Below are 1011194 nucleotides of genomic sequence, written 5' to 3'. Positions count from 1 at the left end.
GGTGTGCACTGGAGCAGTGACATGGAGGGAGACAAGGAGCAGTGCAGTGGAGGGAGCACTGGAGAAGTGCATTGGAGGGAGGCAAGGAGCAGTAGATTGGAGCGAGCACTGGAGCAGTGCAGTGAAGGTGGGAATTTAGTAGTGCAATCGTGGGTGGTCTGGAGCAGTGCACTGGAGGGAGCAATGGAGAAGCGCGCTGGATGTATGCCTCGAGATGTGCAGTGGAGGAACCCTGAAGCAGTGTAGTGGAGGGTGGACTAGAGCAGTGCAGTGAAGGGTGCATGGAAGCATTGACCCGAGGGGTGGACTGGAGCTGTGGTATAGAGAGAGCACTGGCGCCGTGCAGTGGAGGCATGACTGGAGCAGTGCCATGGAGGTAGGATTGTAGCAGGACCCTGGTTGGAGGATGGAGCACAGTTGTGGAGGCAGGATTGGAGCAGGACACTGGTTTGAGGACTGGAGCAGTGCAGTGGAGGGTGCACTGGAGCTGTTCGGTGGACGGAGCTCTGGAGCAGTGCACAGGGTGAAGTACTGGGGCAGTGTAGTGGAGGGAACACTGGGGCAGTGACATGGAGGGAGACAAGTAGCAGTGCACTCACCCTCACATCACAGCCGGACCCTAACTCTAACCACAAATCTATCCACCGCCCCGTACACCTTCCAGAACACCTAACCATAACCCTAGCCCTGACTGTGGAACCAGACCCCTACCATCACCATTGACATCACCCATGCCTCACTGTAACACTGTAGCTCAATCTCACTGTTGCCCTCACATCAGAGCCAGATTCTAAATATAATAACTCTATCCTGCCCGTACATCTTACCAAACACCTAACCCTAACTCTAACCCTGGACACTCAATCTGACCCCTCACTGTCACCATCAACACCCATGCTTCCCTCCAACCATGAAGTTCATACCCGCTCTCACCCTCATATCAGAGAAGGACCTTTAATGTAACTGAAACTCTATCCTCCACAAACACCTTCTGGATCACCTAAACCTAACCCTAGCCCTGGCCCATGGACTTGACCTCTCACCCTCAACATCAACATTACCCACACCTCACCGTACACCTGTAGCTCAATCTTGCCCTCATCCTCACATCAGAGCCAAATCCTCACTGTAATCATAACCCTATCTTGCCTGCACACATAACCGAACACTTAACCCTAACCAAAGCCCAGGGCCCCTGGACCTGACACCTGACCGACACCATCAACATCCCCCACACCTCACCATAAACCTGAACCTCACTCTTGCCCTCGTTCTCACACCAGAGCCAGATCCTAACTCTAACCACAACCCTATTCACCCTGTACACCTTACCGAACACTTAACCCTAACACGAGCCCTGCCCTTGCACCTTATTCTTAATGGCCAACATCGATGTCCACCACACCTCCCCGTAATCCTGAACCTCAATCTTGCCCTCACCCTCACATTACAGCCAATCTCTAACTGTAACCATAAAACAATCCTGACCATACGCCTTACCGAACTCCTAACCCTAAACCTACCCCTGGACCTTAGACCTCATCCCTCATGGTCACCATGGACATCATCAAGACCTCACAGTAACACTGAAGCTCTATCTCATCCTTGCCCTCTCATCAGAGCCGGATCCTAACTATAACCATAAACATATCCTCCCCATAAACCTTTCTGAGAGACTAACCATAACCCTTGCCCTGGCTCATGGTCCAGACTGCTACTGTCACCACTGACATGACCCACGCTTCACTGTAGGAATGAAGTTAAATTTTTCCTTCGCCCTCACATCAGAGCCTGGCCCTAAATGTAACCAAAACCCTTTCCTCCCAGTACACCTTACCAAACACCTAAACCTAACCGTAGCCTAGCCTTTGCACCTGAATCCTCATGGTCACCTTAGACCTTCCACAATGCTTCCCCATAAACCTGAACCTCAATCCTACCCTTTACCTCACATCAGATCTGGATCTTAACTCTAACCGTAATCCTATCTATCATGTACAACTTACCGAACTTCTTACCCTAAACCTAGCCCTGGCCCATGGACCTCACCCCTCACCATCAGTTTCAATGTCAACCCCGCCAAATCGTAAACCTGAAACACAATCTTGCACTCACCCTCACATCACACCCAGACCCTAACTCTAACTGAAAACTTACACCACTATACACCTTTCCGAACACCAAACCCTAATCCTAGCCATGGCCTTTGGACCAGACCCCTACAATCATCATTGATGTCTAGCATGCCTCACTGTAACACTGTAGCTCAAAGTCGCTGTTGCCCTCATATCAGAGCCGGATCCTGACTGTAATCATAACCCTATCCAGCCCGTACATCTTACCAAAAACCTAACCATAACCCTAGCCCTGGCCATATGACTGGACCCCTCATTGTCACCATCAACAACACCCACGCTTCACTGTAACACTGAAATTCAGACCTGCACTCTTCCTCACATCAGAGCTGGACCCTTAATCTAACTGTTAACTCTCTACCCCCAGGCACATTCCTGAACACCTGACCCTAACCCTAGCCTTGGCTCTTGGACCAGACCACTACCACCACAATCGATGTCACCCATGCCTCACTGTAACACTGTAGCTCAATCTCGCTGTCTCCCCCACATCAGAGCTGGATCCTAAATGTAACCATAACCCTATCCTGCCCATACCCCTTACCAAACACTTAACCCTGACCCCAGCCCTGGCCCATGGACCTGACCACTCACCATCAGTTTCAATGTCACCTCTGCCAAATCATAAACCTGACACACAATCTCGTACTCACCCTCACATCACAGCCAGACCCTAACTCTAACCTCAACCCAATCCACCTTACCAAACACCTAACACTAACCCTAGCCCTGCCCTTTCACCTTATCCCTAATAGTCAACATCGATGTCCACCATGCCTCCCCATAACCCTGTACCTCAATATTGCCCTCACCCTAACATCAGAGTCAGTTCTTAACTGTAAACATACACAATCCTTCCAGCACACCTTACTGAACACCTAACCCTTACCCTAGCCCTGGCCCCATGACCTGACCCCTCACCATCAGTTTCAATGTCACCACCATCTAAACGTAAACCTGAAACACAATCTCCCACTCACTGTCACATCACAGCCAGACCCTAACTCTAACCAACAACCTATCACCCTGTACACCTTCCTGAACACCTAACCCTAACCCTAGCCCTGGACATTGGACCAGACCCCTACCATCACCATCGATGTCACCCATGCCTCACTGTAACACTGTAGTTCAATCTCGCTGTCAACCACAAATAAGAGCCAGATCCTAACTCTAACTGTAATGCTATCATCCCCATACACCTTCCAGAACACCTAACCCTAACCCTAGCCCTGCCCTTGGACATGAAGCCTCACGGTTAACATCAACATCACCCACACCTCAGCGTACACATGCAGCTCAGTCTTTACATCGGCTTCACATTAGAGGTGGATCCTCAGTGTAACCATAGCCCTATCCTGCCTGTACACATTACTGCACAATAAACCTAACCCTAACATATGGCCCCTGGATCTGACACCTGACCAACATCATCGACGTTCCCCACACCTCACCATAAACCTGAACCTCAATCTCGCCCCCGTCCTCACATCAGAGCTGGAACCTAACTCTAACTGCAACCCTATCCACCCTGTACACCTAACAGAACACCTAACCCTGACCCTAGCGCTGCCCTTGCACCTTATCCCAAATGCTCAACATTGATGTCCACCATGCCTCCCTGTAATCCTGAACCTCAATCTTGCCCTCACCCTCACATTAGAGCCGTTTCCTAACTGTAATCATAACACTATCCTGACCATACACCTTATCGAACTCCTAACCCTAAGCACAGCCCTGACCTTTGGACCTGACTCCCCAAGGTCAACATAAACATCAACCACAACTCACAGTATTCCTGTAGCTCAATCTTGCCCTCATCCTCACATCAGAGCCATATCCTCACTGCAACCATAACCCTATCCTGCCCATATGCATTACAGAACACTTAATCCTAACCCTAGCCCTGGTACCTGGACACGACCCCTGACCATCAGTTTTAGTGTCACCCCGCCAAATCACAATCCTGAAACACCATCTCGCACTCACCCTCACATCACAGCCAGACCCTAACTCTAACCGAAACCCTATTCCACCCATACACCTTCAAGAACACCTAACCCTAATCCTAGACCTAGCTCTTGGACTAGACTGCTACCATCATCATCGATGTCACCCATGCCTAACTGTAACACTGTAGCTCAATCTCAGGGTCACCCTCACATCAGAGCCAGATCCTAAATGTAACCATAACCCTATTCTGCCCATAAAACTTACCGAACACATAACCCTAACCCTAGTCCTAGCCCCTCAACCTGACCCCTCACCGTCACCATCGACAACACTCACGCTTCACTGTAACACTGAAGTTCATACCCACACTTTCCCTCACATCAGAGCCGGTCACTAAATCTAACCATAATGTTATCCTCCGTGTACACCTTCCAAGACACCTAACCCTAACCCTAGCCCTGCCCTTGGAACTGACCCCTCACAGTCAACATCAACATCACCCACACCTCACCATAAACCTGCAGCTCAATCTCGCCATCACCCTCACATCACAGACGGACCCTCAGTTAACCGTAACCCTATCCTGTCATTCACATTACCGAACACTAAACCTAACCCTAGCACAAGGCACATGACCTGACACCTGACCGACACCATTGTCCCCTATTCCTCACCATAACTTTAACTTCAGTCTTATCCTCGGCCTCACATCAGAGCCAGATCCAAACTCTAACCACAACCCTACCTACCCTGTACACTTTACTGAACACCTAATCCTAACTCCAGCCCTGCCCATGCACCTTATCCCAAATGGTAAACATCGATATCGATCATGCCTCCCTCTAATCCCGAGTCTCAATCTTGCCCTCACCCTCACATTAGAGCCGGTTCCTAACTGTAACCATTACACTATCCTGACCATACACCTTATCAAACCTCTAACACTAACCCTAGCCTTGACTATTCAAACTGACCCCTCACCATCACCACTGACAACACCCACGCTTCACTGTAACCCTGAAGTTCATACCCACATTCACCCTCACATCAGAGACCCTTACTCTCACTGTAACTCTATCCTCCCATAGAACTTACGGAACACCTAACCCTAACCCTAGCCCTGGCCCTTTGACTTGACCCCTCATGGTGAACATCGACGTCAACCACAAGTCACCATAAACCTGTAGCTCAATCTCGCCCTCATCCTCACATCAGAGCCATATCCTCACTGTAACCATAACCCTATCCTGCCTGTACACACTACCAAACACTTAACTCTAATCCTAGACCTGGCCACTGGACCTGAACCCTTACCATCAGGTGTATTTTATTTTATTTTTTAAATTTTTTATTAAGGTGTGATTAATATACACTCTTATGAAGGTTTCACATGAAAAAACAATGTGGCTACTACATTTACCCATATTATCAAGTCCCCACCCATACCCCAAAGCAGTCACTGTCCATCAGTGCAGCAAGTTGCCAGAGATACATGATGCCCCTTCTCTGTGATACACTGTTCTCCCCATGATCCCCCACACCATGTGTACTAAGCATAATACCCCTCAGTTCCCTTCTCCCTCCCTCCCCACCCACCCTCCCACACCCCTCCCCTTTGGTAACCACTAGTTCATTCTTGGAGTCTCTGAGTCTGCTGCCATTTTATTCCTTCAGTTTTGCTTCATTGTTATACTTCACAAATGAGGGAAATCATTTGGCATTTGTCTTTCTCTGCCTGGCTTATTTCACTGAGCATAATGTCCTCCAGCTCCATCCATGTTGTTGCAAATGGTAGGATTTGTTTCTTTCTTATGGCTGAATAGTATTCCATTGTATATATGTAAGACATCTTTTTTATCCATTCATCTACTGATGAACACTTGGGTTACTTCAATATCTTGGCTATTGTAAAAAGTGCTGTGATGAACATAGGGGTGCATATGTATTTTTGAATCTGAGAAGTTGTATTCTTTGGGTATATTCCAAGAAGAGGGATTCTGGGGTCAAATGGTATTTCTATTTTTAGTTTTTTGAGGAACCTCCATATTGCTTTTCACAATGATTGAACTAGCTTACATTCCCACCAGTAGTGTAGGAGGGTTCCCCTTTCTCTGCATTCTCGCCAATATTTGTTGTTCTTAGTCTTTTAGAGGCTGGGCATTCTTACTGGTGTCAGGTGATATCTCATTGTGGTTTTAATTTGCATTTCCCTGATGATTAGTGATGTGGAGCATCTTTCCATGTGTCTGTTGGCCATCTGAATTTCTTCTTTGGAGAACCATCTCTTCATATCCTCTGCCCATTTTCTATTTGGGTTATTTGCTTTTGGGGTATTGAGGTGTGTAAGTTCTTTATATATTTTGGATGTTAACCCCTTGTCAGATATGTCATTTACAAATATATTCTCCCATACTGTAGGATGCCTTTTTGTTTTGTTGATGATGTCCTTTGACATACAAAAACTTTTTAGTTTGATGTAGTCCCATGAGTTCATTTTTGCTTTTGTTTCCCTTTCTCAAGGAGATGGGTTCAGGAAGGAGTTGCTCGTGCTTATATTCAGGAGATGTTTGCCTATGTTGTCTTCTAAGAGTTTTATGGTTTCATGACTTACATTCAAGTCTTTAATCCACGTTGAGTTTACTTTTGTGTATGGGGTTAAACAATAATCCAGTTTCATTCTCTTGCATGTAGCTGTCCAGTTTTGCCAACACCAGCTGTTGAAGGGGCTGTCATTTCCCCATTGTATGTCCATGGCTCCTTCATCATACATTAATTGACCATATATGGTTGGGTTTATATCAGGGCTCTCTAGTCTGTTCCATTGGTCTATGGGTCTGTTCTTGTGACAGTACCAAATTGTCTTGATTGCTGTGGCTTTGTAGTAGAGCTTGAAGTTGGGGAGCATAATTCCCCCTGCTTTACTCTTCCTTCTCAGGATTGCTTTAGCTCTTCTAGGTCTTTTGTGGTTCCATGTGAATTTTAGGATGATTTCCTCTAGTTCGTTGAAGAATGCTGTTGGTATTTTGATAGGAATTGCATTGAATCTATAGATTGCTTTAGGCAGGATGGCCATTTTGACAATATTAATTCTTCCTATCCATGAGCATGGGATGTGTTTCCATTTATTGGTATCTTCTTTAATTTCTCTCATGAGTGTCTTGTAGTTTTCAGGGCACAGGTCTTTCACTTCCTTGGTTAGGTTTATTCCTAGGTATTTTATTATTTTTGATGCAATTGTGAATGGAATTGTTTTCCTGATTTCTCTCTCTGCTAGTTCATTGTTAGTGTATAGGAATGCCACAGATTTCTGTATATTAATTTTGTATCCTGCAACTTTGCTGAATTCAGATATTAGATTTAGTAGTTTTGGAGTGGAGTCTTTGGAGTTTTTAGGTACAATATCATGTCATGTGAAAACAGGGACAGATTGGCTTCTTCCTTGCCAATTTGGATGCCTTTTATTTCTTTGTGTGGTCTGATTGCCGTGGCTAGGACCTCCAGAACTATGTTGAATAAAAGTGGGGAGAGAGAGCATCCTTGCCTTGTTCCCGATCTCAGTGGAGAAACTTTCAGCTTCTCACTGTTAAGTATGATGTTGGCCGTGGGTTTGTCATTTATGGACTTTATTATGTTGAGGTACTTGCCCTCTATACCCATTTTGCTCAGAGTTTTTATCATGAATGAATGTTGATTTTGTCGAATGCTGTTTCAGTATCTATGGAGATGATCATGTGGTTTTCCTCCTTCTTTTTGTTGATGTAGTGGATGATGTTGATGGATATTCAAATGTTGTACCATCCTTGCATCCCTGGTATGAATCCCACTTGATCATGATCATTATCTTTTTGATGTATTTTTGAATTTGGTTTGCTCATATTTTGTTGAGTATTTTTGCATCTTCGTTCATCAGGGATATTGGTCTGCAATTTTCCTTTTTTGTGGTGTCTTTGCCTGGTTTTGGTGTTAGAGTGATGTTGGACTCATAGAATGATTTTGGGAGTATTCCCTCCTCTTCTACCTTTTGGAAAACTTTAAGGAGGATGGGTATTAGGTCTTCACCAAATGTTTGATAAAATTCAGCAGTGAAACCATCTGTTCCAAGGATTTTGTTCTAAGGTACTTTTTTGATTACCAGTTCAATTACTTTGCTGGTAATTGGTCTGTCCAGATTTTCTGTTTCTTCCTTGGTCAGCCTTGGAAGGTTGTGTTTTTCTGGAAAGTTATCCATTTCCTCTAGGTTATCCAGTTTGTTACCATATAATTTTTCATAGTATTCTCTCATAATATTTTGTATTTATGTGGTGTCCATAGTGATTTTTCCTTTCTCATTTCTGATTCTGTTTGTGTGTAGACTCTCTTTTTTCCTTGATAAGTCTGTCTAGGGGTTTATCTATTTTGTTTATTTTCTCAAAGAACCAGCTCCTGCTTTCATTGATTCTATTGTTTTATTCTTCTCAATTTTTTTAATTTCTGCTTTAATCTTTATTATGTCACTCCTTGTACTGTCTTTGGGCCTCATTTGTCCTTCATTTTCTAGTTTCATTAATTGTGAGTTTAGACTGTTCATTTGGGTTTTTCTTCTTTCCTGATCTTTGTGTGTATTCTGATGTATTTCCCTCTTAGCATCATCTTCGCTGTGTCTCAGAGATTTTATGCTTTTGAATAATTTTGTCATTTGTCTCCATATATTGTTTGATCTGTTTTTGTTTGGTCAGTGATCCATTTATTATGTAGGAGAATGTTATGAAGCCTCCATGTGTTTGTGGGCTTTTTCATTTTCTTTGTGTAATTTATTTCTAGTTTCATACCTTTGTGGTCAGAGAAACTGGTTGATACAATTTCAATCTTATTTACTGAGGCTCTTTTTGTGGCCTAGTATATGATCTATTCTTGAAAATGTTCCATGCGAACTTGAGAAGAATGTCTACTCTGCTTCTTTTGGGTGTAGGGTTCTGTAGATGTCTGTTAGGTCCATCTGTTCTAATGTGTTGTTCAGTGCCTCTCTGTCCTTACTTATTTTTTGCCTTGTTGGTGTGTCCTTAGAGTGAATGGAGTGTTGATGTCTCCTACAATGAATGCATTGCATTCTATTTCCCCTTTTGATTCAGTGAGTATTTTTTTCACATATGTAGTTGCTCCTGTGTTGGGAACATAGATATTTATAATGGTTATATCTTCTTGTTGGATTAACCCCTTTATCATTATGTAATGTCCTCCTTTGTCTCTTGTGACTTTCTTTGTTTTGAAGTCTATTTTGTCTGATACAAGTACTGCAACTTCTGATTTTTTTCTCCCTATTAGTTTCATGAAATATCTTTTTCCATCCCTTCAGTTTTAGTCTGTGTATGTCTTTGGGTTTGAAGTGAGTCTCTTGTTGGCAGCATATAGATGGGTCTTGTTTTTTTTATACATTCAGTGACTCTATGTATTTTGATTGGTGCTTTCAGACCATTTACATTTAGGGTGATTATTGATAGGTATGCACTTATTGCCATCGCTGGTTTTAGATGCATGGTTACCAAAGGTTCAAGGGTAATTCCTTTATTATCTAACAGTCTAATTTAACTCACTTCATATGCTATTACAAACACAACCTAAAGGTTCTTCTTTCCCCTCCTCTGCTTTTGTCATCCATCCTTTGTATGTTATGTATCATATACTGTACTCTTTGTCTATTCCTTGGGTGACATTTAGCCTTAGGAATACTTCCATCTATAGGAGTCCCTCCAAAATGCACTGTAGAGGTGGTTTGTGGGTGGGAGGTAAGTTCTCTCAGTTTTTGCTTATCTGAAAATTGCTTAATCCCTCTTTAAATTTAAATGATAACCTTGCCGAGTAGAGTGTTCTTGGTTCAAGGCCATCCTGCTTCATTGCATTAAATATATCATGCCACTTCCTTCTGGCCTGTAAGATTTCTGTTGAAAAATCTGATGATAGCCTGATGGGTTTTCCTTTGTATGTGATCTTTTTCTATCTCTAGCTGCTTTTATCCTTGATCTTTGCCATTTTAATTATTATATGTCTTGATGTTGTTTTCCTTGGTTCCCTTGTGTTGGGAAATCTGTGCACCTCCGTGGCTTGCGAGACTATCTTCTTCCACAGATTGGGGAAGTTTTCAGCAATTACCTCCTTGATGACACTTTCTATACCTTTTTTTCTCTTCTTCTTCTTCTTCTTCTGGTACCCCTATAATGCGAATATTGTTCCATTTGGATTGGTCACACAGTTCTCTCAATATTCTTTATTCTCTCTGTGCCTCAGCTTCTTTGTATTCCTCTTCTCTAATTTCTATTCCATTTACCATCTCTTCCACTACAGCTAATCTGCTTTTAAATCCCTCCATTGTATGTTTCACTTAAGATATGGAATTTTGTAATGATTCAATCTCTGTCTTAAATTCATTCCTGAGTTCTTGAATATTTTTCTGTACCTCCATAAACATGTTTATGATTTTCATTTTGAACTCTCTTTCAGGAAAATTGGTGAGTTTAGCTTCATTTAGCCCTTTTCCTGGCGTTTGTGAGGTTTTGGTCGGAACCATGTTCTTCTGACATTACATATTTCTATGTGGTGCCCTGTTGTGCCCAGAAGCTCCTGTCTCTGGAGCTGCTCATCCCCTAGACTGAGGTTGTGGTCATAGGAGATCAGAGCTGGTGCCTGGGGGGAGGAAAGATCTGTTTCCTGATTCCCTTCTGTGGTCCCTGTCTCCAGTATCAGAGCCAGCAGGCTGAGCACACAGGTGTAAGCCTCTGTGCTTGGTGTCTCTAGCTGATTTAAGTGGGGCCTCCCTCTGGCTGGCCTGATGCCAGTGCAGTGACTGCCAGTTTGTGAGCCAATTCCAGCAGGCCAAGGGGAAGGTGCAGCAGGCTGCCTGTCACAGTGGGGGCCCTCAGAGCTGACTAGGCAGCCAGGGTAAGGGAGCCCGTGAAGGTACTCAAAGTTCCCAACCTGCTGGGCAGATCATGCCAGGACAACCTTGTCCACCTATCCCTTCTCCGTGCTGCAAGCTGCATGCAAACCCCACCCCTTCAGCAGGCCTCTCACTGCTAGGAAGCCTCTCAGACTGTCTGTCTTTCCTCTGTCCAAGAGTGGCCAGATGTGGATTCCTGTCCTCTACAAACTGCCAGAATCTCAGTCTCTCCAGCACTCCACCAGTCCCTACTCCCCAACCTCCAGAGTACCACACAATGTAGATTTCTGCTTGCTAAGCAGATTTCCAGGGCTAAGTGTTCTGCAGTCCAAGGCTTCCACCCTCTCCCCACTCCATTTCTCTACCTCGCACTGGTGAGCTGGGGTGAAGGAAGGGCTTGGGTCCCACCAGATCAAGGCTTTGGTATGTTACCCTGTTTCATGAGATCTGCTCTGTTCGTGAGGTCTGTATGCAGTCTGGTTCAGCCTTCTTTCCCGTTTCTGTTTTAGGTGTAGTTATATTAACTACAATTTTCATGCTATTGGTGGTTTGGGGAGGAGTTCTCTGTCTCTTCTCTCATGCTGCCATCTTGAATGTCTCATCATTAATGTACTTTTATAGCAAAAAAATGAAAATTTCTGGTCTAGGATCCAATCCAGGGTCAAACATTGTATTTGGTTATCATGTCTAATTTGTCTCTTAAGGTGAAATAGTTCCTTTATCTTTTTTGTCTTGCATGATCTTGATTTTTTTAAGGAGATGAGCCAGTTATTTCACAGCAAGTCCGATATTTCCTTGTGATTATTAGGTTAGGCTTTTTTGCCAGGATACCAAAGAGTGATGCTGTGTCCTGCTCAATGCATCATACCAAGAAGCATTTGTGGTGACGCTGGCTCTACACTTTTTAGCAAGGTGGTGCCTGCAAGTTGTCTCTGCCATTAATTACTGTTTTTATCTGTGTAATTAATTATCGTCTTGCAGAATGAGGTTATAGTTAAGGCTAAACAAAAGAGGGAGCAAGTTTCCTAAGTGATCTAATAGGAAATTGTTTAGCTGTTATTTGACTTCCTGGAGATTACATATAAAGATCAGAACAGTGTTTAAAAGGCAGTCTCCTGGCACTTTCAGTGCTTTAGCTGCAAATTATTTACAAAAGCAATATATAGATCTGAATTCTGTTCAGCTGAATATTAAAGCCTTAAGTAAATGCCAATTTTTTCATTCAGCAGCTCTTCAGGGGGATGGAGCTTGAAGAGAAGCAGAACTGTTATTTCTATGATGCTATATACATTTGGCTTTTCAAAAGCCCTCTGACGGGAAGATAATGTCGTATGCTATTAGTCATACTTTACAATCAAAAGAACAGGCTTATGTTGATATTAAAGCAATGAATTGTGACTTCCAGTCTCTTTGTTCACCATCATGTTCCTAAAGAGAGAACTTTGCTGAAACTGTACAAGTTACTTAATGCATATTTATTTATTTTTCTGGAGTTATACGCCAGCACAATAAATGAGATTTTTAAAAAACTACTCTTTCAAATGCTTCTATGTCATAGTAAAGGAATCATACACTTCTTTTTTATGCTTGTTGATTTTTTCTTTATTGAGGTATAATTGACAAATAAAATAGCATATGTATAAGGTACACAACGTGATGTTTTGATATGAATACATTGTGAAATGTTTACCACAATCAAGCTAGTTAACACATCCATCAATTCACATGGTTACCATTTTTGTGTCTGAATAGAGAGAACATTGAAGTCTTTCTCTTAACAGATTTCAAGTACACAACAAAGTGTTATTAACCATATTCATCATGCTATACTTTGATTTACAAAATTTATTCATCTGGAATAACTGAAACTTTGTAACCTTTGACCAACATCTTCCTTTTTCCAGTCCCTGGAAACTAGCATTCTACTCTCTGCTTCTGAATTCTACTTTTTATATTCAGCATATAGATGAGACCATGTAGTATTTTTCTGTTTCTGGCTTATTTCACTCAACATGATGTCCCCTAAGTTCATCCATGTTTTCACAAACGACAGGATTTCCTTAAAGGTTGAATAGTATTCTATGGTGTGTGTGTGTGTGTGTGTGTGTGTGTGTGTGTGTGTGTGTGTGTGTGTGGATGTGGGTGTGTGCATGCTTGCATATACATATATATCACATCCTTTTTATCCATTTACCTGTTGATGAACACCTAGGTTGATTTCATATCTTGGCTATTGTGAATAATGCATGGGAGTATCTACATCAGTATCTCTTTTGAGATACTGATTTCATTTCCTTTGGATATATACCCAGAAATGGGATTGCTGGATGATATAGTGCTTCTATTTTTAAGTTTTTGAGGAACCTCCATACTGTGTTCCATAATGCCTATGCCAATTTACATTACTGCCAAAGATGTACAAGTGTTCTCTTTTCTGCACATCCTCATCAACACTTGTTATGTTATCTTTTGTTTATTTGATAATAGCCATTTTAACATATGTTAAGTGTTATCTCCTGGCTTTGATTTGTATTTTCCTGATGATTAGTAATGATAAGCATTTTTCATATATCTACTGGCCATTTGTATGTTGTCTTTTGAGAAATATTAATTCACATCCTGTGCCCATTTTTAAATCCATTTATTTGTTTTCTTGCTGTTGAGTTTTTGGATTCCTTCTATATTTGGATGTTAACCCCTTATCAGATGTAAAGTTTGCAAATGTTTTCTCTCATTCCATAGGTTGTCTTCACTTTATTGTTTCCTTTGCTGACAAGTAGCTTTTTGTTTGGTGTGATCCTTTTGTGTATTTTTGTTTTTGTTGCCTAAGCTTTTGGGATCATACCCAAAAATCATTGTTCAGACTACTGTCAAGAAATATTTTCCCTACGTTTTCTTCTATTTTATAGTTTTAGGTCTTACACTTGAGTATTTAATCCATTTTGAGTCTATTTTTCTGTATTTTGTAAGATAGGATCCGATTTAATTTTTCTGCATGTGGATAACCAGCTTTCCCAACTATGTTTATTAAAGAGACTATTATTTTGCCATTTTGTGTTCTTGGCACCCTTGTGGAAAATCAATTGACCATAAAGGTCAGTTTATTTCTGGACTCTTTATTCTGTTTCATTGGTCTGTATGCCCATAATTACAGAAGTACATACTGTACTCATTACTATAGCTTTGTAATATAGTTTGAAATCCATACATGATGCCTTAAGCTTTGTTCTTCTTGCTCAAGATTGCTTAGGCTGTTTGGGTTCTTTTGTGGTTCCATATGAATTTGAACACTGCTCTTCCAGTTCCTTTGTCTTGGTACAAAAAGTTCTTGGTTATTCTACCAAAACTGCAGGATTTACAGGAAGGTATAAAATATCCTACAGTCCCTTAATAGGCTTTTTAATGCATATTTAAATTTGTTTGACTTTTTAAAGAAATTTACATTTGTTAGAGAATTATCAATGATTAGAGAATTATGTATGAGACACATTCATTTTTAAAGTAATGATGGCTCCAAGGAAAATTTTCTCTTTTTGTATGCTTGAAGATAACTTGACTATGAATTTCTTTTAAAGTCTGAACAACAAAAAAATTTTCAGGAAAAATTCTGAACAAAACCCAATGTAAAATTCTCCTAATGTAAAGATGTAATAATTCAAGTGCTCTTCATAATGTCATTCCTCCTTAGCAGTGGTATAAATGTGAATAATGAGCAAACATTTTAGAAGGGATTTCCTTGCCCTTTGGGAAAGAATCAATTAGGATAGGCTAGATTATAACACAGTGAAAATAACCTCCAAATCTCAATGGCTTAAAATAATGAGTCTATTTTGTCTTTATGTTTCTAGGTTAAATCACATGATATAAACAGTATGTAATCATTTTTGAACTAGAGAACTGGAGATATTGCAAATTTGTATGGATAATCCTGATCCATATTAGTCGCAGATCAAGTGAGGGCTCTAATCTTTATCCTTTGTGAGGGTAAAATCTTATAGAGGTTTCACCAGCTAGGATGTTGCTAGATAGTTTGGCAGAAGGAAAGAAACAAAAGAGGTGCACATATTCCACTAACAATATTATTGGTCCAAAAAGGTCATAAGACTGTGTCTAACTTTAATAGGGTTGAGGGAGTGCTGTCTATATGCCAGGAAAAAGGATAACTTGAAATATTAATGACTACCAAATCTGGTAATATTTTTGTCAGTGACAGTCTAATAACGTTTCTTTTATATACTTTTCCAGTATACAACCTGGTTTAAAAAAATCACATGGTTCATTTATGCAGATGTTTGTGTTTGTTTGTGTACACTGTAAAAATTGAAACACCTGGGATTGTTAATCCCCAATGAATCTATTATTTAAGTAGGCTTTATCACAGAGTTTCAGAAATAGTTTTTGGAACTTGCTATTGTTAAAATAGTAGGCTCCCAGTAATTCTTCAATAATATATCATGTTCCTCTCTGACATGTAATGTAATTACTAGGCTGGGGCTATATTTCCAAACATTTTCTGGGTCTAGAATTGGAATTTCACAACAGACAATGAGTAAATCATGTTTCTTCACTTTTTCTCCTTTGTTTTATCTTAAACTTGTCATATACTGCAATAATATAATATTTCAGGTAATATCTATGTTTAATAATGAAATAGCTGACACACATCTTTATTAAACTGGCTGGTCTTATTAACCAAATAATAAGTTGCCAATCTAGTGAAATTCCAGTTCTAGTTTTGTGTTCTTTGTAAAATAGTGGTGTAAGAATTGCTTTATAATTTTTTGTGAGAAATATAACAACTACCTAGTTACTGGATTAGGTTAACTAATATCAAAGGAATGTATATTGGTTTTATTAACAGCTGTACTGAAATAGATTCACATATATATAATTTACCCATTTAAACTATGTAATTTAATGTTTTTTTTGTATATTCACCAAGAATTGTACATCCATCACCAAGATCAATTTTAAAACATGTTCATCATTCCAAGAAGTAACCCCATACCTATTAGCAGTTACTCTCCATTTCTCCAGACACCTCTCACCCACCAGTCCTACGCAACCACTCATTAACTTTCTTCTCTGCAGATTTGCCTATGATGTGTTTTCCCTATAAATACAATCATATAATCTGTACTTTTGTGACTGTTTTCTTTCATTTATCATAATATTTTCAAGGTTAATCCATGTTGTAGGAGGTATCAGTACTTCATTCCTTTTTGTTCCCAAGTAATATTCAATTGTATGGCTATCCCATATTTATTTATCCATACACCAGTTAATCAACATTTGGGTTGTTTCCAAGTTTTGGCTATAATGAATAAGGTTATGAACATTTGTGTTAGAATGATTGAATACATGTACATATATTTTTACTTTGCTTGGATATATACCTAGGAGCAGAATTGGTAGGTCATATGGCAACTCTAAGTTTAACCTTTTCAGATTGTTTCCAAAGCAGCTGTACTATTTTACATCCCTACTAGCAAGGTATAAAGGGTCCAATTTTCCACAGCCTTGCCAGTAAATACTGTCTCTTTGATTATAGTCATCTTAGTGGGTGTAGTATGGTATTTCCATGTGGTATTAATTATTTGCATTTCCTTGATAGCATGTGGTGTGAGCATCTTTTTCACGTGTTTATTGGCCATTTAAGTATCTTAGTTGGATAAATATCTCTTCAGTTCCTTTGAACATTTTTCAGTTGGGTTCTTTATCTTTTCATTATTGAGCTGCAAGGGTGCTATATATATTCTGGATTTAAGTACCCTATCAGATATTGATTTGAAAATATTTTGTCTCATTGTCTTTTCACTTTTGATGATGTCCTTTTAGGCACAAAGGTTCTTCTATTTGTCTCTTTGGTTGCTCATGCTTTTGTTGTCATATCTAAGAAACTACTGCCTAATTCAAGTTAACAATAATTTAAACCTGTTTTCTTCTACAAGTTTCATAGTTTTATCTCTTACATTTGGAATTATTTTTTAGTGAACTTTTTTATTTGGTGTGAGGTAGAAGTCCAACTTCATTCTTTTGCAAGTGAATATATAGTTTTCCCAGTGCCATTTGTTGAAAAGAGTATTCTTTGCCCCCATTGAATTGTCTTGTGACCCTAGTTGAAAATTAATTGACTGTAAATGTGAGAGTTGGTCCATTGAGCTATATGTATATACATTTGCCAGTACCACACTGTTTTGATTACTATAGCTTTGTGTTAGTTTTGAAATTGGGAAGTGTGAGTCCTCCAACTTTGTTCTTCATTTCCAAGACACTGTTTTGGCTATTTTGGGTCCCTTAACATTCCATATGAATTTTAGGATCATCTTGTCAATTTCTGCAAAGAAGTCATCTGGACTTTTGGTAGGGAGTTTTGCCATATTTGTACTATAAAGTCTTCTAATCCATGAACATAGGAGGTCTTTCCACTTATTTAGGCTTTTAAAAATTTCTTTAACAATGACATAGTTCTTAGGGTATGAGTTTTATATTTCTTTTGTTAAATGTTTTCCTATTTCTTTTTCATGCTGTTACAAATGAAATATTTTCCTTTTTTCATTTCGTTTGTTCTGAAACTGTATTGCTACTGTATAGAAATATAAGTAATTTTATTTCTAATAAAAATTTTTATTCATAATTTTCATTTCATTTCTTTGCTTTATTTAAAAGATCAAAATTTCCTTCCTTTTTCTTGCTAGAAATGTATTTCAGTATTAGCCCTTTTTAATCCAGTTCACCCTTTAACCACATCCACAAAATAAATACTTATCAGTTACTGAGAAATTGGAATATAAGCTCAATTATGTTAAAAACTAATGGTAACACTAACACATAGTAACAGCTTCTATTGCAATATTTATTTTCTTTGTGGTAAAAGAAAACAAACCAGTAGCCCACTGCTACAGAAAGAATTTAGCTACAAGTTGATCAATTTGAGCAGGACAACTGCACAAATAAATGTATGCAAAACTTAACAAATCCCTTGGGGAAGCTGACTGTAAGAATTTTCTAGTCTGTGTCAAGTACCAATTGATTTTAATCATATATGGAGTATAAGAACAAAGAAAAACTGAAGGAACAAAACAGCAGCAGAATCACAGAAACCAAGAATGGACTAACAATTATAAGTACTTTTTATATGAATCTTGTATCCTGCAATCTTGCATAACTTGTTTACTAGTTTTAATTGTTTTTTCTACAGTCCTTGGGATTTTCTATATATAATATCATAACTTTGAAATATGGTGGTGTGAGAGGAGAGACAGAGGCTGTATCTAAAACTGGATACAATTAGAAAATATAGTTGACATAACTAATCCTGAGAGAGCAACAGGAAAGAGGATGGTGCCAGACTGCATACACCTGGAGAAAAGAGCAGACCTCACCGAAGAGGGTAAGATACCAGAGCTGTGGCTTGGCGAGACACGAGACCTTTCCCCACCCCAGCCCACTGGTGGGAGGAAGAGAAACTCAGCAGGGAGGGAGTGGAAGGCTTGGGACTGCTGAATACCTAGCTCCAGAGACATGTGCTGGGAGCACAAACCTATATTTCATGGTGCTTTCATCATGCTCTTCTGATTACAGGGTTGGGAAGCTGGGACAGGCAGAATTCCTGGGGAGAATGGGATTCCGGCCGCTTGTGGAAAGCAGGGATCCATATTTGGCTACTCTGGAAAAAAAGATTATATCTGTGTGCTCAGCCCACTGGTTCAGGTAGTGGAGACAGGCACAGCAGCCGGGAAGCGGGAAACAACACCTTCCTCCCCCCAGGCACAAATATTGCTCCCCTGCAACCCTTGACATTGTTTCAGGGGCAGAGCAGCTCCAGAATAGAGCTGTTGGACACTAGAGGGCGCCATATACAAATATGAAATGCCAAAGAAACCTGGTCCAGAGTAAAATTTTTAATGCAACTCCCGAGAAAGATTTATATGATATGGACCCATGACTCTTCCTGAAACGGAATTCAAAATAAAAATCATCAACATGCTAATGGAGGTATAGAAAGACATCCAAGAACTCAGGAATGAATTCAGGCTGGAGATTTAATCATTGAAGAACACGATGGAGGGTATTAAAAGCAGGTTGGGTATGGTGGAGAGACAATAAATGAAATAGAAACCAGAGAAGAGGAATACAAAGAAGCTGAGGCACAGAGAGAATAAAGGATCTCTAAGAATGAAAGAATATTGAGAGAACTGTGTGACCGATCCAAATGGAACAATATTTGCATTATAGGGATACCAGAAGAAGAAGAAGAAGAAGAGCGAGAAAGGGATAGAAAGTGTCTTTGAGGAGGTAATTGCTGAAAACTTCCCCAGTTTCAGGAAGGAGGTAGTCTCTCAGGCCATGGATATCCACAGATCTCACAACATAAGGGACACAAGGAAGACAACACCAAGACACATAGTAATTAAAATGGAAAATATCAAGGATAAGGACAGACTGCTAAAATCATCCAGAGAGAGAAATAAGATCACATACAAGGAAAGCCCATCAGGCTAACATCAGACTTCTCAGCAGAAACCTTACAGGCCAGAAGGGAGTGGCATGATGTATTTAATGCCATGAAGCAGAAGGGCCTGGAACCAAGATTACTTTATCCAGCAAGATTATCATTTAAATTTGAAGGAGGAATTAAACAATTTCCAGATAAGCAAAAGCTGAGAGAGTTTACCTCCCATAAAACATCTCTACAGTCTATTTTGGAGGGACTGCTATAGATGGAAGTGTTCCTAAGGTTGAATAGCTGTCACCAGAGGTAATAAAACCAGAGTAAAGAAAGTAGAATAGCTAATTACTAAACAAATGCAAAATTAAATGAACTATCCCCAAAATCAATCAAGGGATAGACAAAAAATACAGAATATGATAACAAATATACAAAGAATGGAGGAGGAAGAAAAAGGAGGAGAAAAAGAAAAGAATCTTTAGATTGTGTTTGTAACAGCATACTAAGTGAGTTGTTAGATTCTTAGATAGTAAGGAAAGTAACCTGGAACCTTTGGTAACCATGAATCTAAAGCCAGAAATGGCAATAAATACATATCTATTGATAATCACCCAAATGTAAATGGACTGCATGCACCCACCAAAAGACATAGAGTCACTGAATGGATAAAAAAAAAACAAGACCCACCTATATGCTGCTTACAAGAGACTCACCTCAAATCCAAAGATATGAACAGACTAAAAGTCAAGGGATGGGAAAGGATATTTCATGCAGACAACAGGGAGAAAAAGCAGGTGTTGCAGTACTAGTATCAGACAAAATAGACTTCAAAACAAAGAAAGTAACAAGAGATAAAGAAGGACATTACATAATAATAAAGGGCTCAGTCCAACAAGAGGATATAACCATTATAAATATATATGCACCCAACACAGGAGCACCAGCATATGTGAAACAAATACTAACAGAACTATAGGAGGAAATAGACTGCAATGCATTCATTTTAGGAGACTTCAACACACTATTCACTCCAAAGGACAGATCCACCAGACAGAAAATAAGTAAGGACACAGAGGCACTGAACAACACACTAGAACAGATGGACCTAATAGACATCTATAGAACTCTCCATCCAAAAGCAACAGGATAGACATTCTTCTCCAGTGCATATGGAACATTCTCCAGAATAGACCACATACCAGGCCACAAAAATAGCCTCAGTAAATTAAAAAAGATTGAAATTCTACCAACCAACTTTTCAGACGACAAAGGCATAAAACTAGAAATAAACTGTACAAAGAAAGCAAAAAGGCTCACAAACACATGGAGGCTTAACAACACGCTTCTAAACAGTCAATGGAACAATGACCAAAGTCAAATGGAGATCCAGCAATATATGGAAATAAATGACAACAATACAAAGCCCCAACTTCTGTGGGATGCAGCAATAGCAGTCTTAAGAGGAAAGTATATAGCAATCCAGGCATATTTAAAGAAGGAAGAACAAACTCAAATGAATAGTCTAATGTCACAATTATCAAAATTGGAAAAAGAATAACAAATGAGGACTAAATTTAGCAGAAGCAGGGACATAATACAGATCAGAAGAAATGAACAAAATTGAGAAGAAATAAACAATAGAAAAAGTCAATGAAACCAAGAGCTGGTTCTTTGAGAAAATAAACAAAATAGACAAGCCTCTAGCCAACTTATTAAGAGAAAAAGATAATCAACACACATCAACAGAATCAGAAACTAGAAAGGAAACATCACGACGGACCCAACAGAAATACAAAGAATTATTAAAGAATACTATGAAAACCTATATGCTAAAAAGCCGGAAAACCTAGAAGAAATGGACAACTTCCTAGAAAAATACCTTTCGAGACTGACCAATGAAAAAACACAAAATCTAAACAAACCAATTACCAGCAAAGAAATTGAAGTGGTAACCAAAAAACTACCCAAGAAAAAAAAACCCGGGCCACATGGATTTACCTCAGATTTTATCAGACATACAGAGAAGATATAATATCCATTCTCCTTAAAGTTTTCCAAGAAAATAGAAGAGGAGGGAATACTCCTAAACTCATTCTATGAAGCCAACATCACCCTAATACCAAAACCAGGCAAAGACCCCACCAAAAAAGAAAATTACAGACCAATACCCCTGATGAACGTAGATGCAAAAATACTCAATAAAATAGTAGTAAATCGAATTCAAAAATATATCAAAAGGATCATATACCATGACCAAGTGGGACTCATCCCAGGGATGCAAGGACGGTACAGCATTTGAAAATCCATCAACATCATCCACCACATAAACAAAAAGAAAGACAAAAACCACATGATCATCTCCATAGATGCTGAAAAAGCATTCGACAAAATTCAACATCCATTCATGATAAAAACTCTCAGCAAAATGAGAATAGAGGGCAAGTATCTCAACATAATAAAGGCCATATATGATAAACCCACAGCCAACATCATACTGAACAGCGAGAAGCTGAAAGCTTTTCCTCTGAGATCAGGAGCAAGACAGGGACGCCCACTCTCCTCACTGTTATTCAACATAGTACTGGAGGTCCTAGCCATGACAATTAGACAAAACAAAGAAATACAAGGAATCCAGATTGGTAAAGTAGAACTTAAACTGTCACTATTTGCAGATGACATGATATTGTACATAAAAAACCCTAAAGACTCCACTCCAAAACTACTAGAACTGATATCAGAATACAGCAAAGTTGCAGGATACAAAATTAACACACAGAAGTCTGTGGCTTTCCCATACACTAACAATGAACCAATAGAAAGAGAAATAAGGAAAACAATTCCATTCACAATTGCATCAAAAAGAATAAAATACCTTGGAATAAACCTAACCAAAGAAGTGAAAGACCTATACCCTGAAAACTATAAGACACTCTTAAGAGAAATTAAAGAGGGCACTAACAAATGGAAACTCATCCCATGCTCTTGGCTAGGAAGAATTAATATAATCAAAATGGCCATCCTGCCCGAAGCAATATACAGATTTGATGCAATCCCTATCAAATTACCAACAACATTCTTCAATGAACTGGAGCAAATAGTTCAAAAGTTCATATGGAGACAACAAAGACCCCGAATAGCCAAAGCAATCCTGAGAAAGAATAAAGTTGGGGGGGGAGGCGGATCTCACTCCTCAACTACAAGCTCTACTACAAAACCATAGTAATCAAGACAATTTTGGTACTGGCACAAGAACAGAGCCACAGACCAGTGGAACAGATTAGAGACTCCAGGCATTAACCCAAACATATATGGTCAATTAATATTCAATAAAGGAACCATGGACATACAATGGGGAAATGACAGTCTCTTCAACAGATGGTGCTGGAAAAACTGGACAGCTACATGTAAGAGAATGAAACTGGATCACTGTCTTAACCCCATACACAAAAGTATATTCAAAATGGATCAAAGTCCTGAATGTAAGTCATAAAACCATAAAACTCTTAGAAAAAAACATAGGCAAAAATCTCTTGGACATAAACATTAGCGACTTCTTCATGAACATATCTCCCCAGGCAAGGCAAACAAAAGCAAAAATGAACAAGTGGGACTATATCAAGCTGAAAAGCTTATGTATAGCAAAGGACACCATCAATAGAACAAAAAGGTACCCTACAGTATGGGAGAATATATTCGTAAATGACAGATCCGATAAAGGCTTGGCATCCAAAATATATAAAGAGCTCATGCACCTCAACAAGAAAAGCAAATAATCCAATTAAAAAATGGGCAGAGGAGCTGAACAGACAATTCTCCAAAGAAAAAATTCAGATAGCCAACAGACACATGAAAAGATATTCCACATTGCTAGTTATCAGAGAAATGCAAATTAAAACCACAATGAGATATCACCTCACACCAGTAAGGATGGCTACCATCCAAAAGACAAACAGCAACAAATGTTGGCGAGGCTGTGGAGAAAGGAGAACCCTCCTACACTGTTGGTGGGAATGTAAATTAGTTCAACCATTGTGGAAAGCAGTATGGAGGTTCCTCAAAATGCTCAAAATAGACTTACCTTTTGACCAAGGGATTCCACTTCTAGGAATTTACCCTAAGAATGCAGCACTCCAGTTTGAGAAAGACAGATGCACCCCTATTTTATCGCAGCACTATTTACAATAGCCAAGAAATGGGAGCAACCTAAGTGTACATCAGTAGATGAATGGATAAAGAAGATGTGGTACATATACACAATGGAATATTATGCAGCCATAAGAAGAAAACAAATCCTACCATTTGCAACAACATGGATGGAGCTAGAGGGTATTATGCTCAGTGAAATAAGCCAAGCAAAGAAAGACAAATACCAAATGATTTCACTCATCTGTGGAGTATAAGAACAAAGGAAAAACTGAAGGAACAAAACAGCAGCAGAATCACAGAACCCAAGAATGGACTAACAGTTACCAAAGGGAAAGAGACAAGGGAGAATGTGAGGGTAGGGAGGGATAAGGGTGGGGAAGAAGAAAGGTGGTATTATGATTAGCATGTATAGTATGGGGGTGGGGAAAGGGGAGGGCTGTGCAACACAGAGAAGACAAGTAGTGATTCTACAACATCTTACTATGCTGATGGACAGTGACTGTAACGGGGTTTGTGGGGTGGACTTGGAGTTGGGGAGAGCCTAGTAAAGATAATGTTCTTCATGTAATTGTAGATTAATGATAACAAAATAAATAAATAAATGAATGAATGAATGAATGAAAAACCCATGACTTGTCTGAGGTGGAGGAAGTTTGTTTACAAGTGGCAAGAGATTTTATTAAACTCTTGGAATTATGGTGTATGTTTCTATATAACTAACTATTTTTAATTGTGATAGAGTTTGACAAAATGCTCTTGCAAATGATATTTAATATACTTATTGAAAATGATATTGCCATATTCTATAAAAAGATTTCAAGTGAATATGAAGAGTTTTTTTATTTAACTTGAAATAAATTAAAATCTATGTACAATTTTGGTGTGATTGTGGATGCTTAAGTAAGGATGTAGATAAATCCTATCATTAGAGATTGAGCAGGTATTTTACATTCTTCAGTTTAGTTTGATATGATGAGAATAAGGAGAGAGAATGAGAATAAATGTTACTCTGAGGGAATTCAGTAGTCTGTTAAGCTCCATTGAGAAGCTTCTTAGTTTGGTAAGTCTACCTAGATGAGAGAGGAGAGTAGGCTGACAAATTAGATAGAGTGAATATTAATAGAAGCCTCCATTTTTTATTTATAATTGGATAGGATTTGAGGAAGTGGGTCAGTACAAGAGTTGGAAATCAGGCTCACATGGGGCTAGGAGCTTTGAAACTGATGATACTGTAAGCAGTAAAAGTCTAAAAATAGAACCATAATTATTCTTTCGTTGTTGATGCTAGCTTTCTGTACAACAGTACCCTGGCAAAACACATAAACTCTTTCTAGCCTTATCAAATGTCTTGCCATTCTCCAAAATTCTTTAATGAAAAATGAAGCAATCTGGTAGCAGTAATTGTGTTACATAGTTGCTACACTGGGACTTCTAAGCCAGAAGTGTCACTGGGAAAACCAGTGATTTTGGATATTAACGCTCTTTAGCTGTCCAAAAGCTTTGTGCAAACATTTGTGATAATGGATTAAAATATGAATAAATGGTAGTAAACCCCTAATAGCTCTAAAAGCACACTTCTTTTTCGCAGCATTAAGTGAACCGAATACTCCTGTTTTGAAGAATTAATTAGCTGAGACAACCCCTTTTAAAAGAAATAAGCATTCTATCAACATTTACGAGTGCCTATCATGTGAAAATAATCACTGTGGTAAGAGCTGTAGAACCAACTCTCTTCAACTTCTTCCTTTTCTAAAACTTCCCTATCAAATCAGGCACAAGTCCTATAATTTCTGCCACTTTTCCTGGTTCCAACCTCACTACTGCTCTTGCTCGCTCATCCTTCTGCAGTCCCTCCTCCATCCTGCTACCACAGCTATCTTTACAAAACAGTAACAAGGGATTGTCTGCTTTCCTTAATTTCTTCAGCGGTGCCTTGCAGCCTTCAGAACTAACTTCAAATTCCTCTGCATGGCACAAGCCCTTATTCTCATCTTGGTCTCTTCAGCCTTATTTGTCACCACATATTTTCATGTCTCTTATGCTCACACAGAGAAGTTTTGCAAAATAACCTTATATCCCTCCCTTCCTTCTGTGTATCCTTCCCAGGTTCATTCATCTGAGAGGCACCCACCTTTTCTTTACCCTCTTCTCCTTACCCTTCTGCTTCTTTCTCTTTCTTTCCCCAATCTAAGTTAATCACATCTTCTCTGGGCAACCATAGCTCCTGCTCATACCTCTGTGGTAATGTTTTCCATATTGACTTATAGTTGGTTTAACTGTTTGCATCCATCAGCTGACTAGAAATTACTTAAAGACAAGAGCTATTTCTCTCCTTTCTATTTACTTAGTAGTTGGCACAGGACCTGGCTTATAACATGGACATAGTAAGTGGTCCCACGTATAGTCAAACCAATCTCCTTAATATCTTTCAGATAGGTCCCTTCTTCTCCATATCTGCTGCTATTGTCTTACTTCAGGTCTTTGCTGCTCACTTGAATTCTTAAAACAACCTCTCTTACCACTGTTTTTAGTTCTTTTCAGCAACAATTCATTCTTCATAGTGTCATAAATATTTTTTAAACACATAGATTAGATAATTTCATTGGATGACTTAAAATCACCTATGCCTCCTCATATATTAAGAACAAAGTCTAAAAAAGCTGACTCACAGAAACAGAGTAAATCAGGGGTGGGGATGTGGGGGAAATGGGGAGATGTTGATCAGAGTACAAACTACCAGTTGGAAGATGAATAAGTTCTGGGGATATAATGTATGGTACTGTTACCTATAATTGTGATAACATACTTGAAAGTTGCTAAGAGTGAAACTTGAATGTTCTTACCACAAAAAAGAAATGGTAATTATGTTCCTTGATGAGGGTGTTAGCTAATGCTCTGATGGTAGCTATTTTGCAATATACATAAATGTTTCAGATAACACATTTACACCTAAAGTTATGTAATGTTATACATCAGTCATATCTCAATGAATTTGGGAAAAAAGAGAATAAGGTCCAAATCTTTAGCAAAGGATCCATAGGCTTTAAAGATAGAGGTCTTGCCACTCTTTCAAGGCTCATCATCCACCATGATTCATACTCAGTGCAGCCACATGTGGCACTCTCAGAGTGCCTTATTCTCTAGCCTCCTTTCCTTTTCATACTTGGTTAGCTCTGTTAGTGCTCTCTCCTCCCATCGCACCACTAAATCCTAATCATCCTTTAAGAGACACATCCTCTCAGAAGCATTTGCTGCCACACCCAACCCACTGTTGTCCCCACAATCACATTATAATGGTTGTCTCTCTAGTCTAATACAATTATTTAGTGATGGGGATTTTTGTCCTGTAGTTTTTTCTACAAATAAAATATTTGAGTGATTACACCCTCATGGAGAAATAATTTCTAATAGTAATTGATTGAAACAAGTTATTTTCTTTCCATAAAATATCTTAATATCAGGACAAAATGAAAGTTAAGCTAAATAAGCACAAATTATAAAAGTCTATGAAAGTCCAAAATGGGCAATATGTGCTAATGCACAGTGGTCAAAGCACCTGTCTTTTAGCAAAATGTGCTGGTATGACTTCTAGAATTCTGAGTGGGCATAAAATTTCTGAGGTATTTGCACTGTCATTAACAAGGAACTTAATGAAAACTACCACATATAATATAACACTATTTGTTCATATTTGCTCAACGTTCTTAATTGGCAATAAAGACCTAAGAAGATATGAATTTCTGTTCAACTAAAATAAAACTTCCATCTAATTAAATACTACGAGCAACTATCTATACTTTCATTATATTTCTAGTTGTTTTCCTTATTCATTAATGTGAGATCTACATTTTGGATATGGATATACAAGCAGTTTATCAAACTTCCTAATTGCTTTATGGCTGTATAAAATATTTATATAGTAATAAGTATAGTATACCCAACTCAGGAATACCATAGAAATAAATGGATTGTTGACTGCTTGTTTTAGTTTCCTAGGGCTGCTATAACAAGGTACCAAAGACTGGGTGGCTTAAACAACGGAAATTTATGTCTCCCAGTTCCAGAGGCTAGAAGTTTGGGATCAAGGTGTTGGCATGAATGGTTCCTTCTGAGGACTGTGAAGGAGATTCTGTTCCATGCAACCCCCCACTCCATAGTTTGCAGTAGCTGTAAGCATTCTCTGGCTTGCAGATAGTGTTCTCCCTGAGTCTTCATGTCTTCTTGCCTCTGTGCCTATCACTGGGTCCAAATTTCCCCTTTTTGTAAGGACACAGTCATATTCAATTAGGGCCCACCCTAATGACTTCATCTTAACTTGATCATCTGCAAAGACCATATTTCTGAATAAGGACACATTCACAGGTACTGGGAGGCTAGTGCATCAACATAAAACACACAAAGGAGGGATTTTAAAATAGATTAGAGCAGGTAGAGGAGACAGTTTTTAGAATACATTCTAAAGACTATTGTTATATAAACATAGAAGTAGCATAGAGGATAGCTCTTCTTTTACATTTCTTAAGTTTTATGAATCCCAATCACTACAGCCAGGAAGACAAGAAACAGCTCTTTCCTCTTAGTAGGTGCTCATTCTGCTCCTCTGCGACTACCTCAATTGTTACAGGTGCTCAGCAACTCCAGAGAGTAGAGCTTCTGGGCACTAGAGCTTGCTGCCTACACAAACTTACTATTCCATAGGAATCACTAAAAAAAAAAAAAAAAAAAAAAAAAATGAAACAGCAGAATAATTTTGTCCAAACAAAACTACAGGAAATGTCACCAGAATGAGGACTAAGTGAAACTGAAAGCGCCAATCTTGATAAAAACTTCAAAATAAAATCCATAAACATGCTAATGGAGCTTCAAAAATAATATTCAAAATCTCAGGGAGGACATTAAGAGAGAGAAATTTTGAAAAATACAGTATGCTAAATAAAACACACAAAGGAGGGATTTTAAAATAGATTAGAGCAGGTAGAGGAGATAGTAAATGAAACGGAAATTAGAGAACAGGAAAACAAGCTGAGGCACAGAGATAAAAGAAGAATCTCAAGGAATGAAAGAATAAGAGAGCTGTGCAAGCAATACAAATGGAACGATATTCTCATAATAGGGGTACCAGAAGAAGAAGAGAGAGAAAAAAGGATAGAAAGTCTTTTTGAGGAAATAATTTCTGAAAACTCCCCCAATCTCGGGTAGGATATTATCTCTCAGGTCATGGAAGTGCAGAGATCTCCCAACACAAGGAACCATAGGAAGACGACATGAAGACATATAATAATTAAAATAGCAAAGCTCAAGGACAAGGAGAGAGTATTAAAAGCAGCCAGAGACAGAAAAACGATCACATACACTGGAGAGCCCATCAGGCTATCATCAGACTTCTCAGCAGAAACCTTACAGGCCAGAGGGAGAGGCATGATATATTTAATGCAATGAAACAAAAAGGGCCTCCAAGCAAGAATATTCTACTGGCTAGATTATCATTTAAACTTGAAGCAGAGATTAAACAATTTCCAGATAAGTAAAAGTTGAGGGAATTTTCCACCAACAAACCATCTCTATAGTGTATCTTAATGGCACTGCACTAGATTGAAATATCCTAAGGCTAAATAGCTGTCAACAGAGAAAATAAAACTGCAGTAAAGGAACTAGACCTATAAATCACTAAGAAAATGAAAAATTAAGTCAACTACTCAGAAAGTTAGTCAAGGGATACCCAAAGAGTACAGAATATGACAACAAATATATAAAGAGAAGAGGACGAGGAGGAGGAGGAGGAGGAGGAGGAGGAGGAGGAGGAAGAGGAGGAAGAAGAAGAAGAAGAAGAAGAAGAAGAAGAAGAAGAAGAAGAAGAAGAAGAGAAAAAAGAACCTTTAGATTGTGCTTGAAATAGCATAATAAGCAGGTTAAGACAGAGTGTTAGATAGTAAAGAAGCTACCCTTGAAACTTTGGTAACCATGAATCTAAAACCTGCAATGGCAATAATTAAATATCTATTGATAATCTCTCTAAATGTAAATTAATTGAATGCATTAATCAAAGGACGTAGAGTCACTGAATGGATAAAAAACAAGACCCATCTATATGCTGTCTACAAGAGACTCACTTCAAATCCAAAGACATACACAGACTAAAAGTGAAGGGGTGGAAAATATATTTCATGCAAATAATAGGGAGAAAAAAACAGTAGTAGCAGTCTTATATCAGACAAAATAGACTTCAAAACAAAGAAACCAACAAGGGACAAAGAAGGACATGATATAATGATAAAGGGGTCAGTCCAACAAGAGGATATAACCATTATAAATATCTATGCACCCAATATAAGAGCACCTAGATATGTAAGACAAATAAATAACAGAATTAAAAGAGGAAATAGAATTCAACCCATTCATTTTAGGAGACTTCAACACAACCCTCACAGAAAAAGACAGATCAACCAACAGAACGTAAGTAAGGAGACAGAGGCACTGAACAACACATTAAAACAGATGGACCAAACGGATATCTACAGAACACTCCTCCCAAAAGAAGCAGGACACACATTCTTCTCAAGTGTACATGGGACATTTTCCAGACTAGATCACACACTAGGCCACAAAAAGAGCTGCAGTAAGTTGAAAAATACTGAAATTGTGCCAACCAGCTTCTCAGACCACAAAGGTATGAAACTAGAAATAAATTATGCAAAGAAAACAAAAACACCCACAAACATATGGAGGCTTAACAATGTGTTCTTAATAATCAATGGATTAATGACCAAATTAAAACAGATATCAAGCAACATACAGAGACAAATGAGAACAGCTCAGCACCCCCGAAAATCTGTGGGATACAGAGAAGGCAGTTCTAAGAGGAAAGTATATAGCATACAGGCTTACCTGTAGAAAGATGAACAATTCCAAATGAACAGTCTAAACTCACAATTAAAGGAAATAGAAAAAGAAGAACAAATGAGCCAAAAGTCAGTAGAAGGAGGGACATAATAAAGATCAGAGCATAAATAAATAAAATTGAGAAGAAGAAAACAATAGAAAGAATCAATGAAACCAGGAGCTGGTTCTTTGAGAAAATAAACAAAATAGATAAACCCCTAGCCAGACTTATCAAGAAAAAAAGGGAGTGTACACACATAAACAGAATCAGAAATGAGAAACGAAAATCACTGCAGACACTACAGAAATACAAATAGTTATTAGAGTAGACTATGATAAATTATATGCCAAGAAATTGGATAATCTAGAATAAATGGACAACTTTCTAGAAAAATAAAACCTTCCAAGACTGACCCAGGAAGAAACAGAAAATCTTAACAGACCAATCACCAGCAATGGAATTGAATTGGTAATCAAAAACTACCTAGGAACAAAACCCCTGGACCAGATGGCTTCACCACTGAATTTTATCAAATATTTAGAGAATACCTAATACCAATCCTCTTCAAAGTTTTCCAACAAGAAGAGGAGGGAATACTTCCATACTCATTCCAGGAGGCCAGCACCACTCTAATACCAAAACAGGACAAACACACCACAAAATAAGAAAATTACAGACCAATATTCCTGATGAACATACATGCAGAAGTACTCAACAAAATATTGGCAAACCGAATTCAAAAATACATCAAAAAGATCATCCATCATGACCAAGTGTTATCTATTCCAAGGATACAAGGATGGTACAATACTTGAAAATCCATCAACATCATATACCACATCACCAAAAAGGACAAAAACCACATGATCATCTCAATTGATGCTGAAAAAGCACTTGAAAACATTCAACACCCATTCATGATAAAAACTCAACAAAGTGGGTATAGAGGGTGAGTACCTCAGCATAATAAAGGCCATATATGACAAACCCACAGCCAACGTAATACTTAACAACAAAAAGCTGAAAGCTTTTAATTTAAGATCAGGAAAAAGACAAGGATGCCCATTCTCACCACTTTTCTTCAACATAGTACAGGAAGTCCTAGCCATGGACCTAGCAATCAGACAACACAAAGAAATAAAGGGCTTCCAGATCGGTAAGGAAAAAGTTAAACTGTAACTGTTTACAGATGACATGATATTGTACATAGAAAACCCTTTAAAAGTCCACCAAAAAACTACTAGAATTAATAACTGAATTCAGCAAAGTTTTAGGATGCAAAATTAATATGCAGAAATCTGTTGCATTCATATACTAACAATGAATGAACAGAAAGAGAAATCAGGGAACAACTCCATTTACAATTGTATCAAAAAGAATCAAATACCTAAGAATAAAGCTAACCAGGGAGATAAAAGACCCATACCCTGAAAACTACAAGACACTTATGAGATACATTAAAGAAGGCACAATAAATGGAAATGCACTATGTTCAAGTTTGTTGAAGAATGCTCTCGGTATTTTGATAGGGATTGCACTGAATCTGTAGATTGCTTTAGGCAGGATGGCCATTTTGAGAATATTAATTCTTATCCATGAGCATGGGATATGTTTCCATTTAATGGTATCTTCTTTAATTTCTCTTAAGAATGTCTTGTAGTTTTCAGAGTATAGGTCTTTCACTTCCTTGGTTAGGTTTATTCCTAGGTATTTTATTCTTTTTGATGCAATTGTGAATGGGATTGTTTTCCTGATTTCTCTTTCTGCTAGTACATTGTTAGTGTATAGGAATGCCACAGATTTCTGTGCATTAATTTTGTATCCTGCAATTTTGCTGAATTCAGATATTAGATCTAGTAGTTTTGGAGTGGAGTCTTTAGGGTTTTTTATGTACAATATCATGTCATCTGCAAACAGGGACAGTTTGACTTCTTCCTTGCAAATCTGGATGTCTTTTATTTCTTTGTATTGTCTGATTGCCATGGCTTGGACCTCCAGTATTACGTTGAATAGAAGTGGGGAAAGTGGGCATCTTTGTCTTGTTCCAGTTCTTAAAGAAAAAGCTTTCAGCTTCTCGCTGTTAAGTATAATGTTGGCTGTGGGTTTGTCATATATGGCCTTTATTATGTTGAGGTACTTGCCCTCTATACCCATTTTGTTGAGAGTTTTTATCATGAATGGGTGTTGAATTTTGTCAAATACTCTTTTAGCACCTATGGAGATGATTATATGGTTTTTGTCCTTCTTTTTGTTGATGTGGTGGATGATGTTAGTGGATTTTCGAATGTTGTACCATCCTTGCATCCCTGGCGTAAATCCTGCTTGACCATGATGGATGATCTTTTTGATGTGTTTTTGAATTTGGTTTGCTAATACTTTGTTGAGTATTTTCGCATCTATGTTCATCAGGGATATTGGTCTGTAATTTTCTTTTTTTGTGTTGTCTTTGCCTGCTTTTGGTATTAGAGTGATGCTGGCCTCATAGAATGAGTTTGGAAATACTCCCTCCTTTTCTATTTATTGGAAAAGTTTAAGAAGAAGGGGTATTAGGTCTTCACTAAATGTTTGATAAGATTCAGTGGTGAAGCCATCTGGTCCAGGAGTTTTTGTTCTTAGGTAGATTTTTGATTGCCAGTTGAATTTTGTTGCTGGTAATTGGTCTGTTCAGATTTTCTGTTTCTTCCTTGGTCAGCATTGGAAGGTTGTATTTTTCTAGGAAGTTGTCCATTTCTTCTAGGTTATCCAGTTAGTTAGCATATAATTTTTCATACTATTCTCTAATAACTCTTTGTATGTCTGTGGTGTCTGTAGAGATTTTTCATTTCTCATTCCTGATTCTGTTTATGTGAGTAGCCTCTCTTTTTTTCTTGATAAGTCTGGCTAGGGGGTTTATCTATTTTGTTTATTTTTTCAAAGAACCATCTCTTGCTTTCATTGATTCTTTCTATTGTTTTATTCTTCTCAGTTTTATTTATTTCTGCTCTAATCTTTATTATGTCCCTCCTTCTACTGACTTTGGGCCTCATTTGTTGTTCTTTTCCTAGTTTCATTAATTGAGAGTTTAGAGTGCATATATGGGATTGTTCTTCTTTCTTGAGGTAGGCCTGTATTGCAATATACTTTCTTCTTAGCACAACCTTCACTGCGTCCCACAGATTTTGCAGTGTTGAATTATTGTTGTCATTTGTCCCCATACATAGCTTGATCTCTGTTTTTATTTGGTCATTGACACATTGGTTATTTAGGAGCATGTTGGGATGCCTCCATGTGTTTGTGGGATTTTTCATTTTCTTTGTGTAATGTATTTCTAGTTTCATACCTTTGTGGTCTGAGAAATTGGCTGGTACAATTTCAATCTTTTTAAATTTACTGTGGCTCTTTTTGTGACATAGTATATGATCTTTTCTTGAAAATGTTCCATGTACACCTGAGAATGTGTACCCTGTTGCTTTTGGGTGTAGAGTTCTGCAGATGTCTGTTAGGTCCATCTGTTCTATTGTGTTGTTCAGTGCCTCTGTGTCCTTAGTTATCTTCTGTCTGGTTGATCTGTCCTTCAGAGTGAGAGGAGTGTTGAAGTCTCCTAAAATGAATGCATTGCATTCTATTTCCTCTTTTAATTCTGTTAGTATTTGTTTCAGATATGTGGGTGCTCCTGTGTTGGGTGCATAGATATTTATAATAGTTATATCTTCTTGTTGGATTGACCCCTTTATCATTATGTAATGCCCTTCTTTGTCTCTTGTGACTTTCTTTGTTTTGAAGTCTATTTTGTCTGATACAAGTACTGCAACTTTTGCTTTCTTCTCTCTGTTGTTTGCATGAAATATCTTTCTTTATCCCTTCACTTTTAGTCTGTGTATGTCTTTGAGTTTAAAGTGAGCCTCTTGTAGGCAGCATATAGATGGGTCTTTTGCTTTTTATCCATTCAGTGACTCTATGTCTTTTGATTGGTGCATTCAGTCCATTTACATTTAGGGTGATTATCAATAGGTATGTACTTATTGCCATTCCAGGCTTTAGATTTGTGGTTACCAAAGCCTCAAGGTTAAATTCCTTACTATCTAAGATTCTAACTTAACTCACTTAATATTCTGGTACAAACAGAATCTAAAGGTTCTTTTCTTTTTCTCCCCCTTTCTTTTCATCCTCCATTCTTTATATATTAGGCATCATATTCTGTACTCTTTGTCTATCCCTTGATTGACTTTGGGGATAGTTAATTTAATTCTGCATTTGTTTAGTAATTAGCTGTTCTACTTTCTTTACTGTGGTTTTATTACCTCTGGTGACAGCTATTCAACCTTAGGAACACTTCCATCTATAGCATCCCTCCAAAATAGACTGTAGAGATGGTCTGTGGGAGGTAAATTCTATCAGCTTTTGCTTATCTGGAAATTGCTTAATCCCTCCTTCAAATTTAAATGATAATCTTGCTGGATAAAGTAATCTTGGTTCCAGGCCCTTCTGCTTCATGGCATTAAATACATCATGCCACTCCCTTCTGGCCTGTAAGGTTTCTGCTGAGAAGTCTGATGTTAACCTGATGGGCTTTTCTTTGTATGTGATCTTATTTCTCTCTCTGGCTGCTTTTAACAGACTGTCCTTATCCTTGATCTTTTCCATTTTAATTACTATGTGCCTTGGTGTTGTCTTCCTTGGATCCCTTGTGTTGTGAGATCTGTGGATATCCATGGCCTGAGAGACTACCTCCTTCCTGAAACTGGGGAAGTTTTCAGCAATTACCTCCTCAAAGACACTTTCTATCCCTTTCTCCCTCTCTTCTTCTTCTGGTATCTCTATAATGTGAATATTGTTCTGTTTGGATTGGTCACACAGTTCCCTCAATATTCTTTCATTCTTAGAGATCCTTTTTTATTTCTGTGCCTCAGCTTCTTTGTATTCCTCTTCTCTAGTTTCTATTTCATTTATCCTCTCCTCCACCATATCCAACCTGCTTTTAATACCCTCCATTGTGCTCTTCAATGATTGGATCTCTGACTGGAATTTATTCCTGAGTTCTTGGATATCCTTCTGTACCTCCATTAGCATGTTGATGATTTTTATTTTGAACTCCCTTTCAGGAAGAGTCATAAGGTCCATATCATTTAAATCTTTCTCTGGAGTTATATTAATTTTACTCTGGACCAGGTTCCTTTGGCATTTCATATTTGTATATGGCACCCTTTAGTGTCCAGAAGCTGTAGTCTCTGGAGCTGCTCAGCCCCCGAAGCAATGTCAGGGGTTGTAGGGGAGCAGTACTGGTGCCTAGGGGTGTGGGGGAGAGCTGTTTCCTACCTTCCCGGCTGCTATGCCTGTCTCCACTGCTTGAAACAGTGGGCCAAGCACACAGGTATAAGCTTTTGTCCCAGAGCAGCTGGATATGGATCCCTGCTTTCCACAAGCAACTGGAATCTCAGTCTCTCCAGGAATTCTGCCTGTGTTAGCTTTCCAACCCCATAATCATGTGAGTATCATGAAAGCACCATGAAATGTAGGTTTGTGCTCCCAGAGCAGATCCCCGGAGCTAGGTATTCAGCAGTTGCAGGCCTTCCACTCCCTCCCTGCTCCATTTCTCTTCCTCCCGCCGGTGAGCTGGGGTGGGGGAAGGGCTTGGGTCCCATCAGGCCACAGCTTTGGTACATAACCCTGTTCTGTGAGGTCTGCTTTTCTCCAGGTGTATGCACTCTGGCACCATCCTCTTTCCTGTTGCTCTCTCAGGATTTGTTGCACCAAGTGTATTTTTGAATTATATGCAGTTTTAGGAGGAAGCCACTTTCTTACCTCTTGTGACACCATCTTTAATCCTGTTAACATTTTCTTTTATTCTCAATGATACCTTAATTTAAAAAATATAGCAAGTTATTCCATATTATATTTGTCTTACTGAATGACAGTGTGGCTAAGTCATGAACAGAACACTTTCTTTTCAATGAATTTAACTGTGAATCATCATCTATTACTTTCATTTTTTTATACCTTTCTCTATCATCTGAATGAAATTGCATAGTGACAGTGTTCAAGTTCCCTCAGTTCAGATTTTTTGAAACTTTTAATTATTTCCTGAACTTTGCCAGCATATGTTATTATTTCTAACTTATCAGTGGGTGCTATGTGTTCTTTTCCTACATATATATACAACAACAGTAATAATATTGTACACAGCAGCAAGAGTAGTGTAACTATGTTTGGGTTCCTGAATCTGATTCCAGTGTGTGTAGTATGTGGGAGGGGGTCTTCCCACACATACTTACACCAAGCATTTTTTGAACACCAGTAGGGTGTTGGAGAACTCAAGTCAATTCTGATGCTATCTGTCCAGAGACAGCACCAGATTCCCAGGTTAAGGGTTCCATCCTACAACACTGCCCTCCACCCCGAACTTCAGATGCTGGTTGCAAGCCCCAGGCAGTTACCCCATGCTTCTGCTCTACCTGCTACAGATTGGAGGTTCCAATGATCCTCACCTTGGGTTTGATTTATTTGCTACAGTGACTCACAAAACTCAGGAAAATGCTTACCTTTACCAATTTAATAAAGGATAGTGTGAAGGATACAGGTTAACAGCCAGATTAAGAGATACACAGGGCAATGTCCTAAATAAGGAGCTTCTATCCTTGTGGAATTTCAGGCCTATCTCAGTGGCACATGGAGGTGTTCTGGTTCCCTGAGCATAGAAGATCTCTCCAACTGAGAATCAGGATCCAAGAGAGTAGAGAGTGATAAGCTCTCATGAGTTTTTCAGAGGGCTTCATTGCATAGCCATCATTGACTAAATTATTGGCTATGGGATGATTCAAACTCCAGCCCCTGCCTTTAGGATTGGGAAGGGGGAGGGGCACCCAAAGTCTCTCATTAACATGACAAAACACCCATTTCACCTTTAAGACTCTACAGTGTTTTCAGGAACTGTGGATGAAGACCAGATATACCTGGGAAATATATACTTGGTCATATGAATGACCAAATATGTATTTATTATGACTCATTATATTACAGTGGGGAATCTGAGTCTCAAAGAAATTAAATATGTCCAAGGTCACACATGACAGATGTGACCTCAAGCCTGTTTGTTTCTCTAGACCATTCTCTTTCCACTTTGCTTTGTAGCCTATAAATTATATAGTGGATTGGGAGAGACCATGTTTTAAAACTTGAGTTAAGCTTTTGAAATTGAAAGTCTCTGTCAAAAGTTTCCTCTTTTCTATCCTCTTTCCATTCTGGTAACGTATGACTCCCATCTCCCATCTACATCACTGCCTTTGAAAAACTCATGTCTATGGAAGCAAAGTAGAGATTCCTAAAGCTGAAAATTGCTTGGTTTACCTTTCTAATATTTGAAAATATACATGTTGCTCCAGGAGGAGGGGATTCCCCACTCTAGGCAACTTCATTATGAATTTGCTCAGCCTGAATACAGACAAGGGAAAATTGGGGCTTAAAAGGGGCTCACATCACATTCATTCTCACAGCAGAAGGTCAAGCACTAGAGTCCCATCTGCCCAGCTGTGTAGAAGTGGCAAAAAAATCTCAGTCTCTCCTGGATCCAGTGCTGCTCCCTCCTCCTTCCTCTCTCTGCCCCCTAAGCTTTCTGCTTCTCAGCTCTCCTTCCTTCCAGGTCCCTAGGACCAGGGGATATGCTGTGGGTGGGTCTCTTGGTGACTGGCAGATACTCCACCAATTATGTCCAGACACTTGTGTGTCTCCTCTCCACCCCTCCCCTGGGTGGGTATCCCCCATGAGGAATGGTTCACTCCCAGAGGCTGTCATCAGGTAGCATCCTGCCCCCATAGGTATGGGAATAGGCTCTTTTATGTAAACAATGAGCAATATTAAAATCAGGCAAGAGTCCTGGCACAAATTTCCATTTTCTCTACAGTACACCATTAGGAAATTTGTTCCTTTAAATAACTCATTCCTTTATGCTTCAATTTAAATAAAATGTCTCATTTATGTAGTCAAACTGCAGGGGAAGAACGTTCTCAACATAAGGTGTAGGATAGATATTAAAATTTGAATTTAACAGCTAGGGAAATGTTGGCACAGCTGCCTTAGCCACAGAGCTGGATTTGGAGTTCTCATGTGTGGGTATCCAAAGTCCATAATTTTTCTGCTATACTATGCTGATCATTTATTAATTTATTTCAAATTTTTCATTGAGAGATTCTATGTGATGCCACTAATATTAAGATGAAAACTGGGATCATGGGAAGAAGGCAGCGTGAGTAGTTCAGAGGAAATCTCCTCCCCAAAACATATATATTTATGAAAATACAATAAATACAACTATTCCTAAAAGAGACACCAGTGGATGCAGTACAATAGCCAGGATACATCTACATATGTGAGAACTCAGCATCACACGAAGGGGGTAAGATACAAGCCATGGCCAGGTGGGACCCAAATGCTCCCCCACCCCAAAACCCAGTGGGAAGAAAGGAGTTGGAATGGGGAGGGAGTGAAAGCCCAGGACTGCTAAACAACCAGTTCTAGATATCCGCACCCAGAACGCAGACACAAGGTGCATGGGGTGCTGGATATTAGAGAAACGGAAAAGCAAAACCTGTGGGCAGTTCCCCACAACCAGTGCCCCTGAGACAAAAGAAAAGCGAGTGCTTTCTGCAAGTCTTAAAGAGACAGGGACCCCATAGCTGGATGAAGTTGTCCTGGCACAATTAGCCAGAAGCTGGGAATCCCGGGGAAACTTAGGTACCCTAAACCCCAGGGAGGCAGTGCAGCTCTGAAGCCCCTCACAGCACTAAGCAGCCTGTGAGTCATTCCTCAAACTGGCATGGACTGCGACACACCATCCCAGTAGCGGGAGAGTGGCAGCGTGTGCCAGGGACGGCGGTGCCGGAAGGGCCCGAGAGCAGATCCATGTGCCAACTTCACCAGAGGAGACCAGTAGAGGCTTGTACGAGCCTGCAGTGGCAGGACTGAACAGCCCAGGTGTGGCTTGCACACACTGGTGGCAGGGGAGCCAGAGGAGCCTGGTAGAGGCACACATGCATCTGCAGTGGAGCCAGAGGGAGCAGGCGCGCTCCCAACAGCTGACCAGAATCCCAGCCCAAGGCACAGCTGCCTGGGCCAGACCCAAAGGCTGCTGCTGGCACACAGCTGCCCAGCAGGGGTGGCGCTAGCATGAAGGAGCATACCTGGCATGCCTGCCACTCCCCGCAGGAATCCACACTGCTCTGACAGACATCCCTCCCACAGCAGCTTAGGGGACTAACCCAGTGGCTGCTCCAGGAGTGCAGGTAACCGTCACAGGCAGTGGAGAAGGGCAAGGCATCCAGCAAGCAGGAAAGGACTTTATTCTCCTAGCTGACACACCTGCAGCCTGCCTACAGCTAGTGCAATCATCATGAAAAGGCAAAAAAATTTGGTCCAGTCCAAGACAGTTCAAACAACACCTGAGAAAGGATCTGCAGAGGCAGACCTAACCAGTCTCCCTGAAAAATAATTCAATATAAAAATCATAAACAAGCTGACAGAGCTGCAGAGAAATATTCAAGAGCTAAGGAATGAAGTCTGGAGGAAGATTACAAATGTCTGGAGGGAGATTACAGATGTCTGGAGGGAGATTACAGAAGTGAAACAAACTCTGGAAGGATTAATAAGTAGAATGGATAAGATGCAAGAGGCCATTGATGGAATAGAAACCAGAGAACAGGAACCCAAGAACTCCTGAGAGATGGGACCCAAGGAGGACAATACCAAGACACATAATAATCAAAATGGCAAAGATCAAGGACAAGGACAGAGTATTAAAGGCAGCCAGAGAGAGAAAAAAAGGACACCTACAAAGGAAAACCCATCAATCTATCATCAGACTTCTCAACAGAAACTTTACAGGCCAGAAGAGAATGGCATAATATATTTAATGCAATGAAACAGAAGGGCCTTGAACCAAGGATACTGTATCCAGCATGATTATCATTTAAATATGAAGGAGGGATTAAACAATTCCCAGATAAGCAAAAGTTGAGGGAATTTGCCTCCGACAAACCACCTCTACAGGGTATTTTAGAGGAACTGCTCTAGATAGGAGCACTCCTAAAAAGAGCACAGAACAAAATACCCAACATATGAAGAATGGAGGAGGAGGAAAAAGAAGGGAAAGAAATAATCATCAGACTGTGTTTATAACAGCTCAATAAGTGAGTGAGGTCAGACAGTAAGGTAGTAAACATGCTAACTTTGAACTTTGGTAACCACAAATCTAAGCCTGCAATGGCAATAAGTACATATCTTTCAATAATCACCCTAAATGTAAATGGACTGAATGCACCAGTCAAAAGACACAGAGTAATAGAATGGATAAAAAAGCAATACCCATCTATATGCTGCTTACAAGAGACTCACTTCAAACCCAAAGACATGCACAGATTAAAAGTCAAGAGATGGAGAAAGATATTTCATGCAAACAACAGAGAGAAAAAAGCAGGTGTTGCAATACTAGTATCAGACAAAATAGACTTCAAAACAAAGAAAGTAACAAGAGTCAAAAAGAAGGACATTATATAATGATAAAGGGCTCAGTCAAACAAGAGGATATAACCATTATAAACATATATGCACCCAATACAGGAACACCAATATATGTGAAACAAATACTAACAGAATTAAAGGAGGAAATAGAATGCAATGCATTCATTTTGGAAGACTTTAACACACCACTCACTCCAAAGGACAGATCCACCAGACAGAAAATAAGTAAGTTCACAGAGGCACTGAACAACACACTAGAACAGATAGACCTAATAGACATCTATAGAACTCTACATCCAAAAGCAAAAGGATACACATTCTTCTCAAGTGAACATGGAACATTCTCCAGAATAGACTGCATACTAGGCCACAAAAAGAACCTCAGTAAATTCCAAAAGATTGAAATCCTACCAACCAACTTTTCAGACCATAAAGGTATAAAACTAGAAATAAATTGTACAAAGAAAGCAAAAAGGCTCACAAACACATGGAGGCTTAACAACATGCTCCTAAATAATCAATGGATCAATGACCAAATCAAAATGGAGATCCAGCAATATATGGAAACAAACAACAACAACAACACTAAGCCCCAACTACTGTGGGACACAGCAAAAGCAGTCTTAAGAGGAAAGAATATAGCAATCCAGGCATATTTAAAAAAGGAGGAACAATCCCAAATAAATGGTCTAATGTCACAATTATCAAAATTGGAAAAAGAAGAACACATGAGGCCTAATGTCAGCAGAAGGAGGGACATAATAAAGATCACAGAAGAAATAAATAAAATTGAGAAGAATAAAACAATAGAAAAATCAATGAAACCAAGAGCTGGTTCTTCAAGAAAATAAACAAAACAGATAATCCTCTAGCCAGACTTATTAAGAGAAAAAGAGTCAACACACATCAACAGAATCAGAAACGAGAAAGGAAAAATCATGATGGACCCCACAGAAATACAAAGAATTGTTAGAGAATACTATGAAAGCCTACATGCTAACAAGCTGGGAAACCTAGAAGAAATGGACAACTTCCTAGAAAAATACAACCTTCCAAGACTGACCCAGAAAGAAACAGAAAATCTAAACAGACCAATTACCAGCAACGAAATTGAATCGGTAATCAAAAAACTACCCAAGAACAAAACTCCTGGGTCAGATGGATTTACCTCAGAATTTTATCAGACATACAGAGAAGACATAACACCCATTCTCCTTCAGTTTTCCAAAAAATAGAAGAGGAGGGAATACTCCCAAACTCATTCTATGAAGCCAACATCACCCTAATACCAAAACCAGGCAAAGACCCCACCAAAAAAGAAAACTACAGACCAATATCCCTGATGAACGTAGATGCAAAAATACTCAACAACATATTAGCAAACCAAATTCAAAAATACATCAGGAGGATCATACACCATGACCAACTGGGATTCATCCCAGGGATGCAAGGATGGTACAGCATTCGAAAATTCATCAACATCATTCATCACATCAACAAAAAGAAAGACAAAAACCACATGATCATCTCCATAGATGCTGAAAAAGCATTCGACAAAATGCAACATCCATTCATGATAAAAAACTCTCAATAAAATGGGCATAGAGGGCAAGTACCTCAACATAATAAAGGCCATATATGATAAACTCACAGCTAACATCATACTGAACAGCGAGAAGCTGAAACCTTTTCCTATGAAATCGGGAACAAGATAGGGCTGCCCACTCTCCCCACTGTTGTTCAACATGGTACTGGAGATCCTAGCCATGGCAATTAGACAAAACAAAGAAATACAAGGAATCCAGATTGGTAAAGAAGTTAAACTGTCACTATTTGCAGATGACATGATATTGTACATAAAAAACCCTAAAGACTCCATTCCAAAACTACTAGAGATAATATTGGAATTCAGCAAAGTTGCAGGGTACAAAATTAACACACAGAAATCTGTGGCTTTCCTATACAGTAACAATAAACTAATAGAAAGAGAAATCAGGAAGACAATTCCATTCACAATAGCATCAAAAAGAATAAAATACCTAGGAATAAACCTAACCAAGAAGTGAACGACCTATACCCTGAAAACTGTAAGACACTCAAGAGAAATTAAAGAGGTCACTAACAAATGGAAACTCATCGCATGCTCCTGGCTGGGAAGAATCAATATCGTCAAAATGGCCATCCTGCCCAAAGCAATATACATATTCGATGTAATCCCTATCAAATTACCAACAGCATTCTTCAATGAACTGGAACAAATAGTTCAAAAATTCATATGGAACCGCCAAAGACCCTGAATAGCCAAAGCAATCCTGAGAAGGAAGAATAAAATGGGGGGATCTCACTCCCCAACTTCAAGCACTATTACAAAGCCACAGTAATCAAGACAATTTGGTACTGGCACAAGAACAGAACCACAGACCAGTGGAACAGAATAGAGACTCCAGACATTAACCCAAACATATATGGCCAATTAATACATGATAAAGGAGCCATGGACATACAATGGGGAAATGACATTCTCTTCAACAGATGGTGCTGGCAAAACTGGACAGCTACATGTAAGAGAATGAAACTGGATCACTGTCTAACCCCATACACAAAAGTAAACTCCAAATGGATCAAAGACTTGAATGTAAGTCATGAAACCATAAAACTCTTAGAAAAAAACATAGGCAAAAATCTCATGGACATACACATGAGTGACTTCTTCATGAACATATCTCTCTGGGCAAGGGAAACAAAGGCAAAAATGAACAAGCAGAACTACATCAAGCTAAAAAGCTTCTGTACAGCAAAGGACACCATCAATAGAACAAAAAGGTATCCTAAAGTATGGGAGAACATATTCATAAATGACAGACCTGATAAAGGATTGACATCCAATATATATAAAGAGCTCACATGCCTCACCAAATAAAAATCAAATAATCCAATTAAAAAATGGGCAGAGGAGCTGAATAGACAGTTCTCTAAAGAAGAAATTCAGAAGGCCAACAGACACATGAAAAGATGCTCCACATTGCTAGTTATCAGAGAAATGCAAATTAAAACCACAATGAGATATCACCTCACACCAGTACGGATTGCCATCATCGAAAAGACAAACAACAACAAATGTTGGCGAGGTTGTGGAGAAAGGGGAACCCTCCTACACTGCTGGTGGAAATGTAAATTAGTTCAACCATTGTAGAAAGCAGTATGGATGTTCCTCAGAATGCTCAAAATAGAAATAGCATTTGACCCAGTCTAGGAATTTACCCTAAGAATGTAGCACTCCAGTTTGAAAAAGACAGATGCACCCCTATGTTTATCACTGCACTATTTACAATAGCCAAGTTATGGAAGCAACCTAAATGTCCATCAGTAGATGAGTGGATAAAGAAGAGGTGGTACATATACATAATGGAATATTACTCAGTCATAAGAAAAAAATAGATCCTACCATTAGCAACAACACGGATGGAGCTAGAGGGTATTATCCTCAGTGAAATAAGCCAGGTGGAGAAAGACAAGTACCAAATGATTTCACTCATATGTGGAGTATAAGAACAAAGGAAAACTGAAGGAACAAAACAGCAGCAGAATCACAGAACCCAAGAATGGACTACCAGTTACCAAAGGGAAAGGGACTGGGGAGGATGGGAGGGAAGGGAGTGTTAAGGGTGGCGAAAAAGAAAGAGGGCATTTTGATTAGCATGTATAGTGCATGGGGGGCACAGGAAGGGCCGTGCAACAGAGAAGACAAGTAGTGATTTTACAGCATCTTATTAGGCAGATGAACAGTGACTGTGAAGGGGTATGTGGGGGGACTTGGTGAAGGGGGGTGCCTAGTAAACATAATGTTCTTCATGTAATTGTAGATTAATGATACCAAAAAAAAGATGAAAACTGAACTCAGTATTTTAACAAGACCTTTTTCTTCTAATGGGCAACATATTGCTGATTGGTAATTTGTGGCATTAGTGCCTGGCATATAATAGGAACCTGAATATGTGATACATCACATGCTTATTTAATTGTCACTCTGGAATTTGATCACTTGTCACAGTGTATATATGACATTCATGTCATTGAACTTTCAACTTATTCTCATTATTATTTTGCCCCCATTGAATGCAGTCTTATGTCCATGTTCCCTTGGAAGTGTGAGAGTGTGTGCCCAGAGGCTCTTGTGTATGGGCCTGCTGGTACTGCCTGGCCTCCTGGCTGCTTGACTTTGGGGACTGGAGAGGTCCTGCTCATGTAGGACTGTTCAAGCATCCAAGACTGAGGTGAGATGAATTTCAGTTCTCTTTGGCTCCTCTCTTGGGTCATCATGCTACTCACCTAATTTAATTCTGAGGAGGAGGAACATGCCCATGTCCACTACAGTGCTCACTTCCCCCTACTTTTTTTTTTTGACATTCCCATCTCCACACACCTTTCCAGGATGGTGTGCAAACTGGAGGGATGTGATATAATGAGTTAGAAGAAACATATATTTGGTCATTCAGATGGCCAAAAAAATTTTTTTTCAGGTATATATGGTTTCCATCCAGTTCCTGAAAATGATTGAGAGCCATACAAAGCAGATAGGTATCTTGTTATGTTAATGGGAGTCTTTTGGGCCCCACCCAAGGGTGGGGGCTGGTATCTAGGGGGACAGACCATGTTATTAAAAGGTTGGAACATAAGCCCCCAACATCCAATTCCTGGGAGGGGAGAGGGCAGAGGGGCTGGAGGTTGAACCAGCCAGTTGCCAATGACTTGGTCGACCATGACTATGAAATGAAGCCCTCACAAAAACACATGAGAAGAACATTTTGCTCTCTCTCTTTTGCATGTTGCTTCCCTATTGGAGAGAGATTCTGTGCTTGAGAAACCAGAAGGATTCCATGTACCACCAAGCCAGGCTCCAAGCTCCAGGAGGACAGAGCTCCTTTATTTGGAAACTCATCCTATGTATTTCTTCAACTGTCTATTAACTTGTGTCCTTTACACTATCCTTTACTCAAATGACAAATGTTAAGTGTTTTCCTGAATTCTATGAGCCATTCTAGAAAAATTAATCATATCTAAGAGGGAATTACTTGAAACCTCCAATCTGTATCTGGTTGGTCAGAAGCACAGGTGACAGACTTGGACTTGAGACTGGCATCTGAAGAGGAGGTGGAGCAGAGCCCGTAACCTGGGGAATCTAGCACTGTCTCTGGGCAGATAGTGTCAGAATTGAGTTAAATCATCAGACATTGATCAAGAACTTAGTGGTGTTACATATGGCGAAACCTCTTCCACCCCACCACACATACATGCATTGGAGTTGGGTCTGGGAAATCAAACAGAAGGACTCAGGTATAAAAGTTCAGGTATATCTAACCAAAGCTTCACATATGTTAAGTGTTTATAATTTCCATTAAATCTAAGACCCCATTATCCTTGATAGGACTTTGAAATCCTCAGAGTTGTGAGATTTATTGGTCCAAATATTTGCCATCCTTAAAGATAAGCATCTGGGTGTCCCCAAACAGCCTTTGCCTGTGCTGTGATCTGACTCCATGTCCTGCCAATGGGTTTCAGCCCTGGGCAAGTTTGCTATGGATTCAATGTGACCAAAGAAATTGACAGCAGAATGTTCTTTGGGGTGACAGGGTTTATTACCCAGCTTGTTCTCTGGTGGTAGGTTAAACACCAGGATCTCTGCCTCCACCCAGAGCACTGGGCCGAGCTCTCTATATAACACAATAATGGCTAATTGCCTAAAGGTGTGGAAGCAGCAGCCTAGCAACAGGCCAGTTACATCATCAGGTGGTTTAAGGACAGTGAGGATCCTGACCATAGGAACCCCAACTTCCCCACACTCCACCCCTCCAGGATTCTTGCCTTACAATCTACATGCTTTCAATCTTCTGCAATGGTCCCTGTGAAAGAAAGCTGGAGCACTGTAACCGGATTCCATAATAGCAAGAGAAGATAACAACAACCTAGAGATAATAACAGAAATTATAATAATCATCAAGCCAGAGGAGATTCCTAATAACAAAAATTATAATAATCCTCAAGCCAGAGGAAGTTCCCAATCCACAAAGACTTTAGGGGTGATAAGACCCATGTTTTAATGCAACCAACATAGGCAAATCTTGTCCATCAGGTGGGATGCATGCAAGAGAGTGGTCCTGTGATAGGACTGTAGCAGGAAGGAGGTCCCTCCCAGGTCTAGTATACCGTACTTTTACTCCTTTCCCCATGGGGGTTACTGAAGGGTCTATATATAGTGCTTCTGGAGGTGCATGCACTGGCCATAATGATAAAACATAACCCCAGTAAGATGCTCCTACCTTCTGGCTGTTCAGGATATACTACTGTGACCTTTGGAAGCCACTCTGCTGTTATTCCAGGAATACACAGGAGGCCAGCTTCCAGGCCTTATCCCCAAGGTGCCAGGAGAGCCAGCCATCACTGGTCCATTTGTCAAAAGGTCCAAGACCACCTCCACTCAATGGAGTCTCTGGGTTCAGTACAGTTGGTGCTGGCAGCAAGATGTTATTCTGGTGGCTGAACCTTGGCTTCAGTGATTCTTCCTCGGTTTGTACTTGCAGTTGTATAGGGGACACAGCCATATGTGTAAACATGTCTATGGGGCTCAGGGCTCCCTTCCAAACACTGTAGCATGGTCCATAAGTGCACTGACCATCCCCCCCCGCAGACTATTAGTATCTTACATTAGTCCAGATTTTAACAAGCCACTGTGCCTCTCTATCATGCCTGTTGTGATAGGATTGTATGGCACATGAAACTTCCATTTGATTCCCAGCTGTCACACCCATTCTTGCCATGTATGTCCAGTAAAATGGGGGCCCTGATCACTCTCAATTATCTGTGGTCAGCCATGGGCAGCAAAGAGATGCTCCAGGCCTCTTTTGGTCACCTACTGGTCTGTACAATGGGTAGGAAAAGCAACCAGAAGTCCAGTAGCTGTGTCCACACAAGTCATTGCATACCAATATCCTCTGACACAGGTAGAGGTTCAATATAGTCTATCTGCCACCTGATGAGGGGTATAGGCCCCTCAGTTATTGTCCCATGTTGTTGTGGAACTTGGTATAAGTCCCTTTTGGAGGTCACGACACACTCCTGCCAGGCTCTACTAACTTCTTCGAAGGTCAAAGGCAAGCCCCACTGACGGCTACAGCCCACATTGTCTTTTGCCCCACATGCAACAAACGCTGATGTAGCCATTGGTCTATATCAGAGGCAGGCTTTTCTTCTAACCAACACATCTGGGCCAATTTATCTGCCTCATCATTTCCTGGGGATGACAGTGGCAAATGACCTGTCACATGGTATACTGTAATTATTTTAGTCTGACCACAGGCCCATAAGTCTTGCCACAATTCTTGCCACCAAAGGGGTCGGTAACCCACCAGCCAGCTGGCATGGTACCAGGTTGGCAGCCACAGGGTCAAGCCCTGATAGACAGCCCCCTATTAGTGCAGACAACTATAGGGAAGGGCTCCTGGCTGATCACAAGCCACACAGCTCACAACTCTGCCCATTGGCTGTTCTTCCCCTCACCATCTTCCATCCATATTGTCTCAGTCTTAGGATGGAAAGCCATGGCCCTCCATTTTTGGGGCTGCCCATGGCTGGAGCCATATATGTACCATGCTTCTTCGGGTATAGGGGCTCTTCCCTCCCAATAGGGACTCTCTGTTACTAACGGTTCAAAAGCAAGTTCTTCCCGCTTTTCACTAGTATATGTCACCAGCCCCAACATGCATTGGAGTTCTTCACTCAAGGGGCTACTAGAGAGGGCACTACACTGATGTAGGTAAGCACCCCACTTGGCTAGTATGGGTGTTTGTGCAACACCACTCTTTGGTTTTTGGGTCCAGTCTTGTACCCACTCCAAGATGGGATAGGTGGTTATTACCTTTATTGGGGCCATTCCAGTGATGGGTTCTGTATCCAGCAAGGCATGATACATGGCAGCTAGTTGTTTTTCTATCAAAGTGTATTGTACTTCTGCCCCTTTCCAGAGTTGTGACCAGAATCCAACAGGTTGGCGAGTTTATTCAAGCCACTGCCAGAGAACCCAGCCATAACCATCTTTAGTAACATGAACGTCCAGCTCACAGGGCCTTGATGGGTCTATCACACTCAAGGCCTGCATGGCCTTGACTTCCTGTTTTATTGTAGTAAAGACACATGAACATGTCTCATCCTAGTCCCACCTGACGCCCTTTTGTATCAACCAGTATAAGGGCTTCAGAATTTGTGCCATGTGTGGGATAAACACTCTCCAGTAGCCTAGAAGACCCCAAAACTCCTGTAGCAATGCTACGATTGTGGGGGTAGGGAGAGGCCTGGACTTTATATATAACTGCTTCTGGTATCACTTTGGTCTTACCCGACCAGATGACCCCCAAGAATTTGACCGGCAGAGCAGGTCCCTGAACCTTGCTGCTGTTCACAGCCCATTCTTTCTCCTGTAAATGTTGCAGCAGTCTAGGTGCTGTACCTTCTAGATCTGAAAGAGAATCAGATGTGAGCATGACATCATCAGTATAATGGCACAGTCACACCATTGGCAGTTTCTCCCATGTAACCAAATCCTGGGCTACAAGTCCATGACAGATGGTGGGGCTATGGAGGTATTCCTATGGGAGGATGGTGGAAGTCCATTGCCGTCCTTCCCACATGAAGGCAAATTGTTCCTGAACTTTTGTCAATGGAAAAGAAGGCATTAGCAAGATCTACCACATAATGGTATGTTCCTAGTTCATGGCTGAGGGTATCCATCAAGCCTGCAATAGAGGGGACAGCAGTGTGCATAGGGGGTATGACCTTATTCAGTTCTCTGTAATCCACAGTCATATTCCAGGAGCAATCTGGCTTCTTTTACTGGCCAGCCACACTAGGGAATTGAAAGGACTATGGGTGGGCTTTATAACACCCACCTTTTTCAGCTCCTGGAGAGTTTCTCCAATCTCTTTATGCCCTTCAGGCAGTTTGTAGTGTTTGGTATTAGTCATCCACCGAGGCACAGGCAAACTTATGGGTGGGTGCCTAGCATGTCCCCTCAGAACTGCCTTCACCACACGTACTCTCAGTCTGAACTCACCTGCAGTAGTCTGCAACCATAGACCCTGCAGGATATCAATCCCCCAAATATACTCAGGAATAGGAGATATATACACAGTATACTCCTTTGGGGGTAGATGCCCTATTCCCAAAGGGATTCGGGCTTTTTCCACTCTGATTGGCTTACTTTCCAGCAGGAATTCTTACAAACACACAGGCTGGACTTGTGACCTCTGCCTCTTTGGTCTTAATGGCTGGAACTGCTGCTCTGAATTCAGCTGTTGCCATAGCACTAATAAGATGCTATTTGACTTCCAATCTAATTTCCTTCCATCTGCTCCTGCCCATATTAAATCAACCCACATCTGGGTCCTTGTAACCTTCATAGGGCCCTGTAAATTCTTCTTGTGAGTAACAGGACTTATTTCTTTCCAGACTCTCATTGCTTCAGCCTCTCCTAAGTCTGCTACTGTATGTGTCACCTCGCTTATGGGACACCCTAAGTGAGCAGAAAGAATGGCCACTGGAGACACAAAGAGGGATGTAGGAGCCATTTGCAGTACAATATTTCTCATCCCAGTAGTGAAAATCTCTTCATCTGGGTCATAATTGTCTGGACTATAGATGGCATTTCTTTTTTTTTAAATTCATTTTATTATCATTAATCTACAATTACATGAAGAACATTATGGTTACTAGACTCCCCTTTCACCAAGTCTCTCCCGACACACCCCATTACAGTCACTGTCCATCAGTATAGTAAAATGGTGTAGACTCACTACTTGTCTTCTGTGTTGCACATCCCTCCCTATGACCCCCCCACACACATTATACATGCTAATCGTAAGGCCCCCTTTCTTTTTCCCTGCCCTTATCCCTCCCTTCCTACATCTCCTGCCCAGTCCCTTTCCCTTTGGTAACCGTTAGTCCATTCTTGGGTTCTATGAGTCTGCTGCCGTTTTGTTCCTTCAGTTTTTCTTTGTTCTTATACTCCACATATGAGTGAAATCATTTGGTACTTGTTTTTCTCTGCCTGGCTTATTTCACTGAGCATAATACCCTCTAGCTCCATCCATGTTGTTTCAAATGGTAGGATTTGTTTTCTTCTTATGGCTGAATAATATTCCATTGTGTTTATGTACCACATCTTCTTTATCCATTCATCTGTTGATGGACACTTAGGTTGCTTTCATTTCTTGGCTATTGTAAATAGTGCAGTGATAAACATAGGGGTGCATCTGTCTTTTTCAAACTGGAGTGCTACATTCTTAGGGTAAATTCCTAGAAGTGGAATTCCTGGGTCAAATAGTATTTCTATTTTGAGCATTCTGAGGAACCTAGATACTGCTTTCTACAATGGTTGAACTAATTTACATTCCCACCAGCAGTGTAGGAGGGTTCCCCTTTCTCCACAACCTCGCCAATATTTGTTGCTGTTTGTCTTTTGGATGGTGGCAATCCTTACTGGTGTGAGGTGATATCTCATTGGAGTTTTAATTTGCATTTCTCTGATGACAAGCATTGTGGAGCATCTTTTCATGTGTCTGTTGGCCATCTTAATTTCTTCTTTGGAGAACTGTCTCTTCAGCTCCTCTGCCCATTTTTTAATTGTATTATTCACTTTTTGTTTGTTGAGGTACATGAGCTTTTTATATATTTTGGATGTGAACCCTTTATCGGATCTGTCATTTATGAATATAATCTCCCATACTGTAGGGTACCTTTTTGTTTTGTTGATGGTGTCCTTTGCTGTACAGAAGCTTTTCAGCTTGATATAGTCCCACTTGTTTATTTTTGCTTTTGTTTCCCTTGCCGGGGAGATATGTTCATGAAGAAGTCGCTCGTGTTTATGTCCAAGAGATTTTTGGAGATGGCATTTCTTATGCCTAGCTCTTGTAGCACCTGTTGGAGTTCAGCATATGTCTGCCATCTAACAGGAGAGGATGGCAGATCATCCTGATTGGGCCACACAGCATGAAGTGCAGCCATAAGCCTATCGAGCAGGGAGTGACTCTCTGGGGTCTGATGTGCATTTTGTAATCGCTGCTTCAAGGCAGGCTGCACTGTCAGGGAAGCCAGCTTTCCCATCTCTGATCCTGACAGAACAATTCCATCCACCCCTACGTCCCACAGATGCAGGAGCCAAGCTGATATTGACTCTGAGGGCTTCTGTCTAAAGCAGGAGCCCAAATCCACCAGCTCAGCCTGAGTAAAGGAGCAGACCATAGAGTGCGCCACGACCTGGTGAGGGGGCTGCTCCTCTCCTTGGGGAACTTTCAGCTGCTGGGTCTTTATTTTCTTTACAACCACTGGGTGTGCTTTCAATACAGGAGGTGCCAGTGCCTCCTGCACCACCCCTTCATCCCTCTCCAGCTCCTCCATTTCTGGAGCTGATGGCACCTTTCTCTCCCCTCCCCCAAGTACCTCCTCTGCTACAACCTTTACCATTTCTACTGTGCCTCACAGCAATGCTACCTCAGTCTTCAGAAGCTCTCTTACCTTCACCTCAATGCTGCGCAGCTGACGTTCATACCTCCTATGCCTGTGCTTCCCTCAGGAGTTTGTCTTTTTCCTTGATGGCCTCTTCCTCCTTGAGAACACCTGGCAGCGCTGCCGTCTCATCTCCAATGGCACCTTGCTGCTGGTGCTCTCGTATTAATGCCATCTCTTTCTTCAGGGAATCCACAGAATTTTGCAGCTTGCATTCTCATGTTGCCATTTCTTGGGTCTCCTCTGTAGACTTTCTTAATACTGTGAGAAGCAGCCATCCCACAGTCCCCGCTGCCTCACAGGCACTCTGCTTCTCAATGGATCTGCTTACTATACCAAGGGCCACCCTTACTGCCTCAGGTGTCATCTCCACTTGCCTCCAGTCCTGGGGTGGGGCCCAGTCCTCTAGGAGGCAAGCCACCTCAGACCACATACCCATTGGGGGATTATCCACTGTTTCCCATTCACAGGGGCAGCCCACTGAAGCACCCCTCCCATAAAGGCAGCTTGTCTTATTCCTTGGTCAACAATGAATCCCGCTGACTACGCCAATTGCCTTGCCAATGGATTTCAGTCCGGGGCAAGTTTGCTATGGATTCAATGTGACCAAAGAAATTGACAGCAGAATGTTCTTTGGGGTGAAAGGGTTTATTACCTGGCTTGTTCTCTGGTGGTAGATCGAACACTAACGTCTCTGCCTCCACCCAGAGCACTGGGCCAAGCTCTCTATATAGCACAATAATGGCTTATTTCCTGAAGCTGTGGAAGCAGTAGCCTAGCAACAGGCCAGTTACATCATCAGGTGGTTTAATTTCAGTGAGGATCCTGGTCTTAGGGACCCCAACTTCCCCACACTCCAGTCTGAATATAATTCAGATATAATCTTTCTGTGTAGAAACAATTATCTGGGACTGCTTTGTTTCACCTGACTCAAATGAAAAATGTTGGAAATCTGTGAATTAGTGTTGTTAAATTAAGTACAAACCGAAGACCAGGAAATTCCCTGGCAGACAAAGCCAGTTAAGCCACATAGCAAAACTAAATTCAGCTTATTTCATAAACATAAGTAAAAGTTAATTCAGGTTATTTCTTGTAAATGCCTTCTATTATCACAAAAGAAACTTGCCATTTTCCTAAAAAGGGTATAAGATAATCACTTTTATTGCCTGCTATGTGGAAACCCCCATTGTAATGACCAGATATTAAAGTTTAGATAGCTTCCTCATTTTCACTTTTTACACCATCTGTAACATCATACCTCTGAGCTTCATCTCAGTTTTAAAATATTAAAGTTCCCACTTTTAGAATTTTTCTTATATGTGCAATAAACTCTTACTAAATATGATTTATTGATCTGGTGGCTCTAATTTTGCTATTTCTGTATTTTTTTATAGTGTTAATAGGCCTAAGAGTTGTGTTCCTCCAAAATTCATATGTTGAAGTCCTCACCCCTAGTGCTTTAGACTGTGACTATTTGGAGATACGATCTTATAGAAGCAGTTAAGTTAAAGTAAGGTCATTAGAATGGGCCCAAATTCAGTACGACTGGTATTCTTCTAAGGAGAGGAAATTGAACAGACACACACAGAGGGAAGACCACTTACAGACACAGGGAGAAGACAGACATCTACAAGCCAAGGAGAGAAGCCTCAAAAGAGACCAGTCCTGCCAACACTTTGATCTCTGGAGACTTCTTATCTCCAGAATTGTAAGAAAATAAATTTTTGTTTTTAAAGCTGCTTGGTCTGTGGGACTTTGTTATGGTAGCCCTAGTAAACTAATACAATTGGCTTCCAAATGGGTGCTGAGAGGGTTGTAAATTTCCAATTAGATACATTCAATTTAGATAATAAAGTACAGTATCAAAGAAGAAATCCTCCCAAATAATCAATTTTGACAATGTAACTTTCCTGATAATGTCATTCATACTTAGAAATAAGCACTTCAGGTTTATGGCCCTTGCTCAGTTGGTGGCAGTTAGTGAAGTGCATGTGGCTCTAAGCAATCTTCTAATTGAAAATCTGTTTTTTTCAATATGTAAGATAGATATTTGCAGTTTTTTTTCTTCATGAAACCTATAATTAAAGTTACATAAGTTAAGAAATTTTAATCATGAACCCTCCATTCAAAATAAAGGAATTTGATTTTCGTATCTGAAAAATTATATTTTGGGTGATATTTACTGGGTATCAGCTGCAAAAGTAGGGACAAGACTATATATAGAGAGAAAGAACAGGAAAAGCATTCACTGGATTTTAATTCAAGTGTTATTTGTTGAGTGTTGCACTTCAGTGGAGTGAAAGAAATGTATATGCTTCTTAAAACTAAGGCTTGTTTTTGCTTACAAAGAAAAACAGCTGGATTTTAGCATTTGCGTGTATTCAATATCAGCGTTCTCTAACAAAAAGAAAATTCATGGCCATTTGGAGAAGAAAATGAAAATTTAGCTTACTCACCATGGTGTAATTAAAAACCATTCTTTATGGGCACATGGATCATAAAGCTCATCAGGTTTATTATTCAGCCACTTCAGTTCTTACAAAGCTTAATCTCCTGATTGGATGCAATTTTTAGATGAAAAAAATTTTTTTTAGAGGCTTAAGAGAACACAAGTTAATTATCTTATAGTTTTGGAGGTCAGACTTCCAAAATGGGTTTCACTGGCTAAGTTAAGGTGTCAACAGGATTGTGTTCCTTTCGGAAGCTCTACAGCAGAATCAGCTTCCTCACCTTCTCTAGCTTTCAGCAGGTGCCTGCATTCCCTGACTGGGAATCTTCCCTCTTCAGAGCGAGCAACTGCCTTGCTCCAACCTGATTCTGTTGCCACTCCTTCTCTGACTCTGACCCTCCTGTCCTCCTTTTTTAAAATTAAAGTATCATTGATATACAATCTTGTGAAAGTTTCCCATGAACAACATTGTGGTTTCAACATTCACCCATATTATCAAGTCCTCACCCCCCCCCATTGCTATCACTGTCCATCAGTGTAGTAAGATGCTAGAGTCATTACTTGTCTTCTCAGTGCTGTACTGCCTTCCCTGTGACCGACCTATATTGTGACAGCGAATTATAGTGCCCCCTAATCCCCTTCTCCCTCCCTCCCCAACCACCCTCCCCAACCCCCTTCCCTTGGGTAACCGCTAGTCCCTTCTTGGAGTCTGTGAGTCTGCTGCTGTTTTGTTCCTTCAGTTTTGCTTTGTTGTTATGCCCACAAATGAGGGAAATCATTTGGTACTTGTCTTTCTCCGCCTGACTTATTTCACTGAACATAATACCCTCTACCTCCATCCATTGTAGCTGAGTATTTTAAACGTGAAATTAGAAATTTGTACAATATAACCATGTATTCACTCTGCTACCGGGCAGGATTACTGGGGACCCATGAGCTATGGACTGTGTGCGCACTCTGACTTCTGTGATTGCAGGATAGGATGACAGGATTGTAGCCCAAAGAGTTCAGTGTTTCCCTTCACCTCTACACTTTTGCATTGATATATGGAATCCAATTCTAACAAGTCTGAGTAATTTGAGAAAAGAAAAATCCCACTACAGATTCACTGATAGTCCCAATAGAGATTCTGTGCCTAAATCTGTCTTTTCCAAAACAAATCAGCAGAAGTAAAGAGAAAATGATGAGATTTTAAAGGACATCTGACTTACAACCCAAAGAGTCTTTCCTAGCTGTCAGTGAAAAGACCTGTGATGTTTCAGAAAAGATGAAACCTCAATTCCCCCTCCCCAAATGGTAGGATTTCTGAGTCTATTGGTGGAAAGGAATTCCATCTGTGGAGGGAAACAAACCTCAATTGAAAAATGAAAATAGTTGGTAGACCACCTACATTATGCTGCCAGAAATGGAATGATCATTTCTAATTGAAAGTAAATGTCTTTCAAGAAAGAAAAGTCCTTGTCTTCCCTGTCTACCATGCCTCAAAGGGGCAGGCACTACTTTATGAGGCAGCTAGATTGCAGACTTCCCTATCCCCACCCCTCAAAACAGTAAATATCCATTTGAGAATTGCAGCTTCCTGAAAGCAACTGGGCAGGATCTTCTAGGAAGGAATCGAAATGGCCCACTGCATTCTGGGCTGCATAAATCCTGCCATGCCTCCAACTCCAAAGCACTGTAAGAAGGGACAAGGATAAGAAGAGTCCTTTTGGTCCTGCCCACTGGGGTTGCAGCTTTAGGTACATTCCATCTTTTCAGGGTTTTGGGGCCCTGGAAAGTGAAGGAAAGAGAATATATCATCTTATGCCTTTAGAGTTGTAGTAGATGATGGTTACTAAAAGTGAGTCCAGGTCAGGATTTCTCAACCTCAGCACTATTGACATTTGGGGTGATAATTCTTTGTTGTGGGTGCTAGCAGGTGTATGTGTAGTAGCATCTCTGGATCTCTGAGATCTCTGTATCTCAGGATTTAATATTAGCATCTCTGGTCTCTATTTTTTAAATGCAAGTAGGACCCCTTTCCTCCAAGTTCTGACAACCAACAATGTCTCTGGACAATGCCAGATGTTCCTCAGGGCAAAATTATTCCTCGTTGAGACCATTGGAAGAAGACAATCAAAGACATAATTGAATATTGTATATTGATTATATATTTTTTAAATGTCATAATTGAAGAAAAGATTGTTAAACAGAAAAAAAATTACCTAGTTATGTAAATCAGAATGGATCATTGAGCTCTAGGTAAAATCTATAATTACACATTTTTACTGAGATCTCATTATATGCCAGATACTGTTCTAAATACTTCACTGTATTATCTCCTCTGATCTAAGACTACACTATGAGCAGGGATTATTGTCATCTCCATTTTATAACTGAAGAAACAGAGACACAGAAGAGTAAGACAAGGGCCCACTATTAAGACAAATTGAACCAAATTTGATTCAATCTCCGACAATCTGACTCTGCAGGCAACTTTCTAATCACTAAGTTAGAAACATGCATACCTGTAGAACCCTTTATAAATTTCAGGGCACTTGCTCAGTTTAGTCCTATCTCTCCACCTGATTCATCTCTATTCCATGATGGTTTCTTCCTACAGAATTAACCTCAGGCAGGTGGAGAGTCTATTTTGGCCAAGGCAGGCAGTATAGTTGTAGCACCAGACCATCACGTGGGACCTGCCATTCATTTTAATGCTTTAACGCTTGAATCTGAAATATGCAGCTTGAGCCACAGTCTTCTACTTCCTTCCATGTTGGCCTATACTGTGGCTTCTGCTTCATTTTCTTCCTATGTGTTTTAGTTCACCTGAATCTCATCCACCTGGCTGAGACCTTGATAAATCTAGAAACACCTCCTGGAGGGGTTGTTTTTTGTTCCCTGTTCGCCTCACCAGCACTATGTGAGAGTGTATTCTTGAGGCATTGTTTCCCCATGGGACTGACCCTCACATAGGACTCAAATCTTCACCAAGCCTGAAATTGTTATGCCCCTCGGTACACATTGTCTGGGGTTACTACAGCCTTACCTCAGGGACTAGCAAGTTGCTCTGGCACTGGTCCCTCTAGCCCATTCCACCCACCTCCCCCAGGGCTTGCTCTCAAAGTTCCTGCATGACTTCTTGCCAGTTAAGATGGGAATGCAATTAGCCTTCTTGTTTTGTTTCTGTTGTTTTTGTTTATTTTTAAATGTTGTTTTGATCCTCCAAAGAATTTATGTAGCAAATAAGGAATATGTTATAAACCCATCTGAGCAAAGTGGCTAAGTGACTTTACCTGATGCAACTATGGTACTAAAATGGCAAAGCCAGGACTTAAACTGAGGTCATGAAACCATAGCTCTTCAGGGTTTGAAAGGCCATGAAAAGTCATCTAATCCAACCAAGTAAATGAAACTTGTATCTCTTCTATTTACCATTTAACATCTCTGCCAAGCAGTTAACTAGCCCATGTTTGAATGTCTTCCCTTAGGGACAGCTGTTTCATCTGTGGCTAGTTCTGACAGCCATTTGCTTAAACATTCTTTCACTCTTTAATTCACTCAACAAGTATTTCAGGGCATAATATTTGCACCAGCAGGTGCTATGTGGATATTGAGGTAATTTCTGGAAGTAATTTAGCTAAAGATAGAAAGTAGAAAGTTCTACAAGAGGGATACTGATAAAGTGCCATTGAAATTGTCAGAAAGTTCTTCCTTCTACTGATCCAAAACTGTCTTACTGTGTAGCTTCTGAAATTTAGTCTTAATGCTATTTTTCCCAGCCATAAAGAAACAAATTACTCCTTTTCATTGTAGCTAGTGTGCCATTCCTCAGACGCTTTTTTCCTCCTGATAATTCCTCCCTGAACCCATTTAAGTTTGTCTATGTTTCTCTAAAAGCATTTCCCTATAGATGAACAGAACTTGACATATATCAGTCAGAATAGAAGAAAGGTGGACTACCCTTTTTTCATTCCATGTGAAATAATTCTACAGAGCACATCAAAACTACATTTGCTTTAAGGTGACCACATTCATCACAGAATTGTCTCAGATTGACCTTACCATTAACTAAAACCCACTATGCCAGACATTTAGAAGATATTTTTGTGACTAGGATCCCATTCCTAAATAAATGTCTTATCCTGATTATTATATTGTTCATATGACAGTACACTCACTTCTTAAAGTTAATTGATTATTATTGTTAATTGTGGCAAAATAAACATAAAATAAAATTTACCATTTTAACCATCTTTAAATGTAAAATTCAGTAGCATTAAATCTATTTACATTGGTAGGCAACCATTACCACCATGCATTTTCAGAAGTTTTTCATCTCCCAAACTAAACTCTGTACCCACTAAACACTAACTTTTCACTTCTCCTTCCCCAGTCCCTGGCAATGACCATTTTACTTTCTGTCTCCAGGAGTTCAACTAATGTGGATACCTTGTGTAAGTGGAATCATAACAGTATTTTACTTTTCTTGTGTGTGAATGGCCTATTTTATTTAGTGAAATGTATTCAAAGTTCATCCATGTCATAGCATATGTCAGAATTTCCTTAATTTTTAATGAATAATATTCTACTGTGTGTATATACTACATGTTGTTTATTTGTTCTTCGGACAGATGGTTGGTGTACTTCTACCTTTTGGCTTTTGTAACTAGTGCTGCTATGAACATGGGTGTACAAGTGTCTTTTTGAGACTATGCTTTCAATTCTTTTGGGAATATACCCAAAAGTGGACTTGCTGGATTATATGGAATTAGTAACTCTTTTTTAATACTTACGGAGTATTAAGAACAATTTTTCTTGGCTATCCAAGAGAGTTTCTGTTTGTTTTTGTTTTAGGTCTCAGACAAGATAAAAAACTTTAGATCTGGATAAATTTAATTGAGGTTGAAGTCTCTGATCAAATTTGATTTCAATGATAACTAGTGGCTATATTTGAAAAGTCCTTATATGAATAGTAAGGACATTTACCAATTACCAATAGATGCAAATTACCTATAGAAAAGTTTTGAAGTCTAGATACCTCTTGGTGGAACATCAATGAAGATATTATTTTCTATATTTAGTAGGATTTCTCCTTTTCACACAAGGAATAATCCATATTCTAGTAGAGTTGGGACAAGCAAGTGTGATTAGGCTGAACACCACGTTGCCTTCAGAGTTTAAAAGTGGAATAATGATTTGCCCTCAATGTCATTTGAAGGCCCTTTAGCCTGTCGAATCTGACAAACATCAACAGCTGACAGAAAGACGACATCACTTGCTTTCATTTGCCCTCCAGTCTTCTAAAGGCCAGTAGTGAAATGGCTGCAGAGCCATTAAGAGGCAATTCTTTAAAACAATAGAATTTAAGAGCTTCAAGCAATAATAGAGAGCTCTCATCTACATCTTCACTTCTTATGACTTTTTTTTTCTGGAAGTACTAATTTACAGCATCACACATTCTATGAAAAAGCCCCCTGCTTTATATAAGACTCATATATGTAGAAGACATTAACTTAGCATTGTCACTTCATGCATAAAGTTAAAATATGAACCTCTTAAGTATATCCTGTGTCCATTTAATATTTCATTTAAATTTACTGAATCCTGTTTTATAAGCAGTGAGTCATCAGGACCTTACAAGATCGTCACTAAACCCAGTTCAATTAGTATTCATTGAGTCAGGCAGTGTGCTAGGTGCTGGGTATACACAGATATGCAGAGTTTAAATTGCCTTTGGGTGCAGCCTCAAGGATCTTATACTTTTAGAAGACGCTCTTGATTTACATTTTAAATCCTCTCTCAGTCTTCTTCACCTCAATAAAGGGCATTGCCATCTAACCAGCTACTCAATCCAGAAATCTAGGACTTTGATTTTCCTCTCCCAACCCCCCACTCCCACACCTTTCTCTTCTTCCACCAAAATAGATCTTGGCTACATCTGCTTCTTTTCATCTCTACTGCCATTGTCTGAACCCAAGCCACCACCATTTCTAGCCTGGATAACCTTCTAATCGATCTTTCTAATCCTGTTATTGCTCCCCCTCCATCCCTTGCCATCTCTCCAGGAATCAGTGATCTGCTTAAAACCACTCAGTGGCTTTTCCTTGCACATATAATAAAGTCAAGATCCCTATTAGGCTCTGCATAAAATGCCCCTGCCTTTTTTTCAATATTTATCTCCTGCCACTCCCCCTCTCTGCCCACTCTACTCTAGCCACACGGGCTATCTGGCAATGCTCTCAGTGCCTTGACAATGACAAGCTCTTCTCAGCCTCAGAACTTTCACACATGCTGTTCTCTGTGCTAACGATGCTCTTCCTCTGCCTGGTGTCACCTTACATCCTTAAGATTTAAACTTATGAACTAGCAGAAAAATAGATCAGGAAAACAATTCCATTTACAACTGCATCAAAAAGAATAAAATACCTAGGAAAAAACCTAACCAAGGAGGTGAAAGACCTGTACTCTGAAAACTATAAGACACTCATGAGAGAAAGTAAAGAAAACACAAATAAGTAGAAATCTGTTCCATGCTCTTGGATAGGAAGAATTAATATTGTCAAAATGGCCATCCAGCCCAAAGCAATTTACAGATTCAGTGTAATCCCTATCAAAATTCCAACACCATTTTTCAATGAACTAGAACAAATAGTTCTAAAATTCATAAGGAACCACAAAAAGACCCTGGATAGCCAAAGCAATCCTGAGAAAGAAGAACAAAGCTGGAGGGATTATGCTCCCTGACTTCAAGCTATGCTACAAAGCCCCAGTAATAAAAACAATATGGTACTGGCACAAGAACAGACCCATAGACCAATGAAACAGAATAGAGAGCCCAGATATAAACCCATGCATTTATAATCAATTAATATACAATAAAGCAGATATGAATTTTCAACGGGGAAAAGACAATCTCTTAACTGGTGTTGGGAAGACTGGACAGCTACATGCAAGAGAATGAAACTGGATTACTGCCTAACTCCATACACAAAAGTAAGTTCAAAATGGATCATAGACCTGAATATAAGACATGAAACCATAAAATTCATAGAAGAAAACATAGGCAAAAATCTCTTGAACATAAATATTCACATTTTTTTCCTGGACACATCTCCTCAGTCAAGGGAAACAAAATAAAAAATGAATAAGTGGGATTATATCAAACTAAAAAGTTTCTGTACAGCAAAGGACACCATCAGCAGAACAAAAGGCAACCTACAATATGGGAGAATATATTTGTAAATGATTTATCTGATAAAGGTTTAACATCCAAAATATATAAAGAGCTCATATGTCTCAACACCAAAAAAAAAATTTACCCAATTAAAAAATGGGTGGAGGACTTGAACAGACATTTCTCCAAAGAAGGAATATAGATGGCTAACAGGCACACGAAAAGACTCTCCACATCGCTAATCATCAGGGAAATGCAAAGCAAAACCACAGTGAACTATCACCTCACACCAGTTAGAATGACCACTACCCAAAAGATAAGAAATAACAAGTTGGTGAGGATGTGAAGAAAAGAGAACCATCCTATACTGTCAGTGGAAATGCAAATTGATGCAGCCACTTGGAAAGCAGTATGGAGGTTTCTCAAAAAACTATAAATAGAAATACCACTCAACCCAGCAATTGTACTTCCAGGAACTTACCAGAAGAAAACAAAATCTCTGATCCAAAAAGATATATGCACCCCTATGTTTATTGCTGCATTATTTACAATAGCCAAGTTATGACAGCAAACTTAGTGTCCATCAATAGATGAATGGATAAAGAAGAGGTGGTACATATACACACTGGACTATAAGTCAGCCACAAATAGAAAATAAATCCTGCCATTTGCAACAGCATGGATGGATCTAGAGGGTATTCTGCTCCATTAAATAAGCCAGGCAGAGAAAGACAAATACCATATGGTTTCACTTATTTGTGGAATATAAATGCAAAACAAAACAGCAGCAGACTCATTAGACACTGAGAAGGTGTTTGTGGTTACCATGGAGGAGGATTTGGGGTAGGTGGGTGGGGAAGGTGAGGGGGAAAAAGGCACACAAAAATTCTCAATCATAACATAGGTTGGTCATGGGGATACTAGTACAGCATGTAGAATGTAGTCACTGATTCTGTAACATATTCCTATGTTGACAGATAGTAGCTGTACTACTGGAGGTGAGGATGTAATAATATGGGAACCACTGTGTTGTATACTTGAAACTGATATAAGACTATTAATTTTTTATTTTATTTTGCTATCATTAATGTACAATTACATGAACAACATTTTGGTTACTAGACTCCCCTATTATCAAGTCCCCACCACATACCCCATTACACTCACTGTCCATCAGCCTAGTAAAGACTATGTTAATTTAAAAATAATTAAAGCTTAAATTTTTCTCTTTAGGGAGGATACCTTGGAAATGCTGGACTGGTTTCTCCATTAATGTATGTGCATGCATGTGTGTTTTATTTAATCAAGACTTTGCTATTTTTTTGAGTTTTTTTTCTTATTGAAAAAGTGCTTGTCATATAGTAGAGATGTTTTTCCAATAAGATGTTGCCTTTTAACTTTTTTGAAGTTTAATTTTATGGTTAAAGTTCCAGGTATTAAAGCCCACCAATATTTTCCATTTTGTGTCATGGTACTAGGCTAGAGAGTCCTCCAATGCAGAATTTCATAAGTAATCCATTTTTTTCTGAAAGTTTGTTGTTATTTCTTAAACTTACCTGGAATTAATTTGCAATATGGTGTAAGGGAGGAATTTATCTTTTTTCCTCAAATGGGATTTCTTCTCTCATGCAAGGAGGAGGAGCTGCTATGGATTGGTAAAGTTAAAGGACACTAACTGGGTCATGCTTTCTCAGAGCAGAGTCTGGTGGTAGAGGAATAAATACGGTTGTAGTGGACATTAAAATAGCAAGATCTGAGACTCTGATTTGGATGTTGGGGCAGAAATAGAGGAAATAGGCTACTGTTTTGCTAGGCTAATGAGGTTAGGCAAAGGTACTTTTTTACCAAGTTCCAGATCAGCTCCCTAATCTGCCTTGAGGTCTGTCATTAAAGCCTTAGTTACTAACAAGTGATTTTCTTTTGTTTTTTTTTAGCAAGTTTTTATTTTTACTGGCATCTTTCTTTGTGCATTTATTTCCATTGTGGACCCCAAGGGAAGAGGTTGCTGACCTGGACTAGGATTTGGATATTTCTGGTCAAAGACCATATTAATTTCATCTTCCCATTTTCCACTTTAATTTACATTTGTTTCTGAGAGTATATTTCATTACCTTTAATCAAATGGACATTTATATAGGTGCTCCATTTATATTTTGATTTGATTTTTTTCATTAAAACAAAAGATATTTATGCTTATGTTTATGTAAAATGGGATTATAATAACACAAGTACTTTCAAGTAATAGCTGTGGTTGAATTATATCTAGCAATTACTGGGGAAAACTTTTCTGTCTCCATAAACAGACTTATGTTATCATAAATGGGCACCATAGAATGGTGATAACAAAGTGAGAGCAGTGTTTGAATAAACAATTTAAAAGGTAAGAAAGAGTTACTTGTTGGTCAAATTCATGTTTCACCCTATTCACAGAATTATAGGAATAGAAAATTCTAGGGCTTCAAAGGATTTTAGAGATCATCAAACACAATCTCTTCATTTTTCGGATGATAAATTAGGATTAAAGGAGGCAATGTGACAGGCAGGTTCTTGAACACTAGAAGATTCATTCCTTGTGCCAATCCTTGATGAAGTGCAGTTACTTGCCAACAATTGTCCTTGGGTGTTTCCACAGTAAGTCAAGCATAAATCTTCTCTAAACAGTTAAAGAAATGTAAACAGTTTAATAGAAAAGAAAACATCCACTTGTATAACCAGAATGATGAACAAAAAGTAGCAAGGATAAGACTGGTGTTCTGAAAGCATTGGAATGTCCCTTTATGTTATCATAATTATCATAATCAACAATAGTGATAAAAGATGGACTTACTGAGCTTTCAATGTATATGCTATGTGTATAAGAAACAGTCTTCTCCCTGAAGGAATTTTCAAGATAGCTAAGGACATAGGTCATATACTAAAGAATATAAATAGAAGAAAAAGGAGGAAGAGATAACACTTATTGAAAGTTACATGCTGAGTGTCTTCAGGGCATTGTTATTACTTTGGGTCCTTGTAAGAACCCTATGATTAGGGTATGAGCATTACCAGTTTTATAGACAAGGATATAGAGGCAGGAGAAGGGAAAATGACTTCTCTGAGATCATATAGTGGGAAAGTGGTGAGAACATACCCAAAATAGCATGTAGTAAGTGCTAGCAGCATCATCTCAACAAAAGTGCTGTAGGAACTAAGTTGGACCTGTCGAAATGATGTCACGGAAGAGGTGTGACTTATGTCAGACTTGAGTACAATGGGAGAATTTTGGAGGTGAGTGGAGGGGTGATCTGAACAAATACATGAATATCCTTGGTTTATGTAGTTAGGGGGACAGTTTGGAGATTAGTCTGATAGGAGTGAACAATGCTGGGCCAAAGTAAGCTAGGGTGAGGGTCTTAGAATAGCTGTGGAGAACAGGATGAAGAGCTAAATTGTGATGAATATCTATCATATCTACAGTGGGCAGGGGAATTGGGAGAAAGGCTAGGATCAGGTAAGCCAGTAAGGGAAATGTTGAAGTAGTCCAGAGGTACAGATAAGGACCAAAATTAGGGTTGAGGAAAAGGTGATGTAAAGTGTGGTAGGCTGAATAATGGTCCCCCAAAGATGTCCATGTGCTAGTCCCTGGAACCTATGAATATGTTCTCTTCCATGGTAAAAGGGACTTTACAGATGTGACTAAGGATTTTGAGATGGGTGGATTAGCCTGGATTATCGAGGTGTGCCCTATTCAATCACAAGAGTCTTTAAAAGAGGGAGACAAGAGGACAAAAATTAGAAGGTGAAATTACTTTTGAATTAGAGATTTAAGTGATGTGGCCATGAGCTAAGGAATGTGGGCAGTTTCTAGAACTTGGAAGGGGTAAGAAACAGATTCTCCTCTGGAGTTTCCAGAAGCAATCAGCCTTGCCAATGCTTTGATTTTATCCCTGTGGAACTCTTTAAGCCCCCTGGCTTCCAGAAGTGTCAGATAATAACTTGTGTTGTTTTCAGCTGTTAAATTTGTGGTAATTTGTTACTACTGCAGCAATAGGAAACTAATACAGAGAGGAAGAGGTGGACATGAGGGAGAATTGAGGATCAAAGTAATTCCAAGATTCTGAGTTTAGATTATGAAGGCAATTGAAGGGGAATTAATTTCTGGGGAAAAGATGAGTTCAATTTTATATGTTTTGCTTGGGTTCCAAGGGAGGGCATCCAAAATTGAGTTTACCTTGTATAAGGGCTTGATTTTGAGGCTTCTAAAAGGGGTCCCTAGGAAGCAAAATGCAGCTCACACACTGTATAATGCTTATACCTTTTTGATCAATTATATCAACTAGAGATAAAGTCACCTCACTTAAAACTCCCCTAGGAGAGAATGGCCAAATATTAAGCCTTATTGTGTTTTTGTATGAATGAACTTATAAGGTTCTTAGATTTGGTAAGTTTTTGAGGAAAAGATTCATAATGAAGAGGAAGAGGAGTACATTGGTCCATCCCCAGATGCAAAGTGTCCATGAATACTTTTAGGATGGTGGTATTCAAGTTATGCAAATATATGTGCCATATTTGTGGAGACAATGTATAACTTTTGTCAGATTACCAAAAGAAGATCAAAAAAGAATATTAAGAATCATGTTCTAATGGCATGGAGTACTAGGGGGCAGAGGAGTAAGGTCAAAGGGGAAGAGGAAGCAGAAAGGACAACACACAGAAACACCAGTCTTTTCTTTTGCTGCAGCTCAGCACTGCTAATTCCTGCTCTTCTTTTCCCTTGCAAGACCCATTTCAGGGTGTTTGGTGTTTCTAGAACCCGTTTGCAAAGAGGTTGTAGTTGGTTCTTTTGAAAGTTACTTTCTTTGCTGACAATGTGTTCTTTTAAAGATACTGTTTTGTTTTTTTACATAATATTTCATCTATGTTTCTTGAAGAAGTTTTCTAAATACTAAAAATACTAATATCTCCACAAAATGGATGTTAAAATAACTCAGTAAATATTTATCATTGGCAATCTTTTTTCAAATAATAGACGAGGCATAGAATGCTTAGGTTACTTCCAATTAGCAGCAACTAATTTGTTTTTCAGTGAAATAAATAATCAAGAGTTCCTATTTGATCTCTAAGTAAACTGTTCCTGTAGGTAAATTTGGTATCACTCCTAAATATTGAAAATGTCCTTCTCAATGTAGTTTAGATTCAGCATAACAAAGTCCACTGAATGCTTCAGAAGCTGACTTTTGGAGACAGAATCTTTTCCCTAAGTAATTTATTTAGGTAACTGTTTCTGTATAGATCAAAACAAACAGTTTTCATTTTGTTTTGCAATTAAATGTTGACTTTTTAAAAAGTAAGATTATTAGTGTCAAGATTTCCTTTTAATTGTGTAAGGGAGTGGATGGAGTTTCCTATGCATATGATTGATTTTTCTGAGTCCTCTTCATAGACATGAAGTATTACTTTAACTTTCAGAGTCTTGCTTTATGGGATAAATATTAATTCAATAATAAAGTAAAATAAATTAAAATATTTTCAGTTTCTATTATTATAGTCATATCGAAAGGATACCTGCTCTGTTGAAATATCAAAAAAATACAATGATTTGTCTTTGAAATGACTAGAATTTCATCAAAGTCAAGGCAAGGCTTGTACAAGTTCTGTCTTATATAATTTATACGCTTTATGAGTGAAACTGATATGGAACTATGATTTGACTGCTAGTATAATGAAATATCAGGTGGAGAGAGACACTTTATGAAACAGATTTGGCTAACCTACATTTGCTTGCAAAGGCATGTGAATGCTTGTTGGAAAGATCTAGCTGGGCAGTACAGTTCCTCATACACCTTGACTAAGAACAGACTTTGTCAGTTTGGAATGTCATTCTTTTTTTGAGTTGACACTTTAAGAAGAATATAGATGAAGCTCTCAGAGGAAGAGAACTCTAAAGTAATACATCAGTCACTCAGTCATTCCTGGCAATCAACCTGGTGACAGATGCCACAGCTAGACTACATTGAAAGCCTATTTTCGATGCTTTAAGTAGCAACATACCTCTGTCCCATAAATTGGGTGGCTTAAAACAGCAGAAATTGATTATGTCACAATTCTGGAGGCTGAAGTCCAAAATCAAGGTGTTGGCAGTTTGGTTTCTCCTGTAGGCTCTGAGAGAGAATCTGTTCTCTTTGCCTCTCTCCTTGCTTCTGGTGGTTGTTTGGCATTTCTTGGCTTATCAACACATCATTCCAATCTCTGTCTACATCATCACATGGCATTTTTCCTGTGTGTCTGTGTGTTCACACGGTTTCTTATAAGGATAAGGACACCAGTTACTGGATTTAGGAACCTCCTAATCCAGTATGACCTCATCTTAATGAAATGAATTACATCTAGAAAGACCCTATTCCAAATAAGTTCACATTCTGAAGTTTCATGTAGATACAATTTACCGATGGTTCATCAACAAATTCATTTTCTTTGGTAAAGCCTGGGACATACTGGTACACATAACAAGGTGATTATGGCAAAGGTGATTGGACCACAATGGATATGGTAAGTCATGACACTGTTTTCTCTTTGAAAAATGGGTAAAAAAAGGCCTTCTCTGACTACCATTCTATTGTTGGATGACACAAATTCTGACACTTTGTATTTTATTTTTCTGTGGAATTCAGTGAACTATCAACTCATTGTTATTGGCTTGTGCATGTGTCCTGATGATGGAAATGATTAACAACAGTTTGTGTTTGTACAAAACTTCCTTTTTGGTACCTTTTATTTTTGGCAGGTGTGTGGGAGGACTGGGGGAATCACATGACATCAAACAGAATTCAACAAAGGACCAACAACTGCATTTTTATGCATTTAGGTAATTTTTGATATGAATATTGGGAAACAACTTACCTAAGGTAATTTTTAGATATGTGCCACACAGCTTTTAATTCTACTGGAAAAATTGTTTTTGTTCTATTTTTATTTGATTATGTCCTATGTGTTCTAGTTGAGACTTAAAGTGGCTTACAAAATTAATACAATAAGAAAGATAAAATGAAAACTAAAACAAAAAAAACCCCATTACTGGAAGAAAGTACAACATAGGGAATACAGTCAATATAGTGTAATATCTTTATATGTTAACAGATGGGAACTACACTATCAGGGTGAGCATTTTGTAGTATATATAATTGTTGAATCACTATATTGTACAACTGCAACCAATATAATACTGTATATTAATTTTATTTCAATAACAAAACAAAAACAAAAAGAGACAAAAGAGAAAAAAAATTAAGCAAAAAAACAAAAACAAAAAAACAACCGCATTCCTGGTAAGGGGGTTGGACAAAGGCCACTTAGCTTTTTTTGTGTATATATTTAACTGGTGCCACCTTTTGATAGGGAAAGTTGGGAGTACATTACAAAGCCTTAAAAGTCTATATTCTGCCTGACCTAGCTATTCTACTTCTAGGAGTTTGTATTGTGGAAACAATGAAGGGTGAAGGAAAATATTTAGCTATATACACTATATACTGCTATGTTGTTTCATTATTGAAAATAAACATGCAACAAGGGTTAAATTATAGTATATCCATTTTGTGAATATGTGCAATGTTTAAATTGATTTTGTAGAACAGTATTTAATTCTATTGAAAATGTTCAATATATTATTAAATTCAGAAAATACTGTGTAAAATATTATATATAAAATGAGTCACATTTAGAAGTGCATATACATGAATGGGGAAATGCCAAAGTATTAGGAACTAAAAACGGGTGGTGAAAGAAGAGACCATTTTAATTTTTTTCTTTTACGTATTTTACATATTTTATATAGTGATTATTTACTACACTTACAAAGAGAAAAGCAAGTTTTTTTTTAAGTAGGTAAGAAAATAAGTACAATGGGAAAATGACAGGAAAGTTAAAATGAACCTTGAAATGAGGTTACTGCTCAAAACGAAGTAAGATTTTATACAGATGGGACATACATTTTGCTCTAGGCTTTCCAAAGCAAATGGAGAGAGGGAAATGGAACCAGCTATAGTATCTGTAAGATACTATTGTATCTTAAGTAGCTATAAGGTAAGGACAATTTTCTTTTTTAATTTTGGTATCCTTAATCTACAATTACATGAGCAACATTGTGGTCACTAGGCTCCCCCTATTATCAAGTCCCCACCACATACCCCATTTACAGTAACTGTCCATGAGCATAGTAAGATGCTATAGAACCACTAGTCTTCTCTGTGTTGTACTGCCTTCCCCGTGACCCCCTACATTATGTGTGCTAATCGTAATGCCCCTTTTTCCCCCCTTGTCCCTCCCTTCCCAACCATCCTCCCCCGTCCCTTTCCCTTTGGTAACTGTTAGTCCATTCTTGGGTTCTGTGAGTCTGCTGCTGTTATATTTCTTCACTTTTTTTCTTTGTTCTTATACTCCACATATAAGTGAAATCATTTGATACTTGTCTTTCTCCACCTGGCTTATTTCACTGAGCAAAATACCCTCCAGCTCCATCCATGTTGTTGCGAATGGTAGGATTTGTTTTCTTCTTATGGCTGAGTAATATTCCATTGTGTATATGTACCACATCTTCTTTATCCATTCATCTACTGATGGACACTTAGGTTGCTTCCATTTCTTGGCTATTGTAAATAGTGCTCTGATAAACATAGGGGTGCATATGTCTTTTTCAAACTGGGCTGCTGCATTCTTAGGGGATGTTCCTAGGAGTGAAATTCCTGGGTCAAATAGAATTTCTATTTTTAGTTTTTGAGGAACCTCCATACTGCTTTCCACAATGGTTGAACTAATTTACATTCACACCAGCAGCACAGGAGGGTTCTTCTTTCTCCACACCCTCACCAACATTTGTTGTTCTTTGTCTTTTGGATGGTGGCCATCCTTACTGGTGTGAGGTGATATCTTATTGTGGTTTTAATTTACATTTCTCTGATGATTAGCGATGTGGAGCATCTTTTCATATGCCTGTTGGCCATCTGAATTTCTTCTTTGGAGAAGTGTCTGTTCAGATCCTCTGCCCATTTTTTAATTGAATTATTTGCTTTTTGTTTGTTGAGGTGCGTGAGCTCTTTATATATTTTGGATGTCAACCTTTTATCAGATATGTCATTTATGAATATATTCTCCCATAATGTAGGATGTCTTTTGTTCTAGTGATGGTGTCCTTTGTTGTACAGAAGCTTCTCAGCTTGACATCGTCCCACTTGTTCATTTTTACTTTTGTTTCCCTTGCCCAGGGAGCCATGTTCATAAAGAAGTAGCTCATGTTTATGTCCAAGAGATTTTTGCCTATGTTTTTTCCTAAGAGTTTTGTGGTTTCATGACTTATATTCAGGTCTTTGATCCATTTCGAATTTACTTTTGTGTATGAGGTTAGACAATGATCCAGTTTCATTCTCTTACATGTAGCTGTCCAGTTTTGCCAACACCAGCTGTTGAAGAGGCTTTAATTGTCCCATTGCATATCCATGGCTCCTTTATGGTATATTAATTGAGCATATGTTTGGGTTAATATCTGGACTCTCTATTCTGTTCCACTGATCTGTTGGTCTGTTCTTGTGCCAGTATCAAATTGTCTTGATTAGTGTGGCTTTGCAGTAGAGCTTGAATTTGGGAAGGAGGATACCCCCTGCTTTATTCTTCCTTCTCAGGATTACTTTAGCTATTCGGGGACTCTTGTGGTTCCATATGAATTTTAGAACTATTTGTTGCAGTTTGTTGAAGAATGCTGTTGGTATTTTGATAGGAATTGCATTGAATCTGTAGATTGCTTTAGGCAGGATGACCATTTTAACAATATTAATTCTTCCTAGCCAAGACCATGGGATGAGTTTCCATTTGTTAGTGTTCTCTTTAATTTCTCTTAAGAGTGTCTTATAGTTTTCAGGGTATAGGTCTTTCACTTCCTTGGTTAGGTTTATTCCTAGGTATTTTATTCTTTTTGATGCATTTGTGAATGGAATTGTTTTCCTGATTTCTTTTCCTGTTAATTCATCATTAGTATGTAGGAAAGTGACAGATTTCTGTGTATTAATCTTGTATCCTGCAACTGCTGAATTCAGATATTAGATCTAGTAGTTTTGGTGTGCATTCTTTAGGGTTTTTTTATGTACAATATCATGTCATCTGCAAATAGTGACAGTTTGACTTCTTTACCAATCTGGATGCCTTGTATTTCTTTGTTTTGTCTGATTGCCATGGCTAGGACCTCCAGTACTATGTTGAATAGAAGTGGGGAGAGTGGGTATGCCTGCCTTGTTCCTGATCTTAGGTGAAAACCTTTCAGCTTCTCGCTGTTAAGTATAATGTTGGCTGTGGGTTTGTCATATATGGCCTTTATCATGTTGAGGTACTTGCCCACTATACCCATTTTGTTGAGAGTTTTTATCATGAATGGATGTTGAATTTTGTCGAATGCTTTTTCAGCATCTATGGAGATGATCATGTGGCTTTTGTCCTTCTTTTTGTTTATGTGGTGGATGATGTTGATGGATTTTTGAGTGTTGTACCATCCTTACATCCCTGGGATGAATCCCACTTGATCATGGTGTATGATCCTCTTGATGTCTTTTTGAATTTGGTTTGCTAATATTTTGTTGAGTATTTTTGCATCTATGTTAATCCGGGATATTGGTCTGTAATTTTCTTTTTTTGTGGTGTCTTTGCCTGGTTTTGATATTAGGGTGATGCTGGCTTTATAGAATGAGTTTGGAAGTATTCCCTCTTCTATTTTTTGGAAAACTTTAAGGAGAATGGGTATTATGTCTTCTTTATATGTGTGATAAAATTCAGCGGAGAATGCAGCTGGCCTAGGAGTTTTGTTTTTGGGTAGTTTTTTGATTACCGATTCAATTTCACTGCTGTTATTGGTCTGTTTAGATTTTCTGTTTCTTCCTGGGTCAGTTTTGGAAGACTGTATTTTTCAAGGAAGTTGTCCATATCTTCTAGGTTATCCCGATTGTTAGCATATAGATTTTCATAGTATTCTCTAATAATCCTTTGTATTTCTGTGGGGTCCATTGTGATTTTTCCTTTCTCATTTCTGATTCTGTTTATGTGTGTAGATTCTAGGTAAGGACAATTTGTTGGTCAACGATGTCAAAGTAAATATAATGGCTGATTTCACTAGGCTTTTAACTACATGCAAGAAGAAAAAATGCTAAAGGCCAACAGAAAATTAAATACCAGTTATTGGTTCTCTTTTATATAAAGGGTAGCCCTACAGTTTGGAAATATAAACAATACAATTTTTTTTTAAAGATTTGCGTTAAGTAAATTATCATATGCTGTATTATGGGTCAGCTTTACAGATAGATCCTTTTTGCTTACTTCTGAACTGTGCCAAAGTTATAGGTTTATTTAGTAAAAATGAGAGGGATAAATCAGCTGAAGCAACATATTACAGATGCTTCTGCTAGGATTAAGGAAAATGTAGTACACTCATTGCAATCTGAACTGTGCTTGCTACAGGAATAATACATTTATCATGTCATGGGATGTCAGTGAATATATCATGTATTTTTAATATTAAAATAACAAATCATTTATTATACAGATTTGCCTGTGTTTCCAGCATTTATGGCCAATTGATATAACCAACTAATATTGATTATATGTATGCACTTTTGAAATTCCATAGGTTCACTTTAGCCTATTTTCTAGAATAATATTCCTTAAATTTCATTTGAACCAAATTTACTGAAACTTCAGAGAAAGGGGTTTTTGCATTTTGATGACTTTATTTTGATTTGACATAAGTAAACTGCTGAAGAATTTGTTTTTTTGCATCAGAAAGGTAAAACAGCTGCATGATTTTGGGGAGTTAAAATATATGCATGCTATGCAGCTACACAGTGCCAGACATCCTGTTAGCTGGCATTCCTCCAAATACTCATTTTGTCAGTGTGCTCAGAGTGGGAGGCTGGATGCTCCTTCCAAGAATACAGGTTTTGGGGCCTTGTGAAGAGAGAAAGCTTTCATGAAATCTGTAACTTCCTAAAGGCTTTATTGCATGCAATCTTTAGGGTCAAGCTAACACTCACCCTAAAGGCTTTCATAGGAAATGTTCAACCATTCCATCATGTTAACATTAATTAATTTTAACCTGTATGATAGTGAGTTCCTTACATGTAAAATAAGGTGTTTGTGCTTTATCCACATGGCTTGACAAGAAAAAAAGCAAACTTAAACTATGAATAGTTTCAAGAAAAACAAAGGAATAGTCATAATGGTTATTAGCTCTTTGTGGTAAGGAACGATGCTTCTTGTCCAGTAACACAACTACAGATGACATTCAATAAATACTTAATGGTTATTTGATTGATGGCAATATTAATTTACTGTGATATCTTTCTTCCAAGTCATTCTTCACATTAATAAATTAATGCTGTTGGTTATAGAATAATTTTCAGTGAATTTATATAATTTAGCCTGGGTACATATAAGCCTCTTGGATAAAGTGTGTTAACCAAAAACAGTGAAAAATGTTTTACAATCAATTTTTCCCTTGAGTTTCAACTAGACTGACAAAATGTGTATGTTTTTAGGGGTAAGGTGAGAATCACTTTTGTAATTACGTAGCTTTACAGGGTACACACAAAGTACTTGTCAAATAATCTGTGCTTTCCCTTCCTAGAGGTGAAGACTCTTACTTTTTAAAACTATGCCTGAAAGACAGAATGTTGTGGCTGACCTGTTTTTCCTCCCACAAGTTTGATTCAAGATATCAGAAGTCTAAGTTTACCAAGTGAACGTTTGTCTGCTGGACAAGTAAGTCAAACATAGAAAACAATCATCATTAAATAGTATTCCTACTGTACTGAAAAATTTACTTCAATTAAAATAGGCATTTGCATTTCAAGGAGGGAGCTGGGAAGAAGGTAAATTGGCTTCTGTTAGAAGGGCAGTAGCTCTGGGAATAATTCCCTTTGTCACTGGGGATTCCACATCTGCACAGTGCTGGAGGACCACATGACCCCTTCTGCCTGTCAAAGGTTATAGTTAGAATTTATTACACCTTTTCTTATTTCTTTATTTTTCATTTTCCAACTTTTTAAATGTAAACTTTTCAACCATACAGAGAAACTGGATGTACAATGAACATCCTTTTTTCTACCATGTAGAGTCTATAATTAGTATTTTGCTACACTGAATTTGTCAACATATGTATCCATCTATCCATGTCTCCATCCATTCTTCAATCCATCTTTTATAATATACATTTCAAAATAAATTGCAGACAACAGCACATTTCCTGCCAAATACTTAAGCATGCATGGCATTAACTGGAGCTCAGTTTTGTTTACAGTTCCTTCTTGGGTTAAATCTTTCATTTTTAACATGAATATTTTTATTTCATAAAATGTATCATGGTTAACAACTATATAGCCTTTGGAATGATTATAATTGGTTAATGTTTGCCTCCCTCTCCTCTACAAGGCAACAGGGACTGTGTCACCAACATATCCACAGGGCCTGGTATTATAGTAGATGGTCAATATACAGTAAGCTTGTGAGGGAACAGATGGGAAGTCAGAAAGAAATGGGTGGAAGAGGGAGCTATAAAAATGGAAAGAGAAAGTAAACTATGGCTTCTTCAAACCAGTTTAAGTGTCTGCTGTGATGACTATTGGTGCTGGGCCATTTAAAGCCATTTTGGTACATGGAGCAGGCCCTTGCTGAGGAAATTGCCAGTTTGTGTTGGTTCAATTAAGAAAACAAAATGAAGTACTATGGGTATCTTCACTGATTGTTCTGCATATTAAGTAAGTTCCCAAGGTTCGGACTGTTTATTTGCTAAGGAAGCTTAAAGTATCTCAATTTGTAGTTTAGATATTTGCTAAGGAAGCTTAAAGTATCTCAATTTGTAGTTTAGACATCATTCCTATTCCACCTCCATGTCTGAGTTTTTGATGACCAACTTTTTCCTTAAGAGGAAATTTCATATGAAAAACACTTGAGCCATGGGCCAGATATATTGACCTAAGCGCTGATTGATTACAAACCTTATGTTTGACACAAGAAAATAGACTCTCACTTTTCAACCATGGGGAACTTCCTACCACGACTCCTCTTTGGCCATTACCCCAGTTCTTTTTGGCAATACCATCTCTAAATTGGGAATAAGTCTTTGTGAAAGAACTGGACTTCTGTGAAACTGCCACACCTCTGGAGCATGAGGGAGTTGTCTTAATTTTGTCCCCAGTGTTTGTAAAGGTGTCCAGTGTGATTCAAACTTCAAAGGTTGGAATCATTTTTAGATGACCTTAGTTACCTGATAACAGATTTTGCTCTTATCTTTCTTGACTCAGGTGCATTTGACAACTTGCCTTACATCACTCAGAGTTCATATGCCAGCCAACAGTGCCCCATACCCAGGATACACCACACCTCAAAACTTTTATTCTGCTTGTCAATCTATGAGATTCTGAGAACTAACCTGAGTTGAACGTCGTTGGAAGGAACCTGGCCTTAAAAATCCTCCCGGTTCAAATGTCAGATTATAAAAATTCTTCCATTAGGTAAGTCATTCCTTGGATTAAAGTAGTACCTTCCCGGTATTTTGTTACTGTGTTTCAAATTCTAAGGAGTTGGAGGGACAGCAAAACATGAAGTCACATTTGTGAGAATGTTTTCTTCAAAATATTATCTGTGGATCGTACAAGGATCAGGGGAACTCTGAAAACACTGTGACCTTGGAGAGGAGGAGGAAGCTCTGAGTGCCAGGGAAAGTAAGGCAGGAAAAAAGTTCTTTATGCACTACCGGATTTTAGGCCACATACGTCTTTTCCCTGCTCAGTTACTTCTTTCCATGCCCTCCCAGCCACCACCTTCCAATCTTCTCCACGCCCTCCTTGCATCCGCAACACAGCTGTCCTCTTTCACCCCAACTTCCCAGGCGCCTGGCAGCACCGGCCTCAGCACCCGGCTTCCTTCCCGCCTCTCCCACGGCGCAGCCCCGCGTTTCGGCGCTGCGCTTCTTCCAGTCTTCCGAAGGCGAGTGAAACAGAAGACTCCTCCTTCGTGGAAAAAAATGCTTAATAACTCACCTTCAGTTGTCACCCTGTAGCGTTTCCCCTATGCCGAGGAGTTTTTGGTCACCTTTTCATAAATAAGAGTCCAGAATCTGAAAAACCAACTGCTGGTCAGTCCCGCTCGCTTCCCTGCCAATGAAAATCAATCCTACTCCGGCGCGGACGAACTCTTGAAGCCGGGGCTGGGGCGACAGACAACCGTGCTGCTGTCCCCTCGCCGGGCGCGCAGGTCCTGTCACCTCGGGCCGCCCCCGCCTCCCGCCGGGGCCAGGACCTCTCCCCGCCTACCGCCCCCGGGCCTCGCCGTCCCTCCTCTCGCTCCGCCGCCGCCGCCATTGGTGTGGGCCTCTCCAGAAGGGCGCTCATTGGCCGCGGGGGCAGTCATTTACCCAGTGCATTCCGCCGCTCGCAGGCTTGTGGGGAAACTTCCTTATTATTGTGACGCCGAAAACGGAGAAACCCCGGCCGGACCTGAGGGGCTGTCGCAGTCGGAAATCCCAGCGGCAGTTCGGCGGGCACGGAGGTGCGCGGGGCGGGGGCTGGGGTTCCAGGGAGGAGGGGACCGCGGAGCTGCAGCCCGGCGGCTGTCGGGGCCGGTGGGGCACCGCTGTGAGCGCGCGGCTCCCGGAGGGGCGGCTGCGGCTGCGGCTGCGGCGCGCTCTCCACCACAACCTGGGACCCGGCGCGCGCGGAGGTCGGGCGCGGCGCCTGCAGTGCCTGCGGGTCGCGGGTGGCGGGGTTGCGCCGGGGCGGGCGCGCGGGTCGCGGGGCACCCGTGGGTTTCGCGTCCGCCTCCCTGGCCTTCTGCCGGCTCGCCCTCTCACCAGAAGAACCCCCGCGCCTGGAAAGGCCGGAAGCGGCTTCAAAAAACGGGAGCGCCCTCCACCCGGACGCAGCTGTCTGCAGACCAGGAGGAATTGCGACGCCGAAAGTCAAAAAACAGGACCCTCCCCTTTCTCCTCGTCTGCCCTATTTCAGTTCTGGGGCTCCAGTGACACCCTCGCAGCGAGGGGGCGCGGACGCCTCCTCGCGGGATGGGAGCCAGCGAGGCCTCAGCGTTTTGGGGAACACCCGCGGCCGCGAGGAGTTTGCGCTGAGGACGCGGGGCTCGGTGTCCGCGGTGACAGCGCCGGTGGGGCCGGGGCGCCCGGCACCACCCACCTCCTGGAGGCCGGGCCGCCTGGCCTCGCCCGTGTCCGCCTGCTGGGCGGAGCCGGGGCGAGGGTGTATTACCGCACATTTGTGCGCAGCCGGGCGCGGGGGTGTCAGGCTCGTGGACGTTCGGGGGCAGGTGGCACTTTGAGTCATTTGTAAATGACTGGAGTAGGCAAAGTGGGACAAGTGACAGAGAAGGACGTGTGTAACCTGAAGCAGATGAGCCGGGGATGCTGCGGAGTCAGCACCTAAAGCAGCTCTGCATTGCTGCTGGGTATGCACTGTGGGCTCCGGGGATTATGTATTTGAACTTTGCTTTGGTCTATCACTGGTTCTGGCTGTTTTCTGATTACATTTTGCTTTAGCTTTTAAATCAACTCCTTACATTAAATTCATAGCTAAGCAAGCCTTCGAGGATTTTGCTTACATTGGTAACACACGGAATGTTTTAGGAAAGACGATTCAAGAGCTCTCTTCCATTTTTTTTGTGTGTTTTGGCTCTTTCCACAAATAGGAAGCTATTTCTAGAGCCTTTCATCTGAGGATTTGATAACATCAAGTGAGCTAATTTTAATTTTATATTGAGGAGAAAGAAAAGTGAAATAAAATGAGAATTAACAGCTTTTTAAAAGGCAGTGATTCTAGAAAAGAGATGTCTTAGTAGGCAGATGACTGTGAAGCTCTTTTTGTACTTTACGCTGGGGTGGGGAGTGGGAAATGGCATTATAAGTGAGAAAAGGTAATAATATATTTAACCCCCTTTTAAAGCAAGGTAGATGAATTCCACATCATTGTCTGACTACAACAGGCTAGGAACCTTCTGGAGAAAGTATGCAGGACTCAAGGAGAAAGGCTTGAAACCTCTTTGGTAAAACTCCTTTGGTATGAAAAAAAACCCAGTTGATTAGCATGCAGTTTTACTTGTTCATGGTGGAGCTTTTATTTTTGCAAAAAGAAAGGGAGTTTCTTATATGTTCCAAGTGGTGTAGTCGAAGCCATTGATTATACCATTTCATTCTGAGTAATAATTTCTTAAAATGTGAAGAATAGTCAAAACATTTTTTAAATATGTAAGAGTTGTACCCCTACTAGAGCTACAACATAGTTTTCCTGCAGTTTCAGAAGTAAAATAATATTCTCCAAATTGGATGGGATTTTCTACATAATAAGAAAGAAATAAAGTTATGACAGTATCTTAAAATTATGGAGGACTTTTTCTTTTGAGAGACTTAAGGTACCTCTCAGATAGTCTCATTTTATTTTGCATTAAAGAGGATGTGGTGATGAGAAAGAAGGCAAGATAAAAGAAAGCCTTCATAGCAGTTGCGGCAAAATATGCTCTACTGTGTATAGTATATGGAAAAATGGAAGAAAATGGACAAAATTGAATTGGTTTTCAAAAATTTCTCTTTAACCTAAATAGGAGATTTGAAATTTTCATTTTTCCTTTATATCTACTACAAATGCCAGGTATTTTTTAAGGTGCTCTTTAAGTCTCTAGTTCATTTTTAGAGGTGACATTTTCGTAATTGGTTAGAAGTTATCTTATTGGTGTTTAAACTTGGTGTTACTAGTCTTGAGGTACAGTGTTTGGGGAATATTCAAGCTTGTCGAATTTTAAGACACTCTTATTTTCAGAAGTTTACTTCTCATTTTTTTTTTTCAGTGACATGAAAACACTTTGCAGAGTTCTGTGGTTATTTCTGTAACTTGCAGATCTTCTGGGTGAGGTGGAACCATTCTAGCTTCTAGTCCAAATGCCAAGTGGTGAGTTACTTAATTTCTCTGAGGATTAAACACAATTATCTGTGTAAAAGGTTCCGGTTATTGTAGATGCCTAGAGAGGGACCTAAACAAATCCTTAATGACTTCCTTCTGCTGGGATGTAGTGAGGAGAGCAGGGTGCACCCAAGAGGGGGAAACCTAGTTTCTGGTCTCTGCCTCAGTAGCTTATTTCTCAGAGGGCCAAAGTTACTTGGCCACGGAAGGCCTCAGCTGTCTTTAAAATAAGGTTGGAAACATAAGTCTCTTGCCTAGAGTTTAGATCACATGGATTTGTCTTTTTAATAAGATGATCCCTTTGGTGATATGACTCTACCCTCTTTAGGCATTTATTACCTTTAGAAATAGTGCTTGCTGATGTCAGGGCCTGTGTTTCTGTTTGTGAACCAGTAAGGGAACTATTTCATTGTAACTCAGGGTGGACATAGAGGGAAGTCTGGCTAAATGTGTTGAGGTGGCTTCACTCATCCCTCATGTCTCTGGCTAACATAGGCTCCAGTTGCATGTATATATCAGCAGTAATTCAGCTAATAGGAGCTCCCTTACTGTGTGCAACATCTTTAAACGTTTATTTCCAAAACTGGAGAAATGGGTGTAGCTTGGCTTCAATTTGTTTGAGAGGCTGTGTAGCATCCCTGTTTAAGAGCATGGACTTTGGAGTCTAGTAGATGACGTTTGAATTCTGCCTTTGTCGCTTACTAAGTTTCCATTTCAGCCACTTGTTCACATGTTCTTGGGGAAGTGGTATAACCTTGGGATCATTCTAACGGGCAAATTAAATAATCTATGTAAACTATTTAGCAAGACTCAGACACACAATAGGCTTATAATATTGGTAATTATTACATTTTCTTTACTTAATAACTATTTATTGAACCCCTGCTGTGTGCCAGACACTTGTCTAGGGATAGAGAAATGAACAAAAGAGGCTCAGTCCTTCCTTCATGGAGCTTACATTGTTCAATTCTAGCATGCTGGTGACATTGAGAAACACCACTATTTAATGACAACTTAAAATGTAAAACACCTTTCTACTTTCAGATCTGCTGACGTGTGGTGAGGGGAGAGTGCATTTTAGAAGGGACGATATATGTTATTATTTTTTGTAACTGCATAAGGAATGCTTATCTATCACTACCTGGAAAACAGAACTATTAAAGAACCTAGATTGTGGGAGTTCTGGTTTTCCTCATATTTGGATTCAGCTCACTAAACAGTTTTCAAGCATCTGCTCTGTCCTGAGAACTGGAGATACAAAGAGGAGTAAAACCAGGTCCTCTCCATGGAGAAGCTCCCAGTGTGCATGGGTGGGGAATTGGTAGATGAGACACAAGAAGCAGTGACACTACCTCAATAGTACTTTTCATTTTCTTTTATTGTGAAGGATTTGTAAGCATCAAGTAATATATGTGCTGTATATGCTGGACAACAATAAAAGGACAAAGGCAGAACATTAGCCATGCTATTGAGGCTCCCTTTTGCCCCTTCCAGATTCTACTCTCCACCTCTGCTGTGCCCATAATCATTAACCTGTATTTATCATTTTCTTGCTTTTCTTCTTAGCTTTACCACCACTCATATTTTTATCATCAATTACTTGTTATACTTGCATTTGGACTTTGTAAAAATGCATCATCCTCTGAATTCTTCTGTGACTTCCTCCCTCTAACCCCAATACTGTTTTTAAGATATAGCTATTCTGATATTTGGAGGTGGAGTTCATTTGTTTTTCACCACTTACGGTATTCTATTTTATGCATGTGCTACAGTTTATCTGTTTTCTTATTGATAGACATTTGTGTTATTTTTGTCTTATCTGTTTCAAATAATGCTGAAATGAACATTCTAGCGCATAGGTCTTGAGGCATATGTTTCTTGTTGAATTGAACAGTAAGACAGCCACTAGCCATATGTGCCTATTTTATTAAAACTTCAGCTCTTCAATTGCATTAGCCACATTGCAAGTGTTCAGTAGCCACACATGGCTACCATCCTGGGAAGTGCAGGTATGTAATAGTTCCACTGTCACAAAAGTTCACAGTTTTCCAGGTTTCACTCTTCTTTGTATTTCTAGTTCTCCATGTAGTGCAAGAGCACCATAGATGCTTGGTAAGTTACACGGTGCTTGTTAAAGGCATGAGTGAAATTGCTGTGCTCTGGGGTGTTCCTATCTTCCTCTTCACTAGATAATGCCGACTTGTTTTCCAAAGTGATTATGCCAGTTTGCGCTCCCACCAGCTGTGTCAAAAGTCTCGGTTGCTCTATATCCTTGACTTGGCACTGTCGAACTTCAACTTTTGCCAGCCTGGTCAAGTGTCTTTTGAAGGCAGTGCGCAGCTTACACAGACAGTGGAGAGAGAATTCTACTAGCTTCACAAAACTCAGCACCGGCTTGTGAAGAAGGCACCACCCATGAGGGGACCAGCAGGGGAAGGGAAGGGATGTTTCCTATGTTGGTTGAAAGCATCAGGGGACCACAGTGAAGAGGAGAGAAAACAGCAAGGAGCGGATTCACATTGTTGAAACTGTCTTTGCCTTCTGTGCCATTTTTGCCTATGGTAGTAAAATTTAACAATAAAGCATATCATCAGATGAATCTTCTTTGTTACTGGACTGGATTTGAGTTTTGGTTCTAAACTGACTTAAAACTTGGATTTGGGGATGGCCTGCAGAGCACTGAAGCCTTGGACATTGCCTTTTCCTACCACCTACCCCCCATTTCCCACGAATCATTCAGATAATGGCTTCTACTCTTATTTGAAAGGAGGCTTCTTCCTGTCGTGAGATTAGAAGTACTGCCTGTGGGTTGTTCAGGTTTCAGCATGACTTTCAAACAAAGGAATGAGAATCAGCTGTTAGGTTGCTGTAGTCTGATGAATAAGACAAAGATGAGAAATTTCAGCTTGTCTTTTAGCATTCAACTCACTAGGACTGATAGAGATTCATCTTGCCCCCCTGCCCTCCCCAGAATTTAAAAGGAAATAGACTAGAAAACTTTCTCTTAGCAACCTTGAATCCACTTTCTGAAAGTTACAGCAGACGGTGGTACTGCTGCTTTGCTGTAGTGCAGATTTGGCGGGCACGGTTAATGCTAACTGCAGGCAGGGAGAAAGGAGTCACAGCCCCAGCCTGTTTGCTGGGGTCTCAGAGAAGAGCCCTGGGAGCAGGATTAACAGTGAGGACAGCAGCTGATACTTACTGGTCACTTGCTACTGTTTACCAGGCACCAGGCTAAGCACTGTTTACATGGATTTTCACATTAGGCCTCACAACCGTCCTGTCGCTCTCTTCTCCCCACTTTAAAGACAGGAAAACACACTTAAGTGTTAAATATCTTCCCCAGAGTTTCACAGCTAGCTTGTCGTTAATTCAGGACTTGAACTTTAGGCCTTTTGACCCTGAAACCCTGCTAAGATTATCCTGGATCGTTTTACCAAAATAGATGAGAAGTGCTGGGAAAAATACCAGGTGTGACATCAAGGGAACGAAATATCTTGTTATGGTGGGGAAATAAGGGGCAGGCATAAATGGAGAGACTGGGAGGGAGGTGGCATGGAACAGCCAAGGTGGCCGGGATAGATGCTGAACCATAGTGCAGTCTTTGCATATTCTTCTGCAGCACTTATGCATAATTGTGTGTTTTGAAGGAAAATAAAAGATTCTATTTCTCTAGGAGTAAGGGAGACAGTGAGTGAGAAAAAATGGGTAGGAGGACCTGGGAGATCAAAGTCCCAAGTGATGAAGAATATTGCTGAAGCTAGACTTTTAAATTCATGGATACTAGTAGCTACTAGATTTGGGGTCCACCTTGATGTACTTTTAAGCAAAAGTTGTATTGATGGCTGGCTTCTCTTCAATGCACTGTACTTCTCCCCTGAAAGCTAGATGATTTTAGTGCCTCCTATGTAGTTTTGGCAGAGCATCATGATGACTGAGACCGTATTTCCAATTATGGTTAATAATTCACTCATAGAAATATATCTTATTTGTGGTTGTGATTTAGTTACTTTGCTTAGTAGTTTTTATTTGACTTCTCGACAATTCCATTTCTACAACTCAGTTGGGAAGGATTTTTGAAGCTTTCTTAAACAGTAGTCCTATTTGTCTCTTTTCATAAATGGTTCCTACTAGCCAGTTATGGGCGATGCCATGCATCAGGCTGATTACCCAGGCTTGCATTTGGTCAAGACACCCAGAGTTCAGCTGACTGAAGGACTGACTCATGCTAAATGAACTTATAAGAAGCTCATAGATCCAGGATGCCAAATTAATAATGAGAAGTAGAAAGGCCAAGAAAGCCGGGATGCTTTGGTCAGCAGGTCACTGTGTTCTTTCCCCATAGTAGGATCTTGTTGGAAACCAAGTTATTTCAGGTTGCTTGTTAATCATGGAATCTAGGCAAGGCAAGTGACTCAGAATTTAATGACCAGTGTCATGGAGTCTGATCTACTTATGTCTGCTATTGGGCAGTGATTACTTAGCAGATCAACTAAGTTGAATGATCATGATGCCTTTCTCTCTGAGATAGGGCTAGAGACATTGGGAAGTTCTTACCCTGTCTATTTTCTAGACTCCTCATTATAAAGCATAATGGTCAAGAGCACTGGCTCTGGGCTTAAACTCTCTCTCTGCCACTACCTAGTTGTGTAATTGGATCAAGTCACTTCACTGTCTTGCTTTCTTTTTTCTATCCTTTATTTTTATTTTTTGGTTTCACTTTCTTCATCTATAAATTACAGATGGTAATAGTATACCTACCTCATAGAAGATTAAATGAGTTTATATCTGTGAAACACAGAAAAGAACCAGACTCAGAGTAAGCTCAAATTAATGTCTTGCCTGCTGTTGTTATTAAAGTCATTATTAATATCATCAGTCAGGAGTTTTTCTTTTTTCTTTAAGTGCCAGAAATCCAATTCAAATAATCTTAAGTAAACAAAAAAGACACTTAGACTATGTATAGTTGATTTTCATTGTTTATGGTAGTTATGTTTCATAAAGTTGCTGCAAACACAGAATTAGTGAATCCTAGCCATTGCTTGTGGGGTAAAAGAGGGTCAGTCAGGTTCCTGTGGGGAGCCTCTGGTCAAGCTGATCAACACATAACCTTGTTTTGTGTGTGTTCATGTGTGGTTTTGTTTAGACACCTTATTTAATATGTATTTCTTACAAATGGTTAATTGTACTCAATATTTCTTTCTAATAAAACACTAGTCAAGAAAGATTTTTAACATTTTCCTGAACCTGAGTAATGTGACAGGAAATTTCTTTGACTTTCAGCCTCACCGCAGGGCTGCCCACTACATGCTGTCATCAGTCATCATCTCATGAATCCACAGAGTCAGCTGTTTTCCATCTTTTCTGTAGCTTCCTTATGCACTATGGATGCTAGTTTAGGACTTCCCATAGCAGCTACATGTACAGATATATTGGTGAATTTCTTCTGCCTTTTTTAAAAGATATACCCTATTGTTGAATTAACATTGAACTCAGAGCCAACAGAACTATAACTCATATATGAATGAGGCTCATCTAACACATGTATTTTCTCTGTGAGGCACATTACAGCCTTCTTGCTGTGGAACACTTAGGAACCCTAGACGGTAGTACTTTATCTCCACACTTGGGCGCCATTTTAAACAGCAACATCACCACCAAAAAAATACAAAAAGGTGAAAAACATGACACTTAATAGACTGCCAAAAGGCCACTCATTTATAGTCTGAAAGCTGGAACAAGAAAGCAGACCATCATCTTGTTCAGCTTCAGCTGGAAGTGTGTGTATAGGATGACTTAGATGTTTCACCTCTGCACATGTCTAGGATTGGCTACAGAAATGTTCCAAGTATTGATTTTGGGGTTACAAATTAATTTTAGAGGATAGGAAAGTTCACAAATCTGGAATCCACAGTGAAGAACAGCTTTACTTAGGAAGAGTAAAGGTGGGGGTGCTGGCACCAGACAAGAGGGGGATCCGAGGCTCACTCAGCATCGCTGGGACTCTGTCTCTTGTCTTAGCACGTCTGCGACTGGAGGTTTGTAAAGTTTTCTAGGTGTCCTCCGTCTGGCAGGGAGGGTAGCTTCCAGCCGCCTCAGTTATCCTTCAGGGGCAAAAGGCAGCCTTCCCTTGAGCTCCGTGGAACTCAGGGGGGAAGGACTCTGACCGGTTGGGAGCACGAGCCTATTCGGGGGTGGCCTCGGGTGGCTTGTCCTGGGTCATGCCCGTCCTTCTGCACAGCAGGTAGCTTGTTACCAGATAAAGGGGACTTGAGATGTTAGACAAAAAAGCAGTCGATAATTCCCTTGAGGAATTTTTTTGTAAACTAATCTTCATTCATAGAAAGCTTGCACCACACCGAGTCGCAGCTTTCTTTCACAGTGAGTGCATTTCAGTCATGGCCAGTTTCACCTGCACACCCTTGTTATGGATGAGAAGTGTTCCATTGTGTGAATATACTGAATCTGTTTATCCAGCTTTTGTCAATGGGCTTTTAGGTTGTGTCATTTTTGTTTAGTACGAATAAAGCTGCCATGAGCATTGTTCATTCTTCATGTAGACATACAGTCCTGTTTCTTGATACCATATTTTTAGACACATAGTACTTGGCGGGTTAAGGGGATGGCTTAATGCTACAGCTGCCTAATCTTATCCATTAGCTCTTAATTCTGACTATTTCACTCTCAGAGGGGAAATTTATTTACAAGTTTACATCCTGTATTGTGTACTGACTACAGTTGAGTCATTCTGTGATGTTTTGTGTTCTTGCTCTTGTAGGTGACATATTAATCTACTGGGTGGCATGGTAGTCCAGTGGATAAGAGTGTGAACATTGGCATCAGACTTAGGCATAGTTTGGTTCTGGCTTTTTCTGGCTGAGTGACCTTGGACATGCTTCTTAATCTCTCTGAGCCTTGCTTTATTTGAAAATAAGACTGAAAATAGTCCTATGGCACAGGGTTGTTGTGATGAAAAATGCTTATTGGCATAGACTGATGTCTGATAAGCATGATGTTGCTTATATAGTTATTGGTAGCTGAGATAAGAACAATGTGAAACATTAAAAATGAAGAAGTGTGGATACAGCAATTTAGCACATTTGGAAAATGAAATCATAAAAAGATTATGATGATGCCTTGCCAATAGGTTTCAGCCTGGAAAAGTTCACTATGGATTCAGTGTGACCAAAGAAATGCCAGTAAACGTTCTTGGGGTGAAAGGGTTATACCCAACTTTATTTCTACAGCAGCAGGTCAATCACTAGAATCCTGTCCACTCAGAGCGAGTCTGCATGCAGCAAGCTGGTCTTTGCCTCTGGGCCTCTCTGCCCATGCTGCCACCACTCCAGTCTCATCTCTGCTGCCCTGCAGCATTGCTGCCATACCACTATATCATGCAGAGCACTGGGCGAAACTCTTTATATAGAGTCAATAGCAATGTATTGCCCACACGTATGTAGTGAGCTAGCCAACCAGGGCCACGTGAGAATCCTGGCCATAGGAACCTTCACTTTATCCACAGATGATCTTAATGATCTCTTAAAATGTATACATTCCTACTCTCACCTCCCCACCCTACCCTCACTTTGCATTTTATTTCTCCTCCCTTTTTGCAGTTAACTCAAAGAATAACATTTAAGCTTAATATTGTGTTAATTCTAGACAAGTCTAGACAAGAAATAAAGATCTTGGGAAGAAGCAAAACTTTCTGGTTAAGACAGTAAATTGAGATTCAGTTTTATATAGCATTTTGGGCTTTATCATGCCTGTCCTGAAAACCTCAAAAGGTCAAGAGTAAGTTAGGTAGCATTACTGTAGATAGCCAGATAATAGACCAGTGTGTAGAAATACCATCTTTTATTTATCTGTTCATCAACTGATGGATATTTGAGTTTACTTTCATCTTTTGGTATTATGAATGGTGCTGCTGTGAATGTGTACAAGTTTTTGTGTGGTTGTATGTTTGCAGTTCTCTTGTGTATATATCTAGGAGTGGAATTGCTGGATCATATGCTAACTCTGTGTTTAGCCTTTTGATAAACTGTTTCCCAAAGCACCAGTGTCATTTTACATTCCTACCAGGAATTTAGGAGGGCTCCAGTTTCTCCACATCCTTACCAACACTTGTTATTATTTGTCCTGTTTGGTTATAGCCATCATAGTGTGAATTGGTGGAGAGAGTTGAGCTTTTTGTTTTCATTCATAAGAAACGGAAGCATGAATTTTTAAAAGGTAGTGAAACTTTGGGCTAGGTCAGCAGTAATCAATCAGCCAAAATTTGCTTACCTGATAAATTGAAGAGGTATGTGTTACACTGTGGTCTCTGTTTAAGGCAATTAAAATCTGGCTGAGGAGTTAAGTTACATCAAGAAAGTCACCAATCAAGGCAGTATATTAGATGTGTCAGAAGGATGCAGGCTGTGGCTGGACTGGTCTCAGAAGCTTTCAGGTAGGACATGAAGCTTGACTCAGACACAGAAGGATGGGTAAGAGGGAATGGCAGAGAAAATTGTATTTTTTTTTCCATTTCTCATTCTGTTTCAAGTGGTGAATTACTACTACTACCCCAGATAATAGTAGGCTACCTAAAATAGTTAATTAGTTTAAGAAATTTTAAAAAATTAAATGAGCAGAAAAAGGAAAGGTGTTGTGAGAAAGAACAAGGTGAAATCATGAGGGTAATTCGAAAACTGTTATTGCCACAATGGTTTGGAAAGATTGGTTCAGCAAGTCTCCTGTACGCAGAGTTCCTCTTCAGTGTGCTGAAAATCACACCCTGACTGTGTTCACTATTAATTTACACAAAATTTGTTTAGAAATGTTATTTTAAACTCATACAGCATGATGGTAGTGTCATATCATGACTATTTTCAACGAGAGTATTATGTGCTACTTTGTGATGCAAGGTAGCTGAAGAATGTTAAGAGGGGGGGTATTTTTTAAACTGATTACATTTATTAAAGTGATTTTCTTTTACCTATTTTTTTGTTTGTAACTTATTTAACAAAACTCTCTCCTAGACTACGTGACTTCCTGAAGGATAAGAACAATGTTATGTTGGGGATCTTGGTCTCTGGGCCAGCCTGGGATCAGCACCAACCTGCAAGGGATTGTGGCCGAGCCACAGGTGTGTGGATTCGTATCGGATAGCAGCGTCAAGGAAGTGGCCTGTGGGGGAAACCACTCCATGTTCCTGCTGGAGGATGGGGAAGTTTACACTTGCGGGCTGAACACCAAGGGGCAGCTGGGCCACGAAAGGGAAGGAAACAGGCCAGGTGAGTGCAATGCCTCTGCCTTCATGGCCGTTGGGAAGGCTGAGGAACGGGCATTGCTGGTCCAGGATCGCCTCACGAGGTGTTTATCTTTCCCGGAATCTCTGAACTGTGCAGGTTTCCTGGACGGTTTGGAACTTTGAAGTCTAATTCACGCCTTTTGATGGAAAAACAGACTTTTCCTTTTCTGTCTTGTTAGATAACATATGTAATATCAGTTCCTGGGGAGGGAGGTTGACAAGTTAGCTCAGAGTTAGAGAACTAGATTTTCCCTGGTAACTGAATGCTAAGACATGATGATCGTTTTGTAATTCTTGTCCAGTCACTGTCAGAAGCATTTCCCCCTTGTTTTCCTTCTAATTACCTGTTTGTTCATTTATTTCTGTAACACGCTTTTGTTAAGTGTTGTGGGCTGAGCCCTGAGCTTGGTGTTGTGAGTAAAAAGATGAGAGAGATTGTGGTGGTATGGCTCTTGGAGCCGCTTGTGGAAGGGTGTGCGGGGTAAGTTGAAGAATATGCTGGGGGAATGGGGAAGGAGGAGTTCTTTCTCCCTTTGGGGATTGAGTAGGAAGCATGGGTAGGACTTGAGTGTGTGTGTGTGTGTGTGAGTGAGAGAGGGAGTGAGAATGTGGCAGGAACACCAAGCTTCTTGCACATATGTGAGTACCTAGTGATTAAAAAAGGCCTGGGTATCACGGTGCAGTCATTCAGGAAATGTTAAGTTGTGTGCAAGACAGTTGATGGAGGGCAATGAGAGGATAAGCTGGAAAAGTAGGTGGCTAATGAGATCGCTTAGGTTTTGGTGTCTCTCCTTTATTTAGAAAAGTTGCCGGGCATATTCAAAGTCCATTGGTTTGAATTTCATTTTCTTTGCACTTTTTCTGAGTTTGACCTTGAGTATATATGTAGTGTGGCTCTGTGAGGTACTTCCCCAGTCTCAGATTTCAGCTGCATTTGGAATAGTTGTGCTGATGCTTAAATGAGTCTCCTTTTGGTGAGAAGTGATAAGGTATAGGGTCTTAAAATTTAACATGTTGTGTTTGTCATACTAACATGGGCGTATGCCATTTTCTTTGTATCATTTTTATTCAGTCCAAATCAAATTGAGTTACTGAAGCTTCATTAAAGAACAGTCTTGCTGTTTTTTCCCAGATGAGTTTACTCTTTTGTGTTCATTTAGAAAAGTCAGTTTGTCATCAGGATGAGCTAACTTTTTTCCATGACACTATCTCCCACTTTTCTCATATTTATTTCCTCTGATGGCTTGTGGCTGTGTTCCATAGTTCCCAGCCCAAATGTCAGTATTAATTTATAATTGTTAACTTTCATGATAAAGGGCTGCAGGCTGATCTTAAGCAGAATTATGTAAGTATGTGAAGGATGGTTTGTGGGCTCCTTGCCCATTCTTTGCCTCCAGGTTCTCTCCCTGGCATCCTCTCAGACCCCATACCACCAAGCCTGCTCACCTGGAGCCATACCCAGTGTTCTAGCCACGGGTTCCTCACCTGTGGACCCTGGACTCTTGAGATTTCAAAAAGAGGATTTGTAGTGTAGTTCCTATGTATGTACACCTTTATATGTACGATGTACTTGATACCATAGGTTTTCAAATGTAGATCTGTTCATTAAGATAAAAATTCAGTTAACAGTATGCACCCACCTCAAACACTAAGTTAGCAAATTCTACTCATTGTGTGTTTTACCAATTAATATAATGCAAAAGTATAAGAAGCAACTGTTACAGAGGTGGGAGGATAGCTTTTGCCTTTTAAAAATGTTTTTCATATTGTAAAGATTAAGAACCACGGTTTTCTTTCCCCTCTTCCTGTTAAAACTCACTTGTGTCTTCTGTGGAGTTCTGATTCTTGCTGTTTGTCCAGGTGAGAGCCAGAATCTAGCAATTCATGCCTACAGAGGGATTAATGCAAGTAACAGCCCAGCAGAGGGTCCTTCCTGTGAGAATGTCTGCATTTGGCCAGGCCTTAAAGACACTTAATGCCCACTTCCCATCAGTGATCCCTGAAGATTGTAGTCACCCTGGCCTGCCCTTGAAGGGTGTATTTTAGGAGCCAGGAGATCTTTCCTGTATCCTCCAGAGTTAGCGTGAGGGAGAACTCTGGAGCAAGACAAGCCTTGTGGAGGCATCGTTTCTCTGATGGGTATTTCTTTGCCGCAGTGCCCTCTCCTGTCAAAGGAGACTTCCTGTGGTAGTGCAGCTCATGATGAAGTGGATTCAAATGTGGAAGGAGACTCTGCCAAGCTACCTGTGACCTGTGAAGGCCACCCTCTCCACACCCTTCCCCTCTGTCTCCTTTGTGACTCTGCCTTCTGGCAGGTAGTCCCCCAGCAGGGCCTGTCGCTCAGGCTTGCCTCACTGTACACCTTTATCTTAGGACCTGGCTGGGAGGGTTCAGCCTGAGGTGGCAGGTGAGAAAGGAAATGAAAACCTTGCTTGCACTCCAGCAGCAGCAAAGATCTGTGGCAGGCACCATGGTGAACGCATCTGAGTGCAATCTCACAGGCTTCTGGTGGAGCCTCCTGACAGCAACATGGAGCTAGCAGTGGGTGGTTGCTGGGCCCCTGGGAGTGAGTGGAAGTGTTGGAGCAGTCCCTCTGCTTCTGCCTGTGTGGGGGTCAGGTCAGCACCTTACGCAGCCTGCAGCCCACTCCCCCATAGGCAATGCGGAGTGATTGCAAGAGACTTGAGCTAGAAGTGTGTCAAGAAGGCTTTGATATTCAACCACTGAATCTAGCTCATGCTTGTAACCTAAATTTGGAATAAGCAAGCCTCTAGTGTAATTTATAGTAGGTTCCAGAAATTTCTGTTGTTGGTTAAGCTTGTCTGTTAATTATAAACTCCATAGCAGCTGTGGAATAGTGCCTCTTTGAATGGGAAGATTATATACATGGGTAGGTGCCTCTCTCTTTTCCAACTTTTTCATTAGTAGGTGTTTTCTAAATTGGGTACCATGGGTTTATTTTTAATGAGCAGGAAATGGAGAATGAGCTTGCTTTCTGTATGTGCTCATTGAGAACTGTGACCTGGAGAGCTACTAGGCATGGAGGGGAAGTCAGTGACAGACCCTGTTTCAATAGCTCTGCTGGCCCTGCCCACAGGAAGGCTACCCCCACATAACCCCTGTGGTGTTTGGCGGGGGCGGAGAGTGGGTGGGTTGGGAGCTTGATAGAAGGCCATTTTGCCAGAGAGGATGTTTGTCGGGGCAGAGGACAAGTCTGTGATTTTAAGTTGGCATCATTGCCCAGACTGAATGACTTTGCAGTGTGAAGGATTAAAAGACTAAGGGGAAGGAAAGGTGGAAGAAGGCGGTAGTGTAGGAGGTGTACAGGATGAAACTCTTCTATTTGAACATTTGCCCTGAGCTGCCCTGCCAATCATTGAATATGACTTTATATACTTTGTGTCTAACTATGCAGTTGCAAGGTACAGGAATCTTTTATTTTTGGCAGAAATCCTGTACTGGGACAGAGCACTGTTTTAAAGCACTCCACATGATTTTAAATGGTTTCTTCTTTTTTTCCTCCTTGAGAACATTTAAGTTTTCTATTGCTTTTGCTGCTCCCCAGGCTACTGTGCTCTCCATGTACTCTTCTCTGCTTAGTACTGCCCTTATGTGACTAACTTGGTGTATGTCTCTCTGTATGGTGGGGAGGTGTTTCAAGGACTCACCAAATACTGAAACTCCTGGTTATGAAGGCCCAGGTATTTTCCCAGTGTGTCAGGTAGTCTAGGATTCTCATTTAGGTTTGTCCATGATTCATTCATTTGTGCTTTTGGCCAAGAACAAGAGGCTTGTGATTCCCAGAAACATTTTTCATGGGCAGAATATTAAAGTCCCATCTAAACTCAATGTCTAGCTTTTTGAAGTGAGCATTGGATTATAACTGTTTTTGCATATTCCTTGACTGTATGCGTTCTGTCCTTCACTTTCTCCCTGTGATTCCAACCTTATCTTCCCCACACATTCTCAGAGAGAGTTTTGGCGATTCTGGCATTGTAGGATCATTACTGACCAATTTCCTCATGTTTCTACCCATGAATTCATCTCATAATTTCCTAAGACATGTTACACAGCTGTATTATAGGAACACTTGTATGCCTTGTCCCCTTTTTTACATAGAGCAAGCAAACAAAGCATGAATTTTTCTAAATTATGATTTTTAAAAAAGTAAGTACAGTGAGTAATCTATAACTGAGCATAAAGCAAATCTTGAAATATTTTATTAAGCTAAAATAGAAACTGGTTGCCTATGGAAAGAAATTCAAAAAATTTAGCTCAGTTTACCATGCCTCCCTTATTGCCACCCAGCTATATTGTCAACAGTGCTCTTCAGCTAAACTGACAGGTTTCCCTTCCGTATACATACTTTGATTTTCCATATTGGGACTTTTAGCATAAGCTAATGGTTGTATTAGTTATTAGGAATGTCTGAATTAATGTAAACCTCCTCTAGTTTTTCTTATCTTGAGTAGGCAAGAGCTGTGGTGCTGTGGTAGGTGCAATTATTCAGTTGAATTTAACTTTGTTAAATTTTTAAAATTATACGTAGTCATCCAAGGAAACTTTTTAATAGCAACCCCCCAGTGTAACAATTTTTAAGCAGACTCTAACATTCTATTCAAGCCTGTTGGATTTGTATCTGTGATTGGTTCCTTTTACTTCCCTCCTGAGTTACTCTTTTTCTTGCAGGTAATTTAATCCAATTCACATTCATATTTTGTATTCAATCTAAGCATTTCCATAATGTCCTTCACCATATGTAATGGATCCCCTGCTGTTTGGTAAATGAGGTTTATAAAGCAGAGCATCTCAAAAGCGTTAATTCCCAGAGCTGTGGTTGCTGCTAACCCTGGTAGAAGTAATACATGGAACTAGCTTATCAGGTTGCTTTGGGCATCTGAAGGATGCAGTTACTGCCGTGTTAATTAGCTTTTGCCACAAAAGCAAACTAGCTGAGCTGAACGGAAATAGAGGAAGTCCTATAATGACTTCCTGTTATTGAGGTACATGCTTCCAAGGGCATAACTCTGATATAAAAGCCAGAAGGTGCCATAGGAAATGTTCAGATCTCAACATTGCACTTGTTTGGGGCCCTGTGCTTTCCTCTTTAGGAATGGCAGGTGGTCTGGGAGGCTGCACAACCCTTTCTGATGTTGATAACAGTGGTAATCAAACCCAGTGGGATGTGTTGACCTCTTTGATAGCTGAGTGGACAGTTTTCTGGTCCAGAGGCCTACAGATCCAGAGCAAATATCATTTAACAATTTTGTTTTCTGGTGTGGTTAATCAAAAATTACTTTTTCTGTCTATGGTACATTTTTTCTGTCTGTGGCATTCAGCCTACTTTCCTTAAAGATATTTGAATGTTTTAGAAAATATGTACTTATTAATGAGTATATTCTTTAATGTGAAGTGTTAATTTGTGACTTAAAAATTTGCAGTGTTAATAAGTAATTAACAGTGGTTTGTGTCATGGTACAAGAGACTCAGTTCATTTAGTTGTGAACTATATATATTATAAGCTCCCTTCATCTTGATGTCCTTAACATTTTTAAGCTGATTAATGCTTATGATAGTCCTGTAAATTAGGTCAGTATTATCCTATGTATATGTAAAGGAGAACAGGAAGGGAGTTAAGTCTTGCTTGGATACTGACAGTTTGGTGTTAATAATCCTTGAATTTTGTACGTGGATATCTTTTTAACCTCAGGATGATTGGGAAGGCCCAGTAGAATTTTACTCTCAAACTGTTTCTCTTCCATTTAATTTGTACTCAGTCCTTATAAAGGAAACAAAAGGGATATAAACTTGGCCATCAGGAAGCTTGTACTCTTTAATTTACTGGTTAAATACCAAATATGATTAACCAGATGACTGTCTGCCCTTTTATGCTCTTTCAAGAGCCAGGTAATCTGGAGAAAAAGTGCACGTGACAGTTCATTTCTCAAGCTCATGTATTTTGCCTTACAATTTGCCCTCTTGTTCTGTGTTCCTTTATTTCCTTGACTAATTTACTTCTTGTCATTGAATCAGTGATTCAGCAGATACTTGCAGAGTGACTAGACTGCTAGGTTCCTCATTTGTTCTTGATACTCTCAGAACAGAATACAGTTAGTGCAGAGCCTACCCTTGGGAGTTTATGGGCTTCATGGGAATATAAGGTGTATTTCTGTACAGGTTATGTAATGCAGTCCACCATGTACAGAGCAAGTGATAAAGATCCTCTGTGTGAAAGTAAGAGTTGTAGTGAAGAGTTAGGTCTAAGCCAGGTCACCTACAGTGCTGAATTCTGATTTCTAACAAAAGCTGTCTTTTACACCCACCCACATGCACAAAGCTCATCTCAGTTTGTGAGTGCCTGGGAGGAGAGAGCTCTAGCAACTCAGAGAAGGGGCCAATTTGGTGATGGTGTCAGTGCTCCAGGGCTATTTCATGATTTTAGTGAGTAAGTCCACCCTTTAATTCTGAATTTTTGTGTTGTAATAATGATTTCATTGGTGACTTTGATGATCACTTGTCTAGCTTGGTGCTCCGTGATCTTGAGATATGGTGTCTCATATCCTTGCAGACTTTGAATCATGTTTTTACTCATTAAGACATGTATTGCAGTTTATAATTATTAAATGAATCATAGCAGTTGAAATTGTTATTATGAATTATCTTAGAGTTAGGTAATTATGGAGATGTTACAGGTTGAGTTTGGTCTTCTCCATCCTTGTCCCCACCACAACAAAGAATTGAAGAAGCCAGACACACAATAGCAAAGCAGAGAAGTTTTATTGGAATACGCTCCTGGGCCAGAGTCAAGGTAGACAAAGGCCCCAAGCCATTAGAGGAGGGTCTGTTTATCACAACCTATCAAGGAGGCACTTCTTTGATTGACAGGGTGAGGTCCTTTGATTGACAGTTTTAGTTATATACCCATTGCTCTTGGTGCCCATGTCTCTTTCCAGAACACATGCAGAAAAAAGTCCATGGCGGGCAGGGGAGGGAAACTGCAATTTTATTTTAATGAGATTATGAGGAGGTGTGGTTTGAGTGGTTCTTAGTTTTGTTTGATTGTGCCCACTTTGGGATCTGGTTGCGACCGGTTTTGCCTGGTTCCATAGGCAAGGAAGTAATCTCCCTAGAAAGCCTTTGTTGTCTTCATGTGGGACCCCCTACCTGAGCAGAGTTTGGGCAGGTTTTTTTTTCTCCTTGAACCGTATCTTTCCCTTCCCTGGCTGCTCATGCTTATCTTTCTACCTAACAGAGGCAGTAAAATGAATAAGAAAGAGCATGAATCTTGGCTCTGCCACTCATTGGGTGTGTGACTCTGGGAAAGTTGCTTAACCTCTGTATGTCTCAGTTTTTGTAGCTGTAAAATGTGGGTAATAATACCATCTGCCTATTAGGGTTGTTGTGAGGATTTAATAAGTTGTGTGTCAGTTGTCTGGCATAGTTCCTGGCCCAAAATAAGTCCTCAATTAGTGCTAGCAAGTAGTAGTAGTAATTTATATTAATACCTTCCATTATGATTTTTTTGATTCTACTATTCCAGCATATTAATAAATTCATTACAAAAATACATATATTTATGTAAATAGGTATATAGGTAATTGTGTTGGTCATTTTTATTCCCTTAATGCTAAGGAGTTCATGCATTATACATTCAGGACAGGGAGATGAGATAAACTAGGGTCATTAAAAAAGACTTCGTACATCATGCTCATTTGTTTATTTTGAGTTTTAAAGGACAGTCTGTTTACTTCAGTTTTTTTGGGTCCTTTATCTTATTGGTCCCAAGAAAAGTCCCTTGGATATATTGGGCACTCTGTAAAAACTGGTATTCACATAAGGACATGCATACAGATGATTATGCATGATTAACATTGCCTCCAGCATTCTACTCCAAAATTGCAACAATAGGTGAAGCAAATTTGGCCATTGTGGACATTATGGTGTATCAAAGGCTGCTTTGTGATGCTCCTGGAGGACTTGGTTTGGCAATACTTAGCCAGGTGATTTGATCTTGTCACAGCTTCAGAAAGTACAGTGCCATCCACTGATGCTGAGCCCAGCTGAATTCTGTGGGCAATTACTTTAGGTTTCCAGTTAGCTTTGATGGCGGTGAATCTCTGGACTCGAATATAAAGGACCTGATGGAATGTAAGTGCTTTTCCTTTCTGTTTTCTACAGTTGCCTAAGAAGAGATTGCTCTGCAGCCTGAACTTATCTGATCCCTGCTTTTTAGGGGACTGTATCAGTCAGGATGTTTTCAGCTAAGCTGAATGTGGCATGAACAGTGAGTAAAACTCATGATCTCACAATGGCAGTCTGTAGACAGATATTTCTAGGGTTGCTTAAATTGAGCACAATGCCACCATCAAGCACCCAGGTGATTCCCATGTTCATGTTCTGCCATCTTCATTTGTTGATTTTCTTCCTTGGGCTTGTCCCCTCCTAGTCACCAGGTGACTGCCACAGTTCCAAGCATCACACCCTCACACAGCTGTATCCAAATGCAGACAGGGGGGAAGTTTGTTCTCTTGTGTCACCTTTCAAACTGTGCAACATCTTTCCAAGGAAACCCCACTGTACATCATTTTATGTCTCATTGGCCAGGCCTGGGTTACAGTTACGTGATGAGTCACTGGCGTGCCTGCCTAAGTGAAAGAAGTGTCACCTGATTGGTACAGTCGTGGCTCATCTCCTAGGCCTGAGGAGAGGCCCAGCAGCCCTTACGGTTTGGGTGCAAAGAAGGAAGTGGGCCATGCATGATGGGTAAGGAGCACATAATGTCTTCCACAAGGCCGATTTCATATTGTGTGCACACCTGGATCTTTGACACCTTAAAGTGGAATATGGAGTCTTATTTTTGCTCCATATTGTGATCTGTAGTCCCATGTATGAATTCAACACCTTCACATCTGCTTTTAGAATGAAACTAATGGCTGTTATGGGTAACAACTTTACAGTGTTTATTATATAATATGTGGGATTATGTATTTTTTAAGAGTTAGTTTCTTTGCATCTTAGTGCTAAGCACAATGTGGTAGGCACTTAGCATAGGAAGTATGTTAAATGAATAAAATGTCCCTTAGGTTCAGCTTTTTTGTTACTTTGCCATCTTCTCTACGGGTTCGTGGATGTTGGGGTTAGGTCAACAAATGCCAGAGTGATCTGTGTTTAAAGCAAACACAACATTTTAAGATACTGAATTTTAAGGATAGTGGATAAAAGAGTGAACTATAAAGATTTCTATTTATGAGGCTTCATAGAACTAAGTGGATTTTGTATCACAAACCAGTAAAACTTCTCCAAAGGATGCTATAGTAGGGTTCAACAACTTCAGTTCAGTAAACTTTATCATCAGTTTTACCCATGAATCAGGCATTAACTTATTAGTGGTTCTCCACTCCACTTAACTGTCAAACTAGTTAAAATAATGAAACAAAGCAGACTCTAAAGTACACCCTTTATGATACCTGCCATCCCTTACTACCACCTTTCCCCAGCAATAAGTAAATTTCCAGGTGAGGATAAATATCCATTTGATAATATGATTGATACAAATACCTTCTCATGGCAGGAGACCTGTTGCAGAGCATGTGGGCATGAGTTTGTGTACCAGGCAGTGGTGGGTAGGTGGAGTGGAATTTTGCAAGGGGCAGAGATTTCGTCTTTTTGCCAGTTCCCTAAGCAGCCTGCCGACGTGGTTGTAAGATTTGCTGGGTCCCATTTAAAGCATGCATTTATTCCCCAAGTGCTTTACCAACAAGGGTTAGGTCCACCACTAGGCTGTTTTTTTTTATGCCAGAATTGGCCTGTTATATTGAAAGTTTCATTTTCTCTACTGTGATATTTTTCTCTTGTTACTCTGTCAGCTATTGATATGAAAATATTTGCAGTGGACTCACAGACTTTCAAAAGGAGTTTGATTTATGTCAGAATTTGAGCGTGTCTAAGAACTTCCCCACAAGGTCTAGTCACAGTACCATCTCAGCCTCTCAGCTTTTTTTTTTTCTACAAGGTATTCATAAACAAAGTCAAAAGATAAGTCATAGACTGGGAAAAATAATTGCTATGATTTACCAGATAAAGATTCATTTCTCTAGTATACTAGAACATCTTGAAACTGTTAAGAAAAAGAAAGCAATGCTGTAATAAAATGGATATTTTATGGAGGAACACTTACAAATGGCCAATGAATATAGGCAAATATGTTCAGGAAAATGAAGACTAAAATGAGATACCATTTTTCCTTCAACTGGCAAAAAATTTCAGATTGTAAGATCCACTGCTCACTGGTATTGGAAAATGGGCACTGTGATGTGCTTATTGAGAAAGTGTGAATTGTTAAAATCTTTTTGTAAGTCAACTGGCTGTATTTAGTAAAATTTAAAATGGTCATACATATTGAATCTGCAGTTCTATTTTTAGGAATCTTCCTTACACAAATAATAGTGTTAATATATAGCATAAGGAAATATTTCTAAGGATTCTTATTATGACAGTGTTTTCAGTGGCAAAGGAATGGAAACAGCTTACTCATCCTATAGGGACTAGGTTGAATCAATATTAACAGCTAGTCACAAGATAAAATTCTAAGTACCATCTTTATCCTGTCCACTCACAAATTACTTCCAGCCTTGACATCGCCAAATTCCAGACTAATGCCCACTTAAAATCTCCACTTGGACGTTTTGACATCTTAAATTTAACATACCCCAAGCAAACTGATTTTTTTCTCCCTTACACCTGTCTCCCTGCATTTTCTCTATTTTTGTAAATACTAGCTCCAATCTTCAAGTCAGAAACCTTGAGGCAATCCCTGAATCTTCCCCTCTTCACTACCCTTCACTACTCTCCTCACCCCCATTTCCTAGCACTTCTTTATTGCCCTTCATTTTTCTTCATAGCAAACAGCAGTCTCTCTCTGTCTCTTTCATTTTTAAGCTCCATGAGGATCAGAGCTTTGTATCTCCAACATCTAGAATAGTACTTGGCACATATACGTGCAGCTTTCAGCAATTATTTTTTGAATAAATGAATGGTTATATTGTAAAAAGAAACAAAGTTGCTATATAAGGAGTATAGAATCCCCTTTTGTACAAATAAAATCAAGCCAAATAAGTCAGACATTGAAAGACAATACCATAGGATCTTTCTCCCATGTGGAATCTTAAAAAAATCAAAACCCTCCAAGCTCATAGATACAGAGAAAAGATTGGTGGCTGCCAGAGGTGAGGGGCAGGGAGGTGGGTAGGCAAAATAGGGGAAGGAAGTCAAAAGGTACACACTTCCATCTGTAAGTCATGGAGATGTATTGTACAGTTAATACTGTACTCCTATTTGAAAATTGAAAGAGTAAATCTTAAAACTTCTCATCACAAGGACAAAATTCTGTAATTGTGTATGGTGGTGATTATAATTAGACTTACTGTGATCATTTTGCAATATATACAAATACTGAATCATTATGTTGTATATAATGTTGTTCATGGTATAATGTCATTCATACCTCAATTAAAAAAACATTAGTTGTGGCTCCCTGAAAACAAAAACAAAATAAAAAACCAAAACTTTATTTTAAAAAGTATGTGCCTTTGATTTTTCCTTCCCATGGCTGTTCTGAGGAATTCATTTTTAGACAGGCTCACACAGCTTCAGCTGTCAGGCATTTGCTTGATGGCCTGTTGTTACCTGCATGTGGGCAGGTGTGAAGCTGCTGAGAAAGGAAGGTCATTCCTAGAAATACTACCTGCCCTCCTGCAGCGATTTGCCTGATTTGCTTTGGAGGAAGCACATATAAAATCAGTTGGAAATACATTGTTATGTGAGTGACCCAAATATATTGAGTATTGACATCTTAGAATGTGTTTGTTCCCTTCCCCAAGTATGCCTGAAGCCTCTTTTGTAATCCCAAACTCTAAATGTTCAGAATGAGAAGCCATGTGATTACATCTGGGATAGTTAACTGTGCTTGCACTGCTATGACTACCTGCTGACTCACGTTTGTACCTGTCCTCTACTCTGAGACAGGCTTGTTTTTTAGTAATAGCTTTATTGAGATAAAATCTATATATCATACAATTTAAGGTATGCACTTCAATAGTTTTTAGTGTTATTCACAGAGTTGTACAGCTATCACCACAATTGATTTTAGAATATTTTCATCATCTAAAGAAGGAACTTCATGCCCATTGAGTCACTCACTCTTCCCCCCACGCCCCAAACATTAGCCCTTGTCTACCATTAATTTACTTTCTGACTCTGTGGGTTTGCCTATCCTGAATGCTTCATGTAAATGGAATCATACAGTGGCCTTCTGTGACTGGCTTCTTTAACTCGGCAGAATGTTTTTACCTGTTATCCAGGTTGTAGCATTTATTAGTACTTCATTCCTTTTTGTTGCCAAATATTCCATTGTATAGATATGCATTTTATTTACATTTCATTAGTTGATGGACATTTGGGTTGTTCTCACTTTTAGGATATTATGAATAATGCTGCTATGGACATTTGTTTATGTGTTTTTGTGTAGATACATGTCTTTATTTCGCTTAGGTATATACCTAGGAGTAGGATTGCTGGGTCAAACATAAAATTATGTTTAACCTTCCGAGGAACTGCCACCTATTTTCTGAAGTGGTTGCACCATTTTACATTTTTGCCAGCAGAGTATGAAGGCTGGAGAGATTTTTTAAAAAATCCAAATCTGTTCATAAGAGTGCCTACCTCGTAGGGTTATGGTGGGGATTAAATGAGATAAAACAAATCAAGCATTTATATGGAAAGCAGTAAATAAGTGCTGGAAATTTTGTTATTGATATAGTAGGTGTTCCATGTGTATAACAAGTTCAGAATCAATGATTATGTTATGGTTAATGCATAAATAAAATTTCTCATCCTAACCATCTTTTAAGTGTATAGTTCAGTGGTAGTAAATATGTTTATCATGTTGTATCTATCTGGAAATTCTTTTCATCTTGTAAAACTGAAACAAAACTCATTATGCCTCTCCCATTCTGCTATGATTTTGACTATTTTAACTACTTATATAAGTTGGATCATACAATACTTGTCTTTTTGTGATTGTCTTATTTCAATTAGTATAATGGCCTCAGGTTGCATCCATTTTGTAGCATGTGTCAGAAGTTCATTCCTTTTTAAGGCTGAATGATACTCCGTTCTATGATATACTCAATTTTGTATATGCATTCATTTGTCAATGGACAGTTTAGTTGCTTTCATATTTTAGCTCTTGTCAGTAATACTTCTAAGAACATGGGTGTACAAATTCCTTTTTGAGACATTACTTTCAATTTTTGGGGTATATACTCAGTATTGTAATTGCTGGATCATATGGTAATTCTGTTTTTAATTTTTTGAGAAACTGCTGTACTGTTTTCCAAGGGAACTATTCCATTTTACATTCTTGCTAATAGTGCCCAAAGGTTCCAGTTTCTCCCCATCCTCACCAACACTTATTATTTTTTATAGTGAGAGGTAGTATCCTGATATGTGAGAGGTAGTATCTCATTGTAGTTTTGATTTGCATTACCCAATGACTAGTGATGTTGAGAATCTTTTCATATGCTTTTTGTCCATTTAAATATCTTCTTTGGAGAAATGTATTTTCAAGTCCTTTTTCATTTTTAATTAGGTTGTTTTTTTTTTGGTAGTTTTTTTTTTATCCCTGTTGATAGTGTCTTTTGATGCACAAAATCAAATATATGGGGGTTTTAATAATGTTTTCCAGTTAATGATTTCTAGTTTAATACTCTCTGGTCACAGTAAATATTTTGTATGATATCCGGCTTCGAAATTTGTTCAGATTTGTTTCATGGCCCAGAATGTGGTCTATTTTGGTGAATGCTCTTTGTGCAATTGAAAAGAATGTGTATTTTGCTGTTGATGGTGGAGTATTTCATCAATGTCAGTTAGATCAAGTTGGTTGATAATGGTGTGAGTCTTCCACATGCTGAACTCATTTTGTGTCTACTTGTTCTAGCAATTACTGAGAGAGTAGTGTTCCAATTTGTTGACTGTCATTGATTTGCTTATTTCTTTTTACTAAGTTTTGCTACATGTATTTTTAATCTTTATTATTAGATATATAAACACTTAAGATTGTTAGGTCTTCTTGATCATTCCTTTTAACATCATGAAGTGTCATTCTTTATCTCTGATAATAGTCATTGTTTTAAAATCTACCTTGCCTGTTATAAATATAGCAACTTGAGCTTTCTTTTGATTACTGTTAGCATTGTATCTTCTTCCATCCATTTACTTTTCATTTTTCTGTGTCTTTATGTTTAAAGCAGGCTTTTTAAAGGCAGCATTTACTTGGGTCTTGCACATCAGTATAATCTTTTTCTGTCTTCTGAATGAAGTTTTGTATACAAATATATAAGAGAAAATGGGCAGAGGACTGCAATTCTAAAGAGAAAGTAGATGGTTTGCCTACTGTGATAAAAAATATCATCCAAATATTTATAAATCAGGTGGGATTAACTATCTTCAGGAAGCCTCTTCAGCAACATTTGATCTTGTATTATGATGATACATCTTTACATACATTTTTAAATAAGATAGCATACAATCTAAAATAGTGAAAAACAATCTACAGGTTTGGAAGTAGTCTCCTGTTGTTAAATGACATTGAATGAAAAGGATTTGAGTAATTAAAAAAATGTGAATAGGAGAGGGAAGTGATAAGTCCTTCCTAAAATATGTAAAAAAAAATTCCATATTACAAAAGTAATGCATGTGTATTGCTCACAACTTAACTACCCATAAACAAAAAGTAGCAAATAAAAAATACTTTGTAATTTTGCCACCGTGATCAAAAAACTTATTACTTTAAAATATATCCTTCTAGCATTTTTAAACAACCAGTCTAATTTTGAAAATGAAATCATACTTCTTTGTAAGCCTTCTTTTCACTTAATAGCTCATGAATATTTTTCTATGATCATTTTCATACTGATCTATATCAATCTTTTTAATGATAGTGTATTGCAATGTATAGTATACAGTCCCAGTTTATTTCTGTTTTTTTTTTTTCTGTTAATAGCAATGCAGTGTACAGTACTCCCTTAGGATGCATTTATAGAAATACATTTTATGGATAAAAAAACCATGCAGAATTCTGAGATTATGGAATATTATCAAAATGTCTGCCTTAAAGTTCCTGCTGATGGATCATATACTAACGTTGGTGTCTACTATTTATTTTTGGGGGAGATACAGAGTAGATTTGTACTGTAACTTCAAATGACATTTTCTAGTCCTTCCTTCAAAATTTTCTGTAAGGTCATAAACTTCACTTTATATGTTCTGATTGGATCAAATGTAATTTTTGCCTTTACTACAGCTTAAATGAGTCAAAAATAGAGACTTATTTCACAATCTTTTTGAAATGAAGTGGAGTGGCAAGTGTTTTGTTGTGATTGCACAATTCGAACACGTCAGCTTCTCAATGTGTATTTTGTGACTTAGTATAGTGGCCTTTTTCTTCCCTTTTGGGTTAGTTCATGGGTTTGGCTGCCTTCCAAGGAGGCCAGAGTTAAAATATTTGAGCTCTGAGGAGACAGAATAGTGCTAGTGGTAAAAGGTAGTATGTGCTGAAAATTGGGAGGGGTAGGTATTTATTCTGGATGAAAATAAATGTTTATGAGATTATAAAATGTATGTATAGATATTGGTCCCTGCCCCCTGTTCCTTGGCACAGGGCTTTTAACACCCTTGTAATTTTCTAAGTGATAGGAGCATTATAGAAACACTTATTCTAATATGTAAACACTTGTTCTTATATTTGGTCTTTGGCCATTCCTGACGCAGGGCTCCTAAAACCCTTACACATTTCTAAGTGATAAGAACCCTAGGAACATCGTTTGTTCTAATGAGGAGTCTCTGGGTGTGCTTTTGGATGGGAGCTGGTGAGAACAAGCCAGGATTAGAACCCTGGAATTTTCAGTGCACCCTGTCTTGCCAATGGGTTTCAGCCCTGGGCAAGTTTACTATGGATTCAGGGTGACTAAAAAAATGACAGTAGACCATTCTTGGGTTGAAAGGGTTATACTCAACTTTATTCCCATGGTGGCAGGTCAATCACTAGAATCCCATCCACTCAGAGTGAGTCTGCATGCAGCAAGCCAGTTCTGCCTCTGGGCCTCTCTACCCGCACAGCCATCTCAGTCTCTGTTCTGGGCGCTGCCACCACTCCAGTCTTTGCTCTCCTGCAGCCTTGCAGCTCTGCCACCATGTCACCCAGAGCACTGGGCAGAGCTCTTTGTATAGAGTCAATAACGTATTGCCCACACATGTATAGTGAGCTAGCTGACCAGGGCCAGGTGAGACACCTGGCCATAGGAACCTTTACTTTATCCACACACCCTCACCTCCAAAACACTCCAGAGAGAGGAGAAGGGCTGGAGATGGAGGGTGATAATTGGTCATGTCTGCATGAGGAATCTTCATGTAGCAAAGGAGACATACATGAGGGGGGAAAACTGGGTTTTCTTAAAATGTTCTATGTATATTAGTGGATCTAGCACAGATTTTTTTCTAAATGGACCTGGTGTGGTACTGTCTCTTCTTTGATTCATGTATCTCTTGAAAATATTCTAGTTTCTGCATTCTCCCTATGAAGAATGACAATGATTTGCAATATCCATGAACTCCCCCAAAGATATTGAAATGATCAGTTTATTTTCCCCTTCTTTAATATGAATTATAACTGTGATTTGTTTGTGACTTATTTGGCAATCATTTGGGACTTAAGCCTGACCTTTGCATTTTGATATTAAAGACTATATATTCAATAGCTATTTCCTAGCATTTCTTTAATGTGAGACAGTCTTCTGGAGCTTACACTCCAGGTCTTGCAGTTAAATACCCAAGCAGGCACTCTGGTGTTTGTTCATAGAAGGAAGACTCTGTGAAGGATAAAACATCTGTGGTAACATGTGAGCTGACTTTTGAGGGACTGTTAGTATATTGTGTGCTTGAAGATGAAGACTTCAGTCTTCTTGGAGGGGTCTTGAATTATCCATTGGAAGACTTAGGCATTTAACCATACAAAGTTCTGTATACTGTATGGTATCAACACTGCAGAAATCCTTTCTGCTGTTAGGATTCCCTCTCCCAGAGCTGCCAGGTAGTTCTGTGATTTGCAGCCTTTCTCTATTAAAATCCTCTTAAAACATCAGATTATGCGATGGTTGGCAATTCTGAGTTTCTGAAAATAACTGAGTCACTGCAGCTGAGCCTATTCTGACTAGTGAAATTCTAATGATTCAAAAACACAAAGTCTTCTCCCCTGCTTTTGCCTATGACAGGCCTCCATATGTTCTGACTGCATGTCTGCCTTATTACATCTGAAAGCATGCATGGCAAATTTAGATTTATTGCTTTAAAAAGAAAATATTCTCAGAAACATTTTTCATAGTATCTTTGGGTTTTGCGTGTGAACGTTATGGTCCAAGATTAAAATCACCTGTCCTTGAACTGCAACCTATACTACTCTGAAGACTATCATAACTGATGTTTCTCTCTGATTCTTTAGTTGAAAAATACATGGTTTAATCATTATTTAAACTTGGGCAGTCATACATAGTATTAAGCAAATAAGTGTTTGATTTGCTCAGGTAACTTAAGTGAGGCATCAGGTGTTCAGAGATGCTGCCTGCCTGTGGGAATCCAGCTGTTCAGTATGTAGGAAGGCTAAACATAATTTTAGTTGGAGCATTTGGGGGAGAACTGTGCCTTTCATTTTTAAGTTTTTAAAAATTTATTTATTTTAGTTAAGTTGAACAAAGATAGTTGTGGACTTTATTTGATTTTTTAAAAAAATATACAGAAAAAAAGTTACTTTAAAATTCAGGCTCTGGGTTTTCAGTTTCAGGCACGATGGAGTAAGCATATTTCTTCCTATCTGTCCTATTGAATGCAGCTATAAAACCTGGACAGAATTCATGGAATGGCTATTTGAGGACTGTGAAAAATAAGCAATAGCAGCTAGATAGGGAAAGAAGACCAGAATTTAAAGTACCACTGAACTGGCATTAAGTTTGTCATTTTCCCCCTCTGCCTCATCCTGCCAGGAAGTCCCAGAGGCAGACACAGCGGTGGAAGTACACTGTGTAGGCTGGAGAGCTAAAAAGGAGACAGGAATCCTGAAAGTATTGGGAAGATCTCAGAGGAGGAGCTCAGGAAAGCAGTGTCATATAGATACCTATGAATTGGACTCACCCCTGAGCTTTATATATGTGGATCTGATCCTACTTAGCATATAAATGAGTCTGAGAACTGAATTAACAAATAGATCACCATCCAGGTTCCAGACTGGCCACTGTGTGGTGCATGCAGGGTACGAATCTGAATAGCATTGCAAAGCCTTTGAAAATTGAAACAAAATTGTTCACATTCTCCAGAAGATTTAAGTAAGACCCAGAATATTATAATATTAAAAATGTCCGTGGTACAATACAAAGTTACTCAGCTAATGAAAACCCGGGGAAATAATCTGTGCTAGCACAGGAATGGATAAGCAACAGATGCCAGTGCTGGAATGACATAGATGTTGGGATTATCTGATGAAGAATTTAAAGTAGCTGTTGCACAAATGTTCCAACAAGCTGGCTCAAACTCTTGTGAAACAAATGGAAAAATGAAATTCTCTGCACAGAAAAAGATAATATAAAGAAGAACCACTTCAGTAGCCAAACTGAAAAACTTGCTTGATGGCCTTAATAGTAGAATGGAGATGACAGTAAAAAAGATGGTGAAGTTGAAGAGAGGTCAGTGGAAATTATGCAATCTGAATGACAGAGATGAAGAAGATTGAGGAAGAAAGTAAAAAGGATTTCAGGGACTTGGACAAGAACAACAAGGTCTAATACTCATGTCATTGGAGTCTCAGCAGAGAGGAGAAAGAACGTAGTGATGAAACAATAATGGCCGAAAAATTTCTAAATTTGGCAAGAGACAAAGACTCAACATGTCCAGTAAACCCAAGCAAGATAAACCCAAAGAAATCTATGCCCAGACAGATCACAATCAAACTTCTGAAAACTAAAGACAAAATACTTAAAATAACCAGAGAAAAAGAACATATTATTTATAGTCAGATAACGATTCATAGGATTGTGGATTTTAGCCTGGAAACTATGGAGGCCATAAGTGGCACAGCTGAAAGTGTTGAAATAAAAGTCAACCCGGAATTCTGTATCCAGCAAAAAATAGACTTCGTAAATTAGGGTGAAACAAAGAAAGGCATTCTCAGGTGAAAGAATATCATAAAGTTCATAGCCAGTGGACCTGTACCAAACAATAGCTAAAGGAAGTTCTTTGGATAAAAGAGAAATGATACCAGAAGGAATATTGGAACATTAGGAATGAAGGAAGAACAACACAAATTGAAGGAACCTGGATAAATATAATAGACTGTCTTGCCAATGGGTTTCAGCTCTGGACAAGTTCACTATGGATTCAGTGTGACCAAAAAAAATGACAGTAGAACATTCTTGGGGTGAAAGGGTTATACTCAACTGTATTTCCATGGTAGCAGGTTAATAATCACTAGAATCCTGTCCACTCAGAGCAAGTCTGCACACAGCAAGCCAGTCTCTGCCTCTGGGCCTGTCGGCCTGCACAGCCATCCTCTGAGCCTCTGTCCTTGGCACTGCCACCACTCCAGGCTCTGCTCTCCTACAGCCTTGCAACCGTGCCACCTTGTTGCCCAGAGCGCTGGGCAGAGCTCTTTATTTAGAGTCAGTAGCAGCATATTGCCCACATACGTGTAGTGAGCTAACCAACCACGGCCAGGTGAGAATCCTGGCCACAGGAACTTGCATTTTATCCACATAGACTACTCTTTCTTGAGTTCCTAAGAATACATTTGATGATTGAAAGCAAAAATGCTAACACTGTGATGGAGCTTTCAATGTATGTAGATGTAGTATTTAGGGCTATTGTAACTTAAAGGGGAGGGAGAAGGGTCCTATATGGTGGTAAGTTTCCTACATTCTACTTCATATGGTGAATTATTGATTCTAAGTAGACTCTGAAAAGATATTTATATTGTAATCTGTACAGCAATCACTTAAGTAACTATATAAAAAGATATAGTAAAAAACACAGTAAGTTAAAATGGAATACTAGAAAATATTTAAATAGTGGAAAAGAAAACAGAAATGAGAAAAAAGAGTAATGAAAAACAAAGGGAACAACAGGAAACAATAAAAAATAGGTAAAATCCAAACATATCAATAATTTTATTGCATATAAATAAAACAATCCAAATATAGATATTATAAGATTAGAAAAAAACTGTAACTCTATGCTGTGAATAAGAGACTAATTTCAAGAATTATAATACAGGCAGGTTAAACTACCTACTCCTGGGTATTTACTCCAGAGAAATAATAATTATTCACACACAATAATCTGCACACAAATGTTTATTGCAACTCTATTATCATAAAAACTGGGTACGTGCTTTGTGGTTCATTTGTAATACAGTGGAATACAACTGACTAATAAAAAGGAACAAACTGTTGGTACATGGAACCACTTGGATGAATCCTAGAGGCATTACATTGAGCGAAAGAATGCAGTCTCCAAAGGTTAGCTAGTCTGTGGTTCCATTTACATGATAGTATTGAAAAAACAGAATTATAGTGATAGAAAACAGATCAGTAGTCACCAGGAGTTAGGGATCAGGGGAGAGTATGTGCCCTGCAGGCTGAATGTTCCCAGCTGGGGCATGAGGGAATTCAGCAAAGATGTGAATGAAGCATTCGTTGGCACATTGGCCTGACCTAGGGAGTAGATTCTAGAAGAGGGATTATAATTTCACTGTAACAGATTCCCAGTCTCAATCAGATGAACTCAGTTTTCTGGCTAAGAAGAAATCAAGTTAAGTTGGACTTGGTACAACCAGTGGTTTAATTCTTCACAAATCTTTGCATTTGTGAAGAGTACCTCTGCCTTTGGGGCTTTTGTTGTGGTGATGATGGTTTGATGTCTGTTTTGGTGGCTGATATATAATGGGACAGGAATTGGTTTGCCTACAGCTTGACAAAACTGGGAGTAAATGGCTCTTGGAATCTAAACATGCCCTTTGGAGGCTACTTAGCTGTGGTAAACGAGATCAAGACGGATGCTGTTGGCAGATTTTCAGGCAAGAGAACAGGTGGCAGATCAGATAGTGTCCTTTCAGACAGTGGAGAAACATTAGTGTTATGTTAGGCTGTATGCTAACATTCAGACAGGAGAGGCTAATGGTTGGAATAGGAGGTCAGACACTGGGGGGGCAGGGCGTCCTCAGTCATGGCTGGGGGTATCAGGCCAGGTGCCCAGGCCCAGGAGAACATAAAAATTGATGAAGTCCTCGAACTGTGGTACAAGGTGCAAAGTTGATCAGAGGAGTAAAGCCAAAATCACCTGAAATACCTCACTGGTGTTTCTTACATTTTTCCAAAGTAAAAACAGGACTGTTTTTAATGTGTGGGACAAGGCTGAAGTGGGAGGTAGGGCCTAATAATGAGCAGAGGTTAAAGAAGATGAGCATGGGAACAGGAGTTACAGCATTTTACAGATTTATCTGACATAAACATATTTTCAGCTGTTCATTTACTAATTTTTTAAAATTTATTATTTATTAATTATTTTGGTATCATTAATATACACTTACATGAACAACATTGTGCTTACTAGATTCACCCAACTATCAAGTTCCCACCCCATACCCCATTACAGTCACTGTCTATCAGTGTAGTAAGATGCTATAGGATCACTACTTGTCTTCTCTGTGCTATACTGCCTTCCCCGTACTGCCCCCCCCCTTACATTATACCTGTTAATTGTAATGCCCCGTTTTCCCTTTCTCCCTCCTTTCCTACCCACCCTCCCCAGTCCCTTTCCCTTTGGTAACTGTTAGTCCATTCTTGGGTTCTGTGAGTCTGCTGCTGTTTTCTTCCTTCAGTTTTTGCTTTGTTGTTATACTCCATAGATAAATGAAATCATTTGATACTTGTCTTTCTGTGCCCAGCTTATTTCACTAAGCATAATACCCTCTAGCTCCATCCATGTTGTTGCAAATGATTGGATTTGTTTTCTTCTTATGGCTGAATAATATTCCCTTGTGTATATGTACCACATCTTCTTTCTCCATTCATCTACTGATGGACACTCAGGTTGCCTCCATTTCTTGGCTATTGTAAATAGCGCTGCGATAAACATAGGAGTTCATATATCTTTTTCAAACTGGGCTGCTATATACTTAGGGTAAATTCCTAGGAGTGGAATTCCTGGGTCAAATGGTATTTCAATTTTGAGTGTTTTGAGGAACCTCCATACTGTTTTCCACAATGGCTGAAGTAGTTTACATTCCCACCAGCAGTGTAGGGGGGTTCCCCTTTCTCCATATCTTTGCCAACATTTGTTGTTGTTTGTCGTTTGGATCTTGGTCATCCTAACTGTGTGAGGTGATATCTCATTGTGGTTTTCATTTGCATTTCTCTGATGATTCGTGATGTGAAGCATCTTTTCAGCTCCTCTGCCCATTTTTTAAATTGGATTATGTGCTTTTGTTTGTTGAGGTGCATGAGTTCTTTATATAATTTGGATGTCAACCTCTTATCAGATATGCCATTTATGAATATATTCTCCCATACTGTCGGATGTCTTTTTGTTCTAGTGATGGTGTGCTTTGCTGTACAGAAGCTTTTTAATTTGATATAGTCCCATTTGTTCATTTTTGCTTTTGTTTCCCTTGCCCAGGGAGATATGTTCATGAAGAAGTTGCTCATGTTTATGTCCAAGAGATTTTTGCCTATATATATTTTTTAAGAGTTTTATGGTTTCATGACTTACATTCAGGTCTTTGATCCATTTTGAGTTTACTTTTGTGTATGGGGTTAGACAATAATCCAGTCCATTCTTTTACATGTAGCTGTCCAGTTTTGCCAACACCAGCTGTTGAAGAGGCTGTTATTTTGCCATTGTATATCCATGGCTCCTTTATTGTATATTAATTGACCATATATGGTTGGGTTTATATCTGGGTTCTATTCTATTCCACTGGTCTGTGGGTCTGTTCTTGTGCCAGTACCAAATTGTCTTGATTACTGTGGCTTTGTAGTAGAGCTTGAAGTCAGGGAGCTTATTCTTCCTTCTCTGGATTGCTTTGGCTATTTGGCGTCTTTTGTCATTCCATATGAATTTTAGAAGTATTTGCTCTAGTTCATTGAAGAATGCTATAGGTATTTTGGTAGAGATTGCATTGAATCTGTAAATTGCTTTAGGGAGGATGGCCATTTTGACAATATTCTTTCTACCCAGGAGCATGGGATGAATTTCCATTTATTACTGTCTTCTTTAATTTCTCTTTAGAGTGTCTTGTAATTCAGGGTATAGGTCTTTCACTTACTTGGTTAGGTTTATTCCTAGGTATTTTATTCTTTTTGATGCAATTGTGAATGGAATTGTTTTCCTGATTTCTCTTCCTGCTAGTTCATCATTAGTGTATAGTAATGCAACAGATTTCTGTGTATTAATTTCGTATCCTGCAACTTTGCTGAATTCAGGTATTAGATCTAGTAGTCTTGAGTGGATTCTTTAGGGTTTTTTATGTACAATATCATGTCATCTGCAAACAGTGACAGGTTGACTTTTTCCTTACTAATCTGGGTGCTTTTATTTCTTTGTGTTGTCTGTTTGCCATTGCTAGGACCTCCAGAACTATGTTGAATAAAAGTGCGGAGAGTGGGCATCCTTGTCTTGTTCCCAATCTTAAAGGAAAGGTTTGACTTCCTTGCTGTTGTATAATGTTGGCTGTGGGTTTGTCTTATATGGCCTTTATTATGTTGAGGTACTTGCCCTCTATACCCATTTTGTTGAGAGTTTTTATCATGAATGGATGTTGAATTTTGTCAAATGCTTTTTCAGCATCTATGGAGATGATCATGTGGTTTTTGTCCTTCTTTTTGTTGATGTAGTAGATGATGTTGATGGATTTTCGAATGTTGTGCCATCCTTGCATCCCTGGTATGAATCCCACTTGATCATGATGGATCATTTTTTGATATATTTTGAATTTGGTTTGCTAATATTTTATTGAGTATTTTTGCATCTATGTTCATCAGGGATATTGGTCTGTCATTTTCTTTTTTTGTGGTGTCTTTGCCTGGTTTTGGTATTAGAGTGATGTTGGCCTCATAGAAGGAGTTTGGGAGTATTCCCTCCTCTTCTACTTTTTGGAAAACTTTAAGGAGGATGAGTATTAGATCTTCACTAAATGTTTGATAAAATTCAGCAGTGAAGCCATCTGTTTCAGGGTTTTGTTCTTAGGTTGTTTTTTGATTACCAGTTCAATTACTTTGATGATAATTGGTCTATTCAAATTTTCTGTGTCTTCCTGGGTCAGCCTTGGAAGGTTGTATTTTTCTAGAAAGTTGTCCATTTCTTCTAGGTTATCTAATTTGTTACCATATAATTTTTCATAGTGTTCTCTCATAATTCTTAGTATCTCTCTTGTGTCTATAGTGGTTTTTCCTTTCTCATTTCTGATTCTGTTTGTGTGTGTAGACTCTTTTTTTTCTTGATAAGTCTGGCTAGGGGCTTATCTATTTTGTATATTTTCTCAAAGAACCAGCTGCTTTCATTGATTCTTTCTATTGTTTTATTCTTCTTGATTTTATTTATTTCTGCTCTAGTCTTTATTATGTCCCTCCTTCTACTGATTTTGGGCCTCATTGGTTTTCCTTTTCTAGTTTCATTAATTGTGAGTTTAGACTGTTCATTTGAGATTATTCTTCTGTCCTGAGGTAGGCCTGTATTGCAATGTATTTCCCTCTTATCACAGCCTTCACTGCATCCCACAGATTTTGTGTTGTTGAATTATTATTGTCATTTGTGTTCATATATTCGTTGATCTGTTTTTATTTGGTCATTGATCCATTGATTATTGAGGAGCATGTTATTAAGCCTACATGTGCTTGTGGGCTTTTTCATTTTTTGCATGTAATTTATTTCTAGTTTCATACCGTTGCCATCTGAGAAGCTGGTTGGTACAATTTCAATCTTTTTGAATTCTCTACAGTTCTTTTTGTGGCCTAGTATATGTTCTATTCTTGAAAATGTTCCATGTGCACTTGAGAAGAATGTGTATCCTGTTGTTTTTGGATGGAGTGTTCTATAGATGTCCATTAGGTCCATCTGTTCTAATATGTTGTTCAGTGCCTCTGTCTCTACTTATTTTCGGTCTGGTTGATCTGTCCTTTGGAGTGAGTGGTGTGTTGAAGTCTCCTTAAATAAATGCATTGCATTCTAGTTCCACCTTTAATTCTGTTAGTATTTGTTTCACATAGTAGGTGATCCTGTGTTGAGTGCATAGATAATTATAATAGTTATAGCCTATTGTTGGACTGACCCTGTTATCATTATGTAATGTCATTCTTTGTCTCTTGTTACTTTCTTTGTTTTGAGGTGTATTTTTTCTGATACAAGTAGTGCAACTCCTGCTTTTTTCTAACTATTAGTTTCATGAAATACCTTTTTCCAGCCCTTACTTTCAGTCTGTGTATGTCTTTGGGTTTGAAGTGAGTCTCTTGCAGGCAGCATATAGATGGGTCTTGTATTTTTATCCATTCAGTGACTCTATGTCTTTTGATTGGTGCATTCAATCCATTTATATTTAGGGTGATTATTGATAGGTATGAACGTATTGCCATTGCAGGCTTTAGATTTGTGGTTATCAAAGGTTCAAGGGTCATTCCCTTACTGTCTAACAGTGTAATTTAACTCAGTGCTATTAAAAACACAACCTAAAGGTTCTTTTTTTCCCCCCTCCTTTTTCTTCCTCCTCCATTCTTTGTATGTAATGAATTATATTCTGTACTCTCTGTCAATCTCTTGGGTGACATCTGTTTAGCCTTAGGAATAGTTCTGTCTATGGAAGTCCCTCCAAATGCACAGTAGAGGTGTTTTGTGGGAGGTAAAGTCTCTCAGCTTTTGCTTATCCGAAAATTGTTTAATCCCTCATTCAAATTTAAATGATAACCTTGTATAGTAGAGTACTCTTGGTTCAAGGTTCTTCTGCTTCATTGCATTAAATACATTATGCCACTCCCTTCTGGCCTGTAAGGTTTGTGATGTGAAATCTGATGATAGCCTGATGGGTTTTTCTTTATATGTGATCTTTTTTCTGTCTCTGGTGGCTTTAAAAGTCTGTCTTTATCCTTGATCTTTGCCATTTTTATTATTATATGCCTTGATGTTGTCTTCTTTGGATCCCTTGTGTTGGGAGATCTGTGCACCTCCATGGCTTGAGAGACTATCTCCTTCCCCAGATTGGGGAAGTTTTCAGCAATTACCTCCTCAATGACACTTTCAATCCCTTTTTCTCTCTCTTCTTCTTTTGGTACCCCTATAATGTGAATATTCTTCCATTCGGCTTGGTCACACATTTCTCTCAATATTCTTTCATTTTTAGAGATTCTTTTTTCTCTCTGTGCCTCTGCTTCTTTGTGTTTTTCTTTTCTAATTTCTGTTCCATTTACCATCTCTTCTACTACATCGAATCTGCTTTTAAATCCCTCCATTGTATGTTTCATTGCAGATATGGAATTTCTTAATGATTGAATCTCTGACTTAAATTCATTCCTGAGTTCTTGAATGTTTTTCTACCTCCATAAGATGTTTATAATTTTTATTTTGAACTCTCTTTCAGGACGATTGGTGAGTTCAGTTTCATTTGGCCCTTTTTCTGGGGTTTGTGAGATTTTGGTGTGAACTATGTTCTTTTGATGTTTCATATTTCTGTGTGGTGCCCACTAGTGCCCAGAAGCTCCAGTTTCTGGAGCTACTCATCCTCTAGAGTGAGGTTGAGGGTCATTGGTGACCAGAGCTGGTGCCTGGGAGGAGGAAAGATCTGTTTCCTGATTCCCGTCTGGAGTACCTGTCTCCAGTGTCAGAGGCAGTGGGCCAAACACATGGGTGTAAGGCTCTGTGCTTTGCGTCTCTTGCTGTTGTAGGCGGGGCCTCCCTGTGGGTGCCCCGAAGCCAGCACAGTGACTGCCGGTTTGCAAACCGGTGCCGGCTGGCGAGGAGGGAGGCACAGCATGCTGTGTGTCACAGAGAGGGACCTCAGAGCTGTGTAGGCAGCCAGGGGAATGAAGTGCCTGAAGCTTCTCAAATTTCCCAACCAGCTGGGCTGAGCACACCCAGACAATGTTGTCCTGCTCTCCCCTCCCCCATGCAGGAAGCACTGTGCAAACCCTGCCCCTTCAGCAGCCTTCTCACTGCATGGAAGCCTCTCAGACTGCCTGCCTTTCCTCTGACACAAAGCGGCCAGGTGTGGATCCCCTTCTGCACAAAGGGCTGAAATCTCAGTCTCTCAAGCATCCTGCCTGTCCGAGCTCCGCAATGTCTACAGCACCACATAGTGTAGGTTTCTGCTCACAAAGCAGACCTCCAGGGCCAGGTGTTCAGCAGTCCCAAGCTTCCACCCCTCCCTTCGCTCCGCTTCTCTTCCTCCTGCTGGTGAGCTGGGTTTGGGGTAGGTCCTGCATCCTGCCAGATTAAGGCTTTCATACATTACCCTGTTTCATGAGGTCTCTCTGTTCATGAGGTTTGTATGCAGTCTGGTTCAGCCTTCTTTCTTGTTGTTTTAAGGTTAGTTGTATTAATTAACTATATTTTTCTACTGTTTGTGGTTTTGGGAGGAGTTCTCTGTCTCGCCTCTCATGCTGCCATCTTGAATCCTCTTTGCCCATTTTTTAATTGGGTTATTTGCCTTTTGTTTATTGAGGTGCATGAGCTCTGTATATTTTGGATATCAACCCCTTATCGGATATGTCATTTATGAATATATTCTCCCATACTGTTTATGTGTGTAGGATGTCTTTTTGTTCTACTGATGGTATACTTTGATGTACAGAAGCTTTTTAGGTTGATACAGTCCCAGTTGTTCACTTTTGCTTTTGTTCCCTTGCCCAGGGAGATATGTTCATGAAGAAGTTGCTCATGTTTATATTCAAGAGAGTTTTGCTATATTTTTTTCTAAGAGTTTTATGGTTTCATGACTTATATTCAGGTCTTTGATCCAATTCAAGTTTACTTTTGTGTACGGAGTTAGACAGTAACCTAGTTTCATTCTCTTACATGTAGCTGTCCAGTTTTGTCAACACCAGGTGTTGAAGAGGCTGTCATTTCACCATTGTATATCTTTGGCTCCTTTCTCATATATTAATTGACCATATATGCTTGGGTTAATATCTAGGCTCTCTATTCTGTTCCACTGGTCTGTGGTTCTGTTCTTGTGCCAGTACCAAATTGTCTTGATTACTGTGGCTTTGTAGTAGAGCTTGATGTTGGGAAGTAAGACACTTCCTGCTTTATTATTCCTACCGAGGATTGTTTTGACCATTTGTTGTCCTTTGTGGTTCCATATGAATTTTAGAACTGTTTGTTCCAGTTCATTGAAGAAGGCTGTTGGTATTTTGATAGGGATAGCATTGAATCTGTAGATTGCTTTAGGATAGCATTGAATCTGTAGATTGCTTTAGGCAGGATGGCCATTTTAGCAATATTAATTCTTCCTACCCAAGAACACAGGATGAATTTCCATTTATTAGTATCCTCTTTAATTTTTCTTAAGAGTGTCCTGTAGTTTTCAGGGTATAGATCTATCACTTCCTTGCTTATGTTTATTCCTAGGTATTTTATTCTTTTTGATGCAATTGTGAATGGAATTGTTTTCCTGATGTCTCTTTCTTCTAGTTCATCGTCAGTGTATAGGAATGCAACAGATTTGTGTGTATTAATTTTGTATCCTGCAACTGCTGAATTCAGGTATTATTTCTAGGAGTTTTGGAGTGGATTCTTTAGGGTTTGTGATATACAATATCATGTCATCTGCAAATAGTGACAGTTTGACTTCTTCCTTACTAATCTGGATGCCTTTTATTTCTTTGTGTTGTCTGATTGCCATGGCTAGGACCTCCAATAATATCTTGAATAAAAGTGGGGAGAGTGGGCATCCCTGTCTTGTTCCCTATCTTAGGTGAAAAGCTTTCAGCTTCTTGCTGTTAAGTATGATGTTGACTGTGGGTTTGTCATATATGGCCTTTATTATGTTGAAGTAATTGTCCTCTATACCCATTTAGTTGAGAGTTTTTATCATTAATGGATGTTGAATTTTGTCAAATGCTTTTCCAGCATCTCTGGAAATGATCGTGTGATTTTTCTCCTTCTTTTTGTTGATGTAATGGATGATGTTAATGGATTTTCTAATGTTGTACCATCCTTGCATCCTGGGGATGAATCCCCTAGATCATGCTGTATGATCCTTTTGATGTATTTTTTAATTCGGTGTGCTAGTATTTTGTTAAGCATTTTTGCATCTATGTTCATCAGGGATATTGGTCTGTAATTTTCTTTTTTTGTGGTGTCTTTGCCTGGTTTTGGTATGGGAGTGACACTGGCTTCATTGAATGAGTTTTGGAGTTTTCCCATCTCTTCTACTTTTTGGAAAACTTTAAGGGAATGGGTATTATGTTTTCTCTAAATGTGTAATAAAATTCAGTGGTGAATCCATCTTGTCCGGAGTTTTTGTTCATGGGTAGTTTTTTGATTACCTATTCAATTTCATTGCTGGTTTGTTGTCCGTTTAGATTTTCTGTTTCTTTCTGGGTTAGTCTTGGATGGTTGTATTTTTCTAGAAAGTTGTCCATTTCTTCTAGGTTACCCAGTTTGTTAGCATATAGATTTTCATAGTATTCCTAATAATTGTTTGTATTTCTGTGGTGTCTGTCATGAGTTTTCCTTTCTCATTTCTAATTCTGTTTATGTGTGTAGATTCTCTTTCTTTCTTAATAAGTCTGTCTAGGGGTTTATCTATTTTGTTTATTTTCTCAACGTACCATCTCTTGGTTTCATTAATTTTTTCTGTTGTTTTATTCTTCTCATTTTTATTTATTTCTTCTTTGATCTTTATTATGTCCCTTGTTCCTCTAACTTTGAGCATCATTTGTTCTTCTTTTTCCAGTTTCAGTAATTGTGAATTTAGCCTAATCATTTTGGATTGTTCTTCCTTCTTTAAATAGGCCTGGATTGCTTTATACTTCCCTCTTAGAACTGCCTTCACTGTGTCCTGCCAAAGTTGGGGGATTGTGCTGTTGTTTTCATTTGTCTCCGTATATTGCTTTATCTCTGTTTTAATTTGGTCACTGATCGATTGATTATTTAGGAGCATGTCGTTAAGTCTCCATGTGTTTGTGAACCTTTTTGTTTTCTTTGTACAATTTATTTCTAGTTTTATACCCTTGTGATCTGAGAAGTTGGTCCAATTTCAATCTTTTTGAATTTACTAAGGCTCTTTTTGTTGCCTAGTTTGTGGTCTATTCTGGAAAATGTTCCGTGTGCCCTTGAAAAGAATGTGTATCCTGTTGCTTTTGGGTGTAGAGTTCTGTAGATGTGTGTTAGGTCCATCTGTCCTAATGTATTGTTCAATGCCTCTGTGTCGATACTTATTTTCTGTCTGGTGGATCTGTCCTTTGGAGTGAGTGGAGTGTTGAAGTCTCCTAGAAGGAATCCATTACCTTCCATTTCCCCTTTTAATTCTGGTAGTATTTGTTTCACATATATAGGTGATCCCGTGTTGGGTGCATAGATATTTATAATAGTTATATCCTCTTGTGGGACTGACCCCTTTATCATTATGTAATAATGTCCTTCTTTGTCTCTTGTGACTTTCTTTGTTTTATCTGATACAAGTACTGCAACACCTACTTTTTTCTCCCTATTAGGTGCATGAAATAACTTTTTCCATCCCTTCACTTTTAGTCTGTGTATGCCTTTGGGTTTGAAGTGAGTCTCTCGTAGGCAGCATGTAGATGGGTCTTGTTTTTTTATCCATTCAGTGAATTTATGTCTTTTGATTGGTGCATTCAGACCATTTACATTGAGAGTGATTATCAATAGGTAAGCACTTTTTGCCATTGCAGGCTTTAGATTCGCGGTTACCAAAGGTTCAAAGGTAACTTCCTTACTGCTAACTTAACTCAGTATGCTATTACAAACACAACCTAAAGGTTCTTTTTTTTTTCCCTCCTTTTTCTTCCTCCTCCACTCTTTGTGTGTTATGAATCATATTCTGTACTCCTTGTCTATCCCTTGGGTGACATCTATTTAGCCTTAGGAATACTTCTGTCTGTAGTAGTTCCTCCAAAATGTACTGTAGAGGTGGTTTATGGGAGGTAAATTCTCTCAGCTTTGCTAATCTGAAAATTGTTCAATCCCTCCTTCAAATTTAAATGATAACCTTGCCTGATAGAGTATTCTTGATTCAAGGCCCTTATGCTTCATTGCATTAAATATATCATGCCACTGCCTTCTGGACTGTAAGGTTTCTGTTAAGAAGTCTGATGATAGCCTGATGGCTTTTCCTTTGTATGTGATCTTTTTTCTCTGGCTGCTTTTAATAGTCTGTCCTTTTCCTTGAACTTTGCCATTTTAATTATTATATGTCTTGGTGTTGTCTTCCTTGGATCCCTTGTGTTGGGAGATCTGTGCACCTCCACGGCCTGAGAGACTACCTCCTTCCCCAGATTGGGGAAGTTTTCAGTAATTACTTCCTCAAAGTCACTTTCTATCTCTTTTCTGTCTCTTCTTCTTGTACCCCTGTAAGATGATTATTGTTCCATTTGGATTGGTCACACAGTTCTCTCAGTGTTCTTTCATTCTTAGAGATCCTTTTTTTTCTCTGTGCCTCAGGTTTTTGTATTTCTCTTCCCTAATTTCTATTTTATTTATCTTCTTCACCATGTCTAATCTGCTTTTAAAACCTTCCATTGCATTTTTCAATAATTTGATCTCAGTCCTAAATTCCTTCCTGAGATCTTGAATATTTTCTGTACCTCCATGAGTGTGTTAATGATTTTCATTTTGACGTATCTTTCAGGTAGATTCATGAGGTTGATTTCATTTGAATCTTCCTAAGGTGTATTCATAATTTTGCTTTGAACCAGGTACCTTTGACATTTCATATTTGTCTGTGGTGCCCTCTAGTGCTCAGAAGCTCTACTCTCTGGAGCTGCTCATCCCATGGAACAATGTTGGGAGTAGCAAGGGAGCGGTGTTGGTGCTTGGGTGGAGGAGAGAGCTGTTTTCTGCTTCCTGGCTGCTATGCCTGTCTCCACTGCTAGTACCAGCAGGCTGAACACCCAGGTGTAAGCCTTTATGCTTTGTGTTTGTATCTGCTGTTGGCAGGGCTTCCCTCTAGCTGGCCTGATGCCAGAAAAGGGTTTGTTGGTTTACGAGCCTGAGCCAGGTGCAGGCTAGCCTAGAGGAAGATACAGCAGGCTGTGTATCATGGTGGGGGCCTTGGAGCTGCATAGCCAGCCAGGGGGATTGAGTGCCTGAACATCGTTTAAGCTCCTAACCTGCTGGGCAGAGTGCACCCGGAAAATTTTGCTTACCTGTCCTTTCTCTTGAGCAGTAAGCTCTGTGCAATCCTTGCCCCTTTAGCAGCCATCTCACTTTTAGGAAGTCTCTCAGACTGCCCACCCAGATCAGCCAGACATGAATCCCTGTTTCTCACAAGCAGCTGGAATCTCCATCTCTCCAGGTATTCCACCTGTTTTAGCTTTCCAACCCCACTAAATCACCACAGGACCATGCAATGTAGGTTCATGCTCCCAGCGCAGATCTCCAGGGCTTGGTGTTCCACAGTCCCAGACCTCTACTCCCTCCCCACTCTGTTTCTCTTCCTCCTGCCTGTGAGCTGAGGTGGGGGAAGGGCTTGGGTCCTGCGGGGGTCACAGCTTTGGTACATTACCCTGTGTGGTGAGGTCTGCTCTTTTCTCCAGGTGTATGCAGTCTGGTACAGCCTTCTTTCCTGTTGCTCCTCCAGAATTAGTTGTATTAATTCTATTTTCATATTATATGTGATTTTAGGAGGAGGTCTCTGTCTCACCTCTCACATCACCATCTTTAATTCTTTCAGCTGCTTATTAAAAAAGATTTTTTTGTTTTCAAGTAACATTTATACAAATTAGGTTTAGGTCAAATAGCAGCTACCTGTCTCACCTGTCCCCACTCACTTTCGGAGGCCATCACTTTCAACTCTTTCAGCTCTTTTGTTTAGTATTTAGTTTTGTTTCTAAATTACATGCTTATAATGTTATTTCTTAGTTTTTTTTTTCAGTATTGGATAATCTGGAGGCTTCATGCCCAAGAAGATAATCATTCTTTTATATTCTCCACTAACCTTTCCTCTTCTTCACACTTAGATGCTCCCTCTTTCCCAAATAGTTGACATTTTTAAATTAATTGACAATTTTTTAACTATGTAAATTATATGGATTTGGTTATTGTGGATTTGTGTATCATGATTTGTTTTATTTCCTGTAAAACATTTAGTGTTTCCTGTAGTTATAATTAATTTTTTTTTGGTGAACCTTTATATTCTCTGACAGAACTGTAAAACTCAAAATAATAGAAAACCCATCAGACTGTATTTCACTTTTCACCTTGGTGACATCTCTCTAACTCTGTTGGAAATCCTCTGTAAAATTCCTGCTTCTGGGATCCTGAATCTTCCTTTGTTTTAGAGGCATGACCTTATGGTATCTTTCTGAGAAAGGCAGCATGGAAAGTAAAATATATTGAAAGTCTTACATGCTTGAAAATTGTTCTTTTTTCCCCCCTCTTCACATTTAATTCATGAATGGCTAGGCATAGAATTCTCAGTTGGAAATCATTTTCCTTCAGAGTTATGAAGGTATTGCTACATTGTCTTGTCGTTTTCAACATTGCTTCTGAGAAATATGCCATTCTGCTCCCTGTTCTATTATATATAAACTGCTTTCCTTTCTGCAAACTTTTAGAATCTTTTGGTGTTCTGAAATGTCAAGATGAAGATGAAATACATCTTTTATCAGTCATTATTCTGAGCCCTTAATAGTTCTTTTCAGTGCGAAACTCATGTTCTTCAGTTGTGAGAAATTTTCTTGTTTTTTCTTTGAAATTTTCTACCTTGTGTTTTTTCCATTGTCACTTTGGAGTTCTTGTTTTTCTGTTGTTGAGTCTCTTGGAATAATCTTCTCATTTCTTCCCTCCCTCCCCTCACTGTTTTGTTCTTTGCCCTTTTTTTTTTTTTGTCTTTGCAAGATTGTATCAATGTACCTAACAGCTTTATTGAAGTATGATTTACAAGCATGGCATGCACCCATTTTAAGAGCATGGTGATTTTAGTAAACTTACAGTTATATTCCTATCATCCCAAAAGATCTATCCTGCCCATCTGCATGCTCTTTGCCTTTTTCTGTTTCTTAGAAAATTTCTTCAATTCTAATTTCTCATTCTGTTTTTGAAGGGTTTTTTTTTCCTTTAAATTTACACTGCCATGTATTTGTTTTCCAAGCTAATTTTGTTTTCCGACTATTTGTTCCTTAACTTCTTTTATTTTTTTAAGGATTTAAAAAACTTTTGCTTCCTGCCTGGTCTTTTTCTTCAGAGTTCACTTTCTTCTGCTTCTTTTGCTCTTTATCTTTCATGTTGAAGTTTTTCTCACACATACGATCTTTGGCTAGCCTTTTATATTTAGGAGTGAGGTATCAAAACATGAGTGGAGCTGTGCATTAATTATTGGGAAACTGGATATTTCTTTGGGAGACCCACAAATGTCAGTATCTATGGGTCCTTTGGGCTAGTTTCCTCAGAGAAATTCTCTCTTGGCTAGATATACATGATACTGTGTTCTAGAATTGAGGGGAGAAACTGTTTTTATGAATAAATGAAGGTTCTGTGTGTGGGGGTCTCCTTGTTCCCAGGCAGAATTTTGCTCAGTCCTTTGAGTAATATGTCTCGTTGCTATTGCCATTTGGGCCTCTCTGGTTCACTATCTCCAAACAGTAAACCTCCAGGCTTCTTCTTGGAGAGAAGCACCAGGCCCATGAGGAAACATCTGGGCTGTGTGCTGCTGTGAGCACATGTCCCACCCAGTGTAGCTGGGATGGAAATTGGTAGCTTGTAGACACATAAAACTTATAATCTTTATAAATACAGATTTAGCAGTTCTCTTTGAAAAACAAAACTGCTGGGAAGATAATTCTGTGTAAGATAATTTTGTGTGATTCCTGTTTCTGGGCTGTACATTTTTCCCCTTTGGTTTGGACTCTTTCAGAACAAATTGGAGCTTTGGCCGATCAGCACATTGTCCATGTGGCATGTGGCGAGTCCCACAGTCTGGCCCTCAGTGACCGGGGCCAGCTGTTTTCTTGGGGTGCAGGAAGTGATGGTCAGCTAGGACTCATGACTACTGAGGATTCGGTGGCTGTGCCCAGGTAAGAATGTCACAGAAAGGAGTCTGAGTTTTCAAATGTCAATTTTGTAAATATTTTTTCCTGCTGTTGCTTTGTTAGACACTGTTTTTAGTTCTGTTTTCTTTACTTAGTTGCTGTTTCCTTTGCCACTGCTGTGTATTACACTTCATAACACTTGTCACAAAAATTGTAATTATTTGTAGGAGCGTCTACCTCCAGTTTAAAATAATGTTGAGTGGTTTGGGAACTGTGTTTATTCTAGTAGCTTAGTTGCTAGCAGAGTGCATGAGCCTCAACAAGTGTTTGAGTAAAAATGGCATCTTTACACATGCTGGACTTACTAACATTTAACTTAAAATTGCAAGCCTATGTCAATTAGTCAACTAAGCACTATAAACTAGTTGAGTCACAAGGCTGACATTTTCTAATAATTCTAATAATAGGCCAAATTACTTAAGCATTATGAGCAGCTAAAATACCAAATATACTTAAGTTCTTTAATACAAAAATACAGTGGTTTTGAGTCTCTTAAATATTTACTTAATTCTAAACCTTAGATGATTTAGCTAAATATCTTACCACTAAGAAAACATCCAAAATACTAAAGTTGCTTTCAGGTGGACTTCTTCAGGGTGGTGTCTTCAATTTGTTAAAGGTTCTTAATGATCAAAGAGGCCACCAGTTTTTTTCCTTCATTTAATTACTGGTCCTTTGCACTACAGATGTGCAGCACATTGCTGTTGTAATAATTGTCACATTTTCTGTAATTATTTATTTAATTACTGTTTTTAGTAAAAAGCTGGGAGCTCTTGAGGGCGTGAGACCTGGATTATGCATTTTAGCATTACCATTGCTGAGGGTGCTGAGCACATACATTGCTCAGTACTATTCCCTTTCATAAATGGCCTCTTTTCCGCTCCCCAATTACTGTCCCCTTTAAAGGACAATATATTCTTCTTCCTCTTCCTTTTTGCCCTTCTTAGATTTTTGTCTCTTTAATCAAAAGCTGTTTTAAGGAAAAGAGGAACATGGAGGTAAGAGTGATTTGATTCACTTCCTGGTTTAGAACAGGTAATGTCTTGGATTCATTTCTTCCAAAAATTAATTTAATTTTCGGGGAAGAGGGAGAGTGGGCACTAAGAAAAGAGGGGTGCTATATCTCAATGGTATTGTGCATAATGTTAGAGAAAAGAGTTAGAACATTAATGATGAAAGGCTTTCATTTGTTGATGACCAAAGACTACAATAAAGATTTTCAGTGGCATTTCATTTAGTCTATGTCATAGTAGTGATTTAATTTTCATTAGTCATGTCTAAATTATAGATGATTTCTGAGGCTTTGGTTTCTGTATAATTTTATATTGTAACCAAATTGAAATAAATTTATTCTTATGTTAGTATTGTGGAAGGTAACAGCTTTGAAGTCACACAGCCTCAAACACTTCTGATATTGGCTCTGTTACATACTAGGTGAGTGACCGTGGACAAATTGCTTGACTCTTCTAAGCCTCAGTTTCCTAACTTAAAAATGGAGTTAGGTGTGGTGTACCTTTATGAAGTTATTAGGAGGGTAGAATGAAGTGATTAGGTAAAACATAGTATATGCTTGTCCTACATATGTTCCCTTCTCTCCACTGAAGTATATAATTTCTCTATTATCTTTGTCCTTTTGACCCACTTTCTTTCTGTAACTGTGGTTGTGAAGGTTGTGACACAGGTAATAGTGACCTGTAATGGGAGAACTTTGGGAACTTGAGTAGAAATGGGCCAGGAAAAAGGATTGTTGCTGGGTAAAACTTCTGCAACATTGCTCCCCTAGGCAGTAATGCAATTTCCAATTTTAAAAAATACTGGTGTTCTGTTGATACATGAAACAACTTGGGTGAATGTCCAGAGAACTATTTTGAATGGGAAAAAAAGCTAATCCCTAAAGGTTACCTACTGTACAGTTCCATTTATATAACTTTATTGAAATGACAAAATTTTAGAATTGGGGATAGATTAGTGTTGGCTAGGGGTTGGGGAGGGGAGGAGTCATTATGAAAGTACAACATGAGAAACCCTTTGGTTTGGAAACTGTTAGTATCTTGCCTTGGTGGTGGGTGCGTGAACGTACACAGGTAATAAAATTAGTACAGTCACAGAAATGAGTACAAATAAAACTGGGAAATATGAGTAAATTGGTAATGCTATTGAGTCAATATCCTGGTTATGATATTATGCTATAGTTTGCAAAATGTCACTGTTGGGGGAAACCAGATAAAGCATGCAAGGAATCGCTCCCTTATTTCTTGAAACTGCATCTGAATCTACAATTAGGTCAATAAAAAGTAGTTGGGTTCTATTTGGTACTAAATGCATATGTGAACTCTATTTTATAAATGCTTTTATATATGAGAAAATATTAACCAAAGCAGTATCCACTTTTCATTCTAAATAATCCCCTTCTTTCCCACTGGATATGTATCTTCTGAGAAGCCCTTCTCCTGAGAGCATATCCATCTGACTCCTTTGTTCCCATGGTACACACTTAATGAAGAGGAACGTAGCAACTTGTGAACTGTTAAAATAGAAAGCAGGAGAGATTTCCAGGTAGTCCACCTCTGTGGGACAGTACCAAGCACATTACATGGATATGTTCATTTAATTCTCACCACAAGCTTATGAAATAGGTACTGTTCTTATCTCTGTCCTTCATGTGAGCAGAGGAGTAGGAATTGAGAAGTAATTATATGGTCTTCCTCTTTACCATCCTAGGGAATCAGGGTTTTGGAGGCATTGTCCTTATTTTTTTTTGTAATTGTGGTAAAATACACATAACATGAAATTTACAATCTTAACCATTTTAAGTGTATAGTTAAGTAGTGTTAAGTATATTCATGTTGTTGTGTATCTCCAAACTTTTTTATCATGCGAAAATTAAACTCTATACCCATTAAACAACTCCCCATTTCTCCTCTCCTGGATGCTGGCAAGCACCGTTAGATTGTCAATTTGTGTGAATTTGACTGCTCTGGATATCTCATGTAAGTGGAATCATAGAGTATTTGTCTTTTTGTGACTAGCTTATTTCAATTAACATAATGCCCTCAAATTTCATCCATGTGTAGCATGTGTCAACATTTCTGCTCTTTTAAAGGCTGATTAATATTATGTTGGGTGTATATACCACATTTTGTTTTTCTGTTCGATTGTTGAGGGACACTTGGGTTGCTTCTACCTTTTGGCCATTGTGATTAATGCTGCTATGAATGTGGGTGTACAGATATCTCTCTGGGTCCTTGCTTTCAATTCTTTTAGATGTGTACCTGGAAGTGGGATTGCTGGATCATGGCGTTGCCCTCATTTTGAAAGCCATTTATACTCCAGCTATGCTCCTAGGAACCTCTCTTCTGTAACTTACTCCATTTGTCCCTGAATTGGAGATGACAAGGTGGGAATTAACAGAGGGTTGTGGTAATGGGTTTAAGTGCACAGGTGTTTTGTTTTGTTTGTTTGTTTAAGCAGTAACTACCTAAGAAGCAGGAGGTTAGTGAAAGACCTAACAGAATTGTATCATGTAAGATTATATATTTGATTTAAAGTCTTTAAGAAAAATGTTTTTATTACAGCTGTTTTAGTTAATTGGGAATATTTCTTATCACCGCAAGTGCCCTTTTTAAGAAGAAAGCCTTTTCTGTTTTAGGTTAATACAAAAGCTGAACCAGCAGACAATATTACAAGTTTCCTGTGGCAACTGGCATTGCTTGGCTCTTGCAGCTGGTAATGTAACTTAAAATATATGCTAATGTTATGTTAATTTGGGGCACATTTCTCTTTGCATTTTTCTGTGATGTTATCTTACTGGACACCTTTAACTTATCGGTTAGGGTCTGAGCATTTCTGTTGGCCAGTGGCAGTTCTCAGACAGCCTTTGTGTAGCTCATACTTCCCGCAGGGTGTGGACGCTGAAGAACGTGGTCCTCACTGCTGCTCCAGCTCTCTCACAGGGGAAGATGAACAAGAGGCAGGACTGTACCTGGAGTATAGTCACTGTTCTGGAGCATAGAGAAGATTGTTTTTTCTTAGCTACAGTCTGCTATGCAGCTCCCAAATAAAAGAAAAAGGAGTTAGAAAAACCTAAGGCAGCAAGTAATTTCGTGTACTGTGTCTGAGTACATCTGAGGGGAAATCCGCACTAGGATGTCCTGTTTGAGGCTCTCTGAGAAGGTCTAGGTCATAGCTGGACCTCGTGAAGTCTGGGGTCTCATGATCTTGCTGTGGTCAGAACTAGTTCAGCTTGCTTACTGGATCCAAGCCTGGTAGTTGGCCTAGTTAACACGGAGCTGACTTAACACAATTAAGTTTTTCTTTGCATAAATGTTAATAGCCTTTGAAGGTAGAAAGACTCTGTTTATTCTGTTGTCATGACAAGTGGGAGTTTTGGTTTTGGCACCTTACAGAATGAAGTGTCTGTTCCCTTGCTCATGGGTGGGTCTGGTGGGTTGGTGGGGGGAACAGCTAACAAATGACCCTACTGGGCAACTGTATTGCTCTAATGAGGTTATTTTTGTGGATGGGACTTGTATCATTTCTGGTAATACCATTTACCCTGTTCTTATTTCAGATGGTCAGTTCTTCACATGGGGAAAGAACAGCCATGGGCAGCTGGGCCTGGGGAAGGAGTTCCCCTGCCAAGCCAGCCCACAGCGGGTGAGGTCGCTGGAGGGGATCCCCCTGGCGCAGGTGACTGCAGGAGGGGCCCACAGCTTCGCCCTGTCTCTCTCAGGAGCTGTGTTTGGCTGGGGGATGAATAATGCAGGGCAGCTAGGGCTCAGTGATGAAGAAGGTAGGTAAACTCTTTGGATGTGTCTCTTTAGTTGAAAACACATTCATTTGTTTAACACAAGCTTCTTGAGTATCTTCTAAGTGTTGGCCCTGTGTTAGGAACTAAGGGTACAGCAATGAGCACAGCAGCTAATGCCCTTGGCTTAGTGGAGATTGCATACTTGTGGGCAGAAACAAACAGTAAGCCAGTAACAACTGAGTGTGTCAGAGGGTTCAAAAGGAAACTTTCCTGTTTTACAGAAGGTGGCCAGGGAGGGCCTCTCTGATAAGATGTTTGACCAGAGCTCTGTAGGAAGTTACGTAAGAAAGGAGACAAGTAGATACCTGGGGAAAGTGTGCTCCTGTGAAAGGATCAGGACACACAGAGGCTGATGTGGGAAGATACATGGTGTGCTCAGGAGTGGAATGAGCAGGGGGGAGAGCAGCATAGCTGGAGGTCAGAGAGAGATGCAGGCCTGGTTATGTAGGGCACGGCAGGGCAGGGAAAGGATTTTGGCTTCTCTCACTGAGAGAGGGAGATACGGATGGTTTTGAGAAGAATGATCTGCTTTGAGTTTGTAGTGCATCTGGGGGAAGCTGGAAGACCAGTTTGGAGGCAGTGGGAATAAAGTCATATTTTCAAGGTGGGACCAACTGGTTTTGCTCATTGTTGGATGTGTGGATTGAGATAGAGGAAAAGCTGGAAGGATAAGGTTGCTGTTTCTGAAATGAGAAAAACTGTGTGGGGTGTGTGTGTGTGTGGGGGGAGATTCAGCAGAGTGAGGAAACCATGGTTTTAGATATATTAAAACTGAGATGTCTGTTAGACATCCAAGTAGAGGTTAGGTAGGAGTCTGAATGTGTGGGTCAGGAATCTGGGGGGACCCAAAATTACTGCTAGGATAGCTGTGTATATTTCATCTCAAAGGCACATGGGAGTGACATTCTATTTCTTTTATTCTAGATCGAGAGTCTCCTTGCCATGTGAAACTCTTAAGAATGCAGAAAGTTGTCTATATTAGTTGTGGAGAAGAACACACAGCAGTCCTCACAAAAGTAAGGGACTCAGTATTCTGGTTCATTCTGTAATGCTTTGATGCTGAGTATGGCATGGATGATTAGCATTACTTGATAATTTTTAATACTGTCTTAGAGAGTGGTGATGTGTTTAAAATGGTTCAATATACATAAACTTAAAATATAGTATGTATAGCAACATTCTGTGTTCTTTTAAAACAAGCCATTTAAATATGTAAAAAAGGAATAGCAATGTAATTAGTTTTAAAATTGTCAACCTATTTGTTTACCTTCTAAAACAGTCACATCTAGAGAGAATGAAAATGTATTTTCATGTTGAAGAAATACTATTACAGACTCACTACTAAAATGCCTTAGCATCTGTTCAAGTTACAGCTGTTAAAAAAAGTAGTTACCCAGGAGTTTTGGGAGCCTTTAATTTCTTATTATGTGAATGATCACACCAAAATCATCTTATTTCACCTATCTCTGTGTTTCTTTTTTGTTTTGCTTCCTAACTCATCACTCTACTTTTCAACAACTTTCAAAATTTACAGATGATACACATTCCCTTCAGCAGTTCTTTGTTCCACAAAAATGTAGCCTTAAATTCCTATTTAAATTATTTTTTTATTTAACTGGCTTTACAAAAAAGTGATTTTGGCTAAGCATCCAGTATGCATGGTGTTCTCGTACAGACTGTGGTGGCGTACAGAAGGCTTTGGGAGAGCGTGCTGAACTCAGAGCTATGCGCAGTCACGTGCTGTTTGTTCCTTGTTAGAGTGGAGGTGTGTTTACCTTTGGTGCTGGTTCTTGTGGGCAACTTGGACATGATTCCATGAATGATGAGGTCAATCCAAGAAGAGTTCTGGAGCTGATGGGCAGTGAAGTGACTCAGATTGCTTGTGGCAGGTGAGTGCTCTTAAGAGCTTCCTAGTATCTGTTAAGACTCAGAAATGGATCTTGTCTTTGTTGTCGTGGAGAATGTGGTTAGACCTAACCACCATCATTTTAAGAAATCTTAACTGCATGCACACCTATGGTGAGAGTTTGCAGAGAGTCAGATCTGAGCAAGGTGGGTGTGGCAAGGAAAGGTTTAGAAAAGCAGAGCAATTTAGGGACATTAGGCTTCTTTTGGGATAAAGAGTAGCAGGATGTGAGGAAGAAAGGGAAAAAGGAAAGTGAGAGAATCTCAGAGAATTTGAAAATTTTGCCTGGTCCACCCACCTTTTCTCCTCTTATCCCACAGGCCAAAGGCTGTAGGCCGCTCAGCTCTTTCCAAGTCTTGCCATTATCCCCATAACCTAGAGTGTTAGAGAAGGCTAGTATTGTGGAGAGCCAGCCACTGCAAAAAGATTCACATGTAAACATGGGGGAAGATTTCTAGGGACCCCTAGGAATTGCTGTATTCACAGATGGAAGTTAAACGAGTCTGAGTATGTATCCATATCAGTAGAAACTATGTTGATAAGTTAATTTAAATTATTTTTCCCCAGACAACACACCCTAGCCTTTGTGTCTTCTTCTGGACTCATCTATGCATTTGGTTGTGGAGCAAGAGGTCAATTAGGAACTGGGCACACTTGTAACGTTAAGTGCCCGTCTCCTGTGAGAGGGTACTGGGCCGCCCATAGTGGCCAGCTTTCAGCCAGAGCTGGTAAGACTGATTTGTCATTGGTATTTAATGGTATTTTAAATAATCAAGACAGTTGTTTATAGAACATGAATCTTTGTTTTACCCTGAAGTCTTCTGGAGGGGATGAATATGAGATATTTTCTTTTAACACCAGTCAACAAATATTTGAGTACTTACTATGCACGAGGCTCTGTAGTTGAGATTCTAGACAATAGAGCAAAAGTGTAATTTTGGCCCTAAGGACCACAAATGGTGTATAAATTGTATTTATTATTGCTGCTAATAATGAAAATTAGCCTTTCAGTTCACCGAGTTCCGTTACTATGCTTCAGGTGGGAAACAGCCTAAGACCTTGTGGTTGTCATCCCCACGTGGGGCTGAGGAAGCTGAGTCTTCAGGAGGTTAAGTAACTTGCCCAAGACCACATAGATCCTGGGGGCAGGATTTAAACCCAGTCTGTCTCATTCTAAAACCTGCACTCGCAGTGCTTGTCCTGTGGTACCTTCCTTTGCTATTGCTGTTTTGGTTACAACATGACGTAATTTCTTTCATGTCATTTTTTTCTTCTCTTAAAAAGTAGCTAAATAGCAGTGTCCATTTCATTGGGAATTAAAAAAGCAGTCACTAAATATGAGTGTCTTGAAATAATAAATCCAGAGGCTGAAATGGAGCTGAAGAATCATTAAGAAGTGTGACTTAATAATTTTGATTTTGAAGACTATACAGTGACCCCCTTATGGCTTAATCAGGAATTTTTTTTAAACACTAACAATCATAAGTTGCCTGCTGGACTATAAGAAACTTAAGTACAGACTGAGTCTTTTCTTTTTTTTGTAAATCTAGCATACAGCACAGGGCCTGGTACAGACTTCTCAAACTCAGTGCTTATGGAATGAGTATATGAGCATCTAAAAATGTAGTGGAACTTAAAATATAAAATCAACAAGATTTTGTTTTGGGTATGTACCCAAAAATGAAAGAAGAGCTTGGTGTCCTCTTCTCTGTCGTTTGCAAACTTCTTTCTCTCCAAGGCTTTGTACACATGCTCAGAATACGTGTATTTAACAAATATACCAATTTAAAACAACTCAAGTGTTTTTATAGGTTGATTTGAAACCACAAATTTTTGAAGTTTAATTACAACTTAACCTATGTGATCATCAATTTTTGCCTGGATGTTTGCCAGAATGATTTTAAACATACATAGGTAAATTTCAATTTATTATAGAAATGTGGTTTTAGGAACCTTCCTAGTATTGGGGAGCACAGAGGAGGGCATCAGGAGTGTTCTGGCCAGAGGAAGTCTGAGCTGTGTCTGAAAGGATGATTTAGAGTTAGCCAGGTAGAGGACTCAGGGGAGTGGGCCCTAGTAGGTGCCCCGGAATCACACAACTCCAGGAGCACAACTTCTAGTTATGCTCTAGGAGGCGCCATCTGTGAAGGACACAGTGTGCCCTGGGGATGGTATATGGAAAGGCAAGGAGATGTGACATAGTGTGGTGTATCAGGCATATAAGCTGTTTGGTGGTGGTAGCGTGTCACTGTGGACATGGTGTCATGGGAAGTAAAGCAGGGAGTAGGAAATGGAGGTCCTATGTCAGGCTTCATTTTGAAGGGGCAAGGGACCACTGCACTAGCCACTGAATTATTTCTTAGGCATATGCATATATTACCATTCCTTATAGTGACCATTTTAAATTTCAGGTCAATGCAGTGACAGAATAAAAGGTAGAAACATGGGCAGGATTAGCTGGCAGTAGGGGAGGGGGTGGAGGTAGGGTTAGAGTGGAGGCTACCATCTTATATATTTATTTTTAATTGAAGCAGAAACAGTCTTGGGCAGAGAACCAGGAAAGAAGCTTTCTTACTTCTCTGACATAATTAAAATGGGTGGAAAACATATTTTGGAATGTTAGAAAAGGGAATCAAGGAAAAATTTTATTGAAAAATATGCTGTTGAAAATTTTTTTGACAGATCACTTTGAATATCATATTGTTAAGCAGATCTTCTCTGGAGGAGACCAAACGTTTGTACTTTGCTCCAAATATGAGGTAAAATTTTCTTTTGACTATTATTTTGGGGGTCGACTAATGATGAACCATTTATTTTAAAAGCTAATTAACATGAGAGCAAGGTTACTCTTTGGTTCTACCTTTTATCTCATTAAAATTAGTTCATTAAACTTATCTGCATTTTCCTCCCTTGAATGCCAACAATTTTTCTGGTATTTCATTCAGAGAGTTCTAATTTATAATTTAAAATTGTTTAGATTCATATTTGTTCCCAAAGAGATTTAGGGATTCCTAGAGTATTTCTAATTACTTTGGTATTATTTGACTTTCCATTTCTTCCCTTCACTGTTGTATCAATACATAGTAAGTATTGGAGGACTTAGTGAGTTTGTTTTGATGTAGTTGAGGGTATACTAAATCTAAAAGAGATGCCACAATATTCAGATATCCTTTATTATTTATCATCCTCTCATAGCACCCCACTATAACTTCCCTCAGATGGTCTCCTGCAGCACCGTAGTGGGTAGGTCAGGAAGAAGGACGTCCCGGTGTTTTTCCGGGTTGAAGGTAGAAGAGGATGCAGTCCAGGTTTCTGTGACAGAGCTTAGTTCATTCCTGTCTTCCTGGACAAGGGCAGCAGTGAGTCCCAACTCGGCGCCACACATCTGTCTTCTGCCCTTCAACCCCTCCCCTGCTCTTGTGCTTTCTCTTCTCTCCTCTTCTTGCCCACCCTGCTTTTCCTCAGAAGGCATTTAGGGAGGACCACTCATATGTAGCGCATGCTGCTTATTCCCTCCTGGAAGAGTCGGGAAGGGCCGGAGTGGTGATGAAGGAATCAGAATTGTTGGGGAAGAAAATGAGTGTGGGGAGAAGGGTCCCTTTCAGGCCCAGAATCTCTCCCCGTTGGTCTGATGCTTTGCCATCTTTAAAGGCGTGCTGTTCTTGCCTTCTGGGCAGCATAATTCTATGATTTTGGCAGAAGAGGTTGGGGTGGAGCCTGAGGCTTCAGCTGAAAGTGCCAATTAAGTGTTTTCCAGGTCAGGAGCCTGGAGAAGGTTCTGTCCAGCTCCACCTCCTGCGGTGATTTGGGACTGTTCCTTTAGACATATTTCGGGCCCTGCTTCAGTGCTTCACAGAGGAATCTTGAGGAAGGCTGACATTATTCTTTGTTTCTCCAAAATGCCAATAAAACAAAATATGAAAAGCATTGAATCTCTGCAGGATAATAACTTTTTATTCACAAATAAGAGTTTGAAGTATTCATGTCCCTAAGAAATGGACTTGAATAATATACAACTTTAATTTTCCTGTGAAATTCAACATGAAACTTAGTTTCACTCCTTTTATAAATAGGGTGTCTGATATATGATGTTGGATTTTAAACACAGTTGATTTGGCAAACAGAACTGGTGAAAAGGAAGTGAAGTAGTGTAGTGTTAGAGGAACAGAGCAGGTTAAAGTTTAAACTGCTAAGAGTGTTGTGTATTAAAAATGTAAGATAACCAAACAAAAAAAATCCCTAAAAATAGAGCATTACTTATGAAGGTATTGCTCTTTCTTTTTAAAACTGAACCTGTATACTTCGACATAAAGGTCTTGAGCATAGATGTTTGTTTAGATACACAGACTGATCAAATCACGTGTTTACCCTGTTACCATAACACTAGAAGAATCCCTCAAAGACCCACAGAAAAGCATCTGTGTAGTGACAGGCTGCATTTTTATAAATGCTGACTCACTCATTAATGCCGGGTTGAGGTGAAAGAAGGGAGGGGCAGAGTTCTCTTCAGATAATCCTTTGCTACATTTGATTCTAGGTCATGGGTCATTTTAGTGAGTGCAGATCATAGTGTCTCCTTTTTCTTTCACCATGTTCCCTGGAAGTGGGAATGTGGTAGGGATTGTTTGGGGGGAGGGGTGGTGGTGTGTGTGTGTGAAGTGGGAATGTGGTAGGGATTGTTGTGTGTGTGTGTGTGTGTGTGTGTGTGAAGTGGGAATGTGGTAGGGATTGTTGTGTGTGTGTGTGTGTGTGAAGTGGGAATGTGGTAGGGATTGTTGGGTGTGTGTGTGTGCGCGCACGCGCGCGCCTGCCTGCCTCAAAGTGTGCTACATGACATCTCTTTTTCCTAGAAAACTTATTGTCAACCTTGTTTGCCTGTTAAAAAATTTTCTAGAGATTCTGATTTAACTGGTCTAGAATGTGACCTGGCTGTCTGGAGTTTTGAGAGCCAAGTGCAGCCAAAGTAGAGAAACACTAACCTAGACCAATTTTTTCTTTCTGGCCTGCATGTAATTAGGCACAGGAAATTGGTTCTTTTTCTTGGGTCTTTAAGTGATTTTGAGATTGTGCCTCATCCGAGGCATCTGTGGTTTATTGGACATGCAATGAAGAATGAGAAAATAGTTCCATGCTTATATTTTATGGTAAGCGTGTGTTAGAGTCTGTGTTCAGCTACCCGTTTGAATGGGGGAAGTAATTAAAATGTATGCACCACTGGTTTTAAGACCATGATAGAAAGACAGTCGTCTTTGTGTGGACTCAAGTGTCCATTTTATCTTACGATTTTTCTCTGTGTAATTAAAGATTTCTTTTGTTCTCTCATAGATGTCTGGCCATTTTAGTAAAATAATTATCCAAAACTTTAGCAAGCATCTCTTTATTTGTTACATATCCTCCTCTTTTCCCTTTATAATGGTATCTTAACTCATAATTATGGGAAAGTAATAAAAAAAATTTACTTTGAAAGTTGTGTTTTTATGTGTAAGGACAAAGGGGAAAAAAGACCATCTTATGAATTGAGGGATGAATGCTTTACTATTACTTTTTTCCTCTTTTCTACTGTCAACTATAGGAGGTATAAAGCACTTCCAACTTCTTCTTACTTCTAGATCAAGAACAGGATTTGGGGTAAATCAGTTGGAAAAGAGAAATTTTAGTAAAACATCGTTACATTTTAAAAAATCTCATTGAAAAGAGTATGTACAGTGCTGTGCAGCATTTGGAATTTTCAAGGCCATTATTGACAGGTCCTTTTTGCCACCTTTCTTACAAATTTACAGCTGTATACTTGGAGCAAGAAATTAAGAGGCATTAAGTTTTCATAACTTAATTGCAATATATATTATAACTGAACTTTTTAGTAACACATCTTGTTGGAGGTCAGTGAGCAGTTATGGCAAATGATTAATACCTTAAAAGCCTTGATGTTACAGTGATTCAGAGCACAGAGGAAAGGGGTCTGGAAAAATACTTTTTGGGTGGGTTTCTCTGGGAAACAGACTCAAGTTTATGCTCGGAAAATTTTTTGTGGGAGTGAGCTCTAGAGCAGCATCTACTTAGGGAGAGGAAGCAGGATAGGGCAGAGGGATAAGTTAACTGCAGTGCAGTGTAACAGAGGCCTTAGCTGGTTCTCTAAGCTCTGAAGTAGGTGGCCCTTCAACCAGGCCTGAGCTGAGGCGAGGGAGCCTGCCCTTTGTACCACACGCTTACCTGCCGCTGGAGACGAAAGGAGTGGAGCAGTAACCAGGGGCAGTTCCTGGGGCCCAGGCCAGGGGGGAGCTGTCAAGAGCTTATACTCAGTGGCCGGGGGAGTGGGTGCCTGCATCCCCCAGGGTGGGGGATGCCAGGCAGTGCATCCGGGCTCCTATGTGTAAGTGGAACACAAAATGGAGAATATATTGAGAGGAGAGGAGAAAAGATGCATCCTATGTAATTTCTCTTTTTTATTGTTTATATTTAATCCTTCAGAATTGTTCTCCTGCGGTTGACTTCCGGACTGTGAACCAAGCACATTATACCAGTTTAATAAATGATGAAACAATAGCAGTTTGGAGACAAAAACTCTCAGAACACAACAACGCAAATACAATCAAGTATGTGGCTGCTTGTTTTCATTCTCTTTTTTCCAAAGTACATTGGACCCTTCCAGCATAGAGATTTCCCCTCCCTCCACATGGAGGTTGTGAATAGAAATGGAGTTTTACATTTTAGGGAATCTTTTTTTTTTTTTGCACATACTCATTCAGGATTTGGTGCCCTTAGTCCCAAATAACATGTAGGTTGTTCCTCTATTCTCTCAAAGAGAGTTATTCTTTACCTGCCTTTTTCAGATCTTAAAAATCCTGACAGATGAGGCCTTAGGTCAGTCTTTCTGCTTGGAAGCTTCAGTGTTATTGTTGTTTAAGCCCAAGAGTTTCTTCATGGGCCGTGTTTCAGAGCATCCCAAATCTTGGACAGCTGTTGTCTTACCTACTCCAAATAGTTTCTAACATTTTCACATTCAGAGTGATTAGTTGAAATGGTAATTCAGTGTCAAGTAGGGAAAAAACATTCAGTAAAAAAGGTGGAGGCCCTCAATCAAATTTACTTTTTTCTCAAAGGAGAATTATTTTCTGCATATTTTACACATTTTCACTGGTTTTCCTTAGGACTTCGATATTTCTGCAAAGAATCTAATTCTTGGAAATGAGTGAATCATGCTCTGTATCCTAAGCAGTGGTCATTCCTAGTATGGTGTATACTACATCTTTATGACATAGATTTTAGTGAGGTAAATGTGCAGGGTCCTAAACTTTGGGGCACACTGGGGGTTTATTGGGGGTATCATAGAGCAGCTTATGGCTGTCCTCAGAATTCCTCTAACTTTACTTGGCTCTGCCAAGGAGTTCAGGCTGGAAGGAGACAGGGATAAGGCGAAAGGAACTAAACTGTAATGGGAGGAGTGGGGTAACTATAGACTCACTTTGCTGGGACCTTGACACTTTACTGGTTCTCAGTTTTCTTATTATAAAATTAAGGGTGGAAGAAATGAAAGACCTTTCCTGATCCATGTTCTATGACAAATACAAATTACTGCAACTTTCTCCCCAACCGTGTATTTGTTTTATTCCTTCCCTTTTCCTTATATTAAATAAGAGGGTCCAGGGCTTCTGATGCAGTTTTACTCTGAGTCCTTGGAAAAAATAGCTGTTTTCCCAGAACCTGTGTAGGCTCCATTATAGGAATAAACACTCATTTCACTTATGTTCGGTTTCTTTCTCAGGTGGGAAACAGAATAGAAGGAAGGGGTTATTCAGGTATTAAACTGCAGAGATAATTTCTGTGTTTGAAAGATAGCAGCACACCTCTTTCCTGATTGTATTTGTGTTTGGAGGTGAAGTGGAGAATGTCTTAGTTGGTTGGTTGGTAGAATGTTCAAGATCAAAGGTGCTAGGGTTTTTTTTCTATAGCTTTGATACTTTTTTAATTCTAATATGACTTATGGAAAACTTGAAGTTCTTGTTCATTTTGAGATGTGACACAACCTTTCTTTAAAGTAAGTGCACATTTTCCCAGGCTTCACCTGGGTAAAAAAGAGCTGCTATTAATGAAACCCTGGAAGAGATGACTAATGTATTGTTGATGCTTAAATAACCCTTTATGTGTAATTATTAAAAAGCTTCCCTCCCTTTTTCTTTCTGAGCAGTGGTGTTGTTCAGATATTATCTTCTGCAGCCTGTTGGAATGGAAGTTTTCTTGAAAAAAAGTAAGTGACTTGGAATCTTACAGAATTACCCACATTTGATGTGGTTATAATACTCAGCAAAGGCTGTGAAAGACTTCTGTTCTCTTTATGGTAGTTGGCCTTAATTCAGTGCATAAGCTGATGAATTCTACAAAAATTGGAATACCTAATAATGGTGAATGAGAGGACATCAGGAAGGGCAGTGCTGATTCATGCCCAGTTGGCAGAGAAGCAGATTAGCAAAGAGAGAGAGACAGTATCTCAGAAAGAATTTCTGTAATCAAAAATGAGATTTTTGAAGGTATTCTAAAATGTTACTGCCACCACATGTACTGTATTGGTTCTTAAATTCTTAATTCTTTAATCCCCTTGCTTTGGTTTGGTTTCTCATAGGTCTCCCTCCCTCCCTCGCCCCCCGCCGAAAAAAAAGAGGCAGCTTAGGGGGAAGTTCCAGGGAGGCTTCAGGGCTCCTTGGACTCAGGTCCAACCCAGCTCACCAGGAAGTCACATTTGGGCTGAACTCCCAGGTAGTAAATAGAGTGTTTGGACTTATCCCTTCTGCAAGTATCCCCCTGAGGAACATGGTGCAGCAGAAGGGTCTTCTCATGGGTTCTGATCTTCAGTGATCCCAAGTCCTGACCATCTCTCAGTACTTTCTGCCAGAGACCAGGCTAAAAATATCTCAGGAAGACTTAGATTTCATGTCTGTATGTGACTCCTATTGCTCCCCAAAATGATGTCCCTAACTGGGTTGCAGAGATTCTTCAGTTACAGTTAGAGATTAGGGCAGCTGGATTGAGCTTGTCCAATTCATTTCAGATTCAGTACTCAGCCTTCTGCTCCAGGGAAAAGTATTCTGGGTTGTGCTGACCTTGGTCTCTTAGAACTGTGGTTTCCAAAAGGGTGATCGTGCTTCCCAGGGGACATTTGGTAATGGCTGGTGACAGTTTTGGTTGTTACAGTGGGGCATCCAGTGGGAAAATGCCTAGGATGCTGCCAGGCACTTTACGATCCCACCACTCAGCAATTATCTGGCCCCAAACGTCAGAATGTCCTAAAAGGAGAACGCTAGTTCTAGCTTTTATGAAGGTTGGGAATGGCTGTTGGCCAGATGTATTGGTTATTCATCCTTAGGATTATGGATTTGTAGAGTTGTGGGTAAAGCCTTTTTTTTTTTTTAACTGATAAGTGCAATTTTAGGAGTCCTGATGCAGAATCCATTGTGGGAAACCAATTAAATTGAGTAGTAGATTCACAAAACATAAATACATGTAGATAAAGCATTTTGTTTTTACTTAACAGCAGAGCAGAAAGTACATCTAAGCAAATGGACTGTTATATATGGTATACCAGAATTAATTTCTATTTGGGGCAGATTTATTTTTAGAACAAAAACAACAACAAGCAGAGCCCAAGCATCTCCTCTTGAGTTGACCATTCAGCTTCCAATACATATAATTATGACTTAAAAAAAAAAGTTAAAAACTCTACTTGTTTTTATATATTATAACATTGCTGTCAGACAGTGTTCAGACTGTCTGAATGTGTTCATTAGTCATAAACAGAAGCCTGGTTTGCAAGTAAATAGTTCTTTTGTAATTAATAGATGCAGTATGTTCAAAAGCAGAAATTTAAGAGACATTATCTAAGTCTATAAAAGACTAAGACTGTATTTAAGGTCAGAAAAATGATTAGTTGTTAGTAAGTTAGAAAGAATAGCAGTTACATTAGTTCTTGGGTGAATGTAATTGTTATCCCTTGGTTAAGTAAGAGAGACATAAACTTTACATTTGTTGTAGATCTGGTATTTAAAAAAAAAGAAATGCTTTAAGCATGGAGGTTCTACTTGCCATCTGTTGGTGAGTGGCCCACTTTGCACGGGGCACATCTTTTTTGCACCTAGGCATGGCATGTAGATCTATACTTGATGTACCACAATTACAGGAGAAAAGCAAAATGCAAGAGTAAATCAGGGATATAACGCTGCTTAGAAACTTCATCAGCCTCAAATTAAAAGAATGATCCTTGTACTTTGAATGAAAAAGATTTGAACATTTAAAAATGATCTTGAAGAAGGAATTCCAGAGAATTTTATTCTATCGGGTTTCTCTAAAGTGTTGTATTTTTGAGCAGCTCATCTGCCAGGTCAAATTTAAATCAGATCAGTATGGACCGACGGTTACTTCTTTGTGTTTGTTTGTTTAGAATTGATGAACATTTTAAAACAAGCCCCAAAATCCCTGGCATTGACCTGAACTCAACTAGAGTGTTATTTGAGAAGTTAATGAGCTCTCAGCACTCCATGATTCTAGAACAGGTATGTTCTTTACATTTACAAAGTGTATTTTTAATAATGCATTTTTGCATTGAAGTAATTCAGCTTTAAAGAGAAACAAAAGAGTAAGATGAAAAGGCAAAAGTCTTACCTAAATCTTAACTCTTTGAAATATTCACTTTGAGAATTTGGCCTTTCACTTTCTTTACGGCTTGAATCTTTGTAAGGAAATGCCCCTGCAGAGGAAGGTCTGTGTGGGCAGCCATTGTGGGCTTTCCTTTCCTGTCACTCATGTCCCCTGAGTGCCTAGGCCAGTGCCTGGCTCATGTTGGTAGGTCCTCAGCACATGTGGAGTGAATGGAAGTTGAGGGTCTATCAAATAGCTTACGAGTTTAGAAGTAAGATAACTAGATCTCAGGTATGGTTGAATTTCTCAGTACTCTTTTCTCTCATACAGATCTTAAACAGCTTTGAAAGTTGCCTGATTCCTCAGCTGTCGAGTTCACCACCAGATGTTGAAGCAATGAGAATCTATCTAATACTGCCTGAGTTTCCCCTGCTCCAGGATTCCAAGTATTACACAACATTGACTATTCCGCTGGCTATGGCCATTCTGCGGCTGGATACAAACCCCAGCAAAGTCTTAGGTGAATTTCCTAAATTCAATGCCTGTCATTTTCTGCTTTTTATTTCACTTGTGTGACTGACCAGTGGCTCTCAGAGGATTGAGATCCATGAATCTGTTTTCATTTACTATCCGTAACATTCAAACCTTTCTTTCTTTGAATTACTTGCTAACTAGCCATATTTGCAGTTTGAGCAAATTGAGCCATTACTTACGTTATTTGAAATGATTCACACCAGACTAATCTAGATTTTTAAATATTCCCAATTAGATTTTCTAACTTTAAACTATTTTTTCTTCTCCTACACTTGTTGGTAGTTAATAGTGTCTCAAATTAGTGTCCATCTGTTGCTTTTTGTCCTATACCTAATTTAGGGGGTGGGACTGGAATGAACAGTTTTGGTGATACATGGGTCTCCAAAAAAGGAGAGGAAAAAAATGACCTAGTGGAGACTTACCAAATGTTTGTTTTGTTTTTCTTTTTTAGGGCAGTTGAGTCCACACTGATTTTTGCAGGCTACGGACACTTTGCTGAGCTAAGAACCTTCCGTTCCTCAGTGAATTGGAGAGTGTCTCTCCTGGGAATAGCTCCTGAGATGTTTTTATTAATCAAGTGCAGAAAGTGTGTCACCTGGCTTTTTCCCTTTTTTTTTTTCCTGGTAAATTTTTAGGTGTTCATTGCAACTCAGTAACTTCTGTGTTCCATATGGACTGGGATGTTACTTGAGTGTGTTCTCCCCATGAGACCTGTGTTCCTGAGGATGGAATATGAGCTTTTTCATGTTGCTTCCACCTTTGCAGAAGATATAAAAGCAGAAATAATAATGAGAGCACAAATAGTAATATGTTAGTCCTTAATTTTGTTTTTTTTAAATGAAGATCTCTTTGGGGCATATTTTCTTAGGTGTTCTAATAACTTGAGGTAGGGAGATGGCAACATCTGAAAGAATATTACCTAATGTTTATGCTTTGGGATTTTTTATTTTAATTTTTCTGGGTAGGATAGCACAAAGAGATCAAAACTGTTCATTTTTATACTTGTTCTTAACTTCTAATTATAGAAATTTAAAAGAATACCCAAAGTAGAGAGATCACTACAGGTATGCATCACACAAATTGGTGATTATCAGTATGTTGCCCTTTTGTTTTATCTATTCCCCCTACCACTACCTTCTTAGTTTTGTTGGCAGGTTTTATAAAAGTCTCAGACATCATATTATTTCATCTTTCAAATATTTCAGTATGGATGAATTTATTTCTAACAAAGTAGAAGCCAGTGGTACAGTCTTGTCTGGTTATGAGAAGGCATTGTTTGGTGAGAAATAGGCAATGTAGTTTTTCAACTAATTACATCCCTTGAAGGGAAGGAATGGTTGTTGTATTGGTGCTGCTTCTGGCGCATGTGGTCCTTTCCATTCCTGGTGACTGAGAAGAGGGCTGTAGGGACTAGAATGTAAGAATCCTCCTGCCAAAAATAAGTGCCTTAGCATCTTGCCCACATGTACCCTTGGAATTGAACTTCTGGGTTAGACTTCTAAAGGAGTCTTTGAGGAAAAAATCAGAACTAGTTTTACAAAAAAAGCTTCAGGGATTCTTGTTTAGCTGCTGCTCTCCAGAAGTGCTCTAATGGATTCTTCTTAAAGTCAGTTTTTGGGAAACTGTGTTTTAGACTAATGTTCATCTTCTAGCTGGAGTGCTTTTTAAATAGTGAGCAAGACAATTTCCTAATCAAGATTACATGTTGAAATGTATCTTCTCTTTCTTTCTAAAGATAACTGGTGGTCTCAGGTATCCCCAATATATTTCATGAAGCTGATAAACCTCTATAAAGGTGCAGTCGTTTATCTACTGAGAGGAAGAAAGACATTCTTAATTCCTGTCCTCTTTAACAGTTATGTTACAGCAGCTCTCAAGCTCTTGGAGAAGTTATATAAGGTGAGCATAGAGAGGAGTCAGTGGGGAGAGGGGTGAATAGGTGGTAGGTCAAATGTCCTACTGAGGTAGTTTGTGGGAAGCTGTTTTCCAGTTGTGGTTTTAGTTGTCTTTTTTTGTTTTTCATCAGGTTAATCTTAAAGTGAAGCATGTGGAATATAATACATTTTACATTCCTGAGATTTCCAGTCTTGTGGACATTCAGGAAGACTACCTCATGTGGTTCTTGCATCAAGCAGGCATGGTAAGAGTTCATGCAAAGCAGATCTTAAAGCTTTAGTGTTCTCAGAGTACAGATTAGGACAAGAAAAATGCATCTGAAACCTATAATGTGTCCTTGACTTTGGAATTAATGTCATAACTGTTAGTTATCTGCTGGCTTTGCATTCTTGAAACTGAAGTGCTTTGAGAAACTATAAATGGTCATAAGGAGTCATAAACAGGTAGTCACCTAGAATGGCACACATTTTAATTAGTTGCTGACATTTTGAAAGTGAAGGAATCTCAAGTAGTCACAGTCATAGAACCAGAAAGCAGCACGGTGGTTGCCAGGACTGGAGAGGTAAGTGGGGAATTGTGCAGTGGGTACAGAGTTTCAGCTTTGCAAGATGAAGAAGTCCTGGAGATCTGTTGCACAATAATGTGAATATAGTTAACACACCCAAACTGTACTCTAAAAATGGTAAAGATGGTCAACTTGATGGAAAGTCAAGACACATACAATGAATTTCTAGCTTTTCCTGAAACTTGGACTATCTGACAACATGACCTGTTGTCCTGGAGGCCTGCAGTTGGTTGGCATTCAGTAGTGGCCCTTAAATGAGGCTTCTGTGTGCTGCAGTCCGCACAGCAGCTTGACTTCAACACTGAGGAGAGGATCGTTCGCTAATTATCATCTTCTAACAGCTAACTTATTTCAGTTGTCTTCTGTCAACCTCCTGAACCCTGTAGGCCACCTCTGATTTAGGATTCTGTGTGTGAGAACATGTATTAGAGACCTCACTCTCACTGTGTTAGACATACCACCCTTTAAAAACTGACTTTAAAAAGGGGACTGGTTCCTTCCTTCCACCCTTGACTTGACAAGAACTGCTCTGTTTGACTGCAGACTGGCTTGGGATATATGCAAGGCTTTTTAGGATCCCCCTTCTGTGAAGGATGTGTTCATCTGAGTTGTGTCAGAATGATAATTTGGTTTTTGCATTTAATGAAGCCATACGCAGGAGATACATTTGTAGTGAGTCCTTGCCAGTTGAACAGATTCTTCACCAACATTTAGGCATAATTTTCCCTGTGGTATTTTGGGAGGTCATCAGTGGTCTCCAAAAAAGCAAGGCACATAAGTAAGTTTAAGTGAGATTGGGTTTTTTGGGGTCAAATAATAGACATCAGTGCTAGACACTGTACTGTATTTTTAATAAGATTTATGATTACCTTGAAAGAACAAAATGCATTTCAATAAAAATGGATCTAGAGACTTTTTAAGTGGGTTTATAGGAAATTTAACGTGGACGCTAGTAATGAACTTTGCTTTCTCCTGCTAATTTAGAAATTATAAAAAGAAGCTTTTCTGTTTTATTCTGTCAATAATTACTCATGGAATAATAAAATGTGAAAAGCTGAAATATGCCTTATGAATTATTTAGGTCAACTGCTTTATTTCCAGCTGAAGAAATAGAGGCCCAGAGGACTTAAAGAATTTTTCCACCAATTCAGTTAGCTATAAAAGCCAAAAGTTCTTCTGAATTCTCATCTACCCACTCTGTAACCTGATGCTGAATAAAATAATTCCAATGAACCCTAATTCTTTTTGATATTGAAAAAGAAGTTCCTGGTGTTAAAATCTAGACTCTCATGACCGTAGTCTATGAATGGGTGTACTTAAATGAGCAATTTGTAGAATTTTTTTTATAGTTCCTTTCTCTTAGCCTTTGATAAGCAAACATAGGTCTTGAATACCAGATGCTCATCTCTTCTTCAGTAATTAAGGTAGTTATAGAAAGAAAATTAGGTGAAATTACTGTGTGACCTTTTGTGATATCTTTGGTATTCTTTCTATTATGTAAGGTATAATACTCTTAGAAATTGAAGTTTAAATTTTTTGATCTATTGAATTTCAGCCTAAAATGCTAAAGCCATTTTGTATATAAATTTATGTATTTTTATCCAGTTTTAAATGACAGTTGTGAACAATAAGTAGATTTTCCCTCAGTTTCATTGTGACTTTTGAAGTGTACAATGTGATGATTTGATACATATACATTATGAAATAATTAACAAGATCAAGTTAATTAACATATCCATCACCTCACATAGTTAACTCATTTTATGTGTTTTTATGATGAGAACACTTAAGATCTACTCTCAGCAGATTGCAAGTACACAATCCCATGTTATTAACTGTAGTCACCATGCTGTACATTAGCTCTTCAGAACTTACTGTCTTACAACTGAAAGTTTGTTGTACCCTTTGACATCTCCCCCTCTTTCTCACCTGCCCCAGTCCCTGGCAATCACTATTTCTTTGTTTCTAAGGTTGGCTTTTTAAAAAAATTTTAGATTCCACATGTAAGTGATACCATACAGTATTTGTCTTTCTCTGTTTGGCTTATTTCACTCAGTGTAATACCCTTGAGATTCACCTGTACTGTTGCAAGTGGCAGGAATTCCTTCTTTGTTATGGATTAATAATGATCCATTATATACATATAATAGAATATTGTGTGTGTGTGTGTATATGTATATATATATATATATATATATATATATATATATATATAATTTAACACACATATATGTATATGTATACACTACAATAAATAGATTTTTGTGTGTTAGATTTTTTAGCTTGGTAGTAGTTGAGGCATATAGTTCAGAGCACTATAGCATATAGTTCAGAGCACATGATGTAGTCAAAAAGATCTTCATTCAAGTACCAACTCCGGCCTGCTACCCATGTGACTTTAGGCAAGTTGATTTTATAGGCCTAGTGTTCCCATTTGTAAATGAGAATTGTAATAGTATTGTGAGAGTTAAATGGGAGGAAGCATGGAAAAGTTTTACTTGGCAGAGTACCTAGTGCCTGGCATATAATAAGCCTTCAATAACTATTTTTCAGTAAGCAGTTCTTGGCGACCTATAGTAAATCAAAGCCTACTAGTCGCTGGGGATGGAGACCTGTGGGGAACATGGTGGCTGCCTCTGTGGGGTGTTCAGTACAGAGGCTACTGTGAAAAAGGAATTGCACAGGGATATAACGTGCAAAGGGCTCTGGAACACAAAAAGAACATTCTAAAGTGGCTGATTTTTGCTCATTTTAAAGAGGGGGTGGGACTGGTTTATTTCGATTACCTGCCATCATCTGTCTTGAAAACCAAATAGCGCATTGAATGAGGGATGGTGTGGGCTCCCATACAAGGCCACACAAGTGAGAAAGTCAGTCACACAAAGTAAATGAGAATGAGAGCCAACTTGGTATCTAGCTGTATGTGTCACCGGGGGATGATATTTCAGCCCCAGGTGCCAGTTTTGTGCATGGATGAGATAAAGCAGCTGCTTTTGCCTCAGCCTTCAGTGCTGCTGGTAACCAGACCTGCCTGCAGTGGGCATGGGAGTGCCCGGTGGCAGGCAGGCCCCCGGCAGCTGCAGCCACGCTTCCTCCTTACACAGCTGATGTTTGTGCGGTGCCTCCTGTCTTCCAGGGCACAGCCACATTTAAAAAACATTTACTTGAAATTAAAAAAAAAATATATATATATATATATATATTTGAGGTTTTCCAGTTCTGTACCATGTACTTATTCATTGCTTTTATTTCATATACTTAAAAAAATGAACTAAGGTCACAGTCAACCCTATTCAAGCAGGAACACCTGAAATGTGGTCCAGCAGTACTTTCCTAGTTTTACATTGGTTAGAACTCATTTTGGGGGAATGGATGGCCTAGAACAAGTGGCCTCTCGGGAGGGGAATCACTTACCAGTTCATAGGCATCCTTCTAGCTTAAGGAGAGCAACTGTGGAGCAAAATCATCACATAATATGAAAATGCCAGTACTCATACCATTTCTAATTATTCATTCACAAAATAAAAATCAGTGAAGTTAAATCATAGTTCAAATACACAAACTCCTATAGACTTATAAAAAAATCTGTAGATGTATAAATAGACCTTCATGAAGAAACAGGTTGGCTGCTGCTTTGACTGACTGCCCTTCCCTCCTTTGTGTTGGGAGCAAACCTGTGGGCCTTTAGGCAGACTCGTTCACAAAAGCCTTAAGACAACAGCAACATTTGAGTAAAGTCTTTCCTGTAAAGTCAGCAACAATGAATCCATCCACGTGTTAGAAACAAGTTTTCCCCTATTACCAAGAAACGCATTTAGTGAACTCCTAGGTTAGAGCTAGTGGTTAGGCTACCTCGCAACATGTGCTTTTTCTGTCCTTTGTTAATCAAGAAACACCCTCTGCCCCAGGGGGAAGCCCCTCCCTTAAAACCTCCCTCCCAAGGGCCCCCACCCCCAAAATGGCGAACTCCCCGCTTCTCTTCCGGGTCCTCCGTTCCCGCCGGCGCCAACCAAGACCCAATCACCCCTCTACACCTCCCCGCCGGTGCCACCTAAGGTCCAATTATCTCCTGACCCACCCCTTACTTGCTAACCTGTATAAATGGAGCCTGCAAACAATAAACTGTGCCAGCTTGATCAGACATCCTGTCTTGCTGGTCGTTCTTTGTGTCCGTTGCCTCTCTCTCTTTTTTTTCAATTCTCTCCTCCAGGTCATCGACCCCCGTTGATAGTCCTGCAGGTCGGGACACTTTGCTTTTCCATTATTGAGATTTACTCACATATTGGTGGAGTATCTTCTGTATGCAAAGCACTGGCCTAATGCTGAGTCAGGGAAAGCTTTCTAAATACTTGTTTCTTTCTAAGGGTAACCAGCCTTTATGTGTGTGTGTGTGTGTGTGTGTGTGTAAAAATGGCAGTGTGGTCCTCACCTTGTGTGTGTGGGTTCTTCGGGACCACTAACTCTCTGGCCTTGGCACTGGTTCCTAACTGAGGCGGTTTTGGATTTCTTTCCAGTCAACTCACCCAACTGATACCCTGTCCTTTAAACTTCTCTCCTTCCGTAGAACGGAGATCAGCCTACTTCCAAAACTGGGCTGGCTCAGGGGATGGGGAACAGCCAGGCAAAAGGGTGATGGGAGGGACGAGGGCTGCAGAAGGTGGCTGTTAAAGGGGGGCTGGGAGGGCTGTGGTAGGGCTTTCAGAGAAAGGGTGGTAGGAGAGAGGCAGAGAACTGGAGTGAGACTGAAGAAAGCTAAGAAATAAGAGCCAAAGATGCTGATTGATGTCTGAAAGCTATATTGCACCAACAGAAATACCAGTTATTTCAAAATACCAGAAATTAAAAATACTAGGTATAGTTGGATGCTGTAATGGCCACTGTTTTATGTCACTGTTGTTACTTGTCCCATAGTCACTTTTACATGTGAAGTGTTCAAAATTTTATCCTGCTTTATAGACCAACACACATTAAAGGTCTTTCTTTTCCCTTGAGAACGAGCAAATAATGCTTAGAATAAACTGGTCTCTTCTGAGAGGAAGATTAGAAAATTCTGAACATTGGCAACAGTTTTAAACCCACTTCCTGGGATGGTCATACTTTTGTGTAGGTACCTAGGTTAGAAGATAATTTTGTGGAGTACTCTTTTATGGTGTGTGTTTTTATTTTGTGCTTTCAATTCCCATTAGATAAGTAAGCAGGAGAGTGAGTCAAAATAGCCTGGATTATAAATGCACAATTCCATACCTTGTCTCAGTGGACTGCTATTGTCTCTCCAATTAGTGTTTCAGTCTAGGGAAATGTTCCAAGATCCCTAAAAGAACCTAGTTCTGAAGTATTAGTAAGATGGATCTTATTTAAAATTGCTATTAAATGACTTAATTGAAATATACACAAACACAAAAGGAGGTATCTATACACTTCTCATTTATAGAGCATTTGAACATGTATAAAGCAAATCAAATTTACAGATTAAACACAAGCAAAACTCTAAAAACAATAAAATGCAGATTAGCCTGTGATTTAATGTGATGAGCAAGAACGTTTTACTGGAACCAGACCCCTTTTGTATTGTGGACTGGGACTGCTTTCCACATGGCCTGGGTGCTTGGGTACTTGAGTTCCTCAGCCTCTCTGTGCTGGGATGAGTCAGCTTGCTTTTCTCCTTTCTGCTGTGGTTAAACCTTTGTTCATATAGCGAGCCAGGACTGTTCTGGCCTCTACCGGGAGCAAGTGCATCTCTTACAAAGGAAGACTGCTTTTCCTCCTTTCTTACTAGCCTTGGACAAAACACCAATATATGATCATTCAGAAGTTTTCATTACTTTTGTTTAGGGTATCATTTTAAAAACCACAAAATTAAAATTCATAGAGCATTTTCAGGTCTCTGAGAAATATTACTGTAGATCAACATGATCTATATTGTAGATTTTTTTGGTTTGTTTCTGTTAAATTAATAAATTAAGTTACATAACCTAAGGAAAACTTTCAGAAGAAATTTCCTTTTTTTCCCTGATAAATGAAACTGTAACATATGTCTTAGGTATGTTTTATTGTGTTTTTTTTGTATTTTACTGTTATTCCCCTCCTCAAAAGTTTATTGAGATTTACTCACATATTGGTGGAGTATCTTCTGTATGCAAAGCACTGGCCTAATGCTGAGTCAGGGAAAGCTTTCTAAATACTTGTTTCTTTCTAAGGGTAACCAACCTGTATATGTGTGTGTGTGTGTGTGTGTGTAAAAAAAAGAGATGTAACATGCTAATAAAATGCTGTTTGCATTATCCACTACACCAATAAAATAAATATCTGAAGTCAAGTGTGTGAAGTTCCTGTTTTGGAATTAGATTTCTTATACAGGGAGAGTTCTGTTAATGCTGTGAATTATGGAGCTATTGAAATGGCCTTTAAAGGTCCTTTAAAATTATTTTAAAATTGTTTTTATATATTTTTTCTCTGCATCTGTCAATACATCTGGTCTATTCCATCCAAAGTGCAGTCAGTCATTCAAGTGATATTAGTTCCAAGGTCAAATGGTCAGATAGGTTATATATTTTGTTATTTGTATTTTACATTTGCAAAGTTCAGGTTTTGCAATCCAAGTAAGAGACTTCTTATTTTTCTTTACACAGAAGGCTAGACCATCTATAATTCAGGTAAACTGTTCTTTTTAAATTTACTTGTGTATTTTTCCAGCAGTGTTCTCTCTGGAATACTGTAATATTGCCAGTAATGTGTTTTATTCTAGGATGCTGTAACACTTTGTTCCTACCCTTTCATCTTTGATGCCCAAGCCAAGACGAAGATGTTACAGACTGATGCGGAGCTACAGATGCAGGTAGCATAGCCATAAAAATCATTTTCTCTTCTTACTCTATTTCTTTCATCCTACACATACATTCAGTTGTTATTTTCCCTAATAAGAGAAAATACATTTGGGTGAAGGTCCATAACTTTTAGAACTGTTATAAATTTTTTCAGCAATTTTATGTTGAATATAACACAAATTATATGAATGTTGAAAAAATTCCTATTTACAAAAATCAGGGGTTACCATGCATTTTCATTAAGGACCACACTGAATATTTTCGGGTTTTTGGGCTATACAGTCTACCTCAGCTATTCAACTCTGTCGTAGCACAAAAAGTGGTGATAGGCAACATATAAAGTGAACAGGCATGGTGGTATTTTCTAGTAAAACCTCACACTGAAATTCGAATTTTATATAGTTCTCATGTGCGGTAAAATATTCTTTTGATATTTTTCTCCCAACCATTTACAAATGTTAAGAACCGGTTTTAACTCAAGAGCTGTGTAAGAACAGGCAGGTTGGGTTTGGCCTGTGGGCCATTGTTTGCTGACTCCTGATAAAGAGATAAGAAAAATGGGGCTTGGTAATTCTTTACTGAATAAAAACTTTATAAGTTATAGAGATTTGTTTATTTTAAATACACATTTTTATTATAAAATATTGGTTTTGATAAGCACACAAAGACGTGTGAGTTAGCAATCTAAATCTGTCAGTTCCCACTTGATAATAACTTCATCTGTCTCTCTCTAGCTGTCTATGTATAACTATACATAGGTATGTATTCGCAGTGATATATCCATGATATTAACAATTTAAAGATTTTCCAGAGAAAATGGACATTTTTGAAAGAATAAAAACTATTTAACAAGTGGTTATTAGGTTTATTTTCCTGCCATTTGGGAAGTCATGGTTTTTACCCACTTTCCATATGTTTCTTCTACTGTGATATCATTTCAGTCTTAATTAGCTGGCTTAAGTCATTTTCCTGGAACTGGTTGTGGATCAGGTGGTTCATAAACTTTCAGTTAATCTCTGAGTTCAGGTTAGAAAGATTTGAGTCTTTTGTAAACATGAGTAACTTAGAAAATCTACTAGAAAAGTGAAGAGGGAAATAAAAAAGACCAAAATGGAGATGCAGTCAGGCCGTTCCCCACCCAACCCAGCTCCAAAGGCACAGCAGGCTGCTGTCCCCCCTCATGGCGCGCTCTGAGTGATGCTTTTGGGTGTACCCTTCAGGTGGCGGTCAATGGAGCCAGCCTGCAGAACGTCTTCATGCTTCTCACCTTGGAGCCTCTGCTGGCCAGAAGCCCCTTCCTGGTCCTTCACGTTCGCAGGAACAACCTTGTTGGGGATGCCCTGAGAGAGCTGAGCATTCATTCTGATACTGATTTGAAAAAGCCTCTCAAAGTGAGCTCTTCAGTTTATTCCTCTAAATACCTTCCTCAGGTTTCTTTAAACAGTGTTGAAGCAGCAAAGATCTTATTAAAATTGTGGAGTGCAGCCACTTTCTTTCTTTCATTCATTTTACAAGAATTGAATCATCTCCTGTCAAATCATGAGACACCATCTCAACGTGGTAGATAAAAACACCTCTGGATTGCTTGAGGGAATCTAGGGCTTTCTTTGTCTGCTATTGTTGGTATACCTGCTCCAGCTTCGCCCAAAATAAGCAAACAACAGCAAAACTAAAGCTCCAGCTGGGTAAAACTATCAAGCCTCTAGGAAGTCTTGGATGACAAAGATTTAAGACACAAAGTGTGGAAAAGAAGAATGGAAAGGTAGTGAAATCATCTGGAAAGCTGTTGGCCTATTAGATGGGCACTCTTAGAGCCCTGAAATTATTAAATTAAGAAATCGTCTTTACTCATAGACAGTGTATGTTTGTGTTACTACTTACTGTATTCTCAGAGCTTAACACAATGCTTGGTACATAGTAGGTGTGTTCAAATAAATATTAATGAATTATTTGAAGTTGTTTTAAGTCATCTATATTTCCCTTCAGATGATTTCCATGTCTCTCTTTCCAATCTTGTTGTAAACTCCAGTGTCCAAAATTTGGCAGGCAAGAAGCTGATGGTCTCTATGCTACTATCACCCTTCCCAGAATGTCCAATAAGTAACATCAACCTCATCAATCTTTTTGGGAGTTCTTAGCACTTCTGGGTTATATTTTTGATTTTGCAAAGAGACAGAGCTCTCTTTGCCCTGTTTTCAACCTGTAATTCAGATGAGACAGTTTTTAATTTGTGGCATATCCAGGTTAACAGGTATCTGAATAATCAAAGTCCAAGTGTCTGTCCCCACCCTTTCTCATACTGTTTTAGGTAACCTTGAAAACAACTTTCTGTTTTCAGTGCTGTTTTTAGCTCTGAGCCTGAACCTTTACCTCTAAAATGGGGATGATGATAGTAATCCCTATGTATAAAGCTGTTCTGAGGATTAAAGAGTTTAAGTGCTGGCATGAAGCAAACTCTTAATAAACCTCTTGTTAGTTTGCTGTAGTTGTTACTGTGATGATGATCATGGGTCTAGGGCATCCCCTGTGTGTCTATTCCTAGCCCCCCATGGAGCCCATGTCTATGTCTGCTTAGAATCCCTCCTATCTTCCACATACATCAGTTACTTAAGAACCCCACTGAGAGAGCTTTCTTCCAGAAAGTGTTCTTTCACTCAAGTTAATCATTTCTTTTCTCTGTGTGCCAGAACATTTACCTCTCAGTGTATTTGACTGTTTGAAGATAAAGTATATTCTCTAATTGGTTCTTTTATGTTTACCTTAGTGCCCCAAATAGATGGTAAACTTTCTGTGGACATGTGGTAAACTGACTTCCTTTGTATCCCTTGACGTGCCTAGAAAATTTTGTCTGTCTCTAAATGCCTTGCTCATACTCAACAGATACATCTTGCAGTTTTAATTGCATCAGTGTATTCTCTGTTACATCTTCCTTCCTTTATCCTGACTTTGGAAAGAATTTGCTAAAAAAGATTAAATGCTAAAGATTTCCCTGAAGTGTTAATTCTACTTTCATTATTTTCAGGTAATCTTTGATGGTGAAGAAGCAGTGGATGCTGGTGGGGTCACAAAGGAATTCTTTCTTTTACTGTTAAAAGAACTTTTGAATCCCATCTATGGAATGTTTACCTACTATCAGGATTCAAATCTTTTGTGGTTTTCTGATACGGTAAGTTAATGATGTTGCAATTAAACATGGATTGGATTAAACTTTTGTCAGATGGATCTGATCCATTAACTTCTGACTTTGCAGAGGGGAGCATAATAAAGATAATTTAAAATGTCTGAATAATGTATCTGGTCTTCATTTTTATCTGCTGCCAAGACCTCATAGTCTATTTTATCATATCATCAGCCCCTATTTCCCTTTCCAGTAGATAAGGTCCAAGTTTTGTTATCCTTGAAGGGGAGAAAGAACACAGTGTAATAAAGAAATTGGTTCTATGACATGTGGAAAATAGTTGTTAAATATGTCTTATTTTAATAACAAGTGATTTGTGTATTAATACTCATACAAATATACATAAACATTTTTAGTTTTGAAAATTCAGTAGTAGAGCTAGGTTTTAGATGGCATTCTAATTTCAACCAGACTAGAATTTAATTATTTTTCTACCAGAGTTTTCTCCCTCTATCTGCAGTGTCCTAAAAAGGTAGCCAATATTAGCCACAAGTGGCTATTGGAATTTAAATTTTATATAACTAAAATTGATATTAAAGACCCATTTCCTCAGTTATACCAGCACATTTCAAGTGCTCAGTAGGTGTGTTAGATGGCTACAGTACAGGACAGCACAGAATAGAATGTTTCCATCACCACAGGAAGTTCTTTCGGACAGTGCTGCTATAGGTGATCGTATGCTGATCTGTGTATCACTAGACAACCCAAAGATACTCCACTTTGTCTACATTACATCTTTAGGGAGTAAATGAACATTTGTCAGGGTTTCTCTGCTTTAAGAAAGCAACTAAATATTACTGAGGTCTTTATTCTTTTATACTGAAAATATTTTGAGATAAATGGTAGAGTGTTTTGGGGGCTGCAGCTACCGACTTTATTTTAACACGTTTGCATACCTACTGAAAAGTGCTTTGTAGAACACAACTGGTTTCACCTGATTGGCATAACCTGTGGATTGGCTATCTACAACTCCACCGTGGTTGATATCCATTTCCCGTTGGCTCTCTACAAGAAGTTACTGAATGTAAAGCCTGGATTGGAAGACTTACAGGAGCTGTCACCCACTGAAGGAAGGTACAAAGCTCAGGGATAGGCAGATGGGTGTGAGACACTGCTCTGGCTGCCTCTGGCGTAAGGATTAAAGGTTGAAAATGCCACATGTGCAAGTTTGAGTTTATTGAGCCATATGATTAGACTGTCTTGTTTATGCTTTGTCTTAAGATGTGGATACATAGCTACTTGCTTGAAGCATTGCTGACTACTCTAAGGGTAAAGGGAAAAAAGAAAAGAGAGGTCATAGCTGCCCAGGAATATAAATAATCTCTGCTTTCTGTATCCTGAATAAAAAGTAAAGACTTGGTGACTTGTCATTGTCCAGAAATACAGAGGGAGGAAGTATTGAAAAGTGAGTCTTTTTTGAAACAGCTTGAGATGAATTCATAATCCTTATAATGCACCTACTTAAAATATACAATTCAGTGACTTCTGGTATATTCAGAGTTAGGCAGCCTTTACCATAATTTTAGAGTATTTTCATCACCTGAAAAAGAAACCTGTACATCCTTTGTCATCATCCTCAAAGCCATAGGCAACCACTAATCTTTCTGTCTGTACAGACTTGCCTATTCTGGATATTTTATAAAAGTGGAGGCATACAATATATGGTCTTTTGTATCTGGCTCTTTTCACATAGCATGTTTTCATGGTTCATCTGTGTTGTAACATGTTTCAGCATCTAATTTATTTTTATTGCCAAATAATGTTCCATTGTATGGATATAACACATTTTGTTTATCCATTTATTAGTTGATGGACATTTGGGTTGTTTCTACTTTTTGGCTATTATGGTGTTTCTACTATTTGGCTTATCAGTGCTGCTGTGGACAATATTATACAGGTGTCTGTGTGGACATAGTTGCCATTCTTCTTGGATATATACGTAGGAGTATAATTGGTGGGTTATGTGGTAGTTCTATGTTTAGCCTTTTGAGGAACTGTAAGACTGTTTTCCAAAGTAGTGGAGCCATGTTTTTATGTTATCCTCTTTCTGACTCTTAAAACTCCTTCTATTTTGAGTTACTCTGCATTGATTTTAGGTAGCATAAGATCAGGTTATAAAAAGATACCATATCACTGGCTTTGTGTAAACAGTATAATCCTTTCTATGGAGAAAGAGTACCAGTTTGAAGGTGGAGAAAAAGGAAGGGCAGTTTCTAGAGAAAAGACTGCCACATGGCCAGCCTGGATCCCAATACTGAGAAACCATATAGAATGGGAGGGGTGGGGATACAGAGAGAGGAAGAGAAAATTTAGAAAGAGTATTAAAAAATAGCAGAAGAAACCCTGGTAGGGTAAATTTTTTGTAAGTGTAAGTGAAGACTGGAGAGTGACAGAAGTTTGTACTGTTTACCTTGCTAGACTGGCTGAGAATGATTTATTTCAAGTAATGACTTTGCCTAGTTAACTTGTAGTGGATTTAAATTCCACATTAGGAATTTTCATTATGGGCAACTCTTGATGGAACTGACAGAGTTGGTAGAAGTCACTACAGAAGAAAGTGTGAATGAAGTCTACTTAGAAGAATGTGTTCTCTTGAGAGCTAGGTTATGACCATTATTGTCATAAACATATTCTTTTTTAAGAGTACATATTTCAGTGTTACTTAGTATGATAAATATAGAGCCCCTTGGATCAACTAGTAAGCCAGTAAGATTCCTATGTGGATGAGATGACTATGTGGCTTTTCTTTGGTGGAAGGATTATTCTAATTCATATGGATAAAGACAGTCTGTAGGGCCACTGCAGTACCTTCTTCTCATATATCTACTTCCAAGTAATACTGATCTTAAAAAAACACAAGTGTGACAGATACAAATCCATCTGAATTTCTTCATTAATCTAGCAAGTAAATCTATAAATCCTATGGACTGATTTGTCAGTAGGAAAAGAAAACAATATCTTATAGGTCTGCCATTATTTCATTTCAAGGTATAGGTAACGTAATTTTCTGTCCACCTGGATTTATGTTCATTCTAAAATATTCTTTTATAGTTTTTCTGTATGAACAATCTGGAGATGTGATTAAGGTAGAAACACTATTGCAATGTCTGATTGCCTCTTGTCTTTTCTCCATCATTCTATGATTAGGAGTCTTCAAGAACTTTTAGATTACCCTGGGGAAGATATTGAGGAGACTTTCTGCCTCAATTTCACGGTAAGGATTTCCACAGTTTGCTTATGACTATGACTGCCTTTTTCATTATGCTTACAAGCCATAATTAACATTAAGCTTTTCTCCAAACCAAGGAACAAATTCAGGGACATCTCTAAACCAAATTATTTTAGTTACAGTGTCTTGAGTATTACAGGAGTTCAGTAAATATGTTGAATAAATGAATGATCTAGTACTTAGAAAATTACTATGTACTAAGAAAATTACTGAAGCATTAATCTTTTTCACTCTTTTTTTATTGAAATATAGTTGATAGACAATCTTATATTGGTTGCAAATATACAGCACAGTGGTTCAACAGTTATTCATATTATTAAATCCTCACCCCTACCAGTGAGGTTACTATCTGTCACATAGGAAGAAGTTACGGAATCATTGGCTATATTCTCCATGATGTACTGCCATCCTTGTGACCAGCTTATATTATGATTGATATAACATCAATCCTCTCTTTATCCCCTCCATCCTTCCCACCCACCCCACCCCTTCTTAGCCCCTCTTTCATGGTAACCAGCAGCCACTTCTTAGTGTCTGTGAGTCTACTGTTTTTTTGTTTATTTTTTCTTGTTTTTCACAAATCAGTGAAATCGCATGGTATTTGTCTTTCTCCACTTGGCTTATTTCACTTAGCTTAATACCCTCTGGGTCCATCCATGTTGTCACAAACAGCAGAGTTTCTTTCTTTTTATGGCTGAATAATACTCCACTGTGTATATGTACCACATCTTCATCCATTCATCTGTTGGCGGACATTTAGGTTGCTTCCATATCTTGGCTATTGTAAATAATGCGGTGATAAACAGGGGTGTAATTTATCTTTTCACATCAGGAATTTTGTTTTCTTTGGGTAAATTCTAGAAGTGGAATTACTGGGCTGAATGGTATTTCTATTTTTAGTTTTTTGAGGAACCTCCATCTGCTTTGCACAGTGGCTGCACCAACTGACATTCTCACGAACAGTGTAGGAGGAGGGTTCCCCTTTCTCCACATCCTCGCCAACACTTGTCATTTCTTGTCTTTTGGAAAGTGTTCATTCTAACTGGTGTTAGGTGATATCTCACTGTGGTTTTGATTTGTATTTCCCTGATGATTAGTGATGTGGAACACCTTTCCATGTACCTGTTGGCCATCTGTATATCTTCTTTGGAGAAATGTCTGTTCAGGTCCTCTGCCCATTTTTTAATTGGGTTATTTGGTTTTTTTTTTTTGGTGTTGAGATATGTAAGTTCTTTATATATTTTGAATGTTAATCCCTTATTGGATAAATAATTTACAAATATATACTCCCATTCTGTAGGATGACTTTTTGTTCTGCTGATGGTGTCCTTTGCTGAACAGAAGCTTTTTAGTTTGATGTAGTCCCACTTGTTCATTTTGTACTTCCTTTGCCTGAGGGGATGTGTCCAGGAAAAAGTTGCTCATGCTTATGTTCAGGAGATTTTTGCCTATGTTTTCTTATAAGAGTTTTTATGGTTTTATGTTGAACATTTAGGCCTTTAATCCATTTTGAGTTTGCTTTTGTGTGTGGAGTTAGACAATAATCCAGTTTCATTCTCTTACATGTAGTTGTCCAGTTTTCCCAATATGAGTTATTGAAAAGGCTGTCATTTCCCCATTGTCTATCCATGGCTCCTTTTTCATATCTTAATTGACCATATATATGTGGGTTTATATCTGTGCTCTCTATTGTGTTCCATTGATCTATGGGTCTGTTTTTGTGCCAGTGCCATACTGTTTTGATATCCATAGCTTTGTAGTTAGCTTAAAGTCAGAGAGCATAATCCCCCAGCTTTGTTATTCTTTCTCAGGATTGCTTTGGCTATTCAGGGTCTTTTGTGGTTCCATATGAATTTCAGGATTATTTGCTGTAGTTCATTGAAAAATGTCACTGGTATTTTGATAGCAGTTGTATTGAATCCGTAAATTGCTTTGAGCAGGATGACCATTTTGACAATATTGATTTTTCTTATCCTAATATTTGACTATTAACTTTTCCATGGGATAGATTTCCATTTATCTGTGTCTTCTTTAATTTCTCTCATGAGTGTCTCATAGTTTTCAAGAGTATAGGTCTTTCACCTCCTTGGTTAGGTTTATTCCTAGGTATTTTATTTTTTTTGATGCAGTTGTAAATGGAATTGTTCCCATGATTTCTCTTTCTGCTATTTTGTTGTTAGTATATAGGAATGCAACAGATTTCTGTGTGTTAATTTTGTATCCTGCAACTTTGCTGATCCAGTTATTAGTTCTAATAGTTTTTTTTTAGAGGAGTCTTTAGGGTTTTCTATGTATAAAATGTCATCTGTGAATAGTGATAGTTTAACTTCTTCCTTACCAGTTTGGATGCCTTTTATTTCTTTGTGTTGTCTGATTGCTGTGGCTAGGACCACCAGTGCTATGTTGAATAAAAGTGGGGAGAGTGGGCATCCTTGTCTTGTTCCTGATGTTAGAGGAAAACTTTTCAGCTTTTTGCCATTGAGTATGATATTAGCTGTTAGTAGTCTTCTTTACCCCTGATACATGTATTTATTTTCCAGAGATCATAACATTTTTCTCTTTGATTGCATTTGTTGACAACTCAGTGTCTTAAAAGATATCTTTAAAAAAAGGTTCTGGTGTTTTCAGGTTCTCTTTCTTCTCCTGGAAATTTTCTGTGGTAATAAGTAGTCATTAAGCTACATTTATTCGTAAAGCTTCTCGCAGTCATTTGGGCTCTAGAAAGATAAGTGGTAAACAAAATTGGAATGTCTCTTTTTTCTTCCTTGAATACAGATTTGTCGAGAAAGCTATGGGGTGATTGAACAGAAGAAGCTGATACCTGGGGGAGACAAAGTGACTGTGTGCAAGGAAAACAGGTTAGTCCTGTCCTCAGACTGTTGCAGATATTGCTGCCTTAGTTCTCTACACTTTTACTTTTAAGATCAAGCTTGAAGTTAAATTTTAGTCCCTCCCAAGAAGATGTAAGGATGATACAGCAAGAATTTATAGGTTTTAACAGATTTTTCATACTCGAAGAAGTACCAGACCTAGATTCAGGAGATAACTGTTTTAGTCCTAGATCTCCATTGTAATGGCCTTTTTTCCCTTGTCTCTTTTTTTAATTGGAATAAAGTTGATATACAATATTGGTTTCAGGTGTACAAAATAGTGACTTGATAGCTATGTACATTACTAGATGTTTGCCATGATAAGTATAGTTCCCCTCTTACCATACCAAGATGTTACAATATTATTGGTTATATCCTCTATATTGTTCTCCCATTCCTATTACTAACTTGTTGTACATTTTGTAGTTTGTACCTCTTTATTCCCTTCACCTATTTTAACCATCCTACCATGCCCTCCCTATGGTAACCAACAGTCTGTTGTCTATATTTATGAATCTATTTCTCTTTATTTGTTTGTTTTTTAGTTTCCACATATAAGTGAAATCATATGGTATTTGTTTTTCTCTGCCTGGATTATTTCACTCAGCATAATACCCTCGAGGTCCATCCATGTTGTCACAAATGGCAAGATTTCCTTTTTATGACTGAATAATATTCCATTGTATATATGTACCACCTCTTTATCCATTCATCTATTGATGGGCACTTGGGTTGCTTCTATATCCTTTCTATTGTGAATAATGCTGCAGTGAACATAGGGGTGCATCTGTCTTTTGGAATTAGTGATTTTGTTTTCTTCAGGTAAATTCCCAGAAGTGGAATTGCTGGGTCATACAGTATTTTCTATTTTTAGTTTTTTGAGGAATTTCTGTATTGTTTTCCACTGTGGCTCGACCGATTTACATTCCCACCAACAGTGTGGGAGGGTTCCCTTTTCTCCACATCCTTGTCAACACTTGCTGTTTCTTATCTTATTGATCCTAGCCATTTTGACTGATGTGAGGTGATATCTTACTGCGGTTTTCATTTTCATTTCCCTGATGATTTTGACATTGTGTATTGTTTCATGTGTTGCTGGGCACGTCTTTTTTTTGGAAAGATGTCTATTCAGGTCCTCTACCCATTTTTTAATTAGATTTTTTGTTTTGTTTTGAATTGTAAGAGTTCTTTATATATTTTGGATATTAGGCCCTTATTGAATATATCATTTACAAATATATTCTTCCATATGGTAGGTTGCCTTTATGTTCTTTTGAGGGTTTCCTTCACTGTGCAGAAGCTTTTTAGTTTAATGTAGTCCCACTTTTTATTTTTCATTTTGTTTCCCTTGCCCATAGAGATGTAGCCATAAAAAAATTTCTCAAACGTTGATGTTCATGAGATTCTTGCCTATGTTTTCTTCTTAGAGTTGTATGGTTTCATGTCTTACATGTCTCTTCAGTCTGTACAGAGTTTACTTTTGTATGTGGTATAAGATTCCATATTACTTCTTTGATCTTGAGCAAATCACGTAATCTGTTTGATCTCAGTTTCTCATCTGTCAAATGAGGGTTTTGAGAACTGCCCTGCCTACCTGATGTGAGGGATATGAGAATAACGTGAGATATTTATAGGAAAACATTTTGGAATGAATGAATTCCCAGCATGTCCCACAGGGTTTTTAGTATCCATCAGAGTTCCTTACACAGAAATGCTCAGAAAATGTGTGTTGAATAAATGAACATTATAAAGATGCTTACTATTACTGTTGTTTTACTGCTGAAGAATTTGTAATATCGGTTTTAGATTAAGTTATTCCCTCTGCCTCATGAAAATTCAAGTACATTGTTTTCTCAGGGTGATTCACAATCTGTGTTATCTCTTTAGAAGAGATAAAAAGTTAAATTTTGTTCACTTTGGTATTAAATTATGAGTGAGGTTACCAGCCATCTGCATATTCAGTTTGCAAACAGTGAGTGTCTACTCTGTGCAAGACTTGTTGCTGGGTATAGGAAATAAATAACTCCTTGAGAAGCTTAAGCTTAGCTGGGAAGGGTCGGTATAAGTAAATGATTGCAGTAGATTATGGGGTGTGTGATAGTAGAGTTATAGGCTGAATGTCATGGAACAGGGGTGGGGGAGAGCTACACTTTTACCAGATACTGAAGAATGCAGGCAGGGAGAACACATTTTAGGCACCAAGGGATAATGTGAGTCAGGACTTTCAAATCTGATGCATGGCAGAGAATGATGAGGATGTGTGTGGTAGGGGATAGGTGCTATTACATCGGGTGGAAGTTGTCAAGGCTTTGGATCAGGACATAGTTGATCTGTGTTTTAGAAAGAGAATTCTTTTGACCACATGGAAATAGACCACTTGTGGTGGGATTCACTAGGAGGCTGTTGACAGAGCTCAGGTAGGGGGTGATGAGGGCCAGAATGAAGTAGGTGGACTTACCACACTGGCTGTGCATTGTTATACCACAGGAGCTACTGTCTGGTTATATACAGATGGTGTGAGAGAGGTGTATGTATTGGTAAAACACTGTGGTTTCTAATTTGGACACCTGACTAACAAGAAACAGAATCTGTAGAGTTGTGGAGGACAAAGGAGAATTCCATTTGGATATGTTTATTTTGACATGACTCTGTGAAATCCAAGAGATTATGTTTAGAGCTGGAAAGTTTCCGTGTTTATCTAAAGAGAGGAGTCTTACATGAATATTTTGTTTAGTTACTTAAGCCAGCCTTAGTCACCAGTGAATTTAAGATGGCCTGCAAAAAAGAAAGAAGTGGTGAAATAAGAAACACAGGATGGAATAATGCACATTATCAGAGAAGCTGTATAAATTAGAATACAAGGCAGACTCACGAGATGAGGTTTAGAGATCATTACACATCAGCTAGAGTTAAAGCTTCTTGCGGTAAAGACGAGGAGAGGGTGGGGAAAGATGAGAGACTGTGGTCTCTATTTGGGAAGGTTTGGGGGGAGGAAAGCCAGGTTTCACTTCAGCTAGAGAAAAGTTACAGATGTAGAGAAGTTGGATGCTGTTTGTAAGCCTGATGGGAAGTTAAAACTATTCACCTTGGGCTTTAGTTGGCTTTTTACTACAAATAGTTGCGAGGTTGCAAGCAGAGGTCCTATGAAATTCATTTTAAGTGACGTGATCTTGGCTTCTTCCCAGAAATCTTCCCTTTTGAAAATAGGAACAATGGCAAAACTGACAGACCTCATCTCCCATCCTTTTACATTTTAAAGACACCTAGGAGCCAAATGTGGTCTAATGTAACATTCAGTAACCATTGTTGTCACATAAACCTTCCAGGCTATCCAGGGAGCCCCAGCTTTAGGGAAAGTGTGAGCTGTAATACCAAAGTTTAGTGAAATGATAGAGAAGTCTTCAAGTACCCAACAAAAATGGCTTCACATGATTAAATTATCTTGGCTCTAGGAACGTGATACAGAGTCTAGTCTTTTGTCAAGTAGGTGTTTCAGTCAAAACCTCTTGGGGCTTAAAGTACTGTCCTTTTTTAATATGGGTACTTTTATTAATAGCAAATTATTAATGCAAACAGGTGTGTTTTTCTGTATAGTCTGATGTTTTTAGAGTTGGGAAATTTATGGCCAATTATAAAGGGGACTTTTTGGCCCAGATGATTTCCCTTTTAGTTTTGATGATCAGTTTATAACATATATGTGTGTGGGCACATATGTGTAGATACATATACAACCTTTTGTTTCTCAAAGGATGTCTGAGCTTTTGTATCAGGTTTCAGATGAGGTAGTGTGTGCATCATTGGTTAGAAGCTAACAGTGGGCTAAGCATGTGGCTTGAGGAAGAGAACATTCAGGATGAGTCTTAGAAACACTGTGTGTGTTTGATACACTGGGTTGGGGCAAGAGTGATCTAATGCAGACACAAGCATTTGTGATGCAGTCTGCTGGCCAGCAGTTGTTGGCACTTGTAACTCTTTCTTATCTTTATAAAATTATTTCTCTGAGTATTTTTTATCTGCCTTTCTATGTTTCCTATCTCTGGGTTTGAGTTTCTGTCTCTCTACTTCTTTATTTTTTTGCATGAATAAAGGTCTTTTTTTAAAAATTAAGGTATTATTGATATACTCTCTTACAAATATTTCACATGAAAAATAATGTGGTTACTACATTCACCCATATTATTAAGTCCCAACCCACACCCCATTACAGTCACTGTCCATCAGTGTAGTAAGATGCCACAGAGTCCCTATTTGCCTTCTCTGTGCTACACTGTCTTCCCTGTGACCCCCACACCATGTGTATAAACATAAAACCCTTCAATCCCTTTCTCCCTCCCTCCCACCTGCCCTCCCACACTCCTCCCTTTGGTAACTGGTAGTTCCTTCTTGGAGGATGTGAGTCTGCTGCTATTTTGTTCCTTCAGTTTTGCTTCGTTGTTATACTCTAGAAATGAGGGAAATCATTTGGCACTTGTCTTTCTCTGACTGACTTATTTCACTGAGCATAATATCCTCCAGCTCCATTCATGTTGTTGCAAATGGTAGGGTTTGTTTATTTATTATGGCTGAATAATATTCCATTGTGTATATGTACCACATCTTCTTTATCCATTTATTTACTGATGGACACTTAGGTTGCTTTCATATCTTGGCAATTGTAAATAGCACTGCAATAAACATAGGGGTGCATATGTCTTTTTGAATCTGAGAACTTGTATTCTTAGGGTAAATTCCTAGGAGTGGGATTTCCAGGTCAAATGGTATTTCTATTTTTAGTTTTTTAAGGAATCTCCATATTGCTTTCCACAATGGTTGAACTAGCTTACATTCCCACCAGCAGTATAGGAGGGTTCCCCTTTCTCTGTATCCTCACCAGTATTTGTTGTTCTTAGTCTTTTTGATGCCATCCTTACTGGTGTGAGGTGATACCTCATTGTGGTTTTAATTTGCATTTCCCTGATGATTAGTGATGTGGAGCATCTTTTCATGTGTCTGTTGGCCATCTGAATTTCTCTGGAGAATTGTCTCTTCATATCCTCCACCCATTTTTTAATCGGGTTATTTGCTTTTTGGGTGTTGAGGTGTGTGAGTTCTCGGTATATTTTGTATGTTAACCCCTTGTCAGATATGTCACTTACAAATATATTCACCCATGCTGACGATGCCTTTTTGTTCTGTTGATGGTGTCTTTTGCCATACAGAAAATTTTTAGTTTGACGTAGTCCCATGTGTTCATTTTTGCTTTTGTTTCCCTTTCTCAAGGAGATACATTCAGGAAGAAATTACTCATGTTTATATTCAGGAGATTTTTGCCTATGTTGTCTTCTAAGAGTTTTATGGTTTCATGAGTTACATTCAGGTCTTTGATCCATTTTGAGTTTACTTTTGTGTATGGGGTTAAACAATAATCCAATTTCATTCTCTTGCATGTAGCTGTCCAGTTTTGCCAACACCAGCTGTTGAAGAGGCTGTCATTCCCCCATTGTATGTCCATAGCTCCTTTATCATATATTAATTGACCATATATGGTTGGGTTTATATCTGGGCTCTCTAGTCTGTTCCATTGGTCTATGGGTCTGTTCTTGTGCCAGTACCAAATTGTCTTGATTACTGTGGTTTTGTAGTAGAGCTTGAAGTCAGGGAGTGTAATTCCCCCTGTTTTATTCTTCCTTCTTAGGATTGCTTTGGCTATTCGGGGTCTTTTGTGGTTCCATATGAATTTTAGCACTATTTGCTCTAATTCATTGAAGAATGCTGTTGGTATTTTGATAGGAATTGCATTGAATCTGTAGATTGCTTTAGGCAGGATGGCCATTTTGACAGTATTAATTCTTCCTATCCATGAGCATGGGATGTGTTTCCATTTATTGGTATCTTCTTTTATTTCTCTCATGAGTGTCTTGTAGTTTTCAGAGTACAGGTCTTTCACTTCCATGGCAAGGTTTATTCCTAGGTATTTTATTTTTTTTGATGCAATTGTGAATGGAATTATTTTTCTGATTTCTCTTTCTGCTAGTTCATTGTATGTGTATAGGAATGCAACAGATTTCTGTGTATTAATTTTGTATCCCACAACTTTGCTGAATTCAGATATTAGATCTAGTAGTTTTGGAGTGGATTCTTTAGGGATTTTTATGTACAATATCATGTCATCTGCAAACAGGGACAGTTTAACTTCTTCCTTACCAATCTGGATGCCCTTTATTTCTTTGTGTTGTCTAATTGCTATGGCGAGTATCTCCAGAACTATGTTAAATAAAAGTGGCGAGTCTTGTTCCCAATCTTAAAGGAGAGACTTTCAGCTTCTCGCTGTTAAGTATGATGATGGCTGTGGGTTTATCATATATGGCCTTTATTATGTTGAGGTACTTGCCCTCTATACCCATTTTGTTGGGAGCTTTTATCATGAATGGAGGTTGAATTTTGTCAAATGCTTTTTCAGCATCTATGGAAATGATTGTGTGGTTTCTTACCTTTTTTTTTTATGTGATGGCTGATGTTGATGGATTTTCTAATATTGTACCATCCTTGCATCCCTGGAATAAATCCTACTTGATCATGGTGGATGATTTTTTTAATATATTTTTGAATTCCATTTGCTAATGTTTTGTTGAGTAGTTTTGCATCTATGTTCATCAAGGATATTGGTTGGTAATTTTCTTTTTTGTGTTGTCTTTGCCTGTTTTGGTATTAAGGTGATGCTGACCTTGTAGAATAAGTTTGGAAGTATTCCCTCTTTTACTTTTTGGAAGACTTTAACGAGGTTGGGTATTAGGTCTTCACTAAATGTTTGATAAAGTTCAGTGGTGAAGCCATCTGGTCCAGGCATTTTGTTGTTAGATAGTTTTTTGATTACCAATTTAATTTCATTGCTGGTAATTGGTCTATTCAGATTTTCTGTTTCTTTCTGGGTTAGCCTTGGAAGGTTGTATTTTTCTTGAAAGTTGCCCATTTCTTCTAGGTTATCCAGTTTGTTACCATATAATTTTTCAAAGTATTCTCTAGTAATTCTTTGTATTTCTGTGGAGTCCATAGTGATTTTTTCCTTTCTCATTTTTGATTCTCGTTATGTGTGTAGACTCTCTTTTTTTCTTGATTAGTCTGGATAGAGGTTTATATATTTTGTTTATTTTCTTGAAGAACTAGCTTTTGCTTTCATTGATTCTTTCTATTGTTTATTCTTCTCAATTTTATTTATTTCTTCTCTAATCTTTATTGTGACCCTCTTTCTACTGACTTTGGGCCTAATTTGTTCTTCTTTTTCTAGTTTTGTTAATTGTGAGTTTAGACTGTTCATATGGGATTGTTCTTCTTTCCCGAGGTAGGCCTGTATTACAATATACTTTCCTCTTAGCACAGCCTTCACTGTGTCCTAGATGTTGCGGTGTTCAATTATTGTTGTCATTTGTCTCCATATATTGCTTGATCTCTGTTTTAATTTTGTCATTGATACACTGGTTGTTTAGGAGCATGTTGTGAAGCCTCCATGTGTTTGTCAGATTTTTCATTTTCTTTGCATAATATATTTCTAGTTTCATACCTTTGTGATCTAATGAACTGGTTGGTACAATTTCAGTCTTTTTGAATTTACTGAGGCTCTTTTTGTGGCCTAGTATATGATCTATTCTTGAAAATGTTTCATGTGCACTCAAGAATGTGTATTCTGCTGCTTTTGGGTGTGGAGTTCTGTAGATATCTGTTAGGTCCATCTATTCTAATATGTTATTCAGTGCCTCTGTCTCCTTACTTATTTTCTCTCTGGTTGATCTGTCCTTCGGAGGGAGAGGGGTGTTGAAATCTCCTAGAATGAATGCATTGCATTCTATTTCCCCTTTTAATTCTGTTACTATTTGTTTCACATATGTAGGTGCTCCTGTGTTGGGTGCATAGATATTTATATTTATAATGGTTATATCTTCATGTTGGATTGACCCCTTTATCATTATGTAATGTCCTTCTTTATCTCTTGTGACTTTGTTTTGAAGTCTATTTTGTCTGATACAAGTACTGCAGCTCCTGATTTTTTCTCCCTATTAGTTGCATGAAATATCTTTTTCCATCCCTTCACTTTTAGTCTGTGTGTGTCTTTGGGTTTAAAGTGAGCCTCTTGTAGGCAGCATATAGATGGGTCTTGCTTTTTTTTATCCATTCAGTGACTCTATGCCTTTTTATTGGTGCATTCAGACCATTTACATTTAGGGTGAGTATCAGTAGGTATTAACTTGCCATTGCAGGCTTTAGGTTTGTGGTTACTAAAAGTTCAAGGTTAACTTCCTTACTATATAAGCATCTAACTTAACTCACTTAGTGTGCTGTTATAAACACAATCTAAAGGTTCTTGTTTTCTCCTCCTTTTTCTTCCTCCTCCATTCTTTATACATTAGATATCATATTCTGTACTCTTTGTCTATCTCTTGACTGACTTTGGGGATAGTTGATTTAATTTTGCATTTGCTTCATAATTAGCTGTTCTACTTTCTTTACTATTGTTTCATTACCTCTGCTGACAGTTATTAAACCTTAGGAACACTTCCATCTGTAGCAGCTCCTCCAAAATACACTGTAGAGACTGTTTGTGGGAGGTAAATTCTCTCAGCTTTTGCTTATCTGGAAATTGTTTAATCCCTCCTTCAAATTTAAATGATAGTGTCCCCGGGTAGAGTATTCTTGGTTCAAGGCCCTTCTGCTTCATTGCATTAAATATATCATGCCACTCCCTTCTGGCCTGTAAGGTTTCTGCTGAGAAGTCTGATGATAGCCTGATGGGCTTTCCTTTCTATGTGATCTTATTTCTCTCTCTGGCTGCTTTTATTAGTCTGTCCTTATTCTTGATATTTGCCATTTTAATTATTATATGTCCTGGTGTTGTCTTCCTTGGGATCCTTGTGTTGGGAGATCTGTGCACCTCTATGGCCTGAGAGGCTATCTCCTTCCCCAGATTGGGGAAGTTTTCAGCAATTACCTCCTTAAAGACACTTTCTATCCTGTTTTTTCTCTCTTCCTCTTCTGGTACCCCTATAATACGAATATTGTTGTGTTTGTATTGGTCACACAGTTCTCTCAGTATTCCTTCATTCTTAGAGATCCTTTTTTCTCTCTGTCCCTCAGTTTCTTTGTATTCCTCTTCTCTAATTTCTATTTCATTTATTGTTGCCTCCACTGTATCTAATCTGCTTTTAAAACCTTCCATTGAATGTTTCATTTCTGATACTGCATTCCATAATGATTGGGTCTCCAACTGAAATTAATTCCTGAGTTCTTGAATATTTTTCTGTACTTCCATGAGCATGTTTATGATTTTTTTTTTGAAATCTCTTTTAGGAAGATTTCATGAGACTGGTTTCATTTGACTCTTTGTCTGGTGTATATATGATTTTGCTTTGAATCAGGTTCCTTTAGTGCTTCATATTTGTTTGTGGCACCCTCTGGTGTCCAGAAGCTCTACTCTCTGGAGCTGTTCAGCCCCTGGAGCAATGTTGGGGTTTGCAGGCAAGTGGTGTTTGTGCCTGGGGGGAGGAAAGAGCTGTTTCCTGATTGCTGAATCCTCTACCTGTTTCCACTGCCAGAACCGGTGGGCTGAGCCTATAGGTATAAGCCTTTATGTTTTGTATTTGTAGCTGCTGTAGGTGGGCCTTCCCTCTGTCTGGCCTAATGCCAGGTTAGGGTTTGCTGGTTTGCAAGCCAGGTGCGGGCTGGCCAGGAGGAAGGCACAGTAGTCTGCATATCATGGTGGGGGTCCTTGTAGCTGCATAGCCAGCCATGGGGCTGGAGTGCCTGAAAATCCTGAAAATTTCCAACCTGCTGGGCAGAGTGTACCCAGACAATTTTGCCTACCTGTCCTTTCTCCTGAGCAGTAAGCTCTGTGCAGTCCTTGTCCATTTAGCAGCCCTCTCACTGTTAGGAAGTCTCTCAGACTGCCAGCCTTTCTTTTTTCCCAGAGCAGATGGATATGGATCCCTGTTTTCCACAAGCAGCTGGACTCAGTCTCTCCAGGTATTCTGTCTGTCTTAGCTTTCCAACACCCCTCATCACCAGAGCACCATGCAATGTAGGTTTGTGCTCTCAGAGCAGATTTCCAGGGCTAGGTGTTCAGCAGTCCCAGGCCTCCACTCCCTCCCTGCTCTGTTTTTCTTTCTCCCACCAGTGAGCTGGGGTGGGGAAATGGCTTGTGTCCCGCTGGGTCACTACTTTGGTACATTACCCTGTTCCGTGAAGTCTATTCTTTTCTCCAGGTTTATGCAGTCTGGCATAGCCTTCTTTCCTGTTGCTCTTTCAGGATTAGTTGTATTAATTATATTTTAGTATTATATGTGGTTTTCAGAGGAGGCCTCTGTCTCACTTCTCATGCTGCTATCTTTAATCCTCCCTCTACTTCTTTCTATCACTCTTATTTTCTCTCCTTATTCAATAGACATTTGTTTGAGTGAACAGTTGAGTTGACTGAATAGTTGAAAGACAAACTGTTCAGGAATGCTGAAATATAACACTGTTTATTTAGGTGATAAGCTGTTCTCATGCAATCATGTAAATAAGGAAATATGAAGACTGGTGTGGTTGAATCTGGAGGAGTTGAGAGACATCAACTTGAAAAGATTTATCTGGGAGGACAGATCTGGTTATAGAACTAGATTAGGAAGCCTACTAATATTTGGGTAATAGAAAGTGAAAATGAAAACATAATAAAAAGTTACAATGCTCTGTGAAGTGGTGGCTAAACCTTAATTGGTTCATTCAGAATGGTAAGTGGGGTGGTAAAGCTGGATAGGGGCATTGCTGGCAGAAGCTTCACTTGGGTGACCCACACTGGCTTAGTGGGGGATTAGGTTTTGGAGCCTTTGATGGTTAAGGAAGTACTGGAAGGCTTCGTGCAGCAGGCAATAAGAAGCTGCTGTTGGTTTGTGAGCAGAGCTGAGGCCCTGCATGATAGAAGTGGGTCCATAACACGTTGTCTTTCTTCCATCTGTTATATCTGTTGCTGACTCTTATGCCCTCACAATGTGCCCACAGACATGGTTCAGCCCTGCAAGTGGTGCTTCAGAGTCAGTGAGGAGAGTGTGCTTTTGTTTAAAAGGCACATAGGTTCGTGTTCTCCTATTTTGCAGTTGTTTGCCCCTAATTGATGAGTAAGAAACTGGATCTCATTTGTTTAAATTTTGTATTTTTCCACACATAGGCTATTTCACATGTTGTGCACAGCATTGGTTCATTTTATTGCTGTTGACCTCTAAAATAGTTTGTTTAAAACAAAAAGCAAATTAGAAGTGGTCACACAATATTGCAGATATGCTAAATGCTACTGAATTGTTCATTTAAATGGTTAATTTTATGTTATGTAAATTTCACCTCAATAAAAAGTATGTACATGTGCACACTCATGCAAACATGTCTTTGTGTATGGATTGAGTGTAAACTCTCAGGCAGGGAGAGCTGCTGAGCCATGCTTGGGTGGTGAGCATCAGCATACTACAGGATGCTTTCTTTCTACCAGTTATTTTGTGTTGCTAATTTGGGCCTATTAGGGATTAAAAATGGTTTTTGAGTGATAGTGTTTGACCCACTTTGAAGGGAGGTTATCCTACTAGGTGTTAACATGCAAGGTTTATGACTGTCTGAGGAACTATCAGATAGGTAGTACAAGAAACAGGGGGTAGAGATCAACCCAGATAGGAAATGGTGGAAATTGCTTGACATTATGAGAGGCATCATAAATATCCCTGTATCCTGGGGAAAGTGGCCAGCAGTGATGTGAATGGTAGGTAAAACTCTATGGAAAAAGTCCGACCATAAGTGAAAGAAAAAGGTTGCTGGCCAGAGCACGCGGATGGGAGTGTGTATGCTCAGATCTTACTGGGGCCCAGGCCCACTTAGCGCTGCCCTCTCAGGGCATATCTCTGTCCCAAACAGGGTGGCAGTATTTCTTTTTGGTAAAGTAGTCTGCTTCTGTCCCTTACACATTTCTCTGTTGGAACTAAATGATTTTCATGTGATTTGTATGAAATTTTTATTAACACTACTAACCCTTTGCTATCCTTACTTACTGCATTTTATTCCCAGCTTGTTTGCTTTTAGAAACGGTGAACTTCAAACTTTATAATTTATTAATTTTTGTGTTGTCATTTTTGTTGATTATTTCTTTTGGTCTTATATCACTAATCTTGTCTTTCCCTGTCAATTTATATATTGATAAATACTTAATATTATTTCTTCAATTTAAAAAAATCTTTTTTGAGCCTGCAGTCTAAGGTAAAAATCTGAATTGTTTCCAGATTGCTGGTTTCTTTAGATATTCTTACAGGTGAACTTAGAGTAATTAAATTCCAAATCCAGTTTTGGTTTCGATTTGAATTATGGTAAACTAAAAGTTAATTTGGGAAGAACCGATACTTTTATGATATTCAGTCACCATCCAAAGGCCTATTTTACATTTCTTTCTGATATTCAATTTTTTCTTTTCACATAGGCTACACATACTTTTTATTAGTGGTTTTTATAAATATTTTGATTTCTTATCTCTACTCGGAGAGCCTTTTCCATGTATTTTGTTATTAATTAGTATACCTAGAAGTAATTACTGATTTTTGTATATTTATCTGGTAACTGGTCAGTTCCTCAAACTTGTTAAATGTAATAGTTCTCAGCTGATTTTCTTGGGTCTTCAGTATATAATTACATGCCTGCAGAAAAAATTTTCTCCAATAATTATGCCCTGTAGCTCCAGGGAAAACTTTTTCCTGGCCTGGGGTGAATAAACTAGTAGAACCGAAATGAGTCAAGGAGGCGGCTTGATTGGGAGAAACCCTTTTTATTGCTCACACGGAGGCCTGGCTCCCTCTGTTCTGGTAGGGGCACACTCTCTCCTTTCTCCTCGGTCTCCTCTAGCAGAGCCCACCTGGTGGTCCCCGTCTCTGCAGACACAGTGCACCCACTTTCTCACCCGCCCCTTCCCGGAGGACCTCCATGGCGCTTCCTGGTAACTGACAGGCACCAGACCAGTTGTACCAGAAGGGAGGCAGAAGAGAGCAGCCATCCTCTCTCCTCCCCTTCCCCCGGAGTCTGTGGACAGAAACACCAATTGATACATAAATGGACTAAGGCCAAGCGGAGGATTCTGGGAATACTATAATTTACCCGACATGCTCCATCTGTCATTTAGTTTTGCTTTTTTGCTGGACTGAGAAAAATACTAAATCACAGCTCTTATTCCTAGACATAAGAAATTAATACTGAATTTTATTATTATGTTTTTGCTTAGATGATCATTGACTTCTTCTATAGCATGTTGTTTTGATTTTGTCTTTGGTTAGCCTGGCCCTAAAGAAGATTAATAACCACCTTAAGATTTACTCAGCTATTGCCATTAGCAACAGGTCAGAGCTGCCTTCTTTTCCCTAAGGTAAGGAAGTGTAATTTTTGCTTCTGTGTAATTTTAACCTTTAAAGGAAATGTAAGAAAATGTATCTGACTCTTTAAATTTTGGAGGACTCTAATTTTTAAGTTATTTTTACTTCATTCAGAATACCCAGATGTGAAGTTGAAATAGCCTTTTTTGTATATTCATAATGTCATATGGCAATATAATGAGCTATAAGAAATATATATATTTGGTCATTCAGATGACCAAAAATACATTTCTCAGATACATTTGGCCTTCATCCACAGTCCCTGAAAACATTTTAGAGCCAAAAGGCTGTCTTTTTATGTAAATGGAGAGTCCTTTTGGACCTCACCCAAGGGTTGGGGCTGGTCTCTCAGCAGACCAGCCTTGTGAATAAAGGGTGGGAACTCTTAGCCCACAGTGCCTGGGAGGGGAGAGAGAAGGGCCTGGAGGTTGAATCAGCCAGTGGCCAGTGATTTAATTAATCATGACTATGCAGTGAAACCCTCACAAAAACTCATGAGAAGAGCATTTTGCTCTCCATCTTTTTTGCATGCTGCTTTCTTGTTGGAGAGAGTGACCATGCTTAGGGAACCAAAACGCCTCCACATGCCACTGAGCCAGGCCCAGGATAGAAACTCCTTTACTGGGACCTTGCCCAGTGTATGTGTTCACTTGGCTATTAGTTCATTCCCTTTACAGTATCCTTCTTTAAACTGGTAAATCTAAGTGTTCTCCTGAGTTCTGCGAGCAACTCTAGCAAATTAATTGAACCTAAGGGGGAGGTCGTTGGAACTCCAATCTGTAGCCAGTTGGTCAGCAGCGCAGTAACCTCCTGGGACCTGTGACTGGCCTCTGGAGTGGAGGATGGAGCAGAGCCCCTAACCCAGAGAATTTGGTGTGGTCTCTGGGCAGACAGTATCAGAATTGCATTGAATTCTCAAGACACCCAGCTGGTGTTTGAGAATTGCGTGGTGCCTGGATGGAAACTGTACCACCACCATCACCCCCAACACACACACACATTGGAATTGGGTTAAAAAAAAAACAGAAGGAATTGGTATGAAATGCACATATTAAAGTTTTTTATCCCTTCTGGAAGGAAATCAAAACCTCAGTTTTTAAGATGAAACCAAAACAAGATAGTTAATTGAATTTCCTGTTCTGCATTAAAGGCCACATTATTTTCTGACAATAAAGAATCATAAACTTAGTATAATGGTATTCATTTTCTCCCCTTTTGCAATGGGGGAGAGGAGGAGGATTGAATTTCTTATAGTATCTTTTTCTCTTATGTAGTAATAATAATAGCTGATATTTCTAAAGCATTTAATATATGTCAGACACTATTCTGTGGGTTTTATGTGTATTAACTCATTTTCCACAATAACCTGTGAGGCACTGTTATTACCTTTTACAGATGAGGAAAAATTGAACACAGTTGACTGAATTGCCCAAGGTTCATTGCTTATTGGAGGCTGTGATTTGATTCCACACAGAGTATACCGAGTCCTTTTGTTTTTGAAAATACTGTTTTATTAACACTACAGTGGTAAACAACTTTATGCTATGTTTCTTTATAGATCAGTGGGTCACATACAATTCAAAACCCACAAAGAAGCTAAGCGTCTTTACATTAAATGTGTCCTTCCTAAAAATCCCTAACTGTATGCCAGTCTATCCTGAAGCAGTAAAATTTGATTATGCAACATTTTATATTTAATGTCACATTTATGTAGCAAAATAATGAAGGCACAACTAAGCAAACATAAATCCCTTCTACTTCTGATCTGGGGATGTGGGAGACACACTTGGACTGGTTCTTCAAATATATATTTTTTCCAAACATTAGCTTCAGTGAAGAGTTCTGATAATTGTCACAGCTACATTCTAAAAGCTACATGACAGGACTTCACAAAGATCAAACTACGTAACACTGGATACACATGCTTTACAGAATTTGCTGTATTCTATATCTCTTCAAGTAAATTAATATTTCTAAAATGCTAGATAAAGGGACTTAATACTTAAACATTTGGGGTTTAAAAAAATTTTTTTACACCTTTGTAAATAGACACTACCAAGAAAACACATAAACATGAGACTGTAAATAATGAACACATATGTTACAATATTATACAGGTTATACACTTTCCTTCTTGGAACTGTATTGTTTCTGTACATATAAATATTCAGAAGGTTCTTTAGAATTTGAAGTGGCACTTTTCCAGGCCTCATTAACAGTACTCTTATGATCTCCATCACAGGATTCCTCCATTCCCTCACTCTTCTCTGAAGTGTAAAACCGACGTCTGGGTTACGAAAGCAAAGTTTCAAAGATGAGATTTTCCTTGGGTTCTTTTTCTGCACTGGAGAATTTCAGAACTAAAGAAGCTGAAGTGTTAAGCGTTGAGAACGTGTTCAGTCTCGGCTTAGCTGTTCCGTGCGTAGTGTGATGATAGTGTTATGAATGGGTTTCAGGGACATTTCTTACTTCGCATCTACTTGACACCCTTAATAAGCCTCAGTTCCAGTCCTCACAGAAGAGATCATGAAAAAGTCATTTTAAACTTAACTCAGTTTTTTCAACACCTTATGTACAAAATGGAAACCAAATTTGAAACGGGCTAGCCAGTATCTGACTGCTTCAATTTAACATCTTTTTAGAAATGTCAGAATTGATTTGTCTTGTATTTTGGTCCAAAACCTGAGCCCTTTTAAGTCCACTGATATTCAGGGGAAAGAAGTGTTTTTTTCGTCGTCATTCTTTTTAATCGCTGCCCTCCCCACCTTCCAGCTTATTTCTTGGCGTCATCAGGCACCGCAGAGTGGGGACCCTCAGCAGCCACCTGCCGCACGGCCTCTGCGGCGGTCTCGTCCCCCTCATCCTCCTCGTCCTCCTCCCCCTCCTCGTCCCCCTCGTCCCCCTCGTCCTCCTCATCGTCCTCCTCCCCCTCCTCCCCCTCTAAGGTCCATGCACATCCCTCCATCTCACCAGTAAGTGCTTGGATTTTGGCAAGTAAGGGCTTATAGATGTCATTATACTTTTTCTCCAGAGCCTGGAATTCCTTATCAAATTTGGCTTCTATCTTATCACACCGCTTCTGCAGCTTTTTGAGGGCCAGCACTCGGCACTTCACTGAGTTGGGAAGGCTCTCGATAAAGTCATTTTTAGGCCTTGATGCATTCTCTGTCGGCGTCTGGGGCTCCTCGGCCGTGCGGCCGGCCGCGCTGTCGGAGCCGCCCCGCTGCACACCGCCTTCCGCTATTACCTCCTCCGTCTCGGCCGCAGCCGCTGCCGCCTGGCTCGGCTCTGCAGGCCCCTGGTTCTCCGAGTCGGCCATATTCTGGGAGAAGCTGCGGAGGTCGGGTGGCTCCCGCAGAGACCCACACCCGAGCTGCACCGGCGCGGTCCTGGGGATGCGGCAAGTGGCCGTGACGTTGGCCGCGGCCCCGCCCTCTCGGCTTGGGACCGGGACTGGCTGTCCCCCGTCAGCTGACGGTCGGGCCCTCGTACTGCGCAGAGCCTCGGTTGCTACCCTGTCGTCTCCCTGGCATTGCAACCAACGTCAGAACCCATTTCTTAGATACCCTGCCCGCTTCCGTCCGCAGACGTGCGCCTGTAAAGCGGAGCTGGGAATGGCTATGTGTGCCAGAGGCACACACTTGTTCGGAAACTGCTTGGATGGCTGCGGCCTTTTTCAGTTTGCTCCTATGCGCCCCCACCCCGACTCCTGACCCCCTTTTATATGATTGCTCACTGTGTCTGGTAGCTCCCCATTTGTCTACCTCGTGCCACAGCTGGCTTTGCTCTGCCTTGGTGGAGTGTCTCTTTTGGAGTTGCCTTTGATCACCTACTAGGTTCCTCCGAATTCCTTTCCAGAAACAACTGAAGGCACGGGAGAGCTGACTCCATTGCACCCACCTGGGTACCTGGTGCATGTGTGTGGACAGGGCAGCTTGCACGTCCGTCTGCCCACCCAGCAGTCCGCTTTGGCCGCTTCTCAGCCCAGCGGCATATATACTGATGGCAAGGTCTTTTCTCAGTGAGGTAGATCCTAGAAGCAGTTTGGGAGCCGTGTGGATAGGGAATCTCAGGACCCCGGGTATCCTGGAATGTGTTCTAAATGGTTTCTGAGAATCCGTGGCCTTTGGAGAGAAATAAAGCTGGAGGAGAGCCAAATAAAAGCAATGCCCTCTAACACCTGATGTGTCCAGGGCAAGGGACCCCCGTTTCTGTCCCAGTTGAAGTGTGTGTTTATTTAGTATGCTGTTCATGGGGGTGGGGGGAGACATATGTACACATTGTCCCCCACATACTTGACACAGTTCAGCCTCTGGGCTGTGATTCTTGATGGTGATTTGTATCTGAGAACATTAAAAAAAAAAAAGTCTTAAATACCAAACTTTTTTTCTCTTGACAGCAGAGTGAGTAGACATTAGTTTCTTGTTTATTAAACCAAACTGAAAGCACTTGAATAAGGCTGAGGGTGCATATTTTAGGTATGGAAGGCAAATGATCCAGGGATTCCTCAGGAATGACTTCAGATTCAGCATTACTACTTTAAGTAATTTTCTTTCACTATATTGGGCCTTGCTAAAGCTTTACCATGAAGCATATGAATGTGTTAGGAATTGGTGCCATCTTTTGGTTCTTGTGAATATTAAATTAGTTAATAATATGTAAGGCACTTAGTGCTGACACATAGCAAGCAGTCCATGCTTTTTTAAAATAAAATAATGGTATTCACTAATACTGCAAAGACAAACTGCAGTAATATTCTTTCTTAGAAAAGGACATCTTTGTGCTCTTCCCCAAAGTAACTAATATACTCCTATTAGCTAACAACCTAGTTTTTAAAAATGTATTTGTGATTCCTATTGTCTATTTTACTTTCTAAATTCTCCAGATAATTTAACTTTTCCCCATCACTGTTACCATTTGTAATGACTGAGTTTTACTGTTAAGGCTGAAATTTCAACCTTAGTCCTGACTGAATCTGACTACATTTAGTTGTTGAAACTATACATATCCTATATACCATACAGTCCATCCATGTACCATCTCTTGATGGCTACAGCTACCTTAAGGTTACAAATGCTTATTCTCTCTTTAAAGATAAGGAACTTAGAAACAGAAAAATTAAATGAAATAAATAGTATATTACCATATGTATTGCTTGATTGGCACAATTAAAGGCAGAAAACAGGCCTTCTAACTCCTGTAGTATAGAAGTTGTGACAGACTTAAAAAAAAAAGCCCAAATTTTAATAAAATCCATTTGTCTAACTTAATTTGTTTGAGACAAACAGATGTCATCATCTTTCAGAATTTTTATATTCTTGTCTTAAAACAGTGTTCAATTTCTAATAAATAACATGTTCCTTATTTCCGTCTGAGAGTTAACTAGAAGCACTTTAATGCTCATATTTCTAGCAATATTCTGTTTGATGTATATTTATTTATTCGTTTGTTTATTTCTAAGATAATAATCGCTGTCTGTCCAGCTCTTCTCTTTCCTTTGAGCCGTCATCAGAACCTCCTCTAATGTCCAGACTGGTCAACAGTCTTTGCAAGGCAATCCAGGCTTCTATTCAGTGCCTCAAAACTTTCTCAGCCTCTACCCATTATCTAATTCCAAAATCATTTTTATATTTTTAGATATTTGCTATTGTAGTACACTGCTTCCTGGTATCAAATCTGTATTAGTCAGGGTTCTCCAGAGAAACAGAACCAAGAGGAGATGTGTGTGTGTGTGTGTGTGTGTGTGTGCGTGTGCGTATGAATCAGAGGAGGAGAGAGTGATTTTATGGAATCTTCTTGAGTGTGGGGGTGACAAGTCAGAAACCTTCAGGGCAGGACAGTAGACTGAAAATTCTGGCAGGAGTGATGATATAGTCTGGAGGCCTTCCTTTTTGGAGGATCTCAGTCTTTTAAGACCTTCATCTGCTTGGATGAGGTCCACCTGCATTATGAAGACTAATCTGCTTTACTCAAAGTTTACTGATTTAAATGTTAGTCACATCTAAAAATACCTTCACAGCAACATATTGACTGGTGTTTGACCCAACAGTTGTGTGCCACAGCCAAGGCAAGTTGATTCATAAAATAAACCATTGAAGCCATAATAAAACATCATGCTGAAGGTGCTTCTCTTCAGCAGCTCTACCAGAAAGATGTTATGATTCTTGTCTGATGGGTTTCGGGAGAGCAGTGCACCGTGTGCCCTGTAAGAAGATGTAAGGCATCTATGGTTGAGGTGTACAGTAATCTTACTACATTAGTGGCTTTTATTTTTTTATTTTTTATTTTGCTCTCATTAATGTACAATTACATGAACAACATTGTGGTTACTAGACTCCCCCTATTATCAAGTCCCCACAACATACCCCTTTACAGTCACTGTCCATCAGTGTAGTAGATGGTATAGAATCACTTCTTGTCTTCTCTGTGTTATACTGCCTTCCCTGTTACTCCCTGCCCCACATTATACATGCTAATCATAATGCCCCTTTTTCCCCCTTATCCCTCCCTTCCCACCGATCCTCCCCAGTCCCTTCCCTTTGGTAACTGTTAGTCCATTCTTGGGTTCTGTGAGTCTGCTGCTGTTTTGATCCTTCACTTTTTGCTTTGTTCTTATACTCCACAAATGAGTGAAATCATTTGATATTTGTCCTTCTCAGCCTGGCTTATTTCACTGAGCATAATACCCTCTAGCTTCATCCATGTTGTTGCAAATGATAGGATTTGTTTTCTTCTTATGGATGAATAATATTCCACAGTGTATATGTACCACATCTTCTTTATCCATTCATCTACTGACGGACATTTAGGTTGCTTCCATTTCTTGGCTATTGTAAATAGTGCTGTGATAAACATAGGGGTGCATATGTCTTTTTCAAACTGGGCTGCTGCATTTTTAGGGTAAATTCCTAGGAGTGGAATTCCTGGGTCAAATGGTATTTCTATTTTTAGTTTTTTGAGAAACCTTCATCCTGCTTTCCACAATGGTTGAACTAGTTTACATTCCCACCAGCAGTGTAGGGGGGTTCCCCTTTCTCCATATCCTCAATAACATTTGTTGTTGTTTGTCTTTTGGATGGTGGCCATCCTAACTGGTGTGAGGTAGTATCTCATTGTGGTTTCAATTTGCATTTCTCTGATGATTACGGATGTGGAGCATCTTTTCATGTGCCTATTCGCCATCTGAGTTTCTTCTTTGGAGAAATATCTGTTCAGCTCCTCTGCCCATTTTTTAATTGGCTTATTTGCTTTTTTTTTGTTGAGGTGTGTGAGCTCTTTATGTAATTTGGATGTCAGCGCCTTATCAGATATGTCACTTATAAATATATTCTCCCATACTGTAGGATGTCTTTTTGTTCTAGTGATGGTGTCCTTTGCTGTACAGAAGCTTTTTAGTTTGATATAGTCCCACTTGTTCATTTTTGCTTTTGTTTCCCTTGCCCAGGGAGATATGTTCATGAAGAAGTTGCTCATGTTTATATTCAAGAGATTTTTGCCTGTATTTTTTTTCTAAGAGTTTTATGGTTTTATGACTTACATTCAAGTCTTTGATCCATTTTGAGTTTACTTTTGTGTATGGGGTTAGACAGTAATCCAGTATCCTTCTCTTACATGTAGCTGCCCAGTTTTGCCAACACCAGTTGTTGAAGAGGCTGTCATTCCCCCATGGCATATCCGTGGCTCTTTTTTATATATTAATTGGCCATATACGCTTGGTCTTATATCTGGGCTCTCTAGTTTGTTCCATTGGTCTATGGGTCTGTTCTTGTGCCAGTACCAAATTGTCTTGATTACTGTGGCTTTGTAGTAGAGCTTGAAGTCAGGGAGCATAATTCACCCTGCTTTATTCTTCCTTCTCAGGATTGCTTTGGCTATCCAGGGTCTTTTGTGGTTCCATATGAATTTTAAAACTATTTGCTCTAGTTCATTGAAGAATGCTGTTGGTATTTTGGTAGGGATTGCACTAAATCTGTATATTGCTTTAGGCAGGATGGCGATTTTGACGATATTAATTCTTCTACCCATGAGCACGGGATGTGTTTCCATTTATTGGTATCTTCTTTAATTTCTCTCATGAGTATCTTGTAGTTTTCAGAGTATAGGTCTTTCACTTCCTTAGTTAGGTTTATTCCTAAGTATTTATTCTTTTTGATGCAATTGTGAATGGAATTGTTTTCCTGATTTCTCTTTCTGCTAGTTCATTGTAAGTGTATAGGAATGCAACAGATCTCTGTGTATTAATTTTGTATCCTGCAACTTTGCCGAATTCAGATATTAGGTCTAGTAGTTTTGGAGTGGATTCTTTAGGGTTTTTTATATACAATATCATGTCATCTGCAAACAGGGACAGTTTAACTTCTTCCTTACCAATCTGGATGCCTTTTTTTTCTTTGTGTTGTCTGATTGCCATTGTGAGGATCTCCAGAACTATGTTGAATAGAAGTAGGGAAAGTGGGCATCTTTGTCTTGTTCCCAATCTTAAAGGAAAAGCTTTCAGCTTCTTGCTGTTAAGTATAATGTTGGCTGTAAGTTTGTCATATATGGCCTTTATTATGTTGAGGTGCTTGCCCTCTATACCCATTTTGTTGAGAGTTTTTATCATGAATGGGTGTTGAATTTTGTCGAATGCTTTTTCAGCATCTGTGGAGATGATCATGTGGTTTTTGTCCTTTTTGTTGAAGAGGTGGATGATGTTGATAGATTTTCAAATGTTGTACCATCCTTGCATCCCTGAGATGTATCCCACTTGATCATGATGGATGATCTTTTTGATGTATTTTTTAAATTCGGTTTGCTAATACTTTGTTGGGTATTTTTGCATCTGTGTACATCAGGGATATTCATCTGTAATTTTCTTTTTTTGTGGTGTTTTTGCCTGGCCTTGTAGAATGAGTTTGGGAGTATTCCTTCCTCTTCTACTTTTTGGAAAACTTTAGGGAGATTTGGTATCAGGTCTTCTTTAAATGTTTTATAAAATTCAGCACTGAAACCATCTGGACCTGGAGTTTTGTTCTTAGGTGATTTTTTGATTACCAATTCAATTTCCTTGCTGGTAATTGGTATATTCAGATTTTCTGTTTCTTCCTGGGTCAGCCTTGGAAGGTTGTATTTATCTAAAAAGTTGTCCATTTCTTCTAGGTTATCCAGTTTGTTACCATATAAATTTTCATAGTATTCTCTCATTTTTACATATAATGAGTATTTTCTCATTATATACAAATAATTGTACATACATTCTCATTATATACAAATAACTTGTATATACAAATATTGTATATAATGAGTATTCTCTCATTATATACAAATAATTCTTTGTATTTCTGTGGTTTCTGTAGTGATTTTTCCTTTTTCATTTCTGATTCTGTTTATGTGTGTAGACTCTCTTTTTTTCTTGATAAGTCTAGCTAGGGATTTATCTATTTTGTTTATTTTCTCAAAGAACCAGCTCCTGCTTTCATTGATTCTTTCTATTGTTTTATTCTTCTCGATTTTATTTCTGCTCCAATCTTTGTTATATCCTTCCTTCTACTGACTTTTGGCCTCATTTGTTCTTCCTTTCCTAGTTTTGTTAATTGTGAGTTTAGACTGTTCATTTGGGATTGTTCTTTCCTGAGGTAGGCCCGTATTGCAGTATACTTCCCTCTTAGCACGGCCTTTGCTGCATCCCACAGATTTTGCATTAATTATTGTTTAATTTGTTTAATTTTCATTGTCATTTGTCTCCATATATTGTTTGATCTCTTGTTTTTATTTGGTCATTGATCCATTGTTTGTTTATAAGCATGTTATTAAGCCTCCATGTTTTTGTGGGATTTTTCATTTTCTTTGTGTAATTTATTTCTAGTTTCATACTTCTGTGATCTGAGAAGCTGGTTGGTACAATTTCAATCTTTGTGAATTTACTGAGGCTCTTTTTGTGGCCTAGTATAACATCTATTCTTGAAAATGTTCCATGTGTACTTGAGAAGAATGTCCTGCTGCTTTTGGGTGTGGATGGAGTGTTCTGTAGATGTCTGTTATGTCCATCTGTTTTAATACATTGTTCAGTGCCTCTGTCTCTTTACTTATTTTCTGTCTGGTTGATCTGTCCTTTGGAGTGAGTGGTGTGTTGAAGTCTCCTTAAATAAATGCATTGCATTCTAGTTCCACCTTTAATTCTGTTAGTATTTGTTTCACATAGTAGGTGATCCTGTGTTGAGTGCATAGATATTTATAATAGTTATATCCTCTTGTTGGACTGAGCCTTTTATCATTATGTAATGTCCTTCTTTGTCTCTTGTTACTTTCTTTGTTTTGAAGTCTATTTTGTCTGATACAAGTACTGCAACTCCTGCTTTTCTCTCCCTATTAGTTTCATGAAATATCTTTTTCCATCCCTTCACTTTTAGTCTGTGTATGTCTTTGGGTTTTAGTGAGTCTCTTGTAGGCAGCATATAGACTGGTCTTGTATTTTTATACATTCAGTGACTCTATGTCTTTTTATTGGTGCATTCATACCATTTACATCCAGGGTGATTATCGATAGGTATGTACTTATTGCCATTGAAAGCTTTAGATTCGTGGTTACCATAGGTTCGAGGGTAATTCCCTTACTATCTAACAGTCTAATTTAACTCACTTTGTATGCTATTATAAACATAACCTAAAGGTTCTTTATTTTTTCCTTTTTCTTCCTCCTCCAGTCTTTATGTTAAGTATCATATTCTGTACTCTTTGTCTATCCCTTGGGTGACATCTATTTAGCCTTACAAATGCTTCCATCTATATAAGTCCCTCCAAAATGCACTGTAGAGGTGGTTTGTGGGAGGTAAATTCTCTTAGCTTTTGCTTATCTGAAAATTGTTTAATCCCTCCTTCAAATTTAAATGATAACCTTGCCTGGTAGAGTATTCTTGGTTCAAGGCCCTTCTGCTTCATTGCATTAAATATATCATGCCACTCCCTTCTGGCCTATAAGGTTTCTGTTGAGAAATATGATGATATCCTGATGGGTTTTCCTTTGTATGTGATCTTTTTTCTCTCTCTAGCTGCTTTTAAAAGTCTGTCTTTATCCTTAATTTTTGCCATTTTAGTTATCATATGTCTTGATGTTTTCCTTGGGTCTCTTGTATTGGGAGATCTGTGCACTTGCGTGGCTTGAGAGACTATTTTCTTCCCCAGATTGAGGATGTTTTCAGCAGTTACCTCCTCAATGACACTTTCTATTCCTTTTTCACTCTCTTTTTCTTCTGGTACCCCTATAATATGAATAATGTTCCATTTGGATTGGTCACACAGTTCTCTCAATATATTTCATTCTGAGATTCTTTTTTCTCTCTGTGCTCAGCTTCTTTGTATTCCTCTTCTCTAATTTCTATTCAATTTACCATCTCTTCTGCTACATATAATCTTTTAAATCCCTCCATTGTATGTTTCATTTCAGATATCTTAATGATTGAATCTCCGTCTTAAATTCATCCGAGTTCTTGAATATTTTTCTCTTCCTCCATGAGCATGTTTATGATTTTTATTTTAAACTCTCTTTCAGGAAGATTGGTGAGTTCAGTTTCATTTGGTCCTTTTTCCGGTGTTTGTGAGTTTTGATCTGAACCATGATCTTCTGACGTTTCATAATTCTATGTGGTGCCCTTTAGTGCCCAGAAGCTCTAGTCTCTGGAGCTGCTCAGCCCCTAGTGTGAGGTTGGTGGTTGTAGGGAAGCAGTGCTGGTGCCTGGCTGGAGGAAAGATCTGTTTCCTGATTCCTGTCTGCAGTGCCTGTCTCCAGTGTCAGAGCCAGTGGTCCAAGCACACAGGTATAAGCTTCTGTGCTTGGTGTCTCTAGCTGTTGTAGGCAGGGCCTCCCTCTGGCTGGCCTGATGCCAGTGCAGTGACTGCCAGTTTGTGAGCAGGTGCCAGTAGGCCAGGAGGAAGGCGCATTAGGCTGCGTGTCACAGTCGGGGGAACTTGGAGCTGAGTATGCAGCCATGGGGAATGAGCACCTGAAGCTCCTCAAAGTTCCCAACCCTGCTGGGCAGAGTGCGCCCAGACAACCTTGTCCACCTATTCCTTCTCCCGTGCAGCAAGCTCCATGTAAACTCTGCCCCTTCAGCAGCCCTCTTGCCACTAGGAAGCCTCTCAGACTTCCTGTCTTTCCTTTATCCCAGAGTGGCTGGATATGGATCCCTGTCCTCCACAGATGACCAGAATCTTAGTCTGTCAAGCACTCCGCCTGTCCCAGCTCCCCAACCCCATCAACCTTCAGAGCACCACACAATGTAGGTTTGTGCTCCAAAGCTGACCTCCAGGGCTGGATGTTCAGCAGTCTTAGGCTTCCACCCCCTCCCTGCTCCGTTTCTCTTCCTCCTGCCGGTGAGCGGAGGTAGGGGAAGGGCTTGGGTCCCGCCAGATCAAGGCTTTCGTATGTTACCCTGTTTTGTGAGGTCTGCTCTGTTCATGAGGTCTGTATGCAGTCCGGTTCAGCCTTCTTTCCTGTTGCTGTTTTAGGGCTATTTGTATTAACCATATTTTCACACTATATGTGGTTTTGGGAGGAATTCTCTGTCTCACCTCTCATGCTGCCATCTTGAATCTCTAGTGGCTTTTATTTTTAAAAAATTTACCCCATTGTCAAGATGAGAAAGCACAGGCTGAGTAGTTAGCATACAGGACGTGGCAGAGCCTGCATTTGAACCCGTCTGCCCAACTTGTCCACTGCATTGCATTGCCTGTTGGTTTGCTGTTGGGATAGATAGTGACTGCCTAAGAAGTGTCTGCTTGGGAGGAAACAGAAAATGTTCAAATGGGGTTTGATAAAGTAGTGTGTTATGTTGAAGGAGTGGAAAGTATCTGTCTTTATAATGTCACATTTTTGAAAATTGAAAAAAAGTACAAAATAGTGCAAAGACTAAATGAGAAGAAACATCTTTGTATCTATGATTCAGAATAAACAGTTTTTGCTTCAGATTTTTTAATGAAGGAAGAAAATTAATGGTACCATTGAAACTCTTCCTGTAAACCTCCTTAATCCTGTTCCTCTCTTCTACCCTTTCTTAAACAGACAAAACACTGAAGAATTTTAGGCATATTCTGTCATGTTTTTATACTTCCATAATGTGCATTAAGACAAGAGCTTTGTGGTTTCTGGCATGACTATACCGCCTTTTTTCTGTATGTTCTCATATGATTGGATGTTTTTGTCTCTCCTAATTCTCTGTAAGAAAACACTGCCGTGCACATCCCTGTACTCTCTTCTTGTGCACTCAAGTGAGACTCTCTCTGGGTCACCCACCTAGTAGTAGAGTAGCCGGATCAAAGGGTACTTACATTTTCAACTTTTCTAGATACTGGCAATTTTTCATCCCAGTTGTTTCTCAGTTCACATTCCCACTAGTAAAGACTGAATATGCATACAGACAATGGCAGACCATATGTAAAAATAGAACTCTGACCTGCAACTGGCAGAAACCTGCCTCAGTAATCTGCTTGTTACCTGTTAGACCTGCAGGAAGCTATTGTCTTAATTTGCATATGACTGATTATTAGTGGGATTGAGCCACTGTATAAGACAGTTCTTTCCAGAGCAGGTTAAGGGATTTACAGAAAGAAGTAAAGAAATTACCTTTTAAAACAGGTGAAGATAAATATCAGATGATTTAACTTTCTGATAGGGTGGGGAACAGAGCCTAGAACCACTATTTTAGACTTTTAAGCACAAACATTTTTTCCTAAATTTTAAGGAGGGCCATGAGTAAGATGAAAACTGACCTACCCGGCTTCCTCCCCTTCCTACCTGCCTCCCCTGCCTCCAGATCCACCTGAGACACCGTGGTGGAGTCCTTGGACTAGGCCCCAACCTGCACAATGCCTTAGAATGCCCATGGCTTGAGAATTTGGTGAAATTCCATTTTCTTTTTAATGGCTCTGAAACTCAGTGTAGAAGGGGAACTTGAGAAACTCTGTAAGACTGGGCTAAATGTGTCCTCTATTTCTTTGGTCTTTTGGCAGGCAGGAATTTGTGGATGCCTATGTGAACTATATCTTCCAAACCTCAGTTCATGAATGGTACACAGCCTTCTCCGATGGCTTCCTAAAAGTGTGTGGTGGCAAAGTGCTCGAGCTCTTCCAGCCTTCAGAGCTGAGGGCCATGATGGTGGGCAACAGTGACTACGACTGGGGGAAGCTAGAGGAGGTAAGCCTTGGAGGCGCTGTCTTTGGCCTCTTGAGGAAGCACGGTGACCTGGCCGGGCGTGCCTGGAGCCCAGTCTCTTCCTTGCATGCTATGGTCCACGGCATCGCAGGCCTCCTGCATCCCAGTGCCATGTCTTACTTACTCTCAGATGCAAATGGTATGCAAATGGCCGCCACAATGTTCTTCTATAAGGTACATTTTTTTCTTTTTTGAGCAGACTGCGATCTACAAGGGTGATTACTCAGCCACACATCCCACTGTGAAACTGTTTTGGGAAACATTTCATGAATTTCCATTGGAAAAGAAGAAGAAGTTTCTCTGTGAGTATCAGTAGTGTCGGTGTGGCATTTGTCCAGTTTTGTCTCTCACATGGTGTAGGATGATATACTCCACAGGTAATGTTTAACTCTTTTAAATGGTAAAGAATAAGGAAGGAAATAGGTTTACACTTTTTGTCTTAATGTTATCGCAGGCACAACATAGGTTGTTGCCTAACAGGACAGGCTGCATGAAAGAAAGAAAAGAAACATTTCACTGTTTTTCAATTGTTCCAAAAATACTAGTTATTTTATATATAAGGGATTCCTTTTAAGTGTTATGTTGATGAAATCTGTTTGGATTAACCTCCCTTATCACTCTAGCCTTTTGAATATATTACAGGGTATCACCTGCAAATGTAACTGGGGAGACGTGATTTTACTGAGTATAATTCACATGACACACAATTCACCCATTTGAAGTGTATGAGTCAGTGGTTTTTAGTATATTGAGACTTGTGAAACTATCAATTTTAGTACATGTTCATAACCTCAAGAAGAAAAACCCCACATCCATTAGCAGTTGCTCCCCCATTTCTTCCCAGCCCTCTTATCCTTCTTACCAATCTGCCTTCTGTCTCTATGTATTTGCCTCTTTTGGACATTTCATATGAATGGAATCATACAAAATATGGTTCTTTGTGAATGGCTGGATGACATTTGAGAAAGGTAATTGATTTGGAAAGGAGAAGGAAGTCTATGTGAACAAATACAGCCTTTAAAAATATAAATTTTTGTGTCAGTATATAAATTAGGGTCAGAAATTAGCCAGTGTGCAGTATAAAATTTTTATTCATATAAAATAGTATTTGAAAGGCCCTCTGTTCTCTTACACTTAAGAATGAGCATATATTAATTTACTCCCAGATTCTACTTCTCACAGGGAGTAAAGGACGAGAGGAAGTAGAGCGCTTACACAAGAATTCTGAAAAAGAGCCCCTTCTTTCCTCTGCCCAGTTGTATTGGCCATTGAGAAGCAGTGACAGGAGTCAAATGACAGGTTAAGATTTGTCAAGGGAGCTTGGAGAACTGTGACAATCGAGAGGCTGCTTTTTGTCCAGAGGATTTCCTTAGAAGAAGACATTTTTCTCAGAAACCATTAGACTTAACAGTAAGTTGTTATTAACTAGCTCTACAGATTTTGGCAAGAGTGTTTATATATATCAACCCAAGGTAATGGCAGGTTATTTGGAAGTGTTCCTTAACTAATGATTTCGTTGTAGTAATTTCCAGCAATTCAACTATGGGAAAGTTATCCAACACTAGAAAACAGGGAAACACAGCTGGGCTGGTCTTTTATTTTTTTCCAACTCACAGTGTGTCACAACAGTGAAAGTTCTAATATAATGTCAGTATCAGTTCTCTGGCTTAAGAAAAATGGAGAGAGGGAAAGGAAAGCAAACAGACTCCACATGGAAATTCCCTAGCCAAGGGGGCACACGCACTAGACATAGGTGAGAGGAGACCTTGAGGTCACATGGACTGCATTCTTGTTCCTGGTCCCCAAGGCCAGCTCCTCTTTTTCTATGTCAGTAAGTGCTCTCTGATATTGTGAAGGCTCATAATTTGAGCATCTTTCAGTTGGGTGGATTATTTGTGTCACTATAAAATTAGCCAGTGAAAATTACAGAATTTTTATTCTTGTAAAGTCAAAAACCAGGATTTGAAAGGTAGTCTCTTTTGCTTTCTAAGAATGGACGTGTATTAGAGCAATATGTGTCAGCACATAAAGTGTGCTTCTCACGTGGGCCACAAGGTGTCTCACTTCATCTCCTTCCCTTGCAGGGCTCCTGAGCCCAGCTCGCCTTTCGGTCGGTAGCCAGTAATGCTGTTTCCCTTTCTCCCCAGTGTTCCTAACCGGCAGCGATCGGATTCCCATATATGGCATGGCGAGCCTGCAGATCATCATCCAGTCCACAGCCAGTGGGGAGGAGTACTTGCCTGTGGCCCACACTTGCTACAACCTTCTTGATCTCCCTAAATACAGCAGCAAAGAGATCCTGAGTGCACGGCTGACGCAGGCCCTCGACAACTACGAAGGGTTTAGTTTGGCCTGAGGCTCCTTAGCTTGGTCTTTGTGCCTCAGTGTCCACATACAGGCCTATACAGAAAAATCACGGGGAGTGAGTTCTATTTTTTTATTGCATAAGTGGGTTGGGAATTTTGAATCCTGAACCTGGGCAATGTGTTTCTAGGGTTGTTAACAGTAAGCAACCTTTTTGAAAAATCGGGAGTTGGGGATGGGATAAAAAATCGGCTCTTGTATGCGAGGTGTTCTATTTTTAAACCAAATTACCGATTGTTTGTCCCTTGTTGCACTGTATGTTGCACTCTGCTGGATAAAATGGCAGTGGACTTTCATACTTAAATTTCCTAAATGTCTCTCTTAGCCCCAGTCTTCCCTCACAATGCTTCCTTGTCCTTCTCTTCTCATTACTCTGCACGAATGATTTTGACCTCGCTGACCTTTCTTACCTGCACATGTAGAACAACATCTCCTTTCTCTGCATCCTAGAAAATGCTCCTAGCTTTTTGCAGCCCTACTCTGAGGACAAAGGAGGAAAGGACTACTTCTGAAATTACCAATTTGAACAAGCTGAATCTGGGTCCATTACTTTGGCTGAATTCTTAAGAATTTATGGGAGCCTTTATGAACACATCCTGGTTTAAAAGAAAACTTATTGAGGGACTAGCAATCTCCCATGGCTTTGCCTATTCCTGGACCTCTTTGTAGATGTGCAGAGCAGCCTATTTACAGCAGCTGAGCCTAGTTGTGTCTTGTTGCTCAGCTAAGTTCCTTTGACAATAAGGTGAGGTGATAGGCCCCCCCACCCCTTCATTATCTCGCTTTTGGAGCAAGTTGCATTAAAAGTATCTTCAAGAGAAGCAGAAATAAATTTCTTGTTCCTTCCGCTATCACAGTATGTCCTCTACCACTTTGTCGTCTTCCCTTTCTCTCTTCATCCCATTCTTTGCTACTGGACTTAATGCTCCCTTCCTCTCCTCCGAGTGGCTGCATGTAGTCTTTTTTTCCCTTTCACTCTTCCCTAATTGTTAAGACTTAAGGACATTCTTCATCATGGAACTTTATTTCATTTGAAATGTTTACAGTGGGATTTCAGGGGGGATTGTGTTTAAAGCAAATATATGTATCTAAAAAATGACAAGCTCGACCTTCATCATGGGATAAAAAAAATTCTACGTGATCAAAGATCGTGTCAGCCTAATTTTAAAGTCCTAGTCACTAGAGAAAATACTTATTTATATAAGATAAAGTATTTATGAACCATGATACAACATTAAATTTCAATGGATTGTAGATTTTTGCTTTTTCTTTCTAAAACTTATTCCAATTGCTAAATTGGTAGTTTTTCAGTCTTTATAATACAAGATTAAAAAAAAGATATACAGTTATATGAAATGTTTATTTTCTATTTGTGTGCATATAGTTCAATATTCTGCAATAAATTTGGTGTTTTAACTTAAACCTATCTCCTTTGGACTTGCAGAATGGGTAGCTTGCTTTCAGTGGTAGAATTAAGTCATCTACCCAAGTAATCTAAGAGGAGGTCAAATATGATTCCCTCCACAAGAAAGTAGAACCAAGTGCTGGAGAAATGGAGAGAAAGACAGAGGCAGGACCCAGGGTAGGGAGAGCAGACATCCTTACGGATGGATGAGATTTCTGAAGGTTGTGATAGGTGAAAAGGCAATTCCCATGGAGGTGTATTTAGGGACCAGCCAGGAACAATTTGAAGGGAGGATCAGAGGAAATAGAATAATATAAATAAGACTGGGGAGAAAGATGGTAGGTTTGGGGCTGAGGAACCAAGCTAAGCATTGGGGCTTGAATTGGTAGCCACAGAGGATTTGTTAAAATGTTTAGAACCTTGGGGAGAGGGTGGGAAGCAGTGATATATAACTTGAGCCTGGTTTTAAGAAGAAAATGTGAATGGGGTACCTTTGGAGAAATCGGAGTTGGAAGGCCTGAGCGGAAAGACAGCAACTGAGAGCCGTGAGGATGGTGGCAGTGGAAACAGAAAAGATTTCTGCACAGGAGAAATTGAAGGTGAATCTGTAATGTATTAACCTAATTAACATCAAGCATATAAAATGGAGCAAAAATAAAAAAGGAAAATTGGGCTAAACCAATTATAATGTATTGTTTCACCAGACTTAATAGATGGTTTAAAGGTGGTATGGAGAGCAGTAGCTTTCCATTAATAAATTCCATTCAATAAACATTTAATAGATAGCACACTTACTTGCTAAGTCTGAGGGACAAAAAAGCCACATTTAATTTCTAAAAGAAGGAGCCAGCTTATTTTAAATTTCTGGCCCTAAGAATCCTCATCTATGAAATAAGGAAATTGGACCAGATAATTTCTGAGATACTTTGGAGCTCAGTCACCAAGAACAGTGCATGCATGTAAAGACACTTAGTATTCTAAATATTTGTTGCATGAAAGATTCTGTGGTGCTTCCAAAACACTATGATTTTTCTATAATTTCCTCTTTTACTTTCATACTTATTGATTTGGAAGACTTTCTTTGGATTAGGCATTTCTGGACTTACCTCCCTGCCCTGCAAACCTCTGGAAGTTTCTTCACTGTTATCTACCAATTTAATTAAATTATTTGGCAACTTTTGGTGGTTGGGATTTAATGAAAGGGTAACAGGAAATTTAGCAAGTTCTGATAGCTCCATCTATTCCATGTGAAAGCCTTTCAATGCCTTTAATGGTTCTCTGTTAATAATCCTGGAGAACGGGTTGGCAAACTATAACCCATGAGGTAGAAAGTAAAACCTATTTTTAAAAGGGTTGAAAATTTTAAGATGTGTATGTGACAGAGATTGTATGGCCTACAAAGTCTGACATTTTCATATCTAGCCCTTTTGAGACCAGACTTGCAGAGTGGGTAACCTTAGTCTTAGGAGGAACTGGGTTACAGTTTGATGTTGAACTACAGAGAACAAGTATTTGGGCCTGTCACAGAACTAAGAAAATCAGGCTTTATCTAAAATTAACTCATAGAAAAGGATACTAAGGTTTTGGCCATAACACTATGTTATGATTGTGTGCTGTGTGGCCTTGGACAGGTTTCTTAACCTCTCTATACTTCATTTTATTCCTATTAAAAATAGGGGTAGAAATAGTGCCTACCTATGGAGTTATGAGAATTAAATGAATAAATTCACGGAAAGCACATACAACAGTACTTAGCACATAACAAGCTCTGTAGTTAGTACTGTTACACCAGTTTTTCACATGGAGAAACTGCCATGTACATACCTAGGGGAGACTGCACAGAAAATATCCAGGGTGGCTACATCTGCTTGGGGCCCAGATCAGGCCCTGACTTCTGTCACTTGCCTGCATCAGTGTGCTTACCTGCAGCTAGTTCCTCCTGTTGTGCACCTGCTTGCCTGTGGCCCAACCCCATCACTGGTCTTTACTGCCATGTGTACTTGGCGAGACCGAGCAGCTCTGGTACTACACACCAACAGCCAGGCCCCACATAGCTGCCAGGGTGCCAAAAGGTTGACTCCAGCCCTTGCTGTCCACCCTGGTGCCCACCTCTATGTATGTGTTAGTAACTGGCCCCTGCCACTACATAGGCATCTGTAGCTGGTCTCTGCAGCTGTGTGTGTGCAGACTACCAGCTCGGGCCTCTACTGCTGCCTCTGCTAGTCCCTAGGTGCTATATCTGGAGGTGCCACTGAGGAGCCCCAACAGCCACTGCAGCCTCTGTGGACTCTCCTCAGTGCTTGTCAAGGACAGTGCAGCTGTAGATGCTCTGGATCCCAGCAACCTAAGCCAAAGAGATACCACGCTGCGCCCTTCCCCAGACTCATTGCCATTACATACTTCTGCACTTGGTGTCCTGCACCACTTGACCCAGGGTCACAGAATGCTGCAGGTGGCAGGTGAGCCCTCACTTACCAAAGTCAGGCCATAAAGTCCAGGGGAGGAGACTTCTTCAAGTGTAGACATGCAAGGTTACAGGGATCACAAAAAATCAAGGAAATGTTTCCACCAAAAGAATACAGTAATCTCCAATAACTGGCCCCAAATAAATGGAGATCCATGGATTGATTGATAAAGAATTCAAAATAATTGTTTTAAGAGTCTTGGGTAGCTACAAGAAAGACAATTTAATGATATCTGGAAAATAATACAAGAACAAAATGAGGTGTACAACAAAGATAAATTTTGGAGTTGAAGAACATGATGACTGAACTGAAGAAGTCGAACAACAGATTCAATATATGACTTGTTTAAGCAGAGGAAAGAAACAGTTCAAAGACAGATCAACTAAAATTATCCAGAAGAGTAAAAAGAAAATAGAAAAGCAATAAACACTTATAGTACTTAAAGGACACTATTAAGAGAAATAATGTAAACATCACTGGAGAGTTACTGACAGAAGAGAGAATGAGAAAGGGGTATAAAGCTTATTTGAAGAAATAATGGCTGAGACCTTCTCAAGCCTGGGAGAGATTTGGACATTCAAGTTCATGAAACTAAGTCACCCCAAAATTTCAATCTAAAATGATCTTTTCCAAGATACAGAATACAATTTTGTAAAAAAAAAATCAACAACAGGGTTTGAAGCAGAGAAAAAAATCTCATGTAAGGGAATCCCCAGAAGGCTATCAGTAGATTTCCCAGAAGAGACTTTGCAGGCCAGGAGAGTGGGATGATACATGCAAAGTACTGAAAGAAAAAAAACCCTGCCAACCGAAGATGCTTTACCTGGTAAAACTGTCTTTCAGAAATGAGATGACTTTCCCTAACAAAGGCTGAAGGAGTTTATCACCATTAGACCTGATTTATTTAAAAAAATGCTTGAAGGAGTTCTTAAAGCTGAAATGAAAGTTTACTAATTAGTAACATGAAAATATACAATACACTGATTAATGTAAGTACATAGTAAGATTCAGAATCCTTAATACTATAAATTGGTGTGTTAATCACTTAAATCTAGTATAAAGGTTATAGGACAAAAATAATAGCTATAGCTAAAATAATTTGTTGATGGGTACATAACAAAATGATAAATTTTGGCATCAAAACATCAAAGGGGGAATTAAAAGGGTAGAATTTTTGCAATTGAATTAAAATTGTTACTAGCATAAAATAGACTTACACTATAAGAAGTTTTATGTAAGCCTCCTGGTAACCATAAAGCAAAAACCTACAGTAGAGTCACATAAGATAAAAAGAAGGGAATCAAAGCATACTACTATGGAAAATCATCATTTCACTAGGGAAGGCAGCAATAGAGGAGAAAGGAACAACAGAATGATAAAACAGCTGTAAGGTGGCACCTTATTTTGTGTACCTACCTAAATATGTACTATCAATAAATATTCTAAATGTAAATTGAATTTTCAAGACACAGAGCAGCTGCATGTATTTAAAAAGAAGGTCCAACTATATGCTACCTACAAGAGACTCAATTCATCTATAAAGGCACATATAGGCACAGAGAAAAGGGATGGAAAAAGGTACTCATGCAAGAAAACCAGAAGAGCAGGGTCAGCTATAATTATATCAGACAAAATAGACTTTAAGCCAAAAATGGTAACAAAAGACGAAGTTCACTACCTAATGAGAAAAGGGTCAATTTATTAAGATTTAACAACTGCAAATATCTATCACCTGACAGAGCATCTAAATACATAAGAAAGGAGAAATAGAAGGGAGAAATAGACAATACAACAGTAGAGGACTTGAATATTATACTTTTAGCAATAGATAATCCAGATAGAAAGTCAACAAAGAAACATTGGATTTGAACAGATTTTAGACCAAATGGACCAGATTCATACAGAACATGTGATCTACCAGCAAAAGAATACACATCTTTTTAAAATACAGAACATTATCCAAAATAGATTATATATGTGAGGTCACAGAACAAGTTTTAGCAAATTTAGGAAGACTGAAGTCACCATGTATCTATACCAACCACAATGGTATGAAACTAGAAACCAGTAACAGGAAGAAAGCTGGAAAATATGCAAATTTATGGAAATCAGATAACATTCCTCAACAAAAAATAGGTCAAAGACGAAATCAAAAGGGAAAAATATCTTGAATCAACAAAAAGGAAACCACATACCAAAAATCTATGGCATACAGCAAAAGCAATTTTAAAGGAAGCTTATAGTGCTGAATGTCTACATTAAAAAAAAATTCAATAAAACTTTAAGCCTCGAGGAATTAGAAAAAGAACTGCTAACCAAGTTAGCAGAAGGAAGGAAATAACAAAGATCAGAGCAGAAATAGAGACCAGAAAAACTATAGAAAAGATCAACAAAATAGCTGACTTTTTCAAAGATGTCAACATTAACAAACCTTTAGCTAGATTAAGAAAAAAAATGACATAACATTGTAAATGAAAGGAGGAACATTACAACTGACACCACAAAAATACAAAGGATCATAAGAGACTGTTATGAACAATTTTATGCTAACAAATTGGATAGCCCAAAAGAAACTGGTAAATGTTTAGAAAAACAACTTACCAAGGTTGAGTCATGAAGAAATAGAAAATCTGTACAGGTCAGTAATGAAGGAGATTGAATCAGTAATCAAAAACCCTCCCAATATAAAAAGCTCAAGACCAGGTGGTTTCACTGGTAAGTTTTACCAAAAATTTGAACTCAAACTCTTCCAAAAAAAATCAAGATGAAGGAACATTCTCAAACTCATTTTATAAAGTCAGCATTATCCTGATATCAGAGCCAGATTAGGACACTACAAAGAGAAAACTAAAGATCAGTATCTCTGATGAATATTGATGTAAAAATTCCCAACAAAATATTAGCAAATTGAATTCAACTGGATATTATACAATGATTCAGCAGGATTTATCCCTGGAATCCAGGGATGGTTCAGTTAATGAAAACTAATAAATAAATGTAACATACCACATTAATAAACTAAAGATAAAAACCATATAATCATCTTAATAGATGCAGAAAAAGCACTGGACAAAATTCAACATCCTTTCATGATAAAAACTCTCAACAGATCGGGAAAAGAAGGAACATACCTCAACATAATAAAAGCCGTATATGATAAGCTCACAGCTAACAATATACTAAATGGGGAAAGTCTGAAAGCTTTTCTTGTAAAATCAGGAACATGTCAAGGGTGCCCACTCTCACCCCTCACAGTACTGGAACATAGTACTAGAAGTCCTTGCCAGAGTAATAGGCAAGAAAAAGAAGAAAAGGCATCTAAATCAGGAAGGAAGTAGTCTTTGCAGATGATAATACTATATATAGAAAATCCTAATGACTCCCCCAAAAATATTAGAACTAATCAGTGAATTTGATGAAGTTATAGTATACAAAATCAACATACAGAGATGAATTGTTTCTATATCCCATATGCACCATTGGTGGGGATGTAAATTGGTAGAGCATTATAGCAAACAGTATGTAGGCTTCTCAACAAATTAAAAACAGAACTACCATGTGATCTAGCAATCCCACTTCTGGGCATAGATCCAAGGGAAATAAAAACAGTATTTTCAAGAGATACCTGCACTCTTATATTCATTGCACAATTATTTACAATAACCAAGATATGGAAACAACATAAGTGTGTCAATGGGTGAATGCATAAAGTTGTGTGGTATATATGTACACACACATATGTATGTACAATAGAATATTATTCAATCATGAGAAGGAAATTCTGCCATTTGAAATAACATGGATGGACCTTGACAGTATTATGCTATGTGAAATAAGTCAGACAGAGAAAGATAAATATTGTATGATGTCTGTCACTCATATGTGGAATCTACAAAGCCAAGTTCATAGAAACAGAGAGCAGAATGTTGGTTACCAGGGTCTGGGTGGAGGCAAGAGGGAATGGGCAGATGTTGGTCAAAGGGTCCAATTTCATTTATAAGATGAATTAATACTGGGGATCCATGAACATAGTAATTTGTTAATACTTTAATATGTATTTGGTAATCATGTTATACTATATAAGTATCAAATCAACATGCCTTAAACTTACACAACATTATATGTCAATCATCTGTCAATACTATTGAGAAAAACGAAAGGTCAAAAATAGTCAAATCATAGTTAAGCACATGATAGAGGTAAAGGTAGAATGAAGGGAAGGCATATGACAGAATACCAATGTAGATTTGAGGTGAAACCCAATGAAGAGAATATTCTGTGTTGGGATGAAACATGAGAAAAAGTAAAAAACATGAGAATTTTGTCATATCCTCTTAAAAAGAAACAAATTTGTTTGTCTCCAGTTTTCTTTGGTGCTTAAAAAAATGGAACCATGCAGATGTTAAAAGTCATGAAGTCTTTAAAATATTTAAGAACATGTTGCCTTTGACAACTTTAACTTTGCTGGTAGGCAAGGTTGCTTGAGTTAAAAGTCTTCCAGTTTGTAAATGTCTTCATTTTTAAGAGATGCCTTTAAGAAATCAGGAAAGCAATCCTAATTACAATTGCATAAAAAAGAATAAAATACCTAGGAATAACTTAACCAAGGAAGAGAGAGACCTATACTTTGAAAACTACAAGACACTCATGAGAGAAATGACAGAAGACACCAATAAATGGAAATACATCCCATGCTCATGGATAGGAAGAATTAATATTGTCAAAATGGCCATCCTGCCTAAAGCAATCTACAGATTCAATGCAATCCCTATAAAAATACCAACAGCATTCTTCAATGAACTAGAATAAATAGTTCTAAAATTCATATGGAACCACCAAAGACCCCAAACAGCCAAAGTAATCCTGAGAAGGAAGAATAAAGCTGGGGGGATTACGCTCCCCAACTTCAAGCTCTACTACAAAGTTACAATAATGAAGACAATTTGGTACTGGCACAAGAACAGACCCATAGACCAGTGGAACAGACTAGAGAGCCTTGATATAAACCTACACATATATGACCAATTAATATACTGTAAAGGAGGCATGAATATACAATGGAGAAATGACAGCCTTTTCAATAACTGGTGTTGGTAAAACTGGACAACTACATGCAAGAGAATAAAACTGGATTATTGTCTGACTCCATACACAAAAGTAATCTCAAAATGGATCAAAGACCTGAATGTAAGTCATGAAACCATAAAAATCTTAGAAGAAAACACAGGCAAAAATCTCTTGAATAAATTCTGAGAAGGAAGAATAAAGCAGGGGAATTACGCTCCCTGATTTCAAGTTCTACTACAAAGCCACAGTTATCAAGACAATTTGGTACTGGCACAAGAACAGACCCATAGACCAGTGGAACAGAATAGAGAGCCCAGATATAAATCCAAGCATATATGGTCAATTAATATAACATAAAGGAGCCATGGATACACAATGGGGAAATGACAGCCTCTTAACAGCTGGTGTTGGCAAAACTGGACAGCTACATGTAGAAGGAAACTGGATTATTGTCTAACTCCATACACAAAAGTAAACTCAAAATGGATCAAAGATCTGAATGTAAGTCATGAAACCATAAAACTCTTAGAAAACAAAATAGGCAAAAATCTCTTGGACATAAACATGAGCAACTTCTTTATGAACATATATCCCTGGGCAAGGGAAACAAAAGCAAAAATGAACAAACGGGACTATATCAAACTAAAAAGCTTCTGTACAGCAAAGGATACCATCAGTAGAACAAAAAGGCATCCTACAGTATGGGAGAATATATTCATAAATGACATATCCAATAAGGGGTTGACATCCAAATTATATAAAGAGCTGATGCACCTCAACAAACAAAAAGCAAATAAGCCAATTAAAAAATGGGCAGAGGACCTGAACAGACATTTCTCCAAAGAAGAAATTCAGATGGCCAACAGCCACATGAAAAGATGCTCCACATTGCTAATCATCAGAGAAATGCAAATTAAAATCACAATGAGATATCACCTCACACCAGTTAGGATGGCCAACATCCTAAAGACAAACAACAAATGTTGGCGAGGATGTGGAGAAAGGGGAACCCTCCTACACTGCTGGTGGGAATGTAAACTAGTTCAACCATTATGGAAAGCAGTATGGAGGTTCCTCAAAAAACTAAAAATAGAAATACCATTTGACCCAGGAATTCCACTCCTAGGAATTTACCCTAAGAATGCAGCAGCCCAGTTTGAAAAAGACATATGCACCCCTATGTTAATCGCAGCACTATTTAAAATAGCCAAGAAATGGAAGCAACCTAAGTGTCCATCAGTAGATGAATGGATAAAGAAGATGTGGTACATATACAGAGTGGAATATTATTCATCCATAAGAAGAAAACAAATCCTATCATTTGCAACAACATGGATGGAGCTAGAGGGTATTATGCTCAGTGAAATAAGCCAGGCTGAGAAAGACAAGTATTAAATGATTTCACTCATTTGTGTAGTATATAAACAAATCACAAGGAACAAAACAGCAGCAGACTCACAGAACCGAAGAATGGACTAACAGTTACAAAAGGGAAAGGGACTGGGGAGGATAGGTGCGAAGGGAGTGATAAGGGGGAAAAAGGGGCATTACGATTAGCACACATAATGTAGTTGGGGGGGGGGACATGGGAAAGGCATTATATACAGAAAAGACAAGTAATGATTATATAGCATCTTACTACACTGATGAACAGTGACTGTAAGGGAGTATGGGGTGGGGATTTGATAATAGGGGGAGTCTAGTAACCATAATGTTGTTTAAGTAATCGTACATTAATGATACCAAAAATATCTCTTGAATATAAACATGAGCAAGTTTCTCCTGAACACATCTCCTTGGACAAGGAAAATAAAATATAAAATGAACAAGTGAGACTACATCAAACTAAAAAGCTTCTGTACAGCAAGGGACACCATCAGTAGAATAAATAGGCATCCTACAGTATGGGAGAATATATTCATAAATGACTGATGAGGCGTTAACACCCAAAATATATAAAGAACTCATGTCTCAACAGCTAAAAAAACAACTAACCTGATTAAAAAATGGGTGGAGAACCTGAACTGACATTTCTTCAAATACAAATGGCCAACAAGCACCTGAAAAGTTGCTGCACATCATTAATCATCAGGGAAATGCATATCAAAACCACAATGAGATATTACCTCACTAGTTAGAATGGCCACTATTCAAAAGACAAGAAATAACAAATGTTGGCGAGGATGCAGAGAAATGGGAATCCTCTTACACTGTTGGGGGGAATGTGAAGTGGTGCAAACACTGGAAAGCATGGAGGTTCCTCAGAAAACTAAAATGTAGAAAATTTTCACATTGGAGGACTCCATTTGATCCAGTAATCCCACTTCTAGGATTTACCCAAAGAAAACAAAATCCCTGATTAGAAAGATGCTCCCCTGTTTATTGCTGCACTATTTGCAATAACCAAGATATGGAAGCAACCTAAGTGTTCATCAATAGATGAATGGATAAAGAAGATGTGGTACACTTGCACAATGAAATATTATTCAGCCATAAAAAGAAATATTGCCATTTGCAACAACATGGATGAATCTACAGTGTAACAAGCCAGGTGGAGAAAAAAAAATACCATATGATTTCACTTATTTGTTGCATATAAAAACAAAGCAAAACGGAACAAAATAGCATTAGACTCATGAACACTGAGAAGGGACTAGTGGTTATTAATAGGAAGGGCTTGGGGTTGGGGGGGACAATGAAGGGGATAAAGGGGCACAGTAATTCGCAATCACAATATAAGCTGGTCACGGGGACAGTAGTATAGCATGGAAAATACAGTCAGTGATCTGTAACATCTTTCTATGTTGATAGATAGTAACTGCCTAGAGGGTGTGAGGATTTGCTAATGTGGGTACTGTTGAACCACTGTGTTGTACATTTGAAACCAACATAAGATTGTATATCAATGATACTTCAATAAAAAGAAAAAAGAGAGATGCTTTTAGCATTGATAGGAGCCATTGGCAAGCTCCACCTGCTGCCTTATTTCAGGGAGTAGGGTCTCCCTAAGATGAGGAGGAGCTTGTTGTGATAAGAAAGAAGAGAAGGTCCTGGTGTTTTCAGAAAAGGTGTAAATTCTCCCCTGTAGATTAGATCAAGGGGAGTTCTCCCATTAGAAGTGACATGAAAGCTATCGCTGAGGCTTTCCAACCCAGCTTTTTGGTAAAATGGATTAAACTGAGAGCAGAACCCTGTGAAGGGTGCAGCATATGCTGGCTTCTGACTAGAACTCTGCATGGGGATGCTAACCCAGGCTCTGACGCAGACAGGAGCTGCTTGCTTGCTGACTAACGCAGGCAAGGGTTTACATGGCCATCTGGAATTCCCTTTACTTGTGCAGTGAGGAACCAGGATGTGCAACAGAATAGGTGCTATGGGAGGTGTCCACCCCACTGTGGGCCGACTCTATTGATCTGTATTAATAACAGCCTCTCCCACAGATCAGTTAATCCAGGTTTTGATGGTCTATTTCCTTCCAAAAGTAATGGAGTATTTACTCCTGCATTATGTGTAGCATGGAGAAAATTCGTTCAGATGTCAGCTTTGTTCGGTCTTCCAACAGCAGCTGGATGCTTGGCAGGGTGCATGATCACATGGTCTTCAGATCTTCTAAAAGCTAATATTCCTAGGCATAATCCCAGGGGAGTTGGACACAATCTATGGTAATTACAGATTCAGATCCCATTGGTGTTGAACTTCCTAAGAAATTTAAGTAAGAATTAAAATACACACACCCCTCAGATGAAGGCAGATGCTAAACCAGATTAGCCTTTCATGGTCACCTCTTTAGGGTTCGGAGAAAAAAGCAAGCCAAAGAGCAGATTCAGAAATAATCTCCCACAGTGTCACAAGAGGCCAGTGCACTTGAGGGTGAGGGTCAACAGCAAGTGCCAGCTAGGTACCGGCTTGAGGTCCCAGCAGGAGTGGTGCAACTGCCGAGAGCTCCTTGTTAAAAGTGGGTCTTCCTGACCTTCGTGCCTGGGTGTTCTGGGGAGCTCAGATGTTTGTGCAGCAGGCCTGAGGACTCTCAAGTTCAAGTCCTGGCAGACTGCTTGGAGAGGAGACCCAGAGTTCTGAGTTTCTGAGCTAACGGCAGGCAGGGCCTCACTGTATGAGAAAGTAAGATCATCGAGCCCGGAGCTTGCCCTGCGGCTGGCCTGAGCAGTGGCAGCTACATCCCCCATGCCCAGCACCTGGGTGGTGGGGAGGAGGACCCCAGGTGCTTTCCCAGGCTCAGTCTTGCCCCCAGTTCGATGAAATTTAGTATGCTAATTAGGAGCATGCCAAAACTGGAGCAACTCTCTTCCCTAGGGTATGCTTTGTTTTCAGTTGTTTAAAAATACACTGAGAGAGAAATTGCAGGATACCAAGTGACCTAGAAATCAGTTCAAAGGTTATTCTATTCCTTCATTCCTCAGAACTCAGGCATTCCCACATTGGTCTCAGCTGCAGTCTCACTTAATGTTTTTCACATGTCTGAGCGGATCTGGACTCCCCAAACATAGAGGAGTTTGCCCTGTTCCCTGAGGGAAGGAATTTAGCAAGCACAGATCTTTCTGAGAAAGCTGCACACTGGCTTTGATGCAATTTGCTTGAGATTATTAATAGTCACAATTTTATTTCCATCCCCTAGAGAATGGACCAGTGCTCCCATAAAATCTTGTTTACTCTGTTAATGTGGATTTGTGCTACAAGCTGGAGGTGTGCTCTCACTTACACAAACCAGGGATCAGAGGGTGAGGAGGGTGACGGCAGGGAAATATTGTTCCTTTTTGGCCTGGTACAGTTCAATAGGTCTTGTTGGACTTCAGCAAAGAACACTTGTCTCAATCGTGGTAATACCCCACTACCATCACTTACTGAAGATTCATTGTGTGCTCACTCTGTGTTTATCCAAGTGAATTCCCATAATCTATAAGGCAGGTACTATGATGATTCACATTTTTCAGGTAAAGAAATTGAGACCAGGAGAGTAAGTAATGCCTGTAGACTGTACAGTGAGGCCGTCTGGCTGCTGCTGACCTTAAGCTTCAAGCAGCATTTGATCTCAGTTGGTGTCATCAAATGTGCTGGTCTGTTAATTTAGGATTTGTAGTTAGTTGGACCTGCTCATTTCCACAAATACCCAGGACACTGCATCCTCTACTTAAAGCCAGGTCTATGGAGCAGCAGCATGGCAGCACCTGGAAGTTGTCAGAAAGGCAGAACGTCAGTCCCCTTCCTGCCACGCCCCACACACTGTACCTAGACCCCTAGACATTCTCAGGCACGTTCAAGTTTGAGAAGCACTGCTCTTTGCTACCAGATGGTATTTTTTACATTCCTCTCTCCTTCCCCCCTGTACCCCTGCACCCCTTTATCTAATCTTGTCTGGTAATTTTAAATTCTTTAAAAATAACAGTTACACACAAATCACAAGGTCTCAAAATACCTTACCAAGAAGTACTCAGCTGTAGAATCAGAAGCATGACAAGGATTTCTGAGCATCTCTGAATTGCTTTTGAGAAATTACAAATTCAAACATCTAAAAGACATGGGCTTCAAAATTCAGTTAGTTATTATAAATAAACAGAAAAAAATCACACACACACAGGCCCTGCTGAGATACGGAGGTCCAGCAGGCCTCGGAGACTGGGTTCTTGCCGCGCTTTGCCCTGGGCTGTGTACCCCTGGCGGATGCCACCCATCACGTAGCCACCCTGTGGTATAAGCCTTGCTGATGATGGAGAAGAAACGTGCGAAGCAGGCTGTCAGAGACCCGGGCTCCTGCCCAGCCCCATCTGCCTGCCTGCCTGCCGGGTTCTAAAAAATCCGTTTGGGAATTATGACTTTACCGAATACGACATTCCACTGTACCTATTAGCCTTGATAAGCTGACCCAGCTTGGTGAGAAGTCTGATATATTTTGTCTTACAAGATACAGGGTCCATTTCTAGACGAGGTAACATAGGCCGTTGAAAGGGTGGAAGGAGACTGCCGCCCCCGCCCAGCCTGCCGCCTGCCCACGTCCCGGGGTGCCCAGTCCGGCAGGCCGTCCCACGGCGCTGCGCCCCCTGCAGGATTAGGAGCGACGCCGTCCGTGGCGGGGTGGGGGCTTCAGAGCACAGCGACTCTCAAACGGGCTGTGGGCCTGGTGCTCTCGGGCTAGCATCGCTTTCTGGTCCCTCTTAGCGGCAATATCAAAATGTGATTTAAGAAAAACGGAAGGGCAGTTCATGCTGCCTGCCACTTCTGCCTACATTTTATTGCTTTGGACCCCGTGTTTCGGAAGTTAAATTATTCAGAGTGAGCCTCAGTTTGAGCAGAATGGCCTGAAGTGGCCCCTTGATAGCAGTACTGGGACTTTGTACACTGACAGCCCACAGTTTGAATCCTCGTGTCAGTATTAGGACAAGGTCTTTACTCCAAGTCCTTTAAAAAAAATTTCAGGTTTAATATATTTTTAATATTTCCTTTTGTCACTTAGAGCATATGCAACACGTGCAGTTTAAAGAACACCTGCAAGTCTCCTCCCCCAGCCAGCCCAGATGTGGGGGCCCGCTGTACCCCATCTGGAGGCCGTCGGGCTCTGTGAGTAGGGCCTGGCCCAGAGCTTACCTCCCACAGCTCAAGGTGACTTTTTTCCTAGGGCACGCTCTTCTGTTGGTCTTGTTAGTTTTAGCGTAGTACATGGCTAATGTATTTTCTATGGTAACTTCACAGACTTTGGAAATGTACTTAAACAACTTTTTTTGCTTAATGCCTTTGTTTCTGTATCCCTTCAGCCCCTTCCATGAATTGTTTTAAAGTCAGCTGAGTATCGAGCACAAACCCATTTTTCTACCTGCAACAATGGGCCTGCCTAACTGTACCCAGTTTGCTTCACCTTTGAGGGCCCTCCCTGGGTACAGAACAACAAACACTTAACCCTCCTGCGGCTTCTGAGGAGCCCAAGGAAGCAGCCTGACTCCTTCCTGACAGGAAAGGTCAGACCCCACAGGCAGTTCTGTCACCTGTGCCTGATGCTGTCAAACATTTCAGGACATTCAGTTAAAAATATTTTATTTATGTTTATACAAAATACAGTCATGTACAAAAATGTACATAACATTTTCATTCAGTTTACATTTTAGAAAAGGACAATTCCAAATACTTTCTACTTACATGCCATGTAAACATTGTTCTGGGCCCATATTTTTTACTAAAATTGTATCCACCCTTGGAGATTTTCATGACTGCTTTCTTTCAGATGGAGAATTTGGTTTGACAAACTGGTTTCCCAAGCCATGCACACAACCACAACTGGCTGGATTCTAGGCAGAATGAGAGACCTGGCTGCAGCTGTACAGCAATACGATGTTGTAGATGTACAGATTACATTTTGCATACACATCTGCATGACTCTGTAACCTATTTCGGCCTGTCCAAGCACATCTACCATGAAAGACTGTGGTGGAGAAACACAGATGCCCACAGGGGCACAATCTCTCCTCAGATGCCCACAGGGGCACAATCTCTCCTCGAGAGCGGCCAGTGCCGTACCTGACATACAGATCACTCTAGCTTGAAGCCTGTCACATTGGCCACTATGGAAAGCAGTGCCAATCTGCCCAATTAGAAATATATAAAAGTCTGAATTACAGTTAGCCAGTTATTTTTGATGAAATGTACTCTTTAGTACATTTTGAAGGGCAAGTGGGGGGAAAAAAAAGGAATAAAAGCAAAGTATATTCTGGGTTCTGCCAAACAGGGGCTTCAGAAGAGACAGCACTTAACATTTTAGTTTCGTTTTGTCCCTGCCCACTGATGTAACCTAGTGGAGACTGAAAAAGAACATCAAGGTGACGTATTTGGTGCAGAAACCAGCTCTCCCCATCTAGGGGAAGAAAACCTAGGAAGCAGTGGCAGGAAGATCCCTCTTAAAAGCAAAATAGAATTTAGACTATAACCAACTTTTCACAAAGCAGTTAATAGTTTGTGGCATTCAACTGTAAGTATACTGTCAGTAGTAGTAAGTAGTTAACATTATCAAAAACAGCATCTTCATTATCAGATTAAGAATCTCTTAAAAAGTTACTAAAGTTTAAAATTTGATTTTTCTCATAAATCTGTGATCAGTTCTGTATAGTGGGTCCAATTATGTTTATTGAGAACTGGGCAGCCCCCAAAAGAACCAACCAAATCGGCTCATGGTCGCCTCTTTAATAAACCTAAATACTCTCCTTGTAAGGCATTCCAAGCCCAACCACATTAACAACAGCTCCACCCTCAGGGGCTCCAAGCCTGCTGGCCTCAGGACTCCACGGTGCAATATTTAGGACACAAGCAGAGCCCTGAGACATTTGTCCAGGGCCAGGAATGCCGCACCTGGGGGCAGGCACACCCTGCGGCGGCTTCCCCTGCCGCCTGGCAAACACTGCCTTAGACCTAGCCAGTGCAGCGGTGACATGGCGCTCTGAGGGCAGGCACCCCGGACCCTTGGCAATGAACAATGGCCTTCTGACTTCAAACTGGCAACCAAAGAGAAAAGATCTAATTATTAGCTCATGATGCAGTAGAGCTGGCAATTAAAAAAGAATTAGTTCTTCAGTTTGAAATTTGATTTGGTCTTTCATGGAAATATTCCCTATATTTGGGAGATCGCGTTGATTGTGCAAACTTTCTTCTACCAGCACACGACTACCTTCAACAGTCTTCAAAGACTTCTAAGCAGGCCCTTACCCTAAACTTTGCATGTATGTCTAAAAAGTGAAATGCGAACTAAATGACTCGAAGATGAAATAGTTTTGCTACCATATCTAATATAAACATCTACTTCAAGGTTTACTCTAGACCAAACCCCAAAAAAGCAAATGCTCCTGAAAATTATGAGCCTCTGCTCTCCCTCATTCTTAAAATCATACCTCAAGTGAATTAATTTGTGTTTTACCTTGATCATTGTTATTCAGTAACCCCTGACATTTACTTTGTTGGCGTGTGCTAATAAATACACACGTTCCCAAAAGGGCGAAGGAAAAACCCCAGTCCAGAGTTCGCGGTGTGAAGCCTATTAAGACACTGCCTCTAGAGGCTTGAGACCCTGGGCTGCAGAAATGGTTGCCATGGAAACAAATTTGCCTCAGCATTTCTCGTGGAGCCAGAAGCTGCTGACTAACAGGTCCTCAGACAGGTTCTGGTGTAGACAGGGCTTTTCTCCCCTTAATCTGGATGGCATTCTAGGAAGTATATAGATTACTAGAGACTACCAAGGAAAACACGACATTCCATACACAATTTATGTTACTATAACTTGGTGTTTTCTTTTATTGGATCATACAAATTTGAATGGGGATTCCTTAATAATTATCTTTTATTAACTTACCTTTGGCAGAAACAACAGATTTCAAAACATTTAGTAGCTTCTCATTTATTTAGCTTTTTTTTTCTTTTTGAATTCTGTAGCATAGTATTTTCAAAACAATACTATTAAACATGTGATTTAGAAGTTAACTGGTAATGATTTGATTCATATTATAGGTTATTTAAGAGAATAACTACTTAAAAGGACAGACTAGATGTGTATTTCTTTAAAAAATACAATTTTTGGTCATGTGAATGATTCATGTTCAGATTTCAAAAATAGAAAACATCCTAAAGTGCATAATTTTATTTATAATATAGCTCCTTGAAATGATAACGATCTGCAGTGTAAACAGTAGAACAAAGAATACCAAACTATACTCTCATGTACATTTACATTTGTAGGATTATGTACCATCTTTAAGTGTGTGGATTATACCAGGGCACTTCCAACACATAGCTCATGCTTCTATTATTTTTAAAAGCAAACTTAAAAGTATTCTTTTTTTCCAAATTCCAACTTAAACCACTTTCAACTGACAAGAGAGCTGCTACCTCGCTTCAGGAATGGGAAATGCTGTTACAGATCCTACCCAACCAGAATCCAGTTTTGAAACTGACAACTAGTCAGTAGAGTTTTACATTCTTACACTTCTAATTAAAAAATAAACCCAAAATGGTACCTTTAAGAAGGCAACTCTCAGAACCTATAGGAGGGCATCTCGTCTGCTTATCCTGCAGCACTATCTTCAAAAGGTGGGGCCTGCTGAAACGCCTTCTCTTGGCAACCAAAGTGGCTGGTGTGCAGACACGTACCCTCGACCTCACAAAGCACAGAGGCGGCCTGGGGTGGACAGGCAGAACCAGATCTGCTTTCCTCAGTGGAGACAGATTAAAGAGTACCAATCAACCCAAAGTGACGCCAGCACAGTGATGAGATGACTGAGTGGCATCTTCCATGCCCTGGCCCCTCCCAGATGTCTACTACAGACAGCTCTGTGACACAGTCTTGGGATAAAACTGTAATCATAATTGGTCACAAATCATTATTTTTTTCTTTTTATACATGATCTTGAAAATAGTGTGACTTAGATTCTGCCTCGGGCTGAGCTTTGAGGGCTACATTTACCCCCTCAGTTAGGGGGGGTTTTAGTGCAGGTTAGTTTAAAAAAACTCTGCTAAGTACTCAGGAGGCTTAGAACACAGGCTCTTTTTCTCTCTTTCATGATCCTGTACACTTAAGCTGAGAATTAAGCAAGACACTTTTTGTTTGGCTAGAGCCAAAACGGAACCAAGCCCCACACAGGTGCTGTGGCGTATGGGCCTTGTTCAGTGTTTGATGCTAAAATTGGAAACGGTAGTGTAGTCAAGTGCTCAGGAAAGAATTTTCCAGGCTCTTCACCCTGTGGCTGATTTAAAAATCAGCATTAACAGAGCTACTGCTCTATTCCTTCTGTCTTCAACAGGGGATCCAGTCCTAGGCAGAGAGTAGATCTGTCAGCTGAGGGAGTCTTGAAGAAGCACACCGTCAGATAGATGATTGCTTTGTCATTTAGGCCAGATGCCACCTCCATCTACCTGAGAACATAGGGAACAATTCATACAAGTGGGGAATGGTGCGGCCCCGTGGGAAGGTCACAAGAGTGGTGGAGGCAGCAAATAGGGCTCCAGTGCAGGTTCCCCCTGACTAGGTCCGAAGAGAACAGGGGTCTGCGCGGCAAGTTTGTCCTACAGTGATGTCCTGAGCTTGTTTTTAATCACAGTTAGGCAGAGAATGGTCTCATGTTTCTCAGTTATCCAGGGCAGAACAGTGTATATTCTCTGTAGATGAGTGTGTCTCAATGTAGTGATTCATCTCTTCTAGTATTAGAAAGCTTCCACTATGGTGCCTGTGTGTGCCTGCAGGAATCGACTTTCCCTTCCAAAATGCCTGCATTAGGGCAATGTGCCTTCTTCTGTCTAGGCACTATCTAAGGCAGGCCGTGCAAACTGGAGCCCTCCCAATGGCCTGGAGGCAGAAGAGGCTATATGCTCTGTAGGTCCAGCTCCAAGGCTGCCTCCCAGTTTCTGAAGAGCTGTTATTCACTGGGGAGGCAGGTGGCAATTCCCTCTGCATCCCCAGCCCCCTGTGCTTGGGCTGAGGCTGTCTCCTTACATGGACTTGGAATCAGTGTCTCTCTTGCTGATGAGCACCTCCAAAAGTCTTAGTTTTGCTTTTATGTGCTTGTATTCATTGTATTCTTCGGCCATAGGAGTGCGGTCTTCCTTTTGGACATTCCTAATGGAAAAAAAGGGAAAGGGGCTAAGTGTCATTTGCTGTCTCCCCCAGATGATGCTGTTCATCAGGTGAATTATCCCTATGTAGAAACTTGGTAGTTTATCAATCCGTAGAATCGGCATTGCCAAGTGCCACTTGGCATCAAGGCTGGAGCTGGGTTAGACAAGCAGAGAAAGGCAGCTTCCCTCAGTACCTTGTGATGGAGTTTTTATAGCTAATCTGGCATCTTGTAGAATGATATGAAGGACTAAGAAATGTAGAAATTTTCTCTCTGCTGCTGGTATGTATGGATTCACATGACGAGTCTCCATCCACTGAAATCCTTTATTTTTACTTAATGCTTTCTTTCTCACTTTTATATATTCAGCTAAGGAACCATTAAATTCCTAATTAGCAATTGGTATACCTATAATTTACAGGTTTGAAAATATAGTTAACACTCCTTGTTATTATAAAATTAGTCATGGAATTTAGCAATCAGATCATATATTACTAATAAGCCTTTACAGTTTACTAATTTTACGTGCATACTTTTTATATGCACAAGTATTAAGATCTTATTACTGGTCAAGCATTGTTCTAAGTGCTGTTTCCACGATCTAATATAACCCTCAGAGGAACCTGAAGACACAGTGTTATGGTTCATATCGCAACCACTGTGCAGGGCAGTCCTGCTTCTCACGTCAGTGTGAAAGGCACGTATCAAATATTCAGTAGGCGTCCTTCTTATTAAAGAGCAAACATGGGAGAGGGGATAGCATGGGCTTATTTACTTAATTTTGTTCAATGAACTAAAAATAAACTGGTTCTATTCGTGCCCTGCCTGGTTAGGAAAGGATTCTAGATGGCTTCTCAGGCGAGGGCAGTGCAGGAACAGGGCATCTGACACCCAGCCTGCTCCCACCCCTCGAGGGGCTCTGCTCTTCTCAGATAGGAAATAATGGAACCAGATTTAATGATATCCAAAGTCCCTCAGAGTCCTACACTTATGTGATGAATATTAATTCCCATTAATTATACCTTCTTAAAACTTATGAAGGTATATAATTACATATATGCTCCTCATGCACAGGATATGTGGGCATAAAGTGATTATGATTATATGGAAAAGAAGATAAATAGACAAACTACAAATATGCTTAGAAAGAAAATTGGGATGAAACACATCAAAACTCTAATATTGGCTCATCTATATTTTCTAAATACCAACAATGCATGGAGAAAGAAAAGCAAATATTTAGGTATAAAAATTCTCAAATCTTGGGAAAGTCATTATAGGACAGATACAAATCAGAGAGCCTAAAAATAAATTGAAATAAACAGTAATTGAAATAAACTGGAATAACACATTTTAAATGCTGAAGCTAGATATTACGGTGTTTTTATTTCCCAATACTTTTGAGAAGTATGAAAGAGGACTTGAAGAGGACCTAGACTTATGCTGTTTAAATTATTTGTATTAAAATAAAGTCAATTTAGAGCAGTAAAAATTGACTGATATAAAAGATGAAAATCTATTCACTGTTCTCTCCTGGCCACATGTTGTGGCTTGAACAGGGCATTCTGGGCAGACACCTGCAGACAGGTGTCTGCCGAGCATCATGTGACCTGAAGCTGAAAATATTCTGAGTTGAAGCTCGCTGTGTTAAAGGACACCCACCCATTAGGTGGACTTACTGCTTCTTGTATATTTTTCAAAGTTGATGACTATCACCTTTGCTTTTAAAATGAGCTTAAACATCAGCAAGATTCTGAGTCCTCTTTTCCTACTTTCTCCTTCAAGCTTATTATACAGACAAAATAACAACAACAAAAACTAGTGCCGTCAACTGGAAACAGCTTCAAGGTGCTTCTTTTAGATGAGAACTGATGTTAGCGGAATGTGCAGAGCCTCGAATACTGCCCCAGGCGCCCTCCTTTCTGAAGGGCTACACAAGCCTCACCACCTCTCAGTAAACCCCTAAGGGGGTCCTGGGCGCAACACCTGGGAGTCGGCACAGGGAGGGGGCACAGAGCTTCCCCCTCTGGAGGCACTGCACAGAGTTGACAGCCAATGAAGAGGCACGTGTGCGCGGGGCAGGAGGGGTGGGGTGGGGCAGGGAAGGAAAACGCAGGCACTACCTTCCATTTTGTCTGAAAAAATTGTCTTCAAAATCACGCAGTTTCTTTCGAATCCTTTTTTTTTCTTCTCTCATTTCCTGAAGATGTTCCAATAGTTCTGGTCTAAAAAAGTCAGAAAATTTCAAGGAAATTGAGTTAAATAGGAATTGTTATAAACGTAGTGGATGTGCAATTCCACAGGGGCTGTGGAGAAAAAGGGAAGTGTGTCAGTGCAAAGCTGCTGAGGGAGCCGAGTGTCCGCAGGAATGGGTGTTTTCTATCCCCTGGAAGACAGGCTGACTACAGGCATGGCTCTGGGGCTCTTGCAAAGCTCCTGCTGCTTATGGGTTCTCAGGGCTTGTGAAATCCCATGGAGCTTCATCACATTCTATTTTGAAATACAGAGATGACATCTGTACTCAGAGCATGTTAAATGATGAGCTGTGGAGTACAGAAGCACACAATGCCATGACAGACACCTTCTGATTATTTAAGCAAGACTCCAAATGTTCACTTGAATAACACGGGATGAAGCATGTAATAGTGAGCCAAAAGTTAAAAAAAATTCAGTTTTATTCACATAGATGTACCCCAGGTTAGCCCAGTTAAGACACCTGTGTTTTGTCAACCAATTTATTTAAATACAAAAGGCTATAATAATATTTAAGAAAGTTTCATCTACCAAAACATTTCAGCCCCCACCAAAACCACTTACATTGAGGCAGCATGGAGATTTGAAAGCTCGGTGTCTTGGCTGCATTTCAATGGTATTTTATCATCCACTGGGGAAATAAACCCATCAGTATCATCTTCAAATTGGTCCAGAAAGCAACGTGCACTGAAATCAGTTTTCAAAGTGACTGTGAAGTCTGGCTTTGGGTTGCTATCTTCTTCGGAACCCTCCTCTTCTTCCTGGAAATACACAGTAAACCAATAAAAACCTGGTTACTGTCTCTGGCATTCTTTCATCACAAGTATCTGACAATCATTTAATTATCCAGACACTACATAGTTTTTTGTCTACAATCAGTAACACATATATACATTATGGATGTATTACTGATTAGCTGTAAGTATGCAGTAAATAACACAAACACTAAACACAGCCACTCAATGGGGAAAAAAACTATAAAACTATAAAACTATAAAAAATTTAGTGGATAGCACAATTCACAGTTGTCAAGGCTGAGGGTAGGAAGGGATACCATCATAATTTATACCCTAAATCAAATCAAGCAAAAGAATCTTAACAGTCTGAGCTCTGTGATAATACATAACAAAATCTATCACCAGTGATCAGTGCTCTAAGGACTGGTTCTACTACTGTGTACCGCACAAAATATTTTTTATTAAGCTATGATCATTTTCAGAAATTAAACCTTACAGAGTTGCAATTGTAAAATATTCTGTGGCTGCTTGATGCACAAAATTTAAGGAAATTTTAAGAAAAGCAAGACATTTATCTTCTCATGACTGGAATTATTAAACTCCTAAGTTTTTTCAAGGAACTTCTGAGGGCCATGGCTGTATTTTCCAGCCTTCCAGATTCTAAGAAAAGTATGATATTGTCTGTCTTGATGATGCAATCAGAAAAACAATGAAGAATGAAGTCAACTTGGAATTTCTTAGTGCCAATTTGTAGCTAGGTAAGTCTAACGAAGAATATCAGAATCTGAGAGATTTTTAAAGAAGTAATTTACTGCCAAAACATCTAATCAGATCAGAAGAGAATATCCTAATATCTTGAAAAATTTAAAAACTGGGAGTACAGCTACATGAACAGGAAGTACGGCATCAATTGTTCTGTTTAGAGCAAGTGGCTTCTGGGCCGATGCGGCAGCTGACTCTCAGAGGGCAGCAGAGTTACCACTGGTAGGCGGAGGGCGCAGGTACACACTGCCTGCAGCGGACTTTCTTTTCTTTTTTTTTGAAGTATAGTTAATACACAGTGTTGGATTTTCTTACCATCAAGTTTATGTTTATTATGGTGCCTCTGCAGAGAAATAATGTGAATAAACAAACGGGCAAAAAACACAAAAAAGGACTATTATGTAATTACAATAAAAGTACTATTACAAAGGCATGTAGGTAAAACTGGCAAAAATGAGATGGCTTGCCAGATTCCCTCTGCTCTGATTGCAGATCTTCAGTCTCTGCTTGAAAGTAAATTCTTTATCATTAACTTTTTGAAATTTTAATTATGAAAAACATTAAAAAATTCACAGAATATAAGTGACTTAAATGAATGTCACACTAAGAGTTTTAAGTAAAATTTAAATAAAATACATTTTTATTCATACTATGAAATAAAATTAATAATTATTTTAAGTTTAAATACTTTACAATTAGTTATCAGTTTCTCTTTTTTTGTAAGAGGAAGTAACAATACCACTTTTGTGTAGTTTTTATAAGAATTAATTGAGATAAAAATGTATGTCGAGTACCTGCCAGTGTAAGACCCGGCACACAGGCACTGCAGATCAACCTTCTGCTCCCTGCCCCCATCCCCGGAGGAGGAAGACCAGGTGCAGCCCCCCTAACCATCACTACCATGGAGGCAGGGATTTGGGCCTGTTCACTGCCATCCCCAGAGCTCAGCCAATGCCTGCACGTGGTAGGTGCTCAATAAATGTCTATTAAATAGTCTAGTAAATCAGTTTGAAAAGACAAATACAAATTACTAGGTAGAGAGTTATTAAAGCCCAAGACTGGTAGGAAGTGAAGCCAGGTGTCTAGGCCTTATTAATTATACCCCAAGGTCCTGAGAGAATTAAAAAATGTGAGAATGTGTCTTACACATAGTGAGAACTCAGTGTTTTTTAAGATGAAGCTAAACAAAATGATTCTCAGTAATCTGTGGAAAAAACAGAAAAAAGAGAAAGAGCAAAATAGATGTTCAGATTATAAGAACATCAGGTTGTTGTGGATTTTGGGTAGATTCTACAATGAATCAATACATAGATAGGGCATGAACAATTGAAAAAGAATCAGTGATCTGCCCTGACTAGCACTGGTTCCTTAAAACAGTTCATGAAAACTAACCATTTTTCCTTTTTTGTTGGGATTGGCATATTATCCTGGATCTCAATAAAGAGTGAGGTGAGCTGACCCAGGAAGGGAAAGATGATTGTGAAAACGTATACAGAGTGATGATACAAGGTGTCAGGGCTCTGCAGGGAAGCCCACAGCAGGCTCTTTGCATGACCCTGCCATACTCAGTATTTATTCATCACTTGGATAGAGACACAAAAGGCATATTTATGAAATGTGTAGATCATACAAAGTGGGTAGGAATATATGGTATGTTAGAATACAAAATCTAGATTTAATCTTTCATAAGGCTAGAAGTATGAAAAGTAATTGGAAAAATTCAAGTTTTGATAGTTAGAAAAAAAAGCTGGCCCCAGAGATGATAAGCAACCCATGGAAAAGGAAGCTGGGGATGGCACAAATCCACAGTGAGACAGGGCCATGAGCAGGGGTTCTTGGCTTGGGGCTGATTTTGCTGCTAAGGGACCTTTGGCAATGCCGGCAGACATTTCTGGCTATCACAGCTGGGGAGGAGGTGGTGGCAGTGCACACTAGCAATGAGAGAGGGAGGGCCAGCACCCGTGACAAAGTTATCAGCCCCAAATGATAACTGAGGTTGGGACACCCTAGCCCTAGAAACTCTGTAAGGAACTCATAAGCCATTGGCAGTCACCTGGCCACAGCCTTGCAAGACGGAAGGGTCTCTGTCACCAGATCAAGGTTGGGACTAGTGGTCAGTCTGCTATCTTACTGGTTAAATCTCATCTAGAATAGGGTTCAGTTCTGGATGTCAGTTTTTAAGAGGGATATACATAAGCTGGTGTGTGTGTGTATAGAGCAGAACCACTAGGCTGCTGGAAGGTCTGAAAGCTGTGTCACCTGAAGAATAGCAAGAACTTGGAGAAGAACATTTTTCCAGGGTGTGGGTGGGAGCAGACAGGGCAGGTAACTGTAAATATATGAAGTGCTCTCAAGGATGAAGCAGATGCTTACTCCATGTTGTTCCAGAGGGCAAAATGAAGCCTACTAAGTAGAAAGTACTATGTTAATGATAAGTATAATTTTAAACTATTTTCATTAATTTTGATAGTTCATAGTTATTAAACTTATGCATTTTAAAATTATATATTATACTACTATATTGTGTTTTATATTTTTAAAAATTATTATAAAACTAATAATACAACATAACACAAGTTTTTAGCTATTTTTGATGCTTGGCCCATGTAATGAGTGTCCTTATTCTCCCCATTGCAATAAACTTCTCAAGCTTGAGGATGGAATCACTTCTAAAGGGACAGTGTTGTTATTCTGTTAGAGAATTTTAAGAGAAAACTCATATGTTGGATAGGATGACTGACTAGATGATCTCTAGGATTTTGGGGTTGGAAGACCTAGCGATTCAGAACTTGAGCCTGGCTCTATTTCATAAGTCATAAAAACCAGGGATGGTTTTTTTTAAAAAGCACCGAGACATAATTTTCTTAACTTCACATACACCAAATTCTAAATTGTATCAGAATTGCTAAGAATTAGTATAATCCAAATATGTGCTGATACGCTTGGCCAATTGGAACAAAATGAGCTAAGAGACCAGAGTAATGTAATCATTGTAAAATTACCTGAAATTCTGACCATCATGTGGCCACTAGAAGAGCCATGGCCAATTATACTTGTGAAAAAAATAAACCCAACTAAGGATTAGATTTGGAAGAATGTCCTCTTTTAAAATGAACATCATTAGTACACCTTCCATCTGTTTAATGAGGCAATTGTTAAGTGTCACATTTTGGATGTGTTAAAGAACACATTTTTATCTAGTCACTGTTCTATCATATCACATGCTTCTATGAGAAATATGCTAATTTTCATATACACAATTGCCCAGATTTCATCGATTACAGTGATTTAATTCTTAGGTGAAATAACCAGCTAGATAAAATTTGTCTTCTTTCATCAAGTCTTACTGCAAGAAAATAGCTCTAATTTTTTAAGATACAATATAGCATATTTGCCTAAATTTTATGATTAGGACATTTTCATAAAACAAGTTCTATTTAAAATAACCTGAACAGTGAGCACAATTCACTGCCTACTACCTTAAAACTGGGTGTATGAAGCATGTGAGCACCCAAAGAAGTAATAAGAGGCACAGAGTAAATGAAAGAGGACACCTGGTAGCCTCTGCTACCTTCCCTCAGTTATAATGATGAGAAACAGGCAAGAAAATGGAGTTCTCAACTGGTGTTCCTCCATGGTGGGGAGGCCCCCATAATTTGAAATGACCGTCCCTAACAATAGTAAATAAATGACCAGCCCAGCCTTGGAACTGTCAAAGAAATAGGACAAGTGAAATTACTAAAACCCATTTCTGCTTTGCATGTTACTTTCCCTTCCAAGTTACGCAACTGCTGACAAACACTGATTTTTAAAAAAAATGACTGACTTTGCCTTTTCATTTCTGAGTAAGGCAGCCAGTTTGTTTGGTGCTCTAGGAACAAAAACATGGAAGAAGCTGATCCTCATCCAGGCCAATTAGGTCCCTACAGAGACACACAGATCTGCGGGCACAGATTATGCCTCCCATTCTAGCAAGAGGAGCCACTGAGGATGAGGATTATCTATATAAAATCCATACTACTCCTGGGGAAAAAATCAGAGTGCATGTCCTAGTGACTGCCGGTCATAGCACTACATTCACAGATCAAGACCTGAGTTTGAAATCAGAACTGAGGCCTCAGGGTGCAGGGGAAATGCATGAGGAAGGACAAGGGAGTGAACCGCACCAGCAAATGTGTAAGACAGCCAAGATACTGTCCACAAAATGGCACTTTTTTCATGTGCCGGATATACTGCTTTTCTTAATTTGGTTTTTCTATAAGCTCAGCAAATGAGATTTCCTTAAAAAGTTACCCAATGAGCTAATGTAGCAAAATTTTGGAGTACAGAAAATCCATGGCCCACAAAGGGAAAAAACACTAACAAAATCAAACCACTGTGAAAACAAAACAAAAATGCCTGGAAGCAAAATAAAAACAACAACAAAAAAATGGGGTGGGGGATGAAATGAAACTAAGGAAATCAGTCCATCCATAACATCAACAAAGCAGGGTTTCTCACAGTTGGTTATGCACAGCTACTGATTTTAGGGCATGCTCCAGGAAGCCATCACCAAGGCCCACAGGCAGCCCCTCCCCATCCCCAGCAGAAAGGGGGCAGCAGGGAAGGGAGGCGCACTTAGCACGTAGTTAGCGGCTGGGTCTTCACCTTTATCTCCTTGAAGAAGGAAGCAGTTTCACCCTCGATAATTGGCTGCAGCAAAGGGCTTCTCCGCTTGCTGGAGGGGGAACCCTGCGACAGGCGGGAACAGTGGTTACACGGTGAACCCCTTTCCCCTTCCTGCCTGCTCTCTGCCTCACCAGCATTTATTACCACATTCAACTATAAAGTCCAGGCCCGTTTTGCCACAAATTCCCAGGAAAACCAGAAACTGAACAAAGTTCTTTTGCAAGTTGCTGCTTCACTTCAGAGCCTACACACACAGTCCAAGGAGGCCACATGAGAGCAGTAACAGTGCACGAGAATGTTGACCACATGCAGGAAAAAGCCAGTGGAAACATCTGCCTCACCTCCCGCTTTCCTGCCAGCAAGAACTCTTTGCTGCAGAAAGCTTGAACTGTACTGATGGCAGCTCATCAAGTGACCCAGCCGCTGCCTGAGCTCCCGGTTGTACATTCACCCTATTTAAGGACACTGAGGGCTCCTCAAGGAGAATGCATATGACTCTGTAGATATAATCCTTTTATTGGTTATTTTACTATTATTCTGCAGGAAATTTCTAGAAAAGTAGCTTTTTCAAAACACAACTACCTGAGGTCTCTGGACCTTCCCTCATTTCTACGAACAAGAACACTTCAAAGAAATATGAAGACCATATTTAGGCCCCAAAATAAAGAAGGAGATTTAAAGTAGGAATAGAAGAGCAGCAGCTAGCATGAATTGCATTTCAACTGCAACACAAAAGCAAGGCTGTGACCGCTTATTAAAAAAGCCTAGAAGCCAGGAGAGGAGCCCCAGATCCCTGGAGGGGAGAGCCTGGAACAGAGGCAAGCATTTCCCCAGAGACACACAGGGCACGGACACTCCCCTGGTAAGCTGGGGGTGGGAAGGCCAAGTGAGCCGTAGGGGAGGAGAGCAAACTGGCTCCTGGCAGGTTGTGGGCATGTTACGGCTGCCTACTCCTGACAAATCCAAATTCAGGGGCCAAAAGTGGCTAAGTCCAAGGATGGTGGCCACTGAAAACAACTTCACAATCTTCAGCCTCCTTCCTTTTTCTTCCACCTTATGTTTCTCTCTTGAAGACCTCTCCTGAGATGGCTCCCATGGCAGTTATTCCTCTTGGATGGGGAGAGACTATTAACAGAAGGGCCCTTGGGACAAGGGCACCCTTTGGAGTGGAGGGGCCTGAGAGGGCAGAGCCCAGTCCCTCTGCTGCTCTGTCTCTGAGGAAATGGTGGGGAAGTCAGCCCAGCACTTGTCAGATGGATGCATATGGCCAAAGCATGTCTCCCAAAAGAAAAAAAACATTATCAGCTTCCGATTTTCTCATTTTTGGCAAACGTAGCCTTAGAAGTCATTGATAATTCTTTAATCCTCAAGTTTATGGGGCATCAATATTAATGGCATGTTCAGCTGTTAGGGAGTATTCTTTATGAGAAGACTGGTTAGGACCCTATTAGTATAGCCAGGGCCACTGACCCAGATAATCGATGACAGAAAGGCACTGTACTCACGAGGATGGGGATGGTGCTGGCTCGGGACAGGATCTGCTTGACTAGCCGGTACCGGTCATACAGTGGCTTCATAACCTGGCGTTCATTCTTGGTTACCTAAAAAACAAGAACAAGAGAGCTGAGACGATTGCTCCTGGTGTTCAGGCGACCAGCTGTCCATGCATGCTCTGGGCCTGGACAAAATACAGATGATTCAACTGAAGACTCACCATTTCTACAAAATTTATTTAAACAGATATTATTCAGTCAATAAAGGTTTAAAATACCTACTTCAGCTGCAGATCATTGGAAGTCACTCCATCACTCCAGTACCGCTTTTCCTAAATCAAAACTATGACCGTCATCACTTCTGCGTTAAAACTCAAGAGTTCCCAGATGATTTATTATTTTTTAGGTCCACGGGAAGAAGAAAACAGGTATTTTTATTATAATACCTACTATGCAGTTCTGTAATCAATCTCTTTACATGTCTCTTTCCCCTGTGAAACTGTCTGGTTTTTAAGGACAAGATTTTGGCAAACAGTAGGTATTTGAGGAACAACAGATACAATACAAGGGCTGATAGAATATAATACAGGGGCTGAGTCATCTCTGTTTCCTTAAAATCTGGCAGAGCCCTCAAAAATTTTGAAGGCCCGACTCTATAGTCAGTGCGAAAGAATGAAGCCCGGCTCCCTGGCACAGTGGTGAGGCCCTTTGCCATCTGCTGCTGCCCTTCCTCTCCATCATATCTCAAGCTCCAGAGACAAACCGGATCGTCTCATTCCTCCTGTTTAGTTCCCTCTGCTCCCTGGTTTGGCAAATTCCAGGTCAAAGGCCACCTCCTCTGTGTAGCCTTCTTCCAACAGCCCCCATTCCTGGTGACCTGCTCATTCTCTCCTTTGTGTCACTGTCTGCAGCCTGTGTGTACCTTGTAATCTCACATATGCCTTGTTATAGATTGAACATTTGTGTTCCCCAAACTTTGTATGTTGAGTTCCTTATGAAAGAGGCCCCAGAGAGCTCCCTTGCCCCTCTTCCCAGCCAGGACAGCTGTCTGTTAACCAGGAACTGGGTTCCTCACCAGACAGCAAAGCTGCTGGCACCTTCGTCTTGGACTTTGCGGCCTCCAGAGCTGTGAAAAATAAATTTCTGTTGTTTATAAAGCACCCAGTCTATGGTACTTGTTACAGCAGCCCAAACGGATGACACATGTTTACACTCTGTAATAGTCCCTTGAGAGCAGCAGTGTATGTTTTTACATCTCTGACATAATGGAAATATCCCATAAATATCTGCAAAATGAGTGAATAAATATTTCAAACATAAATAGATATGCCAAATTAATAGATATGCATATATCTTCCTTTTGTACTGAAATGACAGTGGGATGAAGTACTTTTGTTTCAAGTTTGCTGTTTATCTTCTGCATTTTATTTCTATTGCACACATAAGACAAGAGTTACAGAGGTAAGGTAGGGCAAATAACATTAGCTTCGACCATTTCTTATGGCCTTTTTGGGCCTTCAACTTTGAAGCCAACTCTGGATTATGCATGAATGGGTTATTCTTTGTAGCCTTTTGTTCTTGCCTTTTTCAAAGTGATCTGCGATACATGCACACTGGCTAAATGTCACAGGATACTGCCATTATGCAAAAACATCCTGTGGATTTATTTTCCATCAGCAGCAATGATTTTTTTCTTTCAATCTCTCCCTATTACCACAATATAAAAGTCAAATGACATTTTCCTATGTCTACTTTTTACTTTATCAAAAGAATTTTTAAAATAGGTATTTTATAAAAGATGACTGTCAAAACTGGAATGGAACACAGAAATTATACAAAAGAAAACCACGAGTGTTACTACTCCATACCTAACACAATGGCTAATGTGAAAAGACAGTGTTAGGTGTCAGCAGGAATGCGGAACAACTAGGACTCCTTTCTAGCTGGTGGAGGTAGAACACTTTGGAAAACCATTCTGCAGTGTCTACGAAAGCTCCCCGTATGACTCAGCAATTCCATTCCTAAGTATATACCAAACAAATGCAGCCTTAAGTTCACCAAAAGACATACTGTGTAAGATTGTTCACAGTGGCACTATGCATAATAACCCCAAACGGGAACCATCCGTATGCCCAACACCAGAATGGGTCAGGTGTGACCCCCACACTGAACTCTCCTACAGCAACAAGAATGACTGAGTCTCATGCAACATTGTGGGTTCATCTCATGAAAATTAAACCAAGTACAAGCCAGATACCAAAGTCATACGTACTGTATGTACGACTCCACTTACATAAAGTTCAAAAATAAGCAAGCCAGATTTACTGTGTTAGAAGCCAAGATAATGTTTCTCCATGCCTGCAGTGGGAGAGCAGGGTATTGACTGGAAGGGGACATGAGGGGTGCTTCCAGAGGGCTGGCAATATGTTGTTTCTTGATCTGGATGCTGGTTACCTGGGTTTATTTTGTGAAATTCATCAAGACATACATTTGTAATTTGGGCTCTTTCCTCTATTTATGTTATTCTTCAACAAAAGTTTAATTAACAGCCACAAATAAGTGTGAGGAATGGAAATGGAGTGACTTGTGCAATCTCACACATAAAATGACAAAATTTAAGACTGGAACACACATGGAGTAATTTTTTAAATACAAGACATATTCATTAAATGTGCTGCAGGTGAGATGAAGCACATCCTTATTATCTACACATGGCAGTTGGTGAAATATTATTGTGCAAGATAAATAATAGATGGTTTAGTGACCAAAAGATACACTAAAAATAAGAAGAGTAATAAGGAGTCATCATTTCCCTATTACTAATTGTTTGGCAGAAACATCTTCAGGTTGCAGAAGGAGGCTTTAGATTTTAGGAGACAGCTAGTAAAATCAGTCAGATCCAGCAAATTTGATGGAAATTGATTCCCTTTCTAATTCTTTGTTCAAAAACCAAATTTTCTAGCTGCAGCAGATGAAGATCACTGCTTAATTATTAGACTTATGACATTGATATTTATATTCTCTATGAATTGCTCATGTTTTAAATTAATGACCCTCATTAATTTAGGAACTAATCCCCTATGGGTTATCTGATAAGATGCAAGTTTTGACTCTGGAAAGTTTCCACACATCATGGTTCCACCAAATGTAACAGTGGCATTGATAGAAGTATCTCAACACTCAAATTATCAAAGATTTTTAAAGTCTGAGGTGTGGAAAGAATTAATACTACTTGATCATACTGGAATTATTTTCATGATATATATTTGAGGCCAAAGCCTTTGCCCATCATAAAGCCAGGTTACATGTCATTATCAGGATTTATGAGTATAGCCAAAACCTAATCAATAATTACATAAACAAAGTGGGGCCTGTCAAAAAAGGGCCAGCTGATACTAAATGAGAAAATTTTACCATGGGAAACCTGTTTGGAAGTTGCCATCTCATTCTGGAGTCATTGGCTGCTCAGGGACTCTGCTACTACAGGAACAGGCCTTTGAATGAGCCAGTCAAGTTCTTTGAGCACAGCTTCCTGATTGGTAAACTGCAGAATTTAGTCTTCATAGAAAATCTGCATGATGTGAAACGTCTTGCAAATGATTTTAGGTCAAGCATGTAGCAGACTGTCTTTCCGAAATATCTTTACTCCTCTTGCTTCACACCTTTATTAGTTTTTGCTTAAGTGGAAGCTCTTAATGGCTTTTCAGTGTGTGGAAATAGGGTTATTACTAAGATGCATTTTTGCACAAAATCAAGACAATATAAATATCTAGATAAAGATCTGATGGGCAAAGGCAGTATCTTCCACTCTGTCTTCGCTTTTGATTAAAAGAAATCTCTACATACTGACATCTTCCTGTCCAGTTTGGTTGCTCTATTAAGTCTCAGATAATATTTCAAGGTACAGAGGGAACTCCTGCCAATAATTATCCACATTTAAGTTAGAGGCAAGTGCTGGACAGAAATCCCAAAGGCCTGATTTAGACAACTTCATTTGCCTGCCTTTATCTTTTGTGATGGTTTTGTCTTAGCCTCAAATAAAACCTCTACAGAAACCTCGGTTTGGCCGCTGTGACCTGGATTGTTCAACAAAGGTGAAGGATAAAATGATTGACATTTTTAGTTTGAAGATAAAGATAAAATTAGAAACATGGAATATTAGAGCTATAAAAGCCTTATTTTTTAATATAAATTTAAGCACTGGAGAGGGTAACGATTTGCTCAAGGCAACGGATCTGGGTTATGAATCAGGTTTACTGATGTCTAGTCCAGTTTTCTTTCCACTCACGAATAAGCAACACAGGAAGGGAAGCAGGATTGTAACACAGTGACCGAAAAACATACTAAAAATGTCACCATGTGGCATCTCCCTGTAATAGGTCTGAAAAAGAACAGTTCAGCGAGCTGCCACTTATTGTACTTCTCTCTGTGACATGGTCTTCTGATGAAATCCTTTCATGTTGAAAAGCATACACTTTAATAATAACTATAGGGACTTATGTGCCAGTGTGTAATGAGTATGTTTTTATTTCTAATACATGTGCCTGTCTGTCTGTAGAGTTGTAAAGCAAACAGCCTTGGTAAAAAAATGTACTGAAGTGGCAGATAACTGTTTTGGCTTGCAATTTAATAGCTGGTGTTCTTTAAATCAAAATCTATAGACTCAGCAAAAACCCATAAGCTCTGAGTTCCTGCTTTTCTCAAAAACCAGGTTTGGAATGATAGTTCAGCTTTGGAAATACATGTCTTTTCTTTTAAGAAGAGTGTTGCCCAAATATTATTTACAGTCCAGGGTCCATGGCAACACCACAGATCTAGTAAGAATTAAAAGTTTACTTTCTGATTTTCAAACTGGCCAGATATCAAATGAACTCTGCTTTTTCTGAGGAGGTCAGAGCATCATGTTCCTGTGAGAGGCAGAGAGTCAGGGCTGGGACAAGGAATAAATGATATTGGAGCTTCCTAGAGCATTTGTTCCCTGCCCTAAGAGGTGCCAGAGCCTGGATCCAAAAAGGTACTCTTCCTTCATGAACGAACGATGGAAGAAAGGGGAACAGTAAGGCAAAAACTAATGTTTCATATTCCTAATGATAAGAATACTAGAAAACGTGCATTCTTTCTCCTGATCCAATCAGTTAATAAGAAGCAGGCCTCAGAGAGCAGAACATGTAACTGTAAAAGAAGGGAAAACTATCATTTACTGTGCAAACCACCCCCCTTTGTCCCCCGAAAAGCCATTCTGCCTCGCTTCCTCACTGCCAGGCAGCCTACAGGCACACATGTGCGTGTGCCTCTAATGGCACGTAGTCCCCATGACAATCTGACAGACATCTGCGGAGCAGACACCAGAAGCCTCTGAGAGCTCACCTAGGCTGCCCAGTCCCAGAGTCCCTTGCGGGGCGGGGACTGAGTGTCTGCTGATCTGAGCGCCGCCCGCGGCCGCAGTCCAGGCAGAGTGAGGGAACCTGTGCCTGGCTGAGAGCTACGAACATCCGGCTCACAACGCCGGGACCAGCCATGAGATGAAGGCTACAACACAGCCGGGAGACCTCAGGGGCCTCGAGCGAGGATGTCTTTCAAGGATTCTATCGATGTCTAACACGAATCCATAAAATGAAAAGAATAAACATTGAAGGGGAAAACCATACCGGTCCCACCTCCTTCACTGAGGCTTGCCTGGTGGCCATGAGAGACCCACGCTTGAACAGCTCTGCACCTGCAGTGGAGAAGGGGTTACTGTCTCTTAGCAGGAGTTAGTTCTCCTCTACAAGTTCTGAATACACCAGTGGAAAAGGACAAAGTTTCACAATATATTTGAGCTTCAGTTCATTTATGTTTGGTTCAATGCCTTTAAAAAATCCAAAACAAAACTTGGCTTGAAACATGACCATTATCCCAAAGCGCCAGTATTTTTCCACTCAGGGACAGGCCAGCAAAATCAATCATCATAAGTTCCAGCTTTTTAAAAATTTTATTAAAACCTGATAAATTCTGGGCCAAAATACCATGGAGGATGCATTCTACAGGTAGTTTACTGGGCACATGCCATATGTCAGGTCTTGTACTAGATGATGAGGATCAGGTTCTTCATTAGGTGAACAAAACCCAGAATTCCTGCCCTCACAGACTGCAGAGTTTAGTGCTTTATTCTGGAAGCTTCTTTGTTTAAAAGAGCATATTTTATATGAAAGGCTACCTTTGTTATATAGTTATGGCTAAGACTGGAAACCAGAACTATGCATTTTGGCTACATAAAAATCTTTCTGTGAACATAAGCTTCACGCTTCTTTGTACCTGCTCTTAAGAACTTTTTTCACTGTGTTCTTGGCAATCTGCTTAACAGAAGGTTACCAAGAGTAACTGACAAGGATATCTGATTACAAGTTCCTTAAGGAATAGAGCAGAAGTCTATGGTGTTAGAGTCTCCCCCAGGACTAACAATAAACATTCAATAAATGCTCTTGCTGAATCATAAGTCACCTCAAAGCCTTCCTGCTTTTATGGAAAGGCGAAGCCACAATCTGGATTCCTCATGCTTTTTGGTTTGGGATAGTGGCTAGAATTTCTCAACAGATAAACAGTAGATGCAACTACATGGCAGAGGGTTGAATTTGAGGGCAGATCATATTGGTTTAACACCTTCATTTTCTGGATGAAAGTGCCTAGAGCCAGTGATAGCTGGGGGCAGCCCCAGGGACAGGGAAGTCTCCCTACTCCGGGGCTCTGCTCCCTACACCCTTTCTACCACTTTCCCCTTGAAGCAGGATACCAGTGACTACATTCTAATTGCAAACTAGTTTTACTTTGGAATTCAAATTCCCCATATAGTAGATAGACTTCAGAAAGCTTAGTTCTGGTGAAAATAGAATCTAACATCAGGGAAACTCATTTGCAAAATACTGAACATAGATCCACTTCTAAAGCCAGATAATTTACCCCAGTCTGAAAACTCGGTACATTTACATACCGGCCGTCCATGAATGCTTTCATAATATAACAGAGCTTTCTGCAGAGCCACTTTCTCACTGGCAATCTGGTCTTTGGTCATGTCCTATATAAACACAAGGGGAGAGAAAGGAAGAAGAGGGAAACATTTGTGAACATTCCAACTTCTTTACACAAATTTCCTTAAGTAACACTAAAAAGAATCCTCATACAACAGCTTATCCTAGGATTAACCATTCCTGAGCTCTTTTCAGAAATACTGATAGCCCAGTGGAAATTATGAACTACTTGTACCTCCCATGCAGTAGTAAAGGCATGTTGAATCCTGAGGGAAGCAAGACTGTGGGGCACATGGGCTTAGCTTAAGGGGCCCAGTGACGACTACAGTTACAGGCTGCAACAGTCCCAAAGGTTTGTGGATAATCTTCCCACCTCAGACCTCCCACCAAACCAACTATTAGCCTGAGTGAGTTCATTCTGCAACCTGTACAACAGAGTTTTCTGCTTGCAGCTGGTAGTCAGAAGCCAAAGTACCTACAGTTTCAACCCTCTGAAGTCATTTCATCTGCTTCCCTAGACATCTAAGAGTGTCTTAAATGAGGGTGTGGGAGGTTTGCAAGGGGTCAACCCATCTCTCTTCCCACCGGGATCCATGCGGCATGCCCTGTGTTTCTACCACATTTCCTGGAATGGTTTAGGATGAGCAGTTGGCCTGGGGCCTTCACTGAATCACCACACCTTAATGTCCTCAGGCCGGCTGCTTTCTGCCCGCTTCTCCTGGAGCTTCCTCTGGATGGACTCTAGTGTGGCTTCAACGCTGGGCTTTAGCGCTTTATCTGCCAGCTCTTGCTTCTTCTCATCTTCTTTCTCAAGTTGGGAGCCAAAACTCTTGGGAAGTGTGTTGCTTCGCTGCCGCATTCTGGGGGCTAGGTCCTCTTCGGATATCTTTAGTTTTGACTCTAGTTGAAAAATTTGGGGGGTGCAGATATATGAGAATTGATGTCTGCTGAAACCGAATTGTTTTTCTGTGGTGTCAGTAATGGCTTAGCATTGTCTTTTTCAGAAGGTATTTAATTAAAATATTAGTTGGAATCCCTGGGTTATTATGTACAGCTGAGAAAATGATAACGCCTTCCTGGATTATCTGGAATGTTGCCTTAACCCCAATTCTTGAGAAAGCTTTGGCTATGTAATGTCCATGCTTCAGCCGCACCAACCCCTTTGCTTTCTCACAAAGCAGCAGATGTCTTCCTATCCTATTCCCATAGTATTTACAGGCATTTACTCATCTAGCAGCTGACTGCGGGCCAACTTTTCTGTATATTACACTCACCTCATTTTGGGATTATTTTCATTTTATCTTTTATTTAGTTGTTAAGAGACTCTATCTCCTATAAGAAAGCAAGCTCTTTGAGGGTCAGGGACCAAATTCTTTTATATTCATCTCTGTGTCTATATGTCTTCTCCTAAAGCCACAGCAAATGAAGACTTGGATTAAACAGCTACTTCCTACATGTTGATTGAAACCCTTATCCTTATGTTAGTGGTTTAAGGAAATAAAGAAATGCTGCAGAATTTGCATCATAGCTGATCTGGGTTGCCCTGTGATTGAGACCATGGGAAGACATGGAGAAGGTATCCCTTGAACGCTGATAGTACTGGGAAGACGCTTTGAGGAATTAGTCTTTTCTGGGGTATTTTAGCAGTGGCACTCATCCTGAGGTGTTATGGATTCTGTACCTGGTTTGTTTTATAGAAACCATGCCATAGGACTAGAACTTTCCCTACCTTTCAGTTGTTTCCGGAATTTGGCGAGGTCATTTGTCCATTTCAGAACCTCTGGATTGGCTGCTTTGTCACTGTGTGAAGGCTGAGAGAAGGAAATCTAGTGTAAATGTTTTGGAATTGGGGTAGGAAAAAGAAGAACTTGATGACTGGATTATTTTAAACAGGAAGGAACAGTTGAGTCCCACTGCAATGAGAAATTAGCTGCCATCAATCAGAGCAAACTTTACAGGTGTAATTCTATTATCCTTCTTTATGTCTAGTCATTTTTGATGCTTTCTAAGAATTCCTTGGAGGCAAAATGCTGAAATTTTACCATCATGGACTTCTGTTAGGTCCATGGCCCCTTCTCCATTATTTGTAGGGTTCAGTCTGTCAGGGTAACAGAATAGAAGGCAGAAGGCTATATGTTTTCCATGGGAACCACTACAAAAAATGCCTTTTTGCCACTCTTGTAGGAAATACTAAAAATAGAGCTGAGAGTAGAATGAGGTCAGTACTAACAAAATTTTAGAAGATTATCTTTAATTAAGTTTTAGCCAAACAAAAGACTTCATTTAATGATTTTTCTCATTCCTGCTTACCAATAAATTTACAAAATATAGACTAAAGCATTCCATTTATTTGTAAGCATACACTTGTGCAAGGAATATGCTGATACATGATGTTTGGGGTTGTCAGTTTTTACTGCCTCTTTGTTTTGAGATCCCCTAGGAATTTCCCTTAGCCTTTTATCACTTCTCTGAGTTGCTGAGACTCTGGCTTGTCAGGGGAGGGAGGGCACCCAGGGAGGAGGCACTTACTCTGTATTTCCTCTCTTCTTCAAACCTGTCTTCGAACTTTCGGATCTTCTTTTTAAGGCTCTGAATCCTCCGTGTGAGTTGGGCAGGAGTCAGATCCTCCTGCTCGCCATCATAGGACCCCAGAGAGGAGCTCCGCCGCCTGTGTGGGGCACAGCTCGGGTCAGCACCCCCAGGAGCGGCAGCTGCCTGCTGGGAGGGGCTCTGGGGACTGTGCGAGAGGGTCCTAACCAGCTGCTCTTCTCGAATAAAAGGCAGCTGACTGCTAATTCATTTCATGACCTTTAACTCTGTATGTCCCCCTATTACATAGGTCTTTCTCTAGCTCACGTGTACAATTAGGACTGAAATTTGTGCCGCTGACCTCCAAGTTAAATTTGAGCTGTGGGAAGGAGCTGATATGTGATGCTGTAGCTGGCCCACAGTTCACATGAGAAAGCACAGCAGAGCCTCTTACTAGGATAGAGATTCCCAATATGCTCCTCCACAGGCTTACAATGTAGGAAACCCTTCATAGCCATTAGCACATTCTTATCCTTTCTGATGTTACAGGGATGGTGCATCTGCTTATCAACAACACAAAGAAACATACCTCATGAAAGAATGGGAATCTGGGGGAGAAGGAGGCACTTCTGTGTCATCCAGGTATTGCCGACTCTGCCCATAAGCATAGAACCGAGGAGAGAGCATGGGGTCACTGCCCTCATCCAGGAGCTGGTGAATCAGGCGCCCTGCCTGCGGCGAGAGGTGCGCTTCATTAGAGTCCCCATTCTCCTGCTGCCACGAAGAGAAAGCAGGGATGGGCTCTGCAAGATAATGAGATAAGAGGTCAAAAACTGTTCTTTAAAGCACCCTTGTTCCCCAAGTGTTCTGAGTGCTTTAGGGGCACTAAATTTAGGAGGCACTGAATGGCTTCTCATCTGAGATTGAATCACCAATCGATCAGACAGCCTTCTATCTCCATCCTCACTTGTTTTCAAAAGAGAGTTTACTAGGCTGTCCAGAGAAACAGCTCTGAGGGAAGACAGTCACTAGTGTACACTCCCAGCTTCCCCTGCAGACCCCTGAGGAGATCCCTTCCACATGAGGGCATCATGGAGAGGAAGATCAAGTGCAGCAGGGAGGGAGATATTGGGCATCTTGGCTACCCATCCTTCATTGAAGCAACTGAGGAAGCAAGCTTAGGAATCCCATTAATCTTGTGAGGGCCCATTTCCTCGGGAGCTTGCATCTTCTGTTTAGGCCACCTAGCTGTTTTGAGTGCTTCTGCTAGTGTGTTGGCATTAGCATGGTTACGATTCAGGCTTTGCACTTGAAACCTCAGAAGCTGCTCAAGACTGCAGTTAAAGTAGGATGCTTACAAGAATTGGTCAAAAACAAAAAGAAAAAAGAATGCCTTACAAAGGATGAATCTGTACAAATTATTTGAGATAATCTTTAAGAATAAAATATACTTTCATCCTGACTTGTCATTTTGGGAAAGAATAGGATGACATTTATTTCAATTTTCTTCAAGACCCACCTCAATATATTCTTTTCCTTATTAAAGAAAATCCTATGCAATAGGTTTAAAAGATAGGTCTCTGATGATAGAGGGTATTTCATTTGTAATAGTTTCTGCATTAAAAGTTATGCTTTAAATACAGATTACTGTGATTTACACAAGGCCAAAATTTCGCCATGATCTTAAATTCTGGGATTCCTAGAGTTTGAATCATGTAACAACTGCTCCTTCAGCTATCAAAGTACTTATAAAACCTACAAGGTTATCTTAATCTAGTACTCAGTATTTTATTTAAAAAATGATATTAGAATCATAGAACACAGAGCTGGTTGAGACTCCATACATTTTCTCATCTAGTCATTTCTCCACCCTGGCTGCACATTAGTGCCATACAGGGAGATATTAAACAAATCCTAATGTACAGGCCCTCACACCACTCAATTAAACACAGTGTTTAGGTGAGGGCCCAGATATGCAGCGCATGCGCGCACGCACACACACACACACACGCGGGCTTTTAAAAGCTTCCCAAGTGATCCTAACTGCAGTCAGGTTTGAGAACCACTGATTCAACCCAACAGATGACAGATAAAGAAACTGAAACCCAAAGAAGTTAAGAGCAAATACCTAATCAGTGACCAGAGTTGGGACTAGACACGAAACCTCTTGACTTCAGCACAGGAGCTCCAGTAATAAGGATGACTGACAGTTTTGAAGGCCCCACAGTATAGGAGGAGAGATAAGCACATTTAAAGAAATTAACCTCTTGTGGAATGAGATCCATAGGTTTTCAAAATTGAAAGAGAACCAAGTTATCTGGGAACACAGATGATAATTATATATTTTCAAAAAAATGAAAGCAGTGTTAAAGATAGTTTCTTGTCCACTGAGAGTCTCAAAACGTGGGAGAGAACATAATGGTAGCTACACTTGGCTAAGGCTGAAGAACAAGAGTTGTTTTACCATTTGTATTAATGCTCTTGGCTGGCTCCTCCTACGTGGCAGGGCTCAGATAAGAGCAGCTCCACACTGCTGACATAAAAGTAAAATATGGATTGAGAGAGCGAGTGGAAAGTAATCCCTACAATAATAAGAAAACTGTAGTGTTAAGTTGCAAAAAATGGAACTATTAAACTAACCAGATTGCAGCTTCTGTTTCATGATATTTCATACGATGGGAGTAATTTTATGTAAAACTATTATCAATGGAGCCAGCACAGGGAAAGGGTTAAGATGGCTCAAAGAGTAAAGCAGCAGGTGAAAAGCTCACCACGGAGTGGCACTGGGCAAAACAAGCAGAGTGCCATCATGGGGTTTACTGGGGACAGAGGGCAAAGACAAAACAAGTCTGATGTTGATATTGGCATAGGTGCGCTGGCTACTTTGGCATTTTTACTCATCAAAACTTAGTTTGGAAGGGTGTTATCTTAGGTCTTAAAGCCCTTTACTTTGTCTGAACATAGCACAATTTTTACAACTAATCTTTAAGTTTTCAACTATGTGGTCTCTGTGTACAAAGCCATTTTGCAAAAAGACTGCGTGTCTGTGACCATTAACCAAATGTGACTAGAATGTATATTGTGCTCCTGAGTTAACTATAAAACACTGATCAAAGCAATCTAAGTGTCCATCAGTAGATGAATGGATAAAGAAGAGTGCTACATATACACAATGGAATACTATTCAGCCATAAGAAGAAAACAAATCCTACCATTTACAACAACATGGATGGAGCTAGAGGGTATTATGCTCAGTGAAATAAGCCAAGCGGAGAAAGACAAATACCAAATGATTTCACTCATCTGTGGAGTATAAGAACAAAGAAAAACTGAAGGAACAAAACAGCAGCAGAATCACAGAACCCAAGAATGGACTAACAGTTACCAAAGGGAAAGGGACTGGGGAGAATGGGAGGGTAGGGAGGGATAATGGCGGGGAAGAAAAAAGGGGGTATTACAATTAGCATGTATAATGTGTGTGGGGGTAATGGGGAGGGCTGTGCAACACAGAGAAGACAAGTAGTGATTCTACAACATCTTACTATGCTGATGGACAGTGACTGTAATGGGGTTTGTGAGGGGGACTTGTTGAAGGGGGGACCCTAGTAAACATAATGTTCTTCATATAATTGTAGATTAATGATAACAAAACAAAACAAAACAAAAAACACTGATCAGGGGTCTGAATTATGTTTGGTGGATGCTTTGTGGGTAATACAGGGCCATCTGACAGATCTTTCTGCAGTACAGAGGTATTTTGTAGCTCCCTTTTTTACCAATCACTACTGACAAGAAGACCCAATGTGTCATTTTCCTAGTGATGCCAGTGGTATATATGAAAACCCAGCTGAAGAAATTCTAGCTCATGGGTGATATTTTTGCTTAAATGATGCAGTTAGTGAGAATGACTTCACTTATTTAGAAAGGAAAACTGTAAAACCATGAATTTCAACTTTAACAAAATAAAAAGGTATGTTTTATCATTACTACACACATAGAACATAAGTGAAGTTTCTCACTTAAGCAACATGAAATTCTTGTATGAGTTCTCTCTTTTCCTCAAACAGCCTTACAACTTAAGGCTCCTATTCAAGAGTTATAAAATTACACATAATACTATTTGATATAACTACCTGTTGTTCTAGTTTGAAACAATCTAAAAATACAAAGCTATCTCATGTTTGACAGTTGACACTCCACTAGAAAAGCGAGTAAGAACAGGGTGGTACATGACAGCATGTGTGATTGCATTACATGTACAGAGAACCAGTCTTGAGGATGTATTTACTGACCTGTCCCAACTGCTAGTTTGGGAAATATATTTTAACAAGTAATTCTCGAGCAATGAGATAGACAAGGATATTGCAAGAAAATTATTCAAAGGGAAAAAGAAGAGATTTGAGGATTTAAATTGGATTTTTATCTTAAGGCACCAAACAAAATAAGTGCATTTTCCTATCTAGACCAGAATTCCTTGGATACACTGATTTTGATTTTAGCCATGTGTCTTGTCACAAAGAACTCTGGATGCAAGTATGGCATGTTTCTCTATTAAAAATTAATCTACCCAGGTCAGCTCACATCACAGCGAGTCAGAAATAATAGAGATAAACCTGCAGGTTTGCTACCTAAGTAATAAAAAAGAATGGGTCCTGGGAGAGTTCCAATTCAGACACTTCAGTACACATGGAAATAAAGGGAATTCACTGCTGAAAGAGCGAACATAGCTCTGAGTAATGCTAATGTGGTTGCTGTGACATAGTCCTCTGCTTAGCTGGCTGGATCCATTTACATATACAAAACAAAACTGGCTACTGAAGTGATTTAAGAAGTCTGCACAGAATTAAGGGAACTGATGCTTTGCACATCTCATTTCCAACCCTCTGCCATTTAGAATTGTTACTGCTTGGCATGGCCTTATCCTGTCTTTTAAGGAGGTTCCTCAGTGGTGCTCGGAGGTACTTGCACATCCCAGATACAGAAAGATGTGAGTCCTGCTGGGGAGGGGCTTTACTGGGAGAAATCCTCTTATCAAATTTTCCTTAGTGTTCCAAAATTTAATCTGAGAACAATAGTAGTCCTATTAAATTGTTCAAATAGTCTTGCAAACTGTCTGAGTTAGAAGGAACCTTAGTAGTCAGTCAGTCTTATCCTATATCTGCTTTGCCCCTATTTGTAAATTTTATAGGCAGGCCCTCAATAGCTCCAGTTAAGTCATTAATAAATGTGTGGAACTGATAGGGCTGAGGACTTTACTAAAGAGAACTCCCCCATTTGTTCCAACTTTGATTCACATATCTGCACTCTGCCACACAGTTACTTAATCAATTACTAATTGGCTATGCTACCTGACTGTCTTCTACCCTTCCACACCTCTGACAAGGCTGTCACAAGTCCCTGTTAAGGCCCAGCAGAGGCCATGTCAAATGAACGATTTCCCTAATGCAGAGTCATAGAAGAAAGGAGGCTGGTGTGCTATGGTCAGTCCTTGGTGATCAGTGGAGGACCTAGTAATTATTGCCTCTTCTGTAAGAGCCATCCATGGTCCATAGGGAGAAGGACTGGGCTCTGGTTTCAAAGACAGTAAACTTAGGCTGGTCTTTCCTGGAACTATATGTGGAAACATTCACTGAGGATGGTAGTAAGATCAGTTAACACTCATATAGTGCCTATTATGGGCCCACACTGGGCTGAGCACTTTGCATATATTAGCTCATTTAATCCTTGCAACAAACTTAATAAGTAGATACTACTAACACTACTATTCAATATTAACTACTGTTACACCTAGTTAAAGATGGGAAAGTTGACACTGAAACAGACTCATTTACTAACTTGTCCACAAAGCTGGTTAAGTAGTAAGTCAGGATTTGAACCCAGAGTGTGCCTGGCTCTTAACTATTATGATCCACTGCCTGCCAGGATATGTAACTGGTATTGCTTAGAAAGAGGCATCTGGGCGGAAGTTGGCAGACTTTGTTATCTTGAATCATCATTTTGCCTTTTTTGGCCTCAGCTTTCTTATCTGTATAATGGGGGTTCAACTGAAAGATCTTTAAGGTCCCTTGCTTCATTATATTCTTTTGGAGAATTTCTTTTCTGAAGTTATTTTTGATAAGCAGTAAGTGATACATGAAGTATTTTATGCCCTTCTAAAGATGTTCTTTTAAACTTAATTTTAGCAGGACTAATCTAATAGAGCAGCTGCATGTAGAAACTTGAGTACTTCCACAAATGATACCCCCAAACCAACATGAGTTGGTGGATTAGAAACACTCCTACTATGCAACTCTCAAGGGCTTTAAGTAACAAAGTAGAGCATCTTTGATTTGTGTATTCATTTAATTTTGAAGAGTGGAAACCCCTAATAATAATAATAATAATAATGATAATGTCATGTGAAATGATCAAGAAATGTGCCCTAATATAAAGCTACACAGAGAATAAAAAGATAAAGCATGTGATACTTTTCTGTCAACAAGTACGATCAGACACTGACCCTACAATGAGTCTGAGAGGTTTCTGTTCTATGTAGGCTATGGAATCTACTTACCAGTTCACTTCCTTTTTTGTTTCCCTGATACAATATGCCTCAGAGGCCAGAGAACATTATTCCCACGTGGGAGTCTACATTACAGAGGGCAGTACCAGCAAATTACTCACTTAGTATGTCTCATCTGCTCTTCTGTAAGTTGCACGAATGAGTGAATGTGAACTACGGTGGGGACGGGGAACAAACAAGCAGATTTCAAGTGGGGATTACACTATCCAGTAGCTTGGAGACTGGTGACAGAGCTGATAGATGGATATAGGCTCACACAGCTTTGGCAACTATTACTGTTGATGGGTCTCACATTCACAGTTCAAATTAGTGCAAAGTTTATTCCTTGCTGGGGAGCCACCATTTTGTTTGTGTCTTACTGAAGCTATTTTAAAAAGGTCGTATTTTAGTGAATGGCCTTATGGCTCTCAACTATTTTTTACATAAAAATTCATTTACTTTGTCTACTATACTTGTAGCTTCTTTACTGCTATAATGTAACTTGGAAAGTTTAAATAAATATATAATAAAAAATGGCCACTTAAAACAGCAGCCACGAGATCAAAGCAGCCTTGAAATGAACCCATGTAGATTTTTAAGATATGCAAGTTCAATGACAAATGCAGTAATTAGCAAAAAAAGTTAAAGCAAATCACTTAATAAATTATGTGGATTTGACAACGAGCCTCTCGAAACCTATTTTTTCCCCAATAAGCTTTATTTATAAATCTAGTTTCCCAATATAGAGTAAAATGTTGGCTCCTTCACATTATTATTTATTTGGAAGAACATTCTTTACATTCAGTAAAATGAAATAGTTATAAGGAAATTTTAAGTCAGCTTTCAGCCACTCTGAAGAGAATTTCATATTCACCTCTTCAGCATGCTGGAGGAGATTACAAACTTATGATGAACCAAGATAAAAATAATCAAACTGTCCATTTTGGGAGGAGGAGGAAGAATCTTACCTGCCTCTTTGCTAAATACATCATCAAGGTAGTGTGGCTAATCCGACTGCGGGCCCCGCATCCTAGTTTCATCTATGGGCTCATGTTAATGAACAGGGGTGCCCATGTTACTGAACCCCAAACCTAGCATTTGCCATGGCTACTGCTTTTTAAATGTGGGTAATGGTGGCTAATGTGGGATATTTTTTGGGGTAGGGGCATGTTGCTTTTAATGTATGAATTAAAAACACACCTGGTTATTTCAAAGTACACAAAACAGAAGACCAAAGACTACCCAGGAATATATTCACCTAAAATAGAAACAAAACAAAAAACCCTGCATTTTCCCCAGTGAATATATCAGGAGCAGGGAAAGTCTGACAAGACCTCAGAACCACGGCCTATTTATATGAAAAGAACTAGAACCTGTTTCTTAGATCGCAAAGAGTGAGAATCAGGATAAAAAGCAGTTTGTTTTTGCTTCGCTAAGCCCTGGGTGGGAGGAGCCTAATGGGGTCGCTATTTTTCACCTTGTGATCTTTTTAGATCAGCTTTTGGTCCTTCATCTGAGATCATTCCCATAATGAGTACTTTCTGGTTAAAAAAAAAGGGGGGGGCGTGGAGAAGCCAAGGCAATCCCGACACTTTGAGAAGGATTGATTTTTCACAGTGGTGGTTCTCCGCTAAATCACTGAGTTAAGTCATAGGCTGCTGCTCTGCAGTCAGAAGCAGCTTCTTCCTCTTTGCAGCCTTCTCGACGCACACCCCAAGCCACACAGGCAGACGGGTGCTTCTGGTGGGCACACACTGCTGGATGCAGGAGGCAGACACATGGCTAATGAAAAAATAGCAGCCTGATATTAATGATTGTGCCAATAAGCCTTCTGGAAATATGGTTTTGACATGATGATGCCTTCTTTCTTTTCACAAGTAAATTCCTCATGCTTTTGCCAAAAATCTCTAAAAACACTAATCCAGAACACTGTATTGCAGGCTTTTGATAAGAAGTGCTTGTGTTCAGTGTTCTCTGATGACAAATCCCTTACGTTTGCTAACCTGGACTTTAAAAAATTCTACCCATAAAAACAAACATAGAAGCAGAGCAAACCAAAACATCTTTCTTGAAAAATGGGAAGGAGATTTACTGAAGGAGGTAGATGGTTGGCATGTAGTAGTGGGAAAATCAGCTTTACTGAGACAAAATCCTAAATGCATACCTGCTCTACATTACTGTGCTGCTACTCCAAGGGAAAACACATGCCCCTGTCAGCACTCTGGGTGAGTGAAGAAGAAAAAGGACTGCAAGGTGACACCGTGATAAAGGGCAAGCATGTTTTCTTTCTTAGATTGCAATTTTATTTAATGGCAACATTTAATGTGACACATTCCTATGCCAGAGAAAGGATTTTTGGTCATTTAGAAATGCAGTGACTTCTGCATGCATCACTTTCACTCACCCACACATCCACGCGGTCGCATGGCTCCCATTAATGCTGATTTATATATGCTTTTACAATATTTAATCACCCAAACATCAGCCGATCCTACCTTCCCAGCTCTTCTCATCACACAACGCAGTCAGGTCCAGCTCAGGCACTTCAGAGGCAAAGCTCTCCTGCTGGTCCCCGGCATCTTGAGTCCTTTGCAGTTTGGTGTCAGGTATGCTGGGATGCTCCTGAATCTTCATCGTGGGGCTCTGGAATAACAGCACAATGTCTCCAAATAGCTACTGTTCACCAAAACCCAAAAATGCCTGCAGCAATTTCACTCCTTCTGGATGAAACCTCCCGAGCCACAGCTGCTCCTGCGCCCAGCACAGAAATCAAAATCATAGCCTGATGCCCCCTAGATACTAGCTGGCCACTTGCATGCAAAAAGCGACCGTCCATCTGCACTCCTTTAACTTTTCTTCTGTGAGAAGATGATTTCCACGGGCTGCTTTTCCTGAAAACTGCAGGCAGCTGCCAGTCTTGAGGATTACTGATTGGGGCAAGGAATGAGGGAAAGGAGTTTGTGCTTCCTTAAAGGAATATGGCTCTCCAGACTGTAAACAACAACAAAAGCCAGCTACTGTGGTTGCTAAGGCTGTCGAAGCAACATGGTGCCTTCTGCACACAGGCTTCTTCGCCCCTTAGGTAAACAGTCCAGCGAGGCCAGGAGCAGAGGCTGAGGACACAAGTGCTCTCCTGCTGGCCCTGCAGGCTTAGATCAGTTAAACGGGGGCAAGCTGCACGTTCCCAGATTTCCTGTGGTTGTTTTCTTCCCAAGGGTGGGGAGAGCAGACTATTTATGGAGGAGCTCTGGTCTTAAAGCATTGTTGCGCAAATTCAAACACCACCAGGGGTTGGCATCTCTTCTCAGCTAGCAGTAAGGAATACGGACTCTGGGAAGGAGCCAAAATCTTACAGGGAACAAGGCTTATTTTTTTTCTTTTTAAAGTAAAAAGCTGAGAACTGGCACGTCAGCAAGTCAGCAATACATAATTTATATCTTACAGGTAACTGTCACTTGTTTTCCTACTATTCATTTACTCTGAATATTAAATACTCAGCCACACTTGTTTCACTCATTGGCAGCACCTGCACCAGGCTGGGATCTCTGGTGGATGGGAAAATACTCCCCTCAAGGTTGCTATTTTAGCTAACTGATTGTATTTTTAAAATATTGCATTGAAATTAAATCTTTTCTTGCCTTGCTCTGGTGGCAACTGGTAAACCCAACTATTGTCACTTTCTCCTCACTCATAAAATTATAAATACAAGTGTTTACTCACAAATACATTTTTCAAGTAGCATAAATATGTACTAAAGATTCTGAGAATAACTGGAAATTTATTTTGGCAAACATACTATCAAATGAAAAAACCAAATGACATCTGGAAATCATAAATGATTCCACTAATGTATGAGAGCACCCTTATGCTTAAAATAAAACACTACTAAGACTTTCAGCTACTTTTAACAGCTATTCAACCCACTTTGATATCACCATGGGAGTAGACAGGGCTTTTACTATTAGAGTTCCATGAAATGATGCATGAGGACCTGTGTTTTCTTCACATCTGGGATAAAAGGAAGTATCATCAGTCAGGTTATGAGCTACTAAAGTCAGAGGGAAATGCCAAGTAAATCTGGGGCTTTTAGATACTTTCAAAATGCTCTTGTCTGTTGGTGAATAAAACCCCAGATTATGGATTAAAAAAATTATTTGTTCCTTTGAGCTAAATTCTCCATAGACTAGTAGGGTTCAGTGATCAAATCTCTGCTTGTGTGTGTGTGAATGTTCACAGCAAATGTTTTCTCAATAAAGATTTTTAACACCTGTTACACCTAGACACATAAAAATGGGAGGACAGGAGAGATGCGGTTCTGCATGCCAACACACACCTTCTCCCAAGGTATGTACTACCAGGCTATTGGTGCTGGGCTGCCATGGGGTGGCCATGCATTTGCCTACAGGCAGACCTGGGCTTGAAGTGTGACTGATATTTACTAGCTTAGTGCTCTGCTGAGCTGCTCCAAATTCTGAGCCTCCATTTCCTAATCTTTAAAATGGCATTAATAATACCAATTTTGCAAACTTCCTTTGAAGATCTTAAAAAAGTATAAGAGTCTTCCAGCCTGGTGCCTGGAGCATAAGAAATGCAGATATGGAAGCTGTCATTCTTTTTATTATTATTAGGCACTGTAGGGAGATGAGTAAAATGTTGCCATATCACAAAATGCTGGAGATGGAGATGAGGCATATACAACCGCCAAGTCAAGGTGAACTGTGCTGTGACAAAAGGTGGAGCAGTTTTAGACGCATTATGAACAAGTATGGAGGAAAGAGTCACTGGTGTTCTTGTCATGAATCAGCAACAGCAGTTTTGATTAGGGGCAGCCAGCCTGAGTCAGATGGGCTGAGAAAGACCCTTCACGTGAAGGAAGGAGAAGGAGGAGCCTGAGCAAAGGCAGCTTGAGAGCGGGGAAAGCTTGGTCCCAGCAAGATCAGAGGTTCAGGAGGCGGGTGCTTAGCATGGAAAGGGGGCCTGGCAGATGATGCGGGTGTCAGATAAGCAGATGCTGGACTAAATTCAGATTTTTCCTGTAGTACGTAATGGAAACCCATCAAACGATTTTCAAAACAGAGTAATAACGGTGAAATGTGTATTTTCCCAGCTGATGCCTTGTGGGTGGAATGAATGTCGGTGCGAAGACCTACAGCCTAACAGCTGGGTTCTTTCTGCAGGCAGCCTGTGTCCCTCCCAACACCAGTCACTTGCACTGCTCTCCACAGTGTCTGAGTCTCCTTAGGGCATTCAAGAGCCCTGCAGCACTTGGCAGGGTGCATGTCAAATCCCGAAATTTCACACATACAAACTAATATAAGAATCCATACTTTGTATGACTGTTACATTTGAATTAGCAACCAATTTCAAAGAAAATTAAAATAAAAAACATCCTTTGTTTTCTTTCTTCCAACTGTATGGATTTATTTATTCCCTCAACAACATGGGGCCATGTACCCACTCTGTGCTGGGCTCTGCAGGAGACACGCAAGACCCTCGCACTGAGAGCTGACATTTCACGGAACGGGCTCATGTGTGCTCAACGGAGTTAGGAACACAGTCAATCACATACTGTATACATATAATAGGGCTATTTATTAGATGCCAGGTGCTAGAGATTCAAAGATAAAATTTAATATTTATTCAAGAAATACTTTTTGAGTACCTACCCTGTACTAGTTTTTTAGACACTGGGGAACTTCAGTGGACAAAATCAAGTCTCTGTCCTAATGAATCTTACTGAGGGGAAAGTTAATGAAAAAATACATTAGGGAGTGATACAGAATATGGAGAAAAATAAAGGAGGGTATGACTGATGATGGAGGTAGGGGCCAAGGTCGGCTTGAATGGTCAGGGAAGGCCCTTCTGATAAGGTGACATATAAAGCAGAGACATGAAGGAAATGAAGGAGTGTGCCATCTGTGGGAAAGCATTCCAGAAAGAAATAAAGCAAGTGCAAAGGCCCTGAGGCACAGTCATTTTGTATATGTTTGAGGAATAGCTAAGCTGAGGACAGTCAGGGACACCATAAATGGGTGTTTAGAATGTGCACCATGCCACATATAATGGAGTATCACTTATCCTATGGTAACTCATTTAGACCTATGCTAACTTACAAGAGCTTCTGAACTTTCTGGCTGATTTCCTACATAGCAGTGGAGAGGTCCCTCCCACAAGACCCACACTAGCTCACACAGCCATGGACACATGTGGCACAACACTCACTTGTTAGCCCATCCAGTACCTGGCTTCTCCTGCTGTGCTGTTATCAGTTAGTGAGGTTGCTTTTCACTTGCCTGCTCTGCTTAGAGGACTGATTGTTTCCTAGTTTCTGTCCCTGCTGGTCTGTCTCTCAACCTGACATGGTCCCCTAGGCTGGGGTTGCAGAGTAGGCTGCTGGTGTGGGCTTCAGTTTATGTGCACATGGGAGCTAGAGATGCAGCTCAGTGGTGCTGCTCAGGCCCTGTGGCAATATACCAGCATAAGAACTACTCTTCTTTCAAATACTGGTTAGCCTCATCTGGATGAGGCACCTCTCCAGATTGTCCCACACTCTTTACTAATGCTTATACTATAGCATGGCACACATCTACTTGCCTACCTACTTCTCCTACTAGATCACTAATGTTAAAATGTCAAGGACATTCTCAAATACCAAAATATTTTTGGTTTCAACTTTTGTTGTTTACATGTCTTATATCTTCAGTTAAATCAGAGTTAATAATTTAATTTCAAAACTTTCAACTCAGAGATCCTTCCTCTGTGATGTCAGACACAAAATCCTTGTCAAAAAGGTTGCACCAGGGCTCTTTTGTGCTCTCCTGGCATGAGCCAGGAGCTCTATCCTCTCACTTTATCTCTAAATAAAAGCCTCTGCCTTGCTCTCCTAAAAAAAATAAAATAAAATATAACTGTCTTCAAGGTGTGACAACTTGAAATATATTATTAAAAAAAAAAGGTTGCACCAGATGGAAACACACTAAATGTTCATTTTCTGAAACAGACTGAGTATTTGGTTCTTAGGAGAGACAATATGGTATGGCAGATAGGGGATGGGTTTTAGAGTCAGACACCTGAGTTTAAACACCAGCTTACTAGCTGCAAGACCCTCAGTGACCTTTGACCTTTAGCTTCTTTTTTTGCTAACACAGGAACAAAACCTCATAAGTTGTGAAGATTAAGTGAAAAAACAGATATAAAAACAGCTAGCACATAGTGCATGAAATGCTATTGTCACTTATACACTACCTTCCTTTTCCCATTCATTCATCTGACAAGTATTTATGGAACACATACTATGTCCTAGGCACTGGAATGGTAGGAATTAACAAGATAAGGGATTTAGTGTGGAAGGAAGATATGGAACATGTAAGAGAGTGTCATGCATATTATGAAGGACAAAAGACAAGATGCTAAGGGAGCAAGTCTAAGAGCCTCTCAATGCCTGGGCCTCAGATGACATTCCACGTGCAGGTCACGGAGCCTGAACTACTAGCTTACTCATCAGAGCTTTGTCAGGATTTGTCGCCATCTGCCTGGGCCCTGCTTTTTCTGATCCCCAGACTGTATTGATCCTGCTCTTTCCCTGGCTTCAAATGGTTGGTGATTTCTGTTCCATCTGTTCTCCCTCCTGCACAGGCAATGGACAGGAGCCTACTAACAGACAGCCAGAGCCGGGAATGAGGATATCCAAGAGGGTTCTGCGCAATACACTTTGCACAGGAAGGAACCACACAGTGTTAAGAGAAGAACAACATAGAACCATGAACACTTATTGTTTAGCATGACAACAGAGGAAAATGGACACAACACATTTCCAAAATTCCTATGAAGTGCACTATCAGTAGCCTTTCAAGACTGGATGGAACTGGAACTGAATCAAATAAAATGGAGCTTTAAAGTGTTTCCGGTCCTCATATTAAAACCTATAGTGAAATCCTAAAGCCTCCATGAAATACAGTGAATTTGAAATAACAGTTATCCACTCCATAAATACTTGTTGATGGGAATATTCAGAATTTATCTCAAACCTATTCAGGACAATAAAAGTCTGCACTTAAGATCTTGAGATAATTACTGTTCTCAGTCTTGACTGGAAAGACTTGTCTTCTTTCTCTCTCTCTCTCTTGTGTTTTTCTTTTTTCCTTTGAAGCAGGATAAGAAAAAGGGAAATAGTCTTTTGTTTATTATGAATGTCTTGTTTGTTATTAAAGGTAAGCTTCTAAGCTCTCCTAAGCAGTAGGCTTAGAAAGTATAAGGAATGTAAAATTATCTTGAAAGAATTTAACACTTCATTAACTTTAAACTTCTGACATAAAATTACCTCTTTCCGATAACATAATACCCTTTTCCTGTAGTTACTAATTCTTACATGTTTTGCTTTCTTGACGAGATTAAGTATAATGTTATAGTTCTAATATTCTCAATTTTATATGGAAGCATAAAATATTTTCACAACAGAAAACAACTTATCAGAAGGAATCAAATTAAAGAATAAGGTATTAACTCCATTGGAAAGAGAATTCTGAAAATCTGTATTATCCGTGATCCCTTTTAGAATCTAGGAATTGCTGGTTTTTAGAATGACCTTTCTTCTGGATACTTCCAGCTGTTAATTGGGCTTAAAAAGAAACAAAAGAACAAAGACTCTGGACTCCATATGTTCAGGGAACAGTGTGCTAGGCTTCTCTTTGTGTTCTCTCATTTCTTACAGCCCAAACATGATATTTTGTTAAAATACTAGCCTTTCCAAAACTTACTCCAAAAAATCAGACTTTAATTTTCGGCACTTTAAAGGGACTCTAACTTATTTTTTCATTGCCAGTGTGTCACTAAACAAATTTTAATACAAACCACATAAGAAATTCAGATGAAATAGAAATGGATAGCTCTCAGTGACCATCTGAGATCTCAATGGACCCTTTTTAGACAAGATTAGCTGCATAATGAAAAGAAATTAAGACATGCAACAAAGGGATAAGCCCATGTTCACTCTTTCCATCACATGCATTCAAACAAAAACATATTTAAGGCTGCAAAATAATTATTTCAAAATTAAAGTCATGGCTGTGCCTGCATTTGCTTTTGAGCAGCAGACTCTAAGACAAATCTCTCGGCCTATCTGTCCCTCTAAGGAGCATCTCTCAGGTCGAAGGCTAATGTTCCTCATGCTAATGGAAATACTAGTCAAGAGAGAAAACCACCTTTCCCTAATAACAGTTATTTGCTGTGCTAATCTGCTATGAATCTGAGAGTTTATAAGGAAACATTTAATGGATGATATTAATAAGGACAATGTTTCTTAAGGGAATGAAATTAGAAATATTTTATTTTCATATCCATTCATGGTGGGCATGTGAGTTTTGGTATCTCAGTCTGATGCTATAGGAGACCTGAAGTAAAATACTTGTTAAACAGAATTCTAGGAGGGGTAACCAAAGCCTAGACTTATTTTTCATCTCTGAAATTTAGGAATTATTGTGGTATTACCAGAAAACCAGAGTAACTATTTGGATTGTATAATTTCTAGAAAGTGCTACATATATTAAAAAGAAATTATAACATACTATAAACAAGGGAAAGGGCTTTCAAAATAGAGAAGATCTTTTCATAGCCCTTCATTCATAATAATAAAATACATTTTCTCCAGTGAAAGGATCATATGCCTCCATGAGAAGGAACACTATCTCCAACTTGTATTTTTTTCTCCTTTGGTGCAACTGGGAAGGAAAGGTGACACTGAGAATGTAGTCTAGTTTTAACTCACCACCTAATTTTATCTCCTAGACGAAATGATGATGATGATGACAATGATTATTAATAATGAATGCTTAAGGAGCACCAGCAGTGGGCTGGGTGCTGACCGGTAACCCACAGGGGCGATACATGTAAGACCTGGCATGTGGAAGGATTTGAGGTTTTTTTCCATGACTCATCCCCTGCCATGGGAGCTGGCCACAGAAATACAAGGGCAAACTGAGTTCAGTATGGATTTAGTTTGGGTGATACTTGGCATTTATGAGTTAATGTTATGAAGTCCACCCACAAGGGCTGCTCTACACCTTTTATCTCGTAAAGGATAAAAGGCACGAAAGGAAAGAACTGAGAAGACCTCTTTTAGAAGCTGGCAAAGCAGTTTTCTTTAAAGTAATGTTCAATGGCATGATGAGTTGGTGCCTGCTGTGAGCAGAGGAAAAGAACAGAAAAGGGATGAAACCAGAAGAAAAATAAAACATTATCATGGGAAACTGTGCTCAGAAAAAAAGGACCTGGAGACAAGAAAAGAATATCAGCTTGCTGCCTGGGGTCCCAAGGAAGGAAGCTTGAACTAGCTGGAAACAAGAGATGAAAGAGGTGGCTCAGAAGCTACGCAGTCAGAAGGCGGGAGCCTTCCTTGCCCATCAGCTGGCTAGGGGAATGAAGTGTACATGATGACCGAGTAGAGGGAACATGGGGCGTCTACAGCACTTGAGGGGGTGGTGGTGGCCATTAATTTCCAACAATTATGCTACATTTCCACAAGTGTACAATTTTCTAAGGAGGCAGTCCACAGCTTTCAGATGGTTCATTTACTAGATTGTAAATCTCCCTGTGGGCAGGGATTGCAGCTATTATCAAATCCCAGCTTCTGGCACAGTACCTATAGAGAGTAAAACTCAATATATGCTATTGAGTAACTCCATCAGTGAATTAGGGCAGTGCCCAACAAAGATTAGGAATCACTAGGTTAGAGGGAGAATTCTATATATAATTAGCATCTCAAGAGTCAGAACTTAGGAAGAACAAATTGAAAAAAGCTTTGAATCTTGCAAAAAGAAAACCTGACAGAAAGATTGAAGATGGAAATGGGAACATTTTAAAGCAGATTACACACACGTACATGAATGAAAAATGAGGTTGAGCACACTGAATGGAAGCCAGAGTTGGGAGCAAGGGAAACCAAATATTGGGTCAGCCTGGGGATGTCCTCGAGGGAGAACAAGGAGGTTAGGAAGTAATTGAAACTTTAAGAGAAAGAAAACATACAGGAATTAGGTATTTTTTTCTCCATGGTTTACTTAATTAATATGTGACACAAAACCCAGAAAACAAACTGGATTTAAAAACCTGAACTGATTTATGTGAATTTAAAAATTAATGAGATAATTTGTGATAGATCTACTACACTCTTTATTTATTTCAATCACTTAAAAATGCTAAAAATCATGGAAAAATCAAGAGAGAAATCTCCATGCACAAAATGAAAGAATGTAAAAGGCAAAAGAATGGAGCTCTGTGAGTTCTCAAGGAATTCTGATGTCCCAGTATATGCCTTCCTAACGAATGACAGTCCTGTCCCTTACTGACAGGTTAATAATAATCCCATGCACTCTCAAGAATGTATCAATAGTTCCACCACAGCCAATCTTGTTAGGCACTCACCTCAAAACGCTGGACATGTCGGCCGTCTTTCTCATTCTCTTTGCTACAAACACTGGCAACAACAAATATCATAAAATTTCAGTCTGTTTTATAACAATGCTTTTCATCCACTGAAATTATGATTTCATTTATTTTAAAAGTAGGCTGAGTAGTTATAAATCAAACTCTTATAAAATTCAAAAACACTACAAAAAATCAGTCAAAATAAAACTAGAAACACACACATGAATATGGTTATTTGCCTCTGACAGCAACATCAATGTTCTATTCTAAGCACTTTCCTTGCTATAAAATACTGTTGGTAGACACACTGTCCATGAATTCTATTCTTCTTGGTGCTTATGATGCACAAAGCAGTAAGTGAAAAAAGATGTGTTCTCACTATTGTAAACAATTTGAGAAGGACATGTTCACATTACCTTTCATCGGGCAGCAGTTCATCATTATCAGGCCCAGTCCTTGCCTGGGATGCTGTGGAATGGAGAATTTCCATATTCTGCAACAAAACAAATCACTGGTTGCCTGGTAGGAATGCTAAGAAATATTCAACAGCAGACCCTCCTTTCTTCAAAACTGAAATATCAGATAATGTGCAGATACAAATTCTAGTCCTCATACTTCTATCTTTGTCAAAACAAGTAAAATTATGATGGCTTATTACACATTGCTTGCATAAAATTGTATGCTGAACTTTAATGTCCCTCTAACAAAGATACTGGACAGTCACCACAGAAATGTCATTGTGCCCTGTAATGTCCTTGGTTAGGTATTGTCTGCATTTTATAGATAAACACAGCAAAACCTAAATTGTCAGAAGGTCAGGGTGATGGTAGAAGCAGAATTGAGGAATCTGACCTTGAATCTAATCAGAAACTAATATAACATTTACTACTTGTTTAACATCTTTTCTATATATATTGCCAGTATGATCTGGGGTACTATGTAGCCTATACCTAAGCTGTGAAAATATCCATTAAAAATGGAGTTAACTTTATATTTAATCTTTATATTTGCTAAGATGGAAAAAAAATAAACAGGAAAATTATTTTGAATAGCATGTATTTCAGGCTCACCAAGAGGGCTTAACACTTATCAGGAGACATATTTGTATCATTTTTGACTGTGTCTGTGAATATGGCCTATGGTTTCTAAACATAATGCAGGTGACTGAGCACCTAATAAGCAAACCATCCTCAGAGAGGAAAATTACAAATAAGCAAATAATAACACACTTACACTTAGTAAAATCAAAAATAGCTGCCTTAAAGGTTTAGACCTGAATTTCATTGAACTCAAAGATTCTTATCTGCATTAAAAGGACATTTAGCACAATCCACCTATTTCATGTTGTCAAAACAAAGAAAGAACAAATAACTGACACAATGTGTATTCATCTACATATTGATAACCTCCCTTTCTGAAAAACTCTTCACAGGTATATCTGGTTAAGGTTCACAATAATCCCATCATAAACATATATAAATATCTCCAAAAATAAACAGAATAGAAAACCAATTCTTGGCTTGGTAAATGGATGCATTACTCTCCATTTATCTTGGTTTGGCCAACTTGTCCGGAATTCTTAAAGTTTAAAAACTTAGGTCCCATCAAAGGATAAAAACAAAGGGGGACACAAAACATAATAGTTACAATAGTTATAATGGCTCTGGAGTCAGAATGCTTGGGTTGGAATCAACTGTGTGACCCTGCTTGACCCTCCGTTTCCTCCTCTGGAAAAACTTAACATAGGGTGTTCATGAGGATGGAACGAGGTGATACACATAAAGTGCTAGAGTAATACCTGGCACATTTAATGAATATTGGTTGTTGCTGTGAATGTTGTTATTATTTCTAAAACTATGGAATCATCAAGAAAAATATTTTATGACTGTATGTCCACAGCTAAGACGATGTCCCAGGAACCAGAAAGACACTGTCTGCCATTATACGACATCAATTTCCATGCTTAGATATTTGACACAGATAATCTCAGAATGGATCTACTTATGACAATATTTAATAACTTTTACTTTCTTATACCTCTAAAAGTCTGAGTTAGAAGAGGCCTCTCTAAAATAGTTTTCATTAAACTACAGTATAATTGCTCTTACTACCTGAGTATGACCTCCCTGATAGAGGGATATATCTATGACAAAGAATCTTTGTTCTCATTGGCAATCTTCAATAGATTATCAAAATCTTTAGTGTAGGATCTAGTGCAATAGTATTGTTCCCTAAAGCTCTGAAACATGAATTTCTAGAGAAAGTATGATTTTCTACCTTGAAATGATTTTAAAAGTGTCAGTGGATTACATTTGTAAATATATGCAAATGACTATTTCAGAAGAAATAAAAATCTCCATATTAAGGTTAAGAAACATTCAGAAAGCAAGACCGAAACAAAACCATAAGCACATGATGTAAATGTAAGGTTACCTCAGTTAGATGTTAGAAGATTGATTTTTTTTCCTAAACAGAAAGAATCAAGAAATAATCCAGAGGTTTGAGAATTACCGAAAAAAATAGTTATGTTATACAATACAAAGCTTTGCAAACATGAGTGTGAAATATGAAAAAATTCAGCTGATCTCCAGGGTTAAAACAAGTAAATAGTAATGTCTTCAGCTCCCTTCCCTATCCCACTTAAAAAAATGTTTGATCTCTATGCTTAAGAATGCTTCAAGATCTGAGTTTTTATAGATGTAACTGACAAAGGGCAACTTTTATTATTTTTCAATATTCCTCTCAAAGAGCTTTATCATTATTCCACTTCTCATGCTGTCCCCCACACATCTGAGACTGCTGAGTGCTCATGTCTCTTTGACTAAAGCCACATGAAAGCACAGCGGTCCTTTGCTAAGGCAGCTGAATTGCCCCACACCTTCTGGAAATAGGAGCATGTGAAAATGTGTTACAACTGGCAACCTAAGGCAACTTTTTTCAGAATGAAAACTAACAAGGGTAATAAAGATGTATGAGGACAGTAACAAAAGAACTGATTTCCAATTCCAGCTCCATCTTTTGCCTAAGGTTTAGGAAGGGAAGATTAAGAAATACATCAGCCATTTCCTCACTTCACTGAAAGGGAAAATGGAGTGTACAGGTCAAAATAATGGCTAAAATGTAGACTGCTTCTACTGAATTGTTTTATGTTCCAAACACTTCTCTAGGTGTGGTAAAAGAGTAGCTCATTAAAGTTTTCATTTATTAACGGTTGAAGTAATAAAATTCTTATAAAAATGTCTCATTGCATTAACTTTTAGTCTTCTAAAGTTATTATCTTTTAAAGATAATAGGTAATTTTAAGAGATAGCAAAGAACAGATTATGACTTTAAGTATAATTTAATGAAATTGCTTGAGTTTTAATTGCTTTTTAAAGAATATCAGATAAAGCCCAGTTTATAATCCATAAAATTCTGCCTCATATAAGTCCTACTAGTAACTTTCAAAACACACAGATTTGCTGACATAATTAATTTAGACAATTTTTGGGTGTCAGAAGGAAGTGAATTTTAAGAAGCACCCTCCTTAATTACAAAAATAACCTCCTATCTAAAAAGAGCAAAAGCCTTTAAAAAAATTAGCTTTAGATTGTGGAATTTATCATCAATTCTCTCCTGGCCCCTTTCTATTTTGGCACTGAAACCTAGGCTCAAAACCTGTCTGATCACTGAAGCACTTGAAAACAATTGGATCAAAACCAAATTTGTCTTCTAAAACTGTAAAACACTGACAAAGTCTTTATAGAGGACATTTAAAAATGCCTTCTCTCAGTATATAAACAGCTCAGTGTGAAGGCTGCATGGAACACTGCTAGTCAAAACAGATTCATTATTCTAACCTTGAGCTCTAAGAAAAGGAGAATATTTGATATAGTCTCATTAGCAGGATTAATGGGGAATTTGAATTTTTTTTGTACCCTTTTGTACATTTATGTTTTACTGGTTAAAACTGTATAAATAAAGCCATATTCAAAAAGAATTACTCGTACCATAGGGACACCTATGGAAGACCTTGTAAGCTGTCCACTCAAATCCACTTTATTTTTCTTCCACAGTAACTAAGGAGCCACATGACCTGCAAAATGCCTTTCCCTGCCTCTCCTGCAGTGTGACAGGGCCGTGCCTGACTTCTCTCAGCAGGATTGGGAAGCACTGTGTGTGGCTCTCAGGCCTGGCCAATAAACTGCCCCACCAGGTATGTTTCTTGATGGAGGTGGAATCACCAGTATGCCCTGGCAGCTACTCACTGAACATGGCAGAAATGCAGTTGTCCTGGGTCCCTGAAAAGGTGCATGGAGTGAGCTCTCTACTCTTCTCCCCAGCCCGGAAGTCCTGCTTTAGAATGCCACAGGAGAAAGACCTTTTACTGTGTACAAGATACCATATTTTTGGTCTCTTTTATTATACAAGTTATCCTAACCAATATGGCAACAATTTATTCATTCGTTTTTCTTTTTACACATCTTACAAGGGTGCAGAACTGTACTGGGCCCTGGCACAGTGGTGACTGGTAGACCAGCAGACGCCTGTCCTTGCCATCACGGCTTCTGTGTTTCGGTCACTGCTCCACCTGCAGTTTGTTATGCTGTTTATATTACTTTGTTTCCATGCTAGGTTTTATTTCAATACTAATGTTAAATATTAATTGACAAAACATAAATTTCAAGGCCAACACATTTTCTCCTTATTGAATAGTAGGCAAAGGAAACGAATCCTAGATCTGTGTAAAAACCTGTTGAGTTTAAAGGGTTAGAAGAGTATCCACTTTTCTTAGATGAAAGACAGGCTGTGTGGTTAGAACAAGGCAAAGACCTTTGGCGTTATGTGAAGAAGGCAGTAGGCGAAAATCAGACAAGTTTCTGATGAACTGGACTTTAGGTTAAAGTTAATTACAACCAACCCCCACCCCGGACTTGCCCACTAGGTACCGCCCTCTCTCCTGCATCATCATTCCCCCCTCACTACTGGCTTAACTTACAACAAACACTCTGTAATGGTGCTGCGCTTTAAAAAGCCTCTTTTACTCTTGCACTGCTGCCAGCTACTGCCTTTTTCGTCACCCTTATAGAGCAAAACTTGTTCAAAGATTTTCCATACTTACAGTATTCTTTTATTCCTATTCTCTCCTGCACCCATCTAACTAAGCTTTGCCTTCCTCCCCCTAACAAAACTGTGCCCATAAAGGCAGATGTGGGTTAGCTAGATGTTATATGTAAAATTATCACTCTCGCACTTTTCCAACATCTCTCTTCTGGTTTTCTCTTGCCCTAAATGTAATAAGGCTCTTGATCCCATGTTGTACCAGAAATTGCTGGCTGCTCCTTAAACTCTTTTGCTTATATCTTCTCATCTGTCTGCCTTCTAAGTATAGTATGTCCCAGGGCACAGTCCTTGGACCCCTTCCTTTTGCTCATTTCCTAGGTGTCAGCTCAAGCGTGTCTTGAGGCTTTAACTACTAATGGTGTGCCAAAGACGTCCAAACTTATTTCATCTCCCCACTGAACTCCAGGTTCATATATGTCTATTTGACTCAAGCTCAACATATTTAAATGGAACTTTTGAGGTTTTTCTCTTCACTTACTTCTCCAACAGTTTTCCCCATCTTAGTAAATGGCAACTCCATCCAGCTACCTATTACAAAAGTCTTGAAGTCGTCCTGTACCCACCTCTTCCTTCACATTCATACCCAATCCATCAGAAAATCCTCTTGGTTCTACATCGAAACATATGCATCATCCGACCACTTCTTACCATCTCTACGGCTGTCATCCAGGCCAAAGTTGATATTATCTCTTGCTTACATCACACCAATTATTTTGTTTTAGTTTTTGCCCTTCACTCACTACCTTTGAACTATTATTTTTAACACTGTTGCCAGAGTGACCCTTTCAAAAGGTATATCAGAAAAAGATCTTTGTCCCTTTAATCCTCTAATGGCTCCTCACCTCCTCATCTCAAGCAAAAACTAACCATTTAAAAATAGCTACAAAGCCTTAAGAGATCAGGATGCTTGCTATGTCTCTAACCTCGTCTCCTACAATGCTCCTTCCACAATGCTGTTCTAACTACAGCAGCCTTTTACTTACCCTCAAAAGGCTAAGCTTGTTGGCCCCTCTATCTGCATAGTCTCTCTCCAGATATCCAGATGGCTCGTCCTTCATGGCCCTGCACAAGTGCTGTCCTCAGTGACACCTGACTGGAGGACCTTGGTCTGTTTGTCAATCCTTAACCCCCCTCCTTTCCTATTTTACTTATCCAGCCTCACTTCTCTGCACAGCACGTAATGCCACCTGACTACATATTTGCTTGTTTCTTATCTGTCTCTTTGAGAACTCTACCTTCAGGAAGGTGGAGTGTGTTTGTTTTATCACCACTGTGTCCCAGGACCTAAAATAGTATTTGTCATACAGTTTATGACTGTATGATTAAAGGAATGAATAATTTTAAGTCAGTGGTTCACAATCTTGGGCTTTTTCAGATAATAACTGATACTACTCAGAGAATCACTGTCATTTAGTTTTTGATAGGAGTTCTTGCTGAGCTTTATTGCACTGAAAACAAGAGTTGAAAATTTCTGCATTAGGCACATAATTGTTTAAAAAATTTTTTTTTTAAATTTTGTTATCATTAATCTACAATTACATGAAGAACATTATGTTTACTAGGCTCTCCCCTACCCCAAGTGCCCCCACAAACCCCATTACAGTCACTGTCCATCAGCATAGTAAGATGTTGTAGTATCACTATGTCTTTGTGTGGCAAAGCCCTCCCCTTTCCCCAACCCCCCCCATTATACATGCTAATCATAATACCCTCTTTCTTCTTCCCTGCCATTATCCCTCCCTTCCCTCCCATTCTCCCCAGTCCCTTTCCCTGTGGTAACTGTTAGTCCATTCTTGGGTTTTGTGATTCTGCTGCTGTTTTGTTTCTTCAGTTTTTCTTTGTTCTTATACCACGAGTGAAATCATTTGGTATTTGTCTTTCTCCGCTTGGCTTATTTCAATGAGCATAATACCCTCTAGCTCCCTCTATGTTGTTGCAAATGGTAGGATTTGTTTTCTTCTTATGGCTGAATAATATTCCACTGTGTATATGTACCACATCTTCTTTGTCCATTCATCTACTGATGGACACTTAGGTTGCTTCCATTTCTTGGCTATTGTAAATAGTGCTGGAATAAACATAGGGGTGCATCTGTCTTTTTCAAATTGGAGTGCTTCATCCTTAGGGTAAATTCCTAGAAGTAGAATTCCTGGGTCAAATGGTAAGTCTATTTTGAGTATTTTGAGGAACCTCCATATTGCCTTCCACAATGGTTGAACTAATTTACATTCCCACCAGCAGGGTAGGAGGGTTCCCCTTTCTCCACAACCTCGCCAACATTTGTTGTTGTTTGCCTTTTGGATGGTAGCCATCCTTACTGGTGTGAGGTGATATCTCATTGTGCTTTTAATTTGCATTTCTCTGATAACTAGTGATGTGGAGCATCTTTTCATGTGTCTGTTGGCCATCTGAATTTCTTCTTTGGAGAACTGTCTGTTCAGCTCCTCTGCCCATTTTTTTTTTTTTTTTTTGAGAGGGCATCTCTCATATTTATTGATCAAATGGTTGTTAACAACAATAAAATTCAGTATAGGGGGGTCAATGCTCAATGTACAATCATTAATCCATCTCAAGCCTAATTCTCGTCAGTCTCCAATCTTCTGAAGCATAACAAACAAGTTCTTACATGGTGAACGAATTCTTGCACAGTGAATAAATTCTTACATGGTGAACAGTACAAGGGCATTCATCACAGAAACTTTCGGTTTTGATCATGCATTATGACCTATAAACAATCAGGTCAAATATGAATATTCGTTTGATTTTTGTACTTGATTTATATGTTGATCCCACATTTCTCCTATTATTATTATTATTTTTATTTTTAATAAAATGCTGAAGTGGTAGGTAGATGCAAGATAAAGGTAGAAAACATAGTTTAGTGCTGTAAGAGGGCAAATGTAGATGATCAGATGATCAGGTGTGTGCCTATGGACTAAGTATTAATCCAGGCTAGACAAGGGCAGCAAGACATCCACGGATGCAGAAGATTTCTCTCAAAGCAGGGGGGGTGAGGTTCTGAGCCTCACCTCTGTTGATCCCCAAATTCTCACCTGATGGCCTCCCTGCAGCTGTGCCTGTCTTAGGTTGTTCCTCCCTTGAGGAATCTTACCCGTCTCTGGCTAACCAGTCATCTTCCAGGGCCATACAGGGAAATGTAAAGTTGGTAAGTGAGAGAGAAGCCATATTGTTTGCAAAGGTTAGCTTTTTACTTCTTTGCAGATTTATGCCCTGTGGCTTCTATGCCCAGCACTTGTCTCGAGGTATCTTTACCACCTGGAGGAATTATGATACTCGGTAAATTCGATATGAGGCACGAATTCTATTTAAGGGTTGTAATTAGGAAGGAAGAAGAAAAGCTATAGATGTAGCATATGAAGGAAACATGGGAGGATTGATTATTTCTTTGACATATCTTCTTGTAGAGTACCTTAAGTATGTATAGGTTTTAAACTACTAACTAATTTGCACACACATATTAACATAATAGGAATACAGTGACATAAACAAAGCAAATCTATAATTACCATCCATCTCCAGTGAAGCCGAGAAAACCATTTAGGCACCCTAGGCATTTGTGAAAATTTATCTATGATATGATGGATATTGTCCAACTGTACTTGAACCATCAGACAAATTAAAGCAGCCCCTTTCTGGGATCTGTTCACATCCCATATGTTCTTTTAACCATAGATAGTCTATAGTCATGAGATTTTGGAGTGCTACAACTTGCACCCCTCCCAACTCCTGGTTGAGTTCCAACAGTACAGATCCAGTCAAATTCGTTGTCTCACTGTATGCACATGCCAGCCTAGACATCTCCCTCCTCATTCCTATGGCAAGTCCAGGAGATGGTGGGCTGGATGCAGCCACAACCGCAGCATCGTCCGGATCCCTGTGGAGGCTTTTTGATGATCATCCCCCTGGCACAAGTCCCCCAGAGAGTGCTGATGCCGGAAGCTCCTCCTCATATCGTATCTTAGTTCATTTTCTGGGTATCCAAGCTAGGCCTTGATCTTCTGCATAGAAACAAGCAGACCCTTTGCTCACACTTTGACATGCCCTCTATACCACTGTGCAGAACTCATTGGAGGTCAGCACACAATAACTGCTTTTTTTTTTTTTTTTTTTAAATTAAGAGAAAGGAATATTATCAGAAAAAAGTACCTCCATAGCTGATCATCTGACACCCTTTAAGTGATCAACATTAAGGATATTTAAAGCATGCGTTGATCTTTGATTTACCAATAGTTTTATCCTGTTAAGGAGTAATCCCCCTTTTCTTTCTTTCTTTCTTTTTTTTTTTTTTTTAATTTTTAATCTACACTTACATGAAGAATACTATGTTTACTATGCTCTCCCCTATATCAGGTCCCCCCTAACAACCACATTACGGTTACTGTCCATCAGCTTAGGAAAATGTTGTAGAGTCACTACTTGTCCTCTCTGTGTTGTGCAGCCCACCCTCCCCTTTCTCCCTCCCCCCCATGCATGCTAATCTTAATACCCCTCTTCTTCTTCCCCCCTCTTATCCCTCCCTGCCCACCCATCCTCCCCAGTTCCTTTCCCTTTGGTACCTGTTAGTCCATTTTTGGGTTCTGTAATTCCACTGCTGTTTTGTTCCTTCAGTTTTTCCTTTGTTCCTATACTCCTCAGATGAGTGAAATCATTTGGTATTTCTCTTTCTCCGCTTGGCTTATTTCACTGAGCATAATACTCTCCAGCTCCATCCATGTTGCTGCAAATGGTTGGATTTTTCCACTTCTTATGGCTGAGTAGTATTCCATTGTGTATATGTACCACATCTTCTTTATCCATTCATCTACCGATGGACATTTAGGTTGCTTCCAATTCTTGGCTATTGTAAATAGTGCTGCGATAAACATAGGAGTGCATCTGTCTTTCTCAAACTTGATTGCTGCGTTCTTAGGGTAAATTCCTAGGAGTGGAATTCCTGGGCCAAATGGTAGGTCTGTTTTGAGCATTTTGACGCACCTCCATACTGCTTTCCACAATGGTTGAACTAATTTACATTCCCACCAGCAGGGTAGGAGGGTTCCCCTTTCTCCACAACCTCGCCAACATTTGTTGTTGTTTGCCTTTTGGATGGTAGTCATTCTTACTGGTGTGAGGTGATATCTCATTGTGCTTTTAATTTGCATTTCTCTGGTAACTAGTGATGTGGAGCATCTTTTCATGTGTCTGTTGGCCATCTGAATTTCTTCTTTGGAGAACTGTCTGTTCAGCTCCTCTGCCCATTTTTTAATTGGATTATTTGCTTTTTGTTTGTTGAGGTGCATGAGCTCTTTATATATTTTGGATGTCAACCCTTTATCGGATCTGTCATTTACAAATATATTCTCCCATACTGTAGGGTACCTTTTTGTTCTATCGATGGTGTCCTTTGCTGCACAGAAGCTTTTCAGCTTGATATAGTCCCACTTGCTCATTTTTGCTTTTGTTTTCCTTGCCTGGGGAGATATATTCATGAAGAAGTCACTCATGTTTATGTCCAAGAGATTTTTGCCTATGTTTTTTTCTAGGAGTTTTATGGTTTTATAACTTACATTCAGGTCTTTGATACATTTTGAATTTACTTTTGTGTATGGGGTTAGACAGTGATCCAGTTTCATTCTCTTACATGTAGCTGTCCAGTTCTGCCAGCACCATCTGTTGAAGAGACTGTCATTTCCCCATTGTATGTCCATGGCTCCTTTATCGAATATTAATTGACCATCTATGTTTGGATTAATGTCTGGAGTCTCTAATCTGTTCCACTGGTTTGTGGCTCTGTTCTTGTGCCAGTACCAAATTGTTTTGATTACTATGGCTTCGTAGTAGAGTTTGAAGTTGGGGAGTGAGATCCCCACCACTTTATTCTTCTTTTTCAGGATTGCTTTGGCTATTTGGGGTCTTTGGTGTTTCCATATGAATTTTTGAACTATTTGTTCCAGTTCATTGAAGAATATTGTTGGTAATTTGATAGGGATTGCATCAAATCTGTATATCGTTTGGGCAGGATGGCCATTTTGATGATATTAATTTTTCCTAGCCAAGAGCATGGGATGAGTTTCCATTTGTTAGTGTCCTCTTTAATTTCTCTTAAGAGTGTCGTGTAGTTTTCAGGGTATAGGTCTTTCACTTCTTTGGTTAGGTTTATTCCTAGGTATTTTATTCCTTTTGATGCAATTGTGAATGGAATTATTTTCCTGATTTGTCTTTCTATTAGCTCATTGTTAGTGTATAGGAAAGCCACAGATTTCTGTGTGTTAATTTTGTATCCTGCTACTTTACTGTATTCCAATATCAGTGCTAGTAATTTTGGAGTGGAGTCTTTAGGGTTTTTTTATGTACAATATCATGTCATCTGCAAATAGTGACAGTTTAACTTCTTCTTTACCAATCTGGATTCCTTGTATTTCTTTGTTTTGTCTAATTGCCATGGCTAGGACCTCCAGTACTATGTTAAATAACAGTGGGGAGAGTGGGCATCCCTGTTTTGTTCCCGATCTCAAAGGAAAAGCTTTCAGCTTCTCGCTGTTCAGTATGATGTTGGCTGTGGGTTTATCATATATGGCCTTTATTATGTTGAGGTACTTGCCCTCTATACCCATTTTGCTGAGAGTTTTTATCATGAATGGATGTTGCATTTTGTAGAATGCTTTTTCAGCATCTATGAAGATGATCATGTGGTTTTTGTCTTTCTTTTTGTTGATGTGGTGGATGATGTTGTTGGATTTTCGAATGTTGTACCATCCTTGCATCCCTGGGATGAATCCCACTTGGTCATGATGTATGATCCTTTTGATATATTTTTGAATTCGGTTTGCTAATATTTTATTGAGTATTTTTGCATCTATGTTCATCAGGGATATTGGTCTGTAATTTTCTTTTTTCGTGGGGTCTTTGCCTGGTTTTGGCATTAGAGTGATGTTGGCTTAATAGAATGAGTTTGGGAGTATTCCCTCCTCTTCTGTTTTTTGGAAAACTTTAAGGAGAATGGGTATTATATCTTCTCTGTATGTCTGATAAAATTCCGAGGTAAATCCATCTGGCCCGGGTGTTTTTTTCTTGGGTAGTTTTTTGATTTCTGCTTCAATTTCTTTGCTGGTAATTGGTTTGTTCAGATTTTGTGTTTCTTCCTTGGTCAGTTTTGGAAGGTTGTATTTTTCTAGGAAGTTGTCCATCTCTTCTAGGTTTTCCAGCTCCTTAGCATATAGGTTTTCATAGTAGTCTCTAATAATTCTTTGTATTTCTGTCAGGTCCGTTGTGATGTTTCCTTTTTCATTTCTGATTCTGTTGATGTGTGTTGATTCTCTTTTTCTCTTAATAAGTCTGGCTAGAGGCTTATCTATTTCATTTATTTTCTCAAAGAACGAGCTCTTGGTTTCATTGATTTTTTCTATTGTTTTATTCTTCTCAGTTTTATTTCTTCTCTGATATTATTATGTCCCTCCTTCTGCTGACTTTAGGCCTCATTTGTTCTTCTTTTTCCAATTTTGATAATTGTGACATTAGACTATTCATTTGGGTTTGTTCTTCCTTCTTTAAATATGCCTGGATTGCTATATACTTTCCTCTTAAGACTGCTTTCGCTGCGTCCCACAGAAGTTGGGGCTTTGTGTTGTTGTTGTCATTTATTACCATATATTGCTGGATCTCCATTTTAATTTGGTCATTGATCCACTGACTATTTAGAAGTGTGTTGTTAAGCCTCCATGTATTTGTGAGACCTTTTGCTTTTTTGGTCCAATTTATTTCTAGTTTTATAACTTTGTGGTCTGAAAAGTTGGTTGGTAGGATTTCAATCTTTTTGAATTTACTGTGGCTCTTTTTGTGGCCTAGAATGTGGTCTATTCTGGAGAATGTTCCATGTGCACTTGAGAAGAATGTGTATCCTGTTGCTTTTGGGTGTAGAGTTTTATAGATGTCTATTAGGTCCATCTGTTCTAGTGTGTTGTTCAGTGCCTCTGTGTCCTCACTTATTTTCTGTCTGGTGGATCTGTCCTTTGCAGTGAATGGTGTGTTAAAGTCTCCTAAAATGAATGCATTGCAGTCTATTTCCTCCGTTAGTTCTGTTATTATTTGTTTCACATATGCTGGTACTCCTGTGTTGGGTGCACATATATTTATAATGGTTATATCCTCTTGTTGGACTGAACCCTTTACCATTATGTAATGTCCTTCTTTATCTCTTGTTACTTTCTTTGTTTTGAAGTCTATTTTGTCTGATACTAGTACTGCAACACCTGCTTTTTTCTCCCTATTGTTTGCATGAAATATCTTTTTCAATCCCTTGAGTTTTAGTCTGTGCATGTCTTTGGGTTTGAGGTGAGTCTCTTGTAAGCAGCATATAGATGGGTCTTGTTTTTTTATCCATTCAGTGACTCTATGTCTTTTGATTGGTGCATTCGGTCCATTTACATTTAGGGTGATTGTCGATAGGTATGTACTTATTGCCATTTCAGGCTTTAGGTTCGTGGTTACCAAAGGTTCCATATTACTTTCCTTACTATCTGAGAGTCTAACTTAACTCACTTAATATTCTGGTACAAACAGAATCTAAAGGTTCTTTTCTGTTTCTCCTCCTTTTTCTTCCTCCTTCATTCTTTATATATTAGGTTATCAAATTCTGTACTTTTTGTCTATTCCTTGATTGACTTTGGGGATAGTCAATTTAATTTTGCATTTGCCTTGCAATCAGCTGCTCCTCCCTCCCTACTGTGATTTTACTACCTCTGGTGACAGCTATCCAACCCTAGGAACACTTTCATCTATAGCAGTCCCTCCAAAATAGACTGCAGAGATGGTTTGTGGGAGGTAAACTCTCTCAGCTTTTGCTTATCTGGAAATTGTTTAATCCCTCCTTCAAATTAAAATGATAATCTTGCTGGATAAATTAATCTTGGTTCCAGGCCCTTCTGCTTCATCGCATTTAATACATCATGTCACTCCCTTCTGGCCTATAAGGTTTCTGCTGAGAAGTTTGATGTTAGTTTGATGGGCTTTCCTTTGTATGTGATCTTGTTTCTGCCTCTGGCTGCTTTTAACAGTCTGTCCTTATCCTTGATCTTTCCCATTTTAATTACTATGTGTCTTGCTGTTGTCTTCCTTGGGTCCCTTGTGTTGGGGGATCTGTGGATCTCCACGGCCTGACAGACTATGTCCTTCCCCAGATTGGAGAAGTTTTCAGCAACTACCTCCTCAAAGACACTTTCTATCCCTTTCTCTCTTTCTTCTTCTTCTGGTATCCCTATAATGCGAATATTGTTCCGCTTGGATTGGTCACACAGTTCTCTCAATATTCTTTCATTTTTAGAGATCCTTTTTTCTCTCTGTTCCTCAACTTCTTTGTATTCCTCTTCTCTAGTTTCTATTTCATTTATTGTCTCCTCCACCGTATCCAACCTGCTTTTAATACCCTCCATAGTGTTCTTTAATGATTGTTTCTCTGACCTGAATTCACTCCTGAGTTCTTGGATGTCTTTCCGTACCTCCATTAGGATGTTGATGATTTTTATTTTGAACTCCCTTTCAGGAAGAGTCACAAGGTCCATATCATTTAAATCTTTCTCTGGAGTTGTATTAACAATTTTATTCTGAACAAGGTTCCTTTGGCGTTTCATGTTTGTATATGGTGCCCTCTAGTGTCCAGAAGCTCTATTCTGGAGTTGCTGAGCCCCTGAAGCAATGTCAGTGGTTGCAGGGGAGCGGTACTGGTGCCTGGGGGTACGAAAGAGCTGTTCCCTGCCTCCTGGCTGCTGTGCCTGTCTCCACTGCCTGAGCCAGTGGGCAGGTCAGACAGGTATAAGTTTTTGTTCCAGAGCAGCCAGATATGGATCCCTGCTTTCCACAAGCATCCAGAATCCCAGTCTCCCCAGGAACTCTGCCTGTATTAACTTTCCAACCCAGTAGTCATGCGAGTCTCATGAAAGCACCATGAAATGTAGGTTTGTGCTCCCAGCACAGATCTCCGGAGCTAGGTATTGAGCAGTCCCAAGCCTTCCACTCCCTCCCTGCTCCGTTTGTCTTCCTCCCGCAGGTGAGCTGGGGTGGGGGAGGGGCTCGGGTCCCACGGAGCCACAGCTCTGGTACATTACCCCCGTTCGCTGAGGTCTGCTCTTTTCTCCAGGTGTGTGCAGTCTGATGCCGTCCTCTTTCCTGTTGCTCTCTCAGGATTAGTTGTGCCAATTAAATTTTCTAATTGTATCCAGTTTTAGGAGGAAGCCTCTGTCTCTCCTCTCACGCCGCCATCTTTAATCCCCACATAATTGTTTTATAGTAGCAGATAAAATGGTTTGGAGAGGGGAGCAGGTGGAGGCATGGAGATATGTGGGGTGGCTGTTTTGATATTCCAGGCTGGTTAGAGTAAGAGCCTCAGCTATGTAATAGCAATACAAAGGAAAACGGGTGACACACATAACATATTTTTAAAGGAAAGTCAATTAAATTAGCTAAATGAATGAAAAGTTGGAAGAAGGATTGGGGTTAAGGAAATGGAAAAGACTTAGAAAGGATTAAAAAGATGATCTGATGAAATCAGATGTGTATCTCGAATGAAAAAGAGATCAAGGAGAAAAAGACCAGTATTTGATTTTAAAATACTGACTTTGAAGTACTGTCTTGGGTGAACTGCAGAAAGCATGAATCAAACATTGATTTAGAACACATTTGTAGATAGATGACATTGGACACCATCAAAGTAGATAAACTCTCAAAACAAATGTTGATATAAAAGAGATATGAGACAAAAATCTGGGTAACATACTTATCCAAGCATGCTTGGTGTAAGATTCAACAGTGAAGGATGTAGCAAAGAAAACAGACACTGTCATAAGGGATACGGTGAGGTCAGCATCACAGAAGCCAAGGGAGAAAGAGTTCTGAGGAAAAGGGACAAAGTATTGAGTTCCACAAAGGCTTAGGGAGGCCAAGGACCAAGCAGACGTCAGAGCGCCTGGTCACAGACATCTCAGGAGGCCAGTTCCAACCGTACGTCAAAGCAGTGAAATGAAGAAAGCAGTTTCTTCAGAGAAGTGGGGGTAGAATCTGGACTACAGGGATAGATAAGCCAGTGTGAAAAGAACTGGTACTAACAAATGCAGACTGCTCGACATAGTTGATGGTAAAAACGAAAGAAACAGACTGGACATCAGAGCAGAGGGAGCAGAAAGGAACTTAGATACTGTTTTCAGTTTTTCCTGTTCTTTAGCACATTTTGTTACATTTAAGTCTCATAAAAAAAAACCACAATAAGATTTAATATTCCCATTTTACAGATGAAGTAATTGAGGCTAAATAACATGAGCACTTGCTGTAGCTGTTAAGTGATTAAGCTGGAACTGAAATTCAGGTCTGATTGCAAAACTTAACACTTCTTCCTTAAACCCTGCCTTTAATTTCAGAGGGTGTACATACATCAAATGGAAATTGTTTATGAATAAGAGAGCTACTAAACTATATTTTTGTTTTGTCTATTAAGTGTAATGCTTGTTATTGCATTAGCATAATCACACGGAGAATATTTGGGAAACAGGACGGAGTGAAAATTCCTTCTAATAACTAACACCACCACAATACCCTTATACAGTCACATTTAGGTATACTTCCTCTCAGTCTTTTTTCCTGGGAATGAATATTTGTATATGTTTATATACATACATACATAGATATGTATGAATATATATATATATATATATATATATATATATATATATACACACACATACATAAGTGCATGCACTGTAGATATTGCATGACATACTGCTAATATTCAGGAAGACCATTCATAATGGAATTCCAGTTCTACCACTTACATGTGATCTTGGACAACTTGTTTATCTCCTATGCCTCATTTTGAAAATAATAACAACAACCTGTACCTTACAGATTATTGGGAAGATTAAAATTGATAACACATGCAAAGCACTTAAAATGCAACTTGTCAAATGTCTACCTACCTTACAAACATCTCACCTTCACAACCATAATTTTTAATCACTGCATATTTTATTGAATTGATGTACAAATGTTACTTATCTGGTCTCTTACTTTTGCGCATTTCCATAGCTCTAATTCTCTTCACTATCCTAATTTTTCTGAAAAATGTCTTTTGCTTCCATCTCTATCAAAACTGCTCTTATTAAATGATCTTTAGCTTGCTGAGTTCAATGGTCGAACTCTCAGTCTTCCACCTGACCAGTCATCTGACTCTCTCCCCTGCTGGAGGTGCTTGGTTCCCTTGGCATTCAGAGTACCAACCTTGCCTCATTTCTCTTCTATCTTGCTGGTCAGTCCTACTTAATCTCTTCTACTGGTACCTTCTCCTCTCTCCATCCTGTGAATGTCAGTGTGCCTCAAAGCTCACAGTCCCTGAGGTCACTTCTCTTTTCTGTCCACACTCACTCCCTGGGTTAACACTTCCAAGGTATTGGCTTTAAATATCTTCTGTCTGCTTGCTGATGACTCCCACATTGTATCTCATTGTATCTCTGCGAGGATAACCTCCCTAAACTCTTGCCACAGAAATCCAATTGCCTCCCTAATATCCTCTCTAAGATATTTCGTAGGTGGCTCAATCTTAACATATCTAAAACTGTACCTATGATACTATGCCCAAAACTTCAGTCTTCTCCATCTCAGTGAACTGACATCACAAATCTAGTTGCTCAGGCTAAAAACCTTGGAGTCATCTTTTATTATCTCTTTATTACTTTTATACCCCACAGGTAATGGCAGGAAATCCTGTCGATTATACCTTCCAAACATATCGTATCCATAATCTCATAACTACTGTGATGCACAACTCCAGGAAGAATCATTTGTGTTTTTGTCGATGTGAACACTGCCCCTGGAGTAGTGCAGTGTATCACCCACAAGGCCATATGTGCTGGCTCTGGTATTACCTTAGTTCAACTATCATCATTTCAAACTTAGATCGCTGTAAAATAGCTTCCTAACTGGTTTCCCTGCTTCTGCCCTTGCCTGCTTACTCTCTGTTCTCAACCTAGTAGTCAAACCAAATTTAAGTAAGTCAGATCACTGTTCTACTTAGAGCCCTCAAAGGGGTTGCCTCTCATCCAGAGGAAAAGGCAGAGTCCTTAGAATGATCTATGAGGTCCTTCTGAATCTGCCATCCCTCTCCCATTGTGTCTTTCACTTTGCTCCCTCTTCCAGACATAATATTGGGCTTCCTTAGACATTTCAGATAAATGACTGCCTCAGGGCCTTTGCACTTGCTATTCCATCTGTATGGATTTCTTCCATACTTCCTTTAGGTCTTTATACTCAAATGTCAAATCCTTGTAGAAGTTTTCTTAGACCACTCTATTTGAAATTCCATCTCCTACATCCTCACAATTCCCACCCTCATTTCCTGCTTTATTTTTCTTCCTAGTAGGTATTACTATGTAATATACTTTATGATTTACTGATCTGTCTTGATTACTAACTGTTCCCCCTACTAGAATGTAAACTCCATGAGGGCAGCAATTTTTGCCTGTTTTTCTCATAGCTGGATCCACACGATCTGAAATATCTCCTGGCTTAGAGAAGGCATATAATTATGTATAACTTTTTTTTTTCCCAGTGATATAAACAAAAGTTCAGTCAGTGCATAAAGAAGCTGAAATAAAGTGGGGAAAGTAAGAAGGGGGGTTGGGAAAAGTAAAATTAGAAGGTTAAAAGTAAGTAAGAAGTTAAGATGCAGAACCAAACTTTCAGAGTCCCTGGCTCTTTGCTTTGTGGTTATCTGTGAACAGTACATTTAAAAACTCATGGAGTGTGAGAGAGGAGACCCTAGAGAGCACCCTCACTTTACAGATGAGGAAGTTTCTTTTCTAAGTTGTGCTGGCAGGGTTTTCAATTATTCACGGCTACCAAGACACGGTCCACTTAGCTCACTTACGTCATGGAAAATGGTTGTGAAGAATGGCAACTCAGGTGGGGGCAAACCCTTTCACAGAAAAAGACCACAGTGGAATCAGGCTCTCCCATGCACATGTTTTTTTTTTACAAAAACTGTTTCCATAGTTTATCAATCAAGCACATATGGTAAGGAATGAATGTACTTTCCTACTTTTTTTAGCTCTAACCACTTAGCTAATTTAAGACGCTATTCCTGGTGGAAAAAAAAAACAAATTATTGATGGGTTAAGTTCATGTAAAAAGGGATTCAAAGAGAGAAGTACATTCTTTTCAAAGAAGTCAGACTTTAAGCCACGGTAACTTTCTTTCGCAGATAAATAAATTATGGGCCAGATAAAGAGCTAATAAAGTTAGCTTCATTTATTTTATTGAAAAATTCACTTTTCCTCAAAATTAGAATTAAGTTAACATTATTAAAAAAACAGTTAATATGCAATGGTTCCAAAGTTTACATTCTTTATTTTGAGAACTATGTCTGACATGGGTCTGAGGTAGATTGACTGCCTCTGTCTGTTCAGCCAATCAGTTTGCTTCTAGCATCAGAGCAGGAAGGCATTTTGGGGGGACAAAAAAAATCGAGAAAAAACACATTTTCCCTTAGATTTGCATTTATGTATATTTTATTGAGGGAAAATTTGGAAACTCCTCTAAACATATGCAGAAATTGACAATGAGAAAATAGATGACCTAGAAGTTTTGCTAAATGTATGGAAAACCTAGCATGGAGCTAAAAACTGGTCAGAGATAAAGTAGATCAGAGGATTTACACAATGAACAGTAAGAATGGATATAATCTATTTTATTAGGGACTCCAGTTATACTAAACTGAAGGGAATTAGAAGACAAACTTTGTTTCTTACTTTTCAGAGAAACTGAGATGTATGTGAAAACTTGTGATGTATATTAATAGTTAAACTGAATGAATATTATTGACTAAAACCACTTGTAACAACTTATACAAATGATCCAGGGCTCAGGTCTGGAGTAACTATGTAGGAGTTTATTTTTTTTGTTTCTGATTAAATTGGAAGAAAACACTTTATAGAGTATAAATTTAAAACTAAATTTCTGAACACAGATTTCTGAACAGAGAGATAGTTGAATCTCTTTCCCTATGTATTTTTCTTCTACCCTGCTTTAATTTCAATTGTTAATTTTTTTTTACATATTCATATAGACAAGGACAAACAGAATGGGGGAAAATAGAACAAATGCTTTATTGACAATTTAATTCCAAAAATAAAATTTTAAAATCTCAAAAGAATGAGATAAAAATCAGACTAATTTGAATAATGTGGAAATCAATGTGGGTGCTGTCTCTGGGTTCTTTTGACAGAATGTAATCCTAGTGTTGATTTTTGTATTTGTTAAAAAGAAAACAAGTGTGTATATAAGGTCTAAGGTCTTTTTCAGAGCTCATATAATTATGAAAGTCAAGATTGAAATTAGTTTTACTTTTTATAAAGCAAGGAAAATAGATGTGATATTTCTTAACTGGCTACAAGTAAAAACTATATGGAATTATTCACTTACCACATGACCATCTTGAATTTCATTCAGCTCAGAATGTTTGGAACTTGATTTCTGACGTTTAGGTTTGCCCCTTTCTTCAATATAATCAGAAGGATTTTCATATAATTTTTCTACTTCCTGAGCATTCAAAATACAGTCATCAAGGTTGCTGACCCCATAAGGAATATTTTCTTTGTTGATAAGTCCCCTTGAATTGAAAAAAAAAATTTGACTTACTTTTATTTTAAAAGGTAAAAGGAACATTTTAATGACATTGCCACAGTATCACATTGAAAGTCAGAAGAGTTTCCAAAAAATCCAGTTTGCACTTTTGATAAAAATGTGAGCAGAGTGCCACTCCTGAGACCACCTGGTTCCAAATAAATCACATTAAAAGAGACATTATCCCTAGAGGCAAATTAGCAAGGACTGTGTTTCTACCAATGAACAGCATCTGCAATTGTAGGAAGAATAGTTCAAGCTTACAAAGAAATTTCCCATTATCCACAGATTTTATACACACACATTAATCTTATAAATTAACACAATGTATGGAGAAAAATATGAAGAGGAACTATGTCTCTTTTCTAGAATGGGCACTGATTTTCCAAGTGATAAAGACAATTTAGCATAGTTGAAAAGTGTTAATACTTAAATCTGACTTTGTTGGATACTCTTAGAAATAGTATAATAAAAACTACAGAATCAAAAGCATTTTAACTGAAATACAAATTTGTTACTTCCCTGTACAAGGAGTTCCAGGATATAAGCTTATAACTGGAGATCATTCATTACATAGTTTTAGAAGTAGGTATGAATGTCATAATTATAGAATTTAATTCCTTTAATGTTCTTGAACAAGTCTTCTTTAAGTATTTTAAACATTCCCTGAAGGTTTTCACAAAATTAAATTACTTAGCAAACTGTTTATTTTTTACTATATCAGAGAATAAATTAAACCATCACCGCAGCCCCATGGCTTGAAAGGGTGCAAATGAATGAGCTCTTACTCTCCCTCATGGTATGACTGAGTTAGGGTACCTCTTTAAACACTAAAGCTGTATGTAGAAATAAATGAACTCTAAAGAGTAAAATAGATGACCATATTTTACTGTCAGTTCAACCAGTAAAATACAGTTGAATATTTTAAAATATCCAGAAATGAAAGGTAACATTAAATATTCATTCTGCAATCTAAATTCATATCCTGTCTTTGATGGGCTATCACAGAGGCCATCTAAGAATTAAATATTGAATTATGAATTAAATATTGTCATAATATTTTCAGTTGGTGATTTTTAACATTCCACAGTTAATTTAGTATTTTATAAAATTTTAATATGTAAAAATATTCAGTAAAATTGCATAAAAGATTTATGTAACATTTATTAGAAATATCCTGAGATAAAATAATCAAAGACATAAACAGAAGCTGACAGAGACTAACATTCCGTCACATTTACGCACTCAAACACTGTCAAATCTCTCCCCTCCCTGAACTGACAGCAATGCCTTCTGTCGATGGCTGGATGAGTTTGGTCTGAAATTCACAATTATTTGTTTTACTATTTAAATTCTGTCTTATCACTCTTCATATTTTCCCTGACTCCTGGGGTATACATCCAATTATAGTTTTTTTAATGGAGGGGTTTTTATGTTTGAAAGCTCTTATGACTGAATTGTGTTCCCCAAATTCATATGTTGGAGCCCTACCTCTCAGCATGACTATTGCTGGAGACAGGGCCTTCAAGGAGGTAATTAAGGCTAAAAAAGGCAATAAAGGTGGGGGTCATAATCCAGCAGAGCAGGTATCCTTAGAAGAAGAGCTCTAGGAGAGCATGCACGCTGAGGAGAGACCTTGTGAGGAAACAGTGAGAAGTCACCATCGGTGAGCCAGAGAGAGGTCTCATCAGAACTCAGCCCTGTGAGACGCTGCTCTCAGACTTCCAATCTTCCAGAGCTGTGAGAAAATTAATTTCTATTGTTTAAGCCACCCAGTCTGTGGTACTTTGTTATGGTGGCCCAAGCTCACTGACACAAAAACTAGAAATTATTTTTAGAAATTAAAAGACAATGTTAATTTTATAATCCTTTTGAATAGGGAATGAATGACTGGAATAAATCCTATCAAAATAAATATGTGAAAATCTGATTGTGCAGTTGTGCTCATGTGGAAACCCTGTTACCTCAAAGGAAAGCCTTTGTTTTTGTGTGAATTAATGCCTCTCAGCCATAGTACTTGAGTAGTGAGGAGCGCTGGCACATAATTCCTTCATGCAACATTCTGACAGGTTTCAAATATATCTGACATCACTTAGATTTGACCAGAACTTAGATCCCTGTGGCCTCTCACTTTAATTATATAGATCTTATTTCTAGTTTCCCCCCACCCCAAGTTTTCTCCTCATCCCTACAGATACACTTACTATTCTAGCAATACTGAACTATTTATTATTCCCCAATAGAGCATGCTTTTTAAAATACTGCATTTAATATTTACTTTGCACTTTATATAATATTTACATAACAAAACATTTGTATAATATTCCAGTTCATTGTGCTTTGGAAGACTGAAGCCATTTTCACTTAAATGATGCTTTGTTCTTTTAAAAAATAAATTTATTATGAAATTTTCACACATATAGAAAAGTAAGAGACTATTACAATGAACTTCTATCCCATCATACATCTATCACCAAGATTCAGCAACATTTCCATGCATCCGGCAGATGGTAAATTTTTTAACAAATGAATTAAACTGAACTCTTTCACATAATGAACATATTCTATGAACTTTTACATTTTTTATTGGCACTAATAATAAAAGCCTGATAATGTTTTCTTATATGAGTTTAGACAAATAAAAAATCATCTGCACTTAAAATAAAGTATTTATTGTGTTAGTCTATCTTCTTATTTCTTAGAATATCTAAGTATTTATTTTTATTTTTTTATTTTTGTATCATTAATATATACTTACATGAGCAACACTGTGGTTACTAGATTCCCCCCATTCTCAAGTCCCCACCACATACCCCATTACAGTCACTATCCATCAGTGTAGTAAGATGCTGTAGAATCACTACTTGTCTTCTCTGAGCTATACTGCCTTCCCCATCTAAGTATTTCTTATTTCAAAAATCTGCCATGAACTTCAGTAAGACTTTATTGACTTTTTAATCTCATCTTGAAATGAGGTCATCATTGGCTTCAAGGACTTTTTTTTTTAAATTGGTGGCAGCTCTAAGTTCTTACAGGCAAAATAATAGACAAGCCTACAATGAATTTCTATTTTCAAAACACATTTTTAACCACTCTGTAGAGTTAGTAGTTTTGAAGAGAATAAAGTCTAGTTTAACCTTTATTTTTTAAGAAAAGTCTAATGAAACCTTTGATAAATCAATTATTACATACAAGCACATACTAAGAAAAACATATTTGCTATAGGCTATAATAGTGATTCTTGACCTTCACATAATCAGTGATACCTTAGTGCATCTCCTGGGGTCACAGTGAGGAGGACTTTCATGGGGGCAAAAGTAGTAGGTCTGGAGCCTTAGAGATAAAGGCCTTGCTCAGCAAAGACCTGGAAGGCTCAGAGAAGCTGTTACAGTGTGTCAGGTTAACAGGAGACCTTATGGCTAGGAGGGTGAGGCCAACAAGGAGCACAAGAGGGCACTTCTGAATCCTAGACCAGGTACCAAGGACAAAGAGGCAAGACTGTTTGTAAGCCCCTCAGCTACGTACAGTTTGCACCCCAAGATTCTCTCATTCAGTGTGCAGTTCTCATCTGACCACAGTGAGTAAGCAGAATATTGTCAAGGAAATGCCAGAGATGAGAACTTAAGGGAAAGGCTAGAGTTTCATGGGTCTTTAGAAGATCAGTCAGTGTCTACCATTCTCCATCCCCTTTTGTTCCCCTGGCATTGAAAGTAAAATATAACCAAGTTAACTTACAGTAGAAGCATTCTTGGACTTGGGAAACTCTGTTTAAATTCTGCAGAAACATTTCCCTATGTTTCACATTTCTCTCCCTGGACAGCCCCAGTTCACTTTGACTTTATGCCCCTGAGCTGGTCCCTGCCTGCAGCCATGTGGCCACTGTCAATACCCCGGCCCAGCTTTGTCCCCTTTCATGCTTCATGGCTACTTCCAACCCAACCTCTGCTTGCTATCACTCTGTCCAAACAAAGAGGGTGAAAAGCACAGTGTCATGACACACTAGGACATTTAAAAAATGCCAAATGTTGCTACATACTACTTGGCAAAAAATAAGGCAGAGGATAAGAACAATGTTAAATGATTTGTTCTTGCTGTATAACACAGTGTAAGTGGTACAGAAACGAATTATACTCCTAAACACTTTCTCTGAAGCTTAGTCAGTAGCTCACTTTAAACGTAAATGTCTCCTGTAATTTTTCCATTTTCTAAAGGGAATATTATAGCATTCTCTTCTTCCCACCAGCTCCAAGATAAATGGTTTTTTAAAAGAGTGCTGCTTTTGTCACTTCAAAAAATCAGTGGAATTTTTTTTTTAAAAAACTTTGAAACTGTTTTGTTTCTAAAATTACATTTGTTAATATAACCCTGAAGCAGCTAGATGATGTGCAGCATGGAATTTATTTACACTATTTATCTTTAGTGTCTTCAAGCAAAAAGAAATTTCTTTTTTCTATAAAGACTTTGATTATGAATTCAGGCAAAAAGAATGAGGGGACTATGATCTGGTTTAGTCTTTGACATTTAATAAGGAGTTCAAAACAACTTTTATAGAGACTAAATGCTACAGAAGATAAAAATAAACTTAAAATTTTGGGAAAAATAATATGAATATAATTGATTATATATACATTTGTTTTTCTTGACAATTTAAATCATGATTACTCAATAATATGACTGGTAATTATTCATTGGTATTTTATCAAGTCTCTTAATGGAGAATAAAGCTCCCTATAATACTATTATTGAAATTCATGCTGTGGGGATGCCTTAATATTAGTCATTATAATAATGAAGGACACAAGCATTTCCTCTTTTAATCAGATTAAGCTCAACCTTTCTTATATTAAAACAAATAATCAATGGTCAGAATATTATAGTGATATTCTAGCATTTAATCAGGTCAAAATACAGTAGGGAAATCTGGTGGTTCATAAACTAGTCTAATAGCTAAATGCATGTTGTCTAGCAAGAAAAAAAAATCTCTGGACAGGCTTATGGCAATTTTTTTCTCCAGTGGTTCAGCATACCTCTAAATAAGATATTCATGCGGAAGCCACGAAATGTAGTAAATCAGAGATGATTTCCTACAACATGTCCAGATGAAATGAAACATTTAGACAAAACTGAAATTTATTCACTCACCTATGAATTTCCAAATGTTAGCTAAGTTTAGTTAGCTAATTTAAAAGAAACTTTCAAAGTTTTAACCTAAATACTCAAATGGGAGGGTCTGTGTGCCACAGTGACTCATTTAGGTGCACATTTTTAAAAGAAGAAGAGAAAATGCAAACAAGAAGTACTAATACCAACTCACACATCTCTGCCATGTCGAACTTCACCCTGCTCTTTGGATTGGTGTCGTCGGTGTCTGGCAGATGTAGAAGATGCTGATGATGCTCCAGATTCTGAGTCCTCTGAACTTGGGCCTCCAGAACAATTAACATCAAAGAGATGCTGTTCTACAGCTGAACGGATGGTTCTTTCCAATAGTCTAGTGAAAAAGATTGAGTGTCAATCAAGTAATCACATTTATCAATGACTGCTTTTAAATATATGTGCCCATAATTTTGGAAATAATGGTATTTCCAATGGAAGAACCACTACAGCTACATGAGCAAAGGTGGTACATGGCATTAATCTCAAAATACTTGCACTGCATGTTAAAAACAAAACTTAACCAATTCTGCCAATATGATAACGGTGTTTCTCATCTTTGTTAGTCCAGGATTACTGAAATGCTCACAGCAAGTCTAGCTCACAGCAATTACAGGAGGCATTCAGTAAAGAAGGGCCATTTAACATAAGGCAGAATGTGGAAAGATTTTTTCCTCATAATAATAATGGACCTATCCTTACAAAGGCGAGTTTCCTCCAGATCTCATACTAGTGCTGCAGAGGAAGACAGTATGATTTACAAAGCAAATGATTTTATGATGCTTATTGTCTATATAGAATCCCTTTAAGATAAAATTATATAGGGAATAATGCTATTAAAAAAGAACACCTCACCAGAACAATAAGTATTCACCAACAGAAGAGCAAAATCTTTCCAAGCCTTTATTCAATTAAATTGTGATATATATATAAACATAATTAAAGCTGTATTCATGCAAACACCTCAATATGTATTACTGAAGATGGAAGGATAAATTTCCTTTGCTCAACCTGAGGAAAATAGGTGAGCACAGGGGCTGAAAAGAGTGCATAAGATAACTAAGGTATCATTTCTTCATAAGGACCAAATCTTTCCATGTATCTAAACTTTTCATCATCACACTATTTAATTCTGAATAAGCTGGCACAGATATTTCTAATCTTACACTCCTCAGAGCATGTTTTCCTTCACTTGAAAAAAGAATCACATCCAAGCTCATCAATTTGTATACATTAAATGTGTAGTTTTTATATATCAATTATACCTCAATAAAGCTGTGAAAATTTAAAAAAAGAACACATGTGTATTGTTTAAATGTTCATATTGAGAAATGCATTTTCTTCAATAAAATGTGTTTTAAAAAATTGAAGAATTTTAGATTTCTAAATGTAGTTTTATAATAGACTCATAGTAATTTCAGTAAAACTACTTTAAAACAATGAGCAAGTCTAGTCTAACTAGGGCATTAGACCGTCCCTATTTAGAACACCATATCCCAATAATTATAACATTACCTAATAGGCGTACACAGAAATATGAGTAAATTAATAAGTACATACAGACCAACCCCACTTTTTCCAACTATACAAGACATACAAGAAGTAAAGGTTATCAGAAAACACACAGGCACAGACACATGAGTCTGGGTATAATTCTGGAATCTCTTTAAAATTCACAAAGCCAAGAGAAGTCAGTCCTGCCCTTTGATTGCTTCCTTGCCTAATGAAGAAAAAAAAAAACCCAATTCATCCTATTAGATCCAAATTCTATGCCAGTTAGTGGTTCTTCTAATACTTCTCACTTCCTATCACATCACATCTTCCCCTCCACTCCCACCTCAGCTCTGCTCATAGAAGATGCTGCAAAGAGGCCCACCTGAGTCCCAGCAAAGAAGAGAGGTGGGTGTAATGGAAAGTCTTTGGGCAAGGAACTATTCACAAATATATATTTAGTGCCTGATATATGCCATGTACCCTTCTAGGTATTATAGATACAGCCAAGAATGTGACAGACAAGGCCCCTGTGTTTACGGAACTTACATAATCATTATGAGGCCAGACACAAAATAAATCAAGAAATTTCAGAGAGTGATAAATTTGCTACCAAACAGACTATGAGGTTGGAGAATTACTGTGGATAGCTGGGGATGGCTTTTCCGATGAGACGGTGAACAAAGAGCAGAATGGTAAGAAAGTGAATGGCCAGGTGGAGGAACAGCCAGTGCAAGGGCTCTGTGGCAGATAGAAGCTTGGCCTGTTCCAGAAACAGAAGGTCATGTGCTTGTAGCATAATGAGCAGTGGGGTCAGAGAAGCAGGCAAAGGCAGGTAAACAAAGTTTAGATTGTGGTCTAAGCACAATTGGTAGCCTTAGGAGGAAAAAGACATGTGATGGACATAACAGAGCACTGCCACTGCCCTATGGCAGAAGGACTTACTGCCATCACTAATTCAATTTCTCTTCTGTGTCTCCGTTAGAATGTCAAGTCCCTTACGGCAGAGCCCAAACATTACTTGACATTACACACCTACCACTATGCTTGACATCTTGCAGGTTCTCAATAAATGTAGGCTGATTAAAATTAGCGAAGAAGTAAAGCTGCAGTGAATACTTCAACCCTTAATTGCATCTTCCACTGCAAGAAGACCCCCAAAGCACATAGACTGATTTACAAATACTGACTCTGAGATTATTTTCACTGAAATAAATAAAACTCTCATATGTTTAAATGACTGAACTGTCTCTAGTTGCATACCACACAGGGCTCTTATTTAGTCATCTCTGTGTAGTTTTAAAAATTATCCTTGATTGCCTATTGATATTGGTCTCCCAATACTACACACCATTAGAATACTTTTCTGTTTACTAAGTGAGAAAAGAGGGGAAGAGCCAACCCAAATAACTTACTCTCCAGTTGTTGAAACATTGTTGACTTGGGATACGTGGGCACTGTGGAAAAGAAGCAAAGAGAAAGTAAATCAGATAAGAGAGAGGACCAGATACTGAGCCAGACACCTGAAGGGGATCCCAGGCTTCAATTATTAGCCAGGTCCCCAAGTGACCCTCACGCGACGTTTAGCCATCCAGTCAGATGCTCACATTCCCTTGTTTTTAGAATTAGAGATGACCCTAGGTGTTTATTTCTGACCAGTCTTTTTTTTTTTCTCCATTTTAAAGATGTCCATGACAGTTTTTCAAAGAACCTTTGAAAACCATCTACCTCTCATTCTACTACCAGGGCCCTAATTCAGGGTCTTTTCATCTTCCTCATATGTTAATGCAACTGCTGCTGACTGCCTTCCTACTATCCACTCTACCCATGCTCTGCCCTTCCTAGCCCTAGGTCAGCTCCTCACCTGCCTCTTCCAGACCTGCTGACAAAAAAGCAGGGGCCACAGGGGATAGGGAACAGGGAACCAACATTGTTTTCTACACGACTATAGATCTAGCTACCTTTTATTTCCAAGTTCCTGAAGAGGGAAAATACCCCAGTATCTATAATGTTTCATCTTAACACCTAATTTACAGCCCTTTTGTTTAATATTATAAACTTCCTCTACTTAAAATATTTTCTTCAAAGCTTGAATTCCTTTGAAAATTTTCGAAAGTAGTCAACATAGAGAGGAATGGTGAAATCACAGAACACTCTCTGAGCACCCTTCTTGGCCTGTCTGGTCTGCCCTCTATGTTCACATTACCACAGTGAGGGGTCAAGGCTGGCAGCTATTTTAATTGAATCAGTATTAGCACTTCCTCGATTTCTGTCCTCTAGTGCTTAGTTGGCTTCTACATCAGGATTCAAAAGTATGTTTAAAAAGGGATAAAAACAAATCGTTAGTACATGTCAAGCTATAATTTTGCCTAATAGGTCTAATAGTTCTTTCTCCCCAACCTTCTTTGTAGAAGGCACCTGAAGTAAAGCTGTTAATGATCAATATGGGTGGTTGATTTTCAATCACTCCAACATCTTCATTTATCCTATGTAATTTTAACCCATGAACAAATTGTTTTGGAACCATCTGATGTTCATGTCTATCTCATCTCTTTCCATTCAGAATCTAAGTGACTCAGGGACTGTAGATATTCCTCATTTTCTTTCACTACACTTGCTCCTGCTCCTACTACTACCACAGCCAGCAGAGTGGGCATCATTCCAGAGGTGATGAACAGACCCTCACCCTTTAGCCCCCCAAAATTCCTTGTAGTTAAAGCCACAGTTGTTTGTCGTGGTGACAAACCACAGCCGAGTTCCAGAAAAACTCCGTAAGATAATGCTGTTGTTCACCAGGGAAACTGATAAGAATCTTAATGGACAAATGAACAAACAAATAAATATCCCCTAACCTAACACTTACTGAGTATGAACTGTGTTTCAGGAACTGTGCTAAATCTTTTTTATATAGATTTTCTCACTTACTGTTTTTAATAACCCCATGGGGTAGGTATTGTTGGTTTTTTTTGCTCTATTTTCTTAAGAAGAGGTTAGAGAGGTTAACTAACTTGCCCACAGTCATACAGCCAAGACGTATATGAGCTGGGTTTCAAACCAAGAAAGTTTTAGTTCAGAATCTAAGCTCTTCATCACTACATTCGTTGTTCCTCACTCACTACAAGAAAAATTTACTAGAGACATCTTTATACAAGGCCTGGACTCAGGTATTTTACTTTGCTTTTAATCACAACCATTTCTAGTTTGCCTCATAATGCCTGTTATTCATAGTGGTTCCCAGGTTACATAACTAAAAAATAAATCCTTTGCTTCTCTGTCCTTAACTGAAACAGGCAGTCCCTGGGTTTCATGATTTGTGGCTCACCCTCTGTAAATTCAACACTGTATAATTAACTCCTGTATGCCATGTCTCACTACAGTTACACAACCTTGGTTTTGGGAACAGGGACCAATGTGAATAATGACTGAGGGAACCTAGAAGAGTAAAGAGAATGTAGATCTGCTAGATACTAAAAATATTCCAAAGCTATGCAATTAATTAGCCAATATGCCCCTTGCCATCTCAGAATGAAGAGATATATTTCCTCTTCCTCCCTTCTACACACTTTGGTCTTGAACTTCTTTTTGCTTATTGAAGTACACACTGATATTTTTATGTTTCTTTCTTTTTTTTATTTTTGGCAGGGGATAGGGGTGGGAGGTGAAAAAAGGAAGGCAAGAAGAGACGAGGAAAATGACAACAGGACCAGATTCTGAGATTGCTAACTCTCTAAGTAAGTGCTTCTCAAATTCTAATATGCTTCAGGTTCATCCAGGATCTTGTACACACACAGATTTGGATTTAGCAGGTCTAGATCTAGGGAAGGGGAAGCTGAGATTCTGCATTTCTAACCAATTCCCCAGTGATTCTGATGCTGATGATTTGTGGAACATACTGATTAGGTCTAATTCCTTGCACCTAAAATTCTTTGACTTCAATTACCCAGATATCACAATGTCAGTAGCCTTAAGTGAATAAAAGATAACAAATTCCCCTCCCAGCTTAAAGAAAAATGACCTGAGCCATCTAAACTGGTCTTAAAGAGCCTTTCTCAGGAAGCATAATAATGAATAAACCAATAATAAAACCAAGGTATTTGAATCATTCATTTTTTTTGCTAACATACTGATATTAGGTAGAATTTATGATAAATTTATATTTTTATGTTCAATAGTCCTTTGGAATTTTTGGTATACTTAATATGCCTATACTTTCACATTTTAAAAGAGAATTTCTCAAAGAAACTATTCTGAGAAGAGAATACTTTCTATTGGGAATCAGAAAAGAGAAGTTCTTTCTTGTCCCGGCTCCGCGGGTCGTTGGTGGGACTCATAGGCCGCTGGTTTGCTTGGTGGCTTTGGTTGGCTCCTTCACACAGGAAATGAAAGGCATGCCTGGTGAGTGGGCTCTGTGGTTGTCTTTAAGCTCTAACAGCTTACTGCCCTAGGTTTCAATCACTACAGAAGGTTATAAGGGCATATTTAGTTCTACGACACAGTGAGAATGGTAGTTATGGTTTATTAGACACCAAAATGGCTTTGCTCAGTTACCCAACTACCTCCACAGTCATTGTGGAATGTGCTTAATAATTTACCACAAGAAGAGTTCTAAGAATATTTAATGTCAGAAATAGGGACTGCTTCAGTAGCTATAACTGGTTCTTGGAGGGTAAGACAGGAAAAAAAAGCAATAAGCAAATAAACTGAAGTGAAAGGTAGAGAGTTCCTTCATCTACTTGTAGCTTGTTTTTTATACTCTGCAGACAGCTAAGAATAATGAATCTTTTTTCAAAACCATTGATTGATTTGCTAAGAAAATTCCTTCTTATACAATATAAAGTCTTGAATATAGAAGAGTTCACTGTCTAATGTTAATAAAGCAAATATTCAAAACAGAAGGAAATAAACTCAGTGCAGACTCTAGCATTACAGTCAATTTCATTACCCAAGTGATGATGCAACCGACAGAGTAATTTACAATAGATTCTAGCCTACTCTGAAATACATTCTATGACATATTTAAATATATTCAGTCTTTATTAGCAAAACCCGAACTACATTTTTCTAAGCTGATTATGGTTGGCAATATTACTATACAAAATTTGCATGTGATAAGATGCACAGAATGCCTGTTGACAAGTGATTCTTTAATTAGATCTCTTGATCTGAAATCTACATATAAAAAGAAAGGAGTTTTTGAATCTATGAAAACCAGACATATTGAAAAAGCATGTGTCCTCTTTTTCTATATGTTGTCTTCAGAATGTTCTCTTTTCTACGGTGTATAAAATCTTACCTGTAAAATACAGTTTTAATATTATTGTTAGAACCATTAGGTCTAATAGAATTTTCTTTTTCTCTGGAAGATAATATTTACCTTTACTCAATTTTTCTAAAGAGTAAGAATTTAAGACAATTATGTCATGTTTAATCCTAAGGATGAAGATCATATACCTAATCATCAAAATAGCATGAAACTCTTAATTTGTCTACATAATAGAATATTTTAGTGTCATCATAAAATATAAAAAGCTGACATGAAGTCTCACCATTATAATAATTGTAACATATTCCTTGTAATTGCATAATGGATTTCTAAATTAAGATTTTCTTCACAATTTTAGTTCATTCTTCAGTGTCATATATTAAAACAAATATACTCAATCCTCAATATATATTCATTTTGCTTTAACTTTTAGCTATGACTATCATATGCAAAAATTTAACAGCATATTTATAGATATTTAGATACCTACATATTGACCTGAATATATAGGTATATGACAACTTTTTATCACCCATTTGTAGTGGTGTTAAAGACAGTTTCAGTAAAAAAGCCTCACATTTTGGTTTCAAATTATATACTATGCATATATTACTAGAACATAAACTGAAAGCATATTACATGGATATGGATGAATAGAAAGAAAATATTCACATGCTTCACTGAACCTCCCACTTCCATTTCCTTCAAATATTGTAATTGCTTTAAAGAAAAAGTTATTCACCATTCCTGTATCTTGATACTCTATTAAATATTTTATAACAAATTAAATAAAACCCATCAAAATGCCAAAAATACTCACCTTTTGTATAGCTTCTTTCAGGCCCTAATTTTTGGAGTCTTCAGTTTTATATATTTTTGCATGTTTTTGCACAGAGGGAATTCAGCGTTTCTTTTAGACCAAGGTCTTCATAAAACAAAATTATGAAATAAAATGGATAGTTCACTATATATGCCATACCCATTTATAGATGAGGAAACTGAGGTTCACAGATGTTTAGTATCTCATTTAAATTTACACAGCTCTGATTCTATCTCATGTACTATGGCTTCAGGATGCATTTTTAATGATGTAATTCTTATTCTCAAATAATATTGTTCACATACATCTTTGGGTATAAATATAGATATTTTCTTCCTAGAATAGATTACTATTGGTACTTTTTTGGATTCAAAAGGAATTTTCTTCTCAAAATTTATAGATTCTAGAAAACTTTCTATTTCTTCTAGATTTTCATGTTTATTAGAATAAAACTGTATACAGTATTCTCTAATCTTTTAAAAATTATTATACTCTTTGAGAGCAAACTTCAATTATGATTTTTAGTATTGTTCTGTTCCTCAAGCTTACCAGAGGTTTTTCTGTTTTATAATGTTCATTTCTACTTCCAAAGAACCAGTTCCTGGATTCAAACATCAGTTATACTCCTTTTCTATTTTCTTTTGTTATTGTGAAATCCTTTTAGGTTTCTAAGAGGTTGCTTTTCTTCCTTTTTATAATTTTTTATTCTGAATGTATGGCTTATTTATTTTGTCTTCTTAAATAGGTGAAGTTACCTATTAAAAGAAAGCTTATACCACAAATTTTGATACTTTCTTCTTTTTCCTTCCAAATAGTCTATAGGTGAAATTTTCATTTTCCTCTTTGATTTTTTTCCTCCCTTTAAGAGAGCTTTCACAGGTTGATTAGCAATTTTTTGTTATTAAGTATTCTGTGGTCAGACAATGTTGACTGTTAGAATTTCTGCTCTTCAAATATTTTTAGATAGCTGAATAATATTTTAGGAAGTAGCACAAACATTTGAGCTGTTTGTAGGGCACAAAGTTTAGGATATGTAATGTTTATTTTAAATGTTATTAATTATATCAAATTATCAGTGCTATTTTGTAAGTTTTATGTTACTGACATACAGTTATATGTATAAGGTTCTATACTTCAAATGTGTTTGCCCTGTTGATCCTTGTTAACTAGAGTTTAAATATATATGATTTGATGCTATTTCATTTTACACATATTTATGTATAACCTCTATGTCTTTAATATGGATTTTACCTAATAAAAGTCTAGGTTTTCCCTGTGTAACAAATTCTTTCTGTTCACACTTATCAGATATAAATCCTATATTATTAACCTTTCTGTGTCATTTTGTTTTAGGTTTTTTTTTTTTGGATAAAAATATAGCTGCAGCAGTAAAAAAATTTTTTTTTTATTAATTTTAGCTTTTATAGAAGAATTTAATCCATTTATACTTATTGTCATAGCTGATACACTTGTTTAAGATTTTTGCTTTATGTTTTCTAATTTGGGAGCTTCCTTTTCCTTTGATTTCTGTCTTTGCTCTTGTGGTGATCTGGAATATGGGAATCCTATGCATAATTTTACTAGGGGTTGCTTCTCACAACCATATATCTCTAACTAAAACAACTCCCCCAAAGCAAACAAAAGCCCCCAAACTCTTGACTCCTGAGTCTGTTTTCCTACCTTCCAAGCAAGACAAGAAATTCATAATTTTGTTACTTTCTTTGCCCCTCCACCAATGGTTATGAATCAGGTTTCTATTTCTTCATTAAACAAACTTGTTGATTCACCTCTCAATTAACTGGGCATACATTAACTTTTATTTTTACTTTTATTTCTATTAGTTTTTTCCCCCTAGAATCGTAATTTTTAGGTTGCTTTTCCAATCTCTGACTTTTGTATCTAGCAGTTCTTTCTTAGTCTTTTCTTTATCCTATTTTACTTATTTTCTTTCTCATGTACTTTAGTTTTAAATGATTTCTGCTCCTTAACTGCTTCCCTCTTATAGTTTTAAGAAACCTCTTATAATAAGTTTCTAAGATCCCTTTTCCTTCCTTATTTCAGCTATTCTCTCTGGCCTTTTAATTCTAAACCTATTTACTCCCCTTACAGGTTTCTACTATGTTTCAAAGAGGTTGGTTATGTACTTAAGCATTTTTTTGAGAAGAGAAGCAATATCACTTCTCAAGTTTTACCCTGAACCATATAAAAAAAATTCTCTGAAATCTGTTTCTACACTGAGCTCTCAGGGCAAGACATCCTTTTCCTTAGTTTGTAATTTCTCTTCATAGGTCCCAAATAGATATTTGTATTTAGTGGTTCTTAAGGGAGATCAAGAAATCCAAGGGCTATTACCAGGATTCTGGGTGGGTAGATTGTTCTTTATTTCAGTTTCCCTTGCCTCTGGCAAGATGTCCCAAGATGGATTTAGACTTGAAGAGCTGGCCTATGAGTCTGCCCTAGAACAATCCACAATGCACACTTAGGCGTACTTGCCGTTTAGTCCAATATTATGACTAAGGTAGAGAATCAGAAAAAAATTGTAGTTGGTTTTTCTGCAGTATACTCTTGAAAGCATGCATTTTAATCCAATAATATTCCTTCCTTATAACATTTAAAATAAACATTACATATCCTAAACTTTGTGCCCTACAAACAGCTCAAATGTTCGTGCTACTTCCTAAAATATTATTCAGCTATCTCTAAAAATTCTTGAAGAGTAGAAATTTTAACAGTCAACACTGTCTGACCACAGAATACTTAATAACAAAAAATTGTCAATCCTTTTCTCAAATGCTTTTGTTTGGTGACTGAGCATTCCAGAGGGATCCACTCTCCTCTCCATTGTTTTATGAATACTCTCATCTCTGAATGGATACTAAAATAAAGAACCTCATAAAGGCAGAAAGGTGAAAAAAAAATGCATCTCAGCTGTGGATGGTTGAGGAAATATATTTCTGTTCAGTTGGGGGAATTTTACATGCTTTTCTGGCCAGTACATTAGACAGTAGAACGAATCCATGTCATTTTTTCCCTTTCCCCCTCTGTTTGTGGCCATCTCTGTTGTTTGGATGTGGAACATGCAGTCTACAAGGCAAAAACATGTTTCTCAGTCCATCCCATTGATGATGTGACCTTTGACATCTAGTTTTCTGTATCATTGCTATAAATTTACAGCTGTCTTTAATTTTTATTGTTGATATTATCATTAAAATTTAAATGGGAAGCTGGGAGTAGTTATATCAGGTATAGCTAGTCTGCTATTTGTTTAAACTGGAGGTTTACTTATTTTTAAATCTGAAGTTCTTATAAATAAAAGTCTTTAGGGAGGCAGGGAGACTGATGAATGAAGAAGCAAGAGATTTAAACAGAATGGCTACAAAGGCATCATTTTCTACAATTAAATTTTTCCTTTGTTTTATCATGCTAAGGGGAGACATGAAGAGAAACATAAAAAAATATAAAAATTTATATAATTTACCTTTGCTTATTAGTACAGTTTAGACAAATGCTTAATATTTTAATTAACATTGATAGAATTAAGCCCAGAATCTATACTAACCTTTTACTAAAAAAAAAGATCTGATGCTCAAATGTTGTGAACTCCATAGTGAATCCCTAAAGAATTGTATGATGAACAGCAGTCAAGTTTATAAACCATTCTTCAGTACAAAATAATTCTACTGTTGGTCTGGTTTAGTGGTTTTCAGACAGGGAGAGGTGTGTATCAAAATCTCCTATGACACTTTTTTCCCTCAAATTTTTTATTGTGATAAAATATACAAAAATTTACCATCTTAATCATTTTTAAGAATATAGGTTAATGGCATTAAGTACATTTTCATATAGCTGCAAAACACTAACACCATCCACCTCCAGAACTCCTTTCATTTTGTAAAATTTAAACTCTGTCCCCATTAAGCAATAACTCCTGATTCTTTCCTACCCCACTGCCCTTAGAAATCACCATTCTACTTTATGTCTCTATGAATTTGACTACATTAGGTACCTCATGTAAGTGGAACCATACAGTATTTGTCTTCTTGTGACTGGCTTCTTTCACTTGGCATGAATGTAAATATGTCAGAATTTCCTCTCCTTTTTAAGGCTGAAAAATGCTCCATTGTGTATATACATGGCATTTTTTCTATCCATCCTTCCACTGATGGACATGGGTTGCTGCCACCTTTTGGCTCTTATGAATAATGCTATTATGAATATGGGTGTACAAATATCTCTTTGGGACCCTGCTTTTAATTTTTCATTTTACCAACACATGTTATTTTCTGTTTTTCTTTTTGGTAGCATCTTTTTGGTAGCATCTATTCTATTGATTATGAGGTGATATTTCAATGTAGTTTTGATTGGCATTTTCCTGATCAGTGATGTTGAGCATCTTTTCATGTGCTTATTGGCTATTTGTGTATCTTGTTTGGAAATATCTAAGTCCTTTGCCATTTTTAATAGGGTTATTTGTTTTTGTTGTTGAGTTGTATGAGTTCTTTATATATTCTAGATATTAATCCCATATCAGATTTTGATTTGCAAATATTTCCCCCAAGTCTGTGTGTTCCTTTTTTACTATTGATAGTTTCTTCTTCTGATGCCCAAAATTAAAATTTTTTTTCTTCATCTTTGAAGCCCAATTTGTCTACTTTATTTTTGTGCCTGTGATTTCATACCTAAAAAAATCATTGCCAAATTCAATGTCATGTAGCATTTGTCCAATATTTTCTTCTAAGATTTAGATAGTTTTAGCTCTCACATTTAGGTCTTTGACCCATTTTGACTTAATTTTTGAATACGGTGTTAGGTTAGGGCCAACTTGTGCTTTTGTATGTGGATATCCATTTTTCTAGCACTACTTGTTGAAAAGACTGTCCTCTGTCCCTTTTTGAAAATATAGACACCCAGCCCCACTTGAAATTCAGAATCTTGGCCAATGAGATGCAGGCATCTTGAAAGAACTCCACATAGTCCAAAATGTAAAGATGGTGTTAACAAAAAAACCAGAAATAACAAGTATTAACAAGGATTTGGAGAAATTGGACTGTTGTGCATTACTAGTGGAAATGTACTTAAAAACAATAAAGATGGTGAAATTTATATTTTTATGTGTATTTTTTTATCACAACTAAAAAAAAAAGCAAAGAAGATATGCCTCCTCAGTTTAGAAGCACTGGTCTAGTTAAGAAGGGCAAGGAAAACAAATATTTTTAATATACAGTTATTTGTGTCTAAAGGCACAATAGCTAATTTCATCACCTGGGAAAAATCAAACAGGTAATTAGACAGTCTACTTGTTTGTTCTAATTTTTAGTTAGCAGCCTGAAACAGACATATAAGGCCTGATATGCTACACTTCTCTGAACTATCCCATCTGATAATGAGAATTTTTTTAACCTCAAAATGATAATTTTGAAAACACACAGTATGCTTAAGGAGAAAAATAAGCGAATAAAAATTTTATAAAGTATGACAAAAAATCACCAACTCACAAATTCCAGCACAAGTTGTTTGGAAGGGTAACCCCTAAAAAGCTGTCTAAAAATGATCTGGAAAGAAGTTTTCTACATATCAAGATGGGAGTGGTATGATATAATTTCCAGGAAATATTTTAGTCTGAATTTATTCAAAGTCAAATTTTTCATCAGCATAAATTCCACAGGTAAGGACTTTCATGAGATTGATGGTTCCTGGGAGGGAGGAAGGGAATAAGGGAGGGAGGGAGGAAGGAAGGAAGGAAGGAAGGAAGGAAGGAAGGAATAAATCCTAAAGAATAGGTTTAAGTGCCAAATAGCTAATTTAGAAATAAAAGTATTTTATCTTCCTGATTTAGGAAAATTAAAAAACAATGGAATGCTGAAAACATATGAAATGCTGACCCTAAGCAATTCCAAATCTTCTAAAATACTAATTTAGCTTCAATATGCACTTTATTAAAACTTGGACTGAAACTGAAAATGTCAATTTCCGGGTTTCAATGGACCACAGATGGGGAGAACACAGAGGAAGGTCAGTGCAGTTGCTACAAGACAGGTGTTGGGTAAGCAAGGAACCACCATTCGGAGGCGAGGTGACCTCCTCAGAGCCCAGTGAATAAGACTGCTTACAGGATGGAGACCCTGAAGGATGTATTTAGGATTTTTATCAAGCACAGGCAAACAGGGGTCCTAGGTATAGATGCTATATCTATAATCTAGGGATTTGTAAAGAAGAAGGAATTCAAGGGCAGCAGTCTGATGGATGGGGTGAGGAAAGCATCAGGACCTGGCCATAAGGAATATGAAAGTAGTAGAGGTTAGGTGGGAGCAGGCAGGGATGAGGAGCAATAGAAAATGATGATTAAGAACCCCAGTTTCAGTGGAAATAACCACAGATATCAAAAGCTGGAAAGAGTCAGACAAGTACAAGTAGAACTAGCAGCAAACCCCAGCCCATCTGACTGGATGTCAGGCAAAAGCATTCAGGCAGTAACAGGCTGAATGTGGCATGGAAGAACGAGGATAGCAAGGAGTTTTAATGCTAATCTGAAAAACAGGTCGGGGCTCCTTTTCCAGGATTCCAGTCTAGACTATGGAAGTGACCAGGGTATAGACATCCTTGCCAAGAATGTTCTTCACCTTGGGTTTGCAGGGTCATGTTTATTTGCAGCAATCTCACTAAGGGTTTGGCATAACCTGTCCTTCCCTTTCATTTCCTTAATCATGTCCATAGGGCAGGTGATCTCTAATGAGCATCTGGGGAACAAAGACACCTACTGTAGCTGCAGTAAGCTTGCCACATGGGATGGCAACAGGTGTAGATTTGCAGCTACTCTTTCTCTTCTTTGTGAAAAAGGACAAATGGCTTTGTGGTGAGTTAGGTTAGGCTGGAGAAGTACTGAATTTAAAGAGGACAGAGTTCTTATCACAGAAGATATTTAACCTAGAATGAGAATATAAGACCACATGTCTATTTATAACAGCCCTACTGTACTACAGAAAGGACTGAAGGCAATTGAGATATACAGTGGACTAAAATGTGGTTCAGAGACGACTGTTAAAAGAGAATCACAGTCAGAGACAAGGAAATTCTACAGAGTGAAACATGGAGCACAGTAACAGTTGAAACAGCCTCTCTGATTCCCTGTTTCTGCACCCCACACTCCTTTTGCTAGCTGGAGGCAGGGCAGAACCTTCACTAGTGCATACGGCCTTGCTGTATGTGCTCCATCTCTCTCCTCTACCCCAGACAAACTGTATCTGGTTGTTATAAATAATGCATCTTGTCTCCACTCCAACACCTGGATGCCAGTCTGGTCTCCTGTATCTGAGTTCCTTTATGGATCACCCATTCTCTTTCCCCTGAAACTGGTGCCCTTCTTTGCTCTTATCTTCCATTCTGATCCAGTCTCCCTGAAGACTGCCCAATCCCAGACTTGCAACCACTAAGTTTTACTGTCCTAGCTCATGCCAGACCTTTCAGAATAAACCACCAAATGAATATCCCACCACTGACCAGCTGTTCCACCCCCATCCCCTCTGCCTGGCCGCTTGTGGCTGGATCTACCTCTGGTGCGTACCCATCACAGCTCATGTGCCTCGTCTCTTTACGGGGCCTCTCCCCCCAAACCACCCCTACCCCCAGAAAGAACAAACCCTGATCAAGCAACATCATGAAAGTATAATACAGCATTCATACTCAGGATTCCTAGTCAGGGAAGATATGATTTTGCAACTATAAATCACTTCTTACTTTTCAAAGGCACAGTAAATATTTTGGATTTAGAAAAGCCAATTTAGTTTTTCATCATGTTAACAAATCACTATGAAATTTGTGAGTCCTGCAGTAACTCCTCTTTTTGGGTATCGAGGGAAAGGAGGGAAAGGAATGGAAGACAAGGAAGCTACACAAATTTATTTAAATATATTTAAAACATGTAGGCATTCATTTGCTCTAACTAGTGATTATGCAAAAGTGCACTAATTTATAAATTAAATTATCAGTGGACATTTTATATTTCTCATCCAAAAATGTAGAAGAGTTTAATCATAATTAATGATGCTTTCTTTCTTCTACTTGAATTCTTCTACTAGAATAACCGAAGAAAAGTAAATCTCAAGCCAGCTATGTGCATAATTTGGGAAAAAATAAGTTCATGTTTTGCCAACAGATGCTCCCTGCTTCATGTCAAATAATAAAAAAAAGAAATTAATCTGTAACAATCCAATTCTTAAATAATTTCAAAGTCTATTATATGATGTTATTCATAAAAAGAAACTATATTGAAAATTTAACTTTAGGCCAAATTATTATTTTTGCATTTATGAAATAGCTCTAGTTAGTCTAAATTTTCCTCATATGAAAAGAATGACTGCTGGTAACTTTTCCTTTTTCTGCAACTTCACCTCTACTGTAAATGTGGGGTGGTATGCATATTCATTCTTTTTTTCTGGTTTTATCAAATTTTAGTTTTTATGACTCAATATTATAAGGTAAAATGGTTTGTATTGAAACTTCAGTAAATATATTAATTTTCTTTACATTCTTTTACTTTCATTTTTCAAGTACAGAATTTCTTTTTTAAGACTATATTATTAATCTTGATAATTACAAAAGTTATCACATTCTAAGACAATTATGTGTCTTCAAGGACTTAAGACTTATAAGCCCATTTTCCTTATCTGCTTTTTAAAGTAGTAGCTAAAAAAAATTCAATACTATGTAAAACATAGATTGCTGTGACCCACAGTAATAAAAATAAGACATTCAGAGAACTAACAGTTCTCATCAGTTGGCATGATCTGGTGCTATAGCCTTCTGTGCTATGTAAAACTTAATTTCTATTAATGTATGATAATCATTTGTTTGACATTACAGTGTGAATTCACAGGAGTACCAGGGCCATCATGCACTCAGCAGCAACAGCTGAGATGGCCTCCAACCTAGAACATGCTGATCTGGCGGGCGGGAAGCCTGGACGAATTAAACGGACCAACACGTTGTCTCAAACTGAAACTGAAACCTTTGATGTTCCCTCTCTTGCCACCGAGTGATCATGCAATACGCTTCAAGTCGCTACAGAGCAGAGCACCACTGAAAAGCAGTTCCTTGGCTACGGTGGAAGTTCTATGACACATTTCTGAACTATTGGTGGTTGAATTAAATTGGAAATCTAACTCTGAGACTCTTGCAATAAGCCACATTCAAAAATAAACAAATCCTGTATCACATATCTTTACATTCCTTTTTAAAAAGTATGTTTCAAAATTGAGGAAAGGTTAAAAAAACTTAAGCAATTTTAACTTTAAGTTATATGGTCACATTATTTTCAAATACATTTCCTAGGCCTTTGAAATAGGTAGGTAGTGAGGAGGGAAGTGCAGTAAGTATGGAAAGCTTTGTTCTAAGTTATACCGACGTTGGATGGTTCAATGAAAATCACATCAATATGACTTTTTAGTCTGGAGAGGCATGCTTTGTCTAACATCTACTTTGAATTCTGTAAACTTACCTCCTTTACTAGTTGTTATTTTGGCTTTATAAGCTTTGAAAAATAATCTTAAACTCTATGAACTTGCTGAAGATTTAGTTTTATACTTCATTACTATATAGAAAATGATCTAATATAACCTAAGTCTTCTTTAGCCAAGAGTCTTGTTTTCAAACCCCTCCCCCATCTGCATATATGTATAGAAGAGATTTTAAAATTTAGGTTGCAGACTAATCATAAGGCAGTTTTTGAAAAGTAAAATTACTATATAGACAATTCTGAATTTAAAACAAAATACCTTAATTTTTTCAACTATATTAAATGTTGTCTTAAGATTTCTTAAACTAAAATGAAGAAAAATACAGCATGAACAATATGGTTAGGTGGTTCCAATAAGGCTAGTTTGACCACAGTGTAGAATATTCTACTGAAAACAATTAAAATGGACAAATAAACTCAAAGAAACCTTAACTCTCCTCCACTGCCTGTAACAGACCAACAGAAATCAAATAAATACCTCAAATAGAAAGGTGACATAGGTCTTTCATCTTCTTGTGAACTAAAAGGGAAATACATTTTGAATTAACTTCTTTTAATATTACAACATGTCAGTTTCACTAAAATTGAACCCTGTTCTATCAAATTTTGTTTTGACAAATTAGAGCTAATCTCACCATGGAGTAAGGTTAGTAAAACACACTCTACCTTGGACTCAGCCACAGTCAGTTACTTCAAGGGAGACCACCAAGAGAAGTTTCTTTCAAGATAAGCCTAAGGCAAAAGTAATTCACATCACACATTCAAAAGGAAGCATTCTATTATTCTATCAGCCCAATGCAAGTATTCATATTTTACACATATAAACCCTTAAAATGATTACTCAATTATCTCTATAAAGTTAATTATAGTTTATTAACATGATGATGAAATGGAGAAACAGCTAACAAAATATTCCTGTTAAGTGTAAAACATTTCAGGAAAGATGCCCAAGCCACAAAAAAGCACATCAGTAAACCACACTCATGCTCTTTGTCTTCTGTAGTTACTGTGAGAGTGTGGATAACATGAAAGGACATTAAATAAACTTATAAAAATAGTGTAAGTTCCTCACACAACACAGAGACAGTATGAAGCTTAATATAAAAGCAATTACTTTTTAAAAATGTAAAATATATTTTACAATATTTTTTCTGTTCTTTAATGTGTTTCTTTCTTCTAATAACATCCTCATGACAAAGAATGAGTCTCTCTCCCTTAGTGTCTACTGGAATGGTCTTTGAAATTTTTTGAGTATGCACTAGTATAAAATTTACTTTTAAGCAGCCACTCCCCTCAATATACAATTAAGTATCTACCTTTATTAAGTATATCATTAAACAGATAAAAGTAGAAAGGTAAATAGGTAAAATTAAAAAGATCTAATAATTTCTTCTTGTATCCCTATGGTTATTCTTATACACCACTTGGGGTGTACACCACCTTTGAGGAAACAACTTTAGAATTCTCTCTGTTCTCTTTATTTTTGGCTTGTTAATTTTCTTAAGCATCATTGATGAGATAAGTTTGCCTCAATTGATAATATCACATTCATCAAAATGTTATGATAAAGTTATAACATAAAACACACACACACACACACACACAGATCCAGGAAGCTGAAAAGGTCTTAACATTTTGGTTGGAAGATGGCACATAAAATATGACATACTATCTTTCATTCTGTTTTTGGTTTCCAATTTTAATATTGATTAGCTGTTCTACTGTTTATACTCCAAAGATTTTAATGTTTCTGATTGTTCTGATTCTTCCCAAGTGAAATGTAGGTGATGGATCAGCTTTCTTGACTGATGTGGATGGGATAAGGGCAAGCTTGAAGAGGTGGGTTGCAGAGCTGAAGAGTTAGAGGTGACAATACCTGTGAAATGTCCAGGTGTCTTGGGAAGAAACCACCTAGAGCAGTACTATTACAGAAGGTCACTACTTTAAGCCAGACTGATACAGGAGCTGACACATATGACTTCAAAATATTCCTTGAAAACACACAACAAGTGATAAAAATTTTAGAATTGGGTTTCTTTCATAATCAAGAATTCAGTGTCAAAAAGTACTAATTCTGACCAACACTATACAAAGAGACTTCAATTAAAAACTATAATGATTTTGTGCTATGGGAAAATTGTTTCCATATGTTATAAAATGGGCTCTGTATTAAATACCTTTTTGCCCAGAATAGATCCTTACCTCCAACAAATCACGGTGAAAATTAACAAGGGAACTTTAGTGAATATTTAATTACTGGTTTTCTTAATTTAGCAGTGCTTTGGGAGGTAATTTAGATGGTGCAGGGTTCTGAACACAGATGTTGATGTGATTTGGATAATGCTTTTTTTGTGTGTGTGCTAAATTTCTTTGTAGAAAACAGAGACAATCAAAATGAACCAATCCTTCCTTCCTTTATGCTTTCTTTCATGGAATTTATTCATCAGCCAGGTGTTCTACATTAATTATCTCATAAATCTCCACAAAAACCTTCCCTGGTACTTGTACTTGCCCCTTACTTGAGGAACGCAGGCTCAGGATGGGCACATAACTTGTGCAGGTCACATAGTAATGTGTAAATTACATTACATATTAGTCCATTTTTGTTGCTTACTGTCTTACCTTCGATTTTAACCTATCAAAATATGGTATTATGAATAGGTCAGTGAAAAATTCATGAGATGGCCAGTCTGCATTCCGGTAGCCCTCAAGATCTTGTGGACTTTATAAGATCCATATCATGCTTTTGATTATAGCAATACTACATTGACCTTAGTCAAAGTCCATTCACAATGTATTATGTCTAATAGCATGTATAAAGTGATGATTTTATTAAAATGTACTAGCAGTATGTTAAGAGTACCTCTTGAAAGAAACATAAGTTTCTAATCATAGGCAAATACTTTTCAGGCTGCATTTGCACAAAGTAAATTTTTCAATGAAAAACAAAATCAGAAATTCTTTATTTGGATATGCCCCTGAATTTTGACCATTTTTAAGAGTTTCAAAAAAAGAAAATGTAGCACTACAATTTAAATAAAATGAAACAGGCTCTATTAGATTTACTCAATCAGAAGCAGTCAACAAAGCAGTAATCCATGTACAATTCCCAAGAAGAACAATACAATTAGAAAAGAAAATGAGCATAAATAAGTCAATTTTGCTAGCTGGTAAGCATATTTCTCTTTTCCTTTTCATGAAAGTACCCTTGCCTGGAGTTTAACAATGTAATCTTGACAATATAATCTTGATGCATTCTGAAACAACTAAAATATTGATAATTTCAAATTGACTAAATCAGTTAATTCTAAAAATCAATTTAATGCACTGATTTTAAAGGCAATTTTAAGGAAAAATGGCCAAAGATAATTCTTCCAAAGAGAATTGAGAAAGTAAACTTTTCCATAAAATTTACACATCAGAATACAGAACATATGAAAAGATCACTATTTCCTACATCTGTGCAAAATGGGTATTACGCTATTGCTACAGGTCCCCAAACATATACTTACGGATGTTTTTTATGCCTGTCCCAGGTGTCGTGTCAATCTCAGCCATGCCCAATAATATTAAATGAGTCATAATTTCTTGCCTAAATTTGAAATTGAGGTTTCCAATTCACTTTTACTTTTAAAAATAAGCACACATATTGTGAATGAAAAAGAGTGTGTGTCATGAAATTAAGCCAATGACAAACATTAACAACTTGGAATTTATTCAATTTCCTCCTTGGTTACTAGTATAAACCTCATGTTTTAATTATTTCCTGTTTGCTGACTCTAAATAATGGCCAAGTTTAAGCAGCTAATTAAGCAGCTAATTCACACACATATTGAGAGATTTGGGCAAAATCATCTATCTCATGAATGTCAGGCCATCAGGTGTGAATGTCCTCAGACAGGTGTTACATTCTCTCAAAATAACTGCCTGTGGGAAGAACATTTATCAAACAGACCCAAATTAACAGTCCAAACCTAACAGGCTATAATTGAGAAGGGTAGTAACACAAATCAGGGTTTTACCAGGGTCCTATCTAATTTATTTTACTTGTATAGCTTAACATTGGTAAATGCACACAAATGAATGACACCTAGATTTACAATCTTTTTATGAGCTGCACTAATTTCTAACCTGCAGCCACGGAACGCAATGCTTATCAATTTAATTATAAGCAAGCTAATTGAAATCACAGAAAGCATGGCATTTTCTAAGTCTAAGAAAAACCAAATACCCAGAATTCCCAGAGTGAGGTATTCAGAATGGACCCTCAATCACTGGATCAAACCACCTCTCCATTCAATTCCCTTGTGAACTATTCTGATAAATGTTGCAATTAGTCCAACTTTCTAATACGGTTAGCTACCAAAAAATAAACATAATCTGCATATTTAGCTATATACTTTAAATACATTTTCAAGTGATCTGAACTCTAAGAAATAGTTTGCAAGTGTTCCTGGAGAACTGACTGAAAAGTACAGAGAAATAGGCAAATGTTAAGGATTAGGTTCCATTCATTGAAGAAACTAGGAAAACCATCTATGGGAGCTTAAAGAAAAAACAAAGAGCAAAAGGGAGACAGGAAGTGAGGGACCAATGAAAAGTATAAAATTAAAAGTATTAAGTAAACAGTTTTTCTGCAGTTCAGGTTTTTCCTATGTGTTGCAACAGGCTGGTTCTCAGGAGAATTTCCTTAGATGAATTTCCTTAGAGAACGATGAGGTGACTGAAGTTAGCACATATTCTTTCCTTCCTTCCTCTATAAAATAAAGTGCCACACTCACTTAACTTGCACATTTTTTATTTATCCAGTCTCAGGCACTGACTATGCCCCACTCCAACTGGGGAGTGATGTGGCAGTGAAGTGTTCTACTGCTCAGGTTTTTGGTTTGGCCGCATTCAGGAACAGTGAATCCATTCTTTTTGGAAAACAATATAAAAGTTCTTAGATTGTTTTGTAGCTAAGTGTTTGCAGCTCTAATTTTGGGGGGCTACTTTTGTTGATGCATATACACTTCTTTATTATAAACCTAAGCAGCTTTGTTTACAGTTTTATTATTTGTACTTTGTAACGAAGAATGTAACACCTAGCCAGTAGAAATAGAAACAAATTACTGAAGGTCAACAGCAAATCGATTTTCCTGACCAAAGGATAAATGCAAAGCGCTGATGCTGTTAATATTCACAGGACACAAACTTTAAGTCAACACTAAGAGGTGTTATTATTTTGCAGGCAAAACAAACACAGACCAAACAAAAATAATTCTAAAAATTTAGAACTTTTTTCCCAATAAGAAAATATTTTACAACTTAATTGACTGCCTAGGGGAAATTTGAAATATATTGTTATGGGTAGAGTTGTGTGATATGTGGAAAGGGTATGTGGAAGCCTTAACTTCTCAGGACCTCAGAAGAATTTTTTGGATTAGCCACAAAACTATTTTCAAGTTATTTGTCTTTGAGATTCTTGTTCAGAAAGTGATGTTTATAATTATTAAAGAAAAAGACTGCCTCAGGGAGACAGTAATCTAGAATGTAAAATACAATAACTTTCTTTTGGGGGATTGATATTAGTTTTTGATAAAGTATTTTTAAAACATTAGTAAATATTTTCTAATCTTAGGTTTAGGTACTAAAACAAAATCAAAAAGAACATGGAGATACCTATAGAAGGGAAGAAGGAAAAAGTCCTTTTTACTAACTTCTTTCAATAATTACCTTTATTGTAACATTCTTAATGGGTTGTTAATATAATTTTTATTTAATAGATATATAATTTCCCAAACTATTAACTCTGAATGTGGATTTCTTGAGGGAGAAAAAAATATGCAGAAAACAATGCGAATTATCCTGTCATCCTTCCCCCAACAAGGCCTGCCTCTGCCAGAAGAGGACTCTGCAGCAAAAAATGAATCAAGGACTTGTTTCTACAATCTCAAAAGTTTGCATTGGTTTTTCGGATGACGAGTGACTGGTGAGTGTATGAAATCTTGATGTCTATTTATGTTTGGGCTTTGCAAGCTTCCATAGCCACATGCAGGTGCTCATTCAGCATTTTTTGAGTGTCTACTGTTTATCAGTCGTGGATAAGAGCTCAATATACACAGGCTAATAAAATATGGTCCCAACACTCAGAGATTTAATAGGTCAGAGAGAACAAAAACTTGAAATTTGATTATTATGAAAAAGGGATACACAGCTAACAGGTAGTGAGGGCTCACCATAATAAGCCAGGCTTTGGACTAAATGCTTCATATACATTTTCTCATTCATCCTAAAAGACACCCTTGGAGGGAGGTATCACTAGATCTTTCAGATATGAAAAACAAGTCTTAGAAAGGTTAACTAACTGGCTGAAGGCCACAGAGCCAGGCAGGGCTGAGATGAAATCCAGGTCTGCTGAGGACAGAGCTCTAAACCATTTAACTCAGAAGCACGATCCAGTATGGCAGGTTAGGTGAGGCTAGGTGACATGAGTAACACGTACGCATTATTAGGAGAAAGATCATAGACAGGAAAAGAACTCTTTGACAAAGAGACGAGAATGGGTGAAGGCAAAAGGAGATGTGTGAGGGGCTCGACACTGCAGACGAAGCAGGTACCCACCAGGCAGGGTGTGAGATGATCCAAGGGAGAGGCAGCTGCTTGGATTTTTGCTCAGTCAAGGAGCTGAGAATGAAGGAGAGTCACTGATAAAAATACACAACAGTGTATCAGTGGTCTAATTTGGCTGGCTTTTGGTTCCTAATTTTAGTTTCAGGGTCTATTTTAACCTAGACAGTGAATTTATATTTGCTGACAGCAAAATACTGATGCATCATCTTAAGCTTTTTCTAAACCCTTTACTTTTTCTAGTGTTTCAGTTCCATTCAGTATGATCTGAGTAAAGCAGCTCATCATTTTTATTTCTGTTAAGTTCAAATTTTCTGATTTTTCTTCTTATAATTTGATGAGAAGATATCATGTTTTACTGATCCCCAACCTTAAAGGTGTTATAAAATATATCCTGTGTCTCTCCACTTCTCCCTCCACTCAATATTTTTACTTACGTACTCAGGTACCTGAATTTTAAAAATGAATTTCTAGGGCTTATTACTATTTTGTTTTTACCATCCCTGTGCCCACTGTTTCCCATTAATGTCTTTTTAAACCCAAGAACCGAAATCAGTTTCCATATCTGGTTCATGATGGCCTGTGTAAGGGCTGTAATATAGTGTCCAGCAGAGGCAGATCTACAGAAAGTGGGCAAGTGGTTGCCTAGTCACTTTGGGTTGCTATAACAACACACCACAGATTGGGTGGCTTAAACAACAGAAACACTTATTTCTCTCAGTTCTAGAGAATGGACATCTGAAACCAGGATGCCAGCAGAGCTTTCACTGGCTTGCCGATTGCCATGACCTCCCTGGATCCCCACATGGGGTGGAGGCTAGAACATGTACTCACCTCCTTAAAAGGGCCCAGATCCTATCATGGGAGTTCCACCTCCATGACCTCATCCAACTCTAATTACTTCCCAAAGGTCCCTCCTCCAAATACCACAGCACTTGGGATTAGAGCTTCAACGTGAGTTTTGGGGGAACACAAACATTCAATCTAGCTATAGAGAGCATAGGATTTCTTTTTGGGTGATGAAAATATTCTAAAATGAATTGTGGTAATGTTTGTACAAACTTGTGGATATACTAAAAATCACTGAATTGTATACTTTAAGTAGGTGAATTACATGGTATATGAATTTACCACATGCATTGTAATTGTCTCATAATGTATCTGAATCCTTGCTAGCATGTGACCTTTGTGGAGAAGAGCTTGTGTCTTAATTACCTTAGTATCACTGGCAGTAGAGAGTTGTGCTCTGTCATGGAGAAAATACTAAGCAACACTAAGTATGCATTACTTTAACAGGTAACACTGACCATCTAGCAAATGAAGGTAGCGATTATGAGAAACATTTCACATAAGGTCATTATACAAAATACATATGCTATTTGGCGATGCTGAGTAGTATAGTTTTAGATTCTTATATATGCCTGCTGTCAATGGCATATATAAGAATTTTAATAGAGCTATCTCAATAGAGCTACTACAAAAAAAATTACTTCCATGGTGTTTTCAATGGCACTTCCCACAAACAGTTCCTTGGCTTGCTTTCCAATATACTTCCAAAGGAGTGGAATGCAGTGATAGAGCATCACCTTAATTGTGTTAGCACTCTTGCATTCAAGGAATTGAGAGGTATTGCAAGTATAGGAATAACAAAACCAAAAGAAAAGCAATGAGCTATTCTTTATGTCTGAGTAGTTTTGTCCTTTATAAGGAACTATCATATTCTTTAACTCTAAGAAATTCCCCTCCAAGTATGTCACAATTGCCATCTCATTTTATAGATGAGGAAAATGACCTGTTCCAACTCATATGGTTAGCTAGCTGTCACTGTCTTGATATGTTTTTCTGAAGCAAGTTAACTACCTTCCCACTGCTTTCCCCATTGTTTTGAGTTGAATACCTAGCACCTCTACTTTTTCAATGGTTTAGACAGGGCTATCTCTGTAAAATACAAAAATATCCTCACCTTAGCTCATACTGTTATTGGGAGTAATTAGAAAATATTTGGACTCCAGAGGTAAATGCAACCATCATATGTGAGCAGATCCCATAGATATCTTATTTGTTCTCAACGATGACTTCTTGTTACTACCAGATATAGACCCATATTGGTGATGAAGTCTAAGTTCAGCTGCACAATGCCAGAAGGGTTAACCCAGATTTGAAGTGAGGCAACTTTTAACTCCTTTTTAGACTGTGTCTGTGGAGGAGAATGGGCTGCGGGGAGGGCAAGGAGCACCATTAAAGTGCCAACAAACTAGGAATAACAAGGGTTTATAGATCCCTTAACAGGTGGTGTCACTGCCATAAGCAGTAGAGGGCTCTCTAACACCACACACACACAGCACCACTGGCAGGGCCATCATTGTCTTGGTGTTCTGTGGCACTCCCGTATCATTCCCCAATTACCACTGTTTATTTCTTCGCAAAGGGATATTCTAAAAACGAGTACTTGGAAAGATCAGATGAATTCTGCTGATGAGAAGTTTCTGGGAAACTCTCCCATGCTGATCACTGATACATGTTAATTAACCCTGTTGCTATAAGTCTTCTTAAAAAAGCCAGTGCAATTTGGAATTGTATGATACATTTCACCATCATAAAATAAATATTCAGTGGCATTACTGAATATCATAATTTGCTAGATAGAGTACTGAAAAAGAGAATTACACAGACATTATTAACCTCAGTTTCCCACTTTTGTAAATAAACCAAGGAAAGAGGAGGATGCTAACATGTAAGAGTAAATGCCTACGCATTAAAACCAAAGGAATCTAAGTTAATCACTAGTGCTCTTAACTTCACCCACCATCATTATTCTTTGTGGGTATAAACTGAGTTAGTGGCTACTGGAAAGTTAATCTAGCAAATCAAAATACTATTGTGAAAATTTTGTTTGAGATAGATATATGACTCAGAGTTAAGAGTTTGTTTCTTAGCCTACTGAAGTCTTTCTATACATAGAGATCCTTACCTATAGATTCACAGTATCTAAGGGAAAAATCCAGTAGAATATGAATCATGCAAAGAGCCTGAGGTATTAAAAGTCAAGTGTGGAATCTGATACTATCTCATTAGTGACAGAATGGCAAATTCAGTCACCCAAGAAAACTTTTATTTCAATTTTTAATATAGTTTCTCCCCTTATTTCTGATATTATTTTATTTCTTTTGGGGAACCTTTTTCATATGGAAAGAATATCCATGCAATGCTCTACAGTGTGTTGAGTTGTATCATTAAGTATAAGAAATACATGTAAATATTTTACTATTTTTAAAAATAATTGGGACAATTTAGGCCATCTCAAAAGACATATAACAAGGTCCCCTCTTTAAGTCACTTGAAATGAACTGTAAGAACCGAGTTCTTCTTCACTTTACAGAGGGTCACATTTTAAACATTCTGCCTCTGCAAGTTTTTTCTAAAGATCATGAGTTTCTAAATAGTTGACCTCATCCTGAGTCTGTAAATTACATTAATAAACAGCAAAACACATTAAAGAAAACCAAAATATTTTCTTTCTTTCTTAGCTTTCAATCTCATCTGTTATTTTCATCTCCATTATAAGATTAGCAGTAACAAATTTATCTTCCACATACTTTCACAACATGCTAAGATAGACTAAAAAGTCTCTCATGGACATTATAAGCTAAGGAGACAATCAGGTACAAACATGCCCACTAATAAGATCATATGCTTATATGAGGTTAAATAAAACATAGGGCAATATTATCCATGTAGGCACTTCTCTATTATTATGCTAACCACACTATCCATTATGGAATTTACCACATGCATTGTAATTGTCTCATAATGTATCTGAATCCTTGCTAGCATGTGACCTTTTTGGAGAAAAGCTTGTGTCTTAATTACCTTAGTATCACTGGCAGTAGAGAGTTGTGCTCTGTCATGGAGAAAATACTAAGCAACACTAAGTATGCATTACTTTAACAGGTAACACTGACCATCTAGCAAATGAAGGTAGCAATTATGAGAAACATTTCACATAAGGTCATTATACAAAATACATATGCTATTTGGGGATGCTGAGTAGTATAGTTTAGATTCTTATATATGCCTGCTGTCAATGCCAAATACAAGCTATAATCATTAACTAGAGTTTAGATCAGTGTTTCTCTTGAGTGTGTGGAACATTTGTATCAGATTTCCTTTTAGAGAGCTTGTTAAAATGTAGGTACTTTCCCTCACACCCAGATTCAGATTCAGTAAGGAGGGCTGCAGATGAAGCTGATTTTAAAACCTAGTTTTCCAGTTAATTCTCATGTACCAATTAAAATGTGAGAATCATTGGCCTCTCTGCTCAACACAAATAGTGAGCATTAATTTCCTTAACTGGCATTTAAAGCCATTCTTTAACTCACCCACTTTTAATTCAGTTTCTAGCTCATTAATGCTCTTAAAGAGAGTGGAGCAAAGCCCTCATCCCAGGTCAGCAGGACAGGGGTTTGTAACCTCACTGCTCCAGGCAGGATATAATGAGAGTGGTGGGGGTGTGTGTAGGCGAGGCTGGCAACAGTAATCATTATCAGAGACTCACAGACATCCTTAGCCAAAGCACTGAACTGGGATTGGGAGAAGCAACTATATACAGGAACAGAAAAGTTTTCTGCACAAGTCACAAGAGATCTTTAAAGCAGAGCCCCACGTAAACCTATTCCTTGCCTTCGGGAGGTTTATAATATAAAGGCAGGCACAGGTCAGAAGTGAAGACTTCAAGATAATTAGTAAATTAAGCTCTCAGAGCTAAGGAAACAGTGAATGTACTGATTAGCAATCTTGAATGCAAATGCAAATTACTCCTTTTATATAGGTATATTGATAGGGACTAACAATGGAAAATAATTTTGGAGGAAATTATGCCGATTCTTCTTTAGCTTTCATCAACCTAACTCCCTAAACAATGTTTTAGCAGTATAAATATCTGTTTTTTTCCTTAACAATTACTGTATCATTAAGCACCTTATTACAGAGCTTAGTACTAGCCAATATTCTTACCTAGTATATGACTTGCTTCAGACCCTTAAGAACTGACACAAGAAAAAAAGAGTCCTCAGCTTTAAAGTTGGAAACCAGTCAAGACTACAAAAAAATGTACATTAGTTCTAGTCTCTTGCAAGCTTTAATTATGTGGACCTTTCTACTCAGTTAATAGAGAAAAAGTTCAGCTCTAGCTGTGGGCCACTTTCTGCTCTTTGGGTTATTAATTTTTAGAAATGGAATTCCTGGGGCACCCCCACCAAGTTTCCATTATAGTAACTTGTCATTCCAGTGAAAGAACAACTGCACTGGTTTATCTCACAGTATACATCTGCGGGGACCATTCTGCAAAAAAACACCACATTTTTGCCAACTTTATTTTCACTGTTAAAGCATGAGCATTCAGTAAAATATTGGTAGCATTGTTTTTATAAAAATGAAATTAATTTTTGTCTAGATTTTTTTCAATCTTATTAACTATATTTAATACATGGTCTTTATAATCATTTTTACAAATAAAACTAGTTTTCTTTAAAGGAAATCATTTATATGGAATTGAATGGCACAGCATAGAAAGTAGTTGAAGCTGAAATACAGTAATATGACTGGCAAAAGTGATTTTTAAAAATCATAAAACATGACCTTAGGCAATTCTGAGACTCCCTCTATGCCTCAGTTTTTCTGCTGTAAAACTGGAGGACTGGACACTGTCGTCATGGAGGTGAGTTCCAGCATTAACATTCCAGGATACATTATTCACTTACTAGTTCACCAGCAATGTTCCTTTTAACAAGTCCCTTTGTTTAAATTTACCTTTCCCACCTTTGGTATAACTACTCCACCCAACTCTCTGCAATCCATATTACAGTCATTAACAAACAAAACAGAGACCTGTGCTCATTCTTACAAAGCAATTTCTAAACTAGGTGTCATTTGTGTAAAAAATCTATCTAGAATTATTCACGGGGAAATGTTATCCTAACATTTACGTTCATGGTAGCTATAATGTACTTGTGTATAGAAAATCTTTTCCTAGATCTGAACTCAGAAGGGAAGGATCCTAAGATACATTTTTAAAAGGTGTGTCGCCTCTCAACATCCTTTTACATGAGTGTAGAGCTTACATAGATAGAGTCACAACATGGCTAGGAAGCTCATTTAGTTTTATTATAAAGCTGCTTCTAGCAGCTTTCTGTTTTTCTTCAAAGTTCAAAGATCTTTTCTTACATTTATTTTCAGTCAAGGAAAGGAATAAAGGAATACCATAGGTAAAAAAGAGAAATTAGGTAGAAATGTCAGTAAAAGAAGCAGTATAGTTAAATTTTTCTGGTCAGGGAGAATTATTAAGTACAAGAGACTGTAGACAGTTTGCATTATATTATTATAAGATGCCAAATACTGGCAAACTTATATGGTTTTATACCAAGAAAATCCAGAATAAAATAAAACAATGAGGAAGGAACACTACCTTTGCAGAGGCATGATTTCACAAGCCATTCTTGTACAGAAATTTGCAAGGGACCCTCACAACTGTCTCCTCCGCGCTGCGCTGGGTCGTCGGTACAGTGAACGCCTTCTTACAGCGCCTCAGCTGCGCTTGGGGCGGGAGGCTGTGCCTTAACAGCTGGAGAAGCAAGTCGCTCTTCAGTTAGCCGGCGGACTGCTGCTCTCAGCCTCCAAACTTCTAGCAGGGCTGTGCTATCAGCCGCCTCTCTACATTTACACTGCAGTCCTCTTTGACCTTTTGTTCCAGGGAAGCAGCTGAATCACCCAGCCAATGAGAGGAGCAGCTTCTGCCTCGCTTACACGCCGCTCCTCGCGCTGCTCCTCCCCCTCCTGCCCCTCCCGCTCCTCAGTGGGATTGCCTGATTCTGCTAACTTGAAACTTTCCTCTCAGCAGATCCACAGGCAAGTTTGTCAGTTTGGGGAAAGCAACCAATAACTGTAGCAAGAGCGAAGTGCCCCTTTATCAATATTACAGAGACAGCCGACAAGGAAATCCATTTGTCAAGGGAAGACGGTGCCCCTGAAACTGGAGATTTCTGTGATAGAGGCAAGAGCTATGCTCCGTTCCTTTTATTTCAAAAAAACAAAACAAAACAAAAAAACCCCCAAACATACCACCAGCATTGGAAGACGTGATACTTTTCAAGAATAAAGACCTGCTTCTAGACCCTTCACCCACCCACATTTATTTCCTGCTGATGTTTGTTTACCCTGCGGTTGTTACCAGTCACTGGTGACACATCAGGCACGTAGCTCCCACTTCTGGGGAGAATACATGTCCTAAGGCTGCCCAAATTCTCAAAGGATCAAAACATCTACTCCCCTGGAAGTTATTTCAACTTATTATTTCTGCATTTTATCCTTGCAAAATTGAATGTGTTTATTTACATAAGTACTTTCCTTTAAGAACATCAACAGCATTCCTGGGTTGCTATCTATCTATCTATCTATCTATCTATCTATCTATCTATCTATCTATCTATCTATCTATCTATCTGTGTCTGTCTGTCTATCTATCTATCTATCTATCTATCTATCTATCTATCTATCTATCTATCTATCTATCTATCTATCTATCTATCTACCTATCTATCTATCTATCACAGGTAACATCAAATCAATTTTTCCATAAATTCTGCTAAATGCCTGTTAATTATCCACCTTTCTCTTACAGTTTCTTCTTCAGTATGGAATACTACAGTATTATTCTTAAGAACATAACTGCTAATCCATATATCTTACACACTTTAAGAACAATAGCAGAAATACATTTTAATAAGATTTCTTTCACACTATGAGAGTTACAAAGAGTTACAACAAAGCCCAGAGCATTGCTTTTAGTAGAAGAAAGGGCAGAGAGTGAGAGTCCATGAAATTAAGAAACAGTGGGGCCTTATAGGTCCAAAGAGGTATCATTCTCTCCTGTAGTTTTTCCTAGATCTTTTTTTTATAGGCCATCATAATTCTGCATTTAGAACACAAAGTCCTATTGTAATTATCTACTTTCCTTTATTATATACCTAATAAAAACATCAGTGTCTGACTAAATGTTCTCTCATATTTATGAAAATGGATTAGTCATCTTTAAACTTATATTCAGACACAGTATGATAGAATATAAGTAAAATCAGTCATTTAAAACAATAGAAGATGACTTAAGTCCAGAACTTTCTGTTGTCAATGTATTTTTGTTTTGATTCTGGATTTGGAAATTCTCATGATTGTCCAGTAACAATAACTTAGTTCTGTATATTAAGTGTTTTTATTTAAAAAAAAATGCCTTTACAGAGGGAGAAGGGGATTGAGGGGTATTATGTTTAGTACACATGGTGTGAGGGGTCACAGGAAAAACAGTGTGACACAGAGAAAGTAAATAGTGAATCTATGGCATCTTACTACACTCATGGACAGTGACTACAATGGGGTATGGGTGGGGACTTGATAATATGAGTAAATGTAGTAACCACATTGTTTTTTCATGTGAAACCTTCATAAGGGTATATATCAATACCTTAATAAAAAATCTAAAAAATGCCTTTACATCTTGCTTAATGCTTGAATTAACTGTTTGAATTATAAAATCACTATTATACATCATAATATCTACTTTATTGATGAGTAAACTTGGTACTAGGAAATTAAATCATTTGTTCTAATTCATATAGAAAGTAAGTGGCAGAACAGAAAGTAGGTTCAGAACTTCTAGGGTATGCTACAGAATTCTGTTATACATCATAGTGCTTATTCTATTCTACATGAATTTTTAAAATACTTCATAAGATACAAATATTTTTAGAAATAAAATTCAAATGAAAGAGAGTTTGTCTTTTCTTGTTTTTATGAACACATCAACACTATATGGCTAAAATAGACATACAAATTCAACAATGAATGACCCAACATTGCAAAAATCTGTAAAATAAAACTATAATTTACATTCAATACATATTGGAGATAAAATACTGATGAATATAGGAACATTTAAATTTTAACAACAGATTCCTCATGTTATTTCTTAATAGATTAAATCTTCCTATCAATATTTTTCTAATATGCCGTACTCCTATTGAGATGTCAAAGGTTGTATTTTAAAATCACCTAACACTGTATGTAACTCAGTAATGGCCTGTCTTTTCAAGTCTCTATTATTTATTCATAACAATTTCTTTTATTGTTTTTTGTGGTCTATTTTCTGGGTATTACTTGATGATCACTTAGGAATCTATACCTGGTCTGCAGCTCTTCCTCTCCACCACACCCACCACCAGACTCCTCGATCACTGAAATACTTTGTTATTTCTGTTTCTAAAATATTCAAGCCAGTTCCTCATGGTCAGGTAGCAGGAGCACCATTCCCCACCATTCCCTGAACTCCCCCAGTTCTAACTTTACAAGTACTGACTTCCTGATGACATTTGCTCAGTGCTGAGCAATGAATGTGCATCACCCTCCACTGCCCTGCTTCTGCCTCCCCACCCCTCCTCCTTTCTTAGCTCTTCATTCAGCTCCCACTGTTTTTCTGTGTGCAGAGGAAAACGTGCACCCAAACCAAGAGGCCTGCAGCTTTAAAACAGGCACATTCCTGGCTGTCTTCAGCATTTAGCTATTTCTAAAACGGGTTTATTAGCATCCTCCCCTTCTTCACCTTTCATAAATCCTGCCAGCTGAGTTCTCTACTGCCAGACTGCTAAACGCTGCAAAAGAGAGTCGTATAACCCTGGGAACTAGTTATACTACAAAGTCATGCTATTAATCTCGGCATGAAACTCAACACTGCATGGCAACATTTTAAGTTACCTTTAAGGGATTTTTCACTGCATTTCCACAGACATTATTGCAAATCTTCTTCAGTCTCTAAGTACCTCACCTCTTGAATATACTGAGAAAGTCAAGATCATCAAATATGAGTGAGTGCCTCTGGTCTTCTTTGCTAGGCTCATGGGTTTAAGTGCCCACCCCCCTGCAACATACACACATACACAATGCACACACATCTTCCCTCATTCTTTTTGACTTCCCAGTGTAGGAGAGAAGGTCCTCACACTTAAGACAGCCCTCTTATCTATGTATTGGATCCCATCATTTTCTCCTTCCTTTGGAAAAAGCCTGATCTCTCCTAGATCTTAAATCTGTCTCCCTAGGGACATCTGAGGCATCTGAGTCAGTGTCCACCAGCCTTACAGCAGTCCTGCCCTCTGGTCTGTGGTGCTATTTCCCTCTGCTTCCTACCAACAGCCTCCCCTAGACCCTCCTCCGCTGCTCCCACTTCCTCTGAAACCACTGACTCCTCCACCTCATCCCAGTGGACTTCAGACTTTACTACTTTTCTGAAACTTCTTTTAAGGCTACCAGTGCTCTTTTGGCTACTAAATCTAAATGTCTTTTCTTAGATCTCTTCCTTTTTTTTAACTTTTCAGAAACACCCACCTTCAGTTTTCTGAAAGTCTTGGCTCTCTGTGATCTTTCCTAGGAATTCCCCAAACATCCCTCATCAGTTCATTCTCATTTTATTTCACTTGTCTTCTTCCTCTCTTATCTGCTCCCTGCCTCACCTTCCAGCCCAACACCATTCAATGCAGGCATTCTGCTGGGGCTTAGTAAATTATGCTCTTGGGGACTTGATCCTGCTTTACCACAGACAGGCAGTGTAAACTTGGGCAAGCTGTATTAAAAGCTCTGAGACTGTTCTAAGGATTACATGAGATCACATATGCAAAGCACATAGAATAGTGCCTGGCAAATAACAAGTGCTAAGTAATTATTAGTATTATCATCCTAATCATCACTTTCAAAGCCTCATATTATTTGATTCCCAAATTACTTCTCCTCCTGGGCCCTCTTGTTAATGATGTTATTATTCTCTTTATGAATCACATCTAAAATGTGAGTCACCTTTCCTCCCTCCTCTCCTCTCCTTAACCATGGAATGTCTCTTTAATTCATCAGTCTTGGTCATTTCCAGTATTATGATAACCTTCAAAACGATATTTCTGCCTCCATTCACCCTGTTTCCAATGCATACATCCCACTATTAGAGTGAATTTCCTACTGTGACGGTGGTCTGGTCACCACTCCTCTGCTCAAAAGCTTCAATAGCTCCCAGGTACTTCTTCAATGAACCCCAATTCTTTCAACATGGTTATATTAAAAGAGTTTATCTTAATTTCTTCACGTATCTTATGATGTCTCTTTTTCTCCCACAGTTTATTACTGAATATATATATATTACCTCCCTATGGAAATGTAATTTCTCTAGAACAAGAACTATATCCTTCCTGTAACCACTACACCGAGTAAGTGTTGAATGAATTAATTGATGAATCAAACATTCTTCCAGAGACTGAAGCTTAGCTCCTTTGATTAGATTTTCATTTATCAAGCAATATTTCTATCCACTATTTAACATTTGTAGGTTTACCCTTAAGAAAAAGTAGATGCCTCATGTAGGTTCAAATGAAGGATAATGATAACCAGTAACTGATAACAGATATAAACTACTGGGGTTACACCTTGATGCGCAGTCTCAGAGATGTAAAAGGAAAGATTCTATCCAAACTCTTGAAATTTTTCAATTTTATATTATCTAATATCTCCTAGGTTGTCTGTTTCCTTTTCCATACTTCAGCTGACTTGAAGACTTCTAATATTCTTACATAACTTCTTCAACAGATTCCAAGTGTTTGGTAATATGTGTGTTTGCCCTTTGCTATCAAGAGCAACAGTTGGTCCAAAAACGATGCAGCTGAATTCATTTGCTTTAATTTCAACATCAATTTGAAACTATCAAAGACGAAGAACACTTCTTGGCCACATTAATTTGTTTTCATATATTGGTTTAAAATCAGACTGGTTTGTTTCTTCAGACAAAATGATATATTAAAATACTTTTTCTTACAAGTTGGGTAAGAAGGTGCTTCTGAGGCAAAGTTTCTTCCACATATTTTTATCAATCTTTGTAAATGCACTAAGGAGCTATGCCTTCTACAAGAGAGTCACATAGTATTCATAAATGGTAATGAATAAACCAGGAGTTTTTCAAAATAGGAGGGCTTTGTGATCATGAAGCCAAGATTGACAGGGGACACAGAATATTCTAGGCTTGCTGCATAGGATCCTGACTAAACTTCCTCTCCAGCCATCTGTTAGAACTATAGTGAATTCCAGGGCCCATTAGAGGACATCATCATCAACAATGAAAAAATGTCAAAAAAAAGCAGGGGGTTGGGGGAGGGAAGAATGAAAGGGATGGTATACATAAGGCCACTAGCATTTATTGAGAATCTATGCTGTGCTTATTTTAATAGATGTGGAAATGAAGTTCACTAACCTGAGCACTCAGCTAGGAAGTGGCTGACATGAAGCCAACAACTGAATGCCACAGAATTTTCACTAATCAACAGCTCTTAAAGATAGCGAAGTAGAATACTTACTCATTGGTAACACATATCATCAATTGGCTATAGGAAATAATCCTTTCTTTTGGCCTGAAGGCTATATTTAGGTAAGAGTGCATATACTGAATAAAGACTGTACATTCTGACAATGGTTGCGTGAACCAGACCTACATGGGATCAGGACAAACCTGTACTGCTACACTGTGTGTGTGTGTGTGTGCAGTGGGAGAAGACAGTTGTGGTTGCAGTGGGGGAAAGAAGTGGCTAGGGTGGGGTGTTGAGGGAAAGAGGAAGGTGGGAAAGAAAAAAAAGATGGAAAAATAGGCTTTAAATTATATGCTTAATCATATTCCTTTTATTAAGAAATTGATATATGGAAATGACAGATCGGCTGTCAGTTGTTTTTATGTGAAAACTATAATATTTCTTAACTCAAAGAATAATTATAAGACTGTATAAAAGAACACAAGATAGGGAAACTCAGAACAGGCTCATGCTCATAGAAATGAGTTTCTAGTTGGGTAAAGGATTTTCTTCAGTAACAGCAGAAATAAACATGCTTGCTTACTTAAGACCCAAATAAAAAATACTTACAAAACCAACATAATTGAAATGTTTCCTCATTTATTAGACTTATGTAGTCTATAGAGGAAGATGGCTGAAAAAAATCCTTTGGGGGTAAAAATTATATAATTAATTTTCCAAAGATACCTCTTTAATTCTAATGATGGATTCCACTTTTGAAACTGTGTATGGGCTTCCTTTGTCAAAATATCTCTGACTAGGCTTATTAGACTGTCAGATGGTTCCCAGGGTTCATCTGTTTAGATTCCAAAACTGTGCAGAGCTATGACGGAGAGCCGGAGGAGGGCATGACTGGAGACGCAGCAAGGTTCAAAGGCTGTGACGCTGGAGGCGCACTATTCAGGGTTCCCTTCTTTTCCCCACTGATGGTTCTGATTTCACCAACTGGCTCCAACTTTCTAATATAGAAAGGGAGACTCAAAACACTCACCAGAAAGACTGAGTAATGATGTCAAGTCAAAAAACAAGTAATTACAATTTATTGCACATGAACACACATTATCTAGAAATTCACTTCACCTAAAAGCTTCCTCTATTTTTCCTTAAAAAAAAAACAAATTTATCATAACAACTGAAAGACTGCGATTTCTTCATAAAAAGTGGTTAAAAATAAATTATTTGAGACAACTTATATAATTGTTCCCCAACTTTCTGGGACAGGGAAAAATCCACATTTTGCCAGATGGAATCTCAGTTAGTGATCTCTGCCAATAAGTAAGTGCTCAAGCACATTTTCCTGGAATGGGACTCCCTGGGCATGACTTTCTCCAAATCTCCCTTGGGAGTCCAGATAATAGTGTTTCTGTTCTCATAAAATAAGTTATGTCCCACACAACAGCTGCCGCCACACCTGAGATCAGCTGCCTTAAGATTGTCCCACTGACCTTTCACCCTGTTAAATGCTACTTCCTAGCAGAGAAGAAGCAGGCTTCAGCAGGGCTTCCTTAGCAAAATGTCAAAATTGTTTAGTGTGATATGGCAACTGATTAGCTGGATCTGTATCCATAAAACATAAACTCTTCATATTTCTGAAACAGGAAATACTGAGCTAGAGCACAAAATCTCACAGTGTCAATACACTGGGTGGTAATATTTATTTACTTCAAAATAAAGTGGCATGTTTTGCTTTGAAGTGAACCCAATAAGTGAATAAGCGAAAATATATTTAAAAGTAAAATAAGAGGAAGTAGCAATTAGTTGTTACTAAGAATAGTTCACATTAAAAAAGATGTTGTGCCTGAGTGTCAACATCCCCAGTGTTGGGCTGTAACATGATTTGATTTAAAAAAAAAATCCTTTAAAATGCAACATTGCAGAGAACTGGACTCACTGCATTACTAGTATATGTATCCTATTTTCTCTTTCTAGTGCTGTTTATGGTTTATGTGCAGCTTATATTAGAATTCACAATGAAACTGAAAAAGTTTGCAGAGTATTAAAATTCATAATGAAACTGAAAAAGTTTTTTCCTTGTTGACTAAAGTGAGAATAAGTTGGAAAAAAGAAATGTCAAGTAAATTAGGAAATAAACTGGACTTATGAATAAATTACTAAATAAATCTAATAAAACCAATGGTCCCCCCCTAAATAGGCAATGCAGTTGATTATTTAATTAAATAAATGCATTGAAATATTAATTATAATCCCACAGTAACTTTCCTTAATAAAACTTCAGGAGACAACTCTGAAACAAAAATCAATCCAACTTTCAAAGTCTTAAAACAGCCTAGTGAAATGCTTTTGAACAGATATTAGTACATCTGGAAATAGGTATCATCCTAGACTTCAAATCATTCTGTATGAAATGGATAAATAGCATAAAATCTGGTCAAATCAAATAATAACTGAATGGATACTTTGTTACTAAGAAAAGTTTAAGTGAAAAAATATTGTCTCTCCCTCTCCTGTCCATTGGTCCATTACCACAGCCTGTTCTTTCCCATACCCTCTCGCCCAACAGTTTACATTTTTATTACTTAATCTCTGGATTACAGATTTTTTGCCTAATCAGGTTTTACTGATTTTGGTCTTTTCCACCCTAAATACACATTGTAAAGAATTGATCTTCCCAAGATACTGATTTAATAATTTCAATGTAAAATCCAAATTCCATACACATGCAAAAAGGGCCCTGTGACGCGACCACCCTATATCCATACACACTGTCATTCCTTCACATGAACTGGGGGTCCAGGCAAGATGAAGTGTTCTTGCCCACTGTTGTGTTCTCCTTCCCCACTTGTTCCCATTTCAGACATTTCTCCTAGCCTAGGATCCCCTCCTGGACCTAGGCTCACTGCTTTTCACTTAATAATCAGTAATATATTTCTGTGAAATTTCTAGTCCTCAGAATTTTTTATGTTTGCCTTATATTTTTATCTATGATAATGAGAATTTTAATCATTTGGCTCAAAAGGTGAGTGCCAGGTTTCTCCACTGTAAAAAGAACTTTTCTCTTTGTAATGAAAAATCATCTATAAGATGGTAATTTGAGACTGAAAATTTAGATTCCAGATGTTTTTTGAACATATAGTTTTGAAGGTAGAGCCAATAGGACTTGCTGGTGAATTGGTGGAGGAAAGAAGAGTAATAAGATATTTTTGGATTGAGTTAACTGAGTAAATGGTAGTATAATATATTGAGATGGGGGGAAACTTGGTAGAAATGGAATTTTTTTTTTTAGAAAGTAGTATAAATTAGGAGTTCAGTTTTATATAGATTGAGTGTGAGATGCTCATTAAATATCCACTTCAGGCTTGCCAGATAGTCAGGAAGCATCTGAAATGTGCAGGTTCACAGAGCCCAGGCTCAGAAGACCCTGTGCTTAGTTTAATGCTCTACTGTTGCCATCTTGAAACTCTTAATCGTTTTTAACAAAAGGACCCCACATTTTCACTTTGCTGTGGAAGGCCCTCTAAAATTAATTAGTTGGTCCTACCATGGATATACCAATTTGGAGTATTGTGGAGAGGTCAGAGATGGAGATATAATTTTGGAGGCCATATGAGTAAAGACAGTATTTAAAACTGTAGACCTGGATGACAGTACTTAAAAATGGGCATAGCTTAACATGAGGTATGAAGAGGACTGAGCCCCAACCTTGAGGTCTGGAAAAGAAGACAAATTTGCAAGTAAGACTAAAAGGGGGTGGCAATAAGACCAGAGGGAAAATGGGAGAGTGTGGTTTTGCAGAAGCAGAGAGAAGAAAGTTGTTCAAAAGGGAGGGAGCAATTGGGTCAAATGCTGCTGGGAGATAGAGTAAGACGAGAATAGCAGACTGACCTTTGGATTCAGCAAGATGGAAATTGGTGGTGTCTTTAACAAGAACAATTTCAGTGGTGCGTGGGTTGAAAAAAAGAATGGGAGGAAAGGGTATGAAGACAGCAAGTACATATAATCCCTCATCAGAGATTTGCTCTAAAGGAAAAGAGGGATATTGTTGCTGGGGAAGGACTTTTCCAAAATGTTGAGTTTTCTATGCTGATGGGAAGAGTCTAGAGGACAGAAACTGATGTCACAGAGGAGGAAATGATTATTAGAACACAGTTATTGAGTGACTGAAAGAGAATGAGATTCAGAGTACAAGCACAAGTGTTGAACCCAAAGAGGATCAAGTTCTGTTTACCCACTGTAGCAGGAGAGAAGGCAGAGAGGAAGAATACAGATATGGACATGCTAGTAGGTTTGGGAGGTAGGAGAGTAAGAGGAGTCTCTTCTGATTTCTGTGTGAAATAAGAGAAAACCTTTGGATAGTGCTGTAATATTTTATAGATCTAAGGCATGCTCATTTCTCTATTAAACTGAAGTTTTCAGAAAACAAAGGTGGTGAGAGAAGAGAACAGCTAGCTAGGATGCTTAGTTCTGTTTCTGTTTTTCTAAAATCAGGTTCAGATTTTTGACAAGGGGAGCAAAAAGGCAATTCAATAGTCTTTTCAGCAAATGAGGCTGGGACATCTGGATAGCCACATGCAAAAGAATGAAGTTTCCTGTGCCTCATGTCATACATAGAAATTAACTCAAAATGGATCATATACCTAAGGAGAAGACTTCTTTGTTTTTATAACATCTCTATTATGTCACTTTGAAACGTCCTACATTATATACTTTTGTAAACTACATATAAATTTGGCTCATTTAATGGACTGGGAAATCACTAAAGATTAGAAGCTTTGTCTTAGTTCTTTCTGGCTTCTCAGGGCTCGGTGCAAAATGTGCAGAACACAGAATGTGCTCACCAAGAGTCCATGGAGTTTGAATTGCTAAAATAAATTGTGTTAAGAATACAGAAGTCCAGATAAACTTTGGTGATCTATAAGCTACTAGAAATGACCTGCAAATGTGATAATAAATTTCTTTACCATTACTTACTTTCTCTTTTATCAACCATTCATATTATAAAAAGAAAAAATGTTTTTAAATTGAAGTTTGGATCCCAGTGAAATACCAAGATTTGAATAGAGCAATTGTATTGAGCAGCAGACTTTGGCAAATGGGTAGGGAACTATTTGTTCTTTAATAATCAAAATATTTAGAGAAATACCAGAGACTTTCATTTTAAACTATAAGAATAAAAGGCGATTGAAGTTAAACACTGGAAAATATTTTTAGTGGGCATTCAGCTTAGTTTTTCTAAGAAGACCTCGGAATAATTATCACGGGAGCTAGTGGTGGTTAAGAATAGATTAGAAAGCTATCTATAGACTTAGACATTTTTTTTCTAATCCAGTCTGGGACCTTGGGACCTTTTTCAAACCTATTTTTCTTAAATCTTTGTTATGAAGGCCAAAGAATGGGAACACCTTCAGAAAATGTTGATTCTGTAGGGAAACTGTGCTGAGACTTGCTACTATGCTTTTTGCAAGCTTCTTTTAAATTCTCTTTCCTCATGTGGGAGCTACTGCAGTAAATGTACATTTATAATATTTGATATTATTATAAATGTAAATTTATATTATTATAAATATAAATATGTAAATTATAAATATAAAATTTATAAATATAAATATGTAAATTATAAATATAAATATAAATATTATAAATATAAAAATGTAAATTTATATTATTATAAATGTAAAAAAACATTTATAATATTTGATAATTTTTCAAATGATATTGCATATGATGAAGTCATAAGTCTTGTAGCTAAGAATACTACTTGCATTTCAGCTTCACCAGTCATTGTGCTATATGGAGCCAAATTCTGAAACTTGGCTCCATATAGCACAGAGTGAAACACTAGAGGGAACAACACATGCTCAGGAAGTAACTGGAGGCCCTTTATAAAGTACAAACACGGGGTCACTAGGCCTTCTTTCTGCTGTTGGCTGGATTTCAGAAATGAAGAAAGTCATAGTTAATTGCAGGAGTTAATAGATTAGATAGCTGGAAAGACAATGGGTAGAGTTAATATTGCTGAATACTGATTCATTATTAATATCACTGAAAGTCTAAATCTCAGAAAATGTACTATTGTTATATGTGACTAAAATATTAAGTGCTGTTTGGCAAACATCACAAGGCACACACTTCCTGCCACAAGGGCAGAGAGTGGCACAGAGGTGTTAGGAGCCTCGTAAAAGAATGGATTTCTCCTACATAAATAAGTAGCAGATTACTGATAGAAATGCCACATCAGGGTCAGAGGCTTGGGAGGATGGCACAGAGATTAAGTGGGGATGATGAGGGCACAGCTGCCAACTTCCGTGGCATCTCTATGGGTGGGCCGGACAAGCTGTCCTTGGGTGAGCACTTTCCAAGGCTGAAAGACAGAAAATTGGTACATTAAATTCTCTTCCTTAGAATCGCACCTCAACTGCTCAGAGGTCTAGGTCAGCTAGATGAAGACAATGGAACTTAAATTGAAACTGAACATATAAAACATCACAGGAGTAATGACTATGGCAGCAGTGGGTACGTACATGCCTCCTACACCCAGAAGACACAGGCCCTCTTCGTCAGGAAGTCACAATCAGGGTGAAGTATAAGCACAGACAGGGAAGCAACTCAAGACAGAAGAGAGGCAGGAAATAATCGCAAAATAATCAGAAGACAGTAATTTCAGCCTCTCAACTAAAAATGTAATCTTGGATAACTCCTTTAACTAAATAAGTACTATGAACTTTTTCAAAAGCAGGGTTTCTTCATCCTAGGTTCCTTTTGAGATTTGAAAATCTTTTTATAGAGCTACCTGATAAAACTGTGATACAGAGAAAAAAATATTACATGTAGGGTTATAATTTTTCCAGCATTATATATAGATATCATTGACAAATACAAGTTTTTAAGGTCTATATATTAAGGTGTATATTTAAGGTATAAAATGTGATGATTCAATATATGCACATTGTAAATTATTACCACAATCAGGCAAATCAGTCCAACCATCAGCTCACATAGCTTTGATTTTGTTTTTGTGCTAAGAACAATTAAGATCCACGCTCAGAAAATTTCAAGCATATAATACAGTACTGGTAACTATAGTCATCATGCTGTATACTAGATCCCCAGAACTTATTCATTTTTTTAATTAAAGTAACATTGACATACAATCTTACGAACGTTTCACATGAACAACATAGTGGTTTCAACATTCACCCATATTACCAAGTACCCCCCCTCCGCGAACCCACTGCAGTCACTGTCCATCAGCATAGTTAAGATGCTATAGAGTCATTATTTGTCTTCTCTGTGCTGTACTGCCTTCCTCATGACATACCTATATTGTGACTTGCTAATTAAAGTGTCCTTCAATCCACTTCTCCCTATCCAACTACCCTCTCCAACCCCTTCTCTTTGGTAACCACTAGTCCTCAGGGTCTATGAGTCTGCTGCTATTTTGTTTCTTCAGTTTTGTTTTGTTGTTATACTCAACCAATGAGTGAAGTCATTTGTTATTTGTCTTTCTCTGCCTGGCATATTTCACTGAACATAATACACTTTAGATCCATCCATATTGTTGCAAATGGTAGGATTTTAAAATTTTTACGGCTAAATAATATTCCATTGTGTACATGTACCACATCTTATCCATTTATCTACTGATGGACACTTAGGTTGCTTCCTTATCTTGGCTACTGTAAATAGTGCTGCGATAAACATAGGGGTGCATACGACTTTTTGAATCAGGGATCTTGTTTTCTTCAGGTAAATTCCTAGGAGTGGAATTACTGGGTCAAATGGTATTTCTATTTTTAGTTTTTTGAGGAGTGTCCATATTGCTTTCAACAGTGGTTGAAGTAATTTACATTCCCACCCAACAATGTAGGAGGGTTCCCATTTTCCACACCATCACCAGCATTTGTTTTTTTTTTTTGGATAGTGGCCGTTCTGACTGGTGTACATTTCCCTGATGATTAGCAATATGGAGCATCTTTTCATGTGCCTGTTGGCCATCTGCATTTTTTTGGATAAATGTCTATTCAGGTCCTCTGCCTATTTTTTAGTCAGGTGGTTTTTTTTGGTGTTGAGGCATATGACCTCTTTACATATTTTGGATTTTAACCAAATAAGTGATTTATCAGATAAATCATTTATGAATATATTCTCCCATACTGTAGATTGCTTTTTGTTCTCCTGATGGTATCTTTTACTATACAAAGCTTTTTAGTTTAATGTAGTCCCATTTGCTCATTTTTTGTTTCCCTTGCCTGAGATGTATACAAGAAACAGTTGTTAATGTTTATGTTCAGGAGATTTTTGCCTGTTTCTTTCTAAGAGTTTTATGGTTTCAGGTCTATATTCAGGTCTTTGATTCATTTCAAGTTTACTTTTGTGTAGGGAGTTTGACAGTGATCCAGTTTCATTTTCTTGCATGTAGCTGTCCACTTTTCCTTGTGGACCAGTTATTGAACAGGCTGTCTTTTCACCATTGTATATCCACCATATATTTACCATATATTAATTGAACATATATGTGTAGGTTTATATCTGGAATTTCTATTCTATTCCATTGATCTATGATTCTGTTCTTGTGCCAGTACCATATTGTTTTGATTGATGTAGCTTTGTAGTACAGCTTCAAGTCAGGGAGCATAATACCTCCAGCTCTGTTCTTTCTCAGGATTGCTTTGGCTATCCATGGTTTTTTGTGGTTCCATATGAATTTTAGAACTATTTGCTCTAGTTCATTGAAAAATGCCATTGTTATTTTGATAGGGATTGCATTGAATTTGTAAATTGTTTTGGGCAGGATGGCCATTCTGACAACATCACTTCTTCCTATCCATGAGCATGGGTAAGATTTCCACTTATTCGTGCCTTTACTTTCTTTTTTGTATGTCTTATAGTTTTCAGAATAGAGGTCTTTCACTTCTTTGGTTATGATTATTCCTAGGTATTTTATTCTTTTTGATGAAATTATAAATGGAATTGTTTTCCTGATTTCTCTTCCTGCTAGTTCTTTGTTAGTATTTAGGGATGCAACAGACTTCCGTGTATTAATTTTGTATCCTGCAACTTTGCTGAATCCTGTTATTAGTTCTAATAGTTTTTTGGTGTAATTTAGGGTTTTCTATATATAGTATGATGTGATCTGCAAATAGTGAAAGTTTAACATCTTCCTTACCAATTTGAATGCCTTTTATCACTTAATCTTGTCTGATTGCCTGCAGTACTATGTTGAATAAATGTGGTGAGACTGGGCAACCTTGTCTTGTTCCTGATCTTAGAGGAAAAGCTTTCAGCTTTTCTCAATTGAGTATGATGTTAGCTGTGTGTTCGTCATATATGGCCTTTATTATGTTGAGGTAGGTACCCTCTATGATGACTTTGTTGAGAGTTTTTATCATGAATGGATGTTGAATTTTGTCATATGCTTTCTCAGCATCTATTGAGATGATCATGTGGTTTTTATCCTTCTTTTTGCTAATGTTGTGTATGATACTGATTTACAAATATTATACCATCCTTGAATCCCTCTAATGAATTCCATGTGGTTGTAATGAATGATGCTTTTGATGTATTTTTGAATTCAGTTTGCTAATATTTTGTTGAGGATTTTTGCATATATGTTCATCATGGATATTGGTCTATAATTTTCTTTTTTGTAGTGTCTTTGCCTGGTTTTTGTATTAGAGTGATGCTGGCCTTATAGAATGAGTTTGGAAGTATTCCCTCCTCTTCTACTTTTTAGAATACTTTAAAGAGGATGGGTATTAGCTCTTCTTTAAATATTTGGTAGAACTAGCTGTGATATCATCTTGTTCTGGCTTTGTTTGTTGGGAGTTTTTTGATTACCAATTCAATTTCATTGCTGGTGATTGGTCTGTTCAGATTTTGATTCTTCCTGGGTCAGTTTGGAAAGTTGTGTTTTTCTAGGAATTTGTCCATTTCTTCTAGGTTGTCCAATTTACTGGCATACAATTTTTCATGGAATTCTCTAATAATTATTTTTATTTCTGTGTTATCTGTTATGACTATTCTTTCTTCATTTCTGATTTTGCTTATTTATGTACTCTTTTTTTCTTGGTAAGTCTGGATAGAGGGTTTTATTTTCTCAAAGAACCAGCTCTTAGTTTCATTAATTTTTTCTCTTTTTTAATTCTTCTCTATGTTACTTCTTTTTGATCTGATCTTTATTATGTCCCTCCTTCTGCTAACTTTGGGTTTCATTTGTTCTTTTTCTAGTTTCTTTAATTATGAATTTAGATGGTTTATTTGGTATTGCTCTTATTTCTTGAGGTAGGCCTGTATTGCTATGTACTTCCATCTTAGAGAACTGGAGTGAATCATACCACTGCTTTAGGATCCTCAGTTGGCCTAGGTTGGCAAGCCTGCCTATGGGGATGTGGATGGGTGGGACTCTTTTGGATCCCTGGATAGGAAGGACTATTTTCGGACTAAGGCTGAGAGGGACCAGAACCAGATCACATGCTGCTTCAGGGTCCACAGCTGTCACTGTTGATGGATCTGTTACCCAAGGGTGGGTGTGGCTCCTCCCTGGTCCCTTGGAGGATGGTGCTGGCAGCAGGACTAAGGCCAAATAGGGCTGTAGCTGTGTCCACAAGGGAAAAGGACTGTTTCAGGTCTATAACTATGATTACAGACCATGGTTTACAAATCTGTATCCTAGGTGCAGGCATGCCTTCTCAAAATGGCCTTTCTTGGTCTTGAGCTCTACTGGGGTTTTGCAATCTCTTATGCGGATCCCAAAGCTCTCACAGAGGCACTTTTGCCATGTTATTGTTGCTGTGGGAGAAGAGGAGGGAGACTTCCAACTCTGTCATCTTGGTCCATAAGTTTTAAAGCAAATATAAGACAAAATCTGTCACACAATCTAATATTTAAGAGAATATCTGAAAGCAAGATAGTTCTGGAATGTGTGTGTTATATGGTAGCTGTAGGAATGAGAAAAAGGTAGGAGTAGAGTGCAGGGAGAAGGGGCTGGAAAGACAGCAAAAGTCAGGTCAAGGAGTCTCTTATACCCTGGGCACAAGTAAGCCACAAGGGATTCTGAGCAGGAGTAGGATCTGTTCAAACTTATGTGTCTGTAGACTGGTAAAGAGCGGGTAGTGCTGAGGCAAAATAAAGACAGTGTCATTGTCAAAGAACATTCTAAAAAGAAGGGTGATAGGGCCAGGGGCAAAGGAAGAGTCTGAGGTATCTGAATTAGTAGGTGATATATGAGTATGTCTCAGTAGAGAATTCCAGTTAGGATCTGAAAACAGAGGCATAGGACCAACTTGTGTGAAGAAAATGGATCCAGGAGGTTAGTGGAATGCAGTAATGATCAGCCACAAGGTGATGGAGGCCTAAGTTAGAGATCATGGGGGAAAATGGGGAAAGCGATACTGGAGGTACTATAAAGGAAATACTGACAAGATTTGATGACTGATTATATAAAAGGCTTTGAGTCTAGTTGTTGTGAATATGAAACATATAGCCAAGTTGAATGAAAGATGAGAAAATGAGTTGTGTTTGGGCACAGTCAGTTTATGGTAAAGTCTTAAGTGTAGATGGTTGGTAGGTACCAGAAACCTAGACTTGAGTTCAGGTCTGAGATACTGATCTGAATATTGTCATCCTGTGACTAGATCAGCAGACAGACAGGGAGCAGGTATCCAAGGAAGAAGACTTGGAGATCACTGAATTTAGAGACAGAAAGGGTAGGGATGTCATAGTAGGGAGAAAAAATACAGAAGTGGGAATATTTGAAAGATCTGTGAAGCACCATAATACACTCAGTATGATGAAATTGTTTTTTCATCTCTAATATATAAATACATTGAAAGAAGTCTAGGAGAATATACAATCATCCTTATTAAATAGCAGGCACCCTGGGGGAGAAAAGAGGGTGGAGCAAGACATTCAGTGGGAACTTTAGGCTTTTCAGTGATGTTTTAAATTGTTATAAGAATATATATATTCCCTATATACTTCAAAAGTACTGAAAAACAGAATAAATATATAAGAAAGGACTTTTAGGAGAAAACAACCTCTCAGGCAGAACATGCTCTCCCAGGAAAACACTTGTTTTCAATACATACTGAAAACTGATTTATTGTAGTTTCCCTCATTTATCAATCAAATTAGAAACACCTCTGTAACATAAGCAAAGATAGTTTCTTTTACTCCATATTCATCATCATGTTATTTTAGGTAAATAATTGGCAAAGTGGTAGCTATTTATTTATTCCCATTATAGGAAATGAAAGTGTTTTAATCACTCTTAATTGCTTTACTTATTTACATAAGAGCCAAAACCAAAATTTTTATTAATCATCAATGTGTCTACAGGACACTCACCTACAGGAAAAGAGACTATGAACTTTGACACAGAAGCGTACCAGTAACCTTTCTGCTTTCCAACAGTAGACCTATGACTTTATTTTGTGAAAGCCCCAAGATGGGGATTTTCTTTTTGTTTCTGTGTTTTATTGAAATACTGATCTGTCAGTAACTTTTGATTATAGCACAGTGCACCACAACCTGAATCCTTCCAGGGATGAAAAAACAAGAGCTTTCCCTGCCCACTTCTCCTCCATCCCTATGAATCACCTTTAGGAGGACCTGATCTTTACACCTGCCACCTCACTCTTACAGTCAACAGAAAGTACAAAGGAACAATTTCTCTTAAAATTTAAAAAGCACCAAATACAATGGGGAAAAGGTAGCCTCTTCTTCAACAACTAGTGTTGAGAAAAATGGACAGCTACATGTAAGAGAGTGAAACTGGATTACTGTGTAACTCCATATACAAAAGTAAACTCAAAATGAATCAAAGACCTGAATATAAGTTATGAAACCATAAAACTCACAGAGGAAAACATACGCAAAAAAAACTCTTGAATATAAACATGAGAAGGTTTTTCCTGAACACATCTCCTCGATCAATGAAAACAAAATAAAAACTGAACAAGTGGGACTACATCAAACTGAAAGGCTTCTGTACTGCAAAGGACACTATCAACAGAACAAGAAAGCATCTCCTACAGTATGGGAGAATATATTTGCCAATGATTTATATCCAATAAAGAGTTAACATCCCAAATATATAAAAACCTCATATACCTCAGCATCCCAAAACAAATAACATGATTAAAAAATGGGTGGAGAACTTGAACAGATATTTCTCCAAAAAAGAAATAAAGATTGCCAACAGGTACCTGAAAAGGTGCTCCACATAGCTAATGATCAGGGAAATGCAAATCAAAACCACAATGAGATATCACCTCACACAATTAGAATGGCCACTATCCAAAAGACAAGAAATAACAAATGTTGGCGAGGATGCGGAGAAATGGGAACCATCTACACTGCTGGTGGGAATGTAAATCAGTGCAACCTCTGTGGAAAGCATTATAGACATTCCTCAAAAAACTAAAAATAGAAATACCATTCTATTCAGTAATTCCACATCTAGGAATTTACCTGAAGAAAACAAGATCTCTGATTAGAAAATATATATGCACCCCATGTTTATTGTAGCACTATTTGCAATAGTCAAGATATGGAAGCAACCTAAGTGCCCACCAATAGATGAATGGATAAAGAAGAGGTGGTACATATACACAATGGAATATTTTTCAACCATAAAAAGAAAAGAAATCCTATCATTTGCAACAACATGGATGGATCTAGAGGGTATTATTCTGAGTGAAAAGAGCCAGGCAGAAAAGACAAATGCCAAATTATTTCACTCCTTTGTGGAGTATCAAAATAAAGTGAAACAGAAAGAACAAAAAAAGCAGCAGACTCCATAGACAGTGAGAAAGTTACTAAGGGGGAAGGGTTGGAGAGGTTGGGTGGGGAGGGAAAGGGGATTAAGGGGCACTACAATTTGCAATCACAACATAGGTAGGTCACTGGGAAGGCAGTATGATGTGGAGAATACAATCAATGACTCTGTAACATCTTACTACATTGATAAACAGTGACCGCAATGGAGGGGCTGAGGTCTTGATAATATGGGTGAAGTCTGAACCACTGTTTTGTGTATGTGAAACCATCATAAAATTGTATATCAATGACACTTTAATTAAAAAAAAGTTTAACACACACAACTTTCTCTCAGGTACCATTTACTTATAAAAATAGTTGTATTTTAGCAATCTGCGATCAAGTGACTTTCTTAAAGCATATCTATTTCTCCTTACCGCAACACTTTTTTGTATTTGTATTTTTTTAAACAATGTTATTGCGGTATATTTTGTGAAAAAGAAAAATTCACCTTTTCAAGTGTACAGTTCAATGATTTTCAGTAACTTTACCAAGTAGTATAACTCTCACCCAAAGCAATTTCAGAATATTTTTATTCCCCAAATAAGGTCCTTCAGAGTATTTATAGTTAATCTCTGTCCATCTCTGGTCCTCCCAACCCCAGACAATTGGAACTCTACCTTCTGTTTCTATATTGCCATTCTGGACATTTCACATAAACGGAATCATACAATATATGGTTTCTTTAGACTTTCCTCTGACTTTGTAGAACTAGAAATTTTCCTGTGTCTTTTAAGGAAATCACACATTTAAGGAAATATATTACCTTGCAAATAAAACACTAGAAAAAATACTCTTTAACATCTAAAAGGCTAAAAGCATTAATCCTGTTCTCTAAGTTCTAAAATTAAAAGATTTTTAAAGTAATATTATAATAAAGTGCTAGACATGGTGTGGGGGCGGGGGTCATGGGGAAGACAGTGTAGCACAGAGAAGACAAATAGTGACTGTAGCGTCTTACTACACTGATGGACAGTGACTGCAGTGGGGTATGGGGGGGACTCGATAATATGGGTGAATGTAGCAACCACATTGTTTTTCTTGTGAAATCTTCATAAGAGTGTATATCAATTATATCTTAATAAAAAAATACAGTGCTAGAAACATGAAAAAATTATTTTTATCTATTTTATATGTTGGAACAGATACTAAGATAGCTAACTCTGAATAATGTCAAATCACTTTAACATCTCAGATTTTACATATAATACAGAGCTTTTCCCTTTACTTCTTTAGGAAGGATATGGAACTTCTTCCAGGAAAATTTTTAAATGGCCTGTTTCTTAACACATTAAACTGTAGTTAATACCTGGAATTTAATTTTTTATTTTCTTCCTCCATATTTTTAAAAGGAGTAAGATAAAAATATCATGTGTAGTGAGAGGGACTGGACCATTCCAGCCTTGCTTAAGGGATGCACTGGTTCAATAACCTCATTTCTCTGAGTGTCTCTTACCCTCCGAACTTGAACACTGTACTCATACTGTGGAGAAGGACAGGAATTTACTCTTTCCAAGTAGGCATGTCCGATTAGAAATTATGCTTTTCAGTCTACTGTGAATTTTACTAATGAGCACACCTTAATTACAAAAAGAAATTTTTAACAATGTTTTAGTCTTTGACAGCAAAAATTACTGCTGTCACTTTTAGATGAAAAGCTAATGCTTTCAGTGAGTGGAGTGGACACGTCTTGAAGAACTTTTGTCTTTGGCTTAGGATTTAGTGTTGATCACTCCCACTGAGCTTTAACAAAATCAATAGAATAGCAATCCTTAGCTCTTTTCATGAAGCCACTCTAACTGTGAGAGATTCTATGAAGATTAGAAAAATGATTGTTGTTCATATGATTGTATCCTCAATGCCAATTTTAGGTAGACAAATACAGAAAAAAAAGTTAATTACCTAAATAATGTTCCAAGATAGAAATCGGCCAGAGAGCAATAATGATATCCAGCTCCTCTTTGGACTCTCAGAACACATTTTAAAATGTGTTACCCTTCTACACTTTTATTTTTACTGCCACTACCTAAAGAGTAGAAAAATAACAACTACTTGTTGATGACAATTTATATTTCTATTACATATCTGGAAGAAATGGGACTATGCATAATGGTTGAAAGGAGGAAGAAAAAAAGATCAAAGTGAGGCAACTTGGCAAAAAGTGCTGAACAATGTCTGAACTCTAAATATTCAAAGTTATCAAAAACACAGTTAGCCAAAAATCATTTCTCAAAAGCCCTAGAAATCAACCTTTACACTGGAAAATTGCAGGACACTTCATTCTGGAAACTTTAGTACCATAGGTTTTTTTCTTAGTTTTATCTTTGTTGTTAACTGACACAGTAACTCTGTTGAAAACCAAATTATTATATAAAAACGTGTTGCACTGATTTTAATAAGTGCAAATCGAATGATTTTTGCTTTGTGAAGTAAATCAAACTTACCAGATCACAGGTCAAACAAGAATAGATTTTGCTGAATTTTTTCCTTTCTCAAAGAGCAACTAAAAAAAAAAAAATTAGTACTAGGAAAAGCCTAGCTAAATGCTTCTTGACAAATACTTGAAAAAAAAATTGGCAAGCGGAAGTAAAGATTGCATTAGGGACAAGGGGCATAGCATGTATTTAATAAACACTGCTAACCTTTGTGTTTAAGACAGTGCAACTAACAAACTGGTAAGGAGGAAAGTGTAAACTTCCCTAAAGAAAAGATACAGAGACAATTGTGTGTGCACAAAACACACACACTCTTCATCTTGAAAAGTTATGAAATTAACCAATAACTAAATGAAAACAGCTTCATAAGTGTTTGAGGTGATACGTTTTTGAAATGAAAGTAGGCATAAAATCTATTACATCACTTCAAATATATGTAAAAGATTTAAAATTTATTTTTGGTTAAATTTATTTTAATGATCTCCACTTGTGTTTTGATAATGTGTATGACAAAAATTTACTCTGACATGATGGATAGAGACAAGAAGGTGGATGGATGAGTTTCTGTGTGGTGTGAGTAGCAAGGTTTCTATCTAAACCTTTAAGGATGCCAGATGTAAAGGAGTCTGTTCTTCAAAGCTGTCCTTTAAAAAACTGGGAAGTACATATAAGAAATTCATAAATTCTAATACGCATTTGTTCTAACTGGAGATATGCTGACCAGAGGGACGAATAGTGGCTAGAGAACATTAGCTGCTGCTTCTCTCCAAAATCTCACCTCTTTGATTTGTATCTCAAAAGCACAATTTTATTTTCCAAACAGGAAGCTCTTTTCTTGTTACTTTTAGAAGCAGGAAACTTTATCCCTTTCATTTTATGACTGGATGAATAATGATATAAACAACAAACAAGTTAATTTTTCATTTCATTATCTCACTTAACAGCATTCTTGGCATAATTCTTTAGAAAGTAATTTGTGAAGGTAACAGCTACACTACTTCTTGTCACCCAGCCAGTTTACCTTGATTTTTAAACAGAAGAAGAAACACTTTTAAAAGGCCCAGTGTTTTGGATCTGTGCTCCTTATTCTTCTCTGAACATTTGCTCACTGACCAAGCCTGGTTCCTCTACCGATCACACCGTTTCCCTTCTAGGGGAAGCACGTGCCCTGCCACCAGGTGGGGAGCCCAGTGGTTAGCAGAGGCCACCACAGGAAGAGTGCTCATACAGTTGCGCACGGGCGGTGTGCCTGCCTCTCTCCGGCTGTCCTCTGGTCTCTGAATTCCCACCTGGAGGCCTTGCTCTTTTATCTCCTGGCTTCTAACATTAGCTTCCTTATCTCCATGGACTCTGCCTGCTATGCATACAAACCTGCCTACATTTCATTCATTAAAATATTGCAATAACCCACAAAAGCCAAATAAACAAAAATCCCCAGTGCTTTCTGGACCAAGTCCACTCCTCTAAGCAAGAGCCTGTTTTTCCCTTCCCTTTGAGGCACGAAGTCTTGTTCGCACCTCCTCTTCCCAAGACGCCATGCAGGCTCTCAGCTTGCACATCACCTCAGGGCCTCCTTGCTAGCCTCCCCGCGCTTCTTACTGTTCCTTTCATCTTTCCTTCTGCAGCTGCCATAAGATCTTTTATAAAATACAAGTCTGACTGTATCATTTTCCCGCTTACATTCCCGCACTCTCGCTTCCCACCATTTTTTCAAGGGAAATCAAACCCCTTGCTATGGGGACCAGTTTTTGATGATTTGCCCCATTTAGCTTAATTGTTTACCCCCCTTCAGCCTCCCCTCTGTTGCAAACTCCAGAGGTCCTGAATCCACCGCTGTACTTGAAGCTCCCTCCGAGCTGTCCAGCATGTGCTGTTTTCCCTTCCAGGAGCACCCTTGTCTCAATTTCCCTACCCACGAAACCTCTACTGATCCTCCTCGCTTTGGCTCCAAGTCGCCCTCTTGGAAACCTTCTGGACCCTCCGCCGCCATGCGGTCTGTGCCCTGCGTCTGGCTCCCTGCGGCGCCCTGTGCGCCGCAGATGCAGTCCAGGAGGAGCACCTAAAGCTTACTCACGACTTTATCACAGGGCCTGGTACATGACAGGCCTGTAGGATATGTGTGCTGAATGACTTTTATTGTATTTTTATTTTCCCCTGTCTCCCAAGTACGGGACTCTATGGCTCCCATTCTCTGAATCCCAACGCCCAGCCAGTGGACGCCACACACTATATGCCAATGAAGATCAGAAACTGTTGCAGGAACCAGCGCTGTGACCACCCTCAGACTCCCGTCTCCCAGCTGCCCCTGCGGGCTGACAGGAGATGGCACCTCCTCATGTGCCCGCTCACCGCGGTTCCGTCACCAAGCCCCACGTGTCTGCACTTTCACTAACTTCCTATTACCTGTAGGAGGAAACCAAGTTCCTGCCTCAGTTTCTGTGCGTAGAAATGTTTTTCTTGATCTTCACAGACTCTCTCCTTCTCCTCCATGTCTCAGCTCAGGCCTTTGTCACCTACTCAAACTAAAGCTGTGTTTGAGTCACCTTATTATATTAATTTGTTTTAGTTTGTTAATATCTTCACTTATTAGAACTTAAGTGATCTTCTTTCCCAGGCTTTTATTCTGTATTTTCTGTATGTTTCCCTATTACCTCCCTCACTGGACCATAAACACAGGGGCCTGGTTGGCTTTGTTCATTCTCGACACCCTGTCCTACGGCAGGTCCTGGAACCAGAGGGTTAAGTTCTGAACATTTGCTCAGCTAGGAAAGACTGGATGCAAAACTACTTCAGGTTGGCACGAAGGTCAAAGATCTGGCCTCATTCCACCTTCCCAGCCTTATTTCCAACTAACTCCTCACATGACATCTGCTTGCTGTTTTCTAAATACCTATATTACAAGCTTTCTAATTGGGCCTAACTATAAGAACTGTGTCTTCTTTTTTTTCCTATTTAAGCTATCTTCATCTTAAATCTAGCCAAAACTCCATTCTTTTTTATAAGGCAACCCAAAATGGGGAGCTCCTTAACTATATTATTAATCTATTTAATGTCATAAACATCCTTCATTTCTCTATAGCTATTTTATACTGATAATGGGATTTTAAAAAACGTTTACAAATAAATTTTAGGTTATAAGACAAAACAATTCTTAAAAGGCAAAATTCCCTATGGTAGGAGTAAATAAGAGTCAGCCTCCATCTTACCTATTTCAAGAAAATTGTATGCCTATTTCTTCAAGTATACCAAAGAAGTTTGATTTCAGGTATAATGGGTGGCATAAGAAACTGTGTTTGAAATTTGCTAATGAGAGTTGGTTCTAGTAACAACTCTGATGTCCACTTCAATTGCAGATAAAATTAACCACTGAACATATTATGAAAATCCATCCAACAAGTGACTCTTTCAACTTTTAACTGTGAGCCTCGCATAGTCCAGTTGATTAAATAATTTGTTATAATCTAGAAAACAAAATATAACCAGGGATGCTCCTGTGGTAGGAGCTATTAGCCAGAAAATTCTCAAAACTTAGAGTGAATCTTAAATACTTTTCCTGATCTACACCCCGCGGACTCCAGAGGCAAATACTAGCAAAAATACCTTCATATATGGCCTTAGATAACAGACGGAACAACACAACATATAACGGTAAATAAAGGAAAGACACCAACCTGGACACGAACTTTGCACCACTAGCATCTTCTGCTGAATTCATGTCCTCCCAGCAGGGTTTTCTATGACTCAGCCGCAGGCTGACCTGAGGAATGCTATCAGATAGTTCTGGTTGTGGTATCCTGAGGGCCTGAATAGATCCCTCACTCCTGGACTTTGGGATCTAGAAAATAAAAATTTTTTTAAGGGGGGGCAGAATTTAAAAAATCTTTCAAATTAAGCTATTGAAATAATTTATTCTAATTTAGTAATGATCTAATGTATTAATAACATACTACAAAAATTCAACCCAGGTATGTTATTTAAAATACATATAAAAATTCTTACTTATTTAGCAAAGGGCACAGGGAAGGGATTATGTCAATAGTTCTAAGGGGAATTTTCAAACCATACACAATCCATAGCCCTCTCTGGGATTCTGACACACATCTTCTCCAGCCCTACCCCTCCTTAGAATACTCATTCTATGTAATGAGAGATCATGAGAGTATACGTGACTGGCAATCTGGATTGAAGGAAAGAAGAAATAGAGTCAGAAAAAAAAACAACAAAAAACTGAGAACCTGAAATAAAAGATACCAATGTGAAACTGAGGTTGAGATAAAAATCCATTGCCACAGAGCTAACTAACCTCAGGTCTTAATGACCTTTCCCAACTCTGAATTCCTAAAACACACCACTGCACAATCTCCAGCTGATTCTGTTGTCTGATACCTTAATCTTGTTTGTCTCATGTTTCTAGGTTATAGAGTCTCAACCAGATCTGGAGGCAGATTACAGCTTCATTGTTTTCTTATTTCTCCGCTTCTACCCATTCCCTCTCTTCTGCTTCTTTATATTAATGTTTTTAGCATAACATCTAGCAGTTTTGAATCCATTAATAAATACTTATTGCCAGATAAGACACCTTTCAACTACAAGATATTCCCAAGTCACTGAATGACCAAGAGGCTAGGATAATAGACAATTAAAAGCAGTAATATGGGAACAACTATGAACAGAAACATTTAATAAATTCATACCTCTACAAGGACTACATAATACATGAAAACAATTTAGCAAAGAGTTACATGTAGCACAGTGAAGCAGATGCTCAATGAAAGCTTTTATGAATACTGTTATGTAAAACTTGCCTAAATATGATTATCAATTAGTTGTTCAGTTACATTTCTCTGTAATGCATTTGTAAGTTTATGAAATCAAGAAAAGAAAAAATTTTTACAAATTATGAACTAATTACAGTTCATAGAGATATTTGTGAAAATCACTTCTAAAAGATATATTCAGATAAACAGCAAGAGAACATGGAAGTAAAAAAATATGTTATTATGTATTTCACAAAAGGTCCCCTTTTACATGTTATTTTTCATAATAAGAGTAGACATGAAAAATAAAGACACTGGGAAATCAGTAAGATTTCAAAGTAGTTAGCTAAAAAATCTCACATCCAGACTTAATTCTCACTCAATATTAAAACAAATACAAGGGCAGTTGTTTGGCCACATTTTATGGTGTTAAAATAAGGACATGACAAGCTCAGTGATAATTTTGGGGTTCTAAATTTGATTCAACAATTTATGTAACGGAAAAATATCCTAAGGTGAAAAAGGTAATATGCAGATTATATTAAAATTGACTACAGTTTCATCAGTTTGCATTTAAATAGACTATGTATTGCAAATCGCTTAGAACTCAGATATCAGCAACCATATCTGCATTTATCTAAGTGTATTTCTGTGATGATTTAATTTCTATAGAATATACATGATTGTCATTAACCACAGACTTTAAAACATAAACTATTAATATATAACAAAGCAGTACAAAGAATTGAGCTTGTGCACAGAACATGAAAATACTACGTGAAGTTTATAAGCAAAGAAAATTGTTAGAAAAAAGGCAGCTTAGTAACTCTGAGACTACTAGGCCTGTGGAATATATACACGTATTTTAAAAGGAATGAATGTCTTTAAACATGATCAATGATTTCTTGATTATGAACCCTGAAGACTATACATCTTCACTACAGAAGTGATAATTACGGGAAAAATGAACAGAGCGATAAAATTGTAAAACCTGTTTTACTGATGTAATTAATTTTAGCACCAATGTAGTACCTTGAGAAAAAAGGAAGAGATCGCTTTCTTTACCTGAGCTTGAATTGAGCTTCTCAGAAACACATGCCTTGAGCCTTGGCCTTATAAAGTAGGTAAAGGGGATAGTTCTGTCTTTATGCTTCTGGGTGTCCCTTTCAGACTGCATGTAGTTTAATGAGGGACTCAGAGTCTCTCAAGGTCCCTTCATCACGGGACTCTCTGAGGAGGGGTGCGGCACCAGTCAGCCAAGGACAAGGGCACAGGGGATAGGTGATTATGGTATGACCTTAAAGCAGTGGTTCTCACAAGGAGCCAAGTTTTGTCTGGGGACATTTTTGGTTGTTATGATAGTGGTGGGGGTATGTACCAGAGGAATCTAAGGGGGTGGTCAGGGACGTGACTAAACAGCCTAGAGTGCACAGGATGGACTCCCACAGAGAATCATCTTGCCCAAAACGTCAGAGAGCTTTAGTTGAGAAACCCTGCCTTAGAGAGTAGGGTAGAAAGAGAATATGTATTGAGGCAATGCCTCTCTTTATAATCCACCCCTCTTTTTTTCCATTGGCCTGTTAAGATGTAATGCACCAAGATCAGCTAAGTTTAGCAGCACTGGGCCAAGAAGGTACTTAGGCCTGCCTTGTCTAGGCAAGAGTCACTAGTGACTCAATGAGGTGTGGGGCAGGAACTCCAAATAGGGCCAAAAGCCTTACTGTAAAAAAATGGGGTGCATGTGTGCTTGGAGAGACAGTCCTTCAGCCTCCCTTTCAATGTGTGGCTGAAGAAGAAAAATGGGCAAGGGTCTGGGATACTGACTATAGTGACGAGCCTATCTTTTTCACTGGAGATATCCACTACTTCATTCCACATTTTGCTTCTTTATTTAAGTGATGTGTTCATAAAAATTTTTGTACTTGAAGGTGAAAACTGTACAGGTCCCCAAGCCATCTATGAAAAGCATTTTGTTCAGAAGAATTCTACTATTGGCTTTTTGAGATAAAGATCTAGGCACATACTCTGATTTATGCGTACGACTAAAATACTAACAATTCCAGGAATCTGCAAAAGAGCACATTCCATTCATGTACTTGCAGGGATGGGATAGTCTAAGTGAGAGGTAATTTGGGCTACTTTAGTATTTGAGATGCCATGGGAATATGAACAAAAGGATAACCTTTGAGATGTTAAATTAGGAAATATTCTCTTAGATTCTATTACGGTTACTGTTGTAAACATTTAGTGAGCATTGCTCTGTGCTAGGCAGGGTTCCAAGAGATTTACATAAATTAACCCATTTAATTCTCACAACAACTCAAAGAGGCAAGGGTTATCTATTTCAAAGATGAGAAAACTGAGGCATAAAGAGTTTGAGTTATTTTTCCCAGTAAGTGGCAGAGCTACAGTTACAACCCAGTCAGGCCTCAGTACCTGTGGATCATCTCTACTCTCTACATCTGGTAACATGTTAGATATTAGAATTGCAAGAAGAAAAGGCATTACTGGATCAGAGTCATATTACATCCCATAATGCAGGCCATTTTCTTCTCTTTTTGGGTGTTAGTAGTTAAATTTTTCTTCAAATTCATCTCTCTGGTACCTACCCAACCATTGTAGCAATATAATATTAGAGAGAAAAAAATCAGATATGAGAACAAAATTATATGGAAAATGTGTTCATCATATTTTTATTTATAATAGACCAAAAATGTAATCAGTCTAAACAGCCAAATTACTATAATAGGTAATTATGGCACATCTGTATGATGAAGGATTATTCAGACATTAAAACATTTACAAAGTTTTTAATGACACCGTGAAATACTTTTGTTATGACATATAATATAGTGTGAGCTCAGTTAGCAAATAAAAATGCATAGGGATGGTTATATACCCCAGTAAAACTCAATCACTGTACTTCAAACACTGAATACATTTCAAAGACCAAAAGCCAATTTCTGTCACAGTCAACACTACTGTTTTAAGATGGTCTCATCTAAAATATTGAATAAGGAATCCAGCACCAGAAAATATGTCTGTAATACAGGGTTCTGATTTACCCTGATACACTGATGTGACTAAAAATAGGAGAGATATAAGAGAAATTATGTTCCTCAACTTAATATTTATCTATGTAAATCTGTCACTGTTAGGGCACAACAGGCTTCTGTTCCATGGGCAAGTGTGGGGTACGAGCTGTCTGCCTGTAGGACTGAAATAAGTGAATGGCAGGTCAAACAGAAGCAGGAGGGACTCAGTTTACTGGCTGGGAACCTGTCACTCCAAAATTTGTAGCTTCCTTCCCTTTGTGTAGGTGAAGTGGTTTCCCACTTAATATAAGCTTCTTCCCAGAAAAGTAATGTGAATGTGAATCAATCGCAGGAAAATTTATAATAATAATTTAGTATGTTATTATGAAACAGTATTATTATTATTATTATTTTCTTTTATTTTGGTATCATTAATCTACAATTACATGAAGAACATTATATTTACTAGACTCCCCCCTTCACCAAGTCCCCCCTTCCCCCTACAAACCCCATTACAGTCACTGTCCATCAGCATAGTAAGATGCTGTAGAAACACTACTGGTCTTCTCTATGTTGTACAGCCCTCCCCATGCCCCTGCACATTATACATGCTAATCGTAATGCCCCCTTTCTTTTTCCCCACCCTTATCCCTCTCTTCCCACCCATCCTCCCCTGTCCCTTTCCCTTTGGTAAGTGTTAGTCCATTCTTGGGTTCTGTGACTCTGCTGCTGTTTTGTTCCTTCAGTTTTTCTTTGTTCTTATACTCCACAGATGAGTGAAATCATCTCGTACTTGTCTTTCTCCACCTGGCTTATTTCACTGAGCATAATACCCTCTAGCTCCATCCATGTTGTTGCAAATGGTAGGATGTGTTTTCTTCTTATGGCTGAGTAATATTCCACAGTGTATATGTACCACATCTTTATCCATTCATCTACTGATGGACACTTAGGTTGCTTCCATTTCTTGGCTATTGTAAATAGTGCTGCGATAAACATAGGTGTGCAACTGTCTTTTCAAACTGGGTTGCTGTATTCTTAGGGTAAATTCCTAGAAGTGGAATTCCTGGGTCAAATGGTAAGTCTATTTTGAGTATTTTGAGGAACCTCCATATTGCCTTCCACAATGGTTGAACTAATTTACATTCCCACCAGCAGGGTAGGAGGGTTCCCCTTTCTCCACAACCTTGCCAACATTTGTTGTTGTTTGCCTTTTGGATGGTAGTCATCCTTACTGGTGTGAGGTGATATCTCATTGTGCTTTTAATTTGCATTTCTCTGATAACTAGTGATGTGGAGCATCTTTTCATGTGTCTGTTGGCCATCTGAATTTCTTCTTTGGAGAACTGTCTGTTCAGCTCCTCTGCCCATTTTTTAATTGGATTATTTGCTTTTTGTTTGTTGAGGTGCATGAGCTCTTTATATATTTTGGATGTCAACCCTTTATCGGATCTGTCATTTACAAATATATTCTCCCATACTGTAGGGTACCTTTTTGTTCTATCGATGGTGTCCTTTGCTGCACAGAAGCTTTTCAGCTTGATATAGTCCCACTTGCTCATTTTTGCTTTTGTTTTCCTTGCCTGGGGAGATATATTCATGAAGAAGTCACTCTTGTTTATGTAAATGAGATTTTTGCCTATGTTTTTTTCTAAGAGTTTTATGGTTTCATGACTTACATTCAGGTCTTTGATCCATTTCAAATTTACTTTTGTGTATGGGGTTAGACAATGATCCAGTTTTATTCTCTTATATGTAGCTGTCCAGTTTTGCCAGCACCAACTGTTGAAGAGGCTATCATTTCCCCATTATATGTCCAGGGCTCCCTTATTATATATTAATTGACCATCTATGTTTGGGTTAATGTCTGGAGTCCCTATTCTGTTCCATTGGTCTGTGGCTCTGTTCTTGTGTCAGTACCAAATTGTCTTGATTACTGTGGCTTTGTAGTAGAGCTTGAAGTTGGGGAGTGAGATTCCCCCATTTTATTCTTCCTTCTCAGGATTACTTTGGTTATTCAGGGTCTTTGGTGGTTCCATATGAATTTTTGAACTATTTGTTACAGTTCATTGAAGAATGCTGTTGGTAATTTGATAGGGATTGCATTGAATCTGTAGATTGCTTTGGGCAGAATGGCCATTTTGACTATATTAGTTCTTCGTAGCCAAGAGCATGGGATGAGTTTCCATTTGTTAGTGTCTTCTTTAATTTCTCTTAAGAGTGTCCTATAGTTTTCAGGGTATAGGTCTTTCACTTACTTGGTAAATTTATTCCTAGGTATTTTATTCTTTTTGATGCCATTGTGAATGGAGTTGTTTTCCTGATTTCTCTTTCTATTAGTTCATTGTAAGTCTATAGGAAAGCCACAGATTTCTGTGTGTTAATTTTGTACCCTGCAACTTTGCTGAATTCTGATACTAGGTCTAGTAGTTTTGGAGTGGAATCTTTAGGGTTTTTTATGTACAATATCATGTCATCTGCAAATAGTGACAGTTTAACTTCTTCTTTATCAATCTGGATTCCTGGTATTTCTTTGTTTTGTCTAATTGCCGTGGCTAGGACCTCCAGTACTATGTTGAATAACACTGGGGAGAGTGGGCATCCCTGTCTTGTTCCCAATCTCAGAGGAAAAGCTTTCAGCTTCTCGCTGTTCAGTATGATGTTGGCTGTGGGTTTATCATATATGGCCTTTATTATGTTGAGGTACTTGCCCTCTATACCCATTTGTTGAGAGTTTTTATCATGAATGGATGTTGCATTTTGTCGAATGCTTTTTCAGCATCTATGGAGATGATCATGTGGTTTTTGTCCTTCTTTTTGTTGATGTGGTGGATGATGTTGACGGATTTTCGAATGTTGTACCATCCTTGCATCCCTGGGATGAATCCGACTTGGTCATGGTGTATGGAAACAGTATTATTAATAAATAACTTTTTAAGTTCAAGCATAACGAGGTATAACAAACTAATGTTTTGGTCCTAAGAGTCACTCTAAGCACTGGTCACTTGCTGTGCTTGCATCTTAATATTATAAAAACTCTAAGTCTGTTCTTTTTATCATCAGATACTTTGAGAGATGACTAGAACAGGAAAGAATATTATGAAAGGCTCAAATGATAAAGGAAGATTGTGATAGAAGAAAAGAAAGTTAATTTTTAACACTTAGACTTTATAAATAAAATTCATTAGACCTCCTCATATCCTTGACCTTTTTTCGCCCCCACTTGGCATCTGTATGGAAGATGGCAACGTCTCTTGCTTTTCCTTCATGCTCACTAAACTCATAATCTTCATAAGAAATGGGGAGATAACAAAATATTGGAGAAGACAGGTTTAGCTCTGATATTTTAAACAAAGAGATAGGTATTTCCAGTTTCAAAAACTTAAAAAAGTACTCCAAATCAGAAAGAAAGGCCTTTGTTTTTGCTAAAAAAGTCTAATGTTGCTTTTCAAAATTGATGTTTGCTTCCTAAATGATTTCAATTCTCCTAATCAATAATTTGATCACTCTATATGTGCCAGTCACAGTGTTAGCTAATTGTTTCAGGGTTTTTTCTGAAAAAGTTATTAACATGCTTTAGGGAATTTGGGGGGTTAGTTTCTTACATATACTTTTCTTGCTTTTTTTTAAATGGATGAAATTAAAATTTCATCTTGATCCAAGTTTTAGAGTCATCTCTACTTTAGCATAAAACTAAGTTTTTTACAAGAATCACTCATATGTGAAAAGACAGAAATTTCACAATATAAGAAAAGTTCATTTTGAAATATAAGAGATCAGATCAATTAACACGTTCACAGTGTGGCCCAATTATGTAACAAACCCTCACTTGGTTTCCTGCAACTCTTCCTTTCTAGCTGTCTCTCTTCTTGGCAAAAGGTAAGTGCCTTTACAGCAGAAATGTGTCTTGTTAATTGCTGTAGCTCTACCTCTAGAACACTACCTACCAAATAGTCGGCTACCATTAAATATTTGCATAATGAATGAACAAATGAATGACTGAACAAACTAAATGGTATCACCCACCTTCCTCCCAGAAACATTAAAATGTTGATATACTATCAGTTGATGTCATAAAGCACATTAGTTTCATTGTGTAAGCATCAGTCTTATTTTAGAAGTTTTATTTACATTAAGTTTCAAAATTTGTAATGCAGCTTAAAAAATAGTTATGGTACAGAACTGGGAAGAATCTGAATTTACAGAGCATGGGAATTATTAACACAAGACCAGGGGCAGGAAACTACATTTACTCAGATTATGCAGCATGATGGTTAACTCATCTGTCCTGGGACTTGGGTTCACAGGTAAATTCATCCCACCACCCCATTTCCCTGTATGAGAGAATATATCCAAGACAGATCTTGGGCAGGGGAACTCGAAAAAAATACTTAGAATAATGTATGCTGCTGATTCAAAGTTTTAAAATTTGTCCAGTAGTAAATAATTTCTCTTTGAGGTTTTTAAGAATAAGTGCTAAGATGAAAACTGAACATTAAATAACTGAATTGCTTTTTTTTGGTTTCATGTTTATGCAAGGAAAATCAGTTGGAAAATTAAGAAATTCAATGATTATTTTAGAATCCCTCAGCTTTGGTGTTGAAGAGATCTACTCCAACTCCCTCATTACAGAGGTCCAGGGAACTGAAATGACTGGTCTAAGGTTTCACAGATAGTGGGAAAATTGGCTATTAAAACCCCTTTCTCCTGACCAAAGTGAAGGTGAGAAGTGAAGTAATGAACTGCAAAATCCAGGGCAGACTAAACAATCAGTAGCAGTCCAGGGAGGTGATATGCCTTCTGTGGCCCACAAGGAAAACACATCGCAAAACCTGTGGCCAGAGGAGCACAACGCTTGTGTGGAGTTGGAAGCCAAAGGACTCTGGGTCTCTAGGAACATCATAGAGGGCTGTTACCAGCCCTGGCCTGACACACAGGTTTCGTTTATTTGATAGAAATACATTTCCATCTTATTTAAGCCCGTGTTGTTTGAGGCTTATTTATATGCAAGAAAACCTAGTTTGAACTGCTGCAAGATTTTGTTCAAATACTACTTTATCAGTGAAGCCTCTTCTGACACAATAAGCAACAAAATTCTCCCTTATGTACCACTTCCCATTGGTTTGACCCTGCTTTATTTATCTTCACTGCACCTAATACCACCTGATCACTGTATATTTACTTATGTTTATTTGTTATCTTTCCCCCAAACCAGATATAAGTTCCATGAGGGCAGGAATTTCGGTATGTATTGCAAATCTGGTGGGATAGAGGAAGGGCATGCCCCTCCCATAAAGGGAAATCCAACCACTTACTTTAATTGGTCAAAGTTTACCCACATGATAACACACAATTTCCAATTAAGTTAGGGAAAGTGGTCTTACAGCTGTGCATCAGTGTACTGAGCCAAGAAAGAGAGGAAGGCTAGATCTTGGGAGGCCACTAGTAGTCTTGACCACAGTTCTGTACAGCAAATAAAAACAACAAAATGAAAAGGCAACCTACTGAATTGGAGAAAATACTTGAGAATCATGCATCTGGTAAGGGGCTCATATGCAAAGTATATAAATAATCATACTACTCAACAGCACAAAAGAAATCTGCTCAAAAAATGGTCAGAGTATATGAACAGACATTTTCCTAAAGACATACAGAGAGCCAACAGGTACAAGAAAATGTGCTCATCATCACTAATCAACAGGGAACTACAGTTAAGACCACAACTGAGATGCCACCACACACTTGTTAGAATGGCTATTATCAAAGAAACAAACAAATAACTAGTATTACAAGGATGTGGAGAAAAGTAACCCTTGTGCACTGTTAGTGGGAATGTAAATTGGTACAGACACTATAGAAAACAGTATGGAGGGGCTTTTTTGAAAAATTAAAAATAGAACTACTATATATTAAATGATTTTATTTCTGGGTATTTATTCAAAGGAAACAAAATCACTCTCTCAAAGAAGATACCTGTACCAGCATGTTCACCACAGCCATTATTTACGAAAACCAAGACACAGAAACAGCCTGTGTCCATCAGGACATGAACGCATAAAAGACATGTGGGACACACACACACACACACACACACACACACACACACACACACACACACACACACACACAGGAATATTATTCAGCCATAAAAAAGGAAATCCTGCCATTTGTACCAACATGGGTGGACCTCGAGGGCATTCCACTAAGTGAAATATGTCAAAGACAAAGACAAATACTATGTGACCTCATTTACATGTGAAATCTAAAGAGAAATGAAATCATAGGTACAAAGAACAGATTGGTGGTTGCCAGAAGTGAGGTGGGTGGGGGAGTAGGAGAAATGGGTGAAGGTAGTCAAAAGATACAAACTTCCAGATATATAATAAGTAAGTCCTGTGGATATAATGTACAGCATGGTAATAACTACAGTTACAATACTGTGTTGTGTATTTGGCAGGTGCTAACAGAGTAGTTCTTACAAGTTGTCACAAGAAATAAAAAAACTGTAACTATGTGTAGTGATGGATGTCAACTAAACTTATTGTGGTGATCACTTATATACACATATAACTATATAACACTAATGCAGTGTTATAAGTCAATTACGTCTCAAAAAAAAAGGTGAGACATCAGCTTGGTTTTGTAGGTTCTCTAACTCCATTTATCTGCCTAGGTGGGCAAGGAGTAAGCAGAGTGTTGGTTTTAGAGGGGGTTGGGATTTAAGGTAACAGGTATTAGCTTCTTTATTCTTGTGTTGTAATTGCTTGTTTACATGCTGGTAGCCCTATTAGACTGAGTGATTGCCCAGGTATTTGTCTTTCTCATTGTTGTCTCCCCTGCTTGTAAGGTTTTGACACGTGAGGTGTTTAATGCATGTTCAATGTGATATTTTCCTTATGAAAACAAATACATAAATTACTTTTCTGTTTTTTCTCCTCCCAAAACATAGCTTATGAACCAGACTTACTTATGAATTATACATTATGAAACTATACTGAGTTTTCCCCTACAAGTTCTTTATATTTAAATATAGCAAAAATATTTTCAAAAAAGTAATTACATTCCCTTTTCTGAGCACTAATGTATTCATCAAAGCACTAATCCAACATAAAAATCTCTTTTCATAATGTCATTAATGAGTTATTAAAATGTTATCTTTTTCTTCTAATCATAAATATGAGGAGGGTTCTCTAAAAAATGAGAGTCAGTTTCCCAGGGAAAGAGAAGTATGTGCAGGATTCCCTGCTCTAAGACTCAATACTGTTCAGCAATGGTTGCGCTGCTTCTGAAAAACTTTCAGAGATCATTCTATGACTGTGAGTAGTAACTACCACTACTATGTAGTTCTTCTGTGATCTGTAGTTCTGGTGATCCGTTTGCATTTCTATGATAAATCCATAAGTAAAGGTACATTTTTTGTGTGGGGGCAAAGTAAAAGCATCTCCCACATCAGTAACAGTGAAGGAAACTAGCACTTAAAGGTCTTTCTGAAGGTGCTTTTTGGTGAGCAGGACAGCACATTTGTACCTCCATGTATTTGTCGATGTACATTGTGAGAATGACTGCCAAAGAATGATGAAAGGGATAAAAGAAATGCTATTTATGACCCAAGCTTTCTTTTAATGTAATCCTAACTATAAACTAGGAAAGCTGATGGAATGGTTTGCACTCCCTTTGACAAAATCTGAAACTAATGAACCCTTGTCAACAAAGCTGCCTGGAAATCACAAGGCTTGGAGTCAGTGAAGTGTCTTCTATTTTGGAGGAAGTCTCCCTTTGTTAAAGTGCTGCTTAATGTAACGAGCTTTGAGACATTACTAGTTAGTTGGTTTTAGTAAAATGCATTCTCAATGCATCAAAAGCCATTTTCACTGCCATAAATAAAAGTGAATACTTCATTTTACAACATATTCATTTATAGGGAAGAGATGCTTTGAACTCTGTTCCTCCCTGTTGCCAGCTGCATGATTCTGGGCAACTCCCATAACTTCTCTGAGGCTCAATTGCCTCATCTCTGTAATTAAAAACCTACACTTCATGGGATGTTATGCAAATTAAGTGAGATAATTCATTTTCCATTAGTGCCTGGAACAGAGCAAGCACATAATAAATGATAGAGGTGAGAGCTATTAACTTTAATAATTATACAAAATTAATTGTAATATAAACAATTACCAAAATAATAAAGGACTTCAGAACTTAGGAAGATGTGTCACTATTATTAAACTAACCTAGTGGTTCAATCCTAAGTAGCATTCTTCAAACTTGACAACAATGGGATTCAATAAGCATTGAACAGTTATGACATATGGGGCCCAGGGTAGGCCCTGGCATCATTAATAATGCTGGCTCTTTCTCTAAGAAGTGGGTGTTATAGCAGGGAACTGGACACACATGCTCCTACTTCTACTTCTAGTAATAAACACAAATGCAGTAATAGTTGACTGTTGGGTGCTTACTATATGGTAGGCATCATATTTCAGCACTGCATCTACGTTTTCTCGTTTTCAGTCAAAAACAACCCTATGAAATAGTTACTATCATTTCTATTTTATAGATGGGAGAACAAAAATATAGAGAACTTAAGAAACTTGCCCAAGGTCATCCAGCCAGTAAGTGATGGTCCAGGATTTGAATTTCTGGCAATCTGGTGCAGGAGCCAGAAACCTTAACTACTATGTCACCCTACCTCTTATATTTTAAAAACATTCAATGGTAATAATGTTTATTGAGATCTTACCACCAGTGAGGCCCTAAAGATACAGGGAGAATAAATCAGACCTGATTGTTGTACTCTGGATTTTGAAATCTAGTAGAGAAGACAACTATTAATCATATAACTGCAAAAATATATACACAAGAGGTATGATAAATGTTAGGAAAAAACTGTAAGTGTTAAGTAAGGAATTTATAATGTGCACAATATTACTGGAGAACATACACAAGGCAAACATATGTGAGAACAAATGCTTTTAACTCTTTCCTACAAACTTTGGTCATGTTTCAATCTAACTGGGTTACACATGAAGGACATTATTGACTAATTTTAGGGTGTGTGCCAAACAGGAAGGGGTCTGCTGGAACATTCTCTGGGAGCAGAAGTGCTAGCAGCACTAACTTTTTTTCCCCTTCTACCGAGCTGGCTTGGGCTGGTGGGTGTCATTCCTGATACTCTCTGTCTACTGTGCATATCATAGTTAAACTGATAAAAACTAATGATATAATGAAATAATGAAAGCAGCCAGAGACAAGTGACATATCATATATATGGAAAAAAAGATATGATGATTCAGAACTTACAGAAAAAACAGAAGAGACCAGAAAACAATGATATGACAGTTTTAAAGGAATAAAAAAAAAAAAGAAAAATGAACAACAAATTACTGTAAACACAGAATTCTTTACTCATTAAACATATCCCTCAAGACTGAAAGCTATATAAGTGAAATAAGCCAGGTGGAGAAAGACAGATACCATATGATTTCAGTTACTTGTGTAATCTAAAAACAAAGCAAAACAAAATGAACAAAATAGTAGCTCATGGACACTGAGAAGTGACTGGTGGTTACCATGGGGAAGGAGTTGGGATGGGATGCCTTAAAACAGCATATCAAAATAAAGGAAGTAAAAATTAACAGAATTAACAGAAGAAATAATCCTCTAGTCAGAGATTTTAACATCCCTCTCTAAGCATTTGATGAAACAAGACAAAAATATTTGTAAAGATATACATGATTACTAAAACAATCTTTAAAATAATCAATCACCTTGACTTCATTGATATTTGTAGAACCTTATTGTAAAAAAAACCCATAAGACATACATTTTTTTCAAGTGTAAGATATGTATTTTTTACATTCTTGTAAGATATATTTTTAAGTGCATGTAACCTTCACCAAGATGCTCATATTTTCTAGAACAGAAAAGTACCATTATGACTTGAAGGTAGGCAAAGGTTTCTTACAACAGAGAAAGCAATAGCCATAAAAGAAGATAATCAATAAATTAGACCTTCAAAAATGAAAATCTTTTGATTTTAAGAAGACACCATGAAGAAAATGAATAGTCAAGCTTCAGGGCAGAGAAAATATTCACAAAGCATGTATCTGACAAATGTTTGACATGCAGACTATAAAGCATTCCTACAATTCCAAAAAAAAAAAGATAACTCAATAGACAATTTGGACAAATGATCTGAAAAGACACATCAAATATATATATATAAAATGAGTACATATTTTTCAAGGCAACAAGCCTTGAAGAGTGCCCCAAATCATTAGTCATCAGAGAAATGCAGATTAAAATAAAATGAGGTATCATTGTATAAAAAAGACAAATATTCTGGAAAATCCAAATAAAGTAAAAAAAACAAAAACAAAAGCAACTTACATTGAAATACATAAAAAATAAGATGAAACATTGATAAAGGATTGATAGGTAGCTCTCCATATGATAAAGTACATAGAGTAAAATGTTAATTATATAATCTGAGTGGTATGTGTGTTCATTGTAAAATTCTACTATCTTAAAATTTTCATAATAAAATGTCGGTAGAAATATATAAGTAGGAAATCAATGTAGTTTTATTTGCATTGAAAACTTATCTAATATACCAGATCTTGTTTTCTAAAAATAAGGAACCAGTACTCCTTGGACAAATGGCTGATCCCAGATCCATGACAGGAAATGTACAAGGTAAGTTCAAGATTAATGAGTACTTATTAAAAGTACACAGAAGCCAGTTTGAAAAGTGTCCCACAGGCCAACTGTGGGACATTTTAAGCAAATAATAAACAAACAAAGGACTTAAAATTCTTTGAATTATAAAGGAACCCATAAGTCCATGATAATAGTGAAAAGAAGATGGATGGATGGGTAGGATGCAATTCCTTTACAAAAAGATACCAGTTAATAAATATAGAAGAAATGTTAGAATTAGAAAATTACTTTTTTCCATCCTCAGCAAAATAATTTATTGAGAAAACGATCATCAACATATATTTACAACATTACTAGGTGAGAGGTGCTGGGGAACAAACTACTTAGTCACTTGTTGCAAAAGATTAATCAATTACACATGGAGAAAGGTAGTTTTACAATGGAAAATCTGGCAGACACCACTTCAACCAAGTAATGAAACTCAGCATCATCAAATAATGAAATAACTCAACATTAAAAGCTTTCTGTTGTGACGCAATGGGAAGCACACAACAAAAAGATTAAACTCAATTTATTAATGAAGGCACAATCAGGGAAATCTAGACTGTGGGACATTCCATAATAAAGGCTGGCAAACTTCTCCCGTACAGGCCTGAATAGTAAATATTTTAGACTTTGCAGGCTGGGAAGTCTCTGTGCAACTGCTCAACTTTGTGTTGTGGTCCGAATGGGTATAGCTATGTTCCAGTTTAACTTTATTTACAAAAATAGTTGGTGGGCCTTGACTGACGGGCTGAAGTTTGCCCATCTGTGTTCTGTCCAGTGATGACTGTCCAGAAGTCTTCAAAAAATGTCGTATATCATGAAACAAAATGAAAAAAAGGCAAGATGACTGTTCTAGATTAAAGATATGGGTTTTAGTAGGGACAATGGAGAAATGTGAATAAGGACTAAAAATTACATTGTATTTATTTTATCAATTCCTTCAGTGTGATAATGAGATTAAGATAGTGTCCTTGGTTTCATGAGATCTATACTGAAAATATGATGTCTGCAAATTATTTTCAAAAAAGGAGAGATAAAGCAGATGAGGCAAAAAGATAAAAATAAAATAAGCCACCTACAAATCCGTGTTCATCAATAAGATGGGTATCTCGGACAAAAATTCAACAGTTCACTGAAAAGAAAACTGATGGCTCAAGGGGCAATACATAATGGAAATTTTCTTGAAAAATTGTAATTTTTGAAACTTCAAGGAATATAATTACATTTTATTGTGCCAAAAACCATTTCTAAAGTTTCCAAACAGGAAGTAAGATGGATTTTGTCAAGGATGTTAAAATGCAACACTAAAGTGGTTGTTTCATCTCCATTTTTGATCATGAAGAAAAGAATAATCTCATAGGCAGCCTTTCATTTTGCTAAGGTCTAATCAATAAACATGAAGCTATACTTCTATCTGCACTGTCAAAGCCTATAATCAATGTTCAGCAAAAATATTTTTATGATTAGCACTTTATGAGAAAAGATCCCTAAACTTTCTCAAAATATCATAAACTCCACATGTCGCAAACTAAACTTATTCTCTTCCCACCCCTTCAAATAAGCTCCTTTTCCTTTTCTCACCTTGATGAAAGCCAGAAACATCTACCCACTTTGACCTGGAAGTCAGTCCTCTGTTCCCTTGCCATTTACCAAGTCCAGAGGCTTTTATTTATCTACTTTACCTCCCCACCTCTTTGCTTTAGTCTTCGCCCACTTCTGATTTGAACTATAGCCTCCTAATGAGTCTCTCCTTTTCAATCCACTCTTTCTGTTGACAGAGGTGATCTGATCTTATTCCCTGATTAAAAGTGTTCAATGGCTTTCCGCTTCATATACTTTATAATCCAGACTCTTTGGTTTTGCATAAATTGCCCCAGACTATTTCTGCAGGCTCATTTCTTGCCACTTCCCTAGATACACTATACCTTGTAAGACCAAGATTTTTGCTAGTTTATAAACATGCATGTTCTCTCCTGTACTCCTTCCCTCTGTACATGCTGTTCCCTCTGCAACACACCCTCTTAAAACACTTAAATTCTGTCTTGGCTACTTAGTTCATAAGTAATCTCTCTATTACTTCAGGCATAGTAGTAATTACCTGCCTTCTTCCTTTGCATACTATAATTTGGAGAAGATTATAACCCCTCATTTATGCACCAAATTCTACCTATTTGCTAATGATTCTCAAATTTGTATCTTTGTCCAGACCTCTCTTCTAAGCTCCAAATCTACATCCAACCATGATCTTCAGTCAGCATCGTCATTTGGAATACAAAAGCAGAGAGCTTGTGAGCTCACAGCAGGGACAGGGATCAAACCGTTAGATATATGGCCTCCAACCAGCTTGTTCCCCAGACTAGGAACTGAAGTTATCTTGGACACAATCCTTTCATCTCTCTCTTACAACAAATCCATCACCAAGTTCTAATACTGTCAGTAATAACGATCTCAAGTAGGTCTATTTTCTTCATCTCTACCCATTCCAGGCTTCCATAAATTACTGCTTGAACAGCTGCTATTGCTTCCTAATTGGTTTTCTCACTTCCACTTTTAACTGTCCTCACAAAGTAGCCAGATTTATATTTTCTAAACATAAATTGGTTACAGGTTTCCTTATTGAAAGTGTATCAATGGTTCGCATTTCATTTTGGCAAAACCCCAAATTCCTAATAGCCTACAAGGCCCTTCTTCAGCCTCTGCTTCTCTCACTGGGCTTCAGCCTCCTCCCAGCAGCCTCCATTCAGTTATTGTAGCCCAAAGTCCTCTCGTGCTGCTACAGTGTTCGAGATTCTGTTACTCCATTTCTCACCTCCTTTCATTCATCTTTGGTCTCACAGGAAATGTAACTTCCTTCAAGAGCCTTCCTGATGCATCAGCTTAAACCTATATAACCCTGTTAACTATATAACCAGTTAAATATATAACCCTGGTTATACATGGTCATTGGGCTCTATTTTCCTTCTCAACAATTAACACAATTTATGAGTGAATATTTTAGTGTTAATCTATGTTCCTCACTGGATTGAAAACCCCATGTACTAAATTTAATATCTAAATGCTTAGCTTCTAATTGTCTGTCATATGATAGACAATTAAATATTTTGAAAATATAAATTAATAATGTAGGCTAAAATAACACAGGCTAAATGCCTGGTAGGACAAGAGAAGAAATAATCAAAACAGACATGACTCAGCAGGGGATGACAGAAAGAACTAATATCAGAAGGTAAACACATGCAAAATATGTAAGCAAAATCATTATGATACAGTTGAAACAGAGTCAACTGCAATATCATTCATAATTTATATGTTTACATTCTACTTAAACCAATTTTCAAAGCCCAATATTAACTCTAAACTGAGACTTTGGCAAGCTATGTTTCTATCCTGAGTCTATAATGAAATAATATAAAAAATTATTCCTTTGTGCTTCCTTTTTCTTTAAGGACATAATATTTTTGTTGTGAAAATGAATAATAAAGATTAAAATTTAAACTTAAGGGGGAAATAATTTGAAAAGTACAGTATTATCATTCTGTAGTATGAATGAAATGGGCAAATGAAAAAACTGCCCAATGTCAGACCAACAGCATTAAAACAAAAATACAGAATTGTTCTTATTGGTTATTCTGTTCTAAAATCTATTAATTAGATCATAGACTGATTAATTTCTTAATGTACACCTGTTCTTTGGTCATGTTCATTCTTTATTCACAAATCTTCACTGCCAATATTTTTAACGTATAATTAATTCAAACAGAAAAATACTTAAGAAAAACACTAAGATTGTAATTGAGAGCTAATTGGAAAAGTGCATTGAATTGAAAGATACCTCTCCAAAGAGGAAATGTAAATAATAGTAAGCCTATATACAGAAATACATAGAAATGCATTAGCAATAAATGAACTATGCAATTCAGAACTGGCTCATAGACAATGATTAGATTTATAACACCTAATGCTGGTATGGATGTCTGCAATTTGCACTCATATTTTCCAGTGGCTGTGTAAATTGTTACAAGTCTGGTAAAAATTTAACTTAGCAATAGGTTTTAAGGACCATAAAAATAGTATTAATAGTAATAGAGGTAGAGAGGGGGGAGTTAGCTCTTTGATTCTTTCCTACACTCTTTTTATTTTTCAATGTTATTTGATTTTATAATCAAGAAAAGTTAACAAAAAAATCTTCAATGGCTCCCCAGTCTATTTAATAATTAAATTTATGAGTATCAATCTACTCAAAGTCCTCCTCAGTTTATTTCCATTTTCCCATTGAATTGTCTCTTATCTAATTTTTTTCCCTTGAGTTTATCTCACCTCTTACACTGCACTCCACCCGTAACAAGGCCCATCATAGCAGGACCAATGGTGGTGCTCATTTCAAGTTTACTTAGTTGAATGAACAAATCTTTTCTCTTCCTGAACATTTTTTGGCTGGCTCCCTCTGGGGAATGATATATTTTAGTTAAAGAAATTTGCAAGAGAGATTATATTCCCATAAAAAGACTATTTTTAAGAGTAGGAATCAATTTAATTTGGAAAGAGGAATTAAATAAAGTCAATGGGGACACTATATCAGTAATCTTTTTTCTTTTGTAGACATAAATTAACTTGTTTTCTGCTTTACCAAATGTCTCTTAAAATATAAAGTACAATTGCTCTGATATATCAGTTTAAAGGAATCAGGTTATATTCCATAGCTAGAATTTTGTTTTCTTATTTAAAATTCATTCCATTAATATTTAAGATGCAAAGTAAACTTGAAAATTCTCAATATTGGTTTTCAATAAAATTACTAGGTAAAGCTAATGATTTTGATTATGAGAATTAAGGCAGCATTTAGTGATGGCTTTAAGAATCTTCTCTACAATTTATAGGGTTATTTAATGTCTATACATTCTGCACACAGGAGTCCCCAACAAAAGACTTTACATCTGCATCTGACAGTGTGGGGCAATGAAGAAACATTTGTTATCACAATGAGCAGAAAGTCCAAATTTATGTGTCATGATGACAGAAACATACCATGTCATTTTCCATAGCAATAGCCACATTGTAGGTAGCTGTTAGATTCCTGGGATAGTCCATGAACACCTATTTAAATTATTGCATTGAGAATTTGATAGGCTAGCCTGATAGAGTACTGTATTTCAAAAGCTTAGGTGACATAATATAAAATGATTTTCTGAATGGCAGATAAGAGTAGGAAGTTGTGTGCAATAGCATGTCTTTACAGACACACATGCCTAATGTTGGTAACTAAGCAGAAAAACTTAGTTACTATAAAAACAGTTCAGAGCTTTAGCACTTAAAAAAGACCTTAAGTTGTGGGTTAAGAAGAAAAATAAGAAGACAAGAAGATAATTTTTACTAGGCCCTACATGCTTATTCCATGCCCCATGCAATATATGATATTTAATTCTCACAACTGCTCTGCAGAGGAGGTAGTATAACACAATATAGCACACATAGGACCACAGAAAAGGGAGGCAACTGAGGGTAGACAGTTTGAGCTTTAGATCAAGTGTATGTGGCACTCATCTATGCAACCTTGGGAAAGTTAACTTGCCTCTCAAAGTGTCCATTTTCTCATCTATATAGGAAGAAGGAAAATGCAGTAGGATGTTATTGCTGTTTACCAAATACTGATAAAGTTCCTTTTAGGTGCATCAAAGGGTTGCATTTCCTGTTCCCACTGTGGCCGGGTAGGGCAATGTGATTTGTTCTGGCCAATGAGTTATGAGCAAACATGATGGAATTACTTCTGGGCCACAGCATTTAACCCTCAATGAAAGATCCTACTGAACTTTTTCTTTTACCTCTGGCACAGTAACGGCAACATTCAAGATGGGTTGCTCTGTCAGTTTAGGTCCCTGAGTGACCAGCATAAACAGAGGGCCCCTGTCAATCTAAGTTGAATAGGCAGCATGAATAAGAAATAAATTAACAAAGATTCTGGGATTGCTTATTACTGAAGTATAGCCAAGGCTACATGGACTGATAAGGTCCTTTTTATCTTACAGTGTTGTGAATATTTAATGAAATAATATTGGAAGTATTTTTCACAGCCTAACATACAGTAAACACTCAGTAAGTGCCACATATATTATTATTACATGTTATTGTCTCTTCTTTTATAAATTAGAATACTGGGATCACAAAATATTCTGTAATGTGCCTAAGGATACATTACATGACAGAGTTGCTTCTGTAAGACTGTAAAGCCAGAGATCTTTTCATCAAAGTCATCCTTCTCAAGTCATCTGATCTAGTAAAAAATAAAACCCCTCTAGTAATTATCTTTTTGGTCATATATGTGCCTTTTCAGTTGTTACCAAACACCTTCTTTCTTTGTATAAAAATTAATTTCCTTTTATTCTTTAAATTTGCTTTTTTGGTTTATTTTTGCTGTTTATTTTGTTAATATTTTGTTACACAGAATAGCAATGCAACATTTAACAATCAAATCTCTCTACAGTTTGGCTGCAACACACCTTTCAGAATTTATCTTCTATTACTTCCTACATAAGCCTACTACTCAAGCTAGCCTGGTCCATAAACACTGATCAAAATGTTAGATGCTCATTTTCTCCTTCTAGTCTTTGCTTATGCCATTCTAACTGAAACCGTTCCTCTGTCCACTTTTCTAATTCTTTTTAGAAATTTGACTTAAATTCTGTTTCTTCCACAAAACCAGCTCTAACCAATTTACTAGCACATAAGTTCTATTCTGTTATATGAAACATAATTTCATGTGATTTTATAAGATAGTTATATACTGCAGGGCCATAAAACCTGGACATTGCATTTCTCAGAATCCCTTGCCAGTTCTGGTTAATTTCTTCCAATGAGGAACTCCCATGAGATCTGGAAGGCAGAGCAGAAAATGACCACCTGTGGGTATTATAACTGACTAATGGAACTGACCAAAATCAACTGATCAGAAGCCAATTATGTGTTCATGTTTTTGAGGGAATTTACTATCAACCCCTCTCAAACTACCACAAACGAACTATCAACCTATCACCACTACCACAAAACACATCAGACTAAGAAAAAGTCTTTTCAGTTCAAGAATTAAAAAACAACCAGAGTCATCAAATTTCCATGAATAGGTGGCAAGCTGTAGTTTAAGGAAGGCATGCTTGCTGTACCCACTTGAAAGGGAATAATGAGAAGGACAGAGATTTGAAAAAGTGAAGGCAACAGCCAGAGAGAAAATGGACAACAGCCTTCCTTGTGGAAAGCAGAATCTAGGCCCAATCAAAGCACCTCCACTACTTCCTGGGCACTTGTTATGTGTGTGAATGGGATTGTTTATTGTTCCATAGAAAGAGAGACAATCTGTCCTTTTATTTCACAGAATCTCTGACCAAGAGGAACTGTGTCTGGACCTAATGGAGAACTGATGTATCTCCCAGAAATTCTGAAGCTTGAGCTTGTTCTAATGACTGACTGGCTCTTGGGAGTGTAACCCTTGCAGAGAGACTGAGTGTGTTTTCTGCATGCTAAGAGAAAAGGAAAAATATATTTGCAAATAGAGGACAGGCTGTGGCAACAACATTGTTATGTATTCACCAACTCCTATGTCATTTTCCTCTTTCTGGGCACAATGCAAAATATTTTCCAGATTCTCATGAATGTTACTGAGTTCTGGATGTGAATAGGAGTTTGGGGCAGTTAGGTGTCTGTGAACTTTGCATGTGCTTTTTCTTTCTCACTGCCTAGATTAAGTCCTCTTTTTAGATGATATAACTGAAAGAAGAAAGGCTGTGCCTTGAATCGCTGCAGAGAAGCTTGCTGCTTAGGAAGCCTCCCCTCCTGCATCAGACTATGACAGGAGAAGAAGTAAACTTTTTTGAACAAAGTCAGGTATGTTATGGGGATGTTTTGTTACAGCAGTCAGCATTAATAACCTTGATTAGACTTTGGTTATAATTGTAGAAAAGGGAAAACCAAGGGATACTGGAATAAGAAGAAGAGGCTAGTGAGATTTTTAGGGTTAATAAAAACTCACGGCAACCAGGCTAAGATCTGGTTGTTTGCAAAATAGGACAGTGAACCCCAAGGTAGATTGAGATGAGAAAAATCAGTCTAGCACATGTGATGTCTTACTTTAGTTGTTTGTATCACATCCATTCTCCTATTCTCCTAGTTCCTTGAGGTAAAAGACAGTGGCTTTTTAACTTTGCATCCCTAGCACCTGGCACAGGACAAACGTGATGAAATGTCCAAACTGAGCCTAAGTTTCAGGTTGTCTGTCAAAGAGGCAGATATGCAAGGTGAGATGAATCAGGCCGGGGAAGTTCAGGGATCAGGTATCAAACCCAGTGTTGGGAAGGTGGGTACTCAGGAGCAGTGAGTCCAGGCTGGCTCCACACTGGGCCTTCCAACAGTGCTCATCTAGATGCTCTCCAGAGGTCCTTGCCTAGGGTTACAACTGCTTACAGCATCTGGGAAGAGGCCAAGTATAGAGGTAGGACTAAATGAGCCAAATTAGTAGATTAAGAGATTAGGCAGGTACACCCAGATACATAGTCATATATATATATATTTTAATTAAAGTATCACTGATATACAATCCTATGAAGGTTTCACATGAGCAACATTGTGGTTTCATCATTCACCCACATTATCAAGTCCTCACCCTCTCCTATTGCAGTCACTGTCTATGTGTAATAAGATGCTATAGAGTCATTACATGTCTTCTCTGTGGTACACAGTCATATTTTGTATTATTATTTAAAATAACTAATCCTGTATTATTTTTTACTTTATAGTATATGTGTATGTTATAAAATACCACAGAACACAGGAAAATACAATCCAAATAAGAGAATCTGCCTGTCATTAATTCTAAAGATATTCCAGGAATTCTTCAAATAGATTAGTGGTGATTTAGGAAACCAAATAAAGAATATGCTTATAATAAATAGAAGATTTAGTCATGGATATAACTCTAATGATAAATGAACAAAGTTACTCATTTTTAAAAATCTTATGCTACTAAGCACTAAAGAGACAGCTTTGCAAAGTGATTGCCAAGATAATGGAAGAGGCAAAGAGAAACAGTTGTGTCATCCAGCACCTTCAGTGGAGTTGGCAAGCTATCAGACATTTTCTAGCTAGTGAAATAAGTATGTATTCATGTACACAAACATAGGAGGAAAATGCAGATGGGAAACTATTGTAAGAAAAGCTCAAAAAGAGACAAATCAAGAAAAGATACACATAAATGCCTAAATCTTAAATTCCAAATATAATTATGTGTGTAAGACCGGACGTACCAGAGGAAGGGACGGGTCTCACTGGAAGAACCGAAGTCGAGCTAAATAAGGAAGAGAACAGTGAATGTCACTCAAATGATTCAACGGAAGGTCCCTAGCCGCAGGTCCCACCTAGAACACACATCGCAGTACTCTCTCCCCAGCAACCCAGCATGACCAATCATCAGTGATCATGACACCACACCAGCCAATTAGTTCTGTCCACGGTACCCTCAGAGCTCTCCCAGCATCCTTGATAAGCCTGTCTTTCCTCCTGCTGGGAGCGACTTTCCTGGCCCATGGATACGTGGACCGGTGAGCCTCGCCTGGGATTGTGCTAATAAATTTTTTTGGCTCCTTTGTTGCCGCTTGCCTGGTCTGGTTTCATTTACCTTACGTTTGGTGTTGAAACCCGGGAGGATGGTGCGGGGTCCTGGCAGGCTTTCCCCTCCTCTCCCGACCCAGGACCTCTCTCCAAAACAGGACGTGATCCCAGGGCCTCAGACAACTTGATGAGTACCTCATCCCTGCTCCCTCCTCCTACCCTCTGCGGGGCACCCGGTCCAAAATCACAGCTGCAGTGATCACCCTTCTTGCCTGTGCCTATTTGGCTCCAGTATAGTGGAGATGCCCCTATCTCTGGATCACCAAACCTGTTTTTCCCATCCCTAGCTGGAGTGGATCCAGGATACTGGACCTACTCATTTAGGGACCTGGTGATGGAGGAAATAGTCATGGGAAGACAGCACTCAAAACCTGAGGCACAGACCCCACTGAGGTGTCTTATTTCCCATCTCACTACTCGGGGCTTATCTGAGGATATCTGTAAACGGAAGCTGATCTGATCTTCCTTTGCTCCTGGTCCTGCCCCCAATATCCTCTGGATAACCAGTCTCGCTGGCCCCCCGAGGGAACTTTTGATTTCGGCCTCCTCACTGATCTCAGCAACTACTGTCACTGGACTGGGAAATGGTCTGAGGTTCCCTATGTCCAGACCTTTTGGGCATTGCGCTTCCAACCAAACCTCTGTGTCAAGTGTTCCTCAGCCTAGGTCCTCCTGGCCAATCCCCCAATAGGGGCTACCAATCTCTCACTGTGCTGGAATCTTCCTTTACAGATCCCCCAGAAGACCTTGGCCTCCCTCCTCCAGCCCCTACCCCTCCTTCTCCTTCTCTCCCATCTCCTTCTCCTCAACTGTCTGCCCCTTCCCAACCCCCTCCTTATTCACCCTCTGGTGCCCAGGCCTCTTCCGTTCAGGCCTCTTCTGAGCCTACCCTGTATCATCTCCCATCTCACCCCTCCCCTATCCATCCCCCCACCAAACTGCCATCTTTAATTCCTCCTTTGTCTTTGACTTCAGCCCACCCCCCAAGTTCAGTCAATTCCCTTCCCCCACCTGCTTCTGTTCCCACCACAGGGACACAACCACCAGCCTCCGGTCCTACTGACGTCACATCTAACTCCTCTATTTCCGGCCTTACTCCCGCCCCCCACAAGTTATACCCCCCTCTTCCATCATTGCCGCCATCTTTTCCTTCTACTACATTGCTTCCTACCCCCACCCCACTGCCATCTTATATCCCCATGCTGCCTCCTAACTGGGCCAGCCCTCCGGTCACTAGATCCTGGGCCCGATTATTGGCCCTCTTCGGGAGGTGGCTGGCACTGAGGGATTGGTTCGAGTACATGTCCCCTTCTCCTTGGGAGAAACGTGCTGCTTCTATATATGCAAACCAGTCAGGGGGTAATTAGAGACACCATGGCAATGGTGAGACAAAATCTCCAAGAAAGAGAATGACAAAGAACTGAGACCTCGGTTTTCCCAATACCAGGATGGTGGAATTCCCATCTAATGACCTGGCTCCTAAATATCTTAACTCCCCTAGCCATCCTTCTTATTCTTCTATTACTCACCCCTTGTCTCCTCGGATTTTTTCAACAGCAACTGGTGGAAATCTCCTGAGTAACAGTTAACCAGATGCTGTTACACCAGTACTCGCCCCTTCCCTCCGAACCACCCCTGGCCACATACCAGCTGTAACTTCCCCACACTGCCCCTCCTCAGCAGGAAGTAGCTAGAATGAGCCAGTGCCCCCTATGACAAAAAGGCTGGAATGTAAGACTGGAGTTACCGGAAGAAGGGACGGGTCTCACTGGAGGAACCCGACTGGAGTCAAATAAGGAAGAGAATGGCGAATGTCACTCAAATGATTCAACAGAAGGTCCCTAGCCACAGGTCCCACCTAGAACATGCGTCACAGTACTCTCTCCCCAACAACTCAGCATGACCAATCATCGGTGATCACAACACCCACACTGGCCAATTAATTCTGTCCATGATACCCTCAGAGCTCTCCCAGCACCCTTGATAAGCCTGTCGCTCCTCCTGGTGGGGGTGACTTCCCTGGCCCGTGGATATGTAGACCAGTGAACCTCGCCCGGGATTGTGCTAATAAATTTTTTTGCTCCTTTGTTGCCACTTGCCTGGTCTGGTTTCATTTACCTTACAATGTGTTTAATGTTTATTGAACTCTTTTCAAAGGAAAAATGTAATAAATTTGACTAGATTCTTAAAAGAGCAAACTCCCATTACTATAGACATAGAGACACACACTCTCTCTCACTGTTTGCTTATGGGATAAGAGAAAAAATTGACTCCCTTGTTCATTCTCAAGTATTTATTGAAGGTTCACTATGTATCCAGTATTGTGAAAATATTCACCCCCCCACCAAAAAAATGGGGGGGGGGGAAATAGAAGATTACATGACTCTAAAAGACAGTTTTCTAATGTAATAAAGGGCACTCAACATCAAAAGAGGATTTTAGTAAATAGAGCAAATATACTAAAAAAAAATCAAGTTTCAGTATCACATCACATGGAAAATGTATTTAAAAGTATATGTCTATGGAGAAAAAGAGACTAGGGACCGTAGATTGAATCATTTGAGTGATCTGCTTAAGAATAACAGATCTAGAGAAGAAAGGAAATAATAACAATCAGGGATCAATGAAATGGGTAACAAAGATATAACAGAGAGTTAACAATATTAAAAGCTATTTCTTTGCACAGACCAGTAAAACAGGGAAATTCTCCGGCACGCCTAAGCAAAAGCAAATAAGAAATGGTCCCAACACATAGTATTAGAAATGAAGAATTGGTTTATAACTACAGATAAAATAAAGACATAGAAAGAAGAGGAAACACTGAAATATTTTATGCTGATAAATTTAATTGGTTAAAATAGGGAATTTCTTAGGAAATGTGAGTTCTCAAAATTCAGAAGAAATAGAAAACATGAGTAACACTATAAACATTAAAGAGACTGCATTAGATAGAAATCAACTTGCCAAAAATATTTAAAAACAAAGTTAAAAACAAATAAACCAATAAATCCCATAGGACCCAATTTTATAGGTACATTCTGCCAACTATTGAAGGAACTGAGAATCCTCATATTAAACTGTTTTAGAGATTAGAAAAGATTCTCCTCAACCATTTTATTTGGCAAGCATAACTCTTATACCAAAATTAGATAAAACATACTTATTAACATAGATGCAAAAATACTAAACAAAGTATCAGTTATCCAAAACTTGCAAGGTATTTAAAAAATATGTATCAAGGCCAGGTTCAGAACTGGTTTATTCCAGTAATGCAGTATTGATTTAAGGTAAGAAAAAAAATCTATCAATATAACTTCCCACAATAAAAGAGTACAGGAGAAAAACCATGCAGATCCTAAAGAAAACATTTGCTAAACTGTAACATTCACACAAGATAAAAATTCTTAGCAAACTACAAATATAAGGAAATCTCCTAAGCTTAAAAGGCATATTCACCAAACACCTACAGTAAACATCATAAACCTAATTCAGTGTAAATGTAAAGAAAAACATATATGAAAACACAGTGACACTAACTACTTTCATATGAAAACAAAAGAAGAAATTAAATAATTTATTTGTTAATTTGCCAGTCTTTATTGAAGGTCTGCTTTGTATCTGGTATTGTGAAAGAATTACAAAAAAAAAAAAGCTGAAAAAAAAAGAAATATTCTATGATAAAACTTAGAAGTCAAATGTAGAAACTTTCCCTTATCATCAGGAAGCAACTCATTAAGCATGCTATCACCATTTCTATTTAACCTTATGCTGGAGGTCCTAGAATACAGCACACACACACACACAGACACAAGTGGTGGAAGGCTTGAAAAAGAATGAACAATGCTCATTATTTGCAGATGAATTGATTAACAAAATATTAGAATTAATGAGGATTTGTCAAGCTTTCTAGGTATAAAATCAACCATAAAAATCAGATTCAACGCTACATATCAGCAACAAAGTTGAAGATATAATAAGCATTCCATTTATAATATCTATAAAATGTGAGCTACCTAGGACATTTAAGAAGAAAGTCATAATTTTTTTAAATCAAAAGACATTAAAGGGGATCTGAGCAAATGGAAAGTTATATAATGGTCATAGACAGAATACCAATTCTCATGGAATTTATCTATCAATTCAATTTAACTTCTAAGTAAGACTTCCCATGAAACTTGAAAATACTCAATTGCAAAAGCAATGGACCAAGAATGGCCAAGATAATTTTCAAGAAGGAAAACAAAGTTGAAGGAACTTGTCTTACCAGATATTGTTAATAAGACATTGTGATAATGACACAAGATAAACAAATAGAGAAAGCAACAAATACAGCCCAGAAACAGATATAAAAATTTTTATGTTTAATAGAAATGATAGTCTGAAAAGTGTAAAGAAAAAAAATGAAGTATTGAAAAATATGCTAAATTGATTTTCATATATAAAATTAGACTCCTTCTTTATGTTTTACACAATTCATTTTCAAGTGGATTAAAACCTATGTATATGTAAAAGCAAAACAAACTTTTGAAAAACAATAAAAAGACTTCCTTAATGACTTCAAGGTAGATGAGGATTTCTTTAAGAAGATGGAAAAAGTACAAAAACTAAAGACTGATAAATTTGACTACATTAAACTAAACACCTTCATACATCAAAAAGCCCTATATACAATATGAAGAGAAAACCAAGAAATTGGGAGAAAGTATTTATATATACTGACACATATAACAGCTAACAAACTCTTAAAAATCATTAAGAAAAAAGGCAAACACAATAGTAAAATTGGCAACGACAGAAGCAGTACACAGTGATCACAGATATAACTTACGTCTAATGAACATATGAAAACATGAACACAGTAGACACTATGCACATACATTGATCAGATAGACTACGTGACAGGAAAGGTACAAATTCACCCAGAAATCTCAGCGACATAACAAGGCAGAGGTTTGTTTCCTGGTCACAAATCAGACCCAGTATGAGCTGACAGGGGCTTAGCTCCACAGTCATTAAAGGGCCCATGGGCAGGAGAGCTGTGCACAAATTTTTTTAATTCTCTGCCCTTGAAGTGACACTTGGCACTTCTGCTTATAGCCTATGGGCCAGAAGTACTTGGCTGGCCTCACTTAATTGCAATGGGGCTGGGAAACATTGGACAAACACAGATATTCAGTGAACAATAAATGTCTCTGCCAGCACTTGAAATTAGAGAAATACAAATTAAGGCAATAGCAAGATGCATCTCACACTCATTGGGCTGGGGGAAACAAAAGCAACTCCGGTAGGAGTGAGGATATGAAAAATGGAAACAATCATACACACCTGTGGAACATGTAAATTGGCACAACATCCTAGTTTGCAGTGTTGGGACAAGTTAGAGATGTACATTCTTATAACCATACTTCCACATGTGCATAAAAGGTGTCATGTGAAAATTATTCACATTGGAGACAATCTAAATATTAAGACCTAGAATAGTATCTAAATAAACTATGGTATATTCTTATTGAAAGTAGATATTGATAGAGCATTGAACAGAAAAAAAGGAAGTTGCAGAAAGTGATGCACTGTTATACTTTTTTATATAAAATTTTGAAACCTGCAAAACTATAATATATATTGTATATTAGATATATAGGTATGCAGTTCACCTATAATTTCAAAATAATGTTATCTTAAGGGAGAAGAGATGGAGGTTAAGGTACGTTAGTCATAAAACTGTTCATACCCATTAATTCTACTATAGGTAATAAAACCTAAGAAAATGATACTCTTTAACCTTCAAAACTTATTCTTTATTAACACTTATATAGTAGTGTTTTATATCAATAATACATTAGAAACAGTCCCAAATATTCAAAACAACATATGAAATATGATGAGATACTACACATGAATTAGTACAGTGTCTGGACCTTGATCAGTGTTAGCTATCATCATCACCACTATTATCTCTACACTGTAACTATTACTTTTATTAAAAAAATAAGCATGTAAACTAGGTTGGTGCATGGAAATACAGCGAAAAATTTTAATTGGATAAAGTAGGATACTAATTAGAGAGTACAATTAACTAAACAAAAAACATATGTGTGTCCATTAATTATTTTAAAATAACTTGGAAACTTGATAAAATTTAATGTTTATTAGATTACTCTAATAATTTGCATATTGAAAATTAAGTTACATCACCACTAAATTTCTCAAAACCCTGCATTACTTAAAGTTTCTAGTTTACTTTCCTAAAAGGCATAGGTATTTAAAAAATATTTAAGGAAATATAAGTGACAACTAATCTCATTAATGAAGAAAATCATCACAAATGATTCATGGTCCCTGAAACCATTAATCTTTGAAAAGAAAAATAATTTAATAGTGCCTTTACAACCTACCTGTTTACTTGATACCCACATTATCTTTATCAGATGTTTTATAGTTAACATGACTTTGTTTTACTAAAGGAGACACCTATAAAAGCCTTAGGAGAATCCAACGTCTAAGACTATTATGTTTTTGTAATTCTAATTTTTTTTCAGTACAGTTTTATCCACTGATAAAGGTCAGGAAGGAAATAGAGTGTCTTTCATTTTATGCCTTCATTCCAGCACTGAATGAATCTGATATATATCTTCATACAATGACCTCACCTTGGATTTTTTTGCTGAGGTCAAGAACATAGCAACTACAGTGGGAAGTCTAGAGCATACCCCAAGGGAAGAGAGAAGGAAGATAGTTTTCTTCCCTCAGTTCACTGGATCCCTTTCAGGGTTTAAAATACTGTGACCAATAAATATTGGTTGTGAAACTTATTTAGAGCCATAGCACCTATGGCCTGTGTTTGGGAGAAAACGACTGTCTCCTCTCCTCATGATCATCCTAGGTTACAAGGAGCTGTGCCTTTCTATGTTCTTTTACATCTCCCTAAAAGTCTGTTTGACTTTCTCCTTGATATTATCTACTCCAGTTATTTGTTTGCATGTGTAGTTGACACAACAGTGGGTATTAAATGGTTATGAAAGTTATGTCCTTGAGCTTGCAGGCCTGGAGATCATTGCTCATCCAGGAAGTGTCATGGCACTGTGTAATGGAGGTGTCATTTTTTGTTCAGCTTGGACTCAAATCAAGATGTGGCTTTCCTACCTAAGGAAGAGAAATATAATCCTTCCCATTGCCAAAGAGCAGAGACAGCAGCTGGCAGAGGGAACACAGATGGGGTCATATGGCTTAGACTAGAGAAACATCTCCAGAGACAATGGACATATGTCATTTCTGGATTACCATTTTGCCTGGCTATGTAGGGATAAGAAATATTTAGCTGTCCAAGGTAAATACAGCTGTAACTAGAGATGTCTGAGAAAGACAGCCATGGAGGCCAAATGGAATAACACATCAACTGTATTTTGTAGGTGTTCTCAGCTTTAGTTTTCAAAGATCAACTGGAAGAAACAAGATCTTAAGATAAAACCTCTGTGAAGAGTTAGTGCCTTATCTCTTGTAGCTCACATGTTTTGTCTCATTTCTGGGATTTGAATTTGCAAAGATTTTAATCACACATGAACTAAGCAGGGATTAGTTTGCCTATGTAAACTAAGGCCACAAAGAAGCTGAAAGCTTAACCAAGGCTTAATCAATGAACTAATTTCTCTATTGAATTAGTCTGTTCATGAACCATAAAGTAAGACTGATAAAGGAAAATAAATGTACATTATTGATTCTGTATGCCTGAAATAAGCCAAATGGGATGAATTTCATAATAATCAAATCCTTTTGAATAATTTTATTTTCCTGATTCTCTTTTATTTAAAAAGTGATTCATCTAGGGTCTCTTCATGTAGAAGTAGTTATACCAACAGAATTAATAAGCAAATTTAACTTAAAAATTTTTCTCAAATACTATATTTTTTAAAGGCATTTGTTTGGTAAGTGTATTTTTGAAATAGAATTTTTATTAATTCACAGTAAACAAAATATCTACTATATATTAGATTTATTATGTCCTTGTATGAACAAACATATCAGTGAAAAAGTTACAAAAATAGTTTGAATTTGGAAAGGAAAGCATGATAGCTAAAACAATTTTCCAAAAAAAATCAAGGTGGAATATGTTTTATAAAAAAAGTTTAATTTCTTTTAAAAATAAACCATAGATTCTTACCATAATGAAGACAGACAATAAATAAATGACTCAATATTTCACTGATTTGTCTTTTAAAGGTAAGGCCAAGATTAATTTTATAGTCAATTGCAATTAAAATTAGGAAGTAGAATTCTTATAAATTCTGCCTATAATGGACTGAAGTTTAGATAACATTTTTTTCTTAGAACTGGGGAAAAAAATAGGTCACGGTGCCCAGGTAGAAATATTATATGTACCTAGCAAATAGGAAAAGTTCTACTCAAAAGAAAAGCTTAAAATTAAGAAAGGGTTTCTAAAATTAATATAATCACTTTTCTGGTTGGACAAAAGGCAAATTCTCATGACATATTTTAGGTTAAAGGAGTTTTTCTTTGTACTGGCAAAACAATTATGTGCTTTTAGGATTTTTCTTAATAAGGAAAACAAAATTTTACACATTAAACTCTTTGTTCTGTCATATGTATGACAGTTCTTATTTTCCTTATTAAATTTACTTAAATATTTTCCATTGATCATGTGTTATTTTTATAATTATGAAAGATCAAAGTGATTTCTATTTTGAAAAAAGAGAAATTACAGCTGGGCATTTTATTTTACCCCTTGAATTATCCAAGGAAAAATCTACTACATTTGACTATTTTCCTATGTTGTAGGCTGGAAACCATACTGAGCAGAAATAAAACCATCTATGAAAAATTATTATTGTCTATTAAATTAAAGGAGAGTCCTAAAATTTTTTGGATGAATATAAACTTGGACTAAATGTATTAAGTAAAAAGTGCTTTTTATACCACCAGACCTCCCTGTGCCGCCTCCACCAAAAAAACAGGGGGCAAGGGAAATGCAAGAAATAGAGAATGGAAGCACAAGAACATAATGAACCCTCGTAAACTTCTCACATGGTAGCCCAAACAGCAGATATAATTTACCTTGGTTTTTGGAGATGGGTTTTGCATGTCTCTTTCTAAGTCTTTTGTTAGAAAGATGGGGAAGGAGTTCTTACAATGGGCTTCCTATAAAAAAAATAGAAAAGAAACATTAGAGACTAAAGAACATCACCCCAACTGGAGATTACAATGTAGTGAAAGAAAATTTTAAAGATCGGGCATTTCTGGCTTGAGTTGTTCACATCAGAAGCTAGGGAGATTATAATGAGGAGTCAAAAATGTTTCCTTTCTTATTTGTCACCTTCAACAGTAAACTAAGATGAGATGGTGATAGAGTAGGTATGGGACATTCAGGATACATATATTAGAAATAGCCATTAAAAATCTCATCTACACTATTCTGTCACTTGCACATTCATAGATAACTCATCTCTTCTTTGGAGAATTGAAAAGTTTATTCTCCAAGATATCATCCTCCAAATTTAGAGTTGCCAACTTCCTCACAGTATTTTACAGATGGCTTCTGATTTTATAAATACTTTATCTTAGACAAATTCCTTTAGATAATATAACAAGCCACTACTGAATAATGTATTCCATACCAATATTTTAACTGAGGAAAAACACCTGAATATCTGTTTCCCAAATTATCATGCTTCTAAATCCTTGGTTCATAACACAATAGTACTTGCAAAAATAGAAGCAGAAATTACAAGGAGGCGGCTTACATGGATTTGGAGAGACTTACTATTTATTTTACATGATAAAACATTAATCTTGTTTTGTAAAAAAGTACTGTACAGTGTTACTTCTGAACCATTAACTTTGATAAACTATTCAAAGATGATTGTCTCTCTAAATAAGGAAAGAAAAAATACACAAGAGGAAGACTACAGACAACAATAATACAAAGGAGAAAATAAGTCAGATCTCTTTCACTTGCACCACAACCTTCATCCCTTCATCCCTTTTCTTCCCCCATCATCTCTATCATTCAATTATCTAAATCATAGTATTTTTTTTCCAGTTTACTTTAGGGTTAATTGATTACAATCTTTTAAACAATATCTTAGTCTACATACGTTATAATATTACTAACATTTGCTGGAATTACATTCACATTTCTAAAGGGGATGGTATATTGGCAGGATAAATGTCCCTAGAACAGTACTACTTACTACTAATAAATATTTACTGAATCTTAGGATGTATCAGGCACTGTGCTAAAGACTTTGTATTCACTATTGCCTTTTTTACCACCAACAGCCCCATGAGTTAGGTACTGTTATCATTCTCCTCTGAAGGGTAAGCACAATAAAATCTTATGGAAGTTAAGGAAACTTTCCCAGTATCACCCAGTACTAAAAGATGGTTTGGTATAACTTTAAGGCCTGAACTCTTACCACTTTTATATACTACTTCTTGGGCAATATACTTGACATCTTAAATCACTAAATTGTAGAGCCATAGTATTTTCAAGCCATAAGAGATTTTAAAGATCAACTGGTCTACCCCTTTTCCCAACCCTCCCCCTGTAATGATGTGCCCAAGATCATACAGAGTGTGGCAGAGCTGAGACACATGCCTGGGCCACAGGGATGTACATGGCACCTGTTCTCAGCATTGTGCTGGGGAACAATATTCCCAGACTCAGAGGAGAGCAAGAGCCTCTTGTAAGCTGGGGATAGTGAGCTGCTGCCAACATACTCAGCTGCCTGTGGCCCCATGTAGAATCCTATGTAAGTACCCAAGGGTACATTTCTGAGATCTCCAAGTAAGTGTGCTACAGTCCTACCCTTTCCCACAAGTCACAGCACCTGCTGGTGGTAAGCTGCTTCCTGGAAATAGCGAATGAACCCATTCCCGCTTCTGACTCACTGTAAGAGGGATAAATTATATCCAGCATGATATTTAGAAGATCCAAGCGATTAACTGCATAATCCATTGCATAATTTGACTACCCATGCATCATACAATTATGTTTAATCTTTATGCCCCCTTTAAAAACTACTGGTATGTAAATATTAGAATGTTATGAGAAAGAAAAAAAAACTGACTCTTAAGGGCTGTTAATAAGAATAACTGACCTTTGTTTATGACTGTTTACAAATGCCTATGATTCTTTCTTCCTTATGCACAAGCTAAAAGTGATAGTATTTCTTTATTACTTTTGTTTTTCCTTCCTGTCCCTGTGAATTAATGAGTACAAGGCTGATAGCTTTTCCCTCTAAAACTCTGAAAACATTTTCTGTAAACTTTTATTTGAAAATGCCACTTAGATGAATCATGTTTATTTTTTCTTTGATGACTTCAAATTTAAACAGAAACAAATTGAAATTTTGTAGTGAGAGCATTGAACTAGAGTCAAGTGATCTGGCCTCTTACCCTGGTTCTCTAACAGCTACAGGGACTCAGGCAAGCATTTAAACCTATTGGACATCCCTCAGTTCAAAGATTTATAAAATGAGACACTGGATTAGATGAGCTCCAAGAATCCTTTATAATGCTTAAATTTAAGACTTTATGATTTTATGCTTCTTCATGGAAGAAGTAATATTTTTGACAATGAGGTAAGCCACCACCTGCTCAGAGTTGCATTCCCACTACCTCACTAGAATGCTGCTGAAATACAGCACCCACCCATGTAGCAGGCAGGGGGTCAGGGACTCCAGAGCCACTGGACATAGAAAACATTTCCTTCAGGGCTAATGTTACTTGGATTTTTGGAGAACAGTTAGAGTCAACTAATAGCTTAAAAAAGCAATTGGAAATAATCTGTTCATTTAAGACAGCTATATTACAGACTCCAGAAATATTTTTAAGATAAGACTTTTTAAAAGTTGTGCCTTTACAAAACCATTTATACTTATGAAGTAGATGTCTAAGAGAATTAAAAACATATGTCCACATAAAAACTAGTAAATAAATGCTCATGGCAGCATTATTCATAAGAGGCAAAAAGTGGTAACAACCCAAATGCCTATCAACTGGTAAATGGATAAACAAAATATAGCATATCCATACAATGGAATATTATTCAGCTATATAAAAAGGAATGAAGTACTGATGCTTGCTGAACATAGATTAACCTTGAAAACATTATGCTAAGTAAAAGCAGCACAAAACACAAAAGGGCACCTATTGTGTGATTCCACTTACACTAAACGTATAGGAGAGCAAATAGTGACAGAAAGTAGATTAGTGGTTGCCAGGGGCTGGAAGGAGGGCTGAATGGGGAGTAGCTCCTCCTAATGGGTCCAGTCTGTATGGGATTCCTTGTTGGGATGGTAAAAATGTCCTGGATTTAGGTAATGGTAATGGTTGCCCAACTTTGTGAACTCACAAAAAACCAACAAATTGTGTACTTTAAACAGGTGAATGTTATGGTATGGGAATAATACCTAAATTGAAAGAAAAAAATTTAAAGCAAGTCCCCACATGCCCAGGGAAAAGAAAAGAAACTATGGGTTTGTGTTCAAGCTCTTACCTTGGAAGAACTTTGAAAGGGTTTGAAGGGGGAATGTTTTGTGTTTATAAGTATTGAACTCTATGTGGGCATAAAAATTCACTCAACAAGTATTAACTGAGCCCTGTTATGTATGGTATTCCAATGCCGGTGATTGGAGAATGGAATGGTAAATAAATTAGACATGATTATATAGGGTATATTTGTGTTCATTTTAAACATTTGGTCTATTTAAATGAGACTTTTGACTGAATGGATTTGAATGTATTGTGCAACAAACAATTGCTTCAACCAGTTGTGCCATTTCAGTATTATGAAAACACTATTTAAGAACACCTTGTTTATCATTGGCTTTGTTGGCCTTACTACTTAACCGCTAATGACATTAAAAAATAGGAAAGCACTTGCTGTTTCCTCAGCCTAGCATGTGACTCCCACAGTTATTCACCAGCTTGTTTCCTCATTTCATCCAGGTCTTTGTTCAATTTTACTAGAGAGGATTCCCTTCCTGGAACACCTTATCTAAATGACCACTGTTCTCTCCTCCCACTCCATGCTCTCTATCTTGCTACTCTTTTTATATTTCTCTATAGCCCTCAGCAATATCTGATTTTAATACTTACTAGTTTTAATTTTTTATTGTCTGTCTCCCCCTATTCTGTAAGAGGACTTGGTCAGTCTTGCTCACAAATATATCCAACAGAGCCAAGAACAGTCCTAGGGCCTAGTACTAGATGTGTTTTGCAGAGTAGGAGCTCAACTGCTGAAGTGAATGAGTAAACCAAATGAATGAATAATATCCCTTCTCTAATCTTTCACAATCGCGTATGCATTCTTCCTGATTTGAGTTCTCTCTTTAATCAGCTTACATTTCATGATCCCTCTTTCCTTTGCTAATGCCCTTAATTTCCTTCCTCCAGTCTTGAGTCATTGTATTCATCTCGCTAAAGTACAATCCTGGATGAATCCAGCTATGTGCCTTCTCTGCACTGGGAAAGGAGCAACAAAAAGGGGTTGGAAAAAATTATAGAATTGGTTAACTGTTTCATGTTAAATTTATTACCATAAATCTTGAACAAACCCTAATTCACAGCAATCCTACTATACTTTTATCGTAACTTGACTTGCCACTCTCCAAGATGATGCTTCACGTCTTCTCCACCCTTTTCAAACCTCTTTCCTTCTATTCTTGTTTCATACTTCATGGGAAAAACAGAAGCACTGAAAAAGAAACTACTCACTGTCCCACCATCAGATTTACAAACCTGCTGCAAGCATTCTATCCTCTCTGCCTTTTCTCCAGTTACAGAGAAAGATGACTCTGATCCTATCAAACAGCCTTACTTCTCATCAGCTCTCAACTTCTCAAAGACTTCACTCCTTCCCTTAGCCCCTCACTCCCTCTCCACTAGATCATTTCCATTAATTGCAAGTATGCTATGGAATTGTATCTTTTTGGTTTATTTTTAAAACAACCCTTTCTTAATCTCTTTTTTCCTGCTAACTATGGTCCTACATTTTTGCTTTCCTTTGAAGTAAACACCTTCAAAACAGCTGTCTTCATTCAGTGTCTCTACTTCCTCATCTTCAATGACTCTGATTCTGTTTTTTTTTATTACCACATAGAAAATGCTGAAACTGTCACAGCTTGGTCTCCATCTCACTTTGGTTCTTAGCAACATCAGACCCAGATGACTCCTTCTTCTTGAACTGCTCTATTAGCTGTCACAACATCACTGGTAGGAATACAATAATTCCTACTTTGCTAACCAACTCCACCTCATTGGAAAACATTGGCTGCTGCTTCCACTCTATGCATTAGTTACATATCTATTGGTTATTGGTTTATTTTATGTATCCTCTATTACACAGAAGTTCTATAAAAGAAAATAATTGGTCTTTTATACTCACTACTGTAACTACAATGCCATAGAAAAATGCCCAGTATCATAGTAGCTCAATAAATAGTGTATGGAACAAATGAATGAATGAAGCTGGAATGATGAAGGGAAGTCTTCTGTTCCCAAATGACACAATGATCTCAACCACTTTCACAGCTTTTAAACACAACCAATATACTAGTGACTTCCAAATTTGTACTGTCTTTGATGTATCTCCTGGGCTTATGTTATTTATCTCTATTTGCCTACTTGGCAACTCCACTTGGCTGTTTAATAAGTTCCTAAACTTAGTATGTCTAAACCTGGGTTTATGACTTAGCAGCAAAAAATACTCTAATTAGTCCTTGAATCTTCCCCAGATGAGCAAATAGGTCCCAGTTGCTCAAATCAATGTCTTAGCTATCTACTTTGATTTCTCCCTTTCCCATATCAAACCCACCATCAAGTCGTCAGTGCTACCTCCAAAATAAACTGGGATTTATTGACTTGTATGTACATGTCTAATCGTAGTCAGAACTATCACTGTTGACCTAAATTTTCAACCATCTTGCCTCCTACAAGCTTTGCTTATGTAAATCAGATGATGTCACTCCTCTTCAATGTCTTATCATAAGTCTTGGAATAAAATCCAGACTCTTTGCCATAACTTACACAGCCCTGCATGGTCTAGCTCTTCCCTGTTTGACTAACCTCTTCTCATACCACTCACGCTCTCCCTCACTATGCCTCAGCTATAACAGCCTTCTTCTCTGTTCTTCAAATACTCTGAGTCCCTTCTTCCCTTCAAGACTTTGCACTTCCCATTCTCTCCCTGGAACGCCTTGCCACCATTGCTTTAGCATGGCTGCTGCATTCTCATCCTTCAGCTCCTATGTCACCTCTTCTGAGAGATCTTCTATGACAACCCCATCTACACTGGCTTCCCTGACTATGCTTTTCCCTTATTAATGAGCTTTATTTCAATCACACTACTTGTAATTAAAGTTTTAATTTATTTTATATTTTTTTATTGTCTGTTATGCCAGGTACTTTGAGATTTGCCAAAACAAGAATTTCATCAATATATTCCCAACATCCAGTAGGTATTTAATAAGGATTTGCTAAATAAATAAATAAATAACATCACCTCCTACATTTTCCTCTCCATTAATATTAATTCTCAACCATTAAAGAAATGTCATCTCCAAGATGTTGAGAACTTCAGATGAGAATTCATTTTCTTGTAACCTGGGAAATATAATGACAGGTGAGAGTTGATGGAAAAAAGCTGCTGTTATGACAGCAAGAAGCTGTCAGAGAGTTGCATTTGGTGCTTTGGGGTCAAACCCACAACAGGCGTGTGGTTAGATTTAGCGACCTGGAGAGCAGATTATAGAGAGCAATACAAATGCGATTATAAGTTGAGGTAGTAAGGTTGATATGATCATAAGGTAACAGCCCATGCCTGAGTCCTCCTACAGGAAAGAACACATAGAGCAATTTGTGCTCACACTTTACACACAGCCAGGATCCATTTAATGTGACTGGCAGATTACAAATCACTCTTTCCCCACCATAAAACTCTCCTCTTTAATTCATTTCTATCTGCAAAATGAGTATTAATTTGACTGTAAAAAAAAAGAAGAAAAATGTATGGTTTTGTAAAGCTCAAAAGCAATATGATGTTATCTTTATATAAATGAATGGAAAAATTGAATAATAAAATAGCACTTTCTAGATCTTCACTGTATTTATTTTGGGAAAAAATCTGTAATTCTTTAGCTTGAGCCCAGGAAATAGAATTGGAGGAGGTGAATAGTCATTAAATTCTGTATATATATTGAATTCATGACATTACTTTATAAACTACAAGTATAATATTCATAGGTATAATCTCAATTGTCTTTAAGTGCATTAAAAATTTCATTACAGAGAATGTCAACAGTCATTTCCACTTCAAGAAAAGAGGAATGAAAATGAAAAGTAAGAAGGGATGGTTAAATTAGATCACAATGATTTTATGCATCGGTCAGCATTAGAGTTTGGATTCTTAACCTTAACATTACAATGCAAAAAGTTTTCTCTTCCTTCAGCAACTCTGTCACCTCTTTGCAGAGGCTTTCTGTAATACTCTCATAGAAAACAACTTTCCCAGTTACTCTCAGTCTGCTTCATTTCTGTCACAGTAATTATTGGCTTGAGATTGGTTTAGGTGTCCATGTTACCATGGTGATTTCAGGTCTATTCTTAATATGTGCTTTTCTTCAGTAATCTAGCTCCCCATGCTTTCTTGGTTTACAGTCTTAATTTGGAGAAGCACTTCTTTTTATTGATGTGCGCAGGGCTTTGAATAGTGTTCTACTGTCATAAGCAAGCGAGCCAGTGCTGAACTCAGGGTTTTTCACTTGCAGTTCCCTCTGCCTGGAATGCTTTCTTCCCCCAGAAGTCTGTATGGCCTGCTCCACTACATCATTTTGGTCTCCACTCAAATTCTAGCTCAAAGGGCCTTCCCTACTTCTCTATATAAAATAGTTCCTTCAATTTTCCTTTCTCCTCTCATATGCCATTAACTTCAGGTCTTTATCATGATGGTTTGATTGTCCTCACATAATCCATCATCAAAGGGCATATTAATTTTTTAAATCTTACTGTCAGTGTTCCCAACTAACAGACAAACTCCAGGAGGTAAGGGGTTATTTTTTCATTCACTTCTGTTTCTCCAGCTTATAGTATATTGCTTGGCTACGTATTCAATAAATGTTTGTTGAATGATGATACAAAAACAACCTCCTGACTCTTCTCTCTTCCTTTGGTTTATCCTACACATGGATGTCAAACTAATTTTTCTGATTTATTATTTGAATTCAATTTATTGCTTTCCTGAAAAGTTTTAATTAGTTCTGCCTACCAGATCAAATTTAAACACTTAATCCTGCCATCCAAAGCCTTCAACTCACTCTTCTTGTCTTATATGCTCAGCATGTACTTTACAACCTGGATCACTTTTGCTTGTGGTAGCTACTTATGTGTTTGTCCCATTGCCCATCCTTGACCTTAAAACATAAAGGGCATTTCAATCTTTTCCACTTCCTTATAGCACCAAAGTAGACAACAATGTTTTTACATATCCAGCATAATGTACCACCTATGTGGAGAGTAAATACAAAGCCTTTAATCTTTATCAAGTCTTTCCAATGCATTCAATGTAGCTTTTGTAGCAGACATCATTCTTTGTATACACCATACCATCTCCTCATCTCCTCTTTCTAGGCACCAGGAAGACTACATTTCCATTTTACCTTATAGTTAGGTTGGGAGCCAAATGACTGAATCTTCCCAACAGAATGTGAACAAGTGTTAAGCATTTCCAGGTGTAGTCAGAAAACTATTCCACATTATTCTCAATCCTTTCTTTTCCTGCTGAGACAACCTTGGAGGATGGTAGGACAAAATTCTGGTCAACCCATTGGACAGTGGAGTGACAAATAACTGTTATGTTAAACCACTAAGAGTTCAGAGTCTGTTTTAGAAGCTGGTATTAATTACTCTGGCACCATTTTCCTAGAAATAGCTATAATGTCATATTCACAATACATTTGTTTATTAAATGATGGAGTACCATAAAAAATCAGCATTCATCAGTGTTTTGGAAAAAACACACAACTGACTTGTATTTTTTTATATAATATATAATAAAACTGGTAATGAATAAGTATATATGAGAATAACCTGTTAGCTAGGAGCCTTCAGAGTTGCCATGACATCAGACCATATGCTTTAAAAGCAAATTCAGAGAATTGATTAATCAAGAAAATTTGTTAGGGGAAGTCTTGTTAAGCAAATTTTTACTATATACTCTAGAAATTGAACCAGTATTAATACCCAGAATAGTTACATGACTTCCCTGAAATAACTTTGAATTAACTGTTGTTTTGGCATACATGGTACAATTCAATGGACATTTTTTTGTAAATAAAAGGAAGTAGAATACGTGTTTTGGAAGACACAAGAATTTGTGTTATTCTACAACTTTTAGAGAAAAACCAGTGTAGAGAGAGGGGGGAAGAAAGAGCAGAGTAGGAAGGCAAGGCAGAAACCTCCTCCTACAAATACCAAGGAAGCAACTATAGCAAATACAACTAAACCTGAAAACAACCTGAACATTGCAGAATAGACGACCTATGCTTGGGGAAGAAGACCACACAGAGAAGGGAAAAGTTGCAGAGCCATGACTGAGTGGGTCCCAAGCCCTTCCCCCATCCCAGCCCACAGGTGGGAGGAAGAAGGGAGTGGGAAGGAAGAGGTGCCCAGGAACACTGCACACCTGGCCCTAGAGATCTGCTCCAGGAACACAAGTCCACATTGCACTAGGTTCTGGTGATTAGTGGGGCTGGACACCAGGGAGAGTTGGAACACTTTGAGAGGTTGAAAGTACTGCCACTTGTGCAGGACAGACATGCTCAACTGGTCCTGCTATGGCCCAAGGCAGAGGAGGCAATCCGAAAGACTTGCACACAGTGGGAGGGAAGCCAGAGAAGTGAGGGATAAGTAGAGTTCTCTCCTCAGAAGAAAGGGCAGGTAGACAATACCTTCACCACCCTCCCTTGGCCCAACAGGTCGGAAACTCTCAGGAGCCCCAGAAACTCCATCCCCTCACTGGCAACTTAGACCTGAGGCACTTTCCTGTGCACTGCCAGTGAGCCAACCCACTTGGCCCAGCAGCAGCATCAGACATTACTGCCTGGCAGACAAGGGAGGCTCTCTCAGCTTTCTTGGGCCTGTTTCAGTCCAAATGGGGAGGTGCCTGCAGGAACCAGCTGAGAGCTCCTTCCTCCCCCTGGATGTTCAAGCCTGGTGCTGCACATCCCACCCAACCCCAGTGCTACACAATGGCTATACCCACCCAGGTAACCCTGCAGGCCCACCATTGCTGCACGGCAGGCAGAGGGGGGCTCTACTCATAGCTATCTCAGCAGAAACTCCTGCTCTGATCTCAAAAGGCCAACTGAGGCAAACTGAGATAAACCTCAGCACAGTGAGATACACCATTGCCTGTGAAAGACAGAAAGGAAACCCCACCACCCATTGACCACCACCGGCAAATGGGGCTCCACAGCAAAGGAGAACAAGGCATTGGAGAGGAAAGAGCCCTAAGCTTCTGAGCACCACAGGATACCCTCTTCAAAAAACCACTACTCTCTAGACCAGGAAGCACAGCAGATCCATCTTATACAAAGGAAGAAACACAGAAACCCTGACAAAATGAGGAGATGGTGGGATATGTTCCAAACAAATCTACAGGATAAGATACCAGAAAGAGGGCTGAATGAAACGGAGCTCACCAACCTTTTTGATAAAGATTTCAAAGTAAAAGTTAAAAATATGCTCACTCATCTGCAGAAATGTATTAAAGATCTCAGAGAGGACATCAACAAAGACATACAAAAGCTGAAGAATACAGTAACTGAAATGAAACATACAATGGAGGGAATGAAAATGGATTTGTTGTGAATAGAGGAAACAATCAATAAGATGGAAATTAGAGAGCAGGAACATAATGAAACTAAGGAACAGATAAAAAAGGATCCCTATAAATAAGAGAATGATAAGAAAGCTGTGTGACCAATCCAAATGAAACAATATTTGCATAATAGGGGTACCAGAAGGAGAAGAGAGAGACAAAGGGATGGGAAGTCTCTTTGGGGAAATAATTGTTGAAAACATCCCCAATCTGGGTAAGGAAATAGATAGATCATGGAAGCATAGAGAGTCCCTAACAAAAGGAACCTCCAGGAAGACACCACCAAGACATATAATTAAAATGACAAAGATTAAGGATAAGGGGAGAGTATCGAAAGCAGCCAGAGAGAGAAAAAAGATTACTTATAAGGGAATCCCCATCAGGCTACCAGCAAATTTCTCAGCATAAACTTTACAGGCCAGAAGTGAGTGGCATTAAATATTTAATGTACTGAAAAGAAGGACTTCAACCAAGAATCATCTACTAAGCAAGATTATCATTTAAATATGAAGTGGGGATCAAACAATTTCCAGATAAATGAAGGCTCAAAGAATTTATGACAGCTAAACCAGCATTATAGGATGTTAAAGGGACTGCAGTGGATGGAAATGTTCCTAAAGATAAATAGTTTTCACCAGTGAAAATAAATCTACAGTAAAGGTAGAGCAATTAATTACCAAGCAAGTACAAAATTAAAACAAAAGTAGTAAAACCAATTATACACAAAATCAATCAAGGGATACACAAAAACAGCAGATTATGCCAACTAATAAAAAAAATGTAGAGGAAGAAGAAGCAAGAAAAGTACTTTAGATTGTGTTTGAGCTAGAGCAATGAACAATTTAATATATACTGTTATATACTCAGGAAGGTATCCTTGAACCTTTGGTAATCACAAATCTAAAGCCTATAATTGATACACAAAAAATTAAAAAAGAGAAATATAACCACAACAGTAAAGAAAACCACAAAATAACAAGAGAAGAGAATAAGAGAGGAAGAAAGCAACAGAGAGGAACTAAAAAAAACAACGAGAAAACAATAAAATGGCAATAAATAGATACCTATCAATAATTATCTTAAATGTAAATGGATTGAATAAAAGTGATGAGAGTGGACATCCATGTCTTATTCCTGATCTAAGAGGAAAAGCTTTCACCTTTTCACTATTAAGTATAGATGCTGAAAAAGCTTTTGACAAAATTCAACATCCATGATAAAAACTCTCAACAAAATGGGCACAGAGATACATACCTCAACATAATAAAGGCCATATATGACAAAACCATAGCCAACATTATACTTAAGAGCAAAAAGGTGAGAGCTTTTCCTCTAATATCAGAAATGGACTGAATGCACCAATCAAAAGACATACAGTGGCATAAAGAAACAAGACCCATCTATATGCTGTCTACAAGAGACTCATTTCAGATACAAAGACATACACAGACTAAAAGTGAAGATATTTCATGCAAATAATAATTAGAAAAGAGCAGGAATAGCAGTACTTAAATCAGACAAAATATATTTCAAAACAAAGAAAGCAACAAGAGACAAAGAAGGACGTTACATAATGATAAAGGGGTCAGTCCAACAACAAGAGATATAACCATTACAAATATCTACACATCCAACATAGGAAACCCTAAACATGTAAAACAAATACTACCAGAATTAAAGGGGGAAATAGATTACCACACATTCATTGGAGGAGACTTTAACACACTACTCACATCAATAGACAAATACCAGACAGAAAATAAATAAGGAAACAGAAGCACTGAACAACACATTAGATCAGATGGACTTGACAGATATCTACACAACATTCTACCTAAAAGCAGCAGGATACACATTTTTCTCAAGTGTACCTGGAATGATTTCCAGAATAGATCACATACTAGTTTACAAAGAGAGCTTCAATAAATTAAAACATATTGAAATTGTATCAGGCAGCTTCTCAGACACAATGGTGTGAAACTAGAAATAAATTACACAAACAAAAAGCCTACAAACAAATGGAGGCCAAATTACATGCTTCTAAATAACCAGTGGATCAATGACCAATTAAAACATAAATCAAGCAATACATGGAGACAAATGAAAACAAAAAAAAGCTGTCCAATATTTGTGGATGGCAGCAAAGGTAGTTCTAAGAGGAAAGCATATAGCAATACAGGCTACCTCAAGAAACAAGAACGATTCAAAATTAACAGTCTAAACACACACCAAAGAAGCTAATAAAGAAGAAAAAATGAAGCCCAAAGTTAGCAGAAGGAGAGACATAACAAAAATCAGAGCAGAAATAAATTAAAAATATAAAGAAGAATAAAACAATAGAAAAAAATCAATGAAAGCAGGAGCTGGTTCTTTGAGAAAATAAACAAAATAGATAAACCCAAAGCCAGACTTATCAAGACAAAAAGAGAGAATATACAAATAAACAAAATCAGAAACTAAGAAGGAATAGTCATAATGGATACAACAGAAACACAAAGAATTATTAGAGAATACTATGAAAAATTAAGTGCCAAAATTATTATGTAAAACTTAGAAGAAGTAGACAAGTTCCTAGAGAAATACAATCTTCCAAGATTGACCCAGGAATAAACATAGAATATGAACAGACAAGACACCAGTAATGAAATTAAACTGTTAATCAGAAAAGTACCAACAAACAAAATTCCAGGACCAGATGGCTTCATAGCTGAATTCTACCAAACACTTAAAGAAGAGCTAATACCCATCCTTCTTCAAGTATTACAAAGAGAAGAAGGAGAGGGAATATTTCCAAACTCATTCTATGAGGCCAGCATCACTCTGAAACCAAAACCAGATAAAGACAATACAAAAAAAGAAAATTAGAGACCAATACCTCTAATAAATGTAGAAGCAAAAATCCTCAACAAAATATTTTCAAATCAAATTAAAAAATACACCAAATATCATCGATCACAACCATGTGGGATTTATTCTAGAGATGTAAGGATGGTATAATATTCATAAATCAATCAATATCATACACATTACCAAAAATAAGGATAAAAACCACATGACCATCTTAACAGATGCTAAAAAAGCATTTGACAAAATTCAACATCCATTCATGGTAAAAACTCTCAACATAATGGGCATAGCGGGTACATACATCAACATAATAAAGGCCACATATGACAAACCCACAGCCAACATTATACTTAATAGTGAAAAGGTGAGAGCTTTTTCTCTATCAGGAACAAGACAAGGATGTCCATGCCCACCACTTTTATTCAGCATAGTACTGGAGGTTCTAGCCATGGCACTCAGACAACACAAAGAGATAAAAGGCATTCAAATTGGTAAGGAAGAAGTTAAACTCTCACTATTTGCAGATAACATACATATAAAACACTAAATTAGACTCCACCCAAAAAACTATTCTAATAACTGAATTCAGCAAAGTTTAAGGATACAAAATTAATACACAGAAATCTGCTGCATTCCTACATACTAACAATGAACTAGCAGAAAGAGAAATCAGAAAAACAATTCCTTTTACAATTGCATCAAAAAGAATAAAGTACCTGGGAATAAACCTGACCAAAGAGGTGAAACACCTATACTCTGCAAACTATAAGACATCAAGAGAGAAATTAAAGAAGGCAAATAAATCTATTCTTCACTCATGGTTACGAAGAATTACTACTGTCAAAATGGCCACCCTGCCCAAATCAATCTACAGATTTAATGCAATCACTAATCAAACTACTAACAGCATTTTTCAATGAACTAGAACAAACAGTTCTAAAATTCATATGGAACCACAAAAGACCCCAAATAGCCAAAGCAATCCTGAGAAAGAAGAACAAAGCTGGGGGGATTATGCTCCCTGACTTCAAGGTATACTACAAAACTACAGTAATTAAAACAATTTGGTACTAGCACAAGAACTGGCCCATAGATCATTGGTACAGAATAAAGAGCCCAGATATAAACCCATGCATATATGGTCAATTATTATATGATAAAGGAGCTGTGAATATACAATGGGGAAATGACAGCCTCTTCAACAACTGGTGTTGGGAAAACTGGACAGCTACATGCAAGAGAATGAAACTGGATTACTCCCTAACTCCATACACAAAAGTAACTTGAAATGGATCAAAGACCTGAATGTAAGTCATGAAACCATAAAACTCTTAGAGGAAAACACAGGAAAAAATATCTTAAACAGAAGCATGAGCAATTTTTTCCTGGACACATCTCCTTGGGCAAGGGAAACAAAATAAAAAATGAACAAAGAGGACTACATCAAACTAAAAGGCTTCTGCACAGCAAAGGACACCATCAGCAGAACAAGAAGGCAAACTATAGTATAGGAGAATATATTTGTAAATGATTCACCCAATAAAGGGTTAACATCTAAAATATACAAAGAATTCATAGGCATCAACACTGCAAAACAAATAACTTAATTAAAAAATGTGTGTAGGACCTGAACAGACATTTCTCCAAGAAGTACAGATGGTCAACAGGTACATGGAAAGATGCTCCACATCACTAATCATCAGGGAAATGCAAATCAAATGCATATCATCCCACACTGGTCAGAATGGCCACTATCCAAAAGACAAGTAATAACAAGTGTTGGCAAGGACGTGGAGAAATGTGAGCCCTCCTACACTGTTGGTGGGAATGGAAACTGACACTTTCCTATTGTGGAAATTAGTATTGAGGTTCCTCAAAAAGTAAAATTAGAAATACCACTGACCCAGGAATTCCACTTCTAGGAATTCACCCAAAGAAAACAAAATCCCTGATCTGAAAAGATATATGCACCCCTATGTTTATCACTGCAGTATTTACAATAACCAAGATAAAGAAGAAACTTATGTGTCCATGAGTGGGTAAAGAAGACATAGTATATATACACAATGGAATATTATTCAGCCATAAAAAGAAAAGAAATCCTGCCATTTGCAACATCATGGCTGTAGCTACGGGGTATTATGCTCAGTGAAAAAGCCAGGTGGAGAAAGAAAACTATCATATGATTTCGCTTATTTGTAGAATATAAACACATAATAAAACAGACTGTACAAAACAGCAGTAGACTCAGACACTGAGAAGTGACTGGTGTTTACCAAAGGGGAAGTGTTTGGGATGAATGGGTAGGGAGGGTGAAGGTGATAAAGAGGCACAAAAATTCTCAATCATACTTTATAGGATAATAGTACAACATGGAGAATATAATCAGTGATTCTGTATCATCTTCCTATGTTGGCTGATAGTAGCTGTACTAGTTGGGGGGAGAATTTAATTACATGGGTAACTGCTGAATCAATGTGTTGCACATCTGAAACTAATATAAGACTGTATCAACTATACTTCAATTACAAAAAAAAGGAAGAAAAACTCCCAATGTATAGGTAAATGTGAGATGTTGTTCTTATCCTTGAAGAACTTACAATGCAATACAAGAGAAAAACGCAACTCACCCAAGGCAGAATGTGAGGCTTGTTTTAACATGCGAAAGAAAGTGCCTTAAGATAACAGAGATGGGGATTAACTGTACCTCAGGGATGAAAGAGGGATTCACTGAGGGAGAATCTGGGATGTCTTAGCTGGACCCCTACCCACTCAACCAGAAGTAGACCTTGCAACATGGATTGAGGGCAAGGAGTCAGTTGGGTAGTTCAGCAGGGAAATGGGTAATAAAAAATAGAAGAAGGTAGCCTGAAAGGGATGTCAATATTAAGTATTAGAATTACTATAGCAGCTCTGAAGCTTAAATTTGGGGGAAAGCTCTGGGAAACACCCTAAAATACACACACCAGAATTATTCCAACCAAGGAATATGGGAGCTAGGAATTTATACCCACATGCTCCTCCTTCATTGGTTAAGGGCTGCCCCTGGACGGATATTCCTTTCTAGGCACTTCTTGGCCAAAAAAAGTATAATTTCTAACTCTAAAAGACCAACTGAAAAAAACAGCAGAAATTCAGTTCTAAAGCAAATATAAGTAATTTTTGAAAATCTTCAAATATTCACTTACCATTTACTTAGTGCCCCTATTTGCCAAATACACAATAAAATGATTTACAGTAGGCAACTTCCAAGTTGTCAGTTACAAAGTATTGCCATCTATCTCACTGTAAGCAGTTTAAAGGTTGCATAGCATAATGATGTTTTCATAAACAAAGCTATTTAGTCTGTCTTCTGTTAATTATTCCTCAGAATAGGAAAGAAGGAATTTAATACTTGGTAGATATATCTAATCTATTTAAATGAGTCCTGAGCAGACAGGACTTTTCTGGGGTTTATCTGTAAAACCTCTACAAAACAAAATGTCTGGGGAAAATAAATTAATAGCAATCTGAATGTTAACTATGTGACTATGATCTAAAAACTGGAGCCATAAAAGTACCCCACACTAAGCAGTAACTTTTAATACTACTTTTATTACTTAATGCTTTACACTTATTGATAACCTAATTAGTTTTCACTACTATAAAGTGCATATTTGAATCATGCAAGCAAACAGCATTTCATCATTCTATTTTATCTTTGTTTCTTGAACATCACTTATTATGTTTTAACCTTCAAACTCAGAACCAACCTAAAAGTATTGCTCACTATTCAAAGAAATATTTGATCTGAATGAGCAAAAGAATTTTCATTTAGTACTACTTCAGCATTCCTAATTGCTCAAAATGATAACACACAGACTTTGGTGGGTACAAGTCAGACATTCTCACTGAGAGTGCACACACACAAAGAGACAAGCCAAATCACAAAGTGTCACACAACAACACAAAAACCAATGCATTATTTATTTTCTATTCTGACTCCACTGCTAACCAGTTTAGAGTATTCTTGAGGGGCTATAGAAGAGGCTAGGAGTGAAAGCATATAGGACTAGAATAGGGAAAACAGAAGTTAAGTACCTCCCTGACACTAAATTGCTACAATGCATATTGAATGAATAAATACAAATAATTACGATATTGATGCTCCAATTTAAAACTAGGATTTTTGTTATTGCTATACTTGGCCTTTAATCAGTATGTTGAGTCCAAAACCTAGCTCTGTCATTTGCTGCTGTTGACCCTAAATAATTCACTCCTTAGATTCCTTCATTTTCAAAGTAGAATTAAGACCACTACTTCACAAGTTTACTGTGAGAAATGAGATAATAGGTACAGAAGAACTCAGCGCAGTATCGGACATAGAGCCTCCTTCCTTTTGCCTCTCTGCTCCTTTACTGACTTTGGTTGTTTCATATTATAGTTCCCTTGGGGACAGGGACATGTCTTGTTTATTTTCTGAAGAGGTCCAGCACTTAGTCCAGGGTTTTGCACAGAGTAGGTGTTAAACAAGAAAAAGTCAACAAACATTTGTTGAAGTTAATTTGTTTAGGCTGTAGCCCTTAATGAAAAATGGAGACATAGGCAATGTTTTTGAGCATGAAAAAGCGATGGGAAATGTTTTAGGAAGTTTATGTGATATATCAGTTTTTGTGGTAAATGACTTTTACTCTACAGGAATAAGACTGAACTTTGTAATCAAACTTGGCACATGTGCTGATAAGTGCACATTTCTCTTAAATCATTATGGACAGCTATTTTAATATTTCACTTTTGCTCAGAACATTTTAAACAACTGTGAGTCACACAGGAAAATCAGAAAAATTATTTTATAGCCAGATTTCAACTTTAAACCCAGAAGTTAACATTTAATCATTAATCCCCAACTTAGTGGTCTGCCATGTATCAAAATTACTATTATTTTTCATAATCAAATAAAGCAGTAAAGTACAAAGATCCTAGTGCAATAACACATAGAAAAATATGACAAAGTGTCCCCCTTGCTCCCATGAATGGCATATTTTTCAATTTTAAAAGAAATTCCCAAATATATAATGAGCAACAGCAGCACTGTCTAACAAAGATGTCTAATAAAGTCTCACAAGATATTGATTTGGAATAGGGGTGATATTCATCTAGATACTTCTAGATAGATATTTAGCAACATAACACATTATTCTGAGTACTACATATATATGTGAGGCTCTACATTAAACCTATTAAATATATATACATATCAAACAATATGTAAATACTAGGCCAAACAGGCTCACGGCCTTCCTGTCTACCTCAGCATCTACCACCCTCCTGAGTAAATTCAGGGTCAATACAGACAAACCATCAATATCTCTTGTCATCCCTCAACTCTTTTTTTTTCAATGATTTTCTCTTCACTTCAGTCAGTCATTCTCATAAACACAACCAAAATCATATTACTGCTCCAGTTGCTCCATTTCCAAAAGCACGAATGCAACCATCCCACCCTCTGTTCATCCTCTTCTCTTGTAGCTTGCTTGCTCATCTACTCCCACCTTAAACATTCTACAGCCTAACTGGGGTCTCCAGTACCTCCCACTGTGTGGCTTTCTCATGTCCTAACTTACCTGTCAGCTCTTCTCACCACCTTCTCTGTCACCCTGGTCCAAGCCATCATCGTTTCTCCACTGGACTATTGTGGTAAACTCCCATCAGGTCTCTCTGCTTCTGCCTATCCCTCTCAACAGTCTATTCTCTACCTGGCAGTCAGAGCAATCCTTTAAATTATGTAAGTCAGATCATGGCATTCTTCTGTTCAACACCGTCCAATAAAATATTGTCAGAATAACCCCTATTGGGGTGAGCATTCAATAATGTAGACACTTGTCAAATCATTATGTTGTACAGCTGAGACCAATATAATATTTCATATCAACTATACTTCAATGAGAGAAAAAGAAAAAAAAGTACTGTCAGAATAAAACTCAGTCTTTACAATGACCTTTAAGAGTATGTATACATGATCTGGTCCCTTGATCTCGCTGTCTCTGTGACCTCTTTTAATTTTCCCCCTTGCTCACCCGTAATCCAACCATACTGGCCTTCTCAACTCTGTCCATCAAATAGACTAGGTGCACCCCCACCTCACAGCCTTTGTATGGTCTTCTTTCTGTTTGGAAGGCTCTTCTCTCAAGTGTCTCTGCTCCAAAGTTCCCTTCTCAGTGAAGGGTTTTGAGCATCCTAAGTAAATGAACAAATGCCACTCTCCTATCTTAGCGGTATTACTTCTCCCTTTCCCTGCTTTTTCTCCTCATATCACCGTCTGACATAGTGCATATTTTCTTAATTACTTGTTACCTGTTCATTGTATCCCCATTGGGATATCAGCTTCATATGGGCAGGCATTTTTGTCTATTGCTCACTGATGTATTCTCTGTGCCTAGAACAATGCTCTACACATATAAGGTACCCAGTAATTATTTGGATTTAATGAATTCAGCTTAGATTCCATGGTCCATTATTTCAACCATATTTAAGCTACTGAGTTTTGTATATGTAAACATCTGGGTGATTCACTCACTTCTTGTATAAGGGAAAAGTTCTCCAAAGTCTGGATATAGAGTCTTTTATAAAGAAAGACTCAAGAATTATTCTGAAGCTGGAGAAATTAAACTATGGCTGTTAAATGTCTACTTAAAAGATGTGCTTCTCCTAATCTAGTTATTCAGAAATACAGTTTTGGCTTTACTACTTGCAAAATTAAGTGCAAAAATGTATAGCTTCTACTTTGCTCTCCTTGCAACTTACATAAAACAAAAATTATGAAAAAGAAAAGAAAGCTACACCTAAATGGCTGTAACTATAGAGAACGAACTACAAGACAACTTGTCAAATTTTGCAAAATGTGGAACCAAAATGCCAAGAGCCAACATACACATTCTCAGACCTCTAACAAACTACAGATTTGCCCAAATGTTACACCATAAGAGGTCTATTCAGAATTCCTTTGACTGAAGTATCTCTATCTAGTGGACGTGATGCAACCATCGCACAACCTGGAGAAACCTTGTAGGGACCCAAGGTTCTTCCCTAGAAAATGGGAGGGAAAATGGAGTGGAAGGAGGAGTGAAGCAGATAAATGTTTTCTGTTATCTACATCTTGGCCTCCTCGTGGAGGAAGCTTGTCTGGAAGTGAGCCTGATGAATGCATTGTAGCGCCATGATCAATTTTGCAGCACTGACCAGAGTCAGAAGAGCAGAAACAGACATTAGGCTGTTCCCCTGACAGCCTGTTACAAAGAGGCTTCACTGAAGAGTCACACCAACCTTCTCCTTATGCCAAAGGGGAAAGGTAAAAATCAAAAGTACAACTTATTAAATCCATTCTGTTCTTAAAACTTTTCATCATTCTCCCATTCCTCTAAGTGTTTACGCTATAGTTAAATTCCAAACTAAGTTACTCTAGGATTTAGCTCTCTTGTGCTACTTTCTATGGTCCAGCCAGAAATGTCTGGTCACCACCACACAAAGACTACACACCTGAAGACATACTCTTCTGCCTGGAAGTTTTTCAGTTCCCTACATTACATCCTCTCTCAGCAACTTGTTGCAATCCCAGACTCTGAAATCTAGAGCCACTTAAATACCCCATTTTTCCATAATGTTTCCACTTAAAGGAATTTTGGTTTTTTTCTTAAATTATTGATTTTCAAAAAGCAGATCTGGATATTAACACTAAAATCATATTCTTCTGTCCATTGAAGGCACAATCAGATTCTTGCCTTTCCAAAAACGAAAGGACATTTAATATGATCATACCGAGGAAACTGAAATATTGAATTAATGAAATGTCTAGAAACATTAACTATTCTGTCCAGAGTAAAACATCTGATTGTCAACTGTATTTTTCTGCTTTTGATCTTTTCCTTGTATTACCATGCCTGACTTCCTTTAAGTTAAAGAGAAGGAAAGTAATATCATAAAGGTAATGTGATCCTAATGATTTCTTTATGTTAAAGGTAAAATTTATTGAAAACTTGCTATTACTACCTCATTTAATCCTAACAAAAAGTGGTTAAATTAATTACTGATATTTTCCTTATTTCATAGATGAGGAAACCAAGTTTGAAAGGGACAGTAATTTTCCTACAGTCACACAAACTGAAGTTCTAATCCATTCTGTCTGATTACAGACTAGAGTTCTTAACTCTGTGCCCTAAGTTTATTCATATATCTACTGGAGTATTTCTGACTAGATCATTTCAAAGCAAGGCAGTGTTTTTTTCAGTTATTCTTCACCCGATATTGTCACCCAAGCCAAAAAAGATTTAGTACTTTACATTCCTATAAATACTTAACTAGCTTTGAAAATACTTTCACAAGTATTAATGGTTTGAATCCCACAAAATGTACAGTTTTCAATTTAGGTAATAGGAAAGACACACAGAGGTAATACAAAATTACCCAGTTACATTGCTAAGCAGCCAGGTTATACCTGCAGGCCTTCCTATCCTAATATCAGTGCTCTTCCCAGAACCATTAGACTTTAGAAATATCTACTACCTTTTCTTAAACATGGCAGACATGAAGTATTCCGGGAACTATCACGTTTGCAATTTTGCAATTTAATTATTTTGAAAACATTAATATTGTTTTTATACTATGTACAAAGTATGATCACAGACATTAATTTCAGTAAAATGAATAGAGGCCCATCACTGAATTCAAGGAATTTTCAATGGTCAGGTACCATGCTCACTATGTTGACAAATGTAAGGCCTGAAATGACATGGTTTCTGCATTTACATCAAAGACTGCTGGTGCATCAAATGTATGGGAGGGAGTGGTGGCAAAGAAGTATGGACAGGGAGGGTGGGGTCATTCCTGAAAAGCCTGGTTTGTCATGTGGAAGTCTAGATTTCATAATATAAAGGTAGGTGAAGAGGACCCACTGAAGAATTCTGATATGGGAAGTGGCATGCCGATACTTGTGTGATAAAAAGTCAGGCAGCAGCAGAAGGAAGATGGAGTCAAGGGGCAGATTACAGCCAGGGAAATAAGGCTATTGTACTAAGCTCCCAAGGACCAATCTGATTATTAAAATTGCCAAAAAGTCTTTTAAAATTTCAGGGCCCTATGATGAGTTGCTGACTCAGTCTGCATCAGCAAGTGATTGTGATAAAAGGCACAGAATCCTCTTGCTTGGATGGGAAGTGATGAGGAAGCAGTTAGCAAGTATGGGAGAGATTTATCTAGGCGGTAGATTAACAGGCTTTCATGGTTGATGGATATCAACCTGGAGCAACTGCGTGGATGGATGGGCCATTCATTAAGTCCCAGAAGAGAAGTGGAGGATTAGACCCTCAAAGGCAAGAGAAGATGATGAGACAATCCGAGGGACATGCAGGCACACGCGACTGTTAGGCAGGTGGATAGATATGTATGGTTTGCCAGGTAGAGCTCTGAACTGAAGACCAAGAATGAGCCAGGAAAGAACTAAGTTTAATTTTGACTAAGAAGGAAGAGTTCTCAAAGGAGACTGAAGACAGCAAGAGAAATGGGAAGATAACAAGAACCATTCAACAGTCACTCAAATATTTAACGGAGAAACTTTGGTTTGGGGACACAGTGTAAAGCACCTGAATTCCAAATAAAGGCAACTGACTTGTATATTATCAGCAAAAGGGTGGAGGGCAAAACAACAACAGCAAAAGGTTTGTTTACTTAAGGTAGGAGTATGCCATAATCAGGTTTGCTTTTTTAAGAAAATAATTCTATCACTGCTAGAAGGAGATGGGAAGGGGGTGAGCCTAGAAGTGAAAAACAGTTTGAAATTGTGTGGCTATGATAAAGTCCTAATGTAAAAGCAGTGGTAGTGGGTAGATAAGAGACACCCATTTCACGAGATATGCCTAAGACAGAATATGAGCCCCAGTAGGAATAGCAAAGGGGGAAGAATTAAGGATAAACTAAGGATTCTGGCTTGGCAGGCTGGGAGCTGGCAAACTAGCATTGGAGAGGACAGAACCAAGACAAAGTTTTTGGAGATGATGTTTTGGGTGTGAGAAATTTAAGGCACCAGCATGGCTTTTCATAGTTAGTGGAAATTTGTCTCACTGCTCTTCTGACAGGCTGAGGCTAGAGTTCTGGTTTGGAAGTCGTCAGCGGTATGGTAACTGAAGTAAGAAAACAGTCACTCAGGCAAATGTATATTTAGTGAGAATAAATGAGGAGCAGTTGTGATTGTCAGGAGAGTCAGAATGTGGTAGTCAGAATCAGATATAACACTAGATACTGCCAAGTGCAGTGAGACATACATTATTGTGGATACTATTGATGTACTCAGTGAATGAGTCTGTGGGGTTTTTTTTGTTTGTTTTTTTTGCAATCACACCACACTGATGTATGATACTGTGCTAGAAATTAAAATCCATGAACGATTTTCAATTTAGCTATTATTAATTTTGGCCTCCTCTTGGTTACTTGTGAAAATCATTACACAAATCTAAGTATAGGACTTTCCAATTATGTTGATTGTACAAGATAGGATGCTTTTGGTGCAAGAAACAGAATACTCCACTCAGAGTAGTTTATACTATGAGGACATTTATTTTCCTCATGTAACTAAAATCCAGAGGTATATGTGTTCAGTGTTGGTTCAGCACATCAGCGACGAGCAGCCTAGCCTCTTTCCTCCTTTAGCTGCCAATCTCAGGGTGTCAACATTACGTTTATCAAGAGGAAAACTGGTGGCAGCAGCTCTAAACTCTATACTTTGACATGAAAATGTTTGAAAGCAAAACGGGAGAGATGGGCATCTTGACCCAAAGTCCTGCTATCTTTCTCTCTCTTTTCAATTAAAAAATTTTTTTAAATTCACATTCAATAAAATGGACAAATCTTAGGGATTCAGTTGAATGAGCATTGACAAATTCACACACCTGAATAACCCACAACCCTATTGAGATACAGAACATTTTATCACCCCAGAGGATATCCAGGTGGGGCCCAAGCCAATCCCCACCACCACCATCCCCACCACCAATCCAGCTCCACCCAGCAACCACAACTACCCCCCCACATTTAAATAATTCCAATCAAGGATGAAACCTTTCCCAGAGTCCCTCTGCCCCATAACACTTTTCCCTTCCGTCTCCTTGGCCACATGTGTGTCGTTAAACTGTAATGTCATCACTGGCTAAAGATGGTAGTATTATAGATTTTTTATGACTCATCCACCCCTTGGGGCTGAGGGAGGGGCCCATCTGACCACACAGCATTGCTGCAGGCCCAAATAAAATTGGCTTTTGTTCTTATTTTTTTAAGCAAGGAAGAAGAGGAAAATGGCTGTATACACACACACATACACACATACTATTTTGTTGGTCTACATATTAAGCCATCCAATATCTGGCTTATCCTCCCAGCTTTATTTCACACACAAACGTGCTAAGTGCGTGATCATTCATGTCAATGATTAAAGTACTGAAATGACACAAATAAATGCAGAAACCGCCCCTGAGTTAATCCACATCCAAACAAAATGGTCAAAGTTCTTCTTCCAGGTCTAAATACAACCAAACTCATATTTGGGCCCTGAATCTCCATTTAGTCAACAAGGGTATCATAAGAAACATCATTTGACATCTTATGACCCTATTCCTCACACTTGGGGGTACACGGAGGTGTGTCAGTGGATATGTTTAATGATTTTAAAAAGTAATAAAAGCCCTTTTCTATCTTAGTAGTTTTCATGAGCTTAACCTTATTCTCAATTCATTTTATGTCTGTCACTCTTGTGTATTTATTTCCTGTTTTGTGCCTACTTCCTCTTTTTAGATACATCCTTCCAAAAACTGAGCTCAAGATAATGATCACAGTGATTGATTTTCAGTTCCCTCCCATTTTTCCCATTTTTTCAGTTTGTTAATAATTTCATTGTCAGCTTCCCAGTTCCTTTTTTAAACCATATTCCTTTAGGTTTCTATCTAATCTTTCCATGATTTTTGGAATTTAAAAAAACCCCTGCTTTTTAAAAAACATCCTGGTTTACATATCTAACTGCGGCTAGCTAACATGTTCTTCATTATTATGGATGCTAAAATGGCATTGGCATGTTCCATTAAAATAATTTCTGTAACTTCCACTTCATCTTTATTGATTATAATTAAGTCTAGAAAACCACATTACCATGTTGTATAATCTACCATCTCAGAGATGAAACTATCATCAATTTAAAAATGTACCAAAAATTCTGCTTCCAGATTAGACATATAGTTTCCAACCATGACAGTGATCTGCCTCTAGACCAGATCTGTGACTTGCATTAGTCATATTCTCTATCTTCTTCATCTACCTAAGAGTGTTCTTTATCCACCTAAGATATCTATATTTGGCTTCTACAGTATCATCAGTTTATGTGTCTTATACCATGTACTTTCATACTAGGTTGTCCACCATGCTTTAACCTAGTAACTCAATGATTTCCAAGCAAGGCACTCTTCTGCATATTTTAATATGTGTTATTTTACTTGCATAACATATAACCCCCTATTGGCATATTTCTGTGATTGTATCTCAGAAGGTGTGTCTTGCCTAGGAGATCCTATTTATCTATTTTCATTATATTTTAGGTTTACCTCATTATCTTACCAGCCCTAGTAAAATGTATGAGTGTAAAAAGGTGTATCAGAGATACAGCTGAAAGAAACCAATCACTTTTTAATATTTTAAAAAGAGATATTTTTTGCAAAGTGCTACAGGAACCAGAGGAACAAATTTAAGGTAGATTTTTTTTCCTTTTTAAAAAATTAATTTTTTTGTAGCAAAACTGATATAAATTTTTTCCCCACTATTTTCTCTTGTAAATCATTGACACATCTTCTCAGCTGCTATGTTACTTCCATGTTAGGTTACACTTGATATTCTCCCAAATATTTCATTTTATCATTTATATGAGCATTGTTATTCCCTTCCCTCCAATTTCAGTTTGAAGTTCACTTTATCAGGTTGGCAAGATTGCAGATAAATGCATTCTTCTCAGATGTACTCTATCCCTTATAGGGAGTCTGTATTAACAGGATAAGCCTTGGGTGAGAAAACTTAGCTTTGGTCTTATTTTGTTTTGGTAGGGTGCCACTTGATAGCCATTACCTTTTATTTCTTCTTGAAAGTCATGGCCTCAACTGAAAGAAGAGATTAAAATACCCCTACAATAACCAAAGCAAAAGCCTCTGGTTTTATCATTCATTGTCATATGAATCAACAAAGTATAATGCAGTCTGTAAATTTGGTAAGTCTCAGGAAAACTAAGGGAACCTCCCATATCAGTTCCATCATGGTTTATCTCAATATAAATGAGAAGAAAATAAGATGCCTTCTCTTCCCTCTTTTCCTACATCAGAGGATTTGATTTGAATGTTTATCTTGTGTTTTAAGAGACCTACATGCATTTACCTGATGTGTAAAGGATATGCTCTAAGTTATCAGCCAATGTACAAAAAAATTTTGATAGTATTGTAAAGGACTCTTTTATAGGTTTTAAAAATACTCTCATTTACTGATGATAGTTAAGAAGGATTACATACATGGGACTTAAAATCTGAGGTTGAACCTGAAAGTGTGCCAGACACAATAGAGACAAAAGATGTAGTCATACTGTCTTCAGGAATTTGCAATCTACTCAGCAAGCTAGGACTCATGAGCACAGCCATAGGCACGTATCCCTGCTGTAATACCAGGGCTTCCATAAAAAGGTGGTGACAATGGCATTGGACTCATTTTGAGGTGATTTTATAGTGGTAATGAAACATCTGCTCTCAATTATTCTCCAACTTAGAAGAATATGTATCAGTTTAACAAGCATTTGATATAGAAAATATATTTCATAAAAAGAATTCAACAAACATAGGCTATTATTTCTGTTTAGATGATTATATCTGAAGCTTTGCATATGGAATTTTTATGACAAAAATGATTTAAATATATTCCATTCAAAATACAGTGATAATAAAAATTAAATACCAACATTACTTACTTTTACTATGATAATCCTCACCAGGCTTTCACACCCTTGATTATCATTTTCTTTATAATCTACTTCAAATAGGGTATTATAATTTTCTAGTATTTTAGCCATTATCTTGTTGCAGAGGTCTTGTTCTTTCATGCCTTCAAGTCCAGGTGGCACACTAGAAATAAGGAAAAAAAAATTGAGAGGAATTACTTTGCAAAAACAGAAATGGCAGCACAGCTGATTCAGGCCTGTATTTTGACATCTCTTGAATGATTCAGGACACATGGTATTTTCAACAAGCTCTACGGTGACATGTATCATGTTACTGGGACAACTGGCAAGTTCCCAAGATCTCAATCAATAGCTTGTGATGAATAAGAAAAGTACATGTTGTTCAGGAAGAAGGTATAGATAAACATGGATGGGATAATGCTTTGTATATATTAGAAATTGCTACACATAAGAGAGCATTTATATAAAAGTAAAGGTGATAAAGAACAGTGTTATGACAAAAAGGATGAGTGTTCTATCATGACAGAAATACTCAGCCATAAAATAAGAGCAACACAATCTAAGGATTTCGTAGATAATGCACAAAAAGTACAAAACTTAACAGAAAAGATGAATACTGGGAAAAAGATATTGGTAATTGTTGAAGCTGAGTGAGGGATACAGGGAAGATTTTTTTTATACTATCCTCTCTTCTTTGGGGTATGTTTTAAATTTTCCAGAAAGATGAAAAAAAATCTTCTGAATGCAAAAAATACCATAAAAAGGTACAAAGGCCAGCTATAGACTGGAACAGATTAATATCTCTTCAGTAATTTGGTTAACTAATAGAGGATTAGCAGACTACGTAAAGAATTCCTACTAATCAATAAGTAAATGTTAAAAAGAGAGACAAAAGATATGAGTTTAAAAATTCATAGAAGAAAACTCCTGGACAGTCAATAATCTTAGGAAAGACACTCAACCTCATTGAGTAACCAGTGAAATCCATAAAGAAAGTAACATTGAGGTATCAGTAACTATCAGTATTAGTTTCCTTTGGCTGCTATAACAATTATCACAAGCTGAGTGGTTTAAAACAACAGAAACTTATCCTCTAACAGTTCTGGAGACCAGAAGAGTGAAATCAGTATCAGAAATTAAGATGTAAACTGGGCCGGAATCCCTACAGAGACTCTAGGGGAGAATATGTTCTCAGTTTCTGCTGGCTGGCAGCATGCCTTGGCTGTGGCCACATCACCTCATTCTTTGATCAAGGATAGCATCTTCAAATTTCTCACTTCTTCATCTTCACATGGCCTTCTCCTCTCTGTCTGTGTCTAAGCTCCCTCTGCCTCCTTCTTATAAGGATACATGTGATTGTATTTAGTGCCCACTGAGATAATCCGGGAAAATCCCCTTATCTCAATATATCTATCTTAATATGATTGCAAAGTCTCCCCTTCTTCCCCCAGATAAGGTAACATTTATTGTTTCCAAGGATTATAACCTGATATTTCCAGGGGACATTATTCAGCCTACTACACCACCTTTGGGATACATACCCTACAGTGACTCCCAGTGAGTCACACTCTTGTACTCCTTGGATGCAAACAGAACCTGTGACTTGCTTCTGATCAATAAAATATGGTAAAGGTGACAGGATATCACTCCCTTGATTATGTTACATTATATAAGACTCAGTCTTACACTGGAGTGAGGACTCTGCTGCTGGCTTTGAAGAAGTAAGCTGCTATGTTCAGAAAGGGCCTGTCAGAGAAATACATGGCAGGGGATGAATGTGCACCTGAGGTGTTGAACTCACAGCCATTAAGAAACTGGGGTCCTTAATCATGCAGCTGCAAGGAAATGAATTCTGCCAACAACCTGAATGATCTTGAAAAGAGAGTCTTCCCTTAAGTCCCACATGAAAATGCAGCCCAGCTGCTACCTTGATTTCAGCATTGTGAGACCAAGAGCAGAGGACCACTTAAGTTTTGCATGGACATCCAACCCATGGAAACTGTGAGAAAGCAAATGTTTGTTGTTTTATGGCACTAGATTAGTGGTGATTTCTTACACAATTTAAAACTAGTAGAATTTGGTACCTAGAAGTAGGGTGCTACTGTAAACAAATAATTAAGATGTGGGAGTGGCTTTGGAAATGGATAGTGGGAGGAGACTGGAAGAATTTATGTAACATGACAGAGAAAGCCTAAAATGCCATGTAGAGATTGTTGGTAGAAATACAGTCTTTAAGGATACAGCTGTTTTGAGGGTTTAGAAGGAAATGAAAAACATATTACTGGAAACTGGAAGAAGGGAGATCCTTGTTCTACTGGCAAAAAGTTTGGCAAAACCATATCCTGCAGTTATGGGAAGCAGCACTTATAAGCAACCAGCCTGGATATACAGTTTGTTTCCAAGCAATGTTTCAAAGCACCACATGGTTTCATCTTGCTGCTTAGAGTAAAATCAGAGAGAGAAAGAGAATGAAAGGGAGACACAGAAAGAGAGAGAGAGAGAGAAGGATGGAGAGGGAAAAAGGGAGGATGAGCGATTGTAAGAACATTTGAGTAACTGTAATTGAGGTAAGAACTGTTAGATAAAAAGGCAACAGGAGTTGATTTTTTAAATTCTGACTCTATGGATGTCAAAAGACACTAAAATGAAGAGATTTATTATTAGGAAAGTAGGTTCAAAAGAAAAGGTTGAGTGTGAATATATAACCTTTTGCTAAAATGTCAGAAAGATCAAAAGATCAGATTATTCAGCCACACAAAGGTCCCTCTCAGATTACTAAGGGTATGTCTCAAAGATCTTTTCAATTAAACCAGAAGGCTTCTAGGAATTAAAAAGCATTGACCCCAACTATCTTAGTATGAGCCTGAGATAGAGAAGGGTTTTTTGGGGCTCTTTTTGGAAAAGATCTATGGATGTGTCTTTTTCTTAACGGAGTGAATCCCAGTGAAATCCACAGATCTGTAAATTTGTTTCAACAGAAACACTGCCAACTTAGAATGAAAGGGAAAGAAAGGGTGCAAAATAAGAGGAGAATATTGAATGGATTAAAGATCGAAACATAAGACAAGAAACCATAAAACTCTTAGAAGAACACATAGGCAAAACTCTCTTGAACATAAGCATGGGCAGTTTTTTCCTAGACAAATCTCCTTGGGCAAGGGAAACAAAAGCAAAAGTGAACAAGTGGGACTAAGATCAAATTAAAAAGTTTCTGCAGAGCAAAGGACACCATCAGCAGAACAAAAAGGCATCCTACAGTATGAGAGAATATACTCATAAATGACTCATCTGATAACCCAAAATATATAAAGAACTCATATGCCTCAACACCAATAAAACAAATAACCTGATGAAAAAATGAGTGAAGGACCTGAACAGACATTTTTTCAAAGAACAAATATAGATGGCCAACAGGCACATGAAAAGATATTCCACATCATTAATCATCACGGAAACGCAAATCAAAACCACAATGAGACATCACCTCACACCAGTTAAATGGCCACTATCCAAAAGACAAGAAATAACAAATGTTGGTGAGGATGTGGAGAAATGGAGACCCTCTTACACTGTTGGTGGAAATGCAAATTGGTGCAGCCACTGTGGAAAGCAGTATGGAGGTTCCTCAAAAAACTAAATATAGAAATACCATTAGACTCAGTAATTCCACTCCTGGGAATTTACCCAAAGAAAACAAAATTCCAGATCTGAAAAGACACATCCCCCTATGCTGCATTACTTACAATAGCCAAGATATGGAAGCAACCAAAGTATCCATCAACAGATGAGTGGATAAAAAAGATGTGATGATACATATATACAATGGAATATTATTCAACCATAAAAAGAAAACCCTGCCATTTGCAACAATATGGATGGACCTAGAGGGTATTATGCTCAGTGAAAAAAAGCCTGGTGGAGAAAGACAAATACCATATGATTTCACTTCTTTGTGGAATATAAATACAAAGCAAAGCAGAATGAACAAAACAGCAGCAGACTCATAGACACTGAGAAGTGACTGGTGGTTACCATGGAGGATGGGTTGGGGATAGGTGGGTAGGGAGGGTAAGGGAAATAAAGGGGCACAAAAATCTCAAAAATATAAGTTTGTAATGGGGATGGTAGTATAGCATGGAGAATATAGCCAGTGATTCTGTAACATCTTCCTATGCTGACAGATACTAACTGCACTAGAGAGGGTAAGGATTTAAAAATACAGGTAACTAGTTGCTGAACCATGTGTTATACATTGGAAACCAATATAAGATTGCATATCAATGATACTTCAATTAAAAAAAATTAATAAATAAAGGAAAATATTGGATCCCCAAAATTCTATTGGGAACACACTGATAAAACTAATCAGCTGCAAACACATGCTGCCTTTCATTAAAAATGAATGACTCAGAGGGTAGTACCAAGAACCAAGAGGGTTTAAAGTCATGGAGAAGTAGTCCCAGGCCCTGAAACCAACTCAAGAGAATCCCAACATTTGGTAGGCTGGATATCAAAACCACCTTTGATTAATGGTTTCTTTCCACCTTGGATTTTCTTCCTGTTTGAACCAGTATATTTATTGCTGTTATCCTCTGTTCCATCATTATATGTTAGTTGTGTTTGAGTAATAACTTATCTCTTCAGTTTCATCCTCTCAGGACTAGCACTTCTCAACCAGTCATAGTCAGTTTTGAGATATGTCTGCTGCAATTTATCCTTTTTAACAAAATAGAAACTTTTGGACAATTTTATTTATTTATAAATTAAATTAGATTAGATTCAAAGTGTACTATATAATAAATCTACTCTCATCATTTGCACTACAATGTTTCTTTGGCCAGATGAAAAAGTTTCAGTTAAATAAGACCTATGCTTTCCTTTAGACCTTTTTTTTCAATGCTGCAGCAGACTGTTAGAAATAGCTGTGGCAATTATTTCCATTCATAGAAGCCTATAAATTTTAAATTGACTTATTTTTAAATAACCAACAAGGTAAAAGTAAGTGGAAAAAAGGTAAGGAGAGAATTCTGGAAAGATGGTGTAGTAAGCACAAGGAATCTGTTTCCTCAACAAGACAACAATTGCACTAGCAGAATATGGCTGATAAAACTGTTGTGGAACTCTGGAGTCTATTAAAGGCTGGTAACTTCCAGGGGAAGGCTTGAACACTCAACTGTGGTTCATTTTGGTCAATTTCAGCTCTTAGCACAGTAGCAAACACATAGCAACCATACTGCAAAGCAGATGTGTCTTGTTACTGGATAGTTTACATACAGCTTGCAGGAGCCAGAATAAGTAAAGAGGTGCTACCCTTCAATATAAGGGATTTGTGCTCTGAATGCTGATTGCTGCTTAAGAGGTATGAAGAAGTAGGAAGCCACTGTTGTTGCACATCCTCTCTTGTTGAAAGCTCCTTCCTCTTGGGTAAAGTGACCTCTAGAAGATTTTAAGGTCTGGCACCCATGCCCCTCCCATGTTTGATTTTTTGCTTTTTGCCCTTTCAGGAGTCAGGCATTAAAAACAACTTCAGACATGGTGATAATTAGAAAGTAACTGTGTATACCCAAGGAAAGGCTCAAAAAAAAAACTAAGAAGACCTTAAGTTTACCCTTCAGGCTGATCTTGGCACAAAGTGTCCACAACAGTCAAAAAAGAAAAACAACCAAAACAAAAACAAAAATAAAAACCCTGGAGGAGGTGGAGAATCTGATTTCCAAAGTTATCATATTAGATTCAAATATCCACTAACATCTAAATATCACAAGGCATACAAAGACACAGGAAAGCTTGGTTCACTCAAGAAAAAAAAAATCAATCAATAGAAACTGTCTCTGAAAAAGACATGATGGTAGATATACTAGATAAAGATTATGAAAAACTACCTTACAGATACTCAAAAACACTAAAGGGAGATGTAGAAAAGGTAAAGGAAATAATGTGTAAACAAAATGGAAATATCAGTAAAGAGAAACAAAACCCAAGAAGAAGCCAAAATAAATTCTAGAGATGAAAAACACAATAACTGCAATGAAAACTTCACTAGAAAGACAGACAGAGAAAAGACGCAGTAAACATAAAGATAGGACAATGGAAATTATCAGGTCTGAAGAACAGGAAGAAAAAAGACTGAAGAAAAGCAAACAGAGCCTAATGCATCTGTGGGACACCAGCTAGTAGACTAACATACACACCACGGGAGTCTCAGAGGAAGGGACAAAGGGGCAGAGAGAATATTTGAAGAAATAATGGCTGAAAACTTCATGATGGAAGACATGAAAATAAATACCAAGAAGTTCAAAGGATTCTAAAGAGTCATATAGAGACACATTATAATCAAAATTTCAAAAGCCAAAGGCAAAGAGAGAATCTTCAAAAGCAGCAAGAGAGAAGTGAATTACCACATAGAAGCAGCCCTCAATTAAATTTTATCAGCTTATTTCTTATCAAAAACTTTGAAGGCCTGAAGACTGATGATATACTCCAAATGCTAAAAGAAAAAAAAGCCTGTCAACCAAGAGTCCTATATATAGCAAAAATGTCACTCAAAAGTGGGAGAAATTAAAATATTCTTAGATAAACATAAGCTGAGGGAGTTAGTGACCACACTAGACTTGCTTAGAAAAAATGCTCAACGGAGCCCTGCACAGTGAAATGAAAGAATACTAGACACTTGAAGCTGTATGGAGAAATAAAGATCTCAATAAAGGTAAATACAGGCATAATTATAAAACTAATATTGTAACAGTGGTTTGTAACTGCACTTTTTGTTTTCTATGTCATTTAAGAAACTAATGTATTTAAGATATAGAAAAAAATTAGTGTAAAAACTTGTAATCCTGTAATTTGGTTTGTAACTCTGAATCTTGTTTTCTAGATAGTGTAAGAGACTAATGCATTTAAAGGAATGATTAGTTGCCTTGATATTACAAGAAAATAAATTATAGGCCAACATTCCAGATGAGCATTCTTCAAAAATCCTCATTAACAAAATGAAAGCTAAAAATCATACCATCATCTCAAAGATGCACAAAAAGCATCTGACAAAATTCAACATCCATTTATGATAAAAACACTCAACAAAGTGGGTATTGAGGGGATGCACCTCAACATAACCAAGGCCATATATGACAAACCACCAGCTAATAAAATAATAAATGGTGATGAAAATGTTTCTTCTAAGATCAGTAACAAGACAAGGATGCCTACTCTTGCTACTTTTATTCAACATAGTATTAGAAGTCCTATTAGAAGCAATTTGGCAAAAAAGAAAAAAGAAGACAGAAAAGACATCCAAATTGGAAAGGAAAATATACAACTGTCACTTTGCAGATGGCATGATATCAGATATAGAAAACACTGAAGATTCTCCCAAAAAAACCATTAGAACTAATCAATGAATTCAGTAATGTTGCCAGATACAAAATCAATATACAAAAATCAGTTGCATTTCTATATACTAAAAACAAACTATGTGAAAGAAAAATTAAAAAATTCCATTTGCAATTGCATATAAAGTAAGTAGTAATACCAAGGAGGTAAAAGAACTGTCCACTGAATACTATAAGACACTGATGAAAGAAACTGAAGAAGGCACAAATAAATGGATAGTTTGTGTTAATGGATTGAAAGAATAGTATTGTTACAATGTCCATATTACCCAAAGCAATCTACAGATTCAGTGCAATCCCTACCATAATTTCAATGACATATTTCACAGAAATAAACAAAACAATCATAAAATTTGGATTTTATGAGTCACAAAAGACTGCAAATAGCAGTACTGAGAAAGAAAAACGAAGCAGGCATTATCAGGCTTCCTGATTTCAAACTATATTGCAAAGCTATGGCAAACAAAACAATATGGTATTGGCAAAAACAAAATCAAACAAAAACACATAGATCAATGGAACAGAAGATAGAGCCCAGAAATTAATTCATGAATATATGGTCAATTAATTTACAATAAATGAGGCAAGATTATAGAGTGGGGAAAGGACAGTATCTTCAATAAATGGTGCTGGGAAATCTAGGTAGTCACATGCAAAAGAATGAAACTGGACTACTATCTCACACCATGCATAAAAATGAACTCAAAATGGAGTAAAGACTTGAATATATATAAGGTCCCGAACCATAAAACTCATAGAAGAAAACATAGGAGGTAAGGTCCTCAACCTTGGTCTTGGCAATGGATTTTTGGATTGGACACCAAAAGCAAAAGCAAAAGCAAAAGAAGCAAAAATAATTGGGACATGTCAAACTAAAACATTTCTGTATAGCAAAAGAAACAATCAACAACATGAAGAGGTAACCTCCTAAATGGAAGAAAATACTTACAAATCATATATCTGATAAAGGGTAAATATCTAAAATAAATAAAGAACTCTTACAACTCAATAGCAAAAACAAAACCAGAACAAATAAATATGATGTAAAAAAGGGGAGAGGATCAGCATATACATTTTCCAAAGACAATATAAATGACCAACAGATATGTGAAAAGGTGCTCAACATCAGAAATCATCAGGGCAATGCAAATCAAATCCACAATGAGATATCATCTCATAACTGTTAGAATAGCTATTATCAAAAGACAAAGAAATCACTAGCATCAGCAAGGATGTGGAGAAAAGGAGACCCTTGTGCACTGTTGATAGGAATGTAAACTGGTGCAGACATTATGGAAAACTGTGTGAGGTTTCTCATAAACATAAAAATAGAACTATCATATGATCCAGCAATCCCACTTCTGAGTATTTATCCTAAATAAATATAACGACTAACTCAAAAAGATATATGTACCTCCATGTTCACTGCAGCATTATTTACAGTAGCCAAGACAGGAAAACAACCTAAGTGTCCATCAATGGATAAAGAAGATGGCATATTTCACATAAATGACTATTACTCAGCCAAAAAAAGAGAAAGATATCCTGCCATCCATAACAACATGGAGGGACTTTGAGGGCATTATGCTAAGTGAAATCAATCAGAAAGAGAAAGACAAATACCATACAATCTCACTTATGTGTGCAATTGGAAAAAAAAAAACAGAACTCACAGATATAGAGAATAAATTGGTGGTTACCAGAGTTGGTGTGTGGTGATAAGGAATTGGGGGAGAGGGGGGTAGGTGAATTGGGTGAAGGTGGTCTAAAGGTATAAAATCCCAGTTGTAAAATAAGTGTCCTAGGAATGTAATGTACAGCATGGTGACTATTTGGTTATTCCTGTAATGTACATTTGAAAGTTGATAAAAGTATAGATCTTAAAAGTTCTCATCAAAAGAAAATCATTTTAACTATGTGTGCTGATGGATGTTAACTAGACCCACTGTGGTCATCATTTCCCAATATATACATATGTTAAATCATTATGTTGCACATATGAAAGTAATATAATGTTACAGCTCAACAAAGAGAAAGATGTTGAAAATCTAAAACAAAAATAATTATTTATGTTTAGGGCACATATGTATAAAGATATAGTTTTGTGACATTGACAACTGAAAAGGGTGGGATGGAGCTGTAAAGGAACAGAGATTTTGTATGATATTGAAATAAAGCTTGTATTTATTCAAATTAGAGTGTTATACATCAGGATGCTAAATGTAATCCCCATGGTAAACCACAAAGAAAATAGCTATAGAATGTACACAAAAGGAAATGAGAAAGGAATTTAAACATTTCACTACAAAAATCTCAACTAAACTCAAAAGAAAATAGTGATGCAGAAAATCAGGGACAAAAAAGCTGTAAGCCATATAGAAAACAAATAGCACAATGATAGAAGTCCCTCCTTAAGAGTAATTACTTTAAGTGTAAATAATTGAACTCTCCAACCAAAAGGTAGAGGTTAGCAAAATGAATAAAAATATATCATTCTACTATATGTTGCCTACAAGAGACTCACTTGAGATCCAAAGACACAAACAGGTTAAAAGCAAAAGGTTAGAAAAAGACATTCCATGCATATCGTAAGCAAAAGAGGTTTCAAGTACAAAGAAGGACATTTTATATTAATAAAAATTCCAATATGGCAAGAAGATAAACAATTATGAAAAATTTCACATCTAATGGCAGACCATCAAAATATATGAAGGAAGAATGGCCAGAATTAAAGGGAGAAATACAATAGTTCTGCAATAGTAATTGGAGACTTCAGTACCCCACTCATAACAATGGACAAAACAACCAGACAGAAGATAAGGAAATAGAGGACTTCAAAAACAGCAAACCAACTAGGTCTATCAGACATAACAGAATATTTACCTGACAACAGAATCTCCAATCTTCTCAAGTGTATAAGGGACATTTTTCAGTATAGACCATATGTTAGATCTCAAATTAAGTCTCAATACATTTAAAAATATAGATAATCACATAAAAGTATCTTCTCTGACCACAATGGAATGAACTGAGAAATAAAAAACATAAAGGAAATTGCAAAATTCACAAAACTGTGGAATTAAACAATACGTGTTTCAACAATCAATGGATCAAAGGAAAAAAATCACAAGGGAAATTATAAAATACTTAAAATATGAGTGAAAAAAAATCAAACATACCAAAATTTATGGGATGAGACAAAATGGAGCTAAGGAGGAAGTTTATAGCTGTAATCGTTTATATTAAAAAACAGGAAAAATCTCAAATCAAAAACCTAATTTAACAATATAGGGAACTAGAAAAAGAAGAAAAAAAACACAAAGCTAGCAGAAGGAAGGAAATAATAAAGATTAGAGATCAAAGAAATAGAGGATCAAAAAAATAGAAATTCAATGAAAACAAAATTTGGTTCTTTGAAAAGATCAAGAAAAATGACAACCTTTAATTAAATGGATTAAGAAAAGAGAAGATTCAAATTGTTAAAATTAGAAATGGATGTGGAGGCATTACTATCAATTCTACAGAAATAAAAAGAATTGTAGGAGTACACTATGGTATTTGTGTACCAATAAATTGGATAAGCTAGATGAAATGGACAAATTCCTAGAATCACAAAACTACCAACATTAAATTACAAAGAAATAGAAAATCTGAATAGACTTTTAATCAGTAAGATTATTAAATTAGTAACCAAAAATCTCCCAACAAAGACAATCTCTGGACCTGACGGCTTTACTGGTGAACTCTACAAAACATTTAAAGAACTAATACTAATTTTTCTCAAACTTTCTAAAAAACAGATGAGAGAATGTTTCCAAATTCATTCTATGAGGCCAGCATTACCCTAATAGCAAAGCATTATCCTGATACAAAGATACACGGAAACTACACTCCAAAACCCTTTATGAACACTGATACAAGAACTCTCAACAAAATATGAGAATACAGAATTCAGTAGCATGTTAAAAAGGTTATACTACAACCAAGTAAAATTTATTCCTGGAATGCAAGGATAGTTCAAAATACAAAAATTGATCAATGTAATACATCACATCAACAGAATGAAGGGAAAAAAGCACAAGATCTGAGTTAATGCAAAAAAAGCATCTGACAGAATTCAACACCCTTTAATGATAAAAGTACTCAACAAACTACGCATAGAAGAAAAGTATCTGAACATAATAAAAGCCATACATGAAAAACCCACAGCAAACATCATACTCAATGGTGAAAGACCAAAAGCTTTTCCTCTAAGATTAGAAGCAAGGCAACTGTGCCCACTGTCACCACTTTTATTCAACACTGTACTAGAAAGTCTACCCAGAGCTATTAGGCAAGGAGAAGAAATAAAAGGCATCCAGACTGGAAAGGAAGAGGTAAAGTGATCTCTGTTTACAGATAACATAATCTTATATGTAAGAAAGCCCTAATGATTATACAAAAACTGTAAATGAAATTCAGCAAAGTTGCAGGATACAAAATCAACACACAAAACTCAATTGAACTTCTATGCATAAACAATGAACAATCTGAAAAGGAAATTACAGAGACAATTCCATTTACAATATCATCAAAAAGAATAAATCCTTAGGAATATATTTAACCAAGGAGGTTAAAGATTTATACAATGAAAACTAGAGAACAGCGGTGAAAGAAATTAGAGAAGATATAAATAAATATCCTATATGCATATCCTATGTGCATGAATTGGAAGACTTAATATCATTAAAATGTGAACACCCAAAGCAATCTACAGTCTTGTGCAATTCCTAAGAAAATTCCAATGGTATTTTTATAGAAATAGAAAACACAATCCTAAAATTCATATGGAATATCTCAAAGGACCCCAGTAGCCAAAACAAACTCAAAAAAGAAGAAAAACAGAAGACTCACACTTCCTGATTTCAAAATTTACTACAAAACTACAGAAATCAAAACTGTTGGTACTGGCATAAAGGCAGACATACAGAGCAATGGAATAAAATGCAAAGGCCAGATATGAAACCTTACATACATGGACAAATTATTTTTGACAACGGTGTCAATACTATTCAATAGGAAATAGTCTTTGCAGCAAATGGAAACAGTCTTTTCATCAAACTGGGAAAACTGGATACCCACATGCAAAAGAATGAAATTGGTTCCTTATTTAGCACCATATACAAAAATTAACTCAAAATGGATCAAGAATCTAAAACTGTAAAAGTCTTGAAAGAAAACACAGGACAAAACTTCCCAACATTGGATTTGGCAGGGATTTCTTGGATATGATGCCAAATTCATAGGCAACAAGAGAAAAATAGACAAATTGGACTTCATGAAAAATTTAAAAATTTTGTTCACCAAAACATACTATAGACAGAATAAAAAGGCAACCCACAGAATGGGAGAAAATATAAGTCACGTATCTTATGAGGGATTAATATCCAGAATACACAGAGAATTCCTAAATCTCAACAACCAAAATATCAACAACCTGATTTAAAAATGGAAAAGGACTTGAGCAGAAATTTCTCCAAAGATATATGAATGATGAACAGGCACATGAAAAGATGTTCAACATCACTAATCATTAGGGAAATGCAAATCAAAACTATAGTGAGATACTACTCACACTCATTAGGATAGCTACTATCAGAAAATCAAAAACAACAACAGAAAACAAGAAGTGCTGGTGAAGATGTTGAGAAATAGGAGCCCTTTTGCACTGTTGGTGGGAATGTAAAATATTGTAGCTGCTATGGTAAACAGTATGGTGGTTCCACAATAAAATTTAAAGAGTTCCCATACGACCCACCAATTCCACATCTCGGTATACATCCAAAAGAATTGAAAGTAGAATTTAAAAGAGGTATTTGTCATCCATGTTTATAGCAGCGTTTTTCACAGTAGCTAAAATGTGGAAGCAACCCAAATATGCATTGAAGGATAAATGGATATGCAAAAAGTGATATATACATACAATGGAATATTATTTGGCCTTAAGAAATTCTGCAATATTCTTTAACAGGGATGAACTTTGAGGACATTATATTAAGTAAAAAAAAGCCAGTAATAAAATGACAAATACTGTATGATTCCACCTACATGAGGTACTCAGAATAGGTAAAATCATAAAGACAGAAAGTATAATGGTGGCAGCCATGGGCTGGGGAAGTGGGGAGAAAAAGGTATAGTGTTTCAGTTTTATAAGATGAAAAGAGTCACAGGGATGAATGTTGGCGATGGATACATAGGAATTTGTATTTAATACACTTAAAAATGGTTACGATGGTAAATTTCATGTTATGTGTAGTTCACCTCTATAAAAATAAATTTTAAAAAGGTTAGAAATGCATCTTCCTCTACATTGCATATAGGGCAATTGAAGATACATCTGTTTTTCAGGACCCTTCAATTGGGACTGTTTGATAAAAGGCAGATAAAGCAATGAAGCAAGATACATTTACAAGAATCATATTCACATTAACAACATGTAAAAGCTATACATTGTATGCATTGTATTATTTAATAGAAATAAAATTTATTAATGATTATTCTTCAATAGAACTACTTTTTCGCCTTACTATATGATGAACTCTGGATCCAGGTTAAAAGAGAACTTTAGAAAAATTATTTTTAAAAATTAGTTCAGCCGTATTTTAACTTCTGTTAAATAATTTTGAAGCTTATTTGAAATGGCTGATTTTACTTACCTACATGATTTTAAGACAATTTCATGAGCATCATGTCAAAAGTCTGCTGTGCTATTTACTGTAAAATTTTTAGTGTTGTGAAAATTTGGACATAACATCAGGAATGTGTCTCATACACAAGGGTTGTGTCATGCACACCAGGTGGGACAATGGTTGAAGACTACTGCTCTAGTCTAAGCATTCTCAAAGGGGGCAAAATGTTCTTGAGATGGATGAAAGAAATGTTTTATATATAAAATATAGATACATAGAGTACACACACAGATGTATAGTATACTTATGGTGTTAAAATTAATTGGGGGGGGTGTGATTTGGAAAAAAAATAGTAAAAAGACTCTTTTGGGGGATGATGATGAAAAACAGGATTGAGAAACCCTGCTCTAGTCCCTCCTTTAGTATATTACTGTGAAAGGTAAATACTGGCCCCTAACAGGATTCCCCTTAGAGATAATGGAACATTGCAGAGAATGGTGGGGCTTTTGGAGCAAGGGGGCTAGTTAGAAGGGTCAAGGGAAGTGTTTAGCATTCAGGGTCAGAAAATGAGGGTTTAAGTCCTGGCTCCAATACTTGTATGGTGGAACTTTTGGCAAGTTGCTTAATTGAACTCTAATTTCCTCATGTATAAAATAGGCTTAGTAATATTGTGTTGTAGGGATCTTATGAGAATTACATTTTTAAAAGTTATATGAAAAATGTTTTGCAAAACTATGGTATCAGAAAATACTCAGTGGTTACGAGGGACTGGGGTAAGGGGAGGGGTTGGTTAAAAGGGCCAGGAGAAAACTGGAATGATGGAAATGGTCTGCATCTTAATTGTGGTGGTGGTGATATAACTGTATGCCTTTGTTGGTACTCAGAACACTACACTAAGATGGATGTTTTGCATTATGTAAATTGCATAGAAAAGCAACTTTTGTTTTCAAAAAGTGCCTTGCAAATTATAAACCATTCATACTAATACTTTTTATTATGTATTGTAGGATTCTAACTTCCACAGTAATGCTGTTGATCTACGCTGAACTTGCAATTGCCTAAATTCTCTAGTCTTTTTTACAAGAAATGCTATTAAACTAGGTCTTTCTAGTTCTGATCTCTCTTGAGAATCAAAATCCAAGACTAAACATTTTTCACTGTTAACATCAATCTGCTAAGTCTCCTCCATTTTTCCACCTGTAACAGAAAAAGAAACTAAAATTTTTGTAGTTTTCTTCAATCCCTTATTTCAAACCTTGTAATTCAACATGCTAACTATCCTTCTGTTTATATCAATGACTACTTTTATATCACTAGTCTTCCATCTTAATCTAAGTCATTAATTAAAAGCTTTAGTAGGTGAAGAGTGATAAGAAACGTCCTTTGCAACCTCTTCTTGCACTGTCATCATTTGATTCATCAATACCCTTGGAAAATGATTGTTTCACCCAGGACTGAATGTACCTAACTGCATTATCACTAGATCATGTTGCCCAATCTTGTCCATGTACATTCCATGCAAATATTATGCCCTTTGCAATTAAAAACTGCTGACATGCTAGGACATTTCCCTGTATGTAGTTGTTTGCAAGATGAAAAAAAATCTATCACTGAAAGGAATCACTGGAGGACAGGTTTAATAACTATTTTAAAAGGTGTAAAAGTTTCCAAATGTATACTGTCCCATCTTTGAATCTATTGTGATTGATCTATATTCATTTATATGTTATAAATGAAAATTTAGTATAAATTAAAAGCTGGAAGATATTTTTAAATGATAACATTCAATAATAAAGCTCCTAATGTTTCTTGGAATTGAGGTGAGACAGTGGAAACAAAAATTTCCAGAATTGTTTTTGCACCTGGCCCTGCCCTTGGCAATGTTTCCCTTTTATGAACCGATGTTGGTGTTTCCAGGTATTCAGTTTATATTATCTATTAGCTTCTATTTTTTCCCTTACATTGCAGATTTCATAAACAGTGCCACTTATTAATCCAATTAATGAATCTTTTCTACTCGAGAGTACTAATAGAACATAAAACTTCCCAAATGAAAGTTCTAAACTACTAAATTAACAATCACATCTAGAAAATATTTTGGATAAATTGGAAAATTTTACATTAATTATTTATATATTTTCAAATATCCACATGTTTGACATGAAGTTATAAGTCATTTGGGTGGATAGGTAATTTCTAAAATTTTTACACTGGATAACTAGATATGTTTCAATGTATTTTAGATACATTATTTCAACCAAAATAGTGGAAAATAACTATTATTAAACATGCGATGATAAAAATCAGATAGAAATTGATACACTTAAGTACATAAACATTGGGATATTCTTATCATCATTTTCAAGAATTCTCAAAAAATTTGCTGTCATGTTCCAACAAAATATCTCCTTAAGTGACACTTTAGAAAAGGTGTCAACAGTAAAGAAGCAATGAGACTCCTGAGGTAAAGGTAAGGGTTTTTCTAAACCACTACCAGAATTTTCTAAAGCAGAATTTAAAGAGAATAACAGTATCTCAAAGATACATACTTTTTATCTGAAAGGGTCACATTTAGAAAGAAAGAATCTAACAGATTCTGGGTGATAAGAAGTGCCCCAATTTCAAATCTGAGTGAGATTTTCCATGACCCCCATTTTTATACAGGGATATGGATGACTGTAAAAGCATCAGATTAACAGTGATGCATTAATAACGCTAGTCAGCTCTCATTAAATTGTAAGACCCCAAAGCAGCCAGGGTGTCTCTGGGGTTCCAGTTAACCTGCATTAGGCAGAACAGCTAACCATGATGAGAAGAGACCTGCAGAGGAAAGTGGGGCTCCTGTACAGAGGTACCTCTGCTATGTGGCGAACGGGAAGCGCAAAGGGCTCAGAGCCAGAGCAACTGTGCCCCAGGCTGCTCCTGCTGCTCATTACATTTGCCACCTGGCCAGTTAGCCTCTCTGGAAACTTTCTCATTTTCACAGAGTTTTTTCCTGAATTTTGGCTCTCTTCCACTTCTGTAGTTCTACTTTCCTGAAGAAGAACACTGATGAGGTGGGGTGTGTAGAGACTGCTGATGGGCACCGGTGCCTGAACACAGAGCAGCTGACTGTTGTGCACAGTCCTACCAACTTTAACAAAGCAGAAGGACTGTGTAGACACTCGACTTAAGATAACTTCTCTTTTTAAGCAAGAGGGGAAAAATCTCACTTTCCATTTAAAGGACTGATTTCAGGACCTTACCTGTAGAAACTTTTCAAAGTAATTTTTAACAGGGAATATCAGTCTTAGTCCTGGGCTTGGCTATAAATTTCAGTCCCAAAACAAGTGATTAATACCAGACTTGTCAGCAGTTTGAATGCCTCAAGTAACTTTAGTCTTATTAATTTAGGGAAGAATGTTTTTCTCCCCTGTGCCTTAGGGGCTGGTGACATAACAATATATTTTCAACCTCAGATCTTCTACTCATTTTTTTTTTCCTGGAAAGTTCTTCCTCTCCTTCACTGAGTAAAGTCTATTTATCTTCCAAGATTCAACTGAGTTGTTCCCCCTACCCAATCAATTTAACTTTTTCTTCCTTATTCTCACAGAATTCATTCAATCTTCTATCACAGCATTTATTAGAGTCTGTTTTCTATCACAGTTTGCTGTGAAGGTATTTCTCTCCAGTACACTGAGAGTATCTTAAGGGCAGGGAGTCTAACTTGTCTTAAAACTAAAAAATAACCTAGCACTATTCATGACTTAGAACAAAATAGAAAACCAAATAGAACAGCACACTCTTAGAAGCAGGACTTTTCTTCTTCTTGTACAGCTCTTTCACAATTTAATTAAAAAGTTACTTCCCACTTTCAGTTACAAGATGAATAAATTATAGGGATTTAATGTAAAGCGTGGTGATTATAGTTTAAAATACTTCATTATATACTTCAAGCTGGTAAGAGAGGAGAGCTTAAAGTTCCCACCACAAAAAAAGAAATGATAATTATGTAATGTGACATGGGTGTTAGCTAATGCAATGGGGGAATCATTTTGCAATACAAGTGTATCAAATCCACACATTGTACCCCTTAAATTTACCAATGTTACATGCCAATTATATCTCCCTAAAGCTGAGAAAAAATTAACTGTTAATATCACCAATAAAAGTTAATTTCCTCTCTGCACATAAATGGACCAAATGCTTATAATATACAGTATAAAGTATAGTGTAAAGAATATATTCAATGATTTTACTGTTCGTACCAGAGCAAATAGCCCATATGACACATTTCATCTCCAATGGAAAGAAATGCTCCCCATATTGGCAAGTTATAGGCAAAACCAGCTATTTGATCTAAGTAACAGTTGAAATTGAATAATTGGAAGGCTTCCAAATAGGCTAAGCAAACACTGGCAAGGCCACTGGGGAAGCAAATACTAGCAGATACATGGTCTTCACTGGGAGCATTACAGGATGACCTGTAATTTCAGTAATGCTACTGAAAATAAAGGAAAACTTGGACCCCTGGTTACTATAGTATCAATCTATTTTCAATTCTCAGTAGGGATGTATAATGGCAGTTACCAAACCAGTAAGAAAACAGCTCAGAGTCTCAACATCATCTTTATAATAGTTTAAAAGAAATAGTTTGATACCATGCCCAGCTTCATGATATCTGACAGCCATCTAGCTATAAACTGGCAAGAGTCTCATAAATCTTAAAACATGGTAGAAATGTAAAGGGAAAGATGACATTACTCTTGTTTTGTTCTGTGTATATATAGATACATGTGCTTTATCAGAAACCTTCCTTTACCAAATATTACAGGAAAGTGTCTTCAAGTAGCAAACCTGACTAACACTAATTTCAGCTTCTTGTCTCTTTTTTTATTGTGGCAAAAACACATAACACAAAAAATGTACCATCTTAACCATTTTTAAGTATGGAGATCAGTAGTGTTAAGTGCATTCCTATTGTTGTGAAAGAAAGCTCCAAAAATTTTTCATCTTGCAAACTGATCATTTAACAACAACTCCCCTTTCCCTGCTCCCCAAGCCCTTGGGAACCAACATCCTACCTTTTGTTTCTATGAATTTAACTACTTTATACACCTCATATAAGTTATTATATTACACAGTATTTGTCTTTTTGTGGGTTTATTTCACCCAGCATAATGTCCTCCAAGTTCATCCATGTCACAGATGACAGGACTTCCTTTCTTTTTAAGGTGGAATAATATTCCCTTCTGTGTATACACCACATTTTGTTTATCCATTCATCCATGGATGCACATGTGGGTTGCTTCCACCTCTTGGCTATTGTGTCTTGCCTCTTTTCATACAGAAGTGTTAAACAACAACCAAGTGATTAATTAGTAGGACAAGAAAGAATGGAATAACAAAGTACTAATTCTAAAGCTAGCCTTTGCCAAATGAAAATGAGACAAAATGCTTGAAAATGACAAACAGTTAGGGAGGCTCTTTACCCCTGAAAAAAACAACAAAATATTAGACTTGTTGAATTTAGCTGGTTTGCCCACAGCTAAGCCAAAATGGGTCTTGAGGGAATACAAAATAAGACATCTTAATTTGGACAACACATAATACCTTATGAAGTATTTCTCATGAAGAAATACCATGTATTTCTGTATTCTTCAGCCAAAGGGCATTTTGTCAGTTTTCAGAAAAGCTAAATTCTTTAACACAGCAAAAATGAAAGTGGATTCATGACTATGAATTTACTCCCTTTATCTGTTTCTTTAGGGCAATGCAGAGGAACACAGGAGAATGCTATTGTCCAAGAAGAGTTAAAATATTTTTCTGAGCACTAAGCTGTTAGCTATCCATCCATAAATCCAATCACCAATCAATCAAAGTATGAAAGGCTAGGCAAGGCACTGGCATTCCTAAGTTGAATAAATCAGATTCTTGCCTTAAAGAAGTTTACAAGCAGGATCAGGGGGAGTAGTCAGAAAAAAAGACAAATGTTAACAGGCTTAAACAACTATGCAAGATGACAAGAATGCAAAGCAGAAGTATGTTCAAAATGCTGTGACAACCCCAAGAACAGTAGTTCTTACTTGTTTTTCCCACCACCACCATTTTCCCCCTTCTCTACTTATTTTCTTGATTCTAATCCCATGAAGACATCACTCTGTCAGGTGAAGTTAGTGCAAATTCCGCAGTGCATCTTTAATACCCCCCCTCACAGATTTGTGACCTTCACAAGGCTTTTCTTAAGATTGCACGCCACTTATTCTATATTTCCTCTCAGTTTTGGCTGCAACAGAGCACCAGGGAAAAGACCTTAATTTCAAAGTAAGATCTAAACACTAATAGAATCTATTTACATACAGGTAGTCCCCAAGCAGTAAAGAGTTGTGCTCCAAAAATGTGTGTTGTAAGTTACTCTCATAGAATACACAACATCCTCACAGGAAAAAGAAAGTAAGCACGGTATCTAGGTTTTATCCCACTGCAGCCCACCCAAAATATAATATACAAATTAGTAGATTTATATTACTCAACATAAATAAGATGAGAAAGCAGCAGTGGCATATTATATTTCATGCTAAAATAAATTTTCTTGAATTTGTTCGGAAATCTGAAACAAGAAACAAAAAGGATAATAAGTAGTAGTAGAAATAGAAAAAGAACATTTACTGAGCACTTACTACATGCTGGACACTATGCTGAACACTTTTGTGTTTTGTATTTATGATCTGATTTAATCCACACAACAATCCTATTGATTCCATTTATATAGAATGTCAAGAAAGAAAAATCTAGAGGCAGAAAGTAGATGAGTGGTTGGGTGCCTGGAGATTGGGCTAACTGTAAAGTGGGTATGAGAGGTCTTGCTAGAGGAGCAAAAGTGTTCTAAAACTGATTTGGTGAGGGTTATACCACTCAGCAGTTACTACAAGCCATTAAAAAGGGGAGTCTTGAAAGGGGAGAATTTTATGCTACATAAAAATATACCTTGATAAAGCGTTATGCAAAAAAAAAAAGAAAGAAAGATGGATAGATGGCTCAAAGTTTAAGATATTTACCCAAAGTCACTATACTAGTTTCCTATGGCTGCCAAAACAAATTACTATAGTAGTTTAAAAACAATGCAAATTTGCTATGTTAGAGTTCTGGAGGCCAGAAACCAAAATGGGTCTTATGGGGCTGGTGGGTTACATACAGTCCTTGCTGGGGGAGAATATGTTTCTTTGCTTTTCCAGCTTCTAGGCACCTGCGTTCCTGGGCTTGTGGCCCCTTCTTGTATTACTCTGACCACTGCTTCTACCATCACATCTCCTTCTCTGACCCTCCTGCCTTCCTCTCATAAGGGCCCTGGTGACAACAGTGGGCCCACCTGGATAATCCAGACAAATTTACCCATCTCAAGATTTTTCCTTAATCATACCTGCAGTCCTTTTCAATATCTAAAGGAACTTATTCACAGATTCCAGGAATTAGGATATGGACATATCTCAGGGCCTGTAATCCTGCCCACTGCAGTCACTTCTCTAGGCAGGGTTAAAACCAAATCCAAACCAAAGCCGACCGAGTGCCTGCTTGCATAAGTGTAACGTGACTACCCAGCACTGAACACAGTGGGCGCTCCCTAGCGCACAGCAAGGTGGCACCGCGACAGCACTGAAAATGTCCTCTCAAAATACTCTGGACCCTCAGGAAGAAAGATTCTGACATCTTAAAAACACATTTCACTCTCTAGAGTTCTAGGGGCAGCCCTCTCAAATTCAATGTGGTTGGCAATTCACATGTATGGAAACAGCTATACTGAGATGAGAGAAGCCTGCCACTTCTCTGTGAGACATAAATGAAAATGCTTTAGGAAAATAAACTCAATCCTTTAGGAAAATAAACTGTCAGTTATTGTGTCTCAGCCTCTCTCTTGCTTTTTTTTTTAATAAACACAGTTTTCAACATCCCAATGCCTATTTGATTTTTCATAAAAGTGGTTTATTAATTTTTATCCTAATTCTGAGTGGAAGTATAACTGAAGATGTAAGAAAAACTGATGATTAAGTTCAGCTGTAAAACAATAGAGAAAAAAGAGGGATAAAAGCCTGCCTAGATAGTCAGAAACAATCTTAGTTCTGTTCCCTTGATATCATCTAGTTCAGAGAAAGAGAAAATATACAAAAGAGTAAAACAAACTGATTTTCTTTTATCTATAACAAAACCTCAGCTGAAGTATTAAGATGACTAAATGGGCACTTACAGAGAGAAGAGAAAAAAAATGAAGCAAACTGCAGGCTGGAAGAAACGGAGTATCCCCAATTCTCGTTTTTTAATTTAAAAAGTTTTTCTTTAACAATTTCTTTATCATGATCATTAGAACATTAAATTTTAACATAAGCAGAATATTACTCTTGCTATATCGTCAAATTCTTTAGTCAGCTGCCAAGTTAGGCCTTCTCTAATACTGTCACTCTTTATTTTCTGTATTTTTTTTCAACATGGCTTTCTGACATCATTTTAAAACTACAACCCAATTGTAGGGTTGGGCTCTTGCAAAGCTGCTTCTTTGAAAAACATTTATAGGATTATTGTTGAACACATACGTGATTATTTACATTGTAAAGCAGAACTTCTGTGCAAGTTGTAACAGAAGGAACAGTTACTAATTAAAAAGAACAAATGCTAGTGAAAGTTCATGAAGAAACTTTAACAAAATTATACTTCTGGAAATCGATAGGCTGCCTCCATAAGAAGCACGAAAAGTACATGTGTACTGATTCTTAATATTTCTTTACAGAGACCCCCCCTCTTACAGTTAATATTCCAACATTCATTTAAGTCAGTTTCAAAACTCAGAATATGCTTTTTGATAAACAGTGATTAAATGGTGATTTAATTCCAAGTTACTCTAGAGCAATCATCATCCATAAAGTTTTGAAATACCTCATACTTGAAATGGAAAAAAAAACAACAGAAAATATAGTTGCAATAGAAGCTTTAAAACAAAACATCCACTTAAAAAATAATAGAGTAATAAATTATGTTTTAACTAAAATTTACTCATTTATTTAACAAATAGCACCTACATTTGCCAAGAATGGGGATACATCAAAACAAATTCCCATCTTTGTGGAACTTACCTTTTTAGTGGTGAGGGGAGGAGAGAGTGGGGAACACATGAATAAAAATATATATCAAATAGTCAATATATAACAAATATGGGTATCTGAAGGACTAATTCAATGGAAAGAAACTTTCTGGATTTGATCTTCTCGAAAGGCTACAAAAATAGCTTATTTTAATGCTGTTTAATTCCACTTCAGAATTTATGGAATATTTTTCTCTTACACATAGTAAATGTTTCATCAAGCATGGCAAGTGGAGGAAGGAAAGGACAGGTTAGGGAAAGAAGGTAACTGGGTAAGAGTGACAGAGGAAAGGATGGAAGAGATTAAGGGAGATTCTGAACAAGCAGCTGCTGATTGAAAAGGATTCTCTACATGAGAACAAACCAATTCACCGCCTGTGAAAACTGCAGGGTAAAAGGAAGAATTGGCATTTGCACTTTTCCGGAGAGGAGAGAAAGGAGGTGGGAAAATGCTGGCAACCAGAGAGTTTCCAAGATCTGGGAGTCTAACTGCAATATGGGTAAGGAGTGAGTGACAGGAGCAATGGACAACTGGGTGTTCACCAGGGAGTTGCTGTGTGTGTGTGTGTGTGTACACGTATAAAGGACTATATATGTGTTAATCATGAAGAGGTCATCCAATAAACTATGTAGACTTTTATGACAAAACCAGAAGTCAGTTAAATAGTTACAAGGATATGCACCACTCACTGAGAGTAACAATGAACCTTAGTGGACCTTCCTGGCCACTGAAATGTAAGTGAATAATATCCTAAAATTGAAAATAACCTAAATGCTCATCGAGAGAGAAATAGTTGTAAAACATAGAGGAGTACTCTAATAGCTATTATGACAGTAGTGCTAGTTGTTTGCTGACCTAGAAAGATGAACATATTATTTAAATGATAAACTTAGCAACAGAATATCAAGGATGAATATATTTTTATGAAAATGTATTTAAATATTTGTGTAGAGATTTCTAAAATGATATTCAGAAAAATATGAATGGCAGTAGGTCATTGGCTAATTTTTACTTTTTTCTTTTTGCCCATTTCAACATTATTTTAGTTACTTACAAGGAGCAAGCACCATTTTAATGAAACTAATAATGTTAACAAAATATTTAAAGTGATGAAAATATATGCTTCTGTGAAGCTTAATCTGGTAACAGTATCATTACCTCACAGAGACCAAACAACTTTTAATAAGATGTTCCCTGTACTAACAGCAACAGGCTGGCCACCCAGAGAGAGATTACTAATACTATAAGTTTCATTTGGAACCTTTTTAGTAAGGATGAGAAAATAATTTCACTGCAGTGTTGCCTCTAGCAAAACAGTTTTCATTTATAAAAGGCAATATTGAACATCAAACTATATATCTTATATAAATAATATTTATGAAAAAGTAAACAGAAACATACTTTGTGAAAGACAAAAAAAGCCTCTTCTGTCTGTGAGTAGTAAGTGGCATTCCTACATGTGACTCTTTTGGAAGATATCTGACACATAAACTCTTATATCAACTAAATTAAGATTAGTTCTCTGATAATACAGAAATTTTTATGCTAAAATGTCATCACATAGTATGTTTAACTTTAAAAGAGTATAAAATGAGTATATCTGTAGAATAAGTAATGCTGATGGGTGAGTGTATTCTTTCTACCTCTACAGATTGGTTGCAAATTTCCCTAGAATACGACAAGAGTCTTAAATTAAAAAAAAGAATGACTATATTTCATAGGTCCTTGATAATGCATCTGAGAGACTGGACACTATTTCATTTGGTGCTAAAACTTTTAAATACTGTGGTAAGGTACACATTTGACACATCCTGTACTGACAGTAAGGGTATTTCAAGCTTACAGACTCCACATTTACTTAACATGGACAGGCGGTAAATGAGTCATCTGTTGGGTGAGCCAATGAATAAATGAATGCTTAGTGTAAACTGTGGTGTACTGTACACTCCTTAGGCAGGGCCCACTGAACAATAGCACCAGTGAAAAAGAAAGGCTGTAAACAACGTCCCAAGCACCAGAAATCTCCATAGGCTTGACTTCCATTCAACACAAACAAAAACTTCCTCAACAGTCAACAAGAAACTAAAGTAGCTGCAATCTGCCTACCCAGGTTGGGTAACAGGACACAGTGACAAAGTGGATTTGCATAGCTTTCACATGCCTGCAAACAACCAAACCAAAACAGCTAATTTAATGAACATGTAAACAGTTGGCTCAGTTCGATCCACCAGGTATTTACTAAGCACTTACTGTTTTCTTTGCTGGTGGGAAGTGCTTCAGAGAGTATCAAGACTCAATGGCAAGATAGTCTCTGACCGAAAGGAGCTTACATAATATAGTAAAGGATGAGACAATGATATAAATATCATAATTCACAGACTATTTCTATAGGAAACGTATGAACTAGTGTATGGTCATAAGAATTAAGAATGGTATGTTCTGGGGGGCGGTTTGTTTGTCCGGGGGTTAAAAAGTATTATTATTATCAGGCAAGGTCTCCTGGGGAGGTGGTAGTTGACACAGGACTGAAAGACTAGGTAACATACATTCTTCTGCTATCTCTTTTACAGAGAGCACTGACTAAGAGCATAGTGATTCATCGAATTAACATGCATGGTGCTCTTTGAACAAAATATTTAACAGAACATGTGCAAAGATATATTTGCATGCTGCTATTAGTTTTCTTACTGCCTCTTCTGACCTAATTGGGAAATATACTAATGACACAACTCCACATGTTTTATGTCTTTCTTTCCCTCTATAATTGAACAGGTGATACTAAAGGTACTCTCCACTGCCTTATATAATAAATGCTACAATTAGAGCAGCTGTAGCATTCCTGTTCTGAGGATAAGCATTAGGTCAGTCCTCACCTTCAGTGGGAAAAACAGTGCCTTTCATTGAGGGAGAAATGTAAAGGACAGACATCTGTGCGTTATTCATGAACTACTCCTGTGCTCCTTGTGTGCAGTGCTTCTAACCCCAGAAGGTTTCCTCTATCAAAAAAAAAAATGCAGTGAATTTCTTTCTCAGTTAAACAAAATGTCCCTCTCTACATTATAACGGTTAGATATTGAGGCATAATGGAAAGTAAATAGCAGCCCATTAGAACATTATGAAGGAAAGAAAAATATTTAAATTTGTGGCTACCTGAAACGCTGAAAAGGAAGCTGATAAAGATAAAACTATCTTACCGAAAGACTTTTGTAAATTGTGGTAGGAAAACATGTAACATAAAACGGACCACCTTAACCATTTTTAAGTGTAGTGTTCAGCAGTGCTAAGTATGCTCACACTGCTGTGAAGCAGTTCTCCAAAACACTTTCATCTTGCAAAATGTGAGTTCTATGGCCATTAAACAACTTTTCCCCTCACTTCCCAGCACCTGGCAACCACCATTCTGTCTTTTGTTTCTATGAATTAGAAATATACTTCATATAAATGGAATCATGAAGCATTTGTCTTTTTGTCACTTGCTTCTTTCACTCACCATAGTGTCCTCCAGGTTCATCCATGTTGGAGCTTGTGACAGGATTCCTTCCTTTTTTAAGGCTGAATAATATTCCCTTATAGGTATATACCATATTATGTTTATGCTTTCATCCATGGATGGACATGTGAGTTGTTTCCAGCTCTTGACTATTGTGAACAATGCTATGCATGTGAGTGTGCAAGTAGCTCTGTCTGACCCTGCTATCTTTTGCACAAATATCCAGAAGTGGGTCTGCTGGATTGTGGATAAAGTGAAGTTTCCTATGGTCAGGATTCTCACCTGGCCCTGGTCAGGTAGCTCACTACACATGTGTGGGAAATATGTTGTTATTGACTGTATATAAAGAGCTCCACCCAGTGCTCTGGGCAATATGGTGGCATGGCTGCAAGGCTGCAGGAGAGCAGAGATGAGACTGGAGTGGTGGCAGTGCCAAGGACAAAGACTGAGATGGCTGCGGGTATAGAAAGGCCCAGAGGCAGAGACCAGCTTGCTGCATGCAGACTTGCTCTGAGTGGACGGGATTCTAGTGATTGACCTGCCACTGTGGGAATAAAGTTGGATATAAACCTTTTCACCCCAAGAACGTTCCACTGTTATTTCTTTGGTTACATTGAATTCATAGTGAACTTGCCAAAGGCTGAAACCCACTGGCACTACATGGATCTAATGGTAGTTTTATTTTTAATTTTTTGAATAACAGTGTGAAGACCTTTTGTGTACTTTTTTGACAGCTAGCATGGTTTCCAAACTGGACTCCAACTGAATTCTAATAGATTATTAATACAGTATAAATCTAGGTAATTGCTTTTTCCAAAATAATGAAACCTCTTGTAGGCTGCATCTATCCCTCCTTTTTCTAGAGTACTAGAAACAAAATTTATCCTTCATATTCATTCATTCAACAAATACACATTGAGAGCCTACTATGTGTTGGATATTGTGTCCTAGCATTGCCACCAGAAAACAAAAGTGAAATTTTAACCCAGGCCCTCTCACCAGCAGACCTTTCCCTGCTATAGTCAAAGAATTACAGCATTAAAGAGACCATGGTAATCCTTCTGCCAAGAGCTGGGATCTACCTAAATATGCCTGACAGAAAGCTATTTTTTCATCTCTTTTATTATCTACTTTATTATTAAATCTAGGATACAGTTTCAACTAAAGTCAAATCCCTGAAATTCCATTACAATATTATTTTAGTCTAATATTATTCTGTTAAGGAATCACAGGAGTGCTTCTTCCAATGAACTACAATGAAAAAAAATTCTTATAATCAGAACTGTTATATGAATTAAGTGCCACTGGCCTAGCTCAAACATGTAAAATAAAATATTCCATTAAACACTTAGCCTTGCTAAGAAGACTCTGGGATTTTGGAAGACTTTGAAGACAGTAAATCAGCTGATACATGGTTGATACTAGGAGTATTTTCTGGCATCTTGTCCCTTATCAGTACCATTTCCCTTTAGTATTCCCTAACTCATCACCTTGGTTTTTTTACTCCATTGCCCCAGTTATGTTTTGTAATTGCAGTATAGAAGTCAAGAATTCAGACTCCGAGCCTTCTACCCAGGTTCAAATCTTGGCTCTCTGTATTACTAGCTGCATGACATTCTGTAAGTTACTTAACGTACACATATCTGTTTCTTCATTTGTAAATTTGGGTGGTTGTTAGGATTAAATGAGGTAATATATGTAATTTGTTTAGAATGGTGCCTAACAACTAATAAGCACTGTTACCTGTGATTATTATGATTATTGTTATTTATTGTTTAGTGGTTTTTTGTCTATCTCCACAAAAAAATGTAGCTCATCAAGGGTAGGCAACATCTCTCTCTGGTTTATCCACTGTACATCTGGGACATGGAATGGTACTTCAGATGTAGGGTGTGGTCATTTAAAAAGTTAGTACATGAATAAACTCATCCCTTCCAAAATCTTATTCCTAAGTGACTTTTTATGGGTGTTTTCCCCAATATCACATTATTTCATAGGTGATCATCTCCAGTTCAAACAGAGTATGACCAATTCCTAACTTATAGCTTGTAAAAATAACAGTTTAACCAGTCTAGAAGGTCAGCTACCAATACTGTGAGGGTTTTTATTTATCTTAGTTTATAGTGTAAGCCCTGTAGGGCATGAGGCCTAAGTGGTGTGCCTTATTGTTGCTCATCATAGAGAGGAGAGACATTTCCATCTGACTTACAACATGGCAAAGAACAATGGCAAGAAAATCAGTAAGACAAGCATTGTACCATCATAATTTTAGAAACAAAACAAAACAACACCTCTGAGCAAGTCAATTATTCTCACTGTGGACAGGAGGTGGGTAATGGGGGATGGAAGGGGAGACTGGGATTTTGGAAGACTTTGGAGATGGTAAATCAGCTGACACACGACTGTTACTGGGACTCTTTTCTGGTATCTTGTCCCTTATCAGTGCCCAGCGCTGCCATATGGAGGGGACTGGCTGGCTGATGGAGGTCACGATGGTGTGTGTGTTTATTCTCCACAATGAGAGTCCACTGCACACTCTGCCTGCTTATTCCCCTCCACAGAGCAGCTGCTATGATGCCTGTGCTTACTGACTAAAGGTTTGTTGACTCAAGGTGGGAAGCCGTCTGGGTCCAATGGCCAAGGAGGGCAGATAATAGGAACTAACTTTGTGCATTATCTCTGATACAATGCACACACAGAACACACCTTTCTCAAGTATCAACTTTGCACTTTTTATATTTTAATGTTCTGAACAATTGGGAGAGCGGGTGGGGTGGGTGGCAGGTGACAGACAAGCTCAAACTAGCAAGTATAAAAATACTAAGATCAGTAGCGAGGTGATTTGATTCTTAGAAAAAGCTTTCAAATTTTCTCTTGACCCTGACCTAGAATCAAACTTTGAAGAAATGAGGATAAAGTGATTATTTATTTCACAATGGAATAGTTTGTTTTCAGTTTAGAATACTTGGCAGTTTTTCTCAATTTTTTTTTTCTGCCCTACATGCATGGGAGACTACTGTTCTTTCTTAACAGCAAGGGAATCACTGATTTAATTTCCAAAAGTATTTTGGAGGTGTTTATTCGGTCACCCTTTTTTTCTCCACTTGTTTTTCCTTCATATTTCTTGCTTCATGTGCCTGCCCTTTTTACCTTAGCCAGCATAATGGGTACTTAAACTTCAGGATGTAAGAGCTAAACAATTGACTTAATTTTTTTTCAAAGAATCAAGTGACATTTACATTATCTTTGCATCCTCAAACTATTCTTTATTAATTCAACAGAAATCCCTACAAGACAGTTGGAGATTTTTGGCTCACATAAAGTAGTACAACCAGCCTCTTCCATCAAAGGAGCATACGTTTTAACTAAGGGAATATTAAATACTTGTGAGGAAATTAAATAATGTCATCAATAAAAAAGATGTTCCAAGAAGGTCATATAACTGAACATCGTAAGTTATTAGTGACAGTAGTAACTAACATTTAAAGACACATCATTGCCACCTTAGCTCATTAGATTTTAACTTTTGCAACAAGTCTCTGCAGTAGTTTTCATAATTTCTGTGTTAAATATAGGAAACCATGGGTCAGAAAAGTTAAATGACTTATCCAGGGGGCATAGTTTTTAAGTGCCAAAATTCCAGGCCCTTTATTGCTTTCTGAAGCAGGATGGAGAGCTTGTGGGTAGGAGTGGCCAGGCAAGACTTCCTGGAGGATGTTGGGAAACAACTAGGAAGGTTCATATAGAAGGTAGGGATTGGACAGTACGGGCATCCCTGATTAGAAACAAGATGTGAACACTGCATGTAAGTGAGAACATGAGACAATTTACACTGAGCTGAAAAATAACTGAGGGACATACAGTAGGGTGGAAGCAAAGCCTGCCTGGGAAAGCCTTGCTTGTCAGAGTTGAATTCATTTCTAGGCAAGGTCAGGATTTGAGCAGAGAAGTGACAGAACAAACACACTGCACTTTCAGTGGATTAATACTGGTGTTGGAGAAGACAGAAATGGTTGCAATGTAACAGATGTACTGGATATGAATCAGACGGCCACATCTCTGTTCAACCTCTTACTAGTTGTAGAATTTGGGCAGGTCATTTCCTTTCAGCACCAGTTTCCTCATTAGAAGAGGGGAAATAAAATATTTTATGAGAATCATAATAGCAGGTATGAAAGCACTTTTAAAATTAGAATGTGATACACAGTATTATTTCACATACTATCATGAGTCACAGAGGGAAGAGTCTGAAGGGTAAATAAAAACTTCAATTGATAAGTTATTATAATAATTCAGACAAGAGGATGAGAGTCTGGAGTAGGGTGATAATAGGAACAACTTGAAGATTAAGGATTTCTAAGACATCACAGAAGAATAGTCAACAGAAGCAGACACTGATTTTTATTGTGAGGATTGCAGGGAGGGGAGGGTACCAATTCTGCCTAAACTGAGTGGGAGAAATAGGAGAGTCAATGGGACATACAGAAGGAAGCGGTGCAGTTAGATTTTGTGGACAAGTAAAATAGCTAGTAGGCACACAGTGGAACAAGAGTTCCAGGGACAGGGCTAGGAATACAGATTTGCAGCCTGGACTTATCTTTGACATCCCATTTCACTCTCTCCCTCAAGGATGCCTTCCACATGATATCAAGAGCTCAGAACACTTCCAAATCTGCTTGGTACATCACCCTCCCCATTGCCCAAGGCCACACCACCATGCCCTCACTAGGATCACCTCAACAGCCAGTCTACTGCCCTCCACACATCAACCACTACAGCCAACTGTGATCTTTTTAAATTGTGACTCAATGTCACTCTCCCACATGAAACCTTCCAAATACTTTCCACTGTGCTGAGAACTAAGTCTAAGCTCTTCACTCTAGTGACAAGGCTCTGTCCAGTCTGGCCTGGCCTCCCTTTACATCATCCTTTCCTACCATTTTCCAGAAGTGCAGACTTATTCTGTTTTGGAACATACCAAGCTCATACTCATCTCTGAGCCTTTGTACTAGGTACCTCTTCTACCTGGGGAAAAAAAGAAAAGGTAACACTTACTAAGTGCTTACTATGTACAAGCACTTTAAATGTCTTAATAATTAAGCCTCTCATCTCTATAAGGTAAATACTAATATTAAGCCCATTTTACAGGCAAGGAAACAGGCTAGAAAGGTTAAGGAAACCCTTCTAGGGCAGACAGTCAACACCAGAGCTTGGAACTGGTGCAGTTGGTCTGGTGCAGGAGTGTATGCTCTGAAGTATTTTCTTACCTCATGCTTCTGTGTTTTGACGGGCTGACTTCTTATACTTTAGATCTCAATGTAAATGTCACCTCTACAGATAGGCCATCTTTGGTTTTCTAATTAAGAGTGGTCATCAGAGCCCTTGCTATTGTGTCACCATATCTGCAGCCATAAAACAATGCCCATGACAGAGCAATCAAATATTTGCAGAATGAAGATTAAGAAGAACATGTTACAACTACTAGAATTTTAGAGCTGTACTGTACCTTTGAAATAATATTCCAATGTCCTCTTTACAATGAGGAGAGCTGATGAGGAGACACAGTGAGCTGCCTCATTAGCCGTGCAGTGGTAGAGCAAGAACTTGAGACAACACTCTTAGCAGCCAGTTCTTTCCATTTGTTCATCTTACTATTTTGCTTCCAACTTTGAGGAACTTTTCATAGTGTTTTTTAAAGTAAGTTTTGATGATAGACACCATATTTTATGCCTATTTAAGCAAAAGACTTATGAAATTAAAAGCCCATGTATATAGAAAAACAGCTCATTTTATGTGTAAGTTTATGTTTTGCTTTGTTTTCAATATCCCTACAAAAACCACCAATACTTGGTATTACCCATTTTTCTAATTTTGGCCAGTCTTAATGGATACAAGGGAAAACTCTTCAAAAAAATCTCTTGGTTATTAATGAGTCTGAATCTCTCATATATTTATTACCCTTTTGGGTTTCTCTTCTATGAGCTATTATCCTTTGTTCAGTTTTCTTTGTTATTCAGCAGCTTTTTGTTATTCTAGATATAAATCCTTACATTATATAAATGATATAAAACATTACAAGTATCTTCTCTGAACCTGCTGTTTATCTGTCATCCTTTATTGACAAAAACCTTTAATTTTGATATAATAAAATTAATCTTTTTTGCTTTCTCCATATGGTTTGTGCTTTAGGGATTTTACTTAAGCTCTTCCCTACCCGAGATCAGAACAATATTCTCTTATATTTCTATTAATTTTATAATCTTGTCATATATAGACCTTTAATCCACATCCACCTTTGGGCAGGATGCTATTTAGGTGCCCTGTTTAATTTTTCATCCATGTAAAAAGCCAGTTTTCTACCACCACTTATTAAAATTAGTGTGTAGGTTCTAGTTTATGAGTAGGCTTATATTTCTGAGTGAATAGAACTGATAAAATCAATGACTAAAAAGTAAAATTGCCAAGGGAGTCACTATTATTTTGCTCTTTGAAGTCATTTTCAAAAGAGAGAACTTGCTAAGTTGTGAAACTAATAATGCATTGTTTCTCTATTTTAGTATTAATTGAACTTAAAACATATGCCAGTTTTTAAACAACTCATCTGCCCAACTTTCCTGGTGTCCAGATTGTATGGTATAGCTAAGCAAAACCCAGGCTCAGCATTATACACCAGGCCTTGCACATCCACAGTGGTCAGTATGCTTGTCTAGTTTATCTAACTCTGCCATGTCTCAGGGTACATGTGAATTCTCGTCATAAGGAAAATACCATGGCTGCCTTTCATTTCTTAGGGTAAAGCTGTTTTTAGAGAGAGAACTAGGATATGTACCCAACTGGGCACATAACATAAAGAAGAGGTAAAGTCAGGGCAGAGCTGGAGATGAATTACTATCTAATGGAGCCACCTTGGTTCCGCTAAGATAACTATATTTGGAATAGGGCCATTTTATCCATTAGATAGCCTAGGGTTTATAAGTTTTCATGAGACAATGAAAACACTTAAGATCTCAGAATTCTAAAGAACAAAAAACAAAACCACCAAACACTAAAAATTGGTAAACACTTATATGACTAAAATACATCAATTATTCAATTACAGCTCAACAGAAATCAATTTTTTAAATAAATTATAATTAGTATGGGTTGTGTGTGCACTGTTAACATGTTTGATATGATGTATGTGGGGCTGCCAAAAGCAAGGGAGTAAAACCTGGGAAATTCTTTGGTAAAATGAAAACAGTAAAGGCCTAGAAAAGCAACACATTGAAATAAATGCAAGGACTACTTGCCATCTATGTTTAAAATTACATCTACAAGCAAGATTAATCCCCACTCATGGAAATTACTTGTTTTATATTAGAAATGAATATCATAATTATATCTAGGAAAAATACTGTGTAACGTCATTATACATGTCCCTGGATTTCTCTCTTTCCAAGACATAGACTTGTTTTGTATTTTAAGAATAAATTTGCTATTGCAATTTTATGGATAAATTTACAAACTAGAGAGATTTGCTTTTCTGGAAAATCACAACAATAATAATATATAATATTAGTAGGTTCTATGAACTATTCTAAGCTTCACATATATTACATAAACATATATATTCATATATACTTACATACATATATGTTCATATATATTAACAACCACTGTGTAAGATAGCTAATATTATTGTCCCTATTTTATAGATAAAGAAAAGAGAGGTTAAACAACGTGCCCAAATCTCATTCTTAGAAGGTTAATGGAGCCAATTCTAAACCATGACAGTCTGGCTATACTGCCTTTCCATATAAAATTATATAAAACCTGAACCTTGAGTCTTATTACATCTTGATTTGTCATGAAATTGCTCTATGACCCATCAAGGTAATTCTCTAGGCTCATTAGGATGGATAAATCTTTGCTTATTAGCAACATCCAGGAGAACAAGACACCTTATAACCAGTTTGCCTTTAAATATTCTATTATTTTTTAATCATGAATAATGTCTGTTGTTTCTAGTTTTAATAGTTAAATCTTTAAAACCCAGTGATTTAACCTTTTACACCTGAGTCCAATCTAACAGAAAAATATTCCAATCAACTATGCACAGAGCAAAAATGTCATCCAACCACAGATTCTACAGACATCACCAAAAATTAAGTCCTCATTTGTATTCTACTTTGGGAATTTAAAAACCCAGAAAACAAACCTACTTTCATTTTTTCCCCTTTTGTTCTTTTATGGAAACCTTTTGATAACTTATGGCAAATTTAGCAAATACTTTATGTGATGGTAAAAATCAACATCTTTAAGTTTAAAAATTGTGTCAGCCATAATTTGTATTAATACATCTTAAATGAGTACTAATTCCAGAAACAGAGGTTTTCTTTTCTAATCCCATAGGTAGTTATTTTTTTCTCCATGTAACATTATGGTTCTCATAATATTTTCTTAATGAGTATTATTCAGAAGGTTGTTCTTTTGGAAAGAGTATAAAGTATCATTATGTGTCCAGAATTACTGATTTGAAAAATCTCTACATCTCCAAAACCAGGACACTTTTCTCAGTTCTCTTTCTCCCTGATCCCTCTACATAGTTCAACCTTTCTTGAAATTCCATTTTCTTTGGCTTTGGTGATGCTATATTCCTCTGATCTCTTCAACTGTCTTTTCCAGTGACTCAGCTATGGATATTCTCCAGGATGCCACTGTTCTTGGAGAGTTTGTTATTTTGTCTTCAAGAAATAAATCATAATGAACGACTTCCAAGTTTTAGCTCGGCTCTTAGATTTTCCTCTAATTTAATTACAGTTGCCTCCCTCTCGATTCCTGATAAATAGCTCTTGGAAAGCAGTAGAAGAGATGAGGCTATACAAGAAATTATGGACCAAATCATTAAAGACTTTCAATGTCATGGTAAAGAACTATCTTTGAATGGAGGTTGTGGAATCAAGAGAGATATGATTTATGTTTTAAAATAGGTTATTCTAGCAACATTGTGGATTTGGTCTGAAGTGGGTGAGAGTAAAAAGGAAAACCAGAAGTTATCAAAACCAGCCAAAGAAGAGATAGAGAGAACTCAGGGGGTGTGGAGTACATTAAAAAGGAGAGAGAATTCTAAGTCAGCTAAGTTTCAATGAAGCACAAGCCACTTCTCTATAGTCACATGATCCATATTCATTATCCATATTCACATGATCAGTATCTCTATTATAAACTCTATTACAACATGCATCAACTGTAATTCAGTAATTATTTAAGGAATCTACCCTTTCCCCCAAAGTAAATGAGTTCCCTGAGGGCATAAACTATATTGTCTGGCTAACATCTGATACACTGCCTGCTGGCCTGTATCATGTGCTCAAAAAATTTGGTAAATAAATAAATTAATTAATAATACAGAGAACAAATCACATAAAGCCTTAATGCTGAAAAGAAATTCACACATAATCTAGTATCAAATAGAGGATTAAAAAAATTAATGGATTTGCCTGAAGTTGTAAAGCTGGTTAATAACAGAGGAGGGAGTAGAATTCTCCTCCAAGACTGTCTCTATAGTAACTTCATGGCAGAAAATAGAAGACAATTGTATATGTAGGAGGCAGATATGGGGGATTGGTAATAATTCTGGGGATTATTATATAAGCATACACACACATTCCCATGTATAATGTTGAGAATATAAATTTGCCACTGGATTTTATCAAGAGCTAAGAAACATGCATCAATATATAGCTTCAGAAATTTTTTGTATGTATATCTAAATTTGCCACTTCTCATCACTGGATGATAATGCAAAGAGTTTAAAAGGTCGATGGCTATTTTCAAGATTATGCTTGAAACAAGACATATAGCCCCAGTTTTCAGTTTTAAAGTCCTACAGACAGCAACCATACTCCATCAGTAAACTGGCTTTGCTTTCACTTGATTTTTCTTCTGGAAGCATGAAAAATGAGAAAAAGCAGAATTATCAGAATGTGAATTTGATTTTTTTCCCCAAAGAAAAAGTATTCATTTTAAATGTTTTCTTCTATTTTCTCAAAGTTGTACTTAAAAACTGACTATGCACACATGGGCCTCATCAAGGCAAGTGCTTCAGTGAAGGTCAGTAACCCCAGAAATAACCTATGACTGGAAAGATAAAGTATGATGCAGCAAATAGCAACATCTGTACTACAAATGTTCAGAAAATATACAATCTACTGGAAAAGAGAGTAGACGAGGAGTCAGAAGACATCCTTTTCTTAGTTTTCCTGCTTACTAGTTATGTAAATTGTATATATAACCTGTAGCCAGTCATTGACACCCACCCACCAGCTACCCCATGGAGCCTCATATCAATCTGTAAAATAAAATCGTCTGGCTTGTTCTCTTTCTAGCACTGATATAAGGAATCAACAAAATAATGAATATAGAAGTCTTTTGAAAGTATGTTGGAAGGGAAACATGTAATTTCATTTTTTAAAGTAGTACTTAGCAGAGTAGTATTGATATCTTCTGGCTGGGTATTTCTCTTTAATAAATAATTGCCTGAGTTAAAGGACCCTTAATTTATGCTGGACTGCATATTTCTCTAGATGATCATTAACGGCCAGGCAGATGTTATTGCTTAATCACTGCATTCCCACAGAGATTAAAGGACTTCAGGGATTATTTTTAAAAGGATAAGAAATCTTTGACTCCTGTCCCAATCAGCAGTGTTCAACCACTAAGCCTGGATGTTCTCTGTAGAAGTATATTCCACAGAAGAGTTCACATATTTTAAAAACATTGCATTACAGTGATGGGGTGTAAGACCTGCAAACCATCTACTTCATCCTTTCTTGCATCTGACCTAAAATTTTGCACTGACAAATATTACTAGGACAAAAACCACTGTTATTTGCAATATAACAAAGTAAATTATCATTTCACAAAAGAAAAAATTATTCTGTATATTTTCAGTACCATTTGTTGCTAATCTCATAAATTACAAACAAGTGATCGAATTGATGGGCAACCACTTGCAGATCTACTGATACCTCTTGAGTGAGACCAGGGTCAAAATGCATCCTTTCTGATAACTTTTGTTTGAAAAATGGAGACTTGAAGCATCATTATTACCAGTAGCTACAGTAATTTTTAGCTTACTCTATTCCTTAGACTGAATATTGGGAGGAACATGTTGTAAGGTTCACAGAAAATTATAAATTTTCATGATTCCTAGGAAAAATAAGCAGACATCTACTGGAGAATTTTTAGTATCATCTTCAATTTATACATTTAATTTCTTATGTGATTCAAACCCATGAGCCTAGCTAATAGTAATAGGAATAATAGGCAAGTTTACTATTAGATTGAATTATACGAAATTGCAATAATTGGCCATTTTGAACTAGAAAAATGGCAGTTTTATATGGTTCAACCTAATACTTCTATCCATCTGATAATATATCCAAGGAAAAATGATGATGTAGAAATCTTTCAGCAACAATCTGTTTTTTCACCCCTCTAAAAAACAATTGATTATTCTCTTCCTACTTTGGAATTTCAATTGGAACAGACCAAATAAATGCGATCAGTTCTATTTTGGCTCTGTAATCCCAAAAACTGACACTTCGTACACTTCAGTTTTTATCCATAAAAGTATGAGTACCAACTATGCTTATGCAAGCACCATGAGAAAAAGATTACTGAAGAATATTTGTGTACACACAGAATTCAATATATATATATATACAAGCCTGTCTGTCGTCCTCTGTTTAAAAACTTCTGGCTGTAAGTAAATAAATGATGCAAACTAAAAGATTTAAATGATATGGGAAACATTAGCAATTTGCTGTTTTGTCAAAAACCATGATTAAAATGTAACTGATAAAATTTTTACAACGAATATATACATGGAAAAAAGCTGAAAAGAGATAAGAGATTTAAAGCTATTATTTCTAAGCAATAACTGTATGCACATTTGCATATTTTTTCAAGCTTCTACAATTTTAGGGAACAAAAATATTTTACAAAAAACTGGACTAAATGGGGGTATATGTCATTTTATTAAATGAATGACTTAGTATTAAATAGTTCAACTATATCTGATAAACCTGAAAGCTCAATGGGAACTTCTAAATCTAGAAAAATATTCTGACATTCTTTTGGGAGAAAATTATCCAGGACAATCCTGAAAGGGAAGAATTAAGTGGAAGTCACCACTTGCGACACTAAAATATAAAGGGTAGGACACTAGCACCAGAGAAGCAGCTAGATCAGTATAGTGGAACAGGGCTCAGAGAAGGCCAAAATATATTTAAGAATTTGCTATCAGGATAAAAGTGACATTTAGAATTACTTAACAAAGTCTGAATTATTCTCTAAATGTTATTTGGTTAGCAGGCTAATTATTTCAGTGAAAAATTACACCCTTAAATCATATCTTATTCCAAAGTAAATTTCATTAGAATTCAGCATCTAAATATTTAAAAATTACATATATGTTAAGATCAAATACAAGAGAATCTTAAATAACTTTTAGATCCCATGTCATACATTTTCTAACATAATGTCCACATATACTGAAGAGTTAGATATTAAAATAGGAAACTGCAAAGATATTGAGATAATTTAAGTAAATATTCTTATAACCTTGAGGTAGAAGGCCTTTTGCAGATAACATTAAATCCAAGCAACACAAATTGATATGTAGAATAAAAACTTTAAACTTTTTTACAGAAAAAGAATTAGGAGGTTCAAATAAAAATTACATGCTGTGAGAAATATTTCTAATATATAACAATACATTAATAGTTATGTCATAAAAAGAACTCTTACAAATCAATTACAAAGAGAGGGAGAGAGAGTACATGCACCAGCCTAGAAAATTTGAAAGAGAGTAAAAAGACAACTTACAAAAGAAAAAACTATATGGAAAATAGGCTTTTAAATATGTTAAACCTCATAATACTCAAATAAGCAAAATTTTTAAAAGAAAAAATATTCACTCATACTGGCAAATATGAAAAAGAATGATAACATCAGTACTGGAGAAGGTGTGGGAGAGGGGACACTTCATGGTTGCTGCTCACAGCATGAACTGTTACAGTCTTTGAACAAGGAAAAATCTGATGATATGATATGAATATTCTTTGACTAGGCAAACCTACTTCTAAAAGTACATCCAAAGAAAATTATTAGTGAAGTGTGAAAAATGTATATTCAAGAATAGTCGCTGTGATGCTTTTTATAAGGGAAACAGTTACAGAGTGGTGATTAAGAGCTTGGAGCCTAGGAGCCAGGCTGTCTGGATTCGAAATCCTGCTGCTATAACCTCTCCCTAGACATGTGACCTTGAGTAAATTAAATTTTCTGTGCTTCAGTTTCTTCATGTGTAAAGTAGAGATAATAATAGTTTGTGCCTCATAGGGTTTTAAGGATAAAATAAGCAAATAAATGAAAAGCACTTAGAACATTACCAGGAACTTAGTAAGCACTCAGTAAATATTACCTACTATTGCTGAGAAAAAAATTTTGAAATTCCATTTATAGGGATGGTTTAAATAAAGAATATTGATCCAAAGATCAGAATGCTATGCTGTCATCAGAAATGATGACAGAGAATTGTACTTATAAGCCTGGAAAAATGCCATGATAGATAACATGACATTTTTAAAAATAAAGGTTATAAAGCAGTATTATTTTATTACCCTAACTTTAAAACATGTATATATAAATTACATGCAGAAAAAAACACAGCAGAACATAAGCTAAAGTGTGAACAGTGACTGAATCTGGGGAGTAGACTCATGGGTGATTTTCATTTTCATCTTTACACTAGTGCTTTTTTGGGTTAGAAAAAAAAATTTTTTTTTTAAACAATGAACATATGCTACTTAGTAATAAAAAAAAATCCTTATATCTGTTTTGGGAAAAAAAGCAACTGGAAAGTCAAGTATCACAGTTACAAGTGACAGTGAGACTGATAACACAGTCATGCAGGGAAGTCACCACTAGAAAGGTCTAGTACAGGTTTCAGCAGAAAAAGGCCAAATGTTCCATTCACCCATTTTTGAATATGCCAAAAACATACTTATGGAGGATGGCAATTGTGCTAACAGTTAAATGAACAACTTGTATTTTATAAATAGATATGCTAACAGGTTATAAATATGAGACTAGGGTTTGGGCTTAATTTTTTAAATTTCAACTGTCTACATTTTTCATTACAAATTACAAATTATTCAAAAGTAACATTTGGGCTACAAGTCAAACAAAGCTGCTTAGTAGCAGTTAGCAGATAAAATGATGGCAACAATGTAAGCTTATCTGGTTACACATCTGTTTTTGTCTATAAATTTAGCTGTTCTCATCTGATATTTACTGATGTTGTCCAAATATGTAATTATGTCCGAATACAAAATTACAATGCATATACACAAAGATCATGCAACTATAGGTTATGGTTAGTGGCTTAACTCACTGTGTAATTTTTTTTTGCCAGATTGAAAGGAGGCCAATACTAGCTTTAAAACCTTTTTATGCTGCCACTATGCAAAAATATAACATCTTGGATAGAGAAGCATTGTGCAAGGATTTATCATTCAAAATCTGAAATTGCTTCATCTCTTTAAGCTTCAGAAATACATATAATATTCCTGATTAATTTACTGATTAGCACTGAAACACTTTCAAGGGATGGGATTAATTTACAGGTATCCAGACAGAAGGCAAAAGAAGCAAAGAATGAAGCAGAATGCTACTCACAGATTAACAGATTTGCTTTACTTCTTAGAGATTAAAATCTGATGTTATTTATTAAATAATGAAACAAAGTAGGCAGAAAGGTTTAATGCAAAGTGTCAAGAATATTACAATCAAAAAAACAAAGTATCTGCTACAGGGAGTCAGTCACTTTATCAATACCATTTAACAAGCAGATCTTTAATATGAACTCTAATAGTAAATAAAAATATTTAGGTTTTACTGATATTACTCTCAGCTTTGAACACTTTTTTGTCAAAAGGAACTTCAAATTCAAAGGAGTCATATGATAATATTGGGGAAGTATAACATTTACAGTGGAATTACTGTTTATGAGGAAATTAGGTTCCAAAGTCAGCATGTGAAAAAAGAAAAAAAGACCATGCATAATTAACATTATCCTTTAAAAGTCTCCCCACGTCTCTCACCACATCTTAAGAAAATACGTTTCCCTCCTGAATTGGAACAGTCTGCCCTGTCCTTAGATACATGGTGCTTTAGAGCAGATTCTCAAGAAAACAGACTGAGCCAAGGATGGAGGCAGGAGAGGATATGAAACATGTAAAGCATACAGCTGTTTCAGGAAGACATAGCTAATCCTGATGATACACAACAGTTTGCTTGAGAGATGCTTCATTTGGCAATCTAGGATTCACCAGGTGGGCTGCAACGAGAAGCCATGAGATGGAGTATTCTGTGGCAGCAAGAAAGAAGGGATCTGCCTACTTTACTCCTGACCCCTGTTACCCGTTGCCAAGGTTCATTTAGAGGGATTTAACTGTTTTAACCTTCCAGGTTGCCTTACCTAGCCCACCTGCCAGCCCATGGGGAGTTCAGATCATAGTACCAAGTAGAAAAATGCTGGGGAATGGCAGAAACCCTGGGCAAGTGATGGCTGACCAAGCTGCAAGGCAGCGTGAGCAGAAAGATCCGGCATTCCCAAGGCCAGCAAAAGATCAACCCAAGTGGCAAATTGGTCTGGAAGTGCCAAGGCAGTGTGAGCAGGTCATAAAATATGTGTCTGACTCAAGGACTATTTTGAAGAAGTTGGTTTGTATTTAGAAGTTTTATTAGACAAGAAAAAAATTTTTCCTTCTAAATATTAAAAAGTATACTCAATAATGTAAGAACCTTGTACTACATGTAAAAATAAATGAAAACTAAGACAACTTAGGTAAGAAGAAAGTCATGTCTCCCATCTCATGTTTCCAAGGAGCCCAGTTCATTAAGTGATATATAATGGGCAGAATCTATAATACCTGATCTTCCCTTTAATGCAATTTTTAATGTGTTCAGTTAAATGCACATGTATTTATACACCACTCTACCAATTGTGTACCTGCACCAGGAATTTCTCTTATGGTCTTGCTTAAACTTCAAAGCAAAGCCTGTAAGTCAGATTTTACAGAAAAAAAAAAAAACAGAAAAATAAATAATGTAGAAATGTAGAATATCAGCCTACAAGGTGGCAGAATGAGGACTAGGTTAACTTCCTATTATTATGTCATGCTATCCAAACCACTGAAAAATCAAGTGCCCATTTTAATAACTATCAAAACTTTGTGAAAGCAATTCCTGATAATCTCTAAGAATAATATTCTTTAGGAGGATCTTTTTTGTCTTAGAAATTGAGATATTAGGAATTTCGTTAGAAAAATAATACATAACATACACCTAATAATACAAAATCTGCTAAATTTTTCATAGAAAAATATTACTGTGTCATAGTATATTATAAAAGCATTATTATTATAACACTATTATAGAAACATAGTAAGGAGACTGTGAGGTGCTACTCAGATGCCCCCTTCATTCTAGAAGTATTCATTACTCCTGCTGCTGAGAGTGTTGCCCACTTATGGCTCATAGCTGAGCCCTTGCTCAAGATTACACCACCTCCCTAGAAAGAGCTCATCTTCAAAGACTGATGGAAATGGGGGTAAATGCACCAATCTCCTTAACTTAAATTGGGGTGTCTCTGAAAGGCCATCTCAGCTTCTAGGTAACTCTGGGACTGACTAGAGGCTCTGAGGCCTTGGCTACAACTGCATTTAAGTTCAACTTCATCTGCCTAATCCTACGTCCTTCTTTTCTTTTACAGGTACAATTCCAAAGAGTACTACATGATAAAACTCCTGCTTGAAACCTCTGTCTTAGGGTTTGTTTGTATCCTGAACAACCCAACCCATAACAAGACTTTCTGCAAAGCCATTACATTGAAAGTAATGTAACAAGTTGATTTTTGTACAGAGTTACAAATATGTTTATTAGTGGAGAAGGAGACTAAAATATTCAACTAGGAAAAACAAAAAAAAATGAGAACCTGACAGGAAAACGGGCAAAAGACATGAACACATCAAGAGAAAGAAAGGCAAATGGCCCTCAAACAGAAGATACTCAACTTCATTCATAATAAAATAAAATGAAAATGAAAATTATGGTAGCACTGACAATGATCAATCCAAAAATGAAATTAAGAAAACAATTATATTTACAATAGCATCAAAAAGGATAAAATATTTAAGAATAGAGTTAAGCATAAAACTTGTACTTTGAAAACTATAAAACACTGTTGAAAGAATTAAAGATGTAAGTGATAGACATTCCATGGTCATGGATTGGAAGATTTAATATTATTAAAATGGTAATACTTCCCAAATTGATCTACAGATTTAACAGAATTCTTATTGCAATATCATCTGGGTTCTTTTTTGTGTGTGTGTGGCAGAAATTTACAAGCTGATCCTTAGAAATGCAAAGACTTAGAATAGCTTAAATAATCTTGAAAAAGAACAAAGTCAGAAGACTGACACTTCCTGATTTCAAAATTTAGTAAAAAGCTACAGTTTCAAAACAGTGTGGAATGGGGAAATGAGACAGATATATAAATCAAAGGAATAAAATTGAAAGTCCAGAAATAAACTCTAAAAATTATAGTCAATTTTTGACAAGAGTGCTAAGATAGTCCAATAAGGACAGTCTTTTCAAGAAATGGTACTCGAATAACTGCACATCCACACTTAAAGGAATAAAATTGGGCTCATTTCTTACATAACACAAAAATTAACCCCAAATTAACTTCATAGACCTAAATGTCAGAGTTAAAACTATAAAACTGTAAGAAGAAAATATCTTAATGGGCTAGGAAAAACCTTCTTAGATACAACAGCAAAAGCATAAATAACAAAAGAAAAAATAGACATAATGAACATTAAAACTTTGTGCTTGAAAAGATACAATCAAGGAAATGAAAAAGCAACTCATAAAATGAGAGAAAATATTTGCAAATCCTCTACTTCATAAGGGACTTATATCAAAAATACATAAAGGATTCTTACAACTCAATGATAAAGTCAAATAACCCAATTAAAAAATGGGCAGAGAATTTGAAGAGAAATTTCTCCAAAGATTACAAATGGCCAACAGCACATGAAAAGATATTTGATGTTATTAGTTATTGAAACCACAATGAGATAAATCACTTACCATGGAGATTCTAAAATACCTTGGAAAGAGAAAATGTAATAGAAAAAAGAGGAAGATAAGAAGGAGCCATATAAAAACCAGAAACAAACTTGTGTATGTGTGGGATGTTAATATGTGATAGAGCTGGCATTGCAAATTAGCAAGGAGAGAGAGATACTATTCAATGTATGGTTTGGCAAAAATTAGCTGTCTGTTTGAAGAAAAATCAAACTGAATCCATACATGACATACATAAATTCTAGATAAATAGCTCATCATAAAAAGCTGTAAATATTAAAGAGAAAAAAGTGTATTCCTTTATAATTTAGCAAGATAATATTGTTAAGCAAGAAATATTTAGAAATATCACTAAAATATAAATCCCCACAAAAAGAGAAAGAGTTGACACCTTTAAGTAAATTAAAAACTTTAAAGTTTAATATAATAAATCCCTGTAAGTAAAGGTAAAAGGCAAACAATATTGCAATTTTTATAATAGACAAAGGATTACTTTCTAGAAGGCCTAAAGAACTCCCACAAAGCAATAAAAACAAAAAAATAAAAGATAAAATAAGAAACAAGCACAGTATATGCACAGATGATACAGAGAAACGAAAATACTAATACCCACCAACCAAAATCTAAAAATATATTAAGTCTCACAAATAATTAGGATATCATTTTTTTCCCATTAGATCAAGAACAATTGAAATATCTGATAGCACTCAGCATAGCAAGGTTACAGGGAAATGAGTATTCTTAAACACTGTTGGTAGAAACAAATTGTTACAGCCTTATGAAGGCTACCACACACTAATTTAAAAATGTATGAACTCCTCAGCCACGCAATGTCTAGGCTATCTATTCTAGATAAATAGTTGCAGATGCACATGAAGAGCCACACTAATGACGTTCAATGATAGCCACCTCAGTGCTCATCAGTAGAGCGCAAGTTAGGGCAAATTCACAGAATTCAATAGTTAAAAAAGAAAGTTAGTAACATTAAAAGTTCCAGTGCTACCATAAAAACAATCAAGCTTCATAATATATGCATCGTGATCTGATTTATATTTTAAAATAGATTTATGACTCTGTTAAGAAAGAAGGATGGAAGGATATATACCTACCAGTTATTGGTTATATCTCTAGGAAGAAGTTGGAATGGGAGGGACTAATGGAAGATACTTTATTCTTATTGTATATACCTCTATACAGTTTGAATATTTTATAGTGACAATATTACCCAATCACCTAAATGTAATAAACCCGTAACTGGAACTATATGTCAAAAACCTTGCAATTAAGAGTCACCTAGAAGCCCAGCATCCAGAGCACCAAAAGATCATATACTGTAAGTATTATATATTTATTTCCATTTTTATTTTGTATTTCATAGCCAATATCATTTTGCATCTAAAATATTAGATTCTTTCAGTAATTATTTCATGAGGATGTTCCCATATTAGAAAAAAATCTTCTTCATCTATTGACTATACAATGTATTCACCTTATTAAGAAAAACATTTCCTTTGTCTTTTAGTGGTTCATGGTGAATTGTCCTTGAATGGCAGCTTTCTCCTAGTCTTTATAACATATGGAACTAACTGTGGTCACAGGAGCTGAAGGGTTTACTTTTCTTTGACCTAAACAGAGGAATTTCAGGGAGAAAATGAAACACTGCTGCCTCTTTAGAATCAGATATAAATGAGACAGTATATTACTTGGCAAGTGCTCAATAAACACAATCTGCCATTAAGCATTATACTCTATTCCAACAGAGAATAGAGAGGTACCTTGTAGTGACTTACATAACCATTAAGTTTAGAAATATATACCAGTGAGTAAATCACAACAATGTGGATGTGCTTAATGCCACTGAACCATAAACTTAAAAAGTTAAAATGGTAAATTTTATTTTATGAACATTTCACAATAAAAAAAATTTTTAAGTGATAAGTAATTTTCCCCTCTTCTAAAATCTAGCTTTTCACACTTACTGAAGTCTTTAACTTTTATTTCTTGTATGTAGTCACCAAAGATGTACTCAGCAGATAGAAGTACAAAGACAAGTACAGTCTTTTTATTACCACAAAGCTCCAGAATAAGAAAGTAGTGGTGTCTGTGTTTGACTTATTCCTGAGACCCTAATATAACCTATGAAATGCCATTATTGAAAAAGGAAATCCCTAAGAGTACAATGGGGATAGTTCTCCTCATATCAGACTGTGAATGTCCTGGAACCCTGCAGTCAGTATTATCTACGCCAGAGTTTATATTTAGACAGTCGTTCTGAAGACTGTACTATTACTAGTCTGGACAGATGAATGAGTCCATAGGTTAATGGACTGGACAAGCAGATATGCTATTAAAAAAACTTGCTGATATTTTTTAAGTGTGAGTATTCTCTCTTTCTCTTGTCTTATAATTATAGGGGATGTGTTTGATATCAGCAGGGATTAATACAAGAGTTAAAAACAAAAGTCTCTGGATTGCAAGATCATGTTTCAAGTATTAACAATCAAAGAGATTTAAGGAAAATACAAAGCTTTACAAAAACCTTGTGGCTGGGGATATAGCAACTACCACCAAGGAGAACAGTTTATTTCTAGTCTAGTTTATTCATAGAAGATAAATAAATGTAGCTAAGGTTACATTTTTCCATCACTGACCTATTCTGCTTGTTAATTTTCCACCATTAGCGATTATTTTATCTTTATCACTATTAAAATAATGATGCATTATATCATATTTCCTTTCTGCTAATCAGTGTTTCATATTAGATTATTTTTTTTTTTTTTTTTTTTTTTCCTTGGTGCACCGTTCCCGGAAGTACTGCAATACCAGGTCGATGCGTGGAGTGGACGGAGCAAGCTCCTATTCCATCTCCCTGCTCCAAAAATCCATTTAATATATTGTCCTCGGATAGAGGACGTATCAGATATTAAACTGATAAGAACAGATACTACACTTGATCTTAGTCAAAAGGCCGAGAAGCGATCATATTAGATTATTTTAAATGCCTTTTTTACAGTAAAACTTATTTCCAGAATTTTAAATAAGGCTACTTGAAATATTACAAATTATGATTTCATAAAAAGGCATATTTACCTTCTTCAAAATTGGGATGAAAAACAAGGCTAAAATGCCCAACAGCAAGACAGAACTTCGCCAATGTAAGTTGACTTTTGGGTCTAAAATTTGCTTCGATAGCCCAGTAATTTCAGGCCGTAGTAAAGGAGGAGGGGTACATTATGATATTAATAGCAAAACTCCACTGACTTACTGAAAGCAATTTGGCCCAAATACAGTGGCGAGATTGTGAACGTTCATGCGATTCTGCACATGGTTCTTGGCTACTTTTGTCAAGAACCAGCATAGGTACTTGAAAAGGCAGTAGTGGGTATCTGGCAGTTCTTGTATTAAGTCTCTTAAACTACTCTCCTGAGCATCATTTCTGTCATCTGGAAAGAAAAAGAATAAAAAATGGTCTCAGGCATATTTCACAGGAACCATAACAAAAGCACACAAGTATGATCAACTCTAACATTTCAGTCAGGAAACAATTCCTGAAGACTGAGCTGGGCCATCAGAAAAGGGGCATTGCTGCCTTTAATTTTGTCCTTAAGCATCTGACTTTTTTTTTTTAATACTGAAGAATTACTAACTTCCAAGGCATCCTGGAAACCACAGCCTTTACTCAGTGCATAAAAAGGACTTGGATTTCTATTTTGTGATTTTATCCAAAATTAAGATAAAGGTTGGGTTTTTATCCATCTTGGAATCTTCTACTTGAATATCATCTTCAACTTTGTTAAAAACAACATCTCTTAGTTTAATAAAATGTGATACAGGAGACCTTCATGGATCACCATGAACAACACTAAACTTAACGATCAGGAATCTGCACAGAGAAAATGAGGGAAGCTTAATCTCTTCATAGCTTTTAACCTCTCACATGTAAGAGTTTAGAATCAGATATGTGCCTCTTACACAAAAGCCTAATAACCTTGTATACAGCTGAAAATACCTGAGGATGTCCCAAAATTCACAGGTAGACATTTCAAAAATGTGCTGTCTTAAGTTATTTTGTATACTGCTTTTTACCAGAGGAAAATAAAAAACTTTCCCACCTAATACTTTAGGGGAGTAAGGACAATTCATACTCTAGATAAATGTTTAAGAGAAATCCAGTTATAATTAATTTAAAGTATTTAATTAATATAATTAATTTAATCCAATTATAATTAATACACATTAGAGTCTTTAATATAGACAGATCAGCTGCGTTAGCCAGTCAAGTAAGAAACAGCAGTGAGACAAATGAGATACAAAGGAAGACTCCTCAGTGTTACAAGATGTACATATAACACGATGCCCTGCAGGAAGTAAAAACACAGAGAACACAGGTGCTGAGTGGCCGCAGAGCACAGGATAAGGAGCACAAGCTGGTGACTTCCTGGGCAGGATCCTGGCTCTGCCACCTACTACATGCGTGGCCTTAGACTCCCAACTAAACGATTTCCTCATTGTAAGTGGTAATATTAACTACCTCATAGGGTTGTGATGAGGCTTAAATGAGCTTACAGTTGTAAAGTACTTAAACACAATGGTTGACATTCGCTCAGTGCTATGCAAGTATTTGTTAAATAAACAAAACTTTTTTACTTTACCTTAATTTGGTTTTATAAGCACACTGAGGATTTAATGAAATGCCTTTTAAAATGAGCCATTTCACTTTCATGAATGTTCAAATAAGTTATGCTCTCAAAAGTAGCAATGCCAAGAATTTGTTTCACTTCAATTTTTGTTAGAATTGTTTTGGAGAATATTTATGATTGAAATAATTATTTCTTACTAATCACAAACTATGTGGTCCAATTATGTAATGTGTAGTATAAAATATATATCCTAGTTTCAGTTTTTCATATTAATTTATTTTTTGGTGTATTGCTCATGGTGGCATTATTTTCCAGTGCATCCCAATTATTAACAAGCGTGGAGTGATTAAAAACTATTGGAAAACTTCCCATTTCTTATACCTTATTATAAAAATAAATAAATATGAACTAAGAGAAATACATTAGTAGTAGTCTGTCTCTTTTCCCTCTTTACAGTAACTATTCCAAAGTGAATCTGGATGTTTTCATGGGTGTGTACTCCCTGGTTAAATTGTAGTTTTATTTCCAGCATTTAAGGATACATAAAACAGCATTCAAACAGCCTTGATAATGGGCCACTGGCCTTGGCTTTGAAGTGAAACCTCAAATCCTAAGGCAAGCAATGTGTGAGGATATTAGATCAAATAGAACAAATATTCAAAACAGTTATGAATTTATGGCCATAACAACTCTGAAAAAGCAACAGCACTTTCATAATTTACTTCCAATTTTTGAAATATGGTAAGTAGTTTTTGCCAGGAAATAAAACTGACAAATAATGGGAAGGAAGATATATTCAGAGAATCTCTAATGTAACAAAATAACATTAAATCCTGTATAACATGAATGGAAGAATCAGTAAATACGTTCTCAAGAAGCAAAAGTAATTGAAGAAAAAGTATCTTATATCTCCTTATACCCCAAAGCATTTCCATTTCCTATGATGGAAAATGGACTCATTGATTTGTTCACTGTGTACATGAGCATGTGTCCTCTACTTCAGCAGCTTTGACAGCAGCACACTGAATTTGAACCCTATTCATATTTACCTCCTGAGTCTTTGTTCAAATATATTGACAGTAAAGACCTTAATTTAATAGCATAACATTTCTCCTCACCTCTTTTGATACTATGTGTTAACATACTGTGAATCTGCATTTTGCACTCCATTTCTAGAAAAATATGGTCTCACCATTATTGCCAACCTGCAACAATTCTATAGACAAGATTTCCTATATGTGAGAATATAATAGTTCAGCATCTTTAATGGAGGTTTAGAGAAAAATGCCCAGCATAGCCCTGGGGGTGGGAGTCAGGGGACAGTGTTGGTACAAATGTGAAGATGCCCTTTGGTGCTTGTAAAGAGACACAGTTCATAATAATTATTATTGCCTGAGTTATTTTTTGATTTCCTGATACTTAAATACAATAAACACTGCCATAGTAATTTACGTTCTTGCATTTATATTGGCAATTACAAAGGCTCCCTCAAAGTTTTACATTATAAAAAGCATTAGCAACACTTCTATTTTTGTGCATTTATTTACAATACACCGATTGCACACAAGCCGTACTTGTCACATGCTTTCTACGTGTCTGATATTCTCTAACACTAGGGATACAGCACTGAACAGAATTTCATGCCTTTATGAAAATGATATTCTAACTGGGGGGGGGAAGAGACAAATAAGTTATTAAGTAGATGGAGTGGTAACGTAAGTACTATGAAGAAATACAAAGCAGGGGTAGGAATGTAAATCAGTTCAACCATTGTGGAAAGCAGTATGCAGGTTCCTCAAAAAACTAAAAATAGAAACACCATTTGACCCAGGAAATCCACTCCTAGGAATTTGCCCTAAGAAAGCAGGAGCCCAGTTTGAAAAAGACATATGCACCCCTATGTTTATCGCAGCACTTTTACAAAAGCCAAGAAATGGAACAAGCGTGGAGTGATTAAAAACTATTGGAAAACTTCCCATTTCTTATACCTTATTATAAAAATAAATAAATATGAACTAAGAGAAATACATTAGTAGTAGTCTGTCTCTTTTCCCTCTTTACAGTAACTATTCCAAAGTGAATCTTTGGATTAGTTAGCAACCTAAGTGTCCATCAGTAGATGAATGGATAAAGAAGATGGGGTACATATACACAATGGAATATTATTGAGCCATAAGAAGAAAACAAATTCTACCATTTGCAACAACATGTATGGAGCTAGAGGGTATTATGCTCAGTGAAATAAGCCAGGCAGAGAAAGACAAGTACCAAATGATTTCATTTATATGTGGAGTATAAGAACAAAGAAACAACTGAAGGAACAAAACAGCAACAGACTCACAGAACCCAAGAATGTACTAACAGTCACCAAAGGCAAAGGAACTGGGGAGGATGTATGGGAAAGGAGGGATTAGGAGAATAAGAGGCGTTATGTTTAGCATACATAGTGCAGGGGGAGGGTCACGGGGAAGGCAGTATAGCACAGAGAAGACAAGTAGTGACACTATAGCATCTTACTACGCTGATGGACAGTGACTATAATGGGGTCTGTGATGGGGACTCGATAATGGGGGGAATCTAGTAACCAAACTGTTGCTCATGTAATTGTATATTAATGATACCAACATTTTTTAAAAATTAAAAAAAAAGAAATACAAAGCAGGGATAAAGGAAAATTAAGCAGAATGGTACAGGAGTGGGGAATGCTATTGTGTTTAACATGGTCAAGGAAGGGCCTCTGTAATTTGATAACAATTGAGCTGAAAGCAGAAGGAAAGAGGAAAGTCCATTCTAAGCAGAGGAAAAGGTAAGGGCTAAGATCCTGAGGGGGCAGAGTGCTAGGTGGGAGAATGGCAGGAATGAAATCTGGAGACAGAGAGGGGTAGAGACAAGGCAGATCATTATAGCATTATAAGCCATGGTCTTTTTTTTCCCCGACTGAGGATTCTGAGCTGTGAAATCTAACTTAGCACAGCAGCAAAAGTGGCCCTTTGAGTCTAGATTGTAGAGGCACCACTGGAAGTAGGGAGACCAGGTGGGGAACAGCAGTATCAGTCCTGCAGAGAAAGGCTGGCTGGCCTGAGCCAGGGTGATGGCAGTGATGGTAGGATATGGGCAGATCCTGGATAGACTTTGGATGTGTACTGTTTGTTTCACACATGAAAGTTGTTTTATATATAAAAACACATGTATGGTATACTCATTCAATCATTCAATAAGTATTTGTTGTCTGTTCTGTACCAGGCACAATTATAAGCATTTGGGATACATCAGAAAACAAAACAAATCCCTGACCTCAGGGAGCTTCTTATATTCTAAGAGGTAAGACATTAAACAATAAATATAGTAATAGGGCTGGGCGAATAGAGAGTACTGACCAAGGGTGAGGGGTGTTCATTATAATTAAAAATAAGATTGTCAGGAAGGCTTCATTTAGAGAGTATATGATCTTTGCAGGCAGTTAAAAATATCCACAAATGCAAATGTAAACACATCAGAGTTGGAGGTTATATTTTAAATATCTTTTAAATGCCCTCAATGCTTCTTATATAAAAAGTGATCAAGAAATCGCTTTAACAGATTTAACACTTTTAGATAGCAAGGCAAACTAGCATAGGAACAGATATGTTTTAAAGAAATATGGGATGATTTAGTTCATTTACAGCACTAACTGGGTTGGAGCGTTATGTTGGAATAGGATTACAGAACATTCAAACGATAACAAAATGACCATTTGGTGTCAGAGGGTAAGGATATTCAGCAATGAAATTCCACAATAGGTCCTCAGAAAGAGAAGTGAAATGCACCCCTATAGATGTATCAAAATATTTAACTATTTTAATCTTGTAGTTATTTCCAGTATTAAATAAGAATAAAAATTAGAATATGTTATAATTCACAAATCCAAAAGTTTTCTTAAAACTGCAGAAGGAATAATGGTTAATAATTGAAATAGTCATCAGTTTCCTTAATGTCAATCTCTTCCTAGTACAAGAACTAACTTTCTCCCTAGTGAAAAGTGTCACTTCAAATTACTCAGGTTTTCTTGAAAGCTTTAATTTCTTGTTGACTAAATTTGACCCATTTCTCAAGGTAAAGCACAAACATACAACTAATATAATATACCTAGAAAACTACTTAGCACTTAGAGACTGTATCATAAAAACTTTTGTTCTAGACTAAGTAGCAAACACTGGACCATGTGACAAGTATTTGCTCTCATAAGAAAAATTATGATTATAATCAGCAATGCTGGACCTATGTCACAGGATTGAACTTAATTCCAATTTGGACATTTGTCCCAGTGCTCATCATGTGTTCTGACTTTTCAGGGTCATGAAGTTATATTGTACTTACAATCTTAGTCTCAAAGAGAAAAAAAAGAACTGGCAAATGCTAATCTCTACCATGATGTATCTCAGGGCCACAAGGTCAGACATTAAAAGAACTAAAACATTAAGCCTCATGGCGCCAGATTTATTGAAGTAGCTCTTTATTTCCTCATCAAGCCTCACAAGAAGATGTATGAAAACTTGCTAATCTATTAGATAGAACAATGAGCTATTTCTGACCTTACAGGTGAAGAGAGTTCACCAGTCTGAGAATGTGTGCAGCCTCTAGAAGCTGAGAAGCAGCCAGCAAGGAAATGGGGACCTCAGCCTTACAAGTATGGCACTGAAGTAACTGCCAATGGCTTGAATGAGCCTAGAAGCAGCTTTTCTCCCCAGAGCCCTCAGATAAGAGCCCAGGCTGACTGCACCTTGAGTTTTTTTGGCTTTGGGAGACCTGGAGTAGAGAAGACAGCTGAGACCACAAACTGCTCACCCAGAGAACAGTGAGATAATAAACTGGTATTGTTTTAAGCCACTGTGTTTGTGGTAATCTGTCACAGCAGTGATGGGAACCTAATATATCCCTAGTTAGAGATGATTAGACTGAAGCAGTAATTAACTTGTTCATGTTCATACAGCTACCATGTAGCTGAGCTGCAACTCAAACCTGGACCATCTGACCTCAGAGTCCATGATCTGATCAGTGCACACTAACAAAGTTAGCTGTTATCATCATTACAGAGGACCTGGCACACCATCTCATACATGGAAATATTTAAAAAAAGGTTCCTGAGTCGACAAATAGGCAAGCAAAGTTGTTCATAGTGGTGGGGTGAGAATCTTAATTCATTTATAATGAATTATGGCATCTTAGGTCATGTGGTATATGTGGGGGAACATTTTAATGAGAGTCTACAAGAATGGGCACAAAATGTTTTATGAAATACATGAGAAGAAAATGTGAGTTATATTTCTTTCTAAATGTGCATTTGCATAAAAAGGAAAAATAATGAAAAGTCAACTACACTGCGTAAGTAGGTTTTCCCTCTGCATTTCATTCCACAGGAGTAGTCACTTTTTTAGACTGAAGAGAAGCTTTTGTAAACATAATTATATCTTACGGTTAATGGAATTGGTATTTACCTATGTAAAAGGAGAGGTCATATTTTTACAGTTCTCTCACCACCTTTGCCCATGACAAAGTTCTCAAAGGGTAGGAAGATAAAGTTGCTAATAAAAACTAATAAATGACAGTCTCTTCTTAAACATTAATGAAACTACAAATCTTGTCATTCTGATTAGATTCTGCAAGATGCAGAATTGTGTTTATTGCAAAATTTGCCAATATCTACACTGATATTCCTGTTTCCAAATGAGCCTACATGTTAAAATAAAGAAAAAGGGAAGAAGAACAAAGAGTTAGATGATACTTTCCATTTCAGTCCTATAATCAAAAACTAACACCTGCTGATATCTAACCAGGTGAACAAATCTACTCTGTGGGCATTTAGTGAGTACTAAATGTTTGTCAGTGTGGGCAGGTGGCACAGATAAAAATACAGTTGACCATTCAACAACATGGATTTGAACTGTGTGGGGTTTTCTCCCTAAGAGTTTTTTTTGAAAAATTTTTGAGATTTGTGGTAATTTGAAAAAATTTGCAGACAAAATGAATAGCCTAAAAATACTGAAATGTTTAAAACAAAGTAAGCTGTGTCAAAAGACATATGCACTCTTATATTTATCACAGCACTATTTACAATAGTCAAGAAATGGAAGCAACCTAAGTGTCCATCAGTAGATGAATGGATAAAGAAGATGTGGTACATATACACAGTGGACTATTATTCAGCCATAAGAAGAAAACAAATCCTACCATTTGCAACAACATGGATGGAGCTAGAGGGTATTATGCTCAGTGAAATAAGCCAGGCAGAGAAAGACAAGTATCAAATGATTTCACTCATCTGTGGAGTAAAAGAACAAAGAAAAAGCTGAAGGAACAAAACAGCAGCAGACTCACAGAACCCAAGAATGGACTAACAGTTACCAAAGGGAAAGGGACTGGGGAGGATGGGTGGGAAGGGAGGGATAAGGGGGAAAACAGGGCATTACGATTAGCCCACATAATGTAGGGGGGTGGGGGCATGGGGAAGGCAGTATATACAGAGAAGACAAGTAATGATTCTATAGCATCTTACTACACTAATGGATAGTGACTGTAATGGGGTATGTGGGGAGGACTTGATAATAGGGGGAGTCTAGTAACCATAATGTTGTTCAAGTAATTGTGCATTAACAATATCAAAATAAATAAATAAATAAATAAGCTGTGTCATGAATACATAAAACATATGTAGCTACTAGTCTACTTTTTCATTTGCTACTATGAAAATCATCAGTAGGTTATTAGCAGTTAAGTTCTGGGGAATCAAGAATTACCCATGGATTCTTGACTGTGTAGGGGTTCCATGCCCCTAAACCCTCTTCCTTCAAGGGTCACATGTATAAGAAGTAGTCTATCTAAACTTCAAAATGAGGAATTCATATCTAGGCTAGGTATTAGACACAAGCATTTAACAGCTAAAGAACCTGTTCTTGGGAATGTCAACAGAACAGGAAAAACTATCACAGCACATGGAAAAGGGAACCTCTCACAATATTCTAATCTTGAACAAAATCAGCAATATCCCAACTAATAAAATCTGCCTTTCAGCAAGTCTAGTGCTATATTAAATGGCAAAGTACAGTAAGTGTGCAGTTTCAATAGAAATCACATTACTGCCAGCTTTTTCCCCTCTGATTCTTCTGCTTAAAGACTCAGCTATAACTGGATGATTTGTTGTCAGAAGAGATAAATCATCAACCCCAGAGATTTTAAGCTGATTTTGGATATCTCCTCTTTCTCCTTTAAGTCTTCCAATTGCCTGTGGACTCATTATAAAAGGTTATTTCCATGGGCTCAGCCAAGCAGGTGTTAAGAACACAGCTTACCAGACTTAGGGCAGAGCCATAGGTGGCTAGCAAGCCAATCATTTGGCATCCCTTCAAATTGATATTCTTTCAACTTTCAATATTTTGAGAGTTAATTTTCTGTTCATGCAAGTTGTACACTTAAAAAAGTCATTTGTTGACTATTCCCTTTTTCTCTTCAAGCTCAATCCAAGTAAGATGTTCCTTACATAAAAGTATTAGTGAAAAAAAATGTAGAATTTACTGAAGGTTTCGTTCAGTTCGCAACAGTTGATTTTCCAAAAATCCCCAATAGACATTGTCTTCTTGGCCTTGGAGTGGCCATGTCCCTTCCCTTTCTTCCTTGAGCCCATACTCTTCCTGTTATTACAAAATTATACTGTATGTACAACAGACTAACATAAAAAACATGGACACTAGCAGGTGTTGGAAGGATGTGAAAAAATTAAAACTTTCATTCAGCGCTGATGGGAATGTAAAGTAGTGCACCTAATCTGGAAAACTGTTCCTTAAAATGTTAAGGTCACCATATGACCCAGCAATTCCATTTCTAGGTGTATACCCAAGAGAAGTGAAAACATACGTCTATACAAAAACCTGTAGATAAATGTTCATAAAAGCATTATTCATAATGGCTAAAAGGTAAAAACAACCCAAATGTCCATCAGTGGATGAACGGATGAATAAAATGTGATTTATTCATACAACAGAGTATTAACCAGCCATAAAAATGAAGTACTGATACATGTTCCAATATGGATGAACCTTGAAACTTTAAGTTAAAGAAGCCAGTCCCAAAAGACCATATATTATGTGATTCCATTTATATGAAATGTCCATAATAGGCAAGGTAGATTAGTGTTTGCCTAGGGCTGGGAGTTGGAGGTGGGGAGGGAGGAAGGAATGGGGAGTGTCTGCTAATGGGGTATACATAGTTTCTTTTCAGAGTGATAATGTTCTAAAACTAGATAGTAGTGATGGCTGCATTCTTGACTATACTAAAAACCACTGAATTGTATGCTTTAAAGGGGTTAATTTTTGGTGTGCAAATTATACCTCAATAAAGCTGTTATAAGGAAATTCTGCTGGCTTTAAAACCAAGTATGGGAAAAGAAAGTCAGAAGAGACCTTTCAGTTAAAGATTAGTTTATCTACTTTTCCTCCTAATACCTAACTAAAATAACAATAAAATAAGTTTAAAAGGTATGAGCTGTCAGGAACCCTCCTACACTGTTGGTGGGGATGTAAATTGGTGCAACTGCTGTGGAAAGCAATATGGAGGTTCCTCAAAAAACTAAAAATAGAGATACCACTTGACCCAGTAATTCTACTCCTAGGAATTTACCTGAATAAAACAAAATCCCTTATTTGAAAAGACATATGCAGTCCTATGTTTATCGCAACATTATTTACAATAGCGAAGCTAAGAAAACAACCTGTATCCATCAGTAGATGAATGGATAAAGAAGATGGAACATTTACACAATGGAATATTATTCAGCCATAAGAAGAGAACAAATCCTCCCATTTGCAACAACATGGACAGATCTAGAGGGAATTATGCTCAGTGAAATAAGCCAGACAGAGGAAGACAAATACCATATGACTTCACTTATTTGTGGAGTATACAAACAAAGCAAAACAGAAGGAACAAAATAGCAGTAGACTCACAGACACCAAGAAGGGACTAGTGGTTACCAAGGGGGAGGGGCTAGGTGGGGGGGAGGGGAGGCAGAAGGGGATAAAGGGGCACAATAATTAGCAATCACAATATAAGTTGGTCATGGGGACAGTAATACAACATGAGAATACATACAGTTAATGATTCTGTAACATCTTACTACACTGATAGAAAGTGACTGTACTAGAGGGCATGAGGATTTAATAATATGGGTAACTTTTATATTTGAAACCAACAGAAGATTGTGTATCAATGATACTTTGATTAAAAAAAGGTATAAGCTGTCACGGATAAAGAGAGCAGCTGAAAAAAAGGAGTAAATCAAAGATTTTAACAAATTTACCTCCATAGACATACACTGACAAACATATTTCAAGTCCAGCTGTTCCAATGCAGAATAACTTTACTCAGTCATAGCTTCTCTTCCTAAATTTGCATAATTCCACTCACCATTTAACACTATCTCATGTTGTCAAAGGCATTTTAAGAAAAATAAAGATTTATATATGTACTCTGCAAAAGTTTACAGGATCTACAAAATCTTTAGAAATCATGAACAGTTATAAAACAAATGTTTTTCCTTTCACATGGATTTGGATGGAAGCAGAATCAATTGCAAATGTCATCAAAATGTATCGAGTCAGGTGTGGAAACCTGGGTTTCCTGAGATGTTTCCAGTTTATTCCAGTGGAGGTTTCACATCCGATTGACAGGCACTTTGGTCAGATATGCAGATGGAAACCCTTTTTCTCTTGCCTGGACTTAGATCTTTACCAAGAAAAAAAAGAATAGTTTATTGAATTGGTATTATTTCTAGAAAACCTAGAAAATGGAAAGGGCTTAAAATTGGAGTATATAATGATTCTGGTTTTCATAGAAACAAATTTATGAGGGTTGAATAATTTCAAAAGAAAAGGAACTTCTCAGTAAGAAGGAATTAAGTAAGGAAATACGTCATCTGCTTCCTGTGGAGCTCACACTATCCACGCAGTGATCAGTTAATAACTAGTATTACAACTAGCCAACATTTCCACAGCACTTTAAAATTCATAAGATAAAGCCACTCAGCTAACTTCAAACAACACAAATGGCATTATGTTATATAGTGTGGATAAAAGATATGCTTAAGTCAAACTTACCTGGTGAATTCCTCATGTAATGAAGAAAAACACAACTCGAGGCTCAAGTTCAAGTCAGCTTATTAAATTAGATTTCTTTACAATTAGGCATTATATTGATTAAAATGGCCTTATTATTAAGGTGGTTTTCTTAAGAAAAACAGTTGCTGTCTAAATTATCAAATTCTCATAAGCTAAAATTCATAGGCACTTAATTCTAACATATTGTTTGCACAGCTGCTATTATAAAACTCTGTTCCATTTAAAATCAAGTATAGGAAATAAAAAAAGAAAGGGAAAACACTCATTTAAAGTGACAGGTTGATCACTTGCATTTATCTAGTCTTTGTCCCAAGACGCCACTGAAAGGGCAGTAAAATGTTTAAAAAGATATTAAGTACCCAAAAGCAAAAACAGAGCAGCAGAGAGTAGATGATATTTCAAAGACATTTGGAAATGAACGTAAGCAAATGAAAACAAAAAACAAAAAACAAAACCAACCAGCCTGTTTGACAGCCTGTCAGGCTGGAGGGAGCCCATCACCACCCCATGCATCCAGGCAAGCATGTTCTCAGGCAGGGGTGCTGAGGTTTAGTCCCAATGGATTCCTCAACACCTGAGATAGATGAGGGCTAGAATGACAAACACAGCTGAAACTGAGAATTAGTGAAAATCTGCTAAGAAATAATGGATCCATTAGCACACTTCCCACTTCACTGCTCTTGAGGAATTAGATGGCTAAAGAGAAAAATATGTCCATATACTAACATCTGTGGGTCCCCAAATGAAACAGGCTAGATTTCCCCATCTATCCCCACAATCTAATCCTTCTAAAGTGAAGTACACCAGTAGAAAAACCCTTTGTCCCCATATATGTTATTCTTAAATCACAATAACTAATCGTTGAGTAAAGAGGCAGAAAAAGAAATCCCACAGAAATACAGGGAAAAAAAAACTTGAAACAATTGTTAGTATCCTTCTAAAGGAAGAATCAGACTACAATATTATAAAACAAGAACAATACCTTGGAAAAAGAAAAAGAGCATGAATATTTTAGATATTAAAAATATAAAAGCTAATGTTTTAAAAGAAAACAAGATTGGAAATAAAATTGGAAGAATTTCACAGAAAACAAACTAAAAGATAGTGAGATGACAAGAGATGGTTCAAGATGGTGGCATAAGAAAATCCTGAACTTACCTTATGCCACAGGCACAACAGATCCACAGCTACATACAGAGTGATTTCCCTGAAAAAGACCCGAAAACCAGCAGAACAGTGCTTCCACAAAGGATAAAAGAGCCACATCGAAACAGGTAGGAGAGTCAGAGATATGATCTTGCTAAAAACAACAACAACAACAACAACAACAACAACAACAAACGTTATCCCAGGCATAGCAACCCACAACTGGAAGGGATCTAAGATATATGGAGCTTTCCCCTGAGGAACAGGGGTTCCTCATCAGGCACCACAACCCTTGGGACTTGTACCAGAGAGACAAGCCCCCAACATGTCTGCCTCTAAAAACCAAGGAGGCTTACATCCAGGGGAATCATAGAGCCACAGGAACAGCTAATCTTCTCTTTAAGGACTAATATACAGACTCAGTTGCCTCTGGACCAAGCACAAAAGCAGAAGTTTGAAAGTGTCTAGACCATATGTGAAGGAGATTCACTTGTTTATCTTAAAGTGTCTGCTGGAGAGGCAGGAACCTACTTGGACTCTCTGGAGATAGAGGCACTGATGGGCACCAATTTTGTGTTCTCCTTCTACCTTGTGCTGGTAGGAGCCATTTTTGTGACACTTTCTCCACCCTACTAGCAATGTAGGTCCACCCCTCCCCCATGTGTCACTGCTGGTGCCAGCTGGGTGAGCACCCTGCCATCATGTACCACAGCTGTGGCCCCAACACAGTTGGCTGGGTGAGTACCTTACCACCTTATACTGTAGCCCTGGATACACCACAGCCAGAAGGTGCACACAGCCCACTAAGGAGATGACCCTTGACACCTGGCCCTAGTGGCCAGGGGAGATCACAGTTCTGAGCCCCATGAGTCAACTCCTACACAAGGCAACTCCCTCAAGACTGGGAGAGGTTTTGAGTAATACACAGAAACAGTCAAGCAAAATGAGTAGCAGAGGTGTATGTTCCAAATTGAAGAACAAGGTAAAACCTCAGAAAATGACTTTAATGAAACAGATTAAGAAAAAAAATCTACCTGATAGTCATAAGGATGCTCCTTGGGCTCACAAGAGGAATGTATAAAAACAGAGAACTTCAATGAGAAAGTATCAGAAGGTACCAAAAAGAAATCACAGAGGTGAAGAATACAATTGCTGAACTGAAACATACACCAGAGGGGTTCAACAGCAGACCAGACAAAGTGGAAAAATGTATCATCTTAGAAGACAGAGACTGAGAAGATAGCTTAAGGGATCTATGAGACAACATCAAGTATAAACCATTCACATTATAGGAGCCTCAGAAAGAAAGGAAAGAAAAAAGAAAGGGGCAGAAAACTTATTTGAAGAAATAATGGCAGAAAACTTCCTTAATCTGGGGAAGAAAAGAGATATCCCAGGTTGAAGAAGCACAGAAAATTGCAAATAAGATGAACCCAAAGAGACTTCACAAGACACATTATAATTGTCAAAAGTTAAAGATAAAAAGAGACTCTTAAAAGCAGCAATAGAAAACAACTTATTACATACAATGAAGCCCCTGTAAGAGTATAAGCAGATTTTTAGCAGAAACTTTTCAGGTCTGAAGGGAGTGGCATGACATATTCAAAGTACTGAAAGAAAAAAAATCTACAACCAAGAATATTCTACCCAGCAAGGTTATCATTCAGAACTGAAGGAAAGATTAAGAGTTTTCCAGACAAGCAAAAGAAGTTCCCCACTACTTAACTGGCTTTATAGAAAATGTTGAAGGACTTCTTTAAGCTGAACATAAAAGGTACTAACTAGCAATAAGAAAACATGTGAAAGTAAAAATCTCACCAGTAAAGGCAAATATAAAGCAAACGTAGTGGATTAACCACTTACAAAACCAGTATGAAGGTTAAAATAAAAAAGTAGTAAAATTAACTATAACTACATTTATTAGTTAAGGATACACAAGATGAAATGATTTTTAAAATAACATAAAAATATTATGTGGGTCAAGGGGAGAAAAAATGTAAGAGTTCTTAGATTGGATTCAAACTTAAGTTGCTATCAACTTAAAATAAACTATTATATATGAACTACAAAGCAAAAATCTATAGTAGATACACAAAAGATAATGGGAAAGGAATATAATCATAACACTAAAGAAAGAGAGAAAATCACAAGGGAAGAGAGCAAGAGAGGAAGAACAGACAGGACCTACCAAAACACCAGAAAACAATCAACAAAATATCAAAACACACATACCTATCAACAATTATCTTAAATGTAAATGAACAAAATTCTCCAATCAAAAGGCATAGAACAGCTGAAGGGACTTGGGAAAAGAAAACAAGACCCAAGTATATTGACTGTAAGAGACTCACACATGTTCTGAGGACACACACAGACTTCAAGTGAAGGGATGGAAAAAGGTATTACGTGCAAATGGAAATGAAAAGAAGACTGATGTTGCTATACTTATATATGAGGAAAAAGACTTTAAAATAAGACTGTACTAAAAATTTTGTAAGAGCAATACATAATAAAGGGGTCAAAACAACAAGAGGATATGACATTTGTTATTATTTATGCATCTGACAAAATTATATTAACAAATATATTGAGCAAATATTAACAGAACTAAGGGAGAAATTAACAGTAGAAAAATATAGCACTTTAACATCCCACCTATATCAATAGGTAGATCACCCAGACAGAGAATTATTGGTCTTAAATGACTGTTAGACCAGATATATTTGATATATACAGAACATCCCATCCAAAAGCAGCAGAATACACATTCTTAAGTATACGTGGAGCATTCTCCAGGATAAGAGATATGTTAGGCCACAAAACAAGTGTCTGTGTATTTAAGAAGATCAAAATCAAATCAAGGATATTTTCTGACCACAATGGTATGAAACTAGAACTCAGTTACAGAAAGAAACTGGAAAAATCAAACATGTAGAGATTAAACAACATACTACTGAACAACCAATGAAGAAAGCAAAGGAGAAAACAAAATATACTTTGACACAAAATTAGAAACAAAACAATCCAAATTCTATGGGTATCAGCAAAAGCAGTACCAAGAAAAAATATATATAGTGATATAGGCCTACTTCAAGAAATGAGAAAATCTCAAACACACTGACTTTACATCTAAAGGAAGTAGAAAAAGAGCACATGAAGCCCAAAGTTAGTAGAAGGAAGGAAATAACACAGATCAGAATAGAAATAAGTGAAATAGAGACTGAAAGGACAAAAGAAAAGTTCAATGAAAATAAAAGCTGGTTCCTGGAAAAGATAAATAAAATTGACAAATCTTTAGCTAGACTTACCAAGAAAAAGAAGTACCAAATAAAATCAGAAATCAAAGAGAAATTACAACTGACACCACAGAAATTCAAAAGATCATGAGACTACTGCAAATTATTTGCCAACATACTACAAAACAAAAATTGAAGAAGTGGATATATTACTAGAAAAATACAATCTTCCAAGCATAAATCATGAAGAAATAGAAAATATGCATAGATCTCCTACTAGAAGGAGATTGAGTCAGTCATCAATTGCTCCCAACAAACAAAATCCAGAACCAGACAGTCTCATTGATAAATTCTACCAAACACTAAAAATAGATTTAATACCTCTCTTTCACAAACTCTTCCAAGAAATTTAAGAAGAGGGAATGCTTCCAAACTCATTTTTTGAGGCCAGCATTACCCTGAATCAAAACCAGACAAAAACACCACACATACAAAAAAAAAAAAAGAAAAGAAAGTTACAGGTCAATATCCTTGAAGGTAGATGCAAAAATCTTCAACAGATTATTAGCTAACCCAATTCAACAATACTTTAAAAGGATTATTTTATACACCTTGATCGTGACAGGTGGAAGGGGCGGTGTTTTTCCAGAGATGCAAGGTTGGTTCAACATCTGCAAATCAATCAACATGATAATACCACATTAACATAATGAAGGATAATAACATGAGTATCTCAATAGGTGCAGAAAAAGCATATGACAAAGTCAACATACATTTATGATTAAAACTCTCAACAAAGTAGGTATAAAAGGACTGTATCTCAATATAAGAAAGGCCATATATGATAATGAGCTAACATTGTAATGGTAAAAAATGAAAAGATATAAACAACATATTACTAAGATCAAGAACAAGACAAGGATGCCTACTCTTCCCACTTTTATTCAACACAGTGTTAGAAGTCCTAGACAGATCAAGTAGGCAATAAAAAGAAAGAAGAGGCATTCAAACTGGTAAGGAAGAAGTAAAACTATCATCATTTGTGAATGACATGACACTACAGAAAACCCAAACAAATCCACCAAAAAACTACTAGAACTCATAAATAGATTCAGTAAAGTCACAGGGCACAAAATCAATACACAGAAATTTGTTGTGTTTCTGTATACTAATAATGAACTAACAGAGAAGTTGAGAAAACAATCGTATTTTATAATATCACCAAAAAAATAAAATACCTAGGGATAATTTAACCAAGGAGGTAAAAACTGCAAAACACTGACTAAAAAAATTGAAGACACAAATAAATGGAAAAATATTCTAATGCTCATGGATTGGTAGAAATTGTTGAAATGTCCATAGTACCCAAAGCAATCTACAGATTCAATGCAATCTCTATCAAAAGTCCAATGGCATTTTTCACAGAACTAGAACAAATAAATCTAAAATTTGTATGGAACCACAAAATACCCCAAACAGACAAAGCAACCTTGAGAAAGGAAAACACTGGTTGAGTTATTATGCTCTTTGATTTCAAGCTATACTACAAAGCTATAGAATCAAAACAGTATGGTACTGGCATAAAAAACAGACACATAGGTCAATGAGAACAGAACACTCAGAAATTAACCCACACGGACATGGCCAATTAATTTATGATAAAGGAACCAAGAATATACAGTGAGGAAAGGACAGTCTCCATAATAAATGATATTGGAAAAACTGGGCAGTCACAAGCAAAAGAATGAAACTAGGCCATTATCTTATACCATACACAAAAACTACCATCAAAATGGATTAAAGATTTGAATGTAAGACCTGAAACCATAAAACCCCTAGAAGAAAACATAGGCAGTAAGCTTCTTTACATTAGTCTTGGCATTGCATTTTTGGATCTGACTCCTAAAGAAAGGCAAGAAAAATAAACAATTGAGACTATATCAAACTAAAAAACTTCTGCACAGATGATCAACAAAATGAAAAAGCAATCTATGACTGGAGAGAATATTTGCAAATAATACATCTGATAAGGGATTAATATCCAATATAAATAAAAACCTTAACAGCAAAGAAATAAACAATCCCATTAAAAAATGGGCAGAGGATCTAAACAAACATTTTTCCAAAGATATATAGTTGGCCAATATGCACATGAGAAGATGCTCAACATTAATGATTATCAGGGAAATGCAAATCAAAAGCACAATGAGATATCACCTTACACTTGTTGGAATGGCTTTATCAACAAGACAGAAATAACAAGTGTTGGTGAGGATATGGAGAAATTGGAATCCTTCTACCCTGTTAGTGGGAATGTAAATTGGTACAGCTATTATAGAAAACAGTGTGAAGTTGCCTCAAGAAATTAAAAATAGAACTACCATGTGAACCAGCAACTCTACTTCTGGGTATTTAACCAAAATAATTGAAATCAGAATCTTGACAAGATATTTGCACTGCCATGTTAATTGCAGCAAATTCACAATAGCCAAAATATAGAAGCAACCTAAATGTCCAACAATGGATGAACGGATAAAGATGTAGTACATACACACAATGGAATATTACTCAATTTGGGTACAATGAAAGTTCCTGTGGCCAGGATTCTCCCCTGGCCCTGTTTGGCTAGCTCACTATACACATGTGGGCAATGCGTTGCTACTGACTCTATATAAAGAGCTCAGGCCAGTGCTCTGGGCAACATGGTGCATGGCTACAGAAGAGAAGAGCAGAGCAGAGGGTGGAGTGGTGACAATGCCGAGGACAGAGGCCCAGAGGACAGCTGTGCAGGCAGAGAAACCCAGAGGCAGAGACTGGCTTGCTGCGTGCAGAATCGCTCTGAATGAATGAGACTTTAGTGATTGACCTGCCACCATGGAAATAAAGTTGGGTATAATCCTTTCAACCCAAGAATGTTCTACTATCATTTCTTTGGTCACACTGAATCCGCAGTGAGTTTGCCCAGGGCTAAACCCATTGGCAAGACAATTGGTGGCAGTCAGCAGGCTTCATTGGTGACCAAGGAAAAAGAACAGGCTGCCCTCATAGAAGGAATGTTTCAGCACAATGCATCTATGGAAGGGGAAACATTCGAGTGTCCCCTGTGGACACGTGGTACTGTGAAGGGGTGGAGGACTGGGATCCACACAAGAGAAAGCTCACTGAAATGGTGTCACTGTGAAGTGCTGTGGCCTGAGAGGAAGCACCATGAGAAGGAGCTGTGGCCCGAGGAGCAGCCCAAGAAGGAGTGGCACAAGAAGAAGCAACACTCAGGCTGCCAGATGTCATAGGCCAAGAGAAGGATGTTGTGGAACCATCAGCCCCAGAAATGGAGGAGTGAAATTTTGATGAACAGGTGGGGATGGAGACCCTGCTGGTGCAGGAAGCATCAGTTTCTCCTCAATTGAGACCCCACCTGGCTGAAAGCTGGTGGAAAGCCAGAAGGACTCAGCAACTGGAGTTTCCCTCAAGAGAGGTGCAATCCCCTCCTCCTAAGGTTGTGGAGCACTCCGAGTTCTGCGTCTATCCTCAGGCTCAAGCAAAAAAGGAAATATGGTATGCTTCTCAAAGGAAGAATGAGAGGGCCCTGTGAAGGTCATGAGCACCCAGATGTGGGCTGGTTTGAAAAGGCAGGAGCAGACAGAAAGAAATTGGATGACTGGAGCTGTGGCAACAATTGAGACCGGAGCAGCAGGTCCAGCTGCTTAGGAAGAAACAGAGGGCAGAGACAAAGCAACAAGATCAGTTGGAGTGTCTGCAGTACTTTTTTTTTTTAATTTTTAATTTTTTTAATTTTGGTATCATTAATGTACAATTATATAAGCAACACTGTGGTTACTAGACTCCCACCATTATCAAATCCCCACCACATACCCCATTACAGTCACTATCCACAAGCATAGAAAAATACTATAGAATCACTACTTGTCTTCTATGTACTATACTGCCTTCCTGGTGCCCTCCACTATATTGTGTGTGCTAATCATAATGCCCCATTTTCTCCCCTACCCTCCATTCCCACCCAGCCTCCCCAGTCCCTTTTCTTTTGGTAACTGTTGGTGCATTCTTGGGTTCTGTGATTCTGCTGCTATTTTGTTCCTTCAGTTTTTTTCTTTGTTCTTATATTCCACATACAAGTGAAATCATTTGATACTTGTCTTTCTCCACCTGGCTTATTTCACTGAGCATAATATCCTCTAGTTCCATCCATGTTGTTGCAAATGGTAGGATTTGTTTTCTTCTTATGGCTGAATAATATTCCATTGTGTATATGTACCCCATCTTCTTTATCCATTCATCTACTGATGAACACTTAGGTTGCTTCCATTTCTTGGCTATTGTAAATAGTGCTGCAATAAACATAGGAGTACATATGTCTTTTCAAACTGGGCTGCTGCATTTTTAGGGTAAATTCCTAAGAGTGAAATTCCTGGGTCAAATGGTATTTCTATTTTGAGTTTTTTGAGGAACCTCCATACTGCTTTCCACAATGGTTGAACTAGTTAACATTCCCACCAACAGTGTAGGAGGGTTCCCCTTTCTCCACATCCTCACTAACAACTGTTGTTGTTTGTCTTTTGGATGGTGGCCATCCTAACTGGTGTGAGGTGACATCTCATTGTGGTTTTAATTTGCATTTCCCTAATGATTAGTGATGTAGAACATCTTTTCATGTGCCTGTTGACCATCTAAATTTCTTCTTTGGAGAAATGTCTGTTCAGCTCCTCTTTCCATTTTGTTTTTTGTTTGTTGAGGTATGTGAGCTCTTTATTTTGGATGTCAACCCTTTATCAGATATGTCATTTATGAATATATTCTCCCATTCTGTAGGATGTCTTTTTGTTCTAGTGATGGTGTCCTTTTCTGTACAGAAGCTTTTTAGTTTAATATAGTCCGACATGTTCATTTTTGCTTTTGTTTCCCTTGCCCAGGGAGAAATGTTCATGAAGAAGTCACTCATGTTTATGTCCATGAGATTTTTGCCTACGTTTTTTTCTAAGAGTTTTATGGTTTCATGACTTGCATTCAGGTCTTTGATCCATTTTGAGTTTACTTTTGTGTATGGGGTTAGACAGTAATTGTTTCATTCTCTTACATGTAGCTGTCCAGTTTGCCAACACCAGCTGTTAAAGAGACTGTCATTTCCCTATTGTATGTCCATGGCTCCTTTATCATATATTAATTGACCATATATGCTTGAGTTAATATCTGGACTCTCTATTCTGTTCCACTGGTCTATGGGTCTGTTCTTGTGCCAGTACCAAATTATCTTGATTACTGTGGCTTTATAGTAGAGCTTGAAGTTGGGAAGCGAGATCCCCCCTGCTTGATTCTTCCTTCTTAGGATTACTTTGGCTATTCGGGGTCTTTTGTGGCTTCCACATGAATTTTAGAACTATTTGTTCCAGTTTGTTGAAGAATGCTGTTGGTATTTTGATAGGGATTGCACTGAATCTGTAGATTGCTTTAGGCAGGATGGCCATTTTGACAATATTAAATCTTCCTACCCAAGAGCATGGGATGAGTTTCCATTGATTAGTATCCTCTTTAATTTCTCTTAAGAGTGTCTTGTAGTTTTCAAGGTATAGGTCTTCATTTCCTTGGTTAGCTTAGTCCTAGGTATTTTATTCTTTTGATGCAATTGTGAATGAAAATGTTTTCCTGATTTCTCTTTCTACTAGATCGTTAGTGTAGAGGCATACAACAGATTGCTGTGTATTAATTTTGTATAATTCAGATATTAGTTCTAGTAGTTTTGCAGTGGATTCTTCAGGGTTATTTATATATAATATCATGTCATTTACAAAGAGTGACAGTTTGACTTCTTCCTTACCAATCTGGATGCCTTTTATTTCTGTGTTGTCTGATTGCCATTGCTAGAACATCCAGCACTATGCTGAATAAAAGTGGGGAGAGTGGGCATCCTTGTCTTGTTCCCAATCTTAGGGAAAAAGCTTTCAGCTTCTTGCTGTTAAGCATAATGTTGGCTGTGAGTTTGTCATATATGGCCTTTATTGTGTTGAGATACTTGCCCTCTATACCCATTTTGTTGAGAGCTTTTATCATGAATGGATGTTGAATTTTGTCAAATGCTTTTTCAGCATCTATGGAGATCATCATGTGGTTTTTGTTCTTTTTTGTTGATGTAGTGGATGATGTTGATGGATTTTCGAGTGTTGTACCATCCTTGCATCTCTGAGATGAATCTCACTTGATCATGGTGTATGATCCTCTTGATGTATTTTTGAATTCAGATTGCTAATATTTTGTTGAGTATTTTTGCATCTATGTTCACAGGGATATTGGTCTGTAGTTTTCCTTTTTTGTGGTGTCTTTGCCTGGTTTTGGTATTAGAGTGATGCTGGCTTCATAGAATGAGTTTGGAAGTATTCCCTCTTCTATTTTTTTGGAAAACTTTAAGGAGAATGGGTATTATGTCTTCTCTAAATGTCTGATAAAATTCAGCAGTGAATCCATCTGGTATGGGAGTTTTGTTCTTGGGTAATTTTTTGATTACCAATTCAATTTTGTTGCTGGTAATTGGTTTGTTTAGATTTTCTTTTTCTTCCTGGGTCAGTCTTGGAAGGTTGTATTTTTCTAGAGAGTTGTCCATTTCTTCCGGATTATCCAGTTTGTTAGCATACAGATTTTCATAGTATTCTCTAATAATTCTTTGTATTTCTGTGTTGTCCATAATGATTTTTCCTTTCTCATTTCTGATTCTGTTTATGTGTGTAGATTCTCTTTTTCTCTTAATAAGTCTGGCTAGAAGTTTATCTAATTTGTTTACTTTCTCAAAGAACCAGCTCTTGGTTTTATTGATTTTTTCTGTTGTTTAATTCTTCTCACTTTTATTTATTTCTTCTCTGATCTTTATTATGTCCCTCCTTCTGCTGACTTTGGGCCTCATTTGTTCTTCTATTTCCAGCTTCAATAATTGTGAATTCAGACTATGCATTTGGGATTGTTCTTCCTTCTTTAAATAGGCCTGAATTGCTATGTACTTTCCTCTTAGACATGCCTTCGCTGCATCCCACTGAAGTTCAGGTGCTGTGCTGTTGTTTTCATTTGTCTACATATATTGCTTGATCTCAGTTTTAATTTAGTCATTGATCCATTGATTATTTAGGAGCATGTTGTTAAGTCTCCATGTCTTTGTGAGCCTGTTTGTTTTCTTTGTAATTTATTTCTAGTTTTATACCTTTGTGATCTGAGAAGTTGTTTGGTAGAATTTCAATATTTTTTAATTTACTGAGACTTTTTTGTGGCTTAGTATGTGGTCTATTCTGGAAAATGTTGCGTGTGCACTTGAAAAGAATGTGTATCCTGCTGCTTTTTGGTGTAAAGTTCTGTAGATGTCTATTAGGTCCAGTTGTTCAGTGCCTCTGTGTCCTTAACTTATTTTCTGTCTGGTTGTTCTGTCCTTTGGAGTGAGTGGTGTGTTGAAGTCACCTAAAATGAAGGCATTGCATTCTATTTCCTCCTTTAATTCTGTTAGTATTTGTTTCACATATGTAGGTGATCCTGTGTTGGGTGCATAGATATTCAGAATGGTTATATCCTCTTGTTGGACTGACCCTTTTATCATTATGTAATGTCCTTCTTTATCTCTTGTTAGTTTCTTTATTTTGAAGTCTATTTTGTCTGATAAAAGTACTACAACACCTGCTTTTTTCTCCCTATTGTTTGCATGAAATATCTTTTTCCATCCCTTCACTTTCTGTGTATATCTTTGGGTTTGAGGTGAGTTTCTTGTAGGCAGCATATAGATGGGTCTTGATTTTTATCCATTCTATTACTCTGTGTCTTTTGATTGGTGCATTCAGTCCATTTACTTTTAGGGTGATTATCAATAGATATGTACTTATTGCCATTTCAGGCTTTGGATTCATGGTTACGAAAGGTTCAAGGGTAGCTTCTTTACTATCTAACCATCTAGCTTAACTCTTATTATGCTATTATAAACACAGTCTGATGATTCTTTATTCCTCTCCCTTCTTTTTCTTATTCCTCCAGTCTTTATATTTTACGTGTTTTATTCTGTACTCTTTTGTGTTTCCCTTGACTGATTTTGTGGATAGCTGATTTTATTTTGTATTTCGTTAGTATTTGTTTGGTCTACTTCTGTACTGTGGTTTTATTTTCTCTGGTGACATCTATTTAGCCTTAGGAGCACTTCCATCTAGAGCAGTCACGTTAAAATACACTGTAGAGATGGTTTGTGGGAGGTAAATTCCCTCAAATTTTACTTATCTGGGAATTGTTTAATCCCTCCTTCAAATTTAAATGATTATCTTGCTGGATACAGTATTCTTGATTCAAGGCCCTTCTGTTTCATTGCATTGAATATATCATGCCATTCTCTTCTGGCATGTAAGGTTTTTGCTGAGAAGTCTGATGATAGACTAATTTGTTTTCCTTGGTAGGTGATCTTTTTTCTCTCTCTGGCTGTTTTTAACACTCTGTCCTTGTCTTTGATCTTTGCCACTTTAATTATTATATGTCTTGGTGTTGTCCTCCTTGGGTCTCTTGTGTTGGGAAATCTGTGGACTTCCGTGGTCTGAGAGACTATTTCCTTCCCCAGACTGGGGAAGTTTTCAGCAATTATTTCTTCAAAGACATTTTCTATCCTTTTTTTTTCTCTCATCTTCTGGTACCCCTATAAAGAGAATATTGTTCTGTTTGGATTGCTCACACAGTTCTCTTAATATTCTTTCATTCCTAGGGATCTTTTTCTCTCTCTCTGCCTCAGCTTTTCTGTATTCCTGTTCTCTGATTTCTATGCCATTAAGTCTCTTGCACCTCATCCAGTCTGTGCTTAAATCTTTCCATTGTTTGTTTCATTTCTGTTATCTCCCTCCAGAATTCACCCCTTAGCTCTTGCATATTTCTCTGTAGCTCCATCAGTATGCTTATGACTTATTTGAATTCTTTTTCAGGACAATTGGGGATTTTGGACTCACCAGGCCCTCTCTCTGGTATTTGAGGGATTTTGGACTGAAGAAGTTTCTTCTGTCTTTTCATTGTGATGGAAGTGATTTCCAGTGAGTGGTGCATGTGTCAGCTGGGAGAACAAAATCCCTTACTGTTTGCTGTTCACCTTGCCCATCTCCGTTGCCTGTGCCAGTCAACTGCACACAGGGAACAGCCTCTGGGTTAATCCCCTGAGCTTCCAAGGGCGGGGCGGGCCTCAGGATTGCCTAGGTCACTGGCAGTGGTTGCAGGCAATCAGTGTGCATTTGCTGTGAGAATAGAGCCCCTACATGCTTCCCCGACTCTGCGCTGGCTTCCTCTGCTTGTGCGGGTCAGCTGCATGCAGCAGGCAGCCTCTGGGTTAATCCCCTGAAAGAGCAGCTCTCAGGATGGCCTAGGGCACTGGTGGTGGTTGTAGGTGATCAGCACGTGTTTGCTGTGAGAACAGAGCCCCTACATGCTTTCTGGACTACGCACTTGCTTCCTCTGCCTGTGCCAGTTGGCCACGCGCAGGGGGTAGCCTCTGGGTTAATCCCCTGAGCTGCCATGGATGGGGTGGCCCTGGGGTTGGCCTAGGGCAGTGGCAGGGGTTGCAGGCAAGCAGCACATGTTCACTGTGAGAATAAGGTCCCTTTGTGCCTTCCAGACACTGCGTCAGTCTCCGCTGTCTGTGTTGGTTGACTGCAGGCAGGGGGGCAGCCTCTGGGTCTGGCCCGGTTAGCTGCACACTGGGAGAAGCCTCTGTGTGGTTGTTGTGGGAGGAGCTGCTCCCTGGTTGCTCTGCAGCAATGGTGGGTCAGCCAGTTGGACGGCAGGCTGCTTATCACTATGAGGGGTTTCAGTACTGCATTGCCACCCAGGGGTTTAGGGTGCCTGAAGTTCCTGAAACTTCTCAGCCTGCTGGGCTGAGTGTGCCAGGATGATTTTGTCCACCTGTTAAACCCTTGTCCCTTTAAGACTTTTAAAGCACCTGCTTTTCTTTTGTCCCAGGGCAGCCGGCTGTGGGAACCTGTTCACACTCTTAGTTTCGGCTTTTGCCTTTCTGTTCCTCTAATATCCAGTACACCATGCAATATGTGTCTGTGCTCCTGGTGCAGATTATTAGGGCTGGTTATTTAGTGGTCCTGTGCTTCCACTCCCTTCCCACTCTGATTCTTTTCCTCCCGCTGGTGAGCTGGTGTGTGGGGAATGCTCAAGTCCCACCAGGTCATGGCTTTGTATCTTACCCTTTTCATGAGATGCTGAGTTCTCACAGATGTAGATGTAACCTGGCTGGTGTACTGTATCTTCTGGTCATACTTTTAGGAATAGTTGTATTTGCTGTATTTTCAAAATATATATGGTTTTGGGAGGAGATTTCTGCCACCCTATTCACGCCACCATCTTGAGAGTCCTCTCTGCAAGACTTTTTGCTGGAGAGGCTGGAGAAGGTAGGTATTATAAGGTCCACCCATTGTCCTTTTGGTTAACTCCTTTGAGTAGAATTGGTTTGAATACAACCAGGAGGCAATGGATCTCCTCAAGTTTGAGGGTTATTATAATTTGTTGTAATTTTTGTTTGTATATTGTCATAGCCTCTGTTGTTATTATGGAATTTGGTTACAATGCTTCAGTTTTCTTGCACAGGGACCATTGCAGAGGACTGAGGGCATGTAGATTAAGAGGAGAGAACCCTGGAGGGGTAGAGTGTGGATAAAATGAAAGTTTCTGTGGCCAGGATTCTCACCTGGCCCTATTTGGCTAGCTCACTATACACATGTGGGCAATGCATTGCTACTGACTCTATATAAAGAGCTCCGCCCAGTGCTCTGGGCAACATGGTGGCATGGCTGCAGGAGAGCAGGCAGAGGGTGGAGTGGTGGCAGTGCCGAGGACAGAGGCCCAGAGGATGGTTGTGTGGGCAGAAAGGCCCAGAGGCAGAGTCCAGCTTGCTGCATGCAGACTCACTCTGGGTGAATGAGATTTTATTGATTGACCTGCCACCATGGAAATAAAGTTGGGGATAACCCTTTTACCCCAAGAATGTTCTACTGTCATTTCTTTGGTCACACTGAATCCATAAGTGAACTTGCCCTGGGCCAAAACCCATTGGTGAGACAGTCAGTCATAAAGTAGAATGAAATACTGTCATTTGTGAAAACAGGGATGGACCCTGAAGGTCTCCTGCTAAGTGAAATATAGTCAGACAGAGAAAGACAAATACTGTATGATCTCACATTTGGAATATAAAAAACAAATGAATAAATAAAAACAAAACTTTTATAGCAGATTGGTGGTTATCAGAGGGGAAGGGGATTGTGGCAGGGGGGTGCAAAATAGGTAAAGGGAGTTAACTGTATGGTAGATGGATGGTAACTAGACTTATTGTGATGATCACTTTGTGATAAATACAAAGATTGAATTGCACACCTGAAACTAATGCTATATACCACTTTTACCTCAAAAGAAAAAAAGATAGTGGTAAGATATCTAAAGGCACAATAACACAATATAGGGAAATTTTCCAGACCAGTAGTTTGAAAAAAGTACAGATAGGTTTATAGAAAATAAGGTGAGTGAAAACCTAAGACAAGCATTAGGCAATATCTCTCTCTCAGAAACACCTTCACACAGAATAAGTCAAATGTTAATTATATCTTCAGTTAAAATTGTGATAAAGCAACAGTGGAAGAAAATGTTTGAAGTGGCAATGTAATACAGCTAATTCCTCATATTTCAGAAGCAAAAGTGAGGAGATAATGTCTGGAACTAAACAAGGCATAACATTTAAGTATATTATCTGTTAGAAGTAAATACCCAAGAACAGCTCTGAGTAAAAACTGATTTCCTCTAGGCAAGAACTGAGAGCTGCCAAAGGGTATATAGGGGTCTTTGGTTTTCTTTATAAATCTTTAAATTTTGATTAAAAAATAAATAAAACCCTATTACATGTATTAGTTTGATAAAAGTATTCTTTTAAATAAAGGAAAAATATGTCCAATGCAATGAAGATAATGAATATTTTCTTGAGCATTATAAAATTACTTAAGAATATGCCATGTCAGCATTTAATTTTACTGAAAGATCACTGAAGCCAATTATATTTACACTTCACCTGGCACACTCACCTTGCTCACTGCTGCAATCACATGCCTTTACTAAATAATTATTGAAAACTTGCAGTCAATCCAAAAATAAACACTTGTCCATCCTGATTAACCAACTCACCTAAGAACCAAAAGTTCAAGTAGTTTCAATTAATTTGGGCAAGGATTTTGAAATCTTGATCTTAACTCCAAACTGAAATCCATTTTTTTCCTTTTCTTTCCTCCTTAATCATCAGACAGATAAGTCTACTTAGGCTTCCATAACTCTCCTGTAATTTTTTTTTTTTGAGGCAGGGAAGTTAGGCTGGTGAAATGAAAAGAGGCTGTTTTTAAGCCTGAAAAGTGAAAAAATTGAGGACATCACAATAAGTAGTTTGTCTTATTATAACAAAGAAAAACAAAGGGCAGGAGTGAGGGCTGAGGAAGAACTGGGAAATGAGCATCTTGAAGGAAGATTACATTAAAAATGTGGATGCCTTTGTCCCATCTCTAGAGTTGACCATTTAGTTGCGACTTGATCTCTGGGACTTTTCAGTGCTTCCCAGATAATTTTTATGGGATACCACAGTTAAAAAACACCAGCTTAACATTTATTAAATATTTATTATATGACTGGCATTGTTCTAAGTGTTTTACATGGATAACTCAATATCTACAATAAGCTCAGAAAAGTATGATCTCCAATTAAGAGTTAGGGAAACTAAGTGTGGTAGTTTAAAAGCATTTACAAAGCCTGACACTTCTCCCTTCAAAAGATTCCTAATTCCCCTCCCCTTTAACACACGCCAGATTAACAACCCACTGATAATGAATACTATGTGGTACAGACGATGCTATTTGAGTTTCAGGGCTGGGCCATTAAAAGGATAGCTTCTCTCTCTGGAATTGCTCATGCTGGGGGAAGACAGCAAGCAGCCATGTGGAGAGGCCTGAGGCACAGAAAGCACCTGAGGCCTCTGGCCAAGAGCCAGCAATAAACCACCAGCCACATAAGTGAACCACCTTGGAAGCAGATCTTCTAGCCCTAAGCTTCTAGACAGTCAAGGCTTTAGATGATTGCAGCCTTTGCCAACTCTTGATGGCAACTTCCTGACAGACCCTGAAACCTGAACTTCCCAGATAAACCACACCTGTGTTCCTAACCCACAGAAACCGTGGAGGAAAATGTTTACTCTAGTTTTAAGCCACTAAATTTTGGACTAATTGTTATGTAGAAGTTGATAGCTAACACACTAAGACACAGAAAGGTTAAGTAACTTGCCCATAGTAATGCAGCTAGCAAAGGGCAAACAGATTTGAAACCAGCCAGGAAGGGACCCAGAGCCTATGCTCTAAGTCACATGCTCTAATTTCTTTCTTCAAAATGAAGATTATTTGGCCTATACCTCATTCCTGCTGGTGCTGGGATCAAAGAGATTAATTAAACTACATGCTAGGTATTACATTAAAGAGTGATTTGTCACTTAATAGCAACCTAATATCACTAAAAAGCAAAACTTCTCAAAGATAATAGTAAAATGCAAAAATATATATATACAAAGAAAACAAAACCCGTCATGTTCTTCCCTGCCCCAGATTATTTTAAACTCATTCCCTTACTCCTAGTTATGCTAGTCATTAAAGATTTCCAAGACAAAAATATATCAATTCTGTCCAGAGACTACCTGATTTCTATCTCAGAGTCCACCTAATTAGCATCTACTATAGGATTCTAGCTAACTTATTTTTCATTCATACATTTATCAAATTGTGATAAAGTTTTTTAAAGTAAAGTGTTATGGACTGAGTTTTGTCCCAATAAAATTCACAGGAATAGAAGCCCTAACCCCAGTGTAACTATTTGGAGAAAAGGCCTTTAAGGTGGTAACTAAGGTTAGATAAGGCCAAAAGGCAGGGCTCAAATCCAGTAGCACTGGTGTCATTATAAGAAGAGGAAGCGATACCAGAAAAGCACTCACAGAGGCAAGGCCATGTGAGGCCAGCGGGAAGGCACCATCTGCGAGCCAAGGAGAGAGGGCTCCCAAGAAACTACCCTTCCCAGCACCTTGATCTTGGATTTTCAGCCTCCAGTACTGTGAGAAAATAAATTTGTGTTGTTTAAGCCGCCTAGTCTGTGTTATGGCAACTCAGGATGACTAATATACAAAGTCTGATTGGAAAAGTTTGGGCTTGGGAGGCAGGTAGACCTCCGCTCTGCACATTCTAGCTGCTTGTTCCTTGGTAACTTACCCTCACTGACCTTCACTTCCCTTATCTATGAAATATTTATAGGAGTAGCTGTAAAGCCACACATATGTAAAGCACCTCGGCAAAATCTTGGCACAGAAGAGGCACTTAAATACTGATGATAAATATATAAAATTAGCTTATTGTCATCTGTTTATAACTACAATATTGTCCAAACATAACTGATGCTAATAAGTTTGAACATCAATAAGTCCACATAGATGACTGTGAAATTCACATCTTCAGCCTAATCCCTTTTCTCCTAAGCACTGACAATCATTTTATTCATCTATTCTAAATGAACTCCTCCTCCTGGCTCCATAATAATCTTCCCCTCTTGACTTCAGACCAGTTGTCAAGATGCCACATCAGTAACCGTCTTCTTTCTTCAAAAAAAGACAGGTGAATTTCTTAGACAGCTACCACAAAGATCCTCAGATCTATCAAGCTAATGTCATCTGAGTCCTCGGGCTAAGTCCCAGTCGACCTGGAGGTTGGGAAGGAGCATTAGGAGGCCACAGAAGGCTCCTAGAAAGTTGAAGGCTATGCCTCTTCCTTTTAGGACAAAAGATCAGGTCTGACAAGCTAAGCAATTGAAAATGTGAAAGCTCCACCTTAGGTACAGAAAGAAACTATTTGAATCAGTGAAGATAAAAGAACAGTAGTTGCCTCAGGCCTTGTCTAAACAGTTTGCAGGCAACTCTCCCTGGTTCTATTTCAAACTTGCCTTACAACTTTCTTCCTAATTTTTTAGTTTTTATTCATAACAGTGCGACAATCTGGCCCTCTGGCCCTCCCAGTTCAGTGGCCCTCATCAGGGTTGGGCCACCACACTACTCCTTCCTAATCCACTGTCACCTAAAGCCAAAACCTTAGGGTTATCTTTGACTCTCCTTAGGGTTATATTATTCTCATTATGGAATTACTGGCCACCTCATTCTGTTCTTGTTTTCTTTCTGAAGTCTCTTGTAATTTTCCTTATAAATTCCATTGCCAGTTTCTGTTTGGGATGATGAAAAATTCTGTAAATGGATAGGTGATGGTTATACAATCCTATGATTGGTCTTAATGTCACAGAATCATACATTTAAAAATGGTCAAAATGGTAAATTTTATATTACGTACACTTTATCACAATAAAAAGAAAAATTTCACTGCTATTACCAGTTACAGTCCCTAAGGACCAAGCCCTAGATGTCTGACAATCTATACGTTCTCCCTGCACCCAGCACCCTCCCATCCACCTACCGTACTCTTTACACAGCTCTTTAAAGGCTCCCATGATGCAGAAGGAAGACTTCTTTCTTCAAATGTTTACTGCTTATAAATTTTAATTCCTTAGTCTAACATTCAAAACTCTCTACCATCTAATCTCAGCCTACTTTTTAAACTGTACCTTTTGCTAATCTCTACAGCTACAGACAGCTCTGGCAGACATCTGTCTTACACTGTTTTGCTCATGCCTTTTCCTTGCCTAAAAGATTGTCCTCTCCATCCAAATTCATCTTGTGCAGTCCATGCTCAGGTTTTCCACAGTGTTCTCTGACTACCTGTGGGTAAAACCATAATATTTCCAGAATATCTGGCCTGGCTTTAGTGCATCTGCGTATCAACAGGTGTCCTCAGGGGTGGACAGAGGTTCATCTCCATATCAATGGGTAATTACCTGAGCAACAGAGGGCTTATCTGAACCTGAGAGGTGAGGGGGAGGGGTTGGCTTTTGCTGGAGCAGGAGAGAGAAATGGCCCCGGACTTGCAGTTTCTAAGCAATAAATGTGTTTTTAACTTTATTTCCCCCTTTGACTTAATTCGGTTTTAGAGGTATTTTGCCCCGGGATTTCATCTCCCCGGAGTTACACTACCATAATCGAGACTGACTGTACTCTCCCCTGTTACCTTTTGGATGTTCTTATCACTCATTTGAAATACTGCAGAATGTATTACCACATACATTTTGTCTCCTCAAATCAAACCATTTGTGAAGTCAGAATGCTTAATCTCTTATTTCTTGGTACATCCCATGTCTAAGTAGAAGGTACTAAATAAATATTGATGGACTGATCCAATTCCAAGTCACTGAATAACAACAGCAAATATTCAAATATGAGAAATATTTGCATTATAGAAGAATTTTCAGTGGAGAACATTAAACAAAAGGAATGTTTAGTTCATCATAAATTAAATAAGTCCTATCCTAAAATCTTTTAATTGCTTGCAATTCATATCTATTCCCAGAGAACACACCTGAAATTATTAAAATAAAAGATATAACACAGGCTCACCAAGATAAGGATAAAAGATCAATACTGGAAACTCAATTAAGGAAGGTGCGTTATTACAATCAGAGATAAATCTAACCTAACAGGAAAGGATGATCACCGGAGGCTCATTAGAATCACTCTCTTAAATATGAATTGTCTAAACCAGGTCTTTGACAAAAGCAGGTCTGGCAGACATCAACTTTAGATAGAAATATTTGATAAATACCTGGTATGCAGATATACTGGTATACTGCTAACTTAAAATATATATAATATCAGAGCTTTAGACACTAGACAAGTTTAAGTTGATAATTTGTTAGAAAAATGAACATGTCTAAATGGAGTTCTTCACACAGTGGTCCGCTGTGGATCTCTACCACCTTAGAGTGATGCAGAGCAGCCAGAACATTTCCAGACAGCATCCAGACTATGCCAGTGGCAGTTTTCCCTTACCTTACATGAAAAAATACTTAGCTGGGGCTCCAGATTCCATTCTATAAAGCATGGAAGAGAGGATATTGAACTGAGCAATTTTAAGCATATTTAATTAAGAAATCACTTACTCTATACACAGGCTATAGTTCAAAGACTCTGTAACAACTTTTTTAAAAAAGAAATCCAGCATTGAATTGTAACAGAATGTCAAGATGACTATTTAATCTGTTATTATAAGGACTGAAATCTGAAAGCAGCATAGCCTTTACTACAGAAATTATATCAAAACTATTTTATATATAATATCTAATAGAAAGGGGAGAGGAGAATATAACTAGCTAAGTGTAAAATCTGTGAAAAATGTAACTACTTCCAGTTGTAGAATGACCAGTTGCTATGTGTAACCTCTACCATTACCACATACAGGATAAACCAGCCAAAACAGAGTAGCTCTATTTACTTTCCACCTGAATTATTAAAGAGAGTAGTTTATTTTACAGGGGCTATTCTGTCTGACACCTAACGCATACTTTGCTTAGAAGCTTATGTACCTAGTAGATAGTCCAGTAATACTTTCTGTAATTGTACATCATGATTATAGCCCAAGGCTGTCAAGAAGTTAGAGAATACTATTAGCAAAGCAAAAATTAATTTCTCTGCTGAAGGGTCCCCACCAGTAAGATGGCAAACTTCCGGCTTCTCTTGGGGGGGGGGGGTCCTCAGTTCCCACCGGCGCCACCTGAAGCCCAATCACCTCTCGCCCCCCTCCCAATCCCAGCACCTAGCCAACAGCCACCAGCTCCGTAGAAGTGACACCTCAATCAATTCATGCCCCTTCCTATATAACCCAGCACCTTTCCCTAATAAAGCGGAACTCTCCAGTGAATTGCTGCTATGTGTCCCTCCTTTCCTTTCATCTGCCCCTTCAGAATTTGTTCTTTTTGCATAGTCACACACCCCTAAAGCTGACTATAGAGCCAGGCTTACATGGAGAATGACAGCATTTGCTTTTTATAATGCATAACAATTTTTTGGCCATCAAGGAAACATGCCATGAATAAGAAGATAGTTTATGAAGAAGATATAAGTTATAACAAAATATTACTATAATGTAAATATTATCAAAAATAATAAAACAGTGTATTCTCATTTTCAAATGTAAGCTATTCTAGGAAATGTGATATAAGCTTTTAAAATTCATAAGCATTCATGATGGTGTTAACACTACTACTCTAAGTATCTTAGTATTAAGGTATACTAAGATTATTATATCAGTTTTATATCATCTTACTATATTAGTTCACATTATATTAAAGCATAATATTAAATATTTTTAGTAATACTAAACATTCTATTACTAAATTTTGTACTAAGCATACAATATTTAAATCTTCAACTCGCTTTTGTAGCATTTAAAAATGATTTTCAGGAATTTCCCTTAAAACTTCACATCCCTATGAGTTGTAAGAACCATTTAAATAGGACCAGGGGCTCTCTCCTTAAAATGCTTACATTTAAACATGAAAAGTTCAGTTTCTAGAACACAAGCCAGCCTCAAACATCTGTCACTTACCAAATATCACTAACTGATACAGAAAGCTTAAGAGCACTGTGGATAAACAGAACAAATGGTTCTGCAATTTTTGCTTTCATATTCTCACTATTTTTCAACAGACTACAACACACATCATAGCTGTCTAATGTATCTTTAGGGTAACTATGTGTGAATAGTTACATCAACGCTTTAAAGAAATGTGGCTTTAAGTAACATCCTTCTTAATCTGGGGCAAAAATAAGAAGTGGATTTTTAAGACTAAATCATTTAGGAGAGAGAACTCTAAAATGATTAAGGCTATAAAACTGAAGTTCCTCCATTTAAAGTCACTTCATAATATAATCAAAATCAATTTATACCTCAATTGTATAAAATAAATATAATTTAGATAAATTGGACCCAATCTTGCTTATGAAAAGTCTGAGTCTCAAAGTCACTAACCAAATGCAATTTATTTAGTATTTCCTATATGGAATTTTTGTGTCTTATTCTCACTCTTTCTATGGTAATCACTAGTCAGAAAATAATTTCTTTGGCCCAAAAGCATCAGGACTTTTCAATATTATGTTATTTAAGTATTCATATGCCAATAGTCTTAGCAATTACATTTAATAATGGTATTTCATAATCAGTTTGGTATTATTTCAGGGTGGAAGGTGAAGGGCTAGAGTAAAATAGCAAGATGGTCATTATGGGGAGACCACACATATTTAAAAGATGATTTTAAAATTTAAATTTTAAACATTTAATGTTTAATATTTAACTATTAAGTATTTCAAAGCTTAGTTTTAACTGTAAAATAAGATTGCTTTAACTCCTAGAAGGACTTACTGTACTAACCCTGTGAGAGCTGGATGAATCGCGGATGTAATGCCGAGGTGATCACACTCTCCGGCAGCTCCCTCAGGAAGAGTTTTAACAGACTGGCTGCGGAGCAGACGTCACCGTCTTTCCCGAGCTCCACGGGCACTCCACTCTCAAACTTCAATCGAAGTTGCTCCACCACCTTCACATTGCCATTCACCCTAAAAAGGCCTTCCTGGGTGAGCCCTGGAACAGGAAAGCAGACACATGGAAAATCAATAGGTCTCTTCTCACAAACAGATACAAACTAAAGAACAACAAGAGAAATCTCAGTACAGGATTTTTTGAATATGACAATGACCAAGCACTGGAAGATTTTCACATTTTATAAAATGTTTTCTTAGAATAATAAATTTTCACATCTACCACATGTCAACTAAAGAGATCATATAGATTGTTCTAAAAGCTGAATGCTAAAAATAAGGTCAGGATGTATATAAACACAGAACATATACTATTCTACAAAGGAACTGTATTCATATAATATAATCTACAGTACATAACAGAAGCTTACCTGGGCTCCAATAGCAGCTTAGCATTTTGAAAACTATTTTTAAAAAAAACCAACATGCATGTAAGAAATTTCTTACCTATATGTGATTACTTTTATAATAACTAAAGTTATTATAAGAGTAATATTGCTTTAGTAATCACCAAATTCAAGGTGTAAGACTGTCAGACTATACAGTTGCATAAGAGAAGAGCCTTGCCTCCAGCCAGTTGAAGGGGAACATTAGTGTTGGCTGGGGTCAGCAGAGAAGGCTTCATGCAGGAGCCTTTGGCTCTTTTGTATGATCTTCGGGTAAGGCATAAGCAAGATGGAAGGGCTGGGGCTGATTTTCTGTGAAGCTAATGCAGTTTAAGGGAAGGGCCCTTGCTGATTTGAGCCCTTTCCAGTGCTCTGTCCCTAACTCTGTATTCTTAATTTTGTATTCTCTTAGAGGACCCCAAAAAGATTAAGAACCAGGACCCACAAAACCTTCATCTATCCCTGCAAAGAATGACAAATATGTAAACTGGGAAGCAGAAAAAGGATAGCATAAAGAAAGGCAGGCAGATAAAAATATGGCACGTTCAGGTCAAAGAATAATTGGTAATAAAATGGAAGAAATGGAAAAGGGCCATGAACATCAAGTTAAAGAGTGAAGATTTTATCATTGGAGCACTAAGTGGAGTTGGGGTAGGACAATACACAAAGTAATGAAGGTTTAAGGAAGATCCTGCCAGCTAAGAAGTAAAGAATGGAGAGGGCAAAGAGCTTGCTGGATGGAAGTGAAAAGGAGATAAGATGATTTGTAACTCAGGACAATAATGGAATTAAGGAAAAGGAAGGGTTGAAAGGTAGCTTTAAGGTTTAAAAACTAGAAATGCAAGAAAAAGCACTGTGAGGGATAAGGTGATGTGCATAACAGGGCTGGAAGATGGTTTAGGGCAGAAGATGATTCCAGCTCAGTGTACTAGACTTAAGGAGGCAGATCACAATGTAAGCAAGTAAGCCAGACCACAAGGAATAATCATACGGCGAAGAAACAATCCTTCTTAAGAAAGAGTAACCTGAGAACTCAAATTAGCATTCTTTTGAGAGTCTAATGGTGAATCTTAGCAATGACACAAACACTGAAGTCTGTTAAAATGAGTGGGATGAGAGGTGTTAGTTTGTATCAGCCTCTCCTTCTTTCTCTTACCTGCTAATTATATTGCTCTTTCTAAAGAAAAAGGAAGTGGATTTCATTTTTTTTTGTAATTTGATAAAACATTTTATGAACCTTTTAATTCAACACATATTTAATGAGTACCTGGCAGTGTGTTAGGGACAAAAAAAAAATCAACTGAGAAAAAAACCTGAATACTACCGTTATCCTTATGAAGCTTGTAGATTGGTAAAATGTTTATATTCATATACATAAATTTGGCTGTGGAGAACATATCGAAAATTGACATGAATTTTAGCTCCAATTTTGACAAAAATTTGTAAAACCAGAGATGATATTAAAAATGCTTAACAACCAGGACAGCCAGGGCACCATGCAATCAGAGGAGAAACCAGTCGTATATGTAGTAGACAGCTTCAAAAATGGACCGAATGATACCCACCTTTCAGTATGCACACTCACGTGTAATCCCCTCCCCCTGGGCGTGTCTGGACCTAGTGACTTCTAACCAACAGAATATAGCAAAATGATGGGATTAGGTTCTAATCTCACTTGTGAGATTAGGTTATGAGACTGGGAGTTCACCTTACTTGCCTGCATTCTCTTTTTTCCCTTCTGCTCTTCTTGCTTGTTCACTCTGATGAATCATCCACTATTTACTTTGTTAACCACCTTATGGAAATGTCCACATAGCAAGGAACTGAGGATGGTTTCTGGACAACAGCTACTGAATAACTAAACAGCCTGCAAGGAACTGAACCCTGCCAACAACCACATGAATGAGCTTGGAAGTGAACCTTTAGTCACCGAAGTCCTGGTATGGCTATAGCTTCAGCACGTGACCACAGCCTTATGAGAGACCCTAAGACAGAAGACACAAATCCACTATGTCCAGATTCCCGATGCACAGAAACTGTGAGGTGATAAACATTGTTGTTTTGATCTATGTTTGGGGATAATCTGTTATGCAGAAACCGATAACTAATATGAAATGCCATTCCTTTTAATACTGCAGTTCAGTTCCTTGCAGGCTGTTTATTCATTCACTAGCTGTTGTCCAGAAACCATCCTCAGTTCCTTGACTTTAGCTCAGACATTTTTAAGGCTTTAAAGGTCTGTTTCCTCTTCTCTACAAAGCTTCATCTGTAACTTCAGATATGTACATTGGCATCAAGCAAACAGCACTCAATAAAAGAATCCCATCCCTGGTGAAAGCCAATATTCTAAAAATTTAGAATTTTGCATCACATTTCTGTACCTACAGCTCCTGAGCCTGTTTTTAGCCTGGAGAATGCCCTTTGAATCTTATTTCACAGTGACTTGCTAGCTTTGACTTCAGGTTTCTCTTCCAACAGGCTTTTTTGACCCTTCCTTCAAATACATATACTTTCAGTTATTTTCAAATACCTACCCAGCTCCAACAACTGGCTTTGGTCTCCAGGGTTCCTGTTCCCACTGGACTGAAGTTAATGCTTCTTGATCACCTTTTTCTGGCCCCATTCATTTGTGTAACTCTCTTCCCTTAGGAACATCTCTCACCCAAACAACTCTTATGATACTCAGTGATTTTCAACCAAGGTAAGTTTACCTCTGAACATGGCTATTTTATACTCCGGGAAAAAGGATCCATACAGTTTTTAAAAGCCCCTAACAAACTTACATCCAATATCAATATGAGGCTTACCCAACTATATAATCTCTAAATTTTTAGGAAATGATTATAACAGAAATGTTCAGTGGAAGGATATACTTAACAAAGCTTCATGGACTTATTCTCATACATTTCATAGATTTTGATTATATTTGACTTCAGGAGATAATTGCTTAATCATTTCATACCAATTTAATAATGGTTTAGGAATGAGAGAATCATGTAAGCTAAATCACATATACAGCATTGACAGCATTTTTTTTCATTCATTTCAAAACAGCATGAATACATTAGAAACTAAATATGCCAGAAGTTAGAATTTGGCTAATTGGCACACTGGCCCAGAAAGTAATATGACAATAGGTAAGCATATTCTGACACCTGGTGGTAAGTAGGGGTTCCTACACTACTTGGAACTAAATGGCATGCCCCACGGTTAGTGATAAAGAGAAGGAATCTAGTCAGTCAGCAAGAGTTGTTATTTCAAAACAGCACAGAGATGATATACCTCATAACTTTAAAGATCATCCTTTGAATGGAAAAAAGAAATATTTCTTTTAAAGAAAGGGAGTCCAAGCCTTGTTTTAAAGGCCCTGATAATACTCTTTCTGTCCTAAAATTCCTTTATAATAGAGTTTTCCCTCCTGCCAAGTTGATAAATGTCTACACTTATACTGAATAAAAAAGCATGACTCCAATATTTACCTATGGTTGAATTAAATGACCAACTATCTCTATATTGCATAGCAGAGTACCTATGGTATCTTTGGTACATAATTAATGTCTACTGACTTAGAAAAACTGCAAAATAATAAAATAAAACTAACTGAAGTATCTTACCTGAAAACTTCATACCACCCTTCAAAATTACACAGGTTCTTTGGTTTAACATGATGGATTAAAATACAATAAGGAACTTCTGGTTATCTGCACAGTAATTAATTCAGTATTACATATATATTAACTATATAGCCTTTCAAAATACAGAGTAAATAAATTTTAGGTTTCATAGAGATCTATTTGTATCGAAATCAATAAGATACACTTTTACTGGATACTGAGTGTGTTAATGAGCCCTATCAAAAAAGCCTTTAACTTAATGACATCTGGCTTTAAGATCTTGTAGGCCAAGATTTTATCTTACTGCCATGCTGTATATAACCATGTTTAACCTGCTTAAAGTATTTGAACAAATCGAGATATGTTCTCCAGGAATCTTATCCTTGTGCAGCTTATATTCCTATAAAAGTAAGGAGGTAACTCCTATGAGGTAAGAATGCAAGCCTATCTCTTCAGTTTTCACAACAAAATACCATTTTGTTATCTACACACCTAGTAACCTGAGCAAACAGCTGTTTTTCAATTAACTCAGAACACACAACCTTCTGTGGTCTGAACTGTCTGCCACACAGTCCTTGTCATGTTGATACACGTTTCTACAGAGGAACAGATGCACAGGGCTTCTCAAATTTTTCCAATGCAGATGATTCTTTATAGAAGAGGAATGGACCTGCAATCATGGGAAGATACAGTGCTTGAAGCAAACTGCACAAAGTGTAGAATTTCTTCAGTCTCAAGACTTATCTTTAAAAATTCCCACAAATTTTATATTCTATTCTAAATAAGTCTTTTTACCATATAAATGTTGTTTCAGTATAGAAAATCATGAAAATTCCAAGCTTTCCCCTAAGAATATTTTTTCTAAATCTTTTAAGGTTTACTGACATTTATTGTATAAATGAAACAAGAGAACTCATATGAAAATTAGAACAGTGTATTAGAACAGTGTATTTAAGCACTTAAAACAAGGAATCATTCCAAACTAGAAACCTCAATAAAGTGATTGTTCCATGGTGAATTCAATTAGTATTGTCAAAACAATATTAAGCAGTAATAATGCTCCTAATGCCCTTTAAGATAAAAGTATATTACATAATAATTTGATATTCTAATTAAGGTGTTTAGGGAATAACCTAATAATACATTTGAAGTAATTCACATAGATTCTTCTCATATGTGAGTACTGTACAAACAACAACAGAATTAAATCATGACTTGACTTACCGTGCTTTGTCAAGTATTCCACTATATTCTCCACGATAATTGGAATGCCATTCTTAGTGAGCCCCTGCTCTTGAAGGTCTTGGAGACTGACTCCAAATAATTTTTTATAGGTAGAATTCTTCTGCTCATTTAGTGGCACTCCCACTATCTTTTTCATGTCCTCTTTCAGCTGAACTGCTGCTTTGCTTTGCTTGAAAAAGCATAAAAAAAGAGAGCAGCCAGTCATTTTTACCACAGGAGGTTGCATGGTTACAACAGAAACACCTCAACTGCAATATAAGTGTGCAGAGACCTATAGTAGTGGTCTTTCCTTTTTTTTTAACTTCAAATCAAAATCTCTAACATGTCTCACAGGTTGCTCAGTGCTACAAATGGTGGATGCTGATTAATGGTTAAAAGAAGTGAAAAATGAGAAACCTAAAACCACAACTTAATGTAGCTAAGAGAGGGAGCAGCAATACACTGCAGTATCTAAGATAGATTACTACAGTAACCAAGGGGTGTGACTCAGAAGTACCTGGCTAAAAGGAAAAGAAACCATTTATAAGAACAATGAAACCCCACGCAGATCATAGAATAAAATGTTTCTAAAGATGAAAATTATATGTCACTTTAATGTAGCTTTAATTTAAAGTATTAGGAAAAAATATACATATAAGTGTACAGAATATCTCAGTAATACTTTTGCACATAAAATCAACTTTATTCTCATTGTGGTTCAAAATGTTATCTCTCTGAAATGGCATTTCAGGCAGTCACAATTCAAAAATTTAACAAGACTGCACATATTATAAGTAAAAAAAATGCAACTTGCATTCAGTTAAATCAAGTTATCACCACATCAAAGAAATCCATACAAATTTATTTCGTCCTTTAAATAGAAATTTATACCCCAAGGAAGTGTTATAAAGGAAGTTTTGATATGATTTAATATAACTAAATGAGGGATTTTCTTTTAAAGCATATGTCCTACATAAATGCTGTATATCTACAACTCTAAACACTGAAAAGATGGTAAAATACAAACAATTTTATTTGGGGGCAGAGGCAGCAGATTGGGGGAAATTTTCACTTTTTGAGAATGAATGTAGCAACTAACCGAAGTGTAAATATCATAAACACAAGCTCTGGTAGTTATTCCAATCCAGAAACAGAAACATTACCTCCAGCTTAGAGTTGAGGAAAAGAAGATCACAGAGGTAAGTAACTTGGCAAAAAAAAATCACAGAAATTTTAAGAGCTTCATTCTACTCTAAGTCCATGTACCTCTTTTAATTTAGCTTTATATTACCATTATGGTAATAATCTTTGTTTTAGTAGCAACCTATGATAAATGCTGCATGTGACCCAAAACAATTATACAAAATTAATTCTAGAAACATTATTTTGAGTGAGGTTGCTGTAATCTCAATTTGATTTAGAATCCTAAAATTTACAGTCAAATCAACTTTCACTGAGATATCTGCATCTTTTAATAGGTCCTAATTGAAAGCTAGATTTCCCTCATGAAAATTCAGCAAATGTAAAGTTACAATAGAAATTTACTATCTATTAACTTTATAGATAAAGCATTGTTTTAGCTACTATAGAGTCATACTATGGAGGAAGAACTATAATCTGTTACCAAGGAAATGATGAATTTATTAATTAAGTCAAATTTTTAACTGCTTTTTTTCTCTAATGAGTTTAAAAATATATCAATCTCCTTCAACTTCAACACATGGGAAATTTCAGTCAACAACGTATATCTATCTATCTGATGAGGAAGCAGCAAAAAGTAACCAGTATTAACACAACTTTTAAAAGTCATCTCAAATGCAGCATTAAAGAAAGCTGATAATATGAGGCTAAATTATACACATTTTATCTTTACCTTCTTACAGAGACTATATTGTACTGTGGTTTAGAGCACTGATACTAGAACCAGGCTCCCTGTTTAAAACAAAAAAGAAAAATCCCATTCTGATGTAATTAGCTGTGAATCTTGTACAAGTCAATTCACCTGTGTGCCCATTTCCATTTATGAAAGGGGGATAATAAAAGTTCCTATCCTACAGGAATACATGAGGCTTGAAGTGACTTCATATACGTAAAGAAATGAGAGTAGTGCCTGGCACACTCCATAAATACTAATTGTTATTATCATAATCATCATTGCCATCATACTTCTTTGAAGGAAACTTTTCTAATTTCTTCTTTAAAAAAATGCAGAGGTACTATTTTTAGTGTCTGTGTAGACTAAAGGTTGCTATTTAAGAAGGTAGTCAGGGTTGAGACATGTTTGGTAGATTGATAACCTAATTATTCTCCACATATCTCTGATCTCTTAAAATATATGACTTTTGAATGACAAAATAGTTTTGCATATAAGCATCAGAATTCCTCAAGTTTTCATTAGAAATTCTCAAAGTTTTCTTAGAACTTCTATCTATATTTGTATTAAAACCTTTATTAGTATTCTTTCTGCTAAAAGCCCCTGTTCTTGATTCTGTCCCTTCATCAGAATTGCAGACAGTATATTGTGTCTCCTGTTAATAGACAGTGTAAATAAGCTATCTTGGCATTAGGGTTTGGAAAGTTGTCAAGTAGCAGACATGTAATTAACCTCACACAATTTGAAGTGATTGCAAATTAAACTACCTGTTTACACAATAGAGAGCCATACTACACAGCAAATTTATATGTAATCATAGTAATAAAGGAATATCTGATTATTGTTTCTAATTAGTAATTTAATTGCTAGAAATGAGAAACAAAATTCCTATTCTTGTAACAAAGGAAAACAGGATTATTTACATTTTTCTTGATCTCCATTACTAAGTGCTGTTTTAAGTGCTTTGAAATTAACATGTCTAAATCTTAAACAACCTTGTCAGTACTCTATTTCTACTGAAACAAAAAATTCTAAGGCACAAGTAAAAAGAAACTTGCTTAAGTGTACATGACTTGGAAATTTTAAAGCTAGAATGTAATCCAGGTGGCTCCAGCTCAGGCGCTTGAACTCTTGACTACAACACACTGCTGTATTTCTGGAAGCTTTCATATCTGTAGTTTTATAAGGGCCCAAGGGGACAACACAACATGCAGCTCTCTGTTTGTAGAGCTTAACACAAAATCAATTTTAGACTACTGAAATCAACAGACTTTATTTCCTTAAGGCAATCCTCCAAGAATTTAAGGTACTCTGAAGGACAATCAGATTACTTTGCTAGTTAAATTCACAATGAGGTGCCTTAAAACTCTTTGGAACTGGGAGTAGGACTAATAAATCTAACCTGGAACATGTACAGTAGAAAGCCACTCCACCACCAAATAAAGGGGTGCATGGCAAGCAGGAGATGATGAGACATCTCATTCCAGGAAGCAAGGAAATGCTCAGGGCTCATGGGGTGTGTCAGAAAGACATGTGGGCCAGCTTTAACAAGATTGTTATGGCCAAATTTGGGGCAGTTGGAGCACGGGGAGTAACAACTTTGTAACATACTGTGTAAATAAAAATCTATGAATCTACAGTGATACTAATAAGAATGAGAAAAAGGGCACTCCTTTGTCTGAGGTGGCCCACACTTTCTATGTAACCTTTTAATCTTAAACTTCCTCTCTCCAACCTTTTGGGGTGCCTCTCCTTGCTGAGGTTGCCTGCTGCACTTCTTCTCTCTTTATGTAACTTTAAGTAAAACTTTTACTCTGCTTCAAAAATAAAAAAAAGAATGAGAAAAAGGTGTTAAAAACTAAAGGAAAACTAAAGGTTGTTTTTACAGATGGATGATGCAGCTGACAAGAATGACAGATTCAGAAAAATCACCATTTCCCACAAATTATTTAACAATATCTCCATCAAGGATAATCAGTGGACACTAAAACATCAGGTGAAAGGTGGTTGGAGAACAGGATTTTCAATGTCAAGATCACACACTCTTTGCAAGGGAAAAAATACACCTTCACTAATGATATCTGGGTTTATTCACCTTAACTTTAAAGATCAAATTTATCAACACTAATTATGAGAGGAGCTGACATTGTGTGTTCCTAATGTGATGCAATATGCAAGACAAAATTTCTAAAGTGTTCTTGCCACAAATGTTTGGGCTGATGCTAATCTACCCTCTAAATGTAACAGTTTACAGGAAATACAGTAACTAAAAAAACAAGTAAAGAGGCTGTGAGGAAATAATCAGACAAATGCAGAACAAGGGACATTCTAACGGATGGCCTGGACTCTTTAAAACATCAATGTCAGGAGGGAAAAACTGATCTATATTTAAAAAGAATTAAAATACACAAACTTCAAAAGAAATGTATGAATTGTGACAGGTCCCTGGTTTGAAGAAAAAAAAGAAAAACACTGTCTCTTCAGGACAACTGGCAATATTTGAATATCGGTTGGATAGAACTGTTATAAATACTGTTATATATATTGTTAGGTACAATAACATTATGTAAGAGCTAATTTATTCCACGTGTAGTGTATTCCTTATTTTTACAAGGTGCCTGCTAAAGGAGTACAGCATCATGTTTTCAACTACTTTAAAATATTTCAGACACAAAGAGTCTATGCATATCTATATGAATATATGTATATGTATATATATATATATATGCACACAGAGACAGTATGGGCACAAATACTGTAGAATGCTAATTTTTAAATCTAAGTCAGTGTCATATGGAGTGTTCATTTTACTATCCTTTCAACTTCTGTGAATGCTTGATATTTTTTCATTAATAAAAACTGGGAAAAAATAGGGACTGCTCAGGGAAACATCCTACTAACAAAGAGTAATAGCATTTTTACTGTACAGTTAGGAGGGAAAGGAATGTTTTCTCTTCAATTTTCAATTAAAAATTGATAGTTATGGCACTATTCTTACACAGGGGCATACACAGGTCATATTAACCTGGATAGGGTCGAGTCACTGGGAAAGCACTCCATCTGAAATTAGGATACCTGAGTTTGAATTATTTTTGTCTTGCCAGTTACTTGTGTAGTCTCAATAGGAATGTCAGCTTTTTTGGTCAAATATGTGGCTTTGGAGAGGGCCAAAGGAGACAATAAGAAAGATGGCACATGGCCTCCACCCAGCCACAGCAGCTGAATCAACTGAGGGATCACTGGGAGGACAAGTACTGCAGCTGGATCCACCTCACAGGCAGACTGATAAAAACTTTCATCTACACCAAGACTGAGACCTCACCTATTAAACTGTAATATCACCACCTTCTCTAAAGTGTTATGAGAGTTTAATAAGATAAGGTATGCAAAAGTATCTAGCACACCACCAGAAGAGAGTCAAGGCTGAAGAATGTTGACTAAGAATTTATTTGTGGTAAGAATTGCATTTGTGGTTGCCTACTGCAGCAAAAATGAAAGTTCCATGGCCAGGATCCTCCCCTGACCCTAGTTAGCTTGTCCATCGTGCATGTGTAATGCCGGCAGGTGTAGGCTTGCACACGGTTGGCAATGAACTATTATTGACTCTATATAAAGAGCTCTACCCACTGCTCTGGGCTGTGCGGTGGAGAGGCATGGAGGCAGAACAGGACTTGCTGCATGTGCTCAACCTGCCAACAAAATAAAGCTGGGTAAAAGACCTATTTACCCCCAACACTGTTGTTATTTGGTTTCACCTGAATCCAGAGTGAACTTGCCCAGGGCTGAAAGCCTCAGGTGAGACACCTGCTGGTAAGTAATTTTTCCTCTTCTTTGTTAACAGAACTCTGACTTTGTATGAGAGGGTGGGGAACGAAGTACTCAGTTAAAATATACCATCTTACTTGCAGCATATCATTATAGATATGAATGGCCATGTTTCTATCGATGGACTTCTTTTACATGAGGGGAGAAAAAAATTGGTTTTAAAGAATGCTCTGTCAGAATGTTAATTATTCACTGAACATATTGTTAAATCAAGGACATCAGAAGCATTTTATAAATCAATTTTTCCAAATATAGCTCATTAATTTTAAAACTCAAAGCATTTTTTGGATATCTTATTAGGTTATCCTTACACAAACACACTGTAACATCTATTATTATCTATATGCACTGCAGATCTAAACAACGGTTCTTAACCTGGAATCCATGGATTATTAACCTTAAAAGTATATAAAACCTCATATTTTCAGAAGTCAGAAAAAAGAGACAAATAAACTGTGCTTACGGCATTTTTCACAGAACTAGAATAATCCTAAAATTTGTATGGAACCACAAAAGACCCCACATAATCAAAGTAATCTTGAGAAAGAAGAGTAAAACTGGAAGTATCATGCTCCCTGATTTCAAACTATATTACAGAAACACAGAAATCAAAACAGTATGGTACTGGCACAAAAACAGACATATAGATCAATGGAACAGAGAGTCCAGAAATAAATCTTCACATATGTGGCCAACTAATTTACAACAAAGGAACCAGAATACACAATGGGGAAAGGACAGTCCCTTCAATAAGTGGTTTTGGGAAAACTGGATAGCCTCATGCAAAAGAATAAAACTGGATGAGTACCTTATCCCATACACATAAAAACAAACCTTAAAATGGGCTAAAGACTTGAAAGTAAGATGTAAAGCCATAAAATTCCAAAGAGAAAACACAGCAATAAGCTCCTTAATATTGGTCTTAGCAATAATTTTTTGAATCTGATACTAAAAGCAAAGGCAACAAAAGCACAAACAAATCGGATGGCATCAAACCAAAAAGCAAAGGGAACATTAAAAAAATGAAAAGGCAACCTACTGAATGGAGAAAATATTTGCAAATTATATTCTGATACAAAGTTAATGTCCAAAATACATAAAGAACTCAGACAACTCAAGAGCAAAAACAAATCAGATTAAAAAATGAGCAAAGGATCTAAATAGACATTTTCCAAAGAAGATGAACAGTTGGACAACAGGCCCATGAAAAGGTGCTCAGCATCACTCATCATCAGGGAAATGCAGATCAAAACCACAATGAGATATCACCTCACATCTATTAGAATGGCTATGATAAAAAAGAAATAACAAATGTTAGCAAGGATGTGGAGAAAATGGAACACTTGTGCACTATGGATGCGGATGTAAATTGGTGCAGCCACTCTAGAAAACACTACAGAGGTTCCCCAAAACATTAAAAATAGAATTACCATATGATTCAGCAATTCTGCTTCTGAGTATTACCTGAAGAAGACAGAAGCACTAATACAAAAAGATATATTACCCCATGTTCATTGTAGCATTATTTACAATAGGCAAGACACGTGTCCATAAAAGAATGAGTAGATAAAGAAAATGTGATATATCGGAATATTAATTAGTCATAAAAATGAGTGAAACTTTGCCATCTACAACAACATGGATTGTTGTTGAGGGCATTACTCTAAGTAAAACAAATCAAAGACTAATATAGTATATTAACATTTATATAGGGAACCTAAAAAAAATATAAATACTGAGCTCATAGATACAGGGAACATTAGTGATTGCCACAGGTGAAAAGGGAGGGTTGGGTGAAAATGGGTGAAAAGGGTCAAAAAGTACAAGCTTCCAGTTCTAAAATAAATAAGTGATGAGGATGTAATATACAGTATTGTAACTATAGTTGATAATACCATATTGTATATTTGAAAGTTGCTAAGAGAAATCTTAAGTTCTCATCACAAAAAAAAGTTTTGCAACCATGTATGGTGACCAAAGTTAACTAGATTTATTATAATGAGCATTTTGCAATGTATACAAATACCAAATCATTCCACTGTACACCTGAAACTAAATAATATGTAAATTATACTTCAATTTAAAAAAAGAAATCATAACCTCAAAGGAGGTCTATGATCTGAAATATGAAGATCCAAGGATCTTTAAATATTAATATAAAAGTTAGGTTTAATTAACAGAAGATTTTTTAAGAACTTACTTCTCTATACAACATATATTTAATAATATCCTGGATCACCTTCTATCTCATAAATCAGTTCAGCTAATTCCTACAGTTTAAACTAAAAGAGATTAAAAAGAAAAGACCTTATGTTATCTAGTATTGAAATGTTCAAGAAACTATTGAAAACAAATCCAATAAAAATTTTGTGAATTCTACTACTTCTAAAACCACAGATTAAGAAGAGGATCCAGAAAAGTAACAGATTTATAGAAAATCCGTAAACTACAGTTTGTATGAAGTGAAGGTGGACAGGAAGCTTATGAGAGATCTCACACCAGCACTTCTAGGAATCTAGGAAGGACCAGCAGAAGCCCAGAAAAAGATCTTTAAGATCTTATAAATACGTATTACCTTTAAAAGAGAGTATACTTAAAGACGGAACTGAACAGGGCTTAGAGGCTTAAAGAAAGAAGGTGCACAAAGTATCTGTAGGGACCCCTAGTGGGCAGATATCAAGACGACCAGAAAAATACACCACCTATTAGTGACTGCATTACTTTGGAGGGCAGGTTTCTGAAGAGAAAACAGGAGAGCTATCCTGACCTAGTTTAACTTCTGAGAGGCAAAGGCGAGATGGGCAAATGGGAGCCTTTTTTTTTTTTTTTTAAGCAAACAGTCCTTTTGCAAGTAATGACTCTATAGCATCTTACTACACTGATAGTGACTGCAATGGAGGGAGGGGGGAACTTGATAATTTGGGTGAATATTGAAACCACACGTTGCTCATGTGAAACGTTCATAAGAATGTATATCAATGATACCTTAATTAAAAAAAAAGAAAGAAAGATAATAGTCCTTTTGGTAGCAATAGAAGAAAGAATCCCAGAGCTGTGAAATTCGGGAAGCTACTTAGCCCCTATCACTACTCCCAACAGGAACCTCTTGCTACTGACATCACAAATATCCATCTCATTAAAATAGGAGTAAGAAAAAAGGAACACAACCAGGAAGTGTCAAATTACTGACAAAACTCATAAGGAGCCAACAATAAGATGGAAACTTCACCTAACAAAAAGAACAAAAGTGAATAAGGAAATGGCACCAAAAGCACAGGCTGTAACAAAATATAAATTTTATTTCATCAAAATTGAAAACTTTATGCATCAGAAGACACTACCAACAGAGTGAAAAGACAACCCACAGAAAAGAAAATATTTGCAAACTGGAGGTGTGTCTAAGATGGCAGTGTGGAAAGAGGCTGGGCCCACCTCTTCTTACACCTTAAATCTACACTTACAGACAGAGCAATTCATCCTAAGAACAGACGCCTATATGGACCCCTTCTGCACAAGGAATAAAAAGACCACAAAAAAATGGCAGGAGAGGCAGACACAGTAACAGAAGAAGACCCACCCCCATGTGGCCCTACAGAAGGAGGGATATTGTTGAGCTAGTGGAGCACAGACTCACCTGCCCTGGGGCACAGAAAGAAAAGGTGCCAGTTGTATGGTTTAAATCTCACAACTATAATTGAAGGAAGCCAATTTTCAAAACCACCTATCAAATGTCAAGGGATGGCTGGAACTCTCTCCAGGACTAAAAGTATACAGGTGGATGCCACTCACTGTGTTTTCCCTCAGACCCTGCTGGTATGGATGGAAGCAGGGTGAGTACCTTTGTTTACATTCCCCTGGACACTGCTGGTGTGAGTGGGAGCAGAGTAAGTGCCTTTGTTTACATTCCCCTCACATACTATTAGTGCACACAGGGCCAGGGTGAGCTATATTGCTTATGTTACCTTTGCATGTGGCTAGTGTGGACAGGAACAGAGTGAGCACCATTGTTTACATTGTCATGCACATTGATAGTGCAGACGGTAACAGGGTCAGGGTGAACACACCAGCTCCAGATATGACAGGGGCAGCCTCCTAGTCCCTCATACCAAACATGCCTGTCAGAGATCCTGCAGTGGTACTAGTGCAATGCCTGCATGGATTGACCCTGCCACCACCCCTTCTATCCCTGGCTGCCCTGTTTACATGGCCCCAGACCAGTGCCAACCTGAGAGATCTCCAGACTATGCCCATCCACCCCTAGTCACAACATTAGCATGGCCCAGGCTGGCACCCACCTGGAAGATTCCTTCAACAGTGCCCCTCCTACCCCAGTTATTCCACCAGAGACCCCAGCCTAGTGCTGACCCCAGACTGTGCCCCTTCAACACAAGCCACTCTGCCAATGTGGCCCTGGAAACCACACAGGAGATCTCAGCCCATGCCCTTAAGAGTCCTGGCACCAGGAAACCCTCATTCATGCTCAGCTGGCCTCCAGCCAACCAGCCGAAACTGCCAGCCAAGCAAGCACATATGATCTACCAAGGGAATGTTCCTAGAGAAGGTCAAGCCTTCAAGGCTGGGAGAGGTTCGGCCTGTTTGCCTAACCTATAGAAAGAAACAGAGCAAATCAAACAAAATGAGAAGATACAGGAATACGCAGAAACAAAAGAACATAACAAAATTTCAGAAAAAGAACTAAATGAAACAGAGTTAAGCAATCTACCTGAAAAAGAGTTTAAAGTAATAGTTATAAAAATGCTCACCAGACTTGAGAGAAGAGTGGATGAACTCACTGAGAATCTCTAGAGAGAGACAGAAAATAGAAAGAATGAAGAAATGAGGGATGAAGAATAAATGAAAGAAAAATATATCAGAGGTAATCAACAGCAGATACAGAATGCAGATAAATGGATTAGTGATTTGGAAGACAGAGTAATGGAAAGCATTTAAGCTGAACAGCAAAAAGAAAAATGAATAGAATGAAGTGAGGATAAGTTAAGGGAGCTCTGGGACAACAAATGTCCTAATATTCACATTATAGGAGTCTCAGAAGGAGAAGAGAGACAGATGCGGGTGGAAAACTTATTTAAAGAAATAATAGCTGAAAACCCCCTAAGAGATGGAAATAGAAATCCATCAGATCCAGATCCAGGAAGTACAGAGAACCCCAAACAAGATGGAACAAAGGAGGTCCACATCAAGATGCTTCATCAAATGTTAAAGATCAAAGAGAAAAAAGAATCTCAAAAGCAACAAGAGAAAAGAATGAGTTACCTACAAGAGAAATTCCCATAAAGCTATTTTTTGGCAGAAACTCTACAGGACAGGAGGAAGTGGCATGATATATTCAAAGTGCTGAAAGAAAAAAAACCTACAACCAAGAATATTATACCCAGCAAGGTTATCATTCAGAATTTGAAGGAGAAAGAGCTTCTCAGATAAACACAGGTTAAAGGAGTTTGCTACCATTAAACCTGCCTTATATGCAATGTTCGTGGGTACAGACTATGTTGGAGATGATGAAAAAGTTCTAGAAGTGGATAAGGGTAATGGTTGCAAAACACTGTGAATGTACTAACACCACTAAATTGAACACTAAAAAATGGCTAAGATGGCAAATTTTATACATATTTTACCAGACAAAAAAAAATAGCTAATGAATTAGATAAAATAGCTAATGAATCAGTATTGGATAAAAAGATAACCACAAAGCAGAAACACAAAAGTTTAGGGAAGAAATAATCAGTTAATAGGAGAATGTGAACTGGAAACTGGCAGAAATCATGAAAGGAATTACAGGAATAGACAAAAACAGTTCAGAAGCAAAGACTAAATTATAAAGAGCACAAAGGAGAAGAGAAACCAGTGACTTCCCAATAAGGGGTATAGAGGCTATAAATGAGGAAAGCAAACATATTTAAATGTAAAAAAAAAACCCACAGGATTTTAGATAACTAATAAAGCAGTTAAATGAACTCCAATATATGTGTTACTGGAGTCCCCAAAGAAGAAAACCAGAGAATACTAAAGATGTAATTCACAAAAACTTTGTTTAAGTAGAAGCCTTGAAACTACATATTGAAAAGGCATATCTTAGACCTAGAATGGTCTACACAAAGATATATTCTCGGGAAATTGCCAGATCAAGAAGAAAGAACCCTTTAAGCAGCCAAGCAAAAATCATGTCATAATAAGAAAATAAGAGCTTCCATAAATTTATAGATTGCAGTTTAACTTTGGAAGACAATGGAAAGAGACTTAGAATTAACATATCACTGGGGAGACTTTGGTGAAGAGCCCAGCAAAGAAATTTTCAAATATTTAAAATAAATTTAAAATTTAAAAATTTAATTTTAAAAGTATAAACATGTTATGTGAGGAAGGAATGAAGAACCTGAACAATTACACTCAAAAGCAAAGACTTGGGATTGAGACATTTCCAGATTTTAGAAGAGCTGCCAGGTGGTCCAGAGGACAAAACCAGTAAGTGAATGGTAGTTACCTGGAAACAGACTTTAAGACATATAAAGACGAAATAGCAGTCACTTCTAAAGATGGAATAGATTTTCTCTGAAAGTAGTGAAGTTCCTAGAAATCAAAGACAGGCAAAAACAATGTGATACTATTTGTCATACTTTATACTCATGGAATTTTTTTTTTTTTTAGGGAAAGAGAAAACGTTAAGAAGAAAAGAGATAGGCTGTACAGTGATTCAAATATCTGGAGGGCAATTTGGCAACGCCCAAGAAAAGCTGGGGCTTCTTCTCAGGCTGTCCTCCTCCCAGCCAAGTCTCCAGAGAAGGGCAAGTAACAATGAACAAGACTCTTATCTAATACAAATGGGACCTCTAGATATTCACAATACACTATTATCTGGGGGAAAAAAGAATGCGATTAAACTAATGTCAGGTATAACCTGTTTTTATAACTTCATATGCTTATAGGAAAAACTATAGGACATAAGCAAATATAGTATGTGTTTATTTCTGGGTTATGGAATCTTAGATTATTATTTTCTCCTTTTTTACTTATTTGTACTTCCTAAGTTTTATACACCAGATATGTATTACACATGTATTACTATTACACCAAAACAAATTAAAGATTATAAAATATTAAACTTTCTACATAAAAGAAATCAAGAACTATTGATGATAACAAGGTCCACAAATCCTCTCATTAAAAAAATAAAAAACTGGACAAAATTGTTAAAACAACCATTTCAAGGGCTCTGGAAATTAACCAAAGGCAAACACAAACTGAGAAACATTTATCCATGAAAAACTGATTAAGTTTAATAAAGAACAGTGGGAATTTATGGCACTTGCCTGGGCCTGCTCCCATGCCCTTCCACCTCCCATGCCAAGTTAGCACAATAGTGCTAACACAGGGAACAAGCTGTGAAAACCAGCAACCTCGGTTCAGGCTGAATGATTTGGGAGAGAAAACAAAAACCTCCACACCAGTGGGTCATATATCTGATATGGGCTTGATTCAAGAATATATAAAAAGAACTCTTACAACTCAATAAGAACACAACCAAATATAGACATGAGCAAAGATATGAACATTTAACCAAAGAAGATATACAGACAGATAACACATATAAGAGAAGTCTAACATCATTAGTCTTTAAGAAAAAGAATAGCAAATTCACTAGAATGGTTATAATTTTAAAAAGACTAACAATATCATATGCTGGCAAGGATGTGGAGAAACTAAAATTCTCACACATTGATAATAGGAATGTAAAATGGCACAACCACTTTGGAGCAGTTTGGCAGTTCTTAAAACATCAAATATAAATTTACCATATGATCCAGTAATTCTACTTCTAAGTGCCTACCCAAGAAAAATGAAAATACATGTTCAAACAAAGACTTGTAAATGAGTGTTCACAGCAGCATTTATATAATCAAAACTGGAAACCCAAATGTCTATCAATTAGTGAATGGATTTAAAAGATGTGATATATCATAAGAATATATTTTGCACCAATAAAAAGGAATGAAATACTGGTACATGCTACAACATAGATGAATCTCAAAAATATTATTCTAAGTGAAATAAGCCAGTCATAAGAGAACATGTATTCAATGATTCCATTTATAGCAAAGGTCCAGGAAAGATAGATGTACAGAAACAAAGTAAATTAGTGGTTATCTGAGATTGGGGGAGTAGAGGAGGACATATGGTGGGAATGGGAACTAACTGTAAATGGACAAAAAGGATCTTTCTGAGGCAATGGAATATTCTAGAACTAGATTGTGGTAATATCTGCAAAACTGGTGAATTTACTAAAAATCATTGAGTTATACACTTTCAATGAATATGTTTTATGGCATGTAAATTATACTGCAAAAGACCTTTTAAAAACACAGAAGAAAGTCAATAAGTACTTGGTAATTTCCTGCCAAAATAAGACTATGTATCAGTAGAAAGAATATACTGAAATTAATCTATTTTTAGAACATTCCACATTCTTCATTATAACAGCACACTATTATCCCTTTTCAATAATTCTAGATGAAATAGGTAAATTCAGGGGGGGCAGGCAGTCACTTTAAAGCAATTACTGCTGTAACACTAAAGTATTAAAAACCTGAAAGCACAGAAATCTTCATATACTTAGAATCCCTTAGTTATTTGTAGAAAAGGGAGATAGCTCTTAATGCCACTATCGTTAAACCTTTCCTTCATCATTGTTGGCAGTCTTAATATAGCCAAGGAGGATTTAAATAGATGAGAACCATCTAACAGGAAGTTACTATGAATCAAATTTGAAAAATGCTCTTGGAAACGCTATTCTTGCCATTCTTTTTCAACAAGTTTAGCTGAATGTAAATTCAAAAACAGTAGATTTTTTTTTTAAATTACACAGAGTCATTTAAGGCTAAAGACCTAATACAGTAAGAAGAGCTACAGTGTTACACATATTTTGTTTTTGGAAAAATTACAACTCAAAAATGAACACCTTCAGGAAAGCCAAATGTGCTTAAAACTAATGCAACATACATATAAGTACTTGCAGGCCTACATGATCTATTTACAACATAAACAACAGAAATAAAAGTTCCTATAAGAGATTATTATTTAGTGCTAACTAAAGCTAATTTCTTAAATAATAAAAGAATCTCTGGACATTAAAAATGAAAAGTAAATTAATTGGTTATAAGAAATTTTTATCAAAATTCTCCTTGAACAACTTTTTCTTCTAGCCTATCTTTTCCACTGCTACTCTTTACAAATATTTTTCCTAGAATGAACCATTTGAGTTCTATTGCATAATTTATGTTTTACTCAGTGAAATGGAATAGAAATTTAGCAGTTTTGTAACAATATTCTCTAATTTCTTCATTAAAAAAACCTGTTTTTACAGCTAATAAGACTCCATTTATCATTTAAAATGTTAGCCTCCCCTGGGAACCTAGTTTTAGGATTACAATTCTGGAATCCTGCCTTCGGCTTTGGCTAATCATGCAATCCTCCAATGAAGCTCTAATTGAAACAAGTATAGAGGGTGAAGGTATTTGTGTGTTAACTTTCCAACAGTCCAATAAATGAAAAGGTATAATGGGCTGAAACCTACAAATTCTAAAGACATAATGACTCAGGAATCCTAGAATTGTGCAAGGGCATCTCACCTTAAAACTCTAACTCCATGACGGAATACCTATGATGAGCTGACCCACGACCACGCAGCCTCTTCTTACTTTTGGTGACGGAGCACTGACCACCTCACAAGACAGCTATCCCAAGTTCTAGCCACTAGCATCCTCAGACACGTTTTTCTACTGGGTTCAAACTGCCTCTCTACCTTCTTTCCTGAACTAGGTCTGTCCTATAAATCTGCAGGGATAATCTGTTTCCTTTACAATAGTCCCTCCTTATCCAATTTCACCTTGTGTATTTTCAGTTCCCCACCATCAACTGAAGTCTGGGAACAGATGCTCTGCTTTCTAAGGTATGGTCAGAGGTCAGCGGTAGTTAGTAGTAGCCTATCACTGTCACAATGTCTGCGTATTCACCTCATCACATGGGCATTATCTCACATCATCACAAGGTTGAACCCAGTACACCATGATACTGAGATAGAGAGGCCACTTCCACATAACTTTTATTACAGTGTATTATATGATTGTTCTACCTTATTATTATTGTTAATCTCTTACTGCTCGTAATTTATAAGTTAAATTTTATCAGGTATGCATGTTTAGGATAAACATAGTATACAGAGTGTTCAGTACTATCTGCAGTTTCAGGCATTTACTGGGGGTCTTGGAATGTATCCACCCACAGATTGGGGGGGCACTGTATATATTAGACAATTTCAAGGAATTTACATATTTCGATATATATCTGTAAAAGTACTAAACAAATTTAATATTTATTGGCTTTATGCTTGTAAACCAACTTTTTCTCTTAAAGCTACCATTCCCTATTCTTTGAGCATCTTTATTTTTTATTAATTTTAAAATTTATTAAGAATATTATATGCATTTGATCAAAAACATACAAGCATTTCAAGTGAAAAATCTCTCTATCTCAGACCCAAAGGTTCTTGTGTTTCCTTGCAGAAATTTTCTATGTATAATTAAGCATATATACAGATGTATAGTCCTCTTAAAAAGGCAAATGTAACTTTACTATTTCTGCACCTTGTTTTTGTTACAAGCTGTGAACAATTGATCAATTTTGGAGGTCCATGTTGAATACACTGTCAGTGTTACATTATATAGAGATAATTTTTCTGTAGGATTTCTAGCTTGGGCCCTCTTTAAAAAGATATTCTTTGACCCAAAATTATAATTTTTTAAATTCACACAAGTATCTTCTAGTATTTTTATAGTTTTACTTTGATATTTATGTATTTGACCCATCTATAGTCTAAAGAGTAAGGAAGAAATTCAGAAACCATTTTTCTCTGAGTGGCTAGCCGTTATTATTGAACTGTTTCAAATTCTATTATTTTAATATCTGAAATGGTAGCTCTTCCACATTTAAGTCTTAAAGGAGTAGCTGTAAGAATTTAAAATTATAAAATAAAATCATAGTATCTTCTCCCATAAACCATTCATTTAAAATAAATCCTTAAAAATCTCCAATCTGCCCGCTATCTAAACTTATAACTTACATAAACTTAATTATGCTAACAGCACCTCTTTAAAGCCATTGCAAACTCATGACAACAGCTCAAGTATGCTGTCTTACGGTTTCTGTTTCAGAACCTACTGGACACAGCCTCATCTTTGGAATTTAATTTCCCTAAACCAGCTTTAAGATTTAGATCAGCATTTATCTATCATTTTAGCTTAGTGTCCTTTACCCAATTACCCCATTCTTTCACTTTATATGCTCCTTCATGCTTGTTTGCTTTTCTGCGAATTACTAAAGCTCACAATTTTCTGTGCAGGAACTTTAAACCAACCACACAAACTGTGCCTCAAAAAAACCCTAAGTAACCTAGATCCTAGTGACTTTACCCATACTCAGCTTCTAAACACTATCTATTACTGTGTTACTGACCATGTTTTTGTTTGATTTTTTAAATTCTGTATGAGAGAGATGAAAATTCTTCTTGGAATACAATTCTTCTTGGAATACAATTTGCACAGGAAAATATACCTGCCTTTACCCCTTACTAATCGTCTTCCTCTAATACCTCATCATTGCTTTATTGTGGAACCAAGCAAACCAAATATTTCATCCTGTTTAAAATTTGGACTGAATTCAGTAATACAAGCAGATCATAGAGTTACTATTTTTTTTAAATACAATCCATCTATAAGGACAGTATTAAGGAAACCACCTAAGGAAAGACACAAAGCAGCCTGCCATATAACAAAGGTAAGCTTTCATGATGCTGAATACTTCACAAAGTATTTTCACATTATCACTCAATTTGATCCTCACAACAATCCAATTTAGGCTGCTATTACCCCTATTTGATAGGTGAGGAAAGTGAGAGAGGTTAAGTATCTTGTCTGGGGTCATATGGCCAGCAAGTGGCTGAGCCAAGACTCAAAGCCATGTCCATCTCCTGCCTTCAAATCCTGCCTCTTTCCAAGTCATGAAAAGCCTCCATATCCACAGAACTGCAAGCCATTGCATGATGTGGCATATCAGTTAAGATTGTTTGACTGCAGGTAATAGAAATTCCAGCTCCAACTGGCTAAAATAAGGACATGTATTATCCCATTACAATAATCCAAAAGGAGTTCAGGGGAAAGGTGAATTTTAAGTTGGCAGATTCAGTGGTTCATGAATGTTACTGCTATTCTGCTATTTGTTAATGCATTAAAGTTTCCTTAGGCTGCCGTCCCTCTTGATTCATAGATTAGACATCTGCCAGCAGCACCTGGGATGTACAATTCCTTGTTTACATTTAGTAGGGGAGTTAGAGGCAGACAGCTATCCCAATCATAGAACACATCTTCTTTCTCTTGGTTTGCTTTCAGCAATTTAGGTTATGGGTCACAGATGGAGCTTACAAATACTCCACAATATATTTCTGTACATTTCCTAACTCAGAGCATATGATTAGTTCAAAGCAATAAAGTATGAGAAAAGAAGAAATGAGTCACTTCAATAATGAAGCATGTGTGCCTCCTCTATCTCCATTTTTCTTCATATCACCCAGGGGATACAGGTCACATGTTAAAACAATAAATACCTTTCATAATGGAGGCAGCCTGCAAACCAGAGTCACCAGGTGGAGAAGAGATTGTGCTAACCTGCATCAGACTTTGGGTAATGATAAAATAATCTTAGTTTCCCTCTCCTACTGAGATTTCAGGGTTTCTCTGTTGGGACACTCAGCATTAATTACCCTGATTCGTGCAGATTACATGCTCACCTGAGGGAAAGCTGTGCATTAACTAGCCTACACACCATCTGAGATGGAATGGATGTGCATAGTCATCTGCATTTACTACAGTTTTATAGTAAGATTCCCACGCTATTCAGTCGGCAACTCAAGATTTTTAAGCACAAAATACTTAAAGTTACACTAATTCCTATAAAATGGAAAATTTGACATTTTCATAAAAAGCACCATCAAAAAGCAGACATGGCTTTAGCTCACTGAGGATCTTCAAAAGACCCATTTGAAAATAAAATGCACTTAAGTCATACAATAGGTTTTGCAGCTTCACACATCTGTTCCATGCAAACATTTATTCAACAAATACTACTGCTTAGCTCTGAGCAAGAGGCAAGAAATACAAATAAGTTATGGTACCTTCAGTCCAAACTTTACTAGTGAGACACATATATATATATAAAAGTTCATGGAAGTTGAGCACATGGTCAAATATTCCCTAAAATCTACTATCAAGATAGCATACTAACCAATAATGTCTAAGGTGGGAGTATACTAAGAAGCATAACCAGGATTTAAGCACAGATGGGCCATACTCCAAACAAAGCCCACATTCTTTTCAAAACTCTGAATAAGAAACAGCAATTAAAAAATAAATCAAATTCATCATGGCATTTAAGAAATCTAGTCTATAGGAGATGAATTTAGTATCAAACATCAAACTAGAAGCTACAAAGACAGCCATGATGGCTTTGAAACTTGAACTTACATATTTATTGTATTACTTAAGAAAATTTAGTTCACCTAAGTAGAGAACATGAGAAATAAGCAGTGAAAAGATATAACTAAGTATTGACAATATGTAAGGAGATATAGCTTGGCAGACATATTTGACACAGAAACAAAGTAGAGATGGAAGAACTAAGTTAAGCACCCAACCTTCATGTGTCACCCAATATTCATTTCTTAAATGAATCACACATTGATTATACCCATTCTGGCTACATATTTTCTCTGCCTGAGATATGAAGATAAAAATCCATAGCTATTCAGTAGTATGTTAGCAACTTACAACTGTACTTAGGTACACTTGCCCCTGATGATACAATGTGTCTGGAGACAACACAGCTTGCTCTATCTGCTTAGCCCCACGGTTCACAATCAATACTTGTCCTCACATACACACCATGATGGGGGAAGGCTGATGTAACAGGGAAGATAAGAGACAGGATAAATGAAACTTATGTAATACAGGGTTCAGAGAGTGTGGTCCTTTCATACCACTTAAACCCTTTCTAAATAGGAAACCTGACCCACCTTCTCCCCCTTGCTTTGTGCTGTTTTAACACGATTCAATAAATCTGTGACTAGAATTTCTTAATTTGGTCTATAAGCCTTTCTGTACTGTGCCCATAGCTCCTGCCTGCACTATGTAAGTAGTGATATATGGAAGGTACCTGATGATACCTGGTGGTAAGGCTACAGGAATAAAAGACCCAAGTTAAGGACGAAGGCTACAAGACCTGGGATACCCTTGGAATTGCTGCGGTACTGACAAGAGTTATGGCTAAGTCTGGTGTTGGCAGCCGCGCTCAGAAAATAGCGCCCAATGCAGGGCAGCCGGAAGGCCCCGAACTTCCTAATGACAAATCATCCCACACCACTAAACTACATGCTAATTGCGCCTTGGCATAAGGACCAATGAGACCCACCAAATGGTTATGCTAATAAGGCATATGGAGCCGCACCAACCAGGTCAGAGCATGAGAACTATATAAGCAAGCCTCTCCTTCCCCTCTGGGTCCTGCCCAACTCATTTGTTTCACAAAGAGCTGAAGAATAAAGCTTTCTGCAGAAGAATCCTGCTGTTGTTGCATGCTGTTCTTGCCAGCGAGGACAGGGCACCGACAAGTGGTGCCGAAACCCGGGAACCAGAACATCACCGGCACAGGGAGGACCCTTCAGACATCTGGAGAGGATTCAGAACTGCAGGTCAGAAGAAAGCCCGGAGGGGTAAGTTCCGAGAGGCCCCTGCTTTTTAGGATGATGGTTGATGGTTCTCTGTAAATAAGGAGGCACCATGGGGAATGCACCGTCATTAGTCACGGCGCTGCAGACAGCTCTCAAAGAGCGAAACTTGAAGGTCTCCAGCAAAGTCTTAGGATCTTTTGTGAAGGAGATAGACCGTGTGGCCCCCTGGTTCATTTGTTCAGGGTCCCTCTCAATCCCGAGCTGGGACAAACTGGGGAAAGATCTTGATAGAGAGGAGGAGGAGGGTAGCCTGAGGGGAGGCACCAGGCCCCTCTGGAAACTGATTAGAGCTTGTCTGCAAGATGAGAGATGTGAAAAGGTAATAAAAGAAGGTCAGAGAGCATTGACAGATATCCAAGAGAGCATGTCAGAAACGGAACGGGAAACAGAGAGCGCGCGCGGCCGAAAAAAGGCCACAAAAACGAAAGTAAAGAAACCCCAGAGTGAGGGAGAAAGCCCGCCTAGGGCAAAAGCGAAAGAGCCCCGAAAAGTGAGTGATGATCGCCTCGGAGAAAATAGTAAATACCCCTGGAAAGAGTTGAGGGACCTCCAACTCTCCAATAGGGAATCTGAGGAGGAATTAACGTCCGCAGAGGAAGGGGAAGAAAATAAAACCGCAGAGTGTAGAAGTAAGGGAACCAGCAAAGTTGAAAAGCGGACCAAGGAAAAAATGAAAGCAGGGTGTCCCCCGACGCCCATTGCCCCGCCACCTTACGTGAGTGGCGCACTCTCCTTTTGCCACCCAGATACTCTTCAGGCAATTAGACAAATGTTTCCTGTATTTGAGGATAATGGCGTACGCTCTCACCAGCCCCTGAGCCATAAACAAGTTAAAGACTTAGCGGAATCCGTCCGAGCGTATGGGGTCAGTGCCAACTATACCATAGCACAAGTTGAGAGATTAACAGAGACAGCCATGACACCCGCAGACTGGCAGTATGTAACTAAGGCATGCCTTTCTAGTATGGGGCAATACATAGAATGGAAGGCATTGTGGCATGATATCAGTATGACCCAGGCACGCGCAAACGCGGCCGAAGGACAGCCTGCGTGGTCATATGATATGCTGACGGGCCAAGGACAGTGGGTAGCCAACCAGACCGCCTTCCCCTTACAGGTATACGCACAAATAAACACGTGCGCCGCCAAGGCATGGAAAGCCCTCACCAACAAAGGAGAAGTATCAGGCAATTTGACAAAAATTATTCAGGGGCTGAGTGAGCCATTTTCTGACTTTGTCGCTCGTATGATGGAGGCCGCAGGCAGAATATTTGGAGATCAGGAACAAGCAATGCCCCTAGTAGAGCAATTAGTGTTTGAACAATGTACCAAGGAATGCAGACAGGCGATAACACCCTGGAAACAGAAAGGGATACACGCTTGGTTGAAAGCCTGTAGAGAAATAGGAGGACCACTCACCAACGCGGGCCTAGCCGCAGCCATATTACAGAGCCACAAACAAGCCAGGATCACTAACAGAAGTATTAAATGCTTTCACTAATCTGTCACGAGGCCTGTCCCAGTATCTTTCAGGAAACTGGTCCCAAGACTTCGATGGGACACTAGAAGAGCTGCGGCGAGAAATTATCCACATCAACTCCACCCGTCTAGATATCTCCGTAGCGGAAGGACTCTCTTCCTGGTTCCTCAGAGCTCTCTCCCACGTCAAGGAGTGGGCGGGCATGGCTGGGATGGGCGTGTTCCTGCTTGGAGGTCTCATGCTCTTACTCTGGTTGTTATGCAGACTCCGCAACCAACATAAGCAGGACAAGGTGATCCTTGCTCAAGCCCTAATGGCAATAGACGTTGGCGCCTCTCCCCAAGTGTGGCTCAACATGCTTAAGAAGGAAGCTCGGCTTTAGCTTGAGGTAGCTCTTGCACCCTGAGCCCATGTGGCACTGCACCAGGCCCGAGTACCTCAATGCTTAATCACAGCTTTCTTTAAGAAGCTCATGGTGCAAGAGGGTTGAGAAAAAGGGTCCAAACCCTTTGTACCAAGCGGTCCCAACGCCAGCCAGAGGATGCGAGGCAAAGCACTGCAAGAGGTCTTGGACCCCTCTGAGAGGCATGCCTGACTGCATAGGGGTAGATGCCCAGAACCCCTCTCCAAAAAGGGGGCATCAGGAAGTATGATGGAGGTCAGGCCTCTGTCTCCGCCTCTGCTGGCAAGTTCCGCCTTGAGCTTCTGTTAGACAAAAAAGGGGGAGATGTTGGCAGCCGCGCTCAGAAAATAGCGCCCAATGCAGGGCAGCCGGAAGGCCCCGAACTTCCTAATGACAAATCATCCCACACCACTAAACTACATGCTAATTGCGCCTTGGCATAAGGACCAATGAGACCCACCAAATGGTTATGCTAATAAGGCATATGGAGCCGCACCAACCAGGTCAGAGCATGAGAACTATATAAGCAAGCCTCTCCTTCCCCTCTGGGTCCTGCCCAACTCATTTGTTTCACAAAGAGCTGAAGAATAAAGCTTTCTGCAGAAGAATCCTGCTGTTGTTGCATGCTGTTCTTGCCAGCGAGGACAGGGCACCGACAGTCTGGAGGGATGGGCCACTGGGCCCTGACAATACTAAGAGAACTGAACCACAAATTCACCAGTCACAGTTTAGATACCTGAACCCGCCCATAAATCAGAACAGTCAGAGTATAAGAATCTACACACATGCGTTCTAGCCCCTTTCTTTATCCACTACAATATGCAAACTCCCATCTCAGTCTACCTCGCCTCAAAATACCCAGATGCCTCTTTGGACAGATCAGCAGGAAGGGTAGGAATCTGAAAGACTGAGGATTCACCTGAGACTTGAGTCATCCAAAGGTGGCATTTGAAACCAGAAAAGACTAGGTCAGTATTAACTGGTGGGTGTAGTTCTATTCTGCCTAAGGGAAAAAAGAGATACATTACAGGAAAAAAGCTACATTTTTGTACATGTAAGTAGTATTTTAAGTAAATTTTTGAGCCCACTATGTCTTTACTAACAGCACTACCAAAATGGGAAAGAGATAAAAGGAATGAGGAAGAGAAAGTTGGTTAGTCAATGGGCACAGGAACCAAGTATCTTTGAACCATCTGTGTCCCACATCAAGAATCCACATCCCCACACACACATACACATACACCACAAATACCTGGTACTCTATTATTTTGTCTAGGAACATCTATCTTCAGTAGCAAAAAACCTGAGCAGTTACTACATGTGTGTCTATGTAGAGAAGATGGCAACTAAGAAAAAGCTATGTCAGTCCACATGTATGTATTTATGGTACTTAGCTCTCACTTCTATGCCACAAACCTAAAAAAAAAGTCTTTTGTTCGGCAATAGCGACCTTTTTCCAGAGATACTATGCTACAATTCCTAAAAACTTAAGTAACTGTCCTACGATAACACAGGGCCACAGCACAAAGGTCAACCTGAAGTTAGAGTAGGAAAGAGTGAAAATTACTCATGTGCCAGAATGAATAATCTCTTAGTATGACTTATCTGTCCATCTTAAATGAAACTTTGTACATATTTTGAATATAAATTAAGGAAATACATGGAATTTCACATATGGGTCAGTCTGCATTTCTGTAAAAGGTAGAGATCAATGTAGAGAGGCCAAGGGCAAGAAGGATCTAATCAGACCACAGATGACTTCAAATCTCATGACAAATAGGTCAATCTGCTGCTTCACTTAACACATTTCCAGTTTTAAAGTATTTCTTTTGTAAAGTTGGAAAAATGCAGACCTGTGTCAGTAATAAAATAACAGCTCACTACGTTACACATAGAAAAATTGGATCTTGAAGAAAACTCTTTGGAGGGATAAAAAGAGCCTGCTGGATAGGTGGATGCTACAAACTTCAAAGCTAAAAAGAAAAGAGACAGGTAAACTAGTATACAGGATGCTGAAAAGTTCTGAGCATAGAAATGGGGGAGTCACCCTGCAGTTTTACTAATTCAATCTGTGACACTGATACACCATCTGGTGACCATTTGGGGCCTATGTGCCGAAAATTGCCTGGATATTTCTAGATATTTTAGGATGCCATCACAACCTGCAACAAACTGCAGCTCTTTTGGAAACATAAAAAAAATAAGTATCTAAATGTGATGATATATAATTGAGCAATTAATGTGACAATAAATATTGCACATTTAGTACTTCTAGGATAAATAAAATATCCCTTTTGAATGATACCAACTTGAAATATAAATATATATATTTATGCATTTTCTAAATATTGAAATAAAAACATTACAGCATTCTGTAAATTATGTAACTGACAATACTGGGTTATTGCAAAAGGTTATGTATAGCACCAACAGAGCTTTTGGAATTCATGAATTTCAGCCCTACAAATATACATGCTTTCCCATGGATTTTACATTAGTGGTATTTATTTTTGATGCTACTATATTATAACAGCCAGAAGTATGTACACTTAAGGATTCACAAACACTTATCAGCCAAGCTCTTTTCCCATCACTTTCAGCAACCATGCTGAAACAAAAATTCTAGAATTACTAAGTTAAAACAAGAATGTGAAGAGACAAATATCATACCCATACTCAGAGGTAATAAATGTTTAATTCTTTCTCAATCTAGCTACAAGAGTTTCCCAGTTAACTACAAATAAGCATTCACAGTTAGTTACCTTTTTCAGAACAGTAAAGTCTAAGATGCTTCAGTGTTCTACATTAAATCAAGTTGGTGTAACTAAATAAACCCAGCATGCATCTTCCTTCCCCTTTTTAGGAAAGGAAAGTGAACAAAAAAGCTGAATGTTGCCCCAAACACTGCTTCGTGTCGATTTGAATAGATGGCAACTTACAAAGCAACAAATCTTCCCCCACCTCCTAGGATGGAAAACCAAAGTCCCACAAACATCTCATCCAAACCGGGAGGGCAAAGGCCTCTCCTAAACCCTGGCTGTGTGGGCGGAAGCCCGGGAGGCCCGTACTCACACAGACGGCGAGCGCTCCCGCCCCCATTCTCGCAGGAAATGTCTGGTAGAGCGGGTGAAGACCAGGTGATGGAAACATCAAAATGACAGCGAAACACTAAAATTCCATTCAGTGGATATGCTCTGATTTGAATAACAGCTCCTAATCCATAGACACTGTAGCAAGTGAAGAGCAGCTTCTAACATTTTCGAAGTGTGGCTTTGCTTCTTATTCAGCTAAACCCTCACGGCGGGGAGCACTGCCTGGAGTTGAAATTTGATTCCGAGTGCCCTGTATTGGTGAGTGGCGGGAGTCATGTGACGTGGTCTTAAGTCGCTGACATCTTTTAAGCCAGATGTACTACGTGCCACACGCAGGCTCCTTGTGTTCACAAAACGCCCATCACCTGGCGATACTAATAAGACTAAGTGCAGAAAGCGAAAATACAAACTTGCTTCCTTGCCGCTACTCATCTCTAAGAAAAACGTACATAGTCCAGGTTTAAATCTACAGGCATATTCCTCGCTTTTCTGAGGCAGTTTTCACTTCTGTTGCCCTGCCCCCAAGAAAGCAGTTAAATTGTGTTTTAAATTTAAATCTGTTTAAAAATTTCTTCCCTCTACTTTTATTCTAACAGAATTGTCCTAAATAAAAACTGTTTTATATAGCTGTTTTTTACTGCTTCTAATTACTTATCTTATTCATATATACCAGTGATAAACAAAACATATTTCTAGACAGTCACAATTCTACATATGTGATTTACAGTCTGGAAAATTAGCCTCTACTGACCTTTCAATAACTTCCTACTCCATATGCTGTCATCATTATGTATGATAGATTTTACAGTTTCCAAATATTTGAATGATAGCCAAACTATCCATTTTATAAGCAGGAAAAAAAACTGACTTTTTTTTGCTACCACTTATTTTCAGATCTTTTTTACTGGCACATTGAAGAGCATGGTGACTAATATTACATGCAAAGTTTCACTTGACTCAACTTTAAAAGACGTAATTGTCCCCGGTTACAAAACATAAATTATGTCTTAAGGGGAGAAGATGGAGAAAAAAGGAAAACCAGAATCAGCTCCCATTTCAGTATTTCCCTTTACATTTAGTATTTGCGTATCTATAGCTAACCAACACTACCCACTGAAAAGCCAAGATAGCAAATTGTGTTAAGCAAGCCACAAGACAAGACAGACTGCATTTTATATCTATATGTGCATACAAAACATTGCAAAGATCCTACTTCCACAAGGCAGAATAACACAATCCCAAGACCATACAAGGAGATGGGAGGTATAGACAATCTTTTCCACCAAAAAGGAAAAAAATTTTCTACTTCCACCTTAAACTGGATTTTATCATTTCTGCTTCCCACTCACCCATTAAAAAACTAGACTGATTATGAAAGAAAAATTAAACCTTTCCTGGCACTTTAAAAAGTTGTCTTCTTTTTCTGACTATGTTATTAGCATTGCCAGTCCATGGTGGAAAACAAAAGCCCCAAGATTAGGTCACCTAGTGACTCATCACCCAACATCACCAATCAATATTTATTGCCGGACATTGTGCTACATACAGTGTACAAAGATAAGAAAGATATGGTGCCTTCTCTCATGGATCATCCACTAGGGGAGGGAGGAAGAGGAACAAGTAATTAAACCTTTTTAATTAGTAAACATGGAAGTGCCAATAAAGCAAAGATGAAATTGTAAAAGGAAATAACAGAGAACACCCAGAAACACTGACATATCTACTTACATCTCTTATTTTTTTCAAATGTAACTTAAACCTAATTTTGGATAATTTATATCCTAATTTTTCTTTCACTTGACATTGTATCAGAGGCATGCTCCCATATTAGCAGTATATACCATTTTAGTCATGTGTAATATTACATTCTGTATATATAATATACAGAATAACAGTTTCTTTAGTTAATCTGCCACTTTTAGACATTTATATGGTTTCTGATTTTATGTGTGTGTGATTTTAAGTAATGCTTTGTGCTTTATTCTGACTTGGTAGTGAAGACTCCTGAAAGTGAAATTTCTGGATCATGGAATATGAACATCTGCTAAGGCTCTTGACATATAATGGCCCTGGTAGTTTAAATTCAACAATTCAGCCTACCCAAGTTTGACTATTTTGTATGATATTTCCTAATTTAATAAGTGAAAATGATTTATTTTAAAACTTGTATTTCTTTTTATTATCAATAAAATTAAAGATATGAAAAAATCTCATTAGTCATTTGTATTTTCTGTTCTGTGAACTGTCTTTGATCCATTTTCTTTGTCCACTTATCAACTGGAGTCTTATCAGTTGAAGTCTCTTCTATAGGGTCATTGCAAGGATTAAATGATATAATCTATAAAAAGCAGTTATTATAGTACCTGGCAAATGGTAATAACAATTTTGGATGTTTGTCCTATGGTTTGATTATATATCTATTTGGAATTTACTTATAAATATAGCAAAAAATGAGGATATGCATTTGGTTTTTTACTTTTCATATAATTACTGTGACCCACATTGTTAACTGCCCCCAGTATACAACCTCTCTAATAATATTAGAACTTACTCCCTCTTAGCTGTGCTGAACCCAAAGTTGTCCACCTAAAGACTACATTTCCCCACTCTTTCATGCAGGAAGATAGGGCCATCTGACCATGTACTCATTAACTGGATGTGAATGGATAGGAAGTGTGCAACTTTCATGTCACGTTTAATAAAAACATCTCTTGCTCTACATTTACTCTCCTTCCCCTTTATCACAAGCTACAGTGTGGAGACAGCAGAAATATAGCTTCAGCCATGGAAAAAAGAATGACAGAGCATGACAAAGTCAGTGGATGGAAGGAATCCAGACCTCTGAATGACCTTGTGGAGTTTGGCTGCTTTACAAACCTAGATCAATTGAAGTCTTACATAAGAAAGAAACAAAACTCTTAAATTTGCTACCATATTTGAAGGTCCTACATGTGTGTGTGTGTGACTAAAACAACTTTGTCTTTACCCTAATACCTAAATGACTCAGCCCCATTTATTGAGCAACATTTTCCATTTTCCACTTATTTGTGATACAATCCATACTATATATTAAATTCATATACACACACATATACATGCACAAGGGCCTTTTTCAGGCTAATATATTCTATCTTATTTTTCCTTTCTAGTTTTATTCTGCTTCCATAATACTTGAGTAACTCTGATTCATTTAAATATCTGATAAACATAGCCTTCTCTCATGGCCTATCACTTTCAAAAATTTACCACCATTCTTTCCAATCAACTCTTCATGATGAATTTCAAAAACATGCAGTAATGTTATAAAAAGTTACATCGCCAAAATATTATACCTCTTGTTACTGTTTCTAATAGATACACATACATTTTTCTGTTTTTGATATTACTACATAGGGATGACAAAAAAATATAGTTCTAATTTTCATAAGTTCTTCTATGCCATTATAAAGTAAAATTGGCACTGTGCATAGCAAATTTTTATGCTTAGTTATTCATCTCAGTGATGATCTTACTTGCAAAGGATTTTACTTACAAAAGAAACCCTAAATAAGATACTCTTCACTTCAAACAATGTTTCTCCATAGAATATACCTGAAATTAGAGTCTGAAATATCATCTTCTCCTGATCCCGAAATGAATGCAAATGATAGCAGAGTCCAATTCTTTACAGAAAGTTCTAAGATGTCATACACATATATTCCTGTTGGCTTTGTAATGAACTTGACATTATAATGAACCTTAAGACATACAAGCCACAATGAACATATTTGCTAAGATAATACATGAGCTCATGTTGGCTTTGTAATGAACTTGACATTATAATGAACCTTAAGACATACAAGCCACAATGAACATATTTGCTAAGATAATACATGAGCTCATGTTTTTCCCCAAAAAAGAGGAATTTTAAAAAGTACTTTTCTGGATGGCCCACACCAGCATAGTAATTACAATACAACTTCCAGAAATGCTGAAATACCACAGCATGACAACGGATGTCCTATTTTTCAAGAAGATCCCTAGGCTCTCTGGAGTAAGTCAAGGTGACTTCACAACTAATGGTCAAGGCCTCTAGAATGCTGTCATTCCAGTCGCCCTCTGCTCTGGGAAGCCTGATAAAGCTAAAAGGGTTATCCTCCATCCACCAGAAAAGCTAAAAATACTTCAAAGTCAAGCCCTCTGATAATAGCTGGCAGAACTTTCAGTTTTCAAAGAACAAAAACTTCTTCAGCTAAAGTAGAAATAATAGTTGTCAGGAGAACAGCCATAGCCAGCAGACACGGTACGGTTGGCTATATGGTAGAGACCACCAGATATTATGGGGGCTGACAGTGGCAGCAATGTCAGCATAAACCACCTGAGGCCCATTAGAAGTGGAAAATTGCAGGCTTTTTCCATCCAAACTCAGTCAATCTCTATTCCGCCTCTAGCCCTATTCCAGCTATTTCTCAGTGAGTACCCCAGCCTGGACCAGAATCAATGGCACCCAACCAGACAGGGTATCAGCAGTTATGCAGCATTTATCATTTATGTATTCTCTGGACCAGTCAGAGGTTCAGATATTTCAGTTTTTGAATCTCTGATGGTAGATGCACCTAAAAGATTACTTGTTTTAGGCCAGGGGTCAGCAAATACAGCCTGTGTACCAAATCTGATCACCATAGGCTAAATACAGCTCCCCTAGACCAAATCTGGTCACACCTAAATCTGGTACATAAACCGTATGGCTGTTCTGGTATTACAGTGGCCAAGCTGAGTAGCTGCAACAGAGACAGAACCTATGGCCTGCAAAGTCTGAAATATTTACCATCAGACTCTTCACAGAGCAAGTTTGCTGAGCCTTGCTCTTGGCTATTCAGTAACATTATTGGGCATGAGAGTCCCATATATCCAAAAAAAGACTAGTCTATAAGATCATCCATCACAAACAAGTGAGGTTCATCCCAGGGATGCAAGGATGGTACCACATTCGAAAATTCATAAACATCATCCACTACATCAACAAAAAGAAGGACAAAAATCACATGATCATCTCCATAGATGCTGAAAAAGCATTTGACAAAATTCAACATCCATTCATGATAAAAACTCTCAACAAAATGGGTATAGAGGGCAAGTACCTCAACACAATAAAGGCCATATATGACAAACCCACAGCCAATATTATACTTAACAGTGAGAAGCTGAAAGCTTTTCCTTTAAGATCGGGAACAAGACAACAATGCCCAGTCTCCCCACTTTAATTCAACATAGTTCTGGAGGTCTTATCCAAGGCAATCAGACAACACAAAGAAATAAAAGGCATCCATACAGACAAGGAAGAAGTCAAAATGTCCCTGTTTGCAGATGACATGATATTGTACATAAAAACCCTAAAGAATCCACTCCAAAACTACTAGATCTAATATCTGAATTCAGCAAAGTTGTGGGATACAAAATTAATACACAGAAATCTGTTGTATTTCTATACACTAACAATGAACTAGCAGAAAGAGAAATCAGGAAAACAATTCCATTCACAACTGCATCAAAAAGAATAAAATACCTAGGAATAAACCTAACCAAGAAAGTGAAAGACCTATACTCTGAAAACTACAGGACACTCTTAAAAGAAATTAAAGAGGACACTAATAAATGGAAATTCATCCCATGCTATTGGCTAGGAAGAATTAATATTGTCAAAGTGGCCAAAAGCAATCTACAGATTCAATGCAATCCCTATCAAAATACCTATAGCATTTTTCAATGAACTAGAGCAAATAGTTCTCAAATTCATATGTAACCACAAAAGACCCTGAATAGTCAAAGAAATCCTGAGAAGGAAGAAACAAGCAGGGGGAATTATTCTCCCTGATGTCAAGTTCTACTACAAAGCCACAGTAATCAAGAGATTTTGGTACTGGCACAAGAATAGACCCATAGACCAGTGGAACAGAATAGAGAGTCCAGATATAAACCCAAGCATATATGGTCAGTTAATATATGATAAAGAAGTCATGGATATACAATGGGGAAATGATAGCCTCTTCAACAGCTGGTGTTGGCAAAAATGGACAGCTACATGTAAGAGAATGAAACTGGATTATTGTCTAACCCCGTACACAAAAGTAAACTAGAAATGGATCAAAGACCTGAATGTAAGTCATGAAACCATAAAACTTAGTAAAAAATACAGGCAAAAATCTCTTGGACATAAACATGAGCAACTTCTTCATGAACTATCTTCCTGGGCAAGGGAAACAAAAGCAAAAATGAACAAATGGGACTATATCAAACTAAAAAGTTTCTGTACAGCAAAGGATACTATCAGTAGAATAAAAAGACATCCTACAGTATGGGAGAATATATTCATAAATGACAGATCTGATAAAGGGTTGACATCCAAAATATATAAAGAACTCACACACCTCAACAAACAAAAAGCAAATAATCCAATTTAAAAAATGGGCAGAGGAGCTGAAGAGACACTTTTCCAAAGAAGAAATCCAGATGGCCAACAGACACATGAAAAGATGCTCCACATCGCTAATCATCAGGGAAATGCAAATTAAAACTGCAGTGAGATATCACCTCACACCAGTTAGGATGGCCACCATCCAAAAGACAAACAACAACAAATGTTGGCGAGGATGTGGAGAGAGGGGAACCCTCTTACACTGCTGGTGGGAACGTAAATTAGTTCAACCATTGTGGAAAGCAGTATGGAGGTTCCTCAAAAAGCTCAAAATAGAAATACCATTTGACCCAGGAATTCCACTCTTAGGAATTTACCTTAAGAATGCAGCAGCTCAGTTTGAAAAAGACATATGCACTCCTATGTTTATTACAGCACTATTTACAATAGCCAAGAAATGGAAGCAACCTAAGTGTCCATCAGTAGATGAATGGATAAAGAAGATGTGGTACATATACACAATGGAATATTATTCAGCCATAAGAAGAAAAGAAATCCTACCTTTTGCAACAACATGGATGGAGCTAGAGGGTATTATGCTCAGTGAAATAAGCCAGGCAGAGAAAGACAAGTATCAAATGATTTCACTCATCTGTGGAGTATAACAACAAAGAAAAACTGAAGGAACAAAATAGCAGCAGACTCACAGAACCCAAGAATGGACTAACAGTTACCAAAGAGAAAAGAACTGGGGAGGATGGGTGGGAAAGGAGGAATAAGGGGGAACACCAGGCATTACAATTAGCACAAATAATGTAGGGGGGTGGGGACATGGGGAAGGCAGTATATACAGAGAAGACAAGTAATGATTCCATAGCATCCTTCTATGCTGATGGACAGTGACTGTAATGGGGTATGTGGGAGGGACTTGATAATAGGGAGAGTCTAGTAACCATAATGTTGTTCAAGTAATTGTACGTTAACAATAAAAAAAAAAAGACTAGTCTATGTGCTTCAGTTCCTTGGAAAACAGGGAACAGGTCTGCCTAGGGTTTGTTAATCTATTTCACTACAACTGCTCCATTATCTGGGCCTATTCTTACCTTCTCTTAATTATTTTCTGAAGGATTTCCCCAAAAGAGGTCCAATTCATAATCTGATGAACTAAACTTTGTTCTGAAATTTAGATGTTTTACCATCCTACTTAAGGAAAAAAATTACCACACTCCTAGGAAAAGAGCAGTTGTTCTGTAGCCATGGAAACAAATAACCAGCATAACTAATTTTAAGTCTGTTCAATCAATCAGCAACTTCCCTCAGTAAACCAATTGGTTTTACTAGTCAACCCATTTGTGACAAGCCATCACTACTGACCAGTCAAGAATAGTCTCACTCAAAGAAGCATGTCTTTGAGGGCCAACCCATTAATGACTCTCTCATTTGAGTAATCATTCGCCTTCAGATGATGTCACACTCCTGAAAACCCACCAAACCTAATTTCACACTTCCCAGAAGCCCTATATAAGATCAGCAGTATGTTCTGCTCAGAAAGACTGAGCCTGATCAGCAAAGACTACAACAGTCAATCCAGCCTTGTCTTTTTTAGTTCAGGTATTGGTATTGGTTTCATCATTCTTTGACACAACCCACAGTTTAGCAATTTCATGGGTCATTATTTAAGCCTCATTATTTGACCCTCATTTCTATTACTTACTCATTAGCTTATCTACAGCCACTTCTTCCAGTGTACCTTAAGGTCCCACCTTAACTTTCAGCATGCTCCTTGGCTGAGAGTAGATTGTTTAATACATTTCCTATCCTCCCCTAGAAGACAAGAAGATCTATTATGTTAGTTTCAACAGGAAGTAATCAGAACCCAGCGCACTAAGTGGCTAGAGGGCTGATTATTACAGATACAGTCCTTTCTATTTCCATCCACACCTCAGACCTGGAAATCAAGAGAATAGCTGCATTTTCTTTTGAAAAAACAGTTTTAGCTATCTTCCCCATAAGTTTTCTAAAGCCATTATTTAACTTTTTAACTTCACAAGCACTTATACAATGTACAATGTGTACCTATTACTATTCTGAAAATTATGGCTAAGGGGAGGTACAAGGAATAGTGTTACTCAAGCTATGAAGTATATATAAAAATATTTAGGACACAATTTGCAAATCTTGTGAAGGAATTCTATGTGGACACTTTGTCTTACTTGCACAGAGATTTGAAGGCCATGTATTTGAGTGGGAATTACTATTGCTAACAATCAGCACAGTTTAATACCTATTGTTCTTCACTCTGCAAGCTTCACGGTTTATGATTACCTCATGGCCCCTGAAGGCACCTGAATCTTAATCCTTCAATTAGCAAATACAATATATAAATTGTATAATCAAATTAAAGTGTGTGCCCTTAGTACTTGAGAATTAGAAGACAGGAGAAAATATGATGGATGGAAGTAACTGGAACTAGAGCTATAAAAAAAGCAGGTGTTGGGCTGATTTACACTGAAGTTACTGATTAGGATGATAGAAGAAGGAGAGGGCATACTAACGTAGGTCTGGTCTGTGTTACAGAGAAACACATCAGCATGAACAGTAAGGGGCCCCAAACAGCAGAATAAGAAATCTAGGTAGGACCTAATTAATCAAGAACCATGGTAGGTTCTTAAATAGAATGAATACTTGACAAAAGTAGTACCAGATTAATCTAGAAGTCTGACTAAAATGGGCTAGAATGGGAAGGAGACTTATAGCTAAATTGATCCTGTTAATAATCTGGTGAGGTAACAAGGTCTTGAATTTAGATAGTGAACAATAAACTACAGCTTTGTACAAAGAACTTATAAAGCTGATAATTGACTTTCCATAAGAGGCAAAAGAGGTACCATGCTATTCAAGATAAGAGAAGTATGAAGGATGATTCTAAAGTTTGCCAGGACACTGGAGGAGTGCCTCATACTAGGGTGCCTTAAACTTCAATTGACTGGAAAAGTTCCAGTAAATGCTTGTTGACTCAGTGTAATTATTAATAGTGTCCTTTTCATTCTTAAACCATTCTGGGAGACCTGAGGCTAAGGGAGGTAACAGCAAAGGCTGTATAAGAAGGACCCCCTCTACCAGAATCCTAAGAAGGGAGAGATGGAGAGTTCCATCTATATGAAAGAAAGGAAAAGAAAGGAAAAGAGAATGTCAGTAATCTCAAGGATAATTAGTGCCTAATTCATGTCTAATTAGTAGTCTAATTAGTGTCCCAGAAGGAGATTAGAGAGCAAATTGGACCGGGGGAAAAAAACTAAGAGTTGAAATTACAGAATTAGTAACATTAACCCTCCGCCCCACAAATCTGTAGCAAGATAAAGAAAACCACACATATTTTCAACAAACTGCTTAAAAAGAAAGTTAAAGAAAAAAACCTTAAAAGTAAACCAGAGACAGACACCTTTAGTAGAACAATAAGTGTGACAATTTATTTCTTATAAGAAATAATTGAGAACAGAAAACAATGGAGTGACACAACTGAAGTGCTTTGCGGTAGGGGGTGGAGAGCAGAGAAACCCTTACAAAACTAGAATTACATATCTAGGGAAAATATTCTTCAAAAAATGAAGGTGAAATAAAAACATTTTTAGATAAACGAAAGCTGAGTGAATCTGTCACCAGTAAATTTACACTACAAGAAATGCTAGTTCTTTGGAGTTTTTTGGGTGAGGGGAAACGATGCCACATGTGAAAACTGGATCTGCTCAAAGGAACAAGGAATGTTGGAAATGGTAAATAGGTGGAGGCAGGTTTGATTGTGAGCAGAAGCTGACAGTGTGTTGTGGGGTTTGCTGTAGTTCCGAGGGTCAGTGGCAACCAGAGATACCTTAGAGATGGACTTTGGTTTCATGAAAGGATTTGGGCAGCATCATTAGCTTCAGCATTTCCTTCAAAAGTGATGCAGGATTAAGGGACTGGGGAGGACGGGTGGGAAGGGAGGGATAAGGGCGGGAAAAAAAGAAAGGGGGCATTACGATTAGCATGTATAGTGTGTGGGGGGGCACGGGTAGGGCTGTGCAACACAGAGAAGACAAGTAGTGATTTTACAGCATCTTACTATGTTGATGGACAGTGACTGTGAACAGGGATGTGGGGGGGACTTAGTGAAGGGGGAAGCCTAGTAAACATAATGTCCTTCATGTAACTGTAGATTAATGATACCAAAATAAAATTATAAAAAAAAAGTGATGCAGGATTATGGGAGTGAAAACTTGAATTCTAGTCCTCATCACTTCAGATTTCTTTGGGACATGATAGCAGGGTCAGTGATCTTGATTAGGATTTTGTATTCTCTCATTTGGGGAAGAAATTTTCACTCATTAATATCAACTCTGTAGAGAAGGGAGAAACACCTAGGTCTACAACTTACCAATGTAGTATTCTTATAGTTTAACCATCTGAAAAGAAAGTAGGATGACTTAGATTTATCCTTAAGAGATACTAGTCTTTGTAAGGAGGGATCAAGAATAGCAAGAAGGGAGGACAACTAGTGAAAAGCTAAATGGGTCCCACTCTGCACTTGAGGGTGAAACATATTTGAAAGGAAAAGAACTGATACAAGAAAAATCTAAATATTCTTTTTTGGATATGGTCCCTTCACCAGAAAGTCTGTCTTCATTGGAAAGATCTTTTTAATCCCCTCCATATGCATTTTCACCTCAGGAATCAGGCTTCACTCCTCTACCTGACCCCGATGCGAGGTCCCGTGTGCCAGTTCATGAGATGAGGCCTATGTGGATCATCCCAAAACACTCCACCATGAGATATTCTGGACCACCACATCCTATAAAGGTTAGCATTTATAGAAATTTATAGAAATACAATATAGAAATAATTGATAGAAATACAATTTTAGATTAGAGTTTTATAAGTAAGTTTGACTTAAATATTTAGAAAATCATCATCCCATTGGGAATATATAATTAATGGTTACCCTACTAATAGAAGAAATTAATTAGTTGGGAAAGAACATGTTTGAGCAAAAAGCTGCACTTGTTTTAGGCAGACTCTAGAAATCAGTCACACAGTGGGAGAAAAAAAGATCAGTAGGGAGTATAAATTAGGATCATTTTCATAAACATTCCTAAGGTGGCTGCAGCCTCCTCTGGCTTCTTTAATCACTATAGCCTGTTTATTCTACCTGTAGAAGATTTTTCAGATCAATTTCTTCTCTGTTCCCACAGCCATTTTTAAAAAATTTAAATTTGTAAGATGTTGTACCTCATCAACAATCCTTTGGTACAACTACACCATTACATTTCTGAAACAGATTTATGTTACTTTCCTAATTATTCTCTCTTTAGGTCTAAGGGCTCCATAGATAGGTTTCAGGGGCTCTGCAATCACTCATGTAATTGAATTTTGAGTGTATGCACAGAGAAGCGAGCATCTACCTTAAAACTTTTAACCCTTTAAGAATAAAAACTGCTGGGCTATAAACTAAATTCCAAACTCCTTAGCACAGTTTTCAAAATCTAATTCCATACTAGCTTTATCCCCATTATATACTTTAAACTCTATCCTTCTTGCTTGTGATAGGCTGGATAAAGGCCCACCAAAGATGTCCACATCTTAGTCCCCAAAACTCATGAATATGTTACCCTGAATAGCAAAAGGGATCTTACAGATGTGATTAAGTTAAAGATCTTGAGATAGGGAGATTATCCTGGATTGCCTAAACCCAAGATCATCACATGTGTCCTTAGACAGGGTAGGAGAGTCAGAGTTGGAAGAGCGTGACAGTGGAGGCAGCAATTGTTGGAGAGATTTGAAGATGCAAAGTGGCTGACTTGAAGATGGAAGAAGAGGTCACAAGCAAGGAAGGAAGGCGGCCTCTAGAGGCTGGAAAAAACAAGCATTCCCCCTAGAGCATCAAGTAGGACCTTGACTTTAGCCCAAATTCATTTCTCATACTCTGACCTCCAGAATAGTGAGATAATAAGGTTACATTTTTTAAAGAAACTAAACTTGTGGTAATTTGTTACAGCAGCAATAGAAAATTAAATTTGTTGTTCCACAAATTAAATAAGGTATATATTTTCCCACTTCAGACTCTTTGCATGATCTTATATTTGCCGGAAATGTCCTGTCTCCTTTTCTTCTTGGGGAACTCATACATATACTTCAACACCCAGCACCAATGTCGCTAGCATTTCTACTGTTGCTCCTCTGTGTGCATATATGCCTGATTTAAACCACTAACACAGTACTTAAACACAGCATCGTTACTGTTTGCAAACTTAGTTTCTAGATTAAGATATGACCCTGTCCCTCAAGGCATTCTCATTCTATTTCCTTGTAAGCTTCATATCAAATATTTGTACAATTAGTACAGTAAATGTGTGGTCATAAATCTAGGGTTGCTTCTGGAAGCACATTAGGATGCATTTAAAAGTTAGGACAAGAAATAGAGATTATATGAGTGTCATCAGAAAGAGTTGAAGAGTCTGAGCACAGATGTGATTTCTAAGGGATTTTAGAGAAAAAAGTCAGAGATCTGGAAAAGCAAAGAGTTCAAGAATAACAAATATAGGGTGGGGAAACAGATGAAGGTGGTCAAAAGGTACAAACTTCCAGTTACAAGTCTTGGGGATGTAATGTTTGGGGAAGTGACTACAGTTAATAATACTGTACTGCATATGTGAAAGCTGCTAGGACAGTAGATCTAAAAGTTCTCATCACAAGAAAAAAAAACATGTAACTGTGAGGTGATGGATGTTAACTGAACTTATTATGGTAAACATCTCACAATATTTACATTTAAGAAAACATTATGTTGTAGACCTTAAGCTTACATAATGTTATGTCAAGTATATCTCAATATAACTGGAAAAGTATAAAGACTTATACTGTCTTAAGAAATTAGAAGATTATGTTTTATAAGAATATAAAATCTGAAGATATGTCAAAGAAATAATCAATCTTCCCATGTTTTCTTCCGCCTGCTACTTCTATAGCTTTTCTTCTTCCTTCCTAATTACAACCCCTAAATAGAATTCGTGCCTCATATCGAATTTACCGTGTATCACAATTCTTCCAAGTGGTAAAGATACCTCAAGACAAATGCTGGGCATAGAAGCCACAGGGCATAAATATCCAAAGAAGTAAAAAACTAACCTTTTCAAACAATAAGGCTTCTCTCTCACTTACCAACTTTACATTTCCCTGTATGGCCCCGGAAGATGACTAGTTAGCCAGAGACAGGTAAGATTCCTCAAGGGAGGAACAACCTAAGACAGGCACAGTCGCAGGGGGGCCATCAGGTGAGAAAATGGGGATCAACAGAGGTGAGGCTTAGAACCTCTCCCCCACTGTTCTGAGAGAAATCTGCTGCATCCATGGATGTTTTATTGCCCTTGTCTAGCTTGGATTAACACATAGTCTACAGGCACACACCTGATCATCTACATCTGCTCTCTTACAACACTAAACTATGTTTTCTACCTTTATCTCGCATCTACCTACCACTTCAGCATTTTATTAAAAATAATAATAATAAAGGGAGGAATGTGGTATCCACATATAAATCAAGTATAAAAATCAAACGAATATTCATATTTGAACTGATTGTTTATAGTTCACAATGCATGAGCAAAACCGAAAGTTGCTGTGATGACTGCCCTTGTACTGTTCATGTAACTTATTCACTATGTAAGAATTTGTTCTCCATGTAAGAACTTGTTCGTTATGCTTCAGAAGATTGGAGACTGATGAAAATTAGGCTTGGGGTGGATTAATGATTGTGCATTGAGCATTGACTCCCCTATACAGAATTTTATTGTTGTTAACAACCATTTGATCAATAAATAGGAGAGATGCCCTCACAACAACAACAACAAAAAAGTACACACTTCCAATTGTAAAATAAATAAGTAACCAGGATGTAATGTAGAGCATAAGGAATATAGTCAAAATATTGTAACAACTTGGTATGGTGATAGCTGGTACCTAGAATCATGTATATAAACGTTGAATCACTGTGTTGTACACCTGAAACTAATGTAATACTGTGTGTCAACAACCCTTCAATAAAAAATAATTATCTATAAAAAAAAATACTCAACCCTAAATTTGCCAATACTACAAAAAAAAAAGAATATAAAATCTCTAAGACAGAAGGACCAACTACAAGTACAGCACTCATGGGAAGATATGTTTCTTGCCCTTAATGTTTGAGTCCTTCATTTTCAACCTTTTTATCAAGAATACTCCCCTGAATTTTTCAATTCTTACCTCTGAATAAAGATTAAGTTGAAATTTGAGGCAATTACTTTTGATCTTTAAATGAATGATAAGAATCCAGTCTATTAAAAAAAAAGTTATTTAAAACAAGTTTTTAAACATGTGACCTGTGCTGGCAGTGTCTACCCATTTCAAGACTGTAATAAGTAACATGGATTGTCATCTTTTTTTAGAAATCCAGAAAGGGAAATTAAAAAACATTTTACAAGAGGCAAATGTGATCTTAAACAAATACGAAAATATTCTTATTGCTGAATAATAATTCTCAGAACTAGAATTAAAAGATGTTTTAACTTGTGAGGTGGCATAGGGGGCAGTCACTAACATCTGTTTATTGCCAAAGCCTTTCACATATATTCTCACTTCATTATCTCAGCAATTTCATAGCACAGGTATTATCCATTCTTGTAAAATGAGACTGAGGCTCAAGAGAGGATCAGATTCACACAGCCAGTAATGGACAAAACTAGACTTCAAACCCATGCTTCTGTGAGACCTACGTGTTCAGGAACATATTAAATTAAGATTAGTAAATCTCTCCCTTTAGAACACACCTTATTTTTAATTGTGATTAGGCTAAGGGAAATAACTTATTATGAAAATCATTGCCAATTACAAGTATAAACAATAAACCAATATTCCAACTGAGGACAATATTAGAGGAGATACAGAGTTTACCTTTTACAATACTAATATTAAGCATGTTTACCTATATCTTATTTAATCAACATGAAAAAACACTAGGATGTAAATGTCGTCATTCCTATTTTATAATGAAAAAACATTTGAAACACAAATTACTTGCCCAATCATACAGATGGAAAGATGTACATAAAAGTAGAAACTCAAGACTACTTATTCATTCATTCAAGAATCAAGTACTTACTAAGAGAATACCAAGTGCCATGTACTATAGCAGATATTATGTTCCTTTCCAGTGGATTTTTGTTTTTTCAAGTGGATATAACCTAACAATCCTAAGAGCCTAAGACTCACAGGAGTTATAGGACACTGGGTTATCACAGGCTGTTGGGAAAGACGGAAGGGCATTGCAATAGGATTCTTATGCATTCATCTGGCAGTTAAGTGTTTAATAACATCTCATGTTACTATAACTACAATAATTTAATTATTCTTTAGAGACATGAATTGCTGCTAAATCTCTATTTTATATATACCAAGTCTGTTCCCCTTCATTAGAGTACAGCAAAACTAGTGGTCAAGCAATTTACTGCAGCCTGAGATACACTGATTTCCTAAGTTACTGACATCAGAGTCTGAAACTGTAAAAGGGAGAGAACCCTGTAACTCTAAAAAGCAAATAAAAACAATGTAGGAAGGAAGGAGGAAGGAAAGTTGGTCCAAGTCCCAATAGTGCACATGAAAGGCATATCAGGAAAATCTATGTAATACTTTCTCTTCTGTGACTGTAGCAATAATAAATTAACTAAAACCATGTATTGATAAAATAAAAAAACCCAATAATTTAGAAACAAACAAATTCAGTGCAAAATTAACTCCGATGACATAGTAACAGATATTGTTGTTAAATAAGTCAGCCTGTTTGTTTCTTTTAAACATTACTGGAAACTATCATTTGAAGTGAGAAATTTTAAAAGCTCAGTCAGCTTCAAAATGACAAACCTAATAATTCTATAAATTTTTCCTAAATAAGCAATCATATAGTTGTACATCTGTTGCAGCACTAATTGATAAGGACTTTGCAAACTGTTAGCGAATTCCACTATTACATCCTACAAGGAAAAGAACACGATGCAGAAGAGAGGAGAAAAATTTGTGAATGCTCCAAACTTAAGTGTACAGAGAAGAGGGAATATATGTAAATATATTTGTGGGTATAAAAGAGCAAAAGAAGGAAAAATATAAGAAGCCAAGGTAACTGTCATCTACTACCACCTTCCAGAATTGCCATGTCAGGGTTTAGGTTGAGAGATACAATATAAAGAGGAATTGCAGAGTTAGGAACTTCCTTCCAATTTTTATGGTTTTTAAACCTTATAAAAGGAAAACAAAGATAATAAACTCAAGTATATTTTGAACACATTTCCAAAGGGATGACTATTTGAAGACTTTTACCCACATTTTATATCTTTACTACCCCTTCAGATATCTAAAATCAGGCAAAATATCCCCCAGAAAGACAGTATATACAGTATGCTGTGAGGTAACATTAAAGCATAAACAGAAAATGTGTATCTTTTTTAGATTAATGAGAGAAGAATTTCCAACAGATAAACCTCAGGTAATTTTGTGAACCCCCTTATAATTATAATCATAGATACAAAACCTGATCTCACAAATATTCTCTAATATCATTGTATGGGTATGAATTAATCTGACTTTTCCCACTTTAGTTGTCTATTAACTATCTATAGCTTTCATCAAAGCCTCCTTTCTTGAAGGTTGAGAGAATGCAAGTATTTCCTTCTAGTCAAAAGATGTAGGAAATAATAAAATCACAGCATGTATTTACTTAGAGCTCACTGCAAAGTGTTGGGTATCCTGCAAAGCAATTTATGTATATGCTATTTCAGTTCATGCTTATAACAAAACTAATTATCAGTATGACTTTTATTGCCTTTTTCCATACATGAAAGATTTTATAGAACCAGTTGGAGATTCCATGGCTGATAACTGACAGTCAGGAAAATGAACTAGAGATCATGTTTCCAGAACCCATAAAATGAATCACTAACATGTACTACTTGTCTGGTCTCAGTTTTGTTATTTACATGCTTCTAAAACAATGGTGGCAATAACTATAATATTGAGTTACCATTAAAACATTAAAATTAAAAAGCACAATTAATGAATCAGAAAAAGAACAGTACTGAGAATTCAAAATGAATTAGCTATAGCTATAAAGCACAAACTTAAGCTCATAGATTTGTACCAGTCAGTGCTAAAATGGAAATACCTAGTTCTTACATCAGATAAAAGGAAGCCAAGTTTCATCTGGAAATCACAATTTTTTTTCTTCTGACATTAGAGATACCCAGAACTTATCATATGAATCCTTAAGTAAAGTGAGAGGATATAATGAGTGTTATTTACAACATCAGTTGGGATAAAAGCAGAGATATCCCTCAGAAGATTATCTTATGCATTCTCTCTAGGAGAAACAGTGAACTGGAACATTTAACACTTAACATTATAACTCTGTTATAACTCAATTAAAAACTGAGTTAAGTATACAAACAGATTTCTCCAAGGAAGACATGCAAATGGTAAATAAGCACAGAAAGTGATGTTCCAAGCAGACATCAGGAAAATGCAAATCAAAATTACAATGCAATACCACTTCATACACACTGGGATGGTTACACACCAAAAAGATAAGTGTTGGCGAGGATGTGGAGAAATTGTTGCCTGCTATGACCTGAATATTTATGTCCCTCCAAAACTCATATGCTGAATTCCTAATACCCAATGTGTTGGTTTTAAGAGGTGGGCCCTGTGGGTGGTACTCAGGTAATGAGAGTGCAGCCTTCATTAATGAAATTAGTGTTCCATTAATTAAAAGAGACCCACAGAGATACCTTGGCCCTTCCACCATGTGAGCACATAGCAAGAAGGCACCATCTGTGAATCAGGAAGCAGGTCCTAACCAGCCATCACACCCAATCTGTGGCACCATGATCCAGGACTTCCTGGCCTCCATAACTGAGAGGTAAGTTTCTGTTGTTTATAAACCATCCAGTCTATGGTATTTTGTTATCAGTCTGAATGGGCTAAGACAGTCTTCATACACTGTAAAAATGTAATATGCTTCAAAAAATAGCCCGTCAAAAGCTTCAACAGTTACCATATAACCCAGCAATTCCAATCAGTTACATATCTAAAAATGAAAACATACGCCCACACAAACACTTGTACATGGATGTTCACTGCACCATTATAATAGTCAGACAGTAGAAACAACCTATATGTTCATCTGCTGATGAATGTATAAAATATCGTATATCCATATAATAGATTATTTAGCAGTAAAATGATACAGGCTACAACATGATAAAGCTTGCAAACATGTTAAGTGAAAGAAGCTAGTCACAAAGGACACATATTGTATAATTCTATTTATATGAAATGTCTAGAATAGGCAATCCACAGAGACGAGTCTTCCCAAAAGCTGGGATACAGGAGGAAGGGTTGGGGTAAGGAGGATAGTATGGGATTTCCTTTTGAATGAGGAACGTTCTAAGGGTGATCAAAGCTGAGTTTGATTAGCATTATTACGAGGCCTCTTAAGGAACACTGAAGCCAGGTGTTAGTGACTATGTTCCTCAGGCATAAGGGAGTCTCACTAAGGTAGAACTGCATCATGATATACCTTCCCAGTTGAATTAAGGATATCTTCAAGGCTGAATGAATTAACCTATCAATGATAATTATTTAAATTTTTTTGGATCCTGGATCCTTTGAGAATGTGTTGAGAGCTCTGAATAAGGTAGGTATGGTACTACCCTGCGGAATCTAAATTTACAGACCTTCAAGGTGGACTCCCCATGATTGTGGTGAAACAAAACAAAACATATCACTCTGTAATCTTGCCCAAAAAGAACGTTAACAAGGAGAGAGTGGGAAAATGCTAGGCAACCACCCTTTCCTGGCTAGCAGGAGTGACTACTGCTTCTTCTCCAACTGTACATCTGGCCTCTGTTCGTCTAGCTTCCTAGGTAAAAACTGCTCATGCCCAACAGCCAAATTGCCCCTGCTTTCTGACAGCACCCAATCCAGAACAGACTCCCAACCATCTTTAAGGCTCCATAAAATCACTGTACCCAAATCCTATAATAAATTCCACCATATTTCCTCTTTTTGAGAGACTCCATGGTTTTCCAAAGTATAGATCTCCCTTCTGCAATAATAAACCCAATTTGGCAACAGGTGTGTTTCTGGTGCTATTTGGCTGATGAGAATCCACATAAAATATTTGCAAGAGCATGTATAAAATTTTACGTATATTTTGACTTAGTGTTTCTCATTTTAAAAATTGACATATATATGTACACACATATTTATAAGGTGGGTGCATACATGTATATCACATTGATATAAAAAAGATAATGGAAACACACCAAAATGGTAAGAGCAGTTATCTCTGAATACTGGTATGATTTTCTATCGAACACTATATATAATTTAAGGAGGAAGGAGTGGGAAGAAGAAAATCTCCCTTTCAAAAGAATATATTATGAGGGAGGAATCTCATTCAAAAAGCCAGTATACAAGGTTTTCAAACATTGGCATATTAGGATCACTTAGATGCTCACTGAAAACAAAGACTTCTGTCCTTCATCCCTGGAATAAGCTCCAGAATCTATGTTTGGACCCTGGTAGTCTGACTCATAAGGTGTGAAGAGAAACATTGAGAAATGCGACTTTGGGATGAACTAGAACTGGAAGTGTGTACAGATTAACAGAGAAAGGAGAAGACTTTTCAGGATAAAAGAGCAGCACAAAGAGCCTCATGCATGAAGCTTCAGGAGCGGAGGACACAGGAGACCCGGCAGTCTGTTGCCCGGCGGTGCTCCGTCTACCTGACCTGAGCAGTCTGAGCCGAAGGCTCCTTCAGAGAACACAGGACACCGGGCAGGTGTGGAAAGGTAAGGGGAGTATGTACATTCCACTCAAGTCTCCCACCCAAATTGCTGACATTGACCAACAATTCCATGGCTTCTTCGATTTATAGCCACACTTTCTTTTTAGGAAGCAAGCCTGACTTTTTCTTAAACTCTTCCACCAGTAATTTTCATTTTTCAAACCATATTAAAGCTTTTCTACCCTCCTAGGAACTCATTCTTTCTTCTTTGCCTGTCCTGCAAAGAAAACCTACTGCCAGCCAAAAAGGAAACACAGAAAACAAAATTAAGTTTGAAAGTCCCTTTACTGGGCATCCATATGATTCAAGAGTATAAGAAGTTACTATCTTTCAATATCATGTTAACAACTTTTTAAAAAAGATATGAGATTTTCCAGTGAATAATCTGATATTTCACTTGTGTCCAGTAATTTAAGTAGAAAAGTATTCTACCTTTAATCATTTAAAAGGATTTCTTAAATATTAAAATGATAATTTGGGCTTTTGTCTGTAATACAAAGTAAAATAACTTTACAACTAAGAGAGACTTCAAAGAATAAACTTTCCCTTTACTGATGACAACTGTTACACATCCTGTTTGCCCTAAAATACATACACACATGCCCCAAAAGAAAAATAAATTATATTTTAGCTGAAAAATTCCCATTGGTATTATGTGTCCCCCAAAGTAGGTGACAGTAAATGATCTTTGTGAAAAACATGAATTTTCTGTTGGCAGTAAATATATTTCAATTATTAACAGAAAAATACTATTTAATATTAAATCAGATTAATACATATGGAATAATAGTATCATGTCATCTTAAGTTCATAGGAGTAGCTAATTCAGCAAACAAAAATCTCCAAGTAAATAAGGGTCAATAATAAAGGAAATGGGACCCAAAAGGCAAAAAAAGGCTGTTAGTTCCTTTACAATTAAGAAGTTACCTACAGATGTCATATTCAAGTTATTATGCATAGAGACTACTACTGAAAGCAAGGCTGCATAATGTATCTGCAGTTATTATCCCAGCAGAAAGGGAATTTAGAGCTTGTGACAATAAGAAACATGCTCCACTTTCAGGTGATTTGGGTTAGTTTTCACAAAACTCACATTCCAATAAGCCAAATTCTGTGTCTGATGAACTCTGTGGCTAGCTTCAAGTGCTCTCATGATTAGAATGCCTTTTTAGCAGGTTAACATAAAAATTCCATTTTAACAAAAGGCAACTTTTTAATTGTGCAAAAATCACTAGTCATAGTATACTTTCTCATGTTTTTTAGTTAAATACTTCAATCATAATAGTCTGGGCAAAGCATGTTGCTTTCAAGCCTGTTAGACCTCACTCAACTCTATTCTGCCACCTGCATTTGACAGATTCATATACTTTTTATGCCTTTGCTTCCTTGTACATAAAACAGAGGTAACATTGACCTCATAGTATTGTTATAAGAATTAAGAGAGACTGCATATATCTACAAGGAAAGGAATAATAGCAACAGAATTCCCTAAGAGGTGAAAGCTCTTTCAATTATAAAATAAGCCACAGTGAATGGTAAGGGACCATTAAAAGATAAATACAAAATTGCTCAGCAGACTAAAGAAAAAGAATCAATATTTCACAAACAGCTAAGAGGGAAAGAGGAGGCGGTGAGTAGAAAAATGCTGGAGAGAAAAGGGAGGGGATGACATAGCAACATGGAGTGGGGCTGTGGTCCAGAGAGAAGAACTGACACTAAGTTCCCGGTGGCCAATCAGGCTGTTAATAAAACAAGGATGCCAGGCCCTCTATTCTAAGGTCCACCTACCCCTGTACACTATTACAAATATGCTACAGTTAGTGACCCCTCCCCCAACAAAAAGGAAACAATCTCTTAGGTAAAACTAGCTTGTGTAAAGGCACAGCTGTCTTGGATAAAGTCTTGTTAAGCATCTGCTAAATACAACTGTCTTGTGTAAGTGGTGTTTTGAGGGAACCAAGGCATGTGGGCTGTGTTCCAGACTTGGACTTATATACAAGGAGATGAAAAGGAAACAGCTCTAAGTAAAACACCAGCAAGCTGGAGAATTCTGCAAAAACAGAGAAATGATCCAAGTGGTGCTTAGAAGGAAATTGAACCCCAAAGATAGTGGATGGGGAGGAAGGATGGTAAGAGGCAGGGTTCATTTTATTTAAATATCATGGGACCTCATGACCCCAATAGGTGAGTGGGTGAGGGGTCGGAGGAAAGCCAGGCTAACATCTGGTTACACTCCCCCTCTTTTGGTTGGCCCTCAGTGTCAGATCTTTCCCTTATGAGGAATGAATAATGTATCAGATACGATTGTTTTCACGCTTCTTACAATTACCAGGGAAAACTTTTTAAAGTGGTGTTAAACTAGCACGAAGTTGTACTTTACCCAAAATATTCAACCAAGACAGCCGAAACTGACTGGTTGATGTATCTGCTGTTGGGTGGTGCTGGGCCTGGGGATTGGGGGATATATACCTTCAGAAAAAGCAGGTATTTGTCAAAAAACACTTTTAACTCCACAGCATAATTAAGAGATCTAAGATTTTCCTTCCTGCCTGATGGGGGAAGGCTGTCATTTTGCGCAAGGCAATGGAGCAGTTTGGAGGCCAGAATCAACATTTTTCTGCAGTTATGTATGCTCAGGCAAGTTCCTTTTAAAACATCCTAGCAACAATATGGCTTTTGCCAATAAATAAGTACTCTGTTCCTTTGCGTTACCGAAAAAGATCAATCATTTGTGTTCAGATATTAGAGAAATTTAACTTTAGACCTTTCCATTTTTCAAAGCTCTATACAAAAAGGAAAAGAAGAGGCTAAATGTGTTTGCTTGGTAAACAAGTGCTGCAGGGCGAAGATGCAGCCGCTGCCTTCTGCGAAGGCTTCCCTTCAGGGACCTAGTCCGGGAAGCGGGAAGGCGTGGCTCACCGCAGCGGAGGGTGAGCAGGTGCGCTCGTTTGCGCCGCTTAGGGTGCCGAGAGAAACGTGTGGTATCTCCGTTTGAAACAAATTAAGGGAGTCTTTGTCAAACTGCAATTTCCTTAACTCTGTCGAGAAGCAGGAGGAGTTAAGGGGCGCCAGGAAATTCACCAAGGAGCCCCCACGTACAATCGGATTTGCACAACTCAAACCCTCGAGCATCCCACCAGGGGGAGAAGCCAGTACTCAGCTTAACAGGCCCTCGCTGCGCCCACCTCGGGCTTGCTCCGGTGGGTGTTGGAGAGTGAGCCCAGCGCCTCCTGAACCTCGCTCCCCGCCTCCGGTCAGCAGCCGCGTCCGCTCGCTCCTACCGTGGCTCATAATCCTTGCTCCGACAGTCCTATCCCAGCAGGCGGGCGGGCGGGCACTCTGCTATTTGTCAACACGTTTCACGCGCGCTCGCCCTCATGTACTTCCCGCCCCTGCCACCTGAAGACGGGCGGCTTTCTTGGGAGCCCTCACAGGGTGCGATCTTCACTTCACCTGAGAGTGGAGGAAGCGCCGCGCGCAGGAGCGGGCCACTGGGATAAACGTCAAAACACCGTGAGCTTGCACCGCCCCCTGCTGGCGGGTGAAGTGGCCTGCAGGCCGGAGCAAGCCGGTATTGGCGGAAACCACTACAGGCGCCTCGGCGGCCTTCCCCGCCCACACCCTCGCCAGAGACCCTGCCCCCGGACCGCGCGCGCCCGCCCGCCCAGGCCCCGCCCCCTCGCCGGCACACGTTCCTGCGGGGGCGCGCGCGTGCATCCTAATCCCCCGCCTTCCGGCTCCGGCGGCGACGCTCGCCCCTCGCGGCCGCCGTGCCACCAGTGTCAGCCTCCCTTAGGAGACTCCATTTGCTTTCAGGGCAGTCTGGCCGCCGCGCAGGCAGGCGGAGAACGATGCCCTCCGCACACGGACGACCGTCCCCTGCGCCAAGCGGCCGCTCACTCGCCGGCTGTCTGCGGCGGTGACACCCGGTCGCTGAGTCCACGGAGGAATCCGGGCTCCCTCCGCGTGAGCCAAGACGTCCCGCGCTCCGGAGCTCGCCCTGCGGGGAGAGGCCCTCGCTAACGCGGCTTCTCTTTGACCTCTTAATATCAGGAGGTAGGCAATTCAGGTCCTGCTCTGTGTGTCACTCCAGATAACGCCTGAAAGCATTATCTCTCATATTCAGCCATCCCATTGATAGGAGGCTTAATTTTCACAACATAGCTGCAGGATACATGTGGGTAATGCCACGAACCCTGATACTGAAAAAAAAAATGTTTTTGGTATTTTCCTTTAGGTTTCGGAGGCTCCGAGAATCTAAACAGCCCCCCCACAAGAACCACTTCTATTGGCACATCGAGGATCATCTTTCATCAGGATTATTGTAGCATCTTCGCTGAACCTTGCACCCCATACCCTCTACCATGAGTTCTGACTTCCGCCAATGAAGTTTTTGATGTTTTATGTGACACCATCTCTTGGTCACTTTTTTCCTTTCCAGTTGCAAAATACATTAGGTATAAGTTTGTGTCATGTTAGAGTACAGTTTTCTGCCTGTCCACTTTCACCGTTTTTGCACGACTCACTTCTGCCCAGCTTGCCTTACCATACTTGCCTATGATTTCCATAACCAGCAGATAATCTATAGCAGCCCTTGCCTGTAAGAGGCAGCTGCACTACAGTGCACTGCCTGACAGACACCATTATATTTTCCTGTATGTCACGTTTGCAACTGTCCTAAAACTATTCCCTAGAACGTTTCCCAAACTACTCCCACGAGTCTTAGTTAGAAAAGAACCTCACCTTTAATGACGGCCAGAAGAATTGAGTAGGCAATAGGACTGTTTTAGAGAACTTGCTGGTACAATATAAGTTGCAATCTCTATTGCAGCTCATGAAAAGACCTTCAACTAAGAGAATAGGAAGAAAGATAGAAAATAGGGTTGACTGGAACTAGTCCTCATTGAAGGGAATACATAATTTTTAAAACAGCAAAGTGAAGAGAGTCAGCCTGGCCAGCACACTGTACATCCTAGGAGGACAAGGGAGAGGTCTTAAAACCCCATTTTCTAGTTTCATTGTGTTCAAATCTAAGTTGTTAAGTATCTTGTTCTAGTAATTGCCTAAAATATTAGACACTTAAAATGTTGGGGAAACGTAAGCGTGTGGTGTTGACAATTAAGGACAAGCTTGACATTATTAAGAAACTTGAGGAAGGCATCTCTTTCAAAAAACTTTCTGTGGTGTATGGAATTGGTGAATCCACAGTTCGTGATATTAAAAAGAACAAAGAAAGGATAATAAACTATGCAAATGGTTCAGATCCTACAAGTGGGGTATCCAAACGTAAATCTATGAAGTCATCAACATATGAGGAACTTGATAGAGTAATGATAGAGTGGTTTAACCAACAGAAAACAGATGGGATTCCGGTGTCTGGAACAATCTGTGCAAAACAAGCAAAGTTCTTTTTTGATGCTCTGGGGATGGAAGGTGATTTTAATGCATCATCTGGCTGGCTAACTCGATTTAAGCAGCGCCATGGTATTCCAAAGGCTGCCGGTAAAGGAACAAAATTAAAAGGAGATGAAACTGCTGCTAGTGAATTTTGTGGTAACTTTCAGGAATTTGTTGAGAGAGAGAATCTACAACCGGAGCAAATTTATGGTGCTGATCAAACTGGATTGTTCTGGAAATGTTTACCTTCAAGGACATTGGCTCTTGAAACTGAGCAAAGTACTTCTGGTTATAGGTCAAGCAGAGAGAGAATCATTATTATGTGCTGTGCAAATGCCACAGGTTTACACAAACTTAATCTCTGTGTTGTGGGAAAAGCAAAAAAACCCCGTGCATTCAAAGGAGCTGACCTTTCAAACCTTCCTGTCGCTTATTTCAGTCAAAAAAGTGCATGGATGGAATATTCTGTTTTCAGACAGTGGTTTGAAAAATATTTTGTGCCACAGGTACAGAAGCATTTGAAATCCAAGGGGCTTCTAGAAAAAGCAGTGCTTCTTTTGGATTTCCCCCCAGCACATCCAAATGAAGAATTGTTGAGTTCAGATGATGGCAGAATAATTGTGAAACATTTGCCACCAAATGTCACAAGTCTAATTCAGCCGATGAGCCAGGGGGTTCTAGCCACAGTAAAAAGATACTACCGAACAGGACTTCTCCAGAAATACATGGGTGAAGGAATTGACCCAAAAATGTTTTGGAAGAACTTGACAGTATTAGATGCAATTTATGAAGTATCAAGAGCTTGGAACATGGTAAAATCAAGTACCATAACCAAAGCATGGAAAAAACTTTTCCCTGGCAATGAAGAGAATTCTGGCACGAACATTGATGAAGGAGCCATGTTAGCAGCTAACTTAGCAACTGTTTTACAGAATACAGAAGACTGTGAACACGTTGACATTGAGAATCTTGATCAGTGGTTTGACTCTCAGAGTAATGACTCAAGCTGTCGGGTGCTAACTGACAGTGAAGGCGCTGAGGACCAGGCCAAGCCTTCTGAGCAAAAGCCTTCTAAAAAGACTAGAAAAGCAGAACTGAATCCAGAGAAATATATTAGCCATAAAGCTGCTCTTGAATGGACTGAAAATTTGCTGGATTATCTAGAACAACAAGATGACATGCTTCTGTCTGATAAACTGGTATTACGGAGACTTCGAACAATAATAAGAAGAAAACAGAAGATTCAGAATAACAAGAGTCCTTAATGATGCTTCTAAAGGTTTCAGTGTATTTGCATCTTTGAGACTTTATCTGCAGTTGAAGTTCATGATCTTATTTGAAGTGCTGTGGATTTCAAGACCAAATACATTTTATAAATGATTTTAAGATTAGATGCCATTTTGGATTACTTAAATTACTGCTCTTTAATGTTAAGTGAGCATTGATATATAACTTGTCTGTCTACCGTTTCTAATCTGTATTATACTAATTAGATCATAAGGTACCTGAGGCCAGGGAACTTGTGTCTCTTTTGTGCCTGAATTTCAATGTCTAATAGGGCCCATGCACACTCTGGGCAATCAATAAATCTTACTGAAACTGAATATTTATGACTTTCTCTGAACTTTGGTTTCCAAACTGAAATATGTTGGGGTAAGTTTCCATTTCCACAGTTTTTCCACCTGCTGAAAATCTTAGAACTCAGATGATTATGCTTGAAGTATTTCACTGGAAACAGAGAAGTGAAGGAAAAGAGTCTCAAGCCTTAAATATGGCATTCTATACTAACAGTATTTGGGCAGTCAGCAGTTCAGATTGGACATCTCTGAGTATAATGAAGGAAAAAGAAGTAAGGATAAATGTCCCCAGGGAAAGGGCTTGCGCTTCATTTTTATTCCACTTGACAATATGGAGAGTTCCTTCATAGTTGTGAAAAGAAGGTCATCCCTGTTGCAGAAAAATAGATTTCAGTTCCCCAAACCAGTGTGATTAGAAGAGGTAAGGGTTAAATTTTATTGGCTATCGTTTTGATCCTTTATTAGTATAGATATGTTAATAGCTTTTAATAAGCTATCTGATATTTATGTAACACTTCAAAGCTTACAAAGTATGTCATTTGCTTTCTTACAGCATATTTTTCTGTGAGAATACTGGATATACACATACATATAATTTGTGGAACCATCACATGAACAATAGACTGACAAAACAGGAGAAAGGCACAATGGATGGGCAAGGGCTGCTGTGTGACTGTGGGCAAGCTATTTAATCCATCTGTAAAGTAGGACTCATACCTGCCTCAGTTTTTGAGAGGAGTTAATATGTGGATTTTAAATAATATGGGCTTAGAACAGGACCTGGTTTAGAATAGTCCTCTTTGGGTGGTAGCTCCTATAACTAAGGACAGGAATTAATGAGTTTCAGAAGTATGCAGAATAAATCTGGTGTGTGACTCAACCCTGATGTTGCTGTGTTGGTAAAAGCCTTTAGAGGTGAAATGAAATGAAAGATATGGGTAACTAGTTTCAGCTGAAATACAATAATGTATTTCAATGAAAACTGAAAGGTTAATCCAGCTTAGAAATCATTTCCTAACCATCTACTGCTAGGCACAGTGAGACATTTAGGAATGTTTAAGACATTTTAGGTTGAATTATAAAAGGAAATGGGAATGGAATTAATACTTTCTTTGCTTTGTACCTGCTACTAAAATAAATAAATGTTGGGTTTGTTCATAGAATCTACGTTACCAATATTGGCATAATTCATTAAAGTAATCAAATACCTTTAAAGTAGGTAACAGTAAGCAGGACACTTGAGATGTTTTCAAACTAAACACAGGACCAGTAGAAAATCAGAGCAAAAGAAATGCCACAGGAGACCTTGGTTATAGTAATTAGGCCCAGATTTATATAAAGGGAGTCTAGTTGTGATTGACTGAAGATTTCAGAGGCCCTATCTCACAATTCTTCAGGCTTTCCTTAGAGCTTAGGATTCTGCCTTTTGAGCTGAAGCTTTGGGTTCTAGTGAGTCCCTTTCCAGAAAACCTCTTAAGAATCTACTTTCTTAAGGAGAATTCATTCAGTATTATTAGCATGCCTTCCTCAGTTTACACAATTATTTCACTTGCCAGGTAGGCCTGAGGAAATGAGAATCTGCAGACATGTCCTGAGGTTGTTTGGCTTCTTGGAGACTAAGGTATTCTGAAAACTGATAATGGTAATGACATACTTGGATAGTGCTTTGCTTTTTCACAGAGCTTCTTGATAATATAAATTTTTCAGACTTCCTTCAGTTATTACATTGAAATGCCTTAATCCTGTTTTATGAATGCTAACAAACCATTCATCCTAATACCATAATTAGTCATAATACAAAAATCTTTCCCCTCTTCCAGATATATTTATTATATTCTCTAGGAAGATGCACTGTGTTACCTTGTTTTACCACATGCTGCTTATATGCATCCCAGTTTGAGAAGCACAGAAACAATGTGCTCTCATTTGACTTTATGTATTTTAAAGAAAATATCCACAGATTTTATTGGTTACCATTTGTAAAAGTGCATATTTTTTAAAGGATTTGAAAGAAAAACAACTGAGACCAAATGGAAAATGTTTTGCAACTAAGAGTATACTTTCTTTTAAATTGTAGAGTGGGGGTATTTACTATTTTATAATTCAATTTTAGTAATCCAGGGGTTGATTGGAAAACTTCACTCAATAAATAAAATGAGTTCTCAGGGCCCAGATCAGTAGCCATGGTCAATTCAAGCAGAATAGGATTATAATAGTGTTCTTGTACAGGGATCCTTTTGTTTTCAATAAAGCTTCAGATTGAGCTGTACAATCACTTCATGAGTTTTCCTGATTTAGGAAGGATCATGGTGGATTAAATGGCACAGCAGACATGAAGCAGGACACAGCTGCTTAGCTCAGATCAGAAACACTTTGCCTCCAGTGGTGTGGTGACAGCCAGACAAAGTATTGCAAATCAAATCTAGGACTTGCATTTCAAATTTTGCCCTCTTCTGAAGGGCTATGTCTACTTATTACCTTAATAGTTTCCCAAAGTTAAACTTTTCTTATTTAAATATATACTCTACATACTAAGCAATGATATCTGCAAAATCACAGGGCTTGTGTGCCAATTGCAATCTTTTTCTAGTTCAAGTTAAAGTAAATAGAAAAGTTTCTTTTTTAACAACTTGGCCATCTGTAATCTAAAATCGTTTTGCATACCTCGTTGACACACTTTGAGGAACACTAGCTATGCAGGAGTGGGGTTGTTGAAGGCCAACACCAGCTTCTCCGCTTTCTCCCTAGAGATAATCTCGGCAGCTTTCAGGACCTCTCCAAACCTCAGTTTCTTCATACATAAAAGGGTGGCAGGTTAAAAAGGCACACTTTAAGTGCTCATAAACACCAACTAATAGCAATTTTATGGCTATTCACTGAGAAATTCTGGTCCCCAGGCTTTGCCTGGAGAACGCATCAGCCCTTCTCTCACAGAGACTGTGCAGAGCTCTAGGGGGCCTGGGCATCCCCTGCTGCGGTCTAGGGCATTGCCTCGTCACTGGGAATGCTGGCTGGGGCTGGAGGGCAGTGCCAAGCCCACCAGGCCCCCAGGACTCCAGTGCAGGCTCAAGAGTCAAAAAAAAACAACCGGCAGGGCCTGCCCTGGCCTAGTCTGGGATAACAGGGCTCATAGAGGAATGGGTTCTTCCAAACAGTTGAAGGCATACTTATATACTCATGAGCTCTAACGCTAAAAGCAGAACCTGGGGAGCAGAGGTGGGCCCAGCTGTGAGCAAAACTAGAAGCACCAGCAGTCCTGGTAGCGGCTGGTGGTCCAGAAAGTGGTGCTGGGAGCATCGAGGGTACGAGGAGCAGCACTGGGAGCACCAACACCGTCACCCATTTAACTGAGCGCAGGGCTCACAGGCCTGGTTTGCCCACCAGTGCCCTGAGTACACTGCCCATAGGGTTAGAGTGTCCCTTTACTCTTAGTGTCCCGGATTAGAAGAGAAATTCGTTTCCTTACAATGACCAAGAGAAGGGAGTTAATCCACCCAAGGTCACCTAGTCACTGGAGCCAAGAAGGGAGCAGAAGTTGCTTTCCGAAGCTCCAAACAATGTGGCTCAGGAGCCAAGGGTATGGGCAGGGGCTGCAGACAGCCTCCCAGGGATGGACTGCAATCCCGATTCTGCTCCATCCTGGAACCCAGCAGCTCCTGCTTCCTCCACACAGGAGGGAAGTCCTTTATTGAAATTCTGTCTCTCCTGGAAGGCTAGGAGTGTCCCCAGTCAACATCCATTTTGTGATCTTCTACACCAGTCCTGTGAAGTATAATACTTCACCCATTTCAGAAAGAGCCCCTAAAGGCAGCTGGCAGAGACCCAACCAAACATTCCAGTCGGAGACAGGGACAGAGATCTCAGCCCTTACAGGAAGCTGCAGTCCTCTATCCTCCCACAGGCATCTAGGCTGCAGAAATCCCTGAGGCACTCAGCCAAGGCCTTTCTTAAAACCGCTTTCAGCATCCAGAGATGTGCTGGCTGTGTATAATTCCAGAGAATTCTTCCACCAATGTTATTCCCCAGTCATCTGAATATCATTGTAAATCTATCAGACTCAGAAAGTCGTTGAATGAGGTTCCGTACAACTGACATGCACAATCACCATGAGGGCATTTTTTTCATTATCTTGTGATAAAAAGATCAGGCCTGGAGCTGTAGGGAGGAATCCAGCTATGTCTCCACAGGTCACCAGAGTGGCCAACAGCTTTTCCACATGGAAAGCACAGGGTGAGTGCCAGAGCCTATCCTTGTTCCCTGATCCTTTCCATTCCTCCTGGTCCCTGCTGCCCCAGTCCTTTAGTTGGCCTGGTGAAAGGGTCCTGTCAAGAACGTACATGTTTAGTAATTTGGAAAGCCAGAAACAAAATGCTTTATAAGTGTTTAGTGAAATATATAAGCCACACTGTCTCCCACACTTGCAGCCAACTAAAGATGGATATGAACATATTCAGTGTAGCTCCTTTATGGAACTTTAGGTGTGATTTATGAATATCCCCAGAACTTGGAACATAGACCTTTGGGGATTTTTATTTTTATAGTGATTCTGTAATGAGATTGCCAGCTATTATCACTGTAACTAATTAAATCACTGGGGAATATGATATATTACTGTTACTGTACAGATGTTAGACAGTGAGATTTTGGAACATTCAACTCTTTTTTTAAGTCAGAAGAGAAAAACTGACTGTAAGACTCAGCCTCATTAACCAATGAAGTAACCTCTACCAAAGTGCTTTTGTTCTCAACAGCAATCTTAACACCTAGACTTATAATCAAATTCCATAGAATTTCTCCTAAGACCAGCAAAAATGATACCTAATTTTTTCCTACATCTTAGAATATGTTAATCTTCCAGAACTTATTTACAAGAAAACACAATTATCTTTGAGCCTAAAAAAGACAAAGTAAACTTATAGCAAACAGATTCTCTTATCTTACTGAAGCAGTTAATTTGTTTAAAAAGTCATATACTTAGAATGAAGTTTTAAAGATACATTTTTTCTTAATAAGAAATGTCTGAGGTTATGCACATAAGCTGAGTGTATAAGGATGATAGAGAACCCAATTTTTTTTTTAATTCCCCTTGGGCTTTAAAAAACTAACTGAAAGTTGAATTCTATTCATTCTAACCCAGACTAACACACTTTGAGCTATTTCAATGTAATTATCACAACACAAAGTTTACTCACTAAGTATGGTTGTATTTTTAAAAAATCATTGTTATTGTGCAATAATGTAGGGATAGCAATTCCATTTTTTGTTAATCAGCTTTTTGGGGCTACCGGATGATTTAGTTTAACATTAGGCAGTTTGTCTCCCCTCAGTAATAAGATATTTCACCTATCTCACATAAAGTATCTAAATTATTTTCTAAAAAATAAAGAATGCAGGGATTTTTTTCTTGCACTGTACAAATATTCAGTACTGTTGATTATACTTGTCGGTTAAATTGGCACATATATAATAAAAATGTTTTTGCCATGAGAAAAAACTACTTCATTAATTTTAAAGATATGTATTTTAATACCTATGAAATTGGGATACTTCTTACAATCAATAATTATAGTTGACAGCATTTTTGTCTTTCTTAATAGTGTGTAAAATAATTATATCCTTTAGATCCTATGAAATATAATTTTTTTGTGTAAATCTTGCCTTTTGAAAATAGATCTAGAAGTAATGGTGTACATAAAATTTTTCTACTTGGTATATTCATTTTTATAAAAGCATAATTATTACATATGAATATGCAAAAGTTAGATATTAAAAAGATAATCTAGCTTCAGAAGTCTCATTTCATAATATGATTAATTGCTTGTGTACACACTTATGGTATACTTATTCAGGAGAAAATGTAGGGTGCTTTCAATTACTGAATGTTTTTTAAAGATATGCTTTATTTCATTTAAATACATAAAATAAACTGTATAGAGCTATCAAAGTATAGCCAAATAGTGATTTTCCTGGCCATACTTCTAATGATTTGTATGTAAGTTAATCTTTGTAAGAAGTTTCTAGATCGTTCAAGAATACCATGTTTTCCTTGTTTACATGTTCTATCCATATAGCATACCTTAAGGGCTTTCATTTGTTTTTCTATAATATATACAGATTTTCTTAATTTTAACTTAAATATCCTTTTTCTGTTCCAAGATCACATCTAGGATATCATATTACATTTAGTTTTCACATCTCCGTATGCTCTTGGTTTATAACAATTTCTCAGAATTTACTTCTTTTTGGTGACCTTGACGGTTTGAGTAGTACTGGTCAGGTATTTTGTAGAATATCCTTATACCATAAATTTAGTTGTTCTTTGTGCATTCCTTGCCTACTGTAACATAAAGCAGATTGTGAAAGTGCCATGACTAAAGATGCATTATGGGAAATAAATGTGTGAGAAAGAGAAAGATAAATTTTAATGAGGATCTGGAAGCTTCTCATCACAAGTAGTTTATAAGTTTGCCCTTGAAGACATTAGTTATATTTGTGGTAGGAAGGGGAGACTGAATTTGAGGGATGCAGATCATATTCTACTACCAAACTAACAGGATTTCAAAGTTTATTAAAGGTGTAATTAAAAGTAGCAGTGTAAAGTTGGGTAGGTGTCTTTTCCAACACCACTTCTCCACCTCTGATACCAACTAGGTGTCCCTACTGTTCTGATACTAACTACTCAGAGTTACACTCCACAGGTTTAAGGACTCCATTTCACAAGCTGTCCTCACTTCAGATGTTCGTTGTAAATATCAAGTCCTCAGGTTACTCATACTTCTGTCTGATCTGGCTGTAGTCCCTACCCCCATTACTATTACAGTTTATTATAAGGTTTATTTAATTTAAGCCAGATGTAGTAATACACGGTGAGGTCTGGAAGAGTCCTAAGCACAGAAGCCTCTGTCCCTTTGGCGAAGGGTATGTTATCCTACTAGCACGTAGATGTGTCTGCAAGCTTGGAAGTTCCCTGAGCCATATTTAGATGTTTTTTTTTTTAATGGAGGTTTAATCATTTGGGCATGATGGATTAAATCATTGGCCATTGATGATTAACTCAATCTCCATCCCATCCCCAGAGGTTGGAAGGTGGGGCTGAAAGTTCTAAGCTTCTAGTCAAATCATCCAACCCCTATTCTGAAGCTATCCAGTGTCCAAGAAGGGTCATCTCATTAGAATAACTTTCTTCCTATCATTTAAGAAATTCCAATATAACTTAGAGAAAAAAAAAAGGAGAGTGAAAAGACACATAGTGGAGAAGCAAAGTATAAGTGTTTGAAAAATAAAAGGGGGATTAAAACACAGAGGGAGATGAACAGGTTTGTCTTTTGAGGAAGAAGTTGGAAAAGGAAGATGTACCCCTCAGAGTTATTGTCATTCATCATCTTATTTGAAAATGCTTTCAAATGATATATGTGTACATAGCAGGGCTGTGATAAAAGCTAGATATTCAAGAACACTACCTGTATTATTGGGGGATTGTTTAGTTTCCTGTTTCTTGACTTCTGTACTCCAGTTAAGTCAGTTTTTTTATCAAGACACAATAGCCAATTTCTCCTTTGACACTCTCCTGTTACTTATTTATTCAGCAATTATTGAGTACTTCCTATATTCCAGGCACTGTCTTAGGAGTTAGGAATTTAAGATCACTTTATTATATCACTCACAGTGAAATTGCAATCATATACCCACAAAGAAAAATAATATTGTTTTGATGGATTATAATTAAAGAGGAACCAGATATACGTAAATGGTATAAAATTCTTACTATTTCCAGTGTAGCAAGGATAACATTCTGGCTTCTAGGAGGAAACACTAATTTTATTTAGATACATAAAATCTCAATCTGAAAGAAAAGCTTCTCTATTTGGAGCTGGAAATGTGCTCAATGTTTCCTCCATCACCATTCTTTACCCCTAGTGGAGATTGCTCGAACCATTAGTTGATAAAAAGAGGATATGGATCACATCCTAAACTGTGGAACAGATTTAAGGAAAAATAATTCCAAGCCTGCTATTATTTATTGTTCAACTGTTAAAAATAAAAATTCACATATGTGAAACCACCTTATATTAATGCAAATGAGATAGCAAATATATTGTTCTATCGGTTAATCTATTGTTTTTTTCCCCCTGGATATCTGAGTTTACAAAACCAGGGCCTGAGAAAACCAGATTTCAATGAAATACGTACAAAAATGTCTAGAAACCTTGTTGCTTCAGATGCAACAAAAGAACACCTGATAGGCTTTTGGATTTTCTCCTGCTTGGCCAGAATGCTAAACTTACTTTTCTTACTGTTCTGTCCTTATATAATCATTGTGCTGTAGAGAGGTAGGATAGTGAGGTGGACTCTGCCATACACTAGCTGTGTGATCTTCCTCTCCATCTCTATTTCCATCTACAAAATGAGGATAATAATAGGATCTACCTCATAGGTATGAGAGTTAATTAATATATGTAAAGTACTTAGAACCATGCCTGGCACACAGTAAATGGTATGCGTTTGGTAAAATATACACACATACACAGAGTAATTTCTCACGTGTAGTCAATCTGGGATTATGACTTTATAAGTCTCATATAACTATAAAGGAATAATTCATTACTTGACTTAGCTTATTCACTGGGGACTATTAAAACTTAAAGCATAACACTGGATATATAACATACACATGAACTTTCTAAGTTCCACTTAAGAAGTCTATCAGAACCATTAAGTGTACTTGCATTCAATAGGTGTTTATAATGACATATTTCTGTGTGTTCCTCAACAAATCCACAATGGGTATAAAATACACAAGTAGCATAAAAATAAAGGGGAATAAAAGTTCTCACTTCTGGTGACAGCTACCCAGTGGTTTTCATTTTTTATTTCTGAACACATATTGACAATGGGAATATAAGGACCAGAAGGAAGATCTTCTATCTAGATTCAAGAAAAGCCACTTCTTAGGGATTTAGGAAATGAAAGCATGGAAAATGTCATGAGACATCTGGGACTCTTAATAACTCCATCATTGCACCTAATACAAGAATTTAGAAATACATGGTATTAACCATGGCAATACTGTGTTTCTAGAAAGCAAATAATTTAAGAAGGCATTTAAGATACCTTAAACTCACATATCTTATTTGTCAATTATATCTCAATAAATGTGGGAAAAAGAATATGCAGTTAAAACCAGCATTTAATAGGCTTGGAATAGGAACGCTAAGTTTCTTGCATAGAGTGAGAGAGTCCTGCAGAATGAAAAAGTGAAATGCTCAAAATGCTAATAGCACCTGGTTTTCCTGCATTGATGATCACAACAATGCTGTAAGAAAATAACTCTGGTCTGGAACACAGGAGACTTATGTTGCAGATCTACTTTAACTCCCAGCTAGCTACATGACCTTGAGGGAGTCCTGGAACTGCTTTGAATTTCAGTTTCCTCACTTAAAATGGTAGAAGTCCCTTTTACACTAGTTCTTTGACTTAGAAGTCTAATAGTTACTTTGTTTTCTTATTTAGCAATAACCTAACTTTTCAACAATACCCTCTCCTGGTGACATAGTGACATGAAAATCCATTTGAAGCCGCAACTGTGTGCTAATATCATCGTGCAAATATGCCAGTAAGTCTTTAACAAAAATTCTTTGTTTTAATTGGAGTAAGAAAGTGTTAAAAACTTGAATTCAATTTTTAATGTGAAACATTATTATTCTGTAATTTAATAGGTCTCATTATATTTCAATTTATTCTTATTCAAGGCCATTACAGAAAGCTGCTTATAAAAAAGTGAGAGTACATAAAAATTCAGTTATATTATCATATTTCTTCTTTTCCAAAATAAATATTAAGTAATGCACATAAGAAAAGGCCTATTTGACAAGCAAGGCTAATGATCTCCTTTGCAAAGACAATTTGTCAGTGAATTCTGCCCATATTTAGAGTTGGTCAATTTTAGTGTTTCTGTCTTGAACATAATAACTATAACATGCGCTAAATTATTATGTTAAATCTGTAAGTTCTAATAAAGGATTAGCAGAAATATAGCATGTTCTCTACATTTACAATGTGAACACCTCAAGTTTAGTTCTTTCATTTTTATTACATAGCTGCTTTTTTTATTGGATAAGTAGGCTCTTACTCTATATAAAATGAACATCTAGTAAATATATTAAATATTGATGTTGTGTTAAGAAAGAAATCCAGTGCAATATATTATACTTTTGCTGAAATTCAAGGATGAAAAGTTTCCCACAATATATTTTTCATCATAAGAAAAAGTTTTATTCAAGCCCCTGTGTGAAATGAAGTTGATTGATGCTACTGAGACCAGCTTCCCTGTGAAAATATTTTATCCATTTTGAGCCAGGAGAGGTGCTATTTAATTGTGTTCCACACAGGGGCATTCAGTCCATCCTGACAGATCACTCATCTGTCCTACCTTTGCAGCTTCATTTTGTGACCCAGAATAAAATGCATAAAAGTCATTACTGGGTGAAATTATCAAACCCCACATCCAAAATAGATTTCTACAAAAAAACCTCTCTGAATCTTTAAGATATTGACTTTAACAACAAAATAAATTTTTGTGGCAAATGAATTAAAATAAATAATTTCTTTACCCTCCAGCAGACTTAAAAATCCATGCTACTGTTTAAATATACATTTATCATAAAAGATAAAAGGATATATGAGAGGGTTTTTTATTTGTTTTGTTTACTTTTTAGGAAAATAAGCCACTTTTATTTGAGATAAAATGTCTCTTCATATATCTTTAAAACAACTTGTAAATAATTGCTTAGTCTTACATCAATAGTTATTGCTAACAACTGATGATGTCAATCATATCCTTGGCTAGAAAGACTAAATGATATGTATTTTTAATATTCTTTCAGGAAACACAAAAAACTTATTCTAGGAGTATGTAGGTAGCTCAGCCTTGAAACTACTTTTTATGTAACAGATATGAACATGTGCTATTCATTTATGTTATAAACTGAATTCATTTTGAAAGGTTAAAAATTATGTATTTCAAAAATGGTTAAATTTTTCCATTATAAAATGACTGTATGCTAACTATAAAACTTTGGATAATAGTGAAGGTAAAAATTAAGGAAAATATATATCATAGCTTCTTACAGAAAATCATAGTTAACATTTTGATATTTGTACACATAATGATTTTAAGTTAAACTTTATTCATGCTATAGTTAAATAACTATAGTGTAATAACATGTTAATAGCTCACTTCCATTTCTCCCCTCCCTACCTTTTCACTTTTTGTTATAATACATTTTACTTTCACATGTCCTATAAACCATATACTACTGTACTTAGTTTTGTTTAATAACACATTTTAATAGTAGGAAACTTAAATACAAAGAAAAAGTCTTACATGTTCAACTATGGAGTTACCATTTCTAAATTTCTTAATTTCACTGTGTGTATCATCTTCCTTCAGACTTTTTGTACCATTTTTTGTAATGTGTGTCTGTTGCTGATGAAATTATTTGGCTTCTGTATGTCTTAAAAGTGTTTTGCCTTCATTTTAAAAAGCTGTTTGGGGAGTTATAATTCTCTAAGTTGACAGTTTTTTCTTCCACTACTTTAAAGATTTTGCTCTACTCTTTTCTCATTGGCATTTCTGATGAGAAACCTGATGTCATCCTTACCTTTGTTGCTCTGTAGTAACAAGACTTTTGCTCTGGTTCCTCAGATCTCTTTATCACTGGCTTGGAGCAGTTTTATTATAATGTGCTTTGATATAATTTTCTTTAAATTTCTTGTTCTTGGGTTTGTTGAACTTTTTGGATCTAAATTTGTTACAACATATGGCTTTATTCAGAGGAAGGTATCAATGTCAACAATTTGTATAGATAAAATTCAAAAAGTTCTGAATGATGCTATAAAATGATCAACTCTTTTAAATAAACATAAGTTCATTCCAGAATGCTTTAAAATTGTATTCTTATTTGGATAAAGGCCTGATAAATTTCCTGTTACATATAGAAATCTTGTGGCTTAGCAGACAGAGCTGCAATAGTGTGTCTTAGCTAAAAGGTGAATTACAGGAGGATTTTCAAGAAGCAGTAGGTCAAATTTTGTTGAGTGTTTTGAAGAAAGCTACAGCAATTAGCTACTACCAGGAATTCTCCATCACATGAACCAGTTGAACAAGAATCCACAAGACCCTGGGGAAAGTAGTTTGACTTTAAGTGACAAGATTCTTCAATTTATAAGAATCTTGATCTTTGGAAAAATCACATTGCAATAGGAAATCTTGATATTGTCCCACTTGAGTGGGAGCAAGGAGAGTGAGACTTAAACTTTATGGAGAACCACCTGGAAGAACAACAAAACAAAGTGGAATGGTATTTTCTCTTTCTTTCAGCACAATGGTGAGAGATCCATTCTCTGAATCTTCTGTTTAGCATGAAAATCTGACTGAGAGAAGAGCAGGGACTTTGTGAGCGGCAGTCTGATCATGCATTCCACATGAGTTTTCCTGGTCTGCTCCGAGACGTGTTCGGGGAGAGCATCCTGCCATTCACAGGAAAGCAGCAAACATTTCACAGCAGTTTTCTATTCATTCCACATGGGAGCAAGCTTTGACTTGTTTGACAATCATGAGCAAAGATGAAAATCATCTCATTTTAGTTGAAAATGAAATCCTTGTGTGCTTATCTCAAGTCTGATCCAGATTTGGGTAATTGTGCAACAGCAAAACCAGCACAAGTTTCAAGTTACCTTATTCTTTATCTCTAGTTTCAAAATAAAAGAGATATTTTAAACCTGTATGTATAATAATTTCATAACTGCTAGGCCTGTATTTCAGCCTGATGATGTTATTCAGGAAGAAAGGATTTTTTTTCAAAGCTTTGTGTAAAACAGTATCTTAAGATATATTTTTATTTATATTCTGTTGTCATATGGTTTAGCAGCCATACTAATGGCAATGTCAATCATTTCATGTTTTAAGTAACATTAATTCAATCAACTGATAGCTTTTATAAATTAAATCAACCAAGCCTACCTTTAGAAAAAGCAAATCACATTTCTTTGGCTTAAACCAGCTATTTAACAGAAATTTATTATGTTTGCCTCATACATTTTTTGGATTTATGACAAGGAAAATAAGATTACTTTCAAGAAAAGTAGGCTCATCCTAACCTCCTTTTAAAGAAGTTTGGGTAAAAAGTTATTTCAGTTTTAAATAGGGGAAATATCACCTAGCTTACCTTATTAACTACTTGTAGAGTAGAAGTTTATGCCAGACATTTAGGCCTTGTTAGGTGTGGCAGCCATGAGAATGTGCCTTGCAGACCTCCAACTACAGGGAAGTAATTGACTGAGGGCCCCGACTGCTGCCCTCTGAGCTCCATTCCTGTGTTGGTGCTGAACACCCCCAACTGGTAACTGAGTGTGGCAGGAATCGTGAGATGGGCCCATTCCTGGATGTCCTAAGACTCTTCTGATGGCCAGCTTTGGCTCGAAGACTCCCCTGACAGTCTTGCTGACCCTTCCCCAGCTTTCATGGCAATCTAGGACACTTCCACTCAATCGTCCTTCCATGCACAGTCGAATGTGCTTCATAGTCTTATGGCTCTCCCAGCCTTCCCTGTCTTCCCAGTCCCTTTCTCTCAAAGGTTTGTCCCCCAAGATCCTTGCATGTTTAATCTTGTCTTGGTGTCTTGGAGGACGTGTATTAACGCACTGGATATGGTTTAAAAATCTAGTAGGAAATAGTATTAAAAGGAAAGCTAAATTTCCTCTGCCTACACTGTGCTAGAGTTGGTATCTTTTGTGGGGAGAGAGAACCACTCAGAAAAACAAGGCTAATAAGTTATCTGCAATGTTCACTGATGATTTTTTGACAATTGTTATTGGATGATTAAAGCTGTAATTTACTAATCACATTAACATTCTGTGATTTGTAGATACAGGAACATTTGTGTAGGGGTTCCCTGAGGCTTGAAATTTTTCCAAGAATTCCCCCAGGGTACAACAATTGAAAGCAAGTACTCTAGGCTATTTCTGACATGCTTCATTCAGCTCAATCTCATTTCATTCCTTAATCCTCTGGGTGCTGTATTTTGCGTTGAAACTGAAAATTGTGCTCCCACTCTGCAGCTCAAAGTAACGATGTATAATTCTTGCTAACGCAGAAGCCCATCCTAAAGGCCATTTCCCGTCTCCTTCCTTTGCCTCTTCCGTTATATGATTTATGGCGTCTCTGATAGAGTCTAGCTGTATGGCAGAGTTCAAAGGCTAGAATCTAGTCCTAGAGGGATTATATAATTTGACAAGGTTATTAAGACAAAATTTATGTACATGGGCAATATAGTACTACTATTCACAGATTTAGGGGATAAAAATCCATATTTGAGTATTAAAAATGGCAAAATCCCAGTTGCTGTACATGGCACTCGTGATCAAGGCTGGAGAGGAGCAAAGTATAGTTCTTAAGATACATTGGCATGTCAAATGAACTTGCTATTTTTCACTCTTGTGCTTTAAAAAAATTTCTAAGTATTTGCATAAATAAAATGTATGCAAGATGATAAAATGTAACTGCTATAATTTCTCAGCCTCCTCTTTAAAGAGACAGTTTGGTATATAGTATCTAAGCTAAACATAGGCATAGTTAAAAAGTCTTGGCAAAGGGAGGGAGAGTTGGTAGGCACCCACTAAGACCTGGATGACAGCTATAAGTGACAGTATCTGAATGGGAAGCACAGACTCTTCCTACTCTGCTTTTTCTATTCTGTGGACCCAAGTTCAGAGTTTGGAATCAAACTAAAATGGTGGAAAGACATTGGACAAGGGTTGTTCTGGTTTTCCAAGAATATCGTTCTCATAATGAACTGTACTTTTCATTTTTTACTCATATAATTTGAAATAAAAGATTTAAAATGAGATAATATATTATGTAAGCATTTTATGCTTTGATTAACTCAGTTTCTTTTCCTCATTTCATCCTCCCTGTAATTTAGTAAAATAGGTATTGTTATTATCCTAATTTTACTGATGAGTAAACTATACTTCAAAGTTGTTGAGTAACTTCTTCAGATCATATAGTGACAGGACAAGATTCTGTGGGTTTTTTTGGCCCCACTGTACAGAGTAGGGGAAATCTCTGTTTATTTAATTCCAACACTTAGATTATGATCACAATGTCTAGCATTTAAATCTCTCTGTACTGCTTCTAAAAGTGAGTTCATAGCTCTTGGAATAGACAAAATTTTAGGGGCAAAATGGGAGGAGCTGGAGAAAAGAATATTTTGTACTTGGAACTGACTCACCAAAAATAGATTATGACAATTGTAAACTCACAAACTTTTCTGGACATTTGGGTGAGAAATTTTCTCAAAACATCTAGACTCAAGAATCATGTTGATCTAATATTACTGTTTTCTAGACTGAAACCTAGAGAAGTAGTTATCAGAACTACTTTTTAAAAAGTGTCCAGCTTTATTTCAACTTTATAATGTCCCATATTTGCCCATGCTAATGAAAACCTTTTTGCATATTGACAATCTATTATAAAACTACTTCTCTAAAAATGCTAAATCTCAAATTGGCAAATAAGGGTAATGTCATCATTAATCAATTTTCTAACTTAAAAAAAATAGCTTCCACTCCTTGCTTCCCCTTCTGATCCAACATTAATTTAAGGTTAATTTCAGTTCATATTTTTAGACTACGTCTGCTATCAGGTATAGAAAAATGAAAGATCTAAAACCTCAAATGTTATCCAGAGCAGGTATTATATCTTATGAACATATTTTTATAAACTGACATTTTTATATTCGTAATTAAAAGAAAACTTTATGAACAAAGGCATCATTTACTGAAAAAAGATTGTTTATCTATATAAAGGCTTATATAATAAGCCTTTAATGTGATTACCTTGTGCCTTAAACATTAATAAAACAATTTTTTTTCCTGATATAAAATTAATTGGCATATGTTTGGGATCATGTAGCTCATTGATTCAGGAACTCACTGACTGGCTTAGCTAGGTATATGTTAATATTATAATGATCAATTTCTTTTTAAAATAATTTATTGAGACATGATAATGAAATATAATAAACTATTGAAAGAAATCTGCAGAGTACAGTATCAAGTATTTCCTTTAGAATATAATACAGAATGAAAGCACTTGTAGGCTTAAAATACAGCTTCTCCAAAAATATCTCTTACTATGCACATTCAGTTAGAAAAATATGAATAATTTGGTGACTCTAACATGTTCCAGTACCTAAAAATACTATCTTCCAGTAATGTCCTAGTATCTGCAGAGACAATGGTCATTGAAAAATTTGTCTCTGCCTATAGAATTGCTGTTGCTTGCAAAAGTTAACTGCCTTCCATTTATGAACAATACTTTCTGAATATGAATCATAACTACTTTTAAAATGTTTCTGAAAAAATAGCATTATAGTGATAATCAATATGCTACTTACCATCAAATAAACAATGCAGTTAAAAGATTAGTACAATAAAATTTAACTGAGGTATGTCTTAAATTGAAACACAGCAGTTTGGCAATGCATCATGTACAAAACAGAATCAAGAAACCAGACAAATGGGTGATTATAGAGAATGTGTGCAGTTCAGCACATTTGGGACTCTCAGTTCAGTCACAGATATAATCTTTAAGCATCCTGGTTAAAAATAGACTCTAACATGATCAGTGTTAAGACTTTCTATGTTTGTCTTAATATATTGTTTAGGTTTAAAATAATGGCCCAACTGAAAATTTTAAACAAGCTAAAAGCTTAACAGAGTTGTGGTTACAATTTTAAGATTCGATGGTTTTTTAATGCATTGAGGTTATAATGATGGATTCATTTTCAAAGGCCACATAAAAGGAATATTTAAATCAATAAATAACAGTGTTTATGTTCATTTGTGTCTATTTGTTAAAAAGTATGTAATTATACAAATACCCATTTGTTTTAACATCCTAAGTGCTTTCTGTTGAGTCATGATGATGATTATCATGAGAGAGACTGAACAAGAATCTGAGCATACTAGGAAGTGATGAACCTAAGGTTCAAACCCAGGTCTATATAAACATTTTTAAGCAGCTTCTCACAAATGTAGCATATGAATACAAATCATGAGTGTTACATGGAGAACAAATTTCATTTTCTGTATTTTTCACTCAAAAATTCCCCTGAATCTTATTTTGTTTATGCATTTGTAGTATTGCTTGATGCTTTTGAAAAATGGATCTCACTTTACTATAAAAATCCTGCAGTTAAATAATAAATCGAAATGCTTTGTAAATGTGAATATTTAAGGGGAATTGTTTTGAGACTACCTGCTTGATTCTTTTGAGGTCCTGGTTCAACTTAGTATCTCCAAATTTAAACTTGAAAAAACTTACACTTGCCATTTATCTTCTGAATTCCTTGATACATACAAGGAGATAATACATATATAATAAAGCTTCTTTCTAGTGTTGTTTTTTGTATGTATCAAACCATGAAAAGACAATGTTTATCCTTTATCCAACAATAGTATGTTTACTTAACATTAAAAATGCATTATATTGCATAAAATGCCTCCTCACTTATAGGTCTAAACTTTCTTGAAAAAACTACTATGCTTATGATATAGGTGACATTGGTTTAATAGGCTTATCTTTTATCCCATTTTAATAGACTCTTTAAAGAATTTTTTAAAAGATACTTTTAAAATGGAACAGAACATATAATAAGTGAATTGGAAATGTTTTAAAGGTTAATAGCCCAAAATCAATGATGCTTCTGAACACTAAGACCATTTTGGGAGGAAAAGATTATCTCATCAATATTTGTTCTTGATGAGATTATTTTTCCTGTATATTTATAGTCTGTTCAGGTTCCAAAAGCTGACTTTCAGCGAGAAGAAGCTGACAGAGTTTGTCTGTGGCATTTTTAAAAGACTCAGTCTTATAGGTCACTGCTGTGAAGTGTCTACATATTGGCAAACATCTAGAGCTGTGTTGATCACATTTCAGTTCATAATAGCCACCAACGCAGAAAGTTCTACTGGATAGCACTGATCCAGAGGGTCTGAAATGACAGTCAACATTTTAAATTTAGATAGATTCTCAATATTCATTCAGATATTTGGTAACATATAAAAGTAACTAAGAGACTATACTGATGGGCAATGACTGCAATGGGGCATGTGGGGGGACACAATAATATGGGTGAATGTAGTAACCACATTGTTTTGTCATGTGAAACCTTCATAAGAGTGTATATCAATAATACCTTAGTAAAAAAATTAAAGTAACTAAGTTATTTTTTTATCAGACGTGGCACATTTAGAGAAGATAAAAATAACAAAAATTCATTCAGTGAAAGTTTAATAAAGCCACCAATATGCTAAGCACTAGTTAGGCAAAGCTGAACTGAAAGTGATTTCTGACCTTGGGATGATTACAGTTTTGTGGGTGGGCTGGACGAACATCCAATCAGTGTACAGTGTGATTTTTGTTACAATGATACAGTGGACCAAACAAAGGAGAAGACATTGGCTCTCATAGGAGGAATTGAAGAAGACGTCAAGTAGAAGGTGATAGTTGAACTATTATATTAACAAAGCTGTTTTTTAAGTATGAGCAATAGGAATACCAAATGAAAGGCCCAGTCTTTCTTTGATGTCTGTATAAATGAGTTTGGGAATGGCCCTGATCCTGAGGCAGTAAGACCCCACTCACATTCTGCAGCATGCCCTTGGGAAGATAAGTCCTCTGAATACTATTCTAAAGACATGTACTGTATTTTATGGCTATAACTTGGCCTAGTATATATTATTTTGGGAAATTCTGAACTAACAAGAGCTGCTGTACTACAAAGGATGATAGGCAGGAAACGATCAAGTAGTGAGAGTCTGAGCACTGCCAGGCTCTTGGAGTGGGGATGAGGGATCCAGATAGGATCAGAAAAGAAACCATCCTGTAGCTATGCTAGTTAAGCACAATCATCAGTTTCTTAAATGAGAAAGATTGGAAATTAGAGAAACACTGTAAGGGATTATACATAAATATGTATAAGTCTTCAGTTAGGGTTCTATCAGAGAAGCAGAACTATTAGCATACATATGGGTAACAATCAGAGAGCTGTTACTGGGATTTGATTTTATGCAATTGTGGGACCTGGTAAAACAGGTTCTACAAAGCAGTCCTTCTTGTGTCTGATGCTGGTGTTTAAACCATAGGGCCAGTGGCTGGGAGAGAAGATGGATAATAAGATGGAGAGCAAGAACAAGCTGGACCATTAAGCGGGAGCTGAAGCCAATGAGAGGACAGACTGAAACCTGAAACTCTGTCAGGTCTGTCTCTGGGTGTCTTGCAGAAGCTAGGATCCTTTATCATGGGCTCAACACATAGCAGGCCCAGGAGTTGGAGGAGCTAAAGAGGAATCCAGGGAAGGTGGAGTAGTTGCAGGCCAGCTGCTGCTTCACACCAACAAAAGGAGAAAGCAGATCAATGACCAATGGTGGGTTGCAAAAATGGCTGCTGCTTCACTTCCATCCTCCAAATCCCACACAGCAATCTCCTGGAGCTCATGCCAATAGGACACATCAAAGGAGGAGGGTTCTGGGACATGCAGTTCAGCCCAGCCAAGCTGACACACTGCAAAGCTACCATGATCTCATGGGGAATGATGCTTTAGTCATAGGGAACCATCTTTTGTTAACGTCACAGAGCCATGTGTTCAAACAAACTAAGACTGCTTTAGGTATTTATATGGAGATATCTGTAAATGGACTGAATTCTGATTATTCTGCTTAAGTATCTGGTACCCCAAGTGGGGAAAACCCGATAAACATCACTTCTCGGAAAATTTTAACCTGGTTGAGGAAGGCCTATGTCGTGTTAGCTTGCATAGCCACAGAGACTTGGGTAGTACCTTCTTGGGAGTTAAAAGTCACAAATTAGATGTAGAATTCTTCATAACTATGTAAAAATTATTAGATATAAGTCTTAAGTATTTATCAATATGTACCCATGAGTTGAGAAACCCCTCAATGAATGAAAATGAGCATAAACCATATAAATATATCTCACTAAACCCAAGCTGAATGTATCTCCTGTTCCACTTCTTCTTAGATCTTAGGATCTCAAAATGCCTAGGCATTCCAAAACAATGAACCTGAGGGGAATTAGGAATTGAAAGAGATAGCAGTCTTAGCTGATTGTGGTTTAAATTTCTCATTTTGCAAATTTTATAAAACATATAAACATGTGTCTATATTTACAGATAGACATGTGAACCATTGTCCCATCTCCTTGGACCCATAAAAGTGAAGTACACATGAGCTTCAACTTCTTTCGGAGTCATGCCTCAGGGTCATGCTTGATTAGGGTGGACCGTGAGGCCCCTGAGGTCACTACCACACTACTTAGCACATATTCATCTCTTATTAAATATTTGTTGAAGGGGGAATAAAATAAAAGGTGGGGGCAGGGAGGGAGAAAAGAGAAAGAGAGGAAGCCAGAAAGGAGAGGGAGGGAGGGAGAAGAGGAGGTAGAGAGAGAAGAAAGAAGGAAGGAAGAAAGGAGTAAAAGACAGGAAGGGAGGAAAGAATGAAGACAGGGAGAGGGGAGGGAAGGAGAGGAATCAGTCAAAGAAAAATCTTGAGCTAGAATCCAGGTGATCTAGCCGGTTCCTTAAGAAATCAAGTAAAACTCCATATGCATTTTGTAGACTTATACTTGGTAATCTATGATTATTAAAAAAAAAGAAACATCCTATATCACATAAATGTTTATGACAACATTGTGTAGGAAAGTAGTATTTGTGAGAGAAAAACTATTTTCTTCAAAAATATCTTATTCAAAGAACATTTCTATGGATTTGTAGGGTCTTAATGAAGATTAGTTTTTGAAAGTTTTGATGTCAAATATTTCCTTATTTAGTGACCAAGTGTAATTAGTGGTCAAGAGCGATTATTTGGAGTCTCTGGATCCCAAACAGCCTAAGACTAGAATGCAGGTGGTCCATGAAAAAAAAAACCATTTTCCACTAATTTCTAGCTGTAATGTATAGCATTCCTGTCAATTATGAATATAGGCAACAAGTCACTATATCTTTAGCCTCTGACAGATTTTCATAACACCTTATATTTTGTTGTCAATATTCTCAAAATATGTTTACTGTTTTCTATTTGTAGGTCATAGTAGTTATTAGACTCACTGCTAGATTTCACTATTTAATGTGTTCATTAAGAAATGCACATAGTCTATTACACATTTGTAATTTTAAATCTCTTGGTAACTGTATTTCAATATAGTTTCCCTTCTAATTCTCATATTTTATTTTATACATTTGTAAACATCATTATGAAAAGAGGTCTGTAGGTTGCCAAACAGTCCCATGGGTGCAAAAGAATTGAGAAACCCTGCCTTTGGCAAGGACAAAATGTCCCTCTTCATTGCAGTATTTTTTTCTCGTTAGTATTCTGGAGATGCTGGTGGAAAATAATCGCGCTTACAGGCAGGGTACACAAGGTGGCGGTATATCGCACTTAACTTCCCCAAATCGAAGGCCCTCCCTCTTGGCCTCAACTGGATTCTAAGTGTAAGCTATTTAATACTTACACTGTACTCCATTGCCAACAAATAGCTTTTGCTACTTTCCAGCCTTCTAGTGTATATCAATATGCTCTTCTGTGTGTGATATACAGCACACTTAAACCAATTTTCACTTTGAGCAACAATAAGAAATTATGAATTACTGTCAGAGCTTTCTCTAAATGTTTCCTACAACACCATGAAAACAGACTTTCCCTCCATAGATACCAGGGTCTCATTTCCACAAATACGGTCCATGTGCCTAAAGAGTAATTGATGAATCACATAAAACTTTTTCCACCAACATACACCATTTATAGTATCACATATTCTAATTTAAATTATGAAATTTTTTACAGTGAGAAAGAAAAGGAGGGTAGTGGCAGAGGTGGCCAGATTACTTTTTTGTGGAATAGATTGCAAAATGGCTGTAATTCCTCACCCCTACTAGGAAGAGACAGAGTATCTCTTTCTATCTCTTGAATCTGAACTTGTGCTTCTGACTTGATTTAACCAGTAGAATGTGGCAAAAGCGACAGTGTGCTGCTTTGGAGCCGAGGCTTCAGGACATCTTGTGTGTTTCCAGGGTGGTACTGGGCCCATTTGCGTTTGCACCTCACCAGAACCAGGCCTGGAAGAGTTGGCTGGAGGGACGTGAGAGACATGAAGGCTAAGACGTGGGGAGCAGAGCTGAGTGAACGCAGCCAGGGAAGCCCAGAAAAACGAGACCCCACCCAACAGCCAGTGAACTCCTGAACGAGAGAGGCCAGATCACACAGCCTAAGTCTCTGATCTGAGGCCTCATTCCAGTTGTAGGAACAACAAATGCTTATTGTTTTAAACCACTGAGGTTGGAGTAGTGTTCATGTAGCAGTGTTTGTATATGAGGTAACTATTACAAGCTAGACATAAGCTCCTGATCAATCCAGATGATGCCTTTCAACAAAATATAGAAACTCTGAAGTACCTGTGCTCTAGTACTCCAGTGCCTCAGGTATTTCCACCTGTGTGACATTTACTGAGAGTTTCTAGCCATTTAGTAAATCTAGCTGTGACTTTAGGTATAGGAAGTGAGGGTATGGGTATGGGATGGAGTATGTTATGATGTATGTTTGTTCCCCCACCCCCCAAATTTGTATGTTAGAACCTTAACTCCCAGGGTGGCTGTAATTGGAGATGGGGCCTCTAAGGAAGTAATTAAGCTTAAATCAGATCATAAAAGTGTACCTTGATAGGATTAATGTCTTCATGAAAAGAAATATCAGAGATCATATCTCTCTCTCTCTCTTTCAATCCCTGTTGGCACCTTGATCTTTGACTTCTCAGCCTCCAAAACTTTGAGAAATAAATTTCTATTGTTTAAGCCACACAGTCTATGATAATTTGTTATGGCAGACTGAGTTGACTAATACAGAATGCAAGGCAAAATAGAGAGAAAATAGTGATGGCTATAAATTATTGCTTCCCGGCAGTGTAAGGACTTAACAAATACAATTTCATTTAGTCCCCACAACAACACAGTAAAGTAGATCTATTACTAGATCCTCATTTTATTTACAGATGAGAAAACTGAGACAAAGAATGGCTGACTAGCATGACCAAGTTCTCACGGCTAATAAGTGGCAGAGATGGGGTTTGAATCAAAGATGTCTGTCTCTAGAAGCCATGCCCTGAATTGCTGCCTTGCACTGCTAAGAAAATGAACAGTGGCAAATGAAGGCAAGGACAGAAAGAGGAAGGAGAGAATGGTGTATGTGGCTCACTTGCTGCCGGGGATCAGAATCCACTGTTGTCTCAGGGCAGCTTTCCCTGACTCAGTTTACTTCTGAGGGATACATCTCAAAGCTGGAGACCCAACTTAATGTGAGATCTTAGCTATGAAGATATGCACAGTACATTGAAATACATTCTCTATTTCTTTTTTCCATTGCTTTCATAGACTAAATTGCTAAACCTTTCCAGGACCCTTCAGTCTCCAGACCTGTAAGCTAGCTTTTGGTAGAAATGTGATCATATCAGCACAGCCAGACTTGATGATAAATTGAGTGTGGTCTGGTACATGATACATGGCCAGGCCACATATGGCACGTTTTGTTGAAGATATGCATAGGTGTGTTTTGCTATAAAAAAACAAAATTCTATGGGTACTTGTAGGCATGAATAAGAAGGTATTTAACAGCATTTATGGAGCATTGTTCCATACTAAATACAGACAGGGTGAATTTACAAATTGCTCATGTTAATTATTCTACCTATAAGATGGAAAATTAACTCGATGATGATTAGGTTTCCCATGCCTCCTTGGCTAGGTAGAATATCTGAAATATGAAAAAAAGTTATTCCTAGGATTCCTCCTGGCCAGAGAAGGAGATGCTATCTTCATACAAGGAAGAAGGTCTTAAAAATTCCACAGCACCCCAGCAGATTAGCTGGAGAAGCGAGGACTCACTGAGCAAGTTAGCGCCACCCCCATGTTCCCCGCAGCTCCAGAGCATGTAGAAGAGAAGCAAGACGATTTGCATGCTCATTTAGATGTGTGAGCAAGGTCTGAACAGTGAGAGCCACTGTGCCTGCCAGAGGATCCCTATTTTTAAGGAGAGAGTAGGCGCTGTTGTGAGGCTACAGGGTGACTTGATAATACGTGAAGTTCCAGTGGATCAGTAGCACTACATGAGTCAAGGGCAACAGCAAGGAGGGAGCAATGCATCTGACCTGGCTGGTGGTCAGAGTGTGAGTGGGCTGCAGTCCTCTGAGGCTAGCCTAGGGCTGCAGGAACTGCTCCACGCTTACTTGTTTGTTGGTAGCTTTAGTGCCTGGTCCCATGGGCCTCCTTAGAGGCTGCCTGGGTGTCCTTAGGACACTGCAGCTGGCATCCCTCAGAGTGAGTCATTTGAAAGAGAGAGGAGCACCCAAGACGGAAGCCATAGTCTTTTTCAACCTAACCTTGGAAATGACATACTGTATTAGTTTCCTATTACTGCTGTGACAAATTACCACAATAGTGGCTTAAACATCACAAAGGTATTATCTTACAGTTCTGGAGGTCAAACATCCAAAATGGGTTTTGCAGAGCTAACATCAAGGTGTTGCCAGGCTGTTTCTTTTGGAGACTTCTGGGAGAATCCTTTCTCTTGCCTTTTCCAGCTTCTTGAGGTACCGGCATTCTCTGGTGTGTGGCCTTTTCTCTCTCTCCAAAGTCATCAGCATAGCATCTTCTAGTCTGTCTGATTCTTTCTTGTATCTTTCAAGAATGCTTGGATGACATTGGGCCACACTGGATAATCTGCCACCCCCATCTCAAGATCTTAATTTAATCACCTCTGCAAAGTCTTTTTTTGCCATGTAAAGTAACATCTTCAGCATATTCCTAGTTTTAGGATGTGAGGATTAGAATGTGAACATATTTGGGGACCCAATATCCTGCTTACCACACACATCATCCCTTTCACTGTATTATACTGGTCACACAGACCAACCCTAGTACAATGTAGGAGGGCACAGCTCATGAGCCTGAGTACCAGGAGGTGGGGATACTTGGGGTTATTTTGGGGGCTGCCTACCATAATATTTTATACGACTTACATAACTTTGAAAAGTTAATTACTGCTTCAAAATAAAATACTGAAGTAAAAATCTTTTATGATTATTAACATGTTTTTTATTAGACTGAAATTAATAATAATGATAAAAATAACAATAGTTACCATGATTTTTGAGTGCCTAATTTTGTCAGGCATAAATATTTTACATACATCTCTGTATTATCTGATATCATTAAATATGAGAAGATAAATATTTTTATCATTTCTAATGATCAGTTTAGAGATATAAAGAAACAGGTTCAGTTAAACTAAATGACTTGAGTAAGTTCACTCAGAAATAGTAGGTAGAGGGAGGGTTTGAATCTAGTTTGGTTAGGTGTTAGGATATGTGGGTTCTAGCCCCTCTTTGCCATATAAGTGACTTCAGTATTCATGACCAAGTTTTCTTCATTGTTATTAGTTGGACTATAGATTCCTTAAGTGATCCTGAAAGAATAAAGAATCACAACTATTCATGCTATTTATTATCAACCTATAGATGGTACTTGTGTGCAACTAGAAGTTCAACATGTATATCAAAGCTCATGAGTACCAGCGTGAGTACCAGGAGGTGGGGATCCTTGGGGAAGAGAGGAAAATTAAGTCCTCACACATTTAAATAGCATATGCTTTTTCTTGGTTATATCAAGTAAAAGGAGAGAAATAGCCTCATATAAAGATTTTCTAAATGAATTCTAATCTAGTCGCTACTGAGACAGAAATGAAAAAATCCTTTATACTCAGAATACTCAGACACATCCTCAATTTACCAAATATTCTGAAATCCATTCTGTGGCAAGTTCTATCCAAGGGAAAGGGATAGGAGTAATTTCCACTACCTTTTTTCTTTTTCTGTCATTTTTTTCCTATTTATGTCTAGAGTCTTTCCTTTAACAAGTATTCACCTCTTTTTCTTAACTGACTGTCTTAAATAGCTCATTTAGAGAGCACTGCTGGAGGGTCATGTTAGCTTCCAGTGCCCTATGACATCTCCGTACATCACCCCATCTCTCAAGTAGTTCCATGTGGCCCCGGGACATGTAGCTGAAGGTGTCCTGGAAGGATTGTTATAGAGGACAGTGTACCCACAGATAACTATTTCACCTTGGATGTAACAGATAAAAGTGATCTGCATCATGGTAGGAGAATTAATGCAGAGAAAGGGCATGACTAAGCAATATGCCATTTAATGCTGTGCTCCTGTGTTGCTAGGAGAGGGAGCACCCTTCCCAGCACATTTGAAGGAAAACTTCACAGGTATCCCTCTTCTCTACACCTTTGACTTTTATGAAATTCATAAAACTCCCTTAAAAATGTGGTGATCCACTTAACAGATAATGGCTTTAAAGGATCTATCACTTTTGTCTAGTTTTTTTTTCTCATTAATTCATCACTTTCAGGCACAGAATCTTTCCTTTGTACATTATTCCTTCATTCACCCACGAAATACAAGTGAAGCCCTACTACACACGAACAACTACAAAGTCAGCGCTTCAAGGGCTGATTCAGCACAGCTCTCACCTCTCACAGCCCACCGCAAGGGTGGCTCATCTTTGCCTTCACCCTTTGTGCCCACCGCAATACTGAGCCACAGCACATTTTCCAGTGATTTCAGCATCCTTCTTAACATAGCCCTCATAGTAGCTACTACCAAAAAGGTTTCACAGAGGACAAAACCGAAATGTTCAGGTGAGTACCATCTGATAGTGCGGCAAGCCCCACCCTCTCTTTGAGAAAAATACACAACCCTTAGCTTCAGAGACCTTATGGCTCAATGAGAAAGTCAAGGGTGCTCTCCCTGATGAGGGGGAGCTCCCAGTAAGATGACATTTAAAATTGTCACATGAAGCGAAGCCTTCCGAACACTAAGGGAGAGGCAAACAGATGCAAATGGATGAAATGCTATGCTTGTCTCACATGTAATAGGAAAGATAAGAAGGGGCTTAGTAACTGATGGGTGCCTACAGTGTGCCAGCACTGTGCTAGGTTTTTTACGTATATTATATCACATAATCATCTCAATGACTGCATGATGTAGGCATCTATTTCCTTCAAACACATTAGGCAGCTGCTATTCCATATTTGACATACAGTGGGGGTTGGATTTCAGACCCTGTCTTACATAACTAACTCCCAAAGCCAGCCTCTCAGCACTGCACAGAGTGGTCATCTTAACTGGGTAAACTTTCTAGTTGTAAAATAGGAGAAATCCAAATTAGGTTGGAAAATGAAATATGCCTAAACCCACAAGAACATTTGCTCAAGTTTTGGGGGAGCAAAGTTTCTGTGTTAATGCTTTTTCAACTATGTGCTCCACATAGAAATGGGTATCCAAGCTCTATCTCAAGTTCCTGGTTTCTTTCCAGCTAAAATTTACAACACAAACTTTTCCAGCTCTAAAATTTCTATGATTTGAAACAAATCTTATTATTGACTAAAAAGAGGTATAATTTAAACTTCTTGTATTCTAAAACTTGAGAGGTGAGGTAGTTTAATGGGGGAAAAAATCTAATGATAATGAAATCAGGTAAAATCTTCCTTAATCATTTGGTAGCTATGAGACCTTAGACAAATCACTTAATATGTTTGAAAAACAGAATAAATAATATCTGACTTTTCTTTCCACCCATGAAGACATTTTCCTGTTTCTTCTTTTTTTAATTACTATTATATTTTACTGAAGTATAAGATTGATTAACAATCCAGTTTCCTCTGTATTTGAAACTGAAGAAGGAAGTCTGATTTGATACCTATGGGAAAGGAAAAAAACCCAAACGTTTATTAATATACTATTCACTTACTCATCCAACAGATATTTAAAGAGCTCTAATAATGTGCCAGCCACTGTGCTGTTTCCATGTTACCTCATTTACTTCTTAATAGGAAGACCATGGGAAAGTTATTTTTATCTTCATTTAATATAGGAGAAGTCAGAAGATCCAAAACAAGAATGGGACAGAAAAAGTTTTGGACTCGGGGTAGAGAAATTCAGATCCACATTTGTTACTAATTCACTGTAGGACCTGGGGAAGAGCATCACATTCTCTGTGACTAGTTTTCTCTTACAGAGAAAAAGAGACTGGGAACATAACCTTGAAGGCAACATAGGTCTCTTCCTACTCTTGAGTTGTAAGTTCAGCATCCACATTTGCCTCTTGCTTTGGCTTGTCCCCTTACATTTAAGTCATTTCCCTTTCTTCTATTTATTTGACTATTATCCTAGTTACTGGATTAATAGAATCTGAGTTTTTAACTAGAGGCAAGAAATCTATGATATTTGAGTCAGAAAAAGTCTTATTAGCTTTGGACCAGAATGCAAACCATGCAGGCGGAGGCACGCCTCCTAGGTGGCTTCCAGTGTCCCTGTAACATGACATTTTCTTACTGCTGTAGGGGCTAACTTTTGGGACCTCCATGCCTCATGTGGAATTCCAACTTCTGAATTAAGAAACAACTCTTTTTCTTGTATAAATTACTGAATTGATAATAGGAAACACATGGAGAACCACTATAGCATTTCAGAAACTGATACTGAGATTAGCCTTATTGAGATATGATTCATATACCATAAAATTCAACTTTAACAGTATACCATTCTGTGTATTCACAGAGTTGTGCAACCATAAACAATTTAATTTTAGAACATTTATATTACCCCCCCTAAAAAAACCACATACTCATTAGCAGTCACTCATTCCTGTTTCCCCCATTTCTGGCAACCACTAAGTACTTGTCTCTATGGAGTTGCCTATTATGGACCTTTCCTATAAATGAAATCATACATCATGGGTTTTTGAAGTGGCTTCTTTCACTTAACAAAGTTTTCTAAGATCACTCATGTTTCCATATATATCAGTACTTCATTCCTTTTAAAAATGTTTTCTAATTGGGGAGCCAAGATGGCGGCGTGAGTAGAGCAGTGGAAATCTCCTCCCAAAAACACATAGAGCTATGAAAATATAACAAAGAAAAATCTTCCTAAAATAGAGACCACAGGACACAGGACAACATCCAGACCACATCCACACCTGCAAGAACCCAGCGCCTTGTGAAGGGGGTAAGATACAAGCCCCAGCCCGGCGGGACCCGAGCGCCCCTCCCCCCGGCTCCCGGCGGGTGGAGAGAAACCGGAGCAGTTTTTTTTTTTGGCGAGCGCTTTTTGGAAGCCTTAGAGGGACGGGCCCCCGTTGCTGGGGAGGCAGGGTGGCGGGACCGGTGAGGAGGTGCCTGGGAACAGCGCCGGAGGACAAAGAATATCCCGCGTTTCTCCCTGCGAGACCTGGGGGCGGGTGCCTGAGACCGGTGCCTGAGGACGGAGGAGGTCGCGCGTTTTTCCCCTTTTTTTTTTTCTCTTTATGGCAAGCGCTTTTTGGAAGCCTTGAAGGGACGGGGACCCCAGTGCTAGGGAGGCACGGTGGCGGGACTGGTGAGCGGGTGGCTGGGACCGGCGCCTGAGGACAAAGAATATCCCCCGTTTTTCCCTGCGGGACCGGTGGGCGGGTGCCTGAGACCGGCACTTGAGGACAGAGGAAATCGCGCGTTTTTCCCCCTTTTTTTTTTCTCTTTTCTGCGAGTGCTTTTTGGAAGCCTAAAAGGGACAGGGACCCCGGTGCTAGGGAGGCAGGGCGGCGGGACTGGTGAGCGGGTGCCTGGGACCGGCACCTGAGGACAAAGAATATCCCGCATTTTTCCCTGTGGGACCGGTGGGTGGGTGCCTGAGACCAGCACCTGAGGACGGAAGAAATCGCGCGTTTCTCCCCTTTTTTTTCTCTCTTTTTGCCAAGTGCTTTTTGGAAGCCTTGAAGGGACAGGGACCCCGGTGCTAGGGAGGCAGGGCGGCAGGACTGGTGAGCGGGTGCGTGGGACCAGTGCCTGAGGACAAAGAATATTGAGCGTTCCTTCCCTGCGGGACCGGTGGGTGGGTGCTTTTTGGAAGCCTTGAAAGGACAGGGACCCTGGTGCTAGGGAGACAGGGCAGCAGGACCAGTGCGCGGGTGCCTGGGACAGGCACCTGAGGAAAAAAAAAAAAAAAATCGCGTGTTTTTTCTTTTTTTTTTTCCTTTCTGTTCCCTCTCTCATTGTTGCTGTTGTTGTTTTGGTTTGGAGAGTGCTTTTTAGAAATCTTAAAGGGGCAGGACAGGTCACTTAGACCAGAAGCAGGGAATCTGGGGATCTCTGGGCACTCTAACCCCCTGGGCAGCAGGGAGCACAGAGGCCCCTTACGGAGATAAATAGTCTCCTGGCTGCTCCCCCTCTAACGGGGCTCCACCATTTTGGAGGAACAGCCCCAGCCAGGCCAAGCCCACAGCAACAGTGGAGATAAACCCCAAAGCAACTGGGCAGGAAGCAGAAGCCCTGTCTGCGCACAGCTGCCCAGCACAAGCCACTAGAGGTCGCTATTCTCCCAGGAAAAGGCTACAAACCAACAAGAAGGGAAGCTCTTCCAGCGGTCACTTGTACCAGCTCTGCAGACTATCTCTATCACCATGAAAAGGCAAAACTACAGGCAGACAAAGATCACAGAGACAACACCTGAGAAGGAGACAGACCTAACTAGTCCTCCTGAAAAAGAATTCAAAATAAAAATCATGAACATGCTGACAGAGATGCAGAAAAAAATGCAAGAGCAATGGGATGAGATGCAGAGAAAAATGCAAGAGCAGTGGGATGAGATGCAGAGAAAAATGCAAGAGCAGTGGGATGAAGTCCGGAAGGAGATCACAGATGTCAGGAAAGAGATCACAGAAGTGAAACAATCCCTGGAAGGATTTATAAGCAGAATGGATAAGATGCAAGAGGCCATTGAAGGAATAGAAGCCAGAGAACAGGAACGTATAGAAGCTGACATAGAGAGAGATAAAAGGATCCCCAGGAATGAAACAACACTAAGAGAAATATGTGACCAATACAAAAGGAAAAACATTCGTATTATAGGGATACCAGAAGAGGAAGAAAGAGGAAAAGGGATAGAAAGGGTCTTTGAAGAAATAATTGCTGAAAACTTCCCCAAACTGGGGGAGGAAATAATCGAACAGACCATGGAATTATACAGAACCCCCAACAGAAAGGATCCAAGGAGGACAACACCAAGACACATAATAATTAAAATGGCAAGGATCAAGGACAAGGAAAGAGTTTTAAAGGCAGCTAGAGAGAAAAAGGTCACCTATAAAGGAAAACCAATCAGGCTAACATCAGACTTCTCAACAGAAACCCTACAGGCCAGAAGAGAATGGCATGATATACTTAATGCAATGAAACAGAAGGGCCTTGAACCAAGGATACTGTATCCAGCACGACTATCATTTAAATATGATGGTGGGATCAAACAATTCCCAGACAAGCAAAAGCTGAGGGAATTTGCTTCCCACAAACCACCTCTACAGGGCATCCTACAGGGACTGCTCTAGATGGGAGCACCCCTAAAAAGAGCACAGAACAAAACACACAACATATGAAGAAGGGAGGAGGAGGAATAAGAAGGGAGAGAAGAAAAGACTCTCCAGACAGTGTATATAACAGCTCAATAAGCGAGCTAAGTTAGGCAGTAAGATACTAAAGAAGCTAACCTTGAACCTTTGGTAACCACGAATCTAAAGCCTGCAATGGCAATAAGTACATATCTTTCAATAGTCACCCTAAATGTAAATGGACTTAATGCACCAATCAAAAGACATAGAGTAATAGAATGGATAAAAAAGCAAGACCCATCTATATGCTGCTTACAAGAAACTCACCTTAAACCCAAAGATAAGCATAGACTAAAAGTCAAGGGATGGAAAAACATATTTCAGGCAAACAACAGTGAGAAGAAAGCAGGGGTTGCAGTACTAATATCAGACAAAATAGACTTCAAAACAAAGAAAGTAACAAGAGATAAAGAAGGCCACTACATAATGATAAAGGGCTTAGTCCAACAAGAGGATATAACCATTCTAAATATATATGCACCCAATACAGGAGCACCAGCATATGTGAAGCAAATACTAACAGAACTAAAGAGGGAAATAGACTGCAATGCATTCATTGTAGGAGACTTCAACACACCACTCACCCCAAAGGATAGATCCACCGGGCAGAAAATAAGTAAAGACACACAGGCACTGAACAACACACTAGAACAGATGGACCTAATAGACATCTATAGAACTTTACATCCAAAAGCAACAGGATATACATTCTTCTCAAGTGCACATGGAACATTCTCTAGAATAGACCACATACTAGCTCACAAAAAGAGCCTCAGTAAATTCCACAATATTGAAATTCTACCAACCAATTTTTCAGACCACAAAGGTATGAAAGTAGAAATAAATTCTACAAAGAAAACAAAAAGGCTCACAAACACATGGAGGCTTAACAACATGCTACTAAATAATCAATGGATCAATGAACAAATCAAAATAGAGATCAAGGAATATATAGAAACAAATGACAACAACAACACTAAGCCCCAACTTCTGTGGGATGCAGCGAAAGCAGTCTTAAGAGGAAAGTATATAGCAATCCAGGCACACTTGAAGAAGGAAGAACAATCCCAAATGAATAGTCTAACATCACAATTATTAAAACTGGAAAAAGAAGAACAAATGAGGCCTAAAGTCAGCAGAAGGAGGGACATAATAAAGATCAGAGAAGAAATAAACAAAATTGAGAAGAATAAAACAATAGCAAAAATCAACGAAACCAAGAGCTGGTTCTTTGAGAAAATAAACAAAATAGATAAGCCTCTAGCCCAACTTATTAAGAGAAAAAGAGAGTCAACACAAATCAACATAATCAGAAATGAGAATGGAAAAATCACGACAGACTCCACAGAAATACAAAGAATTATTAAAGACTACTATGAAAACCTATATGCCAACAAGCTGGAAAACCTAGAAGAAATGGACAACTTCCTAGAAAAATACAACCTCCCAAGACTGACCAAGGAAGAAACACAAAAGTTAAACAAACCAATTACAAGCAAAGAAATTGAAACAGTAATCAAAAAACTACCCAAGAACAAAACCCCGGGGCCGGACGGATTTACCTCGGAATTTTATCAGACACACAGAGAAGACATAATACCCATTCTCCTTAAAGTGTTCCACAAAATAGAAGAAGAGGGAATACTCCCAAACTCATTCTATGAAGCCAACATCACCCTAATACCAAAACCAGGCAAAGACCCCACCAAAAAAGAAAATTACAGACCAATATCCCTGATGAACGTAGATGCAAAAATACTCAATAAAATATTAGCAAACAGAATTCAACAGTATATCAAAAGGATCATACACCATGACCAAGTGGGGTTCATCCCAGGGATGCAAGGATGGTACAACATTCGAAAATCCATCAACATCATCCACCACATCAACAAAAAGAAAGACAAAAACCACATGATCATCTCCATAGATGCTGAAAAAGCATTTGACAAAATTCAACATCCATTCATGATAAAAACTCTCAGCAAAATGGGAATAGAGGGCAAGTACCTCAACATAATAAAGGCCATATATGATAAACCCACAGCCAGCATTATACTGAACAGCGAGAAGCTGAAAGCATTTCCACTGAGATCGGGAACCAGACAGGGATGCCCACTCTCCCCACTGTTATTTAACATAGTACTGGAGGTCCTAGCCACGGCAATCAGACAAAACAAAGAAATACAAGGAATCCAGATTGGTAAAGAAGAAGTTAAACTGTCACTATTTGCAGATGATATGATACTGTACATAAAAAACCCTAAAGACTCCACTCCAAAACTACTAGAACTGATATCGGAATACAGCAAAGTTGCAGGATACAAAATCAACACACAGAAATCTGTAGCTTTCCTATACACTAACAACGAATCAATAGAAAGAGAAATCAGGAAAACAATTCCATTCACCATTGCATCAAAAAGAATAAAATACCTAGGAATAAACCTAACCAAGGAAGTGAAAGACTTATACTCTGAAAACTACAAGTCACTCTTAAGAGAAATTAAAGGGGACACTAATAAATGGAAACTCATCCCATGCTCATGGCTAGGAAGAATTAATATCGTCAAAATGGCCATCCTGCCAAAAGCAATATACAAATTTGATGCAATCCCTCTCAAATTACCAGCAACATTCTTCAATGAATTGGAACAAATAATTCAAAAATTCATATGGAAACACCAAAGACCCCGAATAGCCAAAGCAATCCTGAAAAAGAAGAATAAAGTAGGGGGGATCTCACTCCCCAACTTCAAGCTCTACTACAAAGCCATAGCAATCAAGACAATTTGGTACTGGCACAAGAACAGAGCCACAGACCAGTGGAACAGATTAGAGACCCCAGAAATTAACCCAAACATATATGGTCAATTAATATTTGATAAAGGAGCCATGGACATACAATGGCAAAATGACAGTCTCTTCAACAGATGGTGCTGGCAAAACTGGACAGCTACATGTAGGAGAATGAAACTGGACCATTGTCTAACCCCATATACAAAGGTAAACTCAAAATGGATCAAAGACCTGAATGTAAGTCACGAAACCATTAAACTCTTGGAAAAAAACATAGGCAAAAACCTCTTAGACATAAACATGAGTGATCTCTTCTTGAACATATCTCCCCGGGCAAGGAAAACAACAGCAAAAATGAGCAAGTGGGACTACATTAAGCTGAAAAGCTTCTGTACAGCGAAAGACACCATCAATAGAACAAAAAGGAACCCTACAGTATGGGAGAATATATTTGAAAATGACAGATCTGATAAAGGCTTGACGTCCAGAATATATAAAGAGCTCACACGCCTCAACAAACAAAAAACAAATAACCCAATTAAAAAATGGGCAGAGGAACTGAACAGACAGTTCTCCAAAAAAGAAATACAGATGGCCAAGAGACACATGAAAAGATGCTCCACATCGCTAATTATCAGAGAAATGCAAATTAAAACTACAATGAGGTATCACCTCACACCAGTAAGGATAGCTGCCATCCAAAAGACAAACAACAACAAATGTTGGCGAGGCTGTGGAGAAAGGGGAACCCTCCTACACTGCTGGTGGGAATGTAAATTAGTTCAACCATTGTGGAAAGCAGTATGGAGGTGCATCAAAATGCTCAAAACAGACCTACCATTTGACCCAGGAATTCCACTCCTAGGAATTTACCCTAAGAATGCAGCAATCAAGTTTGAGAAAGACAGATGCACTCCTATGTTTATCGCAGCACTATTTACAATAGCCAAGAATTGGAAGCAACCTAAATGTCCATCTGTAGATGAATGGATAAAGAAGATGTGGTACATATACACAATGGAATACTACTCAGCCATAAGAAGTGGAAAAATCCAACCATTTGCAGCAACATGGATGGAGCTGGAGAGTATTATGCTCAGTGAAATAAGCCAAGCGGAGAAAGAGAAATACCAAATGATTTCACTCATCTGAGGAGTATAGGAACAAAGGAAAAACTGAAGGAACAAAACAGCAGCAGAATTACAGAACCCAAAAATGGACTAACAGGTACCAAAGGGAAAGGAACTGGGGAGGATGGGTGGGCAGGGAGGGATAAGGGGGGGGAAGAAGAAGGGGGGTATTAAGATTAGCATGCATGGGGGGTAGGGAGAAAGGGGAGGGTGGGCTGCACAACACAGAGAGGACAAGTAGTGACTCTACAACATTTTGCTAAGCTGATGGACAGTAACCGTAATGTGGTTGTTAGGGGGGACCTGATATAGGGGAGAGCATAGTAAACATAGTATTCTTCAGGTAAGTGTAGATTAAAAATTTAAAAAAAAAAAAAAAAAAAGAAAGAAAGAAAGAAAAGGGGGATTACTCCTTAACAGGATAAAACTATTGGTAAATCAAAGATCAACGCATGCTTTAAATATCCTTAATGTTGATCACTTAAAGGGTGTCAGATGATCAGCTATGGAGGTACTCTTTTCTGATAATATTCCTTTCTCTTAATTAAAAAAAAAAAAAAAAGCAGTTACTGTGTGCTGACCTCCAATGAGTTCTGCACAGTGGTATAGAGGGCATGTCAAAGTGTGGGCAAAGGGTCTGTTTGTTTCTACGCAGAAGATCAAGGCCTAGCTTGGATACCCAGAAAATGAACTAAGATACGATATGAGGAGGAGCTTCCGGCATCAGCACTCTCTGGAGGACTCGTGCCGGGGGATGATCATCAAAAAGCCTCCACAGGGATCCGGACGATGCTGCGGTTGTGGCTGCATCCAGCCCACCATCTCCTGGACTTGCCATGAGAAGGAGGAGGGAGATGTCTAGGCTGGCATGTGCATACAGTGAGACAACGAATTTGACCGGATCTGTCTGTTGGAACTCAACCAGGAGTTGGGAGGGGTGCAAGTTGTAGCACCCCAAAATCTCATGACTATAGACTATCTATGGTTAAAAGAACATATGGGATGTGAACAGATCCCAGAAATGGGCTGCTTTAATTTGTCTGATGGTTCAAGTACAGTTGGAAAATATCCATCATATCATAGATAAATTTTCACAAATGCCTAGGGTGCCTAAATGGTTTTCTTGGCTTCACTGGAGATGGCTGGTAATTATAGATTTGCTTTGTTTATGTCACCGTATTCCTATTATGTCAATATGTGTGTGCAAATTAGTTAGTAGTTTAAAACCTATACATACTTAAGGTACTATACAAGAAGATATGTCAAAGAAATAATCAATCCTCCCAAGTTTCCTTCATATGCTACATCTATAGCTTTTCTTCTTCCTTCCTAATTACAAACTTTAAATAGAATTCGTGCCTCATATCGAATTTACCGAGTATCATAATTCCTCCAGGTGGTAAAGATACCTCGAGACAAGTGCTGGGCATAGAAGCCACAGGGCATAAATCTGCAAAGAAGTAAAAAGCTAACCTTTGCAAACAATATGGCTTCTCTCTCACTTACCAACTTTACATTTCCCTGTATGGCCCCGGAAGATGACTGGTTAGCCAGAGACGGGTAAGATTCCTCAAGGGAGGAACAACCTAAGACAGGCACAGTCGCAGGGGGGCCATCAGGTGAGAATTTGGGGATCAACAGAGGTGAGGCTCAGAACCTCACCCCCCCTGTTTTGAGAGAAATCTTCTGCATCCGTGGATGTTTTGCTGCCCTTGTCTAGCCTGGATTAATACTTAGTCCATAGGCACACACCTGATCATCTGATCATCTACATTTGCCTTCTTACAGCACTAAACTATGTTTTCTACCTTTATCTTGCATCTACCTACCACTTCAGCATTTTATTAAAAATAAAAATAATAATAATAATAGGAGAAATGTGGGATCAACATATAAATCAAGTACAAAAATCAAATGAATATTCATATTTGACCTGATGGTTTATAGTTCATATTGCATGATCAAAACCGAAAGTTTCTGTGATGACTGCCCTTGTACTGTTCACCATGTAAGAATTTATTCACTCTGTAAGAATTCGTTCACCATGTAAGAACTTGTTCGTTATGCTTCAGAAGATTGGAGACTGACGAGAATTAGGCTTGAGATGGATTAATGATTGTACATTGAGCATTGACCCCCCTATACTGAATTTTATTGTTGTTAACAACCATTTGATCAATAAATATGAGAGATGCCCTCTCAAAAAAAAAAAAAAAAAAAAAAATGTTTTCTAATTAATTAATACATTTACTTCATTTATTTTTATTGCTGAATAATATGCTATTGAATAGATATGCCATATTTTATTTATCTATTCAATTGATGGATGGACATTTGGGTTGTTTTTACTTTTTTGGCTTTGATGCGTAATGATATTATGAACACTTATATACAGTTTTGTGTATTATGTGCATGGACATACATTTAAATTATCTTGGATATATACCTAGGAGTGGAATAGCTGGGTCATATAGTAATTCTATGTTTAACTTTTTGAGGAACTGTTAAAGTCTGTCAGAGTGGCTGCACCATTTTACTTTCCCACCAGTGACATATGAAAGTTTCAATTTCTTTATATCCTCACCAGACATATGGTATTTCCTTATTTTAGCCAGCCTAGATAGTATGAAGTACTAATATTTCTTTATGATTTTGATTTGCATTTCCCCAGTGGCTAATGATGTTGAACATCTTTTCATGTGGTTATTAGCCATTTATGTATCTTATTTGGAGAATGTCTATTCTAGTTTTTTTGTCCATGTTTTAATTTATGTGTCTTTTCAATATTGAGTTGTAATTGTTCTTAATACATTCTGGGTTCAAGTCCCTTATTAGATACATCATTTGGAAATATTTTCTCACATTCTATGGATTATCTTTTCACATTCTTGGTGGTGTCTTTATTACTTGTTATTTAAGAAAATAATTTGGAGGACAGAATATAGGAAGACTACCAAATTTCCAAATGATACTAAAATTTATGAGCAGTGCAGCATAAAGGAATGGAGGATGTATAAATGAGCAGCAAATTACCATACTGAACTCAATACTAAATAAAATATATCAAGGGAAAGAAGCTCAAAAAAAAGTGAAAATAATAGCTATTAAGTAGAAGAACTAGGGTCCATCCCACTAAATCTTCAGATTCAAGGGTGGTTGGTAGTGTTGTTCACAGGGTCAACAACATTGTCCAAATGGATAGTCTTGCCCCTTAAAAGATCTTTAGTATGGAAAGATAAAGGCAGAGAAAAAATATGATCACATATATAAAACCATGAAAGATAAGATTGTGACTGTTTAAAGAATCTGAATATAGGAATTTGGAGTTCCTTAATGGTGAAGAATATAGTTTAAATACAATAAAAGAAATCACACACACACACATAATATACATTTAAATATACAAAGGTTAAATCTGCTAGTAACAATATAGAACTTGTAACCATTAGGGCTTATAAATACTAGAAATAAAATGTAATATAAAAAAGGTTTCTAGAAAGATTTGCATAGATTCATGGGTGGTAGACTTTTAGTTTGTTGTAATATCTCCAATTTCTGAGGACAGTGTCATAAAACAGGTATCTTTAAATATATATGTTTATATTTTAATATATAAATATTTTTTGGAGCTACTGTCACAGATAAAATTAAAGGCCACATGGATTATCATCACCTATGATCCAATTGTTGAGGTACTTGTTATGTTTTAATAAACAGGTAACATATGCAATTAATTCCTTTTCAAACCACAGACTCTTGCCTATTCTTCTTTAATTAATGGCTATTTACCTGTATTCTAGTTAACTTGTGGTTTCTTGTGAAGAAGAAAACTAGGGGAAAAGGGCAGTAAGTTTGGTTGGTATACCCAAAATTGTAAAAGCTGACCTTAGTCTAATGAAAAATGGTACTTGTGGGTTATTTGAATTTCTAGGTTTTAAGATAATATTGTAGATTATGTTTTCATTTGTATTTTTGTTTTGATACTATCCCTACCTCCACTCAGGAAGTTCAACTATTTAACCAGGAAACAAATTTATAAAATGACCTGAAAAAGTCGACTGAGTTTGAAGTTTGAAGACTCATGTTTGGAATTTTTAACAACACTGTAGACTCTGAAATATGGCTTTGGCCCAGTGAGTTTACTTCCACATTGTTTCAGCTGGGGATGAAAAATTTACTACAAAGGATTGTTTTGAGAATGCAACAGGCTAACATGTATAAAAGTGACTTGTTACTGGTAAAATTACATGAATGGTAATTGCACATATTTATGAATATTAACATTTTGGAAAAACACCTATCCCATGACTCATACTTCCATATGGAGGAACACTTCTGGCCTCCTTCCTCCTTTGACCCAGGGATTTTATATCAAGCACTATAGCTTTCACATATATTTGCACACATTCAAAAAGACATACAAGATTATGCATTACAGAATGTTTGTAAAAGCAAAATATTGGAAATAATTTAAATGTCCACTGAGGACACTAGTTAAATAAATTATGGTAACTCATATAATGCAATATTATGAAGGTCCAGAAAAAGAATGCTCTAGCCCCTTGAATGTTGAAAACAAAGGTCTCTAAGGTAAGGTGCAGGACACTGTGTATGTTTTCTTTGTAGTAAAAGGTAAAAATATGATATGAATATATATTTGTATTTTCTTATTTATGCATAAAGAAATTGTGAAAGCACATACAATAAACTATTTACAGAGGTGGTTAATTGGGTGGATGGGGGCAAGAATGGGAAGGAGATTTTTCACTGTTATTATGTATAATGTAATTTAAAAATATGTACTATGAAGAATTAATATTGTCAAAATGGCCATCCTGCCCAAAGCAATTCACAGACTCAGTGCAATCCCTATCAAAATACCAATGACTTTTTTCAATGAACTAGAGAAAATAATCCTAAAATTTGTATGGAGCCACAAAGACCCTGAATAGCCAAAGCAATCCTGAGAGAGAAAAACACAACAGGGGGAAATATGCTCCCTGACTTCAAGCTATACTACAAAGCTACAGTAATCAAAACAGTATGGCACTGACAAAAGAATAGATCCATAGGTCAATAGAATGGAATAGAGAGCCCAGAAATAAATCCACACATATAAGGTCAGTTAATATACAATAAACAAACCATGGATATACAATGGGGAAAAGACAGTCTCCTCAATAGCCAGTTTTGGGAAAACTGGACAGCTACATGCAAGAGAATGAAACTGGATTACTGTCTAACTCCATACACAAAAGTAAACCCAAAATGGAATAAAGGGCTAAATGTAAGACTTGATACCATAAAACTCTCAGAAGAAAACATAGGTTAAAATCTCTTGAACATAAGCATGAGAAATTTTTTTCTGGACACATCTCAGGCAAGGGATACAAAATAAAAAATGAGCAAGTGGGACTACATCAAACTAAAAAGCTTCTGTACAGCAAGGGACACCACCAACAAAACAAAAAGGCAGCCTACAGTATGGGAGAAGATATTCATAAATGATTTATCCAATAAGGGGTTAACATCCAAAATATATAAAGAATTCATATACCTCAATACCCAAAAAACAAATAATCTGATTAAAAAATGGGCAGAGGACACAAACAGACATTTTTCAAAGAAGAAATACAGATGGTCAACTGACACATGAAAAGATGCTAATGTAGCATACGTACAATGTAGCTGAGGAGACTTCAAAAGAAATAACCCTAGAAATAGCAAAATTGCTTCCTTTTATAATAGAACATATATAACAAAAAAAGGAGGAACAGAAAATCAGCTTTTGTAACATTCAGAAGCCTAATGACAAATTTGGAATGACATAATGACCTAAAATACATAGTTTCCGTCTTCTTCCGGTGCCTTTGTCTCTAGAAATGTGTCCAGTAGGAACTCTGATACAACAAGTGACTCTCTAACAGATGGCTTGAAACTGCTCTGTTCTTCTTGAAACTGGCAATTATTTTGTCCCTGTGTGCTTGAGGCTTGGATGGTAATGATTTTTTTTCACAACTATCAAACACAACATGAATAAGTAGAGGCCTTCATTTACTGGAAAGAGACAGCAAGAGTGGAGGTTTCTATTGCATGTATTTTGATGTTGTCATATAAAGCAGGGTTTCTTTTTATCACAAGTAGTATATAAATGACGACAGCACCCCAAAACAAAAAGCCTGGTGTACAACATATTGGGGGGTTTTTTTCAACTTATAATATTCAGTGCCCACCTTAAAGTAGTATGATCCTATGTAATTAAAGTTTAAATAAGGGTCTCAAGAGCTTGAATATCAAAAATTATATTCAAAAGCAAAGTAATGACTTCTTAAAAACTGGTGAAGTATGGTCTCCTTATGCCACATAAGTAAAAGTATATGAAATCTTGCCTGATACTATGTCTTATACTCTTTTGTGTAAATACTGATCCAGAAACCATGTTTTATGAACTGTATTTACTATTTACTTCCTTATTTATTTCATTAGCAGCAGGTAACCCTAGGTTTGAATTTCAGTTCTGCCACTTAGAAGCTCCTTTCCTTCTCTGAGCCTTGATTTCCTCAACTGTGAAAGCTGAGGAAAGTCATTAATTAAACAGAAAAGCCTTTAGCTCCCATGACTCTGGAAGCCACTCTGGAATGTCTATATAATACCTGGTAAAGACTGAATAACTATTTTATGCCGCTCTTTAATCTGGTAGTCTTACTCAGCAAGTTGTGAAATCCTGCCAGGTCGCATTTTGATTTCTCTCCTCTGAAAGACGGCATTGCCGTGTGAGGAAAGGACACATTTTACTACCGAAATCCCTTCCTATAATCCTGATGCGATAACTACACTCTGCTTGAGGCAGAATCGTGTTCTGCAGCAACAGCCTTTGGACTCAGTTTTATGTGTGTATCTTGTTCCCTCACCTGTGACCTGTGTGACCAGTGTGAACAAAAGACAGTCTGTGGGCTCAGTTTTTGTCTATAAAATGGGCTACCTGCCTCATGGCATGAGGATTAAATGAGCAATATATATAAAGCTTTCATCTCATTGACTTTGACTCAATAATCTCCCAAGGAGGCAGGCTGTTACTATGCTGAAATATTCCAGACATTAGTTTTGATAAAAATTTCCCAGTTGTTGGCTATTCTTTACCAGTGCTTTAGCTCCAAACTAAAGTAAGGCCATTTGGTGAATACCACACACCAATTCTAAAACATGAAGAGGTGCTTGGAAAATAAAAATTAGGGGTGCTCTCAATAGGACCAACACAACAAAAGGGTGCCTATCACCAGCGTATGTAAATAGACAAATTCAATTTCTAGACCATCCCAAGGTCAAGTTCAGAAAGTCAGCCGTGGGAGGTTGAGGTTGGAAGCTACATGTGAACATCAAGAATAAATCAAGTGTGTTCACCTTTCTGAAAACAGGGAGAGAAAGTACAAGAGGCCTTTGTTAATCAGACAGGAAAATCATACGATAACTACACTCTGCTTGAGGCAGAATCGTGTTCTGCAGCAACAGCCTTTGGACTCAGTTTTATGTGTGTATCTTGTTCCCTCACCTGTGACCTGTGTGACCAGTGTGAACAAAAGACAGTCTGTGGGCTCAGTTTTTGTCTATAAAATGGGCTACCTGCCTCATGGCATGAGGATTAAATGAGCAATATATATAAAGCTTTCATCTCATTGACTTTGACTCAATAATCTCCCAAGGAGGCAGGCTGTTACTATGCTGAAATATTCCAGACATTAGTTTTGATAAAAATTTCCCAGTTGTTGGCTATTCTTTACCAGTGCTTTAGCTCCAAACTAAAGTAAGGCCATTTGGTGAATACCACACACCAATTCTAAAACATGAAGAGGTGCTTGGAAAATAAAAATTAGGGGTGCTCTCAATAGGACCAACACAACAAAAGGGTGCCTATCACCAGCGTATGTAAATAGACAAATTCAATTTCTAGACCATCCCAAGGTCAAGTTCAGAAAGTCAGCCGTGGGAGGTTGAGGTTGGAAGCTACATGTGAACATCAAGAATAAATCAAGTGTGTTCACCTTTCTGAAAACAGGGAGAGAAAGTACAAGAGGCCTTTGTTAATCAGACAGGAAAATCATAGCCTGAAAATGCTGACGATGACATTTCAAAAGTCTCTATTCCTTAGTAATAGGCAAGAACTTGTGAAAGGAGAAAAACGATTCCCTGAAGTTATAAAAAGAAGATAAAAAAAAGGATAAAATATATGTTACATTTGAGAACTTTATCTTGCGAGGTTACTTCAGTTCACATTTGCTAATCAGGGACACCTCTGCAGAGGGAACATGAGGCCCCCCTTGTGCAGCACTAGGCTGATAATTTGTGACTCTGACAAATGTCATCTGATTGATGGCCCCGCCCATCCCACTTTAGGCATCACAGAAATACTGAAGACAGAGTCATCCAAATCCAAGTTCACTTACAAGATAACAAAGGTAACAGAACTTCTCATGCTCTTCAGCAATCCTTCCCCGGCATGGGGGAGAAGTGTCCACTCATGAGACCAGCCTGGTGATGGGAGACACTGGGGGGAGGGGCCGAGGGAGGTGCAGCACGTGTCCCAGGTACGCCCCAGAGGCTGAGGCAGATTGTCACTAACGTCAGCAGAGGTAGGGGCTCTCCATTCCATCCCGCCTCCTTCTTCTTCAGCAACCACTCCTTGATTTTGTTTTTCCCATCTACTGCCATCCATCCACAAAACTTCTGGAGGCCTTGAGAACTGAGTCCCTTACCCTAAGAAATTTCTGCTTATCCACCTGCCCTTTCTCCCAACCTCATCCCTCCCTCTGGAATCTGAACCATAAATAAATTGTCTCTCTGTCACTTTGACAAGTGGAATTCAAATGCAGAAAGATCACCTCCGCTCACTCCGTTGTTCCAGTCATAATGGTAGCACTGGTCTATATTCTTTAAATCTTAAAAGAGAAAATCAAATAAATGATCAGGTAGTTGCTCTGGGAGAACTTGGTCTCCCCTTGTTACAGCTGCCATATATTTGTCTGTGTTATTGTTTCCCATCTTGTTTAGTGCTGAAGGATTAGAGAAATCTCTATGCTGAGAATAGGAGCAGGTGGCTTCCCTCATGCACTCTTCTCACCTGGGCAAGAACGCTGGGTCAAGGTGGGAAGAACAAGGCAGACCGCCCAGAAAAGATTGGAAACGAGAGGCACCAACCTCAGAATCACGAAAGCTGCGTGGAGGAAGTGGACACTTGAGAGGTTTGTGTGGAATTGGCACACAAATGAACTTGGGTTACACAATGAATGGACAGAGGGTAATTGTCTCAAGTTAAAAGCTCTTTTCCTCCTTTTGTTGAACTAAAAGTCATAACTAAAAGCATGGAGGATTTATAGGCTTTTGTGTAAGGAGCATGTGTTTTTTTTTCTTCAATAAAACTATCTTTAAAGATGAATAGGACTACAAATGAATTTTTTTAAAAATCCAGTAGGATACATTAAAAAGCAAGAAATAGTGGAAACATAAATATTTTTGTCCAGTCATTTAAAATGTTTCAGCAATCATGAATAGAGTGACCTTTAGGTTATCATAATACAGCCAAAGAAGATCATTTCAGCAAAAGGGGGCAACTAACTGAGCTCCATACAGATAACAAAAGTATCTTAGAAATAGATACAGTTGTATTCACTTTTAATACAAATTGCTCTATGACTTGGGTTGCTCGATGCCCAAAAAGTGCCGTTGAATTCTGGGATAACTTGAGCCTTAGGTTCTCTTTTTGCATCTCTGTGACTTTGAGACAGTTCTTGAACCTCTTGGGGTCTCAGGTCCTCATTAACACAAGGGTGAGGCTGGTGCTTAGACTGTGTCAAGGTCCTTCCTCCTCTGGAATTACCTCATCATCGAGATTTATAGAGAAAGAATCGTAAAAGCACAATTGGTCTAAAGTTTGGGCATTTGTCCTATCCCTTCATATTTCGTAAAGGGATTCGTTGGCCGCTTTCTTAGATTAGTAGCAAAACTCTTCAGTGGAGTTGTTAACGCTGTGGGCTCGGGGCACAGCCCACTCCCGCATAGGCCCCACCTGTGTCACTCACCACCAGGGAAGGAAGGCTGCCTCCTGAGCCTGTCTCCTCGTCAGTACTTGTCTCATAGGGTTGACAGGAATTAAATGGCGTCAGTTACCTGAAGAGCTCAGCTTAGCACCTGACACCCAGTGAGCACACACTAAGTGATGTTTTAGAAATTCTGTGTTGCATCTGTGATTCCCAAAGTGTGCATGAGAGCCAGCATACCATAACAAGCAAGTGCGCGGGTCCCGGGCCCTGGAGCAGTATTTCTTGGGTTTAAATTCTACTCTGCCTGCTATTTCTTAGCCATGCGGCCTTGGCAGATCACTTAAATTTTCAGTGACTCAGTTTCCTCATTTGTAAATTGGAGATCATGATTGCTGTATTTACTGAGTTGGGTTTTTGTGAGGAGTAAACGTGTTGGTATTAAAACTCTCAGAACAGTGTCTAGTGCAGGGGAGATGCTATTAATTAAAAAAATCAAATCATCTTTTAATTAAAGGCTGAAGCCCAGAACAAATTTAAATGAACAAAAAGTTTAAATTAGCAGCCTAAAGCATAATCACTTGTATTTACCTCAGGCACCTTTTACTTAAAACCTTTCAAACAAGTACCTTTTAGAGCGCAACCCAATGCCACTGAGATTGTGGGTGGGGCAGTGGCGTCTCCTTAGGAAATTCTTCCTCGGATCCAGTCAGAGCTAATTCTGACTGGCAAATTTTTATCTCTAATTAGTACACATTCACCCCAGCATGACATTAGAAACCATGAGTGAAGTTCGCTGCCTTTGTGTTACTAAAATAAGAACTAAAATGCTGTATCAGATGAATTTGGTGACATTTCACATATATCTTTTGGGTCAGGGCTTTTAAAGTGAAGCTCTGCCCTTTTCCTCTTGCATCTCTTTAGAGATGCTCTTGGTTTTCCATTTACCTGAAAATGCACATGAGTCACATAAGCCAACACAGCTCTAAACCTCATTATCTGGCCTTGTTTTATGGTTGAGTTAGAACTGTAAGTTAGCTCTATTTGGTACAAGGTAAGTCTCTCTTCCTTTTTCTTTTTTGGTTAAGAGCATTAAATTCAAGTATCACTGATTAGTGCAATAAAATAGAGATTTTAACAGCTGTGATTTCAGGGAGATGGAAATTCATAATACTGATTTAAAAGTCAAATTCTTTTTCTGATATAACTTATTTGAACGCACACATCTGAAGCTGTAGAAAGTGATTTCAGACTTGTGCAAAATAGTTTCCAGTTGGTGGACAATGACATGATGAGACATCATTTCTTAAATTACAGAAGTACTCTGAAAAATGACTGCTTTTTGCCCTTAAAAGCAGATTTCACTCTGATGGCAATGAATGAGTGGAAATTCACTTTGTTAATATATGGTCTCTGTATGTTTTCAGAAGGGAGGAATATCAATCATAATCAGTTACTTTGATTGCAAAGGTCCCTTTCATCTCTAAGATTCTGAATATCCACACTGTGTAAGGCACTTTACCCAGTGTTGGCTTGTAAATCAAATATTGAAACAGGCTCCAGACTGTCCCCAGGGATCTTCCTCCGTGCAAGAGTGCATACTCCCTCCAGTCACTGGTGTTCACCAGGGAACCCACTGTGCCTTCAAAGACAAACAAGTCTTCTGTTATGAAGTTGCTACTGAAATAAAGATTTCTTGAAATATTCACTGTCAGTCATTTCAATGTTCATGAATCTTGGGAGACCCTCTTTTGCTCTATCTTGTATCCACTTTATTACCAACCATCCAAAAATTAAGAGAGGTCTTAACATCATTCAAACTGTCTAATACAAAGAGTAGCTTGATGGTTATTTTAAGAAACATGAAAAGCACCATGTTTTGTACTCAGTAGATGGTCACTGAAGAGTATTTGAATGAACAAATTAAAGTTTTACGGATTTGAGGAATGTATTTAGGGATAATAAAAGAAAAAATTACTGGAATAGGTTAAAAGTACTATTTGAGATACTAGAGGAGGAGTGTTCACAGTTGATACTTGCCAAGAAAGATATACTTTAAATCAGGTACATTTTAATGAAGATGCTATAATTAATGTACACCAATTCTGCAAAAGTAGATAAAAAGTGCCGAAAATGAAAGTAGGCTGCTTTTGCTTTGTAGATAAATAAAAGGAAGATTTTCATGCTAACATAAAATCTTTGGACTCAATGTATTTGAAAAGAAACATATATCTGTTTTATCTTTAGAGAATATCTTAATTATTCACTCATTTCAAATGGCCATGGTATTTTATTTTCTGGGTTCAAGGTACACTGACCATATTTTAATGTATCTGCTCAATGGAGGACAAAATTCTAGGAATACTTCAAGAACCTTTTCATTTCAACTGATTAGCTATCTGAATGGAAAAAAGAGAAATGTAAAAAACGAAATTCTAGTGTTGTTTTTCTTGGCTTCCATACCAGTGCTGTGTCCAAAATGCTGCTCTGAGGCCATGCTGTGGTCTAAGGGAGAAAACAGGAGCTTGGCAACAGACATAATACCTGAAATTCTGACCCAGACATATTTTAACAGGCCTCGGACATGTTACTTACCCACCCTGGGCCTCCATTTCTGTCTTTGTGAAATGGGTATACTGTTTATACAATGGGGTTATATTATGCACATTGTCTAACATATAGATTTTTTAAACTTTTTATTTTGAAAGAATTTTAGACTTTCAGAAGGTTTACAAAAGTAGTACAGAGAGTTATCATGTAATTGGGTTTTTCACAAGGGCAAATTTTTTCTTACTATGCAATGTAAATTTGGTGTATGCGTTCCTATTTCCAAAAACAAAGTAAAAGCTTCAAATCTTTTCTTCCCTTTGATTTCACTTCCCCAGTAATCAAGTATGTGGGTATATATATATATTTTTATTTCAGCAGACTTGATTTTTTAGAGCAGTTTTAGGTTCACAGCAAAATTGAGGAGAAAATACAGAGTTCCTATATATATCACCTGTTCCCACATATTCACAAGCCTCCCCCACTATTAACATCCCCCACCAGTGTGCTATATTTGTTACAATTGATAAATCTGCATTGACACTTCATTATCAGCCAAAGTCTATAGTTTACATCAGGGTTTGCTCTTGGTGTTGTACATTCTATGAGTTTTCACATGTATCCACCACTATAGTGTCATGCATTATAGTTTCACTGCTCTAAGCATTTTCTATGCCTTACCTATTTATCCCCTCCTCTTCCCTACCCTCTGGCAATCACTGATCTTTTTACCGTTTCTGTTGTTTTTGTCTCTTCACAATAGCTACAATCACATAGTATGAAGCCTTTTCATATTGGCTTCTTTCACTTATTAATATGTATTTAAGTTTCCTCTATTTTTCTTTTTAGCTCTGACTATATTCCACTGTATGGGTATACCATAGTATATTTATCCATTCATCTACTGAAAGACATCTTTGTTCCTCTCTTGTCTTGGCAATTATGAATACAGTGTTAGGGTCCAGGACTCCGGGGTTTCCCAGAGAACAAGACACACGGACACGGAGATGAAAATCCAAGCAAAGTCTTTATTCAGCCAGCAAGCTGGGGTCGACAGCACCTCCCCTGACACGCAGGCCGAGTCCGAGCTGTCGACCCCCAAGCAACTTTAGGTATGGTTATATGGGATTTCTATAGTCATTGCACCGGAGCCTGCACATTACCCCAACCAATGAATTTGAAACATATTCTATACTTTGGCCAATAAAATTGGAACAGGGATACACCAGGTGCCTGACCTTTGCACAAGCATTCCTATGTGACTTATCACGAGTTTTGACCCCAGGGGGGTCATTTACTTCTAGTTATCTAACTTAGGGTAGGGTCCAGGAATGTTAGTCTCACGTAGTTTCTGGCTTCTAGTTATCTAACTTAGGGCAGGGTCCAGGAATGTTAGCCTCACGCAGTTTCTATGAAAACTGGGTGGCTCAGCCTTGTTCCCTGCATTCCTGTACAACAGCTGCTATAAACATCCAGGTGCAAGTGTTTATGAAGGTAAAAAAATTTCAATTCATTTGGATAAATACCAAGGAACATGACTGCTCGAACACATAATACATTTAGTTTTGTAAGAACCTGCCAAACTGTCTTCTAAAGAGGCTGTACCATTTTGAATTTCCACCAGCAATGAATGAGAGTTTCTGTTGTTCCATGTCCTTGCAGCATTTTGTGTTAGATTTTCAACACTCTAATAGGTGTGTAATGGCGTCTTGTTTCAAACATGTTTTGTTGAAGTGCTTGAACTCTTGGGAGGCCAAGAATTAAAATCTCTTTTTCTCTAGGAGGCCCTTGTATTCTAAGTCAGTGGATAAAACTGATAAAGACGAAATCGAAGTTTCACTTTGCTACTCAACAGAGTCACTTGAATACTAGCTTCTCCTGGCCAAGAAACCAGGTCTGCGATGAGTATCAACTGTCTCTACCCACCAAAACTTCAGCCTTGTGTTTTAGAGTTAAACTTAGCTATATAATATCAGATAGACTGGTTACTTTCTATTAAGAACAATGTTATTCAAAGGTGTGTGTGTGTGTATTTTACTCTGTAGGGGCATCAACTTTTACTTAATAAATAATCGTGGAATAATTGTCTATCCGTCTGGAAAAAAGTAAAATTTGTGTCTCCTACATTATACAAAAGTAAATGCCAGATCAACTAAAAATGATGTAAAATGCAAAAGAAATGTAAAAAATAAAAAGACCTTAAAAATTTATGAAATTATGTGTAGAATTCATTATTAAAAAAAAGAATTTTAAATTCAAGATAGGAAAACAAACATCTTTGACTAATAATAATTAAGAACTTTTGTCTGGTGGAGATACAGGAACTGTTGAGGAAATACACTTGTAATTTAAATGACAGGTAAAAGTTTTTTCTGTAAGATACTATGAGCTCCTAGAAATTGATAAGAAAAAGATGAAACTAAATTGAATAATGGGCAAAGGATATGTAAAATAATTCATTGAAGAACAAATACAAATAATCAATAAACATATGTAAAGAGGCTAAATCTTACAGTTACAGGGAAATGGAAAGTAAAATAACAATTTGGGTAGAAAGGCAAGTAGTAGACCTAAGCTCAGGGAATACTTAATCTTTATTAGTATTAGCCTTCAGTGAATACCCTGGTGACAGCAGGAGAGTAGTGGGTGATGTTGATTTGGTTAATGAGAAAGTATTTTCTTAAGAGCATTTACTATACCAGAAACCATAGAGTAAAACAAAAACAAAAACAAACAAAAAAACATGGGCTTTGGAACCACATCATGGATCTGATTTTGAATTATTACTCCTTTTACAAAGAGTGTAACAGACAAGTTAAATTCCTATTTCTTCATTTAAAAATGAGAACATAAATACCTACTTCATGAGGTTATGTAAGTAAGTTTTTAGGTTTTAAGCTCTTAGAGTAGTATAAATGCCTAATGTATTTTTGATATTCTCTTAATGCTAGTTAAAAATTATGAAAATTTATCAACTCTTGGTATGGAATCTATATTGTTTTTTGCAAGACAATTCCAAGGGAAGTACTATACTTCCGGAGTGTGTTGGATTATTTTTTTAAATGTTCTAAAATATTATAAATTTCATCTCAAGCCTATATAGTAGCAATTTCAGTTAAAACTGGGTTAGAGTGAGGATGAAATTGTGAGCAGTTGTATGCCACAATGTAAGGCAACCAAGTGGATAACAGCCTTGGCTGTGTTCAATGCATAGTCTATAGGCTAAGTCCAACAGCCAGAAAGTGATCTTAAAATTTTCATCAAGAATGTGCAGATAGTACAATTTGGGGGAAAAAAAAAACAGCCTGCATAATCTAAGTTTACATGAGGTATCTACTTAATTTTATGTCTTCTTTTCACTGCCCCCCTCTCCCAGCACATTATTAAAAGCTTACAAATATCAAGTTAGAAAGTTCTGTAACTAGTTTTTGATCTCTGTATTAAAGCAAAAAATGTACCACGTCATGTGATGGAAAAACAAAGTTTGATTTGAGAGGGTGATGTGCTTATATACCAATGTTCTTTTCTCTGAATTCTTACTTTGCATAGACTTTCTCTGCCACAAGAGAGTAATCTGTATCTGAAAATCCCTTCTTAGGACATGATATAATAAGTCAAAACCTCAATTACTATTAAAAATATTATGAAAAATCTTAGTGAGTTCCAAAACCAAAACTGTTTGTACTAAAAGCACTATGTTCCATTAAAATGGGAAGAGCTCACAAGAGAAAGTGACACAACCTTGACATTCACATCTGTAGGAAACTACTACTAATCCTGGGGCTGGAGGACATTGGAAAGAGATGTTTTAACCAGAGCCTAGGCCAGTAACCTTAACAGCTGGAACCCAGAGGTGACCTTACTGGAATAGTCACTTCCCTTTCTCTCCTCTTCTCATCTTTCAGTCTTCCCTCAGTGCTTCTCAGAGTATGAAAATACCCAGAAGCCAGTTGTCTAGGAAATCTGGGAAATACTTTGCAGGGATTGACTCCCTGAGATACAGAGCAGAAGGCAACGGACCTGAGAAAAAATAGGTAAATGACTGGCACCATCATGCTACAAATTAACTTCCCAATTGAAACACAGAACATATTAAAGACTTTCTATGAACTGGATGTTTCTTAAAAGATTCCACACATAAGTGACACCAGGCAGTATTTGTTTTTCTCTGTCTGGCTTACTTCACTTAGCATAATGCCTGCAAATTCCAACCATGTCACAAACAGCAGGATTTCCTTTTTTCTTATGGCTGAATAATATTTCACTGTTTGTGTGTTTATATATATCACATCTTCATTATCCATTCTTTTGCTGATGGACACTTAGGTTGCTTCCATATCTTGGCTATTGTGAATGATGCTGCAGTGAACATGGGAGTACAGGTATCTCTTCAATATCCTGTTTGCATTTGCTTTCAATATATATCCAGAAATGGGATTGCTGGATCATATGGTCAGGTGGTGGAAATAGGGAGAGGTTGGTAAAGGGTACAAACTTTCAGCTATCAGATGACTAAGGTCTAAGAAACTAATCTAAAACATGGTGACTATAATTAAAACCTGTATTGTACAATTGAAATTTACTAAAAGAGTAGAACTTAAATGTTCTCCCATGAAAAAAAGATAAATATGTGAAGTGATAGATGTGTTAGTTAACTAGATAGGGGGATCATTTCACAATACCCAGGCATATTAAGTCACCGGAATGTACACAATGTAATTGAGTCAATTATACCTCAATAATCTGAAAATATACAAAATAGTTTTTATAAAAGCAAAAAAACAAAAACAAAAACAAAAAACCTTACTAAGCTGAAGTTGGAGTATTCAATAAGGGAATCTGGGAAATATTTCATAGAGCAGAATTATCAAAGCCCACTTGAGTGTTTTTCTGGATTTTTGCATTACTTATTGAGTTAATTACTGTACCCCTACCAATTTGTCAAATTTTCAATAAAGATTTAGACACTATTGTGTAATACAGAAAAAGGATCAGAGAGATAAGTAATTTTTCAAAAATTATTTAATTAAGCAACAGAACTGAGATTTGAACCAAGCTCTGCCAGACTCTCGTACTGTTTCCATTGCACCATGATATAAAAACAAATTAGAGCTAAAAAAGGAAATACGCTAATTAACATAAATATGTATATTGAGCATTTGAGCTATATCACCTAAAAATTATAATTTACTTAATCTAAACTAGACAAATCAATATAAATTTATGATAATTTGGTCTTAAGTTCATATTTTTTTACTAAATCAGTATTTCTTTACATGTTCTCTGAATTATTTGGGGAACTTGTTATAAATTTAAATTTCAGGGCCTTACTCCAGATATCCTCAATATAATTATCTGGAAGCAATGCCTGGGAATTAGCATTTAAAATAAACTCCATCATGGATTCTGAGGCACATTGAAGCTTGACAATACCTATACTAACTCTGTATTTGGTCATACTATCTCTCTTACCAAAAGCTATTTTTAAATTATTTTCTTTAAAAAAGGGAAGAAAACAAAACAATCAAAAAAGACAAGAAATAACAAGTGTTGGCGGGAACCCTCTTGCACTGTTGGTGGGGATGATATAAATCTGTGCAGCCACTGTTCCTCAGAAAACTAAAAATAGTACAACCAGATAATCCAGCAATACCTCTTCTGGGTATTTATCCAAAGAAAAAAAAACACTAACTTGAAAAGATGTATGCACCGTCATTGTTCATTGCAGCATTACTTACAATAGCCAAAATATGTAAGCAACCTAAAAGTCCATCAAGGTATGAATGGGTAAAGAAGTTGTGGTATTATGTACAATAAAGAAATACATACAATGGAATTATATATGATAAAGAAATACATATGATAGATTATTATTCAATCATAAAAAGGATGAAATGTTGCCATTTGTGACAACATGGATGGACCTCAAAGGCTCTATGTTAAGTGAAGTAAATCAGACAAAGACAATACCATATGGCTTCTCATATGTGGAATCTAAAAAGAAAAATGTAAGAAACAAGCTCATAGATACTAATGACAGACAGACTAGTGGGAAGTGGGAAGGGATGGGAAATATTGGTGAAGTGGGTCAAATGATCAAATAAATAAATAAATATAGTGCATTACTGAGCAACAACAAAAAATCAAAACATACTGACCAAAGGGGAGTAAAAATCCTCAGAAAAACAAAAGCCAAACAACCTATTATCTTCTATCTTATATATATATATATATATATATATAGAACCTTAATTCAAAGATGATAAAGTCTATTCATGTTGGTAGTATATTTGAAGAATAATATTTGATATATAATTTAGACATCTTGCTTCTGAAAAATTTGGCCAAGTTTCAGATATCCCAGGCTAGTTAGAAACTTGAAAATTCAATCATCCAATTATGTCATAAAAAAGAAACTCCAAGGTACAACATTTTAATGAACAATTTAAACTCTTCCTTAAACTACCAACTGATTAATTATTTCATAGGATTATTGTTACTATCCATAGCAATGGATGCCTAGTTCTATTCACATTAAAATTGTTATCTAAGTCAAATTTGCTCTTATTTAAACCTAATTCATAAATTTAATATAAATTTAATGTAAAATCAGGACTGTAATTGTCTTGAAATACATATATTTCATTTTATCCTTCTCATGTTGCTTTTGTCAGTCTCCTGATATCTGAGAAAATGTCAACCAGGTAACAAACTGGTTTTATAATATGGAGTCATATAAGATTTATGATGGATCTTGGGTAATTAATATGCAATATACATATTTAATCTAAATCACAAAGTATGCATTCATTCAATCATTCAATAAACATTTATTGAACATCTACAATGTGCACTAGGCTCTTGGGATACATCAGTGAGCAAATAAAAATTGCTGCCCTAATGGAGCTTGCATTCTAGTGGGTGGAGACAATAAGCATAATAAAGAACTAAGTTATATGGTATGTTAGAAAGTAACAAGTGCTATTGGATAAAAGAAGTAGGGCAGAATAAAGGTGGGTCACACTTATTGAATAGAGTAGTCAGTATAGGCCTTATTTGGACAGAGCCTCAAAGAAATTGAAGAAGTTATTTTAGTTTTGTAAGTATAACCATACGTAATAAAATATAACCTCTACTTCCGTTGAATGCTCTCTTGCACATGAATTTTTCTAAGATGAGGTAACTATCCTGTATTATTTATGTGTTTTCTCCTTTCTTAGACTCTCACCTCCTTGAGGAAAAGAAATGAATCTCATTCATCTTTCTTTTCCAAGCCCTTAGCACTGTGCTTGGTACAGTATTTGGAGAATTTGAATTGAATTGTTTAATAAGATAGGTTTAGAAACTGAAACAGTTTATGAGAGTTCTGGCAATTGGGTTTTAACTACTGGAATGAAAACAAATCACTGCCATCTTTCTTCTCTTGTTTCCTTACCACTCTATATAAACCATGACCTGGGAATTCCCAACTTTACTGTTTTCCTGAAGTGGAGAAACATTGTCAGTTGTGGAGTCCCAGTATGCATGGAGGGAACTGGAACAAATCCTAATTTTGTTCATCTTAAATAACAGCAGTTAAAATATATTTTAACACATGCAAACTGCAAAAGTGAATATGAAATAGTCAAGTAATAAAAACCCAGATCTTCAGCCAACCTTTTAACAGTATAAGTTAGACTCCCTGATTTTGGTAATAAGCATAATTCCTGGGTGTTTGGGCAGTTACCATACTCTCCCAATGTAGGTAGGTCCCTTGTAACTTCATCACAGCTGAGAGAGGGAAAGAATATTTCTAGGTAATAGTCATAACTAACTATTTCAGGAAAGGAAATCAAAACCTTTGCTTTGGGTTTGATATAGTGAACCAGGTAATCAGAAGAAACCGGTAATCAGAGAGATGCAAAGAAATTACCATCCCAACAAGAGGCATGACAAAGAGAAGATTGGCAAAGTACAGCAGAACAATAAAAAATAAAACTATGTCTATGGATTTGTATCCTGACCCACATTTGCATTTATGTCTATCTGCAGCACATACAGACATAAATCTCTGTTCTGACCCTGGTCTCAAAGGATTCCTCAGCACCCTTATGATACAGGATAAGCAATTAATATACCAGAACTACCCTTCATTTTCTGTGCTTTGTTGTTGGCTATATATACTCAAAAGCAAGTTAATAAAATAAATTGCATAAAGGTCATGTCTGCTGTAGCAATTCTTAACTAATGGTCATTCTCATCTAATTTTTTGTTTGTTTTTATGGTAACCTGAGTTAAAGAATTTCAGATGAAATAAAGATAAATAAATATTGTCTCTGGCGGGAACCAGCTGAACATGGCAATGCCTCTATGAGTTGTCTTGTTGTTGATGTAAGTATGAAGTATTGTGTAAGTGTTGATTAAAAAGAAGGAGTAAATTCGCTCAATTTAGGTTTTCAGCACAATAGCAACAGCAATCAAACCCCAGAAATCCTTTTTCTAAGGGCAGATTATTACAACTCTCTTTCTTGGCATAAATATAGGCTTTAGTCTGAGTAGTCTCAAAAGCTGGTAAGCTCTTACTAACGTTTTGTACTTAGTTTCCATCTGTGAGAGGCTAAAGGAGACTAAAATTAGAAAGGTGCTACAAAAGTTGCTGGGCACTTAGGGGCAAGTGCTGCATGGTGTCAGTGGCAGCCAGTTTGATCTGGATGTGTCTGACACCTTTAATGTGTTTGACACAGCAGCTATTGATGTGTACTATGCGTTTTTTGAGACATTTATAGGAAATGCTTTGTAAATTATCTACATTAAGAGTTTCAGTCTTTGCTCACCAATCAGGAGCAGCCACTGAAATGACGAAGCTTCCCCAGGGCCATCAGAACTCTATGAGTCCCAGCAGAGCCCAGGGAGAAGGAATTTTCCTGCTTGGACTGGAGCAAATTTATGGAAATGAATAACAACCAATGAACAGCCTAAATTTATGTTATCTACTGGTTTTTCCCAAGAGAATACAAATAAACAGAAAATTCAAATAGCAAGGGCCAACTTTTATTTCTAGTCTTTACCTTAAAAAATAAAAAAAATGTACCTGAATGTAACTCATGAAACCATAAAACTCTTAGAAAAAAATATAGGCAAAAATCTCTTGGACATAAACATGAGCAACTTCTTCATGAACATATCTCCCTGGGCAAGAGAAACAAAAGCAAAAATGAACAAGTGGGATTATATCAAACTAAAAAGCTTCTATACAGCAAAGGACACCATCAGTAGAACAAAAAGACATCATACAGTATGGGAGAATATATCCATAAATGACATATATGATAAGGGGTTGACATCCAAATTATATAAAGAGCTCATGCACCTTAACAAAAAAAAAAAAGCAAATAAGCCAATTAAAAAATGGGCAGATGAGCTGAAGAGACACTTCTCCAAAGAAGAAATTCAGATGGCCAACAGGCACATGAAAAGATGCTCCACATCACTAATCATCAGAGAAATGCAAATTAAGACCACAATGAGATATCACCTCAAACCAATTAGGGTGGCCAACATCCAAAAGACAAACAAAAATAAATGCTGGCGAGGATATGGAGAAAGGAGAACCCCTCTACACTGCTGGTGGGAATGTAAACTAGTTCAACCATTGTGGAAAGCAGTATGGAGGTTCCTCAAAAAGCTCAAAACAGAAATACCATTTGACCCAGGAATTCCACTCCTAGGAATTTACCCTAAGAATGCAGGAGCCCAGTTTGAAAAAGACACATGCACCCCTATGTTTATCGCAGCACTATTTACAATAGCCAAGAAATGGAGGCAACCTAGGTGTCCATCAGTAGATGAATGGTTAAAGAAGATGTGGTACATATACACAATGGAATATTATTCAGCCATAAGAAAACAAATCCTACCATTTGCAACAACATGGATGGAGATAGAAGGTATTATGCTCAGTGAAATAAGCCAGGCAGAGAAAGACAAGTATCAAGTGATTTCACTCATCTGTGGAGCATAAGAACAAAGAAAAAACTAAAGAAACAAAACAGCAACAGACTCACAGAACCCAAAAATGGACTAACAGTTACCAAAGGGAAAGGGACTGGGGAGGATGTGTGGGAAGGGAGGGATAAGGGGGAAAAAGGGGCATTATGATTATCACACATAATGTAGGGGGGGGCATGGGAAAGGCAGTATATACAGAGAAGACAAGTAATGATTCTATAGCATCTTACTACGCTGATGGACACTGACTGTAAAGGGGTATGTGGTGGGGACTTGATAATAGGGGGAGTCTAGTAACCATAATGTTGTTCAAGTAATTGTACATTAACGATACCAAAATTTTAAAAAAGTATAAAGTTACAGAGTTTCATTTTAGCCTTGTCAAAAAAATGAGTACTTCTTAATTAAAAGAAGAATAAAAGAAATAGGTACCACCAGCCTGGAACCATTCCATATCTTTTTCTCTCTCTGTGAATAAACAAGAAAGGAATAAACATCCTCATATTATTGCTTAGTGCACAGGTAAATATACCTTTGAACCCAATTCTGCTTCTGTTCTCCCAGTCTTTGCAGTGACTTTGTAAATGATTTTTTTGCTACTCTTCTTAGCAGCTAAAATAAATTTACAGAACAATCTTTTGACCCTAGTTGATGGTTTTAAATGTGCTTGAATTTCTGGAAAATTTGTGCTATATAAAATTTATGCTATCAGGTAGTTCTGTGATAAAATATTATTCTGAGTATACTCTTTTTGGGAATCCTACTGACGACAAACATGTTTTAGGAAAAATAAACTTGTGTTAAGATACTATTCTTCACATGTTACTGAATTGGTAAATGTTTATTGATATCTTTTGTGACCTGGGCATATTGTTGTATACAACAGTGCATTCAAAGAATTATATATGATATTATATTTCTGGTCAAACTGTATTTGTGGTAATTAATAACATGGGTTCTGGAATCATGTGGATCTGGTTTTTAATTCAGGTTTCATCATTTACTAGCTGAGTGTCCTTGAGAAGGAACGTTTAAGGTATTTAAACCTCAGTCTGGTCATCTGTAAAGTGAGAATAAAAAGGGTCCTTGTCTGATAGGGCTATTGGGAGGCTTAATGAGATAACATGTGGCATAAAAATACCAACATATTTTATTTTCCTTATTATATAGAAATCCACAGGAATAGGACAGTTACTGTCTTATTTCCTTCCTTTCTTCCTCTCCCTTCTCTCTTCCTCTTCCTCTCCAAGATAGCCTGAACCAAATTCCTGTATTTCTGTGGAGAGGGTGGGACCGGATGTGAAGATAATTTCCTTTCATGGTGGTGAGGCTCAGGACAAGCTATCCCCTAATAAGCACCTTGGCCCTACTGAATATTTTAAGCTGAAGGAGTTTGAGAAAATGACAGAAGGTCCCTCTGACCTCCTCCTGTACATTTGCCTGACACTAGTTGTTAAGACCCTCATGGAAAAGGTGCCATTTCTAAACCTGGAGGCAAGAAACACCCTTATCTCCAAGGACAGAAGGATGCCAAGAATCCAAGCAAACAGGCATTAGTAAATTTCCCCCTGTACTCGGATTACCCCCTTAACCTATCGTACTCCTCCACAAGCTGCATTCTTATCAAACCCAGCGTGCAGTACTCAGGTCTGACTGTTTCTTTGGGTCTTCATTTCCCTAGGAAGGCTCCCATATCAGGTAATATTTTATTAAGTAAATTTGTGTGCTTTTCATCTGCAAATCTGTCTTTGTCAGTTTAATTTTCAGTCCCAGCCAGGGGCCCTAAATGGGTTGAGGAAAACTTTTTTGGCTTTTTTTGTATGTGTGTAAACTTAAGCTAATCATGGGATTCATACTAGAGGAAGAGAAAGCAAAAGTAGCAGGAAGGAGGAGATAGAATTTTTTCCAGGATGGGAAGGGCCCAGAGGAGCAGGAATCTGAGCCCAGACCCATGGCCGTGGTCATGGCAGGAGGTGGTATGACCCTGGCAGCACTTCCAGAGTGCTCCCTGTATGCTGGACCCAGGCACCCAGACTCCCAACTCTGAACATCCCCACAAGCAGGCTTGGTAGTGAAATGCTAGGACTGCTTGTTTTCAGAAGACCAAAAGGTTTGAGCAATTTTATGAGAGTTTATAAGAGCAACAGTGAAAGTGAACCAAAGAACAAAGAACAAAGAACTTTCTGGAAATCACATAAATGTAACAGATTTGGGGGTAATTCCCACAAGGATGAAGTGACCCTCAGTAATGACAGGTACTGAATTTCCTAGTCAGTTTGTCAGGATTTGATTTGGTGTGTAATTTAATTTGATTTAAAGACAGTAAAGATATATAACATTAATTATATGAGGTTTAGGAATTTAGAATCTCCAACATGGTACCTGACAAATGGTGAGCTCTTAATAAATGATCCCTATTATTATGGTATCTTTAATTTTTGTAGAAAACATTTTTATCACTTTATCCTTCTAATGTATTAGTTGTTCAGAGAGCTTGTTAGGCTTAATGGGCTACATCAACCATCAATACCTGAGTAGTACATGTAGTTTGATATATTGCAGACTGGACATAACATACAGGTTGTAGCACAGCAAGAATATAAAAAATATCTTACTCAATTTAAATAGGATATTTAAGTACATTAAGATGTGGAATGGAAATTGTCAAATATCTGGAACTATCACCCCATTGTCAGCTAAGATTCTATAAGATAAATTTTAGCCAAAATAAGCAGGCGAAGAGAGGCAACAAAGGGCCAGGTAGTTTATTTGAGTGCAACTCCTGGGTGATGTTCTGCGGTCTGGGTATTACAGGCCAGGGAAGTCACACCCGGTCAGGGAGGTGGGAGCTTATAAGGGATTAGGAGGGGGAGGAGTGGGCAAGCTATCCTAGAGGGCATGTAGAGGTATTATTGGCTAAAGGTGACATAATAGACAATTAGAAACTTTTTTTCCTTCCAAGAGGGAGGAGGCTGACATCCGGATCTTAGTTGGCACATCAGGATGGAATTCAGGGAGAGCTGTCCCCTTTCCATATAAGGCACGGACCTTGGAGTCTGGTCTGTTCTCCCCCTATGGCATCTCTCTGTTCTGTTTGCATGTCCTTGTTTTTCCTTCCTCCAGCCTAACAAATTCCAGTTCATGTGCTGATATTAATGAGTCAGAACTCTTCTGAAGATTCCAGGGCAAGGGAGTTAAGAGATCTGTGTTTCTCCAGTCTCCCTGACTGTATAATTGAGCTTTGTAGCCTCATGCTAGAATGGAAGTGATTATCTGGGGCGGGAAGGATAGAATACATCAGCAGGGGTTCTAACAGGGGTTGAAGTGTACTGCAGCTGCAGAAAAGCTCACTTAACTTGCACATGTTTGCATTTGCTTCTGACAAGCTCGTCCTTCCTGAGGATTGTATTGTCAGCATTCATCTCTCGCCCTCCTGGATGGAAGGGTACTGGGACAGGTATCCAAGAAACAGAAACACAAAAGTGAAATTAAGTGCCTTTGGCACTGACGACATGGAATCACCAACAGTTAAAACATAAGAATTCTCAAGAAGAAAAATTTAAGAACTCCATTCCCATTACTGTTCAAATTACTGTCTTTGAACACTTGTCTCTATTGGACCTCACTGCAATTCCAGAAATGTCATTAGTAAGTGTTCTGGAATGAACATTCCACAAGCTTTGTGTTAAACTAAAATCTCTTATTCTGTAGAATCACAGCATAATTTTTACATCATGGGCAAATCTGAACTGAACAAAGATATGAGAAAACAGAGGCACAGAGAAGTAAGTAACTTGCCCAAGGTCATTCATTGGTTAAACACTGCCAAGGCCAGTTGGTGTCCAGGGCACCGCATGCACCCAATGTGCTACACGTTTGTCTGTTACTCATATTTCTCTTTTCTGAGCTGCTTATTTGTGCCCTTTGCCCATTACCTTATATCCACACATCCTCAGAAATATATAAAGTTCTTGGAATATTAAACTTTTGCCATACATTTGTTGCAAACATTTTCTCCATTTTGTTCTTTATCTTTTACATTGTTAATGTGTTTTGAGGGCTTAAAAAATATTTGTTATTTAAAAATGCTTAAAATCAACATCTGTCAGTCTTTTGACACATTTTTAACTATCAGATTATAAAAATATTTACTTTTTCTAAGTTTCCTTCCTTCCTTCCTTTTTTCTTTTTTTCAACTTTTAGAAGTCCAAGCCCCTGAGTACCTTAGTCTATCTATTGCATATCTCACACTGAAGAAAATATTGTCAATTTTTGCTTTCCATTGTTAAGAAAAAAATCATTAACTATTCATGATGTTAAAGAACATTCAGACTCACTTTATTCAGGGCAACTATTGCAATAGGTGTAGAGACCACTGCAACGGAATTTTCAGAGGGGAGAGAGATTGGGTTCAATTCCAGAAACAAGAAAAGTGGGAACTGTATAGCCAAGCAGCAGGGTGGGATCACTGAGACAATTGCTAAGAGGAAACATCAGGGGTCAGTGGGTATTCTGGGTAAAGGACCTCATAGGATTCCTGCTGATGGAAGGCTAGGGTGATCAGCCATCACTTGGGGGATAAGGAAGGATGAGGAGGCCAATCAGAATCGAGAGTGGGAGATTTTTGGCTTAACTGACCGCCCTGGAAACCCATAACACCTTTGTTCTGGGGAAAACGCGCTCTCTCTGGCACCTGACCACTGCGTTGGCAAGGTGTGAGATTGAGCTCAGGCTAGCTCAAATAAAGGCTCTTTGCTTTTGCATCCATGTTGGCTCCTTGGTGGTCTCCTTGGGATTCGCGACTTCAGGCACAACAAATGTTAATGTACCTTATAACCTAGAACTAATACCATATTGCTGGAATGAATCCCACATTGACAGGATATATATATATATATATATTTTAATACAGTGTGAGACTTAGGGTTTACTTTAAAGTGAGAAATTTCCCATAGATCCTTTTAGCATGTAACAAATCATAAGCCTATCAAAATGGTTTCAGGCAACAAAGTGATTCAAATAACTGATTAGATACCTACAGTCAATTTTTGATCAATTAGAAGTAAAAGGAAAGACAGGAATTCTGAATTTATAAGTGAAAATGAAAATCTGATTTATAAAAATCTGAGCTACATATATTTTCTATGTATTGAATAACTTTGAATGTAACTCTGGAGGCTGATTCTCTAAGGTAAGCACTTTGATGGGCATTCAAAACAAAGCACCAGAAATTTCAAATGGCTGAGCTTGCTTAATCTTCAACCTGTAAAACAACAAACACAGTGGAACGTGCTTTATTCCAGCAAGAATCATATTTTATAAAGAAGATGAAAACAACATATAATATTGTCTTAGAGAAATGAAAATATGGCCACCTTCTAAACCTCTTAACTGTTGCTTTCAGTTTAAATCAGAGAGTCATCCTAGTCATCCTGTCAGGTAAACTGCCAGTCACCTTGGCATAATAAAAGTTGAATTAACCAGCACTTTCCAAGGCACCTTATGAGGTGGTCTTTTTCTGATGCCCCATTCAAATTCTAGGTGTAGTTTAGTTATCTAAATTAGACTAGTTACAATAAAGGTCAGATTATTCAGTGGCTTAGTCTGTTCAGGCTGCTATAACAAAATACCATAGGTGGTTTATAAAGAACATAAATTTATTCTGTTTTGGAGGCTGGAAGTCTGAGAGATCAGGGTGCCCACATGGGCATGTTCTATGATTGGTAAGAGCTTTTCCTGCCCACAGACAGCTCTCTTCCCTGTAATCTCACACAGAGGAGGGGACTAGCGTGATCTCTGGGACCATTTTTTTAAAGAACAGTAATCTCCATCTCCTAGTCTCCTCCCAAAGGCTCCACCTTCTGATACTATCACGTTGAGGATTAGAATGTCAACATATGAATTTGTGGGACATAAACATTCAGACCATCGCACTCAATTGCAGTAGGTGGCCAGATGGCTGTTGTTTTCTTTTTGGGGGGGAAGGACTGAGAAGGTGAGGGAATGGATTAGGTTAAAGAATACTTAGAGCTCTAGTTCTCAGGGAAATTGACAATTTCCAGAGAAATGGATATATTTATGGATTTTTGGAATAACAGCTGTTCTTTCATTTGTTTCTAACTCCTGGAGATAAAATCAATAAAAAGTAAAATGAAAGCTGGAAGAGTTACTTTAGTTATCCTAGTTTACTAAAAGTTTTGGTAAGCAGTGTCCCTATGCCAAAGAACAGATCTTTTACAGTATTTTGATTGATGGACATGCATTTACTGAGGTTGGTGGTAAAGAGCTAACAACATTTAAAGTAAATTTATTTCAGTTATAAAAATGAGGTCTGCGTGATTCCCTCATAGCATGATGGGAAGATGGTATCATGATCTCCTTGTATGATGGGACTGTTACCGAAAATATGGGAAAACCTGGACTGGATCACTGATGGAAGAACCAAGTCGAACGCGGAGGACTTGGAGTGTTGAGGTTTTATTCTTACACCTGCGGGCTCAGAGGGGGGTAATCTCCCAAGGTCTGAGCCCTAAACAAAGGCAAAGGGAGAAATATATATCTTTCTGCTTCTGTATCTGCAACATTCTTAAGTGCACAGCAAGCGAGCAAGCAAAGAGGAGTGAGTTTAGGGAATAAGTGCCTGGCAGAGCTGGAAGTTAAGGGAGTGTGTGGGTAAAATTTAAACACTTCCAGAATAACTCGCCTGGCTTTAGTATATCTGCATATCAATAGGCGCTCAGAGGTGGAAAGAAGTATGGCTTTAGTGCATTTGCATCTTTCCTCAGGGGTAGAGATGTTCATCTCCATATCAATGGGTGATAACCTGGGCAACAGAGGGCTTGTCTGTACCTGAGAGGTGAGGGGGAGGGCCCGTGTTACTGCTGCTTGAGCAGGAGGAGAAAGACGACTTGGGACTGCAGTTTGTGAGCAATAAATGGGTTTTAAATTTATTTCTCCCTTTGACTGATTTTGGTTTTAGGGGTATTTTGCCCTGGGATTTCCTTTCTCTGGACTGACAGAGTGTTTTGTTGTTTTTGTTAAGAAGAGAGGCAGAAGGGAGCCACCTGGACTAGACTACCTGGTCCTTGTAAATTTTTCCCTATTAGTACCTGTACAACTTTAGTGGATGGAATGCAAAAATAATCTGAAAAAGTCAGGAAAGTGAAAGGAGTAGAATTATAATTTTTCATATTATTATAATAACAAGGAAAACTTTAAAATACATGAAATTATTTTAGAATTCAATTGTTGAAATTGTTATGGGCTGAACTGTATCCCCCTGAAATTCATATGTCGAAGTCCTCATCTCCAGTAACTCAGAATGTGACTGTATTTGGAGACAGGGAGTTGGAAGACAGAGGGGCCAAGTACACCATCATGATCATCAACATAAACCTGACGAGGCCCAAGGCAACAGTGGCCCAGGTCAGGTTTCCAGGACCCCATATTATTATATTATTGTATCCAAGCAGACTTTTCTCAGTGGTCAGAGGAGGCTGAAGATGTAGTCCTTGGTCGAAGGAAGACAAACCTTAGGAAGAACTACAGGAGGCTCAGTGTGTCAGCAGCTTGGTGGCTTGCATATGTCAGCTCAAACTGCAGGGTTCACTTTGATGGAGTTCAGGGCAGACTACCTCAAAGTATGGCACCTTGGCATATTGAACATTTTGAGCTTAAGGAGTTTGAGAAAATAACAGAAACAGGATGGTTTCTCTGACTTTCCCCACACCTTTCTCCTCAAGAACAGGTCACAAAACCCTTGTGTGGGATATGAAGGGTCCCCACCAGTAAGATGGCAAACTTCCGGCTTCTTTTCGGGGTCCTCGGTTCCCGCCGGCACCACCTGAAGCCCAATCACCTCTCGCCCCCCTCCCAATCCCAGCACCTAGCCAACAGCCACCAGCCCCATAGAAGTAACACCACAATCACCCTATGCCCCTTCCTATATAACCCAGCACCTTTCCCTAATAAAGCGGAACTCTCCGGTGAATTGCTGTTGTGGGTCTCTCCTTTCCTTTCATTGGTGCCGAAACCCGGGAGACGGGACACCCCAACTGGGCCCCGTCTTCCCCCGACACCAGCAGCAGCTTGCCCTCATCCTCTTTTTCCGGCGCTGGCTCATCACACTCACCACTCCTCTCTGGCCTTTAGGTAAGTTTCCCCACCCCCCCCCCGGGGTGGGCCACTCTTCCCCGAGCTATCGCAGTGCCATTGACCGTGATCGTCCGGCAAGGCCCTGATGCTCGGGGACGAGGAGGGAATGCTCCCCACCTCAGGCCTTCACGGCTGCGGCGGACCCTCAGGCCCCTCCTCCAAAAGCCATAAACCCCCGCCTCAGCTGAAACTTTTTAAGCAAAATCTCCCCGGGGTGGGCCACTCTTCTCCGAGCTATCGCAGTGCCATTGACCGTGATTGTCCGGCAAGGCCCTGACGCTCGGGGACGAGGAGGGAACGCTCCCCGCCTCAGGCCTTCACGGCTGTGGCGGACCCTCAGGCCCCTCCCCCGACAGCCATAAATCCCCGCCTCAGGCCTTCACGGCTGCAGCGGACCCTCAGGCCCCTCCTCCAAAAGCCATAAACCCCCACCTCAGGCCTTCACAGCTGCAGCAGACTCTCAGCCCCCCCCCCCTCCAACAGCCATAAACGAGGTGACTCCTTTGCGGATGAGAACGCTCCCTTTCCCGCCCCCTCCTCCTTCTGTTCCATCCGCCGAAACCTGTTCGGTCTGCCAAAAACGCCTAGCGCTAGGTACCTCGTGACTCCGGCACTCTGCCTTCTTAGGGAAGTCTGGGTGATGACCCACACTTCCCAAGAAATTCCAACTCATATACGAGTTTCCGCAGACCACCAAGGATCATCGGGGACACCCTTTGTCTCCTTGTGGTCTGCCTCCAGTCCGAGGATCTCCGTTTGTCTTCCCCTGTTTGTCTCCTTCTCTGTCCTTTAGCCATGGGAGCCTCCTCATTCCTCCCTGAAAGTTCACCTCTTGAATGCCTGCTTAAGCATCTGGCTACCCTCTCCCTGACGCCTGATATAAAACCAAAACTTCTCCGTAAATATTGCTCCCAAGATTGGCCGACATACCCCGTAGACAATAACAACCAATGGCCCGCAGGGGGAACTCTTGATCCTAACATCACTCGCAATCTCTTTAACTACTGCCAGCGCCTGAAAAAATTGAAGGAGATTCCCTATATCTAAGCTTTTCACCTCCTAGCTCAAAATCCCAGCCTCTGCACCACCTGCTCCCCACCCCAAGTTCTCCTAGCCTGCAAGCCATCTCCCTCCCCTCCACACACTCCCAGACCCTCTTCAATTACCTTTGACCCGGCCGACGAGCCTCCGCCATAAGACTTCCCCCTTCGGCCCCTCCCCCTCCTACAACCCCTCCTCCCTCCCCCGCCGCTGCCGCCTCTTTCCCCATGGCAGAAGCCTCCCGTCCTCTCCCTTCCCCTTCTTCTCCTACAACAGCCCCTCCCCCTTCCTCTACCGCCGCCACCGCTGCCGCTTTCCCTGGGGCAGAAGCTTCCCATCCTCTCCCTTCCCCTTCTCCTCCTACAACAGCCCCTCCCCCTTCCTCTATCGCCGCCGCCACCTCCACCCCCGCAGAAGCCTTCCATCCTCTCCCTTCCCCCTCCTCCACCATCTCCTCCTGCACCTCACCACCTCCTCCTCCGTCTCCCTCACCTTCCCCCCTCCCGCAAATCGAGCCTGAGCCTTTCAGCCCCCCTCTAACTAAGTTCCAAGAGCCTCGTCCGTCTTTGCCCCCTCAGATTCGGTCCCGAGGGCCTCCCAAAATTATCGCGGCTTTGCCCCCATCACCTGTTTCCCCCGCACAGACTGAGCCAGAACCCTTCAGTCTCCCTCAGACTCGGTCCCGAGGGCCTCCCAAAATTATCGCCCCGCTCCAGGAAGTAGCAGGATCCGAAGGCATCGTGCGCGTTCACATCCCTTTCTCTTTAGGAGATTTAGCCCAACTAGAGAAATGCCTAGGTTCCTTTTCCACTGATCCCACGACCTACATCAGGGAGTTTCAATGGACCCTCCAGTCTTACAGCCTCACGCATCATGACATTTTCATGCTCCTGGCCAATACTCTCCTCCCTGAGGAGCATAGACGAGCTTGGGACTTTGCCCAAACGCATGCTACCGAAACCCACAGGACTGACCCCACCTGTCCCCCTGGTCCCACTGCTGTCGCCGAACAAGACCCACACTGGGATTACAACACTGCCGTGGGTCTCCACTCTCGAGATATTTTTGCCTCCTGCTTAATAGCAGGTCTAAAAAAGGCAGCTCGTAAAGTAGTCAATTTTCAAAAGCTCCAAGACATAATTCAAAAGAGAGACGAAACCCCCTCCGAGTTCGTAGATAGACTCACTCAAGCCCTATTACAGTATACCAGCCTGGACCCAGAAACACCTGAAGGAAGAAAGGTCCTTATGACATACTTCCTAGCTCAAAGCTACCCCGACATTAAAGCTAAACTCAAAAAGTTAGAACAGGGCCCCGCTACCCCACAGACTGAGATCCTAACAGTGGCCTTTAAAGTCTTCCATAACCGGGAGGAGGAGAAAGAACGCTGTAAACAAAAGCTGATCAGGCCAATTTCCAGATGTTGGCCCAGCTGATAAAACCACAACCTGGGCGCCCCTCTACAGACAAGCCCCCCCCAGGAGCTTGTTTCAAGTGCGGAAAAGAGGGACATTGGTCAAGGGCGTGCCCCTCCCCCAGATCTCCTACCACCCCATGCCCCAGATGCCACAAAAAGGGCCACTGGGGGTCTGATTGCCCAACCACCCGAAGGGGAGGCTGGACGAACAACCCCCATCCTAAGCCCACCATAGAGGGGCTGGCAGAAGAAGATTGATGGGGCCCGGGGGCTTCTTGCCCGACCATTTCCATCACCAAACAGGAGCCCAGGGTTACTTTAACAGTAGACGGTCGCCCCATCTCCTTCCTCCTAGATACAGGAGCCACCTTCTCAGTCTTGCGAGAATACCGGGGCCCTACCACGCCAGCCATTACTCCTATAGTCGGGGTAGGAGGTAAACAGATTTTCCCATTAAACCCCCCCCCCCTTTTATGCACAATCCTAGACAGTCCCATACCTTTCTCCCACTCCTTCCTAGTTATGCCCCAGTGTCCCATCCCTTTACTAGGACGGGACATCCTTTCCCTCCTCCACATTTCCATAACTATATCCAATCCCACAGCCCCCAGTACTCCCTTTCTGATGGCCCTCATAGCTGACAACCCCCCTCTACCCAATGAAAGCTCCGGTTCTGCCCTTATACACCCTGTAAATCCCAAAGTTTGGGACATTACAAGCCCCTCCGTAGCCCTATGTCCCCCTGCCTCTATCAAATTACGTGACCCCTCTCAGTATATCTGTCAGGCCCAATACCCCCTAACCACTTCAGCCCTCATAGGCCTCCAACCCATCATTCAAGATCTCTTAAACAAAAACTACCTCAGACCCACTCACTCCCCATTTAATACCCCCATATTAGCTGTTAAAAAAAACAACGGATCTTTCCGCCTTGTCCAAGACCTTCGCCTCATCAACATAGCCGTTGTCCCTATCCATCCCTTAGTTCCAAATCCATACACCCTTTTATCGCAGATCCCTGCTTCCGCATCCCACTTCTCAGTCCTAGATCTCAAGGATGCATTTTTTTCTATCCCTCTAGACCCCTCCTCCCAAGATTTTTTTGCCTTCACCTGGACGGACCCATACACCAGACATTCTGTACAACTTACTTGGACAGTTTTACCACAAGGCTTCCGAGATAGTCCCCATATTTTTGGACAAGTCTTAGCTCAAGACCTCAAACAGTTTCACCATGATCACCCCGAGTCCACTTTATTACAATACGTAGATGATCTTCTGCTCTGCAGTCCCTCGTGGGAACAGTCTCAACTTGACACTGCGTCTCTACTTAACCTTCTAGCTTCCAGAGGTTACCAAGTATCCCCTGTCAAAGCTCAAATCTCTTCCCCTTCTGTCACTTACCTTGGATTCCTTCTGTCTCAACAAAGAAAGTCCATTACCTTAGACAGAAAACGACTCCTCTCTGACCTGCCCGTTCCCAAAACCAAGACAGAAATCCTTTCCTTTCTAGGCTTGGCTGGGTATTTTAGAGCATGGATCCCTAACTTCTCCCTGTTGGCAAGACCCCTATACGACCTCAGCAAGGGCCCCCCTGAAGAACCATTATCATCCTCACCCTGACACTCCTTCATTAAGCTCCATCAAGCCCTTGTAGAAGCTCCAGCTCTCCATCTCCCTGATTTGTCAAAACCCTTCTCATTATACATTCATGAGAGGTCCAGTCAAGCTCTAGGAGTCCTAGGCCAATATGCTTTGCCCCAGTAGCTTATCTCTCCAAGCAATTAGACCCCACAGTTCGGGGATGGGCCCCCTGCCTACGGGCATTAGCCGCTGGACAGCTCTTGCAGAAAGAAGCTCATAAACTAACATTCGGAGCGCCCCTTACCATTCTGTCCCCACATCACCTAAAAGATCTCTTAACCTACAAAAGTTTACAGACTCTCCCTCCCTCCAGACTCCTGACCTTACTGTCCTCTTTCCTCCAAAATCCAAACATTTCCTTCCTCCCCTGCCTGCCCCTGAATCCGGCCACTCTTCTTCCTCTGCCCTACTCTCCTCATACTCCCTCGCATGATTGCCTGGAAGCCCTTCACAACTTCCTTCCGTGCCACTCCACGATCTCCGAAGGAGCCCTCTCACACTCCGACCTCATCTGGTTTACTGATGGGTCCTCCTTTAAACATGAGGGCATCCACTACTCAGGATATGCAGTAGTCTCCCTCGAAGATGTCATTGAAGCACGAGCCCTACCCCCTGGTACAACCAATCAGCAGGCTGAACTCATTGCAGCCACCAGAGCTTGCACTCTGGCCCGGGACATGTCTCTCACATTGTACACTGACTCCAAGTACGTATTCCACATTCTCTTGTCCCACGCGGCAGTATGGAAAGAACGAGGCCTCCTCACCACAAAAGGGAATTCCATAACTAATTCAGCCTTAATTACTAAACTTCTAGAGGCTTCACAACTCCCACACTGACTAGGCATAGTCCACTGCAAATCACATCAAAAAGATGACTCCCCCATTGCAAGAGGTAACAACAAGGCCGACAGAGTAGCCCGGTCAGTTGCCCTATCAGAAAACGCACCAGACAACGATCCATCTGCCCTTGCAGTTTTAGCCTTATCACAAGACGCCCTCTGCTCTCAGGACAAAGAGTCTCTCTTCCGCCTCTTACATGACCTGTTCCATCCCAGCCCCCAATCCTTGATCCATTTTTTACAATCTTTTTTTCCTCTCTCTCCTGAAGACAAAACCCTACTTAACCAAATCACCTGCAAGTGCACCATCTGCCAACGCACTAACCCTAATACCCCCCTCAAAACCCGACCCTTCCCGGCTCATCAAGCAAGGGGTAATGTCCCCGCTGCAGATTGGCAAATAGGCTTCACTAACATGCCCCCTGCACGATGTACCAGATACCTACTCGTGCTAGTAGATACATTTTCAGGATGGGTCGAAGCTTTCCCCACCACTAACAAACGAGCATCCGTAGTTGCCTCTATCCTCCTCACCCAGATCTTTCCTAGGTTCGGGATGCCCACTTCCCTCCAATCAGATAACGGCCCTGAGTTCACTGCCCAAATTATCCAGAACCTCTCCAAGTCGCTCTCGCTCCCCTGGCATTTACATTGTCCTTATCGACCACAAGCTTCAGGAAAAGTAGAAAGAGCCAATAGGACTCTAAAAGACATCCTGACCAAACTATCTCTAGAACTACACCTTGACTGGGTTCGCTTACTTCCCTTAGCTCTACTGCGCATTCGAGCCCTCCCAAAGAAACCTTCCTTCTTGTCGCCCTTTGAGATCATGTACGGCCGCCCGATTCTACCCCCGGGGCTCCCTTCCCACAAAGGACCAATTCCTCCCAATATAGCCCTTCCACTACTCTCTCTCCTCCGCACTGAATTGTGGAAATATCAGGATTGGCTCCTTCCTGATCCATCCGCCTCCCAAAATCCTCCTGTCTTACAGCCCGGCCAACTAGTGTTTTATAAGCCAACACAGGATCAGCCCTCTCTCACCCCGAAATGGGAAGGTCCACACCCAGTTATTCTCTGCACCCCCTCGGCCGCCAAGCTCTCACTGCCTGATAACTCTGTCACCCCTTGGATTCATATCTCCAGGTTGAAACCAAATACCCAAGACCCACCTTCTCTGGACACCCAAGACGCATCAGTCACAATCCAGAGTCCTTCGGATACAGCCCAAGACGCTGTCTACTCTACCATGCCTCATCCCTCTGATCCCTTGAAGCTCCGCATCTCCCGTGCACCCCCTTTGCCATCCATACCTGAATCATGACTTTTTCCTCCTTTACTGCTCTCTCGCTTTTTTCCCTCATTCCTATTGTCTTCCCTGCCGCCCCACCCTCCTTTGTATGGCGATTCAAAGTCAAGCAGACTTACACACAGCATCAAAGTTACTGCCCTCATTGCCACATCAGACTGCCCTCTGAAAGGCTGCTCTGAGCCTTTGTACCTCCACTTTCCTCCCTCCACCGAAGTATTCATTTACAGCTACCTTTATTCTCCCTACCTCTGCTTCCTCTATGACCAAAGACAAGCCTATTGCAGGCAATGGCAAGACACCTACTGGGGATGCCCCTACTGGTCTTGCACCATTCACTACATGGGTGACTTCCAGTACCCACAGTATTACTCCAACCGTTTCATGAAATATCCCAACGGCTCATTCTCCTTATCAATCCCAGATCCCTGGGACTCTCGATGGGCTGCTGGAGTAACAGCCTCAGTTTACTACAAGGGGTCCTCGACCCCCCATGGTACCCTTCATATCTCTCGAGAGTATGTTCCCTCTCGCTCCCAGATCTCTCAAGTTGCATCAGATATCAGACATTCCGAGAAAGTCATTATCCAAACTCTTGATGGCACCTCTTCATCTTCTTATTCCTCCTACTCTTGGTTACAGCTCATTCAAGACACCACCATCTTTCTCAACCACACCCTCAACACCGCCAATTGTTTCTTGTGCGCATCACTACAGCGCCCACTGCTGGCCGCCGTGCCCCTCAATATTTCCAACTACTCCTTCCATGCAGAAGGACAACCCCTCCGTCCCCTGGCAGACATACCCCTATGGGAACCAGAATACCCAGATAATCTCACCATCCACCACTGTGTAGGCCCAACTCCACCCCCCTCCAGTGCACTTCACTGCCTCTCTATCTACACCCCTACCTCCGGCTCTAAGACTTTTACACAACCGGGACACTTCTTTTGGTGTAATGGCAGCCTTTTCAACTCACTACCTCTCAACTCCGATACACCCTGCATTCTCGTCACCCTAATCCCACAGCTTACACTTTACAGCATGGCAGAATTCCTTGAGCTCCAACCTCCCTTGCACTCACGCACAAAAAGGGCTGCTTTCCTTCCCATCATGGTCGGTATCTCTTTAATCACCTCAGCCATTGGGGTGGGGTTTTCGGGAGGAGCCTTGGGTCACTCTCTATGGGCAGTTAGAGATCTCGACGCCAAACTTGAGGGAGCCCTGACATCCACTGCCAATTCCCTAGCCTCTCTCCAAAGACAGGTCACTTCGCTAGCTAAAGTCACCCTTCAAAACCGGCAGGCCCTAGATCTGCTTACAGCCGAGAAGGGCGGCACCTGCGTCTTCCTCCAGGAAGAGTGCTGCTATTACATCAACGAATCCGGCATTGTAGAAACTGACATCACCAAACTCACTGACCTTGCCTCCAGCCTCCACTCTGCTTCCAATTCCAACCCATTCTCTTCAATACTAACAAACCCCCTCCTCACCTGGCTCTGGCCCATTGCAGGCCCCATAATAGTCATTCTTCTCCTCTGTCTCTTCTTACCCTGTATAATAAAGTTCATCAAATCCCAAGTCGGAAAAATCTCTAATCAAGCTTTCAACCAGCTTTTACTCAGGAACTACCAGCTTCTGGCCACAGAAGACCCCTCACCCTCACGTGACCTCCTCACCACATGCTGAGATGGACCCCTCTCTCCGCTGGAAACTGTTCCTGGAAACAATGGCCGCAGACGCCTGGCTCCTGACACCCATATCCTCTTGGCACCATTGGAATCAACAGGTCCTCGACCTATGGTTACAGGGAACCTTCATTGATTTCCAACCTGAAGAAGTCCACATCTACTCATCCTTACTGTGGGGAGTCCTATCAACCCTTTCCTCCCAATCCTCAAACCCTCACTCCCTTCTCCGCCCCTGTTCAGCAGGAAGCAGTCAGAGAGAAAGCAACGTCCACAAACCCATAGAGGAGAAAGGGGGGAATGAAGGGCCCCCACCAGTAAGATGGCAAACTTCCGGCTTCTCTTCGGGGTCCTCGGTTCCCGCCAGCGCCACCTGAAGCCCAATCACCTCTCGCCCCCCTCCCAATCCCAGCACCTAGCCAACAGCCACCAGCCCTGTAGAAGTAACACCACAATCACCCTATGCCCCTTCCTATATAACCCAGCACCTTTCCCTAATAAAGCGGAACTCTCTGGTGAATTACTGTTGTGTGTCGCTCCTTTCCTTTCAGGAGACACCCTCCCTATTCCAGGAAGAACAGAGCAACCCTGTCTCTGATGACAAAGACATGCTGGGAAGAATCTGTACTGAGTCCTTGCTAAGTTTCCCCCAGTTTACTACACTTACACTCCTTAACTCATACCTCATACTTTTTAACCTGCTGCTTTCCTCCATGATCATCCACTCTTCATCAAAACTAGCATACAGTACTCAGGTCCAGCTGTTTGAGTCTTCATTTCCTTATGAAGTTTCCTGCATCAGGTAGAACCTGTATTAAATTAGTATTTTTGCTTTACTCCTGTTAACCTGTCTTTGTCAGTTTAATTTTCAGATCTCGCCAGAGACCCTAAGGGGGTGAGTTTTTCCTTCCCTATAGTTTGATACCCTTCACATCTAAGTAAACCTTTTTGAACTTAAAACTCCTGGCAGAGAAATAATATCCTCATCTGTGGGGTAAATAGCAGAATTTTCAGACTCTCCTGCCTAGCCTTAGTTTATTTACATATCAATAGGTGTTTACCACTGCAGAGAGCCTCCTGTTATTCTGGAGCCAGCATGGAGAGAAAATGGCCATTCTCTCCTCCCCTCTACTCCTGGTATGTAATTGGTCTGGCATTTGCCAGTCACCAAGGTCCCACCCATGGAGTTCTGGCCAGAAAGGGCAGGGGGCGGGGAAGGAGAGCATGAGCTGCGGTCTGAGGAGATAGACGCTATCAGGCCTGGCTTGCAAACTCGAGCAACTGTAAGAAATAAAAGCCTTTCTTTTCCCTTGACTTATTTCAGTTTCTTGGGATTTGCAGGGGACTCACCCTGGGCTGGCGACACCCTTCTGCCTGAAGCTACATCATCTCCTCTCCTTATCAAGAAAGGCTGCTGCCCACAAATGAGCAGGAAAGACTGCCTTCATCCTCAATCCTCCCCCTCTTCCCAAAGACACTACTGAAGGCAAATGGGTTGAGATTAAGTGGGTGTGTTTTACTGTATGACCTAAGCCAACTAAGTCAGAGTGGCATCTGTAGGAAAAGGGTATTTTCTTCTAATCCTGCTGTGCATCTATTACATCTTTTCCTATTAAGAGTGAAGCCTGTCTTTGTAAAAACAGGATTCTTACAATATGGCTAAGCTGATGTGACCTTAAATGATCTGCTAAGTAATGTTTGTCTCATTAGACAAGTTACTTGTCCTGAAGGCAAGTGCATTATCCTTTTATCTGTGCACACTGAAAAGCAAGCATAAAGGGGTTTCTGTGCATATGAAAAGCGAATAAAAGGAGGCTTTGACAGGGCAACTACTTGATCAAGCATTCTGTTCCACCTGCCTTTTTTGCATTTTTGGGTGCGGAAATCTGGGTTACTGTGGCTTCAGATGGTGTTAATAAAATGTAAGTTCTTGATATGTTTGCTTATGATAAAATATAAGTACTTAGGCATATTTGCTTTAAGCACATTTGGAGGAAGGGGCTCATTTTTAGTTTTGTTAACACTTGCAAACAGTAGCATAGGCAACAAACTTACCAGGCAGCACAGCAAGATCACCAGTAAATAGCAGCTGGTGGCTCCCTTCTTTGTTCATGTATTTTCTTGTTTCTTGCACCATTTTTGTGCTTCCTCACACTATCTTTGATTGTAGTATCCCAAATGGGAATAAAAGTTCTGACTACATGTCATCCTGTAATGGAGACTGAAACATCCTCGGTGCATTAAAATTTCCCTGGAAATGTAATGCAATGGAGAAAATGCTATTTATCAGAATTCTTCCTAGGGAGCGTTCCACATGCAGTTGGCAGGAACACTAGTAGCAATGCGTAGCTGCAATTGCAAAACTGCTTTTCAGAAGGGTGGTCATGGTTGCATGCTGCGTGGAGTATGTTAGTTGTGGGCCAGAGTGGAATTGCTACAGATAATAAGAGGAAGGCCAGTCTTGCAGGAGTGGTGCATAGCCAACCATTCTCCATGTAGCTTCAACATCACCTCAGTGTGACTATCAGTGAATATGAAAAAATATACATAACCCAAAGGAAATATGGAAAAGGGTATGGAATTGGGATATCATAGCACAGGGAACCCAAAGAGCAAATAAACTTATGAAAAGTGCTCAACTTCACTGGTCACCAGAAAAATGCCAACAAAAACCACAGAGATATTGTTTCATCCTCATATTATCAAAAAGTTAAAAGCTTGATAATATGAAGATATGCAGAAGTTAATTATGCCATTATCTATAATCTTTGGTTTGTTTGTGAAATATTTCAACATAAATGGATTTGGAAAAATAAAATATGGAGTTGTAGGGGTTCCCAGGATGCCCATGTGTCTCAGTCTGGCTCTGTGTTAACCACTTACCTTTTGGCCTTGCATCAGGTCATGTGAGGGACCTTCTAATATTCTAGTTCTCATGTAGGAAATACTCTCACAAAAAAACTCACTGAAATTACTTAGACCTTGCCATTTTAGGTTTCAGGCATTTTGTGAGAAGTTGGGAGACTTAAGGCTGGAGGTATAGGTACTAGAAATGGAAGGAGGTTCTCCAACCTAGACTAAATGTTTTCTTATTTTCTGTGAAATTTCAAAACAGGAAGTTAAAGATTTTATGTTGGGTTGTATATCTTCATGATCCTTAATAATAAGGCCACAATTGTTAAGTAGTGTGCTTTACACTTGAGTGAGAAGTTAAATTAAAATATGTTAAAGACCCAAATAGGAAAATATTGCAGAGACAACACTATGTGCCTCTAAATCACTTTGTTATCCTTTTGTGTACACAGGAAGACTACCTTTATGCCTATCTTGCTTTCACTTGTGAGTACATGAATGAGTTTTGGCTAAGAAAGTAAGCAGAAGTGATTTTGACCACTGCTAGATCTGGCCGTAAAACTTCTTGTGCCATCTTCTACTCTATCTTTCCCTGTCTCTATGTCTGGAAATTGAAGACTGTGAGATGGTGGAACAACCTTACGGAAGAAATCTGGGTCTCTGAGTCACCACTTGGAGTAAAGTCATCCAGGGGGTAAATTGGAATGTCTACACTGAGAATATACGTATATGCAATAAATACATCTTTATTGTTAAGCCACTTAGATTTGGGGGCTGTCACAGAAAATAGTGTATTTTTCCACTTATCCATTAATTTCTTATAGCAAAATATATTTTCTTAAATGTCCCAGAAAGTCCTTCAAATATACCAGGACAGCTGGTATCTAACTTATAATTATTTAACTATTAGTTAGATATTTAAAATAAATGGATTTGGAATTACTCAATTTTAGTATAAACTTCCCATTTCCTTTGATGTGCTCTGTGTGAATATTCCCAGGGGCATGCAAGAGTTTGAGCCTGCTCTTTTTAGTAGTGATAGCTCACCAAAATACATATCTGACTGATATGCCTTCTTAGATTTTATAGTATTTAGTCTTAGATGATAGTTGTAACTGAGAGTTGGGGTTTTAGTTATGTTTTATGTTGGAGGGTTTTTACTTTTCATGTGGCATAATAGAGAAGATTTGAGATGAAGTTTTTGAAGCCAGATCTTAGCAAATCACACCAAAATTTAGATATTGAGTGGAGCATAGGCCACCTAAGATAAAAAAGAAATAACTGTGAGGGTAGATAATAGTATCTCCTACATGAGGATGTCATGGCTTACATTCCCAATCGCCTCCTCAGCATCTCTGCATGAAGTGTAACTGACATGTTCACACATAAATCTACCCACGTCCTGGTAATGGCCACTCTATCCACCTCAGTGTCAACCTTGATTCCTCTTTTCCTCGCCCTTCACATCCAATTTGTCAAGATACTCTTGTGGTCCTTCCTCCAAAATATATGCTAAATCTAACCACTTCTCAGCCATTCCCGCCAACATCTCTCTCCTGGATTATTTTAATAGCTTCCAGCTGTTCTGCCAGCTGCTGCCTTTGCTCATGGTTTCCCATGTGACTCAGATAAACTCCGTAAGTCATTTCCAGCTCTCACATCACCAGTGCCCTCTTCCCACCGAGCCTCTTTGGCCTCATCATCAATCCCTCACGCGAGCACTCACTTTGCTCCCTGAATTCCTTGCTGTTTCCAGAACACATTGCACATGAGCTGCCTCAGGTCTTTGCCTTTGTTGTTCCCTCTATTTGGAACACTCTTTCCTCATTTACTCGTGTGCATTAACTGTCATTCAAATGTCTTCCTACTTGTTTTATTTTCCTTTATAGCACTTGGTACCATCTGATATTCTTTACTTGTCTCTTTTTTTGTTACCATCTCAACTATTTTTAAGCATACAGTTCAGTAGTGCTAAGAATATTTATATTGCAGAAAAGTTTTTTAGAACTTTTTCATCTTGCAAAACTGAAACTCTACCCTCATTTAATATTAATTTCCCCCCTAGCCTTTGGCAATCACCTATCTGCTTTCTGTTTCTATGACTTTGACTGCTTCAGACATTCCAATGAATGGAGTAAGTATTTGTCTTTGTGATTGGATTATTATGCTTAGCATAATGTCTTTAAAGTGCATCCCTGTTGTTGCATGTGACAGGATTTCCTTCTTTTTAAAGGCTGCATAAAATCCCACTGGATGTATAAACACACTCGTATATGTACTTTTGCTTTATTCATTCATCTATCAGTGGACATTTGTGTTGCTTCCACCTCTCGGTTATTGGCGATAATGCCATGGTATATATGGGTATGCAAATATCTCTTTAAGATCCTGTTTTGAATTCTTTGAATTCTTATCCACCAATGAGTGGGATATGTCTCTTTTTAAAATCTATTATCCCCTAGAATGTGAGCTCCAACAGGGTAGGAACACCCTTTCCTTCATCACTCTACTTGACACAGACACTGCAAACAGACCATTGAGCAATCAAGTGAATATTATATCCTTGTTTATGTGCTCTCTTCCTTTATTAGAATGCAAGCTCTCTGAGGGCAGAATCACTTTCTGTTTTGTTCTTTGCACTGGCCTCAGTGCTTATAACAGCTCTTGGTTTCTCATAGGTTCTCAACAAATATTTTTAGAATGAATTAATTAGTATTTTAACATGGACAGATAGATAACAAATATAAATTGCCAAGAAAAGCATGGAAAAACAGTTATCCTCACTAGTAATAAAGATACAGATTTAGACAGCACCGTTTTGACCTATGAAATTAGTACTTTTTCAAATGTGTTTAAAACTTCAAATTAAGTTTAACGAATAGTATAATGAACATCCATATACTCTTCACTGGATTTGCCTTTGTTAGAATTTTGTCAAATTTGTTTTTCTTTCTCTTCTCCCTCTCTTTCTCTGTCCCTCTGTGTGTGTGTGTGTGTGTGTGTGTGTGTGTGTGTATTTATTTTTCCTTACTATTTGAGTTTGTTGCAGACACCACAATAATTCACCCTTAAACACTTTGGCTCATACATGATAAGAAAAAGGAAAGTCTCCTACATAATAACTATTCAAAACCACATTCAGATAATTTATCATTAATATAATACTGCTATACAGTGTATGCCCATATTCAAACTTCCCTACTTGTCCCAGCCATGTTCTTTATCAGCATCTTTTTCCAAATCCAAGATCTAATCCAGGATGGTTCATTGCATTTGCCTGTTATGTTTCTCTGGGCTCTTTACTCTAAAGCAGTGTCCCACCATCTTTTTTCCTTTTTAATCATACTGACATTATTTTAAAGTCCAGGTTAGTTGCTTTGCATGATTTCTCTCAATTAGATTTTGTCTGAATGCTTCTTTATCAGTATATTCAGGATGATCAATGTCTTAGTCCATTCAGGCTGCTATAACAAATATCCACAGACTGGGTAGCTTACAAACAACACAAATTTATTGTAGCTCTGAAGGCTGAAGGATCAAGATCAAATTCAAATATAGTGGGGGCCTTCTTCCTGACTTGCATACAGCTGTCCTTTTGCAGTATCTTTATGTGGCAGAAGGGTCAGGGGAGTTCTCTGGGGCCTCTTTAGTAAGGGCCCTAATCTTATTTGTGAGGTGTCTGTTCTCATGACCTACTCACCTCCCAAAGGCCCCACCTCCAAATGCCAAACAATAGGGTTAGGATCTCAACATATGAATTTTGGTGGTCACATTCAGTTCAATGCAATCATTTCTGCAGGAATATCACCTAATCAGTACTGCATCTTCAGTGCAACCTATGAGAGGCACATGTCAGTATGTCCCAAATTTAAAAATTAAATTAACTTTAGGCTTAGAATGCAGTTTATAGCACTTACATACTGACATATACAAAGCTCACTGATGATGTCCATATTATTAATTTTTAAAAGTTGCATGAATTTTAGGGAGTATCTTTAACAAGTAAATCTTTTCTTTTGGGAGAAGTAAGGCCAATTGTTTCCCCTTCCTTCTGGTGGAGAAGAAATAGAAAAGTTTGCCAAGTAGACACTGAACATTAGCTAAGAGACTTATACATTTGAGATTCTGAGCACTGCAGCAGTTTCTGTCACTGTTGTCCTTGGACAAGTTATGTAGTTGTTGGTCACCTTGTTTCACCTTCAAAATGGTGGGAAATCATGCCTGCTGCTCACCTAATCTGTCTCACAATGGTACTGGTGGGCTAGTCCAAGCAAAGGCATTCTAGGATGTGCCAATTTTATAATTCAAATGAAAGACACATAGAGAGGCAACACTCTGGTATAATAGACTGTTTCATGATTAGCTTAGCCACAGTCCTTGAAAGAGGCAATTTCAATATATTGTATATTTACTAAAAACTGAACAATAGATGAAACTGTAACAAGCATATCCTCAGAGCAGATAAAACACTTATCTCCAAAATCTCTCCAGAATTAAAAACCTACTATCTTAAATACAATCCTGTAACTAAAATAAAGTCTTTTTTATTAAGACAAATCAATGGCTCTTTGCACAAGAGTGGTTTATAAGATAAATGGATCAAGGTCTATTAGAGTAAATATTCTCATAGACCAAATGCTAAGGCTTTGAGGGGACAGTATTGCAATTATGACACTTGATAAAAATTTGGTCCTTGAAATGGAGGATACCAGGCTCTGCAGCAGCTGGTCCTCCCCTAAGTGGAGCTGGCATTCTTCTGGCTGCCCACTGCTTCCAGACTCGGGCAATTCTACAGGATGATCTGAATAGACATCTAGCTAGAGCCCTTTCTGTCAATGACCCAACTTTCTGACTTTCTTTGGGACCTGGATGACCCATCTACCCCAACTACTGCAGCTGGAAATGTCAGAGAACGTTCAGACTCTTGTATGACCAGTTTTACGGTTGTGTGAACTGTGCTGTCACACAGGGCTCCACACTCAGAAGGATCTACCCTTGGTTAAATAATTCTGCTATTGCCATCTTGAAGGGCTTTTTTTGAACAAGCTTCACTTTGCTTTGGACCTCACAAACTCTATCCACAGATATGACTCTCAGGAGAAACCACAAGCAGTAAGTGCCATGACATCAGTGTTGGTGATGATTTTTTGGATCTGATACCCAAAGCAAAGGCAACAAAAGCAAAATGAGCAAACTAAAAAGCTCCCACACAGCAAAGAAAGCCATCAACAGAATGGGAGAAAATATTTGGAAATCATGTATCTGGTAAGGGGTAATGTCCAAAATATGGAAAATCGCATGCAACCCAATACCAAAATAAAAAATAAAAAATAAAATAAAATAAAACAACTGATTAAAAAGTGAGTAGAGGATCTGAATAGACATTTTTCCAAAGAAGACATAGAGAAGGCTAACAAGTCCATGAAAAGGTGCTGAGCCAAACTGATCATTCAGGGAAATGCAAACCCAAATCACAGGGAGGTCACCTCACACCTGTCAGAATGGCTATTATGAAAAAGACAAGAAATAGCAATTGTTGGTGAGATGTGGAGAAAAGGGAACCCAGGCACTGTTGGTGGGAGTGTAAACTGGTGCGGCCACTGTGGGAAACAGTATGCAGGTTCCTCAAAAAATAAAAATAGATCTACCCTATGATCCACCAATTCCATTTCTCGGTATTTATCTGAAGAAAACAAACCACTAACTCCAAAAGCTATATGCACCCCCATCTTCACTGTAGTATCACTTACAGTAGCCAAGACATAAAGGCAACTGGAGAGCCCACTGATGGATGAATTGATAAAGAAGATGTGGTGTGTGTGCATCTATACACATCATTATATACTGATATAAAATCATATGTGTGTGTGTGTGTGTGTGTGTATATACATGAAATATTATTCAGCCATAAAAAAGGAATCTTGCCATTTGCAGCAAGGATGGAACTTGAGGGTATTATGTTAAGTGAAATAAATCAGAGAAAGACAAAAACCATATGATCTCACTTATATGTGTAATCAAAAAAAGTCAGAAACCAAAAAACCCTAAATTCATAGATACAGAGAACAGACTGGTGGTTTCCAGATGTGGGATTGGGGGAAAGTATGTGAAATGAGTGAAGGGTGTCAAAAGGTACCAACTTCCATTTATAAAATATATAAGTCCTAGAGATGTAATGAACACCATGGTGGCTACAGTTAATAATACTGTATTGCATATCTGAAAGTTTCTAAGATAGTAGATCTTAAAAGTTCTCATCACAGGAAAAAAAATTTGTAATGGTGTGACAGATGTTAATGAGATTTATTGTAGTAATCATTTCACATAAACAAATATTGAACCATTATGTTGTACACCTGAAACTAACATAATGTTCTATGTCAGTTATATTTCATTTCTTAAAAAAAGGATTAATGTGTTGTCTGGTTTGAGCTGCTCCATTTTAGGACTTCTTTGTTATCACAGCTTCATCCATTCCCTAACTAATCTATGTCATCCATTCATATGAATTATTTTTTTAGATTATTAGTTTAACTTATGAGTATGAGAAAAATATGTTTTCTCTACTCTTATTTGCAAATTCATTGTGAGACTACACATTTATATCCCACTATTATTCCACATTATTGTACTATTTTCTTAACAAGGATTTTCAGATGTCAAAATTATGAGACTTTCTAAAGCCAAATACCAAATGATTTCACTTACAGGTGGAACCTAAAAAAACAAAGTGAATGAACAAACAAAGAAAACACAAATAGACTCATAAATATCGAAAACAAGCTCATGGTTGCCAGAGGAAAGGGGCATATGGTCGATGGTCAAAAAAGGGGATAAGAGGTGCAAACTTCCAATTATAAAATAAATATGTCATGGAAATGAAAACTACAGCATGGAGAATATAGTCAATAACATTTTAAAACTGTATGGTGACTGATGGTAACCACACATCATGATGAACATTTCATAATGTATGTAATTGTCAAATCACTATGTTGTACACCTGAAACTAATAGAATATTGTAAATCAACTATAATAAAAAAACAAAAAACCAGTCAAAATTATGAGACTTTTGTTTCAGGAACAAAATAAGAGAAAAATGTTTAATAGCAAAAAACAAAAACAAAAACCCCAAAAAGGTAATAAAGCCCTTTGCTTCTACTACGCAAGTGCCCCCAAGGAAGGGAACACAAATGCCTGGCCACCTCTTTGGAAAGGAGAAAAATTTAATAAGAACAAAAGATAAGTTTATGACTCAGTTGCTTCTTTTGTCACTCTTAATTGCATCTATATCTTTTCTGCCGTTCTTTCTTTAGGTTTAAGATAATTTCTTAAACCTGACTTTTAACTCTTTTTTGTTCTCCTCTGCAGCCTTGATCAGGAATGTCTTTTATTTTTTACAGCCTCTCCAATATTCTCTTTTCTTTACTCACCCTAGAAACATGCTTAAGTCTTCCCCTATCTAAACATTTCCCTTCAGATCCATGACCACAGTTCATTGAAAGTACAGTTGCTAAGGTCACCTGTGATGTCTAATTGCCTGTGCCAGTGAAAACATTTTAATTTTGATTTGATTAGACCAGCACACTGCATTTACAACTGTTGATTAGCACTTTCTGGAAATTGTCTATATTGTTTCTGCTTACATCCCCAATTGTTCTCTCTTTTGAAGGCCTTTCTTCCTCTGAGGACCCCTAATATGTTGGTGATTCCCAGGGACTGACCAATAATCATTGCTTTTCTCATTGTACTCACCCTTCCTGCATATTTATTTTGAAATAGTAAAAAAATGGTTACATCTCTGCAAAGGCTCAGGCTTTCTTATACAATGGTTGGTCTCCTGGGCATTTATGCCAGGTGACGAACAAACTGCCTCTCAGGAACCCATATGGAAACATATGTGGCAAATCCCTAGTGCCTTGTGATATTTGTATGACTTTAAAATGCCAGCTCATAAATAGTATGAAATATTTATGTGTTGAATGTTTTAGAGATATTCAGAAACCATGCTTAAACAGGGTATACAAGTTTAACAAGCCCTGTAGACTGTGACCTTTGGGAGGGTGCCCTGAATTTAATCCCTCAAGTGCTCCATGGGCCTCAGAGAATTCAGATTCTTTGATACCATGCATGAAAAGGAAAATAGGTATGCAAACCCTGTCTCTGGAATGGCATTGAACTTGCTCAGGTGAAGCTTTTCATGAAAAGTATTTCTGGAGCAAGAAAAAGGACTAAGAGATTAGGCTTCAACATTCTTAATGAACAGGTTGCATGACTGTGTTGTGCTGATTTGTTAATTGTGGCAGATTGTATTTTCCACAGAAGGCTAAATACCCTTTTGCAATGTGACCTTGTGTTTCTCCCAGAGAGCCACCAGGGCTTGTTTGTTTAACCCCTTTGAGTACGGACAGGCCCGTGGCTGCACTGGTGATAGCATACGGCAGAAGTGACTCTGCCAGCTCTGGGTAGAGCCCTGCCCTGCCCTGCCCTGCTTCCAGCATCTATGCTGTGGGAAGCCAAGCCACATAAGAGGACATGCATAGATGCTATGGCTCCAGGTGAGCACCCAAGCAAAGTCAGTGTCAACACCAGCCATGCGAGTAGCCATCTGGGATGTTCAGTCCATCTGTCCTCCACGACATGACTCGTGAGAGATTCCAAGGAAGAAACCACGCAGAAGAGAGCAGTTATGTCTCAGAACTGGGAGAGATGAACAATAAGATAATTTTCAGCCCACTAGTTTTAGGGAGGTTTGTTATGAGAACAGATGGTCTAATACTTATGCCTGTGTTCATGGCAGAATTTGGTTTGAGACTGGCTTTTTTTACAACCCGGTATTGAAGTTGGGGGGAGGCTTAGCTCTTATCCACCCACCTCCAAATATTGTTGGCTATTAAAATATAACAAAAAGAACCTAAGTGTTGTATGTGACCAAACTGACTTGGGGAGGTAAGCCGCTCTTGCCAGCGCTAACAGAGCAAGAATTTCAAGGCTCAGAACCCAGGCTCAGGCCTGTGGAATAGCAGAGTGTAGCTTCCAGTATTACCATAAGTTACTGAGGGCTTGCAAGGTAGGAGTCAGTAAGCCCTTACATCTATGATTCTTTTGCCCCAGAGAACAAATAGTCCAAATAGATCACCAAGGCACTGATTGTGCAATGCATCTCCTTAAGTCAGGAGGGAGACAATGAGGAATGACAGCAGCCTTTGTACCCCCGCCTTTGCATTGCTGGTTTGCTGCTTTGGGAGCATGCCAAAGCCAAAGCAACCTTGAATGAGTCCAAGTCAGTATTCTCATCCATCCTTAAACCTGGACCAGGTGGCTTAGTACAGTACCTCCACCTGAATGCTCCACAGGCATCTCAAAGACATTGTATTCCAAACTGAGCATATCATATTTCCTCCTAAACTACTGTCATTACTATCTTCTGTCTCAGTAGGAATTAATCTCTATCCACCTGTTCACCAGATTTCTCCTTCCTCTCTCACCACATCTGAACAATATCTGAGGCCAGCCAATGCAACTTCCTGAACAGTTTGTAGGCATCTCTTCCTGATGCCATTTCAGGATTATGGCTTTAATTATATCTCATTTGGATCTCCTGACTCATCTCCCTGCCTCCAGTCTTGTCTTTCTAAAAGTCCCCCTCTACTCAGCTAGCAGAGAAAGCTACCTATGATATAAATCCATCCATGTAATTTCCTTGCCCCAAATTTGTTATCTTGCAAGCAGCCCATGGCCCCCTTGCTCATTTCTCTTGCCTCTCTTCCCACCATTGCTCACATTACATCGAAAGCATCCTATGCTGCCCATCTCACCCAGCACACACCAAGCTCTTTCTTGCCTCAGTGCCTTTGTTCATGCTGTTCTTAGCTTGATATACCTTCTCTCCAAGCCCTTCCCCACACTCCTCTCCTTAGTCTGGCTAGTTTCTGTTCATTCTTTAGTACAGCAGAGCTTGAAAAGGTCCTCATGCCTAGGTAACACCCCAGGCCAATTGCAACAGAATTTCTGCTAATAGCTCCTGGGAATCAGAAGTTTTTAAAGCTCCCCAGGTGATTTCCATGGCAGCTAAGACCAAGAACGCTGCTTTAGAGTCATGACGCTCCCTTTCTCCACAGATTGAAAGGCTTTTTATAATCTTATAATGTTTTGTGACATCTCTGTCATTGCACATTCCACAGTGCATCATAATAGCTATTTACAAGTTTGTCTCTGTAGAGGCTGTGAGCTCTTTTAGGGTAGGGAATGTGTTTTTCCTTCAAATTTGTATTTTCAATATTTACCTTAGTGGCTATAGATCCTAAGCAATCAATCACTCTTTGTGAAAGAATGAATGGGAAAACAACTGAGTTTATGCTAACATCAGAATATTCACATAAAAGGTAAGTGAAAAATGTCTCCCTATTTTACTTCAGCACTACCCATTTTTTTAAGTCCCAAAGTACATAGGCAAAAGGAGGGTTGGAATACAGAAAGTTTGTTTTGTGATTTGTAATGAAGATATTAGCAAACCATTCCAAGCACTGCAGATTTTGAGCAGGGTCCCCTCAAAGAGGTACTGACAGGCCCAAGAATGTGATGCAGGCTAGTGAGCTGTCAGAGAGAGACCAAGTCTTACTTCAAAGAGAGAATAGAAATGGGAAACGTTTGAGGCTTACTCCTGAACTGTAGAAAAGAAAAATCTTTCTCCTATTCACTGTACTATGATAAGAAACATCATGGGTTGGGCTAGATAGAACATAGTGTGTACTTTTGTGAATTGAAAATACTGTAAAGAAGACAATCATAATTTATAGTGGAATATTGAGTAAAATGAGAATGACTGACAAACATATCAACATGAAAAACCACATTTTGTGACTATTTCAATTCACTAGCCCATTCTTGAGCATCCACACTTTAAGTTTCTGTGAATTTGAGCAAGAACATCCCTGATACCAATGGAAATGGGAACAATATAAATACACATTTTGAGCACCTACTGTGTGATGCGCTTTGTCCAAAGATCTTAGAACGTCATCTAGTCTGTGATTAATTACTCTCACTTTTTTTTAGATGAAGAAACTAAGGCTCGGGGAGGTTGTCATTTGGCCAAGTTTGGTAGAACTAGGATTTAAACTCATATTTTTCTGCTTCTAACCCATTCTTTCTTCCTAATAGGAAGTTTAAACAGGTACATTAATGATAAAAGTCAGACTCTGACATGTTCTGTAAGCAAACAAAGGTCATGAGAGTGTGTAATATAGTTTGACTTCTCACTTGGGGGGATCAAAGCAGATATCATAGGAAGATACCTGATACAGCTCTTACATGAGGAATACAATTTTGTTGTTTTTGTTCTAAGTTTAGTAACTCTGGGAGATTTTTTAGTGGTTGTATTATGAAATATATTCAGATTTACAGAGGAGTTGCAAAGATAGTAAAGAATTTTCTTATATTCTTCACCCAATTTCCCCTCATGTTAACATCTTGTATAACCTTGGAATGGTGATCAAAACTAGTAAATTACCATTGATAGAGGACTATTCACTGAACTACAGATTTTATTCAGATTCCCTCATTTTCCCCACCAAGGTGCTTTTTCTGTTCCAGGCTCCAAGGAGTAGAATCTTATCAGAAGATGAAAGAGGAAGATATGCCAGGTAAAGGGAAGTCCTTGAACAATGAAAACTAATACAATTCAGGGTATATTTTTATAAGATGATCAATAACACTTATTAAATCTAAATCACTCTATTAGCAAGTGGACAATTCTCCATTGTTATTTTCCTTCCTCTCAGTTGGCTCTGTCTGGCTGAACATGAAATGATAAATAAAGAGGGAAATAATTCCTATTATTCCCTTGCCGCTCTGTTCTATTTTCCTTTCGCATCACCAGTAATAGAAAATTTGACTTCATGCATTTCAGCACTAATGCACTCTCAATGGCTTTTCTGTTCTGGCCTGACAGTTCTGGCCTCATCACAACATACCACAGATCTGAGAAAAATATGCCAGTCTATGCTGTGCTTCCCCAAATAACTTTTTCATTTTGCGCAGCAGAAAGAACTTGCTCTTCAAACAAGATAAACAAAGCCATTAAGTTCATCCTAGGTCTTCCTCTAAAAGGCTTTCCAAAGAGCCATATTAGAAAAACCACAACCGCAAATCCCATAGAGCAAAAACACACTAGACATAAATTTCAGGAGTATGTCTCCATTGAAAATAACTATGACAGAAATGTTCACCTGAGTCTCTGGGGAAATAGAAATAAAAGGGAATTTTGAACCTTGCCAAGTTTTGTGTGAAGAACCAAAAGAGAACTTTCTCAGAGGAACAAGCTAATTTTCTTTTTTCTTACTGAATTTGATGCATTTCAGCCATGTTCATCTACTTTTCCATCTTGCCCTGTGGATAGATCATCTCTCTATATAATTTTAAAGGTGAATCAGCAAAAGTGGATTGCTTTTATAAAAATATAAAACAGCTACTATCAACTTCCTCTCTTTGGCTTTAAGATAAAATGCGTGGCATATTCTGGCGTGCTGCAAGCCAGAAGCGTCAATCATCATGGACAGTGATTCAAAGGTCACCAGTTGTCACTATTTCCTGTTGGTGGGACTGCAAAGTGGTATATTTTTAGTGACATTACTCATAACTACACTACGGTTGTTTAAATTGGGAGGAGTGATAATGAGAGTAATTTGTGGGTAATTAAGCCTCTCCTTTCCACCTGTCAGTTATGCAAACTAGGAGACGAACAGCATAGTTCTGTGTTGCTTCAATTAAGAAAAATTTCATGAGGCCTTTGAATACCGTGGAGAGTCTATTAAAGTGTTAAAGAAGAAAAAGTTGAAATCTGTTACACTTTAAAAAAGTTTTATTGAGATATAATTAACATAGAATTCACCCATTTTATGCGTACAATTCAATGAATTTTAGTGTATTTACATAGTTGTACAAACATCTACCAGAATCTAATTTTAGAACATTTCCACCACTCTAAAATGAAATTTGTTCCCCATTAGTCACTCCCTATTCCCACCTCCAGACCTAGGCAACTACTAATTTACCTTTGTCTTTCTCTTTATTTGCTTTTCAAGGACATTTTATATAAACAGAATCTTCCAATAGGTGTTCTTTTGTGTCTGGCTTCTTTCAGTGAGCATATTTTTTTTGTGGTTCATTCATGTTGTAGCACTTCATTCCTCTTTATTGCTGAATAGTTATCTATTCTATGCATACACCATATTTCATTTATTTATCAGCTGATGGACATTTGAGCTATTTCTGCTTTTGGGCTATTATGCATAATGCCATGAATATTTGTATATTTTTATGTGGACATAATGTTTTTATTTCTTTTGGATAGACACCTAAGAGTAGAATTGCTGGGTCCTATTGTAAGTCTGTTTAGTTATTTTAAGAGATTGCCAAGCTGTACCAAAGTGATCACATCATTTTATCCTCCCACCAGCTATATATGAGGGTTCCAGTCTGTACCTCTTGGCCACACTTAATATTGTTTGTCATTTTTATATACCCATCTTGGTGGGTGAGAAATTGTATCTTCTTGAGGTTTTGATATGTACTTCTGTAATGAGTAATGATGTTGAGCATCTTTTGTGTCCCTAATGAGTTATTGGTACAGTTTATTGGTACAGCTTCTTTGATTAAATGTCTACTCAAATCCTTCATCCATTTTGCAATTGGGTTATTTGCTTATTCCACCTCCCTGTCTCCTCCTCAAGGTACGCACTATCTCCAATTTTAGGGCCATTATTCCCTTGCATTTAAGTAATTATTTTGTCATGTATTCCTGAAGAAAACATTGTTTTGTTTGCTTTTCCCTGAGCTTTACAAAATTGATTTATATTACATGCAGTTTTCATCAGTAGAATCTTGAATATTCTCTTAAATTCAATTTTCAGATTGGGTAAAACCAATTATTTTCCAACAGTGGTACAATACCTAACACAGAAAGTTATCTTTAAGTAAAAAATAAAAAGGTATGAATGAGAGCATATACGTGCTGATTCTTGTCTTTTGGCAGACTTAATGGGGTTGTTGTAAATGGGGTATAAGGGTGACAAAAAGATGCCCCGGAATTTATGAACATCAATGATTGCATTAATCCGATATTAGAATGCTGAGCTATTTGCTTTGATAGAGTCCTATTTTCCTGGGAATTTTTCAACTTGTGATACTCATTTTGATAGCTTTCCTCTCTCTTCTTTTCTCTGAATCTTATAATTAAATTTTTTATTCCTCACTGCTTTTGACATGCTGTTTCTTATCTGACATAGATTTAGAAAACAGATAATCTGGAATTGTAAGATTAGACTGAATATTTAGGCCCTCACTAGGAGCCTGAGGATATGAGTCAATAAATTTTAGTGCATGGATTATGTGAAATTTATTTTGGTTTCAGAGGCCTCTTTTTCCTTCCTTCCTTGTCCTTAGCTTTTTCTGAGCAGACACTTAAGAGTTTGGGTTTGAAGACAGAATCTTTTCTTGAATTCTTGCTCTACCATTTTGATGGTTACCAATCACTCCATTTGTTTATCCTTTAAATGGGGATAGGAATGTGTTTACCACAATATGACATAAAGTAAGATGATATCTCTAAAACACCTAGTATAAGCATTCAATAAACTTAAGGACATTATCATCTTTTTTAAATAATATATAAAGAGGATTATTAACAATATCAAACTCTCAAGTTACTCTTTAGTGACATTGAGAGTAGGAAGAATGAAAATAGTGTTGACAATAAAATTGTACTTCATAGATGAGATATGCAGTATTTGTTAGGACAAGAGAGGAAAAAGTTGATAACAAGTATTGAATTGGTGGTAGGTGGTACTGGTAGGGATGGTGGTAGGAGGTATTCCAGGAAAGCCAGATAAGAAAAACTCCCATATTCCTGTTGAGGGCAAGTTTATACCAGAAGGGCTGTCCATCAAAAGCATCCTGAAAAAGCACTTAACCGCTATCTAGCTCAGAATTCTCAAATTTTATCACCACCTAGACTTTCTTTTATTACTTTTTCCTCCACTAATTCCACTAAGTAAATCTGTTCACAATGAGAGCCGATGTGCCAGTAAGTTAACTGATTTATGTGGGAGAACTGAGTCTGGAGAGAATGATTATTTCCCCGCTTTCTGCTCTCCACAGAAAGAAGAGCAGATTAGGTGGGGTCTCAGACACTCTAAGATAGTGTTTGAGAGCACATGGACTCTACCCTAGCTCCCATCTTGCCTAAGGCCCATGGCTCTCTTTATCTAGAGAGCTTTATCTAGAGAAGCCATTCTCCCTCCTTCTGTCCTGAATCTGGCTTAGCCTAAGTGCAGTAATAACTATAGGTACACAAGCTTGTCAGCAATTCAAGGGTCCCCCAGCACAGGAACATCAAGGACACAACCTCATGGGTTTGACAGACTGCCCTGTTCAGCATCTGCATCCAGGGTGGTTATATTTACAATCTTGGGTGGATATACAGAAAGCAGACTCCATCTAGTTGACAGGAGGGCAATAGCATTTCACTGGTTTGTGGGCATTTGTGTGACCCCTCAAGTCTCAGAAGTAACTAGGGAGAGATGATGAAGGAAGGAGCCGATAGCAGTGCTTTTGGCTTAAATGATAATGTAAAGTCATTCAAATCTACAGAAAGGTGAGGTTCCTTGGATTTTTTAATTGTATAAATAATAATTTATAAATTAAAAATAACCAAATATATTAATCTAGGATAAAAGTAATTATTATAATTATATATTTTACCAATAATTATATAATTATAATTAAAGTCTTTAGATATGATGTTTTAGTTAGTGTTTGCTTTGTTATTCAGAGCATAAGCCACTGTAGTTCGTAGATTGTTTTTATTACATTCTAGAATCTCTATGGGGTTATCTAAGGACCTTAAATTGGAATAGCTACATAGGTCATTTCCTTCCATTCAGATACAGACAGATGAGGCCTAGAGTGATTAAGCTAGTAGTAAAACTCAGCTCTCTTTTTCTTACTTATCAGTTTTCTATTCATGCTTTGTTCCTTCTAGTCATTTTTAATATCAACAGCCCATAGCTATGTGCTACAAGGAGGTAACCCAGCAAATGTACTAGAACAATTAGTGAGTTGTATAGAAGTTATATATGCTGGCAGCTCACTTTACTTTTATTTTCTCTCATTATGAAGTATTTCTGTGGTTTGGGTGGAGCTGGGGCAGGGAGAGATGTCTTAGGCTTGTGGCTGTAAGTCACCTTGGTTAATAGTTGGGGAAAGCAAAAATCCAAGGTATACTTCTTTAGCACTACTTAAGCAGCCACAGTACAGACCTCAGGAGAAGAAGGAACCAGCAAGGTGGTGCATTAGAGCAGGGAGAGTCGAGAGAGTATTTGTGGGCTTTGCTGGCCAGAGGGAGAGTACATCGGCCCTACCAAGGAGACTCAGAGAAGTTGGTCATTTCGGCCTCTCCAGCAGAGGGCAGTCACACTCAGTTTTTCCAGGCAGTCCTTGGCTCCACTCCATGGTTTCACCTCCAGGTCGGAGCTAACTGGGATCCCAGGGCTTGGAGAAGGAAGCCCCCTCTCTTATGCAGGGAGACTGTTCCTCAATCCACAGAGAGGGAAAATGTATTTACGGCGGTCCTAGATTCCAGAGAGGACCTTGGTGGAAATCTAACTACATTTTCTCAAACAGGGTACAGAACTGAGGTCCATACTCATAGATTTTCTTTTTACTTCCCTGCTCTCAAGTTGGAGAGCTCTCTCTTTGGGATATGTCTGTTCAGAATTCAATATCATTTAGACAAAGGCTTGCTTGAAGTTATGGTTGCTTAACTGAAAGTTTCTTGCAAGAGAAAAAAATATATAGATGATGGTAGAAAATTTAAAGTATTTAACAGATTTAAGAAATGTATGAGGGAAAACCCCTCACCTATTTAATGAACTTCAAACACCTGGAAGGCACTTGATTTTCAAATAATTATATTGTTAGTGATTCTTGACAATGGAGGATAGCAAAATATGCCACCCCGAAATATGCTGCTTCAGTATATTGATTATTTTGAGCTGTAAACACGTGAAAAATAGGTTTTCACTGAACCTTGCTGCCTAAAGGTGAGTCATCCAAAATTGGCTCTGTTGTCATCAATGTCTTCCACAGGAGTTTCATCAGCCAGGGAATATTGGCTCTTATCACACAGGAAAGGAGACTAGAGTCCGAGCCACACTTGGACAAACTTGGTCACAGATCATCATACTTCTCACCTAGCCTTCTAAGGTACCCCTCATCTTTCCTAAATATCACTTACTCTCTCCTGAAAGGTCTCCATTTCCCTCCTCTTTCCCTATTAAGATGGTATGTAAGATGGAATTAAGATGGAATTCTAAGCTACCCAGAAGAGTTACCCATTTTTCCCTGGGTATCTCCCACATGTGCTTGAGCTATACATGTTAAAAGTATTGCTTTTTCTTCTTTCTCGTTAAAAGGGTCACAGCTAAGAACTCAAAAGAGTAGAGGGAAAATTATTTTTCCTCCCCTACAATAATTTATTCAAGTCCATAGTCTATAATTCTTTGTTAATTAACTTTATGCTTAAAAATTAGAAAATGCAATATTATGCTGTGCTTACCACCAGCTAGGTTTTAGATCATTCTGTGGTGTAATTTATTTCAATTAATTGATGTTTTTTTCTCTTCTTTTATTTGGACTTAGACCTCAATGTGTATTTTAGCCAAATTATCCAAATTGTTTCTGTTCTTACAGGGGAATGAACTCAAGAGACTTGTCTCTCAATGAACTGCCGAAAAGTTTGTCATAAAACCTTACATACTGCATTCCTAACTGGGTACATTAAAATATTATTGAGTTATTGCCATGCTTTCATAATAGATATAAAGTTACTAGTTACTGATATTATAACCAAGTAAAGTAACTCTTTGGTTCCAAATTGGGTTCTATGCACAATTCTATGTGTGTATTGGAGGGGAGGGGGCTCCTACACCACCAAGCAATTCTGGAACCCCAGCTGGTGTCTTACAATTCAACTCAATTCTGACCTGGAGATAGAGTCAGATCCTGCAGGTTAAGGGCTTAGTCTTAAAAGACTGCCTTCCAACACCCTTCAGACACCCATCATAAGCCACAGTTATCACCTGTGCTTCTGACCAACTGGCTGTGAATTAGAAGTTCCAAAGGTTTTAGGAGCTCTGTGCCAGAAACAGGACAAAGATGAAATATCTGTTTCTTACTATAAATCACAATAACCCAGTCAGAAACTTGAGTCTACTGATAATCTCCTAACTGACAATTCCTGACATTAATCTTGGCTTAAATATTTCAATTGATGGATTTATTTGACAAAAACAAGTTTATATACTTCCAGCTGGGTATAAATATACAATTTTCATTTTTGTTTAGAGGAAACATTTTGTCCATTCTTGTAAGAGGATGAATAAAATTATTTTTCTTGGACTTGAGCAGAAGAGAAAGGCCATTATATTTCTAAGGAGTGAGAACTCCTTATCTTGGAGGAAGGGTGTGACAGATTGTAGATTATATGTTCTAAAGATGGCTGCATCAATATATTTATATAATCTCACATGCTTTTCTTACAAGGCGATTAACATTCCTCTCAATAGGGTTTATGTTCCCTCCCCTTGAATCTGAGCAGTGCTCATAACTGCCTTCACTAATGGAATATCTCAGAAGGGATGCTATGTGATTTCCAACACTAGGTCTTAAGAAGGGTTGTTTCTGCCTCTCTCTCTCTCTTTCTCTCTCTTCTGGAGTAATGTAAGGGTTGTATGCCTAATGTAAGGGGCCTTGAGGAAGAAAGGGTGCTGATAGCTACAAACTCCAACATTTTTGAGGTGCTAGTTTATACTATAGGCATGTGGGCTCTGAAGACTTAGATATTAATACTACTCAGTTACGGTGGCAGAAACTCTCTGAAGTCTATAGATTAAACAGCCAAGTTGTGAAAAGAGAAGGTTTGCTCTTTTATGGCCCTTTTAAATTAAACCAAGAGAGTTTTTATCTTGAAGACTCCAGTATCCCAGAAGTGGAAGTAGAGACTGAGAAAGAAACCCAGGCCTTTCTCAGTGATGAAGAAATGCATTGTGTGCAAAATAAGCATCAGATGTAGAACTGCACAACCTTTGGCCATTTGAGCCTTTGAAAGTGGGGAGCCCTGACATCTGAACTGGACTGCTAACATGTCTTCTATTACATGAGCACCATCATTGTTGCCTCTGCCTTAAATCCTCACATACCAAATTCCTGATGGCTGAGGGAGGATACCCCTCACCCTGCATAAACTAATTCATAAGGGGCATACCGAGCACCAGGGTGAGTTATATGAGAGAACCCCAAGCTGAGCATGATGAGAAGCTGAGCAGAATGAAACATTTCTGTTTCACACCAATTTCAGACCCACATGACTTTGCTCAAGAATATCACGATTACTTTTGCATTAATAAACATTGAACACTAGTAGAGCATTTTTTAAAATCCTGCACTGACATCTGGCATTATTTGTTATGCTTCTGTTCCAGAGATCACACACACAATAGGTAAAAATGAAAGGAAACAATGGCCCCGCATGTTGTAGAAAAAAAGTGTAGTCTTAAAAATTATTATAGGTCAGACGTTCTTGCCTCAACTACTAGTTCCCAGTATAATTTAGGGGTTTTGGATAATGGAGGTTCATCTATTTCTTCATAACATTTCCCCTGATCATATATCATCCCCTCATATTTTATATGACATAATTGCACTCTTTTTCTTTTCAGCCTGCATTCACATTATGGGTTTTCATGGTCCTCTCTACTTAAAACTACCACATCTCACCAATTAATATGATTTTAAAAAGCACATTAAAATTTACCAATATAGTTATATGATACTGTCTAGTGACAAATAATTTGTGACATTACAAGAACTATAAATACATAGCAGTGCAAATATATACACAGTCTAAACACTGTGCTTTCATTTTTCCATCTGTCTTTTTGACTGAGTTCTACAGGCAGGGGTCAGTGTTCTGGGCTCCTGTAGTAACTGAGAGTTGTTCTATTGTGATCCTTCTGGTATTGCTGGGTTTTGTGGCTTATGTAACTTGGAGCCTCTGAAGGGCAACAGCTACAGGTCATTCATGTTTCTAACACCTGCACAGCACATGTGCTTGATACAGGTGTTTAACTGCTGCCTACTAAATGAAAGAATGCAAAAGACATTTAAACAAAATAGCATAAAAAAGGTTCTTGGATTAAGATTCTGATTGACATTTGATCTAGTATAGAAAAAATTCTCCCAGTTGTAGGCAGAGCCCTCGTTATTATGCTCTGGAAAGTTCTCAAAAGAAGAAATGATCTATTCTTGCTTTTTGAAAATGGAGAATTTATCCACCAAGTCATCTGGGTCTATGCTTACTTCTCTAATATTTATAATATTTTTTCTCAGAGAGAAAATATTAATACATTGTGTCTTGGCTTCCTTTTTTTCTTTATTCACAAACATGTTGATTGTTTCTGTTATGTTGCAATAGAACTCCTTGGAAGTTAAATCAAAAACCTTCTCAAAATGAAATGGTTACATCATGAATTCATGGTTATATTATAAATTCATAATTACCCTAGATGTCTCAAAGCATGTTTGACCAATGCTGTTATGATTAGTATCTTTAGATGAGCATTTCACCTCCAAGGGGAAAAAAATGTTACACCAGGCCTTCCTTGGTTCTTTTATAAAAGAGGCTATGATTAAAAATTTATACCTTCCAATAATTGTATTAATTATTTTAAAATATACTCAAGGCTCATTCATATATTTTATGAGTTACATTTATAAAATTCATAAAAATTTAACTTTATAATTACTTATTAAAACACTTATGAAGGTATAAAACAATCTTGTCTGCTACAAATGACAAGAAATGGAGCAGGAGCCAGGTATTCTTGCCAGCCAATAGGGATGACCCAGTGTTCCTCAGGCTTTTGACCCACACTGGCACCCACACCCCCCAAGGTGGCCCTGGTATAGTAGGCTCCAGGTCCCCCCCCAGTCATCCCATCAAGGTGGACCCACTGTGGTATATACCCTGGGATACCCACCCTGACCTGCATCTGATCCAGACATCCCACAAAGGCAGCCAGTGCACCTGGGACCTTCCTGGCTCACACCCATTCCAGCTTCAGCTATTCCACTAGGGTGGCCCCAGCATGGAGCACACTGAGATTCCCCCAGCCTGGACCTAGTCCAGCCCCAGATGGCCTGCCAAAGCCACCAGGCACACAGCCTACAGGGGGGATGTTCCTACACAAGGCCACTACTTCAAGATGGGGAAAGAAAGTGGTTCTGCCTAATTCATAGAAACAAACACAGTAAGTCTTTAAGGGATCCACATGAAGACATATAATTAAATGGGAAAAAGTTAAAGATAAAGAGACAATCTCTAAGGCCACAAGAGAAAAACAAATAGTCACATATAGGGGAAACCCCATACAATTATCAGCTGATTTTCCAGTAGAAACTTTGCAGGCCAGAAGGGAGTGGCAGGATATATTTAAAGTGATGAAAGGGAAAAACTTAGAATCAAGAACGCTTTTTACCCAGCGAGGTCATCATTCAGAATTGAAGGAGAGATAAAGAGTTTCCCAGATAAGCAAAAAATAGAGGCATTCATTACCACTAAACTGACCTTACATGAAATGTTAAGTAGTCTTCTTTATGCAGAAAACAAAGGCTGTAGAAATAAGAAAATATATGAAAGAAAAAAACTCCCTGATGAAGGAATATATACATAGTAAAGGCTGTAAATCAGCCATATAAAAGCTAATGTGAAGGTTAAAATACAAAAATAGTAAAATCAACTATAACTACAATAAATGGTTAAGGGATACACAGAACCAAAAGATATAAAATATGACATTAAAAACATAAAACATGGTGGTGGGGGAGTAAAAATGTAATGCTTTCAGAATTCATTTGAATTTAAACAAACATCAACTTAAAACAGAGTGTTTTATATATATAGGTCAGTATATATGAAACTCATGTATATTGTTTTGGTAACAATAAAACAAAAACCTACAGTAGATACACAAAAATTAAAGATACAGGAACCCAAATATAATACAAAGAAAGCCATTAAACCACAAGAGAAAAAGAAACAGAAGAACTACAAAAACAACCAGAAAACAATTAATAAAAATGGATATAAGCACACACCTATCAATAATAATTTTAAATAGAAATGGACTAAATACTTCAATCAAAAAACAAAGGGTGGCTAAGTGGATTAAAAAAGACCCAAGATCCTTTTACGTGCTGCCCACAAGAACTCACTTCAGATCTAAAGACACACACAAACTGGGAGAGAAGGGATGAAAAAGATATTCCATGCAAATAGAAACAGAAAAGTCAGCTGAAGTAATAATATTCACATCAGACAAAATAGACTTTAAAGACTCCAACAAAAGACAAAGAAAGGGTTACATAATGATAAAGGAGTAAATCCAAGGAGAGGACATAACATTTGTAAATATTTATGCACCCAAATGAGAGCATCTAAATATATAAAATAAATTTTGACAGACATAAAGAGAGAAATTGATAGTAATTCAGTAATAGTAGGGAACTTTAATACTCCACTTACATCAATGGATAGATCATCTAGACAGAAAATCCATAAAGAAACAATGGTTTTAAGTGGTGCATTAGACCAGGTAGACTTAATAAGTATATACAGAACATTTCAGACAAACATGAAAAATACACATTATTTTCAAGTGCACATGAAATCTTCTCTAAGATAGATCACATGTTAGTCTACAAAAGAAGTCTCAATAAATTCAAGAAGATTGAATCATATTAAGCATCTTTTCTGACCACAGTGGTATGAAACTAACAATCAGTTAAAAAGAAAAAACTGTAAAAACACAAACACATGGAGAGAAAACAACATGCTATTAAATAACCAATGAATTAATGAGGAAATGAAACAATACCTTGAGACAAGTGAGAATAGAAACATACTTTATAAAATCTGTGTGATACAACAAAAGTAGTTGTAAGAGGGAAGTTCATAGTAATATCTCAAGAAGCAGGAAGAATTCCAAATAAACATTCTAACTATATCTAAAGGAACTAGAAAAAGAACAGAGCTCAATTAGTAGAAGAAAGGAAATAATAAGGATCAGAGCAGAAATAAATTAAACAGAGAAAAGAAATAGAAAAGATCTGTAAAACTAAAAGCTGGCACTTTGAAAAAATAAACAAAATTGATAAACTTCTAGCCAGACTCATGAAAAAAAAGAGAGGGGCCCAAATTAATAAATCAGATATGAAAGAGAAGTTGAAACTAACACCAAAGAGACAAAAAGGATCATATGAGACTATTGCGAACAATTATATACCAAAAAACTGCACAACCTAGAAGGAATGGATACATTCCTAGGAACATACAACCTTCCAAGATTGAATCACAAAGAAATAGAAAATCCAAATAGATGAATTACAAGTAACAAAATTGAATCAGTAATTTTAAAACTCCCCCAAAACAAAGATCCAGTACCAGATGGCTTCACTAGTGAATTCTACCAAACATTTAAAGGAGAGTGGGTATCTATCCCTTTCAGAGTATTCCAAAAATTAGAGGAAGGAACACTTTCAACTCATTTTACAAGGCCAGCATTACTAATACCAAAACCAGACAGACACCACAAAAAAAAAAAAAATTACAAGCCAATATTCTTGATGAAGATAGCTGCAAAAATCCTCAACAAAATATTGGCAAACCCAATTCAGCAATAGATTAAAAGGATCATACACCATGATCAAGTGGAATGTATTCCAGGGATGCAAGGATGGTTCAACATCTACAAATCCATTAATCTATATGATACACCACATTAACAAAACAAAAAATAAATATGGAAAAGGTATTTGACAGAATTCAACATCCATTTATGATAACTCTCAACACAATGTGTACAGAAGGAATGTACCTCAATGTAATAAAGTCTATATATGACAAACCCATAGCTAACATCATAAAAGTGAAAACCTGAAAGTGTTTCCTCTAAGATAAGGAAAAAGACAAGGATACCTACTCTCACTACTTTTATTCAACAGTCTTGGAAGACCTTACCAAAGCAATTAGGCAAGAAAAAGAAATAAAAGACATCCAAATTGGAAAGGAAGAAGGAAAACTTTCACTATTTTCTGGTGACGTGATACAAAGACTCCACCAAAAATCTATTCAAACTAATAAATAAATTCAGTAAAGCTACAGGATAGAAAATTAACAAATGTTAATCAGTTGTGTTTTTATATAGTAACAGCAAGCTACCAGAAAGAGAAATCAAGGAAACAATCCCATTTATAATTGCATCAAAAAGAATAAGACAACTAGGAATAAACTTAACCAAGGAGGTGAAAGACCTGTACACTGAAACTTACCAGACACCGATGAAGATGTGAGGGCAATCTGGCTGTGACATGCCACCCTATTGATCACCAGGGTTGATTCTACTGATTTGATTGCTAGGTGGGTGTCCCCTTCCTCCCTCATCACTCCATGTATATCCCTCCCAAAGCTGCATGTTTGGTCAAACAGGATGACCTTCCCTAATGGAGGAGGTCTGCTCTTCAATCAAGGGTATACAAGTAGCTGCACTCCCCTGCTAGAACCTCCAAACAAGCTCTCAAGACACTGACAAACAAAATTGAAGATGACACAGTAAATGGAGAGAGACTGTGCTCATGGATTGGAAGAGTTAATATTCTTAAAATGTCCATACTACCCAAAGAAATCTGCAGACTCAATGCTATCTCTATCAAAATACAATTGGAATTTTGCACAGAACTAGGACAAAGAATCCTAAAGTTTTTATGAACCACAAAAGTTCCTGAATAATTAAAGTAATTTTGAGAAAAAAGAACAAAACTGCTATCACACTCCCTGATGTCAAACTATACTACAAAGCTATAATAATCTAAACAGTATGGTACTGGCACCAAAGAAGACATGTAGATCAAAGGAATAGAGAGTCCAGAAATAAACTCACACACATATATGGTCAATCTATGACAGAGGAAGAAAAGAATATACAATAGGAAAATGACAGTCCCTTCAATAAATGATGTGGGGAAAACTGGACAGCCACATGCAAAAGAATGAAACTGGATTATTTATACCATATACAAAATAAATTCAAAATGGATTAACAACATGAATATAAGACCTAAACCCTAAAACTCTTAGAAGAAAACATAGGCAGTAAGCTATCTGACATCATTCTTGACAATATATTTTTGGCTTGTTCCCTCTGACAAGGGCAACAAAAGCAAAAATAAATAAATAGGATCACATCAAACTAAAAATCTTTTGTACAGTGGAGGAAACCATCAAGAAAATGAGAGGGCAGCTTACTGAATGGGATAAGATATTTGCAAATCACACATCTGCTAAGGGGTTAATATCCAAAATATATGAAGAACTTATGTAACTTAATATCAAAAAACCAAACAACTCGATTAGAAAATGGGCAGAGGACTTGAACAGACATTTTTCCAAAGAAGATACACAGATGACCAATACATGAAAAGATACTCAATATCATTAATCATCAGGGAAATGAAAACCAAACCACAATGAGATAACACCTCATACCAGTTAGATTGGCTATTACCAAGAAAGACAAAGACTAACAAGTGCTGACAAGGATGTGGAGAAAAGAGAACCTTGCATACTATTGGTAAGAATGCAAATTGTTAAGCTATTATGGAAAACAGCCCAGAGATTCCTCAATAAATTAAAAATAAAACTATCATATGATCCAGTAATTCCACTTCTGGGCTTTTATCCGAAGAAAATGAAACCATCAATTCAAAAAGATATATGCACACACATGTTACTCCCAGCATTATTTATAATAGCCAAGATACGGAAACATCCTATGTGTCCATTGATAGACAAATGGATTAAGAAGGGGTGATATATGTAGACAATGGAATATTATGCATAAAAAAGAATGAGATCCTGTTATTTGTGTCAACAGGAATGGTCCTAAGGGCATTATGCATAGTGAAGTAAGTCAAAGACAAATGCTGTATGATTTCATTCATATGTGGAATCTAAAAAACAAAACAAATAAAACAAAAACAGAAAAAAGACTGATAGATACAGGAAACAAACTGTTGGTAACTAAAGTAGGTTGGTGTTGAAGGGTTGGGTAAAATATGTGAAGGTGATTAAAAGGTATTAACTTCCAGTTATAAAATAAGACATGAGGATATAATGTACAGTAATATTGTAATAACTTTTTATGGTATCAGTAACTAGATTTATTGTAGGGATCAGTTCATAATGTATAAAAATATTGAATCATTATGATGTATACCAGAAGCTAATAAGATATCATATATCAATTATACTTCAACAAAAAAATAACTTCTGGTCAATTTGTGCAATCATACTTCAGATTGCACATAAAGAATGCCTTCATATACCCAGATACTGTTTTTTCTTTCCCCAGTAAAGGACAAGTAACCTTATAGAGTTGCAGTAAGTATTCTCCTATACTTTTGTAGTTTTGGCATGAAATTGTCATTGTTGTTAACATGAAATCTGCACAACTTAAATGGATATTTTAATACCTTAACCTATATTTTTTCTTCCTCTCATTATACACATTATTTAGAGGAAAACTATTTCCTTGTTTTCTTCTAGAAATAACTATTCCCTTTTTTTATACTTCACCCCTGATTTGGGAAGATTTGTTATTTGTTAGTGTTGCATCCAATAATACTCCAGTATCCTTAGTTAATAAAGCTTTGTAGGAGCTAATAGAAGAATCAATTAGATCATAATTAGAAAACCACTGATTTTATTGAAGTAGTGTCTGACATCCTGATAATCCTGGAGATAGGTGGCCAGCAGAGGTATGGGTGGGGCATTTTTTTTTTTTTTTGCCATCAGCATTTTGTGTAAAGTAAGGCAGTCATAGTGAGCTAATTAGTTAAGTAGATAATGACACCAGGCTTGAGTGGGTTTGAGTCTTGGTGCCACCACTAACTAGCTGTATGTACTTAACCTTTCTGCGCTCCAGCTTTCATCTGTAAAATGGGGAGAATAATAATACATTTAGGGTCGCTGTGAAGAGTAATAATATAATTTACATAACAATATGATGACTAGTATGTAGTAAATATTCAATATACCTTAGTTATTATTAGTAATAACCTGAAAAAATACTAAAGTATAATCATTTATACATAAATTCAATGATGAGCAAGGGACAAATAATACTAATTGTCCCATTTAATGAATGGGGAAATTGAGACATATAATTCCATTAAATGCTTGTTCTAAGAACCTGAGATAAGCACTGGTACCAGGCAACATCTTGTAACAATCTAGTGCCTATTTGACACCAGAAGCCCTCTCTTTATCATATAGCAACAAACATCTTATATGCATTACTTACATTTTATCCACATGATTTACATCAGCAAATGGCTTCTAAATTTTATTCAGTATTATCCTGAAAGGTGGGTGAGAATACTAAACTAATAATTCTGGAAGGTGAAGGGGTATAGCTAGAAGAAGTCAGCCAAAAGAGAAAAATTTATCTGAAGTCTCATCTTTATCGTTTAAAAATGATCAATCTGTCCTTTGACTCTTTGATCAGTCAGATTATGGTAGGAAACAGTTGGTGTTTTCCAATTGGGCAAGTGAGGAGAATTTCATAAGGAGACTGTTTATGAGGGTGGAGACAGGTTTTAGGGCCACACAAAGCGGCAGTGCACCATGGGTCTGGTGACAGGGTGGGGTCAGGCACATCACTCTTAAGCCTAAAGAGTCATGGAAGGAGGAGGGCCAGGACCCTACTTCATGAAGAGATCTGCTGGCAGGGGCCATGGCTTTAGGTGTGACAGCCAACACAAGGCTCCCTGATGTGGGGCGTCCAGGAAATAAATGCCCTACCCGTACCTCTCCCGGCCACCTATCTCCGGTCCGCACCTCTGACAGGCTGAAGGCAGTAGGTAGCCTGGCAAGGGAGCCTGTGGAAGTTTCCTGTACAAGTCAGCCTCCAAGTGTGCACAGCAGGATGGGTGAGGGTGATGTGTGGGCAGAGAGGAGCAAATGCAAGATACCCAGCACAACTATGTTAAGTTTGTTTGCCTCAGCATTAAAGAGACTCGTGTTCTTAACCATTCAGACTACCAACAGATGTTTCAGAAAAATTGATCAGGATGGAAAGGTTATTGCATCCTGGTTTGGGTAGCATAGAAATAAACAAATCCTTGACTGCAAAATTCATCTTTGGCAATTTGGAATCCCTAATTGAGTGCTGTATTTGTTTTCTATTTGTGTTCTATGTAACAAATTACCAGAAAATTAGCAACTTAAAAGTACAAATTTGTTATCTCACAGTTCCTCTCAGTCAGAAGTATGGGTCCAGTGTGTCTGGATTCTGTGCATTGGGTCTTACCTGGCTGCAATTCAGGTGTTGGTCAGGGCTGCAGCTCACCTGAGTTTGGGGCTCTTTCTCCAAGATCACCAGTTGTGGGTGGAGTTCATATACTTGTGAGTCTAGAGCTGAGCTGCTTGTTTTTCTTCTTCTGTCAATTGGAGAAGAAAGACATCTCTCATCTCCTAGAAGGTGTCTGCAAGTCCTTGCCATGTAGCCTCCATTTGCAGTTCACAGAATGGATGCTTGCTGTCTTCCACGCCAGCTCAATTGTGTCTCTCTGACTTCTTCTGAGACCAGCTGGAGGAAACTCTTTCCCAAAGGGCTCATGTGATTAGGTCTGACCCACGCAGACAATCTATTAAGGTCAACTTATTTGGGACCTAAATTACATCTACAAAAATCACTTCACAGCAGGGATTTATTGAATAACAAGGGCAAGGTGTGTGCACATTGGGGTGGGGCAGGAATCTTGAAGGCCATCTGAGCCTACCACAGTAGGACTGAATAAATGGAAGTGAAATCACCTGGGATCCTCCCTCCACAACCTGTGGAAGGTCTGATGTTGCTGACCTCTGAAACCCATGGTAACTTTGGGGTCTCTAGACCAACAGAAGCTGAAAATGCAGATGCCTTCAGCAGTTAGCATGGCGCAGTCACATGAGCTTCCAGTATTTTCTGTCCATACAAGGCTTTCTGTCAGGTGATAAGGTCATCATTGGTGATATCATCTACTCCAGTTTTGGGAACTCCCCTTGATTCAGCAGGCACAGTCACTCAAAAATTGCAAATACAGTCTCAATTCATATTTAAAATGCCCACTCTCATAATAATGGCTACTTTGTTTATGATTTAAAGTTCTCTCCTTATCAGTCCCACTGACCCACATGAAGAAGAGGTTGTGCTTTAGATTCTTGTTTCTTTTTACCCATTTGAGATTCTATTTCTGCAAAACAATCTGGTTGAAGACCAAGGATGAGAGGAAAAGAGGGGGTCTGCAAAGTTTATACTCTCCTGAAAGTTGTGCTCTTTGGCAGGTGTTACATCTAACCTGCTCTCATGGGCTTTCTGTGGATTCTTTAGAGAACCCTCTCCCTCCAATCTCTCCTCTTTCCTTACACGTGCACGTGTAGGGCTCATGAGCATGTATGCAGGTACACACACACTCACTCACATACATGCATCACCAGGATATCAAGCAAACTGCAGATCTCTAAATGCAGGTGAGGTACTTTCTTCCAGCTCTTGGGCTTTAAAGCTCCTGACACAGCCCCATGGATCTGGAAGCTCTCCTCCAACAGCATTCAACTGTGGGGGATAGAGATTTATTAGTGACATTGAGCATATTTTCTTAACTTGATGATGATTGCTTATACAGTTTGACAAATTTCTGTGGTATTTTTCATCTTCTTGTAATTGATTTGTAGGTGTTCTTCCTATTTTTCTAGATTTTAATAATTTGTCAGTTATATGACTTTTCTTTAAGTTTGCATATGGAATCTTTAATCATATTTAAGTTTTAGTTTTAGTGTAAAGTTACCAATTGTTTATTTTCCTCCTTTTTTGAGTTGGTAATATTTTTATTAGCATTTAAGTTTATATTTTAAAAATCATATTTGATATGGCAAAGTTAAATTTAATGAAAATTTTTTCCTAATTCTTAAAGTCCTGACAATTCTAAATGCTTGAATGTATTATCATCATGCTTTAAACAAAAAGGGAAATATGTTAAAAGTCACAACTTAGGTATCTCACAGTCATATTTAAAATGATTCTTAGCATTTCTCTAGATTTATAAAACATTTACTTAGAAGAAAATGGCAAAATACCAGCCTTTTTACAATAGAGTGATGAAGATTAAGCAAAGAAGAAAGCAAAACTCCAAAGTGTAGGGGAACTAATGTTTATTTTGCCTATGTCATTTAGTCCACACAATTTAGCAAAGTATGTATTGTTATCCTCAGTTTACAGATGAATGCACTGAACCTCGAATAGAATAAGTGATCTGGCCAAGGAGTTTGCTTTAAACTTGAAATCTGAACCCAGGATTCTTAGGCATGTCTCTTTGAATGTCCAATTTATATAGCTCATGTATCTAACCACTGAAAAAAATATTGGCTGAAAAAGTGTGCATTTATATCCAGTGTCTTCCAAGGTTGAGATATATGTGGAAGTGCCCACCCAGCAAAATGTTTGGCACCTAACAATTATTCTTTTACTGACTTTAAAAAAGAGAACATAGGGGAGGGCGGAGCCAAGATGGCAGTGTGAGTAGAGCAGTGGAAATCTCCTCCCAAAACCACATATATTTTTGAAAATACAACAAAGAAAACTCTTCCTAAAAGAGAGACCGGAAGACAGAGGACAACAGCCAGACTACATCCACACCTGCGAGAACCCAGTGCCTGGTGGAAGGGGTAAGATACAAGCAGTGGCCCAGTGGGACCCGAGTGCCCCACACCCCAGCTCCCAGCAGGAGGAGAGGAGTCAAAGCAGGGAGGGAGAGGGAGCTCAGGACTGCTAAACACCCAGCCCTAGCCATACGCACCAGAGCACAGACACAGTGCATGCGTGGGGTGCTGAAAACTAGGGAAACAGGACAGTAAGACCTGTGAGTGGATCCCTGCAGCCGGCACCCAAGGGACAAAGAAAAGCAAGTGCTTTTTGGAAGTCTTAAAGGGACAGGGACCCCACAGCCGGACAGAAATGTCCTGGGACACTAACCCCAGCAGCAGGGAACTCTGGGCACCCTAAACCCCTGGATAGCAGGGCAGCTCTGAGGTCCCTCACAGAGATAAACAGCCTCCCAGACATTTCCCCTCTGACGCAGCTCAGCCATATCAGAGCAGCAGCCCGAGGCAGCCATACCCACAGCAACAGCAGAGATAAACTCCATAGCAGTCAGGCAAGAATCAGAAGCCCCGTCTGCGTGCAGCTGCCCAGCACAAGCCACTAGAAGTCGCTGTTCTCCCAGGAGAGGAAGGCCACAAACCAACAAGAAGGGACATTCTCCCAGCCGTCACTCGTGCCAGCTTGGCAAACTATCTCTATCACCATGAAAAGGCAGAATTTGAGGCAGATAAAGATCACAGAGACAGCACCTGAGAAGGAGACAGACCTCACCAGTCTTCCTGAAAAAGAATTCAAAATAAAAATCATAAACATGCTGACAGAGATGCAGAGAAATATACAAGAGCTGAGGGATGAAGTCTGGAGGGAGATTACAGAAGTGGAACAAACTCTGGAAGGATTTATAAGCAGAATGGATAAGATGCAAGAGGCCATTGATGGAATAGAAACCAGAGAACAGGAATGGACAGAAGCAGAAGACACAGAAAGAGATAAAAGGAACTCCAGGAATGAAACAATATTAAGAGAATTGTGTGACCAATCCAAAGGAACAATATCCACATTATAGGGGTACCAGAAGAAGAGGAAGAAGAGAGAAAAAGGGATAGAAAGTGTCTTTGAAGAAATAATTGCTGAAAACTTCCCCAAATTGGGGGAGGAAATAATCGATCAGACCATGGAAGTACACAGAACTCCAAACAGAAAGGACCCAAGGAGGACAACACCAAGACACATAATAATTAAAATGGCAAAGATCAAGGACAAGGAAAGAGTTTTAAAGGCAGCTAGAGAGAAGAAAAAGGTCACCTACAAAGGAAAACCCATCAGGCTATCATCAGACTTCTCAACAGAAACCTTATAGGCCAGAAGAGAATGGCATGATATACTTAATGCAATGAAACAGAAGGGCCTTGAACCAAGGATACCTTATCCAGCACAATTATCACTTAAATATGAAGGAGGGACTAAACAATTCCCAGACAAGCAGAAGTTGAGGGAATTTGCCTCTCAAAAACCACCTCTACAGGGTATTCTAGAGGGACTATTCTAGACGGGAGCACTCCTAAGACTAAACAGATGTGACCAGAGAAAATAAAATCACAGCAAAGAAAGCAGACCAACCAAATACTAACTAAAGGCAAAAAATAAAATCAACTACCCACTAAAAGCAGTTAAAGGAAACACGAAAGAGTACAGAATAAAACAACCAACATATAAAGAATGGAGGAGGAGGAATAAGAAGGGAGAGAAGAAAAAAATCTCCAGACAGTGTATATAACAGCTCAAAAAGTGAGCTAAGTTAGGCAGTAAGATACTAAAGAAGCTAACCTTGAACCTTTGGTAACCACGAATCTAAAGCCTGCAATGGCCATAAGTACATGTCTTTCAATAGTCACCCTAAATGTAAATGGACTGAATGAACCAATCAAAAGACATAGAGTAATAGAATGGATGAAAAAGCAAGACCCATCTGTATGCTGCTTACAAGAAACTCACCTCAAACCCAAACACATGCACAGACTAAAAGTCAAGGGATGGAAAAACATATTTCATGCAAACAACAGAGAGAAGAAAGCAGGGGTTGCAGTACTAGTATCAGACAAAATAGACTTCAAAACAAAGAAAGCAACAATAGATAAAGAAGGACATTACATAATGATAAAGGGCTCAGTCCAACAAGAGGGTATAACCACTATAAATATATATGCACCCAACACAGGAGCACCAGCATATGTGAAACAAATACTAACAGAACTAAAGGGGGAAATAGAATGCAATGCATTCATTTTAGGAGATGTCAGCATGCCACTCACCCCAAAGGATAGATCCACTGGACAGAAAATAAGTAAGGACATGGAGGCACTGAACAACACAGTAGAACAGATGGACCTAATAGACATCTATAGAACTCTACATCCAAAAGCAACAGGATATACATTCTTCTCAAGTACACATGGAACATTCTCCAGAATAGACCACATACTAGGTCACAAAAAGAGCCTCAGTAAATTCCAAAAGATTGAAATTCTACCAACCAACTTTTCAGACCACAAAGGTATAAAACTAGAAATAAATTCTACAAAGAAAACAAAAAGGCTTACAAACACATGGAGGCTTAACAACATGCTCCTAAATAATCAATGGATCAACGAACAAATTAAAACAGAGATAAAGTAATATATGGAAACAAATGACAACAACAACACAAAGCCCCAACTTCTGTGGGATGCAGCGAAAGCAGTCTTAAGAGGAAAGTATATAGCAATCCAGGCACACTTAAAGAAGGAAGAACAATCCCCAATGAATAGTCTAACATCACAATTATTAAAACTGGAAAAAGAAGAACAAATGAGGCCTAAAGTCAGCAGAAGGAGGGACATAATAAAGATCAGAGAAGAAATAAACAAAATTGAGAAGAATAAAACAATAGAAAAGATCAATGAAATGAAGAGCTGGTTCTTTGAGAAAATAAACAAAATAAATAAGCCTCTAGCCAAACTTATTAAGAGAAAAAGAGAATCAACACACATCAACAGAATCAGAAACGAGAAAGGAAAAATGACGACAGACCCCACAGAAATACAAAGAATTATTAGAGAGTACTATGAAAACCTATATGCTAACAAGCTGGGAAACCTAGGAGAAATGGACAACTTCCTAGAAAAATACAACCTTCCAAGACTGACCCAGAAAGAAACAGAAAATCTAACCAGACCAATTACCAGCAAAGAAATTGAAGCAGTAATCAAAAAACTACCAAAGAACAAAACCCCCGGGCCATATGGATTCACCTCGGAATTTTATCAGACATACAGGGAAGACATAATACCCATTCTCCTTAAAGTTTTCCAAAAAATAGAAGAGGAGGGAATACTCCCAGACTCACTCTATGAAGCCACCATCACCCTAATACCAAAACCAGGCAAAGACCCCACCAAAAAAGAAAACTACAGACCACTATCCCTGATGAATGTAAATGCAAAAATACTCAACAAAATATTAGCAAAATGAATTAAAAAATATATCAAGAGGATCATACACCATGACCAAGTGGGATTCATCCCAGGGATGCAAGGATGGTACAACATTCGAAAATTCATCAACATCATTCACCACATCAACAAAAAGAAAGACAAAAACCACATGATCATCTCCATAGACGCTGAAAAAGCATTTGACAAAATTCAACATCCATTCATGATAAAAACTCTCAGCAAAATGGGTATAGAGGGCAAGTACCTCAACATAATAAAGGCCATATATGATAAACCCACAGCCAACATCATACTGAACAGCGGAAAGCTGAAAGCTTTTCCTCTGAGATTGGGAACAAGACAGGGATGCCCACTTTCCCCACTGTTATTCAACATAGTGCTGGAGGTCCTAGCCACAGCAATTAGACAAAACAAAGAAATACAAGGAATCCAGATTGGTAAAGAAGTTAAACTGTCACTATTTGCAGATGGCATGATACTGTATATAAAAAGCCCTAAAGATTCCACTTGAAACTACTAGAGCTAATATCGGAATTCAGCAAAGTTGCAGGATACAAAATGAACACACAGAAATCTGTGGCTTTCCTATACACTAACAATGAACCAATAGAAAGAGAAATCAGGAAAACAACTGCATTCATAATTGCATCAAAAAGAATAAAATACCTAGGAATAAACCTAACCAAAGAAGTGAAAGACCTGTACCCTGAAAACTACAAGATACTCTTAAGAGAAATTAAAGGGGACACTAACAAATGGAAACTCATCCCATGCTCTTGGCTAGAGAGAATTAATATCGTCAAAATGGCCATCCTGCCCAAAGCAATATACAGTTATTGCAATCCCTATCAAATTACCAACAACATTCTTCAATGAACTGGAACAAATAGTTCAAAAATTCATATGGAAACACCAAAGACCCCGAATAGCCAAAGCAATCCTGAGAAAGAAGAATAAAGTGGGGGGGATCTCACTCCCCAACTTCAAGCTCTACTACAATGCCACAGTAATCAAGACAATTTGGTACTGGCACAAGAACAGAGCCACAGACCAGTGGAAAAGAATAGAGACTTCAGACATTGATCCAAACATATATGGTCAATTAATATTCGATAAAGGAACCATGGACATACAATGGGGAAATGACAGTTTCTTCAAGAGATGGTGCTGGCAAAACTGGACAGCTACATGTAAGAGAATGAAACTGGACCATTGTCTAACCCCATACACAAAAGTAAATTTGAAATGGATCAAAGACCTGAATGTAAGTCATGAGACCATAAAACTCTTGGAAAAAAACATAGGCAAAAATCTCTTGGACATAAACATTAGTGACTTCTTCATGAACATATCTCCCCGGGCAAGGAAAACAAAAGCAAAAATGAACAAGTGGGACTATATCAAGCTGAAAAGCTTCTGTACAGCAAAAGACACAATCAATAGAACAAAAAGGTACCCTACAGTGTGGGAGAATATATTTGTAAATAACAGATCTGATAAAGGCTTGACTTCCAAAATATATAAAGAGCTCACACACCTCAACAAACAAAAAGCAAATAATCCAATTAAAAAATGGGCAGAGGAACTGAACATACATTTCTCCAAAAAAGAAATTCAGATGGCCAACAAACAAATGAAAAGATGCTAATTATCAGAGAAATGCAAATTAAAACCACAATGAGATATCACCTCACACCAGTAAGGATGGCTACCATCCAAAAGACAATCAACAACAAATGTCGGTGAGGTTGTAGAGAAAGGGGAACCCTCCTATACTGCTGGTGGGAATGTAAACTAGTTCAACCATTGTGGAAAGCAGTATGGAAGTTCCTCAAAATGTTCAAAATTGACTTACCATTTGACCCAGGAATTCCACTTCTAGGAATTTATCCTAAGAATGCAGCAGCCCAGTTTGAAAAAGACAGATACACCCCTATGTTTATTGCAGAACTATTTACAATAGCCAAGAATTGGAAGCAACCTAAGTGTCCATCAGTAGATTAATGGATAAGAAGATGTGGTACATATACACAATGGAATATTACTCAGCCATAAGAGGAAAACAAATCCTACCATTTGCAACAACATGGATGGAGCTAGAGGGTATTATGCTCAGTGAAATAAGCCAAGCGGAGAAAGACAAATACCAAATGATTTCACTCTTCTGTGGAGTATAAGAACAAAGGAAAAACTGAAGGAACAAAACAGCAGCAGAATCACAGAACTCAAGAATGGACTAAACAGTTACCAAAGGGAAAGAGACTGGGGAGAATGGGAGGGTAGGGAGGGATAAGGGCAGTGACAAATAAATGGGGGTATTATGATTAGCATGTATAATGTGGAGGGTGGGGTTAAGGGGAGGGCTGTGCAACACAGAGAAGACAAGTAGTGATTCTACAACATTTTGCTCTGCTGATGGACAGTGACTGTAATGGGGTTTGTTGGGGGGACTTGGTGTAGGGGAGAGCCTAGTAAACATAATATTCTTCATGTAATTGTAGATGAATGATAAAAGAAAAAAGGGGGGATTACTCCCTGATAGGATAAAATTAACTGCAAATCAATGATTAATGCATGCTTTACATATCCTTAATTTTGATCTTTTAAAGGGTGTCGGATGATCAGTTATGGAAGTACATTTTTCTGATAATATTTCTTTCTCTTAAAAAAAATAGCAGTTCCTGTGTGGTGGTCTCCAATAGGTTCCTCACAATGGTATAAAGGTCATATCAAAATGTGGGCAAAGGGTTTGTTTGTTTTTATACAGAGGATCAAAGCGTAATTTGGCTACCCAGAAAACGAATTAAGATACAATATGAAGAACTTCCAACATCAACATCCTCTGGAAGAGTCATTCCAGAAGATGATCATCAAAAAACTTCAACAAAGATCCTGGCACTGTTGCAGTTGTAGCTGCATTCATCCCACCGGTTCCTGGACTTGCCGTTGGAATGAAGAAGGAGATATCTAAGCTGGCCTGTGCATACAGTTAAACAACAAATTTGAATGGATCTATATTGTCAGAAGTCAACCAAGAATTAGGAGAAGTGCAAGTTGCAGTGCTCCAAAATTGTGCAACTATAGACTATCTACTGTTAAAAGAATATATGGGATGTGAACAGTTCCCAGGAATGTGTTGTTTTAATTTGTCTGATTTTTCTCAAACTATTCAAATTCAGTTAGACAATATCCATCATATTATTGATAAGTTTTCACAAATGCCTAGGGTACCTAACTGGTTTTCTTGGTTTCACTGGATATGGCCAGTAATTGTAGGTCTGCTTTGGTTATGTAGCTGTATTCCTGTTCTGTTAATGTGTGTACACAATTTAATTAGTAGTTTGTTAAAACCTACACATGCTTATGTTACTCTACAAGAAGTTATGTCAAAGAAATAATCAATCTTCCCATGTTTTCTTCCGTCTGCTACTTCTATAGCTTTTCTTCTTCCTTCTTAATTACAACCCTTTAGTAGAATTCGTGCCTCATATTGAAAATTACCGAGTATCATAATTCTTCCAAGTGGTAAAGATACCTCAAGACAAATGCTGGGCATAGAAGCCACAGAGCATAAATCTGCAAAGAAGTAAAAAGCTAACCTTTTCAAAGAATATTGCTTTTCTCTCACTTATTAACTTTGTATTTCCCTATATGGCCCTGGAAGGCGGCTGGTTAGCCAGAGACGGGTAAGATTCCTCAAGGGATGAACAAAATAAGACAGGCACAGTCCCAGGGGGCCATCAGGTGAGAAATTGGGGACCAACAGAGGGGAGGCTTAGAACCTCACCCACCCTGTTTTGAGAGAAATCTTCTGCATCTGTGGATGTTTTGTTGCCCTTGTCTAGCTTGGATTAATACTTAGTGTATAGGCACACACCTGATCATCTACATTTGCCTTCTTACAGCACTAAATTATGTTTTCTATCTTTACCTTGCATCTACCTACCACTTCAACATTTTATTAAAAAAAATAAGGGAGAAATGTGGGTTCACATATAAATCAAGTATAAAAATCAAATGAATAATCATATCTGACTTGATTGTTTATAGTTCACGATGCGTGATCAAAACAAAAGTTTCTGTGATATGACTGCCCTTGCACTGTTCACCATGTAAGAACTTATTCACTATGTAAGAGCTTGTTCACCATGTAAGAACTTGTTCGTTATGCTTCAGAAGATTGGAGACTGTTGAGAATTAGGCTTGGGGTTGATTAATGATTGTGCATTGAGTCCCCTATACAGAATTTTATTGTTGTTAACAACCGTTTGATCAATAAATATGAGAGGTGCCCTCTCAAAAAAAAAAAAAAAAAAAACCAGAAAGACCAATGAAACAAAAAAAAAAAAAAAGAGAGAAGATAGGTAACAAGCATATACTTTCCAGCCCTTTAAGAATTCTTATCTTGTACCTACACTCCTATAATATTGATAGGATAGTAATATTCTGCATAGCTTTTTTTTTTTTTGAATGGCAGGACAAGTTTCCTGAGAAGTTAGATTGAGAGGTGTCAGGTGGGAATAATGAAAATGAGGCAGGGAAATTTTATCCCTGAGCTGCCAATGCTCCCACCAGAAACATCTTTGAGCACTCTCAGCCTCCACCTGACAGTCTTCAGTTTTGACTGTTAGTCCTCTATGATTTAGAAAAACTGGCTGCAGAATATTAAGATAGATCTAAGGGTCTAAAGATTATAGAACTTGATAAATTAGCTCACTGATAGTCTAAGACAGTGTTGAGGAGCATTAAACAATGGTCGGTTTTCATGAGTTCACTAAGAATGTGTGGAAGACAGAAAGTGATCCCACGTGGTTTACAGAAGGCAGACCCTCACAAGAAACATGAGGTATTTAGAGTTCACAATTATGCTAACAAGGCTGCTCTTACTGTTCATTACTCAACATTAAAGAAGTGGATGGGTGAGAACAGTTGGATGGAATGGCACCTACTGAGACAAATGCTGGGACATCAACTTTAGGCATAAGTCAAACTATCTCAGCCCTGAGGATCCTTGCATGATCTAACTTCTCCACAGATGCATTTATGTCTCTGGAAACTTGTGAAGTTTAATTTTGCCAAGAATGAATGTCTATGTAACAGAAGAGTTAGATAATGAAGTCTAGGACACCATTTTAGGCCAAAATAGTGTCTATCTATATGCACAGAGTAGTTGGAGAGAGAGGATAGTATGGTTCTTGGAAGTTTTGAAACAATCACTGTTCAAAGTTCACAGAAAATTCACTGAATAGTTTTTTTGAGTTGGGGTTCATAAATTTTGTGCCTCTCCCATTCTACAGTTCCTTGATGAACTGAAGACAGATTCGAGGGGTACAAAAAGGGATCCAATTACAGTGTGTTTTATTAATGGTTAAGCTGGGTTGGAGACATAGCTGGACTTTCTATCTCCTTCTTGGAACCTAGACTGCAGGATCCTGACTTATTTACCCAGGAGCAGGTGGAGAGGCTGGAATTACATAGCACACAGCTGTCCTGGGCAAGAGGCAGCTAAGTCTTGGACATGAGATGATGTAAGCCTGAACATAGGTGGTCCATGCTGCACAAGAGTAGTTGTACTCAGTACCCCTACCCTATCCTGTTTTCCCTGAATGCCATGAATGCCACACTCTCATCATTCTCACGAAGAGCAAAAGTACATGCACAGACACACACACACACACACACACACACACACACACACACACACACACACACACACACACACACTGCTGTGCCATGAAGAGCAGAGAAAAACTACTGCTTCTGATACTATGGCAATTCTATTTTAATTAAAGGGAAAAAAAACTATCATTGTAAATACTTACAGCCCCACTACAGTTCCTTGCAGAAGGATGTCACACTGAAAAGGAACTGATTCTAAACATCCAGGGCTAAAAAATCAATTCTGACAGCAGTAGCAAAAGTAACAACAATGACAAACACAGACAGTAAATTTTAATCTACATTATATTTATTATGGAAAATGAAATGCAAAAAAATAACTGAAAATTTTTTGAGAGTAAAACTAAGTGATCAGTGGAATTTCATTGATTTATCAATTCAAATATCAAGTCCAAAATGAGGGTGGATATGCAATTCCAAGATCTTGATCTATCCTTACATAGATCATAACATTTCATCTTTTTTCCTAGGCAATGAGTTTTTATTGGCAAGTCAATTTCCACATATTGAGGACTTTCTTGAATAAACCATTTTTATGACCTTTGTATACAGACATCATGAAAAGATGTAACTTTAGATTCTAATATTGCTACATTCATAAATGAAATTTCATTTTGAATACTACTGTTTCTTCAGCGATTTAACACTACATTACACTCTTGGTCTCTCTCAGCTGGGTATTTTACACACAAGTGATTCTCACATCGACATCTGTAATTCTTCTGGGTGGCGTTTAAATTAATACACATCTTCCACAACAATCACATAAATACATCTTTCAAACAAGAGTAAATATTGATCAGCATCAAGATTTCAGGTATGATACTCTTATAAATATATTTTTAGTAGTTAAAAAACACAAGCAGTTACAGTTGTAATTGGTTCTAATTGTAGTGTTCTTATGGTTGACTGGCCTCTCATTTTTATCTAAGATACAAAGATGGCACATTCATTCTCTGAAACATAAATATATTAAATGGCATTATTAACCTTTCTACTGAGAAGTGGTTATATTTGCACTTTCCTGTAAAGAATTCTCTAATAATGGACAATTCTGGTATTTCCATTCATATTTTCAACCTAATATGCAGCCAACACAATTTTTAGTGTCAAGGAATTGGGGTCAAATCATGTTAGGTTTTAGCAACTAGATCAGACCTTTTGATCTCTAATGGAAAATTTCCTTTTAGAAGAGACAAGAGAAACTCAACATCAATTCACCGGTGGGAACTGTGGTAAGTTGGCAGATGTTGTCCAGTGTGGACATTTGCTGACTAATGTCTTATCTAGTCCACATAGTATTACCTGTTACCAATAATACCAATCTGAATCCTCCTTAAGGAACTCCCAATGGCTCATATCCTATTATCCCACCAACAACATCTGTAATTTTTAATAAGTTTTTGCTCTTTTGACATCTCTTTGGTGTTGCTAAACATTGTTTTGCTGATGTCAGAAGAATGCCTGCAATCATTTCCCACTTTGAGTGATTATACATACATTCTTTTGAAATCTATATTCTTTTGAATATAACTCCAAAAAACATGGGCTTTTATCAGCCTGTGCAAATAAACACATTAATAAATGTACAACTGGAGTCTACAAAACATAGTTGGTTTCCCCAGTGTCATTTCCAGACATAAAATTAGGGGCTTAAGGAACAGCATTAGACCTCTGAAGCTGCCTGGGTACCAGTTTGTGCCTTAGTAAGGTGCTAACTGGATTTTTGTGGTCCAGTGGGACTGGTCTTTCCTAAGCACCAAATCTGCTACTAGGGAGTAACTCCATTTAATGGGGAGCATATGGTCCAATATTAACGTACGTAAAACAGAATAGTCATGGAAATATTCAGTTTTCAATTAGTTGTATATAATGACTTAAATATACCAGTATCAATAAAATGCATTTATGTGTGCATATATATGTGGGTAAGCTATGTAGTTATGTATACATTTTTATGTGTAGAAATGAAAATACACATCGAATAGCCCTTTTGAGGCTTTTGAACAACTGTTTCATCTTCCTGCTTTCCTGTAACTTATTTGAGGATTTAGATTATTCATACAAGGTATGTACACAATCACACCCATAGTATGTACATTCTAGTCACACACTTAACACAGAGAGGATGTGTGAGGAATGTAATTCATCCTGGTAGTCAAAGAACTGACCTTACCTGTGACTAATGGCATGGTTAATTAGCCCTGGCATATTTAGTAACATGCCAATGCACTGATTATTATACTCAGCTTTTGTGATAGTTATGTTACCTACTCTTGGATGATTAAAAAAAAACAACAGCCCTTTTTGACCTTCAAAAATGAAAGGACATATCTTGGTACTGAATACACATGCACACTTTCGTTGGCTTTATTCATTTTCATATGTGCCTACCTGATGACAGAACTTGGTCTTAAAATGGGATACAGCATATTTTTTCTACACATAAAAATAGAAAACCAACCACTCACAGACTGTACACACTTACAGAATATACTGACAGACCACAACCAACTACAGTATTATGCACAACATATTGTTCACGTGTTAGTATAGCAGAGATAAATACATTTAGAAATTTAGTAATTGTTGAGTATATTTTGCTCTTGAGTTTTCAGGCTCTGTTGCCTTTCTCGACCTCAGTGAAAGGTCTCTCCAGATGCTCTTAAAACAAGAATTAGTCTCTCCTCTCCCCTCAGGATTGAGGAGTATGACTGTAATACTGAATCTCCTAATTTACTAATATCATTTTAAGACACAGTGGAAAACATGAAAAATAATTTACTTGGAGATTTAGTCTAAAATAAATGCTAAGGAGTCTGAACTAAAATCACGAATCCTCTCTTAGTCTTTCAATATAGTTTTCTCTATATGTAGTCTTCATATATTAAAAGCAATTATATAAATCAGAAAAATCTGCTTAACTGCTTAAAAGTTTTGCTGAAGAATAGACACTTAATTTTTAAAGTAACAAAGAGTAATGCTAGCAGCAATGTCAAAAAGCAAGCTGTAATTTTTACCCCAGAAATAAGTGGATGACATTCCCACATCTTTGGATAGAGAAAGAAGTTAGCATTTCTCTCCCATTTAATTCTCCTTAATACACTTCAGTCACTGGGGTATCTCTGTAATTATCACTATGCTGGCTGCTAATCAGTGTATTTTTCTGAAGTGTAAAATATGTGATTTTTCATTCTTACTGTTTTGCAGTCAATTGATTTTGAGTTTGAGCCCAAAAAGACACTCGATGAAGAATTAGTTTTTAGGAACTCCCATTTGGAACATCTTTTTGTGTAAGGCATTATTTGAGGCCCCTTTCGATGAGTACTCATGTTTTAGTTATTTTACATTTGGGAACCCATTTTTCATAGCTAAGGCTGGTAATCCCTCAGGCGGAGTTAATTGAATTGCTTTTCTACATGCTCCTGTCCAGGAAGAGTAATTTTCAAGGTTTAACCCCTCCATTCCAACCATTTTCCTGTTGGAGAGGTCTTGAGTTCTAAGTTAGCAAGACTTTCTGACTCCTTTTCTGTCTTGGTTAGCATTCAGACAGAGATGTTAAGCACATTCCTACTAATGCTCACTAGTGCTGCAGCTCTTTATGGAGCTTCTACACAAGTTTTTTCCAGCAAGAAAGCAGAAATCATGCCATTCTTATTATATCATTGGGATACAGTTAGTCTTCATGGAGCAAACCATGCCATACAATGGTGTGCCCATAATAGAAGCACTTGCTGGTATAACTGCCTCTGTTTGGCACATTATTGCTTGGCTTTAACTTCATTTTCAACAGTCTTTATTCTTGTGATGAGTATCTGAGATATCTGGGCCTTAGGAAAAACACTAGACTTGTCAATGACATCTTGTTGCACCATTCTGGGCTCCAGTCATTTCACCAAGGCCCATGGTTATTTAAATGTCCTTTATTGTTTTCAGCATTGCCTTGATTTACCTAATAGTCAACAGTACTTTTTCAGACTTTTTGTTGTTTCTATCTACACATATATACAGATGTATTGGATTTACTTTGAGAGAGGTTATTTGGTTGTGGCAAGTAAGTAGTTTAGCTGGTGAATGTTCACAGTTAAAAGTAGCTGTAATGACCTCTGGTAGATGTCACTGATTACTTGTGAGACAGAATTTTTCCACCTCAATCCATCTTCATTCATGTCCTTGGACACTGCAAATCAAGTGTATTTGATTTCTGTAGCCAAGGAACAATTTTTTTCCCCCAAGAGTAGGATAAAGTTCATGGAAATCTGTTCCCATATTGACAAGACTATTTTCTTCCCCTTTTTCAAAAATTCCTAACATTTTGTAGACATCCTTAAGCCCACGTGTCTGCACAGATAACATTTATAATTACTCAGCCATTTGCAGAATTTCATTAAGAAGGATATAGTTACAAGGATGGACAGGAGATTTGGCGTATCACCTGTCATTTGCCAGGTGGCAGTAGCTGACCCACATTTGGAGAGATTCAACCAAAAGGGCCACACAAGGCATCAAAGAACATTGTTAACAGAAAACAAAATGCTCTGATGTGAATATATGATAGCAAATACTGAAGCAGACATGGACAAGACTTTTGACTCACTGTGTAGACAAAGCAGGGGTGGGGAACAAGATGCTCAGCTAATATAGCCAAGATACTGCTGAGTTCACTGTATTATTATCACAAAGGGAAATTCACAGGCCTCATTTCTCAAATACCACTTAGGACAAAGCAGGAGAGTAAACAGTGTTATCTCCATGGCAGCATTATAGACAATGAAGAAATCAGATGGGTAGAGGCCCACAAAAGGCTGCAAGTGCCCAAATTTCAGTAAAAACACATATACATATATGCAAACCTTATCTTAATATATTGTTTTTCTTTATACTGATTTTTAAAAAGTAGACAAGGGATGTGGTGAACTATATGGTACTAGAAATGGACACATTTTTTAACATTTGCACAATATGTAGGAGGAATAGGAGACATTTTCTCACATTTTGGCAGCAGAACAGTAACAGTAGACACAGTGAAGTCCAAACCATACATGAACAGCATACTCACATGTACCCTCTGTAAACAAAGCTGAAAGTCACAACATATTCTTCATGTGGTATATACAGGTATTCCCAGGATGATAGGAACTCCCAGAAATGAGAGGAATAACATTAGAATACACTAGGAACAATAACAAATACTCTGGGATGCAACCAAGAGCCACTTTCCTCTTCAGCTTTCTACTTTAAGATGGGCAAGCTCCTATTAAAGATTTGGTTACAAAATTCAACCTCTAGAGTATAAGATATGCATGCCTATCCAGCCCAATTTATTTTAATTTTGATATTTAACCTATTACATGAAGAACACTGGTATTCAAAATAATGAATATCAGACAATTCTAAAGATTGAAAAATCATAAAAAATCAAATTAAATAGAGCTGAACTTGTCAAGGAGGAAAACATGCTAATATGGTGTATAAATCTCTCATTTTGGATAAAAACAAAAAGGTTTCTGGTTAACGTTGACCAAACAAAATGTTTTCACCTTATGCTACTGATCCAAAAACACCACAAGGTTAATTAGGATTTTACTATATCTAAAGTAGTTGGGCTGTGGTGTGGCATCAGAGCCAATAACCCAGAAAGAGATAATTAGAAAAGCACTGAAGATAAACATATGGTGGTTAAAGTGATGACACTTTTCTTACAGTAATTAAAACAGAAAAATCAGTATTTAAACTAAAAATTCTAATATTCACTGGGTAAACCAGATAGCATCTTAACATTTTAAATGTGTCATTATCTTCCAGATACTTTGTTCTAACACATCTCTTACTACTGGTTTTAGAAACATTTTCTATTTATTTACTTAATAAAATATTTCCACAATGAAAATGCATTAAAAAGGAATAAAACATATTGAAAAGAAAGAAGAGGCAAAAACAAACAACTTTCAACCCAGTGTATGTCATGCTGGAAGATAAAGAGCAGCCGGACCAGTTCCAAGGGTCTGCCATGAGAATTCTTCTGCAACTTCATTTGGTGAGTGAACCTAAGGGGTCACAAAGGAGGGACTGAATGTCTGTACAGAGTCACAGATTGAAGTGAAGGACATTTTTCAAGTCAAGGTTTTATGGTGGGAGTTCTTGGGGCATCATTAGGCAAAAATACTGCTGTCTCGAATGACATCCTGTCTTATTGATCCATTTGATGATCTACTTGTTACTATTTTTAAAAGCTGTTCCTTCTATAAGATTCAATAAGCCACAAAAGAACTCTTTCATACTATTCAGTACTAATTTGTACTATTACATAGTATTATGTACTATATATAGTATTTTGTACTATTCTGACAATCCCTTGAGAGTGGTAGAAATTGAAAAGTGAAGAATTAAAGACTAAAAAGTAAAGGTTAGTTCCAGCACCAAAGAAAACAAGGTAAAGTTACCACATCAAACATGGAGTCTTACCTGGGGAGGCACAACTACACCACCAAATTTAGCTTTGATTAATGTGATTTTATTAATTTGTTTATTTAATGTGCAACAAATGCCTACAACTCTGAGGCCTCTGCTTCATTGAACTATTTATAAATCATGTGGTTTCTCCAAACTCATGAAAATAAATACTTTTCCTAGATGCCGAATTCTTCCTTTTCTTCTATTTTAATGCAGGAACGGCCTGTTCCAGCCACTTTGTGGCAGAGGATTACCTGGGGCCCATCCATCTGGAGTTGGTACTGTTGACAGCTGCTACTGTGTACACAGGCTGTTCTGTGTGTATACACGGCATGTATGCCAATGAGTGAGGCAGGCAGCCAGTGAGAGAGGGAGGGCGAGAGCCTGTCTGGCAAAGGCATCTCCCACGGAAGTGACAGGACACTGATACAAATGGGTGCTGAAGGCCAGAAGAGAGAGTTTTAGACTACATCTCAAATCATTAATAGTGGTTTGCTTGCTGTTTTGATGGTAATTTCTACTTTAAATAGTATCCTTAATAGAGGCCAATTGGTAAGGAACCTGAAAAATGTAACTTACTAAAAAAAATTGTCTGTTCCAACTACAACAATTGTGATCACCATTCTCAGACTCCGAGAATGCTGCGACTTGCGCAGGCTTCAAACATAGTCCAATTGCTTTGAAAGAAATCAATGGCTATTTGCCAATTTAGGCTGTGCTCAGTGTAGCCTGGGGTGTTAAAGTTCAGGTACGATTTCCCCCCATATATTCAGAATCTGCAGAAGAATTGAAAAAAAAACAACTAAAACAGAGATTGTGAGTTCACAGCACAAATGGCATTTCTGAGTCTCTGGAGAGAGGATACATGGACAGACACTATTTTCTGGCTCAAGGAGAATTAGCTCAGAGGGGGCAGCCTGCGAATGCCCCCCTGACATCTAACAATCTGATTTCCTAAATGTAAAATGGAGACCAGCACTGTCCCTACAGTGAATCCAGTAAGGGCTGACTTCTCAGGTTCCTAGCTACTCCCCAGTTCCATACTACCTCACCTCTCAAGCCACTGCCGTTCCTCCCAGGCCAGTGTCCTGTAAGACACTCCTGGGTCTCAGGGACATACTCTTCCTCTGGAGACAGGTGAGTGCTGAGCTCAAGCAGGTGTCTATGTTCTCAAGAACCATGGCCCACCCAAAGGTCAAAACTGTTTCAGAAGAGGCCTCTTCTTTTATTGGGCTTGAAGGATGAGATAGGATGGCACTTCTCTTAAAATCAAGTTTGCAGAGGTGACCTTTTCACTGCAGATTAGAAACCTAAGCAATTAGGTGATATTAGTCAACATACAAAAACTAAGGAAGCTTGTGTTCCATTTGGTGTTGACTACCTTTCTATTAGAAGCCACTGAACCAAATTCAAAGAAAAACACAAACTGCAACCTGTTTACAGGAGTGGAAATTAAACATATTGTTTGTGTTACTCAGGAGGCTTTCTTTTTTTAATGTAGAAAAAAAAGTGTTTGGTAATCAGTTATTTATAATTCCTTACCAGAACCTTAACATTCTCAGAAGAATGTTTTTGGAGAACACCTCTAGAACACACAATTTGGTATTATCAATAATTTGACTCTTTTTAAGAATTCAGTTGCATGTACTTCCTCTAGGGTAATGAAAGATGAATCTAATCTTGTCAGAATCAGAGATATATTCTGCCTTCAGTGCAGGAAAATCTGTACATTAATTCATATATTATGTGGGCAGTACTCATATTCAAAAGCTTAGCTAATTCTAATATAACTTTCTGACATTTATGAACTGGTATAACACAGTTTATAAAAATGGTTATCTGCAGATGTTTATAAATATTAATTAACAATTGGTATTTTATGCATTTAAATACTTTTACTTAATGTCATCTGGTCTAGGAAAGGGTAAAATTTGTTTCAATTTTTTACACTGAAGTTCTCATTACCTACTTAAGTTTAATGTGGTAACAGCATTCTTATTGCACTAGAACTAGAAAGTATAAGTGTTTTTGCTAATAGTGTTTTTGCTGTTTTTAATATAAAGCCAAGATTTTAGTGGAAATACCAGTGTGATAAATTGAGGGAGTAATAGTACAAAATGACATATGTATAACGGTAATGCTAGTTCTACAAGCAACGTCTTATTTAAAAACCCAGTGAATATTATTTCCTTTTAATTAAGAAGCTTGTTTCTTTTCCCTTGTTCTTTCTTTTGTAATAAAATTACATTTTCACTTATGGAGCCCCAGTCAGAGGACCCAACAATTCTCAACAGGAACTCGCTACTGTTAATACTCGCTTTCTCTTCCTGGTTGCTCAGAAAAAGCTATGCAAGCCTTGACACAAACAGACACTTGGGAACACCGTTAGGTGCACACAACGGCTCCCAGAAATACTCCCCGTCAGTCCAACACCGAGGAAGGCGCAGGGCGCACACAGCAGCTGGGGTGCCGCAGGTTCTGCAGCATGGCCTGGAAAACACCGTGCTGCCTCCCTTTCAGCTTTCGGTTGGAGGAAGTATCTGAGGATATGGACCTGCGGGTCTGGCTGCTTTGAGCTTTGATTAATTTCTCGTGTTCCCTGATTTGTCTTTGTAAATGGTTCTGGATGGCGACACCCAGGGACTCTGGGTCCAGGGAAGCACCATACACTTCCCAGGTCATGCCCTGCTCATCCCACACGACGTCCCTGACGCGCCTGGACTGCTTCAGCTGCAGCCTGGAGTCGGCGCCAAGCTGCTTTTTCTTCTCCCCTGGAGTGAGTCCCACCTGAGCAGCAGCTGCCGTCATGTTTAACTTCTGCTCCTTGAGGAACTCGCTGACCCGGCTGGCCCGGCGCGGGCTGGCTTTGGCCAAGCGAGAGGGGGTCCTCTTCCCAGAACTCGGACTGGAGTCGCCCACAGACTCGGATGGCAGGCTCAGGCTCGTGGCTGTCTTGCTCTGCCTATTTTCCTCTGTGCTGCCCTCCTGGTTCTTTCTAACCGGGGAGGGAGTGCGACTGGCAGCTGATTCTGTGCCTTCACTTTCTTGAGACTTGGGATTGAGCAGGAGGCTTTTGGCCTCTGCCCTTGCCCTCACATCAAGGACGTGGGTGCCCCTAGATTCTTGTTCTTCCACTGTCTGGGGAGACGCAGGCTTCTCTCTTGCATCACCTAATTTATTAGCCGTATCTGAGCTGCCAGACTGGTCAGCTTTGCCCATGCGACCGCAGGAGTCTGAGAGTTTGCAGTCTGAGTCTGTTTTGTGTCCATCAATGGGCTTCACTGCAAACTCAGATGGCTTGGTTTCAAATTTCCCCGACCCATAACTTGTCTCAGTTTGACTTCCTGCCCTGGTAGAAATCTGGTTAAGGGGGCTGACTTTCATGGAGCTAGGACCAGTACCTGAAAGCTCTTTAGAGCTGGGTTCTTGCCCTGCTGGAGTCATTCCTGCTGACTTCCCATCTGCACACGTATCCTGTGCACTGCTGGATGCCACATCAGTTGATGAGGTTTTAAGGACCTCACCTGGTAGGCTCACCGATTTACGTTCTCCCTGGGAAGCTGTGGGAATACCTGTGGCTGCCTGGATGTGCACAACTGGCACGATGCCAGGGCACTGCCCCACCTCCTGGGAGAACAGGGTGTTGTCAGACAGTTCCAATGTGTGGTCCCCACTGCCACTGCCAGGACAAATGACATGCAGCTGCTCTTGTTCGAAATGCTCAGGAGCAGGGATTTCCTTTAAGAATGCAGTGAGGATGCTGGGGCTGGTGGAGACGGACCTGCTTTCCACACTTGCCACGGCCTGCACCTCTGCATCCTGCTGAGCCCTCCTGGGAATTTCCTTGACATCACTGGTAGCTTGGCTGGTCATTGTACTTGCTTCCTTGAACCTGGACACCTGAGGCTGGGCTGGTAGCAGAACCTTCTCTGGCTCTGAAGGAAACGTCAAAACTTTGCTAGTGAAGGGGTTTGCTTGCTGTGTCACAGAAGTCACGGCCTGGGTGTCTGGGGCAGTGGTGGAGCGCTGTTTGTCCTCTGAACATCCACCTTCTCTTGCTGGAGAGTCACAGGACCTTGTCTGGGAGTTGCAAATGACTCCCTGCCTTTCCCCTTCAGGTCCACCTATGGGAGAGGAGGCATGACCGGCCACTCCTGTGGCTGCATTTGCAGTTTGCACTATTTCCTGGGTTGTCTCTGGACAAGGAAAATCACAGGACACTGGATCTCTGCTGCCATCCCAAGTGCCTCCTGTAGGACAACCTGACGTCTCAGGTCGCTCTTTATGTGAGGTTCTCTGTGACTTCACCAGGCTAGCTTCCGGTTCTGAGGAGAGGCTGGCGCAGGACCAGACATCTGGGGAGGTCTGGTGGGCGTGATGGCTGGCTGGCATTGTGACTGTGTCATGGATGAGATCTTTTCCTGCTGTAGAACACAGGGCTGGCGCTCCCGGCTGGCTGCTCCCTGGCAGCTGGGTATTGCCAGGAGAGTTGCATGTGGGAGACACTTTTTCCACCTCACTGAGAATGCCAGGAGAAGACATGTCTGGCTGGGTGGTCTCATGCTCACAGGCCTGCATCAGGGCCTCAGCAGCTGCCCTGGGGCTGAGGTCTGGTGCTGCAGAAGGACCAGAAAGGCCATTGGTGTTCTTACACAGGAGGGCTGGATGAAGCTGAGGTGAGGCAGCCCGCACCTCTCCTAGATCCTCTTCTTTTCCAGAAGCTGTGATCAGAGAAGTCTTCGTCGATCTCAGAAGGTCAGGTACAGTCCCCATGGAATTTCTCTTCAAGGAAACCTCAGAGCTCTCCCCTGATCAATGCTCCTACTGGGGAACAGTTGTTAGCTCTACAGTTGTTAGCGTGAAAATGCAGTCAGCAGTGACTCCTCTGAAGCGCCAATCTGAAAATCAAGGAAAGAGTACCATTACTCCATTACTACTGTACAGCAGTTAAGGATTGAAAATATACCAAACTGTCATTTGTAAAAGATCTTACAAGCACATTAAACCTCTTCCTCCCATATCTATTGATATAAAAATAGATCTTGGGAAGAAAGATTTTAGAAAAAATATTTTAATTATACAAATATTATTTTGATACATTAGTTTCTGCTTACATCCCACTGCTGTCAAGCAAATAGGTTTTTAATGTAGTTACCTAAGCATTTGATAAGTACCCCAAAAGTCATTTGTGTAACCTGATTTACCAGATACCAGAAAATCCTGTGAAGCTACTGTTATCAAACCAGTAAGTACTGAAACAGGCCTACAAAGATACATGAAATAGAATATCTAGAAATAGAGCCACATATAAATGAAGATTTAATATATGACAAGAGAGCCATTTCAATTTAGGGGCAAAAGGGTACAGTATGTAATATAAGGGGGTGGAAAACTGTTTATTCATCTGGAAGGAAAGAAAACTATATCTTTGTCTTATCCCATCTCCAAAAATAAATCCTAGATGGATTTAGATGGATTAAATGTTAAAATGTAAAATAAATAAATAAATGAATCCTGTAAGAAAATCTAGGAACCGTAGGATAATCTAGGGACAAGTAGGGTGGGCCTCTTTTGGCAAAGCAGAGAATATAGGAACTCTGAGAAAAAACATACAACTAGATGGCAGGATAAAATGCAAACGTTTTGCATGACCAAAGATACCATAAAAAATACAATAGAGTTGAAAAAAAATGTTTCCAACCTTAGAGAACAGGCAAAAATATCTATAATAAAGCAGAAGCTCTCAAAAATTTACAAGGAGACAAAATGGTTCATTGGCAAAAAATGGATAAAGAACATGAAAATGTACCTTGCAAGACATGAAATCCAATAGCCAACAAGCTTATGATCAAATTCATTTGTAGTCAAAGAAGTGCAAATAAAAAAAGAATGAGATTTTATTTTATAATATTTGCACTTGCAAAAACTTAAAAAAAAAGTGACAACACTATGGCCTGAGGATACGTAGCGAAAGCAAGTATTTTTATTAAGTGTATGTACAAATGTGTATTATAGCCTTCTTAGGGTAGCAGTTTTAGGTTTTAAAGCCAGAAATATACATCTCCTTGACCCAGTGATCCCAACTCTATCAACAGAAATAAAATATCTGCTATATATAGATATAGATACAAGTATGTTTATTGAAGGACTATTTGTAGAAGCAAAATAACTGTAAACAAACTGACCTCCATGTATATGGGGAAAGAGTAGGATAAATCATTACATATCTCTACTGTACAACATAATGAAACCATTAAAAGAAGCATTTAATTAGGCTATAACTTCATTTGGGAGGGGTTTCCCCAAGGTGTGGTTGAATGAGAAAAGCAAGGTACAGAAGGGTATATGCATTTTCACTTTTGTAAAACAATGACCTAAAACTCTACATATGCATGTGTGTGTGTGTGTGTGTGTACAAATATATTTGCATATGACTATATAATTCTAATAATATTCAGAATGAGACATATTAGATGTTAAATAGAGGGAGTAAGATGAGCTGGAGACAGGGAAAGAGAGATGGAGGCATTCAAAGGTGGAAAAATACTTAATTCAAAAAAGTTGATCTGAATTTTAAAAAGTATAACCAGACACTAGGTGATGTGGTTAAAGCAATGGTTCAGAAATTAATGGATGACTGTGTTTTAATGTTATCTCTATCACCAATAGGCTCTGCAACCTCACTTAATCTTTCTGGACCCCAAACAAACTCACTGGCAAAGTGAATTACATGATTTCTAAGTACCAAAACACAAGAATCCTACTTCTTTGCATGTGATAGCTAATAAGTTAAATAGCAGAATCCTAACTCAGCATCTAACAGCTCAACATAAGGAAAGGCGAATCTGGTTGAGCCCAGTTTAAAAAAAATAAATTATTTCATATTTTGGTTCAGTGTTATCACTGATCTGCTATCACATGAAACCTAACAAAAAAAATCAACTCATCTTCTCCCCCAAATCAGCTCTTTCTTCTAACTTCATTATTCATATTAATGGGCTGAATATTCTCATCCTTGCTTTTTACTGCTTTCTGTTCATTCAAACCATTTCCCCGGGTGTATATTCTGTTTCTTCCTTACTGGAGTTTTCTATTGCCCCTACCGTGCTTCAAACCCATCTTTCTCTCTTTCTTTTTGCATCTTTTTTATACCTTTCCTCCCATTCGCCATCCTCCTCCTCTTCAGAACAGTCTACCTATTCTTCAAAGCACCACTATCTCATTTAAGGCCGCTAAAGACTTCAAGTTGGGAAGTTTCTTTTCCTCTTTTTTAAAATCCTACAGCTATGGTCATCTGTGTCCTTTGCATTGTGCTTTTTGTGCAGTTTTCCTACCTTTGTTACTTGTGTAAATGCCTTGTTTCTCCAAAAGTACTTAAAGCCCCAGGAGGGAAGGGAGCAAGCATATTGATCCTTTTCTGCTCGCCCCACAGGACAGGGCCTTCTGCATGAGTCTTAATTGACCCCGTTTCCCTCCAAAGTAGCCATTATTAAAGCCTTGTGAAACTTCAAAATAAAAGTAAGTTTTTAACCCACGGCATGAAATACTAATGAAAACACAATTAGAATGCTATTTTTGGAAGTAACAAAATGGTCGTAACTTATGAAACATTATGTATCTGCAACCCAGGTTTAGACAATTAAACCAAGTACATTGGACACCCGCTACAAAAAGCGGGAAGGCCTCATAAAGCCAGGAGCTCAGAGCATCTCTTGTGTTATATGGCTGGAGCCAAGAAATCTGGTTTGCCAAAGACGGCTGTGAAATATGAACAACTCAGAGTTCAGCAACTGAAGGTAGAAAGACTTAGAAAAAGGTGAGAGATGTCATAAAACTCTCAGAAGTTACTGCATTTACTTCCATTTCCCATAGCTAGCTAGCTGACTGTACTAGTTTACCTTTGAAAGGATGTTTTCTTTTGCTTGCTTTGTTAATAGAGGTTAAATTACCCTTCAATTCAGGAATCAAGAAGAAAAGTCCGGATTGCTTGGCTAATACCCGTAATTTGAAATCTCTTGATTCATGGGTAGATAGAAAATCAACACTACTCTCAAACATCTCTGCTAATATAATTGTCATAGCATCCCTATGAGACAAGGAGAGGCTTCCTAAGCTCTGAAACAACCCTCTTCCTCCATGTCCCCTTCCCCTCTCCAACCAAATAGCAGAAATCTAGTCTCCAAGAGGTTAGACAAACAGGAAACTTTAATAGCATAATTACTTAGTGGTTTAGTCCCAAGTATATGTCTTTAATATGTCAGAATCCATTATTATAAGATTTAATAATCTCTAAAAATGAGGTTGCAAAAGGTGACCCCCAGACTGAAATGAATCTCTTCTGCAAGGGTGCATATGTTTGTATCTTGCCGTTTTCCATTCCCTTCCTTTTCCCTCCTTCCCTTCTCTCATAACCTCTTCCCCCATCCTTTCTGTTTCTTTGTCTTTTGAATGGAGATCTTTCATAATGTTCCAGATTTCTCTCTTGCTTCTCTAAAATCTTAGAAGGTATGTATTTCCAGATAACAACCACAAGATGGTGCTGATGAGGGCCAGCACCCTTTGTAGGCAGGGACTCATGGTGGCTAATTCCTCACCTACCCTATTTTACTCTTTCACATGATTTACTTGCTCCTGTGCACAGCTAAATTTGAGAACTTTTTCTAAGAGCGTTGACAAGAGTAGATTTCACAACCTTATTTTTAGCCCTTTGAGTGCAGTTTGGCATGGCGTTCAAAAAACATGGACCCTGGGGCCAGAATCCCTGGATTAGAATACCAGTTCTACTTAGCTAGCTCTAGCTCTGTGTGCTTTGACAAGTAACTTAACCTCTCAGGGCACCCATGTAATCTATAAATTGAGGATACTGGTATTGCCTCATTGGAGGCAATATGTGAGGATGGGATGTTTAGCATTTTGAAAAACAGCTATTTCACACATATTAAGCACCTGTAAGTGTTAGTCTCTTTAAAAAACCTCGGTATTTAAGCTTTGATCTGTGTTAAAGAAAAAGTTATTTTGACACATGTTAAATGGTAAGGAAGACTTTATTCAGAACTACTATGATAGGTGTCAAGACTATTACAGTAGAGGAGAAAGATCAAGTTCAATTTCAATGCCAAATACAGCTAGGACAAGTGAGGATTTATAACCAAGTTGCATGTTAGGGGCTGGCATCGGTGGATGGAGACATCAGAGCTATGGAGACTCATGCTGAAGTCAGGCCAGGCTGGAGGGTGATGGGAAATGAAGGATTTGATTGGCTATTGGGGGTAATCAGATATTAAGGGTGGGAGGGTTCTTTCTAAACTGGCTTAGTGAGACTCCTGCCAAAACTGAACTCTGTAGGGACAGACATGGAAACCCAAATTGAGGCCTAGTCGAGAACAGGGCTTGGAGGAACCTGACCAAAGTTTGTTCAGGGAGGGAGTCTGTCTCTGCACTGGTGAATGTGTATTTTCTTGTAAGGCTCTATGTAGTTTCATTATTGATTCTCTCTGAATCAGTCATGAATCACACAGAAGCTAATGGTATCTCTAAGCAAGTTTGTCTTTAAGTTTGATGGCAACTAGGCTCTTGATAGCAGGTTTGTTTGGCACTTTTGCCCTTAAAATCATGAGCAAAGGTTTAAATTAAAGCCTTGTTTTTGCAATGCAGCAAGTCTGCTGGGTAAACATTATCCACCTTTTATAGGGAATGAAACTGAGGCCCAGAAGTTAAGTAACCTACTCAAAGCTGAATACCTATAATTCCTGTTGAACTGAATTCTAGTGGATGCTAATGCCTGGTTCCCTTGTGTACTGCTTTCTTATTATCGGTGGCTCTGGAAAGAAAGTGGAGAGGAAGGAAAAATTTAAGACAATATGTGTGTTATAATAAATATGGTATTTTATATATACATTTTTAATATATTTTAAAATATAAAAACTATATATGTAAATGTGTATATATATATATATAGCTATAGATCTATAGCTATATATATGTGTGTGTGTGTGTCTGTGTATGTGTGTATATATATATATATATATATATATATATACACACATACATAGAGACAAGGAAGCATTTTTTTGCAAGTGGCTTGCAACTCAAGGGCAGTGTGGATGGCATTAACACCAACTGTAAGGACATTTATAACCAGTCACTTTATAAAAAGCCTGGCTTGTTGAAAGCTAACATAGCTACTGCTCATTCTGAAAATAGTGGGTTCCACTACTATGCCATGCTGCCTGTTTTCATAACAGATGCCCACGCTTAATAAGACAGGCACTGACAAGAGCATTAGAAAGTATGGAGAGAGGCTTGGCAGTTCTGGCCCAGCAGGATGCTGATATACTGCAGGTCACCGATAATCCTGTGGCAGCAATTATCTTTGCCCACTTCAGAACTTCAACATTGCTAGAATAAGGACTCTAGGATGTCATCCCATCTCTTTAGTGACATTAGGCAAGTGTTACAGGGACCTCTGTGATATCTGTCTCTGGCCATCTGACAGCAGCCTTTAATCTTCAGATGGATGATGCAAAGACCCTTAGAGAACGAGGCAAGAGGCAAGAGACTATTAATCTTTAACAAAAGGATAAAGGGGAAAAAAAAGTCATCTGGCATCCTTTTCAATCTGATTTTATCTGCTCCCTTTAATCGTGAACCTTTGCCTAGATCATTTGCATTCTGAACCCAGCAGATCCTGCCAGTGTACAGTTTTAAGGAGAGATGATTCAATCCCAGGGAACACCCACATGCTAGGAAAAGCAGTTCTTTATTTCTATAAAAAAAGATCATACCCTCACTTTCCCTAACAGCTGCCTCAAATGCACTTCAAAGATACTTGCTGAAAAAATTGGTTCCTCTTGAGGGTGGGCAGGAGGAGGAAGAGGTAAGGGCACAGTAATTCGCAATCACAATATAAGTTGGTCACAGGGACAGTAGAACAGCCTAGAGAATACAGCCAATGATTCTGTAACATCTTTCTATGTTGACAGATAGTGACTGCACTAGAGGGTGTGAGGATTTAATAGTAGGGGGAACTGTTGAGCCACTGTGCTGTATATTTGAAACCAACATAAAACTGTATATAAATGGTACATTAATAGAAAAAAAAGCAAAAAAAAAAAGGTTCCTCTCTTCTAACTGCATCTTAAGAAAACCAGAATGGCTGAAGAGAAAAGGTGGCTGCTTTACTTAGCATCACCAGCAGCATCCTGTGGACTTGCAGTCATCACGGCCACTTCCATAAAGGCTCATGAAAACCAGCAGCATGCAGCCCTCTCCCTATCCAGTTCTTTTGTTCAACATTGTTCCAGAGACACAAATGCAGCATTTGTTATCTCACTAAATTCCACTGTAAGCAGGACTGGACAAAAATTAAGAAGTGAAAAAGGGCTTTAAGGAGCACACAGACCCCAAGTATATTCTCCCTCTTTTGTCAAATAGAATTTGAACAGACAGCTTCTAAATTCACAACAAATTAGGATCACAAGGCAGAGCAAGCACTTATTTATTGTTTTCTATATTCCAGACACTGTTCTGCATGTGAACTTGTTAAATCCTTTGAATAACTCTAAGAGGGTGGACCTATTATGAGGTCCACTTGGCAGATCTGGAAACTGAGGCAAAGCCACACAAGCAGGAAGTGGCAGAGACCAGATTTAAATCCAGACCCTCTGGCTTCAGAGTCCATGCGGTTAACCGATCTTACACAGGGGAGAGATGGGGCATTTTTGATGGAGGCAAAAGCTCAATGACCTGGGCAAGAAGCTTCCCCAGACAATAAGGGGAACAACAGAAAACTCAGGGAACATAGCTTTGAAACCATCTTAATAGTTCAAGTTTATATGGGAAAACTAGGTAGCACAGAAGCTCCTGCCCTTCATAATGATTCATCCACTTTGGATGTTTGAAGGGCCACAGACTTTTCTGAAAAGTTGAGAAAACTATGGGCCTCATCTAGAAACACACAGGGGCACATGCACATGCATGCTGGCAGTTTTAGGAGTGTTCGTGATGGGATTTCTTCCTAAGACTGCACATGAATATCCTTCAGTCTAAGGGAAAATGTCACAAAGTTAAATTTACCTGCCTCAAACTGTTCTCACAGAGCTCAAATAAGTTAAATGCTCAGCATGGAAGATATACACAATCATGAATAATTACTTAAAAAATGATTATTTTGGCATCATTTACCTAAGAAGGCAGGAGCTATGTAATATATTTTATAGAGTATGTCTTAAATGGTATGTTCTCCTAAACCCCAGCCTGAAGACTATAATTTGAAGAAGCTACTTCTAGCTAACTCGAAAATCAACACAGCTTTATTCTTTTCAGATCACTTGGGAGATGTGAACTTTTGGGTTCTTTTTCAGCAAAATCAAGACTCAAGTTTAAATAACCTTGAAAAATTAAACCTCTCACTAGCTCTATTTTCCTATCTGTGGAGATAATTCTTAGTTGAATATCAAAGCTCATGTTTAAAATGCCTAAAATAAGTTACCAATTTTTTTTTCAAACTCTTCTCAGGAAGAAATTATTAGAATGTTTTTTTACCTTCTCTAATCAAGCTGGCTCTTATTTATTTTGTTTGCCTCAGATATTCAAATCTGAATGTTTTCTTCTTCTTTTGCAACTCAGTTTTGAAGGACTTGCACTGCAAACTTATTTTAATTGCTAAGAGAATGCAACAGGGACTCAGGGTGAAATGGTGGTTAAACAAGAAGCTATTAGAAATAAACTAAGAAGTTCAACATTTGCATTTAAAAATTCTGTTAGATATGATCAAAGCGGCCCTGCCTCCCAGTTTCCTGTGGGATATATTTAGCACCCCTGAGCCTTACAAACAAGCACTCTTGTCCTTGCTTCGTCCCTTGCTGACCTTGCTGATCTGCTGCCTCTTTCCCTGGCTGTGGCGCCTCCCCGCACGCACATCACGGGGGTCTCACCGAAACCAGGCCTCCACTCTGCCTGGTTTCCTTTGGCAAAGACAGCTCCACGTGCGGTGGTGGGCACTTCGGCGAGACTCTATCACCCGGCAGCAGGATGAGAGCGTATCACTGATTTCTGCTTTCGGCTCATGTGGGACACTGGTCAGGAGTCCCTCCTCCCACACTGGGCTCTTTAATCATGTTGAACGATGGGAAGTGTCTCCCGGCAGTACTTGCAGTGATGGAAAGAGATGTGAAAAGGAAGCCAGGCACGGAGCTGGTCAGCTGGGGCTCCTCGCTCCCAGAGAACACAGGGGCGCGGGAGAGCCGACTGCGGAGGACAGGGACGTCCAGGGCCCAGCCCCTGGGCCTTCTGTGGCGCTGCTCCTCACCCTTTGTAAAGGAGGGCCCGAGGGATTGACAGAATCTGGGGCACTCTGGTCTTAGAGTGAACAGTGTCTTTGCTGAGGTCAGGATCTCCTTTGGGTTTGGTCTGTGAGTTGGGATTTAAAAGAAAAAAAAAGAGAGAGAGGCAGGATCTCACAGCCTGTCCCTCTGCTTTCCAGTCTGTAAAACACTGTATTAGGCATGAGATACTTAAATTTTTGATTTTTGCCCTTATGGAGATTTCAGTCCATTTGAGGAGACAAGACAAATTTTATCAGAAGCTGTAAGTGCAGAAGATTGTATATAATTAAGTGACTAATATTGTGGTAATAAACTACACCCTTGAGAAGTTCAAATCAGGGGAAAGGCCAATATTTCTTATTCACTTGACATTTCCTGGTACAATTCTTCTTTGGCTAGAAAAATCAGCCTGTGTAAGTATAAAGAAAAACGGACATTTGAAATTCAAAGAAAGGTGAAGCAAGTAAGAGTAAGAAAGAAGATCTTTGAATAAAAATAAAATAATCCCTTAAATCACACTGAGACAATTAGCAAGTAGTTAACATCCATTCATTCATTTAATAAGCTGAGTGCCTTCTTTGTGTGAGATATTTAGGATGCAAATATAAATAAGATATGTTCATGTTTCTGAGAAGCCCACAGTTCCTGTAAATCACTAATTTCGATACAATATGAACACTGTGAAAGAAACAAAAAATAAAAGCCAATTGTACTATGGAAGCACAGAGGACTGGTCATTTTATTTGGCATAGACTTCAGGTTACAGAGTGGAGAACCCTAGGTTTTGTAAGATATATTTAATATGCTCAAGAGGAGGGAGAGGTTTCTAGGATACTTTCTCCCCGGCTTCGTACTACTGATGTTTGAACCAGATCATTCTTTGTGAGGATGGAGAGAGGGCCGGCCACCCTGTGCACAGCAGGGTGTTTCACAGCATCCCTGAACTCTACCTGCTGGATGCCAGAGCACTGCCACCCACCTCCCCCAACCTAGTGTGACAATGAAAAATGTCTCCAGATACTGCTAAAAGTCTTCTGGGAGGGAAACCTGTCATCAGTTGAGAGCCAATGATCTAGGAGATAAACATACTCATCTTTGATAGAAAGAAACATCCTTAGAGTTGATATAAGAGTCTTTGAACTACTCCAGATGGACAGGAATGAATAGGACAGTTTTCTGCTCTCAAGTCAAAGAGAGTGTGAGAATGCACATTAGTACAACTTTTATACAGGACAATTTGACTATATTTGTCAAAGATACAAGGTCTTATACACTCTGATTCAGCAATCCCACTGTGGGTACTAACCTTATAAGTACAATAAATGTACTAATTGATAGATGTACAAGGTTATTCACCACATGAACTAAAAGATTAGAAGCAATCTAAATGTCCATTAATTGGGAGAGGGTTACTTACAAAAATTATGGTACTTTCATATAATGGTAGCACTAAGCAGCCACATTAATAATGAGGAAACTTTTTATGTATTGATAGAGAACAATCTCCAAAATACATTAGGTAAAACAACAACTAAAAAAATGCCAATGATAATTTCTAAAACTTATAAGATACAGAGCAGTATGTCTACTTTGCTACCATTGGTATAAAAAAGGGGAAAAGGAACATCTTTGGCTTGTAATACATAAAATATCTTCAAGGATGAATAAGGAATTACTCTCAGGGGAGGGGAACAGGGTACCTGGGGCATAGGATGTGTGGAAGACTTCATTCTATATTCTTTTGTACTTTTTGAATTTTAAACTACATGAATCTATTACCTATTCAAAAATACTAAAAAATGTAAATGCTGGCACTCCTCACCTAGGCAAAACCAAAGAGGCATGCTCTGGAGCTTTCCAGCCAGTGGTGGCTGCGCAGCTAGTTAGAGGAAACTAATTTCCTCATCCCTCTTGGTTATCTGCAAGCTCCAAGCTAGGCAATGTAATTATTTTTCAAAGTCAACAACTGAGAAATGCTTTTTTGAAGTGATGTCTATTGGGCCACAAAACAAAGTTTACTTAAGTTTCTTTTCCCAGACTTTCTGACTCCCGTTTATCAGCTGATTTCTCCCCCCTCCCTTTTCCTAGCCCTGGTAGCTCTAGCAGTTGGTTCTTAAATGATACACCCCTCAAACAATAAATCCAAGGATGACCTAAAGCCAAACTCTATGAAATTGGGTTAAAAACATCAACTAAAATGATGAGAAAATTTTATTTATATTGTCTATATTAGGAAAAGTGACTATAAGTCAAGATATAAAGTTTAGAAAACACTTTATGTTGTCAAATCTACCTCTTCAGTCACTAGCAGACTTAACTGAATTCATCGTATTTCACAACAGTGCAATACATACTCCTTGGTCTTACTTTACCAGTTCTGAAAACTTACCCTTCACTCCCTGCTGTTATCTTTCTAAAACAAACATACAAATATGATGTGTCTCTATACAAAACAATTTTAATGGTTCCTTATTTCCTATAAAATAAGATAGATTCTCCTTAGCACAGTTTAAAAAATGTCCTCTATTATTTGCTCCATTTCTCTTGTTTCAAGACTGGTATTGTTACTCATCATTTGCCAGACCTTACTTACAGTAGGTTACTTGATTTTCTTACAACAAGCTTCAAAGAGGGATTATCTTCATTCCACAGATGAGAAAATGAGGCTCAGAAAAATCCAGTTTGCCAAAGTTGCACAGTTAGTAAATGGAAGAAGAGTTGGAATTTAAAATCAAGTGAGCATGATTCCCAAATTTCACTGCCTCTAAGGGCATAAAATGGGAGGTAAAAATGAATTCATAATGTATAGGGATAAAAGAAAAAATAGCAACAGGGTAAATTTGAAAAGCATTTTTGAAAGATTATTCTAACACCTTTCCTGATAACATCATCCAAAAGCAATTGTCCCACATCTCATCAACTGGAACAGTGTGCTTACCCTTTACCAACCTCAGGGCACTTTGAACAGTTTGCCACATCCCTTGTTCTCCAGTCAGAGGGCAGAGCCAGTACAAAGGCAGGAATTTCCGAGGCAGAGTGAAGAGTTCAGTCTGGCAGTTGGAGCTGAGGAGGAGGGGAGGTTAGAGAAATAAGGTGGAGGGATCGCACAGGGCTACTTTTGGTTTTTGCTGTGTGTCCCCTTCTCAATGAGGTCCCTTCAGACCTGGCTATTGTTAACATTGCAACCTCTCTGACTTCCACTGTTACTTCTGAAGTCCTACTATGCTGACTTATTATTTTTTTCCATAGCACTGACCACCTAAAACACCAAAACATTTACCCACTTACTGTGAATACTATATATTGACTGTCTTCCCTGCTGGAAAGCAGGCTCCAAAAGGGCAACACTTTGTCTGGTTTTGCTATTGATGTACCCCAAATGCCTAGTGCAGGGAATGGCCGATAATAAGCTCTCAGCAAATGTGCTGAATGAATATTGCCCTTTACATTTTAGCCTGATTTCACAGTATGCCACGGTTTCTATTATTTTCACTTAGCTTTTATTGATTGCATTTGAAGATAGGTTTTTCCTTGAGGACATATATAGGCAAAGTGACCATATATTCTGAATATTTTGGGGACAAAATACTGAGTTACATTGCCACCATAAGTATTCTTACACTTGTCTCAATTTTCATTTAAGAAGATATGGTCTTAATATAAAGGAACAGACACATTTATTTTATATACATTATAAATATATGTATATATGTAAATGCAATATGTATTTATATATATATATTCCTTTTTCAGCTTATTTAGACAATAAATTCTATTCCTTTAAAGACATCTGTGATGTATGCAAATGGACAATTTCTAATTCCATCCCTTGAGGGGGTACATCTTATTTGGGGGCTTGCAAAAAACTGATTATAATACTTCTTTCTGCTTAAAATACTTAGAAGAAAATGTAATATATAATATCCTTTCAGACATGTCTTTCCAACCTAGGGGATACTTATATTTGTTTCACAGATCTTTTCTGAAATATTTAAAAGCATTTTAAAGCTTTTCAATGAATTTATTGAAGTAGTAGGGGCTAGAAATATATAATACTAAAATTCCATATTACTATGATTTTGTCCAAGGCTACATATTAAAATGTTGTTCCAATAACATTTCATTTGATACTTATTTACTATGGACTGATGGACCAAACTTCCTTTCCTCTTTCCCACCTCTTATTCCCTCCTCCCCCTCCAACTTTTTTTAGTTGGTGCAGGCCCAATACAATTCATTTACCAATATTTTATAATAGGTTATAAAGCAAGAAAATAATAAGTTGTTTTTCATTATTTATGTTGTAACAATGTTACATACTTTGTAGCTAAAATTATAAGAATGATATGAAAATTTTTAAGAAGCTTCCTAGGTGAAGCTGAGAGTTGAGAACCACCATATTATATAATACCACATTCAAGTAAATTAACACAAAATACCATATTTTCTTAATCAGGAAAGATTAAAAATAATGTTCACTGGTTGCAAGGGTTGGGTGACAACAGCATTCTCAGTCATGCTTATGGGAGCACAACTGATGCACAGGTCAAGAACATTGCAAATATCTGTGTCCTCTGAACCAATCATTTTGCTTCTGGGAATTGAGCCTAAGAAAGTAAACAACATAACTGGTAAGGGTTTATGAACAATGAAGTTCATTATAAGGTTATACAGTAGAAGCTTGCTAAATAACCTCCACCTACCTGATGAGCTTTCCATTCCCAAAGAAAGATGTACTGATGAGGCTCATGACTCATGGAACCTTGGCAGCTGGCTGACCCCCTCCAGAGGGCCTGCCAGTTCGGCTCCCATCACGTTGTATGAAAAACGAAAAGGAGTCAGTGACTCTTCCTGAACTGGTTCATGTTGTTTGTCCTTGTTCTTGTCACTAGATAATTTAACTTCAACTATATGATATAGAAAGGACCAAACTTGAGTGCAAAAGTGTTTTTGTTCCTTTAAACTAAGTTGAAGGTAAGACTTGACAAAGGTGGGCTGCTAAAATAAAATGGAGCTACTGAGTTAGGAGTGAGTGAGAAAGCTGTAAGCCCTTAACATTCTTACTCATTAGGAATGCTCTGCCTCATTGTAACAACGCTGAAGTAGAAAATTATTGAGGGTCCATTATGAACTTATTTAGGAAAGAATATAAACCTCAAGCCAGTGGTTTTATTCTCAGAGAAAACATCTGCCTTATATTAAAAAGCTAGGAAAAGATGCAAATTGAAATGTTCCAAGTTAGAAGAACAATTTGAAGAATATGTTATCATTTTTATAATTTCTCATTTTCTCTAATTTTTGATCAGTTTTATCAGTAAGTTATCATGTTACAGGCTGCAAGAAATATACACCTAATATAAAATGTAGAGAAAATATATATGTACAAAAATACTAGAGGGAAATATACTAAAATATCAGTATGTCAATATATAGCTAGATTATAGGTGATTTTTAAAACTTCATTCCTTATTCTTTGGTATTTTTAAAACTCTGTAAACATAGTTTTATTTCAACTCTATAAATTGCAGCAAAAGTGTAAAGAAGAGTAAGAAAGGAGTAACAAGGACACTATAGCCCGAGGTTTCCACTTTATAATCCATATTAAATCTTTGAGTTTCCTGTTACTAAGAATATTCATGGCAAAAAAAAAATGGGAAGGATGTTCCTCTCTGAAGTTACACTTTTGTTTTTATCTTGATGCACTCTCTGAATTTTCAGATATCATATGAGCTCTTTCTCTAAACCAGGTCAGCACATGAGTCCCAAAAACATAATTAGACTCCAGTAGATATGTGGGAAGAAATCTGGGGTTAAACCTGTGAGGCTGTGTTATTCCCGTGTGTCTCTGCTTGAGAGTACTTAACCAGCTGTAGAGGGTTTACAGCCACCTGGACTTAGAGGCACCTGATGGCTCTGGTTCAATAACAGCATTAACATGACTTTCCTGGGAGCTGCTTCTCACTGCTCCCATTGGTCCTTGATGTTCTTTCCTTTCTGGGTCCCAGTCAGTCTCTGGCTTCTGGTTTAAGCCGTTTAGATGCCACAGTCACTTCTTTTTTACTTCTAGTTTTAGAAGTATTATCTTATTTTTTTGTTTTTTATTGTCTGTAAAACATCCCACATGTTACATGTGAGTCAGACATTGAATGATAGGGGAGGTTTCAACTGTACATGGGGAAGGAATTCAGAGGAACCCACAGAGAGAATGGGCAGGCATGGGGAGGATGTACCACTTACTCAGGGAAGGGTGGGGTGTCCTGCAAAGTTGAACATAGTGTACTTACAAGCAGGAGTATCTTTAAAAAGCATTTATCAGCTGGTACACATCTGGATGTGCCCTATCAGATTGGATGCTATTTTTTAAACAACTGCTACTGGTATGTAGTTACATAAAAGTGACTACTGGGAGCTAAGGCTGAGATGTTAGGTTGAGTGACACTGGAGTATCTTAATGGCTTTGTTAACACATTTGGGCTTTTTGGAAGGTAGTGGGAAGGTACTAGAGGCTTCCAACAGGTCAGCAAAACAATTAGGAAGTTTACAAAGGAAGTAGATTTCAGTCTGCACTGATTGGCAGGGAAGGATCCAGGGTAGGGGGATCATATCAGGGGTCAGAAGGAATCCATCAGGGTTGTCGGTATGAAAACTACAACGAGAAAAGGGATATACAACAATGGCAGAGGTGGCACTAGCAACATTTAAGGACTGGTGGCTTGTAGGCAGCAAGGCTAGGGAGCAAATCAAGGATGATTCCAAGGTTTCAAACTGGAGTTTTAGGAGAATGTTGAGAAGGTTGCCAGGATGACTCAGAACAGCAAACAAGGGGCCTGGGAGATTTCTAATGGGTGACCGTGCCAAGGGTGGGTGAATGGCACGAATGGGGGAGCTGTGAGCCACTCCTACCATGGCTGTCCTTCTCCATGTCCCCTAACTCATTCTCAATAATCATATAATCCAATACAAATAGGGCACTGACTGTGCAGCCTCCCTTTCCAATCATATTGGTCTTGCAATTCCCTTTTAAAACAGAGGCTCTGGAGCCATTACCAAGGTGCCTATGTGGTGAAGGACGGGAACAGACCTGCAAGCAGTAGTGCCCTGGAGCAGGCTCACACAGCCGACTGTTCATTCCAGCTCCGGGTCACTAATACCATGTGGGTGGCTGGGAACTGGTTACGGTGGGAATATTTACACCACAGAAACTGGCATACTGCAAATCTGGGTGTTTTTCTCCCCAGAAGCCATTTATTAAATATACCTCTCTTGAGCTATAAATTGGCTATGAAAGTAAAAAAGTAGTGAAGTTTATATATATCATTTATATATACATAGTCACTTGTATATTACTTGTGTAAATAGTATGTGTGCATGTGTGTGTATATATATAGATATAAATAAATGGTATATATACTTCCATAACTTATAAAAGCTCTTGAATGATTGTAAGGCAAAGTTTAAGAGTATCAGCTGGAAGGAGAAAAAGGAGGAGCACATAATGATTTTTGAGGTATACTTGATATCAAGGTTCAGAGACGGTGGGATGGCAAGTGTGCTCCCACCTGGAAGGGATCTCTAAACATTTTCAAGTTAGTCATTGGTTCCTTGAGGGAAAAATTCCTTTTGATTTTTAAAATAATATTTAATATTCTGGTACAAATTAAGTTTTTCAAAGCTGAATGTTATAGGTGGTTCCTGCTTCTCATTCTCTCTCTTGCAATGGTCCTCCTGGATTTCCTCTACAAATGTGGCTAACAATTCAACTGAGCAATGAAGAATTTTCTCAGCAGGCTAGCACACTGAATATGTGAAGCTTCTTTTCAAAGAGGTAACCAATCGCCTCAATGGTATACCATTAAACTTCTTTTTGGGGGCATCTTTCTGGAACTAGGTCTGTGTTAAAATGTCCAGCCCACCCCTCTGCAGCTCAATTTCCCCACTCTTTCTCCTCCCTCCTTCAAAAGGCTCGTGTACTTTGTATTCACTCTTCTCATAATGAGGCATTTCTAAGGCTCAATCCCTTAACTGTGAAATTTATTATAGGAATTGTTAACTAGATCAGGCAGGATACAAGAGGTGATTATGCCTACATGACACTTTGGTAGGTTTGTGATTAAGATAACCATTAATTAGAACCATATTCTCCTCTACCAGACAAAATATGGTTCTTCAAGCATACTTAAGCTTTGGAAAACAAAAAAACTATAGGTTGTACCACAGGGATTCTCATTTTATTCTCAAGAAAATTACTAGGAATAACAGAATCCAATCTCTTGCTATGCAGTTTGATACATAATTGATGCTCAAAAATATTTGTGGAAAGAAAGGAATATTTTTCTGTAGTAGTAGGGCTCCACTGCACTATGGTTTAAACATATATTTGAGGCACTAAGGGAAAAAATATCCCTTTCACTTCAAATATTGCTTTAGAACTGATGGATTAATTTACTCAACAACAACATGTAAATCTTGAGCATTTATTCATTCTTTTAGTCAGCTTGAGTATCTGTAATCCTTATTTGGGGAAAAAATATTTCACAAGATCTGTTGTTTAATTATCATTTTAGATTACCAAAACAGAATAGATAGTGATGACAAAAGTACAAAGAAAGTGAAGAAAGAGGCATGATAAATTTGTTCAACAAAAAAAGGGCAAAAGAAGTGGGAGAAATAGAGATAAAAGGGCTTCCCTGAGTCTGCTGGTGGTACTATAGCTTCTCAGGGATAAAGAAGGTGGAGTAACAATGATGACTTCTGAGGTCTACTTAAACCTGGTGACTGTGTAATTCTCCCTGTGATTCATTTTTATGCTAAAAAAAAAAACAAAGGTTAGTTAACTAAACTTAAAAAGCTTTGAAAAAGTGGCCAAATATAGCACCTGAGTTTTGAAATACAAATGGCTCACCTATTTCTTATTTTTTCAAACATTTTTTTATGTGTGTTGCACCATATATTTGACATTTTCATTTTTTGTTTGTTATGGCTTCTCTCTTATAAATCTCATGCATCAAGATACCAAGAGGAGAAATAATAACTAACTAATCTTACGTATTGCTACAGGTCAAGTTGGGGCTTGGTGCAACTCACAAGCATACAAAATCAGTAATTGAAAATGGTGTTGGGAAAGCTTGGCAGGGACATGCAAAAGAATGAAACTGGATCACTATCTTATACCATACACAAAAATAAACTAAAAAGGGATTAAGGACCTAAATGTGAGACCTGAAATCATAAAACTCCTAGAAGGAAACTTAGGCAGTAAACTCTTGAACTTTAGCATTAGTAATTTTTAGGGGGGATACTTCTCCCCAGGCAAGGGAAACAAAAGTACAAATGAACAAGTGGGACTACATCAAACTAAAAAGCTGCACAGTAAAGGAAAATCAGCAAAGAAAGAGAAAACTTACTGTATGGGAGAATATATTTGCAAATGATATATCTGATAAAGGGCTAATAGCCATAATAGATAAAGAACTCATACAGCTCAACACCTCAATAAATAGTTTAATTAGAAATGGGCAGAGAACCTAAACAGAAGGCACACAGATGGCCAACAGGCACATAAAAAGATGCTCCACATCACTAATCACCAGGAAAATACAAATCCAAACCACGATGAGACATCACCTCATACTAGGAGGAGTGGATAATATCAACAAGACCAGAAATAAGGTGGACAAAAGGCAACCATCGTACATCTTTGGTGGGAATGTACATTAGTCTAGCCACTATGGAAAGCAGTATGGAGGTTTCTCAAAAAGCTAAACATAAAAATACCATAGGACCCAGTAATTCCATTTTGGGAATTTACCCAAAGAAAACAAAAAATCACTAATTCAAAAAGATATATGAACTCTTATGTTTATTGAAGAATTATTTACAATAGAAAAATTCAGAAGCAACCTAAGTGTCCATCACTAGATGAATGGATAAAGAAGATGTGGTTACATATATACAATGGAGTATTACTCAGCCATAAAATAGAAGGAAATCCTGCCATTTGTGACAACATGGATGGACCTAGAGGGCATTATGTTAAGTGAAATAAGTTAGACAGCGAAAGACAAATACCATATGATTTCACTTATATGTGAAATTTAAAAAATTAAGCAAATAAAACAGAAATAGACTTATAAAACACAGAGAATAGACTGGTAGTTACCATAGGGGAGGAGCTGGGAGGCTGGGTGAAATAGGTGAAGGGAGAAAAATTTAGTGAGAATGTTTGACATCTTTATCTGGGTGATGGTTACATGAGTATATTCACATGTCAAAATTCATTGAGCTGTATACTAAGATTTGTGCATATTATTGTGTGTACCTTAAAAAAAAAGACAATGTGAGGGAGAAGGCAAACATTTCATAGGCCACAATGCCCAGGGACAAGTACAGTGGTCAGGCTGTGAAGCAGGAGGATTTGACTAATATTATGAATAGAATATGTCAGACTAAGGAAAGTTAAGTATAGTCTTGAAGAGTGTATACCCTGTCACATAGGTTAGTGAAGTGGAAACATATTTTATTGAGCATTTACTATGTTCCAGGTTTTCTTATGTCCTGAAGACTTCACAAGCAGTATCTCATTTAAAACTACAATAACCCTATTGAGGTAGTACTCATTCAACTCACATTCTGTAGTTGATGAAACAAGCTCAGAAATTTAATTAACTTACCTGAAGTCAATAACTAATAAGAATACCACTGACTTCAGAGCTCCAATTCTTTCAGTTCAGTGAAGTGCTAGGAATAGGAATGAAGTGCACAGGATAGGAATGGCAGCCGCCAAGACCAGCTGGTAGTATAGGGGATATATGAGAGATGCTGGGGAGTGGAACAAAGGGAATGGACAGGTGGTTAAAACAACAGTCTGGAAGAGCAGTGAGAAGGGCAGTGCAAAGTGAACAACATGCACGCAATACATCTTCTGAAGGAAGAATTACCAGGCCTTGGACAGTTTCTGGTTAGGGAGGATCATGGAGGAAACAAGGACCTGGATACTGGGCCTGTATGTTGTTGGGAAGCCCATAACAATTAGGTTTTGAATAGAACTTCAGGATGACGGTGGAAAGGGAAAGGTGGTAGAGTCACAAAATGGCAATTGATGGTGTTGGAGGCTTAAACAGCTCACTGTACCACACACATCTCTGCTAATCCCCTAAGGAATTTTCCTTTCAGAGTTTTATGGTCAGTCATGCCATTATGGCAGTCGTGATTGCCAAAGCACTTACGAGTGTAAGATTTTTTTAAATTAAAGTTTGTTAGGGGAACCCCCCTACACTGCTGGTGGGAATGTAAATTAGTTTAACCACTGTGGAAAGCAATACGGAGGTTCCTCAAAAAAACAAAAATACAAATACTCTTTGACCTAGTAGTTCTACTCCTAGGAATTTACCTGAAGAAAACAAAATCCCTGATTCAATAAGACATATGCACCCCTATTTTATCGCAGTACTATTTACAGTAGCCAAGAGATGGAAGCAACCTAAGTGTCTATCAATAGATGAGTGGGCAAAGAAAAGGTGGTACATATACACAATGGAATATTGTTCAGCCATAGAAAGAAAAGAAATCCTACCATTTGCAACATGGATGGGGCTAGAGGGTATTATGCTCAGTGAAATAAGCCAGGCAGAGAAAGACAAGTACCAAGTGATTTCACTCATTTGTGGAGTATAACAACAAAGCAAAACTGAAGGAACAAAAAACAGCAGCAGACTCACAGACTCCATGAAGGGACTAGTGGTTACCAAAGGGAAGAGGGTGCGGAGGTTGGGTGGGGAGGGAGGGAGAAGGGGATTAAGGGACATAACAATTAGCACACATAATGCAGGGGGGTCAACGGGGAAGGCAGTATAGCACAGAGAAGACAAGTAGTGACTCAAGAGCATCTTACTGATGCTGATGGACAGTGACTGCAATGGGGTGTGGGAGGGACTTGATAATATGGGTGAATGTATTAACCACAATGTTGCTCATGTGAAACCTTCATAAAATTGCATATCAATGAAACCTTACTAAAAAAAATTAAAGTTTCTTTTCATATTCTAATTAGTCTTTGGGCATTCAACTCAAATTTCTACTTCCCCTGATTTTGTTTGGTACTTTTTCGATGGCATGTTTCTAATGGTTTAAAACAAATGTGGCTAATGGGGTTTTTGCTTCAAAGAAATATTTAGGATATAAGAAAGTTCAATGTATCAGCTATACCAGAGGATTACAAGGTTTTTTTAATACAATCTGGTGTAAAAAAAATTACATCACAACCCAGTACAATACATTCATATCCAACTGTTTACTCCACTAAAATAAACTGTTGCTAAAAACAATACTTCTGATATTTTCTATTCAATTCCATTCCCTTTAAAAATGATGGCTAAAACCCACCAAACTGACATCCATAGTGACCCACATTCTGAAAAACAGAGAACTTTACTTGGAGCTCCATGTAAGAGGCCATCCTTTGCTCCCCTTGGGTCTCTGACGCCTACCAGAGAAATCTAACACATAGAACTTTAGAAAAGTTGAAACAAGAAAGGAGGGAATCACATCTTTTTGGTAGATTATTTATTTTCCTTAATTTAAGAAAGATTGGTAAACTCATTACAAGGCAACTTCACTCAGTTTATACCATCTACAAATTTAGTAAATTTGTTCCCAGGTCCCAAATTCAACTTAATGGCTAATCCCAATTAGAACATTAATCCAATGAGGTTTAAATCCAGACTGAGGTTTAAATCTCCTGAAGGGTAAGCATAGAGTTATAGATGTGGCAGAGGAGTGTCAGCCTCTTTGGCAAGCACCATGTTCTAGCAACTTCTACATTTCCCAGTAAGGGGCCAGGTAAACTGTGTGTTTGTGTATGTGTGCATGGGCACACATGCAATATGAGGTATGTGCACCCACACAAAGTTGTGGAAGGTGGAAGGCAATTGACCTAAAAGTAAAATAGTGCCTTGGTCTGAGAAGAGAACTCAAATACAAGACAGGTTCGGCCCTGTGATCTGGGTAACAGAACAAAAGCTGGATATCTAATTTTAAATGTTTACCAATGATGTCTACATTTTACTATTCAAGATACTGTAATCAGTAAGAAAATAATAGTATCCTGCCTAGAGGCAGTAGCCACTCAATGCTAGATGGAGTTAGCATATTTTTTCACTTTAAGTTGTGTTTGAGTGTCTTGGAATCAGTAGGAAAAAGGAAAGAAAATACAGATAAAAAGCAGGAGGATAGCTTTCCTTCTCCTTCTTCAGAACAGGTTGCCCAACAGTTGGAAAAGATTTGCTCTGGCAGCTCTGTTCCTGGCTAACATGGTAACAACTGCATCCATTCTTGGAGGAGGAGCAGAAGCAGCCCTTCTTCCTCACTCATTTCCTACCAGCCCTGCAAAAAATGATTGTGCAACCCCTTTCTCGGTTGTTATTTATTCCTTCCTTAATGAAATGGACCTTTGTTTGCCTCCTTGTCCACGTCACCAATAATGATGGACTGTAACGCCATCATGGTAATGCAACCCAGGATCCTAATCAGACTGGTTAATATTTGCTGAAACATTTCATAGAGAAAAAAAGAAAAACAAAACACCAATCTGCCTAACTGATCTTAACAGTAGGTCAGTTTTATGTGGAGCTCTCAGTTCCATAATGAATAATGAATACAATTAACCTAGGCCAGGCAGACAATTTCAAGAGAAGGTTCTGTGAGCTTTACCTGCCTCAAGAAAATTGCATTCCAGAAAATTTCTGCATGAATTAGTATAACTGGGATAAACAGTATGATCTGTCTGAAGCTAAGAGTTATACTGTCCTTCTGCCACATAGCAAATAATATACTGTTTGATACTAACAATGAATTTTGAACACAGCAATCATTCTTCCATAAATATTTACTAATCACCTATGATGCACAAGGTATGATCATGTATAACTGTACTTTATATGACTTTTACTTTTTTTCTTATTTAACAATCATCTATATACTCATCTTTAGGTCCCTTTGGACTAATAATTTTAATTAGATTATCATAGCCTTTGCTAATGATATTTTAATTCATATTTTCATGCAACTTTTCTTAATTATAGATTCCTTTCATTAATTACTATTGTACTAGTCACTTCTGTTATTACCTAGAATTTGGATTTTCCTTTTTCTTAGTATGTATACATGCAGAAAAACTAGCTGAAAAAGATACCATCAGCAGTTAGTTTCTTTTCTCTTAATTTCATTCAATAAAAATAGATATATTTGATATAATATCCTTTTTTATAAGAACATATAAAGATGGAAGGATGAACCATGGTGGCCCACAGAGAGAGGGTCAGAAGTGAGGTGGAAGGATAAGGAGAAATTAATTATTATTTAATTAACTAAACAAGATAGGGTCCTTTACAGATCAGTGCACATAAACTAAAATGAGTTGAGAAGCATGATTAATTCAACTATCAATAATATTATAACTAACTATGGGAATATAAAAAATATGAAAAGGAAGTTTTTTACATCCCTAATTTCATCTAGAAACACTATTAAAATATGTATTTTTCAAGTTAAGCTTTATTTTTTTAGAGCAGTTAAGGTTCACAGCAAAACTGAGGGTAAGGCAGAGATTTCCCATTACCCCCTGTGCCATCATAAGCTTGACTTCCTCCACTATCAATATCCCCACCAGAATGGTACATTGGTTACAACTGATGAGCCTACATTGACACATCTTTATCACCCAGTGTCTGTAGTTTTCATTGGGGTTCATGCTTGGTGGTGCACATTCTGTGGGTTTGGACAAATGTATGACATGTAACCACCAATACCCTACCCTAGAAATCCTCTGTGCTCTGCCCATTCATCTCTCTCCCCACCTTGCTACTCCTCCAACTCTTGGAAATACTGACTTTTTTGCTCTCTCACTGTTCTACTTTTTCCAGAATGTCAAATGGCTGGAATACCATAGCATGGAGACTGTTCAGAGAGGCTTCTTTCACTCAGTAGTATTCATTTAAGACTCCTCTATGCCTTTTCATTTCTAGGAATTGAATACTGTTCCACTGTCTCTATGTACCATAGTTTTTAAATTAATTTACCTACTAAAGGACATTTTGGTTTCTTCAAGTTTTGGTAATTGTGAAGAAAGCTGGTATAAACAGCCACCTGCAGGTTTTTGTGTGGATACAAGTTTTCAACTCTTTTGAGAAAATACCAAGCAGCACAACTGCTGGGTTATAGGATGGGAAGAAGCTGCCTAATTGTCTTTCAAAGTGGCTGTGCCAGTTTGCATTCCCAACAAGGAAAGAGTTCCTGCTGCTCTACATCCTTGTCAGCATTTGGCCTTGTCATTGTTTTGAATTTTGACCATTCTAATTGGTATACAGGGGTATCTCTCATTGTTTTAATTTGCATTTCCCTGATGACATGTGATGTGGGCATCTTCTCATATACTTGATTGTTATCTGTATATTTTCTTTAGTGAAGTGTCTGTTAAGATCTCTGGTCCATTAAAAAATATCAGATTGTTTTATTGTTGATTTTTGAGTTCTTTGCATATTTTGAATAGCAGTCTTTTATCAGAGGTGTCTTCTGCAAATATTTTTTCCCAGTCTGTGGTTTGTCTTCTAATTCTCTTGTCATTATCTTTCAAGGCATAAGTTTTTAATTTTAATGAAGTCCAGCTTATTATCAATTCTTTCTTTCATGGATTGTACCTTTGGTGTTGTATCTAAAAGGCCAGCCAAGGCCATATAGGTTTTCCCCTGTTAACTTACAAAGAAGAGGAACTTATTGGAATAACAATAACAAACACTTATGGCACTTACTTTGGTTAGGGACCATTCTATGCATTGGAATTATTAATTCCTAGAACACCCTATATGTACATACTGTTACTAGTTCCACCTTACAGTTGTGGAAACCAAGGCACAAAGAAGTTAAATGACGTGCTACAGATCACACAGTTATGATGTGGCCAAACTAGACTTGACCCCAAGCTGTGTGGCTCCAAAGTCTTAGACACCAGAGTCAATCCAAGGATACAGGGTAGTCATAGAATTTAAGGGAAGGCTACAAAGGGCATGTTCAGAAGAGGAAAGAAACCAGGATATAGTAGACTGCCACTGGGATAAATGTTCTCTAATCCACCCTCAATCACCAAGCCCCTGTGCCAGTTAAAGTCTCCAGACTCAAGGTTCTAGGAGAGAGAACCAAGTGGTTCTTGCCTAGGAGAGGACAGGGCACCCTGACTGATAGTTCTACTAAGACTGAATGCGGTGAGGAAGAAGCAATTCCCCACAACCAAATGGGAGTGCTACAAAAGGAAGGGAGATGGATTTGGGAAGGGTGGGCAGGAAAAAATACCCATTACCTGGAGCATGAAGGAAAGATCTTTATTCATATTAAATGAAAAGTTCACAGTGGCACTTGTGTGAGAAGTCTCTCAATTGCTTTAGGAACATGTCCTCAGCAGACTCCTTTATTTGGAAACAATGTCCCTACTCCTTTTCCCTGCAAGGCCACTCTGTGCAGTCCATGTTGTCCCACTTGAGTTGGATGACAGCATGCTCAAACCGCTGCCATCAGGAGAAACTTCTCCCTAATCCCATTTAGCCACCGATTCCTATATAGCTCCGATTCCCTAGCAATCCAACTTCTTGAAAAGACAGTCTATAATTCCTATGCCCCCCATTCCCAAATCTACTATCATCTTGTTTCTTCCTCTGTCATTCCTGCCATTCCACCAAAACTGGCCTTGCTAAAGTCACCAATGACTAGATTTTTCCCAAAAACTTCTTTGTTGACTTTTCTGCAGCATTTGCCATTCTGAGCACTCTGTCCTTCTGGAAGCTCTCTTATCTGTGATATACTTACTGATTCTCCCCTTTCTCTGCAGAAGTCTCCTTCTTAATGCCATTCTTTGGTCCTTTTTTTCCTCAGTTCATTTCCTAAATGTGGGCATTTCCCAGACCTTCTGTTCTTCACATTTTATACAGTCACTGGGGGACACAATTCCTTATATGTTTATTAATCTCAAATCCATCTCCAGCCAGAACTGTCTAATAATCTCCAAAATAGCAGCTCTGCACTGAGAAGTATCATTACACCTCCAATATAGTATGTCCAAAATCTCATCCACTTTTACCTCTAAGCACATACCATCCTTACTTCAGTGAATGTTACCTCTGTCTCTTCACTCAAGTCAGAAACTTCAATGCCACTCTTGCCTTCCTCTTCTCATACCTCACATCTAAGTAACAACTAGGTCTTGTAGATCCTTCTTTTTTACTATCTCTTCTATCTGCCACCTCCCCTCTAGTCTCCCCACTGCTGATGTAATGTAGACACTTATCATTTCTTGCCAGAATTGTATCAAGGACTTCCTATATAATCTCTCTGCTTCCAATCTCTACTTTCTTCAATTTTCCACACTGATGCCAGAGAGATTTTTCTAAAACACAAATACAATCATGTCATTCTAGAATTAAAATCCTTCAGTGGCACCCACACATTTCATGAGGAAGTTCAAATTCCTGAGCTTGGCACACAGGTACTTTGTGATGGGGCTCCTGCTACTTCTTAAGCCTCTTAGCCTGAGAGGAGCCCCAGAGCTTTTCAATGCAACCACTGAGAAAGATCTATGGCTGCTCAAATATATCAAAGTCACTCCACTTTCATTCACGCTGCTTCCTGATTCTTGGCTGTCCTCTGTACTGAGCTGAATACTGTCCCCTAAAATTCAGATCCACCGAGAATCTATGAATGTGACCTTACCTACAGATTTAGTCTTTGTAGGTATAATCAACTGAAGACGAGGCCATATTGCATAAGGGTGGGCCCTAAATCTAATACGACCGGTGCCATAAGAAGAGGGAAATTTGGACACAGGTACAGACACAGGGTAGAAGGTCCTGTGAAGACAGAAGCAGACTGGAGATATACACACCAAGGAACTCCAAGGATTGCTGGCAACCATCAGAAGTAAGTAGAGGGACATGGAACAGATTCTTCCGCAGGGCCACTGGAAGGGACCAACCTGCCGACTCTTTGATCTCAGACTCTTGCCTACCAAACCATGAGAGAACAAATTCCTGTTGTTTTCAGCCACCCAGCCTGCAGCATTTTGTTTTGGCAGCTATAGGATGCTGACTGCTTCAGTGGCGTGCATCCCTTATTGGCATGAACCCCTGGGTTTCTAAGAGTTCATTAAGAAAGGATCAACCTGAAGTACGCAGCATGTTAGCCTGAGAACTCACTTGTCGGGAGTGTTGGCACTTTATGCACTAAAGTAACCTCTTCACGGGCCAAAGCAGCTTGGTGGGTTATTCGCACTTTGTTATCACAGGAATTACAAGTCAGTTTCTGAGTTTACACCGAAGACCTCAAAAATCTGTGGAAATTGGCTAAATAAAGATATAACAAGCTGGATTTGTTTGCTCTGAAGAATTCATTAACCTAATTATTTGCCATACATGCAATTCTGTCACCCTCAGATGGTAATGGAGGCCACTTTTTCTAAAAGCAGTAAGAACGGCATCCACAGTTGCTCTGGCCAAAGAAGACCACCTGTTACTCAGATTACAAAAGGTTGCTGGGGGCTTTACTGTTTTCCTTGTAGAATCTCTTGCTCAATTGAAGGCTCTGAGATGAGGTTAAAGCAAGGCCTTCACAGTCATTATTTTTCTTATTTACTCAACTCTTACACAGTCAAAGGGCCTGGAGTACTAAACATGCACCATTCCAGACTGTTTAACAACTACCGGTGCTGAGCCTGTGGGTAACGGCCACAAAGATGAGCAAGACTCAGTCCCTGCCTGCAGGGCCAGCATCTGCTTCAGAGAAAGGCAATTCAGTGCCGGAGACTTCAACAGTAACACAAGAGAGGAACCTGTTCCAACTGTGCAATCAGGGAAGGCTTCCTGGAGAACCAGGGGGAGACTGGCTGCAATGCTGAGGAGGAAAAAGTGTTAGAAACATTGTAAATAACCGCCTAGGTTATGGTACTGTCAAGGTGGGCTGTAGCAACAGCTACACATTAAATGAGAAGCGAGGATGCAGCAGGACTGTAAGGAAGGACTGAAAGGTGGAACTAATGCCATTTATATGCATTATTTGTGACACAAACAGGCACATTAACTTATTAACTCATTTGTCAAGCATTTATTGTGTAGTTGCTATGTCCCAGGCACTGAGAATACAATGGTGAATATACCAGCCTTCAGCTTCAGGAACTTTCTGTCTAGTGGGGGCGGCACAAATGTGAAGCAGTGATTAGAGTACAAGGTGGGGAGCCCGTTGAAAGAGTGAGGCCCTGGGCACCATGAAAGCACATTATCGGTGCACCCGAGAGAAGGGCCACCAGGGCCTCCAAGTGTGACAGTGAAGCTGCCTTGAAGTCGAGCAGGAGTTTGCACTGCGGAGGAGACAGCACTTTGGGCAGCTGTGAACAACGTGCGAACAGACATATAGCAGTGAGAGACAGCCTGCCAGGAGGAGTGGCTGAGGGTGGTGTGGGGCTGGAACAGTAGCAGTTGAGCACTGCTGGAGCTCCAGATGCGAGGCTGATGGTACAAAGCAGCCATCTGTCCAGGGTCGGGAGTACAGGGAGTGACAAAGTGACACTGTGCCGGGCCATGTACATGTTTACCCCAGGTCATGGGCAGTCAGTGAGGGCTTGATGGAGTGGGTGTGTGGAGACTGGAGAAGGACATTTAAGAGGCTACTGCAGGAGGGACAGTGAGAAGGGCAGTCACAGGAATAGAGAGGAACGGATGGACCTAGAAATTCTGAGGAGGGGAAATTACTTGGGCACCGTGAACACTGGCTGGGCAGGATGACTTCACGTGAGCACCCCTGGTTTCAAGATGAAACAGGCAGGCAAGAGGATAGCATGTCAGTGCTACAGTGGATGTGTTTACAGGGTGTCCAGCCAACTTCGTGAGGTAAGGGATCCAGCCCATCTTAGGGAGTGTCCTGGAAAGCCTGGCTGAGCAGGGTGACCTCTGAGCGGAGATCTGAAGGGTGAAGAGTCGGCCATGTGAAGGGAGGGGTAGATGGAAGGCCACTCAAGGTGAAGGGAACAGCATGCACAGACGCAGGGGACTGGGAAGGGCAGAGTAGAGAACTACCAGCAGTTCAGAGTTACTATGACCCTTACCTTCTAGAAACGCCTCTCTGTGTGAGAGGCTCTATTAGCATGGTGGGTAAAGTGTGCTTCTATGATCAGATGATCTGGAGTCACACTCAGCTTGCCATTTACCAGGTGTGTGGTCTTGGGTAAATTACTTAATTCCTCAGAGTAAGTCCTGTAACATTTGGAACCCAGGAATGGAAACAGCAGCTACTTCACAGGGTTGGTGCGAGCTCTGAGAAGAGAGCTTAGCAGCATTAGTGATAGAGAAGAGAGCTTAGCTGAATAGTCTTCTTACCTACAAACTCACTGCCAAGTCTGCCTTCCAAGCCCACTGCCCTTTCCCTACTGCCCTTTTCTCACCCCATTCAAAAGTCACCAAATAACCAAAGGGTCATGGTCCATAACTTGACAGTTTAATTCTGAAACTGTTGGAAACCTTATGCTGCAATGCAAAAATCCCAATTCTCTTCTCTGTTATCCAATTCACTTCTTTTTATTTTTCTCAACTCTTACTATCTCCTTTCTCCATAAATATCCCTAAGATAAATCTCAAGATTCACCTATATGCAAACTGAAGTTGATATTAACTGGGCAAATCAAGTAAATCGGCATGTCCAAGAAGAATTGGGAGGAGCTGATGTTTGGGAGGGAATCACTATGAGCAAGGAGCTTGTTAGAATGCCAGCTCTTTGCTTGATTCGATAACTCTGCTGCTCTAACTGCTTAATATATTCTCATTGGAAAAACAAGTAATACACTAGTCTTTCACTTAGATTAATCATTTCTAGCTTGACTTCATCAGTTGCTGATATTCTCAGCTCTCTCACTTTTTCTTTGGCAAATGTATCTTTTTCCTTAACTTTTAGACATTTTCCTTTTTCGTAGAGGTTGCCTGATGACACTGATTTTTTAATAGAAGGAATCCATTTTCTTATATATCTATAAAAATTAAGCATTCAATGCCTGAATGGTTGTCATCTCAAGATGTTGTAACAAGACTAGTGAAAGGGAGTAGCAGTCAAGAAGAACATCAGTTTACAATTGTGAAATTGTTCATTGCAGAAGCCCAACCTGCTTCAACAAACCTGTGGTGTTTACTGATCATCTTGTTAAAGTTGTACAGGGGATAGTATCAGGGGATACTCATTATAACTACTGTTTAAGGATGATCTCAAAAATCTTGTACTCAGTTTTCTGATTCCTTGTTCTGTGTCTGGGCCCTGTTTCAGAACTGCTTTGATATTTTCCTTTCAGTCAAATTCGCCCTTCAGTGATGCTTTCCTATATTCTGTATTTATCACATCAGATAGTCTGTTCATCAGAAAGTCCACTTTATATTCAGAAAGCTTACTTCAAAAAATAGTAATAGTTCTTTTGTATTTTTTCTTCATATTTTTAAAATTTGATGCCAACTGTAAGTTATTTCCATTTCTTATGCACATATCCTCTTAAATATTAATTTCCTTTCTTCTTTTATTCCTTGTCACCGGTTTCAGGAGCCTGATTTTCAAAATGATTAGAAAACAAAAATTCCAAAGAAGAAAAGTTACCAAGTACTGACAGGGAAAACAAGAGCTTTTTCTTATTATATTAAATATAATAAATACCTTACATATGATTGAGAAACTTTGAAAAATCTGTTAATCTTATAAGAATTTGGAAGGTAGTTACTACAAAAATCTTACAAAGTAAAGCATTATTATTTTTAATTGAAGTATCATTGATATATATATAATCTTATATTAGTTTCAAACATACAACACAATGGTTCAACAGTTACGCATATTATTAAATCCTCACCCCCTACAGTGCAGTTACTACCTATTAACATAGATGTTACAAAATCACAGGCAATATTCTCCATGCTGTACTACTGTCCCCATGACCAATTTATACTGTAATTGGGAATTATTATGCCCTTTTATCTCCCTCACACTTCCCCCTCAACCCCATTTGGTAACCAGTAGTCACTTCTCAGTATCTATGAGTCTACTGCTGTTTTGTTCCTTCTGTCTTGCTTTGTTTTTATACTCCACAAATAAGTGAAATCATATTGTATTTGTCTTTCTTTGCTTGACTTATTTCACTGAGAATAATATCCTCTAGATCCATCCATGTTGTTGCAAAGGCAGGATTTCTTTTCTTTTTTTATGGCTGAATAATACTCCATTGTGTGTATGTACCACATCTTCTTTATCCATTCATCTAGTGCTGGACACTTTTGCATCTTGGCTATTGCAAATAGTGCAGTGATAAACATTAGGGTGCATATACCTTTTTGAATCAGAGATCTTGTTTTCTTTGGGTATATTCCTAGAGGTGGAATTACTGAATCAAATGTTATTTCTATTTTTAGTTTTTTGAAGAACCTCCATACTGCTTTCCACAGCAGTTGCACCAATTTACATTCCCACCAACAGTGCAGGAGGGTTCCCATTTCTCTGCATCCTTGCCCACATTTGTTATTTCTTGTCTTTAGGATAGTGGCCATTCTGACTGGTGTGAGGTGATATCTCATTGTGCTTTTGATTTGCATTTCCCTGATGATTAGCAATGTGGAACAATTTTCCATGTGCCTATTGGCCATTTGTATTTCTTCTTTAGAGAAATGGCTGTTCACGTCCTCTGCCAATTTTTAGTAAGATTTTTGTTCTTTAGGTGTTGAGGCGTATGAATTCTTTATATATTTTGGATGTTAACCCTTTATCAGATGAGTCATTTAGGAGTATATTCTCCCATACTTCTTTGTTTTTTTGTTCTGCTGATGGTGCCTTTGCTGTATAGAAGCTTTATAGTTTGATGTAGTCCCACTTGTTCATTTTTTGTTTCCCTTGCCTGAGGAGATGTGTCTAGGAAAAAATTGCTCATGGTTATATTCAAGAGATTTTTGCCTATGTTTTTTCCTAAGAGTTTTATGGTTTCATGTCTTATAGTCAGGTCTTTGTTCCACTTTGAGTTTACTTTTGTGTATGGAACTAGACAATAATCCAGTTTCATTCTCTTGCATGTTACTGTCCAGTTTTGCCAACACAGTTGTTGAAGAGGATGTCTTTGGCCCATTACATAATCATGGCTCCTTTATCATATATTAATTGGCCATATGGGTTTAAATCTGGGCTCTCTGTTCTATTCCACTGATCTATAGGTTTGTTCTTGTGCCAGTACCAAACTGTTTTGATTACTGTAGCAGCAAATAATTTTTTCAAATCTATTACTCTATCCTCAAATTCTTGAAGAATTCAATACTGAACTCAATGGAAAATCTAACTGAATTCCATAAACATTTATTGAGGATTTCTAGGTATTGGGCATTGTGCTAAGTATTGTGGGGGCTATGCAAAGATATATGAAAATATATAAAAGCTGGCTGATACGCTCTAAAATTGAACATTTTCAGGAAGATATTCCCCTAAAAATAAGTTGTACTAGACAGGTAGAGGAAAGTGCTATAGAGCACAGGAGAACATGTTCAAATAGCACTGTGGTGAACTTGAAAGGCTTTTTTGGAGTTGTGGTAAAGATTTTTGAAAATACATACATATAATTTTTCCTTAAGCTATTGAAATTTTAGAACTATGTATTAGTAGAAGATAGGCTCTTGTGGCTACTACATCTAAACTGACCAAATTGCACTGCATGCTTTCCTAGCAAGAGGTAAAGATTTGAGCTGGGATTTAAAAGTTGAGCCTTTGGGGCACAGGGCAGAGCCCACACAAAGATTCAAACACAGGAAACTACAGACTTACTGTGGTCCACTGTGGTCTATTGTGCCTGGAACTTAAGGGTATATGAAGGGAATGGGCTTGGAGTGGGTAGAAATGGGATATGGGTTGGGACATTTGTTGGGAAACATAGTTCCAGGCCCACATTTGCTATGACTCAACTTCAATGCCAGATTTTATTCCAGGAATAATTTCAAAGTTCTATTCCTTGAAATGAGTATAAATGAATGACTCCATCAACTAAAATGTAGAATGAAAGAGAAGAAATATGTGTGTTTAGAAGGATTTTTGAGTATTACGAAAATCATACTAAAACCTACAGTTAAGAGAGATTGATAGGGCTGATTCCATGCTAACCTTGATTGTTACTGATTACTGCAAATATAGAGGAAAATCTGCTCTAGTTTCAGTGTTGGGCCAGCAAACTTGTATCAAATGATGACAAAAAGTTTTATCAATTTCCTTGGGAGTTCTCGTAATTTTGGATTAATCATTTGAACACATGGAATCATGTGCCATCAAATTTCAGAGCCACAAGGGTTCTTAAAGACCAGAGAATCCTGCTTCTTGCCTTGGGTAGTTTTCCCCAGAGTAATTGCAGATGTCTCCCAGCCTCTTCTGCTTTCTCACTCTCTACCTTAAGTGCATACATTTTCAAGGTGGCTGATTTGAGACGAGACACAGGATGGAATCCTGGAAAGGAGTTTTTTTTTTTTCTCTTTGAAAAGAAACTGACTCTTACATAGGCGATGTTCAGCCTCTCAGACATAACATTTTAAAAGTATCAACATGACACAAATAGATCTGGTGATTGTTCTATGCTGTCTTGGTCACTATTATAAGATAATGTAAAAGCATGTATGTCAAACTAATATTCTTTGAAATTTTTTCCCCTTTGCTAATGATTTCCTGGGCCAACTAAGTTTTCATTTCCACCTTCAGGACTGAAATTTAGCATTAAGTCCATACATATGGATGGATACTCCACATCAGGGCAGAGGGAAGGAGATGAGCAAGCTCTCCTTATCCTGCGTACCTTGCTATGATTCAGCTTTGGCTTGGATGGGAGAAATGTGTTTATCCACACCGGGTTCCCTCATAAGAGCTACTGAAAAACAATATGCTTATGTCAGAAAGGTATGGAACTCTTCTAACACTGGGGTGGAACTGCGACTTACCCGTTAAAGGTCAGGAGACATTATTATGCAGCAAACTTGGCCTATGATTTACCTTTTAAAAAGCAACACCACACACATACAAAACTCACAAGGTCTAGGTTACATTTCCAAAAATTTGTAAAGGATACTGAAAATGAGAATTAATTTCCAGGGACAGCACTAATACTGGCTCCTATTTTTAAGCCTCCTATGAATAAGATACTGCACTGAATACTGTCTCTTACTTATTCTCCATAAGCAAGCAAAGAAGGCATTATTTATTTATTTATTTATTTATTTATTTATTTATTTATTTATTTACTTTTCATTTGATTTTTATACTTGATTTATATGTGAATCCCACATTTCTCCCTTATTATTATTATTATTATTATTTTTAATAAAATGCTGAAGTGGTAGGTAGATGCAAGATAAAGGTAGAAAATATAATTTAGTGCTGTAAGAGGGCAAATGTAGATGATCAGGTCTGTGCCTATATACTAAGTATTAATCCAAGCTAGACAAGGGCAACAAAACATCCACGGATGCAGAAGATTTCTCTCAAAACAGGGGGGTGGGGTGAGGTTCTAAGCCTCCCCTCTGTTGATTCCCAATTTCTCACCTGATGGCCCCCCTGGGACTGTGCCTGTCTTAGGTTGTCCTCCCTTGAGGAATCTTACCCGTCGTCTCTGGCTAACCAGTCATCTTCCGGGGCCATACAGGGAAATGTCAAGTTGGTAAGTGAGAGAGAAGCAATATTCTTTGAAAAGGTTAGCTTTTTACTTCTTTGCAGATTTATGCCCTGTGGCTTCTATGCCCAGCATTTGTCTTGAGGTATCTTTACCACTTGGAAGAATTATGATACTCAGAGGTATTATTTATTCAAATTAAAAACGAGGAAACCGAATTTTATTCTCTAGCTTCCTTGAACTTGTGGCGTCAGTGCCACCGCCAATTGTCCCTGACACTCGTTTGCAGGCTCGGCTTTTCACTTTCGGATGGTCCCTCTGTAACCTCAGATCAAAAGGACTGCTTTTGGACCCACACGTACGGGTTTTACCAGGAATTCTACTCTTCTTTCCCGTCCTTGGAAATCTCTTCACACTTAGGATACCTAATGGTGCTGATCTAATGGCCGTAATTCCAGGCTCACTTCCTCCCCACATTCCCACCCTCCTCCGGTTTGTAACTGCGGCGCAGATACCTGACCCGCATATGGCGCCAGAATCCCAAACTAAGCATTCCAACCCAGGATTCAACATCTTCTGCCAAAAACGAACTTTCCCTCCTTACATCTCTATCTCTGTTAATGGCAGCAATGTTCTCCCAGTCAGGTCTGGCTTAAGATCCTGAAGTCACTTTGACAGCTTCATCAACTCCCTCGCCCCCATAACCTGCAGTCACCAATTTCATTACATCTCTGTCAGAAATATTTGCAAATTTCTTTCCAATAACTGGAGCTCAAATAACAATACTTCTCACATTTATGTAGCTCTTTCAAGTATGCAAAGTTCCTGCAGACATTATTTCTTATGATTAACCTCATAGATACAAAGACAGACTTCAGAAATGGATGTGATTTATCCCACAGTTTAGAACCAGAGACAGGACTTGATCCCAGGGCTTCTGACTCCTGCTTTCCAGGTACAACACCTGCCTTCTCCAAGCCATGCTGTAGCTGCCACAGGTCCCTCGGCACAGTCTCTACCTGGCGCCCATACAGCTTATATAACCACGAACTGTCACTGTCTCACAATCACTTTCAAATGACATCGTTTTAAAACACAGATTTGATCACATCACTCTCAGCTCAAAACCCTTCTGTGGCTTCCCATACTAAAAAATGTTCCAACTACTTTCCTTGGCACTGAAGATGCCCCTCCCCCCTGTTTGATTTCAACACAATTCTGGTACATTGCTTCCTGCCACCCCCATACCCCTATCTAATTGATACTCTCAGTTTCTCAAATATGCTTGAAGCATTTGCCTGCATTCTTCTGCTCAGTTCATGTCTTTGCAAGTGCCATTTTTCTTTCCTCCATTAATCAATACCAAAATATTGATGTAACAGTAGAGTATCAGGGACTGGGCTAGATCTGAAGGAAAACTAGTGAATAAGACCGAAAGGATCCATTTCTCAAAGGCCTTAGGATCTACTGGATTCTTAAAGTTCAAGACAAATGCCACACTGTGAAATAAGCTTTTGCTGATCTTCCTGGTAGGAGGTGATGACCTCCTCTTTTCAAAAGCCACAGTACAGAGAGAAAACCTCTATTCCAGGGTTTATCATAATCTGATTGAATTACGGTCACTAACTCACATATCTTATTTCTCACTCCATGTTGTAAGCTCTATTTTTGATAGAGACTCTGAGGAGCTCAAAATTCAGCCCTCAGAGCAGATAGTACAGCCCTTCCCATATAATAAGACCTTAATAATAGCAGAATAAACAAACAATTGCTCTCCGAGTCTGTGACTATGAAACTGGGGAGACAGCATGGCAAGCCCCATTCACGCACACACAGTAGTGGACACAGCAAGCTCACATTACTCTCTCACACACGTACCAGTTACCATGACATTGCTTTAGGCCACAGAACTGTCAGCTGATGTTCAGGGTCGCACAACACTTGCCTCCATCCATTTAAAGAGAGTTTTGAGATCAAAACTCACCTAAGATTTTTTAATATCAGAGCACAAATCTGTTGAGTCTGTACATTTTTCTGCATCAATAAATAATAATAGGATTAGCATCTTCTCCATATGGTCTGCTTTTCTGACCTCAAAACCAGGATGATGCTGAACTCTTGACTATGAGTCTAGGCTGAACTTTTTTCAAAGAATTTAAAAAATTTACATAGTTATATTTATTCTTTGGTGTACAGTTGTATGAGTTTTGACAAATGTGTAGTTGTATAACCACCTCCACAATCAAGATACAGCGCAGTCCCAACCCCACAAAGAAATTCCACTTGACTATTCCTTTGCAGTTACTCTTCCCCACTCTAAATGACTCATCTGTTCTCCACTCCTTATAGTTTTGCTTTATTCCAGAATGTCATATAAATATAAAGGTACCTTGTTATTTCAGTGTGGCTTTTTAAATTAGCAGAAAGTCTTTGCAATCAATCTATGTTGTGTATATCCATAGTTTGTACCTTCTTATTGCTGAGTAGTATTCTGCTGCACAGATTGTGCCACTGTTTGTTATTTATTCCCTAATTGAGAGACATTTGGGCTATTTCCTGGTTTTGGCAATTATGAATAAAGCTACAATTAAGGAGCTACCATAAGTTTCATTTCACTTTGGTAAACAGGAGTGAGTGACAGGTCAGGTGGTAAGTGAATGGGTAACTCTGTCGGACACTGCCAAAATATTTTTCATATAGCTGTTTCATTTTGTATCCCCACTCACAACATATGAGAGCTCCAGTTGCTTCACATCCTTGTCAACACTTTGTATTAACAAGGCCTTTTTCTTTTTTGTCTGCCATCTTAGATGTGTCATGTGAGATAGAATTTTAAAACTTCATTTTTTTGGAACCAGAATATTTCCACTTCCATATTAATCTCACATACAATACTTCCTCCTCTCCCTTCACTTGGATCTTTGTATTATTTCTCCCACTAGAGTATACATTCCTTCATGGGTAAGGGACAAGTTTTAGCCATCTTTGTATATGTGACGCACTGTCACCTCAGCCCAAGTACAGGGATTTGCAGTAACAGGCAAATACTACATGCTGGTTAAATAAATGATTCTATGTGACCAGACAGATCCACACACAATGACAGAACTAATGCATCCAAAACATAATATAGTTTGCCTCATTTTATCAATTGGTGTTTACAGAGGAATTTTAATAAAACTATGCCCCTCCCTCCCTCTTCATGGATATTTCCATATTCATATACTTGTGTTATATTTGCCTGAATTATGGATTTGTTTGCTTGATTTAGCAGGGGTTAAATTAGAAAATATATTTGGGATGGAGAAATATTTGAGTGACAGATTTCTTTCCTGCATGAAAAATTATTATTTTTTTACTAGTACTTAAGTAAAAGATTATGATTTATTTCACACACTATTACTTACTTACATTTCTCTTTTTTAAATTGTGTTATAATTGACACATATTATATTATTTTTAGGTGTACAACATAATGGTTCAATATTTGTATATATTGCAGAATGATGACCCTAATAAGTCTAGTTTATATCCATTACCACACATATTATAGATTTTTTCTTGTGATGAGAATTTCTAAAATTTGTTCTTTTAGCAGTTTTCAACTATGCAACACAGTATTATTAACTGTAGATACCATGCTGTATACTATATCCCCAGTACTTATTTATTTTATAACTGGACGTTTGTACCTTTTGACCCCTGTCACCCATTTTAGTCACACCTGCACTCCTCTGGCAACCACCAATCTGTCCTCTGTATCTGTGAGATCTTTTTCTTCTTTTGTTTTTTAGATTACACATATAAGTAAGATCACATGATAACTATCTTTCTCTGTCAATCTTATTTCACTTAGCATAATGCTTCCTTCTTTCTTATGGCTGAATAATATTCCATATTGTGTGTGTGTGTGTGTGTGTGTACCACATTTTCTTTACCCATTCATCCATCAGTGGACACACAGGTTGTTTTCATACCTTCTCCTTTTTGAATAATGCTGCAATGAAAATGGGAGTCAAGATATCTTTTTGAGTTAGTATTTTCATTTGCTTCAGAAAAATGCCCAGAAATAGAGCTGGTGGATCATATAGTAGATCTATTTTTAACTTTTGAGGAGCCTCCATACTGTTTTCCACAGTGGCTGCACCAATTACATTCCCACCAATAGTGCACAAGGGTTCCCTTTTCTCCACATTGTTACCAACACTTGTTATTTCTTGTCTTTTTGATAAAAGCCATTCCAACAGGCATGAGGTGATATCTCACTATGGTTTTGATTTGCATTTCCTTGATAATTAATGATGCTGAGCATCTTCTCGTGTAGCTATTGGCCATTATGTCATCTTTGGAAAAATATCCAGTCAGATCCTCTTCCCATTTTTTAATTACGTTGTTTAGTTTTTCCTGCCATTTACTTGCATTTCAATTTGCTTTTGGGGTGAGAGAGAAAAAGTTGGAATTGCATAGGGATCTGTCTGTAAACATCAAGTGATTTGGAGGGAAAAAAATGTTGACAGTCACTGATAAAGACTCAAAAATAAATCTCCAAAATGGAGTGAGTCTCCGAAGTTCCACAGGCCAACCTCCCTGCCATTTCAGCAGTCCTAGATAAATACTTCCACAATGGGCAAGCTCACTACCTCATACAGCACCACTGCATACCTCCTTACAGGCAAGAGTCCCAAAACAAAATGAAATAAATAATTAAAAGAAACACTGGGAAGGCAGCTTCTTCCTAACTGAGCTTTTGCTTTTCTATATTATACGAATCTTCTGCAGCACCTACGGAAATCTAAAAATGGAGCTCGGAATCTATTGTGGCAGAAAATATGTTCATTGTTACATCATCCATCCATCCATGTGCCAAGGTAATCTCATTAACTTTCATATTGCAAGACGATATATATTTTGAAGAGAGGAGCTAGCTCAGTGGCTTAAATGACATGAATCTTGGAACTTTTTTAGAGCTACTCCTTCTGAAACTTTAAGTTGTGAATGGAAGTAAGCCAGTAACTTGTAGTTGTATATAGAAGAAAATTTGTAGAAGTCTGTGGAAGAAAATGTCTTAAGTATAACCCATGAGCAGATTGAATTCTGAGTCCTTCAGCAGAAAGGATTCTTGCAGAACTCAAAATCACAAGACTCACTAACTTTGGACATTTCTCTTTCTGTTGGCTAGTTTTGGGGTGGTTTGGTAACAGGTGTCAAGTTAGTTCAGATAGAAACCCACAATTCCCTTCCCTAAATGGTTATTTGTAGCTACAAGGGAAAGTTCTATGAGATTTGGAGCAAAAGTGGAGCAGCAGCGTTACTGCGCTCAGAAGGGAGCTGTGGTGCAACAGGGGCTGGGTGCTGATATCCCAGCACCTTGGTGCTGTTGGGCAGCAGCAAGCAGGCTGCAGGTCCTCCTCCTACCAGACCTCCTCCTCCAGCTGCAGGGCCAGGTGCCTGAACAGCTCCACAGTGAAGAGTGGCAGCTCCTCTAAGGTTCTCCCAGGTCACTCAGAGTAGAGGACGTACGAGTCCAATGCAGATCCCAGTTGGTCTTGCAGGTTCCACCTTGCCCTTGCTAGGTTCCAGTGCACAGACAGCTTTTCTCCCCAGCTGCCACCTCTGCTAACCTATGCTGACTTCAGGCCCAACACCAGATGCAAAAGTAGCTGCTTCCCATAGACCTCTTCATAAACTCCCACAACTGTGTAAGTCCTAAAACTTACAATAAACCCATTCCTCCATATCACACAGTGGTTTTGCTTTCCTAACTGATTTGGCTTCTATTAAATCGTTTGTTTAGAATATTTACTTGGTTACAACTAGTCTCCTGTGCATGGCTTTCTTTTTTAAATTTATGGTAGTATCAAATGCAATAGTGCTGATTTATTGTGCTTAAGTATGTCCTTTTATTTTACCCTGTTTCTGAGAAAGAGGCTTGGAATATGCTCTTTTGTCCAATTCCCCTCAAAACTACTGTGCCAGGGAATTGGGAGTTTGGTCCATGATCAGAGAACAGAGAAAAACAAACAAATTTGAACTTTGATGCAATTACTGGAGGTAAAAAACACCTGAGCTAACTAGCTGTTTCTTCAAAATGTATTTTAATGTGACACTTGGAAAGTTAGAGCTACTCCTGTTAACACATAATCATTAGCCATTTTTTATTTTTTATTTTTATTTTTTTCTCGTCAGTCTCCAATCTTCTGAAGCATAACGAACAAGTTCTTACATGGTGAACGAATTCCTACATAGTGAATAAATTCTTACATGGTGAACAGTACAAGGGCATTCATCACAGAAACTTTCGGTTTTGATCATGCATTATGACCTATAAACAATCAGGTCAAATATGAATATTCGTTTGATTTTTGTACTTGATTTATATGTTGATCCCACATTTCTCCTATTATTATTATTATTTTTATTTTTAATAAAATGCTGAAGTGGTAGGTAGATGCAAGATAAAGGTAGAAAACATAGTTTAGTGCTGTAAGAAGGCAAATGTAGATGATCAGATGATCAGCTGTGTGCCTATGGACTAAGTATTAATCCAGGCTAGACAAGGGCAGCAAGACATCCACGGATGCAGAAGATTTCTCTCAAAGCAGGGGGGGTGAGGTTCTGAGCCTCACCTCTGTTGATCCCCAAATTCTCACCTGATGGCCCCCCTGCGACTGTGCCTGTCTTAGGTTGTTCCTCCCTTGAGGAATCTTACCCGTCTCTGGCTAACCAGTCATCTTCCGGGGCCATACAGGGAAATGTAAAGTTGGTAAGTGAGAGAGAAGCCATATTGTTTGCAAAGGTTAGCTTTTTACTTCTTTGCAGATTTATGCCCTGTGGCTTCTATGCCCAGCACTTGTCTCGAGGTATCTTTACCACCTGGAGGAATTATGATACTCGGTAAATTCGATCTGAGGCACGAATTCTATTTAAGGGTTGTAATTAGGAAGGAAGAAGAAAAGCTATAGATGTAGCATATGAAGGAAACATGGGAGGATTGATTATTTCTTTGACATATCTTCTTTTATAGTACCTTAAGTATGTATAGGTTTTAAACTACTAACTAATTTGCACACACATATTAACATAATAGGAATACGGTGACATAAACAAAGCAAATCTATAATTACCATCCATCTCCAATGAAGCCAAGAAAACCATTTAGGCACCCTAGGCATTTGTGAAAATTTTTCTATGATATGATGGATATTGTCCAACTGTACTTGAACCATCAGACAAATTAAAGCAGCCCCTTTCTGGGATCTGTTCACATCCCATATGTTCTTTTAACCATAGATAGTCTATAGTCATGAGATTTTGGAGTGCTACAACTTGCACCCCTCCCAACTCCTGGTTGAGTTCCAACAGTACAGATGCGGTCAAATTCGTTGTCTCACTGTATGCACATGCCAGCCTAGACATCTCCCTCCTCATTCCTATGGCAAGTCCAGGAGACGGTGGGCTGGATGCAGCCACAACCGCAGCATCGTCCGGATCCCTGTGGAGGCTTTTTGATGATCATCCCCCTGGCACAAGTCCTCCAGAGAGTGCTGATGCCGGAAGCTCCTCCTCATATCGTATCTTAGTTCATTTTCTGGGTAGCCAAGCTAGGCCTTGATCTTCTGCATAGAAACAAACAGACCCTTTGCCCACACTTTGACATGCCCTCTATACCACTGTGCAGAACTCATTGGAGGTCAGCACAGAGTAACTGCTTTTTTTTTTTTTTTTTTATTAAGGGAAAGGAATATTGTCAGAAAAGAGTACCTCCATAGCTGATCATCTGACACCCTTTAAGTGATCAACATTAAGGATATTTAAAGCATGCATTGATCTTTGATTTACCAATAGTTTTATCCTGTTAAGGAGTAATCCCCCTTTTCTTTCTTTCTTTTTTTTTTTTTTAATCTACACTTACATGAAGAATACTGTGTTTACTATGCTCTCCCCTATATCAGGTCCCCCCTAACAACCACATTACGGTTACTGTCCATCAGCTTAGCAAAATGTTGTAGAGTCACTACTTGTCCTCTCTGTGTTGTACAGCCCACCCTCCCCTTTCTCCCTCCCCCCCATGCATGCTAATCTTAATACCCCCCTTCTTCTTCCCCCCCCCTTATCCCTCCCTGCCCACCCATCCTCCCCAGTTCCTTTCCCTTTGGTACCTGTTAGTCCATTTTTGGGTTCTGTAATTCCACTGCTGTTTTGTTCCTTCAGTTTTTCCTTTGTTCCTATACTCCTCAGATGAGTGAAATCATTTGGTATTTCTCTTTCTCCGCTTGGCTTATTTCACTGAGCATAATACTCTCCAGCTCCATCCATGTTGCTGCAAATGGTTGGATTTTTCCACTTCTTATGGCTGAGTAGTATTCCATTGTGTATATGTACCACATCTTCTTTATCCATTCATCTACCGATGGACATTTAGGTTGCTTCCAATTCTTGGCTATTGTAAATAGTGCTGCGATAAACATAGGAGTGCATCTGTCTTTCTCAAACTTGATTGCTGCGTTCTTAGGGTAAATTCCTAGGAGTGGAATTCCTGGGTCAAATGGTAGGTCTGTTTTGAGCATTTTGATGCACCTCCATACTGCTTTCCACAATGGTTGAACTAATTTACATTCCCACCAGCAGTGTAGGAGGGTTCCCCTTTCTCCACAGCCTCGCCAACATTTGTTGCTGTTTGTCTTTTGGATGGCAGCTATCCTTACTGGTGTGAGGTGATACCTCATTGTAGTTTTAATTTGCATTTCTCTGATAATTAGCGATGTGGAGCATCTTTTCATGTGTCTCTTGGCCATCTGTATTTCTTTTTTGGAGAACTGTCTGTTCAGTTCCTCTGCCCATTTTTTAATTGGGTTAATTGTTTTTTTTTTGTTGAGGCGTGTGAGCTCTTTATATATTCTGGATGTCAAGCCTTTATCGGATCTGTCATTTTCAAATATATTCTCCCATACTGTAGGGTTCCTTTTTGTTCTATTGATGGTATCTTTCACTGTACAGAAGCTTTTCAGCTTAATGTAGTCCCACTTGCTCATTTTTGCTGTTGTTTTCCTTGCCCGGGGAGATATGTTCAAGAAGAGATCACTCATGTTTATGTCTAAGAGGTTTTTGCCTATGTTTTTTTCCAAGAGTTTAATGGTTTCATGACTTACATTCAGGTCTTTGATCCATTTTGAGTTTACCTTTGTATATGGGGTTAGACAATGGTCCAGTTTCATTCTCCTACATGTAGCTGTCCAGTTTTGCCAGCACCATCTGTTGAAGAGACTGTCATTTTGCCATTGTATGTCCATGGCTCCTTTATCAAATATTAATTGACCATATATGTTTGGGTTAATTTCTGGGGTCTCTAATCTGTTCCACTGGTCTGTGGCTCTGTTCTTGTGCCAGTACCAAATTGTCTTGATTACTATGGCTTTGTAGTAGAGCTTGAAGTTGGGGAGTGAGATCCCTCCTACTTTATTCTTCTTTTTCAGGATTGCTTTGGCTATTCGGGGTCTTTGGTGTTTCCATATGAATTTTTGAATTATTTGTTCCAATTCATTGAAGAATGTTGCTGGTAATTTGAGAGGGATTGCATCAAATCTGTATACTGCTTTGGGCAGGATGGCCATTTTGACGATATTAATTCTTCCTAGCCATGAGCATGGGATGAGTTTCCATTTATTAGTGTCCCCTTTAATTTCTCTTAAGACTGACTTGTAGTTTTCAGAGTATAAGTCTTTCACTTCTTTGGTTAGGTTTATTCCTAGGTATTTTATTCTTTTTGATGCAATGGTAAATGGTGAATGGAATTGTTTTCCTGATTTCTCTTTCTATTGATTCGTTGTTAGTGTATAGGAAAGCTACAGATTTCTGTGTGTTAATTTTGTATCCTGCAACTTTGCTGTATTCCGATATCAGTTCTAGTAGTTTTGGAGTGGAGTCTTTAGGGTTTTTTATGTACAGTATCATATCATCTGCAAATAGTGACAGTTTAACTTCTTCTTTACCAATCTGGATTCCTTGTATTTCTTTGTTTTGTCTGATTGCCGTGGCTAGGACCTCCAGTACTATGTTAAATAACAGTGGGGAGAGTGGGCATCCCTGTCTAGTTCCCGACCTCAGAGGAAATGCTTTCAGCTTCTCGCTGTTCAGTATAATGCTGGCTGTGGGTTTATCATATATGGCCTTTATTATGTTGAGGTACTTGCCCTCTATTCCCATTTTGCTGAGAGTTTTTATCATGAATGGATGTTGAATTTTGTCAAATGCTTTTTCAGCATCTATGGAGATGATCATGTGGTTTTTGTCTTTCTTTTTGTTGATGTGGTGGATGATGTTGATGGATTTTTGAATGTTGTACCATCCTTGCTTCCCTGGGATGAACCCCCACTTGGTCATGGTGTATGATCCTTTTGATATACTGTTGAATTCTGTTTGCTAATATTTTATTGAGTATTTTTGCATCTGCATTCATCAGGGGTATTGGTCTGTAATTTTCTTTTTTGGTGGGTCTTTGCCTGGTTTTGGTATTAGGGTGATGTTGGCTTTATAGAATGAGTAAGGGAGTATTCCCTCTTCTTCTATTTTTTGGAACACTTTAAGGAGAATGGGTATTATGTCTTCTCTGTGTGTCTGATAAAATTCCGAGGCAAATCCGTCCGGCCCCGGGGTTTTGTTCTTGGGTAGTTTTTTGATTACTGTTTCAATTTCTTTGCTTGTAATTGGTTTGTTTAACTTTTGTGTTTCTTCCTTGGTCAGTCTTGGGAGGTTGTATTTTTCTAGGAAGTTGTCCATTTCTTCTAGGTTTTCCAGCTTGTTTGCATATAGGTTTTCATAGTAGTCTTTAATAATTCTTTGTATTTCTGCGGAGTCTGTCGTGATTTTTCCATTCTCATTTCTGATTATGTTGATTTGTGTTGACTCTCTTTTTCTCTTAATAAGTTGGGCTAGAGGCTTATCTATTTTGTTTATTTTCTCAAAGAACCAGCTCTTGGTTTCGTTGATTTTTGCTATTGTTTTATTCTTCTCAATTTTGTTTATTTCTTCTCTGATCTTTATTATGTCCCTCCTTCTGCTGACTTTAGGCCTCATTTGTTCTTCTTTTTCCAGTTTTAATAATTGTGATGTTAGACTATTCATTTGGGATTGTTCTTCCTTCTTCAAGTGTGCCTGGATTGCTATATACTTTCCTCTTAAGACTGCTTTCGCTGCATCCCACAGAAGTTGGGGCTTAGTGTTCTTGTTGTCATTTGTTTCTATATATTACTTGATCTCTATTTTGATTTGTTCATTGATCCATTGATTATTTAGTAGCATGTTGTTAAGCCTCCATGTGTTTGTGAGCCTTTTTGTTTTCTTTGTAGAATTTATTTCTACTTTCATACCTTTGTGGTCTGAAAAATTGGTTGGTATGATTTCAATATTTTGGAATTTACTGAGGCTCTTTTTGTGAGCTAGTATGTGGTCTATTCTGGAGAATGTTCCATGTGCACTTGAGAAGAATGTATATCATGTTGCTTTTGGATGTAGAGTTCTATAGATGTCTATTAGGTCCATCTGTTCTAGTGTGTTGTTCAGTGCCTGTGTGTCTTTACTTATTTTCTGCCCGGTGGATCTATCCTTTGGGGTGAGTGGTGTGTTGAAGTCTCCTACAATGAATGCATTGCAGTCTATTTCCCTCTTTAGTTCTGTTAGTATTTGCTTCACATATGCTGGTGCTCCTGCATTGGGTGCATATATATTTAGAATGGTTATATCCTCTTGTTGGACTGAGCCCTTTATCATTATGTAGTATCCTTCTTTATCTCTTGTTACTTTCTTTGTTTTGAAGTCTATTTTGTCTGATATTAGTACTGCAACCCCTGCTTTCTTCTCACTGTTGTTTGCCTGAAATATGTTTTTCCATCCCTTGACTTTTAGTCTATGCTTGTCTTTGGGTTTAAGGTGAGTTTCTTGTAAGCAGCATATAGATGGGTCTTGCTTTTTTATCCATTCTATTACTCTATGTCTTTTGATTGGTGCATTAAGTCCATTTACATTTAGGGTGACTATTGAGAGATATGTACTTATTGCCATTGCAGGCTTTAGATTCGTGGTTACCAAAGGTTCAAGGTTAGCTTCTTTAGTATCTTACTGCCTAACTTAGCTCGCTTATTGAGCTGTTATATACACTGTCTGGAGATTCTTTTCTTCTCTCCCTTCTTATTCCTCCTCCTCCATTCTTCATATGTTGTGTGTTTTGTTCTGTGCTCTTTTTAGGGGTGCTCCCATCTAGAGCAGTCCCTGTAGGATGCCCTGTAGAGGTGGTTTATGGGAAGCAAATTCCCTCAGCTTTTGCTTGTCTGGGAATTGTTTAATCCCGCCATCATATTTAAATGATAGTCGTGCTGGATACAGTATCCTTGGTTCAAGGCCCTTCTGTTTCATTGCATTAAGTATATCATGCCATTCTCGTCTGGCCTGTAGGGTTTCTGTCGAGAAGTCTGATGTTAGCCTGATGGGTTTTCCTTTAGAGGTGACCTTTTTCTCTCTAGCTGCCTTTAAAACTCTTTCCTTGTCCTTGATCCTTGCCATTTTAATTACTATGTGTCTTGGTGTTGTCCTCCTTGGATCCTTTCTGTTGGGAGTTCTGTGTAATTCCATGGTCTGTTCGATTATTTCCTCCCCCAGTTTGGGGAAGTTTTCAGCAATTATTTCTTCAAAGAGACTTTCTATCCCTTTTCCTCTTTCTTCTTCTGGTATCCCTATAATACGAATATTATTCCTTTTGTATTGGTCACATATTTCTCTTAGTGTTGTTTCATTCCTGGAGATCCTTTTATCTCTCTCTATGCCAGCTTCTATACGTTCCTGTTCTCTGGCTTCTATTCCTTCAATGGCCTCTTGCATCTTATCCATTCTGCTTATAAATCCTTCCAGGGATTGTTTCACTTCTGTGATCTCCTTCCTGACCTCTGTGATCTCCTTCCGGACTTCATCCCACTGCTCTTGCATTTTTCTGCGCATCTCATCCCACTGCTCTTGCATTTTTCTCTGCATCTCATCCCATTGCTCTTGCATTTTTCTCTGCATCTCTGTCAGCATGTTCATGATTTTTATTTTGAATTCTTTTTCATGAGGACTAGTTAGGTCTGTCTCCCTCTCAGGTGTTGTCTCTGTGATCTTTGTCTGCCTGTAGTTTTGCCTTTTCATGGTGATAGAGATAGTTTGCAGAGCTGGTACAAGTGACCGCTGGAAGAGCTTCCCTTCTTGTTGGTTTGTGGCCTTTTCCTGGGAGAATAGCAACCTCTAGTGGCTTGTGCTGGGCAGCTGTGCGGAGACAGGGCTTCTGCTTCCTGCCCAGTTGCTTTGGGGTTTATCTCCGCTGTTGCTGTGTGCTTGGCCTGGCTGGGGCTGTTCCTCCAAAATGGTGGAGCCCCTTTGGAGGGGGAGCGGCCGGGGGGCTATTTATCTCCGTAAGGGGCCTCTGTGCTCCCTGCTGCCCAGGGGATTAGAGTGCCCAGAGATCCCCAGATTCCCTGCCTCTGGTCTATGTGACCTGTCCTGCCCCTTTAAGACTTCCAGAAAGCACTCTCCAAACCAAAACAACAACAGCAACAATGAGAGAGGGAACAGAAAGAAAAAAAAAGGAAAAAACACCCGATTTTTTTTTTTTTTTTGTCCTCAGGTGCCGGTCCCAGGCACCTGCTCACTGGTCCTGCTGCCCTGTCTCCCTAGCACCAGGGTCCCTGTCCTTTCAAGGCTTCCAAAAAGCACCCACCCACCGGTCCCGCAGGGAAGGAATGCTCGATATTCTTTGTCCTCAGGCACTGGTCCCAGGCACCTGCTCACCAGTCCCGCCGCCCTGCCTCCCTAGCACCGGGGTCCCTGTCCCTTTAAGGCTTCCAAAAAGCACTCGCCAAAAAGAGAGAAAAAAAAGGGGGAAAACGCGCAATTTCCTCCGTCCTCAGGTGCCGGTCTCAGGCACCCGCCCACCGGTCCCACAGGGAAAAACGCGCGATATTCTTTGTCCTCAGGTGCCAGTCCCAGGCACCCGCTCACCAGTCCCGCCGCCCTGCCTCCCTAGCACCGGGGTCCCTGTCCCTTTAAGGCTTCCAAAAAGCGCTCGCCAAAAAGAGAAAAAAAAAAGGGGAAAAACGCGCGATTTCCTCCGTCCTCTTGCGCCGGTCTCAGGCACCCGCCCGCCGGTCCCGCAGGGAGAAATGCAGGATATTCTTTGTCCTCTGGCGCCGGTCCCAGGCACCTGCTCACCGGTCCTGCCACCCTGCCTCCCTAGCACCGGGGTCCCTGTCCCTTTAAGGCTTCCAAAAAGCACTCGTCAAAAAAAAAACACTCCAGTTTCTTTCCACCCGCCGGGAGCCGGGGGGAGGGGCGCTCGGGTCCCGCCGGGCCGGGGCTTGTATCTTACCCCCTTCGCAAGGCGCTGGGTTCTTGCAGGTGTGGATGTGGTCTGGATGTTGTCCTGTGTCCTGTGGTCTCTATTTTAGGAAGATTTTTCTTTGTTATATTTTCATAGCTCTATGTGTTTTTGGGAGGAGATTTCCACTGCTCTACTCACGCCGCCATCCTGGCTCCGCCCTCTCAATCATTAGCCATTTTGAATGTAATTTAATTAATCAATTTTTATCACAATGTATGTGCATTGAGAGTAGAAAAATACTGCCATGACTGCTTCAGCCTCTTTAATATTTCTTAATATTAACATTTTAGGTATTAAAAGCAGGTATGCATCCTCCCATATTGGCCACAGACAAGTCCTTATTAAATATCAGTTGAATTAAGTAAAGAGCAAATTTCAGCTTCCTGTTTTTTACGAAAAGGAAAAGAGCAGCAGTGTAAGAGCAAACAACCACAACTGACTGCATCCTCTGCTGTTTTTCTCACTATTATACAGAAACTCCAGCAGGAAACCACAGCGATATCCTTTCCATAAGCACACAGAAACCTTGTGAATGCTGGCAAGCATGAAACAACGCTATTGACATTATATAGATGCTTGTGATGACTTACACTCACATGTTCAGGTGCTTTACAGCATTGTGAAATTGTTTCTCAAGGACAGATTCCCAAGGAAAACTAGTCAGAATAATAGTTATACCTTAACCACCTGGGTGGGGGTAAATTATATAAAAAACAATAAACACCATTGAAACTCAAGGCCTCCCTCAATGTAACTGATTTTTTTAAAACTGATAAATGTTAAAATTCCTCATTTCACTCAGATTTGTAAAAATGTGTAAGTGACCACAGTTATATTACCTTCAACTCAAAAATCATGAAAGTATGAATTTTTCCCTTTTGATTCAAAATGGCCCAAGAATTATATCTTCCTAGCAATGAAATGCAGAAACCCCTGTCGTCCATTCTCACATATAATCCCATTCAGAATTTATACAACACATGTTTTAAATTTGTAATATGAGCCTTAATCATGTTTTATCAATGAAGGGACTTTCCATTGAAGATCTCTTAGTTGTTCAGGAAGTACAAAAAAATGATTATGGCAGAAGTTCAGGGCTCTCAAGGGCTTTACCTCCGATGGGAATCACAGACATGTATACTCTTAACAGAAGTCAGAGGGACAGATGGCTCTAGCTGTCTTGTATGCCCACAATACCTAGTATATAAATTCTCCACAAGATGTTCGTTTCATGTCCACATGTGTAAAAAGTAAGTGCATAAATGCCTGGTGGTGATGGAGAGAGGGAGACAAAATGTGTATTTCCTAAGTTCCCGAAAAGGCCAAAGAGACCTCAAATTCAGATAACAAGCCCAAGATAGAAGAAAAAGTGCAAGCGTGTTAAAAAATTTGGCATTAACACCAGAATTGACCAAACTTCTCATTTCTAGAGAGTACCTGAGGTGCCTTGGCCAGTGACATGACTTCATGTACTACTTTCACAGATGGTGACTTCTGTACCACTTTCATGATTTTTGCCTTATGTGCTTCTTATCTAAAGTGTTTTTTACTTAATATTTTTCATTCAATTAACTTTAACTGGTGCACTAGTTGAAAATATTAGCCTGGTCTTAAGAAATGACATCTGTAAAAATCATGGGTTTGATGTACTGGTTATACCTCTTTCATATAGCATATTTTAAATACATGTTTCTAAATTTATTCTTAATATATTTGCCTAATAAGATAAATTCATAACTATTAAAATAGAAAGTAAATTTGTGTACTCTCTAAGATCATCTCACAGGTCACTGATGAAAATTTGCATTTTGAAAAGTAGTTCATTCTACTGTGCCTCCCCCTGGAACAAAGAGTTCGAATTTTAGAACAACACAAAGTGATAAATACATTCTAAATTGATGAAAATAGTTTGTGATAAGACTAATGCCTGTAGGTGACTTCTGTCAATTTTTTTTAGCTGGAAAAAAAAATCACTTGTTTATTAAGGAACTAAAAAAAAAATTAAGGCAGAAATCATAGCTTTAAAAACAATGATTGGAATTTCATCTTTAAAATGGACAGAGATCATGTATATTCATACTCTTGTCAAGTACCATTAGTTTATTACAAATGTAGTTTTAAGAAGGAACTTGTTCTCAAATGAGCCTTCTACGTAGCCTACCTTTTTTACAGCCTTCAATTTGCAACGAGAATACTTAGCTGCAAGCAATAAGGGATTGCTCAACTTTCATAAGTAAATGAATGTCTATGATTAAAACATCTATCGTGGAAACACTAGTTCTATAAATAGTTTCTAAGTCCAAAGTCCATAGGTAGGGCTAAACACAGACACATGCCTGGCTTTTCTTGTTACACGTGTGAATGTGCACGTGGTATGTGCGTGTAACTACGCAATACATGTTTGGTTTTTCTTTTGGGAAACAAAGAAGTGTTTGCTGAGCATGTGTCATCAGGATATTTTGGTAAAAAGTTTGGTTTTCCAATTTTACTGCCTATACAATGATTCATAAAGTTTTTACCTAAAATGTTTCTCCTCGAATTCACCCTGTTGGTTTAAAAGACATCACTGAGGCAGAAGCTTTCACATTTGGTTTTTAAGCAACACAAAGTGAAATCTGAGATAAGAGAATGCAGTCTGTGAAATCCTGCCTGCTCCTCATATTTTGACCCAGTGGTAATAATATTCATGTTAATAATGTTAGTATATTAATGATGTTAGTCTACTGAAGTGTGACACAGTGGTGAAGCATGTGGCCTTTGAAGTTTCAGTATAACTGAATCTGTACATAGCTCAGTCAATTACTATCTGAAGGGCCTTGGGTAGGTTATTTAATCTGTTTCCTCATCTCTAAAATGGGACAAAAAAACAGGATAAACCTCAAGATCTTTAAAAATGAGAAATGGGTTAGCAGGACACCACTGAGAGGCTAAAGAATGAAGTTTTGACAAAAGTTGGAGCTCATTAACTATACAGATCTGCGGTGTATCCATCGCCCGTTTCCTGCAGTGGCAAGTAGATGGACAAAGAGAAATGTGCCAGGTTTCTCCCATGCCCTAGAACCAAGATGGTGAAGGCCCTGGTGGTTCCTTCAGGCTCTTGCACTGCTTCACCCACGTTAATTCCTCTTCCCCCATCTGTCTGCTTGGTCCTTCTTTTCTACATCTTAATTCTGTAATCTAGGTAACCTCCCTCTTTTATTTCCTCTGCCACTACCTTCTGCAGGGCTAGGTAAGAGAGTTCTCTCAGGAGGGTAAATACGCAGAGATGACCTACTCACCAGTATCACAGAGACACGAATTGCCATGTGAACTTCCGGGGTCCTAACCCTGGAGAGGAAGTCCAGGGAAGAGGAGCACCACCTCAGACAAAAAACGTAGCATGAGGGCATGAGGTATCTTGCCTAGCAACTGTGATGATGGCTGGGTAATGGGCACATTACCCAGTAATGAGCTGATTCAAAAATTACCCCTCAAGGATGGAGGTAAACCCTGAGAGCCTAAGCAGTTCTCTAATAAAACAGTGGTCTTCAAACCATCTTAAAATACACTAGTGTTTCACAAATCATTTATGAGCAATGATAAAGTACTGATGACAGCAATGATGTATTAAAAGAATAATTTAGAGCAGTTTTCTCTGATGCCAGTTATGATAATCTTGATAATAGAGTAATTCCTATAATACTGTTATTCTGATTCATCTCACTTGCATTTGTAGATGTTTCATTGAATAGAAAAGGAAGGGGAAATTAAATTACATTTGAGGTTCTGTTGTATTCCTGGGGAGAAAATTTCCTACAGCATATGGGCCAGCAGAAACTTAGACGATTGCTTAATCTTTTATCTGCCCATCTTGGTTGCTTTTGCTACCCTCTTGTTTCTTACTTGTTCTTAGCAAAATGAAGTTGAACATACATGTCTTTGTTTTTATTTTCGGCATTATTAAGGAAGAGAAGTGTGGGAAAGACTTCCTTTAGTTTTCAAGTTGACCTTGCAGGGAAGAAAGGAGCTCAGGTGTGGTAAGCAGGTGGTGAAGCCGGCAGGGGGAGGGACAAAAATGAAGCTGAATTGCTGTGCGGGGCCGACAGGAAGGAAGGGAGAGGTACCGTGAGGCCTGGCTGAGAGAGAGGAGCCTGGTTGCCAGGCAGCTGGGGGACCTTCCAGAGATGCTGACCAGGAAGAGCCCGCTCTAACTTTGCTGAGCCATATTTGGTAAAAAGTTTATCTAGTCCAGGAGTCTGGGAATTACTTGAGAGTTCAGACTATGTTTTATTCAACTTTGACTCCCTAGCACCATAGACAGGGTCTGAGTCTATATTAGATACTAATGCAAATATATCAAATGATCCAAGCATCCATCTTCCTGAAGTTAGAGCCTTCTGCCAACCCCCGTTCACATCCTAGACTTGATCTCCTTCATAAATTTCTATTTCCAGTTTTAGGAATATTTTTACTTGATTTGCAAAGCAGAAGAAACTGATGTGTCCTCAATCCAGTCCAGCTCAGGTTATTAACTTTTATCATCCCTCCCTGAGATTTAGACTCACCACTCAAAGGCCACAAACAACAGAGGGCTGATTTTTAAAAACCTATCATTACAATTTTAAACATGAAAATAACCACCAAGGGAGTAGGAGAATAGTTTCTTCAATAAGAAAACATAAAAGTTGCAGTGCAAATAAACTTATGTTATTTAAAATCACTAAGAAATATTGACTTTACCCCTAAGGAATTTTAACTCATGGCTTTTATACATTATCAATACATCTCAGTTGACAAGACACCTAATCCCGAACGACTTGGACGTCATTCTGCAAGGAAATGCACTCTGTCCGAAGAAAGCATAGAGTCGATGTAGCAGTGTGTCCTCTGTTGGATTCCACCGATACTATTCTCAGCACTTTTTGGAGTGAAGCTGCTGAAGCACCGACACTTCGGGATTAATAATTAGGTGCGAGGATGTTTTTAGAAGTAAAGTAGGAGGCACGATGTGGGGGTGGTAATGCAGTGAAGTGTGCATGAGAAAGGAAAAGTAGCAGCAGAGGTTGAGAAGAAGTGAGAGATTACAAAGAGCTATTAAGAGCTTTCTTTACTTCAGAGATCTGCCTGAGTTTCCCAGCTTGTCTCAAAGGGCATTTGCCATTATTTGTGACATGAACAAATCACCCCTGACACAGTCACCTCCTTTTTATCCGTATTAAACAGGGAAGTTCCACACAATCAAGTGGCCAGACTGTGCAGGGATCTGACTAGCTTCAGCAATGGGTGAAAGCACAGCCGACTGCCTCTGCTAGATGACCATTTCTCAGCTGTACAGGCAGTCACAGACTGGGACACGAGTTGGAACACCAGTTTATTCTCAACTGCCAAGCCCACTAAATACAATGCACCATTACTGGGAAGAATGAGATGTGCTTTGGGCTTTAGGAAGCTATGCAAGCTTGGTGTATAAACTACAGAGTTCTACATAAAATAAAGACATGGTGCATTTAAAAAGTACATAAAGCAATCCAAAGTAAAATCACAGTCACTGGTCAAGATCAAGAATAAATAAAATTATTGTTAAAATGGCTCATTTGCTTTGCTTGTTCCTACATGTGGTACAATAAAAAGCAAGCAAGCAAACAAAAAATTCCCACCATTCTTACTAACAGACCAGTTCAACTCAGTTTGCATTCATTAACTTTTTATAAATCTACATATTATGATAATGGAAACTTTCTAGACTGTCACTATAATCTATGGGAGTTAACTACATTCAGTATAGAGTTCTCTCTACTTTGTGCAATTTCATAAGCATGGTAATAGCACTGTAGAGTCGATGGTACTTAGAAAACATGTGGTTCAGACTTCACGAACTCAGGTATCTATGAGCTGTAGGTAGCTAACACAAATGAAGTTGTAGAGTACAAGTGACTTATGTGAAGCCTCAGTGTAAGAGAGACAACAGGGAGTAATGGGGACTATAGTGAAATAAGAGGCAGCACATTACTGCTATTCAGGTCCTGCCTAGAGAAAGTGGATTGGTGTTTCCTATAATAGATCTAATTTTGCAGTATTAGCTTAATTAAAAATGAATATCTACAAGCCAAATAACACATGATCTTCCTGCTGGGCCCACCCACTACCAGTTTTTAATTTCTAATCTGGTACATCCATCTTCAAATCCGAGATATGGACAGGTCAAGTGACATGTACCAGGACTCTCAGAGGCTCACGGCAAAGCATCCTTTGCTCAGAGAATCTCTATGTGCAGATAAAAATCATGCCCCGTGTGAAAGGAGATGTGTAGGCATTTTCACTCATTCAGAGCCCAGCCCCTGACCCTAACATTGACAGATTTCTGTTATCTGCCTGCTTTCAGAACATGTTTGACATGAAAACAAGACCAATCCTCCATACCCCTTTGTCATAAGCAATTTTTACTCATTCAAGGATGCAGGGGGAGATGCACATCAATTTATTAACCTTAGTGCTGATTAAAATTCTTATTAGCATTAAAATTCTAGTCACTTCATTTTTACCTTCATTTTATAGGGAGAAATAATTTATGGGATTCAAAGAAAGGAATGCTTTGAGAACCATATAATTAAGTATAAATTAAAAATTCATGCTATGTATAAAATAGTACTTAGAAACAGGGCTTAAGAATCACAGAGTTTGCTGAAATAATCGAGCTTTAAAGCATGTTTTGAAGGGCTTGAGAAACTAGCTTAGGATGAAGAAACAAGCATTCCAAAATGATGTACAGGCAAAGAGAAAGGAAGACCCAAGCCCAGCAAAGTGGGACCCACAATGAATCACATATCTGAAAAAAAACCCAAACCTGTTGTTAAAAAATGTGAAAGATGTACCAGGAGATTCTTAGGGAGAACACATTCATATCAATGGGAAAAAGAAGAAAAGCAATTTAAAATTTCTGTATTATATTCAGCAGCCCTGTCCTACATAGCTATAATTCAGAATAGAAACCTGGAGGTGATGCAAAATTCTGAATTCCGATGATAATTGCCATATTGTACTTATTAACAAGGCAAACAGATAGACATAGGCTATTACATTCTAGAAAAATTGTCAGTAAGAATTGAAACAAAAAAGATGCTCAGATTACTCAGAAAATACAGCAAACACAAACTATTAACTCCCTCAAGCATTTCATTTGCCCAAAGTTGTACATTATAAAGAAAGAGAAGAGTCTCCCACAGGCAAAATATGGTTATTTTAATTTTAGGCTATTTCAAAATCAATATCCTGAAAAAGCAATAGAGAATCTACTCACATAAAACATCTTGATTATTCCCCTAAACTAGACCTCCCACTTTGTGAACCATTTGCAATTCAGGCTTGAAAAAAAGGATTCACTGCAACTCCTTTTCCTCCAGAAAATCAGTAGATGCAAATAGATTTTTTAAGGAGCTCTAGAGCTCTCTGTCCAGCTGCCCGTTACTCAATTAGCAACAGTGCTGAGGTCCCTGGGGGCGCCTGTGACTTTGGATTTCTACTCTCCAGCCTCGAGTTTTTTTCAAGGTTTGCTTGGTTCTGCAAGTGTCAGGCTTCGTGACTACTGACCAACACCATCTTCCTAGGGTGGCTTGGGTATCCACTGGGCTTAGGATCCAAGAATTAACATTTTTAAATGGAATCTGGTGTGTAAAGCCCAGAGAGCGATTTGCCTCAGATCACACAGCTGATCCCCACAATTTTTCTGCCACATCAGACCCTTGGGGCAGAGATCACTGCATTCAGAATGGCTCACTGCATTGACTCTCAGTTTTGGAGGAAGGGCTGCAGGAGTAGTTCACTTCCCCTGCCCTGTCAAACTGGAGATGGTCACACCGTCTCTTCTGGGCCTGCTCCTCCCTAACCTTAGAACTGGTGGAGAACTAGAAAGAGGTGGTCTAGACTTCTAACAATGACTGGGGACAAGTTATTAACTTGTCTGGGACTCATCTGTATTTCCATATCAATAAGGCAGAACTTAACAGTGGTGTCCCAGCCTGGCTATTGGAATCCTTTGGGGGCCCTTATAAAATACAGATTTCTAAGCCCTACTTCCAGATTGGTGTTCAGATTCGGTAAGTCATAGCATTTAGCTTTCTAGCTAAAGGTAAGTTATTATTGACTGGTAATAATAATTTGAGCCCCTAATTATGCACCTAGCTTCAAAATAAAGCCAGCAATCTAATTATAGACATAAAAAATCAGAAAGCTGTTATTGTGTTGCTAACTCCAATATGCCTGAATACAAAGCTGTGGAAATTTTACTCACGGGCATTCAAGACAGTAAGTAACCTAGATTGTAATTACGGGCATATACATTTTCCCTCATGAAATTCAGTAAATGTCTTCTCAATCCAAATGCACTCTAAATGTTTTTATTATTCCAGACTTGACTCTTTATTCCAGACTTGACTCTTATGCCTAAAAGTTCGACTATCACCAATTTAAACATTCTGATGTGGAGAAGGAAGATGAAAGAGGAGTCCAGGACAGCTTTATAAAAAAGTGAATTTCCATATTTGACTGCACTCCAAATCAACTAGTTTAAGCACAAGAGTCTCTATTTTAACTGGCACTGTTCTTCTGGTTAAAGAAATAGCTTTTTTCAAAAGGATTTCAATATCAGAACATTGTTTTATTTCACAGGAAGGACAGCAAGAGCTAAAAGAAGCCTACAGAAAGTTTTCAAAAACACAAGACTTTCTTCTCTGACCTGATCTTCTCAAAATAACCATTAGGCTACAGCAAAACACTCCGATGTTAATTTCTTGAAATGCAAACAAACATATTTAAATATTTAACTAAAATGATGGATAAGTCACAGACCAACTGAAAAAGAAAACCCATCAGATTCTGCTCTTCCTTTGGGGGTCATGAATACAGCGGTTTGGTCCACCTTCACGGGGCGGTTAGGCCTAGTTACAGGGCTTTGCACCACTCCAGAAAGGAGGCCAGTTGAAGAGAACAGAAGGGTTTGCTCCATTTACGACAATCACTGGATAGCCCCTCTGTGCCAGTAACTGTGCTCTTAGAAATGAAGTAATCATGATCCAATGTGGTATATCACAAAATTTCAATTGTTCAACCATGAAATTCAATTGAAGCAAGGCTTAGTCAGTAAATTATTACAAAAGAAGTAAAAAGATGGCAGTAAATGACAGATGTATGATGTTATGGCCATTCTGCAGCAGAATTAGGAAAAGAAATCATAAACATTAAATAAATAGCAACTCTGGAGTAATATTTTAGTCTAAACAGAAATTCTGCTGCAATTCCCTCCCCAACTTGATATTCATTTTTGCTTTACTAAATGATTCTTAAATAAACCTCACATGACCCCACCTCATTCTTTACTTCCTTCTTCTATATCTCCACCCCTTCCTCACTGCCCACCCAGATCCATTCATCTTTCATAAACTTGCTCAGATTCCATCTCATCCTTGAAGCCTTGCTAGACTAATTCAGCCCCCAAGGATCTTACTCTCCTCTGATTTTACTGCCATGAATTTTCTGCTAAGTCAAAATGTTTTGCCTTCTCAAGACAATTTTGCTATCCTGAATTTATGAATAAAGCTATACGCAAATGCTTGTGTATCAGATCTCCTAGTTGACTCTTGGGGTCCTGCAAACTAGAAGCAGCTCTCATTTGGATAACTTAAAGCAACTGCTTTCGAACTTTTTAAACATGATGCATAGTAAGATACACACTTTACTCATAGTCCAATATATATATACATATAAGTATATACTTAATTAAAAAGTTTCATGAACAATACTTACCCTTCTACTCTGTTTTACTCAATATTATTTTTCAAAAATAAAAATTACCCAGGAAACTGACTTCACATGGGTTGTGAGCAGTTCTAAAAAGGCAGGTATTGATTACTATGGGATTGCTGTATATATTTCCCTCACTTAAAAAATAACTAAAAAGTTGTGTCTGGTCTTAGGGCTCTCTTTAGCCTGTGTTCCTGAGTTACTTTCTTGTTCATTCAGTTTTTCATACCATCATACTTTTACCTTTTGGAGTCATCTGGGACAATTAAGTACTTGGAATATACAGTATTTTCCATAGTTTTTCTCTGAAAATTGTTGCTATGAAAATAAGATCCCCTGCATTTCTATTAAGCTCATTCCCTCATTCTCTTTTATTTTCACAATATGCAGAGTAGGTGGTGGACATTTCATGGGTGAAGAAATTGAGGCACAGTTAGGACTTTCTTGAGGACATGTCTCCCTTTTAATCAGGTGATTGTAAATGAAGGTAGATATGGTTTCTAGATATTTGAAGGCTATCAACAGCATTTATTAACTTATCCAGTTCAGATGGCTGACTGACCAGATGAATCATCAGCTCCTCTGGACTTCAGCTGATGACAGATCTGCTTCCTTTCCCATCGTCATCTTTCCCTCTTTCCTCTACTTAACAGCTTTCCAACTACCTAGGGCTACTGTTCTTCTGGGGCCTCTGCATCCTTTGCTTGCTGTACCAGGACTGCCCTTCTCTTCTTTACCAGACTGATTCCCTGCATCCTTCAGCTCCCTGGGGACTGTCCTTGTCCTCTCCACCTACATAACCCAGTTTCCATGGCACCCTGTGCTTGTCCTATCCCAACATTTAACTAGCTACTTCCTCCCTTCCAAGTTTTGCAGGCTGAGCCTGTTCTTCGTTCACTCTTCTATTCCACTGTTTAGGACCATGTAGAGTTCAGGATAAATATACGTTAAATGCTTGGATGAATCAATGAACAAGTGCATAAAGGGCAGAAACAGTTGCCACTGAGACAGTTCAAGTGTAAGCTGGGGCTGGGGTTGTGTGTCCAGACTCTTTGAGGTCAGTCTTTTTGTGATTTTGTGATTCTATGACCAGTATTTTAGTGCTTCCCTGTAAGCTGCAGATTTTGTGACTGGAAATTCATACAATGAAGGATAGCTGTATCTAATATATTTTTAATAAATACAATCTTAATAATCTCTTAACAAATATACTTAATATAAGTATATTTGAGGCATAATTAAGGAAATGTTGCAGGGACAGATAAGGGCATGGAGCAAGTATAATGAGACAATTTTAAAAACACCCAAATTTCCAATCATCTTATTGGAACCTACCACTCAGTTGAGACTTATCTGATTCATGTCATGCTTCAATCTTCCACTTCCCCTATGAAGCTGTGCACCTGTGATTCTGTCCTCATCATTTTCATAAAAGTCTAGTTAGTGATTAGGTGAAATCTCACCACACCGTAATACCCTCTACATGGATCTCCATGAGTTCCCCTGCTCTGTTTCCAAAATAAATTCCAGTGATATAACATCTGGGCTTCCAATGGCAATTACTACTATTTTTTTTCCTGTTTATGAATCAACAAACCATTCTCCTCCCAAACACACACAAAAACTTGAAAATGCTTTTCATGATTCTATTTCAAAAGAAAATCCTCTAATACAAACTCCTGCCATTTGCAGATAACAACAGAGATTTTCTTCTTCGTGTTGTGACTGATGTATCTTTAGTTCCACAGTTGTTACTCAGGGCAGACCAATGGTGAACACAATGGAAAAGAAAGAACAGTTTATAACTGGAAAATAAGCACATTCGGGAGAAGTACACTCAATGCATTATCAAAGTAAAATATGCAGCAGCTCCAACACGAGCAAACAAAAGCCCACGAAGAGATGTGTAAATATTTTATGAGGCTAAGCCTTAATCAACTCTCTCTCCAAATCTTGCTGGTGTTGTAAACACTTCAGCTTCTTCCAGTCCCACCATGACCCAGATTGCTTGCAAAAACAAAATGAAAACATGGACCAGTGGATCTTAAACAAATGTGTTGTGAAAAATATTTACATGGCATATCCAAGTACTGCTTTTACAGGGAGAAGATACTTTAATAAAAGGTGGATGGTGACTCTCAGAGCTTGCTTCTCCTTCCCTACTTCAAACCCTTGCCTTTTCCCCACTGCTTCAGCTGCCTTCTGGGCTTTCACATCATCTTAACCTTGAACTGCCTACACCCCAAGCAGAGATTGCTCTCCATGTACCTCCAGAAGGCACTTTAAACCTCGCCGGAATTTGCTGCCTTCCCACCACCCAAAATTCACTTCCCAAGTGTCTCCTAACCCTCTTTTTAACCCCTCCTTCCCTGTCCATTGTTGCAGCCGAAATTTTGCATACATCTTTTAGATCTGCCTGGATAGCATGAAGATCGGTTGTGCGTACTGGTTAGCAGTGTTCTTCAGATCCTTTCTAAAATCCACCTCCAAAGAATCATTTATAGCCTCTAGTCGCTCTAACCTGATTTAATGTGGTTCCAAAGTTCACCTCTAGATACTGAACAGGTCTCTACAATGTTTTCCCTTTATCAACCTCTGCTGGCCCTACTTCTCTCTCCGCCTATCTCAAGAAAAACTACGTACGTGTGTGTATATATGTGTGTGTATATACATACATGCCCACACGCACACAAATATACATAACTATAGTGTTCTGACTAAAGGGATTGGCGTAGGAAAACGAGAAAAATGTCAGTGTAGTATTGCCAAACAGACACGTACACACCCCCCCACACACACACCTATTTGTATATTCACAGTGTGCAGACCCGATCGATTATAAATTCCCCCGCCCGAGAGCAAGTACAGCAGGCGTCTTCCATTTACCTTCAAAGCCAGTCTACGAGAGCAATGACCTTGCAGAGAAATCCATCATCTGCGAGAAAGACTGCCCCGCAGGGAGCGCAGGATGGGATGGGGACAAGAGCAACAGGCAAAGCATCAGCGGGCCAGCTGTGGGACCGAACCATCCGCCATCGGCACCGAGCACACCGCGTCGCTCCGGTCCCCGGTGGACGCCCGGCAGAGCGGCGCGGAGGCGTCTCCTCCCGCGGCCGCCGGTCGCCTACCTGCTCTGGGACGACTCTCCCGGGGCGGCGCGGCCACTGCCTGCGTTGTGGCGGGGGCTCCCCGTCGCATGTCCCCGGTGGCGCCTCTGGGCGCCACACGGAAGGCTCCGGCGGCTCGGGCACGGCGGTCCTTTCTAGACGCGTTCCGGGAGGTGCAGGCTGCTCGCAGGAACTGAAATTCTCTGCAGAGCGCCGAGGCGGCGCGCGGGAGCCGGGCGGAGACCGCGCGTCCCGGCCGACTGGAGGTGGGCGGTCGCGTGCCCGACTGCGCCTCCTTCCGGCCCGGGACGCGCCCACCCGTCCGCGAGGGCAGCGCCGCCCGGCCGAAGCCGCCGGGAAAGGGGCGGCGGCGGGACGCCGAGCTCCGCCCCCGCTGCGCTCCCACCGACCTCCCCGAGCCCCGGGGACGCCGCGGCCGCTGCGTGCCAGGCGGCCAACTGGGCAGGGGCTGGCGGGCTCTGCTCTGCTGCAGGGTGGCCAGCTGCAGATGGAAAGCTAAGACGGGGGATTAAGGTAGAGGGCTGGGGCCCAGAGCGACTCAGCAGGAATTCTGGCCCTTGCTCCCTCCCGTTGGTGACCAGACTCCGGTGGCTGTGTCTAGACTGTAGCAGACGGTTTCTAATAAAGCCACGTGCACTGAAGATCTGGAAGCAAGCAAGCACCCAATGTGTAATACATGGTGCAGAATGTACAGTCTTGTGCGTACTTGGAGATGGCACTGCTGTTTTCTCGCTTTGCCCTTCCACCCCGCAATCCATTGGTGTGGATGGCTTTGCAAATTGTCCATGCTGGGCAGCTTCAGCAATACTGAATGAATGGGTGGTATGGTTAGCAGCTGTAAATGGTGCAAATGATACAATGAGAACTATTCTTAACCGAGTATTTGTTGTCAGGTACTGTGCAAAATGCCTTATATGCAGCCTCTTTAATTCTCTACCAGTCTAGTAAGGTGCATATTACTCTCCACTTTATTGATGAGAAAACTGAGGCTTCTATGATTTAGATGCTTTGCTTGAGGTTACACAGTAATAGTCTGCACAGCTGGTTTCAAACCACTCCCAAAATGTATCCTCTCAACTATCACACAGGATTTGCCCAGGGATCTTGTTCCTTCCATGTCCTTCCCAGCTTCTAGAGGCAGCCTGCATTCCTTGTCTTGTGACCATATCACTCAGACTTCATTCCTATCATCTCATCTGTTGACTCTGATCCTTCCACATCCCTCTTATAAAGACCCTTGAGATGACAATGGGTCAAACTGAATAATCCAGAAAAATCTCCCTCCTCAAGATCCTTTATTTAATCACATCTGCAAAGGCCCTTTTGTTCATGTAAAGTAACATATTCATACATCCCAGGGATTAGTATGGAGATATTTTTAGAAGGTGATTATTATGCCTCCTAACATCATTTAGTACTTCCCCTATAGTTTCTACTATACTGTACTTATCCTTCTTTTCTGCTTGATTTCTCATGCTGGGAAGTTCTTCCAGTGGAAAATACACCTGAAAGTCATTCAAGAGATGATAACAAATTTATAGTAGCAAGAAATACTCCAAGGTCATGAAAAGGCCATGAGGCTGTATGGGATTATGGTCATGAAAAGGACACATAAGATTAAGAACTACTTACTGGTCTGAATACCCTGAGGTCACTGAAGTCCCAAACACAGCTAAACTGGCAATATAGAATTTTTCAAAATTCGGCTTCTCAAAGAGTGCACTGTTCTACAATAAATAAGGCAATTCAAAACTCATGCAAAATTGAGTGTAACACCAAATTCCAAGCAAAGAGATAGCTTTCAGAGTGACGGTAAACATAAAACAAGTATGTCAAGTGAAATCAATAAATACTATCAAACAACTTTTCCACTCGAGGCATTTATAGAAACACTCTGACATGGAGAAGTTTATCATTTTACCGGGGACACAGAATTTATGAAAGATAAAATAATAAAGGATTTAAACAGAAGAAACAATAGGAAAGGCAAATGGTGCATGATAAACTACCAAGTGAACTAGAAAAAGTGAAAGTTTTATCTGGAAGACAGATTTATACAGGGGAGTGGAGAAAAACCGGAGAGGTAGGTTGAAAGGCTGTATTGTGAAAGATCTTGAATGTCGAACTAAGGAGTAGAGACTTAATCAGCAATAATAACAATGATAATACCTTCTATGTTTATGTTCACATAATCCTGAGTAATTTTCCATGCACTTATCACATATTTTCAGTCATTTGACTTCCTCCATAAGCCTCCAGACAAATAGGGTGCTATGCACATGTGTGTACATATATATATATACACATACACACACACCACAAGGGGACAGAAATGCAAGCCTCTTGTCAAAGAGATACTCTTGACCACTCTATATAAAATAGTTGCTCCCTCCCACTTACCTGCCTTTCTTCCTAGCCTCCTCATTCCTGCTTTACATTTTTCCATCAGACTTACTACTGCATGCTGATGGAGTTCATAGTTGTTTATTGTATGTCTGCCGTCTACGAGGGGAAGGACTTTGTCTCTTTTGTTCATTGTTATATCCCTATGGCCTAAAACAGTGTCCAACACTTATAAAGTGCTCAGTAAATATTTGTTTAATGAATCATTACCCCCAAGTTACAAATGAGGAACCAAACTCCCAGATATTTAAATGACTTTCACCATATCCCATAACGAAGTGACTTTACCAACACTAAAGCCCAATGTCTAGTCCAGTGCTTGTTTGATACTATGCTTCCTTTCTGAGTGAAAGCTGTCAGTGGTGTTTAAACATGGGCCAAAGTGTATTTTAGAAAGGTAGGAGTGTGAGACCAGAATCTCCTCTAAATGTCACATCTTTCCTAAAAACGTCATCAGTTTAGCCAGATTGGAAAGACACACTGGCAGGATGGAATTACCACCAGTAGGCTCTGGAGGGCTGCCATAAACTCTACATTAGCTGGCACTGAGCAATACTGTAAGTTGTCTTGTAATTGTTCTCCAGTTAATTCATGTGACAATGCATTATAGGCCTTTTGGGCTCAAGGACCATAATACCTTCTATTTCTTTTATATCCCTGCATTCTGCTCAATACTGGACTCTAAATAGACTTATCACTGCATGGTTACAGGATGGCTGCAATTGCTCCAAAAAATCATATCCTTAAAAGCCACATTCAAGACAGTGTAGGGAATCTGAATATGCCACCACAAAATATGCCCCCTTGGCATAAGGATTATTTTGAACTGGAGGCAAGTGAACATCAACAGATGCAGAAAGAAACTTTCTTGGAGCTTCCCTTATCTGACTAAAAGCAGAAACTTCTGAGTAGCGGGGACTGCCGTAAAGCCCGTCTCCTGGGCAAGTTTTATGGCCATGGAGAGCACTGAAAGTCACCACCAAGATGGGCCTGCAAACAAATCTCACTAAAATAATCCTTGTCTTCTATTAGGTTCCCTCCATGTATTTGCCTTCCTGCAATTTGCTGCCCCTAAAAGGCTACACCCTTTTTTCTCATTGTCTTTCCACTCTCCACAAATTTGTTGTTATTTATTAAGATGCTATATTATCCCAAGTTCTAACCACCACTTTGACTTACTCATTATTGAGTTTATGCTGCATCTGTGCATGCTATACATGCTAATAAACTCTGTTTCTTTTTCCTCTTTCCAATCTGTCTTTGTCTAATTTGTAGGGCCCCTACTAGAGAAGCTAGGGAGTACAGGAAAGAGATATTTTTCCTTCTCTACAACAGGAAGAAAATAATTCCAGTGGAAAAGGGAATCTCCATTTTTTTTCATGGAAGAAAAAATAGTTTCCAGAACCCACTCTCCTACTCCCAAGCTTTTGGCCAGAATTTGGTCTCCAAATCACTCAGAGAGGCAGTGTAAGTGAGCATACAGCAAGGAAGCAAAGGCTTGGTTTTATTTTTCTAGGCTAGGCATCCTGATGCCCTTGTCAAAACTGAGGTTCTGTTAGTAACAGAGAAAGAAGGTATGCTCTAGGATCGTCCTTAGCCATGCCTCTCACAGAGAATCCGTAGAGAACCACTGAAGATTTACATTAAAGTCCATTGTGATGTTACCTGACTGCATTTGGATTTCTGGAGGACCATGGCAGATGACATAAGTAAGGTTCCTACTTATCTCCCTCCCTTCCTCTCCTTTCTTTCTCCCTCCCTCCCTCCCTTCCTCCCTCCTTCCTTCCTTCCTTCCTTCCTTCCTTCCTTCCTTCCTTCCTTCCTTCCTTCCTTCCTTCCTTCCTTCCTTCCTTCCTTCTCCCATCCTTCCTTCTCCCTTCCTTTTCCTTCCCTTCCCCTTCTTCTGATACTATATAACCTTCTGCCACATCAGTTTTTGGCCTGCTTACTGTTCCATTCTCTATGTAATCAATGACCTGTTGTTAAATGTTTACATTATCTCTATCTGGAATACTCTTAAAGTAGACTTAATTGATTGGATGAGAGACACCAAAAACATTGTTTGTACTATTGACATCCTCTCTTGCTGCTCCCTAAACTCACATTTTCCATTCCTGCCATAGCAGTTGTAACACACTAGCATATTGTTCTACAACACCATGACTTTGCTTTTATTTGTGATCCCCCCAACCCTCTCAAAATGTTCTTTCCTCATAGCCACTTACCCAAATCCTGTTCTATCAAAATTCAGTTTAACTATTACCTCCTCTAGGAACACTTGCTCAAACCACCTTTCCTATATTTAATTACTTTCTCCTTTGTGATACATCTATATCTGGTATTCATCTTTGTTGTAGTTAAAACACTGTACCATAATTCACGTTTTTGTCTTTAATAAACTCAGAGTTCCATGAAGACCAACTCTTTGTATTAAACTATTTTCTGTCATCAAACTTGGCACATTGCCTGTCAATTAACCTTTGTAGGATTTAAGGCAAACCCAATTTTCAAAAGGACTTACTCTGCTCCAGGAGTTGTGCTAAGCATTTGAAAATCTGTTACTCTATTTAATTGGAGAAAATGGAATGATCACTTCATAACAAAAGATATCCAGCTAAGAAAGGGTGGAGTCCCAAAATGTTTTAGGCTCTGAAAACTGGATTTGTCTGCACTGACATGATGAGGATGCAATGTGGGAGCATTTGGACTTTTTACTTGGCTATTAAGCCATACACATGTATAGATTACTATCAACTTGTATTTAAAAATTGCATGTGATACATGTGAAGATCTATTTCATAAAGAACCATTTTCAAATGATTATTTTTACTAGACATTTTAGACTATAAGGAGCAAAATATGTGCTCAGTTGACCTTAGCTACTGAGAACCTATTTAAAGGACACAGGGAAGTAAGGATACACAGGGAACCATTTCTGGAAGACAGATGTTGCTTCTGTTCTCTTGACTTCCATTCATCCCTTTCTGATTCCTGCATCTCAGTTTTCCATTGAGGAGCCATGCTCAGTCCATGTGATTAGATGGGGCTGATCCTGCCCCAGGCACGAGCATGTGACTTAGGACTGAGCACTAGGAGAACAACCTGTCCCCGGCCAGAGTGATTGGTTCATGGATGTGTGCAAGACCCAAACTATTGCTGGGACTCTTGGGAAAGATGGAGTCCCGGTTAAAAATCTAAAATGAGCTGCTAGTAGGGACGGCTTGGAGAATGTTTGCATGAGAAAGGGCAACATGAAGACAAAGGAAAGAAAGTCATTGCTCAAGATGGTGGGAGGAGATGTAGTTCTCTTATCTGGTGATATTATTAAACCACTACATTCAGCCACCCTTGAATCAAGTTCCATCACTGAATTTTACATTGCTCAATCATGTTCAAATCAGGTTTGTCCCCTGCAGTTGAAGACTTCTGATAGACTCTTACAGCAGCAGCCCAGAAAGCCTTCCAATGTCACTTAGAATACAGCAGCAGATCCCAGGAGCAGCATTGATGCTTTGGTCTAAGGAGAAGCTCTCTGGTGATTTGGTAATGTCTCCTTTAGAAACAGCAGTCTGCTGCTGCTTTGTTTTCTGAAGCCTCTGAAGGACCTCCTAATTGTGCTTCTTTGTGCTTCTCTGCTTACACTGTTTTTTTAAAATTTATTTATTTTTATTTTGGTATCGTTAAACTACAGTTACATGAAGGACATTATGTTACTAGGCTCCCCCCTTCACCAAGTCCCCCCCACATCCCCATTCACAGTCACTGTCCATCAAAATAGTAAGATGCTATAAAATCACTACTTGTCACCAAGTTCACGGTCACTGTCCTTCAACATAGTAAGATGATGTAAAATCACTACTTGTCTTCTCTGTGTTGCACAGCCCTCCCTGTGCCCCCCCAACACTATACATGCTAATCGTAATGCCCCCTTTCTTTTCTTCCCACCCTTATCCCTCCCTTCCCATCTGTCCTCCCCAGTCCCTTTCCCTTTGGTAACTGTTAGTCCATTCTTGGGTTCTGTGCTTCTGCTGCTGTTTTGTTCCTTAAGTTTTCTTTTGTTCTTATACTTCACATATGAGTGAAATCATTTGGTACTTGTCTTTCTCTGCCTGACTTATATCACTGAGCATAATACCCTCTAGCTCCATCCATGTTGTTGCAAATGGTAGGATCTGTTTTTTTCTTATGGCTACATAATATTCCATTGTGTATATGTACCACATCTTCTTTATCCATTCATCTATTGATGGACATTTAAGTTCTTCCATATCTTGGCTATTGTAAATAGTGCTGCAATAAACATAGGGGTGCATCTGTCTTTTTCAAACTGGAGTGCTGTATTCTTAGGGTAAATTCCTAGAAGTGGAATTCCTGGGTGTCCAATGGTATTTCTATTTTGAGCATTTTGAGGAACCTCCATACTGCTTTCCACAATAGTTGAACTAGTTTACATTCCCACCAGCAGTGTAGGAGGGTTCCCCTTTCTCCACAACCTCACCAACATTTGTTGTTGATTGTCTTTTGGATGGTAGCCATCCTTACTGGTGTGAGATGATATCCTATTGTGGTTTTAATTTGCATTTCTCTGATGACTAGCGATGTGGAGCATCTTTTCATGTGTATGTTGGCCATCTGAATTTCTTCTTTAGAGAACTGTCTATTCAGCTCCTCTGCCCATTTTTAAATTGGATTATTTGCTTTTTGTTTGTTGAGGTGTGTGAGCTCTTTATATATTTTGGATGTCAACCCTTTATCGGATCTGTCATTTTCGAATATATTCTCCCACACTGAAGGAAACCTTTTTGTTCTATTGATGGTGTCCTTTGCTGTACAGAAGCTTTTCAGCTTGATATAGTCCCATTTGTTCATTTTTGTGTTTGTTTCCCTTGCCCAGGGAGATATGTTCAAGAAGAGGTCACTCATGTTTATGTCTAAGAGATTTTTGCCTATGATTTTTTATAAGAGTTTTATGGTTTCATGACTTACATTCAAGTCTTTGATCCATTTCGAATTTACTTTTGTGTATGGGGTTAGACAGTGATCTAGTTTCATTCTCTTACATGTAGCTGTCCAGTTTTGCCAACACCATCTGTTGAAGAGACTGTCATTTCCCCATTGTATGTCCATGGCCCCTTTATCGAATATTAGTTGACCATATATGTTTGGGTTAATGTTTGGAGCCTCTATTCTGTTCCATTGGTCTGTGGCTCTGTTCTTGTGCCAGTACCAAATTGTCTTGATTACTGTGGCTTTGTAGTAGAGCTTGAAGTTGGAGAGTGAGATCTCCCCAACTTTATTCTTCCTTCTCAGGATTGCTTTAGCTATTCAGGGTTTTTGGTGTTTCCATATTAATTTTTGAACTATTTATTCCACTTTATTGAAGAAAGCTGTTGGTAATTTGATAGGGATTGCATAGAATCTGTATATTGCTTTGGGCAGGATGGCCATTTTGATGATATTAATTCTTCCAGCCAAGAGCATGGGATGAGTTTCCATTTGTTAGTGACCTCTTTAATTTCTCTTAAGAGTGTCTTATAGTTTTCAGGGTATAGGTCTTTCACTTCCTTGGTCAGGTTTATTCCTAGGTATTTTATTCTTTTTGATGCTATTGTGAATGGAATTGTCTTCCTGATTTCTCTTTCTATTAGTTTATTGTTAGTGTACAGGAAAGCCACAGATTTCTGTGTGTTAATTTTGTATCCTGCAACTTTGCTGAATTCCTATATTAGCTCTAGTAGTTTCGGAGTGGAGTCTTTAGGGTTTTTTATGTACAATATCATGTCATCTGCAAATAGTGACAGTTTAACTTCTTCTTTACCAATCCAATCTGGATTCCTTGTATTTCTTGGTTTTGTCTAATTGCCATGGCTAGGACCTCCAGTACTATGTTGAATAACAGTGGGGATAGTGGGCATCCCTGTCTTGTTCCCGATCACAGAGGAAAAGCTTTCAGCTTCTTGCTGTTCAGTATGGTGTTGGCTGTGGGTTTATCATATATGGCCTTTATTATGTTGAGGTACTTGCCCTCTATTCCCATTTTGTTGAGAGTTTTTATCATGAATGGATGTTGAATTTTATCGAATGCTTTTTCAGCATCTATGGAGATGATCATGTGGTTTTTGTCTTTCTTTTTGTTGATGTGGTGGATGATGTTGATGAATTTTCGAATGTTATACCATCCTTGCATCCCTGGGATGAATCCCACTTGGTCATGGTGTACAATCCTTTTGATGTATTTTTGAATTTGGTTTGCTAATATTTTGTTGAGTATTTTTGCATCTACGTTCATCAGGGATATTGGTCTGTAGTTTTCTTTTTTGGTGGGGTCTTTGCCTGGTTTTGGTATTAGGGTGATGTTGGCTTCATAGAGTGAGTTTGGGAGTATTCCCTCCTCTTCTATTTTTTGGAAAACTTAAAGGAGAATGGGTATTATGTCTTCTCTGTATGTCTGATAAAATTCCGAGGTAAATCCATCTGGCCTGGGGGTTTTGTTCCTTGGTAGTTTTTTGATTACCGCTTCAATTTTGTTGCTGGTAATTGGTCTGTTTAGATTTTCTGTTTCTTCCTTGGTCAGTCTTGGGAGGTTGTATTTTTCTAGGAAGTTGTCCATTTCTCCTAGGTTTACCAGCTTGTTAGCCTTGTTAGCCTATAGGTTTTCAAAGTACTCTCTAATAATTCTTTGTATTTCTGTGGGGTCTGTCGTGATTTTTCCTTTCTCTTTTCTGATTCTGTTGATTTGTGTTGACTCTCTTTTCCTCCTAATAAGTCTGACTAGAGACTTATCTATTTTGTTTATTTTCTCAAAGAACCAGCTCTTAGTTTCATTGGTTTTTGCTATTGTTTTATTCTTCTTGATTTTATTTACTTCTTCTCTGATCTTTATTATGTCCCTCCTTCTGCTGACCTTAGGCCTCTTTTGTTCTTCTTCTTGCAGTTTCGATAATTGTGGCATTAGACCATTCATTTGGGATTGTTCTTCCTTCTTTAAATATGCCTGGATTGCTATATACTTTCCTCTTAAGACTGCTTTTGCTGTATCCCACAGTAGTTGGGGCTTTGCGTTGTTGTTGTCATTTGTTTCCATGTATTGCTGGATCTCCATTTTGATTTGGTCATTGATCCATTGATTATTTAGGAGCGTGTTGTTAAGCCTCCATGTGTTTGTGAGCCTTTTTGCTTTCTTTGTACAGTTTATTTCTAGTTTTATGGCTTTGTGGTCTGAAAAGTTGGTTGGTAGGATTTCAATTTTTTGGAATTTACTGAGGCTCTTTTTGTGGCCTAGTATGTGGTCTATTCTGGAGAATGTTCCATGTGTACTTGAGAAGAATGTGCATCCTGTTGCTTTTGGATGTAGAGTTCTGTAGATGTCTATTAGGTCCATCTGTTCTAGTGTGTTGTTCAGTGCCTCTGTGTCCTTACTTATTTTCTGTATGGTGGATCTGTCCTTTGGAGTGAGTGGTATGTTGAAGTCTCCTAAAATGAATGCATTGCATTCTATTTCCTCCTTTAATTCTGTTAGTATTTGTTTCACATATGTTGGTGCTCCTGTATTGGGTGCATATATATTTATAATGGTTATATCCTCTTGTTGGACTGAGCCCTTTATCATTATGTAATGTCCTTCTTTATCTTTTGTTACTTTCTTTATTTTGAAGTCTATTTTGTCTGATACTAGTATTGCAACACCTGCTTTTTTCTCTCTGTTGTTTGCATGAAATATCTTTTTCCATCCCTTGACTTTAAGTCTGTGCATGTCTTTGGGTTTGAGGTGAGTCTCTTGTAAGCAGCATATGGATGGGTCTTGCTTTTTTATCCATTCTATTACTCTGTGTCTTTTGATTGGTGCACTCAGTCCATTTACATTTAGGGTGATTATTGAAAGGTTTGTACTTATTGCCATTGCAGGCTTTAAGTTTGTGGTTACCAAAGGTTCAAGGTTAGCTTCTTTACTATCTTACTGTCTAACTTAACTTGCTTATTGAGCTATAATAAACACGGTCTGATGATTCTTTATGTCTCTCCCTTCTTATTACTCCTCCTCCATTCTTCATATGTTAGGTGTTTTGTTCTGTACTCTTTTTAAGAGTGCTCCCATCTAGAGCAGTCCCTGTAGGATGCCCTGTAGAGGTGGTTTGTGGAAGGCAAATTCCCTCAACTTTTGCTTGTCTGGGAATTGTTTCATCCCTCCTTCATATTTAAGTTATAATCGTGCCGGATGCAGTAGTCTTGGTTGGAGGCTGTTCTGTTTCATTGCATTAAGAATATCATGCCCTTCTCTTCTGGCCTGTAGGGTTTCTGTTGAGAAGTCTGGTGATAGCCTGATGGGTTTTCCTTTGTAGGTGACCTTTTTTTTCTCTCTGACTGCCTTTAATACTTTGTCCTTGTCTTTGATCTTTGCCATTTTAAGTATTACATGTCTTGGTGTTGCCCTCCTTGGATCCCTTGTCATGGGAGTTCTGTGTACCTCTGTGGTCTGAGAGGCCATTTCCTCCCTTAGTTTGGGGAAGTTTTCAGCAAATGTTTCCTCAAAGACACTTTCTATCCCTTTTTCTCTCTCTTCTTCTTCTGGTACCCCTATAATGCAGATATTGTTCTGTTTCGATTGGTCATTCAGCTCTCTTAGAATTCTTTCATTCCTGGAGATCCTTTTATCTCTCTCTGCATCAGCTTCTCTGTATTCCTGTTCTCTGTTTTCTAGTCCATTAATGGTCTCTTGCATCTCATCCATTCTGTTTTGAAGTCCTTCCAGAGCTTGTTTTATTTCTGTATTCTCCCTCCTTAGTTCTTGCATATTTCTCTGCAAGTCCATTAGCATGGTTATGACTTTTGTTTTGAATTATTTTTCAGGAAGACTTGTTAAATCTATCTCCCCGGGTTCCTTTTCAGGGGAAGATGTAGCAGATGTCGAAGCTGTCTGGGTTAGTCTTGTCTGGATCAAATTTTTTTTCCTTTTCATGTTGATAGGTGCAGTGGTGAGCTATTGGCTTTCTGTCAGCTGGGAGAGCTAAGGCTTTCTTCCTCTTGCTCCTGGCCTCTTTACTGGGACAACTGCGACCCCTAGTGGCTTGTTTTGGGCAATTGAGTGTAGACTGGGTCTCTGTATCTTGCCGGGCCAGTCTGGAGGAAGCTCCCTTGCTGTGGGTGTGGCCAGCCTCAGACTGCTGCTCTGCTATGGCGGAGCCCCGGAGGGGTAATGGATGGTGGGCTGTTTGGCTGTTTACCTCCGTGAGGGGTCTCAGAGCTGTTGCCCATGGGGTTAGTGCACCCGGAGTTCCCTGGAATTTCCAGCCGCTGGACTGTGACCCAGGATGCTTCCATCCAAAGGTTCAGAAATCTGTCCTAATGCTGGAAGAAAGGGTCCAAAGGGGAAGTTAGTGCTTTCTTCTAATGAGAAAAACAGATAGATGATGAGAGGTAGAGAGACAGGCAGACAGATAAGCTAGAGTTGAATATATCCTATGATTGGAGAGGCTTGGAAGGCCTTTCCTTTCTCTTGCTCCATTTTTATACAGACCTCAGGCTTTTTAGCACATCTGTTCAAGCTTTTCAGTCCCAAAGCCAAGTCTGACCAAGGCAGGTACTAGACTCACACCCTCCCGCTGCTGGAATCTGGAAATGATCTAACTGGATTTCCATATCAAATGTGGAATGACTTAGGTAGGCCCTGAGCCACTACATCTGCAGCGATGATCAATCTTCTCTATTCTTTATGTTCTCCACCCACTTTTGACTGGTTTTCCAATAATGCTTCAGCCATTGGTACTCCAGTCTGCTTGTTTGAGGCTATGACACTTCTTAGCCCTTGTCAGCCCCTTTCTACAAAGGCAGTGGACTGATGGAAGCTAGGTGCAACTTTCCCAGTAATTGGGAGGAGTCTAGCTCTATACTGCATGGACCTCCTGGAAAAAGAATGCACCTAGCATGTGGCTTTGAGTATAATCACTATCTAGAGACTGACTGCTCTGCCTCATTCACTTCTAAGAGGGCTTCACCTTCCTCCTGCCTTAAATTTGTTAGCTGGCATGTACTAAAATCTGCACTGTTCTGTTCTTTCAGACCCTAGTACTTTTTTATAAGTCAGACTCATCAGCTAAGTTAGATTCCCCAGTCCAGATTTCCCCCTTCATCCTGCTGAGATCACCAACATTCTCCATAAAAATTCAAAAATTATTTAATAATGTCGATCAACTGATGAACGGATACATAATAGTGGTATATCCATATAATATATTATTTGTCAATTAAAAGACTGAAACATGCTTCAACTAAAAAAATGGGCAAAGATTCCAAATAGACATTTCTCTGAAGAAGACAGACAAAAGTTAATAAGCACATGAAAAGATGCTCAATAGCATTATCTATTAGGGAAATGCAAATCAAAAACACAAAGACATACTACCAATAACACCCATTAAGATGTCTACTATCAAACAATAGATAACAAATGCTGGAGAAGATATGAAGAAATGAGAACATTTATAATTTCCAATAGGAATGAAATATGGTACACCTCCTTGGAAAACAATTTGACAGGTCCCCAAAAGCTTAAACATAGAGTTACCATATATATATACCTAGGAGACTTTAAAACATATGTCCACACAACTTGTACATGAATGTTCATAGCAGCATTATTCATAGTAACTAAAAGATAGAAACAACCCAAATATCCATCAACTGATGGATAAATGAAATATAATAATATATCCATATAATAGAATTTTACTCAGAAACAAAAAGTAACAAAATATTGATACATGCTACAGAATGGATAAACCTTGAAAACATTATGCTAAGTGAAAGGAGCCAGTCAAAAGACTACATATTGGAGAATTCTGTTGACATAAAATGCCCAGAATATGCAAATCTATAGAGACAGAAAATAGACTAGTGAATATCTAGGGTTGTAGGGCTTTGGGGGAGGGAATGGGTATGGGATTTCTTTCTGGGTGATGAAAATGTTCTAAAATTAGATAGAGGTGATGGCTGAATGCCCTTGTGAATATACTAACAACACTGAATTCTGCACTTTAAAAAGGTGGATTGTATGGTATGTGAATTATATCTCAATAAAGCTGTTGAAAAATATTTTAACAAGTAGTTTAGCCTGATAGGATACTTTTCAAGAATTCTTAACTCCCAATATTTTAAGGCTGAGCTCATGAGCAACCTTCTCATGTCTAACTGAGTTCTTTCAGTATGTTCTCCTGGTCAATGATGCTTATCCAGCCAACTATGTCCACCTATGCAAATAAATTGATAACCCTATTTGCATATCTATCTCCTATGAGTTCCTCCAGTCCAAATAATTTCCCTAGAGTTTGGTCACACTTGGGTTGAACTGATAGAATTGATTTTAGCAAACCGCAAATCTTAACACCTGGCCTTTGTTCACCTCACACAGGTTTTACATTCCCAAGAGAACCTGCCTAAAATAGCCAGCCAGTCAGTCAGCTGGCCTTTTGCTCTTTCTTTTTTGACAGGTCCAACCTACAGTATATTGGATGGAATATTATTTTTCAGTGAAGATGTTTCCTGGAGGAAAGGTACAGTATCATATCACAAAAGAAAAACAAACAGGAAATAAATTAAAAATAAGAGTTCTCGATTTTGTTTTCTGTAATGGATATGAAACCATTGCAAGAATAAACAGTGATTTGGCATTCAGCATTACTGCTATACTAGTTATTAATAAGGACTGAATTAATGAATGAATAAACTAATGTCATAAGCATATTATTTATAGAGTGATGAGTAGATTTGGTTTGGCTAGATTGATTAAGTTTATCTAGCTCTGAAATTGCACAATTCAAGGAGTATAAACTTAACTTGTATTCATCTCAGTTTTCTATGGCTGGTCTTCATCATGATGTGGTATAGCTGGGACATTACTGATTTTTAGGTGAGAATGCAAATAGAAATGGGCCAAATGTATTTTGTGTACTCACTGTGGCTGTCATGTTTCAAGGCTTCTCTTTTGACATGGGTGAAGTTATAGCCAATCATCTAATCAGTCATAGGTACAGATGACATGGTGGAAGAGAACTAAAAGACATGATTCTCTTTCCTGGGAGACATGGTTATTAACCATGCCAAACACTAAGAAAATATATATATATATATACATAAATAATGTATTATATATACATATATATGTTTATATTAAGAAAATATATACATGTGCATAGGAGATCCATAAAGTCCAAATACATAAATATATTTTATTTTTATATATTGAAGGTGTCTTTGACAAGAATACATTTTCCTAAATGTTACCAGATTTTTCTGGAAACCTTTTATACACATGAAAGATGAATGCAAATAAGACCTCTAGTTAAGAAAAATAGTTGATTTTCTTAATCATCTAATGGGTTATTCTTTCTGTTTATTATTTTCAGGAGTAATTTGTCTTCCTAATTATTCATTTACTATAAGGAATCTACATGTTTCTCCATAAGACACTCTTAGAAGTTATATCATAAAGTGTAACAGTGTAAAGTGGATCTTTTTTCCCTATAGCAATAATGTTACCATTAGGTCTGGTTTCTCTGATCATGAATTCAACAAAATGATTCAGACTTAGAAACTAACACTAAAATCTCTAGGCATTAAAAATAAGATTATGTCTTAAATTCTATAAAATGACATAAATAGGATATGTATATCAATTATTCGAGACCTCAATGTACTACACTGTACATATGTAACACAACCATTATAACCATACTGTATTACAACAACTTACTTAAAACAAATAATGCAGCTCTAATAACCAATGCATTAATTATACATGATTCAAGAAATAATTTTGTTTGCATTCTTACAATTCACAAGGAGTGGGGAAGAATAGTGTTTTGCCAAATACTTATTAAAACTGTGTAGGGAATTTTGAGTGGATGTTTTTTTCTTGATAAGTTTTTCCTGCAGCAAGGAGTCTTCAAAATTATTGAACAGTTCTGACTAGTAGATATTTGTTAAAATTCTACCAGATGCTAGACACTATACTAAGTAATGAGGACACAGAATTGAATAATAATACAGAGCCTTGCCCAGGAGGAATTCACAGTTTTGTGGGAGAGGTAGATGCATAAAGCAGTGGCTTTCCACACAGGAATGAGCTATGCACGAGCCACTGTGGAGCACAGGGCAGCTGGAGTTTGGGGATTAGAGAGGCTCCTTGAAATGAGTCTTAAATTCAAGATAGATAGGAGTTACTGGGATGAGGAAGTGGAATGAACAGGAGATATTTAAGAAACTGTGTATTCTGGGCTGTGCTCAAGATGGGTCATTAGAAATTAGAGCCATTGCAGTATTATATTTGAAGTCCTTATTAAGAAACATAGTTCATTCAATAGAATGCTTACTAAGTGTGTTTTATGTATTGAGCAATGTTCTAAATGCTGTAAATACAGTGATTAACAAAATAGACAAAAAACAGTTGACTTTTAGGAGCTTATATGCTAGTGGGGGAAACAGATGAAAATAGAATAAACAAATATGTTATAATGCCAGAGAGTGATGAATGTCGTAAAGGAAAAAAAGCAGAGAAGGGACTAGAGAGTGACAGGGCACTGTCTTAGATGGGGGAGACGGTCATGGAAATCCTCTCTAAAGAGATGGTTTTGAGTAGAAAGAAATCAGGGGGTAAGGCATGTGCATATTTAGAGGGGAACAGCATTTCAGATACTAGGATTAGCCTGTATAAGACCCTGAAGTAGGACCTTGGCTTGGTATGTTTAAAGATTAACAAAGAGGCCGAAATGGCTGGAACACACCAAATGAGGGGAAGAATAACAAGAAATGAGTTGGCAGAAGTGGCCAGAGGCCAGTTCATGTGAGTCTTTATCTTTACCAAAGCTGTTCTCTCTACATTGTAGTTACAAAGCTATACTGTGTTTCCCAGAATTCTTTGCAGTTAGGGAATGTGGAGCCTTATGAAAGAGTTCTGACTCTGGACTGATGGTTATGCTGTATACACCTTCCAGATTTACTCACATAAATATTCTACACAATTCTCTCTTCTGTCTGCTGTCTGACCTCATGGAGGACTCCACGGCCCTTGGGACTCCTAGAAGGATCAAAGAAGACTGATCATTACCTAGGGACATTTTCTTTGGACTTTTTATAAGAACAAAATACAGTTTATTATGCTACACCACCAAGATTTGGGGGTGTGTTACAGCAGCCAGTGACTCTGACTAATAAAGCTTTGTAGTTGGGATTGAAAGGAGAGGTGTCTATTGAATTTGATATTTGAGTTCATTTTCTTTTCTTTATTCTTTATCCTATATCCATTCCCCCCATCCCTATTAGAAAAACTTTAAGGAAGCAAAGGGGTCATAGAAGATCACTCTGAAGGCTTTTGTTTTAGAGAGAAGGGGGATAGTCACCCTTCTTTGTCTTAGTAACATTGAGGAGTGTGGACATTAACTTTAAGGCTTGTATGACTCATTAGGGTTGGCCTCCTCTCTACAACTCCCAACTGATTCCCTCTTTCCCTGACCAATTCCCTGACCAAAAACAGCAAGAGTGATCAGAAGTACAGAAGAAAAATATAATTATTTAATAAGCCAAACTGAAGTTTGGACCATCTCATTCTTAAATAGCAAAAGAGTGCATGAGAAAAGGACCTATGTATTGGACAATTTGGCCAATGATTAACTTACCTTGGAATGATCCAGTAATTCTTCTGCATCTGCATCTTTTGGGTATAAACACATAGCTAAGATATATAGTTATTTTTATAGTCCCCAAGAGCATTTAAAAATATTTCTTTCTGTAGGAATTGTCCTCCAGTCTTTTAATTCTCCTACCTTTCTAAAGTATCATGCATGGTACTACTGTGAACATTCACTGTTTCATTGCTTTTTTATTGAGCATATACTCTGTTTCTGGCACTATTCTCAGTGCTGGGAATATACAACTTCCTGCTGTCGTGGGCCTCAGGAAAAAATGAAATTTGATTATAGTATAGACTTAGCTTAGTTTTACTTTTCATATCAATTTTCAGTTGCTATATTAATAAATAGCACAAATATAGTGGCTTAAAGTCATATAGACTTATTCTTCTACATTTCTGAAAGACGGAAGTTTGAAAGGAAACTCATGGGGCTAAAATCAAAGTGTTGTCAGGGCTAGTTCCTTCTGGAGACCCTAGGGGAGACTCTGCTCCTTGTCTCTGCCAGCTTCTAGAAGTTACCGGCATTCCTTGACTTTTGGCCAACCCCTACTTCTATCATCAAAGTAACATTTCTGTCTAATCTCCCTGTGTCCTCTTATGTGGATCTTTGTGATTTTATTGGAGCTACCAGGATAATCTCACCATCGTGGGATCATTCAGTTGATCACATCTGTGAAGTCTCCTGTACAATGGTAAGGTAATATGTTCACAGGTTCTGGGTATCAGGAGGTTGGTACCCTGCAGTCAGCACACTTCTTAGCTTACCACACATTTTCAGTGTTTAAGGCTAAAGAATATATTTTCCTTTTGTGAAAGCTTCAGATGGAGTATCCTAAAAGTTGTTATATAAAAGAATGATTTCATTTTCTTTCTCACAAATTGCAGTCAGGCTGCTACAACATGAAGGATTTCTGAGTTCTGTTCTACTAGTGAGCTGGGTGTTCAGAAATGGCTCCACCACTTTCTGGGCTGTGATCTTAAGCAAATTCTTTAGCCTCTATTATCTTTAGTTTCTTTATTTCTCTAAAATGGTGATAATAGAACCTCCATCCACTGTTGTTATCTGTTGTCTAAGATCAGCTGAGATAACTGAAAAACATTTGGCTTATTGTAGGTCAATTTCTGACCTATATCTCAATTTCTGATACTCAACATCTAGGAGCTCCACAAAAAGGATTCAGTGAATCTTTGATTTTCTGGATTTACATGCAAAATTTTGTTTGCATCTATAAACACACAGTTTGGAGGAATAGTGTTTCTATTTTTCATTCAATTTTCTAAGGGTCTATACATTTGTCAAAACAAAAAAATCATTGTAGATTACCACTGTGTTATTTCCCTTTCTCTTTCAACTTCTCCAGGGGTGGAACTGATACACACCCTTCATCAAAACCACAAACTTGAGGTATAGACAAACTCTTCTCATTCAATGCGAATATATGGCAACAAGAAAGATACATCCTTTCCTCTTTCTATAATGGTGGTTTTTGGTGCACATCCTGTTTTTAAATAGAGGCTATGCTTACCAGCACATCAATATCATTATGATATTTTTGCACTTAAAGTTTTATGTCTCATTCCAACTTCCCATGTTCCTCATAAAGGAATAGCATAACTTCAGCTGCCAGTAACAACTTAGCCTTGATCTGTCTGGATTTTAAAATCACATTTCTATCCACATGATTCATAACTCACCAAGCATCCCTATCTTCATTTCTGTCAACATGCAGTGGCAACTTTTCCAGCTTGCCCTTCTCAGGCCTACTTACTGAGCCACGAGTGTGTTTTGTGAACTAATATGATTTGAAGGAGGTGCTTTAAGGTGCTTTATTGAGCTCATGCGTACATGGCTTGCTTATTTCTGGACACAGTACATACCTAAGTTGCAACACCATATGATCTAATCACATTAAATGACAGACTGTAGGTTCTTCAAGAGCAGAGCCCATATTTTGCCCATTTTCTTATCCCTTACACTTAATACCACACCTACACACAGTAAGGGCTCAGGAAATATTTGTCATATTGAACCAAATATTTATAATACAAACTCATTTTTTTCTCACAGACCTACCTATCCTTCTAGTTCCCTTTCTGTTAAAGGCAACACCCTCTAAATATATATCCAAGTTTGAAACTGTGATCATTTATATCCAGGGTCAGCAAACTCAGACCAAACCTCGCTGCCGCTGAAGTATAACTGGAACATGGCAGAGTTGAGTAGTTGTAACAGAGACCATATGGACTGCAAGGCTTAATACATTTGCTGTTTTGCTCTTTACAGACAATGTCTGCCAACTGGTGATTTATGAGATAATGCCCAGCAAACTTATCTCCTAGGATAGGAGATATTTCTACATACATTGCTTTCCTAACTATGAACTCTTCTCACTGATTCTTCCCCAACTCATCCCTAATCCCCGCTTATACCAAGTGCCACCTCATTGTTGAGTTCTTCATAAATGGAGAACAGATATGACCTCTGGAGTGCAGGAATTGCCCATATTTGATCTTGTGTTCTCAGCAGAACTCAGTAACTGTTGCTGTGTTAGTGTGTTCTTCTCCAAATAGCTGAGCAAATATCTTCCTGTTTGTGATCATCTCTAAGCTTTCCTGCAGGTATTTCCGGTAGAGTATAAAGTTCTTACTTACCTTTATCTTCCTGCAGCTTCTGCACAAAAAGATGCCTCAAAGCTCATTAAAGGAGAATGTGCAGAAAGCCCAGAAATGGCGTCACGGAAAACACAGAAAATTGTGTGAAAGGATAAGAAAAAAATACCTACCGATTTTCAATGGCACTTGTAATGACTTTATAGTGTACTGCCTAGCAACAAAATAACCAATAATAAGAAAATCTACATAGAATGGAGTGGTACTTCATGTTTCTTCTTTTAACTAAAAAATAAAAAACATATATAAAAGGCTAATATAAAAATGAGTATAAAACAACCTTACTTAGTCATGGTAAGAAAGACATGTCTTATTCTGGACTGTTTGAGTGGCATTACTAACCACAGAGGTTAAGATGGATGAGACAAAAAATTTTAAAACATTTCTCTTTTTGGAACTTCCCCAGAGCCTAACTATGGGAAGGGTTAATCTCTCATACTCTGTCTTGTCATTGGTGGAAAACTTGAAACCAAAAAACCTATTTCCTCAGATATCCACTGATCTGATGGCCAAGAAATCTGAGCTGTCACAGAGCTTCCAGAAGTGTAAAGATACCTCTTTGTTGTTAAATTTCAGAACTTTATGCACACACATAAACTTTGGGACACATGGGACACATTTTTGTCATCTAGTGGCTAAAAAATAGTATTAAAAACTGTCAGGTGCATCAAGATAATAGGACTCATCCCAAACAGGAGCTGACAGCCACACAAAGAGGTAAAAAGACAATGAAGGTGACCTCAGGGTAGGAATGGCCTGTGGGAATGGAGTGATATGGGGGCAAGAGTGTGTTTTCATCCTTTTTTTTATATTCTTTCTCTGATTGCAGCAACATAGGTTAATTTTGTAATGTACAAGATTTTTTAATACCAAAAAACCCAAAGACCATAGAAAGTTATGCATGAGCTTGGTAATGGATATTTAAAAATTCTGAAGTCTAGAAACTTCAATTAACATAATTTGATCAAAATAATAAAGTATACACATATCACATGGAGACACTTTATCTATCTATTTATCTATCAATCATCTACCTATTTATTTCTCTATAGCAAATAACAATTTTCAGAGCAATTGTTGCAAAGGATGCATAATTTTTAAGATATAATTACAATAGTGATGTGGCCTACAAAGCTTAGGGTGAATAGTAACAATATTTTCTCTTTTATATGTAGATTCACAGCTGAGCCTTGAGAAACAACAGTAACACATTTTTTACTTACAGGTTGCAATGTATGTGCACTTCACCTTTTTGTTCTTTATGGAGCATTATTGCCTTTGAGAGTAAATACACCACTCCTACTAGGGTTAAGTGAGAGTTCACTCATCACTAGACTGGGGAAAAGACACTGGATTCAGAATACTGTTTTTGCACAAATTTAATATATAAACTAATTCAATCATTAGTCTCCCCAAAAACATAAAGCAAAATTCCTCTTGGACAATACCTCAATGTTACAGATGTTAAATAACCCTGGACAAGATTTAACTTCTATGTGAATATGAAGTGTAGGTCAATTTCTGTTGTTGGGGGAATCAACACAATTACGTAATATTTTACAAAGAGTTAAAAGACAGTCATAAATCTCCAATCTTTGAGTCTCTGTATATATATGTCCTTACCTAGAAACTTATCTTCTGACAGCTCATGTTTAAATCTTATTAGATATACACTTAAAATTATGCCAAAACTCCACCCCTGTCAACCACACTATCACCCTCATCACCTCCTACATTCATTCTATCTTAGTTAGTATATCTAAAACCTTTTTAATCTTATTGTTTCCTTCTCCCACTCTATCCCATAGTTAGTACTTATTTTTGCTCCACTTTTTGGATTTTAATATATTCTGATTAAAAAGTGTCAAGCTTCAATCTCCAAATTTTCCTTTGCCCAAACATCTCCTTAAACCCACTCAAATGCTTATCTCATTAGGGTCTCCAAATGCCCTGCTGAGTTTGAGAGTCTAGTATTGTGGATTTTACTATTTTTTCCTATTGAAAATGTAGACTATAGGTTAAGCAAAAGCATATCTGAAAACAACAGTCCCATTCTGGCTTTGTTATTGAGACACTAACAGTAGAAAGTGAGCAGGTCATCTCCACTGCCAGAACAGGGGCAGTCTCTCTTAGGCTGGGCATCATTTCTAAACCTTCACTTTAGGTGTATGCCGGCTACAGGATGGCTTTGTAAAGTAGAATAGGGTAGAGGAGAAGAGGACTCTATAAAAAACACCTGGATCCTTGGAGATGCAAGTGAAAATAATCTTTGTCCTTAACTTACCTGCTGTGTATTGTTAACTTACCGGTCAGGCAAATCAGCGGCCTCTCAGACTCATTGTCAAGGGAGCATCATGAGATCTATCTTGTATGTCTGCCATGAGACTTGGCATAATGTGTTTGAAGCACATAGCACAGAGCCTGACACAGAAGCAGAACTCATTCAATGAAAGTTTTATTATTATTCTTTATTTCAGAGAGAGCAGGGATTGAAAATGAATTGAAAAAGAGTTAAAATTTTCAGAGACATTGTGGCATACACATATTTATCCTGGAGTAGCAAGTAAAAGTGAGAGTCTAAAAGGTTTGGCTGTGACAAATTTGTCTTCAGTGTCTAATTAGAAAGCCATTCCCACTAAACACTCAGTGCTTTTCTCCTCAAGGTCCCCAAATGCCCTGTCAAGTCTGAGAGTTTGTAATATTCCTAATAGAAAATAGGATTTCCCTATTTTTCCTACTGAAAATGCAGACAACAGGTGTCTTAGTACAGGCTGCTATAATAAAAATACTATAGACTAGGTGGCTTAAAGAACAGGCATTTATTTCTCACAGTTCTGAAGGATGAGAAGTTCAAGATCAAGGCATTAGCCGATTTGGTGTTACATGGCCATCTTTCCGCTGTGTCCTCACATGGTGGAGAGCTCTCTGGGGTTCTCTGTATAAAGGCACTAATCCCATTCATTGAGACACCCTTGTCACCCAGTTGCCTTCCAAAGTACCATCTCTTAATACCATCACATTGAGGGGTTAGGATTTCAGCATATGAATTTTGTGGGAAACAAACATTCACTTCACTACAAACAGATTAAGTACAACTAAAAGCAACAGTCTCCTCTTGATCCATTAAGCACTGTTCCTTCCCAGGACATATTTTCTCTTTCGGCTAAAAAGTGACATATTGGAGCTATTCTCCAATGGCACCAATAACTTCTATTTTCCGCTAAAATGCCTGAAACGTCATTATGATGTTCAACCCTCAATTAGGGTAGAAGATGGCTTTGCTTCTTGTACAACAGCAAAGGAGAAATGAGAGGCAGGTTAATGTGTTTCCTTTAAAAGGCCAATTGTATGGTATTATTTATCTAAGGAACTCAGGAATGTATTTAGTATCCTAATTATTTGAGCCCTTGAAATAGTTTTACTCACTCCATTTGGCAAAAGTCTCCTACACAGGGCTCATCTGTGAGAGACAAAGAGATGAAAATGCCATCGAGGTCCCACTGCAGAGAACATGTTGACTTATGATGGTGGGGGTGTGGGGGAGCAACACCATGAGGTTCTGCTTTTCCTCTGACAATGCATATGACCTTAGACAATTCACAATTTATTTGGGTCTCATAGTTTTCATCTAGGAAATATTGAAGTTGGACTAGATGACTACATTCCTTCTAGCCCCAGTATCATATAAACATCATTGTCTGGATTATTGCTCTGACCCTCTACATCCTCCAGGGATCCTGGGTGCAGGAAATGAAAATTGGACAGGAAGTTAGGAGTCCTGTTCTCTTAACAGCTAGAGGAGTGATAATGGGGATAATGGTAACCACTCTCTGGGCCTCAATGCTCTCTTCTATAGTGAGGTTCAGGGGAGAGCAAACTGGGCATGTTCCCCAAGGCAGCAGGGCTGGGGGGTATGAGGGAGAGAGCATAGAGCAGGTGGTCAGGGTTCTTTCCACCTCTGAAATTCTCTGAGTCATCTGGGGCACTTTTTCCACATTACTCAGCTAAAGCTGAAATGAGAGGGTTCATGGCATTTAATTCCTGTTTTTTGTTCTGCATTAGTTTTGTTTTGTTTTTTTGGGGGTGTCAAGTAGAGAGAAAGACTGACTAGTAAGGAGAAGAATATAATTCCTAAAAATATCTTAAAAACAAAGTCTCCTAATATATAGATGAACTTCTTATAAATCCAAGAATTAAAACCATTCATAAAGAAACAGGATTTAGCCACAAAATTATTTATTATTTTTTTTTGTTTAGGTGTATTGAGTACATGAGTTTAATGAGCAATACTTGCTTAATATTACTTTAAATTCTTGCCCTTCATTGTTAAGAAAAACAAAGGACAGAAATAAACCACATTATGTTACTATATATTATTAACCTTGCAGATTGTTATTTCTGAGAATTAAAAAGAACAATGAATTGTAATGATCAAAGAAAGGCAGTGTACCATTGAGTAATTTGTGTGAGTGCAGTTAACAGCCCTTCCCAGCTCAGAAAATCCTGGTAGTTACAAAGGACATGCTATTGTTTTCTGTTTAGTAGATGTAGAGTGGTAAATGAAGAATCAGAGTATTTTATCTTCACATTTCAATTAAGCAGCAAGGAAGATAAACAAATAAAGCTAAATATAACTTTACAGAAAACGCTTTTTCCAGTTGTCTTCTTTAAAATTTCCCAAGCTCAGGCTACTATAAAAAATATGAACTGAATATTTTCTTCCAAGTTGTGTATGTCAAGAGGCCACTAGTCCCCATTTTATAGATTATCTGGGTTCAGCTTAACTGAGTCACTAACAGGTAAAGGCATTGCAGCTATGCATGAGCAAATAAGTAAAAGAATGCAAGGATAACTTCTAGGTATGACTTTCAAACATATGGTGTTTATTCCTTATGAATTCCTTACAATTCCTTAGCGTATAGTAGGCAGAGGCCCTAATGAATTCTTTTTGCTAGTATTAGTATTAATTCCTCTGTTGTTGCTTTTTTGGCCAATGTAATGTCAAAGTCCAGAGAGTTAGAAGTGGCTTTAAATAAGGTTATTGTATTTTTTAAAATTTAAATGGATAATCCAAATAGTCTTAGGGTTTTTCAAATATAGGATGATCTTTCATATGACATAACCTTTTATTTAAGAGTATAATCCTCACGTGTTACAAAAAAGGAGGAAAATAAAATAGTGACTTACCTGAGAAAGCTGGCTTGGATGCTTTATGAATAAATGCTATTTTCCTTGAATGAAGACAAAATATTTCTTAAGATTTCTACTTTATAGAGACTTTGTTTCTTTTCTGCAAGTACTTTCTTTAGAGATTTATGACCAAACAACTCCCTGATTAATTCTCTTCTGGAGATATCTAAAGCCAGGTATAATAAGAAGTGGAAGGAAGGCCTTTTCAGAAGTTCCTCGGCCTTCTCATTGTGTCAAATCAGCACAAATGAGTCATAAGTCTGAAACCTGGGTGCCTTGCCACTGCAGCATCAAAGCGTTACTGACAGAACCTTGAATGATGGGCCCTGAGAAGGCCTCCAAGGCATCGTTCTAAAGACAGCAACATCCTTGAAAACATGGACAAGAGCTCACGCAGAATATTCTGAAAAGGCTGGGTAAATATAAACTAGTGTGAGCGGTAACTCTTGTGTAGGCAGACTGGGGGGCTTTGGGGGCATGGAGAGCCCATATAATAACTGCAGTGATATTTCCTTGATTTCTTCTCCCCCTCCTCAGAATTCTCTCTGGGACCCCAGCACACCTGGAGGGCTCTGAGGACGTCGTGTCCCTTCTCTGCGGCTGCTGTAATGCTGCAGCTGCTGAAGCCTAATCATGCCAGGCCTGCAAGCACCATTGCTGCTGCTCTTATTCAGTGCTCCTGGTGCTCTCTGCCCATCACTGCTTTCTCTTGCTGTCAAGACCTCTGCTGTTGGTACTGAAAAAGATGGAGAGAAGTCTCTCCCTCACTGAGTAAATGCTTTCTAGGCCTCCAAGGCTCAGCCTGGCTACTGTTTCCTTACTAATGCTGAACTAGGAATTTGGAGCATAACTGCTAAAGCCCAAGGATAGCACAGTAAATATATTCCTCAATGATTGCTGAGTGACACAAAATGAGACACGTGTTTCACAAACCTAATATCTCTGCTTTCTCTTATGTTACATCACTGAGGCCTCTCTTCCTAGCTTCCAGAGGGGTGTGCTAACATAGTCCAAAGATTAGGCCCAGTTTCCTTCTCCAAAGCCCAGGAGATCCTGCTAATAAAAACTATTTGTGATATGGTCTGATTCCCCAGACTCTCCATGGCAAATACAGTGATCAGTATCCATATTAGTTTCCTACTGCTGCTGTAACAAATCACCACAAATGTAGTAAGTTAAGACAATACAAATATATTACCTTACAGTTTGAATATAAGATGTCTGGTGTGGGTCTCATGAGACTAAAATCAAGGTGCCTGCATCGGGGAGAATACTTTTCCTACTTCAGTATTCAGTTCCTCATGGTTGTAGGACAGAATTTCTCATTTTCTGGCTACCTGATGGGGTTCATTTCCAGCTTCTAGAGGACACTACATTCTTCAGCTCATGGCCTACTTCCTCCATCCTCCAATCTATTGCTGGCAGACAGAGTCCCTCTCAGGCTTAGGCTCCTTCATTATTCTTCCTTTCTGTACAGCAAAGGACACCATCAGCAGAACTTGGCCAATGTAATGTCAAAGTCCAGAGAGTTACAAGTGGCTTTAAATAGGGTTATTGTATTTTTAAAAATTTCTTGACCTTTCTCTGCCTCCCTTTTCATTTTGTTTTTTTTCTTTTGCTACCATTAATATACACTTACATGAGCAACATTGTGGTTACTAGATTCCCATCATTATCAAGTACCCCCCACACACCCCATTACAGTCACTATTCATCAGCATAGTTAGATGCTATAGAATCACTACTTTTCTTCTCTGTGCAATACCACCTTCCCTGTGCACCCCCCATACATTATGTGTGTTAATTGTAATGCCCCCTTTTTCCCTTATCCCTCCCTTCCCACACAGATTCCCCAGTCCCTTTCCCATTGGTAAATGTTAGTCCATTCTTAGATACTGTGAATCTGCTGCTGTTTTGTTCCTTCAGTTTTTTCTTTGTTCTTATATTCCACAGATGAGTGAAATCATTTGATACTTGTCTTTCTCTGCCTGGCTTATTTCACTGACCATAATACCCTCTAGCTCCATCCATGTTGTTGCAAATGGTAGTATTTGTTTTCTTCTAATGGCTGAATAATATTCCATTGTATATATGTACCACATCTTTATCCATTCATCTACCAATAAACACTTAGGATGCTCCCATTTCTCAGCTATTGTAAATAGTACTGCGATAAATATAGGGGTGCATATGTCTTTTTCAAACTGGGCTCCTCCATTCTTAGGGTAAATTCCTAGGAGTGTAATTTCTGGGTCAAATGGCATTTCTATTTTTTGTTTTTTGAGAAACCTCCATACTCCTTTCCACAATGGTTGAACTAATTTACATTCCCACCAGCAGTGTAGGAGGATTCCCCTTTCTCCACATCCTCTCCAACATTTGTTGTTGTTTGCTTCTTGGATGGTGGCCATCTTAACTTATGAGGTGATTTCTCATTGTGGTTTTAATTTGCATTTTTATGATGATTAGTGATGTGGAGCATCTTTCCATGTGCCTGTTAGCCATCTGAATTTCTTCTTTGGAGAAGTGTCTGTTCAGATCCTCTGCCCATTTTTAATTGGATTATTTGCTTTTTGTTTGTTGAGGTGCATGAGCTCTTTATATATTTTGGATGTCAACCCCTTATCAGATATGTCATTTATGAATATATTCTCTCATACAGTAGGATGCCTTTTTGTTCTGCTGATGGTGTCCTTTGCTATACAGAAGCTTTTTCATTTGATATAGTCCCACTTGTTCATTTTTGCTTTTGTTTCCCTTGCCTGAGGAGATAGGTTTATGGAAGTTGTTCATGTTTATATTCAAGAGAATTAATCACAGGAACTATGTTTTCTTCTAAGATTTTAATGGTTTCATGACTTACATTCAGGTCTTTGATCCATTTTGAGTTAACTTTTGTGTATGGAGTTAGACAGTAATCCAGTTTCATTCTCTTACGTATAGCTGTCCAGTTTTGCCAACAGCAGGTCTTGAAGAGGCTGTTGTATATCCATGACTCCTTTATCATATATTAGTTGACCATATATACTTGGGTTAATGTCTGGACTCTCTATTCTGTTCCACTGGTCTATGGGTCTGTTCTTGTGCCAGTACCAAATGATTACTGTGGCTTTGTAGTAGAGCTTGACCTTTTCTGTTTTTAAAGACTTATGTGATGAAATTGGCTCATCTAGCCTCAAAGTCCTTATCCTTGATCACATCTACAAAGATCTTTTTCCATGTAAAATAACATATTCTCAGCTCCTAGGGATGAGGGCGTGCATATCTTTAGGGGGTGGTCATTATTCTGCCTATCACAGAATCTGCTTGGTGATTCTTATAGTCTTAGTGTCTCCAAAAACAAGTCCAGCATCTAATAGAAAGTTTTAGGCTGAAATTATACTCTGTATTAGAAGTCTTTTGATTGAATCAAGAAATTGAAATAAGGAAAAACTGATATTCTTTAGATCATTAAATGGAGAAATCCAGATGGCTTCAGACAAAGATTGATCCAGGAATTGGTCTTTCTTCATCACACGACACTACATTCCTTTGCTAATTACAAATTCAGGAAAGTTATTTCTTTGTCTTTAGGCTACTGTCCTATCATTGTAGCAACTCCAGTGGGAAGAAATGTTTTCATTCTCAAGAGTTCCAACAAAAGTTTGGGAGACAGTTCTAATTCTCCCTGTTAAGTTTTATGACCATCTTGGAACCAGTTACCCTGTAGTCAGAGTAATACAGTGTTTTGATTGGTTAGACTTGACTTCTATCCCCAGCTCTGGAGGCAGGGGATGGGGTTAGGCCCACCTTAATCACATGAACTAAAAGTGGATAGAGGTGCTATTATACAGGGGATGTGAATGCTGGGCACTTAAAGACAATAGGCATTGACTCTTCTCAGAATTTTGGGAAATACTACATAGAGATTTATTATGTAAAGATTGAAATGTAAGTTGTGGTAGTAAGATAAAACAGAAGTACATTGTCTTTATATAATGCACATTACAAAATGTTCATTGTGGGGAAGTTGGCTCTCCTACAGCCAGGATCCTCATTGAACTTAAACCACCTGATGATGTAACTGGCCTGTTTCTAGGCTACTGTTTCCACACCTTTAGGCAATAAGCTGTTGTTGTACTATATAGAGTTCGGCCCAGTGCTCTGGGCAGAGAGAGGTAAAGACGCTAGTGCATGACCTACTGCTGGGAGAACAAGCTGGGTAATAAACCCTTTCACCCCAATAACATTTTCTTTGGTCACATTGAATTCATAGTGAACTTGCTCGGGGATGAAACGCATTGACAAGACAATTGGCAAAGTCAGCAGGGTTCATTGTTGACTAAGGAAAAAGACAGGCAGCCCTTATGGGAGGGGTACTTCAGCGGGCTGCCCCTGTGAATGGGGAGACAGTGGATTGCCCCCCAATGGGTATGTGGTCTGAGGTGGCTTGCCTCCTAGAGGACTGGGCCCCACCCCAGGACTGGAGGCAAGTGGAGGTGACACCTGAGACAGTAGGGGTGGCTCTTAGTACAGTAAGCAGACCCTTTGAGAAGTAGAGTGCCCGTGAGGCAGTGGGGACTGTGGGTTGGCTGCTTCTCACAGTCTTAAAAAGGTCTACAGAGGAGACCCAAGAAATGGCAGTGCAAGAACGTGAGCTGCAGACTTCAGTAGATTCCCTGAGGAGGGAAGTGGCATTGCTTCAAGAGGTGGCACAAGAACAAGCTGCAGACTTCTGTGGATGCCCTGAGGACGGAGATAGTATTGATGCAGGAGGAGGCGGCACTAGAACGCGAACTGCAAACCTCTGTAGATTCCCTGAGGAAGGAGATGGCCTGGATGCGGGAGGAGGCAGCACAAGAGCACCGGCAGCAAGGAGCAATTGGAGACAAGATGGCAGCGCTGCCAGGTGTTCTGAAGGAGGAAGACGCCATCAAGGAAAAAGACAGACTCCTGAGGGAAGCACAGGTGGAGATGGCACAAGAATGTCAGCTGTGCAGCATTGAGGTGAAGGTAAGAAAGCTTCTGAAGACTGAGGTAGCATTGCTGCAAGGCACAGTAGAAAAGTTAAAGATTGTAGCGGAGGATGACTTGGGGGAGGGGAGAGAAAGATGCCATCAGCCCCAGAAATGGAGGAGCTGGGGGAGGATGAAGGGGTGGTGCCAGAGGCACTGGCGCCTCCTGTATCAAAAGCTTGCCCAGTGGTTGTAAAGAAAATAAAGACCCAGCAGCTGAAAGTTCCCCAAGAAGAGGAGTAGCCCCCTCCCCAGGTTGTGGAGCACTCTGTGCCTCGCCCCTATACTCAGGCTGAGTCTGTGGATTTGGGCTCCTGGTTTAGACATTAGCCCTTGGAGTCAATATCAGCTTGGCTCCTCGTCTGTGGGACTTAGGGGTGGATGGAATTGTTCTGTCGGGATCAGAGATGGTAAAGCTGTCTTCCTGACAGTGCAGCCTGCCTTGAGGCAGCGATTACAAAATGCACATTAGACCCCAGGGAGTCACTCCCTCCTTGATTGGCTTATGGCTGCACTTAATGCTGTGTGGCCCAATCCAGGTGATCTGCCATCCTCTCCTCTTAGACGGCAGACATATGCTGAGCTCCAACAGGTACTACGAGAGCTAGGCATAAGAAGTGCTGTCTATAGTCCAGAGAATTATGGCCCAGATGAAGAGATTTTCACTACTGGGATGAGAAATACTGTACTTCAAATGGCTCCTACATACATCCCTCTTTGGGTCTCTAGTGGCCATTCTTTCCCCTCACTTAGGGCAGCCCATAAGCGAGGTGACACATATAGTAGCAGACTTAGGAGAGGCAGAAACAATGAGAATCCAGAAAGAAATAAAACCTGTTACTTACAAGAAGAATTTACAGGGCCCTATGAAGGTTACGAGCACCCAGATGTGTGTTGATTTAATATGGGCAGAAGCAAATGGAAGGAAATTAGATGGGAAGTCAAATAGGATCTTACTGGAGCTATGGCAACAGCTGAAACCAGAGCAGCAGTTAAAGCCATTAAGACCAAAGAGGCAGAGGTCAGAGACAGAGCCACGAGTCCGACCTGTGTGTTTGCAAGACTTTCTGCTGAAGAACTTGCCAACCCATTGGATTCTGGTCACAACTCTGGAAGGGGGCAGAGGTACAATACACTTAGATAGAAAGCAACTGGCTGCCATGTATCACACCTTACTGGCCACAGAACCCATCACTGGAATGGCCCCAATAAAGGACATAACCATCTATCCCATCTTTGGGTGGGTACAAGACTGGACCCAAAAACCAAGGAGTGGTGTGGCACAAACACCCACACTAGCCAAGTGGGGTGCTTACCTACAGCAGCGTAGTGCTCTCTCTAGTAGCCCCTTGAGTGAAGAACTCCAATGCTTGTTGGGGCCCATGACATATACTAGTGAAAAGCAGGAAGAACTTGATTTTGAACCATTAGTAGCAGAGAGCCCCTATAACCAAAGATGCATGGTATACAGATGGCTCCAGTCATGGGCAGCCCCCAAACTGGAGCACCATAGCTTTCCATCCTAAGACTGAGACAATATGGATGGAAGATGGTGAGGGGAAGAGCAGCTGAGCAGCCAATGGGCAGAGTTGCAGGCTGTGTGGCTTGTGATCAGCCAGGAGTCCTCCCCTATAGTTGTCTGCATTGACTGCTGGGCTGTCTATCAGGGCTTGACCCTGTGGCTACCAACTTGGCACCATGCCAACTGGATAGTTGGTCACCTACCCCTTTGGGGGCAAGACTTATGGGCCTGTGGTCACACCAAAATAATTACAATATACCATGTGACAGGTCATTTGCCACTGTCATCCCCAGGAAATGATGAGGCAAATAATTTGGCCCAGATACGTTGGTTAGAAGTAAAGCCTGCCTCTGATGTAGCCCAATGGCTACATCAGCATTTGTTGCATGTGGGACAAAAGACAATGTGGGCTATAGCCCGTCAGTGGGGCTTGCCTTTGACCTTCGAAGAAGTTAGTAGAGCCCAGCAGGAGTGTGTCGTGACCTCCAAAAGGGACTTACGCAGAGTTCCACAGCAACATGGGACAATAGCAAAGGGGCCTATACCCCTCGTCAGGTGGCAGGTAGACTATATTGGGCCTCTACCTGTGTCAGAAGGATATCGGTATGCGATGACTTGTGTGGATACAGCTACTGGACTTCTGGTTGCTTGTCCTACCCATTGTGAAGAATAGCAGGTGACCAAAAGAGGCCTGGAGCATCTCTTTGCTGCCTATGGCTGACCACAGGTGATTGAGAGTGATCAGGGCACCCATTTTACTGGACATACACTGCAAGAATGGGTGAGACAGCTGGGAATCAAGTGGAAGTTTCATGTGCCATACAATCCTACCACAGCAGGCATGATAGAGAGGCACAATGGCTTGTTAAAATCTGGACTAATGTCAGATACTAATAGTCTGTGGGGATGGTCAGTCCACTTATGGACTGTACTACAGCGTTTGAATGTGAGACTCCGAAAGGGACCTTTGAGCCCCATAGACATGTTAGCACATATGGCTGCCTCCCCCATACAACTGCAAGTACAAACCAAGGAAGAATCACTGAAGCCGAGGTTCAGCCACTAGAATAACATCTTGCTGCCAGCACCAATTCTACTGAACCCCGGAAACTCCATTGAGTGGACATGGCCTTGGACCTTTCAACACATGGACCAACGATGGCTGGCTCTCCTGACACCTTGGGGACAAGCCCTGGAAGCTGGCCTCCTGTGTATTCCTGGAATAACAGCAGAGTGACCGCCAAAGGTCACAGTTGTATATCCTAAATGGCTAGAAGGTAAGAGCATCTTACTGGGGAGTTTTGTTTTATCATTATGGCCAGTGCATGTGCCTCCAGTAGCACTATATATAGACCCTTCAGTAACTCCCACGGGGAAAGGAGTAAAAGTATGGTATACTAGACCCGGGAGGGACCCCCTTCCTGCTACAGTCCTATCACAGGACCACTCTCTTGTATGCATCCTACCTGATGGACAAGATTTGCCTATATTGGTGGCATTAAAACATGTGTCTTAACACTCCTAAAGTCTTTGAGGATTGGGAACTTCCTCTGGCTTGAGGATTATTATAATTTTTGTTATTAGGAACCTCCTTTGGCTTGAGGATTATTATAATTTTTGTATCAAAATCTTGCTGTATCTTTATTTTTATTATCTCTAAGTTGTTGTTATCCTCTTGCTGTTGTGTAATCTGGTTACAGTGCTCCATCTTTCTCACACAGGGACCCTTGTGGAAGATTGAAAGCATGTAGATTGTAAGGCAAGAATCCTGGAGGGGTGGTAGTGTGTGGGGAAGTTAGGGTTCCTATGGCCAAGATCCTCACTGAACTTAAACCACCTGATGATGTAACTGACCTGTTGCTAGGCTACTGCTTCCACACCTTTAGGCAATAAGCTATTATTGCCTATATAGGGAGGTTGGCCCAGTGCTCTGGTGCTAGTGCTCAACCTACTGTAAGGAGAACAAACCAGGTAATAAACTTTTCAACCCAAAGAACATTTGCTCTCCTTTTCTTTGGTCACATTGAATCCATAGTGAACTTGCCCAGGGCTGAAACCCATTGGCAAGACATTCATGTGAATAAGTCAGCGACTTATCTTTCTCATAAATATTGCATACTGTGTGCACCTTTCCATATATCATCTGTGTGACTTTTAAAAAAATTACTTAATCTTAAGTTTCTCACATGAAAAATAAAATCATAGTCCTCCCCTTTCAGCGCTGTGCAAGAACTAGAGATAATGCCTGTGAAGAACTCACACAGTGGCATATAGTTGATATTCAGTTAATGGCAGATATTAATGTCATCACCATCATTTAAAAAAGATATCAAAACTTTTCTCAGTATTGAAACAGTTTAAGTTACAGAACTATATCTAAGTTTTTCTTGAGAGCAAGCAAGCTACTTGTAGTGTTCTGCTTTAAATATAAGACTTGAAATGAAATTTTAATCAATTTTTTCTGAAGCCAGTAGGCCTTTTTATTGATTCAGCTCTGAGGAAAACCCCAATAGTTTTAAATATATTGATTCTGGTTGAAATTAATTTTAATTTAACATAAACCAAAAGCAAATGAGGTCAGACAAGCAATGCTGCCAACATGAAATTTGCATCCTTCCAAGATGTTCTTTCATTTCTGGTCTATGTTAAATCAAATTTCCTTTTATTAGCCAAGATGAATATGATTCTGAATCTAAAACTTTCTTAGATTGATACTTGTTTAGAAATCAGTATGCAGAATATACATGTATGTGTTTCTATGAAGTTTGATTGTCACAAAATTGGGGGATAAGAATAAGTGAACTGGAGTGGGAGAAAATGAAGGAAAAATCAGAGAATGATAATAAAAAAGAAAAATGCTTTTAAACTAACATTTAGGATTTAACTTGGGGCCCAGGGCCATCTTCATGTGAAACTTCTGAGATTCTGTGCAAAATTTCAAGCACATGTTTGTATGTGTTTTCAGGGATGATTTTCATGAGCATGTAGCTATCCAGGAGGTTTTCTTTGTCCAGTGTTAATAGGGAAGAGTGCAAAGATTTTATGCATAGAATTATATTGGTAAGTGCACTTCAAATGATTGTATTGTTCAGGATTTTTCTAAAGGCTGAAAGGCAGAGGAAATTCTTCTGTACATTAACAACCCTCCTTCCTCAAGGATTTGTAAAGTAATAGATAACTCCATCATTCCCAGAGGCTTGTTAGGATGTCCTAGCACATGCTGTAATTGTGAAATGTGGAATGGTCAAGAGTTTGATCTCTGACAATCAAATCCTCAGCTCAAGGTTCCAAATCTGAGAGATCAATTCTGTTATCCAATACCAGACTTGTTCATGGGGAGCCTGGAGGAGCTTGCTACCTAATAAACTGCATGGGCGGCCTGCAGGGGATGAACACAGGTGTTTGAAATAGCTGGAACCTGGGCCTGGCCTAGATGAGGCAGAACTGGCTGCCTGTAGAGGCTTAGTGAACTCACCGGATCTGACATGTAGCACCTGCAGGGAGGAGTTTGCTGGTAAGGGAAATTCCACATGTAAAAGAGGGTGGGCAGGCACATAAGAGGGAACAGGTCAAAGAGCCGTGGATAACAATAGCTAATATTTAGTGTAAGAGTATTATATGTTACACACAATTGTAAATATATATGCATTTTCTCATTCAATCCTTACTACATTATCAGGTAGTTTCTTCTATTATCCCTATTTTGCAGCTGGGGAAAATGAGGCCAGAGAGATTAAGAAATTTGTGAGGTTGCAGAACTAATAAGCATCAGGGTAGGATGTGAACCCAGGCAGAGGGGCTCCATTGTCTACCCTCATCAACACTATACTATACACCTTGTTATCCACCTTGTCCTACTCTAGCCTTTTGTGCAGGCAGCAAAAACAGCCAAGCACAAAAAGCCTCAGCCCTCCTTGTACCCCAAGTCAATGAAACCAGTATTGAAGATACAGCAGGAACTTCCTTCTCCCTTGTCAGTGGAGTCTGGGAAAGTTTGCTGTGCCCCTGTGAATAAAATGAGAGTTCCTGTGCCCAGGATTCTCACCTGGCCCTGGTTGACTAGCTCACTGCATGCCTGTGGGCAATCCATGGCTGTTGACTCTATATAAAGAGCTCCGCCCAGTGCTCTGCACGCAACATGGTGGCACAGCTGCAAGGCTGCAGGAGAGCAGAGCAGAGGCTGGAGTGGTGGCAGCACTGAGAACAGAGGCCCAGAGGATGGCTGTCCTGGATGACTGTGCAGAGGGCCCCAGAGGCAGAGACCGGCTTGCTACATGTAGACTCACTCTGAGTGAATGGGATTTTAGTGACTGACCTGCCATCTGGAAATAAAGTTGGGTACAAACGCTTTCACCCCAAGAACATTTTGCTGTCAATTTCTATGGTCACACTGAATCCATAGTGAACTTGCCTGGGGCTGAAACCCATTGGCAAGACAGCCCCCAATCCCCACTCTCCCCAGGTCACACTGGAGAAACTTCGTTTACCTGGGTTCCCCAGTGAGCACAGGGCTGCAACTTCCCTCTACTCCAGGTCCGTTCTGCTATTTATTCTGCCTTTGTTCTTTGCTTCTCTAGACCTGGAGCCCTGTCCTGGACTCCATCCCTGTTAGCTGGGCCCCCTTCCAACTTAGTTTCTTGAAGCTTCCATCCCCTAGGAGGAAACAACTACTGACAGTCTTATTTGTGTAGCCTTAAAACGGCTCCACCACCAGTGCCTCACTGCACTGCTGACAGAAGTCTCTGTAGATGTCCCAGGTCTGCCTCCTGGGTTGAAGCCTCAGCTTGTAACATTAGACAAAGTAATAGTGTTCGTGAGTCCTCAGTTTCCTCATTTGTAAAATGAGGGGGACAAAGCACCCCAGTAGAAACATTGCTTTGAGGATTAAATAAGATAGTCATGTTAAGTCCCTGGAACAGATGGAGCACTATCTTGCCAATGGGTTTCAGCCCTGGGCAAATTTACTATGGATTCAGTGTGACCAAAGAAAATGACAGTAAAATGTTCTTGGGTGAAAGGGTTATACCCAACTTTATTTCCAGGTGGCAGGTCAGTCACTAAAATCCCGTTCACTCAGAGCAAGTCTGCATGCAGCAAGCTGGTCTCTGCCCACACAGTTGTCCCACACAGCCATCCTCTAGGCCTCTGTCCTTGGCGCTGCCACCACTCCAGCCTCTGCTCCGCTCTCCTGCAGCCTTGCAGCCATGCCACCATATTTCTCAGAGCACTGGGCAGAGCTCTTTATATAGGGCCAATAATGACATATTGCCTAAACCTTTGTAGTGAGCTAGCCAACCAGGGCCAGGTGAGAATCCTGGCCACAGGAACTTTCATTTTATCCACAAAGGGTTATACCCAACTTTACTCCCACAGTGGCAAGTCAATCACTAGAATCCTGTCCACTCAGAGCGAGTCTGCATGTAGCAAGCTGGTCTCTGCCTCTGGGCCTCTCTGCCCCTGCAGCCATCTCAGTGTCTGTCCTCGGCGATGCCACCACTCCAGTCTCTGCTCTCCTGCAGCCTTGCAGCCCTGCCCAGAGTGGAGCTCTTTATATAGAATCAATAACAATGTATTGCCCACACGTGTAGTGAGCAAGCTGACCAGGGCCAGGTGATAATTCTGGCTGTAGAAACCTTCACTTTCTCCACAGCACTCAAAAAAATAGCTATCATTTGTGTCTTTCCACTAGACTAGATCTCAAGAAGTTGCTCTCAGCCTTGCGGCTTGAGGTGCTGATTTTTCCTGCAATGGGTGTAGAGAAAATGGAAATCCCATGACCAGAATTCTCACCTGACCCAGGTCTGCTTGCCCACTGTGCACGTGCAATGCTCACAGGCATAGGCTTGCACACATGTGGGCAACGAGTTACTATTGACTCTATATAAAGAGCTCCATGGGAGGCTGTGGGGGCTGCCAGCTGGAGGCAGAGGCCGCCAGCTGCAAGGAGACTGGCCCACCAGCAGATGGGATTACAGTGCTTGACCTGCTATCAAAGAGAATAAAGTTTAAGTAAGACCTTTTATCCCAAGAACATTCTAGTCTCACTGAATCCACAGTGAACTTGCCCAGGGCTGAAACCCCCAGATGAGACAAGGGGTTTAGCTTTTCTGGTCTGCTTTGTTAAGACCCTGCTCTGTCAGTATTAGGCTCTTTTGCCCAGGGAGCCTCATGGCTGGGTTTCCATAAATTATGGTTGTCACGGTTCTGGTTCTGAAAGCCTGGGGCCTAATCAACATAGGACCAATGGGGGTCAAGATAAGAACTCAGTGCTCAGAAGAGGCCCACACTGATTAGGGGAGGAAGAAGGAGCAGACAGGTAGCACTGTGGATTCAGGGCCACAAGATTGCCATTTCTTCCCAGAGAGCTATTTATTGGGGCAGGCTGAGGACATAAATTCTTTTTTATTGAAATATAATTGATAAAAAAAAGAAATATAATTGATATACAGTATTACATTGGTTTCAGATGTACAACTGAGTGATTTGACAATTACATGCATTATGAAATGCTCACCACCGTAAGTATGGTTACTATCTGTCACTGCACAAAAATCTGCAATATTTTTGACAATATTCCCTTTGCTGAGCTTTCATCCTTGTGACTAATTTAGTTTATAATTGGCAGTTTGTACCATTTTATCCCCTTTACCTGTATCAGTGGGCATATTTTAATTCCTGTTCCAGTGGTGAGTGGAACTGAGGGTCTTGATACATTTATGGCTTTTACATGATTTCAGAATGAGGGAAATGGCTTGGGCCTGTAGGGGGATCCTGCAGGATACACTGAGTATTAGTTTTCTATTACTGCTGCAACAAATCACCACAAATGTAGTGGCTTGAAAAAACACAAATTTATCATTCCACAGTTCAGGAGGTCAGAAGTCTAAAATGGGTCTGCAGGGCTCTGTTCCTCCTGGAGGCCCTAGGGGATCATCCATTTCCTTGCCTTTTCCAGCTGTGTTCTTTGGCTTATGTTCCCTTTCTCCACCTTCAGAATTCACAGTGCAGCTTCTCACATTTCTCTCTCTCCCTTCTGCTGCCATGGTCCCATCTCCCATTTAGAGTCTCCTGGCTCCCTCTTTCAGTGTGAAGGACACATAATCACATCATACCACCTGATAACCAGGATAATTTCTCCATCTCAAGATCCTTACCTTAATCTCATCTGCAAGGTTCCTTTTACCGTTTTAGGCAACATACTCACATGTTCTGGGGGTTAGAATGTGGGCTTCTTTGGGAGCCTTTCTTCCTTGCCCTGTGGAGCAGGAGAGGCTCATGCAGGGGAACAGCGGGCCCCAACAGATGTGCTGGCTTTCTAGACCTTTTCCAGTGAAAACCTTCATCATTGCCATGGCACATGCTGACACCCCAAGACAGAACCATGGTCCTACTAATGTGTTTAAATTATGACTCTGCTAGATAGAGACCTCCTGTTAGAGGAATAGAAGAAAACTTCATCCCAAATTTGGGCTCAGTAATTTATTTCAAAGGTGAAAGTATTAAATTGACAGAGAGAGCAAGAGAACCACAGAGACAGAATAATTTTTACAAAGAAATTGTCACTAGTCCCTGGGACCCACAGTGTGTGCTTAAGACACGTAACAGCAGCAGTGTAGATCCTATTGCGACTGCAGTATTAGTTTTTAGGACATTTCTTCTTAAAAAACGACTCATCAGTGCTTAGAGAGGATTGGTAGATGTGGGAGAAAAATGGTGGAGATGGGAGATATGAATGTGAAACTATTTTTTAAAACTTGCATGAATATCATGGTCATTTATGGGCATAAAGGGAACCTTCCATGCTACCCAGCCTGCAGCTGGGAATTGTATGAGTTTGCTAGGGCTGCCGTAATGAAGAACCACAGACTGAGTGGTGTAAACAACAGAAATTAATTTTCTCACAGTTCTGGAGCCCCAAACTCCAAGCTCATTGTGTTGGTTTCTTCTGAGGCCTCTCTCCTTGGCTCACAGACAGAGGACTTCTCATCCTCCTAAGGCCTTCCCTCTGTCTGTTGTCTGTGTTCTACCCTCTTCTTTGTGTTAAAACCCCTGTCATATTGGATTAGGGCTGATCATATGCCTTTGTTTTAATTTAGTCACCTCTTTAAAGGCCCCATCTCCAAATACAGTCACGTTCAGAGGTACTGGGGTTAGGGCTTCAACGAGGAATGTTGGGGGATAGAATTCAGCCAGTAGGGACCAGCAGAATGTATTCCTTCACATTACATGACATGACATTTACATTGCTGGAGTGATTCCAGCTGCATCCTGGAAAGAGAAGAGTATGCATGGGTAAGAGCCCTGCCAATCACCAGCGGTGTTTCTAAACCTAACACAATCACCAGTCAGCATCACGCTTAAATCAAGAGAAGATAAGCCCATTCTGGGTCCATGTCTCTGTTAAAATCATCCAGAACCTTGGGGATTTAGAGGTTACCAGAAAAAGTTATTTAAAGCTATCCAAGCTGTTATGCTTTCCTTTTTAAAGCATTTCTTAGTAACTCACAATCCTTCTAGAACAGAGAGTTAAATTCCTTGGCTTTTGTGTTTTAGTCATTTTATTAGGTAGTGGGCTTTATATTTAAAATCATTGCTTAGAGATGCAGGAATATGATTCTATTTTCTGTAGCTGAATTCAACTTTCCCATGAGCCCTGCAATTCTGGTGAGGAATAGGAAGAACTTTAAGTTGCCCATTCACATTTTCTTGGTCCCCTTCAGTTTAAAGCTTCCTCTTTTCCAAGGAGGTCAGTGTTCCTGCTCCCTCCCCTGGCCCCAGGTTGAACTAGATCTTGGGAAAGACCACTGGCTCATGTTCTGCCATCTTACCTTCTTTGGTGTCACCTAAGGTGTCGCATGCCCAGAGCTGAATTCGTAGATAGTTAACGAAGCTTAAACTTCACGGCTTCTCATTCACAGAGCTTCTTCTAGCCCTGGGATCAGGCTGCAGTGAGGGGTGCATACGGTCATAGATTTCATAACATTTACAGAAGTGAAATGTTTTGACAGCAATTGAATAAAACCAGCAGTGATTGGCACTTGATTTCTACTCCATCCAACTTTTCCTAATAGCAAATGGCTCTGGGGTGGTTGCAAGAGTTTTGGGGAACTAAGGAGACATTGAGCTGGGGATTACATTATATTCATTTTGTATTTAGTGTGACACATTTATGTGGTTTACAGTCACTTCCTTGAAGAATAAATTACATGCTGGTCAACCATAGGTAGAAATGGCTTCTAGAAATATTCCTGTCATCTGCTGCATCAACTCAAAACTATGCAGGACTGAAGTGATATCAGGATATGGTGCTTGCAGTGCCTGGCACTAGAAGTAAGTGGAGAATGTGGGGGAAAAAGGCTTGGGAAAAAGCCCATGAAGAGTTTTCCAGTTACCAAAGGGGTAAAATTGTGAGCAGAGGATTTAGTTCTTATTGACAACTTGACAGAAATTTTTCAGATCAGGAATATACTCAATAATGCAGCATATATAATTATATATATATATATATATTTTTTTTTTCTGGTGTAAGTTATGCATAATAGAACTCAGAGTTGCTGTTTGTAGAGCACATATGCAAACAGCTGGTATATCTATGTATGAGGCCACATGACTTATGTTGACTTATGTTTTCCAACTATCAGTTATAAAAAACATTAATGACCCTTAAGAAAAACCCGAGTTATCTTTTTATTCTATCTATAGAAAATATTACAAAATGATTTTCATATGAAGAAATGAATAGAGAGTATATACCCTAAAATGTATGAAAAAATGTCTTAGTGAGATATAAACCCTTTTTAAAACTGTTATTGTCTAAATTTTTATATTTGGATTTGTTAGCTTTTATACATGTGGTGCTTTCTCAAATATTCAAAGAAATAGTCTTTCATTCTTAGTGCTGTAATTCTTATGTTGTATTCTTTTTTCTCAGAGGGCTCCCCAATCCTACAAGCTTCAGGGTTCCCTATTTAACCCATCAGGTTCTTCTCAAACCCTGTGAGTGGTGAACACTGTGCTGACGTGATGAGGACCTGGACTCCAGCCAGAGGCAGCATCTGTGCGTGCTCCTTGTCTGGACCCCAGCTACCTTCCAGCACAGTGGTCCCTGAGCATGCACGTTTCAGCACACCTCTGCCCATCTCTGAATTCTAGAGGATCTGATGCTGCAGTGACATTCAGGGGCAAGGAGGACATGGGAAGCAGAGGGCAGCTACTTCAAGTCTTCTAACTGAGCATAGGTACCATGCCTATGTGCCTACTGCACCGGTGCTGCCATGGGTGGGGTGGGGTGGGGGGTAGCGTGGGAACTCTCTGTGGGGCCATCTTTCAGTGTTTGGATTTCAGATTGTTCCTACCAGTACTCTCCAAGCACCTCTTCCCAAACTCAGGAACAGCTTTTATAGCCCCATGATGCAATAGTTAGTAGCATGGACTGGAGCCATATCCCATAGTTACAAGCTGTGTAAACTTGGATAAGTTACTTAACCTCTCTGAGCATTAGTTTCCTTATCTATATAAAAGGTCATATGAGAATGAATGAGTGAACATGTTTAAGTACTTGATACACAAAATGCATGTATTTCAGCTATTATAACCTCACCGTTGGGGGTGCACTTGTGCCTTATTCTGCATCTTTCCTGGGCTGTGGCTTACAGTAAAAACATTATACTCTGGCCTCCAAAATTTGTTCCTTGATATTTAAAGAGCAGCTTTTGGGGTTTAGAGTGTCCTTTTTGTTTTCTTTAACCACAAAGTCCCAGAAGTTAGTCAAAAGCCTGGATTTCAGGATTATTGTTTCAGAGATGGACTTCAAGTAACTATTTGGAAGTCTAGAAATGACTATAAATTTTTGCTTATGCTTGTATCTCAGCTATAAAGATACTAAACTTCTCTGAGGCAATGGGTACTTCTGCTTATAAGGAGAAGATTGTGAACAAAGATAAGTACAAATATTAAAGTAATAGTGTATTTCAAAATGCTGTATAAACAACAAGAAGAACTAACACTTTTAATTTCCTTTAAGGATGCCAGGTACCACATCTTGAAATTTATAAATATTGCTTAATCTTTATACTATCGTACTATATGGATTGTTTAATTTCCATTTTTCTGATGGTCTGCAGAGTTTTGTTACTTGCCTGAACCATTAAGTGGTAGGCCATGATTTGTACTGACATTTTGCTTCCAAAAGACATGCTCTTCCACTCATTGCTCTTGATGTCCCATTCATCTTCTTCCTAAAATTTAATTCTTTGAAAGAAAAGCATGTGACTGGAAAACAGCAGTTTTCTGTAAAGAAGAGGTTTCCATTATCAGCTGGGGCTTGTCAATTGTAGGGAGCATTTTCCTGAATTTTTGGAGCTTTTATTCTGTCAGAAAAACTTATTTAAAAAATTCTAGGTTCTATCTATAAGTTTGTAGATTCTATCTACAAGTTTGACATCTATTATGAACGTATATCTCAGTGCAATTGCGTAGTCAGTTCTAATTAATTCTGTGTTCCAGTAAATTCTGCTGATACATCGATTCTATTTGAAAAATTCAAGTTGTCCTTGTGGAAAAACCTCACTCCATCTCTCTCAATTATTTGTTGTTTTGATTCTAAGCCTGATCTTTATTCTTATCACAAATTTCTCAGAAGAACTCTCCCTCCTATTCCCATAAGGAATTAAATTGATCATGCTTAAAATGGTGACAATACTTTGCTCTTACTTTAAAAATAGGAATACAGAAATCATATACGTGAACCTGTTACTCTGGTTAACATTGAAAATTATCACCATACAATATGTCAAATGTGTTTTCAAGCTTGATCCCAAGTGAAATCATGAGGAAAACAAAATTTATTCTATCTGAGCCACTATTTCTTAAAACCTGCCAGCTTGCCTTTATATCCCACTCACACTATAGCTAACATTCTCATTCATTTTTCTTTCTCTCATGATCTGGCTTCAGGGAAAGGCCTGGTATACTCACTCATGCTGGCATTAGCAGACACCAGCTTTCCCCCCTTGCAGCTTCACTCTGTTTCCCATATGTAAATTCATGAATATGTTTGCTTCCCTCCCACCTTCAATACTTCCCTTGGAATTATGTCTCCTCTGGCTTTCATTTAATTATAAGTGAGTTAGAAAGCATTTAAATTATTTCCATTTTGTCACATGGAAGGGTTTGAAAATAGATAATCCTGATCACAATCACATCATTATTCAACAGTGTTCTGTAAGTTTTGGTTAATGTAATGAGGCTGAAATAGAAATAAGTTGTACAAACATTTACGAAAAGTGAAGGCAACATTATTTTTTGCAGGTATGAAGATACATCTAGAAAATATGACTAAATCTAAAAAGTACTGTAATGAAAAGACTCAGTAAAATGGCATGTATGGAACCATTTAACCATAATTGCACATTATTCCAGCAATTCTTGTTATGAAACATAATGAAAGAAGAACTCAGAGTATTAGCAAAATACACAAAATGAATTGGAAATAACCTTATCAAGATACAGAGATTATAGGAAATGAACTAATTTTTTTAAATAAACAGGCAATATGCCTTTGAAATATTTGGAAACACATGCCTTGCTCTAATTATGAGAAGACTGAATACTGCAAATATATATGCAGAACAATATTTCAAACAAATAGATATGCAGAAATATGTCAGTATGTGTCATTTGTATCCAGGAACAAGTTGACTCATATTCTGCTTCTTAAGATACATCATCATGACCTCTTGCTGTGAGTGCTCTTTCTGGAACTGTCCCAAGGTGGTTCCTCTGAGCCCACAGGTTAGCTACTAAAGCCAATCAGTGGTTCCTTGGCAAAGCTGGGGAAGAATTTTCACCTGGACCCAGAACAGTACCATTTGTGTCCATCACCTCCAGTGTCCTTTATGAACACATCTCCCAAACCTCTGTCCTTAATCCTTCTCATCATCAGGACTGAAATCTGGTATCTCAAGCCAGAGAGAGAGAGAGAGAGAGATCCAAGCCATCCCTGTCTTATGCAGCCCTGTTCCCCTCATTTTTGTTCCGCTCACTTCTCCATCCTATTTTAACCCCAAGTAAAAGCCCTGTGCATTACTAAATCACACAAATAGACTAGACTGCCAGGTCATCAAATAGCCAGGTTCTGCCTATATGCTCAGTGACACACTCTACTGTAGAAGAACCCTCCTGATTCTATTACAAATCATTCATTAACAGTGATATATTAAGTGCTAGGCATAGTATGTAGTTAGAAAGTCATGGTTTCTATCCTTAAAGAAACTTATTGTCTGGGTATCACAGCTCTTATTCATTAGGGTGTCATGAGAGGGCTTACCAATTGCATTTCCAAAATACATAAACTACTCTGTTCCAAACTAAATATGTTATTAAAAGAGCAATTAAATTTAGTTTATCATGACCTGTTCTCAGTTAACTGATGCTGGCACCTAGAATTCTCTATTCCATATTTTTATGTTCTTAAAATCCAGTCGATAGTATTTCTGAGAATCCATATCAAACTCACCAGAATGTAGAGAAAAATCAAAACAACATTAGCCTATTGCCAGTCTTTTAGCAGTTCTTTGGTTCTCTGCAAATCTCCAATATTGATTCACCACCCTCCACATTCTGCTAATACCTCTCCTTATAATAATATCCTAGGACAGAGTGCCTGAATTCTGAAAATGGTCATGTGCTTTCTTTCAATATTATAAATATTATAAATGAACATAACATAATTATTAAACATTTATTGAATATAAACTCCTAATTGGTAGCTGTGTAAGGTATAGAAGAAAAATGGTGAACAAAACATAGTTTTGTTCAAAGATGCTTATAGGTTAGTGGAGAAGACAGATTTCTAAACAAATGATGATGATGATTATGATGATAAGGATAATAACTTTTAAATGATTGTTATAGAAGTGTTATAGGGAGAAGGATTTTTTTCAATTTAAAAAATGGTTCTAGGTTAATTGACTATCTAACTGACCTCTTTACACATACTCAAAAATCAATTCCAGATGGATTGTAGATTTAAATACAAAAATTAAAGCAATAACTTCTAGAAAATAACTTAGGAAAATGTCTTTCGAGTACCTTCGGTAGGAAAAAAAAGCATTAACCATATAGGAAAAGATAGATAAATTAGACTTCACTAAAATTAAGAACTTTTTTTTGTTCAATGATTCTAGTAAGGGAGCAAACCACACAGTAGAAGATAATATTTGTAATACATGTAATTGGCAAAGAACTATATCCAAATCAATAAGAAAAATATACATCAGTAAGAAAAATACTCCAGAAAACATAATTAGAAATGGTCAAAACACTTGAAAAGGCACTTCACAAAAGAAGATATCCAAATGACCAATGTTTGCTGAGGTGATCAACACTATTAATTATTATGGAAGTATAAATTAAAATAACATACCAGTACAGGAATGTTAAACAAAAATACTTGGACTACCACATGTTGGTGAAGATACACCACCAGTCTGGAAAATTGAGTTACCAAAGCTGATCATACAATGCCCAAGGACTTGTTAGCTTTTATATATGTGGTGCTACTCCTAGACAAGATAAATGTTATGTGTTTACCAAAAGACTTGTACAACAATGTTAATAGAAGAATTCCTCATAATAGCCAAAAATAACAATAAAATAAGAAAACAGCAACTAAAAATGATCCAATTGTCAATAAACAGTTGACTGAAGAATATACTGTGGGCAAAGGACAGTCTTCAACAAATGGTGCTGGGAAAAATGATATTCACATGCAAAAGGGTGAAATTGGATTTCCATTTTATATCATCACTAAATCAATTCAAGATGGGTGAAAGACCTAAATTTAAAACCTGAAACTATAAAACACCCAGGAGAAAACACAGGGGAAAATCCTTATGGCATTTGTCTTGGCAATGATTTATTGGCTATGCCTCCAAAAGTACAAGCAACAAAAGCAAAAATATACAAGTGGGACTACATCAAACTAAAAAGGTTCAACACAGCAAAGGAAACAATAGAAAAAATGAAAGCCAACTAAGAGAATGGGAAAAAATAATTGCAAAACAGAAATCTGATGAGTATAGGCTAATACCCATAATATATAAGGAACTTCTACAACTCAGTAGCAAAAAACAAATAACCCAACTTAAAAATAGGGAAAAGACCCAAATAGACATTTTTCCACAAAAGACATACAAATGGCCAATAGCTATATGAAGAAATGCTAATCATCAGGAAATGCAAATCAAAACCTTAATAAGATACCACCCCTCACACCTGTTAGGATGTCCATCATCAAAAATAAAAAATTACAAGTGTTGACAAAGATGTGCAGAAATTGGAACCCTTGTACATTTTAGTAAGAATGAAAATTGGTGCAGCCAGTATGGAAAACACTGTGGAGGTCTCTTAAAATATTCAAAATAGAACTACTATATGAACTAGTAATCTTGAGGACATGCTAAATGAAATCAGGTAGTCATAGAAGGACAAATACTCATGACTCCATTTATATGAGTTGTCTAAAGTAGACAAACTCATAGAAATAGAAAACAAATAATGGTTGCCAGAGACTATGGTTTGGGAGAGTTGCTGTTTTTTTGTTTCAGCAATAAACAAAAAAATACAAAATTTCAGTTATAGGGAGAAAAGTTGCTGTATAACACTGTGCTTGTAGTTAACAATAATGTACTGTATACTTAAAACTTCGTTAAAATAGTAGATCTCATGTTATGTGGGTTTTTTCCCCACATTAAAAAACTCCCAATAGAATGAATAATTAAATTGGGAGTGTATTCAGACAACAGAATATTATGCATTGCTCTACAGTAATGAAAATGAAATGAATTATTGCTACATGTATATAACAAGATGAATGAATCATACAATCACAGTGTTAAGTGAATGAAGCCAGGCAAAAAATTACGTATTGTATCATACTATTTGTATACAGTTAAAATTAAGCAAAACCAACCTACCATGTTAGAAGTCAGAATTGTAGTTACTTTTGAGCCAGGGGCTAATGACTGGAAGGGACCACAAAGGAGGTTTTTAGAGTACTGGTGATATTCTGTTCCTTACTTTTGACCTTGGTGGATATGGGCCAGAATTTCTATGCTTTTGGTCAATAAACTGCTGCAGGTTTAGGCACTTGTTTTTAAAAATAGAAATAAGTTTTCAGATGGTGATACCCAAGTAAGTGGACAGATAATTCTATTAAAGTTCCTATTAAAAACATGTATGACTATTGTAATAATAATAATCATATTAAAAATTTAAATCATTTTAATAGTTATGACTAACCCAGCTCTTGGTCAGGACAAAAAGCTTGGATGGCCTGTGGGCAAAATGAAAGGACTGTATATGTAGAAGGGTGGAGCATCCTGGGTGGAAAAGTATGAGTAGAAGTAGTTCTGAGAATCTGTTGCAGCATACTGTTGAGTCAGTGACTTGAATTTATTCCTCAAGTACAAGACTGCCAGACTGCCAGCACTAAGAATTCTATATCCCTTTCTCTGATGAAGGATCAGGTTCAGGGTTGAAGGAGAAAAGGGATGGGCATGGACAGTTCCTTCTCTGCAGGCATTCTGGGATGCCTCCTGGCAGATGTCCAGGCCCCAGTAGCTGCACGGTGGATGATAGCTTTTTCTGTGCCCCATCCCATCCCACTTCTCAGACCCATGCATTCTTGGCTGTGGACACCAGATTTCTCTGTTTGCATTGGCTCCATTTAAAATTTGGTGATAAGCAGCTTGGTCCCTTGACTTGACTGGCTATTAAGGTATGGTGTTGCCCAGACTGTCCTACAGGTCTGTACAGTGTGCCACAGTTTAGCCTGGCTGTCTGCCTGTGGTCTCCAGATCTGATTGTTACACAGAAACCTGCCAACCCTTCTTGAAGCTGTATGTTCAAGGCAATGTTCTTATAGACCACATCTTGTGAGAGTGTGTAGAATTCTACTATGAGGCCAGTGCTCAGGCTCTCTCAGTTTTCTGGGCTGATGGTGGGGCGGTGGTGGTTAGAAAGCTAGGTCTAAATTACTGCCACCACAATTGCAGAATGATGTGGGTACAGGTTTAAAGGAAAGTCAGCCATGATTGAATGTGCAAAAATGGCTTTCTTGGGGGCCTCCCCTCAATTACAAAAAGATCAGGAAAGTCAGCTTGTATGCTGCCTGAGAAGGGAGAGCTGGGGAGTCCAGATGCTCATTACTCACAGTAGCTTTTTTTGTGTGTTGCTGAGAGAGAGACATGGGAGCCAGAATCAAAAACCTGCTACCATGTGAGACCAGACTTGCAGTGATTTAAGGAGAAGAAGCAAGAGCTTAATGAGCAATGACAACCATAATCACAGTTGTGAAGAGAATTGGGCAAGGATTGAAGTGTGGCAGGTATGGAGCAGGTAAGGAAACAGTCATTGAATAAAATGTGCTGCTTTAATGCGATGCTCTGCTTAAAGCATCAGGTCAGGTCAAACCTCCCCTATATTTACGTAATCCATCTCTGGATACAGCACCAGTAGGAAAAACAAAACAAAACAACGAATGCGATCTTAAAAATGTCAGGCTGTTTTACTTTCCTGCTTTAAAACGTTTAATGGCTTTCTAATGAACCAGGAATACAGGATTTCTATGGCTGCATGCCCTTCCTTTCTGACCTCATCTCCTACTACTTCATCCCTCCTAGCTTGCTCTCCTTGGGTTATGCTGGCCAAAGATCTGATCCTCGAACCTGCCAGCATTATTTCTGTCTGGGAGCCTTTTGCAGTTACTCTTTCTCTGCTTGGAAAATGTTTCCATTATCTTCCTACCCCTGACTCCATCTCATCATTTAGATCTTGGCTTTTGCTTTACTCTTCAAGCCACTCTCATTGACTTGCCTTTCTAATATGTGCACACTCCCCACCTGTCAGCATCTAACACGCATCAGCCTATTCCATTTAAAACTTACTTCCTGGCATTATCACCATCTGAAATCAGCCCATCAATCATTTTATTCTTTGTATTTATTTATCTGTCTCCCTCTCTTCCACTCTAATTGAATGAAAGAAAAATCTTCATCTGTGTTAATTATGCTATATTTTCAGTGTCTAATGCTATGCTTGGCATACAGTGAGTATTTAATAGTTATTTACTGAATGTTGAGTTAAAATATCAAAAGTGCAAATCATAAGGGATTTTAAAGCATTTTAAGCAATCTTTAAATCCACAATGCCCCCAATTCTTCTAATTGTATAATTGCTCCTTCTACCCAACGTAATACCTCTAGGATTGTGATATCTGTCCCTATTGTGTGTGAGGGCAGAGGAAGGACAAAACCTACATAATGTAATTTGTAATCTTCCACAAATGGTACTTCACTCTTTAGTACAGAGGCTAAGTGGCAAATTGTTTCAGTTTCATTCTTTCTATATAAGTTTAAAATATTGACCTTTAATTAAGTAAGTAAATAATTAATTCAACAAGTATTTTTTTCTAACCATCTCAGGCCTATCCTAGGCTCCTGGAATACATCAATAAGAATGATCTGGCCCTTGCACAGCTTGCTCATATTCCTATCTGCTAACTAGGTTATTTGGTTCAATCAGGAGAATCAAGCTGTGGAAATACTGTCCTCCATCCTGAATTATCTTCTTCATTTGTAAAATAATAGTGATATCCTTAGAAATGTTCACACTATTAAAATATGAAATTAGTTGTTCTGAAACATACATTTCTGGTCATTTACAAAAATATCATACATTATAAATTGAAGGTATATTAATATCATTCCCAACAGGAAATTCTCTGTTTCATAATAAAGCTAAGAAAGTAGATGAATTCAGAGGGAAGAGTAGATGACAAAGATTATTCAAGTAGAAAACTACAAACATCTCTTTCTCTAAAAAGAGATACCATTCAGTTATTAGGCTATTATTCTATTTTCATTGACAGTATCAACATGCTCAACACTAATATAAGGAAAAAAATTACCTGAACAAAATCTATAATTTAACTTGCACTCCATGGAGAGATACTTGTGTATATATAATGATCTTTTGAAAATTTATCTTAATTCTATGTTGTCTATAAATTTGATGAATTAGTAAAAATGAGACCATTCAAGATTAAAAATTCATTGAAGAATTTCATCATATCCAAGAACAGATAAAGCTAGTCATTTAGAACAAATGGCAGCACATGTCTATACCAGAAAGATGGGATAAAAGCCATCTTTATTTCTCTCTTTAGGAGAAAGGACCACCCTCCTTCTTCCCATCCTGGATTTTCTCAGGAGACTCATAAATATTCAGTCTTCATTCTGTTACAGAGAATAGTATGCAGATGTGAATAGGCCTAAGGTATAGAAAAGTAGGAAATGTAAGCTTTCTTTTTCTAGGCACAAATGCCTGGATGGTTTTACAGTTGTGCTCTTTTGATTAATAACCCCAAAGCTGAGAAGGGCAGGACTGACTACTCTTTTGAGCAGAGGAAAGCCTTACTTCTATTGTGTTTGGGGCCTGTGCAGATCATGTTATATTTAGGAAACTGCTTTTCTTCCTAAATATGAGCCTAGACTCGACCTCCATAAGAATGTACACTTGTAGACTTGTAGACACTGAGAAGTGACTGGTGTTTCCCATGGGGTAGGTGAGCGGAGAGGGTGAGGGAATAAAGGTGCACAAAAGTCTCAATCATAATATGAGTTGGTCACAGGGATGGTAGTATGGCATGGAGAATACAGCCAGTGATTCTGTAACATCTTCCTATGATGACAGATGGAAACTGTACTAGTGGGGGTGAGGATTTAGTAATGTGGGTAACTGTTGAACCACTGTGTTTTGAACTTGAAACCATCATAAAATTGTATATCAAAGACATTTCATTGTCTATTATTCTGCAGATGTCATTTTATTGTGCTTTGCTTTATTGAGCTTTGCAGATAATGCATTTTTTACAAATAGAAGGTTTGTGGCAACCCCAAGTTAAGCAAATTTTTTGGTGCCATTTTTCCAACAGCATTTGCTCACTTTGTGTCTCTGTGTCACGTTTTGGTAATTCTTGCAAAACTTCAAGGTTTCTCATTATTACTGTATTTATTATGGTGATGGTGATTAGTGATTATGACTTTCTGAAAGCTCAGATTATGGTTAGCATATTTTAGCAATAAAGCATTTTTAAATAAGGCATGTACATTTTTTTCTTAGACATAATGCTGTTGCACATGTAAGTAGACTGCAGTACAGTGTAAACATAACTTTTATATGCACTGGGAAATCCAGAAATTCATTCAACTCTCTTTATTGCAGTGGTCTGAAACCAAACCCACATCTCTGAGGTATGCCTGTATTTTATCCTAGTATTTTAAGCAAGAAAGTGAGGTGCTCAGTGAAAGTTTCAGTTTAAATTTTGGCTCTGCCATTTATTAGCTGAGTGACATTAGAAAAGGCACAAATTCTTCAGATTGTTACTAATTTTGTAATATCTTGCACTAACCCCTATTTAGACTTAATTACAAATTTTACTGATTCATTTGTTCACTGTTTTAAAAAATACTGAATATTTGTTGAATTCATTGTAAAATATTTGACTATTATGGCACATTTTAAACACAGAAAAATATGGAGAAAAAGAAAAAACTCAAGTAAATATACACCAGTTTTATCAAATCTTAACATTTTGCTATATTTTGTACACATATGAAAAAAAGTGCAGACACAATTGAAGCCTGCAGTGTATCCCACCCTGATCCCAGTACCTTTCTTCTCTCACTACTACCACTACCATGATGTACTGTGCATTGTTCCCATGCAATTTTAAATATTTGTAATGATAGATTCATACAGGTAAACAAGATGTTTGTGCCCTTTTATATTTTAAGTAGATAGTATTATACTATATATACAATTTTGCAGCTTGCTTTTCTTTGAGGTGTACTTATGTTGATATAAGTATCTCTGGTTTGTTTTTATACTTACTAGATAGTATTTCATTGATTTATATATGTAAATGATAGATAACTTATGAATATACCACTACTCGATTGATGTTTCAAGTTTTCAAATCTCATTCATTTTGTTTAAAGTTCTTCCTTTTTAAAGTTGAGATACATATAATAACATGTACTATTCTTGGTGTACAGTTCAATGAATTTTGACATGGGTATATACTCAAGTAACCATCACCCAAATCAAGATATTAATCATTATCACTAATTTTCCCCCTTCCCCTATTTCACTTATCCCTAACTCCTCTCCACTGTGGAAACCTGTGTTTATGGGTCTATTCTTTTTACAGATTTTCTTTGACCTATGATGGGGTTACATCCCAATAAACCTATCATAAGTGAAAATATTAAGTCAAAAATGCATTTAATACACCTAACCTTCTGCACATCAGAGATTAGCCTAGCCTACTTTAATATGCTCAGAACACATTAGCTTACAGATAGGCAAAGTCACCTAACACAAAGCCTATTTCACAACAAAATGTTGAATATCTCCAGTAGTTTATTAAGTACTGTACTGAAAGTGACGAACAGAATGGCTGTGTGGGTAGAGTAGTTTCTAAGTGTACTGTTTGTTTATATTCGTGATTGCGCAGTGAAGCGGAGCTGCAGCTCGCTGCCTGGGATCACCAGAAAGTATGGTCTCATATCGCCAACCCAGGAAATAATCAAAATTCAAAACTTAGAGTATGGTTTCTACTGACTGTGTATCATTTTCATACCATCACAAAATCTAAAAATTGTAAGTTGAACCATTGTAAGGTAGGGACCATCTGTACTTTTATTTTCTACTTTTTGCTATTTAAATAACCCTGTGATGTCTTTTTGAGAATACGTGTTGGTTTCTCTAAAGTGAATACATAGTCATAGAATTTCTGGGTCTTAGGGTATGCACACTTTCAACTTAAATTGTTTTAAGAGAGGGATGGCCAGATTTCTCTCCAAATTGGAGGAGCCAATTCTGCTCAAACCATGAACATATGAACCTTCCATTTCTTATGTTCTCATTAACAGTTATTTTCAGAACTTACTTTTACAAGTTTAAAGTTTTGATTTTCACAGTTAAGTCTCTAAAGTTCATAAGGATGATTTTATCTTTATAACAAGTGAGATAGGGATCCTATTCCCATGAGGATAATCAATAGTGCTGCTGCAATTTATCGAACAGTCCAGCCTTTCTCGGCTGGTTGTTACCATGTTAGTTATAAACCAGGTTTTCCTTAGGGCACGGCTCTGTTTCTGGACCCCCCACTAAATTCCATGGCAATGTTTGTCTTTCTTTGCTCTAGACCACAATGACTCGCTTACTTTGGTTTACTATGTTTTGCTAGGTGAGAAGGTAAGCCGCTTATTTTGTTTATCTACCAAATTGTCTTGTTCCTTTACTTTTTTTATACAAACTTTGGGGTCAACTTGACTTGTTTTATTGACCAGACTTGTTGGAGCTATTCAACATAACACTAGAATATTTTTTGGAAGAAGAGAGCACTTTAGTGAGTTTTTTCTTATTTTCTCTCTATTCCCCTTTCCCTTCCACTCTGTACTTTCGGTGTTTCCGCCCAGAAGCACTTGGTCAACGGATATTGGAATCCATGGATCTATACTCCATGCCTCATCTAACTGTTCTTTCATACTTTCAATCATTTAGCTTTTATTTCTTTAGTTATTTGCATGGCATTTGGGGGCAATATCTAGCATTGATTTTTTCAGCTGCATTTCATTTTCTATTCATCCCACTTATTGTTTCAGAATTTTCTTTCTCTTAGCAGGTTCATTCCTAATGGACGAGTAATCCTTTTGAATTTTTCTGAAGTTACTAATGGTGCTTATTTTCAAATGCTCCTTGGTTGCTCTTGGCATTAGTTCTTTTGTTTATAGATTTTATTAGCTTTCCTTCATGTTGTTGATTTTCCGTGAATGGTTACTGAATATTTGTTGTTCATTATTCTGTAGTTGATACTTTAGCTTGTTGGCAGCAAGACAATATTTCAGTGTTCAAATGAAAGTTTATGCTGTCTTGGCAGTGAATAAAGATTCAGACAAAGAGAACCTCACTCCTTGTGTGTATGTGAATGTGTGTTTGTGTATGTGTATGTGTGCATGTAGCAAAGACATGGCCAGGTTGGCTTTCTTTTAAAGAATGCTTGCTTTGTATCTTTTATGCATAGGGACTTTGTACCCTTTATTGGCTGCACAAAATCATCTGGAGCCCTGTCCTACTTTCTGTCCCCAGAACCCATTTTTAAAGGACTCTACTTGTGGAAGGCAGTTGTCCAGACAGCTTCTGGAGGCAGGGGACTGATATAGGCAACAAGAAGAACCATAGCTCACTTTTTCTAGGCTTCATCACCTTTGAACTTAGTATTACTTCATAATTAGGCTTTGTTGCATTTTTCCATCAATTCGTTCTCATCAGAAATGCCTTTTGGTTCTGGTGTGCTAATGACATATTTCCTGGCTTGACAGGATTGCTGAGGATTTGTTTTAATGTCATTTCAATGTGATTTTTTGAAGGAAGAAGTAAAGTCAAATATTCTGAACCAGATATGTTGAGTCAACAATTTAGAACTGAGTGATACATCATTTATATTGTGTTGTATGCTATGGTTAAAAGTAAATGAAATAGTAAGTTCTCTGCATTGGAAAAGTATGTTGGATATTTGATTGTATTTTCCATAGGACTTAAAACAGTAAGTATTTTTATGGTTGAATGATTAAAACAATTTTTTTCTCAAAATTAGATTTATGCCTCTGAAATATCTAGGTAAATGAATGCTCCAAAAATTTCTGTTATTCTTTTAAATTTACTTGCAAGCACTTTTCTTTTGTCCCAGATTCTCCAGATATCATCTCTCTATTCCCTAAACTAAACAAAAATATTTTCAGCTTTTTAATTTTAATGCAATAGTTTTGCTATCCTTTTCTAACTTCTAATGCCCATGTGTTAGACCAGTTGTTATGGACTAAATGTTAGTGTACCACCCAAATTCATAAAATGAAGCTGTATTCCCCCATGTGTTGCTATTAGGATGCAGGGACTTTGGGAAATAATTAGGTTTAGATAAGATCATGAACATAGAGGCCCCAGTAATGGGCATAGTGTCTTTATGAGAAGGGGAAAAGATTCCCGAACTTCATCTACCCACTTTTTGAGGATATACAGTAAGAAGATAGCTGCCTACAAGTCAAGAGAAGAGGGCTTAGAATGAAACCAAGCTTGCTAGCACCTTGATCTTGGACTTCTCAGCCTCCAGAACTGAGAGAAATACATTTCTGTTGTTTAAGCCATTCAATCTGTGATATGTTGTATGGCCCAAGATGACTAAGACACCAGTAAACTGAGAGTTCCTAGGGTGTCCATATCAGCATCTCTGTTAGTGTAAGGCTCTGAATGGAGCCATGAGGGTGATTCATTAAATTTTCAGTCTATATTCAGCACTTTTTCTGTTTCATTTATGTATTGTGCTCCTATAGGGGAACATACATGCCTTTATTCTAGAATTTCTCATTTCTCTTGTATTTAAGCTTATATCTTGAGTGCTTATATTTTCATCCTTAGCAAAGTAAGTAGAACAATTTTTGAGAAATAGTAGTTGTTCAATAATGTTCTCCAAATGAATGGATCATATTAAAAAAATAACATTTCTCTGCTCTATCAAGTATAAATGGCTCAAATATAGGGGAAGGCTTTGTAAAAGAAAATCATTTTGGATTGAAACAAAAACTTAAACAGATTTAGTAGCTTAGTATTCACATAAGAAAAATCTCTATTATTGACAACTAAAGGTCTTGCTTTTGAGCTGGTGGTTGGCTAATTAAGTTGACCTAGTCACATTATTGAATTGTGTATTCAGAACAAAGGTCTGCATCAGAGAATATTTTAACATGCTATTTTAGATTTTGATATGTACACGGAGTGTTGAGAAAATACGTAAGATCTTTCATTGCATTTTGAAAATACGTAAGATCTTTCATTGCAAAATAGTAACAAGCAATTAAAATTTATGGCGGTGAGGGATGGAGAACTGCGAGTCTCCCTTTATTATGTTTTCTTCTAAGTGTAAGTCATTGTAATTGCTTTTGAAATAAACACAAATATGACTTAGCAGCCTTATCAGTTATCATTTCAACCCCAAAGATTTACTGTGTGGCCCCATGAGAATCATAAGTAGCTAAGGAACTCACTTAGGAAATGACGTTAACAAAATAACCTTTTGTGTCCCAATGACATGGTCACTGCCATGGTTATTAGTAGATAATGAGGGTGCTTCACTTATGTAACATTGTTTCTATGTGCTTTATAATTTTGATGGAATTACTCAGGTTAAATTTTACTGGCCATGTACTAATCAAATAATGGATGCTGCGGCTTAGCTGATGTGGGTAGGAGTGACATCACAATTCCTTCATGGTGGCTGTTGAAACCAGCATTGAGGGGGTGTCTCTATTAGGAAAATGATTATTGACAACATTTCAAAAAAAATCAGAATCAGTACTCAGAGGGACTTTTGCTTGGAGTGAAAAGATCTCCAGGATATGATTCATGAATCAACATTTTTGATAAGTATAAACTCTGTGGATGGCTTTTTGCATATTTTATTTCTATCATCCTCCATTGCCAACCACCTATTTTCCCTTCAGCAGCCAGTAAGGCACCATGCACCTTTGTGCACCATGCAAGTTTTTCTGTTTAATTGCAAGCACATGTTGTCAAAGAGGATTTGAGTCCCTTCCCAGTTACATGGGAACTGAAACGTGTAGAGAAAGCCCCATGATGATTGGTGTTTATCATGTAGTGGAGCAAAGTTTGGTGCCCCTAAAATGTGTCTCTAGTATGTGGATTATTTTAGGCTCATTATATTTAAGAAACAAGACTCAAGAAGTCTTTCTCTTTTGCTTCCCCCATAACTGCCTAAAATAATTTTGATGGAGGCCTGTTTCAGGAGGAGAGCTGTCACCACAGATAACTGTGTATAATATGAATTAAGGGAGTAGTACAGGAGGAAGCTAGCAAGGCAGGTTTGATCAAAGTCCTTTCTATATCCCACTGTTTCTGTGTGGCCCAGCAAACATTTGTTTACCAAACATTTACTCATTTTCATCTTCTTGTGACTTACTTCCCCTTCCCTTTGAAGTTCCAGACCCCTACCCACTTCTTTTTAGTTCAGGATGACATATGTACCTCCTTTTGACTGTCTTTGGAAACTCTCATGTTTATGTAGATCCCACATTTTTTAATTAAATTTGATTTTCTCTTCTTGCTGTGTCTCACATCAATGTAATTTGTAGACCAGCCAGAGAAATCTTGAATGGTAGAGGAAATTTACTCCTCCCCAACAATAGCCAGTCTTAAACATCAAAACTTCCAAGTACCATCACATCCTTTTCTATAATTTTCTCTCCAGCAAGCAATGTTTGGTTATATAAGCTTAACTTCATCCATGTAGTAAAATGTGGATGTAGTCTAAGAATGTGTCCTAAATCATATTCCTACAATGCACTGTTTTCTCCATTTCAATGTAATTAGGACATTCATCATGTTTATTCTGCTATTGTGATTTGTATTAGATGAAATTTTGTCATTGCTCAGAACAACTTGATTTTATTTTTTTGCCAGGTAACAAGTTTACATTCAGGATTCTCCAGATGAGCTCTCTGAAAATTGGTAAATGAGAACCGTGTGGGGCCCATGCTAATCTCTGTATTGTTCCAACTTATGAGCAGCCTAAGTGAACACTATATTACATACCTAAAACTAATACAATATTATGTCAACTAAATAATGATTTTTAAAAAAAATCTGTGCCAATCTTTCCTGAGACTTTATCATTTTATTGAGCCCTTGAAATTGGCAAGTCAGTAAACCAAACTCCCTCCTCCCTAAGCAAAGGATCCTTGCTCTGTATAGTAGATCTGCAGACACAGAGTCTAATCCCAGCCCCACTAATACTTGCTAAGCCATGTTTGTAAGTCATTAAACTACAAGGTAGCTTCATTTATTAAATGGATTACTTCCTGACCTCGATGTGTCCTCTCTAAAATAAACCTGGAGTACTTTGGGCCTTGTAAGCACCTCATAATACAGTTGGCAATAAAACAGCTCAGTGCAAAAGAACTCCATTAAAATTGTATTACTAGAGGCAGATAATCAAATTTTCATAAGTGTAGGAGTAAAAAGATACTAAAAAAATGGTATTGACTGTTACTAAATGCTAATGGTTTGAAAGCAAATGTGATAAAAGCAAAAAATATCACTACCACCATTTGGGGTTCAATTTGTACTCTTAATAAAATAACAGAGGTATTCTTAGAGATTTAGTAGGTATATCCAGTGTCATAGAAGCAGAAATTCTTAAGATTGGAAGGTACCTCTGAAATTAATCCAATTTCCACCTCACTCTCACTGGGTGCTGAATCTGTTCCATATCACCCTTTATGAAAAATTATTTAGCTTCAACTGAAATACCTCTGATGATACACACACTTCACTAACCACATTTAATTGGTTGAAAAATCCTAAAGTCGGCTTCCTTATAAATGCTACTCATCAATATAGTTTTGCACACTGAGGAAACAGGAAAACAAAAATCCAAACCAAAACAAAAACTGTATTTTCTATGTGAATGGCCTTCATACATTTGAAGATGATTGTCAGAGCCCAATATTTTATTTCTCAAAAGATTTTCCTTTTCTTAATGACATTCCATGGTATCATGTTGTCTTAGCACTCACTGCTAACCATGATCTATTTTGTACATATCCTCCTGAAAGTCTGGTGTCAGAGTAACTTGGACTTCACAAATGATCAGAGCAGTCTGGACTTGAGCAAAATTAGCCAAAATCCTTGGCTGCATTCTATTGTGAACAAATAATACTCCATCTGCCAAGACACAGGACAGAAGGGCCATCCTTGGCCTCTCTCAGATCATGCAAGAGGATGGCTGTCTTCATTCATTTACCTGTTCATTCAAGAGACATATTTTGAGCATGTGCTAATTTTCAGACACTTTTCTATGTGCTGGAGATCAATAATGGGCAAGACAGAGTTCTCATTTGCCCTTATGGAATTTATAGTAGAGAAGAAGAGGGAGAAAAGTATTACAATTTAGGACTTGCTAGGTAAAAAGGTCAAGTGCTAGAATTAGACACTAATGTGGCAAAGAGAGGAATGTAAATTTAATTAGGTGGTTAAAGAGTCCTCTTTGAGGAGGTGAGAAGTAAGTCATTAATCACATGCTTAAAGCTGCCTCTGTTGCTTTGCAATTCCACTGCTCCACTCTGTAGTTTTGCCCCTCAGGGGTGACTGTCCACAGTGGCTGCTCACCTCCCCTGGACCACACTGGAAGGATTGCTGCCTTGCCCCAGCAGTCTTTAGTAGTGTGAGTTCTGTTTGTGCTCCCCATGTTCCAGCTGGGCTTCTTGCTCTGGAGCAAAGAGCTCTCTACATTCTGTGGTAGTTGTCTAAGTCTGCTGTAACAAATTACAGCAAACTTGGATGGCTTCAGACAACAGAAATTCATTGTCTCACAATTCTGGAGGCTAGAAGCTCAAAATCAAGGTGTCAGCTGGGCCATGCTCTCTTGGAAGGCTCTTGGGAAAAATCCGTCCTTGGCTCCTGGCTTGTAGTGATTGCCAGCAGTCCTTGGCCTTCCTCCACTTGTAGATGCGTCACCCCATCTCTGCTCTGTAGCAACATGATGCCCCCCCTGTATCTGTGTCCAAATCGTCATCTTAGAAGGACACCAGTCATTGGATTAAGACCCATCCTTAACCAGTACAATCTCAACTGGATTAGATCTTCAAAAACTATTTCCAAATAAGGTCATAATCATAGATGTGAAAGGTTAGGACTTCCACATATCTTTTGGGGGGACACAATTCAAGCCATAACACACACCAGTGTTTCCAGATACACCGTGTCTGCTCTCATAGAACTTCCTGCTGACCACCTATAGATCCCCTTTTTTGGACTAAATTGTATTTTGCAAGTAGGGAAAACTTTCCCTTTATAATGTCTAACTCTTTTAGAGGAAGGCTCTCCCCAGATAAACAAACAGAAGCCTTGCTTGGGCCACTACTGATACAATCCTTCCTTCCTTCTCTCCTTGCTCCCTCCCTCCCACCCTCTCTTTCTTTTTTTTTTTCTTTTTTTTCTTCCTTTCTTCCTTCCCTTCCTTTCTTTCCTTTTCTCCATAATTCCTTTCTTCCCAGAAAGTAAAATGCCCCAGGAGCCAGGGATAGGGGTAATGAACATAAGCCTCATGAACACCTGCATCATCTTTTCCTCTTGGTGTCCACCCTACAATGACAAACTTCCATTGTGCTTTCGTGATTTCTCTTTTAGTAATTTCTGTGCTTCTCCAGCACCGCTCTCTTTCTCCCTGAGATCACAGGCCAGGCACCCTGTTCTATGTCTGTCTCAAGTAGTGAAGAGGGTTGCATTTTTATTGCACAGGCTTCCTGAATACCATGCAAATTTTGAATTTTTTAGTAATTAAGGAGGCTTGTGTTTTTAAGAGAAGGAAGTGGAGATCTGGAGAGAGTGGTATCAGTTCTGCCCCAGTTAAGATATATTTTTAGTCTTATAATACCAAGAATCACTCCTGTCTCTCCAAGGGTGAAATCTTGAGAATGTCCCAAAAGATGGGAAACATAAAACTCTGCAATGTGCCCATTTGTCTTCTCTGCTGAAGTTAGTAACAGTAGGGAACTTAGCAGATGAGGCTGAACAGCTTTACAAAGGACATATGCAAAGAGAAATGGAAGAGTGAAACATTGGCTTAGGCACTCAAATGAATATCAGACTAAGTGAGGAAGAAGGAAAACTGATTTTTCAATCTATATTCACATTTTTAGAACCCTTGAAACTATGACATAAATGTATGTGCACATGACATATATGTAAGTGTGTGTGTATGTGTGAAAGTTGTGGTAGATGCAAGTTTTCTGATTTTTGGAAAGATACATTGCAGAGTAGAGCAGCAGTAAATAAAGAGGCTCAACTCTAACCCTATTTATATTTTTGCTTACTAAAAAATTTTCCTAATACTACTTTACATCATCTGTTATAAGATACGCATTTTAGTTATATTTTATCATCTCTAAAATCAGAGTGTGTCTTACAAATGACAGTGTTTTCCAACTGCTATTGGCCTGGGAACAGTTAGGGCAAGCTTGGAATTGCCTTTAAAAACAAGACAGTGGAAATAGTTTTGCATATTGTCATGGTCACTTCAGTTATGTGCATTATTGATGTCACATGTCCTCTTCAAAAAGAGTACAATATTTGTTAGTGTTATAATGAAAATTTATTGCATTCACAGAAAAGTAGAAACAACTAAGAAGTTCATGTCTAAATGTTGAAAGAATCTTTTCAATAAGCATGAAACAAAATTTCTGTATGATAATAAAGCCTGTGTCCTTGTTTAATTGGGAATATTTTTTTTCTTAGTAGTATATAAAATAATGATGTGTCTTCAATAAATGACATATTACAGTCAAGGAAATGCAATAATTTATTCCCTCAAGTACAGTGAAACATGAGCTATTCTAACCCCAGTCTTCCATAACTTCCTGACTTTGAGGCGAATGATGCACAATGTCTATATAGGTAGGAAAAAAAAATCTCTTTGGCAGCAAATAGCATCAGAAGACCCAGAGAAAAGTGAATATAGTTGAAAAAAATCTAACAATAACTTTATGAGTCCCATTACTATGTGTACCTCCCTGGCCCAAACCACCATCATCTCCCACTGGAACTATGGCAACAACTAAATGGCCTCCCTACAGAGCTTCCCTCACTGCATCTGGAAGAAAATCTAAATTCTTAGGCAGTGCCTGCAAGGCATTGAACTGAACTATCTCACCTCTGCTCCTCTGCCTTGTAGGGAGTCTGCCCCTCTACTGCCTTCAAATGGCTCTTCTTTCAGACTGCAATACCCTCCTCCCAGTTCTTGGGACTTAACTGCTTCTTGTCATTCAGCTCAAATGCCACTGTCTCAGAGGGACCTTCCTAATCCAGTCAGGGTAAAATAGTCCTTCTGTTGTTATCATATCACATTGTTTTATTTTGTTTTAACATGCCTCACTCTCTGAAATCTAGCAAATCTTATTTGTTCACTTCTTGGGTGTCTTTCTCACTAAAATATAACTGCAGGAGAGGTGGGGATGGCAGAGGCTTGTCTGTTCACTGCTGTTCCTATCACTGTAACGTTACTATCTGTTGAGTGAATGAATAAATAAACTGTTATCAAACAGGCTACTGTGAAAGAGGAAGTGCTTTAATGGGCTGGGAGATCTATAAAAGCCTGTTTACAAAAAAATATAAATACATCAAAGTCTATTTACGTAAAAATAGAAAAGCATTTCAGAAGGAATTGGAAGCTTAAAAAATAGTACATGGAGAACATAAAGAGATAGAAGAAGCAGACTGACAGAAGCCAGCCCTGATGACAGTGGCTTGGGCGCAGATGAGACAGGGTATGTTGATCACGTGTAGCAAACACTGATAATGGAGACAAGAGACAGACGGCAGAGCAGCTTGGAAGTCTTGAGGTGAGGGAAGCTCATCTGGTCTGCCTCCGAGCCCTCTTGGGCATTAATGTATTCCACTTGAAGCTGCCAAACAGCTGAGCTCAGTGGTCCCGGGCCGGGAGGTAGCATTCACCACGCAGAGTACCACAGTATTAATAAATAAACTTTGCATTTCCAAAATATTCCTGCCAAAGTCAGATGCTCATGAGGTTCAGGGTAAGTAATGGGAACAGGAGAGCAGGCTGGGAGAGGACAGCTCATATCATATCCACCTAACAAGCCCACACCTCAGCTGCTGCTCAGCTCCAGCCAGTACTGCCCCATGTGAACTGGGCTCCGGCATTATGAGATCTTCTGATTTTTCTTGTGGGTCAGATGTCTGGGATTTTTATGTGAAAATTTCCTACATTTCAATGCTGGCAACAAATAAATTTACAAAGATATACCATGGGTCAAAAAAAAAAAAAAGATCTGTAGTCCAAATCCAAACCATAGGTAACCAGTCTGCAACCTCTATGAGCAATTTCCCATATTATCCTTGTAGATATATTCAAGAACCTTATGAAATAAGTAAGTGGAAATTTAAATTCTTTTATTGTGGAATAATCACATGTTTCTTTTAAAATAATTCAAGAGTACAGAAAATCATGAAAATTTGGAAACAAGAGAGTCTCTTGTGTTCTTGTACTAGATAACATTCTGGCACATTTTTCCTATAAGTTAAGACCAAGGATCACTCATAAAATGCATATGCATATTTGCATATACATTTTTCTTTTTTTATTGAGGTACATACAATAAAATACACAAATCTCAGTGTGCAGGTTGATGAATTTTGAGATGTGTGTACACTCACAGAAATTCACCCAGACCAAGATATCAAACATTCTCATTAATTTCTCTCCCCTCACTATATTACACGTACCTATATATATATATATAGGTAGCTAGATAGCTTTATGTCCTGCTGTCTCACTTAACATTGGAGTATAATATTAAAACACTTCCTTGTTATTTAAATTTCTCAGGAATATTATTTTAAGTGCTACACACTACTCCATTGTAATTATGGGTGATCATTTACTTCAAGTTTTCTCTGTTTTGGATGTTGATGTTTCTTCCATTTTTTTTTTTTTTACTATTACAAAAACTTGACAGTGAACTTCTTTATGCCTAACTCTTGGCTTGTGTTTCACACTACTTCATTAGACGTGATTGCTGCAAGTAGAATAATTAAACAGATGTTGATGAATGCAACCAACCAAATTTATTTGAAAAATTTTACCATAAAATCCACTTCCAAGAGCAGTTTTGACAATATGTAACATGTTCCTTTCCATTGCTAGACACAGCAGAAAGAAACTTGATGTAAGTTTGTGTATTTAATTACTAGTAAGCATGACTATACTTTATATGACAATTAGCTACTACATGTATTTTCTCTATCTTATTTCTTTGGTCACTCTTTCAAGTTTGGGGATCTATAAATATATTAATCTTATTTTTCTTATATGGAAACAGGAGACTGTTTTCCTCTTGATGTTTTAATTCTAATGTTTCGGGTGACAGAAGCAGTTATTGGCCTGACTGACCTTTGGTGGAAACAGGCTGCAGGGTCACATGGCCTGGGAGGCTGCATGATCTTCTAGTATAGAGATTATATTAAGAACCGCAGGGAGCCCTGGGGATCGCGGGGATCCAGGTGGTCTTGGTTAGCGGTCTGAGCATGGTAGATTATGGCACTACACTCACTTCAAAATGACCAGCAAGCTGTCAACTGAGGAGAGCAGCTGAGGAAGACGATGTAGAACGACAGACAAGTATGGGAATTTCTCCATTGCATGCAGTGTTATAAGCAAGGGGCTGACGCTAGCCTGGTTTCTGTGTCTTTCTAGGTAGACATTTTTTCCTTTCATTGGATGGTCATTAACTTTTTTTCTTTTTCCTTGCAATTAAAACTGCCATATTACATCTATTTTTAAATGAATTTTTTATGGTACCTTTTCATGCTTTCGATTTAGCAAAATTTTCCTTTTGACATTATTGTTACATTTCCATTTGTTCATACTTGTTCATACTTGTAACACCCAAGATTCGTAGGTTGGCTTTTCATAGCTCAATTTTTTTCTCTTATCATCTTATTTTCTCTAATAACTTGGTTCTTAGAATCATTTATTCAGTTATCCATATTTAGCATTCTGTGTTTTGATTGTCGCAGTGCAGAGTTAAAATTTGATTTGTATCTGGAGCTTTGTTGAATTATTTTCTCATTTCGTTCAGTTTCTTTTCACCATGTCTTCATTTTAAACCTTTTTCACTCTACGGATTTCTTCTTTCCATAGGGGTCATGCCTTCTCATATCCCTCTAAGTACATCAAACCATAGTTTCTAAAGGCTATTGTAATTCATAATATATTTGGTTTTGTGCTTCTGTCTTATTCATGTGGGTAATTGTGTCAAAAAGAGCAAAATACTGGTGCTGAAGACAGGGCATATGGACTCCTCCCCACAAGGCTGCATTTCAGCTCATGGGAAACATGTTTTTCTCTCTGTTCCATTTCCAACTTTTAGTAGAAACTTGTCAGTTTCTGTGTCAGTTCAGGTCCATTGGGAAGCAGATGCCACGATGGAGTTAGGAATGCAAGAGATTTTTTGGAGGCAATTCCTGTGAAAGGTAAAGAGGAGTTGGGGGAGAAATAGTTGCTCCAGATGACAGTCCAGGTCTGAATCCTGTTGAAGGCAATGGTGAAGGGAGGAGGTCGGGGTAGAAAGAGGTTCAAACTTAGGCGCCAGTCTAAGTGCATCTTGACTGGCCCAGTGGAGATTTTTCGTTGGAGGACTTCCACACTGGGTAGAAATTGCCAAGCACCAGTGCCCTCACTGTGCATGTCATTGCCTGGCAGTTTCCCGGGAGAGGGTAACTTCTTTACTGGACCTCCAAAGGCAGGGCATCAGGAGAGAAACTTGCAGGAGGTCCTCTTGAAGAAAGATTCAAGGAAATATCACCATGGCTGCTGAGGTGGGTAACAAGAGAATCAGTACTTTTCATTTCAACATTTCAGATTCGGACCCCAAGGTATCTAAGATACTAATGATATTTTCTCCAGTCTTTTCTGAAGGTGCATTTCTTCCTTCATGAAGCAACAAGAGTAAGTAATGGTCAGTATGTTTGACAAGACTCAGCAGGTTCTAACATGTTGATAGTCCATTACCTTCCCTGAGCACCACACATTTTTGCATAAGCATGTCTGTTCCATAATGCAGTCCCTTCATTTAACCTGGGTCACCTGTTTCAGAGAATCCTTGAATCCTTTCTACTGTTGTATTTGTACAACCTATCTGTTCCCTGTTTTAATTTCCTCCCTTTCCAGGGTCCGTATCAACCCGAAACAGAGAACTAATTATTGATTATGTCCTCTTTTTGTGCTGTCTTCCTCTGAAGAGTTTGACAGTTTTGAATCACATTAACTTACTTCCAGTGTAATGCCCTCCAGTGGCATTCCTCTGTGTTTAAAATAACCCCCGAACTTCTTGCCATGGTCTAGAGGATCCTCAGTGATCTGCTTCCACCAGCTTTCTGACCTCGTCTCCTATGGCTGACTGCCCTTGCTCACCATATTCTAAACACACTCATTTTCTTACAGCTCCTTGGATACCTGAAACTCTATCTGGGCTCACATTCTTCCCTCTGCTTTTAACACTTTTCCTCCAGAGCTTTGCACCATGAGGCTTCTGCTCAACTCCTGATATTTCAGAAGTTTTGCTTGACCCCACTTACTTAGAATGCAACCACTACAGTCCCTTTCCAGTCCTTTGCAATGCCTTTCTCCCATCCCTGACAATGCTGCCATAAATGAGTTTTGCCTTGCACCTTAGTGTTCCTTTGTGCCACATTTTCTTGACTTGGCACATGCAGAATATTCATATACCACTTAGATGAGATGAGACCAAATCCATGCTATAGCAAGGTGGGAGACCTCAAGGCTTCTAGGGAATGAAAATAATTTCAGTCTAGGCCACACCCAAACCTTCACCCTCTGCTTCCAACTCTTTACCTGCTTTTTGATTATCTGAAATTGTATTATTTATATGGTGTCTCATTTAATATCAATCTTCCTCAGCTAGAAATAAAGTTCCAGGATGTCAAGAGCTTTGTTAGATGCATATATTATTGTATGCACATAAAGCAGTGCTTGGCCCATAGTAGGCATTTCAATAAATGTGTGTTCAGTAAAAGAGTGAGAGAATAAGTGAATGGATGTCATTCAGTGAAGGAATTATATTTTCTATTCACAACACAGCTTGTCTTATATCAGCTGTGTGCAGGATGACTGTATTAGGGTTCTCCAGAGAAACAGAACCAATAGGATATATATAGACAGATAAAAGAGATGTATTATAAGAATTGGCTGCCATGGTTACAGAGGTCAAGTCCTGCAATCTGTGTAAGTCTTAGAACTAGGAAAGCCAGGGTGTGATTCAGTCTTGAGTCCAAAGGTCTGAGAACTGGGGGCCTGGTGATGGAAGCTGTGGTCTGAAGCCAGAAGTCAGAGACTCAAAAACACTGTTGTCCAAGGGCAAGAGAAGATGTATGTTCTGGCTCGAGCAGAGAGAGAAAATCTGCTCTTTATTTTTGTTCTATTCAGACCATCAGGTTGGTGATGCCTGCTCGCTTTGGGAGGGCAATCTTCACTCAGTCTGTGGATTCAGATGCTGGTATCTCCCAAGGGCATCCATAAAGGCACATCCAGAAACGGTGTTTTATTGGCTATCTGGGCGTTCCTTTGACCAGTCAGGTTGACGCATAAGAGGAATCATCATGGTGACCATAGTAACTTTGGCAGAGGAGACTTAGGGAAGCTGTCATAGAAGACTTTATGATGTGAGGACTATCAGAAAACCGATCACCAAGTGAGGACGGTCACCAGCACCATTCCCAGCATGCTGGGAATACGAACCGGGCGTTTCGTCTGGTAGACGTGTAGCTGGTTGCCCTGCAGCGAAGCTACTGCTGATTCAAGAGCTGATCCTTCCAGGGCTGCTGATTTTTGTTCCCCTTGTTGGCTTCTGTAGCTTCAGGCCGTGCTAGTCTGTCTTCCTTTTCCATCCTCATTATCTGACCTTTGGAGGAGCAATGTTCCTCTTGTGGGGGCTCTGTCCTACTATCCATCTTCTGACTAAAACTGTCAACCGGACTTTTAGTATCTCTTTTGCTACCCCATACAAATTTGAATTTTTAAAGCAACTTTCATGGGTTTATTTTTTAGTTTGATACCGAGGACTTTTCAAAACCAACAGAATCAAAATGAAATTGATATTGGATTAATTTTTTCTCAGCACCAGCACCTCTAAATGCGTATCTCTCACATTTGCATTGAGACAGAAACAACTCCAGTCATTTGTTTCTTATGAATTTCCCTCAAATATTATGACTCTCTTGGAGAATATAGAGGTATTTCCTCTCACAACATTAGAATACTTTTAATTTAATTGAAATATGTGGTTCAGCTCTAGTTACTCTGTAATGATATATAATGCACGTGTGTGGTTTCTTTCTTGAGAATTTCACATTCAGAAGTTATTTAAAGAGCAAAAAAAAACAAAACAAAACCCAGACACAGAGATGGATTAGAGAAAAAGTGCTGTTTATTTTTCTACCTACAAGCTGTATCACTGTAAGAAATTATGATGTAGGGAGCACATTACAGGGTAGTAGTGGCCCAGGTCACAGAGGTCTGGCTTCTGGTCCCCTCTCCATGGCCTGGAGGGTCCAAATTACTTTCTGTATGAATATGTGGGTAACACACTGCAAGCTGAGGGGAGACGATGGTGCAACATTGGCTGTGATCAGAGCCTAGCTTCAGGAATATTGAAAACATGGTTTGCAATTTTTACCTCGATACTGAGCACTCTTCAAATTTTACAGCTTTATTACCCTACAACTGCTCTTACTGATTAACCTCCTCTTTTCTCCATTTTTTATTCTATAACAAATTACCTCTGATTCATCTTGCAGATTTTTATATGAGTAGAATTTGAGTAGATAAAACAAATTGTGTTAATCAGTCATGGGTTGTTCTTACTAATTGATTAAGCCACCCTAAGTCCTTTTTGGAATCATACGAAGGTAAATATTATGAATTGATTGAGTAACACTTTCATTTAATCAGTATCATGCCATATATTTTACTTCATAAGTTCGTTAAAAAAATGCAGCATTGTTTGCTTCACAGATAAGAAAGAAACAGCAAAAGTTCTTCTATGCAACAGGAAAATGAGGGGAACCATGGAGTTTTGAAGGATAGCAATGCTTTTTTGACGTTGCTCCCAGCAGTAGTGCCAAGCCTCTCAGACTGTCAGAAACAATAACAAGACGCCTGATGCTTCATGCTTCGAAGCCTTGCCAGTGGTACTACCAGCCTTCCCAACAAGACTCTGGCAAATTCCAGGACAGCTGACAGGCTTCTAGGTGACAGTGTGCTTAATCACTGAGGCATACAACAACCATATTAATTAACATTACCTGGTTCTTAAAAATGTAAAGACTGCACACTATATTTAGCCAAACCTGAAATGCTTTCAGAACCGTGTGGTTGCTCTCATAATCAAACATCTTTTGACTAACACCTTAATGGGTATTTTAAGTAAAATTGTGTTAGTATCTTTTAAGGAAGACATGAGGAGATACTAGATTTGATTGGATGGTCGGAAACTTAAGCTCTTGTTTTAGGGTTCTTTGTGATTGTAGGCAAGTTAATGCATCTCAGTTACTGAATTTTAAGAAGGTAACAATAGCTACCAAAAGTGTGGTTGTGTGAATTAAGTGATCTAAAAGTATGTAAACTTCTTGATATAGTGTAGGGGATATAGAAGGTGATGGATACATGAGTTCATTCAACAATGTTTATATTATAAACCTTTACTGTTCTAGACTGGGGCTGTCTGATATGGTAGCCACTGGCCATAGCACCTGAAATGTGGCTAGTCAAAATTGAAGTGAGTTGTAAGTATAAAATATTTACTGGATTTCAAAGATTTGGAACAAACAAACAAAAGGATGTAAAATATGTTAAAATTTTTAGATGGATTAGATATTGGAATAGTATTTTGGATATATTATAGTAAACTAACACATTATGAAAATGAATTTTGCATGTTTTTTTAATGTGGCCACTGATACATGTATAGTTACACATGCAGTTCACATTTGTTGTTCTCATTACATAGCTAGTGGACAGTGCTAGTCCAACTGCTGAGGGAAAAGTGAAAACAAAAAACAAAAAACAAAAGAAGTCAGAAAGTTGTCTTCTCTATTACAGAGCTTGCATATCAGGAAGAGGAGATAGATAATACAACATGAAAAAATACAAGCAATCCTTATATTCACAGTTCTATATTTGTGAATTTGCCTATTTGCTAAAATGTAGTTGTAACCCCTCCCACTCCAAATCAATACTGGGAAGCACTTTTGCAGTCCTTCCAGATATATGTAGACTGGCAAACAATGTGAGTCACCTTATGTACATTGTTCCCAACTGAAGTCAAACAAGGTGATATTCTTGTTTCTACTCTCATACTGTAAACAAGTATCATTTTCATGACCTATTTAGTGCCATGTTTTTTACATTTTTACAGTTTTGGGGTAATTTTACTATTTCTGGTGACCCAAGAGCAGTGCTGAAGTAATGTCTAGTCTTTCTAAGCTCGAGAAAGCTATGATAGGCCTTATGGAGAAAATATATATATTAGATAAACTTTGTTCAGGCCTCAATTACAGTGCTGTTGGCTGTAAATTTAATGTTAATGAATCAACAATATATATTAAATAAGATGTTTTTAAACAGAAATATACATAAAACAAGGTTACATATTGATTAGGTGGTGAAAATGTGTACAGAGGCTTATAGGAACCAAACCCTGTGTTTCCCATGGGGCAATCTTTTAGTATTCACTAACTCAGTATTTGAATAAGATCATAGAGCATAACTGTGATGAATAGCAAGAATTGGCTGTGTGTAATATAACACCAGGTAGTAATAACTGTTACGGAGATATGAAGATAGAGAGGGATGGATGTCATGGGGGTGGAGAAATTGCTAATTTGGAAAGGGGAAAATCTCTCCAAGGCTGTGATTTTTGAGAACAGTACCGGGAAGTTGGAAGCATCCAGGAGCCAGTTCCCACATGTTTGTAGGCCACTGTAAAGATTTGGGATTTTATTCTACATCTGACTGGAAAGCTTTGAGGGGATAATAAGTTCATGTTACATTTTTAAGGGTCACACAGGATTCTGTGAGGAGAATAAGTTGTGGGGAAAAAATCTTACCCAGACAGACAAGTTTCTATTTATATATTCCATTGACCTTTGTATTTCACATGTTGGACAGATTTTTTTTCATATATTTTGCCTTTGTGAAATTTTCAGTAATATTTGCGTTATATATTTTGTGACTCAAAGGTAGCCATTATTAATATTAAAGCAAAGTTGTATAAGTGGCTACTAAAATATACTATAGGAAATTTCAATGAGTAACAATCTACTTATTCAATTTTCTATGTAGCTCATGTATTTGAGTTATAATGTTACATTCTCGTTAGTAACATTGTGGTATGAAAATCAGACGAACCTGGGTTAAATTCTACCTCTGCTCTTTACTTGATGTATAACCTTGGACACATTTCTCAACCTTACTGAGCCTCAATTTATTTATGTGTAAAATGGGAATGACAAATGTAGGGTCATGGCAAGAGTTATATAGAACATATTGAATGTTTCTGTTCAGCTGTAAGTCAAATGCCAGCTTGGAACCACTGTTAGTCTCCTTTTATATCATTGTCCAAATGCTTTGTCCCACAGGAAGAGATGTGTCTTCGGGAGTCTGGCTCACTGGGGGTTCTGAAAATGCACCAGGTGGCCCTGTACTTGGTCATCTTGATCTCTTATCAATCACACAGCTTTGGGACTTTTGCTTTCTTCTCAATGTTGGCTGACTGACATCCCTCCAAAAAGGGGAGGTGCACCCTTACCTTACAGCTTAGACCTCTCTGACTTTGGGTTTTTTAATATTGTTTCCCATCTCAGAGTTCTTCTCACTTTTGGAATAACCAATACCAGCTGCTTCCCATTTCTTAATATTGTTTATTGGTCTACCTTTTGGTAACTTCTGCTTACAGCAGAGCAGGAAGCAGATGTAGTAGCAATAGGTATAGCTCATTATCTGGGTAAAAATTTGTCTTGGCAGCAGTTCACTTTGGAGTTGCCAAGTCAAATGCAACAGAGTGTACATGATTTTATTAAATAAAATATCGAGTTTCCTTAGCTGACAACATCTCCCTTTTGGGGGGCAGCTGGGGTTCCAAGCAGCGGTGTGGGGAAGCTGGGACATCGGCATGATCACAGCAGAGGTCCTTCCAGAGTTGCTTTCCTGCTCTCTGACTGCCTACTTTTCAGGCACACTCCAAGTTGCTCAGGCTTCCCAAGTTAGCCAACTCTTTCTCGAGAGTTAAAGAAATCGCTTGATTTCCTCCCCACATCTGTGATTACCCTATGCTTTCCTCTCTTAGGATAGGAATCATTCACCAAAATATTGAAATCAGAATCTTTGGAGACATTCTGATCCCTCCATTTTTTTATTGTTCCAAATACAATCCATCACATGGTCCAGTCAATCTACTTTCGAAGTCTTGTGCCCATTTCCTCAGCCATAGCCCTGGGTCCAGCCACCATCACCTTTCATCTGGATATTGAAATCAACCCATGACTTGCCTTCCTGAGCTCCCCCTCTGTCATTTGTGTCTATGTCCAACCCATTCACTACACTTCCCTGACAGTGGTTTTTTAAAAATTTCAATCTTATCCAATTCCTTTCCTGCTGAAAGCCTTTCAATGGCTTCCCATTGCATTTAGAATAAAATCTAAATTTCTTACCAGAGACTGTAAGGCCCTGTGTTACCACCTCCCACCTGTTCCTCCAGGTTCCTCTCCTCCCACCTTTTTCATCATCCCACTGTTCTCTCTGCCCCAGTCATGTGCACAGGGTCTCCTTCGGTTCCTTCAGCCAGGGGGCACCCCACCCTGAGGTGGACTGGAAGTCTCCCCCTGCATTTCGTATGCATGGCTCCTTCTTCTCCTCCAGGTCTCAGGGTAAATATAATCCTTCATGACTTAGTTCACAGTTAGCTCCTGTTTCTTTTCTTTTCTTTTTTTTACAGCACCATGGTTTTTTCCCCCCTTTATTTCTTAGGATAGATTTTGAATTATATATATATGCATACAACATATATACATATATACATATGTATATATACATATATATAATATATAACATTATATATTAGTATAAAATTATATTACTATTATATATAATACAGATTGCATAATTTAATTTTTATATTTTGTATATGCATGTGTGTGTATATACACACACATGTATATATATTTGGTTGTGTGGTTTACTTATTTAATGTCTGATTCCCATACTAGAGAGTAAGACCCTTGGGGACAGATACAGAGTCCCTAGCACTGTGCACACATAAGTGCTTTGAACATATCTTTGGAATTGATGAATGGGATAGGTAACGATCAGGTGCAGCGAATTTTGAGTAGGCATAGAACTAGAGGAATGCTCAGCCTCTGTTTCACTACACACTACACCAAGAGGTCACATTGATCTTTGAATCCTTTTACTTTACTTAATAAAATATTTTGGTCAGTGAAAGGAGGTTGAGAGAATTATTTTCATTTTCAAAATCTTTAAGGAGCAACATTGTTCCACAAAGCTAGGTTAGTGAAAGGATTTTCTCCAAAGCCAGGATCCAAGACCCCACCCCACCTTCCATCAAACAGAAACTGGCCTCTGTCCTCTTCAGAATCACGCACTCTGTTAGTGAGCCAAAGTCCTTAACATCGCAGCAGTTACTGGGCCCTAGTCCTGAGTTCCCCACTGGCGAGTTTAGGGCCACATCTTTAGGGCATCTCAGTACATAAACTGGTTATAGCCAATTGATTTGGGACCTTTGTCCTGTTGGATGCCCAGAACCTTTTGATTATTCTAGCAGAGACATCTTAAATTTAATAAAATCCAGTTTGCAGAGTTTCGGCACACAATTCTGAATTTACTTATCATTTGATCAGTAGGGATTTCTTAATGTATAGGACACGGCAAGTACTAAGTAAGATTCCTGAGCCCAATCACCAGCAAGGAGACTCAGGCTAAGCTTGTACCCAAGGGCAGGGGCAAAATTCAACAAAATAAATTTACTCTGTCAATTTTCCAGAGCTAGTGTTACTCATCTACTAAGAATTATACAGCAAATCACCTGAGCTTCTTGATCTAAGTGTCCTGTGCAGCTTGGGAGATTGCTTTCAAAGTGGTCATATTCTGGAAATCATTTTTGCTAAAAAAATATAAATGCCATTGTTACAAAGAGTGAGCAGAATTCAGGGAAAGCTGGACACAAGTTTAATAAACTCGAAGAAGTCAAAGTTACGGGGTCTTGAAAATATTAAAAGAAGTTATTCCATGGCCAAAAGCCATTCATGGAGAGTAGCAGCAGACAATGGATTTCAAAAAAATTTTTTTGACTGTGGTCTTAAGTAAGAAACATGCTAATTTCTATAAGGCAAGATCAATCCATGCTGTGGATGCACATTTCCCTCCTCTCTGTTCCCTCCTTCTCTCTCCCTTCCCCTGCTCTTTCCTTTTCATTCCCCTCTCCCCACTTTCCTTTCCTAAATGGCTGATCTCAGCTACTGGGGTAATTTCTAGATTAACACCCATAATATGCTGATGCATAGTGATTGGCAAACATTTTTGTTACCAAAAATAAGCAAACATTGCCATAGAACATACTAGAGAGTAGCAGGCCCTCCCTCACAATGGTTGACAATAATTCTGTACTTAAAGTGAAGTTTGAACAAGCACACAAGCAGAATTTTCTGTGAACAGGTTTAAGGGTCCTAATGCAGGGAATCAATAAGTTAGCACAGAATGGTGTGAGACAAGAACAGTGTGGGCCACACACTGGAGGATCAATGGAAGTTACTCAACAGAAGAAGAAGGAAAAATGTACTGCCCCAGCACAAGCGTCTAAGAGTGTAAATATGATCCTTGGTGAGGAGTTAATATCAGAAACACATTTATTCTTTTTTTCATTTATTCAACCAATATTTTTGAAAGCTCTAGCCCCTAGTTGGGAACAAGACACACTCTATTCCTTTAAGGAACTTGTAGTGAATGAATATATTATTTGTGGTTAAATGTGTATGACATAATATATGATGATCTATAATATAATAAATTAACTGGAAAGAAGAAAACCACATATAATTCACATTCCACATTATAGTTTTAGTTGTTTTCAATTAACCCTTCTTGTTAGGTGGGTTAAGTCTAGAGTCAGGAACACTTCTGTAGGTTTTGTACATAGATATTTAAACTATGTGGATGCCAAATCACAATTGCAGTCAAGATGCTGTAGTTAAGAGTGGAGAGATCAAGTAAGTAAAACCTTTAAAATAAAGTTGATTTTTTAAAGTTTATCTTCTGGAGTATATTATGCTTGTACATATTAAATACTTAACTTAAAAATATAGTTTTATTATGAGGTTTTTAAACTAATGTTGACTTTTATAGTACTCTCAGTATTTAATTTAGAAATACATTAGACATTGCCTTTAATTGATTTTTAATTTGGTCGATGTCTTGCCTACTCCCAGCTAATTCCTCTTATGGAGGAAGAGGCTGGGGATCTTTCTGGAGCCTGTTGTATAAAGCACTAAACCCATTCATGACCTAATCACCTCCCAAAGACCTATCTTTGAGCTTTAGGTTCAACATATGAATTTTGGAGGGACATGTACAGAAATAGCATTCAAAGAATAATAGGAGCTGCCCAGCTGGAGAGGAAAAGATCAGCATTGAAGCTAAAGAAGTAGCATCAGCAGATGAACTTGAATGAGCAAGAATTAATCATGAATGCATGGAATTAGGGGATGGGGAATGGGAACATGAGGACCAGGGATGATGTCAGACCAACTGACAATAAGTTTTGTGTTAGAGTGGTGAGAGGTAAGATTGCATTTATAGGGTTATGAAATTCATGGAGAACTTCAAAAGCTAGTCAGAAATACCAATGAGATTTGTAAAAATTCCTACCTCCTTTACAATACTTCCAATTTCATACTACTTCTTTATTCAACACATATTTGACTGACTATTAGGTGTTAGATGCTGTAGGAGTTTAGCTAAATAGTTTTCCCCAAAAATTTATGTTCTTCTGTAACCTGTGAATGTGACATTATTTGGAAATAGTCTTATAGTGACCTTATTTAGAAAAATAAAGATGTATTTATGCTGGATGAGGATGGGGCCATAAATCCTATGACTGGTGTCTTTATAAGCAGAGGGGTTTGGGAGCTCATAGAGATGCAGAGCTACACAGGGAAGAATGCCATGGGACAGTGGAGGCAGTGACTGGAGAGTTACAGCTACAAGCTAAGCAAAGCCAGAAGCTAGCATTGATGCCTGGATCAGATTTTTTTTCGGAGTCTCCAGAAGGAAATAACCGTGCCATCTTGATTTTGGACTTCTAACTTCCAGAACCATGGGGGAACACATTTTTGCTGTTGTTGTTTTAAGGCACCATGTTAGTGGTAATTTGTTACACCAGCCATAGAAAACTGATACAGTACTGTGCTAGAAGTTGGAGATACAAAAAAGAACAAAAGAAGTAAAAATTCCTGTAGTTAGTCATCTTCATGTGGTATCTTTCCTTCTAAACTGTAAGTTCCTGAAAGGAGGGTTTGTTTCTCACTGATCTTTGTTTTCCATGCATTTCTTTATACACTATAAATGCTTAAAACATATCTAGGGTGCCAGATAATGAGGAACAATGTAAAGTTCTGGAGTCAGCAGGGTAGAATTGTGATAGCATGGGTTCAGATATCAGCTCCACTGATGATTGGCTGTGGGTGATGTCGAGCAAGTTGTTAACCTTTCTGACCCTTACTCCATCCTCTGTAAAACATGAGCCCTGATATCTGCCTCATGACACTGGGTGAGAGGACTTCATGAGGTAATATATATAAAGTGTCCAAATCATGGTTGGCTGATCAATAAAATTAGTTTCCTCTCTTTCCCTTCCTTGCAATGGTATAGGGAAAGCAGATTTTAGGGAGACTAATTTGGCAGTCGGGTATCAGGTGGATTAGGGGAAAAGGATGGTGTTTGGTGTTAGAGCATTTATTTTGGAGGAAGAACCTTTTAGAAGGAAACTGGTTATGAAATTATGAGGGTATGGATTGGATGTGAACTGAGAAAAGAGGACAAATGCAGAAATGTATGTAAGGAAGACTCTATAGAATTTAACCACTAGTTGGAGAAAGAAAGAAAAAAAAAACTGCAATAGAAATATTTACCTAGACTGCTGATGTAGTAGCCTGAGATACTACAAGTGTTGCTGATACAGTCAGGGAATTTGGAAGTTTGGTTATTAAGGTTGGAAGGTAAGTTTAGTTTGGTTCATGCTGAATGATGATAGGACAGAGATGTGATACTTTATAGAGCAAAATGAGGCTGCAATGGAGCAGAGAGTTAGAAATGCAGATTTGACAGAGATGTAGATACTGAAGACAAGTAGCAACAGGAAACCATGGAAGTAGATGATTTCACTGAAGGAGACAGTATGTAAGAAAAAGCAAACAAGGGGAAGAACTGAATCTTGAGGAAGAATATAATAGACTACAGTTGAGAATAAGAAAGTGTTGCAGAAATTATGGTAAAAGCAATCCTTTGATTTATTAAGGGTAATTAAGAAAAGTTCTCATTTGAAAAAATGCTGCACTTTTAAATGTTTTATGTCATAGCCTTCCAGAAAAACATTGAAAGTCCTTAGGAGAATCGAACTGCTTTTAGTGAACAAGTAAGTATTGAATATCTTAACTTTTTAGCTATGCCTGCGTATTGTAGAAAAGCCATAAGACAATATACACATTTAGTTTTTCCTGGCCTTAATTGGAGAACATCTTGCATTTTTATTTCTTTCTGATTTGTGGTTTCCATAATTCTTTGAACTAGTCAAAAACATAATAGCTGAAGGAGAAGACTTTGTGATTAAGTGTAGGTAAGTGGCATGTCTGTCTCCAGCTGAGATGGTTCCTTTTAGATTTTAGAGATGTATAGGCAATGTCTAGAGTGGGAGGTGGGCAGACATTCCAGAAGTCTATTCTGTGAATTTGAGAAGCTTCCTAGAAAGAAACTTATACTGAGGAAAATATTGAATTTATAAGAGAAGTTCAAGGCTATGGACTGGTGTGGAAACAGCTGGGTAATTCTGAGGGTGTGCAGCCCATACGGTCCTCTGTCTTGTCCTTTATGTCACACACATCTCATGATCCCCCTGCACAAACCTGGGGATTTTTACTGCCTGAATCCTAATAGTGAAGCTCAGTGGGAAAAATGAAAGAAGACAACAATTTTCTTCAAGTCTCTGAGACAAAGAGGGAGCAAGACTGCTTTCTCTTGGGGCCAGATAATAGGGGTAATGTAAAAGATGCATTCTCTTGGACTTCTGAGCAACAATATGGAAACAATGGCCACATAGACACATGAGTGAACCTCACATCCATCACTGGCAGCCTCTAGGCAGAATAGAAAAAAAGGGGGGTACATTTGACAGGTAATAATTTGATAGAAAACAGGAGACTTATAAAGAAATGACAGTGAGAGTTAGGAGCTTATAGCATCAGCTAACTTCAGTAAGGATGGTGATGCCTTGACTTCCAAGTATATTATTTTATTCAAAACATTTGTGGACTCTATCTTCTACAAAACTCATTTATGTCAATTTACTAATACAAAGAAATGTTATATATGAAATTATCATCATAGATCATTAAAATATATCAAACCTAAAACATAAAATATTCTTTTTTTTCTTTTCTTTCTACATTTTTACCATCTAGTAGAATACTGCATTTACATAGATAAATATCCCCAATGCTAGTTCAGAAGCCACATTTCTTGTAGAAGAGTATAATTGCCTTATCTTTGGTAAATTTATAAATCCATGAGATAATGTTGAAAAAAATTATGATTTTGCATATATTGATTTTCGTGTGTAGTCTGTGCTGGCAGAAGTTTCCCTGGCCATAAGGAAGATCTACTTTAATTAACTCTGATAATTCACCCATATCAATTGAAGATACACATAAACACACACATATACTGCTACCCCCAAAAATATATACACAGAACTGTTACTCAGAAATAGCAGAAGATTTTAGTCTATTTTGTATAAGTGAACTTGACACATAATAAGTACTCAATAAAATAATAGCTACTATCATTATCACCATCATGACTACTATTAAGAAGCACCACTGGTTTATCAATAAGTCACACTGAAAAGTAAGAGATACACTGACTTAGTTACTATGTGATACTCCAAGAAAATAGGGTTCAGGAGAATGGCCTATTGATTTGTATTGCTTTGTCTGATAATGGTTTGTGAATATAGTTGTTTTAAACAAACTGTATGCAGCAGGAGAGGGAGACATGCTCCTGGAATTTTGCCCCAAGAACACTTCTGTTCAGCCTGTCCATCATTTAAAGCACTATGGCCTTGGCTTCTGCCAGCAGGAAGTGGTGCAGTCTAGTGCCTTGAGGGCTGAGCTCTGACCCCAGGTGTGCCTGGTTTTGAATATTAGCTCCACTGGTGTCCAGCTGCATGACCTTGGACAGTCTATACGTAACTTCTTCGTGAGTCATTTTCTTCATCTCTGAAATGCGGTTTCTGATAACAGCTCATAGGGCTACTGTGAGTAGTAGTACAAGGATGCAGCACAATAGTAAGCCTTTGATATAAATCAGCCTTTGTTCACCTGTTACTATCCTGGTCCCTGTTTGGTGATTACTTGATGCTCTGACTACAGCTGTGAATCAGTGCTCCTCTCCTGGTCTAATCTTCCATGCTAGTTCGGTTGGCATTTCTGATTCCTTCCAAAGAAGTACTGTCTCACTTGCCTCCTCACATTTGGTAACTGCAATCCAGTTATTTGGGGCATGAGTCAGAATAAGAAAAAAGGCCAAAGATCATGGCACCATAACAGACTGGAGTATTTCCTCCTTTCTGGCACCTGCATGTCACACTGAAAGTGCTGATTATTTCCTGATCATAAAGAACTTAGTAGTATTTGCTACCAGTAACATCTTAGAGGGAATTAAGAAAGTTGCTTCTTTAAAAAGACAATTTTATTATTAGCTATTATTTCTTCAAATATTGACGAGCATAGATAAAAGATAGTTGATGACCAAAAGTAGAACTCCTCATGTGCTCACATGTTTTAATTTAACAATTTTGGTTGGTTGAAACAATGTAAAACAAAGAAAACAGTGCAAGGTGATAATCCTATTCTTAGTTTTGAATTGCATTAAATGTCTTAGAAGCAAAGTGGAGGGAGGTACTGGTCATAATACTATCTTCTCAGTACAGTGTACACATTTGCAAAGCTGCTTTTATGATAAAGGAGCATATAGGAAAGAACTTATTGTTATATTAGTTAGTATAGACTTCCATCTTTTTAGGTAGTTCCCCTTCATGTTTCTTGGGTTTCACTGAACTTATTGGATATATGGATTTATAGTTTTTGTTAAATTTGGGAATTTTTTGTCTGTTATTTCTTCAAGTTTTTTGTCTTCCCCCAACCACAGGATCCAGTAGCACATATGTTAGGCCTCTTGAAGTTGTCCCACAACTCACAGATGCTGTGTTTGTTTTTCTTAGTCTTCTTTTCTCTTAATGTTTCATATTGGATGACATCTAATACTTTGTCCTTAAGTTCAGTTGTCTTTGCTTGGGCTGTGTCTAATCTGCTATTAATCTTATCTCATATATTTTTCCTTTCAGACACTGTATTTTTCATATGTAAAAGTTTGAGTGTTCTAAAAAAATCTCTTCCATATCTCTATTTAATGTACTCAGGTGCTCTTCTACCTTCTTGAACATATGAAATATAGTTTCAATAACTCTGTATCATCTTGTCATATATGGGTCTGTTTGAATTGAATGATCATTCTCATTACAGATCATATTTTCTAGTTTCTTTACATACCTAGTAATTTTTCATTGGATATCAGACATTGTAATTTTTTGTTGTTGAGTGGTGGATTTTTTTGTTTGTTTTTGTATTCCTCAAAGTATTCTTGAGCTATGTTCTAGGATGCAGTTAAGTTACTTGAAATTAGTTTGAGACCTGTTTTTAAGCTAGTCTCTTTTAGGTGGGACTAGAGTAGCTTTTTAGTCCATGGATGATTTTGTCCACTACTGGCAGTATCGTTTTGACCACTCTACCTGATGTCCAGTGAATTAGGATTTTCTTTAACTGGTGCAAACCCAAATTGTTACCAGCCATGAATCAACTTCAGGATTGTCTCTCTGTTTCTTTCTTATAATAATTTATCCAGCTTTCTTCACACACATGTGTTTATCAGTACTTAGCTTAATATATGAAAGGAATCCTTAACAGATGTTAAACTATGTTCTCTCTCTGTCTTCCTCTTTCTGGGAAGCCATGTCCTCTCTTGTATTCTGTTCTAGAAACTCCAGCCCTGCGATCTCATCTGACACTCAGCTCCATCTCTTCAACTCAAAGGAGTCCACTGAGCTTTCCCTAAGCTCCCTTTCCCCCTTACACAGGCTGAAAGTTCTCTCCAGGCTCCCAGATGAGGCAACTGGAGGGCTCACTCCTTTTGTTTTCTTTCTCTCAGGAATCATTATCCTGTATTGTTTGATGTTCCGTGCATGTCTGAAAACATTGTTTTATACACTTTGTTCTTTGTTGTTGCTTCAGATGGGAAGGTAAGCCCAGTCCAAGTAACTCCGACTGGGCCAGAGGTGGAAATTTCCCAAGGTCTTTTCTCTTAATCATGGTAACTAGATAGTAAATTTGACTTATTTAGACTGGAATGCATTTACATTTCCCTGATATATCCAAATCCTGGGTCATATGCTGATTCTAAAACTGTCCTTTAGAGTGTTGTAAAACTGCCTCGTATACTCAAGGCTACTCTTGCCATCCTTCTCTTAATACAACTGACCATTTATCAACTCTTTGATGTTATATGCTTATGAAATCAGAAAAACATATTTTTTCTTTTAAAACTATAATGAAATTCTCTATGTATGAATCGACTAAATTTAATTCAAACATGATTACATCTAAAACATTCAATAATTCATCCATTAAAGAAATATTTGTTGATCGTCTATTTTGTGCCAAACAGGCCTGTTCTAGCTGCTAGGAATAAAGCTGACAACAAAAAGGTAAGGTTCTTCCATTTTTGGAATTTATATTCTATTGAGAGTAATGAGATGATAGCCAAGAGAAAAGCAGATAAATGTATTATGTTTAAAAAAAAAGAAAGAATATCAAATAAGTATAAGCACAATGTATAAGGAAATTAATATAGGATGACTGGGTGATTACTTTTGATTAAGTAGTAGTCAGAAGGGCTCTTACTTTTATTCAGAAATTATATTTTCTGAAAGAAAAAGGTGAAGTTTTAAGCATGATATGATCAGAGAAAAAGCTTTGGAGGTAGAGGGAATGAGTGCAAATATCCTAAGGCAAGAATGTTCTCGAGGTATTCAAGGAAGGCTGGGATTGGTAGGTGCAATCGGTGAGGGAGAGAGGAGGCCACAGGTCACAGGAGCCAGCAGGGACGAGCTTATTTTTATCATGGTTGAGGAGTTTGGACTTACTTTAGAATGATGGGGTCCACTAGGTTTTAAAGGAAGGGAGTGGCATGATTTGTTTTACTTTTCAAGCACCCTGACTACTGTGTGGAGAATTGTAGAGGAGATTGTCAAGGAGTAAAAGAAAAAGCAAGGAGCCAGTTAGAAGGATATAGGATGATGATAATGGGTATGGAAAGAAGTGGACAGTGTGGGGGTAGGTTTTGGAGGTAGAGTTGGTAAGACTTGATGGATTAAGTGTGAAACATGAAGGACAATATATAGATTTTTGACTCCAGCAACTGGGTGGATGGCTATATCATTTAATGGGGGAAACTGGGAGTAAAGAAGTTTGTGAAAAACAATCCAATAGTTTTGTTTGAACCATGTCAATTTTGAGATGTTTACTTGAAAATCTTATGGAGATACTGAGTGGGAGTTGGATATATAAGTCTGTATTTCCAGAAAGAGACTAAGGCTAGAGAATTAATTTTGGCAATTATCACAAATAGATGGTATCTAGAATGTTGGGTTTAGGGGAAGGTACTAAGGGGAAGGTAGTATGGAGTGGGGGGTTCAGACACAGTCCTGTGCAATGTTTACATCTAAAGTTTATCAGGGATAAAAAGAAAGAAGGAGATTTTGAAGGACTGGGCCGTGAAGTGGGAGGAATACACTTTTAAAAATAAAAGAATGGGCAGTGTATCAAATGCTGATGAGAATACCTGATAAGAACAAAAAAGTGACCATTGGATGTGACAGCTTGGAGGTCATCAGTAACCTTGATTAGAGCACATGCAGTGGACTCGTGGGACAGAAAAACTGAAGAGTATGAAGGGAAGAGGGGAAAGCTAGTGGTTATGGGCCACTCTTTAAGGATGAAGCTGTGCTGTGAATGGGAGATGACAAATGAGATGAAAGATGGAATAGGAAGGGAGTCAAGAAAGGATTTATATATTAAAGAGAGGACATAATTTGTTTTAGATAAAGGGTGATAATTCATTAGAGAAGCAGAAATCAATGCAGGATAAAGCAAAGTAATTGCAGTATCAGAGTCCTTGAAAGCACAAGGAGAGGGGTCTAGTGCACAAGTGCAGAGTTGGCTTTGGGTAGCCCAAGGGACTCTTCATGCATGTTCACAGGAGGGTACAGACATGGGTACACTGGTTATTTCAAGGTATAAACAGGCATGAGATATTGTCTCATATTTTTCATTTTTGGCTGTCATGAGGCAAGGTTATCAGCTGAAAGATGGTTAGAGGAGATGAATGTAGGAGGACTGAAGATAGTAATGCCTGAAATAGTCAGTTGAAGAATTGTATGATCAAGAGCATTTCTGAACAGTATTGTATGCCCTTTACATTCCAAGTCAATAAGTGTGTGTGTTTTTCTCCAGGAGAAATTGGTTGCAGGCTAAAACTCAGTGTATTTGCTGATTTTAATTAGGACTGGGATTTTGCCAAGAGAGTATGATGCAGATAGAAATGAGAGATATGGTTAAAGTATTGTGAATATATTATATTAATGAGAGACCATGAAATCTGAGCTCTAGCAATGGAGGGAAATAAGCACATGAGAAAGGTGATAGTGAAAAAGCTGTAGAATCTATGGACTGGTGGCCTTAATGAAGGAGAGGAATAGTTGAGGATGGGGGCTAAGTAGCAATACTGAAAAAAAAAGGTAAGTGGTTGAGTATTTTTTCATCTCTTTGCCACATAATATCAAAACAAAACATCTGAAGGTATAGTGTCATCTTTTTCATATCAATACTGAAAAATAAGACATCTGGAGATAAGTTAACTGGCTAGACAAGACTAAACTGCACTTCATTGAAATTTTAGTGATCCAGTAAGAAGATACAACTTAGAATGTCAATGCATTTTTGATTGTTGAACATTAAAGGAGCATTTTTCATTTTACATTTTTAGCCTGCAATCAAAACTCCTCATCAGTCATTCAATTGCATCTTCTAGAAATAGATGACCTTAGGTTTTTCTTTTTTTTAAATTAAAATATCATTGACATCCAGTGATACTTATATTGGTTTCAAATGACCTTAGGTTTTTCTTAATGCTGAACTCTGGGGACGGCCCTATGAAACTACTTCTCCCAGCGATTTCTCTGTGACACAAGAGCCTCCTCCAACTCTTATACACTCTTTTGTCTATGTTAAAAATGGAAATAGAGGAGGAGCCAAGATGGCAACGTGAGTAGGGCAGCGGAAATCTCCTCCCAAAACCGTATATATTTTAGAAAATATAACAAATACAACTATTCCTAAAAGAGAGACAAGAAGATACAGTACAACAGCCAGGCTACATCTACAATTGCAAGAATCCAGCGCCTCACGAAGGGGGTAAGATACAAGCTGCAGCCTGGTGGGACCCGAGTTCACCCCCCACCCCAGCTTCCAAGCAGGAGTAGAGGAGTTGGAGCAGGAGGGAGAGGGAGCCCAGGACTGCTAAACGCCCAGCCCTAGCCATCCTCACTGGGAGAGCAGACACACCGTGCATGGTGTGCGGGATACTAGGGAAATGGAAAAGTAAAATCTGCGAGCAGGTCCCTGCAGCTGGCTCCCCTGGGACAAAAGAAAAGTGAATGCTTTTTGAAAGTCTTAAAGGGACAGGAGCCTCACAGCTGGATGGAAGCGTCCCGGCACACTCAGCCTAGCAGCTGGAAATCCCAGGGAACTCTGGCTGCCCTAAACCCCTGGGCAGCAGCACAGCTCTGAGGTCCCTCATAGCAATAAACAGCCTCCCATCCATTCCCCCTCCAGTATGGCCTCACCATAGCGGACCAGCAGCCTAAGACTGGCCATGCCCACAGCAGCCCCAAAGAACCTCCTCCACAGCCACCAGTGCCAGACTCAGAGACCCCATCAGCATGTAGTTGCCCAGCACAAGCTGCAAGGAGTTGCCGTTCTCACAGGAGAGGAAGGTGATGAGCAAGCAGGAAGGGACTTTGTTCTCCCAGCTGACACACCCATCAACTGCCCACAACTACCTCTATCACCATGAAAAGGCAGAAGAATTTGATTCAGACCAGAATCACACAGACATCCCCTGAGAGGGAACCTGGGGAGATAGATTTAACCAGTCTTACTGAAAAAGAATTCAAAATAAAGGTCATAACCATGCTGAAGGACGTGCAGAGAAAAATGCAAGAGCTAATGGATAAAGTTATGAGGGAGAATACAGAAATAAAACAGTCTCTGGAGGGACGTAAAAGCAGAATGGATGTGGTGCAAGATGCTGTTAATGGAATAGAAATCAGAGAACAGGAACACAGAGAAGCTGATGCAGAGAGAGATAACAGGATCTCCAGGAAAGAAAGAATATTAAGAGGAAGTGGGTAAGATACAAGCCACCTCTACTGTGTGACCAATCCAAATGGAACAATATCCTCATTATAGGGGTACCAGAAGAAGAAGAGAGGAAAAAAAGGGATAGAAAGTGTATTTGAAGAAATAATTGCTGAAAACTTTCCCAAACTGGAGGAAGAAATAGTCACTCAGACCATCAGACCACAGAAGCACACAGAACTCCCAACAGAAGGGACCCAAGGAGGACAACACCAAAACACATAATAATTAAAATGGCAAAGATAAAGCACAAGGACAGAGTATTAAAGGCATCTAGAGAGAGAAAAAATGTCACCTACAAAGAAAAACCCATCAGGCTATCATCAGAATTCTCAACAGAAACTTTACAGGCCAGAAGAGAATGGCATGATATATTTAATGCAATGAAACAGAAGGGCCTTGAACCAAGAATACTGTATCCAGCATGATTATCATTTGAATATGAAGGAGGGATTAAACATTTCCCAGACAAGCAAAAGTTGAGGGAATTTGCCTCACACAAACCACCTCTTCAGGGTATTTTAGAGGGACTGCTCTATATGGAAGCACTCCTAAGGCTAAATAGATGTGACCAGAGAAAATAAAATCACAGCAAAGAAAGCAGACCAACCAAATACTAACTAAAGGCAAAAAATAAAATCAACTACCCACAAAAACAGTCAAAGGAAACACAAAAGAGCACAAAATAAAACACCTAACATATAAAGAATGAAAGAGGAGGAATAAGAAGGAAGAGAAATAAAGAATCATAAGACTATGTTTATAATAGTTCAATAAGCAAGTTAAATTAGATAATAAGATAGTAAAGAAGCTAACCTTGAACCTTTGGTAACCATGAATTTAAAGCCTGCAATGGCAATAAGTACATATCTTTCAATAATCACCCTAAATGTAAATGGACTGAATGCACCAATCAAAAGACACAGAGTAATAGAATGGATAAAAAAGGAAGGCCCATCCATATGCTGCTTACAAGAGACGCACCTCAAACCCAAAGACATGCACAGACTAAAAGTCAAGAGATGGAAAAAGATATTCCATGCAAACAACAAGGAGAAAAAAGGAGGTGTTACAGTATTAGTATCAGACAAAATAGACTTCAAAACAAAGAAAGTAAAAAGAGATAAAGAAGGACATTACATAATGATAAAGGGCTCAGTCCAACAAGAGGATATAACCATTATAAATATATATGCACCAAATACAGGAGCACCAAAATATGTGAAACAAATACTAACAGAACTAAAGGATGAAATAGAATGCAATGCATTCATTTTAGAAGACTTCAACATACCAATCGCTCTAAAGGACAGATCCACCAGATAGAAAATAAGTAAAGACACCAAGCCACTGAACAACACACTAGAACAGATGAACCAAATAGACATCTAAAGAACTCTACACCCAAAAGCAGCAGGATACACATTCTTCTCAAGTGCACATGGAAAATTCTCCAGAATAGACCACATACTAGGCCACAAAAAGAGCCTCAGTAAATTCCAAAAGATTGAAATTCTACCAACCAACTTCTTAGACCACAAAGGTATAAAACTGGAAATAAAATGTACAAGGAAAGCAAAATGGCTCACAAACACATGGAGGCTTAACAACATGCTCCTAAATAATCAATGAATCAATAATCAAATTAAAATAGAGATCAAGCAATATATGAAAACAAATGACAACAACAACACAAAGCCCCAACTTCGGTGGAATGCAGTGAAAGCAGTCTTAAGAGGAAAGTATATAGCAATCCAGGCATATTTAAAGCAGGAAGAAAAAATCCAAATGAATAGTCTAATGTCACAATTATCAAAATTGGAAAAAGAAGAACAAATGAGTCCTAAAGTCAGCAGAAGGAGGGACATAATAAAGATCAGAGAAGAAATAAATAAAATTGAGAAGAATAAAACAATAGCAAAAATCAATGAAACCAAGAGATGGTTCTTTGAGAAAATAAACAAAATAGATAAGCCTCTAGCCAGACTTATTAAGAGAAAAAGAGAATCAACACACATCAAGAGAATCAGAAACGAGAAAGGAAAAATCATGATGTACCCCACAGAAGTACAAATAATTATTAGAGAATACTATGAAAACCTATATGCTAAGAAGCTGTAAAACCTAGAAGAAATGGACAACTTCCTAGAAAAATACAACCTTTCAAAACTGACCAAGGAAGAAACAGAAAATCTAAACAGACCAATTACCAGCAATGAAATTGAAGTGGTAATCAAAAAACTACCCAAGAGCAAAACCCCCGGGCCAGATGGATTCACCACAGAACTTTATCAGACATACAAAGAAGACATAATATCCATTCTCATTAAAGTTTTCCAAAACATAGAAGAAAAGGGAACACTCCCAAACTCATTCTATGAAGCTAGCATCACCCTAATACCAAAACCAGGCAAAGACCCCACCAAAAAAGAAAACTACAGGCCAATATCCCTGATGAACAAAGATGCAAAAATACTCAACAAAATATTAGCAAAATGAATTAAAAAATACACCAAGAGGATCATACACCATGACCAAGTGGGATTCATCCCAGGGATGCAAGGATGGTACAACATTCGAAAATCCATCAACATCATCCACCACATCAACAAAAAGCACAAAAACCACATAATCATCTCCATAGATGCTGAAAAAGCATTCAACAAAATTCAACACCCATTCATGATAAAAACTCTCAACAAAATGGGTGTAGAGGGCAAGTACCTCAATATAATAAAGGCCATATATGATAAACCCACAGTCAACATCATACTGAACAGCGAGAAGCTGAAAGCTTTTCCTCTGTGATGGGGAACAAGACAGGGATGACCACTGTCCCCACTGTTATTCAACATAGTACTGGAGTTCCTAGCCATGGCAGTTAGACAAAACAAAGAAATATATGGAATCCAGATTGGTAAAGAAGAAGTCAAACTGTAACTATTTGCAGATGAAATGATAATGTACAAGAAAACTCCTAAAGACTCCACTCCAAAACTACTAGAATTGATATCGGAATACAGCAAAGTTGCAGGATACAAAATTAATACACAGAAATATGTGGCTTTCCTATACACTACAATGAACTAATAGAAAGAGAAATCAGGAAAACCATTCCATTCCCAATTGCATCAAAAAGAATAAAATACTTAGCAATAAACCTAACCAAGGAAGTGAAAGACCTATACCTTGAAAACTACAAGACACTCTAAAGAAAAATTAAAGAGGACACTAACAAATGGAAACTCATCCCATGCTCTTGGCTAGGAAGAACTAATATGGTCAGAATGGCCATCCTGCCCAAAGCAATCTACATATTCAATGCAATCCCTATCAAAATACCAACAGCACTCTTCAACAAACTGGAACAAACAGTTTTAAACCACAAAAGAGCCTGAATAGCCAAAGCAGTCCTGAGAAGGAAGAATAAAGCAGGGGAGATCTCATTTCTCAACTTCAAGCTTTACGACAAAGCCACAGTAATCAAGACAACTTGATACTGGCATAGGAACAGACCCATAGACCAGTGGAACAGAATAGAATCTCCAAACATTAACCCAAACATATATGGTCAATTAATATATGATTAAGGAGCCATGGACATATAATGGGGAAATGACAGCCTATTTAACAGTTTTTGTTGACAAAACTGGACAGCTACATGTAGGAGAATGAAACTGGATCATTGTCTAATGCCATACACAAAAGTAAATTCGAAATGGATCAAAAACCTGAATGTAAGTTATGAAACCATAAAACTCTTAGAGAAAAACATACACAAAAAATCTCTTAGACATAAACGAGTGACTTCTTCATGAACATATCTCCCCGGGCAAGGGAAACAAAAGCTAAAATGCACAAGTGGGACTATATCTAGCTGAAAAGCTTCTGTACAGCAAAGGACACATCAATAGAACAAAAAGGCATCCTCCAGTATGGGAGAATATATTCATAAATGATAGATCCGATAAAGGGTTGACATCCAAAATATATAAAGAGCTCATGCACCTCAAAAACAAAAAGCAAATAATCCAATTAAAAAATGGGCAGAGGAGCTGAACAGACAGTTCTCCAAAGAAAAAATTCAGAAGGCCAACAGACACGTGAAAAGATGCTCCACGTCACTAGTCATCAGAGACATGCAAATTAAAACCACAATGAGATATCACCTCACAGCAGGAAGGATCACCACCATCCAAAAGACAAACAAGAACATATGTTGGCAAGGTTGTGGAGAAAGGGGAACCCTCCTATACTGCTGGTGGGAATGTAAATTAGTTCAGCCATTGTGGAAAGCAGTATGGAGGTTCCTCAAAAAGCTCAAAATACAAATACCTTTTGACCCAGGAATTCCAGTCCTAGGAATTTACCCTAAGAATGCAGCAGCCCAGTTTGAAAAAGACAGATGCACCCCTATGTTTATTGCAACACTATTACAATAGCCAAGAAATGGAAACAACCTAAGTGTCCATCAGTAGATGAATGGATTAAGAAGATGTGGCATATATATGCAATGGAATATTATTCAACCATAAGAAGAAAACAAATCCTACCATTTGCAACAAGATGGCTGGAGCTAGAGGGTATTATGCACAATGAAATAAGCCAGGCAGAGAAAGACAAGTACCACATGATTTCACTCATATGTGGAGTATAAGAACAAAGAAAAAACTGAAGGAACAAGGCAGCAGCAGAATCACAGAACCCAAGAATGGACTAACAGTTACCAAAGGAAAAGGAACTGGGGAGGATGGGTGGGAAGGGAGGGATACAGGAAGGGAAAAAGAAAGGGGGCATTACAATTAGCATGTGTAATGTAGGGGGGCGGGCACAGGAAGGGCTGTGCAACACAGAAGACAAGTAGTGATTCTACAACATCTTACTATGCTGATGGACAGTGACTGTGATGGAGTTTGTAGGGGGGACTTGGTGAGGGGGGGAGCCTAATAAACATAATGTTCCTCATGTAATTGTAGATTAATGATACTGAAATTAAAGAAAATAGGAATAGAAAGCCTTTTCATCTGCGATGATTCACAAACACTGAGTGTGTTTTGTCCTGTCCTTGGGTTTTCATATTCATTATAAAATTAGAGTAGGCACAAAGCTAAAAGAGAAAAAGAGAAGTTTGTATCTTGAAACTTCTCAGTATCAAATACTCCAATTCAGTATTGTACAGTTACTTTTAGTTTCAGATGTACCTTGATTCAGATTCTTTTGACAAAGGGGGCACATTTTTATATAGTCTGAGCTGAAACCACATGCTTTTCTGGTATAAGGGGAGAGAGGACAGCCATGGCAACCAGGAGCCCCTGTTCTCAGTGTATAAATAGTTTCTCTCTCCTGTTTTCCCTATGGCTATTTATAGAGCATGAGTGAACTAGAATATGGCCAATCTGTCTTCCAATGCTATATATCCAGAAAAAGTAAAATCATTAAAAGTTATCTCTAATTATAACCAAAAATATATATACTATTCTTTGATTTACTAAAAGCCAGATTAACTCAAAAAACATTCTTAAAGGAAAAAGAATGTGAGAAAGGAAAATATGATGAGTTGTTTCTTCACATATCAATGACTGGTAGTCAAAGTATTTTCCTCATTCTGTTGTTTGTAAAAATCCACACCACAATCTCTACTTTTGTACAGATAACCTAAGAATCAGGTAGATGGTCATGAATGGTTTCTCTGGACTTATATGAAGATTTCACATCAACATGACAATATGAAGAAGTAATTGCATTTTTTATAGTGCTGGTGTTGAACTCATGGAGAATGAGATGAGATATGGAAAGCATCTCATACAAATTGTTTGAGTTTTTCCATATAAAAGGGAAACTGTCTCTCCTCCATGAAAGTCGTAAGCCATCTTATTTTCCTGTTTGTGTAGACTTCCAAGAAATTTGAAGATTTTGATGCTTAATGTTTCTAGTTTCTCTAATAGATTAAGGTCTCCAATCCTCATCCTGAAATTTAATATTATATCAGATATTTCTTTTTAACAGTTTTTACTGTTCTTTTGTGTGTGTTTTTTTAAATGTAAGCTGTGGAGCACCATTTTGGAAAGCAGCCTTGAAATTTCAGAATATTAAAGTTGACAAGAACTGAGAAAACAGACTAATCTCCCAGTTTATTTCCTCCCAATGTAGGAAAGAGGGCTCAGAAATGCTATGTAAATTATACAGCTAATAACTGACAGAGTTCAGTACTAAAACAAATGCTATTCTAATCTACACTTGGTGGAGGCTAGAAAAAAATTAACCTGGAAATTATACTTAATGTAAAAGTTTTGCTTTCTGTTTTAAACATAATGTTATTACTTCAGAATTGTTCTGTATGACTGAGATTTGTTTTCCCTGGCCTGACTCCAAGTTCTTTATTTTTCCAGTACTCAGTAAACAATTAAATAAATCACAGGCTGAAATGACTTTTTTCAGTGAATTATTTATTATCAATGGTAATGGCCAACTTATTTCTGTTGCTGGAATATGATAAGCTTATCTTCTTTTGAAATTCTGGAAATATTTAGAATTTTACATGGTATTTTTTTGAGAGGGCATCTCTCATATTTATTGATCAAATGGTTGTTAACAACAATAAAATTCTGTATAGGGGACTCAATGCACAATCATTAATCAACCCCAAACCGAATTCTCAACAGTCTCCAATCTTCTGAAGCATAACGAAAAAGTTCTTACATGGTGAACAAGCTCTTACATAGTGAATAAGTCCTTACATGGTGAACAGTGCAAGGGCAGTCAAATCACAGAAATTTTTGGTTTTGATCAAGCATCATGAACTATAAACAATCAAGTCAGATACGATTATTCATTTGATTTTTATACTTGATTTATATGTGAATCCCACATTTCTCCCTTTTTTTTTCATGAAATGCTGAAGTGGTAGGTAGATCCAAGATAAAGGTAGAAAACATAATTTGGTGCTGTAAGAGGGCAAATGTAGATGATCAGGTCTGTGCCTATAGACTAAGTACTAATCCAAGTTAGACAAGGGCAACAAAACATCCACAGATGCAGAAGATTTCTCTCAAAACAGGGTGGGTGAGGTTCTAAGCCTCACCTCTGTTGATCCCCAATTTCTCACCTGATGGCCCCCCTGCGACTGTGTCTATCTTAGGTTGTTCCTCCTTTGAGGAATCTTACCCATCTCTGGCTAACCAGTCATCTTCCGGGGCCATACAGGGAAATGCAAAGTTGGTAAGTGAGAGAAAAGCAATATTCTTTGAAAAGGTTAGCTTTTTACTTCTTTGCAGACTTATGCCTGTGGCTTCTATGCCCAGCGTTTGTCTTGAGTTTTCTTTACCACTTGGAAGAATTATGATACTTGGTAATTTTCGATATTAGGCACGAATTCTACTAAAGGGCTGTAATTAGGAAGGAAGAAGAAAAGCTATAGAAGTAGCAGATGGAAGAAAACATGGGAAGATTGATTATTTCTTTGACATAACTTCTTGTAGAGTAACATAAGCATGTATAGGTTTTAACAAACTACTAATTAAATTGCATACACACATTAACAGAATAGGAATACAAATACATAACAAAAGCAGCCTACAATTACCAGCCATATCCAGTGAAACCATGAAAACCAGTTAGGTGCCCTAGTCATTTGTGAAAACTTATCAATGATACGATGGATATTGTCTAACTGAATTTGAATAGTTTGAGAAAAATCAGACAAAATGACACATTCCTGGGAACTGTTCACATTCCATATATTCTTTTAACAGTAGATAGTCTATAGTCGCACAATTTTGGAGCACTGCAACTTGCACTTCTCCTAATTCTTGGTTGAGTTCTGACAATATAGATCCAGTCAAATTTGTTGTTTTACTGTATGCACAGGCCAGCTTAGATATCTCCTTCTTCATTCCAATGGCAAGTCCAGGAACCGGCGGGATGAATGCAGCTACAACTGCAACAGTGCCAGGATCTTTGTTGAAGTTTTTTGATGATCATCTTCTGGAGTGACTCTTCCAGAGGGTGTTGATGTTGGAAGTTCTTCATATCGTATCTTAATTCATTTTCTGGGTAGCCAAATTAGGCTTTGATCCTCTGTATAAACACAAACCCTTTGCCCACACTTTGATATGACCTTTATACCATTGTGAAGAACCTATTGGAGACCATCACACAGGAACTGCATTTTTTTTAAAAGAAAGAAATATTATCAGAAACATGTACTTCCGTAGCTGATCAGCTAACACCACCACCATCTTGGCTCCACCCTCTTTACATGGTATTTTTTAATCATGGAATTATATGTTTAATTTAAAACAGCACATTTAACTTTACTCATAGCCTGTTATATAAAACTGACAGTCTCATCCTATACCCCAACCTTAAAACTCACACATATAAATGCACACACACAACATGTGCACACACACTGAACATAACTTTCTGTTGCGCAGAGGGTCTGAAATATTAATTGGGATCGTTGAAGATGTGGGAATTGTGTTCCTTGTGACACTCAGACTTTCTTACGATGATTTCCTTAAAGGTCTAAGGTGACAGAACTTTTCTGTTAGATGCAAGGACCCTGCCTGTGCTCCCTTTCAGCCTTATCTTACAAGTAATTTTTGTGATTTCCATCCCCACCATGTGGCACATTTCTGAACCATTGCTCTATTGCACCTTTTCTCAACAGTTAAAACACCCATAGTCCATAGTATTTTTAAATGATCTTGTTAATGTCTAAAAACACCCATAGTCCATAGTATTTTTAAATGATCTTGTTAATGTCTAAAATAGACTGATTCATGCTCACTGCTTTTCATCCTATGCTCCCAGTGAGGTAGGTGCTAATGGAAAGTGAAATAATGACAAAGAATAAGCATCAGGAATGAGAAAAGTAAAGAAAAGTTAGCTAAAGTAGAGATTGGACAATTGCCTTTAACATGTAATTCTTGTCCTGTCCATTACCCTGGTGAGCAGGCAGTAATAAACCTTCATGATGAGGGGATGGTGGTAGCAAAGTGCTGGGTGGCTGGTGAGCAGAAGAATCCCTCATTGTAGCCCTGGAGGTGGTCTGAAAGGGTATTCACTCACAGGAAGGGGCACTAGGGGTGGTGACAGGTGATAGCCATTAATTCAAGGCGAGTGAACAAGAAGGCAATGAGAACAAGTTGCGGGAGACTGGGGAAAGGAAAAACGCAGTTTACCTATGATTATCCCAGTTGATACGAAATAACTCTTAACCCAGGTGTTCTTAGCTCCATTTTACCAAAGATGAAGTGGTGGCATTAGTCAAATATAAGTCGATGTAGTTTCAAGGTATGCTATTCTCCTGTATGACACTGTAGAATGCCGAGTCATAGATTCAAAAGTCAAAACTAGAGAAACTCTCCAGCTAATGAAATCAGGAAGCATGAGACTAAGTGTGAGTTCTGCAGATTTAATCACAGTTTGTACATCTGAGTCTCATTGGTTCAATGCAGTCTATTTACTTCGGGTTTTGACTTTTAAGAGTCATGAAGCATTAACATAAGCACATTTCTGAATAACTTCTATTTGGCCTTGGAGTGCTTAGTGTCTACTATATAAGATATTAACTGTGTTTCTAACGAAACAAAAACACGGAAATGATGGTTATTTTTCTCCTCTACTCTGAAAAAGAGATCACTCATAATAAAAGGAAAAGTACCAAAGTCTCTACAGGGCTCAGCATGATAGCCACTAGCCTCAAGAGTGTTGAGCATTTCAGATATGCCTTGTCTAAATTGAGATGTGCTTTAAGTATAAAATACACACCAGATTTTCAAGGCTTAGTTTGCAAAAAATATAAAATAACTCATTCATAATTTTGTTATTGTTTACATAGTGAAGTATAATAATTTGGATATAGTCAGCTAAATAAAATATATTAAAATTAATTTCATTTGTGTCTTTACTTTTTTTAGTGTGACCATTGGAAAATTTAAAATGACATGTATAGTTTGCATGTGTGGCTCATGCCACTATTAGATAGTATTGGTCTGTATCGTCTCCAACTCTGTCCCTCCAGGTGTATTTCCATGATATATTCCAGCTTTCTACATATTTTCTAGCTTAGGGAATGTCCAGTTATGCATCGTATACATAATATATTACATGCTTTTCTCTCTCAAGACCTATTTCTGCTTTCCATGCATTTCCCAGTTCAGGGAATGCCCATTTATGCCTAGTTATATGTCTCTATGGACCAAGGTGTGGTCTGACACTTTCCCCAGCAAAGCTACAAATGGCCTCCAAATTTTGAAGAATTTTATTAAGAATATAGGTAATCAAATGAATTCAACCAAGGTAAGTTGTTACATTCAGGTGGTTAATATTTTAACTTGATGGATGTTTTGGCTGGTGTTCATTTATTTCCTCATTCACTCATTCATTTATTCCACAGACATTAATGGGGGCTTCCTGGGAAAGATGCCTGTTATGTAAGCCTGTCCCAGACCACAGGGACAGAAGAAATTTAAGGAATGTAAGATACACTGTCAGTTGTCAAGTATGTTTTGATACAGATTACTTGCTAGATATAATTACTCTCGGCAAAGGGCTTTAAGTGTTCATCTATGCATCTCTTAAAATATAGGAACTGCCTGATTTTTTGTGTATCTTTATGCATGCTAGAAGATTTCTCGAAGAAGGAGATAGACCCTGAATTTTATGTTTCCATGAAAGGAAATGTTCCCTTGGCTTTAGAACAACAACAAAAGTCTCCACAATATTTTTTGCTCAATTAAGGGTCATATAATATTTTAAAGGGGTTGTTGAGGTTTATTATATTATTTTGTTGGGGCTCATTGCATCTTTGAGACTTGTCTTCTAAGTGATACACCAACTATAAAGCTGAAATTATCATAAATATAGATCTCTTATACTTCACCAGGTTCTGTCACTGAATTGTGTTTCTACATATTTTCTCATTTCTGTACTTCCTCAATTGCATAAAATAATTTTTGAGTGTTATTTTGAAAAGAAGAATAAAGGAACTTTGGATATGATGAAGTGGGTGGGTAAAAAAATTCCATTTGCCTAAATTAACTGTTGAGACAGTAAATTATTTTCTTTTAAAGGTTTGTTGTCAGAAAAATTTCAGGCCACAGTCCAAAGTAATCAAAACACAAATCGTAGTCCGTACTAGTTGTCAAAATAAAGTTACTACTGCCTAAAAATAAACATTGGATATTTTCTTTGCATGCACGAATAGATCCATTATGGAAAAACTTCCAATATCCTATGGGCAGTATCTCCAGGTAATAAACAGAACTTAGTCTTGGTGGACATCAAAGAAAATACTTCAAGACTACTACTGCTAGGAAAAGACACTCAGTTTTATTTCCACTTTCAGTAGCAAAAACATATAATCAATATGAATTGTTTCATAACATTTGGGCATGTAAAGACATTTTTCTAAATAAAATTAAATGTGATACCGGTTCCATCTTGCTGTCCTTTGAAATTTCTCAGGCACAGATTTTTCTTTGTCTTACCTGTGTTTTTTTTTTTTTTAGGGATTAGGGACTCTCTTGGGTGCTTATTAAAAACTCCAGGATCTCTTGAATTCATTAGAATGTAAGGCTAAAGTAACAAAGATACCTATAAGTTCAGTGTCTAACTCAAGTTAAAAACATTTCTTTTTCGTATAAAATTCTGGGTAGATGGCTCAAGGTTGATGAGATTGTCCTCTGTGTTGTCTGATTTGTTTTTCTCAGCTCAAGGTATTCAGTTCTTGATCTATGATGGTTTAAAGCCTGCATTCCAGTTAAGGGAAAGAAAGAGATGAGGTCAGACTATCTTCTTTTATGGGTATGCCCTTAAGGTTTACCCACCCACATCATCAAATATTCTTCAATGGCTAGAAGGTCCCATGGCCACATCTAGTTGAAGATGAACTTGGGAATGTAGTCATTGGTTGGGTGGCCATGTGTGTCACTAAAAATTATGTCACCATGGAAATAGGGGTGAACACAGAAAATAGCTAGAAGTCCCTACTACTTTCATCCTTGAAAAAAAAAAAGGAATTGACCTCTAGATTGAAACTCATAATGGTCACCATTGGAATGGTTGTGGTCAAATCCATTTGGTCAATCTGAAGATAGGTTGTTCCACTTTTCTGATGTTAATTCCATGGATATCCATGCAGCCAGCTGCCATCTCCTGGAAATAATATGGCTCTAGGGCTAATAGAAGGGCTCTAGGCTCTGTCACTGAGTACCCTGCCTCCCTGTGCCTCTCCATGTGGGAAACAATTCTTCTTTCCTAGGTTTGTGCCACTCTTTCCCTCTTAAATTCCTCAAACTCTGGTCTCTGTACTCTCATACCCTGAGACAATTCCACTCTTCTTCATGGGCCCCTGAATTCTCAAAGAATACAGTTTGTTTTATAACCTTTTTTTTCAGGAAAATAAAACAAAATGAATGTTTAATTCCCCCTAGGATTAAGAAATTTACAATCATCAAATTGGATGTCACAAACGGCAGCTGTGGATAGACTAAGTCAAAGTAAATACTTATGTATTTGGTTTTCAGTTTTGTTTAGGTGGAGAGAGGTTGTTGGTAAGGTATCTGTGTTCCATATTCACTGCAGCAATATTCACAACAGCTAAGATATGAAAACGACCTAGCAACAGTCAACACAGGAGCTCCCATCACTCACTCTGCTTCAGCCATTTGGTCCCTAAAGCAGACCCTCCTCCCTCTGACGGTCAAGGTCTGTTCACGTGTTCTCTCTGCCTAGAGGGCTCTCACCTCAGATATCAGGGCCATTAACTACTTCACTTCCTTCAAGTTGTTACTAAAATCTCATTCTCTCAAGGAGGCCTGCTCTGTCTATTAATACAGCCATCTGCTCCTGCCTTCCTGAATTCTTAATCCCCCTTACCTAATTTTTGTCTTTTCTTCCATAGCATTTATCACTTTCTAATATGTTATATAACTATTCTATGATGCTTATTGTTAATGTCTGTCTTTCTCCACTAAGTTATAAGTTTTGGATAAGTAGGGGTAGTTTTGTTTTTTATTTATTCATAGGATCCAAGAACCTAGACCAGTGCCAGAAGCACTATAGATGCTCAATAGTGGTTTGTTGAAAGAATCTGTGATTAAAAACAACAATAGAGGTATATCACAGTATCTACTTATCTCCAAGGTATATTGTGGTTTGGTTCTAGACCACTGCAATAACACAAATATTGCAATAAAGCAAGTCAAGTGAATTTTTTGGTTTCCTAGTGTATATAAAAGTTTTACTCTTCTGTAGTCTATTAAGTGTGGAATAGCATTTTGTCTAAAAAACAATGTACATACCTTAATTAAAAAATACTTTCTTGCAAGAAAATGCTAACCATCATCTGAGCTTTTAGAGAGTCATAACCGTTTTACTGGTGGAGGGTCTTGCTTCAGTGTTGATTGATGGCTGCTGACTGATCAGGTGGTGGTTGCTGAAGGTTGGAGTGGCTATGACAATTTCTTAAAATAAGACAATGAAGTTTGCAACATCAGTTGACTCCTTTTCATGAATAATTTCTCTGGAGCAGGTGATGCTGTCTGATAGCAGTTTACCTACAGCAGTAGTTTGTTCAAAATTGGGGTCTGTCCTCTCAAAATCTGCAATTTCTTTATCAACCTAGTTTATAGAATATTCTAAATCCTTTGTTATGATTTCAACAATCTTCATGGCATCTTCACCAGTAGATTCCACCAGTAAAGACCACTTTCTTTGCTTATCTGAAGCAACTATTTATCCTTTAATGTTTTTTTATTCATAATTTTTAAAATTCATTTTGTTATCATTAATCTACAATTACATGAAGAACATTATGTTTACAAGACTCCCCACTTCACCAAGTCCCCCCACAAACCCCATTACAATCACTGTCCATCAGCATAATAAGATGCTATAGAATCACTAGTCGTCTTCTCTGTGTTGCATAGCCCTCCCTGTGCACTCCCCCCAACATTATACATGTTAATCATAAGGCCCCTTTCTTTTTCCCCACCCTATTCCTCCCTTCCCACACATCCTCCCCAGTACCTTTTCCTTTGGTAACTGTTAGACCATTCGTGGGTTCTGTGGTTCTGCTGCTGTTATGTTCCTTCAGTTTTTCTTTGTTCTTATACTCCACATATGAGTGAAATCATTTGGTACTTGTCTTTCTCTGTCTGGCTTATTTTACTGAGCATAATACCCTCTAGCTCCATCCATGTTGTTGCAAATGGTAGGATTTGTTTTCTTCTTATGGCTGAATAATTTTCCATTGTGCATATGTACCACATCTTCTTTATCCATTCATCTACTGATGGACACTTAGGTTGCTTCCATTTCTTGGCTATTGTAAATAGTGCTGCGATAAACATAGGGGTGCATCTGTCTTTTTCAAACTGGGTTGCTGTATTCTTAGGGTAACTAGAAGTAGAATTCCTGGGTCAAAAGGTATTTGTATTTTGAGCTTTTTGAGGAACCTCCATACTGCTTTCCACAATGGCTGAACTAATTTACATTCCCACCAGCAGTATAGGAGGGTTCCCCTTTCTCCACAACCTCACCAACATTTGTTTTTATTTGTCTTTCAGATGGTAGTGATCCTTATTGGTGTGAGGTGATATCTCATTGTGGTTTTAATTTGCATTTCTCTGATGACTAGAGATGTGGAGCATCTTTTCATGTGTCTGTTGGCCATCTGAATTCCTTCTTTGGATAACTGTCTGTTCAGCTCCTCTGCCCATTTTTTAATTGGATTATTTGCTTTTTGTTTTTGAGGTGCATGAGCTCTTTATATATTTTGGATGTCAACCCTTTATCGGATCTGTCATTTATGAATATATTCTCCCATACTGGAGGATGCCTTTTTGTTCTATTGATAGTGTCCTTTGCTGTACAGAAGCTTTTCAGCTAGATATAGTCTCACTTGTTCATTTTTGCTTTTGTTTCCCTTGCCGGGGGAGATATGTTCATGAAGAAGTTGCTTGTGTTTATGTCCAATAGATTTTTTGCCTATGTTTTTTCCTAAGAGTTTTATGGTTTCATGACTTAAATTCAGGTCTTTGATCCATTTTGAATTTACTTTTGTGTATGGGGTTAGACAGTGATCCAGTTTCATTTTCTTACATGTAGCTGTCCAGTTTTGCCAGCACCATCTGTTGAAGAGACTGTCATTTCCCCATTGTATGTCCATGGCTCCTTTATCATATATTAATTGACCATATATTCTTGGGTTAATGTCTGGAGTCTCTATTCTGTTCCACAGGTCTGTGGCTCTGTTCTTGTGCCAGTTCCAAACTGTCTTGGTTACTGTGGCTTTGTAGTAGAGCCTGAAGTTGGGGAGTGAGATCCTCCCCTCTTTATTCTTCCTTCTCAGGATTGCTTTGGCTATTCGGGGTCTTTGGTGTTTCCATATGAATTTTTGAAGAATGCTGTTGGTAATTTGATAGGGATTGCATCAAATCTGTATATTGCTTTGGGCAGGATGGCCATTCTGATGATATTAATTCTTCCTGGCCAAGAGCATAGGGTGGGTTTCCATTTGTTAGTGTCTTCTTTAATTTCTCTTAAGAGCGTCTTATAGTTTTCAGGGTATAGGTCTTTCACTTCGATGGTTAGGTTTATTCCTAGGTATTTTATTCTTTTTGATGCAATTGGGAATGGAATTGTTTTTCTGATTTCTCTTTCTATTAGTTCATTGTTAGTGTATAAGAAAGCCACAGAAATCTGTGTATTAATTTTGTATCCTGCAACTTTGCTGTATTCCGATATCAGTTCTAGTAGTTTTGGAGTGGATTCTTTAGGGTTTTTTATGTACAATATCATGTCATCTGCAAATAGTGACAGTTTGACTTCTTCTTTACCAATTTGGATTCCTTATATTTCTTTGTTTTGTCTAATTGCCGTGGCTAGGACCTCCAGTATTATGTTGAATAACAGTGGGGAAAGTGGGCATCCCTGTCTTGTTCCCGATCTCAGAGGGAAAGCTTTCTGCTTCTCATTGTTGAGTATGATGTTAGCTGTGGGTTTATCATATATGGCCTTTATTATGTTGAGGTACTTGCCCTCTATACCTATTTTGTTGAGAGTTTTTATCATGGATGGATGTTGAATTTTGTCGAATGCTTTTTCAGCATCTATGGAGATGATTATGTGGTTTTTGTACTTCTTTTTGTTTATGTGGTGGATGATGTTGATGGATTTTCGAATGTTGTACCATCCTTGCATCCATGGGATGAATCCTGCTTGGTCATGGTGTATGATCCTCTTGGTGTATTTTTTAATTCATTTTGCTAATATTTTGTTGAGTATTTTTGCATCTTCGTTCATCAGGGGTATTGGTCTGTAGTTTTCTTTTTTGGTGGGGTCTTTGCCTGGTTTTGGTATTAGGGTGATGTTGGCTTCATAGAATGAATTTTGGAGTATTCCTCCTCTTCTATTTTTTGGAAAACTTTAAGGAGAATGGGTATTATATCTTCTCTGTATGTCTGATAAAATTTCGAGGTAAATCCATCTGGCCTGGGGGTTTTCTTCTTGGATAGTTTTTTGATTACTGCTTCAATGTCTTTGCTGGTAATTGGTTTGTTTAGATATTGTGTTTCTTCCTTTGTCAGTCTTGGAAGGTTGTATTTTTCTAGGATGTTGTCCATTTCTTCTAGGTTTTCCAGCTTCTTAGCATATAGGTTTTCATAGTAGTCTCTAATAATTCTTTGTATTTCTGTTGGGTCCGTCATGATGTTTCCTTTCTTGTTTCTGATTCTGTTGATGTGTGTTGATTCTCTTTTTCTCTTAATAAGTCTGGCTAGTGGCTTATCTATTTTGCTTAGTTTCTCAAAGAACCAGCTCTTGATTTCATTGATTTTTTCCATTGCTTTATTCTTCTCAATTTTATTTATTTCTTCTCTGATCTTTATTATGTCCCTCCTTCTACTGACTTTAGGCCTCATTTGTTCTTCTTTTTCCAATTTTGATAATTGTGACATTAGACTATTCATTTGGGTTTGTTCTTCCTTTTTTAAATATGCCTGGATTGCTATATACTTTCCTCTTAAGTCTGCTTTCACTGTGTCCCACAGAAGTTGGGGCTTTGTGTTATTGTCATTTGTTTCCATATATTGCTTGATATCTTTTTTAATTTGGTCATTGATTCATTGATTATTAAGAGCATGTTGTTAAGCTTCCATGTGTTTGTGGTCTTTTTGCTTTCTTTGTACAATTTAGTTCTAGTTTTATACCTTTGTGGTCTGAAAAGTTGGTTGGTAGAATTTCAGTCTTTTGAATTTACTGAGGCTCTTTTTGTGGCCTAGTATGTGGTCTATTCTGGAGAATGTTCCATGTGCACTTGAGAAGAATGTGTATCATGTTGCTTTTGGAAGTAGAGTTCTGTAGATGTTTATAAGGCTATCTGTTCTAGGGTGTTGTTCAGTGTCTCTGTGTCCTTACTTATTTTCTGCCTGGTGGATCTGTCCTTTGGGGTGAATGGTTGTGTTGAAGTCTCCTAAAATGAATGTATTGCATTCTATTTCATCCTTAAGTTCTGTTAGTATTTGTTTCACATATGCTGGTGCTCCTGTGTTGGGTACATATATATTTATAACAGTTATATCCTCTTGTTGGCCTGAGCCCTTTATCATTATGTAATGTCCTTTATCTCTTGTTACCTTCTTTGCTTTGAAGTCTATTTTTGTCACCTGCTTTTCTCTCCCTGTTTGCGTAAATATCTTTTTCCATCCCTTGACTTTTAGTCTGCATGTCTTTGGGTTTGAGGTGAGTCTCTTGTAAGCAGCATATAGATGGGTCTTATTTTTTTTATCCATTCAGTGACTCTATTTATTTTGATTGATGCATTCAGTCCATTTAGATTTAGGGTGATTATTGATAGGTATGTACTTATTGCCATTGCAGGCTTTAGATTCATGGTTACCAAAGTTTCAAGGTTAATTTAATTTCCTTACTATCTGAGAGTCTAACTTAACTCACCTAATATGCTGTTACAAACACAATCTAAAGGTACTTTTGTTTTTCTTCTCCTTTTTCTTCCTCTTCCATTCTTTATATATTAGGTATCATATTCTGTCCTTTTTGTCTATCCCTTGATTGACTTTGGGGATAGTTAATTTAATTTTGCATTTGCTTAGTAATTTGCTGTTCTACTTTCTTTACTGTGGTTTTATTACCTCTGGTGATGGCTATTCCACCTTAGGAACAATTCTATCTATAGCAGTCCCTCCAAAATAGACTGTAGAGATGGTTTGTGGGAGGTAAATTCTCTCAGCTTTTGCTTATCTGGAAATTGTTTAATCCCTCCTTCACATTTAAATGATAATCTTGCCAGATAAAGTAATCTTGGTTCCAGGCCCTTCTGCTTCATGGCATTAAATACATCATGCCACTCCCTTCTGGCCTTAAGGTTTCTGCTGAGAAGTCTGATGTTAGCCTGACTGGCTTTCCTTTGTATGTGATCTTATTTCTGTGTCTGGCTGCTTTTAAGAGTCTTTCCCTATCTTTGATCTTTTCCATTTTAATTACTATGTGTCTTGGTGTTGTCTTCCTTGGGTCCCTTGTGTTGGGGGATCTGTGGATCTCCATGGCCTGAGTGACTATCTCCTTCCCCAGACTGGGGAAGTTTTCAGCAACTACCTCCTCAAAGACACTTTCTATCCCTTTTTCTCGCTCTTCTTCTTCTGGTGCCCCTATAATACGAATATTGTTCCATTTGGATTGTTCACACAGTTCTCTCAATATTCTTTCATTCTTAGAGATCCTTTTTTCTCTCTGTGCCTCAGCTTCTTTGTATTCCTCTTCTCTAGTTTCTATTCATCTTTCTAAGTTTTATCATGAGATGCTGCAATTCAGTCACATCTGCAGGCTCCTCTTCTAATTCTAGTTCTCTTCCTATTTCTACCACATCTGTAGTTACTTTCTCCATTAAAATATTGAACCCCTCAAAGTCATCCATGAGAGTTGGAATCTACCTCTTTCATATGCCTGTTATGCTGATATTTTGACTTCTTCCTTGAATCACAAATGTTCCTATTGGCATCTAGAATGGCCAACCCTGTCCAGAGGTTTTCAATTTACTTTGCCCAGATCCGTCAAAATGAGTCACTATCTATAGAAGCTATAGCCTTATGACATGTGTTTCTTAAATAATAAGACTTAAATTCAAAATTACTTCTTGATCCATGTTCTATAGGATGGATGTTGTGTTAGCAGGCATAAAAACAATATTAATCTCATTGTACATTTTCCATCAGAGCTCTTGGATGAAAAGGTTCATTAACAATGAGCATTGTTAATATTTAGAAAATAACCTTTTTTTCTGAACAGTAGATCTCAACAGTGGGCTTAAAATATTCAGCAAACCATTCTGTAAACAGACATGCTGTATTTCAGATTTTGTTGTTCCTTTTATACAGTACTGGCAGAGTAGATTTAGCATAATTCTTGAGGGCCCTAAGATTTTGAGAATCGTAAATCAGCATTGGCTTCAACTTAAAATCACCAGCTGCTGTAGCCTCTAACAAGACAGTCAGCCTGTCTCTGAAGCTTTGAAGTCAGGCATCGACTCTGTAGCTTTTCTTCCAAAAGAAGGCTATATCACCTACATTGAAAATCTGTTGTTTAGTGCTGCCCCCTTCAATATCTCAACTACGTCTGGATAATTTGCTGCAGCTTCTGCATCAGGACTTGCTGCTTCACTGGCACTTTTCTGTTATGGAGAGGGCTTCTTTCCTTAAATTTCATGACTCAGTCTCTGTTAGCTTCAAATTTTCCTTCTGCAGCTTCCTTGCCTCACTCAGCCCATATAAAATTTAAGAGAGTTAGGGCCTTGTGCTGGATTAGGCTGTGGATTAAGGGAATGTGGCTGGTCAGACCACTGAAACTTTCTCCATAAAGTAATAAGGCTGTCTTATTTTCTTATCATTCATGTGTTCACTGGAGTACCACTTTTAATTTCCTTCAGTAACTGTTCTTTTGCATTGACAATTTGGCTAACTATTCCAATGGAAGGCAGAAATGAAAGTAAGTAAACAAGATCTAGAAAGAATATTTGAACTCTTTAAATTGTCTAAGAAGTATCACTGATGAGATAAACTTTAAAATAAATATGTACTCTTGTATAGCATGTATTTCAAAATTAACTATCACTGATACTTTAGAATGCTTTGTAATGTAGTAATTCCACGTTATTGCCACATTAGTGGCATTAGAAGATTTAATGTTCTTCTCTAGTAGTTAATGGTCTGTCAGGAAATGATTTGGGCAATGGTAAAACTCAGGTTGAAACTGTCTTTGAGGGTATTAAATATCCATAGTTAAAGTACTCAAAGCTCTACTAAATTGTTTCATAATTACTTAATGGGTCTAATCTTTTTTTTTAAATGGATGTATTTTAGTGCAAATCACTGAAGTGAATCCTTGGTAATTAGCACAAAGACAAAAGGTAATATACTTGAACATCAGAAGATGTCAGGGAGATGCTGGCATCACAGTCATGCTTTCCTCATTCTCCTAAATAGTGAATCATTTAGAATAGTCTTCGAATTTTGAGGAAGACAGGGAAAACCGAGCAGTGGGTGGGAGTCAGTGCTTCACTCACTTTGATATCGCAGCACCAAGCACTGGACAGAGCACACTGTGGTCATTTTAGTGAAATACTTGCTAAAGGAATAAAATGAATATGTGCAAGAATGAAGAACAGGCAAACTCTGATGACACAAAGCCTAAGGTCCTGTAAAGCACTGAACCCCCTTTCCAGCCCTTCTCCCTTTCCTCACTGGCCAGTGGTTGAATTTCCTACTCCTTCATCTCAATTCTGTGGCCTGGGTGCCTCAACTTGCTTAATGACTTCTGTGAGGCAAATTTTCTATCTTCTTGCCACACAAGTTTTTTTCCTTGATCTTCAGCTCCAGACCTTCTCCCTGTTTTGTGCTGTTTGAGTTCCTGGATATGGAAGGTGCCTTCAGCATTTCAAACATAAACATCAATATATTGACCTAAAAGGGAGAATTATATAGGCATTTCTGTTTCCTAGAAAGAGCATTCAGAAAGATGTCCTTCAGCGGGCTGCCTTACTAAACAGACTGAGGCTACCTTCCTTGCCTTCCTAAAAACCCACACCACCATCGGGCATCTTATTTGTGTATGACAGCTGCCCAACAGGATATGTAGACTAAAATTCCCACAAGAAATCTTACCCATGAAAGCTTTCAGAGTTTCTGAGGTTTGTTAAGAAATGTCCCATTTTAATCTTCAAGCAGAGAAAGATAATGTATGAATGAATATTCAATTCTCCATGATATGTATTTATATAAGACAGTAGCCAGTAATACAAGTTGCTTTGTATAGTTATCTGTAAGGATAAACACCTTGGGGAATTCAGAAACAGGTTTGCAAATTGTCTTACAAGTCTGATATTATTTAGGGTGGTTCTCCTTCTAACTAGCTTGGTGTAACCCTGACCCCACAAAACAGCTGTCTTTCCTAAACTTTACCCACTTTGGTTTGCTAAATGCCTTTCTTAATCATCTAGTGCTACCAGATGTCAGAATTCCTTGTTGCTATCTCAAGTATTGATAGTCTTTTACTTGCAGCAAATTTAGCTCGTGTTGATTCAGTTGGCTTGTTCTCTGAACAGCTGGATGAGTATCAGAGGAGCTTGGGAAAAAGGCTGAACACATACTGAGGGGTCCTGAGAGACTCTGTCACAGCTGGAAGATCGAGTGCCTGGAAGAGCCTGAATAACCACAAAGCTTGCATCTTATGCAAAATTTCCCTGTAAACTGGATTCCTTTTTTCCATTTACAGATATGCTTTGTCTGTGCTTGAAACGTGATATGGAAGACTGATATTTGTCTTCTTTGTCCCTTGGTCATAAATTACTACTACGGAAAATGTCAGTCACAAACCCTTTTCTTCCTAACAAGGTTGAGATCATTTAGTGTTTTCAGGGTTTGTTTCTTGGATGATCTGCTCCAGCATCAAGTGAGAGCCTGTGAAAAATGCAGGTTCAGGGCTTCTCCAAATTATCCAAATCAGAATACAAGTCCTGATAATCTACATTTTATTTATTTTATTTCTACATTTTTTTGTTCTTTTGAAAGCATGAACACATATTTTTATTTTAATATAAAATGATCTACATGGCATCCTTTGGTAATCCCTTTAGATTGAGATTTTGAAAAGTTTACCATACACTGCTTCAAGTATGGTAACGTATAATCTCTTTTAAAAATCTGATAGCTTGCTCTTTTCTATTGAAGTACAACGCCATGGAACTCCGATTTTAAACATGACTCTCAGTGCCAATACACATATTGCTGGCTTTTTCCCTCCTCCTTTCTGAGATGTATCTGAAAAAATTAAACTAAGAAGAAAGTTTGGTTTACTGGGAAAACATACCGACTATAGAACTTTATTGAAATACTAAATGAACACTTACAGTTTTGGTCTGCTAATTTGATTCTTCTAGCACAATCTACATACTAAAATAGTTCAAGCAGTTACTTCTGATTTGGAGTGCTCTTTCTAGTTTTGTGAGAACCGTAGGAAGTAGCAGTAATAATGTAGTTACAACGTGTTGATTATCATTACAGAAATTTAGATCTGCTTAATATGGAGAACTGATTTTTAAATACCTTGTATAAGGACTGGTAGTAGAGACCCTTGAGAATCATAATGTAGCATACTTTAACGCATACTAAATACCTTCTGTATACTAAGCATTGTATAATTTGCTGGGGTTACTATAATAAATTATTTTTAGTCTTGTTCCAGTTCCTAAGGAGTTTGAGATCTAGCAAGGGAAAAAGACTCATACATAAAACGGTTTAAGAGAAGATCAAGGAAAGCCTTACAGTAGGGTTTTGATGAATGAATTTATATTCTTTCCTAAGGAAAAAAGAGGGGGGATAAAAACATTCCAAGGAGAGGACCAGCCTGTATGGGTTATGGTGATGTGGTCATATGAAGTGAAAGTCCATGGGTACTGTGATGAATGCAGTTTGGGGCCAGGGTCGGGGAAGGAGGGGTGGTATCTAGAAAAGGAAACTTGAAGGGTCTTGAATGCCACACTAAATTCAAACCTGGTTTGTAGGCAGTGGAAAACATTGAATCAGTGAAGTGACATAATCACATCAAGCTTTTAGAAAGATTACTTAGGTGGCAACGGGAAACAGGAATCCTGGTGGTCGTATTGCAGACAAGGTGAGCTTTTAAGGGATTACTAGAATAGTTTAGGTGAGAGACAGTGTTGAACAGAAACAAAGTGTTTGGAATGAGGATGATGGAAAGGAGAGGAGAAATTTGAGGGCCATTTAATTCCAGTCTCTTAAATCAGTGAACTTCCAAGTATAAAAAAAAATTGATCTTCTACCTCTCTAAAAAATTTAATCTGAAATACCTATTTGTAAAATATGAAAGTTTTACTTTGTTAATAAATGTAATATATAATTTCAAGTATACATTTACATATAATAAAGTCAATTACTGAAATCAATATAGCTCATTTATTAAGATACATTTGCTAATAAAATTTATGGTTACAGATGAGAAGTGCTACACTTAATCAGCATTAACATAGAATTTATTTAATACATTTTTAGTTGTATATCCCAGATTTATAAAAATAAGCAGTTGTAAAAGGGTAAATTGTTCATTATTAAAAACAGATCACTTTGAAATATCAGATACTTCTCAAATTGATCTGGAAGCTTGAAAAAGCAATATTTGGTATCTTTATGTCAAAATTGTATGACAAATAATATTTAATAATGTTTGCATTCTCTATAATAAATGGGAAAGTCTGCAAAGGAACACTAAAGTGCAAAAGTGTTAAATTATCTATGAAATATTACTGCGATGTGATATATTATTATACACTTGCTTGTTATCACACAATTGATTTTTTTTGCCAGGAGAAGTACATTTCCAAAGCTAGTGTTGCTAAGTCTTGCTGGCATATGGTTAGAAGTAGCCCACATATGCTTTAGTAATGAACTCTCTTGAACAGTTTTATGTGAGCAGATCTGGACAGGTCTGATTTCTAAGAAAGTATGTGTATGTGTATATATGTACATGCATATTTATGGCAGAAGCACCACAAAACTAATTTTAATTACCAATATATCTTAATGTGTGAGTAACCACCAGTATGTTAAATTGTGGCATATGATATATTTGAGCTATATAAAAGTACATTGAATTTAGCTTAAATATTTCCTCTGAACACAATTTGAAAACCATGGCCTGGATTATAATTAGCCATATGAGAACATCCGGAGTATCTTTAATTGCTTCTTCTGTAACAGGTTATATTATTACCTAAACTTTTGTATTCTAAGTCATAATGAATTTTTGTAGAAAACTCTTTTTAGAATGGCTTGAAATACATTTGTGTATGAAGTTCCTACTTGTTCTAGCTGAGGAAGAAGGAAAGTACTTACAAAATACATCAACTAGGATTCTTACCTTTTTAGAGACGGCAGGCACTTCAAGGATCAATAATGCAGAGTCGGTACTCAATACATAAACTTCATTTAGAAAAACATCATTGGATATCGTCTATGTTGGTGATTCTCCACTTTGGCTGACCACTAGATTATGCAGGAAATCTATTTAAAAAATCCGGATGCCTTGATGCCTAGGTTCTTCCCCCAAAGGTTCTTACTTAATTGGTCTGGGATGAGTTCCAAGCGTCAACATTTTTTTTTAAGTGCCCTCAGGGATTCCACCAGGAAGCTAATGTTGTGAAGCCTAGTTCTATCTAGCAGGCCTTATTGTGGGTACCAGAGGAGGAAAGATCACCAGTGCCTCCAGTGGGGAAGGAAAATAAAAGATAATTAGACATATTGTGGTAAATGCTAAAGGGAGAGAGAGAGGGAGAATGTATAAAATATGATATTGAATTAAGAGTATTGAATAATGAGTAATTAACCTGACATTGGTCTCATTCTCATAGACTTACAGTAATTACAATATTGGAGAAGCTTGGAGAGGCTTTTGGTGGATTTCTGGAGGTGATGATGGTCCAGCCAGATGCAGGAGTCTCTCAGAGGGGAGGAAGTAGTGTCAATAAAAGTACAGAGCCATGAGATGTAGGGAGTCATCCTCTGCTATTGACAGCGGACAAAAATGCTCAGGTACTTTAGAGGTCATCCAACCCACTTTCCTGATCCAGAGCACATCTTCCCAGAATGGATCTGTGATCTCCCTTTTGTGATGCCCTGTGGGAGCCCTGGGTCTTAGCAGTAAATTCCATAGGCTGAGAAAGAGCATTAACTCAGATAATAATGCCTGAGTAGAGGTAATTTCATAAATGGAATTTATATAGCTTGAAAAGTTAATGCATTTTCCCAAATGAGCATCTTAGTCACTTCTGAAGAGCAGGACAAGAACAGTTACTTTGTCAGAGTAAAGCAAAGAACTATTTTCCCCCATGAGTCTAATAGAACAAATCACCTACATGGAAAGACATCATTTTTGCCTGAAAGATAGGAGCACATGGTGAGTCATAAATCAATAAAAACTTAACCATAAGCTATTTAGTGATTCATCCATTACTTATTCCTAAAATAAGCTTTGAACAGAAGAGCATTTTATTTATATCCTCAGATTCTGCTCTGAGATGCACCCATAAAATTCTAGGGTCAAACTATCCCTTTGACTACTAGAAAAAATTCCCATTGATGCAAAACCTCAAGAAATCTGTGGTTTGAAGAGGAAAGGTAACAATACCTATTTTCCTGCTTTCATTTGAGAAAGCTTTTAGATTTTCTTTTCTCTGTAACTAAATGAAACTCGACCTTACTTTCCATACTTTACCATTTTTGAAAAGAACCGTGCTAAATGCAGCGAGCTTTATTTTCCAAAAATGCCTGAAGCAATATTCCCAGGACCAGGTGTTCTAACACTTTGCTGTCACCCCATCAAGGAGAAGAGTCTATTTCTCTTCCCTTTTGAAACTTGGCCAGTCTTTGTGACTGCCACAAATGAATATGGAACAATGGACCTAGCATGTCCATCTCTCTTCTCTTCCCCTTTGAACTTGGCTGGACCTGTGTGACTGCCCCAAAGAATAAAATGCAGTGGAAGTGATGTTTCTGAAATTCAGCCATGAGAAGTCATGCAGCTCCCACATAGCTCTCTCTTCTTTAGGATGCTTGCCCTAAGAATCCAGCCACTGTGCTGTGAGGAAGAATCTAGGGCACGTGGAGAGGCCACATGTCAGTGCTCTGGGAGATGATCCCAGCTAAGGTCCCAGTCAAGAGCAGCACTTAATGACAATCATGGGATTGGCCACATCTGTAGATGATTTCAGATGCCAGCCTTGGGGCCACTGCAGCCAAGGCTGAATAGAGCGGAGTCAAGCTGCCATCCCTGAGCCCTGCCTAAGCAGCATATTGGGAACAAAATTAATTGTTTATTTTAAATCACCAAGTTTTGGGGATTTTTACACAGCAATAGATAATTGAAACACTAAAGAATAATGAATAAGCTGATTTTTTTTTCATTTCAAGATGGTTTTCAAGATTTAATCAATGCCACTTTGAATGCATTGAAAGACTTATTAATCAATTAAGTCTATTATAAAATAGCAGAAAGTAGACAGAAAATTCAAGAACTATTATAGAATGGAAGGAGAGAATCTATATTTCAGAATTACCACCCACTTCCAACTTCCCTTTCTACTCCATCACCTAAGTTGGTTTGGCATTTTACGCCTGACATTTGATAGTCAAATTACTTAGGGAAGACCAGAGCTCAGAATTTCAAGTAAGGATATCCAAACATGTAATTGATGGATTTGCCTTGGACATCCTATTTATAAATGTGTAATGAATACTTCAGTCTCAAGAAATGGGACAAATTATCCTTCTAGGATTCTCTTTTTCTCCTCATTTACACAGCCTGCACCTGATGGACAAATTTTCCAGTGCCCTTTACCTTAGCACAGAGCAGGTTTTCAATAGTGGTAGTTGCCATGCAGCATACTAGATCCCCTCGTCCATGCCCTAGTGCTTTTTGCTATGTTCTCTTTTGGCCAATCTTGAGCTACCACTTTCTCAGTTATTTTTCAAGGGTTGCTCTTGCTGATGATCAACATCATAGCTACAGTGACACTAAGTCACTGTACTAATTTCAAATGAACACTCACTGGTATTCAGTGAGCATTTAAAAAACTCAGCCCCTGGTGACTTCTTGAATTGCTAATAGTTTAGAAGTCAGCTGTCCAGACGTTTTAAAAATTCCCTACTCATCCTTAATGCTTCTGACCCAAATTGTTTTACATGAAGTTAGCATAGTATTATTGGTTACATTCTCTATGTTGTACTTCCATTCCTATGACTAATTTATTTTAGAGTTTTCAGTTTGTACCTCTTTATCCCCCTCACCTATTTCACTCTTACCCCCATCCCCTTCCTATGGTAACCAAGTCTATTGTTGATATTTGTGAGTCAATATCTTTTTCTTTGTTTTGTTTTTTAGATTCAACATCTAAGTGAAATCATATGGCATTTCTCTTTCTATGCCTGGCTTATTTCATTTAGCATGATACCCTTTAGGTCCCTCTATATTGTCAAAATATCCTGTCAAAACGTTGACAAAATATATTGTCAAAAAGGCAAAATATCCTCCTTTTCTGTGGCTGAGTAATATTCCATGGTGTTTGTGTACATCTTCTTTGTTCATTCATCTATAAATGGGTACATGGGTTGTTTCCATATCTTTGCTATTGCAAATAATGCTGCAATGAACATAGGGGTGGGTGTACCTTTTAGAATCAGGGACTTCGTTTTCCTCAGGCAAATTCCCAGAAGTAGAATCCTGGTTTTATGGTATTTCTATTTTTAGTTTTTTGAGGAACATCCATCCATACTGCTTTCCACAGTGGCTGCACCAACTTATGTTTCCACCAACAGTGTGGGAGGGTTCCCTTTTCTCCACATACTTGCCAACACTTGTTATTTCTTGTCTTTTTGACAGTAGCAATTCTGATTGGTCTGAGGTGATATATCTCATTGTGGTTTTGATTTGCATTTCCCTGATGATTAGAGATATGGAGAGTCTTTTCATGTTTCTTGGCCATCTGCATGTCTTCTTTGGAAAAATGTCTGTTCAGTCCTCTGCCCATATTTTTATCAGATTATGTGTTTTTTTGGTGTTGAGGCATGTAAGTTCTTTATTAGCCCCTTATCTGATATACAATTTGTAAATACATTCTCCTATATGGTAGGTTTCCTTTGCTTGTCAGAAGCTTTTTAGTTGATGTAATCCCAATTTTTTATATTTGCTTTTGTTTCTCTTGCCTTTGGAGATAGATCCAAGAAAAATTCCTCATGCTGATATTCATGAGATGTGTGCCTATATTTTCTTCTAAGAATTTTATGCTTTCATATCTTATGTTTAGGTCTTTAATCCATTTACAGTTTACTTTTGGTATGGTATAAGACAGTGATCCAGTTTCACTATCTTACATATAGCTGTCCAGTTTTTAGAACACCATTTATTGCAAAGACTATCTTTCCCCTATTGTATATTGATGCCTCCTTTGTCATATATTAATTGACCTTATATGTGTGAGTTTATTTATGGGCTCTTTATTTTGTTCCATTGATCTATGGGTCTGTTCTTGTGCCAGTACCAAATTGTTTTGATTACTGTGGCTTTGTAGTAGAGCTTGAAATCAGGAGTATCATACTCCCAGGTTTGTTCTTTCTAAATATTGTTTTGGGTTATTTGTAGCCTTTTGTGTTTCCATATGAATTTTAGGATTATTTGCTCTAGTTCATTGGAAAATGCTGTTGATTGCATTGAATCTGTAAATTACTTTGGGCAGGATGGCCATTTTGCCAATATTACTTCTTCCTATCCATGAACATGGGATAGATTTCTATTTATTTGTGTCTATTTCAATTTCTTTCATCAGTGTCTTATGGTTTTTAGAGTATAAATCTTTCACCAACTTGTGTAGATATATTCCTAGTATTTATTCTTTTCAGTCCAATTGTAAATGGAATTGTTTTCCTGATTTCTCTTTCTATTCATTCATTGTTAGTATATAGGAATGCAAGAGATTTCTGTGTATTGATTTTGTATCCTGCAGTGTTGAATCCAGTCATTAGTTCTCATAGGTTTTTGATGGTGTCTTTAGGATCGTCCATGGACAATATCATGTCATCTGAAAATAGTGACAGTTTTACTTCTTCCTTACCAATTTGGATGCCTTTTATCTCTTTATCTTGTCCCATGTCTAGGACCTCCAGTACTATGTTGAATAAAAGTGGTGATAGTGGGCATTCTTGTCTTGTTCCTGATCGTAGAGGAAAACCTCTCAGCTTTTTGCCATTGAGTATGATATTGGCTGTTGGTTTGTTCCTTTATTATGTTGAAGTATGTTCCCTCTATACCCACTTTGTTGGATGTTGAATTTTGTCAAATGTGTTTGCAGCATCTATTGAGATGATCATGTTTTTTTATCCTTCCTTTTGTTAATGTGGTGTATCACATTGACTGATTTGCAGATATTGTACTATCCTTGCATCCCTGGAATAAATTCCACTTAGTTGTGATGAATGAGCCTCTTGATGTATTTTTTAATTCAGTTAGCTAATTTTTGTTGAGGATTTTTGCATCTGTGTTCATCAGGGATGTTGGTTGGTAATTTTCCTTTTTTGTAGTGTCTTTGTCTGGTTTTGGTATTGGAATAATACTGGCCTTGTAGAATGAGTTTTGAAGTATTCCCTGCTCTTCTGTTTTTTTTTTTTTTAGAATACTTTAATAATTACAGGTAATAGCTTGTCTTTACATCTTTCATAGAATTTCATCTTGTAGTTATCTGGTCCTGGACTTTTGTTTGTTGAGCTTTTATGATTACCAGTTCAATTTTGTTATTAGTAATTAGTTTGGTCAGATTTTCTGTTTCTTTCTGGGTCAGTCTTTAAAAATTTTATGTTTCTAGGAATTTATCTATTTCTTATAGGTTGTCCAATTTACTGGCATATGATTTTTCATAGAATTCTCTTACAATTCTTTGAATCTCTGTGGTGACAGTTGTAACTTCTTTTTCATTTTTGATTTTGTTTTTGTCCTCTCTCTTTTTTTGATACATCTGACTAAGTGTGTTTATCTTCTTGAAGAATCAGCCCTTGATGTCATTGATTTTTTTTCTATTTTATTTATTTTTGCTCTAATCTTCATTATCTCCTTCCTCCTACTCATTTTGGGCTTTGCTTGTTCTTTTTTTTCTAGTTCCTTTAGTTGTAGGGTTAGATTGTTTATTTGAGATTGTTCTTGTTTCTTGAGGTAGGCCTGTATTGTTACAAACTTCCCTCTTAGAACTTTTGGTGCATCCCAAATATTGTGAGCTGTTGTATTTCTGTTTTCATTTGACTCCATGTATTTTTCCCTGAAATCTTGATTACAAAATTCCCAGAAGTGACCTTGAAAAAATAGCTTGGAATGACTCACTCTATGCTTTCTGCTCTCTTGCAGTTTTGGATCCAACTTGCCTGCAGGAAGTATGAATTCTCCATTCCTGCATGTTATCGACCTATGAGTGTCCAGATCTTCCTGTTACTGCCTGGGGACATTTGTCTAATTCAGGGGTGAAGTACATGAGGTCTGTTGTGGTTGTAAGTCTAAGACAAATCTTGCCTGCCAAACAGGAATAGAATGTACTATTTTGTGACTTCCTAAATCTTGGAAGCTGAATATTATACAAAGCACTAATGTTACAATTTCAAAGCAATTAAGAACTTTATAAAAAATACACTATTATATTTAGATGTTTATTTCTTTGTTGTCTTATGGATATTCAAACTTTAATTTCCTCCTTGCACTGTATAGCTGACTAAGCTATTAGCAACTTTAGTAAAATCTTCTATTTTTACAAGCGGATGTTTTCCTAACATGTGTTCTACCCATGCCCAATAAGTACTTGGTATCTACCCAAATTGGCAGCCATTTCCATAGTGGTAATTAATGACACAAGTGCCATTCCTATCACATTCAACCCTATGTCTCAATTAATATTCCCAACATATAATGGCCTAATGAATCACTTGTAACTATTACTAGGGTGCATCTATTCAAACCGGTTCTCCCCCACTAGGAGGGTGTATCTGATTCACTCTTGGAGCTTTTATAAAACACACAAGATCATCCTTCTTTTCCGTAGCTCTAGATTCTAGCCAATGTGGTCAGAGTAATCTCCAGATAGGTCAGAATACAGACTAACAGATTCTTAATTTGTCTTCTTTGATAATATTTTCTATGCTTGTTCAATTATGTCTTCTGATTTCTGAGTCTTTCAACCTTAGATTGCTTATTATTTTACTCTAACCTATTTTCTATTTTCAAATATATATCAGATTAGCCTTTTGCTTATAGGGGTTAATATTATTTAATGGGTGAGAGTATGAAACGTTATACTATTAGGGAAATGTGGATTAAAGACTCTGACTTCTGTGAAATTTCTTTATCATTTGTAAGCCCCAGTATCCTTATCTGTAAGATAAAGGAGGAGTCTCTTTCTCAAAGGAATACTGTGAGGACTAAAAGATAAAAAGATATGATGCATAAAAAGCACTTGGTAAAATGTGCAACCCTAGTATATGAACAATAGTAAGTGTTCAATAAATTTTAGCCATTATTGTTATTATTATCTTATATCAGTTTCAAGAAGAGAGTTTTTTTCTTTGATCTTTGTCTAGTCATCTTTTACTATTTCTTACTTTCTATGTTGTGGCCCAACCTTTAAGGGGCTTTATATGATAATATCCATTTACTTCAAGGGAATAAACTCACCTCAGTCGTAAGTAATTAACAACAATGCCAACTATAAGATAATGGAAAATTTATCTTACATAATTCTTCCTTTTTTAAATTGACATATTATTGATAAACAACCTTATATTAGTTTTAAGTATACAACACAGTGGTTCAACAGTTACCCATACTATTAAATCCTCACCTCCCCTAGTACAGTTACTATCTGTCAACATAGGAAGATATTACAGAATCATTAGCTATGTTCTCCATGCTGCACTACCATACTCATGATCAACTTATAGTATGATTAATATTTTTGTGCCCCTTTACTCTCTTCACCCTCCCCACCCACCCACACCAACCCTTCTGCCATGGTAAGCACCAGTCACTTCTCAGTATCTCTGAGTCTACTGCTACTTTGTTCATTTTGTTTTGTTTTGTTTTTAGATTCCACAAATAAGTGAAATCATATGGTGTTTGTCTTTCTCATCCTGGCTTATTTTACTGAGCATAGTACCTTCTAGGTCCTTCTATGTTGTTGCAAATGGCAGAATTTATTTTCTTGGCTGAATAATATTCTATTATGTATATGTACCACATCTTCTCTGTCCATTCATCTACTGATAGACACTTAGTTTCTTTCCGTAACTTGGCTTTGTAAATAATGCTGAGATAAACATAGGGGTACATATATAGTTTCAAATCATGGACATTGTTCTCTTCAGGTAAATTCCTAAAAGTGGAATTGTTGGGTCTTATGGTATTTCTATGTTTAATATTTTGAGAAAACTCTGTATTGCTTTCCACAGTGGCTACACCAGTTTACATTCTCACCAACAGCGTAGGAGGGTTCCCTTTTCTCCACATCCTCACCAATACTGTTATTTCTTGTCTTTTGGATAGAGGCCATTCTGACTAATATGAAATCAAATTGCATTGTGATTTTCACGGGCATTTCCCTGATGATTAGCGATATATATCATCTTTCATGTGCCTGTTGGCCATCTGTCTGTATTTCATCTTTGGAAATAGGTCTGTTCAGATCCTCTGTCCTTTTTTTAATTGGTTCTTTTTTTTTTTTTTACTTTGAGGTGTATGAATTCTTTATATATTTTGGATGTTAACCCCTTATCAGATAAATTATTTGTTAATATATTCTCCTATACTGTAGGTTGGTTTTTGTTCTGCTGATGGTGTCCTTTGCTGTACAGAAGATTTTAAGTTTGATGTAGTCCCACTTGCTCATTTTTAATTTTGTTTCCCTTGCCTGAGGAGATGTATCCAGAAAAAAATTTCTCATGCTGGTGTTCAAGAGATTTTTACTTATGTTTTCCTCTAAGAGTTTTATGATTTCATGTCTTGCATTTAGGTCTTTGATCTATTCTGAGTTTACTTTTGTGTATAGAGCTATACAGTAATCCAGTTTCATTCCTTTGCATGTAGCTGTCCAGTTTTACCAATACCAGTTATTGAAGAGGCTGTCTTTTCCCCATTGTACAGTCATGGCTACTTTACCATACATTAATTGACCAAATATGTGTGGATTTATTTACGGGTTCCCATTCTGTTCCATTCATCTACAGGTCTGTTCTTGCACTAGTACCATACTGTTTTGATTACTGTTTGTTGGATAGCTTGAAGTCAGGTTGCATAATATCCCCAGCTTTGTTCTTTCTCAGGATTACTTTGTCTATTTGGGGGGCTTTTACGGTTCCATATAGATTTTTAGGGTTATTTGCTCTAGTTTATTGAAATTACCATTTCTATTTTGATAGGGATTTCATTGAATCTGTAAATTGCTCTGGGCAGGATGGCCATTTTGACAATATTAAATCTTCCTGTCCATAAACATGGGATAGATTTCCATTTATTTGTGTTTCTTCAATTTCTCTCATAAGTGATTTTTAGTTTTCAGAGTACAGGTCTTTCACCTCCTTGGTTAGGTTTATTCCTAGGTATTTTATTCTTTTTGATTCAATTGTAAATGTAGTTTTACAATTTTTGTAGTTTTCCTGATTTTTCTTTCTGCTAGTTTGTTGTTAATATAAGGGAATGGCACATATTTTTGTGTGTTGATTTTGTGTCCTGCAACTTTGATGAATCCTGTTATTACATCTAATAGTTTTTTGATGGATTCTTTAGGGTTTTCTATGTATAATATTATATCATCTGCAAATGGTAATATTTTAACTTTTTCCTTACCAATATGGATCTCTTTTATCTCTATCTTTTCTGATTGCTAGACCTCCAGTACTATGTTAAATAAAAGTGGTGACAGTGGGCATGCTTGTCTTGTTCCTGATCTTAGAGGAAAATCTTTCAGCTTTTTGGCATTAAGTATGATGTTACCTGTAGATTTCTCATATATGGTCTTTCTTTTGTTGAGGTATGTCCCCTCTACCAATTTTGCTGAGAGTTTTTATCATGAATAGATATTGAATTTCATCAAATGTATTTTCAGTATCTATTGAGATGATTATGTGGTTTTTATCCTTCTTTTTGTTAATGTGGTATGTGACATCAACTAATTTATGAATATTGTACCATCCTTGCATCCCTGGAATCCCATTTGGTCATGATGGATGATCTTTTAATGTATATTTGAATTCAGTTTGCTAATATTTTGTTAAGGATTTTTGCATCTATGTTCATCAGGGATATTGGTCTGTAATTTTCTTTTTTTTGTGGTGTCTTTGTCTGGTTATGGTATTAGAGTGATGCTGAACTCATAGAATGAATTTGGAAGTATTCCCTCCTCTTCTACCTTTTAGAATACTTTCAGAAAAATGGATATTAGCTCTTCTTTAAATATTTTATAGAATTCAGCTGTGTGGCTATCTCATCCTGTACATTTGTTTGTTGGGAGTTTTTGATTACCATTCAATTTAATTGCTGGTAATCGGTCTGTTCGGACTTTCTGTTTCTTCCTGGGTCAGTTTTGGAAGGTTGTATTTTTCTAGGAATTTTTCCATTTATTCTACATTGTCCAGTTTACTGGCATTTAATTTTTCACAGAATTCTCTAATAATTCTTTGTATTTCTGTGGTATCTGTTTTGACTACTCTTTTTGTTTTTTATTTTATTTGTGTACTCTCTCTTTTTTTCTTGATAAGTCTGGCAGGGGTTTGTATATTTTGTTTATTTTCTCAAAGAACCAGCTCTTGTTTTTTTTATTTTTTCTACTGCTTTATTCTTTTCTATTTTCATTTATTTCTGTGCTGATCTATACTATATCCATCCTTCTAGTTTGGGTTTTATTTCATCCTCATTTCTAGTTTCTTTAACTGTGAGATTATACTGTTTATTTGGGATTGTTCTTATTTCTTGAGGTAGGCCTATATTGTGTGTACTTCCCCCTTAGAACTGCTTTTGTGGTGTCCCACAAATTTTGGACTGTTGTATTTCTGTTTTCATTTATCTCTATGTATTTGATTTCTGTTTTAATTTGGTCATTGATCTATTGATTATTTAGAAGCATGTTTAGCCTTCATGTGTTTGTAGGGTTTTTTTTTTGTTTGTTTTCTTTGTGTAATTTATTTCTAGTTTCATTCCATTGTCATCTGAGAAGTTGCTTGATATGATTTCAATATTTTTGAATTTACTGAGGCTCATTTGTAGCCTAGTATGTGGTCTATTCTTGTGAGTGTTCCATGTACATTTGAGAAAAATGTGTATACTGCTTTTGGCTTGAATGTCTATAGAGTACATCTAATCTAATGTTGTTCAGTGCCTCTGTTTCCTTATTTATTTTTTGTCTGGTTGATCTGTCTATTGATGTGAGTGATGTGTTAAAGTCTCCTAATATGAATGAGTTGCAGTCCATTTCCCCCTTTGATTATGTTAGTATTTGTTTAACATATTTACATGGTCCTATGTTGGGTGCATATGTATTTATAATGGTTATATCCTCTTCTTGGGTAGACCCCTTTATTAAGACCCCTTTTTCTCTTCTTACTTTCTTTGTTTTGAAGTCTATTTTGTGTGGTATAAATACTGGTACTCCTGCTTTTTTCTCCCTATTATTTGCATGAAATATCTTTTCCCATCCCTTCAGTTTTAGTCTGTGTAAGTCTTTGGGTCTCATATGAGTCTTTTGTAGGTAGCATATACATGGATCTTGATTATTTATTCATTCTGCTACTCTATGTCTTTTGATTGGTGCACTCACCACATTTACATTTAAGGTGATTATTGATAGATATGTACTTATTGCCATTTATTAATTGTTTTCTGGTTGTTTTTGTAGTTCCTCTCTGTTCCTTTCTTCCTCATTATACTCTACTCTTCTTGTAAATGTAAAACTACATTTATATTTAGTGTTGTAAATGGATTTAAAAAAAAATTTTTTTGTGTATTTATTATAGGTTTTAGGTTTGTGATTACCATAAGGTTCATGGATAGCTTCCTAACTATATAAAAGTCTATATTAAGTTGATGCTTGATCTATTTCATTCACTTTCTAAAAGTACTACTTTTCATTCTTCCTCATTCATACTTTATGTATAAGATGTCATAATCTGAATTTTTTTTGTGTATCCCTTGACTGATTTTGTGTATAGTTGGTTTTACTATTTTTGTTTTAATTTCCTACTTGCTTGGTAAATAACTGGTATACTATCTGTACTGTGAGTTTATTTTCACTGATGAGAAATGTTTAGGCTTAAGAACATTTCCATGTACAGAAATCCCTTCATCATGTCCCATAAGGCCAGTTTAGTGACAGTGAATTCCTTCAACCTTTGTTTATTGGGGAAATGTTTTATCTCTCCTTCAATTTTGAATGATAATCTTGCTGGGTAGAGGATTCTTGATTGAAGGTCCTTCTGTTTCAATACATTAAATATTTCATGCCACTCCCTTCTGGCCTATAAAGTTTCTGCTGAGAAATATGCTGATAGCCTCATGGGTTTTCCCTTATAAGTATATTTTGTTTTCTCTCTGGCTGCTTTCAATACCATCTCCTTATCCTTAATCTATGACATTTTAATTATTATGCATCTTGGGGTTGTCCTCCTGGAGTTCCTTTTATTAGAGGCTCTCTGATCTTCCAAGCTGTATGTGTTTATATTTCCCCCAGACTGGGGAAGTTTTTGGCAATTATTTCTTCAAAAAGACTTTCTACCCCTTTGTCTCTCTCTTCCCCTTCTGGTACCCCTATTATGTGAATATTGTTTCATTTGGAGTTGTCACACAGTTCTCTTAGCAACCTCTCATTTCCAGAGATTCTTTTCACTCTCTGTTCCTCATCTTCATTGTATCCTGTTCTCTAATTTCTATATCATTTGTCTCTTCTACTTGCAGTAAACTATTACTCATTCCCTCTATTGTGTATTTCATTTCAGTTACTTTATTCTTCAGCTGAGTTGCTCTTTTTCAATTCTTCTATCTTTTTGTTAAAGTCCTCCCTGAGATTGCCAATACTTTTCCACAGTTCAGTAAGCATATTTAGGAGTGTTATTTTGAAGTATTTATCAAAAAGATTGATGATCTCTCTTTCATTTAGCTCTTTATCTTGTGTCTTATCCTATAGTTTCATTTGGAATGTATTTCTCTGCCTCCTCATTTTCTCAGGGTTTCTGTGTTTCTTCCTTTGTATTAGATGGATATGCATTGCTTCCTGGTCTAGAGAGTAATGACTTTATGAAGAAACTGTCCTGTGGAGCCCTGGAAGGTCAAGTGCCTAATTCCCCTTTGTAGTGAAGCCCCAGTTGCTGTTGGTGGGCAATGTGCAGGGCCACCTTTGTCTGGTTGTTGGCAGCAGTCTATTTCAGTTTGCTGTAGTGGGCAGTTTACTTCAAAGGCCCTTTGTGATGAGAGCAGTGGTGCTTATGCTGGGATTGTTGTGGGTGGAGCCAACCTATGCCTGCCCTGCAGTGATGGTGGGGCTTCTGGGTTAACAGGGCTAACAGGGTTAATAGGGTGGGCATGAGTCACACAGGCATGTGGCACCAGGGTGGTCTGCCCACTAGGAGGAAGAGACACTCAGAAGTGGCTCCTGTATGCACCTCTCTAATTGGTTTGAGACAGGGCCAAGAACGCTGGGAAAGCCTCCCTCTACCTGCCAGACAGCAAAGTCTGATGCTACTGGGCTGAGTGGGTGTGTGTGCCCACAGTGCACAGGGAAGTGCCTCATGGCTGAGCCAACAATGAGTGGGATGGAGTACTTGGGGCTCCTGAGAGTGCCCATTCTGTTGGGTTGAGGGAGGGCTGGGGAAGTGTCACACACCTGCCCTTTCTTTTGTGAAGATAGCTCTGTCCTGCCCTCACCCCTCTGGCACTTCTCCCACTGCTGGCAAATCTTTCAATATACTGTCTCTGTTTTGGGACTCATCAGGACTGATGGAGCATGCCTATCCTCCACAAGTAGCTGGAGTCTCAGCCTCCCAATGTGCTCCAGTTCTCCCTTGTGTCCAGCCCTGCTAATCTCCAGAACCCACTGCAATGTGGATTCATGCTCCAAGAGCAGCTCTTCAGGGCCAGGTGTGCAGAGTTCCTGAGCACCTATCACCTCCCTACTCCATTTTTCTTCCTCCCACCTGTGGGCTGGAATGCGAAAGGGCTTGTGTCCTGATTGGTTGAAGCTCTGCCACTTTACCCTTCTCTGTGTCGTCTTCTCTTCTTCAATAGGTGTAGGAGGTCTATTCTTCAGTCTTCAGGTCATTTTCAGGTGTAATTGTATTTACTGTAGCTGCTTCCTTGATGTTTGTTTGTGGGAAGAGATTTCTGCCTTGCCTTCCTATTCTGTTATCATTCTGACACACATAATTCTTTCAATAAATATTTTTGAGTGCTTAGCAATTAACTAAATGTTGTCAGATACCTTTTCTTAAATTGTATTATTTAATTAAAAATATTGCACTATTTCAGATTAGTTTTCTCCAATAAATATGAATTAATTATACATGTCTACATAAGAAACAATAAACTGATCTCATTCAAGCTACAATGAGCCATAGAATACAAGACCTTAGTGCCAATTTATACATCCAATAATTAATATTCCCATATGAAATGTCAACCCTTTCTTATCTTCCATAAGAAGTAGAGCTGCTACAAAAATGCAGGATGCCCAATTAAATTTGACTCTCAGATAAAAAAATGAATATTTTGTTAGTATAACTATCTCCTGACTATTGCAGGGGGTATACTTCTACAATGTTATTCATTATTTTTCTGAAATTCAAATTCAAATTCAGGTGGCATTGTTAAATGTAGTATTCTTGCTAATGATTGCAAGCAGATAGGAAATTTAAAAACTGAAATAATGGCAATATGTGTAGTATGATTGCTAAATTTTGAGGCTGCTAGATCATGCTATTCTGTCTTTTGTATATATATATGTATGTATATATATATATAATAAAATATCTTTCTCTCCATATATATATATATTTATATACACAGATATATACAGATATCTATATACACAGATATATACAGATATCTATATCCATAATATATCTCTCTATATAAATAGATATGCATATTTCATGTATATGTATATATTATGTAAACATATATATTTTTTAACTTGATCAACTAGTTATTTGCCATAACTGAAGAAAAGGCTGTCTGTGCTCCTTGACTCTGTGGTTAGAGGAAACATAGTTCAATCTACAAATTCAGGACAAGAATGTTTTTGGCTGTCATGCTAGTCAGGCTCAATTGATATAATATCAAAGGCCCAGTTCAAGCCTGCTGTCTCTCCAGGGGCCCTAAGCCCCACCCGGCTTTCCTATCTTCCTGAATCCTGTCTGTGTACAGTTCCTCCATTGATTTCTCAGGCGTCATCTAGAGTTCCACCTGGGTAGATCTGGTAGGATCAGATTAACACATCAAACAAAGAAATAGCTCCATAGATAGATTGATGAGTAAAGACAAGGAGATCAGTACTTAGCAGTGACTTTTGCCTATAATTTAGTTGTCAACTTCATTTCTGTGAGCTCACACTTAATGGCCATGTAACACAAAACCTCAGAAATTAATTTGGCTTTGTGCCTGTTTCTGTAAATGGAAAAACAGAACTTCCTCTCTCTTTTCTGCAGTACGCACGTTTTGCTTTCATTCTGTAAGTAGCCAGTCACCTTTATTGCCATTTAGGTTTCTTTATTTGTTGGCTTCTGATCCTGCTATGTAAATTGGTGAAAGGGCTAATTAGGTAACTGGTTCATGAAAACTGCATACTGAGCAGGGTAAAAAGAAAGTAAAGGGGACCATCTATCTGCTGAGTTCTGATAGTGCTCTCAATTGGGAAAACTCATAAAGCCTAAGACCATGAATGGGCCAAACATTGCTCTTCTTCAGACAATGAAGTGAATATTTCCTCTTCAAATCTTCTTCCTTGAAAAAAGGCACAAAATCATGTTCTATTAAAGTAACTCTCCTGGAAATGTCTGTATTTTCTCCTGGAAAGGGAACATCAACAACTACTCAGCAGTACCTCTCTACAGGAAAAAAGATTGATATTGGCCTACCTATTGGGCATAACTCCCAATGATGGAAACAATAAATGTGAAGGATTTTGTGGCTGGACCTGTTTTTACAAAATAATAATAGTTGAAGTAAGAGAATTATAGTGGGGGGGTGATTAACTTAAAATACACATACACAAATTTATCAATCTTGCTATTGGCATTAAAGCCATCTTACAAAAGTAATTATAAGAAGAATTATTGATTACCAAAATTTGAGGATCATTAAAAAAAGAAATTTATTGTATGTGTATGAATTAGATACTATCTCAGAAAAAGTGAAGGATAAAGATTATAATAAAATTAAAATATGCATTATATTTTATAGATGATTTAATGCATACTGAATCCTAGAATATATATCCTTATTCATATGAGACACATTATATAACCCAAATATACATATGATACTTTATATAGAAGCATGTGCGTGTGTTTGTGTTTGTGTGTGTATTCAGTAGTACATTTTACCCTAAGACAGGTATTGGTATTGTCAAATTACAGCCCACAGATTGAATGCCTGTTTTTGTAAATAAGTTTTGTAGGAACACAGACAGACCCATTTGTTTATTTTCTATAGCTCCTTGCATGCTTCACAGTGGACTTGAATAGTTCTAAAAGTGGCTATCTAGCCCACAAAAAAACTTTGGTAAAACACTTACCAAATATTTATCTGGTCCTTTAAAGAAAAAAAGAATCTAAGATGTGATTATGGTATGTATAACAACAACAAAAAACCTTTAAAAATCATGACTGCTTTAATGATTTCATAACATGACATTCAATTTAACTCTTTAGTGTTGGCACAGGCACATGAAGGAATGTCAGCTACTGGGGAAGGATTTTATATGTGTGGGGAGATAAGTAGAAGAAACTTTTTCCTGTATGGCTACTCCAATTTTCTTCTTCTCTTTGTAATTTTGCTTGTATTTTTCCCCCTCTCATTTTTATTATTCTGTTCCTCTCTTGTCTTGTCATTTACCTCTGTTCTACCTTTTATCCATTTTCCATATGTATGCACATTTTGACATTCACATGAAACCATGATGACTTTCTGCATATAAAATCTATTTATCTATATCCATATGAGCAATGTTGAAAATCTTCACCTCTGATGAACCAAAAAGATAAACTGAGTAGGAGGAATAGGCTTCTTGACAGTTTTTCTTGACCTTATTTGATGTTATCTAACAGCAAAATAGGAAGAACTCTGTTTCCTTCAACATTCTTGTAATATGCTTTGATGGTGACTGGTAATTTTTTAGACATTGGAGATTAAAAAACAAATAGGTGAAAAGATAGATTCAGATCCTTTTTTGTTCTCTCTTGTACATTTTGTACTTGCTTCCAAGTAGTTAGGATAATTTCTACTTTGTGTGCACAAGTGTGTGTATTTTAACTGGATAGTTCATAAGACTGTAATCTCAAAGAGAAGATGTCTGTTCTGCTTACTTTTGCATACCCAGTTCCTATCATATACTAGGTCCTCCAAGGATATTTACTGAATTACTTGAATGAATGATAGAGAGGCGTTGAAACATTTTAATATTTAGAATGACAGTCATTTAAGTCTTAGATAAATAATTCTGGCAGTAGTTTGAAGTATAGATTTAAGGAGGATCAGACAGAAACTGTGAGTTGGATCTTGCAATTTTCTAAGATAAAAGACTGATAAAACTCTTAAATTGAAATAAACATTAATTCTGCATGTTTTATCGGCCAGATATTATTTTGAATTTTGGAAAGTCAAGGCAAAATTAAGACACAGTCCTGACACTTGAGATAATTACATTTTTAGGTTACCTATGATATGCATAATGAATTCTTATTAGAAAACTCAAAAGAAAGTATTTAATGGAGAAGATGGCATTTGAAAAGAGCATTGAGGGATGAACAGGGATCTGATTGGTAGAAAGGGTATTCTAGGTTGTGGAAGTAAATAAACTAAAGAGGGGTGGAAGAAATCTGTCGCATGCCTATATACTAACGATGAACTAGCAGAAAGAGAAATCAGGAAAACAATTCCATTTACAACTTCATCAAAAAGAATAAAATACCTAGAAATAAACATAACTAAGGAGGTAAAAGACATATACCCTGAAAACTACAAGACACTCATGAGAGAAATTAAAGAAGACACCAATAAATGGAAATGCATCCTGTGCTCATGGAAAGCAAGAATTAATATTGTCAAAATGGCCATCCAACCTAAAGTAATCTACAGATTCAATGCAATTCTTATCAAAATGTCAACAGCATTCTTCAATGAACTAGAAGAAATATTTCTGAAATTCATATGGAACTACAAAAGACCCTGAATAGCCAAAGCAATCCTGAGAAGGAAGAATAAAGCTGAGAGGATTATGCTCCCCAACTTCAAGCTCTACTACAAAGGCACAGGAATCAAAACAATTTGGTAATGGCACAAGAATAGATACATAGATCAATGGAACAGAATAGAGAGCCCAGATATAAACCCACACATATATGGTCAATTAATATATGATAAAGGAGCCATGGATATACAATGGGGAAATGACATTCATTTCCTCTTCAACAACTGCTGCTGGCAAAACTGGACAGCTACATGTAAGAGAATGAAACTGGACTATTGTCTAACTCCATACACAAAAGTAAACTTGATATGGATCAAAGATCCATTTGCAATAACATGGATGGAGCTAGAGGGTATTATGCTCAATGAAATAAGCCAGGCAAAGAAAGACAAGTATCAAATGATTTCACTCATTTGTGGAGTATAACAAAGCAAAACTGAAAGAACAAAACAGCAGTAGACTCACAGACTCCCAAGAAGGGACTAATGGTTATCAAAGGGAAAGGGGTGGGGAGGCTGGGTGGGGAGGGAGGGATAAGGGGATTAAGGGGCATTATGATTTGCACATATAATGTAGAGGGGACACAGGGAAGGCAGTACAGTACAGAGAAGACGAGTAGTGACTCTATAGCACCTTACTACGCTGATGGACAGTGACTGCAATGGTGAGTGGGGACTTGATAACATGGGTGAATGTTGTAAACACAATGTTGTTTGTGTGAAACCTTCATAAGATTGTATATTAATGATACCTTAATAAAAATAAATAAATAAATAAATAAATAAAAAGAGGTGGAAATGCTGGCTGTCTGAGAGCCTGGCTGGCAAGTGGTCCACCATGAGGGTAGCACTCAGGGAAAGTAACACCTCAAACTACCAAGAAAGATGACAACATGCTTTTCCTGACAAAAAGCTATGGACAAGCACTGAAAGTTTTTCAGTGGATATAACATGATATAATTTATATTTTAGGAAGGTAAGTTTGGTGATTTCATCAGGAGTTGGCTGTAGAAGGGAGATCTGATAAGAAGGCTATGGAAATAGCTCCAAAGAAAGACAGTGAGACACTGAACTAGTGGATTCACTGTGGTGGTGGAGGGAAGATCTAATGCTAGGACACTGAAGTGAGAAGGATCAACAAATTAGGACATGGTTTGAGTGTTAGGAGTGAGCTTAAGCTAGCACCATTGGAAGGTTCCAGTTTACTGGCACTTTACCAATAAAGGAGAGGGTGGAAACTGTATGGGATAGAAGATAACAGGACCCTCTTTTGGCTGGAAAAATGTGGGTAAATGGTTAAAGCACAGATAGATTGAATAGGTCGTTGTCTCAGAATGCCCTTCAAGTTTCAAGTATTTCAAGATGAACCATTGTGGAGTCAGTGAGAATGAGAGCCTATTAACATGTCTTTCCTATTCTGTCTAACATTGAGAAGTTGCACTGCTAAGAATTGGAATCATAACAACGAGTAAAAGAAAACTGAGTCTCTCCAACTTAGAGGCTGTCATTTGAATTGACAATTACACCGTAAAATCAGTGGTTGAAACCTTATGATACATCCTAAATGCAGTGAGCTTGTAAAACAAAACTGAGTGAACTATAATCATTTCTGTTTCTACATTTGTTGAAACAGGGTGTAGACTAAGTCCAGTTCAATGGGGGCTTTTGATAAACTAGTTATAGTCAAATTAATCAAGATACAAAAATACTGATAAAATTCTCAGTACAAACAGCCATCTATTTCCTAAAGTTACAGGAGAAGTCCTGAGTAAAATGCAGATAACTTAAAACCATTATTTAAATTATTTCTTTAATAAATTCTGAAGTAGAAATGGGTAGCAAATAGGATTAAAACTTCATTTCTTTAACCTTCAAACAAACATGGTAACACCAAATTGCTGAAAGCAGAGGGAAGGGGGTTGGGGGGGAGATAACTTTTTACTTAATAAGATCCTAATATTTAGTTGTTTTTTTAAAAAATTTTTCTTGTGTAGGAGAATCAGTTAAAATATTTGTGTAATTCCTCACCTTAGGAGTATGAAAAGCACAGTCTACAAATAAATGTTCTTCAACCCAGTCTGGTTTGCCCCACTATAGTTACTGGCTTTGTGTATCCCCTCAAGTGTCTTCTTGGTCCTCAACTATGAGCTTGATCCAGTCCACCAGCCCAGTTTTGATGAGATCTATTAGAGTAGCTGTAATCTTTGAACTTTAGCCCAGCTGCATAGCTGAAATTCTGCATTGTGCTAGGAGCTATTCCTGTCTATTCGTAATAGGTTCTTTCAACATCATGACAGGCTCTTAAACCGGCTAAAACAGTGAGTAGGACAGACCCTGCCCTGTTACAATCTATAAAGAGAGAAAAAAATGAAACATTAAAAATAATACTGGATGATAATTGCAATAATGCAGTTATGTACCCATTACAGAGGTGTCAGAGAGGAAAGAGTGGTTATGCCCATGTTATGGGCACTGGAAAGGCCTTGCAGAGGAGGCGACATCAGGGCTGTGCTTTTCAAAGACTAATTCAAGTTTTCTGATTCAATAGAAAGCAATATAGGGAGATTGGGAGTAGGTATCCAGGTGGAAGGACAAAAGAAAAAGCATGAAAGAATTAAAAAGTTTATCACAATTTTTACAAGGCCTTTGTATTGGTTCCTTCTCTGACATCCCTATTCTTACAACTCACCAAAGTCCCATTCTCCTCTCAGAGAACTGAGTTCTGCTCCTAAATATTAATCCTTTTTGATAGTGACTGTTAGCTTTCCCTGATGCTGACTTTCAGTCCCAGATCCCAATTCTGAATGTCGGCTTCCCTAAATCCCCTATTTCAGCATCTACTTTCTATCTGGAATAGAAACAGAATACCTGTTTCTCTGATCAGAGATACTATGGTTGTGACTTCTGGATGCTGAGCTTTGCCTCTGTAGTAGATCAAGCTCTCTTTAAGGTAGAACTTGAAGGATTCAGGAGCAAGTGACTTAGAAAGGAGTGTCCCCTCATGAGCTAGAGGAGAAAGGGAAAGTAGCCAAGCCATAGTGTGACTGCAGGTGTAACTCTAGACTCAGCCTGATCCTGTGGGGAGCTCTGGGGTATAAATTACATCTCAGAGATTGTCTTATCTGGAGGCAAAGGAGCTGGGATTTTGTACCCTCCTAAGAATCAGTCATTGGCTGTAGGTAGACCTCATAGTCTGAGTGTGTACGTGGCGGTGGAAGGTGGGGGTGGGGGTGTGTGACTTAACATACCAGGCACTTGCAGGCAAGGTAACTCCAGTGCACAAGGGTGAGTCTCTGAACGCCATAGGTTCAGCTGTTAGCAGCATAGAAATCAGATGATGGTGAATGCTGATAAAGGGGATTAGAAAGGATATGATGAGGTATACCATCCACTGCAGACTTACACTGAATCTTGCCCACATTCATGCCTCTGATCCCTGGTGGGCTGGGATCTGTCAGATGCCTGAATCTCCTTGGCCTCTTCCCCCCTGTTAAAATTAGCTGTGCTCTGCTGCGCCATAAAATTCCTGCATTTCTGGAGTGCTGTAGCTCCTTCAAAGACAGGAAATACTGAGGATGTTCTCACTGCTTAGGAGGCTAATAAAATCTCAGATGAGCAGAAAGCTTTTGATTCATATCAAAACACCATTCCATGATGAATACAGAATTTGAAACTTTAATATGTACAGAAGAAAGGTAAAACTATATTTGTATTTGAAATGCATGTCTGCTTCCTGATCAGTATCCAAAAATAGGATGAAGTAGTTACAGGATATTTTGTAATTAGATTTATTATGCTTCAGATTCAATCTTTTTGATTAGAAGATTTTTTTCTTGCTACCTTATAAAAACAAGTGTAGAACAAGGGTATTTGGCTTAATAACTTTTTGCAACTTCAGCAAGAATTTCTAAATATTTTAAACCATAATTCTTACACTAAATGATTAGTAATTAGAAGTTACATGGAAAAAAATATGTGGCTTTTTCTCTATTATTTCTATATTACAATTATCATTATACTGACTTTTCTCTCTTTTCTCTAAAATTAAATATCTAAAAAGCTCAAATTACAGGAAGTATGAAAATGTATATTTGTATGTCTCTTTTATGAGGAAGGCAAATAATAATGTAACCATATGGCAAGAATTTGTTGAAATTAACAACTTTCAGGTCAAATTAGAAAGCTAGCATTGATTCAACTCAGAATCTTGCAGCCTAAATTGATATTCATAATTAATAATATGGCATAGTTACTTTTGAGAACCAAATGGGTTAACTTGTACTTACTATATTTTATATTTTACTTTTGCTCTATTTCTTGAAAAATTGGTAATCTATTTACAATGAGACTATTTAATTACCCATTTTCCTGTCATTCTGGATAAATGGGCACTGGCTCTATCTTTGTTTCCATCATACTATGTTTGTGGTGACGTCATACTCTACTTTTAAAGATAATTTTATTTATCACACTGGAATTGGCCAATGCCTGGAAAGGTTACATCTGTAAAGTAAACATAAAACACTATGGAGCCAAGTGGAGCCCAAATGATTTGTTTACATTTAACATTGATTTTTTTTAAAACCTCATTTCCCTGTTTTGTTACACATGGCAGTGGAAAAAACAATAGAATCTCGAATGAAAAAATCCCCAGATTACTATGTTGTAAAAGTGGGTCCTTGACATTCTTCCTGTTCATCTGAGAAGATGCTGACATCCACATGGTTACCTTTGCCTCTGGAGGTAGGAGTGAAGGTCATTCATCACTCCTACCTCTTGATGTTTGGATGTTTCTTCAAACACAAAATGGTAACAAATAAGAAGAAATGACTGTGGAATTGGCATGGACAGCAACAGTTAATGGAAGGAGAGATTACACTATTTGTCCCCTTTTGTAATTATAGATTATTTTCCTTCAAGATCTAATTTTAATAACTTTATGCAAACAGCAAATAAAAATTAACATTTCCTTTTGTTCCCAACAAATGTGGGTGATACTACTGTGAGGACAATGCTGCTTTTTGACTGGCTACCTTGTTACATTTGAATAACAATTAAGAAAAATACAGCTCACTGGTCAAGCTTTTTATTATTTACCTTGGTAAATTAATAACTTTACCACCTTAGTAGGGTTCCTTGGCTTAAATCCTTCAGGGGAAGTCCACATTACTCTGAATGAAAGCTCAAATTGTTGCTACAGCCTTCAGTGCTCTACACGATCTGCTTCCCTCTCCCATCACCTCTTTGACCTCTTATCCCATGTTAAGACCAGATACTAGTGTCTTGAGGCCAGTTGTGTGGCCAGTTAATAAAAAATGTTAAGTGAAAACAAACCAGTTAGATTCCAAGAAAATTTGCTGATGGCAAAACAGGTTATGGGAAAGCAAACCAGCTAGATTCTAGATGGAAACAAAGGTAACCCACAGGTACCCCCAAAGTTCATTACACCCCTTGGTGCCATGACAGGTCGGAGGCTGAGCATATCAGAACAAAAAGAGGGTGCAATCTCTTTTCCCCAAAATCCCCTCCCTGCTCTAAGAAAAACCCCACCTTTCCAGATGAACATGCCGTCCCTTGCTTAAACTCCACCTACAAGACTATCCAATCCGAACCTTAGCTCCCCAGCATGCCCGCACTCTCGAAAGTGTGTACTTTTCCTTTAATAAACTACCCTTTGCTTGTACCTGCTCGACCTGCTAGTAAATTCTTTCTTGATCAGAGTCTAGAATGTGATTGTAGCCGTCTCCAGGTAGAGGTATCACCCAGACGCACAGGTGATCTCTCCCTGGCACAGACTGTCTTTTGCTGCTATGTTGAGAATGAATCTCGGGGGAGCAACACAGAAGCAGGGAAACCACTTAGAAGATATGGCAACACTCCAGGTGAGAAGTGATGATGTCCTGGAAATGGGAGGCAGAAATAGTAACAAGTCATCAGATTCTGGTTATATTTTGCAGTTTTAGCTGAGAGGATTCCTGATGAATTGGCAGTTGTATGTGATAGCTTGTGCTAATAATTATTTTTCAGAGTAATGACAGGTAGGGTGGGGGGGAATTTTCTTCAAATTGACTAAGACCGATTAACAAGAGAGAATCAAATTTAATTTCCTACCTATGGGGAATCCACATAGACATGAGATTCCAAAGACAGTCAGGTAAAATGAAGTCTATATATAAGGAGAAAAGTGTAGGGATCTGGGACTTCAAAGGGAAAGAAGGCAATTCACAAGAATATGAAAGAGTAGATGTTTGGTAAACAAATGAATGCTAGACCACACAGAAACAATGAGAGGTAGACAGAAATTTTAACAACAGACTTTGCTAAATTCCTCCCCACCTACCACCCCTAGTTCATGTGATACTGTAGTTGTCTATAGGATAGCTCTTTCCCTGGAGCAGGTCCTCTATCTAAATTCTTTTAGGCAGTTAGAGGGAAGGTCCACATCTCTTTCTGAGTCTTTTAGGCCTTGATAGTTTTTAGCTCTGACATAGTCTGCATGCCAAAGTGGATCATCTAGGGGCAGCCTAGTAAACACTCTTACAAATATGTCATGTGTGTAAATACATAAAACACATAGCTTTAATTAGACAATATATTGATAAGTCAATATCCAGCCTAATGTCCAGAGCAACTCCTAAAATAACATCGCCTCTGTATCACATCTGGAGTCTACTGAAAGGAGATGCCACTGATACATGTTCTCAGCGAGGCTGCCCCTCATCCCCACCCCCCATCCAGTGTCCACTCCCCCACGGGACACTCCCAATGCCTTTAGTGTGCTTTTTCTTTCATGGAATTTACTTAATATTTTTGTATTTCCCCTTTCCTCATTCACCAGAATGTGAACTTCATGAAGACCAGGTTCTGACTTTTGTTCACTGACGTACCCTCAGGGCCTAGCACATTATAGGTCTTACTACACAGTTGTCCAGTGACAGGAAGGAAGGAAGAATCTGTTGCTATTTTATGACAGTGACAGAGGAGAGAGCTTTGAGTCATCATGACTGGGACCATTACATTCTGCTGAAATGTGTTGGTATCTTTAAAGGGGCACCAATGAACAGCTCCCCTGCCTGGTCTGGGTCTAAACCAATTGATAAATAAAGCCAAGTTTTAGCAGACAGAGGACAAAATATCACCTCATTCCTGAAAGGATGAGTGAAAGAACATGCTTTTGTCTGTAGAGAAGTCAAATTAACCACAAATTAGGCAAAAGTATCTACTGAGCAGTACTGTGTGCTGAATGATCTATGCCAGGCTCACCTGTGCGTCTGGGTGATACCTTTACCTGGAGACAGCTGCAATCACATTCTTGACTCCGATCAAGAAAGAATTCACTAGCAGGTCGAGCAGGTACAAGCAAAGGGTAGTTTATTAAAGGGAAAGTACACACTTTCTAGAGTGCGGGCATGCTGGGGAGCTGAGGTTCGGATTGGATAGTCTTGTAGCTGGAGTTTAAGCAGGGGATGGCATGTTCATCGGGAAAGGTGGGGTTTTTCTTAGAGCAGGAGGGGATTTTGGGGAAAAGGGGTTGTACCCTCTTTTTGCTTTGATATGCTCAGCCTCTGAACTGTCATGGCATCAAGGGGTGTAATGAACTTTGGGGCTATCTGTGGGTTACCTTTGCTTCCATCTAGAATTTAGCTGTTTTTTTTTTTTTCACTTAACATATTTTATTAACTCATCACACAACTGGCCTCAAGACACTACTATCTGGTTTTTTGACTTGCCCAGGGTCTGGCTTTCTCCCTGAACTACACTGCCCACGTCAGCTGGACCGTGGCCCATCTCTCCCAACAGGAGTAGAATGAGTTTCCAGAGAAACAGAAAATAATTCCCACTTCACAGAGTAAGGAAAGAGGAGGGAGCAGGGCTTCTAAATTCACAAATGACATTTTACCCTTCCTGGAGGTGGGTGGCAGGTGGGATACAGAGGTATGTGTGGTCAGAGGATGGAGAGAGGTCAGTACTGTTACTCTAATAAATATCCTTTCACATAGAAGAAGACATTAGAAATAGGGGAAAGTGTTGTCCCCTACTGACCTCTATATGATTCCTCTTTTGAAAAACATTTTTTGGTTAAAAGTAATATATTCAGATATTTAGAATTGTTACTTATGCTTTCAGCAAACCTACAGAGACTGAATGTCAGTCAACATGCATGGAATGCAAAGAATTGCTCAGAATTGGGACCTAACCTATCAGCTGTCAGGGGAAAGTTAGGAGGAGGCTATACTCTTAAAATAGCCTTCAATGGCCCCTCAACCCTAGTAATAGTGAAAATGTTTTCAAATCACAGAAAACTCCTTTGGGTTTTCTTTAAGGTAGTAAGAGGTATATCATCAAGAAAGTACAGACATATGTGGGTGTTTGTTATATGCTGGGATTGCAATAGCACACCAAATAAATAGAGTCCTTTCCCCTACATACTCAACTGGAGAAGAAGCATAAATAGATACAGAGTATCACAGGCACCAGACAGGCATGCATATTGAGGCTAACAGTGGGAAATATTCAGTCAATGTTTACAGAATGCCCCTATGTTCCAGGCACAGTGTCAAGTGCAGGAGATATAAAAATAACACAGTCCTGCCCTCAGAAAGAGAAGAGAGTTTGAAATAGGAGAAACAGGAATAAGTGGATAATTAAAGTACAATATAAGATGTATTATGTCTTGGTCTGTACATGGAGTTATGATACTCAGAGAAAGAAAACTTAATTCATGTTTAGGTTTCAGAAGACTTTTTGAAGATGTGAGTGTAAGCCATGGAATAAAAATAGCAGAGAAATAAAGAAAGTGAGTTGGAAGGTAGATTTGAGATGTTTGCTCAGAATAAATCAGAGTGAGTGATAAAGAAATGAAAACATGGGATGAGAAAGTAAGAGGACAATAAAGTGATCAAATTCTTAGAGTAAATTAGAAATAAATCAACTTCTAGTAAATTAGAAACTTAGAGTAAAAGGAGGAGAGAGAATAGAAAGAATGGGGTCATTATAAAACCTGGGATTTTTCCAGAATAAATTAATTGGAGCCTTCAAATTTAAAAGTCACGATGTGTTCTAATCAGCAAAGCTAAAAACAGATCACATACATACATATGAGTGAAACTGCAGAGCAATAAAGAAAAAATGAAAATTAAAGAACCAAGTAGGGAGGAAAAACAGCTTATTTACAAGGCCGAGTTCTTATTAGCTATGATCAATCTTAGAAAATGTTTAAATCTTATCTTCAGAGGAGTGTGGAAAAATAACTGTTAGGCTAGAATTCTGTTCTCAGAGAAGTTATTCAAAAGTGAGAATGAAATGGAGCCACAGTTATACAAAGTCTAAGTGTTTATTACCCCTGGGTTCTTAAAGTGCTCCAAAGGATGAAATTCAGCACAGAAGAAAAGGCTGGGTGCAGATCAGTGGCAATCAGAGGGGCCACCAAAAAGCTGGAAGTCTGTGAGGTGCCACCTGAGGGAAAGAAGAGGTGGAGAGAGACCCAGGGGAGATACTGGGACAGGCCACTCGTGGGCTGTGCTAGGGATTTGGGCTTCTTCTGAAGGTTCGGGGGATACTGGAAGGGTCTCAGCAGGGTGGACACATGGTTTGGAGTGCTTTAGTATGGTCACTCTGGCAGGAGGGTAGAAAATGTTCAAGGGGAACAAGAGTAATGCCATGAGGTCAGTTAGAGCTTCTGGGTATGATTTAGATGAGAAATGATAGGGCCTGGACAAAGGTAAGGCAAGGAGGAAAGCAGTCAAATTCTGGAACTAATAAAGAGGTTGACTCAGTAAAGTATCCCATGTGGTGAGAAAGAGGAAGCATCAAGGATGTGATTTTTTTTGTTAAGGCAGCTTCACTGAAGTCTAACTGCCGTGAGAGGAGGGATGGGAGGTGAGCATGGCAGCAAGATGACCCCATGAGAACACATCTGTGAGCGGGTGGTGAGGGGGTTTGGAGGAATCGCTAGAGGAAGACTGGAGTGAAGAAGGATTTTAGAGTGGGAGACATATTTACAAGTTTAAATGCTAATGGGTGAAGAACAAGGAAGAGAAGCAAAGGTTGAGGGTAGAGAGAGGATAGGAGATAGCTGATAGAACAGGGGCATGGGGAACCTTATATACAAATAGGTAAAGAGGCAGATAAATGAAAGTCACATCTCCCTCCTCCTCTGACAGCAGCGCCATGATGGCACAGAGCAGTGATGAACAAATCTGAGGGAATGCATGAACCAATACAAGAAAAAATGGATAGATAATGGATACATTCAGGCAGGTCCCCAAACAGTATAACAAAGGTAAGCTTTTTCTCAAGATGGGTATGGTAGACCTCTAGTGGCCAAAAAGAAAAATCCAGAAATCTAATGGCTGAGAACAGAATTTAAGATCGCTAGGGTAAATTTATTTGCAAAAGAATAAACAGACACAACATTGCTCTGCACAAATCCTGTCGTACCTAATCTTTGCCTGGTTCAGTTTCTCATCAACAGAGTTTAATGGCACACACAATATAAGTTCGCTTTTACAATTAACTACTTTGAGTGAATGGCTTATGGAAATGAAACCAGTAATCTTTTAATTATGATTAAAACTTAAAAAAATAATACCTGTAGGAGATCAATTACTTATGTGTGAAATTTCATGTACAAGCTAGATAAGATAAAAGTATTATTCATTTTCAAATAGAGAAAAGGGGAGACAATTACAACCAAATGAGCCCTTGTCTGCAAAAGTCTCAAACGTTAAAAGGGTGTATTTAAAATCAACAAGAGCAACAAGTTTATTTTTTTTAAATAAGTAAAAATATAAAACTAAAAAAGGGTAACAAAATACTTCAATCTTTAAAAATTCATAATAGTATCCAAGTGTCAAAATACTTTGAGTAATTCCAGGGAAGAATTATTTATTGATACAAACTATGATTCTTTTATGAATCTGAGTATTTTCTAGTTACCCTCAAGTTAATAACAATCAAATAAAATGTTGGGAACCTACTGCAAGTTATATAAACTGCAAAAGATCTCTAGCTTGTGAATCAAGATAGTATTTTAGATAATTTCATAGACCTACTTCAGCTTTTCCATTACAAAAGATTTTATCAACCATGCACAGTGCCTTAGGTAGATGATAGAAAATAAATCCATTTAAAAGTAGAATTATTTGTGGAATTTACATGCAGCTGGTAAGGGATAGTGTGAGAGGGTAAGGAGATATTGGATGTGGGAGTATAGATGTGGAAACTGGTCTAATCCATGAATGCAGAATTTAAAACCCTAAGTTTGCAGAATTGAAAAAAGCTTAGTTCTTTGGGATTTCTTTGCTGATTATGACTTTTTTTTTTTAACATAACCAAAGCAGATCTATAATTACCAGCCATCTCCAGTGAAACCAAGAAAACCAGTTAGGCATCCTGGGCATTTGTGAAAATTTATCTATGATATGATGGATATTGTCCAACTGTACGAACAGTCTGAGAGAAATCAGACAAATTAAAACAACCCATTCCTGGGGACTGTTCACATCCCATATGTTCTTTTAACAGTAGATAGTCTGTAGTTGTAAGATTTTGGAGTGTTACAACTTGCACTTCTCCTAATTCTTGGTTGAGTTCCAACAGTACAGATCCAGTCAAATTTGTTGTTTTACTGTATGCACAGGCCAGCTTAGATATCTCCTTCTTCATTCCCATCGCAAGTCCAGGAACCAGTGGGATGAATGCAGCTACAGATGTAGCAGCGCCTGGATCTTTGTTGAGGTTTTTTGATGATCATCTTCTGGTATGAGTCTCCCAGAGAATGCTGATGTTGGAAGTTCTTCTTCATATCGTATCTTAGTTCATTTTCTGGGTAGCCAATTTAGGCTTTGATCCTCTGTTAGTCCATTCTTGGGTTCTGTGATTCCGCTGCTGTTTTGTTCCTTCAGTTTTTCCTTTGTTCTTATACTCCACAGATGAGTGAAATCATTTGGCATTTCTCTTTCTCCACTTGGCTTATTTCACTGAGCATAATACCCTCCAGTTCCATCCAAGTTGCTGAAAATGGTAGGATTTGCCCTCTTCATATGGCTGAGTAGTATTCCATTGTGTATATGTACCACATCTTCTTTATCCATTCATCTATTGATGGACATTTAGGTTGCTTCCAATTCTTGGCTATTGTAAATAGTGCTGTGATAAACATAGGGGTGCATCTGTCTTTCTCAAACTTGATTGCTGCATTCTTAGGGTAAATTCCTAGCAGTGGAATTCCTGGGTCAAATGGTAAGTCTGTTTTGAGCATTTTGATGAACCTCCATACTGCTTTCCACAATGGTTGAACTAATTTACATTCCCACCAGCAGTGTAGGAGGGTTCTCCTTTCTCCACAGCCTCACCAACATTTGTTGTTGTTTGTCTTTTGGATGGCAGCCGTTCTTACTGGTGTGAGGTGATACCTCATTGTAGTTTTAATTTGCATTTCTCTGATAATTAGCGATGTGGAGCATCTTTTCATGTGTCTGTTGGCCATCTGTACTTCCTTTTTGGAGAACTGTCTGTTCAGTTCCTCTGCCCATTTTTTAATTGGGTTATTTGTTTTTTGTTTGTTGAGGCATGTGAGCTCTTTATATATTCTGGATGTCAAGCCTTTATCAGATCTGTCATTTACAAATATATTCTCCCATACTGTAGGGTTTCTTTTTGTTCTGTTGATGGTGTCTTTTGCTGTACAGAAGCTTTTCAGCTTGATATAGTCCCACTTGTTCAATTTTGCTATTGTTTTCCTTGCCCAGGGAGATATGTTCAAGAAGAGGTCACTCATGTTTATGTCTAAGAGGTTTTTGCCTATGTTTTTTTCCAAGAGTTTAATGGTTTCATGACTTACATTCTGGTCTTTGATCCATGTTGAGTTTACTTTTGTATACGGGATTAGACAATGGTCCAGTTTCACTCTCCTACATGTAGCTGTCCAGTTTTGCCAGCACCATCTGTTGAGACTGTCATTTCGCCATTGTATGTCCATGGCTCCTTTATCAAATATTAATTGACCATATATGTCTGGGTTAAAGTCTGCAGTCTCTAGTCTGTTCCACTGGTCTGTGGCTCTGTTCTTGTGCCAGTACCAAATTGTCTTGATTACTATGGCTTAGTAGTAGAGCTTGAAGTTGGGGAGTGAGATCCCCCCTACTTTATTCTTCTTTTTCAGGATTGCTTTGGCTATTTGGGGTCTTTGGTGTTTCCATATGAATTTTTGAATTATTTGTTCCAGTTCATTGAAGAATGTTGCTGGTAGTTTGATAGGGATTGCATCAAATCTGTTTATTGCTTTGGGCAGGATGGCCATTTTGATGATATTAATTCTTCCTAGCCACGAGCATGGGATGAGTTTCCATTTGTTAGTGTCCCCTTTAATTTCTCTTAGGAGTGACTTGTAGTTTTCAGAGTATAAGTCTTTCACTTCTTTGGTTAGGTTTATTCCTAGGTATTTTATTCTTTTTGATGCAATTGTGAATGCAGTTGTTTTCCTGATTTCTCTTTGTGTTGGTTCATTGTTAGTGTATAGGAAAGCCACAGATTTCTGTGTGTTCATTTTGCATCCTGCAACTTTGCTGTATTCCGATATCAGTTCTAGTAGTTTTGGGGTGGAGTCTTTAGGGTTTTTTTTATGTACAATATCATGTCATCTGCAAAAAAAACTTCTTCTTTACCAATCTGGATTCCTTGTATTTCTTGGTTTTGTCTGATTGCATGGCTAGGACCTCCAGTACTATGTTAAATAACAGTGGGGAAAGTGGGCATCCCTGTCTAGTTACCAATCTCATAGGAAAAGCTTTCAGCTTTTCGCTGTTCAGTATAATGTCGGCTGTGGGTTTATCATAAATGGCCTTTATTATGTTGAGGTACTTGCCCTCTATTCCCATTTTGCTGAGAGTTTCTATCATGAATGGATGTTGAATTTTGTTAAATGCTTTTTCAGCATCTATGGAGATGATCATGTGGTTTTTGTCTTTCTTTTTGTTGATGTGGTGGATGATGTTGATGGATTTTCAAATGTTGTACCATCTTTGCATCCCTGAGATGAATCCTGCTTGGTCATGGTGTATGATCCTTTTGATGTATTTTTGAATTTGGTTTGCTAATATTTTGCTTAGTATTTTTGCATCTACGTTCATCAGGGATATTGGTCTGTAGTTTTCTTTTTTGGTGGGGTCTTTGCCTGGTTTTGGTATTAGGGTGATGTTGGCTTCATAGAGTGAGTTTGGGAGTATTCCCTCCTCTTCTACTTTTTGGAAAACTTTAAGGAGAATGGGTATTATGTCTTCCCTGTATGTCTGATAAAATTCTGAGGTGAATCCATGTGGCCTGGGGGTTTTGTTCTTTGGTAGTTTTTTGATTACCACTTCAATTTTGTTGCTGGTAATTGGTCTGTTTAGATTTTCTGTTTCTTTCTGGGTCAGTCTTGGAAGGTTGTATTTTTCTAGGAAGTTGTCCATTTCTCCTAGGTTTCCCAGCTTGTTAGCATATAGGTTTTCATAGTACTCTCTAATAATTCTTTGTATTTCTGTGGGGTCCGTCATCATTTTTCCTTTCTCGTTTCTGATACTGTTGATTTGTGTTGACTCTCTTTTCCTCTTAATAAGTCTGGCTAGAGGCTTATCTATTTTGTTTATTTTCTCAAAGAACCAGCTCTTGGTTTCATTGATTTTTGCTATTGTTTTTTTCTTCTCAATTTTATTTATTTCTTCTCTGATCTTTATTATGTCCCTCCTTCTGCTGACCTTAGGCCTCTTTTGTTCTTCTTTTTCCAATTTTGATAATTGTGACATTAGACCATTTATTTGGGATTGTTTTTCCTTCTTTAAATATGCCTGGATTGCTATATACTTTACTCTTAAGACTGCTTGTGCTGTATCCTACAGTACTTGGGGCTTAGTGTTGTTGTTGTTATTTGTTTCCATATATTGCTGGATCTCCATTTTGATTTGGTCATTGATCCATTGATTATTTAGGAGTGTGTTGTTAAGCCTCCATGTGTTTGTGAGCCTTTTTGCTTTCTTTGTACAGTTTATTTCTAGTTTATGCCTTTGTGGTCTGAAAAGTTGGTTGGTAGGATTTCAATCTTTTGGAATTTACTGGTCTCTTTTTGTGGCCTAATATGTGGTCTATTCTGGAGAATGTTCCATGTGCACTTGAGAAGAATGTGTATCCTGTTGCTTTTGGATGTAGAGTTCTGTAGATGTCTATTAGGTCCATTTGTTCTAGTGTGTTGTTCAGTGCCTCTGTGTCCTTACTTCTTTTCTGTCTGGTGGGTCTGTCCTTTGGAGTGAAAGGTGTGTTGAAGTCTCCTAGAATGAATGCATTGCATTCTATTTCCTCCTTTAGTTCTGTTAGTATTTGTTTCAAGTATGTTGATGTTCCTGTATTGGGTGCATATATATTTATAATGGTTATATCCTCTTGTTGGACTGAGCCCTTTATCATTATGTAATGTCCTTCTTTGTCTTTTGTTACTTTCTTTATTTTGAAGTCTGTTTTGTCTGATACCAGAATTGCAACATCTGATTTCTTCTCTCTGTTGTTTGCATGAAACATCTTTTTCCATCCCTTGACTTTAAGTCTGTGCATATCTTTGGGTTTGAGGTGAGTCTCTTGTAAGCAGCATATAGATGGATCTTGATTTTTTATCCATTCTATTACTCTGTGTCTTTTGATTGGTGCATTCAGTCCATTTACATTTAGGGTGATTATTGAAAAGTATGTACTTATTGCCATTGCAGGCTTTAAGTTTGTGGTTACCAAAGATTCAGGGTTAGCTTCTTTACTATCTTATTGTCTAACTTAACTCACTTGTTTAGCTATTATAGACGCGGTCTGATGATTCTTTATTTCTCTCCCTTCTTATTCCTCCTCCTCCCTTCTTCATATGTTGGGTGTTTTGTTCTGTGCTCTTTTTAGGAGTGCTCCCATCTAGAGCAGTCCCTGTAGGATGCCCTGTAGAGGTGGTTTGTGGGAGGCAAATTCCTTCAACTTTTGCTTGTCTGGGAATTGTTTAATCCCTCCTTCATATTTAAATGATAATCGTACTGGATACAGTAGTCTTGGTTTGAGGCCCTTCTGTTTCATTGCATTAAGTATGTCATGGCATTCTCTTCTGGCCTGTAGGGTTTCTTTTGAGAAGTCTGATGATAGCCTGATGGGTTTTCCTTTGTAGGTGACTTTTTTTTTCTCTCTGGCTGCCTTTAATACTTTGTCCTTGTCTTTGATCTTTGCCATTTTAATTATTATGTGTCTTGGTGTTGCCTTCCTTGGATCCCTTGTCATGGGAGTTCTGTGTCCCTCTGCAGTCTGAGAGGCCATTTCTTCCCCTAGTTTGGGGAAGTTTTCGGCAATTATTTCTTCAAAGACACTTTCTATCCCTTTTTCTCTCTCTTCTTCTTCCGATACCCGTATAATGCGGATATTGTTCCGTTGCGATTGGTCACTCAGCTCTCTTAGAATTCTTTCATTCCTGGAGATCCTTTTATCTCTCTCTGCATCAGCTTCTCTGTGTTCCTGTTCTCTGTTTTCTAGTCCATTAATGGTCTCTTGCATCTCATCCATTCTGTTTTGAAGTCCTTCCAGAGCTTGTTTTATTTCTGTATTCTCCTTCCTTAGTTCTTGCATATTTCTCTGCAAGTCCATCAGCATGGTTATAACTTTTGTTTTGAATTCTTTTTCAGAAAGACTGGTTAAATCTATCTCCCCAGGTTCCTTCTTAGGGGAAGATGTGGCATATGCCGAAGCTGTCTGGGTTAGTCTTGTCTGGATCATATTTTTTTGCCTTTTCATGTTGACAGGTGCTATTGACTGTCAGCTGGGAGGGCCAAACTTTTCACTTGCTTCTGGCCTTTCTTTACTGGGACAACTGTGACCCCTAGTCGCTTGTGTTGGGTAATTGCGTGTAGACTGGGTCTTTGTGTCTTGCCTGGCCGATATGGAGGAATTTCCCTTTCTGTGCGTGTGGTCTGCCTTAGGCTGTTTCTCTGCTTTTGCAGCACCCGGAGGGGTAATGGACGGGGGGTGGGGGCTGTTTGGCTGTTTACCTCCATGAGGGGTGTCAGAGCTGTTGCCCAGGGGGTTAGTGTGCCCAGTTTTCCCTGTAATTTCCAGCCACCTGGCTGTGACCTGTGTTGTATCCATCCAGCTGTTATGTCCCTGTCCCTTTAAGACTTTCAAAAAGTACTCGCTTTTCTTTGTCACAGGGGCATCAGCTTCGGAACCTGCTCAGAGGTCTTGCTGCCCTATTTCCCTAGTTTCCAGCCCTCCATGCATGCACTGTGTCTGTGCTCTGGTGTGGGTGGCTGGGGCTGGGTGTTTAGCAGTCCTGGGCTCCCTCTCCCTCCCACTGGGAGCTGGGGGCAGGTGTGCTTGGGGCCTGCCGGGCCGGGTGTTGTATCTTACCCCTTTCACCAGGCGCTGGGCTCTCGCACATGTGGATGTAGTCTGGCTGTTGTCCTGTGTCTTCTGGTCTTTCTTTTAGGATTAGTTGTATTTGTTGTATTTTCAAAAATATGTATGTTTTTGGGAGGAGATTCCCACTGTCCTACTCATGCCGCCATGTTGGCTCCGCCCCCTATAATATAATTTTTAATTGAAGTACCATTAATATACAATCTTACACTTGTTTCAAGTATACAACACAGTGGTTCAATAGTTACCCATATTTGTAAGTCTTCACCCCCAGTAGTACAGTTACTATTTGTCAACATAGGAAGATATTACAGAATCAATTATCCAGCTATATTTTTCAGGCTGTACTACTATCCCTGTGATCAACTTATATTATGATTGAGAATTGTGCCCTTTTATCCACTGCACCCTCTCCACCCATCTACGCCAACCCCTCTCCCATGGTAAACACCAGTCAGTTCTCTGTGTCTATGGGTCTACTGCTATTTTGTACATTTTGGATTTTTTTTTGCTTCTATATTCCACAAATAAATGAAATCATATGGCATTTGTGTTTCTCTGCCTGACTTACTTCACTGAGCATAATATCCTCTATGTCAATCAATGTTGCTGCAAATGGAAAGATTTCTTTTTTATTTTATTGTGGAATAATATTCCATTGTGTATAGGTACCACATCTTCTTTAACCATTCAGCTATTGATGGACACTTTGGTTTCTTCCATATTGTAAATAATGTGACAATAAACATAGGGTTGCATATATGTTTTTGAATCAGGGATTTTGTTTTCTTTGGGTAAATTCCTAAAAGTGGAATTGCTGGATTGTATGGTATTTCTATTTTTAGTTTCTTAAGGAACTGCCATACTGCTTTCCACAGTGGCTGCAACAGCTGACATTCCCACCAACAGTGTAGGAGGGTTCCCTTTTCTTCACATCCTCACCAACACTCATTATTTTTTGTCATTTCGATAGTGGCCATTCTGGTTGGTATGAGGTGATAGGTTTATAATATAGTTTGAAATCAGGAAATGTGATCCCTCCACATTTATAATTTTCTGAATGTTATATTAAAGGGTTCAGTCTCTCTTGTTGACTAAAAACTGTAGCATGGCTGCTACAGAAGCTGTTGTGTCCTTGTGGGTAAATTCTTCAGAATCTTTTGATATGAGAACTGTCCAGAGCTGATATAAATACAATACCAGACAAAAACACAAATTTTCTGAAACAGTACAATGATGTCAGCCTTTGTTTTTACAATGAGGATGAAGTTAGAGGAAAGTAAAAAAAGCTAAAGGTAACTATTGATGAGTTCAAGACTTCACAGAGAGTAGCTGTGAATACCAGGAACAAGCAAGGCAAGAGGGGCCTAGACAAAGTTTCATATTTGATTCAAAAGATGTCTGTCCTTATATAGGCCTGCTGTGATCCTGCTTTTTAGTAATGCTGTTCATTCAGGCAACACTGAGTTCCATGGGCCCTTGACCTTCACTGATGCTTTTTTTTTTGTCCCTCTATTCATTTCTCCCCTATTCCCTCCTTTTCTTCTTTTTTTCCCTCCTCTCTTTGTCCCTTAATATTTATGTGTTATTCCTGAAATAAGGGAAGATAGTAAGTTCAGGTGTGTAACTTTCAGAAGTGTGATGCTTTTGTGTTTTTTTATTCAGCCAACTCATAATTTATTCATTTAACAAGCATTTTGTGTTAATACATATTAATGCATAATTATTATTATAGAAAGGGTTTACTTAGTAAACAGTAATTTAAAAAAGAAAAGAAAGAAGAACTCAGACATAGTCTCTGCCTTCAAGAAATTTATAGTCTTGTGGAAGGGACTGAGTAAACAAATAACCACCCCCAAACAGTTTTTATTACAAATTGGAATGAGTGCTCGGAGAGAACCACACAAGTACATGAGTGAGGGTGGCGGTAGAAAGTGAGGATGCTCTGAGGATCACATTTAACCTGAGACTTAAAGCAGCAGTTCTCAGCTGGGGCGATTTTGACAATATCTGGAAACATTTTTGGTTGCCACAGCTGAGAGGAGAGGATTTACATTTTCTGATCATGTAGTGTGGCTTTGGTTGATGTTTATAATAGGAAAATCTTCAAAATTTAAAATTCTGTTTTTATTTCCCCAAAATTACATTGTCCTGGGTTTCCCTCTATTGACGGGGCTTCAATTATTTCAGAGTGAGAGTAGACTCTGACCTAACACAGAGGTGTCATTGCCCAGCTTTAAATATCAAATTAGACATTCTGAGCACCACGTAAAAGAAGAATTTTTAGAGTAAGAAAAGTTTTTCTTGGAATTGTAATACTTTCCTTTCACCTATCAAGACACAAATGACTCATATCACAGAGTTTTACTATGAGACAGTCAGTAGATTGAAAGTGAGTGGCAGGAACCGCGGAGGAGAGAGGAAGAGGGAAGCAAAGCTCAGTGGTCTTTGTCCTCTGCAGTCCTGCGAAGGCGTCGGAGGCACTTAGAGGGGCTGAGGGCAATGCAAGTGTCAGAGGCGTCTTCGGTGCTTCTCAGGGTTCTCTCTGCTTTGTTCTCCTCTGCGCTGTTGCCTCTGTCTTTACACTGGCTTCCTCCCGCTGGCAGATGGCTGAGACTGTTCTCACAGGTCAGATGCAATCGCCACACCATCCAGACCAGGACAGCAGGTCTGTGGCAGAGCTTCCTCCACGGATGCTCCAAGATCCATTCTATGAGGCAGGCTTAGGTCACACGTCTGAACCAGTCATCACGAGGACCTGTCACTGCGAGGGGAATAAAATGTGTTGATTACCTAGTGATTGTCGCATGCTCCACAGGACTCCAGGAGACAGGGCAGCTTCCCTACAGTGACATGGACCCCAGATGGAAGTCACACAATACTGGAAAAAGGGGAATCGATTATGGAGACAGACACAAATGCCCACTTTCCCCTCCTGCTTAGGCTATCCAGCAGCTCCTTTCAACACATGGCTTTTTACACATGCCCAGCTTACACAGAATGTACACATCTTATCTCAAAAAACACAACCCAAATATTGATCCAGTTACCAAATCCAAATTCTAGAAGCTCTGGTAACAACCACAACCATATATATATTCTGTATTAACATGATTTGCATTTGACTGACTGCATTATTCCAGGAGAGTCTGGCCTGGAAGATGAAATGGCAAATAACTATTCTCAATTTGTTGTCACCAGGGTATCCTAATAGATGACTCAACTCTGGTCCTTAGACAATTTACTCTTCAAGGCTTGCTTCAACACTTTCCCCTGCCAGGCCTGCCAATTCTAAACCATTAATTACAAGCATAGCCCAACCCCCATCTAGCCCTCATACTGAAATAGCCCCAGATTTAGTGAACAAGAAGCAAAACCCTAATAAATATTCTACCTTTATTGTTATTCTGAAATGCTACCAGTGTTCCACGAAGGTGAGGGATCCCTTTACAGTGGTGAGCCACCCACTGATTTTGCTTTAGCAGTGGGCTATTATGGAGGGCGCTTCATCTAGTGCACAGATATGCAGGTGATTCTGAGCGAAGTACATTCCTTCTCATCGGGCCCAAGTACAGTTTCTCATGAATCACTAATTTATGGCTAAATAGACACTTGGAACAATACAAAGTACAGAAAGAAAAGCGGAACTGACATAAAAACTCCCTTCTGGAAAAAAGAAGGTGTTATATAAGGTAGGGTTGACTGGTTCATAGCAAATATGATACTCATGATATGACAGGACTCCCTGACCTGAGTTCCTCAGCTAGCCAATCCGCTCACCTCACATTTAGCTCTGTGGGAGGATGTTTCTAGCGTACTGTCCTCCACAGCCATCTCTGAGGTGTACAGACCTCCCCCTGTGCCGCTTAGAGGCTCATTTCCCATTGCTGTGTGGTGAATAGCTTAGAGATTACATTAGGGCCTAATAAATCACAGGCTTGGAGTGTATTTGGCAATAAGCCATTAGAAGTTTGGAGTCTTCTAGGCTATTTGTTTCACAGGCCACTAGCCAAAGTCAGAGACCTCGATGAGTTGTAGTCTTGGAGTCTGGTTCCAGCTTTCAGAGTTTCTTTGGCGACAAGCCTGCATTTCACTGTTTCGCTCATTTGCCTTGTGCTGTGATTGTAAATGTGGCTTCTAGACTAGCACCAGCACCACCTGAGAGCTTGTGAGATATGTAAATTCTTGAGTCGCACCCCAGACTACTCAGACACCGTGAAAAATGGAGCCCAGCCATTTGTTTTGTATTAAGTCCTTTAGGTGGTTTTGATGTATAATTGAGTTCAAGACCACAGTTTTAGTGATAGTCATTTTGAAACAATAAGCTGAGGCAAGAAAGAGCCATTAAAATCCTCTTTTCCTGCAGGCTGTATGGGTTGTTTCTTCCCAAGGGAGTGATTAGATTTTTTTCTGTCTTATTAATAGGAGACAATTAGCAGAGGCGTGTATGGGGGACAAGCAGTAATAACATTCTCCTGAGCCACAGTTGCTTCCCAAGTTTCTCCCTTCTTTCTTCTGCTAACACTCTGACTTGCATCACGTACCTGTTTTTCCAGTCTTCCAAGGTTCTGCATACTAGACTCTCAGGCACCTGAATAGAAACCCAAGGTAGCGTTTCTCTAAGCAAGGTCTTATTTTCTTCGCTCTGCTTTCAGGTGCCAGTATTAAAACTATCTTCTCTCTTTCAAATAGGAATTTACTGAAGACTATAAAGAGTAGTCAACATACTCTAACATCTGAATTTTCCTCCTCTAAAGTCCCTTCATGCTAAAGTTTCAATACATGAGCTGGTTCTCTAGGGTAGAGAAGAACAAAAATGAAGATTTTCACTACCATGTAACAATAACTGTGATCTTCCAACCAATGAATAGAGGTGTCCCGCCGGCCTTTACCCAACCTCCATGGCTTAGCCAAGACCACATTTGAGAGTCTCTTAATGTCAACCTTACTCTTGGCTCCAGTTTCCGTAGTAAGGGTCTTACTTCCAAACAACAGAATCCAAGTACGATTATCTTACAGGAAACAAAATGTGAGAAAGAAGGAGGGTTTATGGGAATAAAACAGGACCCCACAGAGTCACCTGGGGGCTGGGTGATAAGGCAGGGCAAATGAGCAGGACCCAAGAGAGATGAAAGTGATCGGTGGGAAGAAGAGCCGTGGTCACATGGCAGGTGACTCAGGTCAGGGGGCTGCCACCAGCGTTGGTGACACTGTGTCACATTCATGGGATGACCTGATAGCCAACTATCACGACATGTTCTTAGGTTGGACACCCAAAGTCTATGTGCCAGAGTGAACTTTGAGCAGCTCAGCTTGGATCATGTGTCCATCTCTGACCAACACAAGACAAAGAAAGATCTGGGACCTCTTATCTTCCATAAGGGTTCGTGGACCAGAGATCATAGGGTAATAAGAATAATTGGAGGAGAAGAATGAATGCAGGGAGGTCAAAAGGCCTGACACATATACACTCTCTATCCTGCCTTTCCACTGAGTAATGTATCCATAATGTTATCCCTTGTCATTAAATATCTTTTACAACTAAAAAATTTTCAAGATCAGATTGCATATTATGATACCTTGACATGGAAGCTTGAAAAATAGCACTGATTTATATAGAACATAAGCAGTGAGAAAGAACAAATAATCAGAAATCTTTTCTGCAAGTTATTTATGGGTAATAAAATTTGTAAACTATCCCATATTGAATAATTATTTTTTAAATGCCAAATTTGGGGAGACTTTTTTCAATATAAAATATTCCTATTTCTTTATTTATATATAAAATTCTTATTTGTGACATGGCAACATAACTGCAGGAAGAACGGGAGAAAGGGGAAAGAGAGGGATTTGGAGATTGAAAGGAAACAGGAAGGAGGAGTTCACAGTTACTAAGTACTGTGCAATCTTTGTTTACATAAATTATCTCATTTAATCTTCCAAGTGACTCTGGGCCATTAAGTCTGCAGAACACATTCTTCAAATGAAATTTTACTTGAAAATCATTGTAACAAAGCAGGTAATTATTGAATAAATCACCCTGGAGGGGCAGTTGAGGAGTGGGTTCACTCATCTCTCTTGGGATAACACTCAGCATCATTTAAAAACATATTATCTAATTTATATTTAAAAAAATAATAAGCTGTGGTCAATGTGTTTTTGGTGGTTAAATTGATTATGTTGTATTCTAACTATTCAAAACTTGGTAATATATACCCCAAGTTTAAGTCCACAGTTAACTTTTCCATGACTATATGAAATTGAAATTTCATCTTTAAGTACAAAATCAAAGACTGTACCTGGTAAAGAAGTTTTAAGCACAGACACACATAAATACTCAGTAAACCAAAACCATTTTATTAAATATAATCATTTTATTTCCCTTACTTTTCATGACTTAATCATTATGCATAATGGACATTATATGTGTGCTTATAATTTAACATGTAAAAATAGACTAGGATAAGGCAAAAGTTCAACTGTCTCTTGCTAAATCAAAACCATCTTGACTTAAGATCATATACTAAACTTCTAACCATAAGGAATCATTTACTAGAATGAGGCAGTTACTGGCTCAGTTATTATGAACCAATCCCTTGCAGATGTTTGATGGCCCTTTTTATGGTTTTAACAAATGACAGACTAAGGACAAATTCAGATGGCTGGAAGAGGTGCATATAAGGTTGAAAGCCGCAAATAGCATCTGTACATATTAGAGAAGGAGCTGTCAGTTAAAAATGCTGGAGTTGGAATTACCAAGGAAATAGGGCATTATTTTGTCACTTTCATTTGTAGAAAAAAAATGAATGGAAATATTTACAGATACTTGTTTCACCACAGAAATATCCCATCATAACTTCATCTCATAGACAATGTTTTTCTGTAAGAGAAAATTATTCTTTTTGTGGATTGCAGACATGAATAAACTCACAGCAAAATGCATGCAATGTGAAATCCTTGCTGTATTTTCCCTTTCTGTTTGCACTAGTTTCTCTTCACAATAGCAGGGCATACTCTAAGGGGATCCTGGCACAACTTCTCCACCTCCTTCCCACATTCAAAATCTTAGTTGACAGAATTGTTTGAAACCAGGTACAGGCCAGGTTTAGGTAGTCTTTGCATACTTACAAATGAAACAAAATTCGTATGTTCATGGATAAGTTAAGTCTGTATTTTAAAGTATTATACATGACTACTATCAAACCAAGAAAAATGACTGTCTTAAAATAAATGGAAGAGGCAATTTGGACACAGAGGCTGTAAGAGATTCACAGTCAATGCTCCTGACTCTCAGGACCCACCACAGAGCACACACACATCTGCCATTGCAAAAGCTTCTCACTCTCTTTCCTATGCCCCCTGGACTCCATTGAGTTCATCTCTTCTTCAGACTAAGTGAAAGCATCTTCTCAAATGAAATGCTAATCATATCATCCTACTCCTTAAATCTTTCATGATGCTTGGGATAAAATGCAAAATCCTTAGCATGTCTTATGTGTTCCTTTTGCAATAACTTCCTATGTCTGCCTTTTGTAGATCCAGGGCCTTATACTTTCTGACCCTTCTGACTGAACGTGCTTCTTCCCATTATTTGGTGATCTATTCTTACCCAGGTCGCAGTCAAAATTTCCTCCTCAGGAAATCTTTCCCTGACCCTTAAGACCTATACCGGAAATAAACAGGGAACAGGAAATTAGCAAAAATATACTCAGTTGGTATTAATTGCTATAGAAAAATGTAAAGAGTGATAATGGTCCTGTTATTTTGCAGAGGATCAAAAAAGGCCTTATTAATCAAGTAGTATTTGAGCAAATACCTGGAGGGATTAGGAGTAGGACATGTATGTACCTGTGGTGAAGAGGGGGAAGGTAGTCCAAGGGCTCTGTATTTTATTTATGATGAATAAAATCTGTGAACTATCTCATGTCAAAGAATTATTTTTTAAATGCCATGGTTCAAGGAGTTTTATTTAATATCAAATATTTCTATTCTATGAATTAATCAGAAGAAAGGTTATCTTGGGTGGGCCTAACATAATCAGATGCAACCCCTTAAAAATTAGGGCTAGGACATTTCTGGAGGGAGGTATTCTTTTGCTGGTCCTGAAGAAGTAAGCTACATGTTGTGGGAAGGCCACTAGGCAAGGAACTGTGAGTGACCTCTAGAAACTGAGAGCATCTCCAGGCTGACAACCAGCAAGAAAACAGACCTTAGTCCTACAACCACAAGAAATTAAATTTTGCTAACAAGTACATGAACTTGAAAGAGGACCCTGAGCTCCAGAAAGAAGCACAGCACATCCAGCATCTTGATTACAGCCTTGGGAGACCCTGAGCAGAGGATCTAACTAAACCATGCTGAGACTTCTGACCCACAAAAACTGTGAAATAATAAATGTATGTTGTCTTAAGCCACTAAGTTTTTGGTAACTTGTTACATAAAAATTTAAAAATTAAAAACTAAAAAAAAAAATTTCTATTCTCCCTTTAGATGTAAAATTATTTGGGACATGGTAATATCCATGAGTGAAGGATGGGAGAAAGGGAAAAGAGAAGGATGAGGGGTGGGAAGGAAAAAGGAAGGGAGAAAGAGGGTTAACATTTACTGAGTACTGTGTGACTTTCCTTTACTGTCTGGGGAAAAGCAAGAAGGCCAATATGGCAAGCCCCCTCTGACTATACATTTTCTTTTTTTACCCTTAAAGTGTGAATTAATCAATCTAGGTTCATTTTGAGTTTATTCAATGTCTAACATTATGGGTCAAAGTTGCAATTTACCAATTACATGTTTGCTGCAAGTTAAAAAAAAATCTGGTGTAATTTGAAGTTTAATTCATATGTTGTTGTTGTCAATTTTTTATCAAAGACTAAATGTTTTCAGAAGGTCACCTGAGATGGGAGGCTTAAGGGAGACATAAAAATCCAACTCATGGTTTGTTTGTTTTTTTAGTTTGTATGATAATTTTTAAGATCATCAGTGCCATCAGTGAAGTATTGTGATGCTGAAGTTGTAATGACTTAAAGATGATTATTTCATATCAACATGGAGATACCACCATCGCTACAAATACCCAATCTCTTGATCTACTGCTGCACTTGTTCCTTTCTGTGATAATTCCTCAAATGGCTTCCTGGCAAATAAGAAATGTGAAGGCAGGGTAAGAGGAGGAAGGATGGGAGAGTAAAAGAGAGAAGAGAGGAATGTTGGAATAAGTGGGAAGAGCTCCTTTGACTTAAAGGAGTGATATTTTATAGGGAGGTGAAATGAATTCTACATGAAGTTTTCATATTATATTACTTTTTCCATGAAGTGTTCCAATAGTCTCTCACTGCTCCAGCCACAATTCTATATTGTCTCAATCCCCTTAATACTTCTTGTGCATTTTAAATAATCTAGATTACTTGTATTGTGTTTTTTTAAGTGTGAATTTTTCTTTTCTATCAGACTATCAGCTATTTTATAAAAGGGACTGGGCTGCATTTATCTTTATAATTTCCATCTATTTAATGCAATACTACATAGGAGGTATCATTAAATATTTGTTAAGCTAATGAATTAACTCCTAAGCTTTTTCAGGAGTTTTGGAATCCATTAGAATTTAAAGTATTAAAGCTGATATTGGGACATTAAGTATTCTTCATTGATTGTCATTATAACAATAATCACAATAATAATAAATATTCAAGGCTTTTCAGTTCTAATTATGTTACATTTAAAACTTAATTCTTTCATAGCAAACCCTGCCTTTTTCCTTTCTTTATAATATGGATATTGCTTATATCAAAGGAAGTAAATGCAGATAGATTTGCAAAAGCTGATACTTACTAAGTTTCGGCAGGGAATGAGTTACCAGGTATGTCACCTTGGACAGTTTGGAATCTACATGTAGCAAAGGAGAGGAAGTAAAGATCTATTTTAACAATAACAACAATCTCAAATCTAACACAAAAACATTTGTACTTCAGCAGCGTTTATGCAGTCACATTGACCAACCTGTTTTTGTTCTGACCAGAGGTATAATTCCTTTGGATAACTATGTATATGGTAGTTATATTTTTAACTTTTGAGGAACCTCTATACTGTTTTGAGAATGGCTATACCAATTTACATCCTACCAACAGTTCCCTTTTCTCCATATCTTCACAAAAACTTGTCCTGTATTTTTAATTACTAAGGATAGGCATTGCTTAACTTTCAGAATTGAGCTTCCTTGTGGCCATTGCAAATAAGGGCACAGACTCATTATCTAAATTTGTTTTACCCACAATAGAAAACAAGGATATATTTTACACCATGAAGAATGGCTTCCAAAGACAATATTAACAATTGCCTATTTGACTGTAGAAAATCTCAATAATTCCATTCTGGAGTATTTGATTTTAAGCAACATAACTTACTGATGTACCTTAGATAAAATTGTAGCTAAATGCACATATATGAAATGCTACATAAAGTTGATTATAAGTCAAATACATTTTGGAAAATATCTTCCAAATTGCTGCATTGAATTTTGGGGCAATTAATTTTTAGCTACCATTTATACATTAGTTAGATGGTGGAACTAGTATCTATTGAGGCTAAATCTCTTCATAATTGTAGGGGAGACTAATCACCTATCTTCTCTAGTAAGAAGACATATACCTTGCGTTCCAAAAGACATTTGTTAATTTAAAAAGAAGGGTCAACACTTACCTCTGCTTTACACAGCCCTAAATTATGATGATCTGATCAGTAAATGCTTTTAACCTATGTTTATTCTCACTGTGGTATTACAACACATCTTATTTAAATATTAGTCACACAGCTTGACCCATACATACTTCCTCTTTACAGAGTTAAAGGAGAGGAAATGATGGTGGTGACAATGACAGTAACAAGACTGAGAGCCTCTGACATTTATTGAGCGCATGCTTTATGCCAAGTTCTGTGATAAGTCCATTACATCTGTAATGTCTGTCATTTAAGCCTCACAAAAAATCTGTGAGGTGGGTACTATTACTATCCCTAGTATTAGTAGTGATATGCCATAGAGGGGAAAATGGATTTTAGAGGGTAATGTTCTAAGTCACACAGCTACTACATGACAACTCCTGATAGCAGGACACTCAGAACTGTGTACTTGGTAAAATTTAGGACAAATTCTGTTAAATGGAGGGTCTTCTGAATTCTAATTTTTTAATGTTAAAATGTACAGGTATTTCCATCCACATCCATTCACAGGTCCTGTCTTTGTCCTACTCTCAGAGTTCCTTTCTTCAGCAAGTACTTACACTAGACAAAACCCAACAAAACTATTGTCTCTATTTTCCATTCTTTTGATTATTTCACCCAATTTACTTCCATCATAAATTTTCCCCACAAACTGAGATATTCTGAAGAGCAATTATAATTTTCAAAGTTTAATTTTTATGCCTGTGGAATTCTCATCACTTAACTTGATTGTTCTTTACATTTGTAAATTTTAGTGTCTTCCTGTTTGTAAACTATGTTTACAATCATAATTCTCAAAATCTCAAAAGTTAAAGGGCTTTTTAAAAAGCTCTATTTATTAAATATTTATATTAAACATTTTCATCTTATTTTGAACAAACTGTGAATACCATTGAATGCAATACTGTTGCAGTACACTTGGGTTGATTATAGAGTAGAATGTCCTCAGACAGCTTTAAATAGAGGCAGTAAAGGGTCAGTTTTGGTGTCACTTAATATAATGATTAGGACTTGTCATTGTGCAACCACGATTCTGGAAACATCAGAAGGCTTAGTTTTCTGGGGCACTGTTTCCATTTTTTAGGTCCCTTCTTTGACTGGAAGCACTGTATTTTGTTTAAAATGCTGAGTAAGGTTCTATCTGGACATCCTCTTGTCTCTCACTGCTTTAAATAGATAATAAAACTAGTTTGGGTGACATTCAATCTAAAATGTATCATAGTTACCTACTTCACAAATTACAAGTTTGGCTTATCAGACAGTATTCCACATGAGATATATAGCTTTGCCATTATTGGCCCTTGTTGTATTTATTATTATCGTGAGGAGAAATCTATTGGGAGCAATGTAAGACCGTATGACAATATCTGCCATTTAGCACAATTGAGTCTGAAAATTCTCAAGTACCTCAGAACCTGCAGAAAAACTATTTTCTCAATGACAGTATACAGAGAAGAGTTGATTGAATATATTAACAATTTCAAATTTATTAACCATAAAATATCCTGCAAAAATATCAGCCATATATACATTTATGATTTTAAAATATAAAAATTAATAAAATCACATTAAAAAGACTTTTCAGAAAAATTCAGGGAATATCATATTAGACAGATACCACTAAGAAATCTATTAAAGAATGTGAATGCATACTAAGAATATTTATTCTGCTTATGTTATTTTTAATGTTCAGATAATGAATATGAAATTTTAAAATTTTGTCTTAGTTTATACAGATATGATACTTTTATTTTTAGGAAGAACATCATATAGTTTTTAAGACAATGTGAAAAAATTGTTTTTTCACTCTCAAATTGTCCTGATCTGGACAAAAATTTACTTGCCCATTCTTGTCCTCTCATTTAGGTGCAACCTGCTCTGTCAGTAGATGGCAGTCCTGAGAACCTTACCTAAGGGATTGGCAAGCAGGTGGGGAAAACCAGTTTAGTGCATGTGTATAAATTATAGAGATTATAATTGTATTGTAGAGAGAACTGTGGCTTCTTTGTAGCCATTTCATCTGCTTACCAGAGATTTATACAGAGCTGAAATTCAGTTGCCTGACTCACACAGACATTTAGAAAATTAGTACAGTACTGAGAAATTTCTTTTTTATTCTCTCTTGTCAGTTTGAACTCATCCTTCTATAGGCCGTGTGAAGTTAGACTGAAACTACGAACTAAAAAAGAAAAATGGTAATTTAATTTTATATTAATGTGCTGAAGTTAGTAGAAGAATAATGAGAAATAATTAAAAAAAATATAAACTCATAGACTGGAAACTCAAAATCGTACTTGCTGAGGGTAGAGTTGAAAACTGCAAACTTGATCTAGCAGAAAAAAATGTTATTTCTATAATCAGGATGAAAAAAGTAAATTCCAGTCAGAAGTTCAAATGGAGTGTATATATTTATGATTTGCAATTATCAACTGAATTTAATTAGCCCTGAATAACTTTATACTTATATATTAGGCATTTCAAATATGCTGTTTACATATTTTGACAGGTCATAGAAAGAATTATTTGAAACTTTAAAAGAAAGTGAACCAAGGGTTTTTTGGAAGGTAGGTGAAAGCAACTAAGTTGTGTGAGATTGCCTCCCACATCTCGTCATTTTTTTATGCTGTTACTTTCTCACCTCCTGTGGTTAGGGGTGATGAGTGATATGTTCCCAGAATACTCATTTACTTTTATTAATAGTAGGGGAAAGTCTAGGGATGAATATGGTAAAATGTATTTGAAGAGAGAAATCTAAAGTATTTCAAAATCAACAGTGTAAAAAATAATTTCCCAGGGCAAAATGGTGATGATTTTGTAATTTTACTTTTTACAGAAAGTGGGAGAAGCAAAGATTTTTCAGAATCCAAAGTATAAACTGATGAAGTGTGAAAGATCTATTGCTAATAACTTGCTAAAAAGCCTTAATTTAAGATCAGGAAGAAATCAAATGCATAGGAATAAAGCTGGGAGAACCCTGACCTAGCACATCAGCTTTGAGATTAAGCTCGAAGGAAAGTGACTCAAAATTCAGATTTGAAGATTTTTCCTTTGTTGGGGAGGAAGAATTTTCCTCTGCCCTTCAAGGTTCTTCAGCTAGTCCAAGAATCAAACTGACATGAGATCGATTAACAAGAGTAAAAAACCAGAGTTTGATTAGGTATTTATGGAGGCCCAATTATTGAGGCCCAAGGAAATGACCAAGGCTGGCAGCTTTTATTTATTTTATACAAAGAAACATAAATCTGTGAGGAATTGATAGGACGAAGAAAACGGGTTTGGGATTAGTAAGGAATTCTAACCAGTATTTGGGCTGGGGCAGCAAATTAGTGAAAAGTAACAAGGTTTGTATATATAGGCTTCTTTGACCTTTAATTCCCTTTATCTGACAGTAAGGATGTGTCTCTCTACCTCCTGGTGCAGTGAAGGCACTTTTCCTACGGGGAGATTTATTTCCTGGTTTCAAGGCAAGGGGGACAGAGGCAGATAATCCCTTCCAGCTTCTGCTGTTTCTCCAGTCATTTTAATTCAAAGTAATCAATATGCAAAGTGGCACCTTTTAAGGTAGCAAGCCCTTGGTCCCTACACCGTGCATGATTTAGGGATCTGGAGTAGGGAACTCAGTGGTGCTGGTAAGAACACCCACCTCTTTCGTTTTCATGTCAGGGCCTTTTGTGAGACCACTCAGTTTGTTTCCTAGTTTCTTCTTTCCTGGCCTATGTGTATCCAATGAGCAGACATACTGAACTGCTCTGTGTCAGGCACATGTCCAGGGCTTCCTGCCTTTGTGATGACTGGGCTGTTGAATCCCTCCTTACACAGACTACCCACATCACCACTTTGAAAATGCACACACTCCTCATATCTGATCAAGTGGGTCACTCGCTCCATAAACTTCCCTTTGATTCCCTCAGCTGGACTCTTGCTGTCTTCTGAATCCTAATCTCATTGTTACATATCTCATTTGATTGCTTGTGCATTATGATTTGATTTGGACTGTTGAAGAATCCTTTTTTTAGGCTATAGACCCTGGAGAAATTGCATATATTTTATTGTTTGTAGGGCCAAACTCACCGATAAATATTTACCTAATAATTAATAACTATACATGCAATTATTTAATTATTATAAAGATGATGGAAAGCTTTAATTGACATGATTTTTAAAGCAGATTATTGAGCCTCAGAATCATTAATTTTAAAAAAAGGATACTGAGGACAGGAAAGGAAATCATAATGTGAAGGAATTTCTTAATAATTTAATCCTCTTCATATAACATTATACGAGATTAGGTTTGTTTACTTCTCCCATGTCTGGTTTTTATATTAGAGTGAACGTGAAGCAATTGTCTGTCCATTGGATTACAATGCACAGTTTGAAAGAGGCATGTCTGTTTTTTTTTAAGAAGTGTAGAACCATGGTCAAAGGGGGAAATGTTTTCTCAGCTCTTCCCAGAATGTGGGGTAAGTTGTGGTATGGAGGCCCTCCTATTTTGATGTTTTCTTTGGGAACTACACCATTTCATCACATGTTACGTTGGTGAAAGGGTCTAGCACAAGCCTGTATATAATAGAAACCAAATAAAAAATTGTTTACTTTGCTGTTTGTCTTGCCAATGGGTTTCAGCCCTGGGCAAGTTCGCTATGGATTCAATGTGACCAAAGAAATGGCAATAGAATGTTCTTGGGGCGAAAGGGTTATACCCAACTTTATTTACATTGTGGCAGGTCAATCACTAAAATTTCATTCACTCAGAGTGAGTTGTCCCGCACAGCCATCTTATGGGCCTCTGTCCTCGGTGCTGCAACCACTCCAGCCTCTGCTCTGCTCTCTGGCAGCCTTGCAGCCATGCCACCGTGTCTCCCAGAGTGCTGGGCAGAACTCTTTTTATAGACTAAATAATGACATGTTGCCCACACATATGTAGTGAGCTAGCCAACCAGGGTCAGGTGAGAATCCTGGCCATAGGAACCTTCATTTTATCCACATTGTTGCATTACCAAATGCCTCTGAAATAATTTCCTAGTTATAATCATTAGCTATGAGATGAAATGTTGATGTCTTTTGCAAGCCATCAGCTGCGGAGCAACTGGAGTCTTATTTGGAGTATAAATTATGCTTATTTCCTGATGCATAACAGATAACTGTGCTTAGTTTTTATGGCTAGAATGAGAAATAGAAAGTCAAGGTGATGACCTATTACGAGCTTTGAGTTCCTTTAAAATTGGTGTTCTACTGTAACTATTACTATTATATTAATAACATTTGAATTAGTCCTCCGAAGTGGTTGTCTTTAAATATAATAAAATGCACTTAAATATTCACTTAAATATTTTTCCTAGGATTTGAATAGAGGTTTAACAAAGTCTTTAAATTGAAATGACATCTTTAAATTATTGTCAATGAAAAGTTCATTAAAATTACCTTGAAATAAAGGCAGTGGTAGCTGAGCCAAAACTGAGGACTTACACCTGAGAAAACATAACTACCATGAGTAGAAAGGAGGAATGTTCCAAAGGGCCCAAGTCATAAAAAGATTTTAAATCCTTGATGAGACAGGCAAGAATGACAAAAATTCCAAGGGGTGCATTTCATTTACATTAAGATGTGTGATATATGAAAAAAGTCAGTGGGTTGGGGGTGGCAATATACATCCTGGCACCAAAAGAAATTAAGGGGAAAGGCAAACATTCCTGTATATTTTTAGCATGAATCCGGATGCCAATTGTTGAGCTTTTGACTTAATTAACAAATGGCATTATAGAGTTAAAGTTTTCATGGGTGGCCATATTGAGATTGCCAGATTTGATAAACCTTCAATACTTGGTTGGGCCTACAGATCTTTTTGGTGGTCTCTAGTGTGGTGATCAGCTTTTTCTCAGTTCATACCATCTGCCAAAAAATTAAGTTAGGATTTGCCAGTACAAACAAATATTTCTATGGCTACAATGCAGTGCATATGGAGATTAAATATCTTTAACGTTTTTAATGAGGCCTACTTACATTGATGGGAAGTATCAAAGACATCAGAGCATTGTAAATACAAAAATAAAATGAAATGGAATAGATTCTAGATACTGTCTGGGTATAGAGCGATTCCACAACATTTCCCCCTTTGTACAGTAGATGTCACCAAAATATTAAAGATGCCTGAGTAACAGCCCTTCTTAGCACACAGGAAAAGTGATTAACTATTATTTGAACTAGTCGTGAAAAATGCTGGAGAAGAAAATGTGCTTTAATACATACTATGCTCCACCGAGGCCTTTCTCTATTAATTAAATGCTTTCTCCCATTGGGCAGTTTCAAAACCCCTGAAAGGACAACGTATTTTATTTCTTTTTATTATTCTATCCTTTTCTTTCACATCTTGAAATTCCATTTATGATTTTTATATGTGGTCTGCAGACTCTAAGAATAAAAATAGCACCTTTTTATTGAAAGTTAACCAGCTGTGGGCAAGTTAGGGTTCCTATGGCCAGGATCCTCACTGAACTTAAACAACCTGATGATGTAACTGGCCTGTTGCTAGGCTACCGCTTCCACACCTTTTGGCAATAAGCTATTACTGTGCTAAATAGAGAGCTTAGCCCAGTGCCCTAGGCGGAGGTAGAGACGTTAGTGCTTGACCTACTGCTGGAGAACGCGCCGGGTAATAAACCCTTTCACCCCAAAGAACGTTTTGCTGTCAATTTCTTTGGTCACATTGAACTTGCCTGGGGCTGAAACCAATTGGCAAGACACCAGCTAATGTCTAGAAACCTCTGGGATTCTCAGGTGAAAGGCATTAAATGAAATCCATACCAAATTGCAGTATGTTCCAAATTATCATATTTTTCTTTTAAACAGGGGAAGAACATTCTCCATAAGTTATCAATAGTGCCAACATCGTCATGTCTGAATATTGCTGCCTGTCATTTAAGAGTTGCCATAGCTCCCTTTCTCCGTAGGAGACACAGAGAGGATAAGGACCTCCTAGCTGCTCTCAATTTAGGAGAGGCTGACCAGTTCCAACCTTGCACTGATGGTTTGATCCAAGAAAACATCTTCGTAATATTTAAGCCCCGTGGGCTTAGGGAAGAAAAGACAGGGGTGAGGCTGTCCCACCTCCCCAACTTGTGCAACCACATTGCTTTGAGGAAGTCATCCTCAGCAGCCGCAGCCCCAGGACTTGTAGGGAAAATTGAACTATCAATGAATTACAGGACCCTGGAGGGCTCCCATGAGAGCCTATTCTCAAGACATTTTGGATCACAGTAATTTTCTCACTAGTGCTGGGTCCTAAAACTCCCTGTCTAATACAGGTGTCAAACGTGTCAGCTCAAGCAATCTGGGATCCAGGCAAATAAAAAAATGTGCGAATTGGTCCGGACCACTTGTTCCACCATAAGATGTTTCAATTCCAACTTGTATCAACACTGTGCCCACCCAAACACAAATCTGTAAACCAGATTAAGCCCCCAGGCCCTTACTTTTTGACCTCTGCTCTGTGTTTGGAAATTTATGTATAGTAGCTGATAAAAATCATTAATTTAGGTCTTTATGACAGCAACCTAAAAGATCTTTGTAGGCAGACTGAGCTTGGATCCTAAAGAATTCATGCAGCAATTTTTACATATAATCAAACAGGTAAAATGATAAGAGATATTGTATAGGATAAAATTATGAAGGATATAGAGGAGAGTTCTGGTATACATTTCAGTTCTTCCTCCCTAAGCACCTTGAGATGATTTCTAATTAGAACAGTTCTGGTTCTGTCTGTATTGCCTTTTCTGTTCTCTGCTCGCATCTTATCTCAGTGCCTTGTTCCAGTATCCAAAACATCATCGCTTTGTTCACTAAAACATCCTGCCAAACCTCATCTGCCTGAATTGATGACACTGACCAAATATTTTTTTGAATGTAATTTCACAGAACATTGATAACTGAAGGATATTGTTTTGGAAATAAATCATAATGTGTACTTAGCTAGGAGGGCTTGTATTTTACTATCTTGAAATTACTGAATTGCAATCGAAGTCTGACCAATGTTTTACTCTATTGTCTTTGCCCCAGATAAGAACAATATGTGGATGAAAATTAGATGTAGAATTAGCAGTATTTCCACTTTGGATGATTTTTTTCTATTTCCACATTCTTTTCTATTTTCTATGCTATGAAGCTTTTCAACATGTATTTTCATTTAATATTTACCATCTGTTGCTACAGAATCCTCATGAATAACATTTTGTTAGGTAAAAAGACAGGCATGAGCAGCTGGGGAAGGGGAAGATAAGGTTCAGGGAAAAAACTGCCCAAATTCTGCCCAGGTAGGGGGTCCCACGTGAAGACAACAAAGAGGGGGATAACTTCCTTGCCTACTGGGACCAGGCCAAACCTGTCCCAACCAGATCCAAACATGGGTGCAGTTGAATAAAACTAAGAGCAAACGGCCCAAACCACACCTCGTCATGGGAAAGGACATGCATGCTCACTAACAGGGATGGCTGTACAGGTGGACCTGTCAATCAAATAACCCCACCTTGTCAGTCAAAGAGGTGCCTTCTAGTCAAAATGTAATATAAAGGCCTCCCGCCTAACAGATCAGGGCTTGTGTCTACTTTAAATCTATGTGGCTCCTCCCTTGGAGTGTATTCAAATAAAACTTTCACTCTGCTTTGCTACTGTGCCTCTAACTTTCAGTTCTTTTGGTGGGGCCAAGAACCAGGGAGAATGACTTCGACCCACAACAATTTTAGTATTGCCCAATACTATTCCATGAAGTTGATAGGCCAAAATTTAATCAATCATTTCCTATTACTAAATATCTAGGGTGTTTTTCTTTTTTCATCTACAATAAATAATTTCACAGTGACCACAGATATTCTTTCTTTTAGCTACACCTTCAGAAAAATCCCTGGAATGAGATTACTGCATGAAAGGATACTAACATTCATGTAATTTTTAGAACACACAACAAAAATGATTTCTAAAATCTTTCTGAGTTTACATACACACATTACCAGTGTATAGATAATTACCTTATTTTTCATTTTGCACACGTATTAGCTATAATATGTTTTCAAAATTTTAATTTCCAATTTCTTTAATTTTCCCATTTGTTTACTTACATGTGCTTTTTCTTTATATTTGCTCACATTTTTTCTTTTAAATTTTGCCTTTTCCTGAAAATACTTCATTAGCTTTTCCTCTTTATTTTTATTATGATATATATATGTTGTTAAAAGGAAGGAATAGTTAGAACGTAGAAGAATCTATTTGTTCTCTTTCCTGATATCTTTTCTTCTCTCTATCAAGATTATAAATGAAACCACTTTTCTCCAAGGTCTTTGTTAATTAGATCATATAATTCTTCCTGGCAGCCAAGCTATGGGTAACATCCCTATTTAGTTATTAATCTACTGGCTTTGTAAGGAAGGCATGTGATAGAAATTATAATAATTCTCATTAATTTTGAAACACTTGCTACAAACAATTATTTGCTGTCTGTACTAATTCTGTTGGGAGTAACTAAAAATAAAAACTTGCAAATAATTGGAACAATTGGAAGTAAAACAAATTCAATACAGTGTGCTCAGCTCTGTGAATTTTAGATTATATATTTTTCCCTCAACTTATCTTAATATCCATCTCTAAATACCAAGGAACCAATTCTTCTTATTTTTCCAATGAAACTAAATCAACCATTGCTTTATAGAACATATAATTTGTCTTAATCAAGCAACTAATTTTCAATATTAGTTTCCAAAACATTTAAAATACTAATACATGCTTTAAAGTTAATTTGCTAATGTTTCAAAAAACTGAAACCACATGATTTTTGAATATTTTTGTTTGTATAGACACTGCTTGCCTTAGAATATTCCAGTTTATGGATCAAAAATAATAATATTTTCTTATGTAGGAATTCAATAAATGAAATGATATCGTCAACTTCATGAATATGAAACATATCTACTATACCACTCAGAATTCAGTTTACGAAATATTTTACGTAGAAAGGAATTTATCACAGTTTGCTGAGTGTCCCCAATCTTCCCAACAATAAGTAATCTCTTCAACTTTGTATATTTAATAAAATAGACTAAAATAGACTTCTTCATATATTTCAGACGTAACTTTCTTCTTCTTGGTTTTCCTCCATAACATCTAGTGATCTTCAGATCAAGAGATAAGAGAACAAGAACATGTATGTGGAACAGAACTTTCTTAAAGCTCACTACAAATCGACACTACAGAAAACAAACCACAAAATAATGGAAGGACATGAGAGAAATCATTGCATCTCTCATTAGGTCTTCTGCCCACTACCTATGAAGAGCACTGCCTATTTTCACATTAGTCCCAAACTCTGATTTATTCTAAGCCGTAGACTCCATGGGCTAGTGCTTATTGTCATGGTGATTATAAGCGATTATTATTTGTTCCTAAAGTGCAAATAAGCCTTTTTCCTTGTAACTCCTCTCTGGGAAAGCACCCCAAGGGAATGATAATTTGTAAAACACAGCCAAATGATTTCTTTTTTGCCTAGTGAGTTTAAGTTTAATATGGGGCTTTATAAAGGAAAAGCAAATGAGACATAAGAACTGTAATGGTTAATTCTAATTGATCATATCAAGGACATTTAATGCTCATAGATGACAGACTCTCAGGGTTAGAAAATATTTTGAGGGTCTTCTCTCAAAAACTCCAGTCTCAGGAGAGTACTTCGAGAAAGAAGAGACACAGCAAGGAAAACAAGGTGTCATCTGTGGGAAAGACTAGAGACCTGGAAACAGGACGGCATAAACAGAGACTCCAAGCTTTTTGGGATCAATTTAGAAATACTATACCTGGGAAATCTTTGTAAAAGTGCATTCCTTTGAAAGGATCCTGTGAGATTTGTTTCTTTGGTATTGCAGTGGAATTGTTAGTGAAGCAACAGTATTGGAAAAACAGATGATCCACAGCTTAATAGAAGTATTGAGTCTTCTAAATGTCATAGAGAAAAAGAATGAAAGGTTAAAGGTGATGTGACAGATGTTTCATGCTGGCAACTTTGATTATGAAATTGCTTCCTTTTGTTTGGTGAGTGAGATCTTCATTTGCCTAACTGCTGATTTTTACAAAGTGGCATTATTGGGGTACTTTTCTTAAAAAAACTGAGACCACTTTTATTATTTTTCCTTATCCATGAGGAAGTCCTCTTAAAATAGGAAATTCGTATGGAAGTAGCAGCCAGCAGTGGCTGCATGATTATTGGTAGTCCTCTGATGAATTATTTTAGGTACATAAGAATAATATACCATTGACTTTTAGGTTTATTAGGAATTTCAGGACAACATGGAACACTTTGTCTCTTTAGCAGTTACATGTTTGGTCTGCTATTAGAATGACTAATAATATATTTTTAATTTAGAGCATCTTTTTCCAGGAAAGTGGTTTAGGAAATACAGTCAGAATATGTGATTTTTTTTTTTTGGCTGTTCTTCACATTTGCAGTGTTTTAGGATTATCACTAATCTTTGCCTATGACCAAAAATTGTTCCTTCAAGCAACTAAACAAAATAAAATCTGGACCCATTCTTCATATTTAAAAAGGATCTTGTCTTGCTTTGTTTAACAGCTCTTACACTAGATTACTATCCAGTCCCTAAATATATGAGGGCTAGGTTTCTATATCACCAGTCACCATGATTTGAATTTATTCTACCTTCCTTCCCACAGACCATTAATGTGCATTCCCAAATTTACCTTCAAATAACCACTTTATATCCCCCTTTTTTTTTTAACTATACTGTTTAACCTTCTTTCTTTACTTCCTGTTTGTAGAATGTAAGTTAGGTCTTTATCTACCTTGGACTGCTGATTTTGCAGATCTTGATAGGCCCAGCTCATGTACAATTACTATGAACTTATCTGTAAAGCTTCCAGTCTTAAATGATTGAATTCTTTTTACTAGATGTATTTTGAGCACATGCTATGTGTAGACACTGGACTGGGCTCTGATAGAAGGTTTCATGGAGATGTCATTTGAAAATGGGGATTAAGATTTCATTGGGAGGAGATGTCATTTAGGAGCTGCCTTGGAGGATGAAGGTGCTAAGTGAAAGGCAAATGTTTGTTTTGGGAAAGCTTCTTGGATGGAAATACCAGAGCAAAATCACATCAGTGGCAAAGTCTGCAGCCTATTATGTCAGGAGAATAGTCAGTAAACTAGAAAAAATGGAATATAGGATGTATGAAGGGGAATAATGAGTAAAAATGATAGAAAGGTTTAGGCTGGGTCATGGAGAGTGATACATGTACAGAGACATGCAAATATATATACAATTGTTACAGCAATCTCAAACTTACAAACTTATAAAAATTTGCAAGGTTAGTACCAAGAACTTTTATTTTCTTCAACCTTTTCAAAGCAACTTGATCCATGACCCATCACTCCAAATACTTTAGTATACATTTCATGTAAACAAAGACATTCTCCGACAAAATCATCCAACATGCAAATGTGAAACAACCATCCCAATATGGAAATGAATACTGGTATCTATCTGAGCTTTACACCTCATTCAGGTTTCTCCAATTTTCCCAATAATGTTCTATAAAGCAGAAGGACCCTGTTTAAAATGATATATTTATAGTTATTTCTGAGAATTTCAGATACTCACATAGTCCTGTTAAGGGTCTGTGCACAGTGTTCCAGAAAAGAAGTATTTAGCTTGGCTCTGAGAGCCTCACTTTGGTTTTAAACCACATCAGCATCTTGTTTCCAAGTATAACACAACACTTTCTCTGCAAATCAATTTCTTTCCTTGTAGGAATTCTCTCCTGGTGACTTCTATAGACCATGTGGTTTTAACTATACAACCAAGAAAGGACAAATCTGAGTGATATCTCTCATCCAATGCCAATGTTGAACCCTTTCCCAGGATACTGTGTGCAGGTGGGCTCCTGGGCAGCTCCACTGGTCCTCCAATGATGCCACGTAACTGAACCCTCAGGTTAACAACCCAGAAGACCCCTGCCCCACATTTAAATTGCCTGGACCCAAGGTTTGAAATTTTAAGCCACTTGGTTTATAATTTCTATTTAGCCAGAATATGGAACAACTATACAATTTTGCTGGAGAAAAGAACATAAAGGAATGTTCTTTTTTACTTTCACTCTCCCACCCCAGAGTTTCCACAGGCCTCCGTGTAATTTGAAAATACCTTTGATCTTAATTGGTCTGTATTCAACCCACAGGCGGGTGCTCCCCTGGCAGCACCGAACAGAAATGGGCTCTTCCCATCACAGTATCTGCATTCATAGCAGTGTCTCATCAGGGCCTTTATCAGGACCAAAGTCATTCTGTGTATTTCAGTGGGACTTCAGATCATTCAGTTTTCTGTTCCAATTAGGGAAATGTTTTCATCTCATTAGCAATGAATCTTTAGGCCAGAAAATGATTTTCATTTGATTTTCAAGGTAGCTTTTTGGAAAATTAAAATAATGCCAGCATAATTTAAAATTGCAACTCTTAAAACATTCAAATACTAATTGTATCCAGCTAAATAAACTTCAAAGCTCTTTCTCCATGTTGTGGCTACATTTGGCTATGACTTTTCTACTGTAGTATTCTTCCTGATCTTACATATTTCCTCACTTTCATCTGATTCTAGTGGAAAATGTATCTGTAAGCGCCAAAGGTTTCATAGTGGAATTTTATCAGATTCCGTGGCTGTCTCTTCCCAATGCCTCATTAGTGAAGAGGGGGTCTTTTTGAAGCTGGCTCCCATTTCCTGGGATTTCATTCCCCACTGTGCCATGGTTGGGTCGTGACAAGGAAAGGAGGAGGAACGAAGGAAAGCTATCTGTGACACAAAGCCCTGTGACATTTGGGAGAAAAATGTTCCGTATGGGATCTTCATTACTGAACTCCAACGTTTATACATATATGTTTAAATAACACTGGATTCACCTTTCAAAGCATATTGTTACTTTTGAAATATAAATGTATTTGTTTACAAAATGTATAAAGACTGATACAGAAAAGAATATTCCCATTGTATTCTATACTGTAAGGGGAAGAGGTGCTTAAATAGGATTTATAAAGGGAAATTTATGGGTCAGAATTTCCAGTGTACTTGGCCAGTCTCTTCTTTCAGGAAAACGTTCTTCCATTATCCCCAACATGGGTTCCCATCCTTTGACATTTACTTGTAGAATATTTGGTCATAGCAATGGAAAACAATGTTTCTTGTTTTGCTTTGTTAAAAGGAAATGTATCACACCTATTGTACTAGTTCTGGATGAAACTTACAGGATAACAGGCAATTCCTGATAAGAGTGTTAACAACTGTATTTCCATGCTGCTTAGTAGTGCTTTGATCTTAAAATGCACACCAAATGTTCCTACTAAGTTCTTTTACCTCTTTATTTATTTCTTTTAGTTATACCAAAAAAGGTAAGTTGACCTTAAATAGAGTAAAACTTGTTAAAGTAGACATTTTATTATTGGAGTTCTAGTTGGACCTTTGAATTTTTTTCTCTCACATCAGTAAATACAGCAAAAGTAGGAGATGTAGCTTAAAACATGGGTTCTGATCCATCAAGTTTCACTATATAGCTTACAAATGCAGTCTCTAAGAGATGAATGGGTAATTCTTCCATGTATTACGAATGCATCTGTAGTTAAACATTTAGGTATAGTGAGTTATACCTTCTCTAAGTCAGAGTTCCCTTTACTGTTAACTGAAGATGATAATAACTGCTATGTGTGTTTTGGTGACTTGTACTGATGATCCTATGAGAAAATGTTTGTAAAATTAATTTATAAATGGTGAAGCATTATACAAATTCACATGACTGATATTACTATTGTTTAGATTTATAATTACTTGCAGTTTCCTTTTTCTGTAAAAAAATGGAAAGTATACAAAACTAATGATTTAGTATCTGTGCACAAAATTAGTCATAAACTCAACACAGTCCTTCTTTCATGCTCACTGTCTGGCAGGGGTGACCACCAGTAAGAATGAGATGTGTAAGTGCTGAAACATGGAGTAAAAGGGCATTGAGAAAATAAGGCAGCTGGGGAGTAGTAGCTCGTTCTCCATATTTCACATAGCAATTTAAACTGGTGTTAGTATGTGGGACATCAGACTTCCTTTGGGAAGAGCCATTTTTATTGTAGAGAAAGTCTATGGGTTCTGCATTATTCCATTTTCCTTTACTTTCTTTATTTGAAAGAAATCTGACAAAAGAATTTTAACCCAAATAGATTATGAAATTTCCTTTTAAATTTATACCTTCTTGATAGCTCTGTAGATTACTTTTAGGACTTCACTAGTTTTAAAATGATTCAATGAGAAGGATACTTACAAAAATCACCTTTGGGAGATATGAACGTATATCTCTCGTAGGGGAGGAAAAAGCTAGATCCTATTAGGGTCTGTGGCTGAGTCTGAAACTTAAACTGACAAAGACAGATTAACAGAAGAAAAACATACAAATGTCTTCAACGTAAGTTTTATGTGACACGGGAGCCTTCGTAAGGAAATGAAGACCCAGAGAAGCAGTTAAACCTGAGCACTGTTACGCCAGGTCTGATGAAGAGTGCACCAGCGTACATAAACATGGTAGGTCAAAGGGCAAAGAGAATGACAAGAGCAGTGAACTGGGGGTAACAGCAGGCCCTGTTTGTTTAGCTTTTTACTGGTTTTGTTTAGTCTTGCTTCCCTCTGGGTATATGGAGGGCCGCTCTCAGGAGGGCTTTATAATCTCTTTCTGAGGAGACAGGCAGGGGGAAAGAGAAGGTCAGGATGACCTTATTGCTTCTGCTATTTTCTCAGACTCATTCAGCTTAAAATGTTCAGTGTTTCAAGGAGCCTTACTTGGGGCCACATGTCCTAAGGTCCATCACTCAATTATTAGAAGCAAAGAATTCAAGGCTGAAATCATACCTCCCTAACTCAGTCTTTAAGAAAACGAATTCCCCTGTTTATTTGACTTCTTTTTGGAGCATTTATTAGTTATCTGCTGGCTACTTGAGGAGGGAGAGGCTGGGAAGCATGGAAAAAATACATAGTATGCTTTGGGCCTCAAGGACCTTACTTTTAGTATTTTCAGGAATGGATATTAGCAGCGACCATAGAAAGTAGTATGTAAAAATGTACCTAATTGAATCTGACCAAGTGCTCCTTTATATCTACTTCGGCAATTAGGGTTACAACAGCTTTCTGTGCAAGATCTGTTTTGATCCAAATTGTAAAATAATTGAAACTTGATTTTGGTATCTTTCCCTTCTATCAATTTTACTTGGATCTTAAATGATCAGAGTGAAGCATGCTAAAGTTCTAGTATAATTGCCAACACTTAGTTCTTGCCTCCCTTGCCTCCCATCCTCCTTTTCTGTCACAGAGGTTTTTATTCTGTTTTATAACTTCAAAAATGGAAAATAGGAAATTGAAACTTTTACACAGTTAAGTTAATTTGAGAATTTTAATAAAATGATAGTTCTGGGTATTTCCAAAACCATTCAGTACAATATGAAAATGTTACTGCTGAGATTTTGTTTTCATTAAACCTTCCTGAATATTGCTTATTTTGTACTATTGAAAAATTGCCCCACTATATAATAATAGCAAAGTAATACAGGCAGAATTACATGCGTGTAATTCCAATTTCTAAATTAGGCAAGGAAAAAAATTTATTTTATAATGATGCATTTGTAATGAATGTATATCATTATACTTTATGTTCCATTTCTTTCATTTTTTATCTTAGTACCTCTAGAGAATCCTTCAGATTCTTGCTTTTCCTTTTCTCCTACTGTAAAACAGCATGTCCTGTTTTTGTAGGATAATTTCAAACCTATTTTCCTCCAAAAGGACAGTAAATCAGTAAATGCATTTGTGCTTTCTCTATTCAGTTTATCTCTTCTTTACAAGTTTATAGGAAATGAGAGTATCACTATTTTCAATCCTCTCTATATCATAGTTTCCTTGCCTAACAGCAGAAATCCTTTATTGATTTAGTAATGATTGGTGGAGAAGTTGAGCTGCACTGAAAAGCTGGGAGAAACCAAGCAGTTTCTAGGTCATTCTGAAATTTATTGAATGGGTAGTAAAATGGTGCAACTCTAAATTTTAATATAACTATATACAATATTATTCTCATAATGAAAAACTCTTTTCTGGGATTTTTATGAATACTCAAAATTCTCTTTTAAAATGCTTTACATAATATAATTTTCTAAATGAGAATAATTACAAGAGGCTAAAAATGTCACTTTTATAAAGGAGTGAAAGAACCTATTCTCCTCCACTTATTTATATCATACTGTTGTTGAATTGGAAAGAAACAGACCTTGAAACTTCTGTCCTCAGGATTTATTTCTCTGTACAGACTTCCCAAAAGAAGCATCCCCTAATTTTGGGGACAGTGCGGTTTATATCACAGAATTAGCAGTACCTTATCAGGCACTTTTCTGTTTTATAATATTACCACATAATTGACTGAATTATGTCATAAATGCAGTGATCACAAATTGTAGAACTCATAATTACTTGATCATTAATTATTCATGAATAATGTATGCCTTAGGTTTACCATGTTTAAAATTCCCTATTTGGTTTTGTTATGCTATTGAACCAGTAACAATAAAGTACTTAAAATCTCATTGATTAATAAAAGGTGAATCCAACTAGTATAAAATGACAAAAAGTCATATTAGGAATAAAATAATAGCACTAGTTTTCAAGCTCTATAAGGGCATGGAGGATGTCTACCTTACATTTGCTTTTGAAAGGTTTGATACAGGGCCTGGCAGATGAAAAGACTTGAGAAAATCTTTGTTGGATTAATGAATGGAAGAATTTTTATTAAAAACAGTACTAAAATTTTATACATTCTATAACTGGAAAGCTTTCACTCTATGTGGATTAAAATGAGCCAAATGCCATGTAAACACGTATTTCTCAGGAGGAAAAAAACAATGCTAGAAGGGTTTTTAGAATATGAAAGTTCTTGTGTGAAGTTTTTATTAATTATTGTAATCTGATTAAGATCGTGTTACTTCAGAATTCAAAGTATTAAAGGAATTAATTACTTGCTTTATAAATGACTAGTTTCTGTGAAATAATTAAATCTGGTATTTCAGTAGCCATCATCAGCTTTTTGCATATTATCTTAGGAAATACTGAATCCAGGCACAAAAACATATGTACAGGTCTCAATAGCATTTGATTAGAAACATCAAGGCTGATCTTTTAGGCTTGTTTTTTCGTAAGGTCTAATCAGCATTGATCTCTTCCTTTTAAGGTATTTTTGAGTAAAGAATTTTGAAGTTAATTAACATGAATGTGTGTTTGAACTCTGAAAGCAGCATTAGGAAAATTTCATGGGAAAAAGTACCATTGAGTTTACCTAAAGGGCCTGACACTTCAGGACACCTTACGCTGCCTTTTTAATGAATGATCCGTTGAGACTTAATTTATACTGGTCTGGTGTGCTGTAGGAAGCAGCCATTATGTCTCCAAAGTTAATGAAATAATGCCCATTTGGAGTTGATTATTACATGCACAGAGGTTTTTTTCTTTTTTTAAACCTAATTAACATGAAAAACAACTTGACCACTTTAAATGAAATGAGAAGGAAGAGAACAATATGTCCACAGTGAGGCGGACAATGGAAATTTCAGCTGTCAAAGAAAAATGGAACAAGTCTAAACCACATACACTATTCTAACTGAGAAAAGAAACATCTTTTCAGGGAATTTTTTTACCAAGTGATGTCAGCAAAAATGCTATTTGTTGTGTAAGTTCAGCCTAATTCTCTTATCTATTTTATTATCTATGTGACACTTGATATTATATCTTTAGTCTAGAAAATTTGGTAAGAAATCCATTGAAGAAAGTGAATCATGTAAATGGAAATAACATTTAGATGTGTAAGAACACTTCTCACTGTAGCCTTTGTATCTGGGTCTCAGGAGGGACCTTATCTAGAAAGGGCCTTTGGAAATGCTGAGACTGAGAAACAATCGCAGGAATTATTTCTATGAGTTATTTATTATGGGACTTACAGATGCTTCCTAATAAAGGCCCAAGAACAAAACTTCTCAGTCTCTGAATTCTGGAGAACTTCAGTATTCCCTTGGAGTTAGGTGATTGCTAAAAAATATTTCAAGTTCTTCCATAAAAGGAAGCTTAAGCTAAGGGTGAACATTCCTCTGGGATGTCCAGAGAGTTGTACCCTGCTGTGGTGATAGATAGAAAAGTTACCTGGGAGCCAGTGTTAAAATAAGATTTCTGGGCCCCACCCCAGAGATTCTAAGTCAGTAGGTCTAGGCTAAGTCAATTTCCCAGGTGGTTTTGATGCAGGAGTTCTTCACACTCATCTTTAAGAAACACTGACCTAGAAACAAGACTGAGGCTAATCTGAAAACTAAAACTAATTTGGAGGACTATCCAAACACTGATCAAAATTTATAAGATTTGTAATGGATATAAGGCTCTCCTCCAAATTCCGTTGTCCCCTCTCCAAGTAACAGAAAACAGAAGGCAATGAAGGTAAAGAAGCAGAACTAGAAGCAGTTAATGAGACTACAAGACCTCACTGGAACTAAAGCATACACTGGTTGAAGAGAAAGAGCATGGGACACCATGAATTAAGAGGAAAAGTGAGGGTACCTCTGGAGGATTAGGGGCCTAATAATGAATGCTAGGTACGTACTTGGAGCAAAATCTTTGGTGTTTTGACCCTCTTGCTTAATGGTGTCAGTTTAATATGACTTGGAGAACATTTACTCCTGAAAGCACTTAAATGGTACTAGTCTATTGTTTGTTTTAGGAAAAGCCAGGAAGCTGATACAGGAAGTTTTCTTGAATTGTCACAAAGAAGTGGAACCATATGAAATTGTATGCATAAAACTTTCTTAGTATGTCCTTGGTGAGGATGTAGAGAAAAGGGAATCCTTGTGCCCTGTTGGTGGGAATGTAAATAGGTACAATCACTGTGAAAAGCAGTATGGAAGTTACAAAAAAAAAAATTAAAATAGAAATTACCATATGATCCAGCAACCCCACTTCTATGTGTATATATCTGAAGGAAATGAAATCACTACTTCCAAGAGACATCTGCACCCACCTCCATGTTCATTGCAGCATTATTTACATTAGCCAAGTCAGGGAAACAACCTAAAACACTACACACACACACACACACACACACACACACACACACAAATATTATTCAGCCAGAAAAAAGAATTTTGTCGTTTGTGACAAGATAGATGAACCTTGAGGGCATTGTGCTAAGTAAAGTAAGTCAAAGAGAGAAAGACAAATACTGTGTATGTGGGTCTTAAAAACATGAACTCATAGAAACAGAGAAGAACTTGATTATGGCAGAGGTGGGGTAAGTGGATAAAGATGATCAAAAGTTATAAACTTCCAGTTATAAAATAAGTAAGTCCTGGGGATGTATAACATGGTGACTATAGTGAACAATAATGTATCAGTTATTCAAAAGTTGCTGAGAGTATAGATCTCAAAAATTCTCATCACAAGAAAAAAAATTTAAGTATGTCTGGTAATGGATTTTAGCTAAAGTATTATAGTAATAGTTTTGCAATATATACATATATCAAATCATTATGTTGCACACTTCAAACTAATATAATGTTGTATGTTAATTATATCTCAATAAAACTGGAAAAAAATTTTAAATGCCTTGAATATGTCTCCTAAGTTATAACAAACACCTGCCCATGAAATAAGCCATTTATTCTGGAAAACTCGTAATGATTAGTTTGTGTATTCACATATGTAGAAAGACAAATCAAAATATGTTCATGAAATTAAGGTTCTTCAGCCACCTGAAATAGAGCTTTGGAACATTTCATCTCAACACACAGTAACTGAGACTGCCAGACACTTTCTTCCTAAAGATTTTGTGTTCTTTAATCTTTCAATTATTCTGATTATGTTTTTGATAAAGGCGTAGTTAGGTAGTTGTACTAGGCTAGGAGATCTGTTTCAAATTTTTGGCAAACACAGACACTCAGATTGTCATTATTATGGCTTTAGTAAAAGTAGGCTGTAAAACTAGAGGAATGGACTGTGACTTTTTGGTCTAAAATGTCACTAGGGAGATATGTCAGCAAAAAGGAAAGGAAAACAATGCACTGACATTTCTCTAGACAAGGTATTTTCAAACTTGACTGCACACGAGAAGCACTGGGGAAGCTATGGAAAAACAGTGATGACTGGGTTGTATCTCAATGGGTCTGGGCTTTGGCATCTTTTCAGGCTTCTTAGGTGATTATAACATACATCCACTCTCATACACCATGAATCATCAATTTTTAGCAAATATTTAAAGTATCTGGAGAATTTGTTCATTGCAGATTCTTGAGGTCAGCTCTCGCACTCATATTTATTGACCAGGTGAGGCTTTCAGAAGTCTACCCTCTAAGAAGTAAGGCTTCAGGTGTTTTGGTTTTTTGCATGATACTTTAATCTTAACTGCCCCAGCTGCTTGTGAAGCCATTCAAGGTCATGCAGGAGCCCAACCAGACTTCCCTTGGTTCTGAGAGCCCGCCAAAGCTCCATGGAAGGCCTTGGTTTCCCTCGCAAGCTCTGAGGTCTCCTTTCCTCACTTCTGCCCTTCCTCATCAGCTGTCTAGATACTCATCCTTTAACACTCACTTTATGTTATTTACCCTTGGAATTTCTTGATTCCTCCAAGTTCCCTCTTCCTACAATCTTGTGTCCCTGTGTGATTGTCTTACTGCTTAGTAAACCTTAGTATTCTTATATATGTCTTCCATAAAACACTAAGTTCTTTGAGATGACCAACTGTGTTAATTTCTATAGTTTTATTGCCTGCCTCAGTTTCTTATTATTGGCTGCCCCAGAAACTCCAATTCTAATAGACAACACATTATAACTATAATATATCGTGAAATATTCTGTATCAATGGTAAATACAATATGCATGGAAATACAGAGATTTTTTTCATCTGTAAATTTAATCTTTCATGACATTTCTTTTCCTTCCCCTCAATTAAGATGAATAATTCAGAGGAGGCTATATTCTGTCTAGCTGTGAATAAAAAGTTCACATGCAGTTGACTCAATTTTCCAAACTATTGGAGAGGAACAAAAGCAGATAATCCAAAAGTCACTTATATTTGTGTTTGGAATACATTTTGGTATTTCCTTTGGAATAATTGTGAATGCTTATTCACTTATAAGCTCTAGGAATTCCCAATATTTCATACAAAAGACTGGAGGCACACGCATCTGTAAGACCTGATTATCCAGAAGCCAGAAACTGGCTCCCTGTTTAGTTCTTCCACATACTTTCTCTGGGGGTCAGAGGAAGTCATTCATTGAAATAAAAGGAAAGGAAAAAGAGATTGGCATTTGTGATGTGCCATGTTTTAATCTAGGACTTCTCCCTGTAAAATGTTGTGGTCTCATTCCATTTGCATGTGTTAAAGGATTTCTGTTTGTCACTGAAAGAGTTAATCAAGAAAATAGATTGTGGTACCATTAAGTACTGTTTAGTTTGAATACATGTTAAAAGAGTCAGGGGTAATTTATAGGGTGATAGAGGGGATTTATATTTCTACTCCATGAATATTTTTATACAGAATCTTTTTTTTCAGGAAGATGTTTAGGTGCTCTTACAAATTAGATAATTTAACTTTCTTTAACATACACACTCTCAGTAGAAAAACACTGGAAATTTACAAAATCCAGGTTAGAATTAGCTACCATTTTTTATTAGAAGCATAAAATTGTGTTCATGAATATGTAAATGTGGTGTGTTTTTTACTACATTCTTTTGTCTCTTTATATGATAATGATATATTCCTTAATATTGATGCAGTTTACAAAGTAGTAACTAGAATAGCCTCATTAAATCTTGGGCTTTCCTTGTGGACTTGATTGGTTGCCTTTCCAGCATTAACTCTCCCCCTTCACAAATGGGAGCCATGGGGATCTGAGTAGACAGAGGCCAACTAGTCAAACCATATTTTCTTCCTGTGATTGGTTCAGAGAACTAGACAAAAGTTGATTCAGAAGAAAGCCCAGAACTTTTAGTCAATGGTTGGGATGGCAAACACTCTCTCTTTGGACTGGAAGGACAAGCATGCATTATTCTGGTTGGAACTGGAAATCACCCTGTAACCATGAGAGGAGACAGTCTTGGGATAAAGCTGACAGGGTCTTGATGAAATCATTTAGTCATCAAATTAAGCCATACTTGAAGCCTGTCCTCCTCCAGTCTTTTTCATTGTGTTAACTAATAAATCATTCTTATTGTGTACAACAATTGGAGTTCTATTTCCTGTTATGAGTAACTGTAAAAGTCTTAACAGATACAAGTACCTATGGCTAACATGTTTGTCAGATAAAAGAGGAGTGAATTGGTTATTCTAATATGTGACAGAAAAAAAAAAACAATCCCACTATAAAACATAAAAGTATTTACATTTGTGCTATGATGTAATGATTTGAACCAGACCTTAAAAATGGAGGCTAGTTTATCTTGTTGCATTTTGCATTTCCTCCTGATCATGAAAGAATGAGAAAATGTCACACAAGGCTTGAGTAGCATATTGGGAAATAATTTTTATTTGTAATCTTATGTTTTCTTTACACTCCATCTGAAACATTTCATCATATAATCCAGACCAGAAGGTACCTATCAGATGATCTAGTTCAATCCTTTCATTTTATGAAGGAGGAAACTGAATCTCATGAGGTTAAGTTAGATAGATAAGAGTTGAGACAGATGTTCTTGACTCTTGACTTCTGGAAGCCCTGTTTCCGCTGCTGTATGCTGTCTACAAAGAAAAATTTAAAAAAAAATAAGTGAGGCAGATTGTGTTATTGTTCACAAATAATTGTTCTCTCTCCTGTAAGAGCATCTCATTGCCATTCCCATGCCACTTGCAGTGCCTTTCTGTGTTCTCTTCCAATGGCAAGCCTGACTATGTGACTTGCTGAGGTAAATGTGATTAGATGTGGCAGAATCACAGGATGAAATTATGTGGGGCAGTTTGCTGTCATGCTATTATAACAAGTCCCAAGTGGTGGCTATTATTTCACCCTGGTTGCTGGCATGTGAAGGCCAGTGGAGCAATGCCTTTCCGGAGCAGAGACACAGTTACGTTTGACATTAACGGGCAAGAAACATTTGTAGTAGTAAGTCATTGAAACTTGGGGTTGTTTGTTACTTTAGCAAAGCTGATTAATACTCTAAGAATCAAGAGCAAATATGCCATGTGTTGTAAAATGAGAAAAGAGGAAAAACTTGGGCACATAACACATCCATTTTCTCTGGATGTTTAAAGGATATAATACTAGTTAGTTTCTTTCTCTGGACACTAACATCTTAAAGAACCTGGGTTAACCTATTTCATTATTTTTATTAGTTCCAAGAAGGGAGAAGAAATGTCATGAACACATTAAATTACAGATAAATAACAATATTTATACTAATATGGAATCTTAAGTCCATTCTGGGGTAGGGCATAGTCTACTATATTACATATTTTTTAATGTGTTTTATACTTGACTATGAGCTTCCAACAACAGGTTCTGTTTCAGGCACTAAACTCAGAGAGATTAGGAAGACACAGTTGTTGACCTTAAAGTGGTCAGAGTAGATTGTCTCATTCTTGTTCTGGCACTGGGACATGGGGTAGAGTACTATGGTTTATCAGGGAGAGAGAGAGAGAGAGAGAGACAGACAGACAGAGAGAGAGAGACAGTGAGACAGAGAGAGAAAGGGCGGCAACATCCATGAGAGAATATGGCTCACTGAGAGCACTATATCTGCCTGAAAGAGCCAAGGAATTTACAATACAGTGTGATAGGTAATCCAACACCACAATAACAAGGAGTTAAGACAGGCTGAGAGATAAGGGACCAGTCTATGCAAAGACAGGAAGTCATCAAATAGTTCTCATGGTTGAATCATAGGATGAATGTGAAGTGACAGGGAAAAGCAGGCATGGGTTTGGCCATGATAGACTCTGTTTATCACACTGAGGACCTGTCTTTTGTTCTGTGTGTAATAAAATGTCCTGAAGGAATACAATCAGATTACTGATATGGTCAGAAGTTAGTTTTGCAAATCTCTCTCTTTTGGGAGAATGAAGAAAAGAAAATCTGGTAACAGTGATCTGCATTTAAAAGTGATCTGTATTAAGCTGGATAAGAAATGCTATGATTCTGCATTAAAAGCAATGGCTGGGGGATAGAAAAGTATTAAATTTATTTATAAGGCATACTCTGCCAAATTGTGTGAGGGATGAGATAGAAGAGGTCAGTTTCTCTAGGCAAGTAGGTGTGTAGAAAAGTTACATCAGATATCCTAATGGAAAAAAAAGAAAAGTCGCCTAATGTAATTATTTTGGACCCAAGACTAGGAGGGAGTACTGTTTTCTGTCTTTCTGGTCTTAATTATTAATCTTTGCCAAGTCTTAATAATGTACCTTTTTTGTAGGCTTATAGTGACAATGAAATGAGATGGGACATAACAGTATTTTAACATTCATTCTGATTCATAATAAAAGACTTTACATTTTTTGGTGTCTTGCCAATGGGTTTCAGCCCTGGGCAAGTTTGCTATGGATTCAATGAGACCAAAGAAATAGACAGTAAAACGTTCTTGGGGTGAAAGGGTTATACCCAACTTTATTTCCAGGTGGCAGGTCAGTCACTGAAATTCCGTTCACTCAGAGCAAGTCTGCATGCAGCAAGCTGGTCTCTGCCTCTGGGCCTCTCTGCCTGCACAGCCATCCTCTGGCCTCCTCTGTTCCCACAGCCATCCTCTGGGCCTCTCTGTCTGCACAGCTGTCCCACACAGCCATCCTATGGGCCTCTCTGCACAGTCGTCCTGCACAGCTGTCCTCTGGGCCTCTGTCCTCGGTGCTGCCACCACTCCAGCCTCTGCTCTGCTCTCTGGCAGCCTTGCAGCCATGCCACCATGTCGTGCCCAGAGTACTGGGTGGAGCTCTTTATATAGAGTCAGCAGCCATGTATTGCCCACAGGTGTGCAGTGAGCTAGTCAGCCAGGGCCAGGTGAGAATCTTGACCACAGGAACTCTCATTTTATCCACACTTGGTCATGTCTTTTTCTCCTTATTTTTACCAACTCTGTAACATCATCAGGGATTAGAAGTATGGAAGATTTGGGGTGAAAGAAGAAGAGGGAGATAAATTCAGTTTGAAAATCTAGAGCCTGATTTCACTGTAAGGCATCCAGATGGAAGTATCCAGCAGGTAGTTGGCAATTCAAGGAGGCCTCTAGTAGGTGGTTGGTAATTCAGTTTCTGAGACTAAGAAAGTACTGATAGGAGGTAGGTCACATTAAAATTGGTGCCTGCTGGAGAGAATGTATAGAAATAAGGGAAGAGGGGCAAGGAGTCAAGACAAGAGGCTGAGAAGCCGTAGCCTGACAGTGGGTGGACAATCAGCATAATCTGTAAAGCAAGGAAGAAATTTTATGAGGGATTTAATTATAGATAAACCCTCCTGATAGAAAGGTATAATATATTGAAGGATTAAATATAGACAGTTATAGGCAAGTTGGATGACAGCAGCTATATGCATTAGGGAGTGAATTAAAAATTATCAAATAGCAAACAGTAATTTAAAATTGTTCTTTTAAGTAGAATGAGAGTGTAAAGACACTTAGTTGCTTACCCAATATAACCTTTGTCCTTACTAACAGAGCTTTTATATTTTTGGTCCTAGTAATATACCAGTTAAAATTATGTTTCTAAGCCTCCCTACAATTGGGCTGCTAACGAAATACTGACTATGTCATTGGGTGGGGCTTCCAGGACAGCTCTTTACAGGGCTGCCTCAGCAGGGAGCCAGTCTTTTCCCCTTCTGCCTTGCTGAAATGGAGATGAAATGGTTGAAGTCGGAACAGCTATCTTGGGACCTTGAAAAATGGTGAAGCAAATCTCAGGTACTTCAGCACTAATACTCTTGAACTCCTGAATCAATGTTATCAACTGTTAACTTATGTTATGTGAGAAACATATGTATTTTAAACCCCTGTTGTTGTAACTCTGTTTATAGCAGCTGAATGCAATGATAAACTGATGAAAGTATGACAGGTGGGTGACAAATGGTTAACACTTATATGATGTATATATGCATGTATGTATATATGTATATCATATACTCAAAGCAATGGCTTACAACCTTCTTGGAGTTTTCTTTATATTATTTTACTATTCTTCCCTCAGCAGAGAACAATGATAAATCAGGAGCTGTGCTTAACAGATTACACCCAGTAACTCATCCACACCTGGGCCTGATTTAAATGATTTTGAGCCAGTGCTGTGCTCTTAACTCTTGGGAACCTTAAGAAGGGATGGCCAATAAACATATGAACAGCTGCTCCTCATCACTGGTCTTCAGGGAAAGGCAAATCAAGATCACGCTGAGATACCATTATATACTCACTAGAAGGGCTAAAATTAAAAATTGACAATATCATGTTTTGGAGAGGATATGAACAGCTGGATATCTTATAAAATATATGACACACACTTGGCAAAAAAGTTTGGCTGATTCTTATAAACTACACTTACCATATCACCCAGAAATCCTACTCTTAGGTGTTTACCTAAGAGAAATGAAAGCCTGTGTTTACAGTTGAACATAAAAGTTTATAGAAATTTTGTAATAGCCCCAAACTGGAAATAATGCACATGTCCAGCAGCAGGTGAATGGATAAACTGTGGTTCACCCCACAGTGAAACACTACCCCCTGCCAATCTCTGAGCGCAGAGGGGGTGCTGATGGTAGCCCACTCCTACGAGACCCAGGACTCCTCCCATGGGAGACTGCCTGCCTTTGGAGGACAACCCCTGGGCCTGACCAAAGCTTTCTTGGATTGCACTTTGCAGTGTAGCGTCTCTTTTGACCCTTCCCCACCCAGCCCTCCTCCTCTCTTCTGCACGTGTCAGAGCTGCGTTGTTCTGCAGGCTCTCCTTTATCTTTCACGTCACTTCCCCTGAATCTCTTTCATGGTAGTCCTGTCTTGGCACCTGCTGCCCAGAGAATGCAAATTAACAAAATGATTGCCTGGGGATGAGGTGGGGGCATGATGGGGCACTTTCTGGGGTGATGGGAAAACGTTCCATAGCTTTATCATTGTGGTGGTTACATGGTTATGTTCATCAAAACTTATTGAAATGGACACCTAAAGTGGGTATATTTTATTCCTCAGTTAAGTTGATTCAAAAGAAAAAATAATCCCAAATGGTGCCATGACTTTACTGGTCAGATTAGGTAGTAATCAGGTAACCTGTTTGGTACAGACTGCAAAGCAAAGGAAATAAAGAATCTGCATGGCATTGGCAAAAACACACTTTCATTTCTTTAGGGGTTGCATTTATTAATCTTTAGGTGTTATAAATCATCTTTTTTTTTTGAGAGAGAGCATCTCTCATATTTATTGATCAAATGGTTGTTAACAACAATAAAATTCAGTATAGGGGGGTCAATGCTCAATGTACAATCATTAATCCATCTCAAGCCTAATTCTCGTCAGTCTCCAATCTTCTGAAGCATAACGAACAAGTTCTTACATGGTGAACGAATTCTTACATAGTGAATAAATTCTTACATGGTGAACAGTACAGGGGCATTCATCACAGAAACTTTCGGTTTTGAACACGCATTATGACCCATAAACAATCAGGTCAAATATGAATATTCGTTTGATTTTTGTACTTGATTTATATGTTGATCCCACATTTCTCCCTCTATTATTATTATTATTTTTATTTTTAATAAAATGCTGAAGTGGTAGGTAGATGCAAGATAAAGGTAGAAAACATAGTTTAGTGCTGTAAGAGGGCAAATGTAGATGATCAGATGATCAGGTGTGTGCCTATGGACCAAGTATTAATCCAGGCTAGACAAGGGCAGCAAGACATCCACGGATGCAGAAGATTTCTCTCAAAGCAGGGGGGGTGAGGTTCTGAGCCTCACCTCTGTTGATCCCCAAATTCTCACCTGATGGCCCCCATGCGACTGTGCCTGTCTTACGTTGTTCCTCCCTTGAGGAATCTTACCCGTCTCTGGCTAACCAGTCATCTTCCGGGGCCATACAGGGAAATGTAAAGTTGGTAAGTGAGAGAGAAGCCATATTGTTTGCAAAGGTTAGCTTTTTACTTCTTTGCAGATTTATGCCCTGTGTCTTCTATGCCCAGCACTTGTCTCGAGGTATCTTTACCACCTGGAGGAATTATAATACTCGGTAAATTCGATATGAGGCACGAATTCTATTTAAGGGTTGTAATTAGGAAGGAAGAAGAAAAGCTATAAATGTAGCATATGAAGGAAACATGGGAGGATTGATTATTTCTTTGACATATCTTCTTGTAGAGTACCTTAAGTATGTATAGGTTTTAAACTACTAATTTGCACACACATATTAACATAATAGGAATACGGTGACATAAACAAAGCAAATCTATAATTACCATCCATCTCCAGTGAAGCCAAGAAAACCATTTAGGCACCCTAGGCATTTGCGAAAATTTATCTATGATATGATGGATATTGTCCAACTGTACTTGAACCATCAGACAAATTAAAGCAGCCCATTTCTGGGATCTGTTCACATCCCATATGTTCTTTTAACCGTAGATAGTCTATAGTCATGAGATTTTGGAGTGCTACAACTTGCACACCTCCCAACTCCTGGTTGAGTTCCAACAGTACAGATCTGGTCAAATTCGTTGTCTCACTGTATGCACATGCCAGCCTAGACATCTCCCTCCTCATTCCTATGGCAAGTCCAGGAGACAGTGGGCTGGATGCAGCCACAACCGCAGCATCGTCCGGATCCCTGTGGAGGCTTTTTGATGATCATCCCCCTGGCACAAGTCCTCCAGAGAGTGCTGATGCCGGAAGCTCCTCCTCATATCGTATCTTAGTTCATTTTCTGGGTATCCAAGCTAGGCCTTGATCTTCTACATAGAAACAAACAGACCCTTTGCCCACACTTTGACATGCCCTCTATACCGCTGTGCAGAACTCATTGGAGGTCAGCACACAGTAACTGCTTTTTTTTTTTTTTATTAAGAGAAAGGAATATTATCAGAAAAGAGTACCTCCATAGCTGATCATCTGACACCCTTTAAGTGATCAACATTAAGGATATTTAAAGCATGCGTTGATCTTTGATTTACCAATAGTTTTATCCTATCAAGGAGTAATCCCCCTTTTCTTTCTTTCTTTCTTTCTTTTTTTTTTTAATTTTTAATCTACACTTACATGAAGAATACTATGTTTACTATGCTCTCCCCTATATCAGGTCCCCCCTAACAACCACATTACGGTTACTGTCCATCAGCTTAGCAAAATGTTGTAGAGTCACTACTTGTCCTCTCTGTGTTGTGCAGCCCACCCTCCCCTCGCTCCCTCCCCCCCATGCATGCTAATCTTAATACCCCTCTTTCTTCTTCCCCCCCCTTATCCCTCCCTGTCCACCCATCCTCCCCAGTTCCTTTCTCTTTGGTACCTGTTAGTCCATTTTTGGGTTTTGTAATTCTGCTGCTGTTTTGTTCCTTCAGTTTTTCCTTTGTTCCTATACTCCTCAGATGAGTGAAATCATTTGGTATTTCTCTTTCTCTGCTTGGCTTATTTCACTGAGCATAATACTCTCCAGCTCCATCCATGTTGCTGCAAATGGTTGGATTTTTCCACTTCTTATGGCTGAGTAGTATTCCATTGTGTATATGTACCACATCTTCTTTATCCATTCATCTACCGATGGACATTTAGGTTGCTTCCAATTCTTGGCTATTGTAAATAGTGCTGCGATAAACATAGGGGTGCATCTGTCTTTCTCAAACTTGATTGCTGCGTTCTTAGGGTAAATTCCTAGGAGTGAAATTCCTGGGTCAAATGATAGGTCTGTGTTGAGCATTTTGATGAACCTCCATACTGCTTTCCACAATGGTTGAACTAATTTACATTCCCACCAGCAGTGTAGGAGGGTTCCCCTTTCTCCACAGCCTTGCCAACATTTGTTGTTGTTTGTCTTTTGGATGGCAGCTATCCTTACTGGTGTGAGGTGATACCTCATTGTAGTTTTAATTTGCATTTCTCTGATAATTAGCGATGTGGAGCATCTTTTCATGTGTCTGTTGGCCATCTGTATTTCTTTTTTAGAGAACTGTCTGTTCAGTTCCTCTGCCCATTTTTTAATTGGGTTATTTGTTTTTTGTTTGTTGAGGTGTGTGAGCTCTTTATATATTCTGGACATCAAGCCTTTATCGGATCTGTCATTTTCAAATATATTCTCCCATACTGTAGGGTTCCTTTTTGTTCTATTGATGGTGTCTTTCGCTGTACAGAAGCTTTTCAGCTTAGTGTAGTCCCACTTGCTCATTTTTGCTGTTGTTTTCCTTGCCCGGGGAGATATGTTCAAGAAGAGGTCACTCATGTTTATGTCTAAGAGGTTTTTGCCTATGTTTTTTCCAAGAGTTTAATGGTTTCATGACTTACATTCAGGTCTTTGATCCATTTTGAGTTTACCTTTGTATATGGGGTTAGACAATGGTCCAGTTTCATTCTCCTATATGTAGCTGTCCAGTTTTGCCAGCACCATCTGTTGAAGAGACTGTCATTTTGCCATTGTATGTCCATGGCATAAATCTTCTTTTAAGAATAAGGTCATTAGGTCATTATGATGACTTACTCAAAAGCAGGCATAAAATGGTTGAATAATAAAAGCCCAGGTGCTGTAGCTGGGGCAATATTTGAATGTGACAGAGAAATTTCCATTAAGTAAATTTTTTTTAAGAAAAAAGAGCAAATGCTTTTTGAGGCTGTTTTTTATCTGAAAATTATTTTTCCCCATAAATCTGGAATGGTCCCTGAATTTGTAACCACTGAAGGTGCCAAGTGAGCTGGTGTGCTGAGGCAGCAGCTGGTGTATTTTATAAAGCACCCACGTAGGAGGAGGAAAAATGCTCCAGCTCTTATCAGTGCATTTAAATTCTCCCTTTCCTTGTCTGTCTTTCCCCCAGATTGACTTCCATGAGAATAATAAAGGGGCTTTATCTTTTCTATTTCTGGATTCACTAGCCCACTACGGAAAAGCAGTATATTTTTATTGAGCAATTACTGAAAGAATAAATGTTTCCATCACAGCCCTGCTTCTCATGGGGCACGCTTTCAAAACATACCTTGTTAATTTCCTTCCAGACTCAGCTGAATACCTATCATGACAACATTGTTTTTGATCTTATTTGTCTTCATTTACTATTTATTTTTATCATGAGACTTAGCCTTTACTAAGAACCAAGGAGCCAGATCAAAAGAGGATCCTGCTCTTATAATTGAGGTCATAGAGCTTGTGTCTTGCAAGGTCCTGAGTGTGGATGATTTGATGTGGCACATAATTGAATTGCAATGTTGCTTAAGATGAATGCAGTCTTTCCAATCTGCTTTAACACGTAAGAACAATTAGAAATGTCAAAATCCATCTTGTGTAGGATTTTTCATTGTACACGTTTTAAGAACTCTATAGAGCCACAATGTGAAGAAAGCAATACTTTTCTTTTCAAAAATAAACTTCTAATTCTGGAATGCTTTTGATTTAAAGAGAAGTTGCAAAGATTGCACAGAGAGTTCTAGTAGCACTCTTCACCCTGTTTCCCTAATGTTAACATTTCATATTACTATGGTGCATTTGTCACACTAAGAAAACAACATTGACATGTTACTATTTACTGAACTCCAGGCTATCTGGGTTTCACTATTTTTTCCTACTCTCCGTTTTCTGTTCCAGGAACCTCCCAGGATGCTTCATTCCATTTAGTTGTCATGTCTCAGTCTCTTTCATGGTGTGACAGTGTCTCCATCTTTCCTTATTTTTTATGACTTTGGCGGTTTTGTGGAGTATTTTGTAGTGTGTCCCTTAATGTAGGTTTGTCTAATGTTTTCTGCTGGTTAGACTGGGGGTATGGGTTTTGGGAGAATGACTCACAGGGAGTGAATTCTCATCACATATCAAGTCTGCATGCTATCACCATGATTTATTAATAATGCTTTCATCTTAATCACCTGGCCCAGGTAGTGCTTGTCCAGTTTCTTCACTGCAAAGTTACATCCTCTCCTTCCCCTGCTGTTTTCTTCAGAAACAAGTCACCAGGTGTAGCCCACACTCAGAAGGGGAGGGGGGTAATTTAAGCTCCATCTCCTGGAAAGGGGAATATCCTCATTAATCACATGAAATTCTTTTGTAAGAGACAGTTGTCTCTCCTCCCTCATTTATTTATTATTTTTTACATCATTTATTAATATTAGTATAGAGTTAGGATAATTATTTTACACTTTGAGTTATCATCCAATATCATGGTATTTATTTTGTTCTTGAATTTTCCAGCTTTGGCCATTAGAAGCTCTTTCACACTGGCTCCCTTTGACAGGCCCTGTGCTCAGAGCGCTTCCTTACTTTCTGGCACTATAGAGTGCTCCTGATTCATCTTGTTTATTCCTTACCCTAGCTCTAGGATCAGCCATTTCTGCAAAAAGCTCTAGTCCTTTTTATGGGAGAACGGTATCAGAATTCAAGATCAGGTTGTTGGGTAATGGTTCTTTATTTGCGAGTACAGTTACTGAAAATTCCAGCATTCAGTGTATGCCTCTACTTAGCTAAGGGACAAGTTTTGTTTCATATTTTAGGTATATTTATTAGGGTTTTATGATTTATATTATTCTCTTTAAGTTCTATTTACTCTTTTATTTCCTTTTAGTTTTTTATGATTTATGGAACAGTGGATTGAAAAGGCGCTTATCCTCATATTGACTCTCCCAGGGTTTCTGCACTGTGGCTGTTGGCTGTGCAGAGCTCACTGGACCTATTACACAGATAGAGGTGCATTCATTTGGTGGATTCATCCTAGCTGGAGTTTGATGTTCTTATTTTTCTGTTTTGTCAGTGCACTAAGAACTGATCGGTATTTAGGGAGTGAGCTTGTGTTCTTCAAACTTGTAGAAACTGATATACCTCCATTAATTCTGATGTATTCATTTACAGTAAGAAATGCTTGCATCAGTAGAATCTGTCCTACTAAATGTTATATCCAGGAAGCAAAATTATAATCAGAGGCTTTTCTGGTGAGGATAGATCTAAACAAGGGGAGTGAGAATTTACATGTTGTAAAGATCACTGTCAAAGTAAACTGATGCACCTTCTCCCTGACAAGACCATCTCTGCCCCTGGGATCAGAAAATTCTGGATGGGCATAGCCTGCTTCTGGCTGTTTGGGTCTCTTCTTTGTTTCCCTGGACTGACAATTCTCTCTTCTTTTCTCAACTATTTACAACATGGTACATTGCACCTGGGTAATTTTCTCAGTGCAAAATTTCACTCTTACTCGAGTTACACCTTTTCTGAACATAAATGCCTGGTTAACTCTGATATAAGATTTTGATGTTTACAGATTCTTCAGTTACGTATTTTAAAAAAAGAAAAAATATATCACTTCAGGGTTTACTTCTATACAAGGCTTTAAAGACAGAAACTACATATGAATTTTACTAACTTAAACTATAAAGAGCAAATTTTTCCTTTATTCCTAATTCCACTCCCTACCCCCCATCCTCCCATGCCCCACCCATAATGATTCCCCTGGAGAGTCACTTTTCTGTTGTTCCCAAGAAATTGTGTGACCTTGGATAAGTTACTGGACTTCCATAATCCTGCGTTGCCTTATCTATGAAATGAAGAAAAGTAATAACACTTCAGAAGGTTGACCTATGGATTAACCAAGATAAAATGTATCCATGTCTTAAAAACATTACTGGCAAATAGTATGTATTCAGTAAAATTAGCTATAGTCAGTAACTAATGTTGGAAAAAGCCAGCATTTATCTAGTGAATAAGGACATATGTCAAGCTAAAAATATTCATGTTGGAGGCTGAATTCTCTACATCAATTATCATTGCTGCATGGATGCAGCAATTAATTGCTAAGTTCTTTTTTTGATATGTAAAACTGATAACTGAGAGCAGTTTTTCATGAACATTCATTCTTACTCAATGAAAATATCTAGCAGTGGTTTCCCAGTGTTGGTTATGTCCATCAAGATATGTTTGTGTTAGAAGAAAGGCTTCATAACTGCAAATTAATAAATATATACGCATATTACCATTTTGACCTGATCATTTCAATTTTACAAATTGGCTTTTTCTGAGGCAGTTCTATTTGGAAACTGAATGACTAGCCTATAAAACACTGGGGGTTATAGCTGAAAATGGCCTTTCTCTATTGCTGCGTCCTACATGCAGGACTGTAACGAGGAAAGCCTTGACAGGATGTCATCCGCTTGGATTGGTAATCCATCATTTGGGTCCTTTGAGAGCCAAAGAAAAGGTGGTTGTGCATCATGTTAACATGTGTTTGTGAAGAGATATTCACCAAAGGTTATGCTCATCGTCCACAGGGGTCTCTCAGTGGATCTTAATTTCCTGTTTCTTAGCCAGATATTGGTTGTTAAAATTATTAGTGCTCCAGGAGGATCCACCCAAGTGTGGTCACGGTGTCTTTTTCCTGTAGGACAGACTGTTTCTGCAGCTTATCTGTTCCCAAGTCTGGGGAAACTCTGCAGCTCTGAACTATAATTAAAATCATTTATGCTTATTTCTTTTGGGTAATAATCACTTGTTTTCAGTACTCAAATTTAAACTCGCTTTCCACTGGAACTCATTTCTTCTGTTTTTTTGCTCTGATTTGAACCTTGACTCCATGCTGGGTTGTATTCCATTAGATTCTGCTCTGCCTCCTTGCCTGTTTTATTTCAGTGCTGACCCCAGTCTTTACTCTTACCAAAGCTTCTTGAGTAGCTGTTTCTACACCAACTCCCTGTCTTTAACCTTTACCCACTTTGGATTTCTGAAATTTGACTTTGGTCCCCTACTTAGAAATGATCCCTGTCTATGTCTCTGGTTTTGACCTTACCACCTCGGAAAATAAGCTCAGGATCTATGATCTTGGTAGTTCCAGCCACTCTTCCACATGACTGACTCCCTTGCTGGCCTTGGGCAGATTATGTTTCACATGTTATACTTGATACAGGTGATAGAAAATGGTTCTTCTTTTTGGAGAATCATGAGCACTTCTTTTCTGACAAATCAGAAAAATGTGGAAACTATGTTATTGGAAAGTTTATATTTACATCTTAGAGATCTTTGTGAAAAGCTACACATTGGTAAATACAGTACTTAAATTTATTATTTCACTTAAAGACACTCTCTTCATCTTATACTTTCCAAACTTACAAAACTTCTAAAATGTTTGAGGTGATAATTATTCTGATTTCAATTTTCATAGCTTAAAGATATTAAGAAATATGAAAAATGCCTATCTTTAAATCAATGAACTATTGTAATAAAATCCATCTTCTAGAACTGCCATAAGCATCATATGAGTTTGTGCATGTAAAACACTGTACTTAGTGCCTTGCACACAAAATATGCAATTAATTACCTGTTTATTATTGAGTATTTCATACATATAAGTAGTATTTATATAGTATTTCATATACATATAAGTATTTTGTACCTATAAAATGAAATGAATAGTTTGTACCATATAGTCTAGAATGTCCTTGTCAATTTTTAAATCTTCAGCCTGTATTTTACCCAAAGTAGGATCTTTGATATATGTATGATATTGCTCTTTCACTGCTAAAAAGAATTAAATGTGTAAAATGTGGATAGCACGTACACATTACACACACATATGTACATATGTAATAATAAGAAATGAAAAAGTAAACATAAAATGTATCAAGTGATAATAGGAGCTGGAAAATCAGAGGAAAGGGGTAAAGGGAAAAAGCCAGGATGTGATCCTGTTTTAGAAAAGGCTGATCAGAAAAGGCCTCTCTGATAAGGTGAGAAACACACAGACATCTGATTGACAGGAGAGAGTAAGCCTTCTGGGCATCTGAGGAAAGAGGGTTCTTATTCCGTGTGTGGGAAGTGATATATCCAAAGCATACTAGGATCCTTGAGGTCAAATCGGCAATTCTTCAGTGTCCAATCCAATAAAAAACATAACTTCTCTGCTTGCAGAACCAGAGAGAAGCCATTCACCTCTTCTTAAAGCATCTGACACATGGTCTGATCCATGTCTAAGATTAATTTTCAAACAGAAACCCTTGGATAGATGTGTTGACAGGATACATAATCAACTTGGTAAGAAAATTGTCTCTCAGATCACTGGCTTAGACCATTAGATAGCACCAGTATATTTTTAATACCAAGTAAAGGTTAGGTTAGCTTATATGATTGATATAGACTATGTTTCCATGAAAAGAAAATAATCAAATATACATGAAATATCTGGTCCTTTTGATCCTGTATGTTAATCTCATTTCCTCATTACCTGCCTTATTGAAGCCAAGTAGCCAGAAGACTGATAAAAAAGATATGTGATATTTATTATTGATCAGAATAATGCAATGGGAAGTTCCTAGGAACCACTAGTTTATTAACCTTTTGATTCATTAATCCTTAAATACATATGAATTGTGTGAATGGCATCATGCTGAGGGTAGAACATTTGAATTCTAGTAGAAGCACCATCATTAACGAGCTACATGATCTGTGAAAACAACCTCTCTCTGGGTTTCAATTTTCACCAGCTCAACAATATTTTTTAAGTCCATACTGTATGCAGGCTCTGTGCTTAGTGTTAGGAACATAGAATGAATAAGACAGCATTGTGAGGGAGACATATGCAAACCATTTCGGCATGCACGTTAAAACTGTATCCAAGTTTTCTGTTTAAAAAAAAACCCCAGAGTGCTAGTGATTGATCTCTCAGGGGAAACAGGCATAGAAAAACCCTCAGAGAAGAGATGTTTAAAAAAAAAATGGAAGTCAGTTAGAGAAAAAAGTGGGAGAAGGTCATTTCTACAGCTCATTAAGAACAGCTTAAAATTTCATGATTTTAGCAATATACCTCTTGAGCTTTTGGAAAAAGATGTGGGGCTAGATGCTAATAATAAAAATTAACATTAAAACATATCCAGATGCTTTGACAATGTTGAAATGATTATAAATAAAACTGCTTTTTATATAGCTATCTTAAAATTCTGTTTGGGGTTTTTTTTTTTTGGCCTTAGTGAGGAATGTCTCTGTCTGAAATGTAACACTCCCTTACCATAAAGTAGCTCAACTTCTACTAAGTCATTGAAGTAATAGCTTAGAAAAATGACTTGATTTTTTTCTTATGCTCTCACAACTGTTTTAAGATATAAAAGTTTTCCATCAGTATATGTAAGTTCACTTAAAATTATATGTGTTTCTTTCACTATGTGGATTTTTGTGAAATACAGAATATCTGCAACATTGATATGCAGTTCATTCTCACAATGACTGCTGTTTTTCTTTGAGACACTAGAGAATTCCCTTTTTAAGAAGACAAATCTGCCTACACTACTACCCCACCTCATGCCAAGTTATCAGCTGAAGCGTTTAGATTCACAAAGATTTTAACAAAAAGATTACCCAACATTGTCTCTTATCTTACAATAGGAAGTGTTCCCTGGGGATGAGACCTTGTCCAGTACTAAGACTACTCAACCAAATGGATTTTTCGGTTGGCTGAACTCACAGACACTTAAGAGACATCAACAGGAGATCCCTTGCCTTATCCCATGACTGTATCAAATAGCTTTTGTTAGGATGTAAAGGTCTCGGTCAATCGGCTTGCGAGTCTCAGACATTTCTGATTTCTCTTTAAGAGTTATTTAGAGCAGACTTGAGAACACAGAGCCATTTTTGTTCAGTAAGAGATGAAGCTGTCTATGAGACTAAAAGGATTTTTACTTCAATGGAATATGAGAGGAAGAATGGGAGTAGATCTCAGTATAATAGAATTTTAGTGTAGGAAGGACCCTTAGAAGTAATCAAGCAAATGCACCTGCTGCACATACGGGGAAACTGAATGTGAAAATGTTAATTGTCTTCCAAAAGTTTTGCAGCCAGTTCTCTGATGAAGGGCCAGAAAGTGCCTATAATGTAGGACTTAAATTCAGGCTTTTGACATTACTTCTAAATTAATGTATATAAATATACACTGAGCTACACAGATAACATTGGAATATATTCATACTGCAAATTAAAATATGTCACTATTTCTATAATCCTGCTCCCTTTGCAATTTAAATAGGCATCCCTTCTTTTCAATATATTTTCCCAATATCCTGGAACTTTCCAGGCATCCATTTTAATTCTTACTTTGGTCACTATCTTCTTGCAAGTAAGCTGAATTATGCTGTCTAAAGGATGTGTTTTGGAGGAAACATACACAGAAAAAAAAATGGCAGAACAGCTATAACAAACTGGAACCAAGAAGTCTTTGGGACTCTAAAACATAAGTTCAAGATAAATCAATGATACAACAGAGTTGAAGACTAGCATGGTGGTGCATAATCCATTAATATATTAGAGCTCAGAATAATCCTTGATGGGTACTTGACTGAAGTGGCAACCATGACTGTTTTCACAGACACTCATCTGGAGGAGGTGGAGGCCGTTTGGCCCGTGGAGGATAGTCAATGTATATTTATCAAGACTCCACATCTGTTACTGCTACAGCTGCATAAACATTCAGCTCCTTAGTGGCAGGCACAAGAGGCCAAGAGTTACATTTAACTAGGTATTTGGTTATAGTTATAACAGGCTAGAATGATAGAAAAAAAAGAGGAAAAAAGAGGGGCATGGACATTGAGGCTGTGTGCAAGGGAGTAAGTATGCTGATGGAGCATGGAATTCACCCTGAGGAATGAGAGAAGTGAGGTGGGGAACAGGCAGTGGGATGGATGGTCAAGGACTGTTTAAGCAAACTGGAAATAGAACAGGGAGAACAGAGAAGGTGCCTTTTGAGATTCAGGTTTTGAAGGTAATTCCAATTATTGGTAACCAGAAGGTCTAGGGTAAGGTTTAGAAAACTTTTAAGTGAGGGGCCAAGCAGTGAATACTTTCAGTTTTGCCGGCTCTAGGGTCTCCGTCTCAGCTACTGACTCTGCCGTTGTAACACGAGAGCAGTCATAGACAGCATATAAATGAGCAACTCTGTACGAGTTCCACTTAAAAATATGAACTCCATCCTTAGTACAAAAACAGGCAGTGGGCTGGATTTGGCCATAGGCCACAGTTTGGCAGTCCACTGGTTCAGGTAACAGCCGTGGGCATAAGTGGCAGACAATGGATGTGTGAGACCCTGGATGAAAAGAATTGAAGATTTGAAGAGATGGAAGTTTGGACGAATCGTCTGTTCACCATGGTCTTAAGCTCACCATGAGCAATGACGGGGATTTTGCAGCAATAAGCACTTGAAGTCAAGTGCTAAAATCTTCATGACTGTTGGGACTTCCCTGGTGGCTGGTAGACATCTGTGAAAATGAAAGGTGGTGTAAGGATGACATGCTTCAAGTGGGCTTTTTTTCCCTTTTACGGCAAGGGAAGGAACATCGATATGGACGCCATAATGGGGAGCAAGGTGGCTGCCAGCCCCACTTTAGAGTGGGAAGCGGGGGAATGAATGTTCTCTATTTTCAAGGGCCACGGGGCAGGTAGTATCCTCAGGGCGCTGCCTGGCTTCAAGAAAAGGGAGAGAGGCACAGGACCCGTCAGAGAGCTTGAAGATACAAGCTGTCTTTTCACACGCCATCTTAGAGGGCACAGGGAAAGTGGAAGGACAGGGAAGGGTGGGAGGTTGAACAAGCTGAGCGGCCCTGCAGAGGGAGATAAGGGACTGGATGTTCTTGTGTCTAAGGGGGAAGGTGGCATTTGGTGAAGTTGATTTGTATGATACCTTACAAGGAAAAATAATGATGAATAACAGTGAAAAATGGTGAATAACGAGTTCTAATTACAGTTTCCTTCTAGATACTGATCTCTTTGGCTGTTATAGGAGTGAAATCAGCAACATTTTGAAGTGGGGTAGGGCAGGAGAGGGCTGTTTTCCAGGATTGTGAGGATCCTTGTGGGCTTCTCTGAGCTCCCTTATCATTGTACTCCAGCATCTTGCACAGTTCCTGGCGATCCATCTCTGAGTAGTAAAGACAAATATACAAATAACAATAATACAGGGCAGAGTAAGAGAATGGTATGAGAAATGTGCTGATGAAATAATTGGGGGAAAGAGTAAAACGTGGATCAGGCGAAGCATTCAGGGAAGGACTCAAGAAGGCGACGCCTCCTCCATGGGCCTTGGCAGGTGCAGCGCTGACATGACACCGGCAGCGGCCCTGGTGTGGCTGAGTGAGGGAGGAGGTTCTGAGCTTGCACAGCTGTCTGACAATTGCTTCCAGGCATCATGGCTACATCTATATATATATATTCAATGTTATGAAATGAAGAGATTTGGTCATTCCAAACTCCTATGTGCTCTTTTTTTTTTTTTAACCTTACTCCAGAGAGAAGGAGCTAGCAATCGCCAAACAAGTAGCAACAAATTGAAAACCCCAGATCACCTCATCTGTTGTCTGCTTTAAGAGGAAACTCGAGTCTATTTGGAAAGTTATCAAGGGTGGGGCCAAAGAAGGAACTGGAAGATTATTTCTATAATTTCTCCAAGGAAATCAGTTCCATTAAAACAAACAACCCTCCCTCCCCACCCCCTGCATTCACTTTCTAGACAAGTTTTGGTAATATGTCAGTATTGTATAAAAAGCCATGTTCAGTCAGTCTCTTCATATGTATAATTTAGTCAGGGAGCACCCAGGGGCTCCCTGGCTGCTCTGGATGTAATGATTTCCTTGTGCTGTCAGAGCAAGAAAATAATAGCCAGTGCTTTCAATTTGGATTTGCTCCTTTGGTCTAGTTTTTAATAAAATTATAGCCAAAGGCTATTTCTGTAAAATTCCCAACTTGGTATGAAATTACTGTAACCTTGAGGGTTCTTTCCCACACTTAGATTTACTTTATATCAGGTTTTTCTGTCAGTCCACATATAACATGTGATGGAAAATATTCCCTCTTCACAGATATGAATGTAAATGAAGAAAGAGTCCTGGAGTCCACTTAGCAGTCAGATATTTCACTTTGAAATAACTGTTCCAAACTTAGAGTCTTCATGGATAAAGATTAATAATGGTTAGACCCCCACTTCCTCCAGGGAAAAGTGTGCAAGCCATCTTAAAGGAAAAAGGGCATTTTCTCCATCTGGTGGTTTGTCTTTACCTTCAACAGAGTAGAAAAAGTAAACAGTCAACCATTGCCAAGTAGTAAATTACCCCAAAATATAACATCTTAAAATCAGATATCATTATCACCTAATTTCCGAGGGTCAAGTATGTGAGAGGGCGAGGAGTCTGGCTATTCCGGCTCTGTGTCTCTGGAGAGGTTTCCGATTAGGAGCGGGCATCGTCCCCAGGCTGCTCTGGGCTGGAGGTCCACTTCAGCCTCAGTCACAGGTGGCAGACCTCAGTTCCTTGCTGGCACAGCTGGAGGCCTCCATTCTTGCCAAGTAGATCTTATCTTAATGATACAAGAGTGGCTTCTCTTGGAGCAAGTGGTGAAAGACAAAGGGAGAGACATAGAGAGAAATCCAGGATGGAAGCACAGTCTATTACAATGTAACCTTGAAAGTGACATATTGTCACCTCTGACACATCCCATTGGTCACACAGATCGACCGTGGCACAAGGATGTCAGTACTGTGAGATGGGATCACTGGGGGCCATCTTGACAGGTGACTGTCCTTAATATTAATTTCAATGTATAAAAAAAAATTACACATTTTGGAAAATACAGAAATGGAGATTTAGAGAAAAAAATTACAGAGACAGTCATTGTTAGCATATTGACATAAGCAGATCCCTCCAGGCATTTGCTGTGCTTATGCCAATTACCTGGGTACCTATACAAAACTGTTTTTTCTGAATTAAAATCTCAAATTAATTAATTCCTTCCATCATGGACAATTGTTTCATGGTAGAAAGTTTACTTTTTATCTAGAGAAGGAACTCCATCCTTTCTTTCTGTATGAGTTACTCACTTGAACCTACCCACATTTTTCAACTTTAGTTCCCAAACCTGCATTGCTTGACCTTAAAAAAGGGCCTGACCCATTCATCTGACTTTAGGGTGTTATGTGGGCAGAAACACTCTCACAGTCTTTACCATCTAGTTATTTTCCTTTGGCAGAAAACCTTTGGCTGAGCAATAACTACAGGGTTAAAGCATTCTTGCCACTAGCCCTGGGTTGGGGGGATCTGAGGGCAGAGACTGGGAGGAAGGACGAGCCTGGAACTGGATAAAAACTGATCTGGAAAAACTGAGGTGGTGCACAACTAAGACAAAACCGGAAAGGGCAGAACCAGTCCAATCCTTTAGTCCGCAATACTGTTTCTCTGAAAGCTCTGGAAGAGGCAACTCCAGGTGGCAGCAGCTAACTCCTCTGGAGGTAAGGCCAGAGCAACTCCCCTGCTTGCCCCCGGGGTTTCAGCTTTGGTGAATTCCCTGCCTCTGGAGGCAGGCCTAGAGGGGGAGCTAGTGGAGCAGTGGAAGTTGTGGGGCATTGTGCCATTTCCAGGGGATGTTTTATTTGGCTTCTATTTTTTTTTTAATATTTTTTTCCTCATGAAAATGAAGCTCTCTGTATAACATATCAATACTAACCATTGATTTGGTGTTAAGGAGCAATGGCTGACATTTGTGGACACTATTGTAGAAGCACATTAGGTGTTTGATGTTATTTAATCCAAGAAACATGGTAGATGTTATTACTATGCCCTCCCCTCCACAGATGAGGGAAGTGTGGCATGGAGTAGCAGGCTCCTTGCCCTGAGTCACTAAGCGAGTGTCAGCATCTCACTCCCAAGGGAGAATGCTTAACCACTGGGTACTAGTGGTACCTCCTAATGTGTCCCAGGTATTGTGTTAAGCAATATATATATATAATCTCTCATTAATCCTTATGCAACACTATGAGGTAGATATTATTTTCCACATTTTATGGATGGGGAAACTGAGGCACAGAGGCTGAGCTCCCATGGCTGACATAGAACTTGCATTCAAACCAAAGCTTATCCAGGCTTCTTTGACTGCTCCTACCCTCATATTCCCAGGATGAGAGAACAAATAATTTTCTGGTGAACAGAAGATAGAAAGTACTTCATGTTAAGAAGAAAAATTCCATGTCGATCAAATAGGCAAAAAAAACTGGTTTGAACAGAGCATACCAACCATATAATAAACCCATGATTTAATTATGACACAATTTCTTGATTTTCTTAAGGTTCACCTTCAGTCATTTTGGGTCACTGATTTAAAAGCAGTGCTTATGTTCATAATTAGGTTACAGAGAAGATCGGAAGTGTGATTGTGAAATAACAAAAGTTACTTCTGATATGATGTCTAGACATAGCAACAAAACTGAGTAATGATATGTAGATATGTACTGCTCTTGATGCATATAATTTTCACAGGAAGGCAAATACATATTAACATGTAAACATATGCATACACACACATTGAGGGCATGCAGTTTTTGGCTAGGCTGCTATATTGGAAATAAACTCACTGGGGAGTAAATTTAATCGTGAGTTCTATGTTTGCTTGCAGTTGTTCAAAGAAAGCTCAGGCACTGGAGAAAGAATAATGTCATTCCTATATTTTTTTACATTGTATTCACATGAAAGGACTGTTAAAGCTTTCACAAGTCATTAATGAAAGAAAGCAGCAGATTAAAGTTCTTTGTAAAGGTGTAATTTTACAATATTTTTGCTGAATGATGTATTCATGTGGTCATATTTGAATATTACTATGTCTGATGTTTTGCAACATGATAAAATCCTTGGAATGGACCCAAATCATAGGAAGAACTAAGGATTCATTCCATTTTCCATTCTCTCTCTTGGCTCAGATCTTCACAAACATGGAGATAAACAGCTTCTCTGAAACAACAACACTGACTTTTCTTGGAGATTATTTTGTGGTTAAATATTGAAGGTTCACACAATTTCCTTTCTGAGAGATAGACATATACAACCAAGAGAAGCTTGGTAAAGGAAAAGCACAGAGAATGTAATGTATTTCTAAGTCAATGCTCTGGTTTTCCATGGGTAAACTACAGTGAAGTTAAACATTTCAGGTCAGCCTTCACTGTAATTAAAGTTGGAAAATGTTTTCTCTAGCTTCTTCCTGCTTCTCCGTTCTGTTTTCCTTTCTTCTTCTGGGTTCCTGTCTCCTCTTTTACTGCCACTGTCATCCCCACAATAACCCTGCCCTCCTCCCCTCCAGAAATTACATGATAGATTTAATGACTGCAGCACAGACTTTATATCAAACCCTCTCTCTTCAAGTCCTGACTGCGGACCCATTATTTTAGATGATTTGTATGATTTTTCTGAGGTGCTTTCCTTATTTTCAAACTGGGATGAATAATTAATTTACACAGTTGTAAGGATTCCCAAAAGATGCTTATGAAATGCCTGATACACAGTAGCTCTGACTCTTAAGATTATTACTACCCAGGTTATCGACCTAAAACTGCATTTCTAGTTCAAAATTACTTCTGTTCCTTTTCCTTATCAGGACTCCCATTTCCTCTGTGACTTTATGTCAGGTAACTAAGTGAGGAAATAACTAGACAAACTAATTTAAATATGAATTACTGATAACATGTAATCAGATTAATGAAACATATGAATTTGATGAGACACAGATATTAAGCTGTTGATCTTTTCCTTTTTAAAATCTCTTCCTTCAACTAATCTCAGTAGACTCTCCATTTTTCTTCCACAGTGACATTTGGGAGAAATCCCATAGTTTTCTCACTTCTCAGTTATGAACATCAACCCGGGCTAGATTGTATCCAGTTTAAATCTCTCTCTTCCTTTCATCAGCAGCAAGACTTTGTTGGAAAGGAGTTGGAACTGGCAGGTAAAAAGGTCTGATCCAGGGATTTTTTCCCCATTCTCCCTTTTCTGAAGTTTTTTTCTTCTGGTGTATTGAAGACAAAGTGAGATGGGAAAGAAAGGGTCAGTCAAATGACTCTCACTTCATTGGAGTTGGTCTTTTGTTCTCTTGACTGCAGCAGTTTCCCTGGTGATGACCTCTGAGTGGGAAGAAAACACAGTTCTGATTCTCTCCTGGCTTACATGTGTGAATTCTTTGAGATACCCTGAAGGAGCCTCCCAGCTTTATAGTTCTTTGAGATGATCTTATAGATGATCTGCTATACTTTGAACTCTTGCATCAAATATGTATTTACAGATATGATTCCAGACAACAAGGCTGTTGTCTGAGGGGATTTAAGTTGTAGTTTGAGAGAGATTTGCCATTATGTCCCACATTACACCACTTGGGTAGGCAGTGTCTAATCTATGCATCCATTTCTGCATCCTGTTTAAGAGAATTGCGTCTGGGCCATCTTTGTCTTTGCTTACTTTATAGCATGTAGGACAGAGGCAGGTACAGCACTTGAAAAGCTAAAGAATTAAATGGCTCTAACAAAGGTGGAAAAACTAGTAAATTTGGAACCAACAAAAGCTAAAACATATTTTGCTTAGGCAGCCAGAATCTTAGGGAATAAATACTCAGTACTCCTAATTGCATCTACTCTCTTACTGGGAATACTCCCTACAGAGAAGGAGTTTTCTCTTAGAGGACTTGTCATGTCATCAGATTTGTGCTACCAAAAAGGGAACACTCACATTTAACATCTGGGCTGTCAGAAGTACCCTGGCCTTTTGACACTCTAGTCATGTATCTGAGCAAGGTTATTGGTGAAACTTCAACTGAAATCATTACCACCCCTTATATTGTAAGTCAATACTCATTACAAGAAAGCTATTAAAAGAAAGTATAATTGTACCACAGCATAAAGCTCCTAGTATTTCACTTGCTTGTTTGGCTCTTAACAAGAAATTAAAGTTCAGGTTTCTTTTGTACAGAGTAGAAGTCTGTACAAAAAGATTCTTTTTTAAAGAGCCAATATACCTTACTCAGAAAAGTGGTTCTATCTCCACTATGGCAAGGGCAAGACCAAATAGTTTTCCTCTCGTTAGCTACTAAAAACAAAAATTTTTATACACTTAATGGTCTGTACGTATACCTACACTATAATGAAATGCAAACACTCACTTTAAATTATTGTTACAATCTTCAGTATGTAAACTTCTTTGAAACTTCTATCAAGTTAGAACTTGTGATCTACCTCTGGGTCAGTATAACTGTTACCTTTATGGTCAGTTAGCTCTTTACCTACTAATCACATTTTCACTTGGAAGATGAATCTCATTTTGGACAACAGAGTCTTGCTTCATGTCAGGAAGTTTTTACCTATTCTTTCTCTTTCTGTTTCCTGTTTAAACTGGCCAATTTCCCTGTGTCTGTACTTTGCATACCCTTTGCCCTCTGTATTATTTATTTCCATCAGGCATTCTTTTCTACTTTATTTCCTGAGATTCATGAAATATTTGTCCAGCTGTTTTTAGTAACAGCCTTCAAAAGCAGACATAAGCCCCAAATGTGTACCCTGCTCTATAAGGGGGTGGGCCAGGGCTCATTGTACACACAGAACTCATGACAGCACCCTTCCCATTGCACAAACATTCCACTTCTCTCACACATGCTCTGTTGTTCATTTTTCTCTTTTGACCACATTTAGTGAGTATTGTATATTTAAATAAAGTCATGCATTCAAAATCTAATTTTTGACTTACTGTCTATATTAACAAAATATAAAAGTAGATTACATGAATAATGCAGTTTACAAAAGGTAGAAAAATATTAGCAAATATTAAAACCAAAAATTATTACATTTAAGCTTTGAAATCAGTATACATATTCTAAATAGTAAAATAAATTCAGGTGGTTGTTGTTTTGTGTCTGCATAGAACTTTTATGGAAGCTTACACTAACTCTCAAAACAATAGTTATGGAATGAATTTTAAGTGTTTTTCAAAAACATTTGAACTTCGGAGTAGAAAAGTATTTCCTAGGAATATTGTATAATTTTAAAATATAAAATCATAGAACATAATTTTTCAACAGAAATAATCTGGCATCTTAACAAAGGGAAAACAATCTTTATAAAATTCATCAGAGGCATACCTATTACACATTTTGGCTGAAGGTTGAATGGTTGAAGGCTAAAATTAACAGTTGGTCAAGATGGGTATGATAATAATGAAAGGACAGGTCAAATGCAAAAATAAGTCTGAAATGTTACTAAGGTTTAGTTATTGAAATTTTGTTATAATTTTAGTAATTGCATTCTTGACATTATAGAGCAGAAGTATTTTTCAGCATTGTCAACTGGTATATTGCTCCTGTGGTAATTACACTGCATTTTGGTCAGACTAAACAGATGTTGGTTTTCAACTGAGGTTGATGGGTAAATGAATTCCTTTGTCTAATTCTTAAAATTGAAGGACAAGTGATAGGACCAACTTACGAACTTGGATAACAACTGAAGGATAACAATGTGACCAAGTTATCAACTCCACTTCCCCAGTTGCAGCTGAGTTTCCTCTCTTTAGCTCATGGACTAAATGTGATGAAAAGATGATGCTAATGATGTAGCCTTACAAACTGAACCCCATGTATCAACCCTGAAGAAAATGCTTTCTGAATATTTTCAGAAGCAGTCTTGTAATTGTGAATCTCCTTATATTTTTACATCTAATATTTTCACATATTTTTTCTGTTTCACACCATCACTTGAGAACAATTTGTCCTTAAGCCTAGGACTAGAACTTTGGTAATAGAAAAATACTATTAACTTTCAGGATAATGAAATTGTTCTTGGGCTTCTATCTGCCACTCAGGTTTCTGTTTCTCATTGGCAAGTATGACATTTCCCTGGAGGATGACAGGAGGGCCTGTTTGTCAGGTAGCATGTAAAAATACTTACACTTCATAGTACATTGGTTTGATTTCTTTAGCAGGTTTTGGCAAAGTAAAGCTTTGCAGGCAATCACTGGTTGTTGGTATATCCTGAGAGGTTGGTATTGTTATCTGCAGAGTATATAATAAAGCTTGCTTTCTTTTGTTCAAGCAGTCCTTGAACATGTAATGGCTTTAATTCTGTCTTGGTTGAACTCATGTACAAGTGCAAGATAAAGCAGTTTAAATATCTTGATAACACGAGTCTGTATTTGGTGAGGCAGCCTTTCAATGCGATTTTACATTTTACAGTGATCACCAATATTTTAAATGTTCAGTTGTTCATAATGAAACCAACTTACATAGATGGATAAACATCTGATAAAACTAGTATAATGTAAATGGTAGAATCTAGGTCATAGATATATGTCCCTGTAATGTTTTTTCAACCTTTCTATGTTAGAGGTTTACATAATTAGGAAAAATAATAATTCTAAAACATTATGCCTTACATTGTAGGTCAGGATTTCTGGGGAAAAAGACAGATTTGCAAATAGGAAGTTCCTTGGGAGTGCTCAGATAGAATACTTGTGATGGATGGAGAAAGCAGAATTGGGCACTGGGAGAAGTTGCAAACATGGCTTTAGCTGACCGCTTACCCAGTTATGAATGCATTCCATCTGCAGTGAGGGGGTTGGGGGCAGGTAAGGTAGCTAGCTTCCTTTCATGTGAGGCAACTCATGGGGAAGGATGCAATAATGAACCCCGGCAATGTTCCTGACTGCAGGAAAAATGAATGCCTCAGTAGTATGCCACACCTTAGTGTTACTGTAACTTATAAATACTTTTAATGATGTTAAAGTGACTATAGAAACTACCTATATAATCAATTTATTCATTGATCACACAAGAGTTTATGTTCAGTTGAAGCCAGAGTAACACAGTATTTGCTAGTACCCATGCCAAAAACAAACTTTGTACAATTTATACACATGAATTAAGAAGATCAATGCTTTGTTTCAGAAAAATCAACCTATAATTTGTTTTGAAAAACAAAGCTGCTCAATACAAGTTAACAGAAATTTCTTTTAATTGACTTGAAAACTGTTAATGCCTCTTATAGGAACTGCTGTCTATGTCCACTCTGAAAATCTCCATGTCATTTTTTCCCTTCATAATTGAGTAACTTCTTATACAAAAATACAGCTAAATGTAGCTGTATCAAGGTTGATCATATAAATCTTCTAACTAAATAGATACTATCTGGTATACTATTAAATAAGTATATTTAGTATGATAGTTGCCATATCTTGTATGCTTATATCATGTGTATCAGAAATCGGTCATATGCTTTAAATATATTACATGTATCATACCCAGCTAATCTGCAAGATAAGTATTATTTTGCATTAAGACAAAAAAAATGAAGATTAGAGAGATTTATCATTTTTCTTTTTCTCTTTTTTTAATATAATATTCAGACTCTGATGGTCATGAAACATGCTAACGTAGCTACATCATTATGTGTGGGGGTAGAGGTCATGACTCAAAACTCATCATTATGGTAACTATGCCTTGTCTGTAGTGGGCACAGGATGATTTCTTTATGTCTTTAAAAAACACATACCATGAGCTCTGTCCTCTTAACAAATGTTTAAGTGTACATACATCATTATATTGTTAAGTACAAATACAATGTTGTATAGATCTCTAGAACTTTTATATCTTGTATAACTGAAGCTTTATACTCATTTAACTCCAACTTCCTATTTCTCCCTCCTCCCAGCTCTTGGCTATCATTTTACTGTCCACTTCACTGAATTTGACTCTTTTTGATATCTCATGTAAATGAGATTATGCAGTTAGTAAAGTGTCCTAAAGATTCAGTTATCTTGTAGCATGAGGCAGGATTTCCTTCTTTTTATGGCTGAATAATACTCCATTGTATGAATAGACCACATTTTGTTTATTCATCTACAGATAGACAGGTTACTTCTACATGTTGGCTATTGTAAACAGTTTGTTCAACTGTTCTGGACAAATATCCAGAAGTGGGATTGCTGGATCATATGGTAGTTCTATTTTTAATTCTTTGAGGAAACTCCATACTGTTTTTCATAGCAGCTGTGCCATTTTATATTCCTATCAACAGTGCACAAGATTTCCAATTTCTCCACAAGTGGTAATTTCTTAAAACTATTTTGTCGACTTCAAAGCAGATTGGTGAACACAGATATTGATTGAGTAGCATCATTGCTGGGCCTGGATATCCATCTAATATATGGCTGTACTAAAAACCTCCAAAAGAAAATGATGGCTTTCCTTTGCTCTGCACTGAAATTTATTCTGGGGAGCTATGGAGCTATAATTGCTAGGCCCCAAATCACTGATATGAAGTTCAAAAATTTCATAGTGACCTGTTTATGGATTTTTTTCCCTGTATTTTGGAAAAGTAAAAGCAAAACCATGACTTTAGATGTGGTTTCTTAAAGTAGAAAGATTCATGTGTCAGGCAACACTCTTTCTATTGTTAATAGCAGAAAAAGGATGCACAGTATTCCCTGATGAGACTGTCAGCTGGGGCTTCCATCAAAATTAAGAGGCATTTCTTGAGCACAAAAATAGCTTGAGGCATCATTTAAATCACCATAGAGTGATGTGACTGGAAGTCAGTGAATTCTGAAAGAGCACATGTTATTTCTTCCCTTTGTAACTGAGTCACTGCCTAACAGAACAGTCCAATTAAACAAGCTGATGTTCTGGGTTTTACTTACATCTGGGAATCACATTTGGAAAATAAGTACAGGGTCACTGCTAATGGCTATCACCTCCCACACTGTGTGCCAAGTAAGATCTTTCTATCAGTGCTTCTGACATCGCAAGCCTGGGATATCACAGTAATGGTGACAGTTTGGAAACAGGATGCTAGAACTCAAGAGACTAAGTCAGCTGACATACTGATAATTGCCAGTTGAAATGCAGTACTGACTTGTTGATAAAAAAGATCACCTGAGGCATAGTGGAATTACCTTGGACCTCCTACCATTCTTGGACAAAAAACACTAATACATGTGTATAACATCTCTTTTAATGTGCAAGTTCTTTTCAATCTGAAACCGGGGTAAAGGAAGAGCTATTTGAAATGAAGTTAATTTTGAATCTTGAGGATGAGAATTTCCATCCCGTAGCCATAATTTGGGGCTGTAGAAAAAAATAAGAAGGGAGAAGCAGAAGCTGAGGACAGCTGCTTAGAACGAATGCTCAGACTGAAGCCAGCTTTAAATGGGGTTGTCTGAAGAACTGAGAATACCCAGGAAGGTCAGATGAAGGAAAAATTAAAGGATAATCATAAGGAGAAATGTTTTTAACATCTTCACTATAATCAGAAGAGGAAGTTGAAGATCTGCAAGAAGGTCACCCATTACATGTGTGAACGGTGATTATAGGGTTCAAGTTTGTTAAAGATACCTCTAAGACAAGGGAGCAAGAGAAGAAATTCTGTAGCGAATCTTGCTGATATTGCTCATCTCAGTGCTGGCCTCATAAATTCTGGGTCCATTTATATAATTTCCTTTTTACTGTTGGGGGAATATAATTGAAAACAAGATCTCTCAACCCAGAAAACTTCTCTACAAAGGTAGTATGGAAAACAGTTTTGTTATTGAGTAAACATAAGAATATGACGACTATAATAGGAAGTTTGCTAGGAGATTGCAAAGACAGAAAGAAATCTCACATTTTATAGATTTAAGCAGATACAGCCCATTACATACATGTTCTGAAGATAAACAATAGCTAATCCTCAGGTAAGAGGTTTTGACAGCACCATTGATCAACACAATTCATCCTAGATTCACCTCCTAATTGGTGAATCATCTTGCGCTAACAGACTTTGTCCAGAGAAAAAATAAGCTTCTCATATTTTTAAGAGAGGGGATAGTTTTGCAGCTTGGAGCAAGGACACTGAATTTATATGCCTCCCCTCCCTAGGAATTGGGAGATGGAGCAGTTATCTCCTCTGATGTTTATGTTTCAAAGAGCTGACCCTCAGGGCCTTGAGAAAGACATTCTTGAGTAATAAAACTGCTAAAAGACCTAGTTTTTAGAAGGATTTATATACATTTCAAAGAGAGGAGAAAGTACATACAATTCCAAATTTTCTAAAGTAAATGCTCTAAGAAAAAGAAAGGAAGGTAAATCTATTCCTTTATTTTTAACAGGGGGAATTAGGCTTCTTAATTTTAATTTGTATTTGTCCTTACATTACTCATAAGTAATATTTCTGGCAAACTCCATCCCCTGGCACAATAGCTTATGACTCCCTCTTAACATAACAAAAAAAAAATCTATGTACCATTTCTCTGTAATAGTAGTTGTTTACTTAGTACCTGTTTTTTGAGAAAATACATACTGTTCAAATATTACCATAAATTCAGATACTTATTCATATCAGTTTTTATTTTGTTACTCTAGACAGTGTCTATATCTATTTAAAACCAATAGGATCTCCATATTCAAAGCATAATGGTCTATACTCAAGCTATATTTCTTGAAATAACCCAAGACCACCTCCATCATTGACTCAAAACATGAAAAATACTAGTATTACCTAAAATAGCATTAACTGATCAGCTGAAATTACTGTTAAAAATCACCTAGGCACTGAATTACTGCATTTTGATGTCAAGTTGCGTTTCAAAATTAATTACTTGATTTGTGAGGAATGAACCTTAGGACATATTTTAGCTTCTCCTGATTCCGGTTTGCACAGAATCTGGCAGATCTGATTATCTGAACTCTCAGACATTGGAGGGTTTGTAACAGTAAAGAACAGGAAGGAGGGAGCATTTGCCTACTAGCTCTCATCCTCTGCTTGTGGTTGCCCCATGGATTGGTAGCTCCTTCACCCATGCAGATTCATTCATATGAATCCCACCTGAGGCCTTGGCAAAGCCCCTGGGCAATACAGTGGGGCAGAAGAGGGGAGGTGCTGACAGCTGCCTGGTCACAGCATGCCAAGCTAGTTGCAGAAGCAAAGGTTAGAGAAAAAGCTGGGCCAAGAGGAGGCAAGGTAGGGTACAAGACAGCAGCTCACATCCAGGCTTCCTTCAGAGCTGCTTCAGGGGTAGAGGTAGCCTTCCACTGGATGCCTGTGGTATGCTGGGGAAAGGTCTTTCACATGGAGCAACCTAATTTTTTCAAACTTCCCTTACATTCTTAAGACAATTGAGAAATTAGAGTATATTAGGGACATTTTACTGGTATAACTTGAAGAACTTAAAACTTGGTATGTCCCAAACTCTGGCTTCCTCCTCCTGACCACTCCCAAAGTGCCCTTTCTGCAGGACACTCCCCATGAAAGGACCCCAGCATTTCCTCAGCTTCTCAGGCCAATCCTTGGAACCTGGAGTGACTGCTCTCCTTTTCATATTGCATATTCAACACACCAGCGATCTTGTCTGCTGCGCTTTTCAATGGATTCTAAGCCCTCCACCCCACCCACCTCCACCACTGCCTGGTACTCAGGGGCAGCGCCGCCTCTCATGCGGGCTATCCTCGTAGCCTGGCTATTCCTGTTTCCACTCCTGCCTCTGCAGTCTTCTCCCTGCCCAGTAGCTCGGGGGGCTACTTTTTAAAATGTTAAGCTGTATCATTACCCTGTCTTAAGTCTTCCATTGTTCCCACCCAGTTTCAAATAAAATCTCAAATCTTTGTTACTGCCTTGTTCCTACATGATCTGGCCTTAGGTATCTATCTATCTATTGTCGACCAAGAAAAAGCAGGCAGAACTGGAAAAGAAACAAAGATCTTTTGGGGTGTCAGAATTGCAATTCGGGGAGAACAGATCCATGTAACAACCAAAAATGTGTCATTTGTGCACGTGGAAACAGGGAGATTTTTTGGGAAAGAGGAAGAAGGGACAATTGAATGATTTGGATGGGGGAGGAGGAGGAGAAAGAGAATTACTGACAGGCACTAACAGGCTGAGCTGCTTCATTAACACTTCGTCTGAAGAATTCATCCCTGCTCTGCAGTGAAAGCAGTCCTGGTATGCCTTAATTAACTGCCCCATCTCTATAAAGTGTACTCAGTTTTTTCTTTCTGGTCTTTGATCTGTTCGGGTGCCAGTTGCCCTGTTAATTTTATAACAATCATTTGTAAAAACAACTCTGGCCCAGTTCAAATGTTATCTTACTGTTATTATTATTATTTTTTTGGCCGAACTTATTACCTGTTTTATATATATATACACACACAGATATACAGAGAGAACAGGTAATATATATATATATATAATACACATATATGTGGTGTCTGTGTATCAGTTTGCTTATTGTTTCACTCACTGGAGTATTTGCTACATAAGAGAAGGGACTGTTGAATTTACCATTGTATTCCTATATTGAGAACAGTTCTTGGCACATGAAAGTTCAATAAATGTGAAACTAATTAAATCAGATCAAATGACACTTGGGTTGTCAGATTTCCTTTGTACCACTCAGAAGCTACTAGTTAATAATTGTAATTGTAGCATTTCTTTAAGTCTTTGGTGGTGTCAGCTAATTTATATATAACCATGGCCATGGTTAAATTTACTTTCTGTTCATTTCATAGTTAAGTGAGGATCTTCTGGGAGAATAGTAATTTAGGGGCCACATCTGATGAATACTCCATGCTCTTCAATGTGATAAAGTCATCTAGGCAGCAAGTATGAAACCGAACTTGGAAGACTGTGGAGGACATTGTAGGACCCTCTATTGGAAATGGCATACATCTTTCCTACCAACACCCCATTGTTCTGAATTTAATCCTACGGCCCTACCTAATTGTAGGGGGAGGCTGGAAAATAGAATTTAGCTATGTTCCCAGGATGAAATGTAAATGTATTAACTCTTGTCACAATTGACATATGGATGATCTTCTTTAATCCTTAAAAATCCCTGAGAGATAAGTACTTTATCCCCATTTAGAGATTTAAAAAGCTGACCCTCAGAGAAATTGAGCTACACAACCAAGATCATATGGCTGACTGTGTGGCAAAGCCAGGACTTCACTGTGGGTGTCCTATGGTTTTCCCAGTCATTTTGGGTACTGCCAGTTTCAGACAGACCATCAATCATTTTGATGAGGCTGACTTTGCTCATGATTTTATCTATGCTTACACATTGATTAAAAATGCACATAGGCCTTGGCCTTGTATATTTTTTAGTATGTTTGTTAACATGTTATGATTTTTCTTTATACTTCAGTCCTATTCATTCTAAGTGTCTTCTTTGATCTTCCCAATCACAGTATTTCAATACTTACCAATAATAAAAATAATATAATAAAACTCTTTTTTCCACATTTCCATTGCCTTGGATAATGTGTTTAAAATCTTAGTTGATGGCCTGAAATATGTTGCCTTACTGACTAATATTTCTGATTTTTTTCATTTGAATCATTCCTACTTTGATAGAGACAGGAATTGTATTCTTGACTGCCTCCAGTTGCCAAACACTGATTCTTTGGGAAGAATTTTATCCCTATCCATTGATAATCAAGCAAAGCATCAATAAAATAAGGTTCAGTTGGAATCAATGAAAATGTCAGATGTACTTGAAAGCCAAGTGAGAAAATTCATAGAATATACCAGTTGGGGGTCTCACTCACACAGAATCTGTTACCCAGGTGCTGGTCCTCAGGGTTGTAGGTCCAGAAACTATAAGTAAACCCCCCAGATATCTCACCAAATAAATTCATGAGACATTGATGACCAAAACAGACTCCTAATTCTCCATTTAAAGGAAAATATGTGATGTTCAGTGACTAAAGCACTCATTTCCTTTATCTAGTACACACCTTCCTGCTTTTAAGATATAAAGGAAACAAAATTATAGGCCTAATGATTTCATAATAAATAAACAATTATGAAATTAAGTAGTTAAGAGGGCATTTTGCCCAGGAATTAAGACCTGGGAAAATACTTCCACATCACAAATTAAAACATAAAACAAAACAATAGCAACAATAAATCTTCCCTCAGGAATGGAAAACTCTTTTACAATATATATATTTCCAAACCTTGAGGACAGTTGGATAAATACATGACCAAATTCATGTCACCTCTTTCAACATTTTCTGAGATTCATGTAATCCACCCAGGCCCCTCTGTTGACATATTTTTTCTTCAGAGAGATCACAAACATTAATAAGACTAATTGTTTTCAGGGAGCAGTATTTTTAATAGCAAGAGAATAGAATTTGAAATAGGGCAAATCAAAAATTAAATACATTTCACAGCCACTTATCTGAGGAATCATTTTTCAAAAACTATTTTGCTGTGGTAAGAATAGTTAACATGAATCTACCTTCTCAATAAATTTTAAATGTATAATACATTATTGTTGATTATAGTTGATTATTGTACAATGTTGTAAAGTAGATATCTATAAACTGTTCATTTTGCTTAAGTGAAACTTTACATTGTTAATTAATAATTAATAACTGGGACTTCCCCCACAGTCCCTGACAACCACCATTCTACTCTATAATTCTATTAATTTGACTATTTTATAAATTCCTTATATAAATAGAATTTGCCTTTCTGTAAAACTGACTTATTTCACTTGATGTAATATCCTCAGGATTCATCCATGTTGTCACATATTGCAGAATTTCCTTCTTTTCAAAAAGCTGAATAGTATTCATACCACATTTTCTATATACAGTCATCTGTTGAAAGACATTTAAGTTGTTTCCCCATGTTGGCTACTGTGATGCAGCAATGAACACAGGAGTGCTAGTACCTCTTCAAGATCCTGATTTCAATTCTGTTGGATAAATACTCAGAAGTGGAACTGTTGGATCACATAGTATTCCTCCTTTAAATTTGGGAGGAATCTCCATACTCTTTTCCATAGAGGTTGCACCAATTTACATTCCCACCAACAGTGCACAAGGGTTCCAATTTCTTTATATCCTTGCCAATGCTTATTATCTTTTTTTAAACAATAGTCACCCTGACAGATGTGAGGGATAGTTCATTTTGGTTTTGATTTTCATTTCCCTGATTACTGGTGATGCTCAGCATCCTTTCAAATACCTGTTGGTCATTAGAATGTCGTCTTTGAAAAAACGTCTATTCAAATCTTTAGCCCATTTTTAAATTGGGTTATTTATTTTTTGCTATTTAGTTGTAGAAGTTCTTTATATATTATAGATACTAACCTTTTATCAGATATGTGGGTTACAGATATTCTCTACCATTCTGTAGGTTGCCTTCTCATTTTGTTGATTATTTCCTTTGTTGTGCAGAAGCTTTTTAGTTTGAAGTAGTCCAACTTGTCCATTATTGCTTTTGTTACATGGGCTTTTGGTGTGAGAACCATAAAACCATTCCTGAGACCAATTGTCAGCAAGCTTTTTTTACCTATGTTTCATGGTTTCAGGTCTTATATTTAAGTATTAATCTATTTGGAATTGATTTTTTGTGTATAATATGAGAAAGGGACTCAATTTTATGTCTCTGCATGTGGCTTTTTCCAGCATCATTCATTTAAGAGATGAATCATTTCTAAGCTGCAGATAGCAAAGCACTTTTCCAGAGAATCTTCTGTTACTGGGCTTACTATAAACTCCAGATGTATTATTTTCTTATTCTATTTATCTTAAAGGTCAGAGCTACTTGAATCACATTTTGAACCAAATGAGGAATCTTTCCTTCTCTGGGCTCTTGTCAAGACTCGTAGCTTTTTTTGGCATTTGATAAGTAGGTCATACTTTATGTATTAGGCCTAATGTAGAATATGCTGTTTTTGGAACCTGAAAATGTGAGCCAGACATGTGTCTCACTTTTTGCTGGAAGATCTGAGTTGCAAAAATTCCTTCTTTACATTGAGGGCATTTACATTACATGCCACACACTACTAGGTGCTTATGAAAACTTCAGTGATGAAGCGGGACCTTGAATCTTTGTAGGTTGTGTTTTCCACCCTCCCAGAGCATATTTATCTTACAGAAGCCTCCAATTTACATTTTAATCTGATTAACATAATGTCATTGATATAGTAGCTAATGTGATAGTCTCTGGAATGTTTATATGGCTCAGGTTATTCTGGACTGTACTTTGAAAGAGACAAGGGAAATTTAAATAGTTTTGGGGTAAGACCGTATAACTACTGTTGTCCATCCTATTTGAATGTGAACAGTTTCTGATCCATCTTAATTATAGGGGTAGAAAAGTAGGCATTCAGCACATCAGGGACCACAGAACACGTATTGAAAGTTGGTTAATTTGCTCCAGCGTAGATAACATATCTGACACAGGAGCTGAAATTTGGGCTTCTTCTACATGGTTGAATTTCTGGATTTATTTAATTTTTGTCAGGACCAGACTTTTGAATTAAGTGGGATATGATGGGGACCAGTGCCCAGGCACATTTTATGTCTTAAGTGTGGCACTAAAATGTTCAATTCCTTTGATAATATGTTATTGTTTTTCATTTACTATATTTACTATCTTGGCCAGAGGAGGAGGGGCAAGACTCAGGGCTTCACTTGTCCTTTTCCTCTGTTATGTCTCTGATGCCACACAGCTCAAGGAAGTAATATGAGTGTTCCACCAATAACCAACTATGTCTAGTACTATTATGCATTTAGGGAGTGGGAAATAACATTTGGGTTTGACCACAGTTGTGGGCTAAACCTGCTGTGGGACAACATGTATTACCTAGATAACATCTATGTATATTCTATTATGGGGTGATGGTGGTATTTTTGTCCTCCATTTATCAATACCAATATAGACCCTGAATACTAACATTCTCAAAAGATTCAGAGAAATACTCTTTTCCCCAATGAGTTAACCAATTAAATAGCTGTAGGTTCCTTTAGGAAATGGCAGAGGAAATTGCTAGTGCATATACTTGTCATAATTTAGCATGATGGGTCCTTCTTAGGGACCTAGAATTTTCTTTCAGTCAGTTAATTAGATCTGAAAACTAGCTTAAGTCCAGAGATTGTGCAATGGGTCAATTTTATTTTTTCATTGATTTTTTTCACATTTTATTATGAGTTTTATTTAAAATACAGGAAAGTTGAAAGGGCTATTTGGTGAAAACCCATAACCTAGATTCTACAATTAATATTTTTCTGTAATTATTTATCAGAAATCTAATCATGTTCTTAGTCATCCCTCTATCAACCTATCAAACAATTTTTAATGCCTTTAAAGCAATTTGCTTTGTTAGTATACTTCACCCTTAAGCATTTCAGAATGCATATCCTCATCTAGAATTTAATATCTGTGTTAAGACTTTCTTCCCACAGTACAGTTTCAACCAAATCCATAGAGTAGGGAAATAACCCACATTATTCCTTTTCATTTCCTTTTGGTGACTGTCTCCACTGTTTGCATTGCCTGACAAAGGATTTTAAATATCTATATACCTAGAAAAGAAGAGGAGACAACAGGGTGTCAAAAACAAATGCTACTTTTGGGCCAGAACAAAACTCCTGCTCTAAAAGAAAATAGAAAAAAATAAGCTATTCTTTTTACTGACCTTGAGCAGCTTGATAAGCAAGGAACATCTTTTCTAACATGAAAGATGTGTCTTTGTTTTTATTTGTGTGAAAAATTGTTTCTCCTGATGTTTAACAAAATTGTTTGATACATTTCTTTTCAATTTGCCAAATTATGAAGAGTAATGAGTTTTAAAAGGAAACAGTTGCCTTTTGAGTCAAGCCATTTATTGATTATCCAAAGTCTGAAAAAGATAACTAAGACAAAGGAGGTCTTCATGAATTTGAGGGGTTTGTCATTGTAAGATTTTGCTTTTAATGTGGCTTGTTGAAAGGGAAAGAAATCTCCTTTCTTCTCAAAATAATACAAACCAAAAGGAAATTAATAATATGAAAAGAAATAAAGAGATTTGTGGTGGTTTTAGATTTTATCTTTTTCTTCTGTTACTGCTCATAATACTGTCTTTTTCCTCTTTATACACAATTTATCTGGGCCCTGTGGAATGATGTGGCAGAGAGTGAGGATTGGGCTTTGTATTCATGTACATAAAGGTTTGCAAAATGACTGCTATTTCCCAGCTGTGTACTTGAGGAAGTCTCTCACTTTTTTAAACTCCATTTTTTCTTTTCCAGGAAATGGTGGGAAATAATGCCTTTTTAAAAATATACTTTTGAAAATGTCGCACAGTGGATAGCTTCTATTGTCATAATTATGTTATTCAGCAAACATTGAGGAATTATTATATTCACATACTCTGATGTATCTTAAAAATATAAAGTTGATAAATCCCTAATATAAAGATTCATATTGTCTAAAAGAAAATTGAGAAAATAAACAATTAGTATGCTTTGTAATGATGCTATCAGAGAAGACATTGACTGGTAAAGAACTGAAGAGAGAGTGTGTAAGGAGTAACACTCAATCCAGCCTTGGGGTTGAGAGATGTGAGGGAAATTGATGAGGTAAGAAGTAAGATTTGAATTACTTCTTGAAGAATGATAAATAGTCAGCTGGGTGGACAAGAGAGAAGGATGTTACAGGAAAAGCACACCTGATATAAAAAGACATAGAGGTAGAAAAGATCAGTCTTGTTTGGGAGTTTTGTATGTTGATAAAAAGAAGTATCAGTAAGGACAGTAAAATAAAGAATGAGAGAAAAAGGCAGGATACATATTACAAAGGACCTTGCAAGCTTTGTTAAGAAATTTCAACTCTAATTTAAAGGCTATGAGATACAACGAAGGAGTTGAAACAAGTAAATTATAATACTTTTGGGAAAATTACTGTATCTTTATGATAGAGTTTGAGAATAAAATATGTTATTATAGCAGTAAAAGCATTCAGTTTAAGGAAGGAGTAGTGGAGGTGTTAATTGGGGAGAAATTTATATTATATTTAAGAGAGAGAATGGATCTCATAATTATCTTAATTTATAGAACTTGATAACTAATTGGGGATAGGTAGTGATGGATCAGAATCTAAAAAGATTTGAATTTTTGACTTTTGGGCTTGGATGGGGGGTGCTACCATTCGTCAACATAGGAAACCTAGAAAGGGGTAGGTTTCAGAGGAAGATAATGATTTTTTCCTTAAATATGAGTTTGAAGTGTTTATGGGACATCGATGTGGAAAAAAGTAGGGCATTATACATGTAGGTGTATTCACTGTATGTTGATATGCATATGGACACATGTACATATAGTTCTGGAGTTTCTGAGAGGGTACTGGGTAAGAGATAAAAGTCAGAATGGAGATTAGTCACAACCTTGGTGTGTATGGGAGTGCTCAGGGTAATTTTATTTTCCTAGGAGGAAAGAGGATGATAATCGCCAGTCTGGAGAATACCAGTATTTCAGGTTGAACAGAGGAAGAGTAAAGGGGAAGGGAGGTGGACTGATCAGGGAGACTGGAGAATAATCAGTACTCACTTGTTTGTTTATTCAATGAAGAATTAAACTCTTTCATAGCCTGGGTTGATCCCAAGTCAGGGTCTGAGATGAGAGTATACATTAGTGATTTATGTAGAATTGAGCCCAGCTAGAAATCAGGTATCAGTAAAATAAAATAAGGGAGCATTATTGAGGTGGCCATCATTGCTGGTCACTGATGCTTAATCCTCTGGGACCATTTGAGGAAACGGACATGTTTCTCAGGACTGTGAACTTCAGGAATGAAAGGGAGAAACATTTGCCTGTGGAATTCTGCCTCCCATTGTACAAGGGTAACCACTCAGGTGTTAAATATCTCACACTTCGGGCCTGTGCATGAATGGCTTCTGACTTGTTTGAATGGGTTCACCCGGGAATTTCATACTGTTGCATTAGAAAGGCCCTAGGCCAGGAATTGAGAAATTCGTAGTACTGAACTTTGAATACTGGCCAGTTAATCCTTCATAGATTTGGTGTCTTGAATGGAACAGGGGCTAGAAAAAGAGGTAGAACTGAAAGGATAGGAAGTGGTCCAGAAAAGTGTTCCGTAAAGCCTACTCCTTGCAGCGCTCGAATCCTCCCTCTTGAGAGGGTTCATCCAATTCATCAAAACATTTCCTTCAAGATGGGGGTCAGCTGCACCTCAGTGCCGAGAAGTCCTGGGTCAGGAAGGTGTGTGGAACTGGCCAGTGAGCAACACTGACAGATTCCAGATGGGGAAGCTGATCAAATCATGTGGCTGCAATGAAGGTGAGTCTGAAAGGATGGGAAGTGGTACCGAGTTTTCTGATACAAGCACCTGCAGTCTGTGTTCAGTTACATGGTGAGCAAAATAAGATAGTCCAAATCCTTATGTAATTTACATTCTGGTGGGTGAGAGAGACTAAATAAATAAATAAATAAAATAATTGCAGTAAGTGCTGAGATAAGAGGAAGACCACACTTTAAATGCACTTAAGTTGTTCTGAGGAGATGAGGAAGATAGCCCCTATGAAGAAAAGTGGAAAAGCATTGCATAACTCTTCCCTAGTGGACTCAGGAGTAACTCTTGGTATAAAGAACTTCTTTATTCTTCACCTCATTCACCTTCTTTGTATTTTCCACCACTTTTAGCAATAGGCAAGCTTGTTGCTTCTTTTGAATCAGCATTTCTCTTAAAGTCCAGCGGAAGGCTCGTAAGATTTGCTTGAAACTTGATGCTGTAAAGCTTTTAAATAGTGTGAATTGTTCTGAATATTTTGGCTTTCCTCCAACATGCTCTCTTCCTACTAGCAGGAAAGAAAAACACAGCAAGTAAAATGACCAAAGGAAGACTGTTCATCCTCATGACCACTGCTACTTTCCATTCACTCGTATTCCCAATGAGGCGATAGGTTAGAATTTAGGTTTATGTACATACACACACACACACACACACACATTTTAAAATTACATGTTTTATATAAATATTTTGTAAGTTATTTTAAAATATATTTTTTGTAAAAATATATACTCTATGTTATGTATTTGATATGTATATGTAATATGCATATATATATATATATATATATTACACATCTTTAACAAATTCTCCACTGCTCTTTTCCTTTTAAGAAGATTTAAACTTAGCATGTTAGACACTTACCTTTGTTCATCCCAGCTTATGCCATTAGGATTCTGGGCTAATACATCACTAAGGATAATATTTTAGTTTAAAGAGTTATTGCAGTGCAATTTTGTTGTTAATCATTTGAAGGACAGCAGCAGATGGAATCTGGTTTTGTCTCACTTGGTGACCCTTGCTAGCAGGCACATTTAATTATAACCCTCCTCATTTTGATTATAGTACTTTGCTAATTTGAAATTCCACCTAGTCAATAAATGTAGCTTGTGATATCTGTAGATAATCATGAACCCTTGGTTACAATTTTAATTACAGAGTACATTTTACAGAGCTCAGCCATCTATCTCCAAGGATATTCTCCTTTGTGTAAAGTGTCATGAAATTGGTCTCCTTCCTTTGACTTAATATTGCCTTCTTGAGATATAATGAATACCTTTTGGTAACAGCATCCCTTTCCCAGTCTGCACTGGTGACAATCATGAACTGTACTAAGAGGTATTCTGCTAAACACAGGCACTGGAGCAAATTTGCCATTTATAAAATGTCATTGTGACATGTGGCATTTTTTCAACACTGAAAGACATTAGTGTCTAACAAGCTAACATAAAGGCATAAAGGCTTTTTGAAAGAGAAAATACTGAGAAGAGAAGTGATACATTTATCATTAATAAATATATGCAATTAATTCCAAGATTCCTACAAGTTTAAAATTTTAAGGGATGTTACCCATGCCTTTGGACCACTAACCAAAAATAAGGACAATAATTGCAGAAAGGATGTAAAAAGACTTAAGAGTCTTCAGATTTGGGTTGCTATGGTTTTATGGTATTATGATTTGACAAGAAATGATATAATTATAGTGTCTTATAAGCAAAAGCATGTGAATTATTTATTACCAAATTTTATTTCCTACTTATTTCTTTCTAAAAGATGGATACTATATTTCAGTTCCTACTAATGACAAAAATGCAGCATATCCAAGAACCTCATAAGAAAACAGTCTCAAGTTCAGGGATTACAGATGTATGAGTCAATTAATTTATAAAGTTATGAAAGAATATTGAAAGCTATTATCTCTACAGGCAAGCTAGGAGATAAATATGTTGGCCATTAATAGATCCTGTATGATCCCATCAGCACAAATTTGTTTACCAATTAAAGTGCTCTGTGATAATATTCTTAGGTTATATCCATGTTTCATTTGATGACTCAGAGTAACAGATAATAGCCATGAGTTTTATGGTCTCGTGTTTTACATTATAGGTCCTGGAGCTGGATTCTTTTAGTTCAGATCCCACATCTGCTGCTTGTTAACTCTATAACCTTGGGAAATTGGTCAACCTCCTTTGTATCTCATTTTTCTCATCTCTAAAACTAGATATAATAATGATACCTAGCTCAAAGGTTTGTAATGAATATTATACAAACAAAATAAAATATAGTAAGCACTTAGAACCATGTAAAGTCTCAAATATTGTCTATTAATATTATTTTTTATTATTATTCATAAGGCATTACTTGCAACAACTAGGTCTTTATTGTAAATACTTCGGCTGGTTTCGATCATGGGTCAGTGATAGTGTATGCTGTTCGCACCACAGAGAAAGATAAGAAGAGGGTGAGAGAGAGAAAGGAAGGGTGAGAACTGTGGAAATGAACATTTTCACAGCAGGTATGACAGTCTTCTGCTGCACACAGCAGTCTTCTCCTGAGTATGGTTTCCTATATCTCTATGTCAATTCTCTCAGTTATTGACATGCCTCACCTAAGCATGATTTCGTTATCTGAGTAATGTGACTTTGCAGCCTTATCAATGAGGCAAGAGGCTGAGAACTCACCACTGTACTCACCACTGTATTCACTGTCTGGGCAAGCACACAGTGGCTCTTAATAAGTTGGGAATGATTGAGGTCTTCATTTTTTAGGGAGGTATTTTTGAATAAATCCTCATCCTCTTCTCAAAAATCTCCCTCTCTGTCTGCCTGGTTGGAGCATAAAAACGGAGTAATTATTCTCATATATCATTCACCTCCCCCATTGCTACACTTCTAGCAAGTAGGAATTTCAGTCCTTGGGGAAGGAAAAACAAAATAACACATGACTTAAGAAAGGAACTGGTATTAGTGCAGAAGATAAAATAATCAAATTGTATATCACAAATGGATATGCTTAGGATTATAATACCTAAAACCAAATGATTCAGTCAGTTGGAGCATTGGTTTTTATGGATAACTGGTAAACTATTATTTTGGATATGTTGTTTTAAGGGACCTATGGGACTTAGCATTTCCCTACACTCTTACATACTTGAATATACATGCATGCTGCTCTCAGATACCTGGAAGCTCTCCTTACTCCTGAAAGATGCCATACCCATTTCTTCTACCTGATATTCCTGTCCTTGTCTAATGAGGTTACAGATCACCCCTCAAAACAGTATTCAGACCTGTACTTTCTCTTTGGAACCCCTTTTCTCTTCCAGTGGCAAACTGAGTTCCCCTTCTCTGTGCTCTCTCTACGCTGATTGTTAAGATATCACAGTATTTATTGCATTACACTGTGGTTTTCCATTCGCTTGGCTTCCCCACAGACCTGTATCTTGATAGCAGAGGCTGTGTTTGGTCATCTGGGTATCCCCAGTGCTGCTTAGCACAACACAGGTGCTCAATTTATGTTGGAGGAATGGACCTACACAGGTAGAGAATTTACTTTATCATTTATTTATAATAATTAAGGGATTGGCAATTAATTTCTTAGTCAACCAGACTGCAAAATTTGGAGTTTTCTTTGTATTTTCATTTCTTCTTTTCAAATAAATCAATATTTTATTTCTCAATTTCCTTTCCAAAGCTTTTGTTTAGATGCCAATTGTCATATGTTTGCAATAGTAAAACAATCATTTAACTAGTATCATTAACTGATCTTTCCCCATCCAATCAATCATATGTGTTTCTGAAAGGTTAATTTTTATAAAATACCTACTACTCTGTTGACCAAAGTCTCTTATTTCAAATAGATCTTATTTTTTTCTAGGTGATACATATGAGGTAATTCAGTTCAAGATATAATGTAGATCACCCTCCCACTGATCCCTCATTTCATAAGAAATCAGCTATTAGTTTCATGTGTGTCTTTACATAAAATCTTTCTGTTTACACCTGTGTGCATACAGGTATGTGTGAGAAGCCCCCATATTTTTCCCTTAAAAGTGATAGAATAGTCTATATACACACTATTCTGCAGTTTGTTTTTTTAACTTAATAATATTTCTGGGAGACTATTCCTTGTCAGTACCTCTGGATCTGAATCATTCTATATTTTTTAATAAACAGTCTTTTAAATGCTTGTTCCCTTTTCAATTTTTTATTGTGTCTAAATATATGTAACATAGATTTACCTTTTTAAACTATTTTGAGTGTAAAATCCAGTGGCATTAAACACATTCACAATGTTGTGCAACCATCACCACTATCCATCTCTGCAATTTTTTTATCATCACAAACGAAAACTCTGTACCCATGAAACAATGTCCCCATTTCCTCTTTTCCTCAGTTCCTGGTAAACTCTATTCTACTTTCTGTCTCTATTAATTTGCCTATGCTAAGTGGAATCATGCACAATTTGTCCTTCTTTGGCTTATTTTATTTTGTGTATTTTCAAGGTTCATCTATGTTATAGCATGTTTCAGACTGTCATTCCTTTTGGTGACTAAATAATATTCCATTGTGTAGATGTGTTGTCTTTTGTTTATCCAGTCATCTGTTGTTTATCCAGACTATCTGGGTTGTTTCCTATATCCCAACCCCTGTCAACCCGCAGACCCAGAGGAAGCTTCTTACCTGAAATTTATGTTTACTGTTTTTCTTTTCTTTCTAGCTTTACTATATATGTAGATGTATCTTAAAATAGTATAGTGTTTTATTTGACTTGCTTATGAACTTTATTATACTACATGTATTTTTCTGATATTTATTGACTCAACATTGTATTTCTGAGATTCATATATGTGGGTGGCTGTAATTACAAATTACTTATTTCATTGCTATCTACTATCTGATTGTGTAACTATACCACAATCTACTTATCTATTCTTTTGTCAAAAGACATTTGGGTTCTTTCTAGTTTTCTTGATATTATAAATAATGTTACTATAAATATTCTATACAAGTCTTCTGTTATGTATGTGTATAACTATATCTAGAAGGGGAACTGTTGGGTTATGAAGCATGTTTATGGTCAAATTTAGCAGATAATGCCTGATTACTTTCAAAGTACTTCTGCAACACTTTGCTTCCACCATACCTCACATGACTTGTATTATACAGATTATTAAAAAAACCACTTTTTAAAAATAATTTTTGACTGGGCTGAGGGATTTCCAGAAAGGTGATAAAACATTATTTCTGGCTGTGTCTGTGGGGATATTTCTGGAAGAGGTTAGCATTTGATTCAGTAGTCTGATAAAGAGATACACCCTCATCAATGTGGGTGGGCATCAGCCAATCCACTGGAGCCAGAATGGAGCAAAACATCAAAGAAAGGGCAGATTCTTGCTTTCCCTTCTTGAGCTGGGCTGTCCATCTTCTCCTGCTTCTCTGAGCTCCTGGATCTTGGGCCTTTGATCTCGGAGACTCATACCATAAGCTACCCTGGTTCTCAGGCCTTTGGGCTCAGACTGATTAATACTGACCGTTTTTCCTGGTTCTCCAGATGGAAGACTGTGGTTTTTCTTGGGCTCCATAACTGCATGAGCGAGTTCTTAAATCCCATATCAGATTCTCTGTATATATATCCTATTGACTCTGTTTCTGTGGAGAATTCTGACTAATACAGTAATATAGATCAACTTTTTGTGGTCAAACTCCCTGTGTTCTTATGTTGGGGTGGTTTATTATAAATAACACATAGCTGGATTTGTTAGTGTATCCATTTTAACTGGACAGTCACTGCACTTATGTTTATTATGATTACTGATATATGGCTTTATTTCTTTTCTGATTACTTTGCTGCTGTTGAAGAATTAGTTTTAACCTAATTGCTATTTCCCTGAATGGTGTTAAGATTTTCTGTTTATTTTTGGTGTTCTGTGTGGTTGCAGCATAATACATCTACAAGTAAAGTTTTTGCCTTTTTGTTGTTGTTGTTCTGCTTGGGATTGTATGCTTCGGCAATATGACAATCTTTGTTTTATAAAAATCTTTTAGATAAATTATTGCAATTTTTTTAGCAGAATAGATATGATTTAATGTCTCATAGGTAGTCTTCATTGAGATATGGCAGCTTCTGCCACTTTAAAAAAAATTTAAGGAATGCTTTCCTAAGTGCTGCTTAAGTACTACTTTTTACCACTTTACTTTTGGAAAAAATATTAAAAATTCTTCTAGCTCATGAAAATTTTAGAATTGAGTAAAAGAATTTCTAGATACTTTGAAGGCTATTCCTCAATTACTCTTGCTGTTTCTCTATTTATTCAGTAATTTATGATATTCAAACTAAAAGTAAGTTTTGATATCTTTCAAACACAGGCAACCAGAGCCTCATACAGGTAGACCGATTTTCTTATTGTCTTGGTTTAAAGAGAACTGCAATCTAGTGTGGGGTAAAATGTCTTCAGGTTATTAAGATGAAAGAAAGGGAAACTCTAGGTCATCTCTATGCTAGCACAAAGGAGACAAAGGAGAGGGAACATGTGAGGACTTCTGATAAGGAAAATGGATTGCAATGTCTCTAGTTTCACTTATGTTATGGCTGTGAGGAGTCAGGGCTAGAAAAACTAGTACATTTTACCCCCAACCCATATTATAAGCAGCAGATTTGTCTGTGGATTTCAAAATTCAGGAAAGTGGCCACAATTATGCCTCAGGGGAAAACTAGAAAGCATTGAATGACAAAGTGAACAATGGCTGTAAATAAGAGATGTGACCCAAAAAAGACTCAGCTTCTTCTGCCCCCCGCGCCCCCATGAAGTGAGAGGCATCCCCAAACTGGGGCATCTGCAACAATGTTAGTCTGAGCCCTTTTGCACTCAGCTTCACACCTCATCCTATCTAGCTCTGTTTCATAGACCAGGTGGCTGACCTCTGCAGGCTCCGTTTCACAAGCTCCCAAGTGGGCTGGCTTCCAGCTGGGTTCAGCCAATGAGAGGTACTGGTGGGTGATTGAAGGGGAGCGAGGAAGCAGCCAGGCTATTTTTCCCACCCCCTCTCTCTCTGCCTTGAAGAGTTTCTGCCCTTGGCTGCATCTCCTCGCTCTTCCTACCTCCCTCTGCCCAGGCCTGCTGTGGTTCCAGCTGCTGTCATTAGACCCTAACCTGTATTGTTTTCTTGTATCAAAGCTTTGGAATTCTCTGCTCATCCATATTTTACTGTGTTATTGGGAAATGATACAGAAATTGGTGTGATTCTTTCATAGGACAAGGGATTCAGAACAAGGAACTGTCTCATGGAGTTCTAAAGGAGAGTACCATCCAGGAGGCCCAAAGAAGTCAGAAAATGTAGCCAGAGAGCAACTAGATCTGGCAAGAATCAGAAGCTGGTGTTAAGATGTATGTGGAGCCAGGAGCTTGATGCTGTGAAAATGATTTCAATTACTGAGCTGGGAATCAAATGTGGGAGGGTATTTTGAATGATTGCCTAAAAGAGATTTTTTTTTACTGTGGCCTGTTTTCATTGATAAGCTAGAACATGGCATAGTGGTGAGAGCTTGGCTTAAACACATATCTACTTCTCTGTTGAGAACCCAGCCTGGTTCCCATGGGCAGCTGGGTTAGTTTTAAGGCAGGCCTTGGGTGTAAGATGACATTATATGTTTATTCATGGGTCTAAGATGACATTATCTGTTTCTCTGTTTATTCAGTAATTTATGATATTCAAACTAAAAGTAAGTTTTGATATCTTTCCAATACAGGCAGCCAGAGCCTCATATAGGTAGACCGATTTTCTTATTGTCTTGGTTTAAAGAGAACTGCAATCTAGTGTGGGGTAAAATGTCTTCAGGTTATTAAGATGAAAGAAAGGGAAACTCTAGGTCATCTCCATGCTAGCACAAAGGAGACAAAGGAGAGGGAACATGTGAGGACTTCTGATAGGGAAAATGGATTGCAATGTCTCTAGTTTCACTTATGTTATGGCTGTGAGGAGTTAGAGCTAGAAAAACTAGTACATTTCACCCCCAACCCATATTATAAGCAGCAGATTTGTCTGTGGATTTCAAAATTCAGGAAAGTGGCCACAATTACGCCTCAGTTTCTTTATCCTTGAAAAGAATAGGTCACATGGACACGTTTGGATACAGGTTTGGAGACTGTAGTCCCAAACTGAACAGCTACATCCTGGCAGCAACTCTATATTATGGAAAGAATACAAATTCTGGGTGTACAGCATCTTTACTACATACTGGCTGTCACGTGAACTAAGGTAACAGATGAATAATCAAATAAGGATAATTTTCTTTTGGAAAATAAAGTTTTAATGTCAAATAAAAAATCATAATACTTCTAAAATCATGAACTGCCAGAGTCCAGCTCCAGCGGTGGGTGGGGGGCGGTGTGTGAAGCCCAAAAGGATGAGACGGAGTCGGTGCACGGAGAGACAGGACACAGAGTCAGATGGAGGTGGTCTCTCGACAAAGTGCTGATGACAGCTTTATTTATACCATTTTGCACAAGGATATGATTATTTTTTATTGTTCTGTTGATTAATTGGTATAGGCAGTTGATTAATAGGTATAGGCAAGCTTTTTTCTTTCTTCTTGTTTCTAATCTATTTATGGTTGGTCAAGTGTTAGACAGGTGATCGTTTTCTGTTCCTTGACCAAAACTTTTCCTGGCAACATGTACTCTTTTATGTTTTACATTTCTATGCAGTGCAGTTTCTAAGTAGTGCATGTGACCGTAGAATCGTGCAGTATGTAGCAGTGACTATGGAGTCTATCAGCTCAGGGTGAAATACAAGTCACCTACTGCCACAGTTAGCTATGATTCTTTCCCACAAAAATATTCTTAGAGGCTTTAATAAATTTATAATCAATTTAAAATCATAAACTCATATCTTCATTATACACACCTTTATAGGGCACAGTAAGCAGCAAACTAAATTTCCTCTTCTTATCTACAGTTCTCTTTCTTCTGTCTGGATACCAAAATCTCCCTGACATATGCTACACAGGTCTCCATGACTCCACTACTGCAGGGACTAAACAAGTTTTTACATGGTGAACAATGCAAGAGCATTCATATCATAGAAACTGTTTCTGTTTTAACTACAAATCTTAAACTATAAACAATCAAGTCAAATATGATGTATGATTATTCATTTGATTTTTATACTTTATATGTGAATCTCACATTTTCTCCTTTACATTTCTAATAAAATGTTGATGTAGTAGGTAGATGCAAGAAATAGATAGAAAGCATAATTTAGTGCTGTAAGAGGGCAAGTGCAGATGATCAGGTCTGTGTCTATAGACTAGGTATTAATCCAAGTTAGACAAGGGCAACAAAACATCCACGGGTATAGACAATTTCTCTCAAAACTGGGGAGGGGGGTGAGGTTCTAAACCTCACTCACCTCTGTTGGCCCCCATTTTCTCACCTGATGGCCCCCCTGTGACTGTGCCTGTCTTAGGTTGTTCCTCTCTTGAGGAATCTTACCCGTCTCTGGCTAACCAGCCATCTTCCGGGGCTATACAGGGAGATGTAAAGCTGGTGAGTGAGAGAGAAGTAATGTTCTTTGAAAATGTTAGCTCTTTACTTCTTTGCAGATTTATGCCCTGTGGCTTCCAGGCCCAGCACTTGTCTTGAGGTATCTTTACCTCTTGGAAAAATTATGGTACTCGGTAATTCCAAATATGAGGCACAGGTTCTAGCAAAGGCTGTAATTAGGAAGGAAGAAGAAAAGCTATAGAAGTAGCAGATGGAAGGAAACACGAGAAGATGAATTAAGTGGCAAACAGGGTTATTCTATTCAATATTCCCTCATAACGCTATTTCTCTAATTGTTCTATAAAACTCTTCATCACTAATTTCACTAGCATTGCAAACAAGGGGGGCATTCCCACTTAGGTGAAAATGGGGTAGTCATTGTTTGACTAACTGATTGCAGGTTTTGATATTCCATGCCAAGATCGCCATCTGGCCCCTGCGTGTTTCATTCTTCAGGAGCACTGTCCTGAAAAGCTTCTGGGAAGTTTATGTTCTCCTCCTTTCCGTGCTGCTTATCAAAGGTTAGCTTAGTCTTTGGCAAAAATGTAAGCAAAAAGCAAAGCCAATTGTATAATGGAGAAAAACAAACTCAAAGTTGGTAATGGGGGAGCCAGCTGCGAAGGCCCCTGCTTTGCTGGGATCTTCCTCCAGCCTGAGCTTTGCTACACAGCTTGAGTAGCATGGCTGCCAGCAATGAACCATGAAATCCAGTCTCAGATTGATATTGAGATCAAAAAAGCACTTACCAACATCCAAAGTAAACATAAGCCAGCCCTAATCCCTACCACTCACTAGGGTTTTGCTTCAATTATATGGACTACAGTGCCATGACTCAAATAGCATTCCTTGGTTTTCTCTTCTCCCCTCTTTAAACCCGGCTGCTCCTAGCTTCCTCTTCCTTGCCTTGCCAGACTATCGGACAGTGACACTGATATATTCCAAACCTGACCCATCTGTGCATCTTAAGACTTGGGTCGCAGACTCTGCCATTCCAAGGGAGAGACCAAGTTAGTGCCCTAGTTCTCTTCTCCGTGGACACAGCTGGAGTTCGAATGTACCACAGGTTATTATGTGTGGTCCAGTCTGAGGAAGCATTGCTTACGGGCAACATGAAGCTTTCTAATTTATTTATGTGACAGAGATAACGATCAAATCCCAGTGGTGGAAACCAGAGTATAAGTCAGAAAGCCATAATACAAGTATATCCGTGGGCTTATGAAGAAAGCCTAGTGGGTTTAACAGAAAGACTGAGGTTTAGTGAAAATGAGGCTCAGTACTTACCCTCAGTAGTTTAAACTGGCTTAAGGACAACAAAAATTACCCAAGATCCCACTAGCCAGTGGAACTAATCCTTCTAAGTTTGGCCCACCCTGGTGGCATTGGCTGAAGAACCGATAGGGCAGTACCTGCAGAATGAAGCTCTGAGAAAGATAGCAATTAGCACTAGGTATTGCCCAATATAATGCCAAATAATTTTGACATAATTGAGATCTTTAACTTTCATGAATTTACATCCAACCAGTTTACAGTAATGCAAATAAAAAGTGTCATGTTCAAATAGTTGCTTGAGTGCAAGATAAGTTTCTTGTTTTAATTGTTGAAAATTTCAACAATTATTAGAACAGCTGGATGTGTACAGACAAAGCCTCAGAGAGCTGTGCTAATTTTTCCCTGAGATGAAGAGCCTCTGTTTTGTTCCTAATTGTGATCTTTGACTCTATGGAGGAGAGGTTAACTCACTTTTGAATTATTTTCTTTCCCTTCCCAAATGAGAGGCAGATTAATCATATCTAATCATTAGGGGAAAAGCCCCTCATAAGTGTAAATGAGCCCATTTTTTAAGTTGTCATATGAATGAATGTAATTGATAATTGTACATTTATCTTTATATCTGTCTAAATTATTACTGCAATTGAATTAAGTCCCATTCTATTTGATATACTGTATACATGTCATATTATTCTTACTTTTGTTTTGTATAAGTTTGCTTAGCTTCTTGCCAACTGCAAAATTAAAATTACCATCTCTTCCATCACTGTATATTTCTATTAAGCTTTTCTTTTGCTGTTTGGTGAAATACTACATATAGATGCATCATCAAATAACACGTATATATGTTTTCATCAAATTACATTTTTCTGAGAAAATAGGAGTTCTAAAATTAAAAGTTGGAATAAATTTTCATCTTCAAGTTATTCCACTGCTCAGGGACTCAGTATTAAAATTTTTTATGTTTAATTTATTCATTTATCTATTCACCTTGTCCCTCCAAAACTCTAAATGACCATGTAGTTTTAGAGATGACTCAGTGCTTTATGCCTTTTTGGAGGTTGACCTTCATCTAGCAAACATTTAGCACTTTGGAGGACACTGGATTTTGGCCTGATGGAATTAGGGACATATTTTTGTGGAGTTGTTAACATTGCATGTGGCTAACATTCAAAGTATCAATATTTACAAGAGGTGCACAGATGTGTGCTAATAAGACAGACATGATTCCTGTTACAAAAGAGGAGGTCCACCAATTCTGATGAGGAAATTCTCAGAAAGTTCTCAAATCCCTCCCTCTCTTGGCAGGGGTGGTGAGAAGTGAGGAAACGGTTTCTATTGAGGCTTCAGAAATACAGAGGAATCACAAGGTACTTGGGATTGAAACAATGTAACAATGTATTCCCCCTCAACCCCCACCAGGACTCAGTGGTATGGAACAGGTTGTTATCATAGTCATGGAAGCCCATTAGTTTTTAATATGGTATCCGGGTAACCTTTACAGAAATGGATTAAAATATAACTAATATACTGAATACACTATAGTGACCTAATAGCTCCTACTGCAACAGTTTCTGGGTACTGACTCCCCCCCTAGCTTTGTAGTAAATGTATAAAAGACATAGCCCTCCTGTACTCAGGGCTCAGACCTTTGGAGATCCCTCTCCTCTGAGCCCACCAGCGTAAAATAAACCTCCGCCTTCCCAGACCTCCGAATGTCGCTTGGCTCTTCCGTCAGTGATCCACTCCAGGTTTTCCGGTTTTCTGTAACAATTCAAGCCACACAGGTTTTGTTTGCATCATTTATAAGAAGTAAATTATTCTACCACATTATATACGACCTTCGAGCATAAATTTTTTAAATGTCCTAAATTGTATCCTTAATGAGATACACAGAACTCTTAAAAATGGATGTGTAAATGAAATTAACTACGTTAATGTAGAGTCCAATGTTACCCAGCTTAGAAGAGTTTTGAGTTTGTGTGGCTGAACTGGAAACTTCTAGTGAGTGTACTTCTGGAAATTTCTAGTCACTCATAAATATCTCTGAAAAATTTTGATAGGAAATTCTAATTATTACTTTTACTAATGTTTTCCACAATGTGTTTTTAAATGTTTTTTTTTTAACTTAACTGCCTGCAATAACACAGTTTCATTTTGACAGAGGGATTTAAATGATAGTTATTAGAAAATAAATTTTATTTTAGAATTGGTTTAGATTTACAAAAAAGTACAGAGGTAATACAGAGTTCCCATACATAGTTTCCTCTATTATTAACATCTTATATTAGCCTGGGTCATTTGTCATAATTAAAGAAACACTACTGATACATTATTATAACTATAGTGCATAATTTCCTAGGTTTTTCCAGTTCCTCCCTAATGCTTTTTTGTCTATCCCAGAATACCACCCAGAACACCACATTACATTTCATCTGCATGTCTCCTTAGACTCTTCTTGGCTATGACATTCTCAGTGACCTTGACCATTGGCAGGAGTACTAGACCATTGTAGAATGTTCTTTGGTTGGAATTTCTGTTTATCTTACGTGAGACTGGAACTAAGGCTTTTTGAGAGAAAAACAACAGAGATCAAGTGCCATTCGCATCATATTTTATCAAGAGTACCACATATCCACATGGCTTGTCACAATTGATGCTAAGCTTGATCAACTTGATGCCGGGGTTTTTGTTTGTAGAGCTGAAGAGTGAGCTTCACAGTCAAGGTAGGAGAGCAAGGTACAGGCTTTTATTTTGATAAGGACAGAGCTCCTGGCTCATGCCAGGAGGGTACAAAAGAGTCCGTAGTGGTGCGTTGTCTAGGGGGTTTTATAAAAAAACTTAAGAGTGTGGACTTGTTAAGTGGTCTCTGAATATTTAGAATGAACTTAACACAGGCAACTTCCTCTGATGATTTCTCCCTGAGATACCAGCATCTTGGTCTGGGGGCACAGGAAACAAGGCCACCTGCTCAGCTCCCCAAGGTGGGCTGAGGTAGTGTTTGCTAAAGAGTAAGTTAAGAATTTCTAACGTCTTAACTTCTTGGGTATTAAAATGCAATCTTATCTTTAAGGTGAAATCCTTCTTTTACTGTGTTGTTTATTTCTGGGCTTAATTGCTAAATTAGCTGCCCAGTTTGCAAAATCACTTCATCAGATCTGAAGGAGGAAAGACAGCACATAGGCCTGGGCCTTTTAGTATGCTAAAGTGAACCTTACACATGATTATAAGTGGTTAGCATAATAAAACATGTGCTACTCTTTATCTGGGGAACATTAACTGATTTTACTGAAGAATGATTCTAGAGCTCAATGTTTAACACAGAGTTTTAGCAGGGGGGTTTCCTTGCATCTAGTTACATTGCTATGACTGTAAATATCTTGCCCTGCCCCCTCCGGAGGCCCTCACCCTACTCTGACTACATCCATGGTCCCTGTCTCAAGCTGGCTGAAGTGGTGTCAGTTTTCTCCATGATAAAGTTACTCTTTTTTTCCTTTTCAGACTGCAGTCTTTGGAAGGAGGTCACCATGTGCAGCACACATGTGAGGAGTCGAGAATTATACTTCCTGAGAGTGAGGTATCTGGTAAACTATATAAATTATTTCTAATTATTCTGCATAGGTGATTTATCTGTGCTTCCTCATTTATGTATTCAATAATTATATGCCTATAGGAATTTATGAATGTTTCTTTTACACTTTGAGTTATGATCTGGTTTTACATATTTGTTGTTCAAAGGCTTATCTTGTATATTTCCTGCCCCAATCCTGGAATCAACCATTTCTCTAAGGAGCCCTTATGTTCCTTATTGGATACTGTGGGTAAAATTGTATTATTTCCAGAATCTTTCACCTGGCTTTAGTTCATCTGCATATCAATAGGTGTCTCAAGGGGTGGAGAGAGTGGTCCATCTCCATATCAGTAGGTAAATACAAGGGCATCGGAGGGTTTATCTGGACCTGGGAGGTTGTGTGGAGCTCTCTGTGCTGCAGCCTGGTCAAAAGAGAGATGGGAGGACTGCTTGTAAGAAATAAATGGGTTTTTCTTAAACTTTATTCCTCTCTTTGACTGATTTCAGTTTTAGAGGTATTTTGCCCTGGGATTTACCCCAAAGTTCCAACTGTTTATGGTAAAATATGAAAGAAGTGATAAATCAAAAGAACCAGAACTTGAAGATTTGGAAAATTCTCAGCCCGTTCATAGTGCAAAAAAATGAGAAACCATGTTCTAGAGAGAAAATACCAAGGGTTTGGCCAATTACTCAATAAAGAGATGACCTATGTTTTCCACAACAATCTCAGCAGAAGCCAGGAATAGAAATGGGATTACAGCAAGTGTAAGAATAGAAATAGGTTAGCATAAGCATAGCCATCTTAAAGGCCTAGAAGCCATTTTCTGAGTATGTGACTTAAAAAGAAAAACTGGAACTGGGTAAGGCCTTGAAAAACAAGCTAATCATGAGCACCAGGTGGTGGGCAGCTGTGGCCTTTAGTCAGCTAACCTTGGTCAGCTAATCCTACATACCAAGCTTATCGTGCAGAACCTCCCTGACAATTGAGGAGTGGTCTTATCTTGCTCCTGCCTAACCCCAGGATGTATGTCTTGCAAGAATAATGTGCAGCTGTGGAAAATTACTATGAGTTAAGTGTTTTGAAAATGCTATATAAACCCTTTGAGTGCTCGGGGTCCTTGTTGAGACCCGCTGCATCGGGCTGACTTGGACCTCAGCTAGCTAGTTGAATAAAGACTTTGCTTGAATTTACATCTCTATGCCTGTGTAGTTTGTTCTCTGGGGAAGCCTCGGAAGCCTGGACCCTAACACAAGAGAGACACTGCTAGTTTAAACTGAAGGGGACAGAGATAGGATGAAATAAAGGAAGGCTTGGTTTCTGAGATTCTACAGGATGGGGCAATAGAGTTATCCACCTGCAAGCATGTTCTGTCCTGCAAGAAAAGGGAAGAATGGCCCCAAAGGTGATTCAGAGATTATCAGGGCTACCAGTACCACAGGCCCAAGAGTAAGACTATTTCTTCCTTAGTTACATAGGGTGGGCCCACTTGGTTTTACAAGCCAGCTGCCCTACAAATAGCTTATGGGGTGGGGGGGTCACAGCTTCAGGGTATGCAGATGTGCTGCCCCAGGGGGTCCAGAGGGAAAATCATTGAGCCCAAAAGGATTATTCTCAAGCCTGAAAATATGCTGAAGTTTGCCTTGAGACCCGTCCCACTTTCTTCTTTTCTATTTGTTCCTTTTGGAATGGGAATGTCTGTCCAACCATTGTATTTTGGAAGTGCTTAACTTCTAAATGTTACAGTATAGAATGTATTCTCCTAAAATTTATATGTTGACACCCTAAACTTCTATATGACTCTATTTGGAAAGAGGTCCTCTTGGGCAGTAACTCATGTTAAATGAGGTCCTAAGGGTGGGGCCCTGATCTGATAGGACCGATGTCTTTATGAGACATGGAAGAGACACCAGATTGCTCTCTTTCTCTACCTGTATGCAGAAGGGCCATGTGAAGACACAGCCAGGAGGAGCTTATTTTCATGCCATGAAGAGAACCCCTTTCAGCAACTGAATTCTGTTTAGTTCTCTTTATATGAATTCTATCTTCCTGTTGAACTTTGTGTAAGGTTTTAGGTTAGGAAAGAAAACAGAGGAGCACTGCTCGACAACAACACAGCTTTATTGGAGATAAACCTTTGTGGGATGGGGGTGAGGGTGGGGGTGCGTGGGGGTCTCCAGCAAAGGACTGAAGCCCCCCTTGGCTTACAGGCTGGGGTAGATATAGGGCAGAGGGAGGAGATTACTGTTGCTGGAGGTTGCTAGGGAGGTAACATTTGAGGCTGCCTTGATAGGGGCCAAACCTTATTCTCAAGGCATGAGCTCAGGCAGGTAATTTCCTTTCTTCACAAAATGGAGACAGTGTTAAGATGGTGAATCTCATGCTAACACTTTGTTCATATATTATTTTCCTGATTTCATTGAGTTCTCTGAGTTCTCTGAAGACTCACTGAACTTTAATTCTTAAAAGAATTATTTTGGATCCTTTGTTAGACAATCAATAGTTCTCCATTTTAGGAGGTCAGTTCCTGGGAATATACTGTGTTTCTTTCGTGGTGTATTTCCCTGTTTTTTTTTGTTGTTGTTATTTGTAGCTTTGCATTGGTATCTGCCCCCTAGAGAAAGCAGTCACCTCCTCCAGTCTCTACAGGGCTTCAGCAAGAAAAGCCTTACGGCCCTGGGCAGGCACAGGGGTTCTGGCTGGCTCGGTGGTGCAATGGACTGGGTCCACGGGCACATGGGTTCTGTGGGAAGGGGTTTGGGGTTTGAGGGCATGAGTGGTGTGGGGCATGACAGTGCCTGGTCAGGGGTGCGTATGCACACTGTGTCTTTTGAGAGTGGGGGTTTCAGGCCCAGTGGTGAGTGACAGCACCAGGTCTGGAGGGTGCACAGTGGTGATGGCTGGCAGGTGGTACATGGACGTGGTGGTTGTAGGGGAGACAGTACACTAGCTCTGTCTCCAGCTGAAAGAGTCCATTGGGCTCCTGGCAGCTCCAGAAGCTGGGGTTCTCACTGGGGGAGACTATGACGGTCCTCAGCAGCAAAGACTGATGGGGTCCCTGGCAGTGAGTCAAGCTGCCGGGGTCCTCCTTCTCTCCTTTTCTCCTTGGGGGAACTGGAGGCCAAAGAGACTTTTCTTACCACTGAGCTGTGCCAGCCTGGGTGGTGGAGTGATGCAGGTTAAGTGAAACTGTTCTTCATACCCTCTTCTGTTTGGCTACACTCAGGCCTTTGGCTCCACTGGATTGCTGCAGCTTCCTATCTGGGCTCTGGAGCCCTCCCAGAGGTATTTTCATTCTGGAAGTTGTTAAATGACTGTTTTTGGTGGGGAACAAGGTCTGGGACTTCCTAGTCTGCCATCTTGTGGACATTACTCCACTATTTCTTTTCTGTAGCAGGGGATCCTATGGGCAAGATGTGGCTGCACTTTATTCACCATAATATTATTTCCTTGGTTAGCGGTTATGTTATCTGAGAAACTTCAATGATGAATAAAGAATTCCCTAAATTGCAGTATTGGCCAAGACATCTTGAGCAAAGAAAGTAAATTTGTAATGCAGAATATCTATCAATTTTTGGGACAAATGGCTGCTTCTTCCCTGAGTGGAAGATCCCTATCTCAGCCTTCTGCTCACCCTGGGAGCGGTTCTACATCAGGGGCTCAATTTTAACTTTTGCTGCTGGCAGTTTAGCTTTCCTCCCTGATCCATGGCTACTTTGTACATGTGCCCATTGAGCAAGTACCAGGGTGGTTGAGCTACAAAGGAATTCGGGTCTCATTAAGTTCCTGTAAGTGGTGAGTGATTGTGAGACGCTGCTGAGAAGAGCTGGCCTCCCTCATGAAGCAACTGACAAAGAGAAAATCATTTAAAGTTTATGAACACTTTGTAGAACATTTGGAAAAGATTAGAAAGCATACAGAGGGAAAAAATTAAGGGTAGTTCCATAAAGACAAAACATTTATCTATACATTGTTGGATAGATTTTTTTTGTTAAATCATGAAATGAAACCTTAGATTTTAAAAATAATTATTTCCCAAAGCTACTTTTTACCTGTATTTTAAATCTATGGCCTTGACTGCTACCACGATGGTTCACATAATTATATCTATAAATGCAGGCATGAGCATCTGCAGAGCATGGTTTGGAAATTGACAATTAGCAGTAAATCAAAGGATTCAGACAGCCTAATGTTAACATCACCATTAAAATGAACAAGAAAATTACATTGATCAAATCTGAAAAGAATACTTAAAACATTGAATCTATGGGCTTTCCTGCAAATTATTACCTCAGAAGGCTATGTGATCATCTCTCCTTTTCAACTAATTGCCAGCTCTTAACTGATTTTATTGCTGCATTATAATTCAAGATGTAGGTTTATAGTATTAATACAGCAGCTTGTTTAAAAGGAACTTAATTTTTTTTCTATCCAGTTTTCTTCATTTTGATCTTAGACTAAAAGACTTTGAAATATCTTAGAACCCTTAGGAAGTTACTCCTCAAAAAGAACTCTGACATCACATCTTTGGAAACATTAGTGTATTTCAAATGGCCATTCACACAGGTCTTTTAAAACCTAGGGTCTCATCATGCCATCATCATTGCTATTTAACTTTTTTATTTTAGATCTGGCCAAGGCAATAAGCTGTCAAACAGAAATAAAGCATAATTAATGGAAGAAAGATAAAAAAAAATTATCAGTCATCACTGTAAAATTCTGATTTCACAAATGAGGGACTTGAGCAAAAACATCAATTGGCTAGGACACGGTATAATAGCTCATTAGTGAAAAAACTGAGCTAAAAGAGCCTAAGGTTCAGAAAATGTCAGAGATAAACTTTTTGTGTATGCTTCATAATACCCAGAGATGATATAAAGAAATAATTTTAAAGCTAATCTTCAGGCATTTGTTCCTTTATTTTTTATTCAATAAATTTCCTTTTGCATGCCTACTTATATAAGTAAGAAGAAATTGTGCTAGGCTGTGGGGAGGGAGGGGTGGCCTAGGCATATGCTACCTATCCTTGCTCTTAAATTGCCCTCTTTCTACCATGGTTGCAGATGTTTCATATGTTTAACCGAAGTTAATTACTGTTGTGATAAATACTTCCAGGGAGGCAGACAGAATGCTGAAAGCACACCAAGGAGAGGGACCTGACTTTACTCAGTGAATCTGAGTGAAAAAAACAAAGCACAATCCCTTAAGCATTTGGGGAATCCAGGTTGTTTCTAGTTTTGTTTACCTTCTCCTTTTAAAATATAGGAAATGATACAATATTACATTTGGAAAAATTGGTGGTATTTTAAAACTATTGTTGGATAAAATGCATTAGAGAAGAAAAGTGATTAAAAGTAGACTCCAGATTTGTGAGGTTTTAGATGAACAGAGGTTTGCTTTTCTCGTTGTTAGCTCTCTTGGGGATCATCTTCTAAGCCACCATGTCTTAAATAGCATGCAGGCTGCAGGCCTCATGTCACATGCTGAATCCTGGCATTACTGTGTAAGCATCAATGACCTCATTGACCTCAGATGGCACTTCACAGGCCTTGTCACAAAAGCCCATTCCATTTCTACTGACAGTGCTCCTTGGGCAAGACGTAGATATGTCTGAGAAACCAAATAAGGTGAATGGCCATTTGTTCAGATTCCAACTATCACCGAGGGTTAGATGCTGGAGCAAAGACATACTGTCAGAATTTGATTAAATCCACAATAATTCTATCTGTGATGGCACTAAAGCACCCCTTCTCCTGAGTCAGAAAAGAAATGCTAATAATGTGGAAATCATGGTAGGTATCTGCCAGAAATAGCTGAACACTTTGCAAAACTAATAATGAATGCTATAATGTTACAAAGCAGCATACAACAAGGTATTATTAGCATGTTATTTTTTTATTTTTTTATTTTTTTTGAGAGGGCATCTCTCATATTTATTGATCAAATGGTTGTTAACAACAATAAAATTCAGTATAGGGGGGTCAATGCTCAATGTACAATCATTAATCCATCTCAAGCCTAATTCTCGTCAGTCTCCAATCTTCTGAAGCATAACAAACAAGTTCTTACATGGTGAACGAATTCTTGCACAGTGAATAAATTCTTACATGGTGAACAGTACAAGGGCATTCATCACAGAAACTTTCGGTTTTGATCATGCATTATGACCTATAAACAATCAGGTCAAATATGAATATTCGTTTGATTTTTGTACTTGATTTATATGTTGATCCCACATTTCTCCTATTATTATTATTATTTTTATTTTTAATAAAATGCTGAAGTGGTAGGTAGATGCAAGATAAAGGTAGAAAACATAGTTTAGTGCTGTAAGAGGGCAAATGTAGATGATCAGATGATCAGGTGTGTGCCTATGGACCAAGTATTAATCCAGGCTAGACAAGGGCAGCAAGACATCCACGGATGCAGAAGATTTCTCTCAAAGCAGGGGGGGTGAGGTTCTGAGCCTCACCTCTGTTGATCCCCAAATTCTCACCTGATGGCCCCCATGCGACTGTGCCTGTCTTACGTTGTTCCTCCCTTGAGGAATCTTACCCGTCTCTGGCTAACCAGTCATCTTCCGGGGCCATACAGGGAAATGTAAAGTTGGTAAGTGAGAGAGAAGCCATATTGTTTGAAAAGGTTAGCTTTTTACTTCTTTGCAGATTTATGCCCTGTGTCTTCTATGCCCAGCACTTGTCTCGAGGTATCTTTACCACCTGGAGGAATTATGATACCCGGTAAATTCGATATGAGGCACGAATTCTATTTAAGGGTTGTAATTAGGAAGGAAGAAGAAAAGCTATAGATGTAGCATATGAAGGAAACATGGGAGGATTGATTATTTCTTTGACATATCTTCTTGTATAGTACCTTAAGTATGTATAGGTTTTAAACAACTAACTAATTTGCACACACATATTAACATAATAGGAATACGGTGACATAAACAAAGCAAATCTATAATTACCATCCATCTCCAGTGAAGCCAAGAAAACCATTTAGGCACCCTAGGCATTTGTGAAAATTTATCTATGATATGATGGATATTGTCCAACTGTACTTGAACCATCAGACAAATTAAAGCAGCCCATTTCTGGGATCTGTTCACATCCCATATGTTCTTTTTTTTTTTTGAGAGGGCATCTCTCATATTTATTGATCAAATGGTTGTTAACAACAATAAAATTCAGTATAGGGGGGTCAACGCTCAATGTACAATCATTAATCCATCTCAAGCCTAATTCTCGTCAGTCTCCAATCTTCTGAAGCATAACAAACAAGTTCTTACATGGTAAACGAATTCTTACATAGTGAATAAATTCTTACATGGTGAACAGTACGCATTCATCACAGAAACTTTCGGTTTTGATCATGCAATATGACCTATAAACAATCAGGTCAAATATGAATATTCGTTTGATTTTTGTACTTGATTTATATGTTGATCCCACATTTCTCCTATTATTATTATTATTTTTATTTTTAATAAAATGCTGAAGTGGTGGGTAGATGCAAGATAAAGGTAGAAAACATAGTTTAGTGCTGTAAGAAGGCAAATGTAGATGATCAGATGATCAGGTGTGTGCCTATGGACGAAGTATTAATCCAGGCTAGACAAGGGCAGCAAGACATCCACGGATGCAGAAGATTTCTCTCAAAGCAGGGGGGGTGAGGTTCTGAGCCTCACCTCTGTTGATCCCCAAATTCTCACCTGATGGCTCCCCTGCGACTGTGCCTGTCTTAGGTTGTTCCTCCTTGAGGAATCTTACCCGTCTCTGGCTAACCAGTCATCTTCCGGGGCCATACAGGGAAATGTAAAGTTGGTAAGTGAGAGAGAAGCCATATTGTTTGCAAAGATTAGCTTTTTACTTCTTTGCAGATTTATGCCCTGTGGCTTCTATGCCCAGCACTTGTCTCGAGGTATCTTTACCACCTGGAGGAATTATGATACCCGGTAAATTCGATATGAGGCACGAATTCTATTTAAGGGTTGTAATTAGGAAGGAAGAAGAAAAGCTATAGATGTAGCATATGAAGGAAACTTGGGAGGATTGATTATTTCTTTGACATATCTTCTTGTATAGTACCTTAAGTATGTATAGGTTTTAAACTACTAACTAATTTGCACACACATATTAACATAATAGGAATACGGTGACATAAACAAAGCAAATCTATAATTACCATCCATCTCCAGTGAAGCCAAGAAAAACATTTAGGCACCCTAGGCATTTGTGAAAATTTATCTATGATATGATGGATATTGTCCAACTGTACTTGAACCATCAGACAAATTAAAACAGCCCATTTCTGGGATCTGTTCACATACCATATGTTCTTTTAACCATAGATAGTCTATAGTCATGAGATTTTGGAGTGCTACAACTTGCACCCCTCCCAACTCCTGGTTGAGTTCCAATAGTACAGATCCGGTTAAATTCGTTGTCTCACTGTATGCACATGCCAGCCTAGACATCTCCCTCCTCAATCTTATGGCAAGTCCAGGAGACGGTGGGCTGGATGCAGCCACAACCGCAGCATCGTCCAGATCCCTGTGGAGGCTTTTTGATGATGATCCCCCGGCACAAGTCCCCCAGAGAGTGCTGATGCCGGAAGCTCCTCCTCATATCGTATCTTAGTTCATTTTCTGGGTATCCAAGCTAGGCCTTGATCTTCTGCATAGAAACAAACAGACCCTTTGCCCACACTTTGACATGCCCTCTATACCACTGTGCAGAACTCATTGGAGGTCAGCACACAATAACTGCTTTTTTTTTTTTTTTTCTTAATTAAGAGAAAGGAATATTATCAGAAAAGAGTACCTCCATAGCTGATCATCTGACACCCTTTAAGTGATCAACATTAAGGATATTTAAAGCATGCGTTGATCTTTGATTTACCAATAGTTTTATCCTGTTAAGGAGTAATCCCCCTTTTCTTTCTTTCTTTCTTTTTTTTTTTTTTTTAATTTTTAATCTACACTTACATGAAGAATACTATGTTTACTATGCTCTCCCCTATATCAGGTCCCCCCTAACAACCACATTACGGTTACTGTCCATCAGCTTAGCAAAATGTTGTAGAGTCACTACTTGTCCTCTCTGTGTTGTGCAGCCCACCCTCCCCTTTCTCCCTCCCCCCCATGCATGCTAATCTTAATACCCCTCTTCTTCTTCCCCCCTCTTATCCCTCCCTGCCCACCCATCGTCCCCAGTTCCTTTCTCTTTGGTACCTGTTAGTCCATTTTTGGGTTTTGTAATTCCGCTGCTGTTTTGTTCCTTCAGTTTTTCCTTTGTTCCTATACTCCTCAGATGAGTGAAATCATTTGGTATTTCTCTTTCTCCGCTTGGCTTATTTCACTGAGCATAATACTCTCCAGCTCCATCCATGTTGCTGCAAATGGTTGGATTTTTCCACTTCTTATGGCTGAGTAGTATTCCATTGTGTATATGTACCACATCTTCTTTATCCATTCATCTACCGATGGACATTTAGGTTGCTTCCAATTCTTGGCTATTGTAAATAGTGCTGCGATAAACATAGGAGTGCATCTGTCTTTCTCAAACTTGATTGCTGCGTTCTTAGGGTAAATTCCTAGGAGTGGAATTCCTGGGTCAAATGGTAGGTCTGTTTTGAGCATTTTGACGCACCTCCATACTGCTTTCCACAATGGTTGAACTAATTTACATTCCCACCAGCAGTGTAGGAGGGTTCCCCTTTCTCCACAGCCTCGCCAACATTTGTTGTTGTTTGTCTTTTGGATGGCAGCTATCCTTACTGGTGTGAGGTGATACCTCATTGTAGTTTTAATTTGCATTTCTCTGATAATTAGTGATGTGGAGCATCTTTTCATGTGTCTCTTGGCCATCTGTATTTCTTTTTTGGAGAACTGTCTGTTCAGTTCCTCTGCCCATTTTTTAATTGGGTTATTTGTTTTTTGTTTGTTGAGGTGTGTGAGCTCTTTATATATTCTGGACGTCAAGCCTTTATCGGATCTGTCATTTTCAAATATATTCTCCCATACTGTAGGGTTCCTTTTTGTTCTATTGATGGTGTCTTTCGCTGTACAGAAGCTTTTCAGCTTAATGTAGTCCCACTTGCTCATTTTTGCTGTTGTTTTCCTTGCCCAGGGAGATATGTTCAAGAAGAGGTCACTCATGTTTATGTCTAAGAGGTTTTTGCCTATGTTTTTTTCCAAGAGTTTAATGGTTTCATGACTTACATTCAGGTCTTTGATCCATTTTGAGTTTACCTTTGTATATGGGGTTAGACAATGGTCCAGTTTCATTCTCCTACATGTAGCTGTCCAGTTTTGCCAGCACCATCTGTTGAAGAGACTGTCATTTTGCCATTGTATGTCCATGGCTCCTTTATCAAATATTAATTGACCATATATGTTTGGGTTAATTTCTGGGGTCTCTAATCTGTTCCACTGGTCTGTGGCTCTGTTCTTGTGCCAGTACCAAATTGTCTTGATTACTATGGCTTTGTAGTAGAGCTTGAAGTTGGGGAGTGAGATCCCCCCTACTTTATTCTTCTTTTTCAGGATTGCTTTGGCTATTCGGGGTCTTTGGTGTTTCCATATGAATTTTTGAATTATTTGTTCCAATTCATTGAAGAATGTTGCTGGTAATTTGAGAGGGATTGCATCAAATCTGTATAGTGCTTTGGGCAGGATGGCCATTTTGACGATATTAATTCTTCCTAGCCATGAGCATGGGATGAGTTTCCATTTATTAGTGTCCCCTTTAATTTCTCTTAAGACTGACTTGTAGTTTTCAGAGTATAAGTCTTTCACTTCTTTGGTTAGGTTTATTCCTAGGTATTTTATTCTTTTTGATGCAATGGTGAATGGAATTGTTTTCCTCATTTCTTTTTCTATTGATTCGTTGTTAGTGTATAGGAAAGCTACAGATTTCTGTGTGTTAATTTTGTATCCTGCAACTTTGCTGTATTCTGATATCAGTTCTAGTAGTTTTGGAGTGGAGTCTTTAGGGTTTTTTATGTACAGTATCATATCATCTGCAAATAGTGACAGTTTAACTTCTTCTTTACCAATCTGGATTCCTTGTATTTCTTTGTTTTGTCTGATTGCCGTGGCTAGGACCTCCAGTACTATGTTAAATAACAGTGGAGAGAGTGGGCATCCCTGTCTGGTTCCCGATCTCAGAGGAAATGCTTTCAGCTTCTCGCTGTTCAGTATAATGCTGGCTGTGGGTTCATCATATATGGCCTTTATTATGTTGAGGTACTTGCCCTCTATTCCCATTTTGCTGAGAGTTTTTATCATGAATGGATGTTGAATTTTGTCAAATGCTTTTTCAGCATCTATGGAGATGATCATGTGGTTTTTGTCTTTCTTTTTGTTGATGTGGTGGATGATGTTGATGGATTTTCGAATGTTGTACCATCCTTGCATCCCTGGGATGAACCCCACTTGGTCATGGTGTATGATCCTTTTGATATACTGTTGAATTCTGTTTGCTAATATTTTATTGAGTATTTTTGCATCTACATTCATCAGGGATATTGGTCTGTAATTTTCTTTTTTGGTGGGGTCTTTGCCTGGTTTTGGTATTAGGGTGATGTTGGCCTCATAGAATGAGTTTGGGAGTATTCCCTCTTCTTCTATTTTGTGGAACACTTTAAGTAGAATGGGTATTATGTCTTCACTGTGTGTCTGATAAAATTCCAAGGTAAATCCGTCTGGCCCCGGGGTTTTGTTCTTGGGTAGTTTTTTGATTACTGTTTCAATTTCTTTGCTTGTAATTGGTTTGTTTAACTTTTGTGTTTCTTCCTTGGTCAGTCTTGGGAGGTTGTATTTTTCTAGGAAGTTGTCCATTTCTTCTAGGTTTTCCAGCTTGTTGGCATATAGGTTTTCATAGTAGTCTTTAATAATTCTTTGTATTTCTGTGGAGTCTGTCGTGATTTTTCCATTCTCATTTCTGATTATGTTGATTTGTGTTGACTCTCTTTTTCTCTTAATAAGTTGGGCTAGAGGCTTATCTATTTTGTTTATTTTCTCAGAGAACCAGCTCTTGGTTTTGTTGATTTTTGCTATTGTTTTATTCTTCTCAATTTTGTTTATTTCTTCTCTGATCTTTATTATGTCCCTCCTTCTGCTGACTTTAGGCCTCATTTGTTCTTCTTTTTCCAGTTTTGATAGTTGTGATATTAGACTATTCATTTGGGATTGTTCTTCCTTCTTCAAGTGTGCCTGGATTGCTATATACTTTCCTCTTAAGACTGCTTTCGCTGCATCCCACGAAAGTTGGGGCTTAGTGTTGTTGTTGTCATTTGTTTCTATATATTCCTTGATCTCTATTTTGATTTGTTCATTGATCCATTGATTATTTAGTAGCATGTTGTTAAGCCTCCATGTGTTTGTGAGCCTTTTTGTTTTCTTTGTAGAATTTATTTCTACTTTCATACCTTTGTGGTCTGAAAAATTGGTTGGTAGAATTTCAATATTTTGGAATTTACTGAGGCTCTTTTTGTGAGCTAGTATGTGGTCTATTCTGGAGAATGTTCCATGTGCACTTGAGAAGAATGTATATCCTGTTGCTTTTGGATGTAGAGTTCTATAGATGTCTATTAGGTCCATCTGTTCTAGTGTGTTGTTCAGTGCCTGTGTGTCTTTACTTATTTTCTGCCCAGTGGATCTATCCTTTGGGGTGTGTGGTGTGTTGAAGTCTCCTACAATGAATGCATTGCAGTCTATTTCCGTCTTTAGTTCTGTTAGTATTTGCTTCACATATGCTGGTGCTCCTGTATTGGGTGCATATATATTTAGAATGGTTATATCCTCTTGTTGGACTGAGCCCTTTATCATTATGTAGTATCCTTCTTTATCTCTTGTTACTTTCTTTGTTTTGAAGTCTATTTTGTCTGATATTAGTACTGCAACCCCTGCTTTCTTCTCACTGTTGTTTGCCTGAAATATGTTTTTCCATCCCTTGACTTTTAGTCTATGCTTATCTTTGGGTTTAAGGTGAGTTTCTTGTAAGCAGCATATAGATGGGTCTTGCTTTTTTATCCATTCTATTACTCTATGTCTTTTGATTGGTGCATTAAGTCCATTTACATTTAGGGTGACTATTGAGAGATATGTACTTATTGCCATTGCAGGCTTTAGATTCTTGGTTACCAAAGGTTCAAGGTTAGCTTCTTTATTATCTTACTGCCTAACTTAGCTCGCTTATTGAGCTGTTATATACACTGTCTGGAGATTCTTTTCTTCTCTCCCTTCTTATTCCTCCTCCTCCATTCTTCATATGTTGGGTGTTTTGTTCTGTGCTCTTTTTAGGGGTGCTCCCATCTAGATCAGTCCCTGTAGGATGCTCTGTAGAGGTGGTTTGTGGGAAGCAAATTCCCTCAGCTTTTGCTTGTCTGGGAATTGTTTAATCCCGCCATCATATTTAAATGATAGTCGTGCTGGATACAGTATCCTTGGTTCAAGGCCCTTCTGTTTCATTGCATTAAGTATATCATGCCATTCTCTTCTGGCCTGTAGGGTTTCTGTCGAGAAGTCTGATGTTAGCCTGATGGGTTTTCCTTTAGAGGTGACCTTTTTCTCTCTAGCTGCCTTTAAAACTCTTTCCTTGTCCTTGATCCTTGCTATTTTAATTACTATGTGTCTTGGTGTTGTCCTCCTTGGATCCTTTCTGTTGGGAGTTCTGTGTAATTCCATGGTCTGTTCGATTATTTCCTCCCCCAGTTTGGGGAAGTTTTCAGCAATTATTTCTTCAAAGACACTTTCTATCCCTTTTCCTCTTTCTTCCTCTTCTGGTATCCCTATAATACGAATATTATTCCTTTTGTATTGGTCACATATTTCTCTTAGTGTTGTTTCATTCCTGGAGATCCTTTTATCTCTCTCTATGTCAGCTTCTATACGTTCCTGTTCTCTGGCTTCTATTCCTTCAATGGCCTCTTGCATCTTATCCATTCTGCTTATAAATCCTTCCAGGGATTGTTTCACTTCTGTGATCTCCTTCCTGACATCTGTGATCTCCTTTCGGACTTCATCCCACTGCTCTTGCATTTTTCTCTGCATCTCATCCCACTGCTCTTGCATTTTTCTCTGCATCTCATCCCATTGCTCTTGCATTTTTCTCTGCATCTCTGTCAGCATGTTCATGACTTTTATTTTGAATTCTTTTTCAGGAGGACTGGTTAGGTCTGTCTCCCTCTCAGGTGTTGTCTCTGTTATCTTTGTCTGCCTGTAGTTTTGCCTTTTCATGGTGATAGAGATAGTTTGCCGATCTGGTACAAGTAACCGCTGGAAGAGCTTCCCTTCTTGTTGGTTTTTGGCCTTCTCCTGGGAGAATAGCGACCTCTAGTGGCTTGTGCTGGGCAGCTGTGCGCAGACAGGGCTTCTGCTTCCTGCCCAGTTGCTTTGGGGTTTATCTCCGCTGTTGCTGTGGGCTTGGCCTGGCTCGGGCTGTTCCTCCAAAATGGTGGAGCCCCATTGGAGGGTGAGCGGCTGGGAGGCTATTTATCTCCATAAGGGGCCTCTGTGCTCCCTGCTGCCCAGGGGGTTAGAGTGCCCAGAGATCCCCGGATTCCCTGCCTCTAGTCTAAGTGACCTGTCCTGCCCCTTTAAGACTTCCAAAAAGCACTCTCCAAACTAAAACAACAACAGCAGCAATGAGAGAGGGAACAGAAAGGAAAAAAAAAAGGAAAAAACACACGATTTTTTTTTTTTTTTGTCCTCAGGTGCCGGTCCCAGGCACCCGCTCACTGGTCCTGCTGCCCTGTCTCCCTAGCACCAGGGTCCCTGTCCTTTCAAGGCTTCCAAAAAGCACCCACCCACCGGTCCTGCAGGGAAGGAACGCTCGATATTCTTTGTCCTCAGGCGCTGGTCCCAGGCACCCGCTCACCAGTCCCGCTGCCCTGCCTCCCTAGCACCGGGGTCCCTGTTCCTTTTAGGCTTCCAAAAAGCACTCCCAAAAAAGAGAAAAAAAAAGGGGAAAAACGCGCGATTTCCTCCGTCCTCAAGCGCCGGTCTCAGGCACCTGCCTGCCGGTCCCGCAGGGAGAAACGCGGGATATTCTTTGTCCTCAGGCGCTGGTCCCAGGCATCTGCTCCCCGGTCCCGCCACCCTGCCTCCCTAGCAATGGGGGCCCGTCCCTTTAAGGCTTCCAAAAAGCACTTGCCAAAAAAAAACCGCTCCGGTTTCTTTCCACCCGCCGGAAGCCGGGGGGAGGGGCGCTCGGGTCCCGCCGGGCCGGGGCTTGTATCTTACCCCCTTCGCAAGGCGCTGGGTTCTTGCAGGTGTGGATGTGGTCTGGATGTTGTCCTGTGTCCTGTGGTCTCTATTTTAGGAAGATTTTTCTTTGGTATATTTTCATAGCTCTATGTGTTTTTAGGAGGAGATTTCCACTGCTCTCCTCACGCCGCCATCCTGGCTCCCTACAATCAGCATGTTATTTTTGAAAGAAATGTAACAGCCTTCTCAAAACTTCATGTAAATGAGAGACAAATGTCACTTTCAGAAAATTCGATATTCATGCACTTGATTTGTTTAAATATCTGGATAGCTAAATTTTTTTTGTGTGTGTGAGTTAGCTGATAGGTTTGTGTAAGTCACTGGAAGGCAGTAACAACTAGTTAGTACATTACGGTTCAGATTCAGGGGCTTTTTAAATACCAAAACAAAAAGGAGGGTAGGTGTTAACTCCAAGGAGTGGGGTGGGAGGCATGGAGTGAGGGTGGAGGTGGGGAATATGTTTCCATCTGGGAGTAAATTCAGTCAGCTTTTTCACTGGCCACGCCGGGGAATTAAAAGGACTATGAGTGGGCTTTATGATTCCCACCTTCTCCAACTTTTGTAGAGTTTCTCCAATTTCCTTGTGTCCCCTGGAAAATGTATACTTAGTGTTTGTCACCTGCTGAGGTACAGGCAGAGCTACAGGCGGTACTTAGCATGTCCACTCAGAACTGTCTTTACCACATGTACCCTCAGTCTGAACTCACCTGCAGTGGTTTGTAACCACAGGCCCTGCAGGATATCCACCCCCAGAATATATTCAGGGATGGGAGAAATGTACACAGTATACTCCTTTGGGGATAAACAACCCATCCCCAAAGGAATTTGGGCTTTCTTCACTCTAGTTGCCTTACCTCCATAGCCATCTATCACAGCAGCGGTCCTAGGAATACCGCTCAGGGTTGCTGTAAATCAGAGAACATTCAGCCTCTGTGTCTACCAGCGCCAGGACACAATGTACATTCATAGGGGACCAAGGAATTGCTGATTCTACATGTGGCCTCCAGTCCCCAACCCCAGTCAAACCACAACACCGATCGTCTTTCTGTGGGAGCGAGGGCCTAGGCAGAGCCTGAGTACTGTCCCTCGGGAAGTCTTGTAGGGACACAGGCTGGACATGGGGCTTTGCCTCTGGCTTCCATGTCCTGGACTTCAGTGGTGGAACTGCTGCTCTGGCTTTAATTGGTGCCACAATTCTAACAAGATCCTACTGGGCTGCCCATCAAGTTTTTCTTTCACTATCTCTGCCTTTATCAAATCAACCCACATCTGGGACCCTGATACCTTCATGGGACCCTTTGCACCTCTCCTTTCAGTCGTAGCCTGTACTCTTATTGTTTCAATCTGCCCCAGATCTGCTAAAGTACGAGTAGCCTCACTTAGGGGTTGCCCTATGGTGGGGGGTAAGAGTAGTCACTAGGGATCTGAGAGAGATGGGAGAGCTGTATGCAGCACCAGGTTTCTCATTCCTACAGTGAACCACTCCTCATCGGGGCCCTGGGGATCCATATTAAAGGCAATATTTTTCATGCCTAACTCCTATAACACCTGCTGGAGCTCTGCATACATTTTCCAGCTAGTGGGTAGGTATGGTAAATCATCCTGATTAAGCCAAACTGCCCTGATGGCTGCTGTCAGCCAATCCAGAAGTGCCCAATTCACTGAGGTGTGAAGGGCACTTTGCAACCACTGCAGCAGGGAAGGGTGAGTTGTCAGAGAAGCTAGTCTACCCATTTCAGAACCCAACATAACAATGTTTTCCACCCTCATATCCCAAAGATGCAAAAGCCATATAGCCAGAGGTTCCAACAGCTTCTGGCAAAACTGCATGCTCATGTCCACCAGCTCATCCTGGGTATAGGGGCAGAGCACGGAGTGCTCCACAACCTGAGGAGGGGCGGCTCCTCCCCCTGAGGAGCCTGCAGTTGTTGCATTTTATTTTCTTAATTACAACCTGGAGGGCCTTTAATATGGGAGAGACTGGTGTCTTGGGTGGTGCCTCGGCAGCAGTTTGGCCCTCGGCCCCACTCCCTAATCCTCTCCTGACATCACCTCTACCATCTCCTGGGCTGAAGGTACCACTCCTTCCTCCCCTCCCCCATGGCCTCCTGCAACATGGATTCTCCAGCTGTCTCCTCCCTTGCTGTTAACGTATTTTCCAGGAGTGCAACCTGTCTTCTCAATAGCTGTCTTTCTTTCTTAAGAGCATCCCATAGGTCATTGCCCAACTCCTCCAGGTGACTCCAAATTGTGTCTCTCTCCTCGATAACCCTTTCCACTATATTGATGAATAAATATTCCACAATCCCGGCTGCTACATAGCCACTCAGGGCCTCTAAGCAGTCATCTATCTCACAGAGGGCAATTCCACAGCTTCCAGTGTCTCCACTCATCCCTACTTCTGGGGAAAGCCCACCCCTCTAGAAGATGCTTTACCCTAGACCAATTCCCTACTAGGGGCTCCTCAATTGGAGGCCCCACAGTTAGGTGGCTCCCAGGTGGAGCTGCAGCCACTGGGCCTCCCCACCATCCACAGGGAGGTTTCCAGGTATGTCCCACCATCTTTAGGGGCAGCCCACCCAAGTGTTCTTGTTTTACCCATGAATACATATTTCAGGTTCAGAGGTCCTGCCAACTACCACCAGTGTAACTCTAGGGGGAAGATATATTCCCAGTCAGGGGCAAATTACCTTTGAAACCAAAGTCAGTCAAAGGGAGAAATAAAGTGGGAGAAACCCATTTATTTCTTCCAAGCAGTCATCCACTTCTGCTCGCCTATATCTCTTGTGACCCTGATGCAAAAAGGGACCCCACCCAACCTCTCTGGTCCAGATATGCCCTCGCTCCCCCATGTAATCACCTATTGATGTGGAAATATTGCAATTTTACCCACTGTAGAAAACTAGGTTCATTCAGTAGTAACTCTGAGTGAATGTGTATTATGGCATGGGGAGACAGGCTTCTGAAAGTAATACTGAAGCACTGACATGTTCTCAGAGTTATACAAGTGCTAAAAATTTCCACGTTTCCTACAAATTAAATCTCAGCTGATAGAATAATATTTTTTTATTTGTTTGGTATGTTATAGTTCAAAAGGAGTTTTGTAAAAATTTTTCTCACTTAATTCTCACATCAGCCTTGGGATTTAGGTAAGATTGGTATGATTACTCTCATTTTACCAAAAGTCTACAGTCTTTTTAGGTGAATAGTTCTAAAACACTGAGACTCCTGAACACAGATATGTTCAGGTGCACTATCTCGGTACCTCCTTGATAAAAATCCCAATGTTCTGGCTTTTCCTTCTCTATTGCATTTGTTATTGTGATTTGAATTTCATTGTTGAAGGAACTGTTTAAATATTTTTGTGGTCTGGAAAAATAATGTATGGTTAGTTTTCCAAAATGCAACCCTCTTTTAGTTGAGGGATAGCTATAAAAAAAAAAGAACTGGTTGCATTTGTTTTCTTCTGAGCTAGCTCAAGTGAACTCAACAGTTATTAAGTGCCTGTTGTGAGCCAGGTAACATTTTAGGTGCTAGTGGTGATAAGGGAGATTGGAGGACTTTGCGCAGCACAAGATCCTGCCAAGAAATGAGGCAGGAACAGACTGATAATAACAAAATGTGATAAGTGCAATATTAACAGTTTGAACAAAATGTTAGGGAGCAAAAAGGCCTGAATGATTAATTCTTTCTAGGGGGGGAAGCTTCACTGAACTGGCAACATGAAAGAGATGGAAGAAAATCAATGCTCTGATTTTTAAGCCTTTTATTCTGCCTTCAAGAAATGCAGAGAAAGGCAACATTCAGAAAACAAATACTGTAAGATTTTTAAAAAAGACATCTAATGATTTATAGAATAAGAATCACCGAGCTTGAAAGTTGCCCCAAGGTATTTCAGTACACATTGGAAACTATATTAACTGTAAGTGGAAACTTGTGACTTGAAATCCTTAGTGGCCTCTTAAAGAGATGAGGTCTACCTCATGCTTATTATATTGAACCAAGTATAGATGCTACCCCTGCGATTTGGATCAATTCTACAAGCCTAGATAAGTGGTATGCTGGCAAATATTTAATAACTGGATCCTCTGTAAACAAAATCCTTGATCTGTAGCATTTGCCTGTTTCTGTGGTATAAATACACCCATCATAGTCAATTTCAATTTATCAATATCACCATATGCAGAGTTGGGAAGTGTACACAGTTGGCCGTCACGAACCAATACAAGCCAGTCTGAGAAGGTAGCAGGTTTACAACCCAGAGTCTAGACTCATACTCATGGCATGACAGAGAGTACTTAATGAGCAGTTCTAATTCTGGTATTGCCAGTAAAAATCTATGTGAACTCAGACAATCACTTAAACTCTGACATTTAACTTTCCTGACATCTATCGAGCTTTTTGTGCTAGATAGTGTGTCAGATTCTTTACTACTCTTGTTTTGGGTACTCTTTATAGTTCTGAGAGGTAGACAAGGTTATTCCCATTTTACAGATGAGAAACTGAAACTCACAGACATTAAGTGATTTCTTTCTTGATGCAATAATGAGGACAAGAAATAACAAGTGCTGTGGAACTTGAAGAACTACTATATTTTTAGAATAAGGTAAAGTACCCATGCTCTGTTCCAGAAATTTGAGCTATTGGAAGATTTGCTTTAGGAAAGATATTTGCTGCATAGCACTTTTTAATTCTAGATTCATTTTCATTTGCTCTGTTAATTTTGCCATTTCTTGGGAGTCCCGGAAGTGTTTACTAAAGACTAGTTTGTTGAAATGTTTGCCTTTATTTGTGATGTTCTGAAAAGTTTAATTTTTTATTGTTATTGCTCAAAATATTCATATTAAGACTGCAGTTTTAATTTTATTGTGTATAATATAACATATTTTCACCAAAAAAATACAGTGGATAGAAAGAATAAAATGAAATATAAAACCTATCATAATTTTCCCTTCAGATAATCTTTGCTGTTGTTAAGAAAAGCTATGAAATTAGAGAAATGAAATTTTGAATAGTAGAGAAAGATCCACAATAAAATATGATAGTCATTCTCCTCTTCAGATGTCTTTCTCCCCATAGGTAAGAGATCTCTCAGTCAATAAGTCTCTCTGTGTCTGTCTCTCTTACAATTTTAATTGGAAAATAGAACATATAGCTTATAAATGGAAATATGGCCCCTTTACTTTTGTCATAGTTTTTATATTATTTCTAGATAATTTTAGAAATGCTTTGTTCTGTTCAAGAAGCACAAGTCATTTTCTTCACTGCCTGTGGCAAGTTCCCAATCATCACATGATCATCAGTAGCAGAATTATTTTATGTCCATAACCAAGACAGTTTGTAAAAGTTACAATAGCTCTTAAACATTTCTGTGTAAGGTATTATTTTTATTGTGAATTAACTTGTAAAATTCTGTTACTGAAAAAAATCATCCTATGTTTGTTTGGCTGCAATTATTTTACTGAAATAATCCTCAGCATTACTTATGATTTCCAAAAATAGTGAATGCTGTTTCTTCAGAATCTTAGTAGGATGGCCTATGGACCGTGGATGGTCTAGTCCCAGGTACCGTTTTCATCTCTTCTACTATTCTCCTCTTCTTTTCTTTTCCAACCACACTGATCTTTTTTTCAATGCCAGATATTCTTGGACTTCAGAACATTTGCTCTTGTTTCCCCTTGTCTGGAATATTTTCCCCAGATATCACAGTGCCTGGTTCTGTACCTCCTTCAGGCCTTCACTCAAACGTAAGTGAGCTCTTTCCCGTGTACTTCATTGAAAATTATAATCCTCTCACTACCTTGTTTATCCTTGCTTTTCTCCTAACCATTTGCCTTACACACAGTGCCTAGTGGGGCATTTGTGGGGCCAGTGGACATGCCTCTTGTCTCTGACCTCAGTGCTTACCCCTGGGGTGACATGGTGAGTGTCAGATCAAATGTCTGCATGAGCACCTGGCCACTTCCTAGGGGAGACCTCGGGAAAAAATAATACTTCTCTGTTTATAAAGGGGAGGGAAGAAAGTTTCCTACTCTTTAGAAAAGTAATGGGAACAAATCCAAATTCCAACCTTTGGTGTGTAAATAAAATACCTCCAAGAGCCAGATAGTTCCTTGGTTTTGCTTTTCCCATCCTAAGGATTTAAGTTCCTGGGCCTCATTCCTCCTTGAAATTAAAACAGTTGGGGGAATAGCCTTCAGTCTTCCTGGCATCTTGGGGCTTAACTTAGGGACCTTCTTTGGACTGTATCAGAGCAATTAACTAGAAAGACAGCTATAGATATAATTCTACTGGCCTGTGAGAAGTGTCAGGAGGCTAGGTTTCTTTACAGGAATTCTGAGAAATCCAGGGAAGTTTTATCTCACTGCAGAGCTACTTGGTGAATATCTGCTTCTGGTGACTCTCAAAAGTTATTACTGCACTTCACTGATGATAACTGCACATGCGAGTCTTACCTAGGATACCTAAGAAAGTACAAATAATGATCTGTTTCCTGGTCATGTTAAAATAACTATTCAGAATTTTATGGCATACATGTAGAACGATGTATTCTCTAGAGCTCTGAACAGTAATCACAATGCTGCTAGAATGTGATCTTTTTTCAGTTTATTATTATTTTTTAAGCAATTTATTTATTTATTTTATTAAGGTGTAATTGATATACATTCTTATGAAGGTTTCACATGACAATGTGGTTACTACATTCACCCATATTATGGAGTCCCCCCCAAAGCCCACAGCAGTCACTGTCCATCAGTGTAGTAAGATGCCACAGAGTCACTACTTGTCTTCTCTGGGCTACACTGTCTTCCCCATGATCCCCCACATCACATGTAATAATCATAACACCCCTCAATCCCCTTCTCCCTCTCTCCTCATCTGCCCTTCCCCACCCCTTCCCTTTGGTAACTGCTAGCACTTTGTTGGAGTTTCTAAGTCTGCTGCTGTTTTGTTTGTTTTGTTCCTTCAGTTTTGTTTTGATGTTATACTCCACAAATGAGGGAAATCATTTGGTATCTGTCTTTCTCTGCCTGACTTATTTCATGGAACATAATACCCTCTAGCTCCATCCATGTTGCAAATGGTAGGACTGGTTTTCTTCTTATGGATGAATAATATTCCATTGTGTATATGTACCACCTCTTCTTTATCCATTTATCTACTGATGGACACTTAGATTGCTTCCATATCTTGACTGTTGTAAATAGTACTGCAATAACATGTCTTTTTGAATCTGAGAACTTGTATTCTTAGGGTAAATTCCTAGGAGTGGAATTCCTGTGTCAAATGGCATTTCTATTTTGAGCTTTTTGAGGAACCTCCATATTGCTTTCCACAATGGTTGAACTAGTTTACATTCCTACCAGCAGTGTAGGAGGGTTCCCCTTTCTCTGCATCCTTGCCAGCATTTGCTGTTTTTAGTCTTTTCAATGCTGGTCATCCTAACTGGAGTGAGGTGATATCTCATTGTGGTTTTAATTTGCATTTCCCTGATGATTAGTGATATGGAGCATCTTTTCATGTGCCTGTTGGCCATCTGAGTTTCTTCTTTGTGATCTAACTGTTGATGGCAGTCTTGCCCTCCACATTATGCCACCAGTGGGGAACACAGGCAAAGGCCTGTGGGTGGAGCAAGAACTGTACCATTAATAGAAAAATGCTTATGCTTTTCCTGGGATAGCTTTAGGGTGACTGGGGAGAACAGAGTGTCAACACACTGACAACACATTATATGCAAGCGAGGACATCAGTGAGATTGGTTGGCACTGTGAAGCAGACATCTTGAAAGCCTTCAGAGAAGATGGGTGGAGCCACACCCGAAGGACTGCCTGCTGTGTGGTATGGAGCCTGCCGAGAGGCTGGGACACCTGCCCTGAGTGCCTGCAGTAAGGGGCTTGCAGGGTAAAGGAAGTCTGCCTCTACTACCACTCTCTGTGGGTGCTGTAAACCAGAGAGGGAACCTGGGCTCAACAATAGTTGAGATATGGAAGAGTGAGAGTTAGCCCTTGGGCCAAATATGGCTCAAGGCTAAAGATCATGGTAGACCTCTGGCAGCACAAAGCCCAGAACTCATCCAATGTGAGAATCACTCAAAATGAGCACATTAGCACCATTCTGGCAGCCCAATCTCATGTGATACCATAACAGAAATACCATGCTGGTTAATGAGAGTGGTCCTATCACCAGATCAGCCTCCTGAAAGTGGATCAAGGACACCCTGCACGACCCCACAGTCAACCTCATGCATCCCGGTGGTGGTGGTAATGATGGTGGAGTTGGACAACACCCTGAAGGAGAGAAATGGGGACCAGTGACCACGAGGGTCCTGGTCTGAATCAGGGAACCCCACCTTGATGGTACTGTTGGCCCTGGATAGTCCCAGGCACTGGACAGATTTTTCAGGTTGAGAAGGTTCCCTTTTATTTCTGATTTTTTTAAATCGTTTTTATCATGAAAGGGTGTTGAATTTTGTCAGGTGTTTTTCCTTGTCTTGAGATGACCATGTGGTTTTTATCCTTTATTCTATTGATATGGTATATTATAATAAATGACTTTTGGATGTTAAACCAATCTTGGATAGATCCTATTGGTTCATGGTATAGAATCCTTCCATATGTTGCTGTATTTGTTCACTAGTATTCTGTTGAGGATTTTTGCATCTATATTCATAAGAGGTACAGGTTTCCCCCACTATCGGAAAGTAGATGTTCCTCTGAAATCTTTCATGAGCCTAAATTGTGTAAAGTGAAGAAGCAATTACCATTAACTTATATGGAAACATTTTTGAGTGTTTCAGACTCAGGAAATAACCTCTCTTAGCCTTTTCTGATACCTAAGATATCTTGCAAACAGATGCTCGCACAGTTCAGAGCCCTGGCAGCTTGATGCTGAGCTCCTGAGTGTAGTTCAAGGGGCCTGGTGACACCACTCTTGCTGCTCTGGGTATGGACTGCCTCTGTAACAGCTCAGTGCAAAACAGATGCTGACCACTGTTTTCCCTTTTTGCCTGTTTTTGTAAAATTGAAACCTTCACATTTCTTTTGGTTAGCAAAAGTAGGATTAATGTGGATGTCTCTCTCACAGGAGTGAAGTGGCATAATGTGAAGTTCAAAAACTGGGGTTGCCTATATTGGTCAATACTTTTCTTGTGATAACTTTGACACTGATGTCAGGGTAATATTAACATCATAGAATGAACCAGGAAGAGCTCCCTATTCTACTGTTTGGAAGAGTTTGCAAATAATTTTTCTTTAAATATTGGGTAGAATTTATCAGTGAAATCATCTGAATCTGAGATGTATTTTGTGGGAAGTTTTATTACTAATCCAATCTTTTTACTCAGTATAGGTTTTACCAGAGTTTTAAAATTTCTTCTTAAGTTGTTTTTGGTAGTTTGTACCTTTCTAAGAATTTTAATTAAAGAAAAACCTTTAATCTAGGTTACCTTTGATGGTTTAGATTCAATGGCTTAGAATTCCCTTTTTTAATTTCTGTAAAGTTAGTAGAGATATATTACCTTTCATTGCTGATTTTAGTGATTTGAGTTTTCCTTTTTTTTTCTTGGTCAAATAGCTAAAGGTTTGTCAATTTTGTTGATCTTTTCAAAGAAACAAATTTTGATTTTATTAATTTACTCCATTGTTTTCTATTCTCTAATTAATTTTCCACTCTGGTCTTAATTATTTCCTTTATCTATTTGGCTTAGGTATAGTTTGCTCTTCTTTTCCAAGTTTCTTTACAGTGGGATGTTAACATATTCGTTTGAGATTTTTCTTATTTCTGAATACAGACGTTTATAGCTATAAATTTCCCTCTAAGCACTGCTTAAATTCAATATGTGAATTATTTTTTAGAATTAAATAAGATACTTAATTGTAAATTAATTTTTATTAATCTCAAATTACTTTCTAATTTCCCTTGTGATTTCTAGTTTAACTTATTGGTCGTTTAGAAGTATTGTTTTATTTCTGCCTATTTGTGAGTTTCCCAAATTTCTTTCATTATTGATTTCTGAAGTCATTCCATTGTGATCGGCGAACATGTTTGTCTATTTTCAATAGTTTTAAATTTATTGAGGCTAACATATAATCAGTCCTAGAGAATAGTCAATGTGCCCTTGAGAAGAATGATATTCTGCTGCTATTGGGTGGAATTTCATAGATGTCTGTTAAGTCTAGTTGGTTTGCCCTGTTGTTCAAGTATTCTATTTTCTTATTTATCTTCTGTCCTAGTTGTTCTGTCTAGTGCGGTATTGAAATCTCCAGCTGCTATTGTTGAACTTTCTACATCTTAAATTCTGTCAGCTTTTGCTTCATGTATTTTGGGGCTCTCTTCTTAGATGTATGTTTCCAATTGTTTTATTCTGCTGATTGATTGATCCCTTTATCATCATAAAATGTCTCTTTATCTGTAGTAACTTTCTTCTTTTAAAGTCTAATTTGTCAGATATTAGTATAAATCTTCCAGTTTTATTTCATTGCTGGTTGAATCTTTTCCATTCTTTCACTTTCAGCCCATTTTTAACTTTGAACTACAAGTATTTCTCTTGTAGTCAGCATATAGTTCGATCTTACCTTTTAATCCAGCCTGTGATCTCAACCTTTTAGTCCAGACTTGAGATCTCAGCCTTTTGATTGGTTTATCTAAATGCATTCACATTTAATGGTATTGATATTGTTGAATTTACATCTATTATTTTACCTTCTGTTTTCTACATCTCATATCTTTGTTGTTCTGTTCCTACTTCACTGTTTTCTTTTGTGTTAAGTGAATATATATTTTCTAGTGTAACGGTTTGATTTCTTTAATTATATTTCTATATTTTTTGAGTTGTTTTCTTTGTGATTGCTGAAAACCTTGTGATATATGTCTTAATTTATCAAAATCTACTTCAGACTTATACTAACTTCAGTGGTATTTAGAAATTTTTCACCTATATAGTTCTATCAGCAGTTCCTTTTCTGTGCCATTGTTATCATATATTATACTTATATATGCTACAGATCCAACAATACAGTCTTATAATTGTTACTTTATATAACTTTATTAAAGAAGTTGATAGAAGAAAGGGGAGTAAGAATGTATTTATATAGTTTGTTATGTTAACCTTTTTATTTATCATTTCTGGCTCTTACCACTTATTCCTGTGGATTTGAGTTACCATATAGTTTCATTTATTCAGTTCACTACAGCTCTGTTCACACATATTCTTTGTGCTGCTATTGTCAAATATATATTTAAGCCTTATAGTCCCATAGCATTCTTATATACATATTATTTTATGTAATTGCTTTGATTTTTAATTTTTAATTTTTTTAATTGAAGTGTAGTTGATATACAATATTTTATTGGTTCCAGGTGCACAAGATAGTGATTTGACAATTATATACATTATGAAATGTTTACCATGATAAATGTAGTTACTATCTGTATGTCAGATATATGTCACCATATAAAGTTATTACAGTATTATTGACTAGATTCTCTATGCTATACTTTTAAATCTCTATTTCTGTTTTTTGTTTGTTTGTTTTATTTTTTAAATTCCACATATAAGTGAAATCATATGGTATTTGTCTTTCTTTGTTTCACTTATTTCACTTAGCATAACATAACACCCTCTAGCTCATCTGTGTTGCTGCAAATGGCAAGATTTCATTCCTTCTTATAGCTGAGTAATATTCCATTGTGTATATACACCACATCTTCTTTATCCAGTCATCTATTTATGGACACCTATGTTGCTTCCATATTTTGGCTATTGTAAATAAACAGGGGTACAAGTATCTTTCAAATATGTAATTTTGTTTTCTTTGGGCAAGTTTCCAAGAAGTGGAATTACTGGGTCATATGGTATTGCTATTTTTATCTTTTTGAGAAAACTATATATTGCTTTCCATAGTGGCTGCACCATTTTATAGTCTCACCAACAGTGCAAGAGGGTTCCTTTTTCTTCACATCTTTAATACTTGTTATTCCTTGTCTTCTTGATATTACCACTCTGACTGGTATGAGATGATATCTTACTGTTGTTCTGATTTGCATTTCCCTAGTGATTAGTGTTGTCAAGCATATTTCATGTATCTGTTGGCTATTTGTATGTCTTCTTTGGAAAAATGTCTATTCAGGTCCTCTGCCCATTTTTTAATTAGATTATTTGTGTTTTTGGTATTGAGTTGTATGAGTTATTTATACATTTTAGATATTTGTCTCTTATCAGATATATCATTTGGAAATATATTCTCCCATTCAGTACGTTGCCTTTTTGTTTTGTTGATGGTTTCCTTTGCTGTGCAGAACCTTTTTAGTTTGATATAGTCCCACTTGTTTATTTTTGCTTTTGTTTCCCTTGTCTAGGGAGACATATCCAGAAAAGAATTGGAATTGCTAATGCTGATGTTCAAGAGTTTAGTGTCTAAGTTTTCTATAGGGGTCTTTATGGTTTCAAGTTTCATATTTATGTCTTTAACCCATTTTTATTTTTGTGTATAGTGTAAGACAGTGGTTTAGTTTCACTCTTTTGAATGTAGCTGTCTGGTTTTTCCAACACTACTTATTAAAGAGACTGTCTTTTCCCCATTGTATATTCTTGCCTCTTTTGTCACATAGTATATAAACAGTTATATACATATTGTTTTATACAAGTACTTTTCAAATCAGTTAATAAAAGACAATGGAAGACATATACAATTGTACTGCTTTATAATTACATCATTACCTTTACTGGCATTCTTTGTTTTTAATATGTGGACTTGAATTTACTCTGTGATATCAGTTGCTTTCAGCCTGAACAAATTCCTTTAAGTACTTCTTATAGGGTGACTTTAGTAGCAACATATTCTCCCAGTTTTTGTTTATATGGGAATAACTTAACTTTGTCTCTATTTTTGAATGATAGTTTCACTAGATATAAGATACTTGGTTGACAGTGTTTTGTTCTTTCAACTCTTTGGATATGTTACTCCACTGCTTTCTGGCCTCCATTGTTTCTGATGTGAAGTAAGCTTTTAGTTTATTTAGGGCTCCTTTTTATGTGTTAAGTCTCTTTCTGTTACTGCTTTCAGAATTTCCTCTTTCCCATTGCTTTTCAGCATCATCACTGTGATATATTTGGATGTAGATCATTTATACTTTAGTCACTGAATTTCTTGGATGTGTTGTGTTTTTCAGCAAATTTGGGAGTTTTCAGCCATTATTCCTTCAAATAACTTTTCTCTTGTCATTCTCTCCTCTCTTCTGATACTCATGCAAATGCTGTCCTCTAATTCTCTGAAACTGTTAATTTTTCTTCATTTGTTTTGACTGTTCTTGAGATGGTTTTTCAAGTTTGCTGATTCTTTCTTCTCCCAGATCAAATCTACTGTTGACTTCCTCTAATAAATTTTTCATGTCAGTTATATACTCTGAATATTTAATATATTATATGTATATTCTATGTAACTACATAGTCCATCTATATATATATTTTCTATCTCTTTATTGATGTTCTATATTTAATCAGATGTTGTCATCATACCTCCTTTTACTTACTTGAACATGGTTACTCTAGCTCTTTGAACATATTAAAATAGCTGCTTGAAGTCTTTGTTTGCTAACTTGGACATCTGGATTCCGTCAAAGGCAGATTCTGTTGCCTGCTTGTTTTCCTCTCATAGATCATACTTTCCTGTTTCTTTGCATACTTTAAGCTTTTCTGGAAATTGAAGTTCTTAGATAATGGAGTATAACATTCTGGGAATTGATCCTCCCTTTTGAGGGTTTTTGTTCCAGTTTGCTCGTTTAATATTTTAGCAATTTGGCTAGATATTTTAGTGAAGTCTGTTTCTGTGTCAGCATTTGGCTTCTGACGTCACTCCTCATTGTGCAGGCTTGGGTGTGCTCCCCCTCACTCTGGGATGACTGTGAGTTTAGCAGAGCTCTCTATGATGGTCTCGTTCCCTGATATCTGCTAAGCTGTTTTTCTCTTAGTATCACACCTAGCTGTTAGCTTCCACTAATTTCATGCTACTTACTCTATTGTTCTTGACAATGTGATACACATAAATTACTCCACACTCTGATCCAATTAAACTCAGCCCCCTCTACTGGGGTAGTCTTTGAGTCCAGTCTTTGTGGTTTCTTCCAACCCCAGAAGGGTATGTGGGTGGGGGGGGGCTTTCCTAAGATGTCATTTTTCCTGGTTATCTCTTAGGTAAACTTGTATTGGTCTACATTTAGCTTGTTGTTCTCATGGAGCCACTAGGCTCCTCTTAATTGCTTATAACCAAAATCTCCATATTTTTTTGATATGCTTAGACTTGAACTCCCTTATTCACTGTTCCCTGGGGAGAGCTTAAGGACTCTGTTCTATTTTCTACCTTGCACCTGGGAAAAACCTCTATATCACTGTTCTGCAGGTGGAAGCAGGGTCAATGGCTACTTTTCTTAGAGTGACATGCCTGCTTTATGAACAGGATACTGAGTGAGGGTCTTCTTGGAGTGAAACCTCCACCCTAGATGTTTGCTGGGGCAAGGGCAATGGGGGCCCCAGTATTCTCAGCCTGCTGCATCTGGGAGTGGAAGAGCTGTAACAGAAAGGGACCTTTGACCTCTTGTCTGCACTCACCTGGATTTAGCTTCTGTAGCATAGAGTTGGAGGGAATAAGAAATGCTGACAGCCTGACCATCTCTGGAGACGCTGTAGCCTTGGACTGGGAGTTGAAGGAGAGGAATCTGTTCTTACCAAGATTTAACAGATTTTATTAAATGAATGTTTCTTCATTTGCTATATGCCCTTGGGATAATTTAGAGATTTAAGTGGAATTAAAAAAAATAATTTTTACCAGTTATGGTTGTATTGAAGAGGGTCTGCTGAGTTCCTCACATTACTATTCTGGATGCTGGCTCTTCACATGACATTCAACTAATAATAGAAGTTGAAATTTATTAAACAGTATTACCAGAAAGAAGTATAAGAATTTTACAGTTTAACTCATTAAATTTTCACTACAAATTTATGAAATAGTTACTATTATGGTACCCATTTTATAGATGAAACAGCTGGGGGACATAGAGTTTAAGTAGCTTACACAAGTTAATAAGCAGAGAGTAAGGTATGAGTCCAAACAGGGTGACTCCTGCTTGGATTCAAACTCTCAACCATAATGCTATTTATCACCATTGCTCAAATATTTCAAGGACTCAAATTTGGTGACACCCTCCCTGCATATAATCATAACAGACTCCCTTCATATTATAATCAAATACCTTTCACACATAATGAAAGTCCTTCAAATGACTTTTACTGTTCCTGGCCCACTCATAAATTAGAATTTTAAAATATGTACAGGAAGTCTTGCTTCTTATTTCCTTTTATTCTACTCAGCTCATCCAAAGGTTTACAAATATGGTTTGGTTTCTTCTTTAGCATCTACAGCTGGACCACCTTGTAGTTGAACTGGTAGAGCTTATTAAGCACTTCCAGTGATGAATAAATCAAATTCTAAATCTTTCATGTATCCTCAATCTAAACTTCTACAGGATCAACAGGTTGCCACACAACCCCAGACTCAGATTTTTCCATGTAGCTTACTTCTTGAAAATAGCATTTTCAAAGCTGAAGTGATGTTTCCAAAGTCTAAAAAATTTTCAAGAAAAACTCATATTAAATGTTACCTAATATGACTGAATTATGTCCTCTCCCCCAAATTTCATATGTTCAGCCCTAACCCCCAATGTGACTATTTGGAAATAAGGACTTTAGAGAGGTAATTAAGGTTAATTTAGGTTATCAGGATGGGGCCAAAATTCCACAGGACTGGTGTCTTTATAAGAAAAGGAGGAGACATCAGAGATTTCTGTCTCTCTCTACACATGCACAGAGGAGAAACCATGTGAGGACCCAGCCATAAGGTGACCCTCTGTAAGTCAGGAATAGTGGCCTCACCAGAAACCAACACTGATGGCATCTTAATTTCAGACTTCAAGCTTCTAGAACTGTGGGAAAATAAATTTTTGCTGTTTAAGCCACCCAGTCGGTGGTATTTTGTTATGCAGGCTCTAGCAAAGTAATACATTAAACTTACCCATATCATTTGGAAGGCAGCTATGCTCACCACTGTATCATCAATGCTGGCTCCCCATATTTGAAGGAAAATGGTAAATAGAAAGATATCTGAGAGGAAAGAAGAAAGACAAAACTTTGTTGTTTTAGCTTCATTAGATTATCATTTAATCTTGCCATTTTTTTGGAGGCTGCTGCTTATAAACTTAAATCTTATTTGTTCAAAACTCTATTAAGCAGTCTATCTACATAGGGGGGAGGTTTGAAAGTCCCCTCTCATACAGATGGCCTTCTCTGTAAAACAGCATCCAAACTACTACCTTGTGGGAAAATAGAAGTATTTATGTTGGTGTATACTCCAGTCTCTAGGTTTTCCTGCAGTTAAATTTTCTTCTATAGATGAGGAGAGAGGGAAACTTGAAGGAAGGGGAATCTCTTTAAGGAAAAGAGTGATTCTCTGAGACTGGAGATGGTGAAATATCTGTGCTTCTTGAGTGGTAGACGTTCATGCCCTGCTCCTGGAGCGCCTGAGGGAGGAATGGCCATGTGGTGGCCCAGAGATTCGTCTACCCTACACAGGGATGAGAGCCGCAGACCACAGGCTGGGAGACAATGGTATATAAGGGGAGTCTCTGTGGTCACTAGCACAGGTGCTTTACAATGAAAGGGTCTCCAGAATGACTTGCTAATGGATGAAACCATGAGAGTCATTACACTAAAATGACTGATGTTAAATTTCAAACCAGCCTGGCCAGGGGAGGATTCAGATTTACAATGAAGTTGATTTGTTGTAATTAAACATATTAGACTCTTTCTTATTGAGATTATCAACAGATTTCTGTGCACTCAGTGGAACTTTACCCATACATGCAGCGGTCCCTACAGTTTGGCATCCTGAGCAATCCAGATTCAGTTTTAGGAAGGAATCTCAAGCCTCATCACTATGAGACCCTGACTTCTTCCCAAGTCAAACCCCTTGCAGTTGCAGGTAATCACCACTAGAGGCCACCCCACAGAAGTTTCACTCCTGGGAGGACTGGGTATTTTAAGGCTCTGATTACCAAACATATACCCACATTGTTCAATGAAGTACAACAGTGGTATCAGTTGGTATTTGGAAGATTGAAAGGTGGGATGGAGAAGAAAGTGAAAAATGTGAGTGAGAATCTATATATAAACTCTGAGTCTTAAATTCAGCACATCACAGATAGTTTTATCCCCACGATACCCAGGCTCTTTTAGCGTATTTGCCTTTGTGTCTAGTGTATCTTTGGGAAGAGTTAGAGGAATTCTGAACATCCTCTGGGGGTAGTAGTGCTAAAAGTATTTGATGCTCTCCTTTAATGGACTATAAGCAAATGCAACCTGAAGTCAGACATAGTGTTTTATTCATGGACACATTTGCAGTACCTAACAATTCCTAGACATGTAGTACATACCAAAAATATTTTTGAGTGAATTAATGAGCTGTATCTTCAATCACCTTCAGTCACAACAGGTGGACAAGATTACAGAGATGAGTAAGTTAAATGAGAGGTGGTAACAAGTAAACTAACATAGTTTTCTAAGTCAACAGGGAAACAGTTTAATTATATGCCTTTTCTCCACATTTTCTTATAGACCTTAATGGAGACTGTGAATCTCCTGGGCTCAAGCCCTGGTCTTGCCACTTTTGAGCTTTGTGACTGTTGTCTCCGGATCTGAGTTTCTTCTGAAAGAAACTGGTGATAATAGCACTGTTATAGAAACTAGATAAAACAGTGCCTGTGGAAGTATGTTGTAAACTAAAAAATACTATATAGTGCTAAGGTGTCATTATCATAAATATCACAGTGCTTCTTTCTCTAATTTTGAAATAAAATACATAATAAAACAAATTATTTTTATGAGGATCTAAATATCTATCTGTATTATATTCATAGACACACACACACGTGCACTATCGCAAACACTTACACACAAACACACACTCCTCCCTGACCCCAGCCACTGACCCACGGCATGCACATCACAGCTCTGAAAACATTAAATTAAATTTCTTTCCATATGGCACACAACATCTGGTGATAAACAGTTAAATAGAATTAATGAGGCTTTCCATTTTCATTAGTCCCATAGTCATCCATGGGAAGCAATAACTTTTCCAAAAGAACTCTGTTTTCTAATTACCTTAAGTTCTGAGTTTCCCTGGCCCACCTGGCTTTGAGATGTGCTCCTGAGTAGCTAAAGGGAATGTATTTGGCTTGCTATAAAGGAGTTAACCTTTTCCTATGCACCTCATGCATCTCATTGCAAGACTCCCATATATCCATCCCCACTGTGCTTGACGTAAATCAGAGGACCTTCTGCTTTGATGTTTACTTCTTTCTGTTTCCTTATTTATTTTCATTTATTTTTGTCTGTAATACTAAGTATTCTAATTGTGTGTATGCATGTGTGGTATTATATGCGACAGGCTTGTTCTATAGTGCATGCTAATGATTTTCTTAGCCATAAGCATTTTATTGTAGGAGCATCATGTTCAAACTGAGAAATAATTTATACTCCACAATGCCCTGGCAGCATCTATTGCTACTATTATAGAAAAAGTGTGGAATTGGACATTTTCTTATGACATATTGCTTAATAAATTATAAGCATTATCCTATCAGATCTGACGGTGGTACATAAATGACAACATAAATGACCATTTGCAATATAAGGCAGCTTATAGTTCAGCATGAATATTTATTATGATTTAATATGAAAACTTAATATCCAATATAAAATGCTGTATATGTCATTACCAGTAAAATCAAACATCTTTGGTGATTTTAACATTTCATAGAGTTTGATAGCCTCACTAGGATCTTCATATTATAAATGATTGATTTTATAACTCCATAGGTTTGAAGAGTTACTAGCAAACTCATTTTAATTGCATTAAACTACAAAGAAAATGAACCCTTAGATACCATCTGGTTATTTATCAAAACAGACAAATAACATTTTCATGCTGTTTCAAATGAAATTAATGCAAAGTTGAAGTTCTTTCTTGAATACAGTAGGTAAAAATATTATTTAAAAATTTTTTCTTCTCCATGTAATGACTAGTATTATTTAACAGTTACTAGCATCCAAGAAGTTCTCTTAAAATTCTCTAACTCATTTATCCCATTTTTCTAGATGAGGAATTACTGGCCTGAGAGGACAAGCAATGTGCCTATGGTTATATTAACTGACCCCAAAATCCAGATTTTGGGACTCCTTTTATATGCCACATTGCAATTCCCTTGTATTGAAAGAAGAAATAGATCTGGCAATGTTACAAGTCTCTTAAATCTGGAGATTTGACCACTTTTAAGTGATTTGACCACTTTTAAGTGTTCATGGGTGGTTCCATAGAACTTAAAAAATAGCAACTGTAATGTATAAAGCACTTTATAAAGAATGTTTCACACTTAGCTTCTTCCTAAATTCTTATAACAATTCTGTAAAGCAGATCTCCATACTATTATTTTCTTGGTGAGGAGATATAAGCTACGAGCAGTTTACTAGACTGTTTGCAGTTCAGCCAGCCAGTAAAGCAGGGCTGTGACTCAGTCATAGGACCAGTGGTTACACAGGTCATACTCTTTCTATTGCACCTCTTTGCTTTGTGATTTGGGGTCATTAATATATTGAGTGCTTATAATTTCCTAAAGGTTCCAGGTAGTTACACTGCAAAGAGTCTCTGTGTCCATGTGAAAATGTGGAAAACGATCTGAGACTCTTGCTTTATATGCTTTATGTTATGGATTCTGAGTGAGGCCTGCTGATCAGGAGTTGTGGGGAGTGAAAGTGCCTAGGGAAGGATGAGAATTTATCCTGGCACAGGAGAGAGTGTGTACCAGACTCAAGTTGCAGAAGAGAGCTGAAGGAATTGCAGGGAGGTGATGCTTGGTGATTGCCCAAGTTTGCCTTCTTAAATTGAATGACTGAATACACTAGTCAAGAGTTTGTGTAAACTGCACATCAAACTGGACCTTTAGGCAATAATACTGTTAGGCAAAGGAAAGCCTAGAGAGAGAGGATGAGTATTAAGGTTTCCATTTCATGGTGGGGATGGAGGTAGAAATATAAATGCTCAGATCTTTAAAGAAAAAACAATAATCTGTGTCTGCATCATTTTCCACTGATGTTTGAATGCCAGAAGTTCTGGATTAGGTCAGTGGCAAAGACAGGGATGGTTTAAGGAATGGTGTATTGGTTATCTATTGCTAATAATCACAACACTTAGAGGCATAAAATAACAATATTTATTATTTCAAAGTTTCTGTAGGTCAAGAATTCAGATGTAGCTTAGCAGAATGGTCTGGGTCAGTATTTCTAATGAGATTATAGTCAAGATGTTGGCTGGAAACTGCAATACTTTCAAAGCTTGGTGGGGAAGGGGCTTCTTCCAAGACTGCTCACTCACATGGCTGTTGGCTGGAGGCCTTCATTTTTACCAGATGGGTCTTTCTATAGGTCTGCTTCAGTGTTTTCATGACAGGGTAGTTGGCTTCCCCCAGAATGGGAGATGTAAGAGAGAGGGCCAGGAAAATGCTGCAATGCCTTTTCTGTCCTCATCTGGGAAGTCAGACACTGTCACTCCCCCGACATTCTGTTCATTAGAAATCAGTCACTAAGTCTGCCACATACTCAAGGGGAGGGGAATTAGGGTCTATCTTTCTGAGGAGTGCTGAAAAGGGATTTGTGGACATATTTGAAAACCATCACAAATACATTAAACATTGTGTGTCTGTGTGTGATTTAATGCTTAGAATTGGAAAGACGTAAGACAGCACCATGCCCCAAATCCTCACCTGACAGAAAATAAAATTGGGACTGAATTTTGATGATTTTATCAAAACCTGTGACTGTTAGTGGCAGAGATGTGGCAAAGGCCCTATTTGTTTGGAACCCAGACTCCTGCTCTTTCCATTTCCAGGTACATGAGCTTAAAAAAAAGTTTTTTTAAATCTCTCCTACCTATGCATTTGGAATAGAGTGGAAGTTATTGTTAAGAAGGCCTAGAAAACTTAGTAACAAGTTTCCATGGTCAGAGAGCGATGCTAATGCATCTAGAACAAGGAGCAACGGTACTTCTTGTCTTCCCTGTTCTAGAAGCGGAAGAGGTGCCCAGCAAAGCTGACCGCACAACACATGGGTCAGCGGAGCAAGCAAACCAACCTGCCAGCTCTGCTGAAGCATTTCTTGACTTCACTTCCCCAACAAGTGAAACTGATGGCCCCTTCCTCTGTGTTCTTGCCGCATATTATTCTGTTTCAGGACCTCTAACACTTCATATCACCTGTCTTTTCACATGTCTGCTTCTTCCGCTTCCCACTGCCTGGGCTCTGTCTTACTCATTTCGTATCCCCAGTACCCAGCATAGTGTCTAGTTCATAAGAAGCACAGTTGTAACATATACTAACAATGGTAACATTGTTTTATGGAATTACTGAGTGCATTTGTCATTTTAAAAGAAATAGCTGATGTTAATCTACCACTTAAAAAAGAGGCAGGTTGTGTTTGTTATGGGACCTTCTAGGGTGTGACCACAGATTCCACATTTTTAAAGTTTCTCCCCCACTTCCTTCCTTCTTTGCTCCCTCCTTCCCTCCCTCTCTCCCTCCCTTTCCTCCTTCTTTCCTTCTTTCTCTAGATATAAGTGACATATAACATTGTGTAGGTTTAAGGTGTACAATATATTGATTTGATACATTTTTATTACAATACAATTACCATTATTAGCATTATCTAACACTTCTGTTATGATACATAATTATTTCTTCTAATGGTGGGAACAGTTAAGATCTAGTCTCTTAACAGGTTTAATGTTTATAATACAGTTTTGTCGTCTATCAGACTATCAGACTACATTTCCAAAGGGTTTAGGACAAGTTCTCATACATAAATCAAAAAATAACTCTTTTGTATGGCACTGCTCTTGACCACCACTAGGTGTCCTCTGTCAGTTATTCTAGTCTATTTTCAATGAATTTTTGCTTGACTTCTATCCTCTTGTTTACTTCTAAAAGACTTCACAAGCAGATATATTTTAATGATATTTTATAATCACCTTTGGAGAAGCTGAAAAAGGCAGAATTGAAAATTGTGACCTAGTCTGAAATAACTGAAAGGATATATATAACAGCTGTGAGAGATGTTCAAAATCTGTACTTTTGAATTATTTAAACTTTTTTTTAGTGGCATAGTTCTCTCAGAAACTTCCCCATATTGCTTTTGCTTTCTACCCCTTGTAGCCAGTTTCTTTCCTCCGCATATTTATATATTTCTTCATCTATAAAGTTGAAGGAAAAAAAGGCCATCTCCACTTAAACTGAACTGTGTCTATTTCATGTGCTTGGCTTTGAAAATTGTCTTTCAGGCTATGTGCTTTTCTAGAAATAGAAATAATTGGATACTGCCATAAGTTAAGGTAAAAGTACATCTAAGTATTTTGTAAGAGCAAAGGATGATAAATTGTAGAGCTGGCTGCTCATGGGCAAGTGATGCTCAGTAAGCACCTCAGTTTTAAGTTCTTCACATTTCATTGAAGACTTTTAATTTATGGGTTTAGGATAGGATCCCCCACTTTCTTAAAGTCTCTCTTAGACACATTTACTGTAACCTCACAACCTCATGGACTCTCTTTGGAATAAAGTATTTTACAGTACCCTCTCTATTCAAATTTCAGCCCTAGGGTCTATAACATACAGTTTTTTTATTTTTATTAAATGTAGAGGTTCCTCAACTTATTTTTCAGTTTCCTTACATCTCACGTCTTTAGGATATGCTCTCCTCGAATATGATCTTCCTACGTGATGGGAAATGTCTGTCTCCTTTTCTTACTTTAATTCATCAGTGTACTACTACCTGAAATGAATTACATTAAACTACAAACAGCTTATAAAGAAAAAGAAAACATAAAATTGTATTTGTCATTATCCCTAAATGTTAGTGAATTTAATGGGTCATTTCTAATAATAGTTGAGCTACATGGAAATCAGGGAATAAAAAGTATGAATATACTGGAATAAACTAGTTGATACAGAATGGCTCCAAAGATGTATTTTGTGCATACAACCACTCAAATAGAGCTGTCATTTATTTAGGAGGTAAAGACTATTAAAAGACTGCTAATTAAAGAGCAAAATATTCATATTATTGTAGAAGAACAATGATTTGAACATTATTATCTAGTGATAGTGATACATTAAGAGGTAATGAAGAAGAAAAACTCCCGTGAATCAATGGGAAAAAAAAGCAGATGTCTCATGTCTCCATTTGAATTTTCTTTTGGAGTGAACTTCTTACTACACCACAATACCAATTGCTGTTCTCGGGCAACTCCCCTTGTGACCAGGTTCTGCGTTGGATTCGGCTACTCTTTGGCACTTCCGTCTGTCCTAGTTCTGCTCTCTGAATGCCAATTCCACTGAAGAATTTATAATATAAGTGATGCCCTTCCTAAGTTTCTGTTTCCCTGGGAAAGGGAAAATAATCTCAAAAAATTTTGCATATGTTGCCTATATATTTTCATTCATAGACTCTTCCCCATGTCTGGGTGCTTCAGCGTCACTTAGTTGAACACAATGTCCATGTCAAGGGAAATGAAAAAAATGAGACGTCTGCTGAGTTGGTGGACAGCATTAAAGAGTGAAATAATGGTATTCCTTATGACAAAATTGGTCTAGAAATCCAAAGTGACAGCAAGATGATAAACTAACATGTGAAATTATAGCTGGTGTAGGTAGCAAGCCACATTATGGATAACAAAGACAGGGTTGAAAGTTGGGAGATTCCACCTGATGTATCTGCCGCTAGAAGCAGCAGTTCAAGAACACACAGAGAAATGAACAGCACCGCTGTCCAGATTACCAGAGTGAGGAGCCGGGCGATTCAGGACACAGTGTACAGGCCATCACTAACTTGGCTTGGAGTCACCAATTACTTAAAAGTGGTATGGAAGCATTATGTTTGTCCAGAATGGATATGGAAAAATTATTCTAATAATCACATTTCTTTCTCAAGAGGTTCTTTACATTATGTAAATTACACAAACTTATTTTAAAAATAGAAAATTCAAAAATTATGTTGAAAGGGTAAAAATTACCTGAAATTACCCTACCTTGAGAAAACCATATTTACCATGCAGTGATTATTTCCTTGAGTACAACATCTCTTTATGCACGCATAACAGTACACTTGGTTCATATCAAATATACTATTTTTTATAAACACCTTAATTTTTCAACTTTCTTTTCCCTAAATTTCTTTCTTTCTTTCATCTTCTTTTCCATCCTATTATCCTACCTCTAGGTCATCTGTGTCATACGCCCCATGTATAACTTTCCATGTATATCTTCATGCTCAAAATCATACATATATATGAAGGATTTATTTAGGTTTTTCTTTTTTATAAAAGTGGGATTATATTATATATATTTCTGCAACTTGATATTTTTCTTAAAACTTCTCCAGTTCATCTGGTGGGGCTCTAGTGTGTTCTCTCTATGACTGTATAATACCTCCTGGTAGGAATGTCTCACAATCTATTTATTCCACTGAATAGCATTCTCTGTTTCAGCTTTTTACCATGACAAATGAGGAACAACCAGGGAGTAGCCATACTCGCTGATGCTTTCATTTCTATGGGGTAGTTTCCCAGGAGTGGGATTGCTGGGCTAGCAAACATGTACATTTAAAATTTTTAATCTATACTGCTGGGGGGCTTTCCAACAAGCTTGCAACAGTTTCCATTTTCATCTTTTCCCTACATCCCTGCCAGTAGGGTGTCATCCTGTTTTATTTCCAGCAGTCCAATGGGTGAGCTGTGATAGCTGCTATTTCTATAATTTAGATTTTTTCAACTACTAACTGCCTACTCAAATCTTTGGTCTTTTTAAATTATATGCCTGAGTATTAGAATTTAAATGAAAATCCTTTTTTTTTTTTTGGTATCATCAGGAATAAATGCATTATATGAAGGAAGATAAAATTGCTAAATATGCTATTTGTAATAACCAGCATTCCATGAACCTCTGTGATATCACTCAATCGTGAAGCAATTAAATAATTTATCACAAGGCCAGTCTATCCTCATCCCAGGAGTATGGGTAGGCAGCCTAAAGTGAATTCATTCACAGGTAAAAACTGAAGCTCACATATTACCTGTTCTATGGGATATACATTATTTTAAAAATAAATCGTTGGGTTAGAAGGTTTAAACATAGAAGGAAGTAATTACGTGGGTCGTTGGTGAATGTGGTTGGATTCAGGATACCAACACAAAATGCCCAAATCCTGAGAAGGAAAGTGCAAAAGGGAGATTCACTGAATTTTCCAGACACTTGGATGGCATGAAAGGTCATGATCCACAAGCTACTGCATGAATGCAGACATTCTCAAGTGCAGAGGGCACATTTATGCTAGAGGCTCCTTTTGAAGGCCCTGTTGCTAGTCATCTCTAATCCTACTGCAGCCCACCCTTCTCAGTGTGGCTTCTCACAGCGGGAGACCTGGGATGTCCATGTGACAGACATCTCAGCTCCAAAGCCAGTAGGTGTTCCCATTACCTTACAGATAGCTAGTTACAAAAAAATAGCTAAGATTTATTTTAGGCCAAATGTTAGGCTGAATTATTCTTTATTCTGAATTCCTTATCAGTTCACATGTCTTTAAATTCTTATAGATTAATACATGTATGTACTGGAGTCAATCCAAAGGTGAATATTTCAGAATCAGTTTGGCCATCTGGCTTCCACGACAGTGATAAAATGTGTTTCACATCACTGATGGGAACACTTAGGGTTCCTGAGCTTCAATAATGCAGCTATGTCTAAAGGTATTGATTTCAAACCTGGTATGACAGAATTTTAAGTAGGGAGATAAAAATAAAGCAACAGTGAAAATAAATTGAATGGATTATGTAAAGCAACCAAGCAAACAAGAAAATCCCTCACAGGTTTTGACTGAAATTTGAAAGCACGACTTCACACACAGGTTCCCTTGGCAAAGGGTAGGAAACAGAGGAGCTAGGCATTTAAGGAAACTGTCTGATGGATCATTGGTTGACCACAAAGGCATACTGACATAAGGGTGCCCCCTAGGAAGGCTTAAAAGTAAAAACACAGTATGCCAGACATGCCAAAAGATTGTAAAGTGGGTTCTCCCAGCATTAGCTTATACAAGAGTGGAAACAGACCAATTAAGAGAAAAGTCTCTCAACAAGAGTAAGGGACAAATAAGAGGAGGACATTTTTATTCACCTTAAGCTGAGTGAGACTTTGCCCAGGAGGGCTGTCTGGGTGGGTGAATAGAGCCCCAGCCCAAGCACTGAGGAGAAAACAGTATCAGTGAGGCAAAGAATGCTATCACAGGTCGCTGAGAATCCCGATGCTGGTTGACAGTATGTAAAACAGGCTTTAATTTGTGTTTCCTTTGGGCCAACAGCCAAGTTAGAAATGGCAGCTAAAAAATGAGACTGGAGCTGGCAGGGTAAAGAGAGAAACTTTCCCTCCAGGCCCAGGCCTTACTCTCCCACTTCCAGTTTCTAGGTGTGGAGGGCACTAACACCAGGAGACAGATAACCAGCAACGCTTTGGGGTTACCAGCCTGGAGGGCACCCTAGAGGTTAAGGGAACAGTCTTCCAGGCAGCCAAGTCTTTCCAGGACTCTGACTGCAACTGTAAAGAATTGAGTGAACTCCAAGTTGGAAAGAACAGTCCCCACAAGACAGCCTTCACTTCAGCTGCAAGGTCAGGGTTCCCCAGTGTCACCCTCTCTGTGGACAGGCTGGTTACAAATCTGGAGGTCCCCATGGACTTCCTCAGGTTTGATAAGTGATTAAAACAATTCACAAAACTCTGCAATGTGCCATATTTAAGACCAGTTTTATCGTAACAAAAGGATACAAATTAGAGCCAGCCAAAGGAAGAGACACACAGGGCAGACTCTGGAACCGGGAGTTCCAATCTCAAAGGTTCCATGTTATCAGGGGCATGTTACTCTCCCGGCATTGGTGATATATGACAAAAAGCAGAGTATTGCCAACCTAGGAGCTCACCTGACTTTGGTGTCCAGAGATTTTCCTGAAGCTTCATTACGTAGACAGGATTGGTTGAACCATGGGCCATGTGGTTGAATTGGTAATCACATGGCTGGCTGTCTTTGTGGCTTAGCCAGCCTCCACCTTAAGGTTGTTGATGTGGCCTTGCGCATGCCGAGTCATCTTGTTAGCATAAACTATCAGGTGTGGTCCAGGGGGCCACCGTGAATATCAGAGATACTCCTATTCCCCAGGGAATTCCAAGGGTTTAGGGGTTCCCTTCCTGGAGCTGGAGGCAAAGGCTGGACTTCTCTTTGAGTGAGATTAATTCTTCACTACACAGGTGTTTTCATTATTTTAAGGGGCTGCATGTTCACACTGAAATGACATTGTTTTGGGAAATATGACCAAAAGGGATTAGAAATCCAAGGACAGGGAGAGAACTAGCCCAGTGAGAGGTTTCGAAGGGTCAGTGGGAGAATGGATAGTTGCTTATGCTTACATACTCTTGAGTTCAGTCCTCGATTTACCTGTTACCTAAGAAAGATAGGCGTATTTTGAACCTATGTTTGTACAAAATCAAGGTCCAAGCTCTTTGCGTGATGTCATGTGGTATTTTACATTTTTCTACAGAAATGATGTTATCATCTTAGTTTGTAGAGTGGATAAAATTCTGTGTGCTTAATTTTTCTTATCAGGATTGGAAACTTTTACCAGTATGTTCAAAATGTTTCATTCTGTATAATCTTCAATTCATTATAGAACAACACTATTGTGAAAACTTAAAAATTAATTGATAAACCTTTCCTACCTTGGAAATTAAACTAGCCAGAAAAGTTGGATTAACAATGTACTTCAATATAAGCTACTTAAATTGACCCTCTCAGGACGCTTCTGTCTTGCTCCTTCCTACTTCAGATATTGACCTCTTCTCAGAGGATAGGCTCATTGGCACAAATGGATTAAATTATTTATCTAATCCAGGTACCATGTTTGAACTTTAAGAAGAACTGAAAATATTGAAACTGTTTTAAATACCAGAAGCTTCTGGTACTGGAGCAGAATGCTTAGATAGAACAGAATCAGTTTTCCTAGTTGGAACCAACTTGATGTAAAACTCATCAGAGCAGTTTTACAAGGCAGAAGAAATTGATATAAAGGGCTGAGCAGTGCTTGAGTTTAAAGCTCCATCACTATTTGCTACATGACCAAATCAATGTTAAGCTTATTATGTTTAATAGGCTCACCTCCTCACAGGCCCGTAGAATAAGGATGTGGTAAAGTTGAAATGAAATAATATATGTAAAGTATTTCTGGTGTTTCCCTCATAGTAAATGCTCAAGAAATGTTAGCTGTTAATTACCACTTTGAAGGGCTTGGAAATTCTAATGAATAGAACAGAATTCATTCATACTTTAGAAGTTGAAGGAATACCTTTGTTGATCTGGTTCAGCTGTCAAAGGTTAAATACTAGATTGATGTCACCTTAAGAAGCAGATGGCTTGTGTTTTCCAGTCTGGTAGTCAGGGGTTTGGCCGCAGGGTTTTCTTACGAGCTGCTGCAAATTGTGCTCTGCATGGTAGGGTGTCGCGCGCCCCGTCCTCGCCGGCAAGAACAGCACGCAACAACAGCAGGATTCTTCTGCAGAAAGCTTTATTCTTCAGCTCTTTGTGAAACAAATGAGTTGGGCAGGACCCAGAGGGGAAGGAGAGGCTTGCTTATATAGTTCTCATGCTCTGACCTGGTTGGTGCGGCTCCATATGCCTTATTAGCATAACCATTTGGTGGGTCTCATTGGTCCTTATGCCAAGGCGCAATTAGCATGTAGTTTAGTGGTGTGGGATGATTTGTCATTAGGAAGTTCGGGGCCTTCCGGCTGCCCTGCATTGGGCGCTATTTTCTGAGCGCGGCTGCCAACATCTCCCCCTTTTTTGTCTAACAGAAGCTCAAGGCGGAACTTGCCAGCAGAGGCGGAGACAGAGGCCTGACCTCCATCATACTTCCTGATGCCCCCTTTTTGGAGAGGGGTTCTGGGCATCTACCCCTATGCAGTCAGGCATGCCTCTCAGAGGGGTCCAAGACCTCTTGCAGTGCTTTGCCTCGCATCCTCTGGCTGGCGTTGGGACCGCTTGGTACAAAGGGTTTGGACCCTTTTTCTCAACCCTCTTGCACCATGAGCTTCTTAAAGAAAGCTGTGATTAAGCATTGAGGTACTCGGGCCTGGTGCAGTGCCACATGGGCTCAGGGTGCAAGAGCTACCTCAAGCTAAAGCCGAGCTTCCTTCTTAAGCATGTTGAGCCACACTTGGGGAGAGGCGCCAACGTCTATCGCCATTAGGGCTTGAGCAAGGATCACCTTGTCCTGCTTATGTTGGTTGCGGAGTCTGCATAACAACCAGAGTAAGAGCATGAGACCTCCAAGCAGGAACACGCCCATCCCAGCCATGCCCGCCCACTCCTTGACGTGGGAGAGAGCTCTGAGGAACCAGGAAGAGAGTCCTTCTGCTACGGAGATATCTAGACGGGTGGAGTTGATGTGGATTATTTCTCGCCGCAGTTCTAGTGCTCCATCAAAGTCCTGGGACCAGTTTCCTGAAAGATACTGGGACAGGCCTCGTGACAGATTAGTGAAAGCATTTAATACTTCTGTTAGTGATCCTGGCTTGTTTGTGGCTCTGTAATATGGCCGCGGCTAGGCCCGCATTGGTGAGTGGCCCTCCTATTTCTCTACAGGCTTTCAACCAAGCGTGTATCCCTTTCTGTTTCCAGGGTGTTATCGCCTGTCTGCATTCCTTGGTACATTGTTCAAATACTAATTGCTCTACCAGGGGCATCGCTTGTTCCTGATCTCCAAATATTCTGCCTGCGGCCTCCATCATACGAGCGACAAAGTCAGAAAATGGCTCGCTCGGCCCCTGAATAATTTTTGTCAAATTGCCTGATACTTCTCCTTTGTTGGTGAGGGCTTTCCATGCCTTGGCAGCGCACGTGTTTATTTGTGCGTATACCTGTAAGGGGAAGGCGGTCTGGTTGGCTACCCACTGTCCTTGGCCCGTCAGCGTATCATATGACCACGCAGGCTGTCCTTCGGCCGCGTTTGCGCGTGCCTGGGTCATACTGATATCATGCCACAATGCCTTCCATTCTATGTATTGCCCCATACTAGAAAGGCATGCCTTAGTTACATATTGCCAGTCTGCGGGTGTCATGGCTGTCTCTGTTAATCTCTCAACTTGTGCTATGGTATAGTTAGCACTGACTCCATAAGCCCGAACGGATTCTGCTAACTCCTTAACTTGTTTATGGCTCAGGGGCTGGTGAGAGCGTACGCCATTATCCTCAAATACAGGAAACATTTGTCTAATTGCCTGAAGAGTATCTGGGTGGCAAAAGGAGAGTGCGCCACTCACGTAAGGTGGCGGGCCAACGGGCGTCGGGGGACACCCTGCTTTCATTTTTTCCTTGGTCCGCTTTTCAACTTTGCTGGTTCCCTTACTTCTGCACTCTGCGGTTTTATTCTCTTCCCCTTCCTCTGCGGACGTTAATTCCTCCTCAGATTCCCTATTGGAGAGTTGGAGGTCCCTCAACTCTTTCCAGGGGTATTTACTATTTTCTCCGAGGCGATCGTCACTCGCTTCTCGGGGCTCTTTCGCTTTTGCCCTAGGCGGGCTTTCTCCCTCACTCTGAGGTTTCTTTACCTTCGTTTTTGTGGCCTTTTTTCGGCCGCGCGCGCTCTCTGTTTCCCGTTCCGTTTCTGACATGCTCTCTTGGATATCTGTCAATGCTCTCTGACCTTCTTTTATTACCTTTTCACATCTCTCATCTTGCAGACAAGCTCTAATCAGTTTCCAGAGGGGCCTGGTGCCTCCCCTCAGGCTACCCTCCTCCTCCTCTCTATCAAGATCTTTCCCCAGTTTGTCCCAGCTCGGGATTGAGAGGGACCCTGAACAAATGAACCAGGGGGCCACACGGTCTATCTCCTTCACAAAAGATCCTAAGACTTTGCTGGAGACCTTCAAGTTTCGCTCTTTGAGAGCTGTCTGCAGCGCCGTGACTAATGACGGTGCATTCCCCATGGTGCCTCCTTATTTACAGAGAACCATCAACCATCATCCTAAAAAGCAGGGGCCTCTCGGAACTTACCCCTCCGGGCTTTCTTCTGACCTGCAGTTCTGAATCCTCTCCAGATGTCTGAAGGGTCCTCCCTGTGCCGGTGATGTTCTGGTTCCCGGGTTTCGGCACCACTTGTCGCGCGCCCCGTCCTCGCCGGCAAGAACAGCACGCAACAACAGCAGGATTCTTCTGCAGAAAGCTTTATTCTTCAGCTCTTTGTGAAACAAATGAGTTGGGCAGGACCCAGAGGGGAAGGAGAGGCTTGCTTATATAGTTCTCATGCTCTGACCTGGTTGGTGCGGCTCCATATGCCTTATTAGCATAACCATTTGGTGGGTCTCATTGGTCCTTATGCCAAGGCGCAATTAGCATGTAGTTTAGTGGTGTGGGATGATTTGTCATTAGGAAGTTCGGGGCCTTCCGGCTGCCCTGCATTGGGCGCTATTTTCTGAGCGCGGCTGCCAACAGTAGGGTGGGCCAACTGCTGATGTGGCTGCCTGGTGTGTCCTTGCCAGAGTGAAAGGCTTAAAACTGTGTTCTGTGCAATGAAAGGTACGATAAGCTTTTCTATTGGAGTTTGCATTATACAGAACAGTACAACTGTTCACCCTGCCTCTTTTTCTTCACATATGTTAAATGGGTGGTTAAGTATCACTGTTTCCCCAGTGCAATTTTTAATGTCTATTCTTTGCTCTACTCAAATTGATCTGAGAATCATAGATTTACCTTAAAATGTAAGTAAAAATTATTTTCAGGTAAATGTATGCATTGTGATAATATAAATACCATAAGTGCAAATACCATGAAGTATTTTAGTGCTAGATATTTACTCTATTCCTAATTTCATGGTGGTAAAATGGCCAACTAAAGTCCCAGCTTTGTTGCTTCCCCTTATAGAATCAATATATAGTATTCCTGGAATGGTGCTTTTTAATTTTTTCCCACTGAATTTTCTGATGCATTTGATAATGGTTGTCTTGAAAAATTGGCTTAGAAATACAGAAGAAAAAAGAAAACCTTTCAGAAAATTTCATACTTTTCTGGCAGGGACTTTACCATTAAAATTAGTGGAAATGAGGAATTTTGCAACTAGCTATTAGGTTATTTAGCTATTTTATAGCCCTGTTGCCTAACAGGGTATCCTGTTCGTAGTGACCCCCGTGAAAAATATCTTTTGCTTATGATGATGCCTTACCATTCAATAGCTATTTTCAAGCTGGTTGATTGATATTGCTCTGACACTGATGAAATTCCTTAGCAACAGAGCCCAGAGCATGGCTGGACTTTCTCTTGGGAACTGTGGTTATTAGGAATAGCAGCTCTCTTCAGATCAGTTGCTAAATATTTCATCTACTTTCAGAAAATTGGACAAAATCATAGTTCACTGCCCTTCAGGTAGTGCAGGCTCTTACCAGGCCTTCAGGGGTGCCAAACTGCTGCGGCCACTGGGCCCACAGCATTCCAGAGGGGACTAAACTTCGGTGAAGACAAAATAGCTTCACTGAACAAATTCCTACTAAAATCTAAACACAGGCAGATGGGTTGATGGAGGTAGCTTTGTGCATTTCAGGTTTTTTTGTATCTTTGCCCATTTATCCTTACAACCCAAATTTATCTGTATAGTTCTTCAAACAAAAAACAATAGTGACATTTTAATCGTTTCTACTCCTGTAAAGGAAACCAGGTATCTTCATTTTACTTCTTAATACAATAGTGGGTAGAACAGAGTATGGAGATGAAATGCAAGCATGGGCTTGCTTGAGTTCTCAGTCCAAGAGGCTAGTTTAGGAAGGGAAAGGAAGGGAAGGGAAGGGAAGGGAAGGAGGGAAGGAGGGAGGGGATGGAGGAGTCAGTTGTAAACTCTCCTTTATTTCTGATTTATTAGTTGGGCCCCTCTCTTTTTTTCATGAGTCTGGCTAGAAGTTTATCAATTTTATTTATTTTTTCAAAGAACCAGCTTTTAATTTTATTGATCTTTTCTATTGCTTTTCTCTGTTTCATTTATATCTGCTCTGATCATTATTATTTCCTTCCTTCTACCAACTTGGGGCTTTTTTCTTCTTTTTCTAACTCCTTTAGCTGTAAAGTTAGAATGTTTTCTGGGGGATTTTTCTTGCTTCTTAAGGTAGGCTTATATCATCTTGAACTTCCCACTTACAACTGCTTTTATCCCATCACACAGATTTTCGAAAGTGTGTTTTCATTTTAATTTGTCTCCAGGTTTTTTTTTATTTCCTCATTAACTCATTGCTTGTTTAGTACCATGTTGTTTAGTCTCCATGTGTTTGTGTTTTTTCCAGTTTTTTTCTGGTGATTCCTAATTTCATATTACTGTGGTCAGAAAAAGATACTTGATATGATTCAGTCTTCTTTAATTTATTGATACTTCTTTTGTGGGCTTATGTATGATCTATTTTGGAGAATGTTCCATGTGCACTTGAAAATAATGTGTATTTTTAGATTTTTGGATGAAATGTCTGTATACATGTATTAAATCTCTCTTGTCTAAATTGTCAATTAAGTCCAGTGTTTCCTTATTGATTATATTTCTGGATGACTATTTATTGATGTAGTGGGTTATTAAAATCTCCTACTATTATTGCATTACTGTCAATTTCTCTCTTTATGTCTGTTGTATCATAATTAGATGCTGTATTGGGAACAAAAATGTTTATGAATGTTATATCCTCTTCTTGGATTAACACCTTTATCATTATGTAATACCCTCATTTGTCTTTAATTTCAAAGTCTCTTTTATCTAATAGGAGTATTACTACCACAGCTTTTTTTTTTGAAGTATAATTTATATACAAATACAGTGGTTCAACTGTTACTTATATTATTAAATCCTTACCCTGGCTAGTACAGTTCCTATCTGTCAACAAAAGATGTTACAGAATCATTGACTGTATCTCCATGCTGTGCTACCATCCCTGTGACCAATTTATATTACGACTGAGAATCTTTGTATCCTTTTATCCCTTCATCCTCCCCACCCAGCTACTCTGACACCTTCCCCGTGGGAACCACCAGTGACTTCTCAGCATCTATGAGTCCACTGCTATTTTGTTTTGTTTTGATTTATATCCCACAATAAGTGAAATCATATGGCATTTGTCTTTCTCCAGCTAGCTTATTTCAGTGAGCATAATACCCTCTAGATCCATCCATGTTTTTGCAAATGTCAGGATTTCTTTTTTTTCTAAATGGCTGAATAATATTCCACTGTATATATGTAACAAATCTTCTTTATCCATTTATCTGTTGATGGACACTTAGGTTGCTTCTATATCTTGGCTATTGTAAATAATGCTGCAGTAAACATAGGGGTGTATTTATCTTTTTGAATCAGGGGTTTTGTTTTCTTTGGGTAAAGTCCTAGAAGTGAAATTACTGGGCCAAATGGTATTTCTAGTTTTAGTTTTCTGTGTAACCTCCATACTGTTTTCCACAGTGACTGAACCAATTTACATTCCCACCAACAGTGTAGAAAGGTTCCCTTTTCTCTACATCCTCATCAACACTTGTTATTTCTTGTCTTTAGATAGCAGTCATTCCAACTGGTGTGAGGTGTATCTCACTGTGGTTTTGATTTTCATTTTCCTGATGATTAGTGATATGGAACATCTTTTCATATGCCTATTGGCCATCTATATTTCTTTGGAAGAATGTCTGTTCAAGGCTTCCACCCACTTTTTAATTGGATTATTTGTTTTCTTGGTGTTGATGCATGTGAATTCTTTATGTATGTTAGATGTTAACCTGTTATCAGATAAGCTGTTTACTAATATATTCTCCTATACAGTAGGTTGCCTTTTTGTTCTACTGATGGTATCCTTTGCTGTACAGGAAAGCTTTTAGTTTGATGTAGTCAATTTGTTCATTTTTTATTTTGTTTCCCTTGTCCAAGGAGATGTACCAGTGAAAAAATTACTCATGCTTATGTTCAAGAGAATTTGCCTATGTTTTCTTCTAAGAGTTTAATGGTTTTATGTCTTACATTTAGGTCTTTGATCTATTTTGAGTTTACTTTTGTGTATAGAGTTTCCAGTTTCATTCTCTTGCATGTAGCTGTCCAGTTTTCCCAACATCAGTTATTGAAGAGACTGTTTTTTTTCCATTATATATTCATGACTAATTTATCATTTATTAATTGACCATTTATAAATGGGTTTATATCTAGGCTCTTTATTCTGTTTCATTGATCTATGGGTTTGTTTTTGTGCAAGTACCATACTGTTTTGATTACTGTAGCTTTGTAGTATAGCTTGAAGCCAGGGAACATAATACCCCCCAGCTTTGTTCTTCTTTCTCAGGATTATTTTGGCTATTCAGGGTTTTTTGTAGTTCCATATGAATTTTAGGATTATTGGTTCTAGTTCATTGGAAAATATCACTAGTATTTTGAAAGGGATTGCACTGGATCTGTAAATTGCTTTTGACAGGATGACCATTTTGGCAATATTAATTCTTCCTATGCATGAGCATGGGATAGATTTCCCTTTATTTGTGTCTTCTTTAATTTCTCTCATGAGTGCCTTATAGTTTTCAGAGTAAAGGTCTTTCACCTCCTTGATTAGATTCATTCATAGGTAGCTTATTCTTTTAGATGCAATTGTAAATGGAGTTATTTTCATTATTTCTTTTTCTGCTAGTTTGTTGTTAGTATTTAGAATGCAACAGATTTCTGTATATTGATATTTGTATCCTGCATCTTTGCTAAATTTAGTTTTAGTTTTTTGGTGGAGTCTTTAGGGTTTTCTTTGTATAATATCATGTCATCTGTGAATAGTGACAGCTTAACTCTTCCTTATCAATTTGGATGCCTTTTACCTCTTTATCTTGTCTGATTGCTGTGGCTAGGACCTCTAGTGCAATGTTGAATAAAAGTGGTGAGAGTGGGAATCCCTTTCTTGTTCCTGATCTTAGAAGAAAAGCTTTAAGATTTTCACCCTGGAGTATGATGTTAACTTTGGGTTTGTTGTATATGGCCTTTTTTATGTTGAGGTTTATGCACTCTATACACATTTTGTTGAGAGCTTTTATCACGAATAAATGCTGAGTTTTGTTAAATGCTTTTTCAGAATCTATTGAGATGATCATGTATTTTTAATCCTTTCTTTGTTAATGTGATATTTGACATTGATTTATAAATACTGTACTATCCTTGCATGCCGGGAGTAAATTCCACTTGGTCATGTTGGACATCCCACTTTTGATGTATTTTTTAAATTCAGTTTCCTGTTATTTAGTTGAGGACTTTTACATCTATGTTCAAAGGGTTATTGGTCTAATGTTTTCTTTTTTTGTAGTGGCTTTGTCTGGTTTTGGTATTAGAGAGATGTTGGCTTCATAGAATGAGTTTTGAAGTATTCCCTCCTCTTCTACTTTTATGAATTCTTAAAAAAAGGATGGGTATTAGCTGTTCTTTAAATGTTTGGTAGAATTCAGTTGTGAAACCATCTCATCCTGGACTTTTGTTTGTTAGGAGTTTTTGATTACCAATTTGATTTCATTACTGGTAACTGGCCTGTTCAGATTTTCTTTTTCTTCCTTGGTTAGTCTTGGAGAGTTGTATTTTTCTAGGAATTTGTCCATTTCTCTTAGGTTGTCCAATTTATTGGCTTATAATTCTTCACTGAACTCTCCAATAATCCTTTGTATTTCTGTGGTGTCAGTTTCCTTTCATGTTTCTGATTTTGTTTATTCGTGTATTTGCTCTTTTTTTTTCCTTGATAAGTTTGTGTAAGGGACTATTTTGTTTATTTTCTCAAAGAACCAGCTCTTGGTTTAATTGATTTCTTTCTATTGTTTTATTCTTCTCTATTTCATTTATTTCTGCTCTAATCTTTATTATATCCCTCCTTCTACTAGCCTTGGGTTTCATTTGTCTTCTTCTAGTTTCTTTAATTGTGAGTTTAGATTTTTTATTTTGGATTGTTCATGTTTCTTGAGATACACCTGTATTGCTATGTACTTCCCTCTTTAGAACTGCTTTGGTGGCATTCCACAAATTTTGGACTATTGTGTTTTTGTTTTCATTTGTCTTGATGTACTGCTTGATTTCTGTTTTGACTTGTTTATTGATCCATGAATTGATTATTTAGAAGCATGTTGTTTAGCCTCCATGTGTTTGTGGGCTTTTATGTTTTCTTAATTTAATTTATTTCTAGTTTCATTCCATTGTTATCTGAGAAGGTGCTTGATACAATTTCAGTCTTTCTAAATTTATTGAGGCTCTTCTTGTGGTCTAGTATGTGATCTATTCTGGAGAATGTTCCATGTACACTTGAGAAAAAAGTGTATCCTGCTGCTTTGGGTGGAATGTCCTGTAGATATCTGTTAAGTACCTCTGATTTAATGTGTTGTTTAGTATCTCTGCTTCCTTATTTATTTTCTGTCTGATTGATCTGTCTATAGATATGAGTGGTGTGTTAAAGTCTCCTAACACGAATGAGTTGCAGTCTGTTTATCCCTTCAGTTCCGCTAGTATTTGTTTGTTATGCATATTTATGTGCTCCTATGTCGGGTACATAGATATTTATAATTGTTATATCTTCTTGTTGGACTGATCACTTTATTGTTATGGAATGTTCTTCTTTGTCTCTTGTTACTTTCTTTATTTTGAGTCTATTTTTTCTAAGTACTTCTACTTCTGCTTTTTTCTCCCTATGAATTGCATGAAATATCTTTTTCCATCCCTTCACTTTCAGTCTATGTATGTCTTTGGGTCTGAAACAAATCTCCTGTAGGCATCATATAGATGGGTTTTGTTTCTTTATCCACTCTGCTGCTCTATCTTTTGATTGGTGCATTTAGTCCATTCACATTTAAAGTGATTATTGATAGATATGTACTTATTGCCATTTATTAATTGTTTTCTGGTTGTTTTTGTAGTTCCTCTGTGTTCCTT

General features: G+C 38.1%; 5 protein-coding genes, 1 long non-coding RNA gene and 1 other non-coding gene across 52 annotated transcripts; 2 read left to right on the top strand and 5 right to left on the bottom strand.

Moving 5' to 3' along the window:
• Positions 1–44952: 44952 nt before the first annotated feature.
• On the bottom strand, positions 44953–77309 carry LOC140849593 (uncharacterized). Of its 2 annotated transcripts, none has more exons than XR_012131661.1 (3): positions 77173–77309; positions 47282–49473; positions 44953–46927 (listed from the first exon to the last, which is right to left on the bottom strand). It is a non-coding gene; the product is annotated as an uncharacterized lncRNA (long non-coding RNA). The 2 variants fall into 2 exon arrangements; XR_012131662.1 differs by having other exon boundaries at positions 49354–49473.
• A 235-nt stretch (positions 77310–77544) lies between these two features.
• On the top strand, positions 77545–197274 carry HERC3 (HECT and RLD domain containing E3 ubiquitin protein ligase 3). Of its 25 annotated transcripts, XM_037020106.2 has the most exons (28): positions 77545–77680; positions 79979–80079; positions 88424–88540; positions 89112–89218; positions 124563–124722; positions 126100–126171; positions 128387–128463; positions 129308–129529; positions 130472–130563; positions 131306–131436; positions 132021–132181; positions 134136–134212; positions 137922–138046; positions 139639–139698; positions 141883–141994; positions 142410–142599; positions 144349–144512; positions 144640–144753; positions 151704–151727; positions 151820–151909; positions 153119–153289; positions 154921–155064; positions 155984–156150; positions 158224–158290; positions 161081–161163; positions 188556–188739; positions 188957–189059; positions 190905–197274. In XM_037020106.2, exons 3-28 carry the CDS (start codon positions 88503–88505, stop codon positions 191111–191113), a joined length of 3144 nt encoding a protein of 1047 aa, XP_036876001.2. In that variant the 5' UTR covers positions 77545–77680; positions 79979–80079; positions 88424–88502; the 3' UTR covers positions 191114–197274. The 25 variants fall into 25 exon arrangements, with proteins under 25 accessions (XP_036876001.2, XP_036876005.2, XP_036875996.2 ...); XM_037020110.2 differs by lacking the exon at positions 88424–88540; XM_037020101.2 differs by lacking the exon at positions 88424–88540 and having other exon boundaries at positions 89112–89366.
• Positions 176082–177988, bottom strand: NAP1L5 (nucleosome assembly protein 1 like 5). The gene has a single exon (XM_017673876.3). The coding sequence runs from the start codon at positions 177889–177891 to the stop codon at positions 177346–177348; it is 546 nt and encodes a 181-aa protein (XP_017529365.1). The 5' UTR covers positions 177892–177988; the 3' UTR covers positions 176082–177345.
• A 12133-nt stretch (positions 197275–209407) lies between the features above and the next one.
• FAM13A (family with sequence similarity 13 member A) lies at positions 209408–530269 on the bottom strand. 14 transcript variants are annotated; one of them, XM_037020145.2, is made up of 24 exons: positions 506487–506718; positions 480983–481172; positions 475592–475801; positions 440314–440491; positions 392201–392354; positions 364518–364601; positions 330973–331136; positions 292541–292582; positions 277884–277925; positions 275138–275314; positions 269623–269809; positions 249477–249553; positions 249058–249109; positions 240135–240282; positions 231688–231901; positions 231099–231237; positions 230299–230380; positions 229249–229469; positions 228533–228616; positions 221578–221673; positions 220052–220135; positions 214470–214666; positions 213776–213877; positions 209408–211654 (listed from the first exon to the last, which is right to left on the bottom strand). In XM_037020145.2, exons 1-24 carry the CDS (start codon positions 506562–506564, stop codon positions 211528–211530), a joined length of 3129 nt encoding a protein of 1042 aa, XP_036876040.2. In that variant the 5' UTR covers positions 506565–506718; the 3' UTR covers positions 209408–211527. The 14 variants fall into 14 exon arrangements, with proteins under 14 accessions (XP_036876040.2, XP_036876032.2, XP_036876033.2 ...); XM_037020137.2 differs by lacking the exons at positions 292541–292582; positions 506487–506718 and adding an exon at positions 529992–530269; XM_037020138.2 differs by lacking the exons at positions 292541–292582; positions 506487–506718 and adding an exon at positions 530088–530269.
• LOC140849803 (U2 spliceosomal RNA) lies at positions 439838–440028 on the bottom strand. The gene has a single exon (XR_012131995.1). It is a non-coding gene; the product is annotated as a U2 spliceosomal RNA (small nuclear RNA).
• A 258-nt stretch (positions 530270–530527) lies between the features above and the next one.
• TIGD2 (tigger transposable element derived 2) lies at positions 530528–535357 on the top strand. The gene is made up of 2 exons (XM_017670460.3): positions 530528–530862; positions 531044–535357. Exon 2 carries the CDS (start codon positions 531891–531893, stop codon positions 533466–533468), a length of 1578 nt encoding a protein of 525 aa, XP_017525949.2. The 5' UTR covers positions 530528–530862; positions 531044–531890; the 3' UTR covers positions 533469–535357.
• A 115557-nt stretch (positions 535358–650914) lies between these two features.
• On the bottom strand, positions 650915–723823 carry GPRIN3 (GPRIN family member 3). 8 transcript variants are annotated; one of them, XM_037020123.2, is made up of 4 exons: positions 723347–723823; positions 673546–673670; positions 670151–670692; positions 650915–662180 (listed from the first exon to the last, which is right to left on the bottom strand). In XM_037020123.2, the coding sequence occupies exon 4, from the start codon at positions 662053–662055 to the stop codon at positions 659704–659706; it is 2352 nt and encodes a 783-aa protein (XP_036876018.2). In that variant the 5' UTR covers positions 662056–662180; positions 670151–670692; positions 673546–673670; positions 723347–723823; the 3' UTR covers positions 650915–659703. The 8 variants fall into 8 exon arrangements, with proteins under 8 accessions (XP_036876018.2, XP_036876020.2, XP_073093404.1 ...); XM_037020125.2 differs by having other exon boundaries at positions 673557–673670; XM_073237303.1 differs by having other exon boundaries at positions 673557–673670; positions 723589–723724.
• Between the last annotated feature and the right edge of the window lie 287371 nt (positions 723824–1011194).

The sequence above is a fragment of the Manis javanica genome, chromosome 5, assembly GCF_040802235.1.
Source record: "Manis javanica isolate MJ-LG chromosome 5, MJ_LKY, whole genome shotgun sequence".
Taxonomy (NCBI): domain Eukaryota; kingdom Metazoa; phylum Chordata; class Mammalia; order Pholidota; family Manidae; genus Manis; species Manis javanica.
The sequence above is the reverse complement of the archived record's forward strand: the minus strand, read 5'-3'. Positions and strand labels throughout refer to the sequence as shown.

What these genes read in the sequence shown, in the direction of transcription:
- HERC3 (XM_037020101.2), top strand. Translation starts at nt 89,141, where the DNA reads ATGTTATGTTGGGGATCTTGGTCTCTGGGCCAGCCTGGGATCAGCACC. An exon ending in AGGGCTCAGTGATGAAGAAG is followed by an intron (nt 129,530 to 130,471) that starts GTAGGTAAACTC and finishes CTTTTATTCTAG; the next exon opens with ATCGAGAGTCTCCTTGCCAT. An exon ending in ACTCCATGATTCTAGAACAG is followed by an intron (nt 141,995 to 142,409) that starts GTATGTTCTTTA and finishes TCTCTCATACAG; the next exon opens with ATCTTAAACAGCTTTGAAAG.
- TIGD2 (XM_017670460.3), top strand. Translation starts at nt 531,891, where the DNA reads ATGTTGGGGAAACGTAAGCGTGTGGTGTTGACAATTAAGGACAAGCTT.
- NAP1L5 (XM_017673876.3), bottom strand. Translation starts at nt 177,891, where the DNA reads ATGGCCGACTCGGAGAACCAGGGGCCTGCAGAGCCGAGCCAGGCGGCA.
- FAM13A (XM_037020145.2), bottom strand. Translation starts at nt 506,564, where the DNA reads ATGTTTCCATCACCTGGTCTTCACCCGCTCTACCAGACATTTCCTGCG. An exon ending in AATGTTTCAACAACTGGAGA is followed by an intron (nt 275,315 to 277,883) that starts GTAAGTTATTTG and finishes CTTTTTCACTAG; the next exon opens with ACTATTGGAAAGAACCATCC. An exon ending in TTTTTCAGACAAAATGGAAG is followed by an intron (nt 211,655 to 213,775) that starts GTAGTGCCTGCG and finishes TTTTTCCATTAG; the next exon opens with GAATGTCCAAAAGGAAGACC.
- GPRIN3 (XM_037020123.2), bottom strand. Translation starts at nt 662,055, where the DNA reads ATGGGGACTGTACCTGACCTTCTGAGATCGACGAAGACTTCTCTGATC.